Source organism: Tiliqua scincoides, chromosome 4 (assembly GCF_035046505.1).
Source record: "Tiliqua scincoides isolate rTilSci1 chromosome 4, rTilSci1.hap2, whole genome shotgun sequence".
Taxonomy (NCBI): domain Eukaryota; kingdom Metazoa; phylum Chordata; class Lepidosauria; order Squamata; family Scincidae; genus Tiliqua; species Tiliqua scincoides.
Window position 1 is genome coordinate 23,511,604 of NC_089824.1, and position 1,153,433 is coordinate 24,665,036.

General features: G+C 43.4%; 12 protein-coding genes, 1 long non-coding RNA gene and 2 pseudogenes across 48 annotated transcripts; 5 read left to right on the forward strand and 10 right to left on the reverse strand.

Annotated features, from left to right (window-relative positions):
• Positions 1-25,859: 25,859 nt before the first annotated feature.
• RIMS2 (regulating synaptic membrane exocytosis 2) lies at positions 25,860-539,851 on the reverse strand. 28 transcript variants are annotated; one of them, XM_066624811.1, is made up of 38 exons: positions 539,685-539,851; positions 484,411-484,443; positions 483,936-484,022; positions 466,921-467,131; positions 459,475-459,486; positions 422,744-423,018; positions 348,511-349,424; positions 306,726-306,934; positions 305,020-305,139; positions 303,743-303,842; positions 301,964-302,087; positions 299,828-299,874; positions 296,733-296,845; positions 285,676-285,723; positions 282,663-282,793; positions 277,096-277,267; positions 274,170-274,323; positions 258,422-258,448; positions 248,929-248,997; positions 240,094-240,250; positions 232,931-233,047; positions 214,489-214,554; positions 212,071-212,178; positions 201,969-202,040; positions 198,286-198,348; positions 189,313-189,390; positions 187,574-187,747; positions 186,358-186,467; positions 131,407-131,427; positions 126,187-126,287; positions 87,423-87,595; positions 82,118-82,411; positions 61,890-62,104; positions 35,423-35,564; positions 33,990-34,102; positions 32,430-32,531; positions 30,963-31,102; positions 25,860-27,442 (listed from the first exon to the last, which is right to left on the reverse strand). In XM_066624811.1, the coding sequence occupies exons 1-38, from the start codon at positions 539,849-539,851 to the stop codon at positions 27,224-27,226; spliced, it is 5,478 nt and encodes a 1,825-aa protein (XP_066480908.1). In that variant the 3' UTR covers positions 25,860-27,223. The 28 variants fall into 28 exon arrangements, with proteins under 28 accessions (XP_066480908.1, XP_066480911.1, XP_066480916.1 ...); XM_066624814.1 differs by lacking the exons at positions 212,071-212,178; positions 214,489-214,554; positions 232,931-233,047; positions 483,936-484,022; positions 484,411-484,443 and adding exons at positions 165,547-165,576; positions 185,264-185,307 and having other exon boundaries at positions 61,890-62,131; positions 82,118-82,408; positions 186,354-186,467; XM_066624819.1 differs by lacking the exons at positions 82,118-82,411; positions 131,407-131,427; positions 189,313-189,390; ... (6 more) ...; positions 483,936-484,022; positions 484,411-484,443 and adding exons at positions 165,547-165,579; positions 170,431-170,439; positions 307,051-307,115 and having other exon boundaries at positions 61,890-62,131; positions 214,483-214,554; positions 232,931-233,044.
• On the reverse strand, positions 210,905-211,021 carry LOC136650835 (5S ribosomal RNA; annotated as a pseudogene).
• A 16,658-nt stretch (positions 539,852-556,509) lies between the features above and the next one.
• DCAF13 (DDB1 and CUL4 associated factor 13) lies at positions 556,510-591,570 on the reverse strand. Its single transcript, XM_066625040.1, has 11 exons — positions 591,460-591,570; positions 589,718-589,917; positions 587,464-587,571; positions 586,027-586,116; positions 584,954-585,109; positions 582,333-582,410; positions 576,464-576,546; positions 574,309-574,473; positions 562,913-563,048; positions 558,173-558,336; positions 556,510-556,748 (listed from the first exon to the last, which is right to left on the reverse strand). The coding sequence occupies exons 1-11, from the start codon at positions 591,527-591,529 to the stop codon at positions 556,661-556,663; spliced, it is 1,338 nt and encodes a 445-aa protein (XP_066481137.1). The 5' UTR covers positions 591,530-591,570; the 3' UTR covers positions 556,510-556,660.
• A 581-nt stretch (positions 591,571-592,151) lies between these two features.
• Positions 592,152-608,266, forward strand: SLC25A32 (solute carrier family 25 member 32). Its single transcript, XM_066623087.1, has 7 exons — positions 592,152-592,353; positions 596,800-596,950; positions 600,279-600,364; positions 603,102-603,262; positions 605,500-605,613; positions 605,908-606,053; positions 607,766-608,266. The coding sequence occupies exons 1-7, from the start codon at positions 592,152-592,154 to the stop codon at positions 607,896-607,898; spliced, it is 993 nt and encodes a 330-aa protein (XP_066479184.1). The 3' UTR covers positions 607,899-608,266.
• A 4,808-nt stretch (positions 608,267-613,074) lies between these two features.
• On the reverse strand, positions 613,075-625,374 carry CTHRC1 (collagen triple helix repeat containing 1). The gene is made up of 4 exons (XM_066625888.1): positions 625,135-625,374; positions 616,304-616,525; positions 614,945-615,161; positions 613,075-613,820 (listed from the first exon to the last, which is right to left on the reverse strand). The coding sequence occupies exons 1-4, from the start codon at positions 625,270-625,272 to the stop codon at positions 613,678-613,680; spliced, it is 720 nt and encodes a 239-aa protein (XP_066481985.1). The 5' UTR covers positions 625,273-625,374; the 3' UTR covers positions 613,075-613,677.
• A 5,703-nt stretch (positions 625,375-631,077) lies between these two features.
• Positions 631,078-669,669, reverse strand: FZD6 (frizzled class receptor 6). The gene is made up of 7 exons (XM_066623086.1): positions 669,560-669,669; positions 667,573-667,933; positions 647,818-648,014; positions 644,284-645,301; positions 641,185-641,333; positions 637,330-637,773; positions 631,078-636,454 (listed from the first exon to the last, which is right to left on the reverse strand). The coding sequence occupies exons 2-7, from the start codon at positions 667,750-667,752 to the stop codon at positions 636,289-636,291; spliced, it is 2,154 nt and encodes a 717-aa protein (XP_066479183.1). The 5' UTR covers positions 667,753-667,933; positions 669,560-669,669; the 3' UTR covers positions 631,078-636,288.
• A 26,370-nt stretch (positions 669,670-696,039) lies between these two features.
• Positions 696,040-707,894, reverse strand: BAALC (BAALC binder of MAP3K1 and KLF4). Its single transcript, XM_066626594.1, has 3 exons — positions 707,723-707,894; positions 698,110-698,279; positions 696,040-696,150 (listed from the first exon to the last, which is right to left on the reverse strand). Exons 1-3 carry the CDS (start codon positions 707,892-707,894, stop codon positions 696,040-696,042), a joined length of 453 nt encoding a protein of 150 aa, XP_066482691.1.
• Positions 707,895-724,638: 16,744 nt separating this feature from the next.
• ATP6V1C1 (ATPase H+ transporting V1 subunit C1) lies at positions 724,639-759,683 on the reverse strand. The gene is made up of 13 exons (XM_066623870.1): positions 759,514-759,683; positions 750,591-750,771; positions 749,159-749,226; positions 747,427-747,512; positions 744,691-744,785; positions 742,592-742,683; positions 739,214-739,312; positions 732,757-732,825; positions 730,896-730,988; positions 730,723-730,816; positions 728,414-728,511; positions 726,412-726,538; positions 724,639-725,271 (listed from the first exon to the last, which is right to left on the reverse strand). Exons 2-13 carry the CDS (start codon positions 750,720-750,722, stop codon positions 725,176-725,178), a joined length of 1,149 nt encoding a protein of 382 aa, XP_066479967.1. The 5' UTR covers positions 750,723-750,771; positions 759,514-759,683; the 3' UTR covers positions 724,639-725,175.
• Positions 759,684-790,368: 30,685 nt separating this feature from the next.
• AZIN1 (antizyme inhibitor 1) lies at positions 790,369-829,252 on the forward strand. Of its 4 annotated transcripts, none has more exons than XM_066623064.1 (12): positions 790,369-790,669; positions 804,150-804,287; positions 811,171-811,368; positions 812,732-812,905; positions 814,164-814,336; positions 816,741-816,875; positions 818,431-818,512; positions 820,662-820,736; positions 823,338-823,503; positions 824,501-824,616; positions 824,808-825,022; positions 827,231-829,252. In XM_066623064.1, the coding sequence occupies exons 3-12, from the start codon at positions 811,267-811,269 to the stop codon at positions 827,340-827,342; spliced, it is 1,350 nt and encodes a 449-aa protein (XP_066479161.1). In that variant the 5' UTR covers positions 790,369-790,669; positions 804,150-804,287; positions 811,171-811,266; the 3' UTR covers positions 827,343-829,252. The 4 variants fall into 4 exon arrangements, with proteins under 4 accessions (XP_066479161.1, XP_066479163.1, XP_066479164.1 ...); XM_066623066.1 differs by lacking the exon at positions 790,369-790,669 and adding an exon at positions 790,867-790,885; XM_066623067.1 differs by lacking the exon at positions 790,369-790,669 and adding an exon at positions 794,543-794,560.
• A 17,496-nt stretch (positions 829,253-846,748) lies between these two features.
• KLF10 (KLF transcription factor 10) lies at positions 846,749-854,758 on the forward strand. Its single transcript, XM_066625258.1, has 4 exons — positions 846,749-846,946; positions 851,402-851,638; positions 851,829-852,738; positions 853,233-854,758. The coding sequence occupies exons 1-4, from the start codon at positions 846,911-846,913 to the stop codon at positions 853,484-853,486; spliced, it is 1,437 nt and encodes a 478-aa protein (XP_066481355.1). The 5' UTR covers positions 846,749-846,910; the 3' UTR covers positions 853,487-854,758.
• A 25,018-nt stretch (positions 854,759-879,776) lies between these two features.
• On the reverse strand, positions 879,777-883,555 carry ODF1 (outer dense fiber of sperm tails 1). The gene is made up of 2 exons (XM_066626604.1): positions 883,257-883,555; positions 879,777-880,236 (listed from the first exon to the last, which is right to left on the reverse strand). The coding sequence occupies exons 1-2, from the start codon at positions 883,553-883,555 to the stop codon at positions 879,921-879,923; spliced, it is 615 nt and encodes a 204-aa protein (XP_066482701.1). The 3' UTR covers positions 879,777-879,920.
• A 17,476-nt stretch (positions 883,556-901,031) lies between these two features.
• On the forward strand, positions 901,032-1,007,702 carry UBR5 (ubiquitin protein ligase E3 component n-recognin 5). Of its 6 annotated transcripts, none has more exons than XM_066626283.1 (59): positions 901,032-901,313; positions 916,276-916,320; positions 917,042-917,123; positions 917,288-917,364; positions 918,139-918,258; positions 920,004-920,193; positions 922,907-923,066; positions 930,902-931,051; positions 933,652-933,863; positions 938,468-938,584; positions 939,091-939,201; positions 940,787-940,941; positions 943,293-943,410; positions 944,117-944,301; positions 945,961-946,070; positions 946,827-946,939; positions 949,196-949,339; positions 951,593-951,704; positions 952,878-953,032; positions 954,586-954,783; positions 957,012-957,222; positions 964,815-964,941; positions 965,885-966,036; positions 967,195-967,290; positions 967,743-967,866; positions 968,782-968,879; positions 969,447-969,595; positions 972,010-972,101; positions 972,577-972,723; positions 972,805-972,923; positions 973,021-973,147; positions 973,852-973,981; positions 974,164-974,324; positions 974,896-975,135; positions 975,851-975,974; positions 976,427-976,538; positions 976,808-976,939; positions 977,452-977,709; positions 978,255-978,523; positions 979,641-979,852; positions 981,573-981,803; positions 983,763-983,836; positions 985,001-985,173; positions 986,935-987,048; positions 988,230-988,447; positions 989,331-989,451; positions 989,527-989,625; positions 990,463-990,706; positions 992,211-992,325; positions 995,041-995,185; positions 995,608-995,738; positions 997,289-997,349; positions 998,569-998,744; positions 999,021-999,105; positions 1,000,922-1,001,077; positions 1,001,272-1,001,385; positions 1,002,992-1,003,136; positions 1,003,583-1,003,668; positions 1,004,341-1,007,702. In XM_066626283.1, the coding sequence occupies exons 1-59, from the start codon at positions 901,252-901,254 to the stop codon at positions 1,004,551-1,004,553; spliced, it is 8,397 nt and encodes a 2,798-aa protein (XP_066482380.1). In that variant the 5' UTR covers positions 901,032-901,251; the 3' UTR covers positions 1,004,554-1,007,702. The 6 variants fall into 6 exon arrangements, with proteins under 6 accessions (XP_066482380.1, XP_066482383.1, XP_066482382.1 ...); XM_066626286.1 differs by having other exon boundaries at positions 973,858-973,981; XM_066626285.1 differs by having other exon boundaries at positions 964,818-964,941.
• On the reverse strand, positions 1,001,627-1,014,109 carry LOC136649565 (uncharacterized). Its single transcript, XR_010794408.1, has 3 exons — positions 1,013,707-1,014,109; positions 1,007,110-1,007,197; positions 1,001,627-1,003,152 (listed from the first exon to the last, which is right to left on the reverse strand). It is a non-coding gene; the product is annotated as an uncharacterized lncRNA (long non-coding RNA).
• Positions 1,013,736-1,028,297, forward strand: RRM2B (ribonucleotide reductase regulatory TP53 inducible subunit M2B). Its single transcript, XM_066626289.1, has 9 exons — positions 1,013,736-1,013,943; positions 1,017,879-1,018,031; positions 1,018,336-1,018,452; positions 1,019,329-1,019,462; positions 1,020,679-1,020,773; positions 1,023,122-1,023,255; positions 1,024,505-1,024,609; positions 1,026,589-1,026,702; positions 1,027,762-1,028,297. The coding sequence occupies exons 1-9, from the start codon at positions 1,013,881-1,013,883 to the stop codon at positions 1,027,912-1,027,914; spliced, it is 1,068 nt and encodes a 355-aa protein (XP_066482386.1). The 5' UTR covers positions 1,013,736-1,013,880; the 3' UTR covers positions 1,027,915-1,028,297.
• Positions 1,028,298-1,050,008: 21,711 nt separating this feature from the next.
• Positions 1,050,009-1,050,128, reverse strand: LOC136649843 (5S ribosomal RNA; annotated as a pseudogene).
• Positions 1,050,129-1,153,433: the final 103,305 nt, after the last annotated feature.

The window sequence follows — 1,153,433 nt, forward strand, 5'->3', positions numbered from 1 at the left end:
GTGACTCAGAATACAATAGCTCCATTTGTTGGATTGGGAAAGTACGTTCCTGATTACTTTGCAACTGGTGTGTAGCTTCTTTTGCGATTTACCTGGTTCAAAAATGGCTAAAATGAACAATACTGTTATTAACAGGATTGCCTAGCAATGAGGCTGACTGAAGCACTTGAACCCCACATACAGCAATTGTCCCCCTCTGGCCCACAGTCACTTTAACTGCCTAACAACAAGCAGGAAGAGACCAGGGGCAACAGCAGCCATCCTCTTTCTCCAACACCACCAGAGGGGGGGGGGGAATAAGCTTCACTGCTGCCACCTCCTTACCCCCACCTGGCTGCTGAAGAAAGCAACTGGGTGAGCAAGAAGGGCAAAGAGAGGCAAAATACTCCCAGCATGCTCCACTCATCCCATTTATCAGAATCACATGGAGGAAGCAGCATTGGAACGTAAAGGGGCAGAGCAGATAGACTCTGGATCTTCTCACCCCTGGCTGCTTGCCTAAGTAAGGGTAGACAAGGAGGAGGGGGAGGAGGTAGCAGCAATGGATGTGGTGTAGCATGCATGACAGTTATTTCACTTCATTTGGGGAGGGTGTGTGCATCCTAGCAGGGCAGCAAATCTGCCTCAAATTAGGCATCAGATCCATTCAGGCCACTACCGACCTGGGCTTCCAGCAAAAGAGCAACTTGGGGTTCACATTTTGTAATCTGGAACTCAGGCAAGAGCAGGGTGGCAGCAGAAAGACCTACTGTATTCATGCCGGTTTATAACAAGGGAAAACATCTCATGGATAGGCAAGTATACAGGGGAATAAAGTTCCAAGTAAAAGATAGAGTACAAATAATCAAGCATTAATTAAAAGAATCCAACAATAAAAACCTTTACTGCCATAGATACACTTTGCACATGCCTAGCATTGATCCATAAAGCAAATCAACATAACATGGGGTCCAATCCTATCCAACTTTCCAGCGCTGGTGCAGCTACAATGCAGCACTGAGGCAAGGAAACAAACATTCCCTTACCTTGTGGAGGCCTCCGTAACTACCCACCCATTACAGGATGCAGTGCACACCCCACTGGCATGGCTACACCAGGGCTGGAGAGTTGGATAGGATTTGGCCCTTAGATATAGATTATGCACCATACAAATGGGCAGTTCAACCTGGAGTACCAACGAAGGGCGCAATCCTAACCCCGTATGTGAGCGCTTTCCAGCACTGGCACAGTGGTGCCAATGGGACATGTGGTGCAGCCTGCAGTTGGGTGTCACTCACGGAGGCCTCCCCAAAGTAAGGGAATGTTTGTTCCTTTAGCTCGGAGCTGCATTGCCCTTATGTCAGTGCTGGAAAGCACTGACATAAGGGGTTAGGATTGCGCCCTAACAAAGCTAAAATATAAATCTGGATCAGGCACATTTTAACTCCATCATCTTCATCAGTGGTCTGGACAGTACATTATTATATAGACAGTGCATTATCCAGAAGTCAGTGGTGTGGGACAAAAGTTCTTCATACACTTAAGATGTGAAACATAAGTCTATAAACCTTTCGCTTTAATAGCACCCTACCACAAGAAAATGCCTGGGCAAATTCATGAATGCACTATTGACCTTGTTGGATAATTTATGTCCTGAAGGATATGAAGCCCTAAAGTACAGTATCCTTTACCTCAGAATTTCAGAATGTATCACATATTGGTCTGCCCACAGGCTACAGGTATATCTCTGCAATTATGCATTAAAAGAAATCAGAATGAATCAGTTGGTCAACTGAGGTATAGTCAAACTGAACTTTAATATTACCTGCATAATAATAATAATACACATAATACACAGTATTTATATACCGCCTTTCTTGGTCTTTATTCAAGACTTTATTCAAGGCGGTTTACACAGGCAGGCTTATTAAATCCACGCAGGGATTTTTACAAATTGAAAGAAGGTTCTCTCTTTCAAGAACCACTACATATTCAAGATGTTACACTCCGATCTGGTTTAACATTCTGGCCTCCATCCTCCCACGCTCCGAGCAGATGGAACAGCTCAGCTGCAGCTTGTCAGCTGCTCCAAGGTCGCACGGTGCCGGTGGCCTCGAACTGGCGACCTTGTGGATGTTAATCTTCAGGCAAATGGAGGCTCTACCCTCTAGACCAGACCTCCTGCCCACGTATTTCAGACCACGTATCCTCCAGACCACGTATTTCATACAGACAGGCATCCAGTACATGTGCACAGTCTTCTAGCTCAAACCTACATAAGTCCCTGTGTGGTGATGCAGCCACACGAATGGAGCAGAGGCTGTAGGCAGCTGCATTGACCAGAGCGAGGAGGGAGAAGAAAAAAGAGACCAATTGGGTGCTCCCAAGCAGCAGAATTCCCATCACTTGTGCCCTGTTCTCCCCATTTTTTCCTTGTGTGTGTGTGTGTGTTTTGGACACTTAGGGCGCAGTCCTAACCCCTTATGTCAGTGCTTTCCAGCACTGACATAAGGGCAATGCAGTTCTGAGGTAAGGGAACAAACATTCCCTTACTTTGAGGAGGCCTCCATGAGTGATACCCAACCGCAGGATGCAGCACATGCCCTATTGGCACCGCTATGCCAGTGCTGGAAAGCACTAAGGGGTTAGGATTGCGCCCTTAGGGTACAGTTCTATCCAATTTTCCAGTGCCAATGCAGCCATGCCAATGGGGCATGCACTGCATCCTGTGGTGGAGGGACAGTCACAGAGGCGTCCTTAAGGTAAGGGAACATTTGCCTCCTTAAATTGGGGCTGCATTACCAGTGCTGGAAAGTTGGATAGGATTGGGCCTTTAGCCCCCCAGAAGTTCTTGTGCAAGTTTAGCAGCCTAATAGCTACTGGGGCAGACTTTGCAAGCAACCTTTTCCTTTGTTTGAAACTCCACTATCCAATCGCTATCCTAGTCCCTGCGCCCCCTGGGGCCAGGATCACAAAATGCCGCCCCTCAGGCCTAAAACATTACTTCTGGTTTTTGGAGAAACAAATAAAAAAGGTGATGGGGAGGGGGTTGGCGTTATGGCAGTGCTCCCCATAGTGTGGTGCCCCAGGGCATTTGCCCCCCCAACCTCCACGGTACATCAATGCCACTATCTAGCCCACCATGCATTTGTAGATTGGGGAAATTCCTCCATGTCTGGAATTTTGAGTTTGACATGTGCTTAGTGACTGGGCAGGACTTTACTATTGGATAGGAAGCATGTACTGAAATCACACAGAACTATGGTCTGCATCTTGAGATTTCCTCCATGGCTTCATAAAAACAAAGTTTGTATTTCTCTGATGTTCCAAGACATGCTGGGTGAGCATGCAAGTTCTAACATGGACAAGACCAACAATGTCACCTGCTCAGTGTGGCCTAAAAAAAGGTATGAACATTGCAGCCCCCATACATTGCAACTGATAGCATATAATGCATGGCACAACACGTTAGGAAAGCGGTGTACATGGGAAATTGGAACGCAATGTTTCTATTTGATTACAAAATAAGTACAGCTATGTGTGGTTGTGTGAGTGTGGAAAGATACTATGCGATTACTGTAAAACTAACAGAGACAGAACCACTGTACTGCTCCATTGTTAGACACAGCAATGAATCCATTATATGTTTTATTTATTCCATATTAAGCAAACATTACTATCCATTTGATAATATATTTCTTTCCGCGTCTTATTGATCCAGTTAGTAGCAAAGAGTAGACAATTTATTGCTTATAATTTTGTACACTCTCCAGATATGTTCTGTCAGTATCTATTACTACACAGTTCACACACTCATTGGTCTTTTTTTCCCCTGAATCACTTTGTGACCCGTCCATTTTACAAAAGCTAGCTTTAGGGCCCAGCCCTAACCAACTTCCCAGCACTGATGCAGCCATGCCAACAGGGTGTGTGATGCATCCTGTGGTAGTGGGGCAGTCACGGAGGTTTGTTCTTTTACCTTGGGGCTGCATTGTGGCTGCATCAGAGCTATTGTTCTATAAACAATTTCAAAGGCAACACATTTGTGGAACTGTCATGCAATGGAAGAAATGAAGTATTTTGTCTTCTGAGATTGGAAAAACCAAAATGAGGAAAAATTACTAAGCAGAAGACCCAGACAATGGCTAAAAAGCCTTCCTCTTTTCAGTGGTTTGCAATGAGTGGTTTTGAACACTCACACTCACACGTCTGCTCCCTTTCTTAGAATAGGAAGTACCATAGAAGGAAGTTCATTTCTGGATTGTAGCATTGTTAATACTCACATTGCATAACAGATGACCTTTCATAATAGCTGCTAATAGACACACTTGGCAGAATTGTAGGAAAAGTACAGTAGTAAAAAAAAAAAAGGTCTCTGCTCTAAGAAACGTGCAATTTAAATGTTACTAGTGGTGGGGTAGACAAGAGAAGGGGAGAAAGACAAAAGCATATATGACAAGGGATGAGCAACTGCAGCTATATGTACTTAGACTTTTGTTCAGTTGGACATAAGGATAAAACTAAGGCTGCAATCCTATCCACACTTTCCTGAGTGTAAATCCCATTGAACAAAATAGGACTTACTTCTGCATAGACCTGGTTAGGATTGTGCCCAAAATAGAACAGCAGAAAATCTATGGAATTCCTATAGTTTCTTGAAAGCATAAGTAAAACCCTGGGTCTCTGATTTGAAATGGGTCTATAGTATTGTACTCAGCCAGCACAGGGGCAGAAGGTTTAACCCTTTCCCTTAAACTGTTTTCATAATGGAATTAGCCTATCATTTGTCCTGCAGAGGAAAGCTTTCTGGTACCATAGACAGCAAGGGAGATGGATTAAAACCCTCTTCCCCACTACCACAATGGTCTCAACTAAATTAGGGCCCCAATGGCTGCATGCATTCCTTACAAATAATAATAATAATAATAATAATAATAATAATAATAATAATAATAATAATAATAACAGTATTTATATACTGCTTATCAACTAAACGTTCACAAAGCGGTTTACAGAGAAAAATCAAATAACTAAATGGCTCCCTGTCCCAAAAGGACTCACAATCTAAAAAGATGCAAATGAATACCAGCAGACAGGCACTAGAACAGACAGTGTTGGGGTGAGGTGGGCCAGTTACTCCCCTGCTAAAAAAGGAGCACCCAGTTAAAAAAGTGCCTCTTACCCAATTAGCAGGGGTTAACAACAACAATCCATTCATGGATCTTCTGCCACCTCATCAAGCTGCCTCCTTAAGGGTTAAGCCAAACACGTCATGGAAGAACTAAGTTTTGAAGAGAGGTTTGAAAGGAGAGAGAGAGAGAGAGAGAGAGAGAGAGAGGTGGCACCCATTATAGTATAAATACCAAAATAACTATCTCCAACCCATAGTCTCTAGCCAACATCAAAACTGTCTGGAAAAAGCACTGAGTTCCTTGGTAATGAAAGGTACTGCTAATGTCCCTCTGAGAGTTTGATCCCTACCACCACCTGGCATTAGTAGAGCTACTTCACTGTCCTGAAATATTGTTCCCAGCAAAGCTCTGTCTGGAACATCCAAGGTTGACAGCCACTTTACATTTTCCAGTATTTGTGCTGCAATGTCAGGCCAGGAAGAACTTTTCTGGCATGCTGAGAAGGCTCCTCAATTAGCAGAAGAGCCAACCTCTGCTAACCTCCATTGGATGGGTACAATCTTGCTCCTATTTGTCAACATCCAAGGCTCCGTTGAATAAATCAGAATGCTTGTAATATGTCTTGGTTGTCGTTGCCAACTACTGTGACCACTGCCACCTACTGTCTGCTGGGTTGTTTTTTAATATGAAAAGGAAAGGCAATGATTCATTTCAGTGCTTCTTTTGCTTAAGGAACTGATGCAACAATGTCAAAATCCCATTTCTATGCCTCTGTATAAAAAACAACCACCCTACATCAGATCATTGGTCAGAGAGCAAGAAGGGAGGGAAGGTAGGGCCTAGCCTGCCAGAGACACCGATGCCCTTCCCCCCCCCCCCATCAGAACAGATCTCCAACTGCTTAAGCTGGCACTGGCAACTGTATGCTTTTGCCCATCACTGATTTCCCTCCCACTGTTGACTGAGGTAGGGAGAGTGAGGATGAGAAGCAGGACAAAACGCTTTTGAATGCTTTTCCTAGGGAAGCCTGCCTGGTCCCATCACCACATACATTCCTCAGGCTGATTGAAGTGTGGCTCTTGCGAGAGGTTTTAGAAGGACATTGCTGCTGGGTGATTGTGTCAGTTACTCTGCTGCCATCTCTGCTTGTATTGTTTATTGGTGGCTGTTTTTAAAATAACATGCTGCCAGCCATCTTGGAATTGGTGCAGGAGAGGGGTGAGACCATCCAGATCCTATCCTCCGGGTTGTGCTGAAAAGCCTGACTTGGGGGTTCTCAAGTCTGCACCGCCAAAACATCCAGCGCAGGCATTCAAAGCCCACTGTGGGGCCTGGGGCTTTCTTTGGGGGAAGGGGATGAAAGTCCCCTGATAAGACCTTTGGCGGCTTCCCAGTGCCTGTGGGATACAGCTGTTGCCATTTTGGTGCCGCTGTTCCTTGAGCACTGGAAAGAATAGAATTGGACTGCCCCAAAGCAATCTTATGCATGTCTACTCAGGAATATGTCCCACTGAATTGGCAAGGCCTTCTCCCTGGTAAATATGTATCAAATTACAATCTTAATCTTTCAGGAATTATATTGGAACTTCTACATCTTGTAATTCCTTTGTGCCAAAATGAAAACACAGCCTGTTTTCAGAGCAAATTTAGGTTTAATTAAGGTCAGATTACTGCCTGAGATGTGGAACATTGTGTGTTTGCTGTTCTGCACAATGTTGAATGCCAATTCACATAATGAGAGCATTTCATGATTGTTTTGCAGCTAAATATGAAGACACCAAGCTGAATTCTCCTCAAGTTTATAATTTTTATGGCATACACTCAGAAGCCAGCCAAGACTACTCAGGCCATGCAAGGTCACCTGCGGCCGACGAGGGGCTCCGAATGGCCAAAAAAAACCTGCTTTCAGTTTCTGAAGGGAAACCAGAAGGGGCATTTTTATGTCTCATAAGGCATTCTGAGGCCCAGGGAAACCTGGAGGGGGATCTTCTGGGGGGCTTTCCCAGGACTTTTATTCTAAGCCATAAAAACATAACTGCTGGTTTCCCTCTGGAAATTGGAAGCAGCATTTTTTGGCCTATTTGGCCATTCTGAGCCCCCCAGAGGCCACAGGCGAATGCAGTTGGCCTCTGAAGAAATCAGCTACTAAAAGTGTTTATGTAGATGTGTGCAGATTTTTTCTCCTTTTTTTCTCATTGCAGTGTTGTAAAATCATGAAGGAAGAGAGTTGGGAGAAATTAGCACCAAATTCTACATTCTCTGTTCATAAGTGTTGGTCTTCATGTTAGTTAACACATGAAGAACTTAATAAAAGGCATAAACAAGTGGACTTTAAGAGTACCTGCCAAGACCGAAGAGAAATTCACGCTTCCACCTGCCATTCCTACAACACAGAAACTAGAATTTGGAGTTGTATGTGAGTTTTCCAGATGCTTGTTTCGGCTTCTAAAGTCAATGAAGACCTGCAATATCAAAGTATCTTTTACATTTATTATAGCAGTCAAGAGACTACAATAGAGAAATGGGGCATGCAGGGAACAGGGTTCATGGCCTTCTGGGGGTGCCGCCAGAGACGATCTGTCCCACCTTTGCCTCAGCACTACTCACAGCATCTGTATAACTCTAGATTTTTGTACCCAACTGCTTGTATAACTGCCACAAGTTATGTAGCAATCAAGCTGGGTCTCCCACTGAAGCCCTCTGGGTATATGGGTATCTGGGAGCAAACCCTGTTGGCTTCTGGGGAGTAAAAGGATAAGGCAGTGTTCCTTAAGGATAAGCACTTCCCTTCTCCCCATCCCAGTGGCCAATGTAATACCGGCCCAGCATGCTTTTCAATTCTGGGACAGCTGCTGGGAATAAGCCAGAGTGAGAAAGGAAAGCTCTGCCTTCACCCATCTCCGTCAAACTCCAGTACAAGGTGAGCTGGAGCCTGGGGGTTGGGGTTAGAACAAGCCAGATGAGAGCGTGAATTGGGAGTGAGGTGGAGGGTGCACATCACTGGTGTAGCTAAGGGGGTGCAGGGCGTAGCAGTTGCACTGGGCATCACACTTTAGGAGGGCAACAAGCTGAGCTTGACACAACTGGCCAAAATTGTGAAAATCTTGATATGTATGAATAATACCATCATGTTATATATCTTTGGAAAGGTAATTTATTGCTAAATGCAATGAAACAAACTGCATTGGAATATCTGTGTTCTATCAAAGGGTATGGCCAATTAACCAGAAAATGAAAACAAAACTGCCTTGTGGAACAAAAGGTAGATTTTCATAACACAAAACCGACCACTGAGACTGATTGTTCTGAGAGCCAATGACATGTTATTATGTTATTGACATGTTGCAATGACATGTCATCATGATACACCATGAAAGCAATAAAGTGTTAATATGAGTCAGCTCTCATTTCCATGTATCATAATACAGTTATCCCTGCCAACTGGGTAAAAAGGCACTTTTTCAAGTGGTGCCCCTCTTATATTTAGCAGGGGAGAATAACCATCGCTCTTCATCCCAGCACAGTGTTTCAAACCAATCAGGGGCACATTTTTTATTTATTTATTTATTTATTTAATTATTTATTTATTTATTTACTTAATTATAAGTGAGGAGGTCTGGTCTAGAGGGTAGAGCCTCCATTTGCCTGAAGATTAACATCCACAAGGTCGCCAGTTCGAGGCCACTGGCACCGTGCGACCTTGAAGCAGCTGGCAAGCTGCAGCTGAGCTGTTCCATCTGCTCGGAGCGTGGGAGGATGGAGGCCAGAATGTTAAACCAGATCAGAGTGTAACATCTTGAATGTGGTGGTTCTTGAAAGAGAGAACCTTCTTTCAATTTGTAAAAATCCCTGTGTGGATTTAATAAGCCTGCCTGTGTAAACCGCCTTGAATAAAGTCTTGAATAAAGACCAAGAAAGGCGGTATATAAATACTGTATATTATTATTATTATTATTAAATTTGATTTTGTCTGGAGGGGCTAAAAATGTTCTTTGACCTCAGGTAGCAGATAGATGCCTTAGCTATGTCACTGACTGGGGCGAGGCAGCTGAGCAAGTGGGTGGCATTCTGCTGGGGGGAAGAGGTGGGTTCCTCCCAATTTTTACTTTTTAAAAGCCCAGGAATGACGTCACTTCCGGTTGTGACATCACTTCCGGGGCAACATTTTGAGCTTGGCCACACAATCATTAGCTACGCCACTGGTGCACATGCAGGCCTTGTGCAAGGACCTAGAAGTAGAACTTGGACACTGACTGTGCCCCAGTGTTCAGCCCGAGGCATATTCCCCACACAGAACCTGGACATGGAAGCAAAGTTTCAAATGATCACGTACTATTTATTATTTATTTAATGAATTTTATCCTGCCATTCCTTCACCAAGCAAATGCCCAAGGGCGCTAACATTCATAAACAAGAATAATATAATATTGATAGTTATTAATTAATACATTATTAATAATAATATTAATACCTTATTAATACAATAAGATTAATGTGTGTAATATTTTATTTTGGGATACTTAGGGCACAATCCTATCCAACTTTCCTGCGCTGATGCAGCTATACCAATGTTGCGTCCGGGTGGGGCAGTCATGGAGGCCTCCTCAAGGTAAGAGAAGGTTGTTCCCTTGCTTCGGGGCTGTGTTGCGATTGCATTCACACTAGGAAGTTGGATAGGATTGGACCCTAAAAAGCATGTTGGCCAGCAGAAGCCAGGACATTGTTCATGCTACAACTCCTGAGCTGGGTCACTGATGGAGCGGCAAGCCACAGGAGCAGCCTAGCTGATAAATGATGAGTCAGGATTTTGGCACCACAATTTTATGAGTTAGCTGCTGAAAAAGGCAGGATATTCATTTTGCACCTGGGCTTGAAAGCAAGGCAAAGAATGAGAGTCTGAGTGTCTCTTTGTAAGCAGCATGCCATCTTGTTCATGGCCGGAACCATGCAGGCCCCACACTCATCATGATAGGTTCTATGTGTGAGAAACCACATGGAGTGACTATAGCACCAGCACCCCTCAACAGGACAGGGGAAAGGAGTGAGCAAAGGCTTTAATTGTCTGTTGCAGCTGTAATACAGCATGTTGGAAAATAAGTCAGAAGATGCACCTTTTAAGCCATAAGTGCAGAATCTAACAAGCTTAGGGCACAATCCTAACCAGGTCTACTCAGAAGTAGGTCCTATTTTGTTCAATGGGGCTTACTCTCAGGAAAGTGTGGTTAGGGTTGCAGCCTTAGTAATATTCACTAAGTTGCAAAGGACTTACTAGGGAGCAAGTCCATTGAATACACTGATCCATGGATACTCCATGCATAGGATTGCACTATAAGGGAAAGCAAAACAAGTTTACATGTATGATTTTTACAAGGCATTCTGTATGCAGACGAAATCTGAGAGCAAGAATCCTTATTAGAGTATTGATGAGAGGTACAAAGCTAATTGTTTGATCAGTATCAAAAAGAGACCCTCATAAGAGGTTTGAGGCAGAAGCAGCTGAGCCTGCTTGCTATTTTCATGGGACAAGCACAGAACTAGCATTCTGGTGGCACACTTTCTTCTTTCTCCCTCCCTCCTTCTTTTTAATGGTGTGTTGCATGTGTGAAGAACTAAATCAGCAACCCAGGAGCCTCCACCATCACGCAGCAGCTCTTCCTCATGTGCCTGGGAGTGTGACTGCTGCAGACTGCCACAGAAACAGTCAGACGGGGCACGTGTTAAAAAGAGGCTGGCAGGCTCTGGGATTTGGAAGCACTGTTGTTAGATAACATCCAAGGCAAGCAAGCAAGCAAGCATCGTCAGGGTTTTGTTTTTGCTTTGCAGTGCATCAAGATTGGCAGTGGTATCAATTACTCCCCTGGTGCAAAACTCGAGCCGCTCCAAGGACAAGTGGAATGCTCCAAGCCCCATCACTGCAAAGAGAGCAGAGCCCCTGGAACTAATTGGCAGAAAAGAAACAAACACAAATAAGCTGCCACTTTCCTCCCCCAACAGTTTCTTCTTTTCCAAGCCACTGAACAGAAGGAAAGCTCGTTCTGTAGGCATGTCCTGTGAGCAGCCCTCTTCACACAACATATCAATGAGTGAATGCGTGGGGTCGGAGGAAAAGTATCAGAGTGGGAGTCTCTACCCCTATCTACACAGATTCAGCTGAATGATAAAGAGTTTGTGCCGGCTGTATCTGGCCTGCGGACCTTATGTTTGACACCCCAGACTATGGCAGCCCTAGATAAGAGTGTTTCTGTCTGCTGGTGCAGGGGTGTCCAAAGTTTTTGGCAGGAGGGCCACATCACCTCTCTGACACTGTGTCGAGGGCCGGGGGGGGGAAAGAATTAATTTACATTTAAAATTTGAATAAATTTACATAAGTTTACATAAATGAATATATTAAAGATGAACTTATATGAATGAATGAAGGTCTCGCAATAGCTCAATGCCTATAAAAGGCCTTGCACAAAGCAAGGCTGGCCTTTCCTTTGCTGCCGCTGCTGCATCACAGATGTGAAAGAGCAAGCAGTGGAGAGAGCCCTCATCCCACAGCTCACACGAGAGGTCAAATGGTCACCCTCACTCTGAGAGAAGTTGAATTAGGCCAGTGCAGGCTTCAACAAATCTCTGGAGGGCCAGAGGCTCATTGGAGACTGGGGGCTCCCTGAGGGCCGCATTGAGAGGCCACAAGGGCCGCAAGTGGCCCCCGGGCTGGAGTTTGGGCACCCCTGTGCTGGTGTAAAGGCATGCAAACCTGAGGCTGTGATGGGTTGCTTAGACCTTCAGTACCATAAAAATATTTCTCAGTACAGGGCACCGTGCACTCTAAACCAAGATGGAGTCTTAGCTTGTTCATATGGAATAGCCCCATATGCCATTATACGTGCACATCTTTACACACCACGTCATGTGCTCTGAACAACAGTAGTCAGCAGTTAGAGCAGGTAGTGGCCTGGCTCAGGCCAGAGCACAAGGCCACACTCACTTTCCCTCCTTTCCACACAGCTCACTTGCTGTTGCTGACAGTCTTAGCAGCATGAGGTTCAAAGCTCCAGTCTGCTTCTGCCTGTCCTGAGAAGCAGGAAACTGTGGGGCAACCTCTGTGCAGTGGTGTTGCTAGGAAGGTGCAAGGATGCAGGCCACACTGGGTGATGCACACGGTGGGGGGCGTGACACCACTACTTGCCAAAATCTTTAAAATCTTGGTATTTTCAGGATATCACCATCATGTTATATATCAATTGATGTGCAATTTCATGCGGAATGCAATGAAATAAACCATGTCGAAGTATCTCTATTCTGTCAAAAGTCACAGCCCAAAAACCAGTGAGGGCTGCATGAGAGGAGGCTCATAGGGGTGATGTGCTGGCCTCCCGCACTGGGTGATGCAAACCCTAGTGACGCCACTGCTTCTGTGTTAATGTTATCACAGATTAACTGGGGCAATTTTTTTTAAGCCACTGGTTGGTTGGCAACCTTCAGTCTCGAAAGACTAAGCCACTAGAGCAGCGGTTCGTACACATTTAGCACCAGGAACCACTTTTTAGAATGAGAATCTGTCAGGACCCACTGGAAGTGATGTCATGACCAGAAGTGACATCATCAAGCATGAAAATTTTTCACAATCCTAGGCTGCAATCCTACCCACACTTATCCAGGAGTAAGTCCCATTTACTGTCATTGTTAAAAGAATACACATAGTAGCCTGTTAAAAGTACCGGTCTGTAACATTTTCCTAAATGCAGTCACGTACCATGGTAGCATCAAGTTTAATATATTAAAAATAAAACATTGAAATGAATGGGGACCCAAATGAAATTGGCTCACGACCCACCTAGTGGGTCCCGACCCAAAGTTTGAAAAACACTGTACTAGAGGGATCTAAGAGCTGGTGTGGTTCTTGTGTTGCCAGTTAGGTATTGCTGCCATATAGTCAACATGCTCTTCTTCCTTCCTTTTCAAACTGTTGGAGGACACAAGATTACTACAATATTGATATTGCCCACTTGAAAATCACTTGCTGCCATTTTTGAAGTAGCACTTCCTGTCCCAGCACAGATTTTGAGCGAGTCAACCAGCTTTTTTGTATATATTATACATTTTGTATATGTTAAACTGAGCTTGGCAGGGGACAACACAATGTCTATGATAAAGAGGGTTATAAAGTGTTTATAGAAACATTTCATGTTGTGTGCATGTCTAAACTAGCAGACGTGTGGAGCAGTGCTTTCAGACCACTGGAGCAAACTTAGCTGATGGATGTTACTCCACAGGTGGGGTGTGATGTGTCAGACCCCTCTCTCAGGCAAAGCGGCAAGTGACTGCAAATCCACTGAATAATCTGCTAGATAGTGGGGAGGGGGAGGACAGGCAGACTGAAGGCCCCAAAGTCTCTTTCGAAAAATAAACTGGTGTCATAGGGATCTGCATAGGGAGCAGGGCTGATATTTCTCTCTACCACCCCCATATGCTCACCAGACAGGTGATTGGCAGAAAGAAGGTTGCATCCACAGAGTCCGCCAGGCGCATACATCAGTAGGGAAAGGATGAGTAACAAGCAAGGACTTGGGGCCCAATCCTGTGCAGTGCACGCTGGATAACCACTGGTGTGCACTGTTGCAAACATGCCATAAAGCATGTTTGCAGGGATTAGTACAGCCCAGCACTGGAGCTGGCCCAGTGTGAGCCTGAGCTAGGACAGTGCTGGTCGGAGGCTGGCAATCTGCTGCCATACGCTCCGTGCGAAGTGCCTGGGGGTGGAGAGGTAAGTTGGGGCATGGGCGGAGGCGGGGAGGAGGCGTTCCGGGGTGGGCAAAGGGCAGGGGAAGGGAGCAAGTTGGTGGGGGACCCCGTGGAGCTCATCTCTGCCAAATCTGGAGCACCGGGTCAGGCCTTACGGTGCAACTGAGGCATGTTGATTCTGCCTGGTTAAATAGCTGCAGCAGAATCGAGTAACCCCATTGTGGGGCTACTTTACTTACCTGGGGGAAGGGGAAGAGTGTTCCCTTCCCCCAAGGAGCTGCCGCCGGCTGCCTGGAGTAGTCAGGATGCTGCAGCAGCCATTTTTGGCGCCGCAGCAGCCTTGCGCACAGGGCAGCTCAGGATTGGGCTCTTACTCTGCAGGAGGATCTTTTGTTCAAGGAGAGCATTTTCTTTGCAAGGTGAGTAGCTGTAGAATACTTAGGATCAGGACCATGGCAGCCTTACTGTGCACCACCTTGTGGGCAAAATGGCTCAGAAGACCCATGATTAGGATTTTATGCAGGATTTGCTTTTTTCCCCCTTCAAACAAATCAGAAGCCCCACAGTGGCTATTTTGAAGAGTGGGCAAGTGACACTGGAAGGTCACCTTTACACACACACACAGAGAGAGAGAGAGAGAGAGAGAGAGAGAGAGAGAGAGTTGCTTGTTTGCCTGAGGTAGGGGAGGTGGCTGAACTGTGACCTCAAGATAGTACTGCATTGTACTGCCAGCTCACTAACTGTCAGGTGATATGAGGGGCCAAGAGCCTACCATTGGGCCCTATAAAATTTGGACCAGGATTCTCAGTTCAGATCCTGGAATTAGGCATTTAACTGCTTGGCAGAGACCCCTAGTGGGGCTCTTATCTGAAGGCCAGTTCCTAGTAGCCATTTGGTATGATGTGCTCAGGTTGTTGAGTTTGAACACGAAGGTTATCGGTAAGCTCCTGGCTTATATTCTACACATATTAAAAAAACATATAGCCCAGGCAACAACTGACTAGTGATCACTGAGAGTTCATTTCTTTCTTATCAAAATGTTACTTACAGTTACTCCTCTTTTAATGCAATAGACTGGTGGCAGGAAGCCCATGTACAAGGCATTTTGGACCTCTACAGCCACCTCTCCATTTATGGTCTGTAAACTTATAGGAAATGCCATAAATTAGATTACTAGAGGATTATATATTATACCTTGGCTGGTGACTGACATGTAGCAGATTCATCTGCATTAGCTAATGGACTCTGGTTGTATTACAAGCTGCATAAAAGCCACCTCTGGCCTTTCCCCCTTCCGATTTCCCAGCTGTTTGAGAGCCTACATGGTAATTGGCTCTCTCACAGGATGCACTTCTTGTTTGGAGCTTGGCAAGCCTGTTTCACAGAGGCACCATTCCTGGTTTATAGATAAATGTCAAACTGGTAAAATGAATGGCTGCGAGAAAAGGATGATGACAAAGGCAAGCAAGCTACTCCAGAGTTAGCAGCATGGCTCGCTCATATGTTCACAACACATATACCCACACACACACAGTCTCGGGCCTGGGTTTGTCAGCCTGGGATTAAACCCAATGGAAGGAATGTACAGTATAACTGGAGGGGTTGAAAGGCAGCATATGGCTATTTGGGGGTTGGTGACTGGATAGCTGAGCAAACAACCTTGAAGTGCTTCTAATTAAGCTAAGGATGCTCCATTGTGTAATTACCTCAGTAATTTTTTTTCTTTGACCCTTTAAAAGCTCTACACTCTGAAATACATTTGCCTTCACTTTCTTTCCAAAGTGAGGGACCATGGAAACCAAAATGAATTTAAGAGTGCTCTAATTGTGGGAGACTGATCCTGAAAGATCTGAAAGTTTTCTGTATTTATTATGTTTGCTCTGTTATCAATGCATGAAATACAACACAGAAAAGACTCGGCCTTTAAGGAAACCTAATAAAGTATTTGTGTCTCAACAAAATAAACTCCCTCTTCCCACCTCAAAAGCCATTTCAGCCAGATGGATAGTTTCCCACTCTATAAATTTTTCTGCTGGGACCAACTGTTCAGAAGCCGCTTCCTTCTCTCATGTGCATATAAAACATTTTTATAGAACACTTTGTCCACATGGAATAATAATGCATTTTTTAAAAGACACATACACACATTAAATACCGTTTCAATTAAATCAGAGGAGGGTTCTGTAAATAGTTCAGGGGGTTGCTGCTACCTTGTCTCCTGTCAGGTCTGAATCTTCTTCCAAACTCCAGGTGGCAGCCTTGCTTAGTTTCATGTTTCCAAGATGCAACACACTGAGTGAAACACAATAAAAATGGAACACTCTTTGTCAAAGTACTTGTCTTGTTGGAGGTCATGTCCCCTCCCCATGACTTCCAACAAGACAAGCAGTTTGACAAAGAGTGTTATACCCCCCCCCCCGTTGGTATATCTAAATAAATGGATGCAACTTGATGTTTTTTTTGAGAAACTGGTTCAGTGTAAGTGCAATGGGATTACTGATGCTATTGAATTAAGGAGTTAACAGCAGGTATTATTATCATTGACACTGAATCCTGGTGTTCTCACTGCTTTGCAGGTTCCACTCCTGAGTGCACCACCAATCAGGCCATACGGGAGGGTGAGGAATAACTACTACAACACTTGGAATCAAAGCTCTGGAAGTATCCAGAAATGTTGCAAACATTTGCTCAGGGGTGCTTGAAAAAGCGAACGCCAACTGTTCAAATGCTTACCTGCAGAACTGAGACAAACACAAGCCTGCTTGCAAAAGCTTGAGGTTTTGTGAGTAGAGGGAAGGGAACCTGGAAAGTGACACAAAGCAAAGTACTGACATTTGGGGGTGGGGAAGACCTCCAGCAGTAGGTACTTCCAAGACTTTGGTGACAGAATTTGCCAGTTGGAGCCTACCAGAATGTTTTGCAGGAAACTACTGTAACTGGTATCAATACCACCTGGAAGAGGCAGAAATAACAAATACAGAAACTGTATTTGTTTCTTACTAGACTGGAACTACTAATCCCAGGCATCAGCAAGAAAAGATGGTGCTGGGGCCCTGGAAGCGCTTGCCTTCCTTAGCCCCAAAGGTAAACAATTTGATTACAGGAAGGGGAACTTGACAGTGGAAGTGAATGGTTTGCATTTGAGATTTTGTGAGATGTCATTGCTCACACAAGGTGTTAGCAAATGCTTCTGAGAATCAACTGCTCACAAAGGCCTGTGTTTTTCAAATGGTCTCTTAGATTAGAACATGCACAAAAACAAAACACCCAGGAAGGTGAGCCTACAGCCCTAGTAGTAGCTTTGTGCTGAGTCATGGTGGGTGACTCAAGTGTTATTGAGGTTGCTTTTTGGTTTGCTAATTTTTCTCTTAATTGTTGCAGTTTGGTTTCATGTTCTATACCTTGTATGTCATGTGGTATAAATTGTATTGTTAAAAAGTATAAATAAAACAATAAACCACCCTGCCTGGTGCTCTTCAGGAAGTGATGTGAGCCTTGAAGTGGGAGGGGATTGTATATTTTCCCCCTTTAGAGCTGATAACAAGTCCAGGGGGGAGATTTAGATCAGGGCCATGGTATAGGAGCCACGTGTTAACCTTCTCCACATCTGAATCCATTCCCTGATGGCTTCGTCTAGCAAAAAACAAAAATAAAGATACCAGAGTCGCATTTATTAATCTCCAGCATAATTTGGCCTTAAAGATCTCAGGATCAGCCAATAAAGCTAACAGCTCAATCCTACCCTGCACTGAAATAGGCAACTGGCCTGCGCCATAAACTGGCACAGGTTAGGAAGTGACTGCCATGCAACTTGGAGTAAGGGGATATGTTTCCCTTCCCCTGTGTCGTGTAGCAGCCACCCAATGGGATTACAGCGATTTCCCTGGCGCAGATCTGAGTAGCCCGATGTTACATCGTGTTGGCCAGGAGGGGAGTTAGAATATGCCCTGTGTGGAGCCTAGTCCCACTCCTCTCCCGGCCTTGGTCCACCCATCAGCCTACCTTCCCCTCACCCCAAAACATCCCTGTTCTGCCCTTTTGCAATGCACACACCCCGCCCCCGCCCCCCCCAGCTGGTGCAAGCTTACTGGCCAGGGCCTGGATCTGGTGCAGGCAGGCTGGTGCATGTACTTGCTTCAGCCTCCCTGATTCCAGAGTAGCTGTAAGCATGCTTTATGGCATGTTCATGAAACTGCCAGGCCAGCACAAGGGGTTTGCGCTGGCCGAATGGCTGGTTAGGATTGCACTCTAAACCCCGAAACAGGATTCCTTTTATAAAAAGCTCAGTTGAAATCTTACATATTTTACTTTCAACCGAACTTTATAAAAAGTTCACTTGAAATGCTTACTTCTATGTAAACGAGAACCCAATTGCCCAAACACTGATAGGCCCTTTTAGCGGAAACATTTCAGCAAGGCAATTCAAGCGGGATTGTGCTTTCCTCCCATCCCTGTTAGCATTTTTATGCCATAGCACATGCTTACACCATATTTCTATTTAATGGTTGTATTTTTTCTGTTAGACTTCAAGCTGTGTTAGTAGTCATGAGCTCCATATATGAGGCCAGTAAATAATATCCTGGTAAACAAAAGATGTTATTGCAATTTGAGAGAGTCGGTTTGGTATTCAGCTGGAGTTCCAGCCTTTCTGCCTGCCTTGTAGTCCTCAAGGATTTGGCTGAGGAGGGAGATGAACAAAAGCTATAGAAGAAGAGCAGATCTGGATACTCCAAAAAGAAAATAACTCCTCCTCCTGCATCCCCATTTCTAAGCCACCAAATATCTGCACTTCAGAGTCATTTCAGGTTTGTGGGTGGATTCTTGCTTTGGTGACTTGCACTGGTGACTTCATGCACTGGTGACTTCTTGCTTTGACTTGCTGGTGAGTTTTCAGCAGATTTGGAAGCACAAATTATTCAGGCTTTGAAGAATCACAACTTTGCCTGAAATTAGGTTGAAGACTAAAATAAAAAGTTTTTTGTGCTGTTGGGGTAATTATAAATCAGCTGGCAGCACTAAAAGAGGAATCCCCACCAGTGGTGAATTCTCTTATTCCCACAGAAACTCCCTAATGAATCTGGCTGAATTATTATTTAAAATAGGCCTCCCTTAGAATGGATTCACACAGTCAGCTGTCTCACAGTCCTACACATCTTCGACATCACTCTATTGTGGGATAACATGGGTTGTAATGAACAATGATCACAGAACTGCATTCATGTGTTAAATAAAGACTGACAGCAAAATATCACCTAGTCATAGCTAGTAGCTTTGCAGGACCCAGTTTTGCAGTTATCATGCTGTGAGAACTTCTTTGCGAAATTGACAAAGCCTTCATGTGATTGCAGAGCAGCAGTGGATGCTTTCATGATAGACCTTTTGACTTAGTTCTTGTGGATCCCTGCCATTCCTTGCCTGAAGAGCATCATACATAGTGGTTGACCAAGCCACCTGTACTCATAGGAAACCCATGGGAAGCATTCTGATCTTTGAAATATACTTTTTAAGAGTTCAGCACTTCTCTAGGCTGCACCAGAAGGAGGCAGCTCACAGCAGCATTGATCAGGAAGCTGAGATATTTGAGGCAGCAAAGGCAGGTTTGAACTGTCCTTTCTTAGATGAGATTAATGAAGATTAGGAACAGGAACAGACCAAATTTTCTAGAAAAATAATTCTGTCAGTTTTTGCAAGCCAGGGTGAGCCACTCTGTCTACAAGAACCTTTATAAACACTCTCAGGACTGTATGTAATTACTACGTACTCACTCATTGTTCTCTGTATTGGAAACTTGTTATAGTAGTGAGCAATGCACAGATGTTTCCTGGGGCTAAATGCAGGAAGGAGGGGTCAAGCTTTCAAAAGATTCACAGATGTCACAGTGATCTTGAATCCCAGTTCTACTGTTTTCAGTGTCTGATAAAAGGTTTGCAGTAATTTTTTCATGCAGCAACTTGGGCATACTTCTTGGAGAGAGTCTCCTGGAAATACTGACCTGATCTCCCTGGTTAGTGCAGCCTCTACCATGTCCACATCAAAGAGTAATTTTCTTCTGATAATTCATCAGTTTAATCCTCACCTTACCCTCTGTGAACAGAAGTTACTTCCATTCACAGAAGAAGCATAATGCTTTTGGTACTGGCCTTTCTAATGCACAATTTGCCTTCTGTGAATAGAAAAAGTCCCTATTTATGGAGTGCAACATTAGGATTTTTAAATTTATCATTATGTTTGGCTTCTGTCTTCCTTGCCAGACCTTAGGGCAGGCTGTGTTGTCACATATTATCCTAATTCAGAAGTTAGTTAGGAGAAGCGTAAGGCCAATGCAGATTGTTAGATGTACAGTAACTCTAAAAACCTCTAACCTTGACCCTGCATGGTTTTGTTGCATCTACAGGCAATTTCCCTCCCTCCCATGGAGGGAGGATGAGCCTGCTTCAGATAAGGCTCTGATAGAGGAAGAAAGCACCTATGATACTTACAGCCTGTGTTTCAGAAACATGCCTTCTATAGTTGGCAGGGGAAGGGAGTGTGAATACAGTATTGTGTTGCCCCCATCATGGTGGGAGTGCAGAAAGCTACCACTTGGCATTTGCTTCAGGAATGTATCTTCCTCAGCCACAAAGGAGGAGAGGAAGAGCAGTGTGCTGTACAGGACATTCTGGTTCTCTTTCTTTCCAGTAAAGAATTTCAGTTCTTCAGATCCCTTTGAACAAAGGAAAGGCAAGATAATAAAAAGATAGGTCGGTCTCTCTCTTTTTAATTAAAAAAGTTGTCAACTCAGTAGCAAGTGCCAACAAACTCCTGTTAAGAGCTAGTCGGGCAGGGGTGATCTGAGAAGCTGGTTAGACCAGTGGTGTCGAACATAAGGCCTGCAGGCCATATTCAGTCTGCAGAAGCTCTTTATCCAGCCCAGCTGCTCTCAGCAGCTGAGCTGTGCTGAAGTATCACTGCTGAAGGGGCAGGCAGCATAATCAGGCTCATATCTTGAAAATACCATCAAGATTGGCATATTTTGTCTTCTGTCATTTGCAGCTAATGAGTTCCTAAGTGAGAAAAAAGGGCTTATTTCTGGTCACAACCTTGCTTAATGACATCATGTCCTGCTTAATGACATCACTTCCAGCCCTTTGCAGGCATCACAAATACTATTAACTGTATTAAATAAGTTTGACACCCCTGGGTTAGACATTCCTTGCTGTTTGACCCTTGATCCTACCTCTGGCTGAGAACTGCTCGTATCCTAGATAAGAGCAGAGAGCAACTTACTGCTCTTTCCCCACATTTAACTGTAGGGATCTTACCTCAAATACACCTTATCTTATTTTCACATGTTGATGTTTCTTCTAATTCTTTGCCAAGAGCCTTCTCAGTTTCATAGAAATATTGATTTCCTTTATTACTTCATGTTGCACAGCAGTGATTATTGCTACGCAGTTTATATAATCTGTGTAGCAAGAATTGCTCAGTTCTGCATTTCCTTGACACTTATGCTTTTCTGTATGCCTCAACTCAGCACTTAGTGCATTTCTTTGTCATTATATCTATTTCTCAAGTGACGGGCACCAGTCTTTTCCTTTCATTCTTCCAAACCTCTTCAAAGATTCTTCCTTTCCTTACATTTTCTTCCCTAAATATTTCCCTTCCTCGCCCCACTTCCTTTATTACTTAGGGTTTTGATTTGCCTTATTCTCAAAGACAGGAGAGAGAAAAGTATATAGAATTAAGTGGGGAAAATGTGCTTGCATGTGCATGGGTGGTGTAGGGAGATTGGGCACTGGTTGAAGGCCCTTGATTATCAAAGGGCCCACCTGCCAGACTGACTCCTGAATTTTCAGTATAGGTATGTGCCACAGAACCAGTGGTGTTGCTAGTGAGGTGTGAGCTGCACTGGGTGACATGCACTGGGGGGGGGTGACATCACTACTGGCCAAAATTTTTTAAATCTCGGTATTTTCACAATTGTATTATATATAACCAATAATCCCATTATATTGTATATCAGCTGATGTGTAATTTCATGCAGAATGCAATGAAACAAGCTGCGCTGAAATATCTCTATTCGTTCAAATGTTATAGTAAATAAATAAATAAAGCAGGGGTGGGGAGATGGTGCATCACCATGCCCACCACCCAGGGCAGTGTGCCAGCCACTGTATGGGAGGAGGTCCATCATGGGGATGACATACTGGCCTCCCACACCAGGTGATGCCTAGTCAAGCCACTGCACAGAACAACTTTCCGGTTAATGACCAACCACACATACAGTACGAGAATGGACCTGCCAAACTCACCAGGCTACCTCCTTTTCCTCTGCAAGCCGGCTAACTGGTGTTTCATGCACTTTCCACAACTAGCTGCCCTTTCCCTGCTTTCCCCACTCCTGCAAGGCATTTTGGGGTGTAAAAGGACTGCCACAAGGCATTCTGGGGTTGTGACCCAGCAACCATTAGTGGTTCCTTGGGCAATGACTGACACACCTCACAATGGGGTTTGCAGAACAGATCCCTGTTGTGGTGGTTCATACCTATATTGGCACTGTGTGTTTTACAAATAAACATGCAGACAGTAAAATAACTGCATGCTCATACCTGACCATAAATTACTTCCCTGAATTAAATTTCTTGTTGCTTTTATTGATGTCTGGAAGAATGGAGTCCTAAAGGAGGGAGCATTTGCTTCCTCCTGCTTGGAGTTTGGCACATGCCAGGTACATGCAGGAAGCAATTTCAGCAGACTTCAGGGTAATTCAGGGACAGAGGCTGTTTCATTTGCATTTAAGGTCCAAGCCATTATAGGAAATCGTACTTTAATAAGAACACTTTCTCTAGCACAGCAATTCTCAAACTGTGGATCCAGGTCCCACCAGCTGACTGGTGACCCAATTTTTGGTGGTTCATGAAACTGACAAGGCATATTAGGCTCTGTGCATTGAAAGTTAAACAAGCTGCTACTGGGGGAGAACACTATTGTCCGATCACTATTATATATTGCCCTTGGCATTTATAAATCAGGCAGCAGCCTAGGTTCTCAAAAAACGTTTGAGAACCACTGGTCTAGCGCTTTCTGGGTATGCCACTTGTTTCATGTGTATTATCTAGATGAAATCCTTTTAACAATCCCTGTAAACTAAGTATTATCCCCACATTACATCCGGGGAGTTGGGGCACTTGGAAAAAAATGCTATTAAGGCATAATGCTGTATTAAGCTGTCTATGTAAGCAATCACTTTTTATTTTATTTAATATGTCTTCCATGTCATCATTAGTTCCAAGTCTTATTATATTGGCAGTTATGCCCATATTTTATACAGTTAAATGAAACTGCAACATCATCAATCATCTCCTTCACAGTGCATCAAGACTGATCACTAGAGGTATTATTTTTATTTTTCACATATTTTGTTTTTTGACAAAAATGAGAAGCACAGAAAGCAGTGTTATGTGTTTTTATTCCAAGGGCACATTTTTATAAATTATAATTATGAATCTGAGAAACTGCCCACTTCCATACAATCTGACTCGTCCCCTTAGGTCGCTGGAGAAGGCTGTCTTATGAGTGCTGATGCCCAGGGAGGTGCGTGGGGTAGCAGCAACAAATAGGGCCTTCTCAGTAGTGGCACCAACATTATGCAGTTCCCTCCCCCCCCCACCCGTCACGGTTTACAAACTGCTCCCTCCCTGGAAACTTTCTGACAAGGCCTGAAGACATTTTTTTAGACAAACCTTCTGAGTTCTTGGCCTTTTGAAACATCTTTTTAACATCTGGTTCACAAGCTTGGGGCTTTTATAAAATTGCTGCTGTTGCTCTTTTTACTCTTTTAATGTGTGACTGCTGTTTTTCAAGATGCTACATATTATGAAGTGTTTTTGATTTGTTCTAATTGTTTTTGTATTTTTTTATTTATTGTTGTCAGTCTCCTTGGGTCGGGATACAAATACAGTAAATAAATAAATAGTAATAGTTTTAAAAATGTTCTAGGAAGTGATATAGGTGGTATAGTGTCAGCTGATCCAGCCACAGTCATTACCCATACACCCCTCCCAATCCAGCCCAACCAGTCTACAATAATGAATATATAAACATGTTAGAAAACATTTATATTTTGTCTAGGATTTTGAGTTTTTTCTTGTTTTTGTACAAAAGTGAGAAGTGCAGAAAGCGGTGTTATGTGTTTTATTTCGTTATCACTGAAAAATCAGATCTCTGCTGATCACTTTGGAACAACTACTGAAAACCAAAAAGGTGCAAATACTGAAGAATGTTCTCCTGCACAAGCTGAATAGAAATGATGAAAATTACATTAAAAACACATTTGTGCTTCCATTTATTTCCATGGACCTTGCACAGGAGACTTTTTTTTTGGTAGGTTTTCAGCAAAGTTGTTTTTTTGTTCTCAGAGGACCTCAGCATTGTCTTTTTGAAAAGATACAATAATAAAAAGAATCGCATACAAATCTGTAAAGAAAATGTTTTATTTAAAGTGTTAAATACCATCACCAGAATGAATTTGATTTACATTAGTTGGTGTTCATTAACAGGCCTAATCTGCCTCCCCCCCCCCCCAACTTCAATTCCCTTTGCTTTTAAAACAGACTATGTACAAGACAGCTGTGGTCACTGGAAGAGTACTATTTACATGACTAAATGATAAGTAGAGTTGCAGACCTGTGAATCTTTAAAAAAAATACAATCAACTTTCAAAATAAATACTGCATAATGACCAAGTATGTACATTCCTTCCATACGGTCATGTCCTTTTGTCTCAATTAGGAATAATTTTATATAGGAACACACACAAAACAATGCATGGTTGCATGTCATGGTAGTAGGAAGAGTTATTTTTTTTTAATGATTTCTCCTATGGGATAATGCAAATGTATGTTTTTAATTCATTGATTGCATATATTCCAGAGATTAAACAATTTCAATCAACACATGTACCAAACCTCATTCACACCTATCCATTATTTATAACTTTGTAGTGAAAAGTGATTTTTGTAAGGACTCTGGTACACGTTAAACTCCCACTAGCAAGAGCTTCTTTGTTTGGATGGGGAGGGGAGCAATGACTATGTCTTTCCACTGATACACAGACATAACTGTAGGTCAAGTTTTATGGATGCAATTTACCAGGCACAACAGCTGCACAGCCCCATTCATTGTAATGGTGCTTGCGCAGAGTTCTCAGACAAGCTTGATAGACTGTGCTCAAAATTTTAATTTGTCACATTGCACCACATAAAGCAAAAGGCATTTGAAGGGGATACTTATTATTACTTTTGCCCTCTTATGATGCATGTATATTTTGAGTTAATATTACAGATTTTTTATAGAAAATCAGAATATTTATGTGCATGGCCTTAATTTAAACATTATGTATATTCAAAAATTATTGCAGTGCTTCAACGTTAAACAATAGGTTAAAGGCATCTAAAGTTACCAGGGGTGCGGAGGGGGGGCATTGGTTCACTTGAACATTAATAAGTTACATTCCCTTTCATCAGGAGACATTAATGAACAATCTCGACTAACAGTACCCCACATTTCAACTCCTCCTTTCAATGGTACAGAACTACCAGATAGGGAGGAGACAGGTTTGTTTTGCTTTTAAATACCTGTGATGTTTGTATTTAGGCTCTTGGTGATGATGTCAAAGAACTAGTAAATTGCATGAACTTTATTTAAGGCGTTTAAAAATCTGAAGATGCAATCCTGCCATCTCTTAGAATGTAGGTACCATTAATTTAAAGAACAAACAGGTGCAAGATTGAACCTCAGATTTTTAATTTTTAATATCAGGCTCATATTCACACATTTCCCATCACAAACATGGTTTATGAAACTTGAACTCAACAGCTTAATTACTATACTTTGATCCTGAATGGGTACCAATTTGTTTGGCTCAGTGCAAATGATAAAATGCTGATACTTAATTAGACTGCTATCTTGTAATTTCTTCAAGACCTTACAGAAATGATAATTCAACTTTTGAATTAATGATGCTGGTGCTGAAAACAAATTTATTGACAACAGTTTACAAATGGCCACATGATTCCAGTATTTTGCTGTAGAATTTAATTTGAAGGTGAGAAAAAAAGAAGTTTCCATGCACTGTACAATAAACTGCAAAAAGTTCAAATTTTTTTTATCAAATACATGCTGAATTATTGTAATGTACTCCCCAAGCCATGTTGCAAAATTCTTTTCAACATGCTTGAAAAAAGTTCTTAAACAATATTTTCTTAAAAGAATTCAGAAATGCAGAATGATCTGCAACCCTGAACCAAATATGGGGCATGAGAGTAATAAGTCAAAAAGTAGGTGGTTTAGAGTATAATGATCATCCTGGGAGATAAGAAGGGAATGACAGAGCAAAAGGAAGGAGGGGGGACAAGAAGGGAAAAGAAGTGTACAATTTGCACATATTGTCGAACTTTACAAGGCTTGTACCTTTTACATTTAAATAAATTTAATATATTACACTTATTTCTTGTCACATAAACATAATTTTAAATATTTGCTAGAAATTTTTTTCATTTGTCTGCCAAAACACAGACCATGATTGGTTTAAAGAATGATAAACTTGGTGTGTCTTATCACCCTGTTGCATTCTCACCCCTTTAAAACCATGCACTAGTGAAATTTATTTTTAAAAATAATATAAATTGTTGAAAATGGCTGATTTATTCTTTTTTTGCAAGTTGCAGCCCCAAGAAAATAATTTTAAGTGTTCAGCATAATCTGTGTCCATGCAAAAGTTTCTTTAATTTCATACAGTACAGTATAGCCACAGAATTTTTTTTTCAGAGTTCACACACTGGATTTGATTCTAGCAGTAGCTGGAGTACTGAAGCCTGCCATTGTAAGTCTTCAACCTTTCTAATAAGGTGAATTTCCTCCACTGTGAATAACTGCCATGACATCTGGCTTTGTTTTAGTGATCCTTTTTCTTCCATCCTTCCAATGACTTGTGGCATAGCTTCTTTGGGTAGCTCCATTTCTGTGGCATAACCAGGCTGGGAGTGGGGGAAGGGAGAAGGGGCAGATAAAGAAAAAGGAACAAGAAAATAGATGTGCCATTGAAAGGGACTCTTGGTGCATGAGACAGCTTGATTCTTTTAGTTTAATCCATGGCTTCAGATTGGACTAAAACGTGAGTGTCACTGAACTCCAAACTATTCAGTTCTTTCCAGCTCCACTTCTTCACCTGAGGGCTTCCTTTAGAGCACAATGTGTGCAACTTCCTCTGAGAACACAGGATCGCATTATAGCCCTAGAAACAGGCTCTGAAGACACAACATTAAGCATGCAGTGTTACCAGGGTTTGCGACCTGTTAATTTTTTTAGTAACGCTGGTTGCTATGACAATAGTTTCACAGCTGCTAAGAGCGAGCGTAAGAAGGTCCTGTTGAACTTTCAAGAGACGATTGGGAAGCCCTTCTTGTAAGAGGAGCCAATGTTGGATCTACTAGGGAGGAAGGGGGAAACAGTTTGAACCAGCCAATCACCATATTGGACAGGTCCAGTTCATCTAAAAGTATCTGTGCTACTCCCATAAAGGATTTGTGATCCATACGTCCATAGTCTCCCCATACGATAATCTGTTGGGTTAAAAAAGAATAAAGTGGTTTAGAATAAAGCAAAAGAAACAGGAAAATAGACTCTTCAGGTCATTAACAGCCTAGTCCTATCTAGTGGACCCAGGAGGCAGATCAAGGCCAGAAAGGGCGATAGGATATAGGTGAAGCTGCTGCCACTGATACTGCCCCCTTCCTGGTGTTCACCAATACCTCCCCGCCCCGTCTCCTCCCTTCCCCCATTATACTCTACCCCTTACCCACCTCACACTCCTCCCCACCTTGATTTTTTGGCTCCAGCAGGCCAGCTGTGTGGGATGGTAGATTGCCTTTTGCAACCACCATAAAGCACAATGTACCACTGGAGTTCTGGCAGCCATCAGGCCCATAAATTTACATAAATGAATACATTAGAGTCAGAACTTATATGAATGAATGAATTTTACTAAGTTTATTTATAATACACATGAGAATTATAACAAGCATGTAGAACCACATGAGAACACATGAACTGTTTGCCACACACCTCTTGCATAGTGAAAACACAGACCAAGCCACAAACACATGGAGACATGTTGTTCAGAGGCAATTGGGGTGTGTGTGTGTGTTAAAATAATACCCAGGGAAAAGCAGAAAACACATGGAGACTATAAAAGACCTTGCTCTAACTCAGCCCACAGCTTGTGTCAGGTGGTCATGACTGGCAATCGAGGGCCAGTGCGGGCTCCAACAGTCTCAGATGGGCCAGGGGCTCATTTAAGACAGGGAACTCCCTGTGGGCTGGATTGAGGGTCATTGAGGGCCACAAATGGCCCCCGGGCTGGGGTTTGTCCACCCCTGATTTAGAATCATTAACCATCTGTGGAGGTTTCAGAATCTCACTTAAGGTAGATAATGTGAGAAGCTGTGGCCTTACTCAGACACAGTAAATAGGATAATGAAGCTCAAAACGAATCCATGTTCCTCTGTGAGTTCATTCAGGTATATTTATGCATATTTTGAGGTTTTCCCAATTTCTGACTTTGGTGCCTTACTATGTATTGCACACAAGATAACTCGGTGACTTTTACAGAATGGACTGTGTAAGAATGATACCTTATCTTACATCCGACTTCCTGCACAGACTAACAGCAAAACCTAAGGAGACTTTCAATCTTTCTTCCACTTTAAAAAATACAAGTATAACCTAATTATCCACAAATTTTTCACCAGAAGTTTTATCTCAATGCAATGAGAGGGTCCCTTTAAATTAAAGGAAAAATGTCCCTTTACTTGGCTGGGCAACAGGCAGGCAATCACTCTCTCTCTAGGGTCTTAGAACAGTTTAGTTTCAGTTCACTCTGAGGCAAGCCACTCCTCCCTTCCCCTGGAACATCCCCTGGAACAAAAGAATGGTGAAGTGATTATCACCTCCCATCTCTGCTTTGCATTTTCTTTGCATTCTACTGCCTGCTTCAGGGGGAAGGGAGGGGTCACTTATCTTGGGGTGAACTGAAACTAAGCTGTTGATTGATTGCACATGCCTACAAAATTGAGGGTCAGAAAAGTTTTTCCCAAACTTTATGGTGGTTTGATATGAATTTGGGGTGCTGATTCCAAAAATGGCATCCGTTTTGCCCAATCACGTCTAGTTTTGGAGATATAGTATAGCCTCATTAGTGAATGGTTCAAGCAGCTTCCTCATGAGGAAGCTGCTTGAACCATTCACTAAAGAGGCTATACTATATCTCCAAAACTAGATGTGATAGGGCAAAACGGATGCCATTTTTGGAATCGGTACCCCAAATATACCTAGGAATTGGTGTAATGTTTAAGGAAGCAAAATGTGTGTTGGCCTGTGTTGCCTGCCTGCTGCTGCTCTTCCACATTACAATGGTAAGCCAAGCTATTTTTAAACTGCTGAGCAAAGGAACATTTTTTAAAACTGATTTCATTTAATGCAATTTTCGGCATCAATGGGGGTTCTGGGAAAGGAACCCCCTCGGATGCTGAGATACAACCCTGTAAATGTACACCCTGATCATATGGATATTTACTTGGAGTAAGTCCCACTAAGTTAACTGGGAGTTACTCTCAGATAAGAGCAGAAAGAATTTTAGCTATAGGCTTTCTTTGACATAATTTTTTTTTTAAAAGAGAACAATGACATGATTAATCAATCTGCCCTCAATTTTTTTTAAAATTTTCTCACCTTTTAAAAGGTCTGGTATTTATTCCTTTTGCACTAAGTTTCAGGGAACCTTCAGGCACAAGAAGGAACTGAAGAGTTATGTGGCTACATATCCATAACAGGAATTTGTCTATTTGTTACAGTGGAATATGGGTTGAATCCCTTAGCTTGCATTAAGCAAAGTAAAACATTCATAGTAATCTATGTAATTAATTCTGGAGTTTAGTTCTCAGTTTATATTGGAAAGATGGCAGTGCATGGTATAAACTTGGCATGTTTGAAACATATTGAAGAGCTAAAAGATCCAGGTTCAAATCCCCTCTCAGCCATGAACATAAGAACAGCCCTGCTGGATCAGGCCATAGGCCCATCTAGTCCAGCTTCCTGTATCTCACAGTGGCCCACCAGGGAGCACACAAGACAACAAGAGACCTGCATCCTGGTGCCCTCCCTTGCATCTGGCATTCTGACATAGCCCATTTCTAAAAGCAGGAGGTTGCACATACACATCATGGCTTGTAACCAGTAATGGATTTTTCCTCCAGAAATGTGTCCATTCCCCTTTTAAAGGTATCCAGGCAAGATGCCATCACCACATGCTGTGGCAAGGAGTTCCACAGACCAACTACACACTGAATAAAGAAATATTTTCTTTTGTCTGTCCTAACTCTCCCAACACTCAATTTTAGTGGATGTCCCCTGGTTCTGGCGTTGTGTGAGAGGGTAAAGAGCATTCCTCTATCCACTCTGTCCATCCCCTGCATAATTTTGTATTTCTCAATCATGTCCCCCCTCATGCACCTCTTTTCTAGGCTGAAGAAGCCCAAACGCTGTAGCCTCTCCTCATAAGAAAGGTGCCCCAGTCCACTAATCATTTTAGGGCACAATCCTAACCAGGTCTACTCAGAAGTAAGTCCTATTTGGTTTAATGGGGTTTACTCTCAGGAAAGTGTGGTTAGGACTGCAGCCTTTGATGCTTTCTTTTGCACCTTTTCCATTTCCAAAGCTTCCTGGGTACCTTGGGCCAGTCACTTTCTTTCAGCCTCACCTACCTCACAGGGTTGTTGTGAGGAGAAAAGGAGGGGAGCAGCTGTATACATCGCCCGAGGTCTTTGGAGGAAAAGCTTTATAAAAATTTATAGAAATAAAGTGTGAAATGAGACCTCTAGATGAAACAATATAGGAAAAAAGGGGGAGTGCATCTATTAATAATTATGTTAATGGCCCAATTTTAAAGGCTGGTTATGGCAAAAGAGACTGTACAAAATTGCTCTGCTTGAAGGTAGTGTAAAGGGCAGTTAGTCTTAGGTGTATGCAGTTAACAATGCTGAAATGGGGGGATTTGAGACACCCACAGCTGTAGGTGCAAATTACCTGTAAAACCTTCCCTTGGGGACTCTCCTCAAACGACAACAGCTGCTGATAAAGAGGTTCCAGCGTTTTTCTTGCCACCTTTGTTTTCTTTTTGGCTATACAAACTCCATTTTCTAATAGATACACCTTTACATATGGTGCTTTGGAGGAAAAAAATGAAGATCTATTAGAGGACCAATTATGCAATTAGCTACACTGTTTTAGCACCATGTGCAATATCTTTAGTTGATAATACTTCAATTAAAGACCTACTCGTACACTGTGTTCATTAGCAGTTTTTTTTCCCCCAAGGGAGACACTTGTGCAGTTGGACAGTTCTAAATCGTCCCTCCTCCCACTTCCTAAGCATTCTTCCCACTTCCTTAGCATTCCTTCCACTTCCACAGCAAGTGTGAAATAAGACCTCTAGATGGAAACAATATAGGAAAAAAGGGGGGATGCATCTATTAATAATTCATTATGAAGCAAATCTGGTTTTCAACCAATATGGACATGGTTGCTCCATAGTACATTAAAGGAAGCAGCAAAAAACCAAAATAAAACATCTGATTTAGGGTATATAGGGCTTCCCAGTTTGGAGCAAGGCAGAAAAATAATTCATAACTGCTGAAGTTCTGTATTCCATGAACAGAAAGTTTCCATACATACATATGCTCACTGATTAAAATCAACTAAAAAATCATGTTGAATTTTAAGGCCATTAGCAATGCAGTTACAATACTTTTATGAGATATTTCTGTAAGAGCACTGTAGTTGGCATCCTTCAGTCTTGGAAGACTATGGTGTCACGCTCTGAATGGTGGTTCTGGAACAGAGTGTCCTCTCCAGTGCGCGAAGCCTGGGTAAAGTAGGTATGGAGGATAGGCTGTTACCCATGCAGCAAATCCCCCCTCTCCACGTCGCTGGAATTGTCCAATGGAAAGGCAGAGGCCAATACGGTTGGTTCCAGCGGCGTCGCAGGAGTTGCCAGAACATGACTGTGTTCAGCCATGAACTGCCTCAGGGACTCCGGCTCCGGATTTTGCCTCGAGGTTGACTCCTGAAGCCTTTTCCATAACTGGATGTAGCCACAAGGCAGTGGAGGTTTGGGATCAGAGTTTTCCTTTTCTCAGATGAGCTGCCTTCCCAGGCTGACGAGTCCCATCTACCGCTGTTTAGTCGCCTCTTACGACAAGTACAGCCAAACTGAGGGCCTATTCTTATCCCCAGCCCCCAGGGGTTATAAGAGCCCCCAGGGGTTATAAGAGCACTGTATTATACTGAAAAACAAGTTAGAAGTTTGTTCCAACTTTGATTTGTTGATCCTTTGGATATGCATGTGAGAGAGAGAGAGAGAGAGAGAGAGAGAGAATGTACATGCACACTTGTGCGTGCAATATAGAGATGGCTTGTAAGTCTTAGGTACTGTGAATCAGATTACTACTAATGTGCTGTCACAGTATTGTCAGTTAAGCATAGTTCTTTTACCTGGCAGTGTCTTTGAACCTGGTTTTACAACAAGGCCTCGAGCTCGTATTATCTCCACCTCCAACTGTCCCTTTTTGTCCATCATTCCAACCTGGATATCACCTAAGCAGGAAAGAAAAAAAACAAACTTCCAGGTATTGAATTTAAAAAAAAGAAGCCATTTGTTATATTAAAACCGTGTTCTTAATGGGAATCATTCATTCATTTCAAACTTAGCATAATCCTTTAACAGTCCAACAAAACCATGCAGTTAGCCTTTAAGTCTTCATCATGCTCACTATGATGACAAAAAATCAGTTATATTAACACTTGCTTGGGATCACCTCTTGCTTTCTCTTCAGCACATGTGCCAACACCCTCAACAAACAATCCCCATATATTTTGAATTGGCATTATAACTGATTTATACACTGGATACATTTTTTCCAAGGCCAAGCCAAATCAGTAGTTAATGAGAAGTCTAACTCTAATTTTTCTTACTATTGGTATTACTGTCAACAGCTACATTTTCACTGAAACTGTGCCTTTCACAAAGGACTTGAAATGTTCTTTAAAAAATTCATCAGGCGTTATTGCTATTGGAAAGCTGAAAAGCAAAAACAAAAGCAAACAGGGAGTTGTGAGCAGGAATGATTTAGAAACTCCACATTCTAATATCTGTGCTTAAGATTTCCAGAATTTGTCAACACCCATGGCTACACTGGATTTTTCTACACTTGAGGGAAGCTGTTGTTATTTATATAGCACCATCTACATACATGGCATAAAGTGAGAGGACAGATCCCTGTCCAGTGGGGCTTGCACTCTAGATACCAACACAAAAAAAGGCAACCAGGAAGAGAAAGCAGGATAGAGATACGGTTAATCCAGTGAAGCATATGTGACTGGCAGCCCAATTCTTCCAGCATGTTTACACAGACTTGAGAGCTGGCAGTGCTTGCACAATGACATGCGCTGACATGCTGGCACTAGATCGCCCTGTGCTGGCCGGCACAGGTGTGTGTTGGGTGGCAGGGAGGGGGCGTTTCTGGGTAGGGGGGGTTGGCAGTTCATGCTGTACCCTAACCCCCACTCCTGAGCTGGGTAGACCTACACAAGCTTCTCAGATGTGTTCCAGCTAAATAGCTGGTCGGATCAAAGTAGCCCCATAGGGCAGCCTGGGGTTCAAATGGGGTAAGGGGAAAAACATCCCCTTACCCTGCGGTGACCTCCAGCTGCCTCCAATCCTGAGTTGAATACAGCGCAGGTCATGCAGCTTGGCTGTACCGGCACAGAGTTAGGATTGCGCTGTGATTCAATTACATATATTTTAAGCTTCAGTAGGGAACACGGACTAAATTTTGTGCCACAGGCTCAACTGAAAAGGTGAGTCTTATGAAGGGATCTGTAAGAAGTAAGAGAAGAACTACACAAGTATTCTGGTAGATGGTTACAAGCATAAAGGATCGAAAGGGAGAAAGGACAGCTTTGACATTTATCTTCAAGCTTCATACAACTGTTACTATTTGATCCTGCTTTTGTGGCCTATCCACACCGTAACCCAATAGCAAAATTTCTTACCCATTGCTGGAGTTGCCAGGGTTTGGCGCCCAACAAGCTGGGCAGGACCAAGTCCATCCAGAAAGTCACTGAACTGGCTATCTGCAGCCAACCTCACTCCAGGAAAAATTAAACTAAAAGAAAACAAATTGTATTTAATAACATGATTCTTAAGTATAAAATTAAAAATCTATAGACTGTTATGAACCTAGCCCACAACACTGTATTCACTTACAGATGTACATCTAAGGTTAATGTCAAGGTAAAACAGTGTTGTAAGTGTCCTAAAACATTCAGTTACAGGCAAACTAGATTTCACTCTGTATCTTTCACTCTCCCCAAAATGCCATTCCTTTTTGGTACAAAATGGCCTTTATGTCCAGAGGAGTATGAATCTGGATTTATATCCCTTTGCCATTATTCATATAATATTTGTATTAAAGGTCTCCATGACCTTTTGTCTTGGTCTGAGGCCTGACCTGAAGCCAAATGACCAGTGTTGCTAATTCAAAAGCTTACAAGGTTGCTGCAGTTTGTTCACCCAAGTTTTCATGTCTGTTATAAATGAAGTTTGCTTTCAGATGGAGACACACAGCCCAATCTTAACTAACTTTCCAGCACTGATGCAGCCATGCCAACAGGGCCACATTGCATTCTGTGGTGCTGATGGATTGTCACAGAGACCTCCTCAAAGTAAGAGACCTTCAGAAGGCTGCAGATCATTGATAACTGAGAACATCCCACAAATGGTGTGAGGTGTCAGTCCTGCCCATGGATAAGCGAATCAATAGGTAGAAAATCTGAAGGTAGCAGGAACTGACTGTATATTAACCTACACAAAAGAAGAAATTTCTGAAAAAGGTTATTAAAGAAAGTTCCCCAAAATTCTGAAGAGATGCTCTTTTGTGATGCTGCTTAGGCAGGAAGGTGTTTACCCACCCATGAGACATGTGCAGTAGCACATGTGCTGTTCACAGGGAGGGCAAGAGCCCTGCACTTTAAAGCCCAAGAATTTCTGAGATGCTGCTCTGCACGTGCAGATCCAATGTATGTGGCTGCACAGGGACCATAAAGAAAGCATGGCATCTCCACAATGTTTTTTTCTCATTAACCTGCTTTGTCCTCCACTTATGTACACACACACACACGCACACACACACATTCACTACCAGTGTTTTGTAATGCTCGGCACGCCCCTATAGAAGAGGAATGTGTGCTGCACATTCTTCTTCTATAGGGGATATGCACATATAGCAATCCCCATAAGACAAATACTCTATGCAGGAGAAGAAGAGCATTATGGGCCTTTATAATGTGCAATCCTATGCATGTCTTCTCAAAAGTAAGTCCCACTGTGTTCATTGGGGCTTTCTGCCAGGAATGTGTGCATAGGATTGCCGCCTTATTTTCTTGAATCCAAGCTGAGAACTTTTTAACTAACATCTCAGACTTACTTCCCCTCAGAGCTGTAACTATTCATGCTGCCATCTGTGGATTCCCGGCTAGCTTGACGAGTCATCCAGTTTCTCATCTCCACAGCCAACCCAGTTTCTGTGCTCCTCTGGACTGTGCTCTTTAACTTCTTGCCACCGGCTTCTGAAGAGATATATTAAAAAGCTTAGTGGTATTAAATCTCTGAAAAAGATGGAAATGCCTGAAAGAGAACAATATAGCGGCAAAGGTGGAAGAACAATATTGAAACAGTAGTTTTCCAATCCATACCATCTCAGGTTTCTCGTCAATCAAATTTTAAAGTCCTAGAGCTGCATACTTGTGCAGCTAAGTACAACATCACAAATCCTTAAAATAGATCGACAATTGACTGCTTTTTATGGCAGTACTGACAATAAACATAAAAGCTTGATCTTGAAATTTATTAAACACATAGATTTACAAAGTGGTCATAAAAACAACTTTGATAACAAAGTTTTTTTTTTCCTCATTAACTTCCTGACACATTCTTAAAGAAAAAGAACATCTATAGGGGCACCCAGTGAGGTAACCACTGAAACTGATTTGTCTACGTAATGCAAATACCCCATATGCAAAGTAATGCAATATCTTATAACTTAATATATGGATACAGGTATGTTTGAGTATGAAATGTCAGACTTAGGCTGCAATCCAAATATACTTTCCTGAGAGCAAGCCTAATTTAACACAGTAAGGCTTGCATCTGAGCAAACATGCATAGGGTTACACTACTAGATTACTTGTACAGTGCAGTCAAGCTTCATCTAGCCATCTGAAGCTACAAAAAGACACTGAAGCAGAATATAGTAAATAAACATGCTGTCACATGCAACTGTATACTTTCCCCTTTGTAACCAAAGGTGGTGGACTTCAATCAACTCCAAAAATAGCTATAATGCAGAGGTTCTCAAACTGGGGCATTGCGACACCCCAGCCTAAGGACCTCTACCTTTGCCCCTTTAAAGGGCGGGGAGGGGGGAATGCAGTGACACAATCCCCAGGATCATGCTGCTGCCATGGAATTAATTTTATTTACAAGATGAAGCAGCAGCCTCCTGGGGGTGAAGGAAGCCTCGTAGAAGCCTCTGCAGAGCTCCCCAAGTGCAAAGAATGTGAAAATAACAATCACAACCCACTTCCACTTTGTGATTGAGAAACTGGAAATGGGTTGTGATAGTTATTTTCACATTCACTGCAGCCTGGGGAGCTTTGTGGACATGGGGCTCCCTGCAACCCCGGGAGGCTGCTGCTTTGTCTTGTAAGTAAAAGGAAGTCCCTGGTGCCCACACAATTGCGCGATCCTGGGGATCGCATCGCTGCATTCCCCCCTGTCCTGCAAGGCTCCTGAACTCTGGAAGAGTTTGGGAACCGCAGCTAAAATGTGAAGTGATTTTAGAGACTAAAATTTAAATAACTATGTTAGAATTCGTGATTTAAAATGTAATGATGTTTTGCAAGGATAGAAATATTAATTCCAGTTTGCTGGTGCAGACACTTTTCTTAATACTTTCAGAAACTTGTAGGTCTTACAAAGAACTCCCCTTGACATCACGCTTGCATATTATTTTTCTCACATCCACAACATGACAGTTTGTTCCACTGTTCAGACAGTTCAAACACTAAAAGTCATTAAGGTTATTCAGTTTTAACAAAACTTAAATACAATGGAATATACCTAAAACATATGCTATAACGTTAACAATACATTGTTTTGTAAATTGAACAACATGTTACAATACAAGCAAAATTTAGAAAAAAAATTATTTACCATAAATGCTAAAAATGGTTATTCTGTTTAAAAACCATGAGTGGAGTTCTACTCATGCAGGGGTTCTCAAACTTCTTGGGAGTGAAACTCCCAAGGTAAGTCTTTATGGTGGTGGTGGGGGAGGCAGTGACATGATCCCCAGGATCGTGTCACTTATGGGGCTGATGGGGAGATTGACTTACAGAAGGCCACTGCAAGGTCCAGGAGTTGGGGGAAGCCCCAGGCAGCCCGCCACAGGGTTCCCATGTCTTAGAATACTGAGAAAAACTACCACCAACCACTTCCAGTCTGGGACTACAAAAGCGGAAGTGATTTGCAACAGCTTTTTCTCAGTATTCTAAGTCTTAGGGAGCCTTGTGGAGGGCTGCACAGACTCCCCGCAACTCCTGGACCTTGCGGCAGCTCTTGGTAAGTCAACCCCGCCTTCATCCCCATAAGTGACACAATCCTGGGGATCGTGTTGCTGCCTTCATCCTTCCCCCACCCCTTATGGGGCCAGGGGCTGAGGCTCTAAGGTAGGGGCATCACAATGCACCAGTTTGAGAACCTCAGTGCTCATGGAATGGGGTTTTCCCACCTCCTCCTTCCCTCAGCAGCTCTCTTTGCCTGTCAAAGCCTCTCCTTAGGTTCAGGAACCATTAGGAACAATGTAAGATGCAATGGAGGAGCTGCACTGGGGAGGAATTGGTGAACATACAAGACTCTATTTGTCTGTGAGCATAAGTGCCTTCTGCTCAAGCAAGCAAATTAACAACAAATTTGAAAATTTCCAAAACTCTGTTTTGAAACATTTCATGTTGAGCTAAACTCTGAATTTTTAAAACCGGAGTTGAAATATTTTATGTTGTTGATGTTTTCATTCTAAAAATAATGCAAATAACAAATATTCGTTCCAGTTTGATGCTAGAAGTGTCATTTGCAACTCCAATAGTTCCTATTTCTATAATTATACAGCCTATTCAGATCAGCAGATTACTATGAAATGCAACAAATATTTTGCAAAACTTTATGCTTCACGTGAAAGAAACAGCTGGAACACTTCGCAATGCTATAAAACGCCGAATGTTATTCTAAACATTTCAAAAATATTTAATTAGAATGGTAAAGCCAAATCCATGACATGACATCCATGCAATTTTTAATTATACAGAACAGATACTTCTACTAAATTCTGGGTGATTTAAATGACTGAGAGCTTATGCTCCCTTACCCCATGTAATGACCAGGCGACCCCTGATGAGTCTCCTTGGATCTGCACCTGCTATTGAGTGGGAGCACATTTGAGGAGACCCGTCTCAGGAGGGGGGTCAGGATATGGCAGCAGGCTCTGCCTACAACCTCCAGCAGTGGATAGCGACTGCATCATGTTGGATAGAACTGGGCTCCTCAGCTCTTCATGGCATTATGTCTACCAGCCCTGCCTGCCCTGCCCTTTGTAGACTAAATCTGTAGCTTGGATGGTTTAAGCTCCAACACCCAATTGGATGGTTTCATGAGGAAATTGGATTGGCCCCGCCGGGGTCAGCCATGACCTGGCAGAGAGTCGAGAAGACAGTTGAACTTGACTATCTAGAGCAGCAATTTTCTACCTTTTTCATCTCACGGAACACTGACAAGATGCTAAAATTGCCAAGGCACACCATCTGCCTTTTGACAATTAAAAAGGCACACCATGCTGCTGGTGGGGGGCTCACATCCCCCAATGGTCCTACAATTGTCCTACATTGGGGGAGGGTAAATGACCCTCCCCCAAACTCCCAGTGCACACCTCAGGACTGTTCGCGGCACACCAATGTGCCACAGCACAGTGGTTGAAAACTGCTGATCTAGAGGAAGTAAAAGTCGCAACAAGGCTTCTGTAGGTGAACCTGCAGAAAGATCATTAATGGCATCTGGCCTAGATGCCTTCAAAAGGGGATTGGACAAATTTCTGGAGGAAAAGTTCATCACGGGTTACAAGGCATGATGTGTAAGTCCAACCTCCTGATTTTAGAAATGGGCTACATCAGAATGCCAGATGCAAGGGAGGGCACCAGGATGCAGTTCTCTTGTTGTCTTGTGTGCTCTCTGGGGCATTTGGTGGGCCGCTGTGACATACAGGAAGTTGGACTAGATGGGCCTATGGCCTGATCCAGCGGGGCAGTTCTTATGTCTAGCACAAAACTAATTCTGTAAGGGATCAATAGACAGCTTTACATGATGTTATTCCAATCTTAAACTAAATCTATATAATTAAATCCAGAGAATCTGAAATAGAGTAATGTAATTTTCAGTGTTCACAAAGACATTATTACTGTCCTATATTCGGTATGCAAAATTATATAATCTTATTTGCACTTGCTTTAATCACTTAATGCAACTTTTAAAAAAATGTCTCATGATTTTAAGTAAACATAAATGTATTTTTAATTTTTATATATTGCATGAAGATTGGGGATACAGCTATTGTCAATCACTCATTAACATACCAAAATGAGACCCAGGAGTTAATTAACAATGTCTGATGCATCTTAAGCAACTCAAAACAAGTAGTGCTACTAAGATAATTATTTTCTAGTTTGACGTTACTCATGCATTAATTTTAGTAGCAAATGGTATACAGTTGTCTAGGCAGGGAACATTTCCATAAATTGTGGACGCTGAATATCACAGACACAGCCCAATACTACTGGGGCTGTATGCTGGTGAAACACACATTCTGCCAGTGTAGACTGCCTTGTGGGTGACCTTGTGGGTGACCTTGGGCCAGTCACTTTCTCTCAGCCTCACCCACCTCACCTACCTCACAGGAGGCGAGCAGCTGTGTACACCTGTGTACGCCCTGAGCTCTTTGGAGGAAGGGCGGTATAGAAATGTGAAAAATAAAATAAAAATAAATTAATTAAATAATGTAGAGGTACGGTAGTCATAAGCAATATACTGTCATGTTCGACTAGTATCACACACAGTGCAACCATTTGCAAGGGAACTCATTACAACCTACACATATGAATTCCTATTTGGATGGAATTCCTATTTGAATATGAAAAGTGGTGTGTCCCAAGGATTGGTCTGGGGGCTGGTGCTTTTCCATTTGTTCACAAATGACCTAGAGTTTGGGATAAAGGAGTGAGGTGGCCAAGTTTGCAGAAGATACTAAACTTTTCCAGAAGGGATAGTGAAGAGCTCCAAAAGGACCTCTGTAAACTTGGGGAATGGTAGCAAAAATGGTAGATGCGCTTCAGTATAAGGAGATGTAAAGTAATGCACATAAGGGCAAGATATCTAAACTTCACACATACACCAATGGATCTGAACTGTTTGTGATGGATCAGAACTTGGGTGGTGGTGGAAAGCTCAATGAAATTGTCGATCCAATGTGTGGAAGCTGTGACAAAGGCCAATTCCATGCTCGGGTTAATTAAAAACAGGCTTGTCTGGAGTATTATGTCCAGTTCTGGTTCCTATCTCTCAAAAAGGATATAGTGAAACTGGAAAAGGAGCGCAAAACAGAGCAACCAAAATGATGAGTGGGCTGGGGCACCTCTGTTATGAGGAAAGGTTTTGGGGCTCAGAAGTCTAGAAAGAAGGCACCTGAGGGGGGACATGACTGAGGCATATAAAATTATGCATGGGATGGATAGAGAAAAGTTCTTTACCCTCTTGCACAACACTAGAACTAGGGGAATTCACTAAAATTAAGCAGCAGGAAAGTCAGAAGAGACAAAAGGAAATTTTTCTTTTCCCATCATGTAATTAATCTGTGGAATTCCTTGCCACAAGAGGTGGTGATGGCACCTTGCCTAGATGCCTTTACAAGGGGATTGGACAGATTTATGGAGGGAAAATCCATCACAGGTTATATAGCATGATGACTATATATAATATATGGGTTTTAGAGGCAGCCTACTTCTGAATGCCAGATGCAGGGGAATGGCAACAGGATACAGATATCTCACTCTGAGTGCTCCCTGAGGCACCTGGTGAGCCACTATGAGATACAGGAAGTTGGACTAGATGGGCCCTTGGCTTGATCCAGCAGGAGTATTCTTATGTTCTTATGGAGAAATGGATAAGAAGGGACAATCATAGATTGCAATGGCCACATAAATTGGTGAATGGCCATCTGCATGCATATGTCTCAAAGTTCTATATTTTCATATTTTGATTTCTATAACCATATGCAGTAGCATACAGAGCTAACATACATATAAGTACATTGGCAGATTTTTGATCAGGTTTTTGCATCCATGTGCTAGTTTGCAGTATCGAAGTGCTAGCTTTTCAGCATTTGCAAAGTCTCTACTGTGTTTTCAAGTAAGTTACTGAAAGCTGAAGGACATCAAATTTGTTTAACATTTGAAATAAATATTTTAACAATAATAAAAGTATACACATACAGACTGAAATGATCTGCTCTTCTTTCTTTGGTTTTAATTCAATAAAATCTTTCCCAGGAAGGATACAAAGAAGCAGTACTGAGCTGACATACATATGACTCAGTTTAAGACCTATTTTTGCAGATGGACCTTGAGACACATCAGTATGCTCTCACCTCCTATCCAAACTTAGCTTCAGTTTTTTTTTCACATAGAAATAAGTGTTAAAGACAGCAGTTTTAAAAACCTTCTTGGATGAGGTATTATGGAACTTATTGGCCTGTTTTCAGTTTGCCATTTCTGGACAAGGTGTTCAAGCTGGTGGTGAAGTTTACTGACATCCTTACTGATCTGGGTTCTGGCCTAGTTTCACCACTGAAAGTACCAGGGTAACCCTAGTGGATGATTTACAACATGCAGTGGACATGAGGTGTGCATCCCTGCAAGCCGCACTTTCAGTGGCTTTTTGGTATCATCAACCATAGTATTCTGCTGGGTTTGGAGGGGCAGTGCTCTGCAGTAGTTTCACTCCTTCCTATAGAATGGGCTCCAGAAGTTGGTGCTGGGATACTACTATCTGACCCCTTGACCTCTGGGTCTCTGAGGTTTCCATCTTTTCTCCTGTGCTGCTTAACATTTATTTTATTTATGTACTTACAAAACTTGTATACCACCCTTTGCCCATGACCTAGGGCAGTTTTTTAAACAAGAAAACAACTGCTAATACAAACATAATAATAAAATCATCATAAAATAAAAGAATTTCTTACCTTTGGTAATTCTGGTTCTTGTTAGAGGAAGAAGCATTCCTTTGTGTGGGTTTGCCCTTGCACTGGAGGCAGGTAGGGTCAACTGAAGAATAGCATGACTTCCTTCTGCGTGCAGGGCTCCCAGTTCAGCCCTACCTTGCAGGAGGGAAAGTTGTGCCTCTTCAAAGCTCCTTCTGAGAAGAATTTTCACCATTTTTGGCACCAGGATGGCAGCAGAGTGATTTCCTTGCCAATCTCCCCTGTTAGTCAGATTGGGCCCTTCATGGGCAGAAGTCGGTGTGTTTTTCCTCTCTGGCAACAGGCTCCTTCAGGGGAGACTGTGGCCGCAATTGGGAACCTGCAAGTGCACCTTTGCATGTTGGAGCTTTTTACAGCCCTGGTTCTGCCTTCCCCCGAGTCAATCTAAGTGCCACCAGTGGCTGCAGCCTTATAGCGGCAAGACAGGACAGCCATGGAATGCCCCCTTCCTCTAACTGAGAAACATCATGTATCAATTATAACAAATTAAAAACAGCATGAAAAAATTCAAAAGAAAACCCAGTGGGATGAAATCAACAAGGTGTGAGAGCCCCACTATAGTCAATATTAACCAATGCCAAAGGTCTTCTCAAACAGCCAAACACCTAAGGCATATAGCATTGGCACCTGTCTGTCCACTAGAGGGAGGGCATCTTAAGCCACTTCTGCCCAACGTTGCATATACACAACAAGGATCAAATATGTGCACCCTAGAGTTGGGCAGAAATGGGTAGAAAGCACTGGAAGAGTTTATTCAGAAGTTTAAGATGTTCCCCAAGATAGAAAAGCTGAAATCCACCCATGCTACTGTAGTAATGACACATGTAATGACAGTAAAAATGAACATATACTGTCTTATAAGTTTATATATGCAAGCTGCACTTAAGAGCTCAGTGCTTTGGTCTAAAGAATGAATGGACTTACCCATTGTGTAAAAATACAAGGATCATGAAACATTTATATGACATGGATAAAATTGATTTCAGGGGATTTTTGTGTTCATCACAGGACGTATACCCCATGCCAAGCGTATGGACAAATACTTGCTATTTTCCCATAGAGGAAGGAAACTGGGAAGGAATTCCCAGATTCAATAAAAACGATGTTATGATGATTCAGAAAGATTGTCAACCTATTAAAAGGTTAATCACTCGCTTTTAACCACTCAATATATTCAAATACATGCATATTATCAAATTCTAAACATAGGTGTATTTCTGAGATACTGCATAAAGTTACTTGACTCACACTTCAACAAACAAAGCTACCATGGACAGAGGTGCTATTAGACAGTTAGACAGAGGTCCTATTTTAAATATTTTCTTTTTCTGTTACATGGACACAGGAGAACAAAAGTCATCTCAAAAAATAAGAATGTATGTAATTAGGTCTAAGCCTCATTGATTAATATTTGCCTTTTCCGATTAAATACCTCCACCAATCAACAAGTAAGAGCTCAAGTTGCTTAATACTGAGTTGATTGATTAATGATTATGTTTGTTAAAGCTTGTAGCCCTCCAATTTGCCAGTGTCTATAACCTTTCTTTCTTAGCAGTTTGCTCAAACAACAGATGGGGACTATCAAGGACACTTTATTTAAGAAAGATGGTGACATGAAGGCTAACATGTGCAAGAAACGCAGGATGACAAATCCCAGAAGCTTTGCAAAGAGGAGGTGGTACACATTGTATTTACATTTGGTTTATACCGGATATTAAAATGCATTTACAATCTTACTGGGTGATATTCAAAGAAAGTTAGTCATGACTTGAAAATCCAATTAATTTAAATGGGACTAATGGCCCTATTCTGTTCAGGAATGGGCTGGCATGCAGAGGGGTTTACAACAGCAGAACAGATTTTGGATGTCATAAAATGGTTTCCAGTAGCGCACACAGTGCTCCACACTGGCCATTTTGCACACACTGCTGCAACTGATGGCGATGCAGGAGGCCCACCATCAGACTAGGAAAGGTAAGTCAGATGGCAGTGGAGGTGGAGTTCACAACTGGGGAGGAGGTAGGGAAAGAGGCAGTCCAGGAGCAGGATCAGTGGCACTTGCATGCACCAGAGGTGTGTAACGGCCTGGGACTTACACCTGCAAAATAGCAGCCATAGAACAGCTCACTTATTCCAAGGAGACTTTTCCAACTGCCCTCCCCCCTCCTGCAGAAGCTATGCGTACTTTACTGGCACAGCTGCATCAGTGGGGGAGGGGGTTTAGGTAGGATTGCGCTGTTATGATTAGATAGAACTTATTACAATGCATAGAGTTTTATAACATATGGGAACAGAATCCTGCAGTCAATTGGGACATCCTACAAGCTCTGTTAACCTGGAACAACACTGCCTTTAATCAATTCCAAGTTAATTTTATTTCTTTATACATAAGAGGGGTGAATGACTGAAGTGAGTTGGAAGAGGCAACAATCTATGATTGAGCTAAGCTTAAGGGCTCTTGGCCTCTTCCTGCTTCTGCCCATAAAATGAGCACAAACTGTAGCAGAATTGTCACCTATGGGATGCAGAATTGTATGGGAAGCACATTGCCAATGAATCACACCATATACTTAGAATGGTAATAGTAATGTATGATAGTTTGCCTGGTGTAATAGTCTGAGCTGGGAAGTTACAGATTCAAATCTCAGTTCAGTCAGGAACCAAGAGGCAGCTGTTCTCTCAGGATGAGGTTACTTTTTGATGTAAATATGTGTCTTAGTGAAAGAACCATGTGACAACCTTTAATAATGAGTGTCTTTTAAGTGCAGATCAACCGTGCACATGCAGACTCTTTATGAATAATAAACAAATGACCAAACTTCAGAGTTATGCCTCATTGATAACTTGCCAAGAAAAAGGGTTTTTCCTCAAGGAAACCACAAGGGATTTCCCAATCACATAGTTAGATCTCCCTCCCCTTAACATTAATGGGACTTTAAAGTTGATAACTTTGGTTGGCATCATGCCATGTCTAATTCTGCTCAGTAGTTTAAAATAATGTGGTGCAGAAAATAATCAGGGCGCTTAGTAGGGATGAAGGCTAAATAGCACCATCAGCACTAGCCTGCTTCTGGTCCCAGTTTTGGCTTCATTCTCAGCCATGGGTGGACCCAGGGGGCATGGGTGCGTGCCCCCCCCAATTGTTGCACCAGCAGGCAGCAAAATGAGGCGCCAGGGCAACACCCACTGGGTGGGGCACTGGTGGCTGATGGAACTGAGTGGGAATGGGAGCCCAGGTCTACCCACCCAGCAAATGGCAAATTAGCGGGGCTCTTCTTATGTTTATGGCCACAAGCTCCAGGTCTACCCTCCCGGTGAGCCTGGGCTCTGCAGTTAAGGCAGTGCTCACCCCCCCCAAACACTGGCTCGCCCCGTTCTCAGCTCCTGCGCTGCACCCAGCGGGTTGTTGCGACCTTCGCGACGGGCAGCCCCGGGCTCCGCCCGCCCCCTGCAGCCCGTGCCCGCTCCAGAGCCGGCCCGGGGCCGCCTCACCTCCTGCGCCTCGCCTCTCCTCCTCCTCCTCCGCGGAGTGCATGCAGGGGAAGTAGCCGGCGAGCGCCTCGAAGGACGCCGAGAGGCTGCCCCGACTGTGCGCGCGCTGCCTCCCCATCCCGGCGCCGCGCTCGCTCCTGCTGCTGCGCGTCCTCCCGCCCTGGGCGCCCGGCGGCGTCTGGCTCACTGGGACGCTCAGCCCGCGGAGGGCTCCGCTCGCCCCAGCCTTCTGCACTCACATCGCGCCCCGCCTGCGGGCGGGCCGAGGCACAGCAGCTCCCGCGCTCGCCCCAGGCGGCTGCGATCGCGAGTCACGGGTGGGAAAGGCGCTGGCCGCCCGCCGACAAGCCTGACCCGACCCTCGGGCGCTGCTCGGCAGGCTCCAGAGCGCAAAGTCCAGCCAGACACTGGGCAGGACTCAGGAAACACCTGAAGGGGTCTGCGCTCTCCGGGGAGCTGCACCTGCTTCATTCTTGTATTATCTCCCACAGTTCACTTAGAGCACTGTACAATCCTGTGCTTGTCTACTCAGAAGTAAGTCCTACTGTCTTCAATGGGACTTACTCTCAGGAAACTGCATAGGACTGCAGTCCTTAGGCGTACCATTGCAGCCTAAGGAAGGTCCTCTGCCCTTCCTGAGTAGCTGCTATTGGGCATCTGCACCAACACAGGAAAGATCTTTCAGGCTAGTCCCCATTTTCTTCCTTCCATTGAAGAGCCTGCTGCTGTATTGAAAACACAGCAAGCAGTTCCCCATTTTTGCCAGGTCCACTTTCTGGTTTTCCAGTTGAAGACAATGTAAATGCCTTTTAAACTCCGGCTGGGACATGACTACGTGCTTGTGTGGTGAAAATGGCACAATCCTATCTTCAGCTCATGCTGGCTGGACAAGGACTGGAAGACAAAAATAAATCCTTTATACAAGCATAACTCCTAATTAAATTGGAATAAGTGAAGTTGTGACAATGTAGTTATATTGTACTGGTGTAAATTTAAGATGGTGTAACAGTTATAACTATACCTGTGTGGGGTGATGGGAAATGTGCACAGTTGAGGGCATCAAGAGGGAAGAGTCAGGAATTTAACTGTGTGCTGTTCGCTCTCAGGTTGGTTCTTTCTCCTTTACCCATGCATGTAAAATGGCACACTGAAAATCTGTCTTAAGTATCATACCCACTGAAGTCAATGGAGAGCTCCTGCACTATTGGTCCAGATGTCTTGCAGGGACCATCCAAGAATAAAAGCTTTGTAATTCAATTTCTACTCTATGCTGTCATAAATCAGGTTATATATTGATAATTGTTTAGTAAAAGTGGTGAGGGACGAGGGAACATTAGCTAGCCAGTCTCAGTGACTACCCATGGAAGGGGAGGGTGTGTGTCTGTTTCTAAGTGTGTCCCTGTTTACGCAAGACAAGACTGAAGGCAGACAAAGGATTGCAGGGTTCCTGATGAACTGCCTGTGGGGTCTTCATTTATGTCCAAGTATTGACAGAGCAGAAAGTGTAGCTTTGGAGATGTACAAGCTTCCCAGTTTAATGTATCCCTGTACAAACCCCAACTACTTCAAGGACATCAGCCAAATGACAAAACACTTGTGAAAAATGGACTAAATTATTTTACAGATTTGTTGAAAGATTACTTGAAGAAATGATTACTTTTTGCACTGGGGATGGTTTCAAAGGAACGATGTTGATGTAAGGGACCAGTTTGACTCTAGAGTCACCTCCCTTTGCTTAAATTCACATTGTTCATATAACTTGCTTTAAAATGCAGATGAAACCTGTTTGTCAAATATAAAACAAGGGCTATGTTAGCAGGCAATATGCAAGCAGAAAAAGAAAGGGAAATCTTAACCTATAAAAAAGATAGTGCCTGTTTAAAGAACAATTACTATTCTCTAAATATAGCACATTTTCTTTTGCTTTTCTCTTAAAGTACATTAGTTTTAAGAAACAAAAGGTGTCGACGTTTTTGTAAAAGAAAATGCACTGTTTGCTGAATGAACGTTCTGTTCATTTTTTACTTTGGGGCAATCTTTTGTGGACTGAAATAAGAAACAAACCTTCATCCATATGCTCAACTAGACTTCTCTTTGTTTGGTCTAAAACCCTCTGCAAAGCGTTCTCACTAATAAAAATAGGTTATATGAATAAAACTTGCCACACTATGCATATTATGAAGTACATCAAAAGGTTTTCTCATCACTTTTCGTTTCCTAGTTTGGGCTTTTATGTGGCATTTCATTTACAGATTGATGAATTACAATGAATTCGCAGTGTACATAATTAATTCTCAGTGCCCTACATGTGAATGGAATTCAGTCTACTTCCTGTGTTCTGCAGGGACAGAAGCCTGTGCATAGACAGATTAGTATTTTATGCATCAAACAGGTTTCTACTTTTGATAATGGCCTACTCAGACATTTCCCCCTTGTCCTTCTTCAAAGAGATCAGGAGTGAGCACTGAGCCTGAAAACCCCCCTTCCATTTCTTCCCCATTCTTCTTTCACAGAAAGATGAATAACCAAACCATATACTGCAGCTATTTGACCACGGAATCTCCTCTGTCCTAGAAGACTGAATTCTCTTTAAAGACCAAGTTTCTTACACATCAGGTTGAGCAGCCAGTTTTTGAATCAGACAGGCAACTCATAAATATCTGAAATCTAAACACAGAATTCTTACCATTTCCAACCTACCGTTCTATGAAATGGTGCCCAAGATAATATAAAAATCCATAAAGTTCCATTAAATCCATAAAATAAAAGCAATAACAACACTTCCCCCTAATTTATAACTTACAAAATAAAATGCTGTAAAACACAAAAATGGCTGTGATGGCAATTTTCCCCTAAATATACAGACAGACAAGTCACAACAGACAAGTCACAACAGCTAATAGTTCATTATATAGTTAAAAATGAACAAAACCTATAAATGCAACTAAACTCTAATAGTATGATCTTAAGATTCCACAAGCCTGAACATATATATGTTGTATATATGACTATGGGCTCAATCCAGCCTTGGCCAATCCAGCGCAGGTAGGCGGGGAGCAGGGAGGTGTTCCTGGGCAAGGGGAGGGCGGGCAGTGGGTGGGCCCAGGGGCAAGCGGGTGGGGAGTGGGAGGTAGGGCTGGGATCCGGCAGTGCTCTGAGGCCTCAGGATTGGGCAACAAGTCTCACTATAAAACAGACTTTGATTTTTTCAGCCATTAGGTAGGCTTTTTAAAATAAAAACTTTTTTCACAACACTAATGTAGAATTTTGTTGGTAGAGGTAGCCCAATGACTAATCAGATGCTCATGGCAAAATATAAGCAGCAGCCTTCTCTCCAGTCTCCATGCTTCAAGCTGTGCCAAAATTCAGCTCCTCCAGTATGGTAACATTCAATTCATTGCGCCCAGTGACAATACATAGCATCCAATCATATTCTACATTTCATAGAAAGAGTAAAACAATCATGAAAGAGAATTCCTTCCAGAGAAAGAGATGTTATATACAGAACATTTTTTTGCCTAAGGAAGGTAGCTTTTTAATTGACTTTGTGTTTTACAAGCCGGCCACTGTTCGTCATAACAGTTACTCAAAATGACCTCTGTTTTGCCACTGCTATCATCATCTGGTAGTTCTCAGCATAAAAACTGTAGTAATAGTGTCTTCACTGTTGACAACAATGGTTGGGTAGTTATTCCTCCCATCCTGCCCCGGTTGTTTAGAAATAATTATTTTAATGGTATTTATAGTTCAGTCATAATCCAAATAAAGCTTAAAGTACTACCCTTCCCGGATAGAGATATCTTGGCCACAGGTATCTATGCTCTGGTAACATTCAGATTAGACTAATGCAATGCATGCGAATATTTTTGAAGATTATTTCAAAACTTTAATTGGTACAAAAAATGGTAACCAGATCACAGACTAAAACTAGCTGCATGGTACCTTTCACCATGGTGATGAAAACATCACCACTGGCTTTGTGTGCATTTCTGCGTATAATTCAAAGTGCTGATGCTGATCTTGAAAGCCTTTCCTCAAGTGGGAGTTGGATCTAGGTATCTAAAGGGCTCCCTCATAAGCCTTCCAGTCATTATATTTTTTTCAGAGGCCCTTGTCTGGGCATCCCTGCTGCCTTTGGAGGTTAGCTTACTGGTAACTGGAGAAAGGGCCTTTTCTACAGTGACAACCTGATTGTGGAACACTTGCCCCAGAGATATTTGCTTGGCACCTTATTTGTATTGTTTAGACACCAGGTTAAAATCAGTTTGAATGAACTTTTAATATATAGTGAGATTGATTTTAGTGCTGTTTTTGTGTTTGATATATAAACAAGGAAGTTTGGTCCAAGATGTTCACAGTAGAACAAAGAATTTATAATACTGCAATCTTTTCATGTACTATTTAAACATGTAGGAATGGTGGGTTTTGTCACTTGTCTGTACAGACATAATCATTACTTGACATGAGATTTTCCTTTAGCTATTGCTCAGAAAGACGCACATTACATAATTTTCATTCCAGACATATATATGTCTCACCTATATAGTATATGGCTAAGATAAAACCTAATTTAGGATGTGTGTAAGAACCTTTATTTATCTCAGCACTGTCCATTCCAGCTGCACTTCTTCAAGTCTGAAGTTTGTCATAAAAATCCTTACCAACAGTTCTGTCCTAAAAAGGTCTAGTGTAGAAAATACTTCAACATTCTCATGCAGCCATACCAGGAAAGCACAATAATGGGTGAATTAACTTCCAGTGACAGGGCATAAACCACACTACTTAATGAAGCACTGCAAGGCACTCAGATATGCTACACCTGAGTGATAAGAGCCAGAGAAGTAATATGCTTATAACAGAAGCTAGGATGTGAACTTGTTTTTTTCACATCTGATTTTCCCTTCTGTACAAAAAGCACAACAGATCCTTCTCTCTCCAGGGTATTCTGAAGAGAAAGTAAATAATTAAGAACCACTTAAATATAAAGATGCTGGCGACCACCAGCTAAACTTCATAGTGTTTACTGGTCCTTGCTGAAAATCGCACATCATAATTCTGCACTTGAAGGCACCTCAGCATACAAGCTTACCAAAATATATACAAGGAACAATGACAATGTCATGGTTCTCACAGTGACCAGTCTGATGTCTTTGGGAATCTCATAAACAGGGCATGAAGATAATAGCCCTCTCTCACCAATTGCATCCCTGCATTTGGTATTTAGAGGCATCCCTAGCATGTATGCACTGCTGAAACAGAGACACCTGCGTTGGCTCGGTCATGTCGTGAGAATGGATGATGGCCGGATCCCAAAGGATCTCCTCTATGGAGAACTCGTGCAGGGAAAGCGCCCTACAGGTAGACCACAGCTGCAATACAAGGACATCTGCAAGAGGGATCTGAAGGCCTTAGGAGTGGACCTCAACAAGTGGGAAACCCTGGCCTCTGAGCGGCCCGCTTGGAGGCAGGCTGTGCAGCATGGCCTTTCCCAGTTTGAAGAGACACTTGGCCAACAGTCTGAGGCAAAGAGGCAAAGAAGGAAGGCCCATAGCCAGGGAGACAGACGAGGGACAGACTGCACTTGCTCGCAGTGTGGAAGGGATTGTCACTCCCAAATTGGCCTTTTCAGCCACACTAGACGCTGTTCCAGAACCACCATTCAGAGCGCGATATCATAGTCTTTTGAGACTGAAGGTTGCCTACATTGCTTCTAAACCTGGATGTAGCACATCGCTATCAGGGTTAGTAGCCCAATTCATAGATTTGTATAAACTGACTTGTCGCAATAACTGAGTTGACTGATGGTTCCTCACCATCACTGTAATATGAGATGTTATTGAAGTGTATAGCTTGAGTCCTCAGTTGTATTCCTGCGCCTAGGAAACTGATGGTGATTTGGTCCTTTTGTTACTTAAAACTCTGTAACTGATCTCTATTTTTATAAAATCATAAAAGAGAAGGGCCTTGGGTAATACACCCTCCTCTCACCTTTATCCAAATATTTCTAATACATTGTTCCTCAAACTGTGGGTCGGGATCCACTAGGTGGGTTACAAGCCAATTAGACTTAATGCTACAATGGTATGTGACTGCATTTGGGGAAATGTTATAGACCTGTACTTTTAACAAGCTACTATGTATATTCTTTTAACAGTGATAGTAAATGGAACTTACTCCTGGGTAAGTGTGGGTAAGATTGCAGCATAGGATTGTTAAAAATTTTCCTGCTTGATAATGTCACTTCCGGTCTTGACATCACTTCCAGTGGGTCCTGACAGATTCTCATTCTAAAAAGTGGGTCCCGGTGCTAAATGTATGACAACCGCTGCATTAACCCATACAACAAAATATAGCTTATATGTAAAATTCAGTGAAAATTATTCTATTCGGCAGCTAATTTTTCCTTACTTTATTTTTCTTAGCTTCTCTCTTTCTTATGCTCTTATGTTTTTAGAATTACTATACTCAGAAAAATTCTGCTTAGTCACTACTTCTTGTTATCAGGGAAGTTCTGATCTAAAGCAAACTGAAAAGTAACTTGCTAAAAGATGCATCTAATTCCAGAAATTCTCATGGGCTCAAAAGTGATTAAACAAACCATGTTAAGATGTTCTACATTTTATTTTTTTGCAAGAGTAACATCACTAAAGCTAGATAAAGGCAACAGAACCAGACAGTATTTCTAGAAATAGAAACATCTTCCAAATGTTCACCAGTAAAAAGAGGGACATGACTGTAACACCAGTGCTCTCATACTAACAGTCATTGCCAACCAATCCGGCCGCTTTACACATTGCTGAAGACTTACCTATCTGCTTTTGCAAGACATCCACTGTTAAAAGTGGCCTGCACTGTTTTAAAAAGCTAAGGAAATTGTACCTGTGGATATGATCATATGGAGACATGGCATTACATGTGCTTCTCATCTACCTCAGATTTTACAGTCCCTGAGCCAGACTATATGTTATGTTATGAACTTTTCTTTCAAAAATATTCACTGGGGGGTTAGGGATTGGGACTGTGGCCAAGAGGATTTAACCTTTTGTCCCCACCACAGTCCTCAATTTATCATTGTTGTCATCCCCTGTGACGGCTATTTGACAAGGAAAAAAACTGACATCAGCACTAACAAAATATTTTTTGTTGTCATATATCAAATGGGGGGGGGCAGCAATCTGGGTTGTGACCATGGTGGGGCAAAGGATGAAGCTCCTCTTTCCCTACCATAGCCTTGAACCACACTGGGGTCCCCAGGACTGCTATGTTAGAAAGTTAAGTCTATCAGTGCTAATGAGGCACCTAACATAACCTGTAGTTGGACTCTCAGTGCTCAGTAAGCAATTGTTTACTGTCAGCACCTGGATGTGAATTATCCAACTTACTCCAAATATCTAAATGAGGTTAAGGAATTATAATCTTTGCATTTTGAGATTTGAGTGGAATAAGGAAATATAGGTGGAGCCTGTTAATCCTTGGGGGTTCCATTCTCAGACCCTCCGCAGATACAGAAAACCACAGATAATGAAATCCGTGGTTTTTGGGGCCCACCAGAGCCTTGCTCTGGTTGTGTTTAGAGCCATTCTGAGCCTAGGAGAGGCTGCATGTGGCCTCTCTGAGGCTCAGAAAACTTTCCAGATTCAACCAGATTGAGGTTCTAGTCATGTCTGGGAGGTCTACAGTGGGCAATCCACTGGTTCGGAACCCACGGTAAGGCAAATCCACGGTAGCCGAATTTGTGGATAAAGAAGCCCCACCTGTACTTCAAAGATGGACTTCAGGCTTTCCTAGTCCCTCCATTCTCAACCTTAGTGTTTGAATGGATCAACTACTGTGCTTGTTATTTCAGGTTACGGTCATGGTTAAGAGCCATTTTAGTCAGTTCCCCCTGAGGAGAAGAATGCGACCATTCCTGTTGAATTCTAACAGCCACCATTCATGCCTTTCTAGCATCAAGGCTGGATTACTATAATATACTTTCAACCATGGTTATCCTCAATGATTGTTTGGAAGCATCAGATGGAGCAAGCACCGTGGCCTGCTTTCTGTTTTGGATCAGACTTTGAAAACAGATGATACTAGTGTCTTAATTTACTGCTAATTTTGACCTATAAAATAGTAATGTATCTTATTAACTGTCATGTTTCTTCATAGAAAGAAGACAACCTTCTCCAAAAGAATGGTCTCTTAAAAAACTTCACACCAATTCCAAGTCATAAAAGTGACTAAAGTGAGGCATTCTTTGTGACTGCATCAAAATTTCACAACTCTCTTTGACCTGAGAGTCACCAAAGTTTAAATAGTTTGGGCTGCAAGGAATATATTAGCTAGACAAGTGAATGCTTGAGTTAAGCATATAGGAGGACAAGTTTAATTAGTGACATTTCATTGTAGGATTGCAATATGTGCAGTATTTAATTTGTTGGTTAGTAAAATAAATTTTGTTTATTTAAAATATTTATATCATGCCTTGCTTATGCTGGAGCCAATGCTCAAGGTGGCTTACAATTCAATACAATTTTACTGTTATAACACACCTCAGGGACTTAAATCTGAGTAGACATACATAGGATTGTGCTGTAAATAAAATTAAAGTACTGAGCCAGACTAAAAAGAATTTTCCAGACACCATGGAGGAAGCAAATTCACAGTGGGTCAGATAACTCTTTTCAAAGGACAGATAATTCCTCACAAGCAGGGATATTTAACTGCTTTCAGAACCAGCAGCAGACAGGGTAAAAAATACAGCTGATGTCAGGAAAGCAAACACTCCCTGTTCTTATACACAAACCAGAAGGCGTTATTGTTTTGAGGGGTGGTTGTTCAAGTACAAGCACTACTATGAACAAAAATGTCAAGCTTCGTAGTGATTTCAGTAAAGTGTCAAAGAACTTTACAAAGTGTACCACGTTAATGAGATAAATTCTTTCAGTTCCTAACTGGGAGTCTTAAACACATGCTATCCACAATCTTTCTGATTCATGACCAGAAATCAGATGTATTAATTTCCCAATTAATGTGCACTGAGCGCCCCAGGCAGCTCAGGATTGGGTTGCCTGACCTTCAGAGGCCCTAAGCACTGAAGAGATTATGGTGCCCCCATATACATATATTTTAAAATAAAATTATCTTTAGAAATGAAACAAAATGTACAGTAAGATTTATAGATGGCTCCCCATATCAGATGATCAGTATTTGTGTTTCATTTATCCGTGGCTCTGGGATGCCTGTACGTGCCACCCTGTGCCCATTAACATTGTTTAGATGCTTACCAGGCCAATTTTTTTTCCTTACAAGTTGCTGTATGCATTCAAGCTTTTATAGCATGTGCAGGCAGGCTGCTGGCAGCCTGAATGTTGGAAAAAAACTTGAAGTAGTTAACATTGGGGCATTTGGTGGGCCACTGTGACATACAGCAGGGGCGTCCAAAGTTTTTGGCAGGAGGGCTACATCATCTCTCTGACACTGTGTTGGGGGCGGGGAAAAATGAATAATTTACATTTAAAATTTGAATAAATTTACATACGTTTACATAAATGACTATATTAAAGATGAACTTATATTATTAATTATTAATTATTATTATTAACAGTATTTATATACCGCTTTTCAACTAAAAGTTCACAAAGCGGTTTACAGAGAAAAATCAAATAACTAAATGGCTCCCTGTCCCAAAAGGGCTCACAATCTAAAAAGATGCCAAGGAATACCAGCAGACAGCCACTAGAACAGACAGTGCTGCAGCAGTATGTTATCCTGACATCATCAGCATATATTTCTCAGGGCAAATATTTAGGGACAAAGTATTTACCTAATGAGGTAGAACATGGAGTAATTTATGATTATTTGCCTCCCATTGTTTATCAGTTTAACACTGAGTAGCCCTTGTAAGTGATAATATTTATAAATGAATATGCACTCATAAAACAATGTCACATGGTTATACAATGTTCCTTATTACAGGCGAATGTATCTTAAAATGCAGTGCGGACATGGCCTTTACTGGCATTATGTTCTCCGACATTATGTTCTACGACTCCACTGTAGAATCTCTGTGGGTTAAATTACCAGGCTTGTGCAGCGATGTAATACTGGGGGCATGCTATCATCCTCCAGACCAGAAATCGGATGGGGACCTTGAAATGAGGAAACAGATCAGGGAGGTGACAAGGAGGGACAGGGTTGCAATCATGGGGGACTTCAATTATCCTCATATTGACTGGGTCAATTTGTGTTCTGGTCACGATAAGGAATCCGGATTTCTTGACGTGCTAAATGACTGTGGCTTAGAGCAGCTAGTCACGGAGCCCACCAGAGGACAGGTGACTGGATTTAATATTGTGCGGTACGCAGGAACCTGGTTAGAGATGTAAACGTTACTGAGCCATTGGGGAACAGTGATCATGCTGCGATCCGTTTTGACATGCACGTTGGGGCAAGAATACCAGGCAAATCTCTAACAAAAATCCAACGGGCGGACTTCCCTCAAATGAGGAGGCTGGTTAGAAGGAGGTTGAAAGGGAGGGTAAAAAGAGTCCAATCTCTCCAGAGTGCATGGAGGCTGCTTAAAACAACAGTAATAGAGGCCCAGCAGAGGTATATACCGCAAAGAAAGAAGGGTTCCACTAAATCCAGGAAGGTGCCCGCATGGCTAACCAGCCAAGTTCGAGAGGCTGTGAAGGGCAAGGAAGCTTCCTTCCGTAAATGGAAGTCTTGCCCTAATGAGGAGAATAAAAAGGAACATAAACTGTGGCAAAAGAAATGTAAGAAGGTGATACGGGAGGCCAAGCGAGACTATGAGGAACGCATGGTCAGCAACATTAAGGGGAATAATAAAAGCTTCTTCAAATATGTTAGAAGCAGGAAACCCGCCAGAGAAGCGGTTGGCCCTCTGGATGGTGAGGGAGGGAAAGGGGAGATAAAAGGAGACTTAGAGATGGCAGAGAAATTAAATGAGTTCTTTGCATCTGTCTTCACGGCAGAAGACCTCGGGCAGATACCGCTGCCCGAACGGCCCCACCTGACTGAGGAGTTAAGTCAGATAGAGGTTAAAAGAGAAGATGTTTCAGACCTCATTGATAAATTAAAGATCAATAAGTCACCGGGCCCTGATGGCATCCACCCAAGAGTTATTAAGGAATTGAAGAATGAAGTTGCTGATCTCTTGACTAAGGTATGCAACTTGTCCCTCAAAACGGCCACGGTGCCAGGAGATTGGAGGATAGCAAATGTCACGCCTATTTTTAAAAAGGGAAAGAGGGGGGACCCAGGAAACTATAGGCCGGTCAGCCTAACACCCATACCGGGTAAGATGGTGGAATGCCTCATCAAAGATAGGATCTCAAAACACATAGATGAACAGGCCTTGCTGAGGGAGAGTCAGCATGGCTTCTGTAAGGGTAAGTCTTGCCTCACGAACCTTATAGAATTCTTTGAAAAGGTCAACAGGCATGTGGATGTGGGAGAACCCGTGGACATTATATATCTGGACTTTCACAAGGCGTTCGACACGGTCCCTCACCAAAGGCTACTGAAAAAACTCCACAGTCAGGGAATTAGAGGACAGGTCCTCTCATGGATTGAGAACGGATTGGAGGCCAGGAAGCAGAGAGTGGGTGTCAATGGGCAATTTTCACAATGGAGAGAGGTGAAAAGCGGTGTGCCCCAAGGATCTGTCCTGGGACCGGTGCTTTTCAACCTCTTCATAAATGACCTGGAGACAGGGGTGAGCAGTGAGGTTGCAAAGTTTGCGGACGACACCAAACTTTTCCGAGTGGTGAAGACCAGAAGTGATTGTGAGGAGCTCCAGAAGGATCTCTCCAGACTGGCAGAATGGGCAGCAAAATGGCAGATGCGCTTCAATGTCAGTAAGTGTAAAGTCATGCACATTGGGGCAAAAAATCAAAACTTTAGATACAGGCTGATGGGTTCTGAGCTGTCAGTGACAGATCAGGAGAGAGATCTAGGGGTGGTGGTGGACAGGTCGATGAAAGTGTTGGCCCAATGTGCGGCAGCAGTGAAGGCCAATTCTATGCTTGGGATCATTAGGAAAGGTATTGAGAACAAAACGGCTAATATTATAATGCTGTTGTACAAATCTATGGTAAGGCCACACCTGGAGTATTGTGTCCAGTTCTGGTCGCCGCATCTCAAAAAAGACATAGTGGAAATGGAAAAAGTGCAAAAGAGAGCGACTAAGATGATTACGGGGCTGGGGCACCTTCCTTATGAGGAAAGGCTACGGCGTTTGGGCCTCTTCAGCCTAGAAAAGAGATGCCTGAGGGGGGACATGATTGAGACATACAAAATTATGCAGGGGATGGACAGAGTGGATAGGGAGATGCTCTTTACACTCTCACATAATACCAGAACCAGGGGACATCCACTAAAATTGAGTGTTGGGAGAGTTAGGACAGACAAAAGAAAGTATTTCTTTACTCAGCGTGTGGTCGGTCTGTGGAACTCCTTGCCACAGGATGTGGTGCTGGCGTCTAGCCTAGATGCCTTTAAAAGGGGATTGGACAAGTTTCTGGAGGAAAAATCCATTACGGGGTACAAGCAATGATGTGTATGTGCAACCTCCTGATTTTAGAAATGGGTTATGTCAGAATGCCAGATGCAAGGGAGGGCACCAGGATGAGGTCTCTTGTTATCTTGGTGTGCTCCCTGGGGCATTTGGTGGGCCGCTGTGAGATACAGGAAGCTGAACTAGTTGGGCCTATGGCCTGATCCAGTGGGGCTGTTCTTATGTTCTTATGTTAATGTAACATGTAAGAAAGTGTCAAGGGAAACGGGTAAGAAGTGCAGACAGCATAACAGACTTTCAAGATGATGCAGCAAATATGTCAGATCATAAAAAGAATTGTGCTTATTCTATTACCATCCACAGAGGCAGCATGTGATACACCTAATGTAATACAAAGTTCTAACAGGGATGGTGTCAACTTTATGATTTAGTAGAACAATAAACAAATCACTGTTGAAAAACACATATTATCCTTCTAATGTCTTGTATAAGGACTATAATATATCTAGAACAGTGTTTCTCAAACTGTGTGTCAGGACCCACTAGGTTGGTCATGAGCCAATTTCAGATGGGTCCTCATTCATTTCTTTATTTTATTTTTAATCTATTAGACTTGATGCTGCCATGGTATGTGACTGCATTTGGGGAAATGTTACACATCTGTATTTTTAACAGGCTACTCTGTATATGCTTTTAACGATAGTAAGAGGGACTTACTCCTGGGTAAGTATGGGTAGAATTACAGTCTAGGATTGTTAAAAATTTCCTGCTTGATGATGTCACTTCCAGTCATGACATCACTTCCGTTGGTCCTGATAGATGCTCATTCTAAAAAGTGGGTCCCAGTGCTAAAAGTGTGAGAACCACTGATCTAGAAGAAATAATCCTTAAAGTTTTTGACAGCTAACTTCCTGGTAATAAATACTGATGCAAAAGGTATGGCCTTGTGTATTATTGAGAGGTTCTTATTGTATGCTAGTTGTTACACAATTTACTTTTGGATTATTGTTATGAATGCTCCGCTAGAGACCAGTGGTTTCACAAGGTAGTACTCCCACAAAACCATATCCTTAACCATCAGAATATTAGGAAGAGGGAGCTCAGTAAATAGCATGCTTGAAAACTTATAGCATCTAACAAATCAAAATGAACTTAATCCAGATTATAACTAATTTTTAAACAATATACAGGACACAAAATGTTGCCAGAAGTGAGCATTCAGGCACTTGATATGGGAACTCAGTTCCTTTACTTTTAACTGTAGCAGCAAAGCAGTATTAATGAAAGTAAATTTTAACAACTAAACATAACTTGGCAGTCAAAAGAGAAATATATTACCCTGTACAGTGGTGACCTTTCTGTTCACATATTTTTTGCGGTTACTTTGTCAGTTTACCTGTAAAATACTCAGTGCAAACTCTGGTCCCTATAAGACTGTGGGTACAATCGTGCCTCCAGGATCACCCAGTGCAAGTTACTTGCACCAGTCCTGGGGTGTCACAAATGTGCCATGAGGAGGGAGGCTGACCTAAGCCCTGCAGGGCCAGTGCAACGGTTGCACTGGCTGAGTCAGGACACCATGGGGGCTTGGGGAGGGCGGGAAGGAGGCGTTGTGGGGTGGGGGAGGGTGGGTGGTGGGCGGGCCCATGGTGGGTCATGGGGGGTGGGGCCAGGATCCAGCACTTGTGCCAGATACTAACCCCAGTTCCAGGCAACCCGTAGCAGTTCTGGACTGCTCAGATCTGAGTAATCCCACTGGGGCTGCTGTGGTGTTAATCTGGAGTAAGGAGAATGAATTCCCCTTGCCCAGGGCTGAGCCGCAACCACTCCAACTCCACAATGGAAACAGGGAAGGCCAGCTGGCCTCCCCGTTCCAGTGTGGGTTATGATTGGGCTGCCCGTTACATGTTATATTGCTTGCTTTGGCATAAGCTTTAAAACCAAGTTATAGTATCAAAAAAGAAACAGAACCTTTTTGTGCTGTGCAAGCATGCCCTCAACTTCCTATTGCACTGCTGCAAGGCCTTTTAGGTTGGCATGAATGCCAGGCCACAGTCAAGCGCTTCCAGGCCACTGCCACAAAGAGGCAGTAGTGTGGTGCTCACAGCAACAGCTGAAGAATCACCACCAGTAAGTTGGCGGTGGAAGCATGTTGTGGGTGGGAAGGGGGAGTTTCAAGGACAGATTGGGGACGGGAAGGGAGCGGTGGATCTTGAAGGTACTGGTGTATGCCAGATCCTATCCTTTCCCAAATCATGCTTTCCTCAAGACATTCTTTCCTCAAACATTTGCCAGCAAAGTGGCTGGAACAGATCCAAGAGACCCATAGACAACCAGGCACCCTACTGGGGGCTAAGTAGGCAATATTTTTTACTTACCTCCTGCTGGCTGTATAATCGCCTCCCAAGTGTGTACTACACCAGTGTGGCTGCATCAACACCAATGGTTTGGGATAGGATTGGGTAGCAAGTATGCTAGGAATGGATGAAGTCAGTATGACTCACAATAAATAAGAAAGCAAAGAAAGCTCTGCTGTCAATATATACAATGTTATATAGTTCATTATTTGCTTAGGCACATAAATTAAACATAATGTGCACAGATTACTTTAATTAGATTTCAGACAAGCTACATGCCATTGCTGTTATACAATCTTGGAAAGATGCTGTCCAGCACACTTCCTTTCCTTTTCAAAATATGCACAATAACTGTAATGTTTAGGGATCTAAATAACGTTTCAGATTTGCACATTTACAGGTGTCTGCTATTTATGCATTTCTATATCGAAAAAGCAGATGCCTGAATTTCACTACAGAAAATTTCGTCCCTTTTTCTAGAATATCTACCAGTCAAGATTTGGAGATTGTATGTGCAAGGTTTTCTGAGTTTGTGTTAATTTTTTTTTAATATTTAGCATACAGGCAGCACCTAATATGGTAACTGTTGAACAGTCATTTTAATGTAAACCTGCAACTAAAGACAACAGTTTATTACACAAGAAGTACATTTTGAAGCTGAAAAGAAACAAAAAGAAATAAGAAGTAAAACTGTTATTCATTATGCCTAAAATAAAATATACAATCTTAAAGATGACAATATTATTCCATAGCAAAAGATGTGGAGTAGAGTTTTGGAAGATGCATGTAGAGAAAAACTCCCAAGAAATTAATTACACTAACTGCAATTCAGCTGACTTTCAGCACTATTAGTAGCAACCACCAGAACAGAAAAACAGCAAATCATGTTGATCCCTGAGAATAAAAGAGATTACTGCATTTCGTGTGGTCCTGTGAGCAAAAAAAAAAACACAAGTTACAGAGGTCCAATCTGTAGAAGGTTCTAATAAAGTGGCTTGATAAACACTCTGGAAGATAAAGAAGTTTCAACTCGCTCAACCTTTTAACCTAGAAATCAAATTAATAATCAAGCAGTTTCAGTTTAATTGTGACATATATGTATCCAAAGTAACAATACATTTGATAATAAAGATGATAATGATAACAGAAATTTTGTTCCTACCAGTTTGGCTGAGCTGTGAGGTACTTCTGCTTTTCCGCGAAAGACCCACAATTGCTACCATCTTTGCACCAATACTGGAGCGTCGCTTTTTGCCACCTGCACCCACAGTGCCCACTGCTGTGTCAGACTGGCTGCCATCATTCTTCTCTAGCGTGTACATCTCCCCGCTGATGCTGGTGCTTTTAGTTATGTTCTTTCCTGAAGCGCCCATCTGTCTGCTTTGCATTTTGGATGTAAAGACACTGTCAGCCGGTGAATGGATAAACAAGGTAGTAAAGAAGAAAATAAAGGGGAGAAGACAGAAAAGGACAGATTTCAGATGGAAAGCTTAGGGAGACTGGAGGGACAAAGCAGCTAATTCACACATAAGCAGGTTAACTTGAGTTAGCAATGGAAAAGGACAACTTTCAATTCCAAGCTAGTGCTTGCTTATACTTGTCTCACTATATACTTTGCTTGTAAATCCTACTGCTGAGTATTTAGTCACTGCCATTATTATAGTACTTTTGGTTACACACTGTATGTCAAACTGTAAAAATATTTGTGTGCTGTGTATTCATCTGAGAAAAACATTTTATTATACATTTAATTATAGAATATTCATCTATTTTTATATCACTAAACAACAGTCTGATTACACAGGCCAACATGCATTTTGCTTCCTTAAACGTTACTCCAATTCCTGGGTATATTTGGGGTGCCGATTCCAAAAGTGGCATCCGTTTTGTCCTATCACATCTAGTTTTAGAGATATAGTATAGCCTCTTTAGTGAATGGTTCAAGCAACTTCCTCATGAAGAAGCCTATACCATGGCTTGATACCTATATCATGGTAGATAAAGGAGTATTAGCTCTAGTGATCCCTTTATCAACTAAAGTCTTAGGTGAAGAGTCTGACTGCACCAGTTTATTTTCTGCACTAAGTTCTTACCAGGCCAGACTATTTCTTCTCACGTCTTATACGGATAATTAGGGTTTAAACTGTGTTATAGTGATTAGATGTGTGTAATTTCCCTTCAGTACAGACCCTCAATTCTCTAAATTTTTATATTGTGGTGTCCTAGGTAAGATACACCTATCTGCAACAGAACAAAGTTAACTGCCTATACCTGCATGATCATCCTTTTACCTTAGAAAATTGTGCAGCGCATAAATTTGTTTTGGTTTTTTTTTGGGGGGGGGATGGTAGTGGTGGAAAATTTTGGGTCATCTCTCTCTCTCTCTCTCTCACTCACTGCTGCAAGTCCTGCTACTGCTGAGAAGATGCTCTACCATAGCATTTCCCTCTCATTTCCTCCACTTCCTCTTCTGCTCCTGTTGCTAATGCTCACATCACTCTTCTTTCCAATACTTCCTTTTCTCTCTACCCCCTTTTGAAATTCAGCAGAGGAGATGGAAGAAGTAGCTATTTGCCCACTAGCTAACTAGGCACACCAAATGAGATGGGACACAGGAAGCAGCATTTGGTACACTGCTTCAGGTACCACAGTACCTTGAACTGATACTGTTAGAATATTCTGTTTCCAGTGAGTAAAACAGGATTACAGCCTTACTTAACACAATGGGCTTACTTCTAAGTAAAGTAAACAGTGCCATTTTCAAACACCTCTAGCTATTGTATATCTGTTGTTCTTTAAGAGTGATCCATGTAATCATACATGTGCGTAGCTTGCCAAGCTTCCCAGACAAGGAGAGCCTACTTTGGAGCTCTTTGTTTGGGGCTCTTTAGTCTAGCAAAGAGGCACCTGAGGGGGGACATGATTGAAAACATACAAAATTATGCAGGGGATGGATAGAGAGCGGATGGAGGGATGTTCTTTTCCCTTTCACACAACACCAGAACCATAAGTTATCCACTAAAATTGAGTGTTGGGAGAGTTAGGACAGACAAAAGAACATATTTCTTTACCCAACATGTAGTTAGTCTGTGGAACTCCTTGCCACAGGATGTGGTGATTGCATCTGGCCTAGATGCCTTTAAAAGGGGATTGGACAAATTTCTGGAGGAAAAGTCCATCACAAGTTGTGAGGAGTATGTGCAACCTCCTGATTTCAGAAGTAGGCTACCTCAGAATGCCAGATGCAGGGAGGGCACCAGGACGCAGGTCTCTCGTTGCTGTTGTCTGTGCTTCCTGAGGCATCTGGTGGGCCACTGTAAGATACAGGAAGCTGGTCTAGATGGGCCTATAGTCTGATCCAGCGAGGCTCTTCTTATAGAAAGCTCTCTTTTGGCCAATGGATGCCTGTGTTATTTTTATTTTATTTACTTACAGTATTTTTACCTGCCTTTTCCCCGGAACAGACCTAAGGTGACTTACAAAAAATAACTGCAAAAATAATGAGCATAAAATTCAATTTAAACACAAATCATAGACCTTGCATCTTATTTTTGATTCTACAGGTTGATTGATTCAGTAGCTCACAGAATCTGGCGCATGTAGATACAAGAAAACAGTTGGTGGCACTGGATTTCAAATCTACCACAGTCTAAGACAGAGCAGTTACTGGTTCTGTGCCAGTGGGTTAACCTGATGCTGCACAAGGGCAATTACAATGCTTGTCAGGAACTGAGGCAAGTCCAAGTGGGACAGGCCAGACACCATGATGGGCACTTTGTGGGCTCTTCTAACCTATAAACCTATAGAAGCTGACACACATATATGTTAATCAAATGAGAGCAAAAGGCCTGTTCTATTGCCCAAACTTCCTTACTAAGGGTGCAATCCTAACCCCTTATGTCAGAGCTTTCCAGCACTGACATAAGGGCAATGCAGCTCTGAGGTAAGGGAACAAACATTCCCTTACTTTGTGGAGGCCTCCGTGAGTGACACCCAACTGCAGGATGCAACACACGTCCCATTGGCACCCCTATGCCACTTCTGGAAAACACTGACATAAGGGGTTAGGATTGTGCCCTAAGTGTGACAGCTAACTAGGCTCTACATTAGAAGAGAGATTGCTTAGGGATCATTGTGCTGCACTTAGCTGCACATGGAATTAAGAATATTTAAAGCCACTGCACAATTGCCAGTTTTCTAACTCAGCTTCCAGGTTGCCATGAGCCATATGGCAGCCAATAAAATTCTCCTATGAGCCCTGTAGGGCCCATGGAAGCAATCCCTAATGGAAAGTATGTAGTAATAGTAATAGTAATAGTAATAATAATAACTTTATTTTTAACCCGCCTTTCTCCCCGAAGGGACTCAAGGCAGCTTACAACAGGTTAAAACAGATTAAAAACATAATTTAAAACAAATAAAAACATATTAACATATCATAAAAACAGCAGTCAGATAAAAAATAGTCTGGTAAAAAGAGCATAGAGCAGCAGCAAATCATAAAAGAATCAGGCCTGTAAAAAATATAAAATATGTTAAAAAGATGTTAAAAAGGCCGAGAACTCAGAAGGCTTGTTTAAACAGAAGGGTTTTCAGGCCTCGCTGAAAAGTCTCAAGAAAGGGAGCCATTCTTAAGTCAAGGGGAAGGGAATTCCATAGCGTTGGTGCCACTACTGAGAAGGCCCTATTTCTTGCCGCCGCCCCACATACCTCCCTAGGCAGCGGTACTTGTAAAAAGGCCTTCTCTGATTACCTAAGAGGACGAGCCGGATTGTACGGGAGTAGGCGATCTCTAAGATACCCTGGCCCAGAGCAGTATAGGGCTTTAAAGGTCAAAACCAGCACCTTGAATTAGGCCCGGAAACAAATGGGCAGCCAATGCAGCTGCTGGAGAAGCGGACTGACAGGGTCGAACCGCCTACCTCCAGTAGCCACACAGGCCGCCGCATTCTGCACTAGTTGCAGTTTCCGAACCATCTTCAAGGGCAGCCCCATATAGAGTTCGTTACCGTAATCTAACCTCGATGTCACCGAGGCATGGATCACTGTGGCCAGGTCTGCACGATCCAAGTACGGCCGCAGCTAGCGCACCAGCCGAAGCTGAGCGAAGGCCCCCCTAGCCACAGCTGCCACCTGGGAATCCAGGAGCAGCTGCGAGTCCAGGTGGACCCCCAAGCTGCGGACCTGCTCCTCCAGGGGGAATGCAACCCCATTCAGTGCAAGCTGATAGTCCAGCACCTGCATCGAGGATTTCCGAACCAGGAGAGCCTCTGTCTTATCCGGATTTAATTTCAGCTTGTTAGCCCCCATCCAGATCCTCACTGCCTCCAGACAGTACTCCAGGCCCTCAACCACCACCCTGGAGTCTGGAGGAAAGGAGAGATAGAGCTGGGTGTCATCGGCATATTGATGGCACCCCACTCCAAACCCCCTGATGACCTGTCCCAGCGGTTTCATGTAGATGTTAAATAGCATGGGGAACAGAATTGAGCCCTGTGGCACCCCGCACCTCAAGGGCAGGGTGTCAAACAGGCATCCCCCAGCACCACCATCTGGGACCGATCCTCCAAGTAGGAGCGGAACCACCGCAAAACAGTGCCTCCAACTCCCAACTCAGCCAATCGGCCCAGAAGGATACTATGGTCGATGGTATCGAAAGCCACTGAGAGGTCCAGCAGGACCAACAGGGACGCACTCCCCCTGTCCAGTCCCCGGCGTAGGTCATCCACCAAGGCGACCAAGGCAGTTTCCGTTCCAAAGCCTGGCCTGAAACCAGATTGAAAAGGATCCAGATAATCCACTTCATCCAAGACCCTCTGGATCTGTATTTAATAGTATTAAATCATGTGAATCCCCACCTGCAGTTTGAAATCATATAATCCAGTGGTTCTCATATTTTTTAGCACCAGGACCCACTTTTTAGAATGATAATCTGTTGGGACTCACTAGAAGTGATGTCATTAACCTGGTAGTGATGTCATTGCCAGAAGTGACATCATCAAGCAGGAAAATTTTTAACACCTACCATACAACAAAATCTAATCTAATGAATTAAAAGTTTACAATAAGTATAGGTTTAAAAATTATTTTTAATAAAGATGAACCTGCCTAACCCTCCCAAGCAGTTGCTGATCTGTTTAAAAATACATTAAAAATAAAATACACATTGAAATGAAATGAATGGGGACCCACCTGAAATTGGCTTGCAACCCACCTATTGGGTCCCAACCCCCAGTTTGAGAAGCACTGGTATAACCTTATGGTTTTCAATCTTTTTAGACGTCCTAGAGGCTGACGATCAATTTATAAATGCCAAGGGATGTGGCTATAATGGTGATTGGCAGCAGTGCTCCCCCCAGTAGCAGCCTGTTTAACCCTTGATGCGCATAGCCTAATCTGCCCTGTCAGTTTCACGAACAACAAAAATTGGGTCATGACCCACTGGTGGGTCTTGGACCTATAGTTTGAGAACAGCTGATATATCCCAAACAGGAACTAAGCATGGAGGGAGGAATAGGTGAATTTTACCAAGTCCTGGGAGTCTGGGTTGACCCTCCAGTTTCAATTGTATCATCATGAGGAAAAATTGAAGCTACAGTAACTTGCAACTCAGTTTGGAGATGCTCATGCAAATTTATTTCCCTCTATTTGTGTTTCATTATCATGAAACCCCCTCTAGTAAATTCTTTGAAAATTTGCAGGAGCCAATCACAAGGAGTGTCAAACAGAACAAACAACATACTGAACCATGAACTGCTGGCCCAGGCCCTCCTCTAGACACAAGAGAGAATGAATGAACTAACAAACTAATGTACAGGAATCTCTAGGACTTTGAGAGACAGAGAGAAGTGTCCCTCTTTATGGGACATGCTCTCTCAATCAAGAACTGTAAGTCCCACAGTTCTTTATTTCCTGTTGGCATTTCCTATGTACAGGCAAGAGGAGTCCACAGGGTGAGGTACCTGACTGGCAGCATAGGAGGAAGGCACAAGCACCACAATAACCACTGAGATCCCAAGTAGACACTGCTACTAATGGAATTGACAGGCCCGAGAACCTACATGACTAAATGAGAACAATTTGTCAGTTTTTCAAAACAGAAAAGGGATTATGGTGGTAGGACATGCTATTTATACAGTCAGTTCTCTTTATATGTGAATTGGCTATCTGCAAGGAGCAAAATTGCCACCATTATCTGCAACCCTGTTCTCATTACGCAGGCCAACACACATTTTGCTTCCTTAAATGTTTCACCAATTCCTGGGTATATTTGGGGTGCTGATTCTAAAAATGGCATCCGTTTTGCCCTATCACGTCTAGTTTTGGAGATATAGTATAGCCTCATTAGTGAACGGTGTAGGCTTCCTTATGAGGAAGCTGCTTGAACCATTCACTAATGCGGCCATACTATATCTCCAAAACTAGACGTGATAGGGCAAAGCGGATGCCATTTTTTGAATTGGCACCCCAAATTCATAGCAAACCACCATAAAGTTTGGGAAAAACTTTTCTGACCCTCAGTTTTGGAGGCCTGCTAATACTGTGCTGGTGCACTTGGGGTGGGGTTGGGGCTTGGCACAGCTACGAGCAGGCAGAAGGGGTGAGAAAGGTTGTGGGAGGTGGAGGAGAAGAGACAGTGGCCTTCTCACAAGCAGAAAGCAGCACCTATACAGTATACGGGAAAGGGGGTTGAAATACGTGTTTGCATCCAGCCAATTATAGTCCTCGTTCTTTTAATAAAGTTGTCTGGATTGGCTCAATTTTCCATATCAAATAGGCATTGCTATGGGCCTGTGCAGATTGATCAGACACATTTGTGTCTACTTCCAGAGTTGCCCCACCATCTTGGGGACTCGAGCTGAAACTTCACAACCCTAGCAATGATGAGAGGCCAATGGTGAGAGGTCACTGGAAGGCTACCTGGGTCTGGGGCAAGCCAAAGGAGGGAACTGAGAGATAGGTGGAGGAGGAGGACAGGTGAAGCAACCCTCTCCCCACTGCTGAACACTAAGGCTTTGTTGTTGGACCAGCAACCTCCAAGGAGTTGAAGGATAGCCAACACAGAGAAACTGTCATCACTACAACCTTCAGGGTATTGAGGGATATCCAGCATGAAGAAGTAAACATCAGATGTTGATGATTGTGCAGCCCCATAGACTTCAAGTTAAGATTCAGGTTCATGAAGTTAAAAGAGTGTATAGTGAAGAAGGTCCTCTAGAACCAAACCCCATTTTTCCCCACAGACTCAATGATTCAGTATCCACTAATTCAGTATTCATTAGGTTTTCCAGGAACCTAACCCTAGCAGATAATGAGATTGTATATTTTTACAAGGCCCAAAGAAATGATGCATAACCCAGATGCATATTTACTACAACAATGAGAACTTGATCTTCATTTATGTAATGAGCTATATTTATATAACCAGGGTAAACATTTATCAGCTACAAATACTTTTGATCTGGGCAAGCATTTCATCCTGAAAAAGGCACACTTATGTCTTGTTTAAGTCAATCGGACTTAAGTGGCAAATGAAATGGTCAAGCCTAATTGTTTTCAGCTTCCTCTAGATCAGGGGTGTCCAAACTTTTTGGCAGGAGGGCCACATCATCTCTCTGACACTGTGTCAGGGGCAGAGGGAAATTTACATTTCAAATTTGAATAAATTTACATAAATGAATATAATAGAGACGGAACTTATACGAATGTATGAATTTTACTGAGCTTATTTATAATACACATGAGATCCAGAAAAGGGGGGTTGTTAAAATAATTCCTGACACATATAACACACTTCTTCCTAGGGAAAAGTATAGAACAAACTTGGGCTCCTTCCCCCCCCCATGCAGGAGCATGTTTTTACTCTCACTCCCCCACCCCCAATCCTGACAACAAGCAGCAGCAAAGGAACACTATCAGTCAGGGAGCTGGTGGGCACCTGCCCCCTCAGGACAGGAGTTTGTTTCTCCTCATTCACACAGAGAAGGGAGCTGCCTGTCTCCCTCTCTCAGTCCCCCCTCCCCCAGCCTGCACCCAGCATCAAACAAACTTAGAAGCAGGCAGAGAGCTATGTGTATTTCCCCATTCACAAACTGACCCCCCCCCACCTTCCTCTCTCTCTGCCAGCAACCCCAACCACCAAAAGCAGTAGGTTTCCTCCCCATTCAAACATCGCATGAGTTCTCTCCTGCAGTGCCAGCTCCCGACCCCAAGCACACTCTCAGCCCAATTGGTTCCACAATTTCTTGGGAGTAAACCCCATTGAGTCTGATGGGATTTACTGCTGAGTAGACATGCTCTCCAGCGGCATTCAAACATCCTGCAATTTCTCCCTTGCAGCGCCTGCCCCCCAGCACATGCAAGCAGCACAAATAGACCCACAGTTTCCCATCCCTCCTCAGTGCCTACCCCGTCCCCCCCAACCCAAACAGCAGGACAAACAGACCCAGGACTTCTCACCCCCATCCAACGCCTGGACTCAGCTGCAGCCTCCCCAACCTAATGGGAGGGTTACGGATGGGCAGGGCTCCTGCTCTGCTGTGAGTGCTTAGCCTTTTCCTCACTGTCGCTGCAAAGAGCAGTCGCGTTGGGCCAGCGAGGGAGCCAGCGGAACTCCAGTGGGCCAAGTGCCCATTGGAGATAGGGGGCTCCCTGGGGGGCCGGATTGAGGACCCTGCGGGCCACAAGTGGCCCGGGGTTTGGGCAGCCCTGCTCTAGATTATACCCTAGTGCCAAGAATACATACATATTCCTGGTCTAAAAGAATCTTGGAAATGTAGTTTAAAGTTGTACTGTGCTATATATAGTATCGATAACCATAAATACTCAATAAGAACATACAAATAAGGACTAGTCAGGAGTTGTATCCTCAACATCACACCAAACACAAAACTGGATGTGACTGGCCTTAAGGGCTTAATCCTAACTAAAGGCTTCCTGGAGGGTGCAGCAGCACCGACACAGACTCTGTTGCATCTTGCGGGCAGCCAGAGACCATGCCGGGGCAGAGAAGCAAGTAAACATTGCTTTTACTTACCTGACTCTTCTTCTACATGAACCCCATGTGTCTACTTGGATCTATACCAGCTCTTTAGGTGGCACAAGCCCGAATAGAGGTTATGGGGTGTGTCGGGGCCAAAATTGATTGGAGAATATTGGTGGAGCCATCACTGGCAATACCCATGCACTGCTCACCCTGCCATGCCCTCCTGACACTCCAATCTATGCCCTGACTCGCTCACCTTCACTCTGTTCCATCCATCCTCCCTCCACTGCCTTTCTGGCTCTGGGGGATGGTGTCCTCATAGCTTGTGGGCAGATATAGTCACCAGCGATTGTGCTGGTGGCCTCTTTGTGCTTGCCAATGGAAGTACCGTCCCATTGGCAGAAAGTCACTTCCACTTAGGTCAGTAGAACTTGCATTCTGCTGGTAGGTAGCCCAGTTAGAATTTGGTTGTTTATTTATTTAGCGTATGGCATATAATACATGGACTTACATATCAGTTAGACTAGATCAAATGTTAATGTCCAGATCATGCAGCCATTCAAGGCCGAGTTACCGTCAAAGAAAAAGCCAGACCATGGGCCAATATACACCCTCAGTTTGCAGCCAGACACAATGTGGTACATGGTTTGGTGGGAGAACCTGCAATCACACTGAGGGGTAGATACTAGCCCCCATTTAAACATTGAGTCCTGACAAATACCATTTAGGGTATGGATCCTATTCAAAGTTTTCCAGTGCTGACGAGGTAAGTCGAAACCTGGCACCTTAAGTGTAGGATCGTCTATATATCTACCCGTTTCTGGGCATTCAACTGCCCATTTAGCTTTCCATTGGGAATTGATGTTAAAATTGTTGTGCAGATGGTGTGCGAGTGCCAGAGAAGGCTTCCTGGGCTTGAGCCTACCGATTGATAGATGAGGAAGATCGGCATGCACTGGTATGTATTTGGTTATTAATTACCTATCATTCAAAATTGTTGTAGTAGTTATTTAGTTATATAGCTCTATTGCATTTATTAGGTCATGTGGACCATAGACATGGGGCTTCCTCCAAGATAAACACCAGGTCATAAATTAAATTGAAAATAACCTTTTAACAATCTGAAAATACCAAGTAAAGAGCTACAGGGCTGGCCGCTTAGCAGGTATCTAATCTAGGCTATGAAGTGGACAGTCTTTCTGGCTCAGTCTGTCAAATGAACAACTACGTTTTTTATATTGTCAATAATGATGTCCCTGCCATTAACAAGCCTATTAAGGTCAACTACTCTGCAAAAAATCTATGCATTAGAGGAGTGACTAAAATTACGTGCTTAAGGACATGTAATTGAGTTAGATAACACTAATCATTTGTTCAACTCCATCTGAATTCATGTTCAGCCTGAAGTGATTTTTTGAACTGCAAGAAAGAGGAATACAACCCTGCTTCCAGAGAATAAGCTTTACTTTCGGTGTGGGTATGTAATGTATGTGTGTGTGTGTGTGTGTGTGTGTGTGTGTGTACACAGAGAAAGAGAGAGAGAGAGAGAGAGCGCGCGCATGTGAGCGAGCACTACACATACACTAATGTCTAGAAATGTGAAGTGAGGCATTCAGCTGTGAATGCCTAGATCCAACATGACCCTGAAAGCAAAAACTGCAAAAAGGACAATTTTTAATCATGTCATAAAAATGAGACAAATAATTCAGAAAAATCCACTTTCACAGTGTTTCCGTTTTGAGGCAACAAATTGTCAAATATATGCACAGATAAGCAAAATCATGACACAGCCCTAGGGTAATAAGAGTCATGGTTGAACAGTTTTATTCAGTCATTAAAAGCTTGCTAGGAGGAAGATTTCTCCAATTAGGATCAAAACAGAAGTTAAGAAATTGAGCTATGGAGAAGAAAGGTGATAATGATTATGGAAATGACATCGGGGGTAGGGCAGGTTTTACAAAGCCAGGAATACCATGGGAGAGTGAGTTAAATTAGGATATATCATTACGAATTAAACACATTTGATCTGTTGTCCACAAATATGGTAATATCTAATGAATATAACCAAAGGGTGATTTATATTGTTTTTCAGGTTGATATGTGATTGTTAATAGAAACAAAGGAAAAAGTAAAAATGAACAGTACAATCCTATACATATTTCCTCAGAAGTAAGTCCTATTGTGTTAAATTGACTTTTAAAATTCAGCTGAGACTGCAATCCTATGCACACTTTCCTGGGAGCAAGGTCCATTTAACACAGTAGGACTTACTTCTGAGGAAATATGTATAGGACTGAGCCGTACAATACATATGTTTCCTGCTCATTTTTCCTTTTTCCTTTTTTTCTATTAATAATCACATATAAACCTGAAAAACAATATAAACTACCCTTTGGTTATATTTATTAGATATTACCATATTTGTAGGCAACAGATCAAAAGTAATTAGTAATAATATATCCTATTTTAACTCACTCTCCCTTGGTATTCCTGGTTTTGAAAGGAAGAAAACATAAAATCATAAAACTTCAAGCTGTTAAAGTTTTATGATTTTATGTTTTCTTTCTTTTCTGTTCCTTTTTAGTTTTTAAACATACAGTACAGTTGCTGGAATTTGAAACTGAAATGTAGGACAGAAGATAAGTGCTTCTTAACCCTTTATCCTTACACCAGTTTTCCTACTCAAAATTTCTCTCAGCTGCTTTTTCCCTGGCAAAGAGAAAAATAATGGTACAGGTCCAAACTCATTTATACACTGATTTTTTATACACGGATTTGACTCAACACGAATGGCCACTGCAAATGAGAAGAAATGTGTTAATCCCTGGAGGAGAAAAATGCACCCCTTTAAAATGCTTTTCTTACAGTTGTAGAGATTTTTATCTGAACATGATGAGAAGGGCCCTTTAAATTAAAGGAAAACAGTCCTTTACAATAGTTAGAGAGAGGGCAGCCAGTTGACAATCCATCAGTCATTCTCTCTCCAAGCAACCCCCTCCCTTCCCCCTGAACAAGTGAAAGAAAGATCCTTTATAAGGGCCTGGAAAGAGACTGATTGTTAGATTGTCCTCTTAATGACTCTATCTTAACATCACAAAGGTCAGCAAGGTTGCTTTTAAATCACAAAGGGACCTTGTTTTTTAAATTGATTTGCTATAGTGTGATTTTTGCCATTCACTGAGTTCTGGGAATGGAACCCTCCTGACTAATGAGACTCAACCTGTATTTATTATTATACACAAGCACACATTCCCCCTCCCCACACACAGAGTGATTCCAGCATGGAGGGTGCCTCTCCCTCAGTAATGAGGGGGAGGTACCTTCCAATGCTGCACCTCCTCTTCCATTCCCTGACCAGGAAGGGTCAGGGAATGGGAGAGGAGAAATCAGAGGATATCCTTTCCTCAGTGCTCTAGCAACACTGATGGAGGGTTCCTAAGCAGTCTCCTTCTTCACGAATGAGCCTCTTCAAGCATCCCAGTACCAGAGGGGCCTCTGAGGAAGTCCAATTGCAGATGGAGAAGGTAGAACAAGGCAATGACAATACAGCTTGTTTAGCTGTGTGATCTGTGCTGCTGCTGCCCCATTGGGGGCTTCAGAGGTTGGCCAGTTGGTCCCTTGGACCTGTGAAGTGTCTGTGAGCTCTTGGCCAGTGTTCAACCAAGCCACCCTCTAACACTCTCTCAGAGTTCAGGTACATTGTCTTGAAAAAGACAAGGTTGCATTCTGCTGAAGAAAAAGAAGGCAGTCTACTCCCTCCAAATTATGGAAGTTCATGCAACATGTACTTGCATATAGCCACTAAGAAGCTATATACACCTATACACCTTACACACTAACATGTATATTTTATTTGCAAGCTGCCTTGAGTGTCCTTAGCATGGTAGAAAGGTGGGATATAAATTATATAAATAAATATAATAGAACATGACATCATTAAAAAAAGAAAAAAAATGCTTAACTCTTCCCCTGCTTCACACTTCTTCCCTTCAGATCAACTTCTTGATCTACTTATCCATACATCTGGAATCCTACAGGAGGAAAAGCAGCTTGCATGGTGTCATTTAGAACAGGGATGTAGTAGGTAGGAAAAGGGTGAAGCAACCCATGAACACTTCTGGGCAGGGATTAGTTCAACATCAAAGGTTCTCGTATCCCTTTTCCTGAAGAAAAATAGATCAATCCTTGCAGATTCATAGGTATTAAAGAGTAAGTACAGAACCTGTGTTTCTCTTCCTTCCATCTTTGGGGTAATGTCAGGACCCCTCCCCTATGTGTCTCTTGTTGGCTTAGACCAGGGGTGCCCAAACCCCAGCCCAGGGGCCATTTGTGGCCCTCGGAGGTTCCCTATCAGGCCCTCAGGGAGCCCCCAGTCTCCAATGAGCCTCTGGCCCTCCAGAGACTTGCTGGAGCCCATGCTGGCCTGACGCAACTGTTCTCAGCAAGAGGACGACTGTTTGACCTCTCACCTGAGCTGTGGGACGAGGGCTCCCTCCACTACTTGCTGTTTCACATCTGTGATGCAGCAGTGGCAGCGAAGGAAAGGCTGGCCTTGCTTTGTGCAAGGCTTTTTATAGGCCTTGAGCTATTGCAAGACCTTCACTCATTCATATAAGTTCCATCTCTAATATATTCATTTATGTAAATTTATTCAAATTTAAATGTAAATTAATTCTTTTCTTCCCGGCCCCCAACACAGCATCAGATGAAGTGGCCCTCCTGCCAAAATGTTTGGACACCCCTGGCTTAGACTAAGGGTGGCCAGCATTTCAACTTTAGGGCTCCTGGACCTTTAAGAATTGTATAGAAGAGGGAACTTCAGCAGGTAGAGCTTGTCATCAGATGGCAAGCTGCACCTGCTGAAATTTCCTTATCTATACAATTCTTAAAGGTCCAGGAGCCCTAAAGTTGAAAGGTTGTCCACACCTGGTTTAGGGCCCAATCCTATCCAACTTTTCAGCACCGGTGCTGCCGGAATGCAGCCCCAAGGTAAGGAAACAAACATTCCCTTATCTTGAGGAGGCCTCTGTGACTGCCTCCCCACCAAAGGATGCAGTGCACACCCCACTGGCACAGCTGCACCGGCACTGGAAAATTGGATAGGATTGGGCCTTTAGACTCTTCTTTCTAGGTTCTCATGCCCCTGATCGCAGGGGTCTGACAGTTGCCCTGGAAACCCTGGTCACACAAGCCTTCAGAGCCCACCCTCTTCTATGCACTTCTCTGAAACTCTCCTGTTCCTTTTGCTCCTCCTCCTGGGGCATTTATGGTTTATTCTTGCAGTCCTAGTCATAATTTCCCTGTGTTATCACTTCTGGGTGATGGCAGCAAAGCTTACCAGGCAGGAGGGTAGCTCCTTCTTTGGTGTGGGGCAAAGAGATCCTGAAAGGCAGCACTGAATGGCAACACGCTACATACCCCTTGCTATATACCAAATGGACCTACGGAACCTTTTATGTGCATGACTTGTGAATTTTTTTTTTTACAGAACACTGCTATAAGGAAGGATTTATTTACAGAATCTAATCAAGTCAAATGTCATAGAAAGAGATAAAGTGTAAACAGCAGCAAAGTAAAAGAAACAGGGATAAAAAGAAATAAAGATATGACAATGGGGATAAGCTGCTCTAACCTCATGGAGTAATTATGATTTAGAGACAAAAAAATAATGAGCATTGTTACTATGAACAACTCAGTTGCCATCACAAATTCAACTCATTTAAATATCATTCATTGAAAAAACTCTGTAAGAACTCTAAGGATGCAATCCTAACCTGGCCTGGAACAGGCAGGCCAAGTTGCCTGCTCTGTATCCAGCGCAAAGCAGGTGTAGGCTGGAGTGCAACTCAGAGTAAGGGGATTTTTGTCCCCTTAACCTGTCATGTGCCAGCCAGACCTATGGGGCTACTTGAATATGCACCCATGATTTCACGGGCACAAACCTGAGTAGCCTGTGGAACACTGGTTGGGCTGGGCCCGGGGATTAGGATTTGGCCTGTGCTGCTAGATGAATAAACTCTTCATTTCCCCAGTTCAAGAGAACCTATTTCCAAATGTGTGCAGAAACTGGAAAATTTAACTAGATAACCTCTCAGATAAATTCTTCTTTTTTATTATATGATCTACATATTGTTTGTCCAAATTGTGCAAGATCTTGCTTTAAGACAAGGAGCTAGACTGGGTATGTCTATCTTATGATGACCCGGGCTTCCCAAAAGACTGTGGCTAATACCGTAATGCAGGTCAGCCCCAGCCCAATCCAGGTTTACAGGGCAAGCACAACCAGTTTGCTCATTTAAATAAAATGAAAGATTTGCCTTCAACATAAAAGGAGAGAGGGAATCACCGTATGCAAGGGGAGGAGAGAGGCACGTTCCTGAAGTTCAGGCACAGATTGCCAAACCATGATATACACTGACCACTTCATTGATGTTGGTCTTGTACTCAAAAATCTTTCTTCCTCTGAACTTTTATTTTTAAAGGAGAAAAATGTATATACAGATACTGGAGATGGAATGGGATCTTACAAAGCTTCTAAGATCAAGTCTTCTAATGGCAAGTCTCTACACATGTCTCTACGTTAAATAAAAAAACAGCTCTGAAGAAGTCTGTGTATGCAATTGGGAATGCTTTCAGGGCAGAATAGGAAGAAGTAGACTGCATGAACCAGTCATGGCTGGAATAAAACTATTCCATTTATACAGGAAACATTTATTTGTAATACTCATGCTGCAGTTAACAATATAAAAAGAAACAAACTGTGAATGCCTAGTTGCTTCCCACCAGACAGTTCAGTAGTGTTGATATTCTAATTACATTGCCTACTCGGGAGTAATAATTATACGAACTATTCAATAATTATACAAATTATACAAACTATAGTAATAATTATACAAATTATACAAACTATCACAATTATACCAACTGTCATCAAATGTACATGTTTAACAAAAATAAAGGAATTCAGATAGTCTAAGAATCCATTACAATGTGTGTCAGGGCATTTTAGAGGGGGCTAAGCACTAACGTATGTTGGCTTTTCTGGCCTTGTAGTGCCACTCTTATTGTGTCTATCAATTCATATCATTTTTTAAAATACCGATGGATATTTTCATGCATTTTCTGAACACTTCTCTTGTTACAAGGTCTCCAACAGCTTATAGTGCCTTCTGTTGAAGCCACAAACCAACTGACACTGTGTTGATTAAAATTTTAATTGGCTGTTAATGACTACACAACAGGATTGTTGTTCTTTGAGTGGTCATCTCTGTAACCACACATATATGATTGCACACATAGAAGGCAAAGCTTGTGTCTAGATCTTTTCTGTCAGAATGTTCTCAGATACTTCATACACTGTCACCAAGTGGCAGGGTAAACACCTTCTGCTCAGTTCCTTCCTGATCACTTCATGCATCCAATGAAGTGGGCTCAAGTCCAAGAATGCTTATGCTAAAATAAATGTGTGAATCTTTAAGGTTCTTTGTTTTTCCTGATCACTGTGAAGTCTAATGTAGCTTCTTCAGTGGAAAAGGTGAACAGGATGCGCAACTGCACATCAGATCTTTTGAAGAAGAGTGTTGACAAGTAAGTGCTATTTCTTCATTGCCTTTGTGAAATCTCATATGTGGGTAGACAGTTTAACCTAAAGTCTTAACTAAGAGTGCTGTGCTAAGAAGAGAACTAGGTAAAATGCTCTATATCCATTCCCTGATGTCCATGAATGATCAAGTAAGTGCAAGAAAATCTTCTGACGTGCGCAAAGCTCCAGAACATGCAATGCTATTATATATAAATGCACTATGATTGTAAGGAATAAAAATATTTTTGGAGTGCTTTAATTTCTTTTAGACAGTAAAGGACTGTTTTTTTCTCTTGCTATCTGGATCTTCAAGATGAAATAACAAAATATACTCAAATTGCTACTAGCTTCTATAAAAGCCATACTGACCTCATGCAAACCAAGAAACTATGCAAATGCAATTGTTGTTTATGATTTTGACCTGTTTCATTGCAGCCACAGAACTATGAATATATAGGAACACATCAATTGTGCTAAACAAATTACAAATGCTTTAAACATACACATACTGGCAGCCCATCTTATCCTTTTCCCCTGCACCAACACAGCTGCACTAAGGAGGCCTGCAGTGCATCCTGTGAGGGGAAGCAGATTGGGAGAACTGAGAGAGGTAAGGAAACGATTTTCCCTTATCTCCCCGTAAGACTACAGTTCGCCAATGCAGTGACGTAGCTAAAGGGGTGCAGGGGGTAGTAGTTGCACTGGGCATCAAGCTTTAGGGGGGCAACAAGTTGAGCTTGACACTAGTGACCAAAATTGTGAAAATCTTGGTATGTATGAATAAAACCATCATATTATATATCATTGGAAAGGTAATTTAATGCAGAATGCAATGAAATAAACTGCATTGGAATATCTTTATTATATCAAAAGTTATGGCCAATTAACCAGAAAATGAAAAGACAACTGTCTTATGGAACAAGAAGTGGATTTGCTTAACTCCAAACTGATGTATGAGACTGATTGTTCTGAGTGCCAATGAGATGTTATTATGATACAACATGGAACTAATAGCTTTTTATTTATTTACTTAATTAAATTTGATTTTATCATGCAGGGGTGCAAAATCTTCTTTGATCCCAGGTAGCAGATAGATACCTTAGCTACGCTACTGACTGGAGGGAGGCAGCAGAGCAAGTGGGTGGTGAGTTGCTGGGGGGAGGAGGTGGTTTCCTCCCAGTTTTCACTTTTTAAAAAGCCCGGGCATGATGTCACTTTCAGGTCAGACATCACTTCAGGGGCAACATTTTGAGCTTGGTACTGGGCTACACGATCATTAGCTATGCCACTGTGCCAATGGCTCTTTAACTGACACAGGTCCAAGAAGAGAAAAGGAGTGTGCTGGCTGCTGAGGAGATAGCATCTGGTACAAGTAACCTATGCTGGGTGCCACCCCCTCCTGGCTCTGTCATGCCACCCACCCTACACCTGTTCTGTCCTCCCCTGCCCCGATCCCCACCAACCTACATTTGTTAGTGAGCCTCTGTGTCCTACAACTGCAAGTGGGGCTGCTCTGGGTTTGCCGCTGGCATTCTCAAAGCTCATAGCTCTGTGCGCTTTCACAAGGCTATTTGTGACAGCCATACAGTGTGCCCTGCCACAGGAATGCTAGTTCTGACAGCAGGGATTGGAGATAGGATTGGAACGTCACATTATGGAAGTAGCATTAAAATCAACGGGGATTATTTCAAATATATTATTTTAGGAATGAAATGTTTGATACACATACAACAGAATTACCCAGCAGTAACGCATATGAATAAGATACTTTACGATCCAATCTATATAAACCTTTATTTATCACATATATAATTACTATAGGGATAAACAAGATCAGGAATTTTCAGCTCTTCCTAGAAGAAGCAAGACACATTTCAAAAATATTCTTTTTCAGTGATATTACAAGATAAAAGATAATTTCCTTAAACAGTTCATGTCTGCAACATGAAAAACCATTCTAACATGCCTGTGTTTGAATGTTTTAGTAATAATTGTACCAAGCAATTCTTTACCACTTTTCTTAAGTTTGTTCAAGGCTCTTCACATACTGTTAACTCAGGAATACTTAAAACAACCCAGCACTATTATCTCTACTTAGGAAATGTCTGCCATGATGACAGACAGGGTACGTGTTAAAGTAGGAATTCTTCAGAGAGGGCATATTGTACACCTTCTTGTTGGCGGTGGCCAAGAAACCCACAGTCAAGGATCGTGGGTAGGCTGTTCTTGTCTATTTCAATGTACAGGTGCAGCCTATTTATCCACGGATTTTTTATCTGCGGAGTTGTCTCCGGGAGAATGGGGTGGGGTACTGAATGTCACATACACCTTTGCCTCCTTTGTCCTGCGCTGGCATCTCACTCCATTTCCAGGCAGCCCAAAATACTGCAAAAAGGCTCTGCCTCGCCCAGACAGGGAATAGCGCTGGAGCCCTGGAAGAGGTTCCCCTTGCAAAGGAACAGTAACATTCCTGGAGCCCCTGAGCCAGCTGAGGCTGAAGAGGGTAAGGGGGGGGGGCAAGAACCTCTGTAGCCAGAACACGTGCAGCGAGGTGGAGGTGGAGCTCTTTTTCTCTCTCTCTCTCTCTTTCACTCACTCACTCACACACAGGGGCAGGTGCCATAGCAACAGAGGGGATTGCTTTAAAAGAGAAGAGGGGATTGCTTTAAAGAACCCAGGGAGTGTTTGCCGAATTCCTCTCCTCCCCCCCCCCCATGGTGCAGGCTATCAAAAAGCCTTCCCACCAAGCAAAGCATGCTATTTACAGCCCAATCCTCTCCACACTTTCCTGGGAGTAAGCCCCATTGACTGGAATGGGATTTACTTCCGAGTAGAAACGCATAGGGCTGGACTTGTAAAAGATCAGCATCCCACCTGTGAAAGAAGCCGGGCACCTGGGGACGGGGAGGGCTCAGGAGGGGGAGGAGAGGGGATTGCTTTAAAAAACCCAGGGAGTATTTGCCGAATCCCCCCCCCCCCCAGATGATACAGGCTCTTGGGAAGCCTTGGAGAGACAGGTGATGGTGAGCAGATAGTTGAACTACAAGTCCCAGAATGCTCCGGGGCAGAAGAGTTTCCATGATGGTGGTTGGGAGGGTTGCAGGAGCGGCAGCAGCGAAGAGGAGGAGGAGAAGAACCTGCAGCACTGTTGGGAGGCCGCCGGGGACACAGAGGCTTCCCAGGCAAGCTCACCATTCCAACTGTGAAAGAAGCAGGACAGCTGGCAACAGGGCTGAGTACGGAGGGGAGAGGAGGGAATTGAGAACAGCTGCCTTAGTTTCCTTCCAACCGGAAGTGTCAGGCTGCAGCTTATTTGCTGTATGGAATCTAACTCTATGGACTCAGCACAATGCATTTTTTGTTAATTGCGCCAAGTCACAGAACAGAACTAATGCGGATAGACTCTACCGGTACAGAAATCAAGTATATCTGCATAGCTCCAACCCTACGGTCTGTTAAACATAAGGTGTGATGACTCTGAAAACTGACTATTTCATATATGAATGAGAATGACTTTCCTAAAGCTACCTAGTGCGTTTCTGGATGATTTTAAGAAAGGATGACCAGCTCATAACTCACGCTCTTGATCACTATGCCATATAGCATGGCTGAAGTGGCTAACATTTAATTTCTTAGTCAAAGCATCAACAAAGAGAACATTTGCTCAACTATTAAAATGTAAAGGTTGAACTTAAAAATGGTGAGACAAAGGGAATATATATAACAAGCTATTGCAAAGGATAAAAGAGGTGCATGGAATAAGGTTCAGGGATTAGGGAAAATAATAATTATAACTTTGTTAACAAATGGATATCTATTTTACCTGAGATCATCTTGTGAATATGTTCTTTGCAATTTCTCTTTATCGCTTGATTCTGTCCCTTCCTCAGTTTCAACATCTTGGGTCCCTCCATCTTCTTCTGGTTCTCTGTTTTCCTCCTTATCACAGTTCTCTGTTACTGCTTCCCCTTCCCCCTTTTCATCAACTTGTTCATCCTTCATCTTTTCCTCAAGTTCCTGATTCACCTCCTCTTCCTCCTCCTGCTCTTCCTCCTCCTCAGGGAATACTTCCCCATGCCCTTCCTCCCCTCCCTCTTTTCTTTCCTCACTTGATCTTCTGAAGTTAACAAACATTGAAGAAGCATGCAAACAAAAAAAGAAGATAGAGGCAAATTAGGAAAACTGGACAGAAGCCTAACATGCATTCACTAAGCAAAAAAGAAATTGAATGGAAAGGTCAAACAAGAAATGAAATGAAGCAGTGACACAAACAAACATGCTGCTTAATTCTTGGGTATAATCTAGGCACTAATTAAGGCAAGGTCATTTTTCCCAGGAGTACCTAAACAGCAGATACGACAGGCCTGTATGTATGACAGATTATATGCCATCTCTATGTTTGCATATGACAGACAATCTCAGGTGTGCAGAACAAAAATGCTTAAAATTACTTCTGGTTACTTCCCAAGGTCAATTCAAATGTGTGATGGGGAAAATGAAATTCCCACAGGCATACGTTGCATCCCATGCTAGACTCTATTACGGGGCAATCATTTGTGTTTTGTCTACAATCCCTAAAGTTCATTGAAGAGTATTGAAGGTATTGAGCCAGCTTTCTAGGAAACCACTGCTAATCTTCACTCCCTGTGTGAAACTGCTGGACAGTCAGTAAGACATACAGCTAGTGCTAGGGGCTCAGTTATTGCCCCAAGCTTATGTGATGCCTGAATTTTGCCTTAATGCTGTCCCCACTTTCCACTCTTTTCTTTCCCACTTGACACACATTTATGTGTACTGTCATTATTGTGCAGTGCTCTCAGTCACCTATTCTGCTTTTGAAAAAGCAGAGAGAAGGAAAGGTGACCAGAAGGGAGGGGTGGAGATGTGGTCAGCTAGAGCAACCATTCTACTTCCTTCTGGTCCTTTGGTTCCAAGCTTTGCCTTTTCAGCAGAGGGTGGCTAGCACTGAGATGAGAGAGCAGCCACTTAACAACAGTGGTAGCTTTTGAGAGCAACATCAAGTAAGTGTGGGGCAATGGGGGAAAGCGTGGCCACCTCCGCCAGTGTTCCATGCAGGGGCTCACTATGGTTTATTGGCAAGCCATCCCTCTTTGGTTATTAGCATAAGATAAATTATTACGAAGTTTCAGCTGCCTAGTTAGTACAGTAATACTGTATTCATTTTAGAGTAACTTATTTCAAAGGACAGATGTGTAAATCTTCCTTCAGTTTTCTCTAGTAATCTGGGTATTGTTTTACAAACTTGTTATACAAATGTATCAAATTTTCCATATTTAACTAATGGAGGAGTACCCTAACCAGAGCAAGAGAATAGCCCACAAATCTGTCGGGTAATGTCTCTATGAATCTTTGATTGGTTGGAATGGTAAATTAAGTTATGCTGTGATGCTGGAAAAAAAATGGGGAGGTATGCTTTGGCAAAATGTGTAAAGGGATCATTCTGGGGGAGAACGCACCACAATTACAACTTACACCTACTGGCTCTGAAAGCATACAGATTTTCCAATCAATGCCTTCCTTGCATTTTCAAAATGCAGAAATCTGTTAGAAAAGGTACTGAGAATAGTAAAAAGTAGGAGAATAGTAGATTAGGAACGTAGAATGATGTATTAAACAATTTGGTAGATGGTATCTTGCAACCTCTATTGTTTGTGGTGTATGTGTTTGTAGCGTATGTTTGCGTGTATTTAAAAAAAATTTAAAAAAGAAAAGGTACTGAGAATAAGACAGCTAATATTATAATGCTGTTGTACAAATCAATGGTAAGGCCACACCTGGAGTATTGCAATCAGTTCTGGTCGCCACATCTAAAAAAGGATATAGTGGAAATGGAAAAGGCGCAGAGAGCAACCAAAATGATTACTGGGCTGGGGGACCTCCCTTATGAGGAAAGGCTACCGCATTTGGGGCTATTCAGTCTAGAAAAGAGGTGCCTAAGGGGGGACATGATTGAGACATGTTATGCAGGGGATGGATAGAGAGAATAGAGAGAAATTCTTTTCCTTCTCACATAACACAAGAACCAGGGGACATCCACTAAAGTTGAGTGTTGGGAGAGTTAGGACTGACAAAAGAAAATTTTCTTTACCCAGTGTGAAATTTGTCTGTGGAAATTGATTGTTAGCCTTCTTGGGTGGGGAGGTAGGCGGGGACATGAAGAAGTTAGTGGTCCTTGAGGAGAGGCACTTAGACTTTCATAAGATTCTTCATTATAACTGTATAAATGTTAAGGCCTGTGGCAGGAAAACAAATTCCAGGGTTCTGTGCCCCTCCACAAATTAAACTTCAACCAAACCATAAGCACCCCCACTCATTTTGGGGATAGTATTCTTGGTATTTGAGATTTTTGCTATCTCTCCAATTTCACCTGTAGTCTTATTAAGAAATCACCTTTGTTTTACAAGAATGGTAGCTGCTACTACACCCTGCATAATTTTTATGAAAAATGGAAAGAAGCTTTTTTTGAAATGTAAACTTGTTTGTGAACCTAAAACAGGGGTGTCCAAAGTTTTTGGCAGGAGGGCCACATCATCTCTCTGACATGGTGTCGGGGGCCAGTGGGAAAAATAATTAATTTACATTTAAAATTTGAATAAATTTACATAAGTTAACATAAATGAATATATTAAAGATGAACTTCTATGAATGAATGAAGATCTTGCAATATCTCAAGGCCTATAAAAGGCCTTGCACAAAGTAAGGCTGGCCTTTCCTTTGCTGCCGCTACTGCATTACAGACATGAAACAGCAAGCAGTGTAGGGAGCCCTCATTCCACAGCTCACGCAAGAGGTCAAACAGTTGCCCTCATGCTGAGAGCAGTTGCGTCGGGCCAGTGCGGGCTTCAACAAATCTCCAGAGAGCCAGAGGCTCATTGGAGACTGGGGGCTCTCTGAGGGCCTCACTGAGAGGCTTCGAGGGCCGCAAGTGGCCCCAGGGCTGGGGTTTGGGCACCCCTAACCTAAAATGTCAGAGGAGGGATATATGAAGTGTTAAAATTCTTGCTTACCCTCCAGGGGCCACAAATTTTCCTCCCCAGTTGTCATTTTCTGTAGCAAATGCCTCCAGGAAAATCCTTTCTCCCAGAAATGGTAATGAAACTCCTCACGTAGCAGATGTTTGCTCTCCAGGACTCAATGGCTGAGAAGAGAAACTGGGGGAGAGACCTGATGCAGCCCGGACACTATTGAAAGATTTAAGTTGTTTAAGCTATTTAGTGAAAAACTGAATCAAAATGGGCTGTAAAAGGTTAAACTTGTCTCAACCATGGTTTCTCAGCTCTGACATTGAGTTGTGAGCAGTTAAACATGAGTGCAGAACAGGAGACACTAAGGGCCAAACTAGACATGAGCCTAAATGCACAACACGGCCTGATTTGGGGGGAGGAGTTTTGAATTGATAGTGCAAAATGAAGTGAAACTGCAGTGGGGGGCTTTAGGGACTTTGCCTCTACCACAATTTTTATACTGACCACAACCCCAACCATACTATTTTTAGTTTAAAAAAACCCTACCATTGACTTGATCACTTTTTTTTAATTTTTCACATTTTTATACTGTCCTTCCTACCAGGAGCTCAGGGTGGTATACATAGTTGCTCCCCTCCTTTTGTCCTCACAACAATCCTGTGAGGCAGGTGAGGCTGAGTTACAATGACTGGAACAAGATCACTCAGAAAGCTTTCACGGTTAAGTGGGGATTTGAACCTAGTTCTTACAAGTCTAAGTCCAGCTCCCAAACCACTATACCATCCTGGCTTTTTTTAAAGATCTGACAAGATTTTGGTGCCTGGCAAATGACATTACAATTATTAAGGAGGAAGTGTGGAAACTCTTACCAAATGTATTATAGCAGTGCTAGATTCCTCAAAGAACTGAATGATGACACCATAATCCTGTCAATCAATGAGATATGTTTTCAGTCTCTCCAGGACTGAATTTTGGGGGGCTAGCTTTGTTCCCTTTACAGTCCATAAAAGGAAAAATGAATGTTTGTGTACATCTGTAGGTGTTTTGTGACCTTCTCCCCCTTTTTGGAAGGTGGAAGGATTTTTGAACTAGCCCATGCATGTTGATGATCATCTATATGTTGTAGCTACGGCAAGAGCATGCAAGCATTTCTATTTCCTCACCATGCGTACATGTAAAGGTGTGAACTTTAAAAAGTCAGTTTCCAAGCAAGAGCTCTAAGAGTCTTGGACTCTCCTCACCAGCCCTTTTCACCAACCTTCCACTCTCCAAACACACCCTTTACTTATGAAAGCAGCAATACAGGGCATCTTTCTCCCCTCCCCTCAACAGTCCGGAAGCAGCATGCCATGCTTACACTGTACCACTTGAAGGTTTTTGATGTTTTTTTTCTCTCCAAACTGGAAAAAAGGAAGATGATAGTAGTCTTTGTGAGGTCTATGGTGTAGCACATTGTAATCATGGCATCCTGTGTCTAGAGCAACAAAGGCTGAGGGAAACAAGAAGCAGGACAGGAAGAAAGGAGCCCCCTCCTACGCTGCCACTGAACAAATAAAGCATTGTGAAGAGGGTGGAAGGAGGAGAGAGATTCTTTGAGGGATGGGAGAGCTGGAAAAGGCATTTACCAAGTCTCAAAATGGTTTTAGCATGTAAACGCTTTTCATTTAGAGAGTTTTCCTATCCCTAATATAAATGAACGTGTACTTTTTGCTATAATCTGCAACTTTTTGCTACTTTCCGCAAAGTAAGGCCTTAAAATTGTATTTTCAAACACTGATTAAGGGCCCAATCCTATCCAACTTTCCAGCATGGATGCAACGGTGCTAAGGGAGTGTATGCCGCTGTATCTTGCGGTCTTGGGATAGTCACGGAGGCCTCCTCAAGGTATGGGAATCTTTGTTCTCTTACCTTGTGGTTGCAATGGTGCTGGAAAGTTGGATAGGATTGAGCCCTAAATCTTGAACTGCCAATAATACAGGCATCTTGGAGGTGTATAACCCAAATTGCTAACATGGAAAAGACTGTCATGAAAAGTATAATGCTTTGGAAAGCCTTTGGAAGCTGTCATGCAGTGCTTGAACTAAGTGGAATCCACAGAAAAGAGATCTACAATCTCAAGCGAGTGTCTTCATCGCTTCTTACCTAATTTTCTTGTTCCCTCTGGGTCGTTCTGATTGCACAGACATGTAGCTTGTGCTACTGAAGCGGGAGGCGCTACTGGTCCTCGATACTGCAGACACATCACTGACATCACTGTCTGAAGACTTGTTGGAAACATTGTCTGAGCCTCGTTGTGGATCCCGACCTGATCGATACTGTAAATGATAGACCAATTAGTAGACAGTGGCAGTCAGCGCAGCTATAAGTCAGCCTGCTTTTGAAACCTTCACTGTACCAATATTTTAACTTTATAAAACCCTTGCAAAATGAACAGGATCCTACTTATTCTACAAGTGTCCTAACTACAGCATTTCATTCTAATTTGGAATTTATTTTTACTTTATGTTATTTAAAACATTTCTAAATAACTTTTCAAAAGAGGTTTTCATAAAGAAAAAATGAAATTACTACTAAAACAGTGAAAAATATCATGAAACAATAGCTAATATAACTGTTACTATTATAACATAATATATTATATAATTATATATTACATATATATATAAATATATAATATAATATATATAATATATAATATAATATATAACTGTTATATAATAATAGCTATGTTATATAATATAGGCTGTATCCTAACCTGCCCCCTCCTGACCAGCCTGGCGTTGCACCAGGCTGCTTGAGACTGCACCAGCGATTTCATTGGCGCAGACCCAAGTAGCCCCATGGGGTGCCTGCAGTGCTACACGAGGTAAGCAGAAATAAATCCCTTACTCTGTGTTGTGTTGTGCAGCAGCCACCTTCTACCCTGCGCTGGATACGGCGCAAGCCAGTTGGTCTGCCTGTTCCAGTGCAGGATAGGACTGGGCTGCCCATCCTTAAGGTTGTAATAAAATCCTGCAAAATATGAACTGCACGTTACATGCACAAGTATAAAGTTAATAGTTTTAAGGTATCTGATGCATTTCACCAGCTTTAAAAGCAACATGCAGAAAGTCAACTTTTAACATAGGGACCATAATTCTTAGCTTCCATTCTACATACAGAGACAGTTTTGAAATCTGTCTTTCCACTACTATGTTCTATGCATGGCACACTGTGTGTCTGTTATTATACTGATTAAGTGCTTATTACAAAATAAATTCTGTATTCTTGAAAGACATTCAATTCTTTAAGCAGTGGTCTCATTGGTTTCAACTGGAAGGAATTAAGCATTAAATCAATGGGATTGACAGTCAAGCTAACACATAAGGTATCTATGGTTGTCATTTTTCTTTTTAGTAGCCCATGGGGCTGGTTTGGAGATCAGTAAAGCAGCATTCTAGGACCCTAGAAATGAGTGTTTAATTCTTTCTTCCCATGCTCCTCGCAATGTAAACTACTCTTGTCCCACTGAGAAACTGCTTAATAGAAGGGAAAAGGCAGGAAGGTATTTGCAATACCTGTCTTTTTCTCTTGACTGGCAGCTCAATTCTGTGCTCCCGGCACTCAATTCTATGTCGACCCAAGGGTCGGGATAGGATTTTGAGCCTCCATGGCAGTGGCCTGAAATGGAGGCTCAGGATCCGGTGGAGCTGTCCTATCTCCCTCCTGTCTTGCTCCCTCCCCCTTCCCCATCCTCTCCCCGCCCTCCACCTACCTCCTCCTGCCCCGGAACACCTCCTCCCTGCCTGCCCCCACACCCTCACCTACCTCTCTGCTGCCCGGAGGTCCCTGTAACCACTGAGACCCTATACATAGATTTCCAGTGTCAAGCCTACATTGGCACTAAAAGTGCACCTAACTTTAGCTAGTTTGTGCACTTAGTGCTTCTAGTAGAAACCCCAGGGAAAACAGAGGCATGGCAAATAATGACTCAAATTTTCAGAAAGACAACATTATACAGGACAATTATCTTTATTAAAAAATGAAGCAACTCTTCTAAATTTAAAATACTTCAGAGTACAAAAAATGACTACATGACATATTTCTAGAAAATATTCTTGTTTGCTATGAATAATGTTTATTTTTTTTGCAGGAGCATTTGAGTAACAATGCAGATAGGAAAAGATATATGATAGGAAAAGAAGTTTCATTATACTGAAGGTGATAAATTAGACTACCAACAACCTTACTGACAGATTTGGAGGGAAAGTAATCTAATTTTCAGGTGTTTACAATTAGTTTGTGTTGGAATCCACCCGCAACAGCATTATATGAAGGGGTACAAATATTGGCAGTTTATAGTAACAAGGTGTGGCTTGTCAAAAGTACCATAGCACTAATCACATTGTACAATACCCAGGTCCAAGTGGATATTGATACAAATAGTGATTGCAATGATAAAAGCTCCCTAAACCACTACTTTGGATGAAACTGAATTGATCAGTTGAATCCCCCTTGAGTTTTAATTATTACATGGTCAGTGCTTGAATTACAGGGAGTGCAAGGGCTCCTTTGATTACCTCTATCTTCAGTGATGGACCTGTTAGTTACCATTTTTGAAGGTTGGACGGAGGCAGCAGTGGCACTGCAGAGGGCAGAGGCTGCGCCACAGTGGGTGTGGTGCTGCCGCTCTAAAGGCGCCTGGGACTTTTACCCCCTCCTGCTCCCCCATTGCCATTATTTATCTCTGAGGCTGCATGTTCTGGCTAAGGAGAGCGGTCTGGTCACCAGTTCTGCATTGCTTGATATATTCATTATCTATTCAGATTTACTAGGGTTGTTAGCCAACACAGTTAGAGATGGGCCATTACCTTAAAGCTCACATTATGAAGGGAGAAAAGGCTGCTTCGGCTCCTCCTCTTGGTGCCCACCTCTCTCCTAGAGCAACTAAAAATAACCCCCACAGGCAGTGAACCACCATGGAGTGATCCTGCTGGGTAGGGAATCTTTGCTTTGATATGCAACTGTTTGGGGACACGCCTATCAGCACTGTACATGTGTGCAGCTGCTGAGTGGTGCAGACATTTCACTCATTAAGAGGAGTTTTGGATAGTGAAATAATCCAGTGTGCATCATCTGCCATCCTGTACTATCTACCCTAGATCTTAATTGACTGATATCCTTTTCCTAGAGCAGTGGTTCCCAAAGTCCTACTCGGACTTTGGGACCACAGGTAAATATTTGTGAGGGTGGATCATAGTCTTTCGAGACTGAAGGTTGCCAACAACAAGGAGCCTGGGGTAGTTGCGTGCCTGCCATTGGCCGCCCTGGGGCAAATGCCCCAGGCACCAGCTGCTGGGACTCCGTGGAAGCCTCTCTGAGGCTCCTGATGGGGGTGGAAACTGTGCTTCCGGTTTGCCGGAAGCACAGTTTATAGCGTCGGGGAACCTCACAGAAGTAACCTCACAATAACCCGCAGGGGGGCACCATCGCAGAGCTTTGCCCTGGACATGGGGTTTTGGAGGTCCGCAGCTGGGCTGGGGGTATCCCAGTGGCTCCACAGCAATTGCAGCACCTCAGAACCCAGGGATTTTGCCACTTATCTGCCTCCTCGATGCTTGAAATCACGCCGTTTGGGGATCAGAGCACACTCAGATCCCTGGAAGTACACTCCGATCTCTGAATGGAGCAATATCTAGCATTGGGGAAGCCTGCGGGGGGGGGGTCTGAAGGCCTCCAGACCCTCCCCAAAGCCAGCAGGACCCTGCAGGTAAGGGGACATCCATTAATGGGCCACTCCCTTTAAGGAGGAATGGCTATGGTGCTGTTGGTACACCCATTACTGGGTTACTCCCCTTAAGGTGGAATGGCCCAGTTTTGGTTCCCTATGGTGGGACACAACCCACCACTTTGGAAACCACTATCCTAGAGGATTCTTTGCTAGATGAGCCCAACATGGTGAAGGTGGCTGGGATTTTCTTTCTAGACTCATCTTCTCACAATCAGAGCTTAGGAACAAAGCAGAAGACGGGATTTGCTACAGGGTAAAATTCCAAAAACAAAGCTCATCAGTACACACACAATTTCTACCACTTTAGTGCAGATAATCAGAAGTGGTTGGCACTGTTGGCACATTAAATGTTTCCTTTTTTTACCCAGATGTTTCTATATTTATATATAACTTAACTCAGAAATGGTACATGTCAGAGGATGTGGGTTTCATTAAGGGCCCCCTAACTTTTTGCTAATAGTTCAAGCACTGTTTCTGGCAGATAAGTATATTTGAGAACACGTTCTTGCAAACTGGAAGTGACCTTCTAGGAATTTCAGAAGCCATTCTGAGACCCATGGAGGCTGTGCACAGGGGGACCTGCTCAGGGGACCCCAAAATTCACATGATTTGATTTCACACAGAATTCAGTATCCACAAGGTTTCCAGAAATGGAACTCTCGCGGATAACAAGGGTCCACCTGCAATTAGATTTCTCAGCACTTCAGTTTTTGTTTGAATTATGCTGTTTAGAAAAATGGCCCTTAAAATGTGACCAGAGTAGCAAACAGTACCTCCTTGTGGTATAGCAGCACTATGTACAGGAGTCCCCTCTACAACAGTAAATTCAGTATTCCACGGATTTACCCCCTGCCCTCAGCCATTATGGTACCTTCGTTTGTGTTTTAACCAAGCAACATTCTTGCTTCACTGAAGAACAGGACATGCAGGCAACTAGAAAGAGACTAACTGAAACTAACAGGAAGCAGAAACTGACCTGCTTCCTGATAACCTTCTGTTAATCTCCTCCCTGTAGTGTTCAGGCTGGTTGCCTGCATGTCACATTCTTCAGTGAAACAAGAACATTGCTTGGTTAAGCAAGAGGCACCTGTACTTCAAGTGCTGCTAAGCAAGAATAAAGGTGATTTGAGCAGGGGGGTTTACATAGGTTTCCCCATATCCATGGTTTCCATATCCATGGGGGCAGGGCAGAAGAGAATCCCTGCAGATACGAGGGGATGCTATATTTATAAGTACATACTGCAGAGCTGTTGCTTTTTTAATGGTAGTTCTAATGCATTCATTTTATCAACTAAATTGAATGTTCAGTGAGGCATCTCTTTATCTAGTCACAATATTTTCACTTATTATTTTTAAATTTGTCCCTCTTAACGATAATTTTACTGTTCTGTTTGCTGGAATACTCAGTGGTAATATTCATCTACCGACAGCCTTCTTTTGCATTTATTCAGAAATAGGGTTATTAAAAGTCAGTTTCACTTCCCAAGTTCAAAAGAAATCAACCAATGTTTTGAAGCTGCAATTACAATGAAATCTGATCTTCAGCCCTTATTTCATTTTCCAGTGACAAAAAGCTTTGTGGCATGCTGTTATGGTAATGGCAACTAAATATTTAATGACAACAATTACACTTGTAGAAGTACTTCCTATTTTCTGTAAAAAGTAGATTTGTTCTTTATTTTTACAAGGCATTTGAGCCTAACATATATTGTTTCATGTTGGCACACTATTTAAAACATATTTTTTTTTCTTCCTCCTCTACCTTCTATGCAGAAATGATACCCAAATCATTCTGCCTTTTTACTGATTACTGTTAAAGCAAGTAGCATTGGCCAAAGTTTATTCTTGGTATTAGAATGTATTGTCCCCTTTAAGGTTTCTGGCATATGTGGTACTAGGGAGCAGAACAATATGTTGCAATACAAGATTTAGAAATGAAGCAAAATTCTGGGAATCTTGTAAAACTTACCAGCAGCAATAGTGTGATAGATTTTCTAGAACACCAATTTTCACTTTTCTTGATTCTTCCTTATTTTAATGCAAATAACTAAGGGCCCAATCCTATACAGTGAGCGCCCACTCACCGCTGGTGTGCACTGTTGCAAACGTGCTATAAGGCAGGACTGCCAGGCAGTAGAGAGGTAGATGGAGGTGTGGGGGGAGGTGGGAGGAGGCATTCCGGGGTGGGGGGAGGTGGGTAGAGAGGAGGCGTGCCAGGGGGAGGGAGCAGGGCAGGAGAGAGGCGGGACCTCCACCGGATCCTGAGCCTCTGTTTTGGGCCACTGGCCTGACACGGAGGCTCAAAATTCTATGCCGACTCTTGGGTCGACACAGAATTGAGTAGCCCCATTGCCACAAAAGTCCCCTTCTCCCAAGGAGCCACCAGTACTGCCTGTAGAGTGCACAGGATGCAGGAGCAGCCATTTTTGGCGCCACTGCAGCCCTGGGCAGTGGGAGCAGAGGATTGGACTGTAAGCCTGCAATCTTAATCACACTTTCCTGGGAATGTCTCATTGAACACAGTGGTATTTACTTTTTAGGAAGTCTGCTTCGGATTGCACTGCAGAAAATTATTTTTAAATAAATTTATATGCTGCTTCCACCCCAACAATGGAGTGCCCAAAGCAGCTTACTTATTTGTGATGACAAATGTTGAAGATACTTGTGTGTGTGTGCGTGTATGCTGGATCCCAAACCCTGTCCCCGCGGAGTTCGGAGTGGCTTCAAGTTGCTCTGCTCTCCTCAGACTTGTGCCACCTCAGGAGGTGGCGCAAGTCTGAGGAGACCCATAGGGGCCAGGGCGCCTTACTCGGAGGTAAGGAGAAAGTTGAGCCGCTTTGGGCTCCTATCCTGAGCTAGATACAGCACAAGCCTCTTGGCTTACCTGTTCCAGTGCAGGATAGGATTGTACCCTAAAAGACCAAATGGGTTTTTAAAAAAAACTTTTTAAATTATAACTTATTGGATGAATAGCAGGATAAAATAAATGAATGTATAAATTGCCATGACATAATTGATCGTTTATAAATTATGACGCATGTGGATTTAGTATTTTAATTCGAGTCAGATTATACTAAGCTTCAATGGGTGCTGTTGGGCACAGACACTGCTCATAGGTAGATACTGAAGATGATGTCTATAACAGCTGATGAACTCAGTCTATAATTCTGTAACTCAGTTGATGAACATAGTTGCATTTCAGTTGATTATGTGTTTCAATACAGTTTAGGTGAACTTGTAAGGCTGCATAAGTAACCGAAATGATTAGTGATTTCTCAGTTCTTTCTTTATCAACACAAGCATGCAAACAAACAAAAAAACTCAAACAATTTGTTAAGGGTAAACTACCTGTTCTTTTATTTTACCCTAACTTTATATAAACTTATTCTTCTTTTATCAATTCATGCCTGTAACATGGGGTGGTAAAGTTGAGAACATGTCAAAAAAAGAGAAAATAGGGAACTGGTTTGAGGAAGTGGGAAGGCAACAAGCATACTTTCATTAAAAAATATTTTTATTATAAATCTTAGGTTTGTAATTATAACACATTCCAGTGAATGATCAAACAAATAAAACCTTGCAATGCAAAACGTTACGACTTGGAGGGGGGAGGATAGGCAGATGAGTATATGAACTGGAAAAGTTAAACAAAATGAAGTGCCAAAGGACGACCCACTTACGTTGGGTCCAAGAAAAGCTAGTTCATATTACCGTGGTGTTACTGTATTTTTGGTTTTGGGTATTATCCGATTTCTCAAGAGATTATGGACATTTTCCTTTATAATTCATCCAAGCTGGTGCGCAGACTGGGTCTAGAAGGGGGTTGGGACCGGCCTCAGCATCTTATGCCAAATCCAAACTATCCCTCCCAGCCAACCTGGTGTTACACCAGGCTGATTTGCACCAGTGATTTCACTGATGTAAATCAGAGTAGACCCATGGGGGTGAGGCATGACATGGGGTAAGGGGAAAAATATCCCCCTGCTCCAAATTGTGCTCCAGCCACCTCCTAACCTGTGCTGGATATGGCTCAGGCCACTTGGCCTGTCAGTTCCAGGGCAGGTTAGGATTGGACTGCAAAAGAAAAAAGCATGCCTCTTAAAGAAGATTTCTGGGTGAGCAAAAAGTATTTTCTAGAGTTGATATGGAAATGTGAAGCATTGGGAATATGATAATATATATATTTTTTTAATTTCTACCCCATCTTTCTAAACTGGAGGGATATATGAGAAAGTTGAATCGAGTATATGTTCACTCAAAAGGACATACAGAGAAATTTTATGCTGCACATTATTGAGTGTATGTGAGTGTTTTTCTTTTAATTTACACACTTAAATACTTCTGCATACCTAACAAATCTCCCAAGTATGTAAAAAGCACCTTCAGCTTTGGATGGTTGAACTTCTCTACAAAATTGATAGCCACTCAAAGCCTGGGTTCAGAGCAATTACCGTATTTTTCGCTCCAAGACGCACCTCGTTTTTAGAGGAGGAAAACAAGGAAAAAAATATTCTAAACCAAATAGTGTAATAAAATATTTAATAAACTATAACAGAATAACATTTGAACCATGTAAAGTGAACAGCAGTCAACAGTGGCATTAAGAACCATTATCACTGTCATTAACAAATGGAGAGACTTAAAGGTTTGAGTACTCTAGTTTTCTGGAAACCCCAAGAACTCATCATTGCTAGAGTCAGAATTTATGAAGCTCACAAAAGCAGGTGCACACAAATAGGGGATCACATTATCTTTCTGCTACAATGATGTTCTGCTAAATTCCAATCCACTGGGCCTCGTGCCCGCTTAAGGCTGATCAGTCCCCCTTGTGCAACTCACCAGTGCAGCAAGCAAAAGTGAGTCCAGTTCCAGTCCACAGATACCAAGTAAATCAGTCCCATCAATCAGAGTTACCAAATCAGAGTCCAGAGCCAATAAGCCAAATTACAGTCCAAGGTCAGGTTCCAGGTAGGTCAGTCAAATCCATCAGGGTATCCAAGTCCAGTCACAATCCACAGTCAGATTCCAAATTCAATAAACCCAGTCCGTCTCGTCTCGTCTCCTACCTCCAACCTGCACTCCTTCAAAACCCACAAACCCTTTCTGCCTCTGGTACTCCTTATATCCCTGAGGACCCTATTGCCTTCCAGTGGCTGCAGCTGTGCAGCACACTCTGCTGGATGCCCAGGCATCCTTAAAGGGGCCACTGCTGACACCACATCTACCTCCTCGCCAGTTCTTCCGTGATTCCAATACAAATTAACAAGTGAAAAGTCTAACCACAACTTGAATTCTCAAGACACAACAAACCTCTGGATTTATGGTGAGAAACGAGCCTTACCTGGGGCTTGTGCAATAAGCAAACACTGGCATTCTGACCAAGGAGACAGTTTTTTCTTTGTGATGGGGGGGGCTTACATTCAGATGCTGGATGAGGTGAGTGAAAGTGCCCCTCCCCTGCTGTGTGAGTGGGGGGGGCAGAGCATCTGTGTGTGTAAGTGAAGGGGGCAGCCTGTGTGTGTGATAGAGGGGGAAAGTGTTTGTGTTGCAGAGAAGTTGTGATGCTCCAGGCTTGGGGGGAGGGAAGAGTCTGTGATGCTCTAGGCTTGGGGGGCGGAAGAGAAAAGCTGTGATGCTCCAGGCTTGGGGGGAGAGCAAGAGTCTGTGATGCTCCAGGCTTGGGGGGGGGGGAAGAGAGAAGCTGTGATGCTCCAGGCTTGGGGGGAGAGAGGATGTGATGCTCCAGGCTTGGCAGGCGGAGAGAGGCTTTCCTGGGAGTAAGCCCCCCTGACTCTAATGGGACTTACTTCTGAGTAGACACGCTGGCTTGCTCAGCAAGACTGCCACCCCACCCACACTTTCCTGGGAGTGAGCCCCAGTGACACTGAGACTTACTTCTGAGTAGACATGCGGGCTTGTTCAGCAAGACTGCCACCCCAACCCACGCTTTCCTGGGAGAGAGCCCCAGTGATGCTGAGACTTTCCTGGGAGTGAGCCCCAGTGATGCTGAGACTTACTTCTGAGTAGACACGCGGGCTTGCTCAGCAAGACTGCCACCCCAACCCACGCTTTCCTGGGAGTGAGCCCCAGTGATGCTGAGACTTTCCTGGGAGTGAGCCCCAGTGATGCTGAGACTTACTTCTGAGTAGACACGCAGGCTTGCACAGTGAGACTGCCACCCCACCCACACTTTCCTGGGAAGCGGAGCCGAGCAGAGCGGGCAGGGGGCGGGGCCCCACTTTTTTGGGGGGAAAAAGTGCGTCTTATGGAGCGAAAAATACGGTATGATGATGCTTTCCTGGTCAGCTAGAACTTTGCTTATCACCCTGTAGTAGAAGTAAAGTACAGCTACAGATTTAGACCCTCATTTCTTCTGAGTAAATATTCATCATGCCCTTCTGTTCTACATTTCCATCTCTGCCATTAGTCCAAATATACATTTTAAAGGCTAAAAAACAAAACAAAACTGAAACAGCACCACACTTTGAATAGAATGTTCATATAATAAATCTTAGTAGGTATAATTTGGATATTTTAGGTTGTAAATGTATGCTCCATTATTATATGAATTCCATTCCACACTGGTTAAAATCGAGGTCCATGATATGTTTTTTAAGGTGTTCGCATGAAAACTTTGCCAAGGAGTAAATGAAAAGTTATAATGTTACATAAGTAACTCTGGAGTCTAATGTTTAAACCAATAGGCACTGAAAAGACATATAAACCCCTTGAACAAAAGCAATGAGGAATCTTGAAAATACCAATCCCAGCAATGGGTCAAAACAGCAAAAGAAAGTTACAGATTTCCTCACAAAACTCAATTATTAAGGAAGATGCAGTTTAGTCACTTAAAAAGATTTGGCAACAAATGCCTATTTTACATTGTTTACCCTGGGGGTTTTAAGGTACTACCACCTACCTCCCTTTGTGCTTTCCTGAAAAAACAATGAAGGGATAGGTTGACTGCAGTAAAATGGTTTATGCAGAAAACAGCAAAGAATCTTGCAGTTCACGTGTGCACAAACTGACAGGTGCAGACACACAAAATAAACTTGTGTAATCTGGGGAGTGCTCCATTTTTCCTCATGTACTGGTTCAATAGATTCAGTGAAGAGTTCGGCCTTATCAAATTCCCTGGTATCTGTTGATTCCAAGATATCCAACTATGAAATGGCTGGCTACCTAACAGGAGAAGATCCCTTGCTAACTGCACAAGAGGCATTTTTTCCCCACTTACCAGGGGACATCCACTACCAGGGGACATCCACTAAAATTGAGTATTGGGAGAGTTAGAACAGACAAAAGAAAATATTTCTTTACTCAGCGTGTGGTTGGTCTGTGGAACTCCTTGCCACAGGATGTGGTGATGGCGACTGGCCTGGATGCCTTTAAAAGGGGATTGGACAAGTTTCTGGAGGAAAAATCCATTACGGGGTACAAGCCATGATGTGTGTGCGCAACCTCCTGATTTTGGAGGTGGGCTATGTCAGAATGCCAGATGCAAGGGAGGGCACCAGGATGAGGTCTCTTGTTATCTGGTGTGCTCCCTGGGGCATCTGGTGGGCCGCTGTGAGATACAGGAAGTTGGACTAGATGGGCCGATGGCCTGATCCAGTGGGGCGGTTCTTATGTTCTCATGTTCTTTTCTAGTTTTGCTCCTCCTGTTTAGCAGGGGGAGAGTAACTGACCCTTTGCATCCCAGCACAGAGTTTTTTCTAGTGGCTGTTTGCTGGTGTTCTTCTGCACCTTTTTAGCCCATTTGGGACAGGGAGCCATTTAATTATTTGACCTTGGACGCAATCCTACCCTGTATCCAGTGCAGGATAGGGGCCCAAGGCGACTCAGCCAGAGACAAGGGGAAACTTTTCCCCTTACCTCCAAGTAAGGCACCTTTGCCCCAATGGGTTTCCTCGGACTTGTGCCACCTCCTGAGGTGGCGCAAGAATGAGGAGAGTGGAGTGGTTTCACACCGTTCCAAAGTCCCCAGGAACGAGGGTTGGGATCCAACATCCTAGCCCTGCTTCCCACTCCCCCCTGCCCGCCCCCGGAGCTGCCCCAGCCCACCCTCCCCCCACCCAGGAATACTTCCCTCCCGCCTCATCCCCACCCACTCCAGAAGCTTGCGTTGGGCCAGCTGGGCTGACACAAATCAAGCCGAGAAAGCCAGCGCGGAGGCTTGTGTCAGCCTCCGCAGGCTGGTGCACCTCTGAGCACTGGCTCGACTTCCTCCTGAGGAGGTGCAAACATGCCTTACGGCACATTTGCGATCCTCCTGGGCCGGCACAAGAGACTTGTGTCAGCCCATGGGCGCCTCAGGATTGTGCCCTTTGTCGGTAAACTGCTTTATGAACTTTTTTATTGAAAAGTGGTGTAAAAATACTGTTAAATAACACCACCACCACCAACTAATTTTGACCCTTTTCACTAAAGGATTGCCTCTCATTGATCTTTTTATAATAGTCTAGGACAGTGTTTTTCAACATTTGTCCTCTGCTGTACCACTTCACATGGTCCACCAATGTGAAGTACCACTGGAAGTAACTGGTGATGACCACATCATCAGTTACTTCTGGGTTGGGAGGCCAGATGCGATACAATAAACACCAGAAAGAGGCTCAGGGTGGACAGGAGGGCTTTTTTGAATGTGGAAAAGTATGCTTTGGAGCTGTGCCTGCCAAACTGAGCTCTCTACTGCTGTTTGTTGCTCTGCTTTCCTGGTCTTGCTGCCAAGTGGCAGGTGTCCATGGGTCCCATGAGTACCACCAGATACCACCTCAAGCACCACGGGTGGTACCTGTACTACTTGTTGAGAAACACTGATCTAAGAACAGAATAGATGAGCTCCCCTTCACTTGGGCAGAGGAAAGGAGATATTCCTCAGTTTGGAAGTATAGAAACGAAGTTGTGAATGGCCTTGAAAGATCCCATTTGTTGCAGTCAAACTCAGTGGGCCTGCTCTGTGTTTATGGGGTAGCCTTAAGGGAGGTCAAAGACTCCTTAAATAGGACGGTGATAAAAAGAGATCTTTTTTCTTTTTTCAATTTTTCAGAGACCCTGGTAATTGAAAGTTTTGACAATGCTTCCTGTTTTCCATTCATCTTGGGCTGTAGGGCTTTATCCTCTTTTGCAATGGCAAAAAAAAATTTAAAAATTAAAAATTTTAAAAAAATTTCCAGTAGTATTATCTTTGCTTTCTCAGCTTTTGAATCAGTATTCCTCTCTCCACATTTGTTCAGAGAGTGCTGATGGCTATTTTATGCCTGTGGCCATTATCTGCAAGACGATAAAAAATTGGTCCCTAGTTAATCTCAGAGGCAGCAAAAACAATGGATTCTGTCACCATTTTATTTAATTTTATGCTGCTTGTCAGGTGCTGGTTATAATTTTTAGAAATTAATAGCATTTAACACTAATCTGAAGCACACTGTGGTTCAGCAAGCTGTCCACATTTTCCTGCTCTGTTGTACAAAGCAGCAGGCTCTCTGAGGTTCTTTGAGGCTTGATTAGAGGCATGGTGGAGCAGCAGGAGCTCATATGCACCAGCAGTCCTCTTAATTCTGTGGGTTTGAGGTCCTGCATGACACCACTGAGATGGGCAGCAAAACCCACCCATGCCCCCAGCATTCTAGCCACTGTTTCAGATGCACTGCTCATTTAATGGTTTTGCAATCAAACCCCCCCCCCCCCCATCATAATGTCAGGCTTTTAGATCCTGTATAATACTTCTAACTTTACTGCAGTGAGGTCAAACTGTAGTCACAATACAGTGTGGCAGACGCTGGTAGCACCTAAATTTATATTTTAGCACTTTTATGCAAGCCATAACTTCAAAAACTACCAGTGATTTCAATGGGAACTGAATGTATACCAATAGGAATAGCAGTTGGTATGTGCATTTAAAAATATAGTAACTTAGGCCCAAATCCTAACCAACTTTCTGGCACTGACACAGCTGCGCCAGTGAGGCATGTGCTGCATCCTGCAGCAGGGTGGCAGTCATGGAGGCCTCCTCAAGGTAAGGGAATGTTTTTTCCTTTACCTCATAGCTGCGTTGCCCTTACCTCAGTCCTTGACAGTTGGTTAGGATTCCACCCTTAATTACTTGTTGCAAAAAATGATGCCATTTCTCCCTAACACGTGACAAATGCACAACTATTTAGTAAAATGTAGCCATTGTGAAAAACATATTAAATGGATTCAACAATTCAGTTCCATTCTAATTTTATACCTAGCTGTGTGTGTTGTCCCTGTTAGTCCACCTATAATTACACATTATCTTCCTTTAAAAGGTACATTTTATTTCTCCCCAAGAAGATACCACTAGTGGAGCTACGGCGGAGGGGGGATGCAGCTGTAAGTGCCGCATGGCTCAGAAACTCGCTTTGTAAGTTGCCCCTCCCCCTCACTCTCAAAGCCCATCCAGGGGTGAAAACAACATAGAGGAGAAACCTCTGTGCTGCTTTAACTCCTTGGAATGGCCCTAAGAGCGGGGGGGAGGGGCTGTTTACATGGGACATTTCGGAGCTGTGCAGGATTTACAGCTCCGCCTCCTCTGGTTCCGCTACTGGAAAGCAGAGCCAAATCCTATGCGTATCTAGTCAGAAGTAAGTCCCATTGTAATCAAAGGGACTTACTCCCTTGTAAGTGTGGATAGGATTGCAGCCTTAGAGCCCAATCCTATGGAGTGCACACCGGCTCACCACTGGCGTGCAGTGTTGCAAACGTGCCATAAGGCATGTTTGCAGGCCCCAGCGCTGGTGCTAGCCTAGCACGGTTGGAGCACCAGAACTCTGCTGTTCGGCAGTTGCATGGGCTGCCGAGCAGCAGAAACATAGGTGGAGACATGGGGGAGGAGGCGTTCAGGGGCAGGGGAAGGTGGAGGGAGGGGGGAGGAGGTGTGCTGGAGAGAGAGCAGGGTGGGGGGAGGGAGCAGTGTGGGAGCTTCGCTGCACCAGATCCAGAGCCCCTGTGTTGGGCTGATGGAGGCTCTGAATTCTACACCAACCTTTGAGTTGTCATAGAATTGAGTATCCCTGCAATGGGCTTAACCAGGGGAAGGGGACAAAAGTCCCCCTTTCCTGAGAAGGAGACTGCAGCTGCCTGGAGCACACAGGATGCAGCGGCAGTCATTTTCAGCACCACTGCAGACCTGCACATTGGGCAGCTCAAGATTGGGCTGCCCGCCAGCAGCTTCTGCAAGTTGGGCCAAAAGGAAAATTTCATAAAGCAATACCAATAGACAAATGTGAAATATCACTTGAAAAGAAAGAGCAATACATAAACGATACAGTTTGGAAGCAAACCAGAAAGAATTCATCTGCTTCAAATGTGTAAGCATACAGGTATAACCTAATTATGCATGGATTTTTCACCCGCTTGATAAGAAGGGCCCTTTGAATTAAAGGAAAAACATCCCTTTACATAAGAACAGCCCCACTGGATCAGGCCATAGGCCCATCTAGTCCAGCTTCCTGTATCTCACAGCGGCCCACCAAATGCCCCAGGGAGCACACCAGATAACAAGAGACCTCATCCTGGTGCCCTCCCTTGCATCTGGCATTCTGACATAACCCATTTCTAAAATCAGGAGGTTGCACATACACATCATGGCTTGTACCCCGTAATGGATTTTTCCTCCAGAAACTTGTCCAATCCCCTTTTAAAGGCGTCTAGGCTAGACGCCAGCACCACATCCTGTGGCAAGGAGTTCCACAGACCGACCACACGCTGAGTAAAGAAATACTTTCTTTTGTCTGTCCTAACTCTCCCAACACTCAATTTTAGTGGATGTCCCCTGGTTCTGGTGTTATGTGAGAGTGTAAAGAGCATCTCCCTATCCACTCTGTCCATCCCCTGCATAATTTTGTATGTCTCAATCATGTCCCCCTCAGGCGTCTCTTTTCTAGGCTGAAGAGGCCCAAATGCCATAGCCTTTCCTCATAAGGAAGGTGCCCCAGCCCCATAATCATCTTAGTCGCTCTCTTTTGCACCTTTTCCATTTCCACTATGTCTTTTTTGAGATGCGGCGACCAGAACTGGACACAATACTCCAGGTGTGGCCTTACCATAGATTTGAACAACAGCATTATAATATTAGCCGTTTTGTTCTCAATACCCTTCCTAATGATCCCAAGCATAGAATTGGCCTTCTTCACTGCTGCCGCACATTGGGCCAACACTTTCATCGACCTGTCCACCACCACCCCAAGATCTCTCTCCTGATTTGTCACAGACAGCTCAGAACCCATCAGCCTGTATCTAAAGTTTTGATTTTTTGCCCCAATGTGCATGACTTTACACTTACTGACATTGAAGCGCATCTGCCATTTTGCTGCCCATTCTGCCAGTCTGGAGAGATCCTTCTGGAGCTCCTCACAATCACTTCTGGTCTTCACCACTCGGAAAAGTTTGGTGTCGTCCGCAAACTTTGCAACCTCACTGCTCAAGCCTGTCTCCAGGTCATTTATGAAAAGGTTGAAAAGCACCAGTCCCAGCACAGATCCTTGGGGCACACCACTTTTCACTTCTCTCCATTGTGAAAATTGCCCATTGACACCCACTCTCTGTTTCCTGGCCTTCAACCAGTTCTCAATCCATGAGAGGACCTGTCCTCTAATTCCCTGACTGTGGAGTTTTTTCAGTAGCCTTTGGTGAGGGACCGTGTTGAACGCCTTCTGAAAGTCCAGATATATAATGTCCACGGGTTCTCCCGCATCCACATGCCTGTTGACCTTTTCATAAAATTATATAAGGTTCGTGAGGCAAGACTTACCCTTACAGAAGCCATGCTGATTCTCCCTCAGCAAGGCCTGTTCATCTATGTGTTTTGAGATCCTATCTTTGATGAGGCATTCCACCATCTTACCCAGTATAGATGTTAGGCTGACCAGCCTATAGTTTCCTGGGTCCCCCCTCTTTCCCTTTTTAAAGATAGGCGTGACTTTTGCTATCCTCCAATCCTCTGGCACTGTGGCCGTTTTGAGGGACAAGTTGCATATCTTAGTCAAGAGATCAGCAACTTCATTCTTCAATTCCTTAATAACTCTTGGGTGGATGCCATCAGGGCCCGGTGACTTATTGATCTTTAATTTATCAATGAGGTCTGAAGCATCTTCTCTTTTAACCTCTATTTGACTTAACTCCTCAGTCAGGAGGGGCCGTTTGGGCAGCAGTATCTGCCCGAGGTCTTCTGCCGTGAAGACAGATGCAGAGAACTCATTTAATTTCTCTGCCATCTCTAAGTCTCCTTTTATCTCCCCTTTCCCTCCCTCACCATCCAGAGGGCCAACCGCTTCTCTGGCGGGTTTCCTGCTTCTAACATATTTGAAGAAGCTTTTATTATTCCCCTTAATGTTGCTGGCCATGCATTCCTCATAGTCTCGCTTGGCCTCCCATATCACCTTCTTACATTTCTTTTGCCACAGTTTATGTTCTTTTTTATTCTCCTCATTAGGGCAAGACTTCCATTTATGGAAGGAAGCTTCCTTGCCTTTCACAGCCTCTCTAACTTGGCTCGTTAGCCATGCGGGCACCCTCCTGGATTTAGGACTTTACAACAGTCCTGCTTACCATTGTAATGTAGGAGAACAGCAGCAGGCGGATAATCAATCAATCTCTCTCCAGGCACTTAGAACAGCTTAGTTTCAGTTCACTTGGAGGCAAGTGACCCCTCCCTTCCCTCTGGAGCACGTGAAAGAATGCAAAGAGGAAGTGATAATCATTTTTGCTTTGCATTCTCTTCGCATTCCTTCCCCAGTTGCTGCCTTGGAGTAAAGCCTTTCTAAGCACCTAGAGATTGATTGATTGATTGATTGATTGATTGATTGATTGATTGATTGATTGCCTGCCTGCTGCTCTCCTGCACTGCAATGGTAAGCAAGGCTATTTTTAAATGACTGAACAAAGAGACATAGTTTTAAAAATCTAACATGATTTTTTGCATCCATGGGGGTTCTGGGAACAGAAAACCCATGGATACCAAGACTCAACTGTAGTGTAAAGGCCGTATGGATGCACAAAAACAGCAATAAATACATATAGTGCGGAACAGAAAAGGTACAGTATTTACAAAGTTACTAAGTAGTATTTACAATATTAGTTACTAACAGCCTAATCCTGAACTGCCTGGAGTGCCCAGGCTCAGTGGCACCGAAAAGGGCTGCCGCCGAATCCTGCACCTCCTACGCTACCGCAGAACCCGGGTGACCGCCCTGCACTAGCCCAGCACTGGGCTAGCACTGGTGGGAGCCCAGCAGTGAGCCCCATGAACATGCCTTACGACCACAGGATTGGGCTCTAAGTTAGCTAATATTAACTTATTAGTTAATAAGTAACTAATTTAAGTTACTAAATTGACATTACTTAGTACAATGTTAATAAGGTTCTGAGTCTTAAGGCAGTTCTAGCCAAAGATTAAGAAAAGCAAAGGAACTCACAGCAGTTAAGTGAAATCGCATATATGGGAGAATGCTTCCCCCCACCCTCCTGAGCCTACCAGTATCACCCAGCAATGTTGAAAAAATTTTTAAGCATTGCACTGATATGAAAAGAAAGTGCAGACACCTCTTCTTTTACATGGAGTTTACATTTTTGAGAAGCAGTTTGTATGTCAAAAATGTATAAATTCAAAATTTTTTTTACCATAATATATGTAAATAGTACTAGTTAGGGGCATCCACTCCATGTGTTCCACTATAGGTCTCCGAGCATAAGAACCTTTTGTTGCACTTGCAGATGTCCCTGATTGAGCACTTCATCAGCACTGTTTCAAATGGTACAAGAAGCGCTCCACTTAAACCAAGCATGTGGCCAGCATCTGACGCATGCTTTCCTTTTTGAACGCAGTTGATCACATATAATTTCACATCATTGCTTTTCATGCCTTTTTAGTTTTAGGCTCCCTAGACAAGGCAGATGGAAATTTTCCAGACATGTTTGATGAGAAGAGTAGATTCACAGCCTAACATGCAGGAACACATGTGAAATTTGACTAATTTCAAAAGATTGAGAGTGTAAATTTGGTTTTGGTATTAATCAGTAGTGAACCCAGCACTGGGCGAATGGGGCAAATGCCCTGGGCACTGAGCCAGCACGCCTCTAGGACCGCTTGGGAGACCTCCTGAGGCTCCTGATGAGGTCAGAAACTGCACTTCCGGTTTTGTGCAAGTGCAGTTTAAGACCGCAGGGAAGCCTCACAAGGCAACGCCAGTCGGTTCCAAGGTCATACAAGGTTCTGTCATGTTTCAGAGGTGGGGGGGCGACTTTGCATATGGGGAGGGCAGCATTTTTCATGGGGGGGGCAGCTTCATGGACCTTGGCCCCAGGAGAAGGGCGGGGAAGGTCCATCACTGATATTAATTAACAAGCGCATCCTTCCAAAAATGTCTAAATCAAACATGTGTAAAATGAGAGGTCTCTGTACAGCTATTTTTGAGATCACTGCATTTTAACCAATATCCTTGAGAATGATATAGTTTTTTCAAGAAATTTATTTGGATGGTAAGATGATGTTTTGTTTTTGTGATCTACTAGTCTTTATGCAAAGTTTAATCTTGCCTTTCATAACATTTTTTCTTGGAGTTGTCAGCAACTCCATTGAACATTTCAAGAACAGCTGGACCAAATCAGGGACCATCTGGCAAGTTTTCATTCCCCAGAGAGCAAAGGCCTTTGGGTAGCTTATGCCACAATTGTTCATAGCAGAAATAATATCCCACATAAATCCACCTCTTTCTATTACAGCATGGTACAATAAGACAGTAGGATGTTTTAGTTATGGACAAATCACAGACAATGAGGGTAGACTACACTTACTTAGAATGAATCTATTCTTTTTAAGTTACGATCAGGGTGCTGTGGCTAAAGCCAAGTTACAGAGGTCGACCTTCAGCTACAGTTCAAAGAAAAGTAAGAAGAGAGTTGGTGGCAGGAAAGGTTACAGTTTTGCAGATCTTAGCTGCAGGCACAGCAGCAAGAACAGCAATTTACTTTCCTTTTTAAGAACTGAAGGCATCCATGACACTTTTGTATTTTTAAAAACTATGATAAAGCATTTAAGTACTAGATATTTTACTGTTGAGGCTATTTCACATCATCATTGTGTCCTCCATGTCTTTATTATATCAAAAATGTATGTTTTCCTTCTACCTCTACAAACAATCACTTATGCTGACACAAATTGGAATAGGAATCATAAATTACCACAGGCATTTCTTTTCTAAGATATATGACTGGTTCCACTTATGCTTTCTATCTTCCCTACAACCTTGGTTTGGGAACATTTTTATTTATTAGTATTGTTCTCCTGCTTGCTTGAAGGTGAGGAAACTTAACTCCTGATTAAACTCTTTATTATTTATCTATTTTTCACAACAACAGAACTGCCCTCCATGAAGACATTTTAATACATCAGTAGTTCACTCATCAGTACTGGAACTGGAACTGGAAGATCCAGGTTCAAATTCCCATTCAGCCATAAAGCTTCCTGGGTGACCTAGGGCCAGTCGGTATCTCTCAGTCTCACCTTCCTCACAGGGTTGTTGAGAATGCAAAAGGGAGGAAGGAACCCTGAGCTCCTTGGAGGAAGGACGGTATAAAAATGTAAGAAGCAAATTAGCAAATCCTAACTAGAAAGGTACACATCTTGAGAATGTGACTGTTTAATATCCTTCGCATACACCTACCTGTTGAGGACAGTGTGTGTGGGAGGCTTTTCGTATCTTTTTCCCTGAGCAGGCCTTTCTAGAAATTGCTTTGTCTCTCTGTTTGCCATATAGAATCTCAATTTAAATGCAAATCATAATCAGAGTTGTTGCCAGACAGAGGTGCCTAGCAAATTAATAAACAATTGTGTTATTCATGCTTTGACCAGTTCTAATGGACTTGTCATTGGCTTTGCCCGTTCAGGGCGCAATCCTAACCAACTTTTCAGCTTCAAGGTAAGGGCAATACAACTCTGAGGTAAGGGAAGAAACATTGCCTTACCTTGAGGAGGCCTCCATGACTGCCCCCCAACTGCAGGATTCAGCACATGCTCAACTATGCCACTGCTGGAAAGTTGGTTAGGATTGCGCCCTCAATCACAGAAGTAACAGGACCACTTTCTAACTAGGGGTACATTGCCCTTTTGCTCAATTCTACAGGATTTTCCTTATTATAGAGAGGTATACTAGTATATGGTGACTTGGATTAGTGCTTCTCTATTATCAGCTGTCATGTTATAAAATATCTGTTCTGGATTTTTAATTTTCTGAGTTAACCCACTTGGAGGCAATGGTGGCTAGCTATCATCTTTCTACACCTGGAAATGACCTGAACATTGAATTCAATTGGTAGAATTTTTTAAAATGTAGAAAGTGCACCTAATGCTGTTCATCCTGTTGGGGGGCGGGCTGCCTATTACTAACTGTGGCTGCAGTTTGATACAGTCTTGTCTGGAAACAGCTCCATTAAACTCTGTGATGGGTTGTATGCACGCTCAGTTGTATACTATGAATGTATTGTTATTTTTATGCTGGTCGGTGACCGTAATAAAACTAAACTCACTAACTTAGTGAGACTTACATCTGAGGAAACATACAAAATAGCACTGTACACACATTTATAGCACTGTAAATAGCACTGTACATACTTCTGAATTTATAGCCTGCTTTTTCTATTCACCAAATGCTTGGAGTGGTAATTAATAAGGAAACATCCCTGAAGATGCTTTCCACAGCTGAAAGTGAAACCTGGGATGAGTTCTTACAGTGTGCTTTAATCTATGGCTTAAAGACTCAAAAACATTTCAAAGTATGTTTTAAACACAATTGTGTTTAAATACACAACGCTAAACCCAAAATATCTACCAGTTTAGTCTCAATCTTTAAAAATCTGCTGATACAGAAAGATACAATGCTTATACAATACAATGTTTTTGCAAAGTGCTCTGGCTTAGATAATGTGCTGGGTCATAAGAATCAACCTCTTGGATAAATTGAGCCCCTAAACATAAAGGTCTTGTTTCTGAGCTTAGACTCAGTCCTTTATATGGAACCCAAGAGATACCACATGACAGTCATTTCAGAAGCTGGAAACTGGGTGTGATATGTTCTGGCCACATACCCACCCTGGGAAGTGAGTTGCCACTTTTTGTACCAAATGAGACATCAGAACAACCATTAAGGGCAGTCTCCCAAGCACCTTACTATCATCCAGTCCAACCTTTTTCATCGCACTGCACACTGACAAGTTGCTAAAATTGTCAAGACACACCATCAGTATTTTTGACCATTGCAAGGCACACCATACTCAAATCCTCCAAATGCCCTACTAATAAATTATTATTATTATTATTATTATTATTATTATTATTATTATTATTATTATTATTATTAACAGTATTTATATACCACTTTTCAACTAAAAGTTCACAAAGCGGTTTACAGAGAAAATCAAATAACTAAATGGTTCCCTGTCCCAAAAGGGCTCACAATCTAAAAAGATGCAAATGAATACCAGCGGACAGCCACTAGAACAGACAGTGCTGGGGTGAGGTGGGCCAGTTACTCTCCCCCTGCTAAAAAAAAGGAGCACCCACTTGAAAAAGTGCCTCTTACCAATTAGCAGGGGTTACCTCACCCAATTACCTCACCTTCAACATACCTGCGGACCATCCATGGGGCATACACCAGTGTGCCATGGCACAATGGTTGAAAATTGCTGATCTAGTCCAATAGTCTTCACCTTTTTTATGCCCCAATTAATGACCCCAATTATAAATAAATAAATAAATAAATAAATAAATAAATAAATAAAGAAAGAAAGAAAGAAAGAAAGAAAGAAAGAAAGAAAGAAAGAAAGAAAGGCGAGGCGGACATTCAGAACGATAGTGGCGAAAGACTTGTGCCAAGTCTGACCACACGTGGGCTAGAGCTCATTTTAGAGCCTATTCTGTGGCAGAGGCAGCAGCTAAGAGAGCATACTTCTCTGCCACCATCATGTCAGCAGAAAATCATCTGGCTGAGCTCTACTGTGTGGTCTGTGTCCTACTCCTGCTGACAGGGAGAAGCACACGGAGGCTAGCTGTGATGAGTTTGCAAAGCAGTTCATGAATTAAGGGCCCAATCCAGACCCATACTTGGGCTGGTGCAAGCCGGCCCATCATACTTGGGCATGGGCCGGCCCATCATCATCATTGGCATCCTTCAGTCTCAGAAGACTATGGTATCAGACTCTGAAAAGTGGTTCTGGAACAGCGTCTAGTGTGGCTGAAAAGGCTAATTCAGGAGTGACAATCCCTTCCACACTGGAAGCAAATGTAGTCTGTCCCTGGTGTGTCTCCCTGGCTACAGGCCTTCCTTCTTTGCCTCTTTGCCTCAGTCCGTTGGGTGTCTGTCACAAAAGTGCCATGAAGCACTTTTGCGTCACTTGGAATGGAGTTAGGCCTGTGCACAGACAAGCACCAGCCTCCCTGCACTGCTGTGGGCCCCAGAGGCAGTGGTGTCGCTACGGGAGTGCGGGGGTGTGTGGGCCGCACTGGGTGATGTGCAAGGGGGGGATGCGCACTGGGGGATGATGCACTAAAACCACAGTTTTAGGAGCAACCCCATCATGCCATACACCGTTGGATGTAGAATTTCCAGCGGAATGCAATGCAAAAAACCAGAGTGAAATAGCTCCTTTCTTTCAAAAGTTATGGCCAAAAAACCTGAAAGAAAAAAATGCACGGAGCCCTATGGAAAGTGAAACTGAGACATATTGCGTCGGAAAGGGCAGGCTGAGAGGAATCCAACAACACCAGAATGGTCCCTATCCAATGAATGCAGCCCCCAAAAAACACCCAAGGAGGAGGTCCCCCCTCCCAGCTGTGAGTGTATTGAGCCCTATGGAAAGCGAAACGAAGTCACATGGCCACATTTACTCACGAGTAGGTGAACTTGCCTTAGTCTGCCAAAAGGGCAGACTGAGAGGACTCCAACAACATCAGAATGGTCCTGATCCAATGAATGCAGCCCCCCCCCAAAACACCTGAGAAGGAGGTCCCTCCCTCCCAGCTGCAAATGTACTGAGCCCTATGGAAAGCAAAACAGCCTCATGGTCGCGTTTACTCGCAAGTAGGCAGACGTGCCTTGGCTTGTGATCAGGCCAGGGAAAGGGGAATGTGAGGACACCAGAACGGTCCCGATCTGATGGAACTGGAGTGCAACAAATGCTTCAGAAGGCAGCCCCCCCCCCTAAAAAGGACAAAAAAAAAGAGGCTTCAACTGGTAAGGGGAATGTTTTCTATTTTGTGCTTGTAAAACCAGGTGGGTCTTTATCTTGATATGCTTGAAATAGAAGAACTTTAAACTAGGCACTGGGGGGGCTGGATATCTCACTGATTCTTTTTTGGGGGGTTGTTATTGCAGGCAGACTACAGAGAAAATTAACTTGGTGGAACAGGACTGGCTCCCCCTTAATTAATTATTTCTTTTATTTTAATTTAATTATTTATAATTATTTATTTTAATTTGCTTGATGATGTCACTTCTGGTCATGATATCACTTCCAAGGGGTCCTGGACAGATTGTCATTCTAAAAAATGGGTCCCAGTGCTAAAAGATTGACAACTGCTGCAATAAGGTGTTATTAAGTTGACACGGGGTGTGTGTGTGACTCTACAAATTTTCAAAATCACTAAAATCAGAGTTTGGAGGAATAATACCATCATGTTATATATCAATCAATGCATAATTTCATGCAGAATGCAATGAAACAAACCACATTGAAGTATCTGTGTTCTATCAAAAGGTACAGCCAAAAAACCAGTGGGGGCAGGGCGATGGTACATCACCATGCCCACCACCTGTGGTGTTGCCCCACCCACTGCATGGGGTGATGTGCAGGCCTCCCACACCGGCTGATGTGAATCCTAGTGATGCCACTGCCTGGAGGATGGGTTAGTTGTGTTGGCCGAGCTTGGCCAATGCAGGGGTCTGGGAGGGGCGTGGGGAGGGCAGGAAGGAGGTGGGAGGGAGGTGTTTTGGCGCATGGGAAGGCAGGCGGAGACCTTCCCAGGATGGGTGGGTAGGCAGGGAGAGGGAGGGAGGCAGGGCCAGGAGAGGGAGGGAGGCAGGGCAGGCACTTATGCCGGATCCTAACCCCGTTTGCAGGCAGCCTCCCAGGCTGCTTGAATTTGTGCTACCTCTTGAGGTGGCACAGATTCGAGTAGCCCCATTGGGACTGCTGTGCCTTTACCTGGGGTAAGGGGAAGCAATTCAATTGCTGCAGGCTGAGCCACTTTCAGCCCCAATCTTATCTAGGAATGTAGCACAGGCCCACCAGCCTGCCTGTTCCTGGGCAGGTTAGGATTGGGCTGAAAATGATGAGCTCCAGCACAACTTGGATGCCATATTAGGAATATCTAGTGATGTCCCTGGGGCATCTGTCTACCCTATCTTGTGGGATTCTTTTCAGATTGTAGAACCTGAGGATGTGGACAGGATTCTCTGGAGTGTGAGGCCATCATCTTGCCCACTCGACCCTTGCCTGACATTGCTAATTAGATCTACCCAGGGAGGGTAGTGAATGCATCTCTGAGGGAGGGGGTGCCGACCTTGACATAGGTAGTGGTTCACTCCCTCCTGAAGAAACTCTCCCTGGACCCCACTAATTTGAACAACTTTTGGCCAGTCTCAAATATTCCATTCTTGGGCATGGTGACTGAGCAGGTGGTGGCATCCCAGCTAAAGGGTCCTGGAGGAAGCTGATTATCTAGATCCCTTTTTTGACACCCTCTTTTTACGATAAAGTTATTTTCAGTAATAGTCATGACATGAAATTAAAAATAATAATGGGCAGAAAACAGAGACAGTGAACATTTTCTTTTATTGAACTTCGTATATATAACAAGAACCTTTCCTCCATCACCCCAATATTAGACCCCCACAGGCCCCCTCTCCATGATTCCCCCCACCAGATTCTGGGGTCCCTTTTTAATGATGCCCCTGCACCTGGAGATTCAATGTAGCTATTAAGGTTAACAACCACTAATAGACTAATAGTTCACCATGAATGTTTAAAATCTGCTTTAAAAGTCACCTATGTCAGTGACCATTGCCACATTCCATAGAAGCAAATTCCAAACATTATTGTTGAGCTTGAACAAGATGCCACAAGCAGAAGCAATGTCTGAAAAAGACCCTGTTGTTATTACAATAAAATAAAAACCCAGTAAAAAGCTTCCCAGATGGCAATCACCCTCTAAGCACAAGACAATTCAACAATGTAACCCCATCAGGAGGCATATATGATATCATCAATCTGATGAATAATGTATTGTTATATGCATCTTCCTGGAAGTATAAGTAAAGTACTGTATATGGGGGGGAGGAGGGATTGGATTCTGAAATCAATGAGCTTTCAGATTCCCCTTCCGTTTGCTATGCTTTCCTGGGTGATCTCAGGCCACCTCACAGAGCTGCTTGAATATAAAAAGAGAAGGGGAGGAATTATGTACATCACCCTGAGCTCTTTGGATACAAGGGTGGGATATAAGTCTCATAGATAAGTTCTATCTATTTGAAAACACAAAGAACAGATAAAAATATATACTGAAATATCAACAAAGGCTCTAAATATCCTAAAAGATGTTTGACTTAAAACAGTTAAGGAAAAGCATCACATTGTCTCAAATTTCTAGCTTTCTCCTTCACAGAGAGATTGTGGTTGATCCCAAACCACTTTCCACTTGGAAGTTCCAGAAACCATTTCATATGCATGTTCTCTCCAGCCATCTCCAAAGCCAAAGCAATTTGCTCACTAATTCACCCAGGGCCTCTGAGAGGATTGTTACCAGGGGGTACAAAGTTTCTTTTGAGCCCCCTCCCAAAGGGGGGGCAAAAGAGCAGGTGAGGGTGATGATGGGGGCATGCAGAATGGGGGTGGGAAGGGGCAAAACAGTGTGGGAGGAGGTGGCGACAGCCAGAATAGTCTCTGGAGCACAGGTTCACCAATTGCTTCCCAATGCAGAGCCCAGGTCTACCTGCCTGCACGGCATCAGCAGCTAGATACAGTAATATGGAAAACAAAACACACTTCTAAGTCTCTCTAAAATATTTTAAATACAGAAAAGCATTGCACAAAATTAGCATCATATTTAGGTTCACATAGAATGGAAAGTGTCCTATGTGTACCAGAACATTCTTCGGCAGCAGCTGTTGTCCTGCAACTGTGTCTCTGATCTCCTCTACACTCCTTCATGGTAAGCAGTTCCACAAGCCAAAGACTGTTGCAGACCAGTTTCCTCCCAGATTTGAGGCTATGTTAAGAAGTGTAATGTATGTACTCTACAGCCTGGCACATATGGCTTGTGAAAGCAGCTACCACAGCATGCCTCTGGTAGTACCACCAGCATCCCATGTGGGCAGCGAGTTCAGGTGAGATCAGGAAATGTAAGATCCCAGAAATTTCTGGGCCCCCTCCTCTGACTCCTGGACCCCCTTTTGGATCCTGGACCCATGTATAGATTATTGCCTTTTCTCCCCTCTCATGGGCCCTGCATTCAGCCCATATAAGATAAGCTTATGAAACTCTATAAAACAACAGCAGAGCCATGGAAATTGCACAGGTACTTTTCCTATTAATAGATAGTTTCCTCTGAGAAAAAAAAATAATGTATGCCATGAACTCAGTATAACTACACAGCACAAAGGAAACATCAGGCCCATATCAGGTTCCCTCTGTAGCCACCTTGTAAGCATTCTGGTCAGGTGGCATCAAATATCATTCCAGGTCTTGCTACCCCTGGCCAGGATGTTTGCAAAGTAACTATAGATTTATACATGTAAATGAAAAGGACTGGAAATTTACCTACGATTAATGGACAGAACACGAACAGCACAGCATCCCTTCTGCTAATCCCCCACCCCATCAAAGCTTCCCCATTCTGGCATGCACAAGAATAATCTGCATATTCAACATGCTAAAACCAGCCAGCAGAGCTAACACTTGGTCAGAAGAACCAATTAACACCCATCCCTGGTAGATGATAGGCATTGAGATTAAGCAATTAGCACAAAATGAGAGATTTTTTAAAAAAATAATTTGCCATTTTAGGGTCCAATCCTATCCAACTTTCCAGCACTGGTGCAGCCACATTTCAGCCCCAAGGTAAAGGAGCAAATTTTCCCTTACCTTGAGGAGTTCTCTGTGACTGCCTCCCCACCACAGGATGCAGTGCATGCCCCATTGGCACGGCTGCACTGGCACTTGAAAATTGGATTGGGCCCTTGCTTGTTACAGGAATACCTTGGACTTCTGTCTAGTTAGGGACCAGAGCATGGGCAAAAGTCAAAGTATAGCCTGTCTATTGAGCCCTATGGAAAGCGAACCCGAGTCACAACTGAGCATTTACTCACAAGTAGACAAACATGTCTTGGCTCTTATGGAAGGCCAGGTGAAGGGGAACACATGGCTACCAGAATGGTCCCGATAAAATGAATGTGGAGGTCAACAAATGCGCCAAAACACAATCCCCCATAAGGGGGATAAAGACAAAGGCTTGAATGGCTATGGAACTTTTTTCTCTTAAAGCTAGGTTGGTTTGGGACCCACTAGTATAGACTAGCATTTCACAAACCATGGTCAGGATTCACAAGGTGGGTCACGAGCCAATTTCAGATGGATCTCAAAGCATGTACCTCAACCACCACTGAAAATACACAGCTGAAAATACAGGGTACAGAGCTGTTGGGCAGGGCAGGCTCCTAGTGGGGGAGAGACACGGTGCTTTGTTCTGAATAGGTGGGAAGATGGGATGCAGGAAAGGGGAGAGGACTGTGTGATTGGAGAAGGATCCAAGTCTGCATTCTGCTTTGACTTCTGAGCTGGAAAGTTTGTATTCCAAGCTATGCAAATTAGCAGCACAAGCGTGCTGTGAATGACACCTCTTCCGGTGGGTCCCAATGCTAAAAAGTTTGAGAACCACTGTCCGAGACAATTTAAAAAACATTTAGCCTGTCCAAGCTAAGGAGGTGACTTACATGCAGAAAACAGAAGCAGTTATATGGGATTCCCTCCTGCACGAGCTTCTACCTGATGCCATTATTAAAAGTAGTTGAGAGCAGCCAGGTGGTTGCAATACATCCCTCTGTTTATGCATGTCCAGTTGATGCCAGAGCAATTCATTTCCCTCATCGTTTTTCCCTGGAGTGCCAGTTAACTCAATTCCTCAACTATTATGACTGATCCAGCTGTTTGCTTGTTTGCAATGGCCATTTTGAATCCACTGCAGCCATCTTGAAGCTTTCTTCGGCATTTTTTAAACATCCACAATTATTTTGAAGCTGCCCACAGCCATACTGAAGCTCCCAGCAGTCATTCTGAAGCATCGACGGCCATTTTAAATCCATAATCATCCTGAAGTGATCCCTGGGTAAATTGTGAAGGGGATTGGATAAAATTTTATTTATGCATTTATGCACCACCCTGAGGATGACACCAGGGGCGGGCCAACCCTTCCTCTGCTTGATATGCCACTGATTCCAGCTCTATCTGCTGGGCACTACAAGTTACTGTACCTAATTGTATTAAGCATTTGCTTTGTATTTGTCAGGCTGAGTTCCGGCATTTTCCACCAGCTTCTTTGCACTTTTTTCTACACCTGCTTTTTATCTAATTTCATTACTTTTGGATTTTTAATAGTTTCATTTTGACTCTTTTCTTGCCTTGCCCACGTTCACCAGTAATTCAGTGGGTTGACACATCTGATTGCTCACACAGGCCTACTGTGATTTTGATTTTTAATAAAAACATTTGAGGTTCAGTGCTCTCCTGACTGGGTTTTCTTTTCCTCAGATAGCTCCTCTTTGCATGGTCTCTGTAGCTTAGGATAGTGGCAATGGATAAAAATTTCCAAATTTTTCCCAATTCACCTGCTCAACCAATAAAAAGGAGAAACAGAAAGTAGGAAGGGGTGTGTTCACACTAACCATCAGGCCTTACACACTTCAGGCAAACTTTTCCTGGCGTATTTTTATCTTTTGTTCGTCTGAGGAACTACACTGGAGTACCAGGTGACTATGGGTGGAATACCAGGGGCAGGATCTAGCAAACAGACTTCAGTATGAAAGAACTGGCAGAAAATGAGAATGGTTAAAATTATTAGATTTTTCTCTGTCTTTTCTTTTTCTAAAGCTCTTTCAAATAAGAGTAGTTTTTAGCCACACAGTTTTTTCATGTAAATTTTTTGATTTTTTTTTCTGGATCCTATATCTTTAACAGGTGTATAAGAAGCAAATTCATCAGGCTATAATAAGAGAACTGTCGGCTGCTGAATTTCTGCCTGTCATGTAACAGTTAAAAGCATAGGAACCCTGCCAAAACCAAATTGTCAAAGCTACAGAAAAGTGCTAAATAGAGCACAGAATCCTTAAAACATGATTACTGTCTCAGTGGAGAGTAGTCCCCTGACAAAATTAAAAGGAACTGGTGCAAGCACAAAAATATGCCCACATGCTGCATGCATAAAATCATCTTACGTTATATTTGAGCATTAATGTTTGTTTCTGTGTGTTCATATCAAGCTGGCTTGGACAAACGTTTCTCCAAAGAGAATGCCAGTACACAGCAATACACCTCTACTCACTGTAGATACCCGCCTATAAATCAATCTCACAAATAAGTCAAGGGCAGGTTTTGAGACAAAATCATGGGATGTTCTGTGACCCTTGGATAAGTTGGGGGGGGGTTAAATTTAGGGGGGTGTCTGACTATAGTTTTGACTGATTTTACCTGAGGCCAGATCCTGAAAAATGTTACCAGTAATTGTTACCTTAGAACTGTACAGTCTCTAATTTATTTAAAATATAGTATAATATCATAAGATACATTTTAACTTTTTAAATTCTGGTCTTCACAACCTTTTTGTAAACACTATCAGAGTAAGTGCACTGTAAATAACATACCAGTAGAACAGTGGTTCCCAACCTGGGGTACGTATAACCCCGGGGGCACTTTAGGGGTACTTGAAAAAGAATGGAAGAAAGGGAGGGCACCAGGATGCAGGTCTCTTGTTATCTGGTGTGCTCCCTGGGGCATTTGGTGGGCTGCTGTGAGATACAGGATGTTGGGCTAGATGGGCCTATGGTCTGATCCAGTGGGGCTGTTCTTATGTTCTTAATAGAATAATGGCAGAAAAAGGCAGGTAGTGCTCCAGAATGCCTTGCAGGGCCAGCAAGACAGAGAGGGAGGTAACTAGTTGACTATGAAAGTCCCATCAATAGCTAGTTTTTGGTAATAAATTAATGTAAAAATCAGTGACTGAAAACCAGCACAGTAAAAAAGCTGAAACATAATATCGGAAGTGGTCTATCACCAAGAATTTCTCAGGACACTTCTGGTGCAAAACAGTGCAAAGGCATAAGTTCTTCAAACAGATAAAAAGTGAAAATACTGTGATGAATATATGAAGTCTAGGTTTTCATATGGAGATGAGGGCTTATATTAATTCATATTAATTACAAACATTTTCCTTATAAGAGAGGTACAATTTATTGAATTGGGGTATGCAAATGAAAAAAGGTTGGGAACCACTGGAGGAGAACTGTTAATCAAATTCTTCTTTAAGGTGCCTGGTGTGTTAAACCAGAGGCTCTACATATAACATACAACTTGGAAATTAATAGCCCTCTAATTATCTCTGCATTGCTTATGCAGCTTTGCTTGCAGAAGTTGCTTGAAAAGCCCTGACAAAAAGCCCTGACCCCTGAGCAACCTCGGAGTTGAGGTGATGATCTAAGCTTGATTTATAGGCAAAAATTTCTCACTCTACAGGCGAGTATCTATGGTACTTATTTTATTGTTTTTTAAATGAGTCAGGGTCCAATCCTAAGCAGTGTGTACCAGGATTGCCGCAAACGTGTCCCAAATGTAAGGCGCTGGGCCGTTGGTACTTCGCCGCTCAGCAGTTGCCAGAAATGCCGGTTGGGAGAGGTAGATGGGGGCATGGGGGGAGGCAGGGAGAAGGCTTTCTGGGTGGGGAGGGGTGGGAAGAGGGCAGGGAGGAAGCATGCCAGAGGGAGAGAGTGGGGCAGGTGGAAGGCAGGACCAGTAGAGCTCAGATCCTGAGCTCCATGTAGGGCCAGGTGGCCCAACACAGAAGCTCTTGATTCTACGGCAGCCCAAAGGCTGCTGCAGAATCAAGTAGTTCCATTATTGGGTCACCTCCTTCCTACCCTTTTTTTTTAAAGGAGGAAAAGAGGTGGCGGCGTGGAAGTAATTGCAGTGACGATTTCACCTTAATTACTTTCAGGATGGGGAGGGCAGCCCCTGGTGGGAAGAGTGTCAGAAGTGCCACTGATCGGAGGTCTCCAGCAGGAAGCAAATATTTGCTCTTGGTCTCCATTTTAGGTATCAGGCTGTTTGCTTGCTCTTCTAGCTATAAGCTTTTTGTTTATAGTGTTTGTTCAAGCAAGTCACCTTATCACTTCAAAGGAATGTAATCAACATAAACAAAGGTAATGGAATGTGAGGAGCCATGGATATAGGATTCCGCCTTATTCACAATTTCCGGTATCCATGGGGGGAGGGGCAGGAAAGTATCCCCCTGAACAATACTTTTTCAGTAATCTTACTCCAGCTTGGATGAAAATGATTAATATCTTCATACCCTTCTCTATTATGTCTAATATGTATGTTTCTGTTTCTAGTATTTGCAAAATGCACATCCATGCTTTTTGGTGAGTTATTGTCCTTGCTTCCAGGATCTTGCCAAAACAATTCTTTGTCCTGTATTCCACTAAATATTCCAATATTACAACTGAAAGCTGTTTCCTGTTAAGGTACTTATATCCTGGAGGACATATATAGTCTCAGACTGCAACCATGGGGTATATCTACCATAAACTTAACAAATTTAACTAAGGACAAAATCCTGGGTCACCTTTGGGCCGGTGTAAGTGCCTTGCGCCAGCCCAGGAGTTGGAGAGGCCAGTGCAAGGACACGTGCCAGCCTCTCCGCACCGTTTCCTGGACTTCAGCCAGAAAGTTGTGCTAGCCGAGGGTGACCGGCATGGGGGTTTGGGGAGAGCAGGGTGAGGGTAGAACGAAGGCGTTCCGGGGGGGGAGGGCAGGCAGCAGGTGGGCCGGTGGGAGGACTGGGCCTCAGAGAGGGGTTCGACCATGATCCGGCACTTAGGCCAGATCCTAATTCCCCTCCTGGGTGGCCTGGACTTGCATCAGTTCGCTCGGATCTGTGCCACATATTTAGGTGATGCAGATCCGACTATAGGTTGTTCCTTGTTATCCACTGATTTGGTATCCACTGATCTGACTCAACACTGATACCGAGGTCCACCTTTAAATGCCTTGTAACAAGGAAAAAAGCAGCAAAATCCAATTTCCTACCTTCACACTGTTGAATAATTATAATTTCATTCTACCAGATTCCATTATTCACCCCATCTGTGGCTGAATGCAATATACCGTCTATACCAATACATTCTGCGGCGACAATGGAGAAGCAAGAAACCTGGAATTGGGTCTCTGAAAGTATGGTATTTGCTAATTTTTTTTTATCCACTGGGGATTCTAGAACGGAACAGCCTGCCTGCCTGCCTGCTTCAGGGCATGTTAGGTTTGGGCTACCCGTTGAATTCATTTCTAATATCCATATTCATAGATTCTGTTGAAACATTTTATTCCATCTCTCATTGATGCTGAAAGCATGGGGTAAATTTGTATCAGTTTAAAATGAAACTGATTGGATCAAAACTAGCAGTATCAGAAAACAAATGCAAATTGATTTAACCATATGTCTGCAATTAGCTTATTCTTCATTTATCTTTTAAATGGCCTCAAAATATCAGTGACATTCTCTAAGTTTTGACTTTCTTTATCCATCAGTGAAATCATAACTGCATACAGCTCCCTTCCAAAATTGATTTTCTTCAACAAAATTAATATATATATGTGAGGAGAGTGGAGTTCCCCTCAGCTTTGGAGGGTGGGGGAAGGCGTTTGCCTGTTTCCACAGTTTCACTTAACTGTGGGGGGGTTCCAGAACGGAACCCCTACAGATATGGGGGCACACCGGTAGTCACAAATCTTCTTTTGATAGAGCTCTTCACTGAATGCTGATCTTAAAAATTGTGGGATCTTTTGTTCCATGAGCCTCATTCATTTAGCACTCAATTATTTGGATCTTTAAAGGTATAAATAATGAAGTAAACATTCGTCCCAAAACTAAGTTCTTTTCATCACTAAGTTTAATGTATAAGTCTATTTTTAAAGAGAGCAAGACAGATATCAATTCCACTAATAAGTGAAAATCTTCTATTAACATATTCATGCTTTCTCTCCTTTCCTGACCCCCACTTTAATCAATGTTGAATGATTTCCATAGTGTATGCCAAAATTAAACTATTCAGTGGAAAGAAAAGATAAATGTGTACCTTACAAATAAAAATATATATTCAAGTTACCCAGTAAAATATATAAGGAAATGTAATCTCTCATGGCTTGAAACACAATCCAGTTGCTAAGAAAGCTAGTGTTTGAAAGCAGCCTTTCCATAAATATGTATATTTATGGCATACCACTCAAGGCCATCTGTGTCCCAAGCCTAACAATCCAGTGTAGGTGAATGCATCAATGCACACAAAGAGTTCCCTCTCCTGAACTAGTACCTTCATTTACTGGTTCATTTACAGTACCTTCATTAATTGGAAGAGGAAACTTTCTCTGAATAGAGATGCAGATATGGAGCATTCCAGATATACAGCCTTCCCAGAAATGAATGAGGAAGCATGCTAGCATTTGAGCTGTGTGTGTGTATTCTAATAGTACATTTAGGTAGTCGTGCAGTGGCAAATTTTGAAGTGCAGGGTTTCGTCATGATACACACCCTCATAGCCACTAAGACTGTGCAATAAAAAAAATCAACTTCAACCATCTTCATTAGAGTGCTTTCTTCTCTTTTCACTTATCTGTACTTTGAAACTTATTATACTTCATTTAAAGATGTATCTCATTTCATCCCAAACTCTTGAAGTGGATTGCAATAGATTAAAACAAATGTATAAAAACTGAATTTAAAAATATTCCAGTTTTTATACACTGGAATATAAAAAACTGAATAATAAAAAGTATATTAGAGCGTTAGTCTATGCATGTTCACTCAGAAGCAGGATTTACTGCCAGGTAAATTTGCATAGGATTGTAGTCTTAATGGAACATGAGCTATGTACTGTCTCTCAGGTAGCCCTTGGGAAAGATGATGGCTTAGAGACATTAACATATGCTTAGGCAAACGTTTCGGTTGGCTTCCTGTTGAGCCTGATGCTTCTTTTTGGTTAAGGTCCTTTAAAAAATGTTTCAGAGTCAGCAACATTCCTGCTGATGATATCACTGCTCCTGAAATAGGAGAAGTCCTGGAGCTCCATCCCTCCATATAGGGCCCTGGCAAAGGTAGTATGCTTGTACTATTATTCCTGTGATTCTGATTGTTCTGTTTTTAAAGTACTTCTTAAGTATTAATATATTATTTGATGTATTATTTGATTATCTGATGGGCTTTTCAAATGGGCTTTTCGAATGGTTTTGAGATCTTGTTCTCTGGCTAGTCAAGCAGGATATAAATGACACACTACATAAATAAATAGCCTCAGTGGCAACAGTAAAAAAAGGCCATGACACTCCTAAGCACAGAAGTTACTTACTTCTACACAGTACTTCTTACTTCTACTTACTACACAGAAGTGTAACATTACACAGAATGTTATTGATATCAGAGGAATTAATTCCCATGATGCCTATTATGGAAGGGTTGTAATGTTTAGTCAATCAAACATTTCTAAACTGATCTTAAAAATTAGACTCCATTCTAAATATGGGACTTCTCCAGCTATTTATTGAGTAGTCTCTGGTTTGGTCACAGAGTTTGAACAAGTACAGCCAACTTGCTACTTCCTCTAGGCCAGCAGTTCCCAAACTGCAGATCACAGATTGGAGCTCAGGGCAGCCATGTGGAGGGTCACAGAGAGGGCTGCAAGCCTCCAGGACCCTCTAGGAAGCTTCAGGACACCCCCAAGTACATTACAATGAACCTGGGTCCCTGCAGCACCGCAATCACTGTGGCAGCATTGGGGACTCATTCCTGGGCCACTCCCCTTAAAGGGGAATGGACCATTTCTGGGTCCCCTGGTGGGTCACGGCCCACCAATTTGGGAACTGCTGCTCTAGGCCATTAAGGAGAAAGCAGCTGCAGATGTAAACACCACTTTGGATGCCAGCTGAAGAATATCTGCTGCTAGCAGAGTTCCACTGTCACTGAGGTGAGAGGATTCCACCCCACCTTTACCACCAATAAATGTGTCATAGTGCTGCCATTACTTCCCCATCTGTCTTGCTGTGGTTCTAATTCCACTTGAAAGATCAGCCAAGAAGCTTGGGCACAAGCTAGAACTAATAGAACAATTATTGAGATCCTGATAACAGCAACTGAGGCATTCATTCTTGGTGATAGTGTCAGCAGCAAGGTGCTGTCTGACCTTGATTTTTCAATGGCAGGTGCCAGAAGCAAGACTTTGGCTCAGTGTTAGACAGACAGGCAGTAACAGGAGGCAGGCTTTATCTATGTGTATGTTCATGAGGGGTGCATCCAATTTTCAATAGGCTGTAATTCTTGTGTGCATATTTCTGGTTTACTCCCAAAGAAATATGAATACAAGAATTACAGACTTATAATCAGAATTGTATGCAGATTCAAATACAACTGACTGATGAATCAAGTAAAACTCAAAAGTTTCTTTAACTGAGTGAGAACCCTAGTTAGGATTGGAGTCTTGGGGCGCAATCCTAACTAGTAGTTACTAGTCCCTTGGGCCCGCCTGAGAGGGTCGCAAATGTGTCATAAAGCATGTTTGCACTTCCTTGCCGGATCCCAACCCCCGTTCCTGGGCAGAATGGAGCAGCTTCAAGCTGCTCCGCTCTCCTCAGACTAGTACCACCTCCAAAGGTGGCACAAGTTCGAGGAGACCCATTGGGGCCAGCAGCCCTTTCCCAGGGGTAATGGAAAACGTTTCCCCTTGCCTCTGGCTAAGCCACTTATGGCCATTATCCTGCACTGGATACAACACAAGCCTCCTGGCTTACCTGTTCCAGTGCAGGATAGGACTGCACCCTTAGGCAAACAACTGCTAAACCTAGTAGAGATCTTTCTATTTTGTTTTATATTTACTTGTTTCTTTCCTTTTTCTTTGAAATTTTTATTCAAAGAAGAAAGGGCTAAATATTTATGACAACAAGATGGACACTCAATAGATTTTGAGTGAGATTTTCTGTAGAAAACCAATGACCACCTGAAAGCAAAGTAAGCGGCACCCCTCTAGCTTCCAATTTCCCTAAAAAGAGCTTTCCAGCTTCCCACTTCTGACAGCAGTCTCCCATGCCACCCAAACTTTCTCTGAAGATTAGAGGCCCTTCACAAAGGCCTCTCATGAAGAATGGCACCACAAAGTAACCAGTGAGATTCCTTTAGTGCAAACATTTTAGAATTATGATCTTACAAAGAAGACATGAATTCACCACCAAATTAGTACCGAGGTTAATTTGTAGAATTAAGTTTCAAGTCTTAATTTCAAGGTGCTTTGCTCAATCCTTTCAGCAATCACAGTTGACAGCAATGAATCTTCGTTTCTTAACAGTATTTTATAGATTACAGCCACTAAGTTTCTTAATTTATCTAACCACCAATAGTAATCAAGTTATATTAAATAAGAGAATATTAAGCAAAAACCTTCATGTATTACTAGCTCTGAGTTGTTGATGATTTTTGTATCACATGAGATAAATTTTTTAAAAAGTGACATTGTATAACATAGCCTAATTTTTATTAATTTAAGACAAGCAACTATTACTGTCAAAAGCATCCTTATCCTCTTTTGATTTTTCACCTCAATGACAATGGGCCAAATTTGTGTTATTCTAGTTAGCATGTGAAAAATTTGGAAAAAGAAATTACAAAGTAATTTACAAAGTAAATCCATAGTTGTCATAGTATCTGAAGTCAAGGTTCCCAGTTTGTGCTCACATTGTTAGCAACTAAAGCCTCAGATGGCAAAACTCTAGGAAAATAAGGATTTATTGGAGGATTTATTATACTTCTAGACATATACCATAAGAATGAGGTACTAATTCATAGGATTATGTGGATTTGTTTTCAAATATTAATTCCAAGCAAGAGTTAAATCAATTCCTCTCTTTTCTGTTTACTAAGCTCATCTCCTATTATTGGTCCAGTCTCCTACAGAATTAATTGGTTATTATTTTTCAAAGCAGGCAACCACTTTATATTCCTGTTCTTTTCTTTCCTATCACATCTTACTTATAGCCATGAGTGCTTGGAACAATTTTCAATTATAGTTTGAAGACACGTTCAGAATCTTGTAGCTGCAACCCTATGCTCATTTATAAAGGAACAAGTATGATTGGCTTTAGATCCACCACCAACTCTTTGTACAAATAAAAACTGCTCTTATATTTGCATTTTCTCTGTCTGGCAGTAGCCCTTCACACCTCATGGGATACCACTTTTGAGGACCCACAAACTTCATTTTGGCTTTTTAGGAAACACAAGGAGAACTGCTGCCAGAAAGAAGGAAGTTGAAATGTGAAAAAGCATCTTGTGTCAGTGGAAGCAATATTATGCAAATCTAGATCCAGACCATCGAATCCAGGGATACTTACAAGTGTACATACAAAGCAGTGGTTCCGGGATGCCCCAGTGGCTCATGACCCAATTTTTGTTGGGTCACAAAACTGACAGGGCAGATTAGGTTATGTGTATGAAGGGTTAAACAGGCTGCTACTTGGAAGGGAGCACTGCTGCCAATCACCATTATAGCCACAACCCTTGGCGTTCAGGCAGCAGCCTCTAGGGCCTAAGAAGTTTGGGAACCACTGATATTAAGTATTAGACTCTTACATGCAATCCTATGCACACTTGCAGGAATAAACCCCACTGATCATAATGGAATTTACTTCTGTTTAAACCTGCATAGTACTGAATTGTTAATCCATTAATGCTATCCATACAATGATTACTAGTATAGTATCCCCCTGCCTGATCAAGTTAGACAGTAATACACTTTGTTGTTTTTCAGAACAAAATGCCCTTGCCTTAGAATGATAATCTTGCTCCAGCCTGGAATCTGATCCTGCTACCTGTTTGTACTTGCTCATTTTCATTTGGCGATTTCTCTCTTCGACATCCATAGCACCTGTTAAATGCAAAACAAAATCATCAGTTAATTTGCAATTCTGTTTTTAAAATGAAATCAATACAAGCATTTTTTTTAGCCATGAGAAACTGAAGACTTACGTATATAGTTCAGCATAAAAATGACATCATTTTTGTCTCTGATGAATAAGACAACCACAAAGGTAAAACAAATAAACAAGCAAACAACAAAGCATTATGCCTGTCAGTATTTTAACTCTAATCATGTAGGTGCTAAGTGTGGTCCTAAGGTTTCCCTTCTCATTTTCATGTGCTGAAGCTGTCTTGTGAGTTTACTTCTGATGTGGTCATATTACCTCAGGGTGACTTTTTGGGGTCAAAAATTATGTACATCGTTCTATGGAGCCGTTCAACTAATAGCTATACTTGTCATTTAGCATAGTTTAGCATATTGCAAACAATGCTTAAAAGTAGTTGGATTAGCTGCTGAATGGCTCTGCTATATTGGCCTTTAGTGGCATACACAGTAGCCTTAAAGCAAAATTAAGATAATATTCATAAGAGTAAAACTAACAATAAAAACTATCTTTTCCTGTACTTAAAATCATCACTGTCATATTTGGTGAAAAATCAGACCAGAGTATACAGGAGCTAAGAGAAAATCATCCATTAATAGCTAATTTATTAAGGTAAGTAAAGTATTACCATTTCACTTTGGGCCCAATCCCATCCAATTTTCCAGTGCCGGTGTAGTTGTGCCAATGGGGTGTGTGCTGTATCTTGTGGAGGGGAAGCAGTCTCAGAGGCCTCTTCAACATATGGGAACATTTGCTCTCTTACCTTGGGGGTGCATTGCTGCTGCACCAGTGCTGGAAAGTTGGATAATATTGGGCCCTCACTAAGGTGTCAGAAGTTAGTTGCAACCATCATGCAAGAATTTGTTGGTGTAAACCAGCAGTTTAGGCAAGGGGAAGGGGATGCTATCTAGAGGTGTTTGTTTCCATTGAGTAAGACAGGATTACAGCCTTACTGATAGATATGTGATTTTTTGGTGTATGTGATAATGAAATAAAAACACATAACTCCGCTTTCTGCACTTCTCATTTCTGTAAAACAACAAAAAACCAAAATCTGCAAAAAAAAAAAAAAATTCTAACACCTAACTGACAGCGGCTGCATCTCCTGGCACTATACCACCTATATAACCTAACATGTACTTTTTAAAGCTATTGAGCTATTGTAATTTATAAAAATGCACCCTTGGAATAAAAACATAACACTGCTTTCTGCACTTTTTCCTTGGGAAAAAAAATAAATCATTGAAAAAACTAAAAACATTTAAGAACATCTCTGCTTAACTGAACTCAGGGGGCTTACTTTTGAGTAAAATAAATAACACCATCTTCAAACACCTTTACCCATTACGCTTCCCTACCATATCTATGGTATTTTTTGTAACACCTCTCAAGAACAGAACAACATTCCAGTCACCTTTGGAAAATGTATAAACAATATCAGAATGGACGTCAATGAGAGGGAGAGAACAACTACATTGATATCTCTTTAAGAAGAGAGAGTACTTTTCGCAGTCTTGAGGAGACAGCTATGAGCTACTAGGTGGCTGTTGGGCAAAACACTTCCTCTTAGCTTCAGTTTCCCATCTGCAATATGGGGAGAATAATATTTGCTTACCATAGAGCAGCGGTTCCCAAACTCTCTGGGAGTTTGGAAACTGCTGCAAGTCTTTGCAAGGGAGGAGTGAAAGATCCTTGATGCAATCTCAAGGATCATACTGATGCCAGGGATGAAAAGGGGGTTTGACTTACCAGGGGCAGCACCCACTTCCAGCTTGCTATTATGAAACTAGCAGTGGGCTGCAATAGCTATTTATATATATTCTGAGGACTGGGGAGTCATCTAGAACTGTCCACTGGTTCCCTGCACCGACTAGGAGGCCTGTGCTGCCCCTGGTAAGTACAAAAATAACCCTTCGTTTCTCGCCTTTTCAAGCGTGGAAAAGTATGCATTGGAGCTCTGCCCACCAAGCCAAGCCTCTTACCACTGTTTCTTGCCTCACATTCCTGGGTTCACTGCCAAGAAGCAGGTGTACAGGGGTCCTGTGAGTACCACCTGACACCACTCAAGTACCACTGGTTGAGAAACACTCTATTAAATCATTCAGTGCCTTCTCCCCTGGAAAGGAAGTTCTATGGGGACACAGAAGTATTCTTCAAGCAACTTAAACCAAGAACTTTAACCTCTTATCTTTGCTAGAGAAGCAGTACTAACTCCAGCAGCTCAGTTGTAGACATATTTGTCTCAAGGTGCTGCTCTTGCTTGCAATGTTAAAGGTGAATTTTTTTAACAACTTGAAATAATGGCTCTCAAATAATGGTGCTTTTCTGTTTTCCACAACAGATTTAATACATTTTATATATTTGTAATTAGTGTTTTTTTAAAAAAAAAAAAATAAGACAATGTGGTGATGGTAGTAGGACAGATGTCAGCTGTACCTCTTACCCCAAAGCAGTTTCTCTTAATGCAGCCAGCTGTTCTATTATTGGAAAACTGCAGCTGCTGAAATGTACCACTGCAAACTTTCATTGCAGAGTGTGTTTCTAGATGCAGGAAAACATTTCACGATGGAACTCCTTATAAAAGGAGGAAAGCCAAATCTCAAATTTTAGTATCTGACTTACAATTATGAAAGTTTTCATTCCATCTCATTAGTTGTCTCACAATTATTTACCATTATCTGAGCTGACAATCAAGACTATTTAGAGGCCACAAGACAGAGAATTTAAATCTCTGCCTGTGAGGCATTTTAGGGTAATTTTTTGGTCCCAAGATAATGAGAAGTTCTTGTATTTGTACATACCATTCAGTATCTATCAAGTGGCAGGTGGAAGACTAAACGTGATTCCAATTTTGAGGATATAAACAATCCTGTTGATTTCCACTAGGTAACATCTATTTAATAAATAAGGCGATTCTAATGCTGGAGACATCTGAAAGAAGCACTGAAACCCCAAAACTATGTACGAACTACCTATAACAGTTAAAATGTCAGTATAAGCCACAGATTGTGACATTGCACAAATGCTAAATTCAGTCTTTGGTGAAGCATCTTCAGTGACACTGCAAAGGACACTGGTACACACCAGAATACTGCTATGTGGACCCTCCAAGAAATGCTGATTGCTTCAATTAGCTAAGCAGTCAGGCCAGGCTTGCTTAAGGCAGTGCCATTAGATGTTAAAACAAATGACTACCCTGAAAGGAATAAATGCTACTTCCATACCTTTTCAAGACACATAATTATTGGTTCAGACTCTATAATTAAAACATAGCAAAGTAAAAAATAATGGCATGATACTTTAATTTCAGAGCCAATAAGGTTATGTCCAGTCATAGTATAAGTCTTTAAAAGGTCTTTTCCCTAATTAGTAGTCCCATTCAGCTAAATTTACAAATGTCAAATGCCACTGTGTGTGTTTGCTGAAAAGGCAAAATAAAGTTGATCTTTGTTCCACTGCCAAGCAATATTAATATTCTGCTTCTGATTGCCTTTCAAGGTTTTTGGACAGGGTTTTGTTCAAGTCTCCTATGTTTTGGTCAAAAACAACTCTGTGATCTAGGTTCACAGTATGGATCCAGTTTTGATTATATTAAAATTATATTTGTACAGTAATTGCAAAGGTTTTTAAAAATCTGCATCTTTTTACTAAATGTTCTATATAAGAACCTCCTTGTAAGTGTTAATTTAATGAATCTTGTTAATTAATTAACTAATTATATCCCATCTCTTGGGTGCAGGGACAGTAATCAAAAATTCAAAACCCCAACAGAATAAAATGCCAAACAGAAAAATTAAAATCTGTTTAAAATTCCCTTAACTTGCTTAACCGGCTATTCAAAGCCAGTCTCAACAAAGAGGCCTTAAAATACTTCTGGAAAATACTCAGGGCCGGACTCTGATCAACATTTTGAGGAAGTGCGTTCCATTGTTAAAGGCATCCACAAAAAGTGACAAATGTGCCCTTGTTTTAATTCAGTGCAATCGCTGATTGCATAATCAATGCAGTCTACTAATCTCAAGGATCATGATGACACACATTCGGCCCTTGTTAATAATGTTAACTTTAATGCATTGGCTGCCAAAATGGCAGCTGTTGCATCCTGAGCATGCTGAGCAGCCAGCAGTGGCTCCTCAGGAGAAGGGGATGTTTGTCCCCTTCCTCCTAGGTAAGGAAGCAGATCCTGCAATGAGCTACTCAAATCTGTGCCACCTATTTAGCTGGCACAGAGTTGAAAGACCTCATGACAGGCCAGGATGCCCGCTGAGTTCTGGATTTGGCAAAGCACAGCTCTGCAGATTCCACCCCCCTCTTGCCTCCATTCCACCCTCCCTGCCCCCCCACAACGGAATGCTTCCCCCGCATCCCAACATACCTCTCCACTGCTCGGAGCTTGTCCTTTGCTCTGGGCGGTGTGCAGCACCCCTCTGGCTGGCATTGACTGAGCGCAGACTGGTGCTGAGCTGGCGCCAGCGCTGACCCAGTGCTGAGTGTCACAGGTAGGCCTTACAGCACATTTGTGACACTTGGTGCCAGCGGAGGGAGAGTGCTGAGGTTTCAGGATTGGGCCCCAAGTCAGCATATGATAAGAAAAATCATATGGTTTGACTGAATTTAATGTATTCTAACTGTATTCATATGTTATGGTTAAGGGATACCAGTGTCAACTTCGCCTAAGGATAGAGCACAGTTCTGATGGTATGAAGATAAGAATTAGCAATCAGTGGTCTTGGAGTGGGCAAAGCTTGGTGCAAGAGAACAGGGTGACTTCCACTACAGCTGCTCAGGTTACTTAGGACTCTGAAATAATGCCTGTGCACCTTTGGTTGAGAGCAGGAGGTTCCCTGCATCCCAGATCTGATGAGTTGATTATGGTTTCAGGTGGTAGGGGCAGGTCGGCCTTGCAACCAACAGTTGCTCAGAAAGTTCCAAGGGTGTGTAGGAGCTCATGGCTGCAAACAAGTATACTTAAAGCAGTTCTTTCTATACAGTATTTCTAGGTCAAGGTATATACTGAATGCACGCACCACAGCCTGCAACATCTACAGCAGAAATAACAAAAGATTCAGTAAACTTCCCTACCTTCATCCCCATTCTCTGGCACTGCAATGTGTAAAAAACAGAGGGAGGGTAATGAGAAAATGGGGAAAAAAAGAGAAAGATGAAAATAACAGAAATAATGGACTTAAAAAATAAAATATGCATACATAAAATTTCAATTTTTTTTAAACTTTAGCTTGTCAACCAATGCTAGTGCTCTGTTGTCATAAATGCATTCACATAATTGCTAGTATTTCTGGGTCCTGATTATAGGCATAGTGGAAGAAACCCCAGGGCATATCTGCACTTCTAGAATCATTAACACTGTCTACACAAAAAAAAGCACAGTAGGTGTCAGACATAGTTAGATTATGCTTTCTTTCTAAAGAAGGCAGATAAATGAAAATGTACGCATATGTATTTTTAGTGCAATCTGCACACTATGTAGTCATGTAGTATTAGCAGAAAAAACCTGAATGATCCAGTCTTGCTTCCAGGGTTGCTCTTAAATATTTTCTAAAACTGATAGATTTATTCATCTTATTGCGAAAGAAACAAAGAATTTTACAGCTCCTGAAACACTAGCACATTTACTGTAGAATAAACTTTCATTGTTCTTCATGGAACCACACAGTATAGCAAGGCACCTTTGTGCCAACACAATCCCCTGCCAACTGCGCCGATGCAGACACACCAAAATGGCACATGCTGTATCCAGTGGTGGTGGTGGTGGTGGGCAACCTGAGGACAAATGGAAGGTAAATATAAAATATACTCGCCTCCAAGTAAGCCCTAGAACCGCCAATGGGTCTCCTCAGACATACACAACCACTTTTAATGGTGTATGTCTGAGAAGGGGGAAGGGGTGGGGAGCTTCATGCTCCCAGATCCCTCCCTCCCATACCCTCCCCTCCCCATTCAGTTATGTCCCCAGTCCTCCCATTACCTCCCAGCACAAACCCACTGTTGACGTACACAGTCTGGCAGTTGCTGTGGGCTCTATTGGTGAAAAAAGGTATTTGCTACTGAAATTCCCCCTAACCATTACCCAATCCCAACATAAAAGACCAAGTTACAAAGTTTGACAGAGAAGAAGGCCACAGAGAGTTCCAATGCTCCATGAGAACATGTGTCATGGATGTTTTGAATACATTTGCAGAGCTCTTGTGAATTGTTTGTTTTGTTTAAAAAAGAATGCCAGCCTATCAAAAGAGTGCAAATATGCAATAAAGCCTTTTCAGAACACAAAGAGTTGTACAGTGTTTCTCCTGAAACAGAGGAAACTCTGTTTATATGCAGAAGAAGGGGAAATTTTTGCTGATTCTCCTTCCGTCTGGAGCCCCCTATGCACATGCAAAATACACTCCTGAGAGCTACTGAATAAGCAAATATTAATATTTATCTTTTCAATACCACTGTTGAACAAAAAGTTCACAAAGTAGTTTATGTAGGAAATTAATTTGGTCAGTGTCACAAAGTGGTTCACAATCTAAACAAAAAGGCAAAGGCAAAACCTGCAAACAGCTACTGGAAAAGATGCGATATTGGGATGAATAGCATTGTTCTCCCCCTGCTAAACACAAGAGAACCATCACTTAAGAAGTGCCTTGAGTTCAGTTAGCACGGGAAATATACAGAAACTAGAGCTTTTAAATCTAAGCTTAGCAATTTACACGGAAACACTTTCCAGCAGAATTACAGAGCAAACCTGACCATCCTGAGTAGCCCAATCTGTGGCATCCTTAGGGCAACCACTGGCGACTACTGATGCCTCTTTGGGGGACGGGGACATGAGCTCCACCGGTTCTGCCCCTCCCTCCTCTGCTAGACATTCCCCCACCCCAGAATGCCTCCCCCCATGCCACCACTTACCTCTCCAGTGCCTGACATTCTATCATCCTCTTACAGATGCCGACCCAGCATGGGCTCGCACTGAGTCTGATCCGGCGCTAGGCTCCTATAACCCCTGCAAATGTGCCTTATGGCACATTTATGACAGTGTGCGCACATTTATGAGCCAGCGCACATTGTATAGGATTGGGCCATCAATCTTCCTAAGCATATTTTGAAACATCTTTCTTTCAATGTAAATCAATATCCCAATTTTTTAAACAACAAACTACATGGAAATAATTGCAAATTATATAAAACTTTCCCTTTGTCTCCTAATCAGCTCATAGGAGCTTTACTTTATCTTATTAATTGTTCACATAATTACATTTGTTTTTAGGACTTCATGCTTTCTCATGTAGATTGCTGTAAATCTGTGATAAAACTGTAGTGACTAACAGCCCAATCCTATGCCTACTCAGAAGTAAGTTCCATTATAGTCAGTGGGGCTTACTCCCAGGAAAGTGTGGACAGGATTGGGCTGTTAAGCCAGGTTTTTTTTACATCTTGAAAAGGCCATTCCCTAGCCATGAACAACTACTGTCCCATGAATGTAGATGGAACTGTCAAAAAATCTGCATCCACATTGCCTGTGTGGCTGCTTTCCTTTCTGGATTTGGTCAATAGTGGATTTCCTTTTCTGAATTGGGTCAAACAAAATTTAGTACTGTTGCCACACATTTTCATTAAGGACGAAGAGAGAAACAAAAAAGCAGAGATAGAAATAAAAAAAAATGAATCAAGATGTTTAAAAACCTAGGGCTATTTTAAAAACCTAGGGCTATTATAAAAACTCTACAGGAGGGACAGGCAGGGGCGTGTTGGAGGTGGGGTGGCCCTTTATGTTAAGGAAGGGATAGAATCCAGCAAAGTAGAGATTGAAGGTGGGTCCGACTCCACCGTAGAATCTCTGTGGGTTAAATTACCAGGCTTGAGCAGCGATGTAATACTGGGGGTGTGCTATCGTCCTCCAGACCAGAAATCTGATGGGGACCTTGAAATGAGGAAACAGATCAGGGAGGTGACAAGGAAGGACAGGGTTGTAATCATGGGGGACTTCAATTATCCTCATATTGACTGGGTCAATTTGTGTTCTGGTCACGATAAGGAAACCGGATTTCTTGACGTGCTAAATGACTGTGGCTTAGATCAGCTAGTCACGGAGCCCACCAGAGGACAGGTGACTCTGGATTTAATTTTGTGCGGTACGCAGGACCTGGTTAGAGATGTAAACGTTACTGAGCCATTGGGGAACAGTGATCATGCTGCGATCCGTTTTGACGTGCACGTTGGGGGAGGAATACCAGGCAAATCTCTAACAAAAACCCTTGACTTCCGACGGGCGGACTTCCCTCAAATGAGGAGGCTGGTTAGAAGGAGGCTGAAAGGGAGGGTAAAAAGAGTCCAGTCTCTCCAGAGTGCATGGAGGCTGCTTAAAACAACAGTAATAGAGGCCCAGCAGAGGTGTATACCGCAAAGAAAGAAGGGTTCCACTAAATCCAGGAGAGTGCCTGCATGGCTAACCAGCCAAGTTAGAGAGGCTGTGAAGGGCAAGGAAGCTTCCTTCCGTAAATGGAAGTCTTGCCCTAATGAAGAGAATAAAAAGGAACATAAACTGTGGCAAAAGAAATGTAAGAAGGTGATATGGGAGGCCAAGCGAGACTATGAGGAACGCATGGCCAGCAACATTAAGGGGAATAATAAAAGCTTCTTCAAATATGTTAGAAGCAGGAAACCCGCCAGAGAAGCGGTTGGCCCTCTGGATGGTGAGGGAGGGAAAGGGGAGATAAAAGGAGACTTAGAGATGGCAGAGAAATTAAATGAGTTCTTTGCATCTGTCTTCACGGCAGAAGACCTCGGGCAGATACCGCTGCCCGAACGGCCCCTTCTAACCGAGGAGTTAAGTCAGATAGAGGTTAAAAGAGAAGATGTTTCAGACCTCATTGATAAATTAAAGATCAATAAGTCACCGGGCCCTGATGGCATCCACCCAAGGGTTATTAAGGAATTGAAGAATGAAGTTGCAGATCTCTTGACTAAGGTATGCAACTTGTCCCTCAAAACGGCCACGGTGCCAGAAGATTGGAGGATAGCAAATGTCACGCCTATTTTTAAAAAGGGAAAGAGGGGGGACCCGGGAAACTATAGGCCGGTCAGCCTAACATCTATACCGGGTAAGATGGTGGAATGCCTCATCAAAGATAGGATCTCAAAACACATAGACGAACAGGCCTTGCTGAGGGAGAGTCAGCATGGCTTCTGTAAGGGTAAGTCTTGCCTCACAAACCTTATAGAATTCTTTGAAAAGGTCAACAGGCATGTGGATGCGGGAGAACCCGTGGACATTATATATCTGGACTTTCAGAAGGCGTTTGACACGGTCCCTCACCAAAGGTTACTGAAAAAACTCCACAGTCAGGGAATTAGAGGACAGGTCCTCTCCTGGATTGAGAACTGGTTGGAGGCCAGGAAGCAGAGAGTGGGTGTCAATGGGCAATTTTCACAATGGAGAGAGGTGAAAAGCGGTGTGCCCCAAGGATCTGTCCTGGGACCGGTGCTTTTCAACCTCTTCATAAATGACCTGGAGACAGGGTTGAGCAGTGAAGTGGCTAAGTTTGCAGATGACACCAAACTTTTCGGAGTGGTAAAGACCAGAAGTGATTGTGAGGAGCTCCAGAAGGATCTCTCCAGACTGGCAGAATGGGCAGCAAAATGGCAGATGCGCTTCAATGTCAGTAAGTGTAAAGTCATGCACATTGGGGCAAAAAATCAAAACTTCACATATAGGCTGATGGGTTCTGAGCTGTCTGTGACAGATCAGGAGAGAGATCTTGGGGTGGTGGTGGACAGGTCGATGAAAGTGTCGACCCAATGTGCGGCAGCAGTGAAGAAGGCCAATTCTATGCTTGGGATCATTAGGAAGGGTATTGAGAACAAAACGGTTAGTATTATAATGCCGTTGTACAAATCGATGGTAAGGCCACACCTGGAGTATTGTGTCCAGTTCTGGTCGCCGCATCTCAAAAAAGACATAGTGGAAATGGAAAAGGTGCAAAAGAGAGCGACTAAGATGATTACGGGGCTGGGGCACCTTCCTTATGAGGAAAGGCTACGGCGTTTGGGCCTCTTCAGCCTAGAAAAGAGACGCTTGAGGGGGGACATGATTGAGACATACAAAATTATGCAGGGGATGGACAGAGTGGATAGGGAGATGCTCTTTACACTCTCACATAATACCAGAACCAGGGGACATCCACTAAAATTGAGTGTTGGGCGGGTTAGGACAGACAAAAGAAAATATTTCTTTACTCAGCGCGTGGTCGGTCTGTGGAACTCCTTGCCACAGGATGTGGTGCTGGCGTCTAGCCTAGACGCCTTTAAAAGGGGATTGGACGAGTTTCTGGAGGAAAAATCCATCATGGGGTACAAGCCATGATGTGTATGCGCAACCTCCTGATTTTAGGAATGGGTTAAGTCAGAATGCCAGATGTAGGGGAGGGCACCAGGATGAGGTCTCTTGTTGTCTGGTGTGCTCCCTGGGGCATTTGGTGGGCCACTGTGAGATACAGGAAGCTGGACTAGATGGGCCTATGGCCTGATCCAGTGGGGCTGTTCTTATGTTCTTATGTTCTTATTTTATACTATTTTGAGAGCACAAAAGTACCTGTTCTCAGGAAAGAAACCTATATCAACACTGGAGATATTTTGGAAAAAAAAAACCTAAAAGCAAATAGTAGGGCTGAGATTCCTTGACTGGATAAGTACTATAAAAGTAATTTTTCATCAATTTTCCAGTTAATTATGTGCCCTTAGACTCATAACTAACTGGAAAATCGATGAAAAATTACTTTTATAGTATTTATCCAGTGTTTCTCAAACTGTGGGTCAGGACCCACTAGGTAGGTCACAAGCCAATTTCATGGGGGTCCCCATTCATTTCAATATTTTTTTTAAAATATATTAGACTTGATGCTAGAAGGGTACATGACTGCATTTGGAGAAATATTACAGACCTGTACTTTTAACAAGCTACTGTGAAAATTCTTCTAACAATGATAGTCAATGGGACTTACTCCTGGGTAAGTGTGGGTAGAATTGCAGCCTAGAATTGTTAAAAATTTGCCCTGCTTGATGATACCACTTCCGGTAATGACATCACTTCCAGTGGGTCCTGATAGAGTCTCATTCTAAAAAGTGGGTTCCAGTGCTAAATGTGTGAGAACCACTGCCTTAGAGTGTTCCTATGACCCAATAGTAAAGTTAGTGCCACTTCATATCACACAAACCTGCACTGTGTATCTGCTGAAAGTAAAGCTACATACTCTGAGAAATCATTTCGTATAGGTCTTCTTGGACTGTGCTAATGCAGAATGAGTGTCAGGGATACGTGTTTGAATGCTCGCCAATATCAAAAGCTCTAGGCATAGAGAACAAAGCACAATCTTAAATTCTTTCTTGCTAGTTTTCTAAGGATAGAGAAAAACCTGAGGTGAGGAAGTGTTCAAATGTATAACTCTTCACTTTCATTCTATTAGTGCCACCAGAGAACTTGTCTTATATGATCTTTTCTAATGTGTAAGTCAGATCTATTAGCATAACTTTTGAAGGGTCTATACTTTTTTCATCTACACTTACATTGATAAGGAACTCTGGCTAATTGCAGCAAGGATGAGGGCAGTATGGTGGAGGTTGAGCAAATTTCAGGAATTGACCTATGTATTCAGAAAAATGACATGGTATAGTCTTCCTTAGATGTTGCACACATGCTTAAAAAAAAAAAAGACAATGCTTCATATATTACAAATTGTGGGTCTGTAACATTTAACCACTAAAGGCAAAGCTGCCAGAATAAATTCTTAGAAACTCTATACACTGGCATACCTGGGGGGGGAGTGTCAGTAGGTGCAAGTGCTCCCGGACGACACAGCTGGCTCCCCCCAGGCACCCACCTCACACCTGCCTGTGCCCGCTGCCTTCCCATATGGAGGCATTCCGAGGGCTAGGGAAGCCATGCGTGGCCTCTCCGACCCTCAGAAGGCCTTCTAAGGCCTTAAAAGGCCACTTCTGGAAATGAGGTTTTAGGGTCCTCTGGAGGCCTTAAAAGGGGGGCAGTACATCCAGGTTTGCCCTGGGGTGGCACAGTAGCCAAGACAGCCACTGACTCTATCAAGCCTTTGGTCTTGAGCAAAAATACCCATTATAGATTTGGAGGAAAGGTGGCTAAAAGCACTGCAGATACTTGCCTAAAAGTCGATCCCACAGATGAGAGCAGGTTTTGAGCCAACAATCATGGAATTTTCTATGTCCCTCAGATAAGTCAGGGGTTAAACTTAGGGGGGTGTCTGACTATCGTTTTGTCTGATTTTACTCGAGGCCAGATCCTGAAAAATAACCCACCACTAATTGTTACCTAAGAACTGTAGTCTCTAATTTATTAAAAACATAGTAAAAGATCATAAGATACATTTTTATTCTTTTTAAATTCTGGTCTTCATTACCTTTTTGTAAACACTATCAGAGTAGGTGCACTGTAAACAACATACCAGTAAAACAGTGGTTCCCAACCTGGTATTCATGTACTCCCAGGGACACTCAACAGGACCTTTAGGGGTACTTGAAAAAGAATGGAATAATGGTAGAAAAAGGCAGGTCATGCTCCAGAATGCCTTGCAAGACAGGAATGCCTTGCAAGGACCAGCAAGGCAGGAAGGGAGGTAGCTAGTTGGCTTTGAAAGCCCCACCAATAGCTAGTTTTTGGTCATCAATTCATGTATGAACCAGTGATTGAAAACCAGCACAGTAAAAAAGCTGAAACATAATATGGAAAGTGATCAATCACCCAGAATTTCTCAGCACACTTCTGGTACAAAACAGTGCAAAGGCAGAGACTTCTGTTCTTCAAACAGATAAAAAGAGAAAACACTGTGATGAATACATGAAGTCTGGGCTTTCATATAGAGGAGATGAGGGCTTGTATTATTAATTACAAACATTTTGCTAATATGAAGGGTACAACTTACGGAAATGGGCTACCAAGGCATATGCAAGGGAACCACTGCAGGAGAACCATGAATCAAATCCACCTTTAAGGTATCTGGTGTGTTAAACCAGAAGCTCTACATACAACATACAACCCATCACACATAACTGGGAGTGTGCAATTCAATTCACAGCAGAGAGATGCAGCTGCATATATTTGCAACCCTTTTTACTCAGAAGTAGACCCACTGCTTTCCATGGGTGTTATTCTTAAGTAAGGGTGCATTGAATTGTAGCCTGCTTCAGATGGAAAGGAGGATTCCCATCCTGGTGTTTCAAAAAACAGACCTGCTTTGCAAGCATTTGCAAAGCAGAACCAGGCTGCAGCAGAAGGAAGGAGAATAAAAGATTAACAAATTGCTTCTAAGGAGCTGTGCCTGCCTGCTGCTTGAGAAACTTGGCACCTGTCTGCCCTTGAGAAACTTTTCAGAGTTGAAAGGCTTTGCCCTCTGATTGACCCGGATAAGGCGAAGTGAGAATTGAAGCTTGATTACTTGGCAAAAAGTTCACGTACTATAGGCGAGTATCTACAGTAAATAAAACACAACTACAATGTTTCATGTAACAAAAGAGAGTTGTAACATAATTCTGTTTTAGATACAATGCAGCAGTCAAAGGGCAGCCCTATGATTGGTGAGGGGGATGGGAAACACTAGAGAGAGAGAGGGAGGGAGGGAGGGAGGGAAGTCACCAGGGGAAGCAGACAGATACACAAGTGAGGGCCCTTTAAGATCCAGCAGGGCTGAATTAAAGAGGGTCAGAAAGTGAGTGGAGCCAAACAGCCTTCAAAAGCAGCTCAAGCAACCCAGGATGAGGACAGCATAGTGGAGGTTGAGAGAAGGCAGCTAATCCTGACACAAGGAAGAGACTCCTCAATGCTGGCATCCAGAGAAGGAAGGGGGGTGCCATCCTAGGTCCGTCCATGGAGAGCACCCTGAGACCTACAGGAAAGGCATATTGTGGTTCAAACAGCAATGGCTCTGGGGAGGCTAAGACAACCCCTCTGTGAGTTTTTGCCTGTCTGATCTGATGGTCCCTTCCCCACTGATGAGGGAGAAGGCAAACAAGAAGGCACTCACATAATATAACTATGTTGAATAGATGAAGGGGGTATTTAATGAATTAGTGAGATGGCCACCTCCCCCCAGCAGTGTCTTTTCTAGTGGCTGTCTGCTGGTGTTCTTTTACATATTTTTACATTGTGAGCCCTTTTGGGACAGGGAGCCATTGGTTATTTGATTTTTTTCCCTGTAAACCGCTTTGGGAACTTTTTGTTAAAAAGCAGTATATAAATAGTTATTATTATGAGTTAAATATGTAGTGGCTGCAGGCTAATGAACATGCTCAAAATCATGGGTTTGGTTCTCTAGGACCTCTGAGTTACTAAGGGGGATAGGAGTACCTCTCATGAAGGACAAGCCTATTAATGGCTACAGTCCCAGGTTAGAGTACTGAGCATTTCCAGACATTGTAACCTCATCAATTTCTGGCACACTCCTGGCCCACTGCCAATACATTCTAGTGGGTCAGATGTGCAGCTCCCCAATTAGTTTCTAAGCAACCTTGGACACAATGCTAAACAACTTTCCAGCAATTAGGCAAGGGCAATGCAACCCCAAGGTAAAGGAACAAACATTCCCTTAGCTTGAAAAGGCCTCCATGACTGACCCCCCAACTGCAGGATGCAGCGCATGCCCCACTGGTACAGCTATGCCAGCACTGGAAAGTTGGTTAGGATTGTCAAGTACTTGCCAATTGCTCCCAATGGCTACTGTTCTCAATGTTTCTGCAGTTCCAAAGCTATTTCAGACAGGGAATAAATCAGAGATAGCTGGGGCACAGTTCTTAATGCATAAACCATGCTGAGTACTTAGTTTTCCAACTGATTTGGATCAGAGCCATGCTGTGAAGAGAGTTTAATCCTTCCTCTACATGCCAGTTATTTGATACACTTTGCCCCTGCCCCTGAAACAGGTATTAACTGCAGTATGCTCCCACATGCTGTGTCCAAATCCAAAACAGGTTCCCTGCAATCAGTTTTGGGGGAAAAGTCATCAGGTGATCCAGTCACAGACATCTTGTATAATGTGTAGTCTGGCCCTTAGTTATCTGAAAGAAACACTAAAATCAATATGAATAATTTCCAGTATAAATATAGTCAGTAATGGCATCAGGTATTGGCAAAACTGGACTCAACTGGCCAGGCCAAACCCTGAAGACCTAGTATCAGTAGAAGTACCCAGTGTACCATTGAGAGTGAGCAGGGACCCGGTGTCCCAACAACCTGGTGCTTGCACTGTTTATCGTTATGGCTACAGCTTTGAAATTCAGTTTGATGCCAGAACATAAAATGGAAAAAACTAAATTCTTCCAAGTTTTCTACTGAACAGAAAAGACCCTTCCCCAATGTTTATATCCTGTATAACTATTTATTATCCTTCTATCCCACTTAGATAGTGGCTTATATATGGTTCACGGGTGTTTGCCAATCCAGGTGGTTTACAGAGCTGAATCTTCAGAAACAAAAACCCTGCATCATGTGCCTTCAAATCCTTTTCTGATACATGTTGATCTGTCAAGAAATTGAAACATGTTCTAATTTTGTTTGTTTACTCACATAGACAAGCAATGTGACTACATATTTATAGTCTGTCAGTGTTTCCAAACTGTGGGAAAGGACCCATCAATGGGTCATGAGCTGATTTTTGGTGGGTCGCGAAAAGTTTTTGAAACATTAAAAAAAACAACAACTTTGCAAGTACCCATGCCTGACTTGTATAAGAAAATAGTTAGCTGGAATGCTAACCTGTGGTATGAGGTAATTTTCATACCCCCAAATTAAAATGTCGCATTTTGTCTAGTTATTGGTGTGGTGTGAACCATGTGTGAATCCTATTTCAGGGGGTTTTGTCGGGCCTGGAAATTCTTAACTGCATATCTAGCTCTCCAGTTCAGCCTTCTGGGTATCTTGGAATGATTATAAAAGTTTGGGGGAACAGTCCTTGAACCTCATTTCTAGGGAGAGCCTAACTGATATCTACACTCACACGCACACATTAGTAGCCTTGAGAGCACAGGACCCCAATTATTATTAATAATAATAAATAAAATTTTCTAGCTCTTTTTTTTTAGTGCAGGGGTGGGCAAACTTTCAAATTTATGGATGCTAGACATTTAACAATTGTATAGAAGAGGGATATGCAATAGAAAACAGAATAACATATTTCATGCAATAGAAAACAGAAAACTCCTGCCCTAAAGCTGGGCACCTGGAACGTTAGGACAATGACACCTGGCTTCTCTGATGACCTGCAAGCAATAGACGATGCACGCAAAACAGCTGTCATCGACATGGAGCTGAGCAGACTGCAGATGGACATCGTCGCCCTTCAAGAGACAAGGCTGCCAGATTCCGGATCTGTCAAGGAGCAAAATTTCTCATTTTTCTGGCAGGGAAAACCACCAAACGAAACCAGGGAACATGGTGTTGGCTTTGCGGTCAGAAATACCCTGCTGAAATCCATCATCCCACCTACTGTGGGAAGTGAAAGAATTTTGTCCCTGCAGCTCCAGCCATCAGCAGGACCTGTCACTCTCATCAGTGCTTATGCACCGGCTCTGTCGTCTCCAGCAGAAGCCAAAGACAAATTTTATGATGACCTGGCCACCACTATCAAGAAGATCCCCGTAAAAGAGCCATTGTTCATCCTCAGCGATTTCAATGCTAGAGTTGGTGCTGATAACAGTTCGTGGCCCACTTGCTTAGGACAGTTCGGCATTGGGAAGATGAACGAAAATGGCCAACGCCTGCTAGAGTTGTGCTGTCATCACGGTCTCTGTGTCAGCAACACGTTCTTCAACACGAAGCCCCAACATAGAGTCTCTTGGAGACACCCAAGATCAAAGCACTGGCACCAGCTCGACCTGATTCTCACCAGACGCTCCAGCCTTCCCAGCATCAAGATCACACGCAGCTATCAGGGTGCTGCCTGTGACACCGACCACTCGCTGGTGTGCAGCAGAGTGAAACTGCAAACAAAGCGACTGTATCACACGAAAAGGGAAGGTAGACCTCGCATTGATACCAGCAAGACCCGGGATCAGAGAAAAGTGGAGGAATTTGCACGAGCGCTTGAGGAATCTCTTCCAGGCCCGGTCGATGCAAACGCATCCAACAGATGGGAACATTTCAAGAATGCCGTTTACAACAATGCCTTGTCCATATTTGGCAAGAAGACCAACAAGACGGCAGACCGGTTTGAAGCCCACTCTGAGGAGTTGACACCAGTCATTGAGGAAAAGAGGTGAGCTCAAGCAGCATACAAGGCCTGTCCCAGTAGGCGCAACATGCAGGTCCTCCGAGGTGCTCGCAGCAAAGTCCAACAGACTGCCAGGAGATGTGCTAACGACTACTGGCTCCAGCTCTGTTCCGAGATACAGATAGCAGCTGACACGGGCAACATCAAGGGGATGTATGATGGTATCAAGCAGGCCCTAGGTCCAACACAGAAGAAAATTGCCCCTCTGAAGTCTGCAACAGGCGAGGTCATCCAGGATCGGGCGCAGCAGATGGAACGCTGGGTGCAGCACTACTCTGAGCTATATTCCAGAGAAAATGTAGTCACAGAAGAAGCGCTGAACAACATTGAGTGCCTGCCTGTGCTGGAGGAGCTTGACAGTGAACCAACCCTAGAAGAACTTCACGTGGCCCTGGACTCCCTTGCCTTTGGCAAGGCACCTGGAAAAGACAGCATCCCTGCTGAAGTCCTAAAGTGCTGCAAAGAGATCATCATCACTGAGCTGCATGAAATCCTTTGTCTCTGCTGGAGAGAAGGTGGAGTACCTCAAGACATGAGGGATGCAAACATCATCACGCTGTACAAGAACAAAGGCGACAGGGGTGACTGCAACAACTACCGTGGCATCTCTCTCCTTAGCGTTGTAGGAAAGTTGTTTGCCCGAGTTGCACTAAAGAGGCTCCAGGTACTTGCAGAGAGCATTTATCCAGAATCACAGTGTGGATTCCGAGCCAACAGGTCCACCACTGATATGGTATTCTCCCTTAGACAACTGCAGGAGAAATGCAGGGAACAACGACAGCCACTCTTTATAGCCTTCATAGATCTCACGAAGGCTTTCGACCTGGTCAGCAGGGATGGCCTCTTCAAGATTCTCCCCAAGATTGGATGTCCACCCAGGCTCCTCAGCATCATCAGATCCTTCCACAAGGACATGAAGGGCACTGTTGTCTTTGATGGCTCCACATCAGACCCCTTTGACATCCGAAGCGGCGTGAAGCAGGGCTGTGTTCTTGCACCAACCTTGTTTGGGATCTTCTTCGCTGTCCTGCTGAAGCAGGCCTTTGGAACTACAACAGAAGGCATCTATTTCCGGACCAGATCAGATGGAAAGCTCTTCAACCTCTCCAGACTGAGAGCAAAGTCCAAAGTCCAGCTGAAATGTCTGCGTGACTTCCTCTTTGCCGACGATGCAGCTATCACTACCCACTCTGCCAAAGATCTCCAGCAGCTCATGGATCGTTTTAGCAAGGCCTGCCAAGATTTTGGACTGACAATCAGCCTGAAGAAAACACAGGTCATGGTTCAGGATGTGGACTCACCTCCCTGCATTACAATCTCTGCGCATGAACTGGAGGTTGTCCATGACTTTGTGTACCTTGGCTCAACGATCTCCGACACTCTTTCTCTCGATACCGAGCTAAACAAACGCATCGGTAAAGCAGCTACCACGTTTTCCAGACTCACAAAGAGAGTCTGGTCCAACAAGAAGCTGACGGAACATACCAAGATCCAGGTCTACAGAGCTTGCGTCCTGAGTACACTTCTGTACTGCAGCGAGTCATGGACTCTTCACTCACAACAGGAGAGGAAACTGAATGCTTTCCACATGCGCTGCCTCCGACGTATTCTCGGCATCACCTGGCAGGACAAAGTTCCAAACAACACAGTCCTGGAACGTGCTGGAATCCCTAGCATGTATGCACTACTGAAACAGAGACGCCTGCGTTGGCTCGGTCATGTTGTGAGAATGGATGATGGCCGGATCCCAAAGGATCTCCTCTATGGAGAACTCGTGCAAGGAAAGCGCCCTACAGGTAGACCACAGCTGTGATACAAGGACATCTGCAAGAGGGATCTGAAGGCCTTAGGAGTGGACCTCAACAAGTGGGAAACCCTGGCCTCTGAGCGGCCCGCTTGGAGGCAGGCTGTGCAACATGGCCTTTCCCAGTTTGAAGAGACACTTGGCCAACAGTCTGAGGCTAAGAGGCAAAGAAGGAAGGCCCATAGCCAGGGAGACAGGCCAGGGACAGACTGCACTTGCTCCCAGTGTGGAAGGGATTGTCACTCCCGAATCGGCCTTTTCAGCCACACTAGACGCTGTTCCAGAACCCCCTTTCAGAGCGCGATACCATAGTCTTTCGAGACTGAAGGTTGCCAACTACTAGAAGAGGGAATTTCAGCAGGTGCAGCTTATCATCTGTGAGATAACAAGCTGCAACTGCTGAAACTCCCTCTTCTATACAATTGTTAAAGGTCCAAGATCCCTAAAGTTAAAAGTTTGCCCACCCCTGGCCTAGTGGGTCATGACAGATTGTCAGTATTAAAAATGGGTCACAGAACTAAACTGTTTGGAAAGCATTGGTCTATGTGAATCAATCTGATGGTTCAAGTAACCTGGCTTTGAGGGAAGTAGTATTATGGAACACACAAGACAGTATGTACGTATGGAGTAGTACATACAGAAAATACAAATTGTAAAGTTTTCATTATTTACCTCAAATGTAGTCAGACAATAGGATCAAGAATACGTGAGCATGAGAAGACATGCTCTGCATAACCTGATGAAGGGCCAAACTATGCATTACACATAATGTGACTTGACCATTTGATTTCCTTTTTTTAAAAATTGAACAAGGGTAGGAAAACATTTACCGAAGGAAAAAAAGACAGGTCTGGATAACCTAATAGGGCTACTTGGATCTGCTCTACCTGAAAAGGTGGCACAAATCCAAGCAGCCTGGAGCTGCTCTGGGTTGCCTGAAACTGGGGTTTGCATCTGGCACAAGTGCCAGATCCTGGTCCCACCCGCTCATGGCCTGCCCACTACCCACCCTCCTCCCTGTGCCAGAACACATCCTTCCCAACCTCCCCCTGCATTTGTACTGGTCTGCCTTGGCTGGTGTGGCCTTACTGGTCTGCTAGCCCTTCAGGCCTTGTGTCAGCCTCTCTCCTTGATTGGTGGTGTGAAAGTGCTTTACAGCACTTTCATGACTCCTCTGGGCTGGCACAAGGGACTTGTAGCTAGTTGGCTTTGAAAGCCCCGCCAATAGCTAGCTTTTGGTCATCAATTCATGTATGAACCAGTGATTGAAAACCAGCACAGTAAAAAAGTTGAAACAGTAAAAAAGCCCAAGGGGTGGTCTGGATTGTGGCCCAAGCTTCCCTTGTACCTGAGGTCAATTATGAGATTGTGACCAGGGCATAGTACTGATACAGGCTGATGGAATTAAGCATGTTGCTGCTCTGGAGAGTTCTAGAAGCAGAACACCTCTCAGGCTTGCAGCATAGATTACAGGACTCTGATGGAGTACACTTTCAGGTAAACTGGTAGCTCCTTTTTGGCTAATTGGTAAGCAGGCACACACTCCCTCTGCTCACATTAAGTGGAAATGGTGCACAAAAAAGAGACAAACTGTACACAATGCTCCAGTAAATAAAGGGAAAGGGAGATGGGATGCCTCTGTTCCTCCTCCTTAGCTATGGCGCTGCCAAGCTGCCGCATGCCTTCACGCCAGCCCCGTTGGATCTTGGATAGCCTCAAACGTGCCTTAAGCTCTGAACCAGTGCGGGAACGCCAGGGACGCTTTAGGATTGGACTGTAAAATTATTAAGAATAAACAAAGGTAACATTTGATAGATAACACAGGCCTACAAAATTGAGGGTCAGGAAAGTTTTTCCCAAACTTTATGGTGGTTTGACATGAATTTGGGGTGCCGATTCCAAAAATGGCATGTTTTGCCCTATCATGTCTAGTTTTGGAGATATAGTATAGCCTCATTAGTGAACGGTATAGGCTTCCTCATGAGGAAGCTGCTTGAACCATTCACTGAAGAGGCTATGCCGTGTCTCCAAAACTAGACATGATAGGGCAAAACAGATGCCATTTTTGGAATCGGCACCCCAAATATACCCAGGAATTGGTATAACGTTTAAGGAAGCAAAATGTGTGTTGGCCTGTGTAACACCATTCATTAATGAGGCTAAACTATATCTCCAAAACTAGACGTGAATGATTCTTTGCTGCCTAATTTAACTCCCATACCCTGGATTGCAAATTATTGTCTGTAGGTTTACAATCTATAGTAGGGTCAAAGAGCATGATCAATTCTATCTGCTTTCAATTTAAACCATGCCAAATTCACAAAAGTACACCTTCAGCCCAATCCTAGCCCAGCTGCAACAAAGGACTGTGCACTGCATCTTATAGTGGGGGGGGGGAGGCAATCATGGAATCACTTTTGTTCTCTTACCCTAGGGAAAGCCTCTGCTTCCCTGATGAGTCTCCTTGGTTCTGCACCAGCCAGTTTGCTCCCAGCTCCATTCTGCCCTACACCTGCCCCTACTGACAACTCACCAGCGCAGGCAGGCAGTGACCTCTCCACTAGACCGCATGTGTGGTCACCAGCCATTGAGCTGGCAGCCTCATTGCACTCACAGGTGGAATGTCACTTCTGCCAGTGGATAAGTTTAGGTCATCTGTTACACGTTTTCATTGTATACACATGTGAATTATAGAGATGTTGATCAAATATTAAGAAAAATGTTTTGGTCATTATGGGTGATAAGAGTGCTCAAAATCCTTGGTACTTTCCCAATTCATAGAATAGAACAAAGTCCTAGGCACCCTAGGATTAGTACTAAGGTCTGAAGCTAAGACATTATTATGCCTCTTGGACAAAGTCTGCAACATGTAATAAAGGTATAATAGGACAGTAAACAGAATAGAGACATGTGGGCCCTCCCCTTTCAAATGATTTAACAAATCCTGAACTTGGGGAGGATTTCAATGCAAAAATAAACTATTACTTTCTACATATTCTTTATTCTATTCTATTCAGCTTTATTCATCTGACAGCCCAATCCTATCCATACTTTCCTGGGAGTAAGCCCCATTGACTATAATTGGACTTACTTCTGAGTAGGATCAGGCTGTAAGGCTGCAATCCTATGCACACTTACTTGGGTGTAAGCTCCATTATATTTCATGGTGTTATTTTCTGAGTAGACATGCATAGGATTGTGCTATAAAGCAATTTGCTCTAGAACTTTTGGATTGGCACCTAAGTTCAGTAAATTCATGTTCAAATTTGTTATCATGGTGCACAGCATCTTGGAATTGGTAATGTTAATAATCTAGAACCCCTTAACCACTGTGATGCATAAGAAAAACAATACTCAAAGTATTTTCACATTTTTTTGCAACATCATGTTCCATGTTTCGGGAGGCAGGAATACCAGGGAGGAGTGGATACCATTTTTCAAAGTGCAGGTTCTATCATAATATTTCAAAAATACATGTTATGTAATAATAGTTAGGATTAGCAGATACAAAGTGGGACAGAGCGCCTATACCTTTACCCATTGTATAGAAGAGGGAATTTTGGCAGCTGCAGCTCAACATGAAAGGGTTTAAAAAGTTGTACCTGCCAATACTCTATCTTCTACACAATGTTTAAAGGTATAGTTGCTCTGTCCCACCTTGTATCTGCTAACCCTAGTAATACTGCTAACCCTGCTAACCCTAATAATAGTTTCATTTCTGTCTTGGTAAGATGCACAGCACCATCTGTGTAGAAAGAACCCTGGGCCCTCATATTATTATTAGTAGTAGTAGTAGTAGTATGTATTGTGTAATTTGTTTTTATCATTGTGATTTTACGTTTTCTGCACTTTTGCACCCAAAAGGACCCAAAGCCACTTTGGGTCCCTTTGGGGAGAAAGGTGGGATAAAAATACTATAAATAAATGAATAAATAGTATTATGTGACCTGCAACCGTTAAGCCAGCAAGGCCGGGCCAGTCTGGGCATGAGAGCCCTCCACACTGGGGAGACCAAATCCCTGGGGAGAACAGACCCTGACGCCTGGTAATACAGGGGAAAACCCACTCTCAGGAATGTCCCTTCCTGAACTGGAGGAGACTTTTTAAACTTTTCATTCATTTTTGAGACTTGATTTACAGGGCAGTTCTGTAACTAATTGAAGAAAAGCAAAGACTAGGAACGTCTTTTAATTTCATAGACATTAATGATTTGTCTACTACTTCAGTGATGATGATAAAGGTTTGATGACGATTCTTTTTAAGTACTTTTAAAAAACAGTGCTGTGTATGTAGCAGTTGTCATATATTAGTTTACAGTTGAGGTTCTCAAACTGGGGCATCGTGATGCCCTTGCCTGAGAGCCTCAGGCCCTGGCCCTTTAAGGGGCGAGGCAGCAACAAGATCCCCAGGATCACATTGCAAATAATAATAATAATAATAATAATAATAATAATAATAATAATAATAATAATAACTTTATTTCTACCCCGCCTTTCTCCCCGAAGGGACTCAAGGCGGCTTACAACATATTAAAAACAATTTTAAAAAATGGGGGATGTTTTTACTTAGAGGGCTGCTGCAAGGTCCAGGAGTTGTGGGGAGCCCCACCCAGTCCTCCACAGGGCTCCCTGAGTCTTACAATACTGAGAAAAAGCGATCAGAAACCACCTCTGGTTTGGTAGCTTTTTCTTAGAATTCTAAGACCTAGGGAACCCTTCAGAGACCTGCACAGGGCTCTCTGCAACTCCTGGACCTTGCAGCAGCCCCCATGAGTAAACCCACCCCTTCACCCCATTAGCAACATGATCCTGGGGATCACATCACTGCCTTCACCCCTTCCCCGCAAAGACTTATATCAGAAGTTTTACTCCTGAAAAGTTTGAGAACCCCTGGTTTACAGGGATCTCTGAACATACTCCTGCCTATGCCGGAGATGTCAAACCCATTTCATAAAGCGGGCTGAATAGCGTTCAAGATGCCTGCTGAGGGCCGGAAAAACTATCATAAAGCAGGATGTGCTGTCATAAAGCAGGTCATGCTCACAAATAAGCACTCTCAGGAACACATTAGCTGTAAATGACAGAAGAGAAAATGTTCAAATCCTGATTGTACTTTCAAGATATCAGAGAGAGCCTGATTATGCTGTCTCCTCTTACAGTACTGACAGCTCAAGACAAAAGCTGATAGTAGAGTTGGGAGAGTCCAAAGGTCAATATAGATCTCCCGGGGCTGCATCCAGCCTGCAGGTCTTATGTTTGACACGCCTTGGTTACATCATACAACAGCTTTTAATGTATTTCTGAATCAGATTACTATTTGGAAAAAGGATTTTCTTTGATATTTTTTCAATGAATTTCTACTTGAAGTGCCAGCATGCTAAAATCTGGGAAGGAAGTGCTTGCCTACTGCTGCATTAGAAGCCTCTGATGTTGGATCATTGTTATAACGGAAGTTAAAATTAAGCTCTGAAGGGCCCAATCCTATTCAACTTTCCAGTGCTGATGCAGCCATGCCAACAGGGAATGCGCTGCATCCCGTGGTAGGGGAGCACTCACAGAAGCCTCCTCAAGGTTTGTTCCCTTATCTCAGGGCTCCATTGCAGCTGCGTTGGTACTGGAAAGTTGGATAGATTGACCTCTGAAGTTTCTTTTAACAGATGTTTATAAATATGTGGCTGAAATCTCCTTTTAGAATGCTATTTTGTTTGGGTGAAAACCATTTATAGAGTGCCTACTAAGGGCAGTACTTCTGTGTGACAGATTGACAATTTCTTCTATAAGCACATTGTTTGAACTCAGCATATTTAGATTTATCTGTCACAAAAAAGTTGAAGGATTCTGTAGTGGAAAAAAGGGAGTTGAGAAAGAACATACCTGGATGCCTTGGCATATGATTCATAATGAAAGCCTTCTTAGAACTCAAACTAATCACCAGTGTGTGTGTCTGCGCATGCACGCATGCTGGAGATCACTGGCAATTGTACTCTGAGGCTATTCTCAGAAGCCAAGAAGGCATAACATACTTAGACAAATTATCACAGTAACACCTTACAACTCACTGAGAATGAAAGTAGTTTTTTTTAAATCAGAGAGATTACAAAATTTCCATGTTACTCAAGCCAAGCAGATAGCCTTCTAGAACAGTTCTTCCTGGTAGTCTGTGTTTTTTAAAATACAGAAATACAGTGAGCAAAGGATAATGAGGAGAACGCTTTACTTAGTAAGGTGTGTTGCTTGGATACTTGTTTATTTAGTTGTTTTTTTACCTGTTGGGGCAACAAAGGATTGGGGGCAACAAAACAACTGATGAAATGTGACAACCTAGAGGCTAACAGCCCAACCTATTCTCCCCCCCACACACCAGTGGAGAAGCACCAAAATGGCTACTGCTGCATCCTGTGTGTGTGGGGTGGATGTCAGTTGTGGAGGTCTCCTCTGGGTTGAACAATTGATACCCAGGGTTAAGCCTCTGCAGTGAGGAAGGGTAGTCTACTTGGACTAGTGAAATCATTAGTGCAGGTTCGCATGGGCCTGTGCTGTGGGATCAGGTCCAGGAAGGAGATTAGAATTTGGTGACTGCTGAGTTTCCCTAAGGCAGTGGAAACTACTCCCTTCCTGGACCTGATCCACCTATCCCCACTCCATTGCAGCCTCATTCTGCTCTCCTCCCACCTTCCCCACCATCTTACCTCAATCAATGGCATTGTCTGGTTGAGTGCATGGGAAGGCTCCAGCATTCCCTCTGGTGCTACAATAATGTGCAAATTCATGCGCTATCAAAATGCCTTTTACAGCTGGCTCTGACTGTTTTACAGTACTTGGTGTCAGAAGAACATCCATTCTGCTGCCACCTGGCCCAGTTAAGACTGGGTCAAAGTCAAGTAAAAGCACCAAGTGGGAAGAGTTCAAGTCTGACCGGAAATGTTCGCCAAAATCTGTACATAGGGGAATAGTCTTACTGACTTATGTGCAACACTGACTGTAGTTGGCAACCTTCAGTCTCAAAAGACTATGGTATCGTGCTCTGAAAGGTGGTTCTGGAACAGCGTCTAGTGTGGCTGAAAAGGCCGATTCGGGAGTGACAATCCCTTCCACACTGGGAGCAAGTGCAGTCTGTCCCTGGCCTGTCTCCCTGGCTATGGGCCTTCCTTCTTTGCCTCTTAGCCTCAGACTGTTGGCCAAGTGTCTCTTCAAACTGGGAAAGGCCATGTTGCACAGCCTGCCTCCAAGCGGGCCGCTCAGAGGCCAGGGTTTCCCACTTGTTGAGGTCCACTCCTAAGGCCTTCAGATCCCTCTTGCAGATGTCCTTGTATCACAGCTGTGGTCTACCTGTAGGGCGCTTTCCTTGCACGAGTTCTCCATAGAGGAGATCCTTTGGGATCCGGCCATCATCCATTCTCACAACATGACCGAGCCAACGCAGGCGTCTCTGTTTCAGTAGTGCATACATGCTAGGGATTCCAGCACGTTCCAGGACTGTGTTGTTTGGAACTTTGTCCTGCCAGGTGATGCCGAGAATACGTCGGAGGCAGCGCATGTGGAAAGCATTCAGTTTCCTCTCCTGTTGTGAGTGAAGAGTCCATGACTCGCTGCAGTACAGAAGTGTACTCAGGACGCAAGCTCTGTAGACCTGGATCTTGGTATGTTCCGTCAGCTTCTTGTTGGACCAGACTCTCTTTGTGAGTCTGGAAAACGTGGTAGCTGCTTTACCGATGCGTTTGTTTAGCTCGGTATCGAGAGAAAGAGTGTCGGAGATCGTTGAGCCAAGGTACACAAAGTCATGGACAACCTCCAGTTCATGCGCAGAGATTGTAATGCAGGGAGGTGAGTCCACATCCTGAACCATGACCTGTGTTTTCTTCAGGCTGATTGTCAGTCCAAAATCTTGGCAGGCCTTGCTAAAACGATCCATGAGCTGCTGGAGATCTTTGGCAGAGTGGGTAGTGATAGCTGCATCGTCGGCAAAGAGGAAGTCACGCAGACATTTCAGCTGGACTTTGGACTTTGCTCTCAGTCTGGAGAGGTTGAAGAGCTTTCCATCTGATCTGGTCCGGAGATAGATGCCTTCTGTTGTAGTTCCAAAGGCCTGCTTCAGCAGGACAGCGAAGAAGATCCCAAACAAGGTTGGTGCAAGAACACAGCCCTGCTTCACTCCGCTTCGGATGTCAAAGGGGTCTGATGTGGAGCCATCAAAGACAACAGTGCCCTTCATGTCCTTGTGGAAGGATCTGATGATGTTGAGGAGCCTGGGTGGACATCCAATCTTGGGGAGAATCTTGAAGAGGCCATCCCTGCTGACCAGGTCGAAAGCCTTCGTGAGATCTATGAAGGCTATAAAGAGTGGCTGTCGTTGTTCCCTGCATTTCTCCTGCAGTTGTCTAAGGGAGAATACCATATCAGTGGTGGACCTGTTGGCTCGGAATCCACACTGTGATTCTGGATAAACGCTCTCTGCAAGTACCTGGAGCCTCTTTAGTGCAACTCGGGCAAACAATTTTCCTACAACGCCAAGGAGAGAGATGCCACGGTAGTTGTTGCAGTCACCCCTGTCGCCTTTGTTCTTGTACAGCGTGATGATGTTTGCATCCCTCATGTCTTGAGGTACTCCACCTTCTCTCCAGCAGAGACAAAGGATTTCATGCAGCTCAGTGATGATGATCTCTTTGCAGCACTTTAGGACTTCAGCAGGGATGCTGTCTTTTCCAGGTGCCTTGCCAAAGGCAAGGGAGTCCAGGGCCACGTGAAGTTCTTCTAGGGTTGGTTCACTGTCAAGCTCCTCCAGCACAGGCAGGCACTCAATGTTGTTCAGCGCTTCTTCTGTGACTACATTTTCTCTGGAATATAGCTCAGAGTAGTGCTGCACCCAGCGTTCCATCTGCTGCGCCCGATCCTGGATGACCTCGCCTGTTGCAGACTTCAGAGGGGTAATTTTCTTCTGTGTTGGACCTAGGGCCTGCTTGATACCATCATACATCCCCTTGATGTTGCCCGTGTCAGCTGCTATCTGTATCTCGGAACAGAGCTGGAGCCAGTAGTCGTTAGCACATCTCCTGACAGTCTGCTGGACTTTGCTGCGAGCATCTCGGAGGACCTGCAGGTTGCGCTCACTGGGACAGGCCTTGTATGCTGCTTGAGCTCTCCTCTTTTCCTCAATGACTGGTGTCAACTCCTCAGAGTGGGCTTCAAACCAGTCTGCCGTCTTGTTGGTCTTCTTGCCAAATATGGACAAGGCGCTGTTGTAAATGGCATTCTTGAAATGTTCCCATCTGTTGGATGCGTTTGCATCGACCGGGCCTGGAAGAGATTCCTCAAGCGCTCGTGCAAATTCCTCCACTTTTCTCTGATCCCGGGTCTTGCTCGTATCAATGCGAGGTCTTCCTTCCTTTTTTGTGTGGTACAGTCGCTTTGTTTGCAGTTTCACTCTGCTGCACACCAGCGAGTGGTCGGTGTCACAGGCAGCACCCTGATAGCTGCGTGTGATCTTGATGCTGGGAAGGCTGGAGCGTCTGGTGAGAATCAGGTCGAGCTGGTGCCAGTGCTTTGATCTTGCGTGTCTCCAAGAGACTCTATGTTGGGGCTTCATGTTGAAGAACGTGTTGCTGACACAGAGACCGTGATGACAGCACAACTCTAGCAGGCGTTAGCCATTTTCGTTCATCTTCCCAGTGCCGAACTGACCTAAGCAAGTGGGCCACGAACTGTTATCAGCACCAACTCTAGCATTGAAGTCGCTGAGGATGAACAATGGCTCTTTTACGGGGATCTTCTTGATAGTGGTGGCCAGGTCATCATAAAATTTGTCTTTGGCTTCTGCTGGAGACGACAGAGTCGGTGCATAAGCATTGATGAGAGTGACAGGTCCTGCTGATGACTGGAGCTGCAGGGACAAAATTCTTTCACTTCCCACAGTAGGTGGGATGATGGATTTCAGCAGGGTATTTCTGACCGCAAAGCCATGTTCCCTGGTTTCGTTTGGTGGTTTTCCCTGCCAGAAAAATGAGAAATTTCGCTCCTTGACAGATCCGGAATCTGGCAGCCTAGTCTCTTGAAGGGCAACGATGTCCATCTGCAGTCTGCTCAGCTCCATGTCGATGACAGCTGTTTTGCGTGCATCGTCTATTGCTTGCAGGTCATCAGAGAAGCCAGGTGTCATTGTCCTTACATTCCAGGTGCCCAGCTTTAGGGCAGGAGTTTTCTGTTTTCTATTGCATGGTGCAGAGTTGTTGATCCGCTTGTCGGTTTTCACCCTAAACCCCACGCACCCCGTGAGGTTAACGGACCGTGGCGAGGCAACACCTTACTGGCTGGGGACTGCCCAGTTTAAGGCGGGCAGTAGCTGCCCAATGAGATGCAATGATCTCTCCCACCGTCGGAAGCAGCCCCTAGCGTCATGCCCTACGCCAATCGAGCAAAGACTTATAACCGGTAACTGCTGCTTCCCGTGTTGTGCCGACGCCGTATGGCGAAGTTGGAGTGTCCTCTCCAGTGCGCGAAGCCTGGGTAAAAAAGGTATGGAGGATAGGCTGTTACCCATGCAGCAAATCCCCCTCTCCACGTCGCTGGAATGATCCAATGGAAAGGCAGAAACCAATATGGTTGGTTCCAGCGGCGTCGCAGGAGTTGCCAGAACGTGACTGTGTGCAGCCACGAACTGCCTGAGGGACTCCGGCTCCTGATTTTGCCTCGAGGTTGACTCTTGAAGCCTTTTCCACAACTGGATGTTGTTTCCACAACTGTTTCCACAACTGGATGTAGCCACAAGGCAGTGGAGGTTTGGAAGGCAGTGGAGAGGGGCAGTGGAGAGGGGTTTGTGTGTATCAGGAAGTTGAATAGGGAGCAGTGGTGAGGCAGATGGGATGCAGGGGGGAGGGGCACGAGAGGGGTTTGTGTGTATCAGGAAGTTGAATAGGGAGCAGTGGTGAGGCAGACGGGATGCAGGGGGAGGGGCACGAGAGGGGTTTGTGTGTATCAGGAAGTTGAATAGTGAGCAGTGGTGAGACAAACGGGATGCAGGGGGAGGGGCACGAGAGGGGTTTGTGTGTATCAGGAAGTTGAATAGGGAGCAGTGGTGAGGCAGACGGGATGCAGGGGGAGGGGCACGAGAGGGGTTTGTGTGTATCAGGAAGTTGAATAGTGAGCAGTGGTGAGACAAACGGGATGCAGGGGGAGGGGCACGAGAGGGGTTTGTGTGTATCAGGAAGTTGAATAGGGAGCAGTGGTGAGGCAAATGGGATGCAGGGGGAGGGGCACGAGAGGGGTTTGTGGCTATCAGGAAGTTGAATAGGGAGACATCTAAGAGAAGGAAAACTCTGATTCCAAACCTCCACTGCCTTGTGGCTACATCCAGTTGTGGAACACTGACTGTATATACTCGCATATAAGTTGAAAAATTCATGCTCAAAAGCTGAGTCAACTTATACCCAGGTCTATACAGTAATAAAGCAGAAGCCTCTGGGGGCTTCTGCGAAGCTTAGCAGCTTCCTGGTGAAGTAGGGGGTGGGACTGGGCTGAGAAGCAGGACATGGGGGTAGAGGAAAAGGAGAATTTTTACTAGTAATTATGGTATTCAGAGGCAGCCATTTTACTTCTTTTCCAGACAGGAAGAGAAGTGAAGGTGCTTACGCAAATTGTAGTCTGTGTGAGGGTTGCTGCTGAGGAACTGCAGCACTTACTCCTCACAAAGTCCTCACAAGCACCTTCAACTTACCTTCTCCAGTTTGGAGGAGGTAAAATGCCTCCTTCTTTTTGCTTGTGCCTCAGAACATTCCTGGCAAGTCACTTGCAAAGAATTTCACACTTCCCTCAGTTTAGGGGTCTGGTTTTTAAAACACCAGGTGCAATCCTCATTTCCATCTGAAACAAAGTCCCAAGCTGCAATTCAGTGCACCATTACTTAATAATAATACCCATGGAAAGCAATGGGTCTACTTCTGAGTAACTCAGGTTACAATTTGGTGTGACTGTGCTTACTCATGCTCAGTCCTTGTTGCTTGTCTCTCTGCTGTAAATTGAATTGCATACTCCCAGTTATGTATATGTTGTATGTTACATGTAGAGCCTATGGCTTCACATACCAGGCACTTTAAAGAAGGATTTGATTAATGGTTCTATTGGTATGTTGCTTAGAGTGCACTTACTCTGATAGTGTTTATAGAAAGGTTGTGAAGACCAGAATTTTAAAAGTTAACGAATAAAAATGTGTCTTATCTTTTACTAACTATATTTTTAATAAATTAGAGACTACAGTTCTTGGGTAACAATTACTGGTAGGTTAGTTTTCAGAATCTGGTCTCAGATAAAATCAAACAAAACTATAGTTAGACACCCCCCTAAGTTTAACCCTTGATTTATCTGAAGGTCATAGAAAACTTCATGATTTTTTGCTCAAAACCTGTCCTCGACTTATCTGTGAGATAGATTTAGAGTGTCTGTGGTGTGTTTCTTCCACATGCTGAAAACATATATTAATCATACATTTCACCACTTAAGCAACTGTGAAGCCAGCTCAGTAATTTGTTGTTTATGTCTAACAGGGATCTACTAGGTAGATTCAGTTTCTGAAAGATAAATGAAAGTCTGAAGGCAAAACTATAGCTAGAGAAATGTGACTGTCACCTTAAATTCAGAGTCTAGATAAAGTATAATCTAGTAAGGGTGCAATCCTAACCCCTTATGTCAGTGATTTCCAGCACTGACATAAGGGCAATGCAGCTCTGAGGTAAAGGAACAAACATTTCCCTTATTTTGAGGAGGCTTCCGTGAGTGACACCCAACTACAGGATGCCGCACACATCCCATTGGCACTGCTATGCCAGTGCTGGAAAGCACTGACATAAGGGGCTACGATTGTGCCTTATTCACCTAGATGGAATGTCAAATATTCATGAGATATAAAGACAAGGCATATCAAATATTGCATTTTTTAAATGGGAAATAAATAATAGCCTCACAGAAGTTTATGCTCACTAGAAATAACATCTATACATATGAGAAATACAACAACAAAGCGGTTGCACATACTTCAAGAAATTCATAAATATTAATTTAATCTTTTATTATAAAAGAGCTTTAGGCTGCAATCCTAACCACACTTTCCTGAGAGTAAGCCCCATTGAACAAAATAGGACTTACTTCTAAGTAAACCTGGTTAGGATTGTGCCCTAAGTATTATATTATTGTAATGTTACACTTAACTTTAGAGTCAGATTGGTTTTGCTTCCTTCAAAAATCCATTTTGATGTCAAATGTATTCAGATCTTTCAGAAAGTAGAGATAGCATAAAGGCTGTTATACTATGTGTACAAAGTTTCATTGGCCTTCAGAGTAACCACAATACTACGCATGATACACAACCACCCTATATAATTTTACCAACAAAGACACACCAACACAATCAACTGACATACCATAAAAGCCCTCCTCAGATGTTATGAAGCCATGAAAAGTCTCCAAGGTTTCACAAGACCAAGACCAAGACCAAGAGTGAGCTGTGCCTCTGCCACCAATGCATTCAATTTCCACCCCTCCACCCAACTGTCCACAGTTTAATAATGCCTGAAGAGGGCTGCCTTTGGCCATTCTACCTATGTGTCCATTTTATAATATAGTCTTTTTCATTTTAAATGTTAAAAAAAACTATTACTAATAAACCACAATATCTTATTAGGACATCCACAAAATTGCTTATTTTAGCAATCCCCCTATACTGCTCCCTATACTACTCCATATAGTAGGGGTGCCCAAACTCTGGCCCGCGGGCCACTTGCAGCCCGCTGCAGGTCCCCATCCAGCCCCCAGGGGGTCCCCCCATCTCCTATGGGCACTCGGCCCTCACCCCAGCCCGCGCTGGCCCGCCGCACAAGCTCCACACCTTGCTTTCTCTCGCTGTCGCTGAGCTCAGTGGCAGCAAAGGAAAGACAAGCCCAGCGCATGCGCAGGGCCTTTTATAGTGGGAAGGTAACGTGAGACTTGCAGGTCTCGCATTACTTCCCACTATAAAAAACCCTGCGCGCTTGCTGGCTGGTCTCTTTCTGCCTTGCCCATGGACTGGGCTGGGCTGGTATCCGATGGGCTGGGCTTGGCTTCCCTTCCCTCCTGCAACCTAAGCCAGGGGAGTGCAGGAGAGAGAGAGATCCCCTGCGGGGGGGGTGTCTCTCCCTGCCTTGCCCATGGGCTGGCCTCCCCTCCCCTCCCGCAACCTGAGCTGGGGAGTGCAGAGGAGAGAGAGATATCCCGCATGAGGGAGGGGAGCCCAGCCTGCAGCATATGTCTCCAAGGGAGGGAGGGCTGATTGGCTGGCTGGCCGGCGGGCCGGTCGGCCAGGCAGGCAGGCAGGCAGCAGCACATGCTGCCCTAGCTAGCGAGGAAGGGCAGTTAGGTGGGCAGGCAGGCAGCCAAGCGGGCGGCCAGACAGGAGCACAAACCGCCCAAGTAAACAAGGGAGGGAATGAGGAAGGGCGAAGGGGTGGGCAAGCAGGCGGGTCTATGTTTGTGAAAGTGTGGAAGATCCTCCCCCCCATTTGTTTTTATGAATGGAATCATAAACTGGCATGAAGATCTCCCCCCCCCCTTATTAGGGTGAATGAGATCATAAACTGGCATGAAGATCCCTTCCCTTATTAGGGTGAATAGAATCATAAACTGGCATGAAGATCTCCCCCCCCCGCCATTAGGGTGAATGGAATCATAAACTGGATTGAATTCATTCATTTTCTGTCTCTAATATATTCATTTATGTAAATTTATTCAAATTTGAAATATAAATTAATTCTTCTGCCCCCAACACAGTGTCAGAGAGATGTTGTGGCCCTCCTGCCAAAAACTTTGAGCACCCCTGCTTTATAGGTAAGGTATTTAAAGTGACAATGCGTACATTTATCCAACCTCTCAATACTATTTATGTGAGATGAAGATTCTAATTCTTGTTGTTATGACCCTGAACATGGTATAGATTCATGGTAGGTATTTTATGGAATAGAACTGAAGAGCCTTATAATTTCTAAACCTTGCATATTTCTACAGAATCACTACTCTGCTTCTCAGGACCAGCCCATCCATGAGGCCAACAGAAGCAGTAACCTCAGGCAACACAATGGTAGGAGCACCCACTCCCAACTTGCTCCGCTTTCTTCATTGCTCTTCTTTCTCCTTTTACTTCCTAGAGAGTGCTGAGCGACAGCACTGGAGGAGCAGAGGCTGGCACAGAGGGCAGCATTTGCAGGCCACCTCAAGTGTCAGGAAGTAGTGCTTCCCATCAATATTTCCCTTCTCTCCTGTGTTCCATATAGAAGACACCACTACTCAATATACAGTATATGGTGTGCAATCTCTGGTCCTATATGCATATATGTATGATGAGCATGTGTGTCAAAAGGAAAGCAGAGTATGACTATTTTTTTCCCCACCAGCCACTACCTTATTCAGTGCACAGGTATGACAGTCCTCAGAATTGTAGAGCAGGTTAAACATTAATTATGAACTGACATAATGAAAGTTTGCATATGCAGTCTAAGACAGCCTTTGTTTCCTGATAGAATTCAGCTAATGAGGTCCTTAAACATGATGCTGGTGAAAAACTTGCAGTAAACCTGCATTTACATACATTTACATGTGCAGGCTTATGCTTCAGAATAACACTGTTATTTATAACTGAACATAGTGCAAAATGCTTTATTGTTGAATGCCAAAATATTATCCAACTGTATCTAACATTATTCATTCCAGTTTGATCTTACAGTGCCTCACCAGCAAATAAGTGAGTAAAACAAATGCTATTAGACCACAAACTGTAATTTTATAGAACCAATGTGAACAGAACATAAGAACATAAAACTTCACTGGATCAGGGGCCCCTTTAGTCCAGTTTCCAGTATCTCACAATGGCCCATCAGATGCCTCAGGAGGCATACAAGACACCTGAATCTGTTGCCACTCCCTAGCACCTGGAAATCTGAGGTAGCCTACTTCTAAGATGAGGAGGCTGCTTATACCCATCATGGCTTGTAGCATGTGATGGACTTTTCCTCTATAAGTCTGTCCAATCCTCTTTTAAAGGCAGCTAGGCTAGATGTCATCATCACATACTGTGGCAAGAATTTTACATGATTAATTTGCCAGATTAATTACATGCTGGGTAAAGAAATATTTTCTTCTGACACTCAGTTTTAGTGGATGCCCCCTGGTTCTGGTGTTGTGTGAGAGGGAAAACAACATTGATCTATTCACTCTATTCATCCGATGCATATGTCTCAATCAAGTCCCCCCCGCAGGTGCCTTTTTTCTAGACTGAAAAACTGTATAGGTTCAACCTTGTAATACATGAATTTTTTATTCTGGATTTGACTCAACACAAATGGCCACTGCAAATGAGAAAGAATGTGCTGATCCCTGGAGAAGTGGAAAAATGCATCTCTTTAAAATAACAGTTTAAAAAACTGCTTTTCTCACTGCTATAGAGAGACAGTCATGTAAGCGATCATTACATTCTTCAGCTGAGCCAGGCAAAGGCAGGGGGTCCTTTGCACTTGTAATTGCTGACTGCCTCTCTACAACAGTAAGAAAAGCTGTTTTTAAACCACAATTGTAAAGGGACATACTTTTTAATTTTTTTAAATTGCTTTTATTTAAAACATTTTATGTTATCAGTAGGGAGTCCCAGAATCAAACCCCTGCAGATGTTGAGGCATTTCCTTATTCCATTAGGACCAATGGAGGGGCAAGAAACGTGGAAATGGGTGTTTAAATCTATTTTTCCATGGATTTTTTTATCCACTGATTTTTTTATCCACTAGGGGTTCTAGAACGGAACCGTAGCTGATAACGAGGGATTACCTGTATTCTAGACAGATACAGCATCCTAAACTTTGGAGGTAGGGTCAAAGTTGGTCCCTGCTATCAACTGCTATGTTTCAAGGACAAAGATGATAAAACTGTCCCTACTGACTGTGATGCAAAATGTAAGCTACTCTACTGATATAGAAATTGCCTGCCAACTAGTAATTGAAACTGAAAATTGCCTTCAATTTTGAGTGAATTAAATCAAAATGATTAACAAATACAGTAAAAGTGGAATAACGAAAGCTCTAAAACAAAGATGAAATTTGCAAAGACCAAAACACAAATGACTTCTATAGTCAGGAACCAAGATCACTCTTGATTGAGGGTCTGTGGTCTAATTACTTTGGTTTTATTTGACAGCAGATCTAACTGGAGAATTTGTATACACAGGGCAGGTTATAAAGCAGAAAGAGTGAGAGAGAGTGGATGTGGTGAACACAGGTACAAATCACTGCTCAGCCCTAACACTCATTGGGTAGAACAAATCACTGGTTGGTTCATGGACAAACCAGTTTAGTTGTTGGCACCATGCTTTGGTCTTGCCTGTTCTCTCCTCTCCCTGCCTACATACAGTCGCCTCCCCCCATATTTGTGGATTCAGTTTCCATGATTTCAGATATCCGTGGTTCACAAATTCCCCCTCATCTCATTGGTTTTTGCTTTGTTTGCCCATTTGCAGCCTACTACTTCCACTTTGCGCCTGCTTGTTAGCACTTGCCCTCCAAATTGCTTGCTCTTTGTGCCTGCTTGTTAGTGCTTGCCCTCCTAAACTGCTTTCTCTTCACACCTGACTGTTAGCACTAAGAGGAAGTGGTTTGGAGTGCAAGCGCCAATAAGCAAGCACAAAGAGGAAGCAGTTTGAAGGACTTGTGCAGAGAACTTCTTCATGATTGCTTGTTTGCGCTTGCCCTCCAAATGGATTCCTCTTCGAGCCTGCTTGTCAGCACAGAACAACAATAGTATAGGGTTCACTGCTATCCATGGAAGCAGTGGCATAGCTAATGATCGTGTAGCCCAGTGCCAAGCTCCAAATGATGCCCTGGAAGTGATGTCACAACTGGAAATGGCATTACGGCCAGGCTTTTCAAAAAGTGAAAATTGGAGGAGGGAGAACCTGTCTCCTCCCCCCCACAGGGTGACCAGATGCAATGGAGAACAGGGTGCCTGTACCTTTAACCAGTGGTTCTGAAACTGTGAGCCGTGGCTCCCCAGGGAGTCATGGAATCCTTGCAAAAAGCCCATTGCCTTATAGAATGTATAGGATAGTAGCCCTAATGGGGAGCTGTGGCCAGTGGTCCAGTAGGTTGAGGGAGCCATCAGTCAAAAAGGTTTGGGAACCAGTGCCTCTAACCATTGTATAGAAGAGGGAATTTTGGCAGGTGCAGCTCAGCATGGAAAGGTTTAAAAAGCTGCACCTTCCAAAATTCCCTCTTCTATACAATGTTTAAAGCTATAGGCACTCTGTCCTCCATTGTATCTGGTCACCCTGTCCTCCCAGCAGCTCGCCACCCACTTGCTCCCCCCCAGCCAGTGGCATAGATAAGGCATCTATCTGCTACCTGGGGTCAAAGAAGGTTTGTAGCCCCCCTCCAAGATAAGATCAAATTTAATTATGTAAATAAATTAAAAGTGTGACCCTGATTGGTTTGAGACACTGAACTGGGGTGAAGAGGGATAGTTATTCTCACCCTGCTAAAACACCAGTTGAAGAATTTACCCAGTTAGCAGGGGTAACTGTATTATGATACATGGAAATGACAGCTGACTTATATTAACACCTTATTAGTTCCATAATATCATAACATGTATCATGATAACACGTAATTGCAACTTGTTAATAACATAACATGTCATTGGCTCTCAGAACAATCAGTCTCATAGGTCAGTTTTGAGTTAAGAAAATCTGCTTTTTGTTCCATAAGGCAGATGTATTTTCATTTTCTGGTTAATTGGCCAGAACGTTTGCAGGCCAGAATATAGCTATTCCAATGCAGTTTGTTTCATTGCATTCTGCATTACATTACTTTTCCAATGATATATAACACAATGGTATTATTCATACATACCAAGATTTTCACAATTTTGGTCACTAGTGTCAAGCTCAGCTTGTTGCCCCCCTAAAGCTTGATGCCCAGTGCAACTGTTACCCCCTGCACCCCCTTAGCTGCACTACTGAATGGTAGCATCAGGAATATACCCTGTGGATATGAGGGAATGACTGTCGTTTGCTTCCAAATCAGAACTGCAATCTCTCTCTTTCTCTCTCTCTTCGAGCCAAACTATGATTTATGCAAACTAGTTTGCTTGATTCCAAAGTCCTAAAACAATGATTTACTCCAATCAGAAGTGAGTGTCTGATTTAAAGCACTCAAAGGGAGGCAGAAGTGGTGGGAGGAAGAAGCATGAAGCCTAGTCATTACAGCCAAAGTGGTGTTTGTTCTTTATATACAATTTGAAATCTACACACAAAAATAAAGAAACATTGGCATAACAATCCTAAATTTGGCTTGAGCTGGCACATCCATTCCTGTGCTGGCTCAGAGTTGTTGTGAACATGCTATAAGGCATGTTGGCAGCTACTCGTGAGTTGGCAGCTCTTCCCAACACCATTAGCTGGCCTGCTGGCACTGCATCAAAGAGCAGTGCTGGCCAGCACAGGTAAGGTTGTACCAGGGGCATGGGGGTATGGGAAGTGTGGTGGGGAGGGAGGCGGTGTGAAGGGGGCAGAACAGGGGATTGGGCTGGGAGGGGGAGGGATTGGTGGATGCCTCCTCCACTGCATCCTAACACCTGTCCTGGGCCAGGCATTCCTACACAGGGCTTTCTGGATTTGCACCAGCTAAATAGCTGGCATAGATCCAAGAAGCTCCACAGGGATGGCTGGGGCTTTACTTGGGGTACGGGGAAATATATTCCCTTGCCCCGAGGAGAACTCCAGTTGCCTCCTGAGCTGCAGTGGATGCAGCATAGGCCATGTGACCTGGCTGTGCTTAGCTTAGGACTGGGCTGTGAAATATTCAGATAAGTATGAAATTGTTCAAATTTTGTTATACAGTATAATGTTCCATTAAGACTGATGCTTTAATATTATGTATATATTGTACCCATCAAAAATAATTAATAAATACTAAGTAAATCTGATTACATCCTTAGTAGTGATGACAAAATCAAAGAAAGGGAAGAAAAAATGTACATGTAGGCACGTAAGAGAGAAATGTAAGAGATGCATGTAACAAAAATCACAGGACAAGTTAGAAGGAAAACAGAATACAGAAAACCAGTAGAAGAGACAGACCTGGGTTTCTTCTCCTTGATGAGTCCACTTCTTCTGTGATCACATCGTGTAATAGACAGACAGAGACAAAGAAGATGGGCGTGAGTGGATGTACTCAGAAGGTAAAAAGCTGACATTGAGGGAAGGGGCCACAATTGTTTGAGAAAGAAATTTGTAGTGCATAGTCAGTCAACAGGAAAAAGAAATCACAGCAAACACTAAAAGGAATAAAATATCCATCTGATCCAGAAAGAATAAGAAAGACAATGTTAGGATAAAATCTGGAGAGAAAGTAGTATTACAGCTGATCAACAGTACGGCTTAGAGAAAAAAAGGCGTATCTACAAGCAAATCCCATTTGGTCCAGGAATATCAGCTTACCTAAAAATTTTGGAATAAAGTTAAAAATTATCATTGAGATTTTTCTATATCAATATTATTAAATAGTTTAAGACCTATTCAATGTTTTATGTCGGAAGCCAATGTTACGTAGCAGAAATGTAGGGGGGAAACCCCTTTTATCTGGTAGAAAAAATAAAGCTATAGCTTTCTAGAATGCCCAACTACAATTAATACTAATTAAATAAATACATGAATGCAAAATATTATTTAAGTTAATATTGCAAGACAAGTGAAAATTGGCATTTTAATGGACTTCAACCAGGTTACCATTGAGATAGGATTCAGAGCACCTAACATTTCTACCAGAAGATTATGTTTTCATCACTCATACACTTCATATATCCAATTTAACATATAAGCAATTAATACCAGACAAGCCCACACAGAAAATGAGTCCAATATTCAACCTTAAAATCTATATTTTTAAGCCTCTACTAAGACAATATATTGTTTTGAGGAGTTTTCACTCCCCTTATGGAAGTCATCATAAATTATTCAAAACTGTGAGTCCCTAGAGACCTTCATATATACAAAACCTGATCAAAATTCATCATCCCTGCATATTCTAATTCAGGATTGTCTCTGGCCCATCAAGATTTTGCTTGCATTTTTCCGAAAATGACCAACATACTAGTAGGTATGTAAAAGCTCTATGTGCAGGGGAATATTTTTCAGACTGGTTACTCCAGGAGTGTGAAACTTAAGGCCCGTGGGCCAAATGTGACCCCGGAAGCAAACAGGATAATTGGACTCTTTCATATCTTGAAAATTTGAATAAGATTTGCACATTTCATCTTCTGTCATTTCCAGCTAACAAGTTTCTATGTGAGAATAAAGTGCTTATTTCTGACCATCACCTTGCTTAATGATGTCACTTCCTGCTCAAAGATATCACTTCTAGCCCTCAGCAAGCTCTGTGAATTCTAACTTCAGCCCTCTGTATGCAATGAGTTTGACAACCCTGGGTTACTCTACTCAGTGTTCAGTCAGAAGAAAGGAAATGTTGCTTCTGGAGTTTGGGTCACAGGGACAAGGAACAATAGTAAACGTACAATTTCTAACTCTTTCAGATTCTGTTACTAAAACAGAGCTAACAAAGGATGCAATCCTATGCACACTTTCCTGACAACAAGCCCCTTTGAAGACAATGGGACTTACTTCTGAGTAGAGAAGCCTAAGATTGTGCTCTTAAAACTCCACTTTTAGTAAAAGACACTTCTTCAAGGATTCAGCAACCAGGCCATAAATGGATTCACTACACATAAAGGTGATCACTACCACTCTGATGGCCCAATCCTATGCTAGCAGATTTCATGATTTGCAAGCATAAAACCAGGACTGCTGTGCTATGGTCATTCTGCAGGTAGGAGCAGGTAACTTGGCTGTGTGGATCAGGGTAGGAATGGGCTTGGGGCAGGAGGGGAGGATTAATATGGCATTAGCACATACTGAGATCTGGCCCCTTCTTGGCCCAGTGTGTACTCTCTCTCTCTGGTTGTATGTGTTCTTACTCCAAGAAAAACTCAGCAACAGCCCCACATAAAGCCAGGAGCGATGTCAGAGACCTGCCAGGGCAGGCACTGGCAGAGGCCCCACACCCACCAAAAGGTCTACCTGACCAGACTAAGCCCTAAACATCAGTACTAGTGGTAGTGCTAATGTCTTGGGAAGCCTAGGGCATGGTTTTGCCCCAGGGCCCCACAACAACCTGGCACCAGAACTGCCTAGCACACATTACAGCAGTTAATTCTTAAGATCACAAAAATAAGGATGGTAGCCAAATCTCCATCTTTCAAGAAGCCCAGCCAATCGTTTCTAAGGTGTAAGTGGCCTGCGCTGCTGTTTCATAACAATTCAGTTATACAGTGTGCCTGGATTTAGATACCTCATTCCAAGAACAGGAAGTCTTCTGTACTGTACATACCAGTGTACTCAGAAAATAGTGCAGAAAAATCTGGCATGTAATGTTTATGTGGAAATTATATCTTCTGTCCCAAGTATACCAAGTTGTGCCAGATGTTAAATTTAACATTTTTTCAAAAACTGAATGAAATATAAAAATGATTAGGTTTATCTACTTCATGAGACTTGCAGCTGAATTGTAGTGAAAAAAACTAGGTATAATGAGAACTAGAGAACTAGATCTATAAGACAGTACATTTGGGTGGGGGCTATATTGGGTGCTCAGCAGAACAGGACTCTGTGTAGAGCTGGAAGTTACAGCCCATTGAGCAGAAAACTATCATCTGTGAATATTTCATGTATTTCATCCTCTTTGCCGACGATGCAGCTGTCACTACCCACTCTGCCAAAGATCTCCAGCAGCTCATGGATCGTTTTAGCAAGGCCTGCCAAGATTTTGGACTGACAATCAGCCTGAAGAATACACAGGTCATGGTTCAGGATGTGGACTCACCTCCCTGCATTACAATCTCTGAGCATGAACTGGAGGTTGTCCATGACTTTGTGTACCTTGGCTCAACGATCTCCGACACTCTTTCTCTCGATACCGAGCTAAACAAGCGCATCGGTAAAGCAGCTACCACGTTTTCCAGACTCACAAAGAGAGTCTGGTCCAACAAGAAGCTGACGGAACATACCAAGATCCAGGTCTACAGAGCTTGCGTCCTGAGTACACTTCTGTACTGCAGCGAGTCATGGACTCTTCGCTCACAACAGGAGAGGAAACTGAGCGCTTTCCACATGCGCTGCCTCCGACGCATCCTCGGCATCACCTGGCAGGACAAAGTTCCAAACAACACAATCCTGGAACGTGCTGGAATCCCTAGCATGTATTCACTGCTGAAACAGAGACGCCTGCGTTGGCTTGGTCATGTCGTGAGAATGGATGATGGCCGGATCCCAAAGGATCTCCTCTATGGAGAACTCGTGCAAGGAAAGCGCCCTACAGGTAGACCACAGCTGTGATACAAGGACATCTGCAAGAGGGATCTGAAGGCCTTAGGGATGGACCTCAACAAGTGGGAAACCCTGGCCTCTGAGCGGCCCGCTTGGAGGCAGGCTGTGCAGCATGGCCTTTCCCAGTTTGAAGAGACACTTTGCCAACAGTCTGAGGCTAAGAGGCAAAGAAGGAAGGCCCATAGCCAGGGAGACAGACCAGGGACAGACTGCACTTGCTCCCGGTGTGGAAGGGATTGTCACTCCCGGATTGGCCTTTTCAGCCACACTAGACGCTGTGCCAGAACCACCTTTCAGAGCGCGATACCATAGTCTTTCGAGACTGAAGGTTGCCAATACTAATTTCATGTATATCCCATATCAAAAGGTAGCAGTTTCAGGAAGAGCACAGTATTTTACAAAAACAAGGTAAGAGATCAGCTAGGCAGGTTGCCTCATCAACACAACGCCTACAATTCTTTGTATGTTTTTGAAGTACTTTATAGGCAAAATAGCAGAGGGAAGGAGCTCCAGAGCTGAAAAGGAAAGCAAGGAATTCAGCAGAAAGGCCCTTTTCTAATCTGACAACACTTCCTGGGAAAAGCCCGTTCACACTCATCAAAGAGAACATAATAATTTGTAACAGAAAGAGAGAGAAATCAGGCTCATCTTCAGAACCTTAATTAAGAATTTTTGGATCCGTTGGCCCTGTAACCCATCCACAATATAGCATATTTTAAAACGTAATAGTTCCTAAATCTTTGCTCCTTTTTTGCAACAAATATGCTCTCAGTATGCTGAAAATCCAAACTGCACCACATTAAAAACTCAACAACGGATCAACATTAAGCCATTCCGTTTCTCTTACTTGTTCTGTGCTTGTTTACACATACATTTCAGAAAGATAACCCCATACTTATCCATACTCTTAGGAAAAGTAAGAATAACAATCCAAGTACACTCACCTCTAAGTACCCTCTAAGTACTAAGGCTGCCAACCCTCCAGTGTTGGCCTGGAATCTCCAGGAATCAGCCTGGAATCTCCAGTCACCATTTCCAGGTGACATAGGGCACAATCTTATGCATGTCTACTCAGAAATCAGTTCCATAATATTCAACAGAACTTTCTCCCAAGAAAGTGTGCATAGGATCGTAGCCTAATGAAAAAAAAAACCCTTTCAATTTTGAGAAGTACAGGTTGAGTCTCATTATTCTCGAGGGTTCCATTGGATGCGAACTATAGCAAATCAATTTAAAAAACAAAGTCTCTTTGATTTAAAAACAGCCTTTGACCTCTGTAATGCACACAGAGGCAATCAGTGTCTCTCCAGGCACTTAGGCTTCACTAGGAGGCAGCAATCCCTCCCTTCGCCAGGAGCCCCAGCAAGGGGGAAAGAATGAAGGTGATAATCGCTGCCATTTACTCCACATGCTCAGGGGGAAAGGAGGAGTGAAGCCTGCAGAGAGAGAGAGAGAATGATTGATGGATTGTCAGCCCTCTCTGGCTGCCCTCTCTGGCATTATTGAACTACCATTTTCCTTTAATTTAAAGGGCCCTTCTCATCAGCTTTGAGATAGAAAAATCTGTGGATACTTAGATTATACCTGTAATCACTTGCACGACTGTCTCTCTGCAACAGTAAAAAACAGTTTTTTAAACTGTGATTTTAAAGGGGTGCATTTTTCCCCTTCTCAGGGGATCAGCACATTCCTTCTCATTTGCAGGGGCCGTTCATGTTGAGTCAAATCCGTGTATAAAAAATCAGTTTATAAAAAATGAGTGTATAACAAGGCTGGACCTGTACGTCTATCATTATATTGTGTTGGGAAAACAAATTGCTATGAGTCAGAACTGGCAACTCTACCAAATACCCTTGTCTATTTTCTTTTTCTCTCATTCAGTGAAAGGAATTATACAAGAAAGGTAAGGGAATAAATAATGAAATCCATAAGCCCCACTCTCTCCAGTTTTAGGCGAATCAAGGGCTCTCTACAGCCTTCAAAAATAGTAGCTTAGAAGCATCACAAAATGTGAGAGGGTCAGATAACATCCTACCCTGGTAATTCAAGCACTACTATAAATAACTTCTCCCATATCTATTTCTTGTCTATTGTCTATTTCTTTTTCAATGCCCCTTCCTACTCCTCTTGTTCCATATTGCTTTCATACTATGTTCATACAACTGTATTTGAGCCCTTGGTCCAACATTGAAAATGACCATTTCCAATCCTCATCTCGAATTCATGATTTAGACCATTTAATAACCTTGCACCTGTTTGAATTCTTGAATTTCAAGTCTACAGATGACAAACCTGAACATTTTAAAAAAGGTCAACACTAATTTAAGCCAAGCGCTTCATTTTATTAATGTGCAGTCTAACACAAGTGGCTCTATTTTTGCTACTCTAAAAAAGAAACTGTGCCACATGACTAATCTAAATAATTTCTACACACTAAGAAAATCACAAAGTGAAATAAAATTAGGGACAATAAGCACACACTCATTACAAAAGCATGAAATGTAACAACTTTAGGGTCTCATGCTTTCAGATGGTTTTCCAAACCCTGACAAACCTGGCTGAGTATGATGTTTCTTTTTCGGCAATGATTTGTCATCAGTTATTGTATCATTCACATTTTTCTGCTGGTCTTCCCATGTAACTTCTAGCATAAACCAAAAGAAATCAGAGCTTGTCAGAAACATTGAGTAGTTTATGTAAGATAACCTAACATTACTTGATGCAACTTACTGTAAAGCAGGAGTCAATCACTGGTAGGGTTGTAACTATGTTCAATACTCATTTAACACATGGGATTTACAATATATTAGTTTTGGATCTTAAAAAAAATACTATTAATTATTTCTATAGCACCACTAATGTGCTTTACAAAGAGCAAGAGATTCTTGAGAAGCCAATAATCTACGAGCCAATAATCTCGTATCAGTCAACCTTGGGGAAACAACCAAGGAAGGGGAAGGCAATGAAAACAGAGATAAATGGGAAGAATATGCTTTTTCCCATTACACATATTTAGGCTGAGGGATCTATTTATATTGGCCTTACAGTACAAACTTATGCATCATTACTCAAAAGTAAGTCCCACTATGTTCAGTGAGGATTACTTCAAGGAAAGTGTGCACAGGCCTGTAGATTTATTTATTTATGCTTGTCTTCTGCCCCACCCCAAAGGTTCAGAGAAATGTATGCATTTCAGAATATGTAGAAAATATCAAATAAACAAGACACAGAACCCAATCCTATGCATGTATACTCAGAAGTAAGTCCCATTGCGTTCAATGAGATTTACTTCCAGGAAAGTGTGTATAGGATTGCAGCCACAGTGAATTAATTCCTTGCTGGCTTTCCTGCCAGCCAACAAATTAAGAAAATAACTGCCTGGTTAAGTAAAATCAACGTTTCTAAACATGTCTGGCCAGATTACGCTGGCACTCACAATCGTGATCACAGACCCCTGTTCTTAGTCCCAAATGACTGTTACTCAGAAACATTTCGCCTCTGAATGCAAGGTTTCATTTAGTTCTCATGGCTCACAGACTTTATAGACCCAGCGCCCCAAATTTGGTCTGCTCCTTTTTAAAAGCCACTATCACATCTTGTCATGTGTCATAACCTTTTGGATCACACTAGAGGAAAAAAATAGAACCAAATAAGTAGTGCCACAAAAAGCCTGCCAGGCCCAACAGCCATGTCACTCATGCTTCACAGTCATGAGTACCATAAGTCTGCTAAAGAGTCAGTTCTCTTTATAGGCGAATTCGCATCTCTCGTTATCTGCAACTCTGCTGTCATTATCCACTAATTCTGTGCTGGTGCACAGACATTGGTATTGGCGTATGGAGAACAGTTAGACACATTTATGTCCACTTCCAGACTTGTCCCACCATCTTGGGCACCATCTCGGAGACTCCAGCTGAACCTTCACAACCCTGGTGATGATGAGAGGTCTTTGGAAGGCTACCTGAAGGCTGCTCTGGAGCTGGGCAAGCACAGGGAAGGAGCCAAGAGACAAGTGCAGGAGGACAGGTGAACCAACCTCCCCTCCCCACTTCTGATCTCTGAGGTCCCCTTGTTGAGCCAGCAACCTTCAACAAATCAAGGGATAGCCAGGACAGAGAAATCACCATCACAATTGTCACAATCGTCAACACATCAAGGAGGAGGAAGCATCAGATGTTGGAGATGTAGATGAGCCCTCACTGTCACCCATCCCCATATACTTCAAGTTAAGATTCAGGTTCTTAAAGTTCATAGAGTGTATGGTGAAAAGACTCCCCTGGAACCTAACCCCATTTTCCCCCATAGGCTAAATGATTCCGTATCTGCTAATTCAGTATCCACTAGGTTTTCCAGGAATCTAACCCTAGCGGATAATGAGAACTGACTGTAGGTACTTAGGTTGAGTCAAACAAATAAAATACGTATGCACGATATGGAGAATCAAGCAAGGGTACTTCAACATAAGCAAGAAACCTGGAATTTAATGCATTTAATAAACTTATTTATTAACCTGGACTGTATTAATGCATTTAATAAACTTGTTGGAATTTTGAAAACAGAATATCAGTATAGATTTCATACCGAAAATGGAGGTGTACCTCAAAATGATTAAGGTACTCACATACTATGTAGCAGCCCAATCTTATCCAGCATGCAGTGCTCCATCAGCAGCAATTTTCTGAGCATTGCTGGAAGACGCAACACTGCTCTAACCCCGCCAATGGATCCCGCTGCACCCTCTGGCAAAAGTAAGGAGGTGGTGGGTGGGTGGAGAGGGCAGGACTGTGGGAGGGGGTAGATCTGGCAATGATGGTGCACACTGGATCTTATCCCCTTTTAAACAACCTCCCTACCCCTTCTCCTTGTGCACCTTTTAATGCAGCCTGATTTTAGAAATGGGCTATGTCAGAATGCCAGATGCAAGGGAGGGCACCAGAATGAGGTCTCTTGTTATCTGGTGTGCTCCCTGGGGCATTTGGTGGGCCGCTGTGAGATACAGGAAGCTGGACTAGATGGGCCTATGGCCTGATCCAGCAGGGCTGTTCTTATGTTCTTATGACAGGTGAGGGATGCATAGGATTGGACGTTAAAATACTGAAATATGGTAAGCATGTAGTATCTTGCTCAATAGAAAAGCAATATTTTAATAGAAAATATCTTGCTTAATAGATAATTCTGAAACAGGATATTTTGACATCCTATGGCCTGCCCTAGAGTCCTGCTGTCATAAATGGCTATGAAACGCCATGCATAACGTGCCACTGGTGGGTCATTCTATCAGAGAAGTGATGTAGTTGCCATCTTACATTAGCAGTTTCCTGTACATTAGCATGAGGAGCGTTGTGAATGGGGAAGGCAGAATGAATTACTGCATAGACTGAGGGAAGGCAGGAGATAGGAATCAGGCTGGACAGGGGGATCTTGGCCTCAAACACTCATGCAAAACCCAATCCGCCTCCATTTGTCCCATGCTGTAAGCTTACTCTCCTTGGACCTACACCGGCTATAGAGCGAGAGTAGGTCTGAGAAGACCCATAGGACATCATGCGGCTTGCCCTATGGTAAGGGAACAAAAGTTCCCTCACCTCAAAATCTTCTGATTGCTCCCCCCGCCATAGAACACAGCACATGCCTCCACAGAACAGAGACGTGGGAATTCTGTAGAAGTAGCAGTAGATGTAGAAATTCAGTATCAATCAGAACTGTGTACCAATAAGAATGTGAACTGGGATCACTTTAGGTTACATATGTTAACTATCTCATTTTACCACTTTTGGAGGAGTGAATCCAAGTTTCATTGTTAATTGGTCAGAGCATCTGAGGCTTTACGATGTTAGAAACAGCTAGTGTTATATTTATGTAGACAAAAATAAGGCCATAGGACACAACAGTGCATGGCATACTTATTTTTAATGCAATGTTAATGTATATTACCATATACAATATCAAAGCAATCATATAAGTTTAGTTTTGCAAAACATGAATATGAACTACAATGTACTTTTTAATCATATTATGCTTTCACAATGACATTTATAAAGTTATATTTTATTTTTGCAGACACTTGATGCACAGCTTTTGAAGAGAGTCTAGTGAATCATGTGTTAAAGGCAAAGGAGAGAAAAATTTCAGATATGTTCATTTATAATATACTGACAGCTTCAACATTTACAGACCTGTAAAACCAGTATCACTCAACCAAGGAAGACACAATAACAGCCCAGTCCTATCTAACTCACCACACAGCAATGCAGCGGTGCCAACGCAGCATCCGCTGCATCCCATGGGGGTTTCAGCCTCCAGAGGCCTCCTCAGGGTGAGGGAACATTTGTTCCCTTTCCCCAAGGTAAGCCCCTGCCATCCTTGTAGGTCTACTCAGACCTGCTCCAAAAGTATCACTGGCACAAGTCTGCGTGGATCCAGGAAGGCAGATCGCACCAAGGAAGGGAGTTAGGTTTTGGCATGCACTGCTGCTGCAGAAACTGCCCCCTTTGCAGGCCTGATTCACCCCATCACCATTCCTTTCAGCCAACTCCTGCTCTGTTTTCCTCATCCCCAACCCATCCCACCACCTACATGCTCTTACCTGCAGTAGTGGGAGGCTGCTGCCATGTGAAGTTGGCTGCTCCCAGCAGTGGCCAGTCTATGCGATCCAGTGGGTCGCGGTGTGCTGCCACAATGCTTGTTCCGGAAGCACAACACACTAGAATTGCCCATAAGTTACTGAAGTATCAGTATGAAAGATTTGGAGGAAACAGTGAACATCAAAGCAATGTTCTGCTATTGTTCCAACATCTGGGTTTGACATCCATGAATGTAATAGATAGCATTACCAGTAATATGAAGTTAGATATCTCAGACAGCAGGAAAGCAGGAATAAGCAACACAAGGAGTGTAAAAAAGCAGGTTTCCAGTGATATGTTCTCAACTTATGAGCAATATGTCAGCAAGAAACAACTGAAGCTATTCATTGGTGACTTGTTTGGATAGTAAGCAACACATTTAAACAAGAATAAATGTTAAAAAATAGTTTTACACCCAACACTGTTGCAGTAGCATAGCTAGAGTGCTGCAAAATGGTAAGTACTGCAGGCTCCCAAACACAAATGTAAGCAGCCCTTCCACTCACCCTTGGAGTTAGTCAAGAAGCAACAGCAACACACAGCTGTTCCTGCCTGAATGATTCTGAGGGCAAGTGGGAGGGGCTGCTTACACTTGTGTTTGGGACCCTGCAATACTTACCATTTTGCACTACTCTAGCTACACTGCTGCACAGTCATTATGTCTTAACAAACGTGATCTCTCAATCTTTTTTCTTGCCCCATATAAAGATGGGAAATTTGTTTCCTTTCTTGGCTACCTGTGTCTAGGATGCCAGCTTTGAATAGGAAAAAAAATGCTTGGACTTAAAGCCCATAATAAAATGGATTGCTGTGCAGAGACTATGAGCCATTAAAAAATTAGCCACTAATAGAATAATATTATCCTATTGCCTGTGTTGATGTCTGTGAGGGTAAAATTAAGGAAATGCTTCAGTGAAATACCTGGAAGAGTGATTGTATACAGGGCCGTCTGTAACATAAGGACACACAAAGGTAGTCAGCGCAATCCTGACTTTCTACCTGTCAGTCCTATGTCAAGTAGGCCTATGCCACACACACCTGTGCCAGTTATTTAGCTAGCACAGTTCTGCATAGACAACCTGCACCATGGCGAAGTACCCAGAGGAGACCTCAGCAATTGCTCCTCTACTATAGGATGCTCTACCATTTTTGTACTGCTACATCAGCTGGCGGGTGGGATGGATAGGACTGATAAAAGTTTCAAATTGCCCAGTGGTTAGGCCACCTGGACAGGAAGTCTCTTCCATCAATGACCTGGGCCTTTACCATTAACACTCACCCAACCATGACTTTTATCACTCAGGAATTTCTTTGACTGGGGAGCAATCAAGACTTTGTGTGCTCCTGGAAGGATAGTCAAATTCAATCAAATCCAGGAAACCTGTACTGTTTACTCAAAAGAGAAGTTCCCAACTCCTTTGTCCCCCATAAATTCTTTTGTTTCCTTTATGGAAAGTTCTATAACTGCCCCTACTCTGAAAGCAGAACTTTGTCACTCTTAGGCCCAAATCCTAACCCATATTACAGCACTGGCAGTACTGTGCCAATAGGACGTGTGCTGCATCCTTCAGTTGGGGGACACTCATGGAGGCCACCTCAAAGCAAGGTAATGTTTATTTCCTTACCTAGGAGCTGCATTGCCCTTATGTTGGTGCTGGAACATGGGTTAGGATTGTGCCCTTAAACTCTCTCGAAGTGTCCATCCTGCATGACTTTGAAGCTTTCTCCATAGAATCCTCCTCCATTTTGGAGGAGTGAGTGACAAGCCTCCTCACTTCTCAGTCTCTTTGAGTTGAGCATTTTTGTTACTTCTTCATCCCTTGGAAAGCATCCATGCTGCTTAGAGTTTTCCCCATCTTGCCATTTGTCAAGGAGCACTTTCTTGTTGCATTTTTCTCCCCCTGGAACCCTGAATTGTAGCCATGCCCTTGCTACTTAGACAGAACTTCATACTCAAAACCTGCCCAGCAAAACAAGATTGGTAACTCAACTCTCCTTCAGTTCCCCACCTCTACCCCCCAATAAAGCCTCCATTCTTGTGTCATTTCAAATCATCCCACTAAATTGCCTTCCTCTGATCACTGATTTGGGAGGAAACCCAGATTAGCTCAGCCTCATTCAGTCACCTTTTCTAACCATCTCCTGCTGTCCAAATGCAGCTATTCTTCTGCTTACAACCATTTAAAGCTATGCAATTGATCTCCTAAGCAAAGTAAATTAAAGTAAATGTGTCTTTATCTAGTTTACCTATATTCTTTAATAATCTTCTTTTTGAAAAGCTCAGACTCCTAGTTACCAGTAGTCTAATTTAGAGGCACTTTGAGGTTGTTTGTACCACTCACCCATGTCAACAATCCCAAAAGTGTCAGACTCTAAGAAAGGGGTGATCTACCACATGGAATCACTTTACCTTTATGTTAATAATAGTCTATCTGTACCCAGACCTGCTAATCTATATCATCCATTTTGGAATGACTTCCTTGATTAACCACTAACATGCTCTTTTGGACTTACCCTGTTGTTTCCATGCTTTACACTTACTCTTCTTTTATATAATCAAAGTCATTTTTATGGGTACAATAATATAATGTAAACATATTGGAAGTGTTAGGTTCAAAATACTGTACACTGATATCACCACAATTAGAACAATTACGTGAGAAGGTCAGTGCATAATACAGTCAATTCTTGTTATCTGCTGGGGTTAAAGTCCTGGTAAACCCAGCAGATAACAGATCAGCAAATATCGAATCATTGATTCTACCTGTTAAGTGGGGTTAGGGGGAGGAATAGCTAACCTGGACAGGAATGCCAGCCGCAGATAGCTTCAGAATGGTGCAGATAACTTAAAAATGGCACAGATAACTTCAGAATGGCTGCCATGGAAAGCTTCAGAATCGCTGCGGATAGCTTCAAAAATGCCTCAAAATGGCCACCTCGGATACAGAATGGCCACCCTGAATAGTTTCGGGATTGCTGTGGAATGATCACAGCACTTCAGGATGTCCACAGATAGCCTCAGAAATGGCCATGGATAGCTAAGAACAGGCAGTGTCTGGCGTGATGTAACACTTTCGTTCCTGTGGATAAGTAAATGTACAGGAACACAGTATGTGGATAGTGAGAATGAACTGTAACTAAGTATGACTGCACTGATTGCTGGAAAATGATTTAATTAAAATATATGAACACATACAATACAAAATACAGGTAGTAAAACTCTTTGAATAACATTCTAGTAGTTGAGGCATAAGCTTGCCTTTTCTCCCATTAACAGGTATATGTTTGCCCTCATAATCTTTATGACTTTAAAAACAGAGACTGAGGATTAATAACCCAATCCTACCTTACTGAACTGGTGCTGATGCAGCGCCATGTAAGCTGCCCCTCGCCCTCACTCTCAGGGTCATTCCGAGGAGTGAAAGCAACGCAGAGGCGTCTCCTCTGCATTGCTTTCGCCCTGGAAGGCTCCAAGAGCAAGGGGGAGGGGCAGCTTACATGACAGGTTTTGGAGCTGTGTGGAAATTATAGCTCTGCCCCCTGGATTCACTACTCCCTTGAGGTAAGGGAATATTTGTTCTCTTGTCCTGGAGCAAGTCTCTTCTTCCCTGATGAAACTACTCAAATCTCTGCCACATATTTTGCAAGTCAGAGGGCCCAGGATTGCGGCCAGGAAAAGGAATAAAGATATAAGTTGAGCTGCCGCCATTGCAATACCACCCCCTTCCTGGCCTTGACACACCCCCTCCCTGCCCCAGTCTCTGTCCTGTTTCTCCCCTTCTTCTCCCCATTCAGACCACTCCCAGAGCCAGGTTACTAGTGCCAGGGCTTTTCCAGTGGCCAATAACATAAGAACAGCCCCACTGGATCAGGCCATAGGCCCATCTAGTTCAGCTTCCTGTATCTCACAGCGGCCCACCAAATGCCCCAGGGAGCACACCTGATAACAAGAGACCTCATCCTGGTGCCCTCCCTTGCATCTGGCATTCTGACATAACCCATTTCTAAAATCAGGAGGTTGCACATACACATCATGGCTTGTACCCCATAATGGATTTTTTCTCCAGAAACTTGTCCAATCCCCTTTTAAAGGCGTCTAGGCTAGACGCCAGCACCACATCCTGTGGTAAGTAGTTCCACAGATCGACCACACGCTGAGTAAAGAAATATTTTCTTTTGTCTGTCCTAACTCTCCCAACACTCAATTTTAGTGGATGTCCCCTGGTTCTGGTGTTATGTGAGAGTGTAAAGAGCATCTCCCTATCCACTCTGTCCATCCCCTGCATAATTTTGTATGTCTCAATCATGTCCCCCCTCAGGCGTCTCTTTTCTAGGCTGAAGAGGCCCAAACGCCGTAGCCTTTCCTCATAAGGAAGGTGCCCCAGCCCAGTAATCATCTTAGTCACTCTCTTTTGCACCTTTTCCATTTCCACTATGTCTTTTTTGAGATGCGGCGACCAGAACTGGACACAATACTCCAGGTGTGGCCTTATCATAGATTTGTACAACGGCATTATAATACTAGCCGTTTTGTTCTCAATACCCTTCCTAATGATCCCAAGCATAGAATTGGCCTTCTTTACTGCCGCTGCACATTGGGTCGACACTTTCATCGACCTGTCCACCACCACCCCAAGATCTCTCTCCTGATCTGTCACAGACAGCTCAGAACCCATCAGCCTATATCTAAAGTTTTGATTTTTTGCCCCAATGTGCATGACTTTACACTTACTGACATTGAAGCGCATCTGCCATTTTGCTGCCCATTCTGCCAGTTTGGAGAGATCCTTCTGGAGCTCCTCACAATCACTTCTGGTCTTCACCACTCGGAAAAGTTTGGTGTCGTCTGCAAACTTAGCCACTTCACTGCTCAACCCTGTCTCCAGGTCATTTATGAAGAGGTTGAAAAGCACCAGTCCCAGGACAGATCCTTGGGGCACACAGCTTTTCACCTCTCTCCATTGTGAAAATTGCCCATTGACACCCACTCTCTGCTTCCTGGCCTCCAACCAGTTCTCAATCCACGAGAGGACCTGTCCTCTAATTCTGTGGAGTTTTTTCAGTAGCCTTTGGTGAGGGACCGTGTCAAACGCCTTCTGAAAGTCCAGATATATAATGTCCACGGGTTCTCCCACATCCACATGCCTGTTGACCTTTTCAAAGAATTCTATAAGGTTCGTGAGGCAAGACTTACCCTTACAGAAGCCATGCTGACTCTCCTTCAGCAAGGCCTGTTTGTCTATGTGTTTTGTAGCTTGCTGCATGCTACAGTGGCCCAGCTGTGCAGAATGAGAGATTGCTTTTGCAACTGCTATACAACACACTACACAACTGAAACAAGGAAGCCCAACAGGACTGAGCCCTACATATGAGATAATAGTGTTCACCCAACCATTAATCTTCAGTCACAACTCTAGTGTTCCAAGGTCAGTCAAAGAAACATTCTTTGATGGCTACAGTGAAAGTCAATGGGATTTCTGACAACCTTATTTCCCAAAGTTGCAAACACACATTTTTTCAGCTATATAGAAACACCTGGAATGTTTTCTGGTGGCATAAATCTCTTCTTTGAGGTTCCCTGACAAGGATTCCACAAAAAAATCCAGAGGATTTTACATTTTTTCTATGCTTCATCCTTAATGAGTTTTAACAACAATATAATTCTATGTCTTCAGTTTCCTATTGCTGGTAAATTGGTTATGATCTCAGTACTAACACTGGAAAAACTAATAGGAAATAAGAATAAAAGCTCTTTCTAGAGGGGAAATAAATGATGAAATATTAAAATTTAGACTTTAAGCCAGAAGGCAAAGATGAGAATGATTGTGTCTGTTGAGCACATTTCTAAAATTGTTTTGGTTTCCCTTTGTGTTTAGATTTCTTTTAATTAATAATAATAATACTGGTATAATAATACTGGTATTTATACGGGCATAAATGAAATGAAATTATCAGTGCCTGACCTGAAAAAAAATCTAAAGTATGAAATGCCGTCAGACACACCTGGATATCTGAACACTTTTCTTCATAATGCTCATTTTCATCATTTCCTTCTGCATTTGTATGAACAAAAAAAGAAAACAGCAAATTGTATGTATGATGAGCTGACTAAGAGCCCAATACTGTGGTCCATGCCGCACCTCCACGGCGCGGACCACAGTTGCAAACATGCCATAATGCACATTTGCAAGGCTTACTGCTGGGCTCCCGCCGGAGCTGCCTCAGCTCCGGCCGGTGCTGAGCCAGCGCACGGTGGGCGCCCGCATTTCGCAGCTTGGAGGTCTCTGTGACTGCTGGGCTGCTGAACGGGAAATGGGGCGTGGTCGGGGGCGTGGGGGGCATTCCCAGGTGCAGGGTAGAGGCAGGACCGCGGAACCAAGCTCCGCAGGATCCAGAGTGCTTGGGCAAGGCTGCTCGCCCTACATGAGCGCCTTCACTTTAGCGGCAACCAAACAGTCGCCGCTAAAGTGAGTAGTCCCATTGACTACTTCCCCCATTACTCGGGGGAAGGGGACGAACATCCCCTTCTCCCAAGGAGCCTCCCGCAGTAGCGCAGGAGGGTCTGGATCTGGCGGGAGCCCTTTGTGGAGCCGCCGGGTCCCGCAGCACCGGGTAGCTCAAGATTGGGCTGCCCAACAGCAGTTTTAAACATTATTGCTTTTTTGATATGCTAGAAGATAACACAGAATACCTTATTTACAATTTCCACAAACTATAATTAATATTATTTCTGTGTACTACAGTGCAGTTTAGCAGTAGTTGTTAGGAAATGCATGGAATTAACTCCTGCCATATAAATGTATAACTCCGCCAACTACAGAATATATATCTTGGATTCATAAGCCACATTCTTTCTGTTCTGAAAAACACAGGCAGAGATATACACAGAATCAAGCTCTCTCCCATACTTGAAGTATATCATCATAGTACACAAAGACAAAAAAACTTTTTCATGCTGGTCAGATACTTCTCTGTAGCTAGAAACATGGTTATCAGTCTTTTCTTGCTAAAGGAATTCATTAGGCACTACATTTAAAATGTAGAGATTTTTTAAGGAGCACAGTTGAGGTAGATGAAGGTGCATGCAGAATTTTACATTGGGCAGCAGAGTTAATTAACATAATGGTCTACAATTTATTTGCCCAAATAATCTATAACTTTATAAAATAGGTAATTAATAGAATCCTGAGCATGTTAATTGAAATGCCAATAAAAGTGAATGGCATATTGAATGCAGACAAACTATTTAAAGCAGTGGTTCCTAAAGTCCAGAGCAGGTAAGACAGCAGTGGGGGCAAGGAGAGGAGAGGAATGGAGTGAGGAGGACGTGGGAGGGGGTGGAACTAGTGGCAGTGGCGTGTGCCAGATCCTATCCTCCTTTTCTACATGCAAAGCACGTGCTCTATCACTGAACTATGGCCCCTTACCGCAATTGGATATGTATGATAAGTTGGTATGTGTCAGTTAGGGTAAGACTACAGGTGAAATTCATTGGTGGCTTTCAGACCAGTGTAAGTCTCATGAAAAATGTATTTTGAAACTGATGAACATTTAAGAAGCAGTTTTAGATACGGCATGAAGATCAGCTGTTCAAAGTAAAAATTTAAAAAAAAAAATCCACCACCCTACTGGAAGCTCCTTGCATAAACCTAAGCAGCTTTTTGAATCATGGCCAATATGTATGTTATATACAGTGTTAACTACTTAATGTTACTGCACTGGGGCTATGATTTCATTATTTATCTCAGTCCAAAATATGGATGCATTCTAATAGTCTATTACTAAAACCTGAAATTTTAGATTTCAGAAGCTGAAAAATTCTTCTAATCTTCCTAATAAAAGAAGGTCATACACTGATTGAAAGTAAGTATTCATTCTTTGAAACAGTACTTCCTCAGGCACTAGAACTACTTTCCATAGATAACATATGTTTGTATGGCAATGTTCTATATTACCTTCCATCAGACACATTTACCTTTTGCCACATATCATTTAACTGTGTTACAAGCATTTCCAAAGTACATAAGGCTGTAGAAAAGCACAAACTGGGATGATGATTTCTGAATAGTTTTCTATTTCAATAAATTCAGTTCCACAATTGCAATACACACAAATCTCATGACAATGCATAGCAAACAATATATACAATTTTCTGTGACATTAACACTGACAGTAATTGATATATTCTTAACACTTCTCAGGTCACAAAGCTCATACATCTGTAATGAGACTCAATCATGGGTTAAAGATGAACTGCAAAGTCAAGTCATGGATCTCATGGTCCTTCTCTTTCTCATTTGCACATTTTCCCTGCCACACTATCATGTTGACAAACTTACAGTATTTATTTATTTAGCATATTTCTATACTGCTTTCCCCCAGCCTGGTAATCATTAGTGCCAACTGTAAACATAGTTACTGACCAATATTTGATATTAATTAGGATTTGAAGTCAAGGTTATCTCTGCACTTGCCAACATTAATCTTTGTCTACTGCCTTTCCTGGCGAACACATTCATTTTCAATGTAAACCTAGCACCTCTTTAAAATACTAATTTAATTTTTTTTTTTAAATAGAAAATGTCATTTTTGCTCTAACAGGCTTTTGGTTTTGTTTTTTAACTCAGCCATTACTTATTTTTGTTTCTCTGTAACCTTCTATTCCTGAAATTTCTCCATGCATTACCATTACCACTGAATTAACCCACAATCAGGGATACCCCCCAAAAAAGGATGTTTGCAAAAAGTTGGACCAAAAAGGTTGTGACTAAATCATATTGTAGTTTTCTTTCCCCACTTCACTAATATTTGCCTATTCTTGACTGTACTCTTCACTGTATGAGCAGGTTAATACTGACATCCTAATGACCCAATCCTATCACCAATCCTATCACAGGTGTAACTAGTGTTGCATCAGCAGAGGCTGTTTTACAGCTGTCAAAGTATAGCAGACCTGCTTGTGGGGATGCTGCAGTAGCCTCCCACATGCTGTCCCCACCCCTGTCTCAATCCCTAAACCAGGGGTGTCCAAACATTTTGGCAGGAGGGCCACATCATCTTGCTGACACTGTGTCAGGGGGACCGGGAAAAAAAGGATTAATTTAAAAGCAAGGCCAGCCTTGCTGCCACTGCTGCATCATAGACATGAAACAGCAAGTAGTGGAGGGAGCCCTCGCCCCACAGCTCAGATGAGAGGTCGAACAGTTGCCCTCACACTGAGAGCAGTTGCGTCAGGCCAGCACAGCTCCAGCAAGTCTCCGGAGGGGCAGAGACTCATTGGAGACTGGGGGCTCCCGTGGGCCGGAATGGAAGCCCCTGAGGGCCGCAAGTGGCCCCCGGGCAGGGGTTTGGGCACCCCTGCCCTAAACCAATTCATCTGAACTGACAGCAAAACCATGACTGTGGCCATTTGTAGGGTGATGTCAGCGGCACACAGCCTTCTGGGTCTTGCACCAGGGGCATTCTGCAGATGGAAAAGAGGCTGCCGCAATGGTGTACCATACAGTATACTGGCAGACCTCAGGGCCTGTCAGTGTACCACATGGATAGGGTTAGGCAATAAGATATTGAACTGGGGCATTGCTCAGTAATTTTACGTAATGCTAATTCTAAGTTACAAAAAATGACTTTTCACCAAATTTAAGTGAACCAAAAATAAAAAAGGCATATGTCTAATATAAAAATATGTAACTGATTCAAGATAAAAATGTATCCATTAAAGTACTGTCAATTGCTGCTTTGTTTTTTGCTTAAAAAGTCACCCTTGGAACAAAGGTTTACAGCAGAAAACAAACCCTTTATGTATGGATCTTCATTAAGGTCTGTCTCCTTGTCTCCACTGACAAGGGAAAATAAAACAGAAAAAGCAACCAAAGCATAGAAATTTTAAAAGGCAACCCAAAGGTTTAGGAAAAGGAGGGGAAAAGAAGTAATCATCTGAGCACTGAATACTTTATATGGAAATGCTAAAAATGTATTTTATGTTGTGGTCTGAAATTGATAAATTTCAATTTTGTTTAAAAACAAAAAACAAACTGGAACTAAAGTTAAGCAGTGCAAAGCATGATTCAACTAAACATAACTGAAGATGACTTGGATCCAGCACACTTTCAATTTATTGTTCCCAAAATTTACCACTGTATCCTATTCCCTTTCCTGTGTTACTCATCATAGCTCTGCATAATCCTGAATTCCTATGAAATAAAGAGGCTTGCGAAACACTTGCAATCTTTTAGTACTGGGCAATATATGATAAGCTCATTATTTTAGCAGCTCACATGTAAAATGTTAACCTTCAATAAGCCTTACAGAAAAAGATAAAAGCCTGTGTCAAAAGTAAATCTAAATTATGGCTTTGAGCACATGTATTTCCTCTCCCATCTTCCCTCCTTTATGTTCAAGGGGAGGAGATGTAAAGCTCCTGTTTGCAATTTGGAACAAACACCAGCTCCCTGTTTTGTCCACACTGAAGAAATGTAGTTTGTTAGGTTAGTTAATAACCCAGAACATCAAACCATTATTTGAACGTAATTTGTTCCAGGTGGAACAACTATGGAAGGAAAGAAGCAGGAGCTCACTGAAGCTTGTGTATGCATCACTTAACCATGGCTTAACATTGTGTCTGAATTGGGCCACAGTTGCCATTGCTTGTGACATATTAGGACTAGATTATGAACCACATATTCATTTCTATCATTATGATGATAGAGATGAATATTTACAGAAAAGAACAGTACATATTGATAAAAGATGCTAAAAAATAATCAGCAGTATAAAAACCACACCTCTTGCCAAAGACTATTTTAGGAATAAAAAGGTTTTCATTCAAAACATTGATAAATATAATAACTAAATAAAAACATTTCTAAACTTTAAAATGTTCACTTACTTCTCTCCAGTGTTCCCTTTGCTGGGAGTTGTGGCAATTGTCTACCCCTGCGTCCTACCACTGGAGTACTTGATGGGCTTGTTTGGACAGACCCTGCACGAGCATGTGACCTACAGGACACACATCAAGAGAAATCAAGTCAACTGTAAAGTACAGTTATTATTCTTAGATGCTGAAGAACCAATAAATGACGAACAGGTTGGACCTGAGTTGTGGCAGCTTGGCCCTATGCATTTATAAAGTCATAGCTATTGAAAAAGAAAGGTTTGTTTAATTAAAAAAACAGCTAAATTACGCAAAAAGGCTATTCAAGGTAAGTTGATCGAAGTGCAACTAATAATTGTCTAAGGAAATGTATGAGTACAGGTATATAAGCATATAGATACACTAACATTCAGAAACACACAGAAAATAGTGCATATGCATAAGTGTTAAATTTTTGTGTTCAACTAGAAAATATTTACAATTGCAGAATTCAATTAATATATAAATTGAGTGTTTTACTCAGTTACAAATTTGATGACAGGCAATACAACAAATGTACATTACAATGAGTGAAATGTAACATCATGGTTCATAATTATCATAATTCCCTACTGAAAGCAAAGAAGCATAAAATTTTACCAGAGAAAAACTTGATTTGGACAACATTAGCTCAACACATTTCTTTGTCACTACTTTTTGTAAAGATGGTTTACTTATTTCAGGTAAAGTTTTATCACGAATACAATACATTACTTAAACAGAAACAATACAGAACATGCACACAGCAAATAAGAGAAAACAGCGGTTAATACATAAAATTAGTACAATCAAATTTAAGAAACTATTTTTTTTAAAAAAAGTTTCATTTGATGTCATGATGGTTATTCCATAAGCGATGTCTGATGACCACATACAATTTCTCATTCTGTAAGAAAATGGTAGTTATGAGGTGCTTTAGTGTGAGAAATCACCCAGGATTCCCGATAAATGAGAAATCACAAAACAAATGTAATTAATTGTGTCATTAAATTATTGTTAGTAAACAAATTAAAATGGCAGCCACACCATTATATCCTCAGTGGAATATAAATAGTGTGTTGATGTTGACAAGGTTAGTATCTACAGCTACTAGTGATCAGCCAACGATGAATGGCGATACCAGTGAGCTTTTGGAAAAATAAAAAAGTGAGCTGGTGGGGTGGGATTAGTCTGATTGGATTGTCTGTTTCACCTCGATAAGGCAGGTGAAGGAGGGGCAGATCTTCCCGTCATTAATGAAGGCATCGATCTCATGAGGTTTGAGTCAGGACGTTCAGTGGATCGGGAGCGGGGACTGGGCCGCTCTAGCACAGGACGCTGTTCAGTTGATCTGGATCTTTGATATGGTAGTCTAGGTTCCCAATTCCTGTAATGTTAGTCAAAAAGCAGCTCAATTGACCTTTATCTATAGTTATGCATTATGACGTATCACATTGGGTTTGGAGAAGACTAAGTACATTTCTAACAGATTAGAATGACGTGATCCCTTATTGACGTGATCCTGGGGATTGAGTCTCTGCCCTCGCCCCTTCCACCACTCCTTAAAAGGACGGGGGAACCTTTACACAAACTGGTGGGCGCAATCAACCAGTTTGAGTACCACTGCACAAGAGTATTTTGTGTGGAAATGAGTGATTACTATTTTGTAAAGGTTTAGAATTTAGAAAAAGCTTGAAAGAACTAGAAATATCAAGCTACGTTAATGTAAAAAAAAAGTGATGTCCCAATTTCTCACTTAGGAAGGTAGTGACTGACAAATGTATACATCAGGACTACTGCATCTGAAAAAGGGATTCTAGAATCATGCTATGTTAAACTATTCCTGAATAATGTTTTCAATTTACAATACAGTGGAGCTGAAATAAATTTAGAAAGGGAAAAAGAAGTTTAACACAAATCAAAACTCTCTGCTACCAAATAAAATAGAACCTATGTTGTAATACAAGCTGCATATCTGAAAGAAAAATGTGTATTACATCAGGTGTAAGATGCTAGTATGTCTTTACAATGAGGGAACATGCAAGAAGCCAAAAGAGTCAGAAAATTTTTCAGATCAAGTTATCCAAACACATTACTTATTCACCTATAAGTAAGCCACCTTGGGTACCCTCCAGGAAGAAAGGTGGATAACGAATCAATCAATCAATCAATCAATCAATCAATCAATCAATCAATCAATCAATCAATCAATCAATCAATCAATCAAACAAACAAACAAACAAATGTTCGCAGCATTTATGTAATTTAGGTAAATTAAAGTCCTTGCGGTTTACAAGGATTATTGAGGATATGGAGAGAATAAAAACGGTCAAAAACAATTTCATACATTCATTTCAGGTCATCATCAACTGAAGTTTTAGGGATCTCCACAATTAATTTACTAAGCATATATTCATTTTCTTCATTTCACAAAGGGGGGTGATTGACAACTTACAAATACCAGAGAAAACCAAATTTAAGTTAGTATTAAAGAGGTGTGTGCATGTGTGAGAAATGACAGATCATACTGTGAAGCCCTTACAGAACTAACAGCAAATTAGATTCCATCTATGTGAAGTTCTCTTGAATCCCACTGATACAAATGGCAATTGGCCAAAAATACTACATAGCTTTCTCTTATTTCAATGGAGCTTATACCAAATAAATTCAGGACATTTTTTCAATTTATTGTCTTGAAAAACAACAAGGCTTCCTATTGGATTTGGTAACTTGGCTGAATTTGTTAATAAAGGCAATTGAAACAAATTCTAATATGTGCCTTCCATGAAATAGTAACTGAAAGCCTCACAGACAGATTCAGAATAATACCAACCAACAACAGCCTCAATCTAAAGCTCCTAACAAGCAGACACATGGCACAGGGAGGTATCATTAACAGACAATATTAAAGGAGGAAGTACAGCTAGCTTCAGACAAATCTACAAAGATTACCTCATGTTTTCTTCTGCTTCTAAAAGTTCACTTTCTGAACAGGAAGCTTGATCTGCCAATATATCCACTGTTTCACTTCTTTAATGTTAAGCATAAACAAAAAAGTTATCTTAGCTTCCAATTGTTCTTGCTTAGCTGAGACAAACGTTGAGGAAGGGTTAAAGGCCATATTTAACAGCGAAATGCATGTTCATGTGCTAGGAAGTACTGTGTTTGGTTACAGATATTAAGAGCCCAGTCTTGAGCTCCATAAGGCACATTTGCGAGCCCTAACACTGGGCAAGCGCCCGGCCTCCACCGTTCGGCAGTCGCATGACTGCCAAGCAGCGGAGAGGAAAGTGGGGGCATGGGGTGAGGTGGGGAGGAGGCTTTCTGGGGAGGGGGGAGGCAGGCGGCGAGAGGGCAGGGAGGAGGTGTGACGGGGAGGCGGGAGATGGGTAGAGGGCAGGGGAGGCATGCCGGGGGAGGGAGGGACACCGGTTCCTGAGCCTCTGCATCAGGCTTGGCACCTGACATGGAGGCTTTTTCCCATTGCAGGGCTACTCCCTTAACCCTGGGAATAAAGTTCTCCCGAGTTATCCCGAGGTGCCACCTATGGCTGCCTTGAGTATACAGGATGCGGCGACAGCCGTTTTTGGTAATGCTGCAGCCACGCACCCCAGGAGCACAGGACTGCGCTCTGAGAAAAAAGTTTCTCTTACAAAATAATAAGAACATAAGAACAGCCTCACTGGATCAGGCCATAGGCCCATCTAGCCCAGCTTCCCGTATCTCACAGCAGCCCACCAAAGGCCCCAGGGAGCACACCAGATAACAAGAGACCTCATTCTGGTGCCCTCCCTTGCATCTGGCATTCTGACATAACCCATTTCTAAAATCAGGAGGTTGCACATGCACATTATGGCTTGTAACCCATAATGGATTTTTAATATAATCCATTAATATAATCCATTAATATAATCCATTATATTAATATATAATATAATATATAACCATATAATATATAATATAACATAATATAATCCATATAATATATCCATTAATATAATCCATTAATATAATGGATTTTTCCTCCAGAAACTTGTCCAATCCCCTTTTAAAGGCGTCTAGGCCAATAGTGCATAACTTCGGGCCTCTTTTCATATCATCTTAATAGCTTGGGAAATATTACAAAGTGTCTTATTCTTGCACCATGAAGGTAGTATCAGAAGCACTGGATAATGCCTCTCTTCTCAGCAGTGAAATTCCTGTTTCCAGGAAGAACAATGATGGAATATAGCAAGGAATATCTGTGTAGGCTCCTCCTGCATAGTATAGAGCTTTTAACATAATACTCATGGTATGAAAAGAAGCTTTGACACTATAAAAGTAATGTATAAAGGATAAGAAGAGGGAGATATATATTATACATTATTAAAATACTCCGTATATGAACTGGATGCCACACACAGGAAGGTCACAGGAGGACCTTTATGAATATAGTGGCTATCTTACTCAGCATGAATTATTTAGTCTGACCACTCTCCACACCCTCCATCAAGGTAGTTTGGTGATTTAATTTCTAACTTATGCTGTCTTTTCACCTCTCTAAAATATAAAGGACTTTTCAAATGAACATCCTTTCTTTGCCATATGTTGCTGAGTTTGTCAGGCATATATAATTTAGTTTAAATCAAAGTCCAACACTACTGAGTGATAGTAGCTTTGTCACTAGCTTTGTAGCTTTGACACTAGCTTACTAGTAGTTGTTTCTCTAATGACAAAAAGTCATGCATTTATTAAAAAAAATTAGATTACAAGCACCCATAATGTACTTTAAAGTGTTTTGAAATTTTTGCTTTCCACCATTGGAGTTTTATCATCCATTGGCCTTTACTGGCAAATAACTCTCACTCTATTTTTGTGTTATGTAGGGTATCTCAGTACACTATTTTCTCCACACACTAAAACAACAATGCATCTATAGATATGTTTCTTAACTGTATATATACATTAATGTAGTGGGCTACAAATTATTATGAATCTATAAATCCTTCAAATATTTCAGTACAAATCTAAACCATGTTAGCTAACATGTAATCCAACAAGTTAAAATGTTTTGTGATAATAAATGCCTTATTAGTATCACACCACAGTCATTTTGCATTACAGGATAAATATATTTAAAATGAGTAGAACATAGGATACTGGGCATAAAAATAAATATTATTTCAATGCATCAGCATGGAAAATCTTAAAAGTATAGACCAGTGTTTCTCAAACTATGGGTGAGGTCCCACTAGATGGGTCATGAGCCAATTTCAGGTGGGTCCCCATTCATTTCAGTATTTTATTTTTAATATATTAGACTTGATATTACCATGGCATGTGACTGCATTGGGGAAATATTACAGATCTGTCCTTTTAACAGGGTACTCTGTACATCCTTTTAACAATGACAGTAAATGGCACTTACTCCTGGGTAAGTGTGGGTAGGATTGCAGCCTAGGATTGTCAAAAATTTCCTGCATGATGATGTAACTTCTGGCCATGACATCACTTCCGGTGGGTCCTGACAGATTCTTATTCTAAAAAGTGAGTCCCAGTGCTGAAAGCTTGAGAACCACTGGATAGACTATTGTTACAATGAGCAATCAGGAAATATGAACAAGCATGAACACATTCCTCGCTTCTAAAGGTTGATTGTACTTGCTTTACCATGCATAGTATTTAATTTACTATACATGGCACCTTGCAAATACTAGCAGCAGTTAAAAAAAACCACATAATTAACAATGCAATGCATATCTTCTTCGGATTAACGGTCCAATTCTATCTCCCAGTTGTGCTGGAGTACCACCAGGAGCACCACAAGTGCAACAAGGGATCCACCACTGCAGCAGCCTTCCTGCTGCAGCAGTTGTAAAGATGTGCACCTCTGGCTGTGCAGTGCAGATGGGAAATTGGCAGGGATCTGCCAATAGAGGGAAGGATCAGTGATCAGAGTGGGGCAGATTTTAGTGGCAGCAGTGTCTGCCATATTCCAAATCTCTGGTCTGGTTCAGAGACGTCCCTTGTAGGCTTCTCAGAGCTATATCAGCAAACGAGCTGGCATATATCTGAGGAGTCCCAATGGGAGTCATGCAGCAGCTGGGAAGGTAAGTTTTTCATTTCTTACCTCTCCCAACTGGCCTGCAGGATGCAGTGGACACTGCACTGGTGTGCCTGCATCCAGGGTGACAGCCTGGGATAGGATTGGGCCGTAAGTCTCCTTGAATTCAATGGGACTTTCTCCCTCGTAAGTGTGTATATGATTGCAGCCCAACTTAATTATCAAAAGCAATGAATGTGCCTTTATGTCCAAGAAATAAAAATATGAATATGCAGCAGAGTTTTAGAATATTTTCAGTGAAGCTGCAGAGCATCTGTCTGCAGAACATCTCCTCTCCATACAATGCTTCCTCTATTTGTAAAGACTGCAAGAGGCACACAAACAAATCAATACCTAGAAGCCACTACTCTAGATCAGTTACTGTCTACTGGGAATACCTGTCGGTATCTGTGGAAGGTTGTTGGATTTCAATCCTTGGACATCCTATTCTTCTACTACCTATTGAAATGTTGCTGTTTAGTCACAGACACAAGATTCTTTGTTAGTACACCATCAATAAATGCTGCTACAAACAACTCAGATTTCTATTTCTTAACCAAGTCAAATTACCAAGTAAAAGATATAAATAAAAGAATTAGTAAAGATAAAAATAATGGGTCACTGAGCTGAGCTGATTCATTCTGCAATTACTGGAGTTAAGTAATTACAGGATATTGCTAAATATCTAGTGCATACACTAATATATAGTTAGATGAACACAAATTTAATATAAACAAAGATACACTCTACTTAAAATAAATTGCTGCGAGAAAGACAATACAGAAATAATATATGATGGTATGGCAAGCTACAAATATTTTCAGTGAAGCTCCATCTGTCTGCACAGCATCTCCTTCACATTGACACTTGCTTAACATAAGAAGAGCCCTGCTGGATCAGGCCATAGGCCCATCTAGTCCAGCTTCCTGTATCTCACAGGGGCCCATCAAATGCCTCAGGGAGCACACAAGACCACAAGAGACCTGCATCCTAGTGCCATCTCTTGCATCTGGCATTCTGAGGTAAAGCACTTTTAAAATTGGGAGGTTGCACATACATGTCATGCCTTGTAACCCATGATGGGCTTTTTCTCCAGAAATTTGTCCAATCCCCTTTTAAAAGCATCTAGTGCTTGCTTGCAATGGTTGTAACACAGTATACCCCAAAAGTCTAAGACAGAGGTTCCCAAACCGTGCATCGTGACACCCTGAGGCATTGCAAGTCACTTACTGGGGTGTTGTGGGATGTCCGCCTCCCAGCGCTGCTCTAAATAGCAGTTGGAGGCTTCCTTTGGCGGGAAGAGTTCCAGCATATGGTTTTTAGATTCTGGGAAAAGTCTTCCTGCCTGCCTTGGCCCCTTACCTCTGATTGTAACAGTGTTTCAAGCCTCTGAATCCAGACGTAACTGGGTTCACTTCTAGGAGTGAGGGGGGGGCATCACAGGTCCCAACAATTTGGGGACTGCTGGTCTGTTGATATAACAGTAACAGTCCAATCCTATTGGTATGTTGCAGTTCACAGTTTGGCTGTTGATGGTCCCTGGCCGAGAGGTAAGTTCATAGGCAGATCAGGACAGGGATTGGGCCAGACCAGATTGGGGGCAGGATGGGGCAGATCTTCATGGCATAGAACTGAACAGGCTCATAGCAATGGAAAAGTCTTTATTTACTTCTTCCAGTCAGCCTGGTCCCCTGCTGGCCCACAGGATGCAGCAAAGGCTCTGTCAGTAGCACTGAACCCTGCAGGTTGCCCCTGGATAGGACTGGGCAGTAATTCTCTCCCCAAAATATACGCAACAACAGGCAAGCAAGTTATATGGTTTTACAAATTCAACTTTTCAAAAAAAAATTTTTTAAACAATTATTTTCCCATCTTCTCTTCTTGTAAAGTTAAAAACCCAACACAAACCATGTTAAAATCCAATAATGATATTACATAGATAGAAATAAATTATACAATTTTAGAAGCCTTTGGACATTGCTAAAAGGGTTTTCTAGAATTGTTTCAACAAATTCAACTCAACAAACCTTTAATAGGCATAGATTGTTTCAACAAATATGTCGCTATACAGTTCAATATTACCTACCAGCATTTCACATATTAGAAAGATTCTTCATTAAAAATATCATAAATCTCCAGTAATGGCATAAATAAGTATTAAAGACAAACAGAAAATTAAAATAAAGCTGAAGCATCCAATCCACAAGAACCTCTCCTATCTTAGGATGATTCCTTGCCTTCCTAGATTTTAAGTAGGATAGGAATCCTATCTCTGCACTGTTTCGAAACATTTCATATATTATACAATATGCACGAATTGCAGGAGCAGTTACTTCAACTTATCTATTACAGAATGCAGCAAGTAACAGAAAGTAAGGCCATGTATTCCAACCAGAATACCAAATGGATCATCTGTTCAATAGCAATGTGAACTCCCTCTTCAGTTGTATTCTCTACAGCAGAGGTCCCCAAAGTGTGCGCACACTGCCTTAGGGCATTGCAGCACAGTCACAGGGGCACTGCAAGATGTCTCTGGTGGCCCCTCCTACTTGTTCTCCTGGGCACCGCCATTCTGGATCTAATGAAATCTCATAAGACTTGGGCACCGCCATCTTAGATCTCCTGAGATTTTGTGAGATCTAAAATGGTGGTACCTGGCTGAGCCAGGGTTGCAGGGGTGCCATGACCCCAGTAAGTTTGGGAACCACTGCTCTACAGTACGTATCACTAGCACACATTATAATGCTGGAGTAATGCACCCAAAACAAGGAGACAGATAAATAGAGATTAAGTATAAGGAAGCAATGAATTGCTTCAAGATTTACAAACTCACTGCCTCATTATCGTGTATGGGTCTGTGGCGTCGGGATCAGGACTGTGAGGAACGGCCCCAGGTTGTGGGGGAGCAATGGCTCTTGAAGCTGGGAAGGCCAATCTGAGAGGGTGGCAAGTGCCTGGAGGAACTTTTAAGGGAGCAAGGCGTGCCTGGAGGGGTGTGGGGAGAGGAGCTGCTGCCTTGCGGAAGGAAGACACCAGTGTCTTGGCTCTTCACTGTGGGTCTGAACTGCACCCACCTCCTGCCCTCCGCCGCTCAAGCCGGCCTGACCCCTCTTCCCCTACCCTGGAAGGAAGACCAGGAAGGATCTGCCAGGGCCCCCGTGGGCTCCTTCCCCAGTCCCTTCTGAAGTCCTGACCTGGGTTGCACCCTAAGCATTGATGCCCTGCTCGGAGGACACTGAACGGAGAGATGGGAAGGGAGACATCAGTGCCCTGTCTCCTTCCGTCCCCCTCCCCATCCGCCCAAGGACTTGGGGCAACGGCATTGGTGCCCTGCCACACTCCTCTGCTACACAGTGTTGTTGAAGCTCTAAAAAACCTTCTTGTAGGAGCAATGTCCAGGTCTGCTTGATTAGCCACTGGCCATCTCAGTCTGTATTCCCCATCACCATGTCTGAGGGAAACCCTTTCGAAGCGCCGCTGCCTCCTTGGGGGAACTCCACCCCTACGCAGGGCGCAAAAGGGTCCCAGAACATGGTCTGAGCACACATGACACAGCCACTTTGCTAAGCAGGGCTAAGCCTAGTCAGTGTCTAGACCAGAGGCCACTTGGGGACTGCAGGTACATCACCTTAAGGTTCAGAGTGGAAGAAAGATGCAATCAATGCAATCAATTTTAAAAATCTTTTCTTTGGGCTTGGAGAATAGCAGATGTGAATTGGAGAAGTATCTTGGCACAATGCTAGAGAGATCTGTAACACCTAGGGCAAGAAAGTATCTTATGGCATAGTATATAGCAACCAACACTGAGGAAAGATCTGTGTAATTCCCCATATTTCTCTTGCATGAATTACAGAATGAGCATGAGTGAGCAGGGTCAATTGTCCAATGAGAACATAAACATAAGATAGTTCTGCTGAAGAACAGTTCTTCTGGGAGACTTGTTCACTACTTCTACCAGGCACAACAAAATAAGAAATCAACTTCTCTTGGTGATTCCAGTGCTGTTCCCAACATTCTTAAAGGGCAGTGATAGCAGGTGAAATTATTAAACATTATGAATCAAGTCTAAGAATTATGTTTCTCTCTGAAATGTTCCTCTTCACACTGACATGGCTCATGTATACCTAAATTCTATTCCTCCCCATCTGTGGTATCTTCATGCATTGTGAAATCATAATACGCGTATGATCATTTAATTGACTGAAATTGTGATGAAAATTTTAAGATTTCTCTTCTAATGAACTGCTGAATAATTTAGGACTGTAACCAATGGGTACATGGTCTGTTAAAGCCCCCCCTCCCCCCCCCCGGGTTCTGTAGTTTTTGGTCTGAACTGCCAGGCCCTAGTTTACTTGTAAGCTATCTTGGGCATTTACCTTGGCAAAGGAAAGGTGGATATAATTTTTAAAAAATAAAATATAAGTAAGTTCCTCCATTGCAGAAGGAACCTGCTTGGCTGCCAGTTCTACTGGAGCTGAAATTAATCAAGATTTGGCACACCTACCCATCTGACCAGGGTCTGGGTTAAGAAGCCCAGGTGACCATGCCTTGATCAATCAGAACAGTGACATCACTCACGAAAGGGCATATAAGGTTAAACCAAAAAATGCTCTTGAGCCTTTCACAGAGTGACTGGTGCATTGTTGGAATCCAGTCCACTTTCTGAGAAATATATTGCTCATTCCATGTCCGTGTCCCCTAAGCAATATATTTGGATAGTAAATCCATTCGCAAAAACAAAATTCAGAAGAATTTATGTAGGCTTCCATCATTCATTGTTTTCTCAACAGTTCTTCAATATTTCTTCCATGGAGCAATCAGTTATTATATGCCAGGGAAGACCATTCCATTTTATTTTTACATGCAGACTCCTCCTATTTCCTTTCTGATGAACAACAGAAGTATGCTGACATTTGGGTTTACAGTAGCTTATAAATGGCTTCCTAAAGGTTGACTTGGCTGTGAGAATATATCTGCAACTATTTTATCAAATCAATTTTTTCTAAATGAGAGAAATGTGAAGGAAATGGAAACATCACCACTACAATATTCTTACATCGCAGTAAGTTACTTCAAAAAGGAACTGAGGCAATTGGAGGTTCTTTACCATCCATGACATAATATATTTAACCAGAAATGAACAGAGCTTCACCTTAAGAACTTCCACTACACTACTTTAGCTTCACTGCCTCCAAATGGTGTCATTTTCTGCTACAAAACATTTTCTAATCAAAACACAACATGTAAACATGTGTGCGTGTAAAATACATATAAATTTTTTTTAAAAAGCATATTTGCTATTCTCTGGATTCTCATAATGAGGTTGAAACAGACCCTGGAAATAAATAAGGGTAAAATGTGTCTCATTAATTAATTTAAATGTAGTGTCAGCCAAACCTAACAACTCAGTGTGGATGACATTGGGTTAAAAATGAATGTAACATAATCCTCAAGAAAAGTTCAGATATTGTTTCACATATAGTCACCAACTGAGAGTATGACCTCAGCACTGAAACCTGCTCAAAGAAAACAGGTTTACTGTATTTACATGTAGTTGTTGTTCTTTGAGAAAGGCCTACATACAATTGCATGTATTGGTAATGATTTATATGAATGAGTCTGTAAAAAAACAAAATAATGGAAATACACTGAATCCAATGCACTTAGGATCAGTGCCCTGAAAGATTTATACTGAAGGGCTACCTATGAATTATTAATTAAGTTACTTTAGAAATAAAGGATAGCTCCTTATCTGGTATAAAATCCATTAATATAACAACACTACATTTAAATTATGAGTACATTTTTAATTATAGAACTGTGACACTACACTCTTTACTTACCCATAGTTTTCAGCTGAACCATTGACTACATGCTCTGCCCATGAACTTGCACCATTGTAATACCTTTACAATGCAGTTAAAATAAAGACATGTTACAAAGATAAAGCTATTTTCACAACAACTTTTTTTTGAACCATATTTTGCTTTTTACTAATCTGGAACTGTTTTTCATATATCATTTTCAATGAAATTAAAAAACACACCTCAACAATTATATGCTATTTGGCAAATAGGCATCATGTATTTTTCACTTTATGTGTTTGTCAATGCAATTAATCACTGTCAGCAAATTTAACATTATCTTTTAAACATTTAGCCCACAGAATATGATTTCCCTGTGTCACTTGTTTTAATGGGAGTTGTGCATTTATGGAATATAGAGCACAAGAGCACTTGGAACTCTTATTTTTTACTGAAAACATAAACAACCAAATAATTATTCCAATAAAACATTTATACTTGACCATCTCTATATGTATCACTAGCATAACAGTTCTGGAAAAATGCAAACCACTTTGTACTTTTTCAGAACAGCAAATTTGTTTACCATCTTGTATGCATGTGGGAGGGAATTACTGCCAATCCTGGTTCTCTGCCACATGTACCAATATGATACACACAGTTGGAAACATGCATGGATACATTAGTTTTCTGGCACATTTTGTGCATACCTGTTAAAAATGTAATGAGCAAATTAAATATCATTACAGTTACTGATGTTGTATTGGCATAGTGGCTGGTATGTCTCAATATAAGCATAAACACGTTGGGGCAGACAAATATATGGACTGTGGGTAATTTTAAAAAGATGTAAAGCATATTTCCCCGGCCCCCAACACAACGTCAGAGAGATGATGTGGCCCTCCTGCCAAAAACTTTGGACAACCCTGCTATAAAGGCAAAGTGCAATTGAAACAATTGCACATCCTTCCCGTGTCCATCCCTTCCTTCATTCCTCTTTTCTCTTTCTGTTGTCTCTCTTTTACCATTATTGCAGTTGTAAGCCCCTGGGATATATAAAAATCCTTCAACTCTACATGCTCCTACTTTTTGCCTGAAGGCAAAGAAAAGGGCTGCCATTTTTGTTACAGACCCACTTAATCTGCAGAATGATTGGGACATGCAGATATACGGTTTTTAAGTATTTGTTATTATGTGTTATGAAATTGCTATATTTTATGTGTATTCTATTGTATTTTGGTTTATTTCCTTGTGTCAGCAATTTTCAACCTTTTTCATCTAATGGCACACATGCAGTGCAATCCTTACAGGCCCTTGCACCAGTCCAGGAGGGTCACAAATGTGCTGTAAGGCACGTTTGCACCTCCTTGTGAGTCAGCAAGGCCAGCGCACAGAGGCACGCTGGCCTGTGGAGGCTGACTTAAGCCTCTATGGTAACGGAGGCTCCAGGCCTTGCGTTGGCCGAGCTCAGCCGATCCAAGACTCTGGGGTGAGTGGGGAGGAGGTGGGAGGGAGGCGTTCTGCGGTGGGGGGAAGGTGGGTGCTGGGCAGCCCAAGGGGCAGGCAGGTGGGGAGCAGGAGGCAGGGCTGGGACCCAGCAGTTATGCCAGATCCCAACCTCGTTCCTCAAGCAGAATGGAGCGGGTTCAAGTCGCTCCGCTTTCCTCAAACTTGCGCACCTTCTGAGGTGGTGCAAGTCCGAAGAGACCCACTGGGGCCAGGGTGGCTTACCTGGAGGTAAGGGAAAAGTTTCCCCTTTGGGCACTTTGGGCACCTATCCTGTGCTAGATACAGCGCAAGCCTTCTGGCTTGCCTGTTCTAGCGCAAGATAGGATTGCACCTTGAGAAGGTGCTAAAATTGTCAAGGCACATCAACAGTTTTTTGACAACTGACAAGGCACTCTGCACTGCTGGTTGGGGCTCACATTCCCAATGGCCCTATTAATATATGTTCCTCCCCCAAACTCCTGCAGCAAACCTGCAGACCATTTGCGGCACACCAATGTACTGAGGCACAGTGATTGAAAATCACTGCCATATGTGCTTAAACACAATCTTAACTCAAGAACCCGGTCTGGGGTGCAATTTAAAGGCAGCTTGCCAGACAGAAGGGGGAGAAAATGCAAAATGCATTCTCAGTAGCAAAGACCAGTTCAAGACTGGTTCAACCAGTTTCAAGAGATGGAGTGAATGGTCAGGCAGCTGGCACTCTGCCAATCAGAGAGTAGGATGACATTCTTTCAGCTGAATGATAAACTCCCATGCAGATTAAAGTTCCCTCTCTTCTCCTCCTTTAGTCAAGATGGGCTCTGGCAGGGAGCTCCAGACAGGGAGAGCCTTCAGCATTCTTGGGGAATGGTGACTAGCGGTTCTATTATCCAAGTACAAAGATAGGGCAGTTATTTATCAGAATTGTTAGCTTTTATGTTGATTTTAAAGTTGTCGTCTTTACACTATGCTACTTGCTTGGCAAATTCTTTCAAAATTCCCTGTAAACCACTCAGCACTTCTGATAGCCCATGTGTATGATTGCACTGCAGTAATGGTGCAGGTTAATTCAACACTATTTTTGACAGTTGATTCTTCTTACTCTTTCTCTTGTGCATCTGACTTTTTAATCTTTTATTTTTCTTTTATTAAATTTTTAATAAAATCTTTTACATTTTTACTGAGCCTATCTAGCCTTGGGAAAAATCAGTGTATTGTCATGTCTCCTTGCTCTGCAGGTGCTACTGTGAGAATGATTTTTAGAGACCCCTGAGGTTCAGTATTGTTCTAGGAGGGGGCGTGCTACCCAGGGAGCTCCTCTGGGTAGTCTAATTGCCAGGGCTGCTGGCAGCAGATTTGAACTACCAAGGCTTTTTCCTGGTAAGCTGTGTGTCCAAACAGGGAGAGAGGGGAACAGGAAGGGAGTGAGCAGTCACTACGTAGTAGCTGTTAGCCTCTCTCTGGATCCTGATATTATGTTATGAATTGAATTTTAGAAAGTGTTTCTAGTATTTTAAATGATGTTTTGCGATGTGTGCTGTTTGAACCTTGGCAAAGCAGCATAAAAATCTTTTAAATAAATAAAGGGTGAAAGGGAAAGGATGGGGAGTTTCCTCCTTTCCTCTGCTCTTCCCCATTCACCATAAATTACTGACTGTCTCCACATGTTGTGACACAGATGCTAGTCATGCAACAGTTATGAGCATAACTTGAAGCCCAGATGTAATTACTACTAAAGAAAAGCTCCACAACCTAGCAGCTGCACTGCACACGTAGAACTCCATATACATACACATATGCATATACAGAGTTCACACACAGATCATTCCCTGCACATGTGAAGACTCACATATTCAGATATACATGCCTGGATGTATTCCCAGCTTGCCTAATTGTCCCTAAAAGGATAAGAAGATGCTTAGCCACTATGCTCAGCAAAGATTACCTTGAAAGCACTAGAGTCTTAGGACATTGTTACTCCTGGGGAGAGGTCTTCTCTCCTGTTTCTACTACACAACTTTTCTCAATACGTACTTACAAAAAGGTACAGTACAGTACAATACTACTTGCTCAAGCCATTAAAATATGATTGCTTGGGATAGCAGCATACAGCATGAAGAGTACACAAAATCCAAGTATCATTCATCTTAGCTACTTCAAAATTCTACAGCATGTTGCCTACAAAATACTATAACACAAATTCTTATCTACATCTACTATATAAATCAAAATACCTTTCAGGAGTAGGGGAAATATCAGTGTCATCAAAACATGTATTAGGCACTCTTCCTTCCTTCCTACTCCTCCTGAACATGAAACAAACAGCAGATATTTCAGACATTCAGAATTGCCTCAGGTGCTGTTTTCATTTTATTGCTTTATCACAAAAGATAATGATTGTTATGTAATGTTGATCTGCTTCTTTTGCTGCCACACAAAGTAGTCCAGGAAACATCAAACATATCTAAAAACACAGAGCTACACAATACAAATAACTTAAGGATGCTGCTAAAACAGCAATGCTCCCCTCCTGCTCCATTTCGTCTAGTTCATGTTCTCCCATGTCCTGACATCATAATGATGTGAGTTTCTGTAGAGGCAGCCCATCATGTGAAGCAGGAGCAGGGACCACACATCTGAGGCTACAATCCACACTTTTCTGGGAGTAAGCCCGATTGACTATAATGGGATGTACTTCTGAATAGACATGCATAGGATGAGGCCCTATGGGATCAGTTCAAAACAGTTTCACTTACCTTAAAGCTGTCTGAGTGGTTGCCTGTGTAGTCACATATGGAACCTATATCTCTGATTGCCAATTTGGATACAATTCTAGAGTTTTTGGAGAAAGAAGTACTACTTCCTCTCTATTCAACAAATCACTTTAGGTGCCAAGTGCCCCAGCTGAAAAGTGGTTAGTTCCCTAGTATGCCTGGCTGTTGCTGGTGAGGCCAACACTTAGATGTTGTTGGTGAGGCCAACCAAAATTTTGTCACATTTTATTTAATTTACAATATTTCTAGCCTGCCTTGCTTCCCCTGAAGGGACCCAAAGCAACAAAGGCTGCAATCCTAACCACACTTTCCTGAGAGTAAGCCCCACTGAACAAAATAGGAATTACTTCTGAGTAGACCTGGTTAGGCTTATGCCCAAAGTGACATAACCTATGCACACTATGGTAAGAACCTATGACTCTAATTCATTGTTTAGCAGGTCTGTTGCCAACTGTCAGCAATGTCTAGGAGCTCAGTCAGCTGTTCGACAAACTGAATGGCAAGTGCTGCAGAAATGCTTCATCATTCCTGGACTAATGCTGCTGTGTACTCAATCTCTACCTTGTTTTGGTGGTGTGCCTATGATATGAAAGAGATAGTTTGGAATGAAATCTTGATTTGTATGATCACATGGAACAGTACTGTAACCTTGAATGTAGGTGCTGCTCTCTTAGATGCCTTCTGTTTTTTTTTATTGAACATCTTCAGCAGATTCTCAGATTTAGATTTGGTTTCATTAGGAAAGTATGAGTTTCTTCTAATGTGTATCTCCGTGTGCATCTCAGGCATTACAACAGAGGGTATTGTTCTGGCCTCTGCTATGTATTTGGCTGAGTTAATATAATGGTCTGCTATCTTAATGGTTTCTACTTGTTATAAATAAACTGTATCCTCTGAAAACACTTCTACAGACATCCTCTCCACAAATGAAAACTACTATCTCATAAATACTTAAGTTTGAAATCTTAATACAAATGCAGAGGATAAAAACACTTGCTTCTTAGGATACCCAGTTTCCTACCCTTTTTTGTCCACTGGAGAGAACCGTCACTTTTTGCCCAGAGTATGTTCCACAATTATTTAATTTAGAGTGGTTGAATATAGACAAATAATCCTCTTTGTTGTAATCAATGCATAATATCTAATTTCCATGATGTCACCAGAAATTAGTCATGGGCTACAGGTCCTTAGCAAATTTCATGAAGCCTTGAACGGTTCTGGAACAGAGAGTTGCACAACTCCTATATCAGATCTAGCACACTTGTAGTACCAAATATATCTGGACACTAAGTCATGTTCAGTGTTTTCTCACTGTAACATCACTAGTCTTCACTTGAAGACACTGTAGAATTGAAAAAATTCCACCACTTAATGTGATGATGCCTGTAATGATACTGCTGACTTTGAATCCGAGTAAGCTGAGGAAGCATCAACTTTGTGTTGAAACTCGCTACAAATCTCTCCTAAACTGATATGTTATCCAGATACATATACTGGACTTTGATGTCAAGTAGGTGAGAGGCTTTCTTCACAAAAACCAAGGAATGAAAAAGTCCTGGTTTTCTGTGTACATCAGAAAGTTTTAATTCTAAAGTCACTCGACAGCTCTAAGATCTCTTCTCTCTGTCTCCTGGAAGCTGAGACAGGTTCTGGTTCTTTCTAACGTCACACTCACTCATGTTTTAGGCTCTTATATAGCTGGATGTTGTTTGTTCTCAGTATTGCAAGAACTCTGGAAGCATTAACAGAGTGGTATCTGATCTGCAACATTACCTTCATTCATCAATTGTGATGAAGTCTACAATTTACACACTGCAACCTATCTAACCAAATTCCACTTCTTCATGGACATGAATACTATTGGTATGATGTATACTAACTGGACTATGCAGAAGTCCAAGGTTGGACAGTGTCTGCCATTGACCATGAGTAGCCATCCTGCTAGATTCAGGATGGGATGGCATGTAAGGAGCCATGAAGATAAGCATGCTTTCTGAACTTGGGTAAAATGACACTTCTGTGAAAGTCATGTTTTCTTCCTTGCTAGAAGTCTCTTCTATTTCTCCTTCCAATAACTGAGGATATTTTAATCTCATAGTCTTGTTCTCAGTCCAATTTCCAGAAGTGAGTTCTCAGTCATGTCCTGCAGCTTCTTCAGCAGCATGTTCACCACAACAAGCAGCAAAGAGAATTAAAGGCACCTCTTACTTCTCTGCAGTGAAAAAGGAACTGAATAATTTCACTGAGTGAACCACTTAGTGCCAAAATATATTTATCAAGGAAAGAAAAAGGAGCACCTCTCACTCCAAAAGCAGACTGTTCTGAAAATTGGCCTGTTCATGTGCAGATACGATGAGCCACAGATAGGCCCCAAAGAAATCTATCATGGAGGCAAAGTCTACCAATGGCTATTATGATGACTATATGCTGCCTCCAGGTTCAGAAGCGGTAACCCTGTAGTCACAGGAGAGCAATGGTGGAAGAAATCTCCTGTTTCTGGGCTTCCCACAATCACCTGCTTGGTGACTGCAGGAAACAGGGCACTGAACTAGATCGGTCTTTGGCCTGATCCAGCAGAGCTCTTCCTATATTCTTAACATAAGAGGAAGGGACAATGCCACATACAGTTGCTGAAACGTACAATGCTATATTTTTTGACAATGTTTTTTTTTACTGGAGTTCCATATAAATAAAAAAGCATTAATCTTAACCCAAACCCTGCCAATGCAGATAGTACCCAATTACAACATCCCCGAGAGACAACTATTCAGCCTGATTAAGATGGAAAGTCTACCATTTTCTGAGGCAATTCCACTTTCAAAAATTTCTTACCATCAGAAAGTTCATCCTGACATTTAATCAAAATCTTCTTTATTTAATTTTAACCCATTTGTTTTTGCCTTCACTGTAGACAGTGGAGTAGCTAAGTGGGCAGGGGGTGCATTGCCCCAAATACTATGCCTTGAAGGGATGCCAACCCGTATCCCAGATGGCAGATCCGAAGGCAGACGGGCACTTGGAGGCACGTACAAGAGCTGAGGTGTAGGGAGGCTATGCACAGCCTCCATGTGACTCAGAACACCTTAGAAAGCATCCTGGAGGCTCCAAAAGGCAGTTCTGGTTTTCGGTGAAAACCAAAAGTGTCTTTCTGAGGCCTCCAGGAGGCCTCCTGAGGCACTTAAATCATGCCTGTGTTCCTTTGGACAAACATATTTTGTTTGGGCTTGTTCATTGGTTTTCTATACTTTCCATAGATTATTCCTTTAAATGTAGCTTAAAATGTGTTTGCATCACAGATTCCATGTTTCTCAGCAAAGTTCTCATTAAATACAAACCATTGGTGAAGAATGGGGTCAAACTGAAAAATGAGGAAATTCTTGAAGAAAAAATACCTGAGCAGAACGACACCATTCTTTTCAAGGAAGAAAGTTGGTATTCATGCTGTTTACATGGTATTGCAGCAACTGTGTGTATACTTTTACAACATCAAGGTGGCTCCTGTTTTACTTTCTAAGGTCAGATTTCCAAGGATGAGCTTCAATAGGACTTCTAGTTAAAGAAGGGTAATGAATTTTTAAACTCATATTTATTGTAAGATTTTAATTTACATAATTAATTAAATTTGATTTCGTTGTATGGGGGTGTTAAAATTTTATGTGCCCCTGGATGCCAGATGCCTTAGCTACATCATTGCCTCTGGAGCAAGTACACTGTTAACAGTTCTGGAGGTCATCAGCAACACTTTGCAAACATTCAGGCAACCAATGTGGTTTATGCAACAGAGATGTCACATGGTCAAAACCCATGGCCCAAGTGAACAGCCTGGAGGTTGCATTCTTTACAGGATAGAGTTTCCAGCTAGTTTGCATAGGGAGCTCCACATAGAATGTATTTCAGTAATCCAATTCAGATATCACCAGAGCACTGGTAAACAGAGCCAGGTCTGACCAATCCAAGAAAGGATGCAGTCGGTGCACCAGCATAAGCTGGCTAAAAACACTCCAGACCATGGCCATCCCAGGGAATCCAGGTTGAAAGCCAGGTCCAGGTTGCAAACTTGATCCTCCAAGTGGGGTACAACTCAATTTGGTACAAGTTAACAATCAAATTACTAGGTCACAGGTGTCCAGACCAAGAGGTCTCCTGTTTAGTTCAGATTTACAGACCAATCTTACTGGGCCACAACTCCAGTAGAATGTGTGTTCTGCAGGTGGTGACTGCTGAAAAACAGCCATAAAGCATGGTCTGGCAGTGTACCTAGTATGTACTACATGAGCACCTCTGGGAAGGCTGGAGCCAATCTGAAACAGAGGACCCAGAAGGATATGCCAAGACAGGTAAAATGGCAGGAGAGGTGGGGAAGGGGATGGAAGAACAGGGATGGGGAAAGACTGGGCATAGAGGGGGGAGGAATGCAAGGAGAGAAGCTGTGAGCAGATCCAGCAGTGATGGCATGCACCACATCCTATTCCCTCTGGCAGTAGCCTCCCCTCCCCTTCTCTCCTGGGACTTGTGCCAGCGAAATCACTGGTGCAGGTCAGAGGAGACCCATATTGGGGTGAGAGGCTTACAGAGGGGAAAGGGGATTTAAACCCTCTTTCCCATTTTAAACCTTCCACTCTACCTCCCTGATGGATATAGCAAATGCCTTTTCAGCACAGCGAATACCTTCCCAGTGAGAAAAGAATATGATTGGGCAGCTGATTTCAGTTCATTTGCTTTCTTTCAGTCCAATGCAGACTCCAGAAACTGATTCAGCATGTCCACTTTTGACTACTGTTCAATATAATCAAGTAAAGAAAGTTCTAAATTAAGAATGGGAGCATATATGTCCCTTTGGGACAGGGAACAATTTCCTGATTTACTGCATTTTGCAATGCAAAATCGCTTTGGGAACTACTTTTAGTTAAAAAGAAGCAGTATATAAATAATATTTTTAATATAAAGTGTATAGCTATGAAATACAATTCAAATCTGACAAGAGAAAGGATAATCACAACGCAGAAATGCCACATGTAGTAACTATTCTTGAAATTATGTAACTGATACTGCAAAAGAATGGCATAGACCAGTGGTTCTCAGACTGGTGCGTCATGACTCACCAGTTCATGTAAAGATTCCCATCCCTTTAAGGGGAAAGGGGGAGGCACCGACGCAATCCCCAGGATCGTGTTGCTGAGGGGGGTTGAGGGGAGGTGCTTTTACTTACTGTGGGCTTCTGCAAGCAGCAAGAGGTGCAAGGAGCTTATGCAGCCCTCTGCAGGGCTCCTCGAGGCTTGGAATATTGAGAAACAGCATGTGCAAACCACCTCTTGCAAACCGAAAGTGGTTTATGCGCAATGTTTCTCAACATTCCAGGCCTCAGGGAGCCCTGCGTACGGCTGCGCAGGGCTCCCTGCACCTCCTGCTGCTTGCAGAAGCCCACAGTAAGTAAAAGTACCCCCTCAACCCCCTTAGCAACGTGATCCTGTGGATCAGGTCGCTGCCCTCGCTCCTCCCCTGCAAAGACTCACTTGGGGAGTAACGCTCCCTTAAAGTTTGAGAACCACTGGTATAGACAGAAAAAACCTTAATTATTCTCTCTTAATTGAGGAATTCACCCAAACGTTTTGATACACAGCAACATAATATCCTGTTTCCCATGTTTGTTAAATTAGGTTGGCATCTTGCAAACCGCAAGGAAATTTGAAGTGTTTGCAATGTATGCAGAGAGAGAGAAAAAAACTGAGCTCATCTAAGGGCATATTCTTGATTGGTATCAGTTAATCGTCCAATCCTATCCCTCCCCATGCCACTGGAGTGCACGCACTGCCAGCGCAAACATGCCAGAGATCATGTGGTGACAGTGCAGAAGTTAGGAGCACCAGCAGGAAGGCCTGCACCATCCGCTGGCGCCAGTTCAGGCCTCAACGTGCCCTGGAGCAGGTAAGCTCTGTGCTGGAGAACTGAAGCAAAGGACGGGTAAGGGTGGAAAAGGGGTGTATTGGGGCAGGGTGGGTGGCTCGGACCATGAAGATGGGCAGGATCAGTGGCAGCAGCACATGCCATAACCTATACCCCTTCCTGGGCCAAATCCACTTGGACTTGCACCAGTAATGTAGCAGGCACAGGGCCTAGTAAAACTGTTGCAACAGCTGGGGCTTATCCTAGGGCAAGGCAATGAATGTCCCCTTACCTCAAGGAGCTTACCAGCATTCCAACAGTCCCCATAGGATGCAGCGGAGCACTGGCGTGGGAGAGGTTAAATAGGATTAGGCTGCCTGATAATGTATAATCTCTTAGAATAAAGCATATTTAGGAGCAATGTAGGTTACAGCCTTAAAGACTTGAGCATCATATAAAATAAATGAGGGTAATGATATAAATCAAGTATATAAATAAAGGGGCATCCTCTTAATTGATCACAGTATTTACACTAAAAATACACTATTTTAAAAAATTCTGCCAGCTTAATGTTCTGTTATATATGTTTAGATACCTGCAAAAGTCCTAATGTTTTCTAAAGATAAGCACTGTATTGATGAATACTGCTTCTGACACTCTCCTGAATATCTTCCAATAGTAGTTCAAGGAAACTGCTACTCAAAAAACAAAGTGAAATATATTGCATCACATACAAGAAAAAGCCCACTCTTTAAATGATTACGTTGCTCTCTAGTGAGTCAGACCATTGGTTCAGCTAGGTCAGTACTGACTATCCTGACTGGCACCATCTCTCCAGGGTTTCAGACAGGATCCCACAATTATATAAAGATCTTTTTTAAAGAATCAAGGTATTAAGAATGGAAGGAAAGGAGATGAGAAATTCAGCTATTAATTAGCATTAAAGTAGGATGAATAAATGAATATTAAGATGAAACTGTATGAAGGATTTGTGCATACTCAGTAAGAATGTTCTCCTCCTCCCCCTCCCATCACAGGTTCTGAAACTACAGAATTATTCTTTTAATAATAAAAACAGCTATTTTTTCAATATTAAAACCAGGGGATCATTCAATGAAACTGGCTGGCAGGAGATTCAAGACAGAAAAAAGGAGGCGCTTCCTCACACAGCACATAATTCATTTGTGGAAATTGGTGGCACAAGATACGGCAACAGCCAGTAGCATGGATGACTTTGAAAAAGGATTGGACAAATTCATGGAGGACAGGAGTCATGAAACAGTTGTACAGTTGTATTTCATTGTGGGGGATTTTCTGGATTCTGGCTAGAGAGCAACTTATAATGCTTCATGTTACAAGGGAGCTAGCCAATTAGAGAGCTGTGGAGGTGGGATCAGAAAAAGATCACCAAGCCTGACAAGAAACTCTCATTAAAAGCAGCTTGCAGTGCAATTTGAGGTGCTTTTATTGTGCATGAAATAATATTGTTGCTTTGTATACACAAATCCTTCCTTTTATCTTGACCAAAAACACTAAGGGCAAGACATAGATAGTCAAAGGTAAGTACTTAGATATTTAACTGGATGCTTAACATTGAACATTGAAATCAATGAATCTTAAAAGTGTTTGGTTATGGCTAAACTGTGTGTTAAATTTTCTTTCACTGTAATATATGAATTTGATATAGGGAAAAAAATATAACAAAGTTACAGTAAGGCACCTGCAATTTTAATGATTTAATTAGAAATAGCATATCTCACTGAAAACTACTGTAGATACTCATGTATAGTGCGTGAAATTTTTGCCAAGTAAGCATGCTCCAATTATTCGCCTTATCTCCAGGTCAATCAGAGGGCAGAGCCTTTCAACTCTGAAAAGTTTCATTACTCCACTCAGCTTGCTATAGTAATTTTCAGTTAACCTTTTATTATCCTTCCTTCTGCTGCAGCCTGGTTCTGCTTTGCAAATGCTTGCAAAGCAGGTCTGTTTTTTGAAACACCAGGATGGGATCCTCCTTCCCAGGCTACAATTCAGTGCACCCTTACTTAAGAATAACACCCATAGAAAGCAGTGGGTCTACTTCTGAGTAAAAAGGGCTGCAAATATCTCATCTCTCTGCTGTGAATTGAACTGCACACTCTTAGTTACGTGTTATGGGTTGTATTTTGTATGTAGAGCTTCTAGCTTAACACGCCAGACACCTTAAAGGTGGATTTGATTCATGGTTCTCCTGCAGTGGTTCCCAACCTTTTTCACTTGCATATCCCTTGGCAGCCCATTTCCATAAATTGTACCCTTCATATTAGCAAAATGTTTGTAATTAATAATACAAGCCCATATCTCCTCTCAGACTTCATATATTCATCACATGCTTCCTCTTTTCATCTGTTTGAAGAACAGAAGACTCTGCCTTTGTACTGTTTTGCACCAGAAGTGTGCTGAGAAATTCAGGGTGATTGATCACTTTCCATATTGGTTGGTTGGCAACCTTCAGTCTCAAAGACTATGGTATAAGCCTACAGCACCCAGTATTCCCAGGCAGTCTCCCATCCAAGTACTAACCAGGCCTGACCCTGCTTAGCTTCCAAGATCAGATGAGATTGGGCATGTGCAGGGTAACAGTTGCTGTCACTTTCCATATTATGTTTCAGCTTTTTTACTGTGCTGGTTTTCAATCACTGGTTCATACATGAATTGATGACCAAAAACTAGCTATTGGTGGGGCTTTCACAGCCAACTAGCTTCCTGCCTTGCTGGTCCTTGCAAGGCATTCTGGAGCATGACCTGCCTTTTTCTACCATTATGCCATTCTTTTTCAAGTACCCCTAAAGGTCCTGTGGAGTGTCCCTGGGAGTACAAGAATCCCAGGTTCGGAAACACTGTTTTACAGGTATGTTGTTTACAGTGCACTTACTCTGATAGTGATTACAAAAAGGTGGTGAAGACCAGAATTTAAAAAGAATAAAAATGTATCTTATGATCTTTTACTATGTTTTTAATAAATTAGAGACTACAGTTCTTAGGTAATAATTAGTGGTAGGTTATTTTTCAGGATCTGGCCTGGGGTAAAATCAGACAAAACTATAGTCAGAGACCCCCCCTAAATTTAACCCCTGACTTATCCGAGGGTCATAGAAAACTCCGTGATTGTTGACTCAAAACCTGCCCTCGACTTATCTGTGCGGTCGACTTATAGGCGGGTATCTGCAGTGTTAGCAAACGCTGGTTTACCCACTTATTCTAAACAACATACTTTGTGAATGATACTGTTTAATATAAAAATCAATAATATCAGTGTTTTTTTTTCCAAACAACGCATAGAAATTTCAGTGTGCTAAATTAGTAAAGTTCTGGTAGAATAAATTTATTGTAAGTTTTATCACTAAAAAAATGGATGGGCAAAGAACACTTCAATAAGTAATTAATGAAAGTTATTATTGGATGATTTTATTAAACATGGCTACTCCCAATAAACAATCAGTTTACCTTAAAGTTAACATAAATCTATGTTTCAAGATAAGTAATCAACAAATTGTCACATGCAGTATAATTGTTCTATAGAATATAGAGAGTCAATGTACCATTTAAAACATGAATGGCTGTTTTCTCAACATCAGTCAAGTACTGTCTGAATATGGCTAATGTGGGTGACTAAAGAAATACTCCACACCAATTATACCTCTCAAATTCATAGTAAGCACCCTCAGAATAGGTACGGCACATCGTACGGGATCGAAGTAATCTGATTGCATCTTCACAAAAGATAGGGTACATAGAGTGATCCTTGCTGCCAAAACATAAGGGGTGGACATGAAACTAATGTGAGAACATACACCAAAATGAGTATCGTTTAGCTACAAAGACAAAAATTAGCTCTAAAAACAAATAAAAATGAAAGAAATAATAAAAACTTTGATCACCTCAGATTTATTATTGGATAAATGTTAATGAATGCATGTTAATGAATACATGGTCAATTGATTAGCGCAAGTTATTTTCAAAAGAAAAATTAAAGCACTATTATGTTTTGGATTCTAAACCTAACCACATGAGAGTTTCAGGGAAAACTAGATGTGACTTAGATCCAATCCTATCTAATATACCAGTGCTGATGCAGCCATGCCAATAGGATATGTGCTGCATCCTGCAGTATGGGGGAGGGGGAGTTACAGAGGCCTCCTCAAAGTAAAGGAATGTTTGTTCCAGTGGAATTGTTAGGGGGTTGGGGGGACAATTGCCCTGGGTTGACACAGTGGTGTTTAAGAGCTCTAGGAGCTCTTCTGAGTCACAGGGAGGCAGCGCACAGACACCCCATGACTCAGAATGCCCACCAGAGCCTTTAAATAGGGACTTCCAGTTTTCAGTGTTCCAGGGCGGGGGGAGGGTGGTCCCAGGGACAGGTGGGCGGGGAACGGACGGTGGGGCTTGCACCTGACAGATACCCCAGATCATAGCCCCCATTCCTGAGCGCAAAATAGGATTGTGCAGTAAGTTAGTTAAGAGCAATGTAGGCCTTTGCCTCAAGCCATTCTGCCCTGGTTGGGTGCAATTTTACTACTGTGAGAAAGTATCTCATTAGGTATGCTGAGAAGGACTTTCTTTCAGGAGATACTGCTAGCGGCTGTACCTGTCTCTTTAGGTAGCTGACCCCCCCCCCCACAGCTGCTAATTGGACAAGGGCATCTTGATTGCCCAATGCACCACAACTGTGGGTTTAGGCAAGGAAGGAGGGGTCACGCCATGAATAAGTGGCTCCCAGGCACATTGCCTTCTGGAAGGTTTGGAAAGTTCTGATTTGCTGCTAAAGGAGAGCCAGGTATAAAGAAATACATTCCTTGTGAGCATGTGCCTTTTACCACCTTCTTCTCAAAGCCCAAGGTGCAAGTAAGTGACTTACACAGTCTGACAGTGTTAACTGCTAAGCAGCCAGTTCTGGATTGAGATACATCCAAAACCCCTCCTGTACTCAATGAGACACATCTGTAACAATAGTTGGTTTGTTTTAGGAATTTAAAATATGTGGTTACACATAAAGGACAGGCACAGACAATAGGAGGAATAGAGCATAAACAATACATAGCAGCATAAAAACAATAAAAGCGAACTCTTAAACTATTAGACTGTTTCTCACCCAAAAGATAAAGCTTACATCTTCTGGACCAGTCTTCATTCTATGCCTTCCCATTTCTGTCTTGGGGGGGGGGTGTAATTTGGAGCTTTGGGTGACTTTTCCTGATAATAGCCAAAAGAAAACTTGGCATGGCAAAAGTGCTTCACTCTTAGAAGCTTTTTCTGCAAATTCTACTGCACAAGTTTCTTTCTGCATGTTACAAGAAGTGCAGCCATCTAAATAGCTTTGACCAGTGGAACTTTTCCAATAAACTTCCACGTTGCTCTTAGTGTTGATTCAGATGTAACATTTCGAGCTCACACATCTGTTTGTTCCCTTGTCTCAGGGCTGTATTGCACTGTATCTCTATTTCCAAGGGATGCAAATGCAAAATGACAAGAACTACTACAACAGATAGGCACAGCTGCTAAAACATGCACATAACCTCCCTCCTAAAAGATCATCAGTGCTGGGGAGCTCTAGAAGTCACAGAGGGTCACTATATACTACATAGGCTCTAAATACAGCACATCAGCTCTAAAGTTGTTCCTACCCAGAGCAACCTTTATGCTTTCCATAGGAAAATTACTCTCTTTTAGCATGTGGACAGTATTGCTTGGACTGCTGATAATGTCTTTTTAAAGAGATTATACGAGCACATATAGGTGGAAAAATTATATCAAAATGAGTTGCCTGTATTCTGGAAAGTTAAATGAGCAGACTATAACATCAGAAAGTTGAAGGAGTGATCTTGATAATCAACTGGTTTATTGCATACAAAAAAACAAAACAAATTGCTATCAAGTGCAGAATGCACTTTACTGATTGACACACACAAAAAATGTTTTTTCAGCTTTTAAAAAGCAATACCTTGTAATCTACTAATTGTTTGGTCCAAACATTACTGGGAATATGTGAAGCAAAAATACAGATTCAGGCAGCAGCATGCATTTATACACATACAGTCACACACAGGAAAACAGATACCTGGCATTTCTATGGTGGTAATCAATGGACTGACTGTGTTGGGACCAAGGCAGAGTGTGATAATGACTGAAAGCATAGCAAAAACAAAAATAAAAATGTAAGACAATGAAATGAAGATAGACAAACATACATCACAAAACAAACACTGAAAGTTAGATGGCAATGAGGGAGAGCAGCTATAAAATCAGTGTGTAAATAATGAAATAATTATCAGAACTATAATCTTCACAAAAGCAATAGCCCCCAAATGCAAAAAACACTGAAACATCCTGTAGGACTTATAAATGATATTATCAGCTAGTGATGCAATCCATAACTGCTCCACTAGGCAACATTAATATACCTGTTTAAGGAGCTAAGCCCCACCAGCCTCAAGCACACCTGGGAGCTGAGCCCACAGGTCAAAATACATCATTACATAAGTTCCTATGATTCATGACTGAACTTGGTCACTGATCCAAAATTAAAACACGCGCACGCACACACACACATACAGATTGGGTGAACAAATTGAGCAGACGATTCAAAAGTACCAGGGCCAATTTATACAACAATCTTGGTCCACTGGAAGATGTGATTATTGGATACAAGATCTTGTCAAACATGGCAGTAATATTATTGGGCCAGCCTAGTCAGAGCCAGTGGAAGAGGTACACCAACAATGCCCAGCCTGGATAGGATGTCATAAATGAATAGATCCACTTGGCTTTAGCATCATTCCAGTGAGTAATTACTGAAAGTACAGCATGCCTGAGAGATCTTTTTCAATTTATGAAAGTCTCACACTTTTGGGTATTTCTAGTTCTGTATTAGTCTTTACCAAGGTTAGTTTTTATAACACTTCTTTAAAAGAATGAACTGTCATGGATCATGCAGTAGCCTGTCCTTTCAAGGATTTCTCATTCTGGCAGGTCAAATCAGTAGCTCTCATCACAATTCAAATAGCAATGCAGCATGATTTGTTGGTCTCAGGAGACTCTTAAAACTAAGACTTGCATGAAGATGTAAGGTCTTTCATTCCATGAGACTTGTTTTTGCCTGTGACAGGAAAATGCAACCTCAGCATATTCTGCTTCTATCAAGATGGTGGACGCCATATTGTGAGTGACTGTTATTCAAGATATTACTATATAATTCAGTGTTTATGCAGGTAACTTTCCATAGGTTATCAGATTTTTCAGCTCTTTCAGTAAAACAAAACCAAACCAAAAACAATTACCAGAATGCCATAGGAAAGGAAAAATAATGAGCTCATCAGCTGATATTGGAGGGCATGGCTGATTTGTTCCCCTGCTCCTCTTCTGACATCACTTTCCTATTAAATATAAATCAGCCTGAGACTTATCTACCAATATTAATTGCTCTCTTACTGAAATTTTGCCTTGAATTTAATTTTTATTTAACATTATGAACAGTTACTATCAGAAATTTCTAGAGACCAGAAACCCTGAAAACACATGTTGTATAAATGAACAAATCCATTTACTATGGATGGGTTGGGGAGGTTGGGCCCAGGAAGGGCAGAATCAGCGGCATTGGTGCATGCTGTATCCTATCTTCCTTACTGGGCCTCATCTGCCAGCATGGATAAATTCAGACTTCCACCAGTGATATCACTGCAGGTCCAATGTGACCCATTGTGGCAGCTGGTGCTAAACCCAGGAGAGAAAAATGTCTGATTACCTAGAGGTGACCTCCTGCAGCCAAAATCCCCCTGTGAGATGCAGCGTAGCCTATGCCAGCATCGCTGCATCAGTTCAGGGAAATTTAGAATTGGGTTGTAAATGTCTTCTGCTGTTTTACTGTGAACTCTATTCTTTCACTATTTTTTTCTTTTCTAATGGACTTAAAGAACGTTGGTGCAAGGCAACCGATACATATTGTAAACAAATAAATACAAATAAAGTCAGTATAGGCGGCCTCCCCCCATATACGTGGATCTGGTATCCACGGTTTTATTTACCCTGCAACCACCCTGCACACTAGAGCAGTGTTTCTCAAACTGTGGGTCGGGACCCACTAGGTGGGTCACAAGCCAATTTCAGGTGAGTCCCCATTCATTTCAATATTTTATTTTTAATGTATTAGACTTGATGCTGCCATGTTATGTGGCTGCATTTGGGGAAATGTGACAGATTTGTAATTTGAACAGGGTACTATGTATATGCTTTTAACAATGATAGTCAATGGGACTTACTCCTGGGTAAGTGTGAGTAGGATTGCAACCTAGGATTGTTAAAAACTTTCCTGCTTGATGATGTCACTTCCAGTCATGACATCACTTTTGGTGGGTCCTGACAGATTCTCATTCTAAAAAGTGGGTCCCAGTGCTAAATGTGTGATAACCACTAGAGCTTAGATTAGAGAGTGACTAATGGGAAAAGGGAACTATTCTGCTCCCTTTTAGTAACATGCAGGCACGGTGCCTGCATGTTTGGTTCTTCAGTTAAACAAGAATGTTAAGCAAGAAGGATCCGTGCTGCAAGATCAACTATAATAAAACAAAGGTAATGGATGCGCTGGAGGATGCTATTTATATAGCGTTGCCCTGTATCTGCAGTTTCCTTATCCACAGAGGGGGAGGGTGGAATGGAACCCCTGTGGATATAGGGGCCCACCTGTAACTAGAATTAATATTTACAGCTCCAGTTCTTACACTGAGAAAGAGAGGTTGGATTCATTGACTTGCTATAATCTAGGTCAGTACAAGTCATCCCTCGTTATCCACTGGGGTTCCGTTCCAGAACCCCTCCTGGATTAAAAATATCTGTGGATTAAAAAAAACAGTGGAAAAATAGATTTAAAGAACCACTTCCAGGTTTACTGCCCATCTGTTGCTCCTAACGGAATAAGGTCGTGTCTTCACATCCGTAGGGGTTTGATTTTGGGACTCCCTCCTGATATCATAAAATGTGTTAAATAAAAGCAGTTTTAAAAAATTAAAAATGTGTCCCTTTACAACTGTGGTTTAAAAACAGCTTTTCTTACTGTTGGAGAGAGGCTGTCAGCAATTAGAAATGCAAAGGACCTCCTGCCTTTGCCTGGCTCAGCTGCAGAATGGAATGATCACTTGCATGATTGTCTCTCTATAACAGTAAGAAAAGCAGTTGTTTTAAACTGTGGTTTTAAAGCATTTTTCCCCCTTCTTCAGGGATCAGCACATTCCTTCTTATTTGCAGTGGCCATTCGTGTTGAGTCAAATCCGTGTATTAAAAATCTGTGTATAATAAGGTTGAACCTGTATTTAAGAACTGGACTTCCAGTTTCAACCTTTTTGTGCTATTTCCAATAGTCTGGTCCTTTGTTCTATTTCCAAGAACACAGAGGACCAAGCTATTGCCCACATCATGCTTGTACGCTTGCTTATTGCCTGGACAAACATGTGGGCAAGAACTTGATCCACAGTGGAGGGTGAAGGGCCTTTAATCTTATCTCCTGCTACAATCCCAAATCAGACCTGGTCCCCATGTGTGTATTATATGCCCTGGGAAAAAAAGCTTCCATTGACTCTAATGGGAGCCTCCCCCCATTAGGGCAAATGCATAGGAGGTTCCAGTCCAGATTAGGGCTATTGAAGGCAGCAGGTTTAAAGCCCCCAGGACCTCTATCATGGTCCTGATCCAGATTGACCCCCCACATATGTTATTTGTATAGAAAAAAGCAAGCACACCAAGGCCAATGTTGTGACTAACATCATGTCTAGTTTGGCCAAAAGACTCTTGTATGCTGTATAATGGCTTTGCTTGACTGTTGTGTGGTGAATCAGGTTATACAAAGATATAGCCTATGGCAGCCAGTAAGTATTTCCTGAATCACAGTGATGGTTTCTGCCTTTGCTGTAGAACTGGCCACACGCCTTCTCCATGAAATCCTACAAACAATGTATTCTGTGGGCAAAATAAGCAGCATGAATTGACCAGTTCTTCAGTAACTGAAAAATAAGTTCAAATTAATATAATAATTGTCTTGTGACTTGAGATTACATGCTTTCTTTGTTAGCAATTATCACTTCTTTTGTTGTTGCATTTTGTTGTTTTAAAAAGAACGTTCTTGAATTAGATCTTGCCCTTTCTCTTATTCTTTTGTTAGAGAATAAGGGCTTTGGGCACTATTTGCTATTTAGATTAAGATGAATTAAAGTACTGCAGAAAAAGTATCCTATTAGTTAGCATTCATAAAATTTGCGGAGGCTCAATAAAAAAGTAAATATCAGGCATGAGGCATAAATACTGCAAAGGAATATGAAGATCTTCAGAGCAATGCTTATATTATCTCACTGGAAGATCATCTGTACAAGCATTTCTTCTCAATGAAAAGCTATTAAAACGTACTAATTTCATTGAAAGTAATTTCATGCTTCAAATAAAGCATGTTTTAGAATCGTAAAATTAATATTTCCTAGATAGCAATGTAATGTTTTCCAATAGTTAAAGCATTTCTTATGAGTTACTACAAAACTATATTATACATCTCTGAACAATGTTTTCCTGTTAGATACACACAATCATTGCATGGTTTTGAAAAAATCAGGATATGCCAACAATTTGCCATTGATTGGCAAATGGCAACCAAGGGGGAAAAAATTACATTTAGTTTAAATGAGCAATGGAAAAAGACATTCTTATCTGGTGAATCTCTGTTCTCATAGGCAGGAAGATATTCATTTTAGAGAAAGTTCAATCCCTGAGGTCAGGTAGACATAACTAGCAAAGCATGTTCAGAGAAGACAGGGCCTCTCCCTATATACTCAAGAAGGCTAAATTGTCAATAAAAATCCAGGTGAGAACAGGGGGAAAAGTAGCAGCTTCCTCAAGTGACAAGCCCCCCATATATACACACAACTAATTCCCTACAATTTCAGCTTTCAAAGGGAGTCAGGGTTGAATTAAGCTTTTCAAAGGGAGCCAGGGTTTGCTGCCTGCTCCCTAATTCTGCTTAGGAAGCTCCCCAGGTAGACAGAGAAACATCTCAGGTTAGGCAAGACATAATAAATGTGAGCCATCCTCAACATACTGTCTTCCTGGTTCAGTTACCTGGTTTGACAGGTGACACTGTCACTTTTTCAAGCAAAGTTAGGTTCGCGTTCAGGGCACTTGTTATAAATCTTCACTGTCAGCCAGCTAAAAAACAGAGTAATTACTAGGATAATTATTTACAATTGGGAATTCCATCATGGGCTGTTTTTGAAACTTCTGCAGTGGCCCCTTTCCTGAAATGGATGGTATTGGGGTCTGTGTGTATGTTATCCGTTCAGTTGTGTCCAGCTCTAAGGGACTTTATAGGTGGGAGCTCTCCATGCCACGCTATCAAGCGCAGCTTCTTTCAGCTATTGGATGTTTATCTTTGTATCTATTTTGATAGTATCAAACCAGCATGTTCTTTGTCTGCCCCTTCTTGTTCCACTGACCGTTCCTAACCTCATTGGCTTCTTTAGTGAATTTGCACATCTGACATGGTCAAAGTAAATCAGGCGAAGTCTTGCAATTTTGGCTTCAAATGATTATCTGATTTCATATGGTCCAAAACTTATCTATTGGTTACCCTGGCTGTCCATAGTATATGTAACAATTTTCTCCAACACCACAATTCAAAAGCGTCGATTCTTCTTCAGTCAGCCATTCTTACTGTTCTTATTGCTGTAACAAATCTATCTTTTATATTTAGGGTGATACCTTCGCTTTTCCAGATCTTATTCATGTTGATCATTGCAGTGTGGCCTAAAATTATCCTTCGCTTCATTTTGGGTGAAGAACTGCCATTATGAACATTATGAACTGCCATTTGATTCAAGAAAGATAAAATCCTGGACTGATTCAACTTCCTCATTGTTGATTTTAGACATCACTTGTCCATCTACTGCTGTTGTAATTACCGTAGATACTCGCCTATAAGGCGAAAAATTTCTTCCCAGAAAAGCAGCCTGAATCATTGCCCTGCCTTATCTCCGGGGCAGGCAAGCAGCGAGGGTTGGGGGGAGGCGAGTGAGCCAGCCAATCAGTATTGTGGGAGGGAGGGAGTGAGCGAGGGAGCAAGTGATCTTCTGCTGAGAGGAGGCTGTGCAGGCTGGGGTTGCTGCTGAGTGTTTGCAGCTGCCTGCGGGTGTGGTGCGGGTGTGCTCCACGTGCTGCTTCAGGCTGTTGCCCAGCTGCAGAAGCTCCAATCGCAGGGCAGGGCAATTGCCACTGCAGCCATCAGCAGCCACCCTCGATCAGCACCAGCGCCCACGGAGGCATCTCTGGAGCGGCACCCAAGACAGAGCAGGAGACAATGAGCTGTGTGTGGGAGGGGGCGTCTGAGCGAGGGAGAAGCAGTCATTTGAAACAGCTGAGTCCATCTCCTCTTTCCTTCTTGTTCCCCCTTCCCCCCTTGCTACTGTATTTAAACTTCAAGCACTCCATTGGAAAGTCCAACTTGCTAACCCCCTTCCCATCTCCCCACAGATGAAGTTGGACAGGGTGGGGAAGGGGGGAGAGTGATCTTTTTAAAAAGAGAGAGAGAGAGAGAGAGAGAGAGAGAGAGAGAGAGGCAGCCTGCAGAAGGCTGTATCTTTGTTTCTCAAGCCATTGAAAGGGTTAAGTCCATCTCCTCTTTCCTTCTTGTTTTTGCCCCCTCCCCCTTATTGAATCCAAACTTTAAATTCTCTGTTGCAAAGCTGAGGCTTGCTAGCCCCTCTCCTCATAATCATTCACCATTGATGAAGTTGTACTGGGGGGAGAAGAAGAGTTAACTTTTATAGAAGGAAAAGTTTGTGTGTGTGAGTGTGTGTGTGAGAGAGAGAGAGCACTTAAAACAGTTAAGGCTACAATCCTAGCCTCACTTTCATGGGAGTAAGCCCCACTAACTATTAAGGGACTTGCTTCTGAGTAGGCATGCCCAGGATTGGGCTCCTAGTCTATTCCCTCCTCTTGCTTTCCTCTCCACCTCTCCCCTTACTGTATACAGTCACACTTCAGTCTCTCCTTTGCAAAACTTTTTGCAAACCTTCTTGCTAACCTCATTTCCCCCTATCCTCACCAATGAAGTTGGACTGGAGGGGAAAAGTCCCTACATTTGTGTATGGGGGGGGGGCATCTGTGAGAAAGAGAGAAGCAATCTCCCTGTGTGTGTGTGTGTCCTTTTCACTGGAAGAGTCCTGGAGACCTTGTAAAGATGCAAAACACAGGAAAAGCAGAGAGTAGAATTTAAAGTAGAATTATTCTACAGCAACAGGTATTTTAGCCAGAGATCTTAGCTGCATGCTGGCAGGAGTTAGGAAGCACTTGCAACAGCTGCTTATGTAGTAAGCTTTTAGGGGAGCATGCTTGCTTCTGCAGTATCCCCATGCCAGGACCTCCACATGAGGCCAGGAGGCACCACTGCCCTTCCTCCACAGAGGGTCTACTTCCAAGTAAATCAGGTGCAACTATGTGCGGCTGCACTTGCTCAGTCACTCCTTGTTGCTTGTCTCTCTACTGTGAACTGAATTGCACACTCCCAGTTGTGTGTTCTACGTAGAGCCTTTGGCTTAAGGCACCAGGCACTTTAAAGGAGGATTTCATTAATGGTTCTACTGGTATGCTGTTTCCAGTGTACTTAGAGCCCAATCCTAGGCTTGTCTACTCAGATGTAAGTCCCATTAAAGTCAATGAGGCTTACTCCCAGGAAAGTGTGGATGGGATTGTGGCCTTACTCTGATAGTGTTTACAAATGGCTGTTGAGAGAACAAGTAAAAAAAATAGTGAATAAAAATGTATCTTATGATCTATGAGATAGATCATAGTTCTTAATAAATTAGGGACTATATTTAATACTGTTTTTGCAGTATAGCAAAAACAGTATTAAAAATAATGTATGTATGTATAAATACTATGTATGTATACATGTATGTATAGATGTATACATATTATGTATATACACTGTGTTTTTAATAAATTAGTGATAGTTCTTAGGTAACAATTACTGGGAGGTTATTTTTCAGGATCTGGCCTTGGGTAAAATCTGACAAAATTACCCCCGACTTATCCGAGGGTCATAGCAAATTCCATGATTTTGGGCTCAAAACCTGCCCTCATCTTATCGGTGAGATCGACTTATAGGCGAGTATCTGCAGTATCTTTGTTTTCCTGATGTTAAGGTTCAATCCCATTTTTCACTTTTCTTCTTCATTTTCCAGATAATTTTTTCCAGGTCTTTCTTATTTTCAGCCAAAAATGTTGTTGTATCATCTGTGTACCTCGAATTGTCTACGGTTCTTTCACCAATTTTCACTCTAATTATCAGTTAGCTCCAGATTTAATTTCTGCATGATCACTTCAGCATAAAGATTGAACAGAAATGGGATAAAATACATGGGATAAAATCTTGCTGATCCTGAACTAATCTGTGTTGCCAAAGAACAGCAATTTTCAACCACTGTGCTGCGGCACACTAGTGTGTCATCGATGGTCTGCAAGTGCACTGTGGGAGTTTGAGCCACTGAGGAATGTGAACCCCCCACCAGCAGCATGGTATACCTCGTCAATTTTAGTGCCTTGTCAGTCCACCATGAGATGAAAAATGTTGAAAATTGCTGCCACAGAGTGTTCTCAATGTTTTTTTCCTGGTCAGTATACAATGATCTGGTAAATCTGATCAGGTGGGATAGGACACAAATGTCATGAAGAGCTACCCATAGCTTATTGTGATCTACACAATCAAAAGTTTTAGGACAGGAACTCAACATCAGGAACTACATATGCTAAAACTAAGGATATTTCATTAACATTATCTACAATCAGATATGTGTGGCATATGATGGCATGAAAATATAAATTTGATGCTTATTGACATGTCAAATTAACATTGTGGGCTAATCCAGAATTGAAGTTTGGGGAGGAATTCTTTTCGGGAGGGATTGCCCCCCCCCCCGCGACATTACTAGCTGCTTTAAGGAGACTAGAAGCAAGAGGATAACCTGGTGGCTGAGGCTCTTCACAAAGCTAATGGGAAATCAAGTAGTGAGACAGGGGACATTCTTCCATTTGAAGAAAACTCGTCTCCATTTGTCTTCCCTTCAGTATGGGAATCTGGAAAAATTCAAAATCCGGACTGCTTCTGGTTCCAAGCATTCCAGATAAGGGGTAATCAACCTGTAATATTAAAAATTTAATAAAGAAATAAAAAAATGTAGTCTTCTCTGGAAGAATGCAATCAAATCTGAAAGCTTCTGAACATAATTGAGCTTATTTTATTTTATTTTATTTTATTCTGTTTTCTAGCAAATTAATCAAAAGATAACTATAAAGTCATGCAAGTAAATAATCCTTTATAATTAACCTCATGGGATCAATTTCACTTCCACTTAAAAAATATTAACATCCGCAATGATCCACTGCACAAGGACAGCAACTTACAGAACCAGATGCTGGTATCTCAGTGTTAATATGTGGGCACAACTGGTCCCCTCAAGCCACTGCCAGAAGAACTCAACCTCAGACCCAGTACTGCTGCAAGAAGGATATATGACAGCAGAGTGGGATAGCCTGAGGGTTTCTGCAGTATCTCCAGAGCCAGTGCACTAATGAACTCCTGCACTCTAGTTGTAGTTAAAGTGCTAAATATGCTAGTTCATCCTGCTTCTCAATCAAAGTTCCCCAAACAGCTACGGAATATCACACAATACAGCTCAGAACCTTTCCAGAAGAACTTTTACTTCATGAAGAATGGTCAATTTTTTTTCCCTATATCTTGGTAACCTAGGTCTTAATATTTCAAAACCAAACAAGCTGTAATGACAACAAACTCACTAGTTTAAATCTGACTCTGTTGCAATGTGTTTCGTTTGCCATCTCATAAATTTGTCCCCTGTCCAGCATGGACTGCAACAGGGTCACCTGCAAAAAGGGGCTGTCGAAGGGGCACCACTGGTGATCACAACTGCTCTGGGCTGCTGGTATGGGACCCATTGGGGCCCTTAGGGGAGTCCACCCTAGGTAGTACAGGCCTCAGACTAGGACAGGGGGAGGGGGAGTTCAGGCACCCAGCATTCTCCTCTGTCTTTCACTCACAGGTATTTGCTTCTGCTCAGCCACCATCATTGAGCATCATCATCAATCCTCCTGAAGACTTTTGTAAGGTGGGTCATACAGAGTGGATCAATGTTCATGCCCATCCCCTGGTGCCAGTTGGGCTGTTTAAGCCTCAGTCTCAGTTTTTCCTTTTGCCCCCGTGCTTCTTGCTCCAAGTCCCTCCTGCCTCCCTGTCTGCTACCATGGCCACCAATTTCAGCATTAAGCCCCCTCACTGCCAGCGGGGGACCTGGAATCCCCAAACCCCTTTCTGTCAGTTGAACTCACTTCCAGTATCAGAGTACAGTTGAGAAAAAACATTTCAGTAGGCAGACTGTAAGGTAAGTTGCAGAATTTTGGGAAAGTCCTCCTGCTGCTCTTTTCTCAAAATATTAGATGATCCCCACTCTCTATATTACTGAGGCAACCCCATATTTAAGCAAATAGGCTTGCTTCTATCTTATCTCATTTGCCTTTCAGCTAAAGCTCTGTTAAATGGTTACAGGTTTGGAAAAATACATTAGTCATTACAGTGGGAATATCTATGGATACATTTTAGAATATAGAGAAGAGATATATTACCATAGATACTCGCCTATAGTACGCCTATACCGCCCATACCATAGATACGCCGTAGTACGCCTATACCTCCTATACCGTAGATATACTATAGTACGCCTATACCATCGATACTCGCCTACAGTATGTAAAATTTTTGTCAAGTAATCAAGCTCAAATTATCACTTTGCCTTATCTCCGGGTCAATCAAAGGGCAGAGCCTTTCAACTCTGAAAAGTTTCTCTGCTCAGCTCAGGCCGGCACCTCATTAGTTTCGATAGTAACTTTCCTGGGAAATCCCAGCCAAAGTTAACCTTTTATTCTCCTCCAGAGAATTTTGCAAATGTTGCTGCAGCCTGGTTCCCTTTTGCAAAGGCTTTGCATTTGGCAGAGGTCTGTTTTTTGAAACACCAGGATGGGATCCTCCTTTCCATTTGAAGCAAAGTCCCAGACTACAATTCAATTCACCATTACTTAAGAATAACACCTATGGAAAGCAGTGGGTCTACTTCTGAGTAAAGAGGGTTTCAACTATATGTAGCTCATCTCTCTGCTGTGAAATGAATTGCACACTCAGTTATGTGTTATAAGTTGTATGTTATATGTAGAGCTTTGGGCTTAAAGGTGGATTTGATTCATGGTTCTCCTGCAGTGGTTCCGAACCTTTTTCACTTGCATATCCCTTGGCAGCCCATTTCCATAAATTGTACCCTTCCTATTAGCAAAATGTTGTAATTAATAATACAAGCCGTCATCTCCTCTATATGAAAGCTCAGACTTCAAGTATTTATCACAGTGTTTTCTCTTTTTATCTGTTTGAAGAAAAGAAGACTCTGCCTTTGCACTGTTTTGCACCAGAAGTGTGCTGAGAAATTCTGGGTGATTGATCACTTTCCATATCATGTTTCAGCTTTTTTACTGTGCTGGTTTTCAACCACTGGTGCATACATGAATTGATGACCAAAAACTAGCTTTTGGTGAGCCTTTCACAGTCAACTAGCTACCTTCCTTTCTGCCTTGCTGGCCCTGCAAGCCATTCTGGAGCATGACCTGCATTATGCCATTCTTTTTCAAGTACCCCTAAAAGGTTCTGTTGAGTGACCCTGGGGGTACATGAATCCTAGGTTGGGAACCACTGTTTTACTAGTATGTTGTGTACAGTGCACTTACTGCGATAGTGCTTACAAAAAGGTGGTGAAGACCAGAATTTAAAAAGAATAAAAATGTATCTTATGATCTTTTACTGTTTTTAATAGAGACTGTACAATTCTTAGGTAACAATTAGTGGTAGGTTATTTTTCAGGATCTGGCCTGGGGTAAAACCAGACAAAACTATAGTCAGACACCCCTCTAAGTTTAACCCCCAACTAATCCGAGGGTCACAGAAAACTCCGTGATTGTTCGCTCAAAACCTGCCCTCGACTTATCTGTGCGGTCGACTTATAGACGGGTATCTGCAGTGCTAGCAAACATTGGTTTACCCACTTATTCTAAGCAACATACTTTGTGAATGTTACTGTTTAATATAAAAGTCAATAATATCGGTGTGTTTTTTTTTTCCAAACAATGCATAGAAATTTCCATGATATTTGTTTTGGCTCAAAATCAGCCCTCTACTTATCTGTGGGACTGGCTTATAGGTGAGTGTCTAGGGTGGTTTTCCAGGTTGAGAACTTTTGGCAGGATAAATCATTTTTAAGCTATCTTTATACTTTCAGACCAATAAAGTTATTTTGAATTCATGATGCTCCTGAGAGCAGAGCCAGCCTAATACCTCCTGATGCCTGAGGTGGCATACCAAATGCTGCCCCCCCTTATCTGATGATGTGCCACTCTTCACTACTTACATTCTCCAATGCTCTAGCACAGCATTCTCCTCTTCTTCACATTTAGTCTTCCTCTCTGTTCCCCTCTTCCTTTTCCAGTCCAGCGAGTGGAAGGAGAAGGAGGAGCAGTGGAGGCAAGTAGGGGGAAAGTGATTTCCCCCAAACAATCTACAGCCTAAGTTGACCTCACAGAAGAGTCGGCCCTATCTGAGAGTAATTACCTGCAAAAAAAGATACTCTGGTGTCATATAGGAAAACTCCAGTAACATGCATTTCAATAAAATGCCAAATTTCTGGGACAACTTTATGCCTCTTTCAGATTACACAGGCCAACACACCTTTTGCTTCCTTAAATGTTATACCAATTCCTGGGTATATCTGAGGTGCCAATTCCAAAAATGGCATTCGTTTTGCCCTATCACATCTGGTTTTGGAGACACGGCATAGCTTCTTTAGTGAATGGTTCAAGCAGCTTCCTCATGAGGAAACCTACACCATGGCTTCCTCATGAGGAAGCTGCTTGAACCATTCACCAATGAGGCTATACTATATCTCCAAAACTAGATGTAATAGGGCAAAACAGATGCCATTTTTAGAATCGGCACTCCAAATTCATATCAAACCACCATAAAGGTTGGGAAAAACTTTTCTGACCCTCAATTTTGTAGACCTGTGTTATTATTTTTTAAATCTAATTTCACTTTTACTAGGAGACAGAGTGAAAAGTATAGTTTTATCCTTTCTGCCCATGTCCTTAAAGAAAAAGTAAAACAGTTCCTATTGATACATTTATCATTCATCATAGCATTGTGAGTATATCTGTTACAAAAGTGCAAGCAGCACTTTTAACCTGCATACTTTTCCAGCAACACAGGTTAATCCATTGAAATGTACCATCTTACCTAATGTCAGGCTACCTGTAACTGATGGCTCTAAAGAGTAATTCACTGCTCTAGGTCAGTTTTTTCCATCTAGAAGAACAGCAGAACCCATTAATTCTGCAACATTTCTTCTTGAAATTCTGAATAAAACTGCTATTTGTTTCCTTATAAGAGGAAGTAAAACAAGGGGGGAGGGATCACTGCTAAACAATAAGTAACTTCCCACTAAAATGAGGTCAATCTGGAACAATGCTTTGTAAAACATTTTGCAGACTGACAGCCCAATCCTGAGCTGCGGAACCCGGCGGCTCCACAAAGGGCTCCTGCGGGAGGCTCCTCAGGAGAAGGGGACATTCATCCCCTTTCCCCGAGTAAGGGAAGCAGTCCTGCAATGGGACTACTCACTTTAGCGGCGACTGTTTGGTCGCTGCTAAAGTGAAGGCACTTGTGTACAGCAAGCAGCCCTGACTGAGTGCCCTGGATCCTGTGGAACTTGGCTACACGGACCCGCCTCTCCCCCGCCTCCGGGAACGCCCCCACACCCTTGACCACGCCTCCCCCCTCCCAGAACACCTCCCCCACGCATGGCTGCACGGTCACTAGAAAATTGGATAGGATTGGGCCCTAACGTCCAATCCAACTTTCCAGCACCAGTGCAGCTGCAATGCAACCGCAAGGGAAGGGAACAAATGTTCCCATACCTTGAGGAGGCCTCTGTGACTGCCTCCCTGCCACAGAATGCAGTGCATGCCCCATTGGCATGGCTGCACTGGCACTGGAAAATTAGATAGGATTGGGCACTCAGGCTGCAATCCTATCCACACTTTTCTGGGAATAAGCCCCATTGACTATAATTGAAGTTACATCTGAGTATACACACGTAGGATTGTGCTCTCTGTCTGCAATACAAATTATATATAATAATAAGTGTAAGAGAAAAAAAGATAACTATGGATAAAAGATAACTATTGGTAAAAAGAGTTTGAAAATCAAAGTAGATAATATTAGTGTTATGTATATATTTTGCTATATATTGTTTTAATAGTGATTTTTTTCTTTCTCTGTCATGTCAAACAAAAACGTCAAAGAGACTCAGCTTAAATCCACATGTCCTGTTTAACTATCTGTGAATCAGGCTATAGCAGAGCTATTCAAACTGGGGTGTTGCAATGCCCCAGCCTGACAGCCCTGGCTTCTGCCCCCTTAAATGGAAGTGTCTGCAGGGCTCCCCAGCCTTCTAAAAGTGAAAGTGAAGAAATCACACTCCACCTCTGCAAAACTGGAAGTGGAATGCGCTTTCACTATTGGATGGCTGATACCCCACCCCCCCAACCCCCCGGACAGGCTGCTGCAAGGACTGGTGACTGCATCCCAGTCCCTGCAGCCCCCCTTAGTGACATGATCCTGGTGATCATCTTTCCTGGTTGCTGTCTTTCCCCCCGCCCCTGCTGCCTCCCTCCCCTCCCATGCAAGGACTTACTGCAGTCTTCGAACTCCCTGAGAGTTTAAAAACCGCAGGGTTATAGCATTCCTACTTTATGTACAATCAGCTTTGTGACTGACAAATTTCAGTATAAACAGATCATTCAGAGTGATTTCTGCTGTTCTTCCTTTCCCTCTGCAATTCCCCATTCTTCCCCCATCTCTTCCTACAGGTCCCTCAGAGGCAGGTTGAAAAGGAAAGATCATCAAAAAATCATCACTCTACCTTTACACAAATGGAGCTTCTTCCAGGAGTTGAAGAAGGATACAACCCAAAGAGGTTTAGTAACCAATTGTTAATGACACTAAGGGCCAAATCCTATCCAACTTTCCAGAGCTGGTGCAGCCACACCAATGGGGTGTGTGCTGCATCCTGTAGGGATGGGGCAGACACAGAGGCCTCCTCAAGGTAAGGGAACATTAGCTGCATTGTGGCTGCATCAGTGCTGGGAAGCTGGATAGGATTGGGCTCTAACTGTTTAAGAGCCCAATCCTATCCTTCTCTGCCATTGATACAGCCACACCAAAAAGGAGCATGCGTATCCATTGGCGGTGGCGGCGGTGGCGGGGGGGGGGAAATCAGGAAGCTTTGGAGGGAAAAGGAGATTCAATGGGTGTCAATGGGCAATTGTGGGTGTCAATGGGCAATTTTCACAATGGAGAGAGGTGAAAAGCGGTGTGCCCCAAGGATCTGTCCTGGGACCGGTGCTTTTCAACCTCTTCATAAATGACCTGGAGACAGGGTTGAGCAGTGAAGTGGCTAAGTTTGCAGATGACACCAAACTTTTCCGAGTGGTGAAGACCAGAAGTGATTGTGAGGAGCTCCAGAAGGATCTCTCCAGACTGGCAGAATGGGCAGCAAAATGGCAGATGCGCTTCAATGTCAGTAAGTGTAAAGTCATGCACATTGGGGCAAAAAATCAAAACTTTAGATATAGGCTGATGGGTTCTGAGCTGTCTGTGACAGATCAACAACAAACAACAACAGTATTTATATACCGCTTTTCAACAAAAGTTCACAAAGTGGTTTACAGAGAAAATCAAATATCTAATGGCTCCCTGTCCCAAAAGGGCTCACAATCTAAAAAGATGCAACACCAGCAGACAACCACTAGAAAAGACACTGCTGGGGTGAGGTGGGCCAGTTACTCTCCCCCTGCTAAATAAAAGAGGAGCACCCACTTGAAAAAGTGCCTCTTAACCAGTTAGCAGGGTTAGATCAGGAGAGAGATCTTGGGGTGGTGGTGGACAGGTCGATGAAAGTGTCGACCCAATGTGCGGCGGCAGTGAAGAAGGCCAATTCTATGCTTGGGATCATTAGGAAGGGTATTGAGAACAAAACGGCTAGTATTATAATGCCGTTGTACAAATCTATGGTAAGGCCACACCTGGAGTATTGTGTCCAGTTCTGGTCGCCGCATCTCAAAAAAGACATAGTGGAAATGGAAAAGGTGCAAAAGAGAGCGACTAAGATGATTACGGGGCTGGGGCACCTTCCTTATGAGGAAAGGCTACGGCGTTTGGGCCTCTTCAGCCTAGAAAAGAGACGCCTGAGGGGGGACATGATTGAGACATACAAAATTATGCAGGGGATGGACAGAGTGGATAGGGAGATGCTCTTTACACTCTCACATAATACCAGAACCAGGGGACATCCACTAAAATTGAGTGTTGGGCGGGTTAGGACAGACAAAAGAAAATATTTCTTTATTCAGCGTGTGGTCGGTCTGTGGAACTCCTTGCCACAGGATGTGGTGATGGCGTCTAGCCTAGACGCCTTTAAAAGGGGATTGGACAAGTTTCTGGAGGAAAAAACCATTACAGGGTACAAGCCATGATTTGTATGTGCAACCTCCTGATTTTAGAAATGGGCTATGTCAGAATGCCAGATGCAAGGGAGGGCACCAGGATGAGGTCTCTTGTTATCTGGTGTGCTCCCTGGGGCATTTGGTGGGCCGCTGTGAGATACAGGAAGCTGGACTAGATGGGCCTATGGCCTGATCCAGTGGGGCTGTTCTTATGTTCAAATCCTTTTACTTCTCCATAAGCCTCCCACTTCACAATGGGTTTCCCCAGACTTGTGCCAACTCTGCAGCTTGTGCAAGTCCAAGGAGAGAAAGGCGGCAGGGAGGCTGTTGATGAAAGGGATAGAACTCAGCACAGGTCATTGCCTCTAGCTCCACCCCCTCCCACAGCCTTCTCACCCTTTGTTCCTCTCCCTGCCTGCCCAGTTTCGACCCATCTCTGTCCCTGCCACTGCCTTACCTACTCTGGCAGACACAGCAGGGTCCATCAATGGACAAGGAGTGCTGCCTCCTCTTGCGGCAATGCTCTAAAAATGGCTGCGGATGAAATACACCACTTTGCAACAGCGGAACTCTGTTCCAATGTCGAAAAATGCTCCAGCCAGCAGCCCAATCCTGCATAAGATGCTTCAGATGGATGGATATCCTGCATAGGTACATATCAAGTACCTATAGACCATGTTGACTTGGCACTATCTCTGCTTTCTTCACTTATAATTAGTAAAGGTAATAGGAGTGTCTGAAATATTCATTCCCTTTTAAAAAATAGTATTGAAAAAAAGAGCTTATTCGGTTAGCAGATTTTGAAATTCAAGTATGTATGTAAATTTTATCTGTATGTATGAGAACTATATTGGTACGTTATGTAGAGTGTTAAAAAGATACTGACATCCATGTATGTTGCAAAACTGAGGGAGATTCTTATTTTTAATCCTATTTTTAACACAGATCAGTGAGGTGGGAAACAGCTCTGCCTTTTTTAATGGACGCAAAAATGCCTCAGGAAATGCTGCAAAATAAGCAATGTTAGACATCTATAATCTCTGTCTCACTTCCACTTCATTAAAATTCAAAGTGCTGGTACATCTCACCAGAACTTCTGCCAAGCAAAATTATTTAGACTATTTTGCTGAAAATTGTACCCTCCCAAAACACATCAATTTTCTGTCAAGAACCACCTCCCGTTCATAGCTTATAGAACAAAGAACAGAGCCAATTATTCTGTGGTACAGGTTGTGACCTAAAGCAGTCAAACACACAAGTGTGTAGCCAGAAATTTTTTTTAAAGTTTCCATGGAAGTAGCTTCTACTGCTGAAGAGGCAAGCCAAAGTTCAGTTCAAAAGAAATAACTTACCTAATTGGCAACTGGTGGTGCTGTACTAAAAACTTTAAAAAAAAATCCTCCAGCTATTATCCACGAACAACTGGTGGCAGATGTAATCTTATACAAAGTCCAAATGGACAATATAGTTTTCCATACAAAAATAAAAAGGATCAAATTGGTATGTCCTTGTATATTTATTTCTAACCAGTTTCAAACTTCAAGAAGCACAATAAAGAAGTCACCATTATTATTCCAACACACGAAGATAGTCAAAGTAGAAAAAGCCTGTAGAACCAATACTATTATAAAGCACCCATTACTTCCTTGCTTCCTCATGCCATTCTGACAGGTAAATGCATACTACGGTGTTCTTGATATGCAATACATAATAATAATTTCTGGGACAGTGTTAGGACTGTTTCTCTGTTTCACTTTAACAAACCAAAGAAGATGAAGTTTAAATAGGCAACTGAAATGGTTCTGTTCTGTCTGTAAAGGATTATTCTTGTTTCCATTTACTCTGTGACTTTAGATATCTACCTCTCTCTGTCTGGGGAGTTGTGGTCATCCATTATTCGATGTCTATCCATTCGGTTCATGGTATTGTAATGTGCAGGAGTAGATCGGGTCCCTCGAGACCCCTGTTCCATATTCCTACTGAAGAAACAAAATCATCAGTGTCTTAAAGGGGGAAGCGAGCTTTTCCCTCATGCTATTCTCGAAAATGAGTTGAATTAATGAAAATGTTATCTGCAATGTTTAATACCCTTGACTTTGATCTAATCTGTCCAGGGTTGACAAGTTTCCCTGCTTCTGCATACATGATATTTTTGTTGAAATTGGCAGGTACCAGTCCAATCCTTAGTACAAATGCCTATGAATTTTAGCATTCATATAAAGCATAACAAAGAAACTTCTAGGTACATTTGTTTGAAAAGTGGCACTTCTTAAAAAATACAGTCTCAAGGTACTAGTGTGTAGGAAATGGAGCTTTCATGCCTTGAATATCTATACATTAAAGTCTGTTCTTCCCTATAATATACAATTGAACAGCTCATCACTTCACAGTTTTCTGCAAGAACTAGAACACCACTTTAAAAAAACAAAATTCTAGAAAATGTTCAAATTGAAATATTTAATTTCAGTATTTGACATTCAATTCAAAATGAAGCACACAAAATGAGAATATTCATGCAATGTAATCAGGGTTTGTTGACTAATTTCAAACTCTGATTTGAAGTTATATTAAACATATTGGTTAGGTTTAAAAGTGATTAACATTAGTGCAAGTATATTTCTTAGCTATGGTTGTGGTAAAAGGGAAGAATTTGCTTCAAGAAAATGAAGGGTTGCAGAGAGTGAGTGTGCCAGCAATATCCTATCCCCCTTCCTGACCATGATCTAGCTCCATTCAGATTTGCACCAGCAAAATAGCTGATGCAGCTCCAAGTATAGGTGGAGCCTATTTATCCGTGTTAGTTCCGTTCCGTGATCCGGCGTGATTAACAAAAAATGCGTTGTGCTAAATTTCATAGAGTTGCATAGAGCTGCAGCCTGACACTTCCGAATGGAAGGAAACTAAGACAGCTGTTATCAATTCCCTCCGCTCCGTACTCAGCCCTCCCCATTGCCAGCTGTTCCGTTGAGCTTTTAAGAGTCCAGCCCTATGCTTTTGTACTCAGAAGTAAGCCCCATTGTAGTCAATGGGGCTTACTCCCAGGAAAGTGTGGAGAGGATTGTAGGCTATATCTCATGCTTTGCTTGGTGGGAAGGCTTGCTTGTGTCCGCACAGCCTGCACCATGGGGGGGGGGGGTTGCTTGTGTCAGTGATTGCCTGCACCATCTCAATGGGGGGGGGGAATTTGGCAAACACTCCCTGGGTTTTTTAAAGCAATCCCCTCTGTTGCTACCACACCTGTCGCTGTGTGAGTGAGAGTGAGTGAGAGAGAGAGAAAGCTTCACCTTTCTGCACGTGTTCTGGCTACAGAGATTTTTGTAGCCCTTCCCCTCTTCATTCTCTGAGCTGGCTCAGGGGCTCCAGGAGTGTTACTGTTCCTTTGCAAGGGGAACCTCTTCCAGGGCTCCAGGGCTATTTCCCTGCCTAGGCGAGGCAGAGCCTTTTTGCAGTGTTTTGGGCTGCCTGAAAATGGAGTGAGACTCCAGCACAGGGCAAAGGAGGCAAAGGTGTGTTTGACTTTCGGTTCCCCCACCCCATTTTTGTTGAGACAAATCCGCAGATAAAAAATCCGTGGATAAATAGGCTGCACCTGTACACCCATTTGGATGGCAGAGGCTTACCCCTAGGCAATGGAACAAATGTTCTGTTACCTGGAGGAGTCCGTCCCCCCCATCCCGCCCAAGCAGGATGCAGTGCACTCTCAGATGGTGCAGCTACATTGCAGGGGGATTTGTTTGAACTGGGCTGTTAGTGCTTAGCTTTATATGATTAGTGTTAGTGTTATACATGAAATGCAATGAACTTTGAGTTCCTCACCCTCCGTTTCCTTCCTCCTTCATATGCAAAGGGGGAAGTTTAAGCTTCCATTCATCGCACAGACAGTATCAGAGATCAGTCATGTCAGGCATTGCTAAGTCCCCATGGGATCCAGAGGGTACAGCTGACCAGCCTTGTAACCTCCAATACACATTTTTATTAATTTAAAGGCTTTCTAGTCCCCTGCTGGACTCCAAGCAACTCACAATAACGCAAGGGGGTGAGCTATGGCCAGGGAGGGGGAGAAATAGCACAAGGACATGTAGCAGGGATGGTTCTCAGTGGCAATGGTGCCATCAATATGCCTGGTCTTGTCATGCCCTCTTGGGTCCACTCACACTTGCACAGCCAAAGAGCTGGTGCAGGTCTGCATAAATCCATAGTGACAGGGAGATAACTGGGTGTAAGAGAACAAAAATTCCCTTACTCTGAGGAGGTTTCCTGATTGCTCCCCACCACAGAATGAAGTGTGCACCACCAAGATTTGGCTGCATCTGCACTGGTGGTGGGGAACAAGGTTAAGCTTCAAGACTCTGTCTTAACAGACAGAGCCACTCAAAAATATAATAGCAGTTTCTACAACACTCAAGAGATTCCCTATGAATACAGAAGTACATAAAATTATAAATTAAAACAAAAACAAAACTATCTGATGTTCAAAGAGCGAGTTCAGTGGCGCCAGGAGCCACAGAATGTTGCTTAGTTAGTTGACACAAAAAATAGCAGAATGAGAGAAGGGATGGGGAAGCAGGAAAATGGTCTGCTTCAGTCTTGAATAACCTGGAGTATTATCCTGGGCACCTGGAAAGATGCAAAATTTTGTTGCAGTCCTGCTTGTTGATTCTAATTCGCCCACCCACTCCTGTGCAGATACCCCATTAACACTTTTTGCTCCTATCATGCAAGGTTCCAAGATCCCAGATAAAAATTACATGAGAACTGGCACTCATAAATAATAAATAGCCCACTCAATTATGATACTGTCTAACCAAGTAAGGATTCAATGAGGCAGAGAAACAAAATAAAGGCTGCAATCCTAACCACATTTTCCTGGGAGTAAGCCCCACTGAACAAAATAGAACTTACTTCTGAGCAGTGGCGTAGCTAATGATCATGTAGCCCGGTGCCAAGCTCAAATAGCTGCCCCGGAAGTGGTGTCACAACCAGAAGTGACATCACACTCGGGCTTTTTAAAAAGTGAAAATTGGGAGGAAGTCACCTCCTCCCCCCAGCTGCTCACCACCTACTAGGTCTGCTGCCTCCCCCAGTGGCATACCTAAGGCATCTATCTGCTACCTGGAGTCAAAGAAGATTTTGTAGCCCCCATGCATGATAAAATCAAATTCAATTAAGGAAATAAAAAGTTATTGGTTCCATGCTGTATTATAACAACATCTTATTGGCATTCAGAACAATCAGACTCATAGGTGAGTTTGGAGTTAAGCAAATCCACTTTTTGTTCCACAAGACAGTTGTGTTTTCATTTTCTGGTTAATTGGTCATAACTTTTGATAGAATACAGATATTCTAGTGCGGTTTGTTTCATTGCACTCTGCATTAAATTACCATTCTAATGATATATAACATGATGGTATTATTCATGCATACCAAGATTTTCACAATTTTGGTCACTAGTGTCAAACTTAGCTTGTTGCCCCCCTAAAGCTTGATGCCCGGTGCAACTGCTACCCCTGCACCCCCTTAGCTACGCCACTGCTTCTGAGTAGACCTGGTTATAATTGTGCCCAAAGTCTGGTAAAATAACTTTTCTTTTTCCTTTTAAAGGTGTTCATGCTTGCCATATGGCAATACCTAACTAGGACTTGAAAAAAATGAATTACTACTCACACTAGTAAAGTAAAGTAAAGTAAAGTAAAGGGCAGGAGGTCTGGTCTAGAGGGTAGAGCCTCCGTCTGCCTGAAGATAAGATCCACAAGGTCACCAGTTCGAGGCCACCAGCACCGCGTGACCTTGAAGCAGCCAATAAGCTGAAGCCGAACTATTCCATCTGCTCTGAGCGTGGGAGGATGGAGGCCAGAATGTGAAGCCAGATCAGAATGAAACACCTGAATGTAGTGGTTCTTGAAAGAAAGAACCTTCTTTCAAATTGTAAAAATCTCTATTTAATAAGGGATTTAAATAAAGCCTGCCTATGTAAACCGCCTTGAATAAAGTCTTGAATAAAGACCAGGAAAGGCAGTATATAAATACCTGTTGTTGTTGTTATTATTATTATTAAATAAAACCAAGAACTGAGGCAAATCTTTCATATCTCTATTGAATAAGGTGTGTGAGAGAGAAGGACAAGCTTGCTGTGTTCCTTTAACGATACTGCTGAGGCAGCAGTTGAAAAAGAACTGAAAGACTGGACATTCTTTCCACCCTCAAGGTGTATGGTGTTCATGGGGTTTCTTCCACCCAAGAGCCGGGAAGAGAACACTCATCAAAGCTCTGGAAACTTCAGAGGTCAACTCTGCAAGTGAACAGAATATGATTCTACTACATGAGTCTGCACAGAGACCAGGAAGAAAAATGCTTGTTATCATGGCTGTCAGCAGAGATCTTTATTCCTAGCCCAGGGTATCTCAAACTGTGGGTTGGGGCCCATTAGGTGGGTCGTGAGCCAATTTCCGGTGGGTCCCCATTCATTTCAATATTTTATGTTTAATATATTAGACTTGATGCTACCATGGTATGTGACTGCATTTGGGGAAATGTTACAGACCTGTACTTTTAACAAGATACTATGTATATTCTTGGAACAATGATAGTAAATGGATCTTACTTCTGGGTAAGTGTAGGTAGGATTGCAGCCTAGGATTGTTGAGAATTGCCCTGCTTGATGAAGTCACCTCCAGTCAGGACATCACTTCCAGTGGGTCCTGACAGAGTCTCATTCTAAAAAGTGGGTCCCAGTGCTAAACGTGTGAGAACCACTGTCCAAGCCTTATATTTATTGAGAAGAAGTCAAGGGTTCTAACATAACCATCTGATATTCTGTAATGTATGCACAATGGATGGTGTGGAAGCACAGGAGAACTAGCCACTCATAGCTCTACATAGCTCTACAGTTTAATAATACCTGCAAAAAATGAATGATTGTGATAGATGCTCACCCAAAAAAGTTGCAGGTTGCTTGTACAGCAGAAAAAATAGGACACTTCAATTAACTGTTCTTAATAACAGTATCATATCCTGAACTGCAATGTACACATTAGCAGATAAGTGTTCCAGATCTGTAATTTTACGTCACTGTGCAGAACACTGTTCCACATATCTGGGGTCATTTTTTTATAGAACAGAAAACTGGTATTTTAAATGTTAAAATTGCAAAAGTTATGAAATTTCAGCAGAAGCGATTAATAGCCCACTCCAATCTAAATACCCCCTAGCTGATGCAGCCACACCATTGGAGCACATGCTACATCCTGTGGGGGAGATCCAGGACCCGAAGTTCTCCTCTGGATAAGGGTACACTTGTTCCCTTGCTTTGGGATAAGACTCCATCACCTTAATGGGTCTACATAGACCTATACTAGCTATTTTGCTGACATAAGTCCAAGTGGATGGGGGTAGGCAGATCAAGGCCAGGAAATGAGACAGCGTATCGGTAGCAGTGCTCTTCCCAATACCACTCCCTTCCTGGCTCTGATCCACCTCCACCCTGGTCTTCCTCTGTCCCAATCCTCTTCTTCCCACCCCCTGCCTTCCTCCTGACCCCCCCCCCCATGCTGACTTACCAGTGCTGGGGCTCTTTCTCCAGCCATGGCCTGACTACACTGAATGGCATTTTGCAACATAAAGGACCTTGTACTGCTGGAAAGGTAGAGCAAGGTTCCATCAGGATTGGACTGTAAGGCTGCAATCCTATACACACTTTCCAGGTAGTAAGTCCAACTAACACAATGGGACTTATTTCTGAGTAGACATTCATAGGATTGCACCATTATTTATCCACTAAAGTATTTATAAACCATAGGTGTTGTATGTATTGGTAAACGTTTTATTTCTAAATTTTTGGACAGTTTCTATACGTACTTGATCCTCTATCAGTATAAAAAATAATCTGAACAAAGAATTGGGAGTCACCAACACAGTAATAGGCAATGTCTTTTGATTTCCCTTTAAGCGAGCCAGGATGGTGCAGTGGTTCTGGAGTTGGACAGGCAGCCCAATCCTGAAGCCAGTGGCTCCAGTGGGTGCAGCAGCACCAAAATGACTACTTCTGCATCCAGCAGCATCACCAAGGCCACCAGAGGTCTCCTTGTTACTTTTGTCCTCTTCTCCCAGGGAAGGCCCCATGCCCCACAATGCCTGCGCTGGCTATTTTGTTGGTGCAGACTCGAGAGACTCTGTGTTGGGCTGGGCCCGACACAGAGGATAGGATATGGCAGTGTAGGGGTCCGCCAGTTCCACCCCCTCCCAAACCAGTTCCTCCCCCCACCCCACCCTGCCCTGCCTCATTCTGCTCACTCCCTGCCTTCCTCCACTCTGAAACTACTTACCACCAGCTGGCACTGTTGGAGTGCCAGCCAGTCCTCCATGCAGCGCTGAAGCTCAGCACTGACTAGAGCTGGCCCAGTGCTGGCAGCCCCTCCGCTCCAGGTGCTGTGGATGTGACTTATGGCACATTTGCAACACCTAGCACCAGCACTGGAACTCAGTGTCAGTGCTGAGAATGTTTAGTATTGGGCCCTTAGACCGTGAAGATTCAAGTTCGAATCCCTGCTCTGTGATGCAGTTTTCTGGGTGACCTTGGGTCAGTCACTATCTCTCAGCCTAACCTACCTCATAGAATAACTGTGAGGACAAGGAAGAAAGCATGTTACACCACCCTGAGCTCCTTGGAGGAAGAGCGGTATATAAAGGTGAAAAATACAATAAATAAAGAATAAATTAGGTTAATGGATATTAATTATGTAATACCACATTCCTATATATAGTAAAAATAGAAAGAAAAATAGCATAATGTAGATCCGAGAAATATAAATGAAATTATGGGACAATCATTGTTGCTTTGAACAGGATAATTACTTAGTCATTTACAGAAATAAGAAATATCAGGTAAATCTTTAAGGCAGAACAACAGCATCAAAGTAATTTCCATATTCTTCTGTCATTCATTATCTTGAGTTTTCAGGAGTAATTTATAATATCTACATAACTTTATTTAATATTTCAACAAAACTAAAGTGATACAATAATTTACCTTTGCAGAGGAGGGACACTGGGAGACCATGACCTAGTCCTTCCTATACTGTCTCCATGGTGAGGGGACCCTGACCGAGAGCAGTGATTGGATGACATTACTTGTTCTGGCACTGATAGAGTAGAGCTTTGAAGATCTCTTCCATTATGCCGGTAATCTAGAAATAAAGTTCAGAATAGCTGAAATAATACATAGACCTACTTTTGCTTTTTTTTTTTTTTTTTTGTTAATTTACAGATTCTGAAAAAGTTAAAATCTGAAGAAAATTTGTCACAGTACAGTTTGGTCAGATAAAATAAAAATACAGTGAACCCTCTTTAATGGACTAATGGTGGGAAGGGAACACATTAATGCTAAAAGCTATTTAACAGCCCAATCCTGAGCTTCTCGGCACTCGCTGCAGAAGTGGCACCAAAGCAGCTACTGCTGTATCCAGCGGATGCCTGGAAGCAGCCAGAGGTCTCCTCAGGGGAAGGGGATGAAAGTCCCCTTCCTCCAGGGAAAGCCCCAAGCCCTGCAATGGGGCTTCTCAAGTCTGCACCAGCTATTTTTGCCAGTGCAGACTTGAGAGATTCCATGTCAGGCATTCTAGCCTGACACAGAGTTCAGGATTTAGCGGAGCAGAACTCTACTGATCCTACCCCCCATCTGGTTCCTTCCCCACCCTGCCCTCCTTCTGCCCTCCCCCCCCCCCAGAGGCCACACAGTAGCCCGGCGGTCACACTTACCCTGGGTGGTGGTGCGGGCCCACTGCCGTGTCTAACTGGTGTGGGCCCACTGCCTGTGCTCCTTACTCCTGGATACCATAAACATGCTTATGGCACAATTACCAGTTCCCAGTGCTAGCACTAGGGCTCAGTGCTGGCACTGAAGGAGCTCAGGAATAGGCCCTAAATCTGGACACCCCTCCCCCATACTCTGTTAAACCTCTACCTTAGCCATGCTGCTTCGTTCCACTCTCCAGCAGTGTGCTCTAGGGATGCCTCCAGTGCTAGAGTTCCCTGGAGGAGACTGAACTGGCTGAGCTGATGGCTTTGTCAAAGGTGTTGGAAAGGGACTTGGGAGAGGTGGGGGTTGTCCATAGGACAGACACTGGTGCTCTCCTGTCCAGTCTTGAGTGGGGAGTTTGGAAATGGGCAGTCTATGCATTGTATGGGCAGTCTAATGCATTGTAATACACATCCTATACTATTGCACAGTGTAAATTGTGGCTAAACCATTGATGCTATGCCAAAACAGTGGCACTTTTCAACTTCTCACACCAAAATTAATAAACAAACATCTAAATATTTGTTCAAATTTTGTTACACTGTTATTATAGCATGAGGACAATTATTTGTCAGCACTTCTACAAAACAAAAGCAAACAAAATCTGATATTCAAAACACTCTCTTTATACAAGACCCACAGTAATGAATATGGTTTGCACCAGAATATTTCAAAATGCATTTTACTATTTCTTCCTAAGAAATAACTGTAGCCTGTCCATGCTTTAGAAAAAAGATAATATGTTTTCATATAAAATTAAGTAGGCATTTAGAGTACATAGGTTATAAAAAGTTAACACCCACTTATTAGAACTGGGAAAACCCCCAATCCTAAACAATTTCTAAACTGCTTCTCAGATGAGACTCTAAGCTTTCACTCGAAGCTTTCATATTTGTGTTCTTCTGATCTGTCATACTCAAGACCAAACATAAATCATTTGTTCAGAAGTGAAGTATCCAGCCCTCATCATTTTCTACTTACTCGTAAGACATGTCCAGTGGAGTCGCTTTGTGTGTGTGTGTGTGTGTGTGTGTGTGTGTGTGTGTGTGTGTGTGTGTGTGTGTGAGTGTGTGAGTGAGAAAGAGAGAGAGACCACTACTTACCAAAAATTTTTAAATATTGGTATTTTTAAATAATACCATCATGTTATACATCAATCAATGTGTAATTTCATGCTGAATGCATTGAAGCAAATCACATTGACTTATCTCTATCAAAAATTTATAGCCAAAAAAACCAGCAGGAGCCGGGCAATGGTGCAACACCATGCCTACTGCTCAGGGCATTGCCCCACCCACTGCATGGGAGGAGGTCCATCATGGGGGTGATGCGCTGGCCTCCTGCACCAGGTGATACAAACCTAGTGATGCCATCGGGCATGTCAGCCTCAAAATATGAAAATAGGGCTGGCTCAGTGATTGCCTATTTTTGCAGAACTGTGGTCAGTGTGAAGCTGGTTTGGCACTGATCTAGGAACAGAATCTAGGGAAACTAGCACTGTTTTTGGTGGCAAACAGGTACATGATTGAGTACAGTGGGCCCTCTTTGTCCACCGATTTGGGTCGCATGAATCTGACTCAGAAACCTGCAGCTGAGGACTTCCTGGATGCGACAAGTAACTCATTCCAGTCATGTCCAGGAGGCTTTGTGAGGCCCACAGAGGCTGTGTGCGACCTCTGCGGGCTTCAGAATGGCTCTAAACGTGACCAGAATGAGGCTCTGGTCGTGTTCAGAGACTTTTTGATCCACAACTCACAGTTTTAATTATCTGCGGGTTTTTTATCCACAGAGGTTCCGGGAACAGATCCCCATGGATACTGAGGTCGGACCTGTACTCACGTTCCTTAAACACTGTGTAGAGAACCTGATCTACAGAGTTCAATTGTGCAGTAGGTTCTTTGTACTGATCTGCTCTAAAGGTTGCCACCCAAATCATGGTAAAATATTGTTTGTTTACCAAAGATATTGTAAGGAACTACTAATTACAAATTGTTTCTATGCAAAAAGATTCCAAGATTAACAATACATTTCCCAGACTCACATGAATGCATGCATGTGCACCCACATACACAGTGTGACATTAAAACATTTTATAACTAATCTTACCGTTAGTTTACAGTGGAGGAAATGCAGTCAGGTGTGTTTCTGCACACATTTTGATTTTCCTAAAATAAGTACAATACTTTGACTATGCGGAGGAGGCAATGTTCAGTGACAATGCACATGCTTTGCAAGTCTATGATTCCAAGATCAGTCCCTGGAATCTTCAGCTAAAAGACCCCATATGAGGCAGGACTGAAAAGGACATCTGCTTGAGGTTTGGACAGCCACTTCAGTTAGACTGAGCTAGAAAATGAGTTAGGCTACAATTCTAACCACACTTTCCTGACAGTAAGCCCCATTGAACAAAATAGGACTTACTTCTGAGTAGACCTGGTTAGGACTGTGCCTACCAATACTGAACTAGAAACATCAATGGTCTAACTCAGTATAAAGAGTCAGTGCCATAGCTAGTGAAGGGCGGGGGGGGGAGCAGTTCACCCTAGGTACCAGCCTTGGGGGGATGACACCACAAGTGACCACAACTGCTAAAATCACGGTTTTTAGGAATAATACCATTGACTGTTGAATGCAATGAAAAAAACTGAAGTGAAACATCTCCATTTTATCAAAAGTTATGGCCAAAAAAACCCCAGAAAACAAAAACGCACAGAGCCCTATGGAAATGAAACTGTTCTTTATCAAGCATTTATTCATGAGTAGGCGAACATACCCTAGTCCTTTGGAAAGCTCAGGCTGACAGGAATCCAACAACACCAAAATGGTACCGATCCGATGAACGCAACCTCCAAAAAATACTTGAGAAGTCCCTCCCTCCAAGTTAACGAATGTATTAAGCTCTACGGAAACCAAAGCTAAGCTACATAGTCATGTTTACTCGTGAATAAGCAAACATGCCTTGGCTTGTGATCTGGTCAGACAAAGGGGAATGCGAGGCCACCAGAATGATTCCGATCTGATGAACATGGTGCTCAACAAATAGTCCAAAAGGCAGCTCCTTCCCCATAAAAAGAATAAAATAGAGGCTTAAGCTGGTAAGGTGAATTTTTTTCTATTTTAGACTTGTAAAGCTAGGTCGGTCCTGATAGTGATATGGTTTAAATATAAGAACTTAGATTGAACTGGGTACTAGGTAGGCTGAAAATCTCAGAGCCCTGCTCTGCCAAAATCTCACTAATTTTTTTTGTGTGTGTGTGTGGGGGGGGATATTATTGCAGGCAGGCTACAGAGAAATTCACTTGGTGAAACATGGCTGGCTTTCCCTTAATTTAATTTTACTTTAATTTAATTATTCATAATTATTTATTTTAATTTGCTTGATGTCATCACTTCTAGCCATAGCATCACTTCCGGTGGGTCCTGGACAGATTGTCATTCTAAAAAGTGGGTCCCAGTGCTAAAGGTTTGAGAACTAATGCCTTAACTCCAAATGGACCAATGAGACATGCTCAGAGGCAGGGGGGTGACACCCTAGTGACCAAAATTGTGGATTTTAGGAATAATACCATCATGCTATATACCATTTGATGCAGAATTTCATCCATTGCTTGTAGAGAAATATTCACTACATTTATGTAGGCCATGTAGGAGGATGGAGGCCAGAATGTGCGACCAGATCAAGAAAGAAACATCTGAATGTTGTGGTTTCTTGAAAGATAGAAACCTTCTTTCAAATTGTAAAAATCCCTATGGGGATTTAAATTGCCTGCCTATGTAAACCGCCTTGAATAAAGTCTAAGGAGAAATCTGAGGACCAAGAAATGCATTACAGAAATACCTGTATTATTATTTATTTATTTATTTTCTGGCCATTATTATTCATTTCATGTCATGATTATTACTCTCTCTCAGTCTCATCTACCTCACAAGGTTGTTGTGAAAAAAAAATAAGGTGAGGAACCTGAGCTCACTTCCTGAGCTCCTCAGAGGAAGGGTATTCACCAAAGATGAATTTTCTACCCTCTCTGTCCACTCAGCCAGTCCCTCCTGGGCAGATCCAACCAGCCACGCTGGGCACAGATCCAGTGGGCAGGCGGACGGCTTCACACTCCAAAGGATCCAGTCAACATCCTCAGGTTCCACAAGCTGAAAAGAATCCCACAAAACAGGACTGACAGATGCCACAGAGACATCACTAGACATTGTCAACATGGAGTCCACATTGTGGTGAATGATCTTATCCACAATGCCTGGTGAACAAGTCACAGCAGATTTCCATGTGTTCCTCCTGATTAATTGGTGGGGTCTGATGGAGAAGACCCTGTACAACATGGAATAGTTCTGCTGGTCAGCTCTGTGTGGATGCGATGGTGGCAGAGAAGGAGGAACGCTTCGCTGCCATCATCGCCACAGAGTAGGCCCTATAATGGGCCCTAGCCTGTGTTCAGTCAGACCTGTCACAAGTCTTTCTCCACCATCACTCAAGACATCTACCCTGCCGCTTCATCATATGCAGCTCCTCAGGAACCAGGGAGCTACGCTGACTACTGCTTACAAGCAATCTCATCCACGGTCCTGGCCAACTCCCTATTCCAGAGGTCAACCAGAGCCTCAGATAAGTCACTGGCCTTACCAGCAGGAAAATAGCCTGGAGCCCTCAGAAAACCATTTGGATCCATTAGTCTTTGGGGGTGGACCATACAATAAGGTCCTCTGCCTCTGCGGAGACAGGAGGCTGCAACAAGTCTAAACCTTACCAGGAAGTGATCTGTCCATGAAAATCTCCACATCCAGATCACCATCCCTTTGTCCCAACAAAAACACCAGGTCTAACTGCATCCAGCCTCGTTGGCTGGGGTTGAGATCTTCTGTGACAAGCCCATGGTTGCCACGGCAGCCATGAAGTTCTGAGCTGCACCTACCTCTGGGGCCTCAGAGTGCTTACCAAAGTCCCCCAGCACCAATAGGCAGGGGGCTTCCAATGCAACCTCCGAGATCAACCCAGTTAGTTCAGGCAGGGAGGTTGCTGGGCAGCAAGGCAGATGGTACACCAACAGAATCCCAATCATGTCTTGCCCTTCCAGCAAGACATACAGACACATATATTAGTAAAGAGAGCTTTAAGAAAACCCTGAAGTGAACCCCAAATTATTTTTAAAAGACGTAAAGAAAAAAAGAGACAAGTTAATATGATATTGTCATGGCCAAGTGAGGAGGGGGATTCTGTAGTTCTGCTACTACCAGCCCAGGAAACTAGGTTATCCAGAGAAGGTACCCTGGGCCAAACCCCTTTCCCAACTGAATAAAAGGTCTCAGAGATCTTCCTCAAGATCATGCTGACAATACTTGCAAAACGAGAACAGAATTCTGCTGATATTCTTACAATAAGTTAGAGAAAAATACAAAAATAGAGATTTTACAGAATATGAAAAGAAAAGATGGCAAAGACAATTAAACAATTAAATTCAAACAACAAAGTGATCAAATTTGGGGGAAAAAGAAAAAAAGAAACAATTCAACAAAGCTTTGAAAATAACAGATGGAAGGTAAGGCCAAAATAAAACAAACCCTGATGGCTCTAAGCATAACACACAGGATTTTACAGAGATAGTTATCATGTCCATGAATATAACAATTTCATAACAGATACTGAACGATGTAGTCAAGACAAATATTCAAATCAAGATAACAAAATGATGAAGTTGCAAGCTGAGTACAAGAACTTAATTGAAATATAGATGTGGATGTTGAAAGAAGCGATGAGGTATCAATCAAATAGTTCCTACAGTGAAAGCAGTACAAGGCATTTTTATACCCTTTCTACTTCTCACTCCATTTCTCAATTTCAATACTATTCAAATAGCAACTGAACAAAAACAAAACCGAAAGAAATGAACTGCTAACATACTTCACATCCCAATATTATGTGGAGAAAAATAGCAAAAGAAAGAGTTGTATTCAAATGTCAAGATTTCCTCAGTCTTCCTCTTCTCACTCTGAAGAATTAATACAATTGAAAAGAATACAAACATTCCAGGTTTATGTCTCTAGAGACCATATTAAATGTCAGTATATTGTCTGCTGACCAAATGCACTGTAAAAGCCCTATACCTGGCAGGTACACCTGGGTTCCAAATTGGAAGTCTGGTAGATCAGGGCTCTGGAGACTTTTTTGGTCATCACTGCCATCCTCTGCCTCATTTTGCCCCCTCCCCACTTCGTTGTCCCACTCTGAGTGACCTCAAACCTAGTCATTGAGCTGTGGGGTAGGACATGGGTTGGGGCTCGAAGGAGGAGAGAATGTGAAAGACAAGAAGGAGGTGACAATGATACTATCAAACCCCATTATTAGGCGATAGCTTACAGCAGTAGTTCTTAAACTCTCTGGGAGAGTTTGAGCCACTCTAAGTCATTGCAGGGGGGGGGAGGCAGCGATGTGATCTCCAGGATCGCGCTGCTAAAGTGGACCCAGGGACTGGCATTTACTTACCAGACCCTGCAGCAGACTCCCGGGGAATGCAGGAAGCACTGTGCGACCCTCCGCAGGGCTCCCCAAAGCTTAGAAAGTGAAAGCGGAGTGATCACGCTCTGCCTCTGCAAAACCGGAAGTAGGGTGTGATCGCTCCGCTTTCACTTTTTAATCTTCCTGGAGCCCTACAGAGGGATGTGCAGGGCTCCCTGCACTCCCAGGAGGCTGCTTTCAGGGACTGGTAGGTAAATGCGAGTCCCTGGGCCCCTCTCAGCAATGCGATCCTGGGAATCATGTCGCTGCCTTCCCATGCCCTGCTCCTTAAGGGGGCAGAGGCCAGGGCCCTCAGGCTGGGGTGTTGAGAAGCCCTGGCTTACAGTTTAATTTGCGAGATCCTGAGAGGTCTTCAATTACCCTTCCATCTCACAAAGAAGTCTCCCCACCACCCTGTTCCCTTACTAGAGTCCTTCAAAGGAAGTTTCTTCAGCCCTGACTAAGGTAGCCTGAGATTAGAATCTTCTGAACACATTTTAGGGTTCCTGGGATTACCCTTTGGTTCTTCTGGCAGCATCTAACAGCTGTTTGCAGGGTATACTTCCACGGACAGGGCACATGTGATTTCCTGGTATCCCAAGGACTACTTATAGCCAGGCAGCAGGGTTGTCTTTTGCCCCACATGCAGCACTTGTGCTGTATCCTTCTCTTTCCACTGCCCCACCCCTTTCTTTCTCTAGTTCTCATGTTTTCTTACCCTTTTTGTTTCTCAGACTGCATCATTTCCATGAATTTCAGGTTTTTTCTCCCCCACCTTTGAACTCTCCTCTGCTGTCTCCCACTTACATTTTCTGTAACCTAAATATGTATTATTTTGGCTACGTTGTACTAAAAGTGAAAACAATATGAATCTAACACTAGCCATCTTTAGACATTTGGTTTACGTAGAAAGCAAACATGTGAAGGGCTCCTCTTGAATGTTCCTCTTAGCTTCCCACTGAAGATAAGCACTAGCTCTGCCTTCTTGAGCACTACGTGCTTCTGCAAAGTCAAGAGCTAAATGTGAGGAACGTTTTGCAACCTCGGAATTAGCAAACATATCATAAGCAAGGTGCATGGGACCAAGAGGTGTATTCAGGAGGAACCACTTATCCATTCATTTTCCACAGCAAATGTCTGAAGAGGTCTACAGACATCCTTAATCACCATTTATTATTCTGCACAATGTTTAAATAGCTTGTGATTGCATTTATTTAATAAGTACTATCTATCTTAATAACTTGCTCTGTTAAACTGATAGTTTTCAAAACTTCTGATACTTGTATGTCATTCCTTCAGTATTCAAATAGGTACTGTAAGATGCCTCAAACCACAAAAGCCTGAATTTTTAAAATAAATATTCAGGTGGCATTAATGAAATCTTTCTGGTTTCCTAACAAGGTGAAAGTACTATGATCTAATCTGAATTCTTTCAAGGTCACTTTGATGGCCAAATTATCTCATGGCATTCTAAAGCAAGAAGACTTTTCAGTGAAGCACAACTATGAAAAGAGGATAATTAATGTCATCAAATTATGAACATTAAAGTTTTTGCACATTTTTACCTGATACTACTCCTATTCCATCATCACAATCATAGTCTGAGACTTCACTATCACTTATTCGTTTTGACCCTGCAGAAAAAGAAAAGAAAAGATGCATTATTATATTCTGAATTCTACAGTTGCCAATAATTATTAATTATTAATAAGAATCAATAGTATTGCGTGGATCCCTTTTTTCTTCTATAATACAAACTATAGATGTGAATATACAGAGAAAAAAGTAGTATTTTAAATATTAATGCAGGAAGCACAGCACATATTAAAATATCAGAAGTCAAATATTAGTCTTTAAGAGTAGATAATGAAAGAAAAAAAATACTGGGCTCTAGCTTAATTTTATTTAAACATGCTTACCTCCCTCCCTCCTCTTTTTTTTTTTGGGGGGGGGGTTTTATGATACAGTAAGAGACAGACATTAGGGATACTTCATCTGTTGTTCCCACTTGCACATGAATGCTGTTACATGGTCAATATTTTATTTTTCTTTATTTCAAAGCATGCAGGACACACCAATATAAACACCAAAATAAAGTACTCGGTGCTGGGTGCCTGCCAGAAGAACATGGGTCGGACCAGTAATATGGCTATTTGTTGGACTGCTGGCAAGAGGCCACAGGTTCCAAGGCAAGAGGGCCACACTTTTGATAAACTGGCTAATTGTACATCCATCCACTGACCAAGCTTAGCTCCAGATTCAAATACATTTTTCACAGCTCTAAAATTCAAATGGAGTTTACTGGCTCTAAATCCAGCTGGAACAGCAAAATTGTTCTTTGTGATCATAGCCACCACCTAAGAGCTCCTGACTTTGGGGAAAAACAAGTTTAACAAAACAAAAGAAGGAACCCCAACTCCAACTCAACGACTAAAATTCAATCAAGAAAGCTTTTTATGAGGCTGTGGACCTCCAAATCAACCATTGCACCCTCAACTGGGTGTGAGAGACAAAGCAGAACCCAGCATGGGTTCTCAATTGGCAAAGGAGGATCCCTTGATTATCTCATTTCCCAAAGGATCCCATAGGATTCTATAGGGAAAAGAGTTTAAAAACCTTGGGCAGCCTTTACCTTGCATTCTGCCTTGCTGTTGCCCTGCGGAGTAGTAACCAGTCCAAGACCCATCCAAGGACCACCAAGCACTCAGAAATAGTAGTATTTCACATCTCCTTTCTTTTCAAGCCTTTCTGTCTCTTTTACTCTCCATGCATAACCACAGCTGCGGAGCAACAAGGCTGATCAGCTATTCCTTGCTGGCCACCTCTTAACATGCCCCTTCCTTCTGGGAAGCACGATTCCTTTACCTAGCTTCCCTCATTGATAAAGGCTACTGCCTGACTGCATGCTAGGGCTAGCTTCCTAGCCCTCTTTCTTTCTGGGAGACCTACTTTACTCAAGAGTTTAATCTGGCCTTCACTGATTGGCCACAGTAATGCAATCAACTCAAGCCAATATATATGGATCAGTAAGTTTGTCTGTAGTCCTTGGTTCAGGATATAGAGAGCTGCTTCCCAAGTACATTCCTTTGCTGTGATCTGCTTCTTTCTTCTTCCCCACTAATCCTCATAACCTCCCTTCCTTACCTTCTATTCTTGAACTCCCAATGCTTTGTTTCCTTCCCCCAGTTTCCTCTGGAAAACCCACCTAATAATCTCTATACATCCCTTTGCCCTTCTCATTTCCCGTTTTTGTTCTGTTCTTTACTCCTTCTAAGGTGTTCTTCTCCCCTTGTCTTTTCTCTCCTTCACTATGATGTGGGATGTAAGTGGAGCATGTGCATGTACAGTCTTGATGTAAGTGCTCAAAGGAGAGCTGGCAAACGAGTACTGTTTAAACCAATCCACTGTCCAACTGTTACAATCAACCACAATTAATCCTACTGTGTATAAGTGGATAATTTAGCACAGTTTGAAAATGTAAGTTACAAAAGGCCCTAAAGGAAATAGCTAGATGGATCACTGAAGACAAATCAACTAAAGATACCGAATGCATCTCCCTCGCATAGCTCCCTCCTCAACAGCTGGAACGGTTCTAAATGCAGACTGCAGTGTTTCTCAAACTTTGAGGAAGCTTTACTCCCTCAGTATGTTCTTGCAGGGGACGGGCTAGAGCAGCAATGCAATCCCCAGGTTCATGTCGCTTAGGGGGATGAGGGGGGTGCTTTGCACTTACAGGGCTGCAGCAGGCGTGGGGAGTCCCTTAAAGGGACAGTAGAAGCTTTACACAAACTGGTGGGTCACGATCCACCAGTTTGAGAACCTCTGCTCTAAGGATATGCCTGATGTTTGAGAAAAAAAATATTTATCTGAGGTTATGCTATATTTTGCCTACACTGTACAACAGCAACCTTGGCATATAATATATAATAACCTTATATATTAAATATATAAAGCAGTAGGTACACAGAAATAAGCTCTTTCTCTCCTTATAATCATATGCCAAGGTTGCTGTTGTACAGTGTAGGCAAAATATAGCATAACCTCAGATAAATATCTTTTTTCTCAAACATCAGGCATATCCTTAGAGCAGAGGTTCTCAAACTGGTGGATCGTGACCCACCAGTTTGTGTAAAGCTTCTACTGTCCCTTTAAGGGACTCCCCACGCCTCCTGCAGCCTGCTGCAGCCCTGTAAGTGCAAAGCACCCCCCTCATCCCCCTAAGCGACATGAACCTGGGGATTGCATTGCTGCTCTAGCCTGTCCCCTGCAAGAACATACTGAGGGAGTAAAGCTTCCTCAAAGTTTGAGAAACACTGCAGTCTTATAGCTTATGTTTAAAAATTGCCCTAGAGCAATGTTTACCTTTGGATTTCATTTCAGTTAAACCTATTTTGCCACAAAATTGTGTAACTACAATACAAGGGTGTTAAAAGCAAGCATATGTTTCACACACTAGGATGATTTCTGACTTCTTCCCAGCAGTCTCATTCCAGGGATTAGGGCAGAGATAATGTTTCCTGTCTTTAAACCATTATTAAAGCAATTTCTGCTCAACGTTGCATATATGCAACAGGGACCAAATGTATACACCTGTGGGCTGGGTAAAAATGAGTTAAAAGAGCAGAAATAAGTTACAAGACCATGACTTTTCCTCCTCACTTCCTCCAGTATCTGATGTGAGCTAATTCATCAGTGAACCCTGACAGATTTACTCACAGTTCATTTTGATAAAGACATAACACCAACATTAAGGAGATGAGAAGGGTGGGGGGGGAGGCACGTGCTCCTATAGAGTGTTCGCAGTGTTTAACAATGATTAATCACTATGTCTGCCATCACACTGATGATGTGAAAGGAAATATCTGGAGTAGGTACACTGACAGGAAGAGGATAGGAAAAATTATTCAGTAAAATTTTAAATACTATAAAAACCAGAGTTTCTGTACAAAGATAATAATTTGTTCCATGATAGAACTAACATTTAATATTGACGTACATAAAGATTCATTCCCAAGATAGAGAAGACCAGAACAAAGTCCTAGTTTCAGATATGGATGTACAGAATCAGTACTGCTTGGTAGAAGAAAAACCCACAGGGATGATAAATCTATTGCTTAGCAAAGAATTCTGACTCTTGACATGCAGAAAAAAATGAGTTAGGGTGCAATATCTTGCACTGGAACAAGCAAGCCAAGAGGTTTGCGCTGTATCCAGCGCAGGATAAGGACCAAAAGCGGCTCAGCCAGAGGCATGCTTTTCTCCTTACTTCTGGGAAAGGTGCCCTTTCCCCTATGAATCTCCTCGGACTTGCATGCAAGTCCGAGGAGAGCAGAGCAGCTTGAAGTCACTCCATTGTTCCCAGGAACGGGAGCTTGGATCTGGCATAACTGCCTCCTCCTCCCTGCCCACCCCTGGGGCTGCCTATTCCCGCCCTCCCCCAGCACAGGAATGCCTACCTCCCGTCCCTTCCCTGCCTACCTCAGAGGCTTGATGTGTCTCTACACATTGGCCTAGCCAACTCCTGAGGAGGCACAAAAGGCCAGCACAAGGAACTTGTGCCAGCCCAGGTCAAGGGCTGGACTGTGCCCTTTCTTATATTTAAGCATATTTATATTAAGTTTACTTAATATACTTATACTTAATTACTTTTATATTTAAGGGAGAGAGTAACTGTCTCTTTTCACTCCAGCGCAGTGTTTTTTTCTAGTGGCTGTTTGCTGGTGTTCATCTGTATCTTTTTAGATTGTGAGTCTTTTGGGACAAGGAGCAATTTAGGGCCCAATCCTAAGGAGTACATGCTGGTTTACCGCTGGCACACACTGTTGTAAACATGCCATAAGGCGTGTTTGCGGGCCCTAGCACCAGTGCTCCACCGGTGCTGGCCGGCACTGGGCTAGCACCGGAGCTCTGCCACTTGGCAGTTGCACAGACCACCAAACAGCAGATAGATGGGGGTGTGGGGGAGGCAGGGAGAAGGCGTTCTGGGGCAGGGGGAGGCGGAGAGAGGGTGGGGAGAGGGCCAGAGGAGGCGTTTCGGGGGAAGGGGGTGGGGCAGCAGGACCAGTGGAGGTTTGCTGGCCATCCAACATAGAATTGAATAGCCTCATTGTGGGGTTACTAGGTTTACCTGGGGAAAGGGGACAAAAGTCCCCTTCTCTCGAAGAGGTGGCGGCGGCTGCCTGGAGCGTGCAGAATGCAGCAGTGGCCATTTTTGGCGCCGCTGCAGCCCCACGCACCGAGCAGCTCAGGATTGGGTTACTCGTTATTTGACTTTGTAAACCGCTTTGTTAACTTTTTGTTACTAATACTAATAATTTAAGGAAAGGGATTTATTTATTTGTGTATTTATGTTTAAATTTATATTCCTTTTTTCTGCCTTAGGGGGATTTGAGAGCATCTTATAGCAAAACAAACAGAAGAACAACATAAAATCACATTTTAAAAGTTACAAAAAAAGCACAGTTCATGAAAATAATATAGTTTAAATAATACTCTCAAACTACACAAAATGTGATGAAAAATAAGAGGCAGGAATAAGAGGTCAGAATGTGATGTACAACAGACAGTACAATCCAATTCATGACTATTCATAAGTAAGTGCCACTGTGTTCATTGGAGCTTACTCCTAATGTGCACAATATACCACCCTAAAAGAATTTACGGCCAATTTCATATAATGGTTATGTTGGGCTGACATTATGAACAGAACATCATGCATTTGAACTGATGAATAAGGCTGCAACCCTATCCACACTTAACTGGGAGTAAGCCCACTGACTACAATGGGAGTTACTTCTGAATAGACATGCATAGGATTGGGCTCTTAGTCAGCAGGATCTGGTGAATGTAGGTTGCATAACAGGTTGAAGACTGCAACAGAGAAAGTTCTGTATGTATTCCCTCTAATGGTAAGGGAATATGAAGCAAGGTGTCAGATGCTGAATTAAATGGGCAAGCATATTCATATGGAGAGGGACAAGGTTTTAAATTTTCTGGTCCGAAACCATTATGTAGTTTGAGGAATCGTTGTGTATCCCCAAGTCCCCTTGCTTGTTTCTGTGTATTTTCTGTCTGTTTTCCTGGGTTTAGAGCAGTTTTCTCTCTCCCCCAACAGCAACTTATGTGCCACTCAGTTGCAGGGATTCACAGACAGCTTGATTGCCCATTTTGCAAAATGTCATAAGCCAAGAGGGAGAGAAAAGCCCTTCTCTTCCATGAGTCAGGAATGAGTCGGCTGATGGCTCATGTTCCTGCCAGTTCTCCTCCTGGACAGGGAAGACAGATATCCAGGTAGTCTCCCTCCTCCAATCAGGTTGACCGATGACATCATTACAGCAAAGTGATAAAATTCCAAGCTGGAAAAGAGTTGCTCTTTTGTTCCACCTGTCCAAAGCTCACGTAGTCAGCTCTATGTAGAAGAGACCCACTTGAGGAGGTAAGTGAAAAGGTGCTGGAGGTCCCATCCTTCAGGTAATTAACAGGGAAAAAGTCTAGCTAGCAATCAAAAGAGCTTATACCATTTTTGCCTGTTTGCAATCATTCTAGCATGCTCGCAAAATCTCCCATTCCAACTTAATGCACAATGTGTGAGATCCAGTTCCATCTGCTAGCATCTATTACACAGGCCAACACACATTTTGCTTCCTTAAATGTTACACCAATTCCTGGGTATATTTGGGGTTCCGATTCCAAAAAAGGCATCCGTTTTGCCCTATCACATCTAGTTTTGGAGATATAGTATGGCCTCTTTAGTGAATGGTTCAAGCAGCTTCCTCATGAGGAAGCCTACACCATGGCTTCCTCATGAGGAAGCTGCTTGAACCCTTCACTAATGAGGCCATACTATATCTCCAAAACTAGATGTGATAGGGCAAAACGGATGCTGTTTTTGGAATCGGCACCCCAAATTCATATCAAACCACCATAAAGTTTGGGAAAAACTTTTCTGACCCTCAATTTTGTAGGCCTGTGTTATTATTGCATCTTTTTGGAATCCCTCTGTATGTTTCCTTACCAAGTTTATCTTTTTTATTTGCCTTTTCTTTCCCATTTCCCATTTTGGTTAAACTTTTTATTAACTGTTTATAGTTTAACTCTGTGTCTGCCTGGTTCCTGAAACAGGAAGTACAGCAGACTATCAAGTTGCTCTGCAGGTGCTATTGTAAGAGTGATTTTGAAAAGAACCCCTGAGATGCAGTACCCCTTGGAAGGGGATTTTGCCCAGAAAGCCCCCTTCTGCTTGGTATGATTCCCTGGACTGGTGTCAGCGGATACATTCTACCAAGGCTGTTCCCCATTCAGTTGCATTTCTAAACAGGGGAGAGTGGGGAACAAGATGAAAATGAGAGGAATTGTTGGGTTTACACCACAACTCAAACATGCGGTCAACATCTCCCAGTTGTTTCATGTAGATCAGGGGTGGGTAAGCCCTGGCCTGGGGGCCATTTGTGGCCCTTGGGGTCTCCCAATCTGGCCCATCAGAGACTGTTGGAGCTACCTCTGGCCCGCGACTGCCAGTTGCGACAACCAGATGAACTGTGGGCCGAATTAGAGCAAGGTCTTTTATAGTTTCCATGTATTTTCTGCTTTTCCCTGGGCATTATTTTAACCCCCGCCCTTGCTTCTGAACAACTTATGTCTCCATGCATTTCTGGCTTGGTCTGTATGTTTTCACTATGCAAGAGGTGTGTGTCAAACAGTTCATAGTTCACATGTGGTTCTACATACCTGTATTATAGTTTGCATGTGTATTATAAATAAGCTCAATAAAATTTATTCATTCATATAAGTTCCGTCTCTAATGTATTCATTTATGTAAATTTATTCAAATCTGAAGTGTAAATTAATTCTTTCTCCCCACCCTCAACACAGTGTCAGAGAGATGATGTGGCCCTCCTACCAAAATGTTTGCCCACTTGATGTAGATGTTAAAAAGCACAGAAGACAAGACTGAACCTCGACGATCCCATCATCCAAAGATCAAGGGATCAAACACTACCCTCCTAGCACCACCTTTTGAGAACTATTATTCAGGTAAGAGTAGAGTCACTGCAAGGCAGTGACTCCTAAGCCCAACTCAACAAAATAGCCTAGGATACCATGATTAATTGTATCAATAGCCACTGAGAGGTCCAGCAGATATGTATTCCCCCTGTCCAGTATCTACCATGGGTCATCCGCCATGGCAAGTGACAGCCCAATCCAGAGCTGCCTGTGCCCAGAGGTGCAGCAGTGCCAAAATGACTGCCGCTGCATCCTACGCACACCAGGCAGCCACTGACATCTTCTTGGTGGAAGGAGACATTTGTCCCCTTCCCCCAGGGAAAGGCCCTGAGGCACGTGAGTACAGGACTGCACTATGCACAGGCCTAGGACCCCACCAATGCTACATGGGGCCCCAATGGTTCATCTCAGAAGGTGGACTGTGGCAGCAGCTCATCCTCAGTCCCCTCCCACCAGCCAATAGTTTTCTCCAAATGCCTGCTATTTTTGTTTTTGGAGCCTAAAAGAAAGAGCAAATGCCAGTACCTGTTTATCCATTTTCAACTTAGTCCCACTTGTAGTGCTACTACAATAGTTCCAGAAAAGGTTGTGAGGGTTGGGTAAGTGAGAGAGTAGTGAAATTGATGTGCCTTTTAAATTATACATAAAGTGAAAGCTCTTTGTCCTATATGACTGAAATTTAACAGGTCTAATCCTTTGGAAGGGTTACAAAATGCTTGAAAATGTCATGCCTATCAGATGAAAAACACAGAAGTTAGACTTAGGAGAAGAACTGCTGGATCTCTCATATGAAATCAGTGAGAAGCTACTAGTATATCCACCTGTCTAAAACGAGACACCTCTGAAATCTGCCATTTTTGTATCTTTAAGGTATATAGGTGTCAATCCATATCAGTGAATTCAGTATTTGCGGTTCTCAGGGCTCATTATCTTCATTGACTGTTTTGCAAGCCAGCTGGCCAGCATGTTTCTTGAACAGCAGCAGCAGCTTCCTTTAACAGCAGCTACAGCATAGGAACGTATAAAGCAGGCAAATAGCCTGGATGCTAGAGGAAGGAGAATAAACTTTAAAAGGAAGCTTCCTACTTCCTGTTAACATTTGTTCTCCTCCTTCTAGTGTCCAGACGAGGCACTAGACGTGTTCCTCTTGTCGGCTTGATGTGTTCCTCTGCTATAGCTGCTGTTAAAGGAAGAAACATACTGGCTGTCTGGCTTGTGAAACAATCAAAATGGGCATGGGAGGTGCACACGCAGGGGTGGAGCAGTAAGCATTTAACTTCTCCCTTTGGGGTCCCCTCTTATCCACAGTTTCTGCATCCATGGGGGGGGGATGAAATGGAGTCCTGTGGATATGGGTGGACACCTGTCCTAAAACCTCTGGGGAAAAATTGTTCTAGTTGTACGGAAAACCACCAAAGTTAGAGATTTGCTGGGTCTCCCACTGAAATAAATGGCAAGCAAAAACACATGGAAAAACATAAATGAACTAACTGAATAAGAAACAAACCAATCTTTAATGAATTAATAATTAAATGAATCATTTTTTAAAATAAAAATGGAACCATTCTAAAACACCTTCTCCCCCATCTGTACAGCAACACCATCAGGAAGGCATTATGCAAAGTTCCATAGTATTTTACTTACCATTATTTTGTATCATTTAAGTATTTATAACAAGTCACAGTATAGACTAGTAGTAGCACTGTTAATTTGTTAATTTTAACAGAATTCTCTACATCTACCATAATGAGTACTTAAACATACTAATACTAATAAAATTCAATCTCACATGGAATCATAACAAAGGAGTTAGAAAATAGCTGGGTTTTAGTTTGCTTCGAAAAAATGCTTACACTATTAAGCAACTAAAATTTTGCAAATTTATTTTAAAAATGCAAAAACGAAGGCCTACTTCTGAAAAGCAGAAAACAAAACACACAGAGGAAATTACCAGTTGAACTGATGCACAATAGGTAGCAGAACTACATCAATAACATAAAATCAGCTGTGAATAGGTATGCAAGCAAGAAACACTTCAGCATGCTTAAAATTTACCTGAATTATATGAATACAAGCCTTTATCTGGAAAACAAACGTTAAAATGAAATATCAGAAAAAGACACAATGTCTAGGCATGCAACAGGGATGTATATTAATTGGAAATGTAAGTACTATAACTGCAGTCATAACTTTTATATAGAAAAGCATTTGTGGATTATCTAATTAAAGTTTAGGAGTTCTTTTAAGAATCAAATTCAACACAATCTGAATTCACAATCATGTGAACCACAAAACACTATTACTGCAGATTTATTATTCATATTTTATTTTAAACAATTAAGAGCCCAATCATATCCCCCACCACTCCAGACCATGCAGTGCACCAATTAAGCGCACACTGCATGCTATGGGTGGGGCTGGGGGGTCAAACAGCCCAGGGAGGTAAGTAAAAATCTTACTGCCTGGTCTTCAAGGGGTCACCTTGGACCTACACCAGCTCTCTTGCTTGTTCAAGGAGACTCCTAGGGCAAATTGGGTCAGGAAGGAGAAAAAGAATTTCGGCATGCATGACTGTTGCCAAGAACTTGGTGGGTTCCAACAGGAGATAAATGCTGTGAGCCCCACCCCCTCTGCTGAAAGTTAGCACTGCCACCCAGGTAAATGAAAAAGCCCTTTGGTTGTGGTGGCGCTGAGATTGGTGCAGCGCCACCACTGCCATTCCTGCAGGGCCACTCCTCTTACGGGGGACTGCCCTGCTTCCCATTCCCCTGGTGGGTTGTGACCCACCAATTTGGGAACCATTACCTTAGTGACATCTTATTAGAACTATGGAAATGAATTCTACTTAGGGTTTCTCTTGAAATTTGTCTCGAAATTTCAAATGAAGATGTGTGGTTTTTATCTCAGGGTGGAGAGAAGCATCAGATTTCCTAGAGGAGAATGTGGTCCTTTTCTGAGCTACCCTGGAGATCGCCAGGGTAGACTATTCAATCCCTCTTCCGCCCCTAGATTCAAAATTATAGTACAGAAGTGGCCAAACTGTGGTTCACAAGCGACATGTGGCTCTTTGACATATGATGTGTGGCTCTCAGAAATCTGTTGGCTGAGCTCCTTGTTTGTATCACAATTAATATAAAGGTAAATAAGAAGTTTTCAAGTCTTAAAATTATCTTCTGGGTGTAAACTGAGAGTCCACTGGATAAAATCATAAGTTTAATGTTGATGGGGAGTAAATATATTTAAGAACTAAATTCTTCGTAAATATTGTAGCTCTCAAACATTTGAAGTTTATCATATTTGGCTCTTACATAAAACAAGTTTGGCCCCCCCTGTAATAGAATTTGGAGACACAACGGTTGGAGCCAGAGCATTTGAAGAACAGTCACGTTCTGTTTCTGGGTTCTGTTTCCACAGAGATTACCACTTGAAAAATTATAATTATCAGCAGGAAACCTACTTTCTGCAGAAGTGACCACTTTCTGCAAAGTGGCTTTGGCAAAGGTGATCACTTGAATTATAAGTAGGCAATCTATCTTCTCTTTTGGGGTCTCAGTGCTATCACAAAGTGGGGAGGCTAGTTATCTTCCCTCTTACCTGGAGGTGGGTGCAGAATACCCAAGAGGCATCCGCTCCCAACCTCGTATCAGAGCAGTGTTTGATTAAGGTCAATGGCATACGCCATATTGCTGTTCTGCACAGCTCCAGGAATGGAACAGGAACACTTATTGGGCTTGCTGAGCAGACTGAAGCCACTTTGGTAGAGTCTGCTTTCAAGGGTGCTAGTGGCTCTTTCTTAGTCAACTGGTAAACAAGGGAGATGATCTTAGGGTCCAATTCTGTCCATTCCCTCCCCCACCAATGCAGCCACACCACCAGAATGCACAGTGCATCCTGCAGGGGAGGAGAGGGGGAGCAATCACAGAGGTCTCTTATGGGTAAAGTAAACCTCTGGTGCTGGAACAGATCCACTTGGAGCAATATCACTGGTACAAATCTGAGTGAACTTAGGAAGGTGGATGAAAACCTGGAAGGGGCATAAGATATTGCCACTGACACTACACCCTTTCAGCCCTTCTTCTGCACCCCATTCCACCGCTGTCTCCTCCTCATTCCTCCCCCCTCCCTGCCCTCTCCCCACCTCCCCCACGCTGAATTACTGGTGCCAGGGGCCATGGAGGGTCCGCTGATAGGTGGGCCTGCCACGGTGGGGCAGCCTGGCTGCTCTCTCCAACACATCACATTTGCAACTGCCATAAAGAACACTGCCAGAATGCTAGTTCCAGCAGGATAATAGCTGTAAATTACAATGAGTCTGCTGCTGGGTATTGGGCTTATTGCTCTTGCAGGTTTTTGCTCTTGCAAATTCCCTAGTAACAGTCTCTTGTCTGTCCAGAAGGATGCAGCTCTATAAACACTGAAGGGAAGAGCTTTATTAATACCCAGCGGGTGCAGAGTCCTTTTTCCTTCTGAAGTAAAGAACACAGGCAATGAGAAATCTTGATTAGTATAGAATGCTGAGATCACCTTAGGGAAAAAAGCAACATCTAGTCTCAGCTTCTAAACAGCATTGCTCTTTCCTGCAAATCTCTTAGGCTGCTCCTACCTCCTACAAGTTTGTTGTCGTAATTTCCCTCCTTTGAAGAAGGGGCACTCTTTTCCACAAAATGCCTGTTCCCTTTATACAAACACACACATAAAGATAGGCTGTATGCAGAATTGTGAACAATGTCTATTGGGCTCTCGCAGGCTTCCTTTAACCACTGAATAATACAGCAGGCTGGCTATTGTGTTTGAAACAACTCCATTTCCTCTGTGACTCCGACACTTCCCCAAGCAAAAGGGTTGTATGTAGTGCCTATTGCTGTCTGCATTTGGGTTGCCAAGAGATTCAAGCCCCTGTCTGCCAGGAGGCTTGTGGCTTGTCACTACAGTTATCACTATAGAACAGTGGTTCCCAAACTTTTTAGCACCAGAACCCACTTTTAAAAATGGGTCACTTTATTGTGACTCACCTAGCTTTACAACACTTCAAAAGTGTTACTTTACCAGTCACTCAAGCCTTTTTATCAGGGTGGGGGGGACCATCTTCTGGAGTGTTTATTGAACTTCATGTTCATTGGATGAGGATCATTCTGGTGACCTTGTATTCCCCTTTGCCTGGCCTTCAATAAGAGCCAAGGCACAGTTGGCTACTCACAAGTAAACATGCACATGCTGCTCCTTCCATTTTCCGTACGGCTCAATACATTTTCCTTGTTGGCTTGTCAGTTTCGTAACCCACCCAAAATAGAGTTGCAACCCACTGACAGGTCCTGACCCACAGTTTGGAAACCACTTTTATAGAATATTTTTACTGAGGAAGGCAGTGCAATCTTTTAATGGCAGTGATGCTGCATGTGGGGGGGGGGGTGATGTAACTGGATTGTTCAGACATCACTGTGCACTGACTGGTGACTTCCATGGATTCCATGCCTTGGGCATTTGCTTTGGCATGGGAAAGGCAGGAAATGAATGTAAGAAAGAATGAAATTCACATGGATTGTCAACAGCAAGTATAATCAAAGAGGAGTATGCCAGTATCCCTTGCTACAAGAGTGGCTTCCAGTGGTGCCGTTATTTCTTTGCTTCTACTTGCACTGATTTGATTTCGACTTTACTGCTGGGAGAACAGATTTCTGCTTTACTGCTGATTTGTATAGAAACAGTTCTACACAAATCAGTTAAAATCAGATCTATATAAAATGTTCTTTTAGCATGTTACCAGATGCTGGTTTTTAAATTAGACACAAGGGCTAATCACATAGTAAACCACACACAGCTAAGGAACACAAGCCCCAAGAACTGACTCTGGTCAGGTAACTTTTCATTCAGAGCATCCAGCCTGTAAGTGAGGCTGGATACAGTTTAGGATTCTAGAAGCTGGGGACAATCCAAACATGTAGGAGACATAGGTTCAAACTTCTACTCTGTCAGGAAGTTCTATTCAGGTTTTGCAGATCTTTCACCCATACAAACATTGATAATATACTGGTATTACAAGAGCAGAAGTCATTCAAACATGCAAATCAACAATAACATGCCTAAGGTATTGATCCCATAAAACAGAAAAATTATGCAGAAGCATGAATGAAAAGCAATGTATATAATTCTTTGTTTGAATGCACATCTTTATAATTGCCCACATTAGAACATAAGAACAGCCCCACTGGATCAGGCCATAGGCCCATCTAGTCCAGCTTCCTGTATCTCACAGTGGCCCAACAAATGCCCCAGGGAGCACACCAGATAACAATAGACCTCATCCTCGTGCCCTCCCTTGCATCTGGCCTTCTGACATAGCCCATTTCTAAAATCAGGAGGTTGCACATACACATCATGGCATGGAACCCGTAATGGATTTTTCCTCCAAAAACTTCTCCAATCCCCTTTTAAAGGCGCCCAGGCCAGATGCCATCACCACATCCTGCAGCAAGGAGTTCCACAGACCAATCACACACTGAGTAAAGAAATATTTTCTTTTGTCTGTTCTAACTCTCCCAACACTCAATTTTAGTGGATGTCCCCTGGTTCTGGTGTTATGTGAGAGTCTAAAGAGCATCCCTCTATCGACTCTGTCCATCCTATGCATAATTTTGTATGTCACAATCATGTCCACTCTCAGGTGCCTCTTTTCTAGGCTGAAGAGGCCCAAACGCTGTAGCGTTTCCTAATAAAGAAGGTGCCCCAGCACAGTAATCATCTTAGTCGCTCTCCTTTGCACCTTTTCCATTTCCACTATATCCTTTTTGAGATGCGGCGACCAGAACTGGACACAAATACTCGATTTGTACAATGGCATTATAATATTAGCTGTTTTGTTCTCAATACCTTTTCTAATGATCCCAAACATAGAATTGGCCTTCTTCACTGCCGCCGCACACTGGGTCGACACTTTCATCGACCTGTCCACCACCACCCCAAGATCTCTTTCCTGATCTGTCACAGACAGCTCAGAACTCATCAGCCTATATCTAAAGTTTTGATTTTTTGCCCCAATGTGCATGACTTTACACTTACTGATATTGAAGCGCATCTGCCATTTTGCTGCCCATTCTGCCAGTCTGGAGAGATCCTTCTGGAGCTCCTCACAATCACTTCTGGTCTTCACCACTTGGAAAAGTTTGGTGTCGTCTGCAAACTTAGCCACCTCACTGCTCACCCCTGTCTCCAGGTCATTTACGAAGAGGTTGAAAAGCACTGGTCCCAGGACAGATCCTTGGGGCACACTGCTTTTCACCTCTCTCCATTGTGAAAATTGCCCATTGACACCCACTCTCTGTTTCCTGGTCTTCAACCAGTTCTCAATCCATGAGAGGACCTGTCCTCTTATTCCCTGACTGTGGAGTTTTTTTAGTAGCCTTTGGTGAGGGACAATATCGAACGCCTTTTAAAATCCAGATATATAATTTCTACGGGTTCTCCTGCATCCACATGCCTGTTGACCTTTACAAAGAATTCTATAAGATTCGTGAGGCAAGACTTACCCTTACAGAAGCCATGCTGATTCTCCCTCAGCAAAGCCTGTTTGTCTTTGTGTTTTGAGATTCTGTCTTTGATGAGGCATTCCACCATCTTACCCGGTATAGATGTTAGGCTGACTGGCCTATAGTTTCCCGGGTCCCCCCTCTTTCCCTTTTTAAAAATCGGTGTGACATTTGCTATCCTCCAATCTTCTGGCACTGTGGCCGTTTTGAGGGTCAAGTTGCATATTTTAGTCAAGAGATCAGCAACTTCATTCTTCAATTCCTTAATAACTCTTGGGTAGATGCCATCAGGGCCCGGTGACTTATTGATCTTTAATTTATTAATGAGATCTTCTCTTTTAACCTCTATCTGACTTAATTCCTCGGTCAGGAGGGGCTGTTCGGGCAGCAGTATCTGCCCGAGGTCTTCTGTCATGAAGACAGATGCAAAGAACTCATTTAATTTGTTTGCCACCTCTAAGTCTCCTTTTATCTCCCCCTTCCCCCCCTCACCATCCAGAGGGCCAACCGCTTCTCTGGCGGGTTTCCTGCTTCTAACATATTTGAAGAAGCTTTTATTAATCCCCTTAATGCTACTGGCCATGTGTTCCTCATAGTCTCGCTTGGCCTCCCGTATCACCTTCTTACATTTCTTTTGCCACAGTTTATGTTCCTTTTTATTCTCCTCAATAGGGCAAGACTTCCATCTACAGAAGGAAGCTTCCTTGCCCTTCACAGCCTCTCTAACTTGGCTGGTTAGCCATGCGGGCACTCTCCTGGATTTAGTGGAGCCCTTCTTTCTTTGTGGTATACACCTCTGCTGGGCCTCTATTACTGTTGTTTTAAGCAGCCTCCATGCACTCTGGAGAGATTGGACTCTTTTTACCTTCCCTTTCAACCTCCTTCTAACCAGCCTCCTCATTTGAGGGAAGTCCGCCCATCAGAAGTCAAGGGTTTTTGTGAGAGATTTGCCCAGTATTCTTCCCCCAACGTTCACGTCGAAACGGATCGCAGCATGATCACTGTTCTCCAATGGCTCTGTAACATTGACATCTCTAACCAGGTCCTGTGTACTGCACAATATTAAATCCAGAGTTACCTGTCCTCTGGTGGGCTCCATGACTAGCTGCTCTAAGGCACAGTCATTTAGCATGTCAAGGAATCCAGTCTCCTTTTCGTGACCAGAACACAAACTGACCCACTCAATATGAGAATAATTGAAGCCCCCCATGATTACAACCCTGTCCCTCCTTGTCACCTCCCTGATCTGTTTCCTCATTTCAAGGTCACCTTCCGATTTCTGGTCTGGAGGATGATAGTACGCCCCCAGTATTACATTGCTCCTCAGGTCTGGTAATTTAACCCACAGAGATTCTATGGTGGAGTTGAACCCACCTTCAATCTCTACTTTGCTGGATTCTGTCCCTTCCTTAACATAAATGGCCACCGCACCTCCAACATGCCCCTCCCTGTCCCTCCTGATGGGAAACGATAATATTTTTTACGCAATGATCTGTGGCTGAGAATTTTGTTGTACATGAATCAGTATCCCACTGATTCTCCGCATTCCACCAGGTTTCCGTTATGCCCACTATGTCAATGTTTTCCCTTGTCACCAGACATTCTAGTTCTCCCATCTTTGCTCAGAGACTTCAGGCATTTGCATAAAGCATTTGTACATGGAATGCCCCAGGATGGGCTGCTTATTCACTCCTTTGTCTCCGCATCCTCTCATTGTGCCAAACCGTCTATCACATTCCATCATGCTACCATTCCCAATTTCTTCTCCTACTCTGCCTTTGTCTTTTTGTTCTCTAACTTCCCCATCCTCATCCCACAGCGATGAGGAGTCCCGAACCGGAAGCCCCTCGGCTTCTGTCGGCCTTCCCCTAGGGATCAGTTTAAAAGCTGCTCTGTCGCCTTTTAATGTTATGCACCAGCAGTCTGGTTCCATTCTGGTTCAAGTGAAGCCCGTCCCTCTTGTACAGGTCCCGCTTGTCCCAAAACGTTCCCCAGTGCCTAACGAATCTAAACCCCTCCTCCCTACACCACCGTCTCATCCACGCACTGAGACCCCTGATCTCCGCCTGCCTAGCTGGCCCTGCACGTGGAACAGGTAGCACTTCAGAGAACGCTACCTTTGAGGTCCTGGCTTTCAGCTTCCTACCTAAAAGCCTAAATTTTAATAGAATTTTTGTTGCCTGTAATAGAGTTTTTGTTGCCAATCAAGCTATGGTACAATAACACTCTACACTGGGCTCGTCCAAAATTAGTGAGTTGACAGTAAAGTAACTGTCAATAACTCAGGTTTGCTCTCTTCTAGCTTTTATTAAATATCCATATTTTCAAGCACATTATTCCATTAGCATGCAGAATGAGTACATCAGATGTTTTAAGGAAGCCTACAAGTCATGCATGAAAGCCTGAAATGTTAGGTAGATTGCCTTGAACATTTACCTATCATGCCTAACAGCTGTTAATACACCATTGAATTGTCTAATCCCTTTTTAAAGCCTTTAAACTACTGGTAATCACAAATCTTGTGGCAATGAATTTGAAAAGTTAATTTTATTGTGTAAGAAGAATTACTTAGGGATCCCAAATTTAATTCGGGTATTCACAATTATCCTAGAATTAAGTATTCATTTACCATCAACTACAGCCTGGTTACTCACCTTTAAATATTGGCTTAAATTGTTTTTAAATTCTCATTCAGGTTCTTTTTTATATGATTTGTTAAGCGATTCTTATTCTTCTCCTTGGTTTTGGTTGATAGAAAATAAACTTGTTTCTCTTGATCTCTCTTTAGAATCCTTGGCAGATTTGAGTCTTACAAGAGTATACTCATTGATCAAAGACAAGCTTTTAGCATTTGAATTTAATTATTTAAGTATTAATCTTAACCCTATTTGTTCCCCTCTTTCTTTTGGCTTGGCCCCATCCTTTAATCATGTTTCAAATTATTTTTATACATTAATCAACCCATTACATAGGCGAGCCTTTATGTTAGCTCGTTTTAACATCTTCCCCTCAGCAGTTCATTCTGGCCGTTTTTTTAACATTCCACGGGAGAAAAGGCTCTGTCTCTTTTGTCATGAGTCACCTGATTTTTTGTTTCATATACTCTTTTTTTGTCCAGTTCATCTTGACATTCGTAATCATTATTTAAATTCTTGGATTTCTCCTGACCTAACCCCTTCTGATATTACCCTCTCTAGGTTCATGAGTGATGTTTGTGACTCTTTAACCGCAGCTGTTGCTGGTAATTTATCTGAGATTCTTAAAATAACGTTGTCAGAATTTAAATAATTCTGGTATCTTGTTTTTAAGTTGTTGGGTCGGTATGCAAGTTGTTGTGACAATTGTAAAGTATGTCTTAATTGTGTTGTGTTGATATGCAATAAAGGTTTCAGACAGACAGACAGACAGAAGAATTACTTTCTCTTGTCCAACACAATCCTACTGCTAATCACTTCAGTATTTTGAGTGTTAGCATTACGAGAGGCAGAGAATAATTCATTACTGAATATTAGAATTTAGTATCACCCAATAAAACTGCTAGTAGTTCCTGGACAGACAAGCTATGCCTGATGTCTACACTGCATAATCGTGAAGCACACACTGCATGATTGTGCCAGCTTTATTTATGGACCCTGACCATGCAATGGACAGTATAGTATGTACAACAAAATTCTCAGCCACAGATCATTGCGTAAAAAATATTATCGTTTCCCATCCTGAACAACATGGAAGTTGGCTATCACCCACTAGACAAGACTTGCAGCCCAATCCTTCATAATTTCCTACACAGCAATGCAGCTGAACAGATAGAGTGTGCAGTGAATCCAGGAGGGAAGTTCAGACACCTGGAAGCCTCCTTGGGATAAGCGAACATTGGTAAGGGTAATGGGTAAGCCCATGCAGGCCTGCCGGGTCTATCCAGACATGTGTCAACTGGCACAAGTCCGAGGCTGGGGGATCAAGTCTGGGAAGGGGGTAGAATATCGGCCCCCTTCTCAGTCTCAATCCACCCTCTCTCTGTCCCGTTCCTCCCTCCCCCCACCCTGTTCCACCCCTACCCTCCTCCTTCCCATCCGTTGCACTGACTAACAGGCAATGATGGGCAACCTCCACCCACTTTTTGTGAAAGTCATAAAGGAATTTAACACTACAAGAACACTTGTTCTAGTGGCATAAGCCCCTTTTTGGATTGAGTCATTTATCCATTAAGTAATAAACATTAGAGTGTAACTAAGGGGTCATCTTCTGCCCAATCTTAAATGCATTCTTCAAAATCAACCAACAGTTTCCTTTTGACACCAAAATGCTTTGGAACATGTTGTTAACAAGGAAGGGCAGGGTATAAACGTTTCCAATAAATACATAAAATATTGCTGCATAATTATGAAATGTTTCCATCACCCAAGACTCAAAGTCAGAGGTAAACATTATTAATTTCTTTTTTGTGGCTTTTTATAGCTAGGATTACTCTCATAGTGGGAATTTCTGCTAGTATTTGATAATATTCTTATACTGACATGTTGCTGTTGTTGTTATGAAGACGACAAATATTTATATACCACTTTTTAAACAAAAACTAATTCATAAAGCCAAATAAATAAATAAATCCCTGTCCCATAGAGTTTACAATCAGATAAAAAGGCATAAAAAAGATACCAGGAGAAAAGACACAATGCTGGAGTGAAAATGGGCATTGCATACATTGTTTACACTTATTGATGTTCCCATGTTTTAAGTGTTGTAATGTGCCCTGAACTTCTGACACACAACAGAGAAAACTAACAGTGCAATCCTATGCGTGTTTCTTCAAAGGAAGTCTTATTATATTCAATGGGGCTTACTCCAAGAGAAGTGTGTACAGGATTGCAACCCAAATATAAGAAAGCATTTTAAATAAAAGAGCAAATTAAACACTGTAATAGTTAAACAGATACGAAGAGTATTTATAAACCACTTTTCAACAAAAAAAATCACAAAGTGGTTTTACAGAGAAAATCAAATAACTAAAAGGCTCTCTGTCCCAATAGGGCTCATCTAAAAAGATGAGGGACCGGAACCGAGCACCTGTGTGAAGCCCAGAGGGAGTGAGGTAGACAGAGATATCCTTTGAGCAGTATTTGGGCTTGACACACACTTCGCCTGGTTCCAGTTCCTCCTCACCCACAAGATGAAGCCAGTCAGCTGCACAGCTTCCCTTGACCCCCTTGCCACCAATGAACTAGAAGCAAAAAGTTTTCCCCCTTGTCTGAATGTTTTTAAGGAGCCGTGAGCAAGCCAAAAAACAAGGATCCAAAGAGACAGGTTGATCTCTGCCAATGGCTTCACAGAAGCACCGCTGGGGATGTGTCTTTAAACTTTCCTTTGAGCTGAGGCCAGCTTGTGACGAGGGGGTGGATACTGTGAGGGGCACAGAGTGGTGGCGGTGGCAGCGAGGGGGAAAAGGAACCACAGCACTTGAGGAAAGCACAGCTCTGTGTGTGTGTGTGTGTGTGTGTGTGTGTGTGTGTGTGTGTGTGTGTGAGTGAGTGAGTGAGTGAGAGACAGACAGACAGACAGACAGACAGACAGACAGACAGACAGACAGACAAGCAGGAACCATGATGGCTGTACTGTGAGGTGCCAGGCAGCTCCTTTGGTGGGGGAGCTTCTGCAATGGAGAACCAATAGAGGGCGGCTCAGCACAACCTGGAAATAGTTTTTCAGGAGCGCCGTAGACTGCCCGCCAGCTTGCTGTATGAGGTAAGGGAAGCTCTCCCCCCCCCACTTATTTCTTGTTTCAATGTTTGGATGCCCATCTGCGTTGAGTCAAAGCCAAGGATACAAAATCCACGGATTAAAAAGCATAACCTGTGCACTGAAATATTAAAAAAGTGAGGATCCAGAGAAGATAATGCTTTTGAGTGGAGACTAATGAAAATTTAAAAATCACATATAAAACCAAAATGTTTTACAGAAGACTTGAAAGTTTGTATTATCATCAGTGAGAGAACAGCCTTGAGGTTGCAGCTATGTTCTCCCTGCAAATCTTTCTTCAAGCTTACCCCAGTCCATACCCCCAGTTTACCAGGTGTTGGGCAGGCTTAGGGCAATCTCTCCCCCTCCCAATCTTGGCATCTGTAGTGCGCATAGCCCTTGTAGCATGTCCAATTTTGTCCTCTGAGATAACCTTCTCAGGACCAGCCACCACCACAGGGACTGTCTGATTCTTTCAGGAATAGTCAGCCACCTTTGTTGTTTCCTTGTAATCAAGGATAAAAGTAGTTGATGAAGCGCCCTCAAGAAATTGTGACCATTCAATAATGTCCTAGCAAGAGACCATCAGAACCATGAGATAGATCAAAAGCAAAAGATTTGTCCTCTTGGACTTCTATACAGGGGAGTCATTGTATCTGCAGTTTCAGGTTTCTGTAGAGTATAGGAAAATATCATCCAGGAAGGGATGAGAAAATTGTCTGAGCTCGACATGGGCTATTAGCGTCACCAATGTTTTTGTGAACTGATGTTAGACAAAATGGAAGAGCCCTGTACTAGAAACATATGCTGTTGTAAAATACAGGTACTTGTAACTAGCCTCTCTGATGAAGACAGGCAAATAAGCCTCTATTGATTGATATCATGAATTCCAACTGATTTACAGCTGCAATGATAAACATAAGAATTTCCATCCAAAACCACTTTCTTCCTCAGGAACTTGCTGAGCCACTTGAGGGTCAACCCCACCCTCATGTTCCCATTCTCCTTGAAGTCAAAAACAAAATGGAACATACTTCCCTTCTCCTCTAGTTCCCAGGGACTGACTCTTTGGTCTGGATATCCAGGAGGTGCTGAACTTCTGCCAGCATCACTTTGAACTTGTCTGAATCTTGAAGCTAAGGAATGTCGGTAAGTTTTCCTCTCAATTTCAAGACAAGCTGTATGGCATAAGCCAAGGCAGCCATCTCCAAGACCCAGGGATCTAACATATCATTGGAGTACACATGGCCAAATCTGAGAAGGTGCTTGCCCATTAGTACACTGCTGTTGTAAGTGGTTTCATGCTGAGAAGTATTTCTTTTGCTCTTTGGGAAAACAAGAAGCTTGGGAGCAGTGGCGTAGCTAAGGGGGTACAGGGGGTAACAGCTGCACTGGGCATCAAGCCTTGGGGGGGCAACAAGCTGAGCTTGACACTAGTGACCAAAATTGTGAAAATCTTGGTGTGTATGAATAATAACATCATGTTATATATCACTGGAAAGGTAATTTAATGTAGAATGCAATGAAACACACCCCATTGGAATATCCATATACTATCAAAAGTTATGGCCAATAAAGCAGAAAATGAAAACACAATTGCCTTATGGAACTAAAAGTGGATTTTCTTAACTCCAAACGACCTATGAGACTGATTGTTCAGAGAGCCAGTGACATATCATCATGTTATTGACATGCTGCAATGACATGTTATCATGATACAGCATGAAACCAATAAGGTGTTAATAAGAGTCAGCTCTCCTTTCCATGTATCATAATACAGTTACCCCTGCTAACTGGGTAAAAGGCACTTTTTCAGGTGATGCCCCTCTTATATTTAGCAAGGGGAGAATAACCATCCTTCTTCACCCCAGCACAGTGTCTCGAACCTATCAAGGGCACACTTTTTATTTATTTACTTAATTAATTTGATTTTGTCTGGGGGGCTACAAATCTTCTTTAACCCCAAGTAGCAGATAGATGCCTTAGCTATGCCACTGACTGGGGGGAGGCAGCAGAGCAATTAGGTGGCAAGCTGCTGCGGGGAGGAGGTGGGTTCCTCCTCACTTTTTAACAAGCCCGGGTGTGACGTCACTTCCAGTTGTGACATCACTTCCGGGACAACATTTTGAGCTTGGCACCGGGCTACACGATTATTAGCTACGCCACTGCTTGGGAGAATAACTGGAGTGTTGTAGTCTGCCGCTGCCCTTGAAATGCTGCCACTTCAACCTGGAACTCATAAAAACTTGTGCCCCTGGTGAATCCCTGCAGGACTGATGCTATTTAAAGCTCTTGTTATGGAATGAGGGAAGAGCTCTCTTTTTATCCCTGGTTTCAATAAGGATAGAGTCCAGAAAATCCCCAAACAGCTGGGAATCTGACAAGTGTTAATCTGCCAGCCTTGCCTAGGATCTAGGGTTCTCTGCCCACACTCTGAGCTACTGGATACCAAGGTTCTGATCTCAAACTGTGTGACATCAATCATTAAGGCAGCTGTTACTTTCTTCAACTTATCCTTGATGGGTTTGCTACCCATCTCTGATGCAGTCAGATCTTCTACCCAGAGATACATGACCCAGGTGAAGACTGAACTGGTAGCCAACACCCATTAGATGGTAGCTGATGTCTCAGACCCCCGGACTAAAACTGCTTCAACCCATTTATCACATGGATAATTAGGTGCTCCTTCCCCTTTATTGTAAATCCCTGCCATATAAGAGAGAGTAGCTATGTGAGTACCCACTGCTAGCACCTTAAACAGTTGCACAGTAAACAGGCATAGTAAAGCTTGTTAACCATGAGTAAAATGGCTTTCCATTCCATTCCCTGGCCCCTATGGGAAAACTCAGGAAAAAGAACAGGCATCCATTTAGGAGGGCCTGTGGGGAACAATGTCTTTGCTCCCTTTAGTCTTGAAGAGGCTGGGTCTTCTGCCTCTGCTTTATCTTCTGAGAACTCAGACATACAGTGTTTGCTAAAATGATAAAAGAGATCTCCACTGGAAGCAACCGCTCATGACTGAAATACTGTCAAGAGGGAAAGCCAGAGGTGTTTTGATTTTCCTAGATGATGCCATCTTATTTTTGGTAGTATTCTCAGGGACCCCCTAACTTTGAAGTTGGTCTGCTATCTTCCTGATTGGGAGAGGAGCATGAGGAGTTCTGAGATACTGAGTGGTCCAAGGAACTGGAGGAAGGAGACCTGCATTGCACATTCTCCTGAACTGCCCCATGAAAGCTGTAATGGTCATGCTCTTTACAGTTTCTCTTGCACTTTGAGCAAGAACATAAGAAGAACATAAAGAACATAAGAAGAGCCAGATCAGGCCAAAGACACATCTAGTCCCAGCTTCCTGTATCTCATAGTGGCCCACCAGATGCCTCAGCGAGCACACATCAAGAGACCTGAATCCTGGTGCCCTCCCTTGCATCTGACAAGGGAGGTCTTGGAGTTCATAGTATTGGCATCATTAACTGGTTATTAACCTCTTAATGAACCTCATGGGCACTTGTATGTGCCCCACAACGTCCTACTGTGTCACACCCTCTGAGCTGCCAGGTTATTGATTAGAACTGGATTGTGTATTACAGTATGAACCACTGTATTCTCTTTCAGATTGTTCTGCACCATTGTTGTGCACTCTGTGTGAAAAGGTATTATAAAGATCTGTCTTTATAAAGTTGATATAAACTTTTGTAAGATGTATTACATGCATTGCATTATAGCAGCTACTGTGCAAAAAGGAGCATTATTCTTAGATGATGTCTATATCTGCAAGAACTGAGAGATCAGGAAAAGCAGAAGTATTGTTTCTTACATGTAATAATATTATATCAAGGATTAATATATTATCAGTAAAAATGTAATAAAATATCAACAATGCACAATATTAAAAAGCTTCATCTCAATAATAATGTTGGTGATTAACAGCCCAATCCTGAGCTGCCTGGGGCGTGTGGCTGCAGCGGGGTGTGTGTGTGTGTGTGTGTGTGTGTGCGCGCGCGCCACTACATCCTGCATACCTCAGCCTTTTGACCCCTTCCCCCAGGTAAGGGAAGCAGCCCCGCAATGGGAAGCAGCCCCAAAAAAGGTTGGCAGTAAAGTGAAGGCGATCGTGTAGGGCGCCGAGCCCTACATGAACAGTCAGGATCTGGTGGAGCTCCTGCCTTCCCCCTCCCTCTGGCACACCTCCTGCCTGCCCTCTCTCCGCTCTCCCCACAACTCCCCCATCCCCAGAACGCCTCCTCCCCCCTGCCCCCGCTTACGGTGCCATGACTCGGCGGTCCGTGAAACCACCAAGCAGCGGAAGGGCACCCGCCAGACACTAGCCCAGCGCTGGGCTAGCACAGGTGCTGGCCTGGCAGTAAGCCTCGCAGACGTGCCTTATGGCATGTTTGCGACAGTGCGCTCCGGCGGAAAGCCAGAGCGCCAAGCTCAGGATTGGGCTTTAAGAGAGTGCCAATGCTAACAATGGCAGCTTCTCATTTATGCACTTCCAATGTAGAAGAAAGCAAATGAGCACATCAATAGAAGAATTGATAACCTACTTTGCAACCGTCGCGTTGGACTCTCCCCATGAAGCTGTCGGCGTGGCAAATATGGTGAAGGGTGAGGAAGTGGCAATGAGGAAACATCATGTGTCTGAAGTTTATACCAGTGAGGTTCATCATCCAGCAGGGCTGTTTCTAATTCAATGAGAATCTACAAAGATTATAAAGCAGAAGTGTTACAGTGGAAAGTTTTAATACCCTATAGCGGCAACACTTCTATCAACTGTGTTGCCCTTTCACATTTCTAGTATTTAATACAAACCTAATCACCCCGAGAGTCATAAGGGCTGGATTAAGTTCATCTTCCTTGCTGCATAACAGCTGATCAGCATGCACACATTGGGATCAGGGCCAATGTCTGCCTTAGAAATCAATACTGGGAGCAATACATTAACACACTGTGTGCTTGAAAAGAAAAGTTAATTTAACTAACAGAGCAATCCTATCTTCAATTTATGCTGGTTGGACAAAGATGAGATTAGTGATGTTGCCAAAATTGCTATTTACCTGGTTTGGAAACAATCTTCTGCAGTTTGCAACATTTAGCTGTGTTACAAGTTGAACATTTTGTTCTCAAGAAGTTCTTCTCCACCTTGTAAAGTACACTAAGCTTCTTAGTATGCGCAAATCCTAAAAACATGTTGTTTTCTAGGGTGCCTGAGTATTCAGTAGGGACATTAGGAACCCTAGAAATAGTTTCATATTTATTTCTCCTTTGGATTCTACTGAGCAGGCTCGTGACAACAACCCAGGTATAGAGGCAGGGAAGCATGCAATTTCTATTGGACCTGATGCCTCCACTAAATATTCAGGAACTCTTAATATTCAATGTCCTTTGACTCTCAATGCCCTTGGTGTTAGTTCTCTCCATGTCAAGGACACATGGATGTCTGACAGAGAGGCCTCATGATCACTGCTACCTCTAAGAGGTAAGAGTTTGATGAAGGGAAAGGATGATGGGCATGACGCAGGTAATTTGGAAATGGTTGTGAAGGATTATGATAGTATCAAAAATATGAGTTTCCAAATTTCAGAAGTGGATTGAGCTATATATATATTTCTTAAATTGCAATTTGCTGAGTCTGATTCTGAGTCATGCTGAGGAGAGTTCATCCATTGCTGGATAAAATACAGACTTAGACCCAGTGTGAATTATACAATTGCCATGTGATGCTGTAGTTTGGGACTTACTTTTACTAGTATGTAGCAATTTTGCAGGGCTGCGGTTCAAATTGGGTGTCTGGGTCAAGCAAAGGATACTGAACCCTTTACTTTCCTGCCATTTTCCAACAGAAAATTGCAACTCCACTGTGGCTAGTTAACCGTTAAAGTTACATTTGATACAAATTTGGTAAGAGCCAAACTATACCATTATGTGGTAATTGTATATCACAGGTCAGAATTCTCTTTCACTGGTGGATTCCATAAATATGAAAATACCAGAGATCTATGTTGGTGAAGCATGACTGTTATGATTGTGTAACATCAACATGAGTGTAACTACCATAAAGGCAAAAAAGGGCAGTGACAGGATACTGTGGTTGAGGAATTAGACTCCGTGGAAGCCTATGCTCAATCACAGGTTGGTTCTGCCCCACCATGCTGTCAACAAAATAATGGACAGCCTGAAATTACTACTACTTTCCACTTTATCATCACAGCCACAACAGGATTCTGACTGTGGAGCCAACATGGGGTATATAAACTCCAGACAGGGGAAACATATCTAAACAAAAGGGCATATCAACAACCACCTGTTCTGCTTCCCACTCATCTTTGTGTATATGGTTCTCTCTTCCCTGCCAAAATCTTGTTTCTACTCTCAGAAACAGATGCAGCTATATTGTTTATAGTGTCTGTGGGAAAAGTGTTTCTGTGACAGAATCTGAATTCTTCTTCTAGGTATGGGTCTTCATATGTGAGCTATGAAACAATGGTTATTCTCCTTTCTTTGTGTTGCCCTGTGTATTTGCCTGGGAAAAGAATGATTGTTCATAGGCTGTTTGTATTTGTGCTAGCAGGGGATTTCACAACCACTACCTACAGAGCTTTCGAATGTATTAGTAGGCGAACACTTGCTTGCAATGACATGGCAATATATATTGTAGAAGATGCTGTGGCGTCTTTGGGTATACCAAGCCATGTGCTGTATGTGTGATGTGATGTTGTGGAGACATTTCACTGCAGACATGTACTGTATGAACTGAATTCTTTTGTAAATGGTCAATGTGAGAGTTACACCAGTGTGCAATGCCATGATTGGTGGATAGTAGTGGAATTGCCATGGACGCTGGGAAAGAATCTCTTGGTGTTACTATGTTATCTTTTTGTAAACAATGGTATTGTTTTGCTGTGTACTGCCAAGTGGATGGGATTATGATCAGCAGTCCCCTCCCACAACTCTTGTTAGGTTAGCCCACTTCCACTGCAAACTGAGAACTAGCTCAGTATATTTCTGAATCAAATTTGGCACCCTTGAGCCCAAATCACCTCCCTGTTACCCACCCTCCTAGCCAGTGATGGCCTCAGACAAGTCAGCCCCTACTATCTCCTCACTATGACTGTCATTAACCCATATCTATCTGACCAGCCAGTTGACCCTTCCTCTTCTTGGAAGGGCCAACTTCCAAGACCCAACCATCTGCCTAGTACCAGCAAACAAAGAGCTGTTCCTTCCCTTCCCCTCTTCCACAAGTTTGTATTCAAAAAGGAGAGATGATAGCAGAAGAAAAGAAAAATGAAACAGGGAAGGAGAGTGGCGGTCTATAGTATCCTGTGCACTCAGTGTTGGAAAATCAATGGAATGAGTTTGCCCATGAAAAATACTATACATGAGAAATATTTTAAACTTTTTTCTGAAAAAAACACATTAAAAAATAGTATAGGAAAATTATTTGTTAATTGTAAACAACATATTTAGTACCTCTCCTAAAAATTCACTTTCTTCCTCACGAACTCGTGCTTGGTCCCAAAGAGTAATTTCCAACATTCGTTCTCGAAATTCTCTCCGATGAACTGGAGAATAAATGAATGTTTGGTTCCATTTGGGTTCCAATGTTTTCTTTACTGTTTTTGTCCTTCTTTTGTTCTTATCACTGCAATATACAAGTACAAATTAAAGATTTGCATTCATTAAGTATTGTATTTAATGTATGTATTCTATTTATTAAAAGTATGTTCTATAAAGTAACAGAAGCTTGAAAAGCGGCCAGATAATAGACAGAAGAACATTTAAGCATTCCTGCTTAAATTCATGCTGTTCTTTACAGACATATATTAATTTCAACTATGAAAGAATGCTCATAAGAATAATTCCTGTGCAGACAGGTTGGTTCTGCTGTATCTATATTCTTAATGTTTTGCTGTATCTAAACCTTAATTTAAAAGCCCCCCCCCCCAAACCAGAAGTGGGCTCTGATCTGGAGCTATTTGGAGCAGTCGGGGGGGGGGCCCACAGAGGGGGCTGTGAGCCTCCCAGACCCTCCAGGAAAAAAGGGACCCCCCCAGGTAAGATTTAAAAAACCCTTGCTTCCAGGGGTGGCACAATTGCTGTGGAGCCATCAGGGTACCCATTTCTGGGCCACTCCCCTTAAGGGGGAACGGCTCCCTTCCGGTTCCTCTGGTGGGTGGCAACTCACCAGTTTGGGAGTCACTGGACTAGAAGGATTATTCTACAATAAACTTATTAATCTTTAAGTTGCTATAAGACTCTTCTTTCTAACAAAATGTACTACTATGGCCATCACTCTCAAATTTGCTAATCCTCTTATCTATAAATAAATTTCTACACTAATATTAACATTCATAACAATAGTCAACAGAGCACTGAAAAATATGATACTATGGTTTTATCTAGACAGGTAAAATAAATGGATGGGATCCAGAAAGATCCTTACACATGGAAGATACTTCTATTTGCATAAGAGTGTGTGTGTCCAAACAACACAGTCCTGGAATGTGCTGGAATCCCTAGCATGTATGCACTACTGAAACAGAGACGCCTGCGTTGGCTCGGTCATGTCGTGAGAATGGATGATGGCCGGATCCCAAAGGATCTCCTCTATGGAGAACTCGTGCAAGGCAAGCGCCCTACGGGTAGACCACAGCTGCGATACAAGGACATCTGCAAGAGGGATCTGAAGGCCTTAGGAGTGGACCTCAACAAGTGGGAAACCCTGGCCTCTGAGCAGCCGGCTTGGAGGCAGGCTGTGCAGCATGGCCTTTCCCAGTTTGAAGAGACACTTGGCCAACAGTCTGAGGCTAAGAGGCAAAGAAGGAAGGCCCATAGCCAGGGAGACAGGCCAGGGACAGACTGCACTTGCTCCCAGTGTGGAAGGGATTGTCACTCCCGAATCGGCCTTTTCAGCCACACTAGACACTGTTCCAGAACCACCTTTCAGAGCGCGATACCATAGTCTCTTCGAGACTGAAGGTTGCCAACCTAAGTGTGTGTCTCCAATTACCAGTGATTTCATTTATACATACAATCTCTCCACAATACATCCCACCCTGTTCTGGGGAGTTCCAGAACAAAAGAATGGCTTGTCAGGGAACACAGGTGTCCAATGAAGAACGAAAAAAAATGAAACTGTACATGATTCTATAGATTCCAGAGAATGACACATAGTCCAATCTTATACTTACTATGGAGAGCAGCCAGTCCTCGGTTCCTCTTCCACGATGGCGCTTACTGCTGTAAAGCAGTCAGTGCCTGTCGCAAAAGACGTTTTGGAAGTGCACAACCTGGAGTGCTGCTGAGACCACTCATGGGAAGACCTGCACCTTCTTGTCTCCATCATCATCAGTTCTCCTGCTTGCCAGTGGAGGTGAAAATGATGGGAGAGGTGGAATTGGTGGCAGGAAGGCAGACTGGGGCAAGGGAGGGTTGGGATGGGGCACAGGATGAATGGATCGGATTCCATGGGTACGGCAGGATTGGCGGTGGTAGTGCTGCCAATATCCTAACCCTCCTTCTGGGTCCAATCCTGAGGTGCAGGTCAATGCAGACTGCAACAGCTATTTAGCTATCACAGGTCCGAGTAGGCATGTTCGCACTGTTGAGGCTTACCTCAATCATTCAGGTAAGGGAATGATTATTCAATTACCTAGACGAGATCTACAATTGCCTCCATCACCACAGGATGCAGCACCACTGCATGAACAGAGGGTAGAAAGGATTGGATTGGGCTCAGAATCTAGCCCAATTTCCTAGCAGAATTTACTTCAGAGAAGCCCTTTCATTGCCAGCAAAATATGTGGATTGGTACATTGTGGCCTTACTGACTTTATTTTTAAACTAAAGATGTGTTTACTTTGGAGAACTGAACTAAGTTATAGCAGGCAGATTTCTCCTATAGCACTTTTAAAAAAATTTTAGCACTGGGATCCATTTTTTAGAACGGCAGTTTGTCTGGGAACCACCAGTAGTGATGTCATAAACCTGGAAGGATGTCATTAAGAAGGAAGCACTTTTCTGAGAATGGAGCAAGCACTGAAACTGCCCATTGCAAGCACTGAAATTGTGCCATTTTCCCTAGATAGGAGGACTATAAATAATTAAATTAATTACAATTATTATAAATAATTAAAATAAAAGAATTAGATAAGGGGAGATGAGATGGGGAAGCCAGACCTGTTCTACCAAGAGAATTCTCTATATAGCCTGCCTGCAATGAACTCAACCTCCCCTCCTCCCCAAAAAATATCAATTAAGATTTTCAGCCCTACCCAGTGCCCAGTTCTATTTAAGTTCTTATATTTAAACCAGTTAAGTGTGATTTGGGATGAAATCAGTTTTAAATCCAACTTGTTTTTTGTTTGGGTAGGACTGAGATTCAAATGGTTTCAACAGCAGAGCACCAGCCTGCAAAATCTATGCATCCATCCGTGTCCTCAGCTCTTAATATAGCCTTCCTGGGAATCCATGCCTTACCCTACACATGGATTTGTGCTTTGTAATGCTATTATAATTTATACACTTATACTTATCTTGACCTTTAGTGCATCACTTCTGCATTTCACTATCCATAGGGTTCAATACGTTTATCAGCTTGGGGGGGACGACTTTCTTCTCAAGTGTTCTGGGGGGCTGTGTTCATCAAATCAAGACCATTCTGATGATGTTGCATTCCTCTCAGCCTGCCCTTTGCAATGGACCTAAGCACATTTACCTACTCACAAGGAAATTTGCAGCTACCAGCTTGTCAGTTTCAATTCATGACCCACCAACAACCAGATTATGGTCCACTAAGTGGGTCACAACCCAGTGAGAAACCTTGTCCTATAAAATTTTAGCCACGTTCTTACCAAATTAAACATTTGAACTGTTTAACTGCACATTATCTCAAGCACATTATGCAAAAAAAGATTCATTTTTGCCTAGTAAGCTTATTCCTGGGAGGGGGGGGTCAAACTTTTGCCAACAGGAGGAAACTAATTCAATTGCTGCTGTTACTTTTACTCTTGAAAGAAAACACCAGGAATAATTAAAGAAAAATGTCTATAGTACCCACCTTGAAAGAAAAATCAATTTGTGGGAAAATTACAAGCAGTAGCATACATTCCAGAGTACATACATTTTGATACATTTATAAATATTTAATAATAGAACAAACTGAATTTCTTCTTTTTGATCCACAATATATATGATACACTCGACAAGCATATAACCCTTTCAGTTGCACAGTTTCTAAACCTGAGTAACTTGAACCGAGCCAAGCTATTGGTCCCAAGTAATCATTGAGTAGATCACATCCTGGCAAAGTCTGTAATTGGCTGTTTTCTGTTTTTTAAATAATATATGCACGTATGTATAATGTTATGTTTGTATGTATTTGTGTGTACATTTATGTGTGCACAATATGTGTACTGCTTAGGTCTCTATTCTCGGTATGGTATCTGTTCACAGACCTTATTTACCAAATATTTATGCCAAATAAAGGTTGAACAAACGAACATATATGATACACATGTACAAGATAAACGTCATGGATAAATTTTTCATTTATAAAGGTATAGTCATAATGCTATTAATGGCCCAATTCTTACGAAAGGAAGCACTGCTGGAACATGCCGGAGGAACATAAAGTGACACATTTTGCAACAGTGCAAGCAGCCAGTGCCTAGTGGGAAGGCCAGAGCCTTCCCCTTTGCACTGGCAGAATGACGGAGACCTGCAGCAGAGATAAGCCAATGCAGGGGGAAGGAAGGAAGTTGAAAGGGGTGGGGGAGGGCAGAACAGGGTGGTGGGCAGATCGGGCGTAGGCAGAAGGGTGGGTTTGGTGGAGACAGTGCATGCTGAATACCAACCCCACATCCCAGGCCTGCTCCACCTGCAAGGATTAACGTAGACTTGCGCCGGCAATATTACTGGTGCAGGTCTGAATTGATCCATGGTGGCTGCTGGAGCTTACCCAAAGGAGATCTCCAGCAGCAAAAATCCCCTGCAAGATGCACTTGGACATGCATACACATACCATTTGCACAAAATGTACTCACATGTTAGCACAAACTCAGCCTCACCCTCTTACCTTACATATTTAAAAGCACACATCCTCATACATAGTTCACATGAATACCCACACTCAACCACCTCAAAGACATGCATGCAAATACACATGCATATGTGGTGGATAAGGGGTTAGGGCAAAGAAAAGGACTTTCTCCAGGCTCTCTCTCTCTCTCTTGTACCCACAACTATGTAGGTTTTCTCCTACTCTACCACTTATTCTTCTCTCCCCTCTCTTCTCTCTCATCCATGTCTTTCCTCTTCATCTCATTGCATCCATCTCCTATTCTTGTTTCTCTTCTTTTCAGATGCTTTGAAAGTGCCTCAAAGACATTTATGACTGTTAAAAGCTAGCTCAGGAAAGGTTGAGAGATCATGAAGGTGCTTTCAAACACCTACAACGGAAGCAGTAACAGAAGCAGCAACAGAAGCAAAGAGGTAGTGAAGACAGCAGGTTGTTGACTGCTACTCATCATCCACCCAATTGCTCTTCTCCTCCAGTGCCCCCCTCCCAATATGTGCACCTATCGGTATCAAATACTGGAAGAGTCACAGCAATCTGAGAATAGGGCACATGTGCTAGCTGCTAGGGGTTCAGCAGAGTTTGAAGAAGTAGAATGTTAACTTGTATGTGTGTGTGTAAGTCTCACCTTTCACAGCTATCATTTTCTAAGTACCACCACTGCAACAAAACTGTATTTCCTCCTATAAAAAAGCTTAGGGTGATCATGATTTACTATCCACTGCAGAAAAGTTAACCCTTGCATTTGATCCAATATTTGATATATTTTCTAGTACTCTTTATGGGGAATATGGATATAATCTAAAACAAAATGTGCTCTTCATTCTTGTACTACTTCTCTCAACAAAGTTTTAGAAATATCTACAAGGATGTTATGACAATGTCTTGTTACCAAACACATTTTCTATAGAACATACATGTTAATTTTTATTAAGATAGTTATGACTTTCCTTTATCTTACCTTCTGTCAGGAAGAAAGTAAATTTTTACATAGGGATTCCTTGGCCTCCCATCTTCCCTTGAAGGAAGATCTTTTGCTCCCAATATTGTAACTATCAATTGATGACCAACCTTGTCATACCACAGTTTTATCTGTAATGAGAAGATATGCATTAATCAGTGGTCTTCTTTTATAATACACACAGATTTCATCAAAACAAATGTACCTTTAAGCCTTCCATTATGTCTTAGTTTTACTAACTATTGCAAAAAAGATAATTTATGTCACTCTAATCTGTGGCATTAAGGCATAAATTGATAGTATATGCCATAGTAATGTAATAAAATGTATTATGTATGTATATTTACCATATAATGGTATCTACCATTACTTTTACCATTTTACCACTACTATGTACCATTACTTTTTTATCCACATAACACACAGATAGTTATGAAGGATTGTTTATTTTTATAACATACATGTTTGTATTTGGCTGATAGATAACCTAACATTGTGGGTGATATGAATTCATGAATTATTGCTGTTTCCAACTCAGTGATTAATATATGGCAAGATAAACATCATGAAATAAGGTAGTGGACACTATCAACTGGTTGGCACTACAAGAATCAATCTGTTAAAGCATTTATACATCCAATTTACAGAAGATTTCTACATGCAAGTATATGATGACTAACTAAATCAACTCAACACAATTACTTAAATCAGTGTGGCACTTAAATCAGTTACTACTCAACTATTTTATTAAATTTTTTTATCAAACAAATTCATCTTTCAGATTTGAAATAGCTAATGAGTTTAGAAATTTAACAAAAATTCATCTTAACCTAACCATTATCCATCCAAATAATTTTGCAGACAAGAAAGAAAAGGGGTATTCAGAACTTTCAGACTCAGGCAGCCCAATCCTATCCTCCACCAGCCTGAACAATGCAGCAACACCAATAGCTTGCATGCTGCATGCAATAGTAGGGAGACAACCAGGGGGCCTGGGAGAGTTACATAAAAAACATTTTTACTTATATCTCCTTAAGCCACCTGGCTGGGTTTCCTTGGACCTGTGCCAGCTATTTAGCTCGCATAAGTCTGAGGAGCCTCAGGAGATATGTCAGGCTGGGAAAAGGAGGACACAATCAGTGTGTGCTGCCACCACCGAGATCCTCTTCCTCCTGCCCCCAGTTCCGCCGGTCCTGACCTGATTCTCCCCTGATCTGCCCCTGCCATCTTCTTACCTGCTCTGGTGGGGTATCCAGGAGCCGCTGAGTGTGTGTTGAGCCTCCAGCCATTTACCACAACAGCTCCAAAGAGCACGGCAGCAGTGCAGCTTTCGCACCACTGGGACAGGGGTTACGGCAGCAAATCAAAAGATCTGCTTCGTAGGCCCTGAATAGAATTGGGCCATCTCATGATGATGCTGATCAATGATTATTACCAACTGAAGAAGTCATAAATAGATGTAATTTGCTCCATAGACAGAACTGCTAGTTTTCATGCAAGGGTTTTCTCTATAGTGGGTTCAGCTGTTGCTCCATACTCTTTGGAAAAAGATGTACTATAATGTCAGGCCATGTCTGCAGCGATCCAGGACACTGTAATTCAACTATTTGACTATAACCATTCTAACTGGTGAACAATGCAACATAATTCTAACATGTTGTGTTACACTTGATTATATTTATGGACAGCAAGACACATTGTATTAATTTTCTTCCTTTTTTCAAAGCACACAGTGTATTATGTTTTTACAACAAATAAGTTTTAGATGTAGTCTGTTCTCAACAAAATTGTCAATAAATTGATTAGAACACTATATATAGTGCATGGGGACTATTCTCAGGTGAGACTATTTTCAGTTAGGCAATACATATCAAGACCCAATAAAGCAGTTGCCTGAATATATTTTAACTAAGAGTCATGTCCATCCTGTCTAATTTCACAAAAATGCAGTATCATCCCTTTGTCTTCATATGGAGATAACTATTTTCCATTTTAGTGGCAAAAAAAAATTGTTAAAACACTATGAAGTTGGAACCTAGTCAAAGAGTTGAGAAGTCATTAGGTTTTGCATGTAGACTCTCTGTATCCCATTTTGTTCTCTCACCTACTTCATGTAATCTTAATTTAATGTACTTTCTTTACTAAATAATAAAAAAATCTTATAACTTGGAAATTTCATAAGCATTAGAAGAGCATGAAAAGAATAAAATTATACAGCATTTATTAAAAAGTTGAACATTTCCACAAAAGTACTTTAGGATAAAAATCAGGTAATGTCCTCTATTTTTAAAAAAAGAGAGAGAGAAAGAAAGCATGCAGCAAATCAAGGTAAGCAATATGACATTCTAACATCCTACAGTTGGGTTAATCTAAAGTATCTTAAGGGATTCCTAATGAAAAAAGGCAAACAACTTGTACCTGAATAAGACTGTCAAATATAGTCCACTATAAGTCATGTAAAATTATTTTGTAGCGACTTATGTTTTCAGTATTTCAACTAATATTTCAAAATACAAACAAGGTAGAAATTCCTTAGACAAGGTACAAATTTATTTGCCTATCTTCTACTCAAAGAGCTACTATCATTTGGAAAATGCAAAAAAGGAAGTGTTAAAGTAATGAAAATGAGTTATTTAAAGAGACATTAACCTTGATACAATAAGGTCAAACATCAAAAGCACAAGATTAACTATTACCAGTTCAAGGTACACATTTATGTGAGACATACAATTATTGGTGCTGAAATCTGTGTTTGTTTAATTAAATACAAAATTAAAAAACAAAACAAATTGTCTCTTTAAATTTTTATTTAGTATTTTAATCCCCATGCAGAACTTTTCAAGCTGCTCACAAGACGATATGAAATTTGTTAACATGATTTGAAGCAACACATTAAAAAATTAAAATGGGAAAACGGATCAAACTGTGACGTTTTCCTACTATGCATTTTCCAAGACAAACAAAAAATAAATAAACACAACTTTAGTTTCTATCAGGCAGATGAAGCCTTTACCTGAACCCTAGGAACAAAAGGCGTTGTTCTTCTACTAAGGCTTTGGCTCTGGTAAGCAAAATTAAAGAAAAAGCAATAAAACAAAACCAAAAAGACAATACACTCAAAACTAAAGGACTAAAAGTAAAACAAGGACACATAACTGTTAACACTGCATTATGCAAAGGACATATTCATCTAAAAATGACTTTTAAAATGCAGTGCATAAATTAAATCTGCAAGTGCCTTTTAAATGGATAAAAACGTTATATGTTCCTCTACTGACAGCATTACATTACAATAGGAAACACCGATATCTAATCTCTTTCATAATCTAAATAAAATCTGTTAAAACTGTCCCACCCATATTCATTGCTTTCAAACTTCAACTTCTTCCCAACTCCCAAACTAGGAGAGTTCTTCCCATGTGCGAAGTCTATCACCATAAAGGTCACTTGAGGTAAAAGGTATCAGGATATAGAATTGTCAATACAGAATGATGTAAACGAGGATTAGAAAACATTAACACTGAGACAACATTCCATACTTTTATCATCAAAATGTTCTTTCTGCTGTAATTCATCTGTCAAAACTAAGATTTGCCATGGGAACACTAAGAAACCTGAAGCATTTCCAGTCCAAAACCACATTATACCAGGGATGTGCAATGTGGGGTGGCAGGTGAGGCAGAACCGCCCTACCGTAGTCAACAGAAATATTTGCAGCCTTCCCTACGACTGTGCTAATGCTTTACATGTGCACTCTGATTCAGAAAGTGGGTGGAACGTGTGTGCAGTTGCAACGAAGGCTGCAGCTATTTTCTGTGGACTATGGTAGGGTTGTTCTGCCTCCCACACCATACATCCTGCATTATGCTGGTTTCAATGTGGGCTTGGAATTAATTAGAGGCAAGGTCCAATCACAGAGCCAAGACTCAGCCTAAGCACAAATAAAAATAATAATTATTATTTTTAATTATAAATAATAATAAAGTGTGTATCCGCCATTATTTAATTCTTTTTCAAGTACTCCTAAAGGTCCTGGTAAGTACCCCTGGGGGGACACATACTCCAGGTTGGGAACCACTGCAGCATAGGATCATATGTTATCCTATAGAGACCATATCTAAAAATCTTCAGAAAGCAAAATCTGAAAATGTGTTGATCTGCAATTTCAAAATGCATTGATTCATGTACATGCTTGGAATGCATATAGATATCTGCCACTAGGTAATTGAAAATAATGATGAAAAACAGCTGACTGTTTAGAAATGGGTTAATTAATGTTTCATTACCTCTGTTTTCTGAGCACAAGCCAGTTTAGGCTAAGTTTCTCTTAGAGAAGTGACTCATGGTATCTTTATGATATAATGCATGTCTAGCCCAAGTTTCCACCCCCAGTTTCTGAGATGGCAAGATATATCATTCTCCTCCCATTTTTTCTGCCTTGGGATAAAAAGTGAAGGGGAAACAGAGCACCAGCAGCAGAGAACAATGGTAACGCCACTGCCAGGGAGGAACAGTCAGTCAGCTGGCCAGCCAATAGCATGGTGAGGCCCCAATGCTATCCAATTTTCCAGAGTTGATGCAGCCATGCCAACAGGGCGTGCACTGTTCCTTTTCCTGATGGCTGCATCGGTGCTGCAATGTTAGATAGGACTGGGCCCTGAGGCAGCAGAATCATAGTGCTCTTATGCATGTGCTGCAGAAGTGTCCTTAGACTATGCTTCTAAGGACACTTCTGCAGCACATGCATAAGGGTATAAGAAGAGCCCTCCTGGATCAGGCCAAGAGCTCATCTAGTCCAGCTTCCTGTATCTCACAGTGGTTCTCCAGATGCTTCAGCAAGCATTCAAGGTAACAAGATACCTGTATCCTGTTGCCACTCCCATGCACCTGGCATTCAGAGATAGGCTACCTCTAAAACCCAGAGGCTGCATTTTCTTTTCATCAGTGCTTGTAACCCATGATCGACTTTTCATCCAAAAATCTGCCCTTTTTTAGAGGTATCTAGGCCAGGTGCCATCACTACATCCTACAGCAAGGAGCACCACAGATTAATTACACACTGGGTAAAAAAATATTCTCTTTCATCTGTTCTAATTCTCTCGCCAACCAATTTTAGTGGATGACCCCTGAATGACTGTGATGCAAGAGTAAAAAGAGCTTTGTTCTATCCACTCTATCCATCCCATGCATAATTGTATATGCCTCAATAACAATTTTATAAGTCTCAATTTATCACAAGGCAGGTGCCCACTTTATAGAGCAAAGAGTCCTGAATGTTGTAGCCTTTCTTCTTTAAGGGATGTGCCCCAGACAACTAATCATTTTGGTCATTCTCTTCTGCACCCTTTCCAGTTCCACTATACCCTTTTTGAGATGTGACAACCAGAACTGGACACAATACTACAGATGTGGCCTTACCATCAATTTGTACTTTACACTTACATACACTGAAGAACATCTGTCATTTTGTGGTCTATTCCCCCAGTTTAGAGAGATCCTTATGGAGCTCTTCACAATCCCTTCTGGACTTCACCACCCAGAAACATTTAGTGCCATTGGCAAACTTGTCAACCTTCCTACATATCCCCAACTCCAGGTCATTTACGAGCAAGTTTAAAAGCACCAGTTCCAAGACCAATCTTTGTGGCACACAGCTTTTCACCTCCCTCCACTGTGAAAATTGTTTCCTGGTCTTCAGTTCCTAATACACAAGAGGACCTCCCTCTTATTCCCAGACCGTGGAATTTTTTTCAGAGGGACTGAGTCAAACATCTTCTGAAAGTCCAGAAGGCTCACCCACATCCATATGCCTGCTGACCTTTTCAAAGAATTCTAAACGATTCATGAGGCAAGATTTGCCCTTACACAAGCCATGATGACTCTTCCCTCAACAAAGCTTGTTCTTCAATATGTTTTAAGATGCAACAGCCCCTGGGTGACTTCTCTCTGACAGAGACCTGAGAGGGGAAGAAGATGTGCCCACCAATCTGCCTACTATGTTGGGGAAGCAGAAGTGTCCCCAGATCACTAGCTTAACTGGGTTATAGCCAAAATAGCCCTTTAAGCCAGGGACCCAGGCAAAAGAGAGAAGTCACACAGGGATCCCATGGAGGCAGGTCCTGACCCAGCTGTAGCCCTAGGTCCCAGCACTAGCCTCACCATGCTTCACTAGCAGGTACTTTATCAATGTACAGGTTGAGCAGCCAGTGTGTGGAATACAGAAGAAAACATACAAACAAGGAGCACAAATGTATATCAGCCCAGCATTCCAAATTCCTAAACTAGTTAAATCTGAACACTGCTTCTTCTTCCATCTTCTTTTGCTCTCTGCTTGATCAGGCAAAACTGATTTAAACCCCCCCCCCTTTGCACACAGGTGTGGTTTCACAGTACATTCCAACTGTCTCTTAAGAAAGATAGCTGTATTTGCTAATTAGTTTCCATAATCCCTTAGCAATTATTGTGCCATACCAAAGTAAAAAGAATCATTTTGCATTTAGCATCTTTGAGGAGAGTCAAGGCCCAAACCTTTCATCGTTACACGCTGTTGAGTACTACCGAGTTGCTGCCAGAAACGGTAAATTGTGTTTGCCACACAGCTGTGGCCCTCCTAAATCCCCTGGCACCAGTAAGTCCATGGTGGGGGTAGGCTGTGGGCAGGAACAGTGAGGAACGAGGTGTTGGGGAGGAGGCAGGAGGGGGTGGATCTTGCAGAAGTCACACGCACCAGATTTTATCCCCTCCTTTTTAAAATCTCTCTGCCCCTTTTGGTGTTGTATGTCTGAGGAGATCCATAGGCATACTGAGGGCTTACATAGAAGTAAGTAAAAATGTTTTTCACTTCACTTTTTTCCTTCAGGTTCCCCCCACCACCACCACTCTAGTATGAAGTGTGTGTCTTACAAACTCTGCATGCTGTGTGGCAGGGGATAGCATTCAGCTCTCAGCCTAATAGCACAAACAAACCTCACAGATATGATTTTTAAAAAAGAGAGTCAACTAGCTATAAATACCACCAAGGGGAAACAAAGGAGTTTATGGCATCTCAGAAAATCCAAGAAGAAATAGATTATATAATTTCATTTAAAATTGTATGAATTGCAGACAAGTGCTTCTAATCAGAGCAGCATCTGAGTCCTGAAGTTCTCCTTCTTGACCTTACTATTTAACAAATATCTCTAATTAGTATGAATGCATGTTAGTTGCACAATGTAGTTTTCTGCACCTTTTTCGAGTTAAGTATTAGTATTTGTTCTGATGCTACAGATCACTTATACTTTTTTAACTACTATGAACACTGCATTCTTTATTGTTTCTCTCACACTTCTGCAAAGATTCAAAGTAAAAACCAAAACATCCTACAAAAAAGGAATCCATAAATAATATTACACTAACAGCCCAATCTTATGCTTAAGCCCTGCTGATAAAGCAGTGCCAAAATGGCTCACACTATATCCTATGGAGGGGAGGGCAGTCCTGGAGGTCTCCTTACTTTGGAGTAAGCCTCTTATGTTACAGAAGGGTCTACTGAGACCTGCACTAGTGAAATAGTTGGCTCAGGTCTGCATGGACCCAGGAAATGTGATCGGGTCTGAAAAGGGGGTTTGAATTTGACCACTGCTGCTACCACTGAACCCACCCACTTCCTGGACCCAATCTACCTTTCCTACCCCATATCTATCTCTCTCTCCAACCATCAAGGGCCTTGGTGAAGTCACAGCCACATGCTCGGTCACTCCAGCCTTCCGACAAGCACTTCACGCACTGTTAGAGAAATATGTTTATGACTATTCTAAGGTAGTTACCACTGGGAGAAACCTCATTCCACCAGCAGCAGTGCTCAGCAGGACTGGGCTGTACACAGTCAAATCACAAGATTCAACACCACCATACCAACATCATTAGGTTAGCCCTGTTCACTAAAAATAAGCCCTCATAAGAATGTCTTATACCACGCTCAGCTTGGAATGCTTGCAATCAAGTTTTTTAAAGTCCCAGGAAGAAACTCCATTATTACAGGACAATCTTTAAGACCACCTCTCTGCATACAATTACCATGCAGGGCTTACTCAGCCTCAGAAGATTATGACAGTACCGTCCGACTTCAACATCCATGGGGTTTCCATTTCTAGACCTTATGGGCTTTCTGAGGAAGTTCCTAAGCTCAAAGCGACCAAGTTTAAGAAAGAATTTTACCCCTTTGCCCTGATAAGTTTTAACCATGCAGGGGTCCTGCATACACAAATAAATTATCCCATATCCGCGGTTACCAGGGCACGCCTGTAATGCAATTTACAAATGTCCAGAAGATAACGGACAAGAGGGCCTGAGACTACGCTTTGCCACTTACTCTTCTTTAATATCCTTACTAGCATGTTTTTCCTTGTTGCTTTTTCAGCAATCAGCATCAGTAGTCACTCCCAGTAGCCTCCCTCCTCAACCCTCCCTGTATGACAAGTAGAAGTCACCAGTCATCTGCATGAGTAGCAAATGACAGTTCCATTAACCCAGACTAATCCCACTGTTTCCTACAGGAAAGCTGGTTTTCATTTATGTGTTTTTGACGTACAAGCCTAGACTGATTATCCCCGGATTTGGAACCAGAAGTTTTAGGTGTGATTTCCAGGAAAGTAAAACCCATGTAAATTGAGAGCTGTCTATAAGGTATTCATTAAATTTGAAGTTAAAATCAAGATAACAAATGTTCACTCTGAAACTGGGGGAGTTAAAACAGACTTGCAATTATTGTTCACGTATAAATATAGTACAATTTATTAATACATGTTTATATCCTGCAGCAGGTCCTAGCTACCTTGACACTCCAGGATGAAAAACTTAAAACAGACTTGCAGTTATTTCCTATCAATCTGAGGAATTATCAGGTAAAGGATAATAGCCTCTCAGAATTAATTTTATTTAAATAAAATATTTATATCCTACCTTTCCTCCCATAAAAATGGGACGCCCAAGGCAGCTAACAACAGAAGTTAAAACATATATAAAGAATAATAAAATACAGCAAAAGAAAAATCACAAAAACTAAAAGCAGAAAACCCTGTTCTGATAGACCAGGTACAAGTCAGAGGTCAGCTAACAGAAGGTCCAAGAAATTATTTTAGCAGAGCTATCTTTCCTTGTCTTTCGGCTATCTTTCCTATCTTTCGGCATCACCTGGCAGGACAAAGTTCCAAACAATACAGTCCTGGAACGAGCTGGAATCCCTAGCATGTATGCATTGCTGAAACAGAGACGCCTTGCCTCGGTCATGTCATGAGAATGGATGATAACCGTATCCCAAAGGATCTCCTCTATGGAGAACTCGTGCAGGGAAAGCGCCCTACAGGTAGACCACAGCTGCTATACAAGGACATCTGCAAGAGGGATCTGAAGGCCTTAGGAATGGACCTCAACAGGTGGGAAACCCTGGCCTCTGAGAGGCCCGCTTGGAGGTAGGCTGTGCAGCATGGCCTCTTCCAGTTTGAAGAGACACTTGGCCAACAGACTGAGGCTAAGAGGCAAAGAAGGAAGGCCCATAGCCAGGGAGACAGGCCAGGGACAGACTGCACTTACTCCCAGTGTGGAAGGGATTGTCACTCCCAAATTGGCCTTTTCAGCCACACTAGATGCTGTTCCAGAACCACCATTCAGAGCGCGATACCATAGTCTTTTGAGACTGAAGGTTGCCAACTGAACTGAACTTTCCTTGTACACTCAGACAGTGCATATGCAAGGATGTTTGTAAAGATATTAATTGCCATTAGAAAATATTAGGAACCACATCTTTAAACAACCCTTACGCTATTGATAAAAAGGCATTTACCCAGTTTCCATATATATATGAATTGGAATTTGCGTTGAGCTGGAATTTGATTCACAAAAAGTCTGAGCACTAACAATTCTAATGCCAGTCGTCTACAATTAAAATCAATTTGCACATTTGAAAATCAGCAGCTCAGGAAAATCAACTTTATGGTTAAGCAAAAGGAATTACCAAATGCTTCTGTATAGCTCTATGCCCCCAAGAAGAAGGTCACACATTTTAGAAATGATAAATAGCCTAAATACAGGTTTTCTAGTTTCTGCAACAATAGCACACATGAGGATGGAGTCCACCTCACAGGAAGTCTTTAAGCTTCTGAAAGCAAAACTCATTTTTTTTCTAGCATACAGAGACATATTAAAAATTTACGGCTCAATCCTATCAAGGGTCTATAGCAGCAGATCTCGCATTTCACTGCCATATGCCCCTCTGCGGCAGCAAAATGACTGCAGCCATCCTGCATTTCAAAACTGCTAACAAAAATGGTCGGAAAATCTACCTGCTCACCAGAACCAGTGACAGTTTGCTGTCAGAGGGGGTGGTTCATGGGAGGATTGGGGCAGAGACTGGGCCAGGCTACAGGCTACAACAAAAACCCTTGACTTCCGACGGGCGGACTTCCCTCAAATGAGGAGGCTGGTTAGGAGGAGGTTGAAAGGGAGGGTAAAAAGAGTCCAGTCTCTCCAGAGTGCATGGAGTCTGCTTAAAACAACAGTAATAGAGGCCCAGCAGAGGTGTATACCGCAAAGAAAGAAGGGTTCCACTAAATCCAGGAGAGTGCCCGCATGGCTAACCAGCCAAGTTAGAGAGGCTGTGAAGGGCAAGGAAGCTTCCTTCCGTAAATGGAAGTCTTGCCCTAATGAAGAGAATAAAAAGGAACATAAACTGTGGCAAAAGAAATGTAAGAAGGTGATAGGGGAGGCCAAGCGAGACTATGAGGAACGCATGGCCAGCAACATTAAGGGGAATAATAAAAGCTTCTTCAAATATGTTAGAAGCAGGAAACCCGCCAGAGAAGCGGTTGGCCCTCTGGATGGTGAGGGAGGGAAAGGGGAGATAAAAGGAGACTTAGAGATGGCAGAGAAATTAAATGAGTTCTTTGCATCTGTCTTCACGGCAGAAGACCTCGGGCAGATACCGCTGCCCGAACGGCCCCTCCTAACCGAGGAGTTAAGTCAGATAGAGGTTAAAAGAGAAGATGTTTCAGACCTCATTGATAAATTAAAGATCAATAAGTCACCGGGCCCTGATGGCATACACCCAAGGGTTATTAAGGAATTGAAGAATGAAGTTGCAGATCTCTTGACTAAGGTATGCAACTTGTCCCTCAAAACAGCCACGGTACCAGAAGATTGGAGGATAGCAAATGTCACGCCTATTTTTAAAAAGGGAAAGAGGGGGGACCCGGGAAACTATAGGCCGGTCAGCCTAACATCCATACCGGGTAAGATGGTGGAATGCCTCATCAAAGATAGGATCTCAAAACACATAGACGAACAGGCCTTGCTGAGGGAGAGTCAGCATGGCTTCTGTAAGGGTAAGTCTTGCCTCACGAACCTTATAGAATTCTTTGAAAAGGTCAACAGGCATGTGGATGCGGGAGAACCCGTGGACATTATATATCTGGACTTTCAGAAGGCATTTGACACGGTCCCTCACCAAAGGCTACTGAAAAAACTCCACAGTCAGGGAATTAGAGGACAGGTCCTCTCGTGGATTGAGAACTGGTTGGAGGCCAGGAAGCAGAGAGTGGGTGTCAGTGGGCAATTTTCACAATGGAGAGAGGTGAAAAGCGGTGTGCCCCAAGGATCTGTCCTGGGACCGGTGCTTTTCAACCTCTTCATAAATGACCTGGAGACAGGGTTGAGCAGTGAAGTGGCTAAGTTTGCAGACGACACCAAACTTTTCCGAGTGGTAAAGACCAGAAGTGATTGTGAGGAGCTCCAGAAGGATCTCTCCAGACTGGCAGAATGGGCAGCAAAATGGCAGATGCGCTTCAATGTCAGTAAGTGTAAAGTCATGCACATTGGGGCAAAAAATCAAAACTTTAGATATAGGCTGATGGGTTCTGAGCTGTCTGTGACAGATCAGGAGAGAGATCTTGGGGTGGTGGTGGACAGGTCGATGAAAGTGTCGACCCAATGTGCGGCGGCAGTGAAGAAGGCCAATTCTATGCTTGGGATCATTAGGAAGGGTATTGAGAACAAAACGGCTAATATTATAATGCCGTTGTACAAATCGATGGTAAGGCCACACCTGGAGTATTGTGTCCAGTTCTGGTCGCCGCATCTCAAAAAAGACATAGTGGAAATGGAAAAGGTGCAAAAGAGAGCGACTAAGCTGATTACGGGGCTGGGGCACCTTCCTTATGAGGAAAGGCTACGGCGTTTGGGCCTCTTCAGCCTAGAAAAGAGACGCTTGAGGGGGGACATGATTGAGACATACAAAATTATGCAGGGGATGGACAGAGTGGATAGGGAGATGCTCTTTACACTCTCACATAATACCAGAACCAGGGGACATCCACTAAAATTGAGTGTTGGGCGGGTTAGGACAGACAAAAGAAAATATTTCTTTACTCAGCGCGTGGTCAGTCTGTGGAACTCCTTGCCACAGGATGTGGTGCTGGCGTCTAGCCTAGACGCCTTTAAAAGGGGATTGGACGAGTTTCTGGAGGAAAAATCCATTATGGGGTACAAGCCATGATGTGTATGCGCAACCTCCTGATTTTAGGAATGGGTTAAGTCAGAATGCCAGATGTAGGGGAGAGCACCAGGACGAGGTCTCTTGTTATCTGGTGTGCTCCCTGGGGCATTTGGTGGGCCGCTGTGAGATACAGGAAGCTGGACTAGATGGGCCTATGGCCTGATCCAGTGGGGCTGTTCTTATGTTCTTATGTTCTTATAAGCATGTTGTGGGCAATTTCGGGGCAGATCTTAGCAGCAGTGCCAAGATGCCCCCAGCCTGGGCTTAATACACCCACCCCCTTTGGTTTACTCAGATTTATGCCAGCAAAAGAGCTGGAATAGTTCTGAGTAGCACACTGGGGCCCAGGGAATGGTGGAGTAGGTATCAAAGTTCTTTACTCACCGCTCTGCTGCTATCTTATAGCATGCAACAGAGACTGCATTAGCACTGCGCTCGCACTGGGCTGGCCCAGGATAGGATTGGGTCATAAAATGTACAGTTTAGTAATCCTCTAATTACTGACCATAGAATTACTACTTATAAACACTAGCGCAAGAACAGAGGAATAAGAGGTTTGGGGATGGATGTGTAAAAGAGACTAAAAAAACAGAAGACCATCAAATCATAGAAAAAAGACACACTTTTGTTGGGACTCTGCCACAAAAGACTGTAAACCTAGGACCCTGCTGATTCAGCCTGTATCACCCACCAAACACTGGTCAAAAGAAAGTATTGCAACAAGACTGCACAGATCTGTAATAGACCAGCAAGAGGATAGGGCAAGTCATTTGGTTTGATTAAGAAGTTCCAGTTAAGGACTACTTTGGTTCAAGCAGTAAGAGGTCATAGCTCGTTGCTGCTCTCAGAAACACACTGATTTGCACAACCACTTGGCAGTAAGTTGCCCAGTCTTTCTGTTAGTGCCTTGCCACACTCATCTCTCTGCTTCAGGCACATGCACATGCACGTGTGTTACAGAACTGTCTGTTTGCATGTGTGTATTTCAATGTGGTTGAAGGACTCTTACTTTTCCCAGTGATACCAACCAAAGCTTACTGAGAGGTAGTGGGAAGCTGCAGCAGCAGTGAACTATCCTCTTTTTTACCCTGGTGCTATTTAACAATTCCCAGATGCCCCAACCCCAACACAGAATGAGATAGTCCACTGCTCCCTGTAATTGCCCAATAAGCATCCCCATGGATTCTGGTTCACTGGGCAGTAAATGGGCAGCAATGCCAACAGTCACAAAATCCCTTTGCTGCCTCAAGGATCGGCCAGGGATACGTGTGGGTCCTTACATGGGCAAGGCCCCTGGCCCACACCCTATCAGGCCCCACAGGTGGAGCCACCCCTGATTTTAACACTTGAAATATTACATACAAAGTCAATAAAAGAGGAAAAAAATATACATTATACACAAACTACAGCCCCATTCATGTTGAAAAATAGTTAAAATAAAAGAGAATTAAAGACTATAGTAACTTCAGTGCATAGTTATCTAATGTTTCCCATTAAAAATGTTTTATGAGGAAAAAAAGAGAGATGAACAAATGTTTACATACTGAAAGTTGTCCAGATAAGAATTGTGGAACATCCCTCAGCATGCCAGGACTCATGGGAGAAGTGACTGAAATAGAAGGCCGGTCCATTTTTTGAGATTCAAATGAGCTAGAACCTGAAAGGAGAATTAACTATATTAAAAATACTTATCAGTTATGCTGTTTGATATTCTGATTATGTAAACGCCATGACAGGAAGAATTCAAATATAAAGAAACAGGTTGTGAGGCTGAAATCCTGAACACAGTTACATGCACCTTATGACAATATTCAGTAGACTCAATCAAGCATGAACAGCTCAAATATTGAAGTTACAGAACTTTCAGAATAGGCGTACCCCCCACAACGAGGGTTTTATTCCAGAAGCCCCTGCAGTTAACTGAAACCACAGATACCAGGGAACGTCCTCCCACCCTCCAGAGGCAAGGGGAGCTCTGCTCCCCTTGCCTCCAGAGGGTCCTTTGAGCCCAGCAGAATGAGCCTCAGTCTGAGACTTAGAGTGAAAAAGTCACTTTCAGTTTTGTCAAAAAACCAGATGTGACATTTTTAATGCCTTATAAGGGCATTATAGGGCTTCCCCAGGTCTCCTAATGCCTCACAAGGCATTAGAAACATCACTTGCGGTTTAAAAAAAACAAACTGTAAGTGACGTTTTTCATTCTAAGTCTGAGCGCGGCAGAGGCCACAGATGGACGTGCAAGGCCTCTAACAAGCTCAAAGGACCCTCCAGAAGCGATGGGAGTGGAGCTCCCCTCATCTCTGGAGGGGATGCAGAGGGGGAGTGAACCTAATCCGCAGATAAGTGAATTTGCAGATACAGGATCTGTGGATACACCCCCCCACCCCATATTTCCTTTTCACTAAAATAACTGTGTTGCATTCACATACTCTAGTTCAGGGGTAGGTAACCTAAGGCCAGGGGCTGGATTCATCCTGCCACCTGAAGTCAGCAGGCCTGCAGTCTGCAGCCTGTAGCGAAGTGACTTTTCCTTGGGAAAAGTGGTGGTGGCAGGGACACTGGAACTCCAGGAGGTTGGAAAGGTAGCTCTGCCATTGGCTATCTGGTGTGTGGCAAATTAGGCAAGAGACTTTGCTGCCTGCACACATGACTGAGCACAAATTAAGCACCGTGCCAGGCAATAAGTCTGCAGCAGTAGGGGGTGTGGGCTGGGGGAAGGCAATGGCAGCCTCATGGGTTTTTTGGAGTGGTGATGTTGGCTGTGTATGCAGTGGTCTATGGTGTACCTGCAGGGGCTGCAGTGGCACTTGGGCTGGGGCACCCACAGTTCATCCCTCTCAGGCTCGATCACCAGCCTGGCACAGGCTGACTTGCTTTACTTGTGCTCCATCCTCTTCATCATGGGCGTGTCAGTGCTACAGAACTGGTATTTCGGTGAACTGGGCTGCCACATGCTGCTCAGCCTCAACCTGCTCATCATCACTGTTCCCTGTTCCCAAGTAGCTGTGTACCACCAAATCGAGCTCCAGTGTAAAGTTCAGCAACCGGGATGTTCGATGATTGTGTCATTGGCAAATATCTAGAAGTGGCATTGCAATGTAGTGGGCCACTATTCACTCACAGACATGGCCTTTGGCTCCTGTGTCAAAAAGGCTGCCGACCCATGCTCTAGATCAGGGGTGCCCAAACCCCATCCCGGGGGCCACTTGCGGCCCTCGGGGGCTCCCAATCAGGCCCTCAGGGAGCCCCCAGTCTCCAATAAGCCTCTGGCCCTCCAGAGACTTGCTGGACCCCGTGCTGGCCCGACGCAACTGCTTTCAGCATGAGAACGACTGTTTGACCTATCACCTGAGCTGTGGGGCGAGGGCTCCCCCCACTAATTGCTGTTTCATGTCTATGATGCAGCAGTGGCAGTGAAGGAAAGGCTGGCCTTGCTTTGTGCAAGGCCTTTTATTGGTCTTGAGCTACTGTAAAATCTTCATTCATTCATATAAGTTCCATCTCTAATAAATTCATTTATGTAAATTTATTCAAATTTGAAATGTAAATTAATTACTTTCCCGGCCCCCGACACAGTGTCAGACAGATGATGTGGCCCTCCTGCTGAAATGTTTGGACACCCCTGCTCTGGATCTTAAAGAATTATGCTTATTCAACCTTATCCAAATGCTGCAATATAAGACCTTGTATTGAATACTTGAGCTTGGTAAGATCAATGCTGTTCCAAGTAGTTATTTGCTAGTTATGTTACACATGCAGCACAATCCTAAACATGATTATTCAGAATTAAGTACTCTGCTCTCAATTGGACATACTCCCAACTAAGTTTCTAGGATTGCAGTTTTAGAGTAGATAAAGGGCAATAATATTTTACACCTTGAAAAGTAAAACTTTTTGATTAAAGATTTTCAGTTAGAAGTAGTGGGTTTTTTTATACTGTGTGGTTAAAAATGGTTACAGAAACTCTCAATCATTGTCATTCAATTAAAAACAGATACAGGGCCAAATTTAAAATCACTGTAATAATATTTGTTCAGTATGATGGTTTTTCTAAAATATAAACATTCTAGGTTGGATCTAGAGCTTGCATGAGTGGAAGGAAACTTTTATGCCCATTCTTCTCCATCCCCTGTGCCACCTTGAAAAGGTGGCAGTCATGGTGTGGAAGGGTCCCCTCACCCTCAGGAGTAGCTTTATATGGGGGCTCAGGAGTACTCTGGCAAGAAGGGGAAAAGAGCCCTTGTGTTAGACTCTTTCTGCTTGTACAAGGTCTGGATCCAGTTCTCTGATTTTAATATCATGAAATTTGTTTTATAAGATTATGTTATACGATGTTTAACAAAAAAAAACAGGAAATTAAAAAGTTAGGATTGACGTCAATCCTATTTCCACCTTCTATGGGTTTTTTTTTCAATTTTAATAAAAAAATAACATTATTTTATAAAAGAGCATGCACCCTAACATTATATTTCCTGACTACTGACAGTTTATTATTAAACAAAGTTTGAGGAGGTAGATAATACAGATAGAAGAGAAATGCCCATAAAGACACAAGATTTAGAGGAATGTCTTTTCAATTTTCAGTTGGCTTCATATAGGTAACATTAAATTTATCCTTCCTGCAAAAAAAGATACTTACTAGATTCCAATTGTGCATGTGTACTGTCAGGTATTCGGGGAATATCCCTGCAATTATGAACAGCAAAACAAACTCATATCATACCTACTGATTACTAAAGTAATTACACAAAAATGTGACATTTAAAAATAAAAAGACCACATAGCAGAACCACCTAAATAGCAGAAAAGATATATTTGTTTTCTATATACTGTACAAAATAATATTTACATAGACAAATAAAGTGTGCAGCAAAGATTCAGATCTAGTATAATATATAAATTACAGCAAAATTACTATCTAGCATAACGAACAGGTCTATCAATAGCAACTAGTCATGATGGCTAAGGCTGCAATATCCCTCTGTGGCAGCGTTAGCATTCCTCTGAATACCAGCATCAAGACAGAAATAGCAGAAGAGAAATGCACCTTTCTCTCCAGCTTGTGTCTTCACAGAGGCAGCTATGGACCACTGTGTGAAAGAGGATGTTTGACCATTGGCCTGATCCAGGAGGACTTTTCTTTTGTTCTTCATGTGCAACTGCTACAGTACGATGACACATACAAACTTTCCACCAAGTGATCCACCAATATCTATACATTGACAAACTGCTGGCACCAAGGTACAAAACACTGCAAATGGTCCAAGCAAACTTAATAAAAGGGTGCAATCTGGCTTGGCTATTTCCCAATAGTGGTATTTAAATCAGATTGGATGTAAGCTGTAAAACGTTCTCTTTACATTCATATAGAATATCATACAATCAAACCAAAGAAATATTAAGTCCTGTTGATTTCAATAAAATTCAAGTAGCTTTCACTAAATTGTTTCACAAAGAATTATATCTATGCTCTTTACCTTTAATAGCATATATATATGCATACGTTGTGAAGATTTTAGATATGAATGTGATGAAGTTCTTCCCAAACTAGGGAGAACACAGATCTGCACCATAAGAGAACTATATCAACGCAATGCAAGGTGGGAAAAAATTATTTGTATACACCCTTTAACTAGGCGAAAGCATGCAATTAGACAAAGGATTATTTGAATTCTTCATATGTATATGGAAATATACTATGCAAACAAAAGGTGGGATTTTTGTTATTATTATTAAGAACTAGGGTTTGAATATTTCAATACCTTAATATAAGAAATAAAATAATTAAACCCACTTCACCAATGTGACAATGAGAATTGTCTTTCATTAACTAAAAATGTCTACTTAGCCTTTCCACTTTAAAAAGTTTGCAAGGTAGTTTATGGGAACAGTAAAATGCCCTTAAGATTAATAATGAGATTACAAAGATAAAAAAATTAGAATGGCACCACAGAACAAATATCAGCAGAGCCACATGGACATTAAAAGCTGTGGATGTTACTGAAATGCTTGGATAAATGGGGCATACTTAACCTAACACCTAAATGATAACAACAATGGCACCATTCAAACTTCTTTGAGGACCAAGTTCCAAATATAAGATATCACTTAGTTCTCTCTGGTAGACTCCTGTCTAAACTTAAACTGGAGGAGAAAAGCCGTTGAAAAGAATTGGTAGCCACATTTTTGTGGGAAAAGACAATTCTATAGATATCCTGATACCAGACCTTTATGGTCTGTAGATAAAAGACAGCACTTTTTAAAGCCAGGAAATAAACTAATGCAAATATTTCCATATTGTTAAAATATGATCACTAAGAATGTTCTAGTCAACAATCAATTTGGCAGGCAAGCTTGGACTCAGTTAAAGGGCCCAATCCTTCCAATTTTCCAGCACCACTGCAACCGTAATGCAGCCCTGAGGTAAAGGAACAAATATTCCCATACCTTATGACTGCCTCCCCAGCACAGGATGCAGTGCATGCCCCATGGGCACAGCTGCACCAGTACTGGAAAACTGGATAGGATTGGGCCCAAAGTTTCCAAATATTTTTCAAGGGCAATCCAACATATAACACATTGCAATAATCAAAAAATTCATCAATGCAAGGAAGAAGGCTGCAGCTAAGGTTAAAGAAGTTGACTGGTTACAAAACATGTAACAATTACAATCTGCCTCTGTAAAAGCTATTAATATCAAGCTACAGCCTAACTTTTCTTCACTTGTTTTAAATGAATTTTTAAATGAATTCAAGAAGGGAAACCACTAACTCACCCAATTGGCCTAGAAACTACAAGTTCCACTTGAGGCTCTGGTTTGGATTCTAGAATGATGTTGTACACTTCTTCAAAGGTGGCTCCTTGCAAAAGTCTCCCATTCCATTCTAGCACTTCATCACCTGCAGTGTTAACCACAGTAGTCTGTTTAGGAAGGAAAACTACTCCTGCAAAATGTATTTTTGTGGATACTTTAGATTTTTTTCTAAATTGCACAACTAATACAACATTTAGCTTTTTTAAATCTAGAAACATATATGTTTGACCAGATATAAACCAACAATACAGAAATACAGTGCTACCACAATAAGATCATTTCTGCCAACAGAATAATTAAATTTACAGAAAAGACATGATGAAACATAACAGCTACTACATTAGTTCCCCCTGCATCATTTATCTTCCTTTGTATTATATAAATACCTTAACTGAATTCAACAGCAACTATACATTTTTGAAAATAAATAAATTCAGTTGGTAGGAAACTGTTAACACTAATATTCATATTAGGCAGTAATTTCAAAATAGACATCAATAGGAGAAAGAACTATTGTGACTGGACCATCAAATTGTTTTACCTTCCCCTCATCCCTCCCAGCCTCCACTGCTGGCTCATCTTCTCCAATGGGTGGCTAGCAGTCCAGTGATGCATATGGGAAGGCTCCAGCCTTCCTGCCAGCACTACAACAGGGCACTGCTGGAGCACACTTTATGACTGTTTTTAGGCAGCCAGTGGTGGTGGAGCATGCATTCTGCCAGCAGGTAGGCCAAAAGGATTGAGTTGCCTGTCACTGAAAGTTGTGGAACAGAATTGATAAAAGATCCACCATTCCAGGCCTGCCATATGGAATCATGGCAAAAAAGAAAAGGAAAAAAAAATAGCAGCTAGGGCTCACTCTCTGTGAACAGTGCAGGAGAAGCCTCACCCACCTTTTAACTGCCATTTGCCTCCCATAGGCAATTTCAGCCACCAGCAGTGACAGGAAGAACACAGGGCAGCCCATTCCTGAGCTGCCCGAGGCACCCAGGCTCGGCGGCACTGAGAACGGCTACCACCAGATCCTGCACGCCCCGGACTACCGCGGGAGGCACCTCGGGAGAAGGGGAAGAAAGTCCCCTTCTCCCAGGTAAGGTAAGCAGCCCCGCAATGGGGCTACAGCCAACCAAAAGGTCGGTGATAAGGTAAAGGCGCTTGTGTAGGGCGCAGAGCCCTCCCCAAGCGCCTTGGATCCTGCTGAGCAGAGCTCCATGGACCCGCCTCCCTCCCTTCCCCAGGCACACCTCCAGCCTGCCCCCCTCTGTGCCCCCCATCATGCCTCTGTGCCACGCCTCCCCCCATCCTCACTATGCCCCCCACTGGCCTCCCCCCTCCCCAGAACGCCTCTTCCCCGCTCCTGGGCAACCACCAAGCCACAGAGGCTGAGCGACCACCCCACACTAGCCCAGCATCAGCCGGCGCTGTGCTAGCACGAGTGGGAGCCATGCCGCCAAGCACAGGATTGGGCGCTGAGTTGAGATAAGGGCTACTGCCATCTCATCCCCCCCAAGTGTTTCTGTCACTTGGATCCACAGACAGAATCCGAAGGTCATCCTTGCATCTGTAGTCCAATGTGGTAGAAGCCTCATCCCCCCCAGCTATTATCTGCTGCCAACCAGTCACTTAAAAGGGTTATTTATTGGGCCTGCTGCAACTTTAAGAATTATCAACAGCAGAAACAAAAACTCCTAAGAACTGTTCCTTTCTATTTACAAAATTCAACTTAGTGGTGTCTCATACCAGGCCTAAGATGTCCTACTGTATCAGCTAAACTTCCTTTTTTTACTTTGGTAATAAATGCACAGAGCCGGCCCGATTCAGTCATTTTTCCTCCTACAACCTGTTTGAAAAAAGAAAAAAAAGCAATCTTGTTATTTTAAAGAGCAGCAATCATCAATTATATCTTAAATTAGTGATAATTGGCTGCCCAAACGCACAACAGCACAACATTTTAAGAACGGTGGTACTCAAAACAGGTCAGTCACTTACACTGGTATTTTTCTCATTGGTATCATCAAAGTAAATATTTTTGCTATTATAACCCAAGTAAATATCCATTTATGAATTACTAAAAAGTAGAAACGCTATCAAGATTATAAGTTCTTTACAATTTTGAATACAGTAGAACCTTCAAAACTGCAGATCCCATATCCACAGTTTTAACCATATGCAGATACAGAGGGTCCATAAGGGTGCCTCTGGAGCTCCCCAAAATTACTTACCAGGAGCCTTCAGAGGCCCCTCCTGGGTTTCACCAGGCTCGCGACACTACTCTGTCAGACTGCACAGGCCTCAGAATGGCCTATAGCAGAGGTTCTCAAACTTTGAGGGAGCTTTACTCCCTCAGTAAGTTCTTGAGGGGGAGGGGCAAGAGCAGCGACGCAATTCCCAGGATCGCGTCACGAAGGGAGCAAGAGGGGGTGCTTTGCACTCACGTTATGTAGGCAGAGCTGCAGCAGGCTGCAGGAGGCAAGGAGAGCACTGCACAGCCCTACACAGCACTCCCCAAGGCTTGGGACGTTAGCTAAAAGTGGGCGCAAAGCATCCCCTGCAAAACAGAAGTGCTTTGTGCCTGCCTCCCTCCCCTTTCCCTGCCCTTTAAAGGGACGGGGAAAGCGTTACACAGACTGGTGGGTTGCGGCCCACCAGTTTGAGAACCACTGGCCTACAGAATTCTGCAAAAGCTACTTCCAATCAAATCAGAAGTTGATTCTGAAAACTGCAGTAACTTCCAGAGGTTACTTTGAGCCATTCTGAGGACCACGGAGGCCAACAGAGTGGGTTGCTGGCCCAATGCAACCCAGCAGAGGCCTCTGGAGGCTCTAGGTCAGTAATTGTGCAAGCTTTGGGAATGGACCCCAGTATCCGTGAAATTCCTTATCCACGGGGGGGGGGGGTGGTCCTGGAACAAGGAGGGCGCACTATAATAGCAATTTTACTGATATTTTGTGTGTTTTCTTCTGTTAAGTCCTGAACTGAGCCTTTTAACTACTATGATATAAAATTCAGTTACTAACCTTCAGTCCAAGCATTGCTCCTGAATCTCTAGGCACACTTCCATCTTTTAGTCGTTTGTTTAATAAAATTCGACCAATTAAACGGTCTCCATCCTTGGATGGCTGCCAGGTCACAGGATGCTTTAGTATTATTATTAATGAAAAAAAATCATTAAAAATTCAGTCTCTGAACTGCTTATAGGCATTTCTAGTTTTCAACACTGTGAAATCGCTATGATTACACCACTACTGACTTCACAGAAATTAGTGTTGCTGTTAACCAATAAGTCATCCACGATCTCCTCATATTTTCTTAAATAATTTAATTCCAATTTTATCTACATCACAGCTGTACACCAAAAACCAATTTATCAATTCAGTTGTATAATTATGGATTAGTACAGACTTGTGAGTATTTGTATACTGTGAACATCATACTTGAAAAAAGAAAAAAAGGAAGGTCAAACACAATAATAACAATGCTAAAAAAAGCAGCAGTTGAATTAATGCTTCACATAACTGAGACATGATCTTGGGTATTCAAAAAATGTAAAAATAGCTTTCTTCATTAACTACCTGAATCTAGATCTAGTGACACGAAAATTAATTCCACCAATTTTTATAGAACTTGGTTCCAGTTATAGGTACCTAGTTCACAGTCTAAGGGTAATTTAGGTTTAAATGATGCACAATAATTGCATATGTTCACAGAGTGACATTTGACTAAATACTTACCACATTCATGGATGCATCCTAACTTGTTGTTCCACAAATGAGCAAGAAGGGGGGGGTAATTTTCATAGATTCTCCTTCCCTCTGCAGTCCCCTGCACCAGAAAAAATCTGCTTGTGAGGGTTGGAGGACCCTTTAAAACAGGAAGGAATATGGCATGGAGGCTGCAGCAGGAAAGGGGATTGGAGGAAACCACCCCAAATTGCATTAATGGAAATGCCTTCTATTCATAGAGCAACATCTTAGGATACAACCCTATTAACCAATAGAATTATCCATTTCAGATGTACTTTACAGCCAATGTGTCATAACTGAAGATCTATTTACATTTTATTTTGTGTAATCATAGCACTTTTTCACAACTGTACACCAGTTTCATGCCCTCACACATGCAAAACGCAGCATGCAAAATTATTCTCTCATTATGCCTAACAACATTAAAAAGATTTATCACAAGCCTTAAACAGAAAGCAAACACAATAACAACAACAAAGCATATGACAAAATACTACTCCCATAATGCACAAAAATGACATGGCTACAAAAGAAATGAACAAACATGGCAATGAAAGGGAAAAAAGAAAAACAACTTTTCTGTGCAAAAAGATGCAATTGTCTTCCCACTTTTTGTCAAGCTGATAATTAAACTATTGTTTTAATTTCAACTCCATAAGTATTATACCAGTAATCAAACACGCCAATTCAAAACTGAACTCATTATTTAATCACTTTATGGTTTAAGGTGATATCACCACATATTGTGTGGCCATAACAGTGATACTTTTTAATACCTGAATAAAGTTTACTCCTTACACTTACAATGTAAAAAGAGCAGACCAATCCAAAAGTTGTGGTTTTGTTTTTCTTTTCTGCACCTTAAGAATGTTTCATTACACCTGACTTTTAAAAAAATTATTGATCTGTTTTAATGAGTGACAGAGAGCAAACAAAGACCAAATGAGCAGATTAAAATGCAGGCACCACAAAATCAGTACCTTTTCACTATGGCTATGCTCCTCATTTAGAGTTGTGCTACTACACGTGTCTACCCCAGAGTCTTTAATCTGAGGCTCAGACCATTCCAAGTCCTCTTCCAAAGAGTGGCCACCAAAGTAAACCATTTTCTTTTGTCTTTCAGATAAGATGTTAGAGTCCGACAAAACTGCCTGCTCACTAGTTTTTCTTTTTCCCCTTTGACTGTCCCCTACAAGTGTGGGATAAAAAGGATACAAAAAAAAGAAAACATGCAAAGATGTAAATAAAACAAAGAAAAAATGAAATGAAAAAGGAAACTGAATGGTAAGGCTCCACATGTCTCACCAAAGACATTGGGGATGCCTCACTGCTATGCCAAGACGTATGGTCCCAGTTGTAATCCATGTCTCCTGTGAGAATCAGACAGACAAGATAGTGCAGTAAAGGAAAGGTGAAAGAAAGGACAGACAAAGATATAATAGACTTTTGCATCTTTTCATCATCCTGCCTTTATCAGTTCTAGATTGATTCACTACCATGTTTTCTAGAAAAAAATGAAAATTCTGAAAGGATGAAGCACATGAGACGTGGAACACAGTGAACTAATGTGACTGTGTGTACTTTATAAGATATGGTTGACTTGGTTTTATTAACATCACATCCTGAACTTCACAAAAAACACATGAGAATGTTACTCTGTTAACATTAAAAACATCATAAACAAGGTTAAAACAACAACCTAAGTTCCTAAATCTAATTTACTCAAAAGTGTTCAATTTATTGTTATCCATGTCTCTTGGAATCAGACAGGACCAGGTTGCCTTCTCAACAATTTGTAAGATTCGCTTGGGAGAAAGGGTGACAGGGCCTTTTCCTTGCCACATCCCGGTTTTGGAATGCCATGCACTGGGAGATACAGTTATTACTGACACTCCTGCTCAGGCTGAAGAGCTTTTTATTTCAACAGCCAACTGCCTGAAGTTGTGTTTTGGCAGCTTTGAATTTTTCATCTGGCACTGCAAGGTGTTCTCCCCCCCCCTTTTATTTTCTCTTACAACACAATCCCACGTCCTGTGGCACAAGACACATTTGCACCAATTTTGGAGTTGGCTGGGCTGGCATGGAGGCCTATGTTGGCTCACTAGGGTCAAATCTAGCCCCTGTACCAGACAGAGAAGGTACGTTTGCACCGGGCAGCACAGGGGGAGTGGGAGAGGGTGGTGGAAAGGTATTCCACAGATGAGGAGGGGTGTTTTGGGGTGGAACAGGGGAGAACCAGGCCCAGGAGGGGGGTGGGATCAACCATATTCTAGTGTTGAGACAACTGTATTTATTGAACCACCTTGTGGGCACCATAATAGGATACAAAGGCAGGATAACATCCTTTTTAACTAATGTATTAATTTTAAAAATAATAAATAATAAAATAAATTTCAACCAGGCTTATTTGTAAGTGAATATGCTAATGATCAGGATGTATGGCCGTTTTCTTAGATGTACAACTGAAAATAAACCCACTTAAATTGCTGTGATGTAGGAATGGAACAAAAGTTCCTACGAAGACCTGCCTCCTGTGTATGTTAATGTCACAATCAGGGAGCACAGCAATACTTTTTTTTTTTACATCAACTAAAGAGAACTCTTCTAGAATATATATTTTCTGTAAGCTTGTCCTTGTTAAAGGAAATTTTTAACCCAAGTTCAAACAAAATAATTATTTTTTTCTAGCAGCTATAATAATAATGCATATAAAGCAACTATAATCAGGGGTTAAGCAACTATAATCAGGGGTATAGAAATCTGCATCATTGTGATTGTGCCATGTAGAATATGGCTTCTAGCATCTGATCATTTCAAGAAAACCTTATTAGCAATGGCACACTGAAGAAAAAGATTAGGTTTCCAGTTCTGATAGCTACCCAAACAAAACTGAAAATAGTCTATTCTAAATTATTTATTTATTTAAATAGCAACAACAGTGGTGCCATGGAGGGAAAAATTTCAGGGCTCACAAATAAGACTCTTTTTACTCTGTAATGTAACCCAGATTTTCTTCTGTAGATCACAACCTGGAAATGTCCCAAATTCTGATATGAAAAATTATTCAAGGCTTTGCAACTAAAATTAAGTACATATAAATTGCCTGAGGGCGCAATCCTAACCAACTTTCCAGCACTGGCATAGCTGTGCCAGTGGGGCATGTGCTTCATCTTGCAGTTGGAGGGGCAGTCAAAGAGGCCTACTCTTTGTAAGGCAATGTTTGTTCCCTTACATTGGAGTTGCATTGCCTTTACCTTGGTGCTAGTAAATTGGTTAGGATTGCGCCCTAAGTTACACTGATCTCTCCAAAATCTGTTAGCCTTCCGACAGTGGAATTTTTAATTTTTAGTGCAGACATCTAGACCCCATAGCTATAAGTGATACATCTAAACAATGTAATGCTATATTCCACTATATTGCTATTTTTTTTCAAAAACATGGACATACCTGCCAAAAAATGATAGACTGCTAAGAAAAGTACAAAATAGCCCTAGAATTAAACTTTGTAAAATCCAATATTAATTTTACTAGTTGAATTAAAATAATTACAAAGCTGATTTAAATCCAAATCACTGTTTTCAAAACTATGTACATAATATAAAATTGTAATAATTTTATTAAGAAAATTCAGAAATACAACATACTGAAGAAAATTATTTAACATTCCCCTCCTCTCTCATAACCCTTCACTTTTTGCACACCTCTAAGAAGCTCTCAGCAAGTGGAGTGACATAACACATAAGTGGGGAAAGGAGGAGAAAAAAGTAGGCAGATGGAATATATTTAGGAGATGTAGCAGTTCAATTTTTTAAAGAGCACCAAACGTTCTTGTATGTCTCCATTCATTTCCCTTTCTCAAAGTATCATACATTTTCTTCAATCCAGTTGTCTCAAGGGGGGGAGGGGAATGTAGTCTTCCAACAGCTTCACTATATTTTCCCTGAAGGTATTGCTAACTATCAAGCACATGTGGCTTCAGGCAGGTAACTCCTTCAGCAGATGATCTATAGATTGCTGTTCACTGGATATAATCAAAAGCCACAACTTCCTCCCCAATTTTCCACAGTCTTTCAAGGAAATAGGAGGATGGTTGCAACAATCTTATAACACATGAGTTCTTCTACCGAAAGCCCAATTCTAACCTGCGCTAGAAAAGGCAGGCTGGCTATCCTGCGCTGTAGCTAGTGCAGGGTTGTAGGTGGCTGCCATGCAATGTGGAGCAAGGGGATATTTATGTAATATCCCACCCACCTCAATGGGGCTACTCAGAACTGTGCCAGCTAAATCACTGGTGCAGATCCAAGCAGCTCAGTGTAATGTCCGGCTGCTTGGGAGGGAGGTTAGGATCCTGACTAAGTGCCTGAGGTTGGTCCCACCCCCCTGTGACCACACCACCCATTGGCCCGCCCGCAACCTACTCTTCCCCACCCCAAAACACCCCAGTTCCAAATGTCCCCTTCCCCCAAGGAGGCCTCTGGCAGCCCTGGCAGGGCTGCAGGATACAGTAGTTGCCATTTTGGCATCGCTGCACCTGGTGATGCTGCTGCCATTAGGACCAGGTTGCCCATCATTTAAGTAAATAAATGAAAGGCAAATAGACTCATGGGGGGCATCTCTTGATTTCTGCAAACTGACCCATTCAGCTACGACTACATCCTAAATCATTCCCAGCCCTAAGGAATAGATGGGAATGTACAGGGTTTGCAAAATGGAGGAGGACACTGGAAAGCCCCATTACTTGAGCAGATGCCCCTGTAGCTCTTGCAATCCAATTCAGTGTATCTGATAAATATTTTGATTTCAGCAACTCTTATATTGGAGGGGGGAATAATTCACCATTTTCTTGTAGTGAATATGTAGCTATAGGCAGGGGTGCTCAATAGGTGGATCGCGATCTACCGGTAGATCACGAGGCAAAATGAGTAGATTGCGGAGCCCTGTCTCTCCAAACTGTTAATATGTCAGTTTCGTCTAGTGACTAGATGAAACTGACATATTTAGCTGACACTAAACTGAAACTGACACTTTAGCTGCTCTTCAGGCATGCAGCAACAAAACTGACGAAACTGACTAGACTCCAGCAGGGGCACCATACATTAAAGGGGGTGTCTGTCAGACGCTTCCTTCCCCCCTGGTAGATCTCCGGGCCTTGCTGGGTTTCAAAGTAGCTCTCGAGCCAAAAAAAGTGTGAGCACCCTTGCTATAGAGCCACTGACTTACATTGTTAGTAGGGAAAATGTTGTGTGTGTGTGTTATAAAGAATAGGGCCATTACACTATTTCCTAATTGCAATTCCGTATACATGCTTCTCTCCATTGATGTAACCAATTCCAGGTTCTTTGTGATATTTCAGGTACAAAGGGGCCCCAATATTCGCGGATCTGCAGATTCAGTTATCTGCGGATCAGGTCTGGGCCTCCCCAGTGCATATACCCCCATGCACACCCCCTCTGGAGGCGAAAGGAACTTCACTCCCCTTGCCTCAGGAGGGGAGTCTGAGCTCAGCAGAGGCTGAACGTCTGCCCCTGGACTCTGCTGCACTCAGACTGAGCTGTATAGCATCAATCCGGTTTCACGGAGAAAACAGAAATGACATTTTTAATGCCTTATAAGGCATTGGGAGACCTGGGGAAGCCCTCTAGGGTGACCCCTGGCCCACTGGGAGCACATTTCAGGTATCTGCAGGGGGTTCCAGAATGGAACCGCCCTGGACGAGGGGGCTCACCTGTATTATAAAAGTATACGTAGAACCCTGGTTTAGTTACTAAACCATACTTCTTCCTACACAATTCACTTCCATTCACGTTAATAGATATATTGTAGGGACGCAGTAGCTAGGATATGCCAGTAGTTACACAAGAGTTGACTGCAATTATGATAAATAAAAAGGAGTTTTTGCTCCTTCTCTTTTCCTTATACAAGGGAATAGAGGGATAGAATAAAACCTGAATGAAGATTCCCCACTCTAGTTCACTCAAATGTAGCACAGCCAAACATACTGTGGGTCAGGTCTCTTTGGAGCAGTCATGAGGCACCTACAGGCAGTACATGAGTGACAGCAGGATAACTTGCATGGAAACTCAACAAAGAAAGTCTGGAGGAAGGAACCACTTAGTTACCATGTGGAACACTTGGGCAGGTCGCGGTAATTTTCTACATTCAAGGAAGCAGACAGAGTAATGTTGAAGAAGGGACCTGGTATAGAAGCTCTGAGAAACACACTGAACTATTATGGATTTTTATACACTACATAGGTATAAAAAAACCTCGCACCCCAAGTCCCTTTATCTTGTCAAAGAATTACTGCCTACATCTAATTACATCTGTAAATTTATATCTGATGTTGAAACAGCAGTTCAAATATGATATTTTAAAAATATTGTTATAGAAGAATCATGAGCAAATGTTACATGTGAAGATGAGGTCAAAGAGAAAATTACTTTTAATAACTAAGCATGCATTCCTATCCTGCACTGGAACAGGCAAGCCAAGAGGAGACAAGTTCAAGGAGAGCAGAGCGGCTTGAAGCTGCTCCAAACTCCTGGGGAACAGGGGTTGGGATCCAGCATAACTGCTGGATCCCAGCACCGCCTTCTGCTCCCTACCTGCTCACCCCCAGGGCTGCCCACCCTGGAACACCTCCCTCCTGCCTCCTCCTCACCCACTCCCAAGCTTGGCCAACGCAAGACTCAGAGCCTCCGTCAGCACAGAGGCTTATTCCAGCCTCAGCAGTCCAGCACACCTCTGCACGCCAGCCTTGCTGACTCACGAGGAAGTGCAAACGTGCCTTACGGGACTCACGCCAGCCCAAGTGCAGCTCAGGATTGCGCTGTAAGAACATAAAAGTATTCATACTTAAAGATACCCAATGTAAGCAATAAAGAAGTTATAAAGAAATATATTTCTTATAAAGAGAAGCGCTAGTTACCTGGTTGTGTTTGAAAGTACAGGAGCATCTTTATCTAAAATCAATTCCTATCTGCAACGCAATAGACTGTCAATTTATTGTGATTAAGGATCGGCTAGATGTTTATTGATTAAATCATGTTACCCACTCTTTCCCCTTTCTCCGTCATGTTTAGTGATTTTTGCAACCAAAACCAGAAAATTGATGTTAGAACTTGGCTCCTAGAACAAGGTAACCAACCAACAAGTCAAACTCCCTGTATGTAGATGAACAAAATAAACAATGAGATTCTTTTAAAAACGTCAATGGAAACTTTAAATGTATTTTCTAAGGTATATCTAGCTTTAAACAAAATCTTAAGCATGAAATATTTTAACTAGCCTGTGTTCTCAAGCTTATTATTAGAGTCATTTGCTATCTAGCCTTGAGTTGTTTGTTTGCAACCAATAAATGAACTGGACAGAAAATACTGTTTAGCAAAGATTTTTATTTAGAGCTACTTTTCAAATGATATTAAAGCCATTTGGACAAGATGAACTGCATCCTAGAGTGCTAAAAGAACTTGCAGATGTATTCATGGAGGCTCTGTCAATTATTTTTGAGTAATCCTGGAGGAAGGGGGGGTACCGCTAGCCTGGAAGTGGGGTAATGTGTTCCCAAACTTTAAAAAGAGGGGAAAGAAAGTCCCCGGAAATAACAGGCCCATCTGTTTGACTTCAATATAGTGGCGTACAAATGGGGGGTGGGGGCCATGGGTCCCAGATGCCAAGCTGCAAGGGGATAACAGAGGCCAATTCCCAATTTTTAAAATCTTGGTATTTTTAAAGGCATACTAACCTAATTTGACTGTGGATTTGATTGACTTTATTTGGATATAAAAATTTGGAAAGTAGCCCTGGATATAAAATTAGAAAGCAGCCCTGCAGGAAGTGGCTCGAGTTGGTGTTGATAAAAATGGCTTTTGAAAATCTAAAAGATGATCATGAAAGCCAGGCCTTGTTGGTGGACTTTCTGATGGATTTTAGAAGAGAAATGGAGCAACAAGCCAGAGAACTCTCTGAACAAATTGGGCAAATAAGCTCCTCCCTTGTAAACTCGCGGAAACAGATTATAAACAATAGAGAAGAAAAAAGAATGGATCAGATGTCAGGTGAAGTTAAAGAAATGGGACACGAGATGGAAGAAGCAATTGTTATAATAACTGGGAATCTTAAGGAAGAAAAAAGACGAAATGTTCAGAGAGCAAGCTGTCTCAAGAAGAGGAAGAATTTATGGATTGAATTCAAGAATAACAGAATGAAAAAGAAGAAAGAAAAACAGAGGGGGGGACTTAAAAAGAAAAAGAAGAAAAAGAAGAAGTGGAAGAACCAGTAGGAGGACTAAGAGGGAACACCAATAAGATAGAGTACAAAGTAAACAATAAGAAGGGCGAAATGGTTGAATAATAAATAGAATTTTTTTAAAAAATATATTAAATTAAAATAGATGTAAATGAAAATTTGAAATATAAATATTGTGGAAATTAAGTGGTATTAAGATAAATATTTTATTAATTAGATTAAACTAAAGTGGATGAAAAGGGAATTTGGAATATAAGTATTGTGAAAATTAAAGTGGTAAATATATGAAATAAATTAGATGGAACTGCAATTTTGGAATATAAGTATTGTGTAAAATATAGTGGTATTAAGACAAATAAAAGGGTTATTTTATAAAAAAAGAAGGTAAATAAAATAAATTATAGATGTCAATTTATTTTGGAGAAAATATTAAACCTGTATTTTGGGTTAATAAATATGTGGTGGATAAGCGAAGAATAATATTATTGTAATTGGAGATATTTGTTTTTAGATGTGATATTAGAAATTAAGAATCAGATAAGAGATTGTATTTTAGAGGTTAGTTTAGTGGTAAGAAGAGTCTATAAGTAAAAATTTGAAGCCTTTTTTGATTGGATAGTTATGGAAAATGATGTATAACATGTTATAAGAGATATTGAAGGAGGTAATACCATGGTAATCGGAGACTTCTTTTTTAGATGTCATATTAGAAATTAAGAATCAGATAAGAAAGATTTTATTTTAGAGACTAGTTTAGTGGTAAGAAGAGTGTATAAGTAAAAGTTTGAAGTGTGTTTTTTTTTATGATGGGATAGATAAGGTTAGAGAAAAATATGGAATGTTAAAGTATTAACCAATTGGGTTAAAGAATATGATAATTTTTGTATTGATTATCAATTTCGTTTGGACTAATGTTTGTTGTAATCGATGGCCACCACCCTCGTGTGTAGCCTATGTAGTCCTAGCCCTAAGTCTATCCAATTTTCCTTACCTGTATCTGTAATAAATAAATAAAGCATTATATAAGGAGATGCGCCAACACACAGAGGCTGAATTCAGCCTCCGTGGCAGCTTCGCCACCGAGTCTTGCGTTGGCCTGGCTGGGCCGACACAAGGAAGAAAGGTAGGCGGGGAGGAGGTGTTCCTGGGTAGGGGGAGGACGGATGGGGGGCAGGCGGGCGGGGAGCAGGAGGTGGGAATGGGATCTGACAGTTATGCCAGATCCCAACCCTGATCCCTGAGCAGAGTGGAGCGGCTTCAAGCTCCACTCTGACTTGTGCCACCTCCAGAGTTGGCGCTAGTCCATGGAGACATAGGCGCAAGCAGCCCTTACCCAGACGTAAGGGAAAATGTTGCCCCTTGCCTCTGGCTGAGCCGTATGTGGTCACAATTCTGCACTGGATACAGCGCAAGCCTCTTGGCTTGCCTGTTCCAGCGCAGGATAGGATTGCGCCCTATTATGCATGTGCTTTTAACAATGATAGTAAATGGTACTTACTCCTGGGTAAGTGTGGGTAGGATTGCTAAAAAGTTTTCCTGCTTGATGATATCACTTCCGGTGGGTCCTGACAGATTCTCATTCTAAAAAGTGGGTCCTGGTGCTTAATGTGTGAGAACCACTGTTCTAGAGTTCTTTGAGAGTGCCAACAGCTGCATGGATAAAGGCAATACACCTAACACTGTATACTTGAACTTTCAAAAAACTTTTGACAAACTGCCTCACAAAAGTCTCTTAAGTAAGTTTAGTAGTAGTCATTAGGAAGGAAGACATTGTTTTACAGTAGTGGTTGCCAAACCAGGGGTTGTGACCCAAACAAGGGACATGCATGTGGATGTTCATGAGGGCCAAGAGAAGTATCGTTTCCTATAAGGTAAGTAACTGCACAGCTGAAATTGAAGCCCCGTGCGACTTCCCTCTCAGTGCTCCAGTTCAACAATAATAATGTTATAACCAAGCATTCCAGAGCACCGTTATGATCACTACAAAAGAACAGCAACGTCTACCAATTCCATGGTTTGCCAGACAGAGAGAGAAAAACTGTATTTAGGGTCACAGTCAAGTTTGGGAAATACTGTTTTATAGACTGGCATGTGGTTAAAAAACAGGAAGCAGAGAGTAGGAATAAATGGGCAATTTCCATAGTGAAGGGAAGTAAAAAGTAGAGACCTTCAAGGAACTGTCTTAGGACTTGTGTTTTTGAACTTATTCATAAGGTTCTGCTGGCACTAGGCACATTTAGGATTGGGCTAAAAAGCAGACAAGCAACTCTAAATCATGACTTGCCTATTTTGTGTCTGGAAGCTCAAACTGATGCAGATTCTTGACTGTTGTAGGTGGAAACTGTGGTTTCATGTTACATCTGAACGTAGTCAATATGAATAGTTTTTATTCCATCTGTCTTGGTTACATTCTTGAGTACAAGACATTTTACTTCTCTTTGCCTTAAGTCCCATCAAAATGAGCCTTAAGTGGTGTAAAAACATCTGATTTCCTAAAGAATATTCTAGAGGTGATAGCAATTACATTCATACATTCCAGGCTGAGAGTCAGCAGGAACCATGAGCCAGTTTATGACTAACAGCAAGTAGTTAAACAAAATGCCCATTATCCATCAATTCAATTTCATTTAAGTGGCAACTCTTATGCTGCATTTTCCTCTCCTGTGGCTTCAAAATTAGTGGCATTAAATATTGACAAGAATTTATATAAACTTAAAGCCCATCAATTGCAACAATAATATTAAGCATTCAGCTAGGTACTTCTTACTTGATTACAATATTTATAACTTACAATATTTATAACTATTGATCTTGTAATTAATCGTTTGAATTGAACTTTTGTATTAGTAAGCCTACATTAAGCAAGAGGGAGAAAAAACCCAAGGTTAATAGAAAGAAGTGCCTCAAGCTTGAGGATACACATACTCTCTTTGTTGAATCAAGTTGTTTTAACTGCTATGCATATTGTTTTTAATACAATGTTTTCATGATATATTGTAAGCTCCCTTGGTAATTCTTTAAATTAAAACAGTGCTTCCCAAACTGTGGGTTGCCCTATGGAAAGTGAAACTGAGTCACACACGCACGTTTACTTGCGAGTAGGCAAACGTGTCTGGGCTCCAATCAAAGGGCAGGAGAAGAGGAACACAAGGCCACCAGAATTGTCCCAATCTGATAAACATGGAGCTCAACAAACACTCCAGAAAGCAGCCCCCATAGTAAAAAGGATAAAAACAGAGGCTTGAGGAACCAGTAAGGCGCAAGCGTTTTTAAAAGTCTCTTAACACTAGGTGGGTCCCGATAGAGTGACATTCTAAAAAGTGGGTCCCAGCGCTAAAAAGCTTGGGAACAATTGCTTTAATAACATATAAGTATTTTAAAATTTAAAAAAGATACATGTTTTTAAGTAAAGCTCAAAAGTGGAAACATCATATAACAGTCTAATAATTTTCCTCTTAAATTTTTGTTTAAATTCTTCATGCACAGCTGAATTCAGCTCTAAAACTGCATTTCAAATTGCAGCAGAATAAGAAAGCACCCTTTCCTCCTGTTTTCTCTGCATTTATACTTCTATGGAATATACTGTAGTTGGTATTGTCAGTTGATACCAGATTTTTTCTACAAGGGGGAAAAAAAGCATTTAGATTATTGTAAAATTCTCTATGTAGGGCTGTCCTTAAAAACAGGAAATTTCAGGTAGTGCAAAATATCCTGTGCAGTTCTTAACTTCCTGGGTAACTTCCCAAACTGCTCACTTTGCATTAACAGCGAGCTTCTAGGTTGATGCCTCCACAGCGTATTCACAGGTACAGTGCATAGTGCGCCAGCACTAGCTTTTGCAAAAGTGCCGTAAAGCACTTTGCGATGGCATAGCAGTTGCCAGTGATGGTGTGAAGGCCCACACCAGCCCACAAGTGCTGGAGCACCAGGCACCTGAGAATGTAAGAGCTAGGCTGAGCAGCATGGAGGAGGAACAAGGTGGGGGAGGGCAGGGAAGGGTGGAACAGAGTGGGGGGAGGGCAGCAACAGGAGCAGGACGGATCAGGCCCTGGAGGGAGCAGGATTGGTGTCATGCAGACTATATCCTATCACCCTCAGTTAATATCCTGGGACTGAGGATGTTAAATGCTTTTCACAGGACTAGTGACAGTACTATCAATTTGCATGTGAAAGCCCTTGGGGGAAAATAGAGAAAGTGGAGATAGCCTAAAACAGTGTTCTTCAAACTGTGAGTCAGGACTCACTAGGTGGGTCATGAGCCAATTTCAGGTGGGACCCCATTCATTTCAACATTTTATTTTTAATATATTAGACAATGCTCCGTGGTATGTGACTGCATTTGGGGAAATGTTACAGACCTGTACTTTTAACAAGCTACTATGAATATTCTTTGAACAATGATAGTAAATGTGACTTACTCCTGGGTAAGTGTGAGTAGGACTGCAGCTTAGGATTGTTAAAAATTGTCCTGATTGTTGATGTCACTTCGGGTGGGTCCTGACAAATTCTCATTTAAAAAGTGGGTCCTAGTGCTAAGTGTGTGAGAACCACTGGCCTAAAGGGAGTGAAGATGAATAAGTTAATGGAGGGATGTTGGAACTTTAAGGAGGTTGGATCTTTATGGGAAGTTTTGCCCATGGCCTTTCCCATGCCAAAGCAAATGCCCAAGGTAACTTACAAGTATTACACTAAAATGTACAATATGTAAAGTAAGTCATAGTAAGTACAATAAGTCATAGTAAGTACAATAAAACCATGGGGACAACTATTTAGACCGGAGCATTATTACAGAGACACAGACATCAGAAGTCAGACAACAAAGCAACACTCAAATGCCAGATGAAACAGGAAAGTTTTGAGACCTCACCAAAAAGCCATGAGGGATAGTTCTTAATTCCCGCAGAAGGGGATTCTATAACTGTAGTGCCACAATATAGAAGGCTCATTCTTATGCTACCATCCTATGCTACCATCTTATGCTTACCATCAATTAAGTCACCGGGCCCTGATGGCATCCACCCAAGAGTTAGTAAGGAATTGAAGAATGAAGTTGCTGATCTCTTGACTAAAATATGCAACTTGTCCCTCAAAACGGCCACAGTGCCAGAGGATTAGAGGATAGCAAATGTCACGCCTATTTTTAAAAAGGGAAAGAGGGGGGACCCGGGAAACTAAAGGCCGGTCAGCCTAACATCCATACCGGGTAAGATGGTGGAATGCCTCATCAAAGATAGGATCTCAAAACACATAGACGAACAGGCCTTGCTGAGGGAGAGTCAGCATGGCTTCTGTAAGGGTAAGTCTTGCCTCACAAACCTTATAGAATTTTTTGAAAAGGTCAACAGGCATGTGGATGCGGGAGAACCCGTGGACATTATATATCTGGACTTTCAGAAGGCGTTCGACACGGTCCCTCACCAAAGGCTACTGAAAAAACTCCACAGTCGGAATTAGAGGACAGGTCCTCTCATGGATTGAGAACTGGTTGGAGGCCAGGAAGCAGAGAGTGGGTGTCAATGGGCAATTTTCACAGTGGAGAGAGGTGAAAAGCGGTGTGCCCCAAGGATCTGTCCTGGGACCAGTGCTTCTCAACCTCTTCATAAATGACCTGGAGACAGGGTTGAGCAGTGAGGTGGCTAAGTTTGCAGACGACACCAAACTTTTCCGAGTGGTGAAGACCAGAAGTGATTGTGAGGAGCTCCAGAAGGATCTCTCCTGACTGGCAGAATGGGCAGCAAAATGGCAGATGCGCTTCAATGTCAGTAAGTGTAAAGTCATGCACATTGGGGCAAAAATTCAAAACTTTAGATATAGGCTGATGGGTTCTGAGCTGTCTGTGACAGATCAGGAGAGAGATCTTGGGGTGGTGGTGGACAGCTCAATGAAAGTGTCGACCCAATGTATGGCAGCAGTGAAGAAGGCCAATTCTATGCTTGGGATCACTAGGAAGGGTATTGAGAACAAAATGGCTAGTATTATAATGCCGTTGTACAAATCTATGGTAAGGTCACACCTGGAGTATTGTGTCCAGTTCTGGTCGCCGCATCTCAAAAACGACATAGTGGAAATGGAAAAGGTGCAAAAGAGAGCCACTAAGATGATTTCGGGGCTGGGGCACCTTCCTTATGAGGAAAGGCTACGGCGTTTGGGCCTCTTCAGCCTAGAAAAGAGACACCTGAGGGGGGACATGATTGAGACATACAAAATTATGCAGGGGATGGACAGAGTGGATAGGAAGATGCTCTTTACACTCTCACATAATACCAGAACCAGGGGACATCCACTAAAATTGAGTGTTGGGCGGGTTAGGACAGACAAAAGAAAATATTTCTTTACTCAGCGTGTGGTTGGTCTGTGGAACTCCTTGCCACAGGATGTGGTGCTGGCATCTAGCCTAGACGCCTTTAAAAGGGGATTGGACAAGTTTCTGGAGGAAAAATCCATTATGGGGTACAAGCCATGACGTGTATGCGCAACCTCCTGATTTTAGAAATGGGTTATGTCAGAATGCCAGATGCAAGGGAGGGCACCAGGATGAGGTCTCTTGTTATCTGGTGTGCTCCCTGGGGCATTTGGTGGGCCGCTGTGAGATACAGGAAGCTGAACTAGATGGGCCTATGGCCTGATCCAGTGGGGCTGTTCTTATGTTCTTATCCCTCTAATTTGAGGTAACGGTGGCACCTGTAGGACAGATCTAAGAGGGCAGGCTGGAATATATGGGATAAGGTAGCCCATTTTCCATTACCTGGACCTAAATTATGCAGGGCTTTAAAGGTTAAAACCAGCACCTTGATTTGAGTTCAGAAAGGAATGGGCAGCCAGTGCAGTCTGCTGAGACCCCCAACCTAAGGACTGGCTGGCTGAGAAGGGTTCTTGAAAGTCCCTTTTCCTTACCAGTTTGCCTACAATTCCCCAAAGCGACCCTCCCTGCAATTTGGGGTTTTTAGAGGAAGGGCGCTGGGACACAACCCTATCCACACTTACCTGTGAGTAAGCTCCATTGGCTATAATGGGGCTTTCTTCTGAGCAGGCATGCATAGGATTGGGCTCTGGGGGTGCTATCCCATCCACACTTCCCTGGGAATAAGCCCCATTGACTATAATGGGCTTACTTCTGAGCAGGCATGCATAGGATTGGGCTTTAGGTTGCATTCTTTTTTCTCAAATACACAAGCAGACAATCTGCATTTCTCTCCTCTTCTCCCCCACCCCACCTCTTCTCCCCCACCCCACCCCCTTCCCCAGGCATATTCCCCACCCAAATCTCACAATCAGTTAGCAACTCTCTTACTGTCCCTCCCCTCACTTGTCCACACCTTCCAAAGATACAGAATCACTGCCTCACATTCTCTCTCTCCCCAACCCCCAGTTTAATCCTTGACAACCCCCTAAGCCAGAGGTTCTCAAACTGGGCCTTGTGACACATTTCTGGAGGCATCACAAGACCCCACATTGGCTGAGTTGCTCAGTAGTACAAGTCCAACACAATGTGCTAGAGCAGTGGTTCTCACACATTTAGCATCGGGACCCACATTTTAGAATGAGAATCTGTTAGGACCCACCGGAAGTGATGTCATGACCAGGAGTTACATCATCAAGCAGGAAAAATTTTAACAAACCTAGGCTGCAATCCTACCCACACTTACCCAGGAGTAAGTCCCATTGACTATTATTGTTAAAAGAATATATATAGTAGTTCATTAAAAGTACAGGTCTGTCACATTTCCTCAAATGCAGTCACATACCATGGTAGCATCAAGTCTAATATATTAAAAATAAAATATTGAAACGAATGGAGACCCACCTGAAATTGGCTCACGACCTACCTAGTGGGTCCCGGCCCACAGTTTGAGAAACACTGTGCTAGAGTGTTGCGCAGAAGTGTGGAGTGGCAGGTTGGGCAGCTTGTGGAGTTGTGGAAGGTCCACCCCGTCATCCCTGGTCTGCTTAGCATGATTTTGGCATGAACCCAGAAGTACGTGCAAATGACTTCTTCAGCACACTGTGCATCAATGCACTTACTTGCAGGTCTGGAGCTTGATGGAGGTGTTGCTAGCTAGGTAATTTTGGGAAGTACTGTCCTAATCGAAAATAGGTACTCACCAATAATAGGTCACCAAACAAAACAATCCTAGGCACTAGCAACAGAAACATAATTGTGTTTCTATATCCACTCAGGCAACACTATTACAGAACCGAATCCTCATTCCCCAACGTGTTACATGCCATTACCTGCCAGCAACACTCTCCTAGTGGTCTACATAGAGCAAACTCTTTATTACACAAAGGAATAAAAAGGCACAAATCTGTCATACAAAATGACATTCCGAAATCAACAAGGAGTACTGAAGAACCTTAAAGACTAATCAATTTAGTTTTCCATAAATCTTTGTGCACTACATACAGTTAAGTTTGGAGATGAATAAAGTTAAATCCTCACTGCACCAAGTACATATGCACACATGAGAACAGAGAAACAGGGAAAAAGTTTCAAAAAGTAGAATCAAGGGACTATGGAACAGAAAAGTTCAAGACAGTGACTATTATTACGTTAACTACAATGATGATTCTGAACAACAGTAACAGTTAAGGCAATCACCCTTGCTATGCTGAGTTGACTAGCACCTTCAGGAGAAATAATAGTTTCAGAGCCTAACTTGTGAATGAAGTTGGAATCTGAAAAATGCAGAAGATAAATGTTCTTATATGGCGCCAAATACATGAGATATGACTGAACTAACTTCTTAAAAAAAAAATATTCAGAACCCAGTTGGGGGACATTTCAATCTCCAAGGACATTTATTTATTTGATTAGTTGGTTGGTTTTTATCCCATCTCATTCCTGCAGAATTTAGGTGGATTACAACCTAAGATTTAACATAGGGTAAAACAGACCATAAAACAAAATTTAAAAAAAACTCTACAGCAGTGGTTCTCACACGTTTAGCACTGGGACCCACTTTTTAGAATGAGAATCTGTCAGAACCCACTGGAAGTGATGTCATGACCAGAAGTTACATCATCAAGCAGGAAAATTTTTAACAATCCTAGGCTGCAATTCTACCCACGCTTACCAAGAAGTAAGTCCTATTTACTATCATTGTTCAAAGAATATACATAGTAGTTTGTTAAAAGTAAAGGTTTGTAATATATCCCCAAATGCAGTCACATATCATGGTAGCATCAAGTCTAATATATTAAAAATAAAATATTGAAATGAATGGGGACCCACCTGAAATATACTCACGGCACACCTAGTGAGTCTCGACCCACAGTTTGAGAAACACTGCCCTACAGTTTTAAACCAATACAAGGAGCACAAAGGGAAAACAATAAACAAGTTGCTAAACAGTTTAAATATATCCTGAAAAAGTCAGAGAAAATAAATGGGTCTTCAGAACATGATAAAATGTAAATAGGGAAGAAGAACCAGCTTTCCCAGGTAAGACTTTTCCACAAGGAGAAAGCCACACACATCTTGCACATCTCTTCCAATCTTACATAAGGTAACTGCAGGATATGCAGGAGGGTCCCATAAAAGATGACCCCATGGTGCAGGAAGATTCAAATAAGGCAGCTCTTCAGGCACCCTGGTCCCTCAACTGTTAAAGGTCATAGGACCTAATCCTATTCAATTTTTTAGTGCCACTGCAGCCATGCCAATGGAGTGTGTGCTGCATCCTTTGGTGGGGAGGAAATCACAGAGGCCTCCACAAGGTAAGGTAACATTTGTTCCCTTACGTTGGGTCTGCACTGCGGCTGCACTGGTACTGAAAAGTTGGATAGGATTGGGCCCATAATCAGCAACATGAATTGCACCTGGACATATATATATTCAATGAAAACAGGCGTATAGTATGATCACAGTTATCTCCCTTCCCCCCTTAACAACTTCATGGCTGCATTCTGTATAAGTTGTAAGTTCTGGATGGTCTTCAGGGGCCGCCTCACTTACAGCATATTGCAATCATCAAGAAAAGAGGTAACTAAAGCCCCAATCCTATACTTTTCCTCCTCTACCAATACACCTGTGCTGCTGCACCTGTGCTGTGCTGCACTGCATCCTGCAAGGGGACAGTCCTGGAGATCTCCTCAGTGTAAGGGAATATTAGTTCCTCAACTAGGGGTAAGTTTCTGGTGCTGGAACAGGTCTACAGTGATTTTGCTGGTGCAAGTTCAAGTGGACCCAGTACAGCGGATCAAGGCCCTAAAGAGAGATAGGGTATTGGATACTGCCCCATTCCAGGCCTCATTCTGCCTCCTGTTCTAACCTGTCTACTCCCTACTCCTCCCCCTCCCTGCCCCATTCCGACCATCTCCCGTGCTGATTTATTTATGCCGAAGGATACCACAGAATCGCTGGTGGGCCACTGCTAATGGTGGTGGCCATGTGCTCCCAATGTAGGGTTAAGGTTGCAACAAAGTGTCTTAAACTGTCAGAACATTAGTTCCAGCATCATAAGGCCCATATACGAAACTTGGACATTCAGGTATAAGTAAGGGTCCAGGAGAACTCCCAAGCTGTGAATCTCATCTTTTAAGGGGAATGCTACCCCCTCCAGAAACCCCTTCCAGACTAGTAGGTCTCTTGGGATTTAATTTCAGCTTTTGTCCACATCAAGCCCCTCACTGATTCAATAACACTGGTTGAAGATATCCACAACATCTCCAGCTGTGGGTGGTACCAAACTCCTCCCTTTCCAGCAGCTTCATTGAGGTGTTGACAAATATGGACAAAATGCAACCCTGAAGGACACCACAAGCCAATGGAATTGAGCAGAAGTCTACTAACACCACCATTTGGTATCTACTCTCCAGGAAGGACTGAAGCCACTGCAAAGCATGGCTCCCAATACCCAGACCAGAAAGGAGGAGGAGGACAGGGACACTCTGGGCAGTTGTGTCTGCTGCCCGATGTCCCAGAAGTCTACACAACAGGACATCTGGGCAGAAGTGACTGCTGAGAGCATCCCTGTCCTCCGAATGTGGAAGACTTTGCACGGTGCCCAGGCGGAACCAAAAGGTCTGTTCACTGCGCAGACAGATCTTACCAAACCCCAGATCCAGCCCCCAGGCTGTGGTTCAAGCTACCTTGGTCTAGATAATCAGATTTATTTATTTTATTTATTTTTCACATTTTTATACCGCCCTTCCTCCAAAGAGCTCAAGGCGGTATACACAGCTGTTCTCCTCCTTTTGCCCTCACAACAACCTTGTGAGGTAGGTGAGGCTGAGAGAAAGTGATTGGCCCAAGATCATCCAGGAAGCTTCATGGCTGAGGGGGGATTCGAACTTGGATCTTCCCGGTCTAAGTACATCTCCCAAACCACTACACCACCCTGGCTCTCATCCTCATTCCAGCCTCCATCTCCATTTTTCCAGGAGTCTCTGGAGTTAGGCCACGAGCAGTATCAACTTGTCCAAAAATGGAAGGTGGGACACTGGGTTGAAGTGGGTTTCAGAGAGGGGTCCTGAAGCACGAGGCACACTGCCACAATTTTGAAAAAAAGAAATGACAGTACCGTCTTCCATTAAAAATGAATTCATCACCCTCCCTGCACAGTCAGACACTTCTCATCCCCAGCAGATTTTATTAGCCAGGAAGAGCAAGGGTCAAGCATACAGATAGTCAGTCTGACAATTCCAAGGTTCTCCTCTATGTTGTTATTGGCAGTGTACACACAGGGGAAAATAATCATGTGAAGGGTCCACTGTAGTGGCCCATGATGTAACTATATATTACAGCAGTGAAAGAAAAACTGAAACAAAGGTGAAGGTGTACAAAAGTTTAGTAAGTGCTCAAAATTTTTAAAAAGGGGGTTCAAATTGGGCCTGATTGAATTAGCTCTCTCACAATGCACACATAATCTATATAAAGGGAGTGACCCTTTAAATTTTAGAAAAGAGGGTTCAAAACTGGCCCTAATTGAATTAGCGCTCTCTCTCACACATGCACACACACACACATAATCTGAGCAAACAATTCTCCCTGGAAAAAAAAAAAAGACAGAAATGAGGCCTATGAAGCAAGTCCTTAAGATGCGCATGAAGGGAGTAGGGCAAGGGAGCTAAATTGCCTTTCTTAGAAGGAAGGAAGGAAGGAAGGAAGGAAGGGGAAAGTAACAGCCCACAAGTTTAGCTTACCACCCTGTGCTGATACAGCAACTTCAGTAGCATTTGGGGAGATAGGAGAGAAGTATACAAAGGAAAGAGAGTTGCAGGGTGTTATTGCTCCTGTGGATCTCAGATGGAGGCTGGAATGAGGATGACTTGATGCAGTACCAGCAGGTTAAAATTTTACATTTGGCAGCAAAGCAACATGCAACAAATAGATCAGGAAATGAACAACAGGAGGCTCTGAAGCCAAAGGCTTTAATATGTTTTTGGCCCATAGAATTCTATGAGAATCTTAGGTTGAGTAGCTCAATCACCCCACCTCAATTGCTGGTTGAGGACCCCTGCTGGGTTTTGCATTTGCTTTCTACCAAATTAGAGATGTGATAATGCTGAAGGGTCATTCAATTGTTTCCAGATTAGTGCTCAATCATGGTGCTGTGATGTTGGTTTGAGGTGTGAAAGCTTTCTTTGTTTTGCAAAAGTTGTTTCTCCCAAGCTCAGGAGTACAGGGAGGTGGCTACAGTCACAGGATGACAAATACATTGTTCCAGCAGGATTCAGAACTGAAAAGCTTCTTCTGAATTCTGGAAGCATGAAAATTCCATCTATATCTAAGGAGCAAACAGGTCTCCATCCATATTTGAACCATTAGATTTCATGAATTAAGCAGGGGTAGTTACATGGTTCAAATACAAGTGTGGCCCTCCTAGCACTTGGATTCATGGCATCCTGCCATCAGTTCTGTAAAATAGCCATCTTTGGTATGGCCCTTTGCTCTCCAGACAGGCACCTAGTACCAAGTACATGTGTTTAGTTGTGTGTCTCCTGCATGCCCTCAATTAAAGGAAATACACAGAAATAAAACCTTGCTCATGCAAAAATACCCTTGGTCAGAAGAAGCTACAAGAATTCAACAACACAGGGCAGATGCTGAAATTGCCAATGTGGCATCCAAGTTGAGTTAGAAGCAAGGAAAGTTAACAGCAAAGTACTTTGTAAATTGTTCATAGTGGGCTACGGAGACCTCTTTTTGTCTCACTACCAAGGGGCAGATGTAGAACAACTCACATAACGCTAAAAAAGTTCTGCTGGATGGCTCCCTCTGATGGCAGCAGGAAAAAAGATGGGATTTGACCCATTGTCAGTCAGACTCCGCACGTGTCTACCACCACCATCACTCAAGCCATCTTAATAGTTGTTTCATTGCCAGCAGCACCTCAGTATATCAGGGAGCCAGTTGGCTCTGCACATCAGAAAAAGGCATTTGGGAGAGATCACATCAAGAGCCCTGGCCATTTTCCCATTCCAGAGGTCAACCAGATCTTTGACAAGACCGTCAAACATAGTTGCAGGAATATCCCTGGGAGCTTTCCAGCTCCATAAATTCTTAGACCTGGACCATCCAAATAGGTCCTCCAAACCTGAAGTAGCTAGGAGCACCAATTAGCCTAAATCTGACCAAGTAGCAATCTGACCAAGTAGCAATCTGACCATGTGAAAGGGATAATCTGAATCTTCATTACCCATAGCACCCTCGAAGCCCAATCCTGTGCTGGGTGGCACAGCTTCATGCCACCAAGCACTGTCGCAAACAGGCTGTAAGGCATGTTTGCAAGCCTCTCTGCCAGGCTCCTGCCTGTGCTAGACCAGCGCCAGCCGGTGCTGGGCTAGCACAGGGTGGTCACGCAGCCTCCGCGGCTTGGTGGCCTCCTGGACCGCAAGCCGCAGCACGGTAAGCAGGGGCGGGGAGAAGGTGTTCCGGGGAGGGCAGAGGCCGGCAGGGGGTGGAGAGAGGGTGGGGGAAGAAGTGACATGGGGAGGGGGATGGACTGGAGGCGTGCCAGGGGAGGGAGGGAGGTGGGTCCACAGAGCTCCACTCCGCAGGATCCAAGGCACTCATGGAGGGCTCCGCACCCTACACAAGCACCTTTACCTAAAGTGAGTAAATTGAGTAGCCCCACTGCAGGGCTGCTTACCTTACCCGGGGGAAGGGAACGAAAGTCCCCTTCTCCCGATACACCTCCCACGGTAGCCCAGGGCGTGCAGGATCTGGCGGCAGCCATTCTCGGTGCCACCGAGCCTGGGCGCTCCAGGCAGCTAAGGATTGGGCTGCTCGCCAGTCCAATAGTAAATCTAGGTTCAAAATATGACCCACCCTGTGCACTGGAGCTCATATTACCAGTGACAGGCCCATTATTGTCATGGCAGACATGAACTCTTGAGCTACACTGGGGATGGCAGCTCCAGAACAGGCATTACATTTTATCATGTGCTGTTTATAGCCTATGCTTTTTATATTTTAGCTGCTGTTTTTATGCTACTGCAGGTTGTTCCGGGACTCTCTGCTGATACCATAAAATGTTTAAATAAAAGAAGTTAAAAAAATAAGAAGTACGTCCTTTTTCAATTGTGGTTTGAAAACAGCTTTTCTTACTATTGTGAGAGGCAGTCAGCAATTACAAATGCAAAGGACCCCCTGCCTTTGCCTGGCTCAGCTGAAGAATGAAATGATCGCTTACATGACTGTCTCTCTACAACAGTAAGAAAAGCAGTTTTTTAAATTGTGGTTTTAAAGGGATGCATTTTTTCACCTTCTTCAGGGATCAGCACATTCCTTCTCATTTGTAGTAGCCATTCGTGTTGAGTCAAATTCATGTATAAAAAATTCATGTATAAAAAGGTTGGACCTGTATGCTTTTATCTATTTATCTATTATGTTGCCTCGAGTGCCAGGTTTTGTTATGTAGGGGAAGGCGATATATATATATCTCAGCAGATACAGTAGAATCCCAATCCTGATTCTAACTTCAGAATCAGACTCTCACACCCAGAAAGCTGCTAGACTGGGCATCTGGTCAGGAAGATGGTCTATCAATAGACTTTTTTTGATAGACTGTCTCTCCATCCCTTTATCAGGTAGGCAAGGTTGGTACAATATCTCAAACCTTGATGGGCAAAAGCTGGGGGGGAAAGCAATTCCTCCTGCCTCATCCAGCCAAGTCTCAGTAATACAAGCCAGATTAGTCTGCTCAGCTAGGATTAACTCCTGAATGGGGAAGATGTCAGAAACATTGAAGGGAGACTACAGCATGGCACCCCTAGAATTATCATGAGATTGAATTCTATTCCTATGGGCCTGAGTCAATGGTTTTCTCTTTCACCTGGATGTTTAATTAACATTAATTAATATAGCAAAGCTATGATAACTGTGTTACCACCAATTAACCAATTACCACCAATTAACAGCCCATATTTTGTATACACAAGCTTTGTACAGAAATACAAGGACAAGCTACACCACTCAAGTGTACACCACTCATTCTGATCAAATGGTGGGTGGGATGGGATAATGCCTGCCAGCCCTGTCTTAAACCTCCACACACTGAGTTTAATATGCTAGTTGTGATAATTTTATGCCAAGTCAAATTGTCCATAGTCATATTTTATGTTCCTAAAGTAACAGAATGACTTTCAATCTGGAAAAGAAAAAAAGTGCTAGTAGCCAGTGGCCTAGCTAATGATCATGGAGTTCAAAATGATGCCCGAAAGTGATGTCACAACCGGAAGTGATGTCACGCCCAGGCTTTTAAAAAGTGAAAATTGAGGGAAAACCAGCCTCCACACTCCCCAGAAGCTCGCCACCTACTTGCTCTGCCACCACCCCCCATTCAGTAGCATAATGCATCTACCTGAAATCTGGGGTCAAAGAAGATTTTGTAGTCCCCCCCCCCCCACAACAAAATAAAATGTAATTAAGTAAATTAAAAGTGTGCCCCTTATTGGTTGGAGCAGCCATTTTCAACTACTGTGGCACTGTGCCTATCCCTGCTAATTGGGTAAGAGGCACTTTTTCAAGTGGGTGCTCCTATTTTTAGCAGGGGGAGAGTAACTGGCCCACCTCACCCCAGCACTGTCTGTTCTAGTGGCTGTCTGCTGGTATTCATTTGCATCTTTTTAGATTGTGAGCCCTTTTGGGACAGGGAGCCACAGGAATTTGGGGGGAAATCATTTATTAGTAGGGGAGATGTGAGCCTCTCCCCCACCCAATGACAGCATGGTGTGCCTTGTCAATTGTCAAAAACCTGATGGTGTGCCTTGACCATTTTAGTGTCGTCAGTGTGCCCTGAGATGGAAAAGCTTGAAAATCACTGGGTTAGAGACACTGTGCTGGGCTGAAGAGGGACAGTTATTCTCCCCCTACTAAATATAAGATGAACACCTCTGGAAAAAAGTGCCTCTTTACCCAATTAGCAGTGTAACTGTATTATGATACATGGAAATGAGAGCGGACTCATTAACACCTTATTCATTCCATGCTGTATCATAACAACATCTCATTGGCTCTCAGAATGATCAGTCTCATAGGTCAGTTTTAAGTTTAAAAAATCCACTTTCTGTTCCATAAGGCAGTTGTGTTTTCATTTTCTGGTTAATTGGCTATAATGTTTGATAGAATAAAGATATTCCAATGAGGTTTGTTTCATTGCATTCTGCATTAAATCATCTTTCCAATGATATATAGCAGGCATGTCCAACAGGTAGACCGCGATCTACCGGTAGATCAAGGAGGGGTCAGAGGTAGATCGCCAGCCCCAGTTGGATCCATCTCTCCAGCAGCTTGCCCCGTCGCTAGGAGAGAGCTCGTGCTGGCAGGACATCTGCCGAGGGCTTGCCGCCGCTGCTGATCTTTTGCCTGTCTTTTTTCCCTGCCTGCAGGAATCTTGCCTGCGGGTGTATTGGGGGCACTTGTTGTTTTCGTACCAATAGTTTGTGGGTACCCTAGGAGGCCGCCGCCCGTGCCCCATGACGAGACGCTACAGGCCCAGCTTCATACCTGGTCTCCTGCCTCTCAGAATCACCCATTCCTGCCCCTGCCCCCAAACCCCTTAGAATTGTGTTATATATCGGGCGATATCCATTCACCCGGGCTTTAACTGAATACACTTACCGTATTAAGTTGTGTCCAAATACTTACCGAATACTTACGATATTAGTTGTGTCGTGTTGGTCGCTTTATAGTTCACTTTCATTAAATGTTTTCGGGCAGACACAACAAACTGCCAAGAATTTGGTGATTTTGGCGGGCTTTTCCAATTTTGTTCTAACTTGCCTATGCCTTGCTTTCAAATTGGTTCAAACCACTGTGACTTTTGCTTGCCTCTGCAATTTTATTTTGCCTAGCCTTGGCGTTGATTCTAGACTGCAATTTTATTTCGCCTTGGCTTTGCATTGATTCTACACTGTGTGCAGAATTTACTAGATCGCGTGTGGTGGTATTTCAACTTGTTTGGCAGTATTTTATTTTATCTGGTTTGCTGGACAGGTGTTTGAGTTTTTTTGATGATTGGTGGTATCTGATTATTGGTGCCAATAAGCTGAATTCTTATTTTTACTTTTAGAACTGCATGTGTGGTTTTGGCATCTCCAGTCCTTGCATTGCACATCATCCACAGGTCTTCAGTTCCTGTTGATCTTTAATACTTTGGGACAGTGACACTTTTGGACCAGATTCAGCCAGTGTTTATACTAACTTAGCAGATTTGGCCTTCTTACATCCAGCCACCCCAGTATAACGAAGATGTGTTCCAAAGAAGAGCAAAACCTACCATTTTCATGATGAATGGGAAATGGACTACTTCATCATGGTGAAAGACAAGTGTTGTTGTCTAATTTGTAACGCCCCAGTATCCTTGCCCAAAAAGGGTAATCTGGAATGTCATTATAAGGCTCTGCATAGCAATAAGTTTGATGCTGATTTTCCACCCAAAAGTGAAATTTGTAAACTGAAGCTCAAAGAACTTAAATCGAAATTGGCTACTCAGCAACAGTACATGGTGAAGCCAAGGTCACATTCGGTCAATGCAACCATAGCATCCTTCAAGGTCAGCAATCTGATCGCAAAGAAATGCAAACCTTTCACTGAAAGGGAATTTGTAAAAGATTGTTTTCTTGAAGCAGTTGAAAATCTTTTTGAAAGATTTAAAAATAAGAAAGAGATCACATAGCTGCTATTCAAGATGTACAATTGTCAAGAAACACCGTTGTGTGGCAAATAGAAAAGATGTATGGAGACACAACTGAACAATTGTTGGAGGATGTTTCAAATTGTGTTGCTTTCTCACTCCAACTGGATGAATCTACAGACATAAGACACATAGCCCAGTTACTAGTCTTTATCAGAATGGTTTTTGAAGACTTCAGTGTTAAAGAAGAACTACTTGGAATGATTTCTTTAGAAGGGAGAACTACCGGTCAGGAAACACTCAGTTCTTTCCATTCTTTTGTGACAAAGTGTAATCTTCCATTGCATAGATTTGTTTCCGTCACTACTGATGGAGCAAGAGCAATGACAGGTGAGGTTAACGGTTTCATAGCCCTCTGTAGACAGCATGATGACTTCCCAGATTTCCTTTCTTACCACTGCATCATTCACCAGTAAGTTTTGGCAAGCAAGAGACTTAATACAAATACTGTCATGGACATCACTTTCAAAATTGTAAATTCAGTTCGTGCAAGATCACTTCAAAGACGGCTTTTCAATCTTACTCTTGATGAAGGGGCAGTGAAAATCATTCTGCACATAGATGTAAGGTGGCTAAGTAGGCACAAATTTCTGCAAAGATTTCGTGATTTGCTGAATGAAATAAGAAGATTTTGGAGGGGAGATGACCAAGCAGAGTTGGAAGATGAGGAGTGGTTATGTGATCCGGCATTTCTCGCTGACTTTACAGGAGAACTAAGTGATATGAACCTTAAACTACAAGGTAAAAACAAATGCATTGGTGAGATGATGAGTAGTTTCATCCTACAAGAGCAAATTTGAGCTAATGATGACTGACCTTGCAAACCACACTTTTAATCATTTTCCTAATACACAGGACCATCTGGGACAATATCCAAATTTTGTTTTTCAGAATGAGAAGTATGTGACAGAAACCTGCTCTGTTATCCTCTGGCAGACCTCTGGGTAGGAGGTCTGGTCTAGAGGATAGAGCCTCCGTCTGCCTGAAGATAACATCCACAAGGTCGCCAGTTCGAGGCCACCGGCACCGTGCGACCTTGAAGCAGCTGACAAGCTGAAGCCGAGCTATTTCCATCTGCTCTGAGCCTGGGAGGATGGAGGCCAGAATGTGAAGCCAGATCGGAATGAAACACCTGAATGTAGTGGTTCTTGAAAGAAAGAACCTTCTTTCAATTGTAAAAATCCCTATTTAATAAGGGATTTAAATAAAGCCTGCCTATGTAAACCACCTTGAATAAAGACCAAGAAAGGCGGTATATAAATACCTGTTATTTATTATTATCATCATCATCATCATCATCCTCCAGGAATTCGAAAATAGATTCTGTGACTTCCAAAAAATTGGAACAGTTGTGGAGTACTTGTCATACCCATTCAAAGTAGATGTGGACATTAAAGAAACTGCAGCTGCTATCAGTAAAAACTACTCATTAAACAAGCCATCTCTTGAAAACAAAATATTAACCCTTAAAAATGACATTTTTCTCAAGACCCGTGCTGAGCAAAAAACGTCTTGGAAGCTAGTGCCTAGAGACAAATTTCCCAACTTGAGAAGATGCAGTGAAGCTGTACACTCCTGTTTCGGTTCAACTTATTTGTGTGAATCTGCGTTTTCCCATCGGAAAATGACAAAGAGTACACAACGTTCCAACATGACAGAACATCTCCAGGATTCCCTGAGACTGGCCCTCACGCAATATTCACCCAACTTCAAAAAGCTGGTGGATGAAATGCAGGCTCAGACGTCTCACTAATGAGCGAGAGCGAAATATTAAAGATTGTGCAAGATCAGCCTGGATCAATACTCGACCTAAATTTAACACAAATTACTCAATAAAAGTTAAAGAAAGTTATTAAGACAGTTAAAGTTATTACTCAATAAAACTTTAAGAAAAAATGTACTTTCCATATCCCTTCGCAGTTCTTACTAGATCTTCGTCTCTCTGTTTTGTTTTTGCTTAATTTGCTTAACAGCTGATCACATCCAAGTAAATGACAGAAGGTTCATTAAAGATGGGGGGGGGGAATCCACCAACTTTATTTGGTTAAAATTTAATTTGAAACTAATCTGAAACTTAATTTTCATGGTGGTAGATCACCGGCACTTTTGGCTGGAAAAAGTAGATCACGACCTGTTCGAAGTTGGACATGCCTGATATACAGCATGATGGTATTACTAGTGCATATCAATTTTTTCACAATTTTGGGCACTAGCGTCAAGCTCAGCTTGTTGCCCCCCTAAACCTTGTTGCCCGGTACAACTGCTACCCCCTACACCCCCTTAGCTACACCACCGAATGTAGCATTTTTTTCAATTTTTCCAAAAATTTCCATTAAAAAAAAAAAACCAGAAAAAACTGGTTTTTTTCTGAGCTTTAAAATTTCCGGAAATTTTACATCTCTAGTCTGTTGGTAGAGTTGGAGCACTGCCACCACTTCTGGCATCACTAGGAAAATGACTGACAACTGCCATGTGGCCGCTGACTAGAACTCTGCTCCAGTGTTGGAAAAGCTTCCAGGCAAAAATGGGGCTGTTAGCTTTTTTTAAAATAAGACACACAAACAAGATACCCTTTGTAAAATAAAGCAGCCACAGAAATGGTAACTTATGGCACATACCTTGCCATGAAGGCAGTAAACAATTTCTATACTCTCACATATTGTGCTCAGTAAGATCTTAGCCTCCATGACCACAGATTTCCTTGATCTTTCAGCCCAATCTTCTCCTTCTGCAAACTGGGGATAACACTGAAGTGTTATGTAAAATATGAATTATATATATGCCCTTTAATTCAAATGCCAACTTCCTGAAAACATTATTTCAAACTATATAATGAAATCCTGTGCCAGTGTAACAAAATTAAATCAGCAAAATAACTAGTCAAGTACTATTTGAACAGAGTTGCTCTTCAGTGCTTATAAGTTCTAACACTTTGATGAATCAATTTTAAACAACGTCAGCACATTACAAAGCCCAGTCCTAGAAATACTGGCATATAAATACTGTATGAGAATTTTCTCCTTTCTGTTGCTGATTTGTGTCTTACTTCATAATGTTAAGTTTGCCCCAATGCCGGACAATTCCCAATCTTGGGTCCCTTTTTTTACATCTTTCATCCACCTTGCTCCCCCTCTGGCCATATACAACCTTTCACTAGTAACATTCCATTCTCTCTAATCCAGTGGAAATATAAATGGAAAACAGAAGGTCAGTGTACACACTGGTCTCCAAAGTCTCACAGAGCTGTGAGCTTCACTGTTATCCCCAACTTGCAGAAGAAGAGTATTAGGGTACAGGACCAAACTGTAGGTGCACTGGTACTAAACTGGAAGCAAGTATAATCTGTAGAACTATTTATTATTTAACTTACAATTTGCATGATTTTGGTACATGAGTGGATTTCTAAGGACCTAAAATGCCTTGAATTAAAGTATTTTTTTCTCCTGGAATTATACTGTGCCTAGCACTGTATTCCATTCATTGATTCTAAAGTGGCACACAGGTATTTTTTGATGGTGTACAAAGATTCTTTCTCTGTTCGTACTGAAAAACAATTTTATATAAAGTAAATGCCTCAAACAATAGAAGAGGGCCATACAGAGTTGTGCTGAAAACTGCAGGATGACTGTAAATCATATTACATAACTGACGTCCACATATTCAACAATTTTCATGTAAACAGATTATATAACTCAAGCCCTCAAAGAGAATCATAATCGAAATGTTCACTAAGGCATCAAATGTAAGACTGGAAAACCTTTACATTAAATGACTGTTAACATTGTAATTAATTCTATAAATAGAAAAAAATATAATTTATTTGTGAAATATTTTGAATAAAGCAGAAAAGGACAGTAAAATCAGTTAAATTTTCATCCTCAGATTCATTAATTTTAATTTCCTCTCTAAACTTTTTTCACCATGCTTCTTATAAAAACACTCTCACGTTAATGTAGATTAGCATTTCTCAACATTTGCCCTCCACATACCACTTTGTATGGGAAGTACCACCAAAGTACCCCTGGGTACCCCTGGGGGCTGGGGATAAGAATAGGCCCTCAGTTTGGCTATACTTGTCGTAAGAGGCGACTAAACAGCCACCGGGTAGATGGGACTCGTTAGCCTGGGAAGGCAGTTCATCTGAGAGACGGAAAACTCTGATCCCAAACCTCCACTGCCTTGTGGCTACACCCAGTAATGGAAAAGGCTTCAGGAGTCAACCTTGAGGCAAAATCTGGAGGCGGAGTCCCTGAGGCAGTTCATGGCTGAACACAGACACGTTCTGGCAACTCCTGTGACGCCGCTGGAACCAACCATATTGGCCTCTGCCTTTCTACTGGACCATTTTAGCAACGTGGAGAGGGGGGATTTGCTGCATGGGTAACAGTCTATCCTCCTATATTGACTTTACCCAGGCTTCGCGCACTGGAGAGGACACTCTGTTCCAGAACCACCATTCAGAGCGCGATACCATAGTCTTCCAAGACTGAAGGATGCCAACAACCACCAAAGTAACTGGCGAAGATGTCATCACCAGTTACTTCCAAATTGGGAGGCCAGACACAATTGTGGACCTGGCCCCTGTGCCACCTAGGGGAATAGGAGTGCAAAAGCCCCCCCCCCCGAGACTTACGGTGTTATGGAGCCTCGCACAATGTCACCTGGCCATCTGAGGCCTTCAGAAGGCTGTTAAACAGTACTTCTGGTTTTCTGATGAAAACCAGAAGTACAGTTTAACAGCACTCCAGAGGCCTCAGAAGGCTTTCAGAGAGCCAGGGGATGTTGCGTGGGACCTCCCCAGCCCTTAGAAGGGCTTCAGAGGGTGGGTGGTGACACAGTGGTGCCGCCCCCACAGGCATGGCACCCTGGAACTTTTGTCCCCCACCCCGCCCCCAAATTGCCAGTGGTCAGACACAACGCATCTCCAGTAAGAAGCTCAGGGCAGATGGGAGGGCTTTTATGAGCTCACAAAAAGCACATAATGGAGTTTTGTCTGCTGAACTGAGCCTTTTACTGCTGCTTGTCTCCATGAACCAAGACTTCTACTGCTGCTTATCGCAATGCCATCAGATTCCACCTCAAGTACCTCATCCCACAGGCAAGGGTTGCAATCCACAGTTTGGGAAACATTTACTTCAAATAGGCATATTTTTATTTTTAACCTAAAAAAATGTTTTTAATTACTAAAAGTCGCTTTCTGTCACTAATAATGTGGGAATAATATACCAGCCTAACTCGTAGACTTGTTGTAAGAAATACAGGTCCACACACATTATGGACGGATTCAGAACGCACTGATTCCTTTATTCGCGGGTGCCCCCAACCCGTGGGGGGCGGACCTGGACCCTCTGAAGAAGAAGGGAGCTCTCACCTCACCTCCAGAGAGCCTTCTGAGGCCTGTAGCGACCGCGCATGACTGCCCGCTGCCTCTGAAAGCCTCAGAATGGCCACTTTAGCAAAAAAAAAGGCTATTTCTGGTTTCTGTCAGAAAACTGGAAGTAGTGTTTTTTGGTGGTTTTTTTTTTTTTTTTTTTTTTTTTTTTTTTTTTTTTTTTTTTTGCTGAAACAGGCAGTTGTGCACTGTCTCTGTGGGCCTCAAACGACCTTCCAGACCCAACCAGAGCTCAGCTGCAGTTGGGTTGGGGGGGGCTCAAAAACCGCAGGTTTAAATACCCATGGTTTCCTTATCTGTGGGAGGTTCCTGGGGTTAACACTGGCCCACTGTATATGGTATATGGTAATGCAGATTGCATCATAGTCAAGATCCATATAGTCCAGGGCCAAAATAATTGTGTTGTTTAGCCCTATGTGATTGGATTTTTCAAAAATTTAAATAGCAGCAACAGGGCCCTAAACTGGATTGGAAGCATGGTATGGGAGGAGGCAGCCATAACCCTTTCTCCTACAATAGCACTATGCAGAATCAGGCTCCCCTGCAACTATTTGCCCTGCAAGAGAAATCTGCACTGATACCACTAGCAGCTCAGACAGCAGCAGTCATCAAAGGGACTTGTATGGATCAGAATAATGGCAGGGCATACAATTGAAACATCCCCCTCTCCTTCACATCACAGTTGCAGTCTTGATCAGGATCCTCTACAACTGCTTTTATATTAAATAAAACAAAACAAATAAGCAGAGCCAACCGGCAAGATTAACAATGTAAATCCTTACAAGAAATAAGAATAGAATAAGATGAAAGTTGGTCACAGAGACCAAAATGTTGCAGACAAAAGGGGTACATGTCGGTGACATTTACATAGCAACACAATGTGCAAGTGTTTATATGCTAGGCTGATTTGGGTCCCTTCAGGGAGAAAGGTGGGATAAAAATACTGTAAACAAACAGGCACTTGCCTGGAGAGCAAAGGACCAGAGCAGCACGGTGACTATTTCTAGGACTGATGGCAAGAGGTCACAAATTCTCAGGCCAGGAAGGCTACATATTTGATGTGAAATTTCAACTCAATGCTCCAAATTTGAATGGAGCTTGTTTACTGTTTAAATGAGTCCTCATGCCTCTAAAACAGGAATCTTCAAACCCCGGCCCAGGGGCCAGATGCAGCCCGCGGCAAGCCTCTTGACCCCTGAAAGCCCCTGGCCCACTTTGCCAAACATGACTGGAACTATGCTGTGGTTGCATCTGGAGGGTGTTCTAAGGGCAAGAGAGATTGAATGAATGAGCCCATTCATTCATTTATTCACACATCTAAGTTCCATCTCTATTTATATAAATTTTATATTTAAATTTTTTTCCAGCCCTCAAAACCATGCCACACATTTGATGCGGCCCTCTGCCCAAAAAGTTTGGAGACTCCTGCTCTAAAATTCAGTTGAAGTTTTATAGCTCTAAATTCTGCTGGAATAACATATTTAATGGTTTGTGATCCTAGCCACCTTTCTGAACCCCAAGCTTGGGAAAAGCTGCTTTTGTAAATCAAAGGAAGGTATTTTTTCACTTCTAACAGTCCTCACCAACCTCATGCTAAATCTGATCAACAGCCTCCAACAGCCTTTCAACCATACCCTAAACTGGATGGTGAGACAAAGGCAGAACCATCAGGGTCCTAACTAATAATAGAGGATCTCCTAATTGAGTCACCATACCTAAGAAGTCCACAGAAGTCTATGGGATGAAAAATCTATATAAAACCTCGATTTTCAATTGCCTTGTTTTCTCTTCCCCTCTTTCTCTTCCTAACAGCTCCCCTTAAGGCTTCTTTGTGCATGTATATTAGTAGTAGAATTCCACCTGGAATAGTTTAAGAGCAAGTGTGTTAGTATGGCATGTCCCAGTTCAGACCCCCTCTTTTGGGTCTTGAGCACTTTCAGTAAACTTTGGCGCACTTTAACTCTTGCCTTAGTCATCTTTTCACCACCGAATTACATGGACATACCATTAGCTTTGACACAGGATCCCTGCATTTGATGAATGCGCTCCCCCATGTGTACATGCTTACATGCTTACATGTGTTTTTTTTCTTAACTGATGCCAATAACAAAGAGATTGCCTATGTTTCAGAATATTACAGTTTTACAATCATTGTTTGCACAAATTGTTTTTCCTGCATATTTTTATTCCAGAGGTAGGCAAGGAATCACAAGCCCCTGAAAACTAACTTGGTCAATTCCTTAAACCTCCCAGTGTCCACATATATTAGGGGATCATAGTACTGCTGTTTCCTCTTCCCTTTTGCATCTGCAAATGGACTTCCTCAGAGGCCCTGAGATGATGAGGGCAAGAGGCAGATCTGAAGGGCAGGAGGAGGATATGAAAATAGAGTGACCCGAGGTCATGATGCTTGATAAAAACTGATGAGGTAGTGGCCTTACACAAATCAGGGAGCAGGATACCTGTCCAACTTCATGGAAAGAAGGGGACTGTGCAGCTGAGTGACTGAGCAGGTGTTGCTTTCCTAGCCATTTGGTGCTAAAATAGTTTAGTTGCCAAGTGGATGCAGTGGTACGAAAAGGCATTTTTCTGGTAGCCTTAGTACTTCTACCTAAAAAAGAGATCTGTTCCAAACAGAAGCAAATTGCACAAAAGATGTCTTCCATATATGCAACTCTTTATTTTTCTGTTTCAGGTTAGGAAAAAACCAAAGGTACGACCAGGTCTTAGTCAAAGTGGAATCCAGAGATTACTCTAAGTTAGTGATTCCCAAACTCCTACAGAGGAGTTGGGAACCTTGTAAGTCTTTGTCAGGGCAGGATGGGGGCCACCACTGCAACAGAGATCTTATCTCCTATTATGACTTACTTCCAACTTTCAACTGAGCAATTTGAAGCAGCAGGGAGGTCCGCAGAATGGGCTGTGAGTCCACTGCACCCTGTGGAAGGCCAGAGCTATCCCCCAAGTACTGTAAGAAGCCCCTTGGTTGTGGCGGTGCCACAATCGCTGCAGCGCTGTCAGTGACATCACTGCAGGGCTACTCCTCTTATGGGGGGAATGCCCTGCTTCTGATTCCCTTGGTGGGTCGTGAACCACCAGTTTAGGAACCACTGCTCTAGGAATGCATGTTGTATCCCATAGATCTTGTTTCTTGACAAAAACAATTCCCTATATTTAGTTAAAGTGAAGCACACAGATCTCAGTGATCTGCCCCACAAACATTATTGCCATTCAAAAAAAGATTGAATATTAGAACTCCGTTGTGGCCATCAACTTGAGAGACTTTCCACCAAGCTGCAACAGGACCAATGAAAAGCTCTTATATAACTGTTTCAGGGGATGCTTGAGATCAGGCCCAGACTTCCAGTGTACAATATCCCCTAACCCAGTAGTTCTCATGGGTCCAGGACCCACTAGTGGATCATTACCCAACTTTTGGTGGTTCATGAAACTGACAAGGCAGATTAGGCTACGTGCATCAAGGGTTAAACAAGTAGCTACAGGAGGTGGGGGGACGGCCACCCAGTCACCATTACAGCTACACCCCTTGGCATTCATATATCTAGCCTCGGATGTGTGCCATGGATGGTCTGCAGGTGTGCTGCAGGAGTTTGGGGGAGGACCATTTGTTAGCAGGGCCACTAGGGGATGTGAACCCGTACTGTCAGTGTGGTGTGCGTTGTCAATTGTCAAAAAACTGATGGTGTGCCTTGACAATCTTAGTGCTTTGTCAGTATAGTGTCAAACTTTTCTGAGTGGTGAAGACCAGACATGATTGTGAAGAGCTCCAGAAGGATCTCTCCAAACTGGCAGAACGGGCAGCAAAATGACAGATGCGTTTCAATGTAAGTAAGTGTAAAGTCATGCACATTGGGGCAAAAAATCAAAACTTCACATATAGACTAATGGGTTCTGAGTTGTCTGTGACAGATCAGGAGAGAGATCTTGGGGTGGTGGTAGAAAGGCCGATGAAGATGTCAACCCAATGTGCGGCGGCAGTGAAGAAGGCCAATTCTATGCTTGGGATCATTAGAAAAGGTATTGAGAACAAAACAGCTAATATTATAATGCCGTTGTACAAATCTATGGTAAGGCCACACCTGGAGTATTGTGTCCAGTTCTGGTCGCCACATCTCAAAAAGGACATAGTGGAAATGAAAAAGGTGCAAAAGAGAGCTACTAAGATTATTACGGGGCTGGGGCACCTTCCTTATGAGGAAAGGCTACGGCGTTTGGGTCTCTTCAGCCTAGAAAAGACGCCTGAGGGGGGACATGATTGAGACATACAAAATTATGCAGGGGAAGGATAAAGTGGATAGAGAGATGCTCTTTACACTCTCACATAACACCAGAACCAGGGGACATCCACTAAAATTGAGTGTTGGGCGGGTTAGGACAGACAAAAGAAAATATTTCTTTACTCAGTGTGCGGTCGGTCTGTGGAGCTCCTTGCCGCAGGATGTGGTGATGGCATCTGGTCTGGATGCCATTAAAAGGGGATTGGACAAGTTTCTGGAGGAAAAATCCATTATGGGTTACAAGCCATGGTATGTATGTGCAACCTCCTGATTTTAGAAATGGGCTATGTCAGAATGCCAATGCAAGGGAGGGCACCAGGATGAGGTCGCTTGTTATCTGGTGTGCTCCCTGGGGCATTTGTTGGGCCACTGTGAGATACAGGAAGCTGGACTAGAAGGGCCTATGGCCTGATCCGGTGCAGCTGTTCTTATGTTCTTAGTGTACCATGAGATGAAAAGGGTTTAGTATCACTGCTCTAGGGCCTCTATAAAGTTTCAGAACCACTGCTCTAACCCACTGGTTCCTAAACATTTTCCACTTTACCACTGTTTACATTTAGTGGTAAACATTTACCACTGCTCCTAAACACTGATACCATTTTTTAAAACGACAGTTTATCAGGCCCCAACTAACTTTATGGGACAAAAAAAAGAAGGTTCACACTACCAACCGTTCAAGCCTCTATTTTTATCCTTTTTGTTATGGTGGGCAGAACCTTCTTCTGGAGCATTTGTTGAGTATCTGGAGCATTTGCTGAGCTCCACATTTACTGGTGGCCTTGCATTCCTCTTTGTCTGTCCTCCAAGACAACCAGAGACACATTTGCCTAGTCATGAGTAAGCACACAAGTATGGCTCCGTTTTGCTTTCCATAGGGCTCAATACATTTTCTTTATCAGCTGGCGGGGGGGGCTTCTTTCTCAAGAGTTTTTTGGGTCCTGCATTCATCGGATTGGGATGATTCTGTGGCTTTGCATTCCTCTTGGCTTGCCCTTCGAAGTGGACCAAGGCACACTCACCTCTTCATGAGTAAACACTCATCTGCTGTTTTGTTTTGGTTTCCAGAAGGCTCAATACATTTTCTAGTCAGCTATCAGCTTGTCAGTTTCACGACCCACCATAAATCGGCCTGCAACTTACTGGTGGGTCATGACACATAGTTAGGGAACCGCTTCCCTAACCAATTTATCAAGAACTTTGAGAACAAGGGAGACCCTCATTGCCTTTTGATCTCTTTCCTTCACCAGTTCCTATAAGAGATACATCAGTGAAAGTAAGAAAAAAAAATATTCTTACTGGGTTTTCCTGAACTTTCCTTGAATAATTCTTCAGAGGGCCTGAATGAAATTATGATGATCCAAAGGAAAATAAAGAGGAGTTATGATGAAAGGATCTGTGGAGAAATAACAGTATTCATTCTGGCAAAGATCACATTGTGAACATATGAGAGAGATGGACAGAGGGATCATACTGCTATGTAAGGCAATAAATTAATCTCATGCAAAAGCATGAGGTCAGTTATTTCTATTTGAGATTCATTAGGAACATGGCTCCTCCTTGTTTCTCACCAGTTGGTTGCCAACCTGTGGAGCATGTGCCAAAAGTAGCAGAAGTCTGTAGCAGGTAGGAGGACTTTTGAATACAGAATAATATCAGGCCCATACTCCTGCTTGGCTCTACTGCTGCCTGCTTCCACATCTAGAGAACATTACAAATATTATAAATAATGACTCTGGTTCTGTCCTAATCCACAAAACATCAATTTGTTGTTACTTTTAATAATTTCTTAAACTATAAACAAATGTAATTTAATTATATGTCAAAGAAGAAGATTTTATAGTTGCAAAAAGTTTATGTGTGATCATAGAGTTTTGCTCACAGGTCTTACAGTTGCTAAAATTAGTAGTGTGAAACACAGCTCTTTATCATTCCTCATTTGTGTCTCTCATTACAAGAAAGAAAAGAAACTCTTCTCTCACCCCAAGACTGAAGTAGTCTTGTCCTTTTTTACATTTATAATTCCAAATGAAAATTACAATAGTTATTGCACCAAATTCTACCTCTAAATGAAATTTACCCATGTTTGTTTTTACTTATTTTCTAAATCTTCACAATCACAGTAAAACACAAATTTTGTGAGCACATTGACACTTTTCCACTTAAATTTTAAAAACTATTTTACTGTATTTTGTTTCATAAACTTATTTAAAAGTGGTTTAGCATTGTTATGCAGTTCTTGTAAAGTTCAAAAATGTTAATAAAGACGTAAAGAACAGACACCCAGATTTGTTGAAATCAGATTTTTCAATCTGTTGAAAAAACAACACAGACAAACTGAAGCTATTTGTCCAAAGTCAATGATAAAGGTACAGGTGGTGCCTCGGTATCCATGAGGGATCTGTTCTTGGAATCCTCCCCCCCTCCCATGGATACAAAAGAACCTGGATAACCAAAACCACTATTTTGGCACCTTTAAACCCTCCAAAGGTGACTGGAAGGCTTCCCCGGGCATCAGAATGCTTTAAAGGCATTAAAATGGCACTTCCAGTTTCACAAGGGAAACAGGAAGCCACTTTTTTTGCCCTTAAGGGTCATTCTGAAGCCTGCACAGGTGGCAGTTGGATGCTCATGGCCTCTACAGACTTCGAAAAGCCCTCAGGGCATGACCAGAGCACAGCTCCGGACACCTTCGGAAGGTTCAGGATGGGTGAAGTCTGGCTCAACACGGGTCCAGGGGACTCGCATTGAGTCAGATCCACAGATATAAAACCCGTGGATAAACAGGCTCAACCTGTACACACAAAATGGAGTTATGACCAACACCCCAGTCCTACATACCTATGTTAATGTATTAGATTGCAAGGCTATATCATTGTCATGGCAACACCATGTTTTGTATGGCTACACTAACAAAACAATTACATCCCAATTTTACTAGTAAGGAAAGTTTAAAACTTGTTTGTACCTCCTTATGTTCCAGTATGGCATGAAGTGGGAGAAAGGCTCAAGAGGTACACTGAAGACAGCAAGATGTGGAAAAGCAAAGCTGTAACACTGCACTGGATCCTATACAGTTTCCTACAGCTCAGCTACAGCAGGTTTCTATTGGTATTAGCTGGTCTGGTTCAACACTGCTCTGCACCTGATGTACAACCAACCTCCAGTTTAGCATTGGTGATTAAAGTACAGAAATACCAACACATAGATATGCACAACTAATTACACATTTTTAAAAATTAGCAAATGTATACGGTAAGCCTGATCCTATGCCAGGGCTACACCAGCAGCTGGTGCGCTGCCCCACCAACAGCTGTCGCAAAAGTACCATAAAGCATGTCAGGGAACATGCAGCTGCCAAGGAACATGCAGTGCCGGTGGAGAGGCCAGCGCCAGTCAGCGCTAGGCCTCCACACCAGCAGGATCCAGATGGCAAGTAAGTAACCCCGCTGAATGGGGGAAGGATTTCCAGGTGGGAGAAGGTAGGGATGGGCTGAACTGGGTATAGGGAGGGTGGACTGGTGGGCAGATCAGGCTGGGAGGGGAAAAGGATGGCAGCTGAGGCTGCTGCTGAATCCCATCCCCCCTCCAGAACTGCGAAGCCCAACACAAGCCTCCATGTTTCTGCGTCACCTCAAGCAGTGATGCAGATTTAAGGAGAACCATTGGGGTTTGACATGGAGTAAGGGAACTGATGTTCTCCTACCCCAAGGAGATTCCAGTTGCTTCCCTGGCCCCACAGGATACAGCCGCAGCCATTTAGGTACCGCACTACCACTGGATGCTGAGGAAGCTTAGTATTAGGCTGTAAAGTCCTCTGGACTGATTTTATCAGATGCAAATCCACTCAACTTCCACATTTTTTGTATGCTCTCACTATTATGTGGGAAACCATTCTCTATGATACATTCAGATGTTGAAGATTAAGATCAAAGATGGTCTGTCCAAACTCTTTTGACACTGCTGAGAAGTAAAAACAATACAGACTCTCGTCACATCTCACCAAGAGACAATGATCACAAACTGATGATGTGTATTAGAAACACAAACACACTGCAAGAAATAAGAGACTATGAAAATGGAGAAAGGTAAGTTGATACCATGCTGTACAACAGTCTGAATTCAGAAACAGGGGGTGATGATCCAGAGTATACAAATTTAATCTCTTCCCAAAATTGTCCTTCACTCCTGACCTTCACAGCATAGTTAATACATAAGCTAAACACTGCTGGTAAAAGGAAAAAAAGTGACTAAAAGAGAGACTGCACTTACCAAATTCTGTAAGAACAGAAACATGTCTGAGAATGCACATGAAAGACCACATGTGACCATTTGAAAAGTGGAAATATAGGCCAACTTGTGGGGGAAATATTACAGCCCTGCACTAGAGATTTAAAAAAGAACCACTTCTATATAATTGAGAGAACAACAATCAACTCTTAGTATAGGTCTGATTTTATACTTGTTCAGTGTAATTCTGTGCATGGTTAATTGGAATTTAATTCCATTGTGTTCAATGCAGCTTAATCCCAGGTAAGTGTGCACAGGACTGCAGCCTAAACTGCCTTTTATAACCAGTAAATGCATTTTGCCCTAGACAGCTTTATGGAAGAAATATGACCTGGTAAAATAAGGGTTACAATTCTTAGCATGATTACCCGGGACAAAAGTATTTCTTTTTTCTTACTTTCAAGTAAAGATACTTCGGATTGGTCTATATTCTAAAAGTATGAAAGCTGACAAGCCAAAGGATTTTATTTAAGATCCCACTTTTGGCAAAAGAAGACTATTTGCACCAAAGCATTAGGCTTCTGTTTGGCACCCTATGATGACTGAAGTAGCAAAAATCAAGCTCAATCCCTACATGATTAACAGACGGAGAAGTGGCCACTAAATGTGTCTTGTTAGCAAATCAGCATATCCACTCATTATTTTGGTAGTAGGGTGGAATTATGGGTTTTTTAATGGAGCACAGAAACACCTCTAGTGAGGAATGACACTTCAGCTCAAGCATTTGGTTACACCAAAGTAAAGCAGCAGCACATCAGTCAAACATGAACACTCTGATAAGCTACAATATTGCCATCTCTGCAAAAGGTTTCTGTGTGAGCATACATAGACACACGTTTACAGACATACAGTTATGAACATCTGTTACTTATCAACAACCTTTGAATCAAATACACCATGTGTTTATCCAACAGTAGTCAAATCTTTCTCTTTAATCCATGTACAAGAATTAACAGAAAATTTTCTAAAAAACATTCTTCTCCTGTTCTTCTGCTATTATTGTTTCCATGATTTAACTGCCACCCAAGATCCAAATTTCAAGTAACATGGAAGATTCATGAGTGGATTTCATTTCATTTTTTAAAAAGAACCAATTTGCATGAAGAGTATGAAAACAATTAGGACCAACAGTGCTGAAGGCATGTGTTCAACCCTTCCTGTATTCTGTTTTCCTGGTCAAAGGGCCCAATCCTATGCCTTTCCCCTCAATAACATGCAGCTGCACCAAAACAGGTTGTGCTGCATGCTACGGTGGCGTTGCACAATGCAATGCTTTACCAATGGCACAAATAAAGGGTCGTTTTCAAAGGATCCCTCCTGAGCAGCGTTATTGTGATTGTCCCTTTACAGAATTTGACACCCCGGTGCATATCTTTTTCCGCTGTCCAAAATATACAGCAGGGAGAGATCGATTCTTAAAGAAAAAGATACATAAATTTTTTGGAGTCAGATCACTCCGGGGGGACAGCATCAGGCATAAGTCCCCCACACCAGGTGCTACTGCTCCCACCTCCAACATGCCCCAGCCCTACGCATGTCATGTTACATCCACCCCACTAACTTACTGAGGTCAGGGGGCCTTCTTCTTCCCCTTGTCATGTGAGGTCTCTCAATGGTGTCTCCAGTAGTGGTCTGGAAACACACAACTACGCACACTTCCAGATTGCCATTTGCAACTCCATGAAGTATGTTCTGCATAAGATTGGGCTAAAAATCTCATCCGCGTACAGAAGCCACTTTTAGCGGTACTGGGGGAAAATACAGTCATAACAGTCATACCAACCTTTTTCTGTAGCACAGTTAGCAGATTCAGGGAGGATATTTCAAGCAGGAAAAATGGCACAATCACAAACAATTTAAGCACTTCCTTCTCCAGCACTGCTGTTCCAATCCAATTTACCCCTTTCCCAGTCAATGCTTTTAAGTTAAAAAAAAAGTTTAGTGATTTGGGCAGCAACCCTAACCAACTTCCAGCACTAAGGGCAATGCAACTCCGAGGTAAGGGAACAAACATTGCCTTCCCTTAATGAGGCCTCCGTGACTGCCCCCCAACAGCAGGATGCAGCACATGCCCCACTGGCACAGCTATGCCAGTGCTGGAAAGTTGGTTAGGATTGCGCCCTTGATCACATATCTCCTGTGCCATGTGGGACTATGTCATGTGGTCTCAGGGCATTATCCGAGGACACATTATGCTGTGACCTTGTTGAAGCTACGATGGTCTGGTAGGTGCCTGAATGGGACACTGTCTCTAGAATCCACGTATGGTGCCTTGAATTCCATTATGGGGGAAAATGATTGTTTGTAACGGTTACTGTTTGTAATCAAGTAAACTACAGTATAATAAAGATGTTTATTATCTATTGATCACTATCTAAGGAACACATGAAAAAAGTCTTACCTTTCTCACTAACACTTTCACTTTCAATTTCTACGTCATCACAGCTGGTATATTCCGGAGTAGATGCCAATTCTTCTTCTGAGCTGCTCAATGAAACCTGGCGCATTTTACCACCCTTTTTTGTTTTATGAGGCTTTGGTGGTGGGGGCCTAACTGATTCAGATTGGTCTGAACTTAGTGAATCATTTCTTAACATGGTTTCCATTTTTTCACGTTTTGTTTTCCGTACAGCCGAACTGGGATCCAAATGGTGCTGTTTTCTTAATGAATCAGTCCGTCTCATATCTGGCCTATCAAAAGGAATTGGACTCCTCCTAGGTGTTGGAGGGCTGTGATTTGATGTCCTCTGACGATTGGGACTTGGACCCTGAGTTCTTTCCATTGAATATGACCGTTGGTCCATGGCAGCTCTACGTTCAGATGCAGATCTTTGCCTTGATGGTCGTTCCATTCTCATCATAGATATCCGGGAATCTTCCAATTCAGTATTTGCCAAAGAAACATCACTGTGTCTTCGTTCATGACGTGCTCGGGACACTTCAGCATGAATACGCATTTGTTCCTCATATGGTTGTGGTTTGACAGGATAACGAGCCAAATTAGGATCACTTCGATAGCGTGCTTGGTACTCCTCTTCCCGCCTCTGCCTTTCATATTCTTCACTATTCTGCACATCTTCTTCCTCTAATGGATATTCCCTTGAACGTCTATGACTTCTTCTGTTGGAATCCCTGTAGTCATCAAGTTCAGGTTCTTCATATAACTGAGATCCACGTTGTGATCGTCTATCTGTATAATCTGATGGTGATCTTGGCATTGCACTGTCTGATGTTGCATACTGTGAATAGTTGTCTTTCTCCTCTAGTTGGTTGTACCTTCTGTTCTGATCTCTGGATATTGATGGGCTTCTTTTTCTAAGTAATTAATAAAAGCAAGAAGAAAATCTTATCAATACCTTCGATACTTAAAATGTATCCTACCAACTGATTCAGAAATTAACACTTCTAACTACTGAACAATAATTTAACTGGCTTTCGAAAAATCTAATTATAACCAACACAAACTAACATACAGAGGCATCACAATCCTATACATATTTACTCAGAAACAAGTTCCACTGTGTTCAGTTAGACTTACTGTCAAGTAAATGCATACATGATTGACTCTTTGGTTCTACAGAGCTTGTACAGCACAGTGGCCAAATGACTGGGCTATAAATGAGGAAAGCACCAGTTTGAACCACAACTCATTGTGAACCCATTAAGAAGTCTGAGGCAAACCCTTGTTCCTCAGGTTCAGTTGCCTCTGCTCATTACAATAGGGGGATAGTAAGAATATTGACCTTACTGGGTTTTTTATATCATGCTAAACTATGAACACTAAAAAACACTAGCTAAATATTTTTAAAAACAGGTCTTTAATTTAACCAATGGACCTGTATTTTATCCTTCATATTTTTCATAAATATCTTCGTATCTTTATCATCATTATCATTATCATTAATGAAAATACATATATACCACATTTCAACAAAGACACTAGAGAAGAGCCACTGGAAAAAATTCTATGTGGGTAAATGCTCTCCCCCTGATAAATATAAAAGAACCATGAACCCCCACTTAAAGATGCCTCTTAGCAGGGATATGGATAAACACATATTGACTAATAGTATACATTTCAAAAAAGGATAAAAAATTATAAAATAACGCTCTGGTGATATTACTATTTATAGACAGTAACTTATGTGTATCTACAAGTTTTCATTTTCTATACAAAATTAAATAAAACGTTGGATTTTAAATACCAAGGAATACTAAAGAACTATTTAAGCAAAAGAAAATGAAAAATGCTAACAAAAACAGGCTGCAAAGGAATAGATGGGGTGCTGGTGCCACAGTAAGTATAGGGTTTCCTTTTATCTAAGGTTTTGGTATCCATGGGAGGGCCAGGAACTTATCCCCTATGGCAAAGCTTCTCAAACTAGGATGTCGCGATGTCCCAGCCTGAGGGCCCTGGCCTCTGCCCCCTTAAGATTCGGGAACAGGGGGGACCACGCTGCTAATGGGGGCACAGGGACTGGCATTTACTTACCAGTCCCTTACTGCAGCAGCCTCCCAGGGGTGCAGAGAGCCCTGCACGACCCTCCACAAGGCTTCCCAAAGCTTAAAAAGTGAAAGCCAAGCATTCGCACTCCAGTTCTGGTTTTGCAGAGGTGGAGCATGATCCTTCTGCTTTCACTTTCTAAGTTTCAAGGAGTCCTGCAGACAGTCACGCAGGGCTCCCCACACCCCTGGGGAGGCTGCTGCAGGGACTGTTAAGTAAATGCCAGTCCCTGCAGCCCCCTTAGCGACAATCCTGGGGATCATGTCGCTGCCTCCCCCCCACAAGGACTTACTGTGGCTCAAACTCTCCCAGAGAGTTTAAGAACCACTGCCCTATGGACAACTGTATTCACAGAAATGTTTGTACAACAACTATCTTCTATATCAGTGGTTCTCAAACTTTTAGCACCGGGACCCACTTTTTAGAATGAGAATCTGTCAGGACCTAGCAGAAGTCATATCATGACCGGAAGTGACATCATCAAGCAGGAAAATTTTTCAGGCTGCAATCCTACCCACACTTACCCAGGAGTAAGTCCCATTTACTATCATTGTTAAAACCATATACATAGTAGCCTGTTCAAAGTACAGATCTGTAACATTTTCCCAAATGCAGTCACATACCATGGTAGCATCAACTCTAATATATTAAAAATAAAATACACATTGAAATGAATGGGGACCCAGCTGAAATTGGCTCACGACTCACCTAGTGGGTCCCGATCCACAGTTTGAGGAACACTGTTCTATATGTTTTGTAGTTTTAGGCCAATATTTATCTGCAGTTTACTTTTTTCCATTACAATAATCTTCTATGTCTTGAAAAACATTACGATACAAAAAAAAAATAAGCACAAAAAATGCTCAATACTGATAAAGCATGTTATACTTTTCACTATTACTGCCTCATACCTAATATTTTAAATGTTATCAATAAAGCTTTACAATTTTGAAATAATTACATTAATGTTGCCAACTTCCAAAGAGCACAAAGCAGGACCTCATTCACAATTACCTTAAGAATTGTGTATTCATAGATACCAAATGAGTAAGATGAAGTGATTAACGGTCCAATTCAGTACAGGGCCTATAGCAGCACATCTTGCAATCCATTGCTTTAAGTCCAGTTACAGTGGCACAAAAGGCATGCCGATGTCATGCACACTGGAACTGCCAATGCAAATGCCCAGAGATTCCACACACTCGCCTGCAGATCCCAGACACCCTCCAGAGCAGGCACAGTGGCCGTGGGGGTGGGCAGGGGGAGGATTAGAGCAGAGATTGGGCCAGGCAGAGGGTGAGCTGGGGAGGATCTCAGCAGTGGCAGCGCATGCCAAGATCTTATGTGCCCTACCCAGTCTGGACCATCCCCAACACTCCATGGATTTATGCCAGCAAAATTTAATGCATTGGTCCAAGGAGACCCTTTGACAGCATACAGGTTTTATGTACATATGCTCCATTCATATGGGGAACAAGCAAACAGCCAAGGTGGGACTGTGGACTTGGTTTTGGTGCAGCTTTACAGTTTTCCAGGCTCTTGGCAAACTAGGGTATCCTCTGCAATCCTATAATAATTAATCCTTTATACTGCAAGAATTATTTTCAGAATTTCAATCTAATTCCTCCCAGTTCAGGTTTGCCTCCCCTGTTGTTGTTCTGAGAATTTACCTGCCATGTATTGCAGCAACACCTGAGGTTCACAGACTTCTAACCATTCTGCCACTATTCCTATTTTGCAAATGAAGAACTGAGATTAGCTTCCCCAAGGGTACACAGGGAATCTGTGGCTGAGCAGGACACAAACCCAGCTCTCTTAGATTCAGTTCTTTAGAAACTGATTTAGCAACTACATCTCACTTTAGAATTTTTCATGGATGGTTGGATTTTTTTCTCCCTGTTCTGAACCCTAAGTACAGAATTAAGTTCCATATTGTGCGTGACATTTATTGAAATGCATGCCATCTTTTCTGTCTCAAACAAGAAAATATTAAAACATGAAAACATGGAGTATAAAACCATGAAAGTTACAGATGCCAATAGCAAAACTTAGGAAAAACTATAATATTTACAGACAATAATATAGACAAATATAACATATGTAACAGTCATTGAAACACATTGGGCATACAGAGCCATTTTGGAGTAATTCCATTTTTCTGTGCAATCATGCAGTTCACCTCCTTATTTACGTGTGTCATTAATTGAGCCAGTATGTGGATAGAGACATGCATTCAAAGGCATGCTCTTTCTGCATAATGCAAATAGGCAGCATTAGTGCTCAGATGCACATTCCAGGGAGCAGTGCCTGCGCGCATACATAGAAGGCTGCTTTCATGTGCAGATCTTCTTTGTCAGATTACAACAGAAAACACAAAAAATGCACAAATGTATAATGATAATAAGTAAAATCATTTTTAAAAAAACTACACACACACACACACACACACACACACACACACACACACACACAGAAAGAGAGAGAGAGAGAGAGAGAGAGTGCACGCGCAATGAGGGGATTGTAACTATTTGGTCCAGAAATGTTCAGGGGCAGACATCAATCCATCACCCAGACTCTAGACCAGGGGTGCTCACACTTTTTCGGCTTAAGAACTACTTTGAAACCCAGCAAGGCCCAGAGATCTACCAGAGTTTTTTTTACAATGTTTGTGCCATCATAACATATAACATTTATGTGTACAATGTATGTTGGTGTACCTTGAGCCCCACTGAGTATAACAGGACTTACTCCTGAGTAGACATGCCTAGGATTAGGCTGTGAGGCTGCAATCCTAGCCACACTTACCTGGGAGTAAGCCCCATTGAGTACAATGGGCCTTACTCCCAGCGTTTCCTCCCAGAGGCACCTGAAGGGGGGGTCGGCACTCCGCGATCTGCTCATTTTGCCTCGCGATCTACTGGTAGATCGCGATCCACCTATTGAGTACCCCTGCTCTAGACATACTTTGAGCCTTCATTAGAAAGCCGTGGGGGGTGGTGGTTCCTAGTTCCCCCAGAAAGGAATTCCATAGTTGTAGAGGTTCAACAGGACCAGCAGGTATGCACTTCCACTATATGACAGAAATAGCTAAGGACCAGATCCTGAACAGTGTGTGCCTGCTCACCACTGGCACATTTGCGAGCCCTTACCATGGGTCCAGCACCAGAGCTAACCCAGCGTGAGCGTGTGCTGGGCCAGCTCCGACGGTGGGCCCACATTCCGATGCCCAGCAGTTGCCCAAATGCCTGGGTAGCAGAGAGATGATTGGGGGCATGAGGGGAGACAGGAGGAAGCATTCCAGGGCGAAGGAGGGTGGGGAGGAGATGGGGGAGGAGTGGGGCAGGACCAGTGGAGCTCAGCTTCACCAGGTCCTGAGCCCCTTTTTGGGTCACACAGCATGACACAGGACTTCTGCGCCAGTCGAGAACCGCTGCAGAAACGAGTAGCCCCATTGCAGGGTTATTTGTCTTACTCGGGGGAAGGGGATGAAAGTCTCCTTCTCCTGAGGAGGTGGTGGCAGCTGTCCAGGGTGCATTGGATGCCACAGCTGCCATTTTGCACCACAACAGCCCTGTGTGCCAGGCAGCTCAGGACTGGGCTGTAAGTTAGTTAAGAGCAATGTATATGACTTAACAGAGTGTTAAGGTGACTTAACACCTTCTGGAGGGTTAGGTGGGTTCCAACTCCTGATTGGCTGCTGAGTGGGAGGCTAGGTATAAAGAACTACCATTTTGGGATGTGTGAGTGTTTTTGCCACCTCTTTCAACATGGATGTTTGCTGAGCTAACTATGGAGGCACTGGCTGAGGGAATGTAAGCTATACCTTTGGTGATAGTCTATTACAGGGGTCGGCAACCTTAAACACTCAAACAGCCATTTGGACCCGTTTTCCAGAGGAAAAAAAACCTCAGGAGCCACAAAACCCTTTTGACATCTAAAATGAAGATAACACTGCATATATAGTTTGTTTTTTTCCTTTATGCTCTTATAGGTCCCATTTTTATAACGTAGCTTTTAGTTAGTTTTGTCATACATTCTTATCCTATGTTTTCAGATGCCTGGTCCTTTATGGTGTTTTGCCTGATTCCAAGGCCATTCTCTGCCTGGAGAATTATGCCCACTTTAAGCAAATTAGCTCCCCTTCTTTCCCCCAACAAATGACCCTGGTTCTGCCCTGTAGTCCTGCTGGACCCCACCTCCAGGGTAGCTCGCCTGTTCAACCTGCAGAGGTCCTCTCTCCTGCCAGCAGCCTCCCGCCACTACAGCAGACCCTGGGTCCTCAGCAGGTCTTGGGCACAACAGCCACACACCAAACTCCAGTGTCTCCAGCAGTCCATTAGTCACAAAGTCAGTCAGAGTATCCAGGGCAGAGTCCAAAGTCAATAAGCCAAGTCGCAGTCCAAGGTCAGATTCCAAAGTAAGTCAGTCAAATCAGTCAGAGTATCCAAGTCAATAAGGCAAGTCAGTCTCCTTTCCAACCTGCACTCCTTCTCCAACCCACATCCCCCTTCCTGCCTCAGGTGCCCGTTCTATCCCTGAGGGCCCTATTGCCTTCAAGTGGCTGCAGCTGTGCTGCACACTCTGCTGGATGCCCAGGCCTTACCCTTAAAGGGGCCACTGCTGACACCACATCTACCTCCTCACCAGATCTTCCAGGATTCCAATACTTATGTCAGTTATGACATCTGCTTATCTTACATGGATACTAAAGAACTCCCCCCACCTTCCTGAGGCACCCTCCTGGAAGGAAAAAAGGACACAGACTCCAGAGGTGGGGAAGAGAAGAAGCCAGAGCTGGGGGGCAGCCACAGGCCAGCTTCTGCCCTGCCTGCCTGCCCTCCCTCACTCAGGCTGCAACCCTCTCCACACTATCCTGGGAGTAAGCCCCATTGACTACAATGGGACTTCTGAGCAGACAAGTTGGTTGGAGCTCTCAAGTTGCAGTCCTCTTCACACTTTCCTGGGAGGAAGCCTCACTGACTACTTGTGAGTAGACCTGCATAGGAGGGGGCTGAGGCTGCAGCCCTCCACACCTTCCTGGGAGAAAGCCCCACTGACTACAGCGGGGCTTACTTGTGAGTAGACCTGCACAGGAGGAGGCTGAGGCTACAGCCCTCCACACCTTCCTGGGAGGAAGCCCCACTGACTACAGCGGGGCTTACTTGTGAGTAGACCTGCACAGGAGGAGGCTGAGGCTACAGCCCTCCACACCTTCCTGGGAGGAAGCCCCACTGACTACAGCTTACTTGTGAGTAGACCTGCACAGGAGGGGGCTGAGGCTACAGCCCTCCACACCTTCCTGAGAGTAGCCCAGGGACTACATCAGGGCTTGCTCTTGAACAGACCTACGCAAGCTCCCGCTCACCCGTCCTTGCGCAGGCTCCAAGGCTGCCATCCCAGGCACCCTTTCCTGGGAGTAAGCTTCATCCGCTTAATGGGGCTTACTACTGAGTAGACACACAGGATGTCTCCTCAGCTGTGGAGGAAAAGCCTCTCCTTGCACTGAGTGGGGAGCTGCTCAGGGAAAGGTGGGCTGCAAGGGCTGGCAATGGCTGAGGAGGAGGGTGTCCTGCTGGAGAGTTGGGGAAGGGAAAAACAGGGAGCTTAAGCCTGCAGAGCGGGCAAAATTGAAAAGGGAAACCAATGTGGGGCAGGTGGGGGTGAAGGGAGAGGAGGGCAGTGAGCTCAGGGGGTGGAGGGAAGCAGCCTGCCCTCCCAACACAGGTGCCTCCTGTTACCCCCTTTGCCACTTTCACCAGGAGGAGCCGCAGCAGACAGCTGAAAGAGCCGCAGGTTGCCGACCCCTGGTCTAGTAGTTTAGGAGTTCGTTCTTATTGTTTTCATGCCATTGTATATTGTGTATGCTCCATTATTCTTATTACAATCCAAGTGCATGTCCCTTTTATCGGAGTAACCATATTTAAATTCTTGAAATAAAATAACTGCATCTACAGATGTGTCTTAAGGAGTACAGGAGGGGTTTTTGGATGTATCTGAGTCCAGCCTTGGCCACTTAGCTGCTACCATTGTTGCCCTGTTTACTAATTGGAAGTTGCTTGGCTCTTTTCACTGAGATCTTAAACGGAGAATTAGACTTGTGCCATAAAACACTCAGAGGTAGTCGGAGTTAATGGTTTTATGACTGTGGCTAGCCCTGGTTTTCACAGTCCTCAATGATCATCCATCAGGGCAACCAAGGCTATCTTGTCCCAAAGCCCAGCCTGAAGCCACATTTAAAGGGGTTCAGACTCTGATAATGTACTTAGCAATTTCCTTCCAAGCAGTATTTCTTATTAAGACCATTGTACATGCAGTGGCATACCTAGGTTATGAGAGGTAGAATACTTGCCTGGGTACTACTTGAAGGGAGGCACCACTGAGCAGGTGAGTGCTGTTCAGATGTGCCCTGTTCAGGTGAGTGCTTGTGAGAACAGGAAGCAGAGACTCGGAGAAAGCTCAGAAGGGTGGATGAATTGTCCCAGCTGCTGCTATGAGTGCGTATACACTCCAGTTGCTTCTTGACTCAGGAAACTACTGGAGTTGCGTGCACACCCACAGCAACTGTCTCCTGGGACAATTTCCAGGAGACAATTTGAATTGTCACATTTCATCACTTCCAGGGTCTCCTGGGACAATTTCCAGGAGAACCTGGAAGTGACGAAATGTGACAATTCAAATTCAAAAACAATTTCTGGGTATCTGTAGTTTCCCTCAAACCCTTCTCCTATCTCCTGTTTCTTTTTTCTCTGTCTCTCCGTTAAAAAATTGAAATTAAGAAGAATGCTTAATGTCAATTTTTTTTTCTGTCTTAAGAAGAACTCCTGACATTCTTTGTAGGCATTTTTTTGTTAGCTGTTATCCAAAGAGCTAATTTTGGTACAAGCCAAGCCCTCTGGGACTTTTGACATTTTTATGCTAAACATCATGCTTCCATGCCACACTGCAGGTTACTTTTGAAATTCTCTTTAGCTTCAAAATTGGTAAGGCATAGACAAACAGCTATTTTAGAAAAGAGAAGTGCAAAGCCCCATTTAGCCTGCAGAACTAGTTGCACAGTTTTGGGAATCCAAGTCAAAATATATGCACATTTCCTTACATTCACAAATACAGCAAGTCCTTACTTAACATTGTTAGACGGTTCCTGGAAACTGCAACTTTAAGTGAAATAATTTATAGCTAAACCAGTTTTACTGTAGGCAGACTCAATAACACTCCTTCAAGTGGCGGGCTTGCTGAGCACTTTCCTATCACACTACAAAGCATTGTCATTTTGTGACATGACAAGGCCAAGGAACCACACCTGGAGTATAGTGTCACACCTGTGTAGTATAAAGCCACACCTGGAGTATTGTGTCCAGTTCTGGTCGCCGCATCTCAAAAAAGACATAGTGGAAATGGAAAAGGCGCAAAAGAGAGCGACTAAGATGATTACGGGGCTGGGGCACCTTCCTTATGAGGAAAGGCTACGGCGTTTGGGCCTCTTCAGCCTAGAAAAGGGACGCCTGAGGGGGGACATGATTGAGACATACAAAATTATGCAGGGGATGGACAGAGTGGATAGGGAGATGCTCTTTACACTCTCACATAACACCAGAACCAGGGGACATCCACTAAAATTGAGTGTTGGGAGAGTTAGAACAGACGAGTAGATGGCGACTGGCCTGGACGCCTTTAAAAGGGGATTGGACAAGTTTCTGGAGGAAAAATCCATTATGGGGTACAAGCCATGATGTGTATGCGCAACCTCCTGATTTTAGAAATGGATTATGTCAGAATGCCAGATGCAAGGGAGGGCACCAGGATGAGGTCTCTTATTATCTGGTGTGCTCCCTGGGGCATTTGGTGGGCCGCTGTGAGATACAGGAAGCTGGACTAGATGGGCCTATGGCCTCATCCAGTGGGGCTGTTCTTATGTTATGTTCTTATGTTAAGGAAGCGAGTCACGCTTTCCTATTGTACCACAAAGCATTGTCATACTCCCAGATGCCTTGACACAAGGCATTCTAGGGCACGACAAAACCAAGAAAATGGGACATGTTTTCTTATTACACCACAAAGCATTGTTACATCTCAGGATGCCTTGAGGCTACACAAGGCATTCTGGGGCATGACAAGGCCAAGGAAGTGGAATCCACTTCTGGCATGACTGGGATGCGGCTTATGGTAACCCTACAATGTGCAGCCGTGGAGAATGTGGAGCTCAGAAGACTGAGAACTGCTGACTGACTTCAAAACAAAGTAATGTTGAATGAAACAACTTTAAGTGAAGACATTGCAAAAACTCTTTAATAGTTTAGTAGTACTACCTAAAGCATATGGTGTACAGCTCTTGCTCTCTTGTGCTGCTAAAACAGTCAATGTTTTAAACAGAATTATCCTCCAAATGATATTAAAATTATCCAGTATAATATATACAACTTATACAAAGTACAACCTGAGTCATGAAAATTCAGTTACATCAACACCATTAAAAATGAAATTGTAATAGAAAAAATTATATATTTTACATTCTCCAGTTTCAAAGTTTTATATGTTTAAGAAAACTGTGAAGCAACTTGTCTCAAACTCAAAAACTTTACTTTTACCTAAACTACCAAGCATCAGATATAACCTGAACAGATGGGTTAGGTTCTGTTCAATCGTATCCAACTTTCCAGCACTAAAGCCTCCATGCCAATGGGGCAGGCACTGCATCCTGCCGTGGGGGAATAGTCACAGAGGCCTCCGCAAGACAAGGAAACATTTGTTCCCTTACCTAGGGCTGCATTAAGGTTACATCGGTGTTGGAAACTTGGATAGGAATTGGGCCCTCCAGTCTAATAATGCGCCTGTATCCTCAGAATGAAATCCCAATCAGCTAAGCAGACAAAACAGACTTTCAAAATGAATGTAACAAACAAGCCATATAACATTTCACCCAGAAAACAGAGTTACCCAGATAAAATAGCTGCTGGCTATGTGGAATACACTAGTTATTTTTGCCTGGTCAAAATGCAAAGTAAAAAGCAAATACTTCAAACAATCAAACTGCATGAAAAAAGTATAAACAAGCAATTTTCACTAGCCAACTGCCCAAAATTTACACACTGAAGAACCATAACCAGATTTGAAACTATATTAATCTACACATTAATCAATTAATTACCTCAACCCAAATTAATTAAATTATACAGGTTACAAATAAGACTAAATAGTTGTTTGCTATATATAATTAAAAACCGCAAAATATATACTTTTACTTTTTAAAAGCTTAATACTCCCAGATCCAACATTTTAAAAATTGCAGAGCTGAACAAATTACTTTCACAAATCATGGTCTATGCATTTCTTTCCTTCTTTACCTTTTGATCAGCCACTGCACATCCGGAAAACCAGGAGCATCATGTTCCTGAGAATGCATCAATGTCTGTGCAGCCTAGTTTCCCCTTTAATCTTGGTAGCTTTGAGGAAACCATGTGAAATATCACTTAAACAGGAGCCCAAAATTTCCAAAGAATTTCTTCATAACCTCTCCTCACCTTAAATTATAAATGATAATGGATCTGACCAAAAAATGTACTGTATAAAAGATAGTTATTTGAGCCGGAATGCTGACCCAATGGAGAAGCTGTGGAGAACATGAGGGGAGGTTACAGTTTAATGCCGTTATCATGTGCTGTATATAGCTGGAGGTCAAGTAAGAATTTACCCCATAAGGAGGATTATGGTACTTAGCTGATTAGTGCCTTGCTACAAAATGCACGTCACCAGGCATATTTAAATGGTTCTAAAATGTCTAACTTTAATGTCACATGTAACTATGCATTTTAAATATTTTAGTGGTTTGCTCTGCAAATTATTGATGTAACAAATATAATTGTTAAGCAGGTGAAAAAGTTGAAGTACAATTTAACAAGCTTCCTTCCAAAGAATCCATCTATGTTACATTAAACTTTTTTTGTTTTCCTCCAAGTTACTGAATATAGATACATAAAATAATGGGAAAATGCCCCTAAATTTGTGTGATCATATTCCCCAGCTTGAAAAATGACAGTGAAAATGAACTGAATCATTTTTGTGGAATGTAAGAACCAAAAATTTGACCTCTGAAGTCTATAAAAATACATGCCTCACCTCCCTTGCTTTTTGCTGGAAATAAATGAACTAACCTTTAGAAATACTACTCCCCTGTAAAAAATTAAAAGCCATTCAGTGAAATGAAACACAAAAAACAAAAGCTAAACACACTAGCTTTCAGTTGTTTTATGATTCTTTCTAATTGGCTCTTAAAGTAATTCCTCATAAGAAACCGCTGACAGGCAGGCCAAACCTCTGCAAGGGCCTGATCCTGGGCGAGCACTGATGCTGGGTGTCACAAATGTGCCGTAAGGCACGCCCGCAACACCCTGTGCTGAGTCAGTACTTGCGGTGCCAACCCCGCACCACTAAGTGCTGTGCCCAGTGCCAGATGGATCTTTCCCAAAGCTCTAGGCAGCAGTAAGGGCTTCAGGCAAAGGAGGGCACCAGAATGAGGTCTCTTGTTATCTGGTGTGCTCCCTGGGGCATTTGGTGGGCCACTGAGAGATACAGGAAGCTGGACTAGATGGGCCTATGGCCTGATCCAGTGGGGCTGTTCTTACGTTCTTATGATGGGGGGTGGCATTCTGGGTCGAAGGGAGGGCAGGGGGAACTGGGATGGGAAGGGGGTGAGACTGGCAGAGCTCAGCTCTGGATCCTAAACTTCATGTTGGCCCTTCCCCCAAGACAACTTCCAGCAGCTGCCGCAGGGCCATAGGATGCAGCGGTAGCCACTTCAGCAGCACTGCATCCAACAGAATGCCCGACAGCCTTCCAGACTGGGCTGTAAATCTCTGCACAGCAATGCAGAGGTGCTACCACTGTATCCCACAGTGGATTTTTTGCTGTTCGAGGACTCCTCAGAGTACAGGGACATTTTTCCCCTTGCCCTGGGGGTAGCCCCAGCAGCCTGTCTGGGTCAATTTGGACCTGCTCCAGTTCAATCAATTACCTGTTCCAGTGGGTCTTTGTGGATCTGTTGGCACAAGGGAGGCCACTATGTCTCCCTGTCAGCAGGCCACATCAGTGGAGGGGGATAGAATTGGTCTGTTAAATAAGTTTTACACATTCATTCTTGAGCTTATTTCCATCTTTGCAGTGGCAAGAGTCATAATGACAGAAGTATAATTAAAAGGATCTAGCGGGATAGTATTTAATAAAACATAGGTAGATACCACTCCAGTGAAAAGCAAACCTGTGTTATCTATCATGATCACTATGACTATTTGTGAACATTTTTCAGTCTGTGGGGTGCTGGAATGTGCATTGCTTTATATTTACATTGAATCACATCTGCGATTTTGCCACCCATTTGCCCAGTTTGGAGAGATCTTTATGGAGCTCTTCACAAGCCATTCTTTATTTCACCAAAGGGGAAAATTTAGAATTATCCGCAAACTAGGCTACCTCACTGTTTATCCCCAACTCCAGATGTGCATGGACCTATTAATCTGCATGTGTATATACAAATATGCACTAAGGAATATGCACTGCAGTGACTGCAATACACTGAAGCTTTCGAGCTAAGAATGCAACTGAATGCACACTGTGCTATAAAGTGCTATTCCTTTTTAATAGTCAATAATGGAAGCAGGAGACACAATTTTTCAGGTTGTATTTATTTGCACACAAGTATGTGCTGCTCTCCCAGACACATGAAGTCAAACCAACAAGTCTAGAGTAGAGCACACATTTTTTCTTCTCCATCAATGCCTATCTCACCCTAGGCCACCCCCAAGGCACTGCAGCACCTATGGGACAGTTGTTGCCCCAGACAAGCTGAGAAGGAAGTACAGTACTTAAATTCCACTGCTCTTGTCAGGTAAGGAGGCAGAATAGGCACTGTGAATTTGTTCAGGAACACTTTGTCATTAGATCCTGTTTTGAAATGCCTCTTTCTCCATGGGTAGAAAGGAAATCAGCACATGCCTAGAAGCACTCAGCTCTAAGAGATTGTAAAAGAAATCATGGCATGAATCACAAACGATGTAAGAAGCTATTTTACACTGAGACTTAGCCCATGTGCAGCACAATCCTATCTTGCACTGGAATATGCAGGACAGGAGGTCTGCACTGTATCCAATGTAAGATAGGACCCCAAAGTGGCTCAGTCAGAGATAAGGGGAAACTCTTCTGCTTACCCCCAGGTAAGCCACTGCAGCCTGAGCAGGTCTTCTCAGACTTGCACCACCTCTAGAGGTGGCATAAGCCCAAGGAGAACGGAGTGGCTTGTAGCCACTCCATGCTGCTCAGGAACGGGGGCTAGGATCCTGCATACCTGCTGGGTTCCAGCCCCGCCTCCTGCCCACCCACCTCCAGGACCGCCCTCCCCCTGCCCTCCCCCTGCTCCAGAACACCTCCCTCCTGCGTCCTCCCCACCCTCGAGCTTGGCTGACACAAACCTCCCCTTGCAGGTTGGTGCGGAGGTTGGATTCAACCTACGCAGGCTGGCATGCGTCCCTGCACCAGCCCAGTCGACTCTCGAGGAGGCGTAAATATGCCTTACAGCACGTTTGCAACTCTCCTGGGTAGGTGCAAGGGACTTGCGCCAGCCCAAAGGCACATTAGGATTGCTCCATTAGTTGATCTTGCCCAGTATTGTCAATTCTAACAGGCCAATCAATGTGATCTGCCAAAGTACTGCATCAGCCACCATCGCTACAGCCACTCTTATGGTCTGTGGAGAGCTGCTGACAGTACAGCAGCCAGTAAGCCCTGTGCTGCTGGAGGTGAGCTGTAGAGCATCAGTGCAGATAAGGATCCATCAGTACAGGTAAGAATGTGGCAGGGGTAGATGAAGCAAGGTCAAGTTGGGGGTGGATCTCAGTAGCAGCAGTGGCATCCAAGGGATCCTATGCCCCATTCCAAGCCCATGTTCCCTTGGGCTTATTAGATTTATGCCCACAAAATAGCTAGCGTAGGTCTAAGTAAATGCATTGGAGACCAGGTTGAGAAAGAGCAGGTAAATAAACATTTTATTTACTTACCTCTACCCATGCTGCCTGAACCCTGATCAGCCCGTAAGATGCAGTGGAGGCAGCATCAGCATTCCTAGATAGGAACGGGCCCCAAATGCATGCAAAGTTTGTGCTTGACCACTAAGCTATGACTTCTCCCTGTCTAAGACTACTACCAAATCAACTGTATTCACAGTGAGCGCTGGGGATCTCTCCCTCCCAGAGCCTCAACGGAAGTGGCACTGCTGAATGGGTAGCCCTTGAGAGCCCAATTATGATGTGGACTGGATAAAGAGCTTCCATGGGCCATATCCAGCCTGCAGGACTTATGTTTGACACCCCTGTTCTAGTGTTCTCATGTTGCAAATTTTAGTGCAAATTTTAGTGGTACATGTGCAAATTTTAGTGGTACAAGAGTTGGTGTATACTTTTCAAATGAGAAAATTACTAATTTTTAGTCACTGTTTAGTTTTTATAACATTACCAAATTTTTAAAAATACAGTATGTCTGACTACTTTCTATTTTGATGGCTGAAAGAGCAACAATAAAGCAAACTATTGCTATATTCTGGTTTTTACATGAGCACAGAGACCTCTCCAAAATAAAATAAAATGTTTCAAAATCTTCATTAATACAATACAAATATGAACAAACAATCCTTCCAGTAAATATTAATAACCCAATAATTTTTTAACTGAATTCAGAAATATAAAACACACAAGGTTTTAGACAAAATGTAATTGCAGGCTTTTTAAAAAGTATCTTCAAATACAAGAAGTAGATAACTAACTGCCCAAATCTATGGGCACACTGTGCCAGCGGAACATGCGATCTGCCAGCATAATGTGCTTTGCTGCTGTTACAAATGTGACACTGCCTCTACCTCAAGCAATGAGTAGCCAGGTCCACATGAAGATGACCCAAAAATATAATCTCTTTGTGTGTGTGTGTGTGTGTGTGTGTGTCTCTCTCTCTCTCTCTGCTGGAGGAGACACAGAGGAGGGACTCTGCCAGGATATGCATTGGACCCATCCAAGGAAGAGACGCTGCCGGATTGGACTGGGAAGATTGGACTGCACTTTGAAGCAAAGCCTGAGGCAAGTAATACTAAAGGTGTTCTGTTCATTCCTTTGCACACCGCAACTGCTATTCTTGTAGAAGGTAATTAATTAGCCAAAAAAGTGGGCAGTGGGAGACAGAATATTGTGGTCCAGACATACATACTGTTAATAGGCAATTTGGATCAAATCAGTTCTGTCTTATGAAATTGTTAGATTACTTGCAATTAGTTTTATTTTTGAGAATCTATAAATATAACCTGTATCAAGTTTCTTACATGAATTTTTCTTACATGAGTGTCAGTTGGTTTCATTTCAGTTTATTGGATTTTTACAGACATTTTTGCTAGCTGAAAAAAGAATGGGAAATTGTTTATCTTTTCTCAGATCTTAACACTTGATGAACGCAAATTATGAAGTTGTTATAGCTACACATAATTAATTGAGAATGAATCAGTCTTATTACAACGAACAGGATCCAGTTTGGCATAATTGTAACAGGATACTCTGCCTGAAAGGCACAACATACCATTATGCTGGCATCATGTGCTAGAACAGTAGCATGGTAATCAAGCTGTGTTGGTGTCCCAGCACATACTTAAAAGCTACTAGAAAAATTACAGTGCTGGGGTGAAAAGGAACCGTTACTAAATATAAAAGGGGCACCACTGTAAAAAGTGCCTCTACACACAGATAGCAGGGGTATTTCAACATATTCAACACTGGCAATGCTTCTTGCAATAGCTTGTAAATAACTAATAAAGCACTTAAAACACAATGAAAACTAGATAATGCCTTTTTTGATGAGTAATTAGAAAAAGCACTTTGTTCCTCAGAAGACCTGAACAGAATATTGTACATGGATTTTAATTTTGTATACCTTGGTTTTGATTCAAAATTCAATTCAGTCATTCAAGCATTCAAAATAAGTGTTAAGGTCTTCCTCCAATCAGCTTAAGTCTTTTGTCCTTCATAGTGAAGATTGTAAAGTGATCAATTTATCTATGTGAAAATATATCTAATGCTGACAGATAAAATTCAAATAAATACTGAAATGGCTCTATAAACAATGTTTCTATGTGCAGAAATGATAGTTTTTCTCAGAGAAGCAAATTAATATCTTACCAAACAGAAAACATAATAAACTTATGATTGTACAGTATTTCACTTTCATTTATTCTCAAACACAATAGCAAACTAAACCATTTTTTACTCCTAGCCATAAATACGTCAGAACACTGAACCCTTAGTTACCCATTTCACATATTAGACCATGACTGAACATATTGACCTTGATGCAATGCAGCAGCAAGATAATCAGAGCTAGCTCCAATCATATGTTCATCAGCAGAAGAGGAATTAGGGGTTCAGTTCTGTCCCCTTCATTTTCCCTTGACCAACTAAAGATGCTATCAATGAGAACTTCACTGTATGTGCCACAGTCCCTACCAGTAATTCAGACACTGACAGAGGGAGGCACTGTCATATGCTTGGGCAATGATCCAAACACTGATATGGAATACAGGTGTAGCTTCTGTATCTGTGGATCTGGCTCAATGCAGGTTCCCTGGACCTGTACTGAGCCAGACTTGGGCCTCACCTGGACCCTCCAAAGGGGGCTGGAGTTGTGCTTCGCTCCCCTCCAGAGGGCTTTCTGAAGCCTGCAGAGGCAGTGCATGTCCACAGAGGCAGCACACTTCAGAATGGCCCATAGAGGTGAAAAAATACCACTTCTGGTTTCTCAAAGGAAACTAGAAGTGACGTTTTTATTCCTTTTAAGCATTCTGAGGCCCGGGGGAGTCCTCCGGGAATGGATCCCCCCAGATACCAACGCTCACCTGTATCTGGCCCTGGAACTACAAGCCAGATTCCAACCCTATCAGCAGCAACCTAAGTCCTCTGAGAAGCCACCTCGTTCACTTCCCAAATGTTGCATTCACCCTCAACATAAATGCCACTGATTCAGAGACTACAAAAGGTACAGGAATGAGAGGCTTTAGGTCAGAGTAGAACCCCCTAGGAGATGCCCATTGCTCAGGAGTCGAACTCAAGGCAGTCTTTAAGGTCTGCACTGCTTCAGAGAACATCAGAACAAGTTATCTCTTTTGCTGTGTTTGTGACTGAGCCATTCCTTGGCCCAGGACAGCTGGAATTTAGGCCTAGAAGCTGTACCCTAATTTGGGCTTTTCATGTTTTCCCATTATAATTGTTTGGATTGTGGAGTGGATCCATCCCTGGATTTAGTGACCTTCCTTCTTACTAAATAAATTCCAGCAGCTGCCCAAACGTATCTCGTTTGAATAGATATTCCAGTCAGCTACCAGGACAGTGTTTCGAATTCCTTGGGTTGTCACAGACTAGTAGTCCATTCCAAGACTTATATTGGGTTGAAAAGGCAGAGAGAATTCTAAAAGAAACTGGACAGCAGTCTGTGGTCACCAGTAAAGAAAGAACTTCAGCAATAAACTCTGCATTAAGACCATAATGGTTAAGATAATGGTTAAGACCAGTCTCTTTACCTAGTCACATTTCAAGAGTACCTGGCATTTGACTACATGTCTGATAGCTGCCCAGAGTCCTGCCAACCTTGTATCCAGTTCCTTTCCTGCCTTTAGGTCACAGGGCGGTCACAGAGGCTTCCTCGTGGTAGGGAAACATTCACTTACCTTGAGGAACAAAGTAAAAGTTGCATTGCAGCTACATTTGCGCTGTAAAGTTGGATAGGATTGGGCCCTTAAATGTTATAAGAGACAAAGAGCTAATACTGCTCCATCTCTCTCCTCTTTTTCCTTGTAACATTCTATCACAAAATAAACCATGATGTCATGGTACTGTACATCTGCGTGGCCCTGTCAGCCAATTATGCATGGGATCCACATTGAGACAGAAATTGCAATCGCTTCATGTCACATAGTGTTTGTGTTAAAGGTTACAAGGAAGATAAGGAGAAGAGAAACAGAGCTACAGCAAAGACCCTGTCAAACCTCTATGCATTAGTTCCCAAACTGTGGGTCGGGACCTACTGATGGGCTGCAACTTGATTTATGATGGGTTGCATAAGGGTGATGGAAAGATAACTAATTGCCTCAAGCTATTCAAAATCAGATAGATGCTAATTATCCTGCAAATAGCTCAGCTTCTGCAGTTTGCAAGATAGCTGCTAACTGCCTTGCAAGGAGCTGTTATTATTATTTGCAAGTACATAAATATTACTTCTTTCTAAATCTCCTTTTTTCAAAAGTCTGGTAAACTTAGGTAGCTCCCAACAGAGTGTTGTTCAAAAAGTGAGTTCTGGTGCTAAAATGTTTGGGAACTACTACTCTTTAGACCTCTGGTCACAACTTTTAGCACCTGCTTCTTCCAGCAGTTGCACTTAATTCTACCCAGATCCAGTGATGGCAAACATTTTTAGCTCAGCGTGTCAAAAATTCAGAAAATATCTAACTTGACTCTGCTGGTGTGTCACCACCCCCAAACAAAGAGAAATAATTCTTTACATACGTATTCATTTATTTAAAAAAAATAAAATAGAGTCCAATCGTAGCATATCCGTGCCTAGAGAGGGAAAGGAGAGGCATCCACAACCCCCTTTTTCCCTTTACTTACCCAAGTTCCATTTACAACCTCTCTTCCTCCACTTCTTTCTGAAATGAACAGGAGCAGCGGGCACTAAGAAGCATGTGCTGCTCCTGCTTATTTCAAACGGAAGCCCTGAGGAGGAGAGGCTGCACAGAGAGCTCCCGTAAGTAGGTAGATATGCAGGCACCCTCCCCCCTATGACTAAGAAGGGGGAATAGAGGCATCCCCATCTCCCTTTGCTTTACTTGGGAAGCCTCTGGCAGGATGGCAGTAACAGTACTTGCTGATCAGATCTGCAAGTGCATGTGCAGGCGAGGGTAAGAAGGCACAAAAGTGAAGGGGAAGTGGGGGGAGACAGTAACACATGCACCCTGGACTTCAATAGGACAGACTAGCTGGCAAGTGCCAGCAAGTGCCAGCTAGTGGCTCTTTGCTGTTGTCAGATGTTGATGAACACTGGCATGTCTCCCAAAACATCATTGTGTGTCACCTTTGACACACGTGTCATAGGTTCACCATCAATGTTCTACAAAATCTCTGTTTAGACTTCAGGTAGACTTCATAAACTTCAGACAATGAAGATAGAAAACTATGTCAATATAGCACAAGCTTCTGGATAGGGCTTTTTAGTGTTCGGAAATGTGTGTGCAGCAGCTGTTTGCATATACTGTTCCTCAAATAGCAAGACACATATGACAAAACCTTGCTGAACTGAGATAGTATATACATTGACTGTTAAGTATTAATCTTCCTAAAGTCACTATAAACCAATTGACTGATCAATAATGACTGAACAATAATGGTTTAAAAGACATCTGGATAAAACTATAAGGAAATGGGTGCATGGATTCAATTTGTAATCTGGAAAAAGTTGAACAAAAATACCAAAAGCAGACATTTAATGATGAATGACCAAAGTAAGCTTTCTTTAAAAAAAGGTGTCCAAGGGAGGACATGATTGAGATATATAAAATTATGCAGTGGATCCTTGCCCTTGGCCCAGGATGTGGGGATGGCCTTTAACCCCTGACGCCCCCACTAAAGGGGGTTGGACAGAATCCAAATCTTTCCAAAATCTTCCAGATTTCTGGAAGAAAGGTTCATCATAGGTTAAAAGCCATAAAGGGTATATACAACCTCCTAGTTTTAGAAGTAAGTTTCCTTAGAATGCCAGATGCAAAGGAGTGGTAACAGGATGCAGGTATCTTGTTGTCTTGTGTGCTCCGAGGCACCTAATGGGCCACTGTGAAATACAGGAAGCTGAATAGATGGGCCTTTGGCCTGATTCACTGAGGTTCTTCTTATGTTCAAGAAAGGAGACAATAAACACACACCGCATATGGCTGCAGCACTGGTAATAGTCAAGTAACTTCTACATAAAGTTCGAAGAAGGCAGTATTAATTAGCCAAAGAGGAACACCATAACAATTCAAGCTTAACTAATCAGACCAATCATATACTCTCCCCCCCCCCCACTGGTGCAACCATGCTGAAAAGGTACAAGCTGTATTCAGTGGGGGGGGGATTTTGAAGGGAAAGTGGATTTAAATACCCTTACCTCTCCTTAAGCCACCCTCTCCACAATGGGTCTCCTCAGACCTGCACCAGCTCTTTAGTTGGCACAAGTCTGAGGAGAAACAGGGGGCTGGGAGGCTGCTGTCAGAAGGGATACGATATGGCACATGCCATCACCACCGGATCCACCTCCTCCTGTTTCAGCCTTCCTGCCCCATTCCTCTCTCTACCCATCCAGTTTTGCCCCTCCCCACTCCTGTTCTGACCTCTCTACCTCCCCCAATGTCCTACCTGCTTCAAAGGATCCAGCGCGCTCCTCCAATGGGTGTGGGAAGGCTTTGCACATTGCTGGAGTGCCTTTTACAGCAGTCATAAAGGAGGTAGCACTAGAGGAACACTAGTTCTGCCAGCACTACAAGCCCATAGGATTGGACTGTATGTGACCTTAATAGCCAGTCAAAATCTGAAGCTATTTTTCCTTCCCCATATCTAACATTTATAAAACCACTCAATGACAGAAGACAGAAGTGCATGTGACCAAAGTTCCTAAACACCTCAATTCTCATTAGGTTTCCTCTCAAAAGAGAAATTGGTTATATGTCTCTGCTAACTTTCATTTTGTCACCAGCATTTGTCAATAGTTCATTTAAGTCAATAACAGAGGCTCTACTAAGACAAGTGATATGCATTTAAATCCATTCTTTTCTCTTCTGCAAGGATAGGATGTTATTGATCAATTATCCATATTCTGGTTATTCACTTGTGTGGAGGACAGTATATCAGAGTCCTTTTCCATTATTACATATTTACACGTGTATGAAAAGCCTCTTGTAGAGAGAATATAACCACATAGGTTGTCATTTTATCAACTTCATTTAAAACCAAGATCTATTTCTTCTAATCATCTGAACAAGCTGTCATTCTTGGCATTGCCTGTATGTATTTGGCTGAAATTGAAACCCAGATACAAACTGACTAGTTGAAACATGGCTGATGTTGAAGTGATGAGAGAGCAAGCAGAGAAGTATCATATAGTTACTTCAAATAATCCTACTGAAGGATTGTAAATCCAGTTTATACACACAAATTCATAAGAACCAAAAGGCCTTCTAGAATTGGCTGCAAAGTAACACCACCCAGGAGCCAGCAAACTTGGCCAACTGTCTTGAATGCAGTTTTATATAGTATGCACAACAGGAAAGCATTGCAATTAACCTCAACAAACATGAGATGCAGGACATATGTGCTGATGCACAGATTGTTAAAGAAACAAGTCTAAAATTGCATATCACTTATTATATTCCAGACACGGCAAGGTGAGATTTCTCATGACTGTTACAGAAGTCAGTTTGCTTGGCACCTCATCAGCTACCTTACAAAACACTTGTTGGATGAAAACATTATTAGTCACCATCTGGGAAAAGGTGACTCTCAGGACATTCACTTTCTGAAAAACCTCAGAAAATGCTAGGGTCACGAGAGACAAAGTACAACTTGGCTTCAGCAGGCACCATTCATAGTTATACTGAAAATGGAATTTGGTATGTGCACCTTATCACACAGGGGAAAGGCCAAGGCTTCCCTGGCCATCAGAATGTTTTTAAAGGCATATAATCATCACTTCCAGTTTCCACAAGAAACTACAAGTTGCATGTTTTTGGGCAGGAGGTTTGGTCTAGAGCAGTGGTTCTCACACATTTAGCACTGGGATCCACTTTGTAGAATGAGAATCGATCAGGACCCACTGGAAGTGATGTTATGACCAGAAGTGACATCATCAAGCAGGAAAATTTTTAACAATCCTAGGCTGCAATCCTACCTACACTCACCCAGGAGTAAGTCCAATTTACTAACACTGTTAAAAGAATACACCTAGAAGCTTGTTAAAAGTACAGGTCTGCAACATTTCCCCAAATGCAGTCACATACCAGGGGAGCATTAAGTCTACTATATTAAAATAAAATATTGAAATGAATGGGGACCCGCCTGAAATTGACTCACGACCCACCTAGTAGGTCCAGATCCACAGTGTGAGAAACACTGGTCTAGAGCATAGAGCCTCCGTTAGCCCAAAGATAACATCAGAAGGAGACCAACTGCAGCTCCGGGAATGGCGAGACCTTGAAGTTGACAAGTCAAGCCAAGTTATTCCACCTGCTCTTTGGTGTGAACAAAGAAGTGTCTTGGCTGCCCTTCAAGTGAGAGATGAAGGAGCTGCTTGTCAGCCAGCGTGGGAGGCAACTGGGGGCCAGAAGTGATACCAGACCATGAAAGATCCATCTGAAATGTTGTGCAGTTCTTGAAAAACAGAACCTTTCTATGATTGTTAAAATCCCCTTGGAGGTTTAGAGATAGCCTGCCTATGTGACCCACCTTGAATAAAGTCAGAGGAGTAATCTGATGACCAGAAAGACGGCATATAAATACCAGTATTATCATCATCGTCGTCGTCGTCTTCCAAAACATGCATTCTGAAGCCTGAAGAGGTCACAGGCAGGTGCTGTTTTGCCAAATTCCCTTTCCAAACTTGGTCTAGAGAACTTATGCCCACTTTAAGCTAAACAGTTCCCCTCTTCACTCAAAATAGCCCTAATTCTGTAGAAAGCACTGCTGGACCCCATTACTAGGATAGCTCGCCTGTTCAACCTGCAGAGTTCCTCCTTCCTCTACTCTCCTGCCAGCATCTCCTCCAGCTGCTGCAAACACCTTGGTTCCCAAACAGCTCCTGGGCATGAAAGTTACACATCAAGTCTCCAGCGTCTCCAGCAGTCTCTGTTCCAGTATTCTCCGTTCATTCATTTCATCATTTAGTCAGTCCATCCTCTTTTCTCCAAGCTCCTTCCTTCCACTCTCTCAGTCTTTCCAACTTCCTCCCAATCTCTCCAACCTCCTGCCTTCTACACCCACACACTCTCTCTTCTCTAGGTGCTACTTTTATCCTTGAATACCTTGTTGCTTCTAGTGGCTGCAGCTGTGCAGCACACCCACTGCTAAAAGCCTAGATCAGGGGTGCTCACACTTTTTTGGCTGAGAGCTACTTTGAAACCCAGCAAGGCCCGGAGATCTACCAGAGTTTTTTTACAATGTTCGCGCCATCATAACATATAACATTTATGTGTACAATGTATGTTGGTGTACCTTGCATAACCGCGTGAGCCAATATTGCACAACACAACATAATTAACTATAAACATTTTTTGTAATTACTTGAGTTTACTTTGATGACTTGCACTGAAGTGAATCAGCCAAGGATGCATAGTCCGGACAGTAGCTGCTGACAGCCAGCCTCAAGCACACTTCCAAATGTTCATCAGTCATGGTGGAAGGGTACTTGGACTTAATGATCTTCATGTAGGAAAAGGCTGACTCACATAAATAAGTGGAGCCCTTCCAGCCTCAGGTGCTCTTATATCCCTGAGGGCCCTATTGCCTTCAAGTGGCTGCAGCTGTGCAGCACACTCTGCTGGATGCCCAGGCCTTACCCTTAAAGGGGCCACTGCTGACACCACATCTACCTCCTCACCAGATCTTCCTCGATTCCAATACAAGTGGGGGGGGGAGCAGATCTCTATACATACCAGTGCAAAAACAGGGGAAAGGTGTGGGGGAGGGAAGATCTCTATACAAACATCACAGCAAGACCAGTGCAAAACCCCTTGCACACAGAACCAACAGATGGAAGTGGGGGGGGGGCAGATCTCCATACATACCAGAGCAAAAACAGGGGAAAGGTAAGTCAGCCCCAGTAGAGTCAACGGGGCTCACTCCCAGTGATGCGTGGACGGGAGAGAAGCCTGCCAGTGGCTCCTCTCACAGGGAGGAGCCTGCCAGGTGCTCACTCCCTGGGCTCACTCCCCGGGCTCACAAGCCTGCCAGGGGCTCACTGCCAGGGATGCGTGGACGGGAGAGAAGCCTTTGAGCGGCTCCTCTCCAGGTCTCTTCACGAGTCAGCCCCAGTAGAGTTAACGGGGCTCACTCCCAGGGATGCGTGGACGGGAGAGAAGCCTGCGATCGACTCATTTTGCCTCGCGATCGACCGGTAGATTGTGATCGACGTATTGAGCAACCCTGGCCTAGATTTTAACACCACGCTTCCCAGACCCGTCAGAGCAAGGGGCGATGCTGACACCACATAACAACGTCTCTCCACGAGAGATCTTGTGCATTTCCATTACAGATGCATGCAGTCTCTGCGGGTATCAGAGCACCCTCCAGAGGTGACTGGAGGTGACAAATATGTATGTCACTCTCCAGCTCAAGTTTCTATAATGAGTTTCAGTAATAGAAGGCAAAAACAACAAAGAGACGCAAATGAATTAAATACATTGAGGTAGAATTTTTCACAGACCATAGCCCATTTTGTCAGATGCATTCACAATAGAGACCAGGCATTCTAGGTTGGAGAATCTCTGCAGCAGGCTGGACGCAGACATGGCTATCCATAGTCTGTTCTGTCTGTGACAACCACTCTGTAGCTTCTCTTTACCCTGTTTCCATCTTATCTTTTTCGGCAAACAGAGAATGTGTACAAGAAGGCAAATCCGCATTTTCTAAGGTAATACAAATGTGGAAATGAAAGTAACATTTGCAGGAGAAAACCAGTTGGCATGGGTGCTTAACACTGCTATGCTTTGGATTCTTCCCTGAAAATGTGCCCCAGCTGTTTTCAGTGGGAATACATCCAATCATGGAGCCCAACTAAAAAAGGAAAAAAAACTGGTAAAAGTTCTGGGAAGGGCATCTGCAGGAAAGAGATAGAAGAAATGTTAAGCATCTACCTATTCACTTCCTGATTTTCCCATGCAAATGCCCGAACTCCTCATTAGATCACAAGGAAAACAGAATGAGAAACCAATGCGTTTACATGCTATGCTATGTAACATTCCACCTTGACTGGAGATTTAAAGGAAAGGCAGAAGCCCCTTTCTGCAGAAGTGCGCGTGCCTCTGGGACACCATTTGCCTCTGGGAACAAAGTGCCAGGTAAGGCACCGCGAATTTAGCATCTGGGCGAGTTCAGCAGCAGGACCAGGAAGCCAGGGCCCCAGACACTGCCCTTCTCTTCCCTTGAGAAGAGGACAGCAAATCAGTGTAGGGTTTTTTAAGTACTCCTAAATAAAAACAACAAAAAAGCTATGTAGTCAGACAGCCAGCAGCAGGGCAGGGGCTATCCAGTGTTTTGCATCAAGTGCCACATGTATGACTATATGCCTCTGGGGCATAAGTCAAGGGTGTGTCCTCGGTGCAAGGAGCTCCAGGGTCTCAGGGAACGCATCCGCTCCCTTGAAGCCTTGGTGGCCGACCTGGAGAAGCAGAGGCATGCAGAGAAGGACTGTGGGGAGACTTCCGGGGAAAATCAGGCTTTGTTCCAACCTCAGGTGTGCAGCTCCTCTGCTGCCCGGGTGGGAAGTCTCAGGGTTGGAGGACGTCATCCTGGAGAGGAGGGAAAAAATCCCTTAGGGGGGATCGCTTCTCCAGGGGACGGGCCCGTATCTGAATGCACTCAGGCTACTCCTCGGCAGGAGGGAGGTTGGGGGCTTCTTGTAGTGGGGGATTCGATTATTAGAAACATAGAGAAGGGGGCTTGCGACGGATGTGAGGACCACATGGCGACTTGCCTGCCTGGTGCAAAGGTTTTGGACATCATTTCTCATCTAGACAGGCTGGTAGACAGTGCTGGGGAGGAGGTAGCAGTTGTGGTGCATGTCAGCACCAACGACGTGGGCAAGTGTAGCCGGGAGGCCCTAGAAGCCAAATTTAGGCTATTAAGTAGGAAGCTGAAAGCCAGGACCTCAAAGGTAGCATTCTCTGAAGTGCTACCTGTTCCACACACAGGGCCAGCTAGGCAGGCGGAGATCAGGGGTCTCAATACGTGGATGAGATGGTGGTGTAGGGAGGAGGGGTTTAGATTCGTTAGGCACTGGGGAACGTTTTGGGACAAGCGGGGCCAGTACAAGAGGGATAGGCTTCACTTGAACCAGAATGGAACCAGACTGCTGGCGCATAATATTAAAAAGGTGGCAGAGCAGCTTTTAAACTGATCCCTGGGGAAAGGCTGACAGGAGCCGTGGGGCATCCAGTTCAGGACTCCTCATCCCTATGGGATGAGGATGGGGAGGTTAGAGAACAACAAGACAAAGCAGAGTAGGAGAAGAACTGGGAATGGCAGCGTGATGGGATGTGATAGATGGTTTGGCACACTGAGAGGATGCGGGGACAAAGGAGCGAATAAGCAGCCCATCCTGGGGCATTCCATGTACAAATGCTTGTATGCAAATACCTGAAGTCTCTGAGCAAAGATGGGAGAAATAGAACGTCTGGTGACAAGGGAAAACATTGACATAGTGGGCATAACGGAAACCTGGTGGAATGCGGAGAATCAGTGGGATACCGCAATCCCGGGCTATAAACTCTACAGGAGGGACAGGGAGGGGCGTGTTGGAGGTGGGGTGGCCATTTATGTTAAGGAAGGGACAGAATCCAGCAAAGTAGAGATTGAAGGTGGGCGCGACTCCACCGTAGAATCTCTGTGGGTTAAATTACCAGGCCTGAGGAGCGATGTAATACTGGGGGCGTACTATCGTCCTCCAGATCAGAAATCGGAAGGGGACCTTGAAATGAAGAAACAGATCAGGGAGGTGACAAGGAGGGACAGGGTTGTAATCATGGGGGACTTCAATTATCCTCATATAGACTGGGTCAATTTGTGTTCTGGTCACGAAAAGGAGACCGGATTCCTTGACGTGCTAAATGACTATGCCTTAGAGCAGCTAGTCATGGAGCCCACCAGAGGACAGCTGACTCTGGATTTAATATTGTGCGGTACTCAGAACCTGGTTAGAGATGTCAGTGTTATGGAGCCATTGGGGAACAATGATCATGCTGCAATCCGTTTCGACGTGCACATCAGGGGAAGAATACTGGGCAAATCTCTCACAAAAACCCTTGACTTCCGACGGGCGAACTTCCCTCAAATGAGGAGGCTGGTTAGAAGGAGGTTGAAAGGGAAGGTAAAAAGAGTCCAATCTCTCCAGAGTGCATGGAGGCTGCTTAAAACAACAGTAATAGAGGCCCAGCAGAGGTGTATACCACAAAGAAAGAAGGGCTCCACTAAATCCAGGAGGGTGCCCGCATGGCTAACCAGCCAAGTTAGAGAGGCTGTAAAGGGCAAGGAAGCTTCCTTCTGTAAATGGAAGTCTTGCCCTAATGAGGAGATGAGGAAGTCTTGCCCTAATGAGTTTTTGCCATAAACTGTGGCAAAAGAAATATAAGAAGGTGATACGGGAGGCCAAGCGAGACTATGAGGAATGCATGGCCAGCAACATTAAGGGGAATAATAAAAGCTTCTTCAAATATGTTAGAAGCAGGAAACCCGCCAGAGAAGCGGTTGGCCCTCTGGATGGTGAGGGAGGGAAAGGGGAGATAAAAGGAGACTTAGAGATGGCAGAGAAATTAAATGAGTTCTTTGCATCTGTCTTCACGGCAGAAGACCTCGGGCAGATACTGCTGCCCAAACGGCCCCTCCAGACAAAGGAATTAAGACACATAGAAGTTAAAAGAGAAGATGTTTCAGACCTCATTGATAAATTAAAGATCAATAAGTCACCGGGCCCTGATGGCATCCACCCAAGAGTTATTAAGGAATTGAAGAATGAAGTTGCTGATCTCTTGACTAAGATATGCAACCTGTCCCTCAAAACGGCCACAGTGCCAGACGATTGGAGGATAGCAAATTTCACATCGATCTTTAAAAAGGGAAAGGGGGGGGACCCGGGAAACTATAGGTCGGTCAGCCTAACATCTATACTGGGTAAGATGGTGGAATGCCTCATCAAAGATAGGATCTCAAAACACATAGATGAACAGGTCTTGCTGAGGGAGAATCAGCATGGCTTCTGTAAGGGTAAGTCTTGCCTCACGAGCCTTATAGAATTCTTTGAAAAGGTCAACAGGCATGTGGATGTGGGAGAACCCGTAGACATTATATATCTGGACTTTCAGAAGGTGTTCGACACGTTCCCTCACCAAAGGCTACTGAAAAAACTTCACAGTCAGGGAATTGGAGGGCAAGTCCTCTCATGGATTGAGAACTGGTTGAAGACCAGGAAACAGAGTGGGTGTCAATGGGCAATTTTCACAATGGAGAGAGGTGAAAAGCGGTGTGCCCCAAGGATCTGTCCTGGGACTGGTGCTTTTCAACCTCTTCATAAATGACCACCCCCTGGGGGCTGGGGGATAAGAATAGGCCCTCAGTTTGGCTGTACATGTCGTAAGAGGCGACTAAACAGCCACCGGGTAGATGGGACCCATTAGCCTGGGAAGGCAGCTCATCTGAGAGAAGGAAAATTCTGATCCCAAACCTCCACTGCCTTGTGGCTACATCCAGTTATGGGAAAGGCTTCAGAAGTCAACCTTGAGGCAAAATCTGGAGCCGGAGTCCCTGAGGCAGTTCATGGCTAAACACAGTCACGTTCTGGCAACTCCTGCGACGCCGCTGGAACCAACCATATTGGCTGCTGCCTTTCCATTGGACCATTTCAGCGATGTGGAGTGGGGGGATTTACTGCATGGATAACAGTCTATCTTCCATATCTACTTTACCCAGGCTTTGCGCACTGGAGAGGACACTCTGTTCCAGAATCACCATTCAGAGCGCAATACCATAGTCTTCCGAGACTGAAGGATGCCAACATAAATGACCTGGTGACAGGGGTTGGCAGTGAGGTGGCTAAGTTTGCAGACGACACTAAACTTTTCCGAGTGGTGAAGACCAGAAGTGACTGTGAGTAGCTCCAGAAGGATCTCTCCAGACTGGCAGAATGGGCAGCAAAATGGCAGATGCGTTTCAATGTAAGTAAGTGTAAAGGCATGCACATTGGGGCAAAAAATCAAAACTTCACATATAGGCTGATGGGTTCTGAGCTGTCTGTGACAGATTAGGAGAGAGATCTTGGGGTGGTGGTAGAAAGGTCGATGAAAGTGTCGACCCAATGTGCGGCGGCACTGAAGAAGGCCAATTCTATGCTTGGGATCATTAGAAAAGGTACTGAGAACAAAACAGCTAATATTATAATGCCGTTGTACAAATCGATGGTAAGGCCACACCTGGAGTATTGTGTCCAGTTCTGGTCGCCACATCACAAAAAGGACATAGTGGAAATGGAAAAGGTGCAAAAGAGAGTGACTAAGATGATTATTGGGCTGGGGCACCTTCCTTATGAGGAAAGGCTACGGCGGCGTTTGGGCTTCTTCAGCCTAGAAAAGAGGCACCTGAGGGGGGACATGATTGAGACATACAAAATTATGCAGGGGATGGACAGAGTGGATAGAGAGATGATCTTTACACTCTCACATAACACCAGAACCAGGGGACATCCACTAAAATTGAGTGTTGGGAGAGTTAGAACAGACAAAAAAATATTTCTTTACTCAGCATGTGGTTGGTCTGTGGAACTCCTTGCCGCAGGATGTGGTGATGGCATCTGGCCTGGGCATCTTTAAAAGGGGATTGGACAAGTTTTTGGAGGAAAAATCCATTACTGGTTACATGCTATGATGTGTATTTGCAACCTCCTAATTTTAGAAATGGGCTATGTCAGAATGCCAGATGCAAGGGAGGGCACCAGGATGAGGTCTCTTGTTATCTGGTGTGCTCCCTGGGGCATTTGGTGGGCTGCTGTGAGATACAGGAAGCTGGACTAGATAAGGTTCTGGACTCTATAAGGTCCGTGAGGCAAGCTGGACTAGGAAGCTATGGCCTGATCCAGTGGGGCTGTTCTTATGTTCCTAGGCAACAGGACACCCTTTGAGACTGACAGTGCAATCCTATCTTGTGCTGGAACAGGCAGGCCAGGAGGCTTGCGCTGTAGCCAGCGCAAGATAGGGCCCCAAAGCGGCTTAGCCAGAGGTAAGGGGAAACTCTTCCCCTTACCCCCAGTAAGCCAATGCAGCCCCAATGGGTCTCCTCGGACCTGAGCCACGTCTGGAGATGGCATAAAGTGAGGAAAGTGGAGTGGCTTGCAGCTGCTCCGCACTACTAGGGAACGGGGCTAGGATCTGGCATATATGCTGGGTTCCAGCCCCGCCTCCTGTTCCCCACCCACCCACCCACTCCCAGGACCTCCTTTTCCCTGCCCTCCCCCACCTCCCTCCCCAGAACGCCTCCCTCCCACCTCCTCCCCACCCACCCCATACCCTTGCATCGGCTGAGCTTGGCCAACACAAGGCTCCCTCGTCAGAGTCAGCTGGATTCAGCCTCTGTGGACTGGCACGCATCCCTGTGCCGGCCCAACCAACTTCCAAGGAGGCGCAAGTATGCTTTATGGCGAGCTATGCAAGGGCAAGCTAGGATTGCGCCCTGATTGAGAGAGCAACAGATTAATTTATTGTGTACAAAATAAAACTCCTTCATTTGTCATAACCATCAGAACTGAGTGTGCCATAAATTATACAGATGCATGTTATTTCAGAATTTAGAACTTAGCACCAGCAATGATGAAGCCAAGTCTCCAACAACTCTGACAAAGCAATGCAAAACCTTGCCATCTGTACTACCTGCAGCATGAGTGGTTCTCACACATTTAGCACCAGGACCCACTTTTTAGAATGAGACTCTGTCAGGACCCGCTGGAAATGATGTCATGACCAGAAGTTGCATCAAGTAGGAAAATTTTTAACAATAATAGGCTGCAATCCTACCCACACTTACCCAGGAGTAAGTCCCATTTACTATCATTGTTAAAAGAATATACATGGTAGCTTGTTAAAAGTACAGGTCTACAACATTTCCCCAAATACAGTCACATACCATGGTAGTCTCATCTAATATATTAAAAATAAAATATTGAAATGAATGGGGACCCACATGAAATTGGCTCGCAACCCACCTAGTGGGTCCCAACCCACAGTTTGAGAAACACTGTAGTCTGTGTTAAGTGAGAAACCAATATAATCCTGATGTAGACCATATTTCTTCTTCTTGGAAAGTCAATGCAACTAGCTTTGCGTTAATGATACGAATACCACTTCTTGAAAGACTATCTTTATCAGGCCACTTCCTGGCTAGCTGCTCTTTAAGTTTGTCTCCATATCTCCCTGGAATTCTGATGTCCTTTCATATTCCTGTCTGCATCCCAAGCCTTATTTCTGCCTCAGTTTCATCTAGCTTGGCCTTTATCCAACACAGTTATTGACTCTCTCTCTAGATTATCCATGACTTCCCATTTCTGACCCTGCTTGACTCTTTTCCTGGCTTGGGATTGCTCCTACAATTTCAATAACCCCTGACTCTGTGGCTCTGAGCCCCGACTCTTGTGCCAGGTGATAGCTAATTACCACAGCTTCTAAAGGAGCCTCTCTATAATCCTGACAGTTTGTCTCACTGCATTCCATCAAGTAAGGCAGAGATTTTCGAACTTTTTCATTTCATGGCAAGACTAAAATTGTCAAGGTTCACCATCAGTTTTTTGACAACTTACAAGGCAAATCTTGCTGCCATGGCTCACATCATCCAATGGCCTTACTAATATATAACCCTCCCCAAAACTTCCGTGACATACCAATGTGCTGCCACACACTGGTCAAAAATCACTGAAGTAGGGTGTTAACAAAGGCAGAAGGGAAACATTGGCTGGAAAGTCAGTAATGAATATACGCAAATATGGCTCATTGCTGATATAGAACCAAAATAGCTGAATACAAAGGAGAACTGCAAGGAAGATCAATTGCAGTTTACTAAAAACAAGTCTGAATTCTTAAGGTCCACAGAGGCTACTTGCAGTGCCATAAACTTGCAGTGCCGGAAAGATTAGAATGTTCATCCTTTTGCACTCCTTGTGCGCGTGAGAGTGTGTGCGTGTGTGTGTGTTTTGACATGCTGCAGCAAAGTGAAAAGTAGGAAGTTCTGTTCTTTGAGACCATTGCTGCTGCCTCAATTGGCCTCTGTCTGCTGTGATAAAATAGGAATCTATCTGGGAGACAATTTTGCTTGTAACAAAAAATATGGAAGTCATTCATAGAAGATGAATACGTAAAAGCTAAATACTCAACTTTTATCATTTAAAAAATTATCTGACATAATTGTTTAAAAGTACGAGCTTTCCAGAGAATCATACATTTATGTTTATTACGAAGAATGACATCTTCAATTCAGACATTTGCCCCTCCAACAGGCATTCATGCTTATCAGCACTGATCACTTCCTTAGCAGTGTGTACACTGTGCAAGAGAACTCTGCATTTAACTTGAACACAATCCTAACCTGCGCTTGTACAATCAGGCTGAGTTGGCCTGCGCTGGATACCGCGCATGTTAGATGCAGGTTGGAGGTCACCTCGGGGTAAGGGGCATATTTCTCCTTACTTTATGTCAAGTAACCTCCTGCCCTATGGGGTTACTCAGATCTGAACCAGCAATTTAGCTGGCACAAATCCAAGCAGCTGGTATAAGGCTGTCCAGCCCAAGAGTGGGGGTTAGAACCCGGTGTGCACTGCTGTTACCTATCCTCCCCCGTCCCGGCCCAATCTGCCTCCTGTTCCAACCTCCCCCTGCTCAAAATGCCCCCTACCAACCCCTGGAATGCCCTCCCTCCACCCTCTCCCACCCCCTGCACTGCTTGCCACAAATGTACCACAGTCAGCCAGCACAGGGGCTGGATTCGGCCCTAGCGAGTCAGTGCAGGCCTTCACACCAGACCAACCAACTTCTGAATTGGTGCAAATGTTCAGCACATTTGTGAGCCAGTAGCCAGTACAGGAGACCTGTGCTGACTCAGACCAAGATCTGGATCTGGCTGTTAAGTGTCAGATACAGAGGTCTTGCACCTGTGATACAGCACCCTTTTGCAGCCCTTATATTTCCAGGATCTCCAGTATTTTCATTATGACTCTAAGTGAAAACAACATGAAGAATATAAACAACCACTACGGTAAATAGCACAAACACAGCTTACTGAAATGGAGGCTATACTAATAGCATTACTTTACAGATCAAAGTATGATGAGGCATAATCAGATACATGATGAAAACCACTGCAAAATTTCAAGGAACAGTGAGTTTTGGGTGGTTTTTTTGTTACTACTTTAAGAGAACAACCAAATAGTTAATCTAGTCCCACAGCTCTTTTTATCAAATGAAAATTAGGGACCATTAATACAATTTAGAGAATAATTACACTACAACAAAAATAATTAAAAGTGAGTAAAATACAACAATTCTAGCCACAATGTTTTAAGAGACTCATTTCAGCTCAATCTTTAGAGTGAAGGAAAGCAATGTTGATATAGCTTGGTGACATATTTCAGGACAACAGGCTTTCTTGTTTACTAATGATTAGTTTTGTAAAACCGACTGCTCAAATTAAATAAAGAGCATTCAAGGCAGATTTGATTATATGTATATAGACCAAGAAAAATTGTTGCACCTGTGCAACTAAAAAATTGTTCCCCTATACAGAAATATAGCACGATTTCTTCAATGTCACATTATCCACTAGCATCACAGACTTCTTTAAAATTATGTTCTAGTGTTCCTAGATATCACGCTGTTATATGTGAAAACAACAATCTTATTTAAGGCACAATCCTAACTCCCAGGTTAGGCTGGCAAAAGTTACTTGAACCAATCCGGGGGTGTCACAAATGGGCCATAAGACTTGTTTGCGCCAACTCAGGAGTCAGGGAGACCAATGCAAGAGGTTGTGCTGGCCTACCTGTGCTGGATCCAGGCCCAGTGGGGTAAGTTTGCATCGGCCAAGCTCAGCCAACACAGGGATCTGGGGGAGCGTGGGGAGGGCAGGGACGAAGCAGGGTGGATGCAGGGAGGAGACGTTTCAGGGAGGGAGGGGCGGGCGTTCCCTGGGGCGGATAGGCATTCCCAGGGGCGGGAGGTGGGCAGGAACCACTGGTTATGCCGGATCCTGACACCATTCCAGGGCGTCGCAAAGCAGCCCCTAGCTGCTTCATTCTGCTCAAATCTGCGCCACCTTTGTCAGGTGGTGCAGATTCAAGTAGACTCATTGGGGCCAGTACAGTGCAACAAAGGGTAAGGGGAAAGTTTTCCCCTCGTCTCAGGTGGAGCCGCTTCTGGTTCCAAACTAATGCTGGATACAGAGCAGGCCCGCTGGCCTGCCTGCTCCAGTACAAGTTAGGATTGCGCTGCAATCCTAGTGGACCAAAACACTAACTTTACTGACATCAACCCAAAAAGGTATGTAGTATATGGAGGCTGTCACAGAGGTGGGTTCCTTCTTCCTATTACATCCTCTCAGAGAGGTGAGTAGTGAAATGCGGGAAGAAGAATGATGGGGATGATGGGGAAGTGAGATTCCCTTTCTGTAAGATTCAGGTTGTTCTGAAATGGAAATGTCCTTCCTCTAAGATTCAGATTGGAGGGAAGTGTGAAATTTTCAAGTAGATGGAAAAGTCAGAAGACTGCCCAGTCAGAGGAATAAAAATGACAATTTAAATGCCAATGTGGAGAGTTACTGCTCTGGGAACCAAAAGGGAGTCCGCCAGGAGGCCCATTATATAATGAGCAGGTTTGGGGCTGCAAGGACAGAGATTAAGTGCTGTCAATTTGTAGCAACACCTGAGAATTAGAAGCTACATAGGGCTACAATGGAGGGACAGATCATGACTGGACAGAAGTAAGACTATTTGATTGAACTAGACCAAAAAGAGTTATATATTAGTTATATAAGTGGGAGTAGTGAGCCTATCGGGGTGATTCGCTACTGGAGTACAGCAAGATGCTCTGTCCATTTGAGCACTGACTGCATGGCAGGACTCTGCAAATTTAGTCAAGTAATATGCAGTTTGTTGCTTTCTGCTACCTTTAAAATGTATGTATTTCACTCACTGTTTGAAACTTTTCCTTTAGAATCTCAGCATGTGGGGTGGAGGGACTTCCTCTTACTATCATTGAAAAGCTTTAACAAACTTTTTAAGTAAATTGCTGGAGTTTGTGCTTATTGGTTGATCAGAGGGAATTGAGCTATCCCAAGGAACCATTGAAGAGTTTGGGTAAATTACCTGATAACCTGGGGATTCCCCTCCTTCTGCCTGCAGATAGAGCCTTGGGGGGAAAAGGTGCAGACAGGCAGGGAAAGATGGGCATGACTGGTGGCTTACCAAGCAGACAACATAAGGAAGTGGGGTTTGGGTACATAAGCTGGGGATCCATGTTAATTACAGTCCCTGTTGCCCCAGAGATCCTGGATGCCCTTGGCCCCTTGGGGCACAGTGTTAGAGGCTATCACTGTGATACTTGTTTTTAAAGAAAAGACATCTTGCTCCTTGACTAGAAAGTATTGGTAAATAACAAAACAAAACAGAGTTTTCTACTGTGTCTGTTATGCACAGTGCTTGTAAGAAGAAAAACTGTTTGACTATCCTCAGAAATCATTAGTTGTCTTATGCCCCTCTGTGGCCAAGATGCACAAAAAACAGTCTCCTCACTGCTAGCAGCAGCAATTAAAAAAAACTAAAATGAGAAACAGAGGTATTCTAAGCAATAAATGCACTACATTTTTTACCTCAAAGTTATAATATTCTGTGCAATTTGTAGCCATTTTAATCATAAAAGATACTCATTTACACAATGATGTGTTAATCTGAATACGTACAAAGTACTTCTCAATTCCAATGCAGAGAAAAGAATGCTGCTACAAAAGCATCTGACAGACCAATATAAGTACATTCTGCTCTGAAGAAAGATACAATTGGAAAGCCCAGTAAATATATCTCTGAGTGAGAGGTTTTTGTAAATACAAGAACCACTTTAATTTGTTGTCTTGAGTAATTTAATTTTTAAATACAAGCTGAATCACTAAATAGGCCAGAATTCACAAAACAAAAATATTGTAGAGAATCTGCCTAGAAAACGGAGATTGAGTCAAATGCAGGCACTTAATTAAAACTGTGTTACATTCATTTTCAGAGTAGGTTAAAGTTTTGTTTTTTTCTTCAATGGCAATACAATAGACACAAACGTGGGTCCCTTAAATGCACCAGCAAAAACAAAGCCAGATTTCTTCCAGCAAGGGCATTTTATAATAAACTACAAAGACTAAAACACAGCACATATGCATCCCAATACATATTAGCATAATATACTGCGTGCAGCAGCTCTGAGCTTGGGAGTTAAATTGTGCTGCTTCAGCAAAATGGAGTTAGGAATGTAAGAAAGTGACACATGTTTAGAGTGCATAGCATGCCACAACACCACATGCATGCACACCAGAATAGCAATATATGCAGCAGCACTGCAGTATAGTAAGTAGAAGAAAAAGGATTAACACATAAACAGGAGGTCCGAGCAAACCATATAGCTAATAAAAGAAGGAACACTCAGTAAGCTTCCTAACTATGAAGCAAAAACGAAAAGCCCTTGATAAATACTGTTAGTGTGCAATGGGTTTAAGACATTAACACATGTTCAGGATACCACAAAACAGAAATACAGAATATTTTGCTACGTTAACTGCACAATCCTATGCATACTCAGAAGTAAGTCTCACCAAGTTCAATAGGAGTTACTCCCAGGTAAGTGTATATAGGAACGCTGCCTAACATTATGGAATGAAAATATGCTGGCTGCACAATTTTTTTATTTTCTTGTTAGTGTTACCATTCAGCAATGTTCTCTCTATAGGACACAATTTTAGCTACAAATAAGACAAAAAATGGCAAGGAACCTTTCCTGCTTAACTCAAAAAAGGCAATTAATATCTTTTAAAAAATATAATACTGTTCTACAAGATGAAAGTAAATTAGAATTTGTTTAAAAGGTTTGCATGTCTTTCTCTCCAAAGTTATCTTCATTCTTTTAAGCATAGTAGTTAATTAGTTTTGAACAAATGATTGCATTGGTAAGAAAAATGCAAAATACTTTGCATTTAAAAAAATGAAAGTTAATGTATTGTTATAGTAGCAAGAAAAGAGTAACTAAAAGGATGTATGAGTTTATAAGAATTACATGAATGCAAAACAATTTAAATGAGCAATACCAGCAGTGAGGTCTAATTAACAATAAGTAAATTTAAACTATATATATATATATCTCTGGTAGAAAAACCTTACTTGCAAATGAAGGCCTTAAACAGTTTGCACCTGATCGTACTGTATAACTAACTGCTACATCTGACATGGTTCCTAATACCACTAACACACTACTAAAAACATAGCAAGAACTTCATCCCAAAACTAGACTGTCATGGAGAACCACTCAAGATCTTTTGAAACTAGTAAAACACAGTAATCCTCAACCTAAAATTATTAATCAAAGTTTCAGGCTACTGTTCCTATTTCATTAACCATTCCCATTGGAATATACAAACTGCTACATTTAAGTCAATTAAATGAAATGCAAGATTTTCATACATAAAGAAACAAACAGAGAAATGCATTTGTGCTTTCACAGGAAACAAGCATGCAGTCTGGTGCGTGGAAACTGCAACAGCAGACATAAGCAAAGCAGAAACGATTTGTGATTGGTACAAAACAGTAGGCTAGGTTGCAGGCCTCGGAACAGAGACTTCAAGGTATGCAGTGTTTTGCATATGTATTTCAAAAATTGTTGTTCCATCTTGTCAAACTTTGAAGAGATGGGGAAAAAACCTAAGGCCAGAAGAAAACCTTCCTAATTACAAGTCATGATCCTTTAAATGGAGATATGCTACTAAGCACTCTATTTTAGATCAAAAATGGCTGCATCATTTTGAAAAACTCAGCAACAATATTTTAGAAGTGATGGAAAACTTGTAGACGAATTAGTGTTCAGTCACAATAATCAATAGCACATAATGGCCTTATGAGTAAGCATATGCAATATACCTGGTGATGTTTAGGTAAAAAGTAGGCTATTTTCTCAAACACAAAGCTGGAGATTACATTTTCTGTTCTATTATTTCATTTTCTAGAATACTTCTGACAATGTATTACCAGTGTTTTCTTTCTACTGTGTTTACCATCACATATCCTTTCAACTAAATATCATTTCTCCCCTTAAATACTTTTTCATTTTTCAAAGGTCTAAATGCTGCTTATGCAGAGTACGCCTATTGATTAAATGCCACAAAGGATACAGATTAATTTAAAACACAGGATTTTTTTTTGGAAATAAACGAAAACTGGTTACAATTAACAAGCACCATTCAATGTAATTAACAAAACCTCTCTCCCTATCACATCCCTAAAAAAACAGCAGCAATCTATAATGAAACAGTGTTCAAAACTGGCTGACCTGCTGCAAAGCATCAGCTAATTATTTGTAATGTAACTACTTGATAAGGTATTGAAAAGTGCTAAGCAGAGAAAGAACCCCCCTTCCCCCATCCTTCATAATGATATGTCTTCTCCATATTTTATCAATTGTATTTAGGACAGCTAATTTGCATCCTACAGCAAATTATTTATGGTTAAGTAGTCACAACCTTGTGCACTGTCACATTCATAAAGCAATTATTTAGCTTCAGAAATATTCTATAAATATTTAATAAATGTATGGGATCCATACTTGCTGCTACTTCCAGATCATGCTAGTTAATGTGTTTCAAACGGTACCCACAGTGCTTCTTATATGTTTTTATTGCAATAATGCAATAATTTAATTCCTACATAACATGTTTAATTTAAATATATTATGTAAAGCAACAGATGACCAACATACAAATCATTAGTGCTACAGACATGCTAATGTTTCGAGATCTGATTATGTGTGATTACTCATTGAAAAGCATTCACACACAGATGTCATGAACATGCTAAAGGGAAAAATGCTACTTACCTAGCATTATCCAATGTTTGTCCAAAAAGATCATTTTGTAAAATATTTGGAGGGGATGAGAAAACACCATGAAAATGTGATAACACAGAATTGCAGACCTGGCGCAATGTCTCAAATTGCATTTTCTCTCTTTCCTTCTATTCCTCTTTACCACCTGTGCAAAAAGTCATCTGTTTTGCAGTCACCATCAAATGCAGACATGCCAATCAAGTTCCATATTTCTCCTGATCTTGATAAAAACTGTGCTTAAATGAGCAGGGGTTGATAGTTAATTCAACAGTCATTCTTGTAATTCAGTCGAAGAGGTTTAACACCCGTACAGTACAGCTTTCTCTTCACTGTAGCAAGAATTCCAACAGCAGCTAGCTTTTTGGGCATTCCCAGATGAAGTGTGAAGCTGAGCTGCTTTCATGTACTCTACTCATATTTCTCTAAGCCTCTTAAAACACGCAGTGAATAGATGCTGTCGTCAGGAGTTTCAGCACATCTGGCTGCCAGCAATAAAATCTCAGAAGTAATAAAAATGAGGACAAGGCATCCTCACAGTTACTACTGCCTGAGAGGAGGAGGAGAAAGAGGAGGATTTCTGCAGCTTCTCCTCCTCCTTTCCTCCCCTGTAAAAATGACTAACACCAATGACAGTGTACATAGGTCTTTTTTATCCCCCCTCCTCTTTTAGAACTTGAAGGCAGCAGCACAAGCAGAAAGACCCCTCTAAAAATAGCAACCATATTCCTCAAATGATAACATGTAGAAAGGAGACTATAACAATAGGTCCTTTGTCTTCACTTTTTGAAAAGCTGTATCATGTCTACATACAATAACAGACAGTTCTGTCCTTAGCCAATTTAATTTATGCTCCGTGTTCCACTCTGAACAGAACGCAGCCTACACTTGATTATCATTATTACTTATGGCATCTATTTTGCTGGCTGCATTGAGGCAATGATTTATCACATGTATTTTCAAAATCTTCCAAACCAAATTCTTACTTAAATTTACTGTGTGCTCCAAAGCAGAAACCAGCAGCACCCTTTGGAAACCTACTGCATTCTAACCACAAACGTTAGCAGTAATCAAGTCAGTCAAATACTCTGTTCCTATCTATCCCCTTAGCAAAACGTAAGATGGTAGACCTATCATTCCAGTACATACAGAGTGCACCAAGGCAGTGGCTTGCCTGCAAGATTATACATCTAATGAAACACAGTTAAAGATTTTACAGTTTAGTATTCACAGCAGATAAAAAGATAAAATATAACCAACCAAGAATACAAATGATCATTTTACTGTTATTCACTATTCTGTTTGTCCAAACTGCAGCTTAAAAGTACAATATATTCTATCATTACCAAAAAAGACAATACCAATTAATAAAATTTGCTTAAGAGTAAACAATTTTCAATACGCAGCATTTAATATTATACCAATCACTCGCAAAATTTCCACATAAACCAGAATAAAAAAGGGTTATTAAAGCCTGTGCACTGAAAGTGATTTCAGCCCCTAAGGAGAAGGAAATAAGCAACCTACGGAGTCAAATGGATGACAGCCACAACATTCAGAGAGAAGAATGGAAAGATAGAAAATAGAAGAAAGAAACATACACGGGTCAAGAAAAAGAAGGGAATTAAATAACAGGAGTTTAAACAAGGGAGTTAAATAACAATTCCATTGCATAATACTAACATTTCTCAGTTATCAACTTGCATTTTTAATCCATATACTGTACATACTTAGAAGTACAAGGTTATCATTTTTGTTTTTTAACAGCATGCCTCATTGAGAAGTTAATATTTCCCAGATTAACAGCACAATCCTAAGAGAGTCCTGAGCTATCACAGCCATCCCTGAGCTGGCTTCGAGTGTCACAAACATGCCGTAAGACACATTTGTGCCTATTCAGGAGGCGGCTGGGCTGGCTCAGAGGCATGTACCAGCTCAGCAGCACCAGATCCAACGCTGAGCCAGCTGGCACAGGTAGGCTGCACGGGGGCTGGGAAAGGGTGGTGGAAGGATGGGACAGAGGCTGAGAGGGGGCATTTTTGAGTGGGGGAAGCCTGAATGGGTGGCAGATCAGACCCAGGAGGTAAGCGAGATCATCAGCAGTGGCACACATCATATCCTAACCCCCTTTTCCAACTCAGACAGCCCTACACGGGCTTCCCAGATTTGCCTCAGCTATATAGCTGGCACAGATCCAAGAAGCCCAATAGGGGTGGGTTGGGGCTTTACTTGGGGCAAGGGAAAATACAGGCTCAACCTTGTTATACACAGATTTTTTTATACACGGATTTGATTCAACACAAATGGCCACTGCAAATAAGAAGGAATGTGCTGATCCCTGGAGAAGGGGAAAATGCATCCCTTTAAAACCTGTTTGAAAAACTGCTTTTCTTATTGTTGTAGAGAGACATTCATGCAAGTGATTACAGCTATAACCTAATTATCCATGGATTTTTCACCCCTGGAAAAATCCACAGATTTTTCTATCTCCACACAATGAGAAGGGCCCTTTAAATTAAAGAGAAAAAAGTCATTTAACTTTTATTTAATAGCCTTGTTAATGTGAGAGAGGGCAGCCAGCTGACAATCCATCATCAAGCATTCTCTCTCCAGGCACTTAGAACAGCTTCACTCCAAAGCAAGCAACCCCTCCCTTCCCCCTAAGCATATGAAAGAAGGATAATCACTTTGCTCTGGGTGAAGGGAGGGATTGTTGGCTCCTAATGAAGCCTTTCTAAGTGCCTGGAGAGAGACTGATTGATGACTTGTTTGCCTAATGACTGTGTCTTACATCACAAAGGTCAGCAAGGCTGTTTTTAAAATCACCCAGCAAAGGGACATTGTTTTAAAAATAGATTTGCTTTAATATGGTTTTTGCCATCCAAGTGAGTTCTGGGAAAGAAACCCTTGCGAATAATGAGACTCAAGGTGTGTATCTCCTTAGCCCAAGGTAACCTCCAACCAACTCCTAAGCTGCTTTTGATGCAGCACAGGCCATGTACATACCAGCACAGCTAAGGATTGGGCTAAAAAGTGGGCATCCCTGAAGTATAATTTAATGTGGCTCTCTTAGTGCATCAGTACCATGTTTCAGATATTCCTGTATTCCTTCATAAAGGTATTGAAAGAAGGTGATTTTAATGTACAATATTACTGCCAATGTTATTAGCATTCTATCCACATGGCATCACATGCAAACTGTAGCGTAGCTGGGGGGGGGCAAAATGGTAAGTACTGCAGGTGCCACAATGTACCATGTAAGCGGCCCCTCCCACTCACCGTCAGAGCCATTCTGGGCAGCAACAGCAACATGCAGGCACTTGCTAAACCAAACAGGGTCAGATTTGGGCCAGAATGAATGGGCCAAATCTGAATGGGCCAGATTCAGGCCAGAATGGCTCCAATGGCAAGTTGGAGGGGCTGCTTACATGGCACATTGTGGCACCTGAAGTACTTACCATTTTGCTCCTCCAGCTTTGCTAATGCATGCAGCAAATGATTTCATTGCGTTACAGAACCAATACATGCTTATTCTACTGACAGCCCAATCCTATCCCTCATCTTGTGATCCACTGTCATAAATCAATTTACAATAGCACAAAAGGCGCACTGCTTTCAGGCACTACAGAGCTGCCAGAACAAACAGCTGGAAGCTCTACAAGCCTGCTAACTGCTCCCCCAGGCCAAACTGGGGCAGGTAGGCAGAAAGCAGGGGCTGGCCATAGGTGGTTCAGGGGAACCTCAGCAGTTTCGGAGAGAGAAGGTGTGGATCCCAGCAGCAGTGGCAGACAACAGATACTATCCTCCTTTCGCAGCCAAGACCCACGCCCTTAATCTCCTTGGACTTATGCCAGCAGAAGAGCTGGCATGGGTCCAAGGAGGCTCATTGGCGACCAGGCAGTCTACCGGGAAGTAAGTAAAAAAGTTTTTTACTTACCTCCTGCTGGGCATCTGGGTACCCACCCCACCTTAGCATGCAGCGGATGCTCTATTGGCACAGTTGCATGCTATGAAATGGCAGAGGTGAGTTCGTTAGAACATACTTCCAGGAAGTGTATAAGAGACCAGTCCTATTGGCATGTTGCCTTGGCCACTGGTGTAGCAACTCTGACATTTGGCAGAGACCCAGAAGGCCACATATCACCAATAGCAGACTACTGATCCTGCATCAACAGACCCTAGCTGGCAGAGAGGCAGGTTTAGGGCTGGAGTGGGGCAGATATCAGACCAAGCCAGGGGCAGTTCAAGGGTGAGATGGGGTAGATCTCAGTGGCAGTGGCAGTAGCAACTGTGGGATTCAAAGTTTCCTGGGTCTTATGCCTCTGTGGTGGTTCAGATTTATGACAGAAAAATAGCCCGTAGGGAACCAGGGAGTGGCAGAGGAGATAAGCAAACATTTTATTTTCTTATTACCCCCAGACACCCTGGCTGGCTGGCCCATGGGATGCAAGGGACGCTGAGTCAGCATTCCTGCACTATGTAGGCCAGATCTGGTAAGAGTTTGTCCATAAATCTTAATTTAATGGGACTTACTTTTGAGTAGACAAGCACAGGTTTGTACTGTTAGATTAAAATGTTCAACTGCTTCCTGTTGAAAGTGAAAGCACTTATGAAAGCCCCCTAGGCAGGAGGTCTGGTCTAGAGGGTAGAGCCTCCATTTGCCTGAAGATAACATCCACAAGGTCGCCAGTTCGAGGCCACCGGCACCATGCGACCCTGAAGCAGCTGACAAGCTGAGCCAAGTTATTCCATCTGCTCTGAGCGTGGGAGGATGGAGGCCAGAATGTGAAACCAGATCAGAAAGAAACATCTGAATGTTGTGGTTCTTGAAAGATAGAACCTTCTTTCAATTGTAAAAATCCCTACGGGGATTTAAATAGCCTGCCTATGTAAACCGCCTTAAATAAAGTCTTGAATAAAGATCAAGAAAGGCGGTATATAAATACCTGTATTATTAATTATTATTATTATTATTATTATTAGATAATTAAGCAGAGCAGCAGAAATAATCTGAAAGTGTGTGTTTACTTTTTACAGTTTTGTCTGTCTACTGTTATCATAGAGAAGCTAATAAGAGCACTAGTTTTGTATTTGGCACCTGAACAAACATGGTAGCATTTTTTTCTTGATAGATTTGTACAGATTAAATATATTTACAAAAATGCTTTAAAAACTTTTTTTTAAAAACTGCTTTAGTATAACAAATGTCCATACTACAAATGGTAAAAAAGTTGAATTGCAATCTTTAAAATATTTCATTTTCAAATTGTAGGAGTGGTAAAAATGTGAAGTATATATGCTCTCAAGTCACTCAAACACTGGGAATTTTACAGAGAGATAGTCTAAGAGTGTCTGGAGGGGGTTACTGTTCGAATGTGCAATGAAGAGCATAAAGGGTAGGATACTGTTTGGGGAAGTAAGCAGCAGAAGTAATTTGTACTTAGTCATACAGACATTTTTATGCCTAACTTTCAGATCTACAATAGCTGGCCAACCCTGCCAAAAAGATGTTACTAGAAGGGAAAGAAAAATAGATTAATTGAAAGTCACACAATAACATATGCTTCATTTTGCATTTTCTAAAATTACATCCTGTCAGTAGTCTACACCAATACAAGAAAATAGTAGCTGTGTTTACCCAAAGTTAATTAGAAATTGATTTGGTAAGATGAGCATTCATACTATCTACTCTTCTCTCAAAAGTGTCCTTGGTTTGAAAATGTGCCACTTAATCTGATATTCCTACCCTATCACATCCATGTTTATATTACAGACACATACTTGGTTGAATTTCAGGGCACACAACATGGTTTACTGGAAGAGTTTTTTAAGCAATGATGCGGAGATAAGAAGGCTTTAATATGACACCAATAGAGAGGGCAAGATGTATGTCCAGTGTAAATTCTCTCTTATCATTAGATATTAATTGTTGCTGTTATGCTTAGTAAAGGAATTTCAAATATTTTTTGGCTTTAAAATATATCACTTGTTCTATAATGAGTTTGTTATTTTTCAAGGTTTATTCAATTGTATTTGTTTTTATTATACTGAAACTTTTATAAATTTAATAGCCTTGCTATATTATTGATAGGGGCATTTGTTTTTGACATTTGCAAAATAAAATGAAGTAAAACCAATTTTACTCAATAAAACAAAAGCTTTTTAAAAAATATCACTAATTATCCATGTCAACCAGCCATTCCTCTGCCTCTTCCACATGCCTTTCACTGGCTTGGGTGGTGCAATGCCTGCTGGGGCATGATCATGCAGGCAGCCACAGGGGCAGCTTCCGGCCTCAATCTGAACCCGAAGGTCTTTCTCACCACACTGCCATGCCACATGAGCAAGAACAGGCCCAGAATGTTACAGAAAGCACAATTTCCTGTTCAGGTCAGAAGCAAGCATATGTGCAACTCTGCTGGTGCAGCAGGGGCAACATCTGACCTCAGCCATACCCAGAACGTCACAAATGGGCTTTCCTCACTCCACCGCAACACAACACCAGCAAGAATGACCCAGGGACAACAAGCTTAGGTGTTACACTCAAGGCACCATCAGGTAGTTCCTGACCTCACCCCACTACCAGGCCAGCAATTTATAAAATAGTATACACTCATCAGTTTTCCAGATTTGGAACCAAATTATTAACTCTTTCCTGATTATGGACTGCATCTGGTTAAAACAGATTATTTTTCCAGTAATCAGTATTTTAAAAAAATTAAAATCTAAGTTGTATTTTGATAAAAATACAAAACACAACATTTTGCATTTGTATTAAATAATTTTTTAAAAAATTAATTTCTAACACCTATAATTTTTATATCAATTTCTTACTGAATTGTTTATTCCCTTTATTATATAATGTTGTGGTGATTTAGTTAAAAATATAAATCCCACCTTTCCTCTTAAAAACTGCACAGCAGCTTGCTATACAAAAACAAGAGAAAATTGAAACAAACTTAAAAAGAAACAGGGGCAATCATCCTAAAATTAAAATCAGTCATCATTAAAATGATGTCAAAATTAAAAGCAGTCATCAAGAAGGAGGAAAGAATTCGATCCCCTATAGCAGTGGTCTCAATCTGTGGGTCACAAGCCGATCTTTGGTCGGTTGCAAAAAGGGCCTGGCATGCAGTCCAAAAGGGTCTCCACCCCTCTCCTCCCTCCACCACCACATCCCCAACACATACTCAGCCCTTCCCTGTTGCCCACCGTCCTCTTTGTTTCACAGGCAGGATGCTGAGCTTCTAATTATAATCCTTAGGTTGTTTAAAGTAATCACAATGTTTATTGCTGTTTTCCTATATGCATACCTTGTGTGTATGTGTTTAATTGCACAATGGGAAATATCTGCATTGGAACCTATTGTGGGGGATGGGGAGATCAGCAGGAAGACTCCCATTCTGGTTACAGAACATACAATGGGAGCTGAGCTACCTTCTGACTCAATTTGGACTTGGCCTAGGACAGCGGCTGCCAGGGCACAACCAAGAAGCAAGGAGAAGGCCAATACAGCATATGCTGTATCCTGCAGTGAGGGGAGGGGGCAGTCACAGGGGCCTCCTCAAGGTAAAACAACATTTGTTCCCTTATCTCACAGTTGCACTGAGGCTGCATCAGCACTGGAAAGTTGGATAGGATTGGGCCCTGATTGTCATTTTCATATTCTGCTATTCTTAGCTGCTTTGGGATTTCCCTGGGGGAGAAAAATTGTCTAGAAATATTAAATCCATGTGTTAAAAATTTTGGATTTAATGTACTATATTTTTTGATTTAATATAATGTATTTTTAAATTATATGCAAAGAGTGGGAAATAGATTAAAAACCAGGATAAAAGCAGAAGTTTAATAAAAGATCTGGCATTTTTAATGTACCTTTCACAAAACAAGTGCTCAAAATGTGCTTCTAAAATATTAGAGCATTTTCCTCCTTTTCCATGTATTCAGGTAAACCATAAATGCCTAGACCAGTATGGCTTGAGGAAAAGTGCAGTGGTTTTATAATGGAATTTCCTGATGGTCCCTTCCTACCAATGAAAATAGAAAGCATTTATAAAGAAATTAATTTGGCTACTTCTGGGCACCAGTATATATCTGTCTGGTGCCATGTTCACTACTTGTGACAACAAGCGGTCTGCCATTATCACATTCTGCTCAAAGTAATCACTCCACCATCAGCCTGAAATCTTCCACAATTCTGAAAAACATCTCAAAATGTAGTAGCCAGGAAGAACATTAATTTGTTCTCTGTTCGTATCAGGAGTTGACTATTGTGGTAGATTAATACATTTGCTCTAGAAAGGAGAGGAAAGGAAGTCAGGAAGTATGCCTAGAACAATTGACTCAGTACAAGACCACCATCAAGACCACCATTATCTGACCATCAGGCTTTGGGTCAGATAATGCTTGGCAACATTTTGATATGGTTTTGTTCCCCACATTTCAGAAGTGAAGATTTTGTGAGTTTACTACAAATCATGTTTCTTTTGCCCATCTCTAAGTTTAGAGACAATGTTTTTGATTACATTGGTTTCTCATTTAAGGATTATATTGGTTCCTCATTTAACACAGACAACAGTGTTTCTCAAACTGTGGGTCGGGACCCACTAGGTGGGTCACAAGCCAATTTCAGGTGGTTTCCCATTCATTTCAATATTTTATTTTTAATATATTAGACTTGATGCTACCCTGGTATGTGACTGTATTTGGGGAAATGTTACAGACCTGTACTTTTAACAAGCTACTATGCATATTCTTTTAACAGTGATAGTAAATGGAACTTACTCCTGGGTAAGTGTGGGTAGGATTGTAGCCTAGGAATGTTAAAATTTTTCCTGCCTGATGATGTAACTTCCAGTCATGTCATCACTTCTGGTGGGAATGAGAACCGATTCTAACAGATTCTCATTCTAAACAGTTCTGCTTATGAGGCAGAACTCAGTGATCAATCAGTCCAGTTAATCAGTCCTGCAACTCAATTCTATTTGAGTTGCAGAGACAAATGACAAAACTGGTAATTCCCCCAAATCAGGAACTCACAGTGTTGTTCCAACCACTGACCATAACAGAGAATTGAAAATAACTTATTTAAGAGTCAATTCACTATAGATGTCACTTTTGTTTCTCTGCTGCAACCATTTATTCATACAAGTGTGATCTTTGATGGGTCACCCACCTATGATGATCTGAGTCATACTTGGAATCTTTAGTAATGTTGGCACCATGGCCTTGTCAGAGAGGCATCTGCCATGCAGGCAAACTGTCAAGGACAGTTTATTAACTGTGAACTGTGCTCTGATATAACCCATTTTTCCTTCCTAAAGAATAAAGTGGAACTGGAAAAGGTGCAGAAGAAAACCATCAAAATGATTACTGGGCTGGGGCACCTTCCTTACAAGGAAAGACTATCGCTTTTGGGGCTCTTCAAAAAAGGCGCCTGAGGGGAGACATGATTGATACATATAAAATTATGCATGGGATGGATAGAGTGGCTAGAGGGAAGTTCTTTTCCCTCTCACATAACACCAGAACAGGGGACATCCACTAAAATTGAGTGGTGAGGAGTTAGAAAAGAAAATATTTGTTTACCCAGTGAGTAATTAATCTGCACCTCTTTGCCACAGAAAGTGGTGATGGCACCTAGCCTAGATGCCTTTACACAGGGATTGGATAGGTATGGAGGTAATATCCATCCTAGGTTACATGATGACTATATATGCAACCTCTAGGTTTTAGAGGTAAGCCTACCTCCATATGCAGGATATGGGTATCTTGTTGTCTGTGTACTACCTGAGTCATCTGAAGAGCCACTGTGAGATTCAAGAAGCTGGTCTAGATGGGCCACTGGCCTGATCCAGCAGGGCTCTTCAAATCTTCTTAAGACCATCCAATGAATGGTCTTAAGAGATCTTAAGAAGTATGATTGAATTGATTGAGATTCTGGCAAGGATAGTCGCCATCTTCTTCTGCATCATCCCTGGGCGAACTATCCCCAAACAGGAACAGCTGTTATTGAGGAAAGTATCTGAAATATCTTGTTCGGATAATGCAAACAAGCTGACCTTTTTTTGCTTCTTCTTCTTTTTTCTTTTTTTTTTAAGAATTGCATAGTATTCTTACCAGATCATGGAAACATTAAATGTCACTCAAAAAACCTATCCTCTGGTCCTGTGTAAGAACCCTTCCTCCCTGCTATCCAGCAAGACAGGATGGCAATGGTAATCATAATGGTTAGTTTTTTAATCTATTATAAACAAGGATGGGAACTTGAGTTAAGTGACTTGAGTCAGAGTTGCGAAAACACATGTTTTTCGCTGACTTGTGTGGGCTCAAGTCACATGTGTCAAAGGTTTGGACAAACACTCGAGTCTGAGGCTACTGACTCAGAAAGCACCATGGATTTGGACGACTTGAATTACCAAGGCATAGCTTAGGGGTGCTGCTTGTGTACTCTGATGTTGCACCACTTCTCTGTCGCCTGAAAGACCTTGTGCGGTGAACTGGAAGCTGGGCACTCAGATCTGCGCAAGCATCAGCAACCAGCAGCAGGGTACATTATGTTCAGTCAGGAGGCAGAGACAGGGGCTGGGAATGGAGGGGAATGGTTAATTATTTTTTGTTTGAGTTTAAGGATACTGGGTTGCAGAAGTAACTAGTGCATGTGATGTGAAGGGGGTGGGTTTTCTCATGGCTGGGGATCATACGGAAGGAACGGATCAACGCATTCCACACTGCTTCTTTTACTTGAAGAAAGGCATGGTTTTTGTTTACTAATGGGATGGGCGGGGACATCAGGGGAGTGTTTAAAGAGAACTCCGACACACACACACACACACACACACACACACACACACACACACACACGCACGCAGCAGCAGCTTTGCTTTTTTCTGCAGAGCTGCAGCTGACTATTTTACAGAAAAGACTTGGGACACAAGTCTTTTAGCATCCCCAAATGGTCTGGATGACATGAGAAGTTCACCCACTAGGACTCATTTTCAAGATGAGTTAAAGGGGGAGGAGAATTGTGGCTCGACTAAACTCAAGCTGCGCTGGATTTGCCCATCTCTGATTATAAATGAGGTTAGCCTTGGCTATGGATTTCCCCAAAAATCAATTCATGCAGATTTCAAAATTCCCAAAGGCTTACTCAAGATCAAATGTTTATTCTTACTAATGAGAGATGGGGAGCTTCACTTAATTATATAGTACACTGTTCCACGCCCCTCAAATATCATGCCAAAGCTAGTAGAAATTCTATCAAAATTGTTAGATGTGACATTACAAGTTATATTCTATCTAACTGTTTTAGTCTAAAAAAGAATATCATATTATTTATATGAAAACAGTAGTTCTTGGTCTTATATCATTTGTTTCCTACCACAGAGCCAAATCCTATCCAATTTTCCAGTGCCAGTGCAGCTGTGCCAATGGGGCATGCACTGCATCCTGTGGTGGGGAGGCAGTCACAGAGGCCTCCTCAATGTATGGGAACATTTGTTCCCTTACCACTGGGCTACACTGCAGCTGCACTGGTGATATAAAGTTGGAGAGGATTGGGTCCTCTGATTTTTAAGTTGGAACAATGGTTCAGACCTTATTTGGCTCTTAGAGATTTTATCTGGGGGGAGATCAAGATCTGGCCTCAGGTTCATGAATTCTTCCACCCAACTCCACCCCACTTCCTTGGCTATGGGTAGAAGATAAAAAGTTATTGGAGAAATCCTGTGTTTATTTGAATATGGGATCTCCCTGCTAGATCTCCAATCATGCTTGTTATTGCAAGACCAAGGCCCATTTTCCAGTCTCACTAAGGTAGAATTACAGGATGGATGGGGCAAGTAACATTTCAAAAAGCCAAAAAAGAGAGCTAGAAGTCTATCAATAGGAAGAAATAACCATTGCCTTAAATGCTGTTAAAAGTTTTCTAGTCAATTCTTCAAAAACATTTGGACATACTCTTTTAAAGTGCTGAAGGGCACAATTAAATATTTTTGAAGGTCTGCAAATAAAGTGTGTTCAGTTATCTTAACTGCATCCTTCAAATTTTTCTTTTTAAATGGGAAGGTATTCCACAAATAAAGGAAACTCCTAATTTCATAACAGACTTCCTGACACTTTATGCTCTATTTTATTCTTAAGGACTTCAGGAATTACTAGTAGATCAATTTATAGTGAACATCTCATGGTGAAATTCCAAAGCCATTTGCCTCAATTTCTTTCAACATTTCATGCATGGTAATTATCCGGAGATCTATTTCCCACTTAGCTAAACATCTCTTTATCATCTCTCCTCAAGTGTTTTCTTAAAAGTAGATTATGCTCTGCTGGTATAAAAGTTGTTGTTTCCTCTAGTTGAGATGCTAATGCACCAAACAATCTTTCACTTCACTCTTCCTGAGTTCCAGAACTAAGCTTTGTGCCAACTCATCACAGACTCAGCATAACAATCATTATGGCACATTAAAAATGCATTCCTGAAAACTTTTGTTCTGACAATGTGGGATTTTCATTGTTTATGAAAAATAATGGTGACACTCTTTACACTGAAAAGCTGTGTTGATAGAATTCTTTATAAAGTACCTCACATCATGCTTGGATAAAGTACAACAATTTAAATTTCCAAACACGTAATTTTCTTTCTACTACAGAGACTAACAAAATACCCACTATTATGTTAGGTGGTGTGCATGCATGTGTGCAATCTTTATATTACAGCAACACTGAAGGGCGGCATGCACTACACCTTTGCATGCTCTGCATAGAGATACATTGCACATCCCTGTGAGGGCTCTGTTGATAAAAATCAGGTCACCCGCTGTGACAGGCAGTAAGCACCTTACCACCCCTTTGAAAAGTTGTATCCATGGTCTTCCTGGGGGCTGTTTATATCAGGTTTGCCTCAGTCAACAGCCACCATAACACCTGGGCTAGGATGAGAACTGTTGCCATCTTTTCCTCCCAGCCCCTGCTGCCTTTAAGACTTGCTGTGACAAAAGAGGGAGCAGTCAGGAGTCACCTCAACATCTCCAGCCAACCGAAGAGAAAACCTTGCATACTTTGTTATTTTTAATTGTATACTTTGGAAGGCTTTGGCCTGAAATATGACATACAAATAAATCAAAGAAATAATAAGTGTAGTGCTTTACTTTTCCACATAAGAGTAAATGACAATCATACACCTATATGGGATAAGGTAAAAGAATGTCTCAAAGGAATCACCAAGGGGAATATTAAACCTGGCCCCTGCTGCTGCTGCAACAATTCCCACCTCCTACCAGTTCTCTTCCCCTCTCTTCTAGTGCTCCAGACAAATTGCCCTATTGAAGTCCCTGCCTAAAGACAATTCCCTAACTTCTGTTTCTCAATCACATTCTGGTATGACAATGCAAGAGTATGACAGAGAGATATAACATTGGGAATTGACTGCATCATTATGCCTATCATTATGACATGTCAGGGTTCATGGAGATGGACTATCTATGCAGGTCTCCTGTGGGATAGAGAAGTACTCCTTGAAGAGAGATAACTGCTACCCTCCTACAGAGCCTCCATACAAAGGAAAACAAACTATCCAATGATATCCTGGACACTATCTCCAAATATCTCCTGAGGTGACTTGGAGAAGCAGGGAATGAGATGGTAATTGCATCCCTATTACTGTATAACTAGTCATTTCTGCGTTTTTTCTCAAGTTGCATGCATGAAGGCGCCCATCCACTGTCCCCCCCAGTTCTATTTTGTGAAGACCCACAGAGGTTTGAAAATACATTTTGTATGCATGTATGCCTATTTAATATCTACCTCTGTTTCAAACGTGACTTCATTCTCTTACACATATACCCATTCAGGCTTCTTAAATACAAGACCCGTGTTGTAATCAAACTACCTACCATCACTCAACTATCACAAATACATTCAACATTCACATGCAGTCCAATGGTAAATAGTCACGTCACTGTATAACCTATTCCCTTTTCTGCAAAACCCCTTTTCACCAACAGTACACAGTCCCATTCGTCTGTAAAACTTGGGTATGGACATCTGAGAAATCAGAATGTTTATAAAAATTCTACAACACCTCAATAGCTACAAATATTTAGAAGGGCTTGAAACAAAATTGTTACAAGCAATAGATATGGAAATTTCAAAGATTTTAGCCTGTTTTAGCTCAAAATTTTTGCTTGGGGTGGAGAGAATGGGAAAATCAATATTTTTCAGCTAATCTACGTAATTAAGACAATTTCATTCTGCAAGGCATTTGGGTTGAGTCCCCAGTCCCACCAGATTATGGTTCTGATCCTGTTGTTCCCATTGATCTTTCTGCTGACCACCATCACGCACTTCCAGGCCACTGCTGCACATTGGTGTGCAGCACACACCCACAGCTCCAGGAGGTTCCACTGGTGCTGGTAAGTTGGTAACAGGGTTGGGAGGGGGCGTTTAGGAGGGGTTCTAGGGTGGGGAGTGATGGTGGGAAGGGTAGGGAGCAAGGAAGGAGAGGGTGGATTCTAAAGGCAGTGACATATACCAGGATCCTATTCTCTCTTTCCCAGGCCACTCTGTCTCCTTTCTCTCCACTCCCTTACATCATCAACATGGCTGGAGTGTAGCCAAGGCGACCAGCAGGCAGGTAGAAGATCAACCCAGAGGTAAATAAACAATAAATATTGGTCTATTTAATGCCCTTAGAAGGCATTCTGAGGGCTAGGGAAACATCCACACTCCTCAGAAGGCCTTCTATGGGCTTAAAAAGTCGCTTCTAGTTTCCTCCAGGAAACCAAAAGTGATATTTTCAGCCCTCCAAGGCCTTTACAAGGCCTTTGGAGGGTAGAGGAGGAAACTGGCTGCTTCCCTGGTCCTCAGAACGCCTCAGGCCTTTTGCCCTAAGTGGCACAGGGGGGCACCGCAGGGGGTATGGGTGACAGTATGACGCTGTCCCCCAGCCTGGAAACCGGGGCATTTGTCCCCCTTGCCCCTCTCAGGTACACCACTGCTACATAAACAAACAAACACTCTGTGTTTAAATTTCAGTTCTCATTAGTCTCTACAACCATAGTAACTGCCCTATAAGATTATTCAAAACTGGCTTTGATTTCACAAAAACACAAATACACAGACAAATGGGGTAGAACTGAGAATGAAAATGAGAGGGGAGCTGGCAAGCATCCCAAGCTGAATAAAACTGCCAATACTTGCAAGCTTCTTGTGGAGGGCGGGAATTGGATGATTATGCCAAGTCCAAATCAATCTCCCTCCATCAGTGGGGGAACATGTACAATGCTTTTCCAAATGTGGATGCTTTCCATTCCCACCGTCGCCCACTGGAGATGAAAAGAAGGAAATGGCAATCTCAGCTGTCACGATGGCTTCAAGGGTAGAAATAGGATCAATGGATTCAGCCTATTTTCAACTCCAAACCAATTATGGGAACTTGTCTTGGGCACAGAAACGCAAAGCAACAAGCAACACCACTTCCCTGAAACCAAGATGTGACATTCGTAAGTCTAGCATGCTGTTCTTAAATGAGAGTGGTGTGCATGCTCAGCTACATTTGGACAAACAAGTTGAAAATAAATCTGAACAAAACAGAGGTGCTATTTGTCAGGAGGATCAGTGACACAGGAAATGAGTTTTCATCCTGTTCCGAATGGGGTTGCATTGCTCAAGAAGGATCAGATTTGTGGTCTGGGATGCTCCTGGACCCAGAATTGACCCTGGACGCCCAGGTAGTTACTGTGGCCCGGAGCATATTTCCCCAGCTCTGGCTGGTGTGCTTCCTTTCTCGATGAGTAAAATTTAGCTATGGTTATCCATGCATTGGTTATATCAAGACTGGATTCTGTAATGTGCTCTCCATTGGGACTGCCCTTGAATATTCCTTGGAAACTTCAAATTGAGCAGAATGCTGCTACCATGGTTTTGATTAGCACCAGGTGGTTTGACTGGGTCACTCTGCAATTACATCATAAATAGTGACTGCCAGTTGATTTTCTGAATGCAATTCATGGTGCCTTTACAGTCCTTAATGGCTGAGAATGATACCTCACGGATATCATAACTAACTTGACTCCAAGATGCTTCCTCTTTATTCTTGCATTTTTTCAATTAGTAAGTAGTCCCCTTGCAACAAATAAATAAATCTGGCCCCAGTCCACCTAAGGTTATTCCTGATTAAGTTTCACTGAAACAAATGAAACAAAGGACTAACTTTAGCTACTTGAGAGCCTTTGTCTTTTAAACTTTGAGCTCTTGAACATGCCGCTACTGTATAATCAGACTTAACTTAGACTTACTTGAAAAAAAGCCACATTGAACTCAATGTGGGTCACTTCTCAGTAGACATATCTAGGATTTCACTCAGTCTAACTTTCCAAGAATGTTTGCCTATATTTGCAACAAAACTAATCCCTTCCAGAGTGACTTAACTTGCATTAAAGTAACAGGTATTCATTTAGAACAGGGGTGCCCAAATTCCAGCCCAGGGGCCACTTGCAGCCCTCAAGGACTCCCAATTTGGCCCACGGGGAGACTCCAATGAGCCTCTGGCCCATTTGCTGGAGCCCGGGCTGGCCCAGCGCAATTGCTCTCAGCTTGAGGCTGACTGTCCCTCTCACATAAGCAGTGGGACAAGGGCTCCCTCCACTGCTTGTTGTCTCACATTTGTGATGCAGAAGCAGCAGCAAAGGAAAGGCTGGCCTTGCTTTGTGCAAGGCCTTTTACAGGCCTTGAGCTATTGCAAGATCTTCATTCATTCATTCATATAAGTTCCACCTCTAATATATTCATTTATGTAAATCTATTCAAATTTTAAATATAAATTAATTCTTCTTTTTCCCCGACGCCCAACACAGTGTCAGAGAGATAATGTGGCTCTCCTGCCAAAAAGTTTGGACACCCATGATTTAGAGCAAGGCTAGAGCTTTTTTAAAAAGGAAATTTTCATCATGAATCTTTACTGGATTCATAAAGTTTTGAAATCCCTTTGCAGAGATTCTTATACCTATACAGAGACCCCTCATTTTACACGTTTGATTTAGACATTTTCAGAAGAACATGCACGTTTAATTAATACCCAAACCTAATTTACACTCACAAGTTTTTGGAACAACAAAGGGCCCAATCCTATCCAATTTTCCAACACCGGTGCAGCTGCAATGCAGCCCCAAAGGAAAGGAACAAATATTCCCATATCTTAAGGAGGCCTAGGTAACTGCTACCCCACCAGAAAATGCAATGAATGCCCCATTGGCACAGCTGCAGCAGCACTGGAAAACTGCATAAAATTGGGCCTACAGTCAAAGGTGGTTAAAAAGTATTTTTAATTTTTGTGTTTTTAAGATACATGTTGCTTCAAGATATGTAAACCCCACCCCTGGGTAAAAGGAGAGATGCATGTATAAGAAATAACAAAATGATTCAGTTATTTAATGCTCCAAAGAACCTCTTCCTTCCACAACTGTTGCAACTCAGGTAGATGAAATGTATAACCACTTGAAGAAAAACGGCAGGCAGAAATGAAACATTAATGGACTCCAGGGAGCAAGTAACCAGTTATAGCAAGCCTGTCAAAATGTTTTTCAGCTGGGATAGGGTGCAACAAGGAGAAAAAAATACCTACACGGAATGAAAAGATGGTGCTGATGATGATAAAAATGAAAATTTACACAATGCAGTTCATAGTCCTACAGAAATTACTAAAATTCAGCATTAACTTTGTGCTGTAGTGCTCCCACAAGTAATCTGAAGATGACTGCCAAATATGGAAGATCAGATCAGAAGGAAAGGAAAGAAAAAACAAATACTCTAAGGGTCTAACCCTAACCAGAAACAATACACTGCATGGAAGGCCACGAGTGCAGCATCCACTGCAACTTGTGCACCATCTGGTGAAGAGGCTTGTCAAGAGAAATGAAGTGAAATACTTGCATTTCCATACTGGCCATCACATGCTTCCTGACGGGACTCCTCAAATCTAAGCCAGCTCTTTTGCTGATGTAGCTCTGAAGAGCCTGCTGGGGGCATGTGCAGCCTGGGATTAGGGTTCAGGATGCAGCTGCTGCCCCAATCCATCCTCAACCCACCAGACCTGCCCCAATCTGCCCCTCCAACAGCAGCCAATCTGCACTATGCTGCTGGAGGCGCGTAGCTTTCTGGCTGCTGCAGTGGTGGCCATGCAGCAGCCACCAACAGAGAGGCTGCCAATGACAGGTATGTGCTGTGTCATGCTGTGCCAGCTTATCTGATGATACACCAGTGCAACTGGGATAGGATTGGGCCATAAATGTTATTGTAAGGAGTATAGAAAGAATAGGAATGCAGATTTTTCTGAAACTTTTAATTATGAATAGAGTTACCTTAAGTCTACGAATGCTACAATCCTATACATATTTACCTGGGAGTAGGTCTCATTGAATTAAATAGGAATTACTTCTGAGAAGACATATATACTCTTTGATGAGGGCCTCATTTGTCAGACCCTACTAAGTTAGGGCCCAATCCTATCCAACACATCCATACCTTGAAGAGGCCTCTGAGATTCTTTTCTCATGCATATATACATGTAACAAAAACTACACATATTAATTCATCACATGAGTGGGTGTGTATAGTGTATAGTGCAAAGCATGAAGATCCCCCCCCTTACTAGGGTGGATGGGATCATAAGCTGGCATGAAGACCCCCTCCCCTTTACTAGGGTGGATGGGATCATAAACTGGATGGAAGTCATTCATTCATTTTCGGTCTCTAATATATTCATTTATGTAAATTTATTTAAATTTGAAATGTAAATTAATTCTTTTTTTTCCGGCCCCTGACACAGTGTCAGAGAGATGTTGTGGCCCTTCTGCCAAAAACTTTGAGCACCCCTGGTTTACATTAAAGGCGTACCAATTTAATACTGATACATTCATTGTGGGCTCTGTAGAATACAAGGAAAAGCAGGGAAATCCCAAAGTGTTGAAAAGGTTTCTTAATTGATTGCTCCAATAAAAATGCACATGAACATTTCAGGTTAGGCAACTGAAGGTAAAAATGTAACATATATTAAATGGGTTATAATTAGTTGCATTTTTATTTTTAGTTGCCTCTAAAGAACAGCTTAGCTTGGAACACATCAGTCTATTTGTAGTAAAGCATACAAATAAAAAACCTTTTACGTACTTGGAGGTTCCACAGAATACTTTATCTTGCCAAATTCTGCTAAAGGCACTTAAAGTTGGGGTTATTATTAGGAAGAGGAAAAGGAATCAATACCATTGATAACTTGGAATAATTAACATCTTTCCTTAAGGCTTTCTAATCTGAGAATAAATAGCTACCATCGCTGGAATGTTAAAAAAATTCAATAGCATATTTCCTACGCATGGAGTGCCACTGGGCACCCCTACAGTCACGTCCATCTGTTAAGCAGGACTTTGCCTGCTCCAGGATTAGCAAGGCCTTGCTCAAGTTATAAATGACAGGCAACAATGGCTTGTCAAAAGGTACCCTCTGCAACACTGGAAATTTATTTATTTTTCACATTTTTATACCACCCTTCCTCCAAAGAGCTCAGGGTGCTCCTCCCCTCTTTCTTGTCCTCACAACAACCCTGTGAGGTAGGTGAGGCTGAGAGAAAGTGACTGGCCCAAATGCTATCCCCCTTTTTGTGCTGAACAAACTGAACAGTTGGCAATATATATTATCCCTGTATCTCATCTTGCTTGCACCTAAAATAAAATACATTACAACTTGACTGTAATGGCTATAGAGTCTGAATTAAGTAATTTTAAGGTACTTTGATGCTCAATATTTTCTATAGTTTTAACTGTGTATGCTTTTATTTGTTTTTATGAAGTATTTTTAGATATGCTTTCTAATGCTGTGTGCTGTCTCAAGAGCTCTGTGAAGTTTTCTGGTAAGAAAAAATACCTATCAAAAAATAAAATGACCTCCATCTTTTTTCCTGACGTTCCTCCTCTACCCCCATTCTCCATATTCATATGTCCCTAATTTTTCTAACATAAAACCATATGTACAGTCTGCATGATATCTCTCTTCTATAAAACATACAACTTGCCAGCAGCAAAACAAGGAAGAGAAGACAAGATTTGAATCTATTTGGATATGAAGATAATTAACCCATAGAAGAAGCAGACTACAGTGGGCCCGCAATATCTGCAGATTCTGGACCTGTGGATTTCACTATCAGTGGGTCCTGAATCCGCGGGGTGGGCCCAAAATGGACCCTCCAGAGTTGACCAGTGCTGCCCTCTAATCAGCTTTGGAGGGTGTTCTGAGGTCTGTTGAGGCCTCACATAAAATACAATAAAAACAGTACTGGCACTTGTATCCGTTTCTGAATACTGTTGTTGCAAGTCTATAAAACTGCTCTTTGTCTTTATCAGAGATACTCTATCATAATTATGAGGTTTAAAAAACCTGCAGAAATTTATTTATTTTTAAATTGCCCAGAGGAATCAGATATGCTTGCAGAAACAGTCATGATAAAGGCATCTTTGTAGCTATAGAAAATTTTATTTTTTATTAACAGTCATTTTATTTAATCTTTAGAAAAATGCATTTAGTATCAACATGCCAAAATTATTATCAGTGATCACTGATAATGTATGCGAACCATTTTGAACTCGAAATGCTCATAAATAAATAAATGCTCAGTATTATTGTTAAAAAATATTTTTGTTTCCATTTATTATTTATAGTAACTGCTATTTTTACCTAAACTATTTGTTCAGTTATGGAGAAATGAACTCTGCAGGTGATGGGTATATTTTAAAATATACCAGAAGAAAAGATAGGCTAGTTGGCTCTGGGCAGATTGACAAGGCATGTTGTGACTAAGAATAAGAGTCCAAAAATCAAAAATCCTCAAAACTCACTTAGCATAAGATATACCTATATTTAGTTCTGACATCATACAATTCATAAGATCATTTTTAAACCAAGAAGTTACCTTGCATCTGCAGTAGTTCTCAAACTTGTAGCACCAGGACCCACTTTTTAGAATGATAATCTATCACAACCCACCGGAAGTGATATCATGACCAGAAGTGATCAAGCAGGAAATTTTTTAACAACCAAGGCTGCAATTCACACTTACCCAGGAGTAAGTCCCATTTATTATCATTGTTAAAAGCATATACATAGTAGCCTGCTAAAAGTACAGATGTGTAACATTTCCCCAAATGTAGTCACATACTATGGTAGCATCAAGTCTAATTTATTAAAAATAAAATATTTAAATGAATGGAAACCCACCTGAAATTGGCTTGCGACCCACAGTTTGGGAAATACTGTGTTAGCAGTTTATCATTATTGAGAAAATGATATGAGGCATGACACAGTCCTGAACACTACAGTTTTCTGGGCAGCCCAATCCTATCCTGCACTGGAAAAAGCAGGCTGACTGGCCTATGCTGTATGCGTTACCACACCACTTGGAGTAAGGGGATTTTAAAAGGGACTTAAAGGGGATTTAAAAAGAAAAGTCAAGGAAGAAACTGTTTAGGCATTAATAAATCTACGAACGTTACAATTGTGATATGTCTATGGACTATCTACTACATAAATGAGATTTAGGGCGCAATCCTATCCTGTGCTGGAACAGGCAAGCCAAGAGGCTCACACTGTATCCAGAGCAGGATAGGGGCCCAAAGTGGCTCAGCCAGAGGTAAGGGGAAACTTTGGGTATGTCACCATGGGTGACAATGGATCTCCTTGGACTTGCGCGGCCTCCTGAGGTGGCGCAAGTCCAAGGAGAGCAGAGCAGCTTAAAGCCCCAGAGTCTTGTGTCGGATGAGCTTGGCTGATTCAAGACTCGGTGCCTCTGTCAGCATGGAGGCTTGTGCCAGCCTCCGCAGGCTGGCGCGCCTTCGTGTGCCAGCTTTGCCAATTCACGTGGAGGCGCAGGTATGGCTACAAAGGGTATGAGGGTGGTAGGTGTGACATCCAAGACAACTCTCCCCCTTGAGGGCCATGTAATCCGTTTATTGCCTTTAGAGGTAATTAAGTGGCCATCAACCCATACAGACACCTAACACCTCTCAGGCCTCTCCAGTTTCAGTTATTAATTGCTCTTTAACCCTAGGAGCCTCCAATCCTGGTAGCCAGGCCCATTTGGGCAATCCTCCCCTGAACCACGCTCCAGCCTGAGCCCCTCTGAGTCGGCTTGAACCCAGGAGCAGGTTCTTGTTACTGGGGTCTCCAGGTTCCACTCAGTCACACTGGATTAACTCCCACAACCAAGTACCCTAATGTTTCACCAATCCCAATAATCCAGTCAGTTGTAATAGATAGGATTTACTGAATATAGGTTTAAAGAATAGTTATACAAACAGCACTGCATCAGTCAAAGATTCCAGAATTTAGGGTAGAGTAGTGGTTCTCAAACTGTGGGTCGGGACCCACTTGGTGGGTACAATCCAATTTCTGGTGCGCCATGAGAAGCTGGTGGCAGCCATCTTGGAAGATGGCAATAGACCTAGGTGGCATCATTTTGGAAGTGGGCAAAGCCTGGGCGTTGCCATTTTAAGCTTCCCAACACTGAGACATAACTAAGAGCAGCTTGCACATGTGCAAAGAAAGCAATGTGCCTCTTTTCCCCAGAAAGCGTACTGCTGCCTTCCAGCTGGACCTCCCTCTGCACTTGAAGGCTTCCCTCAGGGGGGCCAATCGTGGAGTGCAGGCTTGGATTGAGGGCAAAGAAAGACCAGGAGAGACGTGGATGAGCCACCCAGGCTTCTCCCCACCAACCTTTGTCAGCTTGGCTGCCTTGATGGGATGGGCTGCCTCGGGGATGCAAGACAGAGCAGCTCCTCCCCCCCCACCGCTTGCAGCTGGACTGGACTGGAGAGTGTAGGCAGAGACCTGAACACAGGGCTTGGGTGAGTAGAGGCAGACCCATGTGATCTCCCCTCTTATGAGCCTGCCTTGAAAGCAGCATTGCCGCTGCCACCACCACACTGCCGTTCTCGTCCTCTGCATCACAGCCTCTCTCACTCTCTGAAATTGCCTGGAAGCCACGATCCTTTCCTGCCCTGGCTAGCACGTCCTCTCTTTATATCTTTGCTGGGGTAAGGGGGTCCCTGGTTGTCTGGTTGCCAAGAGAGCAGCCGGGGGGGGGAGGGCAAGCCTGGCATGTGGTAGGGGGAAACACCCAGGGAGAGTGCTGCTTCCCTAGCCGCTTCTCTGATGTGCACCTTTCCCCTCTTCTTACCTCTCTTAGGCTGCAATTCTGTCTACTCTTACCTGGGAGTAAGCCCCATTGCCAATAATGGGAGTCAATTCTGAGTAGATGTGCTTAGGCGTGGGGAAGATGAGGGGAAGCATCCCTGCTTATCTTTCTTCTGATGGGGATAATACTGTTTTAATTTCCTTTATTTACAAAAACTCAAGCTACTTCTTGTATTGAGGTACGTGAGTAGGGTGCACTTGTTTCTGGCTAGTGCTGAGCACAGTATCAACAGCCACATCAATGTTTGTTCGTTTCAAGCACAATACAAGAAGTAGCTTGAGATTTTGTAAATAAAGACAGAAATAAAAACAGTAATAAATAAATACACAAATATTTTGTTCCAGATGTTTTATTTTTTGCTTTATAGCAACGGTAGCGAGGGCAGGGAGAATTGGAAGAAGCGTCTGAGCTGGAATACTGTCTCTTGTCATTTACAGTTTGAGTTTCTAGACAAGAACTTCCTGCTTGATGACTTCACTTCTGGCTCTGACATCACAGTGATGTCACTTTCTGTTTGATGATGTCATTTCTGGCTATGACATCACTTCCAGTGGGTCCCAGACATATTGTCATTCTCAGAAATGGGTCCCAGGCTAAAAAGGGTGAGAACCACTGGGGTAGAGCATATCAATACAATACTCAGCACCACTAAAACAATAAAAAGCTAACTCCTAACTATCACTCACCAAAGTCTTACACTTCCAAAGTCCAGTCTGACCCATCCCTGCTGCAGTCAAGGCGGGTCCATCTTGTCAGAACGGTCAAAGCTCAAGCACCATAGCCACAGACAAGGCTAGAACAAGGAAAGCTATTTTCCTTCACCTTTATAGGTGACCCTCCCACCAATCAGAACTCAGTTCCAGCCGAACATTCTAGGGGTGGACGTGCCACAAGCCTCCTTACTCATGGTGGAATCCCCCCTCCCAACCTGAGAAGTTCACAACTGTACCTTATTGTTAATCAAGTTGGCCTTGCAGCCCACTTCGTAGTTTGGTACAGTATCTGAGGGCCTTGTGAAGCGGCCTCCCCCACAGTTCTCTCAGACCTGGTATGCACTAATTAGAAGTTGGTTACAGCTGGGGTCTTGTACTCGGGCCTAGCAACATGGTTACAAGCAGAAACATTCCCTGTTCAGATGTTACCTGGCCATCACTTTTCTGTCACAGTAGGGAGGGCATAACTAACTGATGTGTTCGCATTCCCTTGTACCTAGGTACAGCATAGCAGTTGCAATTGCCTGAAGATGACCTTTTTTGAAGAAGACTTTTCTCTAAATATGACAAAGTCAAAAAAGGAGTCCCAATAACATTCAGAAAACAGGGACTTTTGTTTCATGTTACTGTATACTTGAAAAACCAGGAAAACTTAGAATGAGGTTCCATACATTTTAACTTAATTTCTTTTGTATGACATGCCTATGTGAAATCAGCATTTTGTAGATCCCATAAATGGAGCTTTCATATGACCTGATCTGATGCTTTTCAAAAGAAAGAATTCCTCCATTCAGTTACAAGTTGAGTGTTGCTAGAGTTAGGTTCTGGGAAAACCTAGCCGATACCAAATTAATGGATCCTGAATCATTGACCCTATGGGGAAAATGGGGTTAGGTTCCAAAGGACCCCCTTCACCACTCTATGAACTTTATGAACCTGATTCTTAAATTCAGGGCTATGGGGTTGGGTAATCATGAGGGTTCATCTACATCTCCAACATCTGATGCCTCCTCCTCCGTGATGGATATCCCTTGATGCATTGAAGATTGTGGTGATGGAGATTTCTCTGTGCGGGTTATCCCTCGACTTGTTGAAGGTTGCAAGGCTTCAAAGTCTTCAGCAATGGGGAGAAGGATGCTTCACATGTCCTCCACCTGTCTCTTAGTTCCTTTCCTTGGCTTGGCCCAGCCCCAAAGCGACCCTCAGGTAGCCTTCCAGAAGCTCTCATCATCAGTCTCTGATCATTGCCAGGGTTGTGAAGGTTCGGCTGGTATCCCTGAGATGGTGCCCAAGATGGTGAGGCACGTTTGGATGCTGACAGACATGCCATGGACCAATACCCTCCTCTCCCTATACTATACAAGGGTCTGACACTGCCTTCTGCTCTTGAGGACACTGTCTCTCCTTCTCTTCCTCCCACAACCTCTCTCATCCCAGCTCATAGCTGTGCCAAGCCCACCCTGGGTGCCCCCACCCTGACTGCACTGCACCTTATTCACAGATTATGAGAACAGATTCACAGATAATGATAGCAGGTGGCAATTCTGCCCCTCGCAAATAAGTGAATTCACATATAAAGAGAACTGGCTGCATATCAATTTGGGAGGTTTTTTTTAAATATCCCATTTCAATTGTCCTGCTTCACTCCGCTACGGATGTCAAAAGGGTCTGATGTGGAGCCATCGAAGACAACAGTGCCCTTCATGTCCTTGTGGAAAGATCTGATGATGCTGAGGAGCCTGGGTGGACATCCGATCTTGGGGAGAATCTTGAAGAGGCCGTCTCTGCTGACCTGTGTTCTTGCGCCAACCTTGTTTGGGATTTTCTTCGCTGTCCTGCTGAAGCATGCCTTTGGAACTGCAACAGAAGCCATCTATCTCCGGACCAGATCAGACGGAAAGCTCTTCAACCTCTCCAGACAGAGCAAAATCCAAAGTCCAGCTGAAATGTCTGCGTGACTTCCTCTTTGCCGACGATGCAGCTGTCACTACCCACTCTGCCAAAGATCTCCAGCAGCTCATGGATCGTTTTAGCAAGGCCTGCCAAGATTTTGGACTGACAATCAGCCTGAAGAAAACACAGGTCATGGTTCAGGATGTGGACTCACCTCCCTGCATTACAATCTCTGCACATGAACTGGAGGTTGTCCATGACTTTGTGTACCTTGGCTCAACGATCTCCGACACGCTTTCTCTCGATACCGAGCTAAACAAGCGCATCGGTAAAGCAGCTACCACATTTTCCAGACTCACAAAGAGAGTCTGGTCCAACAAGAAGCTGACGGAACATACCAAGATCCAGGTCTACAGAGCTTGTGTCCTGAGTACACTTCTGTACTGCAGCGAGTCATGGACTCTTCGCTCACAACAGGAGAGGAAACTGAGCGCTTTCCACATGCGCTGCCTCCGACGCATCCTCGGCATCACCTGGCAGGACAAAGTTCCAAACAACACAGTCCTGGAACGTGCTGGAATCCCTAGCATGTATTCACTGCTGAAACAGAGACGCCTGCGTTGGCTCGGTCATGTTGTGAGAATGGATGATGGCCGGATCCCAAAGGATCTCCTCTATGGAGAACTCGTGCAAGGAAAGCGCCCTACAGGTAGACCACAGCTGCGATACAAGGACATCTGCAAGAGGGATCTGAAGGCCTTAGGAGTGGACCTCAACAAGTGGGAAACCCTGGCCTCTGAGCGGCCCGCTTGGAGGCAGGCTGTGCAGCATGGCCTTTCCCAGTTTGAAGAGACACTTTGCCAACAGTCTGAGGCTAAGAGGCAAAGAAGGAAGGCCCATAGCCAGGGAGACAGACCAGGGACAGACTGCACTTGCTCCTGGTGTGGAAGGGATTGTCACTCCCGGATTGGCCTTTTCAGCCACACTAGACGCTGTGCCAGAACCACCTTTCAGAGCGCAATACCATAGTCTTTCGAGACTGAAGGTTGCCAATACAAATTTCAATTGTTATACATTTGTTTTAAATTATTGCCACTCACTCCAAGAGTTTGGATGTTACGCCCTTTATCTTTTAAGGAAAAGAAAAGCACACTTTCCACATAGTTTTTCAAGCGAGGTCTGTTCACAACTCTCCCACTTGCGTGTATCTAGGTTCAGAGATAAACACTGTCTTGAAACAGTGAAAGTGTTTGACTCCAGCCAGCCAAAGTAAGGGTCACTGGAGTAAGCAAACAATAGAATATATTAAGTTGCTAATCCCACACATTTGTCTCCCCTATGTCCACAGTTAATTTAAAGTGACGGTTCTGGAAATACAGCAGTGATGACAATGGCAGCACTGAGAAGAGACTAAGGATCACAGATTACTGCACTGTGCTGTGATAGGAAATGGGTTTACAGTCATGCAAGCACACATGTAGGGACAATTCACCACTGAAGGGTGCTGCTGTGCTAGTCAAAACAGTATAACTATAGGAAGAAAATAAAGAGGCATATTGTAACTCTGAGTTTTCCCAGCTCTGGAAGCAACTCTGCCTCCAATATAGAGCAAGGAAAATACAGAGTTATTGCAGCATGCTACATTTTCTTCCTAGAGCTCTAGGCTGCTGTGACTTGTACAGCTGCAAATAAGACTGCTTCCAGGATTCCATGCACTAATGCTTTGCACAAGACCCATCTGCAAGTCTCACATGGGAACTTCCTACCCCCAGCCAAAAGATGCTCACTCACTGCAGGGATCACCATCTAGGAACAAGCCAAGGCAGGCAGCAGCAGATCCTTCTTCATCATTTGAGGATAAGAGGAACTGAACTCGCTAGTCCAGTAAGCCAAGTAATTGAGAGAACCATAACAAAGTTGCACCACGGAGGTCTTGTGTGCACAAGTGCAGAGACCCAGTATCTTGACAAGCTGCAGGGCCTAGTACACACTGGCATCAGTCCTAACCTGTGCACAGTGTACAATGGCAGACAGTAAGGCACTTGCCCACCCAAACCATACTTTCTGCGAATAGCACTCATGAAAGGCGTATCATAATACTGGATACAGAATGGAAACACATTTAATAAAACAGTTGTGATACAGGATATAATCATATTTCAAAGCTAAAATTGGGGAGGTCAGGTGCAGTGGTGTATCTAGGGAAAATGGTGCACATGCAGAGAAGGGAAGATCATGGGGTGGGGAAGCCAGCCCAGTACTGCAAAAAATAATTCCCTTTCCTACTAGTGTTGCACATTTGCAATAGCACTGTTTGGGGGATATGGAAACGCCCTGAATTCTTTCTGTAGACATTTACCTCTTTTTGGAGATCCTCTGAAACTGCTACAAAAACACAACACTGGCTATGGTGCAGAAACGCACCATTGGCAGAATATGGGTAAGTCCATGCCCGGCGCTCCCCTTCAAACTGCGCCCAGGGCAGGTGTCTCCACTTGCCACACTATACCACTGATCAGATGCAGGATTTGTTGCACTTCTTGTCTCCCAGGATGAACCCCATGGAAAGGGAAAACCCAACATTGCCCCAAACCCAGAGAATAGAGTGACTTAATAATAATAATAATAATAAAACTTTATTTTTATCCCGCCCTTCTCCCAAAAAGGGACCCAGGGCGGCTAACAACATATAAAACAAATTAAAACATAATTTCACAGATAAAAACATATTAAAAAACACATTAGCAGAACCCATAAAAACAGTAGTCAGAAGAGTCAGAATAAAAGAGCATAAAACAGCAGTTCTTAGAGGAATCGGGCCTGTAAAAAAGCAACTAAAAGATATATAAAAGATGTTAAAAAGGCCAGAACGTCAGAAGGCTTGGTTAAACAACAAGGTCTTCAGGCCTCGCCGAAAGGACTCAAGAGAGGGAGCCATTCTCAAGTCAAGGGGAAGGGAGTTCCACAACGTTGGTGCCACTACTGAGAAGGCCCTATTTCTTGCCGCCGCCCCACGTACCTCCTTAGGCGGCGGCACTTGTAAAAAGGCCTTCTCTGATGACCTGAGAGGACGAGCCGGATTGTATGGGAGTAGGCGATCTCTAAGATAACCTGGCCCAGAGCAGTATAGGGCTTTAAAGGTCAAAACCAGCACCTTGAATTGGGCCCGGAAACGAATGGGCAGCCAATGTAGCCCCCGGAGAAGCGGGCTGACAGAGTCAAACCGCCTAGCTCCAGTGACCACACGGGCCGCCGCATTCTGCACTAATTGCAGTTTCCGAACCGTCTTCAGGGGCAGCCCCACATAAAGCGCGTTACAATAATCTAACCTCGATGTCACCGTAGCATGGATCACCGTGGCCAGGTCTGCACGATCCAAGTACGGACGCAGCTGGCGCACCAGCCGAAGCTGAGCAAAGGCCCCCCTAGCCACAGCCGCCACCTGGGAATCCAGGAGCAGCTGCGAGTCCAGGTGGACCCCCAAGCTGCGGACCTGCTCCTTCAGAGGGAGTGCAACCCCATTCAGAGCAAGCTGATAATCCAGCACCTGCATCGAGGATTTCCGAACCAGGAGAGCCTCTGTCTTATCCGGATTTAATTTCAGCTTGTTAGCCCCCATCCAGATCCTCACTGCTTCCAGACAGCGCTCCAGGCCCTCAACCGCCACCCTGGAGTCTGGAGGAAAGGAGAGATAAAGCTGGGTGTCATCAGCATATTGATGACACCCCACTCCAAACCCCCGGATGACCTCTCCCAGCGGTTTCATGTAGATATTAAATAGCATGGGGGACAGAATTGAGCCCTGCGGCACCCCGCACCTCAATGGCCAGGGTGTCGAACAGGCATCCCCCAGCACCACCATCTGGGACCGACCTTCCAAGTAGGAGCGGAACCACCGCAAAACAGTGCCTCCAACTCCCAACTCGGCCAATCGGCCCAGAAGGATACCATGGTCGATGGTATCGAAAGCCGCCGAGAGGTCCAGCAGGACCAACAGGGACGCACTCCCCCTGTCCAGTCCCCGGCGTAGGTCATCCACCAAGGCGACCAAGGCAGTTTCCGTCCCAAAGCCCGGCCTGAAACCAGATTGAAAAGGATCCAGATAATCCGCTTCATCCAAGACCCTCTGGAGTTGGGCCGCCACCACCCGCTCAATTACCTTGCCCAGAAACGGGATGTTGGAGACTGGCCGATAGTTGTTCAACACATTGGAATCCAGGGAGGGCTTCTTCAGGAGGGGGCGAACCACCGCCCGCTTCAAAGCAAGCGGCAGTGTCCCCTCCCCCAAAGAAGAGTTGACCACCCTCCCCGTCCACTCAGCCAGACTTCAAGGAATTTGCTTCTTCTTCCCTGCCAGAAAAGAACTCTTGCGCAACTGCCACACAACCTGGGGACTGGAGAAACAAGTGGAGGCACACTCTGGCCCCCACTGGCATTCCCAAAGGGGGGCAGACTGCTAAGTTTTAGAAGGCATCTCAACATGCCCTATAAGCTGCTCCTCCTCCTTGCCACTGAAGCCATTCCAAGCGGAAAGAGCAAGACTCAGGAGAAGCTGAGCTGCGCACTGAGCTGCACATTGCTCTTGCTGCTCAGAATGGCTCCGATGGCAGGGGGGCAGCTTACAAGGCATGTTGAAGCGCCTTGCAAAACTTAGTGCTTTGCTCCCCCTCTGGGAAAGCTACTGCTGGTCCCTGTCATTGGCCTAAGATCATAAAATGAGTACTGGAACAAGCCAAGAGCACATCTAATTCAGATTCCGATATCTCACAGTGGCCCAACAAATGCCTCAGAGCCCAATCCTGTGGTCCGGACCACAGTTGCAAACGTGCCATAAGGCACCTTTGCGGGGCTTACCGCCGGGCTCCTGCCAGAGCTGACTCAGCTCCGGCTGGTGCTGAGCCACCACCCGGTGGGCGCCCACATTCCACAGCTCGGCGGTGCCTGTGACCGCTAGGCTGCAGAACGGGGAATGGGGGTGTGGTCAGGGATGTGGGGGAGGCATTCCAGGGAGGGGGAGGTGTGATCAGGGGCATTCCAGGGGGCAGGAGGGAGGCGGATCCGTGGAGCCAAGCTCCACAGGATCCTAGGCGCTCGTGGAGGGCTGTGCACCCTGCACGAGCGCCTTCACTTTAGCGGCAACCAGACAGTCACCGCTAAAGTGAGCAGCCCCACTGCAGGGCTGCTTCCCTTACCCAGGGAAGGGGACAAACGTCCCCTTCTCCCGAGGAGCCTCCCGCAGTAGCGCAGGAGGCTCTGGATCCAGCAGGAGCCTGCCAGGGAAACCGCTGGGTCCCGCAGCTCCAGGCAGCTCAGGATTGGGCTGTCAAACTGCCAACTGGAAGAAGCTGTAAAGGCTGGACCTATAAGGTATAGTGGCATAAGCTCTGTGACAATAAGCAAGGATCTAAATAAAAATCATTTATATATATATAGATAGGCAGACAGTTGAAAGGTTAATCAAGAAGACATAGGGCACAATTCTAACGCCAATGGGACATGTACTGTATCCTGCAGTTGGGTGTCATTCACGGAAGCCTCCTCAAAGTAATGGAATGTTTGTTCCCTTACCTCAGAGCTGCATTGCCCTTAAGTCAGTGCTGGAAAGCACTGACACAAGGGGTTAGGATTGCGCCCTTAGGTAGCTAAAACTAGAATCAGCGACATAACAGAAATAACATTCAGTAAATATTTTTTTTTAGCTGAAGCAATAAATATAGAAGACATAGGTGGCTAAAGTTAGAAGAAATAACAGTACAAAAATAACATTCAGTAAAGACACTAAGGACCCAATCCTGAACATGGCACACTGACTCTGTGCTGGTGCACAGTGTCGCAAACATGCCATAAGACACACCTGCAACACATAGTGCCCAACCAGCACAGGCACTGACTCAGCGCAAGCCTGTGCTGAGCCACTGCTGGGCAGAGGACAGGTGACCGCTACCCAGAGTCCAGGTGAGCGCAGTACTGTGGAGAGGTAAGTGGAAGTGTGGGGGGAGGCGTTCCAGGGCGAGACAGGACAGGGAAAAGGTATGGCAGGGGAGGGAGCAGGGTGGCTGGAAGCAGGATCAGCAAAGCTCAGCTCTGCTGGATCTGAAGCCCTGCATTGGGCTTCCGGGCCCAACACCGAACTCTCTTACTTTGCCCCATTATAAATAGTCTAATACCACCATTGCAGGGCTACTTTCCTTAGCCAGAGGAAGGGGACAAGTGTTCCCTTCTCCCAAGGAGCCAGCAGCAGCTGCCCAGCATGCTTAGGATACCGCGGTAGCTATTTTGGTGCCACAACAGCCCTGTATACCAGGCAGCTCGGGATTGGGCTATAAGGCTTCAACCCTATGCATATTTATCAGGGAGCAAGCCTCTCTGAACTAAGGTAAGTAAGTCCATTTATGCAGAACCTGCTTTAAACCTGCTGATTAAAAGGAACAATAAAGAGGTACCTTTACAAGTGGTATTCTCCTTATATTTAGCAAACAGAGAGTAACTGTTCTATTCAACACAGCACATTATCTTTTCTGGTGGTTGTTTGCTGGTGTTTCTTCTTTATCTTTAGATTGTGAGCTCTTTTGGAACAAGGAACTATTTAGTTATTTCATCTTCTCAGTAAATCACTTTGTGAACTTTTTTGTTTTGAATAAATGTTCTTATTTAAGAATACATCTGTTCTTATTTAAGAATATTTATACATTGCTTCTGATGATGGCTGGTATTTTCTAAATATCAAGTCCTTCTCAAGGACCTAAGCTATTTAGATATATTTGCATAAGATATGTGCAACTCCAAGTAAATTTGTTTCTTACAACTCATATGTGGTTATTTCATTTACATCTGATCAGGTATTTTTCAAAGTCTTTGGGTGTCAGAAAAACACCTGAACATCTTAGGTGTCAATTAGATAACCACATACGACCTGCAAAAAGCAAAAGTTCCACATTTCTGCATTTGAAGACATTGCATGAGGATAATGATAAGGAGATGAATGTTCTGCGCTCCACTCCTTTTAGCAAACAGAAAGCAGAATAATGTGGTTCATGACTGTGGTGGGCCAGAAGGAGATGGTGACAACAGCAGATTCAGAGTAAAGGACACTCAAAGTCCACTGCCCTCTCACGTCTGTGGAATCTGCCACTGATGCAACCCACATCACCTCATCTAATGTATTGTATGTAACAATGTATGCACCTCATCTAATGAACTGTACTTGCCTTTTCTGCAAGTACAGTTCTTGCCTTGTCTTTGTACATTGGGGTAGATGCAGAACTCTACAATGTCCATCTACAACAGTTAAGTGACACACTTAGAACTTACCACCTTGACAACTTCCTGTCTCACTTCTAACAAGAAAATGCCATGATATTCTATTTCTTACACATAATTAAGGAAAAATATGAGCCATAAATATTCTTGCACTATCACCCTTTTATAATGAGTTCATTTTCCAGACATAGTATGTGTCTCTCAAGACAATTAAGAAACTCTTGGAGCCAATCACTGTTTGACTTGTCAACTGAAATGGGAGCAAAAGCAATGAAAATGAAATTTAGAGACCAATTTGCTGTAAGAAAGATTGGTTTACTTACATTTTTAAAAAGTAACATTTTTCAGGATAGTAACAGCTTAAAGGGGGTAAAAAATAAACTTGAGATCTCTAAAATGGATTGTCTTAGAGATCTCTAAAAATGGATTATCTTTAAAATAATTCATTTAAAATGATCCACAACCAATAATAATCTAATAAGGTGTTAGTTTCTAGTCTTTAAAATAAAGACTAGAAACTAACACTTTATTAGATTACTATGGATTGTGGACTATTTTAAATAAATTATTTTAAAGATAATCCATTTACAACTCAATTCTATTCCTGCCACCAGCACTGATGCAGCCATACCATAGAAGTGTGTGCTGCATCCTATGTGAGGGGTGATCAAGACGCCTCCTCAGGTTATCTCCCTGTTGCCCTATGAGCCTACTCAGACCTGTGCTAGCGCTCTGGCTGGCATAAGTCCAAGCAAAACCAAGGGGAAATGGCAAGGCCGAACCGAGGGAGGCGCCTAGTATAAAGACAGTGACATTGCTGCCAATAACCACCCTGTCCATCTGGCCATGCCACCTGACCACTCTGTGGCCCCAACTCCTGCTTTTTTCCTCTCCCACCTTGAACCATAAGTCACATAATGACCATTTAAAGATAAATCATAGATTTTACATACTTCTGAAAATAAAATGTTTCTGTTCTTCTTAATTGTTTAAAAAAAGTATTAAAAAGCTACAAAGAAATGCACATATTGACTGCAAGTCAACTGTACCTAGAGAAATAAGTTGTCTCCTTACCTGTCTCCTGTGTCACCTGCCACGTGGTGCTTCCCTCCTGATCCGTTTATGGAATCTTGCCTCATAAGCCCTTGGGATCTACCTCGGTCCAGTGCTGATAGGGTTTGCTCCTGCAGCTTTGCTTTTTTCTCCTGAGGAGCTTCTTCGTTTCGCAAACCTCTAAAAACTTCTTGACCAGGCTTCTGCAGTGTATTAGTTCCACTATTATAAAACCAGGCTCCAGATTTTGTGAGGATTTCTTGTTGTTTTCGGCACAAGTTACATACCCACATTACCTAGGTATTAAATGAGAAAGAGATGTCAATTACTTTCATGAAAGAAAGCAAGACAAAGAAAAATTTTATACAAGAAAATGTCTTCTTTAAAGAAAAGGTCTATAAAAATCATTTCCTAAAAATAAAGTTTTGAGGGCCTTTTAACTAAGTAATCAAACCTAACCTGAACCCAAAAACCAGCTCAGAAAGGTTTTCAGTACAGTAATCAAATTCAATCTAAAATCTCTTGGTTGCCTTGAATCTGAACTGGAACTGAACCCTTAGCAGTAAAATGCACATCCAGTTCAATAAGAAATAATTTAACAACAGTAATCTCAGGAGAATATTTTGAGAAAGGGTGAGGGCTTCTCTGCTCTGGTTGTACTTGGAGAAACTATACTTAGGATCATATGTATAGTCCCCAGGGGAAGAGAACATAAGAACAGCCCCACTGGATCAGGTCATAGGCCCATCTAGTCCAGCTTCCTGTATCTCACAGCGGCCCACCAAATGCCCCAGGGAGCATACCAGATAACAAGAGACCTGCATCCTGGTGCCCTCTCTTGCATCTGGCATTCTGACATAGCCCATGTCAGAGAAGTAGGATAAATTGGTAGGCAAAGACTAAAACTAATAGTGCTATAGTCACATACAGGTTTGCCTGCACGCCCATATGCTGTCGTCCAGCATCAAGGCCTCACTTTGGAGGATTCTTGAAATGAGGTAGCTCGACATTTCTTGGGTTTCCTAGGTACTTCAGTTCTTCCTTGCTGCCATTCTACCATTCATCCTAAACAGTGTATGTTATTTTCATTGTTTGCTAAATTAGTAGGGCTTTTTGAAAGAAAATACAAGATCCTGATAAGTTGGTGGTAAGAGAAATGATGTTTCAAAAGTAAGGAAGGCTGTGAGGTTGCGTAGGACAGAAAAGGAAACTCCTTTTCTGAAAATGTGGAAAATTGTAGTTTTAACCTCATTAATAAAATAATCACTTTGCTTGGGTAATTGGACCAAGGTGTCTCCCCTCTGGTCACTAGCTGAGGAGACTTTCCTCCCAGAATAGAATAATTGCATTGCAAACTATGATCATGATGGATATTTATATATCACATTTTTTAAAAAGTCCACAAAATGGTTTGCACAGGAAAATGAATGAAAACATGAGGCCCCAGTATTTGCCCAAGGGTTCCATGTGCTGACACTGGCTCTGAGAGGCATAAAAAAAAGCACTGAAATTTTGGAGTCCATCAAACATGAATAGCATGAGAATAAAAGGGCAGGAACAAAATATAAAAAGAAAATTCAATTCCAAGAAAGATAGAAGTCCAAGGAAGATATAAATTAGGGGGGGAAAGAACTATGAAGAAAATAAAAAACCAAGTATTAAAGTAGTAGAGAATAGAACAGAGGAGTGGAAAGGAAAAGCATACATACAGTGCAATCCTATGCACACTTTCCTCAGAATAAGTCCCACAGAAGACAGTGGACTTACTTCTCAGTAAACAACGTGTATGGGATTGATAATCAAAGCAATAGTAAAAGAGTAGAAGAATGGCTACCAAAAAAGAATTGATCGTTATATCAGTGAATATGATGATGGTGAAATAAAAATGTATTGACCCAGGTGGAAAATTTGTGGTGCCACAAATAAGATAATATACACATAGCCATGTGTGCCCAGTCATAATTGCAGAAACCACCTTCAGGTATCTGAAAGGCTGTTACATAGAAGGAGTTGAATTAGAATACAATCCTACGCACACTTACTCAGAAGTTCTATTTTCTTCAAAGGGAGTTACTTCCAGAAAAGTATGCATAGGATTGTAGCCTTACTCTCTGTGTCACTTGAGAGCAGGAATAGAATCAACAGGTTGAAACTAAAGGGAATTACACTAGGGTAGATATGAGGAAGAATATTCTAAGAACTTCTGGAATTGGAATTTCTGCCTTGTGGGCTTCCCTGCCTGAAGTTTACAAATACAGGTGGAACCTCAGTATCTGCTGATTTGGTATCCACTGATTTGACTTACCTCTGATTCTGAGGTCCATCTTTAAATGCCTTGTAACAAGGGGAAAAAAGCACCAAAATCCAGTTTCCGACCTTCGCACTGCTAAATTATACTCTCATTCCAATAGAGTTCTTTATTCACCCCATCTAGTGGCTGAATGCAGTACAGCATCTATCTAAGGCTTAAATTCATTTTTTTTTTAAATCAGTGCACACCAAATCAATGAAAATATAGCTTTTTCCTCTGATTTGGTATCCACGTGTTTTTTTTTTAATCCACTAGGGGTTACGGAACAGAACCCCAGCAGATAACAAGGCATGACCTGTAATGGCTGAAAAATCCACTGTCAGGGATTCTGAAGCAGTTGCCTTTACTGAGCAGAAATGCTTATTTTTGGTAATCATCTGCTTAACTGCATCACTTCTGGCTTAAATATGTCACTTCCAGTCCTCAGCAGGCTCCATTAATATTATTCAGTCAGCTGTATGAAAGCAGTTTGACATCTTTGTCCTAGCCTATGATGAGCAGGAGGACAGTACAGTGTAGCAGGTTGAAGGCTTTTGGCCGCCTCATGCTGTAAAGGCAGCCCATCAATTTTACAAGGTGGCTCCCAGGAGGAGGATGACCTGGGTAAGCAGCAATACGCTTCCCTCTGCCTACTACCAAATGATGGAGATATCAAAGTGAACCACTAAGGAACTTCTAAGGACCACTAACCACTTCTAAGGAAGACATTGGCCTTGCTTCCATGCCAGCTCCATCTGCTCCTTGCCACAGGCTCCAAAAGAAAAGGTCCTAGTGGTCCTAGTCAGCTCAGTTTGACACAAACCTCAAATTACCATGGATATGCAACTGTTAAATGTATCTGTGGCAAAAAAAAAAAAAAAAAAAAAGGCAGGCACAACTCAGGTACCTGTTTTTTCCACTGGGGGGGCAAGTTTGCAAGATTGGGGAAATAACAGGAAGGAAAGGGTTGAACACCCAATTTTTCCAGCAGCTGATCAAAACTGGAGATCCCCATGACTATTTCAAAGAGAAAAGAAAATAGGAGATTTGTTCATTACTTTTCTCTTCATGCCTGCTTAAATTCAAGCCATCCTTAAAAGCAAATCATAACCTAAAATACGTAGTTGAGTAATGATGAATTATTATGTATATAAACTCAGGAGACATCTGGACACCTACGACAGGAGAGTGATCTACACTTCTTTTAAAAATATTATATCAACTTTTTTGGTCAACTTCTACTGTTGGGTCTTTTACACCATTGTACATGTTCTGCACAGGACCATACATTCCATTTCCACGTATGTGATATAACTTCTCAATATGGTATGCACATATACATACATATTTCCTACATTTATATGTAATTTATTTCCTGATTTTGAAAAGTTAAGATATATTAGCAGTAGACGAATACAGGTAGGAATTTACACATATATGTGTCATGTATCAACCTATTGCTCAAAACATGTGAAGGCACTATGGACAATATTCTATTATAGAACAGAGAGATAGACTAGATAATAGATTATATTATCTATTCTATATAGCCCCATCACTCTGTCAGCAAAATGGCAGGTGTGCTTCAATGTAAGTAAAAGTAAAGTGATGCAAATTTGGGCAAAAATAATTTTACATTGATGGATTCTAAGCCGTCTGTGACAGATCAGAAAAGGGATTCTTGAGGTGGTGGATGAAACTGTTGACCCAGTGTGTGTCGAATGTGCAGAAGGCCAACTCATTGTTCAGAATACTTAAAAAGGGAACTGAGAATAAAAAGTCCAATATTATTATGCCAATATACAAATCAATGGCAAAGCCATATCTCAAAAAGCATACTGAAAAAAGGTGCCGAAAAGGTTAGTGGACTGGGACATCTCTCTTATGAGGAAAAGCTACAACATTTGAGGCTGTTCAGTCTAGAAAGAAGGTGCCTGGCAGGAGAATAAGATTGAGACATACAAAATTATGCACAGGATAGAGTCAATAGCGTAGCTAGAGGAGGTGCAAAGCACTAAATTTTACACGGTGCCTCACCACAGCGTGCAAGCAGCCCCTCTCTTTCTGAGCCATTCTGGGCCAGTAGAGCAAAATGGGGTGCACAAAATGGCTCCAAAGGGGAGGGGGCACTCACATGCTGCGGTGAGACATCGTGCAAAACTTAGTGCTTTGAACCCCCTTGAGCTAAGCTACTGAATAGGGAGAAGTTCTTCTCTCTCACACACAGCACCACAACCAGGGACATCCACCAAAATTGACGGGTGGGAGAATCAGAACAGACAAAATGAAATATTTCTTTCTCAGCATGTAATTAATCTGCGGAACTCCTTGCCAAGGATGTTGTGATAGCATCTGGTCTTAGATGTCTTTATAAGGGGGTTGGATAGGGTTATGGAAAAAAAAATCCATCACAGGCTACAAGTAATGACAATTATATTCAACCTCTGGGTTTTAGAAGTATCCCATCTCTGAACAACAGATGTAAGGAAGTGGCAAGGAGATACAGCTATGATGACTTGAGTGCTCCCTGAGGCATCTGGTGAACCACTAAGAAGTATATGAAGCTGGACTAAATGAAGCTGGACAGAAGGGCTTTTCTTATGTTAAGTTTCAGTTCACATGTGGTCTCGAAGACATTTTTGTTCTCACATATACTGGGGTCTTATCTACACAATTTTGCAAAGTATGTGCTTTGCAAACACATTTTTCCATTGAATAATACTCCAAACTATGACAATAGGACTATACAGATAGGAGGAAATGGTTTGCTTTGAATAGTTGTGTTTAGGGTCAGGAACAGCAGCATTGATATGCACATTTAAAGGGGGGGGAGTGGGAGATCAGATATGTGCTCCAGATGAGAAACACACATTTTATGTCCTGTCTAAAAAGAGCTTGCATAGGGCTGAGCCAGTAACAACTGAAAAAAAACTCTCATGCAATATTGTGAGAGGGAGAAAATGGAAAAAACAGCTGTCAGGTACACAAAGCTAGCTTTAGGAAACATAGAAACATTATTTTGGGGAAGAGATAACCCTGCCTCTGATGAGCAATTTTTAAAGCTGTAGTTGTTTTGAATTCGGTTGGATGAATATATGCTGAAGCTATGCTGTGATCAAGCATAGATACTGTATTTCAAGGAAATGGTGATTTGACCCCTGCTTTAAAAAAAAAACCTTTAGAGCCTCCTGACCTTCTCAACTGTAGCAGACTAATTTGCCAATTTGGGGCAAAATGCTGGTGAGCTAACAACTCCAGATTAGATATTTGTCATCTCTACATCCATTACAATCTGGTTTTTAGCATCACTTTTGGATATGGACAGAATATAGCACATGTTATTTAGAAGTAAACACCAATGTTTTTAATAGGGCTCACTCTTCGGTAACTGCGTATAGGATTTGCAGGTTTAATCATCTTGGTGGATGATCAATACCAGGAGAGAGATAGAGGGAATGTAACCTTGCTCATTCTCCAAGACCCTTGGAAGTTTTTGTTATCATTAGCAACAGTATCCTTCTGAAACAGTATCTGTCTGGATTGGGAACCAAATACATCACTTTGCAGTGGTTGAAGACAGGACGATAGGTTCTAGAAAGTGGTTCCAGTGGACAAGTATTCTTTCCCATGGCCATTGTCTCATATGGTTCTGCAAAGTTCAGTTTTTTCCCCACATGCTTTTTAACATTTACAAGACGCAGCTAAAGGAACTTACCCAGAGATATGGAATGTGGGGTAATTAATATGCTTACATTCACAGTTCTGTTTACTTTTTTCATTAACTCTTATGTGAAACAGGAGTCCCCTAAACAGATTTCTAAAATTACTGATAGAGTGGATGAGGGCAAATAAATTTAAACTTAAGCCAAACAAGACAAAGTTGAAGACAATAGAGGAATAAGTAGACTACCTGCAGAAATGATGGTCTTTCATAGAATCACATTCTTCCTTCTGCTGCCATAAATCACACACCCCCAACAGCCCAATCCTGGATGGAATTTGACCGCCAACAGGCAACTCCCCCAGTATAACATCCCTATTCCCCATACATTAAGTTCTGACAAAGAGGTTCTGGCAGGGATTTTTTGTGGCATCCCTAGAATTATGATACTTCCTGAGAAATTCACATGTGGTCAACTGTAGTCTCTTTTCAGAGACAGGTGACAAGAGACTGTTGTTTCACTAGGTGTTTGGAAATTTGTTGGATATTTTTACTGTTTTATGTGGTTTTATTGTTTTGTACTGTTTTAATTAGACTGGATTTATCTTTATATTTGTACTTTTGAAAACCACAATGTGCACATTTTGTTGAAAGATTGTATACAAATAATGGCATTTTAAATTTGTTTTTAAAAAAAAAAAAAAAAGAACAACTTATTTTTGTTTGCAAGGTCAGTATCCAGTTTAAAAACTTTCAAATGCAGGTGATCTTCCTGTGCTACAATTAGTGTTAAAATTACATTACCTCAAGCCTCTAATAATATTTCTTAAAAAATATATGGCAAGTTGAACAGACTACATACACTAAAAATAATTACCAGTCTGTTGTCTTAAATCTAGAAATTGTATGCTAGTGTAGCCATTAAAAAGCAATTTCTCCAAATTACAGACTTTTATACATATGTACAGTCTAATATTCTTATTTTTTTGAAACTGGAATATGGTATATTTTGAAAGGTGAATGTCTCATTGACACAGTCATTTATTTCACTAACAAGAGTGTTATCATTACGAGATCTGGCTACTCATAAAAAAGGCTGAAACACCACCTTGTGCTTCGTATTGGTATTGCTCAAATAATGTCTAATACAAAGCAGATTCAAGGAAGTTCCAGCCAAGTATTTAATCTGGGACAGCCACTTTCTGCACTCATGCTTTGCAAGGGTGGGGGGAGGAGAGGCCTTCATATGATGCTTTCATGAGTCAATTGTTCATTTGTATTCTCCTTGCCCTTAATTTGTTGCATATAATACCAAAACAAAAACAAAAACCCGGCTTTTGTGGGAACTTTAATGCCATCATGGGCACCTTCTTCATTATTCTGTAGATTATATATTGAAGAGGTCTAAACCAGGCTGTTACCCAGGAAAGAGTGGATCCTGTGCACCCAAGGTCACTTCCAGGTAAACAGCTCCCCCAAATGGTGCATCTAACTCTTAAGGACAAGTTAACCCTTCAGAACAAGTTAAAGTCAACTCCCTGAACAACAGAACCAGTTATCAACAGCATCTGTCTTGTCTAAATTAAACCAGTTTATTAGTCCTCATTCAGACCATTCTAAAACTAAACACCTGTTAATTTCCTCCACTGGATTATTTGAAAGAAGTAAGAGAGCTATGAATGTCTATGTATGTATGAGAGCCCCACTGGATCAGGCCATAGGCCCATTTAGTCCAGCTTCCTATATTTCACAGTGGCCCAACAAATGCACAAGGGAGCACACCAGATAACAAGAGACCTCATCCTGGTGCCCTCCCTTGCATCTGACATTCTGACATAGCCCATTTCTAAAATCAGGAGGTTGCACATACGCGTCATGGCTTGTAACCCGTAATGGATTTTTCCTCCAAAAACTTGTCCAATCCCCTTTTAAAGGGGTCCAGGCGAGATGCCAACACCACAGCCTGTGGCAAGGATTTCCACAGACCGACCACACGCTGAGTAAAGAAATATTTTCTTTTGTCTGTCCTAACTCTCCCAACACTCAATTTTAGTGGATGTCCCCTGGTTCTGGTGTAATGCGAGAGTGTAAAGAGCATCTCGCTATCCATAATATATCTATTTTTAATATATTAGACTTGATGCTACCATGGGATGTGACTACATTTGGGGAAATGTTACAGAACTGTACTTTTAACAAGCTACTATGTATATTCTTTTAACCATGATACTAAATGGGACTTACTCCTAGGTAAGTGTGGGTAGGATTGCAGCCTAGGATTGTTAAAAATTTCCTGCCTGATGATGTCACTTCCAGTCATGACAGCACTTCCAGTGGGCCCTGACAGATTTTCATTCTAAAAAGTGGGTCCTGGTGCTAAATGTGTGAGAACCACTACTCTAAGTCAGTGGATCCCAAAATGTGGGTCAGGATTCACTGGTGGATCATGACCTGATTTTGGTTGGTAACCATAGCAGCCCATAGCACAGCCTCCAATAGAAACACAGGTGATGGAAGGATCAGATAACTAATTGCCTCAACCCCTGAGGCGTTTCAAAAATCAGATAGCTGCTAACTACCCTGCACACAGCTCCTCCAATTTACAAGCATTTGTAAATATAGGGAGATAAGTGTTGGAGTATCTTTTTGCTGGGTATTATTACATGTAAATAAACAAACACACTTCTTTCTAGATTTTTTTTAAGTCTCGTAAAGCTCAGTGGGTCCTGAGAGTGTCATTTTAAAAACTGGATCCCAGTGCTAAAAGATTTGGGAACCACTGCTCTAAGTTGTTGTGGAAGTGGGGTGGGAGCAGGAGGTGTGCCCTGAAGGTGCCACAGTGGACCCAGAGGCACCAGAGGACCCAGGGGGATTTAAATGTACCTGGAGGGGGTCACAAAACTCAGCGATTGGAGCTTAGTGCAGCAGCAAAGGAGCCCACAGAGGGGGCTGTGAGCCTCCAAGAGGCTTCACAATTACCTCCCCGGTACATTTAAATGTCCCTGAGAGATCACTTGAATGCTGCGGCACAGTTGAGACACCCCTTTACTGGGCCACTCCCCTTAAGGGGGAATGGCCCATTTCCGGTTCTCCTGGTGGGTCATGGCCCACTAGTTTGGGAACCACTGGCCTAATCCTTATTTGTCCCTACCAGTTGATCCTTTATGACATAGTTAAAGGTGCTCAGGAAGCATGCAGAGCAGCCACAGGAAGGAAAATAGATGCAGTGGTGGTGAAGAGGAGCCCCATTCATGCTCGTACTTCAGCAGGGTGGGCGGAGTGGGGTGGATATATCAGGGGAGATCAGGGGAGGGCATGGGGCATGTCGGAGGCAGTGGCACCCTGCATGGGCAACTTATGTTGGATGCTATCCCCTCCAGAAACTCCCAACACACACAGCATGTCTCAATTGTAGCAGCCAAGCAGTAGGTGCATGTCCAAGGAGATCCATTGGCTGTCGAGGGGCACAGTGAAAATAGAGTAAATTTTTTCCTTTCCCCTCCCAAGCTTCTCAATTCCCTCCCCCCTCCAACCACAGCACAGAGCACAGCCTGTTTTGGCATGGTTGCCTGCTATAGTGCAGAAAATAATAGGATTGGACTGATAATAACTTAAACATTGCCTTGCTGGATGTGATCAAAAGTTCATTCAAACCAGGGTCTTCATCAGAGAATAACCAGATGGGTTAAGAAGCTCACAAGCAGGACACTGACAGAATATCCAGTTATCTGCCTCTAGCACCTGGTAAATGGAGGTACACTGCATCTACAACTGAAGGTTCTATTCAACTGTTATTAAAACTATAATCTGTATTGCTTTATATTATTACTGCAAGGTTGTAATCTATTGTAGAGTACTTTGGGCATCACTTAATCAAAAGGCAATGTATACAGTATATCTTCTAAATTAAGTGCTGTTTTCCTAAACTAGAAAGCTCCAAACTCTTTTTATAAAGAGTGAAGATGGCCTCATAATTTTAATGGTCTTTTGGGAAGGAAAAAGAAAAACATTTACCCTTACCCCTCAGTAAGCCCCTCGACAGCAATGAGTCTCCTCAGACCTGTGCCAGCTCTTTTGCTGAGGCATGTTCAAGATGACAAAGGGGCTGTGCCAGGAAGTAGCTAATGTCAGGATATAGCCTGTCCTGCCTCTGACACACCCCATCCCTCCCCCATCAGCCCAAATCTTTCCATAAACCCCATTCCACTCACCTAACCAACTTACTAACATTGGCAATCTCTCTATCCGCTGCCATGCGCAGGATCCTCTCTGCCATCTGTGGCAGAGGCCTGGAAGCACACAATTCTGTGAACTTTCAGAATGGTGTTTGAACCACCATAAAACGCACTCTGCCACCAGGACACTAGCTCTGATGATGGACCTGCTGCATAAGATTGGGCCATCATTGTGGTACTGTTAATATCCTTCCTATTAATAAGTATTACTGAATTTGTTTTTGTAATTGCCATGGCACACGTGTTGGTGTTTTCACAGAGCTTTTAAGGGACCAGACAATCTCTGTTCTGGGTAGTCATAGTCAGTATTACACTCCATCAGCACACAATCTACAAAATAATTGTGGGAAGCAGTACATGTATTCAAATGACAAATTTCTCCTGCCCCATCCTGCTCCCTGTGGTATTATAGAAGCTTTGGAAGAAAAATTTAGATCAGGAAAATAGCATGTAGGGGTTAGATCCTCCAACACCACTGCTCCAATCATTTGGAGTTACTCCCTATGATTGCATTTCAGTAAAAATAAAAATATTAGGAGAGCCAAACAACTCTAACCTAGCAGTAACTCTTTCCAGTTCAGTTGGTTGTATCTAATAGGTGCAAATAAGGCCACAGTAGCACGACATTTCATGCCTTATTTTTTCAGGGGCCCCATTTCATACAAGTGGCTTGCAAGGTTGAACAATTTCAAATGGTCACACTGCAATATACAGGCAGCTCTTGTTTTACGGCATTACATTTTTGAAAAACAGTGCATATCATAAAAACACGGAAATGAACATTTTTTTAACTGTGTTTGACTGTATTATTTCAAAAAAATGTGAGCATCATTTTTGGAAGAACATGTTTAATACCTTAACAAGAGGTCCCTGTACATAATTTCATGCCGGAACTGGGCTTAAGTTTTATCAGACTCTGGATTTTCAGAAAGTATATGGCGCTCTCAAAAAATAAAAAAGCCAGTCGTATTTCAAATGCTACACTGACTAGAAGATAGTTAACATTTTGCCTCATAATACACTGTGACAAAGACAATTTCTGCATAATAACTTATCCAAAACAAGTGCTATTACTATGTCAGAGCATAAACATTTTCTTATATTTCGAAAGTTTGTACACATATGAAATTGTCTTATATTGAGTCGGACCATTGGTACATCTAGATCGACTGTGACTGGCTGATTTCATAAAGGGGCCTTTCCCAGTCTGACCTGGCGATACCAGGTATTATAACATGCAAAACACAGGCTCTACCATTAACCTATGGCCCCTCAGTAAGGAAATATATAGTTCCCAAAACCAAAGTATTCATTTATTCCTTAGTGTTAACAAAAGAAAAGTACTGTATATGTATACCGCACAAAAATATACAGAAAAAGACCTTCTCTTTCATTCTTCCTCTAAACCACTAGTCTGTGCTGCAGCACTTTCTTTCAGGCAGCAGAGGGGATAACACTGCGCTGGCCAAAGGCCAGTTTTTCTATCTAGGCTGCTTCTTACACATACATACTAATGCAATTGGCTATTATTTAATGTTCCACAAACAACATTTACTTTTAACAAAACATTTATTTTAAACAAAAACATTTATTTTAAACAAAAAACTGAGGAGAAGCTGAAAAGTATACTCAGATGAAAGTAAACCAAAAGGTTCTACAACTCGGTCATAATCAGTTCCTGTAACGAGTTATAGAGTAGCATGTTTAATAAGGTATGTAACTGAATGGAATAAAAGAGTTTGATAACAAAATGGAATACAGTGGCTCCAGTACAAAGCACACAAATCTGAGGTGGGTAGGCATCCACCATCAGTTGATGGCTGTCTCATAAACTGAATATGAATTCTAGTGTCAGCATTCCTGACACTTTCAAAATTCACAAAAATAGTTAATGGGAGTGCCAGAGAGTTCATTTGTTGATTACTTACTGCATGTATGCACATACCTCAAATTTTGTATGTAATATATTAAATTGACAATACAGTTAGCCACATCTTATATTTGACTGACTTATGTGAATTCAAGTATATACACTCAGTACACTCCTTCCCCCAAAAGTCCGAAAAACAACAGTGTGCAGTGGGCCCTCCTTATCTGTGGGCTCAACATCTGCAGGCTTGAATATCCACAGATGTTGAACCCATGACTGGAGGACCTCAGAGGATCTACCGAATGCAACTGGAAGATACTTCCTGTTTGCAGGTATAAACCAGAAGTGCCTTCCAGTCGCATTCTGGAGGCTTCTAAGGAGGCCACATGTGACTTCTGGAGGGCCAGGAGTGCCCCCTGCTAAGCAACTGTAGCACCACACTGCCACCATGCTGCCGCCACCACTCCGCCGCCACCACCCCTGCAGATTTCATTATCCACAGAATTCAGAATTTGTGGCCGATCCTAGAACACATCCCCTGCAGATACAGAGGGCCCATTCCACATATTCTGCTTATGCCCTGGAGCCGTGTTTCCCAAACTATGGTTCAGGACCCACTAGATGGGTCGTGAGCCAATTTCAGATGGGTCCCCATACATTTCAGTATTTTATTTTTAATATATTAGACTTGAGGCTACACTGGAATGTGACTGCAATCTGTACTTTAACAGGCTATTACGTATATGTTTTTAACAATGATGGTAAATGGGACTTACTCCTGGGTAAATGTGGGTAGGATTGCAGCCTAGGATTGTTATTTTCCTGCTTGATGATGTCACTTCTGGTCATGACATCACTTCCAGTGGGTCCTGACAGATTCTCATTCTAAAAAGTGCTTCCCAGTGCTAAAAGTATGAGAAACACTAGCCTGGAGAGAACCTGAATCGGGGAACAAAGCTGCTCTTCTCTCAGTCGCTGCATGTCTCTCATACTGTCATTTTAGTTCTTAAAGAGAAAATACTTTGGGGGAATTTAAGGGAGATTCAATTATCTTGGCTTTATGTGCCAATGTCAGAACATAATCTTCATGTAAGATGTGGGCTGACTGTACATACAGGAAAAGATGGTGTTACATACAGCCTTGAACTCCAGAAAAGAGAAGACCTTTGAAAAAAACTAATGGTTCACCTGGAACGCTGTCTTGATTTATGATACTAATCTTGCAATTTAAAAGTACGCAAAAATACAGAAACAATATTTCTCAAAATTACCTCTTCCTCCATTGGGACTGGCAACACACCTTCAGACACCGCTCCGACATTTGGGCCCAGGACAGCCACCAGAGGCATACGCAGTCCACAGAATGGGCTCTCAATATGACCAGAAGTTGCAATCATGAACCAGAAGCAACCTCCGGTTACTTCCACAGGCCTTTTGAAGGCCCGCTGCCGCCTCTTGGGGCTGTCCTAGGCCAGAATGACGAAGAAGCAGTGTCCTGAACTGAGTCACAACCTGGAAGTGAATTCTGGGTCACGATCCATTTGGCTCCATTTCGGAGCCAAACAAGGCAAAGGGTCAGTGGGTGGGCCAACCTTGTGAATCACCTGGCCTTGGGTCACAACCCACACTTTCAAATGGGCTGTACTAAAGTCTCCTAAAATACATTTAGGAGTACATTTTCAGATTGTGGAATATCCTACTTCACGGTACTTGATGATCAAATTCTATTGTGATGCCACACCAATAATGCACCGACTTAAGCCCATCCAGCACAAGGGGGGGAACAGAAACAACAGCAGTAAGGTAAAAGTACATTGGTGCAGGTCCCCCTAGTAATGACCCTGCAACCATGGGAACCCCAACATAGCCCACTGCCCACAGAATCCTGATGTCAGTGAAGAGCCAGCCTCTGTGACTACCAGCCCCAATGCCAGTGGCCAGAGAAGCACCAACAAGATGAATTAAGTTAGCCAACAGTGGCCATCACTTTGACAACACCTGCCAGCTCCTAGGAATGATCAACTCACTAACAGCCAGAACTGCAACCAAGGGGAGATGCCCCAAGAATATCAGTCACATGGTATGTCACAACACCCATCAACCTCTACAGGAACTACTGAGGTGCAAGCAGCAAATAGGAAGAAGCAGAGAACCCAGAGATGCCCCAAGGAATCCCCACTTCAGCTTCAAGTTCCCTTATGCCACTCATGCAAACATATACATCCGAGAAATGACTTTTTGAAAACAGCAGAGCAAAGATAGAAAGACAAATACCTTGGAATAGGGCAGTCACATAAAACAGTGGTTCTCAAACTTTTAGGGAGATTTACTCCCTAAGTAAGTCTTAGCAGGGAAGGGATTAGGGCAGCAACAGGATCTCCAGGATTGCATCGCTAAGGAGGTGCTTTCACTTATTGTCATTAAGGCAGGGCTGCTGGAAGCTCCAGGACATGTAGAGAGCCCCAAGCAGCCCTCCATCTCCAATGCTTGGAATGTTGAAAAATAAGCAAATGCAAACCACTTCCTAGTTGGAAATACAAAGAGCAAGTGCTTTGTGCTAGCTTTTTTCTCAATGTTCCATGCCTTGGGGAGCCCTGCAGAGGGCTGTTTGGGGCTTCCCACACCTCCTGGAGCCTCCAGCAGTCCTACCTAAGTGAAAGCACCCCCTCTTCGCCCGCGATCCTGGGGATCACATCACTGCCCTTGCCCCTTCCCCCACCCCTTAAAGGGATGGGGGACCCTTTACCCCAACTGGGGGGTCACAACCCACCTGTTTGAGAACCACTGATGTAAAACAAACATACAAGTCTCTTAATGCCAAAACTTTGAGTTCCTGTGAGAGTATTTGCCAGCTGGAAGTAACCTGCTTGCAGAGGAAAGTCTGAGACTAGTCACACGGGGAGACCAAACAGCTCCCAGACAAAGCAGGTGCTGTTTGCTCACTTCACAAAGATGTGGGCTTTGGCAAGACAGGTTTGAGGCCCTGCAAAGGGTGTGCCTCAACCAGCATGGCACTCAACTTTTGCATGACTGGCCAAAAACACCAGTGATGAGGACAGAAGAAGTGGGGAAGGCAGGTTAAACCCTACACCAGTCACTCTACAAGGCTGCTCTCTAACCACTCAGCCACAGCAGAAGACAGGCAAAGAACATTCCATGGGATGTTTTAAATGCTTGAATCACCACAAACAAGCATTCCTGACTGGGAGGCCGTAGCATGTGAATCTAACACAGCAAGCACTGCCTGGGCCAATCACAGAGCTGGCATGTGACACAGTGTGCCTACTACATTTCCCTACATTTTCAGCTATTCTCTCGCTCTGTGTGTGTTTGTGTGTGCGCGTGCACACGTGGGTCCTTTGCATAACTGCTGCAGGGCTGTCATTATGCTGCTCTCCTTGTCCCCTGGGAACTGACTGCCTCAATGTCATAGCAGAAGAAAACTGCGTGCTCATGACCACTGAGGCGCACAACCACTGGAACCAAAAAATCACAGAGTGAGGATGCGGCCTACTCTGAAAGCAGAGAGCCCCATCCCCTCCAGAGTCCCACACTGAGGCCAGCTGAGGTAAGAAACAACTAAGGTGGGAAGGAGTCCCTATCTGCTAACAAAGAGACAACAAGTGTGATCAGGTCAAAGTCTTTATTGAAATGTATCAGTGATAAAGCAGTGTCTGAAAAAGAAACACACAAGTGGAGCTGCCAACTATTTCTTCCCAGCAGGGCTGTTGTGTTTTTGCAATTTATCCAACAGACAGCCAAGAAACCGATGCCAGTGAAGTTTGGCTGCACCAGTTGGTTCACCATCTGCCATGGGGTTTGCAAAGCCACAGGGTCCAGACTGGAATGAGTCGGTCAATAACCTCGCTTAGCAGCTGCTGGGCTCACACTGGTCACTGCAGGCAGGCTTTCCTTTGGGTCTGCATGGTGGTCTTTCCCTATAAGACAGCTGCCAATAGGAAGCAAGAAGAAACACAGAGTATAACAAGGACTTGACAGCAGCATCTGTCACATAGTATAGGTCACACTACTCTGTACTGAGATTCATACTTGATGTTTGTGAGGAAGAGCGTCACCAGAGTGTACATGCAGTGGTACCCTGTTGGGGGTGAGAGCGTGGAAATCATTTTTCCCTCTCCATGGGAGGCTGTAGTAGAACTCTTTGGAAAATTACTGTTCAGCCCCTGAACAGTTGGTGCAGTCCTGAAAAACAAAAGGGATTCAGATGAGTGTTTGTCTAGTAGCAAAAAAGGTTGGAGTCTGTGGCATTCACCAAGGGACAGCAGACACTTCCTGCTCTTAGCCATTGTAAAAGGAAGAGATGGTTGGGAAATACAGCCTGAAGGAAATATACATTTGCAATTCTGAAGGGTCAGTACGGAGGAGCAGAGACATAAGACAAGATGCAGCATCAATATATGGTGACATGAAATTCCCTCTCCTCCTTTGCTTACCTGCTTGGGGTACATTATTCTTGTTTCCCTTGTTGGGGTGATGTAGAGGTTCCACTTGGGTGCCTGTCCGTGGAGGCTCCCTGGGTCAGACAACCTGCAATAAGAATTCTGAGAAGACAAGTGTTAAAATACCTAGCCATATATGTTGTGAGGAACAGGAGGTTATTTGTAAAAAGTGCTCTCTCTATGCACCAAGTGCCCTTTCACTATAATTCCCATCACTAAAGTTCCCCTTACTGAGCTATAAGTGTGAATTAGAAGCCAGTGTTATTTAGTCAACAGTAACCCCCATCTGCTGATCCCATATCCATGATTTCACTTATTCATGGTTTTCAAATTCCCCTTCCCTCCCCCCCCCCCTTCCCGGTCATGCACATGATTCACCTGTCTTGGTTTACAAACACTTTGCAAAAGGAAGATTTTTCCTCCTTTTGCTTTGGAACACTTTGAAAAAGAAAGCAAATAGCCAGAACCTAGACTCATAGCTTCTAGAGGAACGCTAGAGGAAGCCACAATGAGAACGCTAGCAGTAACTGTAGTCTAGAATTCTTGCTGTCCGTCTGCTTTTTCAGCAGTCCACTTCCTGAGCATTTTCACTGTTGGGATTCAGTGGTTACAGTTAGTACAAGATTAGGCCAAAAAGGCCAGAGTTAACTGCCATGATCTGTCTTAATAATCATCTACTTTACATAGATAACACAGGCCAACACACATTTTGCTTCCTTAAACGTTACACCCTTCGGTTTTCAAACTCTCAGGGAGTTTGAAACCTGCAGTAAGTCTTTGCGGGGGTGGGGGGGTTGGCAGCAGGGGCAGGGAGGAGGATTACACCGCTCAGGGGGCTGCAGGGGCTTGGGTACACTTGCCCAAGCCTCCTGCAGTCACCCGGGGGTGCGGGGAGCCCTGCACGACCTTCGGCAGGGCTCCCCAGGCCAGGGAAAGTGAGAGTAGGGCGATCCCGCCTCGCCTCCGCTAAACTGGAAGTCGAGCACGACTACTCCACTTTCCCTTCTGATGGGGCTGCAGGGACTGGGGTGCACCCTGCAGCAGCCATCCCTGGGTGTGGGGAGCCCTGCACTAGTCTCTGCAGGGCTCACCAGGTTAGGGAAAGTAAGTGTGGAGGGATCGCGCTCCGCTTCCAGTTTTGCAGAGGCAGAGCGCAATCTCTCCACTCTCACTTTCCCTGACCCAGGGAGCCCTGCAGGCACTCGTGCCCTTCTCCTCACACCCAGGGACGGCTGCTGCAGGGATTGCAGGGTGCACCCCAGTCCCTGCAGCCCCATCAGAAGGGAAAGTAGAGCGATTGCACTCCACTTCCGGTTTAGCGGAGGCGAGGTGCAATTGCCCCACTCTGACCTGGGGAGCCCTGCCGAAGGTCGTGCAGGATCCTGCGAAGGTTGCAAAGAGTACATACTGCACAATGCCATGATGCCCAATTGGCCTATTCAGATCTGCAGCAGCTCTTTGGCTCATGTAAATCTGAGTTGGCCCAGGGGGACATGTCAAGGCCACAATGGAAGCATAGGATATTGGAGAGCTGCCATCGCCAATACACTATGCCCTAGCCCACCCTTAAAAGGTCCACAGCCAGTCAGCAACCCAGGCCCTGAGCTGATGGATCACAAGTTCCATCAACACAAGGATTGGATCAGGTCCGTAGTCGCCCAACAGACATTAAGATAGTTGAAGTTCCTTATTACTAGTAAAATGAGTTTCCTTGTAACATCTTTAAGTTGCTTCAGGAAAGAATCAAGCACATCCAACTTTTGGCCTGGTGGTCTGTAGTAGACTCCAACCACAATGTTGTTTTAATTTCTTTTTTATCAAGATTATCTCCCATAGAGCTATCCTGTCCATTCAGTTGGGTTTCTGAGGAAGTGTACACCAGAATGTAATAAACGAAGATATCAAAACATGGTTTGTTGTTCTGTCTGAATATGGGCAGAATCAGAATACAATACTGGTCATGCAAACCAGGAGAGAGAAAAAAGAAGCCACATTGTGTAGTGGCTGACACAAACAATACTTGGGTGGGAGAAAGAAGGTAGTCGTTTCCCTGAAGAGGGTAGTCACTGATTAAATCTTACATTTCCTAGAGCTTTCCTTGATATCTTGATCATAGCTTTTTAACTTACAGTTTTGGGTTCAGCGATTCCTAGACAGTCGAATCCTAACTAACCTTCCAGAGCTGATGCAGTCATGCCAAAGAGGTATGCACTACATTATGTGGGGAGGGGCATTGACAGAGACCTCCTCAAGGAAAGGGAAAGGTTCCCTTATCTTGGGGCTGCACTGTGGCTGCTTCGACACTGGAAAGTTGGTTAGGATTGAGCTAAGAGTTTATTGCATTTTGTCCTAAGAATGAGATTTACATTACAGTAATTTAAAATAGAAAAAAGTTTTAGGTTCTTTCTAAGGTGGTTACTGATAAAGAACATTTCCTCTGAAGTTTACATTGTTAGTTGTTCTTCTAGTTTAACTAGATTTCAAAATGAAGCACATATCTATTAATTCTTGACACCCACCTTCCCAGGTTCAGCTTGAGATCTATGTGCCATGAGGGAAGAAGAGGTGCCCGAGCCAGAGGGCGTCTATAACACCAGCTCCCAGAGAGCTCAACACTCTCCTGAGAGGACTGTTGGTTCTAACCCCTCCCAACTTCTCAGGGTCAGTTTGAGGTCTGAGTGCCTTGAAAGGAAGAAAGAAGAAATGGTGCATAGGCCAGAGGGAGCCTATATAATACTGGCTCCCATGGTGTTCAGTACTTAGCCTAAGAATACTGTTGTAGTATTGTGTAAAACATACTACATGCAAACATTTTGAACCCACTTTGGGCATTCACTTTGGCAAGAGAAAGGAAGAATATAAAGGTCCAATTCTATCTATTTTTCCACTGCTGCTGCAACCATGCCAATGAAGCATGTGCTGCATCGTGTGGTGTGGAGGCAGTCACAGAGGTCTTCTCAAGGTAAGGAAACATTTGTTCCCTTAGCTCGGGGCTGCAATGTGGCTGCACTGGTGCTGGAAATTTGGATAGGATTGGGCCCTAAGTTCTAATCAATAAATATTGGAGTATTTAAAAGCCCAACTAAAAGGTGACAGGTGATTAGGAAGTTAGTCATAGAAAGAGAGGATGTGGTTTTTGTTCAAGACACCCTATGAAGAGGAACAAGTGTCTTATGAAATAAATAAAAAATATGACAAACTTACTGCACAATCAGCTGTGCTACATGCTATGAATGAGGCAAAAGGAAAGCCTGTATGAGATAAGTAAAAATATGTTTTACTTACCTCCCAGTAGGCTGCTCGATCACCTGTGAGTCTCCTTGCTATTTTGCTGGCTTAAGTACAAGGAGAGCCGGGGGAATCCCTAGGAGAGTTTCAGGGATAGGATCCGGGTGCAAGTAGCTACCAAGATCCAACCCCTTCCTCTCCCATCCCCTGCCCCATCATCCCCAATACAGCCTGTTACTCCCCCTGTCAACCCATGGTCCACATCTGCAGCCATAAATGTATATGGCAAGGCAAAAAACAAAGAATTAAGTATAATACAATTATTAGTCCAAGTAGAAACTAGATTCGCCTTTCCAGATTTCTTTCTGTATCAGATGCTAGTTACATGATTGGATTACCAATTGGTATTATACTGAAGATAATGATGTTGTGAGACTAGAACACACTTTGAGCAAGCCTTCTCTGGAAAAGCTTCCTTTAGATGGCATTAAATATCAAATTTCATTGAGACAGAGTGAATTTTGTTATGAAGCCATTATTAAGAATTCTAAGCATTTATTTTAAAGAATGTATACCCCATCTGTCTCCCAATAAGGGCAAAGAAGGTGGCTTACAAGTTTAAATGTAACAATGATAAAACATTTAAACAATTATAAGAGATAAATCCCCCTATGCATCTGTCTTGATGGACAAAGACTTTAACAACCAAAAAAGGATTGTATCAAGACTAGATTCAAAACAAATTTTGTCTTATGATCAACTGGTAGAAGACAGTGAGGGGGATCCCACCATTTTACAAATATTTGTAAATACATTATTGTCTTATAGTGCAATCCTATACATGCTTACTCCAGAGTAAGAAGATAGGAATGAACTAATCAGACAGACTGGGGGTTTTACAAGGCCAACAACAATGTTTTTTAAAAAATTACTCTGGTAACCTGATTCATCCTTTGAACATTTAAGCATATAAAATAAACAAAACAATACATGTATAAAATCATGGGTCATATTCAGAAAAAAATAATGTAGAATCATAGCAATACTATAGCAAATCCCGGAACCCATTACCTAAGGGTTTTCCACACATCTGTCTTTTCACTGTGTATTAAATGCAATGTACAGTAAAATCGCAGTAGTAGTAGCAGCAGCAGCAGCAACGTTCTTGGGCAATAAACGTAAGTTTGTTATTTATCTTTTTCTGCAATCCATGCATCTCATTTCAATAGCACATCTTCTGGTGTGAGCATATCATGTTTCCCAAGCACTTAAAGTCAATAATGGGAAAATGTGTGATGTTCTTCAGATAGTAAACACATGACTATCATGTTTACCATGAGGAATATAGTTACATGGGCACCCACTGGATATTCCCTGTGATATAGTTAGCGACAAGCAATACAGCATCTCTTAAGAACCCTGCTGGCTCAGGCCAATGGCCCATGAAGACCAGTATCCTTTTTCCCACAATGATCACTTTAACACATGCAGAAAACCCTAAAGAAGATAATAAAAGCATAACTTTCTCCTGCTTTTGCTTTCCTGCAACTGGTATTCAGATGCATACTGCCACTAACCTGAAAGGAGCACACAGCCATCAAGGGAGTTGGGAGCACTGTGCTATTGCAGGGGGCGAGACAGCTACGCGATCCCCAGGATCGCGCTGCTGCCTGGGATGGGAAGGGGTATTCTACTTACCTGCAGCCAGCACTGCAGTCCTGGAAGGTCTAGGGGGTGAGCAAAGCCATCTGCAGGGCTACCCGTGCCTGCAAAACTGTAAAAAAAGGGAGGGAAAGGGCACTTCCTGTTTTCGCAACAAAACCAGAAGTGGCCTTTTTCCCTTTATTTTCTTTTTTAACAGTTTTGCAGGCATAGGGAGGGGTCCCTGAACCCCCCAGGACTGCTGCACTGGCAACCCTGGGGACCACACTGCTACCTTCCCCCTCTCCCCACCCTTAAAGGGGCATTGGCCAGTGCTTCCCAGACAGGTGGGTGGTGAACCACCAGTTTGGGAATCACTGATGTAGAAGATTATGAAGACTGGTTGCTATCCCTTTTCAGGTTCCACCTTCAGGAGATAGCAAATTTTCCTGTTCTACCTGCCCTGTTAAACCCTCTGTTATTAGTCAGATGTCCATGTGGTTGTTGGAACCTATCAATCTTAACATAGAGGCTGCTAATCCTAAACTGTCATCAGAACTTGCCTTCTAACTGCACAGGATGCTACTAATTCACTCTTACATTACCTGCTGTTAAGGTATTTTTTGCTCCCAACAAATGTTGGAAGACATGGCTATGCCATTTCAATCCAGCATACAACTGGATGAAACCACTGACATCTCTACCTGCAGCCAGCTCCTGGTTTTCATCCTGTTTTTCATGTGCACACAGATACCATCAGAGAAGTATTCCTATTTTGTGAGGCCCTTTTGAAAACTACAACATCAATGTTTTCAAGATGGTAAAAAGTTTCTTTGTCAAGCAAAACTGACTGGAAGAAAAAAATTGGTGCTGTGTGCACAGATGGCACACCTGCAATGCTTGGCAATACATCTGGTTTTGCTGCTTTGGTGAAGAAAGATGCCCCAAACAAGACATATTACTTTCTACATTAGCATGCACTGATGTCAAAGACTCTACCAACAATCATGAAAGAAATCTTGTCCATTGCCACAAAAATCATCACATTTATCAGAACCAGAGTCTTGATCACTCTTCCAGAGGTTTAGTCAAGAAATGGGAGCAGAATATTGAGTTCTTCTCTACTATACAAAAGTTTGCTGGCTCTTCAGAAGACAAGTCTTGAAACATTTGACTGAACTTCAGATACAAGTTTCACTTTTTTTGAGAAAAGGAAAGCCCACTCTCAGAACAAATTGACAAGGCAAAATTCATTCATGGCTTGCCTTACTAGGTGGATATTTTTGGCCATATAAATGAGGTAGATCTTTCAATTTGAGGCCCTGCACTCACCATTATGGACGGTGCTGACAAACTATGAGCTTTTTTGGTCAAGTTGCTACTTTAGAATTGAATTCAGACAATTATACAAACTTCCTAATGCTAGAGGAAGTGGTTCTGCAGGCTGGAGAGTGACAAAGCCTTGTCAATTTCTCTGCAGGCAGAAATCTGCAGACACTTGAAAATGCTCCCAATCTCTTTTGAAGGTTACTTGTACTCAGTTCTTAACACTGAAATGGATTTACAATCCTTTCCCTTGTCTACATGGGGTAGCATCAATGATGCAGAACTTGCCAAAGATGACCTCACTGAGTTAAGGACAATGATGGGACATGAATTCAACTTGAAGAGTCATGGAGAATTCTAGTGTTCCTTAACACAATTCTATATTAATTTGGCAACAGAAGCTATGGGAGCTCTGGTTCTATTTGCTACTATATACCTTTGTGAGTAAGGGCTTTCAGCACTTCTTGCTGGCAAAATGAAAAATAAAAATTAATCAGATGTCAAAGATAACAAGCACATAGCCATGTTAAAGATCACCCCAGTTTCAACATTTTATTTTATTCAAACAGACTTCTCACTGAAATTTATTTTTGACTAAAATTAAAGTTTACTTCTTGTTTTATTTGCACAATTGAATGTATTTCAGTTTTTCCAAGTGGCCATTAATTTTTGCATGAAATACAAAAGTGATAGATACATAATTCTTCGTTAAGACTGTTTTTATATTCTGACTAAATGAAGGAAATTAATTTCTTAATGCAACAACACTGATTTTATTCCAAATTTTGTGTGTGTGCATTTATGTGCATTTTTCTGGGGAATGGGTACATAGCTTTAATCAGATTCTCAAAAGGGTCGATGACCCAAAAAAGATTAAGACCCACTGCTATACAAACTGATGAAGGAAAGCTGCAAGAATCAAGAATAAAGATTAGTAAAGCACAGTCTGCAGAACCTCATATAGTGTCAAGGCACACAACTTGCTCTTAAAGTTTTGCTCTTGTGCTGGAGGCCAACACTTTTTGTGCTGGTCTTATAGTTTATTTGCAGGTCCTCTAGTGTCTTAGGCAGGGACTACTGAGTGATGAGATTCTGACTTGGTGAGGATTCTCAGGGAGCTCCAACTTACTGTTTTTGTGGCCTGGGCTGCTGGCCTCCTCCCGGGTTTAACCCCAACAAAAGGGATGGAGGTTCACTGGATACAATATAAACCAACCTCTGGATATCTGACTTATTGGTTAGGGTCATGACATGCCCCACTTTCTTCCTGTCTCTAGTAGTTCCATGCTTTGTGATCAATGACTGATTTGTTTGCCTCAAGGAGAACCTGCAATTTTACATGCCACTGGTTAACCCACATTGAGATGTGAAGTGGCATGGAAAATCATAGGTTCTATTTGTGGTACATGAATCAGATCAACCTGTTCACTATGAGCTGAAAAAAGCTACTGACACGAACAGAGCAGCTGTGTGCACTTGTCTCCAGCCACCACGGAATCTGAATCTATGCAAAGAAGTCACATAAAGTAACCATTGCCAGGTCTCTACAAATTCACAAAGACGTGTTCTCATAGTACTGAGGAGAGTCTGAATTGCTGTATATCATGAAACATTTAACACATTCAAAGCTGCTATAAATTTAAAAGAAATGCTAGGGAGTGTATTACTAACTGAGGCTACAAGTTTTGCATTTTCTCTCACTATGTTCGCATGAATCCACAAAAATTCCAATGATAACACACATTACATCATGCTCTAACCTAGGGTCAACGCATAGCTACATTTACATAGATAGATGCAAAATTATGGAGTATCACTTGACAACTTTGCCCACCATTGCCTTTGCACAACAACAAACCCTCAAGAAAATTTTTTATAATCCTAAAATACATGAGTAAGGACCAACACTGTATCCATTTTCACTGTCTGAACACAGAAAATGAGTTGCAGTAATAATGCTATCCTTAAAAGAAGCAATTTATAAGTCAAAATTACAGCCTATATCACAAACTTCCATGCCAATCTAAGGGTTATCTAGATGTTACACCTTAAGTACATGACCAGTGCTAGCATTTTTCATTTAGTAAATAGTAGTAATAGTATCTAGTAAATAGTAGTGTTTTGTTTTTTTAAAAACCCATTTATTTAGTAAATAGTAGTAAATAAATTTAATATTTATTTAGTAAATAGTAGAGTCCTATAGTAGCCAAAAACCATGGTATTTGCTGTTGCCACAGTCCCAATTCATACTGGGTCCCTCTGTAGGAAAAAAGTTCCCATTTCAATTATGAATTTCCTGTTCATAGATCTTCCATGTTACATGTAGTATGGCCCTTAGGATGCAGAGTATCTCAGGGTTAATCCACACTTTTAAAACAATGACTTATGAAACAGAAGCAGTTATCTGCAAACGCTTGGGCATGCATAGAATTAACGTGCAAGAACCACACGTCACTGCTTCTGACAAGTATACCTTGAATGTTTACAGAAATAAATCTTCCCATTGCCTTACAATGTCTGACAAGCAAGCACTGGTGAACATAGGACAAACACAATTGTCATATAATGTGCAAATCAGCTCTCAGTTAACTCTGGCAAACCACAATCCTGTGCATGCCCACTCAGAAGCACCGCAGATACTCGCCTATAAGTCAACGCCACAGATAAGCTGAGGGCAGGTTTGAGCCAAAAATCATGGAATTTTCTATGACCCTCAGATAAGTTGGGGGTTAAACTTAGGGGGGTGTCCAACTAAAGTTTTGTGTGATTTTACCCAAGGCCAGATCCTGAAAAATAACCCACCAATAATTGTTACCTAAGAACTGTAGTCTCTAATTTATTAAAAACATAGTAAAAGATCATAAGATATATTTTTATTCTTTTAAAATCCTGGTCTTCACCATCTCTTTGTAAACACTATCAGAGTAAGTGCACTGTAAACAACATACCAGTAAAACGGTGGTTCCCAAGCTGGTATTCATGTACTCCCAGGGACACTCAACAGGACCTTTAGGGGTACTTGAAAAAGAATGGAATAATGGCAGAAAAAGGCAGGTCGTGCTCCTGAATGCCTTGTAAGAACCAGCAAGGCAGGAAGGGAGGTAGCTAGTTGGCTGTGAAAGCCCCACCAATAGCTAGTTTTTGGTCATCAATTCATGTATGAACCAATGATTGAAAACCAGCACAGTAAAAAAGCTGAAACATAATATGGAAAGTGATCAATCACCCAGAATATCTCAGCACACTTCTGGTGCAAAACAGTGCAAAGGCAAAGTTTTCTGTTCTTCAGACAGATAAAAGAGAAAACACTGTGAAATACATGAAGTCTGGGCTTTCATAAAGAGGAAATGAGGGCTTGTATTATTACAAACATTTTGCTAATATGAAGGGTACAATTTATGGAAATGGGCTGCCAAGGGATATGCAAGTGAAAAAGGTTGGGAACCACTGCAGGAGAACCATGAATCAAATCCACCTTTAAGATGTCAGGTGTGTTAAGCCAGAAGCTCTACATATAACATACAACCCATAGCTGAGAGTGTGCAATTCAATTCACAGCGGAGAGATGCAACTGCATATATTTGCAAACCTTTTTACTCAGAAGTAGACCCTCTGCTTTCCATGGGTGTTATTCTTAAGTAAAGGTGCATTGAATTATAGCCTGAATTGAATTGTAGCCTGAATTGAATTTCTGATGGAAAGGAGGATCCCATCCTGGTGTTGAAAAAAAAAAAGACTTCTACTAAATGCATGCATTTGCAAAAAGGAACCAGGTTGCAGCAGCGAAAGGGAATGGAGGAGAATAAAAGGTTAACCTTGGTTGGAATTTCCCAGGAAAGTTACTATAGAACAGCCATTTTCAACCTTTTTCAGCTCACAGCACATTGTCAAGGCACTAAAATTGTCAAGGTACAGTCCCAGTTTTTTACTTACATTTAATTACTATATTACAATTAATTTTTAATTAATATAATTAATACAATCAAATCATTACATGACAAAGAGCACACTCCTAACCAGGTCTATTCAGAAGTAAATCCTATTTTGTTCAATGGGGCTTACTCTCAGGAAAGTGTGGTTAGGATTGCAGCCAAAGACTAAGGTGGGGTGTGTCTGTGGAATTTACTTCTGAGCAGACATGCCTAGGATTGGGCCTTTCGGTTACACTCTTTTTTCTCCAATACAGGAGCTAGCAAATGGCACTTTGCTCTCCTCCTCTCCCCCACACCACCCCCTCCCTTAGGCACATTCCCCCATCTCATAATTGCAGTTAGCACCTCTCCTACTGTCCCTCCCCTCACTGATCCACACCTTTCAAAGGTCCAGAATCATTTGCCTCACATTCTACCCCCCCCACTGCCTGCTCCTGCATTTCAGAAAAAAGCCCAATCCTAGGCATGTCTACTCAGAAGTAAGTCCCATTGTAGTCAATGGAGCTTACTCCCAGGAAAGTGGGGTTGGAGAGGAACTTGAGAGCCCAGCCCAGCCCAGGCATGTCTACTCAGAAGTAAGTCAATGGGGCTTACTCCCAGGAAAGTGGAGCTAGGATTGTGGCCCAATGCCCCTCCTCTGAAAGGCAAAGGCGAGGCAGAGAGGGTCGATTTGGGGAGCTGCAGGCAACTGTGGCAAGAAAAAGGGACTTCAGCCAGCCCATTCTTAGGCTGGTAGCCTCAGCAGACTCCTTGGCTACCTGCTTGCCTGCCCCTGGCTCCCTCGTTGACACTCCGCCCAGACCTCCTCCAGGCTTTTCTGGTTGCCCAGTCAGCAGGCAGGGCAGACAAGGGACCTGATACCCAATCCTAGGCGTGTCTACTCAGAAGCAAGCCCCATAATAGTCAACAGGGCCTACTCCCAGGTAAAGGATGATTGGGTTGCAGCCTTCCTCTTGGTTCACAGTAGGAGATGCAAAGCTCTCCTTTTTGGAGATGCTGCTCCTTTTCCCTAGTGAGAGTCAAAGCAGCTGCTTCTCCCAGGTGGGAGCCTGCTTTAGCAAAATGAGCCTACTTTAGCAAGAAGGGAAACTGTTCAGAGTTGAAAGGCTCTGCCCTCTGATTGACCTGGAGATAAGGCGAAGTGAGAATTGGAGCTTGGCAAAAATTACTTGGCAAAAATTTTTACTTACTATACTGAGTATCTACAGGTAAATCCCATTGTGTTCAATAGAGCTTACTCTCAGGAAAAGTGTGTATTGGATCAAAGTCTTATGACCCAGCCCTATGCTACAGTTATGCAGCAGAATAATTATGCAGAATACAATTATGCAGAAGAAGTTGCCTTCAGCTGCTATAAATGCATCACTGCATATCATGGGCAGGAAGGGGGAGATTCAGGTCAAGGAGGGGGGAAGAATAGATCCTGGTGGCAGCAACCTACACTAGGAACCTATCCTGGATTTCCCGGCCTGCTTGGGGTTTCCCAGCCTGCACCTTCTTTTTCTCCTCAGCCTTACACCAGCTACATACACTTCTACTTATCAGTCTTTGGTCTTCTCATTGCTGCCCCCCATTGCATGCAGTGTGCATTACCGCAGCAGCAGGCTAGAGTGGCAGGGGATACAAATGGGCTGTTATTCCATCAACTACAGTTAACCAAGTTATTTTGTTTATTGTTTAGACTATCACTTATCCCAAGAATAGGCACAAGCTGATTTTGACAAGAGTTGTTGATTCTGTTTGCATCATCTTCACCTTTAATTCACTTTTTGAACATATAAATTTCCTATGAAAAGTTCTGAAAACAGCAACGTTATCAAAGAAGGGATGTATTAAAATGCATCAGTATTCAGCAGGTATAGAATACAGAATAAAAAATTTTAAGCTTTTAAGTATGTCATAATTGGGAAACATGCTTGCTTTCTCAACCCAAAGAAGTTTGTATTCTGTTATGGAATGGTACCTGGGCACCCTGAAGTTAAACTGCATCATTTCATGCTCTTGTAATGCTTCAGTATAACTATACATTATTGTTGTTTGCTAACATAATCTACTATAGGGTGTTGGCATTTCAATTTCATAATTAAAGTTCTATCAATGTAATGCAGATATAACTTGCTCAAAAATAATAAAATGACAAACTAAAAATGTGTACACTTATTCAGTAATACCTATATTATCATGATATATTTATACTGATCTATCAATGTGCATGGCAAATTACACAGAACAAGAGGGCTAGTTCCTGCTCTGAGAGGCTAACAATCTAGATACACACAAAGGAACAACAAAGGAAAGGAAGGAAAAATGAAACAAGAGCAAGAAGGGAAAAAATATGTGATTGTGGATGTAATCCTAACCACACTTTCCTGAGAGTAAGACCCATGGAACAGAAAGGACTTACTTCTGAGTAGACCTAGTTAGAGTGTGCCCAGTTTCAGTTACACAAACTAAAGCTTAATTACTATAGGAAGACAGGTATTAGGCATTGTGCCAAAGGCTTGACAGAAAAGGTGAATTTTAAGAAGAGATTGAAGAAAGTAAAGGAGACTTTGTAGTTAAACCTATTACCCAAGAGTTTTCTTTTTGACAAGCACAAATCCATTTCTGAATCTTTTGTTTTAAGTGTGTAAAATATGAACAATTTTAGTCTTTCTATCCTGTCTGCCAACTAAATAATACACAGGAAATTAATTGAAGCACACTAAAAGTTTATACTATTTTACCACTTTGCTGAGATGTGCAAATTTAAACTTTAAATCAGCTATTTTCAGCCTGTGTAATCTCATGGCACACTGACAAGTCGCTAAAATAGTCAAGGCACACCATTGGTGTTTTTTTTTTGTTTGGTTTTTTTAACAATTGACAAGGCACACTGCATTGCCGGTGGGGGACTTGCATGCCCCTATGGCCTTACTAATAAACAACACTCCTCCAAACTCCCACAGCATACCTACAGACCATTCATGACATGCCAATGTGCTGTGGCACAGTAGTTGAAAATTGCTGCTTTATACCACAAAATAGTCTAATCTTTACAACATAATAGAAAATACTGAGTTTATGGTAGGATTATTTAGAAAAGTGTAAAAAAAAAAACCCCTCTCTATCTTAGGATCTAATGGTATCTATCTTCAGTATTCCAGTGATTCAACTATTTCAAACTGGTGTTTGATTATTATTCTATAGGTCCAGGTTAATAAGATAAAACTGCCAAATGTCTCAGTATGTACCGGTATGTATACAGAATTAATTAAATTATACAAGAGTTATGGCCCTCCCTCCCCCAAAATTAGCAATATTCAGCTGTTGTTTTCCTGATCACCTTCTTTAACAGTGATCCAAACTTCAATAGCCACTTTTATATGCATAGTTTTCATATTTCAGACAGCATTTTAATAGACGAAGGGTACTATACTGAGCAAATTTTCTTAACAATGTCAAGACTGCAATCACACAAAAAAATCTACACATATCAGCAAACACAGATTAGCAAACTGAATTTAGCTACCTGATGTCCATTCTTCTCTGCTGATCCTCTGGATCATGACTGTAGTCATTTTTTCATTATTAAAATCAGTGACTTTGTAGTGATCCATTCGTTGTATTTTGTACTTTAGACAAATGCCTTTTTAATACACATTCGGTATTTAAAAAAGAAAATAATACTGTGTTGTAAACTTATTACATCCCAGATCTGCTAGTTATGTGCACCAAGTTGTTTCTCCTACGATGCAGGACTCTTGCTGTAACATCTCCAATTTACAACGTACATTGTAAAGAAAGAAATTCTTGCAATAAATTCCCATTAAAAAGAGCAGAAGAGCAATAACAGTATTTAAACAGGAATTTTAATCCAGGTGTATGGAAGAACTTGTAATTCCTCAAGGTTTCAATAATATATTCTTTATAGATGCTATCCATATAGAGCTCTGAGCAGCCAACCAAGGACAAAAGAAAGACAGGTCATATTCTCTACTTTACTAGCAATGTCTTCATTATTTATATATATCGGCACTGGTTTCCAGCAGCTGAAGCCAAACCTGTTCGATTAAATATTCATAGTCTCCTGCTGTGCCATAATGTCTAACTGTACTCAATAGAATTCAAGGTGTGCTGTTACACACCTGTACCTGAAACAAGGGATTTGCTTAGCAAACTTTGATAAAAACCTATGTCTGGAACTTAGCAGTAATTGATATGGTTTCTAAATGACTCGCCAGGAGGCAAAACAACATAACTCTCAAAAATAATTTATGACTCTGCAATTGAAAATCTTTTACATTATGCCTTCAGTGATGATATGAGCAAGAAGCTTTGTCTCAGTTATACAGAAGATGCTTTGCACATGCAAGATCCTAAACAGGCAACCCAATCCAAACTAAATTCTCTGTTTGTGAAATGCCAGTATAGCCAGCAGGATTCAAGAGAAAGTGCTTGGATTCCACTGGAAGTCGCACAATGTTGTCATGTGTCCAGTGCCACCAGCCACTCAGCAAGGCCACAGCACAATTGCTGGTGGCCGCTCACACGGGCCAGTGGCCAGGCCAACAGCCACCAGTTGAAGTAATATGGTGAGGGGGGTGGGCATTGGGAGGAATGGGGGTAAAACAGGGGAGTTTCTGGGCATTCAGTGAGGTGGAACAAGGGAAGGAGGAAGGAAGAGGGCAGATTTGGCAGCATTCACATGCTGCCAAATCCTGTACGTCTCCCTTTCCGTCTACCTTAAACACCAGGGTCCTGAGCCAGCAAAATCGTTTTCCCCAGGGCAAGTGAACAAAAGATCACTTATCCAGTGGAGACCTCTCTAACTGCTCCCCCACCATACAGTGCAGTGCATGCCTCCTTGACATGACTGCATCAGTGGGGGAATTAAACAGCACAGTGCTAATTGGTTTGAGTAGAGGCAAGGGAGCATGTCAGAGAAAAAAGGGGGGTTAGGATACTGGCAGATATCCCCACTGAGACCCACCCTCATCCCTGACACGCACCCCAATCCACCCACCCCCATCCTGTTCCACCTCCTCCCCACCCCCACTGGCAGCCTACCTGTACCAGAGGGCATGGTAGGCTGCCCGGTCAAGCACTCTTCTTCCCAACCTGCTGTCTATTGCAGCAGCATGCACAAAATGGCTGTACGTGTCACGCTGCCATGAATGGCACTGTGAGCAGGCTCAGTCTTACTTAGGATGAGGTCGTTAGTTTGGACTGTCAAGTCACCGTCATAAGAACATAAGAACAGCCCCGCTGGATCAGATCATAGGCCCATCTAGTTTAGCTTCCTATATCTCACAGTGGCCCACCAAATGCCCCAGGGAGCACACCAGATAACAAGAGACCTCATCCTGGTGCCCTCCCTTGCATCTGGCATTCTGACATAGCCCATTTCTAAAATTAGGAGGTTGCGCATGCACATCATGGCTTGTAACCCATAATGAATTTTTCCTCCAGAAACTTGTCCAAACCCCTTTTAAAGGCATCCAGGCCAGACGCCATCACCACATCCTGCGGCAAGGAGTTCCACAGACCGACCACACGCTGAGTAAAGAAATATTTTCTGTCCTAACCCGCCCAACACTCAATTTTTGTGGATGTCCCCTGGTTCTGGGGTTATGTGAGAGTGTAAAGAGCATCTCTCTATCCACTTTATCCTTCCCATGCATAATTTTGTATCTCTCAATCATGTGCCCCCTCAGGCATCTCTTTTCTAGGCTGAAGAGGCCCAAACGCTGTAGCCTTTCCTCATAAGGAAGGTGCCCCAGCCCAGTAATCATCTTAGTCGCTCTCTTTTGCACCTTTTCCATTTCCACTATGTCCTTTTTAGATGTGGTGACCAGAACTGGACACAATAGTTCAGGTGTGGCCTTACCATACATTTGTACAAAGGCATTATAATATTAGCTGTTTTGTTCTCAATACCTTTTCTAATGATCCCAAGCATAGAATTGGCCTTCTTTACTGCCGCCGCATTCCTCGTTAAACATCCCACGTTCAGCATTCCACAATTGGTTAGCTAGTCTTGGTCACCGTACCACAATTCTGGTAGCCTGCCTCTGCCAACAAGTATGGCCAAAGGTCACACTCACACCCTTCTGCTTCAGTGCAGAAGGGAGTAGCATAGAACCCGGTCACATTCAGCAGAGGCGACCAGCGTGCCTTGACCAAGCACAGTCAAGGAAGACCCCTCCTTCCTGTTCTATTTCAGGACAGGAAATGGAGGCACAAAGATTGCTGGTTTGGTCCTGCACAGCCAAGGTGCTGTCTGTACCATGTCAACATACAGCAAACCATGTAGCTATCCAAAACTGGGCAGTGGGCATGGATTGCTGCACAACTGTGGCATGATTTCTGGTCCTCTTTCTGCTCCAAGGTTGGGAAGAAGGATGGGCTTGTTCACCATGCTACCTAGAAGGTAGCAAACCACTCATAATGGCAAGCATGGCAATCTTCAACATGCAAGTCAGCTCATGTAGCATAGCTGGATAAGACCACTGGATAAAATCTTAATTAGTTCATTGAGGTAGGCAATATCAAACTATAAGGACAATTGGTCAGTGGAAAACAATTCCTTATAGTATAAAAATAACAATTCCTTATAGTGTAGTATAGCAAAGTTTGGTTCTCAAATTTTTAGGACTGGGACCCACTTTTTAGAATGAAAATCTGTTCGGGACCCACCAGAAGTGATGTCATGGCCAGAAATGACATCGTCAAGTAAATCAAAATAAACAATTAAATTAAGGAAAAACAAATAAATAAAGGGAGATGAGATGGAGAAGCCAGCCCTGTTTCACCAAGTGAATTTTCTCTGTAGCTCGCCGGCAATAACTCCAAAAAAAAAATCCTAAAAAAAAAACCAGTAAGATAAGATATTTTAAATTTTCATTCATGAACTTTCTCTTGCTTTAACAATGACAACAATCAAATGCACAGCAGGGCCTTTGATATGTTTGATATGACCAGAGGTTCTCAAACTGTTGATCTAGGACCCACTAGTGAGATTGTGACCCAATTTTTGATGGTTCACGAAACTGACAGGGCAGATTAGGCTATGTGCATCAAGGGTTAAACAAGCTGCTACTTGGGACTGCTGCCCAATCACCATTATAGCCATATCCCTTGGTATTGATAAATCAGGCAGCAGCCTCTAGGGCCTCTAAAAAGTTTAAGAACCACTGATATAAACAAATATTTACAGACTTAACCCAGTAAAGTGCACAACATTATATTCTCTAAATAGCTTTCAAAACTTTACAGTTATTTTAATGTCACCTGGTTGTAAAGATCAGACTGTGAGCCCTTTCAGGATAACAAAAACATGTTCATGAAATGGGTGAGAACCATAGTTAATGGGTTATTAATAAAGGATTAAAAATAAGATTAGTAATAATGCTACTGTAATTCAGGCTATGCTTACTAATGTACAACATTCAAGCCTTCTATTGTCAGAAAACAATTAGTGCTCAGTCAATTATTCATTTTACATCTTTACTCACTCTACTGTGCACACATCATCGGCAAAATTTAAATACACACACACACACACACACACACACACAAACAAAAGCTAATTTTGTTACACTGAAATTTCATGCATCATACAGGTTTCCAAAAGGAACATCACTTTTCAACTAATTAAAGTTGGAAAACTATGCCATTTCTTGCCCTAATTTTAAAAGGATCAACTAATATTGACCAGTAAGAGCTGATTAATACAAAAGTGGTACTATAGACATAAGCACGTATGTAAAGTATGAAGGGAAGACTGACATCTCCAAAGATGAAATAGATATGCACCAGGGAACCACAACTAATCACAACTCTGCTATGCAAGTCCATCATATATCCCCATGGGTATGATGATGTGGGTCTCCCCTTCACACTTTAGATACTCGTCGGATACCCATGTATTTCATGCTGACAAATAATAACTAGAAAACAGTTTTATTTTTTCATGGATATCAATGTTTTCTAAACATTAGAAGTGCAAAAAGCAGTGTTATCTGTTTTTGTTCAAAATTTACATTTTAGTCAATTGTAAATCATTTCTACTACTTGTAATTGCTGTAATATAGGCTGAACAGTGACCATGTAAGGTTTGCATGCTGTTGCACAACTACATCACAATCCAGTTTCTTCCTAAAGTAACACAGAAAAAGCCCAAATGGTTCAATGAACCAAATGCTTCCAGACACCAGGCTATCAAAGGAACCAATGAGGGGGGTTCTACAGCCACAGGACCATAACCCATCTTGTTTTAAACTGCTTGAAAAAGTCTTGAATAAGGATTATTGAAATTCACAATTCACAACCCTGCTTGCTTTTCCAAACTGCTTGAAAGAGCCTTGAATAATAAACCTAACAGCACTGAAACCCAAAATCTCTCTTCATCTTCAAATACTGTACAAAAGGGAGTATGTTTTTCTACTTACTTTGGAACAGCAACAACCTAGACCAGGGTTTCTCAAACTGAGGCATCACGACACGTCAGCCTGTGGGCCCTGGACTGTGCCCCCTTAAGGGGCGGAGGCAGGGAGAAGGCAGCAATGCGATCCCCATGATCACATCACTAAGGGGGGTGCAGGGACTGCCATGCACTTACCAGTGTCTGCGACCCTCCGCAGGACTCCCCATGTCTTAGAAAGTGAAAGCACAGCAACTGTGTTCTATTTCCAGTTTGCAATTGCAAACCAGTGGTGAACCACAATTGCTCCACTTTCACTTTCTGAAGGTTGGGGAGCCCAGCAAAGGGTCATGCAGGGCTCCCCGCATCCCCAGGTGGCTGCAGCAGGGACTGATAAGTGCATGCCAGTCCCTGCAGCGCCCTTATAGACACGATCCTGGGGGTCATGTCGCTGCCTTCCCCACCACTGCTGTCTTCCCCGCTCCCCTGCAATGACTTACTGCGGTCCGCAAACTCCCTGCAAGTTTGGGAACTGCTAACCTAGACTCATAGACATAAGACTCAATTGCTACATCAGCAATTGTGAGAACTGTGACAGTTCCTGTAAGTGTTCTCACAATCACCCCCCTCCCCCCGCAGCAATTGAGTCTATGTATCTGAATACAGGTTCTCGCATTTCCAAAGAAAAAGGATAAAAATGCACAGGGTTTTGCTTCTGCACAGGGTTTGCAAACAAAGAGAGGTGAGTTATTCGTGTGACCATGGGAGGGGAGGATTTGAGAAAGGTTCACTTTTTTGCCTTGGGGCAGTGGGAGAGGAAAAGATTGCAAACAACTTCTGGAATGTTAAAAGCAAGAGGGAGTTCTTAACAGTGCAAGAACAGGCAAAATTGGGATTAAAGGGGATTTCATTAAAGGGGATTTCCAGAAAACCTGGTTTTGTGGTTTTAAATGGTTTATTTTCACACTAAATTGAGATATATCTATCATTTTTTCCTGCCCTTCTATTCTAGGTGACAATCACATGGCTACTGGATGCATGGAAGATGGGGCAGGATTGCACCTACTATCTTCATCCCTGTCCTTCAGACATTCAACCCAACACAGCCTCTCTCTATACATGCATAGGTTTTATGCATACTTTCAGTTAAATTGTGAAGACCAGGAACTGGAACTCCATTTGAAATACCACCAGGCCTGGCCCAAGCTGACACAGTTCTTCCAAGAAGCCTGGGTGGAGCACACTGAAAAAAGGCAGTCTATTTCTGCTCTCAGTGTGCTCACTCAGCTTGTTTTGAAGAGCCACCTTGGCTTTCTCCTCCAGCCCTGTCACAATTGCTGGCTCGAGGTAGTAGCACTTGGAATCAGAGGTGGATCACCACTGTTCCAGTCTTCTTGTTCTCTCTCAGTAAGCAAAGAGGGTCAGAGGACACAGTGAAGCAGTTGAGAGGGCTATGGTAGAGGCAGGCAGACATGGGTGCAAAGCACTCCGCCAAGTAGCAATCTCCCTTAGCACCCCCTCACAAACCAGGTCTCATGGATAGGCTGGCCCTGAATTCAACTCCTGCTGTCCAACCATTCAGTGAATGTATGAAAATGGCTCATGAACCAGCTATGAATTGTACCTTGAATTGTACCTCTGTAAATTGAACAGTAATGTAAAGTACAAAAAAAAAAAATTATCCAAGACAAAAAAAGATTCTAACCACTTTATCCTCCTGGAGAGCATATCCATGAAAGCAAGTAAGAAAGAACAGGAAAAGAGAAAAGAGAAAAGAGAAAAAGAAAGTTACTTCTAGTCTGAAACAAACAGAAGTATCTGTTAGTAACTTCTTTACAGTTTATTTTATCACTGAAAAGTTATTGTACTCTTTTTATATAAAGAGTAAATTTCCTACAGCCCTACATACCTGAATAGAAATTAGTTTTATAGCTTACAGCAGAAACACCTAATACAGTGGTACCTCACATAACGAATGCCCCGCGCAGCGAAAAACCCGCAGAACGAAAGAGTTGTGCGAAGTTTGGTAACTTGCACAACGAATTTTTGTGACTTATGCTTCGCATAACGAATTTTTTTTTTATTGTCCTGGTTTGTTTTAAATCACACAACCGTTAATACCCAGGATGCATTGTGCCTGGAGGTTTAAAAAGCCTCCCCAATGCAGCCTGGGCTCACTTCTCCACGTGCAGTTCCAGGGTTGACTTCCAGGAGCAACTGTGGCCTGTGCTGTGGGCAAACCCTGTCTTTGGTCAACTGTTCTGAGCAGTTCTGAGCAGTTCACCAACTCCTTGGGGAACCTACTACCAGCAGTTAAGGTAAGTTTCTTTGAACTTTTCATAACTTTTGGGAAGTGGTGGCCAGCGTTTGAGGTACGTTTTGGGGGGCCAGCTGGCCAGTTGGCCAGTTTTGGCCTGCTGTTTGGGGAGGTTAGGGGAGTTTTTCCAGCAGTTTGGGGAATCTGCGGAACTCATTTGCAACCATTTTTCCAGACCAGGATTTAAAGAGCTTCTTCACAGGGACATCTCAAGCAGTGGAAAGGTAGGGAGCGTAGCTTCACCATCTGCATTTGTTCTCATGTGTTGGGGGGGGCTGTTATGCCACTTTTTTGTCCCGGGCAGGTTTGGCCAGGGGTGGGAAGGTGAGCGTGAAGCGGATGTCAAGCACTGCCTTTTGTTTTTGCGGACGTAGCAACTGCTGACATGGGTCCCAAGAAGGCTGCTCCTGCAGAGGCCGGGAAGAGGACAAAGATGATGCTAGAAATGAAGAAGGAGATCATCCAGAAGCACAACGGAGGCATGCGAGTGACAGACCTCGCCAGGGAGTACAGGAGGAATCCATCCACCATCGGGACCATCCTGAAGATGAGGGAGAAGATCCTTGTGACAGATGCAGCCAAGGGAGTCACCAGGATCGTGAAGAACCGGCCAGCTGTTCTGGAGGAGGTGGAGAAGTTGCTGCTCATCTGGATGGAAGAGAAGCAGCGTGCAGGGGACACAGTGTCTGAGGCTGTCATTTGTGAGAAGGCCAAGGCCTTGCACGCAGACCTCGTACAGCAAGAGCCAGGAACCTCAGCCGAGCCAGAAGTCTTCAAGGCAAGCAGAGGCTGGTTTGAAAGATTCAAAACCAGATCTGGAATCCACAGCATGGTCAGGCATGGAGAGGCTGCCAGTTCTGATGTTCCTGAGGCTACGCAGGAGCAGGCCTCTTTGGAAGAGGAAGACTCGTCAAGTGAGGAACAGCTGTCCTCCACAGAACTGAAGGACATCTGCCAACAGTGGAAAAACATGCAGACTTATGCACAGCGGCACCACCCAGACAAGGCTCTGGCACATTACCTTGCGAACATGTTTGATACAAGGATCATGTCCTCTTTCAGAGGGGTGCTGAAAAGGCGGCTGAAGCAGCAGACCATGGAGAGGTTCTTTATGAAGAAGCAAAGAGTGGAAGAGGAACCTGCTGCTTCTACCAGTGGTGCCCAGTTGCCTTCATCCTCCTCCTCGTCCTCCTAGAAGCCTTGAAGTCAAGCCTTGAAGCCTTCTCCCAGTTGTCCAAGTTGTTAAATTAAGGTAAGTTAGAGCAGTGATGCTGGGACTTGGGGGACAGAGGGGTCTGTCTCCAGGTTGTCTTTGGCTAACTGTAAACTGCTTCTGTCCTAGCCAGTCAGCCTGAGACCGTTCCTGCATGTGCCTTCTCCACGTTTGCCAGTGTCCCTGCCTACTCTACTGCGCCTTCTCCCAGTTGACCAGTGTTCGTGCCATCCCCAGAGAGACCCTCCACAGCTCTGGGAATGTAAAAGACTGCTGCTGTGATGTGGAGACAGTTCTGTCTGCCTCCAGTTTCCTGACTTAAAAGACTGGTCCTGTAGGTTGAGACACTTCAGCCTGACTTGGTCACCTTAAAATGTTTGTGTACAAGTGTCCCCTAGAGCCTTAGAGAGTCCTTTGGTGATTTTAAAAAGTTTCTGTATTGGTTTCTGTATGATGTCCCTGTTTACATGCCTTAAAAATGTACTTTCTTAACAGTTTTGCACAGTCCAAGGACTGTTTGTGACTGTTTCTGTTCAGTTTCAGTGTTGAGCCTCAAGTCAGATGGTCCTGCCTCATGTTTGCTGATTTTTAAATGTTTTTCTGTCATGTTTAAAAAGTTGAAGTTTTGTGCTTGAAATTTTTGAAATCCTCTGTACAGTATGTATGCCTTTAAAGAGCACTTAATAAACACTTTGTAAACCAAATTTGACTTTGTTCTGACTTTTCTTGCCCATAGGAATGCATTAATTAAATTTCAATGCATTCCTATGGGAAAACGCGATTCACAAAACGAAAAACTCGCATAGCGAAAGGACTCGCGGAACGGATTAATTTCGTTATGCGAGGCACCACTGTATTTCAGTTCTACAGAAATACCAGCACAGTTAAAGATCCTATACCTAAAGATAATTAAAGACAAGGCATTGAACATCAAAATCTAACTTCCTTTTATATACAAGCAAACAAAACGTGGTATTTCAAATTTCAAATATTTCATAGTCAACAATCAGTTAGCATTTGAACCATATAGTTCAGAGGTTCCCAAACTAGGGTGTTGCAATGCCCCAGCCAGGGAACCTCTATCGCTGCACCTTTAAGGGGCGGGGCAACAGCAAAGGCAACTTACGTAAACATGACAATCATGATGCTGCTGGGCACAAAAGGGTTTTTTCCTACTTCCTACTACTTCCTGGGGGTTGTATGGCTCTCAGAAGGTCTGGGGAGCCTAAGACCCCCTCCTCATGTCTCCAATTCTCTGGAAACAGCAAAAAAGGCCACTTCCCATTTTGTCACAAAACCTGAAGTGGCCTCCCCCCCGTTTGTTGTTTTTTTTTTTGCTGTCTACAGAAATCTGGAGGCATGGGAAGGCCTGCAGAGGGGGCCGCAGGCTCCCCAGACCCTCCAGAGAGCCATAGTGACCCCCCAGGTAAGTATAAAAATCTCTTTTGTCCCTATCAGCAATACAATCGTGGCAATCACGTCACAGTCCCCTCCCGCCCCCACAAGCACTTACATAGTAATGATATAGTGCAAGCAGAAACACTGATATAATTAATAGATTCCACCAGGTGCTCACTCATTCTACCACTCTCAAATCAGAGTTAAACACAGATTTCGTGGTCATGAAGGATTCTAAGTTGGATGCTAAAAAGAACAAACCTAATTTAAATCCTTACAAAATCTAGGATAACTAGGAAGTCACTTTTTTTTCTAAAATACTGGTGCTAGTAATTACTTCTTAAATAATACTAAAGGTCAAATTCCACCAGGAAACTCAAGGTAAAGTGCATCAGAATGTTTACTGAAGACAGTTACTATTCTAACAGGATAAAACATGATTTGAAGACAATGACTTAAATCAGTAAGTATGATAAGTCATTGTATTTTCACTGCTTAGTTTACAAGCTGATAGTTTGCCTAGCTTCGCTAATATCAAACTATTGAAGTGGAAGAGAAGGTTAGCTTTCAATTCCACTTAGGAAAGATATCATATGGAAAAGCAGCTTATGGGTGTGATGTACAGCAGAGTAAGCTAGAGGAACTCACAAAAAAAGAAAAAAGAACAGTGAAAAAGAAGAGGTCCCAAAGATCAACCTACAAATATCAGAAAAGTGGTTTCATCTCTACAAACAGCTGAGCTAGAAGTATAGTGTATAAACTACTATAACAGCACATGAAGAAGGTGATAATAGCAATAGAATTTAACTTCCTGAGAATGTCAGCTTTCATTTAAAAAAAACAAACAGCAAGGTTCAAACCCTTACAGCTGTGAAGATATGCTTGAAAGTCTGCAGGCAACATCTGCTAAAATCTCAGGAAGGGTGCCTGCATCATTTTGCAATGATTGAGACAGGCTTCAAAGTCTGGCAAACCTCCTTCTCCCATTCCCATGACTAGCAAAACAATAACAATATCGTTATCATGATTTTTATTCATTTCTATAGCACCATCACTGCACACTGTGCTTTACAACAAAAGAGAAGACAGGTCCTTGCCTTGAGAGGCTCACAATCTATAGACATAAGGAAGGCCACAGAGGAAAGCTAGAAGAGTGGTGCCAAGTTAAATAGAAACAATTATGCAATTATTTCATGTACAGTACATGTATTTAGGCTTAATTGCAGTAAAGGGACTTGAAGGCCCAATCCTGTCCAACTTTCCAGCGCTGGTGCAGCCACAATGCAGCCCCAAGTTAAGGGAACAAATGTCCCCATACCTTGTGGAGGCCTCTGTAACTGCCTCCTCACCACAGGGTGCAGTGTATGCCCCATTGCCATGATTGCATCTGCACTAGAAAATTGGATAGGATTGGGCCCAAAGTCTTCACAGAAAAAGTGAGTTTTGAGAAGGGATTTGAAGTAAGAGAGAACGCATCCCACAGATGCTCTACGAGGGATTTCCAGGCAAGGGGCAGAAGGGGCAAGGGGCTAATTTTTTAATTTATAAGAAGTATCTGTATTAGTTCTTTTTCCTTTAATTAAGAATTAGTACTTTTGAAATCAAATGTGGACAATTTCATGTAATTCAAATGACAGCAATATTATTTCTGCTTTAAGTTGCCTGATACAGTTAATAATCACACTGTTATGAACCGGGTGTATAATCACTATAATTTCTCGTGTCTGACCAATTTTCATGTTATACAAGATCCCAAAGTGAAAATGCCGGGTCTAGCAAGTATTTGTGTGTAAATTTCATTCCTTTGAAACCACATCGATCAAGGCATTTCCTTAACCATGTTAGCAGGCCTTGTAAAGAAGTGTTTTGTGGACTCTGCCTGTCTGCCCTATAATTCTCCCATCTGAAATGCGTAAACTCTGTTTCTAGGTAGACGTTCCTGCTCAGGTACATGATATCATGCATGCCTTATCTAGCACTGACTGGCTTGCCACAAGATTGCCCTTTGGTTCTCAATAATTCTTCTAGGACAGCAGGCACCAACCCCCAGCCCACTGGCCAGATTCAGTGCCCGAAAAATGTCTTCCCCAAGCAGTGCAGAGCTTACCATTCTGCGCCGCAGCGGCTGATCTTTCCTGCCAATCACCCAGAAACACACACTGAGCAGCCACTTCCACTGCCTGTCACCCCAGCAGGCTATGTGCCCAAATTTCTGGGTTGAAGCAACTGCCCAGCACATGTTTCTGGAGTGACTGGCAAGAAAGATAAGCCTCTGCAGCATGAATCAATACAATCATTCAGTGGATTTGCTATTGGTTGGTCAACCACACACAAAGGGTGCTCATCTATGGTTTTGAATCAACATGGAAGACAGTTTCAAGTGGAGTGTCCCAGGGCTTTGTCTTGTGCCCAGTTCTCTTTAACATCTTAATCAATGTCTTAAATGAAGGGGATACATGGGGGTCTCATCAAATTTGTGGATGACACTAAGCTGGGAGAAGTAGCAAACACAATAGAAGACTTTAGAAGCCTTCGTGAAAACATTGACAAAATGGACTACTAACTGAATGGAATACTTTGGAAACATTAAATGATATCAGAGGTGACGTAAGAGGTTGGCCAGACTGAGCAGTAACTGAGGGCCCACGGGGCCCAACCAGCCAACCCATGTATGCAGTGAAAGCCCATATTGCTTCAAACAACTCTCATTTTCACGTTCTCCAACCCAACTCATCCACAACTCTTCAGAGAAAAGGGAGAGCCCTTAAGTGGCTGGAGGAGCCCAGCGAAGAGGGAGTTTGGGCAGCTGAAGCCCTGAGAGAGACATGCCCTCCACAGAAATCACTCTCCCCTCTTTCCCCAACCATGTCATCATACAGGGTGTTTCTTCCTCAGCCCTCTGGAAGTCAAAGTGCTCAGAAAAAAGTGTCTTCTGTGGAGATCTCTCCCCACTTTATCTAACCTTGCTGGGGAAAGGAAAAGGAGCAAACATGAAAGGCACCTCCTTCTCAGCACTGCTATATCACTGAGGAATATGTCTGAAAAGAACCGTGGCTGATATGAGTAACCTGAGTGGAGTTTGAAATTATGATACTATGGCTTTTTTTTCCCTTTTTTCCCCATAACACCCAAAAATTCAAACTAGGAGAATCACAAAATAGGTTTTTACTCCAACTCCAAAGAGAACAGGAATTAGAGCTCAACAGACATTTGACTATATATGCTAGGCATCCATTTCTCTACAGCAGGGGTGCACAAACCCTGGCCCTGGGGCCACTTGCGGCCCTCGAGGACTCCCAATTCAGCCCTCAGGAAGACCCCAGTCTCCAATGAGCCTCTGGCCCTCCGGAGACTTGCTGGAGCCCGCGCTGGCCTGATGCAATTGATCTCAGCTTGACGGCCAACTGTTTGACCTCTTGCATGAGCTGTGGGACAAGAGCTCCCTCCTCTCCTTGTTGTTTCATGTCTGTGATGCAGCAGCAGCAGTGAAGGAAAGGCTGGCCTTGCTTTGTGCAAGGTCTTTTATATGCCTTGAGCTATTGCAAGACCTTCATTCATTCATATCAGTTCCATCTCTTATATTCATTTATGTAAATTTATTCAAATTTGAAATGTAACTTAATTCTTTTCTTTCCCCGCCCTTGACACAGTGTCAGAGAGATGATGTGGCCCTCCTGCCAAAGGGTTTGGACAGCCCTGCTCTACAACATGGATGGAAAAACTTTTCAGAATCAAGCCTTCATCTAACTATAACATGAGCTAGAGAAACATATGGAATCTGCATATTTTGCTGCATTTAATATACATAGTTGGATATCATTTTCAGGCCAAAGTACAGAAGCCAATGGACATGTACAGAAGCCAATGGACACTTCCTCCCCCCCAGCACGCCTCCTCTCTGCCTTCTCCCCACTTCCCCCCCGGAACACCTCCTCCCTACCTCCACCTACCTCTCTGCCACCTGGCAGTTTGGGCAACTGCCGAGTAGCAGAGCACCAGCTTTCCACCAGTACTAGCCAGCGCTGACTGGCGCTGGGCTAGCTCCAGTGTTGAGGACTCGCAAACATGTTTAGGACTGGACTCTCACTCTCACTGTGTTCAGAGGGCTTATTCTCAGGTAAGAGAATATAGGATTGCAGCTTCAGTGTACAAAGAACAATTTAGATAACATGAAATTGTGCAGAACTAAAGTCAGGGATATACACTGCAAAAATATTTCTTACCTTGTTGGAACGTAAAGACACTCTTCCTCCACAACGTGCGCAGAATTTAGTTTGGCAATAAGAACAATTATGGCCACAGCCATCAGCAAATTTTGTTTTGTGGCAGATACCACAGGTTGGAGCATCACCCTTCTGCTCCTGCTGTTGCTGTGATTCTTCACCCATCTTTTTCACCTGTTCTTTATACATTTCAAACTGCTGATGTAATTTCCTGCAGAAGAAAATAGTGAAAGAGTTATAATCAACTATGGACAAGAAAATAGGTCTGTCAGCTTATTATATTTTAGTGATTTATCATAGATACTCGCCTACAGGGCAAGAAATTTTTGCCAAGAAAACAAGCTTAGATAATCACCTCGCCTTATCGCTGAGGTGGCTCAGCACAGCATTTTAAGCAACATCAGAGACATTGCTTTTCAAGCAGCATTGCTTTTCAACAGCAAAGACACAACAATGCAGAGATAATTAGAGGGCCATTAATCTCCAAGGCAACCCCTGGACAGCTACAGCCAAAGTTAACACACCAGGCAACTTAAAGGCAACTTAAAGAAGTATTTGATTAATGGTTCTCCTACAGTGATTCTCAACCTTTTTCACTTGCATATCCCTTGGCAGCCCATTTCCATAAATTATACCCCTCATATTAGCTAAATGTTTGTAATTAATATGAATAATATAAGCTCTCATCTCCTCCATATGAAAACCCATACTTCATGTATTCATCACAGTATTTTCTCTTTTTATCTGTTTGAAGAACTAATGCCTTTGCACTGTTTTGCACCAGAAGTGTCCTGAGAAATTCTTAGGGATTGATCACTTTCCATATTATGTTTCAGCTTTTTTACTGTGTTGGTTTTCAATCACTGATTCATACAGGAATTGATTAGCTATTAGCTAAAACATTAGCTATTGGTGAGGCTTTCACAGCCAACTAGCTACCTCCCTTCCTGCCTTGCTGGCCCTGCAAAGCATACTTGCCTTTTTCTGCCATTAGTTAATTCTTTTTCAAGCAACTCTAAAGGTCCTGTTGAGTGCCCCTTGATGTACATGTACCCAGGTTGGGAACCACTGTTCTACTGGTATGTTGTCTACAATGCACTTACTCTGATAGTGTTTACAAAAGGTTGTGAAGAGTGAAGACCAGAATTTAAAAAGTTAAAGAATAAAACATATTGTATGATCTTTTACTATATTTTTAATAAATTAGAGGCTGTACAGTTCTTAGGTAACAATTACTGGCGGATTATTTTTCAGGATCTGGCCTCAGGTAAAATCAGACAAAACTATAGTCAGATACCGCCCCGCCCCCCTAAGTTTAATACCCGACTTATCTGAAGGTCATAGAAAATTTCGTGGTTTTGGCTCAAAAAGCTGCCCTTGACTTATCTGCAAGTATCTGCAGTAATTCTTTGGTTAGGTCAACTGATAAAGTATATTATTAAAGTACATGCTGCAATAACTCTAACAGGGATTGGACCCTAAGTTACCTATAGGATCACCTTTCCTTATGCAACCATGGTGGCTATTACATTATAATTTAATTAAACAGTAAGATATTTCATGGCAAATATAATACCAGTCTAACTGTTGAAGACTAGAATGTAATCATTCAACGCACATTTTAGACAGAAGACTAATAGTAACTCTTTTGCTTGGATAGCACAGTCCAAAAGTGATAACGGTAGGGAAACTCAGGAACTAACAGCAAAATCTTGTGCAGGTCTACTTATAAAACTTACTGGGATCATGGAACTTATTCCCACTTAAGTATGTACAGAATTGCAGTCAGGCAGCCCAATCTTTTCCACCCCTTCCAAAGGAACTTCCAAAGGAACAGCAGTGCCAAAATGGCTGCCGCTGTATCCTATGGACACCAAGGCAGGCACCAGAATCTCCTCACAGTAAGGGAGCATTTGCTCCCTTGCCCCGGATAGAACGCAGCCGGCAGCAATGTGTCTCCTCAGATCTGCGCCCATGTTTGAGTGGGCACAGACTCAAGGAAGCTCATTTCAGGCTTCTTGGCCGAGGAGAAAGCACAGGACACGGTGGCAGACTCTGCCACCATCTCCAGCACCCTCCCAGGCCTGATCCTCCCTTCTCCCGCGCAGTTCCACTCTTCCCCCATCCTGAAAAGCCGCTCCAGCAGCTGACAGGTAGGTTTACCATTGGCTACTCCCTGCGTCATTCTCACGGCACTGAGGCCCAGCGCTGGCGCTTCCTCTTCTTTTAAAAAATTTATTATTTTTTTAAATTTTTCCAAAAACAAAATAACACACGTAACACATAATACAATACATACAAGACATAAACACAATATTAGAGGGTGCAGGATATCATACATCACTATAACTAATAAATCATTACATATTTCCTAATCCAGTTCCTCTTCTACCTTAGCCTCTTAATATCATTTATCTATCATATCATATCATATATAATATATATCATATCATATATAATATGAATACCCTATCTAAATACCCTATCTTATACATCTACAACTTTCTTTTCAACCAAGCATAAAATAATTTTCATTACTCAATCTGTATCGGTTTCACTGTTGATCCAAGCTCTCTAAAAATCTGTCCATTTCCACCACATTCATTATTTTTCTCTATTAATTGATCTTTCATTGGGATCTTCGTGTCTTTCCAATATCTAGCAAATAAAATCCTCCCAAAAATTAATATCATAATCCAATATCTAACATACTAAATTCTAACAGCTTTTAATATCCTAATAATTACATATATCATTTCTCTAACATCCAAAATTAATATATCCTCATGACTAAATACATAAACATATACATAAACATCCAAAACAATATCACCTAAAATTAATTCTAATTCATTAAAATTATCCTCTAAAATTCTAACATCTATTAATACCAACCTAACTAAAATTTTTATACATATTATACGAGTATATCACCTATAAAGTTTATATAAATTCTCATTTACATCTAATAAGCTTTAATTTCTAACATAAAAAATTAACACACTACTGTCTTTCTTTTTATCTATTCCCTTGTCTCCAACCTAAATATCCACAGGTCTGCCAAATCTCGTCTCTTCTCTAGACTTTAACTTTCCATCTTTTTTTTTCTAATAAACTTCACATGAATTCCTCTTAACGGATCACGGTAATGTCCTCGCCCTTCTTGCTAAATCAACATCCTGATGAGTCATCTCCTTCACTTGATCATTCCAATCTATGTCAGTTGGTTGAAGTATTTCTTCTTCCTTCACTTGATCAATCCAATCTGCATCAATTAGTCGAAGTATTTCTTCTCCTTTCTGGTCTGGTGACTTTTGAGTCTTTACCTTACAAGCTATCTCCATTAACATTGTCTCTTCCAATTGTTTGTTTTGTCCGATCTCCAGTGTTTTGGATTTATCTTCCATTTCTTTCCTCTTTTGGTTATCCTCTCCTGTTTGTTGCATATTAGACTCATTTGTCTGTTGAATTAAGATTTCCAGGCTAACTTGGATTTGTAAATATTGATTTGCTTGTTGCTTTCCTATTTCCAGTACTTTTTCCATAATCCTTTGTTTTTTCTCATGTGATTCGGATATAACATCTTTAAGTTGCACACTAAGATTATTTAGCTGTGTAGTTAACGCATCCAAACTAGCTTGAACTCGCAGATATTGATTTGTTTGTTGCTGTCCCATCGCCACTAATTTCTCTATATTGTCTTGTATTATCTGCTTCCATTCTTTCCCTTTTGGTTCCTCTTGTGTTAGTTTTCCCATTCAGTCATGGACTCCGGGGCAGAAAAGCTCCTAACTTTCTCTCCTTTTCCTGTCATCCTTTTTCTTCCTTCTTATATCTTCTTTCTTCTTACTTCACTTGTCAAGTTCTGTTCTTGCCCTTGTAGTATCTTTTTTGGTCCACTAGATGTCCCTGATGTTCTTATTTCTGTTGTTTATATCTTATTTCCGTTATTTATATTTGTTTCTATGTCAGTCGCATTCTTTTCCAGGCAATAATCAAAGGAATGTAAACAATCAACCACTTTTGCAAAACAAAAAAAATGCAGGTCTCCTGCCGCTCTCCACAGGCACTCCACAAGCTCTCCACAGGAAGACAAAACGGAACACTCCACAACAATAATTGTATTTCAAGACAGTTAATTTGTAATCCAACAAATTTTAGATTTATAAAGTTATGCACTCATATTTCCATAACAAGCTCGGCAGATCTCCTCCAAAGCTTCTTCTCACATCAACAAACAAATAAGCAGAGAAAACCTCCCCCTCCTTCCTCTTCTCCCAGGAGGAGGAAATCCTGCCCCTCCTTCTCTTGGGAAGAAGCTTAATCAGGCAGTCAATTAGTCAATTAATGCCAGACACACACAATGCAACAGCACTCACTTTCTTCCCTGCTTGGAGCCTTCGACTTAATTTCAACAGTGAATCCTCACCATCATCATCGGTGGTTGGGTTCCCTTGGAGAAAAAACAGACCCTGGCTGGAACCTTCTCCGAAACTGTACACCATCTGTAGGATCAAGGCCTCTCCTGACCAATGATCCTCGGATCTCATCAGACCCGCGATTCTGGGAAGAAATAGCGTGCTTTCCAAGAGCTTTCCAAGAGTTCAGAAAAACACAGCTACTCAGCCACCTCAGGCCCCGCCCCCATTGCACTTCCTCTTTCCAGGGTGCTGCATATGTGCTTTACAACATGTTCACAACACCCAGAGCCGGCGGTACACACACCCCACCAGTGCTCCAGCCCAAAGGATTGGGTCCTAAGTTACCTATGCAACCAATGGGTGACATCTCAATGTCTGACCTCAGCATTACTTTGTCAGAGTTAAACCTAATAAGCAGAGGTCAGTAAAAGAGCACAAACGTTGCTGGCCCTTCAAGTGGAAGTGATGACTACTACAGGAAGCTGACTGAAAGGCCAATAAGGTCCACCATGGCAATGTTCAGAGGGATACCCATAAGTGAAACAGTGACAAACTACATGATGCCACTTGAAGTTTGTTCAGAGGTTACATACCAGAAAGTGGACTTTAAAAACCAATTGACCAGTGGGGGAGGGGAAATGGCTATACTGTCCACTGCTGGGTAGAAGGCAGTGAAGACAGCAAATTGACCCTTTATGGAGGAGTGTGCCAAGTCCACTGATTTTAGGTGAATGCCATATTCGAGGGTTTCCCCACGTGTGGGTCACAATCCACTGGTAGGTAACGAGCTTAACCCCCCCCACCTGACCTTTCTCTGGTCAACTCAAATTGAAACCATTCCGGAAGCATTCAAATTTTCTCTTCTGGGCCTCTTCTGGGTTGTACCAGGCGGGCAACCCACTCTACTGGCCTCTACGGGCTTCAGAATGGTCTGCAGAAAGGTCCAGAAGCAATTTTTGGTTTTTGGACACAACTTTTGGTCTGACCAGAAGTCACTTTCAGATTCTTCTGTGGGCCAGTAGAGTGCATCCCAGGCCCGATGCAACCCAAAAGAGGCGTCCGGGTCTTCCTATACGGCTGCAACAAAAGGTGTATCACGTTGCGACCCACCAGGCAGGATGAGATGAAACTCTGGAAACTGAAACCTGAACGTAGCAGTTCAGGGAATGTGACACTGGAAAGTTTGGGAACCTTCATCATATACTAAGGGCGCAATCCAGAGGCGCCCTTGGGTCGGCACAAGTCCCTTGCACTGGCCCAGGAGGGCTGCAAACATGCCATAAGGCACGTTTGTGCCTCTTTGTTAGGAAGCCAGGCTGGTACCCAGATGTGTGCTGGCACATAGAGGTGCGCTGGCCCGTGGAGGCTGGCACAACCCTCTGTGCCAGCTTCCTCAGCAAGGCTTCTGTCGGCCCGCCTGGGCTGACGCAAGGCTCTGGGGTGGGTGGGGAGGAGACGTTCCTGGGCAGGAGGAGGGTGGGGGTGGGCAGACCTGGGGGCGGGCAGGTGGGGAGCAGGAGGCGGGGCTGGGATCCAGCACTTATGCTGGATCCCAACTCCTGTTCCCAGGGAGTTTGGAGTGGCTTGAAGTCACTCCGCTCTCAGACTTGCTCCACCTCAGGAGGTGGTGCAAGTCCAAGGAGACTCATAGGGGCAAAAGCTCCTTACCCAGAGGTAAGGGGAAAAGTTTCCCCTTGTCTCTGGCTCCTTTACTGCGCTGGATACAGCAGAAGCCTCTTGGCTTGCCTGTTCTAGCACAGGGTAGGATTGCGCCCTAAATGTCTCAAATAGAAGCCTCCCTTGGTTGCAAGCCCTTGGATGCTGCATTGGCACAAAACTGCTTATATTTGACCAAATATGTCTGGCATGCTGACTATTTCTTGGAGTAAGCCAAGATGTTCTTTAGCTCACCTTCAATGTCACCGTAAGTCTCAGTGTCTTGGGAGCATGGTATAATACCCAGCTTAGATTCTGGGAGGGGAGGTTCCGCTGGAGTGGGAAATGGAAGTAATTATCCCTCACCAACATGAGCACGGGCACAAACCAGCTCTGCCACAACAGCATTCTTTGTTGAAACACTAACAGCCCAGTCCTATAGGCCTGCTGCATGTGGTAGTTGCAAAATACAACCTGACATTCTCTGCAGCCGAGCCACTGCCACAAGCAGTGTATGGCTACAGTCACACACCAGCACCTTCCAGAAAAAAAAAAAAAATTCTGGAGCTGGTATGTTGGTACAGGAGGTAGGGAGCATGGGCAGACAGAATAGGAGGGGAAGGAACAGGGCACAGATCAGGGTGGAAGGGGGTTATTGAGGCAAAGAAGGTGGTAATGTCAGCAACAACAAATATCCTATCCCACCTCTCAGCCTCAATCCACGTTACTGATTCTACTCGAACTTGTGTCAGCAAAATTGCTGGTGCAGGTCCAAGTATACCCATCATGACAGTGGAGGTTTACTCCCGGGCAAGGAAACAAATGATCCCTTACCTAGAGAACTTTGGGACTGCCTTTTGGAAGGATGCAGAACATGCTCCAGAACATGGATTGGATTGGGTTGTAGCACTACTAACTGTTAAATGCACTATAATTGTACATCAAACTACATGTGTGCCCTATGAATTTGTTAAATAAGAATGGGTTGTTTCTAGAGGTGTTTGCTTCTGGTAAGATAGGATTACAGCCTTACTGAACACAATAGTCTTACTTCTGAGTAAAATAAATCACACAGTTTTCAAACAACTCTAGTTGTTTGTCTGAGAGACAAGAGGACAAAGAAAAGTGATCCTAATGCTACCACCTCAGCAGCAGTCTAAAAGGAATTGAGAGATTGTGTTTCTTCCCAACCATGCAAAGGATGGATCCCCTTGAGCACAGCAACAGAACACTCAACAAAAGCCTGGGAGCTACCGAGGTCAGCTCTGCACATACAAAATATTTGCCTACATATGACTGCACATGAAGAACTGAAGGTTAGTGGGAAAGAGGAAAATGATTGCCCTATTTGTTCACAATGTTCAGTACAAAATAAAGGTGAACTTTTTTAATCTAGTGCGTCTGGTCTTCCTGACAACATGCCATTCAGTAAGTACTTTGTGTAAATACAATGCAAAAAACTAAAAATGGAGAAGACAGACATATAGCCATTTAAAAGGTGTTTGAATTAAACTTGTGAAATCAAGTCTAAACAAATAAAATCATCTGTATTTATGTTCGGCGCTTATCCAGGCTTCCTCAGAACCTATACATTTGTTTCTCTTTTATAAGGTGAATCTTCAGCAACGCACATGGCAGGAGACAATGGCCCAGCCCAGAGTAACATGACCTTAAAGCTGTAGTGATGGTAAGAGGCCTCAGATTCCACAGACCATGAGGAAGGCCATACTTTTACTTTGTCAGAGCTCCTTTGCCCTCTTTCCTTCCTTGAAATCAGCAACAGCCCCTGGATTTGTTTCAGCAATCAGCCCCCGGATTTGTTTCAAAGGTCTCTCCACATTTTCAAACTCCACTTTCAGCCAAGGACATTATCTAATCATGACAACCTAGCCCAGGGGTCGGCAACCTGCGGCTCTAGAGCCGCATGCGGCTCTTTCAGCTGTCTGCTGAGGCTCCTCCTGGTGAAAGTGGCAAAGGGGGTAACAGGAGGCACCTGTGTCGGGAGGGCAGTCTGCTTCCCTCCTCTCCCTTCACCCCCACCTGCCCCACATTGGTTTCCCTTTTCAATTTTGCCCACTCTGCAGGCTTAAGCTCCCTGTGTTTCCCTTCCCCAACTCTCCAGCAGGACACCCTCCTCCTCAGCCATTGCCAGCCCTTGCAGCCTGCCTTTCCCTGAGCAGGTCCCCACTCAGTGCAAGGAGAGGCTTTTCCTCCACAGCTGAGGAGCCATCCTGTGTGTCTATTCAGTAGTAAGCCCCATTACAGCAGATGAAGCTTACTCCCAGGAAAGGGTGCCTGGGATGGCAGCCTTGGAGCCGTGCCCGGCAGGTCTGTTCTCGAGCAAGCCCCGCTGTAGTCCCTGGGCTACTCCCAGGAAGGTGTGGAGGGCTGTAGCCTCAGCCCCCTCCTGTGCAGGTCTACTCACAAGTAGTCAATGGGGCTTCCTCCCAGGAAGGTGTGGAGGGCTGCAGCCTCAGCCCCCTCCTATGCAGGTCTACTCACAAGTAAGCCCCGCTGTAGTCAGTGGGGCTTCCTCCCAGGAAGGTGTGGAGGGCTGCAGCCTCAGCCCCCTCCTATGCAGGTCTACTCACAAGTAGTCAGTGAGGCTTCCTCCCAGGAAAGTGTGGAATCCTGGAAGATCTGGTGAGGAGGTAGATGTAGTGTCAGCAGTCGCCCCTTTAAGGGCATCCAGCAGAGTGTGCTGCACAGCTGCAGCCACTTAAAGGCAATAGGGCCCTCAGGGATATAATGGGCACCTGAGGCAGGAAGGGGGGGTGTGGGTTGGAGAAGGAGTGCAGGTTGGAGAGGCGATTGACTTGCCTTATTGACTTGGACACTCTGACTGATTTGACTGACTTACTTTGGAATCTGACCTTGGACTCTGCCCTGGATACTCTGACTGACTTTGTGACTAATGGACTGCTGGAGACACTGGAGTTTGAAGTGTGGCTGCTGTGCCCAAGACCTGCTGAGGACCAAGGGTCTGCTGTAGTAGCAGGAGGCTGCTGGCAGGAGAGAGGACCTCTGCAGGTTGAACAGGCGAGCTACCCTGGAGGTGGGGTCCAGCAGGCGTGCAGGGCAGGGTCATTTGTTGGGGGAAAGAAGGGGAGCTAATTTGCTTAAAGTGGGCATAATTCTCCAGGCAGAGAATGGCCTTGGAATCAGGCAAAACACCATAGAGGACCAGGCGTCTGAAAACACAGGACAAGAATGTATGACAAAAATAACTAAAAGCTACAAGAGGGGGCTACATTATAAAAATGGGACCTATAAGAGCATAAAGGTGAAAAAAAAACAAGAAACTATATATGCAGTGTTATCTTCACTTTAGATGTCAAAAGGGTTTTGTGGCTCCTGAGGTTTTTTTTTCCTCCAGAAAATGGGTCCAAATGGCTCTTTGAGTGTTTAAGGTTGCTGACCCCTGACCTAGCCCCATGATCACTGAAACTCAGTACATACTGATCAGCAGAAAAGGGATAAATCAGTGGAACAAACTGGTGGGTTGCAACCCACCTGTTCTTATAAAGGTCTCCCGGTCCCTTTATGGGACAGGGGAAAGGGAGAGGCAGTGCTGCAATCTCCAGGATCATGTCGCTAAGGGGGGGCGAAGGGGAATGCTTTTACTCACTGAGGTCTGTTGCAAGCTCCAGGAGGTGCAGGGAGCCCCGTGCTCCCTGATGCTTAGAATGCTGAAAAAAAGCGATCTGAAACCATTTCCCGTTTCGCGATCACAACCAGTAAGTGGTTTGTCATCGCTTTTTTCAACATTCTCAGCACCATGAAGCCCTGTGGGGGCTGTGCGGGTCTCCCCACACCTCCTGGAACCTGCAGCGGCCGCAGTGAGTAAAAGCACCCCTTCACCCCCACTTAGCAACATGATCCTAGGGATTGCATTAATGCCTTCACCATTCCTCCACAAAGACTTACCTCAGGAGAAAACTCCTGAGAAGTCTGAGAACCACTGGGACTGACAATCTTGGTCCTTGGCACAGACTTGCAATTGATCCCCCCCCCCAAACCCCTCTATCTTTCTTTAGTCATGTGCGGTCAAACTGATGACACACTTCATGAGTCATCTATGTTTTCCTCCATCAGTGGTTCTAAAACTTTTAGCACTGGGACCCACTTTTTAGAATGACAGTCTGTCAGGACCCACCAGAAGTGATGTCATAACTAGAAGTGACATCATCAAGCAGACAAATTTTTAACAATTCTACCCACACTTACCCAGGAGTAAGTCCAATTTACTATCTTTGTTAAAAGCATATACATAATAGCCTGTTCAAAATACAGATCTGTAACATTTCCCCAAATGCAGTCATGTACCATGGTAGCATCAAGTTTAATATATTAAAGATAAAATATGGAAATGGAGACCCACCTGAAATTGGCTCATGACCCACCTAGTAGATCCCGACCCAGTTTGAGAAATACTGTTCTATATTTTCCTCCATGTGTATATGTCTGTGCGTTTATTTTTAGACTGTTTTAAAACTGTTTCAGGGGATGCCTAGACCAACTTCAGACGACCTTCTAATGCAGATTCCATTAATGGACAGAGCAAGCACTCACACTCAGCTCTGCAAACCCCTCTGAGCAGCTGCTATGCCAGTTAAGAGCGATTATTTGATGAGAGAGACTGGCTGCCCACCGCTAGTGAGTGGGGTGGTTTCATAGCCTGCCAAGGAGTTCACACCTTGCCAGTAGCCCTTTGTTCACACTAGAGAAATGTAAGTCAGCCGCAGCCTTTCACCATAGCCAGAACCTTGTGAACCTCTGTAACTTCTTTGCCCTCTCCCCCAGCTCTCCTGCTTCCCCTCACTACCACAAATCGTACCGTTTGTCAGTCTCAGTTCTCTCGGGTAACATTTCCTTTTGTCTGTTCTCCCTTTCTTCTTCCCCTCCATTTCACACCCTTTTTCCCTCTTAAGGATGTCCTCTCTTACTCTTCTCCCTGCATGTGACTGTACGTGACATGGTATTTCGATGGCCTAGTTATATGAATGGCTAAGAGCCAGGGTGGTGTAGTGGTCTGGGAAGTGGACTTAGACCTGGATGATCCAGGTTCAAATCCCCCCTCAGCCACAAAGCTTCCTGGGTGACCTTGGGCCAGTCACTTTCTCTCAGCCTCACCTACCTCACAGGGTTGTTGTGAGGACAAGAAAGAGGGGAGGAGCAGCTGTGTAAACCGCCCTGAGCTCTTTGGAGGAAGGGCAGTATAAAAATGTGATAGATAGATAGATAAATAAATAAGGTATATTGTTTGCTTTTTATTTTTGATTCCCCTTCCCTGAAATTGTAACATTATTCCACAATAAAGTTGTTGCTGCTGCTGCACCTTCACCCTCGCCTCCTTCTTCCTTCCCTGCTGAACCACTGAGCTGTACTTGCCACTTTATAGAGTTCCAGCAGATTAAACAGATTTCTTTCATGTACATCTGTTAACATGTGTTCTGAAAAACAAACCTGGTAACAGCACTTAAGGCACTTCAGTGCATAGTAATTACACAGAAGAATTATACAGACTATGACAGATGGTTCATCTCTACTTTGGTGGCCATCAAAATCTCTAATCATCAATAATATACACCAGTGGTTCCCGAAGTCCTACTCCGTAAATCTGCGTGGGCGGGGGGGGGGGGCATAGTAACCTGATCGTCATGATTATGTTGTTGCTAGGCAGGGAAGGGTTTTTTTTTTAAAAAAAAAAACTGGCCTGGGGGTTGCTATGGCTCTCTGGAAGGTTTGGGGAGCCTGCAACCCCCTCTGCAGCCCTCCCTGAGGCTTGGAAATGTTGTAAAAAGAAAAAAAAAACCACTTCCTCTTTCAGGACGAACACAGAAAATGGGTTGTTTCCCTTTCTACAACATTTCCAAGTCTCAGGGAGAGCTGAAGAGGGGGTTGCAGACTCCCCAGACCCTCAAGAGAGCCATAGCAACCCCCCAGGTAGGTTAAAAAAACCCTTTGCCTGCTTGGCAGCAGCACGATCATGGTAATCACACTGTTGCCGATTTTTGAATACCTAGTGGGTCACAACCCACCAGTTTTAGAACCACTGAAATAGACTGTGTGGCCATGCCTCCTAAGTCTTAGTTTCATCAACATTAAGAATATTTGTAAGCTGCTTTTCATCAAAAAGGCTCATAAAGCAGTTTATAAAGATGAAGAAGAAACACCAGCAAATGGCCACTGTAAAAGTCACTGCACTGGGGTGAAGAGGGAAAGTTACTCTACCCCGGCTAAATATAAGAGGATCACCACTTGAAAAAGTGCCTCTTGAATATTATATTTTTAATGCAAACTTCATTGTGCATAGTAATAGGAAAGCAGTCATCAGTCATTTCTTTTTAAGCCAATTAAGACCCTGATTATATTTGGCTTACCGCCAGTGATGGGAGTCGCAAAAGTGCCGTAAGGCACTGCAACACCAGCAGAGAGGTCAGCACCAGCAAACACTGGGCCACAATGCTGGAAAGATGTGAGCCAGGCAGCGGGAAGACTTTTCAGTGTGGAGTGGGGGGGGGGGCAGAAGGAAGGTAGGGAGCGGTGAAACTGGGCAGAGCAGGCTGGAGGGCAGATCAGTCCAGAAGGGAGGTGGGGATGGTGGTAGAGGCTGCCACCAAATCCTATTTCCCCTCCCGAGCCGAGATGCCCAACACAGGCCTCCTCAGTTCTGAACCCATTAAATAAAAGGCGCAGCTCCAAGGAAACCCACTGGTGCCAGTGGAGTTTTACCCAGGGTAAGGGAAGATTCCCTTCCCCCAAGGAGACCCGAGGACTGCTCTGGCCCCACAGGATACAGCAGCGGCCATTTTAGCATTGCTGGACCTCAGGTAGCCAAAGCACCACAGGATTGGGCTGCCCAAGACTAGACATGTTTTCCAACTTCAGCCTAGACCACTTTTTGCTTCATAATCATGCCATATCTGATCCTCTCTCTCAGCAAGTTTTCAGTATACTGTATTTCAGTGTATTGTACTATACTTTTAATTTCCTTGATTCAGTGATTAAATGATCAAAGGGACACAATCTTAAAAAAAATGATTATTTTTGAAATGGTAAAGCAAGCCAAGCATTATTACACTTAGTAGCAGCCAGTCATTTCAGATGAGATGGTACACCAAAGAGGGCAGCCATCTTTCTGAAACCACTCAAAGAATACACTAATACTTGGAAGATATTACCTGTCCTACTAAATGCAGCATTAACTTTCTGTAAGACTTCATCTCACGTGACGAAAATAAACAAGTGCCAAATAATAGATCAGTCTACCTTAACTCAGAAATATTACACCCTTGGACATTACAGTACCAGGATTAGAATGAGTTCATTCCACATCAGTTACAACATTCATGAGAGTGTTTCAATTATTAAGTAACTTGTATCCTTTTACTGTTGCAAAAGTATTGTTCTTACTTGATGGCTTTCCTTTTTAATGAAGCAGAGATAAGCATGGATAATGCTGGGTGCTCTAGCACAGTCAGGAATCAGAAGTGTTTACCACTCCATCATCTAATCTTACGCTGTTCAGAACTGTGTATGTGTGACAGTAGAAAAAAGAAGACTGCAAGTTATCTATACTTGATGCTTTCGTTGCTGATGAACTATCACAGCTAGTGATGTAATGATTTTACTACAGTACAGTGAACCCTCAATTTAACAGACCTCAATTTAACAAACTTTGGAAACAAAGACATTTCTACTTCACTAAATACTACTTTTGCATATGTGCATCTCCACTGACTTCAATGCATTCTGAATTAACTGACTTTCAATGTTACCAAACACCCACTCCCCCTTTAGTCCATAAGACTGAGGGATCACAACAAAAATGTTCCCAGGGTACTCCAAGTGAGACCTACACTTTTACCTACACAGGTAAAAACTGTGTAGTGACACAGGCAGGAAACACAAATGTATATACTGTAAACTGAGACTCATTGGAGTACAGAGAGCAAATGACAAAACCGATGTCCTATAATAACATAGTGAAGGATGGGAAAAATAGATAAATCTGAAATAAATACCTCTGCTACATACTGTCCATATTGATACTGGGACCTCCAACCTCAGACACACAGGCCTAATTCAAACATTTACCAAGCTGATCAAAGTCTTCATATGTTGGAGGAACAGGTGTGTCCCAGTTCCCATTACCATATATATAGTCACATGTACCTTAGGAATACTATGCAGATACCCAACCCAGCAAACACTCAGTTCACCTTATCTTCTCTTTTCTGTGAACAAAAATATGCACAAATAAGACATCTGCACAATTCGGGATGTGCCTGGAGCACCGCATCTGATGTAACATTAATGGCCAGAAGGATAGTCATCCCTCCATCATACAAGACTCTTGCCAGCTCAGAAAATTTTTGGAATGGGCTACAGGAGCTGCCTACATCACAGAGAGCAAGTAAAGGTGCCATAAAATCAAACAGGTGATGCAGAGCAAAGAACACATATTTACATAGCAGCCTGCACAGCATATTCAAAGGTCCACAGCAGCAAATGTATGGGTAGTCAAAATTGCAGTATGTGACAACTACAAACGTGCAAATTTATTGAACTCAGAAGTTCATGAAATTATGTTAAAACATTTGTGCATGCTATGATTTATTTGGTCTTGGCAATAAAGTAATTTGATCTGAGAAATGTGAGAGACCTAGTAAATTGAAATCAAGCAAGAAAAAAGAAAATACGGAAAACTAGGAATGGGGAACAGGCCAGAACAAGATACAAATTGTCACAGAAAGAAATACGTTGACAATATTCAAGGCACAGAATTTTAATTCAATATTGAGTTGTCATTTTACTGAATCTTTTGTAATAAAAGGCAGAATATCAGCAGAGAAAACTTCCACACCAGTATTTGAGTATCTTCAATATTGTCATGCAGTGAATCCAATAACTCTTTGAACTGACCCAAGCATAGGGCGCCCACAATGTACTGTATCTCACAGCGGCCCACCAAATGCCCCAGGGAGCACACCAGATAACAAGAGACCTCATCCTGGTACCCTCCCTTGCATCTGGCATTCTGACATAGCCTATTTCTAAAATCCAAAATTCTAATATCTAAAAGATATTTGATGCGGCCCTCTGGCCAAAAAGTTTGGAGACCCCTGTTCTTGACCATGACACTACTCCATTTGAGGACTGTCAATGAAACTGCAGACCAAGTTATCAAAAATCATATTATTCAATTATACATGTATCTCATAGACAATATAAAAATAATGTAGATAAAATTATGTTGCCACTAAAATTGTGTATTCTCTTTTAAACCTTTTCTGTAATATTCATATAATCAAAGTGACCATTAAACACATAATAAGATTAAAAAGTCATCACATCTCAATATTTAGAAAAAGATTTCAGTTTGCAGTAGGGGCAGGCTGGAAGGAGGCACCCTGAGTCTGCCACTCCCCCCCCCCCCCGTTTGACATGAGCTACATCATTGCTTTCATAGGTGTACTGGCTGTGGTTTGCAGTGTATCTGAGGAAAAGAAGCTCACCACTGAACCACTAGAAACTACCTCAAATAATGGAAAAAGTAAAACTGAAATGAAGCTCTGTGGGGTAAAGTGGTAAAAGTATGAACATCTAGAAAACAAAAAAAATCCAAGTAAGTGCTTGCAAAGTATCAGTTGGTGTGAGGTCTGTAATAAGGGTTAATGGGGCAATAAGAGAGTTTCCCAGCCTAAGTTCTGAATCTTTTAAGTTTACATAAGTAAGCTGCAATTTCTAATTATTATTCTTTGTATACACGTGGCTTATTGTAAGTATGCAAAGCGATGAAAATATATAAAGCTGCAATCCAATACATTTTCCTGGGAGTAAGCCCCACTGAACACAATAGAATTGCGCTACAACTCTGTTTTTCTATTAGTATTAAATATACAGTAGACTGAGTGTTTCCCAAATCAACCCAAAAGGCTACAAAAAAACAGGCTCAAAGCCAAATCCTGCCTAGTATTTATATGGGACACTTGAAGTACTTTCCATAACGTCACAGTCTTTTGAAGGGCGGTGTACATGTGAGTGGAATAGCCACACAAAGGTTTACAGATTTGTGTACAGTACAATATACTGTACACACATTGACACACTAATAAAACCAGAAATATGTTCTGTCCCCAAAGTACTAACATAGTAAACCATATTCCATTGCCTGTAGATACTTCAGACATAATATAGCCATCAAGGTATTTGACATGGATACATTTTTTGCCCCATTTCACTTTAGCCATTATATTACTAGTATCCTTATGTGTGTGGTTTTAAAAATATTTTGTTTACAGCACTCTAATGCTAGATTAAATTTAAACCTGAGTCTTCTAGCTTTGCCATTTCTGTCACAACCATAACATTTTAAATTTAAAACAAAATGAGCTGTTTTCTCACATGGTTCTCTTTAACAGAAATCTATCAAGGAATGACACCAAGAACCAAAGACAATATCTTTCAAAGCCTTATAACTTGAAAGATATTGTGAAGGCATGAAACGGTTATGATGTAGGTAAATACTGTGGTGTGCATGAAGCTACTGAATGCCATACTACTCGTTTGAAAGTTCCAGCTATCAATCACATTAACTTTGACCGAGTTCTGCACATGAACTTCGTGAGGGGAATAAGACTGACACCAAGTAGGAGGTACTCCTATCAACCAAACTGGAAGCCAGATTTTATTTCCTTGCGCCAACTGAAGTTTGAAAAGCAACATCAATTATGCAGCTCAATCCTATGCACGTAAACTTAAAAATAAGTCCCATTGAGTTCAATAGGATCTACTCTCCAGTAAGCATGTACAGGATTGCTGCCTGAAGTTTTAAAATATATTTTATAAGGATGTTATCTATTATTTAAACATACTCTCCAGTATGTTTTAATGCTACAGTAATACTTAGTCTACAGAGAGCAGCTTACTTACGTCTGGGGCTCCTTTTCATTTTGTTGTTTTTGCTGTGGCTGAAGAACGTTATTTACCAGCTCAGTGATCCCACTAAAGGGAAACCACCTGTTTAAATAAGCAAATAATGTGACTGAATAACCAAATAAAATCACACTAGAATAAATGCTTTCTTACCCATTAACAATAGTCATATAAAGGCAGAAAAGCTACAGCCAATGGGAATGTTCACAGCACTTAAGTCAGCCACTATAAGGAAATAAGGGAATGTTTTACACTTAAGTAGTCCACAAGCAGGTAGCAAGAAACTACATCCAACGAAAATGTGGATGAAGTAAGAAGCTGCAGGCAGCTCTTACAAGCAGATCAGGAAGCAGATGACTAACTGCAGCCTATCAGATATTAGTGAAAGCTAATACCATCAAAGGCGCAGAAAGCAGAATATGGCAAAGGTAGAGAAGTCAAGCCAACTGCACTTTTAAGATGTTTTACTTACTGTGCCACTTGTGGTTTTTGTTCTTCTTTGACCCTAAAAAGATAAGTTTGCACAACTGAGTGCTGTGTACTAGAATACAATTCCTACTTGTAGCTTCCTCTCTCTCAGCAACAGAATTATGTAATTTGCCTGTGTTTACTACTACAAACTACTGTATGTTTACTACTTGTATCAGGACCACATTTCCATTAAGCTAAAAGTACTGATGCAATATCAGAAACACCTGCTTATATTGTAAGTGATATTTTGTTATTAGCATCTAGATCTTCCAACAGAATTGCTTGGAAGATTAGCATGCTAAGAACATGTTAAGCTACCTGATCAATAAAATTTATGTAAGCTTAAGGTAATATATTAAATGTCATACTTAATTTTGGGGAAATAGGGGCTACATATATACTGAAATACTGTAAAAACCAAAAAAAGTTGCAAGAACATTGCAGCTTGCTCACTCATGCCTATAGTAGAAATGATCACTATTTTCTCCAAAATAATGTCCGTTTCTCCAATGTCCATACATTACGTCTATGGTGAAGTTCATGGCTTGAACTGCTTCTAGTTCTGGTATGCTGTTTGTGGCTTATATAATAAGATACACAGTACACACATGCAAATACCGGTAGCAAGTATCTGTACTTAAATACCAAATTGAATTGATCTCATGCTCATCCAATTTGGTTCAATAGATCTCTTTAAACAAAAAGAAAATATGTTAAAACTTTAGCTAACTCAGAGCCCAATCCTGGGCTCGATGCGCCGCCAGCGCACACTGTCACAAACATGCCATAAGGCACGTTTGCAAGGTTTACCGCCGGACTAGCACCTGTGTTAGCCCAGTGCTGGCCAGCACTGGACTACCGAGAGGCAGGCGCCCGGCCTCTGCCACTCAGCGGTAAGGCAAGCGGCAGGGAGGAGGCATTCCAGGGAGGGGGGAGGCAGGAAGAGGGCAGGGAGGAGACGTGCCAGGGGGAGGGAGCAGGAAGGGAGGGAGGGAGGCGGGTCCAGTGGAGCTCCGCTCCACCAGATCCAGAACATTCATGCAGCGCCCTACACAAATGCTCTTCCCTCACCTTTCAGTCAGCGACGAATCGAGTAGCCCCACTGCAGGGTTACTTCCCTTACCTGGAAGTTCCCTTCTCCTGAGGTGCTGCTGGATGCAGCGGCAGCCATTTTCAGTGCCACTGCAGCCGCATGCCACAGGAATGCAGGATTCGGCTTCCCCTTCCTACTTTGATACAAAACTCTATCTTTTAAAAGATAACTTATTTTTTCAATACTTTTTCTATAGTATATTCACAATACTTTTGTGGTTAAAATTATTTATACTTACAACTCAACTCACACAGCTACGTGTTACCCAAGGCTTTATGAAATAATTGTAGACAGAAAACAGCACTCATAAGGTTTTGGGATTCAAAACATTGTATTATTGTTTAAATTCATACCAAATGCTAGGTCCTGCTAACCTACGACTACTAAATTAAGAAGGTAAGGTAGCAGGCTTCATTTCCCTTCCCTGCATACTCTGTTTGCTGTAAAAAGTTAAACCCAACAAAAAACAGATTCTCACTCTATTTGGAAACACGGCAGGTACTTGTTTAATTAGCAAACAGGAGGTTGCCTGAAATGGCTAGTTTGTCCCTCAGCTGCTCTTTTCTGTTTACATTAAAACACAAGCGAAAAGGGGTAAGTACTTGAACTGCACATCAGGCTACATCTTCAGAAATAATTGAGCCCTTATAGTTGTTCTGTATTGTTTTCAATTTCAGATGCACCTCTCAAGCCATTCATGGGTAGAACTGGGCTGTTCGTTAGCAGAGCCAGTATTACTCCTCCATGTTTGCTCAGTTCAGAGCATAGCTCATGTTAATTTGTTACTGACCAGAAATATTGCGTGTTTACATTGTGTGCACTGTTGTATACTATCCTTCTGGGTCTCCAACATAGAACAGGAAAGCTACAGTTCTCATCTATCAGTAAACAATGAAGCATTTCAAACCTCTATCAGTAATATCGTTTGTAGAAACACTGGGAGAGAACTGGTGGATATAGGAACAGAAATTGAGGTTTTCCCTTGCAATCACAAAGGCTGCAGACTCCAACAACAAACCTTGTTAGAGGTGCTAGACACATTCAAGTTCTACTACTGTGTCCTTTGTACAGGATACAAAGAATCCTGTTTATGAGAGATTTACATTCTATCAATTAAAATACAGTGTGACTATTAGATTAAAGCTAGATCAGTGGTTCTCAAACTGATGGGTCACGACCCACCAGTTTGTGTAAACCTTCCCTCATCCCTTTAAAGGGTGGGGGAAGGGGGAGGCAGCAACGTGGGGTCACAGAGCTCCCTGAGTGTTAGAATGTTGAGAAACAGCGCATGCAAACCACTTCCAGGTTGCAAGAGGTGGTTTGCACGTGCTGTTTCTCAACATTCCAAGCCTCGGGGAGCCCTGCAGACGGTTACACGGGGCTCCCCACACCTCCTGCTGCTTGCAGGAGCCCACAGTAAGTAAAAGTACCACACTCTTCACCCTGAGCTGCCCTCACCCCTTCCCCACAAAGACTTACTTAGGAGTAACGCTCCCTAAAAGTTTGAGAAGTATATTACAGTTGACACAGAGCAAAGGAAAAAAAACCACACCATCCTTTGTTGCTCTAAGGATGTTATGCTAAGATACAAGATTGTTTTCAGAATGACAGACATGTTCAGCATTTGTAAGGTCTGTAAAAAAACTTTAAACATTTCTCTTTTCATTACCAGTATCTATGTTACTCTACCCCTTTCTGTTATGCTGTGGTGCAGGGGTGTCCCAACTTGTTTCATTGAGCAGGTTCAATAGCTTGTTTCAATAGCATTCATGGCACCTGCTGTGGACCAGAGGTGATGTCATTAAGCAGGAAATGATGTCATTAAGCAGGTGATGAACAGAAATAAGCACTTTTTCTTGCTTAGAAATTGCTTAGCTACAAATTACAGAAGAGAAAATACGCAAATCTTGATCATATTTTCAAGATATGGGAGAGCCCAACTAACACACAGGTTGCCCTTTCAGCAGTGATACCTCAGCACAGGTCAGTAGCTGATGGTCATGCTGGGAGAGTATAACAGCCCAATCCTGCACTTCTGTGGCACATGGCTGCAGCAACACCGAAAACGGCTGCCGCCACATCCAGCACACCCACGGCAGCCACGGACAGCACCTTAGGAGAAGGGGACTTTTGTCCCCTTCTCCCGGGTAAGGGAAATAGCCCCGCAATGGGGCTACTCAATTCACTGCTGACCAAAAGGTCGGCGGTGAAGGAAGAGCATTCGTGTAGGGCACCATGCCCCACACAAATGCTCTGGATCCGGTGGCGCTCTGCTCCACTGGACCCGCCTCCCTCCCTCCCCAATCCTTCCCCCGGCACACCTCCCTCCCCGCCCTCTCCCCACCTCCCCGGAATGCCTCCTCCCCACCTCTGCTTACCTTACAGCAGCTTGGCAGTCCATGTGACTGCCGAGAGGCAAAGGCCAGGCACCCACCCGGCGCTAGCCCAGTGACGACCAGCATTGGGCTAGCACAGGCGCCAGCCCGGCTAGGCCTTGCAAACGTGCCTTATGGCACATTTGTGACAGTGCACTCCAGCAGTAAGCCAGCACATCAAGCCCAGGATTGGGCTCTAAGGGCCTTATAAAGGGCTTCCATGGGCCTTATGTTTGAAACCCTGATGTAGTGGTACACAAATCCTGGAGATCTTGATTACTCACCCTGTATTATACCAAGACACCAAGCAAAAACGTATATAGAGGAAACAAAAAAACTGATAAGAGAGTTCATCTGCTTCATCAACAGAACTTGTTGTTGCACATAATAAGCCAACTAAAGAACAAATCTCAGAAATCTCAGACCAATAGGAAGGAAAGGGATGAAGTGCTCCACTCAGTCACCCAAAGCACACAAATATGCAGGCCAAGACTGATCAACCAGAGAAATTACCTGCTACATTTAAAGGCAATATGACAGATAAGCAGTAAAAGTTGAGCAACAACGAAAAATCAGGCACATGTAACATCAGAGTCCACATTTCTATAACATTCCAAGTCGTGGTTGTTGTTAGACATTGACAGCGCAATCCTAACTTGCGCTGGAGCAGACAGACGAGCAGGACTGCGCTGTATCCAGCACAAGTTCCAGGAAGCCAGAGGCTCGCCCTGAGGCAAGGGGAAACTTTTCTCCTTACCCCAGGGAGAGCCACTGTAGTTCCAATGGGGCTACTCAGTTCTGCACCACCTCAATCAGCAGTGCAAATTGCTGGGACTGCCCCAGGCTGCCCAGGAAAAGGGCTATGATCCGGCATAACTTCCAGGCCCTGGCCCCACCTCCCGCTTCCCACCTGCCCCTGGGAATGCCCACCTGCCCCGGAATGCTTCCCTCCTGCCTCCTGCCCACCCTACCCATGTCCCCTCACTCAGCTAGCGCGAATCACCCTCCACGGGGTCTGTGCTGGTGCCGGGTGGCCCATGCAAGTCCCTTGAGCCAGCCAAGTGCACTTGCGTTGACGTGAAAGTGCTTCATGCCACATCTGCAACACTTATTGCCCATGCCCCTTCCCCATTAAATAATAAATAAAAACCAAAAAAAGCTTTTTTCAGATTTTGAGTTTCATTAACCATGTTGTTAACCAACATGTCCTCTTGGGTAAGGCCAGAAAGAACAACTAGAGAAACAAGAGGAAATGAATTATTGCTTGTTTAATAGGATGCAACTTCAACATAAACAGCAATACAGGTGGAGCCTCTTTATCTGTGGAGGTTCTGTTCCTGGGTGTCCCTCTGCCCCAACCCCGCAGATACTGAAAATTAGGGATAACAAAATTTGCTGTTTCTGGAGCCCACCTTTGCTCTAAACGAGTCCAGTGCCTTGCTCTGATTGCATCTGGAACCGTACATACTGCCTCTCAGAGGCTTAGAATGGCACCCAGGTTTCTTTTATTTTTCCAACTTCCGGTTTTCTCTGAACATGCAGAGGCATGTGGCCTCTCTAAGGCTCAGAAAACCTCCTAGACGTGACTGGGTCAAGATTAGGGTCATGTCTGGAAGGTCTGCAGGGGGGCAATCCAGAGCTTTGGCATCTGCGGTTGATAAATCAGGTAAATCCACAGATGCTGAATCCATGGATAAAAAGGCTCCACCAGTATTTAAACTGTATTAGTACTATACGTATATAGGGAATGTTGGGCCAATGTAGGAAATAAAGCCTAATGTAAGTCCACGGCTTTCCCAGGGATGAAGATATCTAAGATCTAAGTAATTTGGGAGACATAGGGCGCAATCCTAACCCATTTTCCCCACACTGACATAAGGGCAATGCTACTTTGAGGTAAGGGGATAAACATTGCTATACCTTGAGGAGGCCTCTGTAACTGCCCCCCCAATTGCAGGATGCAGTACATGCCCCACTGGCACAGCTATGCCAGTGTTTGAAAGTTGGTTAGGACTGTGCCCATAGTCCTCTGGGTTAAATTTAAGGTGGAACAAACTGGAGAGTGGTGCTCAGAGGAAGGAGTTCTATTGTTTCAAGACCCTATATCTAAAATCAGAAGTGAGAAACCTCAATTGTTCCAGCCCTTATAACTAAAAAAATATATAGTTTTTGCTCCAATGAAAGTATAAGGAAGTTCATGAAAAGACTGAAGACGAAAGATTAATGGTATTAGGAGAGGAAATGGGAGTAATTTTATAAGTGTCAAAGACTGTTAGGATTAAATGAGAAAAAGTTGTCTTTTGAACTAAAAGATGTGAAAGGGATCTGAAGGAACTAGTCTATCTTGATGAATTAGTTTGGTTTATGGAAAATTAAGGAAGTAGGAAAGTAAGGAAAATGCTCATTATGAGGAAAGTGTTTTTCCACATCAGTTGTTCTCCTTACTCCAAATGGGATGCTAAAGAAGGATTTTGTGGATTAAGCTGTAATTTTATGTGTAATCTGATGTCTTCCCTCAAACATATGAGAATGCATGGGAAGCAAGCTATTCCAAAAATTTGAAAGCGTAAATTAGGAATGTTATTTCAAAAATGCTTATACCAAACACAAGTAAAATTAGAGATAGCTGTAATCACACATTGTCTCCTCACAGCCTCCACACCCCCTCACGTTTCTCCTTGTTTCTCTTTTTAGACTGTAAGCCACTTGCAAGATTGTGAGCCAGTTGCCTCCCTTAGGCTGCAATCCTAACCTCACTTTCCTGGGAGTAAGTCCCATTGAACACAATAGAACTTACTTCTGAGTAGACCTGGTTAGGATTGTGCCCTTAGATCAGGGGTGCTCAAACTTTCAACTTTAGGGATGCTGGACCTTTAACAAGTGTATAGATGAGAGAATTTCAGCAGGTGCAGCTTGTCATCTGTGGGATGACAAGTTGCACCTGCTGAAATTCTCTCTTCTATACACTTGTTAAAGGTCCAACATCCCTAAAGTTGAAAGTTTGAGCACCCCTGCCTTAGATTGTAAGCCAGAATTAGGAAACACTCTTCTCATTCTATGTAACTGAGCACAGATGGTGGTAAAAAAATAATTATAAATAATAAAACAAAATAACTTAAAGGGAAAGTCTTCATGTAATGCAGGAAACATAACAGCGAGGGTGCCAGATGAGCATCCTTGGGAAGAAAACATAAGCAGAACTGTAAGTGAAGGTACCAGGAAAAGGCAGGTTGACCAAGGGGGATAGGAGCTTCTAGTGGTTAGAAAGCATACACACCTTCTTCCTCTCTGTCAACTTTTTATTGGGTCAGCAGACAAATGAAGAGGAAACAAAGTTTCTATGTGCTGCCACCATCCCACGCTACAAAGACCAGTCAGAGAAAGGCAGTCTGGGCAGTTATTAAATATGTATTAAATTCGCATTACCATCTGTGAGAGCAATCAGACATGACAGTCCACTAAATTATCTGTGAACATGGACTAAGCCAGCCAACAGTCAAAAGAAAGCAACTTAAACTAAAAGGGGAAAAAGGTGTAGGAAAAAGTACAAACAGGCTAACACTTAGTGTCTGAATTCAGCGGTATGGACATAAAGCAAAGCTTGACCAAATAAGATGTAGTAACTAGTAACACTCAGCAGAGAAAGCTGGCATGCTATTCAGGAGCACACAACCCCCGTAACTGGCAATATGTCACATCAGCACTGCCTACTAAACCGGAAAAGTTTGCAAACTAGCTTGAAGTTAAAAAAGAAAACGAAGCAAAAATAAAGTAATTCCATGGCACATCTAGCTAGGAGTACAGTCCCTACCATCAGCTACTCGCATTGTCTAATGTAGTGGCTCTCAAACTTTTAGCACAAGGACCCACTTTCTAGAATGACAATCTGTCCAAGACCCACTGGAAGTGATGTCATGGCCAGAAGTGACATCATCAAGCAAATTAAAATTCTAAATAAAAACAAATAATTAAATAAGCAGAGATGAGATGGGGAAGACAGAACTGTTCCACCAAGTGCAGTTTATCTGTAGTCTACCTGCAACAATCTTAATCCTCCCAAAAAAAATCAGTAAGATTTTCAGTCCTACCCAGTGGTCAGTTCAATTTAAGTTCTTATATTTAAAGCATATCACAATCAGGACCCACCTAGCTTTACAAGCCTTAAAAAGAAAAGAAAAAAATCACTTTACCAGTTCATCTCTGTTTTTATTCTTTTTATGGTGGTGGGCTGCCTTCTGGAGCATTTGTTGAGCTTCACTTTCATCAGATTGGGACCATCAGATTAGTGACATTGCATTCCCCCTTGCCTGACCTTCAACAGGGGCCAAGTCACATTCGCTTACTCAAGAGTAAACATGAATGCGTGGCTTAGTTTCACTTTCCATAGGGCTCAATACAGTTGTCCCTTTGGAGGGAGGGATTCCTTCTCAAGTGTTTTTGGGAGACTGCATTCATCAGATTGGTACCATTTGGGTGGTTTTGGATTCCTCTTGGCTTGCCCTTTCCAATGAACTAAGGGTGCAATCCTAGCACCGGCACCTTGTGCCCTAGCATGGCACTAAGCTCCAGCACCAGCACTGGGTGTCGTAATTGTGCCACGAAGCATGCTCACACCACCCTCCAAGTAGGAAGTGCTGGAGCTGGAGCCAGTGCTGGATGGAGGACGCCATGGCAAGTACCCAATGATAAGTCGTACCGCTGCATGGCAGTTCATAAACTCTCAACTGTGCCAGCAAAGCTGCTGGCGCAGACTTAAAAAGCCACATTGTGAGGCCTGGTGCTTTCCTCAAGGCAGTGGTTCTCATACTGGGGCATCGAGAGACCTGGACTCTGTTTCCTTAAGGGGCAGGGGGGAACGCAGTGACACAATCCACTGGATCGCGACACTTTACAGGGGTGCAGGGGCTTGTTGCCACTTACCAGAACCTGCAGCAACCTCTCAGGGATGTGGGGAGCCTCACATCATCCTCCACAGGGCTCTTCATCATGACTGTAACCACTTACAGTTTCGCAATCACAAAACCGGAAATGTTCATGATCACGATTTTTAGGTTCTCCACAGCATAGGGAGTCCTGTGGAGGCTGACGCAGGGGCTCCTTGCACCCCTGGGAGAATGCTGCAGGCTCTGGTAAGTGGCAGCAAATCCTTGCACCCCTCCAAAGTGGCACAATCCAGCGGATCAAGTCGCTGCCTTCCCCCCACCCCCACAAACACTTATTGCAGCACAAATGCTCCCTGAGAGTTTGAGAACCACCAACTCAGGGAAGGGGCTGAAAGTCCCCTTCCCCCAAGGAGACCTCCGACGACCTCCATGGGGCCACTAGGTACATTTTGGTGCCGATGCACCCAGTGGCACCACCAAGGATAGGTTTGGGCTGTAAGGCATGGTCGCCTACTCATGACTAAACATGTGATGTGGTTCAGTTTGACTTTCCATATGGCTCCATGCATTTTCCTTCTCAGCTATCTGCTTGTCAGTTTCAGCTTTGCAACCCACCAACAATCAGGTCATGACCCACCAAGTGTGTCACAACCCACATTTTGAGGAACCGTGGTCCCTGTACTCACTAAAGCGTAACTGGGTCCATCTTCTGCAAGCCAACATTAGATTTCATGGCAGATCTGGCAGAACACATCAAAGCATCTTTGTTCTTGAACTTAAGTAACTGAGGTTTAATGTTGCCATACTGGTACCTGGTTAGAAAAGTGCAGCCCACCTGGCCACACTTCTCACCCTTTTGAAGCAGATGGGTATGGCTTTCCAACTGGTCATTCTGTAAGATTCACTACTCAAAACTCTAAATCCACAAATCTATATGGCTGGCTCAGGGGCGTTTCAATATAAGACAAAATCTGCTGTAAAAGGAGACTGCTGAACCTATGAGCTTCTGAGGAGCTGGAAGTGTCCAAAAATAACAAAAATCAGGCAGAAATTGGGAGAACAGAGCATTCATCACAGGTGGTATGCTAGGTAAAATGAAGCCAAAGTAGAGAATATCACCTACAGGGTCAGAGAACAAATAAGCCTATTCAAAAAAGTTAAATTCCATTTTTGGGTAAGCAAATTTAATCTTCCAGGTTTGAGGAAGAATGCCAAATTTGGCTATTCCCCACAATATATAAAAAGTAGATTGCTCAAAGGCCTAATGACCGTGATTTTTATTTGGTTCTAATAAAGTGTTATTTAGGGCGCACCCACAATCCTAACCCACTTTTCAGCACTGACATAAGGGCAAAGCAGCTCCGAAGTAAGGGGACAAACATTCCCTTACTTTGAGGAGGCCTCCGTGAGTGCCATTCAACTGCAGGATGCAGCACACATCCCATTGGCACAGCTATGCCAGTGCTGGAAAATTGGTTAGGATTTGGGCCCCAGTGTTATTCAAATTGGGCTCTTGGATTGTTTTCTAATGAACTAACACTTTCTAATGAACATACACTCTGTTCTTTTCCTCTTAAGTGGTCCTGGTAAAGGAATTTTTTACAGTCTTTACCTCTCTATATTTTCCCTATATAAACACAGAAAACACAACATAGAGTCTTGTGTCACCTTAAAGATTACACATTTATTGCAGTATAAAGCTAGCATAAAAACAGGTACTTCAGCAGTCTATTTCTCCAGTGGTGTGAAGTTGCCACAAGACTCTTTTGTGGTTTTGTTGCAAGATAACATCTATGGGAGTTGTTACATGGAAAACCAAATAGAAACTAGATCATTCTGAATTCACAAAATAGAGCAGGGGTATAAGTAAATAAATACAAGAAAAAATACAGTACAGGTTAACTTCAGTCATCATAATCACAGTTCCTTTGTGAGTCAGTGCCCCCAGGTGGATGATAGCTATAATTGCAGGGACTTTCTTGCCAAATTCTGCAAAGAGTATGAACTGAGGCTGTACAGGTGTGTTCTTCGCCCCCAAGTATCCATAGAGCAGTAGTTCTCAAACTGGTGGGCCACCATCACCAGTTTGTGTAACATTTCTCTTTAAGGGATGGGGTAGCAGCACGCTTTACTTACTGTGTGTTAGGGCAAGTAGCAGGAGGTGCAGGGAACCCTGTGCAGCACACCACAGGGCTTCCTGAGGCTTGGAACCTTCAGAAATAGCAAGCGCAAGCCACTTCCGGTTTGCAAACACAGCCAGGAGGTGACTTGCACTTGCTATTTCTGAAGATTCCAAGCCTCGGGGAGCCCTGTGGAGGGCTGCACAGAGCTCCCTGCGCCTCCTGCTGCTTGCTCTAACACAAAGTAAATAAAAGCATCCCCCTTTCACCCCCCTTAGCGACACAAACCTGGGAATCACATCACTGCCCTTGCACCTCCCCTGCAAAGACTTACTTTAGGAGTTAAACTCCCAAAAAGTTTGAGAACCACTGCCATAGGGGATGTGTTCTCACCCCCACAAATACTGGAAACCATGGACACAGGGAACAGTGGTGTAACTAGCAAGGAGTGGGGAGGCGGTCTGCCCTGGGTACCAGACTTGGGGGGGGGGTGACACCACAAATAACCCAACATAGCAGAGGTTACAACTAACCCCATCATGCTATCTACCAATGGATGCAGAATTTCCAGCAGAATGCAATGAAAAAACTGGAGTGCAATATCTCCTTTCCATCAAAAGTTATGGCCAAAAAACCAGAAAACAAAAAAATGCATAGAACCCTAGGGAAAGTGAAACCGAGCCATATCGCACATTTACTTGCGAGTAGGCAGACGCGCCTTAGTTCGTTGGAAAGGGCAGGCTGAGAGGAATCCAAGGAGACCAGAATGGTTCCTATCCAATGAATGCAACCCCCAAAAGAACACCCAAGAAGGAAGTTCCTCCCTCAAAGCTGCGAATGTACTGAGCCCTATAGAAAGCAAAAGTAAGCAACATAGTCACGTTTACTCACAAGTAAGCAAACGTGCCTTGGCTGCTGGTCAAGTCAGACACAGGGGAATGCAAGGCTAGCTGCACAGTCCCAATCTAATGAAAGTAGAGCTCAACAAATGTTCCAGAAGGCAGCACCCCCCCCTCCCAAAAAAAAGAATAAAACAGAGGCTTGAGCTGAAAGGTAAATTTTTATTTGTTTTTAGACTTGCAAAGCTAGGTGAGTCTTGATAGTGATATGCTTGAAATATGAGAACTTACACTGAACTGGGCACTGGGGAGGGCTGAAAGTACCAATGATTTTTTTTGTGGGGGGTGTTATTGCAGGCAGGCTACAGAAAAAATTAACTTGGTGAAACGGCTAGCTGCCCCTTATTATTTGTTTTTCTTTAATTTAATTATTTATAAATATTTATTTTATTTTGCTTGACGATGTCACTTCCAGCCATGACATCACTTCTGGTGGGTCCCGGACAGATTGTCATTCTAAAAAGTGGGTCCTGGTGCTAAAAGTTTGAGAACCACTGCCTTAACTCAAAACGAACCAATGAAACATCGTTGGGGGGGGGGGGGTTTGACATCCTAGTGACCAAAGTTGTGGAAATTGTGGCTTTTAGCAATAATACCATCATGTTATTTACCACTTGATGCAGAATTTCATCCATTGCTTAAAGGAAAATATTCACTGCATTTATTTTCTGACCATTATTATTATTCATTTCATGTCATGACTATTATTATCTCTGTCTCACCTACCTCACAGGGTTGTTGGGAGGACAAAATAAGGGGAGAAACCATGCACACCACCCTGAGCTCCTTAGAGAAAAGTGGTATAAAAATGTGCTTGTTTAATCAATCAATCAAGTCATACGGGAGTGACAAAAATTTATGGGCCCCGGGTGTCAAATGATGCCACTGAGAGGCGTATCTCCATTCTATGTATATGCCCCTCCCCCCGCCCATTCCCTTTGTTTCTCTTCATAACACTTGCACAAAGCAATTATGTCTCCTGGATTAGGAACTGGTTGAGGTCCAGGAAGCAGAAAGTGGATGTCAATGGGTAATTTTCACAATGAAGAGAGGTGGAAAGTAGAGTGTCCCAGAGACCTGTCCTGGGACCTGTACTTTTCAACCTGTTCATAAATGACCTGGAGGCAGGGCTAAGCAGCTAGGTGGCCGAGTTTGCAGATGACACCAAACTTTTCCAAATGCAGAAGACCATAAGAGATTGTGAAGAGCCCAGAAGGATCTCTTCAAACTGGGAGATTGGGAAGCAAAATGGCAGATGCATTTCAATGTAAGTAAGTGTAAAGTCATGCACATTGGGGCAAAGAATCAACACTTCACATATAGGTTAATGGGTTCTGAGCTGTCTGAGACAGATCAGGAGAGAAATCTTGGGGTCCTTGCGGACAGCTCAATGAAAGTGTCGACTATGTGCGGCGGCGGCAGTGAAGAGGGTTAATTCCATGCTTGGGAATAAGGCACTGAGAATAAGACAGCTAATATTGTAATGCCGTGTACAAATCAATGGTAAGGCCACACCTGGAGTATTGTGCCCAGTTCTGGTCACCACATCACAAAAAGGATATAGTGGAGATGGAAAAGGTGCAAAAGAGAGCAATCAAAATGATTACTGAGCTGGGGCACCTTCACTATGAGGAAAGACTATACTGTTTGGGCCTCTTCAGTCTAGGAAAGAGGTGCCTGGGGGAGACATGACTGAGACATACAAAATCATGCAGGGGATGGACAGAGTGGATAGAGACACACTCTTTTCCCTCTCATATAACACCAGAACCAGAGGACATCCACTAAAATTGAGTGTTGGGAGAGTTAGGACAGAAGAAAATATTTCTTTACCCGGCGTGAAATTAGTTTGTGGAACTCTGCCACAGGAAGTAGTAATGGCATCTTGCCTGGAATTCTTTAAGAGGGGATTGAACTTTTCCTCCAGAAATGTGTCCATTACGGGTTACAAGTCATAGTAGGTTGTGTCTGTTGTCTTGTGTGCTCCCTGGGGCATTTGGTGGGCCACTGTGGGATACAGGAGGCTGGACTAGATGGGCCTTTGGCCTGATCCAGCAGGGCTCTTCTTATGTCTCTTGCTTTAAACCAGAAGTCTCCAAACCATGGGACTGCTGCGTTCTGAAAATGTCTATCTGCGTGGCGCAGTGCTTACCATTCCACAGCACAGTGGCATATCTTTCATGTCAATCACCCCAGAAATTTGCACCTGACAGCAGCTTCCACCCAGATACCAATAATACTCGATATCTTGGATACAGATAGAACAACCACCACTGATATGGTACCAAAGACAGTTCTAATATAATAACTTACATTATCAGGTAGTTCACATGCTCAATATACATACATGCATTAGCTCTGAGACTAACTGAAGCCCCAGTTAAGGTGTGCAGAAACTAGACTGGAAAATTTCCATCTTTCTGCTTCAGACACAAGAGTCTAGAGCAGTGTTTCCCAAACTGTGGTTCGGAACCCACCAGTGGGTCATGACCTGATCGTTGGTGGGTCATGAAACAGAAACTGACAAAATCACAGCTAACAAGGTAAATGCATTGAGCCCTATGGAAAGTAAAACTGAGTAGCAGGTGCACTTTTACTTGCAAGTAGGCAAATGTGTCTCACTCCACTTTAAAGGGCAGACCAAAAGGAACAAGACAACCAGAATGGTTCCAATCTGATGATTATTGAGCGCAATAAATGCTCCAGAAGATGGCCTCCCCACCTCCACCATAGCAAAAAGGATAAAAACAGAGGCTTGAGCAGTTGCTAATGTAAAACTTTTTTTTTTAGTATTGTGAAGCTAGGTGGGTCCTAATAGAGTGTCATTTTAAAAAGTAGGTCCCAGTGATAAAAAGTTTGGGAACCACTGGGCTACAGTAAATACAAATTAACTGTATAGGGTTTAGAGGGTGACTACAATCTAACTTATTAGGAAGAGAGTTCTTGTAATGTCTGGATCCCAGACCATTAAGGATTTTTGTAGGACAAAACCAGCAATTGAATTGTGCCCAAAAACATACAAACAGCCAGTATAGATGATATAATAGGAGTGTGCATTTTCATGAGCCCTGGGGCCTGTCAACAATTTGGTAGTTGCATTCTGTTCAAATTAAAGTTTTAAATAGTCTTCTAGAGCAGGGGTGCCCAAACCCTGGCCCTGGGGCCACTTGTGGCCCTCGAGGACTCCCAATGCGGCCCTCAGGGAGCCCCCAGTCTCCAATGAGCCTCTGGCCCTCTGGAGACTGTTTGACCTCTTGTGAGAGCTGTGGGATGAGGGCTCCCTCCCCTGCTTACTGTTTCACGTCTGTGATGTATTAGCAGCAGCGAAGGAAAGGCCAGCCTTCCTTTGTGCAAGGCCTTTTATAGGCCTTGAGCTATTGCAAGACCTTCATTCATTCATATAAGTCCATCTTTAATATATTCATTTATGTAATCTTATGTAAATTTATTCAAATTTTAAATGTAAATGTATTCTTTTTTTCCCCCGGCCCCCAGAACAGTGTCAGAGAGATGATGTGGCCCTCCTGCCAAAAACTTTGGACACCCCTGTTCTAGAGTAATCCCACATACAGCACCTTACAGTAATCCAATCTAGATGGGCATGGCAAACATTACCAAGTCTGATTGAGCTAGGCTGGCACAACACTAAAGCTGGGCAAAGACACTCCTGGTCACAATTATCCATCAAAGAGCAAAGCTGAGTCCAAGCTGCTAACATATTCCTTCAAGGGGACAGCAAGTGCAGTACAGACAGCTGCACTTTTCCACACCAACTTTTGACCAACCTTTGTCTGAATTGAATTTTAACCTTTGTCTTTTTTTATAATACTGTAAAAATTACACTCAGGACGAAAACTGCTATAACAAAATAGTGAGATAAGAAGCAGTGTTATTGGAGACATTAGTGTATTATACTGCCCACTCAATTGACCAGTCTCCTCTAGCAGGATTTATAAATCAGAAAGTACAATGATGTGCCGATGCAGGAATTAAACCAGGATTATACCAAAAGCCCACATTTCTCCCTGTGCCAATAAGAATGGCCATGGATATACTATACATGGGCTTGGCAGGACTGTTGATGCAGCAACATCAATGACAACAGCTACTGCTGTGACAGCACAAGAGAGTGGAGTCAATTCCCAACACTGGAACAAAGAACTTAGGCCAGATCCTCATGCTGCTTTCTTACTAGAACAGAACATAGAACTGGACCAAAAATTATTCTGCAAAAGACAAATATTGCTGCATAAATGAACATAATTCTATTTAACTATGCCTATTAATGGTTGGATGCGGAAAAAGTTGCTGTCAATCAACATATAGATTCTTATTTGGGTTTGTTTTAACAAACATTAAGTGCTCCAATATTAGATGAGGTGAACGATAGTCGTGCACCATTTAACAACAGGGATCGGGACTGCGATCTCTGTTAAGCAGTGCTTGACACAATCCAGTCCCTCTGCAGGGAAGGCGATGCTCCACTCCCCTCTGGAGGTTCATCTGAGCTTCCCAGAGGCAGCGCGCATTCACTTGCTGCCTCTACGGAGCTCAGACTGAGGGAAATCGCATCTCTTGCACAACTTCCGGTTTCATGGAGAAAACCGGAAATCGCGAGAGAGACACGATTTCCCTCAGTCTGATCCTTGCAGAGGCAGCGCATGGATGTGTACTGCCTCTGGGAGTTTCAGATAACCCTCCAGAGGGGAGGGGAACAGAGCTCCCCACAATTTCGGAGAGTTGGGGTGTGCGCTCCCGACGACCACACTTGGCCATCAGTTATGCGATCACGGCGAAAGCTGGAACGTCAAAGTGATGCACACCTGTAAATGATGTAACTCTTGAACTACTGCATGCTTCTTTGTAGAAAACAGTTTCTGCCAAAAAAACATTTTTAAAACCAAGTCCTATAAAGAAGCTAAGTTCACTTTCACGAGGACAATTTTTTAAATCCTTCTGGCTGAAGCTGACTCACCATTCTAGCAGTCAAATGAGCCATTCAGCTCAGTTTATTTTTAAATCAAACCTTCAGCAAAAAGTTGCTAATTTTATACACTGCTGTCAATATAAATAAAGCCATCTAATCAGTAGTTCAAAATGAACACTTTTGAACATACAAATTGATTTCTCACTGCTTATTTGAACTATCAACAGTACTCCAAATATTCTTTTTCTTTAGAAATGATTCAAACCTGTCTTTGTACAAAGGCTTAAATTAAACCTTCCTCATAATATTCTAAACTATAAGTCCTGACAACTTAAAACAAAAATGGTAACATCAGATTGGATCAACTTTTAGGTGAAGCTAAAATCCAGCACATTTGGTATGGTAGCTGCAACCTATGGCATACTTTAGATTCAGTTTAGGACAGTGGTTTTACAATGGTTTGGATTATCCTGTCTCCCTGTCATCTGAGAGTGCAGCCACAAATGGTTTAATCTTTAGTTTTTGACTGCTAGATTAATAAATGAGCCTTAGGTGAAGGCTTTGACATAGTTTTGTACATAAATGCTGGAACAGTGAGAATGCTACTGACAAGATTACTGATCACCAGCATGGGATAAAATGCTGGGATTCACTGATTTGGAGCAACAGGAATTTTGCAGTTTTCTTCAAATATTTGCAAGAGTAAAAGGTTTATTCACGCATTGTGAACAAACCTCTGATTCACTGTTGGATACCAGGTGATCTAATTGTGAACCAAATGCATTCAACAGGTCAGTGATTTCTATCTAGAATCATACAGGGCAGTAAGAGGTTTTCAATATGAACTTCACAAGGCAATAAAAAACCAATGCAGAGAACTCATAGGGTATCTCTGAGTACAGATTATCCCAGAAACATTTATATCAGAAAAGTAACGGGCAGAGAAAAGTGAAAAACCTGGAAATATGAACAAAGTGTATATAATTAAATCTTTGGAAATCTCAGAGAAAAAAGAAGGAAAAAAAGAACTTATTTAAAAACGTTCTCTTTTTGTCAGCAGAGTGCAAAGTAGTAACAGAAAACCCTACAACCCAAACCTATGCAGTGCCGAAGAACTTCTAGAAGCAAACATCTCAAGTCCCACATATCTACTCAAACATAACAGGTTTGGAAGGCCAGTCAAAGAGACATGTAAACGTTTTTCAGACCAACCTCTTGTTTCTGGAAATGTTAAAGATGACATATCTACCACAAGACCTCTGCACATCTCCACCCAAAGGAGCTTTTCGGGGTGATTAACACCATAATCCTATTCTGCTGTGACCTCTAGAACAGTGTTTCTCAACCACTGGTACTCGGATCATCAGTGGCAATTGAGGTGGTTTCCGGCAGTACTCAGGACATCCAGACCCCTGCCACCTGGCAGTGAGAACAGCAACGCAACGCAACAAGCAATGTTAGGAGGCTCAGCCTGGCAGAGTTTCAGGATGCACTTTTTGCATGCTCAAAAATGCCCTCCTGTCCATCCTGAGCTTCTTACCAGTGTTTGTTGTGTAATGTCTGGCCTCCCAAATTGTAAGTAACTGGCGATGACATCATTGCCAGTTACTTCCAGTGGTTCTTCCAATAAGTAGACCATGTGAAGTGGTATAGTGGGGAACAAATGTTGACAAACACTTCTCTAGAAATCTAAGGGCACAGTTCAAAGAAGGTAATGGGTTGGGCCTTGCGCTGGCCCACCAGTGCTGCAAAAGTGTGATAAAGCACTTCTGCTCCACCTCTTGAGGAGGCAGGCCAGCGCACAGATGTGAGCTGGCCTCCAGAGGCTGATGTGGGACCTGCTCGGCTGGAGCAACGGGCAAGTCTGCACCAGCCAAGCTTGGCCAGCACAGGAGTCTGGGGGGCTAGGGGAGGTCAGGAGAAAGGCGTTTCAGGGTGGAGGTGGGTGGGAAGCAGGATTGGTGGCGAGGCCAGGACCCAGCACTTATGCCAGATCCTATCCCTGTTCCTGGGCAGCTCGGATCTGCATCACCCCTTTAGGTGCTGCAGATCCAAGTAGATTCATGGGGCTGCTGCAGCGTTATCAGGGATAAGGGAAAGCGCTTTCAACCCCAACCCAGGCTGAGCTACTTTCAGGCCAAGCCTGCCTTGGATGCGGGGCAGGCCTGCCAGCCTCCCTGCTTTAAGGCAGGTTAGGCTTGGGCTGCCCATGGCTCACTGTGACACTGTTGCTTTTTGCTGATAAATGTCCTCACATTCATTTATTCCACTGTTATCAGAGCCAATCGCAAAGTCATCCAAGTTCTCCTCAGTCAGGTTTGGCTGGATAAGCTTCCATTGTTGACACACAGGGACAGGATAGTTGGTTTTGTTCATGTCTTGAGTTGTCTGCTAGACCCTTGTTCATTTTGATTGGCCCTAGCAAGTGAGAAGTTGGTGGCACATGTATTTATAACTAACTCCTCATTAAAGGGAAGTGCAACACTATCTAGTTTAAAGGAGATTATCGTGTTTAAACAACCTATCCTTAATTCTAAGATTTGGAAAATTATCAGTCTGTAAAAGTAAAAATTTTCAACCAGATTGTGGCTCCCTCATAAAACTGATTATTTACAACCATCTAACTATGTTGTTACCTACCTAGACTATCTCTCAAAAAGGAGGGGAAAGAATAGGAAATACTTTAAATAAATAAATGTCACTGTAAATATCCTGGGGATATTGCAAGTACTTCTGAAGTTGCATGCTCATCAAGCCAAGGAGAAATGGCTCCAAATGCTACCGACTCATGCTACACCCACTGCTGCTGTCCCCTCCTCCAGAGGAGAGGTGGCAATGACAGAGGCAATCCAGCTGGCACTGTAGAGCTGGAAAAGATGAAACTGATTGCTTACAACTGGCTAATATAGAACTGAAAAAGGCAAAAAATATGTCAACTAAAATTATCGGAAGGCTGGAACACCTTTTTAAAGGAGAAAAGACTACAATGTTTGGGACCTATTATCGCTTGGGGAAAAAGGTCATTAGGAAAGCATTTTTGATAGACGAATTCAATGCAGCCATGCCAAAGAAGAGTGTGCTACATCCCGCGGGGAAGGCAATTGGAGAAGTCTCCTCAGGGTAAGTGAACAACAAAAGTTCGCTTTTAAACCCATGGTCACCCACCATGGGTCTCCTTGAACCTATGCCTGCAATTTTGTAGGTGTACGTCCAAGGTGTGTAACCGCAATAGAAATTGATGGGGTTAGGAAATGGGTACACCAGAGTGCTGCTGATCTCACCCCTTCCTTCTCCTGTCTGCCTTCCTCCCTGTCACCTGCCCCACTAAGAACTCTCCTGTTCCTCCGCCCCACCACCCAATTTACTGGGTCTAGCAGGCAGAGCAGGCTTTGGAAACAAAGCTATAATGTGGCCACCTCTTGCAACAATACTCACAAAATAACCGCCAATGGAGTGTTTCCTGCACAGCTGACAGGCATTTTACAATAGCAGAAGACTCTTTTCTGTCATAAATCCCTCTTTCAGATAGCCTAGCTAGGATTGGGACTGTGAGACTTGGAGCCCAATTCTATATGTACCAGCTGTCTTAAGTAGGGGTTGTTCACTGGCGCTGACTGTCACAAAGCAGTCAGTGCCAGTCATAAAAGGCACCCCACCAGCACTCTATTCAGTGAACTGCCAGAAGCACTGGTAGGAAGGCCTGGGCCTTCCCATCCATGTCATTGCTTGTTCCACTGCTCACTGGAGCAAGTAAATCAGCAGGAGAGGCAGGAGGGGTGGGGAAGGATGGAACAGGACAGAGAGGGAGCAAAACTGGGTGGGGAGGAGAGTGGTGGATCAGGTCCAGGAAGGGGTTGGGTTTGGTGTCAATCGTGAACTCTGACTCCTAAGCCTCTTCTCAGACATGATCCTGATGCACAGGACCATGCAGATTTTCTGGCTATTTAGCTGGCTTGGGTCTGGGTAGACCCCCTGCACCACAAAGGCTTATCCCAGGGTAAGGGACCAATTAAGGGAAAATGTCACACCTGCAATCCATGCAATCCTTCCAGTTCATCAGCACCCTTTTTAACAACAAACTCGGTTGCACCTTCCTCCCAAGTGACAGAGCAGACATGATTTGATCCGTAGTAAAGAGGTTTCAGCTCTGGTCACTTCAGAGGGTTTAAGAAATCCAAAGTTACTCATATGGCTGCATTTCAGCAATCCTGCATGCGCCCTCTCCATCTCTGGTTTCTTTCTACCTTCCATCTGGTACAAGACCATCTTGTCACAATGGTGATGGATATTTAGGAATTAATTATTTTAGATAAAGAAGAAAGATGAATAAATTAAAGAGGATAAAATGGAAACAATATCATGTATGTTTTTTCATGTACGTAAGGATGTATGTAAGGATATTGAAGGCACTGCACCAGCATCCATGTGACATCAGCGCAGCATCTGGATAGGACTGGGCCTTAAAGATACTATATATGGAAATTTTAAAAAACAGGATATTACAATAAAACTCTTATAACCCATTTTCAGTAAGTGTTCTTGCACAAAGCAACAATACATCTAAATGTATTGCAATCTATATGGCAAATGTATGGCAAACCACCTAGTAATCTGACAGGTGGTTTGTGACAAATGCCAATGATAATTCTTTGTTTAACATGGAACAATGTAATTAGTAATGCAGACAGTAAAACATTTTTAACATTACCTGTATAGAAAATGTATTGAAAATACTAAGAAGTGGAGCAACTGCCTCTTTCTGTAATTATTTCATCTAGTTTTAATTAAAGTATCTCTTTAATAGCTTCACTATCATCTTGGCATTAAATTATAAACATAAGAAACCATCTACAATTAGCAGTCCTTGCATTCAATGGTAGCAGTTAACACATAAGGCATCATAACACCTGATACAATCAATGCAGGTAATACATTGCTAATATACCAGGGATGTCAAACTCTTTTCATACAGTGGGCCGAATAGCAATCATGGTGCCTACTGAGGGCCAGAAGTGACATCATTAATCAGATGATGGCCAGAATTAGCACTTTGTTCTCACATAGAAACTAATGAGCTGCAACAGAAAACCTGAGAAGAGAAAATGTGCAAATCTTGATCACATTTTCAACAAATGGGAGAGTCAATTATCATGCAGGTTGGCCTTTGAATAGCACCACTTCTGTTGCAGCATCACTTCACAGCTCAGCAGCTGAGAGGTGCTCTGCAAAGTGACACCTTGGCAGAAGTGGAGCTGCTGAGGGCGGCCAACATCAGTAACGGACCTGCCCTCGAGGTACCCCAAGGCAAATGACGCCATCCCCCCATGCTTACCTATCGCAATTCCAACTGGGGATACATTCTGAGGCTTCCCCGCAGTCCAATCATGTCTCAGTAAGGGTTCCTGTACAATCCTGGAGTCACACAAGCTCAGTGCCCAAGCATCTGCCCCACTTGCCCAGTGCCAGGTCCACCACTAGCCCATGTGATAATTGGGCCAGCAACTTGGCAGTGTCTCCCCCTCTCACCCCTCTAGGTCTACCCCTCACCTGCAGTGTTTCTTTCCTGCTGGGTCCTCCTTCCATCTCTCCCTTTCAGAGCCTTGGCAGAAGCAGTGCCCTTGGCAGAAAGGGTGGCGCTGGACCAGCCAATTATCACGGTGAAGGAGCAATAAAAAGCTTCAGGGGGCACATCCAGCCCACAGGCCTTATGTTTGATGCCCCTGTATTATACCAACACTGCAAGTAAATTCACTGACATTAGCATTTAGATTAAAACAGTCATTCTCAAATTTTGAGGCCCTAAATTTTTTAGAGGCCCTAGAGCACTGGTTCCCAACCTGTGGTCCCTGAGACTCTGAGAAGTGGTCCTGCAGCCACAGCCAGTATTGAAGTGTCAACTGCAGCTGTGGCCGGTCCATTCTCTGCCCCCTCTGGCAGTTCATGAGGGAGCACTCAGGAGACACTTGCATGTGGTCCACAATGATTCCAGTTTTTGCCTCAGTGGTCCGCAGGCTCCTAAAGGTTGGGAACCACTTGTCCTAGAGACTGATGCCTGGTTTATAAGTGATGTGCAGCTATAATGGTGATAGGCAGCAGTATTGTCCTCCCCCCCTCCCCCAAGTAACAGCATGTTTAACCGTTGATGCACATAGCCTAATCAGCTCTGTCAGTTTTGCGAACCACCAAAAATTGGGCCACAACCCTGGACCCACAGTTTGAGAACCACTGGATTAACATATTTGGTTCTCATCTCCAAAACACTCTTTAGTACAAACTCTATTGAGGTGAGCTGAAGAATACTTTCAGTTACCATTACACTAATCTTTTGTATTAGCATAACATGAAATTAGCCTAACCTGCGGCTTTTATAGCTGCTTTTGCAAGAGTAGAGTGAAGCAGCACTCAGATCAGTGTTTCTCAACAAGTGGTACCTGAGGTGGTGTCTGGTGGTACCTGAGGTGTCTGGTGGTACCTGAGGTACCTGAGGTGGCACCTGAGGTGGAGGGGTCAGGACCCTCAGACCCCTGCTGCTTGGAAACAAGACCACCAACACCACACGCAGCAGTAGAAAGCCTGGCTTAGTGGGCAGAGCTCCTGTGTGCACTTTTCACATGCTCAAAAACACCGTCCCATCCACCATGAGCCTCTTACTAGGGTTTGTTGTGTTGTGTCTGGCCTCCCAATTCCTAACTCTCCCAACACTCAATTTTAGTGGATGTCCCCTGGTTCTGGTGTTATGTGAGAGTCTAAAGAGCATCTCTCTACCCATTCTATCCTTCCTATGCATAATTTTGTATCTCTCAATCATGTGCCCCCTCAGGTGCCTCTTTTCTAGAATGAAGAGGCCCAAATGCCGTAGTCTTTCCTCATAAGAAAGATGCCCCAGCCCAGTAATCATCTTAGTCGCTCTCTTTTGTACTTTTTCCATTTCCACTATGTCCTTTTTGAGATGTGGTGACCAGAACTGGACACAATACTTCAGGTGTGGCCTTACCATCAATTTGTACAACAGCATTATAATATTAGCCATTTTGTTCTCAATACCTTTTCTAACGATCCCAAGCATAGAATTGGCCTTCTTCACTGCCACCACACACTGGTTCGACACTTTCATCGACCTGTCCACCACCACCCCAAGATCTCTCTCCTGATTTGTCACAGATAGCTCAGAACCCATTAGCCTATATGTGAAGTGTTGATTTTTTGCCCCAATGTGCATGACTTTGCACTTACTTACATTGAAACACATCTGCCATTTTGCTGCCCATTCTGCCAGTTTGGAGAGATCCTTCTGGACCTCCTCACAATCACTTCTGGTCTTCACCACTCGGAAAAATTTGGTGTCGTCTGCAAATTTAGCCACCTCACTGCTCAACCCTTTCTCCAGGTCATTTATGAACAGGTTGAAAAGCATCAGTCCCAGGACAGATCCTTGGGGCACACCGCTTTTCACCTCTCTCCATTGTGAAAATTGTCCATTGACACCCACTCTCTGTTTCCTGGTCCTCAACCAGTTCCCAATCCATGAGAGGACCTGCCCTCTAATTTCCTGACTGTGGTTTTCTCAGCAGCCTTTGGTGAGGGATCGCAGTGGTAGAAGTATATGTGGCCTCCCATTCCTTCCTCTTCTTCCCCATCCATACTCCTTTCTTCTGCTGGGTGAAGCAATTTTCTCCTCCTCGGCTGCCAGTGCTGCTCTCTGACGTGCACTGTGTAAGTTTGCAGGCTCTGGCTCACCATGCTTCCCTCTCCACTTCTCACAGTGCATCACTTGGCATCTCCCTCCCCAGAGAAACTGCAGTGGCTGTCAACACAGGAACAGCAACCCATTCAGGCAGGCCAACTCTGGGTCATAAAGTCCATAACCTGCAAATGTTATGCCAGTTTATAGGGACTTTAGCACCTGCTGTTTTTTGTATCCATGCAAAGCCTGGAACCAAATTCCCACTGATATAATGGGCCCACTGTACCTTGGTTTAGCAGGGGCATACACATAGTAGTCCTACAAACTGAACTTAGAAACTTTACAGTTTGGGTTGGAGGGAGATGCCAAGTGATGCACTGTGAGAAGTGGAGAGGGAAGCATGGTGAGCCAGAGCCTGCAAACTTACACTGTAGTATTTATCATGAGTGTGATATTAACATGTTTCAGAAGGGTAGCTGTAGCAATAAAAACAATGAGTATTATAACATGTTAAAGACTGACAAATTTACTATGGTATATTTAAGTATATTAGCACATATTGTACAAGAGCTACCCATTTTTATCCAACCCATTCAGAGCAGGTGGTTCACTGTTCACTAAATCCCTTTATTCCACTTTGTTTATAACAAAACAAAAGCCACTCCAAATGTGATCAGCAAATTATCCCTAATGTTTTTAGTGCTTTTGAAAGAAGAAAAACATACTACAAAAGTTCACAACCAATTTCAGATCTACACCATCCCCTTTCTAAATGTTACAAAACATTTACAGGGCGCTTGTTACACTACAAAGTGCATCTTTAAATACAGATGCAATAATTGCCTTACAAGTGTGCCCCCATATCCGCAGGGGTTCCATTCTGGAATCCCCCACTATAGTTATCTGAAACCACAGATAAGGATAAACGCCTGCCTCCCCCCCCCCGGAACCTCCAGAGGATCCTCGGAGCCCAGCAGATGCCACAGACATCCGTCCACAGCCTTCACCATGCTCAGACTGAGCTCGGAAGCTCAAATTACACAACTTCGGGGCTTCCCCAGGCCTCCTAATGCCTCATAAAGCACTAAAAACATCACATCTGGTTACTCCATGAAACTGGTAGCTGTGTTTTTTGAGCTGCCGAGTTCAGCCTGAGTCTGGCAGAGACTGTGGACAGATGTCCACGGCCTCTTCGGGGCTCAGAGGACCCTCTGCAGGCAAGGGAAGCAGAGGGTGCCTTGCCTCTGGGGTGGGGGCACATGTGGGGGATCCACAGATAACTGAATGCGATGATATGGGGGCCCCTCCTGATATGAAATGGGAAGGCAGACTCTCATTTAGCATGGCAAGAAGATCCCAACAATCCATCACCACTGTGCATATGTTCAATATACTTTCTCAAATATTCAAACAGTCCTCAAACCAGTCTTGAAGTCTCGTGTTCAAGTTTTTCTTCACTGTCCTCTAAATGAGCACAGTGTTAAAGAAAGCACAAAAGAATACAGCAGTTCCCTCATTCTATTCCAGGACATCTCTCAACAGCTACATATTTAACAGCTACGTATAAAGATATGGTGGGAAACTTCACTACATTCTAAATATTGTTTTATTACATTTAACAAAACTGTTACATAAACAAAACACAAATCCAGAAATAAGAAATCAAAAAAGATCCAGAGCTTTTCTGGATCAGACAAAGCATCTATCCCATTCAGCACCTTGTTCCCAACAGTGACGGTAAAGATAGTTCTAAGAAACTCAAAGCACAATCCTACGACTGCGCTGGGCCTCCCTCACATCAGCCTGGAAGTGTCACAAACATGCCATAAGACATGTTTGCACCTCCTTCAGGGTCAGCTGGGTTGGCCATGCTTGTGCACTGGTCTACAGAGGCCGGATCCGCCCTCCATGCCAACACAGGGGTTTGAGGAGGGTGAGGGAAGGAATTTTGGGGGTATTCAGGGGGTGGGGAAAGGGTGGGCAGTGGGTGGCAGGGCCCAGGAGGGGAGTGATGACAGAATCTGGAACTCTGTCGGATCCTAACCCTCCTCCCAGGTGGCCCGGCCTAACGCCATGCTGCTTTTTAGGTAGCAAAGACCTGAGTAGCCCCATTCGGCCTGCTTATAGTTGTGAGTCTGTAACTCACATAGTGGTTTAAAATAAGCAGAGGGTGAGAATGTGTGAGAGAGAAAGGGCATAAAGCAGTGGTTCCATGATTTTCAGGGGGTTGTGGAGAGCTGGGCACCACCATCTTGAAAATCTGGGTGCTGCATCTTAAAATGTTTAATTACCATCTGCTGCCATCTTAAGAACATCTTGAAAAGAAGAGCCTGTATAAAACATGCTGGGTGAGAACATGAAGTAAGGAGACGTCTGGTGTGGAGATGAGAGAGAGAAAAGAAACAGAGAGGTCACTTTTTAGCAAATTATTCTCAGACTGTGAGACTGAGGCTCAAAGTTGCTCCCTCTGAGCCTCCACTTCCTAGCTGCAGCATAGAGACTCCCTTTTCAGTCTTCTTCCTCTTCCTGCCCTCCAGCCTTTTCCAACCCGTCTCGTGAAGCTAGAAGCCACCACCATACCAACTTATCTTCATTTGCTTGTCATGTCTTGCTTGAAGACATCTGTTATAGTTCCAGTTCCTAAGCAGACAGTAGTTGCTTCTCTCAATGATTATCAACCTGTGGTTCTAACTTCGGTAATTATGAAGTGTTTTGAGAGGCTGGTGTTGAAACATATTAAGTCTGGTCTTCCACCCACCTTGGATCCTTGTCAATTTGCATACAGGAGTAATAGGTCAACTGGTGATGCCATCTCTATTGCTTTACATACAGTCCTGCGTCATTTGGAACAACGGGGTACACATGTACGGCCGTTATTTGTGGATTACAGTTCTGCTTTTAACACCATTCTATCTAGCAGGCTGTTTCTGAAAATGACTAGTTTGGACATACAGCAAGACATTTGTCTGTGGATAAAGGACTTTTTGACAAATAGGCCACAGTCAGTTAGGATGGGCTCTTATCATTCTTCCACTCTGATATTAAATACAGGAGCTCCCCAAGGCTGTGTGCTGAGCCCATTCCTCTATTCCCTGTATACACAATTGTACCCCATCACATAACACCAATGAAATTATAAAATTTGCAGACGATATTACAGTGGTGGGGCTTGTTAGCAGGAATGATGAGTCCGCTTATAGGAAGGAGGTACAGGAGTTGTTACTGTGGTGCAAAGAAAATAATCTCTCACTTAACATCAAAAGAACTTATAACTGACTTCCGGAAAAAGAGGGATGCACACACACCATTATACCTAAATGGTGAGGAGGTGCAGAGGGTTGCTAGTTTCAAATTCCTAGGTATTTACATCACAGAGAACCTCTCATGAACTATTAACACCAGCATGTTGATAAAAAAAGGCACAAAAGCGGTTATATTTTCTGAGGAACCTTGGGAGGTTAAATTTGTCACAGCAGCTGCTTTTGTCTTACTATCGTTGCACCATTGAGAGTGTCCTAGCCTATGATATCTTGGTGTGGTACGGAAATTGCTCTGCAGGGCACAAAAAAGCTCTGCAGAGAATTATTAAGATCACGCAGCACTTCATCAACCTTCATCTACCAGCTTTGGAGGACATCTATACATCTCGCTGTCTGCAGAAGCCACATAGTATTCTGAGAGACCCCTTCCATCCGGCTCATAAGTTCGTTGAACTGTTGCCTTCGGGTAGGCGATATAGAACTACTACAGCATGCACCACACGATTCCTGAACAGTTTTTATCCCACAGCCATAATTACGATGAATAAGGCGATATAGTTGTTACCATGCTCCTGGGCATTGTATAGAATGTGTGGGTGAGTGTGTAGAGTGTGATTGTTGGAATTGTAGTATATATTTATGCTTGCATCTCAAAGGTGCATAAATTTCGTTGTGCTGTAGCACAATGACAATAAAGTTACTACTACTACTACTTGCATTTGTGAACAGTTGAAAACTAGTAATTTCTAGTGGGTTACACACACACACATTGTCCTTCATCAATTTCTCCAAATGGGGTTGTTAATGAGTACAACCTTAAAAATGTGATTTATTTACAAAGAGTGATTTATTAAAAACAATGACTTCACTTCCTGCTCAATGTCATCACTTCTGGTTCTGCCAGCACAATGAGGTCACTTCCTGTTTCCTGCTTAATTACATCACTCCTGCTAAGCAACTTAACTTCCAGTCCTAGGTCTTGGGGGGGGGGGGGGGTCCCAACAGGTTGTCATAACTAAAAAGAGGGTCTCAGTGCTAAAAGAATTGGGAACCACTTACTCAGAGAAATGACAGAACACCATGGGTCATCACTACAATTTCCAACTAAAACCACTCACAGACCAATCCTATCCAATGCTGGTGCAGTGCGCCACTCTGTATCCAGCGTTGGAGATGAACAGGCAGGAGGTCTCCTCGAGGTAAGGGAACATTTGTTCCCTTACCCTGTGCAGTGCCCAGCCTGCTCAATGGGGCTACTTGGATCTGTACCAGCTACTGAGTAGCCCCATGTAGCACTTTCAAGTCCAAGACAGGGGTTAGGATGTGGCAGAGGTCTCCTCCACTGCCCCCCCCAGGCCCGAACTGCCCACTTCCTCAGAACATTCCCTCCTCACCTCTGGAATGCCCTCCTGCCACCTTTCCCCCCACTCCTTTGCCACCCAGGGCAACATATACCTGGCCATTGGGGGGGGGGGATGCAGCACCTGTGAGACAGCGCAGGCTTTCCCTCCAGCACTGCTTACTCTCTGGGTGTCTAAAAGTACTTCATGGTACTTTTACAACACCAGGGCCAGCGCCACAGCCACTGGGGCTGCCCAACCACAGGTTTGGGCTGTCATACACATCATCAATAATCACTACAGCCTGAATTGGACAATAACCTCTTTCTCACACAGGGCTTGGATGATATGCTTGTCCTTGCTTTTAGGAATTTTAAAAGGCTATTCACCAGCAATGATAACTATACATAGACACAAACAAAAGGATCAGACAGATCTTGCTGCAAACCCAGACACTAACACTGCTACAAAAAATAACCCAGTAATGTCAGCTATGCTATCAAGGGCTTATCTTTCAATGTAATATGTGTTCACATAATTTCAGGTAATGGGTTGGGGGAGAAAGCAAACTGGCAGGGGGTGCCTTATACCCAGAACTTGTCTGCTGCTTCAGAGAAATGCCCATTTTGAATACGGACAGAAAGAAGAGGGAACAAATATTGATATTTTCTTGAGGATTGATAATACCAAGGGAACTGACTTAGTACAAACAGTTCCTTAATACTACTTAGTACTCAGAGTACTTCATGCATACTAAATCAGTAATCCTTACAACTTCCCTGTGTGGCTGAAACTAAGAAATAGTGGCTTTCCTAATATCATTCAGTGAGAGTTTATCCAACTTTCCAGCACCAATGCAGCTGTGCTAATGGGGTGTGCACTGCATCCTGTGGGTGGGGCAATCAATTGGGCATCCTCAAGGTAAGGGAACGTTTGTTCCCTTACCTCAGAGCTGTAAAAATTGGATAGGATTGGGCCAGGTTGACACCTGAACCTAGATTTGATTCCTATAAGGCAGACTAGTAAATAACCTATTGCCTAGACCTGACACAGAAACACTGTCAATTTTGATAGCTTCCCACCCTTACTTCTGGGTTGCAAACAACTCACAAAGCCAATTATATGAAAAGATAAATTAGCAAGTAAAAATATTTGCAGGCATAGCTTTTGTGTACTTATTTTCATTCCCTCCAGTGTTCCAGCTGAGCTCAGAAAACCAGGATAAGAACCGAGACTAACATATCCAACTGATGGACACTTCACTAGTAATATACAAACACTAGCTCAATAGGTCTCTTGAACACACTGAGTTTCTAGTGTGGCATGTGTTCCCTTTTCAATGCTGAAAGTCCAACATGAGAGAAATCCTATAAGAGATCTGCCATACCATGCTGCTTCCAACCTGGCCTCCCTGTACTCGTACATCCTCACCTTCTCCCACAGAAGAAGACTCCATAAATTTCTACTGGTGAAAATAAAGCTAATCAAAATTGTATGGGCATGTTTTAGATTCCCCCTCCCCTGAAAACAGTTCTCAATTAAAGTTCTAAATTAATAGTTCTTGATTAAAGTCCCATTTACAACCTTACAAATAAATCTGTGGAAGCATTCACTTTTATGGAAGTAGACATATACTGATAGGCAGATCACCAGGAAGCAATTATCTCTGGTATTCTTCACAGTAGTAGCCTATTTTGGTCCCTGCTGAGAAAGAACTTATAATTTTCAATCAAAAGAGCAAAAATTATCGGTAATACTACAAGATATACAATAGTGAATGAGTATTTACAGGATAGGAATATTGATCAATCAGTGTTGCTCTCGCCTTGTTAAGATCCAGGAGAGTTATGATTTATGAAAAGGAAATCCCCTTGACATGTAACCTTTTTCCTTTCACACTCAGATACAGCCTACAGACAGAACCCAGAGTGCTTTCAAAATATAATAAACGCTTGATTAAAGTGTATCAAATTGAAACTGCAAAATTTAAGGTACCAACTTTGCATAAATTAAAAATGCAGACATATCATATCTGCCGGGGGTAACCATGTCACTCCGTAGCAGCAAAACGTTCCACAGTCTTGTGGTACCTTAAAGCAGTGATTCTCAACCTTTTTCATCTCACAGCACACTGATAAGGTACTAAAATTGTCAAGGCACACCATCAGTTTTTTTACAATTGACAAGGCACACCATGCTGTTAGTGGAAGGCTCACATCCCCCAAAGGCCCTATTAATAAATGACCCTGTCCCAAACACTTGCAGCACACCTGCAGACCATTCACAGCACACCAGTGTGCCATGGCACAGTGGTTGAAAATGGTTGCCTTAAAGACTAATAAATTTATTGTAGCACCTAGTTTCATGTTATTCATATGAATGGCTAGATATTAACAGGCCTAAATTTCCTTTCACAAAAAGTAATAGTTACCCCAAGTAACACCCCAGTTTGCCCTGTGAGGCTACTCGTATCTCTGCCAGGCCCAGGAGGGAGGCTAGGATGCAGCAGAAGACGAGGCCTCTGCCAATCCTGCCTCCCAGGGGCGACCTGTGACTTCTTGTGCCAGTGAAGCACATGATGTCATGGTGTTCCATTACCCAGAAGTGATGTCACTTTCGGGTCACCTCCAGTCGCAATCCCTCTGGTCACTTCCAGAGGTTTTCTCAGAGCCAAAGAGACTGTGAGCAGTCTTGGAAGAGCTGCTACCTCTGATCTTTACCTTGGACTATGTGCATTATGAAAAGTGGATGCCAAATATATAACAGAGTGTTGCGCCCCAGACAGTGGGCTGGAGGCACCCCTGTCTGATGGAATGCCTGGGACACCTGCATGGCCAGCAGGAGTGGGGTAAGTCGTCCTCCTCCTGGGCTCTCCTGGGGTGGCCAAGCTGTGTAGGGCCTCAGACTGGCAATGGGAAAGAGGGTTCACGCGACCCTGTTCCTCCATCCAGGATGCTCAGTGGAGGCTCCAGCACAAAGGGGATGAGACCTCTCCTGCCAGCTGCTCACCACCTCTCAAGCCTCCTTGTCATCACGGGCTCCTTCCTTACGTAGAGGCCTGATCACTCCACCCTGCTCCACCCCTTCTTCTTCTCCTCCCTGGCTCAAAAGGGTGTGGTTCTCTGGCACCTCCTCCCACGCCTCTGGAGCATAAGAGATCCCAAACCCAGCACCAGGGCTCCCCAGAAGCCCTGGGCCTGCCTCCCGCCTTCACCCTGCCTCCAGGAGCAGCCACAGGTTCCTCCCAGAGGAAGACAGTGGCCCTGGTGCTCTCCGTTGACCTGCCACTTCACTCCTTGGGTGTCCAGGCAGGTAAGAGTGGCCCCGCATCCATCATCCCCCTTCCCAGGCATCAGTCTCTGATGCCAAGGCAAGGGCAACAGCCCAGGAGCCCCCGGGCCTCCAGGCACTTGCCTTGCCCCAGCGCCTGCACCCTGCCATCGGCCAGGGAGGCCATCCTCCAGCACAGCAGTGCACAGCCAGGAGCTTAGCCACCACAGAAGCTGTCTCCCCGCCAGCCATTGTGCCTGGCCGGCAGGCATCCACATTCAAGCTTGCCACCTTGGGTTCCGCGACAGGGAGGTTGTCCAATTGGGGAATGACTGAGGTGCGCTCCGCGCCACCACCAGCCCAGCTCTCACCCAGGTCACCCTGGAGAGGTAAGTCAGGGCTGCCAGCCAAGGCCAACCCCAACACAGAAGTGAAAACATTTCCCATCTCATTCACTAAGAAATCTAAGAACAGGCATCCTAAATGGTCAAGTTCAGTAGCAAGAAAACAAGATTGTCAAGACAGGTGATATAGTTGGATCTATGAAAAAATTCAACTGCTTTCATGTGCTGGATGTTTTCTGGCCCAGAACCAGCCAGACAGTTGTAACAGTTTGAGGAAGAGTATTTTCTTGATAATTGGAAATCAATTTTGTGCTCACATGCACACAAACACACATGTGTAGCATGAACAAGGAAACTCAACACATTTCAAGAGACAGAAACCTGGCATACATTATAGAAACCATGAGAAATCTTGGATGACCTTTTGGAAGTGTATTTATCTAAAAAACGTATGTCCCATCTTTCCCATGCCAAAGCAAATGCCCAAGGCAGCTTACAAAGCTCCACACTAAAATATACAATATATTAAAAATTATAATACGAAAAAGGAAGGAAGACCTCGCATTGATACCAGCAAGGTCCGGGATCAGAGAAAAGTGGAGGAATTTGCACGAGCACTTGAGGAATCTCTTCCAGGCCCGGTCGATGCAAACACATCCAACAGATGGGAACATTTCAAGAATACCGTTTACAACACCGCCTTGTCCATATTCGGCAAGAAGACCAACAAGACGGCAGACTGGTTTGAAGCCCACTCTGAGGAGTTGACACCAGTCATTGAGGAAAAGACGAGAGCTCAAGCAGCATACAAGGCCTGTCCCAGTGAGCGCAACCTGCAGGTCCTCCGAGCTACTCGCAGCAAAGTCCAGCAGGCTGCCAGGAGATGTGCTAACGAATACTGGCTCCAGCTCTGTTCCGAGATACAGATAGCAGCTGACACGGGCAACATCAAGGGGATGTATGATGGTATCAAGCAGGCCCTAGGTCCAACACAGAAGAAAATTGCCCCTCTGAAGTCTGCCACAGGCGAGGTCATCCAGGATCAGGCGCAGCAGATGGAACGCTGGGTGCAGCACTACTCTGAGCTATATTCCAGAGAAAATGTAGTCACCGAAGAAGCGCTGAACAACATTGAGTGCCTGCCTGTGTTGGAGGAGCCTGACAGTGAACCAACCCTAGAAGAACTTCACATGGCCCTGGACTCCCTTGCCTTTGGCAAGGCACCTGGAAAAGACAGCATCCCTGCTGAAGTCCTAAAGTGCTGCAAAGAGATCATCATCACTGAGCTGCATGAAATCCTCTGTCTCTGCTGGAGAGAAGGTGGAGTACCTCAAGACATGAGGGATGCAAACATCATCACGCTGTACAAGAACAAAGGTGACAGGGGTGACTGCAACAACTACCGTGGCATCTCTCTCCTTAGCGATGTAGGAAAGTTGTTTGCCCGAGTTGCACTAAAGAGGCTCCAGGTACTTGCAGAGAGCATCTATCCAGAATCGCAGTGTGGATTCCGAGCCAACAGGTCCACCACTGATACAGTATTCTCCCTTAGACAACTGCAGGAGAAATGCAGGGAACAACGACAGCCACTCTTTATAGCCTTCATAGATCTCACAAAGGCTTTCGACCTGGTCAGCAGGGAAGGCCTCTTCAAGATTCTCCCAAAGATCGGATGTCCACCCAGTCTCCTCAGCATCATCAGATCCTTCCACAAGGACATGAAGGGCACTGTTGTCTTCGATGGCTCCACATCAGACCCCTTTGACATCCGAAGTGGCGTGAAGCAGGGCTGTGTTCTTGCACCAACCTTGTTTGGGATTTTCTTCGCTGTCCTGCTGAAGCAGGCCTTTGGAACTGCAACAGAAGGCATCTATCTCCGGACCAGATCAGACGGAAAGCTCTTCAACCTCTCCAGACTGAGAGCAAAGTCCAAAGTCCAGCTGAAATGTCTGTGTGACTTCCTCTTTGCCGACGATGCAGCTGTCACTACCCACTCTGCCAAAGATCTCCAGCAGCTCATGGATCGTTTTAGCAAGGCCTGCCAAGATTTTGGACTGACGATCAGCCTAAAGAAAACACAGATCATGGTTCAGGATGTGGACGCACCTCCCTGCATTACAATCTCTGCGCATGAACTGGAGGTTGTCCATGACTTTGTGTACCTTGGCTCAACGATCTCCGACACTCTTTCTCTCGATACCGAGCTAAACAAACGCTTCGGTAAAGCAGCTACCACGTTTTCCAGACTCACAAAGAGAGTCTGGTCCAACAAGAAGCTGACGGAACATACCAAGATCCAGGTCTACAGAGCTTGCATCCTGAGTACACTTCTGTACTGCAGCGAGTCATGGACTCTCCGCTCACAACAGGAGAGGAAACTGAACGCTTTCCACATGCGCTGCCTCCGACACATTCTCGGCATCACCTGGCAGGACAAAGTTCCTAACAACACAGTCCTGGAACGTGCTGGAATCCCTAGCATGTATGCACTGCTGAAACAGACGCCTGCGTTGGATCGGTCATGTCGTGAGAATGGATGATGGCCGGATCCCAAAGGATCTCCTCTATGGAGAACTCGTGCAAGGAAAGCGCCCTACAGGTAGACCACAGCTGCGATACAAGGACATCTGCAAGAGGGATCTGAAAGCCTTAGGAATGGACCTCAACAAGTGGGAAACCCTGGCCTCTGAGCGGCCCGCTTGGAGGCAGGCTGTGCAGCATGGCCTTTCCCAGTTTGAAGAGACACTTTGCCAACAATCTGAGGCAAAGAAGGAAGGCCCATAGCCAGGGAGACAGACCAGGGACAGACTGCACTTGCTCCCAGTGCGGAAGGGATTGTCATTCCCGGATTGGCCTTTTCAGCCACACTAGACGCTGTGCCAGAACCACCTTTCAGAGCGCGATACCATAGTCTTTCGAGACTGAAGGTTGCCAATACAATAGTATACAATTATAGTTTAAATATACAGTCGTGCCTTGGCATCCACAGGGGTCTGTTCCCGTAAGCCCTACAGATGCCGAAACCAGTGGTCAATCAGATCAGATCCGTGGGTCTTGACACCCAACCTTCCGAAGGGTGTTCTCCGAAGTGTGCATCCAAAGGGTGTTCTGAAGGCCAGGGAGGCCGCATGCTGCCTCCCCAGTCCCCAAAATGCCTTCTGAGAGCCAAAAATCATCACTTCTGGTTTTTGGGTGAAAATGATCACTTCCAACTGGGGGACCTATAATGAGTCAGATCCATGAATGAAAAATCCATGGATGATCAGGCTCCACGTGTACAGTTACTGAAAAAGTTACTGAAAGTTGGAACTCTGCTGATCAGCTATGGACCTTAGCTTATGTTAATTTTATGGATTAGGAACTGATTGAAGAACAAGAAATGAGAGTGGGTGTAACTGGGAAATTTTCACAATGGAAAGCAGAGTTTCCCAATTATCAGTCTTCAAACTGACAAAGTTTCACTTTGTTCATAAAAGACCTAGAGATGGGGATAAGTGGCAAGGTGGCCAAGTTTAAGGATGACACTAAACTTTTCTGGGTGGTGAAGCCTAGTATGGATTGTGAAGAGCTCCAGAAGAATATCTTCAAACTGGGGGAATGGATGGTAAAGTGGCAGATGCAATTTAATGTAAGTGTAAAGTGATGTATATTGGGGCAAGAAATCAAAGTTTCACATGTATTTTGATCTGCTCATGATGGATTGGGGAAAAAATCTTGGAGCAGTAATGGACAGCTCAATGAAACTGCCAATCCAATGTGCAGCAGCCGTGCAGAAGGCAAACTCCATGTTTGGGATCATTAATAAAAAAGGAATTGAGAACAGGATGCCACAGGATGTGGGAATGGCACCTGGCCTAAATGACTTTAAAATGGGATTGGACAGATTTATGGAGGAAAACATCACAGATTACACATCAGGATAATTTGTCATGATGACTCTTTGTGACCATATAATCTCTAAATGCCAAGTGCAAGGGATTGACAATAGGCTACAGAAGTGTTTCCCAAACTATAGGTCACAACCCACCCATGGGTCTCAACCCGATCGTTGGCGGGTCGTGAAACTGACAAGCTGATATCTGACAAGAAAAATGCATTCAGCCCTATGGAAAGTGACACTAAGGGTGCAATCCTAACCCCTTATGTCAGTGCTTTCTAGCACTGACATAAGAGCAATGCAGCTCTGAGCTAAGGGAACAAACGTTCCCTTACTTTGAGGAGGCCTCCGTGAGTGACACCCAACTGCAGGAAGCAGCGCATCTCCCATTGGCACCGCTATGCCAGTCCTGGAAAGTACTGACATAAGGAGTTAGGATTGTGCCCTAAGCTGCAGTGCATGTTTACTTGCAAGTAGGTGACAATGATTCAGTTCATTTCGAAGGGCAGATGGAGAGGAACACAACCCTACCAGAATGGACCTGATCCAATGAACAAAGGCTCCAAAAAAAAAAAAAAAACCCACTAAAGAAGGAAGTTCCCTTTCCAAGCTGACAAATGTATTGAGTCCTATGGAAAGAAAAATAGAGCCACACGTGCAAATTTCCTCATGAATAACTCTAAACCTCACCAGCTACCACTGCTCTGTGGCACAATTCAGATGATTACTTGCATTATAACTGAGAGATCCAGTGTAACGGGGGAGTAAGTCTTTCTTGGAAGAAATGGGGAGGAAACCAGCTTGGCAAGAGCTGGTTTAAAGTTGAGAAGTGGTGGCACATAGCTTTGCTGCTTCAAACCAACCCTCTCAAAGCAATTTTGGGGAGCGGAAAACAGTAGGATTCCAGGATATGAATTTGAGTGTAATTTATAATTAGGTCATGAATTTCATCACTTCCAAAATCTAGAAGGACTGATTACTGAAATTATGATAAATTACCATAATTTATCTCTCAGACTGCAATCCTATACACATTTACCTGAGAGTAAGTCCCACTGAACGCAATAGAGTTTCTTATGCTTAGACATGCATAGGATTGTGCTATCAGTTTTGCAAGTGAGACCAAAATTGATCTCTTTTGTCAGAAGAAGCAACTTCTGCTCTACTTCAACATGCTTTACAGGCTGTCTATCCAGTTGGAATTTGGATCACAAGCACCATGTCACAAGAAATTGGCTCCTTTTCCAGACATATTATGGTGGATCAAAATGGACAAGTCACTGGTGACAATTTGAATAAGCTTCCCAGAAGTCTTCAAAGCATGTGGCAAGCTGATCGAGTGCTCCCATAAGGGAAATTACTTCAACTGTGGGTACTGCAAAGTGTTATGCACTCCAGGTTAGAATTTCAAGTACAAATGTAAAGAACTATTAAATATACATATAAAACATTTAAAGCTTATGATAGTTCACACATATTTGGATTAAAGATTCAGCTAGGGCAGAGGTTCTCAAACAGCTGCATCGCTGCCCCAGCCTGAAAAGTTCTGCTTCTGTCCCCTTAAGGGGCAGGGTGGGGCAAAGGCAGCACCTCTATCCCTAGGATCATGCCACTGCCAGGGCTGTTGAGGGTTGATTTTCACTTACCTGAGACAGCTCCTGCCTCCTGGGGGTGTGGAAGCCCTGCAGATGCTTCTGCAGGCCCCCCCAACACATCAAAACAAGTAAAAAAAATCAGAACTCACTTCCTGTTTTCTGACTGAAAACAGGAAATGGGTTCTGACTGGTTCTTTTACCTTTTAGAGGCTTCAGGAGCCCTGAAGGGTTCCCAAACTCCCAGGAGGCAGAAGCTGGCTCAGGTAAATGAAAATCACCCCTCAACAGCCCCGGCAGTGGCACAATTCTGGGGAACAAAGTGCTGCCTTTGCCCCGCTCCTGTACACACTTACACACAATCCTGGGGAACATAGTGCTGTCATTGCCCAACTCCCACACCCCGCTCCCTCAGCTCCAAGGCCCTGGCACCAGTGTTTGGTGCCAAGTACACACCCACGGGCCAGGGCACTCAGCCAAGTCACCAAAGCACATGGCCACTGTGGCACTCAGCAGGGCCACCCAAGCCAGCTGCTGGGCTCATAAGGAGCCCAGCAGCTGGCACAGGAGATTGCTCCTCCTTGGACTCCAGCTTGGAGAGGACAGCACAGGGAAGCTAAAGCGACTCTCTGCCTGTTTCAGACCCTGAAGGAGTCACAGAAGCCCCTTGCTGGAGCAACCAGCCCCTAACCCCAGGGGGAAGGGCTCCTTGACTAGCCAGGAGGACCACTGAGCCCAGTGCTGGCACGGGGACCTCTGGAAGCCCCCAGCACCAATGGGAGGCAGCCCCTGGAGGAACTGCCAGGTGTCCTTCAACAAGGGAACTCCCAAGCAACAGGTGGTGGCAACTCCGGCAACCTGGTGGAGACCCCAGGGACCCCACGTGAAGGAGATTCCCTGGCTCCTCATAGAAGCAACCTCTTGCACTTGGCAGGCAGTCCCGATCTGCCCAGGGAGTACCCCTGCAGGAAGCCCCTATTACCACCAACAATCTGCCAGAGTGAGGCCAACCCAGCATCCAGTGGAACAGCCAACAGCAGGCTGCAGGGGAATCTCCACACCTCTTACTCACCTGAAACTAGGCAACGATGTAACTCATGCTGTGGATCAGGGCCCTTGTGGCATAGCACGGCTCAGATGAAAGTAAAAGCCTTAACAAGATTAAACCAACTGTGCAGAACACTTTCAAGGACTCCGCATCTCCTTTCTCATTGGGGTAAGTCAGTGGTTGCCCCCACCAGTCCAGAGGAAGCCCCATTCCTCAGGGAGGAGGAGTGGGAACCCAGTATGGACATCAAGAAAAAATACAACATTTTCACACACATTTACTTTACTATATCCTCAGAATTCAGAGTGTTATAAAGTTACAGTCTAATAATGCCAAAACACCTGATTGCTGAAAGCATGTCACTCATATGTTTAAATTATGGGTGGTAGCTTCTGAAAATCTTTGTAATGGGACAACATTTTCAACTCCAGAGGCAAGCTAAGCAGGAATGCCCCACACTCCATGAATTGTCCTCTTTGAACACCATCTTTCATCTCTTATAACACAGAAAAGATAAGTTTGAAGGTGCTAACACTCAACTCACGTGAGCTAACTGAGCAAACAGGAGACCTAATCAAATCCTATATAGTGGATCAAAGTGAGACAGTGCATTGTGAACACTGTGTGCATTGATCACCATGGGTTTGGGCCAGTGGCTTAGCTAAGGCATTTGGCACTTGGGGGCAGAAAAATTTCTAACACCCCTCATATCCCATACTCTCCATAACACCCCCTACAACATCTTCAAGGCCTCCAAAAAGGCAGTTCCAATTTTCACCAAAAATTTGAAGTGTCTTTCAGAGGCCTCTAAACCCCCTCAAAGTGTGGTACCCAGGGCAATATACCCCCTGCCCCCCACAACGACATCACAGACTTTAGCAGCCAGCAGTGATGTGACTTCATTTTATAATGATGGAGAAAGAAACAGGCAGCTCAAGTGAGTGCTATCTTAAAAAAAAAAAAAGACAGAAGAGTGGACCTTTGCTTTACAATGGCAATCTGTTCCAGAGAAAACACTGTATTGTGAAAATATAGTAATGTGAACCCAATAATGCTTTTCTTTCTAAATTGTTCCAAGACCTAGTTTCTGCCACAAAACTAAGCTATTCCCCATTCTCAAAGGTTACTTAAAAGATGCCTATTGCACTCTTTAGGGGCCATGGTTATCAGTTTACACAATGTTGTAGTTATAAACCACAAATTACACTATATCCTTCCTTCAGTACACACAGACACAATGTTAAAAACATTGCTACCAGTTGAGATGCTACCTTAGAAGGCTTTCGTTTGCATCAGCATTTGCATCAGCTATAACGTTTAGCAACAGAACCCACTTTTTAAAACGACACTTTATTGGAACCCACATAGATTTACGAGACATTAAAAAAGGAGAATCTAGAGAAATATTTACATTTTATTTATTTATTTACAAAAACTCAATCCATTTCTCATAATGAGGCAGCCCTAATGAGCTTTAATGAAGAAAGTTTGTTTTTTTTAAAAAAAAACTCCCTTTCCCATTTCTCCCCAGAGAAATTGAAAACAAAATCTTCTGGGTTTTGTGGAATTCTTTATCAGGGGGCATCAACTAGAACACTTTTATCTTTTTATATTTATACCTGCTTGCAAACTGCAGGAGCTGAATTCTTGGCAGGATAATTTGCTCCTGCAGTTTTCAGTATAGTTGCAGAGTTTTTTGCAGAGCAATTAGCAGCTATCCTGCAAACTTCAGGAGCTGTGCTACTTACATGATAATTGGCAGCTGATTTTTGAATAGCCTCAGGACTTGAGGCAATTAGTTATCTGATCTTCCATCACCTGTGCTTTTATTTCAGGCTCTGTTCCTGCCAGGGACCCACCAAAAATCAGGTCATGACACACCAGTGGATCACAACCCAGTTTGGAAACTGCTGGACTCTATCCTTCTCTCCATACATACAGCCACAATGTTAAAAATGCTGCTATGCCTGAGACACTACCAAACACTTGCAGTGGCATCAGTATTGATGTGTTGTCCTTTTCTCCAAGTCAAAAGTCAAGTCAAAAGTCCCACCTCAAGTCTTGAAGCATAATTTACCAAAAAAAAGGGATACGGTGATGATGGGGGGGGGGAGAATTGTAAACACCCCTAGATGTTCCCATCTGCACTTCAGTAAATGATACTATGAAGTCCTTTACTTCATCCATGATTTATGAAAATAAAGCTGTGCTGTTATTTGAATTATCAAGATCCACTCCCAGTGTTCTGGAGTCTGCCCTGAAAATGCCTGCTAACCCCAAACTTCAGCCCAAGCACCCAGTGGTGTAGCTAAGGGGGTGCAGGGGGTAGCAGCTGCACCGGGCAACAAGCTTTAGGGGGGCAACACACTGAGCTTCCCACTAGTGGCCAAAATTGTGAAAATCTTGGTATGTACGAATAATACCATCATGTTATATATCAGGGGTGTCCAAAGTTTTTGGCAGGAGGGCCATATCGTCCCTTTGACACTGTGTCGGGGGCCGAGGGGAAAAAGAATTAATTTACATTAAAAATTTGAGTAAATTTACATAAGTTTACATAAATGAAACTATTAAAGAGGAACTTATATGAATGAATGACGGTCTTGCAATAGCTCAAGGCCTATAAAAGGCCTTGCACAAAGCAAGACTGGCCTTTCCTTTGCTGCTGCTACTGCATCACAGACATAAAATAACAAGCAGTGGAGGGAGCCCTCATCCCACAGCTCACGCAAGAGGTCAAACACTCACCCTCACGCTGAGAGCAGTTGTGTGGGGCCAGTGTGGGGTCCAACAAATCAGTGGAGGGCCAGAGGCTCATTGGAGACTGGGGGCTCCCTGAGGGCCACACTGAGAGGCCTCGAGGGCCGCAAGTGACTCCAGGGCCGGGGTTTGGGCACCCCTGTTATATATCATTGGAAAGGTAATTTACTGCAGAATGCAATGAAACAAACCACATTAGAATATCTCTATTCTACCAAAAGTTATGGTTAATTAACCAAAAAATGAAAACACAATTCTACTTAAGGAACAAAAAGTAGATTTCTTTAACGCAAAACTGACCTAAGAGACTGATTGTTCTGACAGCCAGTGAGATGTTATTATGATACAGCATGTAACCAATACAGTGTTAATAAGAGTCAGCTCTCATTTCCATGTATCATAATACAGCTAGTCCTGCTAACTGGTAAAAAGGCACTTTTTCAAAGATCCAGGTCTACAGAGCTTGCGTCCTGAGTACACTTCTGTACTGCAGCGAGTCATGGACTCTTCGCTCACAACAGGAGAGGAAACTGAGCGCTTTCCACATGCGCTGCCTCCGACGCATTCTCGGCATCACCTGGCAGGACAAAGTTCCTAACAACACAGTCCTGGAACGTGCTGGAATCCCTAGCATGTATTCACTGCTGAAACAGAGACGCCTGCGTTGGCTCGGTCATGTTGTGAGAATGGATGATGGCCGGATCCCAAAGGATCTCCTCTATGGAGAACTCGTGCAAGGAAAGCGCCCTACAGGTAGACCACAGCTGCGATACAAGGACATCTGCAAGAGGGATCTGAAGGCCTTAGGGATGGACCTCAACAAGTGGGAAACCCTGGCCTCTGAGCGGCCCGCTTGGAGGCAGGCTGTGCAGCATGGCCTTTCCCAGTTTGAAGAGACATTTTGCCAACAGTCTGAGGCAAAGAGGCAAAGAAGGAAGGCCCATAGCCAGGGAGACAGACCAGAGACAGACTGCACTTGCTCCCGGTGTGGAAGGGATTGTCACTCCCGGATTGGCCTTTTCAGCCACACTAGACACTGTGCCAGAACCACCTTTCAGAGCGCGATACCATAGTCTTTCGAGACTGAAGGTTGCCAATACATGATATCTTATATTTAGCAGGGAGAGAATAACAGTGCCTCTTCACACCAACACAGTGTCTCCAACCAATAAGGGGCACACTTTTTTATTTATTTATTTACTTAATTAAATTTGATTTTGTTGTGGGGATGTACAAAATCTTCCTTGATCCCAGGTAGCGGATAGATACCTTAGCTATGCCACTGGCTGGGGGGCGGTGGCAGATCAAGTGAGTGGTGAACAGGGGGGAGGAGGTAGGTCCCCCCCAATTTGCACTTTTCAAAAAGCCTGGGCGTGATGTCACTTCCAGTTGGGACATCATTTTGAGCTCTGCACCGGGCTACATGTTCATTAGCTACGCCACTGCAAGCACCTCAGGCTCTCGTGGCCTCTGGGAGGGAAAAAAAAGCCATCTAATCTGCACAGACATTTGAAACTGCAAACTCTGGAAAGGTGATGCAAATGATAGCTTAGCAAGGTAAGATGCCCCCACTTTTGAAGGCACCCCACCGCCACTGATGTATTTCAGTTGTTTTCCTCCCTGGAAATGCACAGGAAACCACAAAAGCAGAGACAAAAGCAACGCATGCTGCTTCTGCCAAGGAGAACGCCAATGTGAAAGTGCACCAAAAAGAGCAAAGGCCTTCTCCTTATCACAAACAAACACGCTTCCCCCCGCCCATCCAGCGCCTGGTCCCTCCGTCCCACTGCCTCCCTCATACCAAAACAGCTGAAGATTTCTCCTTATCACAAACCTCCTCCCCCATATCCTGCTCCACCCCTTTGATTCAACCTGACCATGGTTCTGCTGTCAAGTCTCTTGTTGACAGCTGCCAGAGATGCCTTGCTTCCAGGATCACTACAGGAGGTCTTGCAGCGCAATGTGGAAGTGTAGGTAAAGTAAGAAAGCCCCAAATAGCACAGTGACTCGGACATTAAAACATTGCAAATCCCATGTCCAAGTTGAGTTACCTTGTCCTTGCTCCCAAGCAGAGTCCAAGTCAGTCACTGATGCAACTTGAGTCCAACTGAGAGTGAGTCAATTGACTCAAGTCTACATCAAAGAGCATGGGTAATTGGTTTATCTGTAACTCATGAGGTCTTGTGGATGGCAACAATGAGCCCTTTGTAAAGTAAATAACTTATTGTATAGTGAAACTTGTTTTGCTATGGAGAGTTCATTGTAAAATAATTTGATTACAAACTGAACCACTGTATAGCTGAATATGTGAGTTAAATTAAACCTGAACAATAAAAGTACACTGACTTTAATCTGCTGCCTTTCCTCACCACCACTGTTTTTTGTACCCAATTTCCTTTTTCTGTGTTCTCACTATTAATATTAGGCAAAATGCTACTTCCTCTTCCTGCAGTAACAACTGCTCCCTCAGATTCAGGTGCTCTGCCCTATCTGCATTCTAGGTTCTTAAAGAAACAAACCTAACAGAACTGATTTTTGACAAAAGTATATTGCTCTGAAGGCTTAAGAGAATTGTCTCTTTTAATCTATAAATCTCAAACAACTAATCAACACTAATGGCACATGTGAAATATAAATTGATCACATAACTGAAAATGCTTGTAAAAGGAGCTGGCAAAGAAACAGTACTGTGTCCAAAATCAACTCTATAACCATCTTTCACAAGCATATTAATTCTACTCATGGTAACTACAGTATTTGATTTTGGCACGAAGCATACCAGTGTTGAGTAAAAGTTATTTCTAAAACTAAAGAGCAAGAATTTAGTTCTAACTAAAGAGCAAGAACTAAAACTAAAGAGCCATGGTGTAGGCTTCCTCATGAGAAAGCTGCTTGAACCAATCACTAAAGGAGCTATACTATATCTCCAAAACTAGACATGATGGGGCAAAATGGATGCCATTTTTTTGAATCTGCACCCCAAATATACCCAGGAATTGGTGTCACATTTAAGGTAGCAAGATGTGTGTTGGCCTGTGTTATTTACTTTCCATTCCATGCCACAGCCCCACCTGAAGCTGTTATTAGCTACAGAGGAGAAACATACAGACATAAGAAATGCTGGGTATTTTCCTCCCACATCTAATAGTAACTGTATGGGGATAATTTGCATCAGGGTACGGGTATAGGAGAAAGAATTACTCTCATTCTCCTTTCCCATCCCCACCCCACTGCAGCCCAAATGCAAATCAGGACGCCTGCAAGCAAGGTTAAAGAAGAAAATACCATCAGATGTTGCTTCATGCATCTGACATCACATCTAGTTCAGTCCTCATTTGAGCTGTAGCAGAAGGAAGACATATATTTTAATCTTAACAAGATTTAATCTATGAATTTATTTAATATATGACATCTATAAATTATCTACAGCTGGTCTTCAGCAGTTACATACATGAAGCCCTTTCAAAAAGATTAAAATCCAACAGCTGCTTGACAGGGAAAGGGAAACAGAGGGACTGAATCTAGCCCCTCCTCCCACTCTTGAGCAACTGATTGGTGGAATTTTAACTTACTGAAAGGTTATCAATCCCAGTTGATGGATTGGAAAAGGAAAACAAAGAGAACTCATTTCCATTTGCAGTTCTCCTTCCATCTGAGAATATGAGTACAGAAGCTCGCTTCTACATAGCAAGTGTTCCTAGGTGAATGGTAGTGTCTGTATTCTACACTGCTAGTGTGACAGACTACAATATCTTGAATTAATCCTGGATGTTATCCTTTCATTCTGCTCTTGCAAGTGGAAAGCTTGCCTCAGCAAAATTTCCATGATTGAAATATGCATTTCAACAAACTTGGGCTCAGCACCAAACTTCAGTCAGTCTCTGAAGCAACACAAAATACAAAGAGTATAATTTCTAAATCTACTTATGGGAAACACTGGTTAAATTTTAGCAAAGTCAGTTTCAAAATGTAATGTCTGGGAGAAGAGAGATTCCTGTGCAAAATAAAATATGTATTGGCAACCTTCAGTCTCAAAAGACTATGGTATCGCGCTCTGAAAGGTGGTTCTGGCACAGCGTCTAGTGTGGCTGAAAATAAAATACTGTGGGGCAAAAGGTAGTTCTTAAAGAAACCGTACATATTTGTTAGATTTAAGAGAGTTTCAACTATACATAATTTTGGCTTTACATGCCTTGGAATGACACCCTCACCTAAGATGTGAGTGGACTGTATTTTTAGTGGATGGCAGGATATACCACTGACACAATTTGAGCCAATGTAAGGTACCTCCCATGGTTGCTTCTCCTTATTAAAGCTCTTTCAGTCTACACCAAAAGCTATGGATTAGAGCCCATTTATCTTTAGTAACTGCATGGAGTGCAGTAGGGAGAGCTGCAGGGGGAAGTGGCTTCTAGGTATCCCCATACATTGCCAAAGATCTCTAGAACCTCAAGCAATGGCTTTTAGGATGATTCAAGCACGTTCAGGAGAGAGAAGAAGGGAGGGGAAGAAGCTTTATTCAGGCACATGTTGCACCAGAGGAACTTATTGACTGGCAGTGGCTCTCAGGGGTTTCAAACAGGAATCTTTCCCAGCTGTATCTGGAGATAGCAAGGACTGAACTTGAGACCCGCACAAAAAACTTGTGCTCTATTACTGAACAACATCCCCTCACTACACTAGTAGTAAAGGTAATACTACAAATTAATATAGCAGTAAGAGAAACCACAACAGTTATAAGACGACAAGCTGTTTGACAACATCCGAAGTCCCGCTTGGGAGCCAAGGCCACAATGTGTTATACAGAGATATTCTGTGAGAAGCAGTTCAAAAGACTGAAAACAAAATTTAAGAGAAAGAAAACTTAAGAATGTGAAAACCAGCAACATAGCACAATATTATTTCATCTTTCAACCTTTCACATCCTTTTCTAAACCTGAATAATTTACCTCACATTACCTTTTTCATCATTGTCTAATAATTTCATTACTGTTATCTCTCCTTATATTTCTGAAGATAGGAAAAAAATACCCATCCCTTTCCAACTAAGGTCCTGGTGCATCTTTCTCAGAGTAGATCCTCTATTTCTATACATTGGTTTTAAAAGAAAACAGGGAAAGAAGTTCTCACTGTGATACTGTGTGAGAGCACTAACTCTATTCACAGACCACCATGACTTGCTTTCATTGTTATCCTCTTGAAATGAAAAAGACAAAGCAAAACGAATGCAACCTGGACTTGACCAGAACAAGTTTCTATTGATCCCTTTTCCCAATTTTCCAATTATGTTGTTCTTTGTGCCTGAAACGGCCACACCTTTTCTATAAAGCACATTCCCTTTGAATACCTTAAGACACTTCTAAATCAATTACTTTCCTAAACACCTATGAAAAGAAAATAAGATAGCAGGGCAAATAACCATCATCCTCACCTTCAATTTCTGCTGCCATGGACTGTGCCCTTTCCTCTCACAGCAGCCACAGAAACAACAAAGGCTGGGGGGGGGGATTTGTGAAGATCTTACAGCCCAATCCTAACTAGACCTCTCTCCCCATAGATGCACACCAAAAGAGAATGAGCTTCATCCTGCAGAGGGGGGCAGTCCCGGAGGCCTCCTCATGGTAAGGAAACATTTATTCCCTTATCCTGGTGCAAGCTTCTGCTGCCCCATCCGTCTCCTTGGAACAGAGCCAGACATTTTGCTGATGCAGAAACAAGGAGAGCAAGGGGAGAAGGGGAAAGGGTAGAAAAATGGGGAGAGGATCCTAGAGCATGCCAGTACCACCAGGATCCATCCCCTTACTCCCTTGTTCCACCTCCTGCCTGTCACCCTCCCCAACCAGACACTCCCCCATTCCTACCCTACCACCATGTTCCTCCCACCACCTTCCACCCAGACCAGAATACCTGCAGCCCCGCATGTAGCTGGCTGTGGCAGTGAGCCTCTGACACCACCACCATTTGCAGTGGTGTTCTGGTATAGTGCAAGAGACACAACACACCACCATATGACTATTTACAACAGCAGAACTGCTGTTGCACTATTGCAAATCCCAGCTAGGATTGGACTCTTAATGTTTTTATTATTGTATTACATTATTTTGTATGTTGGTTTTAGCTTGTACTTTTTAATACTTGAATATCTGCTGTAAGCTGCCTTGGTGGCCCTACAACAGTCACCAAGAAATCTCTTAAATATAACTAATCGGACACCTGCATTTCCACAGCCTTTAACTTCCCCATCTCATCCTCTCTGTTTACTGTCCCAGGCTAACAAAAAGTATCAAGAGTTCTGCAACACAAAATATAGTACAGGCATCCCCCTTTAACTACAGATTCCATAGCCTCAGTTTCAATTATCTGAGGTTCAAAAATCCCCCAGCCCATTGTGCAAATGACTTATTTGCCTGTGACTGAAGCCCTCCTGTCACCATCTCTTATCTCTCATTGGCTCTTTGCTGTCTGCCAATGTTAACAGGAAGAAGAAAGCACTCACATTAGTTGGCAGGCTGAAAAGAACATGCTAAGCTCTGTAATACCTTTCACGTTCTTTACAGCTTTCCAACTCACTTCCTGTTAGCATTTGCAGCCAGTGAGACAAAAGAGACAGTGACAGGAGGGCTGCAATCACAGACATATAAGTCATTTGTGTGATGTGGCAATTTTTGAACCACTTTTTGTAGGGTTCACTGCTATCCACGGTTTTCAATATCCATATTAGCAGCTGGAACCTATCCCTAGCAAATGCATTTCATCCCATCTCTTGGAGCCACTTTCAACATTACTTTAAAGCATGATTGCACATAAGCAAGTTTCACAATGCATAATTTGAATCACCTTCAGAAATTCTGCAGCACCTGAAAATTCCAAATCACCTGCAAGACCCTTCTAAAAGAACACATTACAATTGCTAAGATTTTATGTTACAAAGGGACCTGTGGTCACATCTTTAACTTTCCTGAACTACGTATGTCAATTGCACTTCCTCCTGAGAAGTAAAAATAAAGGAGGAACAGAAACCCTCAGACCTCATTTCACAGGGCATTTTTATAAGCAACTCAGCAGGTATATTTTACAGGAAATTCAGTGACTGCAGTATTAATTGTTTCTTCCACAAGAGTAAACTTAATTTTGAAAGAGTCAGCTAAGGAAAAAAACATGACAAAGATCTATCAAACCATCAGTAATTTGGATGAGAGGGTAACACTATTTTACCATGATCCATGAAATAGAGGACACAACTAAAATTAATCTTCAACAACTTTAACAAGAAAAACCAACAATTTATTCACAAAACCCACCACTAATGTATGAAGCTGAAAGGTCTATAAAATTTGATAGAAAAGAATATTCGCATTTATAACTAATAAGGTAAAACCTTTTTGCCAAGAGCAGCACTTTGGTACCCAAACCCTAAGTATTTGCTGAACATATTTGCCTGAAATGTAGTATCACAATTTGCAGTTCTGCTCTAGCACAACTGTTGGTTCAGCAGACTTGATATGATCACTGCATTTATGTGGTAGGAAAATGTGAATGCTTATGGGACCTACCATACCTACGATGTGATGCTTAATGCACTTAGAGAGGGAAGACTTGCACAAATCATCCGTGTGTATAACCACATCATGCATATGTTGCAGTGTGGCAGGAGTGCATAGGGATTCACACTTCCCTAGAATGCTTCTGGAAGGGCCATGTACGAACTGTGTCTTAACGCTGGGAACTCTCAGAGGCATAATACTGGAGTAAATGGATTGTTAATCTGATTTTGTAGGGGGCTTCCTGTATTCTTGACGGCATAAATAAAATAGTATTGCACTACTACATACTTAGTGTCATATAAAAATAAATTATATTTGTCTTGAAGACAAAATGACATATTTAAATACATATCAACATTATTGCACAGATGAGAAATCCTACAATCTCTTTTAAGGCCTATGTTTTAAATCATATCGTGTGGCAAGTGAGTAAAGTACAAGCAATTAGTAACAACTAAACCAATTGTCACAAAAGGTAACAACTTTAGATATTCAATGCACAGTGTATTTTTAGAATAGAGAGTGACAGCCCAATCCTGAACTGCCCAGAGCATGTGGCTGCAGTGGCACCAAGAACGGCTCCCACCGCATCTTGCGCACCTCAGCCTTCCGCAGGCGGCACCTTAGGAGAAGGGGACTTTTGTCCTTCTCCCAGGTAAGGGAAGCAGCCTCATAATGGGGTTACTCTACCAGCGATAAGGTAAAGCTGTTTGTGTAGGGCGCCGAGCCCTGCACGAACACCTTGGATCCAGTGGAGCAGAGCTCCACAGGACCCGCCTCCCTCCCTCCCCCCAGCATGCCTCCCACCCGCCCTCTCTCCACCCTCCGCCTGCCTCCCCCCTCCCCATAACGCCTCCTCCCCTGCCACACTGAGCAGTGGAGGACAGATGCCCGTCCGGCGCTAGCCCAGCGTCAGCCAGCACTGGGCTAGCACAGGTACTGGCCCAGCAGTAAGCCTTGCAGACATGCCTTACGGCACATTTGCGACAGTGAACTCCAGCAAAAAGCCAGAGCACCAAGCTCAGGATTGGAATCTGAGTTATCTCAGTCACAGTAGAATTACCCTCAACCAACAAAGGATAAACCTATGATGATTCCTCCACAGGAACACTCCATGGCTTCACCCAATGCTTTCACAACTTGTCAAAAGCAGGTGATTCTGCAAAATAGCCATTTCACATTATTATCTTCCAGCAAATCCCAGCAGGAGTGGATGCTGACCTTATCAGTATTAACTCCTGCTGATCCCAACTCTGCACCACTTCTCTTTCTTTCTTCAAATGAAGTGGAAAAGGAGGGGCTGGCAGAGGGTTTAGGGATATACAGACATGCATGTACTGTATAAGGGCATGCATAATTTTACTCTGGGAAAAGGATGAGAGAGAAAAAGAATTGCTGTGACAGACGCTAGTGATACTGCTGAATGCTCTTCTATAAGCGTTCCAGTATTACTCTCAGATTCATTAGACAATATGAATAAGAAATGGCAGGGAAGAAAAACATCAGGGGGAGTTAACCACCCAGCTGGTTTCCATTCATCAATGTTTATATAAAAACTGATTTATCCCTTACAAGCAGATATATTGTGTCAAAAACTCCCTAGTCTCAGGTCAGTTTCCAGAATAATTCGTCTTGCAAAACTACTTTTAATTTCACAAATTTTGCTAGTGAAAGGGGTATCTGAGAAAACCAATCTAGCTAGCCAAACTGATAACTAATACTAGCATCAGTATTTCTTTGATGCACAGAAAAGATATAACCCATTTCTGCCCAACCCACAGGTACACATTTGATCCCTGTTGCATATATGCAATGTTGGGCAGAAATGACTTAAACGAAGAAGAACAAAATGAGGCAACTTTTTAACTTACTACAGAGAAAAAGAGGAAAAACGTTACTGGATCTGTATTATGCCACTTCATACACCAACATACTGCATTATTTTTAACCTTAGTAACAACATGAAGGATTTAAACACTCATCTTCAAAATGCAAGTGATGGGCAGCCCAATCCTAAAGGCGGCACCACCACCAGGTGCAGCAGCGGCGCCAAAATAGCTATTGCTGCATACCATGGCCCCACAGCAGCTGCCAGAGGTCTCCTTGGGGAAGCCGCAAGCCCTGCAATGGGGCTTCTCAAGACAGCGCTGGCTATTTTGTCAGTGCAGAGTTGAGAGACTTTGTATTAGGACTTCCAGCCTAACATGGAGTTCAGGATCCTCCACCGATCCCAACCTCCTCCTGCCCCGGTTCCTCTGCCTGCCCCGCTTTCCCCTCACCCCCAAGACCCTCACTGCTACCAGGAGCTGTTACTTAGCTCTGGGCAGCATCTGCACAGCACTGGGCTCAGTGCTGACTCGGCGCAGGGTGTCAAGGACATGACTTACTTCACTTTTGCGACACACTCATACCACCAGCATTGAAGAGCCTGATGCAATTTCACCAGAAAGGCATGTGCCATATCCAGCAGCGGGAATCAGAAGCTCCTGGGGGAAGCACTTCCCCTTAGCCCTCTGTAAGCCTCCAACTCCACAATGGGTCTCCAGGACCTGCAGCAGCTTTGTAGCTTGCACAAGTCCAAGACGACAAAGGGGACAAGAAGATTTGCAAAGCAGAGGATAGGATCCGGTGCATGCCATCGCTGCCAGATCCACCCCTTCCAGCAGCCTCACTGCCCCACTCCTCCCTCATCCCCCACCCAGTTTCACCCTTCCCCCGCTCACCCCCCATAGCCTTACTTTCTTCAGCAGGCGTAACAGGCATTGCAGGGTCCAGTGACAGAGGTAAAGCACTACCACGTCTTGTGGCCTTGTTCCAGAAATGGCTGTCAGTGGAGCGCTCCGTGCACTGTCAGCAGCCATTTTGCAACAGCGGAAGTGTTTTCTGTTGTCACCACGCACTCCACAATACAGCCCAATACTGAATTGGCTATAACTGAACTAGACCGGCGGGGGGGGGGGAAGTTTGAAATAATTACGTGAGACATAGAAAGGATCTCTCTCCTTAAACAACCAAATAATTTAGAAATATATATCACTGTACTAGTGAATAAGGGGTCAGAATAGCTGAAATGATCAATGTGTGCAACTTGCACACAATGTGGTGAGTATGACTGCAACAGAATCACATATATGACCAACAAATTGTAGATCCCCAGCAACAGTTGTGAGAACAATCTGCCCAAAATATAAGTGGTACTGTGCAAAACTGTTATTCTGCACAGAAACAGGCAGAGATAAGGAAGAACAAAATGAGAGTGGGACAAGAAACAACTCGGCTAACTCTTTCTTAAAACACTGAGCCACCATGAAATCAGTTACGTCAGCACAAATAAATAATAATAATAATAATAATAATAATAATAATGAAACTTTATTTCTATCCCGCCCTTCTCCCCAAAGGGACCCAAATGTATAAGTGCTTTATAGTAAGGAGTTAAAAAACGGCACACAGGAAAGTAAGATGGACCTTCCCACTTGCCTCATGCTTGCTACTCCAGCTACATCAGCACATGCTATCCTGTATATTGTTTAGAGGAAACAGCCAGGGTCAGAATCTAGATGATACTCTAACATCTCTTGTTAAGATCTCATGGGAACACACAAAGTGACAAGATGTCTGCCTAATCCCATACCAGCTTTAAAATGTTAACAAATTACAATTAATCCATGCATAGTGTATTACAGTCATATTTAAGTGGAAACTCTTCCTCCAACAGTCTGGGGCGAACAATGAGTGTGAAATGAATGTCTACAATTTTCTGCTGTGAAATATTACACATATTTTGCAATTATATGCATTTGTTCTCATACAAATTTCATCATGCTACTGGAGATAAACCCCACAGCAAGACTTTTTCACTGACAGTACAGATAAAATCCTTTCCAAATCTGTTCAAATCACCATTTCAAAAACTATTGCTGAACAACTCTGCTCTAACCTATTAGACAGTAATTGTGATAAAATCTTTCAGCTATAAAATAACCATGCTTTTACACTGTATAGTATATATGCAGTTAAAACCATCGTGTGTGATATAAGGAAAAAATGTTTTAGACTGCAATCCTATACATACTTCCCTGGCAGTAAGTTCCATTGAATTTAATAGGACTCACTTCTGAATACACATGCATAAAATTTCAGTTAAAAAACTGTGTCAGCTAAGTACAATTAGTAACTACAAAAGGTGCCAAATCCATTTTTAAATGCTAATGATTAGAAATCTTACTGCCTGTTTGCAGAGTTTAAAAGCAAAAAGCATACACATTATTAATCTGGTATATTTGATACATTGTTTTTAAAATGCATATTTTAAGATGTAGCAATCACATGTCTGCTAATGGTGTAAGTTAAATTATTATTTAGAATTGGAAGGCAAAATATGATTGGCTTTCTCAAAGCACATATCTCATTATTACCATTAAGCTTAAGAACAGTGTGAAAGTTTCAGCTCCTGTCTCCCTTTAAATTCAGCAAAAAAGTACCTGAAAACAATTACTTATTTGTCCATGGTCACATTGCTAACAATACATGAACTAAGCCCAGGAGCCAAGAGGATGCTCTCAGCTGCAGACTTTAAATCAGCAATTCAATGAGACAATGGGTTAACATCACTATGATCGCCTAGTAATTTGGTAGGTTATTCTTAGCAGTATTTAAACTCACAAGCATTTATTCTGACATTGTGACAAAATGTTACTGTGTCTGTTCCTAAAAAAAAAAGTAACAGAGCAATATGTGATGCAGCAGTACCGAAGTAACTCTTTTTTATTAAGCAATGAAACATGCTTTAGAGGTCAGTATGGCCATTACGTAAGAAAAAGGGGCACTTCATGCATGCTTACGTGTTTGCAAAATATAAAAGTGTCAAGGCTGCCATATTCACAAATGAAGGAATTCCACCTTAAGGAGAAAATGGTGGTTTTTAGGATGGACAAAAAGAAGCACAAAACATGTGGCAAGATCCCTAAAGTGTGCACTGGAGCCACTAAGGAAGCCTCCCTGTCCACACTGCATAGGTGTGAGAAACAATTCAGAGAATACTGAACCTCTGGCTCTGACAAGTGGGTGAGAGCTGGACAGACCTGCCAGGGAAAGGAGGGGAAGGAGCAGGGGCCAAGGAGTGCTTCCTTCAGCCCTGCCTGGACAGCTCCCTGGTGCTGAAGTTCCCAGCCGGCCGGCCAGGCAGCCAGGCAGCGGTGCCTGCTCTGCTCTGCGCACCCTCTGTGCTGCTTGCCAGAGACGGATGGGACTCGCAGGTGCACACACAGGGGTTGCTCACCAGTCTGGTGGGCAACCAGGAAGGAGCTAGAGTGGGAGAGAAGCGCATGCTGCTGGAGGAAGATGGCGGCTCATGCAAACCCACCCGGAGCCGGAGAGCACCCAGCTAGGCCTCGGCGTCTCCCCGGAGTGTGCAGGAAGGGCAGGCGCGGCAGGAGGCGAGGGGGGCAGAGGCCTGGCCGCTTCTCCAGGCGCCCACGAGGCCCTTTCCCACCACCACCTCCTCCTCACGAGGCCATCGCTTCGCACACACCGGGTGACAAAAGCACCTGTGCGGCCATGTTGGGTGCCTGCCTGGCCCGGTCCACGCCTGAGCGGCGAGCAGGAGCCTGGAAGCGGAGGGTAGAGGGAGCCGCTTGCTTCTTGCCCTCCCCTGCGGTGGCGTAGCTGGAGGGGGGCGGAGCACTCAGCCTGGCAGGGAGGTGGGCGAGCGGCCTCTCCCTTCGGAGCCATTCCCTGCGGGGGGGGGGGCGCAAAACGGAGCCATACGGCGGGAGGGAGGGAGAAAGCCGTACAGCTCCGTTTCCCCTCCCCCCGCCGGGAATGGCTCCGAAGGGAGGGCCGCTCGCCCACCTCCCTGCCAGGCTGAGTGCTCCGCCCCCCTCCAGCTACGCCACCGCTCCCCTGCCGCCAGCTGAGGGAGAACGGGGCAGGAGGCGGCCAGAACATGCGGGTGAGCAGGCCCCCAGTCACTCCCGCACCACTCAGCACAAGCCTGAGCAAGTCTACTCAGAAGCAAGTCCCGTTACAGTCAACGAAGCTCACTCCCTGCTGAGTGCACGCAGGGCTGCAGCCCCTGAGCACAACCTTATGCACGCCTACTCAGAAGCAAGCCCCTTGTGTTCAGCAGGGCCCACTCCCAGTTAAGTGTGCACAGGATTGTAACTCACAAGCCAGGCGACGAATGCCCAGGAAGCCCCCATCGCTCTCCACTGAACGGACCACACACCCTGGCAGCGAAGGAGGGAACGAGCCTTACTTGAGTACGGACTGCTCCTTCTCCTCCTCCTTCTTCTGGCGGTCCATGACGGCCTGGATGATCTTCCTCTCTTCCTCGGTGAGGTGGCTCAGGTCGGGCGCCTCGGACTGCGCTGGAGTAGGCTGGGGAGGCGCAGGGCCGCCCCGGGGCCCAGCTGGAGCAGACATTTTGGGGTGGACGGAGAGCCTCAGCAATACTCTCTGTGGGAAGACACTGGGCTCGACTCCGGCGGCGGCGGCAGTAGCACGACCAACAGCAGCCACCAGCGCTGGGCGAGATACATACAAATCAATACACCTTTTTGAATCAGAGTCTAATTAATGCCCTGCTTGGGGGAGGGTGAAGGGGGTTATGCCCTGCTTGGGGGTTATGGAGGGGGGGTAATGCCCTGCTTGGGGGAGGGGAGGGGAGGTTGAAACAGCGTCCTTGTGTGTGAGGGGGAGGAAGGTGCGTGGGGGGAGGCACAATGAGGGTCCCCCCCTCGACACGCACAACAATCCAGTCACCTGCTCACTGCTGGGGGGCGGGGGGAGCCAGGGAGTATTAATGGTTTGGGATGGGAAAGACCAAGGAAGAGCAAAACTGAAGGGGGGGCACGTACTAAAGGAAGGAGCGGTGAGGTTGGGGGGATGTACTTAAATGGGGGGGTGAGGATGGCGGGGGGGCACGTACTAAAGGAGGGAGTGAGGATGTTGGGGAGACACGTACTAAATGGGGAGGGGTGAGATTGGCAGGGTGCACACACTATATGGGGAAGGGGCGAGGGTCTCACACTAAATGGGGAGGGGCGAGGGTGACGGGGGACTCACACTGAGGGGGGTGAGGGTGGCGGGGGGCTCACACTAAATGGGGAGGGGGTGAGGGGGGTCCAGCACAGCGGTCTGCGGGCGAGGGGTCGCGGGTGGGGGCCGAGGTGAGCTCACGCCGGCCGGGGGCGCCCCCTGGTCCCGGGCAGGGCGGGGGCGGCCTGAGTGCACCGCCAGGGCCGCGGGGGCCCCGGAGGCGAGACGCGGAGGGGGCCTGCGCTATGGCGACGGTGCTGCTGCCGCTCCGGGCGAGGAGAGAGAAGGAGCCCCGCTGGCCCCGGAGGAGATCCCTGCGGGCGAGGGAGAGTCCCGGGCGCCGGCCGGCTCATAATTCCAGCCCGCGGTCCATGGAGAGGGCTGGGGGACGACGCAGCTCCCGCCGGCGGCAGCCTCCTCCTCCTCCTGCTCCAGCAGGAGCCGCCCTCGCCTCAGCAAGGCCCCGCCGCCGCCTGTCGTGGCCGCTGCGCTCCGCTCTTTCCTCGGCGCTGCTGCTGGCGGCAGGCCGCCTAACCCATCGCATCGCGGGAGGGAGGCAGACGGGGCACGGGGGGGGCGCAGTCACGGGAAGCGGCCGCTCATCGTCCTCCCGCTCGCCCGCAGCCTGCCCGGCGCGACGCCGCCTCGCCTCGGCCTCCTCCCCAGGCGCGGTGGAACAGGCGCGCGCCCTCGACTTGCGAGCGCGTCTGCCCACACGGCGGGCGGGCGGGAGGGAGGCGGCCTCCTGCTTTATTTATACACTCTTGCAGCGGCGGGGGCGACAACAGTCACGCGGGCGCGGCGCGGAGGGGGAGCGGGCACCGGGCGCCTGCCGGGCCCAGCCGCCGAGGGCGGGGTCGGTGGCGGGAGGGCGCGCGCGCAGTCTCAGCTGAGGAAGCGGGAAAAGGCGGGAAACGGGTCCGGCGACGGCTGGCGGGGGAGGAGGGCGAGGCCGCGAAGGCCTGGCTGGGGAGGGGCGCGGCTGCAGAGGGACGGGGAGCTGAGGCGGCCCCGGCCTCGAAGCGTCTCCTCAGCGGGAAGCTGCAGCAGCTCCTTCTCGTGACCGCAGGCCGCCCCTCGTGGCCACGCTGAGGGCCGGCACAGTGAACGTGGCTGGAACAGGGGCCGTCATACCAGGGCACGTTTGGTGTTCCTAGTGGCTGGATGAGAACATAAAAGGACACACCTCGTGCTGCCTCATGAACACACAGAACACGTATTTTGTGTTTCAGAACACCCCATAAAACACAAAGCAACACATTTTGTGCTTCAGAACACCACACAAAACACAAAGCAACACATTTTGTGCTTCACAACACCACATAAAACACAAAGCAACACATTTTGTACTTCAAGTATCCCAGTGAAAACACAAAACATTTCGTGTTTCAAAACACCACATTTTGTGTTTCACATATCCAAACGAAAACACAAAACATGGCGTTTTGTGTCTCAAATATTCTAATGAAAACACAAAACACTGCATTTTGGTGTTTAAGGAATTTTCCAGAAATTAAAATAGATTACTTTTCCAGTTAGAATTAATTTGGTGGCTGCATCTGCTGACACTGTATCACCTGCGTCACCTACCTAGTACACTTTTATTGTGCTTAAAATTAATACAAATGAGAATTTGGGATGAGAAACTGGAATAAAAACACAAACACATAACCATTTGGTGCCTGTTTGCCAAGTTAGCAGGGAACAACAAAAGCAGGGACTACACAATGGGTATCGAATGGGCTCTAATCAATGTTTGAGAACAGTTACTATTCTGGGCTTATTTAATTAACATGGAGAACAAGGATGTGATCACCTGCGTTTCACACTTGTGCAGCTGTGGCCACCATTTTCGGCATGTATGCACAAATCAGGAACCAAGGTATGAGAGAGCACCACACACCTACAGTAAAGATTCTTACCATCTTTGTATGGAGTTCCCTCCAATTCACCGTCACATCACAGATCACAAGAATCTCCACAGATGGCAAACATAAAAATAATGCTTCACTCTTGTTCATGTTGTTTCACAAAATATGTGAAAATCTACAAAAAATAAAATAAAACCATTCTCTAACATAGTGGTTCACAAACATTTTAGCACCAGGACACTTTTTTTAATGTTATGTGTTTGCGTTTTTGGAGGGGCATGGGAACTTTAATTGTACATTGCTTGAAATGTTGTACACTGCTGTTACCTCACCTGCTCAGGAACGCATAGGATGGGCCTACACCTGTACCCAAATGAGTGCATTAAATTTTCTTAGGCCACTGGTCCAGCACACAAGGAGAGAATTGGTAGTTTATAGAAGGGGAAAAAAGAGAGTCCAGACAGTTCAGATCACAGTACACAATTTATTCAGGCATATTTTTTTTTACTATAATAGGAGGGGGAATCAAATAAATGTACTATAGTTTGAAAGGCAAAACAATAATACAGAGGTAAATAAATAAGCAATTCACTAACAATCCCACTTAGAATGTGTTGACTGTGCATTTAAATTCATTTTAATATTAATAAAGAATTGTTTAAAGGTGACTTACTTAGAAAAGAGGAAAGAAAGAAGGGGGAGGGGAGGTATAAGCTTAGTTTCTGTAGAGGAGGAATCAGAGATCATGCTGAACAGGAGGGAAGCTAGCATGGTATGGTTATTAAATTGTTTATCCAGAAGTACAAGCAAGGTTTGGGGGGGACGGACAGGACATGCTCTATAATGAGAGAGAGAGGAAGAAAACTGGACACAGAGCTTAACCAGGGTGCAAGTACGTGTTAATGGCTTGAGACATGCAATGAGTTGGAAAGCAAGAACAAACAAAGAGGAGGCAGGGTCTAAATGGCCTTTCTGTTAATAGTGAATACGTTTTCTCTCTACTACAAGTACTCTTAACTAATGTCTCAGTCCCTCTGGGGAGATTGAGAAGGATCAATGTTTTTTGTTGCTGTGCAGACAATAGCTGCTGATCAGTAGGACAAACGTTAAAGCCTTCAGGTGCTGCTGGTAGCCTTAAAGTTGGCAGTGGTTTGCCCCCTCTTGAAGAGGCACTCCATGACCTACCATACTGGTGAACTATCAGCCAGTCTCTAACCTCCCATTTCTGACCAAGGCAATGGAGTGGGTAGTAGCAACACCGCTTCAAGGTCTTCTGGATGAAACAGATTATCTGGAACCCTTTCAATCTAGCTTCAAGAAACATTTTGGGACCACTGGGGTAGCTAGAGGGGGGGTGGCGCACTAAGTTTTTCAGGGAGCCTCCCTGCAGCGTGCAAGCGGCTCCTCCCCTCTCCTTTGGAGCCATGTGGGGGGGAGGGAAACAGAGGCAAATGGCTCACAAGGGATTACAGATTGCAGATTTATTGCAGATTCCAAGAGTCGGGGAGCGCTGCAGAGGCCTGTGCAGGGCTCCCCACACCTGCTGCAGTCCTACATCGTTCACAGTAAGTCTGAACCACCACCACCACCGTGTCACTGCCTCCCTCCCCTTTCCCCGCCCTTTAAAGGGATGAGGGAAGCATTACCTGAACTGGTGGGTTGCGACCCACCAGTTTGAGAACCACTTCTCTAGCGACACCACTGGTTCTGATAAGAAGGGGCAATTTTACCAAGGAATATCTATGTTCCCAGGCTGAACTGGCCCTTTTCATATCATCTCTTCTTTTATTTTGTCCCTGTCTCAGAATAATGCTACTCTTTTCACTGGCACTCCATGCAGACATTTATCTATGCCATCTCTCTTGCCCACACACTTTTCAAATGTCAGTCTTTTGATTTTCTCATTCTCAAAACAGAGTGATATTCAAAGAACCTAAAATATTCCAGGTAAGAAGAAAAATTATTTCATTTCTTGTACTTTCTTTATCCTATTACTTGGGCATTTTTCTTTCAATTTTTCTTTCATTCATTTCTTTCATTTTTCTTTCAACTCTTTCAATTGGATCTAATAACTGAAATAAGTTATTCTTAATTTATGTAGTAATTGATATATGCTTAAATTATTTTTTTCTACTCAGCTTTTTAATGTTTGTATTCACTTGGCATTGTGCCTATATTCCCATTCAACTAAAATTCCCATTCAATATAGCCACATTCCACATTGCCAGAGCAATGAGTTTCTACTTCAGAGCAATTCAACAGAAAGAGCATCACTTGTAATATATCATAACACAGGCCTACAAAACTGAGGGTCAGAAAAGTTTTTCCAAAACTTTATGGTGTTTGATATGAATTTGGGATGCCGATTCCAAAAATGGCATCCGTTTTGCCCTATCACGTCTAGTTTTGGAGATATAGTATAGCCTCATTAGTGAATGGTTCAAGCAGCTTCCTCATGAGGAAGCCATGGAGTAGGCTTCCTCATGAGGAAGCTGCTTGAACCATTCACTAAAAAGGCTATGCCTTGTCTCCAAAACTAGACGTGATAGGGCAAAATGGATGCCATTTTTGGAATCGGCATCCCAAATATACCCAGGAATTGGTGTAACATTTAAGGAAGCAAAATGTGTGTTGGCCTGTGTAATCAGTGTAGCTATTACTGGTGGCATACCTCTGTAACATGAAATAAAATTTGCTTATGGTCTTTTTCATATTTGGACTTTTCTCTAGAAATGACTTAAGATTGCCAAAACATCTTTTTATTTCCCTGCTTGACTTCTGCCAGGCAATCCTTTAATACCATACCTTCATTCAGGATTCTTTCAGTATGCTTTTCTCCCACTGAAATTTCTCTATACAGTTGACACATTTGCACACAGCAGAACTCATCTGCCAGCCTGGACTGTTCTATGCTGCAGAGCCTGCTCATCTCCTTCCCAGAACAGTGTTTCCAGAATCAGGGATACATACTATGAGCATGGAATGAGCAGGGACAGCTGGAGAAGCACAAATTTTGGGGAACAGGCAAAGGCATTGTGAGGCTAGTGTGGCCTACCCCAAGTGCAGTGCTTAGGGGGGGTGACATGACCCAGGGGGCAGCACCATCACCATGCATATCTTCAGCCCTTGCCACATTGTTGGTAATGAGGCCAGGTGTGGTGAGCACAGCTTATCGGTTGAAGGGCCCTCCCATCCACCCCGTCTCTGTCTCAAAATCAGAGCACTCCAGAAGCAGTTGTAGGTGGTGCAATGATGTCATCATATCATGGCCAAGCAACTTCTGGGAGCCACACTTCACACCTGTGCACCAGGTACCATAAACCCCAGGCCTGCCGCTCATCATCTTGAGTGGGAAGGTACCATGCAGTGGAGGGTTGATGTGTCACGGGGGGTTGAAGTCCACCCGATATGCCATGTACCAGCAACTGAAGAAGCTGAAGAGACATGCCACAGGTATAGCAAATAGGAATTTCAAAGAATTCCAGATGGAGCAGAGAGGGAAGGAGAAGACTGCAGCTATCAAAGGAAGTCCCTTGACCTATGACTGGTATAGAACATTTAAAAGAATCACCTGCAGGGTTCTAGTCTGTCAGTCACTTAGTGAATGGCTGTAAAACTGATGTTGCAATTGTGGGCTGGAGAAAGGCGAGTTAGGAGGCCACTGCTTTTTCCCTCACAGTCCCACCTCACAGATCATCTACTGATGACTCATTTTTACCCTATTCTCTCTCCATTCTGAAGGCTGTTTGGTTAAAATAGTGGTTGTAAATGTCTGATCTGTCTTTAAAGGATGGTGCTGGCAACCCAGTAATAAAATAAGGAAATGGTCAGCTTTGTGTTCACAGAGGATATAGTCAGGAGGGCAGCCACTAATTTCTGCAGCATCTGCAGCATCCACACCACACTCAAGCACATGTTATGGAGCTTCATGATGGACCAGATTTGAGGATGCAAAACCATGAATAATGGTAACAAAGCTGGCAATAAATCATCTTAGCCTTCCTATCAGATAGAGTAGATGAAGAGAATATGTAGCCTGCTGCAATCTAACTTTCTAAGTACAAAGTTCTAGGACCACTCCAAGGTGACACACTCCAATGGGAGTTGCAATCTGTGTCCTCAACTGCTTCAAGTCACAAGACCTTCCAATCAAATATTGTTACTTCAGTCTTGAAGTACATCCAGTTGCCAGATGAATACAGGCACTATTTTTTTTTTAAGTTAGTGCTAGATATCAGCATATTTTCAAGTTCAGTTTGAATTGCTGGAGTCATACTCCATAACAAACTTCAGGATAGCATAGCAGTTTGACTCAAATGTCCACACCAGCAACCTTATGTGGTGCATTGACTAAAAAGGGAGAATCTAGTGGGATCTCTCCAAAGGGACACTGTAAGTTCTCATGAGCAACCATATATCAATATACTCTGTTCAGGCAGGAACAAGCAGATCCATTTACAACAGTGTCTCTAAACCAGTGGTATGGGTACCACCAGGGTATGGATATGGGTACTTGAGGTGGTATCTGGTGGTACTTGTGGTACCCCTGGAACCTGCCACCTAGCAGCAAGACCAGGATCCCAACACAAACATCTGTAGGAGGCTCCAAAGCATGCTTTTATGTGTTCAAAAAAACCCATCCCATCCACCATGAGCCTCTCACTGGTGTTTGTCATGTCACATTTGGCTTCTCAACCCAGAAGTAACTGGCACTGATGTCATCACCAGTTATTTCAGATGGTATTTCGAATAGGTGGACCATTTGAAGTAGTACAGCAGAGGACAACAATCATACACATATGTGAGATGCCCCATAGTTAAGGTTCAAGCACTATATACATGCTGGAAACAGCAACAATATACAGAAATCTAGTGTTATCTTAGTACACCGTGATCGTGGCCCTCTGGAATGCTGGAAGCTGCTATAGTGGGATGGGGTATCAGGTAATGTCATCATTGCCAAAAAGGTATTGCAGGAATATGCCGGCAGCAAAGCTTGCCTGAATCCTGTTGATTGGAGCAGTCATGACAGGGTAGGAATTTTAAAAGGATGGAAGGGCCAGGCAGATTGGGTGGGAGAATAAGGCAGAGTTGGGAGTGAAAAAGAAGGAAGTGTGAGTCAAGCAGGAGAAATGGAACCAAAGGACACAGGCCACAAGGAAGAGAGACACAGCAAAGGATTGAGGGTCAGGGAGAGGAAGAAGTCAGTGTCAGAAAGGTGAAAGGAGGACAGAGGCAAGGAAAAAATAAAAGTAAGGTGATGGGAAGTTAGAGCAGGGGTCTCCAAACCCTGGCCCGGGGGCCAGATGTGGCCCACAGCAAGCATCTATCCAGCCCATGGTCAGCCTCTGATCCCCTGAGAGTCTCTGGCGCAGTTGACCAAACATAACTGGAGTTGTGCTTGTGGGGTGGGGGAATGGGGGTCCATTTAAGTATGCCCCCTGCTACTGGATAAGAGGCACTTTTTCAAGTGGGTGCTCCTCTTTTAGTTAGCAGAGGGAGAGTAACTGGCCCTCTTCACCCCAACAGTGTCTTTTCTAGTGGCTGTCTGCTGGTGCTCTTTTACATCTATTTAGACTGTGAACCCTCTTGGGACAGGCAGCCATTAGATAATTGATTTTTCTCTGTGAACCGCTTTTGAACTTTCTGTTGAAAAGCGGTTTGTTGTTGTTTTGTTGTTGATAACAATGTGCTTTATTTCTTTATTTATTGCTTTATTTAATTCATTCAAGTTCCATCTCTAATATATTTATTTAAATTTTATATTTAATTTTTTTTTTCGGCCCTCAACACTGTGCCAGATATTTGATGAGCCCTTTGGCCAAGAAGCTTAGAGACCCCTGGTCTAGAGAGAAGAGGACAGTAAAAGGAGTGGCTTGGAAAGGAGAGGAAGGGGAGGATTGGTGGGAACAACCCAGGCAGGACTTCAGAACCTAGGGCCACCTGTACTCCAAAACCATGAACAAGCCCGCATCAGGACCTGAACACCCCTGGTCCAGAGTCAGATACTGGGGAAAGACATAGCCAGGCCTGGCTTCCTGGCCCCAGGTGGTGGTCAGTGTGAGGCATAGCAAGAAAGAAGAGATTTGTGAAACCAAGCTAGCACACCTGGACTACTCTTCCCTACCCTTCCTTGCTCCCCTTAGCTACAGCAAACCCTGCAATAAGCCCTTCTTAGCAGCATTCTTTTATCTCACCATCCTTTGTTCTCCATCCTTCACACCATGCTATTCCCATTCTCCTATGATGTGGATCTCCCCCCATGGGTTAAGACAGAGGCAGAAGGCATGCCTACATATACCTTCAACAAATGAACTCCAAAAAGGCACTAAGCAGCAGCTTGGTCAATTATAACAATCAATCACTGTTTTATTGAGCACATTCTAGACAGGTGTAATTTTGATACTTTACCTTTCTGAAGGAAGGTCTTAGCAACCCAATAAAGCAATCATCCCAGTGTCTATGGATAGTAGCAGTTGAAACGGAGTAGAAAACAGTTTTCAGAATTCTTGATGGCAGCATTTCAAAATTATTATGCTTCCTGCCTTCTCCCCTACCAATACTTTTATATTAATTGCCTTATGTGTATCAATCAAATAATATGAACTCCCATTTATTTTTATGGAACTTTCACAGTAGGTATTGCAATGGAATTTTGTTCTTCTGTATATGAACTTTCTTCTATCTTGTTCTTGTATTTCATCTCACTGTTTTCATCCTAATGCTATAAACACCACAACAGGATAAATGGCCCAGGCTGCCTCCTCCCCCATCTCTCAAGATACATCACTCTGCAGTTTCCCAACAAGAGCAATCAGCTTTGACACAACAGTGATTCATTTGGCACTCTCAAATGACAAACATAACTTAAGCAGAATTGCACTAAAGACCAATCCCGTCTGATTCAGAGATATGATTAATTCCAGTAAAATAATCTGAGGTTTGGCACGTTAACTAGCACCAGTTTAGTCATATTACGGTAAATTTGCAAATTCTAATGTTATTGAAGAGAGTTTACTCTGGTTGTAATTATCGGTTCTGCAAAAAACAAATGGTCAGTATAAGCCAAAAAATATATTCTGAATTGCATATAATATTCACATCAGGTTCCTACAGAACTCCTGCTATCTTGAATGAAATGTTAACCATTTGACATAATTAAAAGTATGGTACAATCACTAACCATAGTGCAGTAAATGGAAATACTCTGTTATGATTGTACCCTTTGACCAAATTGATTCACACATGTAGGCTGCTTTAGATTCTTCCTTGACTTATGAGAGTGCTCTGCATTTTACAGTAATAGCTATACAGAGTAATACATAGGAACTCTCAGATACAGTAACATCTGTGCTCTCAAGGCTCATTTTGAAGCTTCCCTGATTGCAGAAGTGGTTGAACTCTATGAGCTCTTGGCTCACATACTACACTGCTCAAATGAATAGACCACTCTAGTGAATTAAGAAAGCATTCACAAAAAATGCATGAACTAGCCCTTTGCAGAAGGCACAAAACTGGGCTGGAAAACAATGTTGAGAATAGGATTTGAATTTAAAATTATTCTAATAAACTAAGAGCGCAATCCTAACTTGCGCTGGAAACTGGCAGGCCAGCGGGCCTGCGCTGCATCCAGCACAAGTTTGGAACCAAAAGTGGCACAGCCCAAGGCAATGGGAAAAGTTTCCCCTTTCTTCATGTCTTGCTGCACTGGTCCCAATGGGTCTACTCAGATCTGCACCACCTGATGAGGTGGCACAAATCTGAGCAGCCCAGGACTGCCCATAACTGCTGGATCCTGGCCCCACCTCCTGTTCTCCACCTGCCTGCCCACAGTCCCAGCCACTGTCCGCCCTCCCCCTACCCTGAAACGCTTTCCTCCCGCCTCCTCCACACCCTCCCTACACACCCCTGCGTTGGCCAAGGTCGTCTGATGCAACTCACCCTTTCCCTTGGACCCACGTCAGCACAGGGAGGCTGGCACACATCCATGTGCCAGCCTATCTCCCCAACAAGTGGCGCAAAGGTGCTTTATAGCACTTTTGTGACACTACTGGGCCAGCGCAAGGGACTTGCGTCAGCCCAAGTGCCTTGTAGGATGTGCTCTGAAGAAACCATTTCTAAATGGACACTACTTACTTGAGAGTAAGTACCATTGTGCTCCAAGTAAACTTGCATAGGATCATGGTGTAAAATAATCATATCAATCATATGAGATACTAGTAAATTAAGCAGTAAAAAAACTGAATCCTACATGTACCAATTTTCCTATGCTGGTTTATAGTATGATAACTTGTTATCTGGCTATAGTCTGTTACTTTTATTGTGGACCCTACTGATTGCAAGAAAAAAAAAAAACATCTGGACTAGCCTTAGCTACAAGTCAGATGTCAACTTCCCAACAACTACATTCAATTTTATTCTCCATTTTGACATTAGTCTTCTAATCCAATTACTTACTCCATGCTTCTTTAATTGTTGATAGTGAATATTTTATCATCAGGGTATTTTATATGGATGCATTTAGGGTAAGGATTATTTTGAAAGGAGTTAATCAGAAATGTCCCTCCCTGTATTTTCCAATTTCAAATATTTGCAATATAATGAAGCTGCAGATGCCATGGATTTGTTCACTAAGCTTATTTTTATGCCGTAACCGATTCAAACTTCATTCCTGAAATAGCTTATCTATAAATATACTTGGGCAGTCTATTCCTAAATTGCACTGGCACAGCCAGCCTGCATGGCCTGCGCTGCATCCAATGCAGCTAGGAGCCAGATGGAGGTTTCCTCAGGGTAAAGGGATATATGTGGTATCCCTATGACACTTCTTGGATCCACACCAGCTATACAGCTGTTGCAAATCTGGGACATCAGTGTAGGGCTGCCTGGCCCAGGAGCAGAGATTAGGATAAAGAGGAGGCCTCCGCCATTCCCTTTGGAGCTAAATCCTCCCGTATTCAATCCTTCCCACTAAAAATGCCCCTTCCCCCAGGTCAGAGCCTGACTGTCCTGTATGACCTCTAACACCAGCCTTGTAGCTAGCAAGCAGGATGTTGTATAAGCCTATTATTTGTGGGTGTTTACTGAAATTAGAAAGGTTTCATTCATTTGCCATTTCATTCAATTCATTGCCATCAAACCAATTTATAGAAATGCAAAACTCATATTGCAAAATTCTGGAGTGGAATAAAGCCATAATTTACTGCTTCTCTCTCCACCCCCCCCCCCAATCCAGTAAATAAAGCAATGATGATGTATGGGGCAACTCAAGTGATTTAACTGACTATACTCCACTTGTGCCAGAAGAGCATGCGCTCCACCAGTGCAGGCTGTTGCAAACATGCCGTAAAGCATGTTGCCAGTGCAGGCCTTGATGTGCACCAAGCAGGTAAGTTCTGTGCTGGGCAAAGGAGGGACGGTGGGGAGGGGTAAAACAAGGCAAGAGGTGGGCAGATCAGGCCTGGTAAGACCAGAATTGGTGGCAACGGTGCATACTATATCCTATCCCACTTCCCATGCCAGGTTTGCTGGCATGGTTCCACATGCACTTGTGCTGGCAATTTAGCAGGTGTGGATCTGAGTAGATCCAGTGCCATGGCTGGGGCTTATCTCAAGCTCTCCTGACTGAAGGGGACAAATGTCCCCTTACCTCAAGATCTCCAGACTGAAAAATTTCCCCATAGGATACAGCACAAGCTGCACTGGCCCTGCTGCAATGGCATGGGGAACTTTTAATAGGTTTAGGTTGCCCCTTCATTATTTGCCTCTTTTTAATTTTCTTAGAATTTGATAGGACTATAACTGAGAAGGCATCCTTCAATTTCCTTAATGTCCATGCTGAACTTTATTGGAACTATATTGGATAGTGTGACCACAATCACAGCATGCTCTAGATCTTCTCAGAAAAGCAACTGGCTTAATACCCTTACAGCACAGTCCTGAAGTGAACTTCAGCTGGTGTACGTCCCTTGCACTGGCCCAGGAATGTCACAAACATGGCACAAAGCACATTCACAACTACTCTGGAGCAAGTCAGGCCGGTGTAAAGATGTACACCAACCTCCCCACACCAGATTTGGACCTGGGCTGGGAGAGTTCTTGCTGGCTGAGGCAGACTGGCATAGGGAGTTGAAGAGGGTGGCAGGAGGATTTCCAGGGGTGGGGAGGGGTATTTCTGGGTGGAGAAGAGCAGACTGGGAGGCAGACCAGTAGAGGTGGTGGGATTGGCTGCTGTACCTTAGGCCGCATTCTAACCTCCACCCTGGCCCGATTGACCTTACAAAGGGCTGCTCAGATTTGCGTCAGCAAATTCACTGGTGCAAATATGAGTAGCCCCATGGGATGGCTGGCATGCAACATGGGGTAAAGGGTAAAATATCTCCTAACCCTGAGTTGCACATGTAGTACTATATCTCAGACATGAGACTCAGAGGGACACTAATGCCAAAAGCCCAGCAAAATAGCTTTCCTTATATTCATAAGGCAGGTTTAAGATTTACTAAGAGCCCCCTCCCTCATTCTATGCACTTCGCTGAAGCAAAGTGTTTTGTTGTTTTAAATATTTTAGATTGAGAATGACTTTGACAATGTCATCTTTTCCAGAGCACAAAAAAGTATATTCACCAAAGAGCACTTCAAATTAAGGTTTCTCTTAATTTTAAAAGCCAGAATTCTACAGAAGCCGTTTTGTCATCTTGTCATCAGTAGCTCTTGTAAAGAGAGCCTCTGCCAGAAAGCATGTGCGTTCTGCTCATTTGTGAGTTTGCTACCAAACAGAATAGCTTGTGTGGACCAATAAAAGAGGTGCAGGGAAAACCATACTAATCCAGATGCAGATTAATGCTTTCACCAGCTTTTTCAGTCCTGCAATTCACCCAAGAAGTTCAAAGCAGCATTTGGCCTCTTCACAATCCTACAAGAGCAAATGGTCCAAGGACACCCAAAGATCCTTTAGCTGAGCAGGAATCAGATTCCATTCCCTCTGCTAGACTGACAGGGATCTAGTAAACTGATGGTATTCTGGAGAAGCAGAAGGAAGTTGCTCAGTAACGGCACTTTGCATTCTGTGTTCACACAGAATAATTAAAGTTCCTGATTACTATCATGAACGAATTGAATGTATGGCTCAGATATAGAAAGGCTGCGTTAATGAAGTGTGCAGGAGTGTGCTTCTTCATGAAAAAGTTCAGAACTACTCAGCTCTATCTTGCAGACAGGAATATTAATCCAATGTTCATTCAAATGTATCTTATGGAAGTGGTTAGAGCTGTGGTTCTCAAGCTTTTAGCACTTGAAGCCACTTTTTAGAGTGAGAATCTGTTTCACCCACCGGACATCACCCACCGGAAGTGATGTCATGACCAGAAGTTATGTCATCACGCAGGAAATTTTTGACAATCCTACCCACACTTACCCAGGAGGAAGTCCAATTTACTATCATTATTAACAGCATATACATAGGAGCCTGTTAAAAGTACAGATCTGTTACATTTCCCCTATGCAGTCACATGCAATCAAGTCTAAGATATTAAAAAAATACTGAAATGAATGGGGACCCACCTGAAATTGGTTTGCAATAGTGGGTCCCAACCCACAGTTTGAGAAACACTGGGTTTGAGAATTATATCAATATCCCAAATCGTTGCTCCCATTATTTAAAACGGTGGCAGATGAAAATATCAAAATGGCAAAGCCCCAGCTCCCTTTTATTTTCAAAAATGCTAAATCTTTCCTTTGCAATTGTGATGGGCTATATCCTAAGTCAGTGATTCTCAAACTTTTTCTACTGGTGGATCCCTTGATCAACGGCCATTGAATGCAAGGGATCAAGATCAAGTAGAAAAAGTTTGAGAACCACTGCCTTAGGATTGTCTGGGGCTTTGCCACTTTGACATTATTAGATACATCTGTCACTGTTTTAAATGGCCATTGATCAGCTCCCCATTTGGGCTACAATCCTATACACTGTATAGTGTGGCAGGTTTCTTGCAAGAATTCCACTGCTCCCATGGTTGGTTTCTGCAGCTCCCCAGGGACCCATGGCTCACAATTTGGGAACTACTGTCCTAGGGTGTCATTCTGAAAATGTAAGAAGGTCCGTTTGCACAAGGGGTAAGGAATGATTTTCACCAATTCCTTTTTCCAAGGCAAGCACCCTCCAAAAATCTATTTCAGGGGATTAAAAGACCTACTCACACACAAACAACTTTCTTCATGACACTTTTAGAAACAACCAAACATGTTTCTTTGTATTTTATCTAAAGGTAAGTAAAAATCATTGTGCATAATTTACAAAGAAGGTCATGAGTAAAATATGATCTAGTCAAACACTGATGCCTGATTAAATGAAACCACGAGGATCATAAGTGGCTGTATAAGACCCACTCCTGTCTGCTGGCTCCCTGTCTTGAACCACATAGCACCACCAGCCCTACGGAGACAAGAAGCTTTCGTGAAAGCAAACAGAAACATCACCAACAACCCACATTTACCAGTACATGCCAATCTTCCTCATCTATCAATCGGTAGACTTAAATCCAGGAAGCCTTCTGTGGCACTCGCACATCTGCACAATAATTTAACATCAATGCCCAATGGAAAGCTAAATGGGCAGTTGAACAGCCAGAAACAGGTAATTATATAGACGATCCTACACTTAAGGTGCTAGGTTTCAACTAACCTCGCCAGCACTGGAAAATTTTGAACAGGATCCATAACCTACATGGTATTAGTCAGGACCCAATGTTTAAATGGGGGCATGTATCTACCCCACAGTGTGATTGTGGGTTCTCCCGCCAAACCATATATCACATTGTGTCTGGCTGCAAACTGAGGGAGTATACTGGCCCATGGTCTGACTTTTTCAATGCAGGTAACTCTGTCCTTGAATGGCTGGACGAACAGGACACTGACATTTGATCTAGTCTAACTGATATATAAGTCCATGTATTTTATGCCATAAACTAAATAAATAAATAGTCAAACATAGGTAACAAATTCAAATATTGGGGAGCAATAGTTCCAGTTTTTTAAAAAATGAGCCAATTGTTCCATTTGTTTGAACACAAAGGGTTGTATCCTAAGTCCCTCTTCCATGAACTTCTGCTCATGCCAGGGGTAGAAGCACAAACCTTGCTGATCTATCCACAACTCTGGAACCCTCTGTGCCTGACAGAATTACACAGTGGGGACTCTCCTGACTCTTCAGAGACGTTTGGGGGAGGGGTGCAGAGAACTACTGAGCTGAATAGGTGGTGGGGAAGTTGAAGTCTGTGTATGCTCCTTGGGATACAAGCCAGAGTATTGTAGAAAACGCCAAAATTTGGGGAAAAAAATAATGCTATGGAACTAAAGCTATTGTGTCAAATATGGAAGGATATTCAATGAGGAAAAAATGGCAAATTTTACAATTTGAAATTGTAGTTCTATCTCATTCTATCTCATTTGATGGTTAACATGTCACACTCAAAAAATAGGGAGGGGAAGAAATCCAGTTAGATATTCAAGGGCACAATCCAGACAGTTAAGTACTGTGTCCTACTGATTTTAATGAGAAATTTAGGAACCAACTAAGTTCTGTTCTACTGCAATTGCTTAGAATTAAAGCACTTCAATTCAGATGATGCCCACATAAAACAAAATATTGACAGTTATTAAAGCTTTGCTGTTAATCACAGCAAAAGACTTGCATAAATGTTTCTGGTCTGCAGTTCACAAAATACTACATATTTTAATACATAGCTCCAGCTACTTTTAAAGTCAGCACAAATTTTTGTTTTAAATACTCTATTTTGAAAATATTTACCCATATTTTGGGGAGTGGAAATGGGAAACATGGGCCATACTCTACAGGAGAAGGTATGATGCAATGTATTCTAGCGAGTTCATGCAGACATTCAAGAAACTGGATTGCCAAATTATCAAAATTAGAAAACTGCACATGCTTTGAGAAATAACAACCTGGATGTTTCTAGATATATGCTCTACAGTAAGGGGAAAAGCCCCTTGCCACATATTGAGACACCATTCCCTCCTTTAGTGTGTCAGCATCATGTACTGCACTTCTGTGTCTTTTTTAAGCTATGTAAAATTTGATTCACAGTAATGCAAGGCCCTGCAGTTCTCAAAATTTGTGCCCCCCCCCCATACATCAGCTGCAAAATGGACCACAGGTTCTAACAACCATACTTTTAATGCAGTACCCAAACATAGATGGCAATGGACAAAATACTTTAAAAAGTGAAAATCTTAGAATTCTGTAACAACTGGATATATACAATGTTCTTCAGAATTTAAACACTAAAAAAGATAATTCTGAAAATTATTATTTCACTACAGCCACAACGTGTTTCTTCTTCTCTGATACATGTGGTACAGACCCAGGCTTGCTGTGCTTCTGACGGTTCAGTTCTCTAGAGTGAAAGAGATCAAAATAAGTCTATATATTTTACCATTTACAGTTGAAATTATTAAACAACTACTTCTTTGCTTTTTTTTAATATTACAAGTTCTCTAACTGTGACTCTAACTCAGCGGTGCCCAAACCCCTTGCCCTGGGGCCACTTATGCCCTTGAGGACTCCCAATCTGGCCCTCAAGGATGCCCCAGCCTCCAATGAGCTTCTGGCCCTCTGGTGACTTGCTGAAGCCCACACTGGTCTGATGCAACTGCTCTTAGCATGACGGCCAATTGTTCGACCTCTTGCGTGAGCTGTGGGACGAGGGCTTCCTTCACTGCTTGTTGTTTCACATCTGTGATGCAGCAATGGCAGCAAAGAAAAAGCTGGCCTTGCTTTGTGCAAGGCCTTTTATAGGCCTTGAGCTATTGCAAGACCATTCATTCATTCATATAAGTTCCAGCTCTAATATATTCATTTATGTAAATTTATTCAAAATTGAAATGTAAATTAATTTACATGTAAATTAAATTTGAAATGTAAATGGGGGCTTTCCTGGCCGCCAACACAGTGTCAGAGAGATGATGTGGCCCTCCTACCAAAAAGTTTAGACACCCCTGGTCTAACTCATGTGAAAAGAGCTTAATATATTTGGAACACAATCAACTTGTCTGCCAGGCCAAAACCTAAAAGCTGCCTTTAGGCAGATTAATAAGCGATTCCTTTCTAAACAATATAAAATAACTGAAAAACAGATTTTCAGTGCTCTCTTTCTAAAGATCTTCCACCTACTTGGATACTAGCAGAAGGAAATATACCCTTTCCCTGGACATAAGGTGCTATTGCCATCAGTTTGGCCTGCCACTGCAATCCTATTGGCTCAGCCAATAAAACTGCTTCATTTAACAAACAAGTATTACAGGTTCAGGGATAGAAAATAATCAATGCATCATCTAGTCTAGCTTCCTCCCTTTAAAAGAATGTCCAATAAACAGAAATTTCCCAATAGATTCCTGTCCAGCTTCTGTTCTGTTAAAAACTTAAATGAAAGGAATTCAACAGATTGCCTAGCCCTAGGCAGTTGTTCCAGTGCTGAACTTGGTCTTAAAATTATAAGTTTCCCCTAAACCTATTTAGAAGTATAGCTGCCTGACTGAAGGTATTATAATAACACTTAGCATTTGTGTAATGCTTTTGTAGTATGCTAGGTACTTCACATCTTGATGAATTCCTTACAACCCTGTAAACAAGTATTATCCCTCCCCCATATTACAGTTGAGAGCTGAAGCTAAAAGTGAGTGATTGCCTAAAGCCACCTAGTGTGTTGATGACAGAGACAAGATCTGAACTGGGGAAATCCTGACCCCCAGCTCATTTCCTAGCCACTAGACTACATCAACTCAACATAGCATGAAAAGTCATAACAAAAACAAAGTATACTTCCGCCGACGAGCTTCTCTCATTATGCGTAGCTCCTTGGCCTGGCTATAGATGACCTTTGGTAAGTGACGATGACGAGCTATACGTTTGATCTGGGGATGGTGCTGGAATTTTTCTTTCAATTTTTGATTGTAGTTGATAGCTGCTTTTTCTCGAGGAGCAAGCTAGGGAAGTGTATACCAAAGTTAAAACTGAGCAAATGGTAATGACAGTATGCCATGATGCAAGTTAGAACTATTTTTGTATTGCACAATTTCCCCTGAAATTCCATTGATTTGCAAGTGCCTTGGCTTTGATGTTAAGGATGAACTGTGCTGAAACAAAAATACATAGATCAGAAAGGATTGCTTTTTCTAAAGCAGCATATAGGAAGTCCAGAAAAGCACAAGCTCCGGGTAGCAGAGAGGTATGTTGGGGCAGGGGGAGGCATTCTGGGGTGGGGGGAGGGCAGGGAGGGAGGACAAACAGGGTGGGAGGGGGAGCAGGATCAGCAGAGCTCTGCTCTGCCAAATTCAGAACCCCATGTCAGGCTATTGAAGAACATTAATACAATGAGTCTTCCTTTTTGGGGACGAGACTGGAGTCTCTCTTATAAAAATTACTTCAATGAATTATGAAAAAAGTACTTAACCTACCAATTCAGAATATAAGCATCTGAAAAACGTTGTTGCCCTATACAAGAGGATAAAAACAACCTTTTGGGTTCTAAACACCTTGAATACCTAAATGTCCAGCTGGAGCTGTTACAGGTCTCAGAAAGAAAGAATTTAACTGCATTTCAACATTAGCTGAACATAACATAAGAACAGCCCCACTGGATCAGGCCATAAGCCCATCTAGTCCAGCTTCCTGTATCTCACAGCGGCCCACCAAATGCCCCAGGGAGCACATCAGATAACAAGAGACCTCATTCTGGTGCCCTCCCTTGCATCTGGCATTCTGACATTTAAAGAGAAAAAAAGTCATCATTCATTGTTAAAGGAGATTTTTTTTCTTGCTCATTTAACTGAGACATCCCATAATGGTTGATTTAGTCAGCAATAATTCCAGGCTTTTCTGTTGTGCAAACTGTCAATGCAATCCAAGTTAAAAGGCTTTTATTTTAATTAAAGGCAATTACTTTTAAAAATGTTAGCCGATATAATCTGGTTTCTTCTGCAGACAAAACAAGTGCTGTTTTTTCAGAGCTGAAGCACTGATGAGCTGTTCCTGCACCAGTTGTGAGATTACGTTCTAGAAAACGGATCTGACCACTAGCAGAATTTGCTGCAAATCACTGCCTCAGCACAGTGACTCAAAGGACTAGGTCATAAAACTTCAAATGCATTGGTTACAAAGTGCAATAAAGAACTACAAAATCTTAATTAATAGATGCTTGTATTACTAGTCTACTCATATGATCCTGAAGTTTCCCTTCATATGCATTTGCATTGTGAAGAAACCATTTAAGTAACCCTTGTGAAGTAGCATTTGCATTGTGAAAAAACCATTTAAGTGTATTAGACTGCATATTAAACTTATGTCAGGGTGTCACATTAAAATATTTAAAGAATCCATAATAATAATTGCCATAGATACTCGCCTATAGTATGTGAAATTTTTGCCAAGTAATCAAGCTCAAATTATCACTTTGCCTTATCTCCGGGTCAGAGGGCAAAGCCTTTCAACTCTGAAAAGTTTTGTTTCTCAAGGGCAGACAGGCGCCAAGTTTCTCAAGCAGCAGGCAGGCACAGCTCCTTAGAAGCAATTTGTTAATCTTTTATTCTCCTTCCTTCTGCTGCAGCCTGGTTCTGCTTTGCAAATGCTTGCAAAGCAGGTCTGTTTTTTGAAACACCAGGATGGGAATCCTCCTTTCCATCTGAAGCAGGCTACAATTCAATGTACCCTTACTTAAGAATAACACCCATGGAAAGCAGTGGGTCTACTTCTGAGTAAAAAGGGTTGCAAATATATGCAGCTGCATCTCTCTGCTGTGCATTGAATTGCACACTCCCAGTTATGTGTTATGGGTTGTATGTTGTACGTAGAGCTTCTGGCTTAACACACCAGACACCTTAAAGGTGGATTTGATTCATGGTTCTCCTGCAGTGGTTCCCAACCTTTTTCACTTGTATATCCCTTGGCAGCCCATTTCCATAAATTGTACCCTTCATATTAGCAAAATGTTTGTAATTAATAATACAAGCCCTCATCTCCTCTATATGAAAGCCCAGACTTCATGTATTCATCACAGTGTTTTCTCTTTTTATCTGTTTGAAGAACAGAAGACTCTGCCTTTGCACTGTTTTGCACCAGAAGTGTGCTGAGAAATTCTGGGTGATTGATCACTTTCCATATTATGTTTCAACTTTTTTACTGTGCTGGTTTTCAATCACTGGTTCATACATGAATTGATGACCAAAAACTAGCTATTGGTGGGGCTTTCAAAGCCAACTAGCTACCTCCCTTCCTGCCTTGCTGGTCCTTGCAAGGCATTCCTGTCTTGCAAGGCATTCTGGAGCATGATCTGCCCTTTTCTACCATTATTCCATTCTTTTTCAAGTACCCCTAAAGGTCCTGTTGAGTGGTACAAGCCATGATGTGTATGCGCAACCTCCTGATTTTAGGAATGGGTTAAGTCAGAATGCCAGATGTAGGGGAGAGCACCAGGATGAGGTCTCTTGTTATCTGGTGTGCTCCCTGGGGCATTTGGTGGGCCGCTGTGAGATACAGGAAGCTGGACTAGATGGGCCTATGGCCTGATCCAGTGGGGCTGTTCTTATGTTCTTATGTCCCTGGGAGTACATGAATACCAGGTTGGGAACCACTGTTTTACTGGTATGTTGTTTACAGTGCACTTAATCTGATAGTGCTTACAAAAAGGTGATGAAGACCAGAATTTTAAAAGAATAAAAATGTATCTCATGATCTTTTACTATGTTTTTCATAAATTAGAGACTACAGTTCTTAGGTAACAATTAGTAGTGGGTTATTTTTCAGGATCTGGCCTCGAGTAAAATCAGACAAAACTATAGTCAGACACCCCCCTAAGTTTAACCCCCAACTTATCTGAGGGTCATAGAAAGTTCTATGATTGTTGGCTCAAAGCCTGCCCTTGACTTATCTGTGGGATTGACTTATAGCCGGGTATCTGCGGTATATCAAAATCATTGTACACAAATTAGGCAGCTTAAAAACAAAGTTGCTTTTTTAAAAGTTGCATTCTATTTATGTCACAAGTAATGTTTCTGTTTTAGATAGCAATAAGAGTACCATGATTAACCTTTTAAAAATGCCTCTCTGCTGCTACTGTAACAACCAGATTTCATTTATCTCCACAACAGTTACCCAGAATATCATAAGCTTAATCGTTGTTGGAATGTAGACAGGATAACTGCCTCTGGCTCCTGCAGAGATGCTGTTTTTGCTTTAGTGTTCCACTGATTTTACATAATGAGTGCAACGCCAAGTACATTAACAAAGAAGGAAACATGAATGTCAGAACTGATGAATATTTGGTCAGTTCCAGTGTCAAAGTACAGCCTACCAGTCAAATAAACATTCATCAACTACAAAAGTCATAACCTAAGCAGCATACCCAGGCCTAATGCAAATGTCAAGTAGAATTCTACAGTATGTGCCAACAAAGAAGAACTCTGTCATTATCTAGAGCTATGTTAGAACTAGAAAATCTTCCTGTTAATTTTTTTAAAAGGAGCCTGTTTGACTCTTTTCATTAAACCCTTCTGAGGCTTGGTTCTCCATACCTAAAAAAAGTAGGATTTTTCTGTGACCCAGTGGATCATGGCAAACCTCTGAACAGTCCATTCACTATAAATTCAACATGAAAAGCTAACTTTTTTTCATATAACACATCTTGTAGCTAAATTACAGCCCAAACCTGAGCTGCCCAGGGCATGCAGCTGCAGCAGAGAATGCAGCAGAGAATGCAGCAGAGAATGGCTCCTGCCACATCCTGTATGCCTCAGCCTGCCGCAGGCGGCACCTCAAGAGAATGAGACTTTCATCCCCTTCTCTCGGGTAAGGGAAGCAGCTGCCCAATGGGGCTACTCACTTTACCGCCAACCAAAAGGTCGGCTAGACTCCTTCAGGAAAAATGTAACACTTTATGACTATTTTTCTGTTCCACTTTGGAAGAGAGAGCAATGTTTAACCATAGTGGCAGGATTACACCTTGCTTGTAACTTGTCCGGCACTTTCAGCAATGACTTATGTATATATGCATGTACGTACATAGATCACTATAAAAGACAGATTTTTTAAATCTATATTCCCTTTATAACACCATATGGCATGGGTTGCCAACTGAGCTCCTGTCATGCACTGAGGCATGCATTAGAGAGCCAGGGTGGTGTAGTGGTTTGGGAGGTGGACTCAGACCTGGAAGACCCAGGTTCAAATCGCCCCTCAGCCATGAAGCTTCCTCAGTGACCTTGGGCCAGTCACTTTCTCTCAGCCTCACCTACCGCATAGGGTTGTTGTGAGGAAAAAAGGAGGGGAGCAGCCATGTACACTGCCCTGAGCTCTTTGGAGAAAGGACGGTATAGAAATGTGATAAATAAATTTGTCTTTAACTCTCAAAAGCTGGGTTCACAACTCAAGACACTGGTTGCAATGAAAGATCATGTTCACACAACCAGTTACATCAAAATAAGTACAAGTATTTTACAAGTCATTGTAACCTGTTCCAACTTTGTCAATTTTGCTTTTAAAGAATGAAATGAATCTAAGGTAACTTACCACGCCAAGTTTCTCAGATGCATTAGCTTTCCACAAACGAATGTTCATTTCATCAGAGCCACACAAGATATACTTGTTGTCAGATGTCCATTTGACAGTAATGACATGCTGCATTCGCTTGGTGTGATAGACTTCTCTAAAAACAAAGAGAAAAATTATTCTGTTCTCCAATGTTAGTCATCATGTAGCTTCCTTTCATGCCTGACTAAACACTGTTCTATTCCTAATGCAGACTAAAATGTTCTTACCCAAACTCTGACAAATTACTACTCAAGTACAAAAGGCTCAAAAATAGGTCTCTTTCTGTCATTTCATGAGGTTTGGTACCAGCCTGCACTGGGCCCTCAGGCCATTGTTCCCTTAAAGCTGTATGGCTGGGTAGCTCAAACTCTGTCAAAGCTGAGCTCTGTGCAGCTCGGCATTCCCAGAAATCCAGCAATTATGTTTGATGTCATCGCTGTGTGTCTAGAAACTCAGAGGAGCTGCCACACAGCAAGCAAAGGGGTCAGTGCAGCCACATGGACTCCTTAGCAGGAATATCACCTCAAGCACCTTCAATTGTGGGACCCCATGCACTCAGTACCCTTCTGGATTCCTTCCCCCAGCCAATGCCACTAATGTCAATGGCAGTGAGTGAACAGGCAGTCAGAGTGTGCTGCTAGCTTCCCTAGCTTGTTCCTAGGCCTGATTCAATGCAACACCAAACCATGATTTGTCATGACATGCATAAGTCATGGAAAAGCTCAGGCACTCATTCTTCTCTTTGTCTTCTTCATCCGCTATGTACTAGGGGAGATGAAGAAGCTTTCAACTGCAGTTTGCAACAGATTACAGTCTCCTGTACAGGTCTGCTCTCAACATCCATGGGGGTTCCAGTCCCAGAATCCCACAGATGCCGAAAACCATGGATAATAAAATCTGTGGTCAGCCCTCATGTTCTAAGGTGCATGGCGGTCTCGCACAACCTCCTCCATGTCAGAAGACCTATGGTTGCATCCAAGAGATCCTCTATGGGGCTTCCCAACACAGGTTCGGAATCTGCAGGTTCTGAACTTGTGGATGGAGAGGAGCTGCTGTATTTGGATGAAATGGAAAACTGCAGTTTGCGCATACCATAATTTATTCAGAAACCAGGATCCGATCCCCATTTAAAAACAAATGAACAAGACGTTAAACAGCCTCCGATCATTAGTACTTCAAGGAAATTGTGCTTCATGCACCTAGTAGTCTAATTCCTCTTCAACAGGTTGGTCACATTCCAACATAAATTTAAATTATAAGGACATGGCGAAGGAATAAAGTTATATTTAATATCCTCGGCAAGCATTTCAAATTACTGCAGACACTCGAGTATAAGTCAATCTCACAGATAAGTTGAGGGCAGGTTTTGAGTCAAAAATCATGGAATTTTCTATGAGCCTCAGATAAGTAGGGGGTTAAATTTAGGGGAGTGTCTAACTATAATTCTGGGATTCCCCACTGATACCAAAAAACACAGGTCCTCAGGTCCCTATATATTAAAATGACATGGTACTGTGTTTATAGATGGCTGACACTAAGACCCAGAGGCTGCCTGCCTACCTGCCTGATTAACCTGCTGGCTGGTGGCGAAGCATCTCCCTGCAGGAAGGAGCTGCTAGGAATGGCAAAGAAGAAAGCACGGCCAGCCAGAGTGTGAAATTATGCATGATGAACTTTGCTGGCATCCAAGGAGAAAGAAAGAAGGAAGCAAGAAAGCAAGGATAATTTTTTTTTTAATCTGCAGTTGTACTGTGTTTGTAGACAGCAGACTTTAAGACCTGGCAGCAGCCTGCCTGCCTGTCAAGTCACATGCTGGCTAGCTGTAAAGTGTCTCCCTGCAGGAAGGAGCTATTGGGAGAGGTAAAGCATGGCCAGATGGAGAATGAAACTGCACAGTGTGATCTCATGCCTGCTGCTCCTCTGGGCTTCTCCTGGTTGCCATGACACCCCTGAACTACCCTGACCCCCGAGTGACCTGCAGATAAGAGAGGATCGATGCTGGAATTTTTGGTAAAATTTTCTTGCCTTATAGGTAAGTATCTACTGTACATAGGAGGGACCCAAAAACCAAAGTCCTCAAAGTCTCAGGCTGTACCTATAAACAATAGATTGTGTACAATATGATAGGTGGAAAATGGAATACAGAATATCCCTTGGTTTCTCTTAACTTCGTGATATCATTTACTATTGTTATTAATTTCAATGCACGTATTATTTAGAAAGAGGGAACAACTGCTACCAATAAATACAGATCAGGTTTTCTATTTGCTTGAATTATTTTAAACACAATGAGGTCAATCAAGTGAAATCTCTTTGTATCAGCTCTCAATTTGGCTCTAAAATGTATATTTAATAATTTATCTGACTTGAATTTATAGTTGGTCTCTTGGTCCAATCTAAGAATGTTGTGCTTGTACTGGTAGTTATTTCAGTGCCAAAAAAAAGTATACACACAAGGACTGTGCTGGAGTCATTTTTAAATTATTAATAAGAGTTTTATACACCACTTTTCAACAAGAAGTAATTCATAAAGCAGCTTACATAGCAAAATAAAAGGTTCTCTGTCCCCAAAGGTCAAAACTCAGAAGAGACCCCTGCAATAGATAATGGAACACTGTGCTGGGGTGAAAAGGGACAGTGCTCTCCCACTGCTAAATATAGGGTGACATTACTTTAAAAGGTGCCTCTTTTGCTCAGTATAAATATAAAGTACATACACTTTAAATATAAATTGCAAAGAGAAAGAGAGAGAGAGAGGTTATGTATGTGTATGCCTATAAACTACTTCAACATATGTATAAATAAAATATAAATTTAAGTGTCCCAGACTTTGAACCCTCTCCTTAAAAGAAAATTCATTATTTTCTGCAACTTCAGACATTTCCTTCTCCTAAGCTTCAACATCATTTGGTTTTTCTGTTTTTTGCTCCAGTCATTGGATCTCTTTGAGGACGACAGCACATGGGTGAATAACTTGATTCTTTCATTTAATCACACAAACATCTGGCTCATTTGCCAAGGACTTTCAATGAGCTTAATAAAATGCGGGTCTCTCACACTTCTTTTACCCTATCAACTTTCATGTTCAGGGTTTAATTAGAAACATAAAATAAGACATAGCTTCCAAGCATCAAGAGTACAAAGAAACCCTACATGATAAAACCAATAACCTAATCATTGGTTAGTGATATGGTTTTGGTAGACCAAGAACTACATATTCAGAACCTAAAGTAGTGACCTAAAACCCAGAACTTGAGCACTGAGGTGGCAAAGTTTGCAGATGACACCAAACTTTTCCGAGTGGTGAAGACCAGAAGTGATTGTGAGGAGCTCTAGAAGGATCTCTCCAGACTGGCAGAATGGGCAGCAAAATGGCAGATGTGCTTCAATGTCAGTAAGTGTAAAGTCATGCACATTGGGGCAAAAAATCAAAACTTTACATATAGGCTAATGGGTTCTGAGCTGTCTGTGACAGATCAGGAGAGAGATCTGGGGGGGGGATGGACAGGTCGATGAAAGTGTCAACCCTATGTGCGGCGGCAGTGAAGAAGGTCAATTCTATGCTTGGGATCATTAGAAAAGGTATTGAGAACAAAACAGCTAATAGCAGACGTGTGTGGCCTCTGGGAACCAAGTGCCTCGGGAACTAAGTGCCAGGTAAGGCACAAGAGTTTAGCATCTGGGCGAGGAGAAGGCAAGGAGACCTCTGAGTTTTGGAGAAGGAGAGGAGGAGGAGCAGGAGGAGGAGGAGGTAAGTGTACTCATTCTAACGCTTTGTCTTTCTAACTCCCTGTCTTCTAACCTTAACTTTACCTTTAAAGCAACCTTAAATCAAAATTGAAAGTTAGCACCTAAGGGAGGTACATAGGTCTACTCTGAGCAGGAGCAGAGTCCTACTCGTGAGTAAGAGCAGAGTCCTACTCGTGAGTAAGAGCCCAAGGGTCAGGCATTTAAATCAAAGTTGAAAGTTAGCTGCACCTAAGGTAGCACCTAATCGAAGGAAGGGAGGAGGATAAAGTGGAAAGCAGGTTTTTCTACTTGTTTAATTAAACCTATACTTAACCCAGGTTAAACTTAATCTAAGTTAGAACATAACCTAAACAGGTCAGTAAATTGGGACACAGGATCTAGAGAGCAATAAATAATTAAACAAACCCAAATAAAAACTAGCTTGAGGTAACAAAAACAGTCCAGCCTAAGAGAACAGAACTAGGAGGGAAAGAACCTAGGAAGGGCCAATTCCCAACCCATTAAGAGCCCCATTAGGCTAATCCAAGCAGTCCATTCAGGAGCCTGCAGAGTAGGTCACGCCCATCAGCAGCCATTTGCCTTCCTGAGCTTTTGTAAACTCACCTGGGAAGGCCAGTCCCCTTTCAATCAGGAAGGGAGGAGGGAGGAGGAGCCAGCCAGGAGTATAAAGCTAGGCGGGCCATCGCGTGAGGCTCTCTGCAGACGTGTGTGGCCTCTGGGAACCCAGTGCCTCGGGAACTAAGTGCCAGGTAAGGCACAAGAGTTTAGCATCTGGGCGAGTTCAGCAGCAGGGCGAGGAGGCCAGGGCCCCATACACTGCCCTTCCTCTTCCCTTGAGAAAAGGGCTGCTATCCAGTGTACGGTTTTTAAAAGGACCCCTAAATAAAACAACAACAACAACAACAACAAAAAAGCTATGCAGTCAGACAGACAGCAGCAGGGTGGGGGCTATCCAGTGTTCTGCATTGAGTGCCACATGTATAATTATATGCCTCTGGGGCATAAGTCATGGGTGTGTCCTCAGTGCAAGGAGCTCCAGGGTCTCAGGGAACGCGTCCGCTCCCTTGAAGCCTTGGTGACCGACCTGGAGAAGCGCAGGCAGCCAGAGGAGGACTGTGGGGAGACTTCCGGGGACGATCAGGCTTCGTCCCAACCTCAGGCGTGCAGCTCCTCGGCTGCCTGGGTGGGAAGTCTCGGGACTGGAGGACGTCACCCTGGAGAGGAGGGAAACAGTCCCTAGGGGGGACCCCTTCTCCAGGGGATGGGCCCGTATCCGAGCGCGCTCGGGATACTCCTCGGCGGGAGGGGGGTCGGGGGCTTCTTGTAGTGGGGGATTCGATTATTAGAAACATAGAGAGGGGGGTTTGCGACGGATGTGAGGACCGCATGGTGACTTGCCTGCCTGGTGCGAAGGTTGCGGACATCACTTCTCGTCTAGACAGGCTAGTAGACAGTGCTGGGGGAGAGGTAGCGGCTGTGGTGCATGTCGGCACCAACGACGTGGGCAAGTGTAGCTGGGAGGTCCTGGAGGCCAAATTTAGGCTTTTAGGCAGGAAGCTGAAAGCCAGGACCTCAAAGGTAGCGTTCTCTGAAGTGCTACCTGTTCCACGCGCAGGGCCAGCTAGGCAGGCGGAGATCAGGGGTCTCAAGGCGTGGATGAGACGGTGGTGTAGGGAGGAGGGATTTAGATTCGTTAGGCACTGGGGAACTTTTTGGGACAAGTGGGGCCTGTACAAGAGGGACGGGCTCCACTTGAACCAGAATGGAACCAGACTGCTGGCACATAACATTAAAAAGGTGGCAGAGCAGCTTTTAAACTGATCCCTGGGGGAAGGCTGACAGGAGCCGAGGGGCATCCGGTTCGGGACTCCTCATCCCTATGGGATGAGGATGGGGAGGTTAGAGAACAACAAGACAAAGGCAGGGTAGGAGAAGAAATTGGGAAAGGCAGGGTGATGGGATGTGATAGACGGTTTGGCACAATGAGAGGATGCGGGGACAAAGGAGCTAATAAGCAGCCCATTCTGGGGCATTCCATGTAGAAATGCTTTTATGCGAATGCCCGAAGTCTACGAGCAAAGGTGGGAGAACTGGAATGTCTGGTGACAAGGGAAAATATTGACATAGTGGGCATAACGGAAACCTGGTGGAATGCGGAGAATCAGTGGGATACCGCAATCCCGGGCTATAAACTCTACAGGAGGGACAGGCAGGGGCGTGTTGGAGGTGGGGTGGCCCTTTATGTTAAGGAAGGGATAGAATCCAGCAAAGTAGAGATTGAAGGTGGGTCCGACTCCACCATAGAATCTCTGTGGGTTAAATTACCAGGCTTGTGCAGCGATGTAATACTGGGGGCGTGCTATCGTCCTCCAGACCAGAAATCGGATGGGGACCTTGAAATGAGGAAACAGATCAGGGAGGTGACAAGGAGGGACAGGGTTGTAATCATGGGGGACTTCAATTATCCTCATATTGACTGGGTCAATTCGTGTTCTGGTCACAATAAGGAAACCGGATTTCTTGACATGCTAAATGACTATGGCTTAGATCAGCTAGTCATGGAGCCCACCAGAGGACAGGTGACTCTGGATTTAATTTTGTGCGGTACGCAGGACCTGGTTAGAGATGTAAACGTTACTGAGCCATTGGGGAACAGTGATCATGCTGCGATCCGTTTTGACGTGCACGTTGGGGGAAGAATACCAGGCAAATCTCTAACAAAAACCCTTGACTTCCGACGGGCGGACTTCCCTCAAATGAGGAGGCTGGTTAGAAGGAGGTTGAAAGGGAGGGTAAAAAGAGTCCAATCTCTCCAGAGTGCATGGAGGCTGCTTAAAACAACAGTAATAGAGGCCCAGCAGAGGTGTATACCGCAAAGAAAGAAGGGTTCCACTAAATCCAGGAGGGTGCCCTCATGGCTAACGAGCCAAGTTAGAGAGGCTGTGAAGGGCAAGGAAGCTTCCTTCCATAAATGGAAGTCTTGCCCTAATGAGGAGAATAAAAAGGAACATAAACTGTGGCAAAAGAAATGTAAGAAGGTGATATGGGAGGCCAAGAGAGACTATGAGGAACGCATGGCCAGCAACATTAAGGGGAATAATAAAAGCTTCTTCAAATATGTTAGAAGCAGGAAACCCGCCAGAGAAGCGGTTGGCCCTCTGGATGGTGAGGGAGGGAAAGGGGAGATAAAAGGAGACTTAGAGATGGCAGAGAAATTAAACGAGTTCTTTGCATCTGTCTTCACGGCAGAAGACCTCGGGCAGATACCGCTGCCCGAACGGCCCCTCCTGACTGAGGAGTTAAGTCAGATAGAGGTTAAAAGAGAAGATGTTTCAGACCTCATTGATAAATTAAAGATCAATAAATCACCGGGCCCTGATGGCATCCACCCAAGGGTTATTAACGAATTGAAGAATGAAGTTGCAGATCTCTTGACTAAGGTATGCAACTTGTCCCTCAAAACGGCCACAGTGCCAGAAGATTGGAGGATAGCAAATGTCACGCCTATCTTTAAAACGGGAAAGAGGGGGGACCCGGGAAACTATAGGCCGGTCAGCCTAACATCCATACCGGGTAAGATGGTGGAATGCCTCATCAAAGATAGGATCTCAAAACACATAGACGAACAGGCCTTGCTGAGGGAGAGTCAGCATGGCTTCTGTAAGGGTAAGTCTTGCCTCACGAACCTTACAGAATTCTTTGAAAAGGTCAACAGGCATGTGGATGCAGGAGAACCCGTGGACATTATATATCTGGACTTTCAGAAGGCGTTTGACACGGTCCCTCACCAAAGGCTACTGAAAAAAACTCCACAGAATTAGAGGACAGGTCCTCTCGTGGATTGAGAACTGGTTGGAGGCCAGGAAGCAGAGAGTGGGTGTCAATGGGCAATTTTCACAATGGAGAGAGGTGAAAAGCGGTGTGCCCCAAGGATCTGTCCTGGGACCGGTGCTTTTCAACCTCTTCATAAATGACCTGGAGACAGGGTTGAGCAGTGAAATGGCTAAGTTTGCAGACGACACCAAACTTTTCCGTGTGGTAAAGACCAGAAGTGATTGTGAGGAGCTCCAGAAGGATCTCTCCAGACTGGCAGAATGGGCAGCAAAATGGCAGATGCGCTTCAATGTCAGTAAGTGTAAAGTCATGCACATTGGGGCAAAAAATCAAAACTTTAGATATAGGCTGATGGGTTCTGAGCTGTCTGTGACAGATCAGGAGAGAGATCTTGGGGTGGTGGTGGACAGGTCGATGAAAGTGTCGACCCAATGTACGGCAGCAGTGAAGAAGGCCAATTCTATGCTTGGGATCATTAGGAAGGGTATTGAGAACCCCTGCTAATTGGGTAATAACCCCTGCTAATTGGGTAAGAGGCACTTTTTCAAGTGGGTGCTCCTTTTTTTAGCAGGGGGAGAGTAACTGGCCCACCCAGCACTGTCTGTTCTAGTGGCTGTCTGTTGGTATTCCTTGGCATCTTTTTAGATTGTGAGCCCTTTTGGGACAGGGAGCTATTTAGTTATTTGACTTTTCTCTGTAAACCGCTTTGTGAACGTTCAGTTGAAAAGCGGTATATAAATACTGTTAAAAAAAATTAATTAATTAATTGAGAACAAAACGGCTAGTATTATAATGCCGTTGTACAAATCGATGGTAAGGCCACACCTGGAGTACTGTGTCCAGTTCTGGTCGCCGCATCTCAAAAAAGACATAGTGGAAATGGAAAAGGTGCAAAAGAGAGCCACTAAGATGATTATGGGGCTAGGGCACCTTCCTTATGAGGAAAGGCTACAGCGTTTGGGCCTCTTCAGCCTAGAAAAGAGACACCTGAGGGGGGACATGATTGAGACATACAAAATTATGCAGGGAATGGACAGAGTGGATAGGGAGATGCTCTTTACACTCTCACATAATACCAAAACCAGGGGACATCCACTAAAATTGAGTGTTGGGCGGGTTAGGACAGACAAAAGAAAATATTTCTTTACTCAGCGTGTGGTCGGTCTGTGGAACTCCTTGCCACAGGATGTGGTGCTGGTGTCTAGCCTAGATGTCTTTAAAAGGGGATTGGACAAGTTTCTGGAGGAAAAATCCATTATGGGGTACAAGCCATGATGTGTATGTGCAACCTCCCGATTTTAGAAATGGGTTATGTCAGAATGCCAGATGCAAGGGAGGGCACCAGGATGAGGTCTCTTGTTACCTGGTGTGCTCCCTGGGGCATTTGGTGGGCCGCTGTGAGATACAGGAAGCTGGACTAGATGGGCCTATGGCCTGATCCAGTGGGGCTGTTCTTATATTCTTATGTTCTTATGTTTTTATTATAATGCTGTTGTACAAATCGATGGTAAGGCCACACCTGGAGTATTGTGTCCAGTTCTGGTTGCAGCATCTCAAAAAAGACATAGTGGAAATGGAAAAGGTGCAAAAGAGAGCGACTAAGATAATTACGGGGCTGGGGCACTCCTTATGAGGAAAGGCTATGGCGTTTGGGCCTCTTCAGCCTAGAAAAGAGACGCCTGAGGGGGGACATGATTGAGACATACAAAATTATGCAGGGGATGGACAGAGTGGATAGAGAGATGCTCTTTACACTCTCACATAACACCAGAACCAGGGGACATCCACTAAAATTGAGTGTTGGGAGAGTTAGAACAGACAAAAGAAAATATTTCTTTACTCAGTGTGTGGTTGGTCTGTGGAACTCCTTGCCACAGGTTGTGGTGATGGCAACTGGCCTGGACGCCTTTAAAATGGGACTGGACAAGTTTCTGGACGAAAAGTCCATTACGGGTTACAGGCCATGATGTGTATGTGCAACCTCCTGATTTTAGAAATGGGCTATGTCAGAATGCCAGATGCAAGGGAGGGCACCAGGATGAGGTCTCTTGTTATCTGGTTTGCTCCCTGGGCCGCTGTGAGATACAGGAAGCTGGATTAGACGGGCCTATGGCCTGATCCAGTGGGGCTGTTCTTATGTTCTTATGTAAAGTATAACTTTTTGGGGGGTTATTTTCATATGGCTGCATTCTCATGAAAATAAATAAGGAGATGTTTTGCACCGTTCTCATGTGGAAGAAACTGCAGCCATAAGATACTGACAATTTTATGTGAGGCATCGTGTGCAAGTACAAAGCCGATTCAGGATTCCATTTGGATTTCTGTGTGCAAGAAACTCAAGCTTCCTCTTTGACATGCACAAGCTCCCTTATGCAAGGATAACTGAGGTTACAGTTCATTTAATTGATTCACTATCCAATATTCTATGAAAGATGCATACTTTTAAAGTGACAGCATCATAAAGATTTAGGTGGATACCAGATGTCAAATGATAAACAATCAAGAAATTCTTGACGAAATTATTTGATCTGCTAAGAGGCAAAACAGCATGTGAAGGAAAATTCTGCATCATATGAGGTGTGGACTGATGGCTGAGCTGATGGTACTGCCTGAAGAGCTGAACAGGAGAATCTATGGCTGTGTTTTTGGATGGGATACAGAATGCCAAGCTATGACAAACTGCAGAACCCACTGTGGCAGGACAGAGTCGCAGTTGAGCTGATTAGTCACGCAGTGAGAGAAGCGTGTGAGTGTGTGAGGCCGGCCAGCAAGGAACTGGAGAACAACCTTGAGGATCTGTAGAGGCTTGATTTACGATTGTCTACTGAAGCTTGGTGTCACACAGCGGAAGAGATAACCACACTGTGAAGGCAACACCTGGAGACTGAGGATTTTGTGATTCACAGAATATGTTTGCCCCATAATATATTTGTCCCATGCAACAGAACTGATTGGGTTCTTTAAATATATGTAGTGCTGCTAATTCATGCACACATGACTATTTGACACGTGAATCATACATTTTCCCCCATCATAGCAACAGGGAGGGAAGCAAGTCTGAACGATTTCAGAAGACAAGATATAATGATCGATTCATCTAGTTTTATGTGACCAAAGGTAACATTTCTCGTTCAGCAGCCCATCATGCTGCATGGCAAAAGACTTTTGAAACTGAGGGCACAATCCTAATCCCTTATGTCAGTGCTTTCCAGCACTGACATAAGGGCAATGAAGCTCCGGGGTAAGGGAACAAACATTCCCTTTCTTTGAGGAAGCCTCTGAGAGTGACACCCAGCTGCAGGATGCAGCACATGTCCCATTGGCACTGCTATGTCAGTGCTGGAAAGAACTGACATAAGGGGTTAGGACTGCGCCCTGAATGGATTTGCAAAAGCAAGAATTTCACTGGCTGAGCACAAGTCCTCAGGTGCATCTCAAGCACATCTTTGGATTCTGGCTAACACATGCACGCTTTCATATTAGAAGTACCAAGAGTCAGAAAAAGCAAAGCATTTTAGGAATGGAGAAGATTTGAATCTTATACTGCAACACATTAACTACAGAGAACAGCTTCACTTCTAGCACTGTTTTGCTAAACTGACATTTCGATAACCAATGAATTTTTGTTAAAAATGCAAACAATCTGCCACTCTTCCTGTCACCCTCCAATGTTGGGAGGAGGACATCTTCTACTTCCCAAGAGAAGCAACACATTAAAAACATTAATGACAGCATTAAGATTGGTGGTGGAGGAAGAGTCCCAAGAGAGGTTTGTTTCTAACATCACTGACCTGCTGTGACCTTTGTCAACAGGAAAAATGCGAATAGATTTATCAAAGCTGGCAGATACAAATTCTTTCCCAGTAGGGGAGTAATCCACATCAAGGACTGCAGACACATGATCCATATGAACCATTAAAGGCTTGTCGAGAAATCTCATATCAAAAGTATACAAGCTGCAAGAAAAAAAGAATAAATCGCAACACCCTTAATTTCATAACATACGATTGTTCAAGTCATGTGATCAAGCAATCCTTTTTGGACTCATACAAATTCTAACAAACACATTTTGAAAATATCTAACATTTGGGCCGCACATAATTCATTCACACAAAACTATTCATTAAGTTAAACCATCTATTCTAAACCAAGCAATGAAAAGGTGTAATTCAAACCCAGATATACACCACTTGGTAGGTGAAAAGAGCAGTTATACCAGTCTGGCATCATGGTTAACAATAGTGAAATATCTACATGTTATATTTTAAGCAGTGCATATGCATTTAAACTAATATAGCAACATTGTTTTCACTGGTATAATAGCTACTCAGTCTCCACCAACAAAACTGGCATTCTTGAAATGAAACAGAAGTTCAGTTATATCGTTCGAAGGAAGATTTCCAGGTGGGTGGATTAAGAATCATAGGCTAAAGCACCTTAAATCCACGTATTTTGGTTTAGCTGGCTTTTGGATTGACCTGTGAAGCTGCAACAAGATAATCACGGATTTCAACAGCCCTTGACCAGATAATAGTGTACTTGTTTTTGAGACCCTTAATTTTGTTGACTTTCAAGGTTATAACATAGAAAATAATATATGTATTTTAATAAACGTAACTGTAGGAGCCTAACAGAATAGATGGGAGCTATTTCTGGCAGCTGACTTCTGATGGGGAGGATTTTTTTTCCTACAATACTCCAAAAGTTGTTTTAATCGGCATTGTGAGAGGGGAAATAGTAGCCCCCACAAAAACATGATGGCCCTAATTAGGATCTGACATTCTTTTAGCTCCCCAAATTCCCTGAAACAATGAAACATGCAGGATATTGTGGGACAGGAGATATGAAAGTTGCTGGAAGGTAGCCACCAGAAAATATTCTGATGCTCCTTTTCAACTTTAAAAACTGTTAAAAAGAAAGAAGACTCACCTCTCTGCTACAACTGTGGTCCTGGCTGCCCTGCCACCTGGGGCTATGGAATGAAATACTACCACCCCCTGTGCTGAGGAGGCCCACAGAATGTGGTCTGGGACCATCTAGGAGGCTGCAGCAGCACAGCCTCCAGAATCGTCCGTCACCCTCCCAGCCTGCCCCAGCTACTCATGTGTAACGTGTGGCAGTGGCTTCTCCTCCACCTCTTCAGGCTGGGGGGGGGAGCCGTTTTTTTAAAAAAGGGATAGAGGCAGGCTGCTCAGAGCAGCCACCTACCTCTATCCCTTAAAAAAAATTCAAAAAAAATATGCACTGCTGGGGGGGGGAGAGCACCACCCCCTTCAGTGTGCTGCCCGGGGCATTTGCAACTCTTACCATTGCTCTGCTGTGCAACCTGGGTATGCCAATGCTCAGCTCTGCTTCAATGTAAGCCCTCCCCTGCCCCCAATTACAAAAACGAATAGGGGTAATAATGAACAAACTGAATTATTCATATGCGGTTCAGTTTGACTCTAATAGAGATCTTCCTTTAGAAACGAATAAAAGTTTAACTGAATGGCCCCAGTTCCGTTTTCTTACTTGTACCAAAATGAATGCTTACCTGAATGAAATCAAAGTGCATATTTCTGGTCATCACCAGTTTAATGATGACACTTCCTGCTTAATGACATTACTTCCTGCCCTAGGTGTCAGGTAGCTACCAAAAGACTGTCATTTTAAAAAGTGGCACTGAAAAGTTTGGGAACCACTGGGCTAGAGTAAAAGTTTTTGGTGTTAACTTATTGTTTGCTGCCTCAATGGACCATGTGGATAAAAATACTGTATTTTAATAATTAAAAAGATGTAGATTGTTGGATTCCATCTAAGATCTAACACCACTTTTATAATGTTTATGAAATCATTTCCTCCAGAAAGCCATGAATCAACCCTTAAATTTATTAACATTCTGGATGTAACGAATTCCAAGTAAAAGTAGTCTAAATACGGAGCAAGCAAAACTGGTATCATTCTTACTTGTAGTCCTCATTTGCTGCAGTGAATATGAAAGCTTCCATAGGATTCCAGCAAAGTGTATTTGTTCTCATGTCCAGGATAACCTGAGAAAATTTAGATGATGAAGATGAGACAACAAGATAGCTCAGCAGCAAATACAGTACTGTTTTCAAATACAGTACTTGTTATATGACTTGTAGAAGTTATATTATGTTAACCAACAGCTCAAGTACTAAGCAATGAATATTAAGGGAAGAGAGCACCATGCTGGTGATGACATTATCTTTCTCCTATTCAGAAAGAAACTGAGACAGGTGACAAGATTCACTCAAGAAAACAACAAAGACTAAAACAGAAACAGATTTAAAATGGAAGCACTTCCATTTAACAACAGCTGTTAACAGGAGCACGGATTACACAGGTCTAACACTTTTTGTTGTCTTAAAAGTTAGACCTATTCTTGGGTATACTTGGGGTGTACAGAGCTGTAACATTTCCCCAAATGCAGTCACAAACCACGGTAGCATCAAGTCTAATATACCATGTTTCCCTGAAAATAAGATACTGTCTTATATTTTTTTTGGCTCAAAAAAACACACTAGGTCTTATTTTTGGGGTAGGTCCTATTTTTTCAATGTACAATAATCCATAGTCATTCATGTACAAAAATATACCATACAAAAATATCCCCTCAGCACCCAGGATGCCTGACTACTCAGTCCCTTTATAGTTAATGGGACTTACTCCCTGGAAGGTGTGGAGAGGGTGTTCCCTAAGCACCCAGGAGGATCCCTGCCTGCTTGTCTACTCAGAAGTCAGTCCCTTTATAATTATGGGACTTACAGCCCAATCCTATGCATGTCTACTCAGAAGTAAGTCCCATTTGAGTCCATGGGGCTTACTCCCAGGAAAGTGTGGATAGGATTGGGCTGTCCCTCCCTGGAACTCCCTGTGGAGAGCCTCAGAGCCCAGCAGGCAGGGTTGCCTCGCTTGCTGAGTCCCACCTCAGCTCCTCCTCAGCATCCTATGCCCAAGGCAGCACAGCAGGTGCTTTCTAGGTGGCGCACGGGAGTGCAGCGTTCCCAGTCATGTTGTCCACCCGCCCCGCCCAAGGACCCCTGCCGCCCCCCATCCTGGCCCTGATCACAACTAGGCCTTATTTTCGGGGTAGGTCTTGTATTTCAGCAATTCTCAAAAAACACACTAGGTCTTATTTTTGGGGTAGGTCTTATTTTCGGGGAAGCATGGTATTAAAAATAAAATATTGAAATGAATATTTCACCTGAAATTGGCTCTTGACTCACAGTTTGAGAAACACTGGTCCAATGGATTGATAGTCACAAAAGTAATTTACTCACAGAGAATACACTTCCTATGCTAGTTTATAGGGATATTATGAACAGTAACAAACAGTGATTTTCTCCAATCATATGAAACTTGCATACAAAAAATACACAAGACAACTGCTTCATAAAAATGCAGCATTTTTGATACAATGATGCAAGTCCCTCTTTACCAAAATAATAGCTATGAAAATGCAACTGCTCTTTCTGTAGTCAGCCATTACTATTGTTCTAATTTTATTCCATTATGCTAAAAATTAACAACAGAGTTGAAAACTCCTCTGCTAATCGGGATAGGTTTGTACACAGACTGGATGTTGCAAAATTATGTACATTTGTCTAAATGTAGGCCTGGAACATACATACAGCAATTTGCTTTGCTGCTCAGGAATTCTGTAGTAAGGCCTTTAAAAAGCCAGATGGTTATGAAAGAGACTAGCCTGATCTTCCTATTGATGGGATAAAACTGACAACTTGCTCCAGCTAGACTCCCACTTGGCAGAAGGCTGATTAGTTGAAAAGTGTTAAGCAGTCCATATGTTATATGGTTCCATTTCAAAGGGAACCTCAGTAACAGTTGTGACAGCTGGGAGACTGTAAGCCACAAAAGAAAGTCTGTTACCCTCACTTAGTGAATACCTTTCGCCTTTACTGAACCTTGAAGAGGCTTCTAATATCTCACTCTAATTAACAGCTATTTGCACAAATTTTATATTTTGCAATTAAGTGCATCAGCTGTAGTACTGTATCAACTATCCTAGCCAACAAATCATTCATTGCATAACAAAACTCTAATTCACAATTTTTATACTGAACTAGTCCCATAAACATAAATAATTAATACAGAATCTTATTTTTACTTTTAAGTGCTTTACACAGGTTAAAAAAGCCAGCCTTGCCCACAGGCTGACAGTTTAACAGTGCAAGCCTAGGTATGTTTACTCAGATGTAAGTCTCAATATGTTTAACAGGCCACTTCCACTACATGTGCAAATTGCAAATTAAGACAGAAAAAAATAGGCAAGGGCGGAATGACACAAAAAGGCATGCCCATGGTCTATTACTAAATCCTCACCATTTGATTTCCACCAATTACTGTAGATACTCACTTATAAGTTGATTTCAAAGATAAGCTGAGGGCAGGTTTTTGAGCCAAAATCACAAAATTTTCTATGACCCTTGGATAAGTCGGGGGTTAAACTTAAGGGGGTGACAATAGTTTTGGTTTATTTTACCCGAGACCAGATCCTGAGAAATAACCTACCAGTAATTGTTACCAAAGAACTATACAGTCTCTAATTTATTAAAATTTAATGAAAGATAATAAGATACATTTTTATTCTTTAACTTTTAAAATTCTGGTTCTTCGTAACATTTTTGTAAACACTCTCAGAGTAAGCATAAACAACATACTGTAAAAAACATACCAGCAGAACAGTGGTTCCCAGCCTGGGTTACATGTACCCCAGGGGCCCTTGACAGGACTTTAAGAGTGCTTGAAAAAGAATTGAATGGCAGGGGGGGAAAAGCAAGTAGTGTTCCAGAATGCCTTGCAGGGCAAGGCAGGAAGGGGGGTAGCTAGTTGGCTTTGAAAGCCCCATCAATAGAGGGTTGAGCGTCCGTTTGCCTGAAGATAACATCCGAAGGTCGCCAGTTCGAGGACACTGGCACCGTGCGACCTTGAAGCAGCTGACAAGCTGAGCCAAGTTATTCCATCTGCTCTGAGTGTGGGAGGATGGAGGCCAGAATGTGCGGCCAGATCAAGAAAGAAACATCTGATTGTTGTGGTTTCTTGAAAGATAGAAACTTTCAAATTGTAAAAATCCCTACGGGGATTTAAATTGCCTGCCCATGTAAACCGCCTTGAATAAAGTCCGAGGAGAAATCTGAGGACCTAGAAAGGCAGTATAGAAATACCTCCGGGCAGGAGGTCTGGTCTAGAGGGTAGAGCCTCCATTTGCCTGAAGATTAACATCCACAAGGTCGCCAGTTCGAGGCCACCGGCACCGTGCGACCTTGAAGCAGCTGGCAAGCTGCAGCTGAGCTGTTCCATCTGCTTGGAGCGTGGGAGGATGGAGGCCAGAATGTTAAACCAGATCGGAGTGTAACACCTTGAATGTGGTGGTTCTTGAAAGAGAGAACCTTCTTTCAATTTGTAAAAATCCCTGCGTGGATTTAATAAGCCTGCCTGCGTAAACCGCCTTGAATAAAGTCTTGAATAAAGACCAAGAAAGGCGGTATTTATTATTATTATTATTATTATTATTATTATTATTATATATGAATCAGTGATTGAAAACCAAAGCTGAAACATAAAATGGAAAGTGATCAATCACCAAGAATTTCTCAGAACACCTCTGGTGCAAAACAGTGAAAAGGCATAGTCTTCAGTTCTTCAAACATATAAAATGAGAAAAAAACCTGTGATGAATACATGAAGTAAATCTGAGGACCTAGGAAGGCAGTATAGAAATACCTGTATTATTATTATTATTATATATGAATCAGTGATTGAAAACCAAAGCTGAAACATAAAATGGAAAGTGATCAATCACCAAGAATTTCTCAGAACACCTCTGGTGCAAAATAGTGAAAAGGCATAGTCTTCAGTTCTTCAAACATATAAAATGAGAAAAAAACCTGTGATGAATACATGAAGTATGGCTTTTCATATGGAGATGAGGGCTTATATTATACAAACATTTAGCTAATATGAGGGGTACAATTTATGGAAATGGGCTGCTAGGGGGTATGCAAGTGAAAAAAGGTTGTGAACAACTATAGGAAAACCATTAATCAAATTCTTCTTTAAGGTGCCTGGTATGTTAAACCAGAGGCTCAACATATGACATACAACTTATAACACATAACTGGGAATGTGCAATTCAGTTCACAGCAGAGAAACAAGCAACAAGGAATTACTGTGAGTGCAGCTGCACATAGTTGCAACCCTATTTACTCAGAAGCAGACCCACTGGTTTTCATGGGTGTTATTGTTAAGTAATGGTGCACTAAATTGTAGTCTGGGACTTTGTTTCAAATGGAACAAGGATTAAGAACATAAGAACAGCCCCACTGGATCAGGCCACAGGCCCATCTAGTCCAGCTTCCTGTATCTCACAGTGGCCCACCAAATGCCCCAGGGAGCACACCAGATAACAAGAGACCTCATCCTGGTGCCCTCCCTTGCATCTGGCATTCTGACATAACCCATTTCTAAAATCAGGAGGTTGCGCATACACATCATGGCTTGTACCTCATAATGGATTTTTCCTCCAGAAACGTGTCCAATCCCCTTTTAAAGGCGTCTAGGCTAGACGCCATCACAACATCCTGTGGCAAGGAGTTCCACAGTCCAACCACACGCTGAGTAAAGAAATATTTTCTTTTGTCTGTCCTAACCCGCCCAACACTCAATTTTAGTGGATGTCCCCTGGTTCTGGTATTATGTGAAAGTGGAAAGAGCATCTCCCTATCCACTCTGTCCATCCCCTGCATAATTTTGTATGTCTCAATCATGTCCCCCCTCAGGCGTCTCTTTTCTAGGCTGAAGAGGCCCAAACGCCGTAGCCTTTCCTCATAAGGAAGGTGCCCCAGCCCCGTAATCATCTTAGTGGCTCTCTTTTGCACCTTTTCCATTTCCACTATGTCTTTTTTGAGATGCGGTGACCAGAACTGGACACAATACTCCAGGTGTGGCCTTACCATAGATTTGTACAACGGCATTATAATACTAGCCGTTTTGTTCTCAACACCCTTCCTAATGATCCCAAGCATAGAATTGGCCTTCTTCACTGCCGCCGCACATTGAGTCGACACTTTCATCGACCTGTCCACCACCACCCCAAGATCTCTCTCCTGATCTGTCACAGACAGCTCAGAACCCATCAGCCTATATCTAAAGTTTTGATTTTTTGCCCCATTGTGCTTACATTGGGATTACATTCTGGTGTTTAAAAAAAACAGACTTCTGCAAAATGCAAGCATTTGCAAAACGGAAGGAGGCTGCGGCAGGCTCTGTAAACTTTGAGAAGGAGGTTGGTTTCAATTCAATGGAATTCAATGGGAGACTCAAGAGCAGTGAAAAGGTTAACTTTGGCTGCAGCTTTCCAGGGGTCACCTTGGAAATTAACGGCCATCTAATTATCTCTGCATTGCCTGTGCCACTTGAAAAGCAATGCTGCTTGAAAAGCAACTTCTCCAGAGTTGCTTGAAAAGCTCTGCCCCCTGAGCAACCTCGGAGATAAGAGGAGGTGATTATCTAAGCTTGATTTATTGGCAAAAATTTCTCACCCTGTAGGTGAGTATATACCACATTGTATTCAAACATCTTTACATAGATTATCTCTACTATTTTTTGCATGAAATATACTAATGTATCTCTAGGTAATATAAGAATTACAGCTTGGGCAAGCACTATGAAAATGATGATACTTGGAAACAAAGCTTAACAGAAATTCCTGTCTAAGGTTTATAAAAAAGACTGTACATACACAGAGACCATCCCAGAAAATTCACCCACAAAAATTTTAAAGAATATACATCACCTTCTTTAGTGCAGTTGACTGCCTCATGTCATATAAGACTATATTCCTGTCTGAAGCACAACTTCCCAAAAGATACATCTGAAAAATGGAATTTTATTGTGAACAAGTTTGTAGATACAAAGCAGAAAGCACAGATCTCTTAACCAAAAATCACAAGTATTATCCTGAAAACAGTTAAACGATATAAAGGAGATGTTTTAACCAACATCTATATCTCTTAAACTAAACTGTTTAATTTTCAGAGGCATACACATGCAGCACACAGTGTCTGGGTTCTTTTAATCTCCTGTTGAGCTAAAAAAAGGCAATCTGGGGGACTCAGCTCAAGCAGTTTCCGGTTTCCTTCTTTTAAAACCCAAGAAAGCCCATAAGCAGTCTGAGCATGGGCGGAAGTAATGACAGTGAAACTCTTAAAATTCCCCACCATGTATACAGTGGATGTAATCTTCAAGCACACAAACTGAACTGGTGCTCTTTGTAGGGTAAATGACCCCATAACTAACACACTAACAGCCCAATCCTAAACTGCCCAGCACCCAGAGGAGCAACAGTGCCGAAATGGCTGCTGCTACATCCTATGGCTGCTGGGCAGCCACCACTGACTCCTCAGGTGAAGTAGACATTCATCCCCTTCCCCTGGGTATGGGAGCAAGCCCCAAAATGGGGTTACTCGACTCTGCTGTTTAGCCAGTGCAGAGTAAAGCAGCCCTGTATTGGGCTGGGAGGCCTGACATGATGGTCTGGATCTGGTGGAGCAGAGCCCTGCTGGCCCCATACCCCTCCTGCCCAACTTCCTCCCCCTGCCTCACCTTCCCCCACCCTGGAAAGCCCCCCCACCTGACTTACCATTCTGCAACCAGGCACTTGTCCAGAGCTCCAGGCAGCATGTGACAGGCCTCTACCTGCACTGGCTCAGCATGGGCTTGCGCTGAGCCAGCTCTGGCCAGGCATGGAGTGTTGGAGGCATGCCTTATGCCAAGTTAGCGACACTCAGCACTGGCCTGTTAGTGTCGGGGCCTAAATCCACTAATATACAGGTTAGGTCCCAAGGGTCTGTCCTTAAGTGGAAACATACTTAAGTTGAAACATTTGGGTCTTCCTGACCCAGCATTACTGCACTTGCACAAAGGTACCACCAGATGTATGCACCTGTGCAAAGCACCAACACAGCTCTCTTGGACATCCATAGAGAGCCAGTGCAATTCCAAAGACTTACCTGTGGGCAAAAATTACTACTACTACTACTACTACTACGCCTGTGGGCAAAACTACTATTCTCCGACGATGGGAGAAAGTAATCAACACAGAAGGGTACTGTCATAAAAACGTTCCTTTAGTCTTAATTTTAGTCACGTTAATCACAATTAAATTAAAAGGTTTAGACTTTTTCTGTGCTTGCTTTCTAAAGAGAACAAAAGGTAATTGTAGGGGGCCGTAAACAGCTTTCATCCTCCCCTCCCCTCCCTCCTTTCCTACTTGGTAGAGGTAAAAGGTGGCGTGTTTTGTTAGGAGTCACCTCCATTTGGGGCCCACTTTTCCTCATACAGTATTAATGGTCCACTAAACCTGGTAACATCTCCTCTGCTTCCTGTGCCCAATCAGCCTTGGCCACAATGACTGATTCCTTCCTCTTTTCCCTCCCTTTTCTGTCAAGGAATCCCCAGATCTTCAATCTTATCCAATGTTGTGGAGCTGTTGTTTTTCCCTACTGCCTCACAAGGGATGACTGTTTTCAAAGTTATTGAGCTGCTTCAAGTTGCCTACAAGCCGCTTCCATTGCTTGCTTCTGCCAATGGCTTCACAGCTGTGCCTGCTTCAAAGGCCCAAACAAACCTGTTCATAAGTTGGATGTTTGTAACTTGAACAGCAATGCGTGATGTCGGGGCAGAAGCTGAGAGAGCAACGCCCTGCCAGGGCTCTTCAAAAAGTGCCATCACTGCTGCCAAAGCTGTGAGTGCACAAAAACTCACAACCCACACACTGAACAGCTGGAGCATGTGGGTTGTATTTGTGTGATCACAGCCATGACAGTGGCGACACTTTTCAAAGAACTCCAGTGGGGTGGTTCTGCCTCACCTTCCATCCCAGCATCGCATTGAACTTGGAACATTCATACCTCCCACTGAACTTGTCCCACAAGTCCAACCTCCCACTGAACTTGGAACATTCATAGATTGGGGACATTCTGTATTAGATTAAAAATTCACCTTACGCTATATTTTCATCCCTTTGAATTTCTTTTACATACATTTGCCAACAGGTATCTGTGGTCTGTTCACCTTTCATTCTGCTGCCCCTTTTCTTGTGAACATCTCCTCCTACTGCTGTCTGGCAAGCCACCTCATTCTTTCCAAAAACCTTCCACTTGTGCCAAACTATGCCTGGCCTATCATAGCCTGTCCTATTCATGCTTTCTGCAGATAGTTAACCCTCTTCAGTTCTCACTTTTCCCTTCAAAACATTGCTCTCTACCTTCCCTTCTGTTTAAGCTATCCAGGGCAACTTCCAACATCTGTGACAAGAACTGTGTCTATGTATTTTACAGAATGCTTACCATGCTGCTATTACTAACATATTTGGCGACAGTGGTAATAGCGGGCTGTGTATGAACAAATTCTTACCTCAATTGGATTAAATTTAACACTGCTTATGCTATCAACTCCCCAAGTCAAAGAGCATAACGGGCTGGTTCTCTGTTCATCCCAGATATCGACTTGATGACCACAAGTGGCAAAAACAGGTTCCTTCCAATGGTGGTCAATTCCAGTATACACTGTCTTTAAAATGCAAATAAAAATAAATAACTAGTTACTCGTAATTTTGTGTATTTAATCTTAAAAATTAAAAATTACAGCTATAATCCCATATATAGCACAGGTAGTGATTATACAAATAAAACATTCAGGGCCCTATCCTATCCTATATTCCAGTGCCGGTGCAGCCATGTCAATGGGGTGTATACTGCATCCTGTGGTAGGAAGGCAGTCACAGAGACCTCCTTAAGGTATGGGAACATTTGTTTCCTTACCTGGGGTTTGCATTGGGGTTACACCGGTGCTGGAAAATTGGATAGGATTGGGCCCTCAGCTATTTGGATCTCATTTTCAACAAAACTATGGTTAACTAAAAATACACACAAAGAGGTATACAATTACAGTATTTATATTCTGATTTTCAGAAATGTAATCAAAGTGATACACAAAAAATAGCCACACAAGGAGTTGCTACAGTTTAGGAAACAATTTTTAAAAGCTAATAACAGCTGTTCTCTTGATCTGCATTCCAGAAAGAATTAATACTGAAATATGATCCTCATTTACTGCACTTTAAGAGAATACGAAAAAACTAGCACAAATACCTACACTAGGATTCTGTGGTTTACTGTGACAGGTAACAAATACACAAATAGTATAGCAAGACTATTTAAATACTGTTAATAATAATAATTAATAATAAGACAATATCACATACATTGGCACTGCACTGGCATGGTGGGGACAACAGACTTCAGGAATACTGCCAATTGACAGCATACAGATACATGCTGTATCTGTATCACTTCACCTTTGACACTCCCATGTGAGTTATTGCAAACTCAAGGTCAACTGTACTTCAGTTTAAATTCAGATAAACGCAATACTGGGGTCTGAAATAGAAAGTATACAAAAAAAAAGCAAAACAAATTAACTAATACCTTCCCAAGAATAGTATATATTGGTTCTTCTTCTTCCCCATAAACTGGTTTCTCCATTTTCCATTGCTTCACAGTTTTATCATCACCAACCTAACCATTTTGGAGGGTAAAAGATAAATAAAATATTTTCATTGAAAAAAATAGTTCTATGCATGTATGTTTACATGAAAGCCATTAAGTTCAGCGAGACTCACTCTTAAGTAAATATACATAAACTGCAGCCATCAACTGACTTCTGAAGAACACTTGCATTGAAGCATGTCTCAATGGGATCAATGAATAAATTGCCACCAGTTTTTGAAACAACTGAAGGTTCCATTTTGAAGACATATCTTTGGTTTTTCTCTTGATATGCCTAACCACTTTACAAATCTACAGAACAGGCAACTTCACTTGCACCTTTAGGATGGGTAAAGGTAGCAAAATCAACTCAAACCCAAATTTATGACATTTACTTTTATTGTATCACCAACTCATAAAGGATTAATAATGGCTTCTCACTTGAAGTAGAATTCACAGAAGTCTACAGAATACTACACATGCAAGTTTTGTATGGTGTGGCTGCTTTTCACACTTTCTGGCAGAGAGATCAAAACGTGTAGGGAGAGAGGAAAAGAGAACCCCTCTGGAATATGAAGTGATCATTCCAGTCATATCAGTATTCAGATGAGCTTTGAATTCACTTGGAGTAATCTCCAACCTCTCTTTCACACAGGGAAAAGCTCTCCACTGCTATCCTCATGGCATGTTAGCTAACCCCCCCCCCCGCAGAACTCATAAAAGTTCTTTGTTTTAGCAAGTCTGACAGACCAATCCTATGCATGTCTACTCAGAAGTAAGTCCCATTAGAGTCAATGAGGCTTATTCACAGGAAAGTGTGAATAGGATTGGGCTGTCAGTCTGTTAGAGCCCAAGAGAACCACAACTTGCAAGAAAGGCAAGGTATAATTTTTTAAATAAATTAATAACTTCCAGCGGTGTTCTGAGATGGCGTACAATCTATTCAAACAATAAAAAATGTTAACAATAACATGGAAAAACAATGAAGTAAGAAATTGAAGCCTTTATAACACATTAATGGAGGTCAGATTGAATAGGTAGGCCTTCAAATCAGTAGTGAAGGACGTGAAAGAAGATGCCAGTTGCACCTCAGACGGGAGGGGGTGATTTATGAACTACTCTTGTTGAAAGTGGTACATAAACATTTTTATTAACAATGATAATAATAAACTTTCTACAACAAATAGACTTCAGCAATAAGTGAGGAGTTTTAGAAGCCCTGAAAGAATTATTCAATTCTACTGATTAGAAAATTAAATCCAGCATGGAAAATTCTCAAAGTTTTCAAAGAAAACTTGCACAGTAATATTCTTTACAGAAACAACAATCAGTGGCAGCATTTAAATCTCTCTTCTCAATACTCATTATTACACTTACAGTAAAAAAAGAGGTACCACAAAAGCGGGCACACATTCCTCGGACAAAGCCCTCATGCGCTTGCAATGTACGGACACATTCACGCTTCATCAAGTTCCAAATTCTAACCTGTGAAAACAAAGGACAGGATTTTCTAACCAGAAACAAGCCAGTACAAATACTTTTGCAACACAGCAGTTAACAGATAGGCAGCCCACTCCTGAGCTGCCTGGGGCACCCAGGCTCAGCGGTACCAAGAAGGGCTGCCGCCGAATCCTGCACCTCCCCACTACTGCAGGAGGTGCCTCAGGAGAAGGGGACGTTTGTCCCCTTCCCCCGAGTAAGGTAAGCAGCCCTGCAATGGTAAAGGTGCTTGTGTAGGGCACGCAACCCTGCATGAGTGCCTAGGATCCTGCGGAGCAGAGCTCCGTGGATCCTCCTCCCTCCCCCCCCAACACGTCTCCTGCCCGCCCCCTGGAACGCCTACCTCTGCCCTTTCTCAGCCCCCCGCCGGCCTCCCCCCTCCCTGGAACGTCTCCTCCCCGCCCCATCCATGCTCCCGCCACCCGTTCTGCAGCTCAGCAGTCCAGGAGAGCGTGGAGCCACGGAAGCCTGGCGACTGCCCCGCGCTAGCCCAGCATCGGCTAGCACTGGACTAGCACCTAACCCTTACGGCACTTTTGCGACTGTGGTGGGTGGCACAGCTCCGTGCTGCTGACCAGAGAATTGGGCTCACAGTCACTCCTCATCTTATGCAAAAGTTACACTCCAAGATTGAAGCATAAAACCAAATCCCATATATTACAAATTACTCTGAAAATCCCTTAAATCTGAAAAATTTACTTTCTCTTTAAAAATTATAAGAGGCAGACAAGAACTGAGAAGGACAAAACAGCAATTTCATTCTCCAATCTCAGATTTACTCTGGGGCATGTATTTAGTAAGTGAAATGGAAGGCAGAATCGCCTCCACAATTTCAGTTGTTATTTTTCTGCTTTGTTCCTTTCTCTGCCAAGAGAGTGTAGCTGACTTCGCAAAAGTCAACTGTGCATAGGATGAAGTGAACCTATACTGTGAAAAAGGCACCCATCTAAAATCTATAGAATAAGATACAGGTCATGCGATCTATAATATTTGCCTGTTCTCATAGCTTATTGCTGCTTCATCCAGTAAACTTGGTCCCAAAGTTATACGCTTCTCCGCTGCAGACAGCAGGTTGAGAAAAGGTAAGGAAACTGGCAGACAAGACAAATAAATCTGAACATTTGCTGGAGAAACTTTTTGTGTGTAAAGTTGCTTTTCTATTCAGAACACAGTTATCTCCACTACGCCACAATCACTGATGGACTCTCAGAGTCAGCATCACTCAGGACAAGTGTGTGGGTACAGAAGAGTTGGTGTTAATTTGGTCAGTTGCCCCAGATTGTTCCCACAGACAGAAAGAATGCTAGTTCTTTAGGTACACCTTAAATACGAAGTAGAGGGGAAAAGGGAGCCCTAGCTTTCCCCTACTTTGAGATTCAAATTATCTTCCTGGTGCCAATGTAGTTGGATGTTTAAGGGTACAATCCTAACTGGCACTTATGCCGCCATAGGAGCCACAGGAGGGTCACAAACACCGTAAAGCACGTTTGCGCCTTCATGGGAGGAAGCTGCGTTGGCGTGACGCATGGAGGGAAGCAGAAGCCTCCATGGCGGCTTCCTCGCTGTTTGTGCCAGCACACCTGCGCTGACATAAGTGGCAAAGATAGGCGGGGGGGCGTGGAGGAGGCAGGAGGGAGGCGTTTCTGGGCAGGGGGAGGGCAGGCAATGGGCAGCCCCGGGGGCGGGCGTGCAGGGAGATGGGGGCAGGGCTGGGACCTGGCAGTTATGCCGGATCCCAACCCCTGTCCCCAGGGAGAATGGAGCAGCTTCAAGCCGTCCCATTCTGCTTGGACTTGCACCACCTCCAGAGATGGTGCAGGTCCAAGGAGACCCATTGGGGCAAGCAGCCCTTACCCAGGGGCAAGGGGAAGAGCTTCTCCTTGCCTCTGGCTGAGCTGCTGCAACCAACGAACCTGCGTTGGATGCAGCACAAGCCTCCTGGCTTGACTGCTCCAGCACAGCTTTGGATTGCGCCCTAACATTCATAACACCAAGGTTTGGGTGTTAAAAGCTACTCCTGCCCAGTGGGCCACCCCAGGTCGCATGAGGCAGCAACCATAGCAAAACTGTGACCAGACCTCTTTACCTGACTTAAGAATAATTGTTTTAAATGTCTGAAAGTTATGCTTACTTCTCCATCACATGCGCCAGACAAAACTGTAGACAAACTGTGTGGATGCTTAGCCATGCAGTTAACACCATCCCTATGACCATCCAATGATGCCACAAAAGGTTTTGCAAATATACGCTCTAGTTTTGTTGCATTTAGTGCTCGTGTGTATTCCCGTGGAACCTCAAATGGATGTAATGCAGGATCATAATTCCGTGGAACTATGAGAAAGCACATAATAGTGAAAATATTATTTTTTAACAAATCTATAACCATAAAACTTCATTTAATTTTTTATGCAGTCAACAAATAAAACATGAACATTCCAGAAAAAAGAACATGTTCTTAACCACTTAGAATCAGCTTGAAAATTAAAAATTATTCGAACAAGATGCCATCAAGCTTATATAAATAAAATACTGCCCATAAAAAAAAAAATACCCTAAGTCAGTGGTTCTCAAACTGGTGGGTCATGACCCACCAGTTCATGTAATGCCTTCCCTGTCCCTTTAAGGGATGGGGAAGGGGAGGGAGGCAGCAACATGATCCCCAGGATCATGTCGCTACGGGAGGCAAGGGGGGTGCTTTCCACTTACTTCAAGAAGGCAGGGCTGCAGCAGGCACAGGGAGCCCAGCACAGCACTCCGAGGCTTGGAATGTTCGCTAAAAGCGGGTGCAAAGCACTTCTGTTCTGCAGGAGGTGCTTTGCACTCGCTTTTAGTGAACATTCCAAGCCTTGGGGAGCGCTGCGCAGGGCTCCCCGCACCTCCTGCAGCCCTGCCTTCTTGAAGTAAGTGGAAAGCACCACCCTTGCCCCCCTTAGCGATGCAATCCTGGAGAGCACATGGCTGCCCTAAACCCTCTGCCACAAGAACTTACTGAGAGAGTACAGCTCCTTCAAAGTTTGAGAACCTCTCCCCTACGTAATTTTGTTCTAACACAAATGAATCAATTTTTCACTACCTTAAATATATCGGGTAACAATTTATCTTGATATATATATAACGTGACAGTTTAATTAACTGGTGATCAGTTGGTATATAATAAAAGAATCACAGAGGAAGTTCAGCAGGTTTATCACACAAGCCAGTTATTCTTGCGTAAATAAACGCACTAATGCAGTATTTCTCAAACTGTGGGTCAGGACCCACTAGGTGGGTCATGAACCCATTTCAGGTGGGTCTCCAATCATTTCAACATTGTATTTTTAATATATGAGGCTTGGTACAGCCATGGGACGCGACTGCGTTTGGGGAAATGTGACAGGCCTGTACTTTGAACAGACCACTCTGTATAAGCTTTGAACAATGACAGTCACTGCTGGGTGAGTGTGGGCGGACATGACGTAGCTCGAGGGGGGGCGGAGCAGCCAGTACAGCTGCGTTTTGCCCCCACCCGCCAGGAATGACTCCAAAAGGAGGGGCCGCTTGCCCACCACGCTGAGGTTCTCCCCTCGACTGGCAGCTCCGCCCCCCTCCAGCTACGCCACCGGTGGGCAGAATTACAGCCTAGAACAGGTCAGAATTGTCCTGGTTGATGACATCACTTCCGGTGGGTCCTGACAGATTCTAAAAGTGGGTCGTGGTGCTAAACGCGTGAGAACCGCTGCCCTCGCGCAGGCCTCCAGTCAGGCTTCTCTTCTATGAAGGGCCTGAAGTCCCGCCTTGTGGCAAGGAGTTCCGCAGGACGCCTCTCGGCCGCAGGGCAAAGGCCAGGGGGGAGCCCCACCCGCGGGAGCCCAGGCAGAGCCTCCCGACCCTCACCGCGCTGCAGGTCCTGCCTGGTCTCGCGCACGTAGTCGTCGGGATTGCGGCTCAGCACCTTCACCTTCATCCTCGCGCTGTCCGCCGCCGGAAGGAGGCAGCCCCTCGAGCCCCCCCACAGAAACAACTTCCGGGTCACAGCGGACTCCACGCGCAACGCACGAGGCGGACCCAGAAAAGCCGGTAGAGCGCAGGTCGCTGAGCGCTAGACTCACTCGCAGAGACGACTTCCGCGTTCACGTTGGCTGAGTGGAGAAGGGCAAGACTGCTCCGAGGAAGCCACTGCAGCCGGTGGCGTAGTTGGAGGGGGTGGAAGAGCGCCCCCAGAGCACAAGCCCTCCGCGCACAACTGAGCTGGCTTTGCTTTCGCCACGCACAGGTCTCCCTTCCAGGAAAAATATACACAACAGGCAGTGAAAGCTCAGAAGTGCTGCGGAGGCGGCGCGTCTGTGACTCTTGCCTTTTACCAAGTCTTGCGACTCTTGTCCTCCCCAACGACGCCGTCTTCAAATCCTGGCCCACCCATTAGGAGGAGCGGCGGGCGGCGCCGCAGCGTGATTGGTGCGGAGTGCATGAGTGACGGGTAGGTGCGGCCAATGGGGAAGGGAGGCAGCGCCGAGGCGGCCGGGGAAGAGCGGCTACGGCGCGCGTGAGAGGTCATTCCCAGTAGCCTCTGCATCGCCAGCTCCCCCATGAACCCCACTGCTGTGGTCGCGGGCGCGCAGCGCCCGGCCTGCGCCGTGGCGGGGGCGGCGCCCGCGCCCGCCGCCACCCCGCCGACGCGGCCCCTCCTGAGGCACGTGCACTACGAGAGCCTGGTGGCTGGCATGAGCGGCGGCGTCATCTCTACCCTCGTGCTGCACCCGCTGGACCTCGTCAAGATCCGCTTCGCAGGTGAGGCGCCCCCGCCGCGCCTGGTTGGTCTCCTCGGGAGCAGGTCCCGTCACCGGCAGGGGCTTCTCCCAGGGAAGTGCGGCCAGCGTGACGGCCCGACGCTACGCAGGGCTCCTCGGAAGGAAGTCCCACTGCAGTCAGTGGGGCTCCCTCCCAGCGAAGCGTGGGCGGGCTGGCAGCCGCAGAGCGCGAGCCTGTGCGGGTCTCCTCAGAAGTCAGTCCCGTCCTAGTCAGTGGCTTCCTCCCAGGTCAGTGTGAAGGCGGCGGCAGAGGAGGCGCTTGGCAGGCGGCTGCCTGTTCTGAGGGGGCAGTCCACGCGCGTCTGCTCAGAAGGAAGTCCCAGTTTATGTGATAGGCTTCCTCTCCAGAAAGCGTAGATTGTGGGGACCTCTCCAAACTGTCAGGATGGGCAGCAAAAGCCAAGTGCGCTTCAGTGTCAGTAAGTGTAAAGTCATGTGCATTGGGGCAAAGAATCCACACTTCACATACAGGCTGATGGGTTCTGAGCAGTCTGTGACAGATCAGGAGAGAGATCTTGGGGTGGCGGTGGACAGGTCGATGAAAGTGTCAACCCAATGTGTGGCGGCAGTAAAGAAGGCCAATTCTATGCTTGGGATCATTAGAAAAGGTATTGAGAACAAAACAGCTAATATTATAATGCCGTTGTACAAATCAACGGTAAGGCCACACCTGGAGTATTGTGTCCAGTTCTGGTCAAAAAGGATATAGTGGAAATGGAAAAGGTGTAAAACAGAGCGACTAAGATGATTACGGGGCTGGGGCACTTCCTTATGAGGAAAGGCTACATCTTTGGGCTTCTTCAGCTTTGAAAAGACACGCCTGAGGGGGGACATGATTGAGACATACAAAATTATGTGTGGGAAGGATAAAGTGGGTAGAGAGATGCTCTTTACACTCTCACATAACACCAGAGCCAGGGGACATCCACTCAAATTGAGTGTTGGGAGGGTTAGGACAGACAAAAGAAAATATTTCTTTACTCAGCGTGTGGTCGGTCTGTGGAACTCCTTGCCGCAGGATGTGGTGATGGCATCTGGCCTTGGACGCCTTTAAAAGGGGATTGGACAAGTTTCTGGAGGAAAAATCCATTACGGGTTACAAGCCATGATGCATATGTGCAACCTCCTGATTTTAGAAATGGGCTATGTCAGAATGCCAATGCAAGGGAGGGCACCAAGATGCAGGTCTCTTGTTATTTGGTGTGCTTCCTGGGGCATCTGGTGGGCCACTGGAAGCTGGACTAGATGGGCCTATAGCCTGATCCAGCAGGGCTTTTGTTATTTTCTGTGTACACTCCCCTTCAGAGTCATTCCAGGCTCAAGGGGAGCAAAATGGAGGCTCCCACCACCCAGAATGGCTCTGAAGGGGACCAGGAGGGGCCCCTTGCACGCTTTGGTGAGGCTCCCTGCAAAATGCATCGCTTTGCATCTCTTCTAGCTACACCACTGTTTCATGTATTCATCACAGTATTTAGCTGTGGGAGTGCGCATATCCCAGGTTGGGAACCACTGGGTTAGGAAATGCTCCCAGAGAACCACTGTCTGTTGCAGCAAACATTGAACTGGAGGAACCAATGGTCTGACTTGGTATAAGGCAGTTTCCTGTGTTGTTCTCTCTGGCCCAGACCTGTGACTGCTTGCATGGAAGCAAATCCTACTTAGGTCTGAGTAAATGTGCTTACTTAGCAGATAAGTCTTGTGGTATTGATGGATGCTCCTAAGCCTTGCTTCTAATGAATTTAGATGCCCTGAGGTGAAGTTGTTTCCTGGGTCACTCACCATATTGGTGCAAAAGTGAAGCTTTGGATTGGAGGTGTGGCATTAGGTATTTTGGGGGAGGAGGGCTAAAGGTTATTTCAGTGTTGTGAAGATATGAAAAGAGAAGCCTCTGTGTGGAATAAGGAGTTGGGAATTGGTAGCCAACCTCAATCTCTCTTAGGGTCCAGTTCTCTCCAATATGTCGAAGCCAGTGCAGCCACATGCAACCCCAAGATAAGGGAAAAAACATTCTTGTACCTTGAGGAAGCATCTGTGATTGCCCCCCCCCCATGCAGGATACAGTGCACACCCCATTGGCACAGCTGCTTCAGTGTAGGAAATTTGGATAGGATTGAACCCTTAGACATACCTAACTACAGGATTCAGAACAACCAGACTTCTCTGCTGTATAGCAACATGCAGTCAGCCATCCACTAGAATGCTTTTGGAAAATCTTCCTTGTTAGAGGTCAGCTACAGTGGTGTCCTTTGTGGAAGAAGACCTTCATCCATTTACAATGGTAGCATGAAGCTGTCTTAAATTGAGGTGGATCTTTAGTTCATCTAGCTCAAGACTACCTGTTTGACTGGCAATAGCTCCAGGATTTCAGATGGAGCAATGCCAGGGATTGAGCCTGAAATTTCTTGCTTGCATTCTTCCCGCTAACTTGGGCCATATAACTCCAGATGGACTTTCTGACCACATGACTGTAAGAATTACTGTGTGGTGGAACATGAAATTTCCTTGAAGCATGAGTTCATGTAGCCACAGCTGTAAATTGCAGCAAAAACATTATAGCATATAGGTGGGGCCTCTTTATCCATGGATTCAGCATCCATAGATTTGCCTCACCACAAATGCCAAACCCCTAATCATCTCCCCCTCCCCACCCACAGACCAACCAGATGTGACCAGAACCTCATTTTTAACAGAGGTTTTACTGGAAGTTGTCTGAACACTGTTCTGGAGGCCATTCTGAGTCTCAACAAGTCTGTGTGAAGGGGCGTGCGGCCTCTCTGAGGCTCAGAAAACCACCCAGAACCATTTTTGGATGATTTCCGGTATTACAGAAGTTGTCTGAAAACCACTCCAGGGGCCATTCTGAGCCTAAGAGAGGCTGTGCACCACCTCACACAACCAACGCTCAGAAAGTCTCCTGGAGGTGTTTTTGTACAACTTCTGGATTTACCAGAAGAACAGTTAGCAACTACGCTATCTGATTTTTGAATAGCCTCAGGCCTTGAGACAATTAGTTATCTGATCTTTCCATCACCCTTTGGCAACACACCAAAATCAGGTCACAACCCACCAGTGGATTCCAACCCACAGTTTGGGAACCACTGAGTAGGTCTTCTGCCACTGAGCAACAGTGGTCTTGATTACAGTTGCTCATGACTCAGGCTTAACTATACTAGTTAAGCAAGTTCCCAAATTAAATTTTCTATATCTGCTATAATACTATGTCACACATCTGCAAGTCTTTCTTTCTGAATTATCTAATGGTGTACTTGGGAAGACTGCTGTAGGAAGCAGAGGGGGGAGTAATAGGCTGTATTCAGGGAATCTGTTGTTTCATTGGGAGTGAGCCTTGCAGCTACTCCTCCCTGTCTCCAAATTTCACAGGGAGATATCACTGCTTTTCCCAGCTGTGCAATACAATCCTATACATGTTTACTGGGAGGTCTGTCCTAGTTTGTTAAACAGAGCTACTTCCAGGTATGTTGTTTAGGATTACAGCAGCCTTAGGGCTTGATCTAGCGCTATGCACACCAGCTTTCCACCAGTGTGCACTGTCGCAAACATGCCATAAACCACAATTGCGAGCAGTTCCATGGGCCCAGTGCCAGAGCTAGCCCAGTGCAAGCTCCCGCTGGATACTATGGCAGCCATTTTTGGTGCCATGGCAGCCCTGCGCGCTAGGCAGCTCAGGATTGGGCTGTTAGTGAGCGATCTGTGCCTATTTGATATTGGTAAGTATCACATTAATTCCTATCCATATCTCAGACATATTTGTACACCTAGCAACCATCGTGTTAGGGAAACAGTTGACCTGGCCCTTGAAGTTAGGGCTGTCTATCCTGAAAACAAAGGGTGGAGGATACATGTGGGCATACAGTTATGCATAGCATTTGCTCCAAAAACAGATTTATCATTTGGGGGGCATTTTGTTTTTATATTTAGCCTATGGGCAAACACTCTTTTGTTGAATTAAGTATAATGCAGTGGCCCCATAGAATGCTCTTCAGGATACTGCCAACTGATACTCTCAGGGCGCAATCCTAACCCCTTATGTCAGTGCTTTCTAGCACTGACATAAGGTCACTGCAGCTCTGAGGTAAGGGAACAAACATTCCCTTACTTTGAGGAGGCCTCTGTGAGTGCCACCCAACTGCAAGATGCAACACATGTCCCATGGACACAGATATGCCAATTCTGGAAAGCACTGGCATAAGGGGTTAGGTTTGCGCCCTCGGTCTTATTAGTTTGGTCTGAAAGATTCTGTGTCTCATTAATTTATCATCTCTTCAGCACACATGTTATACTATTTGAGTTTAATGTTTTTCTTTATTGTGTACAATTCTCATCTGGAAATTGTCTCCTTCCAGTGTGGGGTATGTTATATTGGTTACTGACTTGTTTTAGACTAATCTTCGGTTGTCTTGTGTAGTGAGTGATGGCTTGGAGCTGAGACCAAAATACAATGGTATCCTGCACTGTTTGTCATCCATCTGGAAACGGGAAGGATTACGTGGCTTATACCAAGGTGTGACTCCAAACATGTGGGGAGCAGGTGCCTCTTGGGGCCTCTACTTTTTCTTGTAAGTTAGAATACTTTCTACTGTTCTATTTAAATATTGGAAATGCACCTTTTTTGTGCATGTCAGCATACTGAAGATATACCTTCATATTAAGCCTGCGTGTTCTTAAAGGTTGAATGGTAAGTAAGAGTACATGACAATCATACCACTGTGTGTTGTCCAAATTTGTCACAAGTCTCATAGGGGATAATGTAGTTTTTATAATTTTATATTGAGCTTAAGTACTTGTAGGCACCAGTATTTTTTTGTAAATCACACTGGCCTAGGATGATGCAAGTTAAACTGAATGTATGCAATGAGATACAAGCAAATTGTTTTTCTCACATTTTATACCACCCTATAAGGTGATATACATGAATCCTCCCCCCTTTTATCCTCACAACAACCCTGTGCAGTAGGTTAAGCTGAGAGATAGTGGCTGGTCTATGATAACTCAGCAAGTTTCATGGCTGAGTAAAGCCATGGTCCAGGTCCAACACTAACTGCTACACCACACTTGCCATTGTTACTATAGTCATAAATTTAAATTTGTATTGGTCACCAAGTGCTGCTCTTTTTACTTGGGCCAATCAGAAGTAAATCAGACTAGAGAAACAGAGTTGCTTCTGCAAGCAAAGTTTCTGGGATCCGTCTTCTGGGTTGGACTCAGACTCACTAGTCACATTAAACTATACTTCTGAGGACCATCTGCTCACCATAAAGTATTTTACACTATCAGTGCTAACCTTGAAAGGATCTTGGCACCAGACACTGCAATTCATTGGAAGGACTTTGAGCTGGGGAAGCCAGTGCCAGTGTGATTCCTAATTTTACCCTCATTCAATGAAATTAAGTAGTGACAGTTATTTCATAAGTAGCTTGAGTTAATGGTGAAAGAAGCTGACTGTCTGCCATGAACTTTGCCAGACCCAGGGCCAAGCCTGAAGATTGCACTGAGCTAAGCTACTAATTGTTAACAGCTTTTACTTGTCTGACTTCTGTTGCTTGCCTGGCCTTGCTCCAAATTACTGTTCACCAGCCAGTGACTAAAGCTTATTATGTTTGGCACCCATACAGCGTGAGGTTATTGAAGTAGTTATAAGATCTGTATAATAAAGTTACATAGACCACATTTTTGTTTGATGCTTTAGAATATAGCTGTTTTCATAGCAGCTTTTTTCAGGCTAGTACAGCTCCAATAAAAATTAAAATGAACAATCTTTTAGGGCCCCCTAAATGTCACTTTGAGCTTAGCATGAACTGCTATAATTAAAAAAATTATTAGTTAACATCTTTTCTTTCTGTGTTTATGTACTATTTCAAGTTCATGTGTATTTTTATTATCTAAATGATTTATATCCTATCTGTCCAGAGCTCAAGAGTGCTAACAAATTAACATTAAATAAAACACCGTAATATACATAATAAAAAAACAATTGATAAAATTTCAAGCAGCAGTGCATACTCCATAAATCACCATAGCAGCATCTAGTAAAATGTAAATATAAACTACTAAAAGCAACCCTCCAAAATAAGATGGCCAAAGGAACATTAAAATCATAATGCCACTAGCAATAGCAATAACTGCAACTCACACTCTACCTTTCCTGAGCTGACATAAATGTGTCTGGTGGAGTACTGCTAATGTTCTTGACTCATAAGGAAGAGAGTGCCATAGCTGTAGCACCATCACAGAAAAGACCCTGCTTCTAACTTCTACAAGCTTTTGACACTCAAAGCAGGGCCCCTCAGATTACCATAGGGCAGTAATTTTCAACCAGTGTGCCACGGCACATTGGTGCACGGCAAATGATTTGCAGGTGCGTCACAGGAGTTTGGGGATCATTTATTAGTAGGGCCATTGAGAGATGTAAGCCCCCCCCAGCAGTATGGTGTGCCTTGACAATTTTAGTGCCTTGTCAGTGTGCTGCGAGATAAAAAGGTTGAAAATTGCTGACTTTGGATGTGCCAGAATATACAGGGATGGGCCCAACAGAATTGAACTTCTGAGCTCCAGCAAATGGGTAAGCCTCTGCATTCTGGACTATGTGCAGTTTCCGAATGGTCTTTGAGAGCATAGACTGCATTACAGTGCATTACATAGACTGCATTACAGTGATCTAATGAATATGTCACCAAGACTTGCACCACTGTGGCCAGGTCCGACTGATTCGGGTATAGCCACAGCCAAAGCTGGACAAAAGCTCCTCTGGCCGCAACTGCCAGTTTGTGATCCAGTCACATTTTGTATATAGCTGTGGATCCAGAAGGAGCCCCTAGGCTACACACCTGTTCCTACAGAAGGAGTGCAACCCCATTCAGAACAGGTGTACAGTCTAACACCTGAGTCATGGACTTCTGTTTTGTCTAGGTTTAATTTCAGCCTATTAATCCTCATCCAGTTTGCAGCTTCTCCAGGCAAGGCTCTAAGATCTTGATGGCACCCTCAGAATTTGATGGAAAGGAGAGATGGAGCCGAGTATCATCACTCAGCAGCATACAAGGAGATCTATAGTTGTGTTGAGAATAACCTTAATCTTTTAATATTGTATTCATGAATATTGTAAAGTTTGTAAATTCAGAAATGTAGTGGCATATCTGAAAACAGTAATGATTAAACATCATTTTAATTAATAGGACTTAAATTAGTCACAGCTAACAACTTAATTTGGCTAAAGCCCTTACTGTGAAAAGCAGAGCTGTAGCATCAGTACGCATAATCTCCAGAGCTCCAGCTCTGACTTCACCCAAAATTGCTTCCGATTCTGACTCCACAACTCTGACTAACTGAGCAGTGCTGTGGAGATGGAGTCAGAGTCAGAAGCAATTTTGGGTGGAGTCAGAGCTGGAGATTATGCATACTGATGCTACAGCTGTCGGTTTTATATACCGACTCCACAGCCCTGGTTAAAAGCCTAAATGTGTTCAATTATGTGTTTTTGTATATAGCTATGACTAGGACATAAAGAACCAAATGGTTAATTCCATGGGAGCTTTGAACTGTAGCCTGTCTGCCTTCTCCACATTGTAAACCACTTCTTAAATGTAGGAAAGTCTCAGAAGCAGTTTGCGAAGAATACTTGGGGTATGCTGTTTGAAGGCAAATGAAAATATCCTTCTAGCTGTGCATAAGTTTTTTTGTTGTTGTTGTTGTGCCTGAAGTGATGCTTTGGATTTCAGCCCATCTATTTTATATACATAAAGATGATTTCTAAGATCCTTCCTAGTTCTAACATTCTGTGATTCTGAGGGATGTGTCTGCTCTGTCTATATAGTTTTGTGTTTATATAGAGATAATGCATTGCAACTAATTGTCTAGATTTCTTAATCTTAACATTTCACTCCTCAGCTATAATGCCATAAAAGCCTATAAGAAGGAAGATAAGCTGGAAAGCCTTGGAGCAACCGAACACCTAGTGTCTGCTGCTGAGGCTGGTGAGGAAAATAGGATTAAGATATACTTCTAGCATGTCTGCTGAATTTTGTCCTGGATCAATTTTGTTGCTTCCTTCAGGTCACAGTGCTAATGTTCAGCTTAGAAAATCTGTTTGATCACTTAAAGAAATGATAGTCTCTTCTTCAGATACTCTAAACTGTTACCCGTACCCTGATAGCTTTTTAGTTAAACTATTGTAATGTGCTGCTATGTAGGAGCAGCCTTTGAAGGCTACTCGGAAACCATCAGCAGGTACAGAAAGCAGCTGCAAGGGTTTAGACAGAGAGTTTATGACAATGTTTCTCAACCAGTGATATGGGTACCAGCAGTGGTACTTGAAGTGGTGTCTGGTGGTACTTGTGGTACCCTCAGACATCTGCTGACCAGCAATAAGACCACTGAAGTTATGTAGCAAACATCAGGAGGCTTGCCACAGTGGGCAGAGCTCCAAAGCATGCTTTTCACCCACTCTAAAAAGCCCTCCTGTCCACCCTGATCCTCTTACTGGCTGATGTTTGTCATGTCACATCTGGCCTCTCAACCCAGAAGTAACTGGCAATCACCAGTTACTTCTGTTGGTACTTCCCGTTGGTGGATCTTGCAAAAGTGGTACAGCAGGGGATTAATGTTGAGAAACGCTGCTTTGTGATCATGCTGCACCTCTTTTTTCAGTTGCACTGACTGCCAATTTGTTTCCTAGCACAAAACAAAGTGTAGATTTTTGCCTTTGAAGCCCTGAATGGCTTTAGACCAGGCCTGTAGGGTTGCCTTCCCCCACTTGAATCTGCCCACCCAGTAAAATCTTCCAGGGAGGTTCTTAAAAGGTTCTGCTGCCATTGGAAATCCAAGAAACGGCAACTTGTGAGCAGGTCTTCTCAGTAGTGGCTCCTGTGTTGTGGAACTCCCTCCCCTTAGAATTATAGTTTGCAGCCTTCCTATTTATTTTCCACCACCAGTTGAAGGCTGTTTGTGAGACATTTGCATATTTTTAAAATAGTTTTATGAATTAGCAGTTCTCACTTAGTTGTGTGGTTTTTAGCTGCTGTTTTGTCGTCCTGGTTTCTCTATTGTATTTGTTTTTTAATATCTTTGTAAGGTGCCCTGAGAAGGACGGAGATATAACATTTTAAAATAAGCTTACTAAACACTTGGATACATTTTCCTCTACAGTAGCAGATTCTGGTAGAGTTACAGTATAAGTTCTTGCATATCCTATTTAATCTCTGTTAAGAAGTGCCCAAAGATATATTGTAAATCTTAACTATACTTTTCTGTTCATGTTTGTCAGTTGAGTGTAGGTAACCTCATTTTCTGCCATTTTAAACCTTGCATGTTTACCTTGTCAGATAAAAATGTTGATCTAAACTTTTTGAAATAGTCAATTGGCAGTATTGGAGTGCATTCCTTTTCTAGGCTGTAAGCCAAGAACCATGCAACTACATAGTTCTGTGTCTAAGGACCTTCCTGCTTGAATTTCTTCCACAGATTTGGTATGACATGATACCCATGAAAATGGTAACCCATGAGGGTCCTTTCAAAGCAGTTTGTGATTTTGCAAGTGAAAAAATAAAGTTTAAAACCCCCCTTGAGCACAGCTGGAGGCCAGTCCTTGGTAATGCCTAAAGTGGCTATCTGGGTTCTGACCTTAATGTTCAGCTTAGAACACATACATCAAATTTTAAATATGCTGCTTCAGGTATTGCATAGCATCAGGGTTTAGCATGACTATTGCAAGTCTGAGGTTTGCTTGTTTTCTGTCTCGCCTTCACATACAATGGGAGGATGTTTTTAGCTTCCATTTGTGGTTTAGAACAAGCTAAGATTTGTCATTACAGTGAACATTTGATTGAATGGACTCATGGGAGGGAAGGGTGTTTCTGTTAGTGCTAAAAGCTCATTAAATCCAAATGCGTTGAGTTCAGTGGAGATGTGCTTATGCAAAATGTTTTCTGCTTTATTAACAGTTAGTCATATACACCCATTGTTTCTGAAGTCTATTAAACTGAGGGTTCAATGCATTTGTAATTTCTGTCTTGGTTAACATCTTATGCTGGGAGCCAGATAGGGGGCATGCATCTCTCATGGTTTTGCTAGACCCCTCAGTGGCTTTTGATACTGTTGGCCATGGTATCCTCCTGGGCTTCCCTGTAGAATGGGATTAGTAGACATCATAGTTGTTTCACTCCTGCCTAGTGTGTAGGTTCCAGAAAGTGATCGGGGGGGGGGGGGTGTGCTGCTGGCCATTGGCCTATAGTGTCCTTTCTTGTCTCCAATGCTGTTTAACATCTGTATGGTGTTATATTAACCATACAGGGATTGTCCAGGGATTTAAGGTCAGTGCCATCAGTATGCTGACAATACCCAGCTCTGTCTCTCCTTTCCAACTGGTTCCAGGGATGCTGTAGAAACTCTCAACCAGTACCTGATAGCTGTGAAGAACTGGATGTGGGCTAATTAACTGAAGCTTAATTCAATCAAGACAGAGGTTTTATTGATCGTGGAGATAGAGAAAATGGGAGTGGGCTTACAACCTGCTGTGGATGGTATTGCGCTTTCCCTGAATCTCCTGGACCTATGTTGTGCTTGGAGATTTGGCTAATGACTAAGGCCAGGAGTGCCTTCTTCAGGAAGGGCAGTAGTAGTACACTCTTGCATTGTGTGTGGAGGGAGGATGAATTTGAAATGCTGCCCTTCAGTGTTTCTGATGATACAATTGCCAAATTTTCCACCTGTTAGGAGCCATGACTCTCTGTATTACAAACCCAATATGGGTAACGAAGACTCAGCTTGTGTTGCAATATGAAGCTGGTGTTGACTCTTCGAAAAGGCAGTACAAGGGAATGCTTGATGCCCTTATGAAAATATACAAGTATGAAGGTATACGTGGCTTATACAAGGTAAGATAATGAAAAGCCATGGCCAAAAGTAGTAGTATTTAGTATGGAGGCTACCTCATTACTATTGTCACACTGTGTGTACTGACAGGGTTACTGAATGAGTTTCATTATCATTTGCTAATAGGCTTCAGTGTTGTCATACTTGCCTCCCCATTTTTCCCAGTTTTTTTATTTTGTCACCAACCCATATTTCGGACTCTGGCAAATATTGTGAAGAACAGGATCTAAACAGAGTTGAGAACAGCCTATCTAAGTCATTTCTGTCCTCTAGCACTTTTGCTGATTCCTTTGTGTTGATGCATATTCCTACTAAAATCAGTATACTGGTCGTCCCTCTTTATCCACTGGGGTTCTATTCTGGAACCCCTCATGGATAAAAAAAAATCAGTGGAAAAACAGATTTCATGACACACTTCCAGGTTTCTTGCCCCTCTGTTGCTCCTAATGGAATAAGGTTGGGCCTCGACATCCTCAGGTGTTTGATTCTGGAACTCCCTGCTGATACCATAAAATGTGTTAAATAAAAGCAGTTTAAAAAAATTAAAAAGTGTGTCCCTTTACAATTGTGGTTTAAAAACGGCTTTTCTTACTGTTGTAGAGAGGCAGTCAGCAATTAGAAATGCAAACCCCCTGCCTTTTCCTGGCTCAGCTGATGAATGGAATGATCGCTTGCATGACTGTCTCTCTCCAACAGTAAGAAAAACAGTTTTTTAAACTATGATTTTAAAGGGATGGGATTCTTTCCCATTCTCCACATTCCATCTCATTTGCATTGGCCTTTTGTGTTGAGTCAAATCCATGTATAAAAAATCCATGTATAACAAGTTTGGACCTGTACATGATACGAAGATTTGAAAAATTGTGCTGCATCAGGTGTCAGTGGGACAGTTGTTTATACCTGGGAAGTGGCTTCTCTTGGCTAGAAGTTTGGATTTTCTTTTCGCAGGGGAGAAAGGGTTCCCAGCCTGGATCAAAGGCATCTTGTTTTCCCCCAAAATGTTGCATTTTGAAACTGTTATCAACCCTTATCTTGTAATTCTGTAACAAGCAAAGAGTAAAAATCCTATTTCTGCTGAGAAATAGGATGGACATGGCAAAAGTCCATACTTCCCAATCTTAATCTCTGTATTCTCTTACAGTAGACTGCAAAGAGAATGGTTTTTCACTTTTCTCAGCACTGATGAATGATTAAGGGATTTCTTGTTGTGATGTGGGACAACTGGAACTGAAAGTGTGTGTGAGGTTAGATAAACTGGACCTTGTCTTCGGGTCATGGGGATGTGTTTCCTAGCAGTTCCTATAGAAGACTTTCCTAATAACACCCCATAGACTGGGAGTGCATGGTGAAAAATTTTCACTGTTAAAAATGCATGTTTTTCAGCATCAATAATTCTAATTTATATTAATATTTTTCACTGGAACCATAGAAACTGGAAATTGTTAATTTTGTTACCCCTGTGGCTATTAGTGCTTACCAAGAATGCAATCCTATGTATGCCTTACACTTGTGTTCTGGGAGCGTAAAGTCCTTTACAGCTGTTGTAAAAGGTGATATGCCATTTAGAGCAGCTGGGCTGCCACCGCAAATGGTGATGGTGGCCTACCAGCAGTTCCTGGATGTCCCCTGGGACTGGTAGTCAGCACAGGGGGTGGGAGGGAGGTGGGGAGGGGTGGAATGGGACAAATTGCAGGCTGACAGTGGTGCTGTCAGTATCCTATTCCCCCTTCCAGGCCCCAATCCGCCTTACTGAATCTACTCAGACTTGTGCCAGCTAAATCTCAGGCACAAGTCCAAGTAGACCCATTCCAGAGCAAGAGGCTTACCCCAGGTTAGGGAATAAATGTTCCCTTACCCAGAGGAGAACTGCCCCACCCCTGTTAGCAAGATGTAACACATGCTGCAGTGGTGCATCTGCATGGGCAGGGGACGGAAAAGATAGGATTGGATTGTAAGTGAAGCTTAGACGTGTACTCACGCGTTGCTTTCTTTCTCCCTTCAAGTAAAGAATTAAAATAGTGGCACATTGGCATAACAAATAGAGAGTAAGTGATAACCACCAATGTACCACTTGGTGTTTCATAGTACTCTGCATTTCAAGTTAAGGTTTGGGTAGCAATAAGTACATTAGAATATTTAAAGATGAGAATTAGAATAATGCTTTGAGAAAATTTAGTCTGTTGGCTGGATTAATTTATCATACCGGGCTAAACTCTCTGAAAAATCTATGTTTTTGTAGGGATTTGTACCTGGTCTGTTTGGAACGTCTCATGGAGCACTTCAGTTCATGGCATATGAGGAGCTAAAAATAATGTATAATAGATATCAAAACAGGCGGTCAGACCTGAAACTGGTAAGATGTTCTACCAAATGGAAAGATCTGGTTTATATACAGAATATAATCTCATGCTAGTCTGCATTTCATTTGTAAAACTGAGAACAAATCCTGCTTGTAGTATTTCATAAACTGGTCCTTATGCCCCAAGTAAAATTGGCAACACTTAATATTAGCAACATATTGGAATTTGAATATTAAAATAAATAAATATTAATAAATGGACAGACCTGAAAATTGCAAGAAGGTCTTGTGGTAGTAGAAACGTTGCGTGCAGTTTATATTAGTACAATGTCTTTCTTTTTTTTCCAGAGCACTTTAGAATATATCAGTATGGCAGCATTGTCAAAGATATTTGCCGTTTCAGCAACATACCCATATCAGGTTGTGAGGGCCCGTCTTCAAGATCAGCACAACAGATACTCAGGAGTAGTTGATGTTATCTGTAGAACATGGAGGTAGGCCTGAAGATCTGCTGTGAAAGAGGTCCTTTCTATAGTTGATGCTGTTCATAAAAGTTTAAAAGTCTTAACTCCCTCCTTTCATCTCTGAATGTACTACATCAGGAATAGTAATTTATAATTATTTTAGAGCAGTACAAAACATGCATGAATGGGTTTGCTAAAACTGGTAAAGTTTAAGATGAAAATTTATTTCTAGGTTAATCTTATTTTAATTTCAGTTCACAAAGCACAGACAAATGTAACAGTCACACAAATGTGAGAAATGTGAAGGCAGAGCTTTGTTGCTCAAGACAGTGATGGTTTTGCAGAGGGTTGGAATGTACACTTAGGCAATCCCATTATCTTAATTTTTAAATAATTTCACCAGCAGTCTGCAGCATCAGTCTGACCCGTGGTTGGGTGAAGATGTAACTTCTGTGCCTCCCGCACTTTTCCTTTTGACTCTCTTTCATCTTCTGCTGTAGTGGACAGGACTGGAAGGCACAGAGGAAGACATCTTTTCCCATTGCCTGGGACTTTTAAAGGGATGGGCAGGGCCTCTGGATCACATTATGACAATCTGGTTCTTCATGAAGTGTGCCTGTTTTAAAAATAAAGTGTAGTAAAATTCACATTATCTGGTACTTAAATACTGGAAATCTCATTTAACCGATATGTCTGATGGGTGATACTGGTTAAACGAGCAGGTTGCTTAATGAAAAATCAGTTATCAACCTGCTCACCTTCCTCAAAGTCCCCTTATCGAGGAAGCACTGTAAGGTAGATAAGTGGGTTTTTACTGCATATGGAGGAAATTCACCTGGCATATGAAGCCACATGACCCACTGCATTCTGCATAAAAAGAAATATTTCATGTGTTCCCAGTGTGCAACAGTGAGTCTGAAAATCTTTATTTATTTTCACCACTAAATCTGATATTGGAGGTTTTCTGCACATATTTGGGAAAAAAACTGCTGTGCCAGAAGAGAGATGGTGTCAGTGACTGAGTTAGTAGTAGGATATGTTTTGAAATTGCTAGAGACAAGAATGTATAGTATTGTGGCTTGCTAAACCCAGAATTCTGATGCCAGTTAGCCATGATTAATTTCACTAAAGTTAAAAGGACAATTTGTAGTTTTTCATATTGTTAGTTTACAGTGGGATATCGATACAGGGGGCCCCAATATCTGTGGGTTCACTTATCTGTGAATCAGGTCCAGGCCCCCCAGCACACACACCCCACCACATACGCATTGCCTCCAGAGGGGCTTCTAAGCTCAGCAGAGGCTGAGGATGTCCATCCCCAGCCTCTACCAAGCTCAGACCGAGCTCTGAAGGCAAAAAAAGTGACTTTCTGTTTCACAGAGAAACTGGAACTGACTTTTTAATGCTTTATAAAGCATCAGGAGGCGTAGGGAAGCTCTAGTCTGCAGAGTTCCCCTCGCCTCTGGGGGACAGACCCCCAGGACTGCGGGCATGGGCATTCACCCATGTTTGCGGTTTCAGCTTATCCATGGAGTGTTCCAAAAGGAACCCCAGCAGATAAGGAGGCATGCCTGTCTGGTTGTTTTGGCATTTTTCTGAATTTTTTTTTTCTTCAGAAATTCAAGATAGTAGAAGTAGAATTGTAGCCTGAAGGAATTGTTTAAAAGAGTAAACTATTTGATAGGAAAAATTATTCGGCTGTGCTTGAAAGTTGTCAGTGAATGTTTTCTGTTTTTCCATAGGCAAGAAGGAGTTCATGGATTTTACAAAGGAATTATACCCAATGTGATCAGAGTAACTCCTGCATGCTGTATTACATTTGTAGTATATGAAAAAGTATCCCAGTTCTTACTTGGCTTTAAGAATGGTGACTAAATATTGACAAGAAGGGCATTTTTCATGCTTTGACATTGTATCACATCAGAAACACCACACAGCTGTCTGGCTTCTGGTACACGCAGAAGATGATGGAGACTAGAGTATATTTTTCTTATGCTAGAGATGGATCTTCTGAGCTTGAATCTGCAGTCTTTGACTGGAATATTATTTCTATTCTAACCATGCAAGTGAGTGAGTGACTAGATGCAGTCCAGCAACAGCTCTATATTTTTAAATCTGTTTTATAACGAATTATTCTACTTAGCCCTATCCTGAGAAAAGCAATGGACACTTCATTGTACAGTGGCAGGAAGCTGACACTCCTGGGTATGTCTCTAATAAATTGTGTATGTGTTGATCTGTGATTATGTTTTCAGCTTTCCTAATTCTTTTGTATGTTCCCATCAGCAGAATTTGACAGAAAGTTTTAGTGGGACCCTTAGTGCAGTACTCAGAAAATGTATTCGCTATGTTTGCCTTGAAAGCTTTAATATAATGAATTGGTTCATATATATTAAACCATTGTTTGATGCTACATGCCCTGAACTCAGATGCCCCTTCTTTGCTATAGTTTTCCGGCACACCAGGATTACAATATGGTTTGCAGCTAAATTAAAAAAATTGGGGCAAGTGCAAGAGCTCAGGGCTCATCTGCACAGCATCAAACCATAGTTTAGTCTGAATGCAACCCAGTGTCCCAATATACCAAAAATGGAACACTAGAGACAGTATTATAAGAACTAAATACTTCAGTTTTTAGACTGAAGTGCTAAAAGCCTATGTGAAATACAGGTGAGTTCCCATATCTGTGGATCTGGTACCCACTGATTCGGGGGGAAGGGGTCCATGCACCCATTAGCTTTATTTAAATGCTTACCCCAGTGAAAATGTTATTCCTTTACAAAGTCGCTGTAAGCATAGAAGCTTATAGCAATGTGCAGGCTGCCTACTGACAGCTTGGACACTTGAAAAGATTAGATTGATCCTATTAACTTTAATCTAGTCTTTTTAAGCATTCAGGCTGCCAGAATGCAGTCTGTATGTCATCCTAAGGCTTGTACACTTATAACGATCTTGTCAAGGAAAAACATTTTTGCTGGGGTAAGCATTAAAACAATGCTTTAAAGGCTGTGCGGGGGGGGGGGGCTGTGGAGACAGGGTTCCCTGTATCTAGTTTTTGTATTACCTGTGGGAGGGTTCCTGAAACTGATCCCTGCAGGTACAGGGGTATGCCTTCACTTTTAAAATCAATATCTATCTTTTGTCACTATCAATTGTATGTTTTTAAAATGCAAGTTCATTAACTCTGTAGGTTAAGCATCAGTAATTGACTTGAGTATCTCTTAGGAGCAACCAGAGCCTCCATAAGAAACAGTAGTTTCTTGGGTTTATTGCTGTTAGACAAGATGGGTTTATTGCTGTTACACAGGTGATAGGTGGGTGATAAAGGCAGTGGAGTCCTCAATACAGTTCTTCCAGAAGCAATCCCAAAACTGAACCAGCACTGATACTATACATGTTGACTCGGAAGCAGGTACTGCTGATTTTAATAGGATGCACTTCTAAGAAAAGTGTGAAAGGGATTGCAGCCATTTATTTATTTATGCAGCCATTTTATTTATTTTCTGATTCTGTGACTTTATAAGCCTCCCTTCTGCATGAGTTCATTGAAATATGATTCATTGAAATTTGGCACTGGTTTGTGCATAAATTGCATTAGAAAAAATCTGTTGTTTGTAAAATTACCCCTACCCATTTTGAAAAGTTATGCAATTAAAAAATTGCAATTTAAAAAATTGCGTAAGGCAAATGTGAAATCTAATCTGAAAATGTTAAGTCCCATAGGACCTCTTGAAAGCGGGTGATCAATTGTCATAGAATGTTATTCTGTAATGAGTGAACATGGTAAAATCACAGCTTAATAACTAGTTTTTGACCAGGATACCTTGAACTGTGAGTCTAAGGGGGTTTAGATGTATGCTCCTTAAACTCACCACCACCTGCAAACCACTTTTGAAATGAAGAGAATTTCAGAAAACAATGTGATGGGGCATATAAGTCAGCTGTTAAAAGGTGAAAACCTAAAGTTTCATTGGGCTAGCAGAAACCCCTTTCTTAAGCCTTCCCTAAGTATCTCTTCAGATTCCAGCCTATAATGAATTCAAGCATGACCCCTTGCTTAATTCTCTCCCTTTAAAATAACTGGGACACTGACTGTATTGGGCTCTTAATTTTATGGACTGGGAAATTTTAAAAGGTCAGTGGGGAGCACTGTTTTCTTGATGTGCCACTCGGATCTAGTTAAAGCATTAAAATATTTATTTTTCTCATATAGGCAAACAAGTGGTTTTAAATGAGAATATAACAATAAAAATCTTGATGTATAGATTACAGTGTAGTCTAATAGCTCAGTATAAGTTTGGTTGCATATGTGCCTTTGTGATGACATGAATTAAGTCAGCCATAAGTTCGGTGAAGTGGTATGTTTGAACTCCAACTGATAGGTTTGGCATTGCTAGATTCAAAAGTTTCTTCCTAAAAGCTACTTTGAATGTCTATGCATACTTAAAGTGCAGTGGATTTGTTATGGATGGCTTAGAGCAGTGCTTCCCAAACTGTGGGTTGGGGACCTACCACTAGTGGAGCATAGGCTGATTTTTTTTTTGGTGGATTGCAAAAAGTTTTTGAAACATTAAAAAAAAAAAATCTTTCCAAGTAACTTTGCCCAGTTTGTAGAAGAAAATTGTTAAATGCAATGCTAACCTGTGGTATGTGGTAATCTTCATACTCTCAAAATGTCACATTTTCCAGTTTTCTCTAGTAGGTCACTTGGGAACACAGTATCAGAATTTTGTCTGGCCTGGAAGTCCCTAACTGCACATCTTGCTTTCCAGTTCAGCCTTCTGGGTGCCCTGGAATGACTGTAAAGATTTCAGGCAATAGTCCTTAAACTCCATTTTTAGGGAGAGTTTAGCAAATGTCTACACTCATGTAAGGCCTCTAGCAGTCCTGGGAGCACAATACCCTGATTATTAATAGTGTATTATTAATTCATCAAACGTTCTTTCTAGATTTTTTTTGGCTATTGGGTCACAATAGTTTGTCATTTTTAAAAGTGGGTCTTAGTGCTAAAAAGATTGGGAAACACTGGCATAGACCTAACAGTGCTTCAGTGCCTGTTCTGCATTAATTCCTGGAGATATTCTCATTTAGCTGAAACTTCATATGTAGATGGAGCATGGGGAAGGAAGGAAGGGAACATGCAAAGTTTCATTAGTTCATTCTATAGGCGTACAATTGATACTCAAGCTGGTACCTTCAGATTGTGACTTGCCCCATTCACAAGATGGAATGTGTTAATGGCCTTTTGTTTGGAGCCAGATTTTGAGTGTTCTAACTTGCACATGTGGAGCACCTATGTGAGTAGATGGCACAATTCACTACAGTACCAGGGGCAGCTTTGCATACAGGAAGGAATGTGAAATTCTTCCATCCTCGGTGACCTTGGGCCAGTCACTATCAGCCTTGCCTCCCTCACAAGGTTGTTGTGCTGCCCTGAGCTCCTGGTATGGTACAAAAATGTGTAAATTAAAAAAAATTGTCTTATGCATGCCTACTCAGAAGTAATTCCAATTGTGCTTACCCAGGCTTACTCCCAGGAAAGTGAATAGGATTGCAGCCCAAGTTGCAGGGAAGGAGACTTGCAATTTGTCTTGCAAATTACCACTTGAATGATCTCCTTGCTGAAAATGGCTTAAACACACAGCCTCCTTCCATTGAGGAATTCCTGCCGATGTATTTCACAGGGAGACCGTCTTCCAGAATATGGCTAAAGACAGGCAGGAGGAGTGCACACACGTTTGGAATTGAGATGTATTTCTCTGCTTTTCTGTGTGAGGGAGTAACGAGTGGCTGCTTAGGTGACCACCCCACCCCACCCCGGTGCCTGCTTTAGAGCACAATCATATGCCTGCTTTGCATGCTGACACAGAAAACCAACAGCACATGAATGCTGCTGCCACTGGCAATGTATTTACTAGCTTCAGAAGGAAACACCAGCCCCTTTTAGCTGGCAAGTGCTGCTGGGATACATACAGACACAGGAAGTTTGCTAGAAGATGGCAGATCCCATGTGAGTAGAAACTCAAGGATACAATCTTTCACAGAATAGCTGCATGTTTAGACTAGGCCTTAGATGTGTATAAGAGCAGGGCTTTTTTTGTAATGGAACGCACCGGAACTGCGTTCCGGCACCTTTTTTCCCCCCTGCCTGCACCACCCCGTGCCCTTTTTTTCCCTCCTCCTTGCCCCCACCTTTTTTCCCCTGCCTGCACCACCCCGCTCTGCACTGCTGGCTAGGGAGGGATTCGAACCTCCAACCTTGTGCTCCACAGCCCAGCACTCTCTCCATTAGGCTATAGGAAAGCCTGTTGTCAAAGTGTTCAGAACTAATATATAAGGTCTTCAGCCCAGCTGGTGGCTATCAGTGCCTCAAGTATTAGTTCCAAACACTTTGAGCCTAAGACCTCTGGTGGCTCAGTGGTTAAATTATAGGTCTGTGGAGCCAGAGGCTTGGGGTTCAAATCCCACTGGGGAATAATTTTTTTTTTTTTTTAAAGGTGGGAAGGTGCTCCATGGATGCAAAATATAAAGGTTGGTTGCTAGTTGCCAAAAGGGGGGCCAGTTGAGGCTGCAAAACTCCTCAAAGTTCAGTTCCAGGCAGGCTCTTTTTTGACCTTTTTTTTTTTTTAAGTTCCAGTTAGGACTTAACCCACAGTTAAGCTCCTGGAATGAGCCCCCTGCTGGAGGCTGTGGGTTAAGTCCTCTGCGCGCGCATGTATAAAAAATGGTTTAAAAATAAATAAATAAATAAATAAATAAATAAATAAAAAGTTGCGCGTTCCTGCACCTATTTTTTGACAAAAAAAGCACTGTATAAGAGCATCTGTCCCACCATCTTTCTAAGCCTGAAAGCAATAAAGAACCTATATTTAAATTGCAAGGGAAGTCTTTTAGTATCATTTTGTTCTAATCTCACCTTGTTTGTTCATAATAGGAAAGGATGGGGGATCAGTAGGGTGAGACTTTAAAGTATATTTTTTGTGGTAGGTTTATGCTTCACTAAGGTTAAACATTTGTTTACTAATAAAAATGACTTGTCTTTGGCTACTTATAAAAGCTCATCTTTATTGAAAAATGCAAAAATGGTCTAGTACAGTGCTTCTCAACGGTGGCACAGGTACCACCAGTGGTACTTGAGGTGCTGTCTGGTGGTACTCCTTGGCCCCCTGGCCACCTGCCGCCCAGCAGCGAGACCAGGAACATGACACAACAAACAATGGTAGGAGGCTTGGCTTGGTGAGCAGAGCTCCAAAAAGCCTTGCTGTCCCCCCTGAGTCTCTTTCTTGTGTTTGTTGCATCACTTCTGGCCTCCTAACCCAGAACTAGCAATGATGTCATCACCAATTACTTCCGGTGGTACTTCAAATAGGTGGACCATGTAAAGTGGTAAGGCAGAGGACAAACATTGAGAAATGCTGGTCTAGAATTTATACAAAAATAGTACATAAATCCAGATTGCTGCTTCAGGGTCTGTTTCAAAGACATTGTAGAAAACATGCTGGGTTTACATTTTGTTTAAAAAAGTAAAAACTGATTATACATGCTTCTATACACAACATTGTGCGTCTCAGCCACATGCTTGTGTCCATATATAGAAAACAAGATGGGGGGGGGAGAGTATTATATAAAAAGGGGAAAGTCATGGAAAGAGTGCCTATTTAGGCAACTCTTCTATAATGATGCGAGAGACTGAGTTCCAGCCAGTGGAAGCATCTCCTTTTGGATAATCTGAGCAAGTACCGACCCAAACAGCAACATCCACCAGTCCAGCGCTGATTCCTTCACATAATCCTTCCACTGTTTAAAGACAAAACACATCTTGGTCTTACCCCAAATTGTCTACTTGCAAGCCTCAAGGAAAGCAAAGGCATGTAGATAAGTGGGGGTCAGGTAGGCTAGGTGAGGATCTTTACTGATAGTAGTTACCACCATCTTTTAAGGTAGAGGGGAACTAGAAGGCCATGTCATGGGCTGAGGGGCTGTGCATCAGTTTTGTGCTCCCATTCCCAAGACAGCAATGAGCCAAATAAAGCTGACCAGGGCTAGAGGGTTGGAGGACTGAAGGTTTCTACACTGTCCCTGCAAGTCCCCTAACAAATAGCTGAAGGAAAGTGGGGGAGACCACTGCCATGTCCTTACAGTTCTTGGGATGTGCTGCTGGCTTCTCCAGTGTTTGCCTTCGTACTGGGTAAAGAATGAAGGGGAGGTAGAAGAGAGGAGGAAAGAAAAAAGGCTCTTGCAGCTTTGTATCCCTGGACAAATTCCTTGTGAATTCCCACTTCTTATCAGTATTTTCAAACAGATACTTTAATTACAAGGCTAACATTTAAATCTGTTTAAACACATAATAACCACAATCTGATCTGTCCTAAGTTATAGTGATTTGGGCAAAACTAGCATCCCTCTTACTTAAAAAATAAACTCTCCTCATCTGCTAACAGTAGCTATCAATAAGTAAAAGCAACATTCCTTGAGGAAGAGCCCTCATTGCACAGAGATCTTAAAATGTAAAGTTGCCTTCTATTTCCATATTTTTATGCCAAGGTAGATTTAAGGGACAATAATCTGGTCAGTGTCTTTGGCGCTATCTCTAATTGCAGTGGCCTATCTCAGTTTGGTTAATAAAAGTACATGGTGGCTGCTTTCTCCTCCTGATGCTTTTCTATGTTCTTTTGTCTTTACCTCTTAAAGGTTAAAGAGCAAATGGTTGGGACTTCCCTAGGCACCTGTGCTTATTAACACCATTACTTCCTACAGCTCACTAGGCATTTCACATGGTGTCAGGACCTTTACTGTGAAATTCTCATTAGCCTTGCTGGGCCCTGTGGGTGGGCCACTGTGAGATACAGGAAGCTGGACTAGATGGGGTCTTGGCTTGATCCAGCGGGGCTGTTCTTATGCTGTGTGCTCTTCATACATACCTGAAGAAGTGCGGTGTATGTTAATGGTAGAATTTAATTCTGGACTTCCTTGGTCTAAATAAATGATAGCTTCAATAGGAAGTGGCCCAGAGCACTCAGCTCCATTAAACGTAAAATACCAACGCTGGCAACAGGCATTTTTGCATTTGAGTCGAAGTGATCCACTGAAGAGAACTCTTAAAGCACTGTTGGTGCGCATCTTTGTGAATGTACATTCCTAAAAGCAAGAAAAAGTTGTGCGTTGAGGAACATTTTAGTCAAGTTTCATGAAAAATCTAAACAGTTAAACCACCTGGTCTTTTTCTCCCAACTTGCCACAAACTGAAGTGAATCTCAAGAAGTGAGAGCTCAGATCTTGTATCTTAAATCATACAACTATTCTTCCTGGTAGTGAGTTTTCTGATTATCCCAAGGTAATATGCATGCATGTGAAACTCAGGCTCCAATCCTATCCAACCTTCCAGGGCTGCTACAGCTACAATGCAGCCCTGAGATAAGAAAACAAATGTTCCCTTACCTCGAGGAGGCCTCCATGACTGCTCCCACACCGCAGTATATAGCACATGCCCTGCTAACACAACTACATCAGCACTGGAAAATTAGATAGGTCTGGGACCTTAGATATGCAAAAACATTAAGAAGTGCAGCTGCCATACTGTAATTGGGTTTGCCATTCCATGACTACTGAAAGTAAAGTATATGAGACCCTTTCATAAATATCTTGTGAATGATGAATGACTAGCTGTGAATAAGCAGTCAAATAGCTTATTAGAGGTGCTAGAAAAGTGTGATAACGAAATAAAAACTACTTACTGCTTTTTGTGCTTCTCATTTTTGTAAAAAACAAAATCTGCCCCAAAATCTGTGAAAAAAACTTTTATTTGGTTTTTATTTATTATTTAAGGGGGTGGGTATATTGGTAATGACTGTGGCTTCATATGCTGACACTAATTAACCTACCTAGTACATTTTAAAGAAAGTATAATTTATAATTTTAATTAAAAAAATACTGTTTCCTGCACTTCTGCCTTTAGAAAACACTGAAATGCATGAAAAATAAAACCATTTTCTTCCACCTCTACTTATTACAGCACTTCCAAAAAGTGAAGGAGACATGAAATCCTGGCTTGGTGATTGTATTTAGAAGTGGCAAAATTCTGTCAAATAATTTATTACTGTGTAGACTTTCTGCTCTTAGGTGATTGTGGTCAGACATGATTGTAGCTAAAAGAATACAGAGTATATAAGAGTATAAAACTTAGTGGAAAGTACTTCCCATTTGCCATGTGTAGTTTCATGAATAATAAAAGAAAACATTGGTTGTGGTTATACTGTATAAGTGTAATGGTGTTTGCTTACTGCAATTTTTCCAAGATCTATGCCGTAGTTCAGCGCACTCCACGAACACTGTTTATAGTTGGGTGTCCAAGACTCCTCAAAGGTTTCTCGAAGACATTCTCCTTTCTCTCCTTTCAACCCATCTCTGCCAGGGATACCAGGTGTGCCGGGGATTCCATTGACTCCAGGATTTCCATCCCTTCCAGGAACACCACTAGGTCCTTGTAAACACATCCCATTATACTGAAAAGCAAAATCATATTTGGGGGGGGCAACACTTAGGTGTGCTTTATCCAGCACAAATAAAGGATAGGTAAAGGATATGACTGGGCCAGGGGCTTGTATTACAGAGTTTGGGAAGAGCCAGTATACTACTGGAGGGAAAGCAGGCAGGAGATCTAGACTCAAGATACTTTTTAGTGGTAATCTGAGGGGCAGGGATTCAGCCTGTGTGCAATCACACAATTTTGCCTCCATGTGAGAACTGTAGGAAGCTCAGCCACACTGAGCAAGTCACTCATTTACACCAGCAGTAAGTTATACCAACAGCCCAGAGCAGCTTCTGGACTCCTTCAGTTTAGGTCAGGCATGATTAGAGGTTTAAACAATTAGGAGATCTGCTCTTGCTGGTAACAAACTGTCTTCACAAAAGTAGTAAATTAGCAGAAACCAAGGTAGAAGACACTTGCATCTCTGTCCCATTCCTTCCCAATTTCAGAATATATGAACTGCAGTTCAGAGCATGTTTAAGTCCCACATTGTTTAATGAGACTTACTCCCTAGGAAGCGTGCATAGGACTTAGGGGTGTAGAGCAAGTGTTCCCCAAATCTGCCACTATTCCTGTAAAAAGCAAGACAGTAAACAAATTACCTTTTACTTATAATTTAAATCTAGCAGTGATGTAATAATATCTTTTGAACTACAGGAGTTCTATATGATGCCCTATAGCCACATCATGCCTATAGCCATGCCCTTTATCACAAGGGCAATGCAATAACTAATTACCATAAGTAAGACAAGTCACTCAGAATTCACCTTGGGTCAACAGCTTTCTTCCGGACACAGATCTTATCCAAATATAGCTCTCAAGCAGGCATGCTGTTCCATAATACCATCTACTGAAGACCAATCCTTCCTTGGACACTGGTTTTTGGGTGGGGTGGTGGTTCTCACCTTTGTTGCCGGCAGCAGTGGCTGGGCTTTTGAAAAAGCAAAGGTTTTTTTGCTACCTGCTCTGCAGGCATAGGCAGCATCATTAGTGACTGACTATTGGTTTGCTGGATGGAGCTTCCTTAGTGTTTTAAAATATTTTTTGCCATGCCTTTGCAGGTAGTAGCAACTTCAGCAGTGCGTGAAGTGCTGTCCGTGTTCTCAGTGGCTGGCTTCTGCCACTTGCCTTCTTTTTGCCTTTAGGATTTGCCAGGAAATGACCCCACATGTCATCATTTCAGGAGGCAGGAGCCAGCCCTAGGAATCTTGTCCTCCAAGGTTACTAAAGTAAAGCCTTAGATACTTGGTTAGTGTTGTGATACCAGCGCAATGGTGGTCCTGGCCCCAATGCTGCCTAGGGCCACAACTACAAATTGCCACCACCACTCCCCACTGGCCAGGCTGCACCCCTTCCTCCACAGGTCATACTTGCTGCCTCCTGAAGTGCTGGAGAGGCCACCAGTGGCTTTCCTGACCCTCAGAAGACCTTGTAAGGCCTTTACAGTGCCAAAAAGTCACTTCAGGAGAAACTGGAAGTGACATTTTTCAGCCCTCTGAATGCCTTTCAGGGCCATCTGAGGGTCGAGGAGGCAGCGCACAGCCTTTCCGGCCCTTGGAACAGGAGGCAGCGGGCGTGACTGGTGGGGTGTGTGGTATGGCTGGGGGCACCTCCACCTCCCCAGACATGCTGCCCTGAACCATGTGACCCCCTGGACCACCCACTAGGTACACCACTGGACCAGTGGTCTCCAAAACGCAGAACCGCTGTGTCTAGAAAATGCCTTCCCCGTGCAGCATGACCCTTACTGTTCTGTGCCACAGCCACTTATCTTTCTAGTCGATCACCCCAGAAACTTGCACTGGGCAGCTGGTTCCACTACCCATCACCCCAACAAGATATTTCCGATTGGAAGTGGCTGCCTAGTGTGAGTTTCTGGGGGGATCGGCTGAAAAGATAAGTGGTAGTGACATGGAATGGTAAGCGCCATACAATGAAGGCATTCTTTGGCTGCCAGAACTGGCCCACAGGGTTTGGCATCATGCTGCCTTTAATCAATATAGAATCAAATGTGTACCAAACTTTGCTTGCAGTAATTGGAAGCTGAACTTGCAACAGGACAGTACCAAAGCAAGCATTTCAGTATTGATTCAGGAAATAAATTAACAACTAAAACTAGCTGTTAATGAGTACAAAACATGGACGCATTTAATTCCAGTGTCTAAAACAAAACAAAAAAGGCAACAGTGATTTCTTAAATTTTGAAAGAATTCTAGTAGTTCTTTGTTTGAAACAGCATTCTCAAACAGCCATGGGGTTAAATGTGTATTGCTCTTTCTCTGTGTCTGGGCTTCTCCCTACTGGTCAAGCCTCCAACTGAGACTGGCTTGTGCCCACCAAATGGGCAGCTGAGCCCACATATCTGGATAAAGGGATGGGATGCAGTGGCCACGTGGTTCCCACTTAACCAATCATATAACCTTGATTTCTCAAGGGCAAAGATGCTTGAGTGGGTTTCTTGCTAGCACTGAAGAAGGCACACCCACTTACTCTCCAGTAAGTGCAGAATGCCAGCATTCCCAAGACTATATCAGCAAGTAGCAATAGGGACCGTGTTTCCAGCTAGGCATGTTTAGGGAATTAATTTAACTGATAAAAGCAAGAGCACTGGAAGCAAACTCACTTTTTAAGAAATACATCTATCATTGGGCAAGCCTGAACACCTTGGTCTCTGCATTAGCGGCATCCAGACTGAATTAGTGCAATGTGTGCTACACGCTGCTGCCATGAAGGCTTAAAAACTGCAATTAGTGCAGAATGCAGCTGCTCATGTGGTCTTGGGGATGTGCCATTCAACACAGTCAAGTTGCCCATTTTATGCTGGCTTTACAGCTGCCCGTTTGTTTCCAGGCACAACCGAAAGTGCTGGTGATGATTTTTAAAGCTCTTTACAGTTTGGCACCACCTTCTCCTGTATGAGATGCCTGTTCCCTGAGGTTATCTGTGGGCCATCCTGTGCCTGTTGCCATTACCTGAAGCAGCAATTTTCAACCTTTTTCAGCTCATGGCACACTGACAAGGCACTCAAATGGTAAAGGCACACTATTAGTTGTTTGACAATTGACAAGGCACACCCCACTGGCCACAGAGGCTCCCATCCCTCAGTGGCCCTACTAACAAGTGATCCCCAAATTCCCATGGCACACCTGCAGACCATCTGCAGCACACCAGTGTGCCACAGCACAGTGGTTGAAAATGGGTGACCTGAAGTTAGGCTGGTGGCAACAAGAGGGAGGGCTCTCTCTTCAACAGCATCACAGCCCCGGAACACACTCCCAATAGAACAGCCCCCTCCCTACTGGTCTTCCTATCGGACCTGAAGACCCTCATGTTTTGCCAAGCTTTCTCCCGCTAGTTGTGATTTTGGTTGCTCTCTCTTTCTCCAGTTTTGGATTGTGTTACAGTCCCCTTTATTGCACTATGATTTTATTATTACAGGTGCAGCCTATTTATCCATGGATTTTTTATCTGCAGATTTGTCTCAGTGGGGTGGGGGGAACCGAAAGTCACACACACCTTTGCCCTGCACTGGCGTCTTCATTTTCAGGCAGCCCAAAACACTGCAAAAAGGCTCTGTCTCGCCCAGGCAGGGAAATAGCCCTGGAGCCCTGGAAGAAGTTCCCCTTGCAAAGGAACAGTAACACTCCTGAGCCAGCAAAGAGGCTGAAGAGGGGAAGGGGGGGCCTGAAAATCTCTGTAGCCAGAACACGTGCAGCAAGGTGGAGCTTTCTCTCTCACTCACTCTCACAGGGGCAAGTGTGGTAGCAACAGAGGGGATTGCTTTAAAAAACCCAGGGAGTGTTTGCCAAATTCCCCCCCCCCAGATGGTGCAGGCAATCACCGACACAAGCAAGCCTTCCCACCAAGCAAAGCATGAGATTTGGCCTACAATCCTATCCACACTTTCCTGGGAGTAAGCCCCATTGTCTACAATGGAGCTTACTTCTGAGTAGAAACGCATAGGACTGGACTCTTAAAAGATCAGCATCCCAACTGTGAAAGAAGCCGGGCAGCTGGCAACAGGGAGGGCTCAGTAACAACTGAGCAATCAAGCTGATTGATAACAACTGCCTTAGTTTCCTTCCATCTTCCGTCAGGCTGCAGTGTATTTGCATAACTCTATGGAATTTAGCGCCACCCGGTTTTTGTTCATCGCACTGAGTCACGGGACGGAACTAACACAGATAAATAGGCTCCACCTATACTTATTGAGTTTGATGCTTTGATTTGATTGTATTTTTATTATTGTGGGCTGTCCTGAGCATCTTATTTTTTTAAGAGGATAAGGCAAGATATAAATTTTTAAAATAACTAAATAGTGTTGGTTGATCACATTTAATCTGAGGCTGACTGCTCATGACATCTTCCCTGCACTGCTGTTCAGGCAACATCTGCTTGACTGCGTGCCTTTTCATTAGGAAGGTGAATGGCAGCGAATTCCCAATATTTACAACACTGGACAAAGCAGAACTGCTAAGATTGTCATACATGAGGTTTTCTTCCATACTATTAAGCACCATTAGAGGAAAACAATGGTGAAGCAGGCCTTAGGGCCCAATCCTACTGGGCCATAGTGCCGGCACTGAGCTCTAGTTCGAGCAGGTTCACAGCACCATTGGAAGAAGGAGCACCAGTGCTGGGCCAGTGCCAGTTGGCACTGGGAGGACGCTGGCTGGTGGTGTAGGCTTTCAGGGCTGGGGAAAGGCTTTCTGGGGCGGGGGGAGGGAGGAACTGGGGGGAGGAACTGGCCAGAGGCCTCTTCCACCTGATCCTATCCTCCATGTCAGGCTGAAAAGCCTGAAATGGAAGTGCCCAAGTCTGTGCTGGCAAAATAGCCAGTGCAGACTTGAGAAGCTCCATTGTGGGGCCTGCACCCTTATATGGGGAAAGGGGTCAAACGTCCTCTTCCCCCGAGGAAACCTCTGGCAGCTTCCTGGCACCTGTAGAATACAGCAGTCACCATTTTGGCACCACTGTTCTTCCCACTGTGCTGCCCGAAGGCTTGAGCAGTTCTCTGCTCCAAAGTGGACATAATGGAGGAACTATGTCTGTAAGCTCTTGCATTAAATTGGGGATAAGCAGTCTTTATGTTACATTTTGATTGCTGTCACTTAAAATGTATCCTACATTTTTCTCATTTTGTTTTGCTTTGTTTAGATCTCTGCTGAGAAATTGATAGTATTGGTTTAGTGGTGGCCACGTAACGAAGGGGTTGAGGATGTCTGCCAAGCTGTAGGTCATGTCTGCCAAGTTGTATTTTTCAATGGAAGTACAAAAGTGACCACATTAACTGGTTCACTGCGACAACAGTACAGACAGCACTTGTAATTGCAAAGAGAGAGTATCTTCACTTTTTTCAAGAGTAAAATAGCATTCGGGAAAATACAGGGGAAAGGAAGGACCATAATCATAATCCCCCCCCCAAAAAGAGGTAAAATGTAAATGGTGTCATTAATATCTTGGAGCAATAAAAAGTTTTCAGGAACGAACTGGTTTCTGAAGTAGGCAAGGAAAGGCTTGTTTCTAAAGAGGAGTCCAGCAAAAAATTACAATTATTGCTGTTGAGGAAAAGCTGTTCATTTAAAATGCATGGCATTATTTCTGGACTGAAGATTTTCTCTCTCCCCAATTATTCATAGCACCTTGGAGATTATGTGTCTTTTATCAGATTAAAGTTTCCCATTTCAATCTGGCTTCAAACCTGGTTTTGTCTTGTCTGCCTTGATGGATGATCAATGCAAGAAGGACAGGGTCAATGCAACATTGCTAATTCTCCTAGACTTCGACTCTCAGTATCATCAACCCCTCTGAATAGGGATGGACATTGCAGTCACAGCATTTCAGTGATTTGAGTCCTAACTGGAGGGCCAATTCCAGAAGGTATTGCTGGTGGGTTAGTACTCAGCCCTGTGGCACTTGGGCTGTGATGTCCCACAGGGCTTCATAACATCCCACATGCTTTTAAACATCTACATTAAACTCCTACATGAACCTGCTGAGTGAAATTACTGGGGATTTGCATTTATGAGCACCCCTACACTGCAAAACTATCCCAGCTCCAGCTCTGTCACTGGAGGTCCAAGTAGCATGGAGCGCCAGCTGAGACTGCCAGCTGCAAACCCTCCTAGCCAGAGACAGCCTGGCTACTGTCCATGCTCTAGTAACTGCCAGATTAGAATACTACAATGTATTATATGTGGGTTTGTCTTTGAACTTGTTTGGAAACTGCAGTTGGCGCAAAATGCAACTGCTAGTCTACTCAGTGGGAATGTACCTAACCAGTGATTATAGAGCTGTGCTGGCTCTTGGTCTGTTTCAGGACACAATGTAAAATGCTGGTGCTTACCCTGAAAGCCTTACATGGATTACAGCAGTGTTTCTCAACCAGTGGCACGTGTATCACTGGTGGTACTTGAGAGGGTGTCTGGTGGTACACATGGGACCCCTGGACACCCGCTGCCTAGCAGTGAGACCAGCAATGTGATGTGACAAACAGCAGGAGGCGTAGCTCAGTGGACAGAGCTCCCGTGTGTGCTTTTCTCATACTTGAAAAAGCCCTCCCATCCACCCTGAACCTTTTGCAGGTGTTTTTGTCATGCATCTGGTTTCCCAACCCAGAAGTAACTGGCGATGATGTTATTTCCAGTGATATTTCCAATAGGTGGACCATGCAAAGTGGTACAGTGGGGGACAAATGCTGAGAAATGCGGGATTGGAGCCCAGGTATCTCAAGGAATGCCAGTCCTTCATCAGACTCCTGTGCACCACAGTAATTTTTGAAGTTGCTCAATCAGCTCCAAATATAATACATTCAAACATAATGTTTGCCGCTCAATCAACCATCATGTTCAAACGTATTTGCATGTATTAGTTGCGAGCCGTTCTCATCTGTACAGACTGACAATACGGATGGGATCTGACTATTTTAGTCTTGACCAAGATCTTTCTCAAACAGGAAGCCAATATCTATACAGTATTGTTTTTGGAGAGAACCATTTTGCACACACTCTTAACCTTGGTATTACTGGGAGAGCAGAGAATAACTAACTGTAGCACAGCCTGCTAAGGCAAGCACTGCTGATGTGTCCAGTGTGGAAAAGAACAGTTGGAGTGAGGAGGAGTGTTTAAAAAGCCACTAACCATTCCCCTGAGTGCTCAGACTCCATGAGTAATAACAAAGAGTGGAGCACATCAGTTGGATTAGTCATCATCTGCAGTCCAGCAGTCCCACCACAGCAGATTATACAGCTGTTCCTCTTCCAGCTTCTCAGCTTGTTGGCATTAGACTGGCAGAGAGAAAGAGAGCTCAACAATGGACGTGACACAGTCCCTGCTCCACCTCAGCTACACAATGTATTCCTTTCTCTCAGGTGGGCCTGATGTAAACATGATGCCAGGTGAGCAGGAAGATCTTACCTGTGTGCACTGCACACAGAGCCATAACACACTGCCCCAGTGGCATCACAATGTCATATTACATTGTGTCACATTACACCACTTCCAGGTTCTCTCTGGAGGAGAGGCGCTGGCTGCAGTGGCTTTGCACCCCCTGTTCCGTCTCCTGTGGAGTCACCCCTTGAAGCAGCCCCACAGAAGGAAGAGGGCACGAAGCCCCCAGCGCCTCCTCCATAATAGGGTGGAGCCTGACAGGCAGTCATGTGCCCCCTCCCAGCACAGTGCCTGGGGCAAATGCCCCTCAGGCTCCGCCCTAGTTACAGCTCTGATTGCACACACTTGGCAGCTTGTTTAGGCCATCAGTCTCTATGTATGCATGCAATTTTATGATGCCAGGATAACTCCTACCAGGCTATGGCTCCTTGACCTCCTAAATGGAGCTATGCAGTTCAAATGAGACACAAGGCGTGTGCCACACTACAGGGCACATTATCCTTGCTTGCTCACCAACACATTTAAATCAGATCTTAGAAAAGTTCTGTACCCAGATGAGTTGGTAAGTGGACACTTTAGGTGAGTGTTTCTCAACGTTTGTCCTCTGCCATACCACTTCACATGGCCCACCGATTCAAAGCACCACCAGAAGTAACTGGCAATGACGTCATCACCAGTTAACTCTGAGTTGGGAAGCCAGAAGCAACATGACAAACACCAGTAAGAGGCTCAGGGTGGGCATGAGGGCTTTTCAAACATGGAAAAACATGCTTTGGAGCCTCCTACCACTGGTCCTTGTGCTGTGCTCCTGGTTTCGCCTACTGGTGGCAGGGGTTCAAGGGTCCCAAGAGACACCACAGGTGGTGCCGGAGGTGGTAGCCACACCACTGGTTGCGAAACACTGTTTTCGGTTCAGGTGTTGGGGGGTTGGCCATGCTCTCAGCCCACTGAAGACTCCAGCCCCTGCACTGCACATCAGGAAGAGAGCCCTGCGTGGAGCCTTCTTCTCCAACACGGCGCGCCAGCCACGACCTCGCACGCGGGACAGCAGAGGATGCCACCCCGGGCTCTGCGGCCCTTGGCGTTACGGCCCCGCCCGAGCGCCCCCACGCGTGGACTCTGCGGGGCAGGACGGGCTGAGCCTCCGCAGGCCGGGAGACCCCCGCCCTCGCCCCGGCGGCCGCGCGCACTCACCACGTCCACCACCTCCCTCTGGCGCAGCGCCTTCTGCTTGCCTTTGGGGCTCTCGGGCGCGCCGGGCTGCGGGGCCAGCAGCAGCAGCAGCAGCAGCGGCAGGAGACGGCGGAGCACGGCCGGCCAGGGGCGCTTCATGGCTGGCGGAGCGGAGCAGCAGCAGCGCCGGATGAATGGGGCTGTGTCTGCCCGGCGCGCACAGGCGAGCCTTTCACTGCCCGGCCCTCCCAGGGGGCGCCAGGAATGCAGCCGCGTCCGGGCGCCAGGCGAGCAGCAGCAGCAGCGCCGGGCAGGGAGGGGGCGCCCGCAGCCACTGCTGGGGGCACTCGCGGAAGGGCCTCGCTCTGCACAGGCGCCCTGGGATGGCCGGGTCTCAGCTGCCATGAGCCTCGCTTCTGGCCCTCTCCGCGCAAGCGGGGCTCCTGCTCCAGGGACTCGCCTGCGCTTGGCACCACCCCAAAGAACAAACCTGTTCGCAGAACACCAGAACCGGGGGACAGCCACGGAGAGCTAGGGCAGACAAAATAAGTCTTTAGACAGCGTGCAATTAGTCTGTGGAACTCCTTGCCACAGGATGTGGGGGTGACATCTGGCCTGGATGCCTTTTAAAGGGGATTGGACAGATTTCTGGAGGAAAGTCCATCTCAGGTTACAAGCCGTGATGTGTATGTGCAACCTCCGGGTTTTAGAAGTGGGCTACCTTGGAGCACCAGGTGCAAGGGAAGGGCACAAGCATGCTGGTCTTGTGTGCTCTCTGCCGCACCTGATGAGCCACTGTGAGATACAGGAAGCTGGACTAGATGGGCCTTTGGCCTGATCCAGCGGGGCTCATCTGTTCAGAAGAACATCCCCCCTGCATCAGGAGGAAACATGGAGTAGAGTCCCAGCTGATTCACTGAGCACAGGGAGAGAGGCACACTTGGGATAGAGGGAGACCCCTTCAGGTTGCACCTTCAGTGTTGGGTTGTGAGCCACACCACAGTCATGAAGTACTTGGTTATAGAGGGCCACCTGAGGTGAATCAATAGCCATTTCACACTGTTCTGTTGACAAACCCTTCACAAATTGAGCCTGAACCAGACTTGGCAATCAGAGACTGCCACACTCAGACTTCCCTCTAGTAATTGTTAAGATAGCCAGGCATAGGGTAGATGGGACTCGTCAGCCTAGGAAGGCAGCTCATCTAAGAGAAGGAAACTCTGACCTCAAACCTCCACTGCCTTGTGGCTACATCCAGTTCTGGAAAAGGCTTCAGGAGTCAACCTCGAGGCAAAATCAGAGTCCCTTAGGCAGTTCATGGCTGAACACAGTCACGTTCTGGCAACTCCTGCGACGCCGCTGGAACCAACCGTATTGGCTTCTGCCTTTCCATTGGACCATTCCAGCGACGTGGAGAGGGGGGATTTGCTGCATGGGTAACAGCCTATCCTCCATACCTTCTTTACCCAGGCTTCGCGCACTGGAGAGGACACTCCAACTTCGCCATACGGCGTCGACGCTGTGCCAGAACCACTTTTCAGAGCGCGATACCATAGTCTTTCGAGACTGAAGGTTGCCAATACCAGCCAGGCATACCAATCGCATGCGGAGAGAGCCCAAAAATAAATTCCTGACCTCTCTAGCATTACTCCAGGTAATTGCTGGCAATTGTCAGTACAGAACATAAGAACAGCCCCACTGGATCAGGCCAGAGGCCCATCTAGTCCAGCTTCCTGTATCTCACCGCGGCCCACCAAATGCCCCAGGGAGCACACCAGATAACAAGAGACCTCATCCTGGTGCCCTCCCTTGCATCTGGCATTCTGACATAACCCATTTCTAAAATCAGGAGGTTGCGCATACACATCATGGCTTGTACCCCATAATATGGATTTTTCCTCCAGAAACTTGTCCAATCCCCTTTTAAAGGCGTCTAGGCCAGACGCCAACACCACATCCTGTGGCAAGGAGTTCCACAGACCGACCACACACTGAGTAAAGAAATATTTTCTTTTGTCTGTCCTAACCTGCCCAACATTCAATTTTAGTGGATGTCCCCTGGTTCTGGTATTATGTGAGAGTGGAAAGAGCATCTCCCTATCCACTCTGTCCATCCCCTGCATAATTTTGTATGTCTCAATCATGTCCCCCCTCAGGCATCTCTTTTCTAGGGTGAAGAGGCCCAAACGCCGTAGCCTTTCCTCATAAGGAAGGTGCCCCAGCCCCGTAATCATCTTAGTCGCTCTCTTTTGCACCTTTTCCATTTCCACTATGTCTTTTTTGAGATGCGGCGACCAGAACTGGACACAATACTCCAGGTGTGGCCTTACCATCAATTTGTACAACGGCATTATAATATTAGCCATTTTGTTCTCAATACCCTTCCTAATGATCCCAAGCATAAAATTGGCCTTCTTGACTGCCGCCGCACATTGGGTCGACACTTTCATCGACCTGTTCACCACCACCCCAAGATCTCTCTCCTGATCTGTCACAGACAGCTCAGAACCCATCAGCCTATATCTAAAGTTTTGATTTTTTTGCCCCAATGTGCATGACTTTACACTTACTGACATTAAAGCGCATCTGCCATTTTGCTGCCCATTCTGCCAGTCTGGAGAGATCCTTCTGGAGCTCCTAACAATCACTTCTGGTCTTCACCACTCGGAAAAGTTTGGTGTCGTCTGCAAACTTAGCCACTTCACTACTCAACCCTGTCTCCAGGTCATTTATGAAGAGGTTGAAAAGCACCGGTCCCAGGACAGATCCTTGGGGCACACTGCTTTTCACCTCTCTCCATTGTGAAAATTGCCCATTGACACCCACTCTCTGCTTCCTGGCCTCCAACCAGTTCTCAATCCATGAGAGGACCTGTCCTCTAATTCCTTGGCTAATTCCTCACCACAGACAAGGTGATCCATTACTTGTCAGAAAGCTGAACTTACTATTTACATGTACCGTAGTTATTTGTGTGACTTGCTGGGACCTGCCCACTTGCTTAAATCTGACTGAAATAGTTAATCTAGAAATATTTAAACAGTGCGTATAACATGAGCCAGTGTGGTATTAGTAGTTAGAGTGCCAGACTGACCAGGTTCAATTCCCCTCCAAGCCATGAAGCATGCTGAATGATCTCAGGTTAACCATTCTCTTAGCCTACCACCTCACCCCAAAGTAGTTGTAAGGTTAAGATGAGGGGTAGGAAGAAATATGTATGTGCCCTAAACTTGGAGGAAGGGCAGGGTATACAGTAGATCTACTGTAATCAATAGCAAAGCACTGTATGAGAAGGGAACTACCCCCCCCCCCCAGCTTAAAGCCAGAAATACTGTTTTGCCAAATGCTGTAAAGAAACACATTTAAAATGAGATGGCATTGTACATTGATGTACAATTCAGTCCTATTCAAAGCAATGGGGTTGCAGCAAGGATATAACTTGGCCAGAATTCCTGTACTTGCACAGTTGTATAAACAAATAGTAATTCAGCTTTACTCATCACTTCCCTTCCTGCTCCGTTTTTGCTTCTTTCACAGCTTTTCATAGCACAGGAGCCCTATCAGGAAGAAAAGGTGGGTAGACAGAAATGTGCTAATACTTTTTTTGCTATGATAATGGCCAGTTACTACATATCTGTCCCGCCTTTCAGCACCAAGAAAGCCCTTAATGGAGTTTACACTACTTCATAATAAAATTAACAGAAAGTCTGTTCAATCATATTGGAAGATTCAGAAGGCTGCTTTCACCATGCCAAAATCACAAGTGAATTTGAACACGACCATTTTATTTAAATATAAAATATGTACAGATAGCACATTACACCCAACAAACTCAAAGCACTGTACAAAAGCAGAAATTGCTTTGTTTTGTTGAAGGCAAATTTAGTTATTTTCTACACTTTTACTGGGGAAATAGCCCTTGCTAATTATTGACCATCAGATTGCATCTTGAAATGCTCCTCGGAAGAAAATTGAGGACAGTTCCCTACCAATCCAAAGATTATACAATAATGGCATTTTTCTTCTCCAGCAGTTTTTGTTCCCAGTTGCTATAAGACTGTGCTTTCCATTAAAGGAGTCATGTGTTCTCTTGGTTTATTTACAAATGAGAGGATTTTCGGTATCCTATCCTACATTTTTGTATCTTACTATGCTGTAGGGAAATCTGCCTCTTAAGAGTGAAGTAATTTGACCTGTGGAAATACAGGTTCCAGCATCACTTACACTGATTCACCAGATGTGCAGCACAACCATAAGCCACATCAGTGTTGTTGACAGATTCAGTAGTAGAGAACAAGCATGTCAATGGCTACATAGAGTGCATAAAATTAGGCTCCATACTGATTTAGTCAAGAAAGTGGTGTATAATGCTGATAAATCCTCAACCTATCAACAAGCCCATGGAGTGAAAATATGTATAGGTAGGTGGATTAACGATTAATCAGGTTAACGAACTGCAAGATTTTTTAGTGCACAGCTTCCTCTCTCAACAAAGAAGAACAGGATCATAGCATGGGAGCTCAAATCACAAAAAGCAGGACTCTAAGCCACAAGTTACCTTTGATGCCAATTCTCACTTTTTTGCATGCTAATGCTGGAACTGGGTATTGGCAAAGGTTTTTGCTCAAACAGCTAAACAAAAAGCAGCCTTGCTCCTTCAAAGCACTGCTGAACACAGCATCCAGTGGCAGCTGATGAATGCACAGAGTTTTCCTGTGATGTGAAGTTTTAATGAGATACTCTGCTGAGAGTGGGTGGTCAGGCTTCAAAGAGAAGCTTGATTCTTCATCCCATTCAGCTGTTACATTCTTCAGTATTTTGCAGAAAGCAAAGCTGGCCTCTTGCATTTTGCTGAAGCAGTTGAATTGAAAAAAAACCTCATAAGAGTCTTGATGAAACTTTTTACATCCAACTGAAAATCAGTTTTGTAAAGGGGAGTCTCCTCTTTGCTTTGAAGGAGGTCACCAAATCTCAATGAAAGCAGCACAATCCACATCCTCTGCGGCTGCCTGGTCTTGGCAGGTGGTTAGTTTTTTAGCACTGAAAAGAAATGCTGCAAAGAGAAACACTGCTTACAAGTATTTCCCTCACCAAAAATGGTAATTATGCACTGGGATATTAACATAGGAGTTAATTGCTTTCAACTTTTGCCAATTTACACTTTGTGTATCACTCTTAAGAGGTGGGTCAGACATCACGGGAAAGCTTACAGAAAATAAGTTCAGGGCCAAATTCTATTCAACTTTCCAGTGCTGATGCAGTGATGCCTATGGGGCATTAGTTCCCTCACCTCAGGGCTTCACTGTGGCTGCATCAGTGCTGGAAAGTTGGATAGGATTGAGCCTTTATTGTCCTACAAGCAATGAATACATTAGAACTTGTGAGGATGAAAAATGGCAGTCTCTTCATACCACTATATAAATATGTGGTGTGCCTTTATTTAGGGTCTGTGTTCAGATCCTGTGTTCCAATTTTGCCATCTCAAGAAAGGGACTATAGAGATGGGGGGGAGGCAATTTAATTTACCAGGATAATGATGCTGGAACATATTCTCTACATAAAGGGCATGCGAGGTTAGGGTTTAATTCATACCCCAAAAAAAGAAAATGAAGGAAAACCATAACAGATCCACCAACGGCCACTGGTTTACACTTGACAGAAAGAAAAGATTCATGGAGGGTAGACCTATTAAGCACTACTATCTTCAGAGGTACTATAACATACTAACTAGCACATGCTGGGGACAAACAATAGTGGCAGCTATTGCCATCACAAACTCAGTGTCAACTTTCCAGCGCACCCAGTCTTGAATGCTGAACAAGATGAACTTGTTCTTTTCGAGCAATGCAATTTTTTATACAGTATTTAACCAAACTTTTAAGAGACTGAAGAGATGCCACCCCAGCCCTTCAGACAAACTATAACGCACATGCTTCTTATAGTATAGAAACATCTTTATTGACTCGTATAGTAAAAATACAATTGCCAAAACGTGTACAAAAGCTTTAAATTTACAGAAGTGTCAGTAAGAAACCCAAACTGCAAAAGTTATTTTTCCATAAGGAATATTTTACACAATTCTCAATCTCTCCTAATAATTGGAAGAAAATTATGTGCTAATAAGGAAGGATCCAGTAGAACCACCAACACTCTTTGTTTAAGGCAATAAATTAGAAGTTACAACACTCAGAGAATATAATACATTCAACATTTCAGTATCTCATAGTTCAAACAGGAAACATCCTGGTCTTCCAGAATTATCTTCCTTATTCAGTCAGCATTAATGCAACATTTTATGAAATAGCTTCACTTGGGGTTCAGAACAGAATCCAACAGAACCGCACAAAGTGGAATATAACAGGACAGCATATCATTTAATCAGGTATGCAAACTAAACAAAGTCACGTGCTGGAACAAGGAGGCAAAGTACATCAGCGGCAATGGGTCAGTTAAACACACCATTCTCTAGTGGAGTTACTCACCTAAAAGAATTGTCCCAATGTAAACAATGGGTCTACTGTTCCAGAGAGGAGGAGGAGACTATCTCTCACACAAAATTTATCCTGATATATAGACCATTGCTAAATGAGGTTGTCCAAACCTACATTAAATTAGTCAACATGTTAAACCAGCAACATATTTGAATTGCCTAACAGCCAAAGTAGACATGATTTCAGATTTATAATTTGGCCACACATGAGCAGATGTGGTAAATATGAGATGTAAGAAGCCCAAATCTGGACTGGGACAGCAGCATGATAAGGAAGAAGTTTAGCCCTCTTCTCCCATTGTAGTCCCAATCTGGATTCAGATTTCCATGACTAGTGTTTACCTTGGAAGGGAAGCTGCCAGTGACACCAATACGCACAACAGGCCAAACAACATATTTAAGAATGTTTAAGTAATATATGGATTTAAGAAATCACATTACAAAATCTCTGTAAACCAGTGTTTTGATTTATCACCAAAAATCAGTTTGGAAAAGATTGTAGAACTCTATCATGGTAGATGATGTAAGGGGACACCAGCCTGGGCAAACTCAGGAAAGTAGCATTCAGTGGCATCTTCTGTGTCCAGGGTCAGCCTTACCATGAAGTGACTTGAAGTGGTCTTGTGAAGTGGCACCTCTGTAGGGGTGGGATACGCACAAACTTTAAGCCTGTATTGTCTGCTGCTCTCTGCAGCCTGCCAGTCCACTCAGATTCTCTTCTGACTTGCTGAGAGCACAAGCTGCTGGAGGAAGGGGGGAAGGATACCATCGCTCCATATTACTTACAAAGAACCAAGTAGGCAGAGAGAGAGAACTATGGAGTCCACCCCCTTGTGGTACCTCAACTTACCAGGAGCATATCGCACAGTCTCCTTTCTCTGTGCCGCTTCGAGTTTGAATGGAGCAATGCATGCTGGGAATGCACCACTCCATTTGGACCAGAAGCAGTGCGGAAGAAGGAGGCTATGTGCCCTGCTCCTGGTAAGTAAAAGGGAAGCCTCTCTCCTCCCCCTCTATGTGCAGGAGTCACATTTGCTTGCTTACAGTTCCCACTGACAAGAGCAAATGAGTGGATGGGCAAGCAGGGTCCCTACTCACCTGCCCTCCTGCCACTCACTCACATGTTACCCCCTTTGTCCACAGGGGAGCAGGCATGTGTGCCCATGTGCACAGGTATGGCAAAACTGGGGAAGGAACAGGGAGGCATGGGCCTCCCTTATCTGTGCTCTTCTTGAAAAAAGTGTAACTGCCAATGGCACCATCCCTGAAAGGAACAAACTGCAATGAAAGATGGGAAAGATGATGTCCATGCATCCCTTTGTTCTTTTACAAAACACTGCAAGAGGGAATAATGCAACTCAAATACCCCAATGCTTGTACATCAGTTATAGTAAAGGTAGCAAACAGGTTGTTCAGAACTGAAAAATTTCAAGAGATGAAGGTTCCCACATGACTTGAAGTCAGGAGGACAGAAGATCATAAGAATTAACAACCCCTAATCATTGCACAATTGGACAAGATGGAGTCTGAAGCTGCTGTCAGTCAAGGGCTCAAGAAGTTCAGGAACATGACCTAATGAAATCCAACACAATATCAGCAACAAAGTGTGTCTATGAGGGGGTGGAATTTCCCTCAGGCCTCTGAACCATGGATATACTTTTTCTTGATAAACGCACTGGCTCTGTGCTTCAGCAAAGGACAGGATTCAGATAGACAATCTAAGTGCCCAGGATATTAACCTTTGAGACAATCAGCAACTTTGAACAGATGCAATGCAACCAGTTTAACAAGACAATCTTGCTAGCTCCACAGAAGAGGAGCTGTCTGAAACAGGATTCCATGACTAATTTCCTAAGGAAGTAAAGACAAACCTGGGTCTAGGGTTCCTCCAGATTTATATACAAGTGCTATGGACCTAGCAAGAACAATCTAGTCCAGGTAAGGGTCTAAGACAGCCTTTTGAACTGTCTTCTTTGCACCCTTGATCTAGAGAAGAGGTGGCCAAACTTGCTTAATATAAGAGCCACATACTATAAAACTTCAGATGCTTGAGAGCTGCAGTATTTAAGAAGCATTTAAATTCTTAAATTTATTTACTCACCATGAACATTAAAGTTATGTTTTAACCCAGTGGACTCTCAGTTTATACCAGGTAAATAATTATAAAGCATGAGAACCTTTTTATTTCCCTTTTATATTAACTGTGATGTAAAAAAGGAGCTCGGCAAACATACTTCCATGAGCCACACATTATATGCCAAAGAGCTGCATGCGGCTTGTGAGCCGTGGTTTGGCCACCCTGATCTAGACCAGGGGTGTCAAACTCTTCATACAGAGGGCAGAATAGCATTCATGATGCCTGCTGAGGGTCGAAAGTGATGTCATTAGGCAGAAAGTGATGTCATTAAACAGTTCATGATAAAAAATAAGCACTTTTTCTCACTTGGGAACTCATTAACTGCAAATGACAAGAGAAAATATACATATCTTGATCATATTCAAAATATGGGAGAGCTCAATTTTCAGATGGGTTGCCCTTTCAGCAGTAACACCTCAGCATGGCTCAGCAGCTGAGAGCCTGAGGGCTGGATAAAAAGCTTCCGTGGGCCGCACCCGGCCCCCGGGCCTTATGTTTGACACCCCTGATCTAGACTATCATTTTGAACAGCCCAGGAGTTGTTTTATACCTCTGGAATAGGAATTTCACCATTAAAAATTCCAAGTCTGTATCAAGGACAAACTGGAACCAGACAAGTGTGGCTGATCAGTATATTTTATTTGCAGGCTGAGATGCTGGAGAAGTCTTATTTCATCATGGATGATTCAACATAGATTTGATGTTTAAAAATAATGTGATCTGAAGTTTATAAAATGTAGAGGATTATATGCCTTCTGGCAAATACAGCCTTGCCTCTCATTTTCCAGGCCAATCCCTATATCCATGAGAATGATGAAACACAGTGTGATTTTTATAAAGTTTAAGTCCTCAAAGCTTAGTAAAAACATCTGTAGAATGTCACTTTATAAATAAAAATTAAGTTGTGTTCAGGCTTCGTATTTGAAGGTACTAGCATGGATATGTCAGTATAGCAGCTAAACACCCAGGTTATTGCTCATAATACCTCAAAAGTGGTTTACTTTTGCATGGTAAGGGAAACAGTAGTTCTATGCAAAAATTTACACAAAAATAGCTATTTTATATTGCTTTTTAATTCCATAGTCCCTTTCTATTTCAGTGTATAGACTTGTAACACATTGATCAACCTAAAGGACTGTCCCACCAAGGATTAAAAGCCCTAATAAATGCTGGTACACAGTTGTATGGCTTTTGTGAGCCACATAAATCCATAGGATGTCACCCAACAGAGCAGAGGAGATCCTACTTCTGCCCCAATCTAACCTGCACAGCTGTTCTTATGCAGTAAAAGTGTAGTGTGATAAGGATGTTGGGTCACTGGCACAGACATTCAGGTCATGTCTGGGTCTTGGTGTCACTGCTGGGATATAAGAGACTAGAGGGAAATAAAGAAAGTGAGTGAGGTTCCCTGGCAAGGCAGGGTCGCTAACCTTTCAGGACAGGACCGAAGCCCTGAGGATTCTTCAGGTCACTACCAAAATCAATCCTGGTAATCTTCACATGGCCTCCATGGCTTAATGACATTATGTCATACTGGGGGGGGGGGGGAATCTCTAGGAACAATTTCAGTCAGGGTTGGCAATCCTAAGGTCAGTTTATAAGAGGGGACAAGCAAGATACAGAATCACTCCTTAGCTGTGATCTGCTCCGTTGCAATCTACAACGATCTACAGAGAATAGGGCTGCCTGGATATTCTGTTAAATGGCCTTCTTTACTCCAGTGCAGAAGAGCTCTTTTTGATAGAATATCTAAACAGTAAAAATAGCATTACTAACAGGAGGTTGAAACAAATACACTTTCCAGTAATGTTCATGTATCAAACCTTCCCCACCCCGCTTTGTAAGCATTATGCAAAAAACTGTACTGAAGTGGTTCATTCTATATTATTTTTTGTCTTCAACCCACTGCTAACCTGAAACACATTCTGAGTTTTAAAAAAGGACATTACAGGCACTCCCCAGCTCATGTAAGCTTTGATTTGTAATTTCAATTTTACATAAAGTTTGGGCTGTACAAGAGGAGCCACCCATGCTCAACACCTGCTGCTCTGTAAAGCTCACCACTTGCTCTGCTGTGCAAAAGCCTATAGAGAGAAAGGGGCAAGATCACTGCATTCTGGAGCACAGCAATTTGACCCCTTGCCTTCCAGGCAAAGAAGGCAAATTAAGATGGCAGGGGCCAGGTCACTGTGCTCCAAAGATCAGAACACAGCAGTCTCACCCCTTTCTCTGCACAGGTTCTTTAAACAAAAAGAAGAGGTGCACACTGGGAATGATCCCAGTTTTCTTTAAGGGTGGCAAACATAGGTAGCTCCTCTTGTTCCAACTTACGTAAGAATCAACTTCTGTTAGGGCATTCAGAACAGAACCCTTACATATTTGGGGAGTGCCGGTATTGTTAGGCATCTTCACAATACAATTCAGGTTTGCTTGAAGCACAGACAAGAAGGGTGTGCATTTGTAATGCTTACTTTCAAGGCACAACATAATAGTCATTTCCAGTGTAACACTTTCAGGAACTGAAGACATACACATGACTATTTTCTTATTTTCAAGTGTTTGAGCTATTACCAGACTCCTGAGCTTTTCTGGAGTCTGAAGAAGGGTGTGCAAGTAGCAAGACTGATCCCTTGGCACTGCCCGGCTGGGACACATCAAGGCGTGGATGACTGACTTGAAGCAGAAGCGTTTCAACAATGTCACTTTTAGGAGTTGTCCTATTGCACATAAAAAAAGAAATATCCTATGTTGGAGACAAATGAAGAACAAGGCAACAAACAAGCATTACCACTACATATACCCCCTTTTACAGTGCAATCCTAAGCATGTCTATTCAGAAGTACGTTCCATTAAGTTCAGTGGTGCTTACTCCCAGGTAACTGTGTGTAGGATTGCAAGCTTACATACAAGGCCCAATGGGACTACACTGCTTAAATCGCACATGTTTTGTATGCATAACATTTCAGGTTCAATCCTGACAATCCTAGCTGAAGATCTCAGGGAACAAGTATTAGGAAGTTCTCTCTGTCTGAGGCCCAGGAAAGCAGTTGCCACTCAAAACTGACAACAGGCTAGATGGACTCATGATTTGCCTCAGTATAAGGCATTCTTGCTTACTCAATTAATAGCAGAATTCTTATTCAGTAGTTCAATAGAACTACAATCTTCTTAAATGCTTCTTGGTGGTAAGAGAAAAAGGTACACACCTCTCACTATGCTGGGTCCATGCTACTAAGGATTTAGAACCTACTTTAGTTAAGGGAGAGGTGACAATTCACTTTTATAAGGAATTTAGATTCTCCATGACTAGTGGGATAGATCTGAATTCTTTTGAAAACTCTCTGGAAAAGGAGTTTTTGTACTTAATAATCAAATGTTAATGTTTGGTGCCTGTCTTTTTAAAGAGGCTGGGGGTCTCTGGTACCCCAATATATTTTAATGTGATGGAGACACTGTAGTTGAAGGAGATAAAAACGTGTTTGTAAAATTTATTTTCGTCTTTGCTATTTGAGGGAAATGCAAGCTATTTTCTCCTTTGAAGTAGTAACAAAAGCATGCACAAGATAAAGTAAACTGAGTAAGAGTGCCTTACCTGCCTTCAGCTAGTCTCTTCAAGCTTTCAGATAAGCCACCCAGATCTTGCATGGTATCTGCCTTGTTTCTTTTTTCCAGCTGCTCCAAAGTCACTCTAGGGCTGGGTGGTATTTGCGATGCACTCTGTTCGCTGTGGGGAAACTCTTCTACCTCCACTTTCTGGCTGGGCATTCCATCTGCTTCCATATCTCGCTCAGATGTTTCTGGACAGCTTTTGATTTCAGTAATCGTCTCTTGGCTTAGGAAATCATGGTTAGCAATTGCCATTGCAGAAGTCCCATGATTGGTTGTGACACCTGTGCTGGTCCCCATTGACTTGGAAATGACTTTCAATTTGTGAGAGCTGGATTTGTAGTGCTTCTTTTTGTGCTTTGCTTTAGAATTGTGCTTTAAAAAAAATTCACATGACTCTTGCAACACTCTTCGGCTCTCGCTGATTGGGCTGGAGAATAAGACAATGCAGTTTGGTTATCACTATCCCCCATCATTATTTAGTAGGTGGTGTGCAACTGCACTAAGTTTTACAAACACCCGTCTTACTGAAGTCAGTGACAGAATCAAAATCCTACCTATTTTAAATTATATCAGAGTGCAACTAATATATAATTTTATTCTCTTTATATGTGATGTCTATAGAAATAGGGTCACATTATTTTTCATTTAAATAGCACTACTATGAAATCTCAGGGATCATCTATGAAATCTCAGGGATCATCATCCCAAGGAGCCCACGAAAGTGGTAACTATAAAAGCAAAGTCAGAGATAGAATAATCTCTAGTGACTGCTTAAGATTCAAGCAGTCTTTTTTTATTAAGAATTATTAAAAAGGCACATTCTTTCCTTTTTTTTCTTATCCACAGATAAATAAAGGGGAAATTGAGAGAGAGAATAATTTGCTCAAGGCTATCTATCTAGTGAGTCTAGCTGAATGGAATTTGAAACTAGAGCCATGATCAACATTCTGTACTCTGAAATCTGAACAACAGTTTCTAACCAGCCAAATCATCTAACACTTGCAATTCAATCCCTCCTTACTGCTTCTTCAGCCTCCTCAACACTAAGTTCCCCTTACTTGGTCACATCTTTACCGCCATGAGCACACAACCTCATCAAACACTAGGAGCTTTAGGACTCCCCTCACCCACAACTGTATTCTTCCTTGGTCCTCCAATCCCTGCCTTCATCCTCTTTTCCTTCAATTCTAAAGGACGCCTCTGCAGGATTGGATCAATCTGTCCATTTATCTGAAACCTGGCTTGGCAGCAACACATGTGAAAAAGGTCTGAATGTCTTAGTGGACTATAAATTGAATATGAGTCAGCAGTGTGATGCCGCTGCAAAAAAAGTAAACAAACTGCTCAGCTACTTTAGTAGAGTTGTACAATCCAGATCATGTGAACTAATAACTCCACTCTATATTGCACTAGGCAGACCTCACTTAGAACAGTGCATCCTGCTTTGGGCACCACGTTTTAAGTTATCGAACACTGATAAGCTGGAGTGGGTTCTGAGAAGGATGAAATAATGTACAGGCAAGCCCCTGTATCCGCAGGGGTTCCATTCAGGAACCCTTCACCCGCAGATACCTGAATCCATACATATGGAGGAATGCCTAGCCCCAACCTCCGGTGGTGAGCTCTGCTTCCCTCACCTCCAGAGGGTCCTCTAAGTCTAGTAGAATCTGCGGACGAATGTCTGAGGCCTCTGCCAGGCTCAGACTGAGTAACTTCTGGTTTTTTCGTAAAACAGAAAGTCATTTTTAATGCCTTATCAGGAGGCCCAGGGAAGCCATCTCATCCACCCCCTGCTCAGTGCAGTCAACTACAGCATCTCTGACAGGTGGCCATCCAGTCTCTGTCCAGCCTCAGCAGATACGGGGCCACCCTGCATCACCATCAACTAGGATGAAACCAAGGACTAGAAACCAAGTGCTGTGAGAAACAGTTAAAAGACCTGGGTATGTTTAGCCTGCAGAAGAGAAGACTATGACAGATCTCTTCAGGTACCTGAAGAGCTATCACAGAGAACTTACACAGTGGTTTGAGAGGGCTAGAATCAATGGGCTGAAACTGTAGGGAAGCAGATTTAGACTGGGCATGAGGAAGCATTTCCTAGCTATAAGAGCTGCCTGGCATTGGATGGCCACCTGGTCAGAGATGCCATAGTTGCCTGCACTGAGCAAAGGGTGGACGAGATTACCTCACTTCCAACTCTAGTATTCTATTATTCTAATCCAACATTTTTAACAATTACCAGAAAGAGGCTTACATAGCCTTCAAGTTCCCAGTCTTATTGTTTGGTGAAATTTTGCACAGCAGTTCTTCTTCCTGCCCCCAAATCAAATCAAAACTGGTTTTTCACTTCCCCTCACAACCTGTACTGCATGCCATGGAATATGTGGTTTTAACTGTTGACCACATATATGGTGAACTGTTAGAACATTTAAGTAGCACACCAACCAATAGCTAAAGTTCACTGGTAGAAAAGTTGTGCATGTAAGAAAATAAAGTGTTATCACACCCCACTGTACATATGATGGCACATGCAAGTAACAGAAGTTTTTAGTGCAATAAGACAGCAGTATTTCACTTACTAACTACTTCAGAGAAGTGGGTAGACATCTCAGTTTTAGTCTGATTTTAACTGGTAGCATAATAAGAGCTATATTTCTGTAGAATAAATCTCAAAAGTCCATCAATTAAAACCGTCTGAAATAACAATAAAACTATGGGAAGGAGGAGACTGTATGGAAAGGAATCTATATCTTCATCATCAAAGAATGCAGACTGAAAAAAATAGTCTGCAAGGATTGACTGAAGAAGCAGAAGGACATACAGAAGTCTAAAAACCACATTACGAATTCAGGATGAACCACATTAAATTTGAAGGAAAGTATGGGGAGGGAGTATATCCAAGGGAACTTACACATAGCCTACTTCTAACGGGGCAAAGTAAACTGAGTAGGAATTATGTCTGTGGGAAACCACTGGACACAATAGTATAAAAAGAAGAAATTCAGAATAATCTTCAAATAATTTCTAGCTGAATCAGAAGTAAAGCAGTCAGACAAGCCTGCTGAAAAAGTGGCACAGAATGAAAGTATTCATGCCAATAATGCAGGCTGAGAACAGAGCAGATGACTACGTCCGAACCATACTGCTCAGGATGAAACAAAACTCAGGGTCCAATCCTATCCCAGCTTTCCAGGGCCAATACAGCTGCGATGCAGACCTGAGGTAAGGGAACAAATGTTCCCTTACTTTGAAGAGGCCTCCATGAGTGCCTCTCCAGCTCAGGTTGCAATGCATGCCCCATTGGCATGGCTGCATCAAAGCTGGAAAGTTGGATAGGACTGGGTCCTAAGTTTACTAACTTGCTTTGCACCTAGTTAGCAAAAAAAAATAATAATCCAGACCCATTTAAGGGCCTGCGGACACCTCTAAACCTTGCAGTTGGCACAAGATTGGCACTATGAAATTGGGCACAAATTACACAAAAGTCACATGTTCAAGCAGGGAAAGAGGGGCTGTTCCTGTTCCAATTGTTGCTAATCCACATGGACTAGATGCATCTGTATTGTGACTTGGGGGGGGGGGCAGGAGGCAAAACAGAAAAGGAAGGGGACTACTGTTGCACCTAAATAGTGACCGTAGCTCAAAACTCTGGCAACAGGAAGTACCATTTTTAAAATGTGGCATTTTAGCTTTTTTTTGTACTACCAGCACTCTGAGGAGTAAAGTCAGAAAGAAACACAAGACATAAAACCACAAACAATTTCAAAGCAGATCAGTAATAGCCCCTCTAGTTTTAGGAACAAACACTAACATAAGGAAGAAAAAAAGGCTCTCTTACTCCCTTTTGCGATTCCTGTGGAAGAAACTTGCCCATTCCGAAAGGGTCTTTTTACTTCCTACCCAGAAGACTGGAGAGATGCCAACAATTAAAGTCATCAGGTATTTAATCAGAAACAAACTTATTTCTGGTCTTGCCAATATCTGTACCTAGAAAGCAATAACCATTCATCAAGAACACAATAGAAAAATTGGTTTTCCTGCATTACACTTTAGAAGACAAAATAAACAGTGACACAGCAATTTCCACTAAAGAGCATTTTCCACTAAAGATAGAATTTGTACCTACCCTGCATACTTATAATTTGTCATAATTTGCCCAATAAACTCAGAACTGTAGTGCTGTAAGTGTGGGAAGGACCCCACATCTGCCCAGGTGTATTGTATTTGTATTGGCAACCTTCAGTCTCGAAAGACTATGGTATCGCGCTCTGAAAGGTGGTTCTGGCACAGCGTCTAGTGTGGCTGAAAAGGCCAATCCGGGAGTGACAATCCCTTCCACACCGGGAGCAAGTGCAGTCTGTCCCTGGTCTGTCTCCCTGGCTATGGGCCTTCCTTCTTTGCCTCTTAGCCTCAGACTGTTGGCCAAGTGTCTCTTCAAACTGGGAAAGGCCATGCTGCACAGCCTTCCTCCCAGCGGGCCGCTCAGAGGCCAGGGTTTCCCACTTGTTGAGGTCCATCCCTAAGGCCTTCAGATCCCTCTTGCAGATGTCCTTATATCGCAGCTGTGGTCTACCTGTAGGGCGCTTTCCTTGCACGAGTTCTCCATAGAGGAGATCCTTTGGGATCCGGCCATCATCCATTCTCACGACATGACCAAGCCAACGCAGGCGTCTCTGTTTCAGCAGTGAATACATGCTAGGGATTCCAGCACGTTCCAGGACTGTGTTGTTTGGAACTTTGTCCTGCCAGGTGATGCCGAGGATGCGTCGGAGGCAGCGCATGTGGAAAGCGCTCAGTTTCCTCTTCTGTTGTGAGCGAAGAGTCCATGACTCGCTGCAGTACAGAAGTGTACTCAGGACGCAAGCTCTGTAGACCTGGATCTTGGTATGTTCCGTCAGCTTCTTGTTGGACCAGACTCTCTTTGTGAGTCTGGAAAACGTGGTAGCTGCTTTACCGATGCGCTTGTTTAGCTCGGTATCGAGAGAATGAGTGTCGGAGATCGTTGAGCCAAGGTACACAAAGTCATGGACAACCTTCAGTTCATGCTCAGAGATTGTAATGCAGGGAGGTGAGTCCACATCCTGAACCATGACCTGTGTTTTCTTCAGGCTGATTGTTTTCACCTGATATGTTTTCACCTGATATGTTTTCACCTGATCATTCACCTGATATGCCCAGGTGTAGCATATAGGATATAAAGATAGAAGTGAAATTCAAGACACATAGCTATAATGTAAACAACAATGAAACAAGGAATTATGGACAGATACGGCTTGTAATACAAAGCGACTCTAGCAAACCAACTCCTCTAGCAACTCTTAACTACAGAATAAGAATTCTTTAGGAAGAACCTAAAATAACACCAACAAGGTATAAAGTGGTTAAGTCAGAAAGCTCACAGATGTGGCCACAGCTACATATTAGAAGGGAGGTAAAAATGCAGGGGGGAAACGATATGGCTTATTATTCTAAAGCCAAGATCAGTAATAGCCAGTGACAAACAGCAATGCAGTTGTGTCATCTAAGTACACAACAGAGATGACAAAATTGATGAGCTGGAGTTAATTAGATGAGGCAGAATCTTCAGAGTGCCTCAGGGTAATGTACTAGTGTTTTTTGCAGCTCACTGCAAAATTAATGCATTCTTGTGCAGAACAGACTTTTAAAAAGCATAACAAGTGCTTACTTGCCTAAACCCCAAATTCAAAATATGTATTTTATAGGAAAATTCAGATTACTTTTTTAATTGAGAATCACTAGCTAAAGTTAGATACAATGCTTCGAGTTACTTTTTAAAAGCTTGAGCCAAGCTGAATTAAATAAGTTATAAGACAATTCAAGGCTTCAATAAAACATTCCATCAAAAAGGAAGGATTGCATTTTAAATATTTCTACAGAAGCAATCCAGGTATGAATAATAATAATAATAATAATAATAATAGGTATTTATATACCACCTTTCTTGGTCTTTATTCAAGACTTTATTCAAGGCGGTTTACATAGGCAGGCTGATTAAATCCCCGTAGGGATTTTTACAATTGAAAGAAGGTTCTATCTTTCAAGAACCAGAACAGTCCAGTTGTTTCACTCTGATCTGGTTTCACATTCTGGCCTCCATCCTCCCACGCTCTGAGCAGATGGAATCGCTCGGCTTCAGCTTGTCAGCTGCTTCAAGGTCGCACGGTGCCGGTGGCCTCGAACTGGCGACCTTGTGGATGTTATCTTCAGGCAGACGGAGGCTCTACCCTCTAGACCAGACCTCCTGCCTCCTGTATTAAAATACCTATGGCATGATAGATAATTATAGTAACTTCCTAGGTATAGTGAGTGAGCCAGATAGACTTCATTTTGTTTACTATGTCTATTGTGAGTAACTGTAAACTTCGGTTTTCCATGCCACTGGCTCTGAGTAGCTTATAACATATTTCTATACCCAGGCAGTGCAATTCTGACACTTATTTAGATGGGAGGAAAAACACAGGCACCAATACTGAAAATAATATTGATTCCAAACACAGTCCAACAGGAGGAAAAATAAGTCTAAACTCCTTAAGATAACACACCTGAAATTTGTATAAGACAGAAAAGTAAGTACAGAACAGATTTAGTATGGCATATTGTGGCACTGAAGTAGCTTGCATTTTCAGGGGCATTCTATAAAGCTGGAGAAAGGTGCCCTATGCATACGTTTAGAGAAGAACACTATTTGGTAGAGGAAAATTAGCTGGTGCAGTGGGACAAGACAGCCCATGAAAGTTCCCTTCATGTTCAACTTAGTCTAAGACCAACAGTATACAACAGAACACAACTCAAGGCAAATGGCAGCAGTAGATAATGCAATACTATATTTTTCTGCTGTAGATCAATCCTCAGAATATGTGAAAGCAGCTCATGATGTGTTATTCCAGTAAAAGTTGTACAAATATTTTGTCCTTACCTGATATGGACAGGGGATATGGAATTCATCACAATGGTCATAGACCCATGTGGTTTCCCAGATCTTTCTGTACACCTGCTCATAGATGTAGCATCCCAAGAGCATCACTAGAGGCACCAAGTATAAGCCACTGAAGACACCAATTCGAATCATGAATTTCTTCAACTTCTCTTGATTCCGGCCATCATTCTGGATAACTTGCCGAACATGATTTAAAGAAATTATGCCAGCTAAGAGGAGAGACAGTCCAACAAACACACAAAGGCACAACGGCAAAAGGACAAAGTATCGAGAAGCATCAAGGTCATAGAGGCCAACAAAACAAACACCACTAATGTTATCTCCTTCCACTTTGTTCATGGCAAGAAGCATAATGGTAAGAAAGCCGGGCATACCCCAGGCAACTGCATGGAACCACATTGCTTTTTGTTCAATAGCTTCACAGCTCCACTTTCGACCAGCAGCTAAGAACCAAGTGACTGTGAGGATCACCCACCATACTGTTCCTGCCATGGTGAAAAAATAGAGAGCCATAAAAACAATTGTGCAGCCTTTGTTCTGAGACCCAAGAACAACCGTTTCACCAATCTGTAGTTTTTCATCTACCTTATTACAGGTTGTTCGATTTCCCAGGACAAACCCAAGGAAGTACACAAGAGAGACTATGCTGTAACAAACGGAATAATATATTATTGGCCTTTCTGGATATCGAAACCTTTTAACATCAATCAAAAATGTTAGGAAAGTGAACAGAGTGGCACAAAGGCAAAAAATTGAAACTATCCCTATGAAGCTTTTGGCAACATCTAGCTCATTACTATTAAAGTACATGTTAGGACAGGGAGGTGCACACTGATCAATTCCCAGAAACTTGTAGCCTTGTCCACTGGCTGTTTGCAGATGGCGTGGACACCAAAATCCATAGTCCCTTCTAGGCTGCACTGGGATCTTCTGCGTGCCATGGATGCTCGCAGTTACAGAAACAGTGATAGGAGCAGATTCATCACAATCTTCCAGTCTAGAAAGGTAAGAAGAAAAGTTTAAACATGCTATGGAACTGATCTACTATCAAGGAGCACTGTTCACCATTATTACTCCCTAAGAGACTTTGAGGTTCTTTAAGCAACTTTACACATGTCAACCTCATATACATATAATTGGGTTTGGAAAGAATTAAAAAGGAGGGTATGAACAACATAACAAGCATTTTCATTTGCAAAACTTTTGCCTTTTACAGTACATTAAAAGTAAATAACATTTTGAACAAAAGGTCTTTACAGTTATTTCAGTTGGCAGATTTCAAGTCAAGGAATTGCTTATACACATATTTTACTACTGAATTTATATATTGCATTTCTAGTCAAAGTGGTACCCAAAACAATCTATAAATCTAAATCACAAAACTTAAAAACCAGAATCAGCCAGAACTCACTCAAATTTAGCCAGCTAAGAGCATTTTTTAAAAAAATCAAATTCCATCAGTCAGCTGGGAACACTTTTTAGTAAAGTCACACTTTAACCTAGTAACAGAAGGCCAGAAGAAAATGAGGCTTAGGCACACCTCAGTCAGGCAACATTCTACAATGTGAACACTAACTCAAAGAGAAGGGGTGCCCAGGGCCTTTGCAGCTTTAATATCAATGCAGGACATGACACAGAGCAGAAAAGTCTGTGAGACTCATATGAAAAGTACACATGAGAGAAGTATAGAGAAGCCCCTAGCTATGCAGGCCTGTCATGAACAGTTAAAAATCTAGGCCTTGAGTCTGTGTCCATCTTGGAAACTGCCTCTCTGCAGCTGGTGGAAAAGGTATTAATTGGCAGTGGGTGAGTTTTCTTCTTTCCACTCCTCAGTGGCCAAGAGGACCACTGAGATAAAGATAGCTCAGCCACTTTCTCAAGGATGTGCTCATCAAGGCGACTGGTACCAGCTGAGAGTTTCTGGTTGGGAGGGATGAGAGCAGTGACCAAGAGCAGCCCAGACTGCCTTCTATAAGTCTCAGAGCACTATGCACTCTGGTTGACTAAGAGTTTCAACTGAGGTATAAGAAGGACCCTCAGAAGGGAGGGATTGTTTGGCTCTTTCATTCCAACATGGGTGCTAACAGGTAGCCTGGGAGCCGTCCTACCTACTCTTTGTGGTTTGGAAGAATCAGGTGAGAGATAGCAGTATGTAGGTAGTTTAGGAAGCTAGCTTGTTTTTAGACTGTGTGCTGTCTGTCTATCTCATGTGCATTTAATGCCTTTTGATTTATGTGTAACCTTAATGTTTCTTTAATAGACCAAAATATATTTTACAGGCCTGTATGTGGTCTTGAGTACTAAGTAAAAGAAATCAGCTAGCACAGAATTCACAACTCTCCCACCCTACTTTCTGTGAACAAGACAAACATTTCCTTTTTCAATGGACATGGAATTACTCATCTACGATTAAACTGTCCAACCCTAATGTTTACTAATTGGTATGTACTTACTACTTGGTTATTAAGAGATGTTCATGTAACAGGAGCAAGAATTGCACTTTTAGCCCTTTGGGTATGTCATACTCCAAGGAGTGTCCATCTCCAACAGGAATATAGCAAGTACTAATTCGAAATGTATTTTCATAATAAAATGTGCTTTTCCTGGTCGCTAATGTCAGCTTGACCTGGGCTCTTTACCAGGTCAATGTTCAAAATATGTGTTGATAACATTATGCCTTCTTAGGCTGTGCAAAATGGAAAAGCAGCACAAGATTAGTTAAATGTGCATTTTGCTTTTTAAAAAAAACACATATTTTGAGTCTCTTACAACAGTCTTCCTTCTGAAGCTATCATCAAACATTATTTATGTTTACTGTAGATTCACAGAGAGTACAGGACTAACTTGGAGTTGTTGGCAACCTTCAGTCTCGGAAGACTATGGTATCGTGCTCTGAATGGTGGTTCTGGAACAACATCTAGTGTGGCTGAAAAGGCTGTTCGGGAGTGACAATCCCTTCCACACCGAGAGCAAGTGTAGTCTGTCCCTGGTCTGTCTCCCTGGCTATGGGCCTTCCTTCTTTGCCTCAGTCTGTTGGCCAAGTTTCTCTTCAAACTGAGAAAGGCCATGCTGCACAGCCTGCCTCCAAGCGGGCCTCTCAGAGGCCAGGGTTTCCCACCTGTTGAGGTCCATTCCTAAGGCCTTCAGATCCCTCTTGCACTTGGATAACTTGGAGTATCTGCCTCATATTATCATTAACTAACATGTGTGTCCCATCATCTCTCTCTCAGGATAGCATATGTGGAAGTTCACTTGTGTAGAGCAGTGGTTCCCAACCTGGGGTACGTACATCCCCAGGGGTACTTGCCAGGACCTCAAGGGTCCTCGAAAAAGAATTGAATAATGGCGGAAAATGGCAGGTCTGTATTAAATGTGATTATGTCCCTATAAGCTGCTTTGGGTGTCTTTTGTTCTTTTATTTACAGAACAAGTAAATAAATTGAGCCTTCATCTCAGACCAAAATACTGAGTAAAATTCAGTGAAAATAAAAGATGTGATTAGATACACAGTACCTGTCACACTCAAGCTCTTCAGGCCACACAATTCCAAAAGTGTCTATCAGCTGCTTACAGTCCGAGTGTACTCTTTCACAGAGACTTCGACATGGGTGAACCACACGGGTTTGTTCCATACAGACAGGCACAAATGCCCTGCATATGAATGTGTGGACATCTGGCGAACAATTGATATTCAGAAGAGGAAGAAATTGCTTTGAGGAGGGAAGATACACAAAACATTTTGATTAGCAAGACTATAAAGAAAATATCCCAGAGTAAAGCTGACTTTAATAAGTAAACATAGGTTGCATTCATTTCCATATAGAAAAGTGTTTTGCAACATTTGTCCCCTGCTGTACCACTTTGCATGGTCCACCTATTGGAAGTACCACCAGAGGTAACTGGTGATTATGTCACCACCAGTTACCTCCAGATTGGGAGGCCACATGCAATACAACACACACCGGTAGGAGGCTCAGGGTGGATGGGAGGACTTTTTTGAGCAAGTGAAAAGTGTAAGCTGGAGCTCTGCCTGCCAAGCCTCCTACCACTGCTTGTCGCGTTGTATTGCAGGTCTTGCTCCAAGGCGATGGGAATCTGGGGGTCCCACGCGTACCACTGGACACCACCTCATGTACCACTAGTTGAGAAACACTGATGTAGAACATACATCAGTTTGTTACAGAACTGACCAGTCTGTGAAATTTTACAGGTAATAGTGGGGAGGTGTTTTAAGAATGTGCCACCTGAAGGAGCAAAAATGAAAAGATCATGTTAGTCTCCAAAGCGAATTCCACAGTTGGGAACACCACAGAAAACGTCCTGCCTCTAATGGATATTCATCTCACCCCTGAGGTCAAAGGCACCTTAAGAATCACCCCAGATTAAGAACACAGTACTGTAAATACAAACCCTTGAAAAATACATTCCACATAGGAAAAGATACGGAAGTATGTTTTATTAAATACTGTGCAGGTGTGCCCCCATACCTGTGGGGGCTCCTTCTCAGACCCCTCACCCACCCTCCGGAGCTGAGGGGAGCTCGGAGGTGGTCTAACCTTGATCCGCCTTCCCAGGTCCTCTCAGATCTTTTTTTGTACTTTTGCTTTAATTGTATTTGTCATGATCAAGGTAACCAAGGTAACCAAAGAACCCAAGGAAACCTCTCATAATTTTCATTGTTACATGGGATATATTGTATTGGCAACCTTCAGTCTCGAAAGACTATGGTATCGCGCTCTGAAAGGTGGTTCTGGCACAGCGTCTAGTGTGGCTGAAAAGGCCAATCCGGGAGTGACAATCCCTTCCACACCGGGAGCAAGTGCAGTCTGTCCCTGGTCTGTCTCCCTGGCTATGGGCCTTCCTTCTTTGCCTCTTAGCCTCAGACTGTTGGCAAAGTGTCTCTTCAAACTGGGAAAGGCCATGCTGCACAGCCTGCCTCCCAGCGGGCCGCTCAGAGGCCAGGGTTTCCCACTTGTTGAGGTCCATCCCTAAGGCCTTCAGATCCCTCTTGCAGATGTCCTTGTATCGCAGCTGTGGTCTACCTGTAGGGCGCTTTCCTTGCACGAGTTCTCCATAGAGGAGATCCTTTGGGATCCGGCCATCATCCATTCTCACGACATGACCAAGCCAACGCAGGCGTCTCTGTTTCAGCAGTGAATACATGCTAGGGATTCCAGCACGTTCCAGGACTGTGTTGTTTGGAACTTTGTCCTGCCAGGTGATGCCGAGGATGCGTCGGAGGCAGCGCATGTGGAAAGCGCTCAGTTTCCTCTCCTGTTGTGAGCGAAGAGTCCATGACTCGCTGCAGTACAGAAGTGTACTCAGGACGCAAGCTCTGTAGACCTGGATCTTGGTATGTTCCGTCAGCTTCTTGTTGGACCAGACTCTCTTTGTGAGTCTGGAAAACGTGGTAGCTGCTTTACCGATGCGCTTGTTTAGCTCGGTATCGAGAGAATGAGTGTCGGAGATCGTTGAGCCAAGGTACACAAAGTCATGGACAACCTCCAGTTCATGCTCAGAGATTGTAATGCAGGGAGGTGAGTCCACATCCTGAACCATGACCTGTGTTTTCTTCAGGCTGATTGTCAGTCCAAAATCTTGGCAGGCCTTGCTAAAACGATCCATGAGCTGCTGGAGATCTTTGGCAGAGTGGGTAGTGACAGCTGCATCGTCGGCAAAGAGGAAGTCACGCAGACATTTCAGCTGGACTTTGGATTTTGCTCTCAGTCTGGAGAGGTTGAAGAGCTTTCCGTCTGATCTGGTCCGGAGATAGATGCCTTCTGTTGCAGTTCCAAAGGCCTGCTTCAGTAGGACAGCGAAGAAAATCCCAAACAAGGTTGGTGCAAGAACACAGCCCTGCTTCACTCCACTTCGGATGTCAAAAGGGTCTGATGTGGAGCCATCGAAGACAACAGTGCCCTTCATGTCCTTGTGGAAAGATCTGATGATGCTGAGGAACCTGGGTGGACATCCAATCTTGGGGAGAATCTTGAAGAGGCCGTCTCTGCTGACCAGGTCGAAAGCCTTTATGAGATCTATGAAGGCTATAAAGAGTGGCTGTCGTTGTTCCCTGCATTTCTCCTGCAGTTGTCTAAGGGAGAATACCATATCAGTGGTGGACCTGTTGGCTCGGAATCCACACTGCGATTCTGGATAGACGCTCTCTGCAAGTACCTGGAGCCTCTTTAGTACAACTTGGGCAAACAGCTTTCCTACAACGCTAAGGAGAGAGATGCCGCGGTAGTTGTTGCAGTCACCCCTGTCACCTTTGTTCTTGTACAGCGTGATGATGTTTGCATCCCTCATGTCTTGAGGTACTCCACCTTCTCTCCAGCAGAGACAGAGGATTTCATGCAGCTCAGTGACGATGATCTCTTTGCAGCATTTTAGGACTTCAGCAGGGATGCTGTCTTTTCCAGGTGCCTTGCCAAAGGCAAGGGAGTCCAGGGCCACGTGAAGTTCTTCTAGGGTTGGTTCACTGTCAAGCTCTTCCAGCACAGGCAGGCACTCAATGTTGTTCAGTGCTTCTTCGGTGACTACATTTTCTCTGGAATATAGCTCAGAGTAGTGCTGCACCCAGCGTTCCATCTGCTGCGCCCGATCCTGGATGACCTCGCCTGTAGCAGACTTCAGAGGGGCAATTTTCCTCTGTGTTGGACCTAGGGCCTGCTTGATACCATCATACATCCCCTTGATGTTGCCCGTGTCAGCTGCTATCTGTATCTCGGAACAGAGCTGGAGCCAGTAGTCCATGGGATATATATACATCACCTATAAACCTGAATGATCACATTCATTTCTCAGCTACTTCATGCCGTACACAGCAACATATCAACTATCATGAGCAACCTGGTTGTAAAAGACTGGAGCACATGTGCCTTTGTGGATGACACAGGTTGGGACTGGATGTTTGTGACAGTTCTTACTACAGTCACACTGTTTATAATATGGAAAATTCCTTACTGGGTAAGTGACTATGGATCTACATTGACCTCAACTGTTCATATCAGCCAAAGCAGGTTTCAGGAATCCCTTGGGGGAGAAAGGCAGATTGGGAGCCCTTTGGGACAGGAAGCCATTAGCTGTTTATTTTATTTTCTTTATAAACCGCTTTATGAACTTTCTGTTGAAAAGCAGTATATAAATACTGTTAGTAGTAGTAGTAGTAGTAGTAGTAGTAGTAGTAGTAGTAGTAGTAGTAGTAGTAGTAAATAATAATAATAATAAAAACTTTATTTATGCCCCGCCCTTCTCCCCAAAGGGACCCAGGGCGGCTTACAACATGTTAAAAACAGATTAAAACATAATTTAACTAACAGATAAAAACATATTAAAAACACATTAACAGATACCACAAAAACTCTAGTCAGATAAAAAGTCAGATAAAAAGAGCATAAAGCAGCAGATCATAGAAGACACAGGCGTGTAAAAAATCTAAAAGATGTAAAAAAGATGTTAAAAAAGCCATGAACTCAGAAGGCTTGTTTAAACAAAAGGGTCTTCAGGCCTCGCTGAAAAGTCTCAAGAGAGGGAGCCATTCTCAAGTCAAGTTCCATAACGTTGGTGCCACTACTGAGAAGGCCCTATTTCTTGCCACCCGCCCCCCATACCTCCTTAGGCAGCAGCACTTGTAAAAAGGCCTTCTCTGATGACCTAAGAGGACGAGCCGGATTGTGCGGAAGTAGGCAATCTCTAAGATACCCTGGCCCAGAGCAGTATAGCAGTATACTAGTATATACTATAGTAATAGTAATAATAGTAATAATAATGAAATCAATCAATCATCCTTCTGTTTAATTTTCAGACGTGCAATTACAGTGACTCCCGTGCAGCCTCCTTCACCCTCCCTCCCACCCCCACCACCAGCTGCACAACGACTACGAGCGAAAGCCAAAAAGTATTATGTGATTCTGGGCCAGAAGAAGAGACCAATAAGATTCTTGGCCGATAAGAAGAGGGGGCCCTACCTTCAACCACTGAGAAGAAACACCCTGAAACATTCCATCAGGCATATTCTCACCAGGCAGTGGTGAGAATATGACTTCACCACTATATGTTTTGGTAGTCAGAAAAAAGTTTCTCTAGAAATCTGTTCTCTTATGATGGTCATTTTCTGGTATCCTTGGAGTAAAGGGATATTTTTCACCTCACCTCATGTAACACTATATCCACGGATGGATGTCTGCATCCACAATGGTCCAGTTCAGATACCATGCTGCCCAACTGCAAAACCATGGTTTTAGAATCAGAAGCATTCCATATGCAAGCGCACTCCTCCCCATTCCTCCTCCTTGGGCTCAAACATGCCTTTCCTTTCCTAGTTCAGACCCTCTAATCCTTGTTTCAATCTCTGGTTTGCAAGGCAACTATGATTAGTGGTATCTGGATTGGCATAATCAATTACAACACTGAACCACAGATAACACTAACCAGGGAACTGGGGGGTGGGGGATACATGCCAGAGAGGGAGGCATGCATAATCTCACAGAGTGCCAAACCACAGCTTGACGAGGCAATGAAATGTCTAAAAAGGGTCAGTGAACCTCTAGCAAAATTACTGGATCTCAGAAAATAGCAAGGATTTTTAGATGGAATAAAATAACACCCAGTTAAGACGGTGGAATGCCTCATCAAAGATAGAATCTCAAAACACGTAGACGAACAAGCCTTGCTGAGGGAGAATCAGCATGGCTTCTGTAAGGGTAAGTCTTGCCTCATGAACCTTTAGAATTTTTTGGAAAGGTCAACAGGCATGTGGATGCAGGAGAACCCGTGGACATTATACATCTGGACTTTCAGAAGGTATTCGACACGGTCCTTCACTAAAAGCTACTGAAAAAAAAAAAAAGGAAATTAGAGGGCAGGTCCTCTCATGGATTGAGAACTGGTTGAAGACCAGGAAACAGAGAGTGGGTGTCAATGGGCAATTTTCACAATGGAGAAAGGTGAAAAGCAGTGTGTCCCAAGGATCTGTCCTGGGATCAGTGCTCTTCAACCTCTTCATAAATGACCTGGAGATAGGGTTCAGCAGTGAGGTGGCTAAGTTTGCAGATGACACCAAACTTTTCCAAGTGGTGAAGATCAGAAGTGATTGTGAGGAGGTCCAGAAGGATCTCTCCAAACTGGCAGAATGGGCAGCAAAATGGCACATGCGCTTCAATGTCAGTAAGTGTAAAGTAATGCACATTGGGGCAAAAAATCAACACTTCACATATAGGCAAATGGGTTCTGAGCTGTCTGTGACTGATCAGGAGAGAGATCTTGGGGTGGTGGTGGACAGGTCGATGAAAGTGTCAACCCAATGTGCGGCGGCAGTGAAGAAGGCCAATTCTATGCTTGGGATCCTTAGAAAAGGTATTGAGAACAAAACGGCTAATATTATAATGTTGTTGTACAAATCAATGGTAAGGTCACACCTGGAGTATTGTGTCCAGTTCTGGTCGCCACATCTCAAAAAAGACATAGTGGAAATGGAAAAGGTATAAAAGAGAGTGACTAAGATGACTATGATTACTGGGCTGGGGCACCTTTCTTATGAGGAAAGGCTACGGCGTTTGGGTCTCTTCAGCCTAGAAAAGAGGGGGACATGATTGAGACATACAAAATTATGCATGGGAAGGATAGAGTGGATAGAGAGATGCTCTTTACAATCTCACATAACACCAGAACCAGGAGACATCCATTAAAATTGAGTGTTGGGAGAGTTAGGACAGACAAAAGAAAATATTTCTTTACTCAGCATGTAGTTGGTCTGTGGAACTCCTAGCCACAGGATATGGTGATGGCATCTGGCCTAGATGCCTTTAAAAGGAGATTGGACAAATTTCTGGAAGAAAAATCCATTACGGGTTGCAAGCCATGATGTGTATGTGCAACCTCCTGATTTTAGAAATGGGCTATGTCAGATGCAAGGGAGGGCACCAGGATGCAGGTCTCTTGCTGTCTTCTGTGCTCCCTGGGGCATTTGGTGGGCCACTGTGAGATACAGGAAGCTGGACTAGATGGGCCTATGGCCTGATCCAGCAGGGCCGTTCTTATGTTCCTAACACAACAAGCTAGTTAGTGATTGATATTATACAAGGAGGAAGTTAGAGTACCACATCATAAATCTGAATTATAACTTTTACTCAACTACGATACATGAGTAGACTGGAGACTAAGAACGCACATAGAATCCTAAGAAAAACACAGAGTTTGCTTCTAATTAGAGACTACTAACTGTTAATCAACAGACACACTCATTAACATAAGGACAGCTGTGCAAGCTCCTAAAAATACTGGTTTGCAGATGCAGTGACAGACATTCATTCTACATATGTCATTAAAGTTCAAGCCAACCTGCACACAAGGCTTCTGATTTTGGCCTTGCATTGGCTTTCACATGTACTTTGCAAAAACAAAAATGTTTCAGACATACCACCACATCAAGAATGTGCAACTGGCAAATATGAGCAGTTATGACTCTAGTTCAGCCACAGATGAATCTATAAATTGACTCACCGTTATTCACTGTCCCCAAAGAGAAAGAATAGTGTAAAAATTAAATAACACAGTATGAAATAGGAGAAGCTCCTATATGCAATATGAGAAGCTTCACATATACATATATAAGATGTGACTTTCAAACTAGTTTTTCACATCTCCGTAACTTGGACACAAGTACAAGGTGAAAAGTATTCCAAAACACAAAGCACTGCCAGAAAATTTTCCACAAAAACTTTTCTATTACTAAAAGCTTATTTTTGGTAAGGCAATGAATAACATAATGAATGCATACAGTACCAGACATATGGTATACAAATCAACTTTTCTTTCATACTGCTATAACCCCTCTTCTTGCATTCCATCCACATATGTAATCAATACAGGTGGAATGTGATCATGGTCACTGGCCCCCGCTTCAACCTGCATATAGACATACACAGAGTCTATTTTTGCCTTCAACTGAACACACCAGGAAGGTAGAATTGCCAATGCATTATCAGGGGTAGAACCATGACCCTGCTTTCACTCCATGAATTGGCTAGATGTGTGAATGGAATACAAAGAGATGGTTTATATGCAGGATATATCCGATATGCAACTTCCAGTACACCAATTGATTAATTGGTGTACTGGAAGTTGGAACACTGGAAATTGTTCACAAACAATTCTCATTCAAAATACTCCAAAAGCCAACATCAATGAACATGGTTAGAGGGTTCATCATTTTGCTTTATAATTCAAATTCTCAATAAGGGTTGAATCCCAAGGTGGTCTTCCATTCACTGATCTCCCCTTTCCTCTGCAGCCCCTGCAAGCCCTTGGAACATTTGCTATTGAGGGGCCCCCAAACCTCAGGAAAAAAATATGAGAGTGAGGGCACAGAGGTCTGCAAAGTGAAATGGAGATCAGCAAAACACACCCCCTCCCTCTTTCAGCAAGTAAAAGTTCTGCAAATGGAAGATGACCATAGGACAGGGCTGGTTGAGCAACAAAGCTGACTGAAATGCTCACTTCAGGTAGCAAATTGTGGAAAGAATGGGAACCAATAAAGAGTGGCTCAAACCCTTCAACTGCCTGGTCCCCTGCCCACTAAGCTGCTTCAACTTGCTACTTGAAGATCCTCTTCCTTCTTGCCAAGGATGAGCAGGAAGAGGATCAGGGGAGTGGCAAGCTCTCTCTTCCTCTAGCACAGCTTCCCATTAAAAAACTGCCACCATCACTGCCACACCCACTAAGCAGCGGGGGAGGGGGGGAGAGAAGAGGCAGAGCGTGTGAGCATGGGTGGCAGGAGCATATGCAGAAAGCATGAAGGGATGAAGGAACTGAGCTGCCTCAGGCAGCCCCCAAGCTTTGACAAGACCTACCTTAAGATAAAACCCTAAGCAAACAATATTTCCCAGATGTTTATTAAGCAAATGTTACTTTGATAGTGCTAGATATTTATTTATTTATTTAATTTGTATCCCATCTTTCTCCCCAGAGGGCACCCAAGGCAACATATTAGGAGATGCTAGTGATAGTGCTAGCTATCACATTGGAACTAGCAATACTTGTTTGCCACGAGCTGTGTGCTTCAAGAGGTTTTGCAAACCAGTGAGAATAGAGTGTTCCGTTTGGACCAAGAGGCCTGGAATCACTGTTCCCGCCTCGCTGAGCTCCGCAACCTGGAAGTTCAGCAATGACATCCCATTTGAAGACAGCACTGCAACACAGTCAAGATGCCAGGCAGCAACAGAAGGGATCTAGACAGTGGAATGAACCCCTTACAGGACACAATGCCTGGAATCTCTACTTGAACAGGAGATTTACTGACTCACCTTGGACAAATCATTCTCACAGTCTTCTTGTATGGTTTAGATGAGGGGTGTCAAATATGAGGCCCACAGGTCAAATGTGGCTCCTTGGAAGCAATTTATCTGGCTCCCATTATAATTGGGCTATCCCAGTGTGATAATTGCGCTCTCCCATATCTTGAAAATATGAACAAGATTTTCACATCTTCTGTTATTTGCAGCTAATGAGTTTCTATGTGAGAACAAAGCACTTATTTCTGGCCATCATCTGCTTAATGATGTCACTTTCTGCTTAATGACATCACCTCCATTCCTCAGTAGGCACCATGAATGCTAACTGGCCCTCTGTATGAAATGAGTATGACAACGCTGGTTTAAATGGTTGGAAGCAGAGAAAGGTGCAACAACACTGCAGAAGCATTGTGCACCTGAAGGGACAATGCAGCTAATAAGCTACTTAGATGTCATGCAGGGCTTCCCTTCTTACTTTTCAGTAAGCTCTATTTTTGGTATGCAAATTGCTATTCCTAAACTAGCCTTCCTTCCTTCTTCTTCCCAGATTCCTCTCTGCAGCTAGGTAGCAAGCATGTCAGCCCTCTCTCTCTCCCTATCCACCTATGGAGTCCTACATATAAAGTATTTTCTTCCTTTATAACCATTTGCCTTGAAGTGATTATCTTAACAGAAGCCTCCCAACATGTTGTGTAAAGTAGTTATGCCAAGATAGATAACTCTCTGCACAGCTTCTTAAGTTCCCTTGTCAAGCAAGCAAGGTATCAAGCTCTACGCTGCCCCCTCCCCTGTGGCAAGTTAGGACAGGCATGAAGGCTTGAAGTTGGGCTCTCTCTGCGCACCTGGAGGTCAGCAAAGGCAGAGCAGGACCCATCTCCCACTTAGTTGCCCTCTGGCATGAGGAGCTGTCAAGATAATCCCTGGATTATTTGGCCTGGATTGTTTGACCTGCCTGAGATGCATACTGGCTTGGGGTGGGTTTATGTGGTTCAGCTGACTCTGCCCCTGATGGGGTTGACTATGAGAAGCTTGCATCTGCTTGGCAAGGGAGTGAGAGTCATGGCAGAACGCTTGCCTGGGGTCAGGCTATTGTCCGATGCCCCTTTAGCAAGCTGATGCTATACTAGTCTCTGTTCTGGCTTAACTGCTGTTGGTCTCAAGCTTCCTTAATAATGTGATCTTGTCACATACATATATATCTGCCTTGCATGGTTACTGAAGGGTGTACAGGCAATCTTAAATTGCCCGGTGAAAAGTGTGATCAGTCAGAGTTACACAGTTTTCACAGAATGATGTGCAATATCTGTTACTATCTCAATGAAATAAGCAAACACGCATTCTTTAGATACAAAGTGAGCAGAAAAATTATTTAAATATAATCCTCCCTAAACAAAAGCAACAGTCATATAAAACTGCCAACTTCTCAACTACCAGAACAATCCTGTCTTGTGCTGGAACAGGCAGGCCAGGAGGCCTGCACTATATCCAGTGCAAGATTGGGGCCAGAAATGGCTCAGCTGGAGGGAAAGGGAAACCCTTCCCCTGGGTAAGCCAACACAACCCCAATGGGTCTCCTCGGACTTCAGCCAACTCAGGAGGTGGCACAAGTCCAAGGAGAATGGAACGGCTTCAAACAGCTCCACGCTGCTCAGGGAATGGGGTTGGGATCCAGCATAACTGTTGGGTCCCAGCCCTGCCTCCTGCTCCCTGCCCACCTGCCCCCTGGAACACCTTCCTCCCACCTCCTCCCCAGACCATTGTGCTGGCTGAGCTCAGCTGACATAACCCTCCCTCCCCAGATCGGTGTGGAGGCTGGGCTGGCGTGCGTCCCTGCGCCAGTCCAGCCAACTTCTGAGGAAGCGCAAACGTGCTTTACAGCGCAAGGGACTCCTGCACCTGGCACAATGGACTTGCACCAGCCTAACAGTCAGATAGAATTGAGCCCTTAGTGACACAGATATGCACAAAATTATGTTGATGTGCAAACAAAGCACTTGCTGACTCCAGCTTTTCCACAAGCCAACCTCTTATAAAATGTAAGAAATAAATGTCCAATGTTCTGCATTTATTAGCTGTTTCCCTGAGCATGAAATTTTGAGCCAAAAATATTTTAAAGTAGTTGACATTTTTGTTTGAAATTTTAAAAACAAAGTCCTCCTCATTTGCCACTGATCAACCATAAACCATGCACACTAACATGTGACCCAGACTATTTGGGCATTAAAATAAAAAGCTTATAACATAACAAATTTTTTATAAGCAGTTCCTTCAAGAGCAGATAGCTTTTGAAATTTTTGGACTTGAAAATGATGCACAAAGCATTTATAACTTACACATTCAAAAACTAGATTCAAATAATCATTCGTGGAGCTCTTTCAATGCTACATGGTTAAGATCAATGATACTTTCACCTTCACAACCCTGGAGGGCGGTCTCTTATTCCACAGTCAGGGAATTAGAGGACAGGTCCTCTCATGGATTGAGAACTGGTTGAAGACCAGGAAACAGAAAGTGGGTGTCAATGGACAATTTTCACAACAGAGAGAAGTGAAAAGCGGTGTGCCCCAAGGATCTGCCCGGGGATCGGTGTTCTTCAACCTCTTCATAAAAGACCTGGAGACAAGGTTGAGCAGTGAAGTGGCTAAGTTTGCAGATGATACCAAACATTTCCGAGTGGTGAAGACCAGAAGTGATTGTGAGGAGCTCCAGAAGAATCTCTCCAGATTGGCAGAATGGGCAGCAAAATGGCAGATGCGCTTCAATGTCAGTAAGTGTAAGGTCATGCACATTGGGGCAAAAAAATCAAAACTTTACATATAGGCTGATGGGTTCTGAGCTGTCTGTGACAGATCAGGAGAGAGATCTTGGGGTGGTGGTGGACAGGTCGATGAAAGTGTCAACCCAATGTGCGGCAGCAGTGAAGAAGGCCAATTCTATGCTTGGGATCATTAGAAAAGGTATTGAGAACAAAATGGCTAATACTATAATGCCGTTGTACAAATCGATGGTAAGGCCACACCTGGAGTATTGTGTCCAGTTCTGGTCGCCGCATCTCAAAAAAGACATAGTGGAAATGGAAAAGGTGCAAAAGAGAGCAACTAAGATGATTACTGGGCTGGGGCACCTTCCTTATGAGGAAAGGCTACGGCGTTTGGGCCTCTTCAGCCTAGAAAAGAGGTGCCTGAGGGGTGACATGATTGAGACATACAAAATTATGCAGGGGATGGACAGAGTGGATAGAGAGATGCTCTTTACACTCTCACATAACACCAGAACCAGGGGACATCCACTAAAATTGAGTGTTGGGAGAGTTAGAACAGACGAAAGAAAATATTTCTTTACTCAGCCTGTGGTTGGTCTGTAGAACTCCTTGCCATGGGATGTGGTGATGGCATCTGGCCTGGATGCCTTTAAAAGGGGATTGGATAAATTTCTGGAGGAAAAATCCATTATGGGTTACAAGCCATGATGTGTACATGCAACCTCCTGATTTTAGAAATGGTCTATGTCAGAATGCCAGATGCAAGGGAGGGCACCAGGATGAGGTCTCTTGTTATCTGGTGTGCTCCCTGGGGCATTTGGTGGGCTGCTGTGAGATACAGGAAGCTGGACTAGATGGGCCTCTGGCCTGATCCAGTGGGGCTGTTCTTATCATACAGTCCAGAAACTGAAGGTTGAGGGATGAGATTTGCACAAGGCTGTTCAACAATAGCTAAAATTTTCATACCCATGAGCAACAAAAAATGTCTAGGGGAAGTCATTAAGGTGCAGTTGTTTGAAGCAGATAAAACAATATTCAATACAGATAATGTAAAAATCCCAAAGCGGTATAACAACTTTCAACACTAATTTCAAATGATTTTCTCTACTAGCAACACAGAATGAGGAACAATTACTATTCACCTGTGAGTTTATTTGCTCAGAGAGAACCACTAAGTATACATTCCTGAGTAACTAAGTATGAACAAAATGAGGCACCACCTACATATTACCACTAGTCTTAATATTTACATTAATTTCGTTCACATCTTTAGAAAGCTTGGCTCTGAACTCTTACCTCTAGTAGGAACTTAGCTACAAGGAAGTAAGATTTTTTCAAATAACTTATCCAGTGACATAGTAGACTGCAATTCCATAAGTAAGATATGACAAACATATGAAAAACAAGATTTTTTTCCCACCTAGCAACAGCCTAGCACTTTTCTCCCCAGAAGAGTAGTCTGGGATGCAACTAATGAAGCAATGCCTAAAAGAGCAGGTGCAAGAAGTCACTATTTTTTTCTCACTGGGATGACTCTACAAGCTGCTTGCACCAGTAGCTTATCATGCACTCATATCTGATTAACATACTTTTCAGAGGATCCAACCGTTTACACCAGGGGTGTCAAACATAAACTGTGGGCTGAATAAGGCCCCCAGGAGCAATTTATCTGGCCCCCATTATAATTGGGTTCTCCCAGTGTAATAGTTGGGCTCTCACATATCTTGAAAATATGAACAAGATTTGCACATCTTCTCTTCTACCATTTGCAGCTAACCAATATCCAAGTGACTACAGAGTGCTTATTTCCAGCCATCATCTGTTTAATTATGTCACATTCTGCTTAATTATGTCACTTACAGCCCTCAGCAGCACCATGAATGCTAACTTTGGCCTTCTGTATGAAACGTGTTTGACAGCCCTGATTTATCCTATGCTAAACTGGGAATTCACATCACAGGGGAGTGTCAGCAATGAGTCAAGATGGACACTAGGTGAGGATCTGTGTTCATCAGAGGGCCCACTAAGCTGAGCTCACCCCGAACCCTCAGTACTGATACAAATTTAGTACATTATTATTGTGAGCCAAACTGGGGGTCTTTTTGGAGCCAAGTGGTGAGATGAAAATGCCTAAATTTCTGCAAATATGACACCAGGGGGTAGGTAGAGAACACCATGGAAGGCCCCAATTCAGGGCTTTGCCCCAATGCCCCAGGAAACTGGTACCAGTAGTGCACATTCAGACTATGGCAGGCAACATATTCTACAAGGTCTATTCTCCCAGAACACTTCTGTCTTTTCTTACACTGCTATGAGTCAAATTAGTCTTTTCTGCACTCAATGGAATATTCTCCTCATTCTTAAATTTTCATCATGAGAAATTAAATAATTGCACAGTATTCTAAAGTGGGACAATGACAGATGTATATAATGTCATTACAGTATTGATCCCAAATCCCTTTCATAAGAATTCCTGCACTGAATTTGCCTACAGCACTGCCATAGACATGGAGCCACTACTTTCACTGAGCTTCTGACAATGATCCCAAGATCTTCTCTTACAACCAACATAGGCTCCCACCTGTATATCCATTTTTTGATCTTTATACAGGTGTGCGCCGCTTAACAACCATTTGCTTAATGATGGACCGCATATATGATGGTGGTCAAAACACAATAAAGATGCTCTTAATGAGGCAATCTCCCATAGCCTGTAGCAGTGTGTCTGTTTACACAACAGAGAGGCTCTTAATGCAAAGAAGAGGCAAAATATCTCCATTATCCTGTGCAGCCAGCTAGTGTCTGGCAGGGAGTATCTGTTACACAACAAAGGCAATAGATTGGACTGAATGTTCACAATGACCTATTCACATAACAACAGGGGAGAATGTATCCCCGTCATTAAGTGGCACACACCTGTATATGGTCACTTTGCATGTATGCTAAACCTCATCTGTCATTTTATTATCCAGTTACCCACCTGAGAGATTCTGCTGAAGCCCAGTTAACTGTTCCATTTTGACTATAATGTAAGAAGGGCAGCCCAATCCCAATAAAGCTTCACGCTGCAATCCAGTGGGGCTGGTGCAGCCTCTGCTGTATCCTGAAAGGGAACAGAGGCCACTGGAGGTCTCCTTGGGGTAAAGGAACATTCATCCCCTTATCCCAGGTAAAGCCCCAGCAACCTAGTCTATATGGTTACTCAGATCCATGCCAGCAATACTACAGCTGCAAACCTGGGCTGTCCCATGTCAGGCTTTCAGGCCCAGGAGAGGGGATAGGATAAGGCAATAGCCACAGCCACCATCCCCACCCTTCCCCAGTGCCAGCGCTGCAGTCTTCCATGCTACCGCAACATGCCTTACCAGTGGTTCTCACAAATTTAGCACCGGGACCCACTTTTTAGAATGAGAATCTGTCAAGACCCACTGGAAGCGATGTCATGACCGAATGACATCATCAAGCAGGAACAATCCTAGGCTGCAATCCTACCCATACTTACCCAGGAGTAAGTCCCATTGACTATCATTGTTAAAAGAATATACATAGTAGCTTGTTAAAAGTACAGGTCTGTAACATTTCCCCAAATGCAGTCACATGCCATGGTGGCATCAAGTCTAATAGATTAAAAATTAAATATTGAAATGAATGGGAACCCACCTGAAATTGGCTCACGACCCACCTAGTGGGTCCTGACCCACAGTTTGAGAAACACTGCCTTACATTGTTTGTGACAGCGCGCGTGCCCGTTCCTCTAGAACAGGGGTGTCCAAACATTTTAGCAGGAGGGCCATATCATCTCTCTGACACTGTGTCGGGGGCCGGGGAAAAAAAAGAATTAATTTACATTTAAAATTTGAATAAATTTACATAAATGAATTTATTAGAGATGGAACTTATAAGAATGAATGAAGGTCTTGCAGTAGTTCAAGGCATATAAAAGACCTTGCACAAAGCAAGACCAGCCTTTCCTTCACTGACACTGCTGCATCACAGATGTGAAACAGCAAGTAGTGGAGGGAGCCCTCGTCCCACAGCTCAGGCGAGAGGTGAAACAGTTGTTCTAATGCTGAGAGCAGTTGCGTCGGGCCATTACAGGCTCCAGCAAGTCTCTGGAGGGCCAGAGGCTCATTGGAGACTGAGGGCTCCCCGAGGGCCTGATTGGGAGCCCCCGAGGGCCGCAAGTGGCCCCCGGGCCGGGGTTTGGGCACCCCTGCTCTAGAAATAGCTGGCATAGAATTGGGTCATAAGTTAAATAGCCCCTGTGAATACAGATAGTGAAATCCCACCATTTACATTCCTTCCATTGTCCCTTTTCACACCAGCTTGCCCATTACTGAACCATAAGAGATGCCTTTTTTATCTTATTACCTTAAACTCTTTGGTGAGTTACCTCGTTGGCAACCTTCAGTCTCGAAAGATAATTCAAGTATGCAATTTATACCAAATTCAAGACAAAATTTAAGGACCTGTCAGATTATGCTTCCCATCTACCTCAACACAAAGCAAAAGCAACTTCCCCCTCCCCTATTTCTCTCCCGCCCACAGAAGACAGTACCCAAATGATTACCGTTCTGCCCCATCTATTTCAATAAAGGATGCCTGAAATTCTATGTATACACAATATATAAAGTATGGAAACACAGCAGGGGCAACAAACAAACCTCTAAAAATGTAAAATAATTCCGAGGTGTACATGTACATTAGTTTAAAAATGGAAACGAACACCTTTTACACTGTGAGATAATTGAATTTTAGTAATGTTTTACTCACAATCTCCTACACGGAATCTGTTGTATTCTCATACATAGAGCTAAAGCTGTAGAGGGAATTTCCATAAGATTATTAACCAAAAGAAACAGATGTGGTAAAAGAAGAAAGATTGAAAAGTATAAAAAGGAAGGGGCATGTTCACCTTTTTATGCTAGAAGCTAGTAGGAGACGATCATTGTATCATTCTTAATATCTCAGTACATAACAAAATTTATAATACTGTTCAATGCATATTCACTCAGAAATTAGTGCCAAGTTCAAAAGGATTTATTCCCAATTAAGTGTGCTTTGAACTGCAAACTCAGAAAGTGTATCTCTAGATTCAAACATGATGCACTGAGATTTGTTTTCCATTCCAACATGTACTGACTTGTCAAAGGTATATAATAAAACAGAAGAACTGAGTATTTAAATTCCATTTCTTGTTGCAGAGGTGTCTCCCCTACTTTCTTGCTGCTAAATGAAAATCTGCAGGTCCTTTTAATAATCAGAAAGAGATTCATGGCATTTTGACCAAGATGGCATTATGAAACCCTATTATATGAGAGTGAAGTGAAAATATAACAACTTTGTATTTACAAAAATACAGTTATATAATACTGCCTATTGAAAAGTGATGTGTTCAATACCAAGGACAAAAGTTAAAAGACAAAATTGCCCTCAGAATATTGAATAATCTTTAGGAAATACATATCACTAGAAGCAGAAACTTCTGATGTTACTCAAGTAAAGATTCAATAGGATAGATGGAGATAAGAAAAAGCATGCCATCTTTCAAAGAAAAGGGTGGGGCTGAAGGGATGAAAAAGATGGGCTACTAGCAGCCGGGGCATAACCTGGAATGCCGACCAATGGTGCCTTAAGTATGTCACCCCCCACACAATTAAAAAGGCAGCCACTTGCTATGATCTTCATATGATTTCTTCCATTGCAGAACTGTTAATAACAACAATAACAACAACAACAACTGCAGGACTCCCAATTTGAGTGACAGGGACCGCACAAACGAAGGAGCTCTTAGGTTCTCAATCAAACTAGAAGTCCAGCACATTTGTGTTTGAAGAAACTGCCCCACAACCAAGGTACGGAAGTGGGTGATCCAGCCAGTTGCATCCTTGACTCTTCTGCCACCTGGGGCCATGCCTGTCAATGCCACCCCCACTTAACTCAGAAATAATTGCAGTGATGTGATGACACTACCACATTTACTTCTAGGTCACTTAGAGTGGTTGCCTACTGCTCTGAGTGGTTGCCCACTTTTTTCCAAAGTGAAAGCAGCAGGTGGCCAATCAGAGCAGAGTACAACCACTCCAAGTGGCTGTGAGGGTTGCAGGAGAACATGGGGAGGAATCATGGTGCAATGGATGGCAATGGCACACCCCCAGGCATGGCACTCAGAGGTACTGGCCCCCCCTGCTTCCCACAGGTATGCTAGTGGATCCAGGGCCTCTGAGAGGAATTTCATCAGGGGGTACAAAGTTTCTTTTGGGCCCAAAAGTTTCTTTCGGGGGAGAGGAGAAACAGAATGGGGGAGGGGGAGACAGGCGAGCAGAATGGGGGCAAGGAGGGGCAAAACAGGGTAAGGAGGAGTGTGGAAGCAGCTGGAAAAGTCTTTGGAGCCCAGGTCTACCCACCTATGTGGCACTGGCAGCTAGATACAGTAATACAGAAAACCACATTCCTAACTCTCTCTAAAGTCTTATAAAGTAGAGAATCAAGCAGAAAATTAGCATCATCCTATTTAGGCTCACAGTAGAATCCTCCCAGATTTGATACTGTGTTAAGGAGTTTCACGTCTGCATTCCTTGGCTCAGCATATATGGCTTGCCAGTAGCTGCAGTCACATTCATGTGATAGTGTCCCCAGCTTTCTGTGCAGGCAACAAGTCTGAGTAGATAGGAAAATGTAAGATCCCAGGAAATTTCTGGACCCCCTCCTTTGGCTCCTTTGCCCGGGTTCAAATTATCCCCTTTACCTCCCTCTCTTAGGCCTCTCTTAGTAGATCAGAGTGGATCTACTTTCTACTCCTTTTAACAGGTTACATCTGCAGCAAGGTAGTGGCAGCAGCAGACTCGGGATGAACCCAGAATCTGCTGCTGTCTCACTCCCTTGCCACTGATGCAACCTGCATCACATTGCCTAATGGATGGGCCTCGACTGGCTATCAAAGTGTCCTAACCTTTCTCAGTTTCTAAACCTATTCCTGCATGACGACTTAATGTTTCTGGTGAATCACATTAGGCTCAAATTGGAATCCTTCTGAGATTTTGTTCAGTTTCTGGGTTGTTCAGAGTTGGGAATCTTTGTAAAGCCTTCTCTTGAGATGCTCCCTTTAAGAGCTCATCTGAGTCATACTCCTCCTAGATTAGAACCAACTTTGGTACCTTCCTCCACCTCCTTTCATTGTCTCCTACTGCCTCTCTCCACAGTCAGCTTTCTGCTCCTAACAGTCACCCACTGCTTCAGAAATCTCAAGCTTTGGGTGAAGGTTAGCACTCCTATCTCTCACCTTATACAGAGACCAATGAAACGATTTGCATATTCCCAATAGGGCTACACTTATTTAGATCAATTAAAAACATGCCCAGATTAAACCGTCAGCAGTTTAAAACTTGTAATTATTTTTAGTATAGCTACTTTAAAAATTTGCAGGTGGCAAGTACTGTCTTAACAGGAATTCCATTATGTCTGTCTGCTTGAGAGAAGGGAATTTCTCTTCTGAAATTATGCTTGCTGTGACATGTGTGCACCAACTAAGAACAAAGTAAGTATGCTTTTCTCTAAAGCTATTGTTTAATCATATGCAAATATATGCAGAATTACAAACTCATGACTAATCAGATGAGCTTTCTGGAATCAGTCAACAACTCTTATTAAAAATATTTATACACTACTTTTCAACAAAAAAAAAGTATCCAAAGCAGTTTATATAGCTAAATAAACTGTTCCCTGTCCTCCAAAGGGCTCACAACCTAAAAAGATGCAGAAGAAACACCAGCAAGTAGCCAAAGGAAGAGATGCGATACTGAAGAGAGTAAGGTACTTGCATTTTGTATAAAAATGTTTTGTATAGAAACACTTATCTAAAGAGAAACATTAAGCTTTCTGGAAGTGTATTCCTATGTTTTATTTATATAGTATTTATTCAAACCAGAGTCGCAGAAGTGTCTGTGATGTGGTTAAACAGATGACAAGCCTGTAAAGGAATGGACTCTAGCATCCTTCCATAAGACCATACTCTCGCCCTTATCTTTTCTTCAGTATCTATGCCTTTTGATTAGTTAGATGTTCTGAAACAAGGTTTGAAATGGTGCTCAAACACTGGGGTTCTCCCTAGGTCGCTTAACACCATTTCATGTCTTATTCAGAACTGCCCTAAGTTACTCCGCTTGTTCACTTTATCAAAGAAACTGTTTGTAACATGCATGCAAAAAGAGAACTCACCTCCATTTGGCCAGCTGCTGTGTCCTGATCATAATGCCCCATCATATTTGGGAAAAAGGTCATATTATAGGCCATTCCAAAACATCTTGGGATAGTAATAGGTTCACATGTGAATAAACTGTGCCCATGTATCCGGTTTATGATTAAACTCCATGACAGGAGAAATACAAAGACCCCCATCTTCCCTGAGATTTCTGTCTTCAGCACAGATTCATGATTCACTTTTCCAGGATATCAGCAAAGTAAACCTCTCAGACACAGCAACACTAAGAAAGGAGCAGCAGATCCAATGTCCTGTTTCCCTTCATGTTCTATTGTGTGCCTTGACAACTAGAAAGCTAAACTTCCCCTTGCTTGAAACCTGCAAAGGAAGAACAACAATTAAGTTAAGGAACGACAACAATTGAGATATAGTTAGTAACTGTCATGATTGATTAAAAATATTTTAAGACATTAAATTGCAAACAGGAAAAAACAAACTTAGAAATGTTTTAAAGAATAAAGCAGATCTATTATAATATGTTGTCTAAAACAGCCATTCTCAATGGGAGCCATATGGTCCCCTGGGGAACCCTAACACATTTGAAGGGGGCCACAGACTGAAAAGGATTTTATGTTAATCTGTTCATACTGTATCCATGTTTGACAGGAGGGCCCTGGAACCTGAGAAGAGTTCCTAAGGGGCTGTGCACACACACCCCCCCCCCCCAAAAGTTGAGAATGGCTGCTTTAAAAGACAGGACATACCTGGATCAATTCCTACAAGAATGACAACTAATATAATTTTAGTCCACAAAATCTTATATTGAAATACATTGCCTTTAAGATGCTGCAAGACTCTCTGTTGTTTCAGCTAAACAGCAGGACTATCACACAGACACATACTACTCGGTCTTAAGAATGAAACTCAAAGGGCCAAATCCCCAGGTGCAACTTCAAAGCACTTCAAAAGACAACCCCCAAAATATACAGGAGCTCATTACTTCTGAGCACAGGATTTAAGCATCTTTTATATTTGCTGTCCCCATAACAACTCAGTCAAACTGTAGGTAGACAACAAGCCCCAGATACAATATTACAAGAGCAGTTTTGCAAAGAACTCAGCAAGCACCTCTTCCCTCACCACATGGGACACTACAGAGGAGAAAAGATGCCTGCCATCAATTAATGTGTCAGGGACTCAGCAAGGGTTTCAAGCAAGGTTCTCATGTTACAAGATGAGTGGAGAGACTCTCCCCAGCCTTCTCCAGGTGCTTGGTATGCTTCAAACCAGTTGCCACCCCAGCCTTGCGGCTACTGCTGTTCTCTCCACCCCCTCTCAGGACCGGATTCTCACCCAGCCCCTCCCTTGGAGACAAATCCATAGTGCCAGCTGCCTGGCAAGGGCTCTCAGCAAACTATCCAAAAGCCACACTGCTGAGTTACACACATGGGACAAAGCAGAATTAAAATCAGCAGGAAATTTGGATACTGTTTCAAAACACCTCCTATTCACCTCTCTCAACACGCACACACACCCCTAGCAGTGGCACATCCCTGCTAACTGGACGGAGTGCCATGTTTCAAAGTGGTGCTCCTCTTTCTATGGGCTGCTTGCTGGCCTTTCTCCTGCATCTTTTCAGACTGCGAGCCCCTTCAGGACAGGGAACCCTTTAAGGGCCCGATCCTGTGCGTCCTTACTCAGAAGTAAGTGGGGCTATTATAGTCATTGGGGCTTACTCCCAGGTAAGCACGGGCAGGACTGCAGCCTGCTGCAGCCTCCTTTTCGGCCTGCGAGCCCCTTCAGGACAGGGCAGCTCTGGGAGCGGAGCCCGCGCAGGTCTCCTCAGAAGTCAGTCCCTCCGCAGAGCGGGGCTTGCTCCCAGGCGAGGGCTGGGCTGGGCTGGGCTTCCTGCTCCTCCGGAGCGAGCCCGCTGAGCTCAGGGCCGCGCGTGGGGCTGCCGACTGGGGAGTCGCTGCTCGGGGCTGCAGAGAGCAGCGCGCTTACCCGGAAGCAGGTCCTGCCGCGGTCCGGGAGCCTGGCGGCGGGGAGGCTCCGCTCCCTCCTCGTAGGGGAGCCGCGCGAGGGCCAACAGGACCGACCGGTGAGGAGGCCGAGCCGAGGGGCGGCGCCGACGCACCTTCCGCGCTCACAAAGGAAGGAAGGGAGGGAGGGCCGGCGCCCCGCCGGGGGCTCTTCCAAGATGGCGGAGCGCCGAGGTGGCTGTGGGGGCCGCGGCCCTGCCGCCGGTGGGGCGCGCCTAGTGGGGCTCCTTGGGGCTTCCTTCCAAGTACACCTGCCCCCTGGAAGCGCAAGCCCGTGCCTGTCTACTCAGGACTAAGTCCCATTAGAGGCAAGGGGGCTTACTCCCAGGAAAGTGGGGATAGGACTGCAGCTCAGAGCCCCATCCTATGCCTGTCTACTCAGACGTCAGTCCCATTAGAGTCAAGGAGCTTACTCCCCAGAAAGTGTGATTAGAATTGGAACCTGACTGTCAATGCTGGGATGTGCTGTGGGTGAGGAGGCAGGGGAGTCAGAGCGTCCCCACTGGAGTACTTTGAAAAGTGCCTCTGCAGTGTGAGGTGTGCAAGCACACACAACCCGCCACATAACCCATGCACTGTGCAAGTGAGTTGTGTGTGCTTGCATATCTCACACAGTGGCAGCGCTTTCCACTCTGCCTCACACCTCCAGTCCACCACACAACTCATGCACTGTGCACATGGGTTGTGTGTGCTTGTGCACCTCACACTGTGGTGCTTTTTAAAGGACTTTGATGGGGAGGCTCTGCCTCACCTGCCTCCCCACCCAGCACAAGTCCCTGTGTCAATGTCAGGCTATTGAGTTTTCTCATGTGTTGCCACTTCCCTGTCAGCTCCCAGGCACATAGAAAGTTACTTGGGAAAGGAGATGACTAGGATCAAGGCCCATGAGAAGGGGGTAAATGGGGCAATCTGTGACTGGGCCCAGGGTCCAAAAAGGGGGCCCAGGAGCCAAAGGAGGGACCCAGAAATTTCATGGGATCTTACATTTTCTGATCCCACCTGGACTCTGATCCCAGCCCATGCAGGATGCTGGGTGCACAGCTGCTGCTGTTACCAGAAGCCACATGTACATGACACTCCTTTATGGCCTGCTAGAGTAGCTCTTTGGTGTGTTTATCATGAAAGAGTGTATAGAATCTCAGCGCTACAGCTCCTACAGAAGTAAGTTTTGAAGCATGCAGGACACTTTCCATTGTAGTGAGCCTAAATACAACAATGCTAATTTTCTGCAATGATTTTCTCCATTTAAAAGATTTCAGAGAGACTTAGGAGTGCATTTGGTTTTCTATATGCACTAGTGCTGACACTGCATGGGCATGTAGACCTGGGCTCTACCTGGGCTCCATAGACTTTTCCGGCTATCACCAACCTCCTCCCCCTGCCCTGTTTTGCCCCCTCCCTCTCCTTGTTCTACCCACCCTTATCACCACCCTCCCTGCTCTGTTTCATCCCCTCCCCATCTCTTTCCGAAGGGGCCCAATAAAAACTTTGAATTCCCTGATACAATTTCTCTCAGAGGCCCTGCTAGGCTCATAGGTATAACTCGGGTGGAGCCTGAGGGGCACCTGCCCCAAGCATTATGCAGGGAGGGGCAACATGTAAGGTAGTTACTTCTTACAATATGTAAGGTAGTTACTTCCCAAGGGGGCCCCGACAGGAGAAGCCACCAGCACCTCCTCCTCCAGTGGCAACCCAGAAGTGACATTACGATGCTGTGTGACATCATGATGTCACTTTCCCAGGCATCATGGCTTCCAATTACGCCTCTGACTAGTCAAGCACTATTTCTCCCTGCTTTCTTAGTCTACCACCTGCAGGGAGTTGCTCTGATGTTTTTAGGTGTGGCAGTGCTCCAAAATGGTACCCCTTGCCTGCTGAAATCTATAGCACATGTAGTCTGCTGGGGAGTTGTACCTGGGGATGTTCAGTCAGATGCAAGATTAGCTGAGCTCAAAGGGCCTTACTGCAGCCTGATTCTCTGAGATTTATGCAGAGCAAGCTGTAGGGGGTGGTATACTGAAAAAGAAAACTGAAGAGCTGTCGAACAAATATTGCCTCTGTTGCCATCAAACCAGAAAGGGCCCTACTTCAATTGTAAAGTTGGAATTAAATTTCATTCATTCATTCACTCACTCATTCATTCATTCTATTTGTACCCCACCTTTCTCCCCAGAGGGCACCCAAGGCAGCTAACAACAGTTGAAATACATAATATACATAAAGAAAAATAAAATATAAATAAAACTATAAAATAGACCAGGGGTGTCCTAACTTTTTGGCAGGAGGGTCACATCATCTCTCTGAGACTGTGTTAGGTGCTGGGAATAAAAAAGAATTAATTTACATTTCAAATTTGAATAAATTAACAAATGAATATATTTATGGAACTTATATGAAGGAACCAGCCTTTCCTTCTGTATCAATGCTTCTGATGTGCTGTATCCTTCTGATATGCTGTATCAAAGATGTGAAACAGCAAGCAGTGGAAGGAGCCCTCATTCACAGCTCATACGAGAGGTCAAACAGTCATCCTCACACTGAGAGCAGTTGCATTTGGCCAGCAAGCGCTCCAGCAAGTCTCTAGAGGGCCAGAGGCTCATTGGAGACTGGGGCTACCCCAGGGTTGCACTGGGAGTCCTGAAGGGCTGCAAGTGGTCCCCGGGGCCAGGGCTTGGGCACCCCTGAAATAGACAATAAAAGCCGAACAGTAGCAGTGATAAAAATCATCAGTTAAAAACATTAATTTAAATCAATGTGTATGTGTTTTCTTTTGGTTTTGTCTTTAACTTTCAACTACATCTGTTTTAAATTAGGATGTAGTATTTTTTTTTAAGCCATGGATGATGCAGTTTTATAATTCAAAGGACAACTGTGGTGGTTGGGAATATCCATGCAGCCATTGATGGGTATAACTATAAGTGTAAACATGGATACTGGATAAAATAAATGGTAAAAATTACAGTAAAATATTTTTGAGAAATTAAAGTACAGTATGTAGTGGATCTTGACATTGTGAGAAACCACTTTGTTGTAATGCATATTCAAAAGATTGCTAAAAAGGTTGTTTTATATGTTTGTTTTTTTAAACTCTCCTGCTTTTTGAGCCCTTAAGGTCATGTACACATTTCTGGGAATAAGGGCTGTTGAATAGAGAGTGGAACTGAGCCAGCTTTCATAGGCTCAAGATGTTAAATCTTTTCCCACCCCAAATAAGCATGGTGTATTTTTTTTGTCACTTCATGGTGCACTATGTAGCCATTGGTTACATGCAATTGTAACTGTAATGTAAAGCACTACAGAGATCATCGTCACTGAGCTGCATGAAATCCTCTGTCTCTGCTGGAGAGAAGGTGGAGTACCTCAAGACATGAGGGATGCAAACATCATCACGCTGTACAAGAAAAAAGGTGACAGGGGTGACTGCAGTAACTACCATGGCATCTCTCTCATTAGCGTTGTAGGAAAGTTGTTTGCCCGAGTTGCACTAAAGAGGCTCCAGGTACTTGCAGAGAGCGTTTATCCAGAATCACAGTGCGGATCCCAGCCTACAGGTCCACCACTGATATGGTATTCTCCCTTAGACAACTGCAGGAGAAATGCAGGGAACAGCGACAGCCACTCTTTATAGCCTTCATAGATCTCACGAAGGCCTTCGACCTGGTCAGCAGGGATGGCCTCTTCAAGATTCTCCCAAAGATTGGATGTCCACCCAGGCTCCTCAGCATCATCAGATCCTTCCACAAGGACATGAAGGGCACTGTTGTCTTCGATGGCTCCACATCAGACCCCTTTGACATCCGAAGCGGCGTGAAGCAGGGCTGTGTTCTTGCACCAACCTTGTTTGGGATTTTCTTCGCTGTCCTACTGAAGCAGGCCTTTGGAACTGCAACAGAAGGCATCTATCTCCGGACCAGATCAGACAGAAAGCTCTTCAACCTCTCCAGACTGAGAGCAAAGTCCAAAGTCCAGCTGAAATGTCTTCATGACTTCCTCTTTGCCGACGATGCAGCTGTCACTACCCACTCTGCCAAAGATCTCCAGCAACTCATGGATCGTTTTAGCAAGGCCTGCCAAGATTTTGGACTGACGATCAGCCTGAAGAAAACACAGGTCATGGTTCAGGATGTGGACTCACCTCCCTGCATTACAATCTCTGCGCATGAACTGGCGGTTGTCCATGACTTTGTGTACCTTGGCTCAACGATCTCTGATACTCTTTCTCTCGATACTGAGCTAAACAAACGCATCGGTAAAGCAGCTACCACGTTTTCCAGACTCACAAAGAGAGTCTGGTCCAACAAGAAGCTGACGGAACATACCAAGATCCAGGTCTACAGAGCTTGTGTCCTGAGTACACTTCTGTACTGCAGCGAGTCATGGACTCTTCGCTCACAACAGGAGAGGAAACTGAACGCTTTCCACATGCGCTGCCTCCGACGCATCACCTGGCAGGACAAAGTTCCAAACAACACAGTCCTGGAACGTGCTGGAATCACTAGCATGTATGCACTGCTGAAACAGAGACGCCTGCATTGGCTCGGTCGTGTCGTGAGAATGGATGATGGCCGGATCTCCTCTATGGAGAACTCGTGCAAGGAAAACGCCCTACAGGTAGACCACAGCTGCGATACAAGGACATCTGCAAGAGGGATCTGAAGGCCTTAGGAGTGGACCTCAACAAGTGGGAAACCCTGGCCTCTGAGTGGCCCGCTTGGAGGCAGGCTGTGCAGCATGGCCTTTCCCAGTTTGAAGAGACACTTTGCCAGCAGTCTGAGGCAAAGAGGCAAAGAAGGAAGGCCCATAGCCAGGGAGACAGACCAGGGACAGACTGCACTTGCTCCCGTTGTGGAAGGGATTATCACTCCCAAATTGGCCTTTTCAGCCACACTAGACGATGTTCCAAAACCACCTTTCAGAGAGCGATACCATAGTCTCTCAAGACTGAAGGTTGCCAACAAGGTACAGTATATTTTAAAAACTGCTGTTATAAACTTCGGTAGTTTTTTTTCCCTTCCCTTTTCCATTTTCCTTTTGATTTTGTGTTGTTCCTAACAACAAAAATAATGAAGTTTATTATTTGTTGTTCATAGGACAATCTTTCTGAAACTAATTAGATCAAATTCTGATCAGTGTCCAGATGAGAGCCTCACGTTGCTGGAAAATCTTTGAGTTTTGGAAGAAAGGTGAAATTTAAATTTAAATCACCTGTGAACTGAGGACATATTGGCATTCGTTCCTACTTCATACCTTTGCACATAATTGGAAATACAGAAAGCTGTACCTTGATGTGGCACACAAACTCCTGCATTTTGCAGTCACTAATTTCTGTCCTCCAGTGTGTGTGGCCATATGAAGCCTGTAATTCCCAACATTTGAAGTCTAGGTAAGCAGGTTATGCATGAGGTTTGCAGGAACTGGGTCCACTGAAAAGTAATAAATAAAAACTCTGTGCTAGAATGGCCTGAAGTTAAGAGTTACCAATTAGCATAAGACCACCTAGCAGTGGCAAGCCGGCTGAATGACTCTCTGAAAAGATTAGTGGCAGTCTGAAATCCTTCTTATCAGTATTATCACAACATAGAAATTGTACTCCATGTCTCCTGTGTGGAATTGCCAGTTCTGCCACAGTCTCCCTGTGTAGCTGTAGGCAGGTCACACAGTTGCCACCCTGTACCTTTATGAAATGTGGATAGTAATAATTTTATTTTATACCCTCTCAAGCCTTCATTAGTGTCAGTAAAGTGCTTTGAGATCTGATGAAAAGAGATGCTCTGGCACATAATTACATACCAGAAGGTGATGGCACTGAGACGAAAGGATTTGTTGCCAGAGCCCCTCCCAAGTCATGTCAGGATATGCAGGGCCTCAGTCTTGCAAACTTATATGGATATGGCTTGTGCATTCCAGTAGGATAAGGCTTGTAAAATTTATAGGCAAGATAATTTGTAGAGCCACAAGGAAGATGATATTCTTCTTCTGTCCTGCTAACTGTGTTTTAGCTACAGCGGTACAAGTCACAGCATGCAGTGACATAGCACAATCTTACAGAATTTGCCGATCTGTGATATTAGACTTGTATCTACTTAACATTAGATCATGTTAAATATAACAAATACTAAGAGTGTAAAACTGAGACCTAGGAAAAGAGTATTAGGGTGCAATCTTAACCCCTTATGTCAGTACTTTCCAGCAGTGACATGAGGGCAATGCAGCTCTGAGGTAAGGGAACAAACATTCTTTCACTTTGACGAGGCCTCCATGAGTGACACCCAATTGCAGGATGCAGCACACGGCCCATTGGCACCACTATGCCAGTGCTGGAAAGCACTGACATAAGGGGTTAGGATTGCGCCCATAATCTAGTACAATGGTGGCCAAACTTGCCACCACTGCACGACGAAAATGTGGTCCCCATTCAGACTGCATCTAACTGTTCTGCCGGGTCACCACTCCTAGATTGGGGGACAGGGACACTCTGGGCAGTCGTGTTTGTTGCCCAGTGTCCCAGAAGGCTGCGCGACTACACGTGGTGACCTGGCAGAACAGTAAGGTCCACTCACCAGGCAGGTGAATTTCTCTGAACCCGGGATCCAGCCCCCTTGTTGGAGTTTGGATGGCCCTGATCTAGTACATCCCAATAGTGACTTTCTTTTAGGGTGACAAATTTTGAATTTGTATTTTAAGAATTGTACTCTGTAACTCTTTAGAAGTTAATGGTTACAGCTGAATTCATTATATAATAATTATGCATTTACATGCCTAGACTAGTTAGAAGAGATGGTACTAGTATTGTGAAAAATTGTTTCAACGTTTCAAGGAAGTACTGTTTCAACGTTTTCTTGTACAGTATAGTTTTGACTTTTGTAACTAGTTGACTCACAGTCAATAATAAATGCTGGTCTCCATATTTTTGTCCTAGGTAAGTGGAACTATCCATTAGTGTCATTTGAGTATGCTCAGATAAGTATCTGTATCATAAGTCTTCAGTGTTCTATGGCAGTGGTTCCCAACTATTTTAGCACCAGGACACACTTTTTAAAACAGCAGTCTATCAGGACCCACCTAGGTTTATCAGACTTTAAGAAAAAAAGATATAGAAAGAAATATTTTAATTATTTATTTACAAGTAATAATAAGAATAAAAAGACCCTCAAACATTAATCTCCCTGTATTTACCCAAACTTGCAAACTGCAGAAGCTCATCTCCTTGCATGGCAATTAGCAGCTGTCTTGCAAAAGGGAGGAGGGTGATGCGCAACAGCTGCAAAGCTTACTAGGACGACCCAATCCTTGGCAGCTCTACTCAGAAGTTGTCCCACTTTAGCTATTCATTCAATGAGGCTTTCTCCACCAAGGTAACAGCCATGCAGAGGAAAGCGTGATCAGTATGAACTATCTTCCCTGCCTCCTCCCCCTCCCTGGGCTTCTGCAGAACCCCTTAGGCTCCTCCTTCTACTCTACCTCAGCCAAAGAATCAACACCCATCCTTTGTCCAATGATCGGTGGTTCCTTTCTTCCTATGGGGATGGGCAAAAGAGCTTTCTCCTGCCTCTTCCCTCTTGCTTGGATGCATTATTCACCCTTCCCTTCCTTGTGTCTGGAACCTTCTTGCTACTCGCCCTGTCGGAATGATGGCCCCACAAGGTCTTTTGTGCTGCAAAAAGAAAGTAGGGAAGCACATCCAGAAACAGCCAGACTCGAGTCGGCATGTGTGGGGACAAGTGCTCCTCATTTGGAACTGTACAAGAATTCCTATAAAGCTTGTGCTTTTTCTTGTAGGAAGCTAAAGGATGAGAACAGGGAATTATTTTGACCACAAAACCTTAGGGCCCAGTCCTATCCAACTTTCTAGCACGAATGCAGCTGTGCTAATGAGGTGCTGCTACATTCTGTGATGTGGGGCAGTAACAGGCCTCCTCAAGATAAGGGAATGTTTGTTTTCTTACCTCAGGGCTAGATTGCAGCTGTCTTGACAATGGAGAGTAGGATTGGGGCCTCATTTGGTCCCATATTTGTCCATCTGCATATAGCTAGGTTAAACACATGTAAATCATGGGGTGTCAACAAATAATATCTGTAGTGGATTTTAGACTTGAGTGTATCTACATATAGAGATGGATTAATAGAGTATTGCCTTTTGCAAAAGAATAAGTATAACGAGGAAAAACTATCACTCTTTTTAATACTGCTAAAATTATATCATTTTTCTCACTGATGTATTACAGCAAAACCAGGAATAATTGAATTCATACAGTTTGGATCCAATTTCCAGGTACCCACAATGCCCTTCCCCCCCGCACCTTCCGTTCCACTCACATATCACTCTTTTCAATTTCCAGGTACCCACAATGCCCTTCCCCCACCCCGCACCTTCCGTTCCACTCACACATCACTCTTTCCAATTTCCAGGAAATTGAAGTGAAACATTCAATTGAATTGAAGTTTCACTCCATTTCCGGAGTGAAACAGAAGGTGCGGGGGGAGGGGAAGGGCATTGTTGGTACCTGGAAATTGGAAAGAATGATGTGTGAGTGAAACGGAGGATCCGGGGTGGGAGGGGGGAAGGCAGCTCATCTAGGAGAAGGAAAACTCTGATCCCAAACCTCCACTGCCTTGTGGCTATATCCAGTTGTGGAAAAGGCTTCAGGAGTCAACCTCGAGGCAAAATCAGGAGCCGGAGTCCCTGAGGCAGTTCATGGCTAAACACAGTCACGTTCTGGCAACTCCTGCGACGCCACTGGAACCAACCGTATTGGCCTCTGCCTTTCCATTGGACCATTCCAGCGACGTGGAGAGGGGGGATTTGCTGCATGGGTAACAGCCTATCCTCCATGCCTTCTTTACCCAGGCTTCGCGCACTGGAGAGGACACTCCAACTTCGCCATACGGCGTCGGCAAAACACGGGAAGCAGCAGTTTACCGGTTATAAGTCTTTGCTCGATTGGCATAGAGTGTGACGCTAGGGGGTGCTTCTGATGGTGGGAGAGATCATTGCATCTCATTGGGCAGCTACCGCCCGCCTTAAGCTGGGCAGTCCCCAGTCAGTAAGGTGCTGCCTCGCCACGGTCCGTTAACCTCACGGGGTACGTGGGGTTTAGGGTGAAAACCGACAAGCGGATCGACAACTCTGCACCATGCAACAGAAAACAGAAAACTACTGCCCTAAAGCTGGGCACCTGGAACGTTAGGACAATGACACCTGGCTTCTCTGATGACCTGCAAGAAATAGACGACGCACGCAAAACAGCTGTCATCGACATGGAGCTGAGCAGACTGCGGATGGACATCGTCGCCCTTCAAGAGACGAGGCTTCCAGATTCCGGATCTGTCAAGGAGAGAAATTTCTCATTTTTCTGGCAGGGAAAACCACCAAACGAAACCAGGGAACATGGTGTTGGCTTTACAGTCAGAAATTCCCTGCTGAAGTCCATCATCCCACCTACTGTGGGAAGTGAAAGAATTTTGTCCCTGCAGCTTCAGTCATCAGCAGGTCCTGTCACTCTCATCAGTGCTTATGCACCTACTTTGTCATCTCCAGCAGAAGCCAAAGACAAATTCTATGATGACCTGGCCACCACTATCAAGAAGATCCCCATAAAAGAGCCATTGTTCATCCTCGGCGATTTCAATGCTAGAGTTGGTGCTGATAACAGTTCGTGGCCCACTTGCTTAGGTCAGTTCGGCATTGGGAAGATGAACGAGAATGGCCAACGCCTGCTAGAGTTTTGCTGTCATCACGGTCTCTGTGTCAGCAATACGTTCTTCAACACGAAGCCCCAACATAGAGTCTCTTGGAGACACCCAAGATCAAAGCACTGGCACCAGCTCGACCTGATTCTCACCAGACGCTCCAGCCTTCCCAGCACCAAGATCACACGCAGCTATCAGAGTGCTGCCTGTGACACTGACCACTCCCTGGTGTGCAGCAGAGTGAAACTGCAAACAAAGCGACTGTATCACACAAAAAAGGAAGGAAGACCTCGCATTGATACCAGCAAGACCCGGGATCAGAGAAAAGTGGAGGAATTTGCACGAGCACTTGAGGAATCTCTTCCAGGCCCGGTCGATGCAAACACATCCAACAGATGGGAACAATTCAAGAATGCCGTTTACAACACTGCCTTGTCCATATTTGGCAAGAAGACCAACAAGACGGCAGACTGGTTTGAAGCCCACTCTGAGGAGTTGACACCAGTCATTGAGGAAAAGAGGAGAGCTCAAGCAGCACACAAGGCCTGTCCCAGTGAGCGCAACCTGCAGGTCCTCCGAGCTGCTCGCAGCAAAGTCCAGCAGACTGCCAGGAGATGTGCTAACGACTACTGGCTTCAGCTCTGCTCCCAGATACAGGTAGCAGCTGACACAGGCAACATCAAGGGGATGTATGACAGTATCAAGCAGGCCCTAGGTCCAACACAGAAGAAAATTGCCCCTCTGAAGTCTGCCACAGGCGAGGTCATCCAGGATCGGGCGCAGCAGATGGAACGCTGGGTGCAGCACTACTCTGAGCTATATTCCAGAGAAAATGTAGTCACCGAAGAAGCACTGAACAACATTGAGTGCCTGCCTTTGCTGGAGGAGCTTGACAGTGAACCAACCCTAGAAGAACTTCACGTGGCCCTGGACTCCCTTGCCTTTGGCAAGGCACCTGGAAAAGACAGCATCCCTGCTGAAGTCCTAAAGTGCTGCAAAGAGATCATCGCTACTGAGCTGCATGAAATCCTCTGTCACTGCTGGAGAGAAGGTGAAGTACCTCAAGACATGAGGGATGCAAACATCACGCTGTACAAGAACAAAGGTGACAGGGGTGACTGCAACAACTACCGTGGCATCTCTCTCCTTAGCGTTGTAGGAAAGTTGTTTGCCCGAGTTGCACTAAAGAGGCTCCAGGTATTGCAGAGAGCATTTATCCAGAATCACAGTGCGGATTCCGAGCCAGCAGGTCCACCACTGATATGGTATTCTCCCTTAGACAACTGCAGGAGAAATGCAGGGAACAACGACAGCCACTCTTTATAGCCTTCATAGATTTCACAAAGGCTTTCGACCTGGTCAGCAGGGACGGCCTCTTCAAGATTCTCCCCAAGATCAGATGTCCACCCAGGCTCCTCAGCATCATCAGATCCTTCCACAAGGACATGAAGGGTACTGTTGTCTTTGATGGCTCCACATCAGACCCCTTTGCCATCCGAAGCGGCGTGAAGCAGGGCTGTGTTCTTGCGCCAACCTTGTTTGGGATTTTCTTCGCTGTCCTGCTGAAGCAGGCCTTTGGAACTGCAACAGAAGGCATCTATCTCCGGACCAGATCAGACGGAAAGCTCTTCAACCTCTCCAGACTGAGAGCAAAGTCCAAAGTCCAGCTGAAATGTCTTCATGACTTCCTCTTTGCCGACGATGCAGCTGTCACTACCCACTCTGCCAAAGATCTCCAGCAACTCATGGATCGTTTTAGCAAGGCCTGCCAAGATTTTGGACTGACGATCAGCCTGAAGAAAACACAGGTCATGGTTCAGGATGTGGACTCACCTCCCTGCATTACAATCTCTGCGCATGAACTGGAGGTTGTCCATGACTTTGTGTACCATGGCTCAACGATCTCCGACACTCTTTCTCTCAATACTGAGCTAAACAAACGCATCAGTAAAGCAGCTACCACGTTTTTCAGACTCACGAAGAGAGTCTGGTCCAACAAGAAGCTGACGGAACATACCAAGATCCAGGTCTACAGGGCTTGCATCCGGAGTACACTTTGTACTGCAGCGAGTCATGGACTCTCTGCTCACAACAGGAGAGGAAACTGAACGCTTTCCACATGCGCTGCCTCCGGCGCATTCTCGGCATCATCTGGCAGGACAAAGTTCCTAACAACACAGTCCTGGAACATGCTGGAATCCCTAGCATGTATGCACTGCTGAGACAGAGACGCCTGCATTGGCTCGGTCATGCTGTGAGAATGGGTGATGGATCTCCTCTATGGAGAACTCGTGCAAGGAAAACACCCTACAGGTAGACCACAGCTGCGATACAAGGACATCTGCAAGAGGGATGTGAAGGCCTTAGGGATGGACCTCAACAAGTGGGAAACCCTGGCCTCTGAGCGGCCCGCTTGGAGGCAGGCTGTGCAGCATGGCCTTTCCCAGTTTGAAGAGACACTTGGCCAGCAGTCTGAGGCAAAGAGGCAAAGAAGGAAGGCCCATAGCCAGGGAGACAGACCAGGGTCAGACTGCACTTGCTCCTGGTGTGGAAGGGATTGTCACTCCCGGATTGGCCTTTTCAGCCACACTAGACGCTGTGCCAGAACCACCTTTCAGAGCACTATACCATAGTCTTTTGAGACTGAAGGTTGCCAATACAGTTTGGATTTAGCAGTGCAATTGCATTTTAGAGATTGTTAACTTGCAACAGATGTGTAAAAGTGCATCAAGTCACCCCTATAAAACTTATAAATTGTTAGGATATTTGTTACTAAATTGTTACCCCTACAAATTGTTACTATGAAGCAATTATGTGGGTGTTGCTTTTAATGTTTTCTGTAAAAAAAATCAATAAATTACTTTTTTTTAAGAACCAGTAGAACCACCAATAAATCTGCAGAGAAACTATGAAGCTGAAAATAAATCTTTTGTACTTCGGTTTTTTTTTGGCTCCACTGAAAATGCTCAAGTATGTTTAAAGTAGTTTAAATTGATTTAAAAAAAAACAAGAAAATTTAAAAATAGAACACATGCTCCAAAGATAAGTGAAAATGGAAAAAAAAATCTGAGTTTTATGTGAAGCTTAAATAAAGCCAAAATCAAGATGATTATAAAGTCAATGCCTAACAGGAGCTGTTGGGAACAACTGCCAGAAGGGCCACTAGGGGCGGTCTTTGGAGGCAGCTTCTGCAGAATTGGCAGAGAACCTCTCTCTCTCACTCAGCAAATATTAACCATACCAAGAATCCAGAAAACATACAACTAGTTTTGTGTACCCAAGCTGGTGAGGATCTCCCTCCCTGCCAATACCAAACAGCTTCTGAAGCTGAGGTGCACTTTTGTTGCCATCACTTGCAAGGAATGAGGAAAAAGTGGCTGCAGTGAGTGAGGGCCCAATCCTATCCAACTTTCCAGCTCCAGTGTAGCCACAATGCAAGCTCATGGTAAGGGAATACATGTTCCCATATCTTAAGAAGGCTCCAGTAACTGTTCCTCCACCACAGGATGCAGGGAGGGCACACCTCACTGGTACAACTGCACCAGCACTGGAAAATTGGATAGGACTGGGTCCTGAGATGACAAGGGGAGGATAACAGTGGTCGCACACTTCAGTTTTCTAATGACTGGGTATGAGACAAATGGTTCTAGATAATTTTCCTGATTATCCTGGAGCCCTATGGATTCTGCCACAGTGTTATATATCGGAGTGGATCAGCCTTAAATATTTCTAATCCTGGTATTGATAAGGTACAATGGTGTGTGTGTGTGAGAGAGAGAGAGAAAGAGAGAATTGAGAGAGAGAGAGAGAATTAAATATGGTGCACATACTAGAAGTTTTGGCTTAGAAAGAGTTGCTGAATTAGATCTTTGTTCTTGTTAGTGTATGTCAACATACAGGCAGCATTCATTGTGAAGTCCTGTGCATCGCTCAGTAGAGTGAAAGTGGCTGTGACTGACTGGCTCAATCTTTGAATGAAAAATCAAACAATTTTAATTGTTGCAGCCTTTTGCTTCTACGGTTGGATTCTTGTGGTTTTGTTGCTGCTTCTTTGCTAGTTTTATATTGTTTTCATGCACATGGATTTTTAATACATGTAAAACCACTATGTTGGTTTTTACCAAAAGTGAGAAACAAATAATTAAAATAAGTATTTCAGTGCATGTGTGTGTACTCTCTCTCTCTCTCTCTCTGCTCATAATGTACACACCAATGGTTAACTTCATTTCTCTGCAGCCACTTTACTTCCCAGGCAGTGGGCTAGAGGCCCAAAATATATTTTGCCTCATGTCCTCACAGGTGGTCAACTTCCTGTCAAAGTTGGTGACTCTAGAACAGGTACGTCAAACGCATTTCATATAGGGGGCCAAATAGCATTCATTTTGTGCATTCAAATAGCATTAATTTGTCAATTTGTGTTCTGGTCACGAAAAGGAGACCAGATTCCTTGACATGCTAAATGACTGTGCCTTAGAGCAGCTAGTCATGGAGCCCACCAGAGGACAGGTGATTCTGGATTTAATATTTTGCAGTACTCAGGACCTGGTTAGAGATATCAGTGTTACGGAGCCATTGGGGAACAGTGATCATGCTGCGATCCGTTTTGACATGCACGTCGTGGGAAGAATACGGGGCAAATCTCTAACAAAAACCCTTGACTTCCGACGGGCGGACTTCCCTCAAATGAGGAGGCTGGTTAGAAGGAGGTTGAAAGGGAAGGTAAAAAGAGTCCATTCTCTCCAGAGTGCATGGAGGCTGCTTAAAACAACAGTAATAGAGGCCCAGCAGAGGTGTATACCACAAAGAAAGAAGGGCTCCACTAAATCCAGGAGGGTGCCCGCATGGCTAACGAGCCAAGTTAGAGAGGCTGTAAAGGGCAAGGAAGCTTCGTTCCATAAATGGAAGTCTTTCCCTAATGAGGAGAATAAAAAGGAACATAAACTGGGGCAAAAGAAATGTAAGAAGGTGATACGGGAGGCCAAGCAAGACTATGAGGAACACATGGCCAGCAACATTAAGGGGAATAATAAAAGCTTCTTCAAATAGAAGCAGGAAACCCGCCAGAGAAGCGGTTGGCCCTCTGTATGGTGAGGGAGGGAAAGGGGAGATAAAAGGAGACTTAGAGATGGCAGAGAAATTAAATGAGTTCTTTGCATCTGTCTTCACGGCAGAAGACCTCGGGCAGATACCGCTGCCCGAAGGATCCCTCCTAACCGAGGAGTTAAGTCAGATAGAGGTTAAAAGAGAAGATGTTTCAGACCTCATTGATAAATTAAAGATCAATAAGTCACCGGGCCCTGATGGCATCCACCCAAGAGTTATTAAGGAATTGAAGAATGAAGTTGCTGATCTCTTGACTAAAATATGCAACTTGTCCCTCAAAACGGCCACGGTGCCAGAAGATTGGAGGATAGCAAATGTCACGCCTATTTTTAAAAAGGGAAAGAGGGGGGACCCGGGAAACTATAGGCCGGTCAGCCTAACATCCATACCGGGTAAGATGGTGGAATGCCTCATCAAAGATAGGATCTCAAAACACTTAGATGAACAGGCCTTGCTGAGGGAGAATCAGCATGGCCTCTGTACGGGTAAGTCTTGGCTCATGAACCTTATAGAATTCTTTGAAAAGGTCAACAGGCATGTGGATGCAGGAGAATCCGTAGACATTATATATCTGGACTTTCAGAAGGTGTTCAACACGGCCCCTCAACAAAGGCTACTGAAAAAACTCCACAGGGAATTAGAGGACAGGTCCTCTCATGGATTGAGAACTGGTTGAAGACCAGGAAACAGAGAGTGGGTGTCAATGGGCAATTTTCACACTGGAGAGAGGTGAAAAGCAGTGTGCCCCAAGGATCTGTCCTGGGACCGGTGCTTTTCAACCTCTTCATAAACGACCTGGAGACAGGGTTGAGCAGTGAGGTGGCAAAGTTTACAGACGACACCAAACTTTTCCAAGTGGTGAAGACCAGAAGTGATTGTGAGGTGCTCCAGAAGGATCTCTCCAGAATGGGCAGCAAAATGGCAGATGCGTTTCAATGTAAGTAAGTGTAAGATAATGCACATTGGGGCAAAAAATCAAAACTTCACATATAAGCTGATGGGTTCTGAGCTGTCTGTGACTGATCAGGAGAGAGATCTTGGGGTGGTGGTGGACAGGTCGATGAAAGTGTCGACCCAATGTGCGGCAGCAGTAAAGAAGGCCAATTCTATGCTTGGGATCATTAGAAAAGGTATTGAGAACAAAACAGCTAATATTATAATGCCGTTGTACAAATCAATGGTAAGGCCACACCTGGAGTATTGTGTCCAGTTCTGGTTGCCACATCTCAAAAAAGACATAGTGGAAATGGAAAAGGTGCAAAAGAGAGCGACTAAGATGATTACGGGGCTGGGGCACCTTCCTTATGAGGAAAGGCTATGGCGTTGGAGCCTCTTCAGCCTAGAAAAGAGACGCCTGAGAGGGGACATGATTGAGACATACAAAATTATGCAGGGGATGGACAGTGTGGATAGGGAGATGCTCTTTACACTCTCACATAATACCAGAACCAGGGGACATCCACTAAAACTGAGTGTTGGGAGAGTTAGAACAGACAAAAGAAAATATTTATTTACTCAGTGTGTGGTTGGTCTGTGGAACTCCTTGCCACAGGATGTGGTGATGGCATCTGACCTGGATGACTTTAAAAGGGGATTGGACAAGTTTCTGGAGGAAAAATCCATTTTGGGTTACAAGCCATGATTTGTATGTGCAACCTCCTGATTTTAGAAATGGGCTACGTCAGAAGGCCAGATGCAAGGGAGGGCACCAGGATGAGGTCTCTTGTTATCTGGTGTGCTCCCTGGGGCATTTGGTGGGCCTCTGTGAGATACAGGAAGCTGTACTAGATGGGCCTATGGCCTGATCCAGTGGGGCTGTTCTTATGTTCTTATCTGTGCCTGCTGAGAGCAGTGTCATCATTAAGCAGATGACAACCAGAGATGAGCACTTTGTTCTCACATAGAAATTCATCAGCTGCAAATGACAGAAGAGAAAATGTGCTAATTTTGATAATCTTTTCTAGAGATAGGAAACCTTATCACATGGGCTGCCCTTTCAGCAGTGCCACTAGCTCAGAGAGGTAGTCTGCAAAGTGACACCTTGGTAGAAGTGGTGCTGCTTTCAGCTCACGTGATAATTGGGCTTTCCCAGCACCTCAGCTTCCCCCTTTCTCATTCCTCTTGCTCTGCCCCTCTTACTCCACAATGTTCCTTGCCTTCTGAGGCCTCTTTCTGTCTCTCCCTCCCAGAGTCTCAGCAGAGTTACTGCAGTGTTGGGACAGCCCAATCATCATAGGGGTCAGATAAAGAGCTTTTGGCCCAAAGGCCTTATGTTTGAAACTCCTGCACTAGTCAAAATATACACAACAAAGAGATAAAGTATCATAAGACTGTGAAGCTATCTCTTTGAATAGATAGGGAGGAGCAATAATTAAAGATCTGAAAATCGTAGGTGATCTCAGAACCTGTTGACATACATGGATGTAAAGTGGGCAACTTTGCAATAACTGGACCCAATTAACCTTTAGCATCTGAAATTTAGTCTTCAAGTGTATACTAGATAAGTTACTCTTTATTGTCAAATATATGTACAAATCAAGATGACCCTAACCTTTGAATTGTTCCTTTTTGATCAAAAGAGAGCAAATGCACTAGAAATAGACCCTGCCATGAACCTGAGGATAGTAATTTGAATTTCTACTTTTCTTAGATGAATAATGTGTTTTACAAAAATGGATTATGGATTGTGGTTCACACAAATTTTGAAAGCTGTTGTATTAAAAAGAGAAACTGTGAGCATATTTTTTAAACAATGCCTTTACTGAACTTTAATAGAACTTCTGGATGCCTGGTATAACTGCTTTACTTGGATCCTGTCCATGGGCCACTTGATGTGCACAAAAAGACTAGCTAACAGAGTGTGAACTATATTAGCAGAACTGGGTGCAATAAAGAGCAATTATAACTGATCTTGATTTAGTAAGGTACAAATTGCAATAATCATTTTATAGCATTGTCTGGGCAGAATTATGGTAACCTGTGGCTGTGTAAGACTGAGTAAGTCTGATTTTCATATAGTTTTCAACATTATATGTATGATCCAGATTATAGTCACTATTTTTTTCCACCTCTATTGAATCACAGCCTATCACATAAAAAAGCAGACAAATAACAACCCAAGAATTAAAAAAAAAATCTATATAATACTTTTCAAACTGCACACTGTGCTGATCTGCTTTATAGCTTGGAAAGTGCTTAAATCTGAAATCAACAAAGCAATCAATGCAACATAGGTACTGTTGCAGTACCTACAACTGTGGTTGTTGTAGTACTGTGACTACTACAGTACTGTGTAGTACTGTACTGTACTGTGGTACTGTGGGGGTACTGTGAATGCAGAGAACAACTGAAAGAAATGATCAATATTTTGTCTTTTCCATTCACACAAAGATAATGTCCTCTGGTTATTTTTTAAACACCTGGGTATCTAAAAAAATTACAGAATAGACTACTTTATACAAAGGCAGAACTTGAAAGTGAGGTTTAGATTTTTGAAGTGGATACCAAAACATTGCAAAGTTGAGTTTCTGTTTGATATAGGATATGGGAACATGTGAACATAATCACTATCAGTTATTTTCAGTAGTTTGCAAAATCATTTGATGATTTCACACCAGTGAAAATTCTGCACATTTACACTGTACAAATTATACAAACTACTGAATATATCTCACAGTTATTATGTTCATATGTCCCCATATCTTAAAGCATAGAAATTCAGCTTTTGGACAATGTTACATGTTTGCAGTGTTTTGGTATCTACTTCAAAAATCTAACATTTCAAAGAATGAAGCTTTCTGGGTGACTCTGGGTCAGTCACAATCTCTCAGCCTCGCTACCTCACAGGCTTGTGAGGACAAAAGGTGAGGACAAAAGGAGGGGAGGAACTACCACCCTGTGAGGGGAGGGAGAGAGACAAAAGGAGGGGAGGAACTACCACCCTGTACACCACCCTGTGCTCCTTGGAAAAGGCAGTATAAAAATGTGGACAGTAAATAAAGGGTGATGAACCAACATCACCTGTTCCTCGGTTTCTTGTAAGTAAGGAGAACTCAGAACTAGATCATTTGGGAAGAATTCAGACCTTGCTTTCTATTCATAATTTCCAGTTGCATCAAATCATTACTGAATCTGAAAGCAAGCAAGAGAGTATGGAAAGCAGCATCTACTTAGTTGGAAGGGATGACCAAAAGTGCCACACTAATCTAATTTGCTTTAGATTTGAACAAAATTTAGCTCGCAGTGGGTTATTGACTTTTCAGGACATCAGGCTACTAATTACTTATGATTATGGGAAGGACCTTCTGAATATGTAACTGCATAGGTAAATCATTATATTAAATTGTGTGAAGTAGCACAAATCTATTAGCTCTGAAAATAGGATGCTTTATAGGATGAATGCTGAGTTGTCATGGGGATTTGATCACCTGCCACTGTCTTGGTTAGTACATTGGGATTTGTACAAGGCTGTAGTAGTACAGTATTGGATATTTTACTGGGCTCTTGAACATTTCCCCTCACTCCTTCAGAATGGGAACAATTATGTGTTCATATCTCCTAGAATGGGTATTCCCAAACTTTTTACTAAACAGGTTTTCATACTTTCACATAAGTGTGTTTATGAACACAACTACACCCTTATCTTTAGCATGTTTAATCAAAAACAGTTTCATTGAAATCAGCAACACATAGATGAGATTCAAATGATCAGTTCTGAATGTGCTGAAGTCATTGTGAGGTGATTCTAGTCAATTTCTCATGTTAACCTATTTTTGCTTGGCCAACAGGGACACTTGGCCCTTGTTGTGTATATGCAATGTTGGGCAGAAATGGTTTAAATTGGTCTTGGGTCCATGCTTCATTTCATCATATTATGACAAGCTTAATCTCTTTTTGGAAGTTTTCTCAAAATCTGATGACTTATAACCTTGACAAATGTTCTCATCTCTTTAGGTTTGCCAAAATATAATTCATGGTTCAAGCCTTCTTCCGTCGTAAATCAGCCCATATACCATTGACATGTAGTAATCTCAGCTCATGGGTTCCCTGGAAGCCAATGCTAGTGTGTGCACCTTTCAAATGAATGGTTTATTAATAAGAATGTCTGTTATTTTCACATTCATGCTCCATTTGAGGTCTGGATTGCAGCAGAACACAGTTCCCAGAACACTAGGACTTAGCAGAGAGTTCCTGCAGTTTGCTGATGGTGCCTTATACCAAAGATTACACAAAGCCCTCTTGGTCCTTGTGCCATCTTCTGGCACAGCCAAGAATTGAACTGGGAGCCGCTGGGCCTGAGCATTAGAGCTCCTTTTGCCTACAGAGTGAAGGAAGAAGGGACTGTAGTTTGAAGGACCATTCTGGAGTTCAAATGGTCCCGCCAAAGGTCTCCTTGACTTGACCTGACCATAATGCTCATTAGTCTGGTCTGGGTCTTTGCTTGGGGAGCAATCTTCAGAGGGCAGCACTGCAAACTAAGAAGAGCAACAGCATCCAACAAATGCAGGTGACAACTATGATGAAGATTTGAATAACAATTCCTGTTTAAGCCATTCTGGGAGGGGGGGGTTGCAGGTCCTTTTGGACTTAATTTTTGTAAGTAACCATAATTATCAATAGCATATTCCCCCTGATGAATAAGCACATGCTCAAGATACATTGGAACTGTTATTGGGTGCTCCTTAATAAATTTGTCTCTTGCATCCATTGTATTCTGTTGCTGTCTTGGATGACAGCTAGACCTTGAGCTTATCTATGTGGCTCCTTAATCATCCAGGAGGCAGCTCACAAAATTCAGGGAATTTCTGGGTCAGGAATAGCATACATTAGTATGCACCAGCAAGATTCCTTTGCTAGTCACCTCCATGGAATGGTTTAAAAAGGATGTACAAGAAGTTGCAGTGGCAATGGATGGAGATCAGGAAGGGCAAAGGTAGGAACAGAAATTCTTCTCCTCCTTTTGCCCTTACTGCATTTGCAGGTACCTACTTGTTGCATTAAGCACCACTCTCTCCTCCCACTCTCTCCCATCCCAAATGCATTTCCCATTGGCAAATGCAGGGTTTGGGACACTAGCTGTAGCCCAGACTTCTCAGAGAACCCCAAGCCCAAAAATCAATTTCTGAGGGAAGGTAGAGTGTCAGTACAATGTGAACTATTTTTCTGCAACGTGGAATCCCAGATGTTGCTTATTGGGAGGCATCAAGGAATAGAAAAACTCAATAGGGCTCATGCTTCAGAAGCCATTTACTTAATGAACATAATGAATCATTAACAAGTCTTGAGAAACTGCTGGGAAAAGTGTGCTTTGAAACCAGGGGATGCCACCGGCAGCAGGCTCTGTGTGTTAACAGGGAGTAGTTTTCTCATGTCCTCTTCAATACAGTGAAGAAGACAATTTATTTGCTATTATTTTCCTGACGTGCTGTTTCTCATGCTATTGAATGAAAGGTATTACAAAGGTCACTTGACCAAGATGAATTTTGAATTCACAGAGGTCAGAATTCCCTATAATATACAATGCTTGCCTATTTTTAATAGCCAATTCTAGAAACAAACGGTCTGGTATAATGCTCAAAGCATATCATTGTGTTGGATCTCCTAATCCAGGCAATCTGCTTATTCGTTCATGGAGAATAGAATAAGTGGTGGGCTATTCTAGAACAAGTGGTGGGCTATTTAAAAAAAATAGAATTTAGGCTGCAATATTATTCATACTTACAAAGGAGTAAGCCCATTGTCTATAATGGGATTTACTTCTGAATAGATATGCATAGGGTTGGGCTGTAAAACATGTTGCCTTCTAGGGGCCCAGTCCTATCCGAATTTCCAGCTCCAGGGTAGCCGCAATGCAGCCCGGAGGTAAGGTAACAAATGTTCCCATACCTTGAGGAGACCTCTGTGACTGCCTCCCCAGCACAGGAAGCAGTGCATACCCTATAGGCACAGCAGCACTGGCACTGGAAAATTAGATAGGATTGGGCCCGAGGTTCACTACAGTGCAGTTCATAAATATACAGCAAAATCCTATGTATGTTAAGCATATGCAATCCTATGCACACACCAGGTATAAGCCCCATGGAACTCCTTAAGTAAACATCACAGTTTCATGGGGCTTACATCCAGGTGTGCCCATAGGATTGCAGACTTAAAATGTCAAGTTTAACCATCAGGGCTCCATCTTACTTATACATGTACACACACAAACCAAATCTGAAATAAAGCTATTGCTATGGGAGTAGGCAGATATGATGTAGTGCCCACAGGGGTCTTTATAAGTTAACTTAATAAGCAAGCCCTCCAACATTTCTTATTAAACTAACAAGCTGAATATTGTATTGGAATCTCTGTAGATCTGGCAAGGAGGTAGGGTGTGGCGTCAGCAGTGGCCCCTTTAAGGGTAAGGCCTGGGCATCCAGCAGAGTATGCTGCACAGCTGCAGCCACTTGAAGGCAATAGGGCCCTCAGGGATATAAGGAGCACCTGAGGCAGGAAGGGTGGGGGTTGTAGAAGGAGTGTAGGTTAGAGAGGAGACTGACTGGGCTTATTGACTGACTTACCTGGAATCTGACCTAGGACTGTGACTCGGCTTATTGACTTTGACTTGGATACTCTGCCTTGTGGGCTGACCTTCTGGCAATTGACTAATGGACTGACTAACAGACTACTCAAACAGGCTGTGGAGAGCTGAGATGTACTGCTATACCCGAAGGGCTGCTGCCTTAGGAACTGGGAGGAGGGGTCCCTGCAGTTTAAACAGGCAAGCTACCCTGGTGGTGGAGTCTAGCAGTACTGCTGTAGAGAACTAGGGCCATTGTTGGGAGAATGAAAGGGAAGCTAATTAGCTTAGAGTGGGCATAAGTTCCCTAAGTGAGGCTTGGATTGGGAATCTGGCAGAACAAATATAGAATTTAAACTCCAGTCTCAAGTAATTTCCTTTCAATGTTAAAACCATTTATACAAACATACTCGGCATGCAGGGGAAGAGAAGGTAAATCTGTAACATTAAAACAAGTCTCATTATCCTCTTCCTCAATGATTAAAGGGTCTTTTCTATGTAACCAACAATCTTTCATATTATAAACTGAAGACAAACCTGTTCATTTGAAAAGTGGACCAGAAAACCTTTTAAAAGAGAGAGGTTGAACCCTGTAGAATAGATGATGATGGATAATTTAACTCTTGTTTTAAAAAAGAACTCAGCTTTGCTCCTTTAAAATGTCAAGTCTTGGGTGGCAGATCTATATAGAAAGCAAACGTCACTTTTCAGAAGGCTCAGGGAGGGACAAATCACACCTGACAGCAGAGATCCCTTCCCCATGTTTTCAACAGAAAGAGTTCCAATTTTGATCAAAACATTGGCATGGGGGCAGGAAGTGTTTAATCTGTACCCCATGGCATTATGTTGAATCTTATTTGCACCTCCTCCCTAAAGCTGCTATTCATTCATTCATTCATTTCAGTGCAGCAGGCTGGAGGTCACCTTGGAGTAAGGGAATTTTTTCTCATTTACCCCAAGTAATGCCCCAGCCTGCCTTATTGGGCTACTCAGATCTATGCCAGTTATTTAGCTGGTACACATTTAAGAAGCCCATGTAGAGCTGCCTGACCCGGAAGCAGGGTAGGATACAGTATACACTGATGCCGCCAATCTCACTCCTTCCTGGGCCTGATGTACCCCTCTGTTTCATCCTTCCCTGCCCAGAAACACCCCCTTCTCCACCTCCGCACTGCCCTCTCCCACGCCAACCAGTGCACACTTACATATGCCGGCCAATGCAGGGACTGGATCCAGCAATGGCAGGCTTGCACATGTCTTTGTGGCAGCACTGCTGGCTCTTGAGTTGGCACAAATGTACCTTATGGCACATTTGAAACACTCAGACCCTAGGCCAGAGTTAGGATTTGGCTGTAAGATGATTTCTATCCCACCTCATCTAAAGTACAACCTAAGAAAATCAATATAATTAATATTACACAATTTAACACAAGCAAGAACAAATAATTTACATATATTAATAGCAAACAGAGAGAGAAGAGATGGCAGATAAAACAATGCAATAAACAATTGTTCAGCTAATCAAGATTAGATGCCCACTTAAACAAAAAGGGCTTCAGAAGGAAGCAAAAAAGGCAACAAGGACGTATCAAAATCATTTCCCAGAGCAGGAAGTTCCAGAATGTGGGTGTTACCGTGAAAAAAGCCCTCCTATGAGTACCCATCAAATGAACATCAGATAAAGGCTGGATGTGCAAGAGAGTCTCCTAGGAGACTCTCCTCTCTCCTTTAAGTCTCTCCTTCAGAGTCTCCCCTAGGAGACTCTGCCTCTCCTTTAAGAGGACCGGCAGGCTCATATTGGAAGTAATGGTTCCTTATGTACTCTGGTCTCAAGCTGGCTAGAGCTTTAAACCTCAAAACCAGCATTACAAAAGACGTCAGGAAATGGATCAGCAGCCAGAGTACTTAAGGGAGCAGTACCCATGCAGAGCACATTATAGTAATTCAAGTTTCAAGATCTATTACCATGACCAAATTTTGTTCCCAAGTACTCTGGTCTCAAGCAGGTTAGAGCTTTAAACCTCAAAACCAGCATTACAAATGAAGGTGCTATGATAAAGAGCTTGGTTAGGACTCACCTGCCCCAAAGGTTCTGCATGTTCCTGCAGGCAAGTCCCAACCGAGCTCTTCGTCACAGCACCCTGTACAAGCTGAACTTTATGGGTGCTTTTCAAAGGTAGCCCCATGCAGAGCACATTATAGTAGTTCTGCTTCAAGATAACTACATGTATTACCACAAACAAATATTAGCCCTGCACCAGGTACCTGCACTTTCTTGCTGCTAGGCTAATATCAGCTGGGGAGGGGAGTGCAATTTAGATTTAGAAAGCAGCACGGAAGAAATGATTATTCCCACAGCCACTACACATAGTTTGGCCCTAAAACTCATTTCCTCCAGTTGAGATTAGCAATAGTGCCATTTGTAATAACTCCCTAAAACATTTTGTATAGTTACTGTAAGTCCACACAAGTAAAAGTGTGTTATGAGCTGACACAGTTCTCATACTGTATATAGCAGTATGTATTAAGAAGAGCCCTGCTGGATCAGGCCATAGGCCCATCTAGTCCAGCTTCCTGTATTTCATGGTGGCCCACCAAATGCCTCAGGGAGCACACAAGACCACAAGAGACCTGCATCCTGGTACCCTCCCTAGTATCTGGTATTCTGAGTAGCCCACTTCTAAAATCAGGAGGTTGCACATTACACACCATGGCTTGTAACCCATGATGGACTTTTCCTCCAGAAATTTGTCCAATCCCCTTTTAAAGGCAACTAGGCCGGATGCCATCACCAACTCCTGTGGCAAGGAGTTCCACAGACTAACTACACACTGAGTAAATAAATATTTTCTTTTCAGTCAGTAGAAATGAACAGACAGTCAAAACTGAAGTAATCATCAAGAAATATAGTGTGAAGACGGTAAGGCTCATCAATACGACCTCTTGTACAAGCAAGTAGGTGGTATAAAACATTATGACTGCATGAGTTGAGGGAGTTCTAAAAGCCAAAATTGCACCAGCTCCCAGTGAGTTTAGTCCTCTACACAAAGAGTAGTTTTCATTGCAAGCTAGATCCTTGCAACACAGTGCACAGCTGCTTATGACAGAGAAATGGACAGACTGAGCATGGTATCTATAAGAGCACTTCAGCTGCCATGGAACCATTTATGCCGGCACAAAGCCATGCCATTTGAAAAGCAGTAGGTAGCTATGTGTGGAGCCGCTTTAAGAACTCTCATCCAGGATAACAAATCATGTTGCCATTACAGTATGTGCCTCAATGAATATGCCACTGTGACAATATGAAGAAGTGCCAATCTTTATTTAGCTTTCGGTAGAGAGACTGTAACTCAGTAGCAGAACAAATGCTTTTCATGCAGAGATGTTGAGGGGCAATCCCTGGCATCTCCAAGGAGGGTAGAGAAACAGCCTGGTCTCAGACCTTGGAACCTAATGCCAGTCAGTGTCAACAATACCAAGGGTATGAGTCAGCAGAAGGCCACTTCCTATGAATGTTGCCATTGCTGTGAACAGCTATAGGACTGTGATGCTAAGCATTTGATCTGGTCATTGAATTTTAAAGAATGGCAATCACAGAACAGAGATACAACCTCTGAGCTTCTGTGGCTCTGAGCCTCTGAGACTCTGTGGCTTAACACATGTATGACATCTGTGATACGTGTGTTAAGCCACAGAGTCTCAGACTCTGTGTTAAGACACAGAGTTAAGACACAGAGTCTCAGAAGGGTCGTTTGTAGTGTCTCTGAAATTTAACAGGATTTAACTGTTTATTAAATTACATTTGCTTACTTAAGTAACAACACATTAAAACACACACACACACACACACACACACCCCAAACCAGTAAGTGCTAATCACCCGCCCAAACTTATCTAAACAGTGGTTCAGAACAAGCCATAGTATGCTATGTCCAAACATCCAAAGTTAGCAGACAGACTAAGGTTTCCAAAGGCACTCAGCAGCAGTTGGCTTCCGCATTCAGCATAAAATGTCTTGAGATGTTTACATTAAATAACAAGTTAAAGTGCAGCACAATATTGCAGAGTTCATTTGCCCTCTCCCATGGCTCTTAATTGACAGAGTTCTTAGTCAGTCTTCTGTTGCTCTTAATTTGTCTGATGGTTTTGGCAGCATTAATAGTAATATCTTTTGTGGATTTTTTCTTGCTGTCCCATTTAGCCTGTTAATAAAAAGAGAAAGTATAATTAAATAATAAAATACAACTAAATTGTAAAACTAAATCTAAATGAAAGGGAGAGAAAAACACTACAAAAGCAGAAATTAAATATCAATCAAACAGAAATCTCAACACAACAGCAGATTAAATGCATTCTTGCACCCAAATATGAAGAGTTCTATAAAATTATCCAAGGTGAGAAGAAAATGAAGATAATTTTTTCTCCTTGTCATTAGAACTTAGGGAGCACCCAATGAAACTCTTTGGCAGTAGATTTAGGACAGAAAAGAAGGTACTTCTTCACACACACACAATTTATGATCTTTGCTAACACATATACAGTGATGGTCATCATTACCTTGTGCTACACTATTAGAGGTTTTTTCTGTACTTTTAATGTATTTTTTAATGTTTATTTTTTATTTTCTGTGTTTTCTTTTCCTTTTTTCTTTTATTATAATAAATAGAGGAACAAAATAGTAAATTGGAGATAAAATAAAAAAAAAAAGATATTTAAGCAGTTCTGATTATGCTAGTGACCACTCTTTCACAGGTTCCTAAGAACTGAGGCTGCAATCCTATACCCTCTTTCTTGGGAGTAAGACCCATTGAACATGATTAGACTTAGTTCTGAGTAGACATGTATAGGATTGTGTTCTCAGAATGTTCTAACTGACCTTCCCAATCTGACCAGTTAGGCCATGTGATCTTGGACTTTCTAGCCAGTATCTGAATTTATAATTTTTGTAACTGTAAAATGAAATGTCTAGAAGAGTCTGTGGAAAAGTTACTACTGATTTTGATGATATCATATCATATCATTTCAAGTCATATCTTGAAAAGGGACTTGTTCAGGGTGACCAGATAAAATGGAGGGCAGAGTGCTTATACCTTTAACCATTGTACAGACAAGGGAATGTTGGCAGGTGCAGCTTTTTAAACCCTTCCATGTTGAGCTGCACCTGCCAACATTTCCTAGTCTATACAATGGTTAAAGGTATAGGTACTCTGTCCTCCATTCTATCACCCTGGACTTGTTCAGATACTCTTCCTCCCATATACAAGCTGAGTGCAAAAGTAAGGTTATACCTTCCTCTCCCTTTCATCTGGCTGTACTCATCTCTCTTCTTGACATCAACATATGGCTGTAATACTTCCCAAATATCCAATTCACATATGCCTGAATGGTGCAACAGGTATTCTTTCATACAATCAGAAATCAAATGTACAATTTGGGCTACAAATGTAGGATTTTATGCATGTAGGTCCTATATAAATAGTATACCCATGAATGGATGTCTGGTAGGTATAAAGGTGAAGCAAGAGTGTCTTGCGGACTGGGAGAAAAGGCAGGAGAATCTCAATCTCCCACTGCAACAACAAGCCTCTACTCTACTCAAGGCAATGATTCCAAACCAGCCCAGGAGTGAGATTTTAAAGAGTGGTCACTTTAACAAAACAGTAATCATATATACCATTTTTAAATTTATGTACTGAATTAAAACATGTTAGGTACAACACGTGCCATTATTACCAATCATCATTATTCTGTCATAAACTTTCCAATATGACAAAGGGCCCAATCCTATCCAATTTTCCAGTGCCGGTGCAGCCATGCCAAGGGAGCGAGCACTGCATTCTGTGGTGGGGAGGCAGTCACTGAGGCCTCCTCAATGTAAGGGAATGCTTTTTCCATTATCTCGGGGCTGCATTGTGGCTACACCAATGCTGGAAAGTTGGATAGGATTGGGCCCAAAGGCATTCATTGTGAATGCAATTTTTGTTCTTTAATTCTATGGTCAATAATATAGATTTTCTGTAAAACATACGCATTTACTAGTGCTGTGACTATCTTGGAAATATTTTCTCTTTGACTTCAAGAAGCTAAATAGAGTCTGGCCGAGTTGCAGTTGAATACCCAGCATGGAGTAAGTAACACAGATAACATGTTTCTATGCTTACCTCTGTTCTTAAGCCATTCTGTTGCTTCTGTGACAATGTTCCACTGGTGTGAACTGAAGGTTTTGTACATTGTGTACCACAGTGGATTCTCTTTTCAGAACTGGTTATTTCATTTGCAGCTGAGGACTTTGTGACACAGGTCTGAGTTGATTTGCTATCCTCCAAAATTCCTAAGAATACACAACAATGCATACTGAAAGTCAGCATTTACTACTGTTTTGCATCTTCTTCAAACCAAAAGGAACATGGACGATGATGGTATTTAATTTCATGGGAAAAGGATATGATAGTGTATACACAATGACATTACCATACGGCTTATTTTTACTTACACATATTCCTCTACAGGGCTGAGTAAGTATTTGAATCAGCTCTTGCAATCCTAATGTGACACTCTGCAACCTGGATATGTGCTAGCAGGGGCACTGCAAGGCACTGGGAGGAAATGGAGCAGGGTGGATCAGACCCAGGACAGGATTGGATTCAGCAGCACCAGCACCCACTGGATCCTAGCTCCCTTCCTGGGCCCAAACCACCTACATGGATCAACTCGGACTTGCACCAGCTATAGAGCTGGCTCAGGTACAAATTGACCGAAGGCAGCTTCTGGAACTTACCCAGGGCAAGGGAACAAATGTTCCCTTACCCCAACAGTGACAGCTACTTCATCGCCACTGCATTACCAGGCAGAGAGTTAGGATTGGGCTGCCCAGTAGGTAACAAACAGCAGTAGGCAGCAGGGACAGAAAGCAAGTTGGAGCTCCTGCAATTGGGGAAGCTAATGACCCCACTACAGTGGAGCCTTTCCAAACTCAGAACTCTTTTAAGATGCTTTTTCCCACTGAAGCTTTCTGCTGTTTGTACTCCAAGCAGAAAGGCATTCAAGGTGATCTTTATTTTATTATTTCCAAACTAAACGAATATGAGAACAAAAGAAGTACGCTTCAATGAACAGCCTATGCTGGATGCTGGCAAATTGTTGAGAGGCCTCCTGTAGGGCTGAGATTAGAACAATCCAATTTCATTGAGTGTTACAGATGATGTGAGCTGCGTGAATCCTGATGGTGCATTTTTCCTGTGCAATAAAACCTCATGAAAACAAGCAGATTTATTCCCTTCTTGTGCTCTAATGATGCATATCAGTCCCATTATTTTCCAATCTGCATTAGGAGCCATACTTTCCCTTATGTATGAACAACTTTATTGCCCCTTATTTATTGGATTTCTGGTACTGCAGTATGTTCCAGTTGAAATGTGTGCAAGTTGTTTTCTTGGCACACTGCTCATAGACTGTATGTTTGCTTTGCAACATCTGTTCTTTCACCCATATTCTTGCCTGGTACACATTTCTTCCTGTGCTTGCATATGTTGACTGATGCCAGGGTAAGTAATACTGAAAAAAAATTTGTTTAAATAAAAACATTGATCTGTTGTCCAAAACAATATAAAGAGGAGGCCTGATCAGTACTCTTGGGGAATCTGTTCATAGCTGCAGCATCACCACTGAAAATGTCCTGCGTGGTACTTGATGCTCTTTTGTCCTGTATCATTTGCAGATATTAGTGCTTGGGGGTTGTGACTTGTGCTTGTGACTCTTCGCTCACAACAGGAGAGGAAACTGAACGCTTTCCACATGCGCTGCCTCCGACGCATTCTCGGCATCACCTGGCAGGACAAAGTTCCAAACAACACAGTCCTGGAACGTGCTGGAATCCCTAGCATGTATGCACGGCTGAAACAGAGACGCCTGCGTTGGCTCGGTCATGTCGTGAGAATGGATGATGGCCGGATCCCAAAGGATCTCCTCTATGGAGAACTCGTGCAAGGAAAGCGCCCTACAGGTAGACCACAGCTGCGATACAAGGACATCTGCAAGAGGGATCTGAAGGCCTTAGGAGTGGACCTCAACAGGTGGGAAACCCTGGCCTCTGAGCGGCCCGCTTGGAGGCAGGCTGTGCAGCATGGCCTTTCCCAGTTTGAAGAGACACTTGGCCAACAGTCTGAGGCAAAGAGGCAAAGAAGGAAGGCCCATAGCCAGGGAGACAGACCAGGGTCAGACTGCACTTGCTCCCACTGTGGAAGGGATTGTCACTCCCGAATTGGCCTTTTCAGCCACACTAGACGATGTTCCAAAACCACCTTTCAGAGCGCGATACCATAGTCTCTCGAGACTGAAGGTTGCCAACAAGGAGTGCTTGGGGGTATTCATATGGGAGAGGTACACGGTACACTCATGTACCCTGATAATTTGTTTTTTGTTTTAATTATTTTATCCCACCTTTACTTGAAAAATAGGCACAAGGCACCTAACAGAAATTAACAACAAAAATACATCAAAACAAAACCCTACAAATATAAAACAATCTAAAAGCAGGTATTCTTTCATAGATAAAGATTTACTTTCAAAGAGTATTGTATGTGAACCAGTCCTCAAACTATCTGTAAGACAATGCAGATGAAAAAAAACCTGCCATTTAAACATTTATATGATTTTGAACAGTGGTTCCCAAACTTTTTAGCACTGTGATCCACTTTTTAAATGACACACTATCAGGACCCTTCTAACTTTGCAAAAAAAAAAAAAAGCTTCACTTTCCATAGTGCTCAATACATTTTCCTTGCCAGCTTGAAGGGCAGGACTTTCTTTTCAAGTGTTTTTGGGACCTGCATTAATTGGATTGGGCCCATTCTGATGGCACTGCATTCTCCTCAGCCTGCCCTTCAGTGGACCAAGGCATGTTCACCCACTTACAAGTAAATGCGCATGTGCTGTTCTGTTTCAGTTTCCATAGGACTCAATACATTTTCCTTGTCAACTATCAGCTTATAAGTTTTGCAACCCACCAAAACTTGGGTCACGATCCACTGGTGGACCACAACTCACAATTGGAGAACTGCTGATCTAGAATCAGAGAGTTGAAGGGGACCATCAAGGCCATCTAGTTCAACCCTTTGGTTGAAGCAGGAAAGTCTTCTGTAAACAGTAGTTCTCACACTTTGTGGTCCCTGGAGCCATTTACACACCTAAGAGGAATCTCAGGGAGCCCCCCCCAGCACATGCACAGTCTCTCAGAGGCCCCAGAATGCAGGCACATAAATGGAGTGGAGCAGCACCAAACCCAATACTGAATACTGGCAAAGAGCCAAAATAGAAGCAGAATGAGGAAGGAGAGCCATAAATAATAATAATAACTAGGTATTTATATACCGCCTTTCTGGTTATCGAATTACTCCTCTGACTTTATTCAAGGCGGTTTACATAAGCAGGCATTTCTAAATCCCTCAAGAGGATTTTTACAATCATCTCCCTACAAGAGAGAATCACAAAGGTTCTCTCTTTCAAGAACCAACAACATTTCAGAATGGATCTTCCTGGTTTGGTCTCACTTCTAACCACACAGGCTGGCAAGCAGCTCCATCTCTCAAATGGAAGGCAACCAAGACGCTTCTTGCTCACACCAAGAGCAGGTGGAATCACTCAGCTGGGCTTTGTCAGCTGCTTCAAGGTCTCACCATTCTCAGCCGTTCAGGGAGCTGCCAGTGTCCTCAAACTGGCGACCTTCCGATGTTATCTTCCGGCTAACGGAGGCTCTACCCTCTAGACCAGACCTCCTGCCCATAAACAGGGGAGATGGGAGGGACAGACAAGAAACCGGGCAGGGGTGTGCTCTTGGAGTGCCTGAACTGGTCTCAGAGATCCCCAGGGCTGCTAGGAGCACACTTTGAGAAACACTGCCCTAAAGAATCACGATTGTGGTCTGGGAGTGCAGGCTGGTCCCCACTGAAAGCACAGGGTTTAAGTGACATAGAACCTTCTGAGAGCTTTAGGCAAAAGATGGTGTGCCAGCTGTGGTCCTTCCTGCACAGAGGTAGGTTGGCTACAGTTATCCATGCCCTGGGAACATCCATATTAAACTACTAGGGAATGCCACTGGTGGTGGTGTTTCTATGCATGTCCAAGAAAATCAGAGATATTACTATTTTGTGTCAGGTGGCTGAAAACAGCTGCTGAAGCTGCTTCAGGTCACGGTTTGCTCAGTTTTTGCAGCCAACCTCTCTATGCTGCTCCCCCTGAAACAAGAAAACTCATTGTTTTCTGTCCAAAGCAGAACATACTTCCACCAAAACTGTCAACCAGGGAATGGTAGAGAACATTGCTTGATATTTGACAATATGTCATAACCAGTGATGGTTCACCAGTGACTCACCAAAGACCAAATATTGCATCCAGTCTTTCCTTCTTTTATTTTGTACACATACTGTATCCAGACTGACATCCAATTAACGTTTGTTGTTTATAGACTAAATATTTCACATATATACATATGCATAATATGCAGGCTTGCTATAAACCTATGCTTTGCAATGTACATTACTATCTTATAGCCATGAAGTGTTAAAAGTCAGCTTTTGTTTAATATGAGTCATGTGAACCTAGGACATTTTTAAGTTTTATTGCAGACTCCAAATGCTTACAGAACCCTTCATTAAATTTATTTATTTATTTATTTAGCGGATGGCATATAATACATGGACTTATATATCAATTAGACTAGATCAAATGTCAACGTCCAGTTCATCCAGCCATTCAAGGACAGAGTTACTTGCATTGAAAAAGTCAGACCATGGGCCAGTATACGCCCTCAATTTGCAGCCAGACACAATCTGGTACGCGGTTTGGCAGGAGAACCTGCAATCACACTGTGGGGTAGATACTAGCCCCCATTTAAACATTGAGTCCTGACTAACACCATGTAGGGTACGGATCCTGTTCAAAGTTTTCCCGTGCTGGTGAGGTAAGTTGAAACCTGGCACCTTAAGTGTAGGATCATCTATATAAATACCCATTTCTGGCAGTTCAACTGCCCATTTAGCTTTCCATTGGGCATTGATGTTAAATTGTTCTGCAGATGTTGTGTGAGTGCCAGAGAAGGCTTCCTGGTAAAAGTGGGTTGTTGGTGATTTTTCTATATTCTTTCACTAAAGCCTCTTGTCTCCATAGGGCTGGTGGTGCTATGTGGCTCAAGACAGGCAGCCAACAGACAGGAGTGGGTCTTATACAGCCGTTTATGATCCTCATGGTTTCATTTAATCAGGCATCAATCTTGCTAGTATGACAGCTGTTGAGTCATACTGGAGCACAGTATTCTGCTGCGGAGTAGATCAATCCTAATGCTGATGTTCTGAGTGCAGTGGCTGAAGTTCCCCATCTTGTTCCTATTAATTTCCGGAGTATGTTGTTCCTGGTATTGATATTTGTGGACATGTTCTCGAGGTATGACTTATAAGAGAGAGTCCAGTCCAAAGTTACTCCAAGATATTTTGGATGAGGATTGTAAGGGAGTAGGTTGTTGATAGACCTTCAGGGCTGCATTAGCTAATTTATTGTTAAGGTGGAAGCATGTAGTCACCATTTTGCTGATACTGGGTATTGACCTCCAGTCAGCAAAATATTTTCCCAGGATCTTGAGGTCTTCTGAGAGGAGGCCATCCAACACCTCCACGTTTTTTCCCTGCACTACTACAGCCAAGTCTTTGGCATATCCCAATTTACATTCCCTTGTTACTGGCAAGTCTGAGACATACAGCATAAATAAATGTCTTGGTTTGAATGCTCCATTGTATCCCAGGCAGGGCCAACAAGAGTGGAGGGAAGCCAATACAAATTACCAAGGCCTGGCAGTCTGCGGGGGGGGGGGGGGGGGCAACTATGGGCCCAATTCTATTTAACCTCAGTACTGGCACTGATATCCAGCGCCGGAGGAGTCAGTGCCAGCCCATGGTAGTCGGCACTAAGCTAGGTGCCAGATGAACACTGCACAGAGCATGGTAGGAGCTCCAGGCAGTGGTGAGGGCCTTGGGGGTGGGGGAGAGGCATTCTGGGGCATGGGAGGGTGGGGCAGGGGGAGGAACCAGGGTGGGAGGGGGTGGGACCAGTGGAACTCTGCTCTTCCAGATCCTATTCTCAGTGATGGGCTGAAAAGCCCTACACAGAGTTCCTCCAGTCTGTGCTGGCAAATAGCCAGCGCAGAATGGAGGAGACCCACTGCAGTCCATGCATCCTTACTTGGTTCCTCACAAGTGGTTGGTTCCTCCCATTGCCGTCCATGTATCCTTACTTGGTTCCTCACACCTTCCTATTTTGGCTTCATATTGGTGGACTTCTATGGACATCTGGTCTGTGTTCAGTTTACAACAGGATGCTCTTTCCTGCTTTTGCACCAGTGACCATGTGGTGTGGCTGTTGGCAGAGAGGCTTCTGCACTGGCAGGACTGTTGTTGCACCAGCACATCTCAAGGATAGGACTGGGCCTTGAGTTTGGCTGGATATTGATCACTGTTGACTGAGAAATGGGTGTTAAAATGTTGCAGGCACAACTTGGAAAGTCAGATATTCCCAGATCCAATTGAGACCAATCTGACCTGAGCCCCATTATATTCAATGGGACCTAGATGCAACTAAAAAATGGACCTGCAAATATAAACTACAGTATAAATATAATTATGTTAAGTTAACCAAGTAACAATTGGTGTAACTAAGTAACATTTGGTGGGCCAGTGTGAGATACAGGAAGTTGGACTAGAGGGGCCTATGGCCTGATCCAGCGGGGCTGTTCTTATGTTCTTAATTAAGAATCTAACTACATCTAATGATATGGTTGAAGTGTCCAGGAGATGTCATGCCACTTGGGTATGAAAGTAACAAAGCTGTGAGTTCTAAGGACAGGACTGGAAGAGAACTCTATTAGGGCCACATCACACACTATACCAGATTACATATTTTGTTTTATTAATTGAAATGCTGGTGTGGGGAGACTGCCATAGTGAGACGGGGGACACTTAGATCTGGAAAACTGCACAAAGAAGAAAAATTAAACATCTTCTCCTTGGTGCTGCTGCAAGCAAATTGGCAGCGCCCCCCCCCCACTGCATTTCAGGAAAAAAGGGTGAGAGATCCAATCATAGACTTCATTCAACATGTAGCCTGGAAATCAGCAGAGGATGCTTTCTCAATTTATGGAGAGGAATAGAGCATACTAATAAACACCCCAAAGTAGACTGTGATCCTTATTCCAAACAGTGAATTCACACAACACTTTGAGACTCATTTCCCCAATCTGAATTTGCATGCTGAGTGGCTGCACTCTATGCTCCACCGACACATGCCTGTAATGGTCGCACATAAAAAGTCACATATGTATCACAGATATACCACCATCTGGATGGGTTGACAAGAGGGGAAAATCAACTACGATTTCCCACTTGGTCTCGTAGTCTCTCTCAGATGATCATCTCTTCATTGAGACAAGCATCTCCAGGTATTTTTGTTTTTAACTGTCCTGTAAATTTTGTCTATGGATGGGAGCAATGGTTGACCTTGAAGTCAAAGGGAAGTTGTTTGTTCCCCATCCTTGAAGCTTTCACTGGCCATGGTCTAGATTAGAATCTGGGACCAGGCTGCATGGTTCCAGACCTGCAGGGTTGAGTATCCTCACTGAAGCTTTTGCTAAACAGCTCCTATGAGTGTTGACTGGGGTTGCTGTCATTGATGAAGATGAACAACAGTACAGTTGCTATGTTCTCCGAGTGTATACTTGAACAGTTCCTGTACTTCATGTCCTTTCAATTTTTTTTTTACTCAGCTATAGGGCTGCTGGCCAAGAAATTAAAAGTAGCATTCTTCTTAAACAGAGTAGTAGCTTTTCACATCTTTAACCAAACCTACATCATAGCTCCTTCTGCATTCTCTACTATGTCTCTTGCAACAGTATGGCAGCTGAGTATGGCAGCAACACAGTTCAAGTTAATATGCAAGAACTGAGGTATATGTAAACATTCGATCATGGCTCTGTACTTAAGGCCAGCAACATTAGCCTGACTGAACTACACACTAGAACATTTACAAGCCAGTCCCTGAATTTGCTGAATAGATCAGAATAGTCTTCTCTGGATTCAATTCAGGGCCTCCAAGAGGAATGTTATCAGCAGGTACATAGTTTCTTTTGGGCCCCTTCCCAAAAGTGGAGGGGACAAAACAGCATGGGCGGGGAGGATGGTAATGGGGGCAGGCAGAACAGGGGTGGGGAGGGACAAAAAAGGGTGAGAGAAGGGTGACAACAGCTGGAATAGTCTTTAGAGTCCAGGTCTACCGGGCTTACTGATGTGGAGCCTAGGTCTACCTTCCTGAGGGGCATTGGCAGCTACAGTGATACAAACAAACAAACTCCTAAGTCTCTCTGAAATCTTTTAAATATAGAAAATCATTGCAGAAAATTAGCATCATCACATTTAGGTTCACACTAGAATGGACAGTGTCCTGTGTGCACCAAAACTTACACGAAGTAGTTGTTGTCCCCCAGGTGTGTGCCTGAGGTCTTATATATGGTATGTGGATCAACACGCCAAAGAGCTACTTTAGCAAACCAGTTTCCTCTCAGATTTGACACTGTGTTAAGGAGTGTCATGTATGCAATCTTTGGCCCAGTGCATATGGCTTGTGGCAGCCACTGCCGCGTGCTGTGCCCATGGTAGCACCCCGAATATTCAATGCAGGCAAGATCAGAAAAGGCAAGATCCCAGGAAATTTCTGGGCCCCCTCCTTTGCCTTATGGGCCCTCTTTTTACCCTGGACCTGGGTACAAATTACCCCTGGTACCCCCCCTCATGGGCCCTGCTTCAATGTTCCAGGCAGACAGGTTGGTTCTTCCCATATATGACTCGCCACTGCTTCCAGAAGCCTCCCAGCTCTGAAATTCTCAATCTTATGCCTTGCTGTGTGGCAGGACCTGACACAACCAGAGCAGCATAGGGAAAGCCACAGATACCCTCAGCTTTGTTTTCAGCAACAAACCATGGTTTGTAGAACAAGAGTCTACAAGGACAAGAGTTTTGGAACAAGGAAGCTACCTGCTCATTCGCAGCTTTCTCCAAGCTTGGTGCGTCCCTGCTTTGGGGGGTGACTGAGCAAGTCTCAGACTCCCCATTACAGCATGGGCTGCTCCAAGACTGGCACCATTGCTGTGCAAAGCTTTCCAGCAGCCAGAAAGAGAAGTCTGAACCCCCCCTTCGAAGGGGTCACTCGCTGGAGGACCAGAATGGCCCAGAGAGAGAATCTGCAGCTGGAGGACTGAGACTACAATCCTATTCACACTTTCCTGGGAGTAAGCCCCATTGACTATAATGGGACTTACTTCTGAGTAGGCAGACATATGCTTGGGCTCTGAGGTTGCAATTCTATCCACTCCTAGCCATACTTTCCTGGGAGTAAGCTCCATTGACTATAATGGGACTTACTTCCGAGTAGACATGCCTAGGTTTGGGTTCTGAGGCTGCAATCCTATCCACACTTTCCTGGGAGTAAGCTTATAGAACACAAGGGGACTTAGTTCCGAGTAGACATGCCTAGGACTGTGCTCTGAGGCAGCGGAGGCTTGCCAGCAGCCTGGCCACGGGGTGCGGAGGCTGCAGAGCCAGCGCGGGCTCTCCTCCTCTCCACCTGCGCGCTGGTCCTCCAGGCAGGAGGCGGCGGGTTCCCCTCGCAGCCAGCCTCGCTCCCAGTGTCCCCCTGACCCCCGACCCAGCGGAGAGCCCCGCAGGGCCGGGCCCGGCTCGCCTCCCCCGCGAGCGCCACACTCACCCGGGGGGTCCCTGGCCGCGCCAGGCTCGGCGCCCTCCTGCGGGGACTCGCAGTCCGTGTTGGTCAGCCAGGTGGACTCCGTCTCCCGCGTCCAGCTCTCGTAGTAGCGCGGCTCGATGGCATCGGCGCGGCTCCCTCCGCAGCCCATCGCCCCGGCCGGCAGCAGCGCCTCCTCCTCCTCTCCCTGCCCAGCCCTGGGCAGCAGGCGCCGGCTCAGGCTCCCCCCCCCACGAGCGCCTCCCCCTCCACTCTGGGCAGCCCCGGCCCGGCCCCTCCCCCGGCAGCCCTTGGAAGCCCCTTCCCCGCCCTCCTCCTCGGCAGCTGCTTCTCCCTCCTGCTCCTTCCACCGCTGGCTCTGGAGAGGGCTGCGAACCGCCGGCTAGGCGCAGGAAAGCCTCTGCTCCAGCGCAGCCATCTCCGCAGAGCCCGAGCCTAGGCAGGTCTACTCAGAAGTCAGTCCTGTTCTAGTCAATGGAGCTTACTCCCAGGGAAGTGTGGATAGGATTGCAGTCTCACAACCCAATCCTATGCATGTCTACTCAGAAGGAAGTCCCATTATAGTCAATTACTCCCAGGTAAGTGTGGATAGGATTACAGCCTGCTTCTCCAGCAGGCGCCTTCCTTCCTCTGCGCTTCCAGAGAAGTCACCATGTGCAACAGTTTGGTGCTCACTCAGGATGGAATAACACATCACGCATCCTCTTTTTCCAGGATGTGTCCTCTTTTTTAGCCTCTTGTTCTGGAAAAGAACCTAAATGTCCTCCTTTTCCCTGTGAGCAGGCAGCCCAGAACCTTCTTACAATTAATAAATTATATGTAATAAATTATATGTAATATAGTTTCAAAGTTAATAATAATATAGTGTTTAAATTAACCACATGGAATCCATATACAAGTGTTTTTAGATTTTCTTTTGTCATGTCCTACATTTTTCTTGGATGCCCTACATTTTGGGGTGCCTCGCCCTCTTTTGTGGTTATGACATCAGGTCACCCCAACATGCATCTAAAATGGGACTTTCCATCAAGGGTTCGTTCAAATGAATGAGCCATTGCTTTGCAATGTGGGGAAAGAATTTGGTTCAAACACAAGACCTGAACAAATTGCCAAGACCCTTGTTCAGTGGTGCGCAAGCTTTTTAGCACCAGGACCCACTTTTTAGAATGACAACCTATCGGGACCCATCAGAAGTGATGTCATTAACCAGGAAGTGATGTTGGGGCATCATCATCAAGCAGGAAACATCATCAAGCAGGAAACTTTTGTCTCGGACAAGGCTGTTCAGGCCATTCTTTATTTTACACTTCAGTGCAGTATTATTGAAGTGAAATGATTCAAACCTGTTTTTGTAAGGGAGGCTTGCTTAAGCAAACTCATATCTTTTGAAAGTTTCATGGACTAGATTTGGAGACACATGGATGTTATTTTACAAATATGTAAGTATTTGCAAAAATGACATTTGGTCTGGTTGATTTTCCTAAAGCATGCAAGGGGGATGACCATTTTTACAAATAGTTATGAGCAGTGACAGAAAACTAAGGGCCCAATTCTATCCAACTTTCAGCACAGACACAGCTGTGCCAATGGGTGTGCGCCACATCTTGCAGTGGGGGGAATGCATTGGTACTGGAAAGTTGGATAGGATTGGGCCCTCAGTGTAACAGTTTAACTTCAAGACATGTACCATATGATTCCTGGGTGATGACAAGATCATGTGGCAAAATCAGCAGACATCTGTTCAACCCACATTCTTAATTTGGACATTAGAATAAGCCAGTCAAATGAGGTTCAAGTCTAACCAGGGGCAGCCATGTAGCTGATTGGCGCTCCACCCCAGGGCATGTCAGTCAGCCTACTGTTCCAGCTTGAAAGTAATGGTGCTGATGTGAGGACATCACTGTAATTACTTCTGGCATGGTCAGAGCAAAGCTGGTTGATTCAGAAGAAGTGCCTGTCTTAGCTCCAACTGACCACACCAAGAAAGGCTGTAGGACAGGCAGGAGAATCTGTCTGCCACTGCAGTCATTCTTGGTGCACTTGCGCATCACTCAGAGTGAGGCCAGCCGTCTCTGCGTGCAGCCTCACTCCAAGCAGCTCAACTGTGGGGGCAGGACCACAGTGACGGGATCACTGCAGTAGAGGATGGCATTGCCACCTGCAGAAGAGTGCTTCCCGGGGTACTACGACCCCTTTGACCCCTCTCTGCTACGCAACCTACCAGGGGACTTGCTACAACCACCATCACACTCATTATTTTGTGTGACTGGCTAGAAACACCCATGACAGGGACAAACAAGGAGGATGAAGTAGGTTAGAACCAAGACTGCTCTCTCATGACTCAGCCACTGTAGGAGATGTGCAAAGAACATCTCCTGGAGCATTTAATATCCTGATAGACTGTAGCACGTGGACCAATTAGGGGAACACTGCATGGAAACATGACACAGGGTTTGCAAAAATTGAGGTTTCTATATGACACAGAGTCCCTATTGCAGCAGCACATCCATTTAGGCCGAAATTCTAACCCCAGGGCCTCTGAGAGAAATTTTATCAGGGGGTACAAAGTTTTGGGGGGAACCCTTTGCAAAGGGGGAGGGGTGAGACAGAGTGGGAGGGGGCGGTGACAGGAAAGCAGAATGGAGCAGGGAGGGTGAAACTGCAGGGCCTGCAGTTGGGTGGTACTCATGGAGGCCTCCTCAAAGTAAGGGAAAGTTTATTCCCTTATCTCAGAGCTGCATTGCCCTAATGTTGGTGCTGGAAAGTGGTTTAGGATTGCACCCTTAGTTAGATACATACATCATGCCATTTGCATTGTTGCTGACATCTACTGCACAGTAGCCTCCAGTATAGCTGTTATTGTGCTGCTCCCCCCCCCCCCCGCACTCTTTGCATGAAAAGTTTGCATGAAGAGTTTCATATCTGTCATGGAGTCTGAGAAATGAAGGCACGTCTGGAACAAGTAGGCCAATAACCCCACAGAGGAACAGCTGGGATTACACTGATCACTGCTACCAGGTATGGTGTGTGGGCTTCCCCAATAGTGTACACAACTGGCCACATGGAGGGTCCTGTGTCTTCTTCTCCTGATGGAAAGCTGCCTGTGGGGGAGCAAAGAAAAGCCCAGAGTAACTAGCACAACATAGTCAGTAGTATCAGCAACACAGTCTCTGGATCAGAGTGCATACTCTGTGTTTGTGAGGCTGTGTTTGTGCTACCTGAGTGCACATGCAGCAGAGCCCTGTTGGGAGTGAAAGCAGGTAGCCAGAGAGCATTACCTTTCCCTCTTCTAATGGGGGTTGAACTGCAGAATTGGCTGCAACTCTGTGAGAAATGACTCTTCTGCCTCAGTGCTGCAGTCCAGAAAAACAAAAGAACTTCAGGTGAGTATTTGACCAGTAGTGGCAATGGTTGGAGTAGCTGACATTCACCAAGAGAGAATAGCAGTGAATAAAAACTGCTGTTAACAGTTGCAAAAAGAAGGGATGATTAGACAATGTATGGCACAAAAGCATTTGGCAATACTGAAGGGGGGGGGAGAGATATAAGACATATATATATGCAGCATCAATATGTTGTGGCATGGGATTCTCTCCACTCCCTTGCTTGCCTGAGGGGGCTGCACTGTCCCTGGGTGTTTGTATGTAGAATCCTCCTAAGCAGAAAACTAGCAATAAGCAATCTGAGAAGACAAATGTTCAAAAGTATCTTGCCACACATGTTGTGCAGAGTAGCAGGCTGTTAGAGCAAAATGCCTTTTCTCCATAGTTCCCATGATCACAATTCCTGCGGATGTGCACTCTGAGGCCAAGCAGATATAGCTCCATGCTGCATGCCCTATGCCCTATCATCGGAATCCTGGTCTCCCTGGCATGGGTTTTAGTACTGGGGTTGGAGGGCTGTGATAGGATACAGGCTGCACTCTGTGGACAATGCTCTGCTAAAGGAAAATGGGCAAGGAGAAGGGGGTGGGTGGGAGTTGGGAATTATCTAGTATTTTTTTCTCTTCCTGCAGTTGGCTATGAGTTTTTGGGTTCCTACACCAGCTCTGATGTTGGCATAGCATTCCACTGACATTTGGAGCATGTCAGTCATCTGGGGGGGGGGGATTTACAATGGCATATATCAGCTCCTCCTGATCCTCCTCATATTGCCATCCCAGGGTTTATGCCAGCTGTAGTTGTGCCAGCAATTCATTATGTTGGTGTAGCATTGCACCAGTGTCCATGGTGTGTCCACCAGTGCGACTGGGACTGCGGGGGGGGGGGAGCTTTCTCATAACTGATGCAGCTGTAATTGTGCCATGATCCAATGCTGTACACCAGAGGTCTCCAAACACTTTGGCCAGAGGGCTGCATCAAATATCTGGCACGGTGTTGAGGGCTGGAAAAAAAATTTAAGTATAAAATTTATGTAAATAAATTAGAGATGGAACTTAGATGAGTGAATAAATGAATGAATGGGCTCATTCATTCAACCACTCTGGCCCTTAGAACACCCTCCAGATGCAACCAGAGCACAGTTCTAGTCATGTTCATCCAAGTGGGCCAGAGGCTTTCAGGGGACAAGAGGCTGGCTGCAGGCTGGATTGAGGCTGGCTGTGGGCCGCATCTGGCCCCCGGGCCGGGGTTTGGAGACCCATGCTGTGCACCATGTCCATACTGTTCAGTACACCGTTTCCAAAGTACAGGATTGAAAGTACAGTAATTTGAAATATAGCACTAGTTTTCCTCTGAACTCTGAACAAGCAGGACAAAGTCCACCAGAAATGCCCATTTCCCCTTTTGTGCCCTCCCACATTCTTTTTCTGGTGTCACCCGGTCCAATGATTATCTGGTGGGGTTTTCTTAATCATGTGGTGATCAGTTAAGTTTCTAAACTTTAGGTAAATAAATACTATACCTTCTTAGTCATATTTAAACATCTACTTAATTCCTGAGGCTAAAAGGAGCATTTATTAATCATAAATTATCATTATACTTTAGCCTATTTTAGTCTGGCGGCTGGGGATAAGAATAGGTCCTCAGTTTGGCTGTACTTGTTGTAAGAGGCGACTAAACAGCCACTGGGTAGATGGGACTCATCAGCCTGGGAAGGCAGCTCATCTGAGAGAAGGAAAACTCTGATCCCAAACCTCCACTGCCTTGTGGCTACATCCAGTTATGGAAAAGGCTTCAGGAGTCAACCTTGAGGCAAAATCTGGAGCCGGAGTCCCTGAGGCAGTTCATGGCTGAACACAGTCACGTTCTGGCAACTCCTGCGACGCTGCTGGAACCAACCATATTGGCTTCTGCCTTTCCATTGGACCATTTCAGCGAAGTGGAGAGGGGGATTTGCTGCATGGGTAACAGCCTATCCTTCATACCTACTTTACCCAGGCTTCGCGCACTGGAGAGGACACACTGTTCCAGGACCACTATTCAGAGCGCGATACCATAGTCTTCCGAGACTGAAGGATGCCAACAAGCAAGTCTGCAATATGTTTTGTTGCTTTTATATCTTCTAGTAACTCGAGTAGTAACTTGTTTTAATGCTGTGAATTTGAAACCAAACAATAAGCAGCTTTGGTATTATTTGGAACACAGGGTCTCTCTCTGGTTTTATAATCTCTCAAACAGACCACTGAAAGTAATTCTTTCCTCCCCTTTGTCCAACCTTCAGTTGAGCCTGCAGCCTCTCTGTTACTTATGTTCTAATATATTGTTTTTTGCAAGAATTTTGAAATATGTCTCTCATGTGATGATCAGGAGAAGAGGAAATCTTGGGATCTTGGAAACAAAGGTTGCTCTGGAAGAGATGTGGATTACATCTGTCAATATGCTGAGATATACAGTAACCCACTTCAGTTGTGTACACATCCCTGAGTCACTGGTTGCTGAGCAGAGCTGTTTGCTGCTGGGTGACACAGTGAAATGAAGAAAATGAATGATACTGTTATTGCATAAAATCATCTTCCACCCACTGAACTGACTCATCAGAGCGTCACTAAGTTGTTGCATCTGTATCAAAACATGACACCATAAACCTCTATTTCCTTTCCCAGAAGATAATTTAGTATTATTCCTTACTTCAGAGTGAGATTATAATTATAATTTTATTTTCTGTAAGAAAATACTAACAACATGTCAGGGGGAGGAGATGGTGGGATTGTCTTATTGCAAATTGTTTATTTTGTAGACATAAGGCCAAACTAGAGAGGTATAATATATTGAAGCTGTTTGTGAGAAGCACACATTTGTTATGGGATTTTTTCCAGAAAAAGGGACACTTGGCAAAAAAATTGAGACATATACAATACTTTTATTCTTGTCAAGATTAATCTACTTTAAGAACATGAAATATATTGTGTATAACCTTATACAGTATATTTAATGTAAAGTTATGCTGTATATTTAAGATTATAAATAGCTTTCTTTAATGAAAAATAATAACTATATACCTACCGAGTGCTAGAGATACAAGCTGCTGCACACTAAGGTGCCCCAGGATATTTACCAGCTGAGAAATAATTTGGTGGTGCAAGTCCAAGTAGCCTCGTCTAGGGCATTCAGGCCTGGGAGGGAGGATAGGATACAGTGGGGGCCTCCTCCATCTATCCTGCCCCCTCCTGGGCCTGATACCCTTTCCATTCTGCCCTCCCCTGCCCTGAAATCCCCCATCCCAGCCTCTGTGCTACTCAACATTTTTTTTACCTCCACCAGCAGCCAGGGGCTCAGAGGCAGTGCCAGCAGGCTGATGCTGGCCTTCTCTACTAGCACTGCTTACTCTAGTAGTGTTTCTCAAAGTCACAAGCCAATTTCAGGTGGGTCCCCATTTTCAATATTTTATTTTTAATATACTAGACTTGATGCTACCCTGGTATGTGATGGCATTTAGAGAAATGTTGCACATCTGTCCTTTTATCAGGCTACTATGTATATGCTTTTAACAATGATAGTCAATGGGACTTACTCCTGGCTAAGTGTAGGTAGGATTGTAGCCTAGGACTGTTAAATTTCCCTGCTTGATGATGTCACTTCTGTGTCCAGGCTGGGAGGGAGGATAGGATATGGTCGCAGAGTCTGCCAATATATCCGCCCCTTCCCAGGCTGGCCAATTTAATTAATTAGTATCCTATAGTACGGGTAGTTACAGGCCTAGAAGCTGGGAACCATAATACAACCAAGGGCCCAATCCTAACCAACTTTCTAGCATGGATGTAGCCACAGTACAGCCCCTCAATAAGGGAACAAAACTTCCCTTACTTTGAGGAGACCTCCATGACTGCACTCCCCCACCACATCCCATTGACATGGCTGCATCAGTGCTGGAAAGTTGGATAGGATTGGGCCCTAAGCTAGTAGTAAGAAGGCTATACTGGCAAGCATGAGTCAGAGTCAGGCTTGCTTGCCCCTTACACGCAGCAAGATACTTCAGCTGCAATAATGGAAAACCACTGTTTGTGCTGTGGCAGCTGAAGCGCACTAATAGAATCAAACGGTAATCTTTTTCCCAGAAAGCATATGAGTGAAAACATCATTTAGTGGATACTTATTTTTTCCCCACTAAACAAGTGTCATCGTCATTGCTGGCAGAAATGATGTTAATAGGTTATTATGAGTACTCCATCTACTGCATTTTAGTTGTTCAGTTTATACGTATATTGATAACAGGAAGGAAGAATAAAAGCGGTCTCATGTACAATGTGGATTCTTCCTAACAGATTTTGGGTTTTAAGTTGACCTGATTTATTCTTTGTCAACCCCAAATGCAACAAATTCCATTCTATTATATGAACAGCACAAGTCACAGAAGCTACCCTCCAGGAGAAGAAGACATTTGACTTTCTTTAGTACAACCCTTGAGATGAGACCAAGAGCAGGGTACTGCATCTGGAGCAGTGATGATGAACCTTTTGCGCTTGGCATGTCAAAAATTCAGAAAGCTCCTGCCCGATTGTCACCAGGGCTGGGCCCAGGCGACGCAGGCCTACTTGAGAACAAGGGGCTCCTCAAGGGTAAAGGACTCTTTGGGAGTAAGGGACTCCTCAGGAGGAGGGAAGCTGTGGGAGTACTACCGGGATACAGCTCCCAGGAAGGGGACCTCCTCGGAGTAGGCTCCAACATCACATGGCCGGAAGGGGTGGACCCAGACAGGCAGCCAGAGGGAGAGGTTCTTCCTGGGGCTTAGGCTCCACCAGGGTGGCCTGGGAATGCTCAGGAGAACCCATTGCCTTACCAGTACTGGACCCTTGTCTTGGAAGGGCAGGAATTGCCCATCTATTTAGAAGGTTGACCCAGACCCACACTAACAATCAGAGGAGGATCCCCAAGGAAGGAGCTGCTTGGAGGGCTGAATGGGTGTGGAACCACCTGGGAGCTCAGGAAGGCCTCATGATGCCTATGCAGTGGGAACAGCCAGAGGAACCAGAGCAGCAGACAGGCAAGCTGGGCTGGGACACCATTGCTACTGTTTGGCAGCCAGCTGAGGGGCTGAACCCCACATGTCAGGGTTGTCCTGTAACCTCTGGGCAGCAATGCCGACGGTCTTACTAAAGCCCCTATATCTTACCTAGCCCTGCTTACACTGGAGGTAAGGACTCTGGGGGGCTAGCCTTGATTATGTGGACTTACCTATAGTTAATGGACTTTTGTATTCCCTGCCTGTGGGGTTTGTACCTTGCCTGTGAGCAAGACACAGGTCTCTGTGAGGGAACAGAGACCTAATGAATGTGAAGCGCTTGACCCAAATAAACAGGCTTGATCAAGACGGACATCAGTCTCTGTGGTTACTTCCGAAGTGGGGTAAGTGGAAAGTGTTGTGAGTTGACCCCGGACCACCTGTAGACCCCCTGGGGGGAGACAAGATCCTGCAACACCGATGCTAAAGCAAACATTAACCCTTCCCTGCATCCTGGTTGGAACTGCCCTGCTGCTCACCTGAACACTGGTCCCATGAGGTTTTTCATGCTGCAAAAACAGAAAGCAAGCACACCCAGACAGCTTCAAGTCTGCATGTGTGGGGACCGAGTGCCAAGTTAGGGGCCCTTGACTCAAGTGTTTTGCCGAGTCTTCCACATGCGTGACTTGAGTGTACATGAGTTAGCAAAAAATGCTGATTTTCATGACTCAGACTTGAGTCACCTGACTCGAATTCCCATCCCTCAGAGGACCACTCTTGGGCATGCCATATGGGAGCAGCCTCATGAGATGAAGATCTGGTGACTCACGCTATCTGATTGGCCAACTGAGGGGTGGGAAATACAGAGCTGTTACCTGAGGAAGTAAGAGACAAGAAGAAACCCCCTTTGGGATCAGGGAAATTTTATGGGATGGTGAGATAACCTGGGCATTTCTGATGAATTCCAGTAGGCTTTGATCTCATTGCAGGAGGTCTGGTCTAGAGGGTAGAGCCTCCGTCTGCCTGAAGATAACATCCACAAGGTCGCCAGTTCGAGGCCACCGGCACCGTGCTACCTTGGAGCAGCTGGCAAGCTGAAGCCGAGCAATTCCATCTGCTCTGAGCGTGGGAGGATGGAGGCCAGAATGTGAAGCCAGATCGGAATGAAACACCTTGAATGTAGTGGTTCTTGAAAGAAAGAACCTTCTTTGAAATTGTAAAAATCCCTATTTAATAAGGGATTTAAATAAAAGCCTGCCTATGTAAACCGCCTTGAATAAAGTCTTGAATAAAGACCAAGAAAGGCGGTATATAAATACGTTATTATTATTATTATTGCCATCAAACCAAGTGACTAGACAGTAAACCTCCTGCCTCCTTTGAACTAACATGTCTTTCCTACATCCCAAGAATACCAAATTGCCTCCTTGGACAAAGGGGAGGACAGGGGGTATGTGACACAACTGTTTGAAAGGTTGAGGAAACTAGCAGGCATCTGAGCTGAAAGCAGTTCATAAAGTTGGTATCTTTATGATGTTCCAGAAATTAAAGAAACTTGAGGTTTTCTCCTATCCTGAGCAGGCTTGGCCCAGCCACAAAGTGGACGATGTGGCTCATTTTGTGCAGGTGATGTCAGAGCCACCTCCTGCCAGCCTGCCACAGATGTAAGCCACTTCCATAGTTTCCTCCCTCCTCAAGCAGCATTTAAAAGCACACATTTTCCTTTAAAATGTTAACACCATGCAAGGACAGACTGAGGGGAGGGCTTGTGAAGAGTTCCTTCCTCATGTGGTCCCTTCCAGTTTTGAGGTAAGAACTGCATGATGGCAAGAGCAGGGGTGTGCACCCCTCAGGAAAGGTGGTAGCAGCAAGTCAGGAACAACCTCAGGCAGCCTCAAGCATCAGACCCAGTTGGGCCGCCCTGGTCCTGAGCAACACGAGATGTATACTTCGGTGCAGGGAACACTCTGCGAATGGAATCATTTGTGAAATCCAGGAATGCTTCATTCAGCTGCAGCTTGGGAGTTACAGAAAATTTTCAGAGGATATATAAACAGAGGCCAATTTTCAGAGGCCAATATAAACAGATGAAAGGAAAGAATTGCTTCATTACTTTGCTAGTATGTAGGCCAGAAAAAAATCACTGTCATGTTTTTAAATCTATTTTATTTAACTGTTAGTTATTGTTTGATGGATTTTTATCACTTTAAATCTTTTCTGTGAGCTGCTTTGACATTTTATTTTAAAAATACAAATGTAATATTTGCTAGATATTCCTAAGGTTGTTATGAAAAAGCAGTTGCTTGAATTCAAAGTTAAATTAAAGGGATTATATTTCTAGTGATTTCCCCCTAATACTTTTGCTGGTTCTTGAATGCCCAGGAAGAATGATCCTTCCTAGACCTTTGAATGGCCTGGAGATTATCTGGAAAATATCTTGGAACTCATCAACAAGACAAAGGATAATCTAGTTGCTAGCAACCAAAGCTATTATGGAGTATAAATCTATTATTATGGCCTAGGGAGACTCATGATTTCAAGGAGTCTTATGAAGGTTAATGTCTGTCTTAACAGTCACATAAAGCCATAAACCCAAATCCCAAAAGTGAAGGGAAACTTTTGTTAAAAGTGAGTAGTTTGATAGCAAAGGTAGAGAATTGAAAGCTCTTTAGGAAATGTAAAGGCAGTACAGGGAACATAAAGCAGAGGAATTTCCGTTGGAATTTCATAGTACAGGTGGACGACAGTATCCACTGATTTGACTAACCACTGATACTGAAGTCCACCTTTAAATACCTTGTAACAAGGAATAAAAGGCCAAAATCAAGTTTCCTATCTTTGCACTGTTAAATAATTATAATTTCATTCAATTAGATTACATTATTCATCCCATCTAGTGGCTGAGTGCAGTATAGTGTCTATAAACCAATGCATTCTGGGGTGACAATAAAGGAGAAATAAACCTGGAAGTGGGTCTTAAAACTTATTTTTCTACTGATTTGGTAGCCACTGATTTTTTAAAAATCCACTAGGGGTTCCGGAACAAAACTCCCATGGCCAATGAGCACAAACTGTATAAGGAGCCAATTGTGGCTATTAATAAAAAAAGAGAAAGAGAAGAGTATCAGTGGAAGAGTGATCAATGGAATCAATTATTAACCCTGAAAAAAATTAAAAAATGTTGGGCCTTTGTGACTGGTGTGGTTAGAAGTGAAATTACAGATCCAGCAGTTATTGCTCCCCATATTTGGGTGGATTACTTCTCATTATTTTATGTAGGTGGGAATTCTACCAAGGCCACTGATGTTGACCTTCCAGAATGGTGCCCTGTGACCTCAGATGAGATAAAGGAGCTGATCAATCAGTTAAAACCTGAGAAAGCTCCAGGGCCCAACCAGATTCCACCGGAGGTGTTAAAGCTGGATCCAGACTGGTGGGCCTCTCTTCCTGCAGCATTTTTTTACATCTGTAGGCAGGTCAGGTTAAATGCCTGAAGCCTGGTCCAATGCTAGAGTGGTCCTAATTTATAAAAAGGGAGACCACACATGTCTATTCAATTATAGATCTATTAGTCTCTTATCCATCATTGGCAAGTTATATGCAAAACACCTACAAGCTACTCAATAATTGGATGCAGCAATTGGAGATACTTTGCCCAGAACAAGTGGGATTTAGATAGGTGAGATCTACTTTGGATCATGGTATTATCCTATAGAAAGTCTGATTCTAAATTATATGTGACCTTCGTGGATCTAAAAAGAGCTTTTGATTATGTGGATTGAGAAATATTGTGGGAGAAGCTTACTAACCTGAAGATCAACAAACACCTGTTATTCCGTATCAAGAAGTTGCATGTTGTAACAACTTGTCAAATCAAATGTTCCAGGACAGGGGAATTAACAGAATAGATTCCAACCAATAGGGGTGGGAAACAGTGTCATATATTAGTCCCTACTTTGTTTAACTCATTTTTGAATGATCTTGCCCCCTTTGATTAGAGTGGGGAGACACTGCCCGAAACTTGGGGCCACTTGCGTGTCAGCATTGTTTTAAGCTGATGATGCAGTGTTATCCTGTACACAGCAAGGCTTAAAGAGTTCGTTCACGTGTCTTGAATATTTAACAACCACTTGCAATTGAACTTTAGCAAACCTAAAATTCTTGTCTTTAAATCATGGAAACTATTCAATTGGAATTTTGATGGAATTGTCCAGGTAAACCATTTCAAATATTTAGGTATCCACTTTCAATTCAAACATTCTTGGGGTTTCCATTGCAGGATTGCCACAAATCTGGCTAGGTGTCCTGTGCAATCAATCATTAGGTTTTTTTTATAATAGGGGAAACAGATATGGCTGTGTTAAGAATTCTTAACACAAAGGTAATTCCACAGCTGCTATATAGCATCCCCTTATGGATGATAGGCACAGACTGTACCATGGAATAGATATAGCCATGGTTCTAAGAAACATTCTAGAACTGCTGAGCTGCATCCCTTATGGTGCTGTCTGTTTGGAGAGGGGCCAGTCCAGGGTGGAAATGGGAGCATGGCTGACGTCCATCAGGTACTGGTTGAAAATTCATAATTCTGACCAAGATAGCTTTTTACACCAGTTATTGTGTTAAACATGACTAATAAGTTGGTTCATACTGAGAAAAGTCATTCATCTCTATGGACTTCTTTGGATATATTGCAATCATTGCCTTTAGCAGAAGGATCAAATGTAGAATGTTAATGTTGAATTCCAAGAACTACAGAGCTCAGCAAATAAGAGCTGCACCCTTTAAATCTTATTATTCCAATCAATCATGGTCAGGTGGCTGCCTGTTTATACCATATACAACACCTCCATAAGTGCAGAGCTTACTCCCTGGTTTAATGTCATCCCATTAGTGGTTCTATAGGGAAGATTCCAGAGGATCCAGTATGACAAAAGATGCAGATCTTGTAAACTGGGGGGAACTGAGTCAATTTCACACATACTTTTATATTGCCCATTTTATTCTGATCTCTACTCTAAGTATTCAGGATCAATCCTGACAAAGACAAGGGGCTGATCAGATGTGGAAAAAATTCACTTTACTTGAAATGATACTGTGATTGGCTGCTTATATAGCTCATGTAGTTAAGCTGCACAGTAATTGTGTCTGTATCTTTATGACAGATTACTGTGTCAGCATTATTATACTTTTAACTTACTGTCTCTACTGCTATTGTTTGTCTGCTAATAAAGTTTTAATTTCTATCTATTTGTATTCAGAGTTTAAAAACCTCCCTTGTTATCATTTGCCACAAGTAGCACTAGTGTGAGCTAGATTTATTTGCATTTTAATCTGGACAAAAGGATTCACCAAATGGAGATAGGTCTCCTACATTTAGGTGAAGTCATTTGAAAAACAGCATATAAAAAAGGAACATCTACCCTAGATGGCAAACATGAGCACCTATTGTGCTCCAGGCCAATACAGCCAGATTTGGTTCAGCAGACACTCAGGAGTCTTCATTGGCTGATGAAAAAGCTCCTTGTCTGTCAGCACATGGAAACCAGGCTGTGCCAAATAAGTTGTTGCCTAGCAACAGGAAATCTTTCTAAACAGCAACCTGTGCTAAAGTGGTTGTTTCAAGAGAGGTGTGGGGCAGCAGGAGGGGCTGAGAAAGAGAGAAAGAAGAACAAAACAAGTCATGGAAAAGGAAAGGAAGAACAGTAAAACTGTTCTCTTCCAAGGAAATCATTGTTTCGGGGACCTCTCCAGAGCCAGTTTTCTCTGCAAATGGGTAGACTGGTAGCTTTTATGAAATAAGACACAAAGGAGAACATAGAAATCTCTACCAGTAAGAAGGGGCTTATTGTAAGGATAACACATGCCTACAAAGCACAAACAAAACCTTTTTTAGTTGCCAAGGGTATTTGAACAAGTTTAGAATGTTTTTGAGGTGCTGAATACAAAAATTGCATCTGTTTTGGCAGAGTGGCTCTCATTTTGGGGGTAGAGCATAACCACTTTATATGCTGATTCAAGCAGCTTCCTCAAGCAGCCATGGCATTGGTTTCCTCTTGAGGAAGCTGCTTGAATTAACAAATGGGGGTGCAGCTTAGCCACCTTAAACTAGTCAACTGGGTAAAACCAAAGCCATTTTTGAATTCAGCACCTCAAATATACCCAAGAATTGGCACTCCATAACCTCCTTCATTACACCCCTTCCATCTCAAAGCAGTTTCCTTCATCAAGCCTCTTGGATAACCTCCTTATATAATATTCCCTCCTCCCCCCCCCCCCAAAAAAAAACACCCTTAAGGCTCAATACACACAAATACATTACATATAAGAATGAGATCAAGGGTATTTTGGGATTAGTTTTTGTAAACATTTTTACATTGCATATGAAGCTGAACTTTGGGAATTAAACTTGATGGCACTAGAGAGTTATGGATACAGAAATAGTTTAATGCTTTATTTTCTGCTATTGCTGCCTGATAGCAAGATAAATGGTAACCGTTACATGTCCACCCAAGTATTGAGTTCATCTTAAGCAGTTAGGGATCCACTGCCTTAAGCCCCCCACTGCTCTGCCCACAAAGGAGTCCCTGGTCATCCAAAATGGTGGCACTTGACAAAATGAGAATGCGTGATTGCTGGACAGCCATAGGATATGCTCCTAACTTCAGGTCAATATGTATTTGCGATGGAGGTGATAATGGAAACCAAATAAACACTATGGATTAGTGTGGCAAACTTCAGGATAGCACCAAGGAGGACCACCTTCCCCTCTTGTGCTTCTTCTGTTCCTGAGACCACATCAAACCCAATAGGTTGCTGCCACCAGTAATGTGGGGTCAGGGTCACATTACCACCACTTCACACAGCTGGGAGTCTGTCCAGCAAGCCACCAAATCCCTTGAAGAGGAAGAATGGGGAGCTTCTTGACCTCCTTGCTTTGCTTCTTTCCCCTCATTCACACATTCCCATATAATCATATCCACACCAAAGCCTTTCCTAGATAGTGTGCACAGTTGAGCAAAGCAAAGTCAGGAGCCCAGTCACCTCTAGGAATCAAGGGCCCAATCCCATCCAACTTTCCAGCACCGCTGTAGCTGCAATGCAGCCCCATGGTAAGGGAACAAATGTTCCCATACCTTGAGGAGGCCTTTGTGACTGTCTCCCCAAAACAGGATGCAGCGTATACTCCATTGGCACAGTTGCACCAGCATTGGAAAATTGGATAGGATTGGGCCCTAAGGCTGCAATCATATCACACTTACCTGGGAGTAAGCCCCACTGATCTAATAGGACTTACTTCTGAGTAGACATGAATGTAATGCAAGTGTGCTACTCTTGAATGTGCTTTGGACTGTAAAGCACCAAGTAGATGCAATTTTGTTAAAACCAAAGAAATGGTTAATTGAGTATTAAAATGGAACTAGACAAATACATAGGAGGATGGATCCATTCAATGCTAAGAATCATGATGGCTATATGCCACTGAATACCATTTGCACAGGAACATTGCAGGTTGCCTCCTTGTACTATTTGGAGGTTTCTTGAAAGCATGTGGATTACCCCACTGTAGGAAAAGGATGGGAGACTAGAGATACCTTTGGACACTGTTGGATTTAGGGGAATGCCATACTATCTCTCCACCACCTCTTTTAGTTTGTTAAAGTTGTGTTTTTCCAAACTAACAGTAGTAGACAGGAGAGACTGACAGAGAAAATGGGGTTCCTAACATTGTTTCACCAGCTATATCACACTTGTTTCATTATTACTGCAAGTATTGCACAGATTCAAGCCACATGCAGGCCCTGGTAGAAGACTATGAGGTGAGCTCTACTTAAATTCTCTTTAATATTTCACCAAAACCTAATGTGAGTTTAGTGTAAAAACCTGCATTTCAAAGTGGCACAACAGTGCCCTCTAGTGCCTCACAAAGGTATGATAGTAATACAGGAGACCCAGAATTTTTAAAATTTCTATTATTTGAAAACACGAGGCCCCATATCCATGGTTTTACTTATCCATGGTCCACAGGGGCCCTTTCCAGGGGTGAGGGAAGCTCAGGGAGTTCCCCAGTATCCATGGTTTCACTTTTGCACACTCCTCCCTGCCATAATCAATCAGCTCATTAGCAACTCCTAATTCATTGGCAACATCCTGCCACAATGGGTACAGCAGCTTGTCACACCCTGGCAATCTGTCTCCCATACAGAGACATGACCACAGATTCTCCTGCTTAGCTCTTGAGGCAGTACCAGCAGCTCAACCATCAGACCAAACCTCCTGCTCTGATAGTACCTCCAATATCTGAAAGTATTTATAGTACAGCTTTGTCCTGTAGTTTTTCATACTCCAAATTTTTACAAGGTGAAAATACCACCAAAGGAATTTTCAGACTCACCTGCAAGGCTCCACCATGAAAACTGTTTACCTTAATATTGGGATATATAATCTTACCCCTTAAACAGGCTGTACAGCTTTTGGCTAATTTATATCAGAGTAAGACACGGAGAGGCAATACATTTGCACAGGTGCTTTTATTTTCTCCTGTGAATGTGTCCAGTGCTCAATTTACTGTAGATTTAAAACATCCAGAAAGCACAGACTGAATATCAATCTTCACATATCTTACATCACAAGTCAACAACAATGTTTACAGCTTTGTATCTACGAAACACAGTGAACAAAATGGCATAAGTGTTTTTTTCACTATCTTCCTTTGTAAACAAGGTTTTTCCACGGAGGATAGTTAATGGAATTGATGCAGACCACTGTACGAAAGAGGAATGACTTTTTTCTGTTTTTAAATAAATGCCTATTTATAAATACACTCTGATTCTCTCAATATACATTTACAGACCTGATCAATTAAAAGCAATACTTACACTTTTCTTTAAAAAGAAAATGCCAAGAGATGGACTGCTATGGGGATTATTCTCCTATGCAAAAAGGAAGAAGCAAGCACAGGTTTACAAGAGTTAGAAGCATCACTGTTCTTCAACCTTGTTTTTGCTTGAACACCAACACTGAGAGGATTGTCGGGTCAGAAATTCAAGCATCTACTTGAATTCAAGCAAGTTGCAGTCTATCTTGTAATACACATAAGGATAATATTCCTGCTGACTGAGGTTTAAACCTGGAATATCCATAGTTGCCTATAAAAAGATAAGATTTTATATAATTAATATAAATCTCTAGCATTTATTTTTCAAGTAGTCAAGGCTGTTTTTTTAAAAATGCACAATATTTACATCCAAAATTCAAATCAGAGCAACCAAATCCACACTTATGATGCATGAACAAAGATTTTTCCCACCCCCTAACCCTACTGTAGCTCCCAAGCAGCCATTCCTGAGGGTCAAGGGTCCCTTGGGAATAATATGGTATGCTGCACAAGAGACTGCAGGAGGGTCTAAGGGGTCCGCAATGGACCTCTTAGACTGGCTTGGGGAAAAGAGGAACAAACCACCAAAATTAATTCCTAAATGCATTTAGCTAGACATGCAGTCTAGTATTGTTGTCCCTGCACTTACTGGAGAGTACACGGGTGCGTCTTCAGCAAACCAGCATTAGATTTCAAGGCAGACCTGGCAGAACCAGGCATCCTTGTAGTTCCTTAAACTAAAAACCAAGGTTGATGATGTCATCAGGATACCTGAGTGGATCATACCTGGTGACTCCATCCCACTCCTTTATCAGACAGGTTGGGCTACCCAGTTGGTAGGTACATACTAATTTCACAGTAGGAGGTTCACCAGACACAGAAGGACCAAAATCACATCTAGCACACAGCTGTCTGGGAACAACATTTCCAAACAAAGGAGGATATCCCAGCAGCTTTTAGATTGCTGAACCAGCACAGAAGCCTCTGGGATTTTAGAAATATCCAAAATCAAAGAAGGGTGGAAAATATCAGGGCATTCGTCATAGCAGCATTTGGCTTCTACAAATTCTAGCTCAAAATATATCTGCTGAAACTATAAAGCAAATTTCAGGACTCATATTTGAAAATACGGATGCTAACTGGCACTTAGTTGATCTTGCACTATCCTGAATCTTCTACTGTAGGCTCTCCAAAGCTCCAACTGACACACAGTGGCACTCCTTATGACAGGGCTCTAGACCCCCTATGAACCCTATTTGAACTCAACCAAAACACAGAATCTTATGAGCCTTCCAGTCAGTACCATTTTCCAAACTGGAAGATGTGGCTGAAGGTAGATTGCTTCTACTTAGTGTCAGAAAACTGTCATGTCAAACTTGGGATAGTAACTGAACTTCATAAAGTTACTCACATCAATGATTGCTGCTGCACTGCTGTCAAGGTGCTTGTACAAGTCATACAGAACCTCTCTCAATCTCTTCATTGTTCTCTTGTTGGGTTGAAGGAGCATAGCCTGGAAGTTAACTGGCAAACCATACCTAGAAGTTCAAAGGATTTTTTTAAGCTTCTACAGAAGAATCTGCTCATTCTTCCCTCTTAAAATCTAAATTTTACAGGGAATGAAACTGATCTTAAAGGGCGTATATTTATTACTGCTTTCATAATATCTGAAAGGAATCATCTCTTTTATTAGGGATTTCCCAAATTTTTTTACAATAACCTTCCCCTCCTCCAGCTATCTCCATACATGTTTCAGAAAAGTAACATACTGGTTCATTCATCTTATTTTGTGTGTGTGTGTGTGGGGGGGGAGAGAATAAATTATTTTTTAATTTACTTTGTTCAGCTAATAATTGTTGTAATATTGAAAAACCTTTATTGGTGTTCAATGGCCTGAAGCTCTGGTGGCAGCAACAAGCAACTCCAATTTGAGAAAGAATCTAACTTTAGGGCTTTGGCAATGAACCCCTTTGGATCAGTCACTTTTTCATTCTCAGGCAGTGTTTCTCAAACTGTGGCTTGGGACCCACTAGGTGGGTTGCGAGGCAATTTCAATATTTTATTTTTAATGTATTAGACTTGATGTTACCATGGCATGTGACTGCATCTGGGAAAATATTACAGATCAGTACTTTTAACAGGCGACAATGTTGTTTTTAACAATCACAGTCAATGGGGCGTACTCCTGGATAGGAATGCAGCCTTGAGTTGTCAAAAGTTTTCCTGCTTGATGATGTCACTTCCAGCCATGACATCACTTCCAGATTAATGACATGACTTCTGGTGGGTCCTAATTGTCATTCTAAAAAATGGGTTCCGGTGCTAGTAAGTTTGAGAACCACTGTTCTAAGGTACAAGTGCAAACAAAAAATCATTGTCAAGGGATGGAAACACAACCAAGAAAGGGGCAGTTGCCATGCAGTTGCCAGGGTGGTGTAGTGATTTGGGAGGTGAACTTAGACCTGGAAGATCCAGGTTTGAATCCCCCCTCAGCCATGAAGCTTCCTGGCTGACCTTGGGCCAGTCACTTTCTCTCAGCCTCACCTACCTGACAGGGTTGTTGTGAGGACAAAAGGAGGGGAGCAGCTGCATACACCGCCCTGAGCTCTTTGACGGAACAGCAGTATAAAAATGTGAATATAAAAGCATACCACATGTACCTGTAACCACCAAAAGACATTTACTGCCAACCACTGCAGACACTCCAAGAAATATGACAGAGAAATCCATCCAAGTGGTTGGCACAATAATCTGATGCTTACTGCCTCACAAGAGAATGCAGGCAAACAATTTTTCACACATTTATCACACTTCAACATAAAAATAATGGTGTGGTACCCAATAATAGATAAATTCTATAGTGGCAGGCACTGAATAGTTACTTGCTATACATGTTATGTAATGTCTCCTCTGTATAAGAATTACTACAAAGGTGCAGAAAGCCTAGAAAGCTGTGGATGCGTTTCTACTGTTTATTCATTTCTAGGTATTTATATCCTATTGTTTGGTCACCCAAAAGGACCTCCAATGTATATTGACTTTGAAAGAGTAGTGGAGTAGTTTCTCCAGCAACATTCATAGATTCTTCAAGAGAACATTAGTCAAGTGTGCTGGGGAAAAAAAAAGAGCTACAATTCTTTAGTGTTGGCTTCACATGCCTCAAAATATGAATATTTAATATTAAAATGTCACTCACCAAGTTCTTTGTTTAATTTTAGTAAAATGTGATTTTATTATTTACATGGATTAGGCTGACAAAGTACTGCATTAAAATATATTAAAAAACCAGAGAACTCAGGCAATTGCACTCAAGAATACAGCTATCAGAGATCACTGGAGTACAGAGAACCCCTATGGTTCTTGAAAAGGATGGGTGAAAACTCACGTAGCTACATATACTCATTCATAAATACCTTAGAACAGATTCAACGAAGACTCTTAGTGCTTTCACATGAATCCATGCAATGAAAGCTTCACTGAAATTCACTTTCAGCCACCGGACAAGAGGACCCTGCAATTGGACAGAAAAGCAATCAGCCAATTTAAGCAGCAAGAAGCTTTCTGCTATATTAAAATGGGTTTTGTGCAAGGCAATGTTGCTTTACAGAACAGGCCAGAATATGTCAAGATGAGAGTTAGTCACCAAAATGATTTGTTAGAGAAACAAAGCTTTAAAATTCTTCAGACAAGTGTAAATATAGAAATGCAACAAATTACATTGGCAAGAAATTTTGTTTTGTTAACACAAGTTCTTTGGAGACATAGGCAAGGCTCCAGCAAGGAAGTAATATACAGCGTACTAAGAACCATGGGGCTTCATGGAAACTGTAGCAACCATGCAGAAGTCTTCAAGGTTTTCAATAGGGAATAACTGCACATTCAGGGCTGTCCACAGGAGTTGTATAGCCCAATTGAAATTTTTTGCATGGCCCCAGATTCACAGCCAAGGTCTGTAGAATCTGATATAAATAAAATTTATTATCAACTTCATCTCTCTATGGTAGGATGGAAAGTGACAAAAATTTGAGCTTAAAATGTGCAAGTGAGTTAAGGGACCAAATGGATCCAAGCACATTTAATTAAAAATTGCATATATGTAACCCTACATATGTATAGTAAACAAAATGTATAGATTATATTTGAAAAGTAAATAGTTACAAAACCACTTTTTAACAATTCAGAAGAATTATTAAAATCATTGCTGTTCTCCATAAAACCTGCAATGTGGTGTTAGGTTGTCTGCTGCAAAGTGTTGTGCGTATCTGACAAGATAGAGTATATTACTCTAGTGTGGGGGCCCCTTAGACGTGCAGTCCAATTGGGAGCAATTGCTCCAATTGGCTGAAAGCCAGCCCTGAGCATATCAAACACCTTTTCTGTTGGGGGGGGAGGGGAGGTGTGAAGGTGGCGTTGTGACAAAACCAGACCCCACTCCTTAATGACTGTGTAATCGCTTTATTGCCTTGAGGGTGATCGAATGGCCATAAACCACTATGGTCACTTGGCACCCCCATGGGTCTGTCCAAGTCCAGTTGCCAAATAGCTCTTAAACCACAGAGCTTCCAGTTCTGGTAGCCAGGCCAAATTTGGGGAACCCTCCCCTGAGTCGTACTCCAGCCTATACCCCCTTGGGCTCAGCTTGAATGGTGGAGCAGACCCCCACTACTGGGTCTCCAGGGTCTACCCCAGACACACTGGATTGTCTTCCACAACCAGCACCTCCGACCTCTCCAGTCCCAATAATCCAGTCAGTTGTAATAAGTAGGATTTATTGAATAAATGTCTAAAGAATAGTTATACAGACAGCACTGCATCAGTCAAGGTTTAGGAATTTAGAAAAGAGCACACCAATACAATACAACACCCAGCACTAATAAAACAACAACAACTAACTCCTAACTCTAACTCACCAAAGTCTTAGCTTTCCAAAGTCCAATCTAACCCATCTTGCTGCAGCCAAGTTGGGTCACCCTCGTCAGGATGGTCAAGGATCTCAGGCCCCCTCAGCCAGAGGCAAAGCTAGAACAAAGGAAACTCTTCTCCCTCACCTTTATAGGTCACCTGACCCATCCACCAATCAGAACTCGGTTCCAGCCGAACATTCTAGGGGTGGACGTGTCACAAGCCTTCTCACTCATGGTGGAATCCCCCCTCCCAACCTGAGACGTTCACAGCTAAACCCTGTTGTTAATCAAGTTGGCCTTGAAGCCCACTTGGTACAATATCTGAGGGCCCTGTGAAGCAGCCTCCTCCACAGTTCTCCCAGACCTGGTATGCACTAATTAAAAGTTGGTTACAGCTGGGGCCTGGCACTTGGGCCTAACAGCATGGCTACAAGCAGAAACTTCCTTTACTCAGATGTTACCTGGTCACTGATTTCCCCTTTTTGTCACAGGGGTGATCTGTGTCATACAGGCCACAGCTGTTGAAAATCTAAGGTGCCTCCCATATTTCAACAGCAAATAAACTTGGCTTTTAGGAGAAAGCACAGTTCAAGCTGTAGGATATGATAACCACCAACACAAGTTTCATACCACCAAAGGCTGTTTTGTTCCCTCTACAGTTAGCTCAATTATTTCTTGTATCTCAAGATATCAGATACTTCCCTCAGTGGTCCTTTTGCTTATTTACAAACTCGAAAAGCAAGGACAGGCAAAGAAAAACTATGTGGTTCCCTGAAGACTTCTTTAGTTTTGAAAAGAACAGTTTGCTTTTAACTTACAAACTGCTTCTTCTTGTCAGTAGACAGCCTATTCATTTCTTCTTTGTCTGCCTTCATCTCTTCTTCATTATACTGAAAGTCACGGACCATAAACCTGCATTCAGAAAGGACAGAGAATTGTAGGGTGCTGCATAACTACTATTCTGTAGACAAACAACTGAAGGGCCACTTACTTGTTTTCCCTGGCTTTGTGTCTGAACTCATCCACTGCCTTCCTGAACAAGGTGACATTACAGAGATAACTATCCTGGTCCTCTGAAAGAACACTGTTAAAAAAATATACAAGAAAGCAGACTGAAAACAAAGGAACCGACATGCTGCAATAAAAACTGTAGCCTGCAATTCAAAACCAGCAAGATCATCTTAGCAGCTTGTGCACAGCTGAACTACAACACAATACAGTGGTAGGTTTACAGAAAATATACCTCTATTAGAATGGAGTAATTGTAGCTCACCTTTGCCATCCTTAGCAGGAGAAGTTCTCAGGTCACATTTCACAAAGGATGCCCTTCATAGCAAAGCTAGCTGCCCTAAATCTGATGAGGGTAATTTAAATGTTCTGTCAGAAAGGGATTCTAAGCTAATCTCAATTTGCAACACTATAAAGGATTTTCAGTAGTTTCACTTACTAAGCAAGTAAAAAGTAGATGAGATGGTTATAAGAGATCAATACTAGATATTTATTATAAGTACACAGATATTGTAGAAAGCAATCTAGCCTAGCTGCTCTAGGATTAAAGCATCTTCAAATGAACTAGCGTCTAGACAAAGGGAGAAAGGTTAAAATAGGAGTGTCTGTCTTGGGTCTCTAACCAATCATCAACACCCCTGTCTGAACTACACTCAGTGAGTCAGAGATGCATGTTCCTGAAATGTTCTTATGTATCCTACCATCTCAAAAAAAAGTGCTAAACTCCAAGAGAGCAGGGTACAGTTCCCAAGCAAATGAGCCCTACTTTGGATATGTGTTCGTGCACAATTCCACCTAAATGGCCAGTATTCTCCTATGGCTTGTTGATAGCCTTTCTGTCCTGTTCTGTCTCTGCTCATTTTTTTCCGTTTCTTTCCACATTATTCTAAAACTAAGCTTCAGTGAATTCCGCGAGTCTTACTTCAGAGTAAACATGCTTTGGATCAAGCTATTCATCTGTATGGCTTTGGTTTGAGCCAGCCGTCTATCCATCCTCTCCCCAATTTTCTTACTTATCTATATCTCTCTGGGAATAAGTACCACTAGGCTCCACAGGGTTTTCTTCAGAGTAATCATGTCTATCTCACTGCAAGGCTGCAAAACACATTGTGTTTCTGTGGCTTAGCTCTGCTTGCTCTCACAAATCTCATCTTTTCCCTTCCCTCCAAGTACTTAAAATAGATCAAGCCACTCACTATGAAAACCAAGCCCTGTCAGACTCATGGCAGGAAATGCTAAATTAAATTGCAGTTAGTGGTTATAGTAATCCTCTATCACTTTAACCTAGGGTCCTCAAACTGACCACTGTTGTGACACTTTCCATGCTGCAGATGTGAACCTCAGCACCTGGAAGCTAGTGGTGATGACACTGGGTACAAAAACATGATGTCATCACTGGCACTTACATCCAGGTTGCAAGATGACAAAGTGACCCTGAAAATGCTAGTAAGAGGCTCAGAGCATGCAGGCTTTTTCTGCAGTGAAAACTTTGTACAACTCTGCCAGCTGAGCTGAGCCTCTGCCCCATGGTCTTCAGTATCATGCTGTGGTCTTGTTGCTAAGCAGCTCAGGTGGTGAGCATTCCATGCTGCCCTGAGTATTCGCCACACCACCTCACAGAGCCAATGACTTTAACCCTTACAATCTCCCTACAAAATGGGTTGGTTTGCCCCCTCAGATTTTGCTTTTTAAGTAACTTTTGAAACTCTGCACACTGCCAAGGAATTATCTACATTCAGGGAGCTCCCCTGTTGTCTATGGTTGGGTTCATTTTTGTAACAAACCCAATGGCACCATTCTAGTGATCTGCATTACAGGACTAGATTAAAAATGATTTAGCTTACTTGCTGGATCGTGGGACTATCATATCTGTCAAAGTTTCATACTGCTTAACCCAGTCATTGTAATTCATCCTATAAAAAGAAAAGTTACAGTTCAGTGTCATAACAAAACTTGGAGGGGCACCAGGTTATTTTCACTACTGCTAAGATTAGCATATTCAATCAAAACAGCCACCTTGTGTATGCCCAAGGCTTTTCCATGTGTCATGGTGTCATTTCTTTCATCAGTTTGAAGTGCTGTTTTGAAAGGTCCCCGACTTTCAGAAGTAGATTTTCAAGGGGTGGAGATGGTGGGGAAGAGGTACACAAGAGGTTGCTTCAATATTTGGGAGGCCTGAAAACCCTGGCATGCATACAGAATACTGCACAGAGATCTTTGGTCTGTGGCCTGACATACCCAGTTCAGTGAAACAGCTTATGCAGTGGGATACTTCAAGAATCCTTCTCCTTGTAAAACTTTGGCTTATGTTTGCAGCTTAAGTAAGGTAGCTGTTCCTTTTGATAAAGGGGATCTGTCACTGCTGAGACAGTTCAACTTGAATACTCCTTCTGATCTATCCAAGCCATTGCAATTTTTCTACTTTGGTGTTACTGCTCATGAAAACGCTTCTGATTTTCAGAGAAAAGGATGTTTCTCTCTTGAAGTCTGAACTTCCAATTTTTTGCATTTCTAAGGCAGCACTCCTATCCACACTAAATGCCAAAGTACTCAGAATTTAACTCCTATAAAACACACACAGGATTGTGCTATAGTCTATTAAACTCCAATACTAAGTATCTTCTGGAAAGGCTTTGCTATTTTTGCTGCCAATTAGCAACCAAAATAAAGCTTTATAAAGATAAAGCAGGCCAGAGGTGCATTTTAATTTCTATATCTGTATCATTTTTATATTAACATATACAGAATACCAAACTAACAGCTGTTACCAATGGGAGCCCTAAGGAAGGGCAGAATAGAACCTGAATTATGTGGAATATAAACAAAATCTAAACAAGAAGATAAACTCAATGTCATGTGTTTTGTTTCTGCTCCACATCCTTAGTGACATGAAACATCATTTTCCTTAAAGGAACGAAATTTTTAAGCACAAAATTCCAACCTGAGACAATTTTTACATTAACAGCTTTCAAAGAGTTCTGAACTCTAAAAGCAGTTTAGATAGTTCCTCAACACAATTAACTGTAATTATAGATTGTTAACAAATAGCCTGGGGTTTGCTAGGGTTGCTAATGACCTGCAACAATTATGGGTAGGGTGTGTGAAGTGAGCTCAAAGAACATACACTGCCATTCCTCTTCCCTTGAGAAGAGGGCTGCTAACCAGTGTAGGGTTTATAAAAGTACCCCTAAATAAAGTACCCCTAAATAAAACAACAACAACAAAAAAGCTATGCAGTCAGACAGCCAGCAGCAGGGAGGGGGCTATCCAGTGTTCTGCATTGAGTGCCACATGTATGATTATATGCCTCTGGGGCATAAGTCATGGGTGTGTCCTCGGTGCAAGGAGCTCCAGGGTCTCAGGGAACGCGTCCGCTCCCTTGAAGCCTTGGTGGCCGACCTGGAGAAGCGCAGGCAGCCAGAGGAGGACCATGGGGAGACTTCCAGGGACAATCAGGCTTCGTCCCAACCTCAGGCGTGCAGCTCTTCAGCTGCCCGGGTGGGAAGTCTCGGGACTGGAGGATGTCATCCTGGAGAGGAGGGAAACAATCCCCTAGGGGGGACCCCTTCCCCAGGGGATGGGCCCATATCCGAATGCACTTGGGATACTCCTCGGCGGGAGGGGGGTCGGGGGCTTCTTGTAGTGGGGGATTCGATTATTAGAAACATAGAGAGGGGGGTTTGCGACGGATGTGAGGACTGCATGGTGACTTGCCTGCCTGGTGCGAAGGTTGCGGACATCACTTCTCGTCTAGACAGGCTAGTAGACAGTGCTGGGGGAGAGGTAGCGGCTGTGGTGCATGTCGGCACCAACGACGTGGGCAAGTGTAGCTGGGAGGTCCTGGAGGCCAAATTTAGGCTTTTAGGCAGGAAGCAGAAAGCCAGGACCTCAAAGGTAGCGTTCTCTGAAGTGCTACCTGTTCCAAGCGCAGGGCCAGCTAGGCAGGCGGAGAGCAGGGGTCTCACTGCGTGGATGAGACGGTGGTGTAGGGAGGAGGGGTTTAGATTCGTTAGGCACTGGGGAACGTTTTGGGACAAGCGGGGCCTGTACAAGAGGGACGGGCTCCACTTGAACCAGAATGGAACCAGACTGCTGGTGCATAACATTAAAAAGGTGGCAAAGCAGCTTTTAAACTGATCCCTGGGGGAAGGCCGACAGGAGCCAAGGGGCATCCGGTTCGGGACTCCTCATCCCTATGGGATGAGGATGGGGAGGTTAGAGAACAACAAGACAAAGGCAGAGTAGGAGAAGAAATTGGGAAAGGTAGCGTGATGGGATGTGATAGACGGTTTGGCACACTGAGAGGATGCGGGGACAAAGGAGTGAATAAGCAGCCCACCCTAGGGCAATATCTGGTCACGATAAGGAAACCGGATTTCTTGACGTGCTAAATGACTGTGGCTTAGAGCAGCTAGTCACAGAGCCCACCAGAGGACAGGTGACTCTGGATTTAATATTGTGCGGTATTCAGGACCTGGTTAGAGATGTAAATGTTACTGAGCCATTGGGGAACAGTGATCATGCTGCGATCCGTTTTGACGTGCACGTTGGGGGAAGAATACCAGGCAAATCTCTAACAAAAACCCTTGACTTCCGACGGGCGGACTTCCCTCAAATGAGGAGGCTGGTTAGAAGGAGGTTGAAAGGGAGGGTAAAAAGAGTCCAATCTCTCCAGAGTGCATGGAGGCTGCTTAAAACAACAGTAATAGAGGCCCAGCAGAGGTGTATACCACAAAGAAAGAAGGGTTCCACTAAATCCAGGAGGGTGCCCGCATGGCTAACCAGCCAAGTTAGAGAGGCTGTGAAGGGCAAGGAAGCTTCCTTCCGTAAATGGAAGTCTTGCCCTAATGAAAAGAATAAAAAGGAACATAAACTGTGGCAAAAGAAATGTAAGAAGGTGATATGGGAGGCCAAAGTGAGACTATGAGGAACGCATGGCCAGCAACATTAAGGGGAATAATAAAAGCTTCTTCAAATATGTTAGAAGCAGGAAACCCGCCAGAGAAGCGGTTGGCCTTCTGTATGGTGAGGGAGGGAAAGGGGAGATAAAAGGAGACTTAGAGATGGCAGAGAAATTAAATGAGTTCTTTGCATCTGTCTTCACGGCAGAAGACCTCGGGCAGATACCGCTGCCCGAAGGGCCCCTCCTGACCAAAGAGTTAAGTCAGATAGAGGTTAAAAGAGAAGATGTTTCAGACCTCATTGATAAATTAAAGATCAATAAGTCACCGGGCCCTGATGGCATCCACCCAAGAGTTATTAAGGAATTGAAGAATGAAGTTGCTGATCTCTTGACTAAGGTATGCAACTTGTCCCTCAAAATGGCCACGGTGACAGAAAATTGGAGGATAGCAAATGTCACGCCTATTTTTAAAAAGGGAAAGAGGGGGGACCCGGGAAACTATAGGCCGGTCAGCCTAACATCCATACCGGGTAAGATGGTGGAATGCCTCATCAAAGATAGGATCTCAAAACACATAGATGAACAGGCCTTGCTGAGGGAGAGTCAGCATGGCTTCTGTAAGAGTAAGTCTTGCCTCATGAACCTTATAGAATTCTTTGATAAGGTCAACAGGCATGTGGATTTGGGAGAACCCGTGGACATTATATATCTGGACTTTCAGAAGGCGTTTGACACAGTTCCTCACCAAAGGCTACTGAAAAAACTCCACAGTCAGGGAATTAGAGGACAGGTCCTCTCATGGATTGAGAACTGGTTGGAGGCCAGGAAGCAGAGAGTGGGTGTCAATGGGCAATTTTCACAATGGAGAGAGGTGAAAAGCGGTGTGCCCCAAGGATCTGTCCTGGGACCGGTGCTTTTCAACCTCTTCATAAATGACCTGGAGACAGGCTTGAACAGTGAAGTGGCTAGGTTTGCAGACGACACCAAACTTTTCCGAGTGGTGAAGACCAGAAGTGATTGTGAGGAGCTCCAGAAGGATCTCTCCAGACTGGCAGAATGGGCAGCAAAATGGCAGATGCGCTTCAATGTCAGTAAGTGTAAAGTCATGCACATTGGGGCAAAAAATCAAAACTTCACATATAGGCTGATGGGTTCTGAGCTGTCTGTGACAGATCAGGAGAGAGATCTTGGGGTGGTGGTGGACAGGTAAATGAAAGTGTCGACCCAATGTGCGGCGGCAGTGAAGAAGGCCAATTCTATGCTTGGGATCATTAGGAAGGGTATTGAGAACAAAATGGCTAGTATTATAATGCCATTGTACAAATCTATGGTAAGGCCACACCTGGAGTATTGTGTCCAGTTCTGGTCGCCGCATCTCAAAAAAGACATAGTGGAAATGGAAAAGGTGCAAAAGAGAGCGACTAAGATGATTACGGGGCTGGGGCACCTTCCTTATGAGGAAAGGCTACGGCGTTTGGGCCTCTTCAGCCTAGAAAAGAGACGCCTGAGGGGGGACATGATTGAGACATACAAAATTATGCAGGGAACGGACAGAGTGGATAGGGAGATGCTCTTTACACTCTCACATAACACCAGAACCAGGGGACATCCACTAAAATTGAGTGTTGGGCGGGTTAGGACAGACAAAAGAAAATATTTCTTTACTCAGCGTGTGGTCGGTCTGTGGAACTCCTTGCCACAGGATGTGGTGCTGGCATCTAGCCTAGACGCCTTTAAAAGGGGATTGGACAAGTTTCTGGAGGAAAAATCCATTATGGGGTACAAGCCATGATGTGTATGCGCAACCTCCTGATTTTAGAAATGGGTTATGTCAGAATGCCAGATGCAAGGGAGGGCACCTGGATGAGATCTCTTGTTATCTGGTGTGCTCCCTGGGACATTTGGTGGGTCGCTGTGAGATACAGGAAGCTGAACTAGACGGGCCTATGGCCTGATCCAGTGGGGCTGTTCTTATGTTAACATAAAAACAGCCCTTCTGGATCAGGCCATAGGCTCCTCTAGTCCAGCTTCCTGTATCTCAGTGGCCCACCAAATGCCCCAGGGAGCATACAAGACAAGAGACCTGCATCCTGGTGCCCTCCCTTGCATCCGGCATTCTGATGTAGCCCTTTTTTAAAATCAGGAGGTTACACCATACATGTCATGGCTTGTAACCTGTGATGGACTTTGGAAATTTGTCCAATCCCCTTTTAAAAGCATCTAGGCTAGATGGCATCTAGGCCATCACCACATCCTGTGGCAAGGAGTTCCACAGACTAACTACACTGAGTAAAGAAATATTTTCTTTTGTCTGTCCTAACTCTCCCAACACTCAATTTTAGTGGATGCCCCCTGGTTCTGGTGTTGTGTGAGAGGGAAAAGAGCATCTCTCTACCCACTCTACCCTTCCCTTGCATAATTTTGTATGTCTCAATCATGTCCCCTCTCAGGCACCTTTGTTCCAGACTGAAGAGTCCCAAAAGCTGCAGTCTTTCCTCATAAGGAAGGGGCCCCAGCCCTGTAATTATTTTAGTCACTTTCTTTTGCACCTTTTCCATTTCCAAAATGTCCTGAGATGTGATGACCAGAACTAGACACAATACTCAAGGTGTGGCCTTACCATCGATTTGTACAATGACATTATAATATTAGCCATTTTATTTTCAATACCTTTTCTAATGACCCCAAGCATAGAATTGGCCTTCTTAACCGCTGCCACACATTGGGTTGACACTTTCATTGAGCTGTCAACCATCACCCCAAGATTCCTTTCCTGTTCTGTCTCAGACAGCTCATTAGCCTATATGTGAAGTTTGGATTTTTTGCCCCAATGTGTATTACTTTACACTTACTTACATTGATAAGATAAATGAAGTTATAAGAATGAATATACGAGTACTAACAGATTACCCAAGTCAAACTTAAAAGCTAAACATTTAAATAAACTAGAGGAAACCAATAAGAATTTTTGGAAAAGGTCGGCTGAAAAAGAAGATCACAGCTTAGCAACATTTTTCCTGAGTCACTCCATTTTAAGTGGACAGATTTTGCTGTGGTAGTTTGCTATGGAAACAGACTTACAGCAAAGTCTAGTCCATTAGTCTTATAGGAAGGACTAAATTCCAGATGGCTTTCACTGAAGTGTCAACAACACGCAGAGACACGTGCACAACTTTCCACCCATGGCAAATACCAGTCATAGGGAGAGGCATGATCAGAATGATGGGATAAAGAGTTTAAGCCATCTCTCCTCACTGTGCTTTGCATTGGAACCCGACAACTTACATTTGTTATTCAAATGAAGAAACCAAGCGTACATGTTGGCTCCAATCACACAGTTTTATTGTTTAGTTTAGCCCCAAAATTTCAATACACCTGAAATCTGGAGATTTACTTACTTTGGTACAACCACTAGCAATGTAATCAAGTATTCAGAATCAAGTACAAAGTCATCCTTCTTTACAATTTCAGCAAGACTTCTTGTTAGCAAACTCCCTCTGTGAAATAATAACAGTATATAGTGAGTATATAATTAAACATTTTTAATTTGGTCTAGCAATTAACATATGCAGGAAACAATATTCATTGCTGAAATGTACTTTGGGTTGGTAACACAACTGGTACAAATATATATTTTTAAAAACTGTATACTGCACCTTTCTCATATGATCAAACATAGCTAATATAATCATTATAACAAAAAAGCAATAATTATAATTAACAGCAACAAAAAAATAGGTATGAGAAAATATAAACCATCCATACCAGTCAGCACACAGCTGACTGATGGTCTGTCAAAATACTCAAGCCTTTGATGAGCATTGAAAATCTACCTGGGAGGGTGCCAATAGGATGCCTCAAAGGGAAGGAATACCAGAGCGTGGGCTACCACCAAGAAAAATGGTTTGTATTAAATCCTTGGGACCACACTGTATTGCAATGCTTTACAGCAGGGGTGTCCAAACATTTTGGCAGGAGGGCCACATCATCTCTCTGACACTGTGTCGGGGGCCGGGGAAGAAAAGAATTAATTTACATGTAAAATTTGAATAAATTCACATAAATGAATTTATTAGAGATGGAACTTATATGAATGAATGAAGGTCTTGTAGTAGCTCAAGGCCTATAAAAGGCCTTGCACAAAGCAAGGCCAGCCTTTCCTTCACTGCCACTGCTGCATCACAGATGTGAAACAGCAAGTAGTGGAGGGAGCCCTCGTCCCACAGCTCAGGTGAGAGATCGAAAGTTGTTCTCATGCTGAGAGCAGCTGCATTGGGCCAGCATGGGCTCCAGCAAGTCTCTGGAGGGCCAGAGGCTCATTGGCAACTGGGAGCCCCTGAGGGCCACAAGTGGCCCCCGGGTCGGGGTTTCAGCACCCCTGCTTTACAGGACGCAGGTATCTTGTGGTATGCTCCCTCAGGCATCTGGTGGGCCACTGTGTGATACAGGAAGATGGTTTAGATGGGACGTGATCCAGCAGGGCTCTTCCAATGTTCTTATTTATACACATCCACACTGGGTCAGAGAAGATTGGTTACATTTAATACATTTGACATGAAAGTGAAAACTTGTTTTTTATGAACAGTTTCATCTTTAGCTATACAACAAACCTCAAAAAAGAGACAGTTGTGTGTTTCTGGATAACAAATACATACAGTTAGCGATTATTCATGAAATTAAAGGAAGCATGTAAAGAATGTCATGTATAGCAGCCTAACTCCTGACAAGAGGAATGTTTTCTTTAGATTTGAATCTTATTAAAGATTCAAATGAACACAAATTACTTCTGGGTCTTTAACTACCCTCAGTGGCAGAGAGGAGTTGCCGTCAAGTGAAGCATGGGAGGGCCAGAGAGAGGCCAGACCAGGAAGGAATCCAGCTGGAAGGAGGAGTTCCATGAAAGACTAGAACTATTCAATTGTAAAAATCCCTACGGGGGTTTAGAACAGTCTGCCTATGTAAACCGCCTTGGATTAAAGTCTGAGGAGCAATCTGATGACCAAAGAAAGGCAGTATATAAATACCTGTATGAATAAATAAGTAATAGTAAAAAAATCATCAGAAATCTCCATCCAAGTGACTCGAGATCTCAAGTCTAGTTCCGTAACAAGATGGAAACTAATCCTAATGTTTCATTGTCAGCTTGGACAAATGTCTAGAGCCCACAACTTAAATGCATTTTTCTGGTTATGATACAGTAATATTATTTGGAGAACCAGAATATGTCAAGAGATCCTAACAGCAGGATCCTATACATATCCACTCAGAAGCTAGTTTCACTAAACTAAACAGCATTTTCTCCCAGGTAAGTGTGCCTAGTATTGCAGGCTTAGACTAACAATTTGAATGAAAAGGCAGGTTGTCATATGCTTCCCCAAAGGATTTCTATATGTATGCGATTATAACCTGGATCCAAAGAATCATGTACAGAAGAAAATGTACTAGTGCTATACCACGTGAACTCTTGTGCCTATTCTGGCAGGAGACTCTCTGCAGTGCAGTATCCTAATATATTGGGAGTTACTTTAAAGTACAAGAAGGTGGTGAATAAGGAAGGCACCACCCTCTTGGCACAGGCTGTAGCATATTAACCAGGGCTGTCCAAACTTTTTCGCAGGAAGGCCACATCATTTCTGACACTGTAGCAGGGGGTTGGGAATAAAATTTGAATTTACATAAATGAATATATTAGAGAAGGAACTTATATGAATGAATGAAGCTCTTGCAATAGCTCAAGACCTATAAAAGACCTTGCACAAAGCAAGGCAGGTGTTTCCTTCGCAGCTGCTACTGCATCACAGATGTCAAACAGCAAGCAGCCCTTGTCGCACAGCTCAAGTGAGAGGCTGAACAGTCACCTTCATTCTGAGAGCAGTTGCGTAGGGCCAGCACGGGTTCCAGCAAATCTCCGGAGGGCCAGAGGTGTTGGAGTTGATGCAACTCCGCCTGCTGTCCAGAAGGGGTCAAGCTATGGCCCAGTGACTCTGACCTTTCTACCTGTTCTCGCTGTGATCCTTGTGGCATGTGGCCCTAACTCTTTATCCTTCCCTTCTCCTCTGAACACTTCCTCTCTTGTCCTCTGACCACCGACCTGTTAAGATGCGCACACCAGAGCTCTGATGCGCAGGCCATCTTGAGCACAAGGCATGCAGGGCAAGGCAGCTCCAGGGCCTTGCTATCTCTAAGTGTTAGCTGAACCTCTGATCCTAATCAGATGCTGCAAATATACACTCAATGGAACTGTAAGTAAATAGCTTCTTTTTTGCAACTTTAACAAGCCATTGCTTCTTTTTGATTGATTAGCAGTCAGCCAGGTAAGGGAGGTTCTCTGGGGTGATACCCAAAGAGGGTTCCACTGCTTAAGCTACTCTGCTTCCCCCCAAAGAGGAAACTATTTTTAATTTCCTCCAACAAGTGGCTCATTGGAGACTGGGGGCTCCCTGTGGGCCGGACTGGGAGCCCCAAGGGCCGCAAGTGACCCCTAGCCTGGAGTTTGGGCCCCCCTATATAAACTGTAGCCAAAATAAACCACAAGGAGTGGAAAGTCTCAGTTTAGACATCTGTGTGACATCTGAACCAAACCCTTGGTATTCTATCCGCCCCTCTGAAGGAACAAGTGCACATACTTCCATCCAAAGCTAGGGTAACTCTCCATTTTAGGCTCTCACACAACATTTCAGAAACCAGAAGTCATACTGAAAGTATCACCCGAGAACAAAACTCAATAAATATAGCACACTTTTATAGCTGCATTACCCAACAGCAAGAAAACTCACGCGTTCTTTCGTTCCAAGTTCTGAAGGTTGCCTTTCAGGTTGTTGTATGCTGATGCCCTTGCCTTTAGGTCATTGTCAATCTGAGTCACTCCCTTTTAAGAAATTGAGAAACACAGTATCAAATGTTTCTCAGAAGCATTGAATTAGACTTGCCTTTCAAGCTTCAGTTATCTGTAAACAAAGAGTTAGCATAGCAAAAGGAGACAAAACACACAGAAGACTAATAGATCTGTATTGCTTATACAAGTTTTTAGGTGTAAACTAGGTCAAAACTACTTAAATTTGAGAAGCCTGTAATTTTAAAAACCTAAAACTTCTTTGTTTTAATTCCAATCCCTACAGGAAACTGTCTCTGAAGCAGTGAACAAGCACCCTCCTGTAGCTTAGACAGCACAGTTAAATGTAACTTACATTTTGCTATGAAGGTCACATCCAATGATGCGGCATCCAAGGTGCTTAAGGGCTTGTGCTAACTCAAGGGCTTGTGAACACACAGTGGAATTGACTATTTTCCTTCTGAACTCCTGTCATCACACACACTATTTTTCAAACTCCCCTAAGTTTTAAAAGCAGGTGGATGGGGTAGGAAGACTGTGGTTGAACTAAAAATTCCCTTCATCTGTACAATTATTTTGCCCACATTTTATTTAATTAAAATATTTATATTCCATTTCCAGTGCTCAAAGCAGTGTACAATAAAAATACAATAAAAACATTAAATAAAAGCAATTAAAACAATACTGGTGACAGATTCTGAATCTTGACTATAAAATGCCTCACGACTTGCAAATGGCATTTAGCTTGGTTTTAGCTCCTTCCCGATTTATTTTATTCAGTGTTCTTCCACAGTACAATGGCACCATTTATTAGCAATACTGAATTTGGACAGTTAGTCCACTGCTAAATACAGCTCAATCTCCTCCCAGGAAGCAGTGGAAGCCCTTCTGCAAGCAACACACAAGTGTGAAGGCATAACCACGCATACCTCCGCTGATTGGAAATAACTGTATTTAGCATTACATATTGCTTGGTTTCAGTGCAGCTGGCATTTTGCCAAAGCAATTGAGGTTTCTGAACAAGTTCCTCTCAGCTCAATTCTCTTCCTGTATCTTAAAGTAGTGTATGGTTCAGTTATAAATCATCTATGGGAAGACAAAATAAAGGGACACAGCATAATCGTCCCCTTAATATTTCCTGCTTCACTTATGAGAAGAGTTCCTAGACTTCAAGTTTGGGGGGGGGGGAACCACTTTTGAAGCACAATGCATTTTGGAAGGCCAAGATAAAAATGCATATTAAAAAGAAATATCAAAATTATTTTTTTTATGCCATGCCCTCTAGTTTCCCATAATTAAGGAATCACATGATTTTATATAATAAATAAATACATAAATGTTTGCATTGTATAAAGAGAAGAAAGCATACAATTAAAACATGCATTAAAGTCACATTTCATCTAGGTAGGTCAGGGCTGTGAGAACTGTCATTGCAAACTAAATATGAATACACGTATTTGAAATGTATCATGGGGGACTTTTCTATACAAAACAACCATAGAAAGTTCCTGCTGACGAAGGAAAAAGACCAAGAAAGGTGGAGAGATTGTGGAACTGAATTCCCTGGAAGATCAAGTTATTAACACATAAATGTTAACTAAAACATGTGTTTGTATTAACCTTTGATACAGAAGTACCTCCGCTTTCAAAAACAGGTACACTCAGTAGCAAAATATCTGTTAGAAAATGATTCAAGACATAATGACAATAATTCTAATAGCAAAAATCTAGGAATGAAATAAATCTTATCAATGGTGGTCTTAACTCTGCACTGCCACATATAATAGAAAAAGGAAGACAGACCTCAAGACACCAGCCTAAACCATTAATAATAAACAGAAAAACCCCCAAAAGTTGCCAGTCAAAACACTATGGAAAAAACCAAATGGAATCATACACAATTTCTAAACCTTGGTGCAGTGCTGAATTCACATCTTAATAGAACTGGGTATATACAGAGTATATACAATAGTATATAAAAATGTCCATTTTGTCAACGTTGGAATACAAGCTTCATGTTTCTTCATTAAAATGCGAACTCACCTTTGCAATTATTTCTGAAATATTCTTCAGAGACTGCTTGATTGGATACTTCGCCATATCCCATTGGAACCTTGTAATGTAGGTCACCAAATCAACTAAAATTTAGAAAAGGTGAATATTGGGTTTGGTTATGTAAGCAACAGTCTTTGCAAAGTCACTTGGGCCTGTGTCCTAGGCTTCTGCAGAGTACCTCTCCTTCCTGAAGGCTCTCCCCCACAGTAGTGCAGCACTCAGAAAGCTTCAGATACAAGCTTTGATGATTATAGCAACACACCAAGAAAAACTTATCTCCTCCTTCCCCAAAGAGCTTGTGGTAGTGTATGAAATTCTCCTCCATCAACCATGTCTTCATAACAACCCAGCATGAGATAGACTAGAATGGGCAGACATGTCCAACCTTACCAAGTAACGCTATGGTGTATTATTTAAGATTTTTTCCTACTACACAGACTTTTGTGCCTATACAGCACTTATAATTAGGGTGACCAGAAGCAAAAGAGGGCTTCTATACCTTGTACAGATGAAGAATCGTTGTCAGGTACTCTTTGTGATGTCATAGTGCTGTAGGGGTGGGAAAAGTTCCCTGACCAAATATAGCCTTTTAAAAAAGCTGTAGGAGCCCTGTCCTCTGAAGCAGTCATTCTCGGGCGTTTTAGACCTGGACTCACTTTTCATGATGACAATCTGTCCGGGACTCACCGGAAGTGATGTCATTAACCTGGAAGTGATGTTATCCCGGAAGTGACATCATCAAGCAGGAAGTGACATCACTGTGGCGTGAATGCCGGAAGTGATGTCATTAAGCAGGAAATAACATCACTGTGGTGCCAAATGCCGGAAGTGATGTCATTAAGCAGGAAGTGACATTACTTCCAGGTTCTCACCTAGGAACTCAAACTTCAAATGACAAGAGAAAAAATTCCAACACAGAAGCTTTTCCCAATTCTCTGTCCATGCTACCAAGCATTCCACCTGTAAAATCCAATATACTTCTTGTAATGAGGTGTATGTGAAGGGCGTGCTTGCTTCCGGTTAGAGTTGAGCATGGCATTGATATACTTATTTTGAATATGGCCATCAGTATTCATTGCATCTTGCAGACTAACTAACCTGAAGTCTCCTACAGATCCAGCAAAACCAGACTTGTCTGCACACCTATAACACGGGAGTCTTCCATCTCACCTAGCCCCCAGATCAGCCACATGCTCAGTCCACTCACCCCAGTTCCCCCCACCCCATCTCTCCTAACCCCCAGATCAGCCACATGCTCAGTCCACTCACCCCAGTTCCCCCACCCCTCTCTCTCCTGGGTGTCTCAGTGCATTTGTTTCTGTATTTGCTGCACATCAATACTATCACCAAGTGAATCCTTCATAGCAGGAAGATTCTTTTCTGGGCCCTGAATCCTCCCTCCCAAACTTTGTGCAAGAATCTTTTCAAAAGAGCCCATCCAAAGCGGGGGGGGGGGCATCTTCAGACTCCCACCTGAAATTCAAGAGACAGGCTCTGCTCTGCCAGTACAGCCACACTCACTGGAGAAATGGAACAGGTGCTGCCTCGCTCTTTTGCGCCTGCTCAGGCCACTCTTTTAAACCCACAGGAGAGAAGCTTCTCTCTTTCTGCAGGACTGATGCAGGCTTGGAAAATGGCAGCGCCCACTGCCAGATTCCAAGATGGCGCCGCCCAGCTCATTTTGCCAATATCCAAGATGGCACCGCCCAATTCATTTTGCCAGTTTCCAAAATGGCGTAGCCCACCTTTTCACAACCCACCCAAAATCGGGTCACAACCCACCAAGTGGGCCGCGACCCACTGTTTGAGAAACTCTGCTCTAAAGAATCCAACGATCATGAATTATTCTCAAACCGTGGGAATACGTCACAAGCGGCAACTAGAGATCAAATATAACTTGGATGTGTGTGTGAGGTTCCTCAGCCACTGGCTCAGGCTGAAAGATGCCCTTTCCTTTTTGCATTCACAATACCACCATACTGGTCTCAGGGTCATTCTTCTCTGTCCACCTAGGAAGGATCTTGCTGCCCATCCTGGAGAGCCTTTCCCCACTGACTCAATTTGGCTTCGAGAGAACATTATACAGAATCCAATTTCTCCTCCTCGCCACAGGACAGCCTCCTTGGGTTACCTCTCCCATCAGGCATTAGAGACAGAGCCTTAGCCTTGCAACCAGCTGCTATTTCCTCATCACTGGCACCAACTTAATCTTTATACTGGAGCTTGCCTTATGGGCATGCCCCACCCCCTTACCTGCCCAAAACCTGCATCCCTAGAGCTTTGCTGCCACTGTAACCAGGGAACCTACTTTGGAAGAAACAAGTAGTAACAGAAGCTTACTGCAGCTCCCCAGTGGCTGTAGTGTTAGGTGTGGGGTTTGTGGCTGATTTGTTAGTAGTAAACTACATGGTTGTCCAAGTGACCCTGGCAAGGGGCTCAATGGCTGTGCATGGGGGGTGGCAGCAGCAGATATTTCAAGGGGGCTTGTTGGGAGAAAGGCAAGAGGTGGCGGTACTGCTCCCAGACACTGAGACAACCTACTACTACTTTTGATATATTTGATGATTTTGGGAACAGTACCCCTTTTGGGTTTACCCAATTCTGCAGGTACAACTTTAGAACAGCAGTGTCTATCTCAAGTTATATGTACTGGTGGTTCATGAAAGCCTCTCTTTTTGAGAGGAATGTGAAGGAAACAGAACCAATTGGAACTCTTGCACTTACCTCCATTGGCTAGAAGGTTTTCATGAACTTTATCTCTGCTGTCTTCCAGTACATCGGCCATGTACTGGGCCACCTTCTTGACGACCCTGAAGGCCAGAAAAGAGAAAAGCTTAACACAAATTCTATTTACCTTCCTTTCTCTAGATTAGACTTATGCCCTGCAGAGCAAGCTATATTACTGTACACTACTGTACTGTAATGTAATGTACTGTAATGTACACTACTGTACTGTAGTAATTTACATCACAGTGGCTTCAATTGTGTCAGACTGACAAACAACTATTCCCTGCAATGTTCCCTAAAAGTTCACTCCTATGGGCGTCAGCCAGCAGTATGCTCATACTGCCAGCGCTGGGTGTCGCAAATGTGCTATAAAGCTAAAGAAGCCCTAGCTGATGGCAGCAGAAAGGTGAGTGCTGGGCAGCATGGGGAGGGTGGAGAGGGGGCAGGTGGGACCAGCATAGAAGGGGGTGGGATTGGCGGAGGCCTCCTCCACCAGATCCTACCCCCTGTGTCAGGCTCAGAAGCCCAACACAGGGTTTCTCAATTCTGCACCAGCAATTAATGCAGACTTGAGAAGCCCCATTGCAGGGATTGACAAATGTACCCTTCTCCCCGAAGAGATCTCTGGCAGCTTCCTAGACCTCGCAGTGGCGGCCATTTTAGTGCTGCTGTAACCCACAGCTCTGGGATGCACAGAATTGGGCTGCCCAAGGCACTCCATGAAATTTTTTGCGCTCTGAATTAGAATCTGAAGCAGGCACCACTGCTAGATTCCATCACATTTTATCCATTCACTGAATCTCAACACTGCTTCATATGTTAGGTTAAGATTAAAACATTTCTGACTTCTGGGAACACCGAGACCTTTCCGGTGATGCAGGTAGTCAAAGTACTCTCAGACATTCAAGTATTTGGATTGCATATTCCTAGGAGCCAAATTGCAACCTTTTAAGTTTCTTAACCTTTATGTTTCTAATCTCCCAAATCATGATGTGAAACCAATTTCCAGTTGTGGTCTGAAGGACAAAAGCAAACCAGTTTGCCAGTTCAGATGCAACAATAAACTGTGGCTTGCCTAAATCAGAAATTAACTAAATGACTGAGCAAAAGGGGAGGAGAGAGTACAAAAAGTTCCATTTCAATCTTCCAAACCATGGTTTAGAACAGTGGTTCCCAAACTTTTTAGTCTGAGACCCACCTTGTCCTCCATGCTAGGTCACAATACAATGCCCCCTGTAATGCTGCAATGTCTTCTTGGGCTTCTTCTCAGTTGTGTAGGTTGATAAACCACTCCATTGGCCTCTACCGGCCCTTTGGAATATCCTGTGGAAGTGACTTTTGATCAAACAGGAAGTTGTGTCCGCCAACCAGAAGTCACTTCTGTGGGGCATTCTGGGGCCTGTGGAGGCCAATAGAGTGGGTCATCAGCCCAGCACAACCCAGAAGAGCCCTCCAGGGGGTTCCAAAAAGGCATTGTGGCGCTACAAGCACTGCGTCACAACCCAGTATGGTTGCGTCACAACCACAAAGTGGGTCATGACCCACAGTTTGAGAAATGCTGGTTTAGAAGACTGGATATCTCACATGTGAACTGATCTGATGTGATCAACACTGGTAACTATGAAAACTAAACAATTAACAGATATGATCATAGTATACAAACTAACGCCATACTGAAGTCATGTTGGCTGAGACACTTGACGTTAATTGTAATAATGTATATACTTACCCTTCCACAAATGCATCCAATTTAGCCAGTTCATCAGACAAGCCAACTAAAACATCAAGCGTACCAACCTAGGGAGTACAAAATTTGAGAAGAAAATCTAAGAAGCATAATAAACGTAAATAGAAACTATTAGACTGTGATCCTATGCATGTCCCACAAAAATGCACAGTGTGCCCTGGAGACTTACTGTGTTATTGCCACAATCCAAGAAATTTTCAAAGGTTATACATCCATGCAACCTTCCAAATAACTTCACAAAAATGTTACTAGCCCATCTAATGATACATGTATACATTTAAAAGCTATCTTTTTTTAAAAGAGAAAAACACCCACAAACCATACAGATTTTTACTGCTAGTGCTCAGTCTCAAGAACATGTAAATTTATAGAGTGTCTCTTAGCATCCCTTAAGTGCCTTTTTATTCACAGAGTATTTGAGGAACCATAAGCAGCCTTGCACAAACCAGTGTTTCTCAATCAGTGGCACAGGTAAGTGGCATCTGGTGGTAATCATGGGACACCTGCCCCCTGGCAGCAAGACCAGGAACGTGACACAACAAACAATGGTAGGAGGCTCCAAAGCATGTTTTTTTTTTCTGAGAAAGCTCTCCTGTCCACCCTGAACCCCTTACTGGTGTTTGTCATGTCATGTCAGGCCTCCCGACCCAGAAGTAACTGTAATGATGTAATTGCCAGTTACTTATGATGGTACTTTGAATAGGTGGACCATGTGAAGTGGTTCAGCAGAGGACAAACATTGAGAAACACTGGCATAGACTACAAACTCCAAACCACCACAGAAAACCTTCTAAATGAATTTTTATTCATGATTGCTACCAAGAAGACGACCAGCAACAGCGCTCCTGACAGAACAAAGGAAGAAGCTTTTGGCATAAATGTACCTGTTGGACAAATGAGCAGATATCAAACAGTACTCAACTGAGCATGTCCAACAGATTTTTTTTTAGGTTAAACTCCTGGTGGAGAATAGGAAGCAACTCAGAGGGTCTGAATCACCACCACCTGGTTACATGGGGCAAATTTCTAGTCATCTGCAGAAAATTTCTAGTCATCTGCGGCAACCAAGTATTTCTACATGTCATACACATACTTGTTGAAGTGTATCAAGCAGCACAAACTTATAGTTGGTATCAAGTTATAGTACTGAAGATTATTGTATTTGCTATGGTAACATTTACTAGTTACTGAAAACACAACCAGCTACAATAAAAACATGATAAGAATGGGGGATATTAGAAGTAGAATAAATATAACTTCCCATAGAGCCTATCTATGTAGGGCAATTCAATGTATCAATATATGTCATACTTGCATGACCATCACCAATCCCCCCTCCTCCAAATTTAAGGAGCAAACAAAGTTTGAATAGCAAAACCAAATGTTTTCGAATGGATCAAACACTTCAACATACCTTTAAATCTGGAATATTAAACTTTGCATTAGTAGAAAGGTTGTTATTTTTTGTAGTTGCAGCACACAGTTTCTCCCATGTCTGTTGACATGTTTTCTCCCCAGGAGCAGAAATCAGCCAGAACTCTGTCATTTTTGTCACTTAACCTTGACAATTACGGCTTTGGAAGAGAGATGAAACACTGAGGGGCAAGAAGGGAGAGAAGAACGAAAAGAACACATTCAGTTAAAAAAGCAACCCTATCAGCACTGTTTCCTCTAAGACAGTTGTTCTCAAACTTCTTAGCATTGGGACCCACCCCCAAAAAGTTTCGTTTTCTCAGTCACTCAAACCTCTGTACCTAAAATTGTGACTGGGCAGCAGTGTTCCCCTCCCCCATAGCAGGTTGTTTAACCTTGATGTGCATAGCCTAATTTGTCTTGTCAGTTTCACGAACCACCCAAAATTGGATCGTGACCCACTGGTGGGCCACAGACCCACAGTTTGAGAACTAAAGGGTCCATAATAGTGTGTGAACCTCAGCTGTGCAGCATTGCAACTCATGATGCCACCTCCAGACATCTGGCAGACATCACATCATCACCAAACGTCCAGCTGAGCTCCGAAGAGTGGAATTATCACTGCTTAAATAAATAGTCCAGAACATAGGTCTCTTTCATACATACCAAGCCAGGATTTCTCCATCTATACTTGTGCCTCTGATTTTATTTTGTCCGATCAGAAACACAAACACCAGAAACATCAACACCAGAAACACAAACATCAGAAACACAAAAGCATGATAACTAAACATGGCAATTCACATAATGGCTGCACTTTCCTTCTTAAATAAAGTTCTTCTTTGCAGGAACTTTCTAACACATGAGGCAGTCCTTAGTAGCATTAAACATTTCTAAACTGCAAGATACAAGAGGTTCTTTTCTAGTCAAATAGAATCTACCATTGGAACACTAACTGTACAATTATTAGCAACAAAGCTACCTCAGCTATCCCAACTGTAAAACATCAGCACAGTGTTATGGGTAATGTCAATCCTCAGACTACAATACAATAAAGTCTGTTTGATTTTAAATAAATCACCCCAACCACTTTGACAAATTTGAAGAAAAAAGGGGGGATAAGACAGTTACTACAAATCATTCAATGTTATGAAACTCTCAAGCAAAACAGGTAACCACAGGATTACATGTGTAATAAGATCAATTTCTATAGAACAGGGAATCATTGGCAACCTTCAGTCTCGAAAGACTATGGTATCGCGCTCTGAATGGTGGTTCTGGAACAGCGTCTAGTGTGGCTGAAAAGGCCAATTCGGGAGTGACAATCGCTTCCACACTGGGAGCAAGTGTAGTCTGCCCCTGGTCTGTCTCCCTGGCAATGGGCCTTCCTCCTTTGCCTCAGTCTGTTGGCCAAGTGTCTCTTCAAACTGGGAGAGGCCATGCTACACAGTCTGCGTCCAAGTGGGACGCTCAGAAGCCAAGGTTTCCCATCTGTTGAGGTCCATTCCTAAGACCTTCAGATCCCTCTTGCAGATATCCTTGTAATGCAGCGGTGGTCTACCTGTAGGACGCTTTCCCTGCACTAGATCTCCATATAGGAGATCCTTTGGGATCCAACCATCGCCCATCCACACGACATGACCAAGCCAATGCAGGCGAATAAACTGATTGAAAATTGCTGTTTTAGGTTTTACTTCTGTTAAAACCTTGCCATGCTCAATTTTCTACCCTTTTCATCTCACAGCACACTTACAAGGTGCTAAAATTGTAAAGGCACACTGTGCTGCTAGTAGACAGCTGACATCCCCCCCCCGTAGCCCTACTAATAATGATGCTCCCCCCAAGTCCTGACACACACCTGAGAATCATGCAAGGCACACCAATGTGTCATGGCATACAGGTTGAAAACTGCTGATCTAAAACATAGAAATGAAGGAAAGAAAATCTATTTGGGCATCCAAAACGAGGGTCAGAAGGCACTGGGTAGAAACACACAAGCAGAAGTAAACAAAGTTCTATGGAAAGCCAACCCTGGGTGCAAAAGGAGAGGAACAATTATAGCTACCTGTAAGACAAATAGAAATAAAGAGCAAAAAAGGAGGTGGGAGAAAAGAGGCTTAAGTTTATGTATTTGATACTGTTACAATTACATGGCTTATATACTACCTTAAATTCTCTTAAATTGTAACACATTTCCAGCCACTCAGCCTTCCTCATCCTCAGGCTAGAAAGAATTGAATCTTCCAATTCCAGAGTTCATAAGTAGTTTGTTTATATGAGCTCATGCACTTAGATTCAAAGATCAATACCCTACACACTGTACTTACTGCTCTAGCAAACCACTAACTGAAATCAAGCAGCAGGGTTTGGAAGTTTGAATTCTACAAGGGGAGAAAAAAAATGATTTAGGAAAACCCTCTAGTTCAGTGGTTCCCAAACTTTTCAGCACCTGGACTCAGATGCTAAAAATGACACTGTCAGGACCCTCCTAATACCTAGGGCCGGAAGTGATGTCATTAAGCAGGAAGTGACACCATTAAGCTGGTGGTTATTAAGTTGATAATCCTTCAAAAAGAGACAAAATAGCAAGCAGAAGCATTCCCACGTGGTTTTCATTCTGAACTGGCCAAACAGAGAAGAGCCACGACAGGGTTATTTAAGCCTGTGCCTCTTTTTCCTCTGGGTATTGCAAGGAGTTATCCCAAGCACAGTTATCCCAAGCACAATATCCAAGGGTATTGCAAGGGTATTACCCCTGGGGGCTAGGGGATAAGAATAGGCCCTCAGTTTGGCTGTACTTGTTGTAAGAGGCGACTAAACAACCACCGGGTAGATGGGACTCGTCCGCATGGGAAGGCAGCTCATCTGAGAGAAGGAAAACTCTGATCCCAAACCTCCACTGCCTTGTGGCTACATCCAGTTATGGAAAAGGCTTCAGGAGTCAACCTCGATGCAAAATCCAGAGCCGGAGTCCCTGAGGCAGTTCATGGCTGAACACAGTCACGTTCTGGCAACTCCTGCAACGCCGCTAGAACCAACCATATTGGCTTCTGCCTTTCCATTGGACCATTTCAGCAACGTGGAGAGATGGGATTTGCTGCATGGGTAACAGTCTATCCTCCATATCTACTTTACCCAGGCTTCGCGCACTGGAGAGGACACACTGTTCTAGAACCACCATTCAGAGTGCGATACCAAAGCCCTCCGAGACTGAAGCAAGCCAACATGATTGCAAGGAGCAAGAGAGATCATGTAGTTGGCTCAAACAAAGGGGGCGGGTCTAGGCATGTGTGCGAAAGCACTTCTGCAGTGCTCCTCAAGCCGCAGGATGTCTAAAAAATGTGATTGTGACCCACTTTCAGTTTGCAACTGGAAGTGGATCCAGAACCAAAAGTGGGTCTTAATAACTTTTATTAGACATTCTGTGGCTTAGAGAGCCCTGCAGAGGCATATGCAGGGCTCCCCGCAGTCCCTGGAGGCTGGCATTGTTATCGGTGAATAGAAAAAATCCCCTCCCCCTTTGTCCCCAGCTGCAGCAGGATCCTGGGGATTGCATCACTGCTTTTGCCCCTCTCCCACAACGACTTGCAGTGGTTCCCAAACTCCCTAACCATTGCATGAAAAACAGATTTGTATAAGAATCAATAGCTGGATTCGAGCTTCCAGCTAGCATGATTTTAACAAGATCATCCAGTTGATACCAGATTTCTCACCACATCCTTTAGACTCATGACTCTCAAGCCTTCTGCCTTTAGGGGGTTGTTTCTACATCAACCAAAAGCCTCTGAATATTGCAGATTACAGGCATGCGCCGCTTAGCCACCATTCGCTTAACGATGGACCGCATATATGATGGTGGTCAAAGCACAATAAAGATGCTCCTAATGAGGCAATCGCATCTCCCATAGGCTGCAGCAGAGTGTCTGTTTACACCAGGTGTGTCCAAACTTTTTGGCAGGAGGGCCACATAATTTCTCTGACACTGTGTTGGGGGCCAGGAAAAAAATTAAATTACATTTCAAATTTGAATAAATTTACATAAGTTTATGTAAATGAATATATTAGACATGGAACTTATATGAATGAATAAAGGTCTTGCAATAGCTCAAGGTCTATAAAAGGCCTTGCACAAAGCAAGATCGGCCTTTCCTTTGCTGCCGCATCAGATGGGAAACAGGGAGGGAGCCCTCATCCCACAGCTCACGCAAGAGGTCCAGCAGTCACTCTTATGTTGAGAGCAGTTGTGTCAGACTAGTGTGGGCTCCAGCAAATCTCAGGAGGGCCAGAGGCTCATTGGAAACTGGGTGCTCCCTGTGGGCCGGATTGGGGGTCCCTGAGGGCCGCAAGTGAACCCCAGGCCGGGGTTTGGGCACCCCTGGTTTACACAGAGAGGCTCTTAATGCAAAGAGGAGGCAATCTATCTCCAGTAGCCTGAGCAGCCAGTTAGTGCCTGGCAGGGAGTGTCTGTTTACACAACAAAGGCAATAGATTGGACTGAATGTTCACTTAATGACCTAATCCCATAACAATGGGGATCAGAGAACATATCCCCATGGTTAAGCCGCACACACCTGTACTTGGGGGCACATTCTAGAATGCTTACTTCACCAACTCAGATCATGTCACTTGGTTTCCTTATTGGCCTGAATGAACTAACACAGTAGTTCCCAAATTTTTTCAACCCATGCTCCCATAACCTCCTGGCCATTGGTTGCTGCTCCCCATCACATTACTTTGGGGAGGGGGAGCCTGGACAGTAGTACTATTTTTCTCCTTGAAAATAATTGGGATGAAGGGAACTAGGCTTGTTTGCTTGCTGCCTTAGAATGTGACCTCAGGCAGCAAGAGTTAGGCACTGACTGCCATACAGGCCATGAAATTTCCTTCCCAGAGGTGTCTGGCTGAAAAGAATGGATGCATAAGAAATACATTATTATAACTCAGACATCTACTCTTGTACATATTGAAATTTTTTAAATATGACAAAAATTAGCCAGATATACTTAAAATACTGCCAGTACATTTTTATTGGTTCAGACATAACCTAATCAGTTTTGTTTCTTGTTTAATACCTATGAATTTCCACTACTTTTCCTTCTATAGACTGTAGAATTAACCCATTTTTGCCTGGCCCACAGGTGTACACATTTGGTCCCTGTTGTGTATATGCACTGCGAGTATAAATCCCTATTCACCTATGAAGCTCAATGAGGACCTTGGGAAAGTCACCATCCTCCAGCCTAACTCACCCTCAGAATGTTGCAAAGATAAAAAGGAATGGGTGTATAAGATACGGAGGGTATTCTATATGTAATAAATTAAACAAAAGCTTAACAAGACAGCGAATAATGACACCAATCCACTATGCATATGACTAATGGGTCGGAAAGCATGGAAATTCAACATCCCCGTGATCATTTTCCTGTAACAAAAATGGACACATGATGCTGGTAAGTATTTTTAGGTTACTACGTGCCCTATGACTGGATCAGCTGCGAAACCTGAAGTTTCACACATTGTTTTTAATTTAAAGCTAATTAGGTTTTACCGAGTATGCAACTAACATTACAAAACACTTATACAACTGCTCGCATCAATAAGAGTAAAATCTTACTATGACAATACTAAAGCATCGTTGGACAGTACTTGAGTTTTGTTGAACTGAGAATTTTCAAGCAAGTCAAACTTTTTTGTGTGGTAGTTCTTGCTGTACTTCCAGTACTGTAGGTTCTCACATAAAGTCATTTTGTTATTAGTCATTTCATTTTAAAGTAGTTGAGAAAAAAATTGATTTCTGTCTGTGTGCAGTTTGCACATTCTCCCCATGTCTGTGTGGGTTTTCCCCAGCCCAGAAAACTCACATTTATTTCAATATTTAATATTAGAAGTGTTTTGAGCCAGTATTTTAAAGTTTGGTGGTGTATTTGTAAGCAGAAATATGCTGTAGGAACTTAACTCTTGTTTACGTATATCAATTAGCCTATGGTAAAATTGGTTTCATTATAAGTTATTTCACTTAAAGTTGCATGGACTCCTTTAGTCCATGACAAAGAGAGCATAATCTAGAAAGTTTCTAAATGATTGGCGCCTTAAAATGATCTTGATCTTGGAACCAACCTGTGAGAAGGTGATCCTAGATTTAATCCTATGTGGCTGCCAGAACCTAGTGAGAGATGTCACTGTTGAACTGATAGGGAACATTAACCATAGTGCTCTCTAGTTAATCACATACATAACTGGAAAATTTCCAAGAAAACGTAACACAGATGCATTTTATTTCAAAACAGGAACTTCTCTAAAAATAAGAGAACTAGTAAAAAGGAAGTGTAATGAGAAAAGAGGGTCTAATCTCCTCAGCTCAACTAGAATATACACCACTAAGTACAAAAGGCCACAAGACAGAGGAAGAGGCCAGCATGCTTCATGAGAAGACTCAAAGAAGCTAAAAGAACAAAAAGGCTTCCTTCAGAAAATCAAAGTCTTGCCAACATGGGGAAAACAGGAAGGAATGCAAACTCTGACACAAGAAATGTAAACTGACAATTTTACAGGAATGTGAAAAGTTACATGAGAAATGTGTAACTAAACATAGCAGGGCAAGCAATAAAAATGTATTTTAATACCAACAGGTGACCTGCCAGGGAGGCAGTTAGACCATTGGAGAATGATAGACTAAAACGTCAAGAAAGACAGGAAGATTGCAGAGCAGCTGAATGAATTCTTTGCATTTGTCTTCACCATGACTGTTCCAGAAGAACTGGTGGAAAGCATGATTAATGACAAATTAAGCAAGTAGAAGAACAAGTCATGCTGAAGGAGAATCAGCATGGTTTCTGCAAAGAAAAGACCTGTCTCACTATCCTTCTAGAGCTGTGTTTCTCAAACAATGGTACTCGTACTCCCTGTGGTACTTGATGTGGTGGTTGGTGGTACTTACAGGACTTTCAGACCCCCACTACCTGGCAGCAAGACCATCAATGCAATACAGCAAGCAGCAGTAGGGGGCTCAGTTTGGTGAGCAGAGCTCCAGCATGTGCTTTTTGCATGCTTGAAAATGCCCTCCCACAAGCCCTGAGCCTCTTACTGACATTTGTTGTATTGCCTCTGGCCTCCCAACCTGGAAGTAACTGGTAATGACATCATCCCTATTTACTTCTGATGGTACTTCCAACAGATGGTTCATGCAAAGTGGTACAGCAGGGACCAATATTGAGAAACTCTGTTCTAGAGTTCTGTAAGAATGTCAACAGGTATAAGAACATAGGTGATTCAAATGACATTCTGTACTTGGACTTTCAAAAAACATTTTTACAAAACTCTTCCCCAAAAGTTCGAGTCAAGTTAGTAGTCATGGAATAAGAGAACAGGCCCTTTTATGTATTGTTAACTGGTTAAACAACAGGAAGTAGAGTGTAGGCAATTCCCGCAACAGAGGGAAGTACAAAGTGGGTCCTCCAGGGATATGTTTTGCAACCAGCATTTTCTAACTTTTTCATAGGGTAAACAGTGAAGTGGCCAAGTTTGTTGATGACACCAAACCATTTAGGATTGTAAAAACCAAAGCAGATTGTGAAGTGCTCCAAAAGGTCTTCTTCAAACTGGGTAAATGAGCCTGGACAAATGCGTTTCAATGTCAGTGTGCACAGTAATGCATATGGGGCAAAGAAAAAATCTCAGCTTCATGTACACAACACTGGAGTTTGAGTTGTTGGTGAAAAATCATGAAAGAAATCTTGGGGTCATAGTGGATAGCTAAGTGAAAACGCTAACACTAAACACTAACCCATCGGGCAGCAACTATGAAGAACTGCCAGTACTATAATGCCATATACAAATCTGTGGTCTGTAAACATTAGGAAACTGTGTATAGTTTTGGTTAACATATCCAGAAGGATATTGTAGGATCTGCAAGAAATACAAAGAAGTGCAACCAAAATGATTAGCGGCTGGAGTACACACTTTGAGGAAAGGCGCTATAAAGGTTACAGCTTTTCTCCCACACTGCTTTGGGGGGAAAAAAGGCAGTGTGGGGAGAACATCACTGAGATTTGTGAAATTATGTGTGGTGTGCAGAGGGTGGACAGAAAAGTTTTTCGTTTTCTCTCACAATCCAAGAACTGTGGGTGTCACTGAACGAAACTGATTGAGAGATTCAGAACACTGAAAAGGACATTCATACAGCATATAAGTAGTTTGTGGAATTCATTGCCATAAGATGCAATAAACAGCCACTATCTTGGATGGTTTTCAACGAGAATTGGACATACTCATGGAGGCCACATGTACCAATGCCTACTAGTCACAATTATGTACTACCTTAGGATTCAGAGGCAGCACGTCTGAATACCTGCTGCAATCATAAGGGAATAGTACACCTTTCTCTCCTGCTAGTGGGTAACTGTGGGGGGAAAATAATACAGGACTAAAGAGGCCTTTGGACTGATCTAGCAGGGCTTTTCTTATACCCCCATAGGAGGCATATATCAATGAATGACAAGTTCCAGAGGGGGGGTTGTGGTGCTAACGCAAACACCACAAAGGTGTCTATTAGCATTCTAACAATTTCTTGCCATATCCTGTGGCAAGGAGTTCCACAGACACTCAATTTCAGTGGCTGCCCCTAGTGCTAGTGTTGTGTGGGAGGGAAAAGAGCACTCCCCACCCACTCTATCCCCATATCCTGTGGCAAGGAGTTCCACAGACATTCCGTTTTAGTGGCTGCCCCCTGGTTCAGAGGTTGTGTGGGAGAGAAGAGCGCACCCCTGCCCACCCCCTGCATGCCTGTGCGTGCACCCAGGGGAGTGAGGGGCGCCTCCCCCGAAGCTCCCTGCTGACCCCTAAGGAGAACCAGAGGTCAGGGCTGAGGGACCGGGCCTAGTGCCCTGGGCTGCCCAGGGCGCCTCCGGCGCCTCCCGCGCACTCACCGGCGTCCGCCGAGCAGGCCGAGAGGACGGGGAGCGCAGCAGGGGAAGCGGCCGGCGCCGGAGAGGGTCCTCGCGTCACTGCTCCTCCATCGCCCTCGCAGTGACAGCAACGCCTGCCAGCGGGTCACGTGACGAGCGAGGGGCTCAGTCAGCTGACCGCTCGCTTTCCTTTCCCCTTCCTACGCCGAGACTGTTACAAAATACCCGGATGCAGGAGAGGCGGGGCCGAAGTGGAAGCAGGAATTGGGCGGGGCCCCAGAAAGAGGCGGGGAAAGCGATCGCGAAGGCGATTGGTGGAGACGGGGTTGGCTGCAATGCGCCAAGATGACCGCTTGGGGCGCAAGAGAGCAGCTGCTCTTATCCCCCTGCCACAGTCCAGGGCTTCGTATCTGCGGCTGTGTCTAAAGCAGGTGGCCAGTGTGCTCAGGGGCAGGTGCAGCCTGTGGGCGTGGCCGGGGATTCCACCAGGGAATTCCACCAGGGGAATCCCAAGGCAGAGGCCAGGCCTCCCCTTGAGTGATGTCATTGACCTAGAAGTGACGTCATTGCCAGAAATGACATCAGCAAGCAGGAAAATTTTTAACACTCCTAGGCTACAATCCCACCCACACTTACCCAGGAGTAAGCTGCACTGACTATATAAAAACATATACATAGTAGCCTCTTAAAGTACAGATGTGTCACATTTTCCTAAATGCAGTCACACACCAGGGTAGCATCAAGCCTAAAATATTAATTCATGTGATGTGGTGGTTAAATTGGTGGCCCATGCAGACGATGTATCCATTCTAGTAAAAAATAAGGAAGAAATGGAAAGATTAATTATGTTATTTAATAACTACTAGAAATGTTCTGGATCAAAATTAAATATTCAAAAGAGTTTTTTAATTTCTTTAAAAGCATCTAAAAAAGAAATGACAGTTATTCCAATGCAAGATGTAATCAACTCAGATTTAAAAACAATAACAAATATGGAAATACAGGAATATGTAAAATTGCTAGGAGTCTATTTTTCAGTAGGAAAAAAATGGATGGGAAGTCAATTGGAAAAAATGGTTAGAAAAAATTACAGAAAAAAAAATATGGAAAAATTGGACTGTTAGTGTACCAAAGAGCTATTTATGTAAGAACTTATCTTTTACCCATAGTAAAGAATATAGCAGCAGTGTACCCTCCTCCTCAGTGGTTGATTAAGGAAGCAGATAATTTTATTTTTAAATTTTTATGGGGCACGATCCATTTTCCACTTGCAAGAGCAACAGCATTTAGATCTGTTGTTGATGGAGGATTAGATCTGCCGGCTATAGGGCCAATTTTTTAAGCAACTTTTTTATCCTTTAACTTTGGAAAATGGGCTCAGTTAGAATTCAAAGATGTCAGAAGAACAGATGTTACATTTTGGTTAATAGCATTCGCATCGGGTTGGAAGGGAAAACACTGGAGTAACAAGTGGTGGGAATCTGATAGTTTATCCTATAATGTCACTCAGGCAATGAAACTTACTGGACCTGATTATTTATGTGAAATTTATGGAAGTGTAAAAAAGTGGAATATAAATGCTGACATGTTGAAAGAATATGGAGTTTCTGTAAAAATAACAAAAAAGAAAATATATCAATATATATTAGAAAAATGTTATTTTGAACCAGAATTAGAAAAAAAGAAAGAACTATTTTATGTAACTATTTAAGACAGGGTTGCCCAAACCCCGGCCCTGGGCCACATGTGGCCCTCGAGGCCTCTCAATGTGGCCTTCAGGGAGCCGCCAGTCTCCAATGAGCTTCTGGCCCTCAAGAGAATTGTCGCAGCCCACACTGGCCCAACACAACTGCTCTCAGCGTGATGGCAACTGTTTGACCTCTTTGCGTGAGCTGTGGGATGAGGGCTTCCTCCACTGCTTGCTGTTTCATGTCTGTGATGCAGTAATGGCAGCAAAGGAAAGGCAGCCTTGCTTTGTGCAAGGCCTTTTATAGGCCTTGAGCTATTGCAAGACCTTCATTCATTCATATAAGTTCATCTTTAATATATTCATTTATGTAAACTTATGTAAATTTATTCAAATTTTAAATGCAAATTAATTCTTTCTTTCCCCGGCCCCCAACACAGTGTCAGAGAGATGATGTGGCCCTCCTGCCAAAAACTTTGGACACCCCTGATTTAGAGCACTGAGCATGTAAATACTTTTTCTGGAAGTGCCTTACAACCTAATCCTATCCATATTTTCTTAGAAGTAAGTCCCACTGTGTTCAGCAGGGTTTAACCTAATAGAGGTGTTTGAAAACAGTTATTTGACTCAGAACTAAGCCCATTGTGTTCAGTAAGACTTAGGCTGTAATCCTATCTTACTCATTGGAAACAAACACCTCTACCTATGTAAGTGGGAGTAAATTTATTTCTGTTCCATTACAGTCCTTCTCTCTGACCTTTCAGCTTTTCATTTATGGCAGGAAGAACAAGATTATAAAACACAGCAAGCCATCATAATTCTTTTGCTGGAGCTTGGGAAAAGGCACGGTGCTACAGCATTTGGTTACTCATGTATTATTAACTGTCTGCATACTGTTTTACAAAACCAAGTAAAGCATATAGCACAGAATGACTGCTGCAAACATGCAATGCAGCACACTTACAGCCCAATCCTATGCATGGCTACTCAGAAGTAACTCCCATTAGAGTCAATGGGGCTTACTCCCAGGAAAGTGTGGATAGGATTTGGCTGTTCTTCTTTGGCTGCAATCCTATACACATTTTCCTGGGAGTAAGCCCCATTATTTCTGAGGAGACATGCATAAGATTGTGTTGTTAGACATCTGCCCAGTAGTCTGACAGCAGGATAATTATATTGCAAGTCAATCAATCTTCATTGTTGATAAGAACACTAAAACGTTTGACAGGAACTTGAGCGATGCATACTGGACCAGTGCAATAATTGTGGGATGTGCCACAATCTCTCGTCTTTACTGATCCAGGGCTGATCCAACCATGAGACTGACAAACTTTTGGTTCAAGCAACAGATAGGTATTAGGTGCCTACTTCTACTGTTCTTCCTTCTTCTGCTGCTTCCTCTCTTATTCCCTTCCCCCTTCCTTTCTGAATCCTGGGAGCAGAAAAAACTGGAGCAAGAACTGGCACAACAATGGGTAGGGGGCAATACTGGGCTGCCTCAGGCACCAGCAGGTTTTGAGCTGGCTGTGGTCTCTACAAAGTATATATGACTCACTGCTGCCAGTTCCTGATCTTAAGAAAAAGAACCATGGGTGCACCTAACCATGTTCTTCATGTAGTAACATGCAAATCCCAAAAGATCAGTGTTTGACTTTTGATGGGTACTGCATTCTCTCAGTAGTACTTGGTGACTAATTACTCATGTGCCCAAGTCACTAAGCTCAAGTCAAGAGTCACCAACCCTGTGGGTTGATTCATGAGTCATAACACGTGCTTGTCATGACTTGACTTGAAAAAATGTCAAGTCCTTCAAGTCACAAGTCTGAGTCATTTCAATCATGAGTCACGAGTCCTTGAGCAAAAATGCACAGAAAAAAGCAAGGTGGTAGTGGGGTGTGTAAGCAAGCAAGAACACACACACACACACTAAAGAGAGAGGGCCTCTAGTCATTTTGAGTTCAGACTCTTTTTTTGAATCACTGGCCCTGAGTTGCAAGTCAGGGTCAGTGACGTCTACAACTCAAGTCAACTTGAGTCATCAAAATGAGCCACTTAGCGCAACTTGAGTCAAGTCAACTGAGTGGAATGCCCATCTCTGCTAATTATTTTGTGGAGTACTTATTTATCAGAGTGTGGTGTGTCATGGTTTGTCTGTTTGTACAGCAAGTTATACACTGTGATTTAGATTGACCTACAATTTTGTTTAGCAACTCCAGCGGTGGCACCAGGGGTTTGCCAAGTCAGACACTGGTTGAGGGCCCAGGACAATAAAAAAATCCACAGCCCCCCTTGAAGCCTTACCTAGAGCCTGATCTGAATGAAAATCTGGGCAGCAGCAGTAGTCTGGAGTGAGTGGTTTGCTTTGCAGCGGGGGGGGGGGGGAGAGTCCTGTGGAGGGGACCCTCTGACACAACACAAATGTGTTGGGCCTTGGAGAGAGTGAGAGAGAGAGAAGAAACCCTCTCTTATAAGGGGTTGGGAGACAGTGCCTATGTGCTGAGCTGGAAGGTACTGGTTTCTCAACTAAATGCTGGGTGCTTGGAGTAATGCTTTCATATGTATACGTTTGAATGGGGATCAGGATCTCAGTTATCTCTTATCAGCAAAATTCAATCAGGGGTTGATGGCTGGCTTCCTAGAAAGGGGGAACTTAGCAAAGACTGTGGTAAACATACAGGATGTAGGTACAATACAATGAATCAGAAACAGAATTTCAACACCAAAATCATGGAAGGCAGTTCAAGTTTGCATACAGTAATGTAGGAGATGCTTAAACAGTGATTGGACTAAGACACAAGACTTCCTCCCATAATGTGCGACTATGAAGGAGGGGTGGTGGTGGTGGTTGTGTAACCATGAACTTGTGGCTTGACCAAAGTCCTGGAAATATGGCCTGTATGCTGGGAGAACAGTTTGGCTTGCATGATATTATAGTCCATAATAGCATAACTAGATATAGAGAGAGAAAATCACAGCTAAAAGGCAAGAAGGGGGATTTTCACGTAACAAACTAGCTGCCACAGTCTGTTTTTACACAACAATGCAAAACACATGTCCTATAATTGAGTGACTGTGCAGCAGTAGTGGGGTAGGCACACTGCACTGTTGGCTAAAAAAGATAGTATATGGCAGTGGCCAGCTAGGCCACCATAAAGCTCTCCAAATGCTACTGCCCTGCCACCTAGCCATTGTGCACCATTAGGGGGCCCAGTGTAGGGCTCCCCACAACCAGACATTGACCCTGTGCAATGACCAATATTTTTCCACATACAGTATATTTTAAAGACATCAAAAGATTGAATAACAGGAACTGTTTCTTGTTGCCAGGAGCCTTTCAAATACAGATTATCCAAAATCTGTTCTTGGAGGCATCATGTATAAAATCCCTCTTCCTCTGCAGACAGGCCAGTAGATTAAAATATTAACTTGTGCTTTCATTTCAAATTGAAAAATCATTTTCTCCATTCTCAAGAGAGCTAGTGGCTCTCTGTATCATCTGATCCTTTATTTCAATTTATATTATCAATTGTATCACTTTTACCTCCAGTTTGTGTAACATGCGGCATAATCTTATGAGTCAGCAACTCAGATTTAAGTCCCACTGTTACTGTGGCCAAATACTGTGTGATTGAAAAAGAGAGGGTGAAGTGCAAACAAGGCTGACCCAAGACCTCCTGATGTGGCATGCCAAATGCGGCCCCCTTTTACCAGATGGTGTGCCAACCTCCGCTTCTCCCACTCTCCAGGGTTCTTACTCAGTACTCTCCTCCCTCCCTCCCACATTTCCTCTTCCTCTCTGTCCCCCTCCTCCTTTTCCAATCCAGGAAGAAGAAAGAGGAGCAGTGAAGGCAAGTAGGTGGGTAGAGGTGGGTGCCCCCTCACCAATCTATTGTGTGAAGTGACTGCTTTAGTTGGTCTAATGAATGGGCTGGCTATGAGTGCAACCTATTTTCTTGGACCCAGTAGCTGACTGCAGAGTCTTTCTTACTGTACTTTGGGAGCAGAAATTACCTGTCAAGGGAGGAGCTGAGCAGAGTTAATGTGTGTGAGGAGAGGGAAGGTATGAGACAGTATGCCCATGTGCACTGAGAGTGGTAGTATAAATCCTGAATGGTGAGCGTCTTCCATTCTGTAATATTAAGACGTGATCTTCTTTCAGTACAGTTGGACCCCATTTTGAATTTAATTTTTAATTTATTATTAGATGCATTTACAGCCTGTCATTATTTTTTGAAACAAAGCAGTTTATAAACCACCTGTTTAAGCCTCCGCAGAAATAAGTTCAGCAGAAATTGCTCCTAGGTAAGTGTGCATAGGTTATCAGCTAGTTAAATCCATGACAGTACTGGCCTCAGTCAATACTGGGTTACTTTCATTTGTTTCTGGTTTTCCTGACATTGTACAGTTCCAGCTATATCTGAATACCATCAAAATGGATCTTGTTGTCCCTAAATGAAGAGGAAGCATATTTGCTTCAGACAGGAAATATATGGAGAGAAGCAGAGGCATGTTCTCATTTCTGCCAAACTCAACCCTGGAACATATGAAATAAACACAGATGAAGTGTCCCTGTGGAGGTGCAGGGTGCATTTCCTTTACTGATGTAACCAAATACCCACACAAAAGGGGGTTAGGGAAAAGTACTTTCAGATCAGAGAATGGGATTTTCCAATCAATCTGATCCCAGCGTCTTCCATTGTTCTAGAACTTATTCACCTCATCAGTTTAAGGATAGAACCAGGAGTTCAAAGTGGGACTGAGATTGTATAAACACTCCTGTTGCTGTTTTCCATCTCTGCCCAAGGCAATAACAGGAACTATGTATGAAGTTTAAATTGCAGCAGTCAGAGGCAAATATCTTAGATCTGTTTCACCAGCCCTCTCTAAATTTAGGTACTGGAACAATCTGAACTTTGTGCCCTCTAATCCTAGTTTTGATAGGCAACTAATCATTCAACATTATTTAAATTCTTGAAAATGTTGCGATGAATGAATGTGCAGCTTCTGGAATTCCACTTTCAATCCTGGTGAACTCCATTCTTAAAGAACACGAATGTAGACACAGCAGCTGTGGATCTTGTTCCTTTTTCAACTGGGGCCAAACAGGGTTTCATATGACATAAGCAGACTAAGGTTTCAAAGCCCCAAATGCCTTGAAGGACATTCTATTCTACCTAGCTAATTCCTAAAATATGATCTGCAAAGAATGGCTGGTCAGATGGTGTCTCCCAAGCATGCAGCGTATGTTGAGCTGAACCATTGTTAATGCAGAAATTCTCAGGCAGTAAAATTAAGTAACACTCTTTGGAATACATAAGAACACAAGAAAAGCCTTGCTGGAGCAGGTCAAAATCCCATCCAGTCCAGTGTTCTTTCTCACAGTGGCCCACCATCTGCCTCTGAGAAACCTGCAAGCAGAAGAAAGAGGCATACTTCTCTCCCATTGTTGTTGCTCTGCAACTGGTAATTCAGGCACATACTATTTAGAGGTTGTACATCACTAGTACCTATTGATAGATCTGTCATCCATGAATTTGTCCAATTTCTCTTGAAAAACATCTAGTGGCCACCATCACATCTTGTGGCTATGGATTCCATAAACTAATTATGTGCAGTATGAAGAAGTACCTCCTTTTGTCTGTTCAAGTGTTTCTCAAAATGTGGATCGGGATCCACTAGGTGGGCCACAAGTCAATTTCAGGTGTGTCCCCATTCATCTCAATGTACATTTTATTTTTAATATACAGGCATGCCCCTTATCTGTGGAGGTTCTATTCTGAAACCCCCCATGGACAGCAGAAACCACAGATATGGGTGAACACCTATCCCCACGGTCTGGGGGGCCACCCCGGTCTAGAGGCGATAGGAGCTCTACTCCCCTCACCTCCAGAGGGGAGTCTGACATCAGCAGAGACCGTCCGTCCCTGACCTCTGCCAGGCTCAGTCTGAGCTTTAAAACTGAAAACACATGACTTCCAGTTTCACAGAGTAACCAGAAGTCACGTTTTTGATGCCTTATAAGGCATTTTAATTGTCACTTCCAGTTTTTCCATAAAACCAGAAGTCACATGTTTTCAGCTCTAAAGCTTAGTCTGAGCCTGACAGAAACCAGGGACAGACATCCTTGGCCTCTGTTGAGCTCAGACTCTCTTCTGGAGGCGAGGGGAGCAGAGCTCCCCTCACTTTTGGAGGAGGCCTGTGCGGGGTGGTGGACCCACTCCACGGATATCTGAATCAGCAGATAAGGGATCTGTGGATATGGCCCCACCTGTATTAGACTTGATGCCACCATGGTATGTAACTGCATTTGGGGAAATGTTACAGATCTATACTTTTAACAGGCTACTTCTATGTAAAGAAGCTGACGGAACATACCAAGATCCAGGTCTACAGAGCTTGCGTCCTGAGTACACTGCTGTACTGCAGCGAGTCATGGACTCTCCGCTCACAACAGGAGAGGAAACCGAATGTTTTCCACATGCGCTGCCTCTGACACATTCTCGGCATCACCTGGCAGGACAAAGTTCCTAACAACACAGTCCTGGAACGTGCTGGAATCCCTAGCATGTATGCACTGCTGAAACAGAGACGCCTGCGTTGGCTCGGTCATGTTGTGAGAATGGATGATGGCCGGATCCCAAAGGATCTCCTCTATGGAGAACTCGTGCAAGGAAAGCGCCCTACAGGTAGACCACAGCTGCGATACAAGGACATCTGCAAGAGGGATCTGAAGGCCTTAGGAATGGACCTCAACAAGTGGGAAACCCTGGCCTCTGAGCGGCCTGCTTGGAGGCAGGCTGTGCAGCATGGCCTTTCCCAGTTTGAAGAGACACTTGGCCAACAGTCTGAGGCAAAGAGGCGAAGAAGGAAGGCCCATAGCCAGGGAGACAGACCAGGGACAGACTGCACTTGCTCCTGGTGTGGAAGGGATTGTCACTCCCGGATTGGCCTTTTCAGCCACACTAGACGCTGTGCCAGAACCACCTTTCAGAGCGCGATACCATAGTCTTTCGAGACTGAAGGTTGCCAATATATATACTATGTATATATCCTTTTAACAATGATAGTCAATGGAACTTACTCCTGGGTAACTGTGGATAGGATTGCAGCCTTTGGGATGTTGGGGAATTTTTTAAATCAGATCAGCAACTGCTTCGGAAGGTTAGGAATGTCGTAGTTTCTTCTTTATTTTAAATAGTTTTTTAAACTTATACATTGTAAACTTTTAAGGGCACAATCCTAACCCCTTATGTCAGTGTTTTCTAGCACTGACATAAGGGCAATGCAGCTCCAAGGTAAGAGAACAAACATTCCCTTACTTTGAGGAGGCCTCTGTGAGTGACACCCAACTGCAGGACGCAGCACGTGTCCCATTGGCACTGCTATGCCATTGCTGGAAAGCACTGACATAAGGGGTTAGGATTGCACCCTAATTTGCTTATTTTACTGACAGGCAGCCCAATCCTGAGCTGCCCACAGTGCCCAGGCTCGGTGGCTCTGAGGAGCGCTGCCGCCAAATCCTGTGCCTCCCACGCTACCGCAGGAGGCACCTTGGGAGAAGGGGACATTCAGCTCTTTCCCCTGAGTAAGGTAAGCAGCCCTGCAATGGGGCTACTCTCAATGGGGCTAAGGTAAAGGTGCTAGTGTAGGGCATGCCGCCCTGCACGAGCGCCCTGAATCCTGCGGAGCACACCTCCGCGGATCCGCCTCTTTTCCTCCCCCGACACGGCTCCTGCCCATCCCCGCTGGCCTTCCTCCTCCCTGGAATGCCGCCCCCACGCCCCCGTCCACATCCCCGTCTCCCATTCCGCAGCCTGGCAGTCCGGGAGACCGCTGAGCTGCGGAACCTGGGCCACTGCCCAGCGTTAGCCCAGCACTGACTGGCGCTGGGCTAGTACCAGCAGGAGTCCGGCGGTGAGCCCCACAAACGTGCCTTATGGCATGTTTGCAACTGTGGTCCGTGGCATGGAGCCATGCCGCGGACCACAGGACTGGGCTCTTAATTAATTTAACATTGTTGTATGGGAGGTGTTAAATATTTTCCTGCTTGATAATTTCACTTCTGGCCACGACATCACTTCCAGGTTAATGACATCATTTCGGGGGATCCCAACAGATTTTCTAAAAAGTGGGACTTGGAGTTTGAGATCCACTGGTTTGTTCTAAATTCCCCACCAATCAGTTTCAATGAATGATGGAAAGGGAGAAAGCTTCTCTCCATCGACTCTCTCTACAGCATACGTAATTTTATGTCTCAATCATGTCCTCCCTTAATCACCTTTTTTCCAAGCTAAAAATCTCCAAACGTTATAATCTAATCACAAAAAGAGGGTGTTGCAATCTTCTGATGGTTTTGATTTTTCTGTTTTGCGACTTTTCCAGCTCCTTCCATTATCCTTCTTGAGGTATGAGGACCAGAACTGGACACAGTATGCGACTTCACCATGGATTTATATAGTTGCAATATAATATAAGCAATCTTATTCTTGATACCTTTGTTAATGACGTCTAGCATGGAATTTACTTTCTTCAGTACTGATGCACGCTGGGTTGATGCTTTCATTGAGCCAGGATCTCTTTTCTGCTTTGTCACTCACAGCTCAGACCCCATCAAAGCATAAATCGGAATTTTTGCTTGGAAGCAAGCTCCCTTGATTTTAGTGGGCTTTACTTTCATTAAATATGTTTTAGGCACAGGTGCAAGCATATCAACTTTAGTGCAAGGCTTTAACATCTAGTGAAAAGAATAGATAAATCTGTAACCAATAAAGTGGCAATATATCCTTCAAATAGAACTGCAACCCTGAAAAACATTGTGAAAGATCTGGTACACTGTTTTAAGATGACTGGATGAATCTTTAGTCCTTTTTTCCCTTATCTCCTGACCCGTAACCTCATGCAGATGTTGTTCTAAATAGAGAGAAGAATGCTTGGGGGCAGTGAGAGTGTGCCAGTCAGCCCTGTTTCTGTGCCAACATGCTCCTTTCCCATGCCCCTTGCTCAAGTACAGCATTCATCTGAGTGCCCAGAATTCCTTATCATTTGATATCTCTTCGGCATTTGTTGCTACAGACTGTGTACATGTGGTGTGCAGGGGGCATGACTAAGGAACACACTGTCACTGCTCCCCATCACCATGTGTTCTAATGACATCCACTTTGAACTTGCATGTTAAATATATCAGAGCATATTAATCTGTCTTAAACTGTCTCAAATAACGGAAATATTTTACTTACCTCTCTGGCAGCTCTGTGGTTCCCTATGAACCTACACCTACTCAAATCTATACCAACTCTTTTGCTGATGCAAATCTATAGGCCAAAGGGGTGTGTCAGACCTGGGATGGGGACAGGAATTAGTGGATGGTGCTGCCACTGTGCTCTGCCCATCCCACCACCTGATCCACCCACAACTCAGCCCCATCCACTTCCACATTGACAGTTGGAAGCATGATGACTTCCAGTCTTTGCACCAGTGTCAGTTCGCCACAGAGTGATGGAAAGGCCGCTGCAATGGCAGACTGCACAGTATGCTGGCGCAGCTTTGGGATCTGCCAATCAGGGCTGACCTCAGGACCAACTGAGCCTAATGCAGGGCATTTGCGCAGCCCCCCACTCATTAGGCAGCCGTGGCAATCAGACACTTGTGGTGCTATTTGCAAAGTATGGCACCCAGAAATAGTTGGCGGTGACATAACATCATCGCCAACTACTTCTGGGAGGCTAATTTCAGGACAAACAGTTCCAGGGGAGGGCGAGCAAAACCACACTTTGCTCGCCACGCTGCCAACCCAGGTTGCCAGATGCTAGCTGGAACAGTGGGAGATCTGCCCCAGTGTGGCCTCCCCAGAAAGTGGGGCCCAATGTCACAATATAGGCCACATTGCCAGGACTGGGCTGTTTATTAATGAAAGACTCCTCTTGAAAGGCTAGACTAGCACCATGCTAGGCCACACATGTAGGGGTAGCATGACATTCCCATTTGAAGCCCAAAAAGTCATTACAAATGAGCACCCCCCCCAAAAAAAAAACAGGAGTGGGGAAAACATAGGAATGAGGCTGTTTGGTTGCAATGTAGTCTGGATTGTCTGCGTGCAATTGGTATCAATTTAAGAGACAACGGGCGCAATCCTAACCAATTTTCCAGCACTGACATAGCTGGAATGTGGCACGCACTGCGTCCTGCAGTAGAGAGACAATCAAGGGGGCTTCCTCAAAGTAAGGGCATATTTGTTCCTTTACCTTAGGCCTGCATTGTGGCTAGATCAGTGCTGGAAAATTGGTTAGGATTGCGCCCAACGGCATCCTGAGTATACAAGCATCCTGAGGGGAGAAAAGCCACATGAATGCTGTAGTCAAAAAAAGCAACTAGCACAGAATGTGTGAGACCAGTTTAACTTGCAGCAACATGAAAAGTTACAATAATTTAATGCAACCAGCGGTGTCCATGTTGTTACCTAATAAATTGCACCAAATTAAATTATTTTGTTTAAAATATGTTTGATTAGCTGCCAGCTGGAACCTGAACACACATTGAATTCTTGCCTTCCTCAGATCAAATTATGTAATCGCCTTATACTTGTACAACCTCACAGTAAGCTACTTGTAAGTAATTGAAAACAATAAGTAACTCTTAAGAGTTTCTATTCTGAGTCGATGAGGAAAACAATGTGGAATTCCTGATCACAGTTGGCCTTAGTCTTGTGCTAGCATGGACAAATTGTGCAGAAGAATTGTGCAAAGGTAGTCAACAGGAAACCCAGAATCATGCTGATGCCTTTTGTACGATGAAGCAGCATAGGAAGCCACAGCCACCAGCTCCCTGCTTGGTACTCCCACAGTTCTTGTGTCCACCCTCTCCTCTGGCCTGCTGTGGGGCAAAACTAGAGTTGGGCCTGCAACAGCAGTTGCGTGAGGGGATTGGTGCAGTAGTGGATCAGGAAATCAGGATTGAAAATCAGGATTGAAAGTTTCATTCAGGATTGAAACTGCATCCTCATTTACTGCTCTAGAGCTTTTAAAGAAACTGGCATGACCTCTGGATTATCAACCAGCAAAATATCATTTATTTGTTTAGATAGTGCCATCTATGTAAAAAATTTTATAGCTGATATATGACACACAACTATGATATCTGAGCGCTTGCGCTGCCTGTTTATATTGGAAAGAAACAGGGATGATTCAAATTAAAGCTGACTACATTCTTCTGGTAAACTATGTTGATTTATATATGCTAGGGTATCCAACTTGCTTAACATTACAACCACATATGATAAACTTCAGGTGTTTGAGAGCAGCAAGAGAGATGTTTAAAAACTACAATATTTAAGAAGCATTTAAATTCTTAAATATATTCTATGAAATTAAACTTATGTTTTAATCCAGTGAACTCTCTGTTTATACCTGGTAAATAACTATAAAGCTTGAATATTTCTTATTTACCTTTTGTATTAACTGTGATGCAAAAAGGAGTTCAGCCAACATATTTCCAAGAATCGCACATTATATGTCAAAGAGCTGCATGTGGATCGTGAGCCGTGGTTTGGCCACTCCTGATAAATAGCAACTTTTACAATGGATAAACTATGTTTTGTTGTCATAATCCTATGAAGAAGGTTCCTATTACAATTAAGGAACATCATTAATACTTCTACCTCTTAGGAAGATTGTCCCTGCACCCTTCCTTCTTCAGCTGGGGCTTCCACAAGATGAGGTGCTAGTACACAGGTGGAAACGGTGGTTGCCAGTTTGTTTATTTTGGAGATTTTTGTCCTGCTTTTCAGTCTCTAAAGATGTTCAAAAAGTGGTTTACATCAATGAACGTATATACAAATACAAAGATAAAAATTTTTAAAGCATCATAAAAATTGTCTCCATAAAAACATTACAGCAGAAACCAGTTGGGAGAGGCAGATATGCCTTGCTTGTTTCTTTTTTTTCTCCTCCTCACAGGGCAGTTGGTGTTTCAGTCCAAGGCAGCTGTGAGGTCTGTAAGCAGATTAAACTTCAAAACCAGAACAGCAATTTGTGGGCTAAGGGCTGAAGGAGGATGTAGCCAGACAGGGCACAACAAGCTGAAGAGGATTGTGGGTAGGGGGTATGTGGGCAGGAGAACAGTCCAACAAGTGCACATGAGATGCTGTGGCATAGTGGTACATCTTTAAATGCAGAAGTGTGTAATGATACTTCTTATTGCCATGGCCCACTAAGACTGTACAACAACAACAAAAATTCTACCTTACATTTCACCATTGGCATTTTCTTCTCACCATTTCTCCTATTCTGAAACTTGTTAAACTTCCTTTGAAGATCTAGAGCATTTCACCCCAAACTGGTTGTAGGAGTTGAAAACAAATGTATGAACATTGAAAAATGGAATTTTAAAAATCCTATATAAATAGTATATTAGAATACTAGCCTGTGTATGATTGCTCAAAAGTAAGTTCCACTGTATTCAGCAGAACATACTCCCAGGTAAATGAGCATAACACTGTAGCCTTAATGTTACATGATCTACACACTATCTCTTAGGTAATTCTAGGGCCTAAACAACATAGGCAAATTTCTCAGTTGGCCTCCTGCCAAACTAGATCATCTCAGCTAAGGTCCTCTGAAAAAAAGTTAGCCCTCTTTAGCAGCTCTGCTAATGACATCACCACTCTTGCTGTGGCAGAAGTCCCAGGATGCACCACCTCACTGCAACCCTGGTTAGAACTCTTTGGCCCTCGGTTGCCATTGTTATTCAGGCTGACAAAGCCAGTAGGCCCAGGATGAGGAAGGAGATGTCAGCTGGTTCATCATGGTCACCTTAGTGCAGCAATTTTCAACCTTTTACATCTCAGGGCACAGTTTACAAGGTGCTAAAATTGTCAATGGACAACATCAACCTTTTGGCAGTTGACAAGATACACCATGCTGCTGGTTAGGGGCTAACATCCCCCAATGGCCCTAATAATAAATGACTCTCCCCCAAATTCCCACGGCACACCTGCAGACCATTTGTGGCACACCAGTGTGCCATGACACAGTGGTTGAAAATCACTGCCTTAGTGTCTGCAGAGCAGGATTCTTCTGATCGTCTGCCTAGAAAACATTGCTAGCCCATCTGAAGTTCACTCCTTTGTGCTGTTGTCCCACTGGTGCAGTGAACAGAGAACTGACACCTGCCCAAAGCCCATTCAGACTCCTGATTTAAGCCCTTTGGTGCCTGACAGAAATTATGTCTATCCTAGGGGAATGAATAGCAGCAAGTAATGACAGAGGGAGACCTAAGAATAGTATGAGCCTCTGCAGAAGGAGAGGGAATAGAGTTAACTGTGGTTAGGTCAAATGGTTTACAGTTTATGTCTCCTCAACTTGATTGGGGGTCTTGCTGTGGATAGAATCTGTTAATATTTTTAGTGGTTTTCCTGCAGGTGAAAGTTTTTGACTTCTACATGTTGAAGCCAAGTAAGCTTTTCCTAAAATATTTGTTTCTAATGTGGTTTATAATCAAATTGTATAAATCAGTGATTCTCAGACTGTGGGCCGGGACCCACTAGGTGGGTCGCAAGCCAATTTCAGGTGGGTCCTCATTCATTTCAATATTTTATTTTTAATATATTAGATTCGATGCTACCCTGGTATGTGACTGCATTTGGAGAAATGTTACACATCTGTACTTTTATCAGGCTACTATGTATATGCTTGTAACAATTATAATAAATGGGACTTACTCCTGGGGTAAGTATGCGTAGGATTGCAGCCTAGGTTTGTTAAACATTTCCCTTCTTGATAATGTCGTTTCCAGTCATGATATCACTTCTGGTGAGTCCTGACAGATTCTCAGTCTAAAAAGTGGGTCCCAGTGCTAAAAGCTTGAGAACCACTGGCATAGGTGAATGGTATAGCACAGTTCTGAAAACTCCCACAATACAGATTTAAAATGTTTCATCAACTAAAAATGCTTTACAGAGCAGAACTGTTATTCACCCAATATGGGCCCAGTCCTATAATCCTGGCAGAAGAATCCCATTATTAAAATATTAATTTGTCCTTCAGTTTCAGGTGAAATATAATTTATATAAACTCTGAGATTATATGGGATTTTTGAGGATCAATGTAGTTAAAAGTCAATATAATAATGTGTTTGAATCAATTGTCATATCAATGAGTGAATTTAAAGCATTAATGTTTTTAAAAGTTCTTGCATAAAGGAACTCTTTGTCTCTAATTTGAGGAGAATGTTTAAGATTATGGTGGGGAAAAAATTGTTTCAACACAACTTGAAGTTATTATCAATTTGTCTTGGTTTATAGCCATTGGATTTGCTGAAGGCGGGCAAATTAGTTAATTTCTTAGAATGAATGATACTTTTGTAGAAAATAAATCAGCATGAATAAATAGTAGAACAAATGCAATTCTATTTATTCTTGGCTGTTCCTAAATGGACTAAAGAAGTCCTTTAATATTCTTCAAACAACGTGCATAATGGTTATAGAAAGTGGTGCTCAAAGCTCTTATCAGACAAGGTTATTATGGACAAGCTCCCACATTATTTGTTAACTTTTCCCTCTCTAAAAAAGTTAGCAAATAGCTATTTTCTCCAATTCTGGATAGAATGTATCATAAAGCTATGGGCCACTCCTCTACCATGCCCACAACTCCCACCAGCTTTCCCTGGTTGTACTGGACCAGTGCTGCTGGCCTAAGGTTTATAATAGGGAGTGGCCTCCCACCAGTGCTATGCTGACATATATTTTCCCTACCAGGGTAGCATTGGATTCCATGACAGCATAAGGGAATTTATGACCAATGCTTTCCTGCCCAGCAAACCATGTTGGCCCACCCATGAAGTCACCTGATAGGAGTTGCATCAGTGGCAGACTGAGGGCCTAATCCTGAGCTGAGCCTGCACCAGCGCTGACTTCCGGCACTGGCCCAGTGTGCTGGCCAAGTGCCAGTCAGCTCTGATCCCAGCGCCTGTCAGAGACTACCTGGAGCTAGGAAAGAGCTCTGGGCAGAGGGAGGCATTCTGGGGTGGGGGGAGGGCAGAGTGGGGTGGGGGAGGAGCTGGAGTGGGAGAGGGGCAGGATCAGTGGAGCTCCGCTCTGCCAGATCCTGAACTCTGTTTGGGGCCTTCCTGCCTGATATACAGTCTCCCAGGTGTGCGCTGACAAAATAGCCAGGGCAGACTTGAGAAGCCCTGTTGCCGGGCTTGGGGCTTCCCCGAAGGAGACCTCTGGTGGCTGCTGCAGGATGCAGAGCTAGTCGTTTTGGCATTGCTGCACCACCTTCAGGACTGGGCTGCTTGAGAGGTCTGCAGGTTTGTGGTGCCTTTCACCTTAAGTTTGCTGCTGCTGCTGCTGTCGCCTGCCTCCAATCTGGTGCTAATGCAAGCTGCACCAATCTGCTTCCCACTAACTCAAGTGAGAAGCAGATTATTCCCCTCCCCCTCTTACACTTTGTGCCTTGTGCCCAGTTTTCCCTTTCTTTTTCTCACTTGCATTATTTTTCCCAAAATCTCACTTGATCTCCTGTGTAAACCAGGTAATAGCCATAATATGCTAGCATCTCTCCCATTCAGAAATATCTCTGACCTCTCTCACCTCCCCTTCCCTCCTCTAGAGAAATGAAGCTCACATCCGTCTTCTCCCACTTTCCTCTCCTTTGCTTTGAGTAACAAGCCTCCTTGAGATGGATTTGGTTGAAATACACTCACATAAATTGTTCTAAGTTAGATTGTTAGTGCATTATTTATTTATTTATTTTAGAGGTTTTACGTCCCGCCTTTCTATCCAATGCAGACACTCAAGGCGGCTCACAATTAAAAAACATTAAAAACATAAAATATATATATATAAAGACATTAAAAACAATAAAACACAATAAAAACCTGGATCTCAAATTAAAATCCATTCAAAAAGTGCCATGCCCCCTGGTGTCAGCATAAAAGGCTTCCCTAAAACCCCTGCCAAAAGGACTCTAAAGGGAGCTGTTCACAATTCTAGGGGGAGGGTTCCACAAATGGGGAGCCACCACCGAGAAGGCCCTCTTTCTTGCTGCCACCCCCCTCACCTCCGCTAGTGGCGGCACAGTCAGAAAGGCCCCCACTGATGACCTGAGAGGACAGGTTGGATTATATGGAAGGAAGCGATCCCTCAGATACCCTGGACCCGAGAAGTATAGGGCATTAAAAGTCAAAACTAGCACTTTGAATTCAGCCTGGAAACAAACTGGCAGCCAGTGTAGCAACCAAAGCAGTGATCTGACTGAGTCGAAGCAATGAGTCCCAGGAACCACACGGGCCTCCGTGTTCTGCACTAGTTGCAGTTTCCGGACCATCTTCAGAGGCAGCCCCATGCAGAGCGTGTTGCAGTAATCTAATCTGGATGTCACTAGGGCATGGGTCATTATTGCTTGTTTAGTTTGCATCAATTTTATTTACTGTTCTGCCTCTCATACTGATATTGCTTTGACTCTTGTACCACATCTATTTTGATTCCCTCTCCTATTATTGGAAACAACCCCTAAATAAACTGCGTATTGTCCTTTGATTCCTTTGGATTCTCTCTTATCTTTCTATTATAAATAACAATTTCCTCCAAGAACACCACAACCAATGGAAAAAGATTTTTAAATGTGCTTTTTTGGGCACACATGAAGGTCAGTTCCTACATGCTCCCTGGCAAATGTGGTAACAAGAGGTTCAAAGCAGGCTGGCTGGGAAAAGCAACTTTATCATTCTAGATTAGAAAGATGGCTACTGGCAAGTCAAACTAGATAAAGAGTCGTCTGAACTACGCACATTTAACACAACCGGGGTAGCTACATATTTCTCTGTCCTCACTTAGATATAAAATCTGCAAGTGAAGTAATTCAGCAAAAGAACAATGAAGTATTTGGGGATATTGCTGGTGTTCACCTCATAGCTGCTGACATGATTACAGCAATCTTGACAAGAGAAAAGAATGACCAGATGTTGAAGGCAAAGATGAAGAAGGCTGAAGCCAAGAATATGAAATTCAATCCAGATAAGATCCAGCTCATGGTCAGTGAAGTCAGACACATAGGCCACATACTCTTATCAGAAGAAATTAAGCCATATGAGAGCAGAGTCTAAGCCATAGCTGGCATCACACACACACACCCCCCTTTACAGGACAAGAAGACTTTCCAAAGACTCTTCTGGATGGTCAGATTTCTTGCATAGTATATTCCAAATGAAGCAGCACTTATAGCCTCACTGTTGCAATTACCACAAGATACTATGAGATTACTATGATAGTGTCCCTGGGAACAAGCTAAGACACTACAAGATCTGAAAGGGACACTATGCACAGCATCTGTACTCAATTTCTATGACCCCCACCAATCACCAGCCAAACAGATGTAACCAATGATGGTTTGGAAGCCTGCCTGCTGTGGGACAGCCTCAAGAGCCTTGACTAAAGCAGAGCAAAATAATGCACAAATAGAGAAAGGTTCTTACCATCGTGCTAGCCGCTAAAAAGTTTCACAATTACCTTTATAGTGCACATGCAGTGCTACAAACACGTCACAGGCCACTTGAAGCAATATTTTCTAAATCCCCAAACCAGACCCCTGCAAGCCCACATCTGCTGCTCCAGCTGCAAAAATATAATGTGATCCTTCAACACTCTCCAGGTGAACAAAGGCTCACTGCGGCTACGTTGTCAGGAGAGCTCCTGCCAAACATCATATCACCAGATGATCACAATACAAATGAGAAGACAGTCTGTCAGGTTAGTACAGCTCTATTGGTAAAGTTGAAACAAATCACCAGCCGATCCTGAGTTATTGGCCTTATCTAAACTCCCGTGTGCAGACTCGCCACAGTAGCAGAAGCAGGTGGATCCAATGTTGTGACTGTACAGGCCTGTGAAAGAAGTTATTATCTCTCTGCAGGATGGCTTGATGATGGTTGGTGACAAGATCATTATCCCAACAATGCACATACAGAAATGCTTTGTTCCCCTTTAGAGTTCACACACCAAGGCATCTAAAAGACAAAAGCAGGAGCAGAGCAGATTGCCTACTGGCTAAAGATGTCCTAAAAGACAGAACTGATTGAATCATGCAAGGTTTGTCAAGAGCAAAGAAGAAACACTCAGGAGGCATCCTTACTATCCTATGAAATCCCTTACCTCCTGTGGCATAAAATAGCTGTTGACATTTTTTGCTTTGGGAGACACTAATATCAGTGCTTAGTTGTCTACTTCTCAACATTTCCTGAAGGCCTGCACATGCCAGACAAGTCAGCACATTCTGTCATCTCTGCAATGAAAGCTGTTTTTGCCAGGTGTGACATCCCACAAGAATTGCCACATCCCATTTGCCAGCAGAGATCTGTCATACTTTGCAAGGTCCTAGGGAATAAAACTCCAGTCCAGGATATCCTCAGTCAAATGAAATGGCTGAGCAAACAATTCCAACTATCATATCAGTGTTTCCTATGACTGTTGCATCTGGGGAAGATGCTCATCTAACCCTATTAGGACTGAGAAATGCACAGCAAAGCTATCAACATATACTGTTCTGAGGACAACTCTCCCATTCACACATACAGTCCTTCAATTCCAGGAATACCGTTTTGGCTGCAGCCACTACAAGACAGAAAGAATACTGTAACCACAGAGCAAAACACTATCTAGCTTCAAAGCATTAAATCCAGCATGCATGGAGATGCCAGGGGGCTAGCAGCCTGCGAGAATCATAGCACCCATGTCCAGAGTGATGAGCATATTATCTTGCAGCATCAACAGGAGACAGTTACATGCACAATAGGAGACACTGGAGGGTTAACCAAGCAACCCCAATAGTGACAGAACAAAATGCAAACAGAGATTCCGAACCACAAGGACTTTCTGAACCAAGCCCAACAATCAGAGGCAACAGTAATGTCTTCTGCAAGTAATACTGCCCCACAACTTCCAGCAAATTAACTGATTTCTTCCATCTAGAGCAGGGGTGTCCAAAGTTTTTGGCAGGAGGGCCACATCGTCTCTCTGACACTGTGTCGGGGGCCGGGGGAAAAAAAGAATTAATTTACATTTAAAATTTGAATAAATTTATATAAGTTTACATAAATGAATTTATTAAAGATGAACTTATATGAAAGAATGAAGGTCTTGCAATAGCTCAAGGCCTATAAAAGGCCTTGCACAAAGCAAGGCTTGCCTTTCCTTTGCTGCCACTGCTGCATCACAGATGTGAAACAGCAAGCAATGGAGGGAGCCCTCATACCACAGCTCATGTGAAAGGTCGAACAGTTGGCCGTCATGCTGAGAGCAGTTGCATCTGGCCAATGTGGGCTCCAACAAATCTCAGGAGGGCCAGATGCTCATTGGAGACTGGGGGCTCCCTGAGGGCCGCACTGAGAGGCCTCAAGGGCCGCAAGTGGCCCCCGGGCCGGGGTTTGGGCACCCCTGATCTAGAGCAATCATGTACTCCTAGTCATATGTCTTGAATTTCTCATCTATCCAGCCACAGAACTATGCTCCAAATTCCTTGAATGCCTGAAAGATCTAGTTTTACCAGTACGGTGCAATTCTGCTATACCATCTACAACCGCTACTGGTTATAGCCCAATCCTATGTATTTCTACACAGAAGTAAGCCCTATTTAATGGGACTTAAATAGGATAGGAATGCAGCCTTAATTAGGGCATTTGGCTGCTCTGTTGCATCTGATAAAACCAGCCATACCACACTCCTTCAGAGATTCTTGCAGGATCGTGCTTCCAAACCCATAAGCTTATTCTTGATCAAACAGTGATTTATGTGTCCATCTGAGCTTCATTCTGGCCAGTGCTTCAGGTCTTCTTCTTCAGTCCTCAACTAGCACTTGGAGAGATCCATGTGTCATTCATGACATGCTTCCACTCATGGCAATTGGTGGCAAGATTTCTAGCCTCATGGTCAATTGCTGGTTCCTTAGATCCTTCTCAATGTGTTTGACCGACTTTTTTTGGGTGCTGCCGGCTGAACCCTACAGTAGGCAGGTCGCTTTCACCAGAGGTGCTTGTGTGACAGCCAACTATTAGACTTGATGCTACCACAGTATGTGACTGCATTTGGGGAAATTACAGACCTGTACTTTTAACAAGCTATTCTGTATATTCTTTTAACAATGTTAGTAAATGGGACTTACTCCTGGATAAGTGTGGGTAGGATTGCAACCTAGGATTGTTACAAATTTTCCTGCTTAATGATGTCACTTCTGGCCATGACATCATTTCTGGTTGTGTGATACCACACAACCCATATTTGTTTGGTGTATAAAATCAAAAATGTCATTAATAATTAATGGGTATCATTTTGTTTTGCACTTCACTCTACTGTGTCAGAGATATGAGTTTCCATCAAAATCTACAGTTGGCAGGATCTAATGAACAAATTGAAACCACTTCATTGTTCATATCACGAATGGCCCATGAACTAACATTTACTGTCAGACTGTCCATTCTAAATAGCTCCAATGAACTTTTATGAGACAGAGTAATGGCTGGCCTGTCCGTTCTGTGAACGATGACATTCATGTTGGGCGACAGATTGGGGGCAAGCAACAAACAGATGCCTGCCGCTTCCTTCCAGTCTGCCACAATGGAGCCGGCCTCCTTACCTTGCTACTTCCTCCAAATGGGCCTTTGGGTTTTACTTATAGAGCCTGTGTGGAAAAAGGAGCAAGCTCAGAGGTGCACAGGCTTTTTGAGGGGTGTGGAAGTGCAGAGGAGATTACTATTGGGGTAACTGAGGCAGCCTAATAGCTTCAGCCAACCTTAGGACAGAGGACCTGGGTTGCTCTTCATTTCTCTGGTGAAAAAGGTAAAATGCAGCACTTCAAGACAACCCTGCAATAGTAGCCAAAAGCTACCACTAGCTATTACTAAGGGCCCAATCCTATCCAACTTTCCTGTGCTGGTGCAGCTGCAATGCAGCCTTGAGGAAAGGGAACAAATGCTCTCTTACCTGGAGGAGGCCTCCATGATTGCACCCTCACTGCAGGATGCAATGCATGCCCCATTGGCATGGCTGCACTGGTGCTGGAAAATTGGATAGGATTTGGCTCTAAATCTACTATTTTACCAGAACTAGTAAATTTCTGTTACTAGGTGGCCTGGTTCTGTTGGACTACATTACTGCTCACACAGACACACACACACAGCATCCCTGTCCCTTCCTCCACAATACATGCCGTTGTAACATTGGGCATTTTTACTAGTATTACTACAACCTGGCCTAATGCATTCATGAGGCCAACTGAAGTGGCTGCCTCCAGCAGCAGATTGCTGGGGGACACCCATCTTGATGTACTTGCAGGAGCCCCTCCTGCTTCTTCTATTCTCTGGGTTGGAAAAGAGGGGAACAGAATGAAAGAAGAAGCAGAAGCTGACTGCAGTCATGACAGATACCAAGCTATACCCAGTACACCTATTGCCAGTGGCATAGCTAATGATCATGTAACCTGGTGCCAAGTTCAAAATGATGCCCCTGAAGTGCTGTCACACCCAGGCTTTTAAAAAGTGAGGGAAACCAGCCTCCTCCCCCCAGAAGCTCGCCACCTACTTGCTCTGCCGCCACCCCCCAGTCAGTGGCATAATGCATCTACCTGCCATCTGGGGTCAAAGAAGATTTTGTAGCCCCCCCCCCCCAACAAAATAAAATGTAATTAAGTAAATTAAAAGTGTGCCCCTTATTGGTTAGAGCAGCCATTTTCAACCACTGTGCTGTGGCACACTGGTGTGCCGCAAGTGGTCCACAGGTATCCCACAGGAATTTGGGGGAAAAGCATTTATTAGTAGGGCTAATGGGAGATGTGAGCCTCTCCCCCACCCACTGACAGCATGGTATGCCTTGTCAATTGTCAAAAACCTGATGGTGTGCCTTGACCATTTTAGCGTCTTGTCAGTGTGCCCTGAGATGGAAAAGGTTGAAAATCACTGGGTTAGAGACACTGTGCTGGGCTGAAAAGGGGCAGTTATTCTCCCCCTACTAAATATAAGATGAACACCCCTGGAAAAAAGTGCCTCTTTACCTAGTTAGCAGGGTAACTGTATTATGATACATGGAAATGACAGTGGACTCATATTAACACCATATGAATAAGGTGAATCACAAACAACATGGAACATACTTATTCCATGTTATATCATAACAACATCTCATTGGCTCTCAGAACAATCAGTCTCATAGGTCAGTTTTAAGAAAATCCACTTTTCTTAAATCCACTTCCATAAGGCAGTTGTGTTTTCATTTTCTGGTTACTTGGCTATAACTTTTGATAGAATACAGATATTCCAATGAGGTTTGTTTCATTGCATTCTGCATTAAATTATCTTTCCAATAATGTATAACATAATGGTATTATTCGTACATATCAATTTTTTCACAGTTTTGGACACTAGTGTCAAGCTCAGCTTGTTGCCCTCCTAAACCTTGTTGCCCAGTGCAACTGCTACCCCCTGCACCCCCTTAGCTATGCCACTGCCTATTGCAATAGTGAGAAGTTATCGCAAGAAAAATTATCAATCCTATGTTTTCCTTGTAATGTGTAACCCTACTTTTACTTTATACTTATTGCTGAGAGTGTGAAAAATGTGAGATTCCCCTAAGAAGAAAAGTCTTGATGTACTGGTTTCATGCCTGCTGATATCTTAATTACAATGTTTTCCAATATTGTTTTATGGACTGTGGCTGCAGTTCTATCCACACTTACCTGAGAGTAAGCCCGCTGACTATAATGTGACTTACTTCTGAGTAGACATGCATAGGACTGAGCTGTGTGTCAGTTTGTTTTACCCTAATGCCTGAAATTCCCTCTTGTGTCCCTGTCCATCTAATGACTACAGCTCTTCTGTAATTTAAGCTTTAAGGTGGTGGCAGAAACTCTGTATGTGCCATACCATTCCATACCATACCATGCATACCATACCATACCATACCATGCCATACCATTCCTTGAGAGAGTGTCAACCCACACTCCCCCTGGGGAGGCTTTGTGTGGCCTCCTCACACCTTAGACCACTTTCTGGATGCAATGGGGGTGTGTGTTAAATTGATTTTTTTAGTATGTAAAAAACTTTTGTGCCTCCGAGTGCCTGGTGCCTTAGTTATGCCACTGCACAGCACAAAGGAAACACCAGTCACCAAGACACTAAAGAGCTTTATGAAACTCCAGATAACAATAGAATGCCCAACTTGATGACCATCACACAACTGAATAGGTGTTCTAGTGTTAGCTCTGATACATGGAAATGAGAGCTGACTCATACTAACATCTTATTGGTTCCATGCTGTGTTACAATATCACCTCATTCGCTCTCGGAACAATTGGTCTCAATGGTCAGTTTTGAGTTAAAGAAATCCACTTTTTGTTACATAAGGCAATTGTATTTTCTTTGGCTGTAATATTTCATAGAATACAGATAATTCAACGTAGTTTGTTTCATTACATTCTGTATTAAATTACTTTTCCAATGATGTATAACATTGTGGTATTATTCATAAATACAAATTTTCCAAACAGTTCCCACAATTTTGGCCCCTAGTGTTGTCACCTACCCCAAAGGTGTTACCAGTTGCAGTCCATCCTCACCCACCCTAGCAACCCCACTGGTTTATGTCAACTAGTTTTCAATGATTTTACAATGAGATTTTGTAATTTGTAGCTCAAGAAGAAAAAAGATAACTTTTAAATGGAAAATTCAGATTCTCAGGATTTTACCATGAGATATGCATTCAGGTGTGTTTGGTACTAATCATGGTTCATGGAAATGAACTTTACTGTTGCAATCCTATCATACTTTATTGTAGATGAAACAAAAATACTTGGCTTAATTTGGATCCCATAATCTTCAAATGTATGACTATGGGCGCAATCCTAACCAACTTTCTAGCACTGACATAGCTGTGCCAGGGCCAAATCCTATCCAACTTTGCAGCTCTGATGTAGCCGTGCCAATGGGATCTGCGCTGCATCCTGTGGTGGGAGAATAGTTATGGAGACCTCTACAAGGTAAGAGAAAATATGTTCCCTTGTCTTGGGGCTGAATTCAGTGACGTTCCTGGGGGTCCCCATACCTGGGGCAACCCCCAGAATTCCGCCCCCACACCCTGTTTTGCCCCCCTTCTCCACCCCCACACGTGACCCAGAAGTAACTGCGGTGACATCATCGTCACCGCAATTACTTCCATGCAGCTGCCTCCTCCGTTCCCCCTTTGAAAACAAGGGGGAACGGAGGAGGCAGCCTTCTGTGCCACAGGGGTCTCCATGACAGTGGTCTGGGGCTGCTCCCAGCGCCCCCAGACTGCTGCAGTGCTCTGTGCAGCTTGTAAGCTGCGCAGAAGGATCCATGGGGGCCAGGAAGCAGCACGCACCACCTCCAACGTCAGAGGGGGCGCGCGCTGCTTCCGCTCTGCCCCTGAGGGACACCCTCAGAGGCAGAGCAGGGCGACCCGGCTGGGAAGCGGTGTGCTTCCCATTCAAAGTCAGATGGGACGTGCGCCGCTTCCGCTCTGCCTGAGGCATGCCCTCAGTGGCGGAGTAGGACGACCTGGTTGGGAAGCGGTGCGTGTCCCCTCCAACATTGGAGGGGGCACGCTCCACTTCCGCTGTGCCCCCGAGGGACACCCTCAGAGGCAGAGCAGGGGCGCCCAGGAGCAGTCTTGGGAGGCAGCCAGACACTGCCTCCTAGGTAGCGTCTCAGCGCTGACTGGATCACCCTCCCCTCCTCCTTTATAGGAGGAGAAAGATGGGGGCCCTAGAGCATAAGAGCCCCTCTAGGGCACCTGTCTCCTATCCTCTTATAAAGGAGGGGGGAGGGGTGGCTCAGTCGGCGCCCAGGCACTGACGGAGAGGCAGCAAGCTGCCTCTTCGCAGCGCTCCTGGGCGCTCCTCCTGGCAGGGTGAGAGGCGGGGCTCTGAGGCGCCCCTGGAGGGTCAGCGCCCAGTGCATTTGCCCCGCTTGCCCCCCCAGGTACACCAGAGGCTGAACTGCAGCTAGACCAGTGCTGAAAAGTTGGATAGGATTAGGCCCCCTGTGTGGCATGCACAGCATCCTGCAGTGGGGAGGCAGTCAAGGGGGCCTCCTCAATGTAAGGGCATGTTTGTTACCTTACCTTGGGGCTGCATTGCAGCTAAGTCAGTGCTTGAAAGTTGGTTAGGATTGCGCCCTTTATCTCTCACTTTGCAGCTCAGTTCTGTAAATTATGGAACAATTTTAATTTTCCTAGTGTAATGCAAGATGAATGTTTTCTAATCTGGTGTTCTGTTGTTTTTCCTTGTGTTACATAAATATGCAACCTCCATTGTAGAAATTAAGCCAATCAAAATGCCACTCTTGGCATTTTTGTACTGAAGTTTCACATCTGTTATGTAAGAGTTTCAAGCTCCACGTGGGATGCTCAGTACAGGACAATGTGTACCAATGTCTACTAAGTGTTGTACCAATGGCTACCACTGGGAGGTCATGACACTCGTTTTTGCTCCAACATCTTTCACTCCAATGGTAGTTCTGTAAATAGTAGTAAAAGATTAGCATGTTATCAGTGAAACACCTGTGTTCCTGCATAACTAGAGTGTGTTGCCAACTCCCTCAATTTCTATATGGGAAAATACGATATATGATTATGCTGTGATGTCCAGATTAACTAATGACGTGACAGTTAAAGAGAGAAGGCAACAACATAATAAACTTATTTGGAATGGGATCACATTTATTTAATATTGGAGCAGCAACACACATTCATCTTCAAAAGCAATAATGTTTTCTTGAACTGAACTTTGATTCATAGTGATATAGCAGTTTACCATTTGTTCTTAAATGAACATTTCTTTTTATTTCAAAACTTTAATAAAAATAGTCATATGTGCACTTCCATGCCCGAAAGTCATATGACATATCCCACAGCCATTTAGGTTGGCTGAGCAATTATATCTGAGCTCATTTCCAACAATCTTTGTGATGAAGAACATAAAATACAAAATAAGCAGATTGTCGGGGTCCCCAACCTGCACCCGAGACCCCGCCTTACCTCAGGAGAGGGCTCTGGGGCTGGGGAGCCAGACAACATGACAGGAGAGAAGCCAGAAGGGCAGGAGGAAGGGCGAGGGGAAGGCAGCAGAGGGGAAGAAGGGAGGCCTTTAAGCCAAGGGAAGGGTGGCTCCTAGGGAACTGCCCTTTTTACCTCTCCTGAGAGGAAGGGGAGGAGCTATGGGGAGGGTAGCTGGCCCTACAAAAGCTGGGAGGCCAGTGATGCAGGGGCTGGTTAGAAGGTGGGAGGCTGTACAGCCAACAGTCCTTGCCCAGGACCCAGACCGCAAAAGCCTAGCCAGGGAAGAGGACCAGTATGCTGGAACCCCCTCTCCCTGAGCGGGGGAGAGGACTCCCTCTCAGGACTCCCTTAAAGGGCCAGTCAGCCAGAGCAGAGGCTCTAATCCAGAAGCCTCACACAGATGCAATTATGCAATCCCTGCCATTCATTAAACCTGTGGTGACGGCCATAAACATTGCTCAAATTATAGGAAAACACATGGGTGCAACTGGTTTGGAAGAAGCTTGACAGGAGAATGGATTATTTGGTGAGAAAACCGCACAGCAAGTGTTAACAGAGAAATCATACTTGAGTAATTAACACAAATTAATGTTGCTCGCCCTGTGACACATCCTTCTTTCTATAGGTTATAACATCCAAAGAAAGTTAGTCATGATCTAAGTCCCACCAAAATTAAATTTGTCTCCCAAATTTCAATGGTGCTTATTCATGACTACATTTCTTTGGATTTAACCGGATGTTTTAGGTAGCAATCCTGGGTTGCCCTTGGGCCAGAACAAGTCCCTTGTGCTGACCCGGGAGTGTCACAAAAGTGCCATAAGGCATGTTTGCACCTCTTTGAGAGTCAGGGAGGCTGGTGCAAGGACACAGGCCAGCCTCCCTGCGCCACTTCTGGTAAGTTACACTGGCCTAGAGTGGCTGACACAGGGGGGTGTGGAGGGCAGGGGAGGGCGGAATGAAGGCATTCTGGAGCTCGTGGAGGGTGCGCAGCAGGCAGGCGGGCAGGCTGGTAGGAGGACCAGGCCTGAGAGAGGGCAAGGATCCTAACCCCCTCCTGAGTGGCCTGGCCTTACACTGGGCTGCTTAGATCTGTGTCACCTCTTTAGGTAGCGCAGATCCAAGTAACCCCATAGAGCAGTTCTCACATGACATGGCATAAGGGGAATTCATTCCCCTTAGTCTGTGTTGCTCTGCAACAGGGCCCAGTCCTGCTCTGGATGTACACATACATAAAGGCTTCAGATGCCTCAAAGGGCTGTTGCCTCAGGCGACAATTCTACAGGACTGTACAGTCCTATCCGGGACTATCAACTGAACACCATAGGTCTTCTAAATAACCATGCATAGGATCATGCTGTCAACCTGGTATTTGATTTCCTTTAGAAAAAATTCTGGGAACAGAGGGCAGCAGGAGAACTCTTCTCAATTCAGTTTCTAAAGAGAGATGTTCAGGAGCTCACATGTACATAGAAACCATAAGAACATAAGAAGAGCCCCGCTGGATCAGGCCAAAGGCCCATCTAGTACCGCTTCCTGTATCTCACAGTGGCCCACCAAATGCCCCAAGAAGCACACCAGACAACACACACAACCTGCGCCCTGGTGCCCTCCCCTGCATCTGGCAATCAGAGGCAGACTGCCTCTAAAATCAAGAGTTTGCATATACCTACTATGACTTGTAACCATACTCTCTTACAGCTCCCTAGCCCCAGATACAATTGCCATTTTTTTTCCTTGACAGGAGGCTCTTTACCTTTATCAGCTCTATGAAGAGGCTTGGCCCTCCCATACTCCCAGTAAAGGCAGCTTTTGACAACAACATTCAAAGGTCAGTGGCTGCTTGGGCTGCACAAAGTGCACAGCATTTCTAGAGCAGTGTTTCTCAGCGTTCGTCTCCCTCCATACCACTTTGCATGGTCCATCTGTTGGAAGTACCACCGGAAGTTGGTTGAAAATTTGAAATTTGAAATTTGTTGTCATCAGTTACCTCCAGATCAGGAGGCCACATGCAACATGGCCGACACTGATAAGAGGCTCAGGGCAGACAAGAGGGCTTTCTTGAGTACATGAAAAGCACACTCTGGAGCTCTGCCCACTGAGCTGAGCCCCCTACTGCTGCTTGTCATGTTACATTGCTGGTCTCGCTGCCAGGCAGCAGGGGTCTCAAGGTCCTGAAGGTACCACCAGATAACACCTCAAGTACCACTGGTGGTATGAGTACCACTGGTTGAGAAACACTGTCCTAGAACACTCTCTCCCTCTGCATAAGACTATCACCCTTTCAGCACACGCAACGCCCCACACATACACTAGAGCGAGCCCAGCGCACACACGATAGGCAAAAATTCAACAGTTCAAGTATTACTTGACCTAAAGCTAGATCTGCTTTGGAAAATTGTGCCTGGTGGGTCTTAGTGTATGATGCAGCTGTCAAAGGCCCCGAGGTTCAGCCTGAAAGGAGTGGAGTGGGTTTTTAACGTGGGAGAAGTGAGAAAGAAGCCCATCCTGGACATGGTGCGCCGCTCTTTTCACTGATCATCACTTCTGGGAATAATCCAAGCGGGAGAAGGTGACACAGAACACGTGCTTTGCACATGCAGCCCAAGACTGGGCCTTCGGGCCCAATCCTAGCCAACTGGCCAGCACCAGTGCAGCAGCAAACATGAGGCCTCTGCGCCTGCCTCCCACCGCAGCATGCAGGGCGTCGCCATGGCTGCGCTGGCATACTGGCTAGGAGTGGGCCCCCAGGCTGCAGTCCTGGGCACACTCACCTGGGAGGAAGCCCACTGAACACAAGGAGGCTTACTTCTGAGCAGGCGTACCTAGAACTGGGTCTCAGCTCCCAGAGCGCGGTCTGCCTGGGCCGGGCCCGGTCTCAATGGTGCCGGCAGCAGGCAGGCCCCTTTCCGCCTCCCCTCCCGTCCCTGGCTGAAGCAACTGGGGACCCCGAACTGACAGGCGCTTCTGCGGCCATGCGCAGTCCGAGGAAGACGGGTTCGCGTTGGGAAGGGAGAGGCGCTTCGGCTGGCGGCAGGCGCCTCCTTCCCGACACGCTTGTGACGCGTGGCCCCTCCTCGAGCCCGCCCCCCAATAAAAGGCCGGCCGGCGGCCCTCCTTCCTCTTTCTTCCCGTGCCACCCCCTCTGCTTGCGCTTCGTGCCTGTCGCGGTGTCCCCGGCGCTCTCTCCGGCCCCGGCTGCCTCTTCTCCTCACGGTCCCGCGCCCTGCTCCTCTCCGGCCCTCCGTCTCCTTCTCGGCTCTCGTGCACCGCAGCCCGCGCAGCCTTGCGCTTTTCCACCGGCCGCCCCCGCAGCCTATGGCCCTGGAAGGCGCCCTTGCCGCCTCCCGAATTTCTGCTGTAGGTTCCCACATCCCTCTTTAAAAATTCCGCCGAAAAAGAGAAGACGATTTACCAAATCTTTCGGGCCGTTGTCGCACGTGAGTAGCCGCGGGGGAGGGAGGCTGGCTGGCTGGCTCGGGGCGCCTGTGCGTAAAAGCGCGTGGAGAGGCAGCCCGGGGTCCTCTCGCGGCGCCGAGCGGCCGCAGGGCCAGCGCCAGGCTTCTGGAGGCGCCCGTGTGTAAAAGCGCAGGAGAGGGCAGGCGCCGGGCAGCCTTTCCGCGCGCTCTCGCCGGCTGACTGGGGGCGCCGCGCAGGTGTCTTGGCGCGGGGCGAGGGCGCCCCTTTCCTGGGGGTGGGTGGCTCACTGCTGTGCCGGAGAGGCGCAGGGAAGGGCCCGAAGTCGGTGCGCTGTCAGAGGGTCTTCCCGCGCCGGGGAAGGAAGGCGTGATTTGGTGGGGCCCCCTCGGTCACGTCTCCATTGACAGACCCCAAAGGAGGCCGGTCGGTGGCGGCTCGTTGGGGAGGCGTGAGGGGGCTCCACTCCTCCCCCACTCCCAGCTGATGGCACTGGGGCGCGCGCGCCTCTGGAAGTCTCCCGTCCCATATGGCGGCGGCGCTCCGGTCTCCTCGCCCCCCTTCCTCGGGGTGAAGGAGGCGACCAAGTCCCGGGCTCCCTTCCACACGAGCGGTGTGTGTGCCTGGAAGGAGAGCGATGGCAGCTGCTCTCTGCCCTAACATGGCGGACGCTCGGCTGGCTGGGCGAGCAGGAAGGGGCTGCCGGGTGGCTCTGCCGCCTTCGCCCTCGCGGCCGCGGGGAAGCGCTGGGGTGGACGAGCAGCCCCAGATGAGAACATGGCAGAGAGGGGGCTCGGCGGCTCTTCTAACATGGCGGATTCCCGCGGAGGGGAGTGGGAGGCGGCGGCCGTTTCTGTGCTGCCGCCGCCACCGCCTGTGTGGCTGCCGCTGCCTCCAAACTGGGTCAGTTCATGGTGCTAAGCCGGGGGAAGCAGCAGCAGCGGCAGTTGAACGCTTGTCGAGGGCGGGGTTCCTGCGAAGGCTCCAGGGGAGCGGCCCCTTGACCTGCCTGGAGAACAGTGTGAGAGGAGACCCTTCTTGGTCCCCCAGGACAGAGCAGCCCTTCTCCCTGGGAGCCTCCTGCCCGCCCGCCCGCCGCCTGGCCACTCGCTGGGGGGAATGGCGTTTTGTGGTCTGTGTCTTCCTTCCCCAATAAGGGAAGGCTTCCCTGGAGAATCGCTCAGGGCAGCAGCCAGGCCTGGACTGGTAACAATGAGGAAGAGCTGGTGACATGGCACAGGAGGCAGCACTTTCCCCAGTCTTTTGGGGAACCTGAGTCAGCAGGTTGCCCACTCTTGCATTTATGATGTTTCTCCATACTTATCCTTCAGTTTTGTACACCAGTACATACACCCGACATAATTGCCCACCCTGAAAAAATAGTCACCCACGCATCTCTAGAATCCTGACCACAGGCCTGGTGTGTGTGTGTGTGTGTGTGTGTGTGTGTGTGTGTGTGTGTGTGTGTGAGAGAGAGAGAGACCACCAACAATGGAGTTTAGGGTCCTCTGGTGCTTTCCTAAGGACCTTCTGAGCATGGAATGCTATCTTTTGATGTCCTTTCTTTGTACTGTTTTGGTAGATGGTGTCAGCAAGGAGTAGTTAAAGATTTTGCTGTGGTGTCTAACACTCAGATGCTTCTGTCAAGCCTACCAATGTTGCCAGACTACATAGGAAGATCACATGTAGTAGCTACAAACAAGGGAGCAGAGGGCCAGGTGTTGCCTCTCCTAGGAGGTTCACATCTGCTATATTTGCATCTGAGAATCTTGCATACATTGTTTGTGGTTAGAGGATTCTTGATAGGAAGGTAGTGTTGGGCACATATTATGACACCTGCTCTCTTTTTAAAAAAAACAAGCAGTTTCCCTTCTTGATTGGATGTGAATTCATTCAGCTGTCTTTTTCTGGGCATGTCTTTTCCTGGGCATGTCTGTCTTAAGACCCGTCTTGGCATCAAGGGAATGGAGTAATCTGCCTGGGTTGGTGTCTCTCTCCCATATTCATAGTAGTCTGTGATGAAGTGGCACCATTCTCACAAGAACACATCTTTGTTGTACTTTAATTACCCTGGAGTAAATAGGGTCCCCTAGTTTTGTGCAGGCAAGATAGAATCCCCACTTTGACCCTAAGCATTCATGGAAAAGTTGAGAAAACTCACCCTGATTTGGGAGTAATGGGTGGTTCAAGCATACTAAGACAGAACGGATTTATTTTGTGATCATCATGAGCATATACAAGCATATATAGCATATATCTCACACTTGTAGATTGGATTCTCTTCCTTCCAGGTGGGGGCAGTTCCTTGGTTGGTTCTTGATTTACCAGTGTTGGGTGGAAGAGTCTTGTGGCTTGAGCCTGGGAATTTGAAGGTTTTATATTTGTGTGCAAGTGACAAAGAGTTCAACTGCTTCTTTTGGTGTGGCTTGGTTAGTGAAATGGCAGTTATTGAGCCAGCTGGATTCCTGACTACCACTGTGGTGTGATGGCTTTATATGTAGAAAGCACTGATTTAAATTCCCACTCCTCATTGGGCAAGTCAGTGATTTTCCAGCCTAACCTAGCTCATAGGGTTGTTGTGAGATCAAAAGAAAATCCCATTTAGGCTATACTGACTTCCTTGGACAGGGTACCAAGGTGACAAAAATCTGCCTTTGCAGGGAAAAGGAGATGCAGTTTAGCTGTGTAAAGCCACATATCCAAGATCACATCCTTGCCTTCTGCTGCCACTTTTCAGTTGTGCAGTCGTCATCAATAATATGCATTAGAATTCATACTTCAAATCAGTTGAACTGTTGGAAAGAAGTACTGATCTTAACATTCATGAGGCTCTGTGGTTACAAGGAATACAAGGGCAGTTATTGGGTCTTTTTCAGTCTGATATACCTTCAGCCCAAATCCTGTGCTCCTGTTGGCACCTACTCATGTGTGAAAGGGCTAGGCACATACAGAGTGGGTGTACTGGTGTGTTTGCAGTAGTGCAGTGTTTCTCAATGTTTGCCCCCCACTGTACCATTTTGCATGCCCCACCACCAGAAGTAACTTGTGATGATGACATCACCAGTTACTTCTGGATTGGGAGGCTAGTCACACCATGACAAACACCAGTAAGAGGCCCAGGGCAGATGGGAAGGCTTTTTTGAGTGTGTGAAAAGTACATGATGGAGATCTGCCCGCTGAGCCCTAGCCTCCTACTGCTGCTTGTGTATTGCATTGTGTATAGCAAGACCTGCTGGTCTTGCTAGCAGGTGGCAGGGGTCTGGGGGTCCCACGAGTACTGCCAGAGACCTCAAGTACCACAGGTGGTGCGAGTACCACTCGTTGAGAAACCCTGCAGTAGCGCACAGTGTGTAGTTGTTTAGCTGCCCTTTGTTCAGCTGCCCCCTTGGATAGGGGGGCAGGGGCTCTTCTTTGGAACTGCGGGAGAGGTTCATCGCTTTGGCGCCAGTAAGGGGCAGTTCCCAAAGCACGAGCCGAGCGCAGTGCCCCTCCTGCCACGCTCTTCCTTGTGCAGAGGGGAAACGTGGCCCGCGGTGTCTGTCATTCGCGAGCCTGCTTCGTCGGGGCGCGCACGCCGCGTTTCCAGACACAGTGACACGCAGGCTCCCTCCCTCTCCAAACAGCCTCCCTCCCGCGGCACCTCCGCTGCCGCCAGTGGCCCAATGAGCGCGCCTGGGGAGGCGGCGGAGGTGGAGCTCCGGCTCCGCATCCTCCATGGCAGCAGCGCTGCCCCTTCCCCTCCAGATCCCCTGGATGTGTGCGCGTTACCAGCTGCCCGTCCTCCCGGGGGTGGGGGAGCCCGCCAGCCAGCCAGCGGGCTCTCCTCCAGCCCTGCGCTGTGGGCGGCGGCATCGCGCGGAGTTCAGAGTGCCTGCTGCTGGTGGAGGGAGGAGGGTCTGTTCCAGTCTGGACTGGTACTGTCTGGTTCTTGGCTTCCCGTCTCGCTGCGAACAATGCTGCTGTGGCTGCCGCGGCGTGCGGGGACCCCTCCCCACCCCGTGCGCCTCTTGGAGGGTGGCGAGGGCGAGCCACGCCGCGCCCCTCCCCTGTCTGCCCAGTTCCAGTGAGCTGCGGGGGAGCCGCTCTCCTCTCCAGGCGCATTCGCCTTTCCAGCCTGCGGCGCGCAAGCAGCCAGCCGCCTGCAGCGGGGAGGGGCTGGCAGGGGGAGCGCCCGTGGCGCTGCAGAGAAGCCGGAGGGCTCTCCAGTTCTGGTTTAACCAGAAGGGGCTCCTCTGCCCCCTCGTTGGCTGTCCGCGCAAGGCGAGTGCTCAGCGCGCAGCCCCTGCGAGCCCCAGAACTGATCTTGGGTGGCCAGTGCTAAAGTGCTGCATCAGGCCGAGCTTGGACCTGGGGCGCCTGCTCCATCTGTAAGCCTGCGCGCGAGGCAGAGAGGCCTCTGTGTCGTTTAAGTGCCTGGAAAGGGCAAATGAGACAACATTGTCTAGAGACGGGGTTGGGCATTTGACCCGTCCAGTGTCAGCAGCTCAGTTTTTAAGCACAACTGAGAGCAAGATGGGTTCAGACACAAGCATGTTTGATTCTTTCGCTCTTTAGAAAATCAAATGAATTTCATTGTTTCATAATAGTCTGCTTTATAAACATAATTTATTATCATTTTTGACAGGGTTTGGCAATGTTTGAATGCATGGAACAGTTCATGGTTTTTATGCCGCTACAGTGTAGACAATCTACAGTTAAAAAGCAGAGGTAAAGTGAAGGTGCAGCAACTGTAACAAAGCCAAAGGCCAGTTTTTAAAGGTGCTCATATTACACAGGTTTCAGACCAGTTCTTTAACCATCATCAGAATCATGGATGGCTTCATGGGGCATCTGAGTGCAATCCGATAGGGGGTCAAGTTGATAATATTTGACCAGTCAGCTGACCAGTTTGCCAGATCTAGTTCTGCAGCTTCATGAAATATGTCATTTGAAAGACTAACAAACTCCTGTAAAGCTCTCTCTAATCTTTAGTAAAATCCTATGGGAATAAAGGTAAAGAGTATATTTTCCTATGCAATTCTTTTGACACACTTCTGGAACTTGGCATATCTGGGAAGTGAATTCCAGCAGTATTTATTTATTTAAAGTATTTAAACCCTCTCCCCCCAACAAGAGGGTGCCCAAGGTGGCTTACATTGAAATGAAAAGATGAAAAGGTAAAAACAATAAAACCATTTTTAAGTGCTGCAACTTTGCACTAAAATAGAACTGCTAAGCATTCTATCTGCATAAGAGGTGTTGTAATTTAAACTGTGAATTGCTTAGATAAATCTGAGTCCAACTTTAACAGTAACTGAAAAGCTGGGAAGTAACTCTTGTATTAATTGGTGTATACAGGTTGAGCCTCATTATTCACTTGGATGGCAAAAAACTATAGCACTATAGCAAATCCATTTAAAAGACAAAGTTTCTTTGCTCTGGCGATTTAAAAACAGCCTTGCTGACCTTTGTGATGTAAGATAAGAGTCTTTAAGAAGACAATCATCTATCAGTCCTCCTCTAAGCACTTATAAAGGCACTTCACTCAGCCCCTTTCCCTTCACCAATGCAAAGTGATCACATTTCTTTCACTGCTTGGGGAAGGGAAGGGTCATGCTGGAGAGAGGAGGATTGATGAATTGTCAGCCTGCTGCCCTCTCTTAAGGAGGCTATTGTTAAAGGACTGTCCAGGTTTTTTTAAAACTGATTTTAAAGGGATGCATTTTTCCCTTTCTCCAGGGATCAGCACATTCCTTCTCATTTGCAAGGGCCATTCTTGTTGAGTCAAATTCGTGTATAAAAAATCCTTGTACAAATAGGCTGGACTTGTACTGTGTTAAATATTTTATATTACATTTTTCTTTGGCAGTCCTCCACTCCCCCCCCCCCCGCATCTTAGAAATAAAGCTGCCTATATCAGTCAAGGGACATAACATTAAAGTGGCAATTCATATTTTAGTTTGGATTAATTTCTGCCCAACATGCATCCACCTGATCCTATGCATGTTTGTTCAGAAGTCTTAAGTTTTCTGGAGTTCTCTGGGATTATGGGTAAAGATGTCTCTTGAAACAGGCAAGATGTAGTATATTTAGTCTTGCACGTAGTCCAGTGTGCATGACTAAAGTATAGATATAGCTATGAAAATTTAAAAAAACCTTCAAGGAATTGTAGGTTTTCTGCCGGTTCCAGGAAACTGGTTGTTGTTTATGGATTATATATCTGTCCTGTGTATGTTAAAAAGGGTTATTTATATACAATATAATGCCTACAAAGTAGACGCTTGACAGCCCAATCCTATGCATGTCTACTCAAGTAAGGGCACAATCCTAACCAGGTTCCTATTTTGTTCAATGGAGCTTACTCCAGGAAAATGTGGTTAGGATTGCAGCCTGAATCTCATTACAATGGGGCTTATTTCCAGGAAAGTGTGGATAGGATTGGGCTGTTAACACAGCAGCAGAATAACTGTTGTAGTTGTCCTTTGCCTCAGGTCGGTGTACTGTCAATCTGAGGGATTGGAAGGCCATAGCTCAGTTACAGAGCACATGCCTTGCATGCAGAAGCAAGATTGCCTGTCATCTCCATTTAACAAGCTCTGGGTAAGACATCTGCTTCAGACCTTGATGAGCTAGTATCAGCTAGTGTAGACAGTACTACAGTAGATAGATCAGTGTTCAGACTTTGTATAAGGCAACTTCATATGTTGATTGCAATTGTGTACAATCCTTGTTCTAAACACTGTTTACAATGGGTAAAAATACCAGAACTCACCATCTTTTCCCCAGAATTTATATGTGGATGATTCCTTTTGCCACGTTATCCAGATATTATCACTTATATTTATGAGTACCTCATTATGTTTTTTTGTGTATACAGTGCCTGTAATTATTCTTTTGGGTTACAGAATCGCCTTTAAAACACAGAACATTTTAAATGTTAACATTTTGGCTTGTGGCAAACTTTGGTTAAATTTTGAAAACTTGCAGCAAATCTTAAGGATCTTTTCTCTTTCCCAACTCCAAGATACTCATTCAATGTTGGCATTTATATGATGAATATCTGCCACTTTCTCAAACTGGTGCATAAACTTGTGCATTTCCCATAATTTTCAGTCCATTAACACCAAGAATTCTTATTTAGCTATGAACCTCACTGGGTGACCTTGTACCAGTCTCTTCTAATTTGCTTACAGGGATAACTTCATGCATGCTGCAGTTAGGAAGGAAGGAGAGCACAAATATGATTCTGTCATTAGCTTTGTGGACTAAAGCACATTTCATTAGACTAATCTGGACTCTAGTTGATAAGTACTTATAATTAAGATGGGAGTTGCTGGGAAGCAACTATATATAGCATGGCTAAAGGGTAAAAGAATGCAGGTAAACAGTAATTTGCATTACAGTCCTATATAGGGAACATGCAGAATTCAATTGGAGTAGGTGTCTCATTCCCATCTTTCTCAGATGGCGCAGGGTGACCAAACAAATTAGAGCCTAATCCTATGCATGTCTACCGAGAAGTAAGCCTCATTAGAGTCAATGGGGCTTACTCCCAGGAAAGTGTGGATAGGATTGGGCTGTGAGGGAGCTGCTCCCTTTGACCTTGACAGGCTCTTGTCCTGAGCGGCATCTGCTGAAAACCTTTTTAGAGCTTACAGCATGACTACATAGAATTTTTTGCATACTTCAGTGAAGTATTTTATTGGGCTTGGCATCCAGACATGAAAGCAATCCAAACCTCTTGTCCTCTTAAATACCTGCTTTTTTGGTAGGACTGCAAAATGGAAGCTACTGTGAACATTCTTTCTGTTTGATATAGATAGACCAATGTCTGCAAGGACTCAAAATGATTAGGTATTCCTCACACTTGTCTCTGTATAGAAAATAAATCAGACTACCCTACCACCATGAAGTGTAGTATCTCCAGCTTTTTCCCTGCCTGCTCATGGGCCACATCACAGCTATTTGTGAACAGAGGATGATGGCTTCGGGAGCTTTTCATAGGATGGAGTTGCTTCACTCCCTTAGAAACTTGTTGCCAAGGTAAGCATCGCCACTGGGACATCTAATGGGGGACCTGAAAGGCTTGCATTGTATTCATCACCTCCTTGCTTTTTGGATCCTGATTGCCAATAGCTTTTGCTATTCTTATTTTGTCACTATATTAAAGACCTCTGGAAATAAAACATGGGACCTTTATCTTGTAATACAGATATAACCTCCATTGCTTCCATTGTTTTGCTAGGAACACCTGCTGTAGCCACTGCAAATAACTCCCTTGGAAGTGCAGTGCAGTATTTGTATGGCTTTGGGCAGTAGCCTGAGAAATAGCTCCGGACAAAAGCCTTTGCTTGGTCCCTACAGATTTCTATTTCCTCCCTTTTCAGAGGTATCTTGGATATAGAACAGGAATCAGATGCAACCTTCTTCTGCAGATGTGGCCAAATGTGCATGAGGGGGTGCAAAGGAGGCAGGCTCAATAGCACTTGACCATTGCCCAGGGAGTGTCTACGGACTCTCAATGGCAATTACTAGATGAGAAACCCCCCCCCCCCGCATGCTCCCTGGTTGCCCTGCCTTCCTGGTTGTGAACTTATTCCCAGCCCTTGGGCAGAGGCAGTTCCGGCCTGGGAATCTTCTCCAGTGGTTGTAGTTGCTGAAGGCTGGACTGAACCCCAGTGGCTGTGGCAGCCCCATGCACGGTGCTCAGCAATCCGCCTCCCGGCCCAGCATCTGGAGCACTGGCTGGGGTGAGGGGCTGCAGTGGGCAGTGGGGAGGGAATGAGGCATTCCTTCCTCCCCTACCCCTCTGCACCCCTACTGCACTACTGTAATACAATTAGTAGAACAAACTTGCTTGAGTTTAAGATAGCAGCCTCTATTACTGTAAACCACCCTTAGGAATTCCCTCCCTCTCAGCTTACGAACTGCTCCCTCCTTGGAAGCCTTCTGGAAGGGCCTAAAGATGCCTTTTTTAAAGATTAGCCTTCTGAGTGCAGGGTTTTGGATACTTGGGGCTTTTATGCTGGTTGATTTTTATGGGCCTGCCCTTTTCCTAAGTATTGATTGCGGCTGGTTCTTTTTTCCTTTTGGGGGGACTTTTAATATGATGTTTTCTAAGGTGGTCTTGTTTCATGAGGTTTTTGTGTCTATACTGTTTGTAATGTGATATTATGCCTCAGTACACTTAGGGGAAATAAATCAGTTTGTAAATACAGTAAATCAGGGCTTGCCAAACCCTGGCCCATGGGCCAGGTCCAGCATTCGTCCAAATTCCTCCCCTCTGAGAGCATCTTCTACTGTTCTGTTGCTTCTTTCTTCACCCATGTGGGCATAGGATGCTCTGGGCCGTTGCATCTATTAGCCTAAAGTTTTGCACCAGGATGTCAGACCATAGACACGACTACCCAGAGTGTCCCTAAGCCCACATGGGTGAAAAATAAAGCAGGAGAAGGGTAAGAGCTGCTTGGGATGGGAAGGACGCTTTGTTTTTGTTTGAAGACTGCTGCAGTAAATAAACATGGCCATGGTGGAGACATGTACCTGCCTTTGCCTAGGCTTGTAGCTGGAAGGGAGCAAGGAGCCATGGGTGGTCTTGGACTCGCCCCCAACTCAGGTTAAGGATGACCGGTCCTGGAAGGAAATGTGGGTGGGTCTTTGTCCGTCCATTACTGGGGGAAGAACCAAGAACTTGTGAGAAAAGTTGGATGAAAGCAGCAGCTCAGGAGGTTGCACTGCTGCCTTGTGCCTGCCTGCCCAGGATCTATTGACGGTGGAGAACTCTTGGACTGCGTGTACCTGGGATTAAGCTCAAGGCTGGCGGGGAAGGCTGCATGAGCATCTTCCTGCCCCATTAAGTCAGAGGTAGCCTGTCAGAGATTTCTGAACTTTGGCAAATAGTGCCAAACTATTGCCAGCTCTCCTTCACTTGCTCCTTCCTTCTGTTTGTGGGGATGGTGAGACAGCTGAACCAAAGAGGAAAGGGGACCAGGATAGGCAGCTGTCTCCTCTGCCCACCCCCAACATTTGACTGTGGGATGGATGACTTTGGGTGACAGGCCTGATTTGGCCTGCAAGCTGTAGATTGCCTACCCCTGATATAGAGGAACCATATTAACCCTGAATATGTAGTATATGAATAGTAGCCTGCTTGGTAGCTCTTGCTTTCTGAGCTATTCCCACAGGCTGACTTGAGGAACTTGTGCCTACATGCCAGCCTTTTGGTACCAGTGATGGACCTGACATGTTGCATTTGGGCTGCCTGTTGCCTCTTAAGAGAGTTGATGAACCTTATCTCAGTCTTCCTTGTTACCATTGCACGAACTCCCATGAGAGGCTTTGAGTTTTAGTGGTGCTGGCAGTGTGCTGGCCCTTCCCCCTAACCCTGTTTAACATGGGTTGGGAGACTTCTGGTCCTGCAGACTGCCATTAACCTTGATCATTCTGGAATTCTCTTTCTGGAACCAGCTTATCCAGTAGGTAAGGAAATAAAATGTGCACCCTTGGTAACTTCAATCCTTTGTACGAGATTTTAGTATTTCTTAGGACTACCAATTTTATCAGTCATAGTTCCTTGCGTGTAGTTCTCAGCATATTATATGGCTTGCTGATACAAGTGGCCTATTTATTCATAGCAGTTTTATTGCTGAGCCTTAGTTCTTTCCTCTCAGCAAGTGCAACACACCATAGGGAAAAAAGTGAATGTAAGTGAATCAAACTCCAAAAAAAAAGAGTTTCTGGTCAGCTTGCCTCTCAAGCATGGAGAACCACTGATGCTTGTATTTTTTGCTTTCTTGAAGAAAGTGTGTTGCCCAGTGGTGGACTTCCCCAGCCCTGCACCTGGGGCAAAAGTCTGCGATGGCACCCCTCCATGGGCTGTCGCCATCCCGCTGGCACTAAAATCTGCCCCCCTACTTACCTGAGGCTCACTGAGTCTCACGTGATGCAACCCAGAGCTGCATTGGTGAAGTCTCTCTTAAGATTCCCTGATGCTATAAACTGTGCTTCCGGAAAACCGGAAGCAAAGTTTCCGACCAGTCGGGAGCCCCAGAGAGGCTTCGGTGGGGTCCTAGAGGCTTGCACCTGAGACATTTGCCCCATCGAACCTAATGGTAAGTCCGCAACTGGTGTTGCCAACAACTAGAAGGTACAAGGTGGATCCGCTACCTGTGTTCTGTATTTTTTTTAGCCCTATAATGGAATGCTTTTATTCAGCATAGCTTAATATCCCCTCTTTTGGAACTTAACATTAAGTCTCTTGGGGAATATTTCACCCTGCAGCAGACTTCAGTTTTTAATAATTCTGCCTGTTCCCATTTTTAATATAAACTTGTAGGTTCTTGTTGACCTGCAGATAGCATTCAGGTATGTTTATCATTTTTCTTAATGCTGTGAACTCTTCCTTCCTTCCCTTTCCTCCCATAACTTTCAACAAGATTCTGCAATTTACAGTTCTGGCATTTTTTTTCAGTCTTATCTGGTTTACACAGTGCTGCTCAGCTCTACCATCACCCTTCAGGAGTAGGGGACACCAAATAATGCAGCTGCACATTGCAAGGGAAGACTGGCAGTGGTACCCAATCCTTTTAGGACAGGTTGATCTTCTCCTTGAGGAACCTCAGGTTTCCCGGAATAGAGGTTTTTTTTTTAAATTACAAGTTAATATTTGGGCTAAAGGTCTTGATCTCCCTTTTGGAGAGAGGCCCAAATCTTCCAAACTTCTTCAAAAGAACATAAGAACAGCCCTGATGGATCAGGTTAAAAGTCTATCCAGTCCAGCATCTTGTTTCCCGTAGTAGCACATCAGCCGGCCCTGGGATGCCTTTCAGCAGGGGAGATAGGCATACCTCTCTCCGACCATTCTTTACCTGCATCGTGTATTCAGAGGCATACTGCTGCTGAATCTCAAGGTAGTATGTAGCCATGATGATCAGAAGTCCTTGATAGACCTGTCCTCCATAATTTGTTCAATCTTCTTGCAAAGCTATTCTAGCTAGTGGTCATGAACCATGGTTGTGTGAAGAAGCACCTCCTTTTGTTCCTCCCAAGTCATCTGCCAATCAGTTTCAAGGATGACCCTTCATTCTGATGTTGTGAAAGAGGGGGAAAAACTTCTCTATCCACTTTTTCATTTTCCAGCTTCACTTTTTCCAGCTTGTAGTGATTAGGAAACTGATGTTGCTCAAGACACTTTGATTACAGAAACACAAACATGATATTCTACCACAAGCAGTGCTCTGTATCTTACAGGCTCTGCCTCATTGGTCCTCTCCTCAGTTTTTTTCAAACCCCAAAATTTGCCAGTAGTTAGGCATTTCTAACACAGAGCTGCATAGACACTCTATAAATTGAAAGAATTATGATAACATGAGTATTAGATGAATGGCTTTTGAAAGCTGTGTATGTTTGAAAAGAATTGAATATTATCTTTGTACATGAACATGAAACTGTTTATATATTCAAGATCTGGAACTATGATGGAGATGCTTATTTTCTTTCAACTCTTACAATGTGTGAGATGGAGGAACATTGAGGCTCACAACTGTGTTTTTCTTCCCTTTTTAAATTCACAGCGCGGTCCACCATAACTCCCTATGTGGTGATGCAGTGGTGCCTACATGGCAGCCATGCATCCCACAGGGGAGTTTTGGCCTCTGGAGGCCTCCTCAGGGCAAGGGAATGGGGAAAGCACCTGCTGGGTCTACTTGGACCTGCACTAGCTATAACACTGGTATAAGACTGTGTGGGTCTAGGAAGGGGGATTGAGGTCAAGAAGGGGGTTGGTTTCAGCATGTGCCGCTGTTGCAAAAACTGCCCCCTTCCTGTTCCTGATCTACCCTCCTCCATTGTCATCCTGTTCTGCCCACTCCCTGCATCCCTTCCACCCCTATGCGATCTTTTATAGTCTAGCGGGCATCCAGTATGCATTGGAGCTGGCCGCTTGCTGCTTGTGACAGCAGTGGCCAGGCTGTGTGCTCCAGTATGTAGCCTTTTGTGACAGCCAGAAAGTGCTGAGAGCTGCCGGAATGCTTGTTTGATGGAGCTAGGTGGCAATAGGGTTGGGGCCTCAGTTCCACATGATGTGCTCAGTAATGCTTTGCAGTAAATACAGGTACCTGTAGCTCATTTCTCAACCTGAACATAAAAACCTGTACTGTGATCTAGAGAGCCTTGTTACTTTATGTGCATAGGTGGCCTACTGCCTGCTTCGCAGGTGCATGTCATGGATTTGAAAACAAGTTGACATTTCAGAGGATTGCTATAGCATAAGGGTCTGCTATTAGAGGACATGGAAAATGTGTAAATGCCTCTGTGCACAATCTCCAGAGAGAAACAACAAGTATGGCAAACAGAGTGATTATCTCTGAAAAATGGGCATTAGGCAACTGATGTGAACTCTGGCAGCCTGAGCTTGGAGTTTGTATCTTAGCTGATATATGGGGATGCGTGTATGTATTTCGAGATGAAGTTTTGTGGATGTGTTTCATTACTGATGAATGTTTAATGGATATATTTTCTCCACAGGGCAAACTCTCTGACCAGGTTTACAACTATCCAGAGGGTTTAGGAGAAGTGCTTTATCGAGAACAGTTCGACTTCAACGCGGAGCCACCTTGGGAACCTAGCTGATGATAGTAGGGTTCCATCTCCTAACTTGTCCATGTAAGCTTTTTTCTTCATTTCTGTTATAGCTGTTTACAAGAGAGTTCTGACTATTTAACAAAAAGTAATTAGTCACATTAGTCAACCATTAACTGTTAGTGCTGTTTGTCACTTGGTTCAGTTCTACTTCCCGGAATTTCTTTTCTTCTCTTGATTGCTCTAGGTAGGTTTGAGTTTAATTCAGCAAAGCATGCTGTTGTCTTGGCATTTATAGTATTATGTCCTCATCAACCACCTTCAAATCCATAAGATACTTTCCCTGAATTGAAAAGGGCATTTTTCATAAGGCATAAGGAAACATTCACTTGGAACATAACATCGGTGTCCTAGTTTGAAGATAATGGCTGTTTAAAGATACTTGAATTTTGTTTATACATAACAGAGCACTTCTCTTGTAGTGTAGCCTCCAAGATATGGCTATGTTAAGTGATATTCATTCTTACAAATCAGCGTTGTTTAACTACTTCAGATTAGTGGATTCTCCGTTGGATTAAAGTTACTGCCAGTGATAAATGCATTTAAAATTATAGGGGGGAGGTGGAAGGCAGACTTTGTACTGTATTTCACCCGAGTTACCACAGCAGGAAATCATACTGAGCAGATTTTTAGTTTGGTTAAAAACAAAACAAAACACCCACTGCTAACAATATATTTATTTTTTTGTTGATAGAAAACACTTTTGAAACACAAACTGACAAGCAAGAAGAGCCTATAATACTAGCTAAAATGGTGTTCTGACACATGTGTGTGTCCCTCAGCTGAATTTATGTACACAGACATGTTCCCATCTGCCTCAATTAATAACTCTGGTGTGCTGTGGATGGTCTGCAGATGTACCGTGGGAGTTTGGGGGAGGATTATTTGTTTTTTAGGGCCACAGGGGAGACGCGAGCCCCTGCTGTCAGTGTGGTGTGCCTTGTCAATTGTCAAAAAAAGGATGGCGTGCCTTGACAATTTTAGTGCCTTGTCAGTGTGACATGAGATGAAAAAGGTTGAAAATCACTGATCTAGAGCAGGGGTCTCCAAACTTTTTGGCCAGAGGGCCACATCAAATATCTGGTGTGGTATGGAGGGCTGGAAAAAAATTTAAATATAAAATTTAAATAAATAAATTAGAGATGAAACTTAGATGAGTGAATAAATGAATGGGCTCATTCAATCAACTTCTCTGGCCCTCAGAACACCCTCCAGACACAATCAGAGCACAGTTCTGGTCATGCCTAGTTGAGTGGTCCAGAGGCTTCCAGGCGACAAGAGATTGGCTGCAGGCTGAAAGTGGCTTGCTGCGGGCTGCATCTGGCCCCCAGGCCGGGGTTTGGAGACCCCTGATCTAGAGCAATGTAGATGTTTTAGGAAGTTCGTGGGAATTCTAAAAGATGGCTTTAATTTCTCTCACATTTCCAGTTTAGTTTGTTTTAATTCTTTATTTCAGAAAAATATACCACATAACTAAATTGTTTTTTTTACTTGTGCTGCTGGTATTGATGATAACTAAGTAGCTGAAAAACTATGGTTTGGTTCAGATGAATATAAGTCAGCAGTGTTATGTGGCTGCAAAGAAGGCAAATGCAGTTTTAGCCTGCATTAGCAGACCCATAGCTTCCAAGTCATGAGAAGTCGTGGCTCTGCTTTACTCTGCACTGGTTAGATCTCACCTGTACTGTGTCCAATTCTGGGCACTTTAGGAAACTGCAGCAAACTGGAGCAGGTTCAGAGGAGAGCTATAAGGCTGATCAGAGGGCTGGAGAACATGCCCTATGATGAAAGGTTGAGGGAACTTGGTATGTTTAGCCTAGAGAAGAGAAGGTTGAGAGGGGAGATGATCACTCTTCAAATACCTGAAGGGCTGTCATATGAAACAAATTTTTTCTACTGCCTCTGAGAACAGAATCAGATCAAATGGATACTAGATCAAAACTGCATGAAAGGAGATTCCTGTTGGATTTCAGAAAGAAATTCTTGACGGTAAAGGCAGTTTGGCAGAGGAACTGTAGGGGTGTCAGGCAGCCTCTGTTTGGAGATGGTCCCTGCTTGGGAGCCCTTGGGAGGCCTCAGACTTAGCTTAGGGGGAGGGGGCTAAGTCACGCTGGCCCTCCTCTCTGGTGTAGCCCTTCAGACTGGGTCCTGGGCAGGAGCTGTTGGAGACACAGCCTCCTGCCTCTCTAGTCCTGGCTTTCTTCTCATTATGGGCTTCCAGCCCGTTATATGGGCAACTTCCTCCTCCAGCCCCGCCCCTTCCCTGCTGGCGTGGAGCATAAAAAGGAACCTGCTTGGTGCCTCCCTCCTTGGTACTACCTCCCTTGCCTCTCCCTCCTCACTCACTACGTACAGGGTCGGGTCCTCCTGTACTCTCAGGCACCTTGGGCAGAAAGGGTGGCCCCCCTCCTGCCTTGCCAGGCTTCCTTTCCCCTGGACCTCCTTGGCCCCCCTGCAGGGTAAGTCTGGGTCAGGCGGGGCAAAGGGCACCCCAACAGGAACAGATTGCCGAAAGAAGTAGTGGACTCTCCCTCACTGGAGATCTTCAAGCAGAGGCTTGACAAGCACCTGTTGGAGATGCTCTAGGAGGAATTCCTGCTACAGGCAGGAGGTTGGACTAGTTGAACTATTCGATCCCTTGCAATTCTACTATTCTAAATTGTCAAACCATGTTTTGGCTGTTGAGAATGGCTTCAGATGTATGCATTCCCTATTCCATCTATTCTTTCTATGCTCAAATTCCTTCTACCTTGCCCAGGCTTTCTGTGGTCTAAACTAGACAAAGCGTGGCTTGCACAAACTGTAGTTTGGTGCCAAGTGAGAACTGAAAACTAGTGTATCAAACTAGGTTTTCAGCTCTGGCCTTGGGGCCAAACTATGACTTGCTCAAACCGAGAAGTGATGTGCGGAATCTGTGAACCTAAAGCCCATTCACGATGACCAAACCATGTTTTGGCTATTAAAATCTGAACTAGGCCTACAGGCTGTACCTTGATTAAAAAAAATAAATCAGTGGATACCAAATCAGTGGAAAAATAGCTTTAAAGACCCACTTTCAGGTTTCTTGCTCCTCCATTGTTGCCCAGGAATACATTGGTATAGATACTATATCACATTCAGTCACTGGATGGGGTGAATAATGGAATCTAGTGGAATGAAATTATAATTAACAGTGTGAAGGTCCCAGCTCTTGTTTATGTGTGCTTGCAACTCTTGTTTCGTGTGTGCTTGCTTACTTTTTTTTGCTGTGCCCAACTTGTGCAGCAACTTGTTTCTTATAATGATTCAGACTCAAGTAAAAAACGACCCTACAGTGACCCAGGATGTGCTGTGACGGCCACCCGTTATGAGTCAGGGGATCGGAGACATGCAACTCAGTGCAGTGACTTCAGCACATCCCTTGTTTAATCTCTTAAACAAGACAAATAATTGTCATCTCTCCAGCTGTGTGGAGGCTTTTCCTCAGTTCTCAGATAACAACAAGGATTTATTCAACTTCCTTGCTTATAAATCAGTTTCTGGAACCATTCTGCCTGAGCCTAGGAGTCGGTGTGCTTACACAGCTGCTAATTGGATCAGGTCGTTCACTTCAGTGCTTTCTTGTCCATACAGAACTAGATTTAGAATTCTTTAAAGTAGCAATTTATCACCTATATATGTTTGACAAACTGCCTCTAGGACAGGCTGTAATCTAAAAGTTTGTTCATGCTGGCTCCCCACATTGTTCTTCTTGGTGTTTGTAGTATAGTTTCTGGGTATTCCATCTCTTGTCTTACAGTAAGCTCTGTTCTCCAAGTAGTATACACAAAGCCTTTAGATTAGTCATCCCTCGTAAATTAAACTCTAATCAAGCAACTTCATATAAATGTTCACCAGTGAATACTTGCATCTTGGGTGTGACTTAGCTAGACTCACCACACCCAGGTTATGTGTTAGCTAACTGATGGGTACCCTGGTGTTCTGTTGTAAAATGATTTATTGAGGAAAAAGTCAATTAAACTTAATGAGTCTGAGTGGAACTGAGTATTAATTAAAATTTACTTGTCTGCATGTATGTTTAAATCCTCATTAAAACTTTTTCTGCCTCCTGTTTCCACCTTCAGCAGATAGCTGTAAAACATACTTGACTTGAGCTCCCAGTATGCCCTGCCTTGTTTGCCAGCACAACACTCTGGGTCGTGCAGTTCCTAAAAAAACGTGCCTTATGTGTGTGCATGCTTTCACCTTTGGAAGATGCGTGCAAATCTCTCTCTGCTACATAAAATTTAACCAGTAAGCAGAGGAAGTTAGCTCATGCTTGGCCTGCTCTTCAGTCAGCTGATAAGGAAAGTGGTGAAATAAAATATTGGACAACATGTACATTTATTTTGCAATTTAACATATACTGTCTATTTAAATTTTGTTGCTTAGGTGTTTACCATGTGCCTTTAACATTATTGGAAACTTCTGTTCTTTGAAAGATAGTGAGATTATAGATAAGGGGACAGCCAATATAAGGATAAAGGATGAGAAAAATATAACAATGCATGCTAGTTGTGGCCCATGCATTGGTGTGCTCTGTTCTTTGTTCCAGAAGATGTAGCTTCTTTAAAAAAAGCATCGGCTAGGCATTGGACTAGGAGGGACCCTTCTTTAAAGCATATCTTCCACTGCCTCCATAATGAGCAATCATAGACTCCAATTGTCCAGTACAGTGGTTCTCAAACTTTTAGCACCGAGACTCGCTTTTTAGAATGAGAATCTATCAGGATCCACCGGAAGTGATGTCATGACTGAAAGTGATTTCATGACATAGGGCGCAATCCTGATCTGCCATAAGGCATGTTTGTGCCTCCTCAGGAGGAAGCTATGTAGTGCAAGGAGATGTGCCGACACACGGAAGTTGAATCCAGCCTCCATGGTGGCTTCCCTGCCGAATCTTGTGTTGGCCCAGCTGGGTCAACGCAAGGAAGGAAGGGAGGCTTTCCTGGGTGGAAGGAGGCGGGCGGTGGGCAGACCCGGGGGTGGGTGGGTGGGGAGCGGGAGGCGGGACTGGGATCTGGCAGTTATGCTGCTCTGGCTTGAAGCAGCTCCGCTCCCCTCAGACTTCTGCCACCTTAAGAGGTGGCGCAAATCTGAGGGGACCTATAGGTGCAAGCAGCCCTTACCTGGAGGTAAGGGGAAATATTTCCCCTTGCTTCTGGCTGAGAGCCCGATCCTGTGGTCCGCGCCGCGCCTCTGCTTACCACCTGGCTGTGGCTGGTGCTGCCTCGGCTCCGGCCAGTGGGCAGCAGGCACCCGGGTTCCGTGACTCAGCGGTCTCCGTGACTGCCAGGCTGTGGAATGGGAGTTGTCGGCGTGGTCGGGGGCGTGGGGGAGGCTTGGCGGGGAGGCGTGGTGGGGGCGGGGGAGAGGCAGATCCGCGGACCCGAACTCTGCAGGATCCAGGGCACTCAGGCAGGGCTGCTCGCCCTACATGAGCGCCTTCACTTGGTCGCCACTAAAGTGAGTAGCCCCGTTATGGGGCTACTTCCCTTACTCTGGGAAGGTGATGAATGTCCCCTTCTCCCTAGGAGCCTCCCGCAGTAGCAGGGCGGTGCTGGATCCGGCGGGAGCCCTCTGTGGAGCTGCCGGGTCCTGCAGCTCCGGGCAGCTAAGGATTGGGCTGCCCGCCACTTGTGGCCACAATCCTTCGCTGGATACAGTGCAAGCCTCTTGGCTTGCCTGTTCCAGTACAGGATAGGATTGTGCCCATAATCAAGCAGGAAAATTTTTCTCCTAGGCTGCAGTCCTGCCTACCCTTACCCAGGAGTAAGTCCCATTGACTGTCATTGTACAAAGCATATACATAATTACCTGTTAAAGGTACAGGTCTGTCACATTTCCCCAGATGCAGTCACATACCATGGTAGCATCAAGTCTAATATATTAACAATAAAATATTGAAATGAATGGGAACCCACCTGAAATTGGCTTGTGACCCACCTTGTGGGTCCCGACCCACAGTTTGAGAAATACTGGTCCAGTATATTGCAAGGGCTGGTTGATGCGGGGGTTGCAAATTTTCATTTCAAAATTTCTAATTGGGCAAAGTGGATAAACGTCTAACTTTACCCTGAGGAATGTCACCACTGTAAAATACTCTTATCACTTCTGACTGTAAACTGATCACAAATCTCTTCACCCAAAACACACAGTCCAAAGCAAAATTGCAGGTAGCTGGTACTATAATCCCAAATCAGGATAGATATCCATAGCCATTTGCAGTTTTCAAGATGTTATATTTTCTTTTCCAAGCATATCTTCTGAAGATTGTTGAAATGCGTTATGGAGTAGAAGTCTGGTGCAAAAGTAGAGGCTGCTCCAAGTTGAATATTTGAACTCTTTAAGTGTGACTTGAGGTAGTCAGTGTGTAAACTGTATGCTGGTGAATCAGTTCTGTCCTGACTTGCTCAGCGATCAGATAATCTCTTTTCCCAGCAGTAAATTATCTGCAGTTATAGTTTAAGAACCGATCTACATGTAGAGCAAAAAAATAGTTAAAGTCCTTTGGGGCTCTTGCCATTTCAGTATGCTCACAGAGATCTCATTTTTTAATGCTCCATCCCACAAAAACCACTTTGCATGTGGAAAGCATCATGGTAATGCTAGACTAGAACATTCCCCCTGCTGTGCTAATTTGCAGTGCACTGGATTTGTCTACCTGTAATCCATACCAATAATCCCAGAAGGACTCTGCCATATGATTTTGCTAGATTGTAAGTCTTGCTTACAAAGTTATAGTAGCAGTACGCAGTAGCATATATTTACTTTGTTAGTGGCCCTCTGATTTTGTGGGTGGAGGAGGAAAGGAGGAATAAAAGCTCTTTGGAAAAGGCTATGTTATGCTGTTTATAGCAACTAATGTGCTTACTTTTCTGTCAAACAGTTTGTTGCATAATTTAAGGACCCGGCTCTAAGGCTTTGCAGCCTGACCCTTGTGTTTCTTGGTTTATGACTGTCGGCTTTGCGGAATACGGCTGAGATGAAAGGATTTCTTGAGGATGCAAACTACTCCATTGGCTTACTGGATGAAGGAGTAAATCTTGGAGTTGTCATTGACAACTATGTCTATGAACATACCCTTGTAAGTATTTCCTTTTCAGCCCCTATTTTCACTGTTCACTTTTGTGTTTAAAGGTTACAGCCACAAATATATTTTCAAAATTTGATCATATTTGGGTGGTTGGAGAAATAGGGATAGTAAATGACAGAATGTCCCTTTATAATCGTCTACCAACAACATGTGCTCTTGACTCCATTATAGTTAAGAAAATTTGCCAGATGTGAACTGACAAACTGGATGGCAGAAGTTAGGACTGCCTCCTGGAGGGATGGAGTGGTTGCTGCATTGACAGAGGCAGTTGTGCATCCTTATTAGAAAAACCTTCTTTGGAGCTGGGCAATCTGGACAATTTTCACTGTATCAGTCTACTCTTTATGAATACGATCCTGGAGTAAGTGGTGACATCTTGGCTTCAGGTTTTTCTGGAAGAAACTGATTATCTGGATACTTTTCAGTCTGGTTTCTGACTGGACTTTGGAATCAAAACTGCTTTGGTCACCTGGGTGGGAGATCTGTGTTGGGGGATGCCCTGAGGGAGCACAACTGTATTATTATCCTGGATGTCTCTGCTACTTTTGATACCATTGATAAAATGTAAGCAGGAGGCTATTGGTGAGAGCAAGTTGCTCAGAACATATTGTACCTGTCATGACATGTCTGCACTGGTTGACCTATATGCTTCTGGATCAAATTTCAAGTATTGGCATTGTCTTTAAAACCCTGAACAGCCTGGGACTAGGCTACTTTCTCTGCTCCCATATGAATCTGCCCAATTCTTGAGATGGGGCATAGAGGTCTTGTGGCCACCTGGGGCAGTTTTTCTTTCTTGCTAGCTAGCTGGTTAGCGTTATCTCCTTGAAGGGTATTCAGAGCGGCTTCCAACATAAAATCACATAAAAGTAGTAAATCTTAAAATTTACTGGAAAACAAGGCAACATTAAAATAACAAATTAAAAGACAAAGAGAGAACTCATAAAACTAGCAGCAATCAAAAAGGGGATCAGATCCATAAAAAACATTAGCTTGCATAAAACCCCACAATATCCAATATTAAAAGACCTGGACTCTGAAGAAGGCTGATCTAAATAACCATGTCTTTAGGCCACATCAGAAAGCCTCCAAGAAGGGAGTAGTCCTAAGTTAAGAGGGAGGGAGTTAGCCATTAAGCTGTTACCACTTCTGAGAAGGCCCTGTTCTCTGGTTTTAATTGCGGCTATCTTGATACTTTTATTGTGTAATTGTCCTTGCATTCTATGATTATTTTGTGAGCTGCTTAGGTATGTTTCTACTAGGATTAATATTGGTAATACGCAAACTAATCATATATTCAGTGCTTTTTAAGTTCTTCAGCTGTAGAAATAAAAATCATTTTTTTCCTTTTTAGACTGGAAAAAATACTTTTTTTGTTGGTGATCTGGGAAAACTGATCAAGCAGCACATCCATTGGCAGAATGTGATGGCACCAATAAAGCCGTTTTACAATGTAAAATGTAACTCCACTCCAGGTGTACTTGAGATTCTGGCAGCTCTTGGAATTGGGTTTGCATGTTCGAGTAAAGTGAGTATTTTGTGTCTTTCCACGTTCCTCTGAAGTTTTCTAGCAGATAATTATTGTCATATGAAGCAGCATATTCCTTAAAATCAGCTTTAACCCTTTAATTGCGAAGCAACTGGAGATGGGGCTTTTTCAGTGGTAGTGTCTTATTGGTGGAACACTCTCCAGAGGCATTTGCACAGTGCCAGTGTTGTCATCTTTGTTCCAGATAAGGACACTTTATTTTACTTCACCTTCAGTGGTTGATTTGTGACTGACTTTATTAGGCCACAGTCCTAACCAAATTTCCGGCAATGACTTAAGGGCAATGCAACTCCGAGATAAGGGAACAAACATTGCCTTACCTTGAGGAGGCCTCCATGACTGCCCCCCAACTGCAGGATGCATCACATGCCCCACTAGCACAGCTATGTCAGTGGTGGAAAGTTGGTTAGGATTGCACCCTTAGTCTTGCTGTTATGGGATTTTTTAAAAGTCAATTATACTATTACATTTTTTAAAATGTGAGTTGCTTTGAATTTTATGACTGAAAGATGGAATTTAAACGTCTTAAACTTATGAAGTGCTTATTGTTTGAAGAAATGTCTTCAATCATGGTGCAGTGTTGCCTGGAGTCTGCTGCATTAGTGCTCTAATGCTAGATTAGCTTTCTCTCATTTTCTATACACTTTTTAAAGAGAGAGAGAGAGAGAGAGAGAGTGTGTGTATGTGTGTAGAGACTCCCTTCTAAATTATTTGTATTCAACATAAAGAGGCTACTTCTTTTACCATGTTGTAATCTCTAAGATCAGCTAAGGATATTTTCTTAAACGCTGATGAATAACTTGGTAACTTGCATGCCATGTTTATGTATCAAGTGCATCTAAGAGAGGATTTTCAGTAGCAAGTATGCTAATGTGGAACTTTTCCCTGAAAGACTCAAGCCCAATTGTAGTGGTTTTGAAAGTTGGTCATAAGTTCATCCCTTATAAAGCTGAGCTGGCTTTTAGTTTTTGGGGAACAAGCAACCTGAGGTGGAATGCAGTTCCAGTACACATACATGTGCAAACACACATCTCGTGTGTCAGGGCAGATTGCAAGCTTAAAATTCTTCAAAATATTTTACAGCACATGCTGGGTTGGTTTTATTGTTTATATAAAGCCTGCTTTTAAAAAACGTACTGTTTTTCTTTAGAATAGGTACTATGCTAAAAAAGGATCCTACCATCTCTAGACAACCTATATTTGGCTTTCTAACTTGTTTAAATCTTTGTATTTTCAGACTGAAATGGCAATGGTTCAAGACTTGGGCATTTCTCCTGAAAACATTGTATTCACAAATCCTTGCAAGCAAGCTTCTCAGATAAAATACGCAGCAAAAATTGGAGTAAACCTTTTGACATGCGACAGTGAACTAGAATTAAAGAAAATTGCTAGAAACCATCCAAAGGCAAAGTAAGTGTGTTGATTTCACTTAGCTTTTTGAAAATTTAACTGTAATAGGATTACGATGAACGATATCTGAGGGGATGCTTAACTGAAATGGCTTCTTGCAGAGCAGTGTTTCTCAACCTGTGGGTTGTGAAGTCTCATTTGGGGAGCTTTGGCAACCTTTCAGAGCCTGTGCAAGAGAGGGTACTGTACTGCCTTATCAAAACTGTGTTCTTAATGTAATTCTGTACCGCTTTTCTTGCTGTCTTGTCCCACAACTACTAATGCCACCCCTGCTTAGGCTGCTACCTCAAAGGGTTGTTGTGAAGACACAAGATGTGGCGGGAAATGGGGCATGGGGGGTGGTTCAGGTCCTGGGAGAGGGCAGGATTGGTGATGGGTCCTCCGTCTTATACTCTTATTGGGGTTATGGCACAAAAAAAGTTGAAGACAACTGTTGTAGAGTGATCCAACAGGTGTCTCTTCAAAACATGGGTATTGGTCCCCAGCTGTATTGGTCTGGCATTGTAGTTTTAGCCTGTTGCTTTTGAACATTGTACTAACTTTCAATGACATTTTTTTTCCACTGACATTGAGTCCTTAAAATTTGATGCAGATGATATTTCTGCAAAAGTCATGTGGGAAGACAGTATTGACACACAAAGACACATACTCCATACTCTGCTTGGTACTGTGGCATCGTGATGGAATGTGTTGCATATCTGTTCAGATCACTATCTGTGAGAATTCCCTCAAGATCCCTTGAGCTGGTCCAGAAGGTTTCAGGGGGAAAAAATTCAAGTATAAATCTGGAACAGCTGCAATGTGCACATGCCAGAGTTTTGTGGTGCTGCATCAGCAATGCACATCAAGCTTCTTTCTAGATTACTGGGCTAGCTTCATCATGAAAGGAGGAATAAAGGTATGATGATGGATTATCTGGAAGCAGCTAAGCCAGTTAGTGGTAAGTATGTGCCCGTTGAAAATAGTGGAATACAAAGGGTGCATGTCAACCCCTGGCTTGCTTCAGTTGCTGACAGTGTTGGCAGAATTTCTCAGGTTTGAAAGAAGTGTTCATCCAGAAAATGAGTGCCATAGTTTGGTGCCTCTTTTCCCATGTTCAATCCCTTTGTAAAAAAAGTTACTATAACTGTGTATCCTTGTAAAGATTAGGCATCATTTCCCCATTAAGTGTATAGGAAATGTCAGCTTTTTCCTATCTTCTTTCACAGTACAGTTTACTGCAACCCACTGCTTTCTTGAATATTAAGAAAAGCAATGGTAGATAATGTTGTATTTGTACATACTTTTTAAGGGCACCTCTGCATGACTACCATCAACCTCCTGATAGACATTATACAATATACAGCTAGAAATGTTACGTAGATTCTTTGGCAAAGGTAGATGCTCCAGTGCTGGCAATAGGAAAGCTATTTACACTATCATTCCCATCAACTGTGTGAATAGTCATAGGACTAGCAATGCCATTGGTGTACTATGGGAATCCACAGAGCTAGTAGTAAATTTAACCCCCAAAGGGCGCAATTCTAACCCCTTATGTCAGTGCTTTCCAGCACTGACATAAGGGCAATGCAGCTCTGTGGTAAGGGAATAAACATTCCTTTACTTTGAGGAGGCCTCCGTGAGTGACACCCAACTGCAGGATGCAGCACATGTCCCATTGGCACCGCTGGAAAGCACTGACATAAGGGGTTAGGATTGCGCCCAGAGTCAGTTATTGTAGACTTGATCCAAGAACATTCATCAGACAGATGGATGCATGAAGGTAAATACTAGTAAGATCCAGTATCCCGGAGGCCAAAGATTTCTCATGCCCGCACCCTTTTAGTTTCCGGCTTCTGGTAAAGTTGTAAACCCTCTTGATTTTTATTATTTATTTATTTAAGTTTCTTACCAGCTTGTTCTGGTTACTAGGTGAAGAAGAGAGAACCATAAAGTCATATTGCACTGAAGTTAATAGAACTAGGATAATGCTTAAAGTAGTACCATGTAAGAAGGGAATTTTCCACATCAAATTGGTCATATTTAAAGAACAAAACAAAATCCCAAACCAGCCCTTTTCAGAATATACTGCAGAGATTTGGGTCGCATTTCAGAGCAATTTATGATGACCATGAATGCATCTGAGGTAATGTATTTTTATTACAGCATTCAACAGACTTTCTGCTACAACAGTCTTTAGCTGCTGCATTTCCAAATCCCTTATCCTTTTTGACTCCATATTTTAGGCCCTAATTGCTAGTTTTCTCTCTGTACAGGATTGTTTTTATTAGGTGCCCTTGACTCGTCCATCGCGGAGCTGGAGTATTGGCAACATAATCAACCTACTTCTGACAGTCTTCAGGCTTCACATGTGCTGATGCTGCTGTAAACCAACTGTGCCCCAATCATCTTCCCCTTCTCTTAGGCTCTTACTTCATATTGCCACAGAAGACATTAATGGAGATGAAGAGATGAGCATGAAGTTTGGCACCACCCTGAAGAACTGTCGGCATCTCATGGAATGTGCTAAGGAACTGGATGTCCAAATAGTTGGTGTTAAGTGAGTGGTTTTGTCATTGTTTTTCTCTTGTAAATTTTACTTCATATTGCTCCTCTGTTGATGTGCAATAGAAAATCAGCATACTTTGTTTACAACAGGGACTTCTGTTCACGCAGGAGGGGGGGAGCAATAACTGATTTTCCCATAAACCCAGAACCCTTTGTGCACCACAGAAGCCTGCTCTGGAAGGCTCCTCATCATTCAGAGGTTTTTGTGTCAGTGCAGATGGCTGATAGGCCAAGGAGAGGCAGTGAAATTTGTTACTATACATATCACTTGGGATACAATCTCATATCTTCTCATAAATGATCTTCCGGTTCTACTCTGTATATTTAAGATGCTATTAAATACATTGCCTAATGTACCTGGAATATCCAGGTTCAGCTCCCTACCTAGCCATGAAGCTTTTTAGGTGACCATGGGCCAGTCACTATCACTCAGCATTACCTACCTCACAGGGTTGTTGTGAAAGGAGGAGAGGAACTGAGTACACCACTCTGATCTCCTTGGAGGAAGGGTGGTATAAAAATGAGAATAATAATTATTAGTCCCATTGCACATTCCAATAATCATTCCCATTGTACATCCCAATAAAGCAGGGAAAGAATATGGGAAGAATTAATACTAGAGGAGAGTGACGTCTTCAGGGATGTTGGCAACCTGCCTTTTAAGGGGAAAAAAATTAAGTGTTTGTCCTGTACGTGGCATGAATGATTATAGATTCAAATGTTTACGTTATTACCTAAACTGGACCATGGAACTTCTGTGCATTTGGCAGATGAAGTCCTTTTTCCCAAGCATACTTTTTTGTAAGACATCCTGTTACTTTCTGTGGGTATTAGTTCTAAATAGGACTTCAGGCACAGTGTCTCTTGCTTGCTGTGTGACTCTCCTCTTCAGCTTAATTTATCTGGTCTAGATTGCCAACGTGGTTTCATTGTGCAGATGGCTATAATGAGAAAACTGAGAATCAAATGTATTAGATGTTTTTAAAACATGAATTATCAAAACTCAACTTTCAGTGTTAATGTGCTTTAAAAAAAACACAAAAATGGTCATGAGCACTGTGAAACTTGTACATTGCTTTAAACTGTGCCCATACATGGGAATGATTGGGAGAAGGCCCCAGGCTTGTTTATTCCTGCTTCCCTCACAGAAAATAGAAGCCCCTGAATGAATTGGGGACAATCTGCATTGGGACAAACAGTGGAATCACCCTAGCAAGATAAACTCCACTTGGAGCGCTCAGCCTGCTATTGCCTGGGAAAAATTTCAAGTCAAAGCTTTGCTTGAACAGGCTGTTATCTAGCTTGTTTTTCAACTATTTACGTGCTTACTAACACTTCAATAAATAAGCATAGTTTTCCACTGAAAAAGAGTTTTCTTTGTGGCATTAATGTACACTGCATGTATTCCTCACATATGTTAGATTACTTAACCATTTGTGCTTGGTGTCTCAGGGCTTCAAAAGGATTTTTTTTTTTACTTCTGCAGGTGTTCTGTTTACCTAAATAATCTTGGTAGCATTACAGATTAGTCTGTTTTGTTTTTCCAGGTTTCATGTGTCAAACTCTTGGAAGGAACCTCAAGTATACAAACATGCTATTTCTGATGCTCGCTGTGTGTTTGATATGGCTGTAAGTGAATTATTGTCCCAGTATCCACTTGTTATATGTTAAGTATACAGTCTTTCCCTGCCTTGCAGGGGTAATTTGTTCCTGAAATAACCCATCATAGATAAAGTTCTTGTAAGTCAAAAACATAACTGCTATTATAGGGAAAAATTTTTATCTGTTCCTGGGCCCCAAAATTGACACCCATTTATGCTAAAACACCAAATCACATTAAAATGGACATAATTACTTATTGAAGTTAACATTAGTTTTCATAGCCCAACCAAAGAAGGCATTTTTCCTAATTTCTCTAATATAGCTGTTTACCTGCTCTCATTAAAGTTCTTTCCTAGATATTGTGAACCGTATACTTAAGACTACTCTCACAAACAAAACACACATATGATTCTCAGTTGAATCCTCTTAACTGGAATGGGTATATCTCAGGGTATGACTGTATTCAAATGATTACAAAACAATGGGCACAATACTAACCCCTTATGTCAGTGCTTTTAGCACTGACATAAGAGCAATGTAGCTCTGATGTAAGGGAACAAACATTCCCTTACTTTGAGGAGGCCTCCATGAGTGACACCCAACTGCAGGATGCAGCACATGCCCCATTCGTACCACTACGCCAGTGCTGGAAAGCACTGGCATAAGGGGTTAGGATTGCGCCCAGTGTTTTCTAAACATGACACAGCAGTTTTAATCAGTTGTTAAACATTTATGGCTCATATTTCAAGTATTTGGCATCCTTGTTAAACAGATTTTAACATTTTAATGTTTAAAACTGTTCAGAACCTAGCTTAATATTGTTTTGAGATGGCAAATTCACTTTAAAGTGAAAACTATGTACTTTGGGGGGGACAGGGTGACAGAAATGTCCCTAGGATTTGGTCACTTGGTATGAGAGCTCATTGCATCATCCCCATGGTGGACCTCCTATACGAGACCAGACAGAATAAATTGCAATATCATGTGGAGCCTAAATGCAGTGGCATCACTAGGGTTGGTGAAACCCCCATTAAATTTATTTATTTAAATATATAACAGTACAGGTCACCCAACACATCAGTAACCACCAAAAAAGCCAGTTGCCAACCTGATGACATTGCACACAATTGAATAAGAGTTGTAGTTATTAACTCTGATACAAGGAAATGACAGCTAACATGTTATTAGTTCCCTGCTGTGTCATAACAGCTCATTCACTCTTGGAACAATTGGTCTCATTGGTCAATTTTGAGTTAAGAAAATCCACTTTTCTGTTACATAAGGCAGATGTGTTTTCCTTTTCTGACGATAACCTTTTGATAGAATACAGAACTTTCAATGGGTTTTATTTTATTCTGCATGAAATTACCCATAGAATGATATGATGGTATTCAAAAATATTAAGATTTTCACAATTTTGGCCAGTAGTGGTGTCACCTGGTGAAGTCTGCACCCCCATAGTGACTCCACTATAGGGTGATAGTGGCTTGGATCCAATAGAGAGATGGTGTGAGTAGAAGACCATTCTGCTGACATGGGGATACAATTTATACAAATTCTTCTGCCCACTACAGTCCTCCACACTGTTCTGCTTGGTTCCTAGAACCTCAGGAACAGTTGCTTAAGGGGCACAGGGCTCAGTAGTGCAGGTGAGGCAGGAAGAATCCATTCCACAAGTAAAGATCTACTTTGTTAGATCCAAGACATGGTACTTGTCAAACGTTATCACTTGTGGATCGTTGTTCAGTTGATCATATATGGTTTGTTGCACTGGGCTGTTGCAAACTCTTGTCTTCTACAAATTTTGCCTCCTGCTCATGTAAGGGTGTTTATGTGATTTTTTTTGTCTCAAAGTTTTCAGCTGTTTTGCCTTTTCCTCTGCAGTTCCTGTATCCTCTGATCCCGAGTGTTAGGAACTCTTGGGAACAAGATGATTTAGAATACAGGGGAAGGGTAATAGTTGAAAATCATGCCCCTCTCTCCCTTGAAGAAGCAGGAGACAGTACCCATGCAAGACATTGTTTGAATCCAACCCTATTAATTGTTTACTATAGAACAGTTTAAGCTGGAACAAGTATGTTGTGGAGTTTTGGATTTTATTTCAGAATCTATATTACTTAATTAAAAGGGGATCAGACATGTTCTAGACACCAAACTTTCTGCGCTTCCATTTTAGGAAGAATTTGGTTTTACCATGAACATGCTGAACATTGGTGGAGGCTTCACAGATTATGATCTTGACCTGGAAGAGGTATTCTATTGTGATTTGTTCTTTTTCTGTAGACTTGGTATGCCTGACCTGTCACTTTTATTTCAGGATACTATTTAGAATGGGTTACTTCGGTGTCTGCTGTGCTAATTATTGTTTTAAGCTGACTAAACTGTTTCTGCTGCCATGAGAGGTTTTTAACTACAAAAATGAGATAGAAAAATCTAAAATAGGCAACGAGTGCCACAGAATCTTCTGTAAAGAGCTATAGCGGGGGGGGGGGGGAGTCAGAATTAGAAAGGACACATGTAGTCCTAAAGTTCAGCTAATCAAGACTATATAAAGTTTTTACTTTGTGTTCTAATTACTTTTAAGGGCCATTGACAACTTAACCCTTCTGTACATCTAAGGTTAAAAAGCTGACCCCATAGGATTTTAAACATGTAAAATGTTTCCTAGTCTGTGCCATGTTATACTCAGTGTTTTCCATTACAATTAAAGGGATCTGTTAGGTAACACTTCCAACTACCCACGACATCTTTTTAGAGCATTTGCTAAAAGGTAACATTAGTCAGACTAATGTACTATAGTCTATTAGTGAGCCAGGCTAATTTGAATTTTTAAAAATACTGTGTCCAAAGTAAAGGAGTAGCCAGTGACACCAACATGGCAAGTTCTCTTTTTACACAATAGCTACTTGTTATATTGATAAAACAGAAAAATCAAATTGTGTAACTATTCAGTATTTTTTAATTTATATTTCTATATAAAGCACTGAGTTGAAGGAAGAAGAGTGTGATGAGTAAAGTGTCCAGATTTCCACAGGGTAAAGGCTTTGGAAGTCTTTATAGAGTTCAGATATTATACCACAGTATTACAAACTGTAATCCTTACTCCAGTTTAAAGCATATGAAGTTGTATTAATTATCAAATACATTTCATTGATTATGACCCCAGGTTTAAAAAGCACTACTTCCAAGCAGAGGAAGGTGAAGAATGGCTACTTAGTTCTAAACTTGCTTATGTTGGAATACTTTGAATAACTTTTAAGATTGGAAACAATTCACTTCTTGGAAAAACTTGTGCAGCTATTTGAAGCTATACAAACAGGATCCAAAAAACATTTTAGTGGAAGAGAGAATATTGTTGGTATTGTTGCTTACAACACTGAAGCTAAAAATAAGATCATATCTGAACCTGGGGCTGTTATTATGCTAACAATTATAGTATGCATGTTCATGTGATTTGCATTTCTGTTTTTTGTGATACAACTAAAGTTGTATATGTTACAGTATGTAGATGGTAGGAGAAATATTTCTTGATCCTACAGGTGCAACAAGGCCAAAACATTCTCATATTTCCATGTACATTTTAAGAGCTACTTTATTTTTTGGAACATGTTTGGACTCTATGGCAGGAAGGGGTGGGAATGTTCTTTAATTGTACTATTAATTTACAGTACATGCTTCTCTAGATCACATCTTAACATTTCATCAGCCACCCCCTCTCATTCTTTGTGACTTTGAAATTACTCAAGCTTTCAATGGCTGTTTTGAATAGAATTAGGAGGATATTCATGGCCTTTGGAAGGAAAAAAGACAGTTTTTAGTGGGAATGAGCTACAGAGCTCATTCACCATACACTGGGGATCAGCTGCCTGTGGGAATAGTGGTGCTTTTCTAGGACTTGAAGTTGCTTTATACCAGTGTTTCTCAAACTGTGGGTTGGAATCCACTAGGCGGGTTGCAAACCAATTTCAGGTGGGTCTCCATTTTAATTTTATTTTTAATATATTAGACTTGATGGTATGTGACATATCACCATGGTATGTGACTGCATTTGGGGAAATGCTACTGATCTGTACTTTTAACAGACTACAATGTATATGCTTTTAACAATGACAGTCAATGGGGTCTATTCCCAGGTAAGTAAAGATAGGATTTCAGTCTTAGGGATGTTGGGGAATTTTTTTAAACAGATCAGCAACTGCTTGGGACAGAGTATTCTTTATTTTAAATAAATGTTTAATTTACTTACTTAATTGATTTGATTTTGTCATATGGGGGTGTTAAAAATTTTCCTGCTCAATGATGCTACTTCTGGTCATGACATCACTTCCAGGTTAATGACATCACTTCCAATGGGTCCTGACAGATAGTCATTCTTAAAAAGCGTAAAAAGTTTGAGAGCCATTCCTTTATACAACAACTTTTGTTTACACAACAAACAAGCGCACAAAGCAGTTTATAGAGAAAAATCAACTAACTCAGTGGTCCCTGTACCATAAGGGCTCAGTCTAAAGATACAGAAGAAACGCCACCAAACAGCCACTAGAAAAGACACTGTGCTGAGGTGAAGAGGGACAGTTACTCTGCCTGCTGAATATCAGATGAGCACTTGAAAAAGTGCCTCTTTGCCAGTTAGCAAGTGTAAATTTTTCTTGGGTAACAGCAAGCAAGAATTAACAAACCTATGTGAAGATAGCCATCTGAGATGTAATGCAAAGTTCAGTTCAGGAAATAAAAGATGGAAACTTTAAAAGTAAATTTAAAACCTGACTTAGTTGTAAGGTGCTAGCTTCTGAACATGGTAGAGAGATGTGAAGGCAGGCCTTCAAATGAATATTTTCCTTCTATCTTTTAGGTTAATCATGTCGTCAGTCCGTTGCTTGATAGCTACTTTCCTGAAGAATGTGGTGTAAATGTGATTGCGGAACCCGGATTCTATTATGTTTCATCTGCATTTACTCTAGCAGTTAATATTATTGCCAAGAAAGCTGCCCAATATGATAAACCTCTTCTCTCTGAAAGTAAGCAAAACTTGTAATGCAATTAAATCAGCATAAAGACTGCAGAGATCCAGCACTTGGATCCAACCCAAAAAACTCACCCAATAGTTTGCTCCTTTTTTCAAGTTGCTCAGAAGCAATTCTGTGGTCGGCTTCAGTATCTGAGCTGGCTGCCACTTTAAAAGTTTTGGGTGCTAGTTTTGTGAGCCAGTGAAGAGGCAGGCCTCAGAAGAGGAAAATGTCTTTACTCTTTGGGAACTAGGTCATATTACTGTTTCCATAGAAACGTGCCATTTCAGGTTTAACGTTTTTACCTGTGGGAGAAAACGGTGATAACAAAATAAAAATACATGACATCACTTTCTGCACTTCTCATTTTTGTAAAAAAAACAACAACAAAACAAAAACAAAGCCTATATTTGGGGAAAAAATAAAATCCATGTTGGGCTTTTATTACTTAATGGGGGGTGCATGGGTAATGACTATGGTTGCATCTGCTGACACATGCCATCTATATCACCTGCTTTAAAGCTATTATAATTATAATGTAAATTTTGAATAAAAGCAAATAACACTACTTTCTGCACTTCTTTTAGAAAATACTGAAATCCATTTTTTAAAAAACCATTTTCTCCCACCTCTACCTGTAGGATTTTACTTTGCAGTGTCAACAGTTTAAAGTGTAGGGTTTGCCTTTGATCAGTATTGCTAATTTGCATGTCAAACTGAGGTTAAACTTGCATTACACTGGTGTTAAATTATATAAAATGACAGTCTTGCACATGCTTATTTAATATGGAACAACTTAGAGCTAGATTATTTGGAATACGGTCTATAAAAGATTCTCCATAGACTTGTCTCAAATCCATGTCTCTCATCTCAGACCCTTCTTTATCACATTCCCTGTTCATGTGCATATTCCATGTGCTTATGAAATACCTGTGTGAATTTTTTTGAGAAGACTATAAATGGAAGTTTGCTGTAAAACTATTATTAAAATCAACTTTTTTTTAAACAGTTGAACAAACCAGGAGTGATGAACCAGTCTTCATGTACTACATGAATGATGGGGTTTATGGTTCTTTTGCAAGTAAATTATCTGAGAATTTGAATACTATTCCGGAGGTTCACAAGGTGAGAGCATCTTGATACTATAGTAGGTTGGATTCCTCAAACAACTTGCGTTGTTAGTATTCATCAATTATATTTAGCATACTTGAAAGTATGTGGTTCAAGAATAGTCATAATAGTCAAGATAAACGATTGCTCTTGTATGACTGTAGAAAAATAAAACAAATCTAACTGTCAAAACTGCTTTTATGTAGAAATACAAGGAAGATGAGCCTCTGTTTGCAAGCAGCCTTTGGGGTCCATCCTGTGATGAGCTTGATCAAATTGTAGAAAACTGTCTTCTCCCTGAGCTGAACATTGGAGACTGGCTGCTCTTTGACAATATGGGTTCTGGTACTTTGGGTGAAAAGTCAGCTTTTAATGATATCCAAAGGCCACCGGTTTACTACATAATGTCAATCAGTGACTGGTAAGTTTGGTTTGTATTTCCTGAGTCATCTCAAAGCATTAATGAAATATTGTATGTGACTTTCATGTAGATAAGCCATTTCTAGATAATAGTATAGGGATCTCAGCAGCATATTTACAATTCAATCTCAATATCTTTGGACATTCTTTGATGCGAGATACATGTAAATTAACATGAGTTTTCCAGAGAAGTGCTCCCCCTTCAACTTTTTCCAATTATGTTGATGTGTCTAAAGAGCAAATGTAGTTCAGTGGCTAGAATATTGGACTTGGACATGGGGAAACCAGGTTCAAATGTTCACATGATGTTTACTGGTTGCTTTTGGACACTTAAACCTTGGCACACAAAGGGAACAAATACAAGTGTGTTTCTGTGGGCACAAGCCTAACCCCATATTTCAGTGCTTTCCAGCACTGGCATAGCAGTGCCAATGGAACAAGGGCTGCATCCTTCAGTTGGGTATTAATCATGGAGGCCTCCTCAAAGTAAGGGAATGTTTGTTCCCTTACTTCAGAGCTGCATTGTCCTTATGTCAGTGCTGGAAAACACTGACATAAGGGGTTAAGATTTCGCCCTGTCTTGTGCATATGTTAAGCACACATACTGTCTATATGTTTGGATCTTGTTTTGTGAAGGCTGACCACAAGTTGAACCTTAACACATGTTCAACTTACTATATTAGTTTTTGGCTTTAGACGTCATTGTAAGCTTTAACCCGAGTCCTGTGGCGGACCTCCCGTTCATTCTATGGAGCAAATGCCCCGGACATGGAACCTCGCATGTCATTAGGACCCCATGGAAGCCTCTGACACTCCTGATGGGGTTGGAAACTGTGCTGCTGGTTTTCTGGAAGCACAGTTTAAAGCATTGGGGAACCTGAGTCCTGGAATAGTGATGAGTCCTGGAGTAGCGCAAAGCTTTTACAGCCCAATCCTATCCACACTTTCCTGGGAGTAAGCCCCTTTGACTCTAATGGGACTTACTTCTGAGTAGACATGGATAGGACTAGGCTGTGTGAGCTCCAGGGAAGTGGGGGTGGTGGATTTGCACATGGGGGGCGACATCCCGTGGGGGCACCATCATGGACCTTTGCCCTGGGGCTGGGGTGGTCCACCACTGCCTGAGCCATATGTTATCCAGATGCCTCAAGAAGTCCTCCTACAGTAGCACCTTCTACAGGAGGGGCACATTCAACTCTGGCCTGGACATAATTTTAAAAATTGTCTGCAAGGCTGGATAAGCCCAGTAGAGCAGCCTGTAGAAGTATAATTTAGAATAAGCCTGTGGAAGGAAGGAGTCCTGCTCATAAGGAGTGATTGCTATTATGCTTGGACTCTGCAGTGCTAACACTAAGCAGTATGTAAAGCCACAGTGGAAGCAAAGCTACTGGCTGTTTGCCTGAACCAAGTTCCCTCTCAGCCAGGGCATGCGACTGCCTGCACAGCTGTATGAAACCACATGTATGATTAGGGTATGAGGCAAAGAGGCAAAGAAGGAAGGCCCATAGCCAGGGAGACAGACCAGGGACAGACTGCACTTGCTCCCGGTGTGGAAGGGATTGTCACTCCCGAATCAGCCTTTTCAGCCACACTAGACGCTGTTCCAGAACCACCATTCAGAGCGCGATACCATAGTCTTTCAAGACTGAAGGTTGCCAACACATCAGGTTATCTGCCACTAAGTAAAAGGAAAAGTCACCTTGTGATAGATCTGTCATTGTAGCTAGATGTGTTGATCCATTTTTTAAAATGGGAACCTGCTGAATGATTTTTAAAATACAGTATACCAAAGTCTGCCACCTAAATGGATGCTAGTGATGCTGACATATAATCTGATTGAAATCTGCTGAGATACATGATAGGATGCAAATGCCATGGTGCCTTTCATTTGAGAAGCAAAACACTGTAAGTTAAAATCAAAATCACAAACTGTTCATGCAAAAAAAAGCAACACAACTTCTGTCCTTAATTTCCTTCTGAGTTTTTGATAGAATAAGGATTGGACAGAATTAAAATGAGGTAGTTTAGCTTGCTTGACTTGCATAACTTTTTTATTGCCATATTGGTTTGCAGAATTTGGAAATCTATGGCAAGGAGAAAAGAGATGTGAATGACTGCAGTTGTTTGAACAACAAGAAACAATTTTGAGTACTGAAATCTTATTCTTTCAGTATTTTGCCTGAATACCTGTGTGTGTGTTCCACTGTAGGTGCGAGATGCAAGATGCCGGTTTCAACTCTGACACATTGATGAAGAATTTCTTCTTTGTGCCTTCTTGCGTTCAGCTGAGCCCTGAAGATAGCTTTTCTGTTGCAGCTTAAACAGGCATTAATGTTTCATTTAGCCTTGCAGTTGCACGTCTGTAGTCTTGTCTGGTCACAACATTCCAGTTTGGAAGAAAAAAAATGGAACAATCTTGAATGAATTATTTTAAACTTGAAATCACTTGGGACCAGGCAAAACCAGCTACAACTACAAATCACTGGGGGAGTAAGGGTTAAATATACAGACAAACTTGTCAGATCATTAAGTCCCTCAGCATTTATATAAAATATGCAACAAAATGGATGACTTAGTTGAGATGGAAACCCACCACTTGGGTTCTCTGTTTAAACAGTTTACATATAAGTACAGTTTTTATACTAAGGATTTCTGTTAGAAAGTCTTGTAAAGTTGTCTTTTCCCCCAGATATATGAAATGTCAGTGGGAAACTAATGTGACTTCATTAGCTATGTTTAGTGTATTTAGAATGTGTAAATTGTGCTTTGAACTGTAGTTTAATAAATGTAAAATTGCATCATAGTATTTGTTGTATTTCACCCTTGCCGTACCCTACTCCTGTACGATTGCAATAAAATTCTGTGTAGATTTTACTATTTCCCAACCCAGGCTAACACAAGGAAGAGGGGCTAAGCAACAATGATAGTTTGCATGGGAAAGTGTAAGGTAAACTGTTTAAAGACTTTTAAAGTTTTAAATTGACCGACCGTTAAATCATGAACCAAAAATCACAAAATGTAAAGTGGAAGGTAGCTTGCAGCTTTTCTTAAGCATCTGACTTAATTATTCTAATATCAAAGTGTTAAATTGTGAGCCTGCAGGTGCTAAGAGACAGTCTATAGGAGACAAAATGCATACAGAAGGCTGAGTTATTGCTTTGCTGTTTTGGTGTTGGAAGCAAGGCTATACTCTTATGCATACCTGGGCATAAGCCCCATTGAATTAACAGGGCTTTGCTTAATTTCTGCATAAACATACATAGGATTAGGCTGCAAGTCTCCAACTTTATATAAAAACTATTAAACTACAAGTAGTTCTATACAACATTCAGTCTGACAGGAGGGTTATATCCATCTGCAGAAACCAAATCCTTGCTGCTCTGAATGCACAATGAGTGTACACTTCTGTCCAAACTACATCAACTACACTTAGCAAGGGAAATATTGAAGTTTTTACTCATTGCTACTTAGACCTTTTTCACCCTTTTGATTGTTCTTTTTTATTTATTTTGCTAACCTAGTAGCCTTGGAATGACTTTTGAAATGCACCAAGCCAGAGTTAATTTCAAAATGGAGACTAGTATTCCTGCCTAATTTGGTGGTATGAAATGGGCTGCCAAATTCAAATGCATTTTATAGTAGTGCCAAGTGGCAAAAAGTTATTCAGTTCAGTGGGGCTAAAAAATACATCAATCTTTACTAGGTGAAGGGGTCAGGGAATAATTCCTTCAGCCTGATCACTCTAAAATAGGTACTATATGTGAAAAGCTTTTCACTTGTGTGAATAGTTTCTGCAGTTAAATAACTGAGCACTGAATACAGCTGTGAGCATTAAAGCACAAACAAAAAACCACAAATTAATGGCAGTTTTCCTAAGTCAGAAAAAAAAATCTGTTCAGTTTCTAGCATTTTGATTCAGGATCTGTTGGGATTCTATCAGGCAAGAAACAGGGAACAACTGTCATATCACTCCCCAAGCCTCTCTAAAGATGCCTAGGAATCTGCTATAAAGTTTTAGAACTATTGTGAGTTTAACCAATTCTGTTGTAAATGGTACAGTCACCTTGGAAATGTCTGTATTGTATTTGACAATTTGCCATAAGAACTGGTTTGAACTTGGTATGTATTTGAATTTATATGCTAAAACTTATCTTTTCTGTTTACAATATTGTAATATCAGTTTTGGAATAATTCAAATATAAAACTGAATGATTTCTATATAGCAAACTAACTGTAATGGAGCTTTGTCTTGTGATTTTAGTATAATTAGTTACTTTTAGAGGCTTGTACAATGTGTGCATAAAGATCTATGATCATGGACAATAGAGTGTAATGGAAGTATGAAGTAGCATCTGGTGCTTCTAAACTGCTGCTATAAACTTAAGCAACAAGAACCAGTTGGGAAGTATAACAAATGGAGGCTATTGCTGATACTTCATGGGTCTTAGCAGCTGACATGGCAACCCTATGCGCGTCTACTCAGATGCAAGTCCCAATGATTTCAATGGAAGAGATTCCTAGGTAAGTGTGTATAGAATTGCACAATTACTGGAAAGAAGAGCCCTCCTTAACCATGGAGCCCCAAATGTGGACAGAGACCTGTTTACTCCTTAAATGTAAACTAAATTTTCATGTTTTTGAATGCAGATGAAGCTCTGCATTTCTTGTGACCAGAGCCATCTCCTTGGACTCCTGAGTTTGGGAAAAATAACTTGCAAAACAAAGGAAAAACTTCATACCTCCAACTGTTCTCACCAACTCCCTGATTGAGTGCCAGTGTATAAACAGTTAACAGTTCAGCTACTTACTGCACCCTCAGCTGGGTGGGGAAAATTAAGGTAGAACCCAATAGGGGTCCTTGAGTAGCAATAGCGGATCTCCTGATTGAATCACCCCACCCAAGAATCCTATACGATCCTTCAGTCTCAGAAGACTATGGTGTCACGCTCTGATTGGTGGTTCTGGAACAGAGTGTCCTCTCCAGTGCGTGAAGCCTGGGTAAAGTAGGTATGGAGGATAGGCTGTTACCCATGCAGCAAATCCCCTCTCATCGCTGAAATGGTCCAATGGAAAGGCAGAGGCCAATACGGTTGGTTCCAGCAGCGTCGCAGGAGTTGCCAGAACGTGACTGTGTTCAGCCATGAACTGCCTCAGGGACTCCGGCTCCAGATTTTGCCTCAAGGTTGACTCCTGAAGCCTTTTCCATAACTGGATGTAGCCACAAGGCAGTGGAGGTTTGGGATCAGAGTTTTCCTTCTCTCAGATGAGCTGCCTTCCCAGGCTGATGAGTCCCATCTACCCGGTGGCTGTTTAGTCGCCTCTTACGACAAGGAGGGCCTATTATCCCCAGCCCCCAGGGGATTACCAGCAGTGCCTTTTAAAACACACCTATTCGATGGTGTGCAGAAGAAAATGTGCTCATTTAGTATTACTGCTAACAAGTATCCACTAGAGGTCACATTTTACTCACTTATTCTAGTCATGAGCTACTAGACCTTTAGGAGCCCACAGAGGCAAAAATCGGAATTGTCATGGACCACATGCAGCTCCCCCATCCTCAACACAAATATACAATTAAATTTGTAATAGAGATATTGTAGATTTATTATTTACAGAGATTTGTCATGTACTGCTTTTGTTGCCAGCTGTGCCCACAGATTACACAGGTCTACAAAATTGAGGGTCAGAAAAGTTTTTCCCAAACTTTATGGTGGTTTGATATGAATTTGGGGTGCTGATTCCAAAAATGGCATCTGTTTTGCCCTATCACGTCTAGTTTTGGAGATGTATAGCCACAGCTGACACTTAGTGGCAGTGATAGATTTTTTCTGAGACCTCATGGACTATTTCTCAGGGTCTCAAAAGACCACAGGTTGAGAACTAAAGCATTAGACTCTAAGTACATATAAATGTGTAGAACACATTACTGGTGTGCAAATTAGAAAAACTTCAGAATGGAAGACCAAATGCAATACATCCACAGTGGCACTCACATAGGTGCAGTCTGTGCCTTGTGGTGCTTTTGCATAGGCCTGTGTTGGGACAGCAAATGCTGGCTGTTTCAATATTCTGAACTCCAGACAAACCCCTGGATCAGAATTGGTATGCATCTTGGAGACTATCTGTTTTAGTGTCCCTGATCAATACAGACACAAAGGCAACATCCACAGAGGACAGAATAAATCATCTTAATGTATAATTACTATTTTCAATATAGTACATTCTCTTCCTCATGCAGAATCTTGTAGTATCTGTGGCTTAAAAAAAAAACTCCCTTGCTTGCTCACTGCAACAATTGTGATGACTGGTACCTCACTAGGGGTGCAATCCTACCCTGCTCCGGAACAGGCAAGTCAAGAGGCTTGTGCTGTATCCAGCACAGGATATGGGCCAAAAACAGCTCCACCAGAGGCAAGAGGAAATTTTCCTCATATCCTTGGGCAAGGCACCCTGGCCCCTATGGGTCTCCTTGGATCTGCGCCACCTCCAAGCTGCTCCGAACTCCCCGGGAACGGGGGTTGGGATCTGGCATAACCGCCAGATCCCAGCCCTTCCTCCCGCTCCCCGCCCCTGGGGCCACCCAAGGACCACCCTCCCCCCGCCCAGGAACGCCTCCCTCCTGCCTCCTCCCCCCCACCCCAGAGCCCTGCATCACCTAGCAAGGCCAACGCAAGGCATGCCACACAAGCCGCCACGGAGACTGAATTCAGCCTCCGTGTGCCAGCGTGGCTTGCTCATGAGGCGGTGCAAATGTGCTTTACAGCACGTTTACACCAGTCCATGTGCAGCTTAGGATTGCGCTGTAGGACAACATAAAATAATCCTTTTCTTCCAAAAAGAAAGGATAAGACAATTGTGTAAGAGTAAATATAAAGCAAATCTCTCCCATGTGCCTCAAAAGAAGCCATCAGTTATTGTTGTGAAGCAAAGACACAGGAAACAAAAAGTTTAGCAGATAAAAGGAACTCAGGAAGAAAAGACAATGCAAACTATGCACCATTAGTAACATGAATCAAAATCACACAACTATCACAGCTTATCTATGCTGTGGTTTTAATTTGCAAGGTCCTTTATCATCTTTATTACTTTTCTACAAAACAGACTTCCCCTGGGGGCTGGGGATAAGAATAGGCCCTCCGTTTGGCTGTACTTGTCGTAAGAGGCGACTAAACAGCCACCGGGTAGATGGGACTCGTCAGCTTGGGAAGGCAGCTCATCTGAGAGAAGGAAAACTCTGATCCCAAACCTCCACTGCCTTGTGGCTACATCCAGTTATGGAAAAGGCTTCAGGAGTCAACCTTGAGGCAAAATCTGGAGCCGGAGTCCCTGAGGCAGTTCATGGCTGAACACAGTTACGTTCTGGCAGCTCCTGCGACGCCGCTGGAACCAACCGTATTGGCCTCTGCCTTTCCATTGGACCATTTCAGCGATGTGGAGAGGGGGGATTTGCTGCATGGGTAACAGCCTATCCTCCATACCTACTTTACCCAGGCTTCGCGCACTGGAGAGGACACTCTGTTCCAGAACCACCATTCAGAGCGTGACACCATAGTCTTCCAAGACTGAAGGATGCCAACAATACAAAACAGATAGCTTGCAGTGCAGACACAACCTCAGAGCTGCTTCTTTCTTTCTAGCTTGTAGGAATAAATTTAAGGAACATTAGGCAAAAAATGAATCTGACCTGTGCTATGGAGATTGCTGACTGGCTTGGGTAAGTCACTATTTCTCAGACCCAGTTCCCTATCTGCAGAATAATAGTAGGGACCTAATGAAATGAAGCAGTGGCAGATGAATGTTCTGGCAAGTGTGCCTTCAAAGTATGAGACTGTGGGCGCAATCCTAACCTACTTTCCAACACTGGCATAGCTACGCCAATGGGACATGTGCTGCATACTGCAGTTTGGGGGCACTCATGGAGGTCTCCTCAAAGGAAGGGAATGTTTGTTTCCTTATGTCAATGCTGGAAAGTGGGTTAGGATTGTGCACTGAGTCAGTCTAGTGGGCATTATAGCACACAGACAGCTCCCTGCACCTTGTGATTTTGCCCTCTGGTAAACTGGACAGCACAGCACTGGAACTGCAAGCAGAAGTGTGGACCTGACTCTTGAGCCATAACCAAGACCTTCCTGTGTCTCCTACTGCATGTTCTACTTGTATGACTATAGCACAGGTTGTCAACATGGGACAGAGACTGCAAATCATTTTGAGAATTAAAAACACAGATCATCATTAGAAATAATGGCAGAAAGTGGCTGTTATTGTCTTTGTTCCAACAAAATTAGAAGCTGAAAAAGCCTCTCTCAACGTTATGCTTTTCTCATATTTTATAGTCCAAGAGAAGAGTAATATGTGTATTCCAATGACAAATTACCAAAAGGAAGTCAAATACAATTTATCTACTGCAGGTTTTCCATTCTGTCCTCCAAATTGCATAGGTAGAACTGGATACGCATAAAGCTTTAAGAATTCTGTACTAAAATCCATTTGCTTAAAAACCCATGCTACAGATTTTCAAGAAAATGTGCTTAAGATTAGGGTCTAGAGAAGTCACTACCTTGTTTGCCACTTTATGGTATTTTAATGGGTCCTAATAAAGGGAGCACCACACCGTACTAATAAGATCAGGATGTTAGTGAACTAAACAGGATGCTTGGAGGAGATACTTGAAACAAAGACATACCCATCAAAAGTTTGAATGGTTAATTTCAAAACATACCATTTTGTTTGCAATAGCTCCAGAAATGCTATTTCTCAGGCACACATTTCACACATGTATTTCCATAAACTGCAGAGTACAGACAGAAACACCTGTACACAGTTTATGAAGTAGCTTGCCTCTCACATGATCCATAATGCTGGCAATTTGAACAAGAGCATTCGGGGACACGGACTAGTTCCTGGCACTCTGCCTGCTTTCCTAACTATGAAGTGTTGTGTAAGTAGCTAGGAACTTGGAACACACTAGTCAACTGTACACAGTGAGCAAAAGAATGCATATTGTACCTGTCTGACAAGTGAAAGTGGAGGGTACCAAGGAGGATACCTAATAAGGCACTGGTCTATTGTATTTTCACAAAATGCACAAAAAAAAAAGTCTTGAGAGCAATGTGTTCAGGGTCCAATTCTATCTAGCACTGATACAGCAATGCCAATTGAGCATGTGCTGCATCCTGTGGTGGAGGGGCAGACATGGAGGCCTCCTCAAGGTAAGGGAATGTTGTTCCTTGGGGCTGCATTGCAGCTGCATCAGTATGAAAATTCTCGTTACCTTTTTGATTCTACCCCCATACCGTCCCCCATTTGCTCCAGTTCAGTCATTTTTAAATGGCCAAAAATCCTTCTCCACCTACAATTTAAGCATTGTGAAGACCAAAGATTTTTTCTCTCTCCACACATACCTTTTTTTTCTATCATCATCTTGAGCATTCTTCACAAAGCAACAAATGGACTGGCTCCCACAAAACCGAATCCACATGGCAACAGCTCCACTTGGAACACCATTCATGTGCAGTGGCTTGCTACCAAAGGCAGTTGTTTTGCACACAGCCAACTGTTACCATTTTCCCCCAATCTCTGCCTGTTATTATGGGGAACCCTAAGATTGCATCTAAAATATTGCTATACATGTCCATTCCCATCATTCTAGATGGAGGAAGATTATATAAACAGGGCCACCTGGCAAATTTGATAGTAACAGCTTTATCTGTAACTGAGGAGCTATCTGCATCAACCTCATTAAATTCTTATGGACCTTGACTTTCTATGAAGTACACACACATGGCTAAAGATCATGGTACAGGTAGCTATGTGGAGCGTAGTGAAGGTGAGTGAGGGAGCACACTCCCCGAGAGTCAAGAGTCAAGAATCAAGAATGAAAGGCAGTCAAAAGGAAAGAAAAATAGATTAGGTCCTAATTTATTCCATCTCTAATTTGCCTTAATTGTTCGGAAAACATGTAAATCATGTTTTCTCCTTAGCAACACTGCATGACAACAAGCAGTCAGGCTGTGTCATTTCAGTGCAAATTGTTCTGCAACAGTCTCTGTGGATTTATTGAGTGGTGAAAGTCAATTTTTAATTGCTGTTGCTTATTAAAGAAAGCATGCATGCATTACATTCCGCATTCAGAGGCAGGGGAGAAGGAACACATGCAGCTGGGTGTGTACGGAACCTGGAAAAAATACTATTCATCTAGCTTTAGTCACCTGGCTTGCACCAATAGTTTGCCTTTTTCTTAGAAGATACTTAAGAAGAAAATAGTGTTGAGGTTTAAGCCTCATGTCCAATTAGAAAGAAACAAACCTTACTAAGAGGTGGGCTATTAGAGGCAATGCCTATGGAATTTGCAATCCCACTTCACTTAAATGTATAGCACCATGGTATGCTAGGAGTAAACAAACTAGAAAACTCACTGCTAGTCATATACTCCTAAGACAAATATGACATTCAGACTACCTTGCTTTGACCCTCCAGGAAGAGCACAAAGGCCCCTGCAAGTCACAGCCTCCCAGTACTTAACGCATCACATCAGTGCTGGGGAATAACCCAAAATAAATACAAAGAATGTGTTCTCTCAGGTATCAAAAATGGCAGCCATACCTTATTCTGAGTAAAACTATGGTCCACCCAGCTCAGTGCTTTCGATGCTGTCTGAAAGCTGTTCTCCAGGATTTCGGAATCAGGCCTGTCACCATCTCACCTGGAGATGCCAGGGATTGAACTTGGGAGCCTCTGTATGCAAAGCACATGCTCTTCCACTGAGCTGTGGCTTCCTCCTCAAAGTATATTCTTCAAATAATCAATATTATATGGACTGATATCCCATCCCATATGAAAATTTAATATTTAAACTGGCAGTTTATTTTGTGAAGAAAAGTACTTCCATCAACATGGCGGAAAGTAGTATTTTACCTGAGCCACAACTCAGCTCTAGAACCTGTTAGACCTCAGCCCTTCAATTCATCAAATACTGGAAAAGATCATGCTCTGAGCATTTATGGAGTGCCTTCTCCTCCCCAAGGACTAACCACTGGGTGCCCCTACCTTATTATTTATGAATGGGGTAGATATTCCAAGTCAGTGCATGTAAATTTTCCAGGCAGGCCTGAATCCTGCATCCATCCTTTTACACATGAATGACTTAGGGTTTATTTCTGAGAATCTTTTCTAACTACAGTGAAGGAATGAGTCAAAGAAAACTGAAAACAGGCTACATTTTTATAAAATTTGGGGCAACTGTATCAAAGGAAGCACAGAATAGAAAAGCATGTTCTCAAGAGAATGCAAGCGCGCAATGTTTGCATCCTCCTAGTGGTTCCTTAATTAATAGCTGTGCTTGCTACAAAAATGCCATCCAATTTATAGATTTTGTGAACTGCAGCTTCCCAGGCATTCAACCCTGGTTTGCAGTGGGTTGTGACCCAATTTTTGGTGGCAGGCAAAACTGACGGGGCAGATTAGCCAAGTGCATCAAGGGTTAAACAAGCTGCTACTTGGGGGGGAGCACTGCTACCCAATCACTATTATAGCCACACCCATTGGCATTTATAAACCAGGCAGCAACCTAAGGCACTGGCTCCTGACCACAGATGATCCACAGACCTCAGAAGAAAGGAGATTGCCTTCTATCACTTCCAGCATCTTGCTGAGCAAGTGCTTCCCCACAGACCACCAAAGACATCAGAGAATGGATCACCCACAGTCAGCAACAAATGGAGCAACCCACAAATCTTCTCTATAAATAGTAAATCTTCTCTAATTATTACACATTTCATTGTATTTTTGTGTGTGCAGAGGGTTGCATGTGGTTCACAATTATTCCAATTTTTGCCTCAGAGGTCCATGGTCTCCTAAAAGTTGGGAACCACTGGCCTCTAAAAAGTTTGAGAACCACTGAGCTACTTAATATGTCATCTGATGGATGATGTTGGCAACCAAGACTAGGAATGGGCATTCATTTAGGATAAATCAGTGTGGTCTAGTGAAAAAAATAATTACCTGACTACAGTTTAACTCAACAGTCATGAATTCACTTACTGTCATCTCAGGCAAGTCACTTTCAGCATTTATTTCTCACAGCAAAGACAAAACATCATCTCCCTTTCTTCCTTTAGAAAATGATTTGGGAACTACAACAGGCTATAGTGGAGAGTAAACAAAAGGGTTGTAAACAGAACTCATGGTCTTGCACTTATATAACTCTGTACAAATATTTCCATTTATTTTTTCATAACGATCCTTACTTCTGTGCACGTGCTGATCTTGGCAATGTATGTTAAGTTCACATTTCACCATGAAACAGGCATAAGTGTACAGTGGGGGAAACAAAAGAAGAAAAAAGCCTCCCATTATTATTCTGCTTTCGAACCTGGAATATCAACGTCATTCTCTCACTCCCACACACACTGTTTTGGGAATCATTTCCTTCTGTGGAATTCCAGACAAATGTTTGCCATGCCTTCATTGAAATTTAAGAGGACGGGGCAGGGGTTGAGATAAAATTGCTTTGTGGATATCCTGTTAATTATCTATAATTTGAAAAGGTGGTGGAATCACCTGCCCAGTAGTTAACACTCCGTGATACTTAGCAGCCAGTAGCAAAATACAACACTGCCAACAAGTCACTGTGACACAATGCTTTTCAAAGCAGCTCAAGGAAGAGTCCTGCTGCAAACAAGAGGAAACAGCTGTAGTCACTTTCAGTTGCTTAGCACAGGGAGCACACAAGCAAGGGGAAAGCAAGGAGAAGTGGCAGCTGACCTGACAAGAAGCAAGGAACAAGACCGTAAGTGCTGCTGTGTGCAAACACAGCCAGCTCCAGCCTCAAAGAACTAGTCCCCTAACAAGGCTTAGAAAAGACAAAATAAACAGGAGGCACAAATATGAACCATCCCCAAATGGTGGCCCATCAGCTTCAAAGAAGCTACACACTGGATTGCACTGGAAGATGTGTATTGTAGACAAGAAATATGAGCACTCAAAATGACCTGTGCTTAGCTAGCCAGTCACGCATGTTCCCAGTCTCCTTGATACATTAACTTCACAATTCCATAATAATTCATTATAACCAATGGATTGTGTTCTTCAGGCTGAACTTGTGGCTTTCTGGAAAACTTGGCATAATATATGCAAATCTAAGATGTCCACAGTAATAAAAAAAATAATGACAAGTTGCTGACAGCCTGAATCCTCACTTGCTTAAGAACTATAAACTTCAAATCCATTTTTTTAGCCTTACTTTCATTGGTATCCTTCAGTCTCGAAAGACTATGGTATCGCGCTCTGAAAATTGGTTCTGGAACAGCGTCTAGTGTGGCTGAAAAGGCCAATTCGGTAGTGACAATCCCTTCCACACTGGGAGCAAATAGCACACTGGGAACAGACAGAGTAGACTGTCCCTGGTGTGTCTCCCTGGCTACGGGCCTTCCTTCTTTGCCTCTTTGCCTCAGTCTGTTGGGCAAGTGTCTCTTCAAACTGGGAAAGGCCATGCTGCACAGCCTGCCTCTAAGTGGGACGCTCAAAGGTCAAGGTTTCCCACCTGTTGAGGTCCATTCCTAAGGCCTTCAGATCCTTCTTGCAGATATCTTTCTATTGCAGCTGTGGTCTACCTGTAGGGCGCTTTCCTTGCACGAGTTCTCCATAGAGGAGATCCTTTGGGATCCGGCCATCACCCATTCTCACAGCATGACCAAGCCAACACAGGTGTCTCTGTTTCAGCAGTGCATACATGCTAGGGATTCCAGCTCATTCCAGGACTGTGTTGTTTGGAACTTTGTCCTGCCAGGTGATGCCGAGGATGCATCAGAGGCAGCGCATGTGGAGAGCGTTCAGTTTCCTCTCCTGTTGGGAGTGAAGAGTCCATGACTCGCTGCAGTACAGAAGTGTACTCAAGACGCAAGCTCTGTAGACCTGGATCTTGGTGTGTTCCGTCAGCTTCTTGTTGGACCAAACTCTCTTTGTGAGTTTGGAAAACGTGGTAGCTGCTTTACCGATGCATTTGTTTAGCTCGATATTGAGAGAAAGAGTGTCGGAGATAGTTTTTTAGCCTTATCAGAACACATTTAAACTATACAGACAGAAAGAACTAAGACTGTTCAAAGGTATACATGAACCTATGACCCTCCCTAGTGTTGATGGCATTTGGAGCTACGGTGAACAAGAGTGTTAGAAATCAGATGTGGGAAATATGGGTTAAAATCCTATGGGTTAAAATCAAGCCAGATTAAGTTCACATAGACCAGCCTTGAAGATAAATGTCTTGATCATACTGGGGCTTTGCAGCCCAATCCTATGCATGTCTACTCAGAAGTAAGTGCCACTCGAGTCCATGGTGCTTACTCCCAGGAAAGTGTGGTTAGGATTGGGCTGTTGGTCAGTTAGGGTTTTTGCTGGGGAGACTTGTGGAAGGGGAGATGCAGTTCAAAGGCCTGACTCTATATAGAGGCTAAGTTCTGGAACCTTCGAAAGGACTCTCTGGGTGGCCTTAAACAAGCCAGACTCTAACTGAGGGATTGACTGGTACAGGCCACCCAGCAAGTCTTGGACTGAGCTACGAATGTAACAAATATCCCACACATCCAAATTTAATGTTCCTTGTCCCGGCTACTTTACTCACTGAACACACATTAACTATTAGTTAGAAATGCATTTAAATACATACATATTCACCCCACCCCCATAGTCCACACCATATCACGTTTAGCCCAATCTAAACCTACATGTACACAAAGGTTGATCACATGAATGCGGCAGGTAGTATAATCTGTATCTAGGTGAATATTGCTACCACAAAATTCTCACACCTACATTGCTTCTGCTTTTGTGGGGACCTATTTCCTGTTGTTAGGTTTAGTATCTGAATACAAAAAAGAAGAGCATAAGAAGCTCCCTGTTGATATATGACCCCAGTGCACAAAGATACTATACCATCCCTTCCATATCACCATTAGTTGAAGCAAACTAATACTTATTCCCATTTTACAGAACTGCCACTGAGAGAATTATTCAGATACCATGAACTCATAGGATACATACCAATAAAGCTAAATTTAGAAACATGATCTGCTTTATAAAAAAATCAGTTGGTTCAATTTATGTTCAATCGATGGTACCAGACAAGAAAATGGCATGCCTAACCACAATAAAGTGATTGATGTAAAAATTACAAGAAGCTTAACTATATTCACACTCCAGGCTTCTTCTGTGAAACAAATGGTACAGTGGTGCACGCATGTACAACTAAAGAAATAAAGCATACCTATCTCAACTTCTTCTGGGCTGCATGAGTGTTTTACAGAAGAATGAGAGTAGGATGTTGGCAAATATTAGAAACATTAGTTTTGTTTTCTTCAACAGTTGCAGAAAAACTTTTGGGTTCTTCTTAGCATTGGCTCCTATAATTGCTCTTTCATATTTCCTATAAGCTTAGACTACATATACTTTATACTGTATTACTGGGTGGGATCTGGGGAATTATACAGATGCATAGAGAATGCCACCGCCTCCTTATACATACTTACCTGGGAGAAAATCCCACTGAATGAGACTTCTGAGCAGACATGCATAGGATTGTGCTCTATGTGAATAAGCATCAGAAGCAAGTGTGAGGTGGCTTTGGGAACTGCAAAGAAGCCTAGTGCGCAAAAGAGTTTCCTCTTTCTGCATTTCCTCTTCCTGAGCAAAATAAGAATTCAGGGAAAGTAATAGGATATGAAAAAACACATTTGGGATCAAAGTGTAAGAATCTGTACACATACAACAAACAAGACATTTCTCCAGAGTACCAGGCCACAGATAACAAACATGTTAAAATTAACACGAAACCAAAAACCCTCGCTTGTTCTACGGTGTTCCAGTTTGACAAAACAGAAGACAACTTACTTATCCTCAGATCACCCACGTCTGTACAAAGTTTTCTTTTTCTCAAGCTTATCTGACATATTACTGAGAACATCAAGAATGAGTAGAGTTCGTATGTGGCACTACTAAAAGCACTTTCAGTGTAAACAAAGCTAAGGGCAAAGGCCTTCTTTACCTTAAAAGTAGCAGCACTTCACTCAATTCCAAGACTTATTCTGAGAAAGCTCAAGAGCAGAGATAAGCAAAACTTTGGTAATTGTTGATTTTAAAACATGCAGGAAAAGAAGTTCACCAGCAGCACTTACAGTGGAATCATAAAGAAATTTGGGACCCAAAATACAGTAATTTTGGAATCCAAACACATTTATCACCTACACACAATTGACACATACTCTTTAAGAAATACCAGTCCTTATTACAAACATCAGCCTTGGCAGTGGAGAGAGATCCAACTTAAAAGAAAAATGTATTGGGGTTCTATTATATTAATTTTCATGCAACCTATATTGAGGGAGATGTTTGCAGCACAATTCTAAAATCCTAATTGCAGCATGCAAGTAGAATGAACTGCAATGACATTAGGCATGCCTGCAATTACAAGCACATCTGTGCTTCAGATCAGGCTTTTGGTGGGTTTAGGTTACGAAGTGCTACAGGCGACAAAGAGATATGAAGAGAAAGGTAAACTCTCACATAGAAAGAATAGGTAGGGGCTTGGATTTATGCAATACAATTTATGCAGAGGTTGTCTAACCAAAACAGCATCCTGAATTCCCCACCCCCGTTCTGCTGCCAATCCCCCAGTACATGGCATGCACACACACCCCAAGTGTGACCACTAATGGAGAGCATTCAGCAGAAGTTCACCTGCCTAATGCCAGGTCTTCACACTCTTGAACTTACCTTCTTCCACAGAGTCCAGTCCTGCTGTCTCCATCACTGCTGAAGACTCCTATAGAGAGGCAGTGTGTGTGTGTGTGGGGGGGGGGAATGAACACTGAGCTTCCAGCTACTAGCAGAAGTCACAGCAGTGGCCGTACTGTTACCAAAAAGGGCTGTTTTGTTTAGGGGGAATTATTACACTACCCTCTTTGGAACCTCAGGATCTTAGGCTGGATAACAAGACAGCGTAATGCAGAGAAATTCCCTTTTAGCTTAAGAAGGAGACTGAGAGAAAGATAACTTTTAATCAAAGATTATATTTTTATTACAAAAACACACAGGTATACATAATGCACATGAAAAATGATGAGTCTTGGTCCTAGTACTTGCATCTAGTGTACCTAGCTTTATGGTGGTTGCATGTGAAGTGTATTTGGTGCATCCGAGGAAATTAGAAAAAGGGAAGGTTTGTAGGGAAGGATTTTAGGGGCCCCTGATCTGCCAATCCCAGTTGCTAACTAAAGATGGGGAGAGAAGGGGAGGAAAAGGGGGGGAGAGAAGGGAAAGAGTTCCAGACGCGATATAGTTACCTGTCTTGTGGAGCAGTTGGATGGGGAGGGGGAAGAGTCCTGGGAGGAGGACCTTCTGCCTTGGGGGGGGGAAGAGTCAGAGAGAGAGAGCATGTGCCAGCCTCTCTCTTAAAAAGGGTTTTTGCTAACCTGGATGCGACCTAGAGCTGACCTGGATGTGCTTGCTTACTACACACAGTGGGGTACTTGGAATATGTAAAACAATGAAAGGATCAGGAAGTCAGTTATCAGCAATGGCTGGCTTCCTAGGTGGGGGAACTCGGGCAACCCCGGAAGGCAGTTCAATTTTGCATACAGTACTTAAGCAGGGATTGAGTTACAACAATAAAACAATAGGAGACACTTAAGCAATGATTTACTATGCCAGCCTAGAGAGGTGGAGGTTATATAAGCAACCTAGAGAGGTGGAGGTTGTGTAATCCATGAGTTTGTAGCTTGACCAGGGTTTTTTGGAAGTTTGGCCTGTGAGAAGTTTGGCCTGTAACCAGATATAAAATCACAACTAAGGAAAAAGGAGATTTTCACGTAACAGTACTGGATTCAGAGGAGGGATGCAAGCTCTCCCAATCTTCTGCTAGTGCACAAGAAGAAGATGGAAAAAGGCCCCATGCAGGCAGCAGGTTGGGACAGGCAGGGTGGGCATTAGGTACAAGGCACACCCTGTTAACACACTGCATCCTCCGAAGTACCGCCTGAGGTTTTCAGCTTGTCTGATGGATGGGCCAGCCCGGTCTAACTTTATGGATGTCAGCATAATAACAATATTTAAATAACAATAACATATTTCTGAGCATGCAAAGCACTTCATAATGACAAATCCTTACAACAATCATGTATGGTAAGAAAGTATTACTAACCCTTGCTAACTGGGCAAAGCAGCACCTTTTCAAGCAATGCTACTCTTATATTTAGCAGGGGGAGAGTAACTGTCCCTCTTCACTCCAGTTCAGCGTCTTTTCTTGTGGCTGTTTGCTGGTGTTCTCTTGCATCTTTTCAGATTGTGACCCCTTTGGGGACAGGGAGCCATGGGCAGCCCAATCCTGAACTTCCCAGTGCCCAGGGCTGCCACCAAAATGGTTGCATCCCATGGGGCTTATACTCCCTTACCCTGTGTAGCAATCAGGCAGTCCCAATGGGTCTCCTTGAATCTGCACCTGCCATTGAGTGGGTGCAGATTTGAAGAGACCCATGTCAGGTCTCCCAGGTCAGGAGGGGGGATAGGATATGGTGGCAGGGCCTGATGCCATCCCCGCCCCCTCCCACCCTGCTCCCCCGCCATGCCTTCCCCCTGCCCTGGAATTGTTTCCTCCCTGCCCAACTTACCTCTCCACTGACAGCACTCACCCGGAGCACCAGGCGGTGTCTGACCAGTGGTGGCCCAGCATTGGCTCCTGCTGAGACAGCTCAGGTGCTGGACCAGCAATGACTGCTGCAGGCAGGCGTGCCTTACAGCATATCTGTGACAGTGTGCATTGGTGGTGGGCCAGCACAAGCCCTTCAGGATTGGGCTCTTATTTAATTTTGTCAATAAATCACCTTGTGGACTTTTTTGTTGTTGAAAAAAGGTATATAAATACTGTTGTTATAACAACAACAGCATTTCCATATTGCACCTGGGGGCTGAGCAGGAGTATTTTGCTGAAGGCCATCTAGTAAATTCATGGTAAACATAAGATTTAAACAAGGGATAGATTTAAAGGACTTAGGGCACAATCCTAACCCACTTTCCAGCACCAACATAAGAGCAATGCAGCTCCGAGCAAAGGGAACAAACATTTCCTTACTTTGAGGAAGCCTCTGTGAGTGCCACCCAACTGCAGGATGCAGCACACGTCCCATTGGCACAGCTATGTCAGTGCTGGAAAGTGGGTTAGGATTTGGGCCTTAATCTGCAGCTTAGCCTCTTAGCCACAACATTACAGAAATAAAAACTCTACCCACAGTGTCCTACATTAGGATCATTGGAAGTTGCTTTATACCAATTCAAAACAGAGGTCCATCAAGCCAGTATTGTCAACAGCTTTCCAGATTTGAACAGGAATTTTTCTCTTCTCTATGTAGGGACTGAACCTAGAACTTAGGCATGCAAAGCAGACCCTTTTACCCAGACCCTGAGCCACAGTCCTTGTAGGAATGAAAAAGGAAGATACAACTAGCTGTGATTAAAAAGTCAACAACTTCATTTGTGGGATAGAGTACACCCACTTGTGGGATACAGCTCACTGAAGCTGCCTGCAAGCCCCATTTATGACTCTACTGGCCACACTATCATACACAATGATCATACCTGCAGATTGTTAAGCCTCAGGAACATCTTGCCAATGCCATCCCCAGCTCAGGTGAGATATCCTTTCGTTCACCTTTCCATATTTCTCCTATTGTTTTTCTCACATTCAAACTAGTCCTTTTGCCAAAGGAAGGGCCAGCCCAAAGTATGGCTTCCTTCTCCCCCCCCTCACTAATTCTCAAATTCCAGGTAACCCCAAAGGAGAGGTGAATACTATCACTCCTACAGATGGTGCCTAGAGAATCTACATTCAGCAAGGGTAGCAACAGGAATCAGCCAGGTCAGGCAATGGTCAAGGGTCCATGTCAGCCAAAGGAAGGACCAACATGTCCAGGCTGACCTGTGACTCTTGAGTACTGGAGGCAGTGAAAGCACCCTATGCAACACTAGGACAGGTCCGGGGGTGCTATAAAGGGCTTGCTGAAGGGATTTGCTCTGGGCCCCCCCTGTCAGCAACCCACTGTCAGCACAGCAACATCCAACCAGCTAGCCAGCCAGCTGCCCCCTCCATAATTCCACCTGCAGTTGTGGGCTGCGTACATGACATAGCTCTCTGAGGGCCCTATCCAAATTTCCCAATCCTATCCAAATTTCCAGTGCCAGTGAAGCTGTGCCAATGGGGCATGCGCTGCATCCTTTGGTGGGGAGGCAGTCACAGAGGCCTCCTCAAGGTAAGGGATTTTTGTTCCCTTACCTTGGGCTGCATTGTGGCTGCACCGGTGCTGGAAAGTTGGATAGGATTTGGCCCTAAGTCTGCATTTATTTACAGTAGTGTTCTTCAACCTTGGGGTCAGGACCCCAATGGGTTCACAAAGCCTCAATTGTGGGGTCCTGGCAAATGACAGGAATGAAAATGGTTGAAGACCACTTGATTGGAGCACCACCAGGTAAAGGGAGAGGCATCTGGTGTAACTCTTCAGGAACCAGGAGATGGTGACCCAGTCCTGCTCAGGTTCTTACGTAGCAATTGTGCTAAAACAGCTTTCACTAGTGACCGGCTTTACGGAAACCTTTCCTGCACTCTCCAATAAGAATATTTGGCTACAGTGAACACTGCTGGGAGAATATTATGAGGTTGGGGAGTGGGTGGTGATGGGGATGGGTGGATAGGGTCTGGGGAGGCAGCAGGATCAATGGCGGGGTCCCCAGTCTCGTAGTTTATTTTTTATTTATATATTGGGGTTGTGGCATGAAAAAGATTGAACTTGAAGATCACTGATCTACAGAATGATGCAAGGGGGGGAAATGCCTGCATGTCGTTCCTGACTCCCATCTGACTCCATTACTAAGCAGAATATGCTTACAACAACCCACTTCACCCCTCCCACAGGGATCCAGAGAAGGGATGGAAAGAGAACCTAAGAAGAGCCCCACTGGATCACGTCAAAGGGGGGCCCATCTAGTGCAGCTTCCTGTATCTCACAGTGGCCCAGCAGATGCCTCAGGGAGCATACACAAGACCACAAGAGAGCTGCATCCTGGTGCCCACTCTTGCATCTGGCATTCTGAAGTAGCCCACTTCTGAAACCAAGAGGTTGCACATACCCATCATGGCTTGTAACCTGTGATGGATTTTTTTCCAGAAATCTGTCCAATCCCCTTTTAAAAGACAACCAGGCCAAGTGTCATCCCCACATCCTGTGGCAAGGAGTTCCACAGAATGATGACACTCTGGGTAAAGAATCTTTTGTCTGTCCTAACTCTCCCAGCACAACCTTGCTGACTCCCATCTGTCTCCATTACTAAGCAGAATCTCCCTGCAACCACCCACCTCGCCCCTCCCACAGGGATCCGGAGAAGGGAGGGAAGGAGGGGGCGGGAGAAGACGTGACACTGACTCAGCCAGCAACAGGGACTTACCCAAGGGCTGCTGCTGCTGCTGCTGCTGGGACACACTGCTGTTGATGCACACGCTGGAATGACTGTCTCTCCACGCTGCTGGGCAGCTGCTGATCACGCGTGGCCCCCGCTCGCCCATTGGCCGGAGCCTCACACACCTTTGCCGGGGATTGGCCGGCCCTGGCGCCCGCCTTCCTGGACACTGGGCTGGGGAGCTGCCACCTGAATGGGTAGCTGCCCGCGCACAAAAGAGGAAAATAAAGACAGCATCAGGCAGAGGACGCCCGGGGCGTGGGGAAGGCTCTGTCAACAGCTGCAGGCGGCACTCTGGCTGGCCGAGCATCAGGACTGCAGCCCGCCTTCCTGACACTGCTTGCTGTCTGCCTACCTGGCCGGTTGGAGGGGAAGGAAAGGTCTCTCCAGCAGCGTCATGCTAAATTTTGGAGCTTCTCCTTTCCAGGTCCCTGTGAGTACCCAGCTATGCAGCGGTTGCAAGATGAAGTTGAGGCTACAGTCCTGTGCATACTTCCCTGGGAGTAAGTCTCATTGAACACAGTGGGACTTACTTCCAAGTAGACGTGCATATGATTGTGCTGTGAGGGCAGAGCCAGGCTGAAAGAGAAAACAAAAAATGGTCAGCTGAGGCTGCAATCCTAGCCACACTTTCCTGTGAATAAGCTCCATTGACAATAATGGGGCTTACTTCTGAGTAGGCATAGGATTGGGCTGTGGGAGCGGGTGCGCTTGTAGTGGGATTGGTCTCTTGGCCATGCAGAAGGCAAGCAGTACAGTATTTGCTCCACCAGGCAATGCAGTTGCTGTAATTATTGTGAGAGTTGGAGATGCGCTTGGTCTGAGGCTGCTGGAAGCCACCAAGGAGCTGTGGCGGAGGATGGAAGTTCTAGCAGCAACTGGGAAAGAAGGGAAGGAACTACTAGAGTTTGGTGGAGAGACGGGGGGGGGGGAGGCAGCAAGATGCAAAATTAAGGGGAAGGCGGGAGAAAAAATTTGCTCTCTGGTTCAAAATGGGGCTTTGCAACGAGTGCAGTGGCAGGAACAGGGAGGTTGCTAAGCAACATAGTGGGATTGAAAAAGGGCTTACTTATTTTAATTTGCTGGAAAGTGGGAATTTCTGAGGAGGGGAACTCAGGCTGCAATTATCCTCTCCACACTCAGCTGGGAGTAAGCCTCATTGACTGTAAATGCACTTACCTCTGAGTAGATATGTCTATGGGATCACTGTGACTTCAAAATTGGGCTCTCGGAGACTTCCAAATGGGAGGGGAAAGGTATGGGAAGGGAGGAATGGGTGCCTTGCTGGTGTGCAATCCTACGCAGGGCTACAGTGTTTGTGGGGGCTCAGAGCCCAATCCTATGCATGTCTACTCAGAAGCAAGTCCCATTATAGTCAGTGGAGCTTACTCCCAGATAAGGGTGGATAGGATTGCAGTCTCACTTCCTGTTCAGCCTGTTTTAGAACACAATCCCATGCATGTCTATGGAGAAGTAAGTCCCATTGTGTTCAATGGGGCTTACCCCTAGGAAAGTGCACATAGGATTGCAGCCTGACTTGTGGTCAGAAGACATGAGAAGAAACCCCAGTAAACTGAAGGGGGGAAGGCAGACCGTGGTTTAGGCTGCAGTCCATTGAACTGAATGGGGTTCTGGGGGGCATATCTTGGCCTGGGCTGTCAAGAGTTCCATTCACATGAGGGATGATGGGGGGAGAGAGAGGAGACAGACTGGGGCTGCAGTCCTAGGCATGCTTTCCTGGGAGTCAGCCCCATAGAACTCAATGGGACTCTCTTCTGAGTAGGCTTGGGCTGTGGGACAAGCCACACGGGCCTTTCCTTGGGAGACCTGCCCGAGGGAGGGCGGCACGTGGTGTAAGCCACGGTGGAGAGCAGGCCCTGCCGGCTGGTGAGGTGTTGTGTGGGGCGGGGGGCTCCGCCTTGGACCGCAGCAGCCCTGGGCTGGGCGAGGCGCCGCCCTAGCAGAGCCGGATGGCGGAGCTGAGGGGGCGGGCGAGGCCAGGGCTGGGTAAAATTAGCCGGGGAGAGGCGGGGCGGGGAGGCCTGCCTTCGCCGCTGAGGAAGCGAGGCCTAAAATAGGGTCACGACCGCTACGTGCTTTCCTGCCCGCGCCCTCCTGAGGCTCTTCCCCTTCGGGACCAGGCGCTCCGCAGGGCTGTCGTGTCCACACTTTCCTGGGAGCAAGCCCCACTGACTCTAATAGGCCTTGCTTCTGAGTAGACACGCATAGCGTTGAGCTCCAGGCTGCAATCCCATCCACACTTTCCTGGGAGTAAGCCCCACTGAATATAATGGTCTGAGGAGACGTGCATAGGACTGGGGTCTCGGCCCACTCCTGTCCACACTTTCCTGGGAGTAAGTACCATTGACTGTAATGAGACTTACTCCTGAGTAGACAGGCATAGGATGGGGCTCTGAGGCTGCAGTCCTAGCCACACTTTCCTGAGAGTAAGCCCCATTGACTCTAATAGGTCTTGCTTCTGAGTAGGCATGCATAGGCTGGGGCGCTCGCAGTCCGTTCCTATCCACACTCCCCTGGGAGCAGCCCCACTGACTGTAATGGGACTCTTCTGGGTAGGCAGGCACAGGCTGCGGCTCGGTCAGCTGAGGCTTTGAAGGGCTTGGGCTGCAGGGAGCTGCCTCCTTCCTTCGCCACCCGCAGTATTCCGGCGCAGGAGCGCGCTGGAGCGGGTGGGTGCCGGCTGGCAGGACGCGTGGGCGCTGCGGCGCAGAAAGGGGGGGCTGTGGGGGCTCCTGCCCCTCCCCCGGACCTGCTACCGCGGCGAGCACAGTCAGCCTTTCCCGGCAGCAGCAGACGCCTCCCCTCCTACCCGCCCTCGCACAGCCTTGCCTGGGGGCGGAGAAGGCGAGTGCGCGCCAAAGCAGCGCGCTCTGCAGGAACTGGGTGAAAGGTCGGCGAGCGGCAATTCCCAGTTCACGTTTCCCGAGCGCCCGGGGCAGCCGCCGATCACGCTTTGTTCACATGTCCCCGCCCACCGAGCCTGCTTTCCCCGCCGGCGCAGCCAATCAGCGCCGGCGGCGCCTGACCTTGGCGGCCAATGGGCGAGGGGTGGGGGCCGTCCCGAAAGGGAGTGCGTGCTGTTTGGAATGACCGGAGTGAGTCACCACAGAGGCTCTCTGAGGTGAAGGTGGCCGTGTGCCAGCATCCGGCTGCCAGGGAGGTTCTCCCTCCCCCGCCTGCTCTTGAGGCCTTGCCGGCTGAGCAGGGCGCTGGTTCCCTTCTTCCCCCAGCCCCCTTTCTCCTTCCAGAATGGGGCTCCTCTAGCTGGCATCGGATGTGTGCTGGGTGAGGAAGCAGAGTCTCCCCACTGGAGTCCTAAGAAAAGCGCCACTGCCATGTGAGGTGAGGCAGAGCCTCCCAGTACTTCAAGAAGCACCATCACTGTGTGGGGTGAGGCAGAGCCTCCCCACTGGAGTACTTCAAGAAGCACCACCACTGTGTGGGGTGAGGCAGAGCCTCCCCACCAGAGTCCTCTGCTTCACCTGCCTCCCCACCCATTGCATGTCCCTGGCTTGCACACGGTGTTTATCCTCATGCAGACTCACCTGGGGCCTGGTTTGTAGGCACATGAGACAGCAACTTCAGCTGAGGCGAAACAGGTCTGGTCAGTTCATGGAGTCTCTCTGAGAATGTCTCTCTATCCTGCTTGAAGCACCTTGGGAACAAAAGGTAGTTACAAATGTCATAAATAAAATCAAAATACTTGCAGAAGAACTGTTCAGATTGCTATAGGAGCACTCTGAACAAGAAAAGAAAAAGAAAAAGTGCTTTATTGGTGCACGGTCGTGGCACTTGGGCTACATCAGTGTTTCTAAACCAGTGGTACAGGTATCACCAGTGGTACTTGAAGCGGTGTCTGGTGGTACTTTTGGGACCCCTGGACACCTGCTGCCTGGCAGCAAGACCAGTAATGTGACACAATAAGCAGCAGTAGGAGGCTCCAAAGCATGCTTTTCTGTGCTGGATAAAGCCCTCCCACCCATCCTGAGTTTCTTACTGGTGTTTGTTGTGTTGCATCTGGTCTTCCAACCCAGAAGTCATTGAATAGGTAGACCATGTGAAGTGCTACAGTGGAGAATACATGCATAGGATTGGATGCAGTGCACACATTCTGTGCATATCCACGAAGAAGTAAGTTCCATTGTGCTCAATGGAGCTTACTCCCAGAAAAGTGTGTATGGGATTGCAGCCTAAGGGCACAATCCTAACCAACTTTCCAGCACTGAGGTAAGGGCAATGCAACTCCAAAACAAGGGAATGAACATTCCCTTATCTTGAGGAGGCTTCCCTGACTGCCACCCAACTGCAGGATGCAGCACATGACCCATTGGCACAGTGCAGGAAACTTGATTAGGATCAGTGTGTACCTCAGTGTGTGAAGGGACTTGGTTGAAAGGGAAGGAGCAAACTAAAATAGATGTATTGAAAAGCAGCATATAAATACTTAATAATTAGTTAAAACATGTCAGCTCAACGTAACTTGCATTTTGATTGAATAAGACAGAAGTACTGTATTTAAATGTACAGTATTGGTATAATTGGCTTAAATCTTTAGCCTAATTGTCTTTGGAGTGAGCTTTTTGATCCTCTGGAATCTATAGAATTTGTGTAGTAATTATTGCCAAACTGCAGGAAGGGAACATCTTCTGCATTAGAGAGTGCTTGATCACTGTGTTCATTATGATAGCCATTTTAAGAAGTAAAACTGTAAAAGGAAGGCAAATGGAAAGGAGAAGCTCTTAAAAATTTTGAGCTGTTCTATAAAACTTTCTTTGTATTTCAGATTCTAGGTAAATCTGTTTAAGTATATGTATTCACCAATTATATTAGTAGCTGTATATTGAAAAAAAATTCGCTTTTTTCATAGGAGGAAGGAATGGAGATGATTATTGAAAAGCAGCCCACAAAGAGGTGTTCCTGGAATAATGCCACTGAAAAAGGTGATTTTGAAGCAGTAGAAGCTCTGATGTCCATGAGTTGCAACTGGAAATCAGACTTCAAGAAGTATGTTGAACTGAGACCAATAACTCCAGCTTCCGATATATCTGAAGAATTTGAGGACAATCTGCTACCTGCTGCTGATTTTCACACAATATCTGCCTTTGTAAGCTTTCCATTTCATTATAATTTATTTGTAGCCCACTCCTATGCAGATTTATTCAGAAATAAGTCCCACTGTATTCAGTGGGATTTTTGCTGAAGTAAGTGTGCATAAGATTGCAGTTTGAAGTATATAGCTCATGATGAGTAGTTTTGCTGAACAGATAGCTAATTGCACTATGTTTTTGTTCTAGTGTTTGACTCCACCCTACAGCCCTTCTGACCTTGAAATGTCTCAAGCAATTCATCCAGCAGCACCAGCACTATCTACAGTACAGAGCAAGTCATTTACTGATACTTCTGGGCGAGGCTCTCCTGCAGCTCTGAAAGAAACTGAAAAGGTTCAAGTATCAAAAACACCAAAAGCTCAGGCCACGAGCGTCATTCGCCATACAGCTGATGTTCAGCTTTGCAATCACACAACCTGTCCAGCAAGAACAGCCAACATTTTGAAGTATCAGGATGATGACAGGAGGAAAACAAGTCAACAAGATAACACAACAGCAAAACAAAATTCATTGTGTGAAAATATGTCATCGCATATGGTGAATTCTGAAAGTAGCAAACTGCCAGATATGCAAGACAAAAGAAATTCAACTCTGACTCTTGGTTCAGTGCCTTTCACACAAACTGCACTTAGCAACCCTCTCCCTGTCCCTGGATCAGCAGGTCAGTCTTCACTGGTAGTTCCCCCGTCACTTGTGCAAGTAGCAGGAGTCCCTTCAGTACCACTTGTGTGCCAGATGCTATCACTGCCTGCTAGCAACTCTGTTGTGACAGCAGTTGTGCCCAACACTCCCTGTTGTCAACTGCCATCTAACCTCTGTCAGCCTATGGTGTTAATGGGAGCTCAAGTCCCCAAAGGAGCAGTTATGTTTGTTGTGCCTCAGACTGTTGTTCAGAATCCAAAGGTTCCAGTTACAAGTCCCAATAGCACCAGACTCTCGCCTATTGCTCCTGCTCCAGGCTTTGCTCCTGCTGCAACAAAGATCGCTCCATCTGTTGACTCACTAAGAATAAGAAGTCATGTCTGTAACTATCCAGGATGTGGAAAAACATATTTCAAGAGTTCCCATTTGAAAGCCCATGTGAGGACACACACAGGTAAATTACTATGAAATCAATATATGTTAGAAATATAATAGAAATATATATTAGGTTTTGTGTGTGTCTCATTCATGTGGGGATGAGATTTCCCTTTTCCCAGACTGTGTTTTGAATCGTGGAAAATGTACAAGGAAGTCCAAAGTCCCTTTGTTTTTTAGTTCATAATGTTTGTTACCTGTATGAGAACCACTCAGTAGAAGAAGCTGTGAGATTTTTCAGATTTATATGAATAATTCCATCACTGAATTTGCTCTTGTAAAAATGAATCTAACCATAATACAGCTATACTTTTTTTATTTTTATACTTTTTTCATTTTTTTATTTTTTACACTGTCCAGTGTAAGCTTCTGTCTGGACAATATGAAACAGGATTCTTAGCTTGCTTGTTTTTCTTTTTGGAAATAGATTTCTACTGTATTAATAATAGCTCCATCATATTTGCTGTTGATAAAGGATTGCTCATGCCTCTACCTTTGACATTTGTATTTTAGGAGAGAAGCCATTTAGCTGTAGTTGGAAAGGCTGTGAGAGGAGATTTGCACGTTCTGATGAACTGTCCCGCCATCGTAGAACACACACAGGTGAGAAGAAATTTGCCTGCCCAATGTGCAGTCGACGGTTCATGAGGAGTGACCACTTAACAAAACATGCACGTCGCCACTTGTCAGCCAAAAAATTACCAACCTGGCAGATGGAAGTGAGCAAGCTAAATGATACTGTTGTACCGCCTACACCTGCACAATGAATAATACTATCTGAAGATACTGTTAACTATTGTCACTTTGATTGGAATGCCACCAGTGGTGAGGAACAGCTTGCAAAATAAGTCTGTGGTTCTACCATGTCAGTGTTTGGTGGCACTTGAACAGACAGGCAGTGGCCATCTTGACTCCTGAGAGCATCGGTGATACATGGGGATAGCAGGTTCCTGTTGTACTTGGGAGAAGGAGAAATGGAAGTCCAGAGCAAGAGTGGGGCTTTGAACACACTGAAAATTATTCATATGCACTATAGATCAGTCAGGTATAAGCCAAAGAGGTGTGCGGGTGTTAGAGGCTTAAGACATTCTTCAGTGGAGTTGTAAACAAAACATTCAGAAAAATATGAGTTTATGGGAGAGAATCAGGGATAACTTTTAGTTATACCAGAGTTCTGTCACTTTATTTTAAGTAGGAGATCATATTTGCTTTATTCTCTTTGAGGCTCAGTTGTGAATGATAGCAGAACTTTGGTTATTGGGACCCTTCTTTGGTTAGGCTTATCTCTACCACTTAGTATGTCAAAGATAGCTAAGTATAGCGACTCTAAACAACTGTTAGGCATAGAGTTGAGTATGGCTGCAATCCTGTACATACTTTTCTGGGAGTAAGTCCTATTGGACACAATGGGACTTACTTTTCAGGAGATTTGCGTAGACTTGTGCTGTAAGAGTGCAAACCCGTCCAGCGATATGACATCTATCAAAAGGGGGTCATTTAATTATTTTATCACAGAAGTCTAAAAGTATTTTTTTACACTCTTTGGAAAACATCATGATTAGCCGTTAGCTGAACCAGCATATTTTGATGTTTCTGCTTTTAAGTTGTTTCTGGTTTCATTTATACATTAAAAAAATTTATACCATTGAATTTTCACAACCTGAATACAGTGCACTTTGTTTAAAAAGCAATCTTAAGAATAAATTAGGAGGCTTTTTTTCAGAAGGAAGGTCAAGAGTATGCTATGCTACGTTCTGAAAATGTTACTCTGGAAGATAGTTTATGATAGAAGTGGCCTTTATGTGTTGAAGGTATAACTTAAGTTGTATTAAAATCAGAAAATGAGAGGTTATACAACAAGCAAAGAGACATCAGCCTTAAATATGTACACCATGATTGTTAAACCATTATCTTTCTTGTGGATATTTCTGTTCCATCTTCTACCATGCTTGCTGGAGGGTGGTGTAATATCTATTCTGTGAGTACTTTAAAGATTTTGCACAATATTTCTTACATTGTACTTTATACATTGTTTACAATAAAGATCAGTTCTCTTTAATACAAACATATTTTGTCATTTAATTTTTAAAATAATTTACTTGAAAAATTGACATTAAAACCCTATTTAGCATGGCTAATTAATATTGGGCTGGAGCTTTCTCAGGGCAATGAACTCAGAGTGGTAGATTACCTTAGCTGATATTGCAGATGAAGACTTGATAGTTCATACAGGTGGGGCCTCAGTAACCTCGAGGGGTCTGTTCTTGGATCTCCTGCAGATACCAAAACCAGAAAGATTGAAATTTGGGTTTTGGCCCCTTTAAAGCCGCTGCTGGCAACTGTAACTGTGCTTCTGTAACTGGTCACCTCCAGAGGGCTTTCTGAAGTCTGCAGAGGCCATGTGTGTCCACCCACCTCCTCTGTGGGCTTCAGAATGGCCAAAAAGGCAAAAAAATTCTAATTTTATTTATAAGGCATTAAAAACATCACTTCCTGTTTTCCCCCAGAACCCGGAAATAGTGGTTTCTTCGACAGTTCTGAAGCCAGCCAAAGCCACGGGCAGACACACACAGCTTCTGTGGGCTTCAGAAAGCCCTCCAGGGGCCACCAGAGCATAGCTCCAATTGCCTTGAAGGGTTCAGATGGGGCCATGTCTGGCTCAATGCAACTCCAGGGGACCTGTGTTGAGCCAGATATAAAATCTGCAGATAAACAGGCTTCACTTGTATTTTCTCCTTTCCATAAGTCACTCTAAGTTTACTTATGAACTCTGAACCTGAAAAAAAAAAGCTATATATTTGGGGTTATAATTAGGTCCTCAACATGGAAAACTTTGTCTGCTAAGGGCCCAATCCTAACCAATTTTCCAGTGCCAATACAGCAATGCCAATGTGGTGTACACTGCATCCTGTGATGGGGAAGAAGTCATGGATACCTCCTCAAGGTAAGAGAACATTTGTTACTTTACATTGGGGCTGCATTGGCACAGGAAAGTTGAATAGGATTGCACCCTAAAACAGCAGCTTTAGCCTAAGAGGCTTTTATTCCTACCTTTAAGGGGAAAATATTACAAAAAGTATCAGCATGGTATAGTGGTTAGTGATATTAATAATAAACGTGGCATGGTGAAACAACCTTAAATCTACATTCTCTTCTTCCACTATGAAATGAACTCAATCATTTCTATCCAAACCAGCTAGTTTATTTTACAAAATCATTCTGTTAGTCTCTCCAAACACACTGAAAAAATAGTTTTTTCTAACGGAGCAACCCAAGAGCCTCCATGGGTATGAACATTAAAATAGATATGCATGAAAATTGAAATTTATTGTTGGCTCATATTTGCTATTTTCTGGCCATCTATTTCAAGCCACACCCTTAATTTTGCTTAATTTTGAACCAGTTAGCAAGAACCAATGTATAAGATCTTGCTAGGAATTTTTAGCACCATTTTTAGCACAGAATGGCAGATTCCATTCTGTCTGCCATGGCTTCTCCTTTGGGACAGACAGGAACAAGTCTAAGCGCCTCCTCTTGCAAGGATTCGGTATGGATGAGGCATTATTTTTAAGGCCTGCTTTTTCTGGGTGGTGGCACAGGATTCGGTATGGATGAGGCATTATTTTTAAGGCCTGCTTTCTCTGGGTGGTGGCACAGATGCAAGACAGCTGTTTGCTTTGTTTCCAACCAGTCCTTATCTAGCAAAGGAAGAACAGCAACAGTCTGAGAAACAATAAAATTCTGCTTCATAGATGTCTTCGTTCTGAAGTTTAAATGTAAATATTTACGAGAAAGTAGTATTCTCTGGCACATGCTTGATTAACATGGATTTATCGCTAGTGATAAAACTGGGTAGGGAGGCTGAAAGGTTGGGAAGTTTTAGTCTGAGGCAAAGTATAAGGAGCCAGGATATACGATAGAGCAAGGAGCCTGGATGGCTGCTGGCCTATAAGGAACTTGGAGCCAGAACAACTGTATGTAATGATTATGTAATCATGTTTGCTGTTTTGACATGATTGTTTTGACTGACTAATTGCAATTCTTATAGATATTTTCACCATGTTTGATTCTCCAGAAAGTTAATAGGGTTATGTCCTAAGGAATGTGTTTGAAAGGAAGGTTGTGGAAATTCCCTTCCACTCGAATGTTGCCCAAGCTGATCCATCCCTGAAAAGGGGGTGGATCTACCACTCCCCCTCCCATTTCTGCCAGTTATATACCAGGCCCTCCTGCATCAGTCAGCCAGGACACACACATGCTGCACCAACACTCACTTCATTGTCTTGTCTTCTCCCACACCACTGCTTCTGTGGCTTCTTGTAAAGGGCTGGGCTGGGATGGTCCTGTCTTTCCCCACTCAGTCACCTTATAGGAAGGAAAAGCAGCAGCTCTTTTCCTGAGTGCTTAAGAAAAGAATTGCAGCAGTAGTGGAGATGGAAGAAGAGGCAAGGCTTTCCCCCATATCTTCTCATGTGCATGATGAGCATGGGTCCATCAAGTGGAACAAGCAGTGGTCCAGGGGAGGTGAAAGGTGAGAGTAGGTTGAGGGAAGGGGCAGGGTGACCAGATGTCATAACCTCAAAAGAGGACAAGGCACCCCAAAATGTAGGACATCCAAGAAAAATGTAGGACAAAATTAAAACCAAAAACATTACTATATTGATTTCATGTAGTTAATTATTTCATGTGGTTAACTATATTACATATAATTTATTAATTACAAGAAGGCTATGCACTGCCTGCAGGGGCCAGCTCACAGGGAGAAGAAAGATATTTAAGTTCTTTTCCAGGACACAGGGCTAAAGAAAAAGGACATGTCCTGGAAAACTAGGACATCTGGTCACCATGGTTGCAGGGGCACTTCCCCCCAACCACTGCCTGAAGGAAGCGATTCAACAGCCTCATGGCAGTGTTGCCCTTCCTTCCACCTTTTCTGCATCACAGCCCCCTGTACCCTCTGAAAATCTGCTTTTGCAGGTCAGAATAAAGATCCTCTAGAACAGAATTATATGGGGTACTGTACAGAAAACTGCAGGGTTAAGGAGAGAAGGGTGATCAACCTTCCTCTTGTGCAAACAGATGCGCTTTCCGTTTGAAGACAAGGAATTCAAGATACTATCCAGGGTTCCACCCCCGCCCCAAACTGATTTCATTTGGATCAATTCATGCTTGATAAGGAATCCTATCCAGCAGAAGCACTGGGAGGACTTTGCAAACTGAAATGAACCAGAAAACTTGATGCATTCTAGCTAAACCTTTTCCTTAGCTGTCACCTTCATGCAGGGATCTCCAACCCTTTTCACTCATTGTATGGTGAGTGAGTGCTTTTCTTCAAGTCCCACAGAGTGGGTTTTCAGCCTGCTGGAAGGGAACTACAATGACTTCCTATATGCTGGGAGCATTTACATTGCTGGAAGGCACTGCTTGGTTGGGGGATGGAACAAAACAGACAGGAAAGTGAGCCAATCCTCAGGCGCATTCGAATTGTTGGCAAGATCTCACTAAATCAAAAGGTAAAGAAGATGGATCCCTTCTCATGGCTAATGAGGTTTGTTACACAAGGACACAAGATGCCTATAACCAGATTCTAGCAGCTGAAGGCACAGGCTGGTAAGCCAAAACTGTCCCAAATACTGAAAACAGGCAAAACCAAAAAACCAATGCTTTGCTTTACTTTGGCTGCAATCCTAACCACACTTTCCTGAGAGTAAGCCCCATTGAACAAAATAGGATTTACTTCTGAGTAGACTGGTTAGGATTGTGCCCTTTGTCTCAGAAAATAGGAGAGCTTTGTAGCCCACTGGTACTGTACATGCTTTTATATGTCCCAGGTTCAAGCCCCAGTATTTTTATTTGGAGAGTATTGGAAGGATGAGGAGAAAAGATGAGGTTATGTGCATTAGATATCTGTTGGCAATAAATGCCAGGGCTTTTATGGACCATGAGTCTTGGTATAAAGTGGTATGCAATTCCAGTACAGTAATGAGATATTGTTATGACTGAAAGTTTAGGATTCTGCTGTAAACAGCGATTACATGGCAAGCAGTAACAGTTCAAGAGGCAGAGTTAATATTCCTTAGTGGGCCATAGATTTTTATTAATGGGAGCTAGCTGGGAGGTACAGGTGGGGCCTCCATAACCGTGGATTGTACATCCGTGGTTCTGGCTCAACACAGGTCCCCCGGACCTGTGTTGAGTCAGACTTGGCCCCACCTGAGCACTTCAGAGGCAACCAGAGCTGCGCTCCAGTTACCCAGAGAGGGCTTTCTGAAGCCCACAGAGGCAGTGCGCATCCACCCGCTGCTTCTGCAGACTTCAGAATGGCTGTTTTGGCTAAAAAAATGTGACTTCCGGTTTCCTGAGGAAAACCGGAAGTGCCATTTTTATGTCATATAAGGCATTCTGAGGCATGGGGTGGAGGCATGATTGCTCTTGGGCAGACGTGCGCTACCTCTGCAGGCTTCAGAAAGCCCACCAGAGGGGACTGGAGTGCAGCTGAATATTGCTAACCACAATTTTCTGTATCTATAGGGGTCCAAGAATGGATCCCCACAGATATCAAGGCCCCACCTGGTTACAGAGGTGGCTCTTAAATATTGAAAACCTCCAGAGCTTGGAAGTGGTGATCCTTCCCCTTCTCCCAAGATTGAGGGATTTAGATAAAGTGTGTATAAAGTTTAAAGAAACAGCCATTTTTGCTGTTAGAAACAGACTTAACAAGAAATGGAGAGACTGAACTGGGAGCTAATCAAAGGCGCCTTTGAGTTCAGGGGGATGTCTCTCTGGTGATCTTATGTGAGGCAGCAAGGCTCTTAGGACTGCACCTGTTCATTGCCTCCACCTGATGCTCTACTTGTATATTTATAAATACAGGCACTTGTCACTTAACAACCTTCCGCTTATCAACAGACCATGTATACAATGGTGGTCAAAGCACAACAAAGAGGCTCTTAATGAGGCAGTCAGGTCTCCCATGGCCTGAAGCAGAGTGTCTGTTTACACAACAGAGAGGCTCTTAATGCAAAGAAGAGGCAATATATCTCCAGCAGCCTATGCAGCGAGCTATTGTCTGGCAGGGAGTGTCTATTTAGCCAACAAAGGCTTGGGTTGAATGTTTGCTTAATGACCTAATTGCATAACAACTGGGATCAGATAACATATCCCCACTGTTAAGTGGCGCACACCTGTATAGCAAAAATTTACAAAACACTACAAGTCTGCAGTGTGTTCTGTTCCACAAAGGAAACCAAGACCCATGCAACATTGTTCCTGGAAGTTACTTTTTACCGCTCAGAGAAGTGAGGGACGTAACAAGATGATGCAGAAAAGTAACACATTGCCAGCTAATCAAATAGTTCTTACATTTTTAATCTCTATGAATCAACATCAAGTGTCTTTATTCCAGATGTCACAAGCTCTTTCTAGAACCAGGCAATTTGCCCTAAATCAAGGACAGCATGTTTGAAAATATCCAAAACATAAGCACTTTGCCAAACTCAAAGGCTCAAAGATCAAATGGGCCAGCCAGCCCTATTTTAAAATAGTACACACATGTTGACATAAAACTCTAACAAGTGTAAATAGCTTACAGTGTGCATTTTGAGTGGCCACGAGGTTCATAGGTCGCAAGAGTCTGGCACGAAATGCAAGTGTCCCAGCCAGCTATGACTTTTGCTAAAACTTAGTCTTTCTCAGAATCAATCCTGAAGATTCACAGTGCAAATTTTCTCCACCTTTTCACCCATCAGCACATCATTCTTAAGATCTTTTTTTTTCTAACAGTTTAATTGTTTTGAATTTTGAGAATTCTTCCCAGAGTGATTATTCCTAAGCCAAGAATGACATTCCTGTATTATCATGGTCATCCTATGGACAGAGAGAGATCACCACTTGCTGTTGAGAAACACTACTATTCTTGTGCTAAATTTCCTGGCATGTATCAGTTATGCTTGCACAGTAATTGGGACAGCTCCAATTCAGAATCAGTATTAAGAATATGTCATCTGTCAGAGAGAAATGGTGTGCTCTCTCATGAGGGTGCAGGGTTAGATTTACAGTACAATTCTACTCCAGTACATCCATTTCCCCGATCTGGTTAATCTGAACTGGTAGAGAAACAGCAAGCCTTGTCCTCATTGCCAACATGCAGTAAGATGGCTGGTGGAAGTAGTGGGCAGTGCAGGTTCTACTTCTGCTTATCCACTACTGGAGCCACTGGTGTGGTTACTCTGCTGTACTAAATGACCTGCCGCTTCTTGTTAATTTGTTTCTCCTCCTGTTTCTCTTACTTTTCTTTAGGTTCTTTCATTGCATTTTGGAAGTGCTTGTTATGAATGCTTGTGTAAACTTAAACGGCTCCAGGGTATTTGAGGGACTGCCTCCTTCCATACAATCCAATTCATCCTCTCAGGTCATCAGAGGGGCCTCAGGTCATCAGAACTATGCTGCCATCAGCACAGGTGAGGGGAATGGCAGCTAAAATTGGGCCTTCTTGGTGGTGGTGCCCTGCCTGTGGAATTCCCTCCTCCTGGAATTGAGAATAGCTCCTTCTATTGAGTCCTTTCAGCAGGGTCTTAAGACCTTTTTATTCAGGGAAACTTGTATGCTGACACCAAGGGGGCTGGTGCTTTTTTATGAGCATATTTTTATCATGATCCAAACTTACTGTGTTTTATTGTTTTTATTATTGTATTTATCTATGTTTTAGCATTGTTTTATTGTTTTATTTGTAAGCTGTCTTGTTAGCCCTTAATGGGATAGAAAGGCTGGATATAAACAAACTTCCATATCATTGCCTTTCATCTAATGAGGAGACTGATGTAGGCATTATATGGGTGCCATTTGGTAGGTTCACCCACCAGTTAGGATGGGTATTGTTTTTCGTGGAGTTGTGAAGCTGAGGACTGGATTTGGAGTTAAGGCTATCCCTGTTAACAGATCAATTGGCAGATAGTGCTGGAACTTCTAACTGTGTAGGAAGTGGGGCATCAGCATGTAGTAATCTTTTGCAAAGCATAAAATAATAAAATGAGTGATCTTTTAAAAAAAAAATTCAAATTGAGAGGGGCAAGCATCAGTGTCTCCCAACAGAGTAACAGCAGTCAGACCCCAACCCATAGAATTACTTTGTAAGTGATAAAATAATGAAGCTATTGATTTGTTGCTTTTTTTTTTTTTTAAATACGAACACACTGCTGATCAGACATGAGGCAAGTAGCCCAAATTAATTCTGAGGAAATGGGTGATGGGTGATGTGTCCAACGAGGAAAGAGAAGGTTGCCTCAGGTTTGGGAGCTTGATGCTCCCATGTTTTTATAAACACAAATTGCATTTGGAATGTGTTTGGATCTGAGTCCATGCTCCAAGATAGCTGTGCTGCAGGAAGAATTACATTTAGCACATTATCAATTATTATTGATTTACATTCCACCCTTCTAGTATTAGAAAATATTATGACCATAAAACAACACAGCACAGAAAGATTAACACAGCGATTTTCAGTCTTTTTCATCTCAAAGCACACTTTCAAGGCACTAAAATTGTCAAGGTACACCATCAGGTTTTTGACAATTGACATGCTGCCATTGGGGGGCTCACATCCCCCATTGGCCCGACTAATAAATGGCCTTCCCCCAAATTTCTGTGGCACATCTGTGGACCACTTGCAGCACACCAGTGTGCCACAGCACAGTGGTTGAAAATGGCTAGGTTAACATGTAAAAAAAAACAGATCACATCTTAAAAACAGTGGAGGTTAACAGAGCTCCTCCATGCATCTGTTTACACCTGAGGCCTCCTTCCTTGAATACGTGCAACTCTAAGCCTTCCAAGCCCAGGAATCTTTTCCTTCACTACCAGTGCAGCACCAGCCCAAGCACTTCGGACCATGTGCAGAGTGATGCCCCTGTCTAGGCACAAACTGTTCCCTTTTGCTCCATCCCTTCCACTTATTCCTTTTTACTGGGGAGCTTCAGAGAACGAGAGAGAGAGAGAGAGAGAGAGAGAGAGAGAGAGAGAGAGAGAGTTCTATCGCCTCTCCCCCTTCCATGGCAGTGCTGTGTCCTCCCTCCCTCCCCTCCTATTCCTAGGTCCATGTGGTCTGGAGTCACCCCCTGCAGAAGCAGTTAGTGGTGTTGCCATTGCCAGTGCCTCACCACTACTGCTCATCCTGGTAAGTAGGGGGGCCCCTGCGGTGAGGGCGGTGAGTGTATCTCACCACTACTGCTCATTCTGGTGCGGATGGGGGGCCCTGAAAAAATATTTTGCATTGGGCCCTGTAGCTCCTAAGGCCCGGCCTGGGAGGAGGTGATCTTGTCAATAGAATTCAGCATTCCCTGCCAGTCTGCTGCCTGAGGCAACAGTTTCAGATGGCCTCATGGATTGGCTGGTGGACATCAGGTGTGGATAGATGCTCAGCACAGATGTCCTGTATATCTTATAGGACAACATACCCTGAAAACATTTAAGCCATTTCTGCCCAACATTGCATATATGCAACAGGGATCAAATGTGTACACTTGTGGGCTGGGCAGAAATGGGTTAAATCTCAGAATTCCCCACTCCAAGATTGCATGAAAGCCTCCTAAAATTCAGCTGGATGCTTCTCACTGTATCTCCCAACAACTGCAGCAAAGGTTACTAAACAGCCACTAAGGGATATATTGTCAGAGATATATTCAAATAAAGGGGGATTGAGACAAACAAATATTAAGTATAGGTAGCTACAGAAAAGACACTGCTTATTTAAGCATCTCAGGTATGATTACTTAGCTTGTGTCTAGACTACTAAACCCTCAGTTTGGCTGTACTTGTCGTAAGTGGCGATTAAACAGCCACTGGGTAGATGGGACTCCTTAGCCTGGGAAGGCAACTCATCCGAGAGAAGGAAAACTCTGTTCCCAAACCTCCACTGCCTTGTGGCTACATCCAGTTATGGAAAAGGCTTCAGGAGTCAACCTTGAGGCAAAATCCGGAGCCAGAGTACCTGAGGCAGTTCATGGCTGAACACAGTTATGTTCTGGCAGCTCCTGCGACGCCGCTGGAACCAACCGTATTGGCTTTTGCCTTTCCATTGGACCATTTCAGTGACGTGGAGGGGGGGATTTGCTGCATGGGAAACAGTCTATCCTCCGTATCTACTTTACCCAGGCTTCGCGCACTGGAGAGGACACTCTGTTCCAGAACCACCATTCAGAGCGTGACACCACAGTCTTCCGAGACTGAAGGATGCCAACAAGCATGAATGCAAAATAGTTGATCTGGCTTATTCTAAGGACCAAACTAAACATGACGGTGGCAGACAGTGTTTTAAATGTGCACATATAAAACACTTGCTGAACAGCAGGGACGGGCACTCAACTTGATATGACTTGACTTGAGTTGCACAAAAACGCTGTTTTTGACAAGTCTAGTTGACTTGAGTCATGGACGACACTGACTCCAACTCGACTCACAACAGTGACTTAAAAAAGAGTCATGACTCAAAGAGACTTGAGTTCCTATCTCGAGTCCCTTGCGTGTGTGTGGTGTGTGTTCTTGCTCACTTTTTTGACCTTGTGGGAGATGAGGAAGCTGGCCTTCAGACCGATGGGAGCAGCAGATGTGGGAGGAGCATAGGTGGTTTCAGGAGGCAGGGGCTGGGGGGGTTGAGGGGAGGAGCAAAGCTTAAGGTTTTTTTTGGCTGAAGGACTTGACTCATTTCTCAAAATGACTCATGACTCAACTTAAAACAACTTGAAATTTTCCAGGAGCCGAGTTGCGATGGCACACACTATGACTTGTGACTCAAGTTGTGGGGTCACTGATTTGTGACTTGACTTATAACTTGGGCTCAGTGACAGGAGCACATCCCTGCTGGACAGTATAGATCAGTGTTTCTCAACCATTGGTATGGGTACCACCAGTGGTACTTGAGGTGGTTTCTGGTGGTATTCGTGGGACCCCTAGACACCTGCTGCCTGGCAGCGAGACAAGGAACATGACACAACAAATAGTGGAAGGAGGCTCAGCTTGGTGGTCAGAGTTTCAAAGCATGTTTTTCTGTGTCTGAAAAAACCCTTCCCCCATCCATTTATAGCCTCTTATTGGTGTTCATCACATCGCATCTGGCCTTCCAACCCAGAAGTAACTAACAAGGATGTCATCAGCAGTTACTTCCAGTGGTACTTGGAATAGGTGGACCATGTGAAGTGGTACGGTAGAGGACAAACGTTGAGAAACACTAATATAGATAGCATTGGCTGTTATCATTAACTCCATATTGCAGATAGGAAGCTGAAGCAATAATGGCCTCTCTAAGGCCAACTTAATGAATTCATGGCTAAGGTGAACTTTGAACCAGAAATGCCCCAGCTCACACTTAGCTGTTATATCACCTCTCGTACAAACACGTTATTGTGCAGCACATATAAGACAGATCAGATCATAGTAGCGCTCATCAAACTTGAAATCTGAGACCCAGTTTAGGAAAATCACCTAAGCCCTGCATAAACCCATTTCATTCATTAGAGAATTGCAAAAAAAGGCTTTGGCTGCTCTCAAAAGTTCCTTGCACCTCAACAAAATATTAATCACAAATGTACCTGGGAGTCTTTCACTGATTCAGGTCCAGGTCTAACCACAATTCTACTCCTACACATTGACTTTGCAACTGTGATGAATTCCTTCTCCCCCTTTTGCTTAGTTTACCTTATTTTTGGACACTTCTAACCCTTCTGAAGTTCCTGTGCACATTTGGCAGTCTGAAAGTGGCTGGGACAGCAGCAGCCTTTGTTTGAAATGCCATTATAACCTAGTCTTGTGCTTTTGTGGATTGAGTCCTTCTCTCCGTCTGGAGTAGCTGCCCTTCGATTGACCTGCACTTACTGACTGGGCAGCCAAATCTGTCTATCTAAAGCAGGGGTCTCCAAACCCCAGCCCAGGGGCCAGATGCGGCCTGCAACCAGCCTCTATCCGGTCCGTGGCCAGTCTCTGACCCCCTGAGAGACTCTGGCCCAGTTGACCAAACACAACCAGAGTTGTGCTTGTGGGGTGGGGGAATGGGGGTCCATTTAAGTGTGTGCGCTTTATTTCTTGGGCTGTGTTGGTGCTTGGAGAAATTCTGGGCATTTGAACCCATTAATTTATTCATTCATCTAAGTTCCATCTCTAGTGTATTTATTTAAATTTTATTATTTAATTTTTTTTTCTGGCCCTCAACACTGTACCAGATATTTGATGCGGCCCTTTGACCGAAAAGTTTAGAGACCCTGATCTAAAGGGATGGGATGGGGAGACTAGGTGTGCTCCTTTCAGTCAGGTAGGTATATAACATCATCAAACCTTGGTTAAGCACAGGGATGTGCATATGTGTTTCTGCCAGTGTGCTGTGATAGTGAATGTTGATTTTCAGAAGGCAGTTTTGACCACATACTATCTATGCTAGAGACATACAGTGGGATCATGTCCCCAACCTAACTTGCACCTGCTGGTTGGGGAAAGGATCACTTCTTAATCCATCTCTGTCAACAAGCCTTTTGGTATGTTGGCGCACCAAATCACCACTGGTGTAACATGTTTACACCCAGGGTTGGCTCATCACCACAGGCAGCAGACTGCAGGGGGCACTCATCTCTGTTTGCCTACTTTTCTCCATGCTCCTCCTTCCCCTTCCATTCCCTGGATTGAAAAGGGAAGAGGGGACAGAGAGGAAGAAGAAATGTGGAGGGGAGGGGTATGCTGAACTAGAACATTGGAGAGTGGGAGGAGCAGAGGCTGGCACATCATTGGGTAAGGGGGGCAGCATTTGGCATGCTGCCTCAGGCATCAGGAGTTTCCGTTCTGTAACCTTTATTGGCATTAAAACAATAATTTATAATACAATAACAATAACCAGCACAAATGGCTGTGTTGCCAAGAAGGAGAGTCGCAGCAAGGGGCTAATGGGGGGGGGGGAAGAAGGGGAAAGAAGGGAAAGTATACGATCAAGATGAGGGTTTTAACTTAGAAACAGCGGAGAGAAATTCTGCTACAGCATTAGTAGTGGCTACAGAGTAGTCACCCAGGAGGGCAAGTAAGGGATCAGTAAAAGTACCAGAAGGAAAAGAAAAGAAGGGATACAAGTGTGTTTCTCGCAGAGATTGGTGGGCCGGACAACAAAGTAATATATGGACCATTGTGTGCAGTTCCAAAGAACAAAAAGAACATAATCTGCAATCGCGTGGGATGTTGGAGAATGTGCCAGAGTGAACGGCTGAGGGGAAGATATTAAATCTCGCGAGCATAAACGCTCTCCTCTTAATAGGGTTAATCAGCATGCTAAAATAATTAAAAGGACGACCAAGTGAGGGAAGGAGGCCAAAAAACTGAGGAGAACAGGTAGGGTTAAGATTGGAAGAAAGTTGGTTGAATTCAAGTTCCCAAAGTTTGGATTTGATAATTGAGTGGGCTCTATGGAGGTTAATATCTGCAAAAAATTCAGGGGACAGATGTAGTGAAAGAAGTTTGGAATCGATAAGTTGGAACCACTTGGAGAGGTAAGAATCCTTTAAAAGATCTTTTAAGAGGGACTCAGAATGGGTGCTTAAGTATAGACAAAGCCAGAACTTAAAGGTGAGGGACCACGCGATGGTAGAAGGGAGGTGGATCCCTAGTTTGAGCATAAGAGTCGATAATCTAATTAGATTAGGGACCCCCAGAATTCGTCTAAGGAAAGAGGCTGCAACTTCGTCCAAATCTTGGTTCGCAGCCTCTATCCAGATGGGGCACCGTACAATAATTGGGAAAGAATTTTGGTCTTGAATATATGGAGGGCAATGGGGACATACTGATTGCCACTGGAATAATGAAAGCGGGCAATCACATTTAGGTGAAGTGGAGGAAATAGCAGATTTCCTGTGAGGGAGCCAACTGTGACGGAAATGAAAAATAATCCCCAGGTATTTGAAGGTTTGAACTTGCTGAAAAGAGAGATTACCTATCTTCCAAGGGAACAAAGCCCAAGGCTTAGCGAAAACCAAAATTTTGGTTTTCTCATAATTAATTATTAAGTCATTGGATAGACAGTAATCATGAAAAGAGGACAACGAGTGATGTAGGGAATTAGAGGACAGGTCCTCTCGTGGATTGAGAACTGGTTGGAGGCCAGGAAGCAGAGAGTGGGTGTCAATGGGCAATTTTCACAATGGAGAGAGGTGAAAAGCGGTGTGCCCCAAGGATCTGTCCTGGGACCGGTGCTTTTCAACCTCTTCATAAATGACCTGGAGACAGGGTTGAGCAGTGAAGTGGCTAAGTTTGCAGATGACACCAAACTTTTCCGAGTGGTAAAGACCAGAAGTGATTGTGAGGAGCTCCAGAAGGATCTCTCCAGACTGGCAGAATGGGCAGCAAAATGGCAGATGCGCTTCAATGTCGGTAAGTGTAAAGTCATGCACATTGGGGCAAAAAATCAAAACTTTAGATATAGGCTGATGGGTTCTGAGCTGTCTGTGACAGATCAGGAGAGAGATCTTGGGGTGGTGGTGGACAGGTCGATGAAAGTGTCGACCCAATGTGCGGCGGCAGTGAAGAAGGCCAATTCTATGCTTGGGATCATTAGGAAGGGTATTGAGAACAAAACGGTTAGTATTATAATGCCATTGTACAAATCTATGGTAAGGCCACACCTGGAGTATTGTGTCCAGTTCTGGTCGCCGCATCTCAAAAAAGACATAGTGGAAATGGAAAAGGTGCAAAAGAGAGCGACTAAGATGATTACGGGGCTGGGGCACCTTCCTTATGAGGAAAGGCTACGGCGTTTGGGCCTCTTCAGCCTAGAAAAGAGACGCTTGAGGGGGGACATGATTGAGACATACAAAATTATGCAGGGGATGGACAGAGTGGATAGGGAGATGCTCTTTACACTCTCACATAATACCAGAACCAGGGGACATCCACTAAAATTGAGTGTTGGGCGGGTTAGGACAGACAAAAGAAAATATTTCTTTACTCAGCGCGTGGTCGGTCTGTGGAACTCCTTGCCACAGGATGTGGTGCTGGCGTCTGGCCTGGACGCCTTTAAAAGGGGATTGGACGAGTTTCTGGAGGAAAAATCCATTATGGGGTACAAGCCATGATGTGTATGCGCAACCTCCTGATTTTAGGAATGGGTTAAGTCAGAATGCCAGATGTAGGGGAGAGCACCAGGATGAGGTCTCTTGTTATCTGGTGTGCTCCCTGGGGCATTTGGTGGGCCGCTGTGAGATGCAGGAAGCTGGACTAGATGGGCCTATGGCCTGATCCAGTGGGGCTGTTCTTATGTTCTTATGTTCTTAGGCCAAGTCTTGTGACAGACAAAAGGACTGCGTCATCTGCATAAAGGAAGATGGGAAGGGGGACACCATTGAGGGAAGGAGGGGAATTCTGACAGCTAGATAAGTGAGGGGGTAAATCTGCCAAAAATAAATTAAAAAGGAGAGGAGCGAGTATACAGCCTTGGCGAACTCCTTTGTTAATAGGAATTTTATCAGATGTAGAACCCAGGCCATTAAGACGAACCCTACAGAAATTGGATGAATGAAGATGGCGAATTAGGAAAAGGAGACGGGGATCAATCCCACAACTGGCCAGTTTGTTCCACAACATGGCCCGCATCAGGAGTTCTTGGCTCACCCTGCTGATACCAGTTGCCAGGGCCCCCAAAAACTAAAACTGGGAACCCTCAGCTCTGTGCAGGGTTGCCCTATGTGATGAGCCAACAGAATGATGTCTGAACATCTTTGGGGACAAAAATAGTTCTCAGATTTTGGGCTGGCTCCACCCATCCAGGCTGGCCATTGGGATCTCCTAATCAAGAAGTATAATAAAGGCTTTCTGTTAAATGTAGGATCTTCCTTGGCCACAATAATTTTCCAGCTCTTGCTCCTGCCTGCCTACTGCTCATCCCTGACACTGACTGGGGACCCAATCCTAACCTGTTTTCCTGTGCTGGTGCAGTTGTGCCATTGGCGCATGCACTGCATCCTTTGGTGGGGAGACAGTCACAGAGGCATCCTCAAGGTAAAGGAACATTATTCCCTTACCTTGGGGTTGCACTGTGGCTGTACTGGTGCTGGGAAGTGGGATAGGATTGGGCCCAGAGGCTACTACCTTTGGGACACATAACTAGAAGAAACCACAGATGCAAGAGTGGATCTTCTGATTTAGTCTAATGCAGTGGTTCTCACACATTTAGCACCGGGACCCACCGGGCAGAATGAGAATCTGTCAGGACCCACTGGAAATGATGTAATGACCAGAGGTGACATCATCAAGTAGGAAAATTTTTAGCTATCCTAGGCTGCAATCCTACCCACACTTACCCAGGAGTAAGTTTCCTTTGCTATCATTGTTAAAAGAATGTACATAGTAGTTTGTTAAAAGTATAGGTCTATAATATTTCCCCAAATGCAGTTACATATCATGGTAGGATTAAGTCTGATATATTAAAAATAAAATATTGAAATGAATGGGGACCCACCTGAAATTATCTCACGACCCACCTAGTGGGTCCTGACCCACAGTTTGAGAAACATTGGTCTAATGCACCCCAATATATCTCTGGCAATAATGTAAGCATTTATCAATGCAATGAGACACAGAGTGATTTGTGGTTGTGTAGCTCAAGTTACATCCTATGTGTGGCAAGTGAGATAAGCCATCCTCCTTTGCTGTTTGTCTTTTGAAATCTTGTTATAAAAAATATAAATATTAAATTCATAGGGTTGTGGTGGCATAGGTATGGTTGAAATGTCTTGATTATGCTTCTAGCTTCACCTAGCCCTCCCAATGTCATTCTTTCTCCACCCCATTCTTTACAGTGCTGGGGCTTTGTGTATGTGTGCTGCAGCTAGTGATAACAGCTGTTGGTCACATAGCAGTCATGCTGAATCATAATATTGAGGTTAGTACTTAGTCCCTCTGAGTACATGGTATTGAGGTTAGCCAAAAATGCCTATATAATGATAGAGTCACCAGCATTGCAATGATATAAGAGCCCTTTCTGAACACTTGTGAGACTCTGAATGCTGGTTTTATTCAAAACCTGCTTCTGGGTTCTTGAGCTAGCACAGCTGTTCCCAAAGTCTCTGGGAGTTCGGGAACTGCTGTAAGTGCTTATGGGTAAGGGCTGAAGGCAGCAACACAATCCTTTCAATTGCATCTCTCCTTTCACCATCTCCCTTCTCCTTAAGGTGACAGAGACAGGGCTTCCCTGGCTGGGGCTTGGGAACCTGAGCTAGAGACTGCTTGTTTTCTTATACCATGCAGGATCCATTGTGTCTTCGGAGAAATTCATCACATTAGGCCTTTCAGTGTGGAACTAATTGTCCTCCTAATCTCCAACTCTGCCTCTTCCAGGTCCCTAAAAGTGGCTCCATGTTTCTGATTCATTCTCTAGTATTTCTAGACTCTGAAGCTTCTTCTGTTGATTCACTTCAATGGATCCTATCTTTCATTGTTTCTCTTTTTAAAATACTTTGGAATTATTTGGATGCACTTTTAGCATAATGATTTTTTCTATATAGCATTCTCAGTTATGGGGCAAGGGAGATGCTTTTTAATGTTCTTAAAAATTTCCACATCATTTCATAGCATTGGAACATTAATGTGTGTTGGAACAATATGTGTTGTGAAATGCATGATGGGAGCCTGACTTGATATCTTTGTGCTATTGTTACCACTTACATCCAGCCACATATTATATTGGTCATTGTTAAAGAATAAACTTTCCCTTCCTCATAAATTTATTCCCTTTCACTTAACAGTAAAATTTCACTTAGTTTCCATTAAGTGGCAGGAATTGTACAGATTGGAGATTTGAGAATGTCTTTGCTTCTCTTGTTCTTTTTCTTCTTTCCACCATGTTCACATTTGAAGAGATCTCACTTAGCATAACAAACCAAAATTTCAAACACTAGAAATGCACACAGCTCTGCTCTTCTGTCTTGCAAGCTGAAGAGATAGCTGCCTCTGGAGACTTTTTGTACAGTTTCCTAACATCCGTTAAAATTGAGTGTTGGGAGAGTTAGAACAGACAAAAGAAAATATTTCTTTACTCAGTGTGTGGTTGGTCTGTGGAACTCCTTGCCACAGGATGTGGTGATGGCATCTGGCCTGGGCGCCTTTAAAAGGGGATTGGACAAGTTTCTGGAGGAAAAATCCATTACGGGTTACAAGCCATGATGTGCATGTACAACCTCCTGATTTTAGAAATGGGCTATGTCAGAATGCCAGATGCAAGGGAGGGCACCAGGATGAGGTCTCTTGTTATCTGGTGTGCTCCCTGGGGCATTTGGTGGGCCACTGTGAGATACAGGAAGCTGGACTAGATGGGCCTATGGCCTGATCCAGTGGGGCTGTTCTTATGTTCTTATGTTCTAACAAATTGCATAATTGACATCGATGGGTCAGTTGATGAGTTCCTACAACTTTGAATGCAGGTCACAGTGTATCTACCAAGGTAGTGTCTGAGACAAGTGTTTTGAATGATTGTGTATACATTGGAAGCTGCCTTACAGCACAACCCTATGCATGTCTGAAGTATGCTTCTCTGTGTTGTGGGAGGCTTATCTACTCTGACTGGAAGTGAGTCCTCAAGGTTTCAGTTAGGGGGTCTTACCCAGCTCTATTTGGAGATGCCAGAATTTGAACCTAGACCTTTACTATGCAAAGCATGTGTGCTACCACTAAGCAACCTGACCTCCTACTAAGAGGGGAAAAAAACCAAGGAAAGTGAATATGGGGCCATAGAAGGCTAAATGGTCTATATTTATGAAACTGGCTTGCAAGAAGCAACACGGGGGAGAAGCACGACTACATTGCTTTTTGGGCTGGTGAGGATGAGTGGAAGGGCACTAACATAGCCTGAAGATTAGCACAGCCTCTCTCCTCCTCCTTGCTGAGCTTGAGGAGAATGTCTGTCAAATGTCTTTACAAAAAGTTTGTATGGCACCTGTCCTCACCTTTACATTGCTCTTCAGTTCTCTGAATGATTAAAAAATACTGCAAACCATTTATAAGAAAAATATCCACACACTGAATAGCTTACATAGCTGTTCCAATAAAGGCATGGCAATAGACAAACATTCCTAAACAGACTGACTCAGAAGTGAAATGAGAGACTAGCTGCAGGCATATCCTTAAGTGACCACCACAAGTACGTTGAACTTTATTTATAAATGCCTCTGATAATGCTTCAAGTGCTCTTCTGTGAGGTTGTAATGCAGTAATTTTTACTTTAGAAGCAGTGACAATTCATATACTCACCTCAGTTGAGCAAAAAGAATTTTTTTAAAATGCTGATATCAAAATGAGCTTTGGCTCTGCTCATTAAAATAAGTTGCCAAATAAGTAAGTCGCCAGTCAAGTAAGTTGCAGTTAGTATTTAACTTTTGGAGAATAAAACAGAGCCTGGCCCTGAAAACCCTTATTAATGAACAGATTCTGATTAAAGCTGTTCATGCCTGTGGAAGTAAAACTTCAGACAGTTCATAAACTCTAACTGAGAGGTTCCACTTTAAAAAAAACAAAAAATCCCTTCCACTGGTGAAGCCCAATGACATGAAGAAACAGGCAAGGCCTCATTATAGTATCAACCAGATTTTGGAGTAACAAATACATTGTATGTTTGTACCTGGGGATGGACTATCCCACCCTACAGAGGCCAGCTGCTTTGCAGTGGTCTGAGATATGGCACACAAGCCCTAATGGTGCCAGTGGTTGGGCTGACCCTGTCTATGTCCATTCTGAATAGTCTGAAAGCTGCAGCAGCTGTCATGGCAGATAGGATAGCACAGAGGTGGCCAACCCACAGCACGCTTGCCACTTAGTGGCACACTAATGTGTGTGGAATGGCATGTGGGATATCCATAGAAGTTTTAAATGCCCTGTAAAAGGTTTTGTCCCCAAACCATGCGGTTGCACACTCTTTGTAGGAGCAGTGAGCCTGGGGGAATGTGCATCACTGTGTGTTGCGGCTAATTTTCTCTTTCAGAATGCACCTGTCAGCTGTTTCACGGCCACATTTCAGGCTGCCAATCAGCTGTTGAGATGGGGCATTTTGACAGTGCTGTTAGCACTGTCAGACCATGCCAAACTTGCTGCTTCTTCCAGGGACAGCCTCACTTGACTGCTGACAGGGGAAAAAGAAAAAGAAACCAGCAATTTTTTTAAATCTTATTAGAGAGGAGCAGCAGCAGTAGACACTAGGCAAGCTGAGCTGCCTCTCTCTGTTCACTCCTCCCACTAACATAAGAACATAAGAACAGCCCCACTGGATCAGGCCATAGGCCCATCTAGTCCAGCTTCCTGTATCTCACAGCGGCCCACCAAATGCCCCAGGGAGCACACCAGATAACAAGAGACCTCATCCTGGTGCCCTCCCTTGCATCTGGCCTTCTGACATAGCCCATTTCTAAAATCAGGAGGTTGCGCATACACATCATGGCTTGTAACCAGTAATGGATTTTTCCTCCAGAAACTGGAGGGCTGGGCTGGCATTGCAAATGAACTTGGTGCCTAGCAGCCTCTTCCCACCCCCCCACCCCCAAGTCCAGGCAACAGAGCCTTCTGGTGTGGGTGATTAATTAATTTTGGGCGCAAAGATTCAGAGGTTGCAGGGCAGGCATGTTGGGTTGTTTTGCAGTGTAAACAATCCAGCACACCTGCCCTGCAGCCTTTGCATCTTTGCATCTACTGACTTAGTTGCGCCTGGCACACAGCAGCTTTCATGTCTCCTATGCCAGAAGGCTCTGCGCCTTTGCCACCTGGATTTCAGGGGAGTGGCTGCCTGGCGCCACTCAGCATTACAGTTTGGGCACAAAGGGCAAAGAAGTGGAGGCTGCTGCATTGCATGTGCACCAGATGGTTTATTTCCATCTTTTTTTTTTTTTGCCAGCCTACCAACCCTGGTGAGCAAATTCGGCTGCCCCTACTGTGACAACAGAGGCTGCAGGGCAGGAGTACTGGATTGAACCTGGCCTGAGAGGATATGGTTCTTCTGCTGTTCTTTTTAAAATATCAGTCATAGTTTGGAGCTCCATTTTATAATCCTAGAATACTTGCAAGGAAAATTAAAATTTCATGTACTTTATTCTTGATTACCTTAGTCCTCAGCCTGCAAGAAGTACCAGTATGAGTTGACTGAACTGTGAGTTTGTAGAATTTGGTTTATTGATAAGTTAGAAGTGCTGCCCAGACTTTAAATAGTTCAGAGGATTCCCTTCACCTCTTAGTGTTGTGTTTGTGCCCTTTGGGAGAGAAAGAGATGGAGTGTGTAGCTCTCAATTGCCTCACTGCTAGCTGCTTGTAGTTTTTTGGGGGCAAGAGAGAGAGAGAGAAGCTCCTAATCACCTCACTGCAGTTTTCTTTTGGGGGGGGGGTCGTTTCCTGATATAGGCCAATTAGGGTTAAGAAAAAGGATGGTTGCGATGTATCTCAAGAAAAGTCTCAAGGTGGCACTTGTCATAAAAAGGTTGGTTACCACTGGGATAGCGCATCCAAGAGGAGGTAGGCAAGGCTGGGAGAAGCTGGGTGAGCACGGGGTAAAAGCCTGCTGCCAGCCCATGATGAGGGAAGGCTGGAGGGCTGAGGAGCCAAAGGCCTGATTAAGGCTGGCCTGGACTGAGAGCCCAATCCTATCCACACGTTCCTGGGAGTAAGACCCATTGACCATAGAGGGATTTACTTCTGAGTAGACATGCATAGGATTGGACTGTGAGTCAACAACTAGTGAGGCAGACCAGTTCAGATGGGGAAGAAGATGAGAAAGACCAAGATGGATTACTAACCCCCCTTTTCCCCCTGGACTTTGAGGCCTTGTGACTACCCAGAACTACCCCTTCACCTGCTTGGTAACCTGGGGCATATAGCCTCTAGCTTTGGGCCCCACTGTAAACCCCAACCTTCAGTAACCATGACCTCAGGGCAGTGACATATGAAGGTCATTTGGCACCTGGGGCCCATAAATTTTGGGAACCCCCATGACAAAATTATTTTCAGTAATAGACATGATATGAAATGAATAATTAATAATGACCAGAAAAGAAGTGCAGTCAGTGAACATTTTCTTTTATTGAACTTATATATAATAGGTTTCACATATGTAATGAACATTAGAGATCATAACCCAAAACAAAACAGGGAAGGAATGCCCATCAAGATAATAGCAGTGGGCTTGTGGACTATCATACGTAGAAGAATAGTTTTGTTGTAATATAGAAGAAAGGCAAAACATTTGTATGTTTATGAACAATACATTTGGTTTTCTGGAATGCTTTCAACAAACTATTTATTCCCATTGGTAATTCCAGTATAATCCACTTTTTGTTACAGTGTACACCTTTTGTTACAAGATTCCCAGTGAAATCCACTTTTTGTTACATGAGGCAGTTGTGTTTTCTTTTTCTGAATTTTGGCTACAACATTTGATATTTCAACACAGGTTGTTTCACTACATTCTGCATAAAATTATGCACTGAATGATTTATAAGATGATGGCATTATTCAAAAATAACAAGATTTTAAAAATTGGGAGGCGGCTTATGTCACGCCCTTGTAGCTTGGCACTTGGGTCCCGTGGCCCCTCGGCCCCCCCAATTCACATGTCAGTGCCTCAGGGGACTTCTTCCACCCCCTGGGGTTCAAAGTGTGCTTAATTGCTACCACAATTATTTGATAAATTGCAACCTAAAATGTTAACAATTTGAATTTTGGACCTTTTCAGAAGGTGGGTTGATGGAGTTCCAAATCCATTACACTTTCTCCTTCTCTGTGACCGCCGGAGAAATCTTTATAACAAATATAAATCTAATATGCAAATTAACTGGCAGGGGAAACTATCATTGATTCTGTTGGTTCTGATGTTTCAGTTAAAAGATGCAAAAAAAACTAGATGTGCACGTGAAAATATGGGGATTGGGGTTGGGGGTTGAGGTTACTAGGTGCCACAATAGCCTGTTACTATGAAGAAACTTATGGGACTCAAAGTGGAGAAAGGGGCTATAGTGTGTGAGGCAGCTCTTTGCTTAGAATAGTATTATGGAAGATATCCTTGTGTAAATTGCAATGTGTGGTATCTGTATGTGAATGGAAGTTGTGGACAATATTATTGTAACCTTTGTAAAGCAACATATGGAGTAAGCCGGGAGTCGGGCAGTAGTTTTCCTGGGCTTATGTTTCAGGAGTATCTGTGACCCAGTCAGAAAAAATGAACATTCAGTGCCAACTTTAGCCTGTTACAGGAAGGTAGCAAGGGTTACCTCAGGCCATGCTTATTTCAGCCTGTGAAATTTCACCTGCCAGTAGATAGATGAAGCTAAGCTTATGTTCTGCAAATATATGCCATCTAGTGGTAAGCTTCTCAGGTTCCTTTCAATGCCTCTTCTTCCCTTCAGGAAAGCCTAGAAAAAATCTGCAATCCTTTGAAAAACCCATAACAACTCAAATAGGAAAGACAAAGACACTTCTTGTCAAGTCCAGAGAAACACTGGCAGTAAACAAAGCAGAATTATCTGCAGCTGAGCCTGATGGCACAAGATGGATCATTTTCTGCACTATGAATGTATTTTATCCATCTTATACTGTGTATTATTTATACCAAGCTTGTATTGATTCTTCAGCATGAAAATGGAAATTGTGTTTGTCAAGGATTATACATGCTTATTATTCCCCAGCTTCTGAAGGCCATTATATCAAGCCAACCAATTAACACAAAACAAATTTAAATATACAGTATATCTTCACCTTGCTTAGGAAAAAGGTCTGGATTTTTAACTGTGTTCTGTGTTGTGACCATAGCAGACTTCCTGCTACATTTGTGCTTTCTTAATTTATTTTGGAACCATTTTGAGAAATAAATTTGGTTTATTTCCACTTCAGTACAACTTGGATCTTACAGAAGGGGCATCTCTCTTCAAAGTACAGTACCCCCAGCATTCTTTTTCTCCCATTTCCCCACTTACTCCTCAGAGAAGATGTAACAGGAGGGAGGGAGAGAATCCACCTTCGTGACACTGTGCTGGATTGATATTGCTGATCAAACACCCCACATAATATTGGCTAGTAGGGAAAAGAGGGAGGTAGAAATACAAGTGCATGAAATTAACGATGGTGCTTTTTGTGTTCTTTTCCCTGCTGGTCATAGGGACTTCGCTATCTGCCTGAACTAGTAAGTTGGTGGGCAAGAAAGCAGGCAAGGTTTTGGCAAAGGATCCAGGTCTCCAGGGTTGTGCTTTTTGCATATAGGATGGTTTTTGTGGTGGAGTTGTCTCTCAGGGCCTAATGCAACCTGGCACCAACCCTGACCTGGTGTCCATCTGTAGGAATCCAGAGCTTTTGTCCCTCAGTGGGAAGGAATGAAGCCTAAAATGGGAGGGTACAAACTAATTGGAAGGGTTGGAAAGGTACCAACTAATATTTTAGCAAAAGAAAGAGCTTGCTAATAATGCATTATGATAAAGTAGACTAGTGATTCGCAAACTGTGAGCTGTGGCTCCCCTAGGAGCTATGGGAATCAGCCAGGAGCCATGGAATCCTTGCAAAAACCTGCACTCTCTACAATGTATAGGATTGTAGCCCTAATGGGGAGCCACAGCCAATGACCCAGTAGGTTAACGGAGCTTCCAGTGGAAAAAGTTTGGAAACCACTGAAGCAGACTAAAGAAGTTGCCAATGCCAAACTAGAGGAGATAATTGAACTCTGTTTGTTAGAGGAGAAAGGCAGGTACTTAACTCTCTTAAGCGGTTGTAGTATTCTCACTATTGGGAATCCAAGGATATAGCTGAAAATGTGTGATAGCTTTGAGAAGGCTATAGGGAGCCACGGCCTTCAAAGTGCCCAGGTGATACTAACCAACCCCACTCCCCACCCCTGGTTTGCAGATTAATAGTAGGCCTGCAACACAAATGGGCCAGAGCTTGCTCATCTTTCTGGGCTTAAAAAAAGCTGCAGCCTTGCTGAGGAACATTTTAAATAAGTGAAGGGGAATTACAGAAACATGGTACATTACCTGCTACATTCATTGCACATTGTTTTGTCTTTCCTCCACCTCCTTCATTGTTGTGACTCTTTTTTGGAAGCCATTTTGGAGAGGCTTTTGTTTTTATCCCTTTTATAGTGCTTACCGCAAGTTTAAGTGCTTCATAAGTTTCAAAACAATTATGGTTGCAAATCCTATACACACTTATTGGGTAGTATGTCCCATTGAACCCAATAGGACTTACTGTATATACTCATGTATAAGAAATTTTAATCTTAGAATTTATCCTGAAAACCTGAGTCAACTTCAACCAGGTTTCCAGTATAAAATTATGATTTGTCATTCACCAGGGTGATGGCTTCTTGGGCTGGAGCACTGGGCCTTGGAGTCCCTCCTGCAGATGTTCCACGGCCTCCACATTCAGGCATGGGCTGTGGCTTACCGCCAAGACTGCCACCACTGAGCTGCTGCCACATCAGCAAAGCTACCAGAAACCAGCTTCACGTAAAGTTTGCTGAGGGCTATTTGGAAAGAACACCACCTGGCGCTTCTGGGTGCACCAAGGTGCGGCCAAGTGATACCCCACAGGCAGTGAGGGATGCCTTCTCACCACCACTTCAATGGTGCTGGACCTACCGGGTTGGCACAGCCTGTGCAACCTCCTCCAAGGCTGAGGCCAAGTGAGGGTGGGATGTGGGGGCAGATAACGAATGGGACAGGGCAGGGCCCTATCAAGCCACAGAGGTGGCTGGAAGGGGCGGATTAGGAGGGCAGCTCCAGGGTATTTAGAGGACAGGAGGTCAATGATGTGAAGCTCTGTAACCCTGAGGGCCAGTGGCTTGGTGGGGCAGTTCAAACTATCAGAGCTGTATGTAGGGAAGACAGGTTTTACACTTGATTTGTCCATGCATAGCAAATTTTGTGATTTTTTTGGCTCAAAACTTGCTCTTGATTAATATTTGGTACTTTTGAGCAGACATGCACTCTAAGAATAGTGCCATCCCTCCTCTTGTGATTGTACTTTAAAGAGCACCAGCTTGGCAATTAAAAAACAAACTTGTACTCAAACCAGCAGATGGATAGCAGTTTTGCTTGTTTGAAGAGGGTCAATGCAGTTGCTAACACATAGTAAAAGGGTGATGTTAACACAAAGCAAAAGAAGAGTTCCCTAGAGGATCCAGTGGTGTTACATTCTTATGCTGAACAGCTACCAGCGCTGATCATCCTGACTTCACAGTAGACTCAAAAGGCAAGGTGGACATGAGCCTGGTGATTCTATCCTCACCAGACTGGTGGGTCCGATGGTGTAAGTCACTTCATTCTCACACACTCCTGGTGGCAAACAGATCTCCTTGGTGACTGTTGAGTAGTTGTACTCCTTCCCTCTACAAGTCTTAAATTCTTCTTCATGTTCAGCACACACTTTGACTTTTCCATCTTGCACCTTCACTGTAATATCCTCAGGTTCAAAACCCTTAACGTCCATTAAAGCTAAAAGCTTAGGGCGACTACATTGTGTCAGCATCTTAGTAACCCTTCTTCGAATTCTGCAATTATAAACAGAAAAGTAGAACAAAATTTCATTTAGCAAAGTTTTAAATTTAGCAAAGTTTAAAGCCAGAGCAGAATGGATATAAAGTTAATTAAAAAGCTTTCAAGAGAATAAAAAGGTCTTTGCCTGATGCTGAAAAGACTCCAAAATAGATACTAGGAAAGTATTTCACTAATAGAATGCCACAACTGAAAAGGCCCTCTCTTCAGTCACCAGCCACTACATCTGAAGCTGGAGGAAGCTGAAGAAGGGTCTCAAAGGAAGTTCTTAATACAGGTGCAATTTCACATGGGAGCAGCTACCCCTTCTGGTGTCCCAGTACAGAGTCATATAGGGCTTCAAAGGTAAGCACCAGTACTTTTGAATTGTGTCTAGAAATGTTCTAACAATCATGGTTGTTGAAACATGGGTGGTGCTCTTTAAACACCATCAAGATATGTGCCATTTCGCTCCAGTCAACAATCTGGCTGTAGCATTATGGATTAGTTTCTGAAAAGTATTCAAAAACAGGCTTATGTACAGTGCATTACAATTTTAAATCCAGACCTTGAGAGGAATCATTTGCTTTTAGAGCAGCATAGAAGAGAAAATTATTTCAGTTTTTCAAATTTTATATTGTATGTAATGAACACAATGTGTGTATTTCTGCTGATAGCTGATCCTTAAGGGTCTTATTACTATGCAGTCTTGGGTATTATTCCTTGTTAAATCCCATTACTACCACCAAACACATGTGACAGATGCTTGCCAAGATGGCATCTTCCCATGAGAACATTGAGATACTATAGCTCCACAATCAGGAGTAGAAAAAGTATTTTGTGGTTTGAGGTAGAAGAAACAAGTACTTTTGAACCTTGGGAAATCCCTGCAACATTCTGGACCATACAACCTGGGCTGATTTTACATCAAAGTGTACCAGCTGTTCAGAGCAGCAGTTAAAATCTGGTCTGGTTAAAATCTTGTTGGCTTAAACAGGGTGACCAGCTGACCAGGGTGTCAACTCAAGACAAGAAATGTGGAGGGGGAAGCTATTAGGGGGATGAGATGCAACAGCACTGTAAATATGAAACAGCAAACTCTGTTACTAATAAATGAAAACATGCAAAGTGTCAGAATGCATGTCAGTAATCCCATTGCCTTTATATTCATTAGCCATACTGAAAGGTGGAAGCCAAATTATATTTTATTCAGCAATTGAGTAGAAAACATCTCTGTAAAGAAAACAGAGACATGTTTGTTTTTGGAAGATTAACACTCAAAGAAGGGTACTAGCATATTCTTGAATAGGCAGTTGACCCAGATGTCTCCTGGTTACAGCTGTCTTCACTTTCAAAGTGCCATAGACTTCATCCTCAAAATCTGTGAAGTTTATATATGCATACGCATTTGTATATGTTACAAACACACACAGAGACTGTAGAAGCATTTTGGAAATCTTAATTTCAACCTGGAAATTTCAAGCCACTTGGAAATATACTTTTTTACATGTCATTTATTCTATGCATGTTTACTCAGAAGTAAGTCTAACAGAGTTCAATGAAACGTACGCTCTGGTGCAGCATCTGCCAAACCATGGCCCATGGGCTGGATCCGGTGTGACGCTGAATCCCTCCCCGCTGAAAGCAGTGCTTATTGTTCTGCCACACTGCTCAGAGAAAGCATCACCATCTTTGTCACATGACACTCTGTGTAGTCATGTCTGTATCCCACTGACCCAGCAGGTTTTTGGGCAGGTTTTTGGGCAGGTTTTTGGGCAGATGCGACTGCCCAGATGGTCGTGCGACAAAGATGGAGGGGCTTCTTCTGAGCAGCGTGGCAGAACAATAAGCACTGCTCACAGTGGGGAGGGATTCAGTGTCACACTGGATCCAGCCCATGGGCTGTGGTTTGGCAGAAGCTGCTCTAAGGCAGTGCTTCTCAAACTGTGGTCTGCGAACCAGCAGTCTGAGGCATAGCTCCTGTGTGACTTCCAGCTTCTTGGAACTGTGAAGTTTTCTGAGGCTTGCTGTGGGACTTGGATGCATACCAAGCTTCATGAGACTCTATGACATAGCAGGAGAGATGAGGTGTGAGCTGATGTGCTATGTGCCTCTCTGTCTAAAATAGGTAGAAACTGGAATGATGGGGGAAAAAATTGCATGTCCACCACAACAGAGACTCTGAGAAGCTCTGCTCTAATGTATACTCTCAGTTTCTGAAATCACATGACATGCAACACTTGGTTGGCATCTCAAGCTAACATTTGCGACAAGGAAAGCTCTGAAGCGCCCAGGGAATCTGTGGCTGATGCAGAGGAATTCTTCTTGCAAACAAATTAAAGTAGGAACAATTTCTTGAAGGTAGAAACTGAATCTTGATATCATCTTCATTGATGAAAAATTATTCCACCAGTGCAGGCAAAAGGTGTGAGTTGATCTGAAGGACATGGTAGCAAACCTGGGGCATGCAAGCCAAATCAAACCCATTAACAATTTCTGTGTGTTGCCCCTTGCAACTTACCATGTCTGTTATTAACCCTGCCGCACACACTAATATCTATCTGCCTGACCCCAATCCTGTGTTTGTGGTAGTTCAGAGAACATGGGCAAGACTGAGCTACAGGGTTGCTCAAGAAAAAAGATCGTTGTGGAAAAGGTTATCTGGCTAGCAAGGTCATTTTACTGGAGCAGATGTCACCAGAACCAAAAGACTTCAGCAGTTGGTGAATGACTTCCCAAGAAACTAAAGAAAGAAGCTTTCAGAAACTCAGGAGAGTAAAGGAGATTATTCCTCACTTCATGCATTGGTGGGCAAGAGTAAGCATTCATGTCTCTCTCTCTTTCTTCTCATTGACATGAATGCTTGCCTTTGCATAGGAGCAAAGAACATTTATTTATTGTAGTGGGCAGGATTATCAAACTACACATTTGTTCATATAAACCCAATACGTTTCTCAGGGCTGCTATTTTACCTCTTGCTGCAGCATCATTTACACAGTACAAATCAAGCAAGTGAAGAAAAAACACACGCATTTACCTGGCCAGTTCCTGCTCAGCCTCGATCTTTGCTCTGATGGCCTTCCTCTCCAAACTTGTGAGGCAGAGTGGCCGGCAGGGCCGGCAGGGCCGACAGCACAGGATGTCACAGAGGCAATGTGGATATGGATGGAGAGTACAGCAGCAATGTGGATGGAGACTGATATCACAGAGGCAATGCACGTCGCAATATCGAGGGCAGCAATGCATGTCTAAGAGTTTTAAGCGCCTCTTTAATTCTCTGTCAGTTCGCCTTAAATCCCGCCTCACAGTTTCCAATGCCTGGCAAAATGTTGCCATCAGAAAGCATTAAACCATACTAGCTTACGAGTACAGCCTTTGGTAAAGGGCACCCGTCAGGAAAAAAATTGGTCTGCAAGCCCTGGCCAAAAGTTTGCTTTAAGAGTAAACTACAGGTGCCCTAGCTGTATTCCAGCATGCTGTTTATGACATCACTACTCTGTCAAAATGTCACAATCTGGCAACTGCCATGGAAACTGTAAACTGTGGCTATAGCCTACAGGGCTAGCAAAAGCAAATTTTACGCTGATGAACCAATTCAAGGTTGCAATCTGATGTACCATGACACCCAAAAGTTCCAAATTAATGATTCCCCTTAAAAACCATTAGTAGCCCATTTTACACACATATAGCTCCTCAGTGTATATAGTGTGCCATCTTATACCATGGGATGAGTAAGATAGGTGTGATTTAAAACTATTGTGATGGGAACCAAAGAACGGTTGGGGTGAAACATGAAATTTAACAAGTGTTAAAATAATGCACAACACACCATCTCAAACACGTAAGCATAGATTTTAAGACTGAAAGCAAACCCAACCCACATCATCCTATGAAGTCAAATAAAATTTTTGAAATAGAATCCAAATTCAAAATTGTGTGTGTTATATTAAGAAGTTAACCTCCCAATGTTTACTCAAAAATACCTAAACTTTGAGTGCAATCCTATCAGCACCAGTGTTAGTGCAACAGGAGCAGCTGTGCCAATGCTAGCCATCACAAACGTGCTGTAAAGCACCGGTTGGCAACCTTCAGTCTCGAAAGACTATGGTATCGCGCTCTGAAAGGTGGTTCTGGAACAGCGTCTAGTGTGGCTGAAAAGGCCGATTCGGTAGTGACAATCCCTTCCACACTGGGAGCAAGTGCAGTCTGTCCCTGGTCTGTCTCCCTGGCTATGGGCCTTCCTTCTTTGCCTCTTTGCCTCAGACTGTTGGCCAAGTGTCTCTTCAAACTGGGAAAGGCCATGCTGCACAGCCTGCCTCCAAGCCAGCCGCTCAGAGGCCAGGGTTTCCCACTTGTTGAGGTCCACTCCTAAGGCCTTCAGATCCCTCTTGCATGTGTCCTTGTATCGCAGCTGTGGTCTACCTGTAGGGCGTGTTCCTTGCACGAGTTCTCCATAGAGGAGATCCTTTGGGATCCGGCCATCATCCATTCTCACGACATGACCGAGCCAACGCAGGCGTCTCTGTTTCAGCAGTGCATACATGCTAGGGATTCCAGCACATTCCAGGACTGTGTTGTTTAAAACTTTGTCCTGCCAGGTGATGCCGAGAATGCGTCGGAGGCAGCACATGTGGAAAGCGTTCAGCTTCTTCTCCTGTTGTGAGCGAAGAGTCCATGACTCGCTGCAGTACAGAAGTGTACTCAGGATGCAAGCCCATTTGCAACAACTTGCATATAAACTGTGCATCGGGAAAGGCCTGTGCTGGCCTGTAGGCACTGTATCCAGAAGAAAGGCTACTGGTGGATTTGAGTACTCTGCAGAAGAGTGCAGGGCTGGGGGAGGGCAGAACAGAGGTGGGAAAGGGTTTTTGGGACAGGGGAGGGTGGAACAGGGCCAGATCAGGCCTGGGAGCAGGTGGGATTGGAGGCAGAGGCCTCTGCAGTATCCCAGCCTCCCTCTTGAGCTTGGCAGCTTTACATGGAGCTGCTCAGACTTGTGCGAATGAGGGCACAATCCTAACCAGGTCTACTCAGAAGTAAGTCCTATTTGGTTCAATGGGGTTTACTCTCAGGAAAGTGTGGTTAGGATTGCAGCCTGAATTAGCTGGCACAGATCCAAGCAGCCCCTTTAGGCAGGCTGGAGCGTTACATGAGGTAAGGGGAGCAAGGACACCTCTTGCCTGCTCCTAACCTGTGCTGGATATGGCATAGGCCACTCAGCACACCTGCACCAGCAGGTTAGGATTGGACTGCCTGTTTCAGTTTAGGGTGTGTGCAACTCAAAAAATTGCATATGCTTTCCTATTTACCCCCTTCTCCCACTCCAGCCAGTGACATCACTAGGATTTGCATCACCTGGTACCGGAGGCCAGTGCGTCACCCCCATGATGGACCTTGTCCCATTGCCCCACCCCCACTGGTTTTTTGATTGTACCATTTGATAGAACACAGATATTTCAATGTGGTTTGTTTTATTGCATTCTGCATGAAATTACACATAGATTGATATAAAACATGATGGTATTATTACTACAAACTATGATTTTAGGAATAATACCATCATGTTATATATCAATCTATGTGTAATTTCATGCAGAACGCAATGAAACAAACCACGTAAAAATATCTGTGTTCTATCAAATGGTGATTTGGTTACTAGTGGTGTTACCCCCCCTTGAGGGTGTCACCTAACTAACACCTTTTTGCAGCGGTTCTCAAACTTATAGCACTGGGATCCACTTTTTATAATGACAATCTGTTCAGGACCCACCAGAAGTGATGTCATGGTCAAAAGTGACATCATCAAGCAAATTAAAATAAATAATTATAAATAATTAAATTAAAGTAAAACAATTAAATATGGGGAAGCCAGTCCTGTTCCACCAAGTGAATTTTCTCTGTAGCTTACCTGCAATATCCCCACCTCCAAAAAATCATCCCTACCCAGTGCTCAGTTCAAGTTAAGTTCTTTATTTAAACCAGATCACTGTTAGGACCCACCCTGCTTTACAAGTCTAACAAAGAAAAAAAATTCACCTTACCAGCTGTAGCCTCTGTTTTAGTCTTTTAATTGGGGAAGGGGAGCTGCCTTTTGGAGTATTTGTTGAGACAAATGTATTAACCTTACATGGTCATCAGATCAGGACCATTCTGGTGGCCTCGTATTTCCCTTTGCCTGACTTGACCATGAGCCAAGGCATGTTTGCTTACTTGTGAGTAAATGTGAACGTGTAGCTTAATTTCGCTTTCCATAGGGCTCAATACATTTATCAGGTTGGAGGGAGGGACTTCCTTCTTGGGTCTTTTTGGGGGGCTGTGTTCATTGGATCAGGACCATTCTGGTGTCATTGGATTCCTCTCAGCCTGCCCTTTCTAATGAACTAGGGCAAGTTTGCCTATTCATGAGGGAACACACGATATGGCTCAGTTTCACTTTCCATAGGGCTCCATGTATTTTGGGGGGGGGCATAACTTTTGATAGAATGGAGATATTTCACTCCAATTTTTTCATTGCATTGTGATGTAAATTCTGCATCAAATGGTATATGACATGATGGTATTATTCCGACAAACTGTGATTTTAGTGATTTTAGTCACCAGTGCACATCACCCCCCCGTGCGCATCGCCCAGCGTGGCCCGCACCCTGCCAGCGACACAACTGACTCCAGCCAGTCCCTTGTGCCAATACACATAGACTGATAGCCTCTTGCAATGGAGACTTGACTTTCCACCTTATGAAAATTGCTATATACATAGATGGTCCTACATAAATAAATCATCTTGGGGAACAAGACTGTGGACAAACAGCTCCACCATGACCAGATTCTTTCTCTGAGGAAGCGTCTTTTAGTAAAAATGCTCTGGGATCCAGGTTGGCTCAGCTTATTAAAAATGACTTGGCACTTCCTGCTTTTTACTTCTTGCAACTGTTTACAATATTAAGAGATTGACTTGATATCACATTTGGGATGAGAGGTAAAAAAGGTTCAGACTTCTACAGTAATCAGGGTGCCTTATACAAAGGGGGTACCTCTCTCAAGGATTTTTCTCCATTTTTTCTAGCCTTGCAGTTTCCTACAACATTAGGATTACAGTATACCTCTCTGGCAACTTTGAATTAATTCGAGGAAAAAATTCTTTGATTGGGGGTGGAATTTACAAAAAATGCTGCATAGGCCTTACCACAACCCCCCCAAAACCAGTGGTATTTAACCACTTAATGTAAATAAATGATTTCATGTGAGTAATTCACAGAATTTAGAGAGTAATTCAGAGAGTTAAGAGCCTGATCCTGAGGTCCGTGGCGTGACTCTGCGCCGTGGACCTTAGTCACAAACGTGCCATAAGACACATTTGCGGGACTTACCACCGGCCTCCTGTGGGAGCTAGCCCAGTGCCAGCTGGAGCTGGGCTAGCATGTGGTGGTCGCCTGGGTTCTGCAGCTCCGTGGTCTCCCAGACCACCAGGCTGCGGAATGGGAGGTGGGGACTTGCATGGGGGAGTCATTCTGGGGAGGGGAGAGGCCAGCGGGAGGCATGGCTGTGGGAGGGCAGGAGGAGTGTCGGGGGAGGGGGAGAGGCGGATCCACAAAGCTGAGCTCCACGGGATCCAAGGCGCTTGGGCAGGGCTGCTTGCCTTACACGAGTGCCTTTACTTTAGCAGTGACCAAAAGGTTGCCACTAAAGTGAGTAGCCCCATTGCGGGGCTGCTTCCCTTACTCAGAGGAAGGGGACAAATGTCCCCTTCTCCCGAGGAGCCTCCCACGGTAGTGCGGGAGGCACAGGATCCTGCGGCAGCCCTCCACGGAGCCACCGGACCTGAGTGCTGTGGGCAGCTCAGGATTGGGCTGTAACTCCACTTGGTGTATAACAGTAAGGTTAATACATTTGTCCCCTTATCTTAGGACTGCATTGCAGCTGCATCACTGCTGGAAAGTTGGAGAGGATCGGGCCCTGGATCAACAGTACTTTTCAGTATTCAGTTGTTCAGTATCTAAAGTGCCCAACAGTTGGTCTCCCTTCAATATACAGATATAGCCACAGTATCACATGCTGATGTTTCAACAGCATTATTTTTGCTGGTATAAGACAGGACAGACGAGGACTTGAAGCACAGGTATAGCTGCACTTTGGACTATCTATGCCATATATTTAAAAGTTGAACTTGCCACAGCTGCATGGCATTAAGCAGATTGCTCAATGTAATGATTCTGTATCATATAACTAATGTGGTAGACTCACCACGCAATACATTTAAGGTTGCTTTCATGAAGCAAAAGCAATGGCGTTTACCCAGAGAAATAAAAACTAACCTTGCTGAAAAACAACTAAGCTCCTGTGCAGCTTTATAAAATTCATTGATTTAACATACTTTTATGTTGCTTTTCTTGGCAGCTCAAACTGGTATACAACAGCAAAAAATAACATAAAACACGCAAATATAAAATCGTAATAACAATAATAATATTGTCATAGGTTAAACAGCCACAGAAGAAACACCCATATCAGCTTGACAAAAGAGGGAGGTTTTACAACCCCTCAAAAAGTTCAGTGAAGTGGCAGGGAGAAGGTTCAGTAGTTTGGGCACTGTAACCTGGAAGGTTCAGCTCCTAGCCATGACTGTCCTAATTTGTCAGAAGGACAGAATGGATTTTGCATCCTAGATTCATTAAACTGGACTTCATTTGGTGAGACAGCTCATATGGAAAGAGGCAGTCTGGAAGGCACTGTAAGTCTATACCGTGTATGCACAAACATCAGAACTCAATGGGACTTACTTCTGAGTAAATATGCATAGGTTTGGGCTTTAAGAGCCACAGGCTGCACGAGGCAAAAAGCAAAATAGAGCACTTTGAATTGAGCCCAGAACCAAATTATCCTTGGTAGTAAGAAGTGATTGTTATTTTGGTTCCAAATGTTAGGAAATACAGCATAGGTAAGAAACCTCCCTCCGGGACAATACTGACTGGAGTAGGAAAAGGCATGATTTTGTATTCTAAGAAATTTTCCAGTAGAAATGAATACATCAATTGGCTTTATTAATTTAAAACAATTTTTGCTCTGCCTTTTCTGCCATAGAGCAATTCAAGGCAGTTTTACAATCAGAATCAACAACAATCACATTAAATGTTTAAAAATCCAATATATCATTTCAGCAACCCCACCACCATCACAATCCTTGCTGCCGCCACCCCAGCAAAAGCAAAGCAAAAAAGCCAGGAAGCAATCAATCAGCAGTGAGGGGTACAGGCCAACTGAATCTCAGTGGGGAAAGTAAGCCACAGGATCAGTGCCATCACTGAAAAAGTTCTGCTCCTGGTGGATAATCCGGTGCCAAGCCATTGCACTTCTGAGGGCACATGGATTCAGAGCAAGGCCTGAGGTGATGATTGGAGTGTGGGAAGGCACATATAAGAGGAGATGGTCCTTGCAATATCCAGATGCTAAACAGTACTTTGAAGCCTGAAGACAGATTGGCAGCCTATGTAATGCACAAAGAATCGGAGTGTTGCAATCTGTTTGTGGCCCCCCACAGGCCTGGGAGCATCCCACAGGGGAAGCTCTATGTCAAAGGGGTGAGCTACACCCCTGGGTCCCCGGGGCCCCAACACTGGCTGGGGTCCCCAACAAAGTTGGAAAAGATGGCTTTTAACTATCTGGTGTGCTGAAACAGATACTTCTTCCAGGTTGGCCTCCCGCCTGCAATGCCTCTTGTAGGGTCTTCCCCTGGCTACCTCTTTAGATGGATCATCAGCATCCTGTGTCAACCCGCTAATAGGCCCCCTCCTCCTCCTTGTGGCCAGTACCAGCTACTGGCCCCAATCTCAGGTCCAGCTAATACCCTGTTTAGGTCACCCAGTGAGAGTCCCAGGAAGGTGCCTTAGCCTGGGGGTCTTTTGAGCACTGTCTCCTATGATTTAGTCCCAGTTGGTTGCTGGCTTGGGGAATCTGGGGTTCTGGAATGGACAAAGGGGTTGCCCTGAGATGGGTCCATTGTTGAGTGCCCAGGTGGTTAGCTGCAAAGATCCAAAGATCCTGTCCATGTCCTCAGGTGGAATAATCTGAAATGAATCAAATTAAACCTGACAGACAGGTGCTCTGGAAATCCCTGGGGCAAGCATCATACCACTGGAATATAAATCAGAAGATATGTGGGAGATTTTATCAGCAAAGTGCTTTGCACATTAGTCACAGTGGGCTGCTGAGGTTTACATTGGTAGAGGAATCAACTGGAGTGTTAATTACAGTAGAACCTCCAAAGTTGACCACCTCTCTATAATGACCACCTCCTTAAGTTGACCTAATTTTCTAGAGCCTTGGGTTTTTCTAGACCTAATTTTCTAGAGCCTTTTCCCCCCATATGTTGACCACCTCCCTATGTTGACCAATTCCTCCAGTCCCTTGGGTGGTCAACTTAAAACTGTAATTAAAACTGACCTGCACACATATCTAAAGCCTCTCAGTCATTTCCCTAAAGATATGCCAAGTACTGTATAAATGTATAAAGCACAGAAGTTAAGACAGTGAGACAATGCTAATTCAGAAGAGATGAATTAATTAGCATCATTTATATTCTGCTTTTCTTTCAAGGCATTCAAGGCAGATTGTGTTTTAAAATGCTAAAAAATCACAAACAAGAAGGTTACAAAAAACATAATAATATGATGTAGCAGAATTGTCTCAGGCCTTTGGAGGCATCCATAGGAGCTAATGCCACAAGTTCCCTGGTCTGGGCCTTTTTTCTCCAATTTCATTTATATGCTAGCAAAAGCTCTCCAAATGGTTTCCAGAACCAGTTTAACGATAATCTAAAAAGCCAGAAACAGTCACATCTAATACTGTAGTGCACCACAAGGCAACTTTGAAACCAGCAGTTCTCCAGCAGTTCTCCAGCATAAACACAATTACAGTATTTGAAAAACAAGCTAAATGCTCTTTGAAATAAAAACTCTTTTTTTGCCATTAGAAGGGAGAAGTGAACTTCCCATGCAACTATTTTAAAAACCTCTCTAGATTGAGCCTTCTTGCCCTGTGACTTCCCCAGAAGATCTTAATGCATGGAAGGGAATCAATGCAAGGATATTTCTGGATGAGACAAGATATTCCTTCAGATAAAGGTAGCTTGAGATGTGCCTGGAAACCACAAGCTAGTAGACTGCCAGTTTGCTAACTACCTTGTCAGGACTAGTGAGATATGGCCCTTTCAGCATCCTTCATTACCTCAAATCTCTGTGGGTAGATGGGAGGGATCTACTTGCCCTTACCAAAAACCTTCAAAAAGCAAAAGGGGAGACTTCAGCAGCAGTTAGTTACTTTTGCCTTATTATCCAGTAGATGGCAGTAGAGGACCATTTCCCAAGTTTTTCCTTGGGTTTCCACACCTCCTAACCTTATTTTCTCTTGCAGAGCAGAGAGGCCCTGGGTCCAACACCTTCATCTCCATCTTCAGTTTGCATGAGGTTACATTTTGACCTTTCCTCTTTCCCATCACAGGAGTGGCTCTTCAGTAATTTCCCTTATGGGTGGAGGCCCAGGTTCATGCATGCTTTTTGAGCCAGGATTGTGTGGCTGGACACATTCAGGATCCTGATGGCCTCATTAGATGGCAGGTAAGGACAGAGATGCTTCACTTGTTCTCCCTCCTGTTTTATTATGTTTAGGTCTAAAATCCATGTGTTTCCCACTATGGCATTCCTTATAATAAAGTTTCAAACTATGTCATCCTATGTCTTGAAAAATGAATATATTAAGTGAAATGCAAAATGCAAAATATACTATGCAAAATTGCTTAGTTTGCACAGGTGACTGTGCAACTGTAAAATTTGAAATATATTTTTCTAGATCAATGTTTCTCAACCAGTGGTATGGGTATCACCAGCGGTACTTGAGGTGGTGCCTGGTGATATTCACAGGACCCCTGGACACCCACTACCCAGCAGTGAGACTAGGAACATGACACAACAAACAGTGGTCGGAGGCTCAGGGGGCAGAGCTCCAAAGCATGCTTTTCTGTGCTCAGAAAATCCCTCTTGTCCACCCTGAGCTTCTTACTGGTGTTTGTCACATCTGGCCTCCCAACCCAGTAGTAACTGGTGATGATACCATCACCACTTATTTCTGGTGGTACTTCAAAAAGGTGGACCATGTGAGGTGGTACAGTAGAGGAGAAACCTTGAGAAATACTGTTCTAGATTGCTGGCTGCCAGTTTCAGCAGGGTGAGAACAATCTGATGGAAGGAACTGAGCAACCTCTCCTGCAGATTCCAGAGATGGCCTGACCATTTTGGGATAAGGCACTCTTTGGGTTCCCAGTTATGATGCCATTAAGCATTCTTGAGTTGAAGAAGAAAATGGTCAGCCTTTTCTAGTGGCTTTCTAGGAGAATAAGAGCTCAATGCTATCCAACTTTCCAGCACTGATGCAGCAGTGCCAACGGAATGTGCGCTGCATCCTGTGATGGTGAGGCAATCACTGAGGCCTCCTCAAGGTAAGGGAGTTTATTCCCTTACTTTGGGGCTGCATTAGAGCTACACTGGTGCTGAAAAGTTGGATAGCATTGGGGCCTAACAATAGCTTAGTAGTGGCTTCCCTCATTCCAAGGCCCCCCTAAACACACATTCTGATTTCCCAAATACATTCATACAAAGCGTACATTTTTTGGGCCCTGAGCTATTCCTTGATATCTCTCTTAATAAAAACAGATATGCTATGCAAAACAAGCTATTTAAGAATCTTAAATTAAAAACTTAATAATAATAATAATACAGGTATTTATATACTGCCTTTCTTGGTCGTCAGATTTCTCCTCGGACTTTATTCAAGGCGGTTTACAAAGGCAGGCTGTTCTAAATCCCCGTAGGGATTTTTACAATTGAAGAAAGGTTCTATCTTTCAAGAACCACAACATTTCAGATGGATCTTTCTGATCTGGTATCACATTCTGGCCTCCAGTTTCCTCCCACGCAAGCTGACAAGCAGCTCCTTTATCTCTCACACAGAGGGCAGCCAAGGCGCTTCTTTGATCACATGAAAGAGCAGGTGGAATAACTCGGCTCAGCTTGTCAGCTGCTTCAGGGTCTCACCATTCACGGTGCCGGTGGCCTCGAACTGGCTACCTGCGGATGTTATCTTCAGGCAAACAGAGGCTCTACCCTCTAGACCAGACCTCCTGCCCTCGTTAGTCAAAGGCATGATCATATGTTTCTTAGCAACTTAACAGTTAACTATACTCAGGTCTATTCTGAAACACTAATGATAATAAAACATCCCTATATCATTTAAATAATTTTCTGGCTTTTCCAAGCTGGCAAGTATGATACAGGCATTGGCACCTCTTAACTAATTCAGCTGATGGTATTAATCTTAATTTTGGAGAACAGAACAATGTAAAAAAAACAAAAACCAGTCTCTAACAAAACGACACAAAAAGCTATTTTAGCAATAAAAAACAACCTTCTGCCATGTGGGTGGCCCAATCCTACTAACTCCCAGTGTTGTGATGCAGCTGTGCCAATGTGGTGTCTGTTTATCCCACAGGAGAGTGGCATATTGATGCCTCCTTGGGAGAAGGGAACATTTGTTCCCTGCCTTCTAGGTAAACCCTGCTGCCACCAAGGGTCAATTTGGAGGGTCAGTCTGCATTGACAGTGAAGGTGGATTGGGCCTGAGAGGGGGTTAGGATTCGATGGTCACAGCTGCCACCTCTCTATAATGACCACCTCCTTAAGTTGACCTAATTTTCTAGAGCCTTGAGTTTTTCTAGACCTAATTTTCTAGAGCCTTTTTCCCCCTCTGTATGTTTACCACCTCCCTATGTTGACCAATTCCTCCAGTCCCTTGGGTGGTCAACTTAAAGAGGTTCTACTGTAAATATAATTTAATATAATATAATACAAATGCCATAGTTATAATGAACACCATTGTTATACTATAACCCCAACACAAACCCTATTCCACCTACTGTCCACTTACTTTTGGTTCACCCTGTGTGTGTGTGTGTGTGTGTGTGTGTGTGTAAAATTGAAACCATACATGGTGGAGCCTGTTGGCAGCTATGGCTGAGGTATAATGGTATAACATTCTTGCAGCATTTTGTGTTACCAGAACAGAAAGCTAAAAATGATACCAATGTAAACAAGAGATGATATAGCAGCACCAACAGCCACTCCCATGGTGCCCTTTCCAACTTGGCTGCCACTGACCAAATACAATGTTGTAAACCAATGACAACCCAAGTACCTCAGCAATGAAAACACCAGTCAATAAGAATAAAGGGCTGGAAAGCCATGATGATAGCTTGGAATATTATCCCTACCATCACGTGTGTGAGCACACTGCCAAGAAAAGCCTATAGCACCTCTCTGTTGGAAGCCCAGCATTTGGTAGAGAAGTGTTGCCTGCAGCTACAAGCTCCAGGGCTCTCCTCAGACAGGCAGAGGTTCAATGCCTAAACACAGCCAGCTGCAGGCTCAAAACAACTCTGACAGAGAAATAGCCAGGGCCAGACCAGGAAGGAAGGAAGCCTGTGACAACTACAACAGTCAGCCAACCTCAGGGCATGGCCTGAAGGCTTTGTTGGTGCTAACCAAGTCTGGATCCAATCAGTGCATGGCTGGAAGATCAACTGGAAACTCTGTATATATCACCTTCAGTTCTATCATGGAAGAAAGACAATATTTAAATGTAATAAATACTGTACATTAAAATTTCATAACCTGGGTAGGAGAAGAGCACATATAGGTGACAGTGTCACCAGTGTGAATAGCTTGTATCCTGTTATAGGACCATTGATTCCATGTGGACAATATTCAGCACACACAATAAGTGTGTATTAGTATGTGTGCCAGGGAAACAACCATTTGGTAAGAAAGGATGAAAGAAGACACTTTGACTACAAGAACATTATTTATTTAAAAAATGTATATCCTGCCTTTTCCATGCTGAAGCAAATGCCCAGGGCAGCTTACAAAGTTCCAAGAATAAAATCTGCAATATACAAAAACATTAAAAATAAAAATGATAAAACCATTGGAGGTTGACGATTTAGACCAGAATGAAGCAGCTGAACAAAAACACTATTATAGAGGCACAGAGGGTAGTCACCAATCCATCACCCAAATACCAGTCAAAAACAGAATCATTTTGAGCCCTCACTGAAAAGTCCATGAGGGAGGGGGTAGTTCTTAATTCCCCCAGCAGGGAATTCTATCATTGTAGCACCACTACAAAGAAAGCTCACCCTCATGCCACAATCCCTCTAACTTGGGACAAAGGCAGCACTTGAAGGAGAGCCCCCTCAGATGACATAAGAGAGTAGGCTGGAATGTATGTGACAAGGCAGTCCTTTAGATCACCTAGATCCAAACCATGAAGGGCTTTAAAGGTCAATTCCAGCACCTTGAATTGGACCCAGAAACGAATGGGCAGCAGGTATAGTCGCCGAAGCAGTGGTCCAACAGAATCACACTGTCTAGTTCTAGTGACCATCTGCACTGCCGCATTCTGTACTAATTGCTTCCAAACCATCTTCAAGGGCAGCCCAATCTAGACTGTGTTACAGTAATCCAGCCTTGAAGTCACTTGAAGGCATGGACCACCATGATCAGGCCCAATCAACTCAAGTATGGCCACAGCTGTCACAGCAGATGAAGCTGGGCAAATGTCCTCCCTAGCCATTACTGCCACCTGGTTCTCCAGGGAGAGCTGGAAGTCCAAAAACACTCCCAAACAGTGCTCCTGGACTTCCACAGCTTCCCCAGAACAAGATGGCAAGGAGATATGGAGTTGGGTGTCATTAGCATATTGGTGACACACCACTCCAAATCCCCAAATGATCTCCCCCAGCGGTTTCACGTAGATGTTAACAAGTATGGGGGACAGGATAGAACCAAATATTCTTGTTAGAGAGAGAATGAAGCCTAGTATTGGTGCAAACTATTTTAGCAGAATTGCTAAGAACCGGAGCAGGACTGGAACATAATCTCATAGTACCTGAAGGGGTACACCAGATGTTTCCCCCTTTACTTAGTGCTGCTCTAGTTCAGTGATCTTCAACCTTTTTTATTCCCCTATGCTGACCTGACAACTGAGGCTTCATGACCTCAGTGGGGTCCCAACCCCAACGTAAGAACAGCCCCACTGGATCAGGCCATAGGCCCATCTAGTCCAGCTTCCTGTATCTCACAGTGGCCCACCAAATGCCCCAGGGAGCACACCAGATAACAAGAGACCTCATCCTGGTGCCCTCCCTTGCATCTTGACATAGCCCGTTTCTAAAATCAGGAGGTTGCACATACACATCATGGCTTGTAACCCATAATGAATTTTTCCTCCAGAAACTTGTCCAATCCCCTTTTAAAGGCATCCAGGCCAGATGCCATCACCACATTCTGTGGTAAGGAGTTCCACAGACCAACCACATGCTGAGTAAAGAAATATTTTCTTTTGTCTGTTCTAACTCTCCTAACACTCAATTTTAGTGGATGTCCCCTGGTTCTGGTGTTATGTGAGAGTGTAAAGAGCATCTCTCTATCCACTCTGTCCACCCCCTGCATAATTTTGTATGTCTCAATCATGTCCCCCCTCAGGTGTCTCTTTTCTAGGCTGAAGAGGCCCAAACGCCATAGCCTTTCCTCATAAGGAAGGTGCCCCAGCCTAGCAATCATCTTAGTCACTCTCTTTTGCACGTTTTCCATTTCCACTATGTCTTTTTTGAGATGCGGCGACCAGAACTGGACACAATACTCCAGGTGTGGCCTTACCATAGATTTGTACAACAGCATTATAATATTAGCCGTTTTGTTCTCAATACCTTTTCTAATGATCCCAAGCATAGAATTGGCCTTTTTCACTGCCGCTGCACACCGGGTCAACACTTTCATCGACCTGTCCACCCCCCCCCCCCCAAGATCTCTCTCCTGATCTGTCACAGACAGCTCAGAACCCATCAGCCTATATGTGAAGTTTCGATTTTTTGCCCCAATGTGCATGATAATAATAATAATAATAATATACAGTATTTATATACCGCCTTTCTTGGTCTTTATTCAAGACTTTATTCAAGGCGGTTTACACAGGCAGGCTTATTAAATCCACGCAGGGATTTTTACAAATTGAAAGAAGGTTCTCTCTTTCAAGAACCACTACATTCAAGCTGTTACACTCCGATCTGGTTTAACATTCTGGCCTCCATCCTCCCACGCTCCGAGCAGATGGAACAGCTCAGCTGCAGCTTGCCAGCTGCTTCAAGGTCGCACGGTGCCGGTGGCCTCGAACTGGCGACCTTGTGGATGTTAATCTTCAGGCAAATGGAGGCTCTACCCTCTAGACCAGACCTCCTGCCTTACTGACAGCCTTACACTTACACTTACTGACATTGAAACACATCTGCCATTTTGCTGCCCATTCTGCCAGTCTGGAGAGATCCTTCTGGAGCACCTCACAATCACTTCTGGTCTTCACCACTTGGAAAAGTTTGGTGTTGTCTGCAAACTTAGCCACCTCACTGCTCAACCCTGTCTCCAGGTCATTTATGAAGAGGCTGAAAAGCACCAGTCCCAGGACAGATCCTTGGGGCACACCGCTTTTCACCTCTCTCCTTTGTGAAAATTGCCCATTGTCACCCACTCTCTGTTTCCTGGTCTTCAACCAGTTCTCAATCCATGAGAGGACCTGTCCTCTAATTCCCTGACTGTGGAGTTTTTTCAGTAGCCTTTGGTGAGGGGCCGTGTTGAACGCCTTCTGAAAGTCCAGATATATAATGTCTATGGGTTCTCCCACATCCACATGCCTGTTGACCTTTTCAAAGAATTCTATAAGGTTTGTGAGGCAAGACTTACCCTTACAGAAGCCATGCTGACTCTCCCTCAGCAAGGCCTGTTCGTCTATGTGTTTTGAGATTCTATCTTTGATAAGGCATTCCACCATCTTACCCGGTATAGATGTTAGGCTGACCGGCCTATAGTTTCCCGGGTCCCCCCTCTTTCCCTTTTTAAAGATCCGTGTGACATCTGTTATCCTCCAATCTTCTGGCACCGTGGCCGTTTTGAGGGACAAGTTGCATATTTTAGTCAAGAGATCAGCAACTTCATTCTTCAATTCCTTAATAACTCTTGGGTGGATGCCATCGGGGTCCGGTGACTTATTGATCTTTAATTTATCAATGAGGTCTGAAACATCTTCTCTTTTAACCTCTATCTGACAATTCCTCGGTCAGGAGGGGCCTTTAGGGCAGTGGTATCTGCCCGAGGTCTTCTGCCGTGAAGACAGATGCAAAGAACTCATTTAATTTCTCTGCCATTTCTAAGTCTCCTTTTATCTCCCCTTTCCCTCCCTCACCATCCAGAGGGCCAACCGCTTCTCTGGCGGGTTTCCTGCTTCTATTTGAAGAAGCTTTTATTATTCCCCTTAATGTTGCTGGCCATGCGTTCCTCATAGTCTCGCTTGGCCTCCCGTATCACCTTCTTACATTTCTTTTGCCACAGTTTATGTTCCTTTTTATTCTCCTCATTAGGGAAAGACTTCCATTTACGGAAGGAAGCTTCCTTGCCCTTTACAGCCTCTCTAACTCTAACTTGGCTGGTTAGCCATGCGGACACCCTCCTGGACTTAGTGGAGCCCTTCTTCCTTTGCGGTATACACTTCCACTGGGCCTCTATTACTGTTGTTTTAAGCAGCCTCCATGCACTCTGGAGAGACTGGGCATGTGCAGGGTAACAGCTGCTGTTCCCCAATGGCTCCGTAATACTGACATCTCTAACCAGGTCCTGAGTACCGCACAATATTAAATCCAGAGTCACCTGTCCTCTGGTGGGCTCCATGACTAGCTGCTCTAAGGCACAGTCATTTAGCATGTCAAGGAATCCGGTCTCCTTTTCGTGACCAGAACACAAATTGACCCAGTCAATATGAGGATAATTGAAGTCCCCCATGATTACAACCCTGTCCCTTCTTGTCATCTCCCTGATCTGTTTCCTCATTTCAAGGTCCCCTTCCGATTTCTGGTCTGGAAGACGATAGTACGCCCCCAATATTACATCGCTCCTCAGGCCTGGTAATTTAACCCACAGAGATTCTATGGTGGAGTCGGACCCACCTTCAATCTCTACTTTGCTGGATTCTATCCCTTCCTTAATATAAATGGCCACCCCACCACCAACACACCCCTCCCTCCTGTAGAGTTTATAGCCCGGGATTGCGGTATCCCACTGATTCTCCGCATTCCACCAGATTTCCGTTATGCCCACTATGTCAATGTTTTCCCTTGTCACCAGACATTCCAGTTTTCCCATCTTTGCTCGGAGACTTCGGGCATTTGCATAAAAGCAAATTCCCAAGGTTGAGGAACACTGCTGTAAACCTGTCTTATTCACTGGAAACAAACACTTCTAAACATTTATTTTCATGGGCTGCCTGTATTTTATTGAAGTGATCTGTGTCCAGCATTTCAGGTTAAAGAGATCCCCATCAGCTGGTTGCTGTGTGTGAAGCCCTCCTCCCTGACATGCTGCAACAGAGCTTTCAAGACACCACAAGAAGATTCTTTCTGAATGGCGGTGGAGGTGCTCCTGGAAGGGACTACACCAGGTGATGCTGGGGTGTAATTGCTTCCCCCAGTGTCTCTGCACTAGGAAAACTAGCGCATGGAAAGGAAGGCTATGTGTGAAGCCCTCCTCCCTGACATGCTACTTATGTTGCAACAGAGCTCTCAAGACACCACCAGGGGACTCTGTTCTCTCTCTGAGTGGCGGTGGAGGCGCTCCTGGAAGGGACCACACCAGGTGGTGGTAGGGGAGCAGTGCTTCTCCCACAACACATGGGAGCACATGGAAGGGAAGGCTGTGAGGCCCTCCTCCCTGACATGCTACTTATGTTGCAACAGAGCTCTCAAGACACCACCAGGGGACTCTGTTCTCTCTCTGAGTGGCGGTGGAGGCGCTCCTGGAAGGGACCACACCAGGTGGTGGTAGGGGAGCAGTGCTTCTCCCACAACACATGGGAGCACATGGAAGGGAAGGCTGTGAGGCCCTCCTCCCTGACATGCTACTTATGTTGCAACAGAGCTCTCAAGACACCACCAGGGGACTCTGTTCTCTCTCTGAGTGGCGGTGGAGGCGCTCCTGGAAGGAACCACACCAGGTGGTGGTAGGGGAGCAGTGCTTCTCCCACAACACATGGGAGCACATGGAAGGGAAGGCTGTGAGGCCCTCCTCCCTGACATGTTGCTGTTGCAACAAAAGCTCTCAAGACACCACCAGGGGACAATGTTCTCTCTCTGAGTGGCGGTGGAGGCGCCGCACAGAGGACGGCGGGGGCAGCGCTTCCCACAGCACATGGAGCACATGGACGGAAGGCTGTGCTGCTGACAGGACTGCTCACACGCGGGGGGGCCGGGAGACCCAGGGACCCCCACGCCCCGCAGTGGTGTAGTCCAGGTGGGGCTCCCCCGCTGTCATCCTGCCCTCTCGGGGAAGGAGCGACTCTCCCCAGCCCCGCTTCCCTCACAGGCCCAGCAGACGCCTTCCTCCCGCCCCCCCAACAGACGGCGATGACGCGCAGCCCTCGCGCCGCGCACATTCCCTCTGAGCGCTTGAAGCGCCCCACTCGCTCACACACTCCCTCCCCCTCCCAACGGACGTGTGACGTAAGCACGCCCAGCCTGGCGGCGTCGCCCAATCCCCGCGGCGCTGACATCGACGTGGCCGGCCTCGCCTTGAGCGGCGGCCCGCCATTCGCCGACGGAGCCGGAGACACCGCCCCGCCCCCCTCTCCCCGGCGCGGCTCAAGGAGGGAGGGAAGAGCGGGGCCGCTGGAAGTTAAGATGGCGGCGCGTGTGGGAGCGGGGTGCTGACCGAGCCCTTCCCGCGCCGTCGCGAGCCCCCGCCCGGCCCCCTCCCTCGCGCGGAGAGGAGGCGCCCGAGTGTGGTCGCAGCGACACCGCGAGGCAGCGCCGCGTTCCCCGGCCCCCCTCCTCCCCCGCCTTCTCCCCCGCCGCGCCCGGCCCCCGCCCGCCTCCCTCGGGGAGAGAGCGAGACATGACATCGATCCACTTCGTGGTGCACCCGCTGCCGGGCACCGAGGACCAGCTCAATGACCGGTGAGGGGAGGGGAGGGAGCCCCCCGCGCGGGAGGGGGAGGAGCCTCGAGCGTGGGGAGGAGCCTCGTGTGTCTGGCTGGCTGGCTGGAGGGGGAGCCCTGCGAGGAGCTCCGGGGCCTGGCGGGTGTCTCCCCCCCCCCGATTCAGGCTGCCACTGGACCCCCGGCCCCTCCAGGCCGGCCAGGGGAGGGCTCGTGAAGGCTGCGATCCCGGCCGTGCTGGCTGGAGGGCGAATCCCCTGGAGAGCCCTGCCCTGTGCACGCCTCCTCGGAAGTCGGTCCCGTTGTGGTCAGTGGGCTTTACTCCCACGAGAGAGTGGACAGGAGTGCAGCCTCAGGGCCCAATCCTGCACATGCCTCGTCGGAAGAAAGACCCATTATAGCCAATGGGGTTTACTCCTAGGAAAGTGTGGGCAGGATTGTAGCCTCATAGCCCAATCCTATGTGTGCCTACTCAGAAGTAAGTCTCATTATGGTCAGTGGGACTTACTCCCAGGTAAGTGTGGAAGGATTGCCACCTCACAGCCTAATCCTAGGCATACCTACTCAGAAGTAAATCTCATTATGGCCAGTGGGACTTACTCCCAGGAAAGTGTGGACAGGATTACAGCCTCCTGCATCTTTTCAGATTGTGAACCCTTTCAAGACAGGGAACCTTCTCAGAGCTCGATCCTGTGCATCCTTACTTAGAAGTAAGCCCTATTACAGTCAATGGGGCTTACTCCTAGGTAAGTGTGGGCAGGATTGCAGCCTCCTGCATCTTTTCAGATTGCAAAGCCCTTTCAAGACAGGGAACCCTCTCAGAGCCCAATCCTGCACATCCTTACTTAGAAGTAAGCCCTATTATAATCAGTGGGGCTTACTCCCAGGTAAGTGTGGATAGGATTGTAGCCTGAATATAGATGCAAAGAATTGGGCTGCTGGAAATTGTGTCTCTCATTGGTTTCTGCCTCTGGGTTGTCAAGGGTGGGGTGACCTCTCACTGACATGAATCAGAACTTCAGTTGAGGGTGGCAATTCAAGGGTTGTGATGTGGGCATTGGGAGCTGAGCATCATGCTTCTGGTCTCTGCTGTGACCTAACACCCTTAAAACCAATAGGAATCTGAAATGAAAATAAATTTCATTTCTTCTTTTGCCTTTCTGGGATGTTAGATGGGTTTTGTACAGTCAAGACAGGGCTTTCCCAAGCTCATCTAGAAGAACTTGGCTGTCAGTTTTAGGCCAGGATACAAACATCAAAAACATATTTTAGAGTTAAATACGCGTGTAAGAGCAGCACGAATACAATGGAAAAGATAGTGCAGATTATCTGGTAAACTTTGTTGTCCCTGATGTATATAGAAGTTATGTTTATGTAGATATAGAGGAAGTTACTACAATATAGAAAGAGTTCTAGATTACAGTATATTGGGGTTGGCAGTCTTAGTGGGGTTGGCAATCTTAGAACAGTTACATGTACTAGGCTGCAATCTTGCACACAACTGTTTTCTTGTAAGCCCCATTGAACACAGTGGGACTTCTGAGAGAGTGTGCACAGGATTGCACTGACAATCTGGAATGATAATGGAAATGTTAAATCTCTGGTTATGTGAGGTTTCTTCTAATGTTGATCTTCCATAATACAATCTAAAAGTAAAGGTGCTATAGCTAACACAATCTCTTTTTGTGTGTGCGTGTGCATTGCACATGTGTGTATGTGAAATAGATAGCTACAGGGATTGTAAAGACCTATTTTAGTAATTTAGCTAAGGTTGCAACATATTAGAAAAAGTCTTGTCATCTGAGTTTGGAAGGCTAGCTACTGTACTGAGTGAGTAATGTAGGTCAGTATGAGAAGGGCACCTCATGTAAACTTCTGTTGCCTGATTTTAAAAAGAGGGGCTGCAGTTTAAAATTTGTCAGTAGGGTGTGGCTTCTTCCTCTTAAATGACCCGGTGACACATTTTACACTGCAGTGATTGTCATGTGCAGTTGTGAGGAGTATCTAAGAAATTGACTGCCACCTCTGTAATACCTATGAATGTGGCATGTTGTTTGAGTAGTCTTGCAGAATGGTGGAGATATTATTCTGATGGTGTGAGACTAGATAGTAGATTAGCATTTAGACTAGAAAGTAGATTAGCATCTTTGTATAACTGCTGCTACATATGTCTCCTAAATGTTCACTCAGAAGCAAGTCCTGCTGGACTCAGTGGGACTTTTCATGTTTATGATTGTAACTTTAGAGTTTATGCTGTAGTGTTTTTGTGTTTTATACGGTAATCCTGCACAACCCACAGGTGTACACATTTGATCCCTGCACTGTGTATGTGCACTGTGTATGTGCAGTGTTGGGCACAAATGGTGAATGTTTTCCAGCTGCATTCCTCTTTTCTTGAAATTTGAAGCACACTCTATGAAGATGCAATGATTTTAAAAATTCTTAGTAACATACTTGGTGTTCTGCTTTAGATTAAGGCTGAAGGAAATATTTATAGTTTACAAAGCTGTGATAGTAAAGAGAAATAACAGCTGTTTTTACCCAGTACTAAGTTATTTTGATATATCATTTAAAATATTGCATTTAATAAGAACGTCAATGTGTAACACCTTATGAAATGACAAGCACTTATGACTTACCAAGAATTATTTTATAAATCTGTAATAGAATTGTTTGATTGTGCTAAGAAATTGGTGAATTGGGTTCTCATATGTATTTATGGTAGTGATTCAATATTGCCCTTTTTATTATAGGGATTTGTCACTACTAAAAATAGATGCAAATGTTCACTGTTTTTGATTTGATTTGTTGCACTGGCAATTTTGTTCATATTAGTTGACAATCAAAATTTGACCGTGGCAAAATCATGGCATGTTTGAGCACCTGTTCCACTGCTACATGAAAACAATTGTATCTTGAGCTGATAAAACCGAAGTCAGATGAGTGATGTTAGTGTTGTATTTTGGATATATAGTATTTGTTCTGCGAAGGATAAAGATGTTTAATATTGCACAAGTTTTTGAGTCAGAATTTTTGGCTATGATGTCTGTGACTTGTAATCGTGATAACTTCAGAGAGGAAATCTAGATTACATTTTACATTTCTTGAAAAAAGTGCCTCTTAACTCATTACCTCTCTTAGGGCCCAATCATAAGCAGTGTGCACTGGCTTACCACTGCACTGGCTTACCACTGTTGCGCACTGTTGCAAACGTGTTGTTTGCGAGCCCTTAGCACCAGCGGAGCGCCAGAGCTAGTCCAGCGCCAGCAGGTGCGGGGCTAGCACTGTTGGACTGCAGGTACTCTGCCACTCAGCAGTCACCTGAACCACTGGGTAGGTGGGGAGGAGGTGGGGAGGAGGCGTTCCAGGGGGGAGGGTGGGGAGAGGGTTGGATGGAAGTGTGCTGGGGAAGGGAGTGGGGTGTGAGGAAGGTGAGACTGGTGGAGCTCAGCTCCACTGGATCCTGAGCTCTGTGTTGGGCTGCATGGCCTGACATGGAGGCTCTTGATTCTATGGCAGCCCAAGGGCTGCCGCAGAATCGAGAAGCCCCATTGCTGGGCTACTTCCCTTACCTGCGGGAAGGAGACAAAAGTCTCCTTCCCTTGAGGAGCTGCCAGCAGCAGCCCTGTTGCACATAGGATGCTGCAGAAGCTGTTTCAGCGCCGTGACAGTCCCGGTGGAACGGGCAGCTCAGGATTGCACTGCCCGACTCCCCCCATTGGAAATGAGGATTCCCCCTTTTTGAAGTAAGCAGGATTTTAGTTCTGTTTCACAAGCACGAGAGGGTGGGATGGAGTGCAGTACAATTTATTTAACTGTTTGTGCTGCTTTGTGAATTATGTTTTGTTGAACAGTATATAAATATTCTTAAAACTAGTAATAATTGTGATGTAAGTCTATAGCTTTCTTGACTATGTTTGCTGCTATATGTCTAAGGTAGGAGCAAAACTTGACTGCTTACTGCATTTTTAGTGTGTAACAAATGGAGAAACTGCATTAGCACCTTACTCCAAAATGTTTGTGTTGGTGTGCTTTCTTTCAGTATTTTCACAGCTTCCCTGCAATACTGGCATGTAATATCCTTTATGATGTTACCTTGTGCAGCAGTTGGTGTGTCATGTTTTATTTCCTGACCTGGCTAATGTTAGAATTAGGCTGTTAAATTAGACTATCTGCAGAACCTGAAGAAGTACTGTATGTGCTTTCAGTATGGGAGGGGTGAAATTAGAATCTGGTGGTAAATGTGCTTATGCAAGGGTGGGCACCAGGATGCAGGTTTCTTGTTATCTTGTGTGCTCCCTTAGGCATGAAGTGGGCCACTGTGATGTACAGGAAGCTGGACTAGATGGGCCTCTGTCCTGATCCAGCAGGGCTGTTCTTATGCAATGTGAATCTGTCTAGCTACTGTCTAGTATTGCTTATCTCCTGCCATAATGTTATTTTTTTGATAATAAAATTTTTCTGATGTTCTGATTTTCTCTGATTCCTGTCAGGTGCAAGGACGCACACATGACGGACAAATATCATGATGTTACAATATGCAGTGCATGGTAATTTACATGATTGGGGTGAGGGAAAATTTGGTATGAGGTACTGACTTGGCAGTATCTCATGTCTCCCCTAGTGGGTAGTTCTGCTTCCTACCTTCTCAAAATACTCTGACACTGTTTCAAAAGGTTTGTGTATAACTTGTTCAGGGTATTCTGTAGACCAGTGTTTCTCAAACTGTGGGTCAGGTCCCACTAGGTGGGTAGTGAGCCAATTTCAGGTGGATTCCCATTCATTTCCATATTTTATTTTTAATAAATTAGACTTGATGCTACCATGCTCTGCGACTGAATTTGGTGAAATATTACAGACCTGTACTTTGAACAAGGTACTATGTATATGCTTTTAACAATGATAGTAAATGAGATTTGCTCCTGGGTAAGTGGGTAGGATTGCAGCCTAGGATTGTTAAAAATGTTCCTAGATGATGTCACTGCTAGTGGGCCCTGACAGATTCTCATTCTAAAAAGTGCATCCCGGTGCTAAATGTGCAAGACCCACTGCTGTAGCCATTAAACTATGTTGATGAAATCTTCCAAAGTTTGACACATAAAGGTCTAGAAGAGCTTGTATTTGGGTGTGGCCTCTAGGATACACTAGGATACACTAGGACAGTGGTTTCCGAACTCTGAGCCATTGCTCCCTGGGGAGCCACTGAAACCAGCCAGGGGAACTGTGGAATCCTCGAGAAATAATCACCACCCTATACATTGTAGTTCTCAAACATTTAGCACCAGGACCAACTTTTTAGAATAAGAATCTGCTAGGATTCACTGGAAATGATATCGTGACCGGAAGTGACATCATCAAGTAGGAAAATTTTTAATCATCCTACCCATGCTTACCCAGGAGTAAGTCCCATTTACTATCATTGATAAAATCATGTACATAGTAGCTTGTTAAAAGTACAAGTCTGTAACATTTCCCCAAATGCAGTCACATACCATGATAGCATTGAGTCTAATTTATTAAAAGTAAAATATGGAAATGAATGGGGACCCACCTGAAATTGGCTCGCGACCCACCTAGTGGGTCCCGAACCACAGTTTGAGAAATACTGTTGTGTAGGATTGTAACCCTAATGGGGGGCCACAACCAGTGACCCAGTAAGTCAAGAGAGCCACCAGCTGGAAAAGTTAGGGAACCACTGCACTAGAAGAAAAGTTTCTTGTTCAAATGTTTGTGAAGGAGAATTGATGTGTGGAATCTGACTTTTGGGCTTTATGAAATTTACTATAATGTATTCATTTGTTTCAGTGTTACTTTTGTGGTGTTTCTGATGAAATTGCATTGAAATGAATGGAGACTGTACAGCATGATTATATTGTACTCTGTGTGGTGTTCATAATTCCTCCCCCACCCCACTTCCTGTAGTTGAGAACTTGTATTTGCTATCCAAATTAGACTACATTGTGATCCTAAAAAAGATGGGAACAACTTTGGTGTAAGAATTTGAAAACAGAGTACATTAATTTAAAACAAGGTTTTTTTAAATTAAACAAAGCATAGAGAAAAAGCAGATAATTTATAATTATACTTCAGATATTTCTTTGACTGGGTATTTTGGTGTTAGTTTCTTTAATCAGTAAAACAGTCTTGCAAATAAACAAGTTACTAGTTCACAAAAATTGTTACCAACAGAGCAACACATGATGTAAAGCTACAGTAATCCTGGCTTTCTGATGAGTCTACCTGTGTTTTTTATTCACATTTTATATATTTAGATACCTACGTATAATGTGTGAAGTGGTACTAATTTATGGCTCATTGTTTTATGCTTTCTTTCTTTATTCGTGTGAAAAGGACCTACAGAGTTGTAATTTTATGCATATAAAATAACTATTCATAAAGGGTTAAAACTAGATATCATTCACCTAATACCAGGCCACTTCAATAACATTCCCCAGTGCCAACATAAGCTCTTCCTCTGTGCATATTGAAGGGCACAGTATGCACTGTAACATATGTGAATGGTTTGTTCACATTCATACAGAGTGTCTTCTATGGGGAAACCCCATTTCTTTAAATTATCCTTTATTTTCCTACCCTAGCACACAATCTATTTAGATTTCCATACAGGCCAGGATTGTTCTTGGCCAGGCAGCGGGCAGGCGTATGTTTTGATGTTAGGCATATGTTTTGGTGTTCGTTAGTTTGGTGTTAGCCCATTCACTCCTCAGCTCCTTACTTGCTTTCCATAATGCCAGAGCAGTTTGTGGTGACTGGTTGTTGGGGGGTTCCAGTCTGAAGGAAGCTATTCCTCAATCTCAACTGTAGGAATTGATGGCCATAGTATTTGATGGCCATTCTTTTATGCTGATGCCATATATTTGTGACTGTAAAGAACCAATATCTTTCATTTAACGAACACTTCCTTTCCTAGTCCTATGAACTTACTTCTCTTCTGCCGTCAAATAGCTATTAGTATTAGTTACTATACATTAGAACCATTAGTTATTTGATTTTCTCTGTAAACCGCTTTGAACTTTTTGTTGAAAAGTGGTATACAAATACTGTTAATAAATAATAATAATAATAATAATATTAGGAAGCCTACAGTAAAACACGTTATTTTGTAACTAAAAGAAACTGTATTGGGGTAGAAGTGAAGACTTGCCTGTTTCCACTGACTGAACTCAGAGATGCTCTGGGTGTGTCTGAACGTCTTCATAACATTGGAGAAAATCCATTCCTTGTCCCAGGGAACCATGTAGTTCTTGATTAGCACAGATCTTGGCTGGCTTCGAGGCCCAGACAAGATTTTGTGAACTCCTGCTGAGGTGCTTTCATAGCTGGCCCGTTACTTGGCTGAAGGCCTATTCCCACTGTCTAGTAGTATAATGTTGCTTTGTTGTTGGCATGCTTCAGTCTCGGAAGACTATGGTGTCACGCTCTGAATGGTGGTTCTGGAACGGTGTCCTCTCCAGTGCGCGAAGCCTGGGTAAAGTAGGTATGGAGGATAGGCTGTTACCCATGCAGCAAATCTCCCCTCTCCACGTCGCTGAAATGGTCCAATGGAAAGGCAGAGGCCAATAGGTTGGTTCCAGCGGCGTCGCAGGAGTTGCCAGAACGTGACTGCGTTCAGCCATGAACTGCCTCAGGGACTCCGGCTCCGGATTTTGCCTCAAGGTTGACTCCTGAAGCCTTTTCCATAACTGGATGTAGCCACAAGGCAGTGGAGGTTTGGGATCAGTTTTCCTTCTCTCAGATGAGCTGCCTTCCCAGGCTGATGAGTCCCATCTACCCGGTGGCTGCTTAGTCGCCTCTTACGACAAGTACAAACTGAGGGCCTATTCTTATCCCCAGCCCCCAGGGGAAATGTTGCTTATAGCATCCTATAAAAGGAAGAAACATTTTCACAGTTATAAGCATCTAAACTATGTTAATAGGTGTGGGAAGGCTGCAGATAACCAAATCTGTGAATGGGAGGGGGGATGCCTGTAATCTTGGGTGACTGTTCCCTGATACTATTCACCGTTTGTCCATTTCCTGTCTGAACTCATCTGGTTGCTGTTGTGACTCCTTGCTGATCAGAGGGCAAGAAGGGTATGAGCTAGGCAGCCACTTGTAGCATTGTGCTGTATTTCTCACATCTAACTGCTAAGGCCATTGTCTTACCAGTCCCTTATTGCCTTTTCTCATTAATCCAGACAACAGGAGGGAACTGGAACAGGCAGCTGCCTTTAGTAAGGTCCTGTGTTTCCATAGCATAGGAGTGAGATACTACTCTTGTGGCTTCTTGAACTTGGTTGCCTTTTGTCCTTAAATCCAGAAGGCAGAAAGCTATGCAAGAGTCTGGGCTGTCTCCACTGTGAGTGTATGTACACTTTCTTAAATTCACAGAAGCAGTCATAGGACACTGCTGTTTCCTCAGTTGCCGAAACACTGCAGAATGCTGTGTCTGGCCTCTGTGTAGTGGGCATGCACCTTGTTACCTAGATGCAGTCATCATAGCCAACTAGGCAATTGCTTAATTACAAGTTTGGTTTAGCAGAGAGCTGATCTGTGGGGATTGAATGAATGGGTGTAATCTGTGTCTCCACCATTACGGCTTAAAAGTTACTATCTTTTTGATGCTAGAAAAGGCGAGACACCAGCCAGCAAGACCTAACACTGCTTGTAATACAGTTGAGCCAGGGTTTTGAACAATCTGTCTCTCGAAACCCCTTCCTTCTGAGCACTCAAACTTTTTCCCCCCAGTGTCACAGTTGTGGAAAAATAGTATAAGAGAGACAGTACCAGAACTACGTATGTGCACTTATGATATGGAGATAGTAGGTCTTGTACAATCTGTTCTGTTCTGCATCCTTTTACATTTTTAAAATTTGTCAGTTTATCACCCTGATCTTTTTTTCTTTTCTAACGCAGAAGAGTCTGAAGCAAATGAGACTGGCTGGCTTCGTCTCACTGGCCCAGTGCAGGCATGTAGAACCCATTGTTGAAATCTGGGCTCTTGAAGAGACTTCAAGCTCTGCCTATTTCTAGACTTTGCTCTGTCTTGAAACCATAACTAAGCCAGGCTGACAGTCTTATTTTATTAAAAGACTGGTTGCCAAGATCTGCTGTAATTCTATGAATGTCCTAGTGTTGTGGGTTTTTCTGGAAAAACTTTGTTGTCCTACATAAATTGAGATCTTACTTAGCATTTGGATTATGTGTACTTCTGGTTTTAATTTATTCTTCTAGCACATTCCTTCTGTGATTATATGAGATATAAATGTTTTTACATACAATTCCTATGGATAGTCACCTAAAAAAAATTACAATTCTGAAGCTGCCCAATTGTATTGGTATTGTATCGTTCACGATTCTTGTTGTTTTATGAACAATTCACTTTTACATATTGAATGTTTTCCATGTTAAAATAGTGGAAAATTTTCTGGCCCCACATCAATTCTCTAGGTGACAGTCATGAGTTTGAAATACATTCTTCCCTTGTTATCTTCATCTGTTTTAATTTTATCAAGGAAAAAAATGAATACACAAAATAAACTTACAAGTAAAGAAAAAACTTACAACCTAATTCATTCCTGAAAACAGCCCTTACAGTGACGATCTGGATTAATACAATTATTACATTCATTTCAGTGGGAAAAGTTCTATTCATATCAAAGTTTTTAAAATAGGGTTTGGCAGTATTAAGTGATGTTACTGATTTTCAGATCTTGTATATGTTGCAGTGTAAAATGGCGCTTTGTTTTTGTGTGTGGGTCTTTGAATTCAATATAATTGTAAAATCTGGCTAGTGCAACAGTTCTCAAATTTTTCAGCACCAGGACCCAATTTTTCAAAAGATAATATATCCCGACCCACCTGATCACCCCATCCCTTTAGCTGCTCCCACAGCTCATAAGGGAATCACCCACATCATGCACTCTGCCCCAGTGTTCCACCCCTTCCCATCACTTGTCTGGGTGAGAGCCTTGTTGGCTGTGGCCCATCTGGCAGGTCCTGTTGCAGAGAGGGAGCAGAGGCCGTCTCCTCCCACTGCTGAAGTGTCTAGGCTGTCAGCATTCTGCTGCTCCTAGATGCATCAAGTGCTACACAGGCCAAGTGGTGCCCTAGCAAGCCTTGTGTGCGACCCACCAAAAATTGGTTTGCAACTCATAGTTTGAGAACTTTTGCTTAGAGTGAATATAGGTGCAGTCTAAATGTACTTCCCTGGGAGTAAGTCCTATGGAACTTAATGGAACTGACTTCTGAGTAAACATGTATAGGATTGTGCTATAAGAATAGCATCTAGGTGATCAGATGTGAATTGGAAAAATTTTTGGTTTTTCTCCCTCCCCACATTTTCAGTCCAGCAGTGGCTAGTGTTAGGGCAGGGGTGCTCAATAGGTGGATCGCGATCTACCGGTAGATCGCGAGGCAAAATGAGTAGATCGCAGAGCCCTGTCTCTCCAAACTGTTAATATGTCAGTTTCGTCTAGTGACTAGACGAAACTGACATATTTAGCTGACACTAAACTGACACTGAAACTGACACTTTAGCTGTTCTTCAGGCATGCAGCAACAAAACTGACGAAACTGACTAGACTCCAGCAGGGGCTCCATACATTAAAGGGGGTGTCTGTCAGACGCTTCCTTCACCCGGTAGATCTCCGGGCCTTGCTGGGTTTGAAAGTAGCTCTCGAGCCAAAAAAGTGTGAGCACCCCTGTGTTAGGGGGTAGGTTACTTGAATTGTGACCTAGAACGTTTGAACTTATTTTAACACTGCTCTGAATTCTTCTAGGGCCACAGTTCTCTTGCTTTTTCATTTTTGTGGGCCCCTGTATCCATGGAACCAGTATCAGTGGATTCAGTTATCCATGGATTGGATCTGCAGGCACTCTCCCGTGCGCCCCCCCTGGAGGTGAGGGAAGGTCTGCTCCCCTCGTCTCCAGAGGAGCCTTTAAGCTCAGCAGAGGCTGCAGATGTCTGTCCAAGGCATCTGCTAGGCTCAGACTGAGCTTGGCAGCTCAAAACATGTGACTTCCAAGTTCACAGAGAAACTGGAAGTGACTTTTTAATGCCTTATAAGGAATTGGGAGGTCTGGGGAAGCATTAAAAATGTCACTTCCGGTTTCTCCAAGAAACCGGAAGTCACGTGTTTTGAGCTGTCAAGCTCAGTCTGAGTGTGGCAAAGGCCGTGGACGAATGTCTGCGGCCTCTGCTGAGCTCAGGCGTCCCTCCAGAGGAGAGAGGAGCCAGGCTCCCCTCACATCTGGAGAGTCCAGACCATGGGGACAGGTCACCTGTATCTGCAGTTTCAGGTATCTGTGGGGAGTTCCAGAATGGAACCCCCATGGATAAGGGGGGCACACCTGTATAGTGGTTTTCCCCCACTTGAGTTAGGCTCTTAAAGTTCAATCATTTTATTTTTTGAAATGGTAGAATGCAAAAAAGAGATCTATTACAAATGCCACTTGTATCTTTTGATCTTATTACATTTGATGTTAACTGTTTCATTTATTCATTTTTTTGCTATCCTTTATATAAAGGAGGTGTTTCAGAATATAAGAACATGAGTCTGTTTTATAAGGGCTCTTATGCTATCAAGTGTACACTTATGAACAGAAAAAGAGGGAGAAATGGCACAAAGAGAACATGTGTTCTGAATCTTCAACGCAGAATGGAGAGATACCAAATCTTTCCTGCCTTTAAGCCAATTGTTTTTTTCCTGTTCTGATGATAGTTTGGTTTTATATCTAAAAAAAGTCTGGATATGAGAAGAAAAAAGGCAAGTGAATTGTATGAATGTCTTTCAAAATGAGTGAAGTTAGCAAGTCTGTCACCTTGAATGTGAGTACTGAGGCATAAAGTACTGGCAGCTAATGGCACTTCCATTAACTTTCTCTTCCATATAGGGAACAATTTATACCAGTGATTCTCAAACTCTGAGGGAGCTTTACTCCCACAGTAAGTCTTTGTGGGGTGGGGCAAAGGCAGTCCCTAAGGGGGGGAAGAGGAGGTACTTTCACTTACTTGTCTCAGTGAGGGCTGCTGGAGACTGCAGGAGGTGTGGGGAGCCAAGCGCAGCCCTCCGCAGTGCTCCCCAAGGCTTTGAATCTTGAAAACACAAGATTGGAGCAATTGCAAAGCACTTCCTGTTTGCAGGAACAATTGCAAAGCACTTCCTATTTGCAGGAGGTGCACTGCAATTGCTCTGTTTCAAGATTCCAAGCCTCAGGGAGCAGTGCTGAGGGTTGCGCTGGGCTCCCCATATCTCCTGCAGCCTCCAGCAGCCCTCACTGAGACAAGTAAGTGAAAATGCCCCCCTTAGGGACGCAATCCTGGAGATCAGTTCCCTGCCTCTCCTCCCTGCCCCCTAAAGGGATGGGGCAAGTGTAACTTTAACTGGTGGGTCACGACCCTGCAGTTTGAGAACCACTGTTCTATACAGTACTTGCATAAATGGGGAAATTGGGGCTTACCTGTGAATTCCCCTTTTCATGGGATCTAGAGTAGCTCAGATTTGTGCATCTGGGAAGGTCCACTGCCCTAGCAGGCAGGGTCAGATGATCTAAGTTTTTGAATGAGGACGGGCTCTCCAGATCCCCCAGACAGGTACAGGCATCATGAATATCGCCATGTATCAGTGAATACATGAACAAGAACAAACACAGGCCATCAATAGGTACTTGTCAGAAAAATTATGTACAAGGTAGGGGATCCTGCTGAATTCCCCATGTTCCATGGGGATATCACTGCACTGTGATCAGTGTGTTTCCCTTCCAATTTTAGATGTGCACATCTCAATCAGTTAGGATGAGTAGACTGAGCCACCTTGGAACCACTGAGAAGAGGAATTCAGCCTTAAGCATCTGAGATGTATCCAAGCAGTGCCTCCCTAAGGGTGGAAATTACTCAGAGGACCCCATGCCACCTTCTGCACTACCTGCCCGCCAAAGGCAGCATCAGCTGAGGTGTACGTGTTGAGGTGTGCACCAAACTCTGGATTACTTTCCTGCAGATTGCCTTGAGGCTGTGGTTCTCAAACCGCGGCGTCAGAGAACCCTGGCCTCTGCCTCCTTATAGGCAGGGGAAGGCAGTGATGCAGTCCATGGGATCATGCTGCTTTGGAGGGGTGCAGGGTCTTGCTGCCAGTTACCAGAGCCTGCAGCACGCTCCAGGGTTGCGGGGAGTCGCCTCCGCAGCCTCACGCTCACAAAACTGAAGGTGGTTGTGATTGCAATTTTTACGGACTCTGCAGTGTGGGGAGCCCTGCGGAGGCTAAATGTGGTGGCTCCCTGTACTTCTGGGAGGCTGCTTCAGGCTCTGGTAAGTGGCAGCAAGCCCCTGTGTCCTTCCAAAGCGGCATGATCCAGTGCAGTGTTTCTCAAACTGTAGGTTGGGACACACTAGGTGGGTCGCGAGCCAATTTCAGGTGGGTCCCTGTTCATTTCAACATCTTATTTTTAATTTATTAGACTTGATGCTACCATGGTATGCGACTGCATTGGGGAAATGTTACAGACCTGTACTTTTAAGAAGCTTCTATGCTTTTAACAATGATAGTCAATGGGACTTGCTCTTGGGTAAGTGTGGGTAGGATTGCAGCCTAGGATTGTTAAAAATGTTCCTGCTTGATGATGTCACTTCTGGTGGGTTCTGACAGATTCTCATTCTAAAAAGTGGACCCCAGTGCTAAATATGTGAGAACCACTGATCCAGTGGATCGTGTTGCTGCCGCCTTTCCACCCCCGCACACACTTACTGAGGCTCAAACGCTCCCTGAGAGTTTGAGAACAGCCTCCTTGTGGGAATGGCAGACTCTGTTGGTTGCTGCTCCCCAGCCCTGAAATAGTGACCTTACTTGTGGGCCTTACTGCCTAAATACCATCTTACTTGTGGGCCTAATAGACTGCAACTGTGCACTCCATGATCCGTTGAGATACAGTGGAGGGAGAAAACCTGTACTCCAATTTTGCCTTAAATGTTATAAACATAAGTGGTATTTTTCCTTGGTCATTCCATTGATTAAAACAGAAGAAATGTTGGATTCTGCATTCTTGCTGTTAGCATAGTGTTCTTGATCTCCATTCATACAGTGCATGAAAAGGTTTGTTTGGTGGTGGTCAAACAAGGAGACAGGTTGCATGCATGCATATTGAAGTTGGGAGACTTCCAGGTGTCAGTGGCGCATTGGACTTATTTATACAATACTAACCATTTCCTTTTTTTCTCAACAAAGTATGAGAGGACAGGTCCCTGCCCTAAGGAGTTTACAATCTATAATGTGACAAATAGGAAGGAAATGGAGGTGAAGTAGACAGGGGAATGCAATGTACATGCAATGTAACTTTAGTTACATGTGCTTGGGATTAATTACACAATGCTATGGGCACTAAAGTTTTGTGAAAACTTGGTTTTGAGAAATGATTTGAATTGACAAGGGGCATTATGCAGGTGTTCTGAGATGCAGTTCAAGCGCAGAGGGAACAATAAGGGGGGAAGAGTGAAGTTATTTAAAGGAGCAGGGGACATTTGAAGAATATCTTGGAAATATGGAAAGGTGTTTTTCTGATTTTGAATGCCGAGTTGAAGGATACTAGACTAGAGAGAACTCTGAAAGTAAGAAGGAGAGTTTAGTGCTAGAATTGGACTTAGATTAGTATGAAAAAGTTGAATATTTATATTATTGTTTGAGTGATTTTTCAGTTCTGTTGAAAAGCGGGTAAACAGTGGTTCTCATCACTTTTCAATATGCAGATGATTCCACTTTAATTATGTTTCTCTTAGTTTATTTTTAAAGTAGCCTAACAACAATCACCTACTCTTTAATATTTACAAGTTGTCCCATTTCCTTGATCAGGAAATTCTGCTCATTTGCCACTATGGCTTTTGAGTTTTTATATGCTGTTATCTATAAATTAATCTGGTGGCTGTAAGGTAAACTGTGGCAAGAAACATATGCTGATTTATTGAAGCTTGATTTTGTTTTTCCTTGCAGATTAAGGGAAGTTTCGGAGAAACTCAACAAATACAATTTAAACAGGTGAGGTGGCATTAGAGGTGGTCATGATATGGAAAAAGTGACTTTAGGGAATTGGTTCAGAATCCGTGTTGCCCCTCTGTTACCATAGCCCAAGTCATTTAGGTAGGCAACTGTGGGAGGGAAGAGTGGGTAGTGGGTGCCTTGGACATGGTGTCATGTGGATGTGGCTCTGTGTTGGACTTTTCATTGGTCTCCAGAATAATTGCAGCAGAACTGCAATTCTACCTACATCTCAGTTCTGTCCATGTCTCATTTTTTTAGAGAAAGGTACACTTGTGTTGAATTATACAGTTGAAATATGAACTGCCACCCCATGGGTCACAGCCCTCAGATCCTTTTTGGTCCTGCATGTTGAAACATTCTCAAATTTGTGGCACTTTGAGTTCATTTTTTAAGCAAGACTGAATGTACGTAAAATAATAAATATCAACAAATACATGTGAGGACATGATAATACCTGTCTTTATAAACTTGAAAAAAGCCTAAGCATCTACTTCATAACGGTTTGCAACTAAGCAGTTGAAATAAAAAGCATTCATTAAGATTTTGTTCATTTTCTGTTATTAATGATTGAGAATAAGTCTGTTTCAACTAATGTATTTTAAGTCATTTTCGGATGTTATATCTATTCATTGTACATTCCATGTGCCATGTGTTTTCTTTTGTTTCTTGGTGTTAAGAGACTTAAAAAATGTTACACATGCTCACTTTTTGTTTTCAGCCACCCCCCTTTGAATGTATTGGAACAGGCTACTATTAAACAGTGTGTGGTTGGACCAAATCATGCTGCATTTCTTCTTGAGGTAAATTGTTCAAAATATGTTTAGACAACAATATTGTTAATAAAATTAAACCTAATTTTCACAACCTCAATTACACCAGATTTACTGGCAACAGAGAATTTGATTTTTCTGTAATTTGTTTGACTTCATTTCATATTGGACACTTTTTCTTGTTTTAAATCTAGGATGGTAGAGTCTGCAGGATTGGCTTTTTAGTTCAGCCAGACAGATTGGAATTGGGTAAACCTGATAATAATGATGGGTAAGGATAATTTTTGTTCTATAGTTTACAGAAATCTTACTTTTTGATCAGTTATTTTGTAAAATAATCATAGGTTTTTAAAACTGTAATTGAAAATAAATGTGGGGTGGGTGGTGGAATCATGTTTCCAGGCATCCTGGTTTTGTAAGTTGCTAATGGCTTTAGATACCTTAGTGAATAATTATGGCCAATAACCTATCTGTATATTAAAAAGTTGGAACGGAATAATAAAATGCTAAAAATAATTCACGCAGTATTTAATAATATACATTTGAGTTCTGAAATAGAGTACCCTGAAATATTCAAGCATGAGATTACATTTTTCTTTATGTTGACAGGGCATACTTTCTAGATCCATATTTTTGTTTGGTTTAAAATGCTCTTATTATAGAATTACTATCATATTCAAGTTGGGGTTGATATGGGGTTAATGGCTTGGCATTGACTTGCAAATATATTAGCTTATCTAATGCATATTCATTCATTTGGAGACATACTTCTGCAGATTCACCATGACTGTTGATACCGAAGGGTTTTTTTTAATAAGAAATTTTGTTTTTCATCAAATGTGTTAAGCATGCTCTGCATGCTTTTTCTTTTTTTCATGGTAGTCATCATATCCTGCAGTTAAGGTTTGAAGATTCCCCAAGGGTGTTGCTTAAGCTGGTGTGTTACCAGACTAAATCCCTGAGAATTTAAACCTGGGATTCCAGGCTTTGTTCTTTAACCCATTTGGGATTGTATTGTGACTGATCTACCATCTTTTACTTTCAGTTCAAAGTTGAGCAGTGGCTCAGGGGCAGGAAGGACATCCAGGCCAGGCAGGACTAGTGATTCCCCATGGTTTCTGTCTGGTTCTGAAACTCTGGGCAGACTGGCAGGCAACACCCTTGGGTAAGTTTTGGTAGGGTTGAGGCTGCAACCTGTTTGTACCATTCTTGGTTATGTGTGACTACACATAACATTGTCTCATGTATGAAGACCATTGGAATGCAGCAATGGTTTAGTTTAGTTTTGGGGAAAAAATGCTATGAAGCAGCTTCTGATTTTTTTCCTTCAAATTCTAGGTTTAATTGAGCAGTTTGTAATTTACTTCAACCCTCATACAACAGTTGATTTTACTGTGGGTAGTCCTTTCAGAATGTTATTTTTTTATAGTGATAATTTTAGGGGAATAATGTTGATTTAATGCCACAATTCTGCTTAAATATCTTTCATATTGTGGCACTAATATTAAAAACAAATAAAAATGTTTGCAGCAGCAGTTCTGGGGGCTTGTCACAGCCGGTGTTCCATTACATTTGTTGGCCAAACTTGTGGGATAAAGCTAATAAGTAGCATGCAGAGCATTTTGCTCCTGGAGGCTGCGCATGCAAGCCACCTTCTGCTAGCTGTTCCCCTTCTGGCTTCCAGGGGGTTTGCTTCCCTGATCCATGCCACTACCAAGGGTCTATGATACTCATCAGTGGCTATTTGGGGATTTTTAAGAGGAGAGGTGGTGGGGAAGATGATTTTGTATTTGTACAGCTTCTGTGGGCGCAACATGGTGTATACTACCTAGTACATTTGAAAGTTAAACCATTATTGGATTTCTAGTTAAAACCAGTTTGTTGGTAGCAAACTTGCAATTATTGTTGTCTTATGTTGCTGCATTATTTTGGTATGCTTCACTGTCTCAGTTTCAAGAAAGTCAAGCAAAATAGATGAACAGCTTCATGTTTGATGTCAAGTGTAGTCAGTAAAAAATTAAACTTAAAAAACCGCCTGGTTCATCCTAAGGCTGTGGTTTCCAAACTGTGTGCCATGGTGTCTCATGGCACTGTGGCGAACTCATGCCTGCCATGGGATGTCCCTGGTGCTTCCCAGCTTTCCCGGGTGCTGCTATTATGGATTGTGAGAGATTTCACAAGATTCTCACTTGATCTCAACATGGCAGCACCTGGGAGAATGGGGAAGAAGAGGCTGCTGCAAAAGAAGTGTTCCATGACTTTGGTAAGTGTGGGATCCACTGTCCTAAAAGAAAAATCCCAACTTATAGAAAGATCTTGCATTTACGAATCAAAGTTAACTGTGTTTTAAGATGAGCAGGTTCTTGTTGATTTCAAAGGAAGGAAGAATATTTCTGAGGCAATTCATAATTCTTACTATTCTTACATAATTCTTACAATCCATAATTCTTACATCCCTCATAGGATGCATTAGTCTAAAACAATCCAAAAACTGCTATTCTTTTTTTCAGAGAAAATGCTGTTTAATTTAAAAGAAAGTCATATTGTAATGATTTGTAGGGTGACAGATTCTATGGGCTCTTGGATATGTGGAATATCCTTTTGCTCATAAATAGGCTTAGTAGTTCTTTGAAATATATCAGAAATTGAATGGAATAATCAATAGAAAAGCCACAAGTAAAGATATTCTGTTGAAAGGCTTGATGTGTATTCTGCTCCAGAGGAATCTTACAGATGCTTAGAACATTCTGTGGTATATGAAAAGACATAATTTTTTGCATTAGCTTTAATTGTATAAATTGTGTTATGAAGGTCATGTAGATGATACTTAGATGACAGTGAAATTTAAATATATATTTTTAATTAGTTCAAATGCATTGATATGTTGCCTTTTGAAAAAAAATTCCTCAGAAGTCGTTGGAGCTCAGGTGTTGGAGGGAGTGGAGGTGGATCCTCAGGTAGATCATCAGCTGGAGCTAGAGATTCTCGGAGGCAAACACGAGTTATTCGAACAGGACGTGACAGAGGATCTGGACTGTTGGGTAGTCAACCCCAACCAGTAATTCCAGCATCTGTTATTCCAGAAGAACTCATTTCACAGGTATGAACCTCTCTCGTATTGACAGATGTTGTATCCAATGAAAATAGTGCAGTGGTTCTCAAACTTTTAGCACTGGGACCCACTTAGAATGAGAATCTGAGAAGACCCACCGGAAGTGATGTCATGACTGGAAATGACATCATCAAGCAGGAAAATTTTTAATATTTCTCGACTGCAACCCTACCCACACTTACCCAGGAGAAAGTCGCATTTGCTATCATTGTTAAAAGCATATACATAGCCTGTTAAAAGTACAGATCTGTAATGTTTCCCCCAGATGCAGTCACATACCATGGTAGCATCAACTCTAATATATTAAAAATAAAAAAATGAATGGGAACCCAGCAGAAATTGGTTTGTGACCCATCTAGTGGGTCCCGGCCCACATTTTGGAAAACACTGGAATAGTACATTCTGGATAGTATGAGACCAATCAGCACCAGTTTCCTATGTCATAGTTCAAGAACATGTCCTTTAGTACTGTGTTATGCAGTTTTTGGTGAGTGTGCCCCCCACCCTATTGGAGATATTGCTGTGTGCCTATTTGAGAAAGAATGATTCATTCTCTTAACTGTTATAATGGAGTCAGAGGTGAAGATGTTTGCAATTATTGGAAAGATGGAGAAAGAAAGGTGAGTATCTGCTTCAGCAGATGTTGATTGAGGGTACATTCTGATTATGATCTTGGAATAAGATATTTGAATCAACTTTTGAAAGATATTTGGTGTAGTTTTTAGTGAATGAAAAAAATTCAGCACTGTCAATTGGAGACAATTGGAGACATGGCTTACAAGTCATGATGTTTATGTGCAACCTCCTGATTTTAGAAATGGGCTATGTCAGAATGCTAGATGCAAGGGAGGACACCAGGATGAGGTCTCTTGTTATCTGGTGTGCTCCCTGGGGCATTTGGTGGGCTGCTGTGAGATACATTAAGCTGGACTGGATGGGTATATGGCCTGGGGCTGTTCTTATGTTCTTATGAGAGATGTGACACCACTTTTAATGTTCCCTGAAGTTATCTCAAATACTTGAGTTTTGAAATGAAACAGTTTTTGCATTAGCTAACATTTTTGCAGTAGTGAACAGGTGGGTTGGAAAGGATTTTAAAAATAAGTTAATTGATCAGTATTTCTCCAGGCATGTTCTTTTTTTCTCCTAGGAGATAAAAGAGCTTGCTCTCTAGACATTGAGGTTTGCTTTTATTGGCCGTAGATTCTTGGAGAGAGTTGATAATTGCTCCGAGATTACATGTTTGTTCCTATAATGATAGTGGGTAAATTTCTTCAGGCTCTACTGATTTGCCATGTTTGTATCATTTTAATTACGTTTTTCCCTCCAGTCTGTCCCCCCCCCCCGGTCCCTCTTCCATTTTAAAAAGTATATATAGAATAAAACAAAATACTGGAACTTTTCTTCAATTTGCATTGTGTTTTGAAGTTAAGCTTTTCTGTTAAAATGCTGTCTGATGTACTTTTTTATTGTAAATTGATGATCACTTGCGCTCTGCTGCAGAGGTGGCATGAATTGATATCCTTCATGCACGAAAAGACTTATTTTCTTTGCAAAAGCCTGCAGCATAACAATACTTATGCAGGGAGCATCATGGCTGCTGCCCATTCTGTTTGTCAGGAAGTGGTAGAGAACTTAATGAAGTAAAACTGGGGTAAGGGTGCTGTAGAAATCTGAGAAATGCTGTGACCTTGATTGTAGAAGGGCTTAATTTTTTTAACCCAGTGGTTCTCAAACTACGCACCAGCCTGGGTATCCCTGTCTCTTCCCCCTTAAGGGGCAGAGGGGATGGTGGCAACTTGATCACACTGCCACTGGGGACAGAAAGGGATTTAAAAAAAATGTTCCTCAGCCATTGCTGGCCTCCAGGGAGTGCGGGGAGTTCAGTGCACCCCTCTGCAGGGCTCCCTGTGCTTTGGAAAAGCTAAAAATATCTTTCACGGCGCACTCCAGTTTGCAATTGTGAAATTGGAAGTGGTTGCATTAGCATTTTTTAGCTGTTTTGAGACATGGGGAGTCCTGCAGAGGAGCCTGTGGGCTCCCCACACCCTCCAGAGGTCTAGTGCAGCTAGGGGTAAGCTTAAAAAAAACAACCCTTTTATTTCTGGCAGTGCTGCTATCATGGTGATCATGTCGCCACCATCACCCACTGGTCTAGGGCAAGGTAGGCTGACCCACAGAGAAGCTAATTTCAATTTTTTTTAAAAAAAGGTCCGGATGGTTACTTTCTTGGGATAACTTTTGATCTTTGACTCCTGAAAATTAAGCATAATACACTAAATCTCAGATTTTCTGGCGCTCTTGATAGTCAGGAACCAACATTGTCCAGGAGCATTTCCAGCTTGGGAGCATACTCCCCATCTCGTCAGCCCTTGCACAGGCACTTGGCTCAGCAGTGGTGTCACTAAGACAAGCTATGGAAGCCATTCAGGCACAACTTGAGTGTCTTGGCAGTAAGTTAAGCAGTCATCCTGTAACTAGATCCTTGCAGTAATGTTAAGTAGGAATGCTGTTTCTTGGGATTATCAAGGGTAGGATAGCACCTCCTGATAGTCTGGTATAATCTGGTACCACTTAGGTCCTGGTGCTGATCTGTTGGAGTTTTGCTATACTCCGTTTAATTTAGAAAATGTCATTCTTGTAGATGGAAATCACACTGGGGGGACTATTACACTTAGCATATGAATTTTATTTTGTGTAGGCACAAGTGGTTTTACAAGGAAAATCCAGAAGTGTCATTATAAGAGAACTCCAGCGGACGAATCTTGATGTGAATCTTGCAGTGAACAACTTACTGAGCCGTGATGATGAAGATGGAGATGATGGTGATGACACAGCAAGTGAATCGTATCTTCCTGGAGGTTTGTGTGGGGCAATGTCTCCTTTTTTGTTCTTAAAATTAATTTGGAATTCTTCTGTCAGAGTGCAATAGGTTTTCAGCCTCTGACATTGTTGAAGGGTTATCTTTCATGTTCTCTGCTGCGCACAGGATCATTGCTTTTTCAGTATCAGTAAACTAGAGAGTAGTAGGCCAGACAAAATCTGGATTGGCTTTTATTGGAGTGAACATATGTAGTCTTGAGTTATTTCAACACCATTGCGTTTAAACTTCAGTGGATTTGTATGGCAAAGTTCTGTTTTGCATCAAAGTTTGTATACACTTCTGCCAGCATAAATGATCTAAGTAGAGTATAAATTAAAGAAGTCTGTTGCAAGGAGCTGCTTATATAAAAAGGCAGAAGGGAGCTATACTGGAATAGCAATATATTTAACATGAGTAGCTATTTCACTCTTGCATGAGTTAAGAGAAACTCGGGCTTTACATAAAGTTTCTACATGGGGCATAATTTTCATACCATTTAGTATCAATAGCTATTAAAACAAAGTGTGTGCAAGTACACAAAGGACTTGATCCGCTAGATATGAATTTATGAAGTGAGGTGTTAACCACCTTGCCTAATACCACAACCATCTTAGGAAGCCAAAAGGTAGAATGACTGTAAGCAATCTGTGTATTTATTTTAGCAAGCAAAGAATTAGTGTAAATATTAACAAATCTGCAACTGTTAACGTTATAGTTGATTGCGAGAAACTTGAAATAATGGTTCATAAATTAATGTAATGCCAGATAAAGGAATTAGCTTAAGTGCATGTTAGACAAAAGCCCTGTTTATACAGTATGACTTTGAATAATGTGGAGATCCTCTATATTTTTCTGTTGATTGAATAAACACAGAAAAAATGTGAATAATCTGCTCACTGATTATTCTGCTTGGGAATATTTTACTGATAGTTTGGTTTGATTGGTGTGTTAATGAGAATTATTATTAGCCACCTTAGATTTTTTTTTTGGTAAAAGGTAGGATATACATATCTTAATATGTTCAGCTTCTTGTGTTTTTTGTTCTGTAAACATGCCCTTCCCCTTGATGTATTACGTATGCATAGTGCTGTACAAAGAGCTACAGTGTCTCAAAGTCTATCTAAATAGCTTAACTTCATGTCTTCCACAGATAACCTTACAGTATTAATAAAATAACCCTGCAGATTTGCCCCCACATCTACCCATTTTGTAATTTATGTCCTGCCCTTCTGTATTAAAATATACTTGGGGTGGATTTCTAAATTCAAAATATTAATACAGTTGCATAATGATCAGATAACATAAATCAATGATTTAAAAGTACAAGTTGACTAAAATACATTCAAAGTACAGTTGTGTGTTGCTTAGCGACAGGGATGCAAACCAGCACCCCGATTGCCAAGCAAGGCCTATGTGAAGACTCCAAAAGGCTAGTGGAGCTGTGCTACCCTCACTGCCTGAGACTTTTCAGAGTCTCCAACCTCAAGCTTCTCCAAGGCACTGAATGTCCATTTCAGGCAGAAAAAAATGTGACTTTCAGTTTCCCAGGAAACCAAAAGTCACGTGTTTTTGGCCAAAACAGCCACTCTGAGCCTCAGAGAGGCTCTGAAAAACCTCCAGAGACAAGGGAAGAGTGGCTCCCCTCAGCTTCGGAGGCTATGGGGGGGGTGAACAGGGAACAGCAGTGACCGTCACATATGTGGGTTACCACTGGCCAGAGCATCGCTAAGCGACACTCACCTGTACTTCGAATGTATTTTAGTCAACTTGTACTTTTAAATCATTGATTTATGTTATCTGATCATTATATATCAGATATATGAGCTATAACTTTAAGTATCTGCTGGAATAACATTGTGCTCAAAGGAGGTCAGTGAAGGGGCCAAGACTATTTCTCTTGGGAAACTGTTTCACGTTCTGGGCACCACAGTGTGAGAGAGCCTATCTTCCACATGTCTGTCAACAGATTATCAGAGAAAAGGACCTCAGACCTCAGGAAAGGTCTAGGGAGATTCACATGGTGGGATACTTCCCGTATGAAGTATGGGGGAGTATGGAGGCTACTTTGGTTCCAGGCTAAAAGTTTTCTTTTCAGCTCAAGTGCTCTCACTTGGTTCATGCCCTCAGGTTCTGTATTGCTTGCTGTGATCTTATTTGAGGGGTAGACTGAAAGGAGATGACCGAAGGGACGTGACTCTTGCAAGAGTTACATTTTCATATCCCTTCCGTTTGTTCCTCAGATAAGATCTGAATTCCCCCCCAAAGGAAAAGAAAACACCTTAGTGTTCCCTTATCTGTGGAGAGCTACATTTAAGTAGGCAGTTGAAAGTTGATGTGCTTGTTTGGTTTTGGGAAGAGCTGAGCAACCTCAGCAGCAGATGATAGCAGGTAGAAATGGTCTTACTACTATTTCTCTTTGAAATGTATAGTTCAAAGCATGAATATTTCAAGATGTTAAATAAAAACTTTTTATTTTTTCATTTTAAATAAAGTATGAAAAAACTTACTCTTGAGTAAGTGTCCTTACAAACAATCACTAAGTCTTGCTCTGAAATCTCTCTTGGTTCCATAAAGGTGGATTAGGAAAGAGATACTAAGATAAAACGAAGCAAAAGAAGGTATTTTACAGAATGGTACTCTTGTCATGAGCAGACTTGGCAGGTATTTTGCTGGGAGCCATGTGGAATCCCTTCTTGTCAATGGGTGCAGCATGTGTCTAGGAAGTCTAATTTTTTTCTTCTTCAGATAAATGGTGACAGTCTTCTAGGTGCACAGTGAACCAGATACCTTTTCCCACAAGGTGATTACCAAATTTACCTCATGGTGGGACAGTATTCATGTGAACTGGCCTGAGGGCTATATGAAAGAGATCACATTGGAGAGTAAAAGCATACTGGTGGATGTTGAGGTTTTTCATTGGTTTTATGTTAACAAATGCAGGCTTTTTCTAGAGTCCAAGGCATTCTGGTTACTTAGGTCACTGGTCTTATGTGACATTGTGCAGAACCTTTGTTTTCATTGTTATCCAAAAATATGTGGTGCTTGAGTCATGGTATTTTAAGGATTTGTTTTGGTGAGGCTGTTGGAATCTAAGTTGTGCTTCCTAGAAGTTTTTATTCAGCCCAGTAACTCCTTTGGGATAACAGCATTGGCTGTTGAATTTGCAGACATTTGAGATCATAAGTGCCAGTGTGGTAATGCTGATATAATCTGTGAATGGTTGTAAGATGTTTTGTACAGATGCAATCTGTACAACATGCCATTGTTATAGTGTGTGAATGGTTGTAAGATGCTGCTGCTGTTGTACAAAGTGTAAAACAGTGTTCTTTCCCAACATACTTAATTTCCCATAGGATGTAGTAAAAAGCTACTGTTTTTCCAGTGTAGCCTTTAAAGTCACATCTCTTTACTCAGTAGTGCAAATGCAGAAGTGGCATTAAAGCAATTTCATATGAATAAAGCATCTTGTTGAGACTTTGAATAATGCAGAAGGCAGGGTCAAGTAGAGATCCCCCTTGAATGTGACCTAAGGTATTTTTATTTAGCTTTTCTTCGAGCGAATCCAAAGGAAGCGGTTCTATGAGATAGTACAATATTTCATTTTAAGGTGCGTAACGTAATTTTTTGATGGTTTCTATATAGCAGTCATTTTCAACCTTTTTCAGCTCGCTGCACACTGACAAGGCACTAAAATTGTCAAGGCACACTACCAATTTTTTACTTACATTAAATTACTACATTACAGTTAATCTTGAATTAATAAAATTAATACAATTAAATCATTACATGACAAAAAAATTGATAAGAAGCATGGAGAGCGAAGTATATGTGGTTTCTGAAAAGGAGGAAAAATTCTATGTTCAAATTCTTATCAAAAGTGCCAGAAAGTGTTGGCAAAAACAGGGCAGGTTGATCACATAGTGGAGAATGTGGGTGAGGGGCAGTGAGGAGATACGATTGAAACAAGTGCAGGATTAAACTGGGGGTGGGGGAGAGAGAGAGAGAATGTGAGGCAGTGATTCTGTACCTTTGGAAGGTGCTGACAAGTGAGGGGAGGGACAGTAAGAGTTGCTAACTGTGCTTGTGAGATTTTTTTTGGGGGGGAATATTCCTGGGGAAGGGGGTGAGGTGGGGGAGGAGAGAGGTGCCAATTGCCTGCTTGTGTATTTGAGCAAAAAGAGTGCAACCAAAAGCCTAATCCTATGCATGCCTACTCAGAAGTAAGCCCCATTATAGTCAATGGGGCTTACTCCCAGGAAAGTGTTAATGTGTAGCACCCCCAGAGCCCAATCCTATGCATGCCTGCTCAGAAGTAAGCCCCATAATAGTCAGTTACTCCCAGGAAAGTGTAGATAGGTTTGTGGCCCAGCGCCCTTCCTCTAAAAGCCCCAAAGTGCAGGGAGGGTCGCTTTGTGGAGTTGCAGGCAAACTGTCAAGGAAAAGGGACTTTCAGGGACCCTGAAACCTTAGGTTGGGGGCCTCAGCAGACTTGTTCGCTATGTACCTGCTTGCCTGCTTCTGGCTCCCTCGTCTCACTCACTCCGCAGCTCCCACCTCCTGGCTTCTCCAGGCTTCTCTTGTTGGCCAGTCAGCATGCAGACAGGCAACAACCTCCTTCATGCCCAACACTATGCATGTCTACTCAGAAGTAAGCCCCATAGTAGCCAACGGGGCTTACTTCCAGGAAAGTGAGGATCCGGTTGCAGCCTGAGTCATGCTCAGTAGCAGGAGCAAGCTCCAAGTGGACTCTTCAGCTGCTGCGTGTGACCAGTCCCTTCCCTGGCTGCTCCCTTGCTTGTGCTGCCTGCTGCAAGAGGCTCAAAGCAGCCGCTTCTCCTGCATGCGGGCACGCAGCTGCTGCCTGCCTCCTCTGATCCCGTGGCACACCTGAGGCAGCCTCGCAGCACACCAGTGTACCATGTCACAGTGGTTGAAAACCGCTGCTATATAGAGTGATCAGGAATATCTGTATAAGACAAAAGTGAAGTGTTCCTCAGTTTAGGGAAATTAATTAAAAGAGTTAACTTTAATTTGTTCCCAATAAGTTCCTAAGATGTGTACTGGTTTTGTTCCAGAGATTTGTTTGGAATGTATGTATTTCTGGAGTTATCATGCATGTGCCAAACGGACAGGCTATTCCTGTATAAAATTACCAACACAGATGTCCGTAAGATGTCAGGGACTTCATGTATTCACATTTTCTGGTCTAAATAGACTCTATTGTCACACTTTTGTGATTTGCATTGCTCGTCACCTGGGTACTCCTTTATATAGCTGCCGCTGTTGATTTAAGTCATTTTAGTTTGACTGTCTTTGCGTATCCTAAAGAAGTTGGGTAGGTGGAATTGTGACTTTATCATCCCACTTGAGTATCTGATAGTGAGAAGCTGGAAGTTTAAGCCATTTCTGCCCAGTGTTGCACATACACAACAGGGATCAAATGTGTTCACCTGTGGGCCGGGCAGAAATGGGTTAAGCTGATTCTGTAACCGCGTTGTGTTTTCTTCATTGTAGGCATAAGGCTGTCCTGCATTGAAATCTATGTAAAAAGTCAGTAGCTTTAGAATATTTTTGGAATCTATAGACGTGGTGGATAAAGTGCTTCTGAATTATTCATAGATAAGATCTATATCTTTGTGCTAAATTGTCACACTCAGCACATGCTAAGTAGATTACGTTATTATTAATAATAAATTGTGTTTTGGGGGAGGGATTATATTAAAGATGTATGGCCTCCCAATTGCTTCCTCCCTTTGAAGGAGGAGTGAAAAGGAAGTTCTGCTTTTTCCCAGTCCTTCACTTCCCCCAACTTAGGAACAGTCTTTAGGAAAGGAATGCATTGGGGACTGGGGTTGTGAGTGGGACAGAGGCAAAAGTTGGAGTAGTCAGTTTTTCAGGGAGGAGTTGAAACAAGTGTGAGCAAAGCATAGTGGTAGCAGAGCTTGGGGGTGGAGTTGCAAGTACCACATGGCTCTGAAACTTGACATGTAAACTGTCCCCTTGCTCTTGGGGTCTTTTCAAGGAGCGAAAACAACATGGAGGCGTTTCTTCTCCACATTGCTTTCGCTCCCGGACAGGCTCTGAGAGTGAGGGGGTGGGGTAGATTACATGCTGCCTTTTGGAGCTATGCAGAACTTACTGCTCCGCCCCCCTTGGCTCTGCTACTGAGTGGTAGGATGGAACCTCGTATCCCTCAGAGTGTGGATTTCTGGCAGTTCTTTCAAGTAATTAACATATGATGTGAATGTTTTTCCAAGGTACAGAGAATTAGTGATCTAAGCAATTCTTTCGACATTTAGAATTTAGCACTGTTGATTGTAATTGAGAGGTTTTACTCTTTTTTGCCCTAGAGGATACCATGTGCAGAGAAGCTGAGACTATTTCATGTTGAGACTCTGACCCATTGCAATGTAATTCTTAGGATGGACGCTGAAAGGATTGCATAAACCAGTGCTTTCTCAGACTAGAACGTTGGCCCCTCCAGAGGTATACAGTATCCACTGATGGTGCAGTGCTTAGGTTGTGTGAGAGAGGTTGCAAACAGTTTTGCCTGCTTTTGTTGTTAACAGGCCTATAGAAAATCAAGGCCAGAGTTTCTCAAATTGAGAGCTGTAGTCTCACTGTACTTACATGAAGAGGTGAGGTTTAGTTGATTGTCCTTGACTGTTGAGGATTCAGTTATCTCAAACTGGAAATAAAATGGGGAGACAGGATGTGTAAGACTCAGAAAGGGAAATGTACTAGTGCCATGGTTCTCAAGCTTACTGCCTCAATCCACCTAGGTGGCTGTGGTGCACCCTAGAATGCAGTGCCATGTGGCATTCTGTGGTGTGGTCAGCGAAGTGGGTTGCGCACCATCACTGCACAGGAGCTGCAAGGCATTCTGGGGCACAACATGACCCAGAATGCCTTGCAGCTTCTGTATAGTGCCAGCTCCACAACCCACAATTTAAGAACTACTGTTGTACTAGTGGGTTTAGGAGCCAGACAGGAAGAAGTGGTAGAGTGTATTGGAACTGGATAACAATAGTAGGAGTATGTATGGAAGGTCAGGTAGATCTAGAGGTGGGATGTGATTTTTATAAATTTGGAGAAACAATAAAAACTTGTTGCTGCTGCCACATTGACTTGCTGTCAATGTGGACAGCATTTTCTGTTCTGCACTGGGAAACAAATTTAATAGAACTTAATAGGATGCTACACGTAGGGCTTGTGTAATTGTGCCAGCTATTAAAAGTAGGATCAAGATTTCATTACAAGACAGAGCATTCAAAATGTGAGTGCTGTTGTGCTAGATAACCTTACAATTATTTTGATATGGAAAACATAGTTTCATAAAATATTTTCTTTAGGGACCATGTTCAAATTTTTGCACAGTTATCAGATTATCTTTTTTAAAGACAATTTTTCAGCTCAGAAAACTATTGTCTTGTAACAGGCAAAATGAGAGGTTGCATGCTCTTTGGAGGAAGCTTTTTATTTTTTAAATTTTTATCTGCTGTCTTTGGCACTTAAATGTACTGAGTATCACTTTTAAAATATTGTGTAATTTCTTCCAGTTTTGTCTAATGTCTGAGTTTTTAGGATTAGATTAGACTCAATGGCTTGTAGAAGCAAGCAGCCCAGCAGTTGATTTAGATAACCTTGGTTTCTTACATTGGGACATTGTGCTTGATTGCTAATGTGAGCTATAGGCACACATTCATACCCTAGAGAATCTGAAGAACAGAACATCAGTTTTTGTTGGTGGATTTGTCTTGTTTGGTGATGGTCTTTCTAGTTGATATTTCAAGTAGCTGATAATTCACCTGAGATCCTTGTCTCCTCTTATAGAGGATCTTATGTCTCTTCTGGATGCTGACATACATTCTGCTCACCCAAGTGTCATTATTGATGCTGATGCTATGTTTTCAGAAGATATTAGTTACTTTGGTTATCCATCCTTTCGGCGCTCATCACTTTCCAGGCTAAGCTCGTCCCGAGGTAATTTTGCACATTTTTTATTTGTAAATAAGTAGTATTGCTGTGCAGTACGCTAGTTATAGCACATGCTGGTGATTTTGTCTTAGATTTGTATATACATTTTTTCTATTTTAAATATAGATACTTTAAATCCTTTTGTATTAAGCTGTACAAATTTTTACTCTTGTCCCAGTAAACTTGTGAAATAATTGCAAGCTGCATATTTGAAATACCCATCAGGTAAAATATGCATGAGGCATTTAAAAATTATATTCTGAACAAAGCCATTAAAAAAACTATACTTGCTTATGGTGTTCTCATCTAAAATCTCTGTTTTTCTGTCTTGCAATACTCTGAAAGTTTTACTTTAGATTTACTCAGTAAATCTTTAGATTGCTCAGTATCTACATCAGAGCTGGTGTGCATTTAGTGGTGCACAAGGCATTTTCTGCCTTCCTGGGTCTAGAGGCATAGTTTTATAGTGTAGTTAGAAGTCCTACATTTGTTCTGGTAGGTAGTATTGAATGCATTTCCACTGCTCATTATGCACCGCTCTAAGAGTAAACATTTTTTTCTTAAGATTTAATGACTTCAAATATAGATGAAGAAGGTTGCAAGTGAACTTCATTCTGCAAAAGCTTGCAGCTCTCCATTTAAACCAAGTCATTCTGATTTGTATTTAGGCTTAGAAATAACCCATTATAGCCACAGAATAATGTACATAGCATCAAGGTCCAAATATGTTTTGCAAAGTGTATGAAATGTAATACAAGATTGGGCGTGTATGGTAATTCCTTCATAGTTTTTTATTTCATAGTTTCTTTTTAAAAAGTTGTTACTTTTGGTAGGTATCCCAAACATTTTACTAATTGTTAATCCAACCTCTGATGTGAATCTCCGTTGAGTATAGCTCTGCCCCCATTTAATCTTTCTGTTAGATGTTCAGTGTCTGAAGTGTGCTACACAAGTTAATCAAGGGCTAGTATAATGACTGTGATACAGTTTAAACAGAAGTTGAATTTTTATCCACTTTTATCATGTTTATCAAATCTAGCTTCATTACTTATGAAGCTTCTGTAGATGCCCTGTAGGATGAAACAAAAAGGCACTGTCAGGATGCATTGGCATGGTTCAGGCATATAATGTTGAAACTAGGGTTTAGTGATTGGGAGCAGGCTGCACACATTCTCGTGCCCCATCCTGCTCCAGCGTACATTCTTCCAGCCTCTCTGTATACCCAGTTTCTGCAAGATTGTCACCAGTCTTGCAGAAATCTATCAGGGTTCTCAAAATGAGTAACACCTGCCTGGTTTAGTTTAATCCTGGTTGGGGATGGTCATGATTCAGCACTAAAACAGGTGGTGGGGGGTCAGGAGGGGATGAATTTGTACATGTGAGAGGAAGATGTACATAGTACTGTGGCCTGCTCCTCATTCCTAAAGCCTGCTTTCAGCATTAAGTTTGAACTGGACTAGTTTGAATAGATGTGATACAGAAGGAAAAGAAAAACTGTAAAGAACCAAGTCATGGAATAAATAAAGAATCTGGAATTGAGATTGTCTTGAGTAAAGGAATGGGACTGAGAAAAACCTAGGAAGGAAAACAAGGTGGAAACTAGCTTTTAGAGTGGATTTTGAAGGAAAACTGATAGCAGAAGACAAGAAGAGAGCAAGCAAGCAAAATAAAAGATTGTTAAGAATATTTGTTAACACAAATGAGGAAGCATACAGTTTAAATGCATTATGTGCATGTACCAATATTCAACCTCTGACTTTCTTAAATCCCTCCCTTTTTCCTTTCTAAGGTTATTTCTATGTTAAGATGAGAAAATCCTTATTTTCCATGTATATTTGACTCTTGGATATTTAGCTTGATTACCTGACTTAAAAATTTTAATTGTATGAGAGAACTGGAGAGTACTGGCTTTAGACAATTTGTAGGCCAATTGGAGGGAAAGCATTTTGGTAAGGAACATTTTCCTTCAAAAGTCTATTTTTAAAGAACTTGTCTGACTTCAAATTTTTCATTTAACTGACTTTAATATAAACTTTAAAAAATCAATTCCAGTCTCATTTGTTGTTTTAACTAAGGGGTTGGATTAGCAAATTTCGCAAGAGTCTTTTTTATGATTGTGTGTTAACCTTTTCAAGTGGTGGTGGTGGTTGGGGAAATCTTGAGACTCTCTAATAAACACTCCTTTTTGGCTGGCTTAAATGTCTCTAACAGACGTTACTTTGTTAGGTGATTTTTGTTTTTTGGTTGCTGTTCTTTGATAAATCACCCACGATATACTCTTTGCATATGGTACTATAAAATTTTTAAAACCACCTTTTATCTCATGCTAAGTAAACAGTGAAGTAATTTTTATTTCTAATTCATTTTGGGGTAGCGTGAAGCTCCCAGACTTTGAACTTTATTTCTAGTCTCATTCTTGCATTTCAAATTATTTTCATAATATTGAAGTACATATGCTTGAAAGGGTTAATATTTTGAATGTTGCATGTCATTTTTATATTTTCACTTTTATAAGTAGATTTAACTGCTGTTAGTTGCATCCTGAAGGGTCTTTACTAGAGAGTGGCTTACTTTTATCCCACTGGTGTGACCCAATTGCATACCAGTTCTCCTTCTTCCCTTAGAGAGAGACTCTGAGCTGTTGCGTGAACGTGAGTCCGTTTTACGTTTGCGTGAGCGAAGGTGGCTTGATGGAGCCTCATTTGATAATGAACGGGGCTCTACAAGCAAAGAAGGTGAGCCAAATCTGGACAAGAAGAATACACCTGTTCAAAGCCCAGTCTCGTTAGGAGAAGACTTGCAGTGGTGGCCAGATAAGGTATTTTAAACGTTTTAAAATCTTTTTTTAATTCTGAGATGTAATATGTATTATCTGTAATGTGTGCTAACCTTCCCCCCTCCAAAGCTTATACTCCTGCATATATTTCCTGCATTATAGAGTTCTCGCATCTAGAGTTGATAATTACAATTTGTTACTTCTGACATGTTGCTGTAGCTCAGTTATCAGCTTATTTACTTGGAAGTTCAGTGGATTTTAATGAAGAGAGATGATTAAGCGTATGAGCCTTCTGCCTTAGGTTTATTTGTTTCGTGTCCTTCCAGCTTGATTAGGAAACCTGGCTTTTAGCCATCTGGTATTCTCTCTTCTTTGGGAGCTTGGACAGTATTCATCCTCTCTTACACATGTTTCTTTTTCATCTTTGGATGCTTGGAACGAAATATGTTCCTTTGTAATATGTAGTTTGAAAATGTTTTTGTCTACCTTAGAAGTAAGCCCACTGTGTTAGTAAGACATAGGATGTAAACCTTTCTTACTCAGTGGAAACAAGCACCTCTAGTAATCGGAAATGATGCATTCAATTTGTTTGCTCTTTCCTTCTCCCCGGTTTCTTCACCTTCTTTCCTTAGCCCTGGTGTTGAAAGCTTTGATCTTCAGGTAGTTACTGCTGTTTCCCTGATTAGACTGAAGAGTCTGGCTATTAATTGGAGTCAACCCATAACGGATTCAATTTGCTGTGATACAAATACTTTAAATTTTCTTCTTATTTCCCCCTTAATTTTCTAGAGAACAAATGTAGTGAAACTGGTTGACTGCATGTAGACTCTATATATTTCTGACTGAAAGAACTAGCTCTTTTGCTGCTAGTCTTTGAATAGGCCCTTTCCGCTCTTCAACCTAGTTGCTGTAGGTATGTCTCAGTTTTCCAGGAGACTGAGTAACAGTCTGTGTTCTCTTAATCTGTGCAGTACAAGTGTTGGTATGGATTTGCTCCTCCATCACCTGCTCTGTTACCTGATGATGCATCGGGCCAACACACCTTTTGCTATCTTTGTCCTTGAATGCCTGAAATCGGCCTTCTTATTCAGCTGACCTCATCTCTCTTGGATTTGTCATCTTCTGGGTTCAGAATGGGCGTGTATCATTCAGGCTTTCTGGCTTTTCTTCTTTGAGAATGAAAGATTACATGATGCTTGAGGCTCATCGTGACATAATTTATAATCCTCCTGACTAGAGTGAGGCAAGATAAGTTTTCGAAATGAGAAAAATGACCATATCCTTCTGTGCTTCAGACATTTTGGAGTACTTGCTGCCTCTACGATGGGGAAGATATAATAAAATAGGTATCTGAAGTGGAATTGGATTTACAGAATACCTCACTAATCCAGGATGATCGGGTAGTGTTTGATCCAAATGCCTGATGCTCTGTTGAAAGAGCACAGAATTTAGCCACAGCAATATAATTGCTGTCAGAAAGCTATGGGGTTAGATGTGCAAGTTTTTTGAAGTTGGTACCCAATTCAGATGTAATCTTGTTAGCCTTGGCTGTATGTTGACTTTCAGTCTTTTCATTACTGGCTTAAAGCCCTGTTCCTTTAGATTGCAGGTGCAGGTGCATCGTGAACTACAATACCTTCTGAGCTATCTCAATATAGCTGCACTTTTCTTCAACAATGTAGCTCTTGATCTAAATCCAGCTCAGGGTAGGAAATGGTGGCTTCTACAACTGGACAGTTCTGGGAAGGAATAATAGAATAATTTCATCTGAAACTTCAAAGGTAGATAGTGTCTAAAGGTAGCTTTAAACAAAAAATAGAAGATTAAGATTACTCCAGAACAGGGGTGCCCAAACCCCGGCCTGGGGCCACTTGTGGCCCCCAGAGGCCTCTCAATGCGGCCCTCAGGGAACCCCGAGTCTCCAATGAGCCTTTGGCCCTCCGGAGATTTGTTGGAGCCCACACTGGCCCGACGCAACTGCTCTCAGAGTGGGGGCGACTGTTTGACCTCTCGCGTGAGCTGTGGGATAAGGGCTCCCTCCACTGCTTGCTTTTTCATGTCTGTGATACAGTAGCGGCAGCAAAGAAAAGGCCAGCCTTGCTTTGTGCAAGGCCTTGTATAGACCTTGAGCTATTGCAAGACCTTTATTCATTCATATTTCATCTTTAATATATTCACTTATGTAAACATACGTAAATTTCTTCAAATTTGAAATGTAAATTAATTCTTTTTTCCCCCGGCCCCCAACATAGTGTCAGAGAGCTGATGTGGCCCTCCTGCCAAAAATTTAGGACACCCCTGCTCCAGAAGAACAGTTAGCCATCACTTAGAACCTAGGCACTACTACCTGTACAGCAAGACTGTTTTTGTGGTCATACTAGTGAGAGTTTTGCTTTTGTATTTTGTTGTCTTTTTGTATGTTTCGTTTGTCTGTAATTGATCAAAAAGAGGCTACATTTCCTACTAAATGTAAGATATATATAGACAGAGGAAATTTTCTTTTCTACCTTTTCACAAGTATAATGTACAATACATTACCTAGAAGAATAGCGAATCTAAACTTCTGTTGCATTCTGGATATATTTTTCAAGGGGAATATAGATATGTAAAAGTGTATATAGATATATTTTAGCATCATAGAATTCATATTTCATACTTTATATGGATTTAAAAAATGCCATTATGACATGGAAAAAACTTAATTTCTTGTTCGAAGAAGTTTGGTACCTTAATAATAATAATAATAATAATAATAATAACAACTACAACTTTATTTTTACCCCGCCTTTCTCCCCGAAGGGACTCAAGACGGCTTACAACATATTAAAAACATAATTTAAAAACAAATAAAAACATATTAACACATCATAAAAAAAAGCAGTCAGAGTAAAAAATAGGTAAAAAGAGCATAGAGCAGCAGCAAGTCATAAAAGAATCAGGCCTGTAAAAAATATTAAAAGATGTTAAAAAGATGTTAAAAGGCCGAGAACTCAGAAGGCTTGTTTATCTTCAGGCCTCGCCGAAAGGTCTCAAGAGAGGGAGCCATTCTTAAGTCAAGGGGAAGGGAGTTCCATAGCGTTGGTGCCACTACTGAGAAGGCCCTATTTCTTGCAGCTGCCCCACGTACCTCCCTAGACAGCGGCACTTGTAAAAAGGCCTTCTCTGATGACCTAAGAGGACGAGCCGGATTAAGAATACTTATTACCACTTTTCAACCAGAGTAGTTCACAACGTGTTTTACATAATAAAATCAATCAATCAGTGGTTCCCTGACTCCAATAAGCTCACAATCTTAAAAAAAAGGCACCTGCAATAATCACTAGGAAAAGTGCTATACTGGGGTGAAAAGGGGCAGTTGCTCTTCCTGTGCTAAATATAAGAGGACACAACTTTAAAAGGTGCCCCATAGTCCAGTTTGCAGGGTTAAATTCAGCCTTACTGGCTGAACTTGAGTGTTCATGAAATGTCAGTTTAGTATAATTGGGATTGATTTAATTAGCGTTCTTTATGGCATTAAGAAATTACAAATATGGACAGGACTGGTATGGGGAAATCCTTGCATCCAGACAATATGCTTAGATTGAACAACTGTCAGATCAAATTGTGTATTACCTGCCAGTTTTTTCATTTTTCACTGGTTTGTGTACGTTACTTAATAAGAAAGAACTTTCATTCAGAGTGCTAACACATTTAAGAGTTAAGGGTGATATGATAAATGGGCGGTGCAATCCTAACTTGTGCTGGAACAGGCAGGCTGGCGGGTCTGCGCTTACCCAGCGCAAGTTTGGGGCTGTCTGAGGCTTGGCCTGAGGCAAGAGGAAACTTCCCCCTTATCCTGGGGAGAGCTGCAGTAGCCCCCATAGGTTTACTTGGATCTGTGCCACCTAAGAGGTGGTGCAAATCTGAGCAGCCCGGGACTTCTCTGAGCCACCCAGGAATGGGGCTAGGATCTGGCATAACTGCTGGTTCCTGGCTCCGCTCTCTGCCTGTCTGCACCTGGGAAAGCCCATCGCCTGTACTCCCCTGCCCCAAAATGTCTCCCTCCCCACTTCCCCCTAAGACCTTTGCACTGGCCGAGCTTAGCTGGCGTGAACTCACTTCTTCCTTGGGCCCATGTCAGTGCGGAGAGGCCAGCACATGTGCACCGGCCTCCCTCAGAGTGGTGAAAAAGTGCTTTATGGCACTTTCGCAACACTCTTCGGCAGTGCAAGGGACTTGCGCTGGCCGAATGGGGGGTTGGGATTGTGCCTTAAATATTATTAAACTGCAGGGTCAACTGTCTGAATTAAAATAGATGAAAACTTAATTTAGTAGCGCGCATAGGAGGCTGCCTTCTCTAGACCACTGATACATCTAGCTCAGTGTGATGAGTTTCAGTGTTTCAGATAGGACAGGCTGTCTCTGCAGTGGTTCCTGAACTTTTTAGAATTTTTCCAAGCCCCACCTTGAGATGTCAGGAATTGAACCCGGGCCCTTCTGCTTGAAAGACTTGTGCTTTCCCATGGAGTTATTTTTCCAGTTGCTAGAACAGTTGGGATGTTTAGGGGCTGCTAGCTGTTGTTTTTCCTTATAATGAATGCATAATACTTCAAAGGATTGGGGTCTAAGCATAGCAGTGTTCAACTTCACCTTTTTTGCTTTTATAGGATGGAATGAAATTTATTTCTGTTGGTGCTCTGTATTCTGAACTTGTGGCAGTGAGCAGTAAAGGGGAGCTCTATCAGTGGAAGTGGAGTGAATCTGAACCTTACAGAAACGCCCAGGTATGTGTGCGTATTTCAGTAAAGTGGAAATGTCTCACTTATAAAAAGGTGATTTGGTTACTCTTCAGCATGATCAAGGTTTGGGCAGGCTGTGCAGAGGGGGAGAGCTCTGCAGGCTTCTGCCAACCTCCCTTTCTTAGCAACTTAGCAAGCTTAGCTGAGGGTAGTGACTGGGGAGAGGGACAGCAGGAGAGCGATGCCTCAGCCTGTACCTTCTTGCCTCCCTCTTCTCAGCAGCAGTGCTGCCTGAGAACCACCACTTTTGAAGAGGAGCAGCCATGGCAAAGTCTGGAGATCTTTGCTGTGCTGCTGGGCTTTTCCAATCCAGGTAGTAACTTATTTTGACACATGTAGTTATTCGCTTCTTGGGGAAAAGCCTGCCCCCTACCTGTGATTTGGGGGGGGGGGGAGAAGAATACCTCATCTTGCTTACCACCTTGTCAATACTTAAGATGGCCATTCTACTACTGAGTTAACACTGTCACTTGCTGCTTTTGTTTCTGAAGAATCCTTCAATACATCATCCACGTATGGTGTCCTTGGGTTTAACCAATGAGAAGATAGTCCTCCTTTCTGCAAACAGCATAAGAGCAACTGTTGCCACAGAAAACAATAAGGTATGAGACAATGAGCATGAAATAATTCAGTGCCTTTAATTTTCTATTGTCATGCAGTCGTAAAAGGTTATACGTAGGTTTCAAGGAAGCATTTGTATGATGTAATTTAAACTTGCAGCTATAACTTTTCCTTACAAAACTAGAGGTTAAGGTATGCCCATAGGGATATTTGACTTCTGGCATTAAATAGGATACTATGTTGCTGGATCATTGAATTGTTCTTTACTGCTGGTATTCATTTGCATCTTTTTAGACTGTGAGCCCTTTTGGGACAGGGAGCCATTTAGTTATTTGATTTTTCTCTGTAAACCGCTTTGTGAACTTTTAGTTGAAAAGCGGTATATAAATACTGTTAATAATAATAATAATAATAATAGTCTATTATTATTATTATTATGAGGACATTCCAGAAACATCAGGATGGTGTTTCCCTCTGGAACAGCAGGCAGGGTCCGCTTGTTTACTCTTCAGCATGATCAAGGTTTGGGCAGGGCTGTGCAGGTGGGGAGAGGCAGTAAACTATGCAGGCTTCATGTTGCCTCTGAAAATCCACTGCCAACCTCTTTCTTAGCAGCTTAGAAAGTTAAGGGGCTAATCTTCATATCAGAGCAGTTGTGCCCAGCAAGCAGAGTGATTGGTTCATGGGAGTTCCTGAGAGCACCCTTATTATATCAGGCATCCTGTTCTCCCCACCAGATAAAGGGGGAGAACCTGACAAGACCAGTGAGAACAGTGGTGATGACTCGGCCTCTAGAATCCAAGCCTAGAGTCAGCAAGGAGGCTGTGGAGAAAAAAGATTATCCACCCTGAATTCCTGTTCTCTGAGATTACCAGAGGGGAATTCTTCCCCCCCCCCATTCTTTCAGGGAACATTAGGATTCTCTTTTTGCCATTCATGTTGGGGAGGTAGTTAGGGTTCCTGGGAGGTTCCTTTCTTTTCCTGTCCTCTGAGTAAGTTAACCCTCTGGCCTTTGTTGGTTTTCTTGAAAGTTTTTGCTAGTTGATGGTTACATTTCTTTTCTAGTGGAGGGTGTCCTTAACTCATCTAACACATAGTGGGAGGGTAAGTGGTCCCTTCCTCTGGAGGTTCTGAAGTGGACTCTGTTCACTGTTCCAGTGGGATGTACCATCCCAGTGTTTCTGGAATGCCTTCAGGAGCTTCAACACCAGATGGTGATTCAGGAGCTTCAAAGAACAGGAATTCATGATATGAAATGCCGGTTTTTCTGATAGGAAGCAATTTGCTAATTAAAAATATGCATCCCAGTCTAGCACTCCAGTGGTAGCACAACTTGCTTCACCACCACAATAAATTTGTCCTATTTATTTCACTAGAAGGAGCAGATCCTTGCCCACAAAGGAAAGTGCATGTGGTTATTCTTCCTCTGGAATGCAAAACTTCTTCCAGGCCAGGGAGTTATATGAGCATCTGAGCTGCTTCTGGCTTTAAATTTTTTTTTCTAAGAATCAAGTACAACCAGTACTAGAAAAGATTCAGGCAGAATTTCAGAGCATAGTTCTAGATTAGCCTGAATGATCTCAACCTGATTCTGTCATTTTTGTTCTCCTGTTTTTCTCATCTCAGGTAGCTACCTGGGTAGATGAAACTTTGAGTTCTGTAGCTTCTAAACTAGAACATACAGCACAGACCTACTCGGAACTTCAAGGAGAACGGATAGTTTCTCTTCATTGCTGTGCCCTTTATACTTGTGCTCAGATGGAGAATAACTTGTACTGGTGGTAAGTCTGTATTTGAGTTTTTTGAACTTTATTTTTTAGATTTTTATACTGCTCGTCCTCCAAGGAGCTCAGTGTGGTGTACATAGTTCTTCCCTCCTTCTGTCCTCACAACAACCCAGTCAGGTAGGTTAGGCTGAGAGACAGTAATAAGTGACCTAACCCAAGGCCACCCAGGAAGCTTCATGACTGAGCAGGAGATTTGAATCTGGATCTTCCAGGTCTGTGTCCACCACCAGAATCGCTTCACCATCCTGGCTCTCAATTTGACATTTATGGTGTGGTCAGTTGAGGTTAACAGGCTTCTCTCATTTGAATGGAAATAGATTTCACCTCTTAAAATTCCTCAGGTGTAATTCCTGAGGAAATTCCTCTTAAAATTCATACAGGCTATATTCTTTTGCGGGAATATGTCTTTATTCTTAAGTGGGAGAGGATATTCTTGTGATTAAAGAACTGAATTCCTGGCATTTTAAAATGAGTTCCTATGACACGTTAGAGATTGCTTTTACAGATAGAAAAGTTAGTAAGTAATAAGCCTTTATGGCGCTTAGAAATATCAGGGCATATGACAGACAATCTATAAATAAATAGTTATATAAGGCTGTTATCACTAACAGAGTTGTTTTGCTGAAGAGACAGCTGTGTTCATAGTTGATGGTCATGTCATCACAGGTGCTTGAATGTCTCATGAATGGCCTGGAATCAGTCCAGTTTGTGATGGGAGGGACAGTCATCTCTGCACCATGCTCTTGTGGAATTTTCACTTGTGAAAACAGAAGCAGGCATGCAGTAGAAAAGTTGTAACTGCTTAAGTTTACTTTCATTCCCTACTGATACCTTTTATACTGTGCAAACATAACAGAAGAATTGCATACTAATATTGGTTAGTGGTTTGTTTTTAAGTTTAGCAATTATACAATGCCCTTTTATATGAAAATTTGATAGTACCATTTTTAGAATTTTCATGTAATATAATGTAAAGCTCTTTTGGGGAGCCAAGGTATAGAAAACCAGTGTAAAAAATGTAAGAGATAATGAAATTAACAATAAATACAATGTTTTTTTAAGTGGGATTTGACTCTCACAATTGATAATCTTTGCAGGGAGGATGTTAACTAATCTGTAACTGGCTTAAATTGTATGCTTCTGTGTTGCTGTTTGGTTGGATTTGTAACAGCTACAAATACATCGGTATTATATACCTATTTATTACATACCTAGTTACATAGGAAGGTCAGATGGTCCTAATTTTTCCAGAACAAAATTTAGACTAGTTTGGGGGTGTGGAAACTGTGTGGAGGGCCATAATGCGTGCACACACACAAATCCACTTAGTTCCACCCCAACTTTCCATCACATTTGCAAAGTGTGCACACATGTTTTAAATGTTATAGAAGCCGTGAATCCATAATTTTCACTTCCCTCATTATCAGTTAATCCCAACCACTTACAAAGTGTGCACCATACAAATACATTTCTGTTTTTAAAAAAGAGTATACAATTAATCCATTCAAGATTGATTCTCACATCAACTCCCCAGGTTTTTTCCTCTCCATTTAGAAAGCATATATAAAAAGCACATTAAACCAACCACATCATGGCCCCTTAAGATGTGCGCACACAATCCCTTAGGTACTGATTTGGGGAAGGAATAGGATGCTTCTCAAACTGAAGTTGATAGTGCCTTGGTAGGCTGGGCCACTGAAAGGCATGGTTTTTGGACATGGTGGGGAGGGAGAGGAGTTTCCTGTTTCTTCTCATGGCACGCTGACTTCCATGGTCTTCTCTATGGTCTTTGCCTCTTGTGATGTCACTTCGGATTCCAGGGGGCTCTTCCAGGTTCTGTGGCTCCTTAGAGGCACAGCAGAGGAAGAGAGACAGATAATTTGTTACTACAGGCCCTAAGAGCATAGCTGCAGAATCTGGAAGAGTTTTTTCAGCAATTTTCAATCACTGTGCTCCAAAGTCCTATGGCACTCTTGTGGACCTTTCGCAGCACACTAGTGTGCTGCGGCATACCAGTTGAGAATCACTGAGCTAGATTGTGAGAAGGGAGGAGGGAAAAGGAGAGGGTGTATGGGGAGTGTGTTTGGGAGGAGCAGTTGTGGTATGATTTGTGATTTGGAGTGGGAGTGAAATGTGTGGGTTGTTTTTAGAGATGTATGGAGGAATGGAGTGCATTTTAGTGCAAGAATGTGCTTGGAATTCATTTTGGGGGGACTGGCGGTTAGATGTTAATGTTGGGAGTGGGAAGTGTTCAAATTTGTAAGCCAAATTGAAATTTGTGTTTCATTAGTCATAAAGTAGTCTTAAGTATCTTTTGCATGTGAAATTGTATTTTTCTCACCTAGGGGTGTAGTTCCTTTTAGCCAAAGGAAGAAAATGCTAGAAAAGGCCAGAGCCAAAAACAAAAAGCCCAAGTCTAGTGCTGGCATCTCTTCAATGCCAAATATCACAGTTGGTACTCAGGTAAGCGAAGGCATTCTGTGGGACATCTTAAAATCTTTTGAGAAGTCTGTATAAAATTGTCTGACCCAGTCCTAATTTGCTGTGTGGTCAATGTTTTTGTAGACATTCTGAGGAAGAGGCTTGTATTGTATGTATTGGCAGAGCTTAAACCACCTACTTGCATTTTGCATTATGCTCTCTCCTGACTGTAATCTTGTTGGGCTTCTTCCTTTTTGCTATAGATTGTCACTGTTTCATCTATAGATTTTGATACTCTGGGATTGTTGACTGCAGAAATCTATGTAGTTGTAGTTACTTGGTAATTATGTGCTCTGCCTTAGGAAACTATGCTTTATTTTGCAAACAAATCTTGCAAAATTCAGCAGACCACTGCTATCAACAGAATTAAAATTTAATTTGGGTTCTTGAGTAGTGTTTGTGGAACACTGTAGCACTTCTGCTAGCATAAGGAGTAGAATTTCCAGTGTAATCTCCCTCTGTTGGCTGCACCACACCCTATGCAGTTTGAGAGGCCCCCGAACCATCAGAATTGACTGTTTGGAGTGCACTAGGGGCTTCAGAATTTTGGAGGGGCAGAAAAACTCAAAGATTCTCCACGGTTTGCTAGATCCAAGCCATTATTTCCAACCTGCTCAATTTGTGTTTGCCATCTGTTTTGGTGCATCACTTGATTTAAATAATTGATTGCTTCCCTTTTTGATTACAGGTTTGTTTGAGAAATAATCCTCTCTATCATGCTGGAGCAGTTGCTTTTTCAATAAGTGCTGGAATTCCTAAAGTTGGTGTCCTGATGGAATCTGTTTGGAATATGAATGACAGCTGTAGGTTCCAGCTACGGTCACCAGAAAGTTTGAAGAACATGGAGAAAGCTAGTAAAACTACTGAAGCTAAGTAAGTGCACTGAAGACTTTCATAGAACATTTAAAATGCAGTCAATTGCTAGTTGAAAATTAGGGAGTTTTGCACTCTGGTCCTAAATCCTTTCAAGGTAAACTGAATTTCAACTGTAACAGGAGACTTAGGACCTAGTCCTAATGGGCCTTAGCACTGGTGCTGAGTGTTGTAAACGTGCCGTAAACTTGTACCCTCCAAGTAGGGAGTGCTGGTGCTGGACTAGCACCAGTTGGTGCTGGGCCCCATGCCAGACGGACACTGCCAGGAAGAAGGTAAGAGCTCCGGGCAGTGGTGTGGGCTTTTGGAGCGGGAGAAGGGGAGGTGTTCTGGGGTGAGAGAGGGCATGGGGAGGAATTAGCCTGGGAGAGGGAAGGGACCAATGGAGCTCTGCTCCACTGGATCTTATCCTCTGTGTTGGGCTGCAAAGCTTCCTAGTGCCCACATACGGCAGTCACCATTTTGGTGCTGCTGTTCCTCCGGGTGCCAGGAAGGATAGGATTGGGCTGTTTTATCTGAAAACTAATGAGCAAAATGTAAGTAAGTGTAAAGTCATGCACAATGGGGCAAAAAAAATCAAAACTTTACATATAGGCTAATGGGTTCTGAGCAGTCTGTGACAGATCAGGAGAGAGATCTTGGGGTGGTGGTGGACAGGTCGATGAAAGTGTTGACCCAGTGTGTGTCGGCAGTGAAGAAGGCCAATTCTATGCTTGGAATCATTAGAAAAGGTATTGAGAACAAAACGGCTAATACTATAATGCTGTTGTACAAATCAATGGTAAGGCCACACCTGGAGTGTTGTGTCCAGTTCTGGTTGCCGCATTTCCAAAAAGACATAGTGGAAATGGAAAAGGTGCAAAAGAGAGTGACTAAGATGATTGCTGGGCTGGGGCACCTTCCTTGTTTGGCCCTCTTCAGCCTAGAACAGAGGCGCCTGAGGGGGGACATGATTGAGACATACAAAATTATGCACGGGAAGGATAAAGTGGAGAGAGAGATGCTCTTTACACTCTCACATAACACCAGAACCAGGGGACATCCACTAAAATTGAGTTTTAGGAGAGTTAGAACAGACAAAAGAAAATATTTCTTTACTCAGCGTGTGGTTGGTCTGTGGAACTCCTTGCCACAGGATGTGGTGACGGCATCTGGCCTAGATGCCTTTAAAAGGGATTGGACAAGTTTCTGGAGGGAAAATCTATTATGAGTTACAAGCCATGATGTGTATGTGCAACCTGATTTTAGAAATGGGCTATGTCAGATGCAAGGGAGGGCACCAGGATGAGGTCTCTTGTTATCTGGTGTGCTCCCTGGGGCATTTGGTGGGCTGCTGTGAGATACAGGAAGCTGAACTAGATGGGCCTATAGCCTGATCTAGTGGGCTGTTCTTATGTTCTTAAAAAAGTGAATATTAAGTTGTCTGTTGTGTGACCAGTGTAACGTATAGAAGTGGCATATATGCATTTTTCTATTTTGACTTAGTATATTCAAACGAAGTGTTGTGTTCATGATATACAAAAGTTCATTTTCAGATCAAGTCCCTTGTGGTCACTAGAAGACCCCCCCCAGACCCAGAAGGCTAACAGCTTTGTTCAAAGTGCTGACTGAGCACTTTTTTTTAAACATGAAAATGAATTTACCAATTACTGTTTCTAGGCCTGAAAGCAAACAGGAACCAGTGAAAACTGAAATGGGTCCACCACCTTCTCCAGCTTCTACTTGCAGTGATGCCTCTTCAATTGCAAGCAGTGCCTCAATGCCATATAGTAAGTTGTATGGGCGGAAAAGCGCTTTTGCTGTTTTATGTTGGAAACTAAATGGATAATAATAATGCAATAATACAGGTATTTATATACCGCCTTTCTAGGTCCTCAGATTTCTCCTCAGACTTTATTCAAGGTGGTTTACATAGGCAGGCTAATTTAAATCCCCGTAGGGATTTTTACAATTGAAAGAAGGCTCTATCTTTCAAGAGCCACAACAATTCAGATGTTTCGTTCTGATCTGGCCTCCATCCTGGCCTCCATCCTCCCACACTCAGAGCAGATGGAATAACTCGGCTCAGCTTGTCAGCTGCTTCAAGGTCGCACGGTGCCGGTGGCCTCGCAGGATACCTGCAATTATAGTACTGTATCCACACTTTAATTACTGATTTAATTACTGAAATCCCTAACTGTTGGAACATTTTGATAAATTACTTGGCTGGTAATCAGGAAGACAAAGCTTTTAAAGGAATGCATCTTCTGTTTCAGTTTGTCTTGGTTGATGATATTTTTGTGTTAATTTGGAATTGTTATACTGCATTGTTTTGTCACAGAATTTTTAAGCTTGAATACCAACATTATCAAAACACAATTTCTGTAGTTTGTACTGCTTGTCATTTGTTTTTTTGGCAGGCACCTTTTCATGAAAACTTGCATTAGAGCCATTTGTTTATTTTTAAGTGGAAAATATGCATTTGACAGGAAGTGTCATCAAAATAAAGAGTAACTACATTTTTCCCTTCTCTGTTCTTGCCTAAGAACGACGGCGGTCAACACCTGCTCCAAAAGAAGAGGAGAAAGTGAATGAAGAACAGTGGTCTCTTCGGGAAGTTGTGTTTGTGGAAGATGTAAAAAATGTTCCTGTTGGCAAGGTTAGTAAAAACAAAAAAATCTCCCTTTAATTGTTCTGTGCCAGTTTCACTATTGATTAGGGTTCGTGGTGGAAAGAAACCACTTTACAGTAAACCTAGCCATTAGTTGCTTGACTCTCTGAAGTAATCTTATCAGTCCAACTGGAGTTTTGTTTAGAGCAGAGATTCTCAAACTGTGGGTTGCGACCTGATGTCCGGTGGGTCCTGGGTTGGACCATCCCACCAGTCCTTTTGTGTGGTTGGTTTCAAATTGGAGCCCTCCCAATGTGATTGGAGGCCACACTGGGCCTCTGCAGGTCTCCAGAAGCAGCAAGAAAGTCACTTCTGGTTTACCTTCAGTTTTGTGAAAGTGACTTTTGGTTGCTTCCAGAGGCCTTCTGAGGCCTGTGGAGGTCCCATGCTGGAAAAGAAGTTGGGTGGCATTACCCTCCACAGCAGAACAGGTGAGTCACAACAAGGGTAAGTTTGAGAACCACTGGTAGAGGTACTGTTTCCAGTGAGTCCTTATTGTGTACTCATAGAACAATAGAAATAGAAAGCTCCTTCTTTGTTGGAGGATGTTGCTGGGTTGATCTGATGGTCTCAGGAGACGGATATCGAAATGATGGGTTTTCTGGGATTATTTCTGCCCCTAGGAGAAATAGCTGGGTTTTCTTCTTGTGTCTGCTACAACACAGAGAAGAAAACTCAGCTATGGGTTTGAGATGGCACACCCTCACTTATACAAGCAACAGTGCTGCAAGAGGCTACAGATGAGAAACCTGCTACTCAATTTCTGTACAGTACAAGTTGAGTCTCATTATTCTTGAGGGTTCCAAGAACTCATGTGGATGGCAAAAAATGCACTAAAGCAAATCAGTTTAAAGAGCAAATTGACTTTGCTCTGGTGATTTAAAAACAGCCTTTGCTGACTTTTGTAATGCACACAGAGGCAATCAGTCTCTCTCCAGTCCCTTAGGCTTCACTAGGAGGCAGCAATCCCTCCCTTCACCAGGAGGCCCAGCAAGGGGGAAACAATGGGTGATAATCTCTGCCATTTAGGCTCTGCCATTTAGCCTTCTGTCTGTTCAGGGGGAAGGGAGGGGTTTGCCTTGTGCCTGGAGAGAGAATGATTGATGGATTGTCAGCAGGCAGCCCTCTCTTGTATTAATGAGGCTATTGTTAAAGGACTGTTTTCCTTTAATTTAAAGGCTACTTCTCATCACTTTTCTATCTCTCATTGAGATAGAAAAATCTGTGGATAATTAGGTTATACCTGTAATCACTTGCATGACTGTCTCTCTACAACAGCAAAACAGTTTTTCAAACTGTGATTTTAAAGGGGTGCATTTTTTCCCTTCTCCAGGGATCAGCACATTCCTTCTCATCTGCAGGGGCCATTCATGTTGAGTCAAATCTGTGTATAAAAATTTTGTGTATAACAAGGTTGCACCTGTATTCTAAAAAGTCTGTGCACATTTTTGTTTGGCTTGACCAGCAGTCCTGTTCTTTTTAGTGGGCTGGGACTGAGGCACCGTCTACCTGTACTTTTTTCCCATTTGATTTTTAAAAAGTAGATTGCAAGTTCTTGTAATTTGTAAGCCGCTGTTTCTCCCAGATTGCTTGCACCTGTGCGTCTGATAGTTGATTGCCAAAATATTTTAGGGTTCCGTAAGCAATGAGTTGGCTTTCTAGGTACATTCCTGATTTGGGAATACTTTTGCAATCTGGACTTCTGCTTTGGGAGAAAATGGCATACAAGAAAGTGCTATTTCACAACTATTCTCCAGGCAGAATTCTGCACTAGTTTTTGTGTTTCTAGCTATGCCAGAATGTGCTGAAGTGGTGGACTGTGGAACTAGTTGGAATCTAGAGAATTGTAGTGTGGGACTGGAAGGGATATAGCAGGGAAAAGTGGGCCCCTTTCAGTATCAGTAATGCCATCTTGGTACTTGAGGTCCATGTGTAGCATATTTGTCCTGGTATAACCTTGAAGGTCTTTATTGGTTCAGATATAAATTGTAGGATTCTGGTAAGCTCTTGTGGCAGACCTGGGTTTTTGGAATCTAAAATAGCATGTAAGCAATTAAGAGTCAAGCATTGCAAGAGCTTCCCTAATAACTGGAGTGGTTATTAAAACTATATAATTCTGCTCTAAAGGGTTTAGGAATTTAAAGCCCAAAGTGTATTTAAAGATCTGTGTTTTTTCCCCAGTTTCACCTTGGAGAGTTTACCATAATTTATTTCAACAATATGAGCAATATATTATCCTTGTAGGTACTTAAAGTGGATGGGGCTTATGTTGCCGTAAAATTTCCAGGCACATCTACTAATGCGAATTGTACAAGCAGTTCTGGTTCAGATCCAGATCCATCCTCTCTTCTCCAAGACTGCCGTTTGCTCAGAATAGATGAACTTCAGGTATGCATGCCCTTTCTAGTAATTAAGCTTTGGGTAATTCAAAGAGTGTGTTAATATTGTTATGGCCACCATTTAGGACAGGGGCGCCAAACTTGTTTTGTACAACATGCTGAATAGTATTCATGGCTGTACTGAGTACAATAGTTGTACTGAGGGGTGGAACTGAAGCAGGAAGTGACAGTCACATGATGACCAGAAATAAGCACTTTTTTGCTCATCTAGGAACTCATTAACTGCAAAAAGACAGAAGAGAAAATATTCAACTCTTGATCATATTTTCAAGTTATGGGAGAGTCCAGTTATCATGTGGGGACTTTCAGCAGTACTGCTTCTGCCGAGATTTTACTTCACAGCTCAGCAGCTGAGAGTGGCTCTGCAAAGCGATATCTCAGACAAGTGGCACTGCTGAAAGAGTACCCACATGATAACTGGGCACTCCCAGAACCTCAGCAGCACCTATCTTATCCCTTTCTCACCCCTCCTGGGGTGACCTGGTATTCTCCATGAAATTGACTGGCAGAAGGTTGATACTTATTTAATTTTATTCTTAACATTCTTATACCACCTTTCCACTAAGGAGCTCAGGGTGGCATACATACAAAATTATGTATGCCTTGAGACATACAAAATTATGCAGGGGATGGATAGAGTAGTTAGAGAGACGTTCTTTTCCCTCTCACATAACACCAGAACCAGGGGACATCCACTAAAATTGAGTACTGGGAGAGTTAGGAGAGATGAAAGAAATTATTTCTTTACCCAGCATGTAATTAGTGTGTGGAACTCCTTGCCACAGGAAGTAGTGATGGCATCTTGCCTAGATGCCTTAAGAGGGGATTGGACAAATTTCTGAACAAGAAGTTCATCACAGGTGACAAGTCAGGGTAGGTATGTGCAACCTCCTGGTCTTAGAGGTAAGCTACCTCAGATTGCCAGATGCACGGGAAGACACCAGGACTCAGGTTGTGTCTTGCTATCTTGTCTTGATTCATTTGGTGGGACACTGTGAAATACAGGAAGCTGAACTAGATGGGCCTTTGGCCTGATCCAGTAGGGCTCTTCTTATGTACATGGTTCCTCCCCTCTTGTCCTTGCAGCAACCCTGTCAAGTAGGTAAAGCTGAGACTAGTCCAAGGTCATCCAGGAAACTCCATGGCTGAGAGGAGGTTTGAACCTGGCTCTTCCAGGTCTTAAGCTCTTGAACCATGACACCACCCTGGCTTTTCAGAAATAGGTGAAAAGGAGTACTTCACACAATGCACAAGTACCTTGGATTCATTGCTATAGGGCAGGGGTGTCCAAACATTTTGGCAGGAGGGCCACATAATCTTTCTGACACTGTGTTGGGGGCCGGGAAAAAAAGAATTAAATTACATTTAAAATTTGAATAAATTTACATAAATGAATATATTAGAGATGCAACATATGAATGAATGAAGGTCTTGCAGTAGCTCGAGGCCTATAAAAGGCCTTGCACAAAGCAAGGCCGGCCTTTTGTTTGCTGCCACTGCTGCATCACAGAAGTGAAATAGCAAGTAGTCGAGGGAGCCCTAGTCGAGGGAGCCCTAGGGAGCCCTAGTCCCACAGCTCAGGTGAGAGGTTGAACAGTCATCCTCACTGTTCAAGAGCAGTTGTGTCAGCCAGCATGGGCTCCAGCAAGTCTCTGGAGGGCCAGAGGCTCATTGGAGACTGGGGGCACCCCGCGGGCCGGATTGGGAGCCCCTGAGGGCCTCAAGTGGCCCCCGGGCCGGGGTTTGGGCACCCCTGCTACAGGGCATGGGTCTCCAAAGTATGGTCCATGGAGATCCTACATCTGCCCTTCATCCACCCTGAGCCTCTTATTGGTGTTTGTTGTGTTGCATCTGGCCTCCTAACCCAGAAGTAATTGGTAATGATGTCAGCAACAGTTACTTCCGGTGGCACTTTGAAAAGGTGGTATGGCAGAGGATAAATGTTGATAAACACTGATTTATTTTATTTCTATTTTATTAATTTATACCCCGCCTTTTTGCCCAAAGGGCACACAAAGGCTGTGTTTCTGATTATTAGAAGATGGAAACAAAAAGGGAGAACGACTTGTTCATGTCATGCATGCCCCCCTTGTGAACTTGGCAGAAACATCTAGTTGATAGTTGATGCCCAAGGATGCTGCACTAGATTGGCTTTTTGGTTCTTGCATTCCATTCCCTTGTGAAGGGAAGAATCATCTCATTTCAGTGGGTTAGATTTCTGTAAATCTACTTTTATTCCCAGGTGGTAAAAACTGGTGGGACTCCAAAAGTTCCAGATTGTTTTCAGAGGACACCTAAAAAGCTATGTATTCCTGAAAAAACAGAAATCTTAGCAGTGAACGTGGATTCAAAAGGTACGGATGAAGTTTTTCATGATCAACTTATCTGTTGCATTCTTTAGAAGAAAAAAATGTGGTTTTCCTGTTAAATTTCTTTTAAAAAAATATTTATTTATTACTGATACTAGACAGGGAAATGGGATAGACTTAGGGATAGGTCTACACGGGTTACACAACAGGATAATGGCCTTGGGTTACAGCATGCATTCTTAAACATTTTATCCATGTAAATGTTATCTCATTTGTCATTATATTTACTAATTGATCATTCTAAACAATCAATATTTATCTAAAATTGTCTATCCAGTCATAAAAAGGCTTCCAATATCTTCTTATTTTACCTAGATCCATCTTTCATTCTTTCTGTTAAGATTTATGAAATAGCAGAAATGGATGTCTTATCTATTAATTTTTCTCTATTTGGAACATCCATAGATTTCCACATTTACGCATATAATATTCTTGCAGCTGTACTAATATGTACAATAAGGTGTTTCTTGTGTTTGTCTTTAATTTCTGATATCACATTTAGGAGGAATATTTCCAGTTTGAATAGTATTATACAATGCATTATTTCTTGTAACATTTTATGTATTGTTTTCCAATATTTATTTGCTTTTTCACATGTCCACCACATATGGTAAAAAGTTCCCTCAATCTCTTTACACTTCCAACACTTGTTTGAGTAACCTGAATACATTTTTGCAATTTTCTCTGGAGTCAAATGCCATCTATAAAACATTTTATATAAATTCTCTTTAAAAGATACCGCTTTCGTTACCTTAATATTTATATTCCAAATTTGTTTCCAATCATCAATTGGTATATTATATTCAAAATTTTTTGCCGAGAGCACCATTGAGTCTTTCACTATCTCATCTTCCATTCTCATCGAGAAAATTGTACATTTTTAAAGTTTTTTCCATCATCGGTCAAAATTACTTTATCAAAACTTATATCTTCTTCGTATAGACCTATTTTATGGTCTTATTGTGTTCTTGATCTTATTTGCAGTTCATTCCACCAGTCCAGATTTATTCCTTTCTCTTCCCTATTAGATAAATTTCTGTGCAAACTGAGTGCCTTATATTTGTCATAATGAATATTTACTAGTACAGTTGATTGTAATATATTCTTTGGAAATATTTTGATATATTGTCTTTTGTACCTTTTTTTGTACACTCTTAGGAGTTCATGCTGTTCTGAAGACTGGAAACTGGGTTAGATATTGCATCTTTGACCTTGCAACTGGAAAAGCAGAACAAGAAAATAATTTTCCCACTAGCAGTACTGCTTTCCTTGGGCAGAATGAAAGAAGTGTTGCTATCTTCACTGCTGGGCAGGTTGGTTTCTTTTCAGTTTCTTGCATCCTCCCCATTATTTTTGTGTGGGCTTGTTCAATGTTGGAAATTACAACAAGCATGAAATACAAAAGTGTTTCATAAATGTTTCAGGGCTGAGACCCACTTTTTAAAATGACTCTCTATCAGGACCCACCTAGCTTTACAGGACTGTGAAATAAAAAAAAGTTTCACCTTACCAGCTGCTCAAACCTCTGTTTTTACTCTTTTACTATGGTGCCTTCTGGAGATTTGTTGAGCTTCATGTTCATCAGATAGGAACCATTCTGCTGGCCTTCCATTCCCCTTTGTCTGGCCATTGAAAGGAGGCAAGACAAGTTTGCCTACTCACAAGTAAATACGCATGTGTGGCTTTTCCACTTTCCATAGGGCTCAATACATTCTATGTATTGTTTTATTTAAGAAATTTTCCTTGTCAGCGGGAACACACACACTTCCTTCTCAAATATTTTTTTTGGGGGGGCCTGCATTCATAGTTAGCCTTGGCCAACTTTTAATATTTTTCACAACTGTTTAGTATAGAACTACTGTTATGATTCTCCAAACAGGGTTCTGTTCCAGATACCAGGTGGAGTACATGCTAATTGCTGTTTAAAAAGAGATTGGGGTTACTTTTGCACTCTACCCCTTAGGCTAGTCAGAACATTTAATCAGCCTGGGAGAGAGGCTAAAGTTCATGAAGGAATTCATGCTTCACTTAATTGTCTTGAGTATATTTAGGGAGCCCTCTTAACAGTGTAAAATCCAACTCCTCAACATATGAATGTAACAAAAACCAGCTTGAGGGAAGCTTTACAATGGTTTAAGGCAGGGGTCTCCAAACCCTGGCCCAGGGGCCAGATGCAGCCCATGGCGAGCCTCTATCCAGCCCGCAGCCAGCCTCTTGTCCCCTGAAAGCCCCTGGCCTACTTTGCTGAACATGACTGGAACTATGCTCTGGTTGCATCTGGAGGGTGTTCTAAGGGCCAGAGAGGTTGAATGAATGAGCCCATTCATTCATTTATTCACACATCTAAGTTCCATCTCTTATTTATTTGTATAAATTTTATATTTAATTTTTTTCCTGCCTTCAAAACTGTGCCAGACATTTGATGCGGCCCTCTGGCCAAAAAGTTTGGAGACCCCTGGTTTAAGGCAAGCAATGAAGGGATAGCAGTACAGGATTTACCTTCTTCTTTTTGCCTCCCCAAGCAAGCTTTATGTATGTCTTTGGCTTGTAAGTATTTTGTGGAAAAAAGATCCTGGGGCTGGGTTGGCCCCTATTGCACAGTGTGTTAGCTGAAACCAGGAGTGAGTGCAAGTCATGCTGTGACTTTAAGATATGAAGGGTTGGCCTCTGTCCCAGTTAACTTTCTTCAAACACAATTGGAACAGGATTGGGAAGAATAACTCCAAAGAAACCATTTATTTCTACGTAGTTAATATTGTTTAAATTGCTTTAAATGTGTTTTACTGATGTAGTTCATTATATAATACTTGAATTGGGACAATATCAAAACCTGATGAGTTGTATAAAAATCTGGATTTGTCCATAGGAATCTCCAATCATTCTTAGGGATGGAAATGGCACTATATATCCAATGGCAAAAGATTGCATGGGGGGAATAAGGGATCCAGATTGGCTTGATCTTCCTCCTATTAGTAGTCTGGGAATGGGAGTTCATTCCTTAACAAATCTTCCTGCCAATTCGACCATCAAAAAGAAAGCTGCTATCATCATAATGGCTGTTGAGGTAATTCATATATCTATTTTTAGACACTTTGCATATTTTGATTTACTTATACTTTGCCTTTTACAAATTTCTTAAACAGAGTAATTTTAAATATGAAGGTTCAGTAATTTTTGATAGAGCTTCTATGATTAGGTTGACTGCTAGTTACAAAGGCTTACTTCTGGTAAAAAGTCTGTTTCTTACTATGAATACTTGAGTTTTCTTGCTCCTAGCCAAACAATTGCAGTGTTTTTATAAATGAAGTAGACAGCATTATTTTAACTGTACTGCAGGAGTGGAGTGTGTTCTTCTCAATGGATTGCTGCCACATTGTCATGTTTAAGTGTGTCAGTGGGCCACTTGTGAAAAATGTGCAATGCATAGTCTCGTGCAGTCATAGTCTCCCATGCAAGCATCTTCGTTCTGCTTCATTGGACAGGGGGAGATTGTGGGGAAAATTTTTGGTATCCTTATTTATCTAAAAAGCAAGCTTGTATAACTTTTAAATATACTAATACAGTGGTACCTCGCATAACGAATGCCCCGCGCAGCGAAAAACCCGCAGAACGAAATCGGTGTGCAAAGTTTGGTAACTCGCATAACGAATTTTTATGACTTATGCTTCGCATAACGAATTTTTTTTTATTGTCCTGGTTTTTCTTAAGGGGGGGGGATCTTCATGTCCCTTTATGATCCCGTCCACCCTAGTAAGGGGCAGATCTTCATGTCCCTTTATGATCCCGTCCACCCTAGTAAGGGGCGGATCTTCATGTCCCTTTATGATCCCGTCCACCCTAGTAAGGGGCGGATCTTCATGTCCCTTTATGATCCCGTCCACCCTAGTAAGGGGCGGATCTTCATGTCCCTTTATGATCCTGTCCACCCTAGTAAGGGGCGGATCTTCATGTCACTTTATGATCCCATCCACCCTAGTAAGGGGAGGATCTTCATGTCAGCTTGCTCCCAGGAAAGTGTGCACAGGATTACAGCCTTCAAACTCCCCACTCAGCATCCCCCCCATCGCTCATTCACCCTCTTACTGCCCCATTTCCTTCACGGTTTCCCCCCATGATCACAGCAAAAGCAAGCAATTGAGTGCAGCTGCTCTGTCCTCCCCAGCTTAGAGCACAATCCTGTGCGTGTCTCCTCAGAAGTAAGTCCCATTGTGCTTATTCCCAGGAAAGTGTGCACAGGATTACAGCCTTCAAGCTCCCCACTCAGCATCCCCCCGTTTTTGAAATCCTCTGTACAGTATGTATGCCTTTAAAGAGCACTTAATAAACACTTTGTAAACCAAATTTGACTTTGTTCTGACTTTTCTTGCCCATAGGAATGCATTAATTAAATTTCAATGCATTCCTATGGGAAAACGTGTTTCGCAAAACGAAAAACTTGCATAACGAAAGGACTCGCGGAACGGATTAATTTCGTTATGCGAGGCACCACTGTATTAACAAAGTGTGTAGATATACAATATGCTTTTTTCTTTAATGAAGTTTAGACACTTCTGTGCTACTTGGGATCTTTAGCTAGCAAGGATATAAGACAGAGGTTCGAAAATTGGAGCGTTGTGGTGCCCCAGCCAGGGGAACCTCTGGTACTGTCCCCTTAAAGGGCAGGGTGACAGTGATGGCAGTGATGTGATCACCATGATCGCATCACCATAGGGAACAAAAGTATTTTTATAAACTTACCTGGGGGGTCCGGGGAGCCTGCGACCCCCTTTGCTGTCTTCCCCATGCCTCTAAACTCCTCTAAATAGCAAAAAAGACCATTTCTGGTATTGCAATGAAAACTGAAGTGGCATTTTTTTTTTTTGCTATATATAGGAGTTTGGAGGCATGGGGAGGACTGCAGCGGGGGTCACAGGTTCCCTGGGCCCTCCAGTGAGCCTTAATGACCCTCAGGGAAGTTTTTTAAAGCCCTTTTTTCCCTGTGGTGATGCGATTGTGTTGCTGCCCCCTCCCCTCCTCTGGAAATACTTACAGTGTCCCAAACCGCTGGGAACCACTGATAGGAGGTAATTACTATGTACCCAGGAAAGTAGCTAAAGTCTTACTGGTATGATTTCTGATCCTGTACAAAGGTACAAAACACTTAATGGGTCATTTTATTTATTTGCATTCTCTCCTTTTCAGTGCAGTTTAGGGAACATTATTGCATGAAAACATGCTACAGGCTGTAGGTTATAAACAAAGCAATACTTACGCTCCTATTTTTTTAAAACATCTCAATTTTTCCAAATACAGAAGCAAACTTTAATGCAACATATTCTGCGATGTGACTTTGAAGCCTGTAGACAGTATCTAATGAATCTCGAGCAAGCTGTTGTCTTAGATCAGAATCCACAAATGCTGCAGACATTCCTTGGCCACAGATGTGATGGAAATCGAAATATTCTGCATGCTTGTGTGTCTGTGTGCTTTCCAACTAGTAATAAAGAAACAAAAGAGGAAGAGGGTGAGTTCAAAATCTTATGCTAATTTTTCTGACCACTGTTGAAAGAAAGTGAGAAGTAGAAGCTTAAACTATTAAAAAGCTGTTTCCCTAAATACTTACATAATAAATAATTAGACTTTTCATGAACAGTGAATAAATCAATTTGCTGTGCCAGTAAGATCAGGTGGGGAGAAAATGGATGAAAAGAGTAAGAGGATAAAGATGTCAGTGGCGTCACCCGGTGTGGGAGGCCTGCATATCACCCCATGCAGTGGGCGGTGCAACCCCAATCCCACTGGTTTTTTGGCTGTACCTTTTGATAGAACACAGATATTTCAATGTGGTTTGTTTCATTGCATTCTGCATGAAATTATGCATTGATTGATATATAACATGATGGGATTATGTCTCTAAACTCTGATTTTAGTGATTTTGAAAACTTATAGAGTTACACACACACCCATGTCAACTTACTAACACCTTATTGCAGCAGTTCTCAAACTTTTAGCACCGGGACCCACTTTTTAGAATGACAGATCTGTCAAGGACCCATTGGAAGTGATGTCATGGCCAGAAGTGACATCATCAAACAAATTAAAATAAATAATTGTAAAAAATTAAAAGAAAAGAAATAATTAAATAAGGGAGAGCCAGTTCTGTTCCACCAATCTACTCTGAAGTAAGTCCTATTGTGGTCAATGGGACGTACTCTCAGGAAAGTGTGGGTGGGATTGTAGCCTGTGAGCCCAATCCTATGCATGTCTACTCTGAAGTAAGTCCCATAGTGGTCAATGGAGCTTACTCTGTAGCCTGCCTGCAATAACTCCCCCCCCCCCCCAAAAAAAAAAAAGAATCAGTGAGATTTCCAGCCCTCCCCAGTGCCCAGTTTAAAGTTCTTCTATTTCAGGCATATCAAGATAAAGTCCCACCTGGCTTTACAAGTGCAAAATAGAAAACTTCTCCAATGGGATCTCCATGTCCGTCTTAGTCCTTACAAGTGGGTAGCTCCTTCCTCTCAGGTAGGCAGGCCAAAGTCTTTTGGACTTCCTGAGGGGAAAGGCTGCCTGGACTCCCCAGACTGACCTAGCCTTTCGACGAAGCAGGACAGAGTTGGTTCAGAATGGAGAATGCAGGAAAGGACCCCCCCTTTTTACCTTTTCTTCCTCTCCCTCCTCTCCCAGCTCCAGCAGGCGATCCTGCCTGCTTTTTCTTCCCTATTCCCCTTTATTTATACCAGCAGGCTGTTGCCTGCATGGAGGCTCCCACGTGGCTGCCTGCTTTAGAGCAGAGCAGCCACATCTGTTTTTAAATTTGGCACCCTTCTGCGCCTGAGCCCAGCTTGCCAGGCCCGCCCGCGCGTGCCTAGCAGCCCGGGCTCCAGGGCTGTCCTCAGCCGACCCCAGGGCAGCCCTTCTTCCATGGGCGCTGTGCAACCGACGGCAGCGCTCCAGGCTGCCCTTACCTGACCCAGGGCAGCTATCTTCTAGCGGCAGCAGCCGTGCAACAGACGGAGCGCTCTGGAGCTGACCTCACCTGACCTCCGGGCAGTCTCTACACACGGCAGCAGCCACGCAGCCAGCAGAGTGCTCCCACACCTTTAGCTGCTCGCCCCCCCCACTTAGCAGGGGCGAAGCAGGCTCTCCCGCAAGCGCTCCAGCTGCAGCCAGTCCCTGGAGCTGCTTTCCTCCAACTGCTGCGGGGCGTGGAACTTCCCTCCTCTCCTTTCTCCGGAGCGCCATGCGGCGGGCGCCATCTTGGACTAGCACCCGAAGAGTGCAAAAACTAGCCCCCCCAGTGGGGCGGGGTGACGGAGGAAGTGGGGCTGCCCAACTGCTTGATCCACCTCCATCAGCAGTAGGAAGGCAGCAGAGTACAGGACCACGTGCGTGGCGCCATCTTGGCCACGTGCCAGCCTGGGTCCAGATTAAACCTTGGAGGAGCGGTGAGCCCCCCGAACTGGCGGAAGTCCCCCCCTCACTCATGGCCATCCCAGATGAGGCCCCCAATGTGTCCATCCCCTGTGTGGGCCTCAGTGCCTTAGACTGGGGGGAGCTCTCAAGGGCCATCTAGGGCATGGTCCTTGCCAGCGTCTCCTCTGCCATGGAGGCCCACCAGCAGCCAAGGGGTGGGGCACCCTAGAGCACCCATCCATGGGGCTTCCAGCTTCCACCCAGGAGAAGGAGGATGAGGATGAGGAGGACCCCCACTCCCCCTCTAAGAGGGCTTCCTCGGGAGAAGAACCTCGGCAGCTGGTGGTTGTGGCTGCTGGCGAACAGGTCTGTGGTCATAAGACCGAACTGATGGTTGACCTGGTGTCCCCTTGCCGGTTTACGTAGGCCCTTGGCGCTATGTTGTTGGTGTACACTAGTACGTCCTGGTCCTTGAGTTGGGGGAGGGCCAGCAGGGCTAGTCAAATGGTCCTCAGCTTTAGCAGGTTGATGGGAGCAGTCCTCTTGTTTGGGGACCAGCGGCGCTGTGCTACCTCCTCGGGGGTGTAGGCCCCCCATCCCTGGAGACTTGCATCTGTGAACAGGACGACTCTGTGGTGTATCTGGACCAGAATGTACTAGTGTACACCGACAACATCGCGGCAAGGGCCTACGTAAACCGGCAAGGGAGCACCAGGTCAGCAGCGCTGCAGATGGAGGCACGCAGACTGATACTGTGGGCAGAAAAGAACCCCAGGTTCATCAGAGCTGAGCACATCGCCGGACTGGAAAACACAGCAGCGAACTGGCTGAGTCGCCAGGACCTTGACCATTCAGAATGGAGGCTTCACCTGCAGGTCTTTGCATGGATCAACCGTCAGTTCGGTCCGATGACCATAGACCAGCAGCCACAACCACCAGCTGCCGAGGTTCTTCTCCCAAGGACGCTGTCTGGAAGCAGGGGTGATGGACGCACTCCACCAATGGTGGCCCTGAGGGGTGACGTATGCCTTTCCCCCCACAAAACTCCTGCAGAGGGTTCTCACGAAGGTCAGGTTAGAGCAGGCCGAGGTCCTCCTCATAGCCCCAAACTGGCTCCACCGGCTCTGGTACCCGGATCTGCGGGAGCTGTCTGTCTCCCCACCCATTCCCCTTCCCCAGCGCCCAGACCTACTGCCCAGACCTACTGCACCCCCAGATAGCCAAACTCCTTTTAGCTACCTGGAGATTGAGCGGAAGAGACTAGCCAAATCAGGCTACTCCTCCGCTGTCCTGGCTACTCTTCTGTCCGACCAGAGAGGATCCACCAACCGGGTCTACAGTGGAACCTGGAGGGTCCTAACTGAATGGTGTCAACCCCGAAATCTTGACCCGGAGAGGATCCGGGCAAGGACTTCCTGAGTTTCGTCCAGGCAGGCCTCGACAAGGGCCTCAGCACGGCCACCCTTAAGAGGCAGGTCTCAGTGGTCGCCTCCATCCTAGGGTCCCCCAAGGGAAGGGCCCTGGCATCTCACCCACACGTTAGAAAATTCCTCAAGGGAGTGAGCCTTCTCAACCCACCCACCCCCCGTGACCAGGGCCCCCACGTGAGACCTGATACTGGTACTGAGGGCATTGACGAGGCCTCCTTTTGAGCCTATGGCGACATGCTCACTAAAGCTACTATCGCAGAAGACCACCTTCTGGTGGGCGTCACTTCTGCCAGAAGGGTGTCCAAGCTGGCAGCCCTCTTCGTAGCCATGGAGCTCTGCCAGATCCAGGAGGACAGCATTGTCCTCCGCACCGACTCTAACTTCCTACCCAAGGTGAACTCCCCATTTCACGGCTCGCAGGAGGTGGTACTACCCACTTTCTGCCTCAATCCTTCCCATCCCAGGGAGCGGGACTGGCATGCCCTTGAGGTGCGTCAGGCAGTGAGCTTTTATCTCTCCAGGACCTCTGCCCACCGGCGTTCAGAGGCCTTGTTCGTCTCATACCGACCCAGTGACCAAGGCAGGAAGGTGTCTTGTGGTGAGGTGAGGTGCGGAGGTGCGTAGAGGTGAAAAGCGGTGTGCCCCAAGGATCTGTCCTGGGACCGGTGCTTTTCAACCTCTTCATAAATGACCTGGAGACAGGGTTGAGCAGTGAAGTGGCTAAGTTTGCAGACGACACCAAACTTTTCCGAGTGGTGAAGATCAGAAGTGATTGTGAGGAGCTCCAGAAGGATCTCTCCAGACTGGCAGAATGGGCAGCAAAATGGCAGATGCGCTTCAATGTCAGTAAGTGTAAAGTCATGCACATTGGGGCAAAAAAATCAAAACTTTAGATATAGGCTAATGGGTTCTGAGCTGTCTGTGACAGATCAGGAGAGAGATCTTGGGGTGGTGGTGGACAGGTCGATGAAAGTGTCGACCCGGTGTGCGGCGGCAGTGAAGAAGGCCAATTCTATGCTTGGGATAATTAGGAAGGGTATTGAGAACAAAATGGCTAGTATTATAATGCCATTGTACAAATCGATGGTAAGGCCACACCTGGAGTATTGTGTCCAGTTCTGGTCGCCGCATCTCAAAAAAGACATCGTGGAAATGGAAAAGGTGCAAAAGAGAGCGACTAAGATGATTACGGGGCTGGGGCACCTTCCTTATGAGGAAAGGCTACGGCGTTTGGGCCTCTTCAGCCTAGAAAAGAGACGCCTGAGGGGGGACATGATTGAGACATACAAAATTATGCAGGGGATGGACAGAGTGGATAGGGAGATGTTCTTTACACTCTCACATAATACCAGAACCAGGGGACATCCACTAAAATTGAGTGTTGGGCGGGTTAGGACAGACAAAAGAAAATATTTCTTTACTCAGCGTGTGGTTGGTCTGTGGAACTCCTTGCCACAGGATGTGGTGCTGGCGTCTAGCCTAGACGCCTTTAAAAGGGGATTGGACAAGTTTCTGGAGGAAAAATCCATTATGGGGTACAAGCCATGATGTGTATGTGCAACCTCCTGATTTTAGAAATGGGTTATGTCAGAATGCCAGATGCAAGGGAGGGCACCAGGATGAGGTCTCTTGTTATCTGGTGTGCTCCCTGGGGCATTTGGTGGGCCACTGTGAGATACAGGAAGCTGGACTAGATGGGCCTATGGCCTGATCCATTGGGGCTGTTCTTACGTTCTTATGTTCTTATGTGTCTCCCCCCACCATTTGCAGATGGGTTAGAGAGGCCATAGCCGAGGGCTACAGGGCATCTGGCAGGGAACCCCCTAGGGGCATAGTGGCTCACTCCCTCAGGGGAGCCGCCACTTCAGCAGCATTCAGGGCTCACCCCTCCCTGGAGGCAGTGTGCAGGGCAGCTACCTGGAGCTTGCCTACCACCTTTATCAAACACTACAAGATCGATGCCTTCACCTCTGGGGACGCAGCCTTTGCAAGGCGTGTCCTCCAGAGCGTGACACTATAGGCTTTCGGCAGCTCCCACCCTTGAGCACTGCTTGGGCACATCCCACTTGTAAGGACTAAGACGGACGTGGAGATCACACTGGAGAACAGGGAGATTTGTACTTACCGTGAATCCCCCTTCTCAGTGGTCTGCATGTCCGGGTTAGTCCGCCCACCATCACAGCTGTATAATTAGAAACAAAAAAGAGAGAGTAGATATAAACGAAGACTAGAACAGTAAGGCCAGGAGGGCGCAGTACAATGCAGAGTAGCTGGGCCTCACGCCACCTGGGCCCACTCTGTGCTCATCACCGGAGCTGGCAAGCAATGCAGCATGAAACAGCAGACAACCGCCACTACAGTGCTATCCAGAGGGATATGAGACAGCTGACATCCGAATACATCTCACTAGGGAGGGGTTCTTCAAACTTGGACAGTCTGGGGAGTCCAGACAGCCCCTCCCCTCAGGAAGTCCAAAAGACTCTGGCCTGCATGCCTGAGAGGGAGGAGCTACCCACTTGTAAGGACTAATCCGGACATGGAGACCACTGAGAAGGGGGATTTCTCATTAAGTACAAATCTCCCCGTTTCCCCTTACCGTTTCAAGCCTCTTTTTTGTCCTTTTTAGTGTGTGTGTGTGGGGGGGGGCTGCCTTCTGGAGCATTTGTTGCACTCCAGCTCCATCGGATCGGGACCCTTCTGGTGTCCCCTTGAAAAGCTGCTCCTGAAAGTTTAAGAGGTCCTTTAAAGTAGTATATGATGAAACAGAAACTACAGCAACTGGAACGAAAGATCAGGTTAACACCAGTTCCGTTTCCATCCCTCTGTGTGGAAGCATTTTCTATTCATAAATGGAGCTATTTAGATCCCAACTACAGTTCTTGCCAGTAATGTTCTCTGGGGGAATTGGTAAAGAGAGGGGTTGAGGCCCAAAAGATGGGGTGGAGGGGGGAAATCCAGTCATGGATATTTTTATAGATGTGTCTGACAATCTTAATTAAAAAGAGAGGGAAACCTCAGATCCAGTCAGTGTAACTTAAAGGATTAAAGAAACAAGTATGTGTAGACCTTCTGTTTTGGAGGCTGATTTCTGGAGCTGATGCAAGGTTGTCATTTCGTAAAGTTTAGCAAAGACAAGTCTTATCCCAATCATGGATCAATAAGGGCAAAACCGATTTTTCCAATTTTGAAGACCAACATATTGGCTATTAGGACCACCCTTAATATTCACTATCTATGCCCTGAGGTTAGATTGTATACATCAGCCAGGTAGGCCAGCAGGGCTGTGCTGTTATGATTTGAACGTTCGTTTCCCAAATCAACTTGTTAAGGCAATAACCTCTCCCACTCCAAATGGACCAGTAACAAGAAACTGCAACATCATGTGGGACATGTATGTTAAATTATTAACACGAGGAGAAAACAATTAAGTATTTCTGAAATGATTACAAGGGTGTCCCATGAGTACTTTTGTTGATGTATCTCAATTTGAGATCCAAGGAAAAGCCTTGAATATGGCAGAGTGAACCTCTACTGGGTTCAGCATCCTTGTGTCTCAAGTTCCCTAGTTCATGCTGTGGAACCGGATATTGCCAGACTTTTCCCTAGCTATGAGCTATCAATATAGAAAAAAGACTGAATTTGGGCAACATGATTGTATGAAGCTCTTCTAACATAGGAGAAGTTTCTGAAAAACTGTAAAATAGCAGTATAATATGAATTAATAGTACATGTTGATATCTCTAATAAATTGAGAGAGTACTTATTCATGAATTATGGCAATACTGTAGTATATGAGGGTAAGAAAAATCCATGAAATTAATATTTTGAGGAGCGAAAAGCAGAATTGTATATTTTGTTTTTGATAGTTTTATCTGGTTGTCTATCTGAAGTGTTGATGTTCAATAGGTAAATGGAATAGGAGATTCATCAAAACCTTGGTATTTTTAATTTACCATTTAATTTTTTTATTATGTTATAGTGAACAAATTAACTTTGCCATTGGTGCAGAAATTGCTTGATTTTTCAGGTTTTTGTGTGCATGTGTTTTAAGTTGTCCTGGCCTTTTATATCTGCTTGAAGTTTGTTTAATCAAACCCATCTTTCCTTTATTGGGCGTTATTTAAAGTTTTTCTACATTTTGATAGGCACTTGATTGAGAAGTTCCATGTTGATTTAATCTGTGGAATTTATAACAAGATATAGCGAAGTTTATATAGGTAAACGTTTTAGATATAAAATAAATGGATGCCAAGTTTTTTTCTTTATGCTCCAGAAGCAGAGCGCTCAGAAAGAAATACTTTTGCTGAAAGATTATCTGCTGTTGAGGCTATAGCAAATGCAATTTCAGTGGTGTCAAGTAATGGGCCAGGAAATCGTGCAGGTTCGTCGAGCAGTAGAAGGTAAGCTAGTGGTAACAAAGTTCTCTATTCTTCCCCCCACCCATTACAGTGGTGATTGCCAGTATGATATTATAAACCCAAGTCAGGATAGTAGCCAAAGAAGCACGTTAGAAATTTCTGACTTACTTTGAATGACAAACTGCCCTGCATGTTGCCTATGAATCTTCATTTTAAAAAGTGGTTTGTCTGTACAGTGTTGAAAGGGGTGGGTAATGGCGGGGGAGTGATTGCGCTACTATCCACAACCTTGGGCCTTTGCTTTTGGATTATTCTAGCTTGCAGAGGAAGACTGAGCACAATTAAAAAGGAAAATAAAAAAGGCAGAAGCCCAAGAAAAGGCTGGGGTGGCTTAAGAAACCTCAGGAAGACTACCCACTGCCTTCAGAGGCAAGGCCAGTCTGGGGAAATCATAGGAGCCCATCTTCTCAGGAAGACTTAGATAACTGACCTGCCTGCCTCAGAGGAGGAGCTTCCCATTTGCAAGGACTGACCCTGCCATGGCACCAATGAAAAGGGGTTCATAGGTAGACTCCTGTTTTTGTGGTGTCAGTGCAACCTCAGAAGTGCCATTGTTGCAGGGGCATTTATTCCCTGCAATTATTCACGGAGGTCCCAGCTCTCCTGTAGACTTTGGAAACCTCTGTTTTATAGGCAGAAAGAGCTTCTACTAACCTTAGAAGCTGCTGCCTGTGCCATAATGGAAGAGGGAGTCATAGAAACCACTGCTGGAATCCACCCACTTATACACTATCTGTGTGTGTTTTTTGGGTCTCCTTTCACTTCTTTCTTTGCAGCTTCCCCTCTTTTTTTAAATTTAATAATCCACAGTCATGAATCTATGATAGTATTGTGATGCTAATTGCAATTTAAAGGAAAAATGCAAGGTTGAACTGTTACCTAGATAGATAGAAAGTGCAACCTGTGATTTCTTGTTTGTCCTTAGTTTGAGACTTCGAGAAATGATGAGAAGATCTTTAAGAGCAGCTGGTTTGGGTAGACATGAAGCTGGAGCTTCATCTAGTGATCATCAGGATCCAGTTTCTCCTCCAATAGCTCCTCCAAGTTGGGTTCCTGATCCTCCTGCAATGGACCCTGGTAAGATCTTTAGAAACTTTTTATGTGTGCATGTAATAGTAGTTATTTAAAGTAACTCTAATGACATATCAATTGAACTTTTAAATAAAGCAATAGGAGTTAAAAGTGCATAGGTATTTATTAGAATTATATGGAAGTATTTGGTTAGACATAGACACTTTGTACAGTATTTGTTAAGAGGAAACTGGGGATAAAATCAGATATCCCATTCAGTGGATTTACTCTCAAGTAAATGCACACAATTGTAGTTTCATTTGTTTTTTAAAAAAACAAAACCATGGGGACAGACCATAAGAGAATGAAGACTAGCTGAGAATAGCTGATTCTGCCACTTTCTCTCCTCTCCTCCTCCACTCCTTATTGTTGCTGCTGATGCTGCTGGGTTTGGGAAAGGGATTGATCACACCCATTTCCTTGTCCACTTCTCAGCTAACTCCATTTTCATTGCTTTTATGCAAGGCTGTGGAGGGAGTAATTGAAATTTTAGGCCAAAATGCCTACCTCCTCTCCCAGAAGCAGGAAATGAACTCAGCTTGCAAACTCTTTCCTCATTTCTCATGCTGTAGGCAAGTTGTGTTTTCTCACAAGCACATAGCCTCTCAAAATATCTCTTCATCAGAGAGTGGGACAGCATTTTCTTCAGGAGGGATTGAGCTTCCCAATGCCAATCTGGCTGGGGTTGAAGTCGCTCTCTTTCCTCTCCCTGCAGTGAGAGGTGCTTCCTGCTTTGCATCATCTCTGCTTCCTAAGCAATGAAGGTGACAACTCTGGCCCCACTTTGCAGCCCACCTCTCTGAGGCTGTTGCAAGGACTGCTGATGCGTGGAGACAATAGGAGACTCCCAGCAGGATAGGCAAAGGGGTGGAATTCCACATCAATCAATCGCCTTCACTGATCCCATACCTGATGTGATTGGTTCAGGGTGCCTCATTGCTGGGCCAGCCCGGTTAAAATTACTGATTGCAACTTGGAAGTAAATCATGTTTAACATGGTTGCTTCTTGTTCACTGACTTGTTAGCTGTGCCTGTTTGTTGTTTCATGACATAACCTTTGGCTTAGAAACAAAATGGAACATACAGTATGACTGCATAGTGCACGTGTTAGGGATGGGTTTTTTGTATTGATCATATGCATCTTGCTGTTCTGTTTATTGAAAGATGGTGACATTGATTTTATCCTGGCCCCTGCTGTGGGATCTCTTACCACAGCAACAACTGGCACTGGCCAAGGACCTAGCACCTCCACTATACCAGGTGAGAACCCTGCTGTTTTATATGTTGTAAGAGAGAAATCTCAAAAGCTCACTTCCTCCTTTTTGTGTGAACATCCATAACTTGAAGGTTCTGATTCCCAGCACTCTTGATCTTTGTTTATCAAACCTAGTTTGATAAAAATAAAGATTAACTTACCTGTAAAATATATCAACAATATACATCTTTGTATGTATTAAAACATGTGATCCTGTTTTAACTTCATTCTAAGATATGAAGCGTGCAGTGTGTTACAAACACTGAACTTCATACTTCTGTCACATTCCTAAACATACTCAGAGTTGATTAAATGATAATATAAAACGATAATATGTATTATGATATATATGATAATATATAATTTAATATAGCAGTCCCTCTGTTTTAAGATGCTTTCAATAAGTGAGCTGCTTTTATAGGTGGCTGTTTTTTCACCTGTGCTTTTCTGATTGTAGGTCCTTCTACAGAACCTTCTGTGGTAGAATCAAAAGACCGGAAGGCCAATGCACACTTCATACTGAAATTGTTGTGCGACAGTGTTGTTTTACAACCTTACCTTCGGGAACTGCTATCAGCCAAGTAAGTTTCTTCATGGAAAAGTTTTTTGGAGAGCTTTCACCTCTTGGGAAGCAGGGAGACAGATATAATGTCATTCTTGCTCTTCACCCCTTCTTGCTCTTCTTCTCTGATGTGGACAATAGCAGTCCAATATTTAGCTCCATCCCTGCTTGTCTGAGAAGGCAACCAGATAGAGCAACAATTTTCAATCTTATTAATCTCACGGCACATTGAGAAGGCATTAAAATGGTCAAGGCACACCATCAGTTTTTGAACAATTGACAAGGCACACCGTGCTGTCAAGGAGGGGCTCACATCCCCCAATGGCCCTACTAAGAAATGACCTTTCCCCAAATTCCCGTGGTACACCTGGGGGACTGTTTGTGGCACACCAGTGTACCACGGCACAGTAGTTGAAAGTGGCTGAGATAGAGGCTGGTTATCTTCACAAAGAATATTGATGCTTAAAAAATAACCTTGCTCCTGTTAGCCAAAGATGGTGTTGCATTTTTAAAGCATTTTGTTTTAATCTGAAGGCTTATGATGAAATAAATTGGTTAATCTTTTAGGTTTCACATCACTGTTTCAGTATGTAGGGAAATATTTTTTAACCATATTTTAAAGTGACTGTAGTGGATGACTAAGGGTAAAACAAGGGCAATTATTGCCTGAATATACATCATGCTGCACTGCTGCAAACTCCCATTCAGTGTGCAAGTAAACAGCAAACTGGGTTTTTCAAAGGCGTTTCTTTTTCATGCTTCATTTTGTGCTCTTTTAACAGCATATATTCATTTTGTAAGTGTTGCTTATGTATCAGATGTTGGAATGTATTGGAATGATTCTAAATCAGGCTATTTCAGCCTCAGCATACAAGATTTTTATATTCTGTTGGCTAAGGATTATGTGGGTAAATTCTTTTTTTTTTTCCCCCAGGGATGCAAGAGGCATGACACCCTTCATGTCTGCTGTTAGTGGCAGAGCATATCCTGCTGCAATCACCATTTTAGAAACGGCGCAAAAAGTTGCAAAATGTATGAGTAAATTTTTTGTTTACTTTGTCACATATGCAAATATGTTCTCCCCTCCTAGACTTATGGTTTAGACCTGAATATACAATGCTTAAAATATTAAATTAGTAGGAAATGGTTAGCTCACTGCTACCATAAGCTGATTTGTTACCTTGTGGCAGTGGTAGTGAGTATCAAGTTTATTAGCATTGCCTGCAGTAATTTTCACTCCCTATCATACAACAGGCTAGGTTTAGAAATACTGATCATATTTATAACTTGTTACAATAGGATACATTTATTTGGAGTAGGTTTTGTATAAAGCAGTTGCTTTTCAGCAGAGGTAAATACTTTTTCATTCTACATCTAGAATAAATTTAATATAGTGTAACCAATACAAGTTGAAATAATTTCAGAGTTGTCTGAGTGAATGTTTAGCTGACATCCAAAATGTTTAAGTGATGATTTTGATCTGTACTCAGAATCAGGTCTATACTCAGGTCAGTGTTGATCTTCTGGAATTTCTTACCTCAAATCTTGACTCTTTGTTTATAAAGAGTATCATTGTTGAATTTTCTTTTTGTTTTTCAGCGGAAGCAACTTCAGGTGAAAAAGAGGAGGATGTGTTTATGGGAATGGTTTGTCCAACGGGCACAAATCCAGATGACTCTCCTTTATATGTTCTATGTTGCAATGATACCTGCAGCTTTACGTGGACTGGTGCAGAGCACATAAATCAGGTAAGCTGAAGGAAGCATGACTATCTTTTTGGTGCCTAGTGAAGAAAATTTTGTTCTGAGCTTTTAATATTTTACTCCTTTTTGCGGTGATACTGATTACTGCTTTGTCTTGATATTTTTTACTGTTTTTTAGTTGAATTACCTTGTCTTTCTCTCTTTGTTAGCACCCAGGCCAAACTGGCACCAAAGCTTCTGCTTCCCCCTTCCTTTTTTCCATGCACAGTGCCATGTGCATGCTTCACAGCTACTGTTCCCTGCACAACTCAGAGCCCTGGGAAACCAAGCTCCTTGGAGCTCAGCATTCCTGGAAGTCCTATGATTACATATGTGGTCATTGCCATGTGACCAGAAATGCTGCCAAGCTGCCACACAGCAGCCGAAGGGGTTTGCGCAATGACATGGACCCCTTATAGGGAATATTGCTCTCCTGCCATGGTGCTTTCTTTTGCTTGCACCTTCTTGTCTTCCATCTCCAATCCTTTTCCTGATTTTTCATTGCTTCTGAATATGTTGGGAAGCAGAATCCAGAGAGAAAACAAAGCAGGACAGCTTCCTCTTCTATTTCACCCCATACTCCACCCACACTACAGATTTAGAAACAAAGAAAGTCAGGAAGAGGATCGGTAGGTGGAGGATGAGGCAGGGGTTTGCCACCTGGATCCCTCTCTTGTGTTCTTTGCTGTCCTTTGCACAAATGAGGGTAAGCAATGAGGAATGGCATCATAGTGACAGTGGTGCTCTGTCTCCCCCTTCTCTAGCATTGTAGCTACAATCCCTCTTTGGTTTGCTGGGTAGAGAAATGGTTAGCTGGGCAAGCAGTCCTCTTTTTCACCTTACTTGTTGGAAGGAGAACAGGCAGGAAGAAGATTGTGCTGTAGGTGGTATCAGGCAGGGGAAGGTGGGTGGATGTGGCATGCAAGTTAACCCCCCCCCACCAGTTTTCTCCCTCCCCCAGTTTGATGCAACTGCTTCATCCTGCCTCCTGAGCAGACTAGTCTCATTAGCAACTCTATAAACTTTGCATGAAGTGGGATATAAATATCTTAAAATAAGTGAATCCGTAATCGCTTCTAAATCAGTACTACATGTCTGTAACTTCCATTAATAGATTATCTGAAAGCCATTCAGCCAAACTGCACTATCAAAGCATCATTTTAAAACCAATAGCCCATGAACTTTTTCTGTATTTTTAATATAACATGAAGTTGCTAGTTGATCTCAGGATTCTCTTAACATCATTAAGTAAGTCATCTTAACATTCACTCTTCTTGCCCTAGCCTGCCATGATCTTCTATGGTACTGGAACAGCTGTTTGCTTCCAGGCATCACTTATAGCTTACAGACAATTAACATATTCTGTGAAAATCTCAAATTAACACTGATTTAGAGATAATTTGAACAGACTAGCTTTATTTATTTTAAAAACTAACAGCCTAGTCTTAAATATGTATAGTTATGAACTGAATATATCTTGCAGTCAAGTAAGTGTGCTATCCAGTCACTGGCTATCCAGTCACTGCATTGGGTGGGTGGGGAAGGGAGAAGGATAGGGACAACTGATACTGTCCTGGATATTGCAAATTGTGAAGGGTATATTCATCAGGAGCTCTGGAAGTACTTTTGAGTGCCTGTGAATTTTTGGATTGACATTGGAAAAGTTAGCTCTTGGAGACTAATAACACTGTTTTATGTTAATGTGGCTAGGGATGAGGTATATTTTTATCTGGTCATTCCTTACGGTTTTCAGTACTTGATGCTATTTCTGCTGTACATGTGGTAGCTGTGTTCAAACAGTCCTCAGTCTTTTTCCTGTGCTGGCTTGCTTCTAATGCTTTTAGCATAAACGGTTGCTTTTTTTTCATTTTTAGTACAAACTTGGAATTTATTCCAAACATCCAGTAATTTTAAATTGTGCATAGTACGTTTTTCTAATATTGTCGGGGTCCCCACCCTGCACCCGGGACCCCGCCTTACCTCAGGAGAGGGCTCTGGGGCTGGGGAGCCAGGCAACATGAGAGGAGAGAAGCCAGAAGGGCAGGAGGAAGGGCGAGGTGAAGGCAGCACAGGGGAAGAAGGGAGGCCTTTAAGCCAAGGGAAGGATGGCTCCTAGGGGACTGCCCTTTTTACCTCTCCTGAGAGGAAGGGGAGGAGCTATGGGGAGGGTAGCTGGCCCTACAAAAACTGGGAGGCCAGTGATGCAGGGGCTCATTAGAAGCTGGGAGGTGGGTGGCTGTGCAGCCAACAGTCCCTGCCCAGGACCCAGACAGCAAAAGCCCAGCCAGGTAAGAGGACCAGGGTGCTGGAACCCCCTCTCCCTGAGCCAGTCTGGGGACTCCCTTAAAGGGCCAGTCAGCCGGAGCAGAGGCTCTGCTCCCAAGAGCCTCACAAACATGTTGAATTTTTTTTCTTTTTAGGATATATTTGAGTGCCGAACATGTGGCTTACTAGAATCTTTGTGCTGTTGTACAGAGTGCGCAAGAGTGTGTCATAAAGGTCACGACTGCAAGTATGTATTCCTAAAATCAAAGCCTTAATAGGCTGTTGTATGTTCTCAGCAGTAGTTATGCTTGAAAATGCAAAAGAATTTCATTTCTCTAAAGTGCTCTAGAATGCCTGTATTTAAGTGGACACATAAAAACTGTAACTGTTGGACTTGCTTGCTAAGGTGGAGTGGGAGAAAGTAGATAACCAACTGAACAGCCTTACCACCGACTTACTCTTTTGCTTGTTAGTGGAGTCGCTTAAAAACAATTGACTGATTTGCTCACAAAAGACGATAGGTGGAGAAGCTGCTACCTGATTCTCCCAAGTTATTGTTCTTCTTAAGTGAGTACAGTCTTTCATAAACAAGATGACCTGGAAAGCAGTGGTTGGATGAAAGCAGTTGCAAGATTTTTTCATGGGCACAGCATCTTATTTTTAAATCTCATCATGTGCATGGTGATGCGCATGTAAATGATAGATTACTTCTCTCTTTTCAGGCTTAAACGCACATCCCCAACAGCATACTGTGACTGCTGGGAGAAATGCAAGTGTAAGACATTAATTGCAGGACAGAAGTCTGCTCGCCTTGACCTGCTTTTCCGGCTGCTTACAACCACAAATCTTGTCACCATGCCAAATAGCAGGCAAGTATTGGTTTAGTTGTGCAAATAAGAAATGGGTTGTTAGACGTCCAGTGTCACTCACTTTTGTTCATGTGTCAACAGGGGAGAGCATCTTCTGTTGTTCTTAGTGCAGACAGTTGCGCGACAAACAGTAGAACATTGCCAGTACAGGCCACCAAGAATAAGGGAAGATCGTAACCGTAAAACTGCAAATCCTGAAGGTGAGAGATTTGCTCATTTACAAGGTTTTCTCTTCTAGCACAGGCTTATAGTAACTGCTGTCCTGATACACATGTATATTTTTTCTTTACTTTTTAGATTCAGATATGCCTGATCATGATTTAGAACCTCCAAGATTTGCGCAGCTTGCTCTGGAACGCGTGCTACAAGATTGGAACGCACTGAAATCGATGATCATGTTTGGCTCACAGGAGAATAAAGACCCGTGTGTATCAGTGAACTTGTTTTTGTTATTGTACTGAAAGTGGAGTTTGTAACTTGGGGCTCAGTCCAAACCTGCGCTGGAACAGGCAAGCCAGGAGGCTTGCACTGCATCCAACGTGGGTTTGTGGGCAGCAGCAGCTCAGCCAGAGGCAAGGGGAAACTCTTTCCCTTACCTCGGGTAAGGGCTGCTGGCCCCAATGGGTCTTTTCAGATCTGCGCCACCTCTGGAGGTAGCTCAAGTCCGAGGAGAGTGGAGCGGCTTGAAGCGGCTCTGTTCTCCACGGGGACAGGGGTTGGGATCCTGCATAACTGCCGGATCCCAGCCCCGCCTCCGGCTCCCTGCATGCCTGCCCCTGGGGGTGCCCATTGCCCTCCCTCCCCTGCCCAGGAACGCTTCTCTCCCTCCTCCTCCCTACACCTCCCACATCTACCTTTACCGCTTGTGTCAGCGTGGGTGCGCCGACAAAAGCAGCTGCTTGGAAGCCAGCACGGAGGTTTATGTCAGCCTCCACACATCGGTGCATCTAGATGGGCCAACGTGGCTTCCTTGTCAGGAGGCACAAACGTGCTTTACGGCATGTTTGCGACTCTCCCGGGCCGGCCCAAGGGACTTGGACTGGCCCAAGTCAATTTTAGGATTGGTCCCATAGGCTTACAACTTACGTTATATTTCCTCTCTCCTGTTTCCTTTTGCTTTTTTCTAAGTCTTAGTGCAAGCAGTAGAATTGGCCATCTTTTGCCAGAAGAACAAGTGTATCTTAATCAGCAAAGTGGTACTATTCGGCTGGACTGTTTTACACACTGCCTTATTGTGAAGTGTACAGCAGACATTTTGGTAAGCCACATTATATCTTTTAAATAACAGTGCCAAAGAAGAAACCCATTCAGTGCTCATCTGCTTGAAGGGTCATGTGCTTAGCAAATCTGAGCTGTGGCCAGTTGGTTGTGTTATGTGAATTAATTCATATAAAGAGTATTTCTGATTATATAACTTTATATAATAAATTGTCTCTTCAGCTTTTAGATACTTTGCTGGGGACTCTTGTAAAGGAATTGCAGAACAAATACACTCCAGGTCGCAGAGAAGAAGCTATTTCTGTTACAATGAGATTCCTACGTTCTGTGGCAAGAGTCTTTGTGATCCTTAGTGTGGAAATGGCTTCCTCCAAAAAGAAAAAGTGAGTTTTCTTTAGATTTGGGGGGAGAATGGAGGAAAACACTAAGATGCCATTTTACTTTATAGATTGTGTACAGGTCTCCTTGAAAAAGTAAATTATTATCTGAAGATTGGCCTCAAATTCAGTTTCAGTTTTGCATGCTTGTTTCTTTCACAAATGTCATTACCACAGAGGAACCTTGGAGTGTCTTGCAAAGTGCGGTTCTGAAATAAAGGAGCAATTTAGGATGCATTTCTATATACTGTAACCCAAATAGATTGTAAGCGGTCACCTGCATTGCTTTGATACATTAGATCAAAATGTACCAAACCGTGGTTGTAATCTTTATTGGCTTAAGGATTTCAGAGTGAATGAAATGTGCTTTTAAAATTTGAATACTAGGATCTATACAAGTTGCTTACAGTGTATCCTGAGAAGAAGATGCATGGCTGATATATTCTGATGCCTCTGTTCATATAGAGAAATTATTGCAGTATACGCAAGGTGTCCTGACTTGTATATCTTTTTGAACTCTTGTGAATAGGTTACCTATTCGTTTGTACATTTCCCTACTGTGCTTCTCTCTTTCCAGCAACTTTATTCCACAGCCAATTGGAAAATGCAAGCGTGTGTTTCAGGCTTTGCTGCCTTATGCTGTGGAGGAATTGTGTAATGTAGCAGAATCCCTCATTATTCCAGTCAGAATGGGCATTGCACGCCCTACAGCTCCTTTTACACTGGCAAGCACTAGCATAGATGCCATGCAAGGCAGTGAAGAGTTGTTCTCAGTAGAACCCCTGCCTCCACGGCCATCATCTGATCAGTCCAGCAGGTAAAGTTCGTTGTGTAATTTGTTCTTGCACTTGCATTTTTCTAAACATTATTTTATAGCCTACTTTCCAGGCTATTGTTTTCTCCCTGTTGCAGATTATCTCTGAGTAGTGAACAACAAAAATAAAAAATGGATGAAGTGTTGAGCAGTTGTATATTGCATTAACATGACTTTGTATGTGGTTTTCCCAATCAATAAATGTCTCTGTTATTTATTAATTTTTTTAATTTTAGTTTGCTTTTGATGTGTGTGTGCTTGTTAGCTGCCTTGAACGACTTGTGCATGGAAGAGGGAAGTGTGAGATATACATCCTTTTAATGAAATCATTTAGCAGGGCATTGGTTCTGTTCAAGAAAATCCAATGCTGCCTCAGAAGAGTCTGAAGATTTAACCTTGAAGGAAGTTGGTATTATAAAAATGTGAAGGAAGTGAACTTGGGTGGTGGCTGAGAAGAGGCACTAGGCTAAGCAGTACTATAAAACTAGAAGCAACATGGGGATAATTGGTGTACCATAAAGCATAATTTTAATCTAATATTAATGTACTTTTGAATAAATCAATTCTTCTGAGGTTATGTGGTCATGGCAGTTCTATCCAGTAAACAAGTTTTATGTGAGAAGACCCAAATTACATTTATGCCTCTATTTTATGCTTATATTCTATGTTTATCTATGCTGCTATATTACTTTAAAAGTGTTCTTTCTTTCTTTTGTAGTTCTAGTCAGTCTCAGTCCTCCTATATTATTAGGAATCCACAGCAAAGACGAATCAGTCAGTCTCAGCCGGTTCGTGGCAGAGATGAAGAACAAGATGACATTGTGTCGGCAGATGTGGAAGAGGTTATTATCTTGTTTTTAATAGGAGCCTTTGTTTTTATTTCGAATAAGTAAATGTCATTATGGAAGTCATGTTACTTTAATACAAGTTTGCATAGTACTAGATAGCCTGTGAAGTTCCAGCTATAACTGCAATAAATTGCGTATCAGGGTTTGGATTGTGACTCATCATACAAACTCAAGGTTATAAGAAAGGAATCATGATGTCCTGTTACAGCAGAAAGGGCCATGGTGCCTTAGAGTTATTACTTGACCTTCCATAGGAAGAAGCCTTCTTCATCAACTACTCAGTGGTCATTTTTCCTTACTTCGGGCTCAAAATTTTAACATTATGTTATGTATTATTTAAGAAGTTTAATTAGTAGAGTTCCAGATCATTTGAATTAGTTATGAAGTGCCTGTGAAGATAATAAAAAGTTGTCTAGTGTTAAAAAAAAATAAAAATCATGTTTTAGGTCGAAGTGGTTGAAGGGGTAGCTGGAGAAGAGGACCATCATGATGAACAAGAAGAACATGGTGAAGAAAATGCTGAAGCGGAAGGGCAGCATGATGAACACGATGAGGATGGTATGCTTTTGCATGCTTTAGTAATACATGATTGTAAACTGTAGAACTTCTATACACATTTAATCTTTTTTGTGATAATTTCTTGCAGGAAGGGGTCAGGTCTCTGTTGTTGCGCAAAGGGATAGTGTCATTCATATAAGCAAAGCAGTTATAAATACATGGCATAGTAAAAAAGGGGAGAGTGAAATGGGATAACTGGAAAATCTGAAGTACTCTGACAGTAGCACGTTATGTTAATAATTTCATAACTTTAATACTCTTCATACCAGGAAGTGACATGGAATTGGATTTACTAGCAGCAGCGGAAACTGAGAGTGACAGTGAGAGTAACCATAGCAACCAGGACAATGCTAGTGGGCGCAGAAGTGTGGTCACTGCAGCTACAGCAGGATCAGAAGCAGGTAATGTCCTTTTATTCTTTTTTTATGTCACTGATTTGCAGTACATTAAAAAAAATTAAATACAGGCCATTTTTGGTTTTTAAGAGGCTTATAGTCTTTCATATCTGCCGCTTAGTTCTTGAACTCCCTTGTAGATTTCTAATACTAGAAAGATGAAGCGTAATTTTTTTAAATGTTGTAATTTTATTCAGGTGATCTAGAAGACATGTAAGGATGAGGCTTGTCTGTAGTTCCAGTTTCTAAAAGATGCTGAGATGTGGAAAATTTGCTAGACTGGGAAATAATTTCTCCTTGCTTTGTTTTTGAAGCAGCCTCTTAATCTAAAAAATAAATCAGAACTTGAATACATGGAACACTCTGAAAATGTGGGCTTCTGGTCCATTGTACAGGTCGAGTCCTACTGAAGTCAATAAGACTGTATCCAGTTTAAATAGTAAATTATCCCTTAATAGGCTTGTTTCTAGAAGACAATGTCAAGCAACGATACTTATGGCTTACATTTTTCCCCGTAGGTGCTAGTAGTGTTCCAGCTTTTTTTTCTGAGGATGACTCTCAGTCCAATGATACCAGTGATTCAGATAGCAGCAGCAGCCAGAGTGATGATATAGAGCAAGAGACCTTTATGCTAGACGAACCTCTGGAACGGACAACAAATAGTTCTCATGCCAATGGTGCTGCCCAGGCACCTCGTTCGATGCAGTGGGCTGTACGTAACACCCAGAATCAGAGAACTACAAGCACTGCACCATCCAGTACCTCTGCTCCAGCTGGTAAGAACCATTAAATTGAATTGTTGGACTTGTATATAGTTTCTTGTCAATGCGCATGTGAAAATTCTACTCACAAGTTATGCATTGCTTCAATTGTTTAAGAACCATTTATTGGTTAAAAAGGATCAGATATCTAGCTCTGAGCCTCATAATTAGGTCCACAAAATATAGCCCTGGAAAAATTTTTTACTTGCCTGCTCTGAGGTCTTAACTTTGATGGCAGTGACATCAGGCATCCTGTCATAGGGTTGTATTCTGGCACATTCTGGAGCAAAAATATGGCAGTTGACTGCAGTCATCCACTAGGAACATTATCAGCAGTTCTCCTAAAGCCACCGCTATTAGCAGAGGTGTAATGGGAAAAAAAGTCCTAATAGTGTTACTGATCCCCATACAAATTCCATGTCACCAGTGGCAACGGGGCAGATGGTTAAAGACCAGATTGCTGATGAATCAATTGCTGATAAAGACCAGATTGGGATGAATGCTGGTGTTCACTTTAGTTCTGTCTGTTGACTTGCAACTGTTTTTCTTTCTCCCTCTAGCAAGTTCAGCTGGCTTGATTTACATTGATCCGTCCAACCTTCGTCGGAGTGGTACCATCAGTACAAGTGCGGCAGCAGCAGCAGCAGCTCTAGAAGCTAGCAATGCTAGCAGCTATCTAACATCGGCAAGCAGTTTAGCAAGGGCGTACAGCATTGTGATACGACAAATATCTGATCTAATGGGCCTGATTCCGAAATATAATCATTTGGTGTATTCCCAGATCCCAGCTGCTGTGAAGCTGACATACCAAGATGCAGTGAATTTGCAGGTACTGTGTGATAAAATGTGTTGGTGTCCATGTTTAAATTGGGATAGCTCCACCACCCTCAGTGTTCCTAATATCGCCTGCTTCCTCAAACGGCCTTGGCCTTTCTCTCTTGGTGCTCGTTGTGCCTTGAACTCTCTCCTTGATCACATGAGGGATGACTCCTCCTTTCTTCCTTCAAATATCTCCTCAAAACACACCTTTTATGCAAACCTATGCAAACACACCTTTTTAGCACTATTCCCTATTCCTTCTACCTTGCTGCAGTTAAACCCATGGACTTGTTCATGAAATAATTACATATTCCCACAACTGTCTTCTTTGGTTGTCTCCCTTGTGTCTGTTTTCAGTTGTGAAGCCCTTCAGAACAGCGACCTCCTGTATTTTAAACTGCCATGCATACTTGATGGTGCTATATAAATAAAATTTGAGGCACTCACTAAGCATTCTCCGATGACAATCTGCATTGGCTGTCAGGAAGGAAAACAGTGGCCTGCTAACAGAGGCGGTTGGCAAATCATTCACCCATTTCCCTCATTAAAAGAGTAACATGAATCTGAGTTGCCATATAGGAGAATCAGCAAGCAGAGTAGATATCTTGGGAATTTGTGTAACTCACTCAGGAAAGTGTGACCCTGAAGTTCTTCTAGAACAGTGGTTCTCACACATTTAGCTCCAGGACCCACTTTTTAGAATGAGAATCTGTCAGGACCCACCGGAATTGAAGTCATGACTGGAAGTGAGCAGGAAAATTTTTAACAATCCTAGGCTGCAATCCTACCCACTCTTATGCAGGAGTAAGTCCCATATACTATCATTGTTAAATGAATATACATAGTAGCCTGTTAAAAGTACAGGTCTGTAACATTTCCCCAAATGCAGTTACATACCATGATAGCCTCAAGTCTAATATATTAAAAATAAAATATTGAAATGAATGGGGACTCAACTGAAATTGGCTCACGACCCACCTAGTAGGTCCCAACCCACAGTTTGAGAAACACTGTTCTAGAAGCATGGAATATTACAAAGTTTATAGCTTCTCAGAATCTCTTTGGTGTTAAATACATCATCGTGCATACTAAATCTTAGTAATCCTGTTTTTTTTTTCCTTTTAAAGAACTATGTTGAGGAAAAACTCATCCCCACTTGGAATTGGATGGTTAGCATTATGGACTCCACTGAGGCTCAGTTGCGTTATGGTTCTGCACTTGCCTCTGCTGGAGATCCAGGCCACCCAAACCACCCTCTTCATGCATCGCAAAACTCAACCAGGAGAGAGAGGATAACGGCACGTGAGGAAGCTAGCTTAAGGACATTGGAGGGTAGAAGGTATGGAAAATGTATCTTAATAATTTGATTTCTCCCACTTGTAATTATCACAAGTAAAAAAAAAAAAATTAAACATGTTTTCTGGCAGAGAAGTGGAGGGATTCATAACCCTTTGGAGTTGCCCCTCCTGTTATGTTAGAGGCAGGGCCAGTTAAGGAACTCCTCCTTTACAGAAGGGCATCTAGCCTCCCAGACCAGCCCTGCCTTTTGCTGGAGCAGCAGGGGCTGAGCACCCTCAGGCTCAACCTTTTCAAGTAGCCAGAGGTAGGCCTTTTATTGTTTCTTTTTTGATCCTGGGAGTAGTCATAGAAGAGCATACATTTCAGGGCAGTCAGCTGGACCTTCCAGAGTTGTATATGTCGCTGCCGTGTGCTCATAAAGATGAATACCAAGGCGGGAAAATGCCAAGGTCCCTCAGTCCCTCCACAAGAAGCCATGCACCCTTATGACCTGGGTCGGAGGCTAACTTGGCTTTGATTCTGGGGAAATCTTAGCTGGAACCTCCAGTAGGGTGGCAGAATCTCAGCCAGACACAAGTAAAGAAGTTGGAGTGGTGAATATATCCAGAAGATTTTCAGGAGGTGACATAGCAATTTGATACTCTGGTGATGAACCTGTTTGCAGCAGAAGGAAACCATTGGCTGCCAAGGTACATAATAGCTCCTCTTGGCTGTGCAAGAGCAGCAGGGATCGATGCCTTCACCCAAGAAAGGCCTGGGGCCTCCTATATGCAATCCCACTGGTGACATTAATTCCCAGGATGTTGAAAGAGATATGAAAGCAAGGTGCAGAGGCTTTTATCACTCCCAAGTGGCTAAGGAAGCCCTTGTTCCCTGAACTAGTGGATCTGTCACAGGAGGCACACTGGACTCTACTTGTGCAGCAGGACCTACTGCTGTCAGGGCCTGATCCTTCATCTACACCTATTCCAACTAATAGCATGGAAGCTCTGGCTGCAGTGTTTCAGCTACTCAAGAGGGTGTGCTGAATGCACTGCTTGCCTCTAGAAGACAGTCTAGCTACAAATTATATGGATCCATATGGCGGGTATTCTGGCAGTGGGGCATCACTGAAGGGGTGACTTGGGATCATGCCCAGACCCACCACTACCTAGAATTCCTGCAAGTGACATTGGACCAGGAATTGACCACAAGCATACTCAAGTACTATGTTGGCAACCCTTACTAGCACCTTGGTCTGTAAAGGTGGGTGATCCCTATCAGTCAATTCTCACATTAAACGGTTCCTGAAAGGGGTGACGCTGTTGAACCCCCCCCCCCCCCCGTGCATATGTTCCCCAGTTGGAACCTCAACTGAGTGCTCTTGGCTCTCATGGCTTGCCCTTTGAGCCAGTGATAGATGGAGTCCGTGCAGGAGTCAGCCTTTAAGACATTCTTATTGGTGACCATCACCTGAGCTGGGAGAATCTCCAAGCTGGGTGCACTGATGGCCAACCCAGAATTGTGTGTTCTTCATAGAGATAAGATTATCCTGAAACCAAACCTGCCCTGCCTCCGACATTGTGGGAGGGGCAATCCTGAAGAGTCAGGAGTGTCCCCCTTCTCAGAACAGGGATTTACAGCAAGACATTTCTATTATCTACACTCTGAAGTAGAATTTAAACTATTTCTTTTAAATGTAGACTTGAGTGACCTTGTCCTTGATTAAACCTTGAATTTCTATATTTCCCAAATTATTGTTATGTATTTTTTAATTGCAGACGTGCCACACTACTTAGCGCTCGTCAAGGGATGATGTCTGCAAGGGGAGACTTCTTAAACTATGCCCTTTCCTTGATGCGTTCACACAATGATGAACATTCTGATGTTCTACCAGTGTTGGATGTCTGCTCGCTAAAACATGTAGCATATGTTTTTCAAGCTCTTATTTATTGGATTAAAGCAATGAATCAACAGACAACCTTGGATACACCTCAACTGGAACGGAAAAGGTATAGAAGCTAGTTAGTTAATGGAAATGTGGGTAGAAGATATGGCGTAAGAGTGTTCCACATAGCCTATTGGTAATTCAGACACTATATTTGCATAGTTGAACTTGTTTGATAAACAGTGCATTTTGATATCATAAAATCTGGCATGCAACCTGTACTGTTGGAGAATTGCTTTGGGCAGTACTTCTCAGACTGGGGCATCGCGACATCCCAGCCTGTGGGCCCTGGCCTGTTTCCCCTTAAGGGGCAGGGCAGAGAGGAGGCAGCGGCATGATCCCCAGATTGTGCTGCTCAGGGAGGTTGCAGGGGCTTGGGTACACTTACCAGAGCCTCCTGCAGCCTCCCAGGGGTGCGAGGAGCCCTGCACACCTGTCTGCAGGGCTCCCCAAAGCTTCACAAGTGAAAGTGGAACAATTGCACTCTGCTTCCACTAAACCAGAAGTAGAGCGCAATTGCTCACTGGAGCAGTGGTGCCAAACTGGTGACCGCTGTGTAACAAAAATCCGGTCTCAGTTTGGACTGGTGTTGACCATTCTGCTGCATTGCCACATGACTTGCAGTGTGATCGGGGGACAGGGATGCTCTGGGCAGTCATATCTGTTGCCTGGAGTCCCAGAAGCCTGCACCACAGGATGTCCGAACAGAAGCAACTGCCCAGAGCGTCCCTGTCCTGATTGCACTGAAAGTTATGCAGCAACATGGTGGAACAGTAAGGACAGAAGGCTTAGTCCAAACCCTGGATTCAGACCCCAGGCTGGGGCTTGGAAGGCCCTGCACTAGAGCAGCCATTTTCAACCACTGTGCCATGGCACACTGGTGTGCCGCGAATGGTCCCCAGGTGTGCTGCAGGAATTTGGGAGAGGGTCATTTATCAATAGGATCATTGGGGGATGTGAGCCCCCATTGACAGCACAGTGTGCCTTGTCAAAAAGCTGATGGTGTGCCTTGACTGAGTGGTGAAGACTAGACTTGATTGTGAGGAGCTCCAGAAGGATCTCTCCAAACTGGCAGAATGGGCAGCAAAATGGCAGATGCGTTTCAATGTAAGTAGGTGTAAAGTCATGCATGTTGGGGCAAAAAACCAAAACTTCACATATAGGCTAATGGGTTCTGAGCTGTGTGCGACAGATCAGAAGAGAGGTCTTGGGGTGGTGGTGGACATTTCGATGAAAATGTTGACCCAATGTGTGGCGGCAGTAAAGAAGGCCAATTCTATGCTTGGGATCATTAGAAACGGTATTGAGAACAAAATGTGTAATATTATAATACTGTTGTACAAATCTATGGTGAGGCCACACCTGGAGTATTGTGTCCAGTTCTGGTTGCCGCATCTGAAAAAGGACATAGTGGAAATGGAAAAGGTGCAAAAGAGAGCGACTAAGATGATTACTGGGCTGGGGCACCTTCCTTATGAGGAAAGGCTACGGCGTTTGGGCCTCTTCAGCCTAGAAAAGAGACGACTGAGGGGGGACATGATTGAGACATACAAAATTATGCATGGGAAGGATAAAGTGGATAGAGAGATGCTCTTTACGCTCTCGCATAACACCTGAACCAGGGGACATCTACTAAAATTGAGTGTTGGAAGGGTTAGGACAGACAAAAGAAAATATTTCTTTACTCAGCATGTGGTTGGTCTGTGGAACTCATTGCTGCAGGATGTGGTGATGGCATCTGGCCTGGACACCTTTAAAAGGGGATTGGACAAGTTTCTGGAGGAAAAATCCATTATGGGTTACAAGCCATGATGTGCATGTACAACCTCCTGATTTTAGAAACGGGCTATGTCAGAATGCCAGATGCAAGGGAGGGCACCAGAATGAGGTCTCTTGTTATTTGGTGTGCTCCCTGGGGCATTTGGTGGGCCGCTGTGAGATACAGGAAGCTGGACTAGATGTGCCTATGGCCTGATCCAGTGGGGATGTTCTTATGTTCTTATGATCTGATTTTAACTTTAAGGACTCGGGATCTATTGGAACTTGGTCTTGACAATGAAGATTCAGAACATGAAAATGATGATGACACCAATCAAAGTTAGTATTGTATCATTTGGAAAGATTGTGATCTGGATTGGGACTTAATGCAACTAAACTTCTCATATTTTGGGATTAAGGCTCATGGAATTCCAGAGCTGTTGATAAAGGCGAAGAGGTTTAGACTCCAGTAGTCTTTGTCAGAGCAACTTTAATGGCAGTTGCCTCAGACTACAATCCCATAAACCCCCTCACTTACCTTTCTTCCTGAAGAAAAGGGAGGGAACTGTTGTGTGCCACAGTTTAAACTTGTGATACTGCATCTAGAGCAGGGGTCTCCAAACGTTTTGGCCAGAGGGCTGCATGAAATATCTTGTGCAGTGCTGAGGGCCAAAAAAAATTTAAATATAAAATAAATAAATTAGATGGAACTTAGATAAATGAATGAGCGGGCTCATTCACTCAGCCCCTCCGGCCCTCAGAACACCCTCCAGATGCAATAAGAGGACAGCTCTGTCATATTCAGTCAAGTGGGCCGGAGGCTTTCAGGGGACAAGAGGCTGGCTGCGGGCCGGATAGAAGTTCGCTGTGGGCCGCATCTGGCCCCCGGGTTGTGGTTTGTAGACACCGATCTAGAGCAATGAGAGATGGGGAGAAAGGAATCTGCTTGGAATTGTGTAGAAGGCTGGTGGGCAGGCTATTTGAAAGTGTGGGAAGTTGGCAAAGGCATTAACCAGATCTTGAAATGATTTAGTAAATGAACCAATTTTTTCCCCGGCTTTTAGAAAAAAAGTTGGATCATTCTCAAGTTATCCTGCTATTCTATATTTTGGATGTTTAGTACTTTATCATGGTTTTAATCTGGTTGGCCCTACCAGGGATTAATGGGGCTGGCACTTTGATGTTTATTGGATTTTGATTGATGAATTTATGTAATTTGGTTTTTTATTTTAATTGTTCAACTTGTTTACATATTCTGTTTTGATTGTTGATATTTTATGAATTGTTAGTCACAAGCTCTGGAAAGGTGGGCATAATTCTTTAAATAAATACAGTATTTAGCTGTGAAAGCCAGCATATCTTTAGTTAATTTTGATGGGATCTCTTCAGTTTTCTTGGACAAAAGATTAGTAATCTATTCCACATTCTACTACTTTTTACTAATTAGTTTAGATTTTTTCCAGATTAAACTTTGTTTTTACTTCTGACATTTCTACTTTTCAGGTGCCACACTGAATGACAAAGATGATGACACGCTCCCAGCTGAAACTGGGCAAAACCATCCATTCTTCCGACGATCAGATTCCATGACATTTCTTGGCTGCATTCCACCTAATCCTTTTGAAGTTCCTCTAGCAGAGGCCATCCCCTTGGCAGATCAGCCACATCTGCTACAGGTGGCACAAGAAACTTTTATACCTAAGAAAGTTTATTCTTAATTTGCTTTGATTTCTAAGATTGAGTGCATAAGCAATTCTCCTGATCCCTTAGGATTTGGGGGCAGAGCATGTTACACAAAAAGGTCAGTGAAGGTAGTAGAGGTTCAATCTTGTATCCAGTATTTTACTATTAAACTCTTATTAAGACACAACAGTAGACAGAAGTTTACTGAAGAGTTCACAAATGAAAAACAAACCAGCTTTTATATCAATAAAACAAAGTACAGTGTGCCCTCATTATCCATGGATGCAAAGCCCCATCTCAGAGGGCCTACTGGATGTTATCAAAAGGCACTTCTTGGTCACATCAGTGACTTCTGGTTATGTCCAGGAGGTGTTCTGAGGCTGGGGAAGGCCTGTGATCCACTCCATGGGCCTTCCCTGGCCTCAAAATAACTCCCAGATGTGAACCAGAACTGACTTCTCGTTGCATCTGGGAGGCCTTCTGAAGATGGTGCTTGGCTGGCGCGACCTCTGGAGGGCATGGCATGCCCCCAAGGTGAGTCTTTGGGGTGCTGCGGCCCTTTTCTTTCCCACGGATTTCATGATCTGCAAGTTTCAGTATCCGTGGGGTGATTGGAACTTTTACCCCCTTGGTTAATGAGGGCCCACTGCATTTGGAACATGGCTTCTAGCCTGGAAGTTAATCCCCTCAGGTGCAGGGGGGAAGTTGGTATAGCCAAAAGTCTCCAGAATTCCACACCTCCAAAGATCCCCTAGATGTGCTTGTTATTCACACAGTACAAAGTTGATAAATCATGACTATTATTTAGGTTTAGTAATATTCCTCCTGTGACTGTTCTTGTCTGGTCCTTGTTGGGGAAAAGGGCGTTGTGTTGGTGCAACCTTCCATGCCAGGTTGTTCCAAGTTCATGAAGAGATGAAAGTATATATGCATCTGGCTTTGTGGGCTGACAGCTACAAAATCTATCTGATGTGCTAGTGCCACAAAACTGATCCTTTCACCTTCTGCTTAATTTTTCCCTGGCAAGCATATAGCAAATAAGGTATCATTCTCAGGATCTCATGCTTTCCACAGCCTCAAGTTAATACCAGGCAAAGTTGGTTGTTAACTAGGAGTTTAAAACTCATGCTGAGAGGAAAGGTTTCTGCTCCGGTGGAGGGGCATGCAAAGGGTGAAAAAGTGCCACCAAAGCTTTTCCCAGCATGCCATTTCCCTTCAGAACAAGCAAGCTATGTGAGGATATCTGAAACTTGGTCCCTGAAAATTGGTGGGGCTGTTGCGGGCTAGCCCTAAAACCAGCTTTAAACTCTGGTTTCAAATCTTGGGTATTTTTAACTAAGAATAGTTACTGCTTGTTTATGCCTTTACCATGTCCCAAACCATGGCAGGGGGCAGGACAATACAAGAGGAAGTCTCTATAGCAGCGATTTTCATCTCATGGCATACTGACAAGGTACTAAAATTGTCAAGGCCACCCCATCAGCTTTTTGACAATGGACAAGGCACATCATGCTGTTGGTGGTGGTGTGGTTCACATCCCCATTGGCCTACTAACAAATGACCCTCTTCCAAACTCTCACGGCCCACCTACAAACCACTTGTGGCACACCAGTGTGCCACGGTACAGTGATTGAAATTGGCTGCACTATAGAGAAGGGCTAAGCCTGTTTCAGTGGCTCACATGGTTAAGTGTCTAGGAATGTTATATCAATACTTGTATTAACTATAATTGCCCTGGCATGATTGATTTTCAGCCAAATGCTAGAAAAGAAGATCTGTTTGGTCGACCAAGTCAGGGTCTCTATTCATCCTCTGCCAACAGTGGAAAGTGTTTAATGGAAGTGACAGTGGATAGAAACTGTCTGGAGGTATGAATTTATTCTAATGTATGTTCATAATCTTCCTTTTTCTTGCCTCACCTGATATAAGGAGGACCAAGGCATGATACGCGTACCTTCTCTACCTACTACTTTTGCTGACTCTGTCGTTTTAACAACTTTGTCCTGGCTTGAAAGGACCAGGAGATTACCATAATATTTTTTGACAGACTTTTGAACAGATGCTGGCAGCAACCAGGAAGAGGTCCTTATCTATGAGAGGTTGCTGCTTGTCCCTGACAAATAGGGATATGGCTTATTGCCCTACTGGTTTGGTTTCCAAATAGGGAGTACAGTCAGGACCGCAATCCACAGGGAAGGGGATGCTCCGCTCACCTCCGGAGGATTGTCTGAGTCTCCCAAAGGCAGTGCATGTCCGAGCGCTGCCTCTGTGAGGCTCAGACTGAGGGAAATCTCGCCTCTCGTGTGGTTTCTGGTTTCACTGAGGAAGCTGGAAATTGCGCTTCCAAAGGCGTGATTTCCTTCAGTCTGAGCCTTGCGGAGGCAGCACTTGGACATGTGCTTTCTCTGGGAGGCTCAGACAGCCCTCCAGAGGCAATGGGAGCTGAGCTCCTCTCCCTTTTGGAGGGTTGGTGTGTACGCTCCCAACAACCATGGGATCACATGTGGTCATCGCATATGTGATCAGGTCGCTAAGGGGCGCACACCCGTACATAGAAATGGAGCCTCACACATTGTTCAAATTTAAAAATGGCCTAGTAGTTCTGAACAAATGTCTTGAATGTGTTCAGATGTTTCTCTGCATTCAGTTTTATGTGTGTGTCCATACAAGTGCAAAATTCAATTGAAATACTAATAAATCAGGGAAAAGAAGAAAAAAAAGAAAGCGCTTGATATCATATTAGGTATTTTAATTTCCAGTTATCCTGGAATACTCTTATCTGTTTTGGGATACCTTGTTGTAGTTTATCACATATTTTACTTTTCAAGAGTGAGTGACTTATAAGAAATGAAAGCACCTGTAGATGCAAATGATCTTTAATCCACTAGTCTCAAATGGAACTTGTCAGTTCAGTCCGAGTTCCCTGACTCTTCTTTTAGGAGTTGGTTTTTTAAGAAAAACATAATTTATTATGGGTATGTCTGGAGCCACTTATCTTGAAAAGATCCTGCAGACATTATTTACAAAGCAATTTGCCTCCTCCTTTTAGGTTCTTCCAACCAAAATGTCTTATGCAGCCAATTTAAAAAATGTTATGAGCATGCAGAATCGGCAGAAGAAAGAAGAAGAACAAAATGTACCATCAGAGGAGTCAGAGGGTTCAAAGCCAGGCCCATCAGCTCATGATCTTGCTGCTCAGCTGAAAAGTAGTTTATTGGCAGAGATTGGACTGACAGAAAGTGAAGGTCCACCACTAACATCGTTCAGGTACTAGTAGCGGTAACCATTTAACCCTTCTTATCAATGCTGTACAATTCACAGTGCAAACTATAGTGGTGGTTGTTACCCTGCTCTTCCATAAAGGTCTGAGCTCTGAGCAGCTTAAAAATGTTAAACTGAATACAAAACAATAAAACCAATCAAAATCACGGTATAAAAATTGCAATTGAAACAGTGGGGCAGCAAGCATTGGATTAAAACAGGACAGATCTTTAAGAATTTAACCCATCTGACCTGATTTTCAAGACTTGCCTAAATGTGGTAAGGAAAGGTGCCTTCTACTTCTAATTAGGGAGGACATTCTAGTGTTTCAGTATCACCACCAAGAAGTTCTGCTTTAGGTGACAGTGGTTGGCATGCCAAAGATATATAGAGAGGAAGTGGCCAAGTTGCAGATTGAAGTTACTCTTCTTCAGTCTGGTCTGCTTTGGGCAATTGATATTTGATCTGAAGAGACTTACAGGCCAATCCAATCCAATTTTCTAGTGCCGGCGCAGCTGTGCCAGTGGGGCATGCACTGCATCTTTTGGTGGGGAGGCAGTCACAGAGGCATCCTCAAGGTATGGGAACATTTGTTCCCTTGGGGTTGAATTGTGGCTGCACTGGGGCTGGAAAATTAGATAGGATTGGACCCTAAGTTGCTGTTTGACACCTGAATTGAGGTGGCAAGGGTCACATTCATTTGTATGAAGCAGTCTTTGCTGTGTAATTAGCATTTTTGTGTTGGAGTGGCTGTGGATGGGATTGGCAGAGAGGCTGTCGTTTGTCTCCTCTTGTCCTTTCTATGACAGCTGTTGAGTTAAACAAAACCCTGCAACTAAAATTTTAGCGTACAAAACTAATTTTTTCTCCCTGTTTTTGTCTTTGCCAGGCCCCAGTGCAGTTTTATGGGAATGGTTATTTCTCATGATATGCTACTTGGACGTTGGCGCCTGTCTCTAGAGTTATTTGGCAGGGTGTTCATGGAAGATGTAGGAGCAGAACCTGGATCGGTATGTATTTTCTTTATTGAAGCCTGCTTAGTTGTGTATTTTTCCCCATACTAATACATAGGTTTTTTCCCCTAGATCTTAACTGAATTAGGTGGCTTTGAAGTAAAAGAATCAAAATTCCGTCGAGAAATGGAAAAACTTCGAAACCAACAATCTAGGGATTTAACGCTAGAGGTAAATGGTAGCTTTGTATTTTGGATTTTAGCTTTTTATAAAAAGAACAATAGTTGGGCATCCTATTTCTCACTTTAGTGATATCTCAGTAATTAGGTTACAAAATGGTAGTCCATCAGTTGCCTTGTATGTTTCAGGGTAGGTAACAAACAGCCAACCCAACCAAGCTGGCCAATCTATTGCTCTGTACCAAAGATTCACTTGATCAAAGGAAGCTGCTGCAATATGAAAGCCAACTCCAGTCTGCCTGTTCTAAGTGGGGGAGCAAGGGGTTGGGGGTTGATGGGCTGCTTTCAGAGGCCTCAGTGGAGGTCAATTATCTTTCATACGCATTGTAGGAAGTAGACCAATGGATCAGTTTCAAGTTACATGCATCTTGGTTGATCAGTCTGGATTCACCTATCTCTTCAGCTAAGTGTGATGGGACTTTTCATATGCTGATATGAAGCTACTTGGGGTTTTGTGGAACCGTAATCTCTTGGTTAATTTGACCCAGCAGAACCTCTCATAAAAATTATATACATTTTTAAAACCAGGAAGACCACCAGCCAAACTTAAAGAGCAGATATCCACCCTCTCACAGGGTGAAATAAACCATTCCCATGACATGCCAATTACCACCTAGTCTGAATCCTTTTGTTTGGTGCTACCAGCTCAAAGATAGACAGCCATTATGATAGTGTTGGAGCTTATATCAGCACATGGTGCAAGGGATGTTGTGTGAAATTCTGTGTGCCACTGTTGTCCTTTGGGTGAAAGGACTGTACATGGGAAAATAATTTGTTTAGCCTGACTCTTTCAGCAGAGCTTTAGATCTTGTTCTAACATGTCCACTAGGTTGATCGGGATAGAGATCTTCTAATTCAGCAAACGATGAGGCAGCTGAACAATCATTTTGGTCGTCGGTGTGCTACAACTCCAATGGCTGTCCACAGGGTAAAAGTTACGTTTAAGGATGAACCAGGAGAAGGCAGTGGTGTAGCACGAAGCTTTTATACTGCTATTGCACAAGCTTTTTTGTCAAATGAGAAGCTGCCAAATCTAGACTGTATTCAAAATGCCAACAAGGGGACACATACAAGTATGTATTAGAATTAATGCATTCTTCATAACATTAAACTCCTAAGCAGTTATCTCCCTATTAGTTACTGTATGACAATGATTTTCCTTTGGTCAGGGTTGATAAAAAGGTTTATAAAGTTTGAGTGCTTCATTGAGGTGTCTGTTTTGTACTGTTAAGCATATCTCTTCCTCTTACCTAGTCTTCTTTCCCAAATTGCTGCCTGCATTGTTTTTGCTTGTTCATTGAGTTTTATTTTATCTGCTTCTATTTTGAATGAGGTACTTGTGAATTTGCCTGGGCATGAATATAGTGTCTTAATGCAATTAAAAACTTAAACTCAAAGTTGTGGCAGTCAAAGAACTACTGTCCACACATGGGTTTGCACACATAGTTGGATTTTTGAGAACTCAAGTGGCACTGTGGAAAACCCACATCAGCCACAAGCTGAATTATGGGGTGAGCATAAATTATGCAAGATTAATTTCCTGGGTAGGAGGAAGCAAGACAGATTACTTGGGACTTTGTATTGTCCACATACTTTCATGCCTATTCTAGTAGCTGTAAAGTAAAACTGGGGGCTGGGGATAAGGATAGGTCTTCAGTTTGGCTGTACTTGTCATAAGAGGCGACTAAACAGCCACCGGGTAGATGGGACTCGTTAGCCTGGGAAGGCAGCTCATCTGAGAGACGGAAAACTCTGATCCCAAACCTCCACTGCCTTGTGGCTACATCCAGTTATGGAAAAGGCTTCAGGAGTCAACCTCGAGGCAAAATCCGGAGCCGGAGTCCCTGAGGCAGTTCATGGCTGAACACAGTCACGTTCTGGCAATTCATGCGACGCCGCTGGAACCAACCATATTGGCCTCTGCCTTTCCATTGGACCATTTCAGTGATGTGGAGAGGGGGGATTTGCTGCATGGGAAACAGTCTATCCTCCATATCTACTTTACCCAGGCTTTGCGCACTGGAGAGGACACTCTGTTCCAGAACCACCATTCAGACCGCAATACCATAGTCTTCCGAGACTGAAGGATGCCAACATCAAAGTAAAACTTAAAATTTCAGGATACTGAAGTCTGCACCCAATACTGTCATCACAGAATCCTGAGTACATGGGTCAACTATATTTCACTCATTCTGTTCTCATCTAAACAGAGCAGAACATACTGGTTTGGGATACGGATCTCTTACCAAATGCAGTAAGACATTGTTGATAATAGAGAACTGGAAGGAATTGCCAGAATTTCTCCAGTGTTTACTTTCTTCTCAAAGAGGGCTCATCAAGACTTCTTCAAATGTACTGAAGCTGTCAGTACTGGTGATTGTAAAGAGATTTCCAATGGGGGTGGTGAAAAAACATATTCACCCAGTGAACTACTACTTCTACTCTTTTGAAATTGGAGCTGTAATTTCAAGCTGAATTCTGTGTTCTACAAGTCCATGGTGATCCTTTCCAGTATTTATATATGTACTGATTCAGAAATGAATATTTTCAAGTTCTAAGCATGCCTATCTGCTTTAGGCCTGATGCAGAGATTACGGAACAGAGGGGAGAGAGATCGGGAAAGGGAGCGCGAGAGAGAAATGAGGAGAAATAGTAGTGGCTTGAGAACTGGTTCTCGGAGAGACAGGGATAGGTAAGTAGTTTTCTTTGTAGTTAAAGACTAATAAGAGGAATGTTTAGAATGGTGAACTCCTAGTTCTCCTTGGTTACATCTCTTAACTGAGAAGCTGCTGGGCGCTTTTTTTCCTCAGTTTAATAACTGCTATTTAGTTCTGCATTTCTTGAAAGTTGTGCATGTTGCTCCAAAAATTCACCTTTGCAAATGGAAAAGTATTAGATATTGTTATGTTTGGTATATTCAATTTGTGTCAGAGCCTTCATGATTAAGGTCCCTGTGCTCCCTTCTTTTTCCCCTGTATGCTTTCCTTAAGGAAAGTCTCAGGGTAAGGGTCAATAGACAAGAGGCTTCCCTGAGATACTTTGAAATCAGCAGCTTTGCAGAAAGACTGTGAAGCCAGGCTGACATAATTGTTTTGTGTATTCTTTGTTGTCTTTGCCAAGATTCCCCCAAGAACAGTAGGTTCTAGTCAGCCCACCTGCTGGGATTGGCATATGCCAATTGATTGGGTACCCAAACCCACCTGACCAGGTGAGAAGGCAGGTAGGGCAGCCATTTTCAACCACTGTGCCGTGGCACACTGGTGTGCCGCAAATGGTCCTCAGGAGTGCCACAGGAATTTGGGGGAAGGTCGTTTATTAATAGGACCAATGGGAGATGTGAGCCCCCACTGGCAGCATGGTGTGCCTTGTCAATTCTTAACAACCTGGTGGTGTGCCTTGACATTTTACTGCCTTGTCAGTGTGCTGTGAGATGAAAAAGGTTGAAAATAACTGAGGTAGGGATACCCACGTTGTTGTAAACTATCCAGTCGGTTGGATCAATTATATTACATAATCAAACCTAGGTTTCTTAAGTTCAAGCCCAAGTATGCTGTGTGTGTTCTGACCTGACTCTTTCAGAGAAAGTATGGTCCAGTTTTCACTCACCTCCCTGGGGACCAGAGTAGTGGACCCATCAAGCTGATATAAGTAGTTAGGAAATATTGAGGCTTTAATGTGTTATGGCTGTGGTTCCCAAATGTTTTAGCACCTGGACCCACTTTTTAAAAATGACACTGTATGACCCATCTAACTTTATGAGACTTAAAAACATTTTACAGTTCCTCAAAGCTCTGTTTTTATCCTTTTTACTATGGTGGGGGGGACTGTCTCCTGGAGCATTTGTTGAGCTCCACATTCATTAGATCAGGAATGTGATCCAATTCTGATAGCCTTGCATTCCCCTTCATCTGTCCTTTGATAGGAGCCAAGGCACATTTGCCTACTCATGAGTAAATGCACACATGTGGCTCGGTTTTGCTTTCCATAGGTCTCAATACATTTTCCTTGTTATGGGGGGGGTGCTTCCTTCTCTTTGAAACCAAAATCATACCTTTCAATAGAAGGATCAGCTTCCTAGTGTGTTTTGAGACCTGTGTTTCAAAACACAGGTTTTGGAGCTGTGATTTGGACCTGTGATTAGGACCATTCTGGTGACCTTGCATTCCCCTTGGCCTGACTTTTGAAGTGGACTAAGGCATGGTCGCCTGCTTGCGAGTAAATGTACATATGCCTCTGTTTCACTTTCCATGGGGCTCCATACATTTTCCTTGTCTGCTATCAGCTTGTCAGTTTTATGGCCCATCAGCAATCATTTCAAGACCCACTAGTGAGTTGCAACCCACAGTTTGGAAAACACTCTGTTAGGAAATTATATTGCTGTTGTTGTTGGAATTATATTGCTTTTAAGTTTGCCTGTAATCGGTAGTCTTGCTAAGATCCGAACCTGAGCAGTTCCAATGCCAAAGTCATTTTCCAAGTCTGTTTGTTTTATTATTTCCTTCTCATATAATCCATTCCTCTCTGTATCTTTAACACATACGGTTTACATCTTAACTCTTTGCCTACTTGCTGTTTGTTGACCTCTGTTAGAGCCTGGCCCCAGTCCTTTTGGATCTTTGACTACATACTACTGAATAGTTTTGGGGGGCTTCTCAATGAAACTGGGAGAGAGACCTTTGAACATTGTCTTGCTATGCCTGGCTTTGTAGCAGCAGCAGAGTACATCAGCACTGACTGGCTTAGGAACACATCTGATGGAAGAAAGGAGGGAGCAACAGGATATACCCACCTGATCATTACAGCTTTATTTCCACCACCTCTAACATAGACTATAGGACCACTATTTTAAAGGAACTGGAATTCAGTGTGATTTTTAAAAAGAAAACAAGGAAACTGTTGCCATTGTTTTGGAATACAGCAAGTTCTCACTTAAAAGACCATGTTATTAAAATTGATGAGAAAAATAAACTGATTCCTGACCAGGGCCACTGATTGTGTGGAGTTTGCACATTCTCCCCATGTCTGCATGGTTTTTCTCTGGCCTGAAAAGCACACATTTATTTCAGTGTTTTGGGTCTTTATTTAGAAGTTGGTTGATGTTTTTGTGACCAGAAATATGCTGTAGGAACTAACTCTTGTTTACATATATCACTTAGCCTATGGTAAAATCGATATCATTATGAATTGTTCCACTTAAAGCTGCAGTTTTTGAAAACTTATCAACACCATTAAGTGAGGATTTGCTGTATAAATAAAAAAGTAGAGCAGGATGGCCCTATTACATTTAACACAGGATCTTAAATGAGTAGATGTTTGACTGATGCCAAAATAAGCTTGGCCATGTACTTTTACATGGGTTTTTTGTATAATATAGGCATATTTTGATGAAGTGGTGTTTGTTTTTAAGGGACTTTAGAAGGCAACTCTCCATAGACACCAGACCTTTTCGACCTGCTGCAGAAGCAAATCCTAGTGATGACCCTGATCCTCTTCCAGCACATCGACAGGCGCTGGGAGAAAGACTTTATCCACGTGTACAAGCAATGCAACCTGTAAGACTAATTAACCCACCTATCTACTGTGGTGAAAATGGTTTTGATTTTGTTTCTTAAAAATTGATGCTGTATTGTGTGAAATTGATTTTAATTCGAGTGTGTTTACTTGAGCTTGCTTTGCTTTATTCTTTTACAACTTTATAATCTCCTCACTGAATGTGCCATGCTATGTCCATGAACAATTTGTAGATGTGGGTCTTTACTGAAGATAACATTCTCGCCTCTGTTTTGACAGTTTCTCAGTTCTCTTTGAGAGATTTCAGTTCTATAGATATAAAACAATCCATGCATGCACTTGTCCGTTTATTTAAGTGATTGGGGAAACCCAGCATCATCTGAACTTTGAGTGCATAACTGGTCTCCAGGGTTCAGAGCCTAAATCCATTCGAAAAGTAAGATATTGGTATCTTTATTTTTAGGCATTTGCAAGCAAGATCACCGGCATGTTGTTGGAATTGTCCCCCGCTCAGCTGCTTCTGTTGCTGGCCAGTGAAGATTCCCTTCGAGCAAGAGTGGATGAGGCCATGGAACTCATTATTGCACATGGAAGGTATTCAATGCTGATTCTAAATCCCCTGGAGAAACTTTAAACAAATCCTTTCATTTGAGCCCCTAGTGCAGCCATTTTCAACCTTTTTCAGCTCACGGCACACTGACAAGGCACTAAAGTTGTCAAGGCACACTACTATTTTTTAATTACATTATTATGTTACAATTAATTTAATTAATATAACTAAGGCACAAGCCTAACCAGGTCTACTCAGAAGTAAGTCCTGTTTTGTTCAAAGGGGGTTACTCTCTGGAAAGTGTGGTTAGGATGGCAGCTTTAGCCTTACGTGACAATGAAAGAAATTCTCCAGAAGCTTGGAGAGGGAGGTGTATGTGGTTTCTGGAAAGGAAGAACAATGTTTTGAAGCCGGTCTGTTCAAACTGTCATCAATTGATGTGCTCTGATATGCCAGGAATTGGCAAAGAGAGATGAGACCGAGCACACTGGAGAAATAGAAATGTTCTGTGAGAGACAGTGAGGAGATGTGGCTGAAACAAGTGCAGGATTCACTGGGGTAGGGGAAGAGAGGGAGAGAGAGAGAGAGAAGGAATGGGAGGCACCTTCTGAACTTTGGAAGGTGGTGAAGAGGGAGGGGAGGGGCAGAAAGAGAGGGGTAAACTGCAGTTATGATGGGGGATGTGTGTGCAGGAGGGGAGGAGATGGGGGGAAGAAAAGCATCACTTGCCTGCTCATTTATTCAAGAAAGAATGCAGCCAAGCCTCTGTACGTCTACTCAGAAGGAAGCCCATTATAGTCAATGGGGCTTACTCCTAGGTAAGTGTGGATAGGATTGTGGCCTGGCGCCCTTCCTGTCAAAGTCTTGCCAGGGGAGGCAACGCAGGCAGGGTCACTTTGGGGCATTGCAGACAAGAAAAAGGGTCTCTCCAGGATCCTTGCCAGCCAGCTGCTCCTGGCTCCTACCTGCTTCCACCTTCAGGCTCACCCTCACTCCCTCCTTCGTCTCTCTGCTTGCCCTCACTCCCTCCACATTTCTCCAGCTTCTCTAGCTGCCTGGCTGGCTGCCCAATCAGCACACAGGGCAGGCACCAGCAGGAGTGCTCAAGCCCCTTTGCGGCTGCCCCATTCTCTCCTGCTGCTGCGCGAGGTTCCAAGCCGCTGCTTCTCCCCTGCACGCAGCTGCTGCTGCTGCCACCACCGCCTGATTCCTTGGACCCACGGCACACCTGAGGCAGCCTCACGGCACACCAGTGTCCCACGTCACAGAGGTTGAAAACTGCTGCCCTAGTGGAAGATAAAGGAATTGGGTCTTGTGTATATTATCTTATTTAAAGATTCCCTTGGCTTCCATTGACTGAACAATAAATATTTATCCTGTCTGTATGAAGATTGACAAACTGGATCAATTGGAGAAGAGCTGTTTGATAGAAGCTTCTATCCTCAGTACTAATTCTTCTTGCGTGTGTGACTCTAGACTAGCTTGTAGAAAGTTGCTGTGAGCACCTGTGAAGTATTAGTCCATATTAACAGGACATCTGTAACAAGATGAAAAGAGGGCTGACTAATGCATTTTGATTTTATTCTTCTCACAGGGAAAATGGAGCTGACAGTATCCTTGACCTTGGTTTGTTGGATTCTTCAGACAAAGTACAAGTAAGATACCCATTTTAAATACAGGTTGAGTCTTATTGTTCACGAGGGTTCCATTCCCAGTAGTCACGTGGATGGCAAAAATCTCATTAAAGCAAATGTCCCTTTGCTAGGTGATTTTTAAAAAGCCTTGCTGACCTTTGTGATGTAAGATATAGTCATTAAGCAGACAATCCATCAATCAGTCTCTCTCCAGGAGCTTAGAAAGGCTTTACTCTGAGCCAGCCAGAGCAAGTGATTATCTTTCTTTCACATGCTCAGGGGGAAGGGAGGGTTGCTTGCAGCTGTTCTAAGTGCCTGGAGAGAGAATGATTGATGGATTGTCAGCCAGCTGCCCTCTCTCGAATTAACAAGGCTATTTTTAAATGACTGTTTTTCCTTTAAAGGGCCCTTCTCATCATGTTGAGATAGAAAAATCCATGGATTTTTCCAAGGTGAAAAATTCATGAATAATTAGGTTATACCTGTAATCGCTTGCATGACTGTTTCTCTACCACAGTAAGAAAAGCAGTTTTTTAAACTGTGATTTTAAAGGGATGCATTTTTCCCCTTCTCCAGGGATCAGCACATGCCTTCTCATTTGCAGTGGCCATTCATGTTGAGTCAAATCCATGTATACAAAATCCACGTATAACAAAATTGGACCTGTAATAATGTCTTTTATTCACTTATCAGTGAAATGATGCATATGTGAGTAAAATACATTGTACTGTCTGAGGGAGTCGTTGAACTTAACTGTGAAGATTCCTAACTGTGAGGTGGAAAAATAGGTGCAATAGGATTAACTTCTCTGAATCCTACTCCAATCGCATCTCCTACTGATAGACCAGAATATTGCTTTCCTTTTTACCAGTGGGCCTGTAACTAGTGTTTCTGCAGCCTTGCAAGAAGACCACCTCCTTGGGATATCCCACTTATTTGTTTACATCTCCCATGGTGGGCACAGGAGCCAGAGGTCCACTCCTTGTCTCCTGGAAAGATTCTTGGAAAGGAACTATCACCTGACCTCCTGATAACATTTTGCTCTGAAATAGTTGCTTTAAAGAGTTGACAAATAAAACCAGAAGTAAATATGTGTTTACATTTTGGAAACAACAATTGCATAACTATTGTCAAATTAGTGTTTCATTTAATTTTGTGTTCTCAGTTTTTGGTAGCTTTAATGAAACAGTAGTGAAGTGGATTTCAGTCCTTAATCAAACCTTTTTACTTTTTTTAAAAGGAAAATAGGAAACGGCATGGCTCCAGTCGCAGTGTGGTGGACATGGAATTAGACGATACGGATGATGGTGATGATAACGCGCCCTTATTTTATCAACCTGGAAAGCGTGGTTTTTATACACCAAGGCCCGGCAAAAATACAGAAGCCAGGCTAAACTGTTTCAGAAATATTGGCAGGTGATAAATCTTTAGATTTGTAAATAATTTCCAATCAACTTTTTAGGATGTTTATGAAATTGTCTGACTCCGAAAAAATTGTAGCGGAAGCTTGAGGAAATGGTATTTGCCAGGGGAAAATTGGGAGTTGGAAATTGCATAGCAGGATTACAGTTGCTTCAACTAAAAATGTACTGCTTCAATTGTGAAAATTTAGCTGATATCTCATTTGCATTTTGTTTGTTTTTTCTTTTGGAACTTTTTCCTTTAAATTCACATTCTCTTATTGATTCTCAGAATTCTAGGTTTGTGCTTGCTACAGAATGAACTTTGTCCCATTACATTAAATCGACATGTAATCAAAGTGCTCCTTGGGAGAAAGGTAAATAAAGTTGCAGATAGATTACTTGAGGGATATTACAGGGTTTTACATACATGTGAAAAATTACATTGAAGCATGATTATACTTGCCTAGATTTGCCCAAAACAGAAAGTACTCGTCTTACTTGTAAACATTTCTTGATGGCGTAATAAAGCAATCAACAGTTTTTCTCTATGTTAGCAGTACAGATGTATTTCTGATTCCCTCATCAGTGCAGACAAGCACTGGCCAGTTCCAACCAAACTTAGGAGCTGAAGTATGGGTTAACACACTAGTACTCTGACTAGTCACAAAACATCTAAGCTTGTAGCTGTTTGGGGTTTGCCTTCAGATCTGTTTGGGCTCAGCTGCTGCACTGTCCCTGCTATTATCAGTAAAAAAAAGCTTCCTAAAATAGTAATTTAAAAACTGCAGTAAAACATAAGTGCAAGATTTTAAAATGTAATCCAAAGGTATGGCTAGCTGTCAGAAAAAGTTTTTTATGAGATTACGATATTGTCTCTGTCTCCAAATCTGCTGTGTGCAAGAAGGGTTTAGTCATTTGTGATATTCTAAATCAGGGGTCTCCAAACTTTTTGGCCAACGGGCCGCATCAAATATCTGGCGTGGTATGGAGGGCCGGAAAAAAAATTTAAATAAGTAAATTAGAGATGGAACTTATATGAGTGAATAAATGGGCTCATTCATTCAACCTCTCTGGCCCTCAGAACACCCTCCAGACACAATAAGAGCACGGTTCTGGTTATATTCAGTTGAGTGGGCCAAAGACTTTCAGGGGGCAAGAGGTTAGTCACAGGCCGGAAAGAGGCTTGCTGCGGGCTGCATCTGGCCCCCAGGCTGGGGTTTGGAGACCCCTGTTCTAAATTATGGTTTGGACAGTTATCTGAATTGACCTTGTTAGGAGCATAGTTCTGGTATTGCAAACTAGGGTTTGAGTTTCCAAATGTGACCTACAGTTTGCAAACCATGGTCTAGAACTGCTTGTTTTCAGTGTTCTCAGCACTTAGCTTAACAAGTTCACTTCCATCTCCATGGTGCAATATCCTCTAGAACAGGGGTGCCCAAACCCGGCCCGGAGGCCACTTGCGGCCCTTGAGGACTCCTAATCCGGCCCGCGGGGAGCCCCCAGTCTTCAATGAGCCTCTGGCCCTCTGGAGACTTGCTGGAGCCCGTGCTGGCCCAACGCAACTGTTTGCGTTGTTGTATGTTTGACCTCTCGTGTGAGCTGTGGGATGATGGTTCTCGCTACTGCTTGCTGTTTCATGTCTGTGATGCTACAGCAGCAGCAAAGTGCAAGGCCTTTTTAGGCCTTGAGCTATTATAAGACCTTAATTCATTCATATCAGTTCCATCTCTAATATATTCATGTATGTAAATTTAATCAAATTTGAAATGTAAATTCTTTTTTTTTCTTGGCCCCTGACACACTGTCAGAGAGATGATCTGGCCCTCCTGCTAAAAAGTTTGGACATCCCTGCTCTAGAAGCAAGCATTGGTAATCAGTATGAGTTGTCCATTCAGAGAATGCAGCATAGTATAATTAAAAACCATGATCTGCAAACCTTCAGACCATTTTCTCGTTTGCTGGCTGCTTTAAAACTGTATTTGGCATGAATTTGAATTGAACCATTTTGTTTCATCAAATAATAGAAGATTCAGACACATCCTTATCCCGATCTGCCTGCTACAGGCACAGTACTAGTGAAAAATCTTGAGGTTCCTAATAGCAAATCAGAGTAGATGTCCTGTGAGCTGTTAACACTCGACTGTTCAGTATTTTGAAAGTCCATTTTAAACATGTACTTTTTCCGCCCAGGTTAACTGGCATGATTTTGCTTTTTTTGATCCGGTTATGTATGAGAGTTTGCGGCAACTAATCCTCGCTTCCCAGAGCTCAGATGCTGATGCTGTTTTTGCAGCAATGGACTTGGCATTTGCAATAGATCTGTGCAAAGAGGAAGGTGGAGGACAGGTAATCTTAATTTTTTTAAAATCAGTCCACCTTTTTGATATCTAAAATTGAATACATGTTTTAATTAGCAAATCAGAAACACGTGAGCAAATTTTCACTTTGAATTTTAATAGGATGGCTGTAGCATATCTATAATTATTACAGATAATAGACCTGCTTTAATTATTATGCTTCTATTTTGCAACACTTCCCAGGTTGAACTCATCTCCAATGGTGTAAATATACCAGTAACCCCTCAGAATGTTTATGAATATGTCCGGAAATATGCTGAACACAGAATGTTAGTAGTTGCGGAGCAGCCTCTTCATGTAAGTGATAATGAAATTCTTCTCTGAACCTGGTGTAATTGGACAGTACTGATTTATTGTGTGTGTTTTTCCATCAGTATGTATGCATCGGGGATTACCAAACTTTTCAGTATGAAGGCCACATTGTATATTTTACGCATTTTCGTGGGCTGAAAAAGATCAGTTTTATAAATGAATGAACGAAATTTAATTGAGTTAATAAATTTTACTTGGATCCCTTTTGTAATCAAAGTATGGTATGATTCAGAACAAAAGAGGACAATTACAAAGAAACAATGTTGTACTTAAACTGAGAAATGATATTATATAATGTAAAAATGAAGGCTAGCCAGACTGACACCATTCTAGCCATATGGAAAGGATAGAACTGTATGTATTAACTGTCTAACAGTGTGGTTGGGAAAAAATGTTTAACATTGCTGAGGGCTGATAAAATTATGTGGTGGACTGGTTGTGGCCCTCAGGCCATAATTTGGAGAGCCCTGATATACTTAGTAGTGTATATAGGGATGAATGTTGGAATTGTTAAACTGGCAGCAGCTTCTGTGTAATCCTGTCACCATGTGGGCTGGGAATGGTTGATGGGGACTTGTGATGCTCAGCTGCTGGATCATTGGGGTCCTGTGAAATTGACAGTTTGCTCAGAAATTGTACTGCTTTTCCTCCTATCTGAGTGTGAGCATATTCTTTAAGTGGGAATGCACCTGCTGTTCATTTCTCAGAGCAAGATAATAATAATAATACAGGTATTTCTATACCGCCTTTCTTGGTCCTCGGATTTCTCCTTAGACTTTATTCAAGGTGGTTTACATAGGCAGGCAATTTAAATCCCCGTAGGGATTTTTACAATTTGAAAGAAGGTTTCTATCTTTCAAGAAAACAACAACATTCAGGTGTTTCTTTCTTGATCTGGTCGCACATTCTGGCCTCCATCCTCCCACGCTCAGAGCAGATAGAATAGCTGGGCTCAGCTTGTCAGCTGCTTCAAGGTCGCACAGTGCCGGTGGCCTCGAACTGGCGACCTTCAGATGTTATCTTCAGACAAATTGAGGCTCAACCCTCTAGACCAGACGGCCTGCCCTTTCCTGGAAGGAAAGATACTGCTTTCCTTCCAGAGGAGTCCTTGTGGTTTTTGTGATGTCTCAGTCAGCTGGTGGGAGATGATTTTCAGTTTCTTTAGGAGGGAAAATTTGCAATAGTGTCCTGAGATGAAGAAATTCTTGATGAAATTTGTGATGGTGTTAACTTCTGTGCATAACCTATAGAATCAGTGAGATAAAGTTGCTGAACAGATATCCTGTTGGAAGAGGAAGGTGTGTCTACTGGCACAAGTCATTTGTTGGGCGGGGTTAGAGGAGACCCAGAGGCAGCAGCATCTCATTACCAATTGGAGGTGAGGACTGGATGGTCATCATTCAGGGTGGGGAGAACTCCATTATGTAATTTTTTTTCCAGTTTCACTTTGGTTTTCTAGCTCACTGCCATGTTTTTCCTATGAGCTCAGTGTCCTAGGAGTAATCAGAGTATGATTCTAATCCTGTTGTGTAGCAACCTGCCAAATACAGCTCTTCTTACAGTTGAAATGCAAAATTTTGTGACCATTCAGGCAATGAGGAAAGGTCTGCTGGATGTCCTTCCAAAGAATTCATTAGAAGACTTGACAGCAGAAGATTTCAGGCTTTTAGTAAATGGCTGTGGTGAAGTAAACGTGCAAATGCTGATCAGTTTTACTTCTTTCAATGATGAATCAGGTATGAAATCCTTTTGCTTAATATAAAAGTTGCAGAGTATTATAATCATTCTAGCCTGTTTGTGTCTCAAATAGACAAATGTACAAATTTTCACAAGCACGTAGCCCTGCATCTTCAGTGTATTTGTCTCTTCCCTTTTGGGGAGCCTTTCTACAAACTGCAGTGATTACAGTTCAAATGCTCCTTGTAAACTCTTTCATATCAATATTCTTTCTGATATGATGTATAGAGATGTTTTCTTTACAGGGTTATATCCCACCACCTGTTTATTTGAACCTTTAGCATTCAGAAATATTTTGTTCCCAATCTACCTTAAAGGTAGTCCAGTGTAATCATGTGTTTCTCTACTTTTTTGCACAGCCAGAATATTTCTGTTAACTGCACTTGCCAATGTGTATAAAATGAGTGCTGTGAACTGTCTGCATTTGTATTTCATTTTTGAACAGGAGAAAATGCTGAGAAACTTTTGCAGTTCAAACGTTGGTTTTGGTCCATAGTTGAGAAGATGAGTATGACTGAAAGGCAAGATCTAGTAAGTAGACTCTCTTAGGCAGATTTGAAAGATTAATTGCTAAATTTTTCCAAACCTAGTAGGGAGGAGTTTTCTCCTATATCAGTGTGCTACTACCCTGTTTTGGCCTGGATCCTAAGATCTAGTTCTGCATACCAAGGGATGCGTTGGGCTTGTGTTTCTTAAACAGCAGCCCCTAGTGTGGCATTGCAAACCTTTTGAAGCCAAGGGGAGTTTGAAAAGCAGTTTGTGATAGAGCATAGGGATTTATCATCCAAAAGAAAATAATACTGGGCATTCCCTATCAATTTCTGAAGTAGCCATTTTATCCTACTCCTTTAAGCTTTTTTTTTAAAAGGTAGGATAGAGGAAAATATCTGGAGCAAGTTACTTTTAGCTGAAACTAAAGATGGAAGGTTAGTTAATGATGTGATCCATTTCTAGAATGGTTCACACTCTTAGAGCATCATAGGTTTTACCTCTAGTTAACAAGTGGAATCACTGTGCCAGTTATTAATGTAGGGTTCCCTTATTTGAGGCAGAATTGCAGAAACTAAAAAGCTGTGGTGTCAGAAATGGTACACATTCCATTTTTCGAAGCTGTGAGATTTTTGCTAAAAATTTAACATACTATTACCAGAATTCTGGGTGTGTTTCCCAAAGTTAACAGGCAACTTTTCATTTTTCATTTAGGTTTACTTTTGGACATCAAGCCCATCCTTGCCTGCTAGTGAGGAAGGATTTCAGCCCATGCCATCAATCACAATCAGACCACCAGATGACCAGCATCTTCCTACAGCAAACACTTGTATTTCTCGCCTTTATGTCCCGCTCTATTCTTCTAAACAGATTCTCAAACAGAAATTGCTACTCGCCATTAAGACCAAAAATTTTGGTTTTGTGTAGAGTATAAAAAGTGTGTATTGCTGTGTAATAATATTAGCTAGTTTTTTTTGTAGATTTTCCATTTGTCTATAAAAGTTTATGAAAGTTAATGCTGTCATACTCCCCCTGCTGGTACTTAAATGCAACATTCCTGTACTAAGTTTGTAACCCAGTGGCTGAAGAAGCACTAGCAATGTTAGACTGTAACTATTTGCTAGTGAACAACTTCTTGGCTAAACCCCAGCCAAAGATGACAGCAAAACAATATAAATTACACTGTGATTTAGCTTTTTTGCTGAGGGGGTGGGGTGGGAAAATATGTAAAATGTACTAAAAAAACAAATTCACTGCTGCCTTTGTGGAAAGTTTCAGCAAAGGTTCTTGTATAGAGGAAGTAGGGGATTTCAAAATAAAAGATGAAGTATGTTCTGTGTTTTATTTAACTTTTTTTTAAAATGGTGTTTAATTTTGTGGTTGGCTGCAATTGTGCATCATGTATATTGAACTTGTAAAAAGTTCTTGCCAGTTCAGACATAGGAGTTGAAATCATTCATGTTTGCTTACAAGAACCACTGCCATTGCAATTTTGATCTGGTTGCATTGGACTCTGGCACACTAGATACCACCACTAATGTTTTGCATGTAATCTGTATACCTTAGTAAGGATCTTTTTTGTACATAACAAGGAAGCCAATGCACAGTATTTAATCGTTCACAATCAACAATTTTGTATCCCCCTCTCCTTGAGCAGTCAGTCAGGAGGTTGTTCCGCTTCCAACTCAAACCTGGACACTTGTTCTGTTGTGTCTCAAGCTGTTTAAATTTCCAGCCTAGGCACTACCTGGTAACTGTAAAATGTTTATAAGATCATGATTATTTGAAGGTACATTTTGAAGAAATTTAATGTTCGTGAGCAGCTTAACTACTTTTGTATCTAGCCTTTTTTTAAGTATCTTGTTACACTTTCTAATAAATTACAGACAAAGTACAAAGTCATACTGAAGAAACAATAGTTTTTATTTATGTAGCCTGCATATTTTAGTTATCACTGTACACCAGTCATTCATAAAGCCACTCTAAATTTCATAAGTGGATTAAACTCATCCTCATTGTCAATCAAAGTAGAAGAATCTCAGTCCACATTTTACAGTTAACAGAATTCTGAATTGCCTGGGCCTGGCAAACTCTTTTGTTTTTCATCAGAATATGTGGATGGAAGGGTAATGTTTGATCAATCAGCACAAAAAAAGTTTGCCAAATTATGATGCACGTATGATTATGATGCACATATAGAGTGTTTGCTTTTTTTAATAAAAAATTGTGTGTGTGTATGTGTGAGTGTTTTAGGGAGTCCTATTTCAGTATGCTAAAATTCCATTTGAGTACTAAAATATTGCAGTACATGAAAGGAGAAAGCTCTCTATTGTTGCTCGCTAACAGTATCAGACTAGACATTAGATTGGATCTCTAACGATGATTAGTTAACTTGTAGCTTTCCCCTGCCCTGCAGTTCTTGGCATGGCAGAATCGCACACCACTGAGAACTTGCCTGGATTTCTGCCAAAGTGGACCATTCTGTTCTTCCCCGAAATACCAGCAACATTTAAGTCTTTCTGCCTTAGCTTAAAAAATTAAGTGGTTTGCTTCTGTAGTACATCAAATTCTGGCAGGCCTTGTAGCACACACTCTGAAGACTGTTTTGTTTTGAAAAACTGACTGTGCCAGGCTTATATGATTAAACAAATTAAAACCCTAGGGGTGCTTTTATTTAAAAAAAATTTTTTTTTGTCTGCATGTATTGATGAAATAATGAGTTTTCCCAGGAATAGCCCTTTTTAGTGAGAAGGAGTTTCCAGTGATGTATTCAATGGATATTGAATTTTGGATTCTGTTCCTGAAACTTACGGCTTATGGCAAATTATTTAATGTCTCTGAGCCTCTTACTCACATTCTGTAAAATAATGATAGCTACCTACCTCACAGAGGTGTTGAGGCTTATTAAGATTAATCTTTTCCAGAGCCCTCTTATGAAAGGCTGTGTATATTGTAAAGTACTGTTATATATAATTTGTGTATATATAGCATATTCATATGTTATATGTATAGTTCTGTATATAACAAAGCTGTTTTACAACAATCACAGCAGGATAAACTACACAGTTAACAAGCCCTCTACAGTAGCTTAATAAAATATATACACACATAGATGGCATTTTGCTGATACTCTTAAACTCAAAGGGAAAGATAGAATGATTTATGCTGTAGTAATTGACTCAAGATGTATATGTAGCTATATAAATAGCTTTTCTCTGTATATTTGAACAGTATCAAGCTTTTAATAAGAAATGTTTATTAAAATTGTACACCGCATTACTGTCTGACTTAAGTTAGTTTCTTTTAAACATGTAGAGTAAAAAGAAAGGTAACAGGAAAAGTTTTAATACTGGTTTGAACTTCATTGAACTCTAGAAAAAAGCAAAGAGGTGGTTTCTTTAAATGTTTGTGCTTGCTGATACAAAGTGCTGATTTTAAAGCTGAGGGTCTAACCAAATATGACACTAATTTGTTTCTACTTACTTTACAGTGTGAACCTTGAATGAGCATTCTCTTAAGAGTCATCAGGGAAACCCAATTCTGAATGCAGTGTAATTAAAGCATCTTGCACCTGGTGAAATTAACAAAAGGACATGATTTTTTTAAAAAGGAAGAAAATAAACCCACCAGGGAAGCAAAATCACACTTATCTGGTTAGACCCTGAAGTTTTTATTTGAAACACTGAATAGAGATCTGAATTTGTTGCTGAAACCTGTTCCTCAGAAATTACTATTGGCTTGATGATGTTAAGACAAATGAGTTGCTTTGGCCCACCAAACATGAGGACTCGGTGACCATGTTCAGCCCCTTTTGACTTTCTGATCCACAGATCCTTGTTATAGCTTCAGGTGAAGCTGTGGTTGCCACTAGGCCTACACAAACTAGAATTGTAAGAAATGCTTATGCATCACTTTTCCTACTTGCTTTATTACATTTACAGCAGTCTTACATTGTTTCACTTTACTGTCTGCTTTTCACTATTTTTTACATTAATGACATCTAAACTGAGATGGTGTGTACAGGAAATCTAAAGTAGTGCTTTAGGTATTTAAGCAGATATAAAGTTGATGTAAAAATATGAACAATTAAAAATACAGATATACTTATTCTGGTTTGCTGAGCACTATGCCTACCTAAGGACACTGAGCACTATGCCTACCTGATCCAGCCCCACTGGATCAGGCCATAGGCCCAACTAGTCCAGCTTCCTGTATCTCACAGTGGCCCTACCAAATGCCCCAGGGAGCACACCTGATAACAAGAGACCTCATCCTGGTGCCCTCCCTTGCATCTGACATAGCCCATTTCTAAAATCAGGTTGCACATACACATCATGGCTTGTAACTCATAATAGATTTTCCCTCCAGAAACTTGTCCAATCCCCTTTTAAAGGCATCTAGGCCAGATGCCGTCACCACATCCTGTGGCAAGGAGTTCCACAGACCAACCACACGCTGAGTAAAGAAATATTTTCTTTTGTCTGTTCTAACTCTCCTAACACTCAATTTTAGTGGATGTCCCCTGGTTCTGGTGTTATGTGAGAGTGTAAAGAGCATCTTCCTCTAGTGCAGTGATTTTCAACCTTTTTCATCTCACGGCACACTGGCAAGGCACTAAAATGGTCATAAGAACAGCTCCACTGGATCAGGCCATAGGCCCATCTAGTCCAGCTTCCTGTATCTCACAGCGGCCCACCAAATGCCCCAGGGAGCACACCAGATAACAAGAGACCTCATCCTGGTGCTCTCCCCTACATCTGGCATTCTGACTTAACCCATTCCTAAAATCAGGAGGTTGCGCATACACATCATGGCTTGTACCCCATAATGGATTTTTCCTCCAGAAACTCGTCCAATCCCCTTTTAAAGGCGTCTAGGCTAGACGCCAGCACCACATCCTGTGGCAAGGAGTTCCACAGACCGACCATGCGCTGAGTAAAGAAATATTTTCTTTTGTCTGTCCTAACCTGCCCACACTCAATTTTAGTGGATGTCCCCTGGTTCTGGTATTATGTGAGAGTGTAAAGAGCATCTCCCTATCCACTCTGTCCATCCCCTGCATAATTTTGTATGTCTCAATCATGTCCCCCCTCAAGCGTCTCTTTTCTAGGCTGAAGAGGCCCAAACGCCGTAGCCTTTCCTCATAAAGAAGGTGCCCCAGCCCCGTAATCATCTTAGTCGCTCTCTTTTGCACCTTTTCCATTTCCACGATGTCTTTTTTGAGATGCGGCGACCAGAACTGGACACAATACTCCAGGTGTGGCCTTACCATCGATTTGTACAACGGCATTATAATACTAACCGTTTTGTTCTCAATACCCTTCCTAATTATCCCAAGCATAGAATTGGCCTTCTTCACTGCCACCGCACATTGGGTCGACACTTTCATCGACCTGTCCACCACCACCCCAAGATCTCTCTCCTGATCTGTCACAGACAGCTCAGAACCCATCAGCCTATATCTAAAGTTTTGATTTTTTGCCCCAATGTGCATGACTTTACACTTACTGACACTGAAGCGCATCTGCCATTTTGCTGCCCATTCTGCCAGTCTGGAGAGATCCTTCTGGAGCTCCTCACAATCACTTCTGGTCTTTACCACTCGGAAAAGTTTGGTGTCGTCTGCAAACTTAGCCACTTCACTGCTCAACCCTGTCTCCAGGTCATTTATGAAGAGGTTGAAAAGCACCGGTCCCAGGACAGATCCTTGGGGCACACCGCTTTTCACCTCTCTCCATTGTGAAAATTGCCCATTGACACCCACTCTCTGCTTCCTGGCCTCCAACCAGTTCTCAATCCACGAGAGGACCTGTCCTCTAATTCCCTGACTGTGGAGTTTTTTCAGTAGCCTTTGGTGAGGGACCGTGTCAAACGCCTTCTGAAAGTCCAGATATATAATGTCCACGGGTTCTCCCGCATCCACATGCCTGTTGACCTTTTCAAAGAATTCTATAAGGCTTGTGAGGCAAGACTTACCCTTACAGAAGCCATGCTGACTCTCCCTCAGCAAGGCCTGAACGTGTGGTTGGTCTGTGGAACTCCTTGCCGCAGGATGTGGTGATGGCATCTGGCCTGGATGCCTTTAAAAGGGGATTGGACAAGTTTCTGGAGGAAAAATCCATTATGGTTTACAAGCCATGATGTGTATGTGCAACCTCCTGATTTTAGAAATGGGCTATGTCAGAATGCCAATGCAAGGGAACGCACCAGGATGCAGGTCTCTTTTTACCTGGTGTGCTCCCTGGGGCATTTGTTGGGCCGCTGTGAGATACAGGAAGCTGGACCTGATGGGCCTATGGCCTGAACCAGTGGAGCTGTTCTTATGACCATTTTAGTGCCTTGCCAGTGTGCCGTGAGATGAAAAAGGTTGAAAATCACTGCACTAGAGGAAGAAGAGTCTCTTGCCCCCTAATCCAAGGCTTTTTCCCTTGCCCCCTGGACATATACCTGTTGAGAAAGCGTTGGACACAGTTCCTCACCAAAGGCTACTGAGAAAACTCCATAGTCGGGGAATTAGAGAGCAGGTCCTCTCATGGATTGAGAACTGGTTGAAGACCAGGAAACAGATAGTGGGTGTCAATGGGCAATTTTCACAATGGAGAGAGGTGAAAAGCAGTGTGCCCCAAGGATCTGTCCTGGGACCGGTGCTCTTCAACCTCTTCATAAATGACCTGGAAACAGGGTTGAGTAGTGAGGTGGCTACGTTTGCAGATGACACCAAACTTTTCCGAGTGGTGAAGACCAGAAGCGGAAATTGAAATGCCACCTCTCAACCTCCTAAGAGGCCTTCAGGGTGGCCCACTTTTGGTTTTTTTCTCTTCCTCCTCTTCCACCTCAGAAGCCACTCATGTTTCTCTGGCAGTTCAGTTTAAATTAGCTGTTAACAGGTTGTATCCTATAAACGTATCCTAAATTCATTTAATCACAACTAAGAAAGTTAGCCATAATTAAGTTTTACTAAATTCAGCAGAGCAATCCTAGGTATGTCTACCCCTGAAATCACCATTGAGTTCAGTGGGATTTACTCCCAGGTAAGTGTGTATAGAATTTCCTATACAATTAAAAAAAATTGAAAGCAATAATAAATCAATAACTTACTCCCAAACAACCTGTTCATTTTCATTGGTCAGTAGGGTCTTGGTAAGCTGCTTCTTACAAAGTAGTATACTTTCACGCATAAGCAACATTTTCAGCAGTCTACATCACCAAAAAAGAAAATACTCCAAGAAAAGCTATTGAGCATGTGATTGATACTACAGTGGAATTTTCAAAATAGCTTATCTTTTGCTTGCATGCTGGGTAAAATATCTGGGTATCAAAGATTCATTCCTTTGATACTACTTGTGTGGGACGAACACAGACAAAATTTTGCAAATACTTTCTTGGCTAGCCAGACACAGAGCAAAGGTTAACTCTGGAAGCAAACTGAGGGTCAACTGCTAGCAATTATCTTTGTCATAAGATAAGACCCTGTTTTCAGAGTCATACAATTAAGTAGCATTTCAGGTGAAGAAACTGATGGTAGAAGATAAAGTTTCCTTAGGGCTGTGTAGGATGGTTTTGTTCTCAAGGGAGAATTTGGCATCAATCACCTTGCAAAACCTTTTTCTCACTGCAGCTGTATGTGTGCCTACTCAGAGATAAGTCTTGTGGAGTAAGAGTGTCTACTGAAACTATAAACTACCTGTTTGGTTTATAGCTTCATGTGTCTGTTACTGCTGCACAAGTTAACCTACACTATCATGGGCTGCAGACAGCCAATGGTTATTGGTTTGGGACTTTGGCCAGTGAGATTTCGGTTGAAATACGCACTCAGTCCCAGTTGTGTACCTGCCATAGACTTCTATGGGGCAAAAGCCCCAGGCGTCAGCTGCTAGGACCCTGTAGAAGCCTCTCTGAGGCTCCCAAAGGGAATGGAAACTGTGCTTCTGGTTTCCCCGGAAGCAGTTTATAGCGTTGGGGAACCTCAGAGAGACTTCCCCGATGTGGGCCTCTGGTGAGTAGGGGGGGCAGATTTCTGGGGGCGGCGGCGATAGCCTGCAGGGGGGAGTGCATTGCGGAGCTTTTCCCTGGGCACAGGACTGCGGAGGTCTGCGGCTGCTCAGTCCTGATGCTCTTTGGGTGACCTGAAGGGCCCAAACCTATCCAACTTTCCAGTGCCAGTGCAGCTGTGCCAATGGGGCGCACATTGCATCCTGTGGTGGGGAGGCAGTAACGCAAGCCGTATGGGAACATTTTTTTCCTCTTACGTCAGGGCTGCATTGTGGCTGCACCGATGCTAGAAAATTGGATAGGATTGGGCCCTAAGTCAATCTGCCTCTCAGCCTAATGCACCTCACTGGGTTATGTGGAAAATTGTGGCAATCCACATTCTCTTATGTGTCAATGGATGGAGATGATGCAAATTAAGTTAGTAGTAGTAACAGTAATAGTAATAGTAATAATAACTCGTGCAAGGAAAGCGCCCTACAGGTAGACCACAGCTGCGATACAAGGACATCTGCAAGAGGGATCTGAAGGCCTTAGGGATGGACCTCAACAAGTGGGAAACCCTGGCCTCTGAGCGGCCCGCTTGGAGGCAGGCTGTGCAGCATGGCCTTCCCAGTTTGAAGAGACACTTTGCCAACAGTCTAAGGCAAAGAGGCAAAGAAGGAAGGCCCATAGCCAGGGAGACAGACCAGGGACAGACTGCACTTGCTCCCGGTGTGGAAGGGATTGTCACTCCCAGATTGGCCTTTTCAGCCACACTAGACGCTGTGCCAGAACCACCTTTCAGAGCGCGATACCATAGTCTTTCGAGACTGAAGGTTGCCAATACAATACAATACAATAATAAAAGATGAAACAGTGCAATGGTAGTTGCAGTAAAAAGATCGAACAGAGACTACAAATAGAGGCATGACAAGGTAACAATGATGCACTGGAACATCTGTAAAAAATGCAAGCTACCAGCAGCCAGAAACTGGTGGGACCACTACACTGAAAAAGTCGTTGAAAATGAAGATACCAAAATATTATGGAATTTTTGACTACAGACAGACAAATGTCTACTGCACAATACACCAGACATGACTGTAGTTAAGAAGAAAGAAAAACAAGTCAAAATCATTGATACAGCAATACCAAGAGACAGCGGAGTGGAAGAAAAAGAGCTAGAAAAAAATACATAAGTAAAAATTGAAAGGCTGTGGCAGAAGAAGACCAAAGTGGTCCCAGTGGTGATTGCTCTTGGTGCTGTTCCAAAACACCTTGAAGAGTACCCGAACAGCATAGGGGCCATGGAAATTACCATCAATCAACTGCAAAAAGCAGCTTTACTGGGAATAGCTTCTATTTTGTGACGGTATTTATAGGATAAAAACCAGGCATTCCAGGTTCATGGGAAGGACAATGTCTAGATGAAACAAACCAGGCAATAACACCTATCCCACCGTCTGTGTGAAAATCTAATAATAATAATATAATATATAGATTTTTTTTTCCTGTCTAGCCACAGATGGTCCAGCAGATTTTGCAGGTTTGGGTACTTCTAAACATCTGCAAACCTGTTTGACCAACCAACTGCAAGCCTGAGAACAAAATTCCCATTTGTATCACTGTTGATGGCAACATATTATCAGCACCTCCAGGTTTTTGGGAACTACAGCAGCTGCTGCTGCCTGCTTTAGAAATGCCCCTGCTGTGTGCAAAGCAGGAATGGTCTGTGGGTCAGAGGGATGTTTTGTATACGGGTAACTAGAATCACAAAAAAGAGGGGCAGGCGATCTCAGGTGACACAGCCCCATCCTATGCTGAGCTGAAGTCAGTCCCATTCTAGTCAATGGGGTTACTCCCAGGTAAGGGTTGAAAGGACTGCAGCCTCACAGCCCAATCCTATGCCTATCTCTTCAGCAGTCAGTCCCATTCTAGTCAATGGGGCTTACTCCCAGGAAAGTGTGGCTAGGATTGGAGCCTGCCAGCAAGGGGGGGGGCACAGTTCTATCACACTCCCCGCCCCCCCCCCCTCAAAGGCTGAAGAGGCTGCCAGGCCAGGCCAGGCCAGGCCACTCTTCCTGCTGCGCCACAGCCGGCTCTGCTCACCGCCTCCTCCGGCCGCTCTGCACTCGGCGCCCCTCCGTCCTGCCCCTTCAGCGCGGCCAGGGCCTGCAGCTCCGCCCCAGGAAGGGAGGGAAGGAGGGAGGGAGCCCTCCGAGGCCGGCTCGGCTGCTGTGCTCCGTGTCTCTGCCGGCGTCTGAGGCCGTGCGCCCGTGCGCCATGGGCGAGCGCCGCGGCTGCCCCGCTTCGAGCGGAGCTGCCAGGCCGGAGGAGAGCGGCCGGGTGAGCCAGGGCGGGGGGCGCGCTGGTGCCTGCCTCGGGGAGGGCCGCGGTGCCCTGCGCTTCCCCCCACCGCCCCCGGAGCAGGGCTGGCTCTGGGGCGGAGAAGGCACAGGCTGGAGAGGGGCTCTCTGGCTGGCATTACGCGGGGGCTGCAAGCCCCAGAAGGCTCCCCATCCCCGGACAGAGTCCAGCCGGCGCAGGCGGGATGCGAGCGGGGCCGGTGTGCTGCGTCCGAGTGGGCGGGCGAGAGAGCCGAGCCCCAAGAGCCGGAGCAGGCCCAAGGGGGCAACTCACAGTGGCCCGCCAGGTGCCTCGGGCACCCAGGACCAGGCGGGACCTGCATCCCGGTGCCCTCCTCGCACCTGGCACTCGGAGGCAGCCCACTTCTGAACCCAGGAGGTGGCACGTGCCCAGCACAGCTTGTAACCCGTGATGGACTTTCCTCTGGAAATCTGTCCCATCCCCTTTTAAAAGTTATCCACGCCAGATGCCATCGCCACATCCTGTGGCAAGGAGTTCCACAGACTAATTACACAGGGGAGGCAACCAGGAAGCATTCAGGTGGGGCTGGATGAGGGCCGGTGTGGTGGTGGGGGGTTGAGTTCGGTGCTGAAAGGCAGGAAATGGGAGCTGCAGGGAATTTTTTTGTTACCAAATCGGCCCTAATTGAATGGGAATCAGTTGGCCTTATTTCATACCCACAGTGGTGAATTGCTGCAGAGGGAGGCCTTCCATCAGGCTACTAACCAGCTCTGCTGTTGTGGCTCGCTGGTGAAATGCTTTGGCTAGTGAGCACAGGGCAGGGGGTCCTGCCCTGATCGTTAGGGCTGATTTGCCACTTCCACCTCAAATTCTGCTGCTCCTCCTCCCAGCAATGGCCCTTCTGCCTGTCAGCCCCTTCAGTGCAAGCCAGCACACAACACTGCCATCTTCCTCCTCTGTCGCTTTTAGTAAAGTGCTGGGCTGGGAGAAGCCCCCTCTGCTCTCACCATCTTCCTCCACCCCCAACTTTACAAGAAGTGGCAGGAAAGGCAAGGCAGCAACTCTTTTCTGACCACTCAGGTGAGCTCAGTGGTAGCATAGTTGGAAGAGGAAGTGAGCCCCATCCCCCCCACCCCGGCACTCTTCAAGCATGTGTGAAGGGGATGGGGAACCGGTGGGCAGGCAGCAGACGGGGGGGGGGGCACATGGGCCTAAGTTGCTGGGCACCCCCTGCTCATTTGCTGCTTCCCCCAACCTGTTGCTCCAAGCTGCCAGTTCAGTGGATCTACTGGCTGGGCTTCCCTTGCAACTGGGTGTAATCTATCCTTAAGCATCAGGAAGAATGGTTTAGGGCCATTGGAACTGATTAAAGTGGGACAGGGTTTAGTGGAAGGAGAAAAAGTTTAGTGGAAGGGGCACAGCTAAGTGGCAGAGCAGATTCTTTGCCTGTAGAGAGGCCCAGCTTCAAATGCTGTTGTCTTCAATTAAAAGGAATCTCAGGCAGCAGGGCAGGAAAATGTCTCTTTTAATGCTTGGAGAGCCCCTCTCAGTCAGACTGGTCCACCCAGACCAGGCCACTCTTCTGACTTGGCCTAAGGTAGCTTCAAGTGGAGCAACCTCCTCTAATTCTTATGCGCATGTTTGAAGGGCTCATCAAGTGGAGCCCCTGAGCTGATGGCAGACCATGTGCTGCAGAAATGAGCTCTTACTGCAAAGAGAGGGTGATCAGTATGGGTCTCTTGCCCTGGGCAATCCTCCAACACATGGAGGCAGATTCTAAGGGAATACTGCAGCTTGTTGCCTACAAGCTCAGAGTTTCTTTGGGTATCTGATGGGCTGATTTAGTATACCTGTGCCTACCCTGTCTAAACAGCAGAGAAGAACTAGCTAAGGGCCCAATCCTATCCAATTTTTTGGTGCCAGTGCAGCTGTGCCAATTGGACCCGCACTGCATCCTGTGGTGGGGAGGCAGTCACAGAGGCCTCCTCAAGGTATGGGAACATTTGTTACCTTACCTTGGGATCGCATTGTGGTTGCACAGGTGCAAGAAAGTTGGATAGGATTGGGCCCCAAATGGTTTATGCAGATCAAAAGAATGATGGTTAGTCAAGAACACTTTGCTCACAAAGTATCTTTTTTCTGTGCTACTAAACACCCTGGTTCATTATGGGAACAGTTCCAAAGCACATTTGCAGAAATGGCATAGAAAAGCCTTGTGTTAAAGTGATGTATTAGATTCAGCAGACTTTGCAGGTGTTGTTGACATTGCAGTTACTTATGTCTGTGAGGCACACACATGAAGGGCCAACAAGGGATGACAATGGCACATCTGGACAGGCATTGGATGAATGCATGTTTGATCAATGTAAAAAGCTGCTATGGAGTCTCAGTTTTTATCTCTGAATGCAAGGAATGGCTTGTGTAATTTAGTGTTTTTTTCTGTCTTTTTGGGTTTCAGGAGCTTCATAAGCAGCACTGGGAAAGGGGCGAGCACCTCCCTCAAACAAATAGCTTGCCATCTATTCCTAGATCTCTGTGGTAATTTGAAGGAAAGACACTCTTCATATCCTCAGAGTGCTTTTCTGTATTGTAATCGACCAATGTACCAGTATTTATAAAGCATCAATACATACTTATGCCAAGGCTTCTACCCTGGGGTAGTTCAGAATTTCATGACTGTCATAGTGACCATGAATCTGTCTTGGTTAATGTTGGCTCCCATTAATTTGGTATGACACACTCTGGACTTGGGGTTAGCTGTTCAACAGGATGATGGTGATCTGGTTGTGAAGGAGATTAACATCTGTAGTTTGTCATGGTCAGATCACTACCTTGTAGGGATTAGAGGCCTCCTAAGCTCTGCAAGAGTGGGAGATCTATTAGGATGGTCTGACTCAGTGGTTCCCACATTGTGCGCTGTGGTCCTGAGGATGCTGTGTTGAACACACAGGGGCGCCACAGTGACCTTGGTGACTTCTTCTTGGCTCTCCTGGGTGCCACCAAGATCTCATGCAATCCAAGCAGTGCCTGAGAGAGCCAGGAAGGCCACTGTGAAAGAAGGACAACATGACCACAGTAATTTTGGGAACTGCTGGGCTGACCTCAGAGGCTTATGCATCCTAATAGATTGCTTATGGCTCTGCAGCAGTAGTTGTCACATACTTAGCACTGGGACCCACTTTTTAGAGTGAGAATCTGTCAGGACCCTCTGGAAGTGACATCATCAACCAGGAAACATTTTTATCAATCTTAGGCTGCAATCCTACCCACACTTACCCAGGAGTAAGTCACATTGACTATCATTGTTAAAAGAACACACATAGTAGCTTTAAAAATACAGGTCTGTAACATTTCCCCAAATGCAGTCACATACCATGGCAGCATCAAGTCTAAGATATTAAAAATAAAATATTGAAATGAATGGGGACACACCTGAAATTGGTTCACAACCCATCTAGTGGGTTCTGACCCACAGTTTGAGAAACACTGCTCTGGAGGATTTTCTTTTTGATATGACTGGTGATCCTGTTGTGGGCCTGGTTTATTGAAATTTTGTATTTTAACGTTGCTACTAGCTGCCTTGAGTGACCCATTTTATGGGAGGAAGGCAGGAGATAAATATTTTATATAAATTGCCTGTATTTTTAATTGGTGTTGTAAGCCACTTTGAGTCCCCACAAGGAAAAGGGTAGGGTACATTTTTAAAAATTAATGATCAAGAATAGTTTCCTATGGGCTTACTTCTGCTTACATTTAGGATAAAACTGTTAATGCAAAATATGCCATTCATTTTCTTTCAGAAATATAATACAGTATGTTGAATGATGCACCCCCCCCCCCCACAATGCACTTTGTCCCTACCATCTGTTTGTTTTTCACCACTACTTAGGTGGAGTGAAAAAGAGGTGATGTAGAAAACCAACACATTGTGTGACTTGATGCTTTTGTTTTAGAGATTTTCTTCAGATGGTGTTGAAGGCTTGAAATCAAATGAAGAGCCTCTCTTAAGGAAAAATCCTCGTCGATTTGTCATCTTTCCTATCCAGTATCCTGATATATGGAAAATGTACAAAAAGGCTCAGGCTTCTTTCTGGACAGCGGAGGAGGTGAAGGACATGCAGGGCTGTTTTGTGTGTCTTTGTGTATGTGTGCATGTGTGTGTATACGTGGTGCCCCAAAGTAACAAATTCCATATAAAGGAGGCACAGATTCTTCAACTGCAATAAATCCTGGAAGTTGAGCAGATTCACACCTGTGTTTGTGTAATTCTGGACACCAATTTGGGAGAATAAAAGAGGGATGTGGAGAAGTTAGGCCAGAGTAGTTTACTACAGGAATTGTTTCGACTTACAGTTATTAACATTACATTACATACAAACCCATAATATATATTTCTTTCTTCTCACAAAGGTTGACTTATCAAAAGACCTTCCTGACTGGAACAAGCTGAAATCAGAAGAAAAGTACTTTATTTCACATATCCTGGCTTTTTTTGCAGCCAGTGATGGAATTGTGAATGAAAACTTGGTATGATGCCTCCTATATTTATACTGTATTTTTTCTAACTCTTTGCTGCATATCCAACTGGCTCCTTCAACACATGCAATCAAGCTTCTTTCAGCAGTTGCACTGTATTTATAGAATATTTTTCTGAAGTGTGAATGACACCCTGAGTAGCATGAGAAGAGTCATTGGCTGGTTTCAGGTGTAATGCAGTGACTAGGTTTCTTTTAATGCTATGGCTGAACCTGCTCCCAAACTATGGCTTGTTTGCAGGCAGCAAGCTAGGATTCAGAGCCATGGTTTGAAGCTGGTTTGCAAGCCACAGTTTGTGCTAACTGGTTTCATTTTATGTCTGAATTCACAAACCATTGGCAATCCACAGTCAAGGATGTAACTCTGCCTCAAGAGGCTGCTGCATCCTGGAGCTAGGAGTTAACTTAGAAAGCTGACTCCTGGGCAGATGGGAAATGAAAGTGGCAGACAAGCAGCTCTTAACCATGGTTTGCCTATTGTCAATGATGTAGGTTCTTACCTATAGTTAGTACAACCCATAATGGCTGGGTGCAGCTTTAAAACAACATGTCCATACTTCTGGTGTGCACTTTTTTTTTTCTTTTCTATTTTCCACACTTTAATTATCAATTTCTCATTATTGTGTTTGACAAACAATATGAAATATTTAAGCTCCTTAAGTTCACATAAGTATTCAGCACTCAGTGACTTCAACAGCAGGTGTGAATGGCATGTATGAAAAAAACCATTGCAAACTGAATCCTTTTGGCAGAACCTTCCTATCACCAGACAATTGCCGCGCATGTAATGCTTTTCAGTGACTTTTTCAGCTATGAGTAATCAAGGGAAGTGTGTGAATTATATCTATGCTTTGTTTTGGGGGGGCAGGTAGAGCGCTTTAGCCTGGAAGTGCAGATTCCAGAGGCTCGCTGTTTCTATGGCTTCCAGATACTAATAGAAAACATTCACTCGGAGATGTACAGTTTATTAATAGACACTTACATTAAGGATCCTGAGCAAAGGTAATCACCGTAAGTATTGCCTTGGTGCTATTGAATAGCCAAGCTAGAGAATTTCTGCATTGCTTGTGTTGTGTTTCTTCAGTGAGTCTGTCTAGCTCTAGTTTTTATGTACTCTTGTGCTTAAAAATAATTTAAAGAACTCTTAAATCTTTCAGTATGGTAACCCAAATTTTGAAAAAAATTTGAAATCTGTTAGCTGTATAAATTAAGTACATTAAAAATGGTGTTTGCATAATTTGGCTGCCGCTAATGACAGAGAGGGGCAAGGCAGTCTTTTAGGAACCCACAGTGTGTGCGCGTGCGCGCGTATCTCACTGTTGTAAGATTGTCAGCTCAATCTTATGGTGAGCATTCAGTATTGTAAATGTTGAGCTGCTGTCTTGTATTGCGGGGCTGCTGACGTGAGTGCCTGGAGGCCTCTTGCATGCACCAGTGTCTCCCAGAGGCTGTGCCAGTGCAGGTAAGGTGGCAGTGGGGGTGCTTCATGGGCTGTTTATGAGAGGTTCAGGGTGGAGAGCAGGCTGGGCAGGGGGTCGTTTGGGGTGGGATGGGGCAGAACGTGGTGCATGCCAGGATCTTATCCCCATTTTCTCAGCTCAGTATGCCTCCTGCCTCTCTTTGGACTTACACCAGCAAAGTAGCTGGTGTAAAGGGTGACCAGATATCAGAACCACAAAAGAGACAAGGCACCCCAAAATGCAGGACATCTAAGAAAAATGTAGAACTGAAAAATAAAAGCTAAAAACACTTGTATATTGATTTTATATGGTTAATTTAAACACTGTATTATTTACTAAATTATATGTAATATAGTTTTAAATTTATTACATATAATTTATTAATTACAAGAAGGCTATGTGCTGCCTGCAAGGGTCTGCTCACAGGGAAAAGGAGAACAGTTAAGTTCTTTTCCAGGACACGAGGCTAAAAAAGAGGACATGTCCTGGAAAAAAAATATCCGGTCATCCTGTTGGCATATTAATATAAGTAAAAATATATTTTCAGGCCACCTGGCCATCAGTGGATCTCTTCTAACCTACACCAGGTATTTTACTGGTCTGAGAAGACCACTGATGGCCAGGTGTCCAAAAAATATTTTTTTACTTACCTCTCCCAGGCTGACCGGTTGTCCTCACCATTGGATGCAGCGTGTAGGATGTTGAGATAAGATTGGGGCTTGTGTCTCAGATAATTATCTTGTATTTTAATTTTAAAGGGACTTCTTATTTAACGCTATTGAAACAATGCCATGCGTCAAGAAGAAAGCAGACTGGGCACTGAGGTGGATAGCAGACAGGGAGGCAACTTTTGGTAGGTGGCTCCCGATGAATCTATTTCCACCATGTGTGTTTCAGATTAAGTAGTGGTTGTTTTTTAATGGTTACCTTTCTTTGAGAGAGTTTTCTGATGGCCCCATGAGTGGAAAGGACCTTGAGCTGTTGGTTCAGAGGAATTTCGATTATCTAACTGAAGGATGAATATGTTACTGATTAGTCTGAAGATAATGAAGAAGTGGGTTGTCACCATCCCACTGATCACTATTCTGTCTCCATTAATATTAAATATTACCTAAAATGAGGGAGAGATTGGAATGAGGCAGGGAGGGTAGGACTGCTGCTCTCCCTGGAATGCCCTGGGCTTGCTCTTCAGGAATGGAGAATGGGAAAGGAATCACTCTCATTTGCATATTGTTATACTGCATACTGTCTGCCTTGCTCAGAGTGGAGGAAAAGACTGGAGCAACGGTCTCCAAACTGGCCTGTGACATGTCGGGATTATTGATCCAGATGCTGCAGCGGCAAAGCCTTAATGGTCTGCCCTACAGCCTCCTGTCTTCACATCTGATCTTTGCAGAAACTCACACCAGGCAGCCACTTCCACTTCATATTGCTCTAGAAGGCTCTGTGCCCCGATTTCCCAGGGGAAGCGGCTGCCTGGCATGAGTTTCTGCAAAGATTGGACATGGAGGTTGCGAGGTAAAAGGCTTTGCCCCGCAACACCCAAGCTGAGTTTCTGGTGCACCAGATCCTGCCCATGGGCTGGAGTTTGGAGGTCCCTGACTGGAGCATGTCATCAAGAGGCACCCAATTTTCTGTGTACCTAGTTTCAGCCTCTCCTCTTAGTGCATTCATGAGAGGGAAGTTAAGTGAGAGGAGAAAAATCAGAATGTAGTCATAACACTCAGGGCTCTCCCTCTCTCAAAGATTGGTCTCTTGGAAGAAATGGCACTCTAGGCAACCTGATTCAGCACAGGGGACTCCAGTTGCCAACTGTTCAACTAGGAGCTCAGTCCTATGGTTTACCCCGCAATGGCATGCAGCTGCATCAAAACAGGCTGCGCTGCGTGTCATGGTTGGGGGTGGGGAGGGGAGGTTGATTGGCAGGCTTGAGAGAAGTAAACTTCCTCATAAGCCTCCTGATCACCAATGGGTCTCCTCTGATCTGTGTCAGCTCATTAGCTGATGCAAGTTCAAAGAGACAGAGGGGGTGTGGCGGCTCACTCAAACGGGATAGCATCTGGGGCAAGTTGCCCATGCCAAGTGACATGGCCTCTGGCCTCTGACATGCCGCCTTCTGCCTTGTTCTGCCCTCCCCACCAACTCACCATCATTGTCAGGCATTTTTTCCATTTACAGTGGTGATCCAGAAGTGATCCAGTGCTTGCCATTTACAATGGTGATCCAATGCTAGTTCCAGCAGCAGACCGATACAATAGAATTGGACTGTAGGGCTGTAGTCCTATGTGCACTTTCTTAAACACAGTGAGGCTTATTTCTGAATAGACATGCATAGCATTTTGCTGTAGGTCAGTGAACAGTATCTGCCCATCTGGGTGATCTCTCACTGCTTCTGGACATGTTATCCATGTTTTCTGTATTTTGCATGAGTTTGAAATTGTGTGCTGGTTGGCAAAGGAAACCAAAGTGGTGTAGTTGATGGGCTTTATGACTTACTTGCTGCACTTTGACCAGTGAAGTAAATGAAACGTCTGGTAGCTTCTTAAAGAATAACCAGTTTATTTCAGAATAAACTTTCATGAACTGCAGTCCACTTCAACAGACACTCTTAGCTATGGCGTTTCTTGGCTGGGATCCTGGGTTAGTCACACTCTCTCTCAGCCTACCCACCTCACAGGTTATTGTGAAGATGAAAGGGAGGAAGAATCATATATGCCTCTCTGGAAGAAAGGCACCCTGAGTCTGCTGCCCTCCTGGACCTCTCACAATCTGCCACTGCAAAATGCAGCTGCTTCTAGTTGCTGCATGGAGGGGCTGGCCCTGCCTGCAGGGCTCTTGCTCCAACACAAGAAGCTGCTGCACTGTGGAGACAAGAGTGAACTTATATTCAGCGCTGAGCCAATGGGAAAATATAAGAAGCATCTCTAAATCATAGTTTGCCTCTTGTATTCTTGGAAACTCAAATCATTGTGTAGGTTCTTAAGTTTGAATAGCTCATGCCAACATTTTGCGCTGCGGCAGAACTCAGCGAAAGTTAATTTGGATGCTGGATCTGGTCTGCAGGCTCCTCCTTGGCCATCTCCAGGGCATGCTTTTCTGTATCCTTATGCCTGTGGAATAGACTGTATGCTACATTGCAGCAGCCTGAGTAGGGATCGTGAACAGTCTAACTAAGTGACGGTGTTTCTCTTTTTGGAACAGGGGAAAGAGTGGTTGCTTTTGCTGCTATTGAAGGCATCTTCTTCTCCGGTGCTTTTGCAGCGATATTTTGGCTGAAGAAAAGAGGACTGATGCCGGGTCTCACTTTCTCCAATGAACTTATTAGCAGAGATGAAGTAATGTGTGTGTGGGGAAAATTGTTTAAACTGCTGCTTAGTCTGGTTCTTGAAGCAAAAGTGTTGGAATCAAACAGCAGGAGATGCATCTTTGCATCTCTATGCAATTCATATCAAAACAGTATGCTGTTACCCAGTACAAGAGCAGGTCTTCGGGTGTGAATGACACAGTCACCTTGCTGAAACTAAGCTGGTTTGTACCTGGTCTGTGCCTGGATGGGAGACGGCCAGGGATCCCCATGTCGGGTTTCAGCATGGAAGAAGGGCAGGCGATAAAGAGAATGAATAACAGTAAGACCATCGGTGTATGTCTTCCCTCCTATGTAATAAGTTCAGCTATTTTATAACAAGGAAAATGGTGGCAGGGGAGAGCAAAGCCATCCTCTGAATTAAAATGCAACATTGCATGTAGTCGAGATGCATATTTGCTACTGTTGGTGATTCCTAAGGGGTGAAAGAGCTCTGCTCTTCCACATGTCTCAATGGGGGGAAAAGGCATGGGGATAAGGGTTAAATCCCTGCCCCCTTGTGCCATGGTCCAAATTCAAGCTGGACTCTCCAACAACTGCTTTTTATAAACTAAGAGTCGTGGCCAGCTCCCTAGCATTGGATTCAGAAATGCAGTCAGTATCAGCTTGTTTGGCTCTAATGTAGCATGTTTTGAGCGAAAACATTTTCTAGTAGGAGGCCAGAAGGAAAGGAGGTGGCTTTGTGCTGAATCACTTCATGTTCAAGATATCTCTCAAAGTTTATTACAGCAATGTGCTCCTTCTTTATTTCTTTTCTCCTGTCTTGGTTACTTAAATGTTCAGTGTCCTCACAAGGATAGATTGTCACATAGGTTCATCCATCTTACTTTGATGCAAGGATAAAAGAATCAGTGAACATATCCACATCAGAGTTTCTCCCAGCCCCCACCTTCCCAGATACACAACATCATCATTCAGCACTCCCTAGTCCTATAAAACAACCCATTTCATGCCTTCCTACCAGTAGAAACTGTTCTTTCACTATCTGCACAAGGGAATTGCATGGTTAGCATGTGTGGTGGAGTCAGCCTAAATGGAAAATATGCAAAATCCAGTGTAACAAAATGCTTCCCCCCTTAAAAAAACCTCTCATCCTATTCCTTGAACAGTTGTATGCAGAAGCACTGAAGTGGGAGAGAGGTTATTCCCATATAGGCATGCATTCTGCTTTGTTTTGTTAAGTAAAGATCAATAAATTCCTTTCCTGTCTCATTTTTCAGGGTCTCCATTGTGACTTTGCCTGCCTAATATTTCATCATTTAGTGAATAAACCCTTGGAGGAAAGAGTGAAAGAGATTCTTGTCAATGCAGTTGAAATTGAACAGGTGAACACCTGCAATATTTCTGTGCCAGAATTGACAATTTCAGAAGTCAATTGCATGGTCTACTCCAGTTTTATGTCAGTTGTGTCACTGATGATGCTTTCAGGTGGAGAGTTTATTACAGACAAGCATACTACATTGGAGGATCTGAAATCTAGTCCAAATTTGAGCAAAAGAACCAGCCCTTGTGTCTGACATCTATAACAAGTTGCATTTTCTTTGGATGTGAACTAGTCATGAAAGCTAGTGGATGCTATCTCACTTCTTTTTACAGTTTGTGTAGGAAACTGTTGAAGGCTGGTTTACATGTTAGTGCTACATCTTGGAAGGCTGCTCCAATTCATTTCACGTTATATCTGTTAATATATGGAATGAAGCAGTCTCTTGTTTTGATAGTTTATTGGATTTTATAATATAGAAATGTTCAAACAACACATTACAAATGAGTTGAAATAGAATAAATTTATTGTATCCATTGGCTGTATTCTTCTTGCAGTTGACAGAGTAATCTCCTTTCTACAAACCTATTAGTTTTCTGTCTAATTTCCTTGACATTATTGCACTATCCAGTAATCTGGAGAGTCTCTAACAAGTCCCTAATTTGCTTTAGCTGCAATAACACTATATAGACATTTATGGTTTTTTGTTTCATTTTGTATTGGTTAAAAAGAACAGTTGTGGGTCTCTTAAATTTTTGTTATGGCTTTTCTAATATTCCTTGAGAAAAGATCTGCTAGCAGATATTTGCTAGCAGACGTTGTCATCATATGTGCAGTCAATCGTACCTATGTAAACCGCCTTGGATTAAAGTCTGAGGAGAAATCTGACAACCAAAGAAAGGTGGTATATAAATACCTGTATAAATAAATAAATTGTACCTATGCAGATTGCACCAGGTGGATCAGGTGGATTTTCATGGGATTATCATGTATTTTTCTTTTGTATATTTTTTTTGCCTTTTCTCATTTTGTATTGATGTTTTCCCCATTGTTGCTCAATGTTTGGCAACTATTCCTCCTGTTTTTTAAATCTCTAACTCAGTATGTAAACTTATATAGGGGGAGCTTATTGCAGGTTTTAATTGGCATACAGCATCTATTATATATTTAGAATATTTCTATACTGCTTTGCAACAAATAAGTTCTCAAAGTGGTTTACATAGCAAAAAGCTAAGATGATTCCCTGTCCTCCAAAGGGGCTCATAATATTAATAATGATAAAAGACAGACGCTAGCAACAGTCACTGGAAAGGATGCTTTCCCTCATTTAGAGAGATCCATGACTTAAAAGGGCCTTTTGCCCAGTTAGTAGAGATATGTATTCAACTATTTATTTAAAAATATTTTTACCCTGCTCTTCTGTCATAAGGTACATGGAACAGCTTACTACATTTGAAATGCATAATAAACAGAGTATAATATAAAGCAAATATAAATATTCAGTGAAGTTGGACAAGTATGGCTAAACAATTAAAACTTGAGTAGCTGAAGACCCATGACACTAAAATTGTCTTCATGTAGTAAACTTGGAGACAGGTGGACCTCCCTTGGGACTTCCCTTCATTTCTCATTCTTTATGCCCTAACCAAAAAGACCTTGTTCCTTGTGTCTACCTGCCATGCTTTCAGCAGCAAAGGAACTCAAAGAGAGCATTTAACATCAGTCTTAATGTTCAGGAAGAGTCATTTCGGAGGAGGTTATGATAGAACTTTAAATGAAAGCTTCAGCATTTTGAATTCAGTCCAGGAACAAGCTGATATTTTATAAATAACAGATGATGGACATTTACAGTGACTTGGCTAACTGCACCAGATCTGTGCAGTGAATCATTGCCCATGAGCTGCTCATCCATGTTGTAACACCTTCTATGTGGTGCTATTTAGTGTGGCTTCTGTAACTTGTTGATTAGCCTACGAGGTTGCTCCAGAAAAGTTCATGCTATATCTTCCTTCCAAAATTCTTCACTTTCTTCTAATTTTGCAGGAGTTCTTGACAGAGGCTTTGCCAGTTGGCTTGATTGGCATGAACTGCGCATTAATGAAGCAATATATTGAGTTTGTAGCAGACAGGTTACTTCTGGAATTGGGATTCTCTAAGGTAAAGTAGTGCAGGAACATACATTCATTTACTTTGATCTATCCAGTTAGTTTTGCATAACTGCATCCATTGAATGCTGTGTCTGAACTTTGTAATCACTTGCAAAGAAAACTGTTAGTGGGCCTACCAGATGTGGCAGCAGTCCATGGTTTGGCATTATGGCAATAACCCCCTGAGAAGCCTCAGGTTTAGATGCCGCCTCCTCTCCTGATGCATGGTAATTCTTGCCTTCAAGCCAGGCTTGATCCTGATTTCTGGTCTTGATTTCTAATCCTGGCTTTTGGACATGTGTAAATCAAGTTTGTGGGTGCTCATAAACCATAGTTTTCCTGTTTTGACAAACTGGCAAACTACTGTTTGCTGCAGACATGGGTTGGAAGTTAATCATTGTTGTGTATAGGGGGAGAAGGGAAGAGAGGAGGCTTTTCTGGACTCATTCATGTCTGAGTTAGGCCATGTATGTGCATGTTTATGACTTAACTCATATTTTGGCTTTTCCTTTAATGTTATTCAAATGACTGCACATGTTCAAACTCAACATTCATTTATTTGTAGAACTGGCTGTAATTATATATTCACAGCTACGTACCTAGGTTCTTCAATTGCTTTTGAATAACCATCGCTACAAAATAAGAGGTTTCACATATTAAATTTTTCTTTGATAATTCTCAGCAATGGTTGGGAAAGTGGGGTGGGGGTGAGGGTATACAGGACTCTGGAGCAATAGTGATATCAGTGCAGGAGCAACCACAGGGACAGACAAGTGAATGTGTAAAAACAAGCTTTGCAAACTTTGCTTGTTTCCCAGAGCTGTGGGCAGAATTATGAACTTTCCTGTAAGAGTGGCAGTTTTTCTTCATGCAAAACCTTCCAATAGGTTTTGCATGCTATAACTAAGCCATTTAGTTATTTGATTTTTCTCTGTAAACCGCTTTGTGAACTTTTAGTTGAAAAGCGGTATATAAATACTGTTAATAATAATAATAATAGTTCAGAGATTTACAGACAGATGGCAGTGCCTCATCCAGTAACTATGATTTAATAATTTGATTTTCTCAGGTCTTTCAAGCAGAAAACCCCTTTGACTTCATGGAGAACATTTCACTGGAAGGAAAAACCAATTTCTTTGAGAAGAGGGTTTCAGAGTATCAACGCTTTGCAGTTATGGCTCAGACAAATGACAATGTGTTTACTTTAGATGCTGACTTTTAGCGCTGCCTGTTTTCAGGGAGCAAATGTTGCCAAAAATGTTAATTCACTACACTAGTCGCTATACTAGTTCTAGGTCTTATTTATACTGGAAGTGGAGTGTTCCAAGAATATTCTTCCAGATTTCCATTTTCAGTGAAGTTTTTATACGTATTTATGATGGAAAAAATATTTTTGTTGACCCTTTAATGTTCCTTCCTAAATAATACTGAAATTTTTATACTTCTTCAGAATTAATATCATTGTAGCAGTAGTGTGAACCTTGTTGTCTAATCATTTTATGTAGAGAGACAAGATTTAATTGATTTGAATAAAGCTTGAATTGCACATTTAAATTGGCTCTCTCTCCCCACACATCTGTTCCCCTCAGTTAATAGTGCTGAGATGAACAGTGGTGTAACTGGAGGGGGTGCAAAGCACTAAGTAAAGCAGGGAGCCTCACCTTGACGTGTAAGCGGCCCCTCCTTTTGTAGCCATTCCAGGTGGTGGGAGTAAATCTGTTTGGCTCCCACCACCTGGAATGGCTCTGAAGGGGAAGGACTGCTTCCATGCCAATGTGAGGCTCCCTGCAAAGCCTAGTGCTTTGCACCCTTTCTAGCTACACCACTGTACTGCAGTGCAAGCTATAGAGATGCTCCAGCTTCATTCACCTAGTATCAGTTCAGGTGGAAAACAAACTTAAAGATGGCTTTTGTTTCCAGTCTTTATGCAAAGCAAACAAGTATTTTGCAACATGGAGTTCAACTAACATGGCTCTTCTTTTAGCGCTTGGTCCAGGTTGTGCCCTGAAGGCGCAAGATGCAGTCACCATAAGTACAGCTAAACAGTGTCTGGATGGAAGAGCTGCCTGGGTACCTCACTTGGACTGCCTTAAGCTCTTGGAAAGAAGGGTGGGAAATGAATAACTAAAAGTAAAAGGAAGCTGAGGCAACAGTTGAAATCGGTACACATGAATCCTTTAATGTGGAGAACAGCCAGTGCTGTTTCTGGATAGTGAATTAAAATGCAATGGTCTAGCTGTTGTGCATGTGCACCACTTAATGACCTTCCACTTAATGATGGATGGTGGTCAAAGCACAACAAAGAAGCTCTTAAGGCAAAGAGCAGCAATGTGTCTCCAGTAGCCTGTGCAGCCAGTGAGTGTCTGGCAGGGAGGGTCTGTTTACACAACAAAGGCATTAGATTGAGCTGAACATTCATTTAACAACCTAACTGCATAACAATGGGGATTGGAGAACAAATCCCCATTGTTAAGTGATGCACACCTGTAATATATTTGACAGCTTGTTTTGAAAAACAATATTCCCTTCCATTGGAAATACCTGTATTTAAGGATCAGCAATGCTTAAATGTTAAAGTTGGAACAATAACTGTAGTAATTGGCTTTGTCCTATTCTAATCAGAGTATAGAGTCACTGAATAATCAATCGAAAGTCAGGATGGTGTAGTTAGATTCACAGTGCAATTCTAAGTGCTGAATTCACTGGTGCAGCAGCTACTGTGCCCCCTGAGGGTGTTGCAAATGTGCCACACATTTGTGGCACCTGGAGAGAGCAAGCATACCAGTGCAGAGGCCTGTGCTACCCTGCCAATACTTCATCCAGAAGACTGGCCACTGGTGGAGGTGAGTGAAGTGGCAGAGGAGCAGTAGGAGGATGGAATGAAGGCAAGGAGGGGGTGTTTCTGGGCAGGGGGAGGGGGGTACAGGGGTGGAATGGGGCCTGGGAGGGGTGTAGGATTGATGGAGCTGGCCTCTGCTGTATCCCATCCTCCTTCCCAGGCCTGGAAGCCCCACATGGGGCTGGTTGGACTTGTGCCAGAAAATTAGCTGGCGCAGATCCGAGTAGCCCCATTGAGCAGGATGGAATGTTACTTGGGGTAAGGAAACAAATATCTCCCTCCCCAAGGAGACTTCCAGCCTGCTACCAATGAGTGCTGGATACAGCAGTGGCTGAGTGGCTCCACTGTGCCAGTGCTTTTGTTAGGATTGGGCTTCCTGTAAGCTGAATTTAGAGCTGGGAGACTCTAGTTAAAATCCTCCTTTAGCTGTGGAGATTGTCGATGACGACGGGTGCATCACATTCTCTCAAAGGCTAACTTATCTCTCAGGGTTGTTAAGATAAAATGGGGGGGGAGAGCTGTGTACAGTGTCCTGGGCTCCTTGGAAGAAGGGCAGGGTAAACATAAGTAGAATGTATTCATGTCTGCAATGCAGGAACAAATAGAAGGAGAGTTTCACAAGTTGAAGAAGTGGAATTGAAATAAATCATTATTTTAAAATGAAGGTGTCTGTGTTGCAATTAACATTGTTTGAACTAATGTAACTCAGGAGGAATATTGCGTGTGTACTTTGGGAAATTAGAAGGCAACTGGTTGTACACATAGTTCAGTTTAGCACTTTGTGTGCTTTAAAAGTTGTAGATGCACAACAAAACAGCATGATTTTTGATGTTTCTCTTCCTTACTCATCCTGTCAACAGCAAAGCCAGAAAAACTCTGATTTTTTGTTTTTGTTTTGTTCTCAGAGGACTTTTGGTTTCTTAAATGCAAAATCTTTAAGAAAACGAAACACCGAAAATCTTGCCACTCTCTAGCCTTTCTGCTTGCTGTTAAGTCATTTTTGCCCAAAGTAGTATATACACAACAGGGACCAAACATGTACATCTGTGGGCTACCCAGTTGTGGCACATTTCATTCAAAAATGTATCTTCAGATTGTCCATGTGGTGGCGTGCTTGGGCCAGTATCTAATGGATTCTTTGTAACTGAGCTTGTTGCAAAGAATGCTCATTTGGAGGGACATAAATGAATAGCACTGCTTTCTAATTCCTAGTATGATAAAGGTTTCATGTGTCCCATTGAGCCCTTAAGTACAAAGCCCTTCATTTACATTCCACCCATGGCCAATTACATGTTTTACTTATTTAATGACATTTATGCCCCTCTGTTCTGCCAGCAGGGTAGCTCACAACAATCAAGTCAAAAATATATTAAAAACCTTTAAAATATATAAATTAAATAAAATCAGAAATGTCACAATCAGTGCAAGGCCCTATAAGAACAAAGCTAACTGGACTAGATAGTTTTCGCCTGGTGTTTAAAAGAGCTCAGGCAGGAGATCTCTTGTGAAAAGAAGTTTTACAACTTTGGGGCTACTACTGAGGGTGTTCCTCCCCTTATTCTCACGAATCTAATTCACCAAGAGGTGGGACCCAGAATAAGACCTGGGCCAGAAGGCCTCTGTTGAAGAATGAAGTGTGTGGGGGAAAAAGTACCCAAACAGCGCTTTAAAGGTCATGAATAGCACCTTGAATTGGCTCAGGAAACACTGGTAACCAGTGCAGATGGCAAAGCACAGGAGTTATGTGGTCAGACTGAATGTTAAACAGGTGAGAGCTGTTGTCATTGCATCTCTTCTAGCAAGGCACTGGATAGGCTGAAATTGCTCCCAGAAGAGTCTTGCTTATTAATGAATAGAGTCTAGCTATGGTCAGTGGTGGGTTAGTAGCTACTTAGAAGCTAATATTGTATGATGTCTTGAGACAATACCAGGTGAGTTAATATCTGTGAAAAACCCCAGTGGTGTTTCATAGATATAGATGTGTCCATGTGTTTTTTCAGGGCTTATTTATGTTTGGCAGAGCCAAGTGGAAACAATAGTGTAACTAGAGGGATGGCACAGAACTAAGTTTTGCAGGGCACCTCAACGTGACATGGAAGCACCATGTGACACAAATCCTTGAGAAGCAGCACTGGTTACCAGTTACTTTTGGACCAAGGGAGTGCTCTTCTTGACCTTTGAATCCTTCACAGCCTGGGCCCAATGTATTTGAAGGAATCTCTCTTCTCATTCTCTCCACCCCACCTGGTGCCCTGAGATTTTTCCAGTGAGGCCCAGCTTGTGGTGCCTTGCCAATTGAACTGGGTCTGGAGTTTTCCAAGCCGAGGGCTCTAACAGTGATGGTGGTGGCATCTAGCAGGTGTACTCTTGTTTCCCCCTTGCATATTAATTGCATGTAGGGGAGGAGAGAATGACTGACTAAAGTCACCATCCTATATACACTTACCTGGGAGTAAGCCCTATTGAACAGAATGGGACTGACTTACTTCTGAGTAAACATGCATAGGATTGCTCTGAAAAGCTCTAGTCAACTTACATTTTCATAGCGTAAGCCTGGTCATAAAAATTGACCAACAAAGAACACAACTAGCCAGGGTCTTGCAAACACCCAATTTTCAACCAAGATAACAAACTAGATAACACAAGTGACTTAAAGGCCCAATCCTATCCAACTTTTCAGCACCAATGCAGCTGTACCAATGGGATGTGTGCTGCAGTCTGCAGTACGGGGAAAATCACAGAGGCCTCCTCAAGGTAAGGGAATGTTTGTTCCCTTACCTTGGGGCTACATTGCAGCTCCACCAGCACTGGAAAGTTGGATAGGATTGGGCCCTAAATCCTTATGCTTTTCTGTTATGTAGACAGACATACCTACAAATGAATTTTTTGTGTTCATCAGTCAGCAATGTATCTGCACTGAATCTTTTGTGTTGGTGTTAATATATAGGAGTGAAAACAATTATGCAACCATAGTCCTGTTTGGCTGACTCATCCTTCCAACCCCTCAACAGCTGTTATCATCTTTCATTTGTTTGTTTTTCCCTGTAAATCACTGAGAAACCCTACTTAAGGTAAAAGGAAGCAGGACAGGTAGGGATCCTTTTTCCAGTTTTAATGATTTACAGCAAGTAAATAGGGAAACAAAATACAGTCTCCTCACCTACTGCCTGATCCAGAAAGGGGTAAAACTACCTCAGAAAAAAGCTGGCATATCTGCGAATAGTGTACTTCTTCATTAGGATGGATCACACCTTTACTTTTTAGTCTACAGGAAACATTGCTAATAGCACTCATGTTCTGATAGTTCCTACAAAAAGACAGTTCAGTTGTCAAATGCATTAAGGAATTGTCCAGACGGCAGTGCCCCCCACATCTGGGTGCAGTGGTGTTAGACTTGAAATGAATGGGGAAAGTATTATGTAAAAGAGACATCACATAGAATGGGGAAGGGGTATTTGTGGTGCTGCAGTATCTGCCATTGGACTGTGCAGGTTGTTCTGATCCCTCTAGTATAGTGGCCAGCAACCTACAGACTGTGTAGATTCCAGATTCAGACTGTGTAGTGGCCAGATTCAGCCCACCACCCAAGGTACTCCGTCCCATACGGAGATCAACTTGGGAGGTGAAGCGTCCTGTCCAATTTGCCTTGTGCCAGATAAGGGAACAGCAGAAGTGCCTGCCCAGGCTCATGGGCAACCCGATCCTGAGTTTCCTAGTGCCCACGGCTGCAGTGGCACCTGGATGGCTACTGTTGCATCCCATGGGGTTGGGAAGCAGTGCCAGGGCTTTCACTCCCTTACCCCATGTGGTGACCAGGCAGCCCTGATGGATCTCCTTGGATCTGCGCCCACTATTCAGTGGGCACAGATTCAAGATCCATATTGGGTCTCCAAGAGGGGAGATAGGATATGATGCCAGGGCCTCCCACCCTGCTCCCTCCCCCGCCACACCTTCCCGTCTTCCCCCTGCCCTGGAGTGCCTCCCCTCATGCCCCGCTCACCTCTCCGCTACTCGGTGCTCACCTGAAGCAACCAGGCAGCGTCTGACCAGCCTCCAACCGGCACTGGGACAATGCTGATTGTTGCAGGCATGCCTTACAGCATGTTTGTGACAGTGCGCACTGGTGGTAGGCCGGTATGAGCCCATCAGGATTGGGCCCAGAGTTCCTGTGTGGCACAGCCTCTGCTGGGCAGGTAGCTCTGCTGTTATGTATCCCCTGTGCAGCAATTGGGTGGGAGGCTTTGCCTCCTAAGCCAAGCTCTGCACAACTGCTTCCAGGAGCTCAGTAATGCAGAAGTTTGGTGATGACATGATAATGTCATGGCCAGAGGTCCCCTTTGTCAGAAAGGTTGCCTACCCCTGCTCCAATAGCGGACTTGCTTTTTAGGCTGGTAGGAAGGGCGGATGGTCACAATATCTGCATTATCCAATGCAGATATCTGCATTCTCCAATGCAATTGCTTGGTCAGGAAGCAAAACAAACCATATCTTAAAGGCAAAATGTTAAAAGAATATTGATACAGAAGTCTGACGTTTCAGCTCCATTCAGTAGGTGGCAGTAAAAGATACCATACTTAGGATTTTGCAAGGACATAGTGCCTTGTGTGACACCTTAACCTTGTCAATGTCTCACCTTTTTAAAAATAAAATAAAATTGGGGGTACTTTTAATTTCCAGATCATCTCCTAATATTTTGCTTTTAATCCAAAGATTTAATATATCAAAATGGAACATTTTTGCCTTCTCCAGTTAGATGAGGCTGCCAATCAGTCCCTAAATGAGCAGCAGGTGCAAAAAAAGTTCATTAAATTTCAGCTTGCTCTCTCTGTGTGCGGTTGTGGCAAGGCTTAGATCAGCTGGCCCCTTTTGTGATGAGGGGGTTTAAAGAGCAATTGGTTTCTGCACAAAAGGCTGGGTGTTTCCTTTAAAGTGAAATAATCTGTGTTGTTTCTCTCAGTATGTGAGGGGAGCAGGAAACCATTTTTGCAGTCATCCCTTTTGATATAACACACAGAAGTAGCTCTAATTTTCTTTTCTTTTATCTTAGGTCCACAGGTACTTAAAGGACAATGAAAGCTGTATTTTTTTCCTATTTAAAACGGTACAGGCTTTTTGTGTGTGTGGAAGCATGGGATAGGAATTGTGGTGGGGCAAAGTGTTATAGGCCCTACCAGTTTCATACCATTTTGGGTGCCCCCCCCAGTACTATAGTAAAAAAAAAAGCAACCCTGACCAAGCTGATATGTTCAAGTGCATATCAAATTGAGCCCCTAACTTATTTATTTTCTAAGTGGATAAGAGTTCTGTTTTATTGATTGACTACATTTCTATCTCCTTTCTCCAAAGAGCTCTGGCGGTGGTCATGGTTTCCCCTCCCTTCAGTTCTTCCTCATAACAACCTTGTGAGGTAGGTCATGCAAAGAGATGGCAACCGACCCCAACTAATCCAGTTAGATTCTTGGATAGGTGAGCATGGAAGCCTGAGTCTCCCCTGTAGTTCTAATTTTTTCGTTTTCACATTTTTATACCACTCTTCTTCCAAGTAGCTCTTGGTGGTGTCCATTGTTCCTTCTGTCCTCACAACAAGCTTCTGAGGTAGAGTTAGTGATAGGCCCAAGGTCATCCAGGAAGCTTCATGGCTGAGTGGGGAACCTGGATCTTCCAGGTTTAAGTTCAACTTCTCAACTTCTATGCCATCCTGGCTCTTAGCACACTAACCACAATCACTCCTAGGAAGGCTTGGAATGTTTGGAACTTCAGGTTGCTCTTTCTTTTATGTGTTTGAAAATGGTTTTATTTTTTCACAGATTTTGTAATTTGAAAGGCAGAAAATGCTGTTATGTGTTTCCCCCCCCCAAGTTCTAATTTTTATTAATTTTAAATACTTTAAGCAGTGGTTCTCAAACTGTGGGTCAGGACCCACTAGGTGGGTCACAAGCCAATTTCAGGTGGGTTGCAATTCATTTCAGTGTGCATTTTATTTTATATGGTTGCAGCCCTTGGAATATTTAGGGAATTTTTTTCACAAATCAGCAACTGCTTGGGATGGTTCTTTACTTAATTGATTTGATTTCATTTTGTTGTATGAAAGGTGTTAAATTTTTCCTGCTTGATGATGTCACGTCCAGCCATGACATCACTTCCAGGTTAATGACATGACTTCCTATGGGTCATGGCAGATTGCCATTCTAAAAAGTGGGTCCCATTGTGAAAAAGTTTGAGAATCACTGCTTTAAAGTGTAGTAGGCAGGTGATAGAGCGTCAGCAGATGCAGCCACAGTATTATTTCTATCTGGAAAAGTAATTATTTTAATTTCTGGAAAAAATCTTAAACGCCAAAATAAAGTGTTCTGTGTTTTTATTTGGATGTTTTAATTATAAAATGGCAGTGTTTTGTGTTTTTATGAGTTTTCAGCAATCACAACAAAAACCCCACCTCTAGTTATATTGTATTCTTGATATAAGAAGCAACTTGTAACCCCCAAGTCTGCAGAAGGATTTTAATTTAAAATCCATTTCTGCCCAACATTGCACATACGCAACAGGGACCAAATGTGTACACTGGTGGGCTGGGCAAAAATGGGTTAAAAAAGTGAAAAGGGTCAGAGAGAACCACAGAGAACTTGTGCTCAATCTCTCCATTGAGGTTTCAAGTTTATGCCCTGCCATTCCATGCTAAACTGCTTGAAGCTGGATTGCTGAAGGCTGAAGTGCAATTTTAAATACTACAATGCACCCAGGGGGCCTATTATTTCACACACAATGCATGCTCTGAAATGCTTTGAATATGGTTCAGTTACTCCCATTGCTGCTTTTATTTCTGGTTCTGTGTCGTCCCCCAATGTAGTGAATGAGTTTTCCATAGAGAAGCACACTGCTGCCTATTCATACCTCATGTTGTTGTTGTTGGCAACCTTCAGTCTCAAAAGACTATGGTATCGCGCTCTTAATGGTGGTTCTGGAACAGTGTCTAGTGTGGCTGAAAAGGCCGATTCGGGAGTGACAGTCCCTTCCACACCGGGAGCAAGTGCAGCCTGTCCCTGGTCTGTCTCCCTGGCTATGGGCCTTCCTTCTTTGCCTCTTTGCCTCAGTCTGTTGGCCAAGTGTCTCTTCAAACTGGGAAAGGCCATGCTGCACAGCCTGCCTCCAAGCGGGCCGCTCAGAGGCCAGGGTTTCCCACCTGTTGAGGTCCACTCCTAAGGCGTTCAGATCCCTCTTGCAGATGTCCTTGTATCGCAGCTGTGGTCTACCTGTAGGGCGCTTTCCTTGCACGAGTTCACCATAGAGGAGATCCTTTGGGATCCGGCCATCATCCATTCTCACAACATGACCGAGCCAACGCAGGCGTCTCTGTTTCAGCAGTGCATACATGCTAGGGATTCCAGCTCATTCCAGGACTGTGTTGTTTGGAACTTTGTCCTGCCAGGTGATGCCGAGGATGCGTCGGAGGCAGCGCAAGTGGAAAGCGTTCCGTTTCCTCTCCTGTTGTGAGCGAAGAGTCCATGACTCGCTGCAGTACAGAAGTGTACTCAGGACGCAAGCTCTTACAGTGCAATCCTATGCATGTCTACTCAGATGTAAGTCCCATTGTGTTCAATAGGGCTTACTTCCCTGGAAGTGCACAAGGGGTTGCTACTTAAATTAATCAAATAATTTATAAATACTAGCACTAACCTACTATTTGCACAGATGTTGAACTGGCTTGTTTGCTTCCCATTAAATGTCTCACTGCTGGAGCCCCCTTGTAAGCTCCACACACAAACACGAGCACACACAGTGATGGATCTCTTGACTTTCTTTTCTCTGCCTAAGGGTGCAATCCTAACCCCTTAGTGCTTTCCAGCACTAGCATAGTGGTGCCAATGGGACATGTGCTGCATCCTGCAGTTGGGGGGCACTCATGGAAGCCTCTGCAAAGTAAGGGAATGTTTGTTCCCTTACATCAGAGCTGCATTGCCCTTATGTCAGTGCTGGAAATTAAGGGGTTAAGCTTGTGCCCTAAGTTGGGTACTTAGCTAGGCCCTTTGGTAGAGTAGTTTTGGCTGGTTTCATGGGTGCCTCAAAGTCTCTTTTACAAGAGAAAGAACACTGCTCCTGTACCATATTGATGTTTGTCCATCGTTTTTGAAGAAGACCTTGACATCTAACAAATTGTGGGCTGTCCGCGGTGTGTCCACAGGTGATGATTGTCAAGCTCTTAACAACAGAAGGAAGAGTTGTTCCCTTTCTCACCCATACTATGCAAATCAGGGCTGGTGAGTACCTGTCATGAACATGATGTTATGTAATGAAGAGAGGGATCCCCTACTCCAGCAACTTAAGGTATTTCAAGACAAGAGCAATGTAATCAGAATTCAGTTAATTTCTTGGTACTCCCATGGGCATTACTTTCAGGAACTGGTGTTGACAGCACTACATGCTCTCCTGACCCTTCAAATCAGGCTTATAGTGCACAAAACCAGTAGACTGGATGCAAAGAGATGCCAAGCTAGACGGTTTATCAAGTTTTTGGCACAATGCACTAAGGCTAGGAATACAGCCTGTGGGTTGTATACCAAATTTTGCTGTCAATGCCCATTACTGAAAGCTGAACAGACTCAGCCTCAGGGAAGTTTTGTGGGCAAGGTAGACAGGAGATGTGTATCATTCCTGGCCTTGCCACTTGTTAAACCCATTTCTGCCCAGCCCATAGGTGTACACATTTGATCCCTATTGCGTATATGCAGTGCTGGGCAGAAATGGCTTAAGATGATGTACATTACAGCTAGCCCATTGGCTGCATTAGAAGCAGTAGGGATAGGCTTCAAAAAGAAATGTCATATTAAATAAACAGCCGAAAGGGATGTACAGTTCAATTCCTTGTACCAAGGCATAAGTTTTACTGGATCGAACTGATGTTAGCTCGGTGTCCTATAAGTGTGTTCATCATACTTTTTCCCAGGAGACACAGGCTAGGTAGAGACTCCCTCCCCCCCCCTCTATATATTAAAAACTCTGATAAAGCTACCTCCTTTAGTGCTTTTTGTTACAGTGGTCTTCATCCTGTCTTGACTGATAGCCATTGTAGCCAATGGGAGCAGTGCATTTCTGGTAGGATGGGTCAATCAGCTCCCATTGGATGACAATCTGGATGGTAATACTAAAGCATCTCCTCTGGTGCTGTTTCATGCTGTACTCACCTCTGGTGGATTGGATCCCCTGTGTTGACCGAGGTATTACTATAATAATTTTATTAACTGAAATTTAATTATTTTAAATTTAACTCAACCAAGAGCCCAATCCTATCATTCCCCCTGTACCAGTGGGGGACTGGTACAGCCATACCAAAAATGGGAGCTCTGTATCCAATGGTGGGGGGAGTAGATCAGGAGGCTTCAGCAGGGAAAATAGATTTAAATCCCCTTACACCTGTATAAGCCCCTGACCCACAGTGGTCATCTTGAGGAGAGAAGTCTGCAGAGAGAAAAGGGGGCAGGGAGGCAGTGAAAATGAAGGATAGGATCCAACGTGTGCCATCGCCACAATATTCACTCCCTCCCACAGCTTCCCATGTTGTCTTCTCCTGGGTTTGCCCCCTTCCCACCTCTCCTACTATCCAGCAGGTGCAGGTGGGAAGGCTGGCCTTCCTGCTGGCTTCCCAGGAGCATGCTGCAGGTAAGTGCTTTACAACTGCTTTTCAGCAGTCTTCAACAGTGAAAACGCTCATTCTGCTGCCAGACAGTACCCATAAGATTGGGCTGTAAGCTTTTAGTCAATCAGTGTTTACAGAAATAAATTAATCTAATTGATTAAATGTTGCAACCTTCATAATCAGAAACGTTATTTCTGGGTGAAGGTGTTTATTTGAGGCGAGCTACAAGCAGACATACAAACATAAAAGCGTGTCTTTGGGATTACCCAGTGGGTTCATTACTCAGTTTTTTTTTTTTTGGGGGGGGGGGTACATTATCTGTAAATTGCCTCCTGAGTTGGCCATTGACATGCTTCTGTGTCCTGCCATTATAGTTATTGTTAGATTTTTGCTAAATATTGCTTTCAGGTATACATAATGGATTTGATTTTGCAAAACAGCAGGTGGAAAAGCTTTCCCACCATTCATAAATTGTTCAAAAGATTAAACAGATAAGTAGTGCTTTCAATAGCCCAACAGATTTTCTCAAGTGGCAAACTCATGGCAATTTGGGGGAATGGAATACAATGGCTTTAGCTGTAAGACTGAAGGAAGGTCAGGGTTACCTGAAGCAGCCATTCAGTTCAAGCTCCGTTTTTTTCATAAAGTAATGCAGAAATCAAAGGCTTCCTTAGCATACACCTTAGTTCACATGCCTTACTATAACTAAGCACACTTACATATAACTAAAGCAATTGCATATTCTCCCCTTATCCTCCTCCTCTTCTCTTTGTGTCAGTATCTGGATGGTAAGTCCCTTGGGCAGGGTCCTATTTATGTTTTACCTTTTATATACATCCCTTCTTCCAAGGAGCTCAGGGGCACTGAACTGCCCAATCCTCGACATCCATGGGAGTTCCGTTCCCGAAACCCCCGCAGATGCAGAGAACTATGAATAATTAAAATCTATGGTCCAACACACAGCGGCCTTCCCATGACTCAGAATGCCTCCTGAAGCCTTTTAAAAGGCTCTTGCTGTTTTTGTGAAAACTGGAAGTGCCTGCTAAATTGCTCCATCAGGCATTCTGAGTCACGGGGAGGCTATGCGCAGCCTCCCTGAGCCTCAGAAGCAGTGGCATAGCTAACGGAATGTAGGGGGTAGCAGGTGCACTGGGCATCAGGCTTTAGGGGGGGTAACAAACTGAGCTTGACACTAGGGGCCAAAATTGTGAAAATCTTGGTATGTATGAATAATACATCACGTTATATATCCTTAAAAAGGTAATTTAACGCAGAATGCAATGAAACAAACATCATTGGAATATCTGTATTCTATCAAATATTATGGCCAATTAACCAGAAAACAAAAATGCAACTGCCTTATGGAACAAAAAGTGGATATTCTTAACTCAAAACTGACCCATGAGACTGATTGTTCTGAGGGCCAGTGAGATTTGTTATGATACAGCATGGTACCACTAAGGTGTTAATATGAGTCAGCTCTCATTTCCATGTATCATAATACACCTACTCCTGCTAACTGGTAAAGAGGCAGTTTTTCAAGTGGTGCTCCTCTTATATTTAGCAGGGGGAGAATAACTGTCCATCTTCACCCCAGCATAGTGTCTCTAAACCAACAAGGGACACACTTTTTATTTATTTATTTAATTAAATTTGATTTTGTTGTGGAGGGGGACAAAATCTTCTTTGATCTCAGGTAGCATATAGATGCATTAGCAATGCCACTGGCTGGGGGGAGGTGGCAGAGGAAGTGGGTGGTGAACAGCTCAGAGGAGGAGGCAGGTTTCTCCCCAATTTGCACTTTTTAAAAAGCCTGGTTCTGACGTCACTTCCGGTTGTGACATCACTTCCGGGCATCATTTTGAGCTCTGCACCAGGCTACATGTTCATTAGCCCCACCACTGGTGCAATGCCATCTGTGCTTGTGCCAAGCTGGCAAACCGCTGCTTGGCTGGCGACTTGTGTGTGTGGCTCTTGCAAGGGACCTACAGTATTCTATGCTGCTGGTTGAGCGGAGGGCAAGACTGGGAGTGTTCCAGGCTCCCCTGCGCCTTAAGAGGAATACCTCTCTGGCCATTGTTGGCCAACTGGGGTTTAGTTCATCCTGCTACAGTGCCGAAGTGCCCAAGATTGTGTGGCCAAGGGCGGCTGCTGCGAAGGAAGCGGGTTTAAGCGTACCCAGCTCAGTAGCCCTGTCCACCTCTTCGGAGGATGACGGGGCCCTGGTGACCATGCAGAGGCCAAACACTATGAAGTACAAACTCCAAGGGAAGGAGGAGGAAAAGTGGGTTGCGGGTGACCAGGACTGGCTGCCTTTCATACGCTCTCTGCAATCTGGTGTCTTCGCTGGGGTGTGTGAACATAAATAGAATGCTAGATGCAGGGAGGTGACAGTGAAATGCAAGTATCTTGTTGACTTGCGTGTGCTCCCTGAGGCATCTGGTGGGCTGCTGTGAGATACAGGAAGCTGAACTAGATGGGCCCTGGGCCTGATCCAGCAGGGTTCTTCTTATGTTCTTATGAGAAGTGAATGACATCTTGTCACACAAGAAAAATAGCACACAAAATTATGTAAGAGTAAGCCTGCAAGACAAGCCCTCCCACCACCCTACATGCCCACCGCTTTGCCCGTTATAGATGAAGGGCATTTTGATGGTTTAATGACAACAAAGGGTTCTACATGACTGTGCGTTGAAGTAAATAACATGCAGAGATTTACAAGTTTCAGTAGTGCCAGGAGCTATGGGAGCACAACTGTACTTTAAAAAAGGAAGCTTTGTAGCACAAAGCTAAGTAGGAGGGTAGAAAGAGCTAAATCTTGCTCTGTTCCTACAGCCACATGAAAAATGAAAAGAAAGATGTGGTCACTGAGGAACATGTCAGCACAAATCTGCGCTGTGGTGTCTGGAGCGCAATAGATGTTCCATCTGATGTTCACATTTGAAGTATCCCTTGCAGTCATGAAGCTTGATGTGAGACATCCTCCCCTCCCAAATGCGTAAGCATTGCATCAACCAGCTGCAGCTGCATCGCCAGTTCTTGGAAATCCAGGCAACATGCTGCGTGAAGCCCATGGAGACCTCTCTTTCATGCCGTTCAACTACACGGTTTCAGAGGTTTGACTATAGCTGTTATTTGAAGATTGGGATAGGCTTGTTACGTCTGGCTGTTTATTTTATTTACAGTCTCAGCAGTCATTGAAATCCCCCCCCCCCCATTCAGGCATCTCCTTGAAAATGTTTCTCCCAGCCTTATAGGCCCAATGATATCTCATTGGCTCCTGTCAACCTTACCCGTTCTAGCTGATATCCTGTCATTCAGTGTGTCTTGGGCGTTTGCTTTTTAGGCTCTGTGTCCAGGCTGCTGCTGCTGCTAGTGAGGGGCTCAGATGTGCTGCTGATGTAGCTCACATTGGTTTTCTGCTGGTTGGCTGGGGTGCTGAGGGATTTTGGATGTGAGGAGCCCCTCATGTGCAGTACAGTGCCAGCAAGTGTTGGCATCATGTGCTCTTTCTGAATGCTTTTTTGGCCCATGGCCTGAAGCAGAGCACCAAATAATGCCCCTTCCTTCCCTTCTAGTGATGAAAATCAGACCCCTAATTCCTTCCTTCCTATCAATACTTTCCCTTTCTCGTAGGAAGGGAAGAGGAAAAGCAGCTGGGTGCCATTTTGTCTTCCTTTGCAGGTCATTTCTGTTGGGATCAGAACTCCAAAAGAATTTCAGATCATCTGTGGTCAGGGCATTGCTAACTGGAATGACCGTGTGCTCAGAACTGCAATGTGAGCATCCAGGGTCAGTCAAAACACACACCTGATTGGGGCTGAAAAGTGCCAGAAAGGACCTCATGCATCTCTTTACAACTGTCTGCTGCTGCCTTTTCAAGAGGCCCCACTGCCAACCCTGACAATTGCCATTCTAAAGCCCAAGCATTTGTTCTGTTTCACTCCTTGTTCCTATTTGTAAGACATTCATGGAATATTAGCCCTGAACTACACTGAACATGAACATTAGAGCAAACCAATGGTACAATTAGACCATAGCTTTGCCAAGGTGTGGCCTGAGGCCGCAAAAAAACCAGATATTTTTAATGGACTTGTATATTTATAATAATTATTACAAATACTTGTATACTCTTTTTCAACAAAAAAAGAAACTCACAAAGCAGTTTATAGAACATAAATAGATGAATGAGTGGTTCTCTGTCCTGAAAGGGCTCATAATCTAAAAGAAGCAGAGGTAACACCAGCAAACAGCCACTAGAAAAGACACTGTGCTGAGGACATCTTGAACAGCACCCCCAGCGTATTTGCTTGGAAGAACCCGCCCCCCAATCCATGGGACTAGTTTCTGAGTAAACATGGATAGTACTGAACTTATAGACTGACAAGCTTCATCTGGTTTCTGGTTCTCTCCAGTAATTATTACTGGAACTGTCCAAGGTATTTTTCATCTAGGCTCATCTAGCTTTGTGCAGAGCATAGAAATAAACTTTTCCACATCCCATAGTTTATCAAGAAATCACTGAACCTCCTTCAGTGTTTCTCAAACTGGGTCAGGACCCACTGGTGGGTTGTGAGCCAATTTCTGGTGGGTCTCAATTCATTTCACTGTGTATTATATTCTGTGTATTGTACTTTTAATATATTAGACTTGATGCTACCATGATTTGCGACTGCATTCGGGGAAATGTTACAGAGCTGTACTTTTTACAGGCAACTATGGTATATGCTTTTAACAATGATAGTCAATGAGGCTTACTCCCAGGTAAGTAGGAATTGGATTGCAGCCTTTGGGATGTTTGGGAATTTTTTTTTTAACAGAACAGTAACTATTTGGGAGAGTTAGGAAGATGGTTCTTTATAAATTTATTTAAAATACTTATTGTAAACTTTTAATTTACCTACTTATCTAATTTCACTTTGTCATATGGGGGTGTGAAAAATTTTTCCTGCTTGATGACATCACTTCTGATTGATCCCAACAGATTTCCTTTCTAAAAAGTGGGTCCCGCTGCTAAAACGTTTGAGAACCACTGCCCTACATATTTTAACCACTCCTGAGGAAGTTGTTTTAGGGTTCCCTGTGTGAAATGAAGGTGTACTGCAGACACTTAGGCCTAGAACACCCAGGTGTATAACAAATGTGCATAAACCTTTGTGAAAAAATCAGCATTTGCCATGGATGTAGAATGTATTTGAATGCAAAACCCATGTGGATTTACTTCTGTGAGTTTGTTCCCATGGAATAAGCCAGGAATCTTTTCTCCCTTCTTAACCTATTTGTTTGAAGTCAGAGCTTGTGGTGAGTAGGAGAGCAAGATGCTAAAGCAGCTTTTGTTGGGTATTTTGCTCTGTGAATCTGGTTAGAAGCTCAGGGGAGGAGAGGAGAGGGAGGAGGTTGTCCAACACTTCCTTTCAGAACAGCTAAGAGTGAGCAAGAAGATTGGGACAGTGGCATGCCAAGTGGCACCAAGTTCATGAAATCCCCCTTCTCCAACTTGCTGCTGACAGAGCCCATACTTCACCACTTCATACTATAACGCTTCAATGCTGTGGGTGCCATCTCCATCTTTTGTTAGCTGAGCTACCATCCTATACACACATTTTTGCGGGATTAAGAGTCCAATCCTGAGATTGTATTGCCAGCCCTACACTGGTGCTGAGTGTAGCTAACATGCCATAAGGCACCCGAAACTCAGCACCACCAGGTCAGTGCTGGTGCCACCTCAGCAGCAGTCTGCACTGAGTCTAGTGCCAGCTAGAAGCCTGCAGCAGGGCAAGGGAAAAGCTTGGGCAACAGAGAGATTTGTTGGGGCAGGGGGCAGCATTCTGGGGTGGAGGGAGTCAGGGGGAGGGAGCAGGATGGGAGGGAGCAGGAATGGCAAAGCTCTACTCCACTGGATCCAGAACAATACGTCAGGCCATCTGGCCAACACGAGACTTCTCAACTCCATTGGCAAAACAGCTAGTGCAGACTTGAGTAGCCTCATGTGGGGTCTGCGTCCCTACCTGACGGAAGGGAACAAGTGTTCCCTTCCCCAAGGAGACACCAGTGGCTGCCCAGCGTGCACAGGATGCAGTGGCAGCCTTTTTGGCACTGCTGCTCCTCTGAGCACCAGGCAAGCTCAGGATTGGGTTGTAAGCCTCATTGAACCCAACAGGACTTCCTTCTGAGTAGGCATGCATAGAGTTGTGTCACTGAGGCTGCATGTTTACCTAGAGAAGGCCTCATTGAACTTAATGGGACTTCTAAGGATTGCACTGTGAATGTGTCAGTTGGAGAGGTACCTCTCCCTGCCTGGGGAGAAAAGGTGTTTCTCTCTTGCTCTGTGAACCTGGTGTGAATTTCAGGAGGGGGATTAGGAGAGGAGAGAGATGGCACTGAGCCATACCTTGGATTGGGTCATCAAACCGATTAGAGGCACCCTCCAAACTGCTGCTGAACCCTTCCTGTCAGCCCTTCAGTATACCCACCGCACCTTGGATTGGCGTGAACATGTGGTTGTACGTAAATCCCACATTGGCTGAAACTCATGGATGCACCCACAGATATATTTTCCCTTGGAATAACTAATCATTTGGTCTGGGACTTAGTGCGCCTATGTACTGTAAACTATGGCAGGAGAGAGGGGCAAGCTAAGCTACAAGAAATCCATGATAAACCTGAAGAAATGCCAGGTTTCTCTAGAATGTAATGCAAAACCTGATGGTGTAATAATAGGCATTTTGCCTCAGGAAGCAAGTGATAGACAGAGCATGGCATCTATTATATTCCTAAGGTTTTGCACTGAAGTGTAAATGTTCTCTTTTCATGCTTTTCCCAGGGCAGATCCAGCCCCCTCTGAAGTCTACAGAAAGCTGTAGGAAATATGCACAACAGTTGAAGGAATGGAAATTAGGGGAGGACACGGCTATCAAGGGACTTTTAAAAAAAATGACACAAAGAGAAGGACTGAAAGACAGACCTTGAAATATGTTGCAGCAAACAAATTAGCTTGCAATGACATAGTTACATAGGTAATACAGACAAAATAAGGAAAACATGATCATCGCCTTGTGCAAGTAAGCCAGGATATTTTCCTTTTTCCTGGCTCCTTTTTTCCTGGCTTCAAACAAGCAAAATTGAATCATCTAAATGTGCTGTGAGAGAGGCAGCCAGTGGATAGCTAAACTGGGACCATACAAAAGAGCTGCCTGGACAAACAAACAGACAAACACAGGCTCAGGGCATGGGTGTTCCATATTCTATCACCACATACTTCTGTGAAAATTCCATTTACCTCTGATGGTCAAGGAAACCTCACAACTGAGTTCCCAAGGACATGTTGATAGGATCTGTAGTCTTTCCTGTCAGTTCTGAATGAAGACCCAGAAGAAACCCCCATGTGGCTTCTATGGTGCCGTGTTATCAATGCTGTCACATTATGGTTCCTGCTCAGATAATGAGGAAGACCAGATGATCCAATGACTTTTATTACATCAGCTTGCAGGCTGCACAGGTGTTTCTAATAGAAGCACTTATCAGGGCTTTGAACAGTAGTGTGATGGAAAGCTGCTCTTGCTGACACTGACTTTGTTTTGCCATTTCTGGGGACACGACTGAAAAGGACATTAATTGTAATGAGCTCATCCTAGTGTGTATAATTGGAAACACTGTGCCTTAATTAAGTGCTTTGTTTTGCAACCCATATAGTTCTTTTTTTAATAAGACTTCACAATGTCATTTCAAAGCAAAGCCATAGTAGTAAGTTTCCCACATGTCACACTCCTTGAGTAACAACAGGAGGGAGATAGGGCGAGATGGATTCAGTCATAGAATGAGATTTTTTGGGTGTGTTTGTTCTTTGATGCTGTTCCAGCTGCCTGTGTATGCCCCCTAGCTCAGTGTTCTTCAACCCATGGGGTCATGAAGCCTCATTTTGGGGGTTGCAGCAACCTTTCAAAGCCTGTGTGAGAGAGGGCTTGGATCCAATCCAATAATGGACCTGCTTTCTCAAAACTGAATTCTTGATATAATCCTGCACTGCCTCTTTTCACTGTCTTGCGCTGCAGCTCATAAGGCAACTGTGCTCAGACTGCTACTTCACAGGGTTCTCGTGAAGATAAAAAGGTAGGGGGAAACGGGGTGGGTGACAAGGGTCTGCAGAGTGGGTCCCTTACTTTATTTATTGGGGTTTTGGCACAAAAGAGGTTGAATACCACTGCCCTAGCTGAGAACCCTGCTAACTTAGCAAAGAGGTAACTTTTAAAGTGGTCTCTCTCTTAGGAAAATAATCAAACCCCCCATCCCAACATTGTATTCTCTCAATGGCTGGATGTTGGTGTCTCCTTTTCTATGGTCTCTAAATGTTTTTTAGAATGTGAATTCTCCTAGAAACATTTTTATTGCTTTGCTATGAAAACCATGCTGTGAATTTTTTAATTATTTTTTGTTACAGATGAATATTCATATATAAATTCACTTAATGAAAATCAATTAAGAAATTAACAGCCCAATCCTGGAAGAACATGCATTCTGCCACTGGGTACAACAAGGCTGCAAGTGTAATGGCTGGTGGCCATGCGTCCAGTCTACTGGTGAGTTGGGGGGGGCAGATGATGGGAGAAATGGGGGCATTTCTGAGTGGGGAGAGGAGCTAGAGGGTGGGGTGAAGGTGGGAAGTGTGGAGCCCAGTGGCAATGACGCATGCTGGATCTTATCCCCTTTTGTAAACCTCCCAATTTATAATTAAAGACAATATTTTTACATACCTCCCATTTCCCCTTGGCTCACCCCCCCCCCCCCAAGGTGCAGCACATGCCCTTTTGGCTTGGCTGTATCAGTGCTGGTGGTGGGGGATAAGATTGGACTGTCTATAACTTAAATGTCGCAGCCATACTAAAAATGTATCTGTAATGCCGGATAGTGAAACAACATGACTAGTGAAACATCACATGAAATGAAATGCCAGAAAATGTGTCATATGCCAGGAGAGGATGTTGTACAGGCAAGAAGAGGAGAACTTTGCACAAGGGCAGCAGTACACAAAGCACCTTAAAAGACTCCTGAACATCTGCGTGCTGAATTTGTATCATGAGAAAACTTACAGCTGAATGGAGGGCAGGACCACTGCTATTTCTGGCTCCTTGCACATGGGGTAGCAATGTAGGCTGAAAGACAGTCAGTCTGCCCCCACAGATGCCAGCATCCAAAATAATCAAAGTTTGCTTGTCTGAGCAAGGTTGGCAAAGGTTGAGTTTCTAATTAGTACTAATCAAGCAAACGGTCTCAAAAGGCACTGAATCTCCATAATTTGCTAGGCTAGGAAAAAATAAAGCATAGAATGGATGTAGAAGGAAATGTGATCCAGTGGCACATCTAGAGTGTGGCAAGTGGCAACATCTGCTATGGGCACCACTTGAAGGGGGCACCAGGTGCAGACTTACTCATATACTACCAATGGTGCTTTTGCATGCCACAGCCATTGGTGTATTTTGGTGGGATGGGCAAGTCTGTCTTTCCACCCCATGACTTCCCATTCTCTGTGTGGCCTACTGAAAAATTCACTTGGTGGGATGGACAGGACTGCCTTTCCACCTCATGATCTCCCCTCCTCTGTTTGGACAGCGGCACCATTTTCCCTAGATATGCCACTGGTGTGATCAACCTGGTAAAGGGTCAATTCCCCCCTTGAATATTTCTTTAAAAAAGCGTTCTTTTCTTTCAAATTTCGCAGTGAAATGCACTATGAAGTGGGGGGAGCAGGGCATTCCCCCCCCCAGCTCTTCCAAAATACTTCCTAGTCACTGACAATCACTTCATAATACTGGGTTGAGGAAGATGACCTGGTAACTTCCTTTTCCTTCATCCTTGGTACATGGTGATAACCAAATAGGAATAGCTGTTGAAAGTGCAGACGCAAGACATTAAGGGCAAAAGTGCAATTTTCAAGTTCCTTCCATTAAGGCACTGCAGGAAATTACAGGCTATTTCATTAGTAACTTTAGAAATCCATGTAGCATTTTTGTTTTGTTAATGCTCCCACAGACATGCACCCTCACAGCTGAGTTAGCTGTGCCATCAAATTCAATATAGTACTTTCTATAGTACTTCATCCTACACACTGTTCAGTTATACTCTTTTGACACTGCAAAAGTGATTATATGTAACTCAGCACTAACAGCCCACCAGCCTGGGAAGTATGCTTATGTAACTCAAGGCAGAAGTCTTGATTGTGAAGCAAAGACTTCTAACGGTTGCCTGTCTTAACCAAGCTGAAAATGAAACCAAAACAAACCATTTCACTAACATCCATCTGCCTTTTCCTGCTTTATACACTTAGCTCTTAAAAATCTGTCATGAATATTTAGTACAATAAAATGAACAATAGCTATCATTATTATACTTAGTTCTTGTCTTCCACAAGCAGAGGAATGAAGTGATAGAAGGGACTGTACCACCAGTGGAGTCACTAGGGTTCACGTCACCCGGAGCAGGATGCCAGCGCATCAACCCCCCCCATGCAGTGGGCAGGCAGGGCCTAGGAGAGGGGGGTAAAGGGGGTAATTTGTACCAGGCCCGGGCCCTGAAAGGGGGCCCGGGAGCTAGAGGAGGGGGCCCGGAGCGATACAGTCTCCTGAGAGCTCAGCAGACTGCTGCACGGGAGACAGGACGCTGATGCAAGCTCCGACCAACTGGACTCCAAGTCCCCGATGGCAAAGCAGCAGGCTACAGCCTACTGGGCCTGCGCCCCTCCCTCAGAGCTTAGCGGTGGCGCGCAGGCTTGCCTCATGCAGGAGCACTGCTGCTTTGCCTGTGGAAAGAAAGAAATGGTTGGCAACCTTCAGTCTCGAAAGACTATGGTATAAGCCTACAGCACCCAGTATTCCCAGGCGGTCTCCCATCCAAGTACTAACCAGGCCTGACCCTGCTTAGCTTCCAAGATCAGACGAGATCGGGCATGTGCAGGGTAACAGTTGCTGCGGTTCTCAGAGGCAAGTTCATAGCAGGCAATGCCAGCACTCAGCAGCAGGCTCTGCGAACTGGCCTCCAACCTCCACAAGGCAAAGAGGCAGTGCCACCTACTGGGCTTGGGCACTAGTACACTAGGCAGACCTGTGCTCTGAGCTGTAAGAGAGGGGCTGAGATCTGTTCTTGTGGCCTGCTGGCATCCTAAATATTCCCTCAACGTTTTCAACGTCTGAAAACAATTTTGTGGCTTTTCTTCTCTTCAGTCTGGTCTGTCTCTAAAATGTCTTATTCTCATAAATCAGGAACCCAGAAAAGAAAAGACAAAGAAGAACGAGATGAAACTCATAGAAGGGGTCGACAAACACTATTTCAGTTTGGGTGAGGTGCAGCTTCACATGCACAGAGTTCTCCATTGAATTCACCTGTAGAATTGGAATAAGAAGATGTTGAAAGCCTTATCCCCAAATTGATTTGGGTGCTTCTGCACAGAGTTTTGATGCAGAGGCAGATGCAAAAAATGAAAATGAAAAAGGGAAAGAAGTAGACATACAGATGTACGTGAAAGTGAATTTGGAAGGAGAGAGGAGTGATCATAACTGTAGGCCTTGACACTGGATATATTACAACTGAATTTCCACCTCAAAAGGAAATAGAAAAGTATGTTATGAATGGAACATTTATCATCAGTGCATAAAGCAAATTTTGGAACTGCACATTTAAAACCATTAGATCTGTTGAACTTATGAACACAGACTAGGTGACCTGTTAACAATTCCAGCAACAGTAGCTTCTGCAGAGTGGTCATTTAGCAAACTAAAGCTAATTAAGAATTACTTAAGATCTACAATGTCTCAGGATGTCTTGTGGATTTGGCCAGGCTAAGTATCAAATCAAGCGTTGCCAGAACAATTGATTTCCATGTTGTGATTCAAAACTTTTCACAGAAAAAGGCCAGGAAAGCTTTTTTTGCAAAGTAAATATTAAAGCTACAATTCTATACACACGTTCCTGGGAGTAAGCCTTATTGAACACAATGAGGCTTACTTACGAGTAGACATGAATAGGAGTGCACTGTAAGTTTCTTAATAATAGTTATGTCTTCTGATGATCATATCTGCATATTAATATAAAATGATATTTCAATGTGAATTCTGTCTCATCTGTATTGTTCTTTCTCATCTGCGTTATAGCGTAAACAAATACGTTCAAATCAAATGTGCTTTGTTATCATTATTTATTTATTTATATTTATTATACTCATCGACCTCCCCCCTCGTTGATCCCACCCCCTTTGGGAAGGGGCCCAAAAGAAACTATGTACTCCTTGCCAAAATTCCTCTCAGAGGCCCTGTGGGCAGGGTAACACCCCAGGTGGTGGGCGTGGTGATGTACTATCACTCCACCCCCAATGATTTTTTGGCTGTAACTTTTGATAGAACAAAGATAGAACACATTCTGCATGAAATTACGCATTGATTGATATATAACATGATGGTATTATTCCTCCAAATTATGATTTTAGTGATTTTGGTCACTAACATAAGAACATAAGAACAGCCCCACTGGATCAGGTCATAGGCCCATCTAGTCCAGCTTCCTGTATCTCACAGCGGCCCACCAAATGCCCCAGGGAGCACACCAGATAACAAGAGACCTCATCCTGGTGCCCTCCCTTGCATCTGGCATTCTGACATAACCCATTTCTAAAATCAGGAGGTTGCGCATACACATCATGGCTTGTACCCCGTAATGGATTTTTCCTCCAGAAACTCGTCCAATTCCCTTTTAAAGGCGTCCAGGCTAGACGCCAGCACCACATCCTGTGGCAAGGAGTTCCACAGACCGACCACACGCTGAGTAAAGAAATATTTTCTTTTGTCTGTCCTAATGGTGTCACACACACTAACCCCCAGGGTGTCAACTTACTAACACCTTATTGCAGCAGTCCTAAACTTTTAGCACTGGGACCCACTTTTTAGAATGACAATCTGTTCAAGGCCCACCAGAAGTGATGTCATGATGGAAGTGATATCATCAGGCAAATTAAAATAAATAAGTATAAATAATTAAAGTAAAACTAATAATTAAATAAGCAGAAGCCAGACCTGTTCCACCAAGTGAATTTCCTCTGTAGCCTGCCTGCAATAACACCCTCATCTCCAAAACCAGTAAGGTTTTCAGCCCTACCCAGTGCCTGGTTCAATTTAAGAACTTCTGTATAAACCAGATCACTGTCAGGATCTACCTGACTTTGCAAGTCTCAAAAAGGTTCATCTTATCAGCTGAAGCCTATGTTTTGATCCTTTTTAGTGGGGAGGCTGCCTTCTGGGTCACTTGTTTAGCTCCAGGTGCATAGGATCAGGACCATTCTGGTAGCCTTGCACTCTCCTTCACCTGATCTTCCACACCATCCAAGGCACATTTGCTTACTCATGAGTAAACACAACCTTGAGGCTTAGTTTCGCTTTCCATAGGGCGCAATACATTCATCTGCTTGGAGGAAGGGACTTCCTTCTCAGGTGTTTTTGGGGGCTGCATTTGTTGGATCAGGACCATTCTGGTGTCGTTGGATTCCTCTCAGCCTGCCCTTTCCGACGGACTAAGGCAAGTTTGCCTACTCATGAGTAAACATACAATACGGCTCACTTTCACTTTCCATAGGGATCCATACAGTTTTTGTTCTCGTTTTTTGGCCATAACTTTTGATAGGATATATTTCACTATGTGTTTTTGCATTGCATTCCGCTCGAAATTCCGCATCCAATGGTATATAATATGATGGGGTTACTCCTAACCACCGAGATTTTAGCGTGTCACCCCCCTCAGTGCGCGTCACTCCCCCCGTGCGGGTCACCCGGTGTGGCCCGCACCCCAGTACCCCCCTAGCGACACCACTGTGTACCACTTCAGACCTCAGAGGGATCACATATTTGAATTTCCCTCAGCCCCATAGAAAACCCCCACTGAAAACAGAAAATGATCACATCATGGAGAAAGACTTGTAGGGCTCCTTGGCTTCTCACACAGCTAAACTCCTGCAGCTGGCAGCAGCCCTCCAGTTTTCCCAGCAGTTTCTCCACATCTGTTCATCTTATCCAAGGAGGATAAACCAAGCAATCTAGTGGCAGCTTTAACAGCAAGAAGCTGTTCTTGCCTCTGTACTTCTCTGATGGACAAAAGTAAGAAGTTAGAAGTATAAAAAAAAAAACTTAATAGCCCTTCCTTGAGGAATTCAGGACCATCATCTGGTTTTGGATGGTCTCTAGCATGGGATATCTTCTTCATGCCTGTCCTCTGGTGGTGGCCCTGAATAATCTGTTAGATGATTAAGTACATTTGATGATTAAGTACAAAAACTCTTTTCCAGAGTTTTCAAAAGAACTGAAATCCATCCCACTAGTTATGGGGAATCTAAGTTCCTTATAAAAGTGAATTGTCACCCCTCCCTTAATTAAAGTAGGTTCTAAATCTTTAGTAGCATGGACACAGCATAGTGAGAGGAGTTGTGTGTACCTATTTCTCTTACCACCAAAAAGTATTTAAGAAGATAGTAGTTCTTCAGTGCAGTGATTTCATCAACACATCATCCATCCTAGTCGGGACCCACTAGGTAGGTTATGAGCCAATTTCAGGTGGGTCCCCATTCATTTCCATATTTTATTTTTAATATAGTAGACTTGATGCTACCATGGTATGTGACTACATTTGGGGAAATGTTACAGATCTGTATTTTTAACAGACTACTATGTATATGCATTTAACAATGATAGTAAATGGGACTTACTCCTGGGTAAGTGTGGGTAGGATTGCAGCCTAGGGTTGTGAAAAATTTCCCTGCTTGATGATGTCACTACTGGTCATGACATCATTTTTGGTGGGTCCTGACAGGTTCTCAGTCTAAAAAGTGGGTCCTGGTGCTAAATGTGTGAGAAACACTGTTCTAAACAATTTCAAGAAGCAAAATATCAGGCAGCTGTGCTGGTAAACGGGTTTTTATTTGGTTCACTGCTTGTTCATAGAATAAAGAAAATTTTAAAAGGGTAGATTACCACTGATATTCATGCACTTCTAGGGCCACTGCACTCATGATATTGCCTTTCAAGGGCAGTAAAAGATGTTTAGGACTGAAATATTTTAATTTGTCTGTGTGGTAAACACGATCTAGAAATCCGTCTTTATTTCAGTTTTGCTTAGACAAACTGACAAAGATTTACTGTAGATAAATATAAATTAAATTTGCAAAAATAAATATAATTTCTATATGGAGGCTGTGTTTGTTTCAATTTTAGAAGCTTCTAAAACTGAAAGACAAACCTAAGTACAACTCTGATAAGTATGTATTTATTGATCCAAGTGCACAGAATGTACTTCAAGCTGTACTTCACATATTGTGCAGGAGATCTGGTCTAGAGGATAAAGCCTCCATTAGCCCAAAGATAACATTGAAAGGTCGCCAGTTCGAGGCCACCGACAGCTCCCTGAACGGCGAGACCTTTAAGAGGCTGATGAGCGAAGAAGCGTCTTGGCTGCCCTCCATGTGAGAGAGGCTGCTTGTCAGCCTGATGGGAAGCAAATGGAGGCCAGAAGTGAGATCAGACCAGGAAGACCCATCTGAAATGTTGTGTGGTTCTTGAAAGAGAGAAACTTCTATGATTGTAAAAATCTCCTTGAGGGATTTAGAAACGCCTGCCTATGTGAACTGCCTTGAATAAAGTCAGAGGAGTAATCTGATGACCAGAAAGGTGGTATATAAATACGTTGTTGTTGTTATTTATTAAGCTGGAAAAGGAAAAAAAAGTGTATTTTACAGATTTCACAGAGGTTTATGTATTCAAAAATCCAGTGCAGAGATGTTGGCAATGCAGGGAGTATATTTTTAGTTGAAGGTGGAGCGATCCAAAAACTCCTTAAAAATACAACCTTACATTATAGCAATGGTGAAGTCACAAATTCTAATGACTTTTATTTCATATCCTCATGTAGGTCACATGAAGAAAAAATAACCATGAGTGATTTAGTGAAAAAGGAGTGGAGCACATGCATTTTAATGGAGGAAAATGACTATGAATATAAAACAATTAAAACCATCGCAGGTGTCATAATTGCATTGTTTTCGTATGCAATGCTGAGTTTTATTTATAAGTGGTATGAATTACCAGAAATGTTATACATATGCTCAATATATGGAGTTAAATTCCATCAAATTACAGTTGATTACTAAATGATGTTACTTTGAATGAGTTTTGCATTGCTATTTTGTATTGAAGCAGTACCAATACATAAATAATTTATTCTGTTCATTTTTCAGAAATGCAGGACAAGGAACAGGCTGTCTTCTCCTGTACCCTTCACCCCCTGCCCCTGCCCCTCTCCCTCCCCACCCCCCCTATTCTCTCCCACCTACCTACCTTACTATATTACTATACAGTATATATAGTATACTATAGTATACTATACTTACTATATTATACTTACTATATTACCTACCTATGCCCATATTACTATATGGGCAGGAGGTCTGGTCTAGAGGGTAGAGCCTCCGTTTGCCTGAAGATAACATCCAAAGGTTGCCAGTCCGAGGCCACCGGCACTATGAACAGCAAGACCTTGAGACCTGCCTACCCCATTACTGGCCGTCCGGTCTACCACCCCGCATGTGCTGATGGTGCAGTGACAGGCCGACGATAGAGTGGTGGACTGTACCTCAGCCTTTTGAACACTGTTCCGGTTTTCTTTTCAAGAAGTCTTCAGCCTAGAAAAGAGATACCTGAGGGGGGACATGATTGAGACATACAAAATTATGCAGGGGATGGACAGAGTGGATAGAGAGATGCTCTTTACACTCTCACATAACACCAGAACCAGGGGATATCCACTAAAATTGAGTGTTGGGAGAGTTAGAACAGACAAAAGAAAATATTTCTTTACTCAGTGTGTGGTTGGTCTGTGGAACTCCTTGCCACAGGATGTGGTGATGGCGTCTGGCCTGGACGCCTTTAAAAGGGGATTGGACAAGTTTCCAGAGGAAAAATCCATTACGGGTTACAAGCCATGATGTGCATGTACAACCTCCTGATTTTAGAAATGGGCTATGTCAGAATGCCAGATGCAAGGGAGGGCACCAGGATGAGGTCTCTTGTATCTGGTGTGCTCCTTGGGGCATTTGGTGGGCCGCTGTGAGATACAGGAAGCTGGACTAGATGGGCCTATGGCCTGATCCAGTGGGGCTGTTCTTATGTTCTTAACCCCCCAAGGACAATGTGTTCTGCTTATATCACCACAAGCATCCAGGTTCTTTTAAAATACATTTCCTTGGTCAGAACATTGCACTTAATTTTCATATATAAGATTTTTATTATGAACTTTAAGGGAGCTCCCATTACTCCAAAGACATAATACATGCATTACAGTAAATTAAAACAAGAAAAGGTTAGCTAAGTAAATAAACTGAAGATGACCAACATTACAGGTCAGCCATATAGTATCTTTCAGCACAAAAGCTGCTAGCCCCAGCCTCCTTCCTCCTGCTGTTCCTGTGTGTCAGAGTCTGAGGAACCGCATCCAGGATTTATTCTCTAAATTAACAATAAACTACACCTGGGTGGCCTCAGATCTTCTGCCCAACAATCAGCTTAAACCATCTTAAGGGAAAAGGCACTTGCCCCACCCCATGATACCCCCTACGGGCACCCCTTCATACAACATTCTCTTCAACATCTTTGTCTTCTCCATTGTTGTGGCCTGCAGATTTGCCATTGCTTCCTGTAAAGCAACCAAAGCCAATGGTAGAAGCATTTGCTCCCAGCATTCTCCCCAACGCTTTGCAAGAAGTGGTGGTTGGGGGCTGCAGGGTCCAGGTGAGAAAATAATTCCACCCATCCACCTCACTGTCTTTGTCCTCCTCATGTAGAGCATACCACTTTACAAGAAGTGGCAGTGGAGTTCCTGCCTCTGCACAAGGAAGTAAACTTTCCCATTCTTGTCTCATTTGCTTCCCAGAATGGGGCAGCTGACTGAAGCTGCTGAATGAGGTGGTGGGCTAAGGGAGACAGTGAGTCAACTGCAGTGAGAACTCTGCTCTGCCCTGGATCCTGAATTCTGTGGCAGGCCCTCTGGCTAGACAGAGTCTCTCAAGTCTGCATCAGCAAAATACTGGCACAGACTTGAAAAGCTCTATTGCGGAGCTTGGGATTTTCCCTGGGGAAGAAAGTCCCCTTCCCCTGAGGAGACCTCTGGCAGTTGCCACAGTGCTGTAGGATGCAGCACTAGCTGCTTTGGTGCCGCTGCACCCAGTGGTGCCACCACCTTGAGGATTGGGCGGTTACAGGCCAATCCAGATTGGGAATGTGGGGAGGGGATATATTTAATTCTGTATTTTTATATTGTGGTCCCAATGAAATTGCTGGGTTATATAAGCCCTACCTGCAAGGTACAGTCCCAATCCTGATTCCTTCCTGCCACCCCCTGCTGGTTGCTACTTAAATCTATGTATTGGTTTAATTTTAGATAGTCCCTTTTGATATATATATCTTAATACTACTGTCTGCCATTCCTCCGAAAAGGAATTCTGCTCCTGCAATGGTAAATTCAGTAATAGGAATGGGACTCGTGAAAGTTTATTCATCTTTAATGTGGCATTCCTGCCCACTTGGGATCTTCGTAGTCTGGATCATTCTGTAAATCCTGCTTGTCTTCACACAACAGTTTATTGTGATTATTAGATGCGATATTCTATATATTCTCTGTTATCTTTTGTCAAGGATATTTTGTTCCAGTTCACTCTCCCAGCATTCTAACAAGGCATCTCTCAAAGGTAAAACCAGGAACAAATCAGAATCAATGACTCACTGGGGGACCACCAGAAAATAGATATTATCCCTGGTAAATACAGACACTCGGACCACACGCTACACTACAGATGTCTACCAGACTGCTCTTCCCTCTCCCAAGGAACTTTTGGAATTACAGTTCTTCTGTGATGAAGCTATGGATCCCCAACAGAGAATTCTCACCCCCTCACCAAAATATGATTCTGAAAGTTTTGGGAGAAAGCTAAGATAGAGCTAATATAAGTTTACAGTGTAGATATGAACTGAGATTACAATGAGCCTTAAGGGCTGTTCCTGTGGCAGAGTACATGAGAAGGCATTATGGTACATTATGACCCATGTGCTGTCATGACTAATGCTTCTGTATCAATTGATAAATGGAAGACGAGGCATGAAAACAGTGGGATAGGAATGAGTTATAGCTCAAGCGTGGAGCTAATGAAGGAATGTTTTGTCCGCATTTCTTGCTGGTGTCAACCGAGATTGCTGCTATATTTATTTAGTATCAGCAGAAAAACTGTTTACAGGCATATATGCTATAAGACATAGGTTTGTGTACTGATCATCAAAGAGGCAAATGGTAACTCTCTGAATATTGAACAGTGAAATACTTTTAGCACATTGAAGTACTAAAAGCTTGTCACATTTGGCACTGTTTTGTGCAAAGCATCTAATCTGATGAGCTAGACCAGTGGTTTTCAACCGCTGTGATGTGGTACACTGGTGTGCCACGAGGCTGCCTCAGGTGTGCCGCGGCATCAGAGGAGGCAGGCAGCAGCTGCGCACCCACGTGCGGGAGAAGCAGCTGCTTTGAGCCTCCCGCAGCAGGCAGCACAAGCAAGGGAGCAGCCACGGAAGGGGCTGGTTGTGACTGCTTTGCATCCCACACTGAAGAGTTCGCTTGGAGCTTGCTCCTGCAACCTGAGCCTCACTTTCCTGAGAGTAAGCCCCATTGGCTACTATGGAGTTTGCATCTGAGTAGACATGCATAGGGTTGGGCACAAAGGCGGTTGTTGTCTGCCTACATGCTGATTGCCCAACCAGAGAAGCCCAGAGGAGCCAGGAGGTAGGAGCTGCTGAGTGAGTGAGAAGAGGGAGCCAGAAGCAGGCACACAGTTACATAGTGAGCTAGTCTGCTGAGGCCCCCAACCTAAGGACTGACTGGCTGAAAAAGGTCCCTTTTCCTTGCCAGTTTGCCTGCAACTCCCCAAAGCAACCCTCCCTGTACTTTGGGGCTTTTAGAGGAAGGGCGCTGGGCCACAATCTTATCCGCACTTTCCTGGGAGTAAGCCCATTGACTATAATGGGGCTTTCTTCTGAGCAGGCATGCATAGGATTGGGCTCTGGGGGTACTATCCCATCCACACTTACCTGGGAGTAAGCCCCATTGACTATAATGGGGCTTACTTCTGAGCAGGCTTGCATAGGTTTGGGTTTTTGGTTGCACTCTTTTTGCTCAAATACACAAGCAGGCAATTGGCACCTCTCTCCTCCCCCACCTCACCCCCTTCCCCAGGCATATTTCCCCCCCCCCCAAATCTCACAATCACAGTTAGCAACTCTTACTGTCCCTCCCCTCACTTGTCAGCACCTTCCAAAGGTACAAAATCACTGCCTCACACTCTCTCTCTCTCCCCCACCCCCAGTTTAATCCTGCACTTGTTTCAATCGTATCTCCTCACTGCCCCTCACCCACATTCTCCACTATGTGATCAACCTGCCCTGTCTTTGCCAACACTTTCTGACACTTTTGATAAGAATTTGAACACAGGATTTTTCCTCCTTTTCAGAAACCACACATACTTTCCTCTCCTTGCTTCTTGTCATTTTTTTTGTCATGTAAGCCATGATTTAATTGTATTAATTTTATTAATTCCAGATTAACTGTAATGTAGTAATTTAATGTAAGTAAAAAACTGGTAGTGTGCCTTGACAATTTTAGTGCCTTGTCAGTGTGCTGTGAGCTGAAAAAGGTTGAAAATGGCTGTGCTAGACAGATCTAATTGGAATGCCATAGAATGGCAGGATATTTGTACTAGGCAAGATACACGAAAAAGCACCATTTAATTAAAGTGACAGAAGTGAGCCCACAAAGGCATAGCTGCACAGGAAGGTTAATAAAGCTTCCAATTCACAGGCTAGCTTAATTTTTTTTCCTTCTTGGCTCTCAAAATTTGTCAAAGAACACCAGAGGAAACCAATTAACTTTAGGCATGTTTGCAGTTCACAGATCTCAGGGACAATGAGCAGAGTGCCACTTTTTACTCTCAAAAGCTTTGGCACTACAATATAGCAGAGTGTCTCAAATATTTTCAGTCTTTCCCCAGCCTGGAACAAAGAGTTTGTTTGTATTACAGCATGTTAGAGTTGCAACCCTTTGTCTGGTAAAGAGTTGTATGGAACCTTGGATGAGCAGGCACACAAAACACCATAGACCAGCAGAGTTCTTTGAATGCAGTGGTTATATTTCAGAGCAAGGGTTATCACAGGTAGAGTAATCAGTAAACAGTCCTAGTCAGCACAATGAGCAGTCAGTCCATAAACAACAAATCCAAATCAGTTTTCCAAGATACACAGTCAAAGTTCATTCCATGGTCAGTAACAACATGTATATACTCACAGCCAGCCTCCCAAGTTACTGGCAGCAGTTCAATAGTCTCCTACTACACTCCTACTGCTGCACTGGAAGCTCAACAGACCAAACATTAAGTAGTTGGAGTGGCCAATCAGTGTAGGCTATGCCACACCCAGGGTGAGGCAGTCACAGGTGTTTGCTGATCCTGCTGACTCCAGCAATCTGCACCTGTTCCTGAACCACCTTGTTGGCTGTGTTTCTGCCTTATCCAGAACATAGACCTGACACAGCAGGGGTGGGCAAACCCCGGCCCAGGGGCCATTTGTGGCCCTCAAGGTCCCCCAATCCGGCCATCATGGAGCTCCCAGTCTCCAGTGAGCCTCTGGCCTATGGCTTTGGGAGAAGAGAAGGTAGTGCAGTTGGAAGTTTTATGAGATAACAAAACTACACTCTGTAGCATTTATTGGTTTCTTAGCTAACTGTTCGTTAGTGTTATGTTTTTGCTTGTAGTAAAGTATTTGTTTCTTTTCCACTTTATCAATGAAGATGTTTGAAACAAACTTGTGATACTCACTAGCTACATATTATTTCTGTCCGGCCCGTATTCTTGACACAGGTAAACTAAGAACAAAAAGTGTGTTTTCTGACTTCGTATGTATTGTAACACTGATGTCAGGGGCCCCCTCCTGGACCCAGACCCCGAATTAGTGGACGAAGACATTCACACAATGGGTGGCACAGATGGGCAGTGAGGACAGACAGTACAGCAAGCGGCGGAACAATCCCCACCTCCCTCCGCCAAGGAGGGAGTCCCAGGGGAGGCAGGAGCAGACTTTGCAGTGGTGGCTCAGCTGTGCTTCTCCAGCTGCCTGGCTGAGGCAAAGGAGCTCCCACCCCGCCCTCCGAGACGCAGCTTGGAGAGGGAGGCGCCCAACAAAGATGTTGGGAGCCTGTGGCACAGGCTGCTAATGCCAGCCTCTACCTGACCCGACCCTGACTGGACGGGTAGGACAATTGGGTGTGGAAGCAAGCTGGGACAAGTAATAGCTGCTGCCCAGTCATTCCCTTGCAGAATCAGGGGAGAGCAACAGAGGAAGAGGGAGCAGGGAACTAGCAAGAGGGGCTGGCAACCCTCAGGAAACCACCCTTGGTACCGCCCTAGAAGGAAAGGAAAGGGAAGGGGGGGAGGTAGTTGGCTCTATAAAAGGAAAGGGGCCAGTGATGAAAGGGGTGGCTAACTGACTGGAGGCAGGACACTGTGGAGCCAACAGCACCTGCCCCAGAGCCTGAAGAAAGGTAGCCACGTCAGGGAGGAAGATCAGGGTGAAGGAACCCTCTCCCCCTGAACCAGTCTGAGGCTCCTTCCCAGGCCCCCACCCTCCACTACAATCGCAGGATGAATGAGCCCTACAAGTGGTGCCATGACTCAGATAGCTTGGGGGGGTTGCTGCAGTGCCGAGGCTCCCTCGCTAGCTGCCGCAGGATGTCAGCCCCTAGCAACCGGGTGGGTTCCCGGTGCCGTGTTGGAAGGCAGACACTGGCAAGTTCCTGGGAGTCCCACCGACACCACCCTGTCCTGGCCCAGGACTGCCCGGACAGGCACCCGCCACCCGGGAGAGCCCCGCAGGCCCTGAAGAAGTGACACAGAAAGGGCCGTGTTATACCTGCGGCCAGATGGGACATTTCAAACGGGAATGCCCCTACATGGAGTGTGATCTGGCCTGAGTAGCTGTGTGACAGGGTTGGGCCCAGCCCCCACGACTGACCCTCTTAGTCATAAAGGTCAACTTGGGACAACAGGAGCTAACAGTGATGTTAGACTCGGGAGTGCCGTCTCCATGATACAGGCCCACCTTCTGCCAATCGACCTTCCGACGATCCGCTGGACACTGGTGGCCTGCCTACACTGGCATACCTAGCAACTGCCCATCATATGGGTGGTTTTGGGCTACAGGGGCTACACCTATGAGATTGAACTCGTGTGAACAAATTACCTTATCCCATACCATTGGAACAAGATGCCGTGGCCTTCCCCGAACTCATGTGCTGCGTCTTGGCAAACGATGCACTGATAGTTCTGGTGATAGAGGAGGACGACCCAGAGGAGGGACCGTCGAACCTCGACAATGGGACCACCCTGCTGCCAAGTGCCCCCGTTTCCACCAAGCATAAGAGGAGCATCCAACCCTGGAAGGGGTGAGAGCCAGCACCATCATAGACCCAGGACAGGTAATTGACCCCTGGCGGGCTGCCTGTTTCCCCAATTCGATGGGGAAGTGGACCTCTGGTGGTAGGTGGCTCCCATCGCGGGTGGGGAGGGACTATGACAAACAACAGAAAATTCCCCAGGAGTTCAGATCGGTTGTCCTGAGATTCGCCCATGATGCTGACTGGGTCAGGCATCCGGGTTCCCAGAAGATGGTGGGCCGGGCCCTGTGCTATTTTTTTTTGGCCTTCCCTGGTTCAGGACATTCAGGCCCACTGCCAGGCCTTTCCGGTGTGCCAAAAGGGCAATGCCCACTGCCCACTGCCCACCAAGGGTCCTGTTGCAACCCTTGCTGCTGGTTGATGTACCATTCAAATGCATTGCCATGGACTTTACAGGACCCCTGCCATGGACAGCATGGGGTCACTGGTACACCCTAGTTATTTTGGACTACGCGATGCGTTATCCCGAGCTGACACAATTGTGGGGGGTGCAGGCCTCCAGGGTTGCCAAGGCCCTGATGCACCTGTTCGCCCAGGTGGGCCTGCCGAGGGAGATCCTGATGGACCAAGGTAGGCACTTCACATCAGGAGCCCTAAAGGCGCTGTGTCAGACATTAGGTATCACTCAGAAGTTCACCGCAATCTACCATCTCCAGACAAACAGCTCGGTAGAACGTTTCAATCAAACAGTAAAGACGATAAGGAAGTCAGCCCAGGAGCATCCCTCCCGGTGGGATTTGTACTTGGATGCTATCCTCTTTGCCGTTTGTGAGACCCCGCAGGCTTCAACTGATCTCGCTTCTTTTCAGCTGCTATACAGCCGCCAACCTCGGGGCCTCCTGGCCGTGCTGGGAGAGGAATGGGCCCCAGTGGCAGCAGCCCTGCCCCTACCCATGGGGGAATACATGACCTGGCTCCAGGAGACCTTGGATACGGCTCACGCTGTAGCCCATCGGAACCTGGAACAAGCACAGGTACAGCAGAAATGGTACTATGACACATTGGTCCGTGACTGATTGTTTGGGAACGGGGAACAGTCTTGGTTCATGGGTCGCTGTTTCCAAACTAGCCTGCGGAGCCATGGAAGGGGCCGTTTCCTATCACCAATGTCCTGATGTCCAGGGAGGAGGATCGGGGTGAAGGAACTCTCTCCCCCTGAACCGGTCTGAGGCCCCTTCTTGGGCCCCCACCCTCCACTACAACCCTAGGATGAACGAGCCCTACAACTGACATTAAACGCATTTCTTCTTTTTGGAATGTTTATCTTTTGAACAGGAGCTGCAGGGAGAAATTCCTACCTAAATGTTTTGTTAATGACAAATACGAAAAAATGATGTGGGGGTAAGAATAGGTCTCCTGTTCATCACGGTGATAGACGTCATCACCCGCAATCTTCAGAAGCCAGCGCCATGGACACTTCTCTATGCAGATGACATTCTTCTTGTGTTTGACAGCCAGGCAGACCTTGAACAGCAAGTACAAGCTTGGAGCGACTGTCTCACATTGTTTGGCCTCCGCCTCAATGTCCAGCAGACAGTAGTACATGATGAAAGATCCGGATGAGCTCGGGACAATGCACGTAAATGGCATCGACCTGCCAGGTGCTGAGACACTCCCAATACTTCTGCTTGACAATTGGGGCTGATGGCAGCCTGAGTCACAAGACCACTGTGCGAGTAAATGCAGCCTGGACAAAGTGACGTACAATGACCAGTGTCCTTTGAGACAAGAAGATCAGCAACCGCCTCAAGTCGAAGATCTACTGGATGGTCATCTGGATGGTCACACTCTATGGAGCTGAATGCTGGCCAGCAACAAGAGAAGCCAAATGTCGCCTTGGTGTCATGGAGACAAAGATGCTACATTGGACCAGTGGCATCACTTGTTTTGACTATGTCTGCAACAACGACATCCGGCAGTGGTATAGCGTCGCTCCAATTGCCAGCAAGTTGAGGGTAGCCCGACTTCAATGGTACGGCCATGTTCTGTGCACCAACAGCGATATGCTGGTGCAGAAGGGCCAGTTGGAGGTCAATGGCAAATGACCAAAGGGCCTCCCAAAGCAGGGCTGGTTCGTCACGCTGCATTGCGACATGAAAATCACCCACCTACACCCAGACCAAGTCTGTGATCAAGAGAAATGGTAACTCCGACCCACAATAGCGTACCCCGCCACCATATGGGACAAACACTAAAGAAGACGACTTCCTTCCTCTAAGGTGCCAGGCTCATTAATTAATTAAGAATTTAATTGTATATGGATTTGACCATAGAGCCAGTGAGGGAAGCTAGGGTTTGGGATCCTTCTTTTGTGTTGCTCACAACTTTATTGTGCCAAGTCTGGAAGCTCCCAGGATACGGCACTGCTGACAGTTTTAAATCTCCTATGCAAGCTAAGTGTGGCTGGTCATGGAATTTTCCCAAAGGAAATGAAAGAAAGGCAATGTTTCCCTTAAGCCAGCCAGCTAGGGTGCAGGAAGAGTGATTGCTGACAGAGTTGTGGCCTTCCTTGAAAACTGTGGGACTTAAAGCCTCTTGCCATCGTCCATTTGAAGTGCCATGGCACTGTCCTACATCATGCTCTCCCCTGTACACACCCAGCGCCAATTACAAGTGCAAACAAAGTATCTGTCAGGCAATACTGTCCTTCAGTGGGTGGGATGGGCAAGGAGGAGAGACCAATAGCCAGCAGCAAGTAGATAAGTCTTTCCCCTTGCTCCAGTGGTGAGCCATTCACTCTGCATATAGCATCTGGAGGAAGTGGTACTTGCAGAAGGAGAACTTGCCAGGGATGGGCCAAGACACGGATGACTTGGATTTGAGTCACAAAAACACGTGTTTTTACTGACTCCTACACATGAGTTAGTGTACGAGTTAAACCGTTGAGCCAACCAGTCTGTTGACCGCAACATTGGCAGTTTGAATCCGCGTGACAGGGTAAGCTCCCGTTGCTTGATCCAGCTCCTGCCAATCCAGCAGTTCGAAAGCATGTAAAGATGCAAGTAGATAAATAGATACCACCACAGTGGGAAGGTAACTGCAGTCTGCTGCCCAGGTATATCAAACATAACCCCTGAAACATTTGATAAAGAGTCACAATCTGTGGCTAGTAACATTCTATAGCCCACTGTAAGTTCCACGTGGCTGCTGCTTACAGCAGTCATGCATGGGATCGGTGGGCAGTTGCACTGCACATCTTCAACATGCAGCATGGGCGCCGTTAGTGGCTTTCTGGTGCTTGATAAATGGTTGGGAGAGAAAGCATTTCTTGTTGTTTCAGTTAATGAGAGTTTTTCCTTCAGTTTGAAGCAAAGACCCACAGTTTGTGGCTATTAACATTCTGTAGTCCACTGTAAGTTCCATGCACTTGGGAGCTTAGTCATGCTGGCCATATGACCACGGAAACGGTCTACGGACAACACAGGCTCTTTGACTTTCTGCTTTCTTTCAGGCATCTTTTTGCCACAGACTGCGTTATGCAGCGCTCACTTCATTACGGTGACACCGGAGACGTTTGACAAGCCAGTCATAGGGAGCCACACTTTGTGGTTATTAACATTCATTATGTTTTTGCTGAAAGCAAAGCATTTGTTTCTTTTCCACTTTATCAATGAAGATGTTTGAAACAAACTTGTAATACTGACTAGCTATTGTTCTGCCAAATTCCCAGTCCGAGCTCCGCCTAGAGAACTATGCCCACTTTTAGCTAATTAGCTACCCTTCTTTCCTCAAAAATGACCCTTGTTCTGCCCTGCAGTACTGCTGGACCCCATCACCAGTGTAGCTCACCTGTTTAACCTATAGAGGTCCTCCTTCCTGCCAGTAGCCTCTCACCACTACAGCAGCCCCTTGATCCTCAGCAGATCTTGGGCACAGCAACCAAACACCAGTCTTAGTGTCTTCAGTAGTTTCTGCTCCAGCAGCTTCCAAAGTCCATTCACACATCAGTCCATCAGCAGTCTATTAGCCATCAATTCCTCAGTCCATTTCTCCAGTCTGTCCTTCCTCAAGCTTTCCTCCTTCTACTACCCACACCAAACTCTCCTTTCATCAGGTGCTTTTATGCCCGAGGGCCCTATTGCCTTCAAGTGGCTGCAGCTGTGCAGCACACTCTGCTGGATGCCCAGGCCTTACCCTTAAAGGGGCCACTGCTGATACCACATCTACCTCCTCGCCACATCTTCCAGATTCAGCTATGTATAATGTCTGTGCTACCCCCTATTCTCAACACATGTAAACTAAGAACAAAAAGTGTGTTTTCTGTCTTCGTATGTGTTGTAACACTGATGTCAGGGGCCCCCTCATGGACCCAGACCCTGAATTACTGGGTGAAGACATCCACACAATGGGTGGCACAGACAGACAGGAGAGCAAGGACAGACAGGAGAACAAGCGGTGGAACGATCCCCACCTCACTTAAGAACGTACGAACATAAGAATAGCCCCGCTGGATCAGGCCACGGGCCCATCTAGGTACCAGCTTCCTGTATCTCAGTGGCCCACCAAATACCTGAGAGAGCTCATAAGAGAACAGACACAACCTGTGGCCTTGTGCCCTCCCCTGCTTCTGGCAATCAGTGGCAGACTGCTTCCAAAACCAAGAGCTTGCACATACCTACTATGACTTGTAACCCATGATGAACTTCTCTAGAAATTTGTCCAATCCCCTCTTAAAGGCATCCAGGCAACATGCCATAACTACTTCTTGTGGCAAAGAGTTCCACAAAGAGTTCCAATTTATCACAATGACACCGCAGACAGCTAAATTTAAGAGCTCCACTTATCTTGACATTTTCTTTGTAAAGCCTTTAAGGAAAGTAACTATTATTTTTCTCATCTCATACTGCAGCAGAGGCTGAGAGGGAGAAGCTTGGCTAAGGTCACCTAGCAAGTCCACGGCCGAGGCAAGAACCAAGCTGGACAGGTTCTGATGGTCTCTTAGCCATGATGCTACTATACCACTTCTCATGGATCAAGTTAATCACTCAAAACAGAACCTATAAAATTGGTCATTCTGGGAATATTTATGTTGGTTCTCATTAAGACAGAGAAGAGATTGTTCAGTTGGGCTCTGTATGTCCCCATATATAGTCACTTTAGTACAAACACCTTAACCCGTGGGGGCTGGGGATAAGAATAGGCCCTCAGTTTGGCTGTACTTGTCGTAAGAGGCGACTAAACAGCCACCGGGTAGATGGGACTCGTCAGCCTGGGAAGGCAGCTCATCTGAGAGAAGGAAAACTCTGATCCCAAACCTCCACTGCCTTGTGGCTACATCCAGTTATGGAAAAGGCTTCAGGAGTCAACCTCGAGGCAAAATCCGGAGCCGGAGTCCCTGAGGCAGTCCATGGCTGAACACAGTCACGTTCTGGCAACTCCTGCGACGCCGCTGGAACCAACCGTATTGGCCTCTGCCTTTCCATTGGACCATTTCAGTGACGTGGAGAGGGGGGATTTGCTGCATGGGTAACAGCCTATCCTCCATACATACTTTACCCAGGCTTCGCGCACTGGAGAGGACACTCTGTTCCAGAGCCACCATTCAGAGCGTGACACCATAGTCTTCTGAGACTGAAGGATGCCAACAAGTAGTACAAACACTCAAGTCATGCTTACACCTAAGGTTTTTCAGACCAAAAATAACAGTGACCCCAACATTTGGAGAAACGCAATCCCCCTACTTTAAACTACTGTCAACACAAGTGAAAAAACCAAACTTGTCAACTGGGATCTGTGCTCTCTGAGCCTTCTTTCTGCACATGGCTTCTCATGTGTTGGAAAACAGAAGCTGGTTTGAAATACACTTCTGAGCAGAGTAAGTGTTTGTAGAGAGTTACAAGGAGAGAACTAAGGGTTAATTGTTGCTGAAAAAGTGACAGTTTGGAATGTCTGCCCCAACGCCCTACAAGAGAGGAAAGGGCCTTGTTGAGGTTTGATCAGCAGGCACATGTTTTAAATTAGTGCTTTCTAAACAAGGAAGTGACAATTATTTGTTATGATCATTTGTCAAATATTCACATCTGTCTTTAACTATCACATGTGTTCCAGTGTTTGCATTTCTCGCTCAGAAAAATTCAATAGGAAGCGGTTTTTTAGGTGGCAGATTTTTGAGTCTTTACTTCATTGGACAAACAAATAATTACTCCAATTGTTTCTTGAGTGGAAAGTTCTGAAAAAATTGGTTCCTTCTAACCAGAATCCTTGCCCCCCTTCCATGGCCTGTCTAAGCAGTGCCAAGAGGACATTGTCGCCGACCAAAAGGTGTACAAACGGACAAGACTGCTGCAAGCAGCTGGAACGATGAGGAGCGTCAAACGAGTCGCACGCGACATTGCTGAGTATTGATTGATGACCCCATGTCTCAAGATGTCTGCTGGAGAATGAGCTACTTTGTGGCTACTCATCGAGGAGGAGATGAAGTCCTTCTACATGGGACTCTAGTGAAGCAGACGTCCTCGCATGTCGAGATTGCCCTCATCGCCGGACCTGGACCCCAAGCGCAAGATGTACTTCACCACAAGCAAAGTTCAATCTGCACTGGAAGGAATCCCAGCTGGAAAGGCACCCAGAACGGATGGCATCACAACAGAGTTGCTGAAAGCACATGGACACCCTCTCTACACTGTTCTCGCCACATGCTTCTCCTGCTACCTCGCCAATAGCAATGTCCCCGCAGCATGGCACTCCTTGAAGACAGTTCTGCTCTTCAAGAAAGGAGATCGTGAAGAATCTACTGGCCAATCACGCTCCTGCCCGCCATCTTCAAGGTCTTCACAAGATGTGTACTTGCCCGCATTCGCCACGACCTGGATATGCAGCCTGTTGAGCAGGCTGGATTCCATCGGTCCTTCTCCACCATGGACCATATCGCAACTGTCCACCGCCTACTCAAAGCAGTGCGCGAGCATCACATGCCACTCGTCTTGACCTTCGTTGACCACAAAAAGGCATTTGACAGCATAGAGCTGCAGTGTGTGGAACAGCCTTGAAGAGCAAGGAATTGACACGAAGTACATCGGCAATGGGTGCTACTCCGATTGCACGAAGACATTCACTCCGTTTCAACAAAATATGATTATTCCCTTCGAGAAAGGCGTTCGACTAGGAGACCTGATCTCACCAAACCTCTTCTTGGTATGCCTGGAGAGTGTCATCCGCCACTGTGACTGGGATGACCGAGGAGTGAACATCAATGGCCGCCAACTCAGCCACCTCCGGTTCACTGACGACATTGTCCTCATTTGCCATTCGTCGATCAATGCTTCACAGATGCTGGAGGACCTGCACTGAGAGAGCATCACCGCCTGCCTGAAGATGAACATCAAGAAGACAAAGTCGCTCTGGAACCGATTTGTGGACTCATCGCCAGTCTCCGTCAGTGCAATGCAGCTTGAGGACGTGGAGAAGTACATCTGCCTCAGTCGCCTCATCAACACACAGAATGAACTCAAGCCAGAGCTTGCACGACGCCGTAAAACTGGCTAGGCAGCTTTCTCCTCCATCAGAACAGTCGTCGACACCACCAGTGACGCCACCCTATGGGTGCAGCTCTTTAACTCGACCATCCTTTCCACACTCTGCTATGAGCCGAGACATGGTTACTGACCAAAGCCCTTGCGGAGCAGCTACTAGTGGTCCACACCTCTCTTGTACGGAGACTTGTTACAAGCCATGATGTGTATGTGCAACCTCCTGATTTTAGAAATGGGCTATGTCAGAATGCCAGATGCAAGGGAGGGCACCAGGATGAGGTCTCTTGTTATCTGGTGTGCTCCCTGGGGCATTTGGTAGGCCGCTGTGAGATACAGGAAGCTGGACTAGATGGGCCTATGGTCTGATCCAGTGGGGCTGTTCTTATGTTCTTATGTCAGACTGACTCTTCGACAGCAGCAAGACTGACAATTCCAGAGAGGACAGGTTCTCTGGCATGAAGGATCTGCTCATCCACGTCAAGAAGTTGAAGCACTGATGGGCAGGCCACATTGCGAGAAGAACTGATGATCATTGGAGCAAGAGGACACTGGAGTGGTATCTGAGAGAATAGAAGAGGCCACTTGGACAACCACCAACACGGTGGGTGGACGCATTCATGCTTGAGCACGAGAGGGATGCAAGACAATTTAGAAGTCAGAGATGATAGGAATCAGGATATGTTGGCATTGATGGAACAGGCGCAAAAAGAAAATATTTTAAGATTCAGAGCTATACCAGAACAGGAAGGAGAGGAGATAAGAGCCAGGATGAGAGAAATCTTGGCAATTTGCTTGAAAAGTGATCCTAATGAGATGGAGTTGGAGATAGATAGAGTCTACAGAGTAAATACAAGGATTGCAAGGTTGAGAAAGCTTCCAAGAGAAATATTAGTGCATTTCATAAGAAAAAGGACAAGAGATAGGGTTTTACAGCAACATGCAAAGATGAAGCTTACAGTAGAAGGAGTACAGATTATTGTGATGAAGGAGGTTCCACTTAGAATTCTAAAGAAAAGGAAAGAATATGGCTTTCTGGTGGATGTTTTGAAACAGAAGAAAATTATCTTTAGATAGTGTGAATTGGAAGGAGTTATCTTTAGATTTCAGAGTAGAATGTATAGAATAGATACAGTTCAGAAAGCTAAAGATTTTATGAAGGAATTCGAAGGAGGAGGAGAAAGAAGAGAACAGGAAAATCTAAAGGATATGCAACAAGCCCAAATAGACTTTCAAATAATTAGTTCAGAAGATTAGCTATGGAGTGTAAGTTTTTATCTTGGAACATTAATGGAGCTAATGCTCCAAATAAGAGGAAAAAAATATTTTATTATTTGAAGAAACTTAAAAAAGATGTGATTTGCCTTTTAGAGACGCATATTAAAAAAGGTCATACAAACTACTTAATACAGAGAAAGTTAGGACAATAATTTTTTTCAACAAATTCAAAGAAGAAAAATGGAGTGGCTATGTATGTTAAAGATTATTTAAAACCAAAACTTGTGTTTGCAGATGAAAAAGGCAGGTGGTTGGCTGTGGAAGTTATAGAATGGAAAAAAGAGACAAATTAAGTTTCAGAAAATTGAGGAGGAAATTAAAAAGAAGGAATATGAGTTAATAGAAGTCCCAGGAGATTAAAAAATAGTACAACAAATAAAAGATTTACAGCATCAATTATCTTTGATGATGGTGAATCAAATGGAAATTTAATTAAAGTTTGTGAAACAAAGATATTTTGAGCATGCCAATAAACCAGGGAAATGGTTGGCCTACAAATTGAGGAAGCAGAGAGAGAAGAGAGTAATTTTAAAATTGCAGGAGGCGGGAAAAATGTATACTGATCAGGAGGATATAAAAAAATAATTACAAATTATTATGCTAATTTATACAAAAGTCAAAAAATAGATCAAGTAGAAGTAAAGAACTATTTGGATACCAAGAGATAAATGGTTATTGTATAAGAACTTATTGAAATGTAGTCAAGGTCAATGTATTTTGAAGTCTAGAGAATTCCTAGAATTCCTCTCTAGACTTCAAAATACATTGACCTTGATTACATTTCAGTAAGTTCTTATACAATAACCATTTATCTCTTGGTAGATAAATACCAAGATTGTAGAGGGTTTTGACTGCCAATGGTTCATGTATTTACAATTATTAGAAAGATTTAAAATTGATAAAAAATTATATGGTTTTGAAGAGGGAGAGACAATATTGGAGAAACAATTAAGATCAGATGAGCAGGTAATATCTAAAATATATAAATTGCTTTTGAAGTTTGAAACAGAAGATGAACAGGTTAAAGAATGCATGATCCAGTGGGCAAAAAATGTGGGCTATGAACTTTCAATGGACAGATGGGAGAAATTATGGATAAAACAGACAAAATTTACTTTGAATGTTAACATTAAGGAAAATATATATAAGATGATCTATCGTTGGTATGTGTCACCAAGTAAATTAGCCAAAATGTATGAAACTATGTCCAATAGTTGTTGGAAATGTAAGAAACAAGAGGGAACATTTTACCACATGTGGTGGACGTGTTCAAAAGTTAAAAAATATTGGTCACAAATTCATGCACAGATACAGTTGATCTTAAAAACAAATATACAATTGAAGTCAGAAGTATTTTTATTAGGTATGACAGATGAGTATGTGGAAAGAAAAAATGAAGTTTTATTTTTGTATATGATAAGCGCTGCCAGAATACTTTATGCTCAAAATTGGAAGACTATGAATATACCTTCGGTGGAGGAATGGTGGATAAGACTTATGGATTATGCGGAGATGGATAAATTAACAATTTTGCTTAGGGAGAATTCAACAGAAAACTTTTTGAAGAATTGGAGTCCAGTTATTGATTTTTTGAATCAGAGAGAGGATGGGGATTAGAGGTATTTTGGATTTGAAGATTGATTTTGAAGTATTAGTGGTATAGATTAATATTTGTTAATGTTTGGACTGTATGTATTCGGATTATAAGTATGGGAATGTTTTGGCTTCGCTCGTGCTGCTTTGTGAGAATTTTGTTTATGTATGTATTTGTTTTTCTATTTTATGTTTATTATAGTTAAATAAATAAATAAATGACAGCGAGGGATGCAAGAGGTTGGGTCACCCGACATTGGTTGAGAAAAGTGCAGTACCACGAAGAATGGAAGAAATGTTGGGACCCGCGCTGAGGAAACTAACGCTGACATCAGACGTTTGACAAGCCAGTCATAGGGAGCCACACTTTGTGGTTATTAACATTCATTAGTGTTATGTTTTTGCTTGTAGCAAAGCATTTGTTTCTTTTCCACTTCATCAATGAAGATGTTTGAAACAAACCTGTAGTACTCACTACCTATGTATTATTTCTGTGCTACCCTGTATTCTCGACACAGGTAAACTAAGAACAAAAAATGTGTTTTCTGTCTTCATATGTGTTGTAACACTGATGTCGGGGCCCCCCTCCTGGACCCAGACCTTGAATTACTGGGTGAAGACATCCACACAACAGGCGGCACAGACGGGCAGCGAGGACAGACAGGAGAGCAAGCAACGGAACGATCCCCACTTCATTTAAGAACATAAGAATAGCCCGCTGGATCAGGCCAAGGGCCCATCTATTCCAGCTTCCTGTATCTCACAGTGACCAACCAAATGCCTGAGGGAGCTCACAAGACAACAGACACAACCTGTGGCCTGGTGCCCTCCCCTCCATCTGGCAATCAGAGGCAGCCTGCCTCTAAAACCAAGAGCTTGCACATATCTACTATTGACTTGTAACCTGTAATGAACTTCTCCTCCAGAAATTTGTCCAATCCCCTCTTAAAGGCATCCAGGCAAGATGCCATAACTACTTCTTGTGGCAAAGAGTTCCACAAAAAGTTCCACTTTATCACAATGACACAGCAGACAGCTAAATATAAGAGCTCCACTTATCTTGACATTCTGTTCTTGACTAGGTGGGGGAAGAACCAGAAGAAGGTAGAGGCAGCCAGGATGGGGGAGGGAGGGGTCTTTCTTCTCCATCTCAGAAAGGATGTGTGATTGATTGGTCAAATGGGGGATGGCATGTTTTTTCTCTTGTCTCTGTCTGGACAATGGAGGGGTGAATGAATGAATGAATGTGCAGTCCTATCCTCCTTCACAGTTACCTGGGAGGAAACCCCATGGAGAGCAATGAGACTTTTGCGCAGAACTGAAAAAATTGGGTTGTCAGCATCCTGGCTGCTGCAGATGATCCTCCCTCCCACCCACCGCTTCTGTCCCCTCGCGCATGTTGCCTGGTCCCCCCTGCCCTGTTGAGTTCGGATGCCTCCCTTCTTCCCTCCCTGTTGGTCAGTCCATGGCATGCTGCTCACTGCTCCTTCTGAGGGCAGAATCGGGAGTTGTGATGCGAAGGGGAGGTTGTCACTGAGGTTCATATGGAACCGACAGCTTTTCTGCAGTTATGCATTCACTCGAACAACACATGACAGATTTTATTTACATGATAAATGCAGATGTTCGTTGGTTGAAATAAAGGACTTCACACGGACATCGATGACAGCAGATGGGATAAGAACATCTGGGGAAGGTTAAATGAGAACTCCGACACTCCCCCAGTACCTCTGTTTTTTGCTGTAGGGCCACAACAGACTCATGTGCCAAACCACTTTTCCAAAAAACTCTAACTTGAGTCAAAAATAACTCTAAAAATGCTTCTAAAAATGGACAAGTCCCGAAAGCCACCCCTTATGATTTGTTTCGAGTGAAGGAGGCTGAGGGGCAGAGCTAGACTTGAGACTCAGGGTTGTGGCTCTGGCATATCCCTGCTATTTTCAAGAAAACAAAAAGTAACCAAACAAAAACCAGCTGCAAAACTATGGACCTGGCAGAGGAGGAGGCTTGAACATGGAATAATGACTGTCTTGCCACTCACACTAACCCACCATCAGAGCATTATCATGCTAAATAATTGAATCATATGTGGGCAGAAGACAACAACACCTGGTTTAGTTGAGAAAATCAGCCAGCAATAGCTCATATGTAACATAAAACAAATCTAAAGGGGAATTTGCAAGGGCAGGAGGGAGTTCAATAGTGTGAATGCAATTTGAAGACCAGACTTATTTTAAAGTATATGCACCAAATCAAACCTAGACACTTTGGAATAACACAGCTTATGCTCTGCCAGTTTTGTTGCTGAGGTTTTAAGCAATACCACCAGTGGCTCTGTTTAGTCCTCTAGTTTCCCAGATAATTTGGCACTGATGCCAGCTGTGAGTGTGGAGCCTTCCAAGTAAGTACAGTTATGCAGGTTGGAAAAGATTTACCACCTGCTAAGACCTGCCACATTTCCCCCTCTGGTAGAGATTCTATGTCTCAAATGCACAGCAGGCTGAAATACAGCTGTATAGCATTATCACAGTATCAAGTACTGTACCTGTTGTACTTTTGCTTAAAGGTACGGATCTGCTTCCAGGAGGAAGTGTGGCTGTCCTGCAAGCTCAGAAGGCATACCCAGATACCATGACCACACCGTGAAGGATTCCATCTGGAAGAGACGGGTTCTATGAGCTGCTCGTAGAACCATTATTGTAATAAACTCATTTGAACTCTACTATGAAGCTTTGTGAGCCACCCTGGACAGTAAGTAAGTAAGTAAGTAAGTAAATAAAATAAATAAATAAATAAAACACACGAGAAGTCGGTCCATAAACAAGGCATTGACGCCACCGAGACTGCCCCAGGACTAAACAGCACAAAAGAAGCTGAAGCAAAGCATATTACTTTGTCAGCAGTGGTGGGGAGAGAGAGGTGGGAAGTGTAGTGAAGCAGGTTGTATTTCCCAAGCCCCTTCCGTTCCCTGCATTTTTGGCTAGGCCACATGCTTCTTTTCTCACCCTGGGTCAGCATTCAGGAGAGCTTGGTTTTAGAGTCCACTGAAATAGATGGGGAGCTTTCTGAAAGTAGAGAAGTCCCTTCTTTTATAACCCACTTTTTCTAAGCTGTATTACTTTTTGGCTTGTATTAAATACAAAGTGTGACCATTGCAAAAAAGAAAAGAAAAAAAAGAACTGAACAAGATAGCCACGGTTTTAAAAACAGTTTTTCTCCTTAAAATCACTCTGTAGCTCCAGAAATTTGTATTAAAAGGTTATGTGGTGTACAACAGTCCAGTAGGACAGGGTGGCAGGTAACTCCATTTTGCAGGATGGGAAAGCTGGGTGGAGTGTTTGCCACAGGCTACACAATGAGGGCTTTTCCCTTTATTTTTCAGGCATATTCTGCTCCCTTTTGCAGTCTGCTGCCCAAACATAACCCCAATAATCCCCAAAACTTTTCACGACATCACAAACAGCCACTTGTGGCTAGTGACATTCTATAGCCACAGTTTGTGGCTTGTTATCTTCGACAAACTGCTGTGAGTCTATATTGAGAAGGGTTTGGAGAGAACATGTTTGTTTGTTTATTTATTACGCGTTTCTCCACTGTACTCCTGTCAGACAAGTCTGTAAAAACTTTTATGGACGACTGGAAACCATTCATAGACTTCCTGCGCATTGAGGGGAAATTGGACCAAATAATCTATGATTTTGATGAGCAGATAGGGGAGTAAACTTTTATGTTTTTCTCATTTTTCTTTTTGTGTGGAAAATATATTCTTTAATAAGTTTAGACTGTTTAAGATTTGATAATAAATTTTTTGAATGACTTTGTAGTAGAACAAAGAAATATAGTTCAAGATCTCTGTGCTTGCACATAATTTACATTTTTTCTTTTAAATTTTTTTGAGTGTGTTTGCTTTTAATAAAAATAAAAAGCATTTAAAAAAAAGACAGCCACAGTTTTAAAAACAGTTTTTCTCCTTAAAATCACACTGTAGCTCCAGGAATTTGCATTAAAAAGTCATGGCTGTACAACAGTCCTGCGGTATAGGGTAGCAGGTAACTCCATTTTGCAGGAGGGTAAAGTCACAGGCTGCGTATTGACAGGCATCATTCTGCTCCAAGCTGCACTATGCAGTGCTCTTACAACAGCAGCCATTTTCAACCAATGTGCCGTGGCACACTGGTGTGCTGCGAATGGTCCACAGGTTTGCCGCAGGAATTTGGGAGAGGATCATTTATTAGTAGTGGCATTGGGGGATGAGAGCCCCCCCCCCCACAGCACAATGTGCCTTGTCAGTTGTCAAAAAATTGATGGTGTGCCTTGAGCATTTTAGTGCCTTGCCAGTGTGCCATAAGATGAAAAAGGTTGAAAATCACTGTACAGCAGCAACACATTTGAAAACAAAGTACTGAGGAGTCACAGTCTGTGGCTCATTACATTCCACACTGAACAGCAAATCTATATTGAGAAGGGTTTGGAGAGATGTTTGCTTATTTGTTTTCAAATTTATGTCCCACTTCATCTCCTAGACGGGCACGATGCTGCAACCTCTGCACCAGGGGTTCCCAATGGGATTTTCATTTGCACACCCCTTGGCAGCCCATTTCCATAAACCGAACCCTCCTATGAGCAAAGTGTTGGTAATTAATATAGTTGCTGTTGTTTCAAAGGCATGTTTTCCACTGCTGAACCAAACCCAAGACTCCCCTTTGTTGCAGGGAGCAAGCCAGTGAGAACATCCCTCCCACAGCTGCAGGTGCAGGCTGGGCTTCGGGTGCCAGCCCTGCCCTGCATGCTGCTCAGCCCTCCCCCACAAGGACAATGTATCCATGGGCCCCTCTCAGGATGCACATGTGGGGAAACAAGGGGCACATGCTCTGCCCAAGTACTTGGCCACACACAGCCAGCCTGCCCTCCCTCCTCTCCCACTGACGTTGTGCCTGTGCAGGTCCTACAGGGGATCTCCGCAACTGCCCGCCCTTGTTCCCAGCGTGGCCATCGCTGATTGGTGCGTTCTGTCTTCGGCTCAGCCAATGGGAAGCCGAAGGATGGTCGCCGCTAATTGGTGTCTTCTCTGCTTTGCAGTGCCAATAGGAATGTAGCGAAACGGGGAGGCTTTCAGAGTTACTGCCCTGAAGTGTTCCCTTTGACAGTGATCCAAGGGCGCGCCCTGGGAGTAAGCTCCATTGACTAGAATGGGGCTTACTTCTGAGTAGGCCTGCACAGCACTGGGCTTGAGGCTGCAGTCTTGTCCACACTTACCTGGGAGCAAGCCCCACTGACTAGAATGGGGCTTACTTCTGAGTAGGCCTTGCACAGCATTGGGCTTGAGGCTGCAATCCTGTCCACACTCATCTGGAAATAAGCCCCACTGACTAGAATGGGACTTACTTCTGAGTAGGCATGCATGGGATGGATCCCTTGGGCTATAATTCTAGACACACTTACCTGGGAGTAAGTTCCATTGACTAGAATGGGACTGAGTAGGCATGCAGGGAATGGGGCCCTAGGGCTGAAATCCTTGCCACACTTACCTGGGAGTAAGTTCCTCTGACTATAATGGGACTTACTTCTGAGGAGGCCTGCACAGCAGAGGGTTTAAGATTGTAATCCTATCCACACCTGGGAGGAAGCCACACTGACTGTAATGGGACTTCTGCATGCATAAGATGAGGTTCTATGGCTGTAATCCCAGTCACACCTGCGAAAGTGACTGCTGGACAGAAAGCGCTTGGGTAAATGACCAACAATCTGATAAAGGACAGGACATTTGTATATCTGGAAAGGGTCTAATAGGATTGCTGAAATATGTGTAGGAACCACGGTGTTATAAAAGATGAAATTACATTCACTGTCTCAGTGAAGTACCAGACATCCATAAGTTTTTATGGTTCAAGTCACCAACTGAGAACCTTTTTTTCTGGCTTCTCCACTTTTGTTACAAAGCAATGACTTTGGAGCAATGGTGCACTCGTCTTGTGATGGAAGTTTGTCATCACTTTTCATGGAATAGTGGCAGCTCATGAATTTGCTATACGAGGCTTTATTTTGGCTCAGCCAGTTCTGGCCAAGACTTCAATTTAAAAACCAACAACCACAACAAGAAGCTAAAACAACAAAAAGCCCAACAGCCACCAAATCCAGATCTCCCAAGCGGAGGCATACGTCTCCATTTTGCTCCCCTGCCCGGCATGGCTCGGAATGGGAGGGGGAGGACTTCTTGCACGCTGCTGTGAGGCTCCCTGCAAAACTTAGTGCTTTGCACCCCCTCTAACTATGCCACTGCTGCCAAAATAAGAAAAGAGCATCATGCATTATCGAACAGAATGCAGGAACTGGAAGAAGGGATGCAGGTCTAGAACAAGCTTGCACCAGTTCCAGTCCATCAAGCCAGACACAACCTACCAATCATGTACTGTTAACCTGTCAAGCATTTAAAGAATTAGCCGCTTTTGTGGCCTTCCTAGAAGACAGAATGGGGAGCAGGGGGATGTTCCTGTCTGGAATCCTTAAAAGCTGCTAGGCGAGTGTTGACAATACTGAACTGGATGGATTGGTGGACTGACTCAGTAGCAGGAAGTTTCCTATGTGACACCAGTCATGTATCCTTCTCAAAGGTACCACAAAAAAGTCAAGTTTTAATGCAACACCTGAAACCTTCAAAAGTAAGAGCCAACTGGGGCCCAGACCAAGCGTGCAAAAACCTATGTGGAAATGAACATTACTCGCAGAATACTTGCATGTTTGGATACAAAACCTAAGTGGGTTTCCTTGTGAGTTCCCCCCCATGGCATATCCAAGTACCTCTTTTCCATGTTATACTACTTTATTTAGAGTTTTCCACCTGGGTTTTTGAATGTCTGGTTACAAAATTAATGTGCTTTTCAATATCTGAGTTTTGAGTCCTAAAGGAGGTGATATGGTGCCCTAGACTAGCTCCCAGCAAAACCTTCCTTCACCACAGCATTCTCTTTCTCTCTTTGTTTTAAAGGAAAGCCATCTCTCCCCCTTGTTTGTGGCAAGTAGGAGAGACAGCAGCCAAAGCAGCTTTTGCTTGATCTTTTGCTCTATCTACTTGGGATGAGCAAGTCAGCCCTATGCACCCCATCACAGAAAACAAACAGCATATCAATCTACTGCCACTGGCAAGAGCAGGATGCTTACTGCCCTCAGAAGGGCAAACCCTTAGGTGGAAACACCTACACCATTTGGCTGACAAGTGCTGCTGGGGTACATGCAGACACAGGAAGTCTGCTGAAGGATGATTGGCAGCATCAGAGGAAGGGCTAGCAGAGCTTTTGCCTTGAAGAAAGCCCTGCATTGCAGTGAATATGTGTTTTCATGTCCCATTTGGTCTCCTATGGCAGTAGTTCTCACACAGCACAGGGACCCACTTTTTTGAATGAGAATCTGTCAGGACCCACTGGAAGTGATGTCATGACAAAGTGACATCATCAAGAAGGAAAATGTTTAACAATCCTAGGCTGCAATCCTTCCCACACTTACCCAGGAGTAAGTCCCATTTACTATCATTGTTAAACAAATATACAGAGTAGCTTGTTAAAAGTACAGGTCTGTCACATTTCCCCAAATGCAGTCACATACCATGGTAGCATTAAGTCTAATAGATTAAAAATAAAATATGGAAATGAATGGGGACCCCCCTGAAATTGACTCTTGACCCACCTAGTGGGTCCTGATCCACAGTTTGAGAAACACTTGTTACGTGAAAATCCCCTTTTCCCTTCCAAGTTGTGTTTTTATATCTAGTTATGTATTTTGGACTAAAATGCAGGCCTAAAACTTCTCTTTCAGGCCAAAAAAAAAAAAAAAAAAAAGAATCAAGTCTTAAGCTCACTCATCTCTCATGTTGATTGTCAGTCTGGGAAGACTCATTTTCTCCAGAGACACTGGAAATGTCTTTATTGTTTAAGTCAATTACTGAATATGCAAACATCTTAAAGGAGGAGGACTTTGGCAGCAAAGTCTACCACCTATTGTTAACTAAATTACAGCCATTAAGCCACCTCCAGCCTCAAATCCTGTAGCAACAGGAAGTAAGCTACTCCCCCTCCCCCAGAGCCAAGTTTTGCTGATAACTGAGTTCTGAACTCTTCCACCTTTTCTTTACATACTCCACGTGTACCATTGTGTGTTACTGAGCATGCCCACAGCTCTGGGATACTTCCGGTCAGTTTAGATCAACTTCCAGGTCCAAGGCAAATCTTATAAGAGAGAACTCAGAGCACATGCTCTCTCTGACTGCCCACCGGCCGGAGTGGCCAGACTCTTCCTCCAACTCTCCCCCCCCCCGGACAGGTAAATATATCGTTGCGTCTAAACTCCCCCCCCTTCTTCCCTACCTATTCCTCCCTGCTCCCCCATCTTTAGTCAGCAACTGGGTTTAGCAGATTAAGGAACCCCTATAATACCTCCCTACTTCCTGTCCATTTCTGATTCTTTTTCGGATGCACCCAAAATACACAGCACACGCATCCACCACTAGTTAGGTACACCAGGCCAGTACTAGAAATCTATACTTATCGATTCTCCATGTGTATTATGTTTTACCTTTGTGTATTTTTGCAATAAAAATATAATCCTTTGATTGAAAGTTATATTCCTCCCAATCTCCTCATTAAGCTAAACAAGGGATTTCTTTGCTCTACGCTGTCTTGTATCCAGCCTATGGTCCCAAAAGTTTCCAGAAGGCTAATATAAATAATTCCCCTAAACAAAACAGCCTTTTTGGTAACACACTGTCCTATGGAATAGTCAGTGCCTAGACTTTTGTGGTGTTGCCAGTTTGCACCTGCAACACTGCCACTAAGGCCGCAATCGTAGCCAATTTTCCAGTGCTGACATAAGGGCAATGCTACTCCAAGATAAGGAACAAACATTGCCCTACTTTGAGGAGGCTTCCATGACGGTCCTCCAACTGCAGGGTACAGCACATGTCCCACTGGCACAGCTATGCCAGTGCTGGAAAGTTGGTTAGGATTGTGCCCTAAGAAAGTGCTAACCATGTGCCCTCACAAAGAATGTGTTTCATTGTACAACAGATCTCAGAGCAGGGCCAGATGGTAAATAATTGTCTGTATTCATGGATTATGGAATTATGGGATTTGGCTACATCAGTTCCTGTGGCTGAGTCCTTTACTAGAAGCTGGTGAACAGTGTCTGTTAGCATTTCTGAATCTGTTCAAAGCTGCCTCCAGAGCAGAGATGGGGGTAGGTGCCAAGGTCAGAATTGCCTTAATGATGACAGAGGTATTCCAGTGGAATACAAAAATATATGTGGTCAGCTCAGAGGCTGTTGAAAGGAAGGGTGCACTGCAAACGAACAGTGGAGGTGGTGATTTACAGTATTTTTCATCCTGTCTACAAATGCTATTTTTGGATTTGCTGTGTTTTCAACATGTCCAGAATTGTTTGTTAATTGAAACCACCTCCATTTCTCTGACAAGAAATTACCATATTTGACAGGCTCTTTATAATCAGCTCCAGTTTAACACTGGATGCTCTTCCTTGTTGCTAGGCAGCTACACATATTCCAGCAGCGCAGTGCTGCTCTGTGGGCCATGGCTAATTTTGTAGTGCGTGAATTCCTGAGAGCAGTAGCAGTATGCAAAATCCTATTTTCTTTTGTCTTAAATTTCCTGCTCTGAATGAAAATGTCAGTGGGATGGTGGTGCTGATAAGGCAGTGGCTTTAATATAACTGATGAGTTGCCGGATGGTGACATAATCATTCATGGCCAGGGTGACATCTGTCACTGCCGTTACTTTGCTCTCTGTTTTACAGTAACAAAAATTAAGCCCAGGTATGGGCTATTTTGTGGGTCCCAAATTAGTACCTGATATTGTTAGATTAGGAATTCTGAGAGAGACACACTTCTTTAAAGGCATATGGAAAATAGTTCCCCGCCCATGAAACTTCTTTAAAAATGTGGCAAGTTTCAGTTGATGACAAAAAGGATGCATTTCAACCCATCAGAATGGTAAGATGCTATTCTATGCCTGCAGTATTAGAATATTTAGCAGCTGCAAGTCCCTGGGCCAGCTCTAGTTCCATGAATATCACTAGAGGTTGGTCCACTTGTTGCCAACTAAGAGGCTAGGGAGATGGGCAGAGGGAGCAGCTATACCAGCAGAATTTGCTAGATGCTGATGCATGACATTATAAGATCTTTTAAAATCCCAGGGTGTTTCCCCACTAGCCCCTTTCTCTGTACTGTATTGGTCCCATTAACTTGCTGAATTTATTCTTGTGAATCCTGATGTTTCTTTCAAACTATTGCATTTTCATTTTTTTACCATGCTCTCTCTCTCTCTCTCTCTCTCTCTCTCTCTCTCTCTCTCTCTCTCTCATAAGAACATAAGAAGAGCTAATGCTGGTTTGAAGCTTCCATTACAATTATTTAAGGGGAGAATTGACATGGATCTGTTGTCTCATCTGATCTGGAGGCGTGGTTTACAACATACTGGGCAACTACATGTAATGTTGCCTGTTTCCATTACCTGTAAACTGATGTCGCTATGCTATGGGAATGGAAACTACAGTGAGTCCTGCTGAAGCTTCAAGATGAAAAACAGAAGTGAAACTGACAAGTTTGGGGGGGGGGAACCATTAAAATATGTAGAATGACTCAACTTTTGTAGACCCTATGTACATTTCATTTTGTTTGGCTTTCTCCCTCCAGCAGCAGCAGCAATGGAAGTTCTTGTGGAAATGGGATTACTCTTGCTGGGAGGAGTCCACACCCTATGCTCTCAGTCTGGACTCTCATAACAATCTAGGGCAGGGGTCTCTAAACTTTTCGGCTGAAGGGCCGCATCAGATATCTGGCACAATGTCGAGGGCCGGGGGAAAATTAATTTAAAAATTAAATAAATACATTAGAGATGGAACTTAGATGAAGAAATGGGCTCAAATGTCCAAGATTTCTCCAAGCACCAACACAGCCCAGGAAATAAAGCACACAGTTAAATGGACCCCCATTCCCCCACCCCACAAGCACAACTCTGGTTGTGTTTGGTCAACTGGGCCAGAGGCTCTCAGGGGATTAGAGGCTGGCCGTGGGCTGCATCTGGTCCCCAGGCTGGGCTTTGGAGATGCCTGATCTAGGGTTTTCTGCAAGGAAAAAAATGCAGACTTTAAGTCTAACCGGCAATAACACCTCAAATTATCTAAATGGCAATTTTTTCCTTCACTGCCCTGATTCAACATCCAGGCCATTGTGGAAAACACTCTGCCTCTCCTTTTCCACCTTAAATGGTTAAAAAAGTTTAACCTCCTCGTGGCTACCACTGTACAGTCAAGACCCCTGTTACAAAATCCAGTGAATCCTCAAATGCACAGAATGGTATGTTTGCCATTCAGTTTGGGAATTTCATTTGGTAACAAATAAAAAAGGACCTGAATGGGTGAGTTTTTGACTCATTTCTCATTTTTTTCTTAACCGAAATGTACTTCCCTATTAGATTTATTTTCTGCCCTATTTCAAGGCCAGTGGGTAGCCGTTTGTATCCAAATGAAAGCAATAGAAGAGTGAAACCAGAATTTAGATTGTGCAGTTATTGAGTGGGTTTTTCGTGCTTTCAGTCTACCCTTGGCCATGAACTCACTTGAATGTAACCTTTAATAAAGCCATTTGGAGATGACTGAATGACAACAAAATAAAATGACATGGATCAGAGGCCAAAGGTTTGATGTATGTACTTAACAAAAGGTTCTCCATTGTACAATGAAGAGTAGCTTCAATTTCCTCCAGAACACATGGGTAAAAATAAATGTTGCTTGGAATTTGTTAAGTGATGTGGAAGAAAGAGTGAAATGCTTTATGGACCATCACCGTAGTAAAATATTCACCTCTTGGCTTGATAGCTTTATTCTTTTTTACTTTGCATGTGTTCTGCAATAAGTCAGCACAGCTCACATTGTCCCAGGCTGCTACTTGCAATTGCCTCTTCCTCAAGGCAATGTACACAGTTAAGTTCCTGGCTGCTACTTGAACTTGTCCCTCATCAGCCCAGTGTAGACAGATAATATCCCTGACTGCTTCTTGAAAGTGTTCCTTCTTCAGTCTTTGTTTGCATCCCACTTATTATTCATTTCAAATTGATATGTATCAAGGACACTTTACTAATTCTATGCCGCCCCCATTCAAAGGATTTCATGGGACTGCAGTCCATCACAATTATTAAGCTAGAAAGTGCTAATAGACCATAGACCCCACTTCTCAGCCTAAAGCGGCACCTCCTTCATCTCAGTAAGATCTGCCAAGTGACTTCAAAACTGGAGACCTATATTCCTACAGAAATTCTCTTGTCAACACCTTTCCCCTCTTTTTCACAATGCTATAGATGTTGCTTTTGTCATTCAGCAAAGCACTCAACATCTCTATGGCAACTGCTGTACAGGCAACTGCTTATGAAGAGACAGAATGAATTTGGAGAGTATAATATAATTTTAGCTCCTTCTGGAGATGAACTGCATCAGTGGGAAACGAACAGCCCAATCCTATGCGTCTACTCAGAAGTAAGTCCCATTATAGTCAATGGGGCTTACTCATTCTTTTGGATAGGATTGCAGCCTTAATTATTTTTATTATTTTTAAAAATTGCATCCCACTTTTTTTCCTAAAAATTACCTATGGCAGGTTGCATAAGTAGAGGTGTGAATAACTAAATAGAAACACAGAACACTGCTTTCTGCACTTCTCATTTTAGTAAAACAAACAAATAACCTCCCAAATCTGTGAAAAAATGAACTGGGAAATCTGCAAAAAATAATAAATAAATAATGGGCTGGGTGGTGTGTGTGTGTGTGTGTGTGTGTGTGTGGGTAATGACTGTGGCTACCTAATAAACTTTTAAAGCAACTATAATTTATAATTATAATTGATAAAAATATGCCCTTGGAATAAAAGCTCTTCAACCTCTCCAGACTGAGAGCAAAGTCCAAAGTCCAGCTGAAATGTCTGTGTGACTTCCTCTTTGCTGATGATGCAGCTGTCACTACCCACTCTGCCAAAGATCTCCAGCAGCTCATGGATCGTTTTAGCAAGGCCTGCCAAGATTTTGGACTGACGATCGGCCTGAAGAAAACACAGGTCATGGTTCAGGATGTGGACTCACCTCCCTGCATTACAATCTGCACATGAACTGGAGGTTGTCCATGACTTTGTGTACCTTGGCTCAACGATCTCCGACACTCTTTCTCTCGATACCGAGCTAAACAAACGCATTGGTAAAGCAGCTACCACATTTTCCAGACTCACAAAGAGAGTCTGGTCCAACAAGAAGCTGACGGAACATACCAAGATCCAGGTCTACAGAGCTTGCGTCCTGAGTACACTTCTGTACTGCAGTGAGTCATGGACTCTTCGCTCACAACAGGAGAGGAAACTGAACGCTTTCCACATGTGCTGCCTCCGACGTATTCTCGGCATCACCTGGCAGGACAAAGTTCTAAACAACACAGTCCTGGAACATGCTGGAATCCCTAGCATGTATGCACTGCTGAAACAGAGACGCCTGTGTTGGCTCAGTCATGTTGTGAGAATGGATGATGGCCGGATCCCAAAGGATCTCCTCTATGGAGAACTCGTGCAAGGAAAGCGCCCTACAGGTAGACCACAGCTGCGATACAAGGACATCTGCAAGAGGGATCTGAAGGCCTTAGGAGTGGACCTCAACAAGTGGGAAACCCTGGCCTCTGAGCGGCCCGCTTGGAGGCAGGCTGTGCGGCATGGCCTTTCCCAGTTTTAAGAGACACTTGGCCAACAGTCTGAGGCTAAGAGGCAAAGAAGGAAGACCCATAGCCAGGGAGACAGACCAGGGACAGACTGCACTTGCTCCCAGTGTGGAAGGGATTGTCACTCCCGAATCGGCCTTTTCAGCCACACTAGACGCTGTTCCAGAACCACCTTTCAGAGCGCGATACCATAGTCTTTCAAGACTGAAGGTTGCCATAGTAACACTGCTTCCTGTACTTTTCTTCCTTGGGGGAAAAAAACAAAATCTGCGCAAAAATTAAAACGTCCAAGAATATTTCTGTGCATAAGAACCAGAACCAGGGGACATCCATGAAAGTTGAGTGTTGGGAGAGTTAGGACAGACAGAAGAAAATATTTATTTACCCAGTGTGTAATTAGTTTGTGGAACTCTTTGCCATAGGAAGTAGTGATGGCATCTGGGTGCCTTTAAGAGGGGATTGGACAAATTTCTGGAGGAAAAGTTCATTACAGGTTGCAAGTCATAGTAGGTGTGTGCAGGCTCTTGGTTTTAGAGGCAGGCTGCCTCTGATTGCCAGATGCAGGGGAGGGCACCAGGATGCAGATTATGTCAGTTGTCTTGTGTGCTTCCTGGGGAATTTGGTGGGCCACTGTGAGATACAGGAAGCTGAACTAGATGGGCCTTTGGCCTGATCCAGCAGGGCTCTTTTTATGTTCTTAAGGTTAATAATACATTTGGACAATGTAGGAACCGTTTTACTAGAACTAAAGTAAAGCAGCAGATTCTTTGTGCGAGGTAAATGGGTCTTGGTTTCAGCAGGCCACCCCCAAGATGCTGAGGACCACTGGTGTATTGCAGTTTGAAACCATTGGCAATAATTCCAGCACTTGTATACTGTAAGCGATTCCCCTTGAGCTGGGCTGATCAGTTTGCAGCCCAAGTCCTGCCTTGGTTGCAGCACAGGCCCACCAACCTGCCTGCTGCAGGGCAGGTCAGGATTGCACCCAAAGTCTTGGTAGCTACTAGGTACCAGGTAGCTACAGAGCTTGGATCCTAGAATTCTGTCAATTTCATTGGTTTTCAGTTCGTTTCTGGGAACAATACTACTGTATTAACATTTAGAAAAGCTGCTCTGAGCCCATGGGCTCATGAGCCTATGTTTAGTTGATGATGAATGATGATTGGGGGTGGTGGTAACTTATTGGAAGAGCACATGGCTTGCATGCTGAAGATAATCTGGTTCAATCCCTGTCATAGCTAGCAGAGCTGTGAAAGACTTCCCTTTGAAACTCTGAAGAGTCTCTGTCAGTCATAGCATACTGAGAGGGACCAATGGCTTGACTCAAGAGAAGGCAGCTTCCAATGTTTCTATGATAACCATAGCAAGACCATCTCAAGACAGAAACCAAAGTATCTCAAAAGAGCAACATGGATTTTAAAGCTAACCTAGGACTGTTGGAGGAAATGAGAAAGGCAGAGATAGCACAGAAGGACAGTATTTTGGGATGAACATCCACACTCTCTAATTTATATAGCCTACCCCACCTGCTTCCTCAGGGCCAATCCCCTGAATGAATTTTTGGGGTTTGCATACATTTTATGCACTTGAGCACCAACCCAGTTTTGTATTCTCTAGAACGGCACAAAGCAACCATTGGTTGCAGTCGATAATGGCCAAAGTAGCCTGACTGTTGAAGAACCCAAATGTGATTATAATAGTATCAGTTAATTTAAAATAGATTAAATTAAAAGCAGCTTACAATCCACAGCAAAATCAATTCCTATATATTATCTTCGATCTAACTGATATGTGCAGAAGCAGTTTAGGAGCCTGTATCACAACAGAGAGAGAGAGAGAGAGAGAGAGAGAGATCTTTCTACTGATTACACCAGAAATATCATGAAACTTATAGAAAACACTTTTAAGATGCTGTCAAAAACAATTTCATTAGATAAGGTTTAACAGAGCAAAAAAAAATGAACTTGAAAGCAGAGCAGCAGTTACTTGAGTAGAGCAAGAGATGCAGAGGGCAAAGTATTTGCCTAATTGGCATATTAAAATGCACTGCATTAATCTCATGCTACAGTGTAGGTAGAAAGAGTGATGTAAATGTGGGTCCAGGCCCATATAATCTGAGCAAAGTCCACGCACTGTGCTATATTTTTTTTCAGACATGCAATCTTCCCTCAAAGACTGAGCTTGAGAAAAATCCATTATTTCTTTTTGCAGCCAAAATTGACTGTACAGCACTGATCAGCTGCCTCTGGATCATCATAAACCACTTCCTCTTCCTACTTTGGAGCAGTTTTTCAAATTCAAAAAATCATGCTTAAAAAATTCTGTATTCCATATGCATCCTAAGATGTTTCTTTAACTTTAGGAAATAAACCCATTTGATTCACCTAAGAAAGTACTTAATTTAGTAATGTGCTTACGGCCTTTTAATGCATCATATTATATTATTTCCTGAGCAATAAATAGAATATATAATATAAATAGAATTTTATTTGTATAAATAGAATTTTAGCATCATTTTAATTCACAGTTTTTTGTATGTTTTAGTTTCCTATGAACTTTTAGAGGACGCAGCCAAGAGTCAAAAAACCAAAAAGAGAGACAAGGTCTTATCTCATACTGGTGCTAAAAAAAAAGAAAATGTATTATATAATGTGGCCAATATGTCAACATTTGTCATCCTCAGAACAGGGGTCTAGCAGCTTGAGAGGGCAGCAGAAGAGGTGAGTTACTTGTTGGAAGGGGTGTTCTTCTTGCCCGTTTTGGCACCACCTTTGCACCCTAAAACTGGTGCTAAGATTTGGGGAGTTCTCTTTGGTCAAGTTATGCGTACCAGCCTGAGCTATTATCTCTCTTTGGGTTTGGTGGATTTTTGGTGCTGGTATTTTGTGCCGTTTTTTTCCTTGATTGAGGCTCTGTGTTTTTAACAGCTTGCCAAATAGGGTAGAATTTCAAGATGCCACTTTTTCAGCAAGGAATTATCATGTTGGGAAAGGCTGACAGCCATGTATCATTTCAATCAGTCATTCAAAGCTCAGTGTACACAGTGTTGGGGGGGGGGAAGGAGGTAATTTCAGGGTTGGGGCCCAATAATACTCAGCCTTGGAACCTGTTTTCAGTAGGGGTGCCACTTTTTCTTACTGGTTCCACTCTTAGCTCTTGAAGAGCAGCCTGACACAGATAAATGAAACAGGTGATGTTTTTCTTAGCACTTTATCTAAGGAAAACTTCACTTGTTTGATTGTTGCATGTTAGGCTGCAGGAGCTGGACTAGTATACATGTGGCAATTCACCATCACTAAGTAGAAAAAAGTGCACTTACATGGATTTAAAAAAATGTTTCATAATGACACTTAGGGGCTGATCCTATTGGGCACAGCGCCTGCGCTGACTGTTGTAAAACTGCCAGAAGGGAACAGTTGTCCCTTGTGCTGAGAACAGTTGCAATGGGCCAGTGCGGGCTCCAGTAAGTCTCCAGTGAACCAGAGGCTCATTGGAGACTGGGGGTTCCCTGCGGGCCAGATTGTCAGTCCCTGAGGGCCGCAATTGGCCCCTGGGACTGGTTTGGGCACCTCTGTTCTAAACATACCTGAAGCATGGGTCAAGAATTTTGTCCCAGTTTTTCACTGGTGCATGGAAGTGAACTAAAAAGATTCTGTTTTTTGTTGGGCTTCCTACACCTTAAACCTCACTTGTGGATCTGTCATTTTTTATTTTCATTTGTGTTGGAGTACTAATTCTCTAATGTGTGAAGGTGAAAAAGATGAATGGGAGTGCAGCTGCCAGAAGTTTAAATTGTCTGTTGTCTGACAGTTGTCTGAGAACAATGATCGTTTTCACAGACGGCTCCTGAGATGATCTGACTGCTGATTTGAGCTCTCCTTTTAGCCTGTTCAGATTCTCAGCTGTTGCTGGTGCTGGCAGAAAATAAAACATCTGTAGCACCCTTCTTGTGGAATACATACAAGAGTATGAGGGAAACAATTAGGTAGTTTTTTAAAACTTCCTATGCATCACTGGACAGAGTTCATTATTATATTAATGAAGTGTCACCATGACATAAAACCCCCAGAGAATAAAATTCTCAAAAATGTATATATAGCCTAGCATAAATAAACCACTAAACACTTGTTCGGTGAAGTGTAGTTTTCTTTGACAATCGGTCAGTGACCTGAATACTTATATTATAGTGCTCTCTTTGTTAGGGTATATGCTCTTTGTTTTGGGTGCTAAACCATCATTTTGGCTCAGTTTCCCCTTAGTATTATACTTAAATGGTCAGCTTCAGAGGATGGTCAATGAGGTAGACATAGCTTATCTCTTCTTTCAAAGTTGTCTTAGCTTCTCAGTCAACTCCCCTCGTTCTAAGCTCAGAATCAGAGTTCATTCTAAGCTCAAAGCAGGGCTTTTAGAAAGGAAGATTGGTAGGTGACTGTGAAGTCTTAAGCATAGTGATGTTGCTGCAACACACCAGTGCATTTTCCTTGCAGATGTGTACAAGTTTTGTTGCTTAGTCAGAGGTGGCATTGAAGGTCAGCCAGATGGGGCACTGGCCATGCTTATATGAGGCTGGCCCCTGAATCCTCAGAGGCAATGGTACCACTCAACATCTCATCAAGGGCAGGTGAGGGGCACCATGGGAGGCCTAGTGTAGTACTTTGCCCCAGAGCCCCCAACTACCTGGCAGTGGCACTGCTTGGTCACATTTTGTGACATTTACAGCTGAATCTATGCATGTCTATTCAGAACATGTCTATTCTATGCATAGAACAGAACATGAACATAGAACAGAACATGAACATAGAACAGAACAGTAGAATAGAACAGAACAGAACATGTACATAGAACAGAACATAAACATAGAACAGAACATGTCTATTCTATGCATGTCCCCAACTACCTGGCAGTGGCACTGCTTGGTCACATTTTGTGACATTTACAGCTGAATCTATGCATGTCTATTCAGAAAATGTCTATTCTAGGCATAGAACAGAACATGTACATAGAACAGAACATGAACATAGAACAGAACATAGAATAGAACAGAACATGTACATAGAACAGAACATGAACATAGAACAGAACATGTCTATTCTATGCATGTCTATTCAGAAGTCCCATTATAATCAATGGGGCTTACTCCCAGGTAAGTGTGGATAGGATTGCAGCCTTTGAAGCCTACATGGAGTGTGACAAAATTCTCAGAACCGGGACTTTGATAGCACTGATGCAGAAGAAGGTTATAGTCAAGCTTCACCCAAAAGGCATCGCAAACTACAACAACGCTTGGGATAAGGAATATGAAAAAAAAATTTTTAAGGGTAAAACACATGCACAAACACAGTACAGCTGGCCTCACCCCACAGCCTCTTTCGTTTACAGGCTACGTGTAGTCCTGGCTACGTGTAGTCCTGGAAGTCAACTCTTAATGAAATAGTAATCCTTCTCCCACAAATGACATACACCACCACAAAGAGATGAAGTTAAGCATGTGATGTGGAGAATTTTGCTCAATGTTGCCTTTACTTGTTAGTTCCTGCTTCTTGGGCACAAAGCATCTGGACTAGAAAAGAAATTGGGGCAGGCCGCAAAAAGCCTTTCTTCTGGAAGGCAGAGAATCCTTTTCTTGAGACAGAATCAATAGCCTTCTAAGATAGCAGGCTTCTCTTGGAAGTTTACAGTGTGTCTCAGGATTGCCTGAACAAGCTACTTTGTTGATGGGAGGGCTGTGTGGATGGGAAGGGGAGAAAGCATGCATGTGGGAGCACAGCACAGCTTAGTTGGACCAGGGAACATAAGGGAAGACAAACTCTTTGCTGCCAAGAAAATCTCTGGTAATGCAAAAGCAGCTACTGTTGATATGGTAGAAATGAACCCTAATAATTTGTCATGAGCTAGTCCTCTTCCACAAAAACTCTTCCCCTCTTAAAAGACAGCTGTCATTATACCCTGAGGAAGCAGCCTGTCAGATTATTCGTACTAACCAGAGCTCTAGTCAGGTATTACACAGCCAGCCCAGTCCCAACCTGCACTGGAACAGGCAGGCCATCCCAGCTCTTATAGTATGGTTTGTCAGTAGGCTTTGTGATCACACCAAACCACTGTTGGCATAAATAAACCATAGTTTGCACACCCACCAGATCACAGTTTCTGAACCTGATTTGCTAGTTGAAAGCAAACCATGGTCATGCTTCTTTAGCTTTGGGTTGATGTGATGTCTGAACTGAGCCAGAAAATAGTTCCTGGAACTTGGGAAGAGTTTAACTTTCCCTTTTCTGCAGTTTATTTTTGTGATAAGTGATTTAAGTTCTGAGGGATATTACCGGGAAAAGGAAATCCTTGCCTTATTCTTAAAGCAACCTCTTTTCCTTTCTTTGTACAGCAGATGTGTAAAGAATTTGTATATTAATATACCAAAGTCACATAGGAAAGTTGGAAATCACCTTCTTGTCCTGACTTGTACCAAATAAATGAGAATATAGAAAGCATCACCAGCTTGGGCTCAATTTTACAAGGTGCTAAATGTCACACCCCAAAAGTGCCAGGAAATTGTTAAGCAGGTGACTTTATTAGACAGACAACCACTGTAGTTCCTTTGAGCTCAATGAGATTGTTCATGTGCTTGAAAATGTGTGATTTGTTCTGACCCAAAATTGGAAGGAGCTTCCACCTGGTTTGGGGGAATTCCCCCTTGCAGCAATTTTTACACCGTTCCACTCTTTTTCTAAGATTACCCCACCCCTCTCCAGGAGGCTTGGGAGGGCACTTCTTTGGAGAGAATGGGGGAAAGTTTGCTGGCACATAATTCCTTCTGCCAGTAATCTTTAATATACTAATAAAAATAGCATATTAAAGTAGACTAATTGCGCATTGAATGTAACATGTGCATAGGGCTAATACAACGAACATGTGATTGCAGTCACACATATCACATAGGTGCACGCGTCCAAGAGCCATTCTAGTTTGCATTTCCTTGATGCAAATGTGTACGTCAAGGATCAGCCATCAGCCAAGGATCATCTAGATCAGCCATTTTTCAACCACTGTGCCGTGGCACACTGGTGTGCCGTGGATGGTCTGCAGGGGTGCTGCAGGAGTTTGTTAGGAGGATCATTTGTTAGTAGGGCCACTGGGGGATGCGAGCCCCTGCTGTCAATGTGGTGTGCCTTGTCAATTGTAAAAAACTGATGGTGTGCCTTGACAATTTTAGTGCCTTGTCAGTGTGCCGTGAGATGAAAAAGGTTGAAAATCACTGATCTAGTTGATATGTGAAATGGTCCAAAGAGTTCTGCTTATTCTGACAGTGACACCCCCTTCCCCCCTAAGCCAGATGCTTGCCAATTGCTCAATGCGGAAACTCCTCAAAAACTGTCTTTCTCAATTTTGGAAGTTATTGATGAAGACTGGTTGTGGAAACTGTAATCCAGAGACCCCCTCCTTCTGTCATACATACAGTTTATATGAAGTCCTTGTTTGTATCTTGAGGCCAGATCTTTGACTTCCTCTCTGGACCATTCTTCCCTGGAAGCAAGTGAATGCTGCCAAAGTAGTTCACCTTTTCCTGAAAGTTTTTATATTAATTGTTTTAGCAGAATGCTTTGCCCCTGCATAGTATAGTTTATGTCGAGATGTTAGTCTGGGGGAAAAAATATATACAGTACTGCAGACAGTGGCATAGCTAGAGGGGATGCAAATCACTAAGTTTTGCAGGGAGCCTCACCATGGCATGCAAGCAGTTGCTCCTGCTCCCTTTTGCCTCTGTTTTGCTCCTACTGCCTGGAGCAGTAGGCTCCGAAGTGGAGGGGGAGGGGCCGCTTGCAAGCCATGGTGAGGCTCGCTGCAAAATCCAAATTTAGTACTTTGCACCCCTTCTAGGTGCATCAGTACTTGCATACCTCTCTCATGCTTCTTTGAATTACCAGTACACATTTTAATCGGATAAACAAGAGCCTTCTATAAATCAGAAAGCTTCTGCTTTTAGGGCCTCTTTGTTTAAATTGCAATTTAATATTTGAAGCGTTTAAGAGAGCAAAGAGATGGTTGAAGCCTTAGCTCAAAGAGATTACACTTTAGAGGGTGCTAGGCAACCACTAAAAGGGAAGAGGTCACTTCTTAGCAAGGACATACACCACTATACCCCTTAATAGGTAACTGGTCCCAATAGTCATATAGAATTAATTTTAGTGAAACTGTTAAAGGAAGTTTAAAGGACTTTGCTTCATAGAGGTTTGCAGAGGGCTCTACAGTGTTTACTAAAACCAGGAGAAGGAATGTAGAAGAGATAAGATAGGTGGCTCAAGCAAGGCCATCCTAAGAGTCTGAAGGGATTGTATGCCAAGAAATGGGTTTGGAGTTTTGCCAAGAGGGATAGTCCTGGATAAAATAATGTTATAGCATCCCCTGCTGGTTCTTGAGAACTTTGTAATTCAATATGTTTAATTGTTTAATTTTACCTTATTTGGAAACCTGTAACTTGAAGCTCACCTATCAAGTGTCTCTAAGGCTATCTACAGCCTATTAAGAGTTAGCCCCATCTATGATGTCAAACTTCAGCCAATGGGAAGTTCAGATCTTCAAACAAAGAACCCAGAATGTTATAAAGAGTCCGGTTAACATTGATACTGGTTCTGAATGCTTTGGAAATTAGTCCCATGAAATGCCTGTTGCTGGCAACGAAATAAAAGCTTGCAAACGATCACCCTTGAGTACTGAGTCTTGCTTTTTGGACCCTGCAACACCAAGACTGCCCCCCACCACCACCAAAAAATGTAGTGCATACCCCATTGGCATGGCTGCATTGGCCCTGGAAAGTTGATTACGATTGGGATGTCATGGTGCAATCCTATGCATCTTTATTCAGAAGTCCCACTGTTTTTAAGGGGTTCTAGCCCAGGAAGTGGGCATAGGATTGTAGCCTTAATCAGTCACTGGCTGTTGCACAACTAAAGCACCTCCTCAGGTCACATCTATTCATCCTGACTTTTCCCAGTTGACAGCTGACACTCTCTGGAGCTGCCCAATGTCAGGGGACCACCTCCGAAGCATTCCAAATCATTGTGTAGGCAAGAGGGTGTGGATGAATAGCATGGAGTCTCCAATTGTGCAGCAGTTCTTTAGTGGCAAAATCTAACAGGGCTATATGTTCTACAGTGTCTAACTGGGAGTTTGAGTAGCTGCCATGTGGGCAAACTCCAAGCCTATGTATAGATGAGTAGGCAGATAAATTTTAATTGCTTAGCAACTAAATGTGTCACTGAATGAGGGAAATGTCATATTACAGAATTCTTCCATCAAAGGCACTTGGGTGTAGGGAATCATGTATGTTTGAATAATATCTGTTGGTTGATGGTTCCACATAATTAGGCAAATTAGTTGTGACTAACTTAAATCTAATGGATTTCAGTATGACTTGGTCATGACTGACTTTCTTTGGATGCAACAAATGATTGTATTTGATGTGGTGAAGCCACAGAAAGCTGTGTCTTTCCTGTGCATGTGCATATTACTTGGATATACAATATTCTACACACAAGTTACTATACTGAAGTACTTTCTTTGTAGGAATGTTTTAACTTGTGTAGCAGTTCTGAGTAATGTTTAGCTTAAAATGTCTCTCCGGTTGGTTGTTTTCCTTTCTCATCTCTTTGGTTGATGGACTTTTCTTGACTTCGCATACATGTCCTTCTCCCTGCATTCCTTATATACAGTTTAACGGGTCTGAAGCTCATGGTCGTTACAAGTTTGCTTGTAAAGCATCAAATTCTTGGACAGCACAGCCCCTTTGGCAACCTGCTGTTCTGAAATAAAAGTCTTGTAGCTGCTCCTGACCTATCCACTCATCATGGAACCGACTGTGTGGTCAAATAGAAGGAACTGTGAGAAGGAAGGTGGAGCTTATCATTAAAGTTAAACTTATCATTTCTGTATTTCCATTGCACAGTACAGTGTTCTTACTTTTAGTTTAACTTACACTTAACTGTGTCACTGTGATAGAAAACAGAGGATTTGTGATTTTATTTATTTATTTACATTTTTTAAAAAAAATCCTGCCTTTCCTTCTATAACATGCCCAAGGCAGCCAACAACAGTATAAGAATTGCAATAAAATTATATCAAACAAATACAGTAAAAACAAGTATTTGTTTCTTGTGAATTTATATTTTCTCCAGACTGAGTTATGGCCCAGTCCTATGAGCAGTAGCATTCCGGGGGGGGGGGCACAGTGCTAAGTTTTACCTCAACAAGCCGTGGAAGCAGCCCCTCCCCCTCACCTTTGGAGCCATTCTGTACAGCAAGAGCAAAGCGGAGGAGATGCCTCTGCTTTGCTCTTGCCACTAAGGTGTCTGACTCAAAAGGCTTCTCCTCTTCATGCCCAGAATGGTTCCAAAGGCAAGGGGGAGGGGCTGCTTACATAGCGTGTTGGGGCACTTGCAAAATGTCACACTGTGCGCCCCCCTCTGGAAATGCTACCGCCTATGGGCACACTGTGTGGTGTGGTTGCTTCCTGATGTTCTGTACCACCAGTTTTGTCATCTGGTTTATGAGAAACTTGGGATAGATGGAGAATGGTCTGCTTGAGCCCAGTCTTCACAGTGTGAGTTGGGACTGCCCTGCCAAGCTCCTGTTCTGTGTTTCACCTAAAGACCTTATGCCCACTCTAAACTAATTAGTTCCCCCAGCTTAACCACAGCTAGATCTAGCAGGCTGCAAAGCCTGCCCCTGTACCCCAGCACCAGCAGAAAGGAGACTAGTAGGTGGCCAACTTGCCTGTAAGTCTTCAGGGTCCCTCCTTCAAGCAGCAGTCCCTTTGGGTACAGCAGCACCATCTCAGCTCTCCACCACTCAGCAGTCTCTGTTGGATTAGTCCGTTAGTTCACCAGTTTGCAGTTCGTCCTCCAGTGTGTCAGTCAGAGTGCCAGTTCCTTGTTTGCTTGCCAGTCCGTGAATTAGTGTACCAGAGAGTCAGTCTGATAAGTAGAGTTGATCTTCTGGGGTGGCGGGAAATCCAGCAGCTGACTATGCAATTTGGACCTATCATTTTAAGAGCATTTGCCAGCTTTGGACAGTCCGTCCCTGCATGGATAGTGGACATTGGCAGTTGCATTCCAGTTACTCTCCATGTGATGCAGTGTTGGTTTTGGGAAGAGCTATTGGCCAAACCAGCCCATACTTATAGATGTGTCTATTTGCAGTTGGGCAAGCCTGACAAATAGTCAGGGAGAGGAGGTGTGCTCCAGCTTTTCCCCACACAATGGGCTGTTTTGGAAGGTAGTGGTACCTTCCAGACTGGCCCTGTGAGTTTGCCTCTTTCTGTGTCAGCCCACCTATTTGGTGGTGGCTCCCCAGGGCTTTGGTGGGTGATGGTCTTTCCTATTTGCTATTGCTATCTATGGATGATGGCCGGATCCCAAAGGATCTCCTCTATGGAGAACTCGTGCAAGGAAAGTGCCCTACAGGTAGACCACAGCTGCGATACAAGGACATCTGCAAGAGGGATCTGAAGGCCTTAGGAGTGGACCTCAACAAGTGGGAAACCCTGGCCTCTGAGCGGCCCACTTGGAGGCAGGCTGTGCAGCATGGCCTTTCCCAGTTTGAAGAGACACTTGGCCAACAGACTGAGGCAAAGAGGCAAAGAAGGAAGGCCCATAGCCAGGGAGACAGAACAGGGGCAGACTGCACTTGCTCCCAGTGTGGAAAGGATTGTCACTCTTGAATTGGCCTTTTCAGCCACACTAGACGCTGTTCCAGAACCACCATTCAGAGTGTGATACCATAGTCTTTCGAGACTGAAGGTTGCCAACAAGTATTGCTATCTAGAATTCTTTTGGATGGAGATGCCATTATTGTGATTGGCAGGGCCTCTGAGAGGAATTTTATCAGGGGGTACAAAGTTTCTTTTGAGCTCCTTCCCAAAGAGGGAGAGGGTGAAACAGAGTGGGGGGCGGCAATGGAGTTGGGCAGAATGGGGGCAAAACAGACAGGGGGAAAGTGGCAACAGCCGGAATAGTCTTTGGAGTTCAAGTCTACCAGTCTTCCCAATGCAGAGCTCAGGTCTGCCTGCCTGCCTGGCATTGGCAGCTAGATACAGTAATACGGAAAACCAAACACACTCCTAAGTCTCTCTAAAATATTTCAAATATAGAAAAACATTGCAGGAGATTAGTATCATTGTAATTAGGCTCACTTTAGAATGGAAAGTGTCCTGTGTGGACCAATATGTACTTCTGCAGTAGCTGAAGTTCCACAGCTGTGTCGCTGAGCTCCTCTACACTCCTTTGTGATAAGTGGATCCACAAGCCAAAGAGCTACTGCAGACCAGCTTCCTCCCAGATATGACACTATTAAGGGATGTATGCATTCCTGGGTCTGATGTGTATGACTTGTGACAGCAGTAGTCACCATGTGCCCACGGTAATACCCCCAGCATCCCGCGTGGGCAGTGAGTCTGGGTGAGATTGGAAAATGTAAGATCCCAGGAAATTTCTGGGCCCCCTCCTTTGACTCCTGGGCCCCCTTTCTGACCTTGGGCCCCAGTACAAATTACCCCCTTTATCCTTCTCTCCTAGGCCCTGGTGATTGGAACCATCGATGGAGAATCTGCTCTGATTTAAATTATGCTTCCTCATAACACAGAACATGGTGCATTCTAGCTAGATAGAGATGGTCAGGTGAGTGATGTGACATGAGGTAATTCCAAAATGCTTTGTTTGCTCCGGAGTAACTTTCCAATTATCATAGTGAAAACCCCCCTCTTCTTTTGCATTAAGCATTTCATAATAGGAGAATAAAATATTTATGCTCCTCTATTTTAGTTTGAACAAAAAAGTGTCAGTGGGGGGGGGGAGGGGAGGTTGCTCTAATTTTCTTGTCCCTTGCCTTCCCTGCATGCCATTCTGGAAACGGTGCAGAACGTATTTTGTAAATTTAACCAAATGATAAAATCAAATCAATTAAGTAAATTAAAGTTTACAATAAGTATAAGTTAAAAATTTATTTAAAATAAAAAAGAACCCTCCTAAGCAGTTGCTGATCTGTTTAAAAAAATTCCCCCAACATCCTAAAGGCTGCAAAGCTATCCACAGTTACCCAGGAGTAAGCCCCATTGACTATCATTGTTAAAAGCGTATACATGGTAGCCTGTTAAAAGTACAGATCTGTAATATTTCCCCAAATGCAGTCATATACCATTGTAACATCAAGTCTAATAGATTAAAAATAAAATACAGGTTGAAATGAATGGGGACCCACCCACCTGAAATTGGCTAGCGACCCACCTAGTGGGTCCCAACCCACACTTTGAAAAACACTGGTCTATAATATTCTTAATAATAATAACAATAAGCCTTGTTCTAGAATAGATGCATTCACTGCACTGAATGTATCTTGTCAGTCATGTATGGTGGAATTTCAAATGCTTGGTGACCTCCCTGTTTTTTTTCCATTCCAGGTGAGCAACCAACTAAGGTGGTCCATTGACCCCTTGGTTGGCTGTCATACATGGCCAAAGTGCTTCATTTAACTTGGTGGATCCCAAGATGTGATAGCAGTTCCAGAAGATCTAGGCAATGTTCAGAAGATCATAGCTATTACTAAGAAAAATAATGCTTGTTGGCATGTGATTTTCAGCTAAGCTGAAAAGGGTGGTAGCAGCTCCCTGTGTATCTCTGGAGGCAATGCAAAAAAGGATTATACAACTGACAGCTAATTGTTGCCACTGATTGTTCTGACAGTTCTGTTGTACTGGCCCCTGTTTCCTTAATAGCAGCTGAATTAGGGGAAATGACTTGAAGTGGTGTCCTCAATTTCCTTGTCATAGGATGTTATGTGTTTAGCAGGTAGACAGAGCATCTAAGATCACTAGTGTCCTGCAACTTCAGATCTCTTAGCAGTTTTTTTTAAAAGCCCAATGGAAGTACAGCAGCAACCCCAGCAAGACAGTTAAATGCTACATTAAGAAGGCCAGCTCAGCAGAGTGGAACTTGTGATTTCTCCATTGATTGAGCTAGGACCTAGGTAGATTACCTGTTCTGCACCCATCTGTAAGATCAAAAGGGTCAGAATGAATGAAGCGAATGAATAAAAACCTTCACCTTGTGATTGCCATTGTCAGGCATAAATTGCAAATGGAATTATGTGATATTAGCTTAATATTCACTTCCTGTCTGTCACACAGATTTAATTCACCCGTTCCAGGCTTCTTTCAGAAAATAATAATTTTCTCCGCTGATTAGTCTCCTGCTTCAACCAGGCTAATTTCTTGCTCTGATGAAGAAGAAAATTGGTGGAGCCATTTATTGCCTAGTCAATCTGCTGTAACCAAAACAATTAACAATGAAGTGAGTGAGTTAATTGTCTCATTAATACATAAAGACACAGAAATACCTTTTTTGAACTGTCCACTTCTTTTTTGCCCACCCTCACTCCCATCTACTTTAAATCACATTTGTGGGGAAGAAAAGAGGAATAGAGAAAAGTATTATTGGATTTTGAGAGGTCTGTTTGGGAGAAATTAATGAGGCTGTGTGCTGTGTAAGAACCCTCATTGTATTAAGGACTCATTGCAATTAATGAGCCACTGGAAATGTTGGGGGAGAAATCAGTGTTTTCACTGGTATAGACTCCTTGGGCCTTTTGGTGTTTACAGCTTAACTGGCGAGTAACAGGAGGAAGCATGGAGCACTGGTGGTGCTATACAAATTGCACTACTGTTCCTCTCCAAGCCATGGGGACAGGAAATCTTATACTGTATCTTCTCATTGGCTTGGTAGAGAGAAAGAAGCTGCCACTTGTCTCGGATATATCAATGGCCCTCTTTTGCCCCATGGGAATAGGGCTGCAGTGTAGTGATAGAGAGTGTGCCCTGTGTGCAGAAGGCAGCCTGGTTCAACTCCTTGAGACTTGGGCTTGGTGTATGTACAGAACAGCACTGTGCAGGTGTCTCCTTTCTCAGCTGTGAAACGTTGGTGGGTATGCCAGCCATATATTGTGGGCTTCCAGGTGTTTGGCAACTCCCTTATGTCTTGCAGTTCCAGGTGGACAGCAAAACTAGGAGTACATGACTGATGAGTGGTGTCATGTCATGACACATGACTTGATGGCAACACATTCACATGATATCACCTGGGCATCTGAAGGCCTGCCTTCTCCCACATGTGTCCGTCTGTCAAGTAATACGTTCATCAGAGGCCCAGCTCCAGGTGGACTTGTCTTCTCAAATTAAGTGTGTGGCTCTAGGAGACAGCCTTTTCAGTGGTGGTGCCCAAATTGCAGAACCCCCTCCGTAGGCATGTGTGCCTGACATAATCTATCCTTAGATTATGCCCTTTAGGCACCAAGCAAACTTCCTGTTCATCCTGTTCTCCTGAGATTTAGAGCCCAAACCTGAAGCCACTGGTATGTGTGTACCACCAGCTCCAGTGTTGTGAACATGCCATAAAGCACATTCAGGTACCGGGGGAGGTGAGAGCACTGGCGCTGGGCCAGTGCCAGGAGGATGGCTGGCTAGAGCTCCTGCAGTGTTTTGGGGGCGGGGGAGGAGGTAGGGAGTGAGCAGAACGGAGTGGAGGAAGGGCAGAGGGAGGGGAGGACCAGGCCTGCGAGAGGGTGGAGATGCCAACAGCATCTGCCACTGGATCCTGAACTCCACCCCCGCAAGCCAGGCGGCGAGACATGGGCCTCCTCAACTCTGTGCCCACTCAAACACAGGTGCAAAGCCGAGGAGACCCATTGCCACCAGCTGCTGTCTGGCTGAGGGAAGGGAGCAAATGCTCCGTTTCTCTGAGATGACCCTGGCGATAGCGACGGTACCCACAGGATCTGTCGGTCACCCTTATGTTGCGGCTGGAACCCAGGGCACTATCAGGTTCAGGATTGGGCTGTTACATGGTATTGGATTGCTTTGTAGGGAACTGTTCCTCCTTTTAATTGGTTAAATTTGTTGGTTTTAATGGGATAAAACCTTTTATTCTGCTGGCTCATTTTACTTTTGATTATTTTTCCTTTTTATATGCTGCCATTGTTGTTTGCTAGCTGGCTGGAGTTTTTTGTGTGAAGGTGGGATATAAATCCCAAAATATTAAATCCATAAATAAACAAGATTCACAGGCCTGTTTTATACCAACATTTGGTCTGCTTTAATAGCATGCACAGACAATTACCAGGCTGTTTTTTATTGCTTTAATAAACTCTCATAGGGCACTTTGATGTTTAATCTAATCCCCATCCATCTTTTACTTGGAATTCAGAGCAACAGACATCAACTGATTGAAGAATGATAAACAACAAACAGCCACTTTTGTTCTTTTAAACAAGCCCCCAAAGTCAAGAAGTATCTTAGTAATTGAAAATGTACTGGAAGCATGTCATCCATTTAAAAAAAAAATCAACTAGTGTCTTGCAGAAAATCAAGTTTAGTAACTGCTTATTTGTTGCTCAGTTCTGTAAACTACTGAACTAAGCCAGAGGCTGCTATGGTCTAGCAGGTCCATTTTTTGAGAGTAGCTGAAGCTAACTGTCATGCAAATTTGTCTTATCCTGCACACATTTTCTACACATTTCCTACACAGTGTAGTGAAATCCAGCAGCATAGCTAGAAGCGTTGCAAAGCACTAAGTTTTGCAGGGCGCCTCACCTCACCATGCAGGCAACCCCTTCCCCTTCCTCTTCAGAGCCATTCCGAGCAGCTAGAGCAGGGGTCTTCAAACCCCGGCCCGGGGGCCAGATGCAGCCCACAGTGAGCCTCTATCTGGCCCGCGGCCAGCCTCTTGTCCCCTGAAAGCCTCTGGCCCACTTGACTGAACATGACCAGAGCTGTGCTCTGATTGCATCTGGAGAGTGTTCTGAGGGCCGGAGAGGCTGAGTGAATGAGCCAGTTCATTCATTCATTCATTCATTCATTCATCTAAGTTCCATCTCTAATTAATTTATTTAAATTTTATATTTAAATTTTTTTCTGGCCCTCAGCACTGTGCCAGATATTTCATGCGGCCCTCTGGCCAAAAAGTTTGGAGACCCCTGAGCTAGAGTAAAGCTCTAGCTGCCTAGAATGGCTCCAAAGGGGAGGGGGAGGGGCTGCCTGCATGGCACAGTGAGGCACCTTGCAAAACTTAGTGCTTTGCATCTCCTCTAGCTATACTACTGATGAAATTGTATTCTAATTGTGGGTGCCAAAGAGGCATCAGGGTTCAATTGCTGCTACTGAGCATGATCCATTGCAGATGAGCCTACTCACTACTATTTAGTTTTCAAACCTGTTAGGTACTGTATCTGTAAAAGTTGCTGTACTGGCAATGTCCCAATTTGGAGCTTGGGCCGCAGGGGCCAGCGTTGCTACTGCACCTGCGCTGTATCTAATTGGCTGCATGCCATGAATTGTATGCAAAGGGCATATCTCTGAGCGGCCCGCTTGGAGGCAGGCTGTGCAGCATGGCCTTTCCCAGTTTGAAGAGACACTTGGCCAACAGTCTGAGGCTAAGAGGCAAAGAAGGAAGGCCCATAGCCAGGAAGACAGACCAGGGACAGACTGCACTTGCTCCCAGTGTGGAAGGGATTGTCACTCCCAAATCGGCCTTTTCAGCCACACTAGACGCTGTTCCAGAACCACCTTTCAGAGCGCGATACCATAGTCTTTCGAGACTGAAGGTTGCCAACATAAGTTGGTTTGATGCCATCATGGCTTCTGCCCCAAATATCAGTCTGCCCCAAATTTCAGTGGAGAATCCTTTGTTAGACATCCCCAGCTCCTCTTCAGAATGACAGTTCTCAAGGTCCCCTGGGAAGAGGGAATGACTATGAAACCAGTGATTTTTTTCTGTAAACTGCTTTGTGAACTTTTCATTGAAAAACGGTATATAAATACTGTTAATAATAATAGTAATAGGTGAAAACCCTATGTGCAGACTTTGCCAGGTAAAAGATGAGACTGTGTTTCATCTAATATGCGAATGCAGTAAGATCGCACAGACGGATTACAAAGTCAGACATGATAGAGTTGCAAAAGTAAACCATCAGTTATTATGTAAAAAATACAATTTACCAGCATAAAAAAATGTTTGATAACATCAAGTTGAGAAGGAGATGGAGAACGAACAGGTCAAGATCCTGTGGGATTTTAAAATTCAAATGGAGCAACACCTCAAACATAATACATCAAATATAACAATAATAGAAAATCAGAATGTCTGGCTAATTGATATTGCAGTTTCTGGAGATGCCAGAGTCAATGAAAAAGACCTAGAAAAAATAACAAAATACCAAGACCTGACCATTGAAATCATGAGACTATGGACAAAACATACCAAAGTGGTCCCCATTGTCATCAGGGCACTTGCAACAATCTTGAAAAGTTTTGCAAATTATTTTAAACTGCAGCTTACCATCAGATCTGCAAAAAACGGCACTTTGGGAAACTGGTAGTTCTATCCATTGCCATTGTCCCAGTCTACAGGACCAGGCAGAGGGGGTCTGCTACTCAAGAGCAAGGTTCCAGGTTGATTTGGAGAGAAGTGTGCAAAGAAAACAAAATTAATTCCCTAGAAAGACAGCCCCTGTTCCACTGACCCAGGAATCCTGATCACCTAACTTTCTGGAGAGTAAATGGGCATGCCTTCCACAAACCAATACTAGATTTCATAGCAAACCTGGTAGAAACAGATACTGGTTTGGCTGCCCAGTCGGTAGGCACATGCCAATCTCAGAGGGGGGCTTCGCTATTCCAGACATGAAGAAGGATCCAGATTTACACCAGCACATAGCCTTCTGGCAACTGCATTTCAAACAAAGGACAAGACTGCTGCAGGAGGACATTCCAGCATCATTTAGGCTACAGACCCAGCACAGAAGCTTTCGTTAGGCGGGTGTGTGTGTGTGTGTGTGTGTGTGTGTGTAAATGGCAAAAACCAAGAAGTGAGTGCTAAAGGTTGGGAAAAAACTTGACTTTTTGGAAAGGTATCATCAACTCTAGAACGTTAGTGAGGCAAGTCTGTTTTGATGTCACCTGGCCAAAAAGTCAGGTTTTTTTTCCCCTCGGCCTTTAGCACTCACTTCTTGGTTCCTATTACATACAAAGAAGTTCTAGACACTTCTACATTCCCTTCCCACCACTTAAGAGCCTTCAGTGAGAGACTTTGTTAAATGTTTTTTGAAAGATTCAGGATTCAGTGTCACCTGGGTCCTCTGTTCACATGCCACTAACACTCTCATAAACAAAACAAACAAAAACCCCTTTTGTTTTGGTTTAGTTTTTTTTAGGAGAATGGCAGTGGGCATGTGGATAGAGGACCCAGGTGACACTGTAGCCTGGATTTAAAAAAAAAACTTTTGACCAAGTCTCTCACTAAAGTCTCTTGAGTCCATGTAGCAATCATGGAACAAGAGGACAGATCCTTTTGTGGATTGGTAGCTGGTCGAAAACAGGAAGCAGAATAGGAATAGAAGAGTAGACACTACCAAGAAGGTCATTTTAGAATAATGCTATTTTATATCACTGGAGATGCCTCATGTGCTCTCTGCTGTTTGTTGCCATAGAGATGCAAAGTTTTTTTTTTTCTCCAGATCATTGATATGAGATGTATAGTGAATTCCATTGCTTATTCAGAAGTAAACAACAGTAAATGACATACTGCGGATAATTGGGTGCTTTCTCTCTGTGAGAATTAGTCTGGCATGGGTCACTCACAGTGAACGTGCATATGCCCCCCCCCAATAGAAGCATTATTTGCTTCTAGAAGAATAGAAGAATAATTTGTTCAGCATTATTTGCTTTGTTCCAGGAGTGAGCCTTGGTAGTTTAGACAGGTGCCAGGGCTGAGTTTTGGCTTAAACCACAGCATAAACAGATGCCTTTGCAAGCTGTGTCTCAGTTACAAGAAGTGGGCTTTGGGGGCCAGGCCCTCAGGAAGACTCCAGATCCACTCTCTGAATTTTCAGTTTCCTTTTAAAATTAATGATGTCTCTAGTTCTTTTACTTATAAAATATGCAGAGAAGTAAGGGAAAATGTGCAGGTGGTATTTTACTAAGGGCACAATCCTAACTTGAGCTGGAACAGGCAGGCTGGGTGGCCTGCGCTGAAACCAGTGCAAGGTAGGTGCAGTCTGGGGTGCAACTCAAAATAAGGGGAATTTATTCCCCTTACCCAGTGTCATGTGCCAGCCCGCCTATGCTGCTACTTGGATCTGCCCCTGCGATTTTGCAGGCATAATTCTGAGAAGCCCATGTAACACTGGTTGGGCTGGACTGGGGGTTAGGATCCAGCCTGTGCTGCCTCAGTGAGGTCCCACTGCCCTCCCAGGCCCAATCCATTTCCTGGGCTGCCCCCTCACACCCAAAAATGCCCCTCCTTGCCTCCACTCCATCTTCCCACCACCCTTAGCATCCCCCTGTGCCAGTCTGCCCGGCCCAGCATAAACTTTGGAAGCAAGGAGCAAGAGAAGAATATCTCTTTATCCGTGGTTAGTCATAAATCCTGACTCCAGTCAAAAATTGAGGAAATTGGAATATGAAAATGAAAAACATTTTGTACATGAAATTTTTAATAGAACAGATGGGCTTAGGAAGGGGTCTGCACCAATGGTTTATTTGCATTAAATTCTTTACACTCATCTGGCCTCTGTAATGTCACAGGAGCCAGTGCCATGTCCATTTATAGAGATTCGCGTCTGGTCCACTTCCCAGACGCTGGGGTGGAAACAACCCTTATGCCCTGCCCAGGGCGGGTCGTCCCAGATGAGTAGGACACTCCATTCTCCAAAGGGGCTGTTGGAGCCTCTTCCAAGCCAGAGACAGGCCTCAGCAAGAATGTGGGGCTGGCCAACCTTCCCCCAGCTCCCACCCCCAGGACAGAGTTCAGGGAGGAGTGACCTCTCCTCTGCCTGCTGAGCTCCTTATGAACCCAGCAGCCAGCCCTGAGGGCGCAATCCCTTCCAGCCATGTGATCAGCCTGGTTCCTACTCCCAGGGAGACCTCCTTCCTGGGGGCTGTGTCCGGGAAGTACTCTCTCTGTTCCCCTACTCCCAAGGAGACCTCTGCTCCCCAGTAGACCTGTGCCGCTGGGGCCAGGCCCACGTGACAGCACCAAACTATGTATATAGTGTTAACCCACAAATTTAAATCACTGTAGTTCTGTCTATGTTCTCTTTTCTTAATACAACATAAAATAAAATAGCTATAGGGTTTCCCAATCCAGATTGGAGCGTGTGCACACCTCTATGTTGGGAGTAACTGTGCTGCTATCAGTGAATTCCCCCACTCCCAATGCTGCTGTTTGTCCCTAGAGGGAAGTTGCTGTGGAGAGAGAGCAAACATCATCAAATTGTAAGGAGGAGGTAAGACTCCGAGGATCTTTAAAATAGCAATGGTCCAGCATACCCATTTTGACCCTCTGGGAAGAGAACTCTTTTGTTCTTACTTTCTCCCACTCTTTTCCATATCCTTTAGATCCAAATTGATTCACCGAAGCAGATTTCTGAGATTTTTTTTTGTTAAAAGATGAAGCTATTGTATCCCCCCCACCTCATTCCAAGTAAAAAACAGCTTGAGCAACCTGTATTATTTTAATGTACAGTGTACGAAAGATGGGACTGATGTCTTCTTAATGCAGAGAACCTCTTCAGCTCTCTGGATCTTAACTGCAACTTGTTCTGCTCTTTGGAAATGGGAAAAGTAGCATTCCTTTGCAGTTCCTAGTTTATCGATGCTTTTGCTGGCATGGTTACACAACGATAGGTTATCAGCCAAAATGGTAACAAATGGATATACGTAATTATTTGTGGCTTTACATCGGTAGTTCTGAAAAGATGCAGTGCTTTCTGTGGGTAAAGTGCTTCAGTTCTGTGTCCCCCCCCCCTTTATTGGACAGAGCTGTGGTCTTGCACATGGTGATTTCCATGGTCATCAAAGAAATTTGTGGGAGGCATTTCTTGTTTAATCATCTTGTTGCTATTGGCGAGTCACTTGTTAAAAAAAAAAAAAGCTGTAGGCTTTTATTATAGCTATTTGCAAATACTGTGATTCTGCCAGCAAATTATAGCGTGTACTCTTAAATTTATTTCTGGTCTTACGGAGCTGTGAGAGCTTGTTGTTGGGCATACATTTTTCCCCCTTGATGTCTGAACCTTGAGCTGTCACATTTCCAAAGTGGGTCCAACTTGAAAAGTTTATGCATGTACAATTGAGGTAGAGAAGAAAGTGCAGTCAGGTTTTGCTCCAGGGGTATCATGCTGAACACACTATAGTTCAAGATGGCAACTAAATTGGGGCCCTGGCTATGTTTTTAATTTGGAAGCTTTATCTGGGAGGCACACAAATAAATATTCTTTGCACTGATGGATATCTTTAGCATTTGCCATGGCTCTTACATAGAAAGTGGCAGCTTCAGTGGTGTAGCTAATGATCATGTAGCCTGGTGCCAAGTTCAAAATGATGCCCCAGAAGTGATGTCACAATCAGAAGTGACATCACATCCAGGCTTTTTAAAAGGTCCAAATTGGGGCAAAACCTGTCTCCTCAGAACAATTAGTCTCATAGGTCAGTTTTCATTTAAGCAAACTCACTTTTTGTTCCATAAGGTAGTGGTGTTTTTATTTTCTGGTTACTTGGCCATAACTTTTGATAGAATACAGATATTCCAATGCAGTTTGTTTCATTGCATTCTGCATTAAATTACCTTTCCAATGATATATAACATGATGGTATTATTCATACATACCAAGATCTTTACAATTTTGGTCACTAGTGTCAAGTTCAGCTTGTTGCCCCCCTAAAACTTGATGCCCTGTGCAACTGCTACCCCTGCACCCTCTTAGCCACTGGGCAGCTTATTGCTTGCCACTGGGGAAAGAAAGACTGGAGGAACATCAGTGATACTCTGGCCCTGTAGGCTGGTCACCAACTAAGTACGTGGAAGGCAACCAGTGTCAGAGAACTGGGTTGGGCATGATAGAGAACTGGGTTGGGCATACCCTCCAGCATTTCACAGATGAAAATAGGGGCATGCATGTCACACCCCAAGGCTGCAATCCTATCTACAATTTCCTGAGAGTAAGTCCCACTGAACATAATAGAACTTATTTCTGAGTAGACATGCATACGAGCATTCTCTTGCTCTGAAATAGCCTGATCATTGTTGATTTAAAAGCCAAAAGGATATTTGTTCTTTGGGTTTTGGATATGCTAGAAAAACACATTGCCCTCCAAGAGGTTATCTACATCTCAGAGTGAGTCTTAGCACCTGCAGTGTGTGAAATGGATGATGGGAGAAGAAATGGGTGATGTTCTTCTATTGTTTTAACTAACATTTGTTAGTACTAACAAAAATGGGAGACAATATAATGAGTTATTCCTGGATGGACTTGGATGAGATTGAGCTGTACCTTCTTTGGGTATGTCTGTGTGCTGACAGCTAAACTAAATAAGATATGGAACCACTCAATCAGATCTCCAATCCCTTTTAATGTTAGCTAATAGCTGCAACGGGCCCCAATTCAGATCTGAACCATGGTATTTGGGGAGGATGGTTGATCCTTTGCCACAGTACTAAATGATAGTGCCTCCTACAGCTACTGTGTGCCCAGTTAGGGACAATGTACATGTACAACTGATATACATTTTCTCTAATGGGACAAATATCCTCTTGTTTGTGTGTGTGGAATCAAAGGAAATTATTAGCCCATGGCTCCAGCACTACAGATCTGATCCAAATCTGAGCCATTGTTCCCTGTAATTTCTACTGGAAGTGTCTGGAGCCTACACAGAGCTATGCAGAGGCAGGTCCAGAGTACTTGGGGGTGACATCATAATAAACGCTGAGCTCTGGGGTGTCATGACAGAAGTTGTGCAGGGATCCAGTACAAGCTGTGTGTTGCCATGTGAGAACCATGTGAGAACCACTGCTGGTGGTAAATGTGTGAGAACCACTGCAGTGTAGTAAGTATGGATGCAGAAAGTCTCATCTCTTATATCTGTAGATACTTCTGACTTGGGTGCTGTCACATGTTTAGGACTGGGGACTTTATGTAAATTCAGGTTCAGATAATAATTTCAAAGATCCAAAAAGCCCACTTCAAAAGAGAGGACAGCACGTTGTTCCTACAACATTCTTCACCCAGAGAACGTCACTGAAGTTCATTAATGTCTTCCCTTTACTTACCAGTCCAAGGTAGTTGCATGATAGACAGCAGAGTACAGAGGTGGGACAGTATTTTCTGCTGTTCCTTCCCCTTCATTTATTCAGTGCAATGCAAGCAGTTCACCAGAACAAATACAGGGTTGTGATTGGGGACCAGGAGGGTTTCCTTCCAATCCCATTTTCCTGTCCCAGCACAACTGCTCCTTAGCATGCTGAGATTTAAAGGAAATTTTCAATGTCCTTTAGCACTTGTGGTCTTTCCAACAACTGCAGTAAGGGCCCCAAGTCACATTCACAGGTTTTTCTGGTGCACTTTGTGCAGCTCCCCAGAGAAATGAAGGAGCAAGGGAAGAACATTCTCCACTTTTCCACGCTGTTACAGTAGCTGTTGTCCATCCCTCTGCTGCTCTGGTCTAATTAGCAAAGGGAAGGGAGAAGTGTTGCTGGGAGAAGATAGGAATTGTCAAGGAGGGTGCTTAAGTGGACATTTACTAAGGGCCCAATCCTCTCCAAATTTCCAGTGCTGATGCAAACACAATAAAGCCCACAGATAAGGGGGAAAAAAACATTCCCTTACCTTGAGGAAGCCTCCATGACAGCCCCCCCCCCCCCACTGCAGGATGCAGTGCATGCCCTGTTGGCACAGCTGCATAATTGCTGGAAAGTTGGATAGGATTGCACCCTTAGTCTTGAAATGGCTACCAAAATGATTTGATTGGGGGGGGGGGTATTTATATTTGATTATCTTTTTCCAAGGTGAGAGTGAAGAGGCTCACCTACCTTTATTTGGGAAGACACATCATAAAAGCAGATGTGAAATTTTCACAAGGGTAGGACTTTCCAAATAGTTTTGCATGTTAGTCAATATGTTGTGTGAATTGTAGAATCAGTTCACATTCTTCTCCATTTGAAGACTGCTGTCATTGTACATTAGGCCTTCATGTTACATGAACAGACAATATATCCAGTACTTCCTGCATCTGCATACTTCAGTAAAAGATCAGTAGCAATGGGCAAGCTGTTTTTGCATGGAGGTTTGTACACAACATTATAAATGTTGTCATTAATGAGCCCCTGAGAAGTTTCTGAGGAACCCCAGGGTTTTCTAGAACACAGTTTGAAAGCCATTGGTATGCAGAAATGCAGGATAGCTGTGGACTCCTATCCTCACTGCTGTTCCTCCCTAAAGTAAATGCAAATAGCTTTCCAGGACCCCAAAAGGATTAAGAAAGATGTGAGATCTGTTTCAGACAAAAATGTCTAGCTGCTGCCAATAATAACCCTTGACTGCAAACCAACTCACAGATACATGCTCTTAAACTGGCTGAAAAACAGTGGCATTTAAGAGCGGGCACCTGTAGAATGGATAAAGATATTCGTCTGTGTGCCATGGATATAATTCTGTTGTATCTCCTCACCAAATCGCTGGCTCTCTAGAGGGTCTCTGTAGAGATATCCTTTGATTTAAGTGTTACTAATCCCTATGACTAATGCTAAAGCATTTTTGAAAGAAGAGGCTGTAATTTGCTCAATATGAAATCTAATCAGGGAGGGCTGAACATAACTTTATAGGAAATGCTGTGCAAATAGGGTGTCTCGGGATGAGTCACTTAAGCAATTCAATTTCAGAACCAAAACAGATTATACTTTGGAAATAAAAGTACTTTGGAAGAAAACAAACTCTTGGAGGAATAGGCTCCCCCCCCCACTTATATTCAGTTTTATTCCCATGGTGGGGAACTGAAGCAGCAGATTATTGGCTATGATAAGACGTGATCTTGCCTCCAGGTGACATTTTGCTGTAATTACATGGTTCCTCAGTTATACTGAAGATAATCACCAGCGTGACCTTCAAAAAACTCTGTGGAACTGACTTATGAGAAAAAGACAGAATTTCCAGCTTTAAGCTGTTCTGAGTATAGAAGTCAATTTGAAAAAAGAAGAAAATTTTTACTGAATATACTGTTGTAAGTCAGAAGGCATGCAAATATGAGTGGAGAAGGCATGAAGAACTTTTTCGTAGAATAGTCATGCCTGTCAGCCGGTATCCCTTCTCCTTGCTCCATTCTGCAAATTTGCCTATGTACATGATGAGAAGGACAATGAAGCACTGCCTGTTATGTTGTTCTGTCATGCCTCCATCCTACATTCTTCCCTCATTATATGTGCCTAATTTGTTCCTGAAAAGGCCCTTATAGCAAAAAATCTGAATGAGTATGCATATTACATTAATTTCAATGGGAAAAATACTAACCCGTTCCAAAGCGGTTCCCACTTCACCCAAAAATAACCCTAAATGCCTAATATCATAAGGAAAAAGTTGTGTGGCACAATAAAAGTAGAATAAACAACAATTAATAACATTATACAGCAGTTGTTCTCAACCTCTTGGCACAGGAGACCCACTTTTTAGAATGACAATCAGTCAGGACCCACCGGAAGTGATGTCATGACCAGAAGTGACATCATCAAGCAGGAAAACAATCCTAAACTGCAATCCTACCCACACTTACCCAGGAGTAAGTCCTATTTCCTATCATTGTTAATATACATAGTAGCCTGTTATAAGTACAGATCTGTCACATTTCCCCAAATGCAATCACATACCATGATAGCATCAAATCTAATATATTAAAAATAAAATATTGAAATGAATGGGGATCCACATGGAATCGGCTTGCGACCCACCTAGTGGGTCCCAACCCACAGTTTAAGAAACACTGGTTTAGAGATTTATTTAGGAAGTAGGAAAAACTCCATCAGTTCCCATCACACTAGGCCCTCACAGCAATCCCTGCCTTTGTAGAGCATCCATCTCTTGGGTTGAACTGCTTTTTTTTCTTTTTGTTTACTTCATTAACCTTAAATAGTTTTATTGTAGAGTACAGATGATTTTATGTATTTTTTGCTGTTGTAAATGGGATTGAGCTGCAAGGAAAAGTTGTACAGAAGTACTGAAATAAATCATATCCCTAGAATTTCCAGGGGAGTAGTCAAGTCAGTGAAATCACCAACAAAACAATGACAAAATAACCCTTACATTGGGTGGTTTGGAAGTGCAAATGCTTCTTAGACAGAAGGTCCCAGCTTAAGAGGGTGTGCAAGTTCCTGCCTGAACCTTGAGAGTCACATCCCATGGTAGCATCAAGTCTGATAGATCAAAAATAAAATATTAAAATGAATGGGGATCCACATGGAATTGGCTCGCAACCCACCTAGTGGGTCCTGACCCACAGTTTGAGAAACACTGTATATAGCATCAATAAAGTGATAAGGTTGACAATGAAAATGTTTCAGAAGTTCTAGCCTCATATCATAAGATTTAGCACCTTAAGCTTCAGTTGGAAACTACATTAATTTCAATGGGAAAAATACTAACCCGTTCCAAAGCGGTTCCCACTTCACCCAAAAATAACCCTAAATGCCTAATATCATAAGGAAAAAGTTGTGTGGCACAATAAAAGTAGAATAAACAACAATTAATAACATTATACAGCAGTTGTTCTCAACCTCTTGGCACAGGAGACCCACTTTTTAGAATGACAATCAGTCAGGACCCACCGGAAGTGATGTCATGACCAGAAGTGACATCATCAAGCAGGAAAACAATCCTAAACTGCAATCCTACCCACACTTACCCAGGAGTAAGTCCTATTTCCTATCATTGTTAATATACATAGTAGCCTGTTATAAGTACAGATCTGTCACATTTCCCCAAATGCAATCACATACCATGATAGCATCAAATCTAATATATTAAAAATAAAATATTGAAATGAATGGGGATCCACATGGAATCGGCTTGCGACCCACCTAGTGGGTCCCAACCCACAGTTTAAGAAACACTGGTTTAGAGATTTATTTAGGAAGTAGGAAAAACTCCATCAGTTCCCATCACACTAGGCCCTCACAGCAATCCCTGCCTTTGTAGAGCATCCATCTCTTGGGTTGAACTGCTTTTTTTTCTTTTTGTTTACTTCATTAACCTTAAATAGTTTTATTGTAGAGTACAGATGATTTTATGTATTTTTTGCTGTTGTAAATGGGATTGAGCTGCAAGGAAAAGTTGTACAGAAGTACTGAAATAAATCATATCCCTAGAATTTCCAGGGGAGTAGTCAAGTCAGTGAAATCACCAACAAAACAATGACAAAATAACCCTTACATTGGGTGGTTTGGAAGTGCAAATGCTTCTTAGACAGAAGGTCCCAGCTTAAGAGGGTGTGCAAGTTCCTGCCTGAACCTTGAGAGTCACATCCCATGGTAGCATCAAGTCTGATAGATCAAAAATAAAATATTAAAATGAATGGGGATCCACATGGAATTGGCTCGCAACCCACCTAGTGGGTCCTGACCCACAGTTTGAGAAACACTGTATATAGCATCAATAAAGTGATAAGGTTGACAATGAAAATGTTTCAGAAGTTCTAGCCTCATATCATAAGATTTAGCACCTTAAGCTTCAGTTGGAAACTATGAACAACTTTCTTTCCCATGAGTTTTTTTAATCTTCTTCTGTTCTTTAGGACCCATATCTACAGTAATTTGTAGAAACACAGCACAAAGGCTGCAATCCTATCCGCACGTACCTGGGAGTAAGCCCCATTGACTATAATGGGACTTACGTCTGAGTAAACATGAATAGGATTGGGCTCAAAACCACATATACTGTAAAAGGCAGCGTGTAACACACATGCCTTGAAAGGGTGGGTATGCAATACCCATCAGGAAGTGCGCAGTGGTGTAACTGGAAGGTGTGCCTCCCCCTGACCTGGGCTGCCCCTGCACCACAACCAGAGCTGTGCTCTGGTCATATCTGGAGGGTGTTCTGAGGCTTCCTGGGCCTCAGAGGGCCTTCTAAGGCACTAAAACATTGCTGCTGGTTTTGTCGAAAAACCAGAAGTGACCTTCTAAGGCAGTGGTTCTCACAAATTTAGCACCAGTACCCACTTTTTAGAATAAGAATCTGTCAGGACCCATCAGAAGTGATGTCATGACCGGAAGTGACATCATCAGGCAGGAACATTTTTAACCATCCTAGGCTGCAATCCTACCCACACTTACCCAGGAGTAAGTCCCATTTACTTTCATTGTTCAAAGAATATACATAGTAGCCTGTTAAAAGTACAGGTCTGTAACATTTCCCCAAATACAGTCACATACCAGGGTAGCATCAAGTCTAATATATTAAAAATTAAACATTGAAATGAATGGGGATGCACCTGAAATTGGCTCGTGACCCACAGTTTGGGAAACACTGTTCTAAGGCCTTCTGAGGCCGGGAGAAGTCTCAGAACACCTTCCAGACAAGAGGGTGGTTGCGAGTGATTGGGGACAGATCCCTGCAGTTGCCGCGGGGGGTGTCATTGCTGCCCCTCACGGACTGCTGCCAGGCATCCTGTGACACCCCCCCCTCAGCTATGCAACTGAAATGCATCTCACATGAAGGAGCGCACCCTCTTCCAGAGCTACGCTCTTTTCTCCAAGGATCCTGAAGAGCACTTTGCCTAAAGCCTGCAGGAGCACACCAAGAAAGGGGACCTATCTGGATTTCTGTCTTACCAGGGGGAAAATCCAAAATGACCCAAAATTCTGAAACTTTACGGGCAAAGCAAAGTAATCTCCTTTTCTATTGCCAAAGCTCAAAGCAGAGGACAGGTCTACCTATTGGATAAAATGAGGGGTGGACCTTGTCTTTATGATGAACTTGGTCCTCCCCTCATTATTCCTGGATCTTATATTGAAAATCTTGGTGTGGATACAGAGGGTTGATCTTAATATATGCATTGATATACTGATCAACATACTGATAAAGTATGATACAGTATGTATACACAAACATACTGATAAAGAAGGGTGTATACTGCAACTTGCTTTGAGTGGGTTTCCTTTTCTTCCTGTCCACAACCCCCTGAAGTAGGTGCTGCTTTTATATTTAGTACATAAGCAAAATTGATTTTATAGTAAATGGTTTTCAAGGGATGATTCTTATGCAATGTTCCAGTGTGGCCTAAACTAACAGCTGAAAGGCTTATACATTTTTAGCTACCATTACCAACATGAACAACAGTGGGATGATGAGACATTAAGGAAAGCTACTGAAATAATATACCATCTGTGAAATAATGTCTTCTGCTAGGACCAATCAGTGTTTAAAATTAAATATGTGAACTTTTTAATGCAGGACCTTTCCTCATGCTAGATTTAAAAATAAAGAAGTTGTGTGGGCATGACATTAATGTCAGTGATACATATCAAAATGCAGCTTTTCAGAGCCCCAAGTTTTCAAAATATGGCTCTCTTAGATTCTAAGTTTCATTTTGCTATAATAGAAAAACAGAGGGGAAAAATGAATGAAATGAAACCAGTAATGCAATCCCTTCCACATAAGGTAAAACTGATTACAGAGGAAGGCAATTCAGTGCTAAGTTCCCAGTCATGCTGACTTAGGGCCCAATCTTATCTGGGCAGTGCCAGCCCTCTGGCACCCTCCGGACTCAGAAAGTTCACCATTAGGACTCATTTTCGAGATGAGTCGCAGGGAGCAGAGACTCATGACTCGACTTGAGTCAAGCTGCACTGGACTTGCCCTTCCCTGATTATGTCTGCCTGTATGGTGTTGTATGCAATTAGGACCCATCTGCAGCTGTGGCAAGCAAATGTCCACCGTTGCACAACAGATGCTGAAATATGGCTACACTTAGCCATGCCTTAAGGCTGCTGGATTGCAGCCTTCATTCATATGATCATCTGAACCGAAACGGACTTCATTTTATTAACTGATGGGATGGTGGGGGACTGGCGATTCTGGATAACTGGTAAATTGCACCCTGGAATGCAATAGGTGTTGCATGTTGGAAACTGAGGTGGCAATTCTATACACACATTTACCCATATGGACTCAGTGAGGCTTACTTCTGAGTAGACATGCATAGGATTGCATTGTTCAATGGCTATTCTACAGGTTGAATATTAGGGGAAGGGCTGTAGCCCACTGGCAGAGTATCTACTGTAATGTGAATGCATATGGGCAAAGATAATGGTACTAACAATGGATTAACTACAAATTGATACCCATTATAGATTTGCATGGGGGGAAGACAGAAAGAGGAGGGAGATTTTGTTGTCTTCACTCTCCATTGCCTATCACACATTCACCCACCTTCTCTCTCTCTCTCTCTCTCTCTCTCTCTCTCACACACACACACACACACACACACACACACAAGTCTCTTGCATGCACAACCATACATGTTCCCTTTCTTTCTTACTTGCACATCCACTGTCACCTACAATAAACATGCATTGTTTCTCACACACATGCACATCATTCTTGTCCCCTCGTCAGAAGCATTACTAGGATTTGTGTCACCTAGTGCGAGAGCTCATTGCTTCACCCCTAGGATGGACCTCATCCTGTACCAAACCATACAGAATAAATTACAATATCATATGCACAGCCTTAGTGCAGTGACATTAGGGTTGATGTCACCCCCATTAACTATTTATTTATCTATATATTTATATAACAGTCCAGGTCACCCAACAAATCAGTAACTAACAGTGGCTGACCTCCCCAGCCTCAAACCCCAGGGCAAAGGTTTGAGAGGGCACCCCCCCTGCAGGATACTGCCACCCCCCACATGCAAATCCGCCCCTCCCACTGACCTGAGGCTCACAGAGCCTCGCGCAAGCACAGTCTGTGTTGGGAAAGCTTCCTGAGACTTCCCCGAGGCTTGAAAACCGGAAGCACAGTTTCCGACCCCGTCAAGAGCCTCAGAGAGGCTTCTGTGGGGTCATAAAGGCTTGCGCCTGGGACATTTGCCCCATTGTTTATAATGGGAGGTCCACCACTGGTAACCAACAAAAAAACCAGTCGCCACCTTGATGACACCCACACAACTGAATAAGAGTTCTAGTATGAGCTCTGATACAATGGAAATGAGAGTTGACTCCTACTAACATATTACTGGTTCCCTGCTGTGTCATAATAGCTTCTCATTGGCTCTCAGAACAATCAGTCTCACTGGTCAGTTTTGAGTTAGGAAAATCTACTTTTTGTTACATAAGGCAGTTGTGTTTTCCTTTTCTGGTTTTTTTGGTTATAACTTTTGATAGAATAAAAATATTTCATTCTGCATTAAGTTACACATAGAATGATATATAACATGATGGTATTATTCAAAAATATCAAGATTTTCACAATTTGGTCAGTAGTGGTGTCATCCTCCTGAGTGCGTCACCTGGTGCAGTCTGCACTCCTGCACCCACAGCAATGCCACTGCCCCTCCTTTTCTTGCCCCATTTCCCACACTTCTCCTTTCTCATATCTTGAGGTCTTTTTCTTCCTTCGTGCCCTCCTGTATCTCTTACCTAACCCTCTTCTTCTCATTATCAATGACCTCACTTTTGAAAACATTCACACAGTCTTTCTTAACTCCATCTTGGTTCCTTAGCTGATTCTCTCAAGAGTCAGCCAAGATTTCGCCGGGCGGGGGGGGCATGGCTCCCTCTAAACAAGATCATGCTATACAGGGCCATTAATTGGAATCTGTAGCACTGTGGAACATCTATGTGTAACCTTCCTCTAAAGTCTTGCAAATTTAGGGTGCCCACCTAGACATAATCTCATTTGCAAACACAAGTCTTCCTGCATAGTAAATTAAGCTTAGCTGTCTAGTGGCCATGACACCTGGTCAGTCTTTCAGATTCCTTCTGCAAGTCACCTCTCCCACCAACAACTTATGCATGGGTGCAGTCCACACCCTGCCATGCCTATTGTCGCTCAGGAAAATGTCCCTCAGGACAACCTTTTGCACTTCTCCTCCCTCCACTAAAAGGCAGGGTCATCACAAGAAGGATGCACCCCCATGTCTGAATCCCCCTTAATCCCAAAGTAAAAACAGGGTAGAATAAGGGGGCTGTTGGCTGAGCAATAGAGACCCAAATAGGCCTCATAAGAACATAAGAACAGCCCCACTGGATCAGGCCATAGGCCCATCTAGTCCAGCTTCCTGTATCTCACAGCAGCCCACCAAATGCCCCAAGGAGCACACCAGGGAGCCTCAGAGTTCAGTGATGGGGAGGGGGTTGCTTCACTCTCCTTCCTCCTCCACCAGTCTTCTGCAGCTGCTAGACAGTACTGCGTTAGATAGACCGATGATCTTTCTCCCTATAAGGCAGTGTCCCATGTTCTTAAATACACTTTGGACCTCTTTGATTAACCATCATACATCTGAAGGAAGAACCAGAGCCTGCTGGGTCAATGAGGTTAAGAGCTCTGGAAGAAATGGTGGCTAAAGGAGACTTAGCCGCTGTTGTCACGCAGGAAGGAATGGAGAGGGGCTCTCTATTATTTAGTTCTCCATTATAAAGCAAGCAAAGTCACTGTGCTTTGTGGGTGTGTGTGAAAGTCTTATTTCTACATCTTTTAATCTTGAACTGGCTTCGGCAACAGAAATGTCGGTGTAACAGCACTGTGTCTATGAAATGTGAACAGGGCAAAGATAGCTTATTTAATCCTCAGCTGCTGAAAGAAGGAGGTAGATGACTTTTTCATAGCCATGATATTGCTTAAAAGACTCCAGCAGTGTCTCTGCTGAGCTTTTGTTAGATCAACAGCACTTTTCTATACATATCATGATGGCAAGGGCCATGGCAAATTATAGTTGGCTCACAGCTGTATGGAACAGAACATTGAAACGGAAATAATCTGTAAATGGAAAAATAATTTGCCGGAAAAAAATAAAGGCTGTCAGCTTTGAATTTTATGGGATACGATACAGATCCAAATATAGGACAACAGGAGTACTGGGCTTCTGCATGGCCATTGAGAGAGTTGTATTCAGCAAGATAGCGGAGAAATAAGGGTACTTCATAATGGTCACAACTGTAGGGCCTCTTAAGAAATTAAGACTTTCTCCCATTCGTTACAATCTGCATCAGAGGCTTTCTCTGAGTGCCACTGCAGGTACTTACTGGAAAGAAGACCTTTTCAGTTGTCTCTCTATGGACTTACTGGGTTTCAAGTGGTAGTGAGGGGAGTCAGCTGAGAGCCATGGCTCCTTCATGGGATGCCTGATCAGCCAAGACACTAAGGCTGCCTGCACACCCACATCATTGGCAGCTTTCACTCATGTGCAGGCCCTCATATCAGCAGGCTCCACAATGCCATCAGCCACAGCTGCTGATCCAGCACGTTGAGCACTTCTGGGGCAGGAGGAGGGAGGACAGGGAGATAGAACAAAGGAGGGAACACCTGGGCTTAAGTAGGCTGGAGAGGAAAGTGTAGACACCAGAGACTACAAAAGGAGCCAGACCACCACTGATGAGGGCTGGTGTGTAGTAGCAGAAGGTGGTGGTGCAGGCCTCTTGGCCCGAGCTATGTGGTCCCACCTAAGGATGCTGCAAAAGCTCCCACAAGACAGTGGGGAGGGTGGTATAACCCCTCCATGCCTTTGAAGCACTGGGGTAAGCCTGGGGATTAATCGCCTAAGCAAAGTGATCTGACTGCAGCAGCCTGGCAAAAAGAAGCACCCACTAAGGCATAGACCTCCTGTGAAGGAGAAGCCTGATTCCCAACACCCTGCATAACTGAGATATACATCTGTTGTGGCCCCAGAATGGAATTATTGGGAAATTCTTTCCAATACATGACTTAATTTGCACCAGTCAAAACCAGGAGTTTCAAATTTTCCACCTGGGTTTGGCGTAAACCACAGTTCCATATTATATATGAACTTAGGGAACTATGACTAATTATTCAAATCGTAGTTAGGAATAAGCCAAGATTCGAAACCACAATTTGATCCAGATTTCTTTTATCTAGCTATGGTTTGTATAAACTACAGTTCCCTGAGTTTGTATGCACGATGGAATTGTGGTTTACTGCCAACCCAAAGTGGAGATTTTCACGTTTCTCCTCTTACAAATGAAAGAAGAAAAGGAAAGGGAGTATGTGAGCTCATAGCTCTCCTATGCTCATTCTCATAGCAAGAAGCTATGGTTTCCTATTACACCTGAACCTGCTCTTACTCTCTGCTGTGAATGTTTGTTTTTATCTGCTGTTTTTAGCCTTGTGTACTGATTTTGTTTTTATTTTTTTCTTAGCTGATATCTCAGCCATGTTTAGGTTTTGGTAAGAACACAGGACTATAGTTGCTTAAATAAATAGCTTGAATAAACAATAGGATTATTAAAAGATGATTTTTTTAAAAACTTTGTTCTGTACCATATTTCATTGCATCCAATAAAGTGTCTATTGACCCTGGTGTATGAGCACTCATGTGCAAACATGTGTTTTTACCTCTTCTCTTGATGGGTCAAGTCCCTTGCTTAAGTCATCTGGACTATTTGATGAGAGCTTTCTGCAATGCAGTTGATGCTGTCTGTGTGAAGCACACCCTAATCTGGATTCAGGATTCAGATGGCAGGAGGACCCCTAGTGGCCATTTCTAGTATTATATGGGCTGACCCAAGCAGATCCACTACCAAAAATGATGCTAGCCCACCTGCTGCTAGCATGCAGGCCAGCATGTGCACATCCTGTGCCAGCATGCAGCATTCCTCCTCTGCCACCTCCTGCAGTGATGGGTGGACATTGCAGAGCACTCCCTCAGAGTTTGTTCCCTCCCTCAACCCACTGTCTGAAGAAACCATTTTGAATGGGTCCCCGGTATTGCATTTTTATTTTTGCAAAATAATAGCACATAACCAACTCACCTTTCTCACTGAGGAACAGAAATAGAAACTTCTTTAAAATTTCTTTAGAAATCCTTTTGACACCATCTTCTTAATCCAACCTGATTAAGCATTCTGGAGAACTCAAAAGCTTGCTTAAGATTGTTTGTCTTTTCGGTTGGTCCTAAAGGCCTCACTAGAATGTGATTTGGCAGTAGCATACCTGGGAAGTCCAGGGGGGCAGATGTCCCAGGGCACCACCACTGCGGGGGCACCACCGCCATCCACTGCCTGCCGGAAAATCCAGAGCCACCCCCATGGTCATGTCCATAGGCCTTCTGAGGGCCTCAAAACATCACTTCTGGTCTCCCTGAGAAATCATAAGTGATGTTTTGGGGCCCTATGATATGAGAGAGGAAACCAGTGATAACAAGAAAAGGACTGTTCATGTGACTCTATGAGATGCTACATTTCTTGATCAGCAAGTGTTAAACTCAGCCAGGATTTGGTAGCTGGTAGCAGGTACAGTGGTGGGAATGAAAAGTTGATGCATGTGCTATATGGATGGTCCTGCCCTCCAAATTGGTGCATATGCTGAGAGTTGTCCACCTTTGTAGCAGTCAGTAAGATCCCAAGGCACCAACTGAGTTTTGATCACAAACAATTTTAGCTCCTCTCATGGGATGTTTGTTTGTCCGTCCGTCCCCCCACTTCATAGGTGTTGCACCATTCTATTAAAATCCTTTTATTTCATCAAGTGTTTGAGTTGGAGTAATTTTCCTCTTGATAGTTCTGATGTTTTGTTGATGTTGAATGTTTTGCTGTTTTGCTTTTGCTTATTTTTTAATACATATATTGATTTTTTTTCTCCTTACAGATTTTTTTATTGTGATATTTTATGCATTATGCCGCTTAGAAGACCTCTGGGTGGAAAAGTGGCTTCAAAATATAAACACCAATGAGTCTAATTTTGCACTGACTTGTAACTGCTTTGTGCATTTTTTAAAAAGGCTTTGGTAACCACTTTGCACATATCCACAGATAGGCAGCATGGACGTACTATAAATAAATATGACCCTGTCCTGACCTCCATGTAGCTTTTACATGCAGTGGCTTATCACAGATATTGATTTAGAAATGGCTTTGATGATGAAGAAGTTGATTTGATCAAACTATTGTCCTCTTCAACTTTTTACCTTTCAAACTAGTTCTCTTGCAAGTGAGATAAGGTTGATGTCCACCTGCTAGGAGAAAAAAACAAAACACCAGGTTCAATTTTCCACCTGTATCTTACTGGGATTAAACAAGATTTTGGCCTCAGGAAGAAGGATAGTTAGCTACTTAGAAAAATTCTCGTTTGAAGGTGGCAGATGGAATGCTTGGAGGTGAAAGAAGTTCATTATGTACCTAACTTAGGAATTATAGATCAGAGGAAAGAATGTGAATCTCACCTTTAGTTGTGGAACCTTAGGAAATGATTTTGGAGTATTTTTTAAGCCTCTTTTCATTTTGTCCAGACATGAATGATGAGACAATGCTTCTCAACTAAGCTCCTTGGAATTTTTTGTGTGCATGTGTTTTGTGTGATTTTTCTTTCAGAAATCTAATAACCAGGGCTTTTTTTCTAATAGAACGCACCAGAACAGTGTTCCGGCACCTTTTAGATAGGACTACAATCTACTGCCTGCAGCAATCAAGACCAGGCAGGACTACAAGGAGAGAGAAGAGGCGTGTGATCTGCCCTGCAATGCTCTCCCTACGAGGTACACAATTCCATGGAGGGCGGTGCTTCTCATGGACATGCCCATTTCCTCTCTCAGCCAATCGGAGCCCTGGGGTTTGTGGGCGGCTGGTCGGTTGAAATTCGGCTCTGCGTTGAGGGAGGCAGGGCGGAGTGAGCCAATCACAGCGCTTTATGAGTCAGAAACGGTTGCGGGGCAACGGGACTTCCCTCAGGACTTCCCTCAACACAGCTGCTCCTGGGACAGTCCCACAGTGGGCCAGCGGGACGTCGTAGATCCCACTTGCCCACCCCGTGCCACTTTCACCTTCCTTTCCATTATACTCAGCGTACATAAGAACATAAGAACAGCCCCACTGGATCAGGCCATAGGCCCATCTAGTCCACCTTCCTGTATCTCACAGCGGCCCACCAAATGCCCCAGGGAGCACACCAGATAACAAGAGACCTCATCCTGGTGCTCTCCCCTACATCTGGCATTCTGACTTAACTCATTCCTAAAATCAGGAGGTTGCGCATACACATCATGGCTTGTACCCCATAATGGATTTTTCCTCCAGAAACTCGTCCAATCCCCTTTTAAAGGCGTCTAGGCTAGACGCCAGCACCACATCCTGTGGCAAGGAGTTCCACAGACCGACCACGCGCTGAGTAAAGAAATATTTTCTTTTGTCTGTCCTAACCCGCCCAACACTCAATTTTAGTGGATGTCCCCTGGTTCTGGTATTATGTGAGAGTGTAAAGAGCATCTCCCTATCCACTCTGTCCATCCCCTGCATAATTTTGTATGTCTCAATCATGTCCCCCCTCAAGCGTCTCTTTTCTAGGCTGAAGAGGCCCAAACGCCGTAGCCTTTCCTCATAAGGAAGGTGCCCCAGCCCCGTAATCATCTTAGTCGCTCTCTTTTGCATTTCCACTATGTCTTTTTTGAGATGCGGCGACCAGAACTGGACACAATACTCCAGGTGTGGCCTTACCATCGATTTGTACAACGGCATTATAATACTAACCGTTTTGTTCTCAATACCCTTCCTAATGATCCCAAGCATAGAATTGGCCTTCTTCACTGACACCGCACATTGGGTCGACACTTTCATCGACCTGTCCACCACCACCCCAAGATCTCTCTCCTGATCTGTCACAGACAGCTCAGAACCCATCAGCCTATATCTAAAGTTTTGATTTTTTGCCCCAATGTGCATGACTTTACACTTACTGACATTGAAGCGCATCTGCCATTTTGCTGCCCATTCTGCCAGTCTGGAGAGATCCTTCTGGAGCTCCTCACAATCACTTCTGGTCTTTACCACTCGGAAAAGTTTGGTGTCGTCTGCAAACTTAGCCACTTCACTGCTCAACCCTGTCTCCAGGTCATTTATGAAGAGGTTGAAAAGCACCGGTCCCAGGACAGATCCTTGGGGCACACCGCTTTTCACCTCTCTCCACTGTGAAAATTGCCCATTGACACCCACTCTCTGCTTCCTGGCCTCCAACCAGTTCTCAATCCACGAGAGGACCTGTCCTCTAATTCCCTGACTGTGGAGTTTTTTCAGTAGCCTTTGGTGAGGGACCAGTAGCGTAGGGACCAGTAGCCGCCGTGCAGCCATGAGCAGCGAGCAGGTGAGAGGAGGGTGGAGGGGGGCAGGCTTCAGAAGGACTCATCCTGCCAGCTCAGCCCCTCCCATCAGTGTCTCTGCCCCCTGCATCAGTTGCCAGCCAAGTCCTAGGCATGTCTACTCAGGCATGTTTCTCCCATTAGTCAATGGGGCTTACTCCCAGGAAAGTGTGGGTAGGATTACAGCCTCAGAGCCCAACCCTATGCATGTCTACTCAGAAGTAAGGCCCATTATAGTCAATGGGGCTTACTCCCAGGAAAGTGTGGCTAGGATCACTGCCTGAAGCCCCAGTGTCCCACACTTACTGGTCAACCAGTTGCCACTGTGAACTAGCCAGCAAAATTAATTAATTAAGTTGATTTGATTTGATTTGCATCCTGCCTTTCTCCCACACCAAAAGGGACTCAGAGTGGCTAACAATATCAACGCAGAATAAAACAATATATATTAAAAATGATTAAAATATTAAAAACAGTTAAAACATTAAAACCCCAGAATCACCACAATTAAAATATAAGTCATTAAAAAAGCACCAGCCCACAGTGTCAGTTAAAAGCTTTTGTAAATAAGAAAGTCTTGAGGCTCCACTAAAAGGTCTCCAGAGATGGAGCTGTTCTCAATTCCAGGGGAAGGGAATTCCATAAACAGGGAACCACCACCGAGAAGGCCCTATTCCTAGCTGCCACCCCCTTTATCTCTACTGGTGGCGGCACAGTTAGAAGGGCTCAGATGACCTGAGAGGATGGGTAGGATTATATGGACGAAGGCAGTCCCTCAAATACCCTGGACTCAAACCATATACGGTTTTAAAAGTCAAAACTAGCACTTTGAATTGAGCCCAGAAACGAACTGGCAGCCGGTGTAATCACTGAAGCAATGGCCTGACAGAATTGAACCAATGAGCCCCAGCAACCGCACGGGCATTCACGTTCTGTACTAGTTGCAGTTTCCAAACTGTATTCAGAGGCAGCCCCACATAGAGCAAGTTACAGCAGTGTTTCTCAAACTATGGGTTGGGACTCACTAGTTGGGTCATGAGACAGTTTCAGGTGGGTCCCCATTCATTTCAGTATTTTATTTTTAATATCGTAGACTTGATGCTACCATGGTATGTGACTACATTTGGGGAAATGTTATGGACCTGTACTTCTAACAAACTGTGTGTATTCTTTTAAGAATGATAGTAAATGGGACTTACTCCTGGGGACGTGTGGGTAGAATTGCAGCCTAGGACAGTGAAAAATTTTCCTGCTTGATGGTCATAACATCATTTCTGGTGGGTCCCGACAGATTCTCATTCTAAAAACTGGGTCCCGATGCTAGATGTATCTAGATGTCACTAGGGCATGGGTCACCATGGTCGCTCATCTGAGCAACCCAGGTATGGTTGCAGCTGGCGAATCAGCTGAAGCTGACCAAAGGGGGCTCCCCTGGCCGTTGCTGTCACCTGGGACTTCAGGAGCAACTGCAGATCCAGGAGAACCCCAAGCTGTGGACCTGCTCCTTTAGAGGGAGTGCAACCCCATTCAGAATAGGCTGATAGTCCAATACCTGAGTTGTTGACTTCTAGACAAGGAGAACCTCTGTCCTATCAGGATTTAATTTCAGCTTATTTGCCTGTATTCAGCTCCCAACTGCAGGGGTCCAGGACTTCAGGACTTCAACTGCTTCCTCAGACTCAGGAGGAAAGGAAATTTCTTCTCCCCTCCCAAATGTCTGGCCTACATTATCTTGACAAGCTGCCTCTTCTTGCTGTGGCATGTTCTCATCTGTAAAATGGAAATTATAACTATTTACCTCACAGCAGGTTGTTCTGAGGGCCAATAAGAATAGCATGTACTCAAATCTCACCTTTTGAAATGAATGTGACTTAAATAGACTTAATGTTTGCCTGGTGCATGCTCAGAGTTTGTGAGTGAAACTGCCAGCAATATGGAAAATATGAATAATCATTATGTGTAGCCAGTGCTGTCTTGCTCTTTTGTTTCCCTTTTGAAAGAATTTGCTCAATGATTCAATTACCAGATTATTTATATTTTGAGATGCCTTTGTTCTTCTTTGTCTCACAATATTTTTGCTGGGCCACAGTGGTTACCGTTTCATGGTCGGATTTAATTGAGGTGAAAGGACACTGTGCGTCTCAGTTCCACAGTGTGCACATACCGAAAAAATAAAATTAAAATCCCTGGAAAAAATTACTGTTTAAAACTGTGCACAGCTTTATCTTAGTTTCCCATTAAAAATTGCTCATATCAAATGCACAGACTGCCATTTCAAATTCTAGAATGTGTGAACAGACTGGGGTCGTATCGGAGGTCAGCTACTGAGGGAGTCTGTCAAAAAAAAGGTGATGGGGACAAGTAGATCATGGCCCCACTCAATCCATAAATACAATTCTAATCCCAGTATAGGAGACACTTGTAAACATGGGCCTATCTGGACCCATTCATTGGGCAGAACTTCATCAGATGGAAGTACTGTGTGAGGCACATCAAGGGCCAAAGTTGTGAAAGTACCAAAAAAACAATGGAAGCTGCTAAACTGCCACAGAGTCAAAAAAATATGAACATCCTTGTACTGCCTGTGCTTGGCTGATATGCTTTCATCTAAAGTTTTCATCTGCACTTTTTAATTTTCTTTTGCAATATTTTATGAATTATGGAGCAGTGCAATTTCCCTTTTGGTCATCCGAAAACACTTCCTCACATTCATTAGATTATATTGGTATGTTGAGGAAAATGTCTTGCTTTCATAGTTTCAAGAATATCAGATAAACTGATCAGGTGATTGAAGTCTGCCAGAGAGCGACATGGTTCACTGGCAAGGTTCACTGGCAGAGCCCTCCCAGGAGGTCTGCTTGCTGGGAAATGTTTTTTGAGAAACTAACGATAGTGTTTTGTTTTTTTCCCAGAGAGTTGGAAGGTGGTATGATAAGGAGAACTATCATTGCTCATGGTGTGCAGTACATACAGTACGCATTTTTCCCCTGACTCTTTTATTCAGACACCCTTTACAAAAGCACCAGATGTGATCCTTTTTAGAAGATATTGCATAGCTACAAAAGAGAGAACTTAGTTTTCCCTGCCTAGGTTAACATATAGAAAGAGAAGCTAAAATTGATCGGTGCATAAATGCACCATTAATATCTCAGTTTGAGGTACTTAGAATCATTGCATTAATCTGATGTTTTATTGTTCAGAGTAGAGAGATGGAGCTTATTCCCTGAATTTTTTTCAGATTTTTAGGGTAGAATCCTGTTTGGTTACTTGCAAAGTGTGAAATTCAGTTCTGCCTGGTTTCAGAGCTGGATCCCCCTCCCTTTTTTCCTTTGTTACAGCCAAAGGCCAAGGATTCTTTCATAAGGAAGATGAGGAGTAGCAATTCAGACAAAAATCTGAAAAAATGTGGAAAAAAAAAAATCAGGGAATAAGCTCCATCCCTCTGCTCTCCACAGTAAAAACATCAAATGAATACAATGGGCAACACTTCTGGTTGGGAGATATCTAGTGTGCTCTTTGGAATGGGGAAAGCCATCAGAATTCCTTCTTCACTCTTATTGTGTGGGGCATCTCTCTCTCTCTCTCTCTCTCTCTCTCTCTCTCTCTCTGTGTGTGTGTGTGTGAAGAAGTTGCAGTTTAGAAGACATATTGGGTTGCAGGACATCATGCTGGGAATTTGGTGGGAGGTGTCAGGTCTCCTGCCTTGTAGGATTCACATACAGTTTGCCTCTTCCTGTGTTCTACTTCTATTTACCCAGGCACCCTCCAAGAAGGATATGAAATGAAATGGGCTTGGGATGATTGTAATTTATTGAATTAATAACAATAACCTGCAGCAGGGAAAAATTAAGCTCATAAAAACCCCAAAGTGTGTTGGCCACTGAGAGCTTTGGAGAAAACACCCTAGCTGTTTACCTCACCCGAGATCCCATGGACATGACATCCTGGCTCCAGGTGTCACTCAATCAGAGACAGGGTTAGCCTATCCCAACCAACCCCAAGGGGTTGAGGCAGCTGGCCAGCACTGAGCCGCACAGGCTAAGCTGTGAGCTAGCCCTTGCTTAACCAGCCAGAAGGCTCACCAGTCAACCTTACCAACCCAAACAAGAGTTGTTGGAGTGGTCCTGGCTCACCCCCTGACCTTGCTTACCTCAGCATGTATGCCATCCCCATCCCTGGCTATTCAGCCAGCACGACACCTGCCCCACTCAGAGAAACCTACATCTATAACACCATGCCCAAATGCCAGTCCAGGAAATGCCAGTCCATGGCTAAGCAGGTTACTAGCCAAAAATTCCTATCTATCCCCCACATGGAGTAACCAGCTACTCTCAGATTGGGCATAGGATGGGCAAAGCGGATCTTCCTGAAAAAATGTGGACTGAAGCCGGGGAGACCTCCCTGGCCCCAGCAACAGCCATGTCATGCCCTCAATTGATCGGGCATCCAATGGGTTGCCTCGATTTTCCTGCCCGTACCCCAGTCTATCCAGGGAGGCTGGGCAAATAGCACCGGGGCTTGAGGTGCCCCAGTGCAAATTTGAAAATAAACCAAATATAAAAGCATCCTCTCTCCCCCCCCCAAATTGGGAAATCAAAGCCTGCCTACCAGCCCCCTCTGGAACTTCTCAGCACTCAGGCAAGTAGGAACATGCAACCCAAAATACATCCTCTTAGAGCACAATCTACATTCTTACAAGACTTCTTTTTATTTCAATGAGATTTGTGCAGAACTCCCCAGTGAATTCTGCCTCCTGCACACCCGTCCATTTTTATTGAGTGATGATATCTGAAAATACACCATTGTTTCTTCCCAGGGTTAACCAGTGCTATTTTTTGTGCTGAATGTTGGAGTCCTTGCTCATTATTCACCCATAGAATCTGGCTGATTTAAATCTGTGGCTCTTCACAGGAGAGAAATTCAGCTGCCCTCAATGTGCTGTTATGTAGGGCTCACTTAATTCTTTGTCTACCTCTTGCCTTCTGCAGCTGACTAGTGAAGCTCCTTGGAGTTAGTTCCATGTGGTGTGATGTATTGTTGTAGGACTATTGTGGCCTCCTTTGTCCCTTTCTCAAGCTGTCAAGACTTGGCCTTTGGATTTTCTTTGGCTCAAGGAGTTTCAATTGTGCCTCAGTGGCCGCTCAAGATTTCACAAACCCAGTTGTGCATATGCTGTTTACATTTGGCCAGAGAAAATCCTTCATTGTTAGCACTCAAGACTTGACAGGTCCCTTTGTAGCACCAGGTTTTGAACATTACATTGTCTTGGATGAATTGTTGTGCTTGCAGTAGAATCTTGATTGGTTTCTCGCAAAGTGTGAAATTCAATTCTGCCTGGTTTCAGAGCTGGATCCTTTTTTTCTTTTCTATGGCTTCAGGACTTTAAAAACCACTTTCCACATTCAGGTCAATTGATTGTGCTTCGGTTGGAAGAGCAGTCTGAGAAATGGACTCTCTGTCTCTCCCTGAACTGATGGTTTGAAGCCTTCTGTTGCATTCTCTCTGGACACTGTACCTGTTCATTCCACTTCACAGATGCTGGATGTAGAGTGAATTTGGTCTGGCTGATTTTACCCAGTGGTGTAAAATTGTACAAGCTGATGTGTCCTCATTGGTGGGCTGGAAATGAAAACACAAAACTAAACCTTCTTGTGCTCTGCATTTACATTATACGGTCAAAATAGTGGCTCTAATGTCAAATTAAACATAAACAAACTTTTGGTATGCACAGCTGCACTTACTCTAGTTGGCTTAGGGGTGGCTGTCTGTGTTAATGGCAAGCAGGATGCTCCAAGTACACAAGAGCTTCCCACTGAAAGACCAACATTAATCCTTGTATAAAATACCTATGGTGGATCCCAATTGAGCAGGATTCTCATGTACCAAGTACTTGTACATAAGGGCATGTGGCCCACATTTGTGAGGAAACTCTACTGCACATGCAGAGGTTGAGTTTGCTGCATAACATGAATAGTTACCCTAGAACTGCTTCATGTCCGTGGCTACGCAGTGGAGCCATTATTGTTTTACATTCCTGCAGACTGATAACATGAATAGGATCGTGTTTACCCTGAAGTAAATCCAGTAGAGTGTATTCGTAAGTATAGAATTGCAGCCTGAGATCTTATCTGTGGTGTGTGGGCAATGAATACATAATAATAAATAATAATAATAATAATAACAGGTATTTATATACCGCCTTTCTTGGTCTTTATTCAAGACTTTATTCAAGGCGGTTTACATAGGCAGGCTTTATTAAATCCCTATTAAATAGGGATTTTTACAATTTGAAAGAAGGTTCTTTCTTTCAAGAACGACTACATTCAAGGTGTTTCATTCCGATCTGGCTTCACATTCTGGCCTCCATCTTCCCCCGCTCAGAGCAGATGGAATTGCTCGGCTTCAGCTTGTCAGCTGCTCCAAGGTCGCACGGTGCCGGTGGCCTCGAACTGGCGACCTTGTGGATGTTATCTTCAGGCAGACGGAGGCTCTACCCTCTAGACCAGACCTCCTGCCCTGGCAATACAAGCAATACATGCTTGTTGCTCCTTTGTTTGGGATCCAGAGCTCTTTCCTCCAAGCAGAGCCCTATCTTAACCACAATGCCCTAAGTAATTGTGAACTCTCAGGTTCATTTTTAGGGCCTGTGATCCTGGACAGGACTAGGATTGGAATGAAGTGGGATCATCAGAACTGCATTCACAAGCCCCCACAATGGCAACCTTCAGAAACCAGCAGAGCCTAAATGAATAAATAAAAGCAATGAAGCTGCAGGAGGATTCAGGTCATGGTGGCATTGGGTGGTTCAGGCTAGAGAGAGAGAGAGAATATTTTCTTCAGAATTGCAGGCATCATGAAAGAAAATGGCTGCTTTGCTCATCCACATTTGCCTAAGATAAATAGGTGTAGCAGATTTTTGTATTTCCAAAAACCTGCAGAACTTGTATGACCAGTGGGAGAAAGGAAGTATGTGTGTACCCCATGGGAACCAATGCCTCTTTCAGATTACTTAGTTCTCTTAAAAATGATTGTCCATCTACATTCTCAGAGAACCAGGCTTGATGGACAGAATACTCAGTCTCACTTGGTCTGATGTTTGTGATCTGAAAGTTACTTGCTGGAACAGAGATGTCAGACTTTCCCTCACAGGGACATTACGCTGACGTGGCTTTGTGTCACTCGTGACTAAAACCTCATGTGAAGGCTGGAAGAACGGAGTGAAAGAATAGAAATCTGCACTGAGAAGGACCAGAACTGTGAAGTCACCATTCTTGACTGATAGAAATGGTTTTTTTTTCCTATCCCCTTGATGTGTGACTATACAAAGACAGTATGGAATATAAACTTGGTAGAATTGCTGCATTTAGCATACATTCTCTGTTACTGTTACTGCAGGGGGAAAAAAGCTGCATTTTGCTTTCCCCCCTCAAATCTATGTCCCTAAAATAGACCAGTTTGAAAAAAGAAAGCAAAAGCTTGACAGGTTCTTGGAGTTGCTGCCATTTGGGAAGTTGTGTGTTGGCAGGGCAACTTTGTGGTTGTGGAATTTACCGGATGCCAGTAACTTTTAATTAAATACTTGTCTAGATGAAATTTCCTTGACAAGTGGTTAGCAGTAACTTTTAACTGCTTTGTATCATTGATCTTCACAGCATGGGATTTATGGCTCATTCTTATTTTGTACTTTGCATTTCCCTGAGTGTGAAGGACATTTTGTGTGTGTGTGTGCGTGTGTGCGTGCGCGCATTTAATTGTTTATTGAGAAATGTTCCTAAGTATACAAAAGATGTATGACTTATATGTAAGTTACAATGTATTGTTTCTGAGTGGTGTGCTACAACTTACAGGCATTCATCATGTTTGAGATGGAGATGGTATGCCTTGTACCCTTCTGGTCCATCACTGCAGTTTGTACAGGGAAGAAGAGAAGGGAGTCAAAAGCACCCATACTCGTTGCATCCAGAGAGAAGCCCTTCTTCATCAACTTCTCCCACCTCCTGCTTCTAATAGACATTCCCTCCAAGCAGTGTCCACAGAGCCAGCCCATCCATGAGGCTAACTGAAGAAGTCACTTTGGGTGGCAGATTGGTGGGGAGCACCCATCTATGTCCTCCTGATTGCCTCCACTGCTTTTCTCTCTCTGGATTGGAAGAGGAAGATGAAGACAGAGAAGAAGCGGCAATGTGGAGAGGAGTACTGAGCCAGAACATTAGAGAGTGAGAGGAGCAAAGTCTGGCATAACACTGTGCCAGGGGGCAGCATTTGGCATGCTGCCTCAGGAGTCCAAAGGTCTTAGGCTGGCCTGGAGTGTCCATTCCCCATTCTAGTCCCCACTTGCCTATGCACAAGTAGGACCTCATTCCTGAGTTGGCTTTTGCTGTCAGCTATATAGCCCAATCCTAATCAACTTTCCAGTGCTGATGCAGCTGTACCAATGGGCCATGTGCCGCAACCGGAGGTTCAGGGGCAATCACAGAGACCTCCTCAAGGTAAGGGAATGTTAGTTCCCTTACCTTACACTGCATTGCAGCTGCATCAGTGCTAGAAAGATGGTTAGGATTGGGCTGATAGTGATTTTATTACTTTTAATTATTTTTGTCAGAAATTCATGTTATTGTTACATTCAGATTCCACCTTTCTTCCATCATAGAACTCAAAGTGACATACATTGAACCCTTGCTAACTGGGCAAAGAGGCACCTTTCAAAGTGGTGTCCTCTTATATTGAACAGGGAAGAGCAACTGTCCCTCTTCACCCTAGTATGGAGTCTTTTCCAGTGGCTGATGCTGGTGCGTCTTCTGTTTTTTGTTTAGATTGTGAGCCCTTTGGAGGCTGGGAACCATTTTACTTTACTATGTAAACCACTTTGTGAACTACTCCTGTTGAAAAGTATATATCAAAATTCATCATCATCATCAATGAGGTTTCCAGGTGGTCACCTATTCAGGCACTGATCAGACCGAACTACTTAGTCTTCAGGCCCATCACTATAGTTGCAGTATAGTTGCAGCTTTGACATACAGCACAATCCTATGCATGGCCACTTTGTTCAATGTGAAGTAGTCCCAGGAAAGTATGTCTAGGGAGAGCTTTGAGACCAACTTCCTGCAGTTTTATTCCCCTCTCCTCCTGGGTCAGCTGCCTGAATGACAGTTGCCCATTATCCACATGGCCAGGCTGCTGGGGTCTGATTCAAATTTGTGGAAAATATAAATTCTGGAAAGATTTAAAGAATGGGATGACATGATCGTAGTGATGAGATGACCTCAGCTGCAGCATTCTGGTCTGACTGAAAAGAAATGACAAGAAGAAAGGTCAGTCACCATGATGTGCAGTGGAATTTGACACTGCCAAGCCCATGGTGAGGAAATTGGGTACTGTACACCCTGATAACCTACTTATTTGGGATGGGATTTGTTTTTGCTTGAAAAGAATTTAGCAGATGAAGTTAACCAGGCATCCAGGAATGCATGGGTGTATTGGCTCCATGTCATCCTGCATAGCAGCTTAAGACATGGAACCCTTTTGCAAAGGGGTGGTTTTTTTTCCTCCTGAGTAGTAGCGTTGGACTTATCCATCTGCTTGGTCTTTTTACGAAGAAGATATTTCATTTAAAACAGGCTGTGAGGCTCTTGGGGCAGGGCATCTGCTCAGCCTGACTGACCCTTTAAGGGAGCCCTGGGAAGGCCTCAGATTAGCTCAGAGAGAGGGGGTTACAGCACCCTTGTCCTCTTCCCTGGCTGGGCTTTTTCTGCCTGGGTCCTGGGCAGGAGCTGTTGGCTGCACAGCTTCTAACCAGCCCCTGCATCACTGGCCTCCCAGCTTTCCTAGGGCCAGCCAACCTCCCCACAGCCCTTCCCCTCAGGGGAGGTGAAAAGTGTGTTTCCCTGGGAGCCACATTTCCCTGGGCTTAAAGGCCTCCCTTCTTCCCCTGTGCTGTCTTCACCTCGCCCTTTCTCCTGTCCTTCCGGCTTCTCCCCTGGCCTGGCTCCCCAGCCCTGGAGCCTGGTAGGGCAGGGCACCGGATGCAGGGTGGGGACCCTGACACAGGCTTTCAGTCTATAAGTGAACTTGGGAGCTGTATCAGGTATAGCTCAGGCTCCCAAGGGGATTCTGGAAGTACTCTGGTTTTAAAGGTGAGAGAGAGAGAGAAAAAGGAAGGGAAAGGATGATGATATTACATAATGGGAGAGATGAAAGGATGGGAAAGTTGCCTAGGTAACTAGTCTTCCAGAAATGACTTCACAGTTGATAATGCATGGCTTAGTACACTCGCGGTGCTTTTATTATAATGAAATTTTTTTTATTGTTTATCCATTCTTTCCCATAGAACAAAGTGTTCCATCAAAATAAAATGCTTTGCTAATTTCTAGACCTTTTATAAAAGAAGGCCTCCAACAGGAATATGCTCCTTTTAGGTCATTTCTATTTGGAATGCTTTGATGAGGGTTGATGTGGCTCCTGGCACAATCTTTGCACTTATGGACCCAGCACAACCTTTGCACTGTGCACTCCCCTCCCCATTTTCTCCACTACTTTGGTAGCTCTGCAGGTGATTCCCAGTAAAGAATCAGAGGATTTTTATGAACTGCAGGTACCCTGCTCCCTTTCTGTAGGTCTGGTGACTGATGCTATGAGTCACTACACCAAACACTCCTCAACAACAACTTCAGGGTGCTGATTCATGTTTATCAGTTAGTCGATAGGATCATTTTTATTCTGCCTTTCCACTAATGAAGTGGTTCTCACACATTTAGCACCGGGACCCACTTTTTAGAATGAGAGTCTTATCAGGACCCATCGGAAGTGATGTCATGACCAGAAGTGACATCATCAAACAGGAAATTTTTTAACAATCCTAGGCTGCAATCCTATTCACAGTTACCCAAGAGTAGGTCCCATTTACTATCATTGTTAAAAGAATATACACAGTAGCTTGTTCAAAGTACAGGTCTGTAACATTTCCCCAAATGCAGTCACAGACCAGGGTAGCATCAAGTCTTATATATTAAAAATAAAATATTGAAATGAATAGGGACCCACCTGAAATCGACTTGCGACCCACCTAGTGGGTCCCAACCCACAGTTTGAGAAACACTGCACTAATGCAAATGTTCATGGCAGCCAACAAAATTAATCTAATTGTCCAATTTTAAAACAATCATAAGCACCTTTTTAAAGACATGTGAATATTAAAAAAAACAAGAGTATTTGAGGAGGGACTATTTTAGAAGTGGCAGGGGTACGTGCTCTGTGTGTAACGGTCCCAAGTTCACTCCCTGGCAAGTCTAGGTAGTGCTGGCAAAGATCCCTCCCTGAAACTGTGGAGAACCACCACCAGTTAGATAATTCTAAGGTAGATGGACCAATGGTCTATCTCAGTAGAAGGCAGATAAAAATCTAGGATTCAGTTTGGATGCTGAAAAAAATGCAATTTCCTCATAATGGAAGTATTACCTTGAGAAATAATGTTTGGATTCTGTGCAATCACAGCTGCAACATTATTACATTTAAAAATCATCTGGCAAGGCCCTCCAGTTGCACATAAAAGCATATAAGCTATAGCCCTTTCTGTTAATTTGTGGTGTGAACCTGCAACTGCAGGTACAATCAGAGGCTGACTGTTGATGTCTTTGCTATAGGGTTCCGTCATAACTTAAACTGGTAACCATTGCTAACAAGGCAGAGGACTGAAATAAGACTTGAATAGGGTGCTTGAATGGTGAGGTCATCAGCATCCCTTTCCTTTCTGTTATATTTATTATTAGGACTTGGCTGGGCTCCACCAGACTTGTCAAACCTAATTATAATGATTTCAGCAATGTGTATAAGAGAAACCTGGTGTAGTATAGGATAGCCCTTAGGCCTTACTCATACACTTGAGACAAATCACTGACTCTTTTGCTACTCCTATGAATTGCTGTTATGCTGCTTGTTAGACAATGTAGTTCTTGTGGTTTTCTTTAAATTCTCTAAGGTTGAAATGCTGCCTTTCTTCTCCCTTCCCCCTAATTCCACATCTCTCATCTATGGGGTTTTCTTTTTGTTAAAAGTTGTGATTTTCAGTTCATTTTCTTTGGTTGTTTTGCAGATTGACATGTGCATATGGGATAGGGACTGTCCCTATATATCTTTGCCAAGAGCTATACTGACCTTTGCTAAGAACTATTTTATATTGTGCAGATTGGGGGGTGTCAAACAGTACTTTCCTGCCTTTTCCCTGTTACACCTGATGTGTGATTTACAGCTGCTTCTTGCACAACACTTTTCTACTGATAACTTCACCATTTGAATCAGTCCCAGGGAATTTTGTCAAGTTGCTGCTCACAGTAAGTTGCAGAGACTTCTCCTAGATAGAGTTGTAAGTGGGATCCAGGACTGCAGTTAACGTATCTGTGACCTAGTGATCTAGGTAACGCTTTCCAGGGTACACTTCCCCTTGTAGGCACTCAAGGTTCTCTTTAAAAAAGAAAATGAAATGATGCATTCACAAGTATCAGTGTAAAGTGGAAATTGCAGTCATTAACTTGGATTACTGAAGGTGCATTTTTCCCAGTCACTGTGGTCATGGTAGCAGTTTGCCCAGAAGTGGTTTGCTGACTCACACTGTCCACATTACATATTTATATGTGAATATATACTTAAAGGTGGATGGAGTCACTCACATGGGCAATAAACATAGTGCTCAAACCAGCATTATGTTCTTAAGCTATTACTTCTAATAGTAAGGGGTAGGCTAGAGAATTACACTCTCAGCTTTAAGGATAAAGCTTTAAGGGGTAGCTTTAAGGATTTTGTCTTGATAATTTCCAGGTGAAGCCATTGGCATAGCTAGAGGGGGTGCAGTGCACTAAGTTTTGCAGGGAGCCTCACTGCAGTGTGCAAGGGGCCCCTCCCCGTTGGAGCTGTTCAAGGTGGGGGGAGCAAAACAGAGGCATGCTGGGTGAAGCCATTAGCATTGGGGACTGTCAGCCCTATGGAGATAACACTGATGAGGGCAGAGAACAATAAATTAGGGGAAAGACTGACTGCCAAGGTTGGAACAGATTTTTATTTTTAAAATCCCAGATTACAAACAAGGGTGATGGGACTGCATGAAAACATTGTTTAGAACATGAGAATGGTGATGGTGTCTTGACATGGAGCAATGTGTCTGTTTAAAACCCAAGGCTGGGGTTCCCATGTAGCCTGATCCTAAGCATGTTTATGTGGAAGTAAGCCTGATTGTGCTTAATAGGGTTTACAGTACTCCCACATAGGGGAAATTGCTGTTTATGTTGCTTTCCCCAGCCAGTTCCACTGTGTTCAGTGTGCTTTGCTCTGAGAAAAGTGTGCATCAGATTGCAACACTATTGTCAGAGAGGCAGAGAGGGAGATGGTTAAATAAGTACCAATCTTCCTGTTCCCCCCTCCCTCTCTGGCTTCTTTGTAATTCCCAGCTTTCCTCCCTTTGTCCTGCTTCTTTTGGCCTCAACTGAGCAGCTGGCTGACGTTTTTCTGCATAGCTTGGCTTGCTGTACAGCTAATATCCATAGTCCAAAGGGGCCTCTGATATTTTTGTTAGAGCCACAAAACACCCTTTCTACCCTCTCCCCTTTTTCTGCTCCATTTTAGTCACCCTCAACCTCCCACACTGGGCCCTGATACTACTTGTCAAAATTCCATCTTGTTCAGCTTTCATATTTATTTCAGTTACTTCCATCCCCAGCTCCACCCCATATGATCTTAAACTCTAGTTTCTAGACAGAGAGGTGATGTTCCCTCTGGAAAATAAAACAAGACTATGGAGTGGGTGGGGTTGCCAGGGATAGTTCCCCAAGACCCCAACATTAAATGGGGCTCCATGTGGGATTGCCACCCAGCTTTTGATGGTGTCTAGGAGCGGATACCTGTGCTGCTCCCGAACACCCCAAAGCATGTTCTAGTTGCCAAGGTAACTGAGACACTCCATTCAGGGAGGATGGATGAAGATCAGGCATGCCGATATCAAAGTGTCCCTGTTAAAAGTCTCTCCCAGGATCCACCTAACCTTTGTGCAGAAGATTCATGATGGGGAGAACTTGAAGCTTTTTAAAAAAGCAAACAGAGCCCGCAGTGTTTGAATTACAAGGAACCTGAGAGAGATCAGCCTTCACACCTTTTGTGACTGCCACGCTTAGGTACTGGGTTTTTTAAAGAGTACTATAGGACTGGGGCATGATTTGGTTAAAATTGGGGGAGAGGGCGGGACTTGTGGATTTTGTTAAGAGTCTCCTCCCTTTCCCTCATAATTCAAGTACTGTGTGTGTTGGGGGGAGGGACTTATTCAGGCTATGGTGCCAGAGGAAGGGACTTCTCTCCCTTCCCTCTGAACCATTTTCCTGCTCCAGATCTAGCTTTTGCCCTGTGGGACAAATTATATAGATACAGTAGTTGAGAGGTGTATATGTGTTGATCAGAAGAATGCTGTGAAATAGCTTAGCCTGAGGCTGACTGGTCTGAGCCACTCCAAACTGCAGATAGGTGATGACATTTTTGGATGCTCCTTTATGTGAACAGTTTCTTGCAAGTACAAATCCGTATAGCAGGAAAATGGATGAACAATAATTTTTTCCCCTTGATATTTATTTTCCACATGCATATACGTTTCCTTCCTCTAAAGCAGGGGGTCTCCAAACCCCGGCCTGGGGGCCAGATGCGGCCTGCGGCAAGCCTCTATCCAGCCCGCAGCCAGCCTCTTGTCCCCTGAGAGCCTCTGGCCCACTCAACTGAACACAACTGGAGCTGTACTCTGGTTGTGTCTGGAGGGTGTTCTGAGAGCCAGAGAGGCTGAATGAATGAGCCCATTCATTCATTTATTCACTCTTCTATGTTCCATCTCTAATTTATTTATTTAAATTTTATATTTAAATTTTTTTTCCGGCCCTCTGCACTGCCCCAGATATTTGATGCAGCCCTCTGGCCAAAAAGTTTGGAGACCCCTGCTCTAAAGCTCAGGGCAATGTACATGAGACTCCTCTCCAGGGGCGGTCCATCCTGAAGCATTCAGGTGGTAGACTGATGAGGGGCACCCATCCCTACCTACTTGCTTCCACTGCTCCTCCTTCCACTCCCTGAACTGGAAAAAGGACAGAAAGAAAAAGGAAATGTGGAGTAAGGAGAGTGCTAATCTAGAACGTTGGAGAATAAGAGAGCAGAGGCTGGCACATGATTGAGTAAAGGGGGTAGTATTTGGCATTCTACCTTAGGCAGCAGGAGTTCCTTGGCCAGCTCTGCTCCTCCCTCTCCTTTTAACCTCGTAACAACCCTGTGAAGTAGGTATTTAAGGCAAATAGACTGGCCCACGATCACCCATTAAGCTTCATGGTAGAGTTACTTTCCAGTTCAAGCAGCACACTAACCACCAGACTGGCTCTCAAATACTAGTCATTTACTAGCTTTCTGTTTCCATGGTGTCTTTAGTATGGGAGAACAGTAAAAAATATGTGCCACCTGTAGCTTGAGCTTGTATAGTCTGTTGATTCTGCCATCTTAGTTTTCGGCCACACTGTGACAGGCTAAACCCAGCCTGAAAAACAGTCACTTCCAAGGATCACTCAGTAAGATTCTTGGCTAAGTGGAATTCTGAACCTGGATTTCCAACCTCCAAGCCCAACAACCTGCCCAATATTGTGCTGTGATTCTGGTTGATTCTATAGTATCTGCAGACCAAAAAAAAAAAAACACACACACACAACTGATGCCCTGTATTTTGGAAAGGGGATGAAATGATTTAGGAGGGTGATATCTGAACTACTGCCCTGCAGGGAGTTTACTTATTGAAGTTGCTAGCTCCTCACCCAGAGAGTGTCTCTCTTTAAATTGTCTCAAGAGAGGAAATTGTTGCTGCTTTATTCCTCTATCTGTACTTTCATCCATTTCTTCTGTGCCTGGCAGGTCTGTTTATTTTTCCCACAGGGAGGTGATAGTGGAAGAATAAGACAGGAGGTACATTAGCTACAACCTCTCTAATGCCTCCCAGCATTTAAAGAAGCACACACCACTGTCAGGCAAGGATGTGGCAACTCTGTTACTCAGCAACCAAGAGATGTTGTGAACCAACATGGGTAAATAATCTTCTTTCATAACAAGCTCACACCTTGAGCTATTACTCTCACTTTCTCCTTGCTTGACTTTAGTCTAGGAGCTCTTTGGCACTTGCTTGCTCTCCAGAGGATTTTCTTGGTCTTTTAATAGTTTTGAGGGGGCAGGAGACTGGAGCAGGACAGCAGTGCCATGGAGGGGGGGGGGGGTTACCACTTCTGTCTCCTGCCTTTATTATGTTTTCTAGTTCTCCTGGCAAGTCAGAGCAGCGCTGGGGTGATGACTGAGTTTAAGTCAAACTGAATAGGCTTAAACTTGTAAAACAGCTTTCTTTTTTTTAAAGAGATACACACTGACTAAGTGAGATCATGGAATTAATTTGGCTGTGTAGATGCATGGTACTGGGCTTAGAGATGAAACAAATAATCCCTATAACAATGAAGGGCTGCATTATACAGGTTTCCAACACAATTATGTGTACACATATATTCCATTGCATCTACATCCTGGCACGTCTGAGCCCATTTTTCCTTCCTGGACTGTGAAATAGAAGAAGAAGAAACCAAAATGCCAGATATGATGACCACACCATGAAGGATTCCATCAGGAAGTGAAGGGTTCTATGAGTGTTCATAGAACAATTATTGTAAAAACTCATTTGAAATAATGATGAGTTTAGTACAGCTTGCCTATGTGAACTGCCTTGAGTTTGTAAGACTTACAATGTGTGTTGAGAGTCAGTGAGAAAGGCAGTATACAAATGCTGTAATTAAATTAATTAAGGGCACAATCCTAACCAGGTCTACTCTACTCTATTTCTACTCTAATAGAAATAAGTCCTATTGTGTTCAATGGAACTTACTCCCAGGAAAGTCATGTTAGGATTGCAGCCTATGTGTACAGAACACTGCAAGGGATTGTTATATGAGTGTCATACAGGGTGGTGGTGAGTATGTATGCTATGATTCAATGCAGAATTATCCATTGATACAGAAAGGCATTCATGGGTGGGCAGTGTCTGAATTATAGGGGACCAGAAAAGACCAGTTATTAAAAAGCTGGGAGGGGGGCATGATTTGGCTACAGTTAGGGGGAATCACTGAGAGAACCCTGTGGATGTCATTAAGGGTAAATTTTGCTGTCTTTTAAAGTGCATACTAGCACAGAATTAATTTTCATAAGAATCTCAGGTTTTACTTTAAAACAAAATCACATTTTTAGTTCTTATTGAGCTCATTCATATTTTATACTTTGTTTAATGGTGTGTACTGCCTAGTAGTAAACAGTGTGGTTGATGTCAAGGTCTCAAACAGAAGGGTGTGTTTATGTGAAATGTTTTGCTTAGGCACCAAAGTGGTTAAGGCAGGCTCTGGCTGAAACCAATTGTCATACTTTTTGCACTCTTAATTGCACAGTATTTGCATGAATGTGGATTTTTATACTTGTTGGAGAATGAAATAAGCTTCAGCCCAGAATCTCATTCAGTAACAGAATTAGATTTTTTTAATTGTCTTCATTCCGGAGAGGTTGTCTTCTGAAAGTAAGATAAGATTTCTTGGAAGGTGCAGGAGGTGTGCAATAAAGCTGAGGAATTAATTTTATAATGTATACAATCATGTTTCTGAAAAACGAATTACTGTATAAAAGTCGGGTTAATGACACTTCAGTGATTTCTGCTTTAATAAGCCACTTCCAATTCATCTCCTTCATTTTCCAGGCTTCCAGGAGAAGGATTGGGTGGGGAGAGGAAAAGATGAGCTGATAATTATCTACCCATAAAAATATGTCTGAACTTTTCTGTCTTCCTAGCTTTCTTGATCAGTTTCTTGACTTTATTTCCACGCCAGGTCTGAAGTGATCTGCAAAGATGCCAATTAGAAAGATGCTTAATTTAGTTTCCTGTTGCGACATACATCAAAAACTTAAGAGAGTTCAAAAAGGAAGGGTTACTGATTCCATACCCTCCACTATTTCATAGATGCACATGCATTGTTCCTAGAAAAGTGACTGCTTGAAGCCAAAGCACCCCAACCTCTATTACACATTGCTTGAAGGTTCTACTCTGCCTTATTTATTCTGCAAGAATCCAACTCCACTAATTTAAAAGCTTGGACTTCTTGTAGTCACCTCTGAATATGTGTATTTATTTGACATGGTTTGCAAAATGCCTGAGAGCAGTGTACAACACGCTTAAAAACAAAATGCAGTGGAAAAAATAAAAACAACATAAAAATGGTAATCAAGGAGAGCAGCAAAAGTGCTGCTTAAAAGAGTCCTCAAACCCATCCAGCTCTGAAATCCTGAGGAAATAACCACATTTTGACCACCTAACTATAGCCAAAAGAAATGGAGAATTCCAGGCTTCTTGTGGCAGAGAGTTTCAAAGATTGAGCGGGGCTACCGAACAGGTCTCTCTCTCTGGGGAACAACAGTGATGCTTCATGAATGAGGAGGCTGTTACACTATCATGCTCCCTCATTCCCTAGCAACTTTATATATTATATAAAGGAAACCATTTGTTCTGTTTACTCCCATGTTTTAAGGGATTACTGTGGACTACCTAGCACAAGCAATTCTAGAAATCAAGAAGAAGCAGGATTTGAATTCAGGAACATAACTATCCATTGAATCACATTAGCTCTCTGTTATCCCTTTTTCACTGGCTATGAACTTTGTAAAAATCTGCCTTATCATTTCAGGAGGAGGAATCAGTTGCAGATTTCTTGCAAAACATATTTATAGTCAGAAAATCAATAGCAATAATTTGTATCATTAGTTCTCTTAGCAGCTCAGCTGTGAAGATAGAGTAAGGAGTGACATTTCATGGTTCTGCTTAAGGAATCAATTTGTGGAAGGAGTAATGGTTTGAGAATGACATTTAAACTTATGTTCTATACTGTTTTCAAAAGAGCAAAATGAAAGTGATTTTTTTCGCTTTTCTGATTTTGCATTATGTGGCTTAATGTTTGTGTAAACACCCATCTACAAATTTCACAATGCTAAAAGCGTTTGTTAAAATGAAGATAAAATTCTTTTTTTTGGATGCAGGCAATTGATGTAGGACAGTGCTGTACTTCCCAAACTTTTTAGCACTGGGACCCACTTCTTAAAATGACAATCTATCATGACCCACATCACTTTACTAGACAATAAAAGAGATCTAGAAAGAAATATTTTATTTATTAATAATTAATAAATCATTAATTAAGGAATAATTATATATTTAATAATAAATTATTTGTTAAATAATTAATACATTATTAATAATCAGAGTCCTGTATTCCTGAGGGTGCTAGAGACCTTACATATAGTATGTGTGTGTAGTTATTTTGCTAGCCTCTCCTTAGAAATGAAGTTCAAGGGCTGTTTCCCCCAAACTTTTACAGTCATCCTAGGGTACCCAGAAGGCTGAACTGGAGAGAAAAATGTGCAGTTAGGGACTTCCAGGCCAGACAAAAGACTGAAAATGGGTTCACAAGTGATCTGCAGCATACCAGCTACTAGAGAAAATGGAAAAATGTGACATTTTAATTTTGGGGTATGAAGATTGTTTCATACAATAGGTTAGCATTTCAGCCAGGTCTATCCATTTGGATTGCAATTTTCTTCTGCAAACTGGGCAAAGGTTTTTTTACAAAGCTGTTTTTTTTTAAATATATTTCAGAAACTTTTTGCAACCCACCAAAAATTGGCTCATGACCCATTGGTGGGTCCCAACACACAGTGTGAGAAAAACTGGTCTAGAGTCAGCAATCAGGTTATTTTCTTGTTCAGTCAAGCAGGAATCAATGTTTTGGCTGCTTGGGTCTTCCCAGCAGCTAAACTCCAAGCAAAACTGATTAACAAAACTAGGTCATCTGCCCAGAACATTAGAAATCCAGGGTTAGAACCTGAATTTTGACAGTACTTTTTGTTAATGAAATATTTTATCTTTAAATCTATCCATACCACTCTAAGATGTCTCTAGTCTAGCTTGTTTGCAAACTCACAGAGAGTTTGAGAACTGAAGTAAGTCTTGGTGGGGGCGGGGGGGGTGATGACATTGTGATTGGAATTGGGACACAGCTTTTCTTTTAACTTGCCCATCTGCAACAGCCTCTGGGGATGCAGGGGAAACATTTCCCCTTACCTCTAGGTAAGGGCTACTGGCCCCTGTGGGTCTCCTCGGACTTGCACCACCTCATGAGCTGCTCTGTTCTCTTCAAGCTGTGCCGTTCTCCCTGGGAATGGGGGTTGGGATCTGCTGGATCCCAACTCCACCTCCTGCTGTCCGCCCGCCCGCCTGCCCCCATGGCCGCCCACTGCCCACCCTCTCTCCACCCAGGAACATCTCCCTCCCTCCTCCTTCCCTCCCGCACATCCAAGCTGATGCAAGGCACTGAATTCAGCCTCCATGTGTTGACGCACCTCCATGGCTTCTTCCTGAAGAGGCACAAATGTGCCTTATGGCACATTTGCAACCCTCCTGGGCCGGCGCAAGGGACTTGCGTTGGTCCATGGGCACCTTTGGATTGCACCCTAAGTCTATATAATAAATACAGACACTAACAGACATTCCTGCTTGAGTATAAGGGAGCTGGAGTTGCCTTTAGGTGTTATACAGTTGTCCCTAAGTAGATGAAATGGTTTTATACTTATATAGTTTAAATTTATGGCAGGCTTACAATGGCTGATCTCCTTGTATTGGCAACCTTCAGTCTCGAAAGACTATGGTAACGCGCTCTGAAAGGTGGTTCTGGCACAGCGTCTAGTGTGGCTGAAAAGGCCAATCCGGGAGTGACAATCCCTTCCACACTGGGAGCAAGTGCAGACTGTCCCTGGTCTGTCTCCCTGGCTATGGGCCTTCCTTCTTTGCCTCTTAGCCTCAGACTGTTGGCAAAGTGTCTCTTCAAACTGGGAAAGGCCATGCTGCACAGCCTGCCTCCAAGCGGGCCGCTCAGAGGCCAGGGTTTCCCACTTGTTGAGGTCCACTCCTAAGGCCTTCAGATCCCTCTTGCAGATGTCCTTGTATCGCAGCTGTGGTCTACCTGTAGGGCGCTTTCCTTGCACGAGTTCTCCATAGAGGTGATCCTTTGGGATCCGGCCATCATCCATTCTCACGACATGACCAAGCCAATGCAGGCGTCTCTGTTTCAGCAGTGAATACATGCTAGGGATTCCAGCACGTTCCAGGACTGTGTTGTTTGGAACTTTGTCCTGCCAGGTGATGCCGAGGATGCGTCGGAGGCAGCGCATGTGGAAAGCGCTCAGTTTCCTCTCCTGTTGTGAGCGAAGAGTCCATGACTCGCTGCAGTACAGAAGTGTACTCAGGACGCAAGCTCTGTAGACCTGGATCTTGGTATGTTCCGTCAGCTTCTTGTTGGACCAGACTCTCTTTGTGAGTCTGGAAAACGTGGTAGCTGCTTTACCGATGCGCTTGTTTAGCTCGGTATCGAGAGAAAGAGTGTCGGAGATCGTTGAGCCAAGGTACACAAAGTCATGGACAACCTCCAGTTCATGCTCAGAGATTGTAATGCAGGGAGGTGAGTCCACATCCTGAACCATGACCTGTGTTTTCTTCAGGCTGATTGTCAGTCCAAAATCTTGGCAGGCCTTGCTAAAACGATCCATGAGCTGCTGGAGATCTTTGGCAGAGTGGGTAGTGACAGCTGCATCGTCGGCAAAGAGGAAGTCACGCAGACATTTCAGCTGGACTTTGGATTTTGCTCTCAGTCTGGAGAGGTTGAAGAGCTTTCCGTCTGATCTGGTCCGGAGATAGATGCCTTCTGTTGCAGTTCCAAAGGCCTGCTTCAGCAGGACAGCGAAGAAAATCCCAAACAAGGTTGGTGCAAGAACACAGCCCTGCTTCACTCCACTTTGGATGTCAAAAGGGTCTGATGTGGAGCCATCGAAGACAACAGTGCCCTTCATGTCCTTGTGGAAAGATCTGATGATGCTGAGGAGCCTGGGTGGACATCCAATCTTGGGGAGAATCTTGAAGAGGCCGTCTCTGCTGACCAGGTCGAAAGCCTTTGTGAGATCTATGAAGGCTATAAAGAGTGGCTGTCATTGTTCCCTGCATTTCTCCTGCAGTTGTCTAAGGGAGAATACCATATTAGTGGTGGACCTGTTGGCTCGGAATCCACACTGCGATTCTGGATAGACGCTCTCTGCAAGTACCTGGAGCCTCTTTAGTACAACTCGGGCAAACAGCTTTCCTACAACGCTAAGGAGAGAGATGCCGCGGTAGTTGTTGCAGTCACCCCTGTCACCTTTGTTCTTGTACAGCGTGATGATGTTTGCATCCCTCATGTCTTGAGGTACTCCACCTTCTCTCCAGCAGAGACAGAGGATTTCATGCAGCTCAGTGACGATGATCTCTTTGCAGCATTTTAGGACTTCAGCAGGGATGCTGTCTTTTCCAGGTGCCTTGCCAAAGGCAAGGGAGTCCAGGGCCACGTGAAGTTCTTCTAGGGTTGGTTCACTGTCAAGCTCTTCCAGCACAGGCAGGCACTCAATGTTGTTCAGTGCTTCTTCGGTGACTACATTTTCTCTGGAATATAGCTCAGAGTAGTGCTGCACCCAGCGTTCCATCTGCTGCGCCCGATCCTGGATGACCTCGCCTGTGGCAGACTTCAGAGCGGCAATTTTCCTCTGTGTTGGACCTAGGGCCTGCTTGATACCATCATACATCCCCTTGATGTTGCCCGTGTCAGCTGCTATCTGTATCTCGGAACAGAGCTGGAGCCAGTAGTCGTTAGCACATCTCCTGGCAGTCTGTTGGACTTTGCTGCAAGCATTTCGGAGGACCTGCAGGTTGCGCTCACTGGGACAGGCCTTGTATGCTGCTTGAGCTCTCCTCTTTTCCTCAATGACTGGTGTCAACTCCTCAGAGTGGGCTTCAAACCAGTCTGCCGCCTTGTTGGTCTTCTTGCTGAATATGGACAAGGCGGTGTTGTAAACAGTATTCTTGAAATGTTCCCATCTGTTGGATGCGTTTGCGTCGGCCGGGCCTGGAAGAGATTCCTCAAGCGCTTGTGCAAATTCCTCCACTTTTCTCTGATCCCGGGTCTTGCTGGTATCAGTGCGAGGTCTTCCTTCCTTTTTCGTGTGATACAGTCGCTTTGTTTGCAGTTTCACTCTGCTGCACACCAGGGAGTGGTCAGTGTCGCAGGCAGCACCATGATAACTGCGTGTGATCTTGATGCTGGGAAGGCTGGAGCGTCTGGTGAGGATCAGGTCGAGCTGGTGCCAGTGCTTTGATCTTGGATGTCTCCAAGAGACTCTATGAGGGGGGCTGATCTCCTATGGTGTCATAAATGGCATGTTACTGTTGCATACTGTGGAACTGTCAGCACAAACCGACAGATGTCCCTCACACATGCTGGTGACAGACACTGTGCCAGTGCAGATACAGTGGAGCTGGGGCAGCTCAAGGGAAGTTCAGGGCAGGAGTGAGCTGGGCCAAGGGCATGGAGGTGGATTTCAGTGACAGCAGCACAAATTGGGATCCTATCCCCCTTTTCATGGTCCAACCAGCCCTCTGCCTTTCCTCGGACTTAAGCTAGCAAAATAGCTGATGTAGATCCAAAGAGACCCATTGATGGCCAGGTGGCCTACAGAAAGGTAAGTAAAAGATATTTTTACCTGCTACCTGCAGAACATTTTGTTGTCTTTCCCCCCACTGGTTCAGTGCACATTCTGCCAGCGCAACTGCATCATGTAGGATGCTGTAGGGCAGGGGTGTCCAAACATTTTGGCAGGAGCACCACATCATCTCTCTGACACCGTGTCGGGGGCCGGGGGGAAAATGAATTAATTTACATTTAAAATTTGAATAAATTTACATCAATGAATTTATTAGAGATGGAACTTATATGAATGAATGAAGGTCTTGCAGTAGCTCAAGCAAGGCTAGCCTTTCCTTTGCTGCCACTGCTGCATCACAGGCGTGAAACAGCAAGCAGTGGAGGGAGCCCTTGTCCCACAGCTCAGGTGAGAGGTTGAACAGTCGTCCTCATGCTGAGAGCAGTTGCATCAGGCAGCACAGTCTCCAGTAAGTTTCTGGAGGGCCAGAGGCTCATTGGAGACTGGGGGCTCCCCAACGGCCAGATTGGGAGCCCCCAAGGGCTGCAAGTGGCCCCCAAGTCAGGGTTTGGGCACCCCTGGTGTACGGGGATAGGATTGGGCCCTAAATGGCAATTTGCAGTGTATCTGATTTTGGGACATATTCCTTCTATGTGTCAGAAATGATATGAATCTTGCAAGCTGCCTTGATAGCTAAACATCTTCCAATTTATTTTTTCCCCCAATTCTGGGTATCTCTTGTGGCCCACCTCCATTTCCCTTTCTCCTTCATCTTCTTGTTTGCTCTAAAATAATTTAAAAGACAGTAGAGAGGATACAGACTCAATAAGTGATCTGTCCATGAAAAAGCAGTTCAAAGTATATTATCATTTTTACTTTGGAACAGAATAACTGTCTAAGACCCAGGGTGGAGTCATTGATCTGCTTCCGTACCTGCTTGTTCAATCAGCAGCAGAAACTGACAGTTAAGTTACTTGTGAAAAAAGCAATTCATGGTTGCTTTGTGGTTGTACATACTGTAATGTTCATGTATCAAACTCAGACGTTTCAGGAAGGAAGTGAGATATAAACCTCTGAGGTTTATACAAAAAGGTTTGTGTAGTTGGTTTTTTGCCCTAAGGAAACAACCTATGTCTAAATGGCTTCATACTGCTACTATTTTAGGGCTGGGCTAGCTGCGCTGATTATATCTGTGTTTTTGCAAATTTGTTTGAGCCTAGATGACATTATTTATTTTATGGATTTTTTTATCCCACCCTTCCCACCTTTTTTTAATCCCACCCTTCCTTCACATGGTGAATGCCCAAGTTCACGTCCCAAACTGAAGATGCATTCCTACATGGCAACAAATGTGATGCTGTTGGGGGGGGGTATAAGAGATTCCTCTCCCCAACAACAAAGCTCATAGCTCAAGTGCTCTGCCACGGTGGCAAAGAACTCTAAGGCAGCACAGTTAGTCCAGGATGCTAGTTACAGCCAGTGACTTACAGCAAGGGGTTGGCCTAGATCGTCTTGAAGGCCCATTCCAACTCTGTTTCCATGAAATACTTTTCTCTGCTTGCAGCCTTGAAGAGCTGCTTTCTGTCAGAGTAGACAGAGGAACCAATGCTCTAGCTCCACATAAGGCAACTTCAGTCATTATTAATTGTGATATTACTGAATATGACATTTTCCCCAGGTATTTTGACAGGTCTACATAGTATATCTTCCTGTCCTCAGGTGAAGTGTGTCATAGGCTTTTGAATGATGTTTAACAACTCGAAAGATACATTCAGAAGCCTTTCTTTATGTGTGCTCCCATACTTCAAAGAAAGAGACAAGAGAGTGCAAGCTGTGCCATTTGGACACAGTCCCAGGTATCAGTCCCAGGATTCATGTGTTCCTCTAGCAATGGCTGGGATATACTGAGAACCCTGAGCAGAGAAGGGGACTTTCTCAGCCCCCTTCCTATTGCAGCCTCAACCCCCTGAGAAGCTTCTCCTGAGTTTCCTGGAACAGCATGTTATTGTCGTGGAGAGCAGGTCCTTTAGCAGAATTTGGAGACTTCCCTCTTGCAGGAATAGAAGCGTCTTCCGCTCAGGGAAGGACACTTTCCCAGCCTTACCTGGTGATGCTGAGGATTGAAACTGGGACCTTCTGAGTGCAGACCAGATGGTCTGTCATTCAGCTACAGCCCCTTCCCAGAGGTTCTCTGGATTCAAGCCATCATAAAGTGAAAGAAATTTTTGGGTCATAGGTCAGGAATTCAGGTCGATTTTCACTCCAGAGACAAAAAGACATATGTTCTGTTTCCTTCAAACATTTTTCTTCCCATCATGAGGTGATTTATTTTCAGTCTCCTCAGGGCAAGTGTCTGCATTCCGGGTTTGTAGTTTTAATTATTAGTTATACCTTGCCTTTCCTACAAGGAGTTCCAGTCAGCCTACATGTCCGTTTCCTCCTCTCCTCTCCCCCCATTTTAGAGGTCTCTGAGTTAGGTCCTTCCTTTCTGCCATTTTTAATGCTTCTGACTCTCAGCTGAAATATTTTTTTCAAGTTTCAAGCCTCAGTTTCAGTTTGCTCCTAGCAATGCAGCCCTCCATTGTACAAAAGAGCAAGAAAGGACTTCTGTGAAGATGCCTGCTTTCATCTTCTCAGACACTGAATGGCATCTTTAAATGCAACTGTGGTGTCCCTGTGTTCTCACTGTTCTGTGACCCTTTCTGTCTGTATTTCCAGAGAGAAGCAAATGTTAGGTTCTTCACATAATTTAATAGTTGAACTGTATTCTGTCTGAAAAGACTTTCTTTTCAAATCTCCTGTAGGCTTACATTTGTTGACTTCAGGGCAAATGGACATCTTCCTTGACATTTGGCCTGTGAGGAGAATAAGGGTTTTCTTTTCTGTGTTTCATGCTCTGTTGGTACATGTGGGATTAAGGGCATGATCCTAACCAGGCCTACGCAGACATAAGTCCTGTTTTGTTCAATGGGGCTTACTCTCAGGAAAGTGTGGTTAGGATTGCAGCCTAAGTACAATACTTGGTTGGAGGCTCTGATATTTCTCAGGTTGGACCCTGAATCTTGGATGTTTATAGCTTTCTGCATTTTTCTGAAATTTTATTCCAGAAAACTTTATTCCTGGCTTTGCCAGAAAATGGGGCATAAAAAGAAGAAATAATAATAAACATAGGGCACAATCCTAACCCCTTATGTCAGTGCTTTCCAGCACTGGCATAGCGGTGCCAGTGGGATGTGTGCTGCATCCTGCATTTGGGTCTCACTCACGGAGGCCTCCTCAAAGTAAGGGAATGTTTGTTCCCTTACCTCAGAGCTGCATTGCCCTTATGTCAGTGCTAGAACACACTGACATAAGGGGTTAGGATTGCGCCCATAGTAACATTATTCTATTCTTTGGGCTCCAAATTCCTAACTACATCTTCCTTCATCACCTATATTTAGCTGTTACCACAGTTATTCACATTTTAATATTTTGTGTGTGTGTTTAAATAATTGAGTAATGGCAAATTTGCATCTGGGCACCATTTGATGCATTCTAACTGACAGCCAGCTAAGCTTTCCGACAGTAAGTGAAAGAAATTGTCATTATTAATCATAATGACTAGCTTAATCAACATTGCCTTTCCTAAGTATACTTTCAGCTTTGGAGTGCTTTTCGAAACTCTTTTATGTTTTAGTTTGCTATTGTTATGATCAGAGATAACGGTAGTACTCATAAAAGTGTGAATGTTGACTTTCCCTGTATATATTAGGTGATACATCTAGCCTGAAATAGTGATAAAAGGATTCTTGCTTCCTGGATGTGTTCTGGGGTAATACAGTGACTCATTTTGGCT

What these genes read in the sequence shown, in the direction of transcription:
- RIMS2 (XM_066624811.1), bottom strand. Translation starts at nt 539,851, where the DNA reads ATGTCTGCTCCAGCTGGGCCCCGGGGCGGCCCTGCGCCTCCCCAGCCT. An exon ending in GTAGTTTCTAGGCCAATTGG is followed by an intron (nt 299,875 to 301,963) that starts GTGAGTTAGTGG and finishes TCATAATTGCAG; the next exon opens with GGATATTCCCCGAATACCTG. An exon ending in TCCAACGCGACGGTTGCAAA is followed by an intron (nt 258,449 to 274,169) that starts GTAGGTTATCAA and finishes TTTGTTTTCCAG; the next exon opens with ATAAAGGCTTGTATTCATAT.
- DCAF13 (XM_066625040.1), bottom strand. Translation starts at nt 591,529, where the DNA reads ATGAAGGTGAAGGTGCTGAGCCGCAATCCCGACGACTACGTGCGCGAG. An exon ending in CAGGCAGGACCTGCAGCGCG is followed by an intron (nt 589,918 to 591,459) that starts GTGAGGGTCGGG and finishes GCTTTCTCATAG; the next exon opens with TTCCACGGAATTATGATCCT. An exon ending in CTGGCGCATGTGATGGAGAA is followed by an intron (nt 587,572 to 589,717) that starts GTAAGCATAACT and finishes TTGTTTTCACAG; the next exon opens with GTTAGAATTTGGAACTTGAT.
- SLC25A32 (XM_066623087.1), top strand. Translation starts at nt 592,152, where the DNA reads ATGAACCCCACTGCTGTGGTCGCGGGCGCGCAGCGCCCGGCCTGCGCC. An exon ending in GTATACGTGGCTTATACAAG is followed by an intron (nt 603,263 to 605,499) that starts GTAAGATAATGA and finishes ATGTTTTTGTAG; the next exon opens with GGATTTGTACCTGGTCTGTT. An exon ending in GGCGGTCAGACCTGAAACTG is followed by an intron (nt 605,614 to 605,907) that starts GTAAGATGTTCT and finishes TTTTTTTTCCAG; the next exon opens with AGCACTTTAGAATATATCAG.
- CTHRC1 (XM_066625888.1), bottom strand. Translation starts at nt 625,272, where the DNA reads ATGAAGCGCCCCTGGCCGGCCGTGCTCCGCCGTCTCCTGCCGCTGCTG. An exon ending in AGAGGGAGGTGGTGGACGTG is followed by an intron (nt 616,526 to 625,134) that starts GTGAGTGCGCGC and finishes TTTGCTTTTCAG; the next exon opens with TATAATGGGATGTGTTTACA. An exon ending in TAGATCTTGGAAAAATTGCA is followed by an intron (nt 615,162 to 616,303) that starts GTAAGCAAACAC and finishes TCTTGCTTTTAG; the next exon opens with GAATGTACATTCACAAAGAT.
- FZD6 (XM_066623086.1), bottom strand. Translation starts at nt 667,752, where the DNA reads ATGGGGGTCTTTGTATTTCTCCTGTCATGGAGTTTAATCATAAACCGG. An exon ending in CAGCAGCTGGCCAAATGGAG is followed by an intron (nt 648,015 to 667,572) that starts GTGAGTTCTCTT and finishes CCCTCCTCAAAG; the next exon opens with CAATTTCTTCCTCTTCTGAA. An exon ending in CACAGGAATCGCAAAAGGGA is followed by an intron (nt 637,774 to 641,184) that starts GTAAGAGAGCCT and finishes CTTATTCTCCAG; the next exon opens with CCCAATCAGCGAGAGCCGAA.
- BAALC (XM_066626594.1), bottom strand. Translation starts at nt 707,894, where the DNA reads ATGGGCTGCGGAGGGAGCCGCGCCGATGCCATCGAGCCGCGCTACTAC. An exon ending in GTGTGGCGCTCGCGGGGGAG is followed by an intron (nt 698,280 to 707,722) that starts GCGAGCCGGGCC and finishes GTGTATTCTTAG; the next exon opens with GAATTTTGGAGGATAGCAAA. An exon ending in AGAATGGCTTAAGAACAGAG is followed by an intron (nt 696,151 to 698,109) that starts GTAAGCATAGAA and finishes TTTTATTAACAG; the next exon opens with GCTAAATGGGACAGCAAGAA.
- ATP6V1C1 (XM_066623870.1), bottom strand. Translation starts at nt 750,722, where the DNA reads ATGACAGAGTTCTGGCTGATTTCTGCTCCTGGGGAGAAAACATGTCAA. An exon ending in TTAATATTCCAGATTTAAAG is followed by an intron (nt 749,227 to 750,590) that starts GTATGTTGAAGT and finishes TGTACTCCCTAG; the next exon opens with GTTGGTACGCTTGATGTTTT. An exon ending in TTTCAGAAATAATTGCAAAG is followed by an intron (nt 742,684 to 744,690) that starts GTGAGTTCGCAT and finishes ATTTCTTAAAAG; the next exon opens with GGAGTGACTCAGATTGACAA.
- AZIN1 (XM_066623064.1), top strand. Translation starts at nt 811,267, where the DNA reads ATGAAAGGATTTCTTGAGGATGCAAACTACTCCATTGGCTTACTGGAT. An exon ending in CTATTCCGGAGGTTCACAAG is followed by an intron (nt 824,617 to 824,807) that starts GTGAGAGCATCT and finishes GCTTTTATGTAG; the next exon opens with AAATACAAGGAAGATGAGCC. An exon ending in ATAATGTCAATCAGTGACTG is followed by an intron (nt 825,023 to 827,230) that starts GTAAGTTTGGTT and finishes GTTCCACTGTAG; the next exon opens with GTGCGAGATGCAAGATGCCG.
- KLF10 (XM_066625258.1), top strand. Translation starts at nt 846,911, where the DNA reads ATGCTAAATTTTGGAGCTTCTCCTTTCCAGGTCCCT. An exon ending in CTTCTCCTTTCCAGGTCCCT is followed by an intron (nt 846,947 to 851,401) that starts GTGAGTACCCAG and finishes CTTTTTTCATAG; the next exon opens with GAGGAAGGAATGGAGATGAT. An exon ending in TTCACACAATATCTGCCTTT is followed by an intron (nt 851,639 to 851,828) that starts GTAAGCTTTCCA and finishes TTTTTGTTCTAG; the next exon opens with TGTTTGACTCCACCCTACAG.
- ODF1 (XM_066626604.1), bottom strand. Translation starts at nt 883,555, where the DNA reads ATGGCAACATTTTGCCAGGCATTGGAAACTGTGAGGCGGGATTTAAGG. An exon ending in GCTGAGCAGGAACTGGCCAG is followed by an intron (nt 880,237 to 883,256) that starts GTAAATGCGTGT and finishes TTATAATTGCAG; the next exon opens with AATTCGAAGAAGGGTTACTA.
- UBR5 (XM_066626283.1), top strand. Translation starts at nt 901,252, where the DNA reads ATGACATCGATCCACTTCGTGGTGCACCCGCTGCCGGGCACCGAGGAC. An exon ending in CTATCTTCACTGCTGGGCAG is followed by an intron (nt 953,033 to 954,585) that starts GTTGGTTTCTTT and finishes ATTTGTCCATAG; the next exon opens with GAATCTCCAATCATTCTTAG. An exon ending in GTGCAGAGCACATAAATCAG is followed by an intron (nt 969,596 to 972,009) that starts GTAAGCTGAAGG and finishes TTTTCTTTTTAG; the next exon opens with GATATATTTGAGTGCCGAAC.
- RRM2B (XM_066626289.1), top strand. Translation starts at nt 1,013,881, where the DNA reads ATGGGCGAGCGCCGCGGCTGCCCCGCTTCGAGCGGAGCTGCCAGGCCG. An exon ending in GAATTGTGAATGAAAACTTG is followed by an intron (nt 1,018,453 to 1,019,328) that starts GTATGATGCCTC and finishes TTGGGGGGGCAG; the next exon opens with GTAGAGCGCTTTAGCCTGGA. An exon ending in ATTAAGGATCCTGAGCAAAG is followed by an intron (nt 1,019,463 to 1,020,678) that starts GTAATCACCGTA and finishes TTAATTTTAAAG; the next exon opens with GGACTTCTTATTTAACGCTA.